The 1,107,997-nt window shown below is 40.3% G+C and overlaps 3 protein-coding genes across 7 annotated transcripts; 1 reads left to right on the top strand and 2 right to left on the bottom strand.

The window, feature by feature from the left end:
• Positions 1-218,721: 218,721 nt before the first annotated feature.
• Positions 218,722-942,524, bottom strand: RBMS3 (RNA binding motif single stranded interacting protein 3). 5 transcript variants are annotated; one of them, XM_075705237.1, is made up of 15 exons: positions 942,345-942,524; positions 833,371-833,439; positions 716,912-717,085; positions 567,769-567,938; positions 540,818-540,876; positions 476,977-477,068; positions 367,499-367,656; positions 356,726-356,805; positions 303,118-303,224; positions 291,793-291,839; positions 283,677-283,773; positions 281,036-281,086; positions 249,553-249,663; positions 221,421-221,501; positions 218,722-218,853 (listed from the first exon to the last, which is right to left on the bottom strand). In XM_075705237.1, exons 1-15 carry the CDS (start codon positions 942,522-942,524, stop codon positions 218,722-218,724), a joined length of 1,608 nt encoding a protein of 535 aa, XP_075561352.1. The 5 variants fall into 5 exon arrangements, with proteins under 5 accessions (XP_075561352.1, XP_075561356.1, XP_075561353.1 ...); XM_075705241.1 differs by lacking the exons at positions 716,912-717,085; positions 833,371-833,439; positions 942,345-942,524 and adding exons at positions 294,017-294,021; positions 666,205-666,279 and having other exon boundaries at positions 218,722-218,805; positions 303,114-303,224; XM_075705238.1 differs by lacking the exons at positions 716,912-717,085; positions 833,371-833,439; positions 942,345-942,524 and adding an exon at positions 666,205-666,279 and having other exon boundaries at positions 303,076-303,224.
• Positions 942,525-1,007,095: 64,571 nt separating this feature from the next.
• Positions 1,007,096-1,042,017, top strand: AZI2 (5-azacytidine induced 2). Its single transcript, XM_075704547.1, has 8 exons — positions 1,007,096-1,007,173; positions 1,024,642-1,024,871; positions 1,027,368-1,027,493; positions 1,027,820-1,027,919; positions 1,029,636-1,029,784; positions 1,033,347-1,033,408; positions 1,037,370-1,037,482; positions 1,040,033-1,042,017. Exons 2-8 carry the CDS (start codon positions 1,024,647-1,024,649, stop codon positions 1,040,416-1,040,418), a joined length of 1,161 nt encoding a protein of 386 aa, XP_075560662.1. The 5' UTR covers positions 1,007,096-1,007,173; positions 1,024,642-1,024,646; the 3' UTR covers positions 1,040,419-1,042,017.
• A 6,150-nt stretch (positions 1,042,018-1,048,167) lies between these two features.
• CMC1 (C-X9-C motif containing 1) lies at positions 1,048,168-1,094,027 on the bottom strand. Its single transcript, XM_075705991.1, has 4 exons — positions 1,093,989-1,094,027; positions 1,082,061-1,082,153; positions 1,049,880-1,049,970; positions 1,048,168-1,048,418 (listed from the first exon to the last, which is right to left on the bottom strand). Exons 1-4 carry the CDS (start codon positions 1,094,011-1,094,013, stop codon positions 1,048,304-1,048,306), a joined length of 324 nt encoding a protein of 107 aa, XP_075562106.1. The 5' UTR covers positions 1,094,014-1,094,027; the 3' UTR covers positions 1,048,168-1,048,303.
• Between the last annotated feature and the right edge of the window lie 13,970 nt (positions 1,094,028-1,107,997).

Genomic DNA, 1,107,997 nt, shown 5'->3' with positions numbered 1-1,107,997 from the left:
GCTTTGCATGGCCCAGAGACTATAGGAACCACCAGACTCTCAACCTGATTAAGGCCTGAGCTTTCTGCCAATATAAACCCAGCCATTGCATAGCCAGCAGTTGTCTTGAGACTCATTTTTGGTTCACAGAGTCTTCCTTCCTCTCCAAGTTAAATGGCTGGGCATTGATTGAAAGGTAAACTGATGCACATGGGGATAATTTGAGAGTGCCTGTTCAAATTTTGGTGATTTGCTTTCATTGTGGTTGCAGCACTGGTTAGAGGTACATACTTGGGTATTTCAGAAGAAGGGCTAAGCCCTCAGGGGGATTATAGGTAATCAGGCTCTGAATGTCCCAGATCAACTCTGTATGAATTTGGAAATGTTTGCATAATGCATTTAATTGGCCTATAACAGACATAAAAATTCTCATTGTGATTTTATGTAAATTTAGTTTTAAAAACCCCCTAAATGCATATTTTCACAGTGCAGTCCCAGTTTATGTTGCAAATTCTCATAAACCTCTCCAAGAGCAATTCCTCTGCCCCACCCCCTTTAAAATACAGTCAAGATTCACTCAACAGTCGCCGCCTTCCAGAGGTAAGAAAAATGTTAGACTCCCCTTTAAGCACAGACTGGAGTGTTCTTATCAGTTCCTGTGCACCAGCTCTGTGCTAGAAGCTGGCTGTGTTTTCAGTAATCCACTTAAACAAAAGCATTTCTCAACCCCCACCAGTATATACCATATGCTGTATACACTCCTCTCTCCTTGTAGCTGTCAAGCTGCAGGTGCCAAAGAGTTGCTGTTTGTTTAGAAAGTTGGCTGTGTATACTGAACTCTCCTGTTAGTTTTTGATACCAACTTTCAATATGAAAAGAAGCTTATAAGCCATTAAATACAGATTTAATGTCACTGTTCAAACCTGCCGCCATCCAGGCGTGACTTGTCAAGCTGGCCTCTGCTTCACTTGCATCTCTCTCCCTCGCATGAGTGCCGTGGGTTTTCTCCTACGTGGGCACCTTCTGACCAGTCTCTCTCCTCCAGGGGTCTAGGAGTAGGAGAGGGGCTTGGCAGGAGATGGAGGCCTTGAGGAGGGCTGTACTCAGGTCCCCAATAGTTTCACACTCCTGACTGCAGCCTGGCATCACAGCCCCTCCCTCTCACATGAGGTGATATGGCGCCTGTTACCTAGTAAGTGAGGAGTCTATTACAAGTGGATTTCAGAAGTCTGATATTTCCATATAAGCATTTTTTTTATTTCCACATAAGCATTTTTTTTATTTCCACAGACACATCATGCAGCGAGGATTGTGCTACAGCTGCATTTTGGATGTTCAGAGAGCCCATGAGAGTGGTGGGTGCTACTAGAAAGTTTTTGGGTGGAAGGAATATATCTTACCTGGATATCCTCAGTGGAGGAGTAACTTTGTCACCAAAAGCCAACACGGGAGTTGAAGTAAACCCCAGTTTGGTTCACAGATTTGTCCCAGACAGGCTTATTAACAAAAGCTCACATCCTGCCTTTTTGAGTACTATAAGCTTCCCTGTTAGGGCCCAAACGCAGCTTAATCAGGATTTCCTGGACAACCAAAATACATAAAACAAGACTAAGCCTGGTCATTTCTTTCCATTTCCTTGTTCATAGTTCCCAGTTCCCTGTTTGCAGATGGCAGTTTATTACTTACTTCTAGATTGAAACTGTGAATATTTAACCTCAGGCTGACTGAGGTAAGAAAGAGCCCACTGTGAAGAGCCACAGATTAAAGCTGTAAATAATTAACTCGAGCCTGACAGGGTAAGGAAGGGTCAGCTAATTTCAGTTCACTACTCAGAATAGGCAAACTATTGATGTACTGAATACTGTGTTTTCTTTCTGAGCCTTAAAAACAGATACACAGAATACAAACAAGCTAGTACCTCTTGTATCTCAGGGCTTCCTGGTGAAGACAAACTAAGTGCCTCTTGCTGCAGTTTTAGGTGTAGCTTTTTAAAACAGTCCATAAAAACTACTGAGTACGAACAATCTCTCTTTAGTATTCCAACCGTTTCTCAGCTTGCAGTATCATACTTCTGTCAAAATCCCAAGCGAACTACAGCGTTATTCTCATATGAAGAACACTTTCAAGCTTCCACAAAACTTGCATTGTTACTAAAAACTGTTGTTTCACTGTATAGAACATACACTTTTAACCCAAAATCATTCTACTCACAGCCAAGAACTGCTGATGTGGCCAGTAAAGCCATTATTTTGATTAGTTTATTAGCTCCAGTGTTGCTTTAAGAATCTCACAACAAGCTACTTCCCAGATCCACTGACTCAGAATTAAATAAGGCCTATACAGCTGCGCTAACACAATGTAATGTTCATGCCTATATAAAGCTGACATATGTGGCTTAGGGTGACATCTCACCTTACTTTAGCTGCCTAAAAGTTAGCCTCAGAGTGAAGTTCCAGGAGGTGGCTGAGACAGCCTAGCACCTTTCCTGCCATCTAAAGGAGCAGTCTCATTTGTTTGACTGTAGTGGGTTAGTCCCAGATCAGGTTCAAGGACCAAATGATGGAGGACAAAGGCTGGATGAACAGAACTGCCATTATGGTGGCAGTTAGGTCACCTACATTCCCTCAGTCATCAAAGGATGGAGAGGAGACTAGATATTTTAAAAACCTCTAGACACGTGAGCTGACAACAGAGAGCACAGTTAGCCCAGACATCTACATTTTAGGTATCTGATGTTAGATGACATGAATCCTCAAGAAAACGTTCTTTGAATTGTGCACATCATATAATATAAGCTACAAGATGCTTTACTGACTGTTAATCATTGGAATTACTGCCTGTGATTTTTGTTTGGAGTGAAACAAGGTAATCGGGTACATAGGCTGCTGCTATTGCCTTGACAAACTGTTAATGACATAAATGGAATAAGTAGTTTGACCAAAAGAAAAACATTGATGACTCTGAATAAGTTTTGTCATAATTACTTTCAAAAGAAAAATAGGAAATCTGCTTTGAAAACTTGACACGTCTAATTTTGGCATTTTTGGTATGATGCAGATTGTTGTTTGTTTTGAAGCAGCCAATTAGTTTTGACTTTTTTTTGTTCTCTCCATGTTACATATAAAAACAAAACATGGGAGCAACATACAACACTTTGATTTCACTGCAGTGAAGGAAGAGGTTTATTTTCAGGGAAATTTTGGCATTTCAGTTCAAATCAAAGTAAAATTTTGTAACCCTGTATTACTGGCAACACAAAACTTCTGTTCCCTGCAGTGCTCTGTTCACAAAGCTGGCATTGGCCTGCTAATTTTCAAATTGAGGGTGCTTGGCATAGAGTATTGGCCTTTCAGTGTTCTCAATAAAAGCTCTGCCTGTCTTGTGCATCATTCCCTGAAGAACACATAGTCCTCTTTGGAGTAGTTTTAAACTATTGTGCCTTGTATCGCTGCTTGCATCATATTTCTCTCTTAATTTAGATTATCATAGAGCACAGAATTACAGCTACTATTAAATGCAGTTTTCTTCTTTTGCATAATCACTGGTTTCAACTTGTTACTAATAATTTGCACCATTATGAGAACACACACAGCCTCAAGCAAGGACATTTACAAAAGGTTACATTCATTGCAAAATGTTTTGAAAGACTCATAAAAAGTGTTTGGACTTAACACAGCATTATGGTTATCTCACAGATATAATCAAATTAAAACATCTGTTGTGTGTAATCATCTGTCAGAAGGAGGCAATCAGCTTGTTATCAACTCCTGCATACATCAGAGGCAACAGGAATAATGTTATCTTCAAGATTTATCTTAGTAATGCTTTCTGTACAAATCTCCTGAATGACAATTAGCAAAATAAAGTTTTGAAATATTATTCAAATTAGCACTAGACTCTCAGGGCACTGCCGTTCACATGATCTCTGACTTTTAGCTATCATGCAAATCGACCATTTTTAATCTTCACTGAATTGGCTTGTTCTGTGTTTACTGTGTATATATAAATACCCCTAGTAGTGAAAGCAGAAGTACGTTAGTGTGAGAAGAGATACTGTTCCCGCAGTGGCCAGAAGTAGGAAGCACTATTAATCTCACCACACAACCTTTTACATGAAGAATTTAATTCTATTTTTCCAAAAGAAAAGGACATTTGGAGAATTTTATACTGTTTTCTTCAGTTTCTTGTACTTCCTGCAATTAGTATCTGAGCTGGGGAAAAACGTTGCACATTTCCATAAGCATGTTCTATTTTTTGTCTTAACTCTTATACCTGTACTAAGAACTAGTAAAACTAAGTCTAGATGAAGTGGCATTTTTAAGAGACATGGAACCAAATTATTACAGATATACTTGGGAGATAATTTCAGTTGCTCAAAAATATGGTTACACGTGGAACCTGTCTCCATTACCACATAATTTGTAGTATTTATTATCATCAAAGCTTGTTATTTTAGGCTCTTCATTAGAAAGAATTTGAACATTGGATGCCAAGCCTCAGAAAATATCTGAAGCTATCAAAGAACCTAAGTAGCATAACACAGAGGCCCTTCTGTTTCATTTTTCCCACTGGAAGGGAGTTGTGAATCTATGACAGAGTATATCCCTAAATCTAATCTGAAAGAATCCAAATACTTCAACCGCAAAGCCCCAGAAGTGAGGAAAGTATCCTCCCACCCCACCAAGAAGAAGATCATGTCTGTGTTATTCAGGAATGCAGTACACTGATGATGTTAAACTGACTCATTTGACCAGAATCTTTAAACAAATTTATTTGCGATAGCACAGCTGTTCTTCTCAGGAAGGAAATGCACGGTTCCATAATTTTTATCTGCAAGGCAACTTTATGGTCTGTGCTCACAGGAGGTTGCTACTGTGCTTTAGAGGTCAGAAGCAAGCAGTACAGGAGGATCTAGAATGCCTTGGGAGTTCCAACAGAGCTGACCCTGGAACAAATGGGCTAACTATTGCTTGCAAATGACTCGGCTAATATAATTCACTTTTGCTATTTTCCTTTTTTTGTGACTGAGACCATCACCAAACTAGCCTGTGAGCCCCGTTTCCCACATCTCCCCAGCTGGAAGACGCTCTCTGTGCAATCCTACCAGCCCTGAATGTTGGGCAGGCACTTTCCTTCACAACACAGGCCAGACTAGCCAGGCTACCATCAATAGTTTCAGTTTTTGGCTGGAGCTGTCTAATACTGGGCAGTGAAAAATTACACAGTGCTCATCTGGAACTCTCAATAGGTGTGAAGGATACCAGCTCCACCTGGTAGATTGGGACAAGCCTTGGGGGCATTAAAGACTTCTGCAAGGATCAGGGAGAGGTGGTTAATTCAAAGCCTCAGTGATATTCAAGGCTCTCCGCGTCACTATATCAATATAGGGGCTATTAGAGAAAGCTTTAGTGCAATTTACACCCATTTTATTACCTTTTTACAATATTAAAGTGCTATAAATAGTCCTTAACGTAACTGAGAATTAGATGCTTTGCAGTTAATAAAAGATGCATGATTGACTCCACTGTCTATGGAGAAATAACACTATGTATTTTCTGTCAATTCGGCATTTCTGGAGTGTCAATTCCCCAGGTTCTATGTCCAGATATTGACTGCAGTGAGGGAACAATGAGCATTGCTGGTTTAAAGTCAGACTTCCCTTCTATACAAAGGTGCATAACATTTCTCACTCAACTTCACCCTGTCTCTAAGAACATTTTTGTGTCTCTGGTGACCTATGGCTGGACAAAATTATTTGGTAATTCTCCTGCGTGCTATGAATTGAGGTGCAATTGAGACTGATTGAGGGATGAGAGTGAGCATGAATATTTTTTGTCTCCTCACATGCTTTGAAGTATAGATAAGCACATATCTTGTCCAGTGCTACCACAGTTTGATCTCTGAATCATGCAGCAGTTGGAGCCCTCCTGTCCTGAGGGGCTGCTGCCCATCTAATATGAAAACTGTTTAGAAATTGAGGAGTTTGTAGGCTTTATGGTGAGGTAAACAAGACAGCCAGGCAACGGGGTGGGATGTACAGAAAAGTGTAGTGATGCTCATCAGTGAGTGAGGAGATCCTGTTGAAGTCAGACTGAATTTTCTGAAGAGCTTTTATAGTACTTGCTATTTGATGCATGTATTTGCTTGCTATAAATGTTAGCCTGGTTTTCATCTCTACCTTTCTTTGATGATTTTTTACTGTGATTCAAAAATAAGAAAAGATTGAAAAATCAACTTCAGTAATCTCCATCACAAGTGAAAAGTAATTTACAGCTGGCTGCATGACATTACTCTTGTATGATTACAACTTACTCCTTTAAAGGGCATACTGTTCTGAATTGGCATGTCTTTCTTTTCTTCATTTTGTTGCCTTTTTTGCCTCCTTTTCTTACGTTCCTTTCCCTTACTTCTCCTATTCTCCAATATCTCTTTCCTTCTTTCAGTTTATTTGTTCTGAGTTTTTTAATCTATTCCCATTGACTTTTCCTCTGGGTGTCAACTACAGACTGCTATTTTAAAAATAAATTCTTTTTTTAACATCTTTGCAATTACTGCCGTTTCAAACTATGGTACTGTTAGACTTAACAAGCTGCTTCTTCAAAAGTGTGTCTGCTTGTGTGCTTGTGTCTGCACATTAACATTTCATTCAGAAGAAATTCCTGACTATTAGTTTCACAACTAGCAACAACCACGCTCAGTTAATTTACCAGTACTAAAACTTTTGGGTCTAATACAGCATCTTTTAGTCAAAGACCAGAACAAAGGGCATTGTGAAATGGGAGTGGCATAATATACTTTACAGCTTTTTTATTTGCCCTGTTAACCACAATGAAGAGTCCCAGCCTAGGCTGGTCTCCTTACGACCCTCAACAATTTCTTCTAGCTATCCTCAGATGTGCTAATAAGCTGATACATAAAGCCCTGCAAAAAGCCATGGCACTGAGGTCCACTTTTTCTACCAGTACAATCACATACATGTGTGTGGTGCTGGCAGGGTGTAGGCGAACTGGGGCTGGTATTACAGAATGAGCTTGGCCTCCTGTGCAGAACCTGTTTCCACTCCTCTCTGATCTGCTCATGAAGCTTAGTGGCATATGAGGGAGTATAGATCCTATTTTCACTTCAAAAATGTGCTTAATTTGCAGCAAGTACACAAATTGACTCATGCAAGTGCTGAATATCTTCCAGTGCTGTCCCACAGTTTGCCCTGGCTGTGAGCACTTCCACCCTTCCCAGGGACTGGATCATTAGCTCAGATGAATGCTGCATCCAGACACACTCCCAGACTTGCTTGACACACTCTTCCTGGGAGACCCAGAGGGGACAAAGGTAGATTAGGCTAATTTACACACTCTGATCCAGGTTACCAGAGCCTATGCTGACTGCAGTGAAGACCTATCTTCCATGTAATTAAACTGGAGGCTAAAACACCAGCAGGCTTTATCATAACCAAGAACTGTAGCAGGATGTTTCAGTCTCAGAGCATCTCCTTTCTGTCCTGCCTCCCTCCCTGCCATCAGTGCATTCTCTCACCTGCTCCTTCCAGTTCCTGAGCCCTCTCTCTCTGTCTCCCCACTGCTATTTGTAGCTTCTCCCGAGTTCCTGCCAGCTGCCACTGCCTGTTCGGCCCACTCAGCCCACTGCCTGGCTCGCTGGGCAGCAGCCACAGCTGGCAGAGTTTGACATACTTAACTTTGGGTTGCTGTGCCCCTCGAAGGAATGCTGGGGTATGTGTCCCTGCCCATCCTGTATGGATCATCCCCCATGGCTCTTGTGGAAGTTTTTACATGGTATTTCATGTAAAGTTTCTTCAACCCAATAAAGATTCAAGAAAAAAAAAAACATTTAAAACACCTACTAGGTCACTGTTGAATTTCTTTCCTTACTTAGCTGCAGTGGGCAAAAGAATTTAAAAGGTAAACATGATTTTTAGCACTGAATTGCTTTTAATACTGCGATTAAATTTTGCTGGTGCCACAGTCATATAATCATTGACAAGAGGCTTTTCATCACTGCCTTTCTACACTAAAAACATTGAGTAAGTGCTGTCTTGGGCTCTTGGATATCCAAGAACTTGGATATCTAGCTGCTGCTTATTGATTAGTTTTGTTGTTGTTCATCCTCTTGGGTGTCGTTCTTACTGTGAGAACAGTAAGAATCTAGCAAAGAATGAATTTACACAGACAGCTCAAGTATTGTTCCTTTCCTTCCCCATACCAAACCAGACATGGCTGTCAGCCCAATCATTTAGTACACAGGCTCCAAAAGTCTTCAGTCACGCAGAATATCCCCTGAAAGTCACAATTCCTTCCATGTGCCATGACAAATGGGGCCAACTGTGGTCGTATTGCATGATACAGCTGGAGCACAGAGCCAAGCTCTGTTGCCTTCCTAGTTTTGGATTACTGTCCACCCACCTCATGGCAAAGGAAGCCATGCCTTTGAAGGGGCTATTCACTGGCAACCAGAAGGCAGGCAGCTCATGGAGGTGATGAAGGCAGCAAGGTACCGTTTTGCCTGTTCTACATAGCTATGTAGACCTTCACCTCACTGAACTGCAGTCAAGTAGCCATAAGTGTAACTCATAATCTTCCACTGGAGACAACAGCTGGAGGTAACCACTAGAAGGACCTGAGTCTTTTTTTCCCCTGCTATTTTCTGCAAAAACCCTATTTTTTTGCATTGGAATAAACCACTCAAGCTACAAATTATCACAGTTGCACCATGCACGCCGACAGCCTGCACCTCTCTCCAGGGAGCCATACAAGCTTTCTAAGAATCAGAGGAAACCCAATGATTCTCACAGACCAAGAGACATACTACTCCCTGAGCAGTGCCTGGAGATCCTCAGCTGGAATGCATGGTGGAGAAAGAGACCCCTGGGAAGCACAGGTAAGTTCCTTTTCTCATGCGTGATCATTATGACCTAAAAGAAATAGTCCTTATTCTTACAGCACTGAGCAGATTTTTAGACAAGCATGTATATCTGTTCTTATTTCTGTTGTTGACTTTTGTATGTGGCACATGAAGGGACAAGATGGGGGATAAATCATAGCTCTGTGGACATGTTTTCTCATGTGTGACATGGAAATAATAATTACTACCCCACAGTGTGGATGAGATATATTAGGGTATATAAGGCATACTTTACTTCCCAGGTGGAAAGCACCATAAATGATATATGTACTTCATAACTCTACTATGTTTTCTTCTACATGGCCTTTCAGGTAGAAACATCATTCTCTTTGCAGTGTTCATACCGATGACATGTAAGAAGACATCTGCAGTATCAAATGTGATTCATCTGGGGCATGCTAACATCACCACTTACTATTTGTAACTCAGTGCCAATCATAGACCGGCAACATGAGCTTCCAGGTGTGAAAGAAGTGGTGACAACTGAGAACTAGCAGGTGCTGATAGAGTGTGTGAGCCAATATGTGATAAGCAGGAACCAGTGTGAACTTTGGTTTCAAAGCCTAACGCATATTTTGCAAAGGCTGCATCTGCAGCCCTAGACAGGAATTAGAGGTTGTTTTGCACCAGCCACAGAATAACCTTCTGCTGTTGTGCTACAAAGGATGCACACCACTTTCAGCTTTTGCAAACCAGTTTACCACAGAGACTTCCTTGTGGGCTTACCCCTGCTGTGTTGATACTATTGTACACAGGCAGCTAGGCTGCTCAGAGTACGCAGCTGGTTGGGGGGCTTTCTGCCTCCTTTTACAGCAGGCAGCCATTTCTGGGCTTCATCTACACCATTTTAGGAGATGGGGCCCAAGTTGTAAAGTCTGAATCTGGATCCAAATACAATTTTCTTCAGCATTCACAGATCTCATCCTAGGTTTGGGTTTGCTCCATTCAGATCAAAGCCCAGCTGCAAAGCTTGTCTTCCAACCAAAACTTCCTCAAAGCTTTGGAGTCTGGGGTTGTAGTTCTGGTTTAGCTCCACTTCTAGATATTTCTGAAAACTCAATATGTAGAAAATTTAAGGCCAGACCTTTGTCCCATTGAAGTCAGTAGAGTCTTTCCTTCTTTCTTTCTTGACACTGATTTAAAAAAGGGATTTAGGTCATATAGGTAAGATCAATGCTAACTGAAATTTTCAGGAATTTTCCTACATGCCTAACATTTTGTTGCCAGTCAGACACCTTAGGTCTGCAGATATCTCCATTTTGTGATCACATTTTCTTTCATTAGACACATGTCCTTGTCTACTTAGTATTAACTCAACAAACATGTAAAAAAAGAAGTCCTTGTTTGGTTTGACCTCATACATTCTGATAGTTGCTTCTGGGGTGGTGAGTTGTTTCCTCTAGCAGATTTAGCACTGAGATAAGATAACAGATGAGAGTGGGCCGGCAAGCCATTCCAAGGCAACGATCCTCATGTTTCTGCCATTGTGTAAAGCCAAGGTCCGACCCAAGCAGGTGAGAGCTGATGGTGTGCTGAATAGCTCAGAACACTGGTTGTCTGAAGGAGAGGACAGCAATGGATGCAGAGCACAGCACTCCCCAGGCTCTCACAGGAGTTTTTAGAACAGTTTTTGCTCTTAGCTCTGTGTTGGAAAGGGTTTTGGAAAACATCTTGCTCTAGGAAAAAGAGTTTTTCTAAAGCGTATGTTATTAGTTATCTTTGTTTGTTTGTTTGTAACAAAATTAAAATTGAATGGGTTGCACTCACTGAGCAGCACAGAAACAGCAGTTGGCTTGAAATGAAATGAGCTCAACTTGAACATGCTCAGCTTCAGATACATGTCAAGCAATTTCCTGGTAAAAGTGTGATAAAGATTATTTGTATAAACAGTTGCTTCTCCAGCCGTGTAGAAAGAAACACTATCAGTAGCAGGGGGTGGCTGTGGTCACTGTTAAGCAGCCTCAGTGACTTCTGATTACTAACCTAGCACTCCTCCACAACACTGTACCGTGCTCCTGGGCTGTTTTCAGCCTCTGAAACACACCAGCGGTTTCTGTTCAGAGTCTGTGTGAAACGTCATTGTGTTGGGTGTCAGAAATCTTCATATATATGATTTTCATTTCAGAGGCCCAATAATGACAGCTGTTTTTTAAGTGCTTAGAAAAGCAGCAAGAGCAGAAAGACTCTCTCAGACTTTAGAGATTAGAACAGAGCCCTGGGAAAATCTGCAGTTGCAGCAGCACCTGTCATGTCAAGCTACTATGCATGTAGGTTAGGCGGTCTAAGAAAGGAAAGAGGAAGAAATTCATTTAGTTACTTATGGTCACTTCTGAGCTCTGTTACTGCTCCTACCATGTGACTATAGGGAAGAGATTTAAGATTTAAACACATTAAAAAAAGGTTCTGCAAGAACAAGCTACTAAATGCCCGTGTCACTGGACAGTAAGACACTTGAAATACTTTCACATTTATGGAAGGGGCAGGGAGCGTTTTTGAAGGGGTCAGCCTCACAATACAACAGCGCTGTGAGACTCACATAACTATGTGGGACTCTTTCCAGCAATTGGGAAGTGGCAGAGAAGTACCTGTATAAAGTGAACTCCACTGTTACCGTTACCAAGGTCATGTTTTTAACTCTTTCCACATATTGGCTTTTCTATAAGCAGAAGTTCCCTAGCACTGTGAAATGCTTCAGGCTTTTATCCAGAAAACAGCTTCATTACAGCACATGCACAAGTCCTTAAGTAAGGGAAGAATTGAATTCTGTAAGAAACCATGATGGTGAATTGTTCCCTCAAGAGAAACAGCAGCGCACCCCTGTGCACCCCTACCAGAGCCATCAGGACAGCCCTGTGGGCAACCTCTGCAGAACCATCCCCAGCACCACAGGACAGAGGGAGACGTGAGCCCTTTCCAGTCAGTGAAGCTTGTCCTTCAGTTGTACATTGCCTTTTCTAGGAGAGTTAGTGTCTCTACACCTTCTACCACAAAAAGACTGTTCAAGCTGATGGCAATACTTCAGCATGGGTATGCATACGATTCATGGAAAAATCTTTCCCTGCCTTAAAATTAAAAGGAAAAAAAAAGCAGATTTTAAAGTTCTGTGAGCTGCTAGATATTTGGGAACAAGCTGATATTTAACTCATTTTCTCTTTCACAGACCACACCTTGTCCTGCCTTTTACATCCTATGTCTTTTCTTTCCTGTACCATGCTTTCCAAATGTGCTTGAAAACTCTTAGTATGTATCATTTCTTTCAGTAAAGTAAGTTCAGGAAAAATAATCTGCAATAGAATTGTTTTAATTAGGGAGAGAGTTGTTGGAGAAACTGCCAAGGGAAACAAGAGAAAAAGTCCCACCCCTTTTTAACTGGGTGGAAAGATGTTCTTGGGGAGTTATGTGCTGAGAATTCATTTGTAGCATAATGTCTTGGCACTGTACAATATTTTATTTGATTGCTGTGGCAGCAGACTTACATACAATGGTTTCACAGGTGGATTAAAGCCAGGAAAGCAATTTTTACTGGTGAGAACTAGAAAGAAATGGCTCATCAGTGAAAATAAGCAGTTCTTCAAGGACTACCAGTTTACACACGCAGATTAGCAGAATTAGCAAGAGTTTTTGCAACAGTGCCATCTGGCCTTCCTTTGGAGAAGAGTGCTGTACACATATGACTTGTTCAGATGGAGCACTGCACTGCACTGCACTGCATTGTTTAAAACTGACTGATATTTGTAATGAGGTTAGCGTTCAAGCTCAAGCACTTTTGCAACTTGCTTAGCGCAGTTAGTTCCACAGGTGACGGGGTCTTCCTCTGAGCTGTGGCAAAGAATGGAATCTGGGCAGTCAAATTCAAAGGTGTCCAACTTTCTTCCTTGAACAAACCATGCCTTTCTCAGAGGTTCTTGAATTGTAATTAGAACCAAATAGATCAAATTAATGTCTTAAGAGAGAGATCTGTGGATTTATCTATCTTTGCTAATGTCAATCTACATTGGACAATCAGGATTCAGTGTGAATATTTCTGGAAAGTGTGAAGGCATTAGTGCTCCTTTAGCTCAGCTAGCAAGGTGCTGCTTTTTGCTAAGGCAAAATACTAAACCTTTTCCCAGGGACTGTAACTATTTTACTGTTACTTCCTCTGGGTGATTTTATAATTTCTAATACCAGTGATCCTAAACTACTGAAGTCTTACTGGGTAGCAAGAACTCCCATGCTGGGAGTGCAAGCAATTCATATTGCTCAGCTGATCAGGAATGTTGTTTTCCTTCAGTACAAGCTACAGCCATTGGATCCATGCATTCATTTGTTGTGACACCCCTGAGAAATTACTCCTCTGTGTTGCTGTTCCACAAAGGAAGGAAAACAGGGAAGCAGCAAATACAGCAGGTTTCCCTGATCTGAGGAAGTTGCAGAAGAAACATTCTTTATGATTTCCCTAAGGGGATCTGTTGGATCAACCAGCTTAGTCCCATATTCCCCAGGAGTTCCCCTTATCCATGGCATTAGAAAGGACTGAGATTTGGTGAAGACTTTTTAGGAAATTTAAAGACATACATATTTTGTATGCTTTGAAAGGGAACGGCATTTCATTTCCTACGCATCTTCCATTAAAATATTTTAAAAATATTTAGAATTTTCTCAAGCTTTTATCTTTCTTTTTTTACTGCCACTCCTCTTTCCTCTGCACACCCCATTTTGTCCCTAAAATGATGAAATGGAGGAATACTCAGAAAAACACTAAAGTTTAATTTCAGGCTGCCCTGAAGAATCTTCTCCAGATTTGAATAAAAAAAGAACATAATTTTCAAAATAATGCAACTTTCTCATTAAAGAAAACATGCAATTTATTTTTTCATTAACTTTTTAGGTTTTAGAAGCACTGGCGATAACTATGATGACTTTTATTACTATCCTGCTATAAAGAACACAGCAGCTTTTGTGGCAGGGTTCAAAAGATTAATCAGAACAGCTGGAGATGGAAAGAATGACATAGGTAACTGTAAACAGCTTGCCACGTTAGCTTGTTTCCTTAAGTTATTTTTCTTGTTGAAGCTTTCCATATCCAATAAAAGTGATTGTATATAAACAAAAAAGTATGGCCAGTGGTTGGATTTGAAGAGCTTACAAAGTACTGGAACTGCCATATATTCCCACCTGCAGAGACAGAAGAACAGTGGCATTTCCTGGTTCTCGTCAGAGCTTTCTCATCAATTAATAGTGTTCACTGTTACAAAGACATACAAGTGAGATCAGAACATTGGTGCTAGCTACCAAAGTAAATGTAAGTACAACGAAAGTACAGCTATCATCCCAAAGTGTTATAGTCTTACAAGGCTGTAATGATGTGAATCATTTCTCCAAGAAATCCAAATTTATACAAATAAAAAGAGCCTGGTACAAATGGCAGATAAGCTCAGAGAGGAGGAAAGATTCGTCCAAATCAAGAAGTCTAAAGAACCTCACTTTCCCAATAGCCATGGATGAGAGAAGTGCTCTGCCCTGAGCCTACAGCCAGTGAGAAGAAGCAGCTGGAGCTAGACAGATAGAGTTGCTGCCCACACTTTTCCTACTATTCTCACACTCTTTCAGAGATTCCTGGAATTTATGGCCAGACAGGACTATTAGTTGATTTAGTCTGACCCACATTTTTTATTATTATTTATTTTTTCATTCAAATGTGAATGGTGAGGGACAGAATGACGTGTCCATGGTCATACATTAGCTGTATTGTAACAATGTCTAAGGTCTCTACAGGAGGATGGTGATGGGGGAGAGTCTTCTGTGCTAAGCAAAATACAAAACTAAAATGAATTATTTGAGTTAAACCAATGCTGTGTCTCCCTGGACACTGTTAGATAGCTTTATTCCTGTCTTATGTTGTTATAGATTAATTCAGAGTGGGAAGCCACCTTCACTAGTAGGGGAGGGCCACCTAGAATAAGACTGAGAAGTCTCCATTAATTACCCTCATCTGGAAAAAATACCAGGAAAAACATCATACATAACCAATGACCAGCAGCTTAAAAGAGATACCTTTGAAATAAGATACTTTCTTTTAAAAACTGTGAGGATGACCAATCATTGGACAAACTGTTGCAGGCAGTGGTGGATTCTGTCTTTCTTGATGTCTTCAGATTGAGAAGATGGAAGCTGCAACTAAACACAAGTTACTGGAGTAAGTCAGAATAAAAAATGTGGGTCAGACTAAATCAACTAATAGTCCTGTCTGGCCATAAATTCCAGGAATCTCTGAAAGAGTGTGAGAATAGTAGGAAAAGTGTGGGCAGCAACTCTATCTGTCTAGCTCCAGCTGCTTCTTCTCACTGGCTGTAGGCTCAGGGCAGAGCACTTCTCTCATCCATGGCTATTGGGAAAGTGAGGTTCTTTAGACTTCTTGATTTGGACGAATCTTTCCTCCTCTCTGAGCTTATCTGCCATTTGTACCAGGCTCTTTTTATTTGTATAAATTTGGATTTCTTGGAGAAATTCTTCCATGTATGGCAGAAAGGAAGAGCCATGGCTTCAGTCTCATGGGGTCTTCCTTGGGACAAACAACTTCAACCTGTCAGAGGTGTAGAAATTTATGCTGAGGTATTTCTGTGAATTTTATTAATTAACCTCATACCAAATGCCTTGTCTAAACTCTCTGGGCTGCCCATTCTCTACAGCAATAATCGCTACGAATGGGAAAAAGGCTCTTCCCATGAATGGCTCCCACAAGTAACATCTGTGCTGGATGTGCCTGCCTGCCTACCTACCCGTTTTTATTACAACAATGGCAGTTTGGAATTATTATTTCTTTTTTTTTGCAGCTGTGACGTACATGAAATTAATTTAATCATAGAATCATAGAATAGCCCAGGTTGGAAGGGACCTCGAAAGATCATCTGGCCCAACCTTTAAATTTAAATTAAAATTAAAATTGCTATGGTGAGTGTCCACTGTAGTAACATTGAAATGCAGTTGGCAATTGTCATCGGATTGTGTAAATCACTGAATGCACAGCACCAAAATACAGGCCCTACTCCCACAACATTGGCAGTCATACATAAATACATATTTACCACAAGACTTTGTTTGGTCTACTTTGTGAACTAATTACATGCATCAGATGTTGAGTTTAGGCTGTGAGGTTGTCCCAAAGCATAGCAAGGCTTTGTTTTGCTAGTGTATGTCCCTTAGCCAGAAATGAATGCAGCCAGAATGATGATGGAAAAGGAAACTGGGGGAGAACTTTACGGACACACAACTGCTCTCTTGCTATAAGAACAACCAAGGCAACAACTCCTGACTGTTATGAAGGAACTTTTAATCCTCCTCTCCATAGAAATCCGTGTTAGCCACAAATTTACAGCTGGCTTTCTGTCATATGAATTCCAGTCAGGTCTATTGCTCAGTTTAATTCAAAGCAGCTCCGTTTCCCAACTGGTGCTTCACAACTTAGACTCAAGCACATCTCCAAAATCTGACAGTTAAAACTTTTGGCCATGGGCCTTAGGTCTACAAGATACCCCACAATGAAAAAGGATGGAGGCAAGCCAGTTTGCCCATGAATTTCCCTTGTGACAGGAATACTGACTCAAGAGTGATTTATACTTTGAAGATCAAAAGCATTTTTGCTATGCAATTTACATACTCTTGCATGCATTTTGAAGTCTTGACCTCAGCGCAGTAACGGTCTGTGTATGCTCACTTCCATCTAAGCCTTCTACGTCAACCCTTACTGTCCTGCTCTTCCAAAGAAAAATGTGCATTTTGATGGAGTATTCCTTTCAGTTTAGTTTACTTTTATTCACATTCTTTACTATCATATGAAAACCACCCTGTCTACAGTGGTTTGACCTGTACTCCCTTGGATTTAGTCACTTGTCAAAATAAGCCTAAATATTAAACTATTTCACTGTTTCAGAAGCAAGCTCTAAATACTGCCTCCTTCCGCCCTCCCGTGTTTTCATTCTAAATTAAACAGTTGCCTTTACTTGAGTAATTCCAACATTTTTGTTGTCACATCAGAAACACAATATCTTAACAACCTCAAATTGAGTTTGAAGCAGCAGAGAACACCTCAGTATTTAAGCATTTTGAAACAAACTGTATTCCACAGATAGCCAAGTAAATAAACCACATGAACTGACTTTTGCCCTCAGGAGTCTCAGTCATGGAACTTCAGAATTCAAATTGTTCTAAAACTCAGAGTACTTGAAAACCTTTATGGCCTCCCTTGAAATAAAAGTAACAGAAGCTGGAAAGAGCCTGAAGGTGAAAAAATGAGCTACTAAGACTTAAATCCTAAACAGAACAAAGTACTATCTGAGTACCTTCCACAGGACATCAAAAGCGATAGTGAAGTCCTTGCTTGCCTGGATGGGATTCTTTGCATATGCTCTGTGGGATCAACATTCATTAAGTGTTTTTTGGTGGGAGAAAGCTGGGGGAAAAGAGGAAAGGATTATGGAATAAAAACAGCTGTTGAATTGTCTTATATATGGTAATAAGCCCCCCTGCCCAATCACATAGGGAAAACTGCAATATTTCATGAAGATGATCAGAATCCAGCAGAGCATTCCACACCAGGATTACCTTGGCAAGAGGTGCAGACATAGAAAAGCAAAACCAGATTCATAATGTGAGTAGTTCTCACACATTTTTTCCTGAGCCTCCTGATCTAAAGCACATCAGAGGTATGCAGCTGTCCCTGACATTTCTTCAGTCGCTTTGAAAATGATGGCCAAGGCTGTAAACAGGTACTGAGAGAAAGTGGAAGCCTGCTGAGGGACTTGAGTTCAAACATACTGTGCTAAAAGCACCTGACACCATGGAAAAAGTCAGCAGTCACCTTTTGGATCCATTCACAGGTTTTGGATTCCAGTCCCGTTACAGGAGTTCAGGCTGGAGGTGACAACTGCATGAATCACTGGGGCGAGATGCCCATCTACAAGGAAATGACAGGGTTTCCTAGTGAGCTGAAGGTGAGAGAAAGCATTTCTGGAAATTGCTGCAAATTTGATCATCCAAGCCTAGCAAGGAGTCAGCCATAACTTTGATGAATAAAGGCTGTATATCTTTGAGGAAGGGTGGTGACAATGTTTTGGCCAGCTCTTCAAAGTGTTTCCCCTTCCAGCCAGACACTCTTCGGTCTTGCCTGGATTCAGCCTGAGCTGACTGTTCTTCATCTAGATAGTTACTAGTAGGCATTTTGATGTGGTAGAAGTGATGGTGGTTGTGATGATCGACAACGGGTGTACAGGAAGACAAACAAGATGAGCTAAGCTTGGGTAGACACACTTCGCAGCAAATGTGAGGTAACATATTAAGGCAGAATTCACTTCTAGGTATTTCACTAACACCCTGGCAAAATCTAGAGCCATGCCATGTACTCTGAACACTTAGCAAAAGGTGCCAACCCTCGTCTCCTGCTTGAGCTCACCTGCAAGACATAACCGAACCAGAGGAGCTGGGCTAATGTGGTTTCACTGGCAGAGCCTCCTAGTGGAGACCTTCTGTATAACTCCTCATGACACAAAATGCATCAGAAGACACCCTTTTCCTTGGCATATTTATATCTACCCTGTGTTGTTCATAGGTTTTTAACAGGCTGTGCTGGCTAAGAGAGATTTTTTCCCCCACTTCTGTCCTGTATGAATATGCATGCAAAACACTGCAGTACAGGCTTGCCTTTCAGAAGGGCTGAATATCTCAAATGACCAGATTTTCAAAATCCCCAGCACCCATGCAGGAACCAGAAAGAAGTTTCCCAAACTGAATAAAACAAAACCCATGGCTCCCATGAGAGCAGTAGGAATCTTGGACAGTCTGCAACTGAAACGGCCCAAAGGAACTGAGCTCCAAGAATCTGTCCCTGCATGGGGCTGCTAAGTCCTTCCAGAATGCATCCTTCATTGCTGCAGTCCCATACTTAGGCATGACAAAATCACCACTAGATGCATTTAGCTATTAATATGATATTGATGAAACCAGTGGATTCTCAGATTGTAAATCTGAGACTGCCATCTGCTCAATGTTCTTGCTTCCTGAGTGCTTGCGCACTGTTCTTTGATTCTGCCTAACACACACTCTTGTTGCCATTGAGGTCAAGAGGAGTTTATTGTTACAGGTGGCCGCAGAGATTGTACCTACAGAAGATGGTAAGTTGAGCACCCATAGTGCAAAACTGCTTCATAATGAATCAAAGAGGTAAAAGCAAGGTTTAAGAACAACAAAACATATGCTGGTCAGCGTTTTTCTGCATTGTACTATTGCTGGGAGGATGTATGTTAAATACGTATAACAGCATTCAAGGGCGCTAAATAAACTCTTCTTTTGCTTTAGCTGAAGATCTGCAAACTGAAAATAGTGCCCCTTTTGTGTGAGGAAAAATGCTCTAGATTGGAATGGTTCAAGAAAATCTGCACAAACTCAAACTATTCCCAAAGACAGAGAGCAAGTCCCTGAAAAAATTGCCCCTAAAATCACTATGCTGATTTCACTTGCCTACTACTTCATTTTCTCTTCCTGCCTTTCACCCATATTCTTCAGACTTGCAGTCCCAGAATAATCAGTGTTTGCTGCTCAAGAAACAGCTCATTCCATAGTGCACATAAGCAGTATTCTCTGTGAGATTTAGGAGTATGCCGAAAGAGGCAAGCATACATTCAGTTGTTCTGTGGGCTGAAAGTTAGTCAATGGCTGCTGTGTGCTTCCAGTTTTGGAGGTTTCCTTTCTGTCTTTGTTTCACAACATAGCCTGGAATTACTGGATTCAAATGGGTATCCACAGTTTATGGGTTCTTAAAGAACAATTTAAAACTTAAAGCTGAGACATCCAACCTCTAAGACAAAGAGCTCTATACTTTTATTTATGGATAGATTTTTTGCAAATATCAGATAATATAAATTGGAAACCAGAACTATACCGTATCAGTAATTTCTTTTACTTGGTGTTTAAGACCAGTGTAGGCAAGAAAGGGAGAGAGATGGGGAGACTGGACAGATGATGGGGCCTTTAAAACGTTTGTTACATTTCCAGAATTCCTTTCCTGGTTAAGACTTTGAAATCTCACAGCTGCTGCTCTTTTGCTTGTATGATTATTTCTCCAGCTGTGTGGAAATGCTGCAAAACCATTCTGTGACCTGTCATAGAAAATATTTTGACTTAATGATCAATGACACAGAAGTTCCTGCTGAATGGTATTGCCTAACTCTGGTGTTAGAGTGGATGAAAAAATATTGTTGATTGTTAATCATTATATTTGGAACTGAGGTACTTAGGATGCTTTTTCCCAGCAAAGTTGCATTCTTCATCCTTTTAAGAGTTTTGAACCTGGTTCCTCCTATCTCCTCTGTGCTTTAAAGCCCTAGTTAAGGAAAGGGTTAAAAGGCAGTTAAGGGGGAGTCTTTCTCCTTCAGTGGAGACTGATTTCTGGCCCTGTGCTATACACAGGGATAAAACCCCTGCAAATTAGGACGAATTTTTTTGAATAGACTTCAGGGTGGCTACCCAAGTACCTGAGAAAATGAAGATGGAGGAGAGGGAAAAGTGATCTAGGAGAGCTGTGAGGCAGGAAAAGTCTGGGAAAGTAAAACAGAGAAGTGATTCCAGTTGCTTTATAAATGCTTCCCCTGATGGTTCTGGGTTCTTTTGCAAAATGTCTCAGTTATCAAACCCTGCAAAGAGACTCAGTTCAGCCATTTCTCAGACAGGGCTGACTGACTGCTGGCCACCTGGCAAAGTGGCAAGATGCTCAGTGATGGCAAGTGGCTGCTGAGCTGCCAAGTAAGGCCAGTTGTCTGCAGCATGGTGGAGGACAGAGGCAGGCTCACTTCAGCTCCCCATGTTGCCGTGAGAGGACACCAGAAGTCTTGCTAACTCTGTTTTTGTTCAAATCTTTCCTTTTTGGGGGGTTTGGTGGTTTTTTTTTTTGTGCTTAAGCACTTCTTGCTTCATAACCGGTAGGCTGTTGTAAAAAAAAATTTCTACTTTCTCATGCTTGCCCTGTGTTAGCACAAGTTAAAAGAGCCAAGCTCCCAGACTTTGTAGCACAAATGTGTATCATAGGCCTTGACACTGCTTGACAAAACAGTGATTAATCCTTCATAATTACACAAAAAAAAAGAAAAAAAAAAAAAAGAAACCTAGAAGGAAACCTGACTACTTGTCTCCACAGGCAAGTGTTTGTTTTCTACCATCTTTTGATACTGTCCCACAAGGTCAGGCTATGACCTAAAAATGTCGCTTCACTTCATAGTCAGTCTTCAGGGCATAAGCTAATGGTTGGAGAGATCAAGAGGGAATCCTGTCACACACACAAGTACAAGAACAACTTTATATACCTGGCTAAGTGCACAGCAATGTTCATTCTATTACCTTAACTTATATCTCAGAATGTTGGCTGTGTCTGAAGGCAGGAAACCAGGCTAAAATTGATGAAATTTTTGGACAGGAACTTAGGCAAAACTACTGCTGGTAACAACTGCCCACAGATTTCCCAGCCTGCCTTTACAAAGATATTGAGGAGGAGATACAAAATTTGGCAAAGGAAAAGATTTTCAGACAGATGCTTTCTCACCTCGCTTAAGGCTGTCTTTAAAAAGCACCATTCAACCCTCTTACAAATATGGTGTTGCCTGCATTTTGCTTCCCATAAGAAAGGGCTCCCAAGGGTCACTTCTTTTGACTCCTTCCAGTAATACTTGCACATATAAGAAAACCCCAGGGTGACAGAGTCCAGACTGACAAGGCCCATTCTATGGTTACGTTGGATTCATTTCTTAGAAAAACATCACTTTTTCTGTAGTTTGTTTCATAATCTGGCATTTAAGGTCAACTATTTACCCCGAAAAGAAAAGAAAAAGGGCGGCTAAATTTGTGGATGAATTATACTGAATTCATTGGGGTTTCTCAAGATATTAGTGGGTGCAGAATTAGGCTGTTGCCACTGTTTTCAGAGAACTATTTGTGTGAAGTAGTGCTGTGCTTCATAATTACTCTAGAGACTCTGTATGGAGTTAGAGTCTAGGACACTAAAAAAGGTATCAGAATCTGACCCAGTGGTGCTCTTGTTCAGTCTTTCAGACTTGCATCCAAAACTCTCGACTGGGCTGCATTTTCACTGGAACTTACGTGGGAAAAGTAAAGAGAAACAGAGTTATCAGAGACTAGGAAGTGAAAACTGGGAAATGTGGATTCAGTGCTAGAAGTGGGATAGAATTCTGAATGCATTTCCTTCTGTCAAGCCTCCTACGAAAAAGTACAGTGAGGTAAGCCAGGATGTGGATTCAAGTACGGGTGATAATTTGCCTCTTTTTTTTCAATATCCCAGTGGTAAATGTGGTTTATCAAGGGATAAACCTTGATGTGGCACAGTGACTTACTCATCTTTCTATAACTCTTAAGTGTCTGAAGTTGATACTGAGCAAAAAATTCACAAGCAGAACAACACCTGGTACTTCCCAGGAAGTCTACGTGCCAGAGGGGAGCCATTTGACAGGCTGGCTTGTGCCTGCAGACTGTGTATTTGTCACTGAGAGAATAAGTTGTTTTGCCAGAGAAGAGGAAGAGAGGCTTGTCGTGGTTTAGCCCCAGCCAGCAACTAAGCACCACAAAAGGAAAAAAATTCAGTTACCTAAATACAGTCAACAAGTTCAGTTTAGATGTCCTAGAGTATCTAAGACATCCTCATATGACACAGGCCGTATGAGAGATTTCAAGACAGACAACTGAAGGCCTTAGGGAATACCCTAAGGCATCGAAATGTCTCTGGACACCTATGTTTAGATGAGTGAATCCCACCCTCACAGTCAAATGAAGCAGTGGAAGGGATCTGGTTGAGGAGAGAGACATCTGAGATGGAAGGACAAGCCCTACAGAAGACAGCCAGAGTATACCCACAACAGTGTCTGCTAGAAAACTCACAGGATTAACCAGCTTGTTATAGGAAAGGAAAGACAAGATAACAGTGGAGAAGACGAAGTGGGGAAAAAGGAGAAGAACTTTGTTCAGATACGGGCAATCTAGCAAAGGGCAAAAACAAGCACTAGAGAAACCTGTCCTGGAAAGGGGATATGAAGGGTGAGGAGCAAAGAGAGAGGGTAGATCTAATTCAGAGAAACATGTACAGTCCACTAAGTTCAAAATAGATGAAGTAATGCACCCTGCTCCATAAAACTAGTTTCAAGAACTTTCTAAACAATTTCCCTTGAAAATGATAAACACTAGTTTCTACAGCGATGCAGAGCATACTCCCTTAAAACTTTTCTAAATTCTTCCGTAAGATTTCAGAAACCTTCAATTTGTCTTTATTACTTCCATACCACAGCTAACACGTTCCCAGACAATGAAATTAAAAGGACATGAACCTGACAGTCTTTAGGCTAAAGGAAGAAGCCACACAAGAGGGAAATGGACAAAAAATTACAGGTTTTTAATTTTACCCTGAAAAATCCAGTGGGCAAAATTCTCCCAGGAGTTCTCTCTCTGAAGTAAAGGACAATTGCAGTGCTGTAATTAGGACAGAAAGATTACCAGTTGCCTCTAATTACATTTTCATTTCTACTATCTTTTATGGTTCATTTTTCTTTGAAAGCTATTATTCACTGGAATGAGCCTGAACAGCTGTGAGCTTTTGTTGGTGATGTGGGTTAGGAAATACTATCATTTGAACTGATTAAGTGTGCACATTCCACTTGTCTTTATCTCATTAAATTGTAACACAGAATATACTGTACACACTGGAAAACACACAGATCACACGCGTACTTGTAGGAGACTAGCACTCGATAACAAGAGACACCAGGCTTGCCTAGCGGTCACCTGGGATTAATTCCCACATTGCACAATACATATCAGTTTCATAGACCTCATAAAACTGGGATTAAGATTTCAACCCTATATTAAGGTACATGACATATTTTCAGCTGTTTTAAAAAAGAAAGAGGGAGAGAGCAAAGAAAATTTGTTAGGAGAAAATGTGGGGCACAATTTACATTACAAAAACCTCCTTATCTAGCCAATATGGTTTTTTGACCAGTGCTCTATGTCAGGAGGCAGCAACGTATCTGAAAGGGTGGCATCAGGATGTAATTTTCTTCCCCCAAAATAGTGATTAAGACCTGCCTAGTAAAAATACACCAGCATCCAGGACATGTTGCATCTCCACGAGAGAAAGTTTTACCGATGGCATCTCAATTCTTTATAAGACAATGGTTTCCAGCTCAGTTTAGATTCAAACAGAAGCAGGGAGGTGTTGCCTTTTACAGATCTCTCTTTTATGATGTTGCTCCTAGGTCTAGACCACATAGTATGAAAAAATGCCTGTGCGCCACCTTTGGCTTTCCTGCCTTTCTTGCTGATCTCTGTTGTGGACTATTGCAGCTCTTAGATCTATTCTTGGTAAATGCAATGACTCAGAATAAAGTTTTACTATGCACTGTATGTTTCCTATATGAATAACAGAAAAAGACAAACTCCCGATACACTCTGTATCAGGATATATGCTATTCCTATGCTTGGTTTGCTGAAGCGATAGGGACTAGTCAAATACTAACAACCTTTAGAGCCTTTGCAAATGCCAAGGCTGTTTTGCCTCAGGCCAGAAATTATAAAAAACATTTTCTTAATTTAAAAAAATACTTTAAAAGCCTGATTGAATGCCACATATATGGATGTCAGGTTATTCTCCAGTGAATTGCACTAAAAAGCTCAAAGCCTCATTTAGTAAGGCCCAGCCTGCTTCTCTTAGCCTGGGTCAGTTGCCATGGCATCTGCACAGCTCTTTAAAATGAACCAAAAGCCAGTGTAAGCTACATCTGAGTCAGCTCAATGCCTGACCTAACAAAAATACTTTTGCCTAAAACTGGGCACTTCTGGTTGCCTTTACATGAAGCATACTACTTTAAGCCAGGTGATAACACTACCAAGGCAAGATGGTACATGTAACAGTTATGAGCAATAAAATAACTCATTTAGCTACTGGGCTTGTCAAAAAATTAGAAGGTGCCTCTATGTCATAATACCAGGTGTCAGAGGAGCTGGCAACTAAAGACAAAGTAGTATACCAATGCTCAAACAAGCACCTAGTACCTGGAGTAAAAGGACTCCACAGCTTTTTCATAATGGGCAACGGTTAAAAAATCAGTTTTGTCTTCACTCTGATGTTTCCAAAAATACAGGCAGGAAGCATAGGTTTGTTAGGAAGGAAGGAGGTGACAGAGACTGTGGTCACACTATTAGTGCTGATGTGGCACATTTACCTCCGGTCAAGTGATGGAGAGATACCTGTTTAGGAGAGGACCATGTTCACCTCCAAAGGGATGTCTGGGGTCTCTTTTTATTAGCTGTTCATTTCTCAGCATGTGTGGGATCTCATTCAATGCCCAGCCTTATTATAGATTTTGTAAGGGCAGGAAAAACAGTGTAAGAAACAGAGGCCAACAGTTTTGTTTCTCAAGCCTCTGATCAGCCCCTGTCAAACTCATTTTCCTGCCAATAATAGCAAAGGAGTGTAGTGCTTGAGTGTGTAACAGTGGGAGCCAGAATTTATAAGCACATGGAGAAATTCCTCCTAAGTTTTTAGGAGCTACTAAAGATTTTGAACACCACCTTATAATCCCATGCAAAATACTGGACATCTATTTTAGTGCAACGTACTGTCTCTTCCTAAAGCACTGTTAAACCTTCTTTGCTGTACGTGAAAGAGAAGGGGAGTTTTGTCTTGTAAATTGTCATTTTTTTACAGTATCATGGGTGTTTTTTTAAAATCTACCTGAACTGATACCTAATTCTTCAGTCATTCATAACTACTATGAAAATAATAAAAAGTGTACATGGTTACAAAATGGAAGTCATAGGGAGTGTCCCTGGGTCATTTGCCCATGCTCCAAACTCCAGTTATAAAAAACAGGGGCTGGCCATATCCTGCTGCTAATTCTTCTTCTGTTACCATTTGGGTCTAGAGAGCTGGAGGTGAGTTTTTGCATCTGATAAAGCACTCTTTTTTGTCCCCCAAGCCCTCAAAAACACAGAAAATGCTCCTAGACTTACAACCAAGGCTCAAGAAGGAAAAACATCTCAGATGCAGTCTAACAGGTTTGTAATCTAGGATGAAGTTACTCACATTAGGTGAACCAAATACTGCCTGTTTGGCCCTGTGACACCCAAGCCTTCTGCACGCCTGCTAATGGAAAAAGCACACAGGCAGATGCATGCAGGTTCCTTTGGAACATTCTGCCCACTGGAAGAGAAGAAATCTGCCTTTCACGTAAAGTCATTCTGCCAGTGTTTTGAATAGTATTTTCCGCATGTTTTTTCTATGAGATCAGCAGTCATGCCCTACTGTTCCACATTATCAGCCTTTTTTTTCCACCCTGTGTTTTACATTAGCAAATCAGCCAGCTCTGAGATCATATTACGTAAGTTTCTTGTTTTCTTTTTTAAATTTCTGTGTTTCTCTAATTAATAGGAAGTGGCTCTCCATTATGGCCTAGAGATGATAAATGGCTTCCTTTCCCCATTTGTGCGTAGCTCAGCTACGAGCCCATTGTTCCTTGGGCTGCTCTTTCCCAGTGCCGCCAGCCCCAGGGCTGTTGTGCTTTGTAGAGCAAGAACCACTCCAGGGACAGGGCAACCATGTCACGAATGCGTTTGGCCCTCACCAGCTGGAGACCCTTGCGACAAAGAACTGCTTGCATAATGTGAACACGTTTACTGCACATGATAAACTTTGACCCATAATTTTGGTCCTGACTGGAAGCTAGGCCCTCCTATAAGTAGGAGTCATCTCACCTAGCCTACTGAAAGATAGTTGTCTGAGCTATAGAGCTGGTTACTGAGGCTTCCTCTGTAATCAGTGTGGAGGAGTATTTAACCTATCTGAAGTGGATGACTTCTCAGGAGGTGCCTACTTGCCACTGGCTATAGAGCAAACTGAGGCTGCTACTAAATGAAACATCCACTTTCTAGACGACCAAAGTGACATGATACGAATTCCATCTTACATAGTTTGCTGCACCAGTTGAAGCCTGATCTGTGTGCACAAATCTCTTCCTTACACTGTAGCCTAAGACATTCAATGCTACTTCCACTTTTCTATTTTGAAGCTGTTACATGACTTTCCTTGTCTTCTCTCTCTCTCTCATTAGTGGAACTGGTAAATAATTTGCAACAAATCACATGCTTCAATGAAATAAAAAATTTGGAAATGTTGAATCGTTATTGCCTTATAAATTTCTTCTCAAAGAAAATGTGGACAATCATTTGGCTGTCTCTGGTATTTAAGATGTTATGAGGGAGTGGTCAGTTCAAGCCTAGCAATTCTTGCTTGCATATAGAAGTTTGAAGATAATTTCAGATTTTGGCTTGGGAAACAAATTCTTGGGTCCTGCAGTAATTTTTAAAACAAGGCTGGAATAGTTAGAACTAGACGGTGTCACAGAACAGAACACAATTGTAACAACTGTTAAAATGAGATGCCTTATTGACAAAGCTCAGGAGACGACAGCCTGTAAGAAAACAGTCTACATTAAATACATGATCTTCTTTTACTGTCTTCACTGAGTAACCTTTCATGAGAGCCCTGGCCACAGCACCCTTCCAAAGAATCTGGAATCTCTTTTGCCTTCCTAGCCTTGTCCTCATGTCTTGCTAGAAAGTGAGTTGCCTTCCAATAAGCAGTTCTAAAGCATTACTTCTTTCTTTTCCTTCCTATGTTTAAATTTTGTTATTCATATTCTGTCCTGCGTGGGCTGGGATTTCCAAGTCTGTGTTCCTTGCAATGGAACAGACTACTCAGCCAGCTGGTATTCTCTATCCCATATATTAATTGGTCGCAAAATCCAAAAGTTAGAACCCTGGACGTATTTCAGTTAGTGAGATGAGTAAAGGAAATGGGATGTGTCAGAACTGATACTTGGGTCTCTGGCAGCTGAATGCTATGGCAGCACATGCTGATGAGAGATATTAGACAAAGGATCTGTTCCACGGAGGTGTGCTGGTAAGCTGGTTTAGAAGCTGTGCCTAGAGACAGCTCCAAACAAACAGATCTGAAACCTGGCTCCAACTCAGAAACCTGGTGACCATTCAGCTAGGCTTAGAAAACATTTTGTTCTAAAGCTTTTAGTGATTTCTATTTTCTACAGGAAAACGTCCACTGAGTTATTATTATGCACCTTGCACTCAACAGAGGAAAAGATGTGGTGATTTCTTTGCAGTCTGAACAGTTCATTTCATACTGAATCCTTGTTGGTAGTTTGGCAGTGCTACTGATAAACTCCCACAAATTTCAGAAGTGACTGTTCGAAGAGGATGACAAGCATTAGCATGCTTGGCAAAAAAAAAAACCCACACTGATTGCTCAGCACATTCCTCCCTGTTTTCCTTGTCAGGTTCTCTGGAGGAAGCATGTTGTAACCACAGTCACAGAAATTCCATTTTGGTTGCAAGACCTTTGCCCACTCTGGAGAAAGCTACACCAGCATTGGAGTAAAGTTACATCCAGAACTGTAAGGGAAGTAAAATATTCAGGAACACTTCTCTTTCTAAAAGTGTCTGTAAGAATAGCAGAGTCCCCTAAGGTTTGGATCTTCTTGCAAAAAACTTATGTTGCAGTTTCCAAAGCTCCATCTGCAAGGCCCTGAATGACTGTTGCAAATCTGTGAGATCACATGTGTTTAAAGATTTTCCTTAAGAAAAACTACACCATTAATGCATCTTCCCCAACAGGAGCACTTACTAGCTAGAATGAGCTTCTTCAAAAGTATTACTTTAAACTATTAGTTTTCAGGAAACCCCAGAAGTGAAGTTGTTTGAAAATATGTGCCTGGTCCCAATTATTAGGGAACCAAAAATTCCTTATTCCCTTGAACAGGAATCTCCACCAGCCTGACCACTGGTCAGATGCAGCAGGTCCACCTTCTGGTTCAGGAATCCAGAGATTTGCAGGATTAATGAAGTAATTCTGAGGTTTTTAGGTCACTAGCCTTTATCTGGCCTACTTTGGGAATGACTAGAAAGCATTATCATCACTGAAAGTGATTGTGTTCACACTGATGTCCATGGTGGGTTTATGCAGCTTGAATGGAACAAGTTTTTTTTACGGAAAATGGTGATGGTCTTACTCCATTATCTGGAGAAGGCAGACAGCTCCAACATAAAGAAATAAGAGATATGATCAAATAAGAGATACGATCATAGGTCAGAGTGGAAAAGCCCAAACATCAGGAGTGTGTATGATCTGTGGCAAGACAAATGAGTATTCTCTAGACTTGTCAGTCTAGTATCCTTCATAAGCATAGAAAAAGTCAAAACAAAAAGGAAAAGGAGGCTGGGAAAATTTCCATCCTTACTATTGTGAGCCATGCACAACACCTGGAAATGCTTAGGATTCCAATAACGACTCAGAATATAGCTTTTTTTATGAGCAGTACTAGTACTAGTATTCTTCTCTATTGTTCATATGAGCAACATAGCCTGGCAAATACTATAAACATTTCTGGAGATATTCACTCAAGTTTTGCTTCACACAGACTTAAAGAATTTATATATACTTTCTTGGGTTACTTTCTTCCCTGGGGACAAAGCCAGCATCAGAGTGAATGTCACCCTCTGGGAATATTAAATGATTGACAAGTAGGTTATGTCTAAAAAGCAAGAGAAAAGGACACTTAGCTAATGCGGCTACAGTGCGCCAGTAATACTCAAGTGTCTGTATGTACCACTGAGAATTGGTTTTGTAAGTCAAGCATCAGAACTAGGAATTGAGTATCTGATTCCCCTGGATCCACTGCACATTTTCTATTTTCATGTTTCTTTGTTTCATTTTTTAAAACAGTTATTACACAAAGTAATATAAAACAATTTATTAAGGACTTACTAGAAAAAATGTACTGTAGTCTTCCCCCTCCCCAATAATAGTATTTAAGTATCTTATCTGGGCTGGGCTCCCCTGAAGTGATTACTTGTACTTTGTTTTGGACAGTTAGTTTTTCTTCTAAAGCTTGCTGAAAACTTCCGTTTGCTGCAATGCTTGTAGTAGCTCAGTCTAATAAGAACAGGACTGCTCAGACCTACTGTGCCACCCTGTAGTGTTTAGTTGTGTCCTCCTGCTCTCTTGCTCACCTGGACAAGGAGGTGTCCAATGCTGGGCTGCCTGTGTTTGTGTTGTCTTCGCACACTGCCTAGTCCCACAGCATCCCAGTCCATATGCGTACGCCTAGGCTCTCTAACCTATATAACATACTGTTGTGGTCTAACCCCAGCCAGCAACTAAGCACCACGCAGCTGCTCACTGTGGTGAGCAGTGAGCTCACCCTGCTCCATTCCCCCTGTCCCAGTGGGATGGGGGAGAGAATCGGAAGAGTAAGAGTGAGGAAAACTCCTGGGTTGAGAAAAGAACAATTTAATAATTGAAATAAAGTAAAATAGTAATAATAATACTATAATAATAATAGTAATAATAATATACAAAGCAAGTGATGCACAATGCAATTGCTCACCACCCGCTGACCAATACCCAGCCAGTTCCCGAGCAGCGATCGCTGCTCCCCGGCCAACCACCCCCAGTTTATATACTGAGCATGATGTCATATGGTATGGAATAGCCCTTTGGTCAGTTTGGGTCAACTATTCTGGCTGTGCCCCCTCCCAGTTTCTTGTGTACCTGGCAGAGCACAGGAAGCTGAAAAGTCCTTGACTAGTGTAAACGCTACTTAGCAACAACTAAAACATCAGTGTGTTATCAGCATTATTCTCATCCTAAATCCAAAACACAGCACTATGCCCACTACTAGGAAGAAAATTAACTCTATCCCAGCCAAAACCAGTACACATACAATAATAAAAACAAGCTCCCCCTTCTACTTACACATAAAAGGCAAAGAAAACTAATGGAAATAGTCACCTATATTCACAACAGGAGAGCTTTGAAGTTAGTTTTGAAGACAGGCGGCGTTGCACCTCCCTAGAGGAGCCTAGGCCCTAGAGAAGACCCTGCCTCTAGCTCAGGCCAAGGTGAATTTTGGGTGGGAAACAGGATAGGCTCAGTGAAACAGGAATGTTGGCAGTTCCAAAGGACAGGGACGATCTTTGCCAGTCCACACATTTTGTAGCGAGGCCAGCTGGATTTGATGGCAGCCTACTCCGGCAACCTGAAAATTCTGTGCCAGATAATTTCAATAGAGAATGGAGTTTTTGGTAAAATGAAACAGAAAAAAGTTACCACACACACTGCTTGTCTTCCTGCAGTATTTACCATACAATATTGTCATTTTCAGCTTACAGAGTACTACAGGTTTCTGCACCTATGGCAACTTGCAGAAGTTACAAATGAGAAAGGTGAAAGTGTTGGTAGCTCACTATATAGCAGATGGGGCAGGTGAGTAAGGGGGTGAGTAAGGGGATGAGTAAGGAAGCAGTATGGAGTTGTGACACATGCACAGTGACGGCTCAAGTGAAAGAACTGGCAGTACGGATGCTTACACAGTCACTTCAACGGTCAAGGTTCTGAAGCGATTGGAGTAGGTCACATCTGAAACGTTTGCGTTAGCCTGACTACACACCCAGTAAAAGGCAAATGCTTTGGTTTGACCCCGGTCTTTTTCTTTATAACCAAGAGCTAGAATTGGATTTGAGATGAAAGCCCTTATTTTGGAAACCGGTTTTGTGCCATAGAGCACTCCCCATAACCTGTGCCAAGGCTGCATGAGTGCAGGTCACCTGCAGCTGCAGCTCTGGTATTAGACTACTAAGTACTCATTTAACAACCAAACATGCTGTGACCATGTCTTTGAACAGGGCTTATTTCAGCATAGCATTGAAGTTAAATTTCAAAACAGCATACCCCTCAGTTAATGTTTCCTTTAGCCTTTGATGTCTGTTTACTGTTCCACATACCTGTTTCTATTTTAGGTCAGAGAGCGTTTATATGTATCTAAGAGTATACATATCTAAGTGACTTTTTCTGCATGGATAATACAGAAGGTAATTTTAGGTCTAGAACACATACTGAGAAGTGGACAGGCTGCCAGAAGGATTATAAAACCAGTCATGTGTTTTTCAAATCTAAAGGACAGGTTTCAATTAAGCTAAGCTAGGTTCAGCTATAACAGAAATCAGTGCCAGGTAGACAAGGCTTCTCCCATCCCTCTCCTGCCTCACCCACCCTTCCCATTTTGTTCTTTTGGCCAGCTATGAAATGAACATTTGTTCTGAACTTGCAGAAACCCTTGCAGCAGACGGTCTATGGTAAGGAGTTCTAAGGTAAAGGCTTTCTATGTAGCTGAAAGACTAGATCAGTGCAAGAGGCATGTCAGAGGCTGGCCCATTGCCAGGAAGATAACCTACCAGTTGGTATTCTGGAGCTCAGTTGCATTAAACAGGCAGGAAGATGCTGTGTACTTTACCATTGTATAGGCTCTGACCCTGTGCCAAAACAACCTCCTGAAATGGATGCACAGCGCAGCATCTAAAACACTGCACTGTCCCAACCGCGGTAAAAGGAAAACACTTTTTTCCTTGTTGCTATGTACTTTGGCAGATATCCCATCCAAAGAATTGTGCTCAAAGTACTCTGGAAACACCTGCCAGGAGACTACTTGGGAATGTTGTTTAAACAAGCGTACCTGCCAACTTTCCAACACTGTTGACTTTGCAGTACCAAAAACGCGTCCTATTTTAAAACAGACTTGATGGATAACAGGAACTGGGCCATAAGCACGAAGCACAGAATGTGCTTAAAAATTTGCTTGTAATTTTTGAAGCTGCTCAAAGTAAGTAACTGTCTAATGTACAGACATTTCAATATGTAGCAGTACACGTGGTTGGACTGGAGACAGGAACACATACGTAATAATGGTATGTGTTGACATTGTGTGAGGAGTGGAAGGATATGTTTTTCCTACAGTAATTTACTCTAAAAGGTCTCCCACATTATTTTATGCTGATAAGACATCTTTTTAATTGTGTGTGTACAATATTTTTAGTAAAGCTATAAAAATTTGCAGGGGAAAGCTTTCACATGCAGTGTTTGTTCTCAGGAGAGGTCATGCAGAAGCAGAGGTAAAGGCAGTAACCACCTGCCAGATTTGTCCACTGAAGGGAAGAGAAGGTGAAGAAAGATAGACAAAAATATCTTTTTTATATGCACAGACTTGGCATGCACAAATACACCAGCAGAGCCAGAGTTACCAGGCAATGACAAAAATATAGTCTGCTTCATTAATATCAGTCAATGCACAACACATGCCAGATCTTCTAATGGGAAAACTGAATTTCCTGCCGTCCCCACAATGCACATATTTCTTCTGTTGCCCCATACAGTGTGTTTATTTCCAGACATGGGTAGCTCAGTGTCCATTTATCTAAATCCCATCTGGTCCCTTTGAGGATTTGAGATCTGTTCACCCTTTGTTCCTGACCCACTCCTAACATGCCCTTGTGCTGGAGAACTTGAATCCCATAGCAATTTTCTAGCTGTGAAGACCTGTGAGGTTCTCCCACCCCCCTCCACTAGTTCTAGTAATAGCCGCACGCCACATATTTAATCTCTCCAGGAAACCTGAGCAAACACAGAAAATGGCTCTCTAAAGGATCCTCTCAGGCACAGGGAGGAGGTTTAGCCTCTCTGAATCGATCATTCACACTATACAAGTCCAGTCATGCAATAACTCCAAGAAAGGCTGGATTAGAGTTCTGCTGACCCATGGATGTGCCAAAATGCTCAGATCCAAAGTTGCAGTTAACCCCCAGAACTTGCAGCCATTTAGTGAATGTCCATCAACATGGCGCACGGCAAGTTCTCTCAAGCTGTTTTACTTTCCCACTAAGTGTTTCACATTGACCCACAGTAGTAAGGAATGCATATACCACTTGTAATGCAGTATTTTGTGAATTTTAAAATTCTGCTCTAACCAGCTAAAATCCAGAAGTTGGCTGAAATGTTCTTTATGTCCAGATAAAAAGAAACTGTCTGCTGTGTCAGCACAAGCATACAACTCGAGCCTGACATATTTACAGCCTTTTTGGGTTGCTTTTCTCCAGCTGAAGCCAAAGGAGATTTGCCCAAAGACTACTGATTTTGTAGGTCTATCTATATCCAGCTTCTCTCAGATGTCAATGGAAAGACTCTTACTGACTTCAGTAGGAGCTGGATCAAACCTGAAGTCATAATTCATGAGACAAAAGGCTCAAAAAATTTCGCTGCAGCTATTCCTGCACTTATCAAAAACTATTTTGGGTTATTCCTGATCTTTCCACTGCAAAGGCTCCTGTGCCATCAGAACAGAGAGTCTCAGCTGTTATTCGAGAATTTAGAAAACATTCACAAATACTAGACATCTTTTCTTCACTTAAGGTGCTATGGCTCTGTCACTTCATTTTCCTTGTTGCACAGCCACAGATATCACTAACGATTAGAGCAGGGTGAGTATTGTACAACCAGCTCCATGGACAACACTGAAATGCAGAGCTCTAAGCTTGGCTTGAGGATGTTTGGCATTTCTTTTTGCAAGCATCCATCTTCCACATGCAGTATACTGTCAAGGAGAGAGTTTATATCCCTAAGAAAGCAGCAGACCCATAAAGATGTACAAACCTCCCAAATCCTTAATCAACTATTGAAATCCATAGATGGGTGGCAGGACAAGTAAAGCCAGCAGAATGCCTGTGTATGTTTAGGTTATCTTTTTTATTCTATGTAGTGGGATTGACTTAACTTTAAATCTGTTTTCCCTTTCCTAATGTGGTGTATGTGATTCCCTTCACTGCCATTACAATCTCGCCCTGGATAGCTCAGTACATCTTCCCCAATAGTGTTTTTTTGTTTGTTTGTTTACTTTTCTACGGGAGCACTACACCAGTTGCTCTGTTTTCTGGCTTCTGCTTCATCAGCTTTTCTTTTCTTCTTTTGAACAATACAGAAACCAAAACCACAACTGTGTTTCTTAAAAATATCTTTAGGAGGAATAGTGCTCTAAGTAAGGTATTTATTTTTAAAAGCCTCTATGGTATTTTAAAATATTTTGTTTAGTGCACAGAAAATATATGCAGTACTTTGATATTCCTGCAAGGTTCAGATCTCTGACTTCATGGGAGGAAATTTTATTTTAGTTATTATGAGCTCTTTTATCCATTGTCTAATTCTTGTTTCCTGTATTTTTAAGTATAGGAGACTGAAGCATTAAGCTGATTAAAATTGGAAAAATGTTGTTTTAAAAAGCTAAACATAATTTCTGAGGTGAACTGTCCTATACATATAATTCTTAAGCATGAGATTTTTGCAGCACTCTGACACTGAAATGCTTTCTATTGTAAGATATTGTGCTTACAAACTCTGAAAGATGCTTGAGATACTGGGCTCAGATTTTTCTATGTGTAATGAAACCATTTAGGCAACATGATAACAGATACTAAATTACTTCAGCAAATATGGCTGAGAGGTGGAGGCTGTATTCAGTGCTGTTTGTGATGAAGATGAGAAACTCACCGTTCATATTGTGCCTATCAAGAACTCAAACAGCTATTATGTTTCTCATATTAAAGTTTTCATTTAAAATTCTCTTATCTATGTCTGAACCTACAGAGTAACAGGCACATGCAAAGCCCTTTCCTTAAAAATGGGGCCTTTTTTTTTTTTTCCCCAATAGGAACAATATTTTGCAAGCAGTCATTGAAGGCTGTTGTAATCTTTCTTGATCATTTAGTCAGGAAAACTTCAATCTGTCACATAACAGCACACTGAATTTTCTGAGTGGGGTCTTGAAGAAACAGGAGTTTGGGAACTAAAGGTATCTAACCGAAAAGCCTCTCTAACCTTCCCAGGCGTTTGGTGAGACCAGTTTAAGAATTATGAAAGGTTCCTCCACTTTATTTCTGGGGTGACAGGTTTGCTCCATCACAAATGCCTTTATTTTCCCTTCCTCTTCTTTCTCTCTCAACCTTTAATAGTTGAGATGGAGCTACTAAAGATCCGGTGACATTATTCAAGCAGCAACTAGACCCTAGTGTTCCTTTCAGAATTGACTGTACTTGACTTTAGCCACAAACCTTAACTCTGAAATGCTGGGCTGAGCTTGGCAACTTAAAAACCCTAATGATAGGAAAAAACAGATTCAGCTAGGAATTACAGAGCAAGTTGCTGGAACTTCACCAAAAATGGTGTCACACCTGTCTGTGCTGGGCAACTGTCACTGCAAGAGGCTGTAGAGCCCTTTGGGGTGCACAGGTCAGAGCAGGGTTGCTGCCAGTCTAGCAAGAACCGATAGCTCTGCAACAACTTGCTCAGCATGGCAAGAAGGAAAGTGTACAGCGAGTAGCGTGAGGAAGTGTGACATGTTGCTGATGCACAGGCTTTTCTAATCCTAAAACAAAAACTTGTTGTGGTTGCTCCAATCTACACTATTGATTGGTGTCTAATGTTCACCCTACATCTTTTGAGAAATCTTTGAAGGACAGGAAAAATCTGCACTGGACTTCATTTCTCCATAGCAAAGAATTAAGATGAGTGGGTGTAAGAACCATCTACCTTGGTCTTATGCCATCTGAGGACTTCTGGATATTATACACAATTTTGGCTGGACAGCTTGAGCCAATTCCATCCCCCTCAGTAGTAAAAAACCAAAAAAAAGCAGTGGAAAAGAACCTGTTAGTGTTTTTCACTAAATTACTAGCAATAATAATAATAATGAAAAAATGTTTTGTAATATAGCCCACAGAAATACAGTGATAAACAGCAGGGAACCAACCATACGTATGCAGCAAAAGTAACTCTCTCCGACACTTTTACTGACTTAATGTCTTTCTACTGAGGCCAAGAAGCAAAGGAGCAAAGCATCAGGCCCAAACTCGAGCATTCATGTAAGGAGCATTCTGGGCCTAGAGCAATATCCCCAGCCAGCCAAATCGAGTGAGAAGAGCATACACGTGAAGGGACCAGCTCTCACCGCCAAGTACTGCGCTCCTCCCCATCACCTGCCCCTGCTACCAGTTGTGCTCATGGCAGGGTGGCCGTGGCATCTCTAAATGGCAGAAGGAGAGAGGGCAGGAGGGAGAGGGAGAAGGGGATCATGCGGCAGCACCAGCAGTAGATGCTTTGTGGATCCAGGACTCCCTGCATGGCATTCAGACAGGGCACTCCTACCTCCCTGCCTGTGCTACCGCTCTGATTGTGGCATGTAGCCCACGTGACATTTTGGTGACTCCTTACATGCCCGATAGTGTTAAAGAGTTTTGCTGAAGTCACAACAGTTTGTTCTTCTATTGAAAAGTGCTAATCAGGTTCTTTTCCAGCAGCTAGCTCCAATAGCATTGGCAATCACCTTTTCATTTACGGCCACTAACCTGCTTTCTTAAAGTACATTTTATTTAGCAACCTGCTGTTTTGTAATGGCATCTGTTTCATTCTGATACAGGTGCAGATGCAAAATTTAACAGTTTTATTTATTCACAGATTTTACATCTTTAGCGCTTCCTCTATTTGCTGCACTCTGACAGGCAACATTATCATAGTTTACTGGGCATAAAATACCAGTCTTGAAACAATTCTGCCTTTTCTTTAATGAAGATACTAATGAATGTGGAAAATGTCTCAAGTTAATTGGCTCTTCTCAGAGGGACTGGAATGGGAAAAGGAAATGACAAGGGAAATAAGTATAAAAATAAACCATTTTTGTGCTCTAAATTTCCTGATCTCCCAGAATTTTTCATAAGCTGAGGTAAAGGAAAAACCTCACAGCTGGTGCATTTATGCATTTTAGATGCATATGAATAGGAATATTTATGCTTTAAAATACCGACATAATTTTAAACCACCATTTTCTAATTGCAGCTGATACATGTTTCATGTGTTTCTTGGCGGCTTCATTTGGAAAAGACACAGGGACCTCAAAAAGTGTAGGATTTCATTAGGGGAAAAAAAAAAGCAGCACAGACTGCTGTATATATTGAGGAGCTTGCCAAGACTATGGGAAATCAGAGGAACAGATAGGCCAGCCTCCTATCCCCAAGCCCCTCCTCTATGAACTAAAACCAGGAACATTTGCTGCCTGGGCCAGGACTACTTTATTGAAGAAAGCCGTATGTGCCTAGGTAAAAAAGAACAGTATGTGCTTAGGCTAAGCCAATTGCCCAAACTCATTTTCCATAAACAAGGCTCTGCTACGGAGACATAACTCTGTTTAATCCTGTCTGGATGACTTCATTTGCTAAACACTCCAGAGCTTGCCATAGACCATGTGATGCACCCAGCTCCATTCACTCTGGAAAGTGGCTCTCCCTTTGACTCTGAAGCAGCAAAAAAGGTCATTTATCAAAGCAGCAGAGGAAGTACTTGTCCCACTGGATCATGAATACCCTAAAAGGTATATCGCTCTTCCAGGAAAAGTCTTTCCAAACCATTGTATTTCATTGATATTTATTCTTTTCCCTTTGTTTTAAAATAACCCCCAAACCACTTCCAACATGGATTCACAGTTATTTAGTCATTCCAGCTACTGCATACTGCAGTGAACAGCTTCATTCTGAACACAAAAGAAATCCAGGTTTTGATTTCTTACCAATGTTATCGTTTAGGTGCATGTTACATAACCGCTTTATGCAGAAAATAATTTTTAATTAACTTTTATGCATTTTTTTTTCTTTACTCCTTTTCTGCACCCCCTTACTCACAACATAAAATCTTTTTTCTCTTCCTTAAAAAAATTATTTCAACACTTTTGGAGTGAATGTAATGCTTGCTGGCTTGGAGCAGAACTAGAGACCAAAGGCCTTTTCTGTAGCAAATGTTGAGTTCTGGCAGCACTGCAGCAAGTTTTCCTGACACTATTCCTCAAGCTGTCTTGGAGTGCAGTGGGTTGGGGATGAGGCTAGGAAGCAGTGGCTTCTCCATCCTACCTCTCCAGGGGACTGCTCTTAGCTCCCCAACTACATATCCAGCAGCAAAGCAGAACGAGCTGGATTTTGAGTGCCTTTATGCCTTAAAGTGCTAACTCTCTGTCAGCTAGCTCTAGCATGCAGACATCTCAACTGAGAGGTCAGGACTGACTCCAGGACAGTGCAGATTTTGGCCTTGAAGGTGAGGCTTTCAAAGCTGGCAACAAATGCGCGGTGCCACATGGGTTTCTCAGGCTGAACTTATTTCCACCATGTCCTTGAGCTAGAAAAGCAGGCCAGGGAATAACAATCCCCTGAGCCTAGTTAAAAGATCCTGGCTTGCAGTGTGGGAAATGTCTCAGTGCTATTGCATCATGAATAGTGCTTCGCTGCACTGAACAATTCGTGTAGAATCTGTTTCTTAAAATACAAAATGGATGCGCTGATTGTAAATTGTGGATCTGTTTTTATTTTATTTTTACTGAACTAAGGAGTTTGGCTACATGATTATGAATAGGAACTGGGCAAGTCACTAGAACTATTCAACAGTGGACTCCAGCAGTAATCAGAGGGCAGTGACTACTAATGTGAAAAGAAATCTCCTCTGGAACGTAATTGATATGACATTTGGCAAAATCTTCAAAACCTGAATTTGTCATATCTTTGCTGTACAACAGAGTACAGTGCAGGGGGCCCAGAGCTGGAACAGAATAAGATAGCCCAGAAATATCCACCATGGTCCTGCACCAAACATTGCTTTGGATGGCTTGACTGTGTTTTGCTAATATAAATTCATTCATGTCAACAGTTTACACCAAGAGGCCTAGAGTAAGTGTTCTGTTAGTCCTAATCCATTGTCAGGTTCTTTTAACAGATCAGGAAACCAAAACAGATACCATGCCTTAAATCTGGAAAATCCTGTGGTCTCTTCCAAACAGGAGATACTAAAACCTAGAATGAAACAATTTGTTACTCTCACACTTGGACCACAAATTCCTGGAACTGGAAAACATTTTCCAATTAAAATTTTGTCATAAGTGATACATTATCCTTAAAAAATTTAGTTTCAGTATTTTTTTGACCAAAAAGAAAAAAAAGGATCCGGGGAAGATTTCAAACCACCTTCTGAGAGCTGAGTAGAGTGTGTGGATCTGGGGGCCAAGTTTCTCAGGAAGGGATGAGGATGGAGAGCAAATACAGGCATTGACTATTAGAAATAGCTGAACAGAAACAAGGCCCAGCATGGAAGGTACTTTGCAAAATACCAAGACATGGTCAGCCAGTGCTAAGGAGGTCTTGTAACATAATGTATATTCATGTTAGATATTGGGGGCGGGGGGCAATTTTCTTATGAGGTGCAGCAGATTACTCAAAAGTTTTGTTGTTTCTCCTGTTGCCTATGTATGAATATGGCTTTCAGAATGGTTTTAAGTTTTTTATGATCCCAACTATTGTAAGCTTTGTTGGTGTTTGTTTGTTTATTGCTGCTCAGTTGAGCTGATCCCAACTTCTAGGACAGTGTCTCTTGCAGAGAGATCAGTATCTTATTTCTGAATTGCCTCCTTTTGTAGACTTGGCTTTTATTCCATTTGCTAATCTCACTGAGATTGTCTGTAAGTCATTCCCATCGGGGCTGTTTTTCTCATTTTCTTCTTTTGTTTCTAGGTTATTTTGCTGGCTGCCTTCCTCTAAGGAACAATTCCTGCAGCCAGGCCAAAGAGCTTCTTCAAAAGGGACTTATTTAAATGCCTCTAAAAATTGAAAGGAAGAAGACAAAATATTCAAACTTGAAACTGTCTTACTCAACACAGAAATAATGAAAGGGAATGAGAGGTGGAGATGCCTTAGGAACTAAGCAGCACCACCACAGGGTCCTACTCAGTCTCACAGCACACCAGTCCTGCTGCCCGTGTACAGGTTAGCACGCAAGGAAGTACTTAGTTATGCAGCTGCCAACTCCCCCTCAGTGTCACAATAGTTAACTTACTTTTCAGATTTTACAATGCAGACATCAGTACCTTCAGATAGCATATATAGTCTAGTAACTCCATAAAGCACCATGCTCTCTCACACACTAGAATTACATGCATGTACATATATGTATACATATTTATACATGTACTGCATATATTTCTTTTGATGACAAATGCTGTCACCTAAATTAATAGAAAAGGCTACAGCTTGGAAAGAAAAATGTTACATACTAAAATGTGAATTATGTACTAAATCTATCTCCTGCCACATGAGGGTTCGGAAGAATTCCCCACCCACAGTGTCACAGGCTGAGCGTATGTTGTGCAGAAAGATGTTTTTTAATGAGGTTCTGCAGGTGAAAAAACCCAATCAAATCTGTTTGTCTTTTTCACGCCTCAAAAAATGAAATCTGTTAAAAAAATTAATAACAGATGGAAAAATAAAAGACCAGATTTCTGAAGCTAATAAAAAATAGTTGTGATTCCCAGTTAACCCTGCATTTCAGTGGCAAGAAGTATCAGACTTGCCTAGGCATTTTGAAACTCCCAACCAAAAATACTACAAACAAAATATGGACTACAAACAAGTCATCATGACAAAATGGATATTAGGAAAAGAGAAGAGAGAAATAGGGATTTTGTTATTCAGATGAAGTGTTTAGATACAATGCACATGAGTCAATCCCACTCCTTACTGCATACTGAGACAGAGACTCTCTGGCCATGATAAACTGTTCTTCAGAACAGCTTAAGTGGAGTTAATAGGCTGGACCTTGAAGTGCTTGCAGGAAAAATCTCTAATGGTTTGTCCCCCAATTAACACGCCCAAATATGTTGTCCAAAATCCAAATTTTAAGAACTTGGCCTACTTTATAGATTAGCTCTTTTCTCCCATCCAGCTTGTCTTACTGCTTGAATAAGAAAAAGAAAGCAAAAGTCAGTTTGGGGGCTAATGATATGTCTTTAGGACAAAGAGGGAAAGAGAAAGACCTGCATCTTGATTAAAATTTACTTGTCACTGGGGTTGTCTCTCTGCAACTCTTGTGAGACTACCATGAATCAGACCAGTTAAAATATCACACTATACATCTCGCTCTTTGTTGCTGCCATGACATTTTGATTTTAGGAAGAATAATATCAACCCATGTCAGTTGGGTTTGCTTGGTAATTTCTTTTTTCCTTTTTGGTCTGTGCGTGTCTCACTTTCCCAGTGTCTTGCTGATGGAAACTCTTGTACTTTTGCCTTTTCCCCTAATATTTCCTGTAACTCTCTTTTCTAATGACAGTTGATGTTGCAAAATAAATGAGAAAAGGATATACTGTAAATACCACATTTCAGTTAAAATCATGGGCCTGGGAAGAGCTAAGACCATTTCATATGAAAAGTGAAACTGCCCCAGTCTCACAGCTGGACTGAACATTGATAAGACACAGAGCTCTTAGCAATTGCTGGGGTAAGGTGTGGTGCGGTCCCTAGATATTTTCCTAGATAATTAGGATGGACAGCATTGCAGCAGAGACCCCCCTCCATCCTTACTTCTCCAGTTTGCTTTCTTCATCTAAAACTAATCTGTATTGCCCACAGCATGGGTCTTTTATCGAAAGGCTTGAGCAGGGACAGGGTGGGGATCCTGTTATGGCAGGGTGTGGTTTTTCTGTAGTTGAAAAGACTCATCCCTCCATTGTATTTACAGGAAAAGAAAATCAATCTTTTGAGCCTGTCCTCATCCTAACCCCGTTGCTGCACATACAGATAAGAATGAAATACAAACTCCCCACCTCCCCTAGGCTTCATCTAACTCACTGTAAACCTCTGGATCTGCCATGTACTCTAACACTGAGGGATTACTTGTAGTTTGGGAAGAGAATCCTCAAGAAAGCAAAATCTTTATAAAACCATGGATAAATCTGGATCAAAGTATTATAATGGATTTTAAAATAGGTATCTGAAATAGGTAATAGTAGAAATCTATTTAGCTCCTAAGCACTATTGAAGGCCAGTAAGTTAAAAACCAGATCAAAACCCCACAGTAAGTTTTATTCTAACTAAACAATCCTCATTAGGAATACGGAAAGCCGTATAACCTCCAGAGATACTTCTCTCACTCAGTTTTGACACAGGACTCATGCCCAGACCTTTCCATTCCCATCTTTTGCTTGGCTTCCTGCTATAGATGTAAGGGAAGGGCCTAGAGAGCCGCACAGCAGAGGGAGGGAGGGAAGGCACATGGAGTGGGGCTAAGCTGCAAGGGGGCATTAAAGCAGCAGTCCAGGTTCATCCTCTGGTGAAGGGAGATGCCAAATGAATAAACCAGATGTACAAGAGCTTTGGGGGAGTCAAGCACTCTCCCCAGTCCCAGCCCCCAAGAAAAATTTTCAGTTTTTCAGTGCTAACCATAATTGACAAACTGATCCCAGTTTACCCATGGACCTCCAAAGGTCCTTTCCCCAGCTCCACAAGACTTATTACAGAATCATAGAATCTTTTAGGTTGGAAAAGACCTTTAAGATCATCCAGTCCAACCATTAACCCACACTACCAAGTCTACTCTAAGCCAATCAAGGGTAGACTAGACTAAACCATGTCCCAAAGTACCACATCTACCCGTTTTTTAAACACTTCCAGGGATGGTGACTCCACCACTTCTCTGGGCAGCCTGTTCCAATGCTTGACCACCCTTTCCGTAAAGAAATTTTTCCTAATTTCCAACCTAAATCTCCCCTGGTGCAGCTTAAGCCCATTTCCTCTCGTCCTATCGCTAACTACATGGGAGAAGAGACCAACACACACCTCACTACAGCCTCCTTTCAGGTAGTTGTAGAGAGCGACAAGGTCTCCCCTCAGCCTCCTCTTCTCTAGGCTAAACAACCCCAGTTCCCTCAGCCGCTCCTCATAAGGCCTGTGCTCCAGACCCTTCACCAGCTTCGTTGCCCTTCTCTGAACACGCTCCAGCACCTCAATGTCTTTCTTGTACTGAAGGGCCCAAAACTGGACACAGTATTCCAGGTGTGGCCTCACCAGCACCGAGTACAGGGGCACAATCACCTCCCTGCTCCTGCTGGCCACACTATTCCTGCTCCTGCCACACTATATGATAATGACCAGGACTGCTGCATGACTTCCTCCTCCTCATGCGTCACCCCAGACGACCCAAGGGGAGGAATCACATTCTCTGTGCCAGTGGGGGCGAGGAGGAGTGGAGGAATCCTGGGCAGGTGATAGGGCTTTTTGCGTGGGCTCCACTGAAGGGTTGGTGCACACCCACCGAGAGACCTGCGTGGCTCAGCAGCCACAGCGCCAGGCTGCGTCCCTGCAGAGTGCTGCTCAGGTTTGAAAATGCAGAGTGATTTCTGGACTCCCATGTGGCTTGCCCCACAGAAAACCTTTTCTGTCATGGGGGCCCAAACTGCACAGACTTAGAGAGAAACAGAAACCAGCTAAATATGGAAAGAGCAGTATGATTCTTACTTTACAGAAGCTGTAAGAATACAGTTCTCCTGGACTGTCATACAGCCACTACAGCACAGGGGTTAACAGAGCTCCTTGTTGACAAATTTGCCTGCCTTTAAGCTTGCTATTTCAGGGTACTAAAAATAGTTTCAATGCTAAAAATAAGTTTTAAAGTGTTCTTAGCTTATTCTTAATACTTAAAAAGTTATTTGAGTAATTTTTTTTTTTTTTTTTTAACAGATGAGGAAACCAAACAGAGTGATACAGTTCAGTTTTTTTTTTCTCAAAATGGTGGAAGAGTTATGGGGAAAGCTCTTATATGAACTATGTAATGGTAGGTGCATCAACACAGCTATGGAATAAAGCACATAAATATGACCATTTTGGGCAGGATATTTTGAAAAAAAAGTCATATCATGATTTTTCTCCTAATTTTTTTTTTTTTAGAAATTATAATGATGCCTTTTTTTATGCCCCCCTCCTTTTTCCTTTCCCAAATGAATGATTTTGACCAAAATATGCTTTTCCCATGAAAAAAATTCCATTGGTCAAAAAGGCATTTTTGCTGTTGTTGAAAAAATGTTTCACAAACACCCGCAGAATAGCTCCAGTCAAGAATTTGGTTTTACTCTTACAGTTAATGCTACCACATTATTTCCCTTTACACATAGCAAGTACAACCATTAACAGCATGGTTATAGCATATGGAAAATATAGTTTCATACTGTTTCATAGAGCAGCATTCCTTACCAGAACTTCACTACCCGGAGTATTAAAAATTAAGGCACAGTAAGGTGGAAACAGCCAGGTAAATGCTACAGAGCCAGAGAACAAAGCTGGGAGGGCTTTTTTTCCTGAGGCACTGTGTAGATGGAGGACAGGCAACGTGCTTGGCAGAAATGAAGTGGTCACATTTTTTAAAGTGTGGGAGGAAGCTTGAGTGAAGGTACACAGCCAAAAGGGGGATGAGAAGATGGAGGGAGTTGTCCTGGGGAACAAACACGCCTGAAAGCTTCTAGCAGCACTGCCTGACTTGCAAACTCAGCAGCCCACTGTACAGCCCATCCATAGTACGTTTAATAGCACTGCTGTATACATTAGTGACAGCCCCTGGAATACAACCCTTTTTCTGCTCTGCTATCATGTTAAGCCACTGGATGGACATGTTTGCATAAAAACATTAAAATACAGCATTGAATACATGCAGTATTTACCAGGAACTGTCAGCTCTCTATCTCCTACAGCCATTTTGCTTCCTCACATATACATATATTTACATCATTTTCAAAATGCATATTATTAAGCTGACTGTTATGGCTCCTCTGGAGTGGTTACCGTCTATTATGTAAACATATCACTGCTACAATTTATAACACTCTTGTTATTTACCCAATAGAATGTGTAACTGTTCCAAGTGAGCCATTACCGTCTGCCACATAAAGTAAATCCATCTTCAGCTGCTTTTGCAATCATGAGTTACTATGACACTTAACATTTCAATAGTGCCATACACGTTGGAAGATCTCAGTGCGCCTTATAAACATTAACGAATGAATTTAGATTTAAAAGCAGTCCCAGTGGCAAGAATTAGAGCTAAGCCAATAATTCACAACCAGGTCCCGATTCAGGAAGAGGCTTAATTATGGGCACCGACTTCAACGCGGCTGCTTATGTGTCGGAAGCTTCACACGTGCCCAAGTTCACAGGTGACTATGAATCTGCAGGGTCCACAGCATTCATTTTTCATCTTTTTCTGTTTGTGGAACATGATCAGCTTACAATCTTAACACAGGAGGTCTCTCTGCAAACCAGTCTTAATTCTGTAAGACATTTGGTTTGAATTTCATGCACACACACACCCCCCCAACCATACAGTGAGTTCATTCTTTTCAGGTTCCTTGTATTTTGTGCTAACTCTTCCCAGAAGAGCGTTTCACCCGTTACTCACACCACTGCATGGTGTTCTTAGAAGTGCTGGGGGTGGGGGGCAGACTGTAAAGTCAATCGGAGCTTTCCCCAGCTGGGCAGCAAGGACACAGCTCTGCAATTGGACTCTTCTGCTTGCTGGAGGTTTGGAGTCTTGAAAGCTGTTAACAGAGAGAGGAGCTGCAGGTGTCCAGACCAGAATGTTTAAAAACCCAGACGTGCCCACTGCAGGACAGTGCGAGGTCAGGGACATGGTAGGGAATAGTAAACAAAAAGCACCTCTGGTTACTGATTTTTTTCATTTGGAATCCAAGCTTTCGGGTTGCTTAGATATGCCATGACCAAACAGTATTGCCCTGAACTTATTTTCTCATGACAGCTTAGCTGGTAATAAGGGAAATGGAAATGAAATTTCAGATTAACTTCATTAGGAACATAAATACAAAAAGTCAGATTATCCTCTGAATTACACTGGCTGCTGAAACACTAAAAAGCAATGGAGTTACAGTACCACAAATAAGAAGAAAATAATATATTTTTATTTGATTTAACTAAAAAGTCTAAAACTCCTGATAAAATGTCTTAATAAATACAGTCCCTGTAATAAATAGTAGTAAATTCATTTAAAAGGGCTCATAAGAGACATCAATTTTGATACTGTTGATGTATGCTCCTGTAACTGTGAGCTGAAGTAGTATGATAGCTTTTCTCCATGAGAGAAGGTGTAGTGAAGTGAGTCAAGTCTTTGCACTTTAAGAAAGGGAAGAAATATTTAAGCTCTAAAAACTATCCAGGTTGCTAGTGATGACTTATACTGGATTATATTTTGTTCTGACAAACTGTTTCTAAACTGCATCAAAAGCAAGTAAATGTTCTCTAGAGCATATACGCTGTGCAACTACTCTAAGTAGCAGACACTATACAAGTCTACTTTTGATCATGGACAAATTTTAGAATGGAAACTCTGGTACCAGAAGTGTTATCAGGAGCAAATTCCTACACAATTTGGTGCACAGATATCAGATGATTTACTGTGTTTCCAAAGGTGCCAGACCACTAAAAGTCTCCATGAGCAACATTTCAGGTTCATATGCATACATATGTGCCGCCTCAGATGGTGCGTAGAAGCCAGGTTGCATCTATACAGTGCATCAGGTTAACACTGGTTGGAGAATTGACAGATGTGCTAAAACAGTGTGTCTTGCAACAGCTTGACATTCTGTGGGCTGGCAAACCAACTGCAGGGGAAAGCAATGCGTAGCAGGAAAACAGCTCACAGGAAGGTTACAGTTAACCTCCCCCCACTACTTTATCATATCCTCTTCTGTTATTTACTGCTGCTTATAGCTTCCCATTCACCCTTCAATGATACAGGAAAATGCAACATCTGGAAAATTGGTGGAAGTCACTCCCTTAGCACTTAATGAACCTGGTTCTTGTCTGGCAGCTGATCGACCTTGCTGCATCTCCATTTAAATCCATGGAGCTTAGTTTTGATTAACACTTGCATAACTAAGGTGAGCATCATTTCCATAGCCTCTCACACCTGGTATTTAATTTTCTGCAGTGACTGAGCAGAGACTTCCATGTAAGTAGCACTCCTTGCATTAAAAGCTGAATTCTGGGCTCGGTGAAGTTGACGACAAAATGCTTACTGCTTCTGATTTTTTTCTGGTTTTTCAAGGATATCTAAGCAATTTAGAATGGCCAAGACAAGTGCACAGTCTTACAGTACAGAGAGACACTGACATGACAGATGAAGATGAATGATACACTCATAAAAATACAGAACTTTGAATATCCCTTCTTCTGTAGATTTAATTTAAGTCAGATCCTTCAATATTGTATGGATGTGGTTTATATTAAAGAGTTTGAGAACAATCCCTAGGCAGTGAACTGAACACTTTATCATTCAAAAACGTAATACAAAAGTGAGTTAAAAAATACAAGATATGAAAGACCTGGGAAAAAAATTAATGGTCATGCTCTCATAGCTCCTAATGATAAATGATGTCGCACATGTAGATTGAAAATCGCTTGCCTTTTGCTTATGATGAGTTTTTCCATTTTAGATTACTGAAATAGAAAAAGAGGACTTGAAATATTTCTAATTACAGGGAAATTCTGCACTGGAAAATATATCTCATTTCTTTACATGCCTCTTACTGGTTTTCTGAGAGATACATGAAGTGCCAATTTGAAATCCAGCAGATGTGGATGGATTCTAACTCCCTCCAGATAGCAGAGGTTTGTATGCAGCTGGGCCCTGTGTATTAGCAAACATGGTTATTTGAAATGTAAATGTATGGGTCCTCTGTACTATCCCTTTGAGTACAGCAGAAGATGTAAGAAAGATTTACATTTGATCTTTCAGCATGAGAAGTACTGTGGGACTAGGCAAAGGAGCCTCCCTCATCAGCACAGGTTGTGGGAATGACCCTATTCCAGCTCTTCTCTCGGCTCCCACTGTAATGGCACTCTTCTAAAATGGGAACAGAAGACACAGGCAGAGTAGGGAATGCTAAAACTGTATTTTCTTTCTCATGGCCCATTAACAAAACATACTTTAGAGAGGTCTCAATTTACAGTGGGAGCCAGGCAGACCTAAGAGCACAAAAATATAGGAAAATCAAAGAGGTGGTTTAAAATCTCTCTCTCTTTCCCCCGTCCCTACACTAACCACAGTGGCTGAAATCAAAGAACATGGTTTATGCCACTGCCAGCAAATATTTTGAAGTTAGAAATTCTGAACTTTTTCATTAGCCTCCTTTGAGCAGTAGTTTAATCAGTTGACTACCAAGGGTCCCTTCCCAATTAATTTCTTCTATGTTTCTATGATGATTATGTAACAATAGGTCTACCAGTGAAAAGAATGAAGTGACATCAGCTTTTTGGATCTTTTAATCCATCTTCCATTTAGGAAACTAACTTTATGCATTTCGTGAAGCAAAGTTCAAATGAGAAGACGCAGATCAGAATAACTTTCAAATTACCAACTTCCAGAAAACTGACCTCTGCTTACATGTGTTCCCATAATAGTGAAGAGATTTACAGAGTCTATTTTCCTTCCTTTTGCAATCATAAAACATCAAACTTAACACTAAGGCATCCCTGAGTGGTGCCTTCCCATTTCATTCTTTCCCAAATACCTTTCAGGCCACACAGCAGTTTAACTGCTTCTTTTAGCCATGTAGTTTTGCAGCCTTGATTCCCAGCACTATCCCCCTCTTCAAAAACAGATTGTGTTTCTGGATGAGAAATTTTAAGGGCATGTCACATACACTGATGATACCTCATTGTGCTTTCCACACCTATTTTGGGCACCATCAGATTTGCCTCTTGGCTACATGTAATGGCTTTTGATAGCCTCCTGAAAAGACTATGGTTGGCATTATTTCCATCCAAATTCAGGGATTTAAGCGAGGGCCTGGAATTGGAAGCATATACACCACCTGTATTTGGTGAATGGCTTTCTGGAAGTCCTTAACCACCTTTGCAGAGGCACACAGAACCTTAGTTAGGTGCAAAGTGTCAGACAGTAAAGAAGCTGCAAGTTTAGACTTGATTATCCATTTGAAGAAAATGCAAGGCAGCTAATAATTCCATGTGACTACTCAGATGCTTGCAACTAGGTTTACTTGCATGTTTCATGGGACCAGAGCGCTTGAAATTTAACAAGACTAGTATTGAGCATGTCAGGGGATAACATTTTTCTTCCATTTCTGTTGCTACACAACTACTGGGTGTAACAAACATTAGTATTTATTTACCAGAATTTGAATTTCTTACGCCTACTAATCATACTTTGCCAGCATAAGATGCAATTGTTTGTACCGAGCCATGCACACATTAGCCTACTAGTCTTGTTCACTTAAGCACACTATTGAATTTTTTGGCCAAGACATTGGCTTTATCAGTATATATTAGATCAACGTGCTTTGGATTTGTTGCCTGTTGTCTTGGCTTGAAAGCATAAGCTGAGTTTCTATCAGCTCCATCTCTTTTCACATCAAATCCATTAGAGTGAATAGAGTGGCATGAGGTAATCACTGAAGATGAGATTTGGCCCAAAACTGATAAATGGCACACTCACTCTATCAAGCTGCATAATGTTTTTATATGACAGTTGTCTTTTTGGCTGAATGGAGATGACTGTAAGGAGAAGTGGCTTCCTGGCAAATTCTAAAGCAAAGGGCAAAGTCTAATAGCTTCATATTTGTAGAAGTGGCTCCAGGTAACTTTATTCTTAAAAGCATCAATTTAATTATTGCAATTACAGACTTTTCTAAGGAAAGGAGAAATTCAAAGGTAGAGTAGAATAACCGATGAGAAATGGCACCTTTATTTGGGGGAAAAACATATGTTTCAAAATACCCAGATTAAGATTTACCCAGAAATTACTTCTGTGGGTTTTGAGGCTCCTAGAAAGTGCTTAGATGCCTGTGAGATGCAGAGTAGGCTCTACTATCAGTACTGAAATGAGTCACTCCCCAATTCTGATAAAGGCTGAAGGAAAAGGGCTTTTGGTGGGATCTGCAAGGCTGCATTTTTCTCCAATAAAGGTTGTTACTGCATGTTGACTAGTTCCATTTTTGCAGAGACCTGTGGCTAGATGGCAATGTGATCTGCACTGGAGAGAGCACCCATACAGGGACTCTATATAGGGGGTCTGCACACAGTCTGAAGCCCCACTGCTCCTCAGCTCACTTTAGGAGCAGGCCACACCATGGTAAGTATTTCTGGAAACTTAAAGACCCCCGTCAAAGTGGACTGTTCCGGTCATATTTCCCTGGCCTTGAAAAGGAAGTTTCTCTCATATAATTCTCTTTATAAACTACAACTGTAAAAAAGGGGGTGATTCTGCAAAATACAAGCCTCCCTGTGCCCCACTGGGTCGATCAGCATGGAGAATGCTCAGAGTCTTGTAGGGTTTAACTCAAATACAAATTGCTCCAGCCATACTGCCTTTACCACTAGGATCCCCAGGGTTAAACTATCCAAACCTCCTTGTGGAACAACGATACCCGCTTGCCCCTCTTTATGAAAGTTACCACAGACACAGGATTGTATAGCCACTGAGTCTGGCTCTGCTTTACAGCATGTCTCCTAGAACGCCACTCTGGCTGTCTAAAGTGTTGATTACTGCACCTCTAGGACCCTTTGCAATATAGGGATAAATGCTTTGCATTTTATTTCTGCCCAATGTAGAGAACTCTTTATAGGTTGTGCAATATCACTGCAGGTTTTGTTGTTGTTGTTTGTTAAAAAAATTATATATGATAAAAAGAGAGGCATCATCCTGCAGGGATCCTGCCAACTGATTCTATAGCCACTTTTTTTCATTTAGTTCTTCTGAGAAAAACAGATCAATGAATAGGAAAGGGGGACAGGGGGAAATCTAGGGTTTCACTTTGGGAAATGGGGCTCATCTCGCCTAACTTCAGCTATCTTGAAGAAAGGCAATCCAAAACATTCAGAGAGGACTATTCATCCTCTCTTAAAAGAGGTGGGTGGAATTACTCTCAGGAGCTGCCTGCCTCTGTTCCTCTGTCTCCAGACAGAACTAAGATAATTCATGTAGATTAAGGGGCAAGCCTTAAGATGGCTGAAGTTAAGATGTAATTAATATCACCCATGTATTGAATCCCGCTTCTTGCAGGAGAGGAAAAAAATGTAAATTCCAGCGAGTAAATGACAGGCTCTATTTTCCTTTTAATGCAGGATACAGTTTCAAGCAGCTTTTTATACCCACTGTTTCTAATCTGCGATTTAAATGATGAATTCTTGCTTCCTTGCTTGCCTAATAGATTTTGCTCTTATTTACAAACTGAAAAGTCTCATGCTCAGTCCTAATATTTTGTAAACATACAGCCATTATTATGGATATGAATAGACACCAGAGAACCAGCCTTCAGACTGGAAGGAAAATGAAGCTCTACAGGGCTGAGGGAATATGGCCTGGCAACTGAAACAAGGCAAAAGAGAGGAAGGCAATCTTAAAGATGCCTGCTGAAAAATACTTTTGTGACCCTGTTAAGCGATCATATTCACTCTGGAGTCAGATTTGTGCAAGTACAGATCTAGGAAAAATGCCAAACAAAATTATTTCAGTTTGGGGAACTGTTTCTCGTGCAGAATACTAAAAACTTAAAGTACCCCTCCCCAGATTTCTATTTTCTATTTCTCTGGCATTTTTACAGAAAGCATTACAATACAATAGTAGTGGCGTTTTTGCAGCCATGATGGCTGAGTAATATTGGTTAGTGTGAGCCGGCCTGCTGCTTCTCCCTCAGACCAGAAGAAAGGTTTGCATGCGTGAAGACTTGTCTGTGTTCTCCAAGTGTTTCAGATGGTCTAGTGCAAATTATGGCCTCTCCCTTCAAGCTTGTAGTTGCTTCAAAGAGAACATGCAGACACCTTTACTGTCAGAGGTTACTGAACAAGACCAGGATCAATGCTTCCCTGCAAAAAAGCTTAGCAAGAATTGAATGCATGTTTCAATCTAGCAAGCAAAAAGGCAGGACCAGTGCTGGGGGAATGCAACAGCAAGCACGGAATGTGAAGAGGACTTTGGGAATAACACCCACACCTGCAGCCTCACTAGCAGGCAGATATTCAGCTCTCTGCAAAAATGACTCATACTAATTTGAAAGTGTAGAGGAAAAGCTTTGGCAGCACAGTGAAAGAGGCAACTCTCCTTCCATGGAACCAAAAGGCTGTTCTTTAGAAAACAGCATATTCAATGTGATTTTAATCTCACCAGGATCATTTCCCAAGATCGAAGACGACAGATCAACATCCCCCTGCTAACAAGTGCTATTGAAGAGCTATAGCGTCACTCACTGATAAACAGATAACTTCAGGTTTGTTAAAAAGCTCTAATTATTCCAAGTAATTTATGGAAGGAAAAGGTGACAACAGGGTGTTGAAGAGGGGGTGGCAGAGATGAGATTTCAAAAATGCTCTGCTTTTTCCCAAAACTCTTTTCTGTAATTTCTGAGAGCGATGCTATTTCTTAATAGAAATAACAGTTGAAAAATCCCAATGTGAGGACAGCACAACATGTGGGCAAGGTTTGGCAGTGCAGATGACTGCATCCAAAACTCACACCTCTTATGATTTGCAGGCAAGTCTGCATCCCTACATTCATTACAGCGAGAGTTTACTGTGATTTTGGCTGTCAAGGCATTAGCATGCTGCTGATCCTGGATAAAAATAAAATTACATCACAGAAAACAGACACTTCATATTGCCTACTTCTATTCTATCCAGCTCCCATTGTTCCTAAGGCTGCAATACTGTGGCCTCTAGCAAGGATATTCCTGAGAACACCACATTAGAAGTTGACACTTCTTCTCTGTAGGAAATTCTAGACTTTTTTCTTCCTTCTTTGGAATACAAAAATAAAAATCTCAAGAGTTTCCCATGAAAGTGAAAAGTTCCTAAATATTTTGTTGCCAAAGAGCTAAAATGACTGATTTTTCAAAAATGTTGAGGAAACTGAAACTGGAGACCATGACAGACTCTTGCTTGATGCCCAGCGCCTAGGCTTTAGGACTAGGACCACTCTCTGGTCCAAGAGTCCATGGGTGAGGAAGCAGACTGGGAGTGTGGGAATCAGCATTCCAGCTCACTGGCAAAGGTGTCCAGAGTAGGGTTTTTAGACAGAGCAGGCTTTTTAGTTGGCTTATTTAAATCCTCCTTTCCACACGAGACACGATCAAAAAACCAGAAAACCACATCTCAACCTTTCTTTCTCCCAAATATGGAAGGACGACTATCCTGGGCAGAATGAAACATTGGAGTTTGAGAATTTGTGGGTTTTGGGTTTTTTTAAAAAACTTTAAATTTAGGTCAATTTAAGAAATAAATGTGTTGACTTTCTTTTTCACTTAAAGTATCTGTAAATTACTTGTATGGATATAAATAGCTATTTTTTCAGGAAAAAAAAAGCACCATTTATATGTGGAAAATTTCAACAGTGTCTACATGAAAGCCCTGAGAGAGGCCCCCAGCATGAGCTCTCAGCTGCACAACAGTGGGCCTAACTCCAAGTGGACCAAAGGCTCCTTGGGCTTCCGGCCTCCAAATGCCTGTGAGAGTTCCTGGCAGCTAGGAAAACCCACAGAAGTCCCATGATGCTGAAGTGGCTGTTGCTGGGGTCTACAACCTCCTGCCCAGCAAACAAGTGTGAAATGATGAAAACCTCCTTACGGTTTGCTGTCAGTTCGCTAAAACTGACAGAGTTCCACAAATCATTCCAGATGTGATGAGTCACCATTTTCTGACAAAAAAAAAAAAAAAAAAAAAAAAAAAAATTGGTTTGACTGGAGAACATCCAACCCATTCTATTCTTGGGATGGCTAGAAATTCCATCGTACTAGAATTCCTCTTGTTCTTTGACCTACGACAAAACACGGCCACAGCTAATGGAGCCCAGAGCAGCATGCTTCAGTCGGTCGGGCCTCCAAGCACAGTTCCCACGAGTATAGCATTTCAAGGAGTACCACTAGTTTCAAGCTAAAAACACCTTCAGCACTTCCCCATAAATGTGCTATCCCTTCCACTGCCACTGCCAAAAATCTTCACCATCAGAAACAGAGTTAAAGAGCAGAGATAACAGAAAGACCAATTCATATTAAGAGAATTCATCCAAGTGCAGTTTACTTCTCAGAATGACTGATTTTTTTAAACATCCCTAAACTTGTTCTACAATTGAATTTTGGCAGATGGAGAGACATGTATCAGAGTCTTACAGTAAACTGGAAGAAAGTTAATGATCCCCTGAAAATCAGGTATGTCCCGAAATGTGAGTTTGACTAGCCTAGCTACAAGCAGCACTGTTTTCTACCCTTGTTAGTAAGGTACCCACCTTCATGTGACTTGTTAAGTGCTGCGCTTATCTGTCCATCCAGTTCCCAATAATATGCTCAAGCAAGCACGGCAGAGTGACGGCAGTCTCAGAGACATTAAGTTCCTAGCAGTTCCATGAAGGCTGGGTAGAGTCAGGCTATCAGTGCCTCCCATGAGGGCAAAAGGTGTACTGTTTATCAGATACCAGGAAGTCGGCAATATCAAAAGCCCCTCTAAACAGCCCCACAGTTGGTAAGGCTTGAGCAAGACCTTGCATCTTAGGCTGTGAAGTCAATCACCAAAGAAATTTGTAGGAAAGTAGGTCTCCTTCCCTTTGATGTTTATGGAAAAACTGGATTTTTCTAATGGAAGAAAGCAAGACAATGTTATTAGGAGATTTAATTTTTTTTTCAACTTTTAGCAGACCTGTCTTGGTCATTCTCTGCTGCTTCTTTGGTACAAGGATTAATGCGATTAGGAGTTTGCCAGTTTTGGATAGTTACAGACTTGGAGTCAATCTGGCTGTGATAGTCTGTGTGAGACAAGGTGAAAATAGCTCACACAGGCAAAAACTTGGCTACCTTTAACAACTCTATCAGTCAGTCTAACAAGATATCTAACACCTCTGTACAGAGGGTGCTTCATCAGTCACTATATTGGCATAGCTTGCAGTGATTTTGAAGGAAGCTTTGTAAAAACAACAGACGGCAGAGTAACTGTAGGATATTGTGTGAACAGCAATATTGTCACCCGTGTTGACTCTGGTTTTGGTAAAACAAAAAATTATATTAAAAATGAACATTTTGTCATTTTTTGAAAGGACGTTGGCACAAAGTCCTCTCTATATTTTAGATGAAGTGATGGACATACTCGTACATTGCCCAGAGGAGAAATAGAGAAACCTGGAACCTCCTGCAGCAAGTGAGAAGAGGCCCAGCGTGGATACTGAAAAGACCATTATGATTTAAATCATTTTATCTAATTTGGAGAGCATAATGTTTGAATTGCTAAACGTTAAGAAAGAAAGCAAACCATTCCAAGATCCTTAAGCAAATCATTGACACACAGTGTAAAATCTGCAAGGACTCAGCAGCAGTGTAAATTTGCATTTCCATAGTCATTCCTGCTGAGATGATCTCAGATGAAACAGTGGGGTCCACATATGTAATTTAGTGCAGGAACTATTCAAGCCTGCTCTAGTGAAATGTATAGTACATTCAATTATTTTCATGCATCCTTATTTGCCAAATGCTGATGTTCCTTAAAAAAAATTCTAACCACTTTAGCTTCATTCCTGCCAGGATATTAGTGTGAAATGACAACTAGCTTTTTTTAAGAGGTGTTGTCTTGACTGTTCTGATATGTTTAGCAGGATGATGCAGTGCAGCAGATGTTGTTAGGACCAAAGCAAAGAGAAAAAAAATGACAAAATGGGGATTCTGACCTTATGCTCTTGTTTAAATCCATCCTTGTTTAGCAGAACATTTAAACACCTGCCTTCCTGACTCAAGGGCCAGCGGGTATCCACTGTGTATCTCGTACTTGCTTACACAACTCTCTTTTATAATGTCCAAGTGCCTCTGAATTATTCACTTCACAACACACTTGAAAGTGAAATATTCATTCTGTCTGGGGGAACTGAAGTAAATAAGTTTCCCCTTTGTATGGTTTCCACCTATGGGTGGGCACATTGCCTTCGCCAAGGGGTGCAGAGTAGCTCATGTTGTCACTGCTTTTGCCTAGCCACACCCAGCACCAGCCAGTCAATTCCACGCTGCACACCACCTAATGCAAACCCTGGTTCCACAGCTGTCCCATACACCTCTATTTTTCCTCTGTCAAAGGTGTTTCTAGCACATGGCTCATGCCATGCACAATACTTGTCTGCCCTGTACTCAACATGGCAGTTTCCATCCTTGCACCTTAGTATAGATCACATTCAGTTTCAATGGTGTTTTTAAACTCCTCTAGATGAAGCCACTCCACATCCCTGTAGGTGACCAATATCACAGTCACGAGCTCTCCTATCTCATGTGGCACAGCTTGAGAAACATGGGTATAAAGTTCCCATCTCTCCTCCAGGTCCCTTGTAGTCCCTGTTTTGGCTTGAGACATCTTAAAAACCTTTTATAGGTTCTCTAAGCATTAATCTCTCTATGCTATTGCAGGAGGTCATGTGCCAATATGATGCTTTCTGGAATGGCAGTGGATGAACAGACTGGTTGGAGGACCAACGTCAGAGGACCTTCCTGCCCAGTGGAATGATCTTTGTTCAAACCCTGTGCAGCTGTTAACTTTGTCCAGAAAGAGACCTGGTTATTCCACTCCAAGTGAAATCTCAGGATTGGTCTAGCAAGCAGACGGCATGTACAGTCAGGGAAATGAGATGCTGAAACATAGCCAGGAGTCAATCACACTAGTAAGTGCAGTGGAATAAAAGCAGATCAAGCACTTGGTACTGAGGATCCTGTGCAAGTAATTTTGTGTGTTTTACTTCAGTCTTGAGTTAGCCTGATTCCCCAGACTGAATGTTCCCACATTTCAAAGTGGCTTTCTCTAGGTAAGGTGTCACACAAGCCCAACTAGGCCTGATAAGTCTGCACAAGCCAGACGCCACGAAAAAAGACCTAAACATCGCAGCGTTTACTGGCTTTTGTTTGCATATGGCAATAAGGGATTTGTGGCAGGTCACCAGATACAGGTCCATGGCAAAGCGGCTCATCAAATTCAAATTTCAGTCTAACCACTGCATTATCCTTTCACCTGGGGAAGGGGGCTTAAAGCTTTATCAGTGTGTAGGTGGCAAATGGAACAAGTGGTTATCTACACACACAGAGCAAAGGTAGAAAATATGGTTAGCAATGACATTTTAAGCCTTTCTGTGAAATGATCCATTACTAAATATACCTTTTCTTTTACATGCCATATCTGAAAGGGGGATTATGATCAAAATGACATTTTTAATTGTATTTTCTATCCTTGACTTTGTAACATTTAGAACAAACTCCAATTCTTTTCCCCTAAAAAAAGAGACCGTACTCTTCCCAGGCATATAACATAAAATGAATTATTTACAGCTCCAGGAGAGAGATTTCTTTTTAATTAGTGGTATTATTAGTGAATCCTTAGTGTCTGTTTCTACAAATGGTTAGTACTTTGTAAATTCTTAGAAAACTGATTTTTACATGATGATTTGAATGGTAGCCATGTAAACCTGAACAAAAATGAGCTGTTTTACAAGACAGACAGAAAGGCAGGAGGAAAACATACACAAACTTTGCCATTGCTTCATTTAGGTTTTGGTACATATGGTCCCACATGGAATTTAGTACACAAATAAAAAGCTGTTTAAGATACTAGTTTTACCAATGCACATGTGAACCGCAGAGAGCATGAACAGGAAGAGATGTATATGCTGTGCGGCAGACAGTGTGAACAGAAGGTGAATTCCAGAAAAACATTTTAAAGGAAATGTGTCACTTTCTGCCATTCAAGTATATTTATTTTGACTCTAGGAAGCTTATAGCTGATGTAATTTTATCAGGTTGTTTTTTTTTTTTTTAGTAACCTGAAAACCAGAATCCCTAATTTCAGCACTAATTTTACTGTAACCAAACAGAATTAGATGCAAAGAGCAGAATATTTTTATCTTCTGACGTAAGGACAGAAGCTGCAGCTGTTTCAAAGGTACTAAAACTTTCACATCTCTAATCAAGGCCAATGGCATAAGAGATTAAGAACTCAAAAAGTGAAGCAACCATCAACTGCATTTGGACTACTTATATGAGAAAGGGATTCTGTTGTGTTCATCTGCATTTTGGACTTCTTGATTAAGAAAATTTTAGGGCAGACTCCTAGCCTCCTTGAAGTCATGGCATAGCTGCCTGGACCCATGCTGTATCAAACTGCCGGCACAGTACAGTCTGGCAGCACCAGATTATATATTAGGGAGTAAAAGCAGGGAAGGGAATTATGGTCATGACTCATGCTCGTAAATATATCAGAAGTTAGGAACTTTTGCAAATATCCTTCATAATAATTTATAATGTGTAAAGCAATCAAATAATTTCCTTTAGCACTGAGACTGATTTGAGAGGGAATCGGCAATCTTGTAAAGCTTTTTATATTGAGACCTATGTGATTTTGTTTGGATTTGCTGAAAAAGCCTGACTGAAAAAAGCACCAAGGTTACTGACACTGTCTTCCCTCCTTTGCCAGTGGCAGGAAATCTGGGACAATGAAGCATTTTAGATTTCAAATTTCAAATCTTAACATTTTCATGAAGAGGGAATATGCCAAGACATTAGGGAGAAAGCAGTTCATACAACAGCAAAAGTAGTCTTTGAGGCAAAGCAGTGACTATTAGATATCTGAAGTTAACCATTTCAAGACACACAACTATCTCCTCCAAGCACAGAGTGACTGTCTTCTTTTTATGTCATCGTAAATGTCTAAAAACAGGCACAGAAAAGCAGGCATGACCTGCAACAAAGAATCAGAAGGAAGAAGGTTTGCAGGAAAGGCAGGAAGCAGCAAATTGACAAGGATCTGATAGTTTAGACTCCTAAGGCTTGAGGATGTGTTGAATTATCAATGTTTTCTGGTTTACCAGGCATGGACAGATGTTTGAAGCCACCCTCCAAGTCAGCAGGAGTTTTGCTACTCAGTTCCAGAGGACAAGGAACTCAGAACCTCATCACATTCATTCGTCCAGTTCTTTAGAGGCTAACTTCTGTTCTGATGGCTTTGCATTGCATTTCTAGGCAAATTGTTTCAAGTCCAGACAGTATTGTCAAGGTAGTGCATAAGCAATATTGCTACATTAAGGTTATATATTTTTAAAATTTCCAGATGGAGCTAACAGTCCAATCTACTGATTCCAAGCATGACACAAAACAAAACAGCTTTTATTTGTATCATTACTGTTAATAGTGGCTTGGGAATTTGGAGAGATGGGCATCTATTTATAACTTTATGTGGTGTCAAATATTATTAAGGAAATACTAATGCTTGCTGCTTTGCACCTGTAAAAGTCTCTATTTTGAAAAAAAGACTTTTTTCCTCTGTCCTTTTACCAGCCCAAATGTTCATTTGTAAAATTACCATTTATGTGACCATAAAATCAGAATCAGGATCCAATTCATAAATTCCTTTGAGGTAGGTAAATATTTCTTCCATTACACAGAAAAGGTAATGAGTTGTGTAAGCTGAGCAATTTTCCCTTAAAGGCACATCATTAGAACTGGAGAATTCCTGTATTTCATTTTGTTAATTTCTCTACCATGTTGTATTTCAAACTGGAATTCTTTGAGGATTTACACTAAGTCATGTGTTGACAATATAACAATTTGAGGGTGACTTTTTTTATTTTCTTTCTTGATTTTTTTCCCCTTCTCAGTTCATAAGCTGAGTGGCTTTTATAGCTGTCTAATAAGGAAGACCAAGCAATTGCTTGATGGTATGAAAAAAATACAAATCAAGATTTGAACATCAATTGAAATAGAATTTTCTCAAGTTATCATGTCTTCAGTGTGTTAATTTTCTTTAGAAATATATGAGTTGCCTTCTTCCTTCCCGTAGCCAACTTAGTCTATTCTTGCCCATTCAGCTTTTTTGACTTTATGTGACAAGGATAGAAAGGAACACATGGATGCTTAAGGTCATCTTCGTAATTTTGTACTTTGACTCCATCTACTTTCTCCTTGTCTCCTCTACAGAACTGACTGAGAACAAATCACTTGGTTATGACCAACATGAACAGAGACATGCCATAGAATCATAGAATGGTTTGAGTTGGAAGGGACCTTACAGGTCACCTAGTTCCCAACCCCCCCTGCCATGGGCAGGGACACCTTTCACTAGACCAGGCTGCTCAAAGCCCCTTCCAACATTGCCTTGTTCAGTATCACACTGACTGTCTGTGGTGAAAGCCAGTTTTCTTCCCTAGCACAACACTGAGTCCACCTTATCCTGCTACTGACTGCAGGGCTGAGGTAACTACAGAGTTTTGGTAAAACAAAGTGAATAATCAGTTCCTCAAAAATAAATAAGTACACTCTCATCTCTCCCATTCTAGTAATAAGAACATCTAAAAAGATTTTCCATTATAAACTAGTCACTAACTGGAGACTGCTCTTTGCCCTAAGGCATCTTTTTATTTTCCCCTCCCCTTGGACACAAGAATGCAGTTTTGGGTGCCTGGCAATTCACTTATCTCTTCCATCTGAAAAAAAAATAATCTGTTCCAACATCCCTTTTTAAGATATTTCTGCTCTTTCCTGGCCTTGTCCATTTGGAAATGGAGGAATACGGCAAATAACATTTACGTCAGTAAGTTGTGCTTTGGTTACTCCACAGCTGACTTAGAGTTTCATTTTCTTAATGCTTACAAAGTTTTAACTCTGGAAGCTAGAGCCTATTATAACATGTTAAGCACTTGGTTATTTCCACTGACAAGATCAATTTGATACCAAATTAGAAACTGTCTAACCTTTGGTAGCTTGAACAAAATGAGTGTTAAAGAGACAGAGCCTGTATTTGTTGAACTCAAAGTGAAAAAATTTTCTAAACTCCAAGTAACGTTCCTGAGCTCACTTGTCAGATTTTGAACTTGTTCAACAATGTAAGAGAATCTCAGTAGCCTCTTAGAGAATTTTCCGTAATGCAAGATTGATGCTAAACTTGTATGTGAAACCTCAAGCTGCTGCCTCAGAAGACTAGCACAGGAGTGAGGCCAAAGAAGCTGTAAAACTTCAACCATTCTGGGTCTCAGGGTTGTTTCTAAACACCAAATGAAAAATAGCAGAAGTTACTTTCCCCAGTGGGCTGCTCTAACTTCCAGTGCTGGTAACATTATCACTAGGCTAGGCAAGGATCTTGGTGTGTTCCAAGTCAGAACATCATAAAAAAGCAAAAGCAAAGACAAAAAGTGAGTTTTTAATCAACCAGGAATGTTTGCAAATGGGGGGTGGGGTGGTGGAATCTGCTTTTTGTGGAGCATGGCTCCTTTCTTAAAAAGTTTTCTTAAATGAGAGTATTGAAATGAATATAGACGAGCTTCAGAAACAAACTCTCCCTTCCTTCTCTCAAGAATATTCTGGACAAGAAGCTCCAATATTTTTGTGCTCAAGTCAACATTTATAAAAAAGGAATTTTGACCAGCTGTACATACAAGTATAGCTCTGTTCCCAAGGGGTCAAGTGTGATAAGCATCTTACAGTGATTTTTAGCCAGTGCACATCCTGTATCTTTCAGCACAATCAAGCAAGCACAACTCTTTTTTTTATATATGATTTAGCTGAATGTTTCTGGAGCAATGCTGTAAAAATGTGCCCACATCCTCAAGAGCCTAGGTTGTAACATAATTTGATTTCTGAGAAGGTATGGCTGAGACTGACGTAAACTGCACCACTGTTCTTGCTGAGGGATTTCTGCAAAGTAGCTTTGCTCATGCATTCTGACTTCACCCTGAATTATTCTGCAGGAAGGGCCCTTGTTCAGAGGTGCTGAGAATCCTCAGTTACTCTGAAGGTTAGTGAGCTAGTGAGTTTTTTGCACATCACTATGGGATGCTAATATTTTGAATGCTGCTTCAAACCATACCTATCTCAGCTGACTGTTTTCTGCTCTAATTTGGGATTTGGCCAGAGCACATCATTCACATCATTCCTATCTTGACATCAGCAGTTACTCACGTTTCTTCATTATTCCACTTTTACCAGCTGGCCTATTATATTATAACATGTCACAAGGGACTGTATCTATTACATGAGGTTATAGTACATCCGTGAGCATAATGTAAAACTGGGGTCGGGAGAACGGAGTTTTCTCACAACTGTAGGTAAGCATAAAGGCAGCTTTGCAAGAATGGGAGCTAAACAGTAAATTAGAAACCTAGAGATCTCCTGATTTATGAATTACTGTTACGTGAATGAGTTATGTTACCACAAACATATACCAAGCAAATATGCAGTTAAACTGCTTGAGCAAGTCAAGGACTCTCTTTGCTTATCTATCCAGAGGCACTCTGGAAGCTTAGGCTTAATGTTTGAAGTTGAAAAAAAAAATCCTTAAAAGCACTTCAAATACTCTATTGTGTAAACTGCTGCGAAAAGAAGTCTGCTTCTAAATGAGAGTACCCTGATGGGGTGGGGGACAAAGCTCTCAGCTTCTGTATTGACTTCATATCACTAAAGAGGCTGTCAAATTCTGCAGGTAGATGAATCCTGAGCCAGAATAAAATGACTGTGCCAAAATGTTTCCCTTAAACCATATGGTGGCATATGACAAAAGAAATCTGAGTTAATTGATACCAGCTGGGAGTTTGCTCCAAAAAGCACTGTTTTCCTTCTATTTTACCAATCATGAAGCTGTATTCACATTTTGTGAAGGTGTATTTCATGCAGTAATACTTTTATGCCTATGCATATTATTAAACAGTATACATTTAGTGAGAGAAAGCAACACCTGCATCTTCTATGTCCATTGGTGCAGAAGAAAATGGTACAACATAGGACTGTACTGTGGCATTTAGTCTGCTACTATTCAACTACTGCTGTGAAGAGAGCTTTTGAGAAACTAAAACAATAATGTTATTATTGTCACCAAACAATACTGCTCAAAGAATCAGGGCTATATATAAACTCCTAAGAATGTTTTCATCAGGTTGGGAAGCCAAGTCTTTGTGAGGCTGAAAAGAAGTTTTAGTAACTGAACAACTGTCCATTCTGCACTGCATTCCCCAGGGGTTAGAAAGATGGCAGAAGGCTACATAGTTTATGGCGTATTGGCATTTTTTTCATATGCAGAACCAGAAAAATGAAAATATATCTTTGTTTTATATCGATTTTCCTTAGCCCTCAGACTACAGAGCTATTCTTCAAATGCCTTTCACTAACAAAGACTTAACATTTACCAGAGGATTGGGCAAATTCCTCAGGCATTAGAAACATGGTTGATTAAAAAAGCCTGCATTTAGTAATTAAAACAGCGCAACTAATCCACAACTTGAAATATTTTGGAAGCATATCAGGGTGAACAACGCAGCTGTCAAGTAAAGAAGAGCTTTTCTCATAAAGGATCACTTCACAATATGAGCATCTCCAGATACCCTCCAGCCATAGTGCACTTTTGCATAGTTGGAGATTTTTAATATTTCTTAACAGCCAATATAATTCACAAAATTTCATAAAGTGCAAGATTTCCTAGGGTTGGTTTAACACTTACAGAGAGCAGCAATTTTCTGTATTACCTAGCTAATGCTTACATGCAAGTCATTTTGATTCAAGCAATGTAATTAGGATGGGGTTTATATATTGCTGGTCATCCTTTTGTAAGAGCTTTGCCATTCCATATACTAAGTGGCTTAAAACTTTAGATTATGTAATTAGCCATGATAGACACATCAGGAGGACGGTAGAACCCCCAAATTGATATGAAACAAGCCTCAAGGAACCAAACACTGTGAACTTGACAGTAGGAAGGCCCCCTTTCCTTTTCTGTCATTTTGCTGATGGACATGGTCTGGTTTCCTTACATCTGCACTGCTTTATCAGAACATGTAAGTCTCACAGAACATTTGTGCCAGCCTCAGTAAGAGCACCTGCTATTTTTCAAGCCTGAATGAAGTCAAGGTATTTTCTCATGTAGATTTTCAGTCAAGAAAGTAATAAGGGAATGATATTCACAACATTTTCCCCCAAATTTCTGTTACTTAAGTCAATAAGTATGTTAAACTCCCTCAGTTATGTTCCTCTCTATCAATTACGGAGGAAAAAAGGTCTTGTTTGCTATAGAGAAAAATAACGAGGATACTTATTCTGTGTCAGGCATTTCAGAAACCATGACTGGGGGCCACAGTCACCAGGAAAGCCACTTTACTTGTGGCTACCATCAGCCATAGCTGTCTCTCTTCATACTCATTCACTCACTCTTCACCACAGGAAGCCAAACGTGCCACAGTGGAGGTATTGAAACCTGAGGAGCAGCCATTACTCCCAACTGCAACAGAAGGGGAATCACAAGTGGAGGGAGCTTCTGGGTGTAACACTGGTGTCCGAGACAGAGATTTCTTAGCAGCACCCTACCAAGCTACCAGCAGGTACTACTTTGCCAGTTCTTCTCTTCCAGTTGCATCAGTCTTCACAGACCCTCAGTCACAAGAGGAGAAACACAAGAAGGTCTTAAGGCTCACATGCAATTCAGCCCAAGAAATAATTAACACATAACTAGCTAGCTTGTCTAGGCCTGGCTGGGAGGAGAACAGATTACTCAGTTGTGAACTGGAAAAAGGTTACAATGCATTTCGGGGGGATTTTACTTTCAATATCTTTAGGCATTAAGATTAAAGAAAGAAAAATACGGGAGATTTCATTTCTATTGTCTCTGTAGTATGCATATTTGTGTAATATACTACAACTGACAGGTAGTATCTTCTAGCACCTTCCTATTTAAACTAATCACACTGAAACTGATCCATGTAAGTTACACAGCCTCTTAACAAAGGGCGCATTACTCCTTACCTTTACCTCCTACAAAAACATCTCTGCAGATATTCTCAAATCACAGAAGAATACAAATGCAAATAATCAAATTGGATCACACTAAGATGATTATTTCTGCATTGATTAAAAGGCACTACTAAATCCCTCCAACATTCCTACAGCCCTCCAAAAGAGATGAACACAGTTTCTCTGAGAAATTTTCCCTGCACTCCCAGTTATCTTCTTGGTACACAAGATTACAAAACCGGAAATGTAAAATACAAAGCTGATGGGATATGGAACTACAACACAGGGGTTATTTCTAAAGGAATAATACAGATGACTCACCAGGCTCTTAATCACTGTTAAATGTAACGTGGATTTTTAAGAGTAAAAAAAATAATAACCTTTTCCTCATTTTTAGCCCATTCAAAGCCTTATCTCTGTTACAGTATCACAGGAGAAACACAAATTGCATTGCAATATGTCAGTAGAAAGGTAAGCATGGGAGGTCCTAGCTAGTGTCAGACAGTGGAAAACCTTAATTGCTATTTGTAACTGCAGCAGCAGATGATTGTTGATCTTGGGTATTACAGAGTACAAAATGAAAATTTCTTTCCTTAGCATATAGTAAATGGTTCCTATGCATGTTTCTGCATATATTATGTTGATGACAGAAATGAGAAATCCTTGTTTCAGAAAAAAGTGAATACATAGACACATCTGAGAGACAATCTCAAGAAGTTGGCAGTTGTGGGTCATCTTCCTTTGTGTACGTTCTCTCACAGCCAAACAAACTGCATCAGGATGTGCCTGCTTTCACTTCACTATGGAGGCTACACAGCTGAACGCTGACCTCCACATTTCCTTTTCCTCAAAGGGGTGGCATGGGAGAAGGCTCTGTTGGCTTTCACCCAGGTAAGGACCGCTTACCTCCAGGCAAATAGTTGGCTGGCCAGCCAGGGTCAGAGGCTGACTCTTTTTCCTTAGTGACTTGATTCAGGACCTGGCTATTACACAGCCCTTACATTCTCTCCCTTGTCTTTTCATGGTATTTGTTTTGGAAGCTGGGACTGAATCCTTCACGTATATGAAGTCACAGTAAGCTCCGCTTTTGGCTTTGGTGGGAGCAGTATCCTGCGTGAGCACGCTGTGAGCTCTATCTCCCTTTAACTTGCAAAATGTCAACGCATTTTTGCAGCTCTATAGAAAGTACTGTAATCTTAAAACAGATGCTTGTTGTAGATAAGCAGGGAATGGCATACTCTCTGCTGATTCTAAATCAAAACAGTGCTATCTCTGTGAGCAATTAAAAACACTTTGGTCTTCTTCACCAGCCAGCAGCCAGTAAGGGATACTCTGCTGCTAGCTTGGAAAACTGTCAGCCATTTGTTTCCTAGAGCCAATATTACCTGCAGTTCTCATATAATAGTGTTCGCAATACACAAGAAGGAGCAAGGGAAAAATGAGACTTCTCCAAACATTTCCACTGTGTGCTCATTTTAATCTCTGGGAACCATCAAGTAAAGAGAGGATTTTATTTTTCACTCCGATTCCCAACGTGCTTTGGTTTTCAATCAAAAAAGAGTTACTACCTCTTCACTCTGTGTTCAAATCTAGTGACAGCTTTCAATGCATTATCTTAATTAGGCTTCCAAATTTGTTCATAAGCTGTCTAGGTCACAAGGAGAATTAAAAACAAACACTGGTAATGTATTTCTGCATTACTTTTACAGGCAGCTATATTTGACTTGTATCCAGAAGCAAAGCTAGCAGGATCCACATGACTGGAAAGGGCATCAGTGAAGTTTGACATTGTTTAAGCTTCTGGAAGCTCTGCTCTGAACTCTGCAGCTCCTCTGTTACTTCGGGATTTGTATGAGAGATACAGGCTTAGTAACTCTCAAACAACACACAGGTATTAGAAATGAAAAATTTAAATTATTTATGCAGTGATAATAGCTGTGTTTTCAATACACATAATAGATTCCTCATTTGTATATACTCCTGGAGACCTTACATTAATAATGCCTCCTCTATAATTTTCATGATTATCAGCAATTTTGCCCTCATTCCAAAATTTGCCACCCGACTCCCCCACACCCCCCAAGTCAAGTTTCATGCAAAGGCTAAGATGTAATTTCCCCTAAGCTTATGGTTATGTAGAAAAGAGAATTTTATAATTATTACAATATTCTGTGCCTTCCAGGAATTCAAAGACAGGCAGTTTTTCAGCATTTATCAGACAAAACAGAAAACCCACATTCCTTCCTCTGTTTTTGCCATCTCACAGCAAAAACATGACAAAAAAAGAGATACATCATGATTCAATGGATATATCAGTCTGAGCTAAACACACAGAACCTGAGTTTATTAGTGATTAGTTCCCAGCAACCCATCCTGACATTCTAATTTTAGCTCATCAGCAACTCAGGGACACAGAAGAGCCAGGCAGAAATAAAAACACACACACACTTTGATCCCTTCCTGAATTTTCTATGGAAGTACTAAGGCAGTGGATTTTTCAAATTTGCTGAATTTCTTCTTAAAGTATTTAAAAAATTCTTCATCAAAAAATACCATTTACTACAATGTAGATAAAAAAGAATTTGGGGATGCTGCTATCATCCATGGGAGTGAGCCAAGTGAGTTTGTGGACCTTAACTATGAATTTTCCAACTTCCACGTGTTCGATGGCTTGTGAACTTAATCTTAATTCTGAATTCCCTGGGCTTTAAAAATCCATGTATAAATATCTTCCTGCTAACTACAACATTCTTGTAGGAGTCTTACTCTGTAATTTACTACTGTTGACACTGAAGCCAAACTGCTTTCACTTAAAAAGCAGGTTTGTTAAGGCATGTGACACTTCTGGTACCTTTTGCTTTAGTGCTTTGCTCTCCTTTTATGCACACTGAATATTTTTACAGAATGGTGACAATCAATACCTTTAAACCCAGTGATGCTACAGGCAGAGAAGTGAGATTCTTCCTGCTGCTCCCCCAGACAGGTCTGTAAGGTGGTGGATCCGATGTGCAGAGACCTTGCACCAGCTCCTGCAAATTTTCTGTGGACCAATTAACAGAAGACTTCACTGTACAGAGCTGTCAGTCTAGATCTTTTCACAAGTGCTACAATAAACTTCTGAAAATGACTAGCCAAACTAAACTATTATAATGCCAAATATCGCATGACGTCCTGTAAGTATTAGTAGAGTAGCAGACTATGGTTCAGACATTGGCTAGGGGCACTGAGGTGAGACTGAAGGGCAAGGGCAATCATTTGCCTTTTTTTTGCTCTCTCCATTTCTCAGATGCTATTGACCTAAATACAGAAGAAACTGAACACACAACTGTACTCCACTGGAAATCGCAAGCATGATTTTTCTTTTTTAGTTTACAATCAGTCTGCATATCATGAACCAGCAAACAAGTTGTAGTACGTTTTTTAATCATCTTAAAATTAATTTTGTTATTCAAGTTGCCATGATAACCTTGTACGTAAACAGGGGAAAACCCATTCATTTAGGAGACACCTGAAAAATATTTTTTTTCACGTATTCAAGCCTGCAAAGTAAGTAGTGAATGCTTGCATTTCCAAGTTATATACAGATACAGTCTGTACAGTCTTTTCTGTGGCATTGACTGTGAAACAGTAACCACAACATTCAATTTAAAAAAAAAGAAATATTCCAAAACGTATTCAGCCTCATCATTCCATTACAGTGAAGCATTCCTGCGTTGACTTATCATTTGTCTGCATGATTTCTCATTTCCTACAGTGGTATTTCCTTTTGTGATGAAATAATATTGCTATTATTTTCTCACTGTAACCTAGAGATCCATTTTACATATAGTGCACTGAAACAATTCTCGTCTTTGTGTTCCCTTGCTAATGAACATTCAGGATCACCAAGTTCACCCAAATCATTCTCTGCACTTCTGTAATATTATCTACAAAGTAGTCTTTGTGAAGAACTTGGAAAGATCTTTTTTGTGAATAATTAATATATCAAAGAAAAATAATGATAAGGCAATGGAAAGTATTCTACTATTCACAAAGTTTGGCAAATACTTTTGATTAAAAACTAGCAGAAGTGTCAAAAATATTTAAAGTTCCATTTAAAACATTTAGTTAAAAAATTGGAGAAAAAAGCAATGTAGAAGGGCTAAAAAGGGATTAAGAAACATTGAAAACATGTAAAGACTTGGAGACCTACCCTAGAAGCATGGGAAATACTAATATAAGAATGCATCTTGAGGAAAAGTCCATAAAAGGAAGTAGTAGTCAAAGAATGTTACCTAAATGCAATTGTTAGGTATAAAATAAACGCCATTGTTAAATATCATAAATTGTTTAAATAAACTGTGATTATTTTTTTTTTTTAAAGCAAAAATTTATATCTGATAACTCACAGCTGTTAAGAAATACATAGAGCAATTTGTTTTGCTGGATTACCAGAGGTATGTAGTTATTCACCTTCTAAAAATGTTTTCTATTTCTTATTATTTTAGTTTGAGACAACAGAAATGACTAAGTATCGCTGTAGCTGAAGGAGCTACAGGATTTTCATGTTTTATTAAATAAAGATTCATAAGAAATAACACAGATTTGGAAATTCAGAGAAGGGAATTAGAAATATAATGTTAATAATTTGTAACTTTAGCGCTATCAGGAAGAAATAAAAATTTAATTTTCATAAAGCCACATGTTGCCTTTCAATTTTGAGATCTCATTCATCTTTTAATCTTCCCAATCTTGGAAAAAATAGTATTATAGCAAGAATAGAAACAGAACATTTTGAGCAGCAGGGGGTTTGAGAGTCATACTTTTTCACTATATTCAGCTGCAATCAGAGTATCTTAAATGAAGATTAGCCTTTAGCAGCCAATACACCAGCTGTTCCTGGGATACTCAGGGTCTGATGGTCTGATCATGTATTTAGATGTGTACTAACTTACAAGGGCCACTAAGAGTTTCACATCTGCAATAAGAAATGTCTTTTAAAATGACTCTTGCCCTTTCTACTTTCATGTTAGGTGGCATAACAATGAAAAGAATGAAATGGAAAAGGTATCTTTTAGGGCAGAAATCTATTGGGAGATAGTTGCATATATTACATCTCTCAGCAGGAAGCCAAATCATTAAGTCTGCATAGAGCTCTTTGCTGCTGGAAAGAAATTGGTGCAGAGAAATCTATCCTGTTTGCATTTTGGCTCAATTCTTAGTACAAGTGAAAGTAGCCTAAAGATTTGCCTGTGCCCCTATTTCCCTCCAAGATAGCAAGTCCTCTTGTGATAGCACCTTCTGGGGTGACAGGGTGAAAATGCTGCAGATTATTTTGGACAGGGGCTATCCTTCAGTCAAGACAGGCCTAAATATTGCAACAGAACTGTGCAAGGCAGCCTAAAGAACCAGCAAACTGGGCTAAAACTTGCTCCTCTGATGCTGTATGTTCAACAGAGAGGAGAAAACACTATCTAGAAATATAGGGAGAACAGCCATATATACAGAACCACCTCACCACCTGTAAACAACAAAGATATCATTCTGCCAATATACCAACACAGTTAAACGCGTTAATATCGGTTAAACAGTTAATATCAAGAACTCCAACGAACTTTCCCACAGTGCCATTATCTGCAGACTGGTTTGGAGGTGCAGCTTGATGGAATGGGTGAAGCAAGAACCTTGAACAAGAAGCAGGTATGGCTGTGCACAAACTAGACTCCAGTCTACAGGTCTTCTACCCTTTTCCCCAATAGTGACAGAAAATAGCAGCAGGCATAATTCTTGCTAAGGAATCTGAATTATTTTAAGTTCATTAAGTTTCACGTCCCTGGGCTCAGTAGGTTGAGAAATGTCAGCAGCAATATTTAAAAAGAGATGGCAGATACAGCAAGAGTGTCAGATTACATACACGCGGTTAATGTTGAGTCCCAGAAAGTTTCTTTCCTCCACACCAAATTAAATCAATGAGATTGAAAATTAATGTCAAGTCATTTTCCTTATTTTAAATGAACAAATAAATCCTCACTGACCTGTGAAATGCAAAGCATAACAGGCAAAGGTCTGGTTTAAGCACTACTATGCAATTAAAAATGAATACATAAGTCTCCCATAGAAGACCATAGAAAAGCTGCTACCCCAACTTTGCAATGTCCCTGACTGTGTGGACAGTGACTTAATTGCTAGCAATCATTTTCACATGCTGCTAATTAGTTTCAATTTGTATGAAAAGCAAAGTGTGCACTGTTTGAACAGCTGACCTTAGAAGCGTTTTTCAGGAGGAAGCACTATCTATGATATCTGAAGCATGCAGACAGTGTGTTTTCTGTAGGTGCTTCATATAAGAATCAACAGGTTAACAAGGAAGATGCTTAGCTAATCCAGTCAAGAAGCAAGTTCTGTTTTCAAAATCTACTCTTAGAAGTCCTAAACTGCAACTTACTCATATCCTAGAGGTGCTGGTAACTCAAAATCAACTTCTGAATGACTGGCTCTGTGTAATATCAAAGCAGAGGTTCTAACAGTCTCAAGAATAAATAAACTAGCACTTTCACTTCTGTGAAAGTTTGAGTGCTTTGTGCCTGTTGCCAGGACTCCATTCTGTATAGATAAGCTTGGTTGATATGACCCTTCCTGATTTCTGTCTATGTCATGTAGCAGAGTAGCATTATTTTAATAGAAAAAATAAAGGAAAAAGGTATTCTCTTGAGTATCCTTTTAACTTTTGATCATTATTCTGGTATTTTTCTCTATCAAAACCTGGAATCTCTACAACCAGCCATGAAAGTCCTACTTTGAGAATTCCCATTTCCTTTAACTTCACTACACATCCTGCGTAGTGACTTGAGGACACCTTCTGTGTAAATACAGAAATGGTAACCCATGTGAGGATTTTATGTCCTTGTTTCCAGACAAGATCCTAACCTGTCCCCCTGCAGCTAAGCAAACCCACTGAAGAAAAATGTAGTGCAGACCTACAGGTTCTCCCAAGGTTGTAGAAAACCTCACATGGCTTTTCCAGCTGACTTTACAGTTGATTTATAGGCTGTCACCAAATCAGCGGTCAGAAGCTGACACAAAATGTCTTCTGCAAGCTTTGATTCCTTATTCATTATAATGTCTTCTTCATTTACATTCTATTGAACCAAACAACCCAGGATTTCCTCTCCCTTTGTTGGGCAGCTTCCTGTCCCTGCAGCTGCCTTCTGTGATGTCAAAACACGAGAGTTAAGTGTTGCCTGAGGATTATGTTGCCCAAGTCCACCAAAATAAATCAGATTTGAGTGCTTAATCTTTTTAGCACCTCTGAATATGTGAGTTTAAGCAGCAAAACCTCCTGTAATAAGGCAACTCCTCCCCTTTCCCAGACAACTTCTTGACAGGTAAAGATTCAGGATGACTTGCCTTGAATCTTACACATTGCAATATACTGAAAGTTTCCTGTTATCTTTTCTCCTTTACTGTAGCAGAAAAGGACTTTTACTGCATCAGAGTCTTATACAAGCAGGTATAAGGTATAATTATGTATCATTCTTGACTTCCTATCTGAGCCAAATCAATTCTTCTGGTGGTAGAGTCTGTACTCTGACTCTGTATTTGAATAAAGCATCAGTTGTATTGAATGTGCTGGAATTGGCAGATGGTTGGTCAGTCATTCAGTTTGATATTAATTGCTTCTTTGAGATCCCTTCCAGAGAACTGAGGACAAAATGCATAGTGTCTTATTACATTAAGAAAAAAATCACATCTGAAATTCTTTCATGGAAGATTCATCTGTCTGGCAGACAATGCACTTTCTCCTTAAGAGTTAAAAAATGACTAAAAAATTCCATGATTTAAAGATTATCTCATTTCCTTCCAGTGAGTAAAAAAAAATCAGACATCATTTTGTTTGGAAGAAAAAATATTTTTTTTTTCATTACTATTTGAACAATACTAGTAACTGATGAACAGGGTTTGATGTTTTTTGGTTTTTTTTTTTCAGGAAGGTCATGTAATTTGTTCATTATTATTATTATTATTAAAATTCCTCACCACTCATTTATGAACATACAAACATGTTCAGCTGTGTTCATATGTGCCTTGTAATGGCCCATGTTAAAGACTATAGTAGCAAGCAGTGGCAGGATCAGGCAAAATCACGAATATTTAGCACTTGTTTTTAATGACTGGACATCTAGAAGATGAACTAAAGATCTGGGATGAGGGCTATAGGTCTGCTCTCCGTGTATTATGGTGGGTCCACTGCTGGAGCCAAGTAATTTTCTTCAGGTACAGAAGGTGATCCCAGGAACTATCCCACATACTTGTAATTATATTCATACTTCACATCAAAAGCATTTTTTTCCTCAGTATATTAAATGTGTCTAGCACCTGAAAATCATTATGTATGATTTAAGCTCAAATTCATTACTTCACAGATATGTAAAATGTATGTTGCATCATTTATTCATTGGCCATTAGAAATGCATAAAATAGCTGTAAGCTTTTTAAAAGTGTGGCACCCTTTCTTCTGATGGTTATGTATTGCTACTTCCATCATAACAATTACAGCAGGTGCCAAATGGCACCTATTTCTTTTTGATAAATGATATCTTATACAGTATTTAAGTAAGTAGTGTGCCTGCTCACCCTAAATATTTTTTAAGAAGAGATAATCAGTTAAAACTGGAGGCTGTCTGCTTCTGCAACTGTAATACTGTAGTAGATAAGCGAGCTAAACACCTTGTTTCAAAGGTAGGTCTCTCTCACATCAATGGACACAAAATTCCTATGTTATTTCAACGTTCTTCCTTCTGCACTTTCCTCTGAGTCCTCTCCACAGTAATATTTTCTTCTTCCATAAGCACAGTGGGCACTCCAGTTTTCTCCTCCTCCTATCCTACTTTTGAAGTCACAGTAGGTAATAGCTGGACCTCACACTCGGACACTGCAAATCATGAACGTTTTAACATCTGCAGGCTATTTACAAGCAACTTGGGGGTACAACAGTAACACACCTGGTGTTTCTAATTTGAGTAAAATCCTCTGCTGAGTCCCAGGGCTAGATCCTGAGCTAGCAAGAATCACACTAGCTCCATTAATTTTAAATGGACAATGTAAATTTAGACCAGCTGAGTCTTTGACTTCAGAAAGTCACAAGGCCTCCTGACACCTCACATGCTTCATCTGGAAAGACGGATAAACTTGGGACCAAATTTAAAAAAGAAGAGATTTTCCCTCTAAGCTGAGCTTTCTTAGGTAAGCAATAAAACCGGCTTAGTTGTATATTGCTGCATTTTGCTCTACAACTGCAAAAATACGCATTAACCAGATATTATTGACGTTGGCTAAGGCTCTTCACTTAATATTTTACTACAGTAAAATATTAAGCCCACATGGAAGAACCATGGGAACAGCACTGACAGCAACTTGAATACTGTGGGCTTAACATTCATTGGCTCACAGGGCTGCATGGAAGATGGGCCAGTCGGGTTCAGAGCAGAGCAGGCCTCTTGGACCCTGCCTGAGCTTGACCCCTGCTGCGACCTTGAGCTACCTCTGCCCTAGTGGATATCACCATCCTTGGTCCTCTTTCCTCTCATCTGCTCACCCACAAATTAATCCTGCCCACAGTTTTTTTATCGCAAGAAAGAAGCTGACACAAAAGAATTCAGTGACAGTCTTCAAAGCCCCAGAACAATGGTAGCAATATCAGCCGTCCTTGCAGCTGGCTTTCAAAAGTTTGCTGGGCTCAGCCATCATTATGATGCTTGCAGACAGAGTGTACAAGCTGAAAAACTTATGATGATGATGTCTTCAAATAAATCCTGTGTCACTGTCATGTGGTATTGCATCAAGTCCCTTTGGAAAAGGTAATTTTACTACTCTATGTGTAGCAGCTCTCCCTGTAAAAGCTGTCATACTTTTCCCATTCAGGTCTACAGATAACAGAGCTATTCTTGTTATGCTTTTGACAGTGGCTTCAGTGTGTCTCTCGTGCTACCTAAGTACACTGACTGCAATAACAAACCAGGTGCCAAAAGCAAAGGGGCTTTAAGAATGGGAATCTTTCTTACAAAGGTCAGGAAGATGTGCCCTAGTTACAATTAACGGGGGCACACTGGAGTGATGCTCAAGAGTGCTGCTCAGACATCAAGCAGCCATACCATGTATTTAGAGGAGGAAAACCAAGGTGTGACCTAAGATGCTGAAAAGCCTTAGGTAATGCAGTGAGCTTCTCAGGGCAGGCTAATTAGCTCTGCTGCTTCCATTTCTGAAGCTAGCATCTGCTCAGAGCTGCGTTGTGTTATGTATACAGAACAAGTCATTCAGCGTAGCCAGGTACCTCTAACACGGCACTTTATCCCATGGTGTACGAGCCCAGAGAGCTGCACTGAAGCTGACAGACACTCAAGTAGGAATAGTAGGACAGAATCACAAAATTTTGCCCAAAGCTAATAGCTTAATAAAAAGGGGAAAACTATCCTCTCAGCTAACCTGTTAATCATGCAGGTAAGATGGCAAATACAAAACTACGGAGGAGTTAAGAGGAAGGATTCTTTTCTTCAGAAGCTTACCTGTCCCATCCTTTCAGCAAAATCAAGCCAACAAATGAACAAGAAGTTATTGTCAGAGAGAAGATCTGCAAGGAATATTCCTAAAACAGAAGAAAGCACGTTCAGCCACAGCAGCAAAAGAGGAGGTTGACACACTCAGCAGAATTTCTGAGCTTATGAATAAAGACGACAACTGAGTGAGAACAGAGCCAAAACTCAGAGTAAAAACTACATAGCAATATTCACACCTCTAATGAAGCCAGGGAATTTCTGGCTCTGCATCTTTTGTGCTTTAAATACGACATTTTTGGCATTTTGCCTCTGTGTGTGTGTGTGTGTGTGTGTGTTTTAGTAGTGAAAAGAAATCCTACCTTGCAAGAATGTTTCATTTTGCTTTTTCCAATGAAATACCCTGCTAACAAACTCTGAGGTCAGGGCCACATGAGCATCAGAGAATTGGGCTCAAAGATAAGCAAAAGTAAAATCAGACCAGAGTGAATTTTAGCTCCCTGAACAGTGTCCTGCCATGCACACAGGTTATCCTTTTCATTATATAGGTCTTCAGCTTTGGGCATGCTGGAAATCCCATATATTTGTTTCTGGAGGTACTCTGGAGCTAAACCACAACTGAAGTCTAATTCACTTCTTACCAACCCCATAAATTTGTTAGATAGGAAAATGCTAAAATAATGTGAAAAATTACTCCATCAGTTCCTGCTGCCTTACAAATATCTTGGCAGCCCAATTTTATTTTCTTTAGACCATCTTGCAACAAGTTTGCTGGAAACATCATGTTTGGACAGATTTACTGTTAAAATTTTTCCTAATAACAACACTTGCAACAATTTTAGCTTTTAATAAAGTACGGATGGAAAAAAGTTACACAGAAATGTTTGTAAATGGTTACAAGTGGAGTTGCTCAGGTGCCTGTCCTGGGTCTGGAGAAGGAGAGAGACTTACCCTCATCAAGTTTGCAATGACCTGAAATGGAGGGGGCTGGGGGTGTGTGCAGCTGAGATGCTCAAGGGCAGGGCTGCCATTCAGAAGGACCTAGACAGGAGAAATGAGCTGACAAGAAACTCATGAAATTCAGCCAGGACAAATACCCTGACCTGTGTCTGGGACAGACTAACACCCAACAGGAAACAGACTGGGATTGCCTGGCTGGGGAGCAGCTCTGCAGAGAAGGGCCTGGGGGTCCTGGGGGGCAGCTGGGTGAGCCTGAGCCAGCAGGGCCCTGGCAGCAATGAAGGCTAACAGCACCCTGGGCTGTGTAAGCAGGAGCACAGCCAGGAGGTGGAGGGAAGCAGTTGTTCCTTTTTGCTCAGCGTTTGCTTGACCTTATCGGGGATACTGGGTTCAGTTCTGGACCCCTCAGTATGTGAAGGCTGTCAGTAAACTGCAGTGAGTTCAACAGAGAGCTCCGGAGGCAGCCAAGGCTGAAGCACTTGCCCTGTGAGGAGAGGCTGAGGGAGAGGGGCTGGTTCAACCTGGAGAACAGATGGCTTCAGGGGACCTGCTGCCCCCAGTACCTGCAGAGGTTATTGAGAGCGGAGTCAGGCTCTTCGCTGAGGTGAACAGTGGCAGAATGAGAGACAGCGATCATAAATTGGAATGAGGTGATTTTTCCTGGATATAATGAAAGTAATTTTACCATGAGGACAATTAAGCAGCAGAGCAGGGGCAGACCTGGCGGAACAACGCCCTGAGCAACCTGGGTCTGTCAATACAGGCCTCTTGTTGGTTGCAATGTATTCTCTTCCTCTAGTGCTGTTGCTTGTTGTACTATCTCAACTGCTCCAGCTGAGCATTAATTCCTTTGGAGCAACGTAGCTGATGAAATATGTTAGTTTAAAACAGAATTTGTAAGTAGCAGGAACAAAAGAAGCAAGTTTGAGGAGGAGGCATAAAAACTATGCTAGACTGCTGAGACAGCAGAAAATAACCCCTGTATGCCCATATGGTTAACTGAAATGATTTGTACTCTGTGATTAGATTAATGGACATCAACTTTGATGTATGTTGGGCATTTCATCTTTTAAAATGAATTTTCATGAGAGAATGTGTTTGCCCACTCTGTATTCATCAGTGCTGATGATTTTGCTCAGTTCCTTCAAAGGGCTTTCTTCTTTGTAGACAATCCTCCCATTGACAAGTGAAGAGGAATTTGACCCACATCCTTTAGTTTGGTACTGACTAAATTGCTGGTGTGGAGTAGGCTGTAATAATTTCTGCTGTAGGAAGAGGTCATGAAGTTAAAGATATACATGCCTCCCCACCACCACACATCACCAAAGACTATTACCCAGGTACCTTCTGGATCCTCTAAGGAGATTAGGTTTGAGTGTTAAAGGAGAAGGAGGCACTGAAAGCATTTGGAAACTCGTGAATTACAGAATGGAAAGGTAGAGATCTCTCTGTGGCAATGAAGATGCTTTTACATTATCAATTTAAAATTCTATTTCTTCTGCAGTCCACATCTGGAAAATGCCAGTATATATGCTAAATATTCTAAAAAAGTATCAGTGTGCCATACTATCCCATAAGAGTTAATTTCATCCACTGATTTTACATATGTTTTCCCTGTGGAACTTTAAGGCTGAACTGCTGAATGTCCTTTGCCAGCTCACGAGGACCTTCTCACTCCTCAAGCTGAGGACAGCTTTGGGATTTCCCCACCTTGCGGTACAGTGGGCGTAGGCTCCTGGGCTGCAAGTGGGATGTATGGTGCCCATAGTGAACATACTGGCTGCAGAGCTGTCACTGCAGCACACACTGCTGAAGAGAATTTCCTGTCTGAGTCAGCCAGAACTCTCCCTGGGGCTTTTCCTGCGGTACAGCTCCTCGGCAAGCTCAGACCTCAGAGTCACAGCCGGGCCCTATCAGATGCTATTCTTATCAGTGGTGTAGGCTAGGAGATACAGCAGCAATATGCAAATGGAAAATCCTTGTGGTAGCTACCAATACTTTCCAGACTAAAGCTTGAACCACTAACATTCAAAACATAAAGGACCAATTTCAGTCTCTAAGTAGCTCACTTAACTTCTAGGGAATTATATTGACCTATCCAGAGAGAAGTTTTCCCCTAATCCTGAAAGCAGTTAACACAAACAGCCACACAGAAGCTGTGTAGGTCACTGATTTTTTTAGCTTATTTTGCATGTAGACTAACTTCACCTACTGGATTTAATGAGTGTTGATTCAATTTTATGGACTGCTATTTCTTCAGGGGCCCCAAATCACATAAAAATCTCGTAAGGAAAGAGTTCTCTGATTCCAGGTGGTAAAAATTAGCTGTATCTTCATTCTCCACCTGCTTTTCTTTTTGTTAGGATCATGTACTTTATTGTGGTTTTGTCAAAAAAGTGAAATACAATTTGATAGTTATGATTTAAGTAACAAAGAACTTGTGGGTTTGGATGTAGTAACCAGGACTGTCTGTAAAAGTAGAGGTTTGTGTGATTTAGTATATTCAGTGAGGCTGAGCATTCTAGTTCTCATAGTTATTTAGACTAACTTGGAAAATCTAAGTCTTGTTTTCCTAATTGGAATTTCATTTTTTGGTCTAAAACATACATAATAAGTGGTCCGGGCTGTTGGCGGTTGTTAGCTACCAAACTCTGCATTCTCCAGATTCTCAGACAGAAAAATGTTTTTTTCTCAATTATGTTGAAATTAAACAACATTCTGAAACACTTGCACCTTTGCAAGTGTTGATTGTAAGGCAGGTAAAGCCGAAAAGATCTGAGTGTTCTTCCTCAGACGGCTCTGTAATGAAGAACATAAAGTCTCTCTAGTTACTCTTCCCACTGAAAGAGACCTCTAGAAGATAAGGCATGGATGCTCAGTTATGAAGTTTGGAAGACTAAGAGGCAGGAATATGGTGTGGAAGGTGGGCATTGAACAGCCTTATGACATGGTATGCTTTAAGTAAACCAACACTTCTGAAAGAAACCAAACCACCTTTGTGTGGTATAAAATTCCCTTTGTAACGTGGCTAGAATGCTTATGCTAAATGCAAATCAATAAAATATGAACTCCAACACAGAACCACTGAAACGAGCCCTGCCTCTGCTTAGTAAAAGCAACGCCGATATTTGAGAAACTGAAAACTCTTTTCTTCTCAGAGAGTTTCCAATGCTCTACTGTTTGCTGCAAACAAGGTAGAGCAATATAGCTATACGGGATGCTGCTTGCAAATTGAAGAACCCACAAAACCTTTGTTCTTTTTTGTGCCTGAAAGTATTCCCAGAGATATAACACTGTTATGCTCTACACTTGATCCTGCCTCTATGCTATGCTACGACACTGCTCATAACATTAGTGAGACCTGCTTTGCAAAAAACTTAACACAGAGGTTGAATTTCAGTTGTGGCCAAGTAATTAAAGAAACATTTTTTTGTCTTGCACAGAAAAAAACCCCAAAATACTGTGCATTCCTGAGCTTATGTTGAGATGTATTTGTTTCTGTCTGCCTGTGGTAAGGTAACAGAACCTGTGTTTTTCAACTATCTTGGTACTGCAACCTTTTGTATTAGTCACCTTGCTAAACAGTGGAGGTGGACTTTCAGATACTGTGGTGATCAGCATGCTACATAGAACCAGCTTATCCACAACCATGTTCTACTAATATCTCTGCCCAAGCACTGGTAGAACCAACAAAGCATTTCATATGGGTAACAGGAAGAAAGATCTGGTTTGTAAGTACCATTCAAAGTAAATCACGGTCAGAGGTCTAACATTTGAGAAAAAGAAGCTGTTTTAATAAACTGTTCCTTTTCTCTGGAGTTAGGTTGTACCATTCTTGCCCTTGTTTGAGTCAAAGAAAAAGAAATATATAGTACTCCTCACTAGCTGTGAAGTATTTGCAATAAATGACGGGTTTGCTGAAAGACAATAAATAACAATTTTGAGATTTCTCCAAATACAAAAATTCAAAAAGTTCTGGTCTTTACTTCTTTTCCTGAAAACTCTGCATTCCACAATTTTAACATCTACCCTCCATTTTATTGCTGATGGGAATTACATATTCCTTTTCTGTGAGCCATCCATCTCCTCCTTCTGTGGGCTGGTGTAGGTGGCTGACCATGTAAAAAGACTTATCTTTAGGTAGGTCCCCAGCTAGTGTAAAAGTAATTTACATAGCCTGTTTGTTGCCTTCTTTAAGTTTGCTAAGGAACAAGGTCAGTTATAAAAATAACGGGATGAAGTAGGTTTGAGTTTTCCTTTGAATACAAATGAAAGTTATTATTTGCACAGCATTGTTTCTTAAATTTTGTTAAAAGGCTGAGACATCTGATTGAGGACAAAATTCTGGTGAGGAAGATTATTTGTTTTTCAATCATAGAATCATAGAATCATAGAATCGTCTAGGTTGGAAAAGACCTTTAAGATCATCCAGTCCAACCATTAACCTACACTACCAAGCCCACCTAAGCCAGTCAAGGGTAGACTAGACTAAACCATATCCCGAAGTGCCACATCTACCCGTTTTTTGAACACTTCCAGGGATGGTGACTCCACCACCTCTCTGGGCAGCCTGTTCCAATGCTTGACCACCCTTTCCGTAAAGAAATTTTTCCTAATTTCCAACCTAAACCTCCCCTGGCGCAGCTTGAGCCCATTTCCTCTCATCCTATCGCTAGCTACTTGGGAGAAGAGACCAACACCCACCTCACTTGCCGCCTTAGCAAGGGTGCCCCGGCATGAGTGTCCGCTCCGGAGCCCTTCGCCTCGGTGACTGCGCCCAAGTGGGAGCTGTCTTCATTACAGATGGGGTGCTTGACTGTACAATCATTACCACTGACATCAGTGAAACTACTTAAAGATTCATGGGCTGAGGACTGACTGAAGAATTGGACTGGTATTTATTCTCATCCTCAGGTAGGGCCTGATTCTGGTTTACAGGAGCAGCATGACTTTTCTGATTGACCTGAGGAGGAGCAGAATGGAGCCCCAAATTGACAGTGTCATTAATATTAACATCACAGTGATGCTCCAGTCTGTTTCATTAAAATGGATCCTGAAATTACAGCTATAGAGCTGCTGCTCCTCACTTCATCTATGTCCCAGCACAGGTATCCTGAATATACAGTAGCTGAAGAAATAAGTAGAAGCTAAAGGCCACCAGCTCTTTTGCTGGTATACACCATCGCAGCTCCACTGAAGGGCAACGGAGTTTCAGCAATTCACACCAGCTGAAGCTCTCCAGATGAAACATTTCTTGCAACCTGGAAGGAAAGGCAGAGACCATACACCACAGAGCAGCCTCAGAATTTTTCAGTTGCTTTCTCTTTTGTACCCAGGGAATGTGTAGGTACTAAGGGGAAAGCAGGAATGAAGGGAAGAACAGAAACCAAATCATGATGATTGCGCTGAAGGAAGAAAGAGCTGTGAAAAATTGAGTCACAATGAAATAGCAAATGGGACAGCTGGGGTGGGGGGAAGCCCATCATGTTTGGTGCTTCAGTAAGGTTAATTAATACATGAAAAATGTGAAACAGGATGCAAAAAGCAACATGTGGCAAATACCAATGAGGTAACTAAGGCCATTTAGTGCATTTCCTATCAAAATTCAAACACATGCAAAAATAGAACAGCAACGATCCATTATAGAGCACATGGCTGTTGTTTATAAATTCTGTTTTATGCCTACTGGAAATTACCAAAGTACTTCTTGCACAAAAGAAACTTCAAAGGTCTGTGACTGTGAATATTTTACTCAGCTTGAAAACACTCCGAAACTTGTTAGCTGAAGGGGAGGTGCAAGTTTCACATTGCTCCAGACCTCACTCACTGAGCTGTAGGACTGAGCTATTTTCTCATAGAGGCGAACATCACCTCTGTGGAGGGACCCAGAGGATTGAATTGCCGTTCACTCTCTGTTAGGATCTACAGTAACATCATCTGTTGGGGTTGCCCAGGATTATTGTGTGCCCTGCTTCCTTAGCTATCTTTCATATTTGCAAGCAGCTATGCTGCTTGGGAACCCTCCGCAAATGTATTTGCGTGAGTGTATACTTATGCATGTTTGTGTGTTTGCCAATACATTTGGCACAGAAAGAATGCATCTGGCTCAAAGAAACTACAGGATATCTACTCTGACAGCATTCCAGTATTAGTAATGACATTCAACTGAGGCAGACATATCTATGGAACAATCATGCATTTGTCTGGTCTTTTGAATCAGAGATGCTAACTTGAATTGGAAAGGGCAAGGCCCTTTCAGAACCCTCATGAAGCAGTTGGGAGTAGGAGATCTAGAAGGCTAAGTTTTTTTCCATCTTGTTCTTTGGAGCCTAAATATGCAAGAACAGAGCACAGCCTGAGGGAGGCTTTGCTCATGCCTAAGCCTCTGACCTCAAAATGGAGAGTGTGGAGTCAGCTAAGTCTCCCTGACAACAGAGGGGAGGAAAAATTGAATTGGCACTCCACATTATTAATTTCTTTGGATTACAATTTCATTCTCAAATGGAGAATAAATTGAATCAACAAACAGTGATAAAGAAGTGATCTCTTGTCCACTGGAAAAAAAAAAAAAAAATCCAAAGAACAGAGAGACAAAGTCTGCTTGCCCTTGGGGGCATGGCAGGCAGCCGTTGGGTGTGCCAGGGCAGGAAACAGCATTTATCCTGTGGCATTCTGGGGTCTTCTTTGAGCCAGGAAATGCCATCATGACCTGCAGCAGACAAGATAGAGAGCTATAAAGAGGGCTGCAGAGTCTTTATGAGAAATCACTTGTTCAAATAACTGCTTATATTCTGTATATTTAGAGAAGCTAGTACCATTTTCCCCACTCGGTTCTTACATGCCAGTGGCACTGCCAACATTTCCTCACAGCTCTCTCTAGCCCCCACAGTTACTTTGTGTTGTGGTAAAAAAAAAAGGAATGCTTGGAAATGTGAAGAATCCATGATCAAAACACAAGCCCTCTCCACCCCCTCTAGTGCAGTTTCACTACCTGGTAAAATTAAGAGTTAAAGTGAAAGGAAATGGAGTATGACATAAGACCTGAGGCCAAGTCCTTAATTTGTTTTTTTGCTGAGGCTGAACTCAAGGAAGTCAACTGGATCCTTGCCTGAGTAAGTACTGAGCAGAAATTAAGGAAGGGCTTGAAGACTGGGTCTTTGATGATTAGGTCAATGCCTTCCGTGTAATCAGAAGTGCTCAAAAGAGCACAGAGAAAAAAAGAAAACTGTACCCCTTAGCACTTCCCTTTGCCAGCTCAGGCAGGAGGACTTGAGTACTTGTCATAGAATCAGTTTTCTACAACAGAGCAGATGAAACCCCACCAAAATGGAAACAAGACTGGGGCTGGGCAGTTGCAGCCAGGTGGCTGAGAAAGTTAAAACAAAACCATTTACAGTTTTGACGGATTCCCCTCTCTTCAAAATGACTGTGAAGCACAAGGCTGTACGCATACATCTCCTCTCCAATGCTGAGAATGCCACAGGGTTCCAAAGTAGACTGTAGATATATTCTGAAAACCAACTGCCCGAGGATGTAATCCCTATGCCACCTACTTGAGTGAATTCTTTGCCTGACTTAGTGAAGTTCAAGACTGAGTTTGCAAAGCCTTCATTGAAACTATTGTACACCATGCAAGCTATGCAATTACAATAAAACAAATGACTACTTTTACCTACAGATATGGAACCTGTACAAAGCAGATTGGTTCTTCTAACACATAATATCATGCCAAAACTTCCCTCAAAGAAACCATCAAAAAGAGAACGATAATGCTCCAAAAAGTAACTAATCAGTGACCCTGCTCAGTCTCCACAGGACCGAGGAGAGCATTTTTCTTGGATCAAAATGTTATGGCCAAATTTTGTATTGAGTCATCACCCAGACAGTCTTATTGACTCTAATGGAATTGTACCAATCCCAATCAACCCTAACTGTCCAACATCCTTCCCTTGACTCCTAATTCTGTCCCTTCCAGTCCTTTTCTTCCCACCTCATCAAGCATGCCTTGAGCTAATTCAATGGCAGGAGTACAAATGCAACACTGCAGAACTGACCAGTTTTATGCATTCATAGCCATAGAAGCCAGAGAGAGTCAGTAATCCTGGAATCAACTGATTAAACTGCACATAAAGCCAAATTGAATTCCATTGTTTTGCTGCCTGCAGCAGTAGTTGGGAAAGGAAAGCTATTAGTAATCCCCTTCTGTGTTGCTCTCACTGTAAATAAGTGTTTTTAGTGGATTACCCGAGGATGTAGATTTCATATTTTAAAACTTCCTTATTGCTGTATAAACTATGAGTGTAAATTAAGCTGTAAGAGGTAACGGATATATAACCAAGAGTGTTTAGGGTGTAAGTTCTACTTCAAAGGGCTTGATTAAAGACTCAGATTATAGCATCAGCAAGCAGATTTATATTTATACTGTCAGGTTGATCTGAAACAAACAAGATCTTTCTAAACAAGAAAGCAACTTAGGCAGATTAAATCAGCTATCCTTGCTTTGTACAAATATGCAAAGTTCTGCTTCACCCCATTTTCTCCCATGCACGTCACTTCTTAGCATGACTTATTTATTATATTAAATGTAGAGGGGAAAAAATGTTCAGTTGATTAGGATTAAACTCATAAGGAACTGAAAGTGCTGAGGTAGGTACTCAGTGGTTTGGCTGGCTCCAGTACTAATCAGACAGCTGGAGCGCATCCTCATTGCAGGCTGTGTGACTCCACTTAGTGTGAAGGGGAAACTCACACCTGCAACCCCCGGGTGCTGAGAGGCTTTGCGTGCTGAGTGTGTCTGTCACAGAGCTGTTCTCACCTTGAGGAAGATCAGAGCCAAGTGCTCTGGGATGCCTTTGCGCACCATCAGCTGACACAGGTGAGCAAGTTGTCAGCCAAATGGGTCCAATCTAGGAACTCTGCCAGCAGGAGAAGGAGGAGGCAGAGAAAAGCCTATCTCTGATAGCTGTAACCAAAGATGTTGTTCCTACAGGGCTCGTAAAGGATGGTTGGCATTACCACGGGGAGCTTCTAACAGAAAGTGACACTTTAGCCTCATGAGGTTTTAAAAAAATGCTATTTATTATGCAACTGTTTGTATTTGAAAAAGGCAGAACCCTCTGAAGACATTTCTGCTTTCCCCTGCTCCCCTCATGAGCATTTAACAACATCATCTTCTTGTTCACATAAAAATTGCCCACCAGTTCTTTCAAGCCGTGCTCTTAGGAGATGACTTCATGAATCATTTTCTCAGTAATAGTTTGCATCAACCACATGTAGCATATACATGTACCTGGAAAAGGACATGCATCTAGAACATATGACCTCCCTTGTTGGCTGGCTGATCAGATGTGAGGTCTACACCACATAAGGCAGACAGACAGAAAGGTTTTGGGAACAGCAAAATTCAGAAGAGCAAAAAAAGTATGCCCGTTTGGCTTCTCGCTGTTTATGGGTTGCCAGCAATGAGATGACAGTGTTCATACACTTATTCTTTATGTACCCAGCCATGTCATGGTTACCCAGCTTTCAAATCTGGGCCATACTGTAACTTGATGCAGAAATCAATGTCTCTTTACAGGAAACTAGTGTGTGTATATGTGTGCATGTATGCGCAGAGCAGGACTCTGCACTGTATCGCATAATGCTCATGATTCATTTGAGAACCATGCAAGCTCTAAGCAGTGCATTTTTCACAAGTATATTCAGCTTAGGACACATTTCATGCTAGGTTAGAATAAGAAAAAGCATCTGGTGCAAACGCTGTGGGTTTAAAAGTTCAAAAGTCACTTTCTGAGACTACTCCCCCTTGCTTGTATGCAATTTGATGGCAGATATATTTGCTGTTTTCACCTACATATTCAATACCAAAGTGAGAAGAGCAGGCTGAAAGGCATACTCATACAGAAAGGACAAAAGTATTTCTTACAAGAAAGTGGTATTAGGCAAGGGGAAGAGATAGATGTCTCCCTGCTCAAGCCAGGAACTTGGATATAGACCAAAAGATAAATGTAGGTTCTCATACCAGATTCACTACCAGTTGGACGTTTATTGCGTACAAGGGAACATAATTCTGAGAATCTCTCCCAGAGAACCTTTGTGACAACCAAATTTCAAGCGCAAACAGAAAAAAGAGATTTGAAAGAGGATCTTCCACCTTCTGACATATATCATATTGGTTGTAATTAATGATACAGTTTCAAGTGTTAAATTACTACATACTGGGTGGTGTCTGACAGCCTTATGCAAGGAAAGCAAACAGTAGACAAGATACAATAAACCAGTATGTTAAAAACCTTTTAAAATAGTCTGTTATTATATGCTGTTCTCTTCTGAAGCTGCCAGATGAACCACTGTAGTGCTCTGCAGAGTCTGCCATAACGTCATGACGGCCCTTTTCAACCATAGTGCATATCAGCTGGGGCTCAGCAGCTCAGTCAGCTGCAAAGCCCAGAGCAGGCTGAAGTAGTCCAGGGACAAGGGTCTGGCATAGCCCGTTTGCTCCCGCCTGACACCTCACAGATAAGCAAGCGGCCATTTGTGGGCCACAGTAGCTGAGCTGCCAACTTCCATAATCCTTGAGAGATACTGTGGGCTCTCGGAGAGACAGGCAGAAGTCAAAGTACTTAGTAAAATGCTGCAGTAAGATTGTGATAGTTTAATCAGGAAGTCTGAAGCTATAGATTTTACCCCAAGAGCATATGAAAATCTCACCCATGAGCACAGCCCATAACAGTATCCAGTTCCCTTAAAAAACCAACCAACCAACCAGACAGACAAAACCAAATCCCAGTTTATGTTGAAAGAAGTAATTTTGTTTTAAAAAGCTTCCCTCAGCTATTTCACTCTTCCCTTTGGTTTCAACTGTTATTCAAATCTTAAAAGTTCTGCATCAGCCCCTTCATTTTGTGGAACCAAATTTCTGTTCTGCAGAGAAAATGGAATGTAGATTCAATAAAAAAGCAGAAACTTAGTGAAGAGCAAAAGTAGTTTACGTATTTCAAAAGGACATGCCCCTTTCAAAAAAAAAAAAGGTATTCAATTGGAACTGTGCAACTGATAAAGAAATCCTATAATATTTTTTACTTGGGAGCATTCACACTGTTGAGCAATAACATAGCAGGGCTGAAGAAAAAAAATCAAAGTTCATTGGCCAAATTCTGCTCTTAGAAAGGAACAGCTAAGATCAAAATCTCTCCCAATTGCTATCTGTTCTCCTATTTTATAATTAAATCTTGCAATCTTTCCTCAGACAAAATCATCCTCTGGGATTGCTGGCATTTTTGTATGACTTCAAAACTTGGCACTCAGTGTTCTCAGGAGGAAAATCTTTAAGAGTTAAAAGAATACAGCTGAATTGCAAAGAAGAACTGGCCAGAAGTGGCACGACCTCATCCCCTAGCAACAGAAATCAATAACAACAAAGATAACATAATTACACCACAGAAAGGATCCAGAGGGCAGATTATGTCAAGTATTATGTTGTTAAGAAAGAATGACATGTGAAAGAGACAGCATGTTTTAAACATGGAAGAAAATACAGAAAATGTGGAAGGTAGATAGGGAAAAGTGAAATACAAACACAGAATAAATTAGCCTGCAGACTCTTAAAAGGGAAAGAAAATTATTCCTGTTCCTGCTTTCACGGTTTTATTTATTCAGTACACAGAATTAGATTCCCAGGGGAGCAGAGGAAGGCGGTTTATTTCAGAAGCAGCATCATGGCACAGAGAAAATAGATGACCCTACGATGACAGCCTTGTTCCAGACCTCTGGAGACCCAGCTCATTTCCTGCTTAGGTACAGATGGTCCAAACTACTTAGGCAAACCGTGGGCTTTCTGTGCCTCAGTATCCCATCTGGAAAAGAGTGCCAATAGAAGTATAAGGATTCAGAACTGAGATGGATCAGATACTGCTGTAGCCTGTGAATTACATAGAATTACCTACCACAGAAAGATTCCTGTCTGCATTGGCAGGGGACATATGTTTGCCTCTCAAACAACACACTCCTCTTTTGCTGTTCAAGTTGCTCATATGCTTAGAAGAGGCAGGATGCTGTGATGGGGCAGTCCTCCATTTTTCTGCAATAATCAAAGTTCCAGCATCACACACCTGCCAGCACAAAGGTTATTTAGGAATGTGTTCACTGATACAACTTTCTGCTAATGCTTTCCTATAGCTTTGAAACACTAACCAGCGTGGGGTAATTTTTCAGGGAAGATCTCATTTTAAGCAAAGCTGACCAGTAGCAATAAAAGCTTATATGCCTATTGCTTGACGTAAAGCAGTAATGTCTTGCTGCCAGATCACCTGATGCCCCTCCCACACTTTTGCCTGTTTCTTCCCTATAGCCACTCGAGTTTACTGTCACAGCCCTTTCTGCCTCTGCTACACAAAGCAGTAAGAAGCAGATTCCATCACTCAATGTTTTCCTATGTATTACATGATTGAAACAACCACCAAGTCATCTAGTTATTTCATTAATAGTCTTCAGACACCTTTACATGTTCCTAGCCAGCCACGCTTACTGCATTTTGCCTCCGCACCCACTGACCACAGCAGAGGTGCCTCAGCCACTGGGGCCATCTGCCTGCAAGTCCCCGGGCTCTCAGCCGTGTGAACGTAGCCTTCTACCCAGGGCCCTAGCAGGCTCTGATTAACATCACCCTGCCCTTTTCAGCCACGTGCCAGATATTTGCTGAAATTAAACTACTTTAACAGAAAAAACAAACAAATTAACAACAGCAAAAGGATCATTGGAGGTTAATACTGCTGTCTCATCATGATTTCTACATACTCATACATGGGCTAAGCTACAGATCGGTGAACTTGGTTTCCAAGTACTCAGGGAACCCAAAACAAGGATCAGGGTGAGATGTTTGCAGTAACAATTTTTGGGGGATGAAGGTGTACACTGAGAGTATGATTTTCACTTATTTTTTTCTGGCGTTTGTGAAAACACCTTCTGAACCACAAATATACGCTCAAGAACAGTCTTAGCAGTTCAGCCAATATTAATGGAAAACCCCAAGTTAGAAAGACACAGAGAGAGAGAGAAAAAGCGTATTAGGATGTATGTGAGGTGTACTCACACTGTGGGTTTTGCCTCAGTTAAACACTCTTGTTTTCGTTATGTTTTTGTTATCCTTGTGGCACTCAACGTGGTCAGTATTTCTACCTCTGTGTCAAATTTTAAATTGAAAGGGTTCAAATGTCACACACGGTGGACACACAAGCAGAGATACACCTGAACACAGAGACTACATCTACAGTGGTAAATGAAGTGGTGCCAGGAACGGGCCTGGACACCATGTCTCAGTCATCAACATTGTTAAACTGTTATAACGTTTCCAGGCACAGTCTTGGCCCAAGACTGCTGCTAGCACATCTTGCAAACAAGTCATGGACCCAGTTCAGAAGTTGACACTGGACAGGGATCATTCCCAATGGCAATTTGGATGCAGCCACTCTGATCTGGAGGGTCAGAAAATTTAACAGTATGGACAGGCTCTTCCATGCATTTGGCCTCAAAGCCCATCCTGGGCACATTTAATCTACTCGTATGTACGTAATCTGTGACTACTTATTCCTTCTTCCCATGGGAACCAAGCCCCAAATGGGTTATTATTCTCAGTCTTCCCAATTCTTTTGATTTTGAGCTAATTCTTAGAGAGCATTGCTTCTTGCCTCCAATCTATGCAGACTCCTACTGCATTTTTTGAACCTTTGCATGCGAGAGCCACAACTGGGCACCCTTCCAGGCCTGCTTTGCTGTGGTACCCATCTTCACATCTCTTTACTGAGTAGCAGGAGCTGATAACAGACCAATTATGGTCATTATTCCTGTCATAAGATGTAAAACTCAGCACAGATGGTATCTTATTCATCCTTAACATGATGCAAACAAAAGAACTATTTTAACACGCTGTATAAAATCAGGGGACTTTCCACACTCTTTCCCAGGAGTGCTTGAGTGCTGATGATTTAGCTGTCTTGGCACCTACCCTAGACCCACCAGCCAAACTAGACTATTTTTCCTTCAGAACAATACATTTTGCAGATATTACTAAATCCTGTTTTTTCCCCAGCTTCATATGGAACTATGTTAATCACAGCTCAGCGGATGGGAGAATCACTGCAGTGGATGCAGTTTCATAAGCCCTTCTCAAAGCCTGCAAAGTCAGTCTCCTCTAATACTGGCTGTTACAGTTCCCCCATTTGAGCTGCTGTTTAATGTGACTGCTTTTCCTTTGTGTCACCCCGCTCATCTTTTCTAAATCCTAAAAAGGTTTATCTAAGACTGATCAAGTCATTGATGGTGTCTCCATATGACAAAAATGAGCCAGAACCTTCAATCAGGGCTCCCTGTTAGTTAATTTGAAGCAAGATCATTACCTGCATTTATTAGCAGTTTTTGAGATGAGAAATGCTTCTGAGGGGTGAGGTTAAAAAAATCAGGCTGAGATGAGTTTATACATTTTTTTCTGTCTGGTAATCTTGCAGTCTTTAGGGACACTGAGATTACTTGTATTAGTTCAATTTACTAGAGTGTATTCTTACATGAAGTAAGAAGATTTTCCACATGAAGTGAGACTACCTTCATTTCTTTGTGGTGAGTACTCTGTTTTCAAAAAGATCAGATGTTATTGCAATTTAACACAGAACAACACAGAAGAACACGGTAAACAGGTAGAAAATACAGCCAGTTCAAACAGTGCGTAGATTCTGTCCCAGTAATAAAGAATTTACATAAAGAATCCTACCAGTGGTAACATTAATGATTAATATCTGTTGTGTATAATATTGGCATTCCTTAAGGATACTGCAGTTATTTCATAGGTTGTTAAATGGTACATGGCATCTACCTGGAGAAAAATTAAATCGTGATTGGTCTAGTTGGAGCTGTGGAGAAGAACAGAAAATCTTCACTATTTCATAATTCCAACTTCGTATGTTTAGCTGTTTGTCAGCGGTAATGACTCTGAGTCTGTGAATGTCAGCTGCTAAAAATGATTGATTTTTTTGTTTCAAACTCATGGTAAACAACAAATTTCATTAATTTTTGGTCAACTTTTTTCGAAAGACTGCATACTTTAGGTAAGCCATATATTTTATTGCCTCTAAAAACCTCCTGGTTTAACTCAGAACCATTTAAAAAGGAACCACTACAGTACTGAATATATGTTTATATAAATGAGCATATTATTAGCCTTGATCCAATAAATCACACATTTCAATAGCTACAGGAAATGGCACCAGCATTTGATGGATCAAATAACACACAGAAATCTCTACAGCTAAACTGAATGTAAGTTATTGAAAAATTCCTCTCTAATTGGTGGAAACATTTGTCTACTTCCCCACCCCCAGCTTCCTTCATAGCTGGTACGTAAGAACTATGTTCTTGGTGTTCTTGTTTCCAAATGTCAATAACACGTTTAAGATCACATACATGTATAAAGAAGTTGAGTAACTTATGATCTAGTTTGGATATAGACAACAATATTTGTGTGATGATGTGTGAGGTAGAAATGTGATAGTTTTAAGAGGTATAATTGAAAGAATGCTAAAAAATGTTAACTGATTTGATGTACAGTAGAAAGGGTTCATGTCTTGAGCTGACTGGAGAAGTGTTTGAGAAGGAGAAGAATGCCCTGTCAAAATCAGTGATTATAATGTTAATATTCAAGTATTTGCTGTTTTTCCGCTTGCTGGAATCTGAAATCCATTATAAAATCTGAAATTTCATGTTTTTCTGTTTGGTCCCCACTCCACCACCACCCCCCCCCCCCCCTTTTTTTTTTTTTAAATTGCAGAACCTTAAGAACAATGAACTAATAAAAACCTAAAAATAGTACAAATTTATCCAAAAGGTTCCAAGGGCTGAAGGCAACACTGCTTCCCAAACATCATTTAAAAAAAACAAAACAAAACAAAACAACACCCTTGCAATCTTTTAGCAAATCTTACTGTTACAAGTGCTTGACTAGGTTCATCTAGAATGTGGCTGGACATTACGCCTACGGGGAAGTTACAGGGTGCTTGTGTACAGCTAAAAGAAGAAAGGAGAAGCTATAAGAGAAGAATCACAAAGAGCTTAAAAGAAAAAGTACCTTTAGCCTGGTATGGAAGATGAGAACTGAAACCTTACTAGGAATCTGAAGTTAATAAGCATGTGATCTTGGGAGAGAAAAACACTGTACATTGAGGGATATAGAAATAGCATGACAATACTGGTAATTTTATTTCGAATGAGGCCTTGACTTGCTATAACCGATAATGCTGCAAATCGTGCCAAGGGGTGATCTGTCTGTCTTCCTGAGTACGTTTCCTAAAGAGCCATCAGAGCATGGAGCTGTGAAGGAAAACATCCTGCAATGCCATTTAGTTTCTGTTGCACAAGGCCCTGCAGAAAGCAAGAAGAGCCATGCAAAACTGTAGCTAAATTTGCCCCTGGCGTCTGTTTCTCAGCAGATCATTCCTAAGCCCATGGTAATGCAGGGGACTAAAGGCACTGGTATTCAAAATGAAGGGCCTGCCTTTGACCCTGCTAACCCATCTCTACTCCAAGATTGATATTATTTCTTAAATGAAACAAGAATATGTTTGGAATATATGTATACTTTGTTACAACTGCTTCTTCCTCACTGGGAAGCCAAATAGAAAAGGCTTGCCCAGTTTTTACCCACTGGCAGAATGTGCCTGTTGGAAGAACAGTTCTTCCTTGCCCCTTACAATATAAAGGATGTGATTCTTCTGTCTGCAAATAAATAGCAGAAATAACTGCTGAAGTGAGTGAAGCTCAACAGTAAGGAATATGAGAACCACATCCTAAACGTCAGCACAGTCCCTCTAGATTTTCAGTACTGCTTGGCACTTAGACAACACTTTTTATCTGAGGAACTCAAAAGGCCAGTTCTTAGTTCAGTCTTGTAATACCCCTCTGAGGTTGGTAAAATGCCCAGCTAAGGGAACTTGTGTAGAGAAAGGTTAAATAATTTACTGACGGTCACACACAGTCAGAAGCAGAAACCAAAGGCCCAAATGCCCAGATCTGTGCTGTAAATGTAACAAGCAATAAGCAAATTCCGGCCATTGTCAGTAGATTTGTGTATCTATTCTTTAATGGAATGCATTGACTATGCATCCTTTGGGGCTTAAATGCTCAGTAAATCAAACTGAGCTAAGGCTTGTTTTAAATAGATGTAGATTTCTAAAACAAATAACAGCATTCACTCAGAGAACTGGATCATAACTCATGGATAGGTTGTTGTTTTGGAAAGAATAATCAGCAAAACACACGAATTTTTACAGTGTTGTCTAGTAACAGTTATCACTCCCATACCATATTACATTTAATAGTGAAGTCCCTGCTGAAACTGCAATGCTGCAAATCCTTAAAATGCTTCTTTGTGAAGGATAGGAATTATTACATTTAGTTTCCACACAAAGAAACCTATGACCATTTGAAACTGGAAAAGAACAGGACCAACTGAACTGGTTCAGTTTGAACTGGTTCAAACCAGTTTAAATTTTGAATGCCTCAAGTAATGGTATTAGAAGGAAAATGGAACTAAAATGCTACCCCATTTGAGAATCTGTCATGCAGGACTTTCACAGAAACTTGACATAAAATCTGGACTTGCAGAATTCTAGACCAATATGCGACCCACATTAAATCTTGTTTGGTAGCATTTTCATAATTAGTGAACTTTCAGCAATTAAAGAAAAAACAGCAGCATTCATATGAATAGTTAAGTCAGCAATGATTTACAATTATGGAACATCGTCAGGGGTTTTTGTAACCAATATGTATTATAGGAATGTGCTTATTAAATTTGCAAGTGGCATGGAGCTAGGAAGAATTGTGACTACCTTGGAGGACAGGATTAGAATTCAAAATGATCCTGCCAAATTGGAGAAGTGACCTAAAAAAATAGGATGCAATGCTAAGAATAAATGTGAAGGTCTACAGTTAGGTAAGAATAATTAACTGCCTAACTGTGTAATTGTAATAGGAAGGGCAGTTCATTAGATGGGGATTCCTTAGCAATGATTTGGGGTTTATAGCGACTCAGAAGCTGTGTTAAGTGTCATGCTGTTTGGAAGAAAAAGGTAAATATGATACTCAGATACATACATAAACCAATTTTCAAGATACAGGAAGCCATCCTCCAGTTTCCTTCAGCTGATGCTATGTAAGTGCTGAGTGAAGTGGTAGCCCTGTGTCCAAATTTGAACTCAAGAACCATGAACAATGAGGGGGAAAAAGGAGCACAGATTTTCAAAACTCAACCTTGAATGAAAGACTGAATGAACTGTGGTGGGGTGGGGGGAGTTAAGTTTTCAAACATATAGAAGGCTGGTGCTGCAAAAAAAGGAAAATCCATTCCCTGTGACTAGTTCAGCCTAAAGTTCAGTAAGAAAGATTCAGGATGGGCATTGGGAAGAGCTTTCTAAGAGCAAGAAAGTAAAACACTGCAGTAAGTTGCAGGAAGCTCTACAATCTCCTCATCAGTGCTGAGACAGATATCTATCAGGAATGACACCGGCACAAGAAGATGGCTAGATGATTTCCATAGGACTCTCTGATTCTATTCTGCTGAAATAAGTTAGATTCCTTTAATATTTTACATAATTATTTGCAGTATTCATTTTTCCCCACGTAGCATGAAAATTGTGCTTGATTGCATCACTTTATCTAACTCTCCATGCAGGCAAAGATGAGGACTGTAAGTTTCAGTTGTGGATGTTACAATCAAAACCAGAATGTGTTTGAACTTGATTAAGATGACACTTAGTTTTGCTCGAAGCTGAGGTGGTAAAGAGAAAATGATGACCTAGAGCCATCTCATGCACAAGCAGATCAAACATAGTAAGTTGTGTTGACAGAAACACCAAAATGCAGAGTCAAAGAGTGTTTTAACAGATAAATCATGCCTGGCTTTGATCATGTATATGATGTATCAAAACCATTTTGATTGGAAAGAGCAGGGTGGACATACATGGTGTGCCCAAGCCTACATTCCTTCAAAATTATTTTTGCTTTGCTGCTTCTTACAACTTAAGCTGACAAAAGTCTTTACACCAAAGGTTTAAACTAAGGTGAGTTCTTTAAATCATCATCTAGCTATTTTTCTCCTTCCTGATAGCTTAAAAATATCTATGCTGGCCCTGAAGAAGTAGGCATGTGTTAACTGATACTGACACCAATTATTGAGAATTATGAAAGCTTACTGGAAAGACATCCTCATCTGCAAACAAACACCACCTTTTTTAAGATTCAAATTGTACTTACTACTTCAGAATGGCTTCTTAATTTTTTGTATCTCTACCTGTATGGACCAGAGACAGAGTAACAGTGAGGAGAGATGAGGAGAGAAAGGAAAAAAAGAGAATAGGAGAGAGGAAGAAGAGTGGAGGGAAGGGGTGAGGAATGCTCCTAACCCCAATATCTCATCTTTGCTTTCAGGATACTTTGCATTTAGCGTCACAGGCCTAAGAGGTACCAATAAGCTCAAATCATACTGGAAAAAATGCTGTTCCATAATTATATTTGCCCTGAAGTCAGTAAATTTATATCACTGTTAATGACAGAAGAATTTGGCCCCTGAAGTTTTAGATGCATACTTAAATTTTCTCCCATTAAAGCACTTGAAACAAAAACCTCTTTTTATTAGACTTTGTGGCATTCACCAACTTAAAGAACAGAAGACCTCCCCCGGCATTCTTCAAAGATTCCAGCATTAATTGCTTGATAAAATTGTATTTATTGTAGCCCAAGGTTTTCTAGAATTAAGCACCTATTAGGTGCTTAATAGTAAAACACATAGAAGCTTGGGTCTCGTATGTATGCTGAATGAACCAAGGCCAGAGTGTATATGTCTTCCATTGTGCAAAACTGAATGTGTAGTTAAATTAAGAACAATAGGTATTCATAAATCAGCGTGAGTGCCCATGAGAAACAAGTCTTCTAATTAAATAAGAAGAGAATCAGTGTTCCTTGTTCCGGGAATTGTTATTTGGTATTGAGGCAGAATATATTGATAGTTAGTAGAGAGACATTTTTTGTTAGAAGAATTATTTGGTTTATTTATCAAAAACAACCCCCTTCCTACACATTATTAAAGTTAATTTACAAAAAATAACTGATTTGGAGGGAAATCACATGCTTTTTAAAAAGAAGCTTTAAAGTGCTCTTGTAGAAAAATAAATCTTTGTGATCAGAATAAAACAAAATTAAAAGTAGCATTTGCATGGAAACCACTGTGGTATTTCATTCTGTTTTGCTTTTAAGCTAAAAGAAAAAAACAAAGAAAACCTAAACCCAACAAAAAAACAAGAGAGACATTAGTATCCTTCCTAGGAGAGAAAATTCTGCAGCGATTTCAAAAAAGAGTTGGATGATTTCTTGTCTGGACAATACTTCAGAATTTGAGGGGAAACTATTCAAAGTATTCACTACTCAGTGAGTAAATGTGGCTTTAGGATGACTTCATAATTTGCTGATCTTGATGCTTGATGCCTATAGCCTCACAAGTGCAGTGAGTTACATGTTCTCCTGTCATCTCATCAAGAGGAGACAAAAAGCAGCACATCAATGTTTTCTAACTTGGGTCCTGCAAACCCAGCTTTTGTCCAGCCATTATGATGCCTTGCAGCTCTTCAAATGCAAAGAAGAATTTGAGTAGGTTATACTTGGTAATAAAGTCAAGAACATGTACATTTTGAATGATGGGGACATTAAACACCACATTTGCTTTAACTTTTTCAAAAATAAACCAGAAAAATTCTAAAGAAACTTTCAGACATTTGTCTACAAGTCTGCTGTTAAAAGAAGTCAACAGTTATAGAAACAATTTTTAGTATGCCAGATTGACTTACTGAATCATATTAATCACAGATTGAAGGAAGTAACTACATGTTTCCCGTACAAAGTGTAAGTAGTTAGATCACCAGTCTAGGAATCAGATTCTGTTCTCACAGTTAATCTGAATTCCTTTCTAAGGCACATTAATCTCTTGTGTAGACACACTTATACAGACCTGGGTTGGCTTTGAAATTCTATCTTCAGTTTTACTCAAACTGTCTGCACAATAGTTAATACATGTGAATTCTAGTTAATTTTCCTTTATGTCCCTTGATGTACAAGTTCAAAGCAGGGAAATCCTACAAAGGCCTCACTTGGGGTGAGGCTAAAACTCAGTTTTGAGATTGTCCTTTACAGCAGTTCCACATTAATGAACATTAAGCTGCCAGGGACCTTGCTTGCCTAAGCAGGAAAGTACACCACACAAACTGAAATACATAGTGTATCTACATAACATATTTGAAACTTTATCTTCACAAAGGATAGTTTGAATACATTTTGTCATGAGTAGTATTTTAGGGTGTAAAGGCACCTTTTTGCTATAAATGCTTTTTTAATAGACTTAATGGCTTTTTGGGTTAGTATTTTTCCACCCAAAGTGAGCCAGCTTCTAGACATATATTTTGGTCCTGTGAATTATAGCCCAAAAGATGACATTTGCTTAATATTTTCCTTGAGATTCCTCAATGGAAGAAAGAGTTAGTACTTGAATAGTCTGTGTTGAAAGTCCTCAAACAAAGAAAAAAGTTAGGTTATGAACATTCTGGGTTCAAGCTGTTGTCTTCTACTGCAGCTTTATATGCCCCATTAGACACATTGCACCCCCGGGTTTTGTACCTTATTATTGTTCTTCAACTCTAGTGTCGGTAACTTGGAAATAAGGTGACTGGCATTGTACCAACCCTCTCTTGTCATTTAACTCTGGTCAAACTAGAAGTATGATGGGATTTCTAAAGCAAACTGTGTTCTATTGCCACCACAAGTCAATGGGCTAAGAGACTTTTGAAAGTCTTACACTAGGACTTCAGATCATGAGTCCTGCTGGAGCACAGTCAGTATTAACAGTGGTGGGAAAGCTTTTAAAGTATTCCCCTGCTCCAGTCACAGCTCTCAGAGATGAAAATTTGTCTCTGTTATCAGGTTATTTGCATCGCTCTGTGGCAGCTTCCGGAAGATTCAGTAATTTTAGTCATTCATCAATGTGCTTTGTGGATTTGTGTCCACAGAACTGTCATTACTGGTATTTTGTATCTTTTAACATGAGGCAGGCTTTTCCCACAAGGCTCCTTTTAAGTGACCACTGTAGAAAATCTGCTATCTCTCCAAGTGTTTATATAGCTCTACCTTCAAACCTGTTGTGGGTCATTGTTCACTTCATTCCATGCAAAAATAATAATGAAGGAAATGTTCCTGACACTTTTTTATTCCCGATTTTGGGTGATTCTGGTGACACATCAAAAAGACAGAACCCAGCAGCACAAGGAGATAAAAGCACAGTATCATTAGGTCCAATTCTGTAGTGTTGAAAAACTTTTGTGAAGGCTGCTTGTCCAGGACATTGTGCTCCCCTTGAGCTTCCAGAAACCGAGAACAGTAACTGACCGTGCAGCAGTGACCGTCAAGGGCATTCTTGCCTTTTAAAATCTGTGATATTCAGCCCTATAAACTACATTATTTTAATGGCCATTGTAAGGTTGTGTTTTTTCTGTGCCTACAGCATTTTCTACGGAGTAAACTCATCACCCATGTGTGAGAATGTGTGGAACAATTCATATAGAATTTTGCCATCATGTCACAGAGGACACACATTGTCACTACCATTGTACCCAACTCCAAACACAGGATGCTGGTCCCCTGAGTGTGCAGCACCAAGTAACAACATTTTACAAGACAGAGGAAAGTAATCTAAAAAAAATGAATTTAACATGGCGGGGGGACGGACACACACCAACAAAAACCCACCCAAGCAAGCATAGGTAAACTGAAAACCATTAAAAAGAAAAGATTAGGATGAGATGACTATTTTTTCCCCCCATTGTTAAATGTAAACTAAGCTAATGGTCAAAAAGTCGTGGAGGATGAGGGAGGGAAGTTGTGGATGATTGCTGCATTCTTTATTATGTCCCCTCTCCATCCTGGCGAGCTGGAACATCAGTGTAGTTCTCATGCCAGCTTCCAAGTAAACAACACGCACTTCCTGGCTATCTCTAATCTGGGCAGCAATGTGTGTGAAGGGAGAGTGCTGAGTGATCTGTGGTTCTGACCAGGTATCCTGTTTTGACAAGGGTTTTTGTCCTTTACCCAACATATTGCAGAAGTTATTCTTGACATTTCTATGCTATGTTTTTTTGGGAAAGGCCTAATTAGGTCTTTTGGGAAAGATTTAATTTGGATTACTGAGAAGTTTAGAGGGCCAGAGGTAACAATTAAAAATCAACAAAAAAGAAGCTGCACTGATAAAATGGTTTTTGCATTCAACATTTTAAATTACAGTTAATTAAAAGACACTCTCTTTCCTCTAATTAATATTTACCCTATATATTACTTGACAGCCTGTGGTTCAAAAGCAAGTTTTAAATTTGCTTCTGAAAGTTTTTGAGGAGCTAAAGGAATTCTTTTAGCAGCTAGTTTACCTTTCCATTCAATAATTAGAGCTGCTCAGAACTTATTTTCAGCAAAAGACTTCAACTTTGGAACATGCCCATTAAGTAAACCCCCTGACCAATGGTAAGTAACACTTCTAGTGAAGCTTTGCCGGCAACAGCAAAATTCTGAAACAAATTTAAAAATGAACAATGCGCAGATTGGTGTAATTAATTATCTGGTATTTGGATAAGATGTGGTTCAAGGTCCATGTTTCAAAGAAGGACCCGCTGTCTCCCAAGTGAATAGTCTATTCTGTGGGCTAGAGAGAACTTTTTAATTTGACCATTTTATTGAGCTGAAGAGTGCCCACAAGAGAGTTTTAAAAGTGGCTGAATGCTAGAGATTAGTGATTAGGTCACCCAGCTGACATGTAGAAGATCTAGGTTGCTCTTCCTCTTCTGTCTAACATAGAGCAAAGACTTGAATGTGCGGTTCCCATATCCCACCTAGTTGCCATATCCATCTAGATATTGGCTTTTTCCATAGGGAAAAAAAAAAATCCTATGGTCTCAGTGAGAAATAGTCATAAAATTGCACTGTTGTTTCCCAGCCAGCTTTAGTAAAATGCTTTATAATATGGATGAAGAAAAGAAAACTATAAGGTTTACATAATCTCTATTGTTTAAGGGGTCTAGTCCTTCACACGCTGAAGACTTGATGTATTTTATCCCTCTATGATCCCTTTGCACTTTGGACTAATCTAACAGCTGATTTCATTGGAACCCAGTTCACTGAATAAGATGGCTGTAACCATCCCAGTTGTGGCTCCAGTCCTAAACCAAAGAATGCTAAGGTAGGCTTGTCACTGACTTCCATAGGAGGGGAACAGAGGCCTGTATTCCCCCCAGAACAAATCACATCATTTATGAACCTGGATTATGTGACTCAAATCTAACATACCTATAGATTTTACTCATGATAAATAGAGCTGGCATCATGTCAGAGAAAGAGAAGACCAGAAGAAGTCAAGTTACTTGTGTTAGAGGCATTTGAAGGATTTACACAAGCTCTGGGCTGATAGGATATTTAGGAAGCTAACAATTCTGACTATCTATGGTGTCCAGTAGTCACAGAATTTAATCTTCCTCCATGTAGCTTTCTCTATTTACTACATTTGCTGACAAAAGGTATTAATTCAAAATGGCTTTGTTAGCTACAGAACCTATTCAAAATGTTCAACATTCAGAAAAAGTTAATTCTTCAAACACATCAAAACCAGCTAAAAATCTCTGAGAATTCCCATGATGTTATCTTAAAGAAAAACCAAGTTACATTGTCTTTTTTCTTTTGAAGATGAATTTTACCTCTGAATCCTCTGGAATTGTCAAACTTTTCTACTGCAGCCAAGGGAAGGAAAACTGGAACCACATGTTCTCCTTAAATTCCATCTGATTGCACAGGGGTGACCTGGGGATGACTTTGCCTGATTATTTTATCATTCTGGAATTTTGCCATATAGCTCCCCTTGCATCCAGAATCCCATAGATCCAAAGATCTGTGAAAATTATGCAAATGTGAGGGATCTGCTCTTAGGTCCTACATTTCTAGCTTAAATTTTTCTCTTTTTCTTTCTCTTTTTTTTTTTTTTTTTTTTTTTTTTTGAGAATCAAATATCCATGCACCTATTTTCTATGCAGTAAATATAGGGACTGACAGTGATCTTATATATTGTTGGGAACTCAGTGAGTAAATGAACTTAGAGCAGACCTCATTAAGCAGCACTAATTTTCTTTTTCTTTTTAAGGCAAAATTCCAGTTCCCTGAGATGTTGTAATGGACAGTGATTCCAGGAGTCCTTCTGAGCACAATGCTCAAATACTTACTACTGGAGGGAACTAGTTAAAAGGATTTGCTTTGAAATTATCTGGTATGAGCTGAATATATTAAAAATAATGAATCATTACAAGCTGATGCCTTAGAATGCTAAATCCTCATTTTAGTTAAATATACTGGAGCTGCACAGGAATGATCTTGGAGGGTAATGAAAAGCAAAATAATGACAGATTAACCAGTTCACTAACTTCACTGATTAAAATCTTTCTCCATAATGAACAAGCCAAATTAAATGGAGGCATGAGGTAAAAATATAAAACTTACTTTTCTGTTGAAGTTTTAAGTATTTCAGTAAATTTTGTGAACAGATTTCAGATCCAAAGACCAGAAATGTAACCTGAGGTCTCTCCCTACATTTTACTTGGGATATGATGATGTTCCAGTGATAAAGGCAAAATGAGTTTGACAAGTAAGACTCACAATACTGAATTTTTCAAACTGTGACTAGAAGTCAAGATTTACAGTTAATCCCATGGCTGAAGCAAATCAATAAAGAGAGTGATTTTAATCAGGTAACATTTCCATGAGTTAACTTCACAGTGTTCTGGAAACAGCAACTTGTAAACACAGAAAGCAAAAAGTCCAGCCTTAGTAATGCCCTAGGTATTTTTTTTTTTTAATTTCTGTTTAACACATACAAATGCAGCTAGTTAGCTCATTTGGGAAGCACCATTAACATCCCAGTTCCCCCTGGAGAAAGATATGTATTTCAAGAAAATGCAAAATAATCCAAGAATTGGTTGGAAAAGTCTGAGGCCCCAAACTGTCATTCTCTCATGGCTCATATGGTTTGCCTGCCTGCACAATACACCTGGTAACACTTGTAAAACTAGTGACCCCAGTGCATTCTTTATCGTTCCACAGCCCCAAACCAGCCATATTTTTATTTAATTTACACCGCTGTCAGTCTGAACAAATTCACTGTGTAGCATCCTGACATTTCTTAAGTCAAGGACAAATCTCCCATTTACTTCAAAGAGATGAGGAATTATCTCTAAATTCAGTGGAGTTACTCCAACTCATCTCAATGCTATCAGCTCAGTGTCTAGTCTTTTATAACCTGGGGTTACAGCATAAATAAGGCAACAATTAGAGATGCAAAACAAGTTTCAGTATCAGTCTTGGAAGTAGAATGTGTCACCCTAGGAAAATAGAAATGTGAATCCCAAATGATTTAAGCAGAGCTGCCAAAGGGAATAGCTAGCATTTCACTAATGGAAAAAGTGAATATTAGATGGTAAGCGTAATTGGAAAAGTACAACAATACTTGAAGCCATACAACTGATTTATATACAGCGTAACTTCAAATATGTTCAACTGCTATTTTCTTTTTAAGGTCTTTAGCAGGAAAGCATTGTTCATTTTTTCCAGGGGTCTCTCAAACAGTGACAGGTATGTGGAGACACTTTTCTAGATACTCTGGGTTTGAAAATTGTTTTTCCACCATCTTTTGTTAAACCTGAAAGTCTGGAAAAATGACACACATTTGTGTTTTCCTTTACCTGTTTTAGTTGTTGTAGTAATTATCTAGAAGTATTTTAGGACTCAGAGTCAATAGAGAGCAAATTATTTTAGAAAGGGAACTAAAGCAACCCAGTACCTCTTTGTTAGCAAAACTGAGAAGTCTGCCTATATCAAGTTTAGCCAAAAAGAATACCAGTTCCTGCTTGTTAGGAGGTCTCCAGCTTTCCATGAGTTGCAAAAGGATAGCACCTCCAAAATTTTCACTATTTAGGAAGATTTAGGGTTGGACTCAATGATCTTAAAGGTCTATTCTAACCTAAATAATTCTATGATTCTATAAGATTTTGTTCCTTAGAAACACTGCTTTAGGCTATTATCTAAAGGGCCATTTTCTGATCCTGGGACATTCACAAAAAATTTTTGGATTTTTAGATGATGAGTTGGACTGCTTGCATGCAGGATGGAGTAAGATTTCTTCCAGCCTTCAGCTTTGTGTACATCTACCCTGCACAGTCAGTGTGGTTGTGTTTGCCTCCTATACCACGCAGCATATGGGCAAGAGAGGCAGAAAAACTTACTAGCTGACAATCATATTTGAGGTGGTTTGGAGTCTTCATTATGGTTAACTGCTATTACAGACCAACCCAGAACAAATCTGAATCAAGAAACATAGACTGGAGTCGGCATTTCTGAGACATAGTACACTTCAGAGCCCCTTTTGCTCAGAACTGACCTTGAAGGCTACAACCTGATCCTTTTTAAAAATTTGTTAAAGAAATCCATAAAATCATATATGTTACAAGGCATCCTGATCCCCCCCCCCCCTTTTTTTTTTCTGCATTCTGGCAAACAAAAATAAATTAGAAACTAAAATCCTACTTCTAATAAAGAAATAAATATCAGAGACGAGTGAACCATGATTTTGGCTAGGCCTTTGGCATAAAGGTATGTGACTGAAATGCACTGTGAAAGGGAGCAGTAATTAGTAGGAAAAAGAAGAGGTAAACGTGTCTTTTAACTGTGAACCAAAGTATACATCACTTTCAAGATCTTAATTAAATTTCTCAGCAGGAATTATCTCAAAAAAGAAAGAAACCTCAATCTTCCTTCCATAACACAGAGCCTGATGGTCATAAACCACTAAAGGTAATTTGCAGAGGAAACACAATATGAGCTTTACAGGTAGACTGGCAAGAAACTAAAAATCCTCAAGTTCAGATAAAACAAAGCCTATCTCTACCTCCTTCTTTACAGCAACAGTTAAATCTGTCTCATGGTTTTAATGAAAATAAAAATTAATTTATCTTAATTTTTAACTAGGAAATCCGTGCCTTCCTGTTACATTCTTAAAGGTTTTCTTTTTACTCATTTCTCTTATGCACTGGAGTCTTCCTTTTGTCCTGTAGAGTCTTCTTTTTATATAAAGCTTGGTGCATCACAGGTTATATTTATATGTTCAGTCTGCACTCCCACAGAGCTTGGTACATATTTTTGTCATCTACAGGATGGTACATGTGAAAACCGTTCAAGTGCCCTCTAGTGACTGATACAGTAAATTTATGGCTCACTACAGCAATCACGAGTATTTGATGGACCCAGTAATAACAATAATGTGGATGTGATGTGTTGTGGGCATCAAGTTTTCCCACTTTAACTTTTGATTCCCCCGTTGCTGTGACCAACACTGCTCACAAGCGACATACTGCCTGCAAGCTACAGGGTAGGAACCATCAGCCTGACGTAGAGCAGAAGATAGATGCTAAGATGACAGGAACCACATATGTTTATTATTTGCTCCATTTTAGGATTAACTAAGAGCTGCAAGAAATAAAAAATAACGATAATCTATAAATAGGTTATTGCCTTCTTCATGAAGCAATTTCTGCTACTTTCATTACTCTATTTAAGAAACTAATAGTAGAAAAGTAATATAGTAGCAGTAATGGTAGGCAAAGTTTCCATTTGACTACTCAGTCTAGAAAATGGATTGTAAAAATTATGCTCTTTGAAACAGTTCAGATTTTGAACACTTGAATTATGTAACTAAGCCACAGGCTAATGACTTATTCACAGAAATGTAATATTTATTTATCAATTTATAGGCTTATTAATCTAGAAGCTTAGCCATTGGCAATGGAGAACCATATAACGTAATACATGTAAGTATTAAAGCCAACACAAGTTGATAAAATGAATACAAATTTTAAGCAGTAAAATATGAAGAATAAAAGCGTAAGTTTAGTTTTAAATTTCAACCATTTAAGAAAATAAAAAAATGGCAACAATACATGGAAATACATTTTTCATTTTAGGTCATAAGTAGCTTTTCTAGTGTAAACAATCAGTCAAATAAGTGCAACAAGCCACATCATGGGGACTTACTGGCTCACTAGAAGATATCCTGGTATGTGGGTTGGTATAATAAAAGCAATCTGATCCAGGAATGAATTATCTACTTAATATACAGGTCTTAGGGAAATAGCAACAGATACTCAACCTGCCCATGCCAGCATGGGCAAACCAATTTTTTCTCTCCTACCTAAAGGAGATGTACCACTCCTTTACAGACTATTGTTCAAAACAAAAAGGCACACTGCACTGAATTAGCCAAGAAAACCATACTTATTTATGGCTCTCTGGCAGCTGTTTTATACCAGGCTAAGTTTGATTATGTTTAGAGATATGTTTAGACATTAGATCCAGCTCAAATTCTGTGAAGCTTGAAGAAGAGAGAAAGTAATGAAAATTCAACAAAGGGCAATCCTGGGGTTTTCATATTGGTAAGGTATTCCTCTGGATACCTTTGGAGGTCCTGGTATTGTCACAGACCGAACACTTCTAATAAAGGCACAGTGCTTTAATCAAAGTATCCCACTCTGCAAACTCTTGTTGAAGTGGGATAGTTGGTGAGTAATTTGTGAGGCAGAATAATCACTTTTACAAGGTGTTTGGCAAAACATCTGGCTTCTTTACACACTTAAGTTTTCATGAGTTATAACAATAAATACCCATCCTTGTGTGGATGTCCTTGAAAATTTCTTTAGTGTATGCTTCAGTAAACCCAGAAGCTCAGCAAAAAAATGCAAGCAGCCACAGCTGCACACTTAAAATTATAGTGGACAAGAAGTTTCAAATGTGTGTTAGGAGAAAATGCATCTGTTCAAAGCCAATACACAACATGACAACAGATCGTTGCCAGGTGTGACTGTTCTCCAGCTTACTGCTAGTGCTCTGAAGTGCTGTTACTTCCCCTCCTTTTACCTTAAAATTTTTCAACCTGCAAACCATTCATCATATAACATTTTAATCCATATTGTCCTTTTTTATACTCCAACCTATTTCTCCCTCATCAGTGTCCCCCTTAAAACACTACCTGCAATATTATTTTCTTGGTATTCTCATTTTCCTTTTCTTGTCTTCCCTTCTCACAATATGTAAGACAAGATGTTATATTGCAGTCTTCTTATAGAATGAACATTCCTGAAAATAAATCAAACTCAAATTTAAGGTTGAAGAATAAACCCTAAAAACATACAAAACTTCCACTGGTGTTCAAGGGTCTCTGCCTTTCAAAAAAAGCCTGCAAGAGTGGGCTTTAATAGGGATGTTTTATTGTTGCTACAGTGGAGCAGGGTTTTTTATTGTGGTTTTATTTTTCAAGTTTGCCTTAGAGAAACACTTAAAATACTTTCTATCCCTCTTGAAGGTCTCAAAAACAATCTTTCAGCCCTACCAATTTCCCTTTAGCAGCAGGACAAGTTTGCCTGCCAGCAAGCCAGTTCTTTGTCAGAATGAAGAGCTTCTCATCAGTAAAAGCAACATCTTCAACACTGCGTTTCAGTCTCTGCAGTAATAACATAGCCCTACCATTGACTTGAAAATAATTAGCCAGCAGTATCATTGGTATTTTCTTCATTGCCAGCACAGCTCTTCAAAGCAATAATTCGTCTCTCTTCAGGAGCATCAAGCTCTTCAATTGAATAATGATGGACTTGAGCAAATACCAGTCTCAGCAGCAAGATTCCTACTGTGGAAACATGTAATCCAGTTTTCTTATGTAGTAATCTGGTGTTTTTAGAACTACAATCAAACCCTCCATAAAAGTGATATAATTGTGTGCAATTAAAGCAAAATAGCTGAGACCTAAGCTTTTGAGGCCAGTGTTTTCCTTTCAACACAGACTTCAAACCAGTCAGCAATTCCCAAACTTCCCCCATGTTACTACCATGTTCACACATCCCAAACAAATTCAGTGACCAGTTTGCTCCTTCAGCATTGAGAATACAGCACGCAACACCGTCCCATTTGTATCAGCATGTCAATCCTCTAACTGAGCCTCTCCGACCTAGGCTTCAGTCTTCTGAACAACCCATCCAATCCCCTACACACATGATAGTCCTGAAGCATGTCTTGTGTCCCCAGTCCAGTACTTTGATTTACACTGCTGCAGAAATTCACACCAAAAAAAAGCTGGTTCAAATGCAGGCTCTGGAAATATGTATCTTTCATTCTCAGCAGTCTTTCTGGCTTTTCCCGTGCACACACTATTTTTGCACATAGGTATAGGACCGATACTGTGTATTTCTACTTCAGCAGGACTAAACAAGGTGCTGTCCAGCTTCCTCTGAGCCTGCAGCAATACTCCAACAATTTAGGAATTACTAGTAAGAAATAAAACCCATTTATTAAAGACAAGCCTGGTCTGAAAGAAAAATGATGGTGAAAAGCAACATCTGGAAGGGAACATCACTGGACTTTTCATGGACATGGTTAGATTGCTCAGCTGGGTGGATGTCTTAATCTGAGTAGCAGTAAATTCCTGACCTAGTGGAGGAAGCAGGTGAGGACCATGGAGGCAATGTACAAGACAAGCCTGAAAACAGTAACAGGTATTCAGTGAAAAGGCAGTTTAGGTGACCTGTGAAAATGTGAGTTCTTCCTGTGTTTGTTGGTGCTACGGTCTGAAGTAATTTTCTTCAATGAGTTAGTTCAAGTCCACTTTTTGTTTGCAGAGGGTAATTTTCTTTCTGGAGAGTTATTCAAAACCACTGGACAAAGTGGCTAGGTATTTTTCTGACGTATTTAAAAAAAAAAAAATCAATCAAGGCTGTGTGTTTATGTATGCAAATGTATTTGGAATATTAACTGTGTAAATCAACAGTTGATTTCCCAATTAAGCTAACTGGTAACAGCAATTAAGACAGCAATTGGTAGGCTGTAACGGTGTAGTCTAGAGGCCATCTCCATTTTCAAACTAAATAGATTGTGTGTGCCTTCTTAGTAAATAAGCAAATTGTGGTTTCTTTTACTACAAAGTCTGTTTTGGTTTGATTTGAAAATAAACCTCTTTTTCCTCTGTGCCAAGAAGAATGTCCTTTGAAGCTAGAAGTGAAAACTCCAGTCACAGTCTGCACCTTTTCTAATAATCAAAGAGCTCTTAACTGAGCACTGACACACACTCCTCTAAATGGGGCTCTCTCTCAGATCTGCCTTGCAGTACAGCCCTCCTACCTCATTATTTGCATGACTAAAAGCCACTTGTCCTCTCCACTTCCCTGCTGATGAATAACTCCCTTCTACCAATGTCTAAGAGAAGGTCCTTCCCTTTCCTTCCTCTTAAGACTCTGCTCTCTTTCTTCTATTCCTGCTCCAGTTCCTCACCATGTTCTTCTCTGGCAACCTGCAAATTAGGCAGAACTAGCTGAAATTTGTCAGTTTTAAATACCCATGTTTTGGAGAAAAAAAAAAAAAATCAGAATGTTCTATCTACATGTTCACAGGTTTTTTCCCCCCATTTCTGAATCCTTGATGTACTGCCTCAATGTGCATAACACGGAAGAAACTTGATTAGGATGGTATTCATACAGATCCCATCCATTTTGAACACATTTCCTTTTCTTCACCTTGTTTCCTGATAAGTAGAGCTGGTCAGAAGATTTTCTAAGAAGGCCTAATCACCAACAAGAATGCTGATTGAAAAGATCTGTCCCAGTCAAGCAGCTGGCCTCTTATAGAATCATAGAATGCTTTGGTTGGAAGGGACCTTTAGAGGTCATCTAGCCCAACCCCCCTGCAGTGAGCAGGGACCCCTTTAACTAGATCAGGCTGCTCAGAGCCCCGTCCAAACTGACCTTGAATGTTGTCAGGGATGGGGCCTCCACTACCTCTCTGGGCAACCTGTTCCAGTGCTTCACCACCCTCATTGTAAAAAATTTCTTCCTTATGTCCAGTCTAAATCTATTCTTCTTTAGTTTAAATCCATTATTCCTTGTCCTGTCACAACAGGCCTTGCTAAAAAGATTGTCCCCATCCTTCCTGTAGGCCCCCTTTAAGTACTGAAAGGCTGCAATAAGGTCTCCCCGCAGCCTTCTCTTCTCCAGGCTGAATGAACCCCAACTCTCCCAGTCTGTTCTCGTAGGAGAGGTGCTCCAGCCCTCAGATCATTTTTGTGGCCCTCCTCTGGACCCACTCCAACAGTTCCATGTCCTTCTTGTGCTGAGGGCCCCAGAGCTGGACGCAGTACTCCAGGTGAGGTCTCACCAACAGGGATTAATCCCTTGTTTCTCCAACACATTTCCAGAATAATAGTGCTTCTAACAGTATTGATTCATGAACAGCACTGTTGTAGTTTGAGACAGCTACTGAGGCTACCACACTCTGCTCACTCCTCCTTATGCTGCTACATCAAAGGAACTCTTGTGCGCTGATTTGCCTTAAGATGCTGTGTGGGGAACTGACACTGCCTCAGGAGGTAATTCACGAGTAGCATTGCCATCCATTTAGGATTGGCTACTCTGTTAGCTGTTCCCAACTATGCCCTCATGAAGAACACCTCAGTAAGAAATTCACTGTTGGATGGCATGTGAATAATTGCTCTTGTACTTTTGCAGTTTACATTGTACACTGGCCCTCACCTGATATGAAGCAGTGAGGAAAAATCTACATACTAAGAAAAGTTAACTGAAACTGTAGAGCAGTCCTTTCCTCAATCTGTCCTTAATTTCTCCAAGCATACAAATCCTGAAACATAATTAAAACTTTAAAAAGCTTCTAAATGATTCTTAAACATACTAAAAATGGAACAACAATTCACAAACAACTCAGAAGTTTAGGACTATGCACACTTGCTGCAAGCAAAACAAAAAAATAAACAGACAAGAGTGTCATAACAACAGGAAAATATGATGAAAATGCCTCCAACCACCACAAGCTAAATATTTTGATACCATTCATTCCACCCACAACTCAGTAAAACAAATGTTAAATAAATACAGAAATGGCAGATTCACTTGGACTGAAGTCATTTGACGTTCTGAAGTGAGTGAAGTGAGTTGTGCAGGAAACTGTGTGGAAATCTAAATTCACAAAATGCAAGTTGCCATTCGTTTTCTTGCAGTAGTGACTAATGAGGATGTAGGCTGGGGAGAGTCTGGGAAATATTAACAGAAAGAAAAAGTAAGGCATTGCTAAAAATATCACAGGCTCCTATTCCAAGTTTATTATTTTACATCAAATTACATAGCTAACAATATTACGATTCAGTCTAGGTAAAAAAAGGCAGACAAAGTATGGGATAAGCCCAGCTGCACAGAACACATAACCCATCTTTCTCATTTGCTCAATAACTCAAAGATTACCTTCTGCTTGAGCAAGCTGCTGTTTGTTCCCTTACATGCTCACCTTCTTCCATTAACATTTTATACTTATTGCTATTTAACTTGAGGTTTTCCTTTTAAGAAATCACAACTAGAAACTAAGGTTTCTGAAATAAATTTGTGTCAGCTTATCAGCAGAACACTTCATTCTTCAGCAGTAAAACCATAAGCTACCATTTTATTTGCTTATAGGACTAAAGGAACAGGTTTTTTCCTATTCTATTTAACTGAGCCTTCTATTTCTTAATTATTATCAAAACAATCTTGCTTATAACAATTTCTTCTAACTGCTTTATGCTGACTTCAGAAAATATACATATAATGAGAAATAATCGTCTACGAACAGGCACTCTTTGATGAGCAAATGTTTGTAGCCACTACAATTTACATAACTGATATATGACTTTTGTGTCTGTCCAGTGCACATCTCAACAGCCTTTCAGTTGTTCTTTTGCTACTTTCACTACTTTTTCAGTGTGTTTGCACTATACTACACTATTTTGGTTTTCTGTGCAACTATTCAGTTTTGCCATAAATGACACTTAATTGCATTATTTATAAATGTGAGGTAAAACAATCAAGACTATGTTGAAACCTTACATGACAGCTACAGGTCAGTTTACATGACACTGGTGCAGATTAGGCACATTGTAGGGTTTTAATCTATCATTCCTTACCTAAACAAAATTTGGGTTAAAGGAACCAGAAGTTTTGCCAGTAAGATTTACACTCGCATTCTGTCTCAACTCTGTGCATTAAATTCTATTCAGAGAAATCCACATTTTCACAGCATAGACTGTAGAAATTAGAGAAAGAATTAAGAGATCAATGGAAAATAGATTCATCAGCCCGAAAAAATGGGAGTATTCTAGACAAAATTAGAGTATCTGAGAACCATGAAGAATTAACCCCCCAACACACTTTCACAGAGGTATTTGGAACACAGTGGAAAAATAAAGCAAAGCTGCAGCAAGATGTTAAGTCTAGAAGGCCCTGGAGAATAGGAAAAACTAAACAGTTAATATCTTTACCATAAAGACAGCACAGCAGAACATTTAAACTATTCAATTTCAGATAGCCGTCTTATTATTTTTTTGGTAAAACAGGGTAAAACAAAGCAAGCTGGCCAGAAAGAAAACAGTAACATTTCAGTTTAACTACCTCACAAATTCCACTGAATGTGTACTGCAGATGTTCATTTTGCACAGACAAATCAAAACTAATCCTTTCCTGAAAGAATAAGGTGATCATTTCTCAGATAAGGTTACTAGCTCTCAGTTGTAGGGTGCACTACACTCATACTTTTCTGACTCACATTAAGGCGGACCCCGGAAAAGCTTATTAAATGGTTGCACTAGTGAATGACTCACTTATTCATCACTGTAAACCCTGATGCTAATCAGGAGAATAAACATGAAAGTGCTGTAAAATGCCCTGAAGTTGCAGTTAGTCAGAAGAAGGTGAAAACAAAATCTTGACAGCTTTTCCCTGGAACGGTGCTGAGGTTATCACTGGTTATGCATCACCAGCTCTTTAAAGCTATGACTGCAGAGAAAGTGCAGTAGCCAGACTGACTTGCTACATAAAATGACAAGCAATCAAGAAGAGGCACTGAAACTGCAGTGTGTTGTGCTGCATTTGCATATACTAAGCAGAACAGGGACCAGCGACCTAATAACTGTTGGCAACAAGGAATTCCAGCTGCTTCTCAGCCAACACATAATTTTTAACACTGATCACTATCCTAGAAAGTGAATTTGTTCCTCCAAAAAGCAGAGTGCTTTCAGTTGCTATTAAAGAAAATTTTAACAGCCAATGACCTGAACCCCAGCAACCTTTGGTGGCCTCGGCATCTGCCTGTGGAGAATTAGCACTGCTACTAGTTATAATTCAAGGAGAGAATTTCACTGTGTATCAAGCATAAGACAAAACACAGAAAAGATGGTCTCTGTCTAAAACAGCTTGCTGTTTTCAGCAAGACTGAAAAAATTGTAATGGGAGCGAGGCATGATAAACAGCAGTGTATCCAAGAAAACAGACAACAGGCTGAGATACTGAAAAGATTTAAATAAGTCACATGTTCTGAAAGTCACACATTAAATCATTGGGCAAAAGTCCCATCTCCTACGTAACTGCTCTAAACATATATATTGAGTTACCTAGAACAAATAAGGCACATAGTAGCATGTAAGTAAAAAACCTGCATCATCTCATGCTTAGATGCCTGCCCCTTCAAAATATATACCAAACTCATGCTTGAGTACTGAGACCTTTATAAATGACCAGCAGGCAGAATGATAACCTAAGTGGCATCCAAATGCAAGGGGAGCTTTCTAGAGAGCGCCAGCAGGAAACACTAAACCTAGGGTCTATCTGAAATCCTGCATCTGTCTGAGGCTTAAAGCCTTGAACCAGAGCTCAGGCAGATGCCTGAACTCCCTCAGGATTAAAGCCTCTCCTGAGAGTAGATGCTTACAAAGTTTTTTTAAGCAGGTGAGCAGGGCTCACTTTTGAGGATGCAGCTGCTGAAAGAGATAAATAGTATCAGCTCTCCTATTTCAAATGGTAGTGTCATTCAGTAATTACAGTACTTACACAAGACTTTTGGGCTCCTAGAAAAGCACCTAAACAAAGTGTGTGTGTGACAGGAAGGCATACTTCACCCTTTCAGTGGCTACTGTGTCCCTGTGCAGAGTTTGATGTCAATCCCAGCGCCAGGAGAGAAGCACAGAGGTCTGACAGGTTGCTGTCCTGCCTCCCAGGACTGTATGTGTGTTTAAACTGTGGAGAAAGAAAGTCCTGGAGGAAGAGTCCAGGACTGCCCATGGTCACCTGAATCCCCTAGCCATGGACGCATAGCCTCACACACCACCTTGTGCAGCTCAGTGACTGCTTTATGGGTGCTTATGTTTCAGATTGATCTACAACCACTATCATCCCTTCCCCTTGCTTTGGGAATAGCTCATAGTTTCCTCTCCTAAAAAAAAAAAAAAAAATTAAAGAAGACATCAAAACCGACAAAGAGTTTGAAACAGTAAATTAGCATTCTCTGTTGAACTGTTCCTTAGCTGCTCTGTCCCTAATGCTGATTAATGTTAATAAGACCTTCTGTGAAAGCACAAAGGGGATCCAAGGACACTACTTTGTGCCTGGAATTCTAGAGTTCCAGTTTCCTGAGATTTTTTCCTGCTGCAGGAAACAGCATGGCTATCTCAGTAGAAAGGTCTGACTCAGTGTTGAATCACTGCCCAACACGATGCGAGGGGGCAGGAGCGTGCGTGCGGTTTTTGCTTTGCTTTTTTTTTATGATGGTGTCTTTTGAATAAAGGCATAAAATTAAGAGCAAAACCATTTTAAAGATCAGACACTGCAAGGTGTTTTTCACACAATTACCCATGATAGTTGCATTCTTAAGGCCATTTCAAACAGATACAATATCCTGCCTTCTGTATAGTCTTGCCTTGGCAGCTAAAAAGCACCATGTCCTCCTGGGGAGATAACATATTTCAACAGTGGATAGGAACAGCAGGAGAGGAAGGGTGACCTCGTGCTTCAGTTTTAGTCAGAGGCTTGAAAGATCTAGATTTGAGTCCTGAAGTGAGAAGATCAAACCACTTTGTTGAAGTTGGATCACTTGCTTGGATAAACATTCAAAGGAGGTGTTTCATGCCTAAACATCAGCCACATCAAAACTGTAATCTTTAAAACCATGATCTCCATCAGGCCCATCTGCCAGGCTTCATGGAAAGGCTTATTCTCAGATGATCCCAAATACGTAACGCATTGCAGAGAACACTGATTTTGATGCTGCTTGTGGAGGAAAAGCAGATAATTTTGTTTCTTTCGTTAATGGATACAATAAATGAGGCAAGACAAAGTTCCAAGTTCCAGGTTTTGCCCCAAAGTCAGCACAGGTACTTCAACCAATAGCTGTTTTATGTAAAACACAAACCCTCTCCAAAGCAGTGACTTAAACCCAGTCCTTTTCTTTTCCCTCATAAGTGTCAAAAAAACCCCACTAAATATCACGTTCCCCCTCACTGGGCCAGTGAATCTGCAACAAATTCCTATTAAGTGGAACTTAACTTCAACAAAAGGGAGAGGAGTATGGCCAACAGCCATAGGGAGTGCTCACTTTTGGAAGATGTGGGTATCTTCACCAGCCAGGTGAAGACAAGAATCAACCACTATCTCCTCCATCTTGGATCAGTGTTCTAGCCACTGAGATTGTCCTACCGCAAGAGTTGCCTTCCTACACTTGAATGAAAACAATGACTCACTCTCTTTTTTGGTAGAGAGGTTGCAGGAAAGCTACATTAAGAAAGAAGGTATTGGGGGCTGCATTTCCTAAGGAGGGAGTGTTTTTTCTTTGTAGAGTTGTATGGATGGAGAGGGTGGGATTTAGCTTTTAACACACCAGTGCTTTGCATTGTGCTATTAGACCAAATATGCAACTCCCTGTTGACCGTTCTGGTTCCTAAATCTCTCTTGAAGCATCCAGTCTTCCCCAGGCAGTGTTTACTGGGTGCAAGAAGGAACCTAAACACCGGTTGTAACTCTCAGCCTGCCTTGTGCTGGAGGAAGAAACACAATGGCTGTGCTTTGCCTGAGGCCTGTGGCAAAACTGTGACTGAATTCATAGTTTGTGAAATGCTCGAGGGCTCTTTCAGGACAAAGCATTATATAAAACACAAGATACTGTTGGACTGATTTCCACACCAGAAAGGAAGCAAACTGTCTCCTATCGATGCCACTGGCAAAATTCCTTCTTGTCAGTGACAGCAGGAGGAGGTTCCAGATAACTAGAAAGACAGTATGAGATAGAGTGAGGAATACCACTCTAAGCAGCTTTGCACTGTGATTTATTACCTTATTTGTACTTTACGTTAAAGCTCTTTCCTGTTTTGTAGCCCATCGTCTAGAGAGCTGAGGGTGTGCATTCACTGTCCAGAGCCAGGCATTGTCTCCACTTCTTAGTGAAGCTTTTTAATTGGGTGCACCACCCTGCTGAAACCACTTGCACAGGAAGACCAGGTGCAAAGAATTGAAAATCTAGAAATAGTAGGGAGTGAAACAGAAGACAGTTGCCCCAAATTTTGCAGTGGTCAAATGCCAGATCTTTTTAAAAGTGAAGAAGACAGCTCATTTATCAGTCTCATCTCTTTCAGACTTGTATGTGACATCCTTTTTTAAAACAGTTTCTCCTAGTGCAAATAGACTGACCAAATTAGCAGTGATTAGTAAGGGGGCCCTGGACATCACTTTGCGTGCCCAGAATGTAAATCACTATATCATTCTACATGAAATGTATCCAAAGCTTTTGTATATAAAGAATCTCTAAAGCTGTAATTTCAACAGTGGTCTGTGCATTGAACTAAAAATGGCCTGGACAAGCTGTGCTGCCAGCAAAATAGATAATTCCTCTTCCCGCCTAGCAGTGGTATGCAAAAAATAAGAAGCAATATGCCAAGGCAGAAATTACTTTCTGAATCCCCTAAAAAATTAAGAGTCACTGACAGTGATACTAAGTGCTATTAAAAAGCTGGAAGATACACTGAATTAGGAATTGAAAGAATGACAATGATGATTTAAATCTCAATGTGTGAAATTCCTAACAGATCCCCAAATGATATCCTCAAATCTTAATGACTTTATGCATTAGTGCAGATAATAAAAGTTACTGTAAACCATAAATATGCACATGTCTGAAGCAAGTTATTCTTGTTCTATTCTATAAAACAACTTTAACTCTTCAGGAAAGCAGAGAGATTTCAAAACTCCAGACAGACAAGAAAACCCTAAATAAAATGATCCCAGAATGAAAATTCCTGCTTCACTATTTCACAGAATGAAAATTCCTGAAAATTCACTAACTTCAAAAACAAGTGCATCTAGCAAAACACTAAAGCAGCTTATTAAAACCAACATCTATTTTTGCCAAAATTCCTTTTTCTACCTAGGCTGAATGTAGACTGTAACTCCCTAATGCCAACTGTACCTAGGAGGCTCCATGAATAAATGAGATCCACAGTAGTGCAGTGCAAAGCCAAAGGCTGAGACCTATTGAGTCAAGTTTTGGACTGATGAGAGTTCTCACACAGATGGACTACAAAGCCCTGAAAACATCTATAAGGCCCATGTTGACAGGCCCATAACTACCAAGGAAGTGCTACTCAAAAAAAAAAACCAAACCCAAACCACCAAACCAGAAGAAAGATCTGAGTGAGGTCTTGCCCATCAGTCAGAAACCAGAGGGAATGTTTAGGTTTTGTGTAGGTTCTTTGGCTCAGGACAGTTTGACCCTAATAGAAGGCATTTTTCCTGTTAACACACAGCACACAAAACATGTGCTTTGCCACAGAATAGGTTAAGCTGTTGTTTTTAAAAGCTCAGCATGTATATTCTGGGTTTGCAAGAGTATGTTGAGCTGAAGAAGACAAGAAAAGGCATAGTAAAAGTTGGAAGGGTATGTTCTTCTCCTCTCTCCAATCCAGTGTTCTTGTGGGATTCTAACTACACTTTATTTGTTGTTTGTTTTTTAACTTAGTACATTTGAATTAGGACACTTTATTCATTAATTCAGTTATGTAGAACAGAGGTCAGACACATGACTTGTAGGTGTTACTTAGGAAAAGTCTGACCCTTCTCATGGCATTTTATTTATTTACTCATTTTTTACTCTCACTATCACTTTGTTTTCCTTAAATATAGGCAGAGGCATTATTTCCCACCCACTCTTGGCTCTACTTGCCTGTCCCTTTAATTAAGTTGCAGTTTTCTCTTTCAATAAGCTCTGAAGTCATTTGTTGTGAAAGCAGTTTTGCCCACTCTGCAAAATGGGAGTTCTTGGTTTATTCGTTCCACCTAATTCAGAAAGTGTTTTTGGCATTATTAAGCGCTTACAGCTATAAATCACTATTTCTGTAACAACTGTAAGTCAAGGCTCTTATTTGTACACCACAGAATGGGTAGACAGCACCATCTACATTTTCTGCAGTGTCTGTTGCTTTGAAAGACACCAGGGTTGGATGCCACGGCCCAGAACTGAGAGGGGGCTGGCTGGAGAGTCAGCAAGGCAAAACCATCAACAAGTAATAACACTTGAATGTATCCTTTCATGCCCATGGAACATCGCTGCCTACACTATTCAAAGCAGCATGCCAAAGAGTCACTTAAACTAGCCCTCCAAAATCTGATGACCCCAAGCAATGTATATTTTGCCATGCAGATAGGCCCCTTTGATTCCCCGGGTTAAAAATAGCTTCAGGAAAAGAGTGTCAAGGAAACCTTATTTCCCAGAGGAGAATCCCCATATATCCTTCCCCTTCCACCCTGAAATGAGCTACCGTAGTGGACTTGGAGTTGCATTAGCATGTGGTGTTATCTGAGATTGTTTCCAAGGGCTTAATTAGGATTTTAAATAGAAGCCAGTAGCCACAAGAAGTGTGATGTGAATGTATGGAATACAACATGCATTCTAGCCTTTAAAAAAGTTGTAGTTTGCTTCTGGAAAGCATTTAATTCCCTGTAAGTTATCAGCAACCTAACATTTATAGAGAGCTGAGAATTTGTTCCCTGAAGCTGGTATTACAGTTCCAATTATCACAGATCACCATGCCATCTGTGAGCAATTACCTTTCACTTCCCCTTTAAAACATAGTCAACATGCTAAGTCCGGCCTCAGTTCTTTCCTGAGGTTTGGATGCATGAACAAGACATTTACAATAAGATGAAGTTCAGCCCAAGCCTTGTCCTCCAACTTGGCTATATCAAGAGTTGCTGCTTCAAAATTGCCCATTCTGTACTTTAAATTCTCCCTGCTTTTCTGTTGCTACTTCAGAAACCGCTTAAATCTCCATAAGAGCAGTAGCACTCTTTGGATGGTACTTCTCTCTTTTTATGAACCATATAAAAGGTTGTTCCTCCAGGGGAATGGATGCTGCAAAGCTAGAGTGATTTCTGCCCCTTTTTCCAGGACAGACTATTAACTTCTCCATCCTTGTATGTTGCCAAGTTTGTTCTTACACCATCACTTAGTGAGAAGAGTAACCCTGGGGACCTGAGTGACATTGTAGATTTGAAAAAAAAGGGTATTCTACTTTTCTGTAGCAGTTGAACCACATCTTAGAAAAGATTAAAAGTGACTGTTGGTACATGGTCAGTGCTATCCGGGTTCTACTTTATGCAGTGTAACAAAAATATCACCACATCATTACATAAGAAATGTCCTTTTCAAAGTCTTTAACTGTTTCTTCAATGCAGCCAATCATTTTTTCCATATTTTTACGTGTTCAGAGGACTGATTATTTATTCAAGCAAGGACCAGCGGAGCTGGAAACAACTGTAACATGTGATATCTACTTGTATTTCTAGAGTACCTGCCCTAAATGGAGGTCCTCAAAAGATCACCAAATTTATCAGATCTGAATGTTCTGAACAGTTCCGATAAGCATTGGAAAAGCATATATGTTTTTGAATTATCATCAAAAGTTCACTCAAATATACATTTTCTGAAATTTCCCACTCCCATAATCCCTGGGAGCTGTGTTAGTACTCACTTATTTTTAACCATCAACAGCGGTATTAACAGTATTAGCATCAGTAGACACTGTTGCCAAATGGAAGCATTCTCCTCAGAGATGTTTGAGTCCTGAATGGAATTAGAAAACCTCAAAACGGAGCTAATTTATACTGGTGGAGCACTGAGAGGTAACTGATGTTCAACCCTGTTCTTGCTGCTCTGTGGAGAAATTTTAATTTTAATCTCTGTAATCTTCAGTCCATCACCAACCTCATTTAAGAAGAGCAAATGCATAGCATACAAACCAGGATGATACTATTATGGCAGTGCTACTGTGGTCTTTGCAATGACCCTAGCTGTCAATGCAGTATTTTTAGAATGATCTCAAAAAGTCTCCTGAAGGTTTTCAAATAAAATATTAGAAACACTTCTTCTGTCCCCATTACTTATCCAGCTGTAGTACTACCAGTATTCTTCATTACTTTTCTAGATCCATACCATATTTCTACCACTAGTGCCTACTAGAGATTAGCTCTAAGGCTTAGGGTTAAGAGAATGATGAATGATTCAGGCCTACCAGTCAAAGATAGACACTTTGCACAGTCAAGGGAGAAGCAGTTACAATAACTAAATTAGGCAGATAGCGGGTGGTCTGCTTATAATCTCACAAGCCTTGTTTAATTCAAATACATGTGAGATAGCACTTCTGCCATTCACAGTAATTGCCAAAAATTCTATTCACTGTTCAACTGTAAAGGATGACAAAATCTCTGCCTCAAGACACATAAAGGCTAATTCTTATTGCTTCAATAACACTCTAATTGACAGGGTACAAACTCCCTTAGAAAAATATCGTTACTTCAGCTGTGATGATGGAGTCTCCCATAGAGCCAAGGTGTGAAGTTTCAGGTTTTAGAGCTCCTTTGGTAAGAAATTAGTGTGACTTTAACCACAAAGTGATAGCTACAGGTACCCTAGTGTATCTTCTTCTGCTCACTGTACCACCACTCCTCTAAATCCCTCAGGGTTGCATACAGTCCATCTAATTTTGCTCACAGGATTTGATAGTGCCAGCTCAAACCATTCTATGATTCTACAAAACATCAGAACAAAAGATTAGCTGTGAGTGTGACATTGTTCATGAACAGTGAAAGGAAAACACACTTAAAATATGTGACTGGCCGAAAGACACATAGGAGACTGGTATAAAAAAACCAGCAGTAGAGCCTAGTCATGCTTCCTCACAAACTCTACCACCCCCAACGACTCATATAATGATGAAGCATGAAGGGTGAAATGAAAGGCACCATATATCTCTTGCAAACACTCACTCTTTCATACACACACTTAGGAACCGCCACTTAATCCCACTTTAATCGTTCCAGCATCCTCTGCCCATGTTTCTAAGTCAAGAACTTGTACTCTCACTTCTCAACTTTTACACAGGACAGCTTCAGCTCCTCAGCAATTATCCTCAAGTCTCTCCATATTTGTCTTTCAGTAATTCTTCTAGTTGTCTCACGAAAAAGAGATCTCATCGAAGATTTGGAAAGTAATGAGGTAATAGTTTTAGGAACTATTTAGATAAATATTGAAAAAAGTAAAACAAGGAAACAGCCAACACTGATTCATTCGCTATGCCAATTCCATCAGACAAGACTTACAAATTTCACACTGACTGCTGAGCTTCTAACATGAGTCTTTGATTGCAGAAGCTGAGGTGCTTTGTTCTACTTCCTAGACAAACATCTTTTCCACTCTGATATTTATAATTCCTACATAGTCTTACAATTTCTGTAACACCAGCCTATTTTTTCAAGGGTTTTATATTTAGCCTTAGGCAACAACCATGCCAGATTCCACAATAATATTGTCAATGGTTTCTTCTTCGCAATTCCCAGTGTGGTTTCACTTGTTGGTATGTGGGATTGCACAACTCCCTTTTAAGCTGTGCATGACATTTTTCAGTATGTCTTTAGAGCTTCCTCAGAAACTCAGATGCTGCATTTTCACTTAAACTTAAGAGTTTAAAACAACTCCTGCCAAGAATGACTTCAGATACCACCATGCCAAGAGGCAGCTCTGCCAGTCAGCATCAGTACTGATGAGAAAGCTGCATTCATGGATGGAGTTTTGAAGAATCCTGAGGTGCTCCTTTATAAAAAGTGGCATACTGGACATTAAAAATAATAATAAAGCAAACAAACAAAACCACAGCATGGCTGTGAAATGAGACTGCTCAGAAGTCAGGAAATGAGAAAGCAAGCAGTGTCTATGAGCTCTTTCTGTATGCAAAGTGTGCAGAGCTCACTCTTGGTCAGGTACAGAAGGGCCCAGTTTGTACAGTGAAGTGCAATAGTGTGTTTGTAGTTAGGTATGGCTGTGAAAGCATTTTGCTCAGCACCAGTGTTTGTGTTCATCACAGGAACTGCTCACCTGTGCTGCCACAACTAAGCAAAGCATTTATACAAGTGAAGAAAACCCCACTGCCTCTCCAAGTCCCCTAACAGTCAAGTGTTCTTCAGCAACCAGTAGTCTAACAAGGTAGAGAGAGCTGAGCCAATGTATAGTCAACTAGTAACATTTAGAAGGTAATTCTGCCACTTGCTCTTAATTACCCTGTGTGCTGCATGCATACAGCTATACTCCTGGCTGTTTACCCCAGCTTTTTAACCCAGTGTCTCCCAGTTTTGAGCCTCAGCTTGGTCTGATCTTAGGCTTCTTGGTTCTTGACAAAACCTTCTCTTGAATTCTGAGCTTGCCTGGCCCAGGCCTAATCATGGGTGTGCACTTCCCAACTCACAGTCCACAATACGGATACTACATAGTATACATGTATATTACATAGATAAAGAACTCAGATATTAACATCTTCCCAGCAAAGCAGCAATTTCGTAGCTCTCGAGGCCAGCAATGCATCATACAAAGGAATTGTGGTGCATAGTACCACTATGTGTAAGATCCCTGGGAAAATAAGGAATATTGAAGGGCCTAAATTCCTGAATTTATGTCAGCATGAGCACTTTCAGGCATACTCAGGAACTAGGCTCATCATTCACGCTCTGGGTTTGGTGAAGCAAGGCACGCAGTACAGGCTATCCTAAAAGTTCACCAGGTCGGTACTGGGCTCCCGCCTGTATAGAGCAACTCATGTAAGAGAGAGGCTGCCCTGTAGTGCACAGGAGCTGGCTGGGCTGTGCAGAGGCTGAAGGCTAGCACGAGCCATGCCTGGGCTTTCTATGCCCATAGCACCTCTTGTTAGCGGTCTGAGCTATGAATGCCCGTACATCCCACCAGCCCTTTTCAGCAGATGATGTCTGGGCTCCTTCAGGAAGGCCTTTGGCCATATTGTCTGCCTGAGGTTGCTTTTATGACATTTCCAAGAAGGGAAATTGAGTGCCAGGCCTATGAGAGTGCATCCAGCTATATGATATACAAGCTCAGGAAGAAGATATGGGTGTTGTAAGACAAAGTTTTCTCTGTAATTCCCTGATGCCACCTCAGCCATCACCTGAGTGAAAACTTAGTACAGACAAAGCTATTGCGCTTGCATGAAGCAGCATTTCCCTGTGTCCCTGTGTAGAGCTGATGGCCTGTTAGAGAGGACTGTGGCATCAATGTCAAAATGTATATTAAACTTAACCCTACTTAAGAGATCTCAAAACAGTCAAATGTTTTGCAGTATCTAGTAGAAAGAACAAAGCCTTATATGAACTAATTTTCCTGACAGTTTTTTTTCTCTCATTCTTTTACACTTTTTATCCTGATCATCACCAATGCTTTTATTTATTTCATCCAGTGTGAAGCAATTTAAAATAAGTTCACACATTTGTTTGCTCACAACACCAAACACCTAAACAAAAAAAAAAAATCTTTTGTGTAATTCATTTTTAAAAGCTGCACAATAAAAATAAAGCTTTCAAATAGGCTCATATGGAGAATTACTCTACTGGAAGCATAATGTCACAGAGACAATTTCCAATTTCACTCTTTCTGTGTTATGCAGCAATTTTCCACATTTAGTTTTATCACCCATGTCTTATTGTATTGCCAACATCTGTAAAAGAATCCCCTTTACCTGCCAACATAAAAAAAACCAAAACAAAGCAAAATACAGACAGACAGAGAGTGTGTTTCTTTGGATTTCTATTTCTTTATTTTAATTTATTTTTGCCCATTCAACCAATAAATTATGGATAAGGGTAAATAACTCTATTGGGTTTGCATGGCAAGGTTTTGGTAGTGGGGGGGCTACAGGGGCAGCTTCTGTAAGAAGCTACTAGAAATTTCCCCTATGTCCGATAGAGCCAACCAGTTCCAAGATGGACCTGCCGCTGGCCAAGGCTGAGCCAATCAGTGACGGTGATAGCGCAACGGGTGGTAGCGCCTCTGTGATAAAATATTTAAGAAGGGAAAAAAACCAAAGGAACAAAAAAACCATGCAGTTGGAGTGAGGAGTGAGAATATGTGAGAGGAACACCTCTGCAGACACCAAGGTCAGTGAAGAAGGAGGGGGAGGAGGTGCTCCAGGCACCGGAGCAGAGATTCCCCTGCAGCCCATTCTGAAGACTGTGGTGAGGCAGGCTGTGACCCTGCAGCCCATGGAGGTCCACGGTGGAGCAGATATCCACCTGCAGCCCTTGGAGGACCCCATGCCAGAGCAGGTGGATGTGCCCCAAGGAGCCTGTGACCCTGTGGGGGACCCACACTGGAGCAGTCTGCTCCTGGAGGACTGCATCCCGTGGAAGGGACACATGTTGGAACAGTTTGTGAAGAACTGTAGCCTGTAGGAAGGACCCACATTGGAGAAGTTTGTGGAGGACTGCCTCCTGTGGGAGGGACCCCACGCTGGAGCCGGGGAAGAGTGTGAGGAGTCCTCCCCTTGAGGAGGAAGGAGCGGCAGAGACAACTGTGATGAACTGACTGCAACCCCCATTCCCCATCCCCATGCGCCACTCAGGGGGAGGAGGCAGAGAAAATCAGGAGTGAAGTTAAGGCCAGGAAGAAGGGAGGGGTGGGGGTAAGGTGGTTTAAGATTTAGTTTTTATTTCTCATTATCCTACTCTGATTTGACTGGTAATAAATTAAACTGATTTTCCCTAAGTCGAGTCTGTTTTGCCCGTGACAGTAACTGCTGAGTGACTTCTCCCTGTCCTTATCCTGACCCACGAGCTTTTTGTTATATTTTCTCTCCCCTGTCCAGTTGAGAAGGGGAGTGATAGAGCGGCTTGGGTGGGCACTGGGCATCCAGCCAGGGTCAACCCACCACAATAACATTTCAAGCTCAACTTTTGACATGGGCCAAGAGAAATACTGTATTTCCAGAGTGAAAGACATGGACTAAATACATGAGTATTTGCACAATCTCATGTCAGCTTCGGATTGTGTTAGAGGGACAATTTTGTTGCCTTGCTATTTTATGTTTGAGTTTATAACACTCCTTCTTCAAAGGCAGTCACATCTTTTTTTCTTAGTTCTATATATACTGACTCAGCCATATGTGAAGGGCTTCCCTTGTGCAAGCTGTGGAGGGGGTGTAGCTTGTCTTGCTTATAGCATTATGCATTTATAATCCAAATCCCACGATCTTCTGATTTTAAGAGTGGAAAAGATGCATATAAATTGAATGAAACACTGTGGGACTAAATTATAGCTGAAGCTTTTTATCTGTGGTTATATCCCACTCTTCCCACTTCATGCAAAGAGGTAGTTATATCCTTCATACTGTTATCTGCTGCAGACTTTCCATGGTTTCCATCATGGAGAATACGGGACACAGCAGTTTAGCTATTTTCCCACGTAGTCTATTCAAAGGTACTTTTGGTCCAGTTGCATACCAGTAATTGTTGCTTTGCAAGACAACAGCTTTGAAAACCTTCTGAGAAAAATTAATAACAATTTACTTAAAGCTCTTATGTTTTGTCAGACTTTGATAGTAATCAAATTTCCATTTTAATCAAATAATGATACCAAAAGAACCAAAAGAAACTATTATGCAATGTCTTGAAAATGGTCATTAGACACAAGCTAATTAGTCTTGTTTTGAAAAGGAGTGGCTGGCTAATAAGCAAAAGCAATGGTTCAAAAAGGGGAGGATTTTTGAAGTAGAGAGAAAACACACCAATGTACGCAACAAATAATAAAGGAGCTAATTATTATCAGGAGTAAACACTGATCACTCAAATCTCTCAGATTACTAGAGCCAGAGTAGTATGAGAGAGCGAACAAAGAAGTGAACTTTCACTACATAAACTGAAAACTTGGAGGGAACAGTGTTGACACACACAAGTTAACAAGGGAGACTTGACAGCTGATCCACAAGACAAAAGGGAAATTTAGCAGACTTTTATGAAACATTTTAAAAAAGCCAATAATCACACTTTCTTAATCAAAAGATTATTAAATGAGTGCTAAATTATCAAAATTCATTATCATCTGGCAAATCTACGTGCCTCTTCTATTTATGCACAGAAGCCTATAATTCTTTGAACTACACAGAACAGACACTTCCTAGTCTAATGTTATCAAATATTCCTAGCGCCCTCACAGAGTTCTTTTCTCAGCCATTATTAAAATGGGCAAGGTTTTCTCAAACCATGCTCACCACTCTTATTTCTGTAATATCTGTAGAGAAGAAAGATGATGATGACTGTGCATTGCAGCAACAAATTTCTGAATACAGCATTTGTGGTTTATGAGCAAGTTATATCTTCAGTGGAGGACGACCAGACCATCTCTGTGGAAAGGAGACATTTTTGCAGGTAAGATGACATGGATGCTGAGATATGTGACTATGTCTAAAAGAGAAAGCAATGTCCTTCCTCCTTGAGGTAGAGAAAAATTTAAACGTCCCCATGGAATACCTACCAGCTAGGATAAAACATTAGAGCTAGCATGCAGAGATATGCAATCATACTTTATGCCACCCCTTGAACAATAATTAGATTCAAATGATAATATTCAAGCCCAATATTTCTTGGCTGGCTTCCTTTCACTCCTTTCTCCTATGTGCTTTTTGGAGCAATGGATTAGAAACAAATCTGACTCACGTGGAATTTGAATAGGAGAACTTTAAAATAAAATGACATTGTGGGAATGGTAATTACTTTCCTAATGGTTATTAATCTAATCGTGCCTCTTCCCAAGACAATGAAATAAGAGGATTTGGTGTCTTCTTTGAATCACAGATGAATTTTCAATCCATCCAGTAGGACTAAAGCATGAAGAACACAGAAGCCCAAAATCTCCATTTTACTTTAAAGGGGTAAAAATCGTCTTTCTTACTTAAAAATCTTACACTTACTAAAACTGACAACAAAAAAGCTATTGATATGAAGTGAAATGGTACAAATGCAGCTGTACTTAAAAAATCATATAGCTATTTTACTTTCCTCCTCACCTTTCCATTTCAGCCCCACTATTTACTGTGATCTAATAGGAAAGGACAGTTAATGTTCTTGGCGGTAGGAGACACATCTGGATAGTAATGGATTCCTAGGGAGGAGCGATTCCCAACTCCATCATCCCATCACAGAATCTGTGAGGAAGCCGGTGCCCTACAAACTAGGACAGTAAACAGTCTTTCCTTGTGCTTGTTGGCTAAATGGAGAAAAGGAGTATTTTAAGTAAGCCCAAAATGTCCTGAATTGGGAAAACACCACCATAAAAACTTACTGTCTGGTATAATTCTGTACGACCTGCTAGAAGGAATGGAGGGAGGAAATGAGAGAGTTTGGTCTTAGTGGAGAAATGCCAGAGACAAATTTGGCCAACTATGTTCACAACAACATAAGAAGAGATTAGTCTCTCCAACCACCAAAAACCCCAAACAAAAACCCCCAAAATCTTTGCAACAGCTTAACTGACATAGCTTTTTTAGTTTCTAAGAAAAAAGACAGTATGCCTGAAAGAATAACCCCTGGTTTCTGCTAAATGCTAACTAATAAAGAAATCCCTATTGATATCGGAGGATGAAAAGTTCTCAGAACAAAGCTATCCTATTTCCAACTTTGCCAAATACTAGCATAAGTTTATTTTCCAAAGGAGCACATCCAAGACAAGGCAATTTTCCTAGGGAAAATGATATTCTATTAACGTCAAAAAAGGAAAAATAAGAAGTGAGTTCCTGAACCTTAAATATCAGGTCATAAAACTCAAAGGAGGAGAATACTTCCCTAAAAACCAGAAGAAACTGTGGCAGACCTTCTACATGCTTTCTGCAGTAGGAGCTTGTGTGTTCAAGGCATGTTTGTACAATATGGGAAAGACTCAAGAAGAAGCAGTGGTGACTCCAGGGAAACCATCGTAGAAAATATCTGTCGTCTTCATAGTTCAACAAAGGACCCTGTGCTTTAGGAAAGCTGTGACAGGGAGCTGCAGAAGCACTGTATCTTATGAAAAAAAACTTTACATACCTGAGCATTCAGAAGTGTACTCTGCATGCTTTTCTGCATACCAATTCCTTACAGTTTACAGTTCAGGACTGAAGAAACTTCAGTATCTCATCCCAGCACATTTCAGTGCAGTATGTAAACACAAGTGATGTGTTTTAATTGGCAGTCACCAGTGACCTGTGCTATGACAGTACAGGATGCAGCTGGACGTGTCACGAATACAGAGCAACAAGTTCAATACACATGCCATTGTGCAGAGACCATATGCCCAAACACAAACTTAAAATAGCCCTTGGATGTTTTGAAACCAGGCAGAGGAAAATCTGGTCTTCACTTACATGAGTGAACTGAATTAGTGAAGAATGAATTGAGTATGCTTTTCCCCTTACTCCCATCCCAGGGAATCACCAAAAAGGATTCCAGCTTGAGACTCCCTGAGTGCCAGGAAAGGGTTCTGACCTGGAAGTTAGCTTTGGAGGTCTGTCAGGCTCCTAATTCTGCCTCCAGTGCCGTGAATTAGCATTAGCAAATACATGCTAGCCTACTATTTGTTGCGGAAGAGGGAGGTTATTTTCTATGCTCCCTTTAGCAAGCCTGCATTGCACCATTCCACCACTCCCACACCTTCAAGCAGCAAAGAACTGCAAGCTTATAAAAACACTTCTAAGTGTTTGTTTCCCTTTAACCATATCTCACCTCCTGTGATTAATATCAATCTGCCAGGATAATTTTCCTGCAAATATATCATTTTCAATACTAAAATAAACTAACACCTAACTGAAAGCACAGACTGCTCTGTATAGGTCTACTCAAAACCAGAATTATGCATCTATGTTCAGAAACCATGCTCCTGCTACTGAAAAGCATTTGTGCTTTCATTATACTTAACTTACCATTCTTTACAAATGAAAGCAAAGAAAGAATGTGTGTAGTTATTTGCTGCTTCTTTATGATATATAAAGTACTGTGTTTACTGGTTTTGAAATAAAAGAGTTTTCTTCATTTTTTTGGCAGTGGTTCCACTTGGCAATTCTCAAGATGGCAAGAAAACTAACTGGAAAACACGAAATGTAGCTCTATTTGAATTAAGATGGTAAAATACAAGCAGGTTTTTATAAAAAATATTGGGGTTTTTTCCTGAGGTTTTTGTGTTTCACTTTTTAAATAAAAACATGAAGAAAACAAAGGCAGTTATTTTCCTGATGAGCAAACGCTTACAAATTTTCTCTTTTATTATCAAAGAAACCAGACAATTTCAGAAGGAATAACAAATTTTACTTTTTACTTTTTTAATTTTTCCATTAAAATGCTTCTTTTTCCTTCTGAACTAATTTAATTAAATTTTCAAAATTTGACTGAACGAGGCCATGGGCAACCTGAAGTTAGACCTACTTTGAGCAAGGTTTTAGACTCTGCAATCTTCAGAGGTCACTTACAACCCAAATTTTACTATCAGTCTAAATAGCACAGCTATTTCTGTTTCATTCTCTATACAAATTGATTGGTTAAAAATATCCAGTCAGGCCAGGTTCAGAGTAAGGTTGAAACAGCTACTTACTCCCATTATCAGTACAACTATAATAACCTCCATATGATGCTGTATCGCATGCTGTGCTCATATCCTTGTTTTCTTTCCTGCTTCACCCTTACGTTTTAAATTAACACCTATTTAATTCCAATTCCTAGAGAGTCCTGGAAGAAAAGCTTTCTTTGTGAAATATTAATTATCCGTATCTTCTCAACTAAAGACTGAAAAATGATCAATGTGAGTTTTTTGGTTCTTTCAACAAATTATGACTACCAACTACATTAACAACAGCAATAGCTATTATTGATTACATTTATAAGATTAGTATCTGTTTCCACATTCTGTATTGATTTATTGGGCTGAGACCTTACTTCCTAATCTTGAAGTATCTAAGCTGTAGGAAACACTAGCATCCTAAAACCAGGAACACAGATATAACCTGAAGCTAATTAAAGTACTACATCTTTGACTTACAGATCTGGCAACTAGCACGTGCCTATACTTTTACTGGCATACAATGGATATATGCCAACATAGCTTGCTTTTTTTTTATTCCATAAACACAGCTGTTTGCAATGAATCAGTTCTTATAATTTCCCAGCTGACCCATAATGAAGGAGAGCAGCCAGCTTTAAAGCACCAGTTGTTAATATCCTTTCTTAATCCAGGTTTGTGAGGCTACCTTTGCAATAAGTGTATTTTGTGAAGGTGAAACTGGAAATGCATGTGTGCATACACACACGTGTGTGTGTATTCTTTGTATGGTGAAAAAGAAATGTAAAATGTCATTGGAAGCGGCTGGCAAATACATGAAAATTACCAGATGAAACACCTCAAAGAGTGAGGTCCTCTGTTGGTCACACAGCAGTCCAGTCAATGGTATGATGAACATGTCATTATGTTATGCTGTCCACAGCATAGTCTGGATATAATTCAGATCCTAGAGATTTATAAGCTTTTTGAAAGTTACATTCAATAATTATGCTGCTCAAAAAGTTTTCAACTTATTTCCCAGTGAAGACAACCAAGAAACTCCTGATGCCACCAGAACAGATAGCAGCAAAATTATGATGTTGTTTGGAAGAAAAATTGCTTGGATGGCTCATAGCTGTTTGTATCTTCCTGAGACCAGGATAACAATCATGGCAACTGAAAATCTGAGTACCAGAAAAGAGAAACATGCACGATTAGCCTCAATTCTACCTTTCTCAGTTGGTTTAGTACAGACCATTGGTATGCGGGCAATAGTGTTCAGCCGTAGATCGCTACCTGACAGGTTTTTCTGCCTTGAGAAGTGAAGCTACTTCTGCTATATCTAACAGATAAAGCCAAAGGTTGATACTCCTGAATATATTAAGCAACAGTAGCAATACAACATTTTCTGAAGAATGTTGACATTTTTCCTGTGATTAAAAAAACAGCTTTTCTAAGGCCATCGATAGACAAGCATTATGTAATATATGCCACATATTATACCAGCTTAAATAGATACCTAAGTTTATGAAATAGGTACACAGATACTACATTCTGTTTGAAGTACTAAACAAGGTACATCAGTCAAAAGACACATGTATGTGGTATGATCTTCATAGTAAAGCTAGAACACAAAGGAGTTGTCCAGTCTTTCCCTGATCTTTTGCCTGTGGTTTCCTTTTGATGATCAGTGACTGATCATATTTCCTAAAGAACTACATAGCAGCTCATTTGAAGAAACTCCATGAATCACATGCAGCAAGCTGTAAATGTTGCTCCTTTGAAGCAGTGAGAATTCCTCCGAGATTCTCTCTTCTGACAAAGTTGGGATTCCTGTCAATCACTTGCCTTAGTGTTTAATGATACGAAGACCAGACAAGTGAAAGAGATACTCAGAAAAAGATATGCAATAAAAAGCTATCAGACTTGATCCACACTGCAGGTCCAGATCACAGTGTTTAATCAATCTGTATTACAGCTGGTTAATAATGTACTTTGTCCATTCTACTCGGGTAACTTTGTGGTGGAAGCAAAGACATCTAGCTTTGAACTGAGCATCAAAAGAGGTCTTTTGAAAGTCTAAGCAAGAAGAATTGATAATACCAAGAATTAAGTGTGGTACATACTGTAAAAAAAGTAACACATTTTTAACTGCTCCAAGAATGGAAATTTATTGGTAGCATTAGAGGTCCTATAAACAGGAGTGATACTGTGGGGGTCTGAATATATTTGGCTAATAACCATTTTTAATATATAACATATAGCAATTTTGTTTAGCTCTGTGAGAATCTGGTAACATGTTTTCCAAGGAAGGGTGATATACCTCAAGTGGGAAGCAGTACTCTATAATGAAAAGGATTTACTGACAACATCAGTTTTGCTTCTATCGGCATGAATTGAGACATAACACTGAAACACAGCCCTGCAAAGAAAACCCATTAGTCAGGGCCCAGCATTCTTATGACATGACAAGCCTTGAAAGTGGCAAACATATCCGAGACACTTTACACATAGAAACTAATCCCTGTTGGGTTGGGGGAATTCCTTTATGGAAACAATGTTTTGTTCAGGGGCTCTCAAGTAAGTGAAGATGAGGAAGATCCTTTGTTTGGTATCACTTTCACAAATGGACTGGAACAGAAAGGAAGATGTAAGAGGCACAGGCAGGTCCCTTCTTTTAAAATAATTTTGACAAAACTCAGTGGTGAGAAATTACTTTATTAACTTCACATATTTTAAGTCAAACGTAATTTTGGCAACAGCCCATTAACAGGTGACCCAAGCTGTAACTCAGAAAAAAAGGGGGGAAAAAAAGAAAAGTACATTCCAGCATTTCCTTTCTGACAGTATAATCACATGAGGTATGCAAAATTCCCTCTTCCCAGCTATTTTTCAGGGGGCCAAGAAGGTGAAAAGTAGCCTAGAGGTAGAAAGTGATTTTTAACAGGCAATAATATCTCATTATCTCAATGCCACAATAATGTACAGTGTCATGGGAAATAACATATTCCTTCATGTGAAAATGTAACCGTACGCATTGTAGTCTTCATTCAGGGAGATATGTGGGGAGAGGCAGGTGGTAGGTGTTGTAGTAATAAAACAGTTATACAAAACCATAGATGTCTCCATAGATATTTGTTTACATTAGATTTGCTTTCTGATATTTTAACATGGACTAACAGAAAGACTGGAGTTAGAGAGGGGAGGAAAAGATGGATAGAAAATGATGAGTAGAACTTGTCCTTTACCCTGAAGGGGAATTCTGTAAGAAAGGCATATCATATTAAGAAAAGACACTATTCCCAAATCAATAGGAATCAATTAACTGTGGATTATATGGTTGGTTTGGTCATCAGCTGCTGTATCTGCATTATTATACATGTTTTTTCACAGCATGATTTACTTTAGCAAAAAGACATGACAGAAGGCAGTCTGAGTTTTGTGACTTCGGAAGTACAAGGGTGAGACCTAAGTTTCAGAAGGACCACGCTTCTATGAGCTTGTGGAAGAACATAAGCTCAGAAGACTGGCATGACCAGAGAGAACATAAACTACTCATTTCAGTCCTGCAAGACTCCAGTTAACTTCCTTTTCTGAACAGATAAATGAGTGACTGCATGAATGATAACTTAGTTCAGCTCTCAGCAGTCACACAGTGACAAAAACGGTAGAATTCACATTTAGTGTTATCTTATATAAGCAATATTGTGGGCATTTAAAGGGAGTGAGTCTTTTTCATGGTGATTTGATCTGCCTGACGCACACTGTGCCTTGAGAAGCTGCAGGTTGCTCCTGTCAGTATCTGGGTTTTTAAGTCCTGCTTTCAAGACCATTTCCATTGCTGCCACTTACAATCTTGCTACGAGGGTTTCTGTAGCTCTAGGTACACGAGCGCAGCTATGCTCTCAGAGACTCCTGCTGGACACATGGCACTTGCTGACAAAGAGTTTTGCTGCCTGCAAAGATATACCACCTCCTATATGACAAACTAAGCCACCAAAAAAACCTCCTCTGTAGCCATAGGTGCGTCCATGTTTTTTCCTGCCGCTGGAGCTACATGATTTTTCCCTGGTCCTAGCTAAAGATACAATGCCAGAAAAACTTTACTTTATGCTAGCCCTTCTGAAAACTGTCTGTGTCTCCTCCACAAGCTAGTGCAATTGTTGGAAGACACAGAGAGCACGAACAACAGGCTTCTATCTTTTCTTGACCCTTTTAGAGGACTTCGTCTTGCTGTGAGCATTCAATAGGCTTTTATACACTACCAATGTTAACAAAGTAACTCCCTTATATTTCTACCAGAAAGAGATGGATGCAAAGAGTAAGTTTGAAAAATTGGATGAAGCTGAATCAGATTAAAATGTTTAAGACCCAACTTCACATGCAGTATCCTGAATCTGTGTTATCCCAATATTGAAGCCTTACTCTTCCCACTTAGTGGTAGATCTTGGTGAGAATTTTTATCAGAATGGATATTACAATAATTACATGTTTGACAAGGACAGGGTTATGGAGCATTCCTTTGGGGGTTTATTATTGCAGTGGGGGTAAGGAGTAGCAGAATTTCAATAGGATTGACTTTGAAGTACTATGTTGTGTATCACATGCAGTGATTTGTGAGATGAACCCACATATTAAAAAGCTACAGCTCTACCAAACAAGTACTTTTCTAAGTCTAGTAATAATTCAAACCATATAACCAAATGTTCCAGTCCATTCTGATCTAGTTCTGTCAGACATTCCTAAACCATACTGTAAAAGAAAAAGGCAAAACCAACAAAAAACACAAAACAAAAACCCCCAAACCCCACCAAGAAACCTGAAGGTAATCACTTTGCAAGCCTTATTTATTTTGTTATAAAGTAAGGCTTTTGGAAAGCTTTCAAGACAATGCTTATTCTTGAATAAATGCCATTAAAAACTTCACAAACATATAGGATAGGCAAACCGATTTCTGAAGAGAGAATCAGCATCCAGCTGAACAAACCACAGTGCCCCCCTGTCCCACTCATATCCCTTGCTCCACACAAAAGCTGGAAAACAAATTTGTTCTGGAAAAAGTGAATGCTGACTGATTGCCTTTTTTAAAAAAAAATGTGCCACCTTGACAAACCTGCCCATTTGCTCTATCCTTATGTGCAACCAAGATTGCTTTTCTGAAACACTTCTGAATTCCACTTACTGCCAGGATAACTGAATGTTTTATCTATTAGGCTTGAATCCCCCTGGCCATGACATTATTCAAATACTGCTGATACAATGGTCTCCACATACAGCTGTTTCTGCTAACACATACCAGGAAGAATTTTATTGTGACAGCTTATGAAAAAATTTACATAATCAAAGGAAATGTGGTAACATTTTATTTTAAGTGTCCAGTAACCAGTACTTCATCACAGCATAACACCTAGAGGAAGTGCATGTGACATCCATATGAGTACTAAATGAATCCATTAGGATTAGTGGTATTAAAATGAATACCAGATGCATTAACAAGGGACTGCGTAAAACAAAATGCTGCACAAATGTTTGCATCCCAATCCCAGCTTTCAAATAACATCAGCATATTACCCTAAAATCATTACTTTGCTATTCTAGTTCCTTTCCTAGGGAGCTCTAATGATAGTTCTTGCCCTACAGTGAATTCATATTGCATCTGGCACAGGAAATTTGGCATTTCAATTTACATAACTGTTTTCAATTGCACAAATTTGCTGTTCCCTAATTCTCAGCGTACTTTGGACAACAGTTTTCAATGCTTGACTGAGAAAGAGCAAAAGTCTGAGCCAAACAACTTTTCTTTCCCTCTCTCCTCTTCTGTCGGTAGGTTCTCATGCTTTTTCAAATGGAGATAAAGGAAGGTTAAATGTCAGTTTTCAAAGAACAGAAGTTGTCCATCATTTTGCCTAGTTCAATTTGGATAGCTGGGACTGATTGACAGAGACTAGATCATGTATTACAAGTGAGAACTGCAGTCTTGGTGAAAATCCAGACACCAAAAAGTATGACATTTCCCAAGAAACAGCATTCTCCTTTATGTCAGATCAAAAGAGACAAAGATAAATGATAGTGTTTCTATGAGACCTAACAAAATCAGTACAGCTTTATTATTAACTGAGTTTCAGCTGCAGCTATGGAAGGCAAATATACTTCTCTAGAATATGTACAAATCCAGGCTGTACACTGCTGGATGATGAAGGAATAAAGTATGAACGAACAGTGATGATACGCCACACACAATCTGTGTGAAATATCAGTGTGGGATTTAGAATGAAGACAACAAGGACAAGAGGTGGAGGTGGACTAGAGAGTAGGGAATGCAACACACAGAAATAAATCAAATCAAGTTCTAAGAAGTTGCAGACCCTCTAGCTTAATTTAGTGCTTAGTGAAGTCCTTGGACTGAGTGCTTGTAAATCAAGGGAAATGCTATTCTAGTGTGACCCAGGGTTTCAACTCACACACTGAAGCTATTTACATTTCTTGAGAGAGAAACAAAAAGCTGATATGGGGAAGTTATAGAAAACTACAGCTATGGAGAAGGAGAGGCAGGCTGAGCCTAGTGAATTTTGTTGCCAGTGTCTCTGCCATTAGGAGCAGCAGCGATAAAATTATCTCCCTGCTTGCCATTGCAATCCCATGGTTTGCATACACGTTGCTCAATTTTCTGACATTGACTGCTGTGATATATTCAATGCCTGTCATTACCTGCCTGTGGTAAGACTCCTAGTTTTTGTAGCAGCGTATTCTCCACGACCGAGTCTGGTATCTGAGATGTGAAAAGAGACAACTTGGCTTCTGAACAGGGCATGTCCTGGGTAAAGGAAGCCAGCACCATCTTCATCCAGTACAGAGGAATCTACTAATAGGAAAGATAAAGCCACAAAGAATGGTCTCTCCTAGCAGCTCCCAATGAGATCTGTGGTTCTCCTTGCTGAGGCGACAACATAGAACTGATAAGCAACAGAGCTCAAGAGAATAAAGTTTGCCAGAACTATATTGTCTCAACGTGGAGCGATGTCCACAAGATAGAAGATAGAAATGGCAGCCACAGGGTAGGCTGGGGGCACAGAGACAGCAGGAATTTCCAAGTGGAGGAGAGAGGAGGAGCTGAGCTTAGTGAAGTGAAACACAATGCCAAATTTCTCAAGCACATCTCAGCCACAGAAAAGACAGGAACCACTGGTCTATGCAATTCCCTTCTGTCATACTGAAACCTTCTTGGCCGCCTGGCCCTTCCTTTTTTTCCTGCTTCCATTAACTGCTGCCACCATTCCACCCACTACAGCTGTTCAGCCACCTCCTGCTGCCCACTCGCTCCTGTGTCCCAGTCCCTTCCTTCTCCTGGCCTTTGTTGCTACTTCCCATTGCCCAGAAGGAAAATATGCCAATCTTGGGATCAGCAGGTTTGGGAAGAAATTAAAAGGGCAGAGTTGACTTCTCAGCCATACAATCTCTGTGACAGAATTAGACAGAAAGCCACAGAAACACAAACTCCAACTATATGTCGTGTAATTATGGCTTTCACAGATTTTACTGCTTGATTTTTCCCTGCTTGTTTACAAATTCACTGCATAGAATAAATGACCAATTCCATCTGGAAGGTCAACGAAAGTAAACAGTTTTAAGAGATCTTGAGAAGTAATTTTGAAGAAAAAATATGTTGTTTTATTTAAGCACCTTCCAAAAGGTGGTATGGTATAAACACATATAGGTTTCCTAAGTTCCTAATAATTGAATGTGGAGAGTGCACTCTGGAATACGTACATAGATGCATGTGTGTGCAGTGCTGTGGACTTACTGTACTCTTTTAAAGTAAGTACAAGTTCTAGTTTACATCAGAGAGGTCTTTCAATTATGATGTGAGAGCAAAATATTCCAACATTAAAGCAAAATAACACAGAGTTTAAAGGAACCGAAGGTGTATTAGTTGCTTTATCCCTGTAGTTAAAAACAAGAAAAATATATCCAAATCCCAGAGTCTGTGTTGAGTCTACTAATGTCACTGCCAATAAGAGTTAAAATTTCAGTTACTATGTTTGTCGTCTTTGGATACATTTCAGACTACTTTTACAATATGTGCTCTGACAGGGAGGTCTAAAAGAGAGCTGCCAAACTCCTCTTCCCCTATACTTACAAAGCTATGAATAATCACCTCTTCCTTAACCCTCCCACTTTTTGATATTACGGAAGCAGAAATAAATTAACTAAGCCAATTTTTAAAAAGAAAGGAACAGGACAGAAAAACTGAAGCAGTTTTCAAGTGTTAGCATTTTCAGAACAACTAACAAAAAATTAAAACCAATGACCACTTAAAATGGCTGCAACAGTTTAAGGTGTGGTTCCATAACTGAAATTCAGTTCCAAAGCCTTCTGTAACTCCAATGAAGTCAAAAGGATTTGGACGAATTTTGTGCACTACATTTATAAAACATGAACAATCACACTACTGTCTACTGTTCAAAAGATTTTTTTACAATTACAGCTTAAAGAAGCTTTGAGCTTGTAAAGCTGGAAAAATGTAATTTACAATATTGCATTAGTTTATAGATGTGTTAGCTCTTTGGGATTATGCATCTCCATGTCACTTCATATTCAGTAAGCACAACTCTATACTTGTTCAAATCCTGATTCAGAAATGGGATACGGAGAATACACTTTTAAATACTCAGAATCTCCCCCCCCCCCCCCCCCCCCCGCAAATTATCATTTCAAAAAGAGAACTTGATGAAATAACACATGTTTATACCAATATTTTGGGGTAGAGACAAGATTAATCAATCCATAATTTTGTATGCTAGAAAGCCTGTATATTTGGATTACTTACATAATGTGGTCATAAAAGTTATAGTCTGCCTTTAGACGTGAATTTAAATAATTCACATCAACTTCAATGTAAGCTGTGTGCAGGCACTCACAGGCAGAATTGCAGGGGGGAATGGTCCATTTTCCTTTTCATGACTTCTGAAGAGCAGGTGCAAATCACAAAACAACCCCCACATTTGAGTCTTTACATGGTTCTCATTCTCAGGTCTAAAAGCTGAATGTCAAGGAGAGTATTTCACAAATCTCTATTGCATTGCCTGTTGCTTTCTCTGTAGAAAACAGCTGCTAATAGTTAATCCATTTTTGTGTTACCATGCTGTCTTTTCTGCAGCTGTCACAAGGACAGCATTTTCAAAATGCTTAAATAAATTGTTGGTTTTAGTAGGAAAAACAGGGTACAGTTTCAAGGGCACTAAACAAGTACCAAGCCAGTGAGAGACTATTTTCTAGTCCAGAGACTAAACCAGACACTATCAAATACTCTTGGTTTCTGGTTTTGTAATACTGAATAATTATGGCTTGAATTCTTCCAAGTGGAAACAACATCAAACATTTAATTCTGCCTTTAGAAGGTTTCTATACTGCCTAGAAAAACCATTGCATTGTGTACACCTCACTGGAGCCTCATAAAAAGAAAAGTTAAAGAAACAGAAAGAAATTCCACGTTGCTCCCTAAAGCTATCCATTTTGCTTCTCATTTATTGTTCTGTCATTCTAGCTGTTATTATTTTCTCACTTCTTATGTAAGCATTGTCTTCCCTACTTCCCACCTTACACAGGTTATTATAACAAAGTGCTGGCTGACTGTTGGAGATTTCCAAAACTGACCCTAAACAGGCGTCAATGCATGACTTTTGAAACGATTTTCAGCAGGCATATTCAAACGATCTTGGTGAAACAAAGGGGAAATTTTGACTAACCTTACCCAGAATGAACTGAAATGCTTTAGTGAAAGACAAAAAATGATCTTTTACTGGAGAAGAATAACACCCTGAAGATCTGTGCAGGTGAGAGTTCTATTTATAATCTACATTATTTTCAAGCTGGGCATTTCACTAAAGGAATGCTAAGGAAAAAGGTGTCATTCTAAACAGGAGCAAAACCACCAGCCAGCTGGGCACTGCTTGTTCTGGTTACTGTCTGCCATACCAATGCTGACATTTTAGGATGCCAAACGTAAGCTATACTGAAGACAATCTGAAGTTTGAGCTCCTTGCAGAAAAGAGAGCTCTTCCAAGGAAGACTTAGTGTAAGGGAGAGTTTCAGTCTCGTTTCCTTAAAGCTCTGTTCACTTTTTGTGCTTGATTATTCCTGCAGAATTTCTCTTCCCCTAAAAGACAAATGTCAGTCTTCAGGCTGCTCTAACCTGTGGTGGCTGACATTGACCCAGCTAGAGTCTGTTACGGTAGCCAGCTCTCACAGTCATGCCTGACTGGGAGCATCATCCCAGTGAAGCATTCACATAACAGGAGCTGCTTCATTGCCCACTTCCTCATCATTCACCATCTACTGATTGCAGCGCCTGGACTCTTACACTTTTCTATGGACAGGCCATCAAGAACAGGAGAAGACAGGCATGAACATGACCAAGCAAGGATATGATGGTCAGCCCCATGCTTTAATCTGGAGCCAACTGCATCAACACAATGACTTCAGTGGCAGCCTACCAAACTCAATGTATTTAGTATTAGCAAATTTCATAAGCTTTTTATATTAAGCAGGCTAAATTGCTACAATAGCTCTTCTTGACATACTGTCAGTGGCTCAGCACAATGCTAGAACTTGAAGCAGCAAGAAGAACAATGCAAAACTCAAGTCCCAACAACTGTTTTGCAAAAGGAAGATGGAAAATCTTTAGAAATTCTATCTCCCAGAATCCGTCCCAATCCCAATACAGAATAAACATCTTTTCCACACAAGTTTATACTTACATGCCAAAACGATTCAAAACAAAAATCGTGTCATCTCTTGAGTTGTAAAAATTATATAGCTGCCAGTATATGAAAGAACTAAAGCAAAATGAGCAAAATGATTAGCAGCAGAAAAACACTCGTGTTCTAGCAGAACACACCCTCATGGTCAGTAGTACTGAAGTTTAGTGTTATAACTGCCAGGACTATAGTGATGCATCTACCAGTAGTGAATCACTGTCTAGATAGCCATGTACACTCTCAGCCTGTTGATCTCCTGCTTTTCCAGTCTACACCATCTTCAGCTTTCACTTCCCAAGAAATTTCAAGTGCATGGAAAAAGGGATGTAATAGCTTGCATTAGGGCAACACCGATAGTCATCAGATATCCAACAAATCAAAGTGATTTTGGCTCTTTACCTTAGCTACCTTCTTGATGCCAGAGAGGGCTTGACTCCTCAACTTGTGCTGTTTAAAACTAGTTCTAGAGGCTCATACTGGGCAATAAATAACAACAAATCTGTGTATCAGGATTAACCTTATAATTACTTGCTGACTGATTTTATCCTGGGCAAGGAGAAGCAATGATCCACTGTGGAGAATTCTTAAGATTTGCCTGTGGTTCTTACTAAGTTCTACATTTTAAAGGATTGCCTATGTTTTTTTCCAACAGTAAACTGCAATTGCCTCATCCATTGCACCTTGATACTTATTTATTTATGTTAATCCTGGGATACTCCAGTTTACTAGAAATAGATAGGAACTCTTTCAGTTCTTCACATTTTCCAGTTCTTTTTTAAATGCTAAAAAGCTTCTCTGCCATTTTCTAATTCTTTTTACCATAAACAGTCATGTTCAAATATTGAATATTCTTTTGAGGCATTTTTTGTCACTTGTGGTTTTCTACTCCAGCTTGTGAGCAGTTTTGCAGATGGTATTCATTTCAAAGCTTAAGTGAGGTGATCTTTTATATTATTACTGTTCATGCTTGTTCATAACTGGCTTGCTTTCAACAAAATACAGTATTTGTGTGCTCTGTTCCACTAGTACATAATGTGCAAGAATTTTTCTTCATAAGAGTCAGGAATCCCAGCCAACTTCAATCTCTCTATGTAAACATTTGTCTGCACTGTTCTGTTGTTTATCCCACTCAAAGAGAGATGAGGTGCAACTGGGAGGGAGGTAAGAATATAAATAGCAGCATAGCCTATTGCATGTAAGTTAATTAATCAAAATAGACAGGAGTGGGTCATAGAGAGGGTGATGGTCAAGTGAGCACTTCTCATAGAGGCATTGAAAAACCGATCTATTCAAAGCAAATAGCTTAGACTAACAAATTACATAGGTCTGTTGTTTTAAGTAAGTCAGCAATTGAAAACTCAGTGAATCTATTGGTATACACAAGGTCAGCACTAGAAATTCAACCGTATCCAAATTCAGAACAAACCCAGGAAAAACAACACTGACTACAGGTGTGGTCAACCTTAAACCACAGTACTCTACCTTGAATTGCTGAGCCGTAGGGTTTGTCTTTTACCAATATGAAATACACATGCTAGGGAATACAATGCCCCTAAATTATTTGTCTTTTCTACAGTGCCCAAATCACCATGAAAATGACGAGGAAAATGGGTTTGTGTCACTTTCTGTAAGCAGCCACACAGCTATTTTACCTTTGAAAGCCAGAATTTTGTAAGTGTGATATCTTTGTACAAAACAGTTCGCAAGCCTAGCAACTGGAGTAAGGCATGGTGGGGAACCAACACAAAAGAAAACGTGGGGCTCTAACGATACCTGTCCAGGTCTGTAGTGCAGTGACTATTGATTGCTGTGGAGATGTGAATGTCATCTGGGAAATCCTAGGAGTACAGAACCTGCAAGACTTCTTTATCACTACAGTGGCCACTCAGTGGGGTGTGCCCCTACTTTCCATAAGTCATCCCCGTAAACACAGTGCAAAATGAGCTGGGCACTGAGTGCTTGGGTGTCAGCTGGAGAGGGACACTGAATGCACAAAGATGTGATAAATGTTTTAGGTATCTACTCCTTCTGGCTCCAACCTCAGAATATTAGTAAAGTCAACATACACAGTGACAGTTAAACATCACTGATTTTTTTTTCTTCAGAACTAGTCTTCAATTCTCAAGAAACACTGAGCATGTGGAAATGCTGTAAAACTTCTCTACAGATCTGAACACTGTGAAGTCTAACCAAATTTTGTCTATAGCCATTCTTCCACTTAATCTCTCTCTGTTGTTACACTTGGAGGAGATATTTTCTACAAGCACTCTCACCTGCATGTTGTAACCACCATTGTGCTCCACCCCAGACATAGAAAGTAGGCAAACCATGCTGGAAGTCCCTGAGTGAAGGGTAAGACATTAAATACCTGACAAAGTACTATTATTCAATAGGAATGATCAACATGCCAAGAAGTACAGCATACTAAATTCTCCTATTAATAGGAGTTTCAGAAGCAATTTGAGAAAAAAGACCTCTTGGGGAAACCATTCCATTAACCTCGCACAACATGGCAAAAGCTGTCTCAATTTTTAATCCCTAACTTTCAAGAAACATGGCTACAGGAAAGCAGTAAATGATTGTGTCAGAGCTAAAACTAATCAAACCTCAGTGGAGTTCAAGATGTTGCAATTTCCACTTCCTATTAGCCTGGCTGATGAGGAGGATGTGTCTGCCTGTAGTACAGTCTGACAATCACAAGCATTTTGCTGTGGTTTAAATGAGCTTTTTTAATTTTTTTTTTTTCTTCTCTCTCTGTATTTGGTAGACTAGCAGCATGCCCATGGTCCCATATTCTATTTTAAATAAAGGAAGGAATTTCCATGCCTTTTGACTTTTTGAATCTCATTTAGAATCTAAGTCTTTTACTTTTGTTCATACTTCCAAATGTCTGTAGGTTTCCTTATGTAGACTTGCTTACATCACTCCCCTGTCATCAAAACATAATTTACATAGCATCAGCACCCATCTGCCTTTGTTTTGCCCTGAGACTGCACTGTATAGAACAAGCATAAAAATAAAGCTCCAGTTAAAGTTCCAGTTGCTTGGTTGGTGGGTTAAATCAACACAGATTCTCTGAGATATTAATTCAAATAGGTGCCAACAGATCCTAGGAAGCATAGTGAAGAATAACATTGTGTGCCATTCATGCATCAGTTCAGTGTACTTGCAATGACGGCAGAAAGCGTAAGGGCATGCTTTGCTCATTTAAATTTTTTTAGAAGCAGCAGGAGATTTTGTTTTGGATTTTTACATTTCAAGGTCATTTACTGCATGTCTTGTCATATACTTGATGTCTCGCATTTCATCATCTTGATCATGACTCTCCCATAGCTAGCAGCCCCCCTTGTCACAGAGTCATACTGTGAAGGGAACTGTCGAACTTGATTGCACCCAAGAGACAGGATGCAATTCATGATATTACGAACATCATTGTTGATATCAACAGAAAGAGTCACTGCAAAGATAAAGCTGACAGATGGAAGCCAGACAAATCAGAAATTGGAAAATACTACAGTTGGCTGCCAGTGTGAATTACTTTCAGGTGGTCAGGTTCATCCCTAATTAAGATGGCACCCTCAGCATGCAATCCTAATGAGCCCTCAGCAAAGGCATAATGAGTCCTAATTCTCAGCTTGCATAGTTACATTTCTCAAAGTGGGTTGGTTACTATGCAACAAGTGAGGCATATCAAGTATCTTGCATTTGCTAAGTGAAGTGGGAGTCAGATGAGATTAAAAATTTGATTAGTTCATTTGTGTGTGCCTGTTTTAAAAAAGTATTGGAGACAAAAAAAGAAGGAAAGTTCGCAATTTATCCTATCAGTAAGCTGGGGAAGTTTTGTTGGTTTTTGTGGAGAAGTTTATCTTAATACCATTTGAGTAGGCATACAGTATACATGACACACAAAGCTTCCTTTCAGTCTTTACATTATTCAAAAGCAGATCTCAAAGCCTAGGGAAAAAATGGACTTCCAGCATGGTTACCTTGTAGTTAAGTGAACTTTATAACAAAGCTTTAATAAGGAAAGTTGGCAAGGTAGTATAAAACTTAGGTCTTTTGTAGGGATGCATGACCAAAAGGTTATAGGGCTAGCAGGAAGAAGACCTGGCCATTCCCGCCTGAACCATAGAATTGTTCCATCAACTTTAGAAAAAGCTGTTTTCTCTACTGCAAAGAGAACCAACTAAGTAAAAATACATATGCAGTCTCAGTTACTGTTTTCCACCTGTAACACCAAAACAGATTCTTTGTCTCGTGGGCATTTTATGACAGCTGTTGTTTACAACATCCTTGAGCAAACTAGCCTTCAAAGGTGTTAGTTAAGATTATACGGTTAATCACAGACAATTCTAAGGCACAAATGTTTGCCCAGAACCTATTTGATGTATTACTTTCAAAACAAAGAGCCATTTTGACTTCAAAACCTATTTGAGACCTGTAGAGGCTACTGTATTTGAATAATGAGTGAAATTAATATTTTTAAACTCCGTGGGTAAGAAGAACAATAGAAAGCTTACCTTCCCTGACAGTATCATAGTAAGTCACATAATGATGGCCATACCTAGTTTACCTTATCACATAACAGAAGTGGCTAAGTAGCACTGAGCAACAGGTCTTTTAAATGCAGTGTCCTCTAAAATGTTTGTTCATAAGGCAATAATGAGTTTTAACAGGCATCTAGATTACAATCTACTCAATTCATTTGGGAGTATCTGGATTATAGGTATAATAAAAGATATGCATGCCCTTCATGCTATATATAAACTTGCTTACATTGCTTGCTATGGTCATAAACTTGCTTATGTTGCATTTTGTTAAAAAGGCTTGCCCGCTTCTGGTTATAACTCACTAATATTTTCTTATAGGTAGCACTATTTTGAGCATTTGGGAAAAGACAACTCAGTTTCGTGAGAGACATGAAGTGCCAGATGTTCAGCTAATGTGAATCAATGTTGAAGAAAACTAGCCTGGCAAGGAAAGTTTTGTTGCTATGTCCAGGCTGGTGTGCGTAAAGGGGCATCAAATTCCATGGCAACATAGGCTGAAAATAAACTGGTTGATTTACAAGAAAAGGTTCTTCCTCTTTCTTTCCCCAGTGCCTCAAGAAGTTGCCAATGCAAGATATCAATGCCACAAAGAGGTCCTGGATACACACTATTCTGACCTAACACAGATGTGCTGAATACTGATTTAAGAAACTCTCATGCCTTCTTTTGCCATAGACCAATCTCACACAACTATTTCATCCTCATCTTCCCGTTCGCAACTGCATTTTCATCTTCCTTTACATTCTTCTTCCTTAGTGTTAGGCATTGCCAGATACTAGCGCACACTCTTCCAGGAATTTATACCACACTTAGAGCTGGTGGGGAATTTTCTGTGATTTTTTTTTTTTTTTTTTTTTAAATTAGGAAATATTACAAAAACTAAACAGGTCATGGGAAAGTTGATTTTGTAATGGAAAATCAAGTTTGATGTGTGTTACACCGTTGCAAAATCATCATCTTGTTTTGGCATTTTCAAAGGAAACAATTTATTTCCTTGGTGAAAATGACTCTGTTTTGAAATTAAGTTAACGTATGCCTCAACTAAAGGTTTAGTAAAAGCACTGCGGGGGGAGGTTGGCTTGACAGGAGTGGGGGTAAGTGTTGCAGCACGGAAGAAAACGGTCTTGTGACTACCAGAAAGTACTGTGACAGTGCTATGCAGATATTGTTCAGTTTACAATAAAAGCATCAGACAGGAAAAACAATGCAAAATAATTTGAAAAGTTTTGTATGGACACTGAGGCAAGAACTCATATTCTTGTGATACTCCAGCTAGAACTGGAAGGCATCTTAGAAGCATCTTATCATATCCCAAAGGCTAGATCAGGTGTGCTTAACTAGGCCTGAGAAGTGTTTCCTACCCTGCTCCTAAGAGCTGTTAATGGATGGCAGTTCTCCAGGGCCCCTAGTGATCCTCTTCCATTCTTCAAATGCATCCAGCTCTACAGATGTAGCTACCAGTAGAACCGTTTAGCTTTACCAGACCTTGCCCTTAAAAATTAGCCTCAGAAATGCTGAGAAAGCCTAAGAATTCAAGTCAGATGTCTTCTGAATCTATACTCAAACCTTGCACAGTCTGGAAGGTCCTAGAGCCACACAATAGCTGCCAGAACAGGTAATGCATCGTTTTAACACAATTTATAAAATTAACTAGGCCAAATGGATTTTATTTGGTTTTGCTAGTAACAGACTTCCTTCTGATGAATGACACTAAAGGAAAATGTCAGTGGGGTACAATGGCACAAGACCACACTTCTCTGTTACAACCAACTTCTGATAGAGGGCTTACTGCCCTAACCAAGTTGTAAAGACTGCTTGTTAGGACTACTGTTTTTCCCCTTGATGAAAGCCCTTCTTTGCCTGCTCCTGACAAAGACAGTTCCAGGCACAGACAAAATAAGTAACTATCTAAGCAATAGGCAGGTAGCCTGCTACACAGTGAGGCTAGAAAAGGGTTGCTTGGGTACAGAAGCAGCACCACGGAAAAAGCCTTGTCCTCTGCATTGCCTAGACAGGATCACATAAAGCAGAAATAAAGCTGTTGCTTTTGCCAAAGGATTTTAGGGTAAGTGGGGTAGCAGTTACTGCAGGGAGATGATATCCCACCTCAACAGCAGCAGTTGTCACTTGTGAGTCCTCTTACTCCATTTCCCTAACAACAGCTGGAACAACAAACTTATTTTTTTCCAATCTGTATCTCAAGTTCATCTTATCCCCCATCCCTGGCTATGACTGGAAGGACTTTGCCCTTCATCTTTATGGCAACAAAATTCAATTTTGCCTACACCGCTGAAAGGCTCTGAGAAAGATCAGCTTTGGGACTAAAGGATGTCAGTGTCAGGGTAAATAACATTAGCAAATCTCATTTTTCTATCAGTTTCAAATAAACCTAAAAAACAAGCTGTAATAATGCCACTCTTCACAAGCACCTAAGTTACTGAATCCCAGCTCATAAAATTAAAATTATGTAAATAATTAGAAGTATTTATCTAAGCAAGCTGCATAGTTTTGAATGTTAGAGATGTTGCTGAACTTTATCATGTAGATTCCAAAGATTAATATGTTTCTCCATGGACAGGAGTCCAAGGTAGACCTCAGTTTCACCAAATGACTAAGGATGATGCAGAAAAAACTCCTGCATTCTTGAAATTCCAAAGTTTATAATAGAAAAATTTTATTAGCATCCCCAAAATTGCTTTCTCCCAGCTGCATATTATAAAACCAATTTGTGATTCACGTAATTGTAATCTCAGTTATTCATAACAATTAACTGCTTCGTCGAAAGGTTATTTACTGTTGGAATGATAGGATTTATTAACAGTTGATAATACATTTATTTCTAAGTTGAGAGGGGCAAAGCCATAGGGCATTTCAGTTCTAGAAACTACACGGTCATTCTTATCTTCTTTTTGCCATCTCAGATCCCAAGCTATTCAGGAACAGATAAAAACAGAAGTAGTTCTACTGGTTCCAGTTTTTGCTTATTGATCTGTAAGTATTCTTCCCTTTTCAAAAATGGGGGGGGGGGGGGGGGGGGGGGGAGGTGGGTTCTACCTTTAGAACCATAACTATGACAAAAACTAAAATTCTAGCCCTTGCATCATAATAATGCAAGTTAGATGATTCAAGGCGTCAGTGCTGCAGAAATGTATATACAAAAAAATGGAGTGAGGTTTGTACTGCATATGGCAAATCTCTCATCAATATTTCGTTAGTTCCAGACTAGGAGAAATCAAGCAAGAGATGACTCCGATACATGATAGAAATGTTAATTGCACACAGGATCTTGTGTCCCATTACAACTCCTCAGTTTATATCAGACTAATTGGACCAACTATTCACCTCATAAGGCTCAAGAGAGTTAAAGCAGCTGTTAAACTTCCTTGCTGAGGATCATAACCATCCTTCTCATACTTCCGTGGAAGTGCTTGTTTGAGAGAGAACAAATGCAAGCTCAGATGGCACACGGGCACTAAGAGCTTTTACCAATCAGCATCACTTAAACAGCACCAAACATTTTCTAAAGTAGAATCAGCAACCCAATCAGTCCTGAGCAGCAGAACACGGAGAGCAAAAACCCGCTGTGCCTCCAAAACTCTGGCCCGGTGATAAGCACAGTTTAACTGTGGGGACGAGCAAAACCAACTGTGTCCTTAAAGCAAAGCAGACTGGAAGCGTGGTACTGGCCAGGCTGGAAGAGTGTATAATGCCCAGAATATGACAACTACATGCCTCTCCGCATTTCACTGCAGGAAAACATCCAGGGGTATTTACTTCCACATAACCCTAAACAGTCTGAAACTTAATTTAGGCACCTATATAAAAGACTCATCTGGGAACTGTGCCACCACTCCAACATATTCACCTTACAGCAGCCCTAATAGCAGTGAAGTTTCATCTGTAGCTTCTCCTCCAGATCAGCAAACTTTCAAAGCCTCAGAAGTTACTGTTGTAGTAGGAGAGATCAAAGGCCTTGTAGCAGGTGTTTCAGCAGCTGTTCCTGTCCAATTTCTGCCCAAACAATTCACAGCTGGCTATGAAAGGGCCTGCAGAAGTAGCTCTGAGAGCTACTCAGAGTTAAGGGAAGTCTTAGTTTCTCTGACTCAGGCACTTGGTTTGTTATGGAGGAAGTAGATTATTATTACATGACATTTTCTATGTAATAGCACAAGGGAGAATTTTTCTGCTCAGCACCTGGTTAGCTAAGGACTTACTTAGACTGAACAGCTGTGCTGAATCGTTCTGAAAGGCATCTTTCTGCCTGCCCAAAATGCATAGGAACACTTACCTCACAGGGAATGGAACTAGGTGCAAAAGTAGGAAAAAGACGGAAAGGGCCAAATCCTTTACATGGTGCAGGACATTATAGCCCAGTTGCAATCCAAAGAGATCCACTGACCTCCTGATGTTACTGTAATGATGTGCTGTAGGAATAAGTAAACACATGTTGAGTACCAAATTTTGCCCACTGCTTGCTAGTGTCTCTGCAAATTGGAAATTGTCCAGAAAACAGCCACATGGAATGGAAAAGAAACCATACTACGAAAGAATGAAACTCAGCTTTTCAGAACAAAGGGATTTATTTGTCTGTGGTTTATACTACATGGGCAAAAAATTTCTCATTACGAAGATGCACAAAATCCAAAGTGTGAAAATTGAAGCCAGACAGTTTGTGTTGGAAATACTGCACACATTTTAGTACTGACAATACTTAACAAATCCATATTTAACAATGAGGTCAATTCTCCATTGTCCGCTATCTTTAAATGAAGTTGAGAGGTCACTTATGCGCTCCAACTTCACCAAAAGGTTTGGGATGGTGGGAAGCATCGGGCTAAACTGCCTCAGGATGTGTAAACAGATGCACTGCTCACTTCCCATCTTGGAAAACTGTTTATACTGTTGCAAGAAAACCACATAACTGAAGGATATGCACAGTGCACACCTGCTGTCACAACCATCCTTGGGAGACTTAAAGAGTGCCCCTACCCACTGTAGCTGGCATAACAGCACTGTGTTGAAGTAACTGAGTATTATCCCAATGCACAACAGACTCCATGTTCAGCACACACCGATGTGATTAACATCCAACTTTGTGCTAGAGCTACAAAAAACCCTAGAACTTCTATTATGGAAACAATTTTAGTAGTTAAATATTTGATTATATTTCCATGGGAAAAAAGAAAAGAAAAAAAGGGGGGGGAAAAAAAGGAAAAAAAAAAAAACCCAGAGGATTCCTCCTAACAGGATAGAATTTTCTTGGAAAAATGGGGTGCTGATCTAACACAGCTTTCCTATTTAAAAAGTTTCATTTTGGCATGAACTTGGAAATATTTATATTAAAAACTGAAATACTGATTTGAAGTGAAATATTAAATTATTTCATTCCCAGCAATGTCAGCACCATTGAAAGTGCTAGGTAGAGATTTTCCAAAATGAAGTGTCATTGAAATCTTTGACAGAAGGTTCTGATTCAACAAAGTTGCTTTTTCCAAACAGGAGACAAAAAAAGTGTTAGAAAAATTATTAACTCTGCTTTGAGACCTCTAGAGTCAAGTGGTGGTGTATAGACTTTGACTGCAACTGAGGAAATTAAATACAGTCTACACTCTTTAACAGGCAACATTTTAAAAAGTGCATTTTTTTCCCCTTTAACTTTTATTTAAGCAAATTTAGCACACCTGCAAAGAGTCAAGGGGACTGCCCTAGAAACTGACCTCCTTTTGCTAGAGAACAGTTTGAAAGCAAGGAAAAGCAGAGTTTGCTTCTTTTGTTTCTTTTCCAGATTTTGAGCAAATCAACCCTCACCTGGATAGACCATCCGCAGTTACAAAAAGACAGCTCAGTGTCCACCCTCTTTCAAGTTCTTGATCTACTTCCTGAGACACACAGTAAGTTTTTCATTTCCTTCAAATGTAGAATGTTAAGTGGGTACTAATTCAGGCATTTTAAGGCAAACAACACAAGTCAGCAAAAAAAGTAATGGAACCAACAGCAAAGAGAGGTCTGCTGATCCAAACAACCCTGAATTGAGGAATGACTCTAAGGGAGCCACCAAAATCCTGCAGATGAACCCTATGGTCAGGGACATGGATTCTACGCCAAATAGCATAATTTACTAACCATGCTACCGTAGCATTCCACTTAACCTCTGTGACTGAAATAATTTAACCACTTTTATAATACTGAGACCTGCAGATTAAAGTAACTTTACATGCTATGAATTATTAATGAAAAATATCAGATACGAGCCTGAGGTTTCCATGACTTAATGCAGTAGTTTTACTCTTGGATTGCAAGGCACCTATGCCGCAACTAACCAACCAACCCTAGGCAAAGAATTTCAGGGAATTTCTTCTTTGTCAAAGTGTTTAAGAATGTTGCCCTCTTAATGGGTGAAAAAAAACCCTGACACATGAAAGGATAACTATGATATCTACTTCACACAATGTAGAAAAATTACCTTTGAATTTAAGCCATGTGTGCAGGGAATATATGTATAAGGGTATATCCATATAAAATATATATAAGGGTATACATAAATATATAAGTTCCCCACACATTTGTGTATTTGGAAGAGCTCAGAGGGTTTTATAGTTTTATACATATACAGCACAGACTGTTCAAGGGATTATTTTGTGTTTTGTAAACAAGATAAATAACCACCCTTGAATTCCTTTGTGAACCATAAACAAACATATAATTCACATATTTCAACAGCTAAAATACACTGCATGAAATAGGGCCTGGAATATGTTCTTTCACAGGCACATGCCGATTTTCCAGAGAAATAAAGTGGACTGTAGCCTCTGGTCCCACTTTCCTAGTTTCTGTTGCTGGGTGTGGCATGAAGACCATGGCAAATAACAGTTTTAAAAAAAAAAAAGATCAAAAAGGAAAAGACAAGAAAGAAAACCAGCCTATTCCTGCTCTATTTTCTTCTTCCAGCTTCACGATTGTAAACAGCCCTTCTCATAAAGTAACACTGAGTTCCTCCTTTTTGGATACAGAGATATATGACTGAAATAGGTCCACACTACCAGCCATACCCTCATATCAAAGGTAAGACCAGACAGAAGCAATTAGTTTAATGTAAAAGCTGAACTCTCCATCTCTTTCTCCCAGTAGCTAGTGAAAATGAGTTTACCTTTTTTATCCTTCTGTTTTGCTGCAGCTGTTTGGCCATCTTATCCCCAACAAACTATTCAATGAATACTTCAAAAGCCTTTTCCCCACCCCCTCCCTCAAATCAATTCACCCTGTGCTTTAAATTAATGCTACTGAATTGGCTTTACAGCTGAACAGTCATGTCAGGAGTAAACATGGCTAAGTCATGAGGCCTGAGGCTGTTCAGCCTGTGGCTCTTGTGATCTTGCCCACAAGTCATTACATGCCAATACCATTTCCCATTGGGCTGGAAAGAAGACAAATCCACATAGTTTTATACCAGTTACATGAGTCCAAGCACCTTCAGCATGCTGGATCTTTAAATGCATGGCTTCACAGGGTCAGGAGACTCATTACAAATTTATAAAACCCTTCGAGATCCTTAGAGGAATGATCAATAGCCATGACAATGTCATTATTATTATGAATGTATTGCAGTTTGGCAGTGTTGTGCCTAGTAGAAATGAGGGAGAAGAGAGTCATCTAATAGGCAACTATATTATGACCTAAGGCATAGCATGATTTACCCAACTGCCAAATTTTAAGAAGTGCTGGCCACCTGCATCTCATGCTGAAGTCATCTCTTGGGACTTGGCTCCATTTGCAAGGAGTATGGGAGTTGCAGAGTTGAGCAACAAGAACAGGGTCAAATGAGGATGAAACAGCAAGATTAGAGCAGTGTGGAGGGAAATGTAGAGCACGGTGGATCTGTACAGACAGCTGTAACACCCCTTTTTCTTCTATAAACCCTGCTTAGGGCTTTGTTACAACTCCCAAGGAGTATGTATCTACACAGCTACTATAGCTGGCACTAGCTGCCACAAAGTGAAAGGTTTTTTTGTAACCAAGATGTCTTGTCTCAGTCTATACAAAAGAAACATGATGATACATAAAACAGATATTTGACATTAGCCAGATCAAATACAAAGATGAAATATTGCCAGTTTTAAACCTCAGCCTTACAACTGGATCTGCTGGGCCAGAAAGGTCCCTTGAAGTATCCAACTGTAGTATCAGCAGTTTCCTCTGAAATCAACCCTTCCTCACCCACCCCCTGCCCAGGACATCTGCTATCAATATTAGAAAACATAGTTTCATACTAGTCTGTCTTATTCACATGAGTTTACCTATGTGAAAGCAGATGATCTGTGGCCAGCCATTTAACTCTCAAGCTCAGTCCCCCTGGAGTTTTATCCTAAGGGAACTGTTCCCAGACTAATCCAGCTTTGCTCCCCATCTCCCTCCCAGTAAGCTAATGAAGTTCTAGCTGACTTCACCTACTCCAATAAAAGAGTAGGGGGAGGGATGAAGGCAGGGCAGTGGCTTCAGTGTCCATAAAACTGTTGCCAGCGTTCTGTAAGTGAACTGTCTTGATTCCTCCAGGCAAGATCATCAAGCAGGATACTGATGGGTAAAAGATGTGATGAGCTCTGTGACGGCTTGCCTCTCTTCTGCAGAGATCTTGGTGCAAGAGAAGGCTTCACTGAACCCCTTGTCAGCACCTGTGCTGAAACAGGAGCATGTGGTGGGTACAATCAACTCTTAAGAGCATTCATATCCATTCACACTGTCATACTGAATCTCATCTTCTTGATATCCTTGTTCTTTACTTAACAGGCAGGCCTTTTATTTGAGCCCACTCTTGCCTGTGTGATAAAATCTTGGGTTCAGTTCTGAGAGTCCGGATCAAGCAGTTTCCCCAGGGTGATCTTTATACCTCTGAGAGCCTAGAAAAACTTGTCATTTTACTAGGTCTACCAATACTGTTCTTGTCCTAAACTGAGGCATCATGCCACTCCCTACAAGAAAATCCTCCATAGGCGTTTTATTTTTTGCCTTATACTCAATACTTTAAAGTCATCCAAAGTCAGTATCTGCTGCTGCTATAGTAACTGCAGCAGCAAGGATGGGGGCAGCATTACAAGCTTCCACTTTACTGCATCTGGATTTTAAAATACCATGCACAATTATTAACTGCCTCCCCGGTCATTTCCTTCATTTATTTTGCTCAGGCAAGCAGGCCTTGCAAACCTGAGGTTGAGTAGCCGCAGCAGCACCAAATGGTCAATGATTTATTAAGTCAAGCTGTAGGTGCAGTAATGCTCACCAGGTGGCTAATAAACAGGCTTTGTGAAATAAAACTAAGAAGAAAAAAAGAAAAAAAAAAATCAGTGGTCTTTTCTTGGGATACTTTCAAAAACTTTAAATATGCACCAGAGCAGGCACACCCTTTTTTTTTTAAAAAAAAAAAAACAACAGTTTGACGTGTGCTTTGAATGTTAAACAGACATAAACTTGGCATTTTCTAAGTCAGTATAATTCCACAGTGAAGGAGGGGGAATATATTAATGTAGAAATAGTCTCCCTTCTGTGTGGAACAGCGTTTAAATCTCATAGTGAAATGGTCTTATATAATGAATTGCAAGTATAATCCAAAGGCTAAAGAGGGCTTTGATCACGCTTCAATGTGCTTCCCAAGCTGCGGTGACACAAGGTAACTGTGAGGCTGAATAATGTTGCAGCCAATACACTGGGAGAAGTTGAAACAAAGATATGCCTTCTTTTTTCTTCTTTGCTAAACGCAGCGGAAGCTGCCACAAGAACATGTTCCAAAAACTGTAAAACTGTGGAATAGGACTAAAGATATGAAAGTGTGCTCTGGAATGAACAGAATACACATTTCAACAATAAGAAAATGGCCTTTTCAGACAGGTTGTCTATCTTGGACATATAAAAAGCTTAGACAAAGTGGCCTTGATAGCTTGGCAAGACTATGGTGGATCCCAAATGTTTAAATTTTGATGCTCAAAAAATGTTTATATGGAACTTAAATTTTTCCAGAACAACAAAATATGAAATCTTGCATTAACCTTTTGTTCATGTTTCTCAGCACTTATAAGCTTGTGGGAATCTTTAACTAAAAAGTACATTCATGAAAGAAATAGTAAAATAAATAAAAGGAAAAGGTAGTGAAGGAAAAAGAAGAACATACTGACAGTAAGACAATAATAGACATTAAAAACTGATACGAATTTTGATTCCAGAAATATATCTGATTACATAGTTTCAATAAAGGGATAAGAGAATTTGTTTTTACAAACATCACTTCCTCCTTTCTTTCGTACTTCTTATTTCAGTAATACCTTGCATTGTCACTAATGTTAGCTGGTAAACAAGTTGGCATGGATCAGCTCTTGATAGGTCATTTGAGAACAGACAGCACCCTCTTTAGATGGCATCTAGTTTTACAGACCTCTCTTTGCCCATAGGCCAGATTCTGGCATACTGTGAACCTCAAGAGATCATTTGTATAAATAACAGGAAGAGAGACTATTTCAGTGTATTCAGCCACAGTGTATTTCCATTATCAACTGTCCATCCATTTTTTATGTTGCTTGCTAATCAGCACTGAGAGAAGACATAAAGACTGTCCTATGATCATCTGTGCACTACACATTATATGATCTGCACAAGACATTTCCCACAGCTCAAGGCCCAGCAGTACTACAGCATTTCAAAGTAACATGTGCAGAAAGCATGTTTGATTACAATCAGAGAAAGGTCTCTTACTGAATCTATAAACAGATCACTGAATTTGCCTATCTATGAAATAGGCAAGCTCTGTTTTAGAAAATTTAAACATTTGGGGTCCACCATAGTCTCGCTAGGCCCCACATACATCATCACAGCCCAATATACTTTTATTACCTCTTTAGCACAAAAGGTCCTGCTTTCCTTCTCCTGCCACTGGGATTACTTCACTGAACTTCCTCAGGTTGTATAGTTCCTTAACAAGGAGCAAAAACCTGAGCTCAAAGATAAACAAAATCTTTGGCCTATAGTCTAAGGCTCTAGTCCAGGAACATGTGGTTAGGACTACCCATGTTCAGGAAAATACTTAAGTATGTGCTGAAGCCAGACTGATCTCAATTCAATTTAAATACATTTAAAATGCCCTCCTGAATGGAAGCAAGAGGAACTCCAAGAAGCATATCCCTCAACTTGCTGGGAGACCGACACACTTCAGAGAGGACTCAGAGATGTGCTGGGATCAACTCACTTGATGATCTTTCTGGGAAAAAAAAAAAATCTTAATGTAAGTAGTGTTAAAACAATATCTTGTATTTTGCCATCAGCTTCTCTTCTGTCTTAAGTAATTACACTGATGCCATATTACTCACTGTAAATGTATTAGTTATGAAAGGTGACAGATGAACACATTTGTAGTAGGACCAGGTCTTCAACAAGGATTTGTGGAGGTAGTAATGAATCTGTGGGTACCATCCACGTTATAAACTACAATACACAGAGTTTAATAATTGGAGATATATATAAATAAATAAAATGTATATATAAACATAAGTATATATAAAATGTGTGTCTGTATGTATATATAAATAAAAGCACTGACCACATCAGAATAATTTTCTTTCCTGGCCTCCACTGACAGTTGTCAGGGGAATGACATCTCTCACTGATGTGACAAGCAATGACCCTCTTCCCTCCTCCCAATTTCAAATAAGGAATATTATCAAGTAACTTGTTTACCTTTTCAAATTTATGATGCACAGTAAACCAGTGCTGCCTTCTGCCCCTACTAGTCAAATTTCACAGAAATGGGTTGTCACAGCTGACAAAATTTCTTTTGAGAAATGGCCTCTTTTCTACCGAAACACCCAAATTACCAGTCCCAGTGGAGACCATAGCATCACCCTGGAGATGCAAGACCATCAGGATAAATAACCAGACAGAAGGACACTCATCTTAATTCTCAGGCAGTGCTCTGTCATCTTCTGAAACTTCCTAGTCCTGGGAGATTTAAAGTACTAACTAGATAAACTATAAAAGATGGCAAGGAATGATCTACAGTGACTTGCGCATCTTTTTCTAACCATAAATAACTTTATATTTCATTTCTGGCAGCATGACAAAGCAAGGAGGTAATGAGCCATTATGGAAAACCCATCTGTTGCTCATAAGGGGAAAGGCTTTGTGCTGGTAGATTTATAGAGGAAAATTTTCAGTGCAAGTCCCGTTATTGTTAATGAGAATTGCACATCTAATTGCCCGTGCTGAAAGTGTACCCCATTATGTTCCTTCACTGTCTAGATAGCTATTGTGTGCTTCGGCAACAAGAGAAAAATATTATCAAGAGAAAACCCGGTGTTCAAGGGACAGTGACATTCAGATGATGGGGAAAGGGAACATGAAGCAGAACAGGGAAGGCTGGGAGAAGAGTGTGAATGTACTAGTTGAAATTTCTGATAATACAACAAAACCAAAGTATTATTTTTTACATGCATGTAGAGAAGCTATTTAATACCACAGAGCAAACCAGGGAAGTGTAGTGCATTTTTGTCTACTCCAAAATCCATGTGTTTTTACTCTTCTTGCCAAGTTTTGTGTATTAACACTCAGATTCCCAGACAGAATGCCAACCCTGTATTGTTTTACTAGATCACTCTTGAAAACTGCTCTGGAGTGCCCCAGGCAAAAACATCTTGTCTACACCTACTCAACAGGGTTTTCAGGCTTCTCCAGAGCACTGGAGACTGCCTTTGGGTCTTGAACACCCTGGCAATGCCTTTCATTTTCCTTTTGCCTATGATTTATTTAGCTCATGCACACACACTGGACCCCACCTACCAGTTCTGTACCAGTTTGCCCAGCCCCAGGATCCCACAGCAACTGGAATGGGGCAAGAGGCCAGGGAAGAAGGAACCTGGGCCAGTGGTTCCACCTAGACCTTTGGACTATAAGCTTTCTCCACTCTTTTTCCATGGCTGTCTCTGCCTGAACTTGCCAGTGCCACAGGGCAAAAAAGCAAGTGCCCAACCCCAGAGGCTTGGCCCTGCAGGTACTTGAATGAGCAGCTCCTCTCCCCAGCTCTGAGCCTTGGAGACACTGACATAGCCTGTGGTTTTCTGCAACCATTTCTCTGGTATGGGATCTGGGGCCTGAAGGATCTATTCCTTGAGGCAGCCAAGAAGCCTGATCTAATATTAGGAGGGTTCACCAACACCAAGAAACATTAAACAGGTGAAAAGAGAAGCGTAAGGAAGCAATGGTAACAGGTTCCTTCTTGGTTTCATATTTGTGGGAAGGACTGGTAAGCACCATGGGAAGAAGAAACACATGGGAGTGATAGCTCTACCCCAGTGAAGTGAATTAAAAAAAGAGAACCCCAAAACAGACCATATTTATTTCACCAAATACCACACACCTAGCCCTAGCAACAGTGAAATGTTACTGTTACTCAGAACAAAGTAATTTTGCCCTTCTCATTTAAAGAGTGCGCAAGGAACAGGCCCCATAGCCAGACTGAAACAACAATATGTTACCTTAATGACATCCCGATATACAGACTTTATGCAAGACAACACAGCTTTAAGAGAAGATTCTCTGGCTACAGCCCCCCAAAGATGCCTCTGCTCCTCCAAACTAAGTCTCTGTGTCAAAAGCGCTGGGCCTTAAACAACACTGATCTACTAACTTTATCTTTCCAAAATACAGCTACAAAGGACAATCCACCACTTAAAGGAAAACAGAGCATTCTAACTGTTCCCAAAGTTTTCTCCATTAATACAGTAAAGCTGATGATGTCCTGGGTATGTTCTGGGTATGCTTCTGATGGCTTGATGACCATCAGAAAATATATCCTGCTGCAACTACACAATGTGGATACAATTGAAGTTATCACTGAACTTAGCAAAGCAGACGTCTAGGTAACAAAAGCAACACGAGAAATCAGACAATGCACATATTTTGAGGAAATGTTGTTCAACAGCTTTTCCTAGTGGGAGGCCTCAAATACTGCACAAACACACCTTTGCTTTGCATCAGCTCAGTGAGGTAGAGATGACATTCCATACGCTATCCCTGAAACACAGTCACATCTGGAATACACAAAATAGTCTGTGAAAAAATCCAACTGAATCTGCTGAATTTAACTGAAATTGCAGAAGGACTCTAATCAGAATATAGTCATGAGTTTGGGTGGATGACTGTATTTGACATGAAGTACCCTGTGGGTCTTTAGTTGCCATTAGTAGCAATAATATCTGTATTAGTTTCCTCGCCAGGAACAGTTTAAGAAGTAGTGGGCTCTCTAAAAGAATTACTTACTGATACAGTGCTACTGCATCAGTGGGTGATTGCAGCATCATCTTTAAATGTCCTCTGTCCAAGTACTAATTCAGACTACTTTGGGAGCTGGTGACAATAGTTCAGTATGGCATGCTACAACCAGTGATTTTTAGAAGGATTAGTGGCTCTTAACTGGATGAGGAGGTTATAGAATCACCAGAGGAGAACTCTACATTGCTATAAGGACTCTCCAGTTAAAGGATCATACTCCTTGTTAGCTTGTGAAGACTAACATGAAACTCAGGAAGACCCGAGTTTGCAAGCTGCAGCTTTGTGAGACAGTTTTGAAAGAAGTGCTATAAAGAATGAAGAAAAAGTTATTTTAGTTTTATGTCTCAGCCTGTATGTATGTATACATGCAAGCATGCACAAGCCCTGAATTTATAAATGTTGAATTTTGCCTCAGAGATCTTTCACTGGGATATGGTTTAAAAATGAAGATAAGGGCTCAGGGAAGGTCAGGACAACATAAAGAGAAACAAAAGAAAAGTTAGACAATCAAAACCAACACAGTACAGTTTAACAGAAACCACCTCACAACACTAAAAGCAGGAAAGAAGGAGGCCATGCCTCCAAAGCACACATATAATGTGACTTTAAAGAACAGAATTCCTCTGAGAGAAAAGGAGAGGAACAAAAGGCCCAGGCCGAGCTGTGATGTGATACATCTCCATGTCAGCAGATTGCAAATGACACCAGAAGGAGATGTGGCGCACACTTTACGTAGCATTCTGCAGAGCTCCTGTGGACAGAGAGGGAGTACACCTTTTCCTAAAAGCATAAAGCATGCCTTTACTTTGCTGCTGTGGAGAAAAAACAAGATGGGAAAAACATATGTTTAGGTAGCAATCTAGCTGCAGGGTAAGACCATGACTGTAAAGGGCGATCCTTACCCTTCAGCTGGCCAGGGTACAGAGCTCTGAAATTCCCCTTTCCTTCCTGAGTGTGTATATCTGTCCAAGGTCTCCATGCTGCCTGGGCCTACAAGAAGCAGCAGGAAGCAGCACTCTGCCCGGAAAATTCTGCATTTACAGATAGTACATCCATAGTACATCCATTTCTCTACTTATTTAGGCTTATGCCACATAGATATGCCAGAACACTTATGTGGTTGAACAAATTCTTTTGAATAAATACAGTTATAGGAACACAAAAGGACAGATCACTCCATTTAAGAACTGCTTTAAGATTCCTATAAGCCATAATGCCCGTAGCGGGATTTGCTGTTGCAGTTCTACCAGCATAACTATACCAGCAAACCCCTTCAAATTAGACAAGACCTTACTGCACCAGCAGAAGGCCGAAAATTGTTTTTCTCGGAAGACCTCCTCTCTTCCGTTGCACATCTCTCTGACTAGGTTCAGTTGCTGTCTCCCTAGGGACCTGCGGTGTGTACAGGTTTTTTTTGATCTCTACAGGCCTTGAAAGCAGTATGATCAAATGGGTGACTGAGGAGACTTGACAGGTACGCAGCTGTGTGCTGCAGCTCCACTGCCCCCTGACTTCCGAGCTCATCTGTCTCTCTTGTCTCACAGCACACAGACAGGAGGGAACAGGAGATTAAAGCCACGTTACATGTTACTGAATTACATAGGAAAGAAAGCAGATATCAGCAGAGGGTAGAGATAATGCTCCAAGTAATAAAGTAGACAACAAATTCTGTGAGTCCCTTTTCTCTGATTGAAAGGAAGCCTCCATTTCATTCTTCTCTGGATCTGCTTGGGTATTCTTGTTCAGGTTTTAGCAATTTTAGGTTCTTTAAGGCCAAACAGATTCATTCCATATTAAAAAACATAATAGCTAATAATCCTTCCAGAAATGACATGGTTATCCCTTTCAGTACTTAAAGGGGGCCTACAGGAAGGATGTTGTGACAGGACAAGGAATAATGGATTTAAACTAAAGAAGAATAGATTTAGACTAGACATAAGGAAGAAATTTTTTACAATGAGGGTGGTCAAGCACTGGAACAGGTTGCCCAGAGAGGTAGTGGAGGCCCCATCCCTGGCAACATTCAAGGTCAGGTTGGATGGGGCTCTGAGCAGCCTGATCTAGTTAAAGCTGTCCCTGCTCACTGCAGGGGTGTTGGGCTAGATGACCTCTAAAGGTCCCTTCCAACCCAAAGCATTCTATGATCTGTTTACAAATATTACAAACAACCATCTGAAATAGATTTTTTTTTTTTTTTTTTTTTTCCTGAAGAGCTACTTAAACTAGATCTGTGCTGAAGAACATTGTAAGCTACAGAGATTTCTCCTGGATTTAAACTGACTTACTCAATACCAGGCACAATTTAACCATATCAGCATAAAGCTCAGTACAGTCTGGCTTACCCTACAGCAGAGCATCCATGCAGATCTATTATAATTGCCAAATGTTCAAAACTGGTTTTCCTGGAACAATTTTGAGAAGCTACTGTAGATCTTTGGCTGCCTGAGGGAAGGGAATAAAGGATTGCACATACCTCACCAGGAAAGTTATATGAAGTTAATATTCAAGACAGTTTAAAGCCTATGTCTGGGGCTCCAGATTTTTCTGTATGTTGTATTTTGGCTTCCATTTCTGAAGGCTGTCCCTGCAGGGTTTAACGTTGCCTTGGACCTAGGGCAGCTAGACTGTGTAATTGAATGTACAAAGGAGAAGACGACAGGAATCTGTACCTTGAGAGTGATTCTAAAAGACAGACTTCCTGAGGAAACAGAGGGATTAACAAGACTAATTCTTTTATTGATATGGTCAGGTGCAGCATATATTTTCTGGGTTGCATAGCGTGGCTGCACCTGCACAGGCAGCTGGAGGACTGTATGCACAGCATTGCCACACACACCTAGCTAGCTGTAACGTTCATGGTCTCCACAGGCTGGATCAGTGCAACAAACAGGTGGGCATCCCTGATGGTCACTTCAGAATAGGCAGACTGGTGGTTCCAAAAACCTTCTGTATATCTTCTGTCATGCTATCAGAAGCAGATTATTAGTTCTTCTATACCTTTGATACCTGGTGGAAATACACCCACATCTGGCAGGCCAGGTCATAGAAACACACTTATATTTACAGCAACACCCTCAGCAGGTTGCACGTGTCTCTTTTCAAAAACAAAACAAAACCCAAAAAACCTGTATGTCTCCTTTTGAAAATACATAGTGAAAAGGCCCCCCATTTTAATTTCATTTATAGATGGCATGGTTGTGATCATAAGCTGACAGTCAGACTACTGAAAGCGTATAACACACACAGTGGCAAGAATGGTATCCTCAAACCAATATTCCTGGTGAAAATCTGGAAAAATTATTTATTTATGAAGTACTTTATCTTGCTTTACCCGATGAAAATGAGGAGGAAAAGGACATCTTTACATAACCAAATTCGAGTTAGTCTTTTGATTTAAAATCCATCTACTGCAAAACATTAGAAAAATACCTCATAATGCAGTTTATTATCATTTGATAGCATAAAGCTTAAGTTCATCAGGCAAGAAACAGATCCATACAAAAAGCACAAAATAATTTGGACCTGACTGCACAAGTCTGGTTATTGCACTGCACACTTCAGTAATGGTGGATACATCCCCCAGTATGCACTCCTTTTCTATTCATTGATTTGACTAAGAATTCTGTAGGCCAGAACCAGCCAGCATACATTATGCTGGTTAATATGTCATACAGTTGTATTTACCAGCTTGAAAGAAACTTCTTCATTAGACCTTTCTGCTTTTGATATCCTAAGATTTTAATTAAGCAGTGTCACAACAGGGTGTGCGTTAACAGACCATTGGCACATGCCTTTGGAGCACTGTGAAGCACTGGACCAGAGACCAATTACCTTCTACCACCCAAGCAGTACAACAGCAGCCCATTAATGCACACCCCGGTGTGGCCTGTTTCAATTAAAGTATATTTGTAAAATGACAAAAGGACAGGCAGTGTTGAACCACTGAGAAAATCAGATGTTTTTAGGCTAGGATCCTGCTGATTATTCAAACTTTTAAAAATGTACACACTGAAATTCAGTAAACAAATTGCCCAGCTTACTTTGTTACACTATATAGTAAGAAATGGGGCTATTAAGAGTACAGAATGTTATTTCCATCTGAACGTAGAGAATGCAAGGAGGAAGCTGTGGTGTCAGCACTTCTGCTGTCTCCATTCCCCTGAAGGAGGCTCAGTTTCAAGAACTTGGCAGAGACAACATGGAGGAGAAATAGGCTCTACTCACCCCATAACAGGGTTTATCCATGAGAGGAATGGATAGAGTTCATCCAATTACATAGCGCAGTTAAAATCACTAGGAACTTAATATCCTTCCTAGGGTCTGGGTTTTGGTTTTGTTTTGGGTTTTTTTTTTTTTTTCCTTTTACTACAAAACTAATTTTCTACTTCCATGAAAACTACATGCATGACTTCAGTAAAAGGCATATACACACTTGGCAAAATATATTTTAACTAAATATAACTAAAAATCCCATGCATATCAGGCAAGTCTTGTTTCCTCACTGGCTTTCATTTCCTTCTCTCCCTACTCCTTTTCCATCTATTGATTTATGTCAGAGACTGTTCAAGGTAAGCATGATCCCTTCCGAGATGGTCATACAGCCCCAGATAGAATGCTTCCCACTTTTAATGGAGTGCTTTCAGCTACTCTAACACAAGTCACAGCTAGATAAAGCATAAACCTGTGGCCAACTAGCCGAGTATAATTGCGTGTTACTTGAGGAGAGCACAAAGCTGTATTTTTTGACCACTCTAAAGTGAGCAATAATGTTAACAAAGGCCATAACGATATGAGTTGCAGAAAGCACAAAATAAGGTGGTAAAAGTTCCTTGGTACGAGTCTCATTCAATGCCCACAGAAATCGACTTATTCTAATAGGTTAGGATCAAGCACTTTGTAACTACAGTGAAACCATTGCCAAAACACAGGGCTGAATGAATCTGGAAGGAGCATTAAATGCACTGAGCCATATTCTACCTTGCTACCTACCTACCAGGGTAGGCTAAGAGATGATGGACTGGATGATAGTCTATAATTATTTGGCAACTAGAAGCATCAGAAAAAGAACTAGTTAAGTAGCAAAAGGGGGTTATAGCTAGTAAACAACTAGGAATGAAGCTAAACAAAGTGATGTTCTGGCTGAGTGTGAGACAACATTTTTGAAGAGAACAACTGTGGAGAAGTTACCTGTAGGAAATTGTGGGTTTACTAGCCAGGGCATTGAAACTGGTCAAAACTCCAAGTAATGTTCTGTAGGGGGAAGCTGGCATTTATAGGAGGATGAAGTGGATGGCACAGGGCTGCTTTTCCTTCTTCATTTTCCTGTTTCTAAATGACTCATCAGTGCAGCTGTGTAATGAAGTGAAGTCATACACATCAGCTACCTTCTCCTAAGTCTCAAAGGTATAGCCTGATAAATCTTTGGTACAGCTAGTTAGTTACACAGGCGGCATTATAGCCTCTAGAGATTTTAATTGCATTATTGCATGTAGCAATTGGATTTGCCTCCATATTCTAGGATCTACCTGAGCCGAATTTGAAATGAAAAATGAGCAATGTGATGAAGACACATGACAAAATGATGAAATATTGTCCCTTCTATTTTGTTTTCTTTCCTCAGGGTATAGTCTAATAACTCTAAAGGCAGATGTCATCTCATGTCAAATACTCTTCTTTCTCTCTTGATGTAATAATGGATTTCGCCGGTTCTAATTTCAAAGAAACTGTGACGTCTTCTAATCTTGAGTCACTATTTAAGTATTAAAAGAACAGAATTTTTTCTTCTGCAGTTACCTGTTGAGCTGAATGCTGTGCATATTCTCAATTCTATATTAACAAACTCCCAATACAGACAATATGCTGCCAGAGTGATGGACATGGTTGAAATATTGACAATTAGATATCGACTTCTAATCAAAACTGCAAACATCAAATTAATTTCAAACACATTTGAGCTGATGGTGCCATTTCTCCAGCTACCAATTCTCCTGGTCTCTTATCCACCTTTTATGAAAATCTATTCTAGGATGGACAGACTCAATCTCCCTCCCATCTTTTCACTTTCCTTCAAAGGAAGGATCAATCTTTCAATTCCAATCATAAGTCAGACAAGATTGGTAAAGAAGTATCTGAACTTTTCACTAGAAGCAGTCAGACACATTTCTTCTATTTTTTCCAAGAGTGTCTTGTAGGACTTTCAGGATCACTTAAGAATCAAGTTCTGTGCTTTATTCTCTTTTCCAGATGAAATGATCCTATCATCTGCAATTTCTCTTTAGGTAAGTACCCTATCAAATTATTAATCAAATAAAGTGTGTATATATTTAAAAAGTATAAAGGCAATATAAAAATATACTGAACACACGTATGTATATAAAGAGATATAAAGTCTGTATCAACAAAAATAGATATGTATAGCAAATATGCATATTATTAAATGTATTAAATATGATTCCTAATTTAATTTCTTTTTAAGGAAGAAGCCAAGAACAGCACATTCCAGATATGGCAAACATATTTCTGAGGAAACACTATAACCCATTTCATTCTAGCTTTCCTAAAAGCTCTTGTTCACTGGTATCTACGGACAAAGTATTAGTATGAGTTTGACTCGGACTAATATCTAGATAAAACGAGGTGCAGAGCATTGAAAATTGAACTCAGAATAATATATAGTGGAGTTAAATATTTATGTTGTATATTTTCTGTTTTATTTATAATACATTGTTGTTATGGATAAGATACAAAACTGTACAATTCTTTTTCAAGGTTAGTAATATCTTATCCCTTATCTACCTTCAAAGAACCTTTGAGTACATTTTTTTTCTCTCATAATAGGTTCATACTCAGAATGAATCAAGGTATTAGCATCTGGCTTGCAGTAAACATATCTGATTGAGCCCTGCATTGTACAACCTTCTATGAAGATTCAGTTGAACATTTGAGAATAACTGCTTCATTCGTAATGTTCTTCTGCTTGCTTTCTGCAAAGTTGCATATGATTGAGAGTTGTTACCATAGGGAAAGCAAATAAAATATTCCCTAGAAGAGAACAAAGTGTGCTTTCCATAAGTATTTGTGTGCATAACATGAAGAAAAGATACTAAAATTTGCATCAAGCCATATCATGCTTAAATTACTACAGTTATATTAGAGATGGGGAGACTGTTGGAGTGATTCCATTTGTAACATTTCCTAAAACTTTCAAAATTAGACAAGAGAAATAAAGCATAAATTAATCTCCTAAATGGCCTTTTCCAATATGACCTAGGTTAACCCCTTGAATCTCTCCTAACAAAAGTCAATTGCTAACAGCCAAAATGAATAGGTGTTAATCTTTGTTGCTAATAATCTTTTTTCAAGGCAATGCAAGATAAAAGTTGAATTAGTTCTTCATGGTTCAAAGACTACCTGGTAGAAGTTAATGTCACATGAAGTGATCTAATGGCCTTCCTGGCAGAAAGGAGGCATAAGGACTTTATTGGTATAAGGGTATTACTTTACCAGCCCTATAGAAGAAAATTATTCTTCCATTAGGAATGTCTTTTCTCAGCTGCTAATAATTGATTACTTGCTTTAAGTCAGCAGTTTACTGCTACACTGCAGCCATACAAAGTTAAAACCATTATGCCAACAAATATGGGAAGTTTTTTAAGTTCAAATATTACCTATTGTAAAAAGGTCCTTTAAAGTATAAGGAAAAATAAAGAGTTTCTCTATTATTTTCCATGTATTGTGTTGACAGCACTGTTACAGCTCATGAAAGATTTGCAGGTTTCGACCACTAGCTCATGATTTTATTTTGTCCTGACGCTTCAGTGTTTTTTTGCACATCCTACTAAAAAGGCAGGGAGCGCTAGATTTCCACGTGTGTTTTTAAACAGCAGCTCATGGGGCTGATCACTAGTTGGATTGATTTATGTTTTAATTTTATGGATGATATCACACAATTATCTCCAGATGGAATAATCGGGATGAAGCATTGCCAAAGAACATTAGACACTAAAGAAGTCAGCCAATGCAATCCATTCAGTACTGTAATTATTTTTGTTTTGGCTTCAGACATTTGTACAGAGGCACAAACTCATTCTGGTAGGGCCTCGTTCAGTATCTATTTCAGACAATGGAAAGACTTCCATAGATGACAGGAGACACTGGCTCAGCTCACCCCACAACCTTCCATTCCCTCCACACTTTCACCTATGGAGTATCTCAGTGATCTCTTCCCTGTATTTCCTTTCTCTTCTCCCTCTCTCTTTTAGCCTTTTAGCCTCAATGCCTGCTTCACACCCCCCCCCCCCTTTTTTTTTTCCTTCCCAGCACTTTGCAGCTGCTATTTGGACCCATCGTTTGTGGTTTATTAAGCACAGACAAATGAAATCAAAGTTGTTCAGCCTGGGTAAACCAGAAAAATATTAATTCCTATAACAATCTATATAGTACTGATTTGTATTCATTTATTGGATGAGCAAATGATAACAAGACTGATCACTTCGGGTTTCTCAGTGTTGAACTCAACCAAATATTTCTTCCTAGATTAAATCCAACAAGTCAAAGGGATAGACAAATTTCTCTTTTTTTCCCCTGGAAAAACAAACACACAGTGTCTTGCTGAACAGGCCTTGCTTTACTGAGCATCCAACGTTTCAAGGCATACAATTAGTTTTCTAGGTTTAGATTTTCAAAAGGACCTGCCTCAGCTAAGAGCACAGACCCCATTCCAAACCCCCAAACTATATTTAGAAACTTAAATAAAACAAAAAAATTGATTTTGAAATGTAAGCATAGGCTTCAGGTTATGACTATTTTGGCTACAGTGCCTACTGCAGAACCCAAACAAGCACCATGGAGGAACACAGCAGATGGTCCTCTTAGGTCAGGTCTACATTGCTAAATGCACTGCCATAGAGCTAATCAGCTAACTCAGGAATTGGAAGCAGTGTCATGACACCAGTGCAACTTGCTGAAAGATAGAGATAATTACTGTGGACTCAGAGCTGTACCAATGTGCTCATGATTATTTCAGGACACACATGTTTCATCATGGAGCTTTAATTCTTCCTATAGACCCACCTGGAAGTAAATCAAATCTCTTCTACAAATAAATTTGACCTACCCATAGATCTGAATGAGTTACTTTCTCTTCATCATTTGGTCATGCTATGTTAAGTAAGTTTGTTTATTATTACATATTACTATCTGGCTGAATGAGGCATGACAATCTATACAGTGTGATAATGTATAGAGTTCTACTTGCTTTTGTTCCGGAGTCAATGAGTGAAGCTTTCAGGCTTCAAGACCCTGAGCCAAAATTCCCAAGTTTCACAGCTTTCTGCTAGGTTTTGGATCAGCTGCATAGGTTGTAACTGACATTTATTCTTAGTTGAATAGCATGTTCTCTTTCTTCCTACAAATATAAACATACAAAGGTTTTGGGGTAGGGCAGCATGCCTGCTTATTTCAACTAATTCCTGAAAATGCAAATGGAATATTACTTTGATGGTCTTGTGTCATGTCTGGGAGCCCTTTTATATCATTTCATTAACCTCCGTCACAGACTTTTCCCTTAACTTTTTCTGAGAGATTCTTTGCAGAATATCATTGGCGTAAATATAATTAGGAAGCATCAGGAAAACAAACAAACAGACAAACATTCGAGAGAAGCCAGTATGTTCTTTCTCTTCTCGCTAAGCGTTCAGAAAATTCAGCTAGCTGTAATGATCATTTCCTTACAAAATTCCTAGGATGTTCTGTCAACAATCATATAAAAAAGTGCTGCTTGCCCCTCATTTCATAGAAAGGAACTTTATACTTGGGTTTTTAGCCATAACCGAAGAACGCAGGACATGAGTTTACAGCTTATGAGCTATTCCAAGTGCCCCTCTGTACGATCTACAGTAAACAGGAGGCAATCTGTGGTGGCTTATCCTTTAACACAACAGCAGTAAGCGATCTCAGAGGGTAGAAGGATCCTCTAAAGAAGTTGTCACAGATTAGCTGAAGCTGTGTAAATTCTCTGAGCTCGCACCAAACAAGCAAGAGGTAATGCAGCCTCTTGGTAACTTGCTCTATTTCACCATACCATTTGGGTGATTTGTCAATCCCTACAAGTAACTGGCAGGATAAATCCCATTTTAAAGCCCACCGTGACCCATTGCAGTTCACACACATAGCATAAGAAAAGAAAACAGAAAGCTGTGATCTGAAGCACAGAGACACCATAGGCTAAATTGTAATACCTTTTTCACCAGGAACTTCATGCCGAGTTCAAAAAGTTCTTGCTGAATAAGGTGCTTGCTCTAGCCACAATACAAGCAGACACGCTGACAAGACGATGAGTGAATTTATTAGACTGGCATTGAACCTGAGCTAATAAATCTTCTTGGAACCTCCTGTGTGATATAGAGATGTTCAGGTGGCACTTAATAAGCCTGGCTGGCTCTGAACTGCCTCTGTGCAAGTCCCAGTCCTTGTGGGAAATAGGAATGCAGTACTGTAGCCTTCCTGATGACTCCACAAAATGAGCCTGGGTCTTTAGGGCTATTAGTCTGTGTTCTGCAGACACAATGTGGCTAAACTGCTCACAGACCCAAGCTGGCTGGGAAGGCAGTACAGCTGTCTCTTTCTGGCATTGGGCCTAAACTAATAAGTCTGGGCGGCCCAATGCTAGCTTGGTAAAGGGAAAGCTCACGTATCTCTGCTTCCATGGTATGATTAAACCTCAAACTGGTTAAAGCACCCACAGATAACTGAGTGTTGATTGCACATAAGTTCAAAATCACACAGAAAACATGTGGTAGAGCCAAGGGCCATATCTGTGCCTCTTGCATCTCAATCCTGTGTCTACAAGAAATAGTATGCAAGACTCTTTCCCCTTACCAGAAAGAGGGTATATTTTCAGTAGCATGCCAGTAGATAAAAGGTTGCTTCTCAACCCAGATTCAACTGTGCCTAGATTGTTAAATAAAAAATTTTAAAAAAACAGACAAAAAAATTAAAATTAGAAAGAAAATAAAAAGAGCCAGGGACCATTCCTTACACCTGATAAGTGTACCACAGCCACCCTGCTTATATATAGTTCCCCTGTGGCAAACTGCTTATGTGCAAACTACATACCATTTCTTCCCAAGTTCCCTCTAGTGCCTCCCATGGCCCTAAGACATAATTACCAGTTAATGGTTTTATTTCAGACTCTTCAGACTGACCGATGTGATTACTGACTGTGCTGTAAGCTATCAGAGTTCGTAGCATAAAGCTGAAGTTGTGTGTTGCATGAGCACGTTATGAGGATGCTTGAAGGGGTAAAGTCTCCTGGGATCATGCTGACAGATCATATGGGAAAACGCAGCCAGACCTATAGCAGCCTTATCCACTGAGCTTTCTGGGGGCAGTCCTTTGAGTGTGCTCTCTCACAGAGTTGTACCCATGCAGTGACTTAGAGAGCCAAGTTGCATGGCCCAGAACAGTTGGGGTGGGGAGGGGTGCAGGGAGGATGCTAATAATGACAAGCCAGGATCCAGTGCTGAGCATCGTCCGGTCTCCTTTTGTTGAGCAGTGTACATGCACCTTGATGTTCCCAAACTCAACTGGTTTCAAAAAGAGATATTTATATTTAGAAGTTATTTATGTATTCTGGGAGCAATGATGGGCAGAACTTGTGCATACTCAGTACATATTTCTTTGCCATGTAAATAAAATAGCCTTTCATTGAAAAGCTTGCTAAAGTTGATTTCATTTTCCATCCTAGGAGTGTGCTTAGTGCTAAGAGAACTCTGCTAGGAAAAGAGTATGAATATTTCTTTCTCCCTTCCCCTCCCCAATTATTAAAACAAAACACAATATTTGATGGTGAGGAAAATAACTTGAGAGAAAAAAAGAAAAAAAAAATCAAGATATGCATGTGAACTTTGTTGGAAAGGGGAAATATATCCACCATTGTATTGTGACAACAGATCCCATTGTATTTGTTTGACACACACAATGAGTTTGTACAGTACAACAACTGAAAACAAGAAAAGTCACCTTTGCTTCCTCCTAATTATTATCAAAGATTGTGCAATGAGTTTGAAGAATTCCATTACTGGCTTGTGACTTTATTATTTGCAGCAAAAAGAAACTGTGCTAACAAAGATAACAAAGGTAAAGGAAATGCAAAAGCATTCAGCATGCCTGTAGAGCGGGGTAGAAATCAAAATGCAGCACCAACTTACAACATCCTGTCTGACCTCTCAGTGAAGGTCAGCAGCATTCTCATCTGCATTCATGGGCTTCCATTTCAGAGGAACACAACTATAGAAGTGTATTGGGTTTGCATGGCAAGTTTTTGGTAGCAGGGGGGCTACAGGCTTGGCTTCTGTGAGAAGCTGCTAGAAGCTTCCCCTGTGTCCAGTAGAGCCAATGCCAGCTGGCTCCAAGATGGACCTGCTGCTGAGTAAAACTGAACTAACTGGCAATGGTGATAGTGCCTCTCTGATAACATATTTAAGAGGGGCGGGGGAGGGAGGGGAGCGCACAGGGAAACAGCTATGCAAATGCAGTTGGAGTGAGAATATGTGAGAGGAACACCTCTGCAGACACCAAGGTCAGTGAAGAAGGAGGGGCAGGAGGTGCTCCAGGCACTGGAGCAGAGATTCCCCTGCAGCCCATGGTGAAGACCATGGTGAGGCAGGCTGTGACCCTGCAGCCCATGGATGTCTATGGTGGAGCAGATATCCACCTGCAGCCCATGGAGGACCTCACGCCGGAGCAGGTGGATGCCTGAAGGAGGCTGTGACCCTGGAGCAGGCTCCTGGCAGGGCCTGTGAGCCCATGGAGAGAGAGGAGCCCACGCTGGAGCAGGTTTGCTGGCAGGACTTGTGACCCCGTGGAAGGCACCCATGCTGGAGCAGTCTGCTCCTGAAGGACTGCATCCCGTGGAAGAGACCCACATTGGAGCAGTTTGTGAAGAACTGCAGCCCGTGGGAAGAACCCATGTTGGAGAAGTTCGTGGAGGACTGTCTCCCGTGGGAGGGACACCACGCTGGAGCCAGGGAAGAGTGTGAGGAGTCCTACCCCCTGAGGAGGAAGGAGTGGCAGAGACAACGTGTGATAAACTGACTGCAACCCCCATTCCCCGTCCTCCTGAGCCACTGGTGGGAGGAGGTAGAGAAATCGGGAGTGAAGTTAACATTGGGAAGAAGGGCGGGGTAGGGGGAACGTGTTTTAAGATTTGTTTTTTATTTTTTCATTATCCTACTCTGATTTGATTGGTAATAAATGAAACTAATTTCCCCAAGTCAAATCTGGTTTTCCCATGATGGTAATTAGTGAACAATCTCTCCCTGTTCTTATCTTGACCCACAAGCCTTTCACTATATTTTCTCTCCCCTATCCAACTGAGGAGGGGAGTGACAGAGCATCTTTGGTGGGCACCTGGCATCCCACCAGGGTCAACCCACCACAAGAAGGAATGCACGGGTAGTCAAAATAACATTAGGAACACAACTACAGAAGAATGAATGTACAGTAGAAATAAGATTACAATAAACTCAGCTGGCCCTCTTTGACTCCTGGATGAGAGCAGAACTAGCTATATTGATGTATTCTAAGAAATTTGAGCTCCATCTTGTGCTGCGTTTGATGGAGCATGTTCTTAAGCGCTAATGAAATACTAAAACTAGTGGTACAAATAGTTGTGGCAAGAAGGTACGGTAGACATATCCAGTACTTGGCAGGCAGGGAGGGCAGAGGGTACAGGTAATGGCTGAAACTGTTTCATCACCGATGGTCTACTCCATTACCCAAAGCAACATGTCACTTTTCCTACTCTATGGAGTCACACTGTAAACAGTCTGTGGACTATGCTAGTTCATAAAAACCAGTATAAATCTTTTGTACTCTAACACCTCCTCTGGTGTTATTTTGGGTTTTCAGTACGAACTGCTTAAGACAACATGCCTAAATATAAATTCATCCTGGAAAAGCACTGAAGTGTTCCTGGAACTCAGATCTGCAACAGACCTAATGGTGCAGCCAAGTAGCTACCATTAAAGGACTTACAGACCAATACAGTCAGCCTATTGGCAGCCTGCAGCTCTCTAACTTATCAGTCTCAAGCCCTTAAAATAAGGCAGTTGCACTGTAACTTTGCTAGATCTGGGTCCCAGAAAACAAAATATCATGAACTAGCGCAGAAACCTCATGCATTATCTCAACCACTGGTTACAAGCTCCTGAAGTTAAAAGTCCAGTGAAACACACTTTTAAAAGAAATGTAATTAAAAAAAGCTTACGGAAGACAATCTTCTGAATCACAACAAGTCATCATGAAAAAGTAGTAGTGACTTGTTCTTGAAATTGTAGAATTATCTTTATTACAGAAAAAATATACTTAAATTATGTATAACTATTTAGACCTAGACTTGTCCAATATCTCCTATCACCCAAATTTTCTCCTATGCTGTAGTAACTGCCTTGGGGCTGGGGTGAGGAGTGAGGGTTAAAAAACATTATATGCAATTTATCTTGATTTTGACATAGCATTTCCATCAGCAATCTATGAAATAAGGTGTAGATTAAATTATCATACAGTGGGTGAAAAAGTGATTGCTTTGGCTTCCAAACTGGTTATTAAAGGGATCTGTTCTAGACCTGATTCCACTCAATACTTTCTTGATGACCCAGATGTGGTTTGAGAGAATACACTTAATACATTCTGGAATGATAACAACTGGGAGGACTGCAAAGGGTAGGATTCATCATAGTGTTGAAAACTGAATACAGTTGAAATAACACAAGTAAATAAAACACAAATGTAAAGTACTACATACTGGAAGGACAGATCAAGTATAAAGCATGGGCTAAAATACATAAGCTGGTCTAGAGCAAAAGAGAAGCTGTGGAATTATAGCAGGTAAGAAATATATTCTGAAGCCAGAGCATGGCATCACTTCTGGTGCATTGTATGTAGTGCTGGTGAAATTTGTCTGGTGCACTCTGTTCAGTTTTGGGCATAACAAATTGGAGAAGGGCAGAAAATATCAACAAGAATGGTATGAGTGCTACAAAGCTAAGCAACGAAGAAAAGCAGACTGATTTGGTGAAGAAGTCTTCTCTGGAAAGAGGAGAATAAGAGGATGTATAGTTGAAAATAAACATTACAACAGTCTTCCAGTATATAAAAGGGAGAAAAATCAAATGCTTCTGTGGGTAGCCAAAGAAAAATTCTGAGCTTCTGAGTGTAATCAAGAATTGCGACATATTATTTAGGGAAAGGGAATTATTAAGAACTCTCTTCCATTGCAATTTATTTTTTTTTAGATAGCTCCAAGAAGGGCTGCTAGGCATACTCATCCTGCATCAGGGCAGAGGAATTTCTCACACACACTCTCTGCAGTCCATCCTAGCCCCATACTCCTAAACTTGCACCAAAAATTATTTGTACATTGACAGAGAAGATTTTGGTACAGTGCTCTTATATAAACATGCTCAAAGCTGAACAGCCCTACACAGACTCTCTTCAGCGCCTTTTAGATGTGTGTGCTAGGACTCCACAGGGGTTTAGGCACACAAACACTTTTATGCTTCAAATTATATGTTTACCAGAAAGCATGAACTTTGACCTTACTATGGTGTTTACAAAAATCGTGTTTCTGGTTTGCATTTCTGTTTTGCTTATCTTGGTAACAGCATATAAAGTACAGCATTACACTTCTGGCAGGTGGTGGGAGTTTGGTGTGATAGCAAGCTCTTTGACATTCCAGAGCAAACACCAAAGGCTAAAACCTGGTTTAATAAAATACATTGTTTAAGGAAGCAATGCCTCATTTTTAATTATTTCTTTTTTTTTTTTTTTTAAAAGACAGATTGACCAATTCCCGTATATTAGGGTTACTTCTAAAAAACCTGCTAATGAGATATCCATGTGTCATAAGGCACATGCATAAACCAGTCTGGCACCACTGATGTGTGATTGGTCAACCCACTACTTGCTCTAATTCTAGGAAATCTCCCATTGAAGAGTGAAATGAAAAGGTAGCCAAAGGGAGAAGTGAAAATGGCATTTGCAATGCGCTGCTTCAGCTTGTCTTGAACTTCATGGACACTAAGTCATTGTTTGGTGTGTATAACTGCATACGACAAATGATCTCCTACAAAATAACCTCCAATATCTATCTTTTGTAAAGCCCGATTCCAGATCTTTTCACCTAGGGCTGAACCAAATCTGTATGGTCTGCATTGACTTAATCTCTGTCACCCAGTCAAGAATGGCAGTCTTTTGACTAGTCAATTGAAGGAATGAGAAATATCCTCTTCCCATGGCCCTCTAAGTTCGGCTAATTATTGAAGGGAAAGGCGGGACAATAGATCTTCTGGCATAGGGTTTTTAATTAATTTACACCCCCTCCTTAAATTAAACAATTGCACCACTAATGCCAGCTTCAGGATTGCAGTAAAATACTTTATGTGGCCCAAAGTAGATAAGTACTTAAAAAAAAAAAGCCCTCAGAATGAAGGGTCTTGTGAACAGAACAATAAACTACTGTCAACTGCTGCATGGCAAGCCCTGTGGCAGCTGTTTGTTGTGAGGAGAAGATATTTCATCTAAGAAATTAATCTCTCCTTAAAGGTAAGCCTTACTCCCAGGGAAGATAGAAGCAAAATCTGAAACAAATTCACTACAGCTAGTATTTTACACTCACCTGTCAGGAACATGAAGTCTGGCCGGCTCTGTGCTGGCACTGCCCCAGTTACTGTAGTAGTACAAAATATACAGCCCTCTACCCTAGTTCACCCTGACGATGCATACAGAATAGGAAATGCTTGCAAGGGTAATTTAATCTATCTGTCCTGTGTAAGGCTCTCTTGATAATCTTGGATGCCATGCCATGTCTGAATAAATGAGAAGTATGCCTCTGGTTTTTTAATTGAAGCGGATTTCAGTGCACAGACTTCCATTACCAGGCCATTCCCCTGAGATTCTGCTGAATCCAGGTGATGACAGCATTGCCAGTGTTGAAGTTTATTTCTGTGCAACCTTGCATAACATTGCCCTGTTGGGAAAGAGCCCCCGAAAGGGCTTGAAAAAGTAACCAGTCTGGATAAAGAAAGCAAGCAGGCTTCAAAATCTGAATTCTGACTGCCTACTGCCAGCCAGTCTGAAACACTGCCCGATTGTCCAGGGTACCCTGCAATCGTGTGGGAATACAAAGCTACACTTGTAATCTAGACAAGTGAATTGGCTGCTATTTCCCACACAATGATATGGATTTAGCTGGAATGCTCTCCACTGCAAACACAACTGAGGTAGAAACCTTTATCACTATTAGCCAACAGCCTGGATTTTGTTTTTCTTTTCTCCTTTCAAATGGAGAAATACTAAAAGACTGAACTGAAAATGCAGACATTTAAAATGGGGCACGTGCCTATTAATATTCCAAGTACATCCATTTGAACCTCATTTTGAAAAGGATGACCAATAATTAGTTCCTCTCTGCAGAACCTAAGAGGTGGTAGTCCCTATTCTGATCACCTACTTAAAATGCTAGCCAAGTTTCTCTTATCTCCCACCACACTTTTTGCAACAGGTCTTCCTCCAACCTAGATAAATACAACCTTGCCCTACCCTTATCCATTCAAAGATATCCTTATCCATTCAAAGATAATTTTCTTAGCTCATCTTTCTGTTCCTCTAATGTTCCATGCTCACTGCAGGGGGGTTGGGCTAGATGATCTCTCAAGGTCCCTTCCAACCCAAAGCATTCTATGATTCTATATCTCCTTTAATTCCTCCCCTGGTTTTCTTACTCCACTGAATCCAATCCAAACTGCTTCTCTTCACTTTTTACATGCATCACAGCCTAACTTCAACTTAACCTGTCACTCACAGTGGAAATGCTGACTTTCACTTCACTGTCCATACCTGTCATCCTTGCTTTCATTTGCAATGGGTATTGGTTATCTAAGATGCAACGCTAAATAAATTGGTGCAGAAACCAGCTTTTAGCAGCTGGAAGTATGAGATTTTATTCCATAACAAAAACTCTCAGGCACTACAGTGATACAAATTATAAGAGATAGCACTAATCTAACACGCTAAAACAATCTCCAATAGTCTTCTACTGGCCACTGAGTTTAATTTGTTAGTTACTAAATAAATAGGACTGAGCTTACTAAAGTCAATAATATATTTAAAATTATCAGCTACTCCAATTCTTCTCAGCTAACCTCACTGTTGGTATTTGTATAGTCATTATCAGTGTAGCACATAAGCCTAGCAAAAACATTTTCCTGGAAAAGCTAGTTTGCCATTTTATTATAGGTGGGATCAAGAGCACATCTCTGACAGCAATATATATCTGTTATTGATTATACTTAACATTCAATCTTCATTTGAAACTTTAAGGACTGCCATCATATTCTTGAATGATTTACATTTTTGAAGAATAAGATCTTGTAGCTAAGATTCTTACTGTGTCACTGGGAGGCATGGTGGTGGATGAGTGAAGTGCTCAATTATTCTTTGCCTCTTTTGGAATAAGGAGCCAGAAGATTTGGGCACTTTGGATCTCTCCTGTGCCCCATGCTTCCCTCTGTCCATATGTATGTGTATAAATATACCTATACATATATATAACTTGTCCTCCAGAATCTGAACCTGGATACTCATGAGTGGAATGTGTCTGAATTATGGTTTTGCAGAAGTCTTCTGAGAGATACAAGGTTTAGCATGCTATTATCCACTGAATTACATTTAATAGATCTAATTATTCTTTTTAAGATATTTATTTCAAATTTTTACAGTTGCAGAGACTACAGAGTAGTAAACTGACAGAACACCAAGTATTTAATCGAAATAATTCCCATGAAATACTTCTTTAACCTGTACTCAAAACCATATTCCCCCTAGCCTGTCCCAGTGCTCACTGGTTCTTAAAGTTAGCATTCTCTCCTCTTGGAAAAGAAATCACTCTCACAGAAATCTAAGCCCACCACCTCTTGTCTCATCTGTCACCGAGATGGAAGGCAAAGCAGACTCCTTCATTTCTACAGCACCTTTTTATATATCTGAAGGCTGCTACATTGTATCCTCCCACTCTTCTGATCAAACAGCCTTAATCTTCCTAGATCATTTATCCTATGTGTCCAATCACTATCTCAAGACTGCTGATTTCACCACATCTCTTTGCAACATATGCATTTGCCTGTACAACATAGTAGCTGCTGTGGGAAACTTGACATGAATCCACATAAATCTGACAGGCATTTAGATCCCCATTTGTCTTGTTTTAAAGCTTTTAGGACTCTTCACATTGCCTTCAAGAGGGGCTGTATCAGATCCCATTCATGGCAGAATGTGTGCTCAGCTTGCTTTTCAGGTATTCTGAAAGATATGGAAAAGGCAAGATTCTTCTCTAAGAAAGGATCACATGCATTCTGTAATTCCCTGTAGAGCTGAGATAATCCATGAGGATGAAGCAGTAACCCTTGGTCAGACACACATTGGTTTTGCTCTTTATGTTACACTTCAACATTCCTTTTCTTTCTGGGTAGTGTTTCAGAAGTACTGCAGTTCCTCTATCAGTAAGGCTCAAAGCAAGTCACCAACCCACAAATCAAACTTCCTCGGGGATCTGGTTAGCAGTTGGTCCGACAGCACACACAAAACCTCTTTAGTTGATGGAAAACCTAGTTTATAGAATCCATGTATTTTCTGAATCATGAAGTAAAGAAAATTAATTATTACAATTGTAATCTATCAGTGAGACTTAACATCTAGCAGTACAGTATTTCCTATGGTTGAAAGTGAAAAATAATTTATGAAAAAGCTAACTTGACTTGATTTAAAGAGTTTGAACTGATTGAAATACCAGTGGTTTGTGACCTTTCCCCCCCGCTGCTTCGTAACAAAATATGTGAAAGCCAGAAAGACCACCAAAGATCAGACATGGGCAGGATATCTAAAAAAAGAAAAGCGGAACTCAGCTTTAGTCTTGCTCATATACATAAAAATCAAACTCATCCCTTTAACTGTACAGAGGCCAATTAAAAAAAAAAAAAGTAACATGAAATTCTCAAATACCCAACTTAATGAAAAAGTCATTTAAGTGACCATGAATGAAAACTGAAGCTAAACAGTTTGCAGACATTATTTGATGAGCTACATGTATGAACATCTTATTCTAAGATCCTTACAGTTTTAAATGTTTTTATCCAACTCTGTAGTAGGATTTAATTGAGATAGAAACCAGCAAATAGCTGCAATGATCAATGAAGCTGACAGCATCTAAATAGGACCTTTTCTTAGCTTGAAAGGTGTTTATAAACACAGCACTAGTTAATTTATTTTACTCTCTCTCTATATTTCATTATCTTAATGTCGTCTTTCACCTGCAGGAATTCATCACACACTGTGTGTTGCAAAATGAGTTACCCAAGATGCATCTTAGACAGGAAAATTATCTCATTTCAACTGGAGTGCAGGATCAAAATAGATGGCAAGACTGTAAATGACTTGGAAAAATAGTTCCGACTGCTACTTCACCGGTCAAGGCGCATCATTCATGCATTCTCTTTAGGACCACTTCTATGCAGCATTTTACTACATGGGACAAGGATACTCATTAGAAACTGAGTCTAGCCAACGTTGAGTATAGTCCAGGATTAAACTTAAGTGTATCTTCATGATTCAAGGCACAAGGTGCTGCAGCCAAGACTACAGTTCAGGAAGCCAGCTGGCCACAGTTATTATCTGCAGAAGCCAACACAAACCACAATACTAGCTTGTTATGACAAAATAGGCATCAAAAGAATGGGTTGTAAGCACATAAACCATCTAAAACATCCCTTCCTCTGGAGTAGATGATGCTGTAGGCAGTCAACTCATTCCCCAAATTGGGCAGCATGACCAGGATATGATTAGGATGGACAGGGAAGGCACTGACTTATGTTTTCGTAGTAGCTTTGATTGAAGAAGAATTCTGCCAATCCTCAAGCACAGAAAACACACTGCTGCCCAGAGGGGGATTTCAGAAAGTTCAGTGGTAGAAACAACTGCTGTTTCTTTAATGGATATTTATGCTGAGTAAAAGGTGTACATGCTGTCCCACAGACACTTGAACTCCTTTCATAATTAGACCAAGGGAATTCTCCATAATAAAGACAGACAAAACAGTTTTAGTAGATTGGGGTGGCAGGTTGGGGGAATTATTACCTTATTTGGATAAAATTCAGCACATGCACAGTTTTCCACAGTAGTGCAAAAAAAATATATTTCACAGAGGAAAGAACACTGCAGTGATCCCTTTTGACAAACAGAAAACAAAACCATTCTGATCCCTTCAGACCTCATTTGCAATAGGATGTAGTGCCATTATCTCCCTTCTAATATGTGCATTCATAGTCAAAACCCTGAAAGACAAGAGAATCAGGGTCAACTTCTACCTGTGCCAGCTTGGGGTAGAGCCGCACTCAGAGGCCTCTGCTGACTGAACTGTGCTGAAATGAATCTCTTCCAACCTTCCCAGCAGAGACTGTTAAACTTCACATATATGCTCAGACATGTGTTGAAACAATGACTTCCATCTCGCCCTCAAACAGGAGAGTGCCATCACAAGCTATTTGTAGACATCCCCTCTTTTTTTTTTTCCTATCCTGATGAAGATATGGCAAGTGATCTATTTTTAAGAGAAGATGCCCATCCTCTGTGTACAATCTTTTTGCAGAGGCAGCCCAACTCCTTACTCCTAGTAACACAGGCATTCAGAAGCAATGATGATCAGAATTCCAGTTCAGAAGACTACCCAAGGCTAGCTGTGGTATACTTGCTTTTATATTTAAGATTGATCTTCTACCATATTTTCTTAAAATTAATTCCAGCAAGGTTTCAGCTAGCTGCTTTCCACTTTTCATTGCTATTCTACCTTCTGAAGTACTGCAGGAAAGAAGGAACTTTTCTGCTCCAAAATATCTACGGCATTTAGGTCAGAATAGCATTATGCTACAAATGCTATTAAATTACAGAAGGCTTGCTTTCTCCACCTAGTGGCTAAAATACAAAGCTAATATTCTGCACTACACAAGTGCCCTAAGGAAAAGAAAGCAAAATAAAAAATACAACAATTAAAAAAATCCCCTGGTTCCCCAATAATTTGGGGGCTTCATTTTATCTGAAAAACTGACAAGGTTTTCCTCTCCCCTCACCCTCAATAAAAGAAATTTTGCCTTTTCAGGCAAATCAAGGGACATGGATTTTGCCCTCTGTGAAAGCTACTAGGCCAAGATCCCTGAAGGTTCAAATCATCTGTTTTCTCACGAAAGAGGAGGCACAGTGCAAACAAATCAGCCCACTATTATGACACTGAGATCTGCCCAGATGCATGCTGCGCACTATGAGAGGAAGAAATGCAAAGGTACTATTTTTCTTACATCTGTGCTTTTAAGCTCACTGTGTGTAAGTTTTCCTGACTACTATAAAGTAGAGCAGCCCAAAGCTCATGATCAGATTGGCAAGAGCTCCCTTGGCCCAGAAGAGCAGGCTGGAGTTTATGAAGTTATAGGAAGGCCCCAGACACATCGTTTCTCAGTTATGTCCTGTAGATTTACAGCAATATGAGCAAGCTCTACAGCTGTACTCAGTGAATACCTCCAACAGGATTGCCCTTCATCTGGGTAACCCTCCTGCTTATATTGGCTTTGTAGGAACATTAAATGCTTGATCTGCTCCACAGGTTCCAAACTGGTTGTTTCATGATTGTAGACAAAGTTTACTGTGCATGCAATTATTTTCCAAGGCCAAATGAAATCAATATAAGGAAACAAGAATGCCAATGAGTCCCTATCTAGAATGTAAAGCAATCAGGAAAAGTAACCAAGTCAGTGCCCTGCAAAGTTGTTCTTACTATCCTGCTGTTCCTTCCCCAACTCCAAGTAGCAATGAATACCAGTATCACTTGCTAGGGACAGCTTACAGAAAACAAACTCTGGAATTTAAAATACAGAGAGAATACAAACCCATTTGTAGTTCCACAACTTGGCAGCTCATGGCTTGGACGGGCATAGTCTTCACTGGGTAAAAAACTGGCTGGGTGGCTGAGCCCAGAGAGTAGTAGTGAATGGAGTTAAGTCCAGTTGGAGGCTGGTCACGAGCGGTGTTCCCCAGGGCTCCGTTTTGGGGCCAGCCTTGTTTAATACCCTTATCAACGATCTGGATGAGGGGATTGAGTGCACCCTCAGTAAGTTTGCAGATGACACCAAGTTGGGTGGGAGTGTCGATCTGCTTGAGGGTAGGATGGCCCTGCAGAGGGACCTGGACAGGCTGGACCGATGGGCCGTGGCCAACTGTATGAGGTTCAACAAGGCCAAGTGCCAGGTCCTGCACTTTGGTCACAACAACCCCATGCAACGCTACAGGCTTGGGGAGGAGTGGCTGCAAAGATGCCTGGCTGAAAAGGACCTGGGGGTGTTGGCCGACAGCCGGCTGAACATGAGCCAGCAGTGTGCCCAGCTGGCCAAGAAGGCCAACAGCATCCTGGCTTGTATCAGGAATGCTGTGGCCAGCAGGAGCAGGGAGGTGATTGTCCCCCTGTACTCGGCGCTGGTGAGGCCGCACCTGGAATACTGTGTCCAGTTTTGGGCCCCTCACTACAAGAAAGACATTGAGGTGCTGGAGCGTGTTCAGAGAAGGGCAACAAGGCTGGTGAAGGGTCTGGAGCACAGGCCTTATGAGGAGCGGCTGCGGGAACTGGGGTTGTTTAGCCTGGAGAAGAGGAGGCTGAGGGGAGACCTTATCACTCTCTACAACTACCTGAAAGGAGGTTGTAGTGAGGTGGGTGTTGGTCTCTTCTCCCAAGTAGTTAGCGATGGGACAAGAGGAAATGGGCTCAAGCTGCACCAGGGGAGGTTTAGATTGGATATTAGGAAAAATTTCTTCACGGAAAGGGTAGTCAAGCATTGGAACAGGCTGCCCAGAGAGGTGGTGGAATCATCATCCCTGGAAGCATTCAAAAAACAGGTAGACGTGACATGGCTTAGTCTAGTCTACCCTTGATTGGTTTAGTGTGGACTTGGTAGTGTAGGTTAATGGTTGGACTGGATGATCTTAAAGGTCTTTTCCGACCTAAACAATTCTATGATTCTAACTTGTCATTTCCTCTGAGACAAAAGGGAAACAGTCCCTCCTCCAATTATCTTAAGGTAGGATCGCACCTAAATCCTGGGTACCTCAAGCTGGACTTCCAAATGCAGTGCAGTCTCCCAAGGCTCTCTTCATAATCAAAGGAGATAAAACAGAGAGTGAATTACCTGGCCTTTCTGAGAGCTTGCTACAGGATGAGCTGCATGGGCTTCTGTAAGATCCATCTCCCTAGAATAGACCTACGAAGACTAGCTCAGAATCAAACAATCTCTAATATGGGGTGGTAAGGCAGAGTAGGTAATTTGTAGCCTAGCATACTAGGACTGAAATTTTTAAATGCTACATGCTTTACTTTTTAACCTAAAGAGCCGCTAGCCTCGCAGAGTGAGGCTCAGACTGAGTGCTTTATTTTCAAGATCTGAAGTCCAGTCAGCATATTTTTTACTATTTCAGAAAAGGAGAGGGAGACAGGGAGGGAGAGGAAAATTTTCTATTCATATTTCCCCCTCCATCCTCTAAGCTTCTAATCTAATTGGCTTTCAGTTTCACAAAACTGAGACAGGTAAGAGACTGAGGAAATGATGGGATAAGTTTTTCCACCTTCTAACAGCCTAGTCCAATGAATTCTGCAGTATGATAGACATAGTCTGGCTCAGCAGCTACCCACTACTTATTGACACATGCAGATTTGGCTGGAGATCACAAACCCCTCACCCACTGTGTCATAAGGGGCATGGCTCTGCAAAAAGCATCTCCATCATGTCTCTAGTAACAAGAAACGATAAGAAACCCCCTTCCTTCACTCTTAATACCCAGTAAACCCAGTGCCATCCAAATGTATATGCATGTGCTTATTCTAAAAGCCCAGGAAATTCAATGTGCTTATGTTTACAAAGAAGAGAACCAGAAGAGAGTCTCAAATTCTCCACGCAGAATGAACTTTGCAAAATAGCTGCAATTATTAAAAGCATGTTTTCAGTTGCGGAGAATGTGTAAAGTTGGTTTGACTTACATGGAATTTATGTTTGCCCTTACAAATCAGCATATGGTTAAGTGCTTTCCTGAACAGAGATTGACTTAAACCTGTATTTAAATGTTTTGCAGGTCTGGATCATCTGTACATCAATGACAGTCATAAACAGAACCTAAGAGAACCATTGTTATTTCAGGACTTTGAACACTACAGGAGAATTACAAAACAAAATGTAAAAAAACCCACAACACAACACATCAGGAAAACAGGCATTATTTTTGTAGTTTCTAAAGCTATCGAGGGTGGTGGGAAAAAGGGCCTGGTTTTGTAACATCTATACTGAGGACATCCAGTTTATATACCACTATCTTCATCAATGGGTCATCTGTATCTTAAAGTACGAAAAGCTGAACTATACCATATTTCAGAAAAGATTATATTATGTAAGATAAATCCGAGATAGATTTTTTGTTATTGGCAATGTCCTTTCAGAGTTACAATACCAAGTCTCTCTGAATGTCAGAGAAAGGTGCTTGCTTAACAATATATTGTAAGAAGAAATATTACTGACCTACTTCCACTCTTCAAGCAATGAAAAGTATTGAACAGACACTTGCACTGTTATGAAACATTGCAACAGTTTAATGCAATTTAGGAATGGTGCTAAGCCCAATGGCTTAACATCTACCTTAGAAGTAATAGACTTTTCTGTGTTTCTAATTAGTAATGCATATCACTATAGTAGTGTATGATATAGTAGTATGCATTAGTAATATGCCCTCTGCACTCAGAGACAGTGTGGCTTAGAAAACAAGTAACCTACTTCTGATATGTTCAAAAAAGCCCAGGACTTCTGCCTCTACATCTTGCACTTTCCATCTGTGAGCAAGCTTAATACTTAGAGCTAGCTATTGCATGACATGTCATTCACCATCTTTTTTTTCAATTTCAGTGTTTGTTTTCATGCCAAATTGAAGTAAGAACAACATATCTTGCATGTTTCCATAAACCAGTACAGGGTCACAACATCCTCTTCAGCTCAAACAGGTTAAGTTATTACTTCGGTCTTACCCGAGTCATATCTGCTGGGCAATGCAGCACCAAGCCATAGAGCCCTGAGCTAGAACAAGAGACCCCGTGGACTTACACGGCACAGCACGCTACCATGGCAAATCCATCGGCTTGCTGATGTTTGACACAGAGATAACAGGAATAATCTGACTGTGTTTGTGCAGCACTACACCCAGGTTAATCCACCTTTTCACAAAGCTGATAAACAAGTACTATTGCAATTCAGTAAAGGAACATGGTATAGATAAACACCTGCTATACAGAAGCGGCCCAAGTATGTTACATCAGAATTATTGCTACAAAAAAGCCAAAAATCTCTATTGACATAGTATATTTTAAAAGTTCTCAAGCATTGCATTACTGACAATACTTTTCTACAGCGTGGGTAAGATTACTGTAACCTGCTAAACATGATAAAATTGCTAGTCACACTGCCTTTCTCTCTAAAATCTAGCTTAGCATCTGCCTCTTCAGTGAAGGATAACACCAACCCAACAATGTATAATAGCTGACATTGCTAGGTTAAATCTCCTCTTCTATGCTATCAAGACCCATGGTGGAAATCTTGAAGCAGCTCTTTTGTTAAATCCCTTACTAGCAATCTCCAATTTAAGTTCCCTCTATCTGACCAAAGGGATAGAAACGCAGATCAATAGTACAGAAAGATAGAGCAGGATGGCTCTTTCAAGAAATTCATAGCATTGCAGGAAGCATTTGCAATTACATTTCAAGCAGGACCTAGAAATACCTGTGCAGTATGTTTGCTTTGTGAATTGTCTTAATGGCATCATCTCAGCACAAAATGGATTCTTTTGCCTATTGCTCAAAACACTTGTGCTTTGGGCCAAGTCTGCTTTATTAAATCTTGGGCCACTGCTGCCTCCACAAAAAGACACCCCAAATATAAGCAAGGGCATTCACATTTTCATCTAAGAAATTACCCAAATATTTGGAATCTAATACAGGTTGGCAGAAGTCTCACAAGCAGGCTGCAAGAACAGAGCTGTATGCATTCCCCACTCAGACATAGGCTATTTTTACATGATATTGGCTCACTAGCCAAGCAAGATTTACTGCTATCCTAAAGGTCAGATGGAAGGGCAGTACAACATCTCACTGATTCAGTAAAAATGAATGTTAGTGTTGTAAACATGAGAGGTTTTTGCCTTTATTTTTTGAAGTTGTTATTAATATTCTCTGAGTTACTTAAGGAAGAGGCATTTTTGTTTGATTTTGCTTTTTTGCAAAGATTGCTTAATATCCTACTTAGACACACAACTTATAGATATGTATATGCTACAGCCAGCAGTCAAAGGCGATCATGCATTCATATCCCACATTTCCACCAGGAAAGACAATATGTTGGTGGTATAAATGACAGCTATTTGCACTGCTTAGTCTTCAGACCTGGCAAAGTTTATTAATAGTCAGCATACACCAGAAGACTTTTTTTATGTTTCCTGTGCTCTTCTGCAGTGCTTAGGGGACTGAAATAGTGAAGCGGTCAGCAACATCTTTTTAAAAGGTAATTGCAGGTAAAGTTACAAGCAGAAATGAAAAATAAGAAAAATGGCATGGCTATAATCAGTGAATTACTTGGGCAGGGGGAGAAGAAAGGGGAGAAAAGGCTCACCACCACAGGCTCTGATCCTTACTGGCTCTGCTCCTTCCCACACTGTCCCAAGCTACCTCACTCTGCTGAAGCAATTTTACATTGAAGTGACCGAGACTTTCAGAGGCTGATTCCCCATCACCACACACCTTGTATTTCTACTGCAGTACAATTTCATTGTACAACATTTTTCTTCAATTGTCTGCTTGAGCAGACAATTAAAACATAGTACCACATTAAGCTTATACTCCTCCATCTACTAGAAGGAAATCCAGAAGATGAAAGATCCATTTCAAATCACAGCTGCTGCAAACAAGGAAGAATTTGCAAGAGCAGGACCTTGAGACAGAAAAGAATCAGTTTATCCTACTGGTTTTATCCCAAAAATATGTATTTCAGCTTTCTGAACCTTCAAGAGATTCTAGTTTAGACTGGTACTTAAGACTGAAGGCATACTTCAGTTTAGCTATTATATTCCAAGTCCATTTCAGATGGCCTCACTATACATATGACTTAAAGTTAGACACATTTCAAGTGCATCAATGCACTGTGTCTTAATGAGTCCAGATACATCATCCCCACCACATCCCCTTTTTTTGTGGCAACTGGGGTAGTTTGAACCAGTAACTTTTTACCTGTAGAAACTGTTTATCCTTCAACTCCTGCCTAGCATGATGCCAGTTGTAATTTCCAGAAAAATCTCAGGAAAGACTGCTGGCTTAAAGAAAGAGAGAAGCCTGCAGCTATACAGCCTGTGATACATGCCTAGCTCTCATCTACAAACTCCTCCTAAGAGTGGCTTAGAGTCATAAGAGGCACTGATCTGACAGAGGGCCTTGTTGTTTGTGGGTAGGGTTTTTCGTTGGTTTTTGGTTGGTTGGTTTTAAATCGTATGCCCCACAGAGTTAGGCTAGCTGTAATTGACTGGTGTTGTAATCAACACCATAACATGCTTTTTTGATGAGTATCACTCATTCCTCACACTTCAGTCTGATATGCTGATGCTTTTTCAGCCTGTTTCAGCATTCACATTTTATACTTCAGGTACAGCACAGAAGCATCTCTCAAGATCTGCTTTCATGACCCCTGGCACAGTCCAAGGTTACTTCAAATTCTATGAGTTCCCTTCTCATCTCCCAGTAGATACCCAATACCTAAAGTTCAAGTGTGCACAGGTTATGCTTAAGTGGCAGACAAAGTATATTGGGGGTGCTCAACAGTCCTGCTCACCAGTGAATCGGCTGAAGGAGCAGAGGAGCATCTATTACACTCCTGTTCAACCTGTGCACTCAGGAATGTCCAGGGCATGCTCCTGTGTCTTCCACTATAAATAAAGTCTCAGCTACCCAAAATTAAAAGGATGCACCAGATTTGTGACAGGTATTCCACACTGCTTCTCTGGTATTAACTGGGTTGCTGAAACAAGGGCAGTAGCTTTAAGCTAAAATTTCAAAGGTGCAGAGACCTGCCTCGACCAGAGAGTAGTGCTGCAGCAAGTTTCCTGATGCCCTATCTTCCTGCCCTCCTCCCGCAGTACCGGTACCAAGGAGCATGATTCAAATACCTGCACCTCAAAGCAATACCTTGCCCCCTCTCCTCTCAGTGGCTTCACTGTACCACCCTCTTGAAAAATCTCACTTTTTTACTAAGACAAATACATCTAGGAATACACTACGCACTTGCAGGAGCTGCTTCCTTACACTCTGGTGTAAGCAAACATTTTCAGTTTGTAAACAAACAAACAACCCTCCCCCCAGAAACAAAAAAAAACCCCAAAGAATACAAACAGCAAAACCCACACAATAACTACAAATGCCACCCCCCTACCCTGCAAAACGCAAACCTACAAGAGTGATTGAAAATAAATAATCTGAATGGTTTGTTGTTTTGTTTTCTTTTGGGTGTTTTCTTTTAACTAAGGGGATTTTTACATTTTTCTATTGTTTTCTGCCTGTTTGGATTTTTTAGGGAAGCAAGGTATTTCTGTTGTTTAACAGACCACAGCTAATAATTTCTGAACCTGTTGGTTAACTTTACCAAATTTGAGAGTGAGACAGAGGTGTCAAAGGAACAGTGTATCTTTTTCATACACTTTTTTTCCATTAAAGGGGCAGAAGGTAAGTTCAGACAGGAAGACAGACGCCACTGATGAGGCACCGAAAGGCTAGTTAGTATAGACAGGCTTGCCATTTGGCACCCATCTAGCAGGCAGCCAGTCAGACCACATGTAGCTCTGACCCAGCCATAGTATGATGGACTTCTAGATCTGAAGGGCTTGAGTGGGGATACATTAGAGAGGTTTTACAATGGGATAATAAGAGTGCAATTGGGGAAACAGGAAGACATGTAAATATTGCAGCAGGAGACTGATGGGGTGGTAGGGAAGTGAAAAGGATGCAAGATCCAAATCCATAGGAACTCAGGCTTCATTAACTCAGCCACAACTGATTTATTGTGCTCAGTATTCCTGTTCAGAATTACAAAAGACAGCTTCATTTATTCTTCACGGTTTTCTCATTATTTCCATGGGAAAGCTTCCAATAAAAGTAAGTACAATACCAACAAATTAAGCTTTTCACAATCATGCACACACACAAACCTAACATCCCTCCTCCATCTTCTCCCATAAGTACCCTCAGAAATGCTCACTATAAGAAGGGATGGGCAGAGGCTAATGCTTATTACTTCACACTGGTCTGTGAAAATGAGACATCTATGTATGCTTTCAAATTCCGATGCAACACAGTCTTGTATAGTTGCACACATAAGAAAAAAAAAAGATGGCTGACAATTAATCTTAGTGGGAGATGTGCTAGATATTGGTTAAGAGCATGAATCTGTTAATATGTTCCTCTTCCCTAATAGCTCTAAAGTAGGCAGGCAACTGTGCACCATTTATTTTTCATAAAAATTGATTTTATATTAAAATGACAGTCCTATAAAAATATTGCAGCATCCTTGAGATTCAAAGGCAGTCATATATCATAATTTCATCTCAGAACACATACCGACCATGTTTTACCACGTGTTTTATTTCTAGGAAGCATATCCTATTGAGTATGTTGACACTGCAATGTAATACACACGTATATTAAGTAAACCCAGGGAATTATTTATCCTCAGATATGGCTGTACAGCTTCCACTCACTTGAGTGACTACACAAGGGCAGGCCTGGACCCCGGTTTTCAGTGTAAGTTCAAATGAAGCATTAAAAGCCTACAAGCAGGAAAGCAGACAGAAAATAACACTGCTCTAACTGAAACAGAAAGGAATTGGCTATACTTCTACTGTATGTGTTTAACTGTCAGTTCATTCATTAAGAATTAGTAAAGTATAACTGTGCATCTACTAGTTTAGCTAATTATATGCCAAGAATCTCAACTGATAATCTGGCATACTTCCGCTATTGTTAATGAAATGATGGTAGTTTATACCCATTGAAGGTATGGTTTCTGTTATCATGGACTAATTACTGGCCTTGCCTCATACACTTATGCAATAATTGATTATCAGTTATTTCTGAGAAAGTTACATTTCAAGTTGTGTCTTTTAGATCTTAAGAGAAAATTCTAAAGAATCAGTTCACAATTCAGAAGTTTCCTTCATTTGATTTTAAGTTTTTGGTTAAAAATGGGGTTGGCTTTTCTGCCAGGCTTCTGTAATGCATCAGGGAGTCATACATTGGGCTGAAATACACTGCTTTAACATGATTTCATTTCCTGATTGGAGAAAATACCATGGAAAAAAAGACAAAATGACACCTTATTTTAGCCCCCAAAATTGTTCCCTCAGGTACTGAAAAATGTAAATACAAATCCAGTAATACTACATTTTACAGTTAGTTAACTCACTACCTCCATTTTGACTTTACCCAAAATCAAATCACCTGCTGCACACTCATGTTTTAACATGTTCACCTGCCAAAACAAGCTTTCTGGTCACAAACCCCTCCCCCAAAACAGCAATAAACAAAACACACACACCCCAACCAAACAAAAACAACAAAAGAAACTAAAATCTTAAAGCATTGGCTGTCAGTGTTGAATTATATATCAAGGAGAAGAGTTTTAATTCCATTGGTTTGTTTGCTTTGGTAATTGATGTCTCTTCCTCTTGTGTTTTAAAAGCTGGCTTTACCAAAATGACAACTTAAAAGCCCTCCTTATTCACAGCTTGAGGTTGAAATGGAATCAAGTCAGAGCTGGAATGGCTTTCCAAATTAGCAAGGGAACCTACTGTTGAAGTAGTCTATTACCCTGCGTGTGTTTGTGCGTACAGCCTTATTTCCTCATACCCACAACTGGGCTAGCTATCATTTACTCACCTCACAAAGCTGCCTCCTCCCTGTTCTTCTTCTCAAAGAATTTAGTTAAAACAAAAGAAAAATCAACCTAAAGTCTTTTGTGCTTGAAAGCACTTTGCCACTTCAAATAGCCAAGCAGCATCATATCATTTAGGAAATAACAATGAAAGAATCTTGAAGTGTTCAAGAAAAGCACAGTGAGCTACATTTTCAAATGGGCTGCGCAGAAGCTCTGAATGTCTCGCATCTAGCGAGTACTTATACAGTGTGAATAGTTGCACACAAAAGGCCAGGGCTGCAATCAGAAACATACAGTGCAAATTGCATAGATCAGCTGGCTTGTAGGTCTGCTAAGGAAGCTTTGCATATATATGCAAAGTCAGAGCTTTTTTTATTGAATGCACCTGGCACCGTACATTTTGGGGCCACTGACAGATGAAACCACTTCTAGAAATGGGAAACCTAAGTCACAGAAAGGCACAGAACAGCAAGTCCCTCAAAGGGTTAACAACAGAGACAGAGCATGTCCTTCCTGTTCTGTTTCCTACCCTTGCACAAAAGAATCCTGAATTTTAACAGAGATTAACAGAAATTACCTAGTTACTGGGCTGACCCGCTTACAGGTCTTAGCATTCACAAAGCAGCCTAGCATGCAAAGACGATGGGCAGTGCTTTCACAGATGTCCCTTGATCATTTTCTCCACAATTTCAGTTCACACTGAAATCCACACATATTGTCAGCAAATGTGCTCCTTACAGAGACACTCTAGATCTCTGGAGCAATGAAGAGCAAGAAGAACAGCAAAGCTTCTCTGCAGCTCCTGGGAGATGAAGGGAAAATATCACATGCTATCAAACTGTGTATGTCTATGGGCTGCAGTCATGGCACAATTGTGCGTTGCAACCCCAGAGCTCCATGCTGACAAAGTTTAAAATAAAAGAAGCTAAAAGTAGGACTTTCACAACAAAGTAAAGGGCACACGCAGAGCCTAAAACCACCAGTAAAGTTGCAGCAACAGCAAATATGAGACCACATGTCAAGAACACTAAAGAAACTGCTGACTATGATAATGAACTTCCTTTGAAGAATTACAACCTAATTCCACCTTGCCAAACAAGTCGGATCACACGTTAGCCCCCCCAAAGCAGGAGTTGTTACTTACAGTTTCCTTTCTCAGCTGCCTTGCTGCACTCCTTGGACTTGAATGATGACCCTAGAACAGAGCACCACACAGCCAGGATTTCCTGAGGCATCATCCAGGGCCAGGTAAAGGGAGTCACATATAACCTCATGTGCCTGGTGGCTCTCCTCATCAGCTGCAAGCACTTCTAATTAGCCCTCTGGAAAAGGCAGGTGCAGCTAGGATTGACTCAGTTTTTTCTGCCATATGCACTAATCCCCAAAACCTGGGTGAAATTCAGCCTAGCCCTGGTAATTGTCTTCTTCCAGCAAGATGAGAGGCGGTCAGAGGCTGCCCTGACAGCACGATGGCCGCCCATTTCTGCACAGCCCTGAAGGGTGGAGCTGCGTGCCCTTTCCCACCTCCCTGCCCACAGTGGCGTTCATGCACAGCACAAACTCACGATGAGGGAGAGCATGTGGGTACCACCTGCTTGCCTGTGATTTACTGGGTACACCAAGCATTTCACTGAGAGACAGAAATGGAGGCAGCTGCTAGGCTGGGGATCACCTAGAACCTTCTGGAGAAGCAGGGGGCCAGGGCCACTGCTGAGCATGCTTAGTGCTGCTGCTGAGTACCTATGGTGCTGTGCTCAGCAGTCATGCTGCCAGAGAAGATCTCAAGGGCTGGGCATTATTTTTTTTAAACTGAGCTCAGGGGGCTGCTTGGGTGACACCAGCTGCCTGGGAAAGGTGATGATGGGAGTCCATGAGCAGCCAGCGAGGCCAGCTGTTGCCTACAGCATGGCATAGCTTGCAGGGCACCCAGGTGTTAGTTTTGGTAGTAAATCCCAAAGTTGGGCAAATGTTGTTGTACTTCTGATACTGCAGTAGGAGTTTTTCATAATTTGCAAGCGGCTTTTTCAGAGGTTAATCTTGGTTCCTAACAACCCAGCTTTCCTTTCTGATAATTATTGCCAATGACCCAATTTCAAAAGATGCATAGAGGAGACACAAGCCCAGGGCTTTGGGTTTTTTCACCCCTAAATAAAAAAAAAAAAAAAGTCCCAAATTGGTTCATAAAATCTCCCTTTTTAAAGCAGTTCCCTACTTGAAACTGATTCTCTCAGCAAAGGATCTACCTTGGGCTCAGCGATCAGTGGGCCAAGACAGGGGAGCTGCTGGAGACCAAAGACGCAGCAGGGACCAGAGCTGCTCCTGCCCAAGCAAACTGGCCTTGGCGAGGCGAGAAGGCAACAGTATTTATGTTGTGAAAGGCCAAGGCTACTGAAACTGTGACGGAAAAGAGATGTAGGCCCCTCTGGCCAACAAGGGTCATGCAGTACGAAGTGGCACTACTCATGACTGCAGCAGTTAACCGGACATGTGCCCGCAGATCATGGGTGCCATGGACTGCACCCGTGCACACACGGCTCTTGTGCTCAGACACATGCTCTTCAGTCACTCTGATGTGAACATGATGACTTGTAGTAACACCAAACTTTTCCTGTCTCTCCAGACTTTCTGTTCCAAGTTCTGTGCAGCACCAATAGGCTCTTTAAGTACAGTCCCCTTGTACATGTCCCAACTGCATGATCGATACAATCTGACTCTCCAAAGTAATTTCCTGATGGAACTTAGTGGAGTGAGAAAGATGGGTTGGCAAAGGAGTATTAGGCATTAATCTTAATGGCCAGAAAAACCTGGAATTTATATTTTTCAAATAGGAGTATGCCTTGATATGTTGTAATATTTTATTTAATATGTTGTAATACTATATAAAATGGAAATGAATCAAAAAATTCTTTGGGGGAAACACTTCAGATCTACTATACCTTAGGGGGGGGGCAGGAAGGGAAGGCCACCATCCTAGGGTGGGGTTTGTTTTTTTTTTTTCAGGTATTCTATCATTCAGTAAAATCAGTCTTCACTTAAAAGATATGCACCAGTGCAATGTAGTACTGGTTTCAGGGGACCTATTTTCACAGCAGAGTGCTACCTGGCATGAGTAAGCCTGCTTGGCATGTTTTATCTGTCTGAAAGAACCTGCTTTTTTTGGGTGCTCCATCACTATACCAACAATTTTAATATTCATAGCTCACTAGCCTTTGTTCCCTAACCTAAGTCTCTCTCCCATTTCTTCTGTTTATCTCCACATTCTGTTTGCCAGCCTCTTTCCCTTGCACCTCCCTCCTTTTGTTCTTTTCCATGTATCACAGCCCTTGAATCACACCCCTGTTGCCAGACAGTTTGTCCTCTGCGGTGCTGAATGGGCACTTCAGAAGGCAGCGTGTCTCCTCTCAGGAAGCGACTGCTTATTTCACACACGGAGAGGAGCATCAATTCAGCACAGCGGGAGAAATTACAGAACACAGCCTGGAGGGGAGGTCGATGAGACAGAACACTGTTCTGGAGCATTCTGGCTTCATTTAACCTCTTAATAAAAGTAGGTTAGAGCATCCTGATATTAAAGACCTTGTGAAAGAGGAAAAAAAAAGGAAAAAAGAAAGAAAAGCATAGAGGGGGGGAAGGAGGAGGAGTAGGGAGTCCTCATCTAGGAAACATGTCCTTGCAGGTAGTGCACATAGAAATCCTTCCTGTTGTATAGTATATAGGATGGTATTATCATGCTCTGCTCAGCAGTTTGCAAATGTGCATTTTTTTTGTCAGAGTGGCAGGTCTGAGCAGTCACACCTCTAGCCGTGCTTATTCTGCATCTGGAGGTGGGAGGGGGAGGCTTAGGAGGAGACGGCGGAAAAAACATTGTCACTTACAAGTCATACAGACAAATCTAGAAAATAATCTGTGCTGCATCCTTCAAAAAAAAAAAAAAGGTTTGGTTTTTTTTTTCTCTAAAAAAGGAAGTGTCTGAAGGTCCAAAATACTTTGCAAACATGATGAATTATGCTTTCAAACAGGTGCTGAGAAAAGACTCTTATTCCCATTTTTCTACATGTGGAAACTGAGGAACCTTTCCCAAAAGTTAGTTAGAGACAGAGTTGTGGACTGGCCAGGCACAGGTGAAGGGATGGGGACATTAATGCTAAAGGGAAATGTAAAATTGCATGTTAATAGAAAACACCCAGAGAACCATGAGGAAGCTACTGCTTCAACTTCATCACACTTATTAATGTAGACTGATATTGAGGGAAAAAAATAGACCAGCAAGCCAAGACAGTTTTTACCTCTGAGTTATGATGGATAGCTGTGATCCAATAAAGACATTTGAGTGGGATTTCATAATACATTATTTCTGTTTTAATCAGGCACTATAAAGCAGCAACAGGACTTATATACTTCACAGCCACTTTGGATTATTGAATGCTCACAGTAGGCTAAAAGAGCACTTACAGCTCATCAAATTAAGCAAAAATGTACAAATTAAGTACCATCAAGCCCACAAGCCAATGCATTTACAGGGAGTGAAGAAGGGGAAAGAGAATTAAAGGATGAGACATTAAAATGTACTTTACAGTATGCTTTTAAGAAATTACGTTCATGACTGAAGAAAACAATTAACAAGCATCTCAGTCCATCACTTGCACCAAGCTAAGACCTATTTCCACAACTCTCCCTGGTCAACTATCTATCTTCCCTGGTCATTGATTATTGCAGCATTTCCAAAGAGCATGATTTATTGTCTCCCACACATGCCGCAGCTTATATAGCATGCCTGTCATGTGAGGCAGGCTCAACCTGGAGCTTAACAACTGCAGCATGGATACCAAGCTCAGGATCTGACACCGAGAGCCCGTTTTGCAGAGTACTGTGTGGAGCAGAGACACTGGTATGTTATGAGCCAAAATTGCAGCTTTCTGAATGCAGAGCACCTTTCCTGTCGCATAAAAGCCTTGTCCAGGTTTAATGATACTAGGAATTATGTTTCTTCTCTCTCTTTCTAGACTACCATTGAGGGTACCTAAATGGAGACTCTTGGCTTGCTTTTTGGCATTATGAGTTTGCCAGTAACTCAACCACAATTCCTTTCCTTTGCTGCTAGTTCCTGGACACCTACCAAAAATCAGCAATGCGCTTTTTTTTTTTTCTGGTGGCTCCCATGCAATTTTTCAATACACTCAGGATTGCTTAGGCTCACACCGACCAAAAATCAGCAATGCAATTTTTTTTTTCCCTGGTGGTTCCCATGCAAGTTTTCAATACACTCAGGATTGCTTAGGCTCCCAGCTAAGACTGGAGGCTGACAGGCTGAAGATGTCTTCAGCAGGAACTGGAGGCAGCAGGTGCCTGCCTATTTTGGAAAGGGTTGGAAATTAATGCTTTAAAGGCATAGGGTGAGAAGAGGGCAATTTCACCATTCAGACACCTAATCAGGAAGGAAGGAAGGAACAGCTGGAAATGGACAGATGAAGAAAAAAATGCAATGAACACTATTTTTTTCTTCCATATACACTACCTAAGACCATATCATTTCTGTTGTGCCTCTTATTGTTGTGATAGATTACAGGAATTGCCACAAAGTAGTGACAATAGCACAAGCTAGGATAGCTCTTGAAAATGTGGAGGGGAAAACATTAGGAATTATGAAAACATCAGAAATTAAAATAGCTTGGAAATTAATCACAGACCAAAAAAGACTTTATGGGTCTGATAAACTGTTTGCAAAGGATAGTCACATAACTTTAATCTACATTGCAGCGTGAAATAGCACCTTTCCAACAAGGACTTTACAGTAACAAATATGGTTGTCCTCAATAATATTAGTATTATTTCACATGTCTGTGAAGGCAAGACCTCAGACATTAAGGAGTCAGCTGACAAATCCCACTGAAGACTCTTCAGATCAAGGAGAAGTTTTGTTTCTAAAGCAAAATGAAACAACTGAGAATTAATTAAGAAAAAAAAATGGGAACACTAAGTAACAATCAGATTTGTCAAGTGTGTTTTAAATATATAACTCACAACATAAGGAATGTTTTATGAGTGCTATTTGCCAATTTCTTTTAAAACAATTTTTCTGTGGGCATTACTGATTTCTGCTGATCTTTCAGATCTCTATAGTATTTCTCACAGTGGAGGCGTTTGATCACACTATCAAGAGTCAAGTTAAGATAAGGAAGGTAACCAGTTAGGATAGAAGAAGCATTCCCTCTCCATTTCCTACTAAAGCATTGGGTAGACAGCCTGTATTTCAGTGTGGAATGGTTGAGTTGAAAAGATTTCAAATTTGGATTCCAAGGAATAATCCTTCAATGACTGAACTGAATTTAAGAAAGACCATGCAGCATGTATTGCAATTTAGAAGAAAGTGGCTACTGTAAATTGTGCTAGAAAGGGAAAGTTCATAATAAGCATTGTCTCTTTAATCATCTTTATTTTAAATATCACAGAGTGCCAGTACCATGAATGTGTCAAATATAAAAGTACTATTTCTAGTGTGGTCTCAATGCAAGGTCTCAATGTTGGTTGGTCTTTCGCCTCCTTCTGTGGTAGGATAAGAGACAAGTAAAGCTGGTGAGGTTTGTAGGTGTCTAGCACTCATACGTTTGCACCAACAAATACGTGCCTATGCCTATGTTCATATGCACATACGTTTAGACAAATATATGTACACACACACATATAGATAGTGGCTATGGATTACAGTCTGTGGTGCCATCTGGTGGAAAGAAGTCAGCAGCAGCTCTACTGGCATGTCAACAAACACAAGTGCAGGTATCCTTAAAATACGGAAGGAATTAATAAAACCCCAAAAGAAGGAAGGTCTGATCCGTATGATTTCTAGAAGCCGCAGTGTTCATCAAAAAACAATCAGTTCCAGTCTGTCTCAAACCTAAAACTTCTTACCTTGACTGTCCCAGACTGTCACACTCATTGATATGGATCAGCAGTCATTGATGAGCTTTTAAAACCACAAAAAGCTTAAATGGGTTATGAAAAAATGTAGACTCCCTGACGTTTCTAACTGCCTCCATCCCTGATTCTGTCTGAGGTAGATGGGTTGGAGTCTTGCAGATTAACCGGAATGGCAAACATCTTCAATGTCTGCATCTCATAGTGAACCTTTCTACAGTGAGTGAATATTTACATGAATACAAGCTTCATTTTTTTTTTTTCTGAAACCCTGTCAACTTCATCTGGCATGAGCTGTCTCCATTTCTCTCAGTAGATGCAGTTCTTGGGATAGAAGCAGGCTTTTAGACAATAATAAGCAATCATTTATTTTAAAGATGACTTGGGAGTAATGTTTGCCATATAGGCAGAGGAAGGCAGTCATGATGTTTTATTTGAAGAATTTGGGCTGGGTTTCTCAAAATTCCCTTTAGTTTTTGAAGGAAAAAAAAAAGTATAAATGGAATAGTTACTTTCTAAGAGAAAGCTTCCATCTTCAAGGACAGCACTCACATCAGAACAGACCAAGGCCTGAGGGAGTCTGCCCAGTAAGAGTAAGGTCTAATTCTTCACGAGGTTATACAAAATTCACATTTGGGAATGTTCTTTTATACAGAGTTATTACATTCTTGTAACTGTGTATTTACAGTTCTACTGAGGACTAAGGATCAGGCATAACATTGTTAAGGCTTCCATGGTAGAAATAAAGGCAGCAAAATCAGTTGTAGAGAAACAAAAAAAAGTTGAAGTGTTCATCACTAAGAGTGGTGACATTATGTCTTGTTCATACTCTTTTAAAGGTAGCTTGACCTATTTCAGCTTTCTTATTTTCAGATGAAAATCCTGAAATCAGTTGGTTAATCAAATGATGATCTGGGACGTTTCAAAAAACGGCTGGAAAGTTTGTCAAAGTGTGTCGCAAAGAAAATACTCTTGAAAGCAGAGACTGTAAGTATGTAGGTGAACAAGCAGAAATACATGTCCATATACCAGCTGATAATTGTCTTCTGCAGCTGAGGCAAATGTGCCACCTGCACTTCTTCCTTCCTTCCTTTTCTTTCCCCAGGATCTCTTTACCCTTTGCCCGTTCAGCAGTTGTCTATCACTTCCCCCTTCCTTCTCAGGCTCTCACAAGGCTCCATCCACCTCCCTGACAGCCATCGAACCCTCTCCATAAAGCAGATGGAAAGGCAGTGGGGAAGAAAGGTGATGAAACTAAGCAATAATCCCATCCTTGCTGAGATAACGTCCTAATCCAATGGCAGTTTTTCTTGATAAAGAGGAAGCAAAATCTTGGATAAGATTTTAGGACCTGAGTTGCAGTTAAACCACCTTTATAGCCAGCAAATTAAATTTATTGCTTGCCCTCCAAAATGTAACACTTTCAAAACTCAATCAAAACAAAAGAAAAAAAGGAGTTAAAATGTATGACTTCGGTTTCTGCCATTGCCTTGTTTCTGCAATCTTTGCTTTTTGCTGTTGTGCTCCTTTGTTTCTCATTGCTTATATTACGATGTCTGAATCGCAGCCTTCTCCTTGTATCCAGTGAACTCAGCAGAATAATTCTTATTGACTTTACTGGGTATAGAATTGGATTTACTGTCCATTGCTCTAATCTGTTAGATTACTTCCCTCCTGCTATTTCTTTCCTTTCTGTAAATAAATGATGAATGTAGGGAAGTTGTTCTTATTGGCTGATGTAGTTGTTGGAAGAACAGAAGCTAAACAAAAGCAATGGCTATTTTGGTGAACATTTTTTGCACATTTTTAACAAAACCTTTGTCCATAGTTTTGACTGACTAGGACTTGTTCAAGAACAAACTTTCATTTGCTACAGAAATGAAACCCTTTTCCAATAACTACAGTTCACCCTGTCTGCCTTTCTATAAATGAGTTTCTTCCCCACCCCCATCATTAAAATCCACTGGGAGAAAATTATCTATTTTCTCCCAGTTTTTCTAACCAAGCTCCTTGTGTGTAAGCCCAGAAATAATTACTGAGAGTGGGGGGATTCATTTGTAGGACAGTTTAGCAAGTTCAGTGGTGAATGCCTGGAAGACCTTGTGATGTGCATTGTTACTATGATTAATGACTCATTATTGATGCAGAACCATAAATTTATACAGGATCTGTCAAGAATAAATGAGAGAGCAGTGTGTTCTGCTACGAAGAGCTACAGCAGGAAAATAGCAAAGATTTATAAAAAGCGAATTTTAACAGATAAACAAACACATTACAAAACTGTGAACATGCTTGTACTCCCTTTGTAGTTCTTGGGAATGTTGCCTTTTCTCTATGATGGGAGGGGGACTGGGCTCTTAATGGCTACAAGAAAACCAGAACATAAAATAGAATTGAAATTTAACAAGGGAGCTGATTCATTTCCTCATAAAACCTTGAAAAAGTCATTTGAAGACAGTTTGTTTATGAACACTCACCTGAATGGATGTCTGACTGAAGAAGCTGAGAGTAAACGGGAAGGTGTCACAACTTTGGGGAGCAGGGCAGGGGGTGGCTTTTCAGCCTCAGTGATTTCTTTGCACATTCACAAAGGAGCATTATCACCTGCAGTTGCAGTGCGCTCTTTTCTCTGGGGAGCTGCTACACATCCTCACTCAACCATAAACTCTGCTCATAGGAGCGTGGAAAGCAAGGGCTGGTAGCGTCTGGTAATCTGGAAAGTTTTGAGGCAATCAGTGGCTAAGAATTGGGATTTGGTAGTATCTGCCTTGCAAGTTCAGATATCCACCTCTGCCTGGGGCTAACAAAGGAGACCCACTAATTTCACCTGGGGCCTCAAGGACAGTCAGGGAGACATAGCAGAAAAATCTGTCAGGGATTTGGGCATTCCATATTAAAAAATATGCTTATCCTGTGGGTCAAACTGACTTCTTTCAGTGGTTTTTGGTTGTAAAACTGTAGGAACGTCATCTGATTTTGTGCATAATGGAATGTATCTTCGAAGTGATTGTAATGTTGCAAAATATAATATGGAAAAAGTAAGGCCAAAACTCTGGAGAAAATTTCCAAACCCTGTAAGTGGATGCAGAAGTGAAATCTAATATCATTGAAGGAGTACAAAATAAGAAAAAAACCAAAACGCAAACCAAGTCACATATGGATGCTGTATTAGCCAACAGGGAGGGAAGGAATAGGATCAGAAGTATTTCAAAGCTGAGGCAAGAGGGGATATACGGTAGCATTTATTCCTCAGTACCTCAAAATCACAGGAATGCCTTACACTCCCAGATGCATCACACTTCTGAAACACTTCTGTCTTTCCTGTGTCCTTGCACTGTACTCAGAGGTGTAACCTAGGCTCCTCCATGCGTGATTCTTCTGGGCTGCTCTACTTGTTCCCTCTGTGGTTGAATTCCATAAGGTTTCCCATTACACGTAGTGTTCAGCTGGCACCTCTCACACATCGCTTCTGGCTTCATTCTTAACACACCTCGTAGGTATTTCCATTGCTTTTTCTGAGCCTTAATTGCTGAAAATGTGCCTGGCCTGTATCAGCTGACACTAAAATGATTTCCTCTTTAATGTCAATTGAAAAATGAGTTCCGTTTCGTGCTCCAAACATCACTTTCATGTCAGTTATTTCATGAGCCCAGGAGAGTTTTAATAGAGCAGCCGGCTGCCATAGGTGGAATCATGCCTTGTTGGACCAAGCTCTGCTAGCACACACTTGGCTATTACTGGCGTTCTGTGTTTTGAGTGCGCAGTACCTATAAGAACACCAAGTATTTTGAATAGATCTGCATTTGGTGGGAAGTGGAGACAGTGCTGCAGGGGCCACTGTGTAGACAAAAGGAGTAATGAAGTCTGTTGCAAAGAAAGGAGGATCGGAGGCTTCTTAAGTAAAGCTATGGGAGAGGACTGAAAAGTTTTTTTTGTTGCTCATTATGGTGCATTATTCCCCTACTTAGGTCTTTCTCTGACCACTGCACAGAGATCATTTTCCCTGTCTAGAGACTTGAATTCGCATACTTTTTATTCTCCATAGACTACATCTCTCTGCTGTGTCTGTTGCACCAAACAGCACCTGCAGCTATTAAAAATGAGGGCAACAAAAGCCCAAGTTCGCATTGGCATGCAGTGAGGCGGATCAAATGTACAGGCACGTTTTACACATATGCCTTGCTACCAAGCATTTTTTATTACTGCAAGTGTTGTGGGAAGAAAGAAACAGGTTGTTGGCTGTGCAGTTTGCTTTTTCAGTCGAGTGCTGAGGATGGGTTATGGTTTAAAGACGATTGAAGATAATCCTGCATGGAGTTCCTATTGCATAAAATTATCACGGGTCTGTTTATATGCATGTACATGCATTGATATCCACAGCACAATGCCTTTCTTAAATGGCATTTTATAAATGAGCAAAAGCAAGCAGAATTTTGCAAGGACCAAAATCAGCCACCTTTCTTGCCTCTGGCCAGTACCTCAGTCTACAACAAACTTATCACACATGTGTGAATCTTAAAGAGTGTATGTCATGGTTTAACCCCAGTTGGCAACGAAGCAGCACACAGCCACTTGCTAACCCTCCCCCGCAGTGGGATGGGGGAGAGAATTGGAAAAAAAAAAGTAAAACACATGGGTTGAGATAAAGACAGTTTATATAGGACAGCAGAGGAAGGGAAAATATTATTAATAATAGTAGTAGTAGTAGTAATAATAAAGATAATAATGATAAAAGAATATATAAAACAAGTGATGCACAATGCAATCGCTCACCACCTGCTGACTGATGCCCAGCCAGTCCCCGAGCAGCGATCGCTGCCCCCTGCCCAACCCCCCCAGTTTATATACTGAGCATGACATCACACGGTATGGAATAGCCCTTTGGGCAGTTTGGATCAACTATTCTGGCTGTGCCCCCTCCCAGCTTCTTGCGCACCTGGCAGAGCATGGGAAGCTGAAAAGTCCTTGGCTTAGTGTAAGCACCGCTCAGCAACAACTAAAACATCAGTGTGTTATCAACATTATTCTCATGCTAAATCCAAAACACAGCACTATGCCAGCTACTAGGAAGAAAATTAACTCTATCCCAGCTGAAACCACGACAGTGTATAATTTTTTTTTTTTTCTTCTTCTTTTTTAATTTAGGAAGTAAGCCATTTCAGGGTGCAGTTCTACCTTACCCTCTACAGTAATTCAATTTATAGTTTTGGTATGGTTGGGTTTTTTGGGGGGTTGGGGTTTTTTTTGTTAAGTTTTTAAAATCAAGTTACCTCTATGCCATGTTTCTTGGAAAAGAAAATCAGCAATCTAAAATATGAATGATATGAAGGAAGTCAAGAGAAACAGTCTGAAATACTCAGGGCTACAGCAGTGTCTGTCACTGCATTTCTACTAGTGTCTATAGTCAGGTGTAGCTGCGCTGGTGAACTGTCTGGCTGTGTGTGCGGGCGGTGGAGGCAGGCAACGAGTAGCTGAGGGAGGAAAGGGACTAGGGCTTTATTTTGTAAGTCATTTATTCTGGATCACTGTAGATACCACTACTGGGAAAAGCAATCCTGCTATAAAATTTTTCATCCCATATTTCTGAGCCCTTGTTACTGATGAAGTGAATACTTGCCATGTTGAGGAGGAGACAATTTTCTGGGCCAGGTTTGATGTCCTCCTGACATTCAAGTTTCCTTGTTCCCTTACAGCCTGCATGCACCTCAGCCATCCATCCTGCTTCAGTCCTTTCCCTTTTATCTCTGCACAGAATCAATCAAAACCATTTGCTAATTCATTCACCAGGGCAGCTCATGCTTGGTCTACCTCAACCTTCCTAAACTGTAGCTGCCTCCAAGGTGAGGCAAAATGGGGCAGAGCCTCACTAGCCTGCAAAGTCTCTTCTGAGTTAGGGAAGGTCATCTCCTGCTACTTCTTTTTGGGAAGTTTGTCTATTTTCACCCCTTTTTGTTCAGGTATCTACAGCCTGTGTTACTCCTACTCAGCAGATGAACTGCTTCTCTCAGGTAAACAGTCTACATTACCACAGTGAGCTTTGATGCTCAAATCCCTATTTTTTTAATGAGAATTCTTTCCAAGCCTAATAAAAAATAATATGCTTTGGGAAGAAACAACCAAAGAAGTCTCAGCAGAGAATCCAGTGTGGTTATGGCTTGGTGCTCATGCCTTGGGTGCTTTTTGAAGGTTTCTCCTAGGTGCTGTGTAGGCAAGTAATGGAAATTACCTCAAAAAACTCACACTCTGCATGCCAGACAGGATGCGACATGTGGATGGGACAGATAAATGAGCTGGAAAGGACTGGAAGGAGAAGGAAATTATAATAAAATAAACTAGAATTTAGCTGAAGAGCAGAGGGTTTTTCTTTTGCAATTTCCTGATCCTGGGTCACCACAGCTGTAGGAAGTTTCTGACACCTTTTTTTTTTGGTGGAGAGGGGACAGGGAAGACTTGTTCTCTCGTACTTTCTGTCAGGAGGAGCTGGCTACAAGAGCTGAAACATATTACAGTAATAGACATATTTCATGCAGCCGGGGCTGCCAAATGGAAGGACCGTTGCTGCAGCCCAGGGAAGTCCTTGATGTGGAAGGAAACCTTCTTTGTCCAGCGGCCTCTCGCACCTCTGTGCGGCGGCAGATTCCTCATTAGGAGCACAGACACTGTTGCCAGTATGCAGTGAGCACTGAAAGGGTCGTTTTCAAAGGGAAAGCAAGGAGAAAAGGTGATTTGGAGAAAACACCTCCAAAGCAAACGCTTCTCCCAATGCAAAAGCAAGACAAAGGAAGGGACAGTTTTAAGGCTAGCTCACTGCACAAGTCCTTAAAGAAAAGAGGTTCTCATGTAGCTTATGTTTAGGTGAGGCCGCCTTCTACAAAGACAATTCAGCTGTCTTGCATAGTAGGAACAACCCTGCCATGAACATCCCATCTCTGTCATTGCTATAAACAACATTCATCACTAGTCAGAGCAAGCTCAAAACTTTAGCACCATTTAGAAGTCAGTCAGGCCTCCAACATGAGTTTTTTTTGAAGAAGTATCTCATCCAGCAATACAGGTCTGCACAGGGGTGAATCATCCACCTCAAGATGATTTTGGTGGCAGCACTTTCATCAGCTGAAACTACTGGGTAACTATATTTTTCTAAACAGCAGTAGATGTTTCTTGTGAGCATGTTTTCTTCTGGAAAAGAAAGAACTGGATATTCTCCAAAAACTGTCATCTGCAAACAGCTGTTTATATCCCAAAGCCCTCACAGTACAACCAATATGTGAAGAGGGAAATGGATTTTGGAAAGTAGTCCTCGAACTCTGTGCTATAGCCAGCTATTGCTGTGAAAAGTAACCAGTAATGCTGAAGCCCACTGTACTCAGCTGTGTCTGAGGGTCTAGCAGAAACATGAATCACTTAATGGATTAAGCGGATCATTTTTCCTTCACCTCATAAGCCTAGCAGAACGTCTTTTTTCTGTGTTTGCACAGTACCCAGTGGAGACTGGGGCCTCTGTGTGTTACTCTAACAAATATTTATTTGCTCATTTTGGAAGCATGCACAGGACATAATACCCAAAAGACACAGTAGAGAAACAGGGAAGAGATGCTGCAAAAATGAAACTTTTTTTTTTTTAAAAAAAAAAAGTGGTAACTTTTTGGGTCTCTTGAAGACTCACCTCTACAGCAAGAAAGCCAGACTGTCAGGGTGGTTGTTAAGAAGACAACTGTTCACCGCTGGAACTTGCAGCACAAGCTGAGAAAGAAAGCATTGGATCAGATCTCCATTTCTCCTGATGGCTTACTCAGTTCTGTTCACTGTGCAGTGGACGTTAAGGCTCAGGTGAACGTTCAAGTGGCTATGAGCAGGAAGACACACATATGCTTAGCTGTGCCAATGGCCGCATACTGCATCCGAGAATGCACATACACAATTTTAATTCCGTTGCCGGCTGTGCATGCCTCCCAAGCAAGAGAAAGAGAGAGTGAGGGAAGTTTTAAAGAACTCTAATTTCTCTATTGTTTTACCTTCCTAAAACAAACAACTTCTTGTTTTTCTCCTGCTACAGATTGCTGTGTCTTGGTATCAACTGATGAGATCTGTCTACTCCTCTGCTTCTGCCTCCTCCTCTGTACTAAAAAGGGATTCAGTGGTGGCCAAGCACCAACTTTGCATGTCATCAAGATTAACTAGAAAATAATCAGATCATGTGTGGAAAGCTCAGAGGAGCCTGAGTTCCACGACAGAGTATTTCATATGCGATCGGCACTGGGTAGAAGTTGCTCTACCTGAGGAAGAGTAACCTAGTGGGCTGCTGTGTGGTGTAGCACAACTGTTAATAAGGAGGAAATGATTTCTGAGTGAAAAATGTGGGATTAGATCCCACAGGAATGATGGTCAAGGAGTTTACACAATTTTCAGTTGGCTGTGTATCAACAGCTGAATTCCACACACGATAGAGAATATATTGTCTGGTAACAAATGGTGAAATAAGTCAACTAATAGGTGTAAATCATGCTTTTTATCTTTTTCTCAGACACTTCTATTTTTCAGCAGTATTTCAATGCAGCAGAGCTTAAGGCCTCAGCCAGCCCACTATAAACCCACGCCTGTTCAACTTTAAAAACCAGCTACATCATTTAAGCTAGATCAACTTCCAATTCCTCCATTTAAAGTGGTGCTCATATCCAGTAGATTATTTAGTTATCATTTATGTCCCTCCAGATAAGTTCAGTGACGTATCAGTGCAAAGCAAGCTGATAAAAGTGAGCATGCCTTTGGCAGAGGTCTGCAAGTACTTTAAAGGAAGGATGTGGTTTGGTCACAGCATCTTTCCCCAAAGTGGATTTCTTCAGGAACATCGTAGCACCGGTAAACAAACCTTGCTGACCACCTCTGTGTTTCTCTGAACTGACAGGCTCTGGGAGGGCTTAAGTCGAGAGGTGCGTGTCTCCTGCCTGCTTCCCATCAGCACGACTGCCTTGCGTGCAGCCATGGGCTGTTGCAGCCCGCCTGTCTGGATGTGCCGGGCAGCACGCTCCCCGCCAGCCAGGCTTACTGTTTGCCTGGCAAAATCGTCTCCTGTTGCGTGCAGTGTCAGGACCACTTCTGCCAGCCATTAGTTATCACTGTGGCTTGTGCTCTGCTAAGCCAAATGGAAACTTTTGTATAGCATACAGTCTTCCCCTGAAGACCAGACTGACAACAGTGGGGCAAGGAGCCAAGGTAGAGAGAAGGGCTACAGCAAGTTTACCAACAGTCAGGCAGACACTTAGGTTTGTATCTTGGTTTGTTTGCCACTTTCAGTAACTTCTGCTGCGGTCCTGTCTGCTCCTGAACATTAGCTTCTGTGTTTGCTGATCATTATCAGCACATTGAGACCTTGCTCTCCATTTGCACTCTCTGGTCACCCAACATAATACAAATAAAATATATTTAAAACATGGTAAGTGTGGAATTATCCTCAGTTTATTCTACACCAGCTGTTGGTTTGGTTTTTTCGTCCCCCTCTGCCTGAAATCTTGGGGAGTGATAATCAGAGCACATGGCTTTCTCCACATGAAAGTCATGGACTTCCATTCCAGATGCAGATTACTGATAAACACAACCATCTCCGTCTGGAAGCAACATACATCACACATTACAAGGACCATTTGTCCTTGTTATTTTAATTCTACAGTACAGATAGGAGACTTAGTGTTAAATACAATCACACCATTTACCAATTAACTTTGTTTTTGACACTGACGGTGGGACCAGGAGGATGACAGGAGAAAGCCTTCTTACCTGCACTTCTGTGGAAAATGATGCAAACCCCCCTTAAGCCTGGTCCTGTATGCACACGGACAGCCAACTGACAGACAAGCCCCAAAACGCTAACACCACAGTTGTTAGTGATGCCCTTGTTAGTAGAATTCGAAGTGGAACGATCTTGGAAATGGAGCAAGCCTGGAAGTGACAAAGATGAACCTGAATGCCAGAGTATCAGCTATAAACCACCTTGGCACCACCTGTGTTGGTGGGACGAAGTGTCCCAATTTCGGCTGCCCTTCCCAGGCTCCTCAGCTACCACTCAGAGTGCCAGGCAGGCTGTAGCTTCAGTCTCCTGCCTTCCTCCTTCTCTCACCATCTTCATAACCAGCAGCAATGGACATGTCAGCGTAGGTGCAGTTGAAAAAACCCCTCTCAACCCGCTTCCTCCTCCCATTCCTCCATCTTCTAAAGATTGCTGTGAGCTTTCCTGATTAGACTGAAGGGAGCAAGAAGCTCACCCATGGATATTTCATTGGGCAGAAAGAATGAAAAGGAAAGTGTGCAGGCAATCCCCCAAAACATATTTAGTGCTGAAGGACATTCCTGGTAGGTAAAAAGGAGCATTCAGTGATTTTCAACCTGTGAATAAAGCTCCTTGGCTGGGGAGGAGAGTTACTGGACACTTCCAGCCCACCCTCACCTTCATCACAGAAACAGCCCTCATGGGAAGAAATGCACATGGCAACACAAGAGCTGCTGACTGAAGCAGCCACGGGGAAGTGCACCAAATAGCTTTCTCATTCCCCGTGAGATGTGGCCAAGGAAGCAATTTACTTGCCAGTTCCCTTTCAAGGTGAAGTATGGCTTGCACTACTACTGCCTAGGCTGTACTTATTCCATAAATACAGTTTTTCTGTCTGCCGTGTGGCAACTTTTGCCCTGAACTCACTCCTTAAAATAAGCCTCAGAAACAGAGGCGATGTTCTTCTAGCAGGTGAGCACAGGTGAGAGCCCGGACAGCAGATACCTCTTGGTATTATACACTCAGTCTTGGTGTGAGAAAAACTTTCTCCTGTATTTCATGTCCTAACACATGGGTGGTTGTGCTGCTGACAGGGCAACAGAGCTGTCCCATCTCTCCAATTCTCTCCTTCCACTTGGTGAAGATGCGGAGGAGGCAGACTTTGCTGCAAAGCCTCAGCACAAGAGCCACGGCCTTGGGAAGCCTCTGCAGAAAGGTGCCATAAGAACACAGAGTCACCCAGCTCTTTTCTTTCTTTATTTTTTTATTGAAAGCTTCATCAAAGAAAACAGAAGTTTAAACCTAACATCCACTGATCTACAGAAAGCCCCAGGAGTGGGAAAATGGCAGCTATTAGGATTGTGGTACAAATGGAAAACATCAAAAAAAAAATCATAGCAGTACAGATCTTTCAAAGATATTCTGAGACATCGGCACACAGATGCCCATATAAATAAGATTCATAATTTAATGTATCACAGAGGTTCTGTATTCTACATTTTGGCTACAGTGAGGTCTGTAAGGGTTTTAAAGAACCTCTGTCCCATTTGTGTGATGCATGTTTTCTTGATAGGAAGTTCATCTGCTTTCAAAGCTGCTTTGATTTTTCTCACAGACAGAATCTGTTCATTCTCCTTTAAGAAGGAAAACAATTAAAAATTCCTATATGAATTCTGTACGCTTCCTGGTTTTACATAAAATTGCTTTGCCTCCAAAAGATAGTAGAATTTTCTTCTGCTCTGGAATACAGCATATTTAATAATACTTTAGTTACATAAACATCATGTTCTCTTCTCTAGGCTGTATTTTTGGGCTTTTAAAAATATAACTGACTGTAAATTTCACCAAATTCATAAAATTATTATCCAAGAGAAAGACACTTAAAGGCAGAAAATTAATGTTGGGCAGGTATTCTCTTAAGGACAACAGATCCAGATCTTGGAAGGTGCTTACACCTTGCAGGCTTTGGCCCTACAAGGAAAAATGGATTTGTGAACCTGTCAAAGGCTGACATTTTTCACTTCATTACACATTTTTATTAAGGTGAAAGAACTCAGCTGTCAGTGTTGGGGAATTAACAACTGAACTGAACAACTGAAATGAACACAAGAGTTTTTCTCATCATGGAAAGCTAAACCAACACTGGGATTTATTTTTTTACAGCTTTTCTCTCATAATTTTCTGTTTAATTTTAACAAAGAGCATGTTAACAAAGGGGAGAAGAAAGGGTCTCTTCTGCCTGCTTTGAGGCACAAAGGTGAATAAATCTCTGGGGTACATACAGCGCTCTGGCCTATTTGGGTGACAGGAGCAATATAGAAAAAGTTGGTGCTCTTTTTGAGGGGAAAACACCTCTCCTTACACTGCACCTTTGCTGCTTGCTGAGATTCTAGAAATCTGCTCCACTGAGGGAGAGGAGAAGTCTGCTGCTCACTCAGCCCTCCTTCTGAGAAAGTGTGTGTGCATGATTGTGTGTATGCATATTAGAAATGAATCACTGTCACTAGAGTCAATTGTCATTAAACAGAAAAGACTAATACACCAAATGTCAGCGGTTTTGTTGTTTTCTGTTTTGCATTTCCATCACACCGTGACCGTTTTCTTAGTCCACGTGGGCTACTGAGAAAGACCAGGAAAATCCCTTACCCTAGGGCACTTCTTTTATATCCGGACCAATTTCATGTTAAATAAAGTTTTGAAAGGAAATGTTGACCATGTGTGTATCAAACGTTACTATCTTCAACTACCACATTTGGTCTCATCACTAAAAATGGATTGATTCATTACTTTAAGCACATTATCACTCTTTAGCATGACTCTTGCTATAGGTGGAGCTCAGCGAGTCTGCCTAAACCTGTTTTGCTCATGTCAACTTCAGCATTAAAATGAAGTGGCATGAGGCGCACCATCAAGCTTAAAATCATGAAGCATGGCAATTTGTTAAACACTTAGTATCAGTCTCATCCTTCAGTACCATAAACAACATAATATAGATCCAAATACTATGACATATTAAAAATAAACTTTATTACAATGCAGGCTTCCTCAAATTTGCTGAGTTTTGGTACACATACATACATAAATAATACCCTTCGTTTGATTTTTACTTGAGTAAAAATCCATTCAAATGCTTCAGCCCATTGCCCATTGAAAGTTTAAGCCCTCACTTCTCTAATCACCAGCCTTTATCTCCCACAGTTGGGCATGCATCCATAGCAGAAGATGATACAATGTGATGCAACTGCTCTCAAATATGCCTCATTCTGCATTACGGTGCATTTCTGGACCAACACAACCAAGGCAGTCTCTTGGTAAACAGAACTATACAAGTAAGCACAAGCTGAGGACGTTTCAAGAGTCTGTTTCACTGGAAGGCAATAAGAGGACATTCACAATTTGAGGCCTGACTGTCACAGGTGAAAAGTGCTTACAAAACCAGCAGTAGAGCCAGATAGGAAGAAGAGTCCCTCAGCAGTCTCACTGGGAACAGCGAGACTTTTCAGTGCCCTGATCTATGCTCGGGTCAGCACCTGCAAATATCATACTCTCTGCAGTTCCACTGTATCCATTTTTTTTTTCCTCAATGTTAAGCGATGAGCCCAGGTATTCAGAGTTTTCTAGCCATAATTCATATTTTTCTGACACCCCTTTTGTATTTATCTTTTAAGGTAAAAACAAAAATACCAAACCTGAACATCCAGATTTGACTATTTACAAGAATTCAGGTGTGATGGAAAGTACATACGCAGTTCAGCTTATGGATTTGATGTTACTTCTAGACCTCTGGGCCAGGCATCATTGCCTTAAGACTTCTAGAGTTGTTTCTGCAACCTTTCAGGAACACTCCTGATATTTAAAGCTAAATTGGTAAGACAGACATAACTTTACAAATTCAGGTCTTCAAAAAAAAAAAAAAAAAAAGAAAAGAAAACAGAAACTTAAACAGATAGTAATAATAAACCTTCCAAAAAATCTTATCAGCCAGAACATAAAGAAAACCAGTTTTAGATTTCAGAGGCCACCAAGTATTCCTGTCCTATAACAACACCCATGCAGCATAAGAGTTGCTCTTCCACTGTTCTCTTTTATCTCATCTTTAACTTCTACAAATAAGTTACCACTTTCTGAGCATTTTGTATGTTCCAAATAAGTTTTTTTCTTACCTTATGATCTATGACTGTTTATACTCAAGGCTCACATTGTTTATAATTCCTAGACTTTCAAGTACCAGTTCACTGGTTTTTTGGGATCAGTAAGATGATCGATTGTATTTAAGGGATCCATTTTCTTTCCTCTTCTTCTTCCTCTACTTCTTTGCTTTGTTTCTTTTGATTTCAAACACTATTAAACGTTATAGCATGGAAATAAAAAGGAACAATTCTAATACAGAATGCACTTGAAACACTTTAAAGTGACAGGCATCGTGATATCGTGTTGCCTGCCTGGCTTAATAAAAAACACTGAGATTGTTTAACTTTGTTTGCTGAAAAAAATAAGAAAAATGTTTCTGAATGTATAAATAAAGCAGCAGAGTTCTGAATAGAAACAAGAAGGTACCTCAGCATATTCATCAGCCACATGGTAGCTACCTTGTAGCCTCATTGTTGATAGTAAATGAGACTTTTTGTGTGTCACATTAGAACTAACACAGAAACAAATGTGTTTATTTCATATTTAACTGACTTGTGCCTGGGGTTATCTCTATTTGTACAAAGAATTCAGAGAGAGACGGAAAAAGAGTAGGTGTAGAAAGGAAGAAAATAAGGCTAGATTGATTTTTTTCCCTCATGCCCTCCAAAGAAAGAGGGAACCTTTATCCAAGGACAAAATTCAAGTGCCACTCTCAAAAACTAACGAGACAGCATGTGAAATAGAAAGAGATTTTTTTTTCTGAATTGAAAACATGTTGTGGATGTTGTTGTTCTTTTACTTTGGCATCATCTGGTTTTCAGAAGTGTTGAATATCAACAACTACTCTGGAGAAAGCAGTTGTTTTACCACTTCTGAAAATCAGGCCCGCTTCCTACGGTGAAGAACCACGTGAACTCCCATTTCTCTCTTTTCTATGTTGCATATCTAGCAGCCACTTACTTGGGAAACCCCCTCCCCCCTCCCCCCCCATGTTAAAAAATAAGATCTTGATTTATCAATTTAAAAAAATAATTGTGTTCTTTTCCCCAAAAAAGTCAGGTTAGGGAAACACAGATCTCTTTTTAGAATTGGGCAGCTGAATCGGATTGATCCAATATATATGTTTTAATTTCATTATTTTTAATGGATACCCTGTCTCTAATGCACCACAATAAATGTGATGAAGCTTCCCCTCTCTTCTGGATGGAGGAAAGTTTAAAAATGTTTGGTTTAATTTTTACATATAGATATATGTGTATGTATGTATATATTTAAATGCTGCTTCTCTTCTGCCTTCTTAAGGAAAAAAAATCATCTTTTGACTGGCTTCTCACCTTTTTTGTTTGTTTGTTTGGAAAAAAGTAAGGGCTATAATCAAGTTTTCTCTATGGAAAATAGGTGTCATTCCTAAAACAGGTTTCAGTGGATTCAATTTAGTTAGTGTCTTTTTTTGCCTCATCATATTAATTAGTGATTGTCAGCCAACATATTAAGACAATAGAAATCACAGCAGAGAAGAATAATTTTTAACTTCCTGCCTGCATGACAATAGTAAGTAATTTTCAACATTTCTGCTTGTATGGGAGAGCTAAAATGAGAACAAAGATCAAGTTTGCTTTCTCTTTCATCTAACTGGCAATTCAAACACACCACTGAAAAACAAACGCAGAATTAAGGTGGCTATGCATGCTGGACGATGACAAAGACTGAGGTGAAGAAATGAATCTGTGGTATGTCAGAATTCAGAAGGAAGACTGTTGTTTCAGTAGAAATACCAAAGATCAGGCAATTTAACAGAAAAACTCATCAAACTTAAAGCCCACCTGGACAGATTAGTTGATAACCCACTCGCTCTTGCTTTGGGATGTTCTCCAAAGCACACCACCACCAAGCTTCTAATACCAACTATTCTGAAATTTCCACTATAAACATATGCAGTATGTAAAACACCAGTGGAAGATAGTTTAAACAAACAAGAAAGTAAGAACTGGTCCGGCCATGTAGGTCAAATAAAGATAAAAAAAGAAAAAACCTCTATCTTCTGGACTGCGTTAGGGTGTCACTTCATCTTTGGTATAAAATAGGCCATCCATAGGCTGCATTTGTTCACAACTAGGAAAGACTACAGAAATTGTCAACAATTTCTTCTATCTATTGCTTTTTTTGCACTTTTTTGACCATAAGCTCCTATCTACTTAAGTTTTTTTAATGCTCTTAAGCTAGGTTTTTGCAATGTGACAAGCAAAGCAGACTAAAAACTTCTTAAAGCTCATAAAAAAGACTGCAGATAAAAAGCACTAATGCTTTTGCTAGCGATCACGCTTTGTAAATAAAAAAATCTGCATTCTGCAAGAAAAAAACCCTGCATTCTCTATAATGCAGCAAGTTTTTTTCTCAATTCAATAACTTTACTGTAAAATGCTTTAGCCTTCTAGAATTTTTTCTGTCAACACTTAAGACAAAGTTCATAAAAGTCCCAGCATTTTTCCAATCCTTTCAGTTGCCACAGTTCCTTTATCATCAACTTTTCTTCAAAAGAAGAAAATCATTTTCTTTTAAACTGTACAGTTTATTTTTTGTTCACCCCAAAAACTCAGTCTATTAAACTTCTGCACCAGCACCGGTGTGAGCAGTTTCAATTCATTCTCGGGTTTTCTAACAAGACGTTGACAGCTTGCCTTGAGAGCCTTTGACGTCCTTAAAATTAAGGCAATTAAGATTCAAGATAAACCTTACCTAAACATTTCTTTAAAAAAAACAAAAAACAAAAAACCAAAAAACACTCTAGATTTAAAACAAGAAGAAAAATAAAATGAGAGAAAAAGAGTAGCTTAATTTTTGAGGAAGACAATTGGTTTTCATCTCAACTTGCTCCCTCTTGACATCATCAGTTTTTCTGTTAAAAAAAAAAAAATCTAGCTACACCTCCAGGTAAATTCTGAATTCAAATGTTCGTCCAGATGAAATGTCAACCCAGCGTTTTTCCTCTGGGTTTTTTCTTTAGTTAAAAAAAAAAAATAGCAAAAATAAAATTGTCAGACTACATGACGGAACCATTTGCACAGCACATAAAAACACTGTTTTGTTTTCGTTGGGAAAGGTAGAAAAAAAAAAGCATTCATTTGACGCCTGTGCAAACTGGAAGCCAACTTCTTGTTCAGCGAAGTTTCTCCATTCAAGGCAAAGATTTCAGACCGACATTCTTCAGTCCTGTTTATTGTCTGTAAAAACAATTGAATTAAAGTGGTCATTAAGTCAAAACAACTTTGAAATAGGCTCCTCTCCTTTTTTTTCCACCCAATTCCCTTTAAAAGTTATCCAAGTTAAACTAACTTTGCAGCTGTTTAAATATGATACCACCACTAAGCTGAAAATAGTCAGGCAGAAATAGGGAACTCCTGCTTTGGGGACATTAACACATCCTAAGCAGATGAATTTACTCTTGTTAATGCTATGCTTAATGGGCAGTCTAACTACACTGAAATGAGACGAATACGTGGCTTAACACTGCGTAAATATTTCAAGAGTAATACAATAAGACAGCGAATATTTTCATAATAATAAGTGGCACTGTTTATTTTGGATTCTAATAATAAAACGAAGGATAAAATTACAATAAAAGGATACATCCAATTTGCTAAAAAGAACACATTTTTTGATGGCAAGAACAGTTAGACTGTGGAGCAGTCTGCTTAATGAGCTGGTTATGGCTAACTTAGTAGAAACATAAAAGATAGTATTAATTAGAAAAATAAAATTTTTGACCACATAGTGTCCAACCTTTCTAAATTTAGCACAGAGAATAAGCTATACTATCATACTTTTTCTTACAGAACATAACTCTCATTTTGTGTTTTTGAGGTTTCATGTCATTTAAAGATATGTCACATCAAACTTATCTTAGCAAGACTGTATGAGATCTTTGGGGAGACGTAGAACCTACGAATAAATGCTGTTTCATGTCTAGAGCTATCAGTAAGGGTGAGCTATTGCTTCTCCTACAGTCCTCAAAACTTGCATGGAAAAAATCCTTTTCCAGCTGAAGTTCAACACAAGAAAATCCAGCACCTTTCCTTTTGCAAGCATTAACGCATTTGCCTTGCTTAGTTTTAAATTAATTTTAATCTTAGGAGTTAAATAGTGAAGAATGTTGATGACATAACATTTGCCACAGAACTAATTCTCTGGGATGGTAAACATAAAACTAACTTAAGTTTTAAATATTAAATTTACCAAAGGACTTTTTCATTGCATGAAGCCTGAAAATTAATATTTTGAATGTAAAAACAGATTTATGTGGAAAGCAAGAATTAATTATTTTCTGAGGGTTTTCTATGCATAACTTCCAGTAGGAGTACTCAAGTTGGATGCTCACCTCCTGAGGTTTTACTGCCCCTCCAGGTCAAGTGGCCACCATATGTGTGAAAGGCCAATTCCACAGAAGGGTCGCAGCACACACTCTCTAATCTAACCTGGCACTGAGTTTGCCCACAAAAGGCTCCAGAAAAATGTAATTCTTTCCACATTTAAAATCATAGTATGTTGTCCAGCAGAGTTTTGCTTAGAGGTAAGAGAGCACACTTTTCAGGGGGAAGGATCTCAATTTATCTCCACTTCATAGATTTCACACTTTTCTGTGCAAAATTAAAGATTTAGAAGGAAGAAGGGAGTATGGGTCGAAAATAATTAAGGTGATTTCCTCATAAAGTAGAGTCCTCTGCTCAGAAACCAAGGGCTGTTTCTCCCATATTGCTACACAATAGGCAGCCAGGTTTTTGACGTGAAGTTATCATTTCTGAACATCTACGGGTGGGATCCTCAAGTACAGCAGCCAGCATATTAAATAAAAGAACGTGTATGCTGATTAAAAAAGTGGAACTTAAATTTTAAGTCTCGTGGTTTATTTTTACTTACAAAGAGAGTACAGAGTCCTTATACCACCCAGTTCATTCTGAGTACATTGCCTCTCCTTCGTTGCCTGCAATTTCATGATTGTTGCAAAGAAAATAAATATAATGAAATACACTGTTATAACTTTTCTCCTGACTGATCAGCTCCTATGAAATAATTTTATAGTGTCTGCCTTTTTCTTTGCCTATATCTGACAAAATCATTGTTCGGTCATGTTAATTGCCTCCTCTCATCTTGCTTTGAAAGCAGCTGTTGTATATTGGGCATGATGCTTGCTATTAATAGAGGTGCCCTTCGAAGACCAGATTAATAAAATTATATTTTAATTACAAACTAACTTCACTTGGTTTTGTATTAAAGGTTACTGAAATATTCTGGCAGAAGTTGTTTTTTTAAGACAGAGATTGTGTACATTTTCGCTTGTTTATGCAGCTTCCCACACTTTGCATTTCTGCCCACAACTGGCAGATATAAATAGAGGGCACATTTCAGAAGAAAATACTGGAATAATCATAATAAAAAATCTGTAGTGGATCTGCCTCTGCGATTAAAAAAGAAAGAAATTCCTCTGAATATAAGTGCGAGTGTCATTAGAAGTGTATCCATCATTGCAACAAGGCAGTAAATGACAAGGCAAGATGAGGAATCTCATTCTTGGAGAAGGTGGGAATTCACCACACTGGCAAGCAACACAGCACCCATTTCAGTAAAGAATTCCAATGTAGTTTCATCCTATGTGCGAAAAATGCCAGAATCTGCTGCTCACAGGTACCTTATGAGGGCTCCTGAACCTAAGTCCTTCTGTTTGAGACTGAAGTGAAAGGGGACTGGAACATGGGAGTGGGCAGATCCAAACTCCTACAGAACACAGTCACCAAAACAAGTCAGCAGGACGGTACGGTCACATGTATTTCTCTCTTTGCCCATTATAGTCTACAAATATTTTGCCATCATTTATTTACAGGTACTAGAGAGACTGATGGCTAGAAGGGATACAAATGCATAGACTGTGTGGCCGATTGGATGCATCAACAAAAAGCTTGTGATCAATTGCTTTTGTAGTATGTACATATAGAGAAATGTGGGTGTGACATAAGAAATAGTGAGGTCTTATGTTTTATGGCAGTCAAAAAGGGACACTGTGTGATCTGAAACCATTTGTTACTCATATGTTAGACAAATCAATGCACTTTGCACTTCCAGAGGTCAGCAATGAAGTAAAGCAATTGACAGACTGGTATAATTCTAATCTTTCCTACACTAGCTCATATCTTATGCCTCTATAAGTACTATGTCATGATGCATTGACTGACGTATCTAAAGTATTTCTTGTCTGACTATTTGTCTACTTCCTCCTCCAAGACAAAAAATGTGTAATTCTCTTTTCACAGTGATACTGGTGTTCAATATACATGTATTAATCAAGGACTGGGTTTGGGCTCCTTCCTGGAATCTGTCCAACATTGCCTACTTACTTAGACTGTTGGTAAGAATATGCAGGCGCATGTTCACTGGATGTTTCCACTGTCATCTGTTGCTGTTGACCACTGGCTTCCTGTGATGAAGATGCTACTGTCTGTGGAGAAGTATCAGCAACAACACCCTAGGGAATCAAATGAGAACACGAAAAACTTACTAATTTTAGTCACTGCAGTGAATTACATAAAAGAGCTCAGCACCAGATCACCATTCCTGTATTTCTCTAGAGGTCAACAGAGTTTGAGGTAGCAGAACAACATGCTAACACAACAAACTCCATCAGTTTTAGAGAGCTAATCCAGCAACAAGAAGCTTCCTTAGTGTACCAGCCCCTGTAGTACTTTGCTCTCACAGGCTACAGTGGAAAATACCTCCTCCTTTGAGGGCAGTTCCCTGTTCATTCAAAGCCAGAGGCAAAACTTTTGACTTCATCGGAGTCTGGATTTTACCTCTTGTATTTTTTACAACGTATGTATGGCTCTTCTGATTCTCACTTACCTACTCCAACTTCACAGTGAGTTCACATTTATTTTGTTTGATTTGCAATGCGATAAAGGCAGGATCTAGGCCTACCGGTCTCTGCTTTACTACACATCCAACAGAATTTTAGCCACCTTAGAAAAGTACTGCACTCCTCTACACACTGCTTTTATGCATGTTCCCTTCAAAAATAAATTTACTTCACACTAAAGGCTTTTATCTGTGAAGTCAAAGCTCCAATGAAGTTTTGTTTTATTTATATATTTGCAAAAAAAAAAAGGTAAGTAAACATGCAAAAGATTATCTGTATGAATTTAACATTATGGCATATTTCTTACCCTGTTTAGATGGTCTGAATAATATTATTTTTAAGGTTTTTTGTACGTTTTCAAAGTAAGCTATATTTTCTTTCCTTTACTCTCATGCTTGGTGTGTTGGTCACAAGAATAACACTAGCATGTCTCTTCAGGGAACGTGCTTTATTACTGTATTGCACACAACAGAGCCAGAAGAGGGAGCACAAAGCACTTGCTTTGTTTGTATTTGAGTCCTGTGTAAACAACAGGTAGTTTATTTTAAATTATCTGTTGAAAACATCAGTTCCATTTTTCAGAAATTCTCCATATCTATTGCTTAACAGACTGTCAGTATTATCTTTTTCTGTCTACTTCCTTGTCTTTATCCTTCTCCTTTTGTCCATCTCATCTTGAGATTGTAAGCTCTCTGGGGCAGAGACTGTATTTTTTTGTCTCTGCTTGTGGAGCATCCAGCATAGTAGGGTCCTGGTTCATGATGCTACATGGATACAGATAAACATTAACAATAATCATCATCACTGGGTCAGAGAAAGACAGGCTATATATATTCAGATAATATTTTGATTATTATAGTAGATCATTATGACATCATGCTACTTTAGCAGGCATGAATATACCAGTGGGTGATGGGGAGGAGGGCTCAGGAAGAATTAACTTAATTTCTCATTCACACTGGTCAGCACAGTATGCAGCCAATACTGCTGTATGAGCCACTCTCCGTCCCACCATCTCCTTTTAATTTGGATTTGTATCTGCCCAGTTTAATACCTAAGAATAGCAATTGAAAAGAGGCACCCATGGCCCATTTGTAAACAAACAAGGTTTAGGGCAGAATTATCCCGAGGCAAAAAAGACTAAAACATGACCAGCTCAGTATGACAGAACAGTAGCAGCCTTTCCTGTGGGACCTCATTTGGGAATCTCAGTAATTGCAAAGAACTGGGAGAAACCAGGATGAGTCCACTTGACTGCTGGTGGAGCCATGCCAACAGTACCACTAACTCAGCATCCTCAAAGCACAGACTAGTAATAGCACAAACTCCAAAGTCCACACAGCCGAAGACAGAAATACAGAGACCCTGGCACTCCTCACATTACCCCAGCGTAGGGGAGAAGTTATTAACAAAAAGGGTAGCACCAAAGAGAAGCACACAGGGAAGAGGATGCCAAGGCTCCCTCCTCTCGCTTTGCTCAGTGGCCCTTATGAAGCTTCACAGAAGTGGAGGCCAAGCTGACGCTCTCCCGGCAGCTTGTGGTCTACAGGGTTGAGTAAATACTTACTCATTAGACTGTCATCAGCATGACTCAGCCCCAAGGAGGGAGGGAGCGAATCCTTCCTCAAGGATGAAAAGCACTCAGTCAGTGCAGCATCCTCCACGTCTGTATATACAAGAGGAAGGTTTCCATTGCTCAATCACTTTTTCTGGTGGCTAAATATTTCAGCAATTACCTATACTTGCTAAGGACCGCATCAAACCCTCTTGCAATCTTCTCTTCTTGGAATCTCTTTTGGGTTCGTGGTCTGCCTGCTGGGTTTGTTTTCCTGTCTCTTCCCATCTCCCTCCCAAGTACATGGGGAAAAAATAGTCATAATCACTGATGTTTTATTCCATGTCGTGCTGTACAACAAACAAATGCAAAACAAGAGCCCTCGCAAATAATAAAAAAAAAAGGGGGGGGAGGTGGGGAAGAAAAAAAGAAGGAAAAAGAAAGAAAGAAAGAAAGAAAAGAAAAAGAAAGAAGTGCGCAGTCCTAATCTTAAAAGCTGGAAGCTTCCAGCCACCGCTCCCTAAAGTAACTTCAGGCCCCTTTCAAACAACAGGTGCGAGGAGGCATAATAGGTAAGAGTTCTGCTACCCCTTCACTCTACTTTCATGGATGGAGATACACTTACTTCAATAGGGACAGCTGTTGGAGGCACAGGAGTGTACTGGGGAATGTAGGTCCCTTGCATAGGTGCAGCAGCAGTCATGTACTAGAACAAATCAAAGGCAAATGAACATTAGAAAACCACAACCAAGATGCATAAAACCGTATTACAAGCATGACACTGTTTCAGTTTCTTGTTCGGAGTTTGTTGGTTGTTAGTGTATAGTCTATTCTTTCTTTTAATTAAGGATTTTAGGCAACAGTAGGAATCACCGAGCTATTTGTATTGGGTTTGTGTGGCAAGGTTTTGGTAGCGGGAGGGCTACAGGGGTAGCTTCTGTGAGAAGCTGCTAGAAGCTGCCCCTATGTCTGACAGAGCCAATGCCAGCTGGCTCCAAGATGGACCCACCGATGGCCAAGGCCACGACCATCAGCAATGGTGGTAGCGCCTCTGGGATAACATATTTAAGAAAGGAAAAAAACACTGCGCAACTGCAGCCGGAGAGAGGAGTGAGAATATGTGAGAGGAACACCTCTGCAGACACCAAGGTCAGTGAAGAAGGAGGGGGAGGAGGTGCTCCAGGTGCCAGAGCAGAGATTCCCCTGCAGCCCATGGTGAAGACCATGGTGAGGCAGGGTGTGACCCTGCAGCCCATGGAGGTCCACGGTGGAGCAGATATCCACCTGCAGCCCGGGGAGGACCCCACGCCGGAGCAGGTGGATGTGCCCGAAGGAGGCTGTGACCCCGTGGGAAGCCTGTGCTGGAGCAGGCTCCTGGCAGGACCTGTGGGCCCATGGAGAGAGAGGAGCCCATGCTGGAGCAGGTTTGCTGGCAGGACTTGTGACCCCGTGGGGGACCCACGCTGGAGCAGTCTGCTCCTGAAGGACTGCATCCCGTGGAAGAGACCCACACTGGAGCAGTTTGTGAAGAACTGTAGCCTGTGGGATGGACCCACATTGGAGAAGTTCATGGAGGACTGTCTCCTGTGGGAGGGACCCCACGCTGGATCAGGGGAAGAGTGTGAGGAGTCCTCCCCCTGAGGATGAAGGAGCGGCAGAGACAACGTGTGATGAACTGACTGCAACCCCCATTCCCCGTCCCCCCGTGCCGCTCGGGGGGAGGAGGTAGAGAAATCGGGAGTGAAGTTAACGTTGGGAAGAAGGGCGGGGTGGGGGGAAGGTGTTTTAAGATTAGTTTTTATTTCTCATTATCCTACTCTGATTTGACCAGTAATAAATTAAACTGATTTTCCCTAAGTCGAATCTGTTTTGCCCATAATGGTAATTCCTGAGTGACCTCTCACTGTCGTTATCTCAATGCACAAGCTTTTTGTTATATCTTCTCTCCCCTGTCCAGTTGAGAAGGGAAGTGATAGAGCAGCTTTGGTGGGCACTTGGCATCCAGACAGAGTCAACCCACCACACTATTAAAAATCATAATCTTGAACTTCAAAGTCAGGTTGTATCTGAATATAGGCAACAGCAAACATCCTGCTGATAGATTCAGATGGTTCACGTGGCTTCTAAAATTGAGAGACTCCTATTTGTACTTATGAAAAAAACAGTAGAGACACGATAGCAGCATATATACAGTGGTTACCGATACAAAAAACGGTCTAAACAATCTTCTGGAATCTTATTGATCTTACCTAATGATGCCTACAAAAAATGAAGCATGAAATTTGACATGTTTATTCCAGTCTATATTTAACCCTATGAATAACAGCAGTTGAGCTTATGGGGATACAAAGCTGCAGGGAGGTGCAATACAAGACAGGAAAATTAAAGGAAGAAGAAGATAATCTGGGATTTTCTCCTTTTTTACACAGAATGCCTAGCTAAATTCTTATGGTTATTCTTAATACCCAGGGATCTGTTATATGCGTTTCGAAACTTCTGCAAATTACTATTATAGCAACACTTTGTATTAGCTTCCCTAAAATACTGTCTCTCCCAAGCACTAAAAGACAATCTTTTTTTAAAATTCATGAGTGCATGCGAATTTTGCCATTGGTATGGCACTGATCTCTTTATATACAGCACTTCTTATAAAAAGCTCTTGAACTGAATGCAACAGATATTGTTCAAATCTTCAAATAAAGTATCAATATTAAATCATCACATCTATATGTACTTTTCTTTCTACAATCCAGTCCTAACTGCATGTCTTTGCTGACAAGAACTCAGAATATGCCCAATCCCACAACTGACTGTATGACACTTCCACTACATGTTATCTTCAAAGACACACCAAAGATCTGAATCAGCCCAGAATGTATTTGATGAATTTTAAAATGAGTTAAATATAGCTGTGCTTCCTGGCAGAGCTAGGAAGTGCTTGCAAGATTTTATTCCGCTGTTTATAGTAAAATTTACATTTAAAGCACTCTCTCACCTCAATTCTAAACTAACTGGATGGTTTGATATGCCTGTCACAAACATGCATTATGAAATTGCATAGTGGGGTGCAGACTCTGCAGCAATGCTGGAGAAAGGCCGTAGGGAGTGAGAACAGCATATTTAAGAATCCCACAGCTAAATTCTGAAGTCTTCATTCAAGTAAAAGAAAAAAAATTACTTCAATGAAATTGTTTTCTATAGAAAAAAAAAATCAGTGAGGAACATAGGTGACATAGAACATATACTTGAAATATAAGTAGCATACTGTATTGAAAGCCATTACAATATTGTTGCTAAAATTCAGTGTTTTCCTTAACTTGAGCAAAGAGATGGGAGTGTCCCCGGTGTCTGTGTGCCTTTATCAGGCCATGATTTTCTGCAGCTACTTTTCCTTGTTCTTCAGAAAGATAATTGAATTCAATAGTTTTTTTATGAATGCTAACCTACCAAAGACATTAGGCCAACTGTCCCTATTGTACTCAGTACAGTTGGGCTATTCTCCTGCCTTACAGATTAGGAGCTAATGAGAATGTTACAGCAGGGTGTTCCAGAGCTGCTTCCGCTTCATTCATTCTGCTTTGTAATGTTGCCGTCACATGTTGGGATGACATCTGCTGTGTACCATTGTTCTAAATGTGTCAATATTTAACATTAACCTGGAGCGCTCATTCTTACAGTTCTGCAAAGGGTTTTAAATACCTATGCTGGCTAGCTTCATTCAGACAAAAATACATAGTTTTTAATTAAAACTGTTAATTTAAAGAATGAAGTGGCCTCATTCAACTTGGACTCTGCCTCAGAGTTCTTCCCTGAACCCAACAGAAGATCAGCGCTCAGACTCTTGTAAGATGCAGTTGTCTGCCATTCCCTTACCTTACACACAAACACACGAGTTTTAATACACAGATATCAAATCATTCAACTGCCTTTTAATTCAGACCACTCCACTTTTTGCAAAATCCTTTGGCATTGAGTTCTGTAGCACAACAACTGAAACTGTCCGGGAATTAACTGGTGTCTTTGCTGGCTCTGCAAGCACTGCTCTCAGTAGTTGTGCCATTTCTTACCTCTATTGTTATTGTCTTCCTCTTGAGGCGGATCCTGATCTTACTTGCCAGACTACTTCACATTGCTTCCTTCACTGCTACACAATCTCTAGGAGAAACTTTTCTGTTGACTTGAGTGTGACTGGTGGCCCTGGCCAACCCCTGCTTGCCCTCATCTTTCCAGACACTCACACCTCCCCATACTCTCCCAGTTTAATTTTTTTGCATGAATTTTAACTGAATTCAGCCAGACAGCAGGTGATTTAAAGTGCTGGAGACCAAAGCTGTCTAGTTACTTGCCAAAATCCCTGAAGAACTGTAGGAATGTGACTTCGCCCCTGTATATAACATATTCTGCTTGTCTAAATGTCCACCAAAATGGTGGTTCAACCTTTGGGTTAAATTGTTTAGAGCTCTACAATTAAAACAAGTGATGTGGGCTGCATTAGTTCCACCAAAAGCATAAATGAAGTCACAGTTTTTGTGGCAATGATTTGGTCCTAGTAAAAGTTAGCCAAATCTCAATCCTACAGAGTACTGCTGCTTAACAACTGGCCCTTGACCACACAGCAGCAGACTGGTCTGTATTACAGGTACACACATTGTGTCCTTCAGTGCAATATCCAAACATATTTGATGTATTTATCTTTCTGAATGTAAAGAAACCCCATCATTTCAGAAAAGAGTAACCAGGTCAACAATTAAACATGTTATCGGGGCTTGGAACTGATTCTCAGTCTCCAGCCTCTCACTTAAAGATCCATTGAGGCTTCTGTAAAAAACCTTACAAAACTACAAAGGACAACGTGGGCTTAATTCTCAGACATACATAATTGGTCTTAAGTATCTAACGTCCCCTCACATGCACAGGGAGTCCCAGCTGAGACCACATAAATTCAGGAGTGTCTGCCCTGCTGGATCTGTTTTCACCACGGGAAGCCTAGCGCTGAGAAGCTGCTTTAGTTTTTTGTTTACTAACAGTATAATGAAAAAGGAGGACAGATTAATTTTTGTTACAACTGACATTAGCTCAATCAAGCTCACATGTATTTCTTTTCCTTATGAGCTACATAATCCTAATTCTCTAATCTCACAGGATAAATACATTAAACATTACACAGCGCTAAGGCACAATGTCAGTGTCAATGGTTACATCAATGGCTTTGGATAATGCAAGAGTTGAATTTCCTGTCATGAATATTCACAGTTGGTTGTTAGCAGAAAGCTTCCTAAACATTGCTTTTCAGTAGCTTCCATACCCAGCACACACTGAGCCCACTGTGTCTGTGTCTCTCCCTGGGTCCCCCTGCCACTCTACCTAGCTGTTTTGTAAAACAGTGTGCTCTGGGTCGGTTGGCGTGAGTGCTGCCCTCGCTGGGAGGTGGAAAAGAGCTTCAGAAAGAATTGTGAGATTCAGAAGAAAAGTTAAACATTTTGTATCTACCTTGCTCAGGACCACCCAGGATGAAGATTCTGCTCTAAGAACATCCCTTATCTGAAGGACTCTGTAGTGATGGAGGTCCATGGGGACCACAGGTCCTGTGGATGCACACAGTCTGCATACGACTTCCCATCTACCTCGAGAAACTAATGTAACTTGGAAGTAGGCAGATGGCAAGCAAAGAAGACACCTATGTCAGCAGACCATCACTGAGACTTATTTTCTCTATGAATCACACTCACTAAAGTTCTTTATCCACATGTATGTGTGAGAGACAACATGACTCACATGTTCAGCTTAGCAGTAGCCAGCTAATTCCGCTAAATATTAGTATTGTAAGCACTGAAATGAGAGAATCTGAAAAATCCAAATCCATTCTTTCTTTGTCATATGTTTCCATCAGGATTACAGTTTCTTGAGCTGTAATGTGATTGGTCATTCAACAAAGTATGTGCATGGCAGAAGAAAATACTGTTCATTCTTCCACAACTGTACAGGCTTTGTAGGTCTAAAAGTAGAAGCTCCTTATTTCTGACAGTAAAATGAATAGTGACTCTACAGGCACAGATGATGAATGTGGAGGGTATAGGGAAGCTTTTTTTGGCACTCTGATCCTTTAAAAGATGATAATTTCTACTACAGAAATTAAAGAAGAGACATTGTTGGTGGCACCGTGCTCTTAATTTATTTGTAAACTATTATTTTCTTCATACAGTATACAGAATGCATGTTCTCAGCGCTGAAGATGTGCAGCATTATAATACAATGCATGCTTTACAATACCTGACTGCTTAATTCAGACTGCACTTACCAGGGCACCAATTTGGCCTATATGCTACATTAACAAATCTGCTCACACCCTGTCCAGTGGGATTTTTGTTTTTACCTTTTTGAAACTGCTTAAGTATGTGAAAAAACATAGAGCTAGAAAATGAGAGAGTAGTAATACACACTTACACCTCTGCTCTGCTTTCAGATATGAGTGTCCGTGACTACACAGAGTTAAATGAAAGGAGGTAACAAATGAATGAGGAGGCAGGTTGAGGGGACAAAATGAACTGTGAGAAGGATCATGTTTAATTCAGAGAGCACCATCAGTTCTTACAGATCTGCAAACTATCTCAGCCTGGCACCAGCAAGACTCCTGTTGAGCCTGCAGCAAACACCAAACCCATAAAGGTGACAGGCATTGGGAACAAAAAACCAAGAGGAAGGCAGCTGCCTGCACCAGGCAGAGTGAGGGAGCATGTTGCAGTAGGAGAACACGTTTCACCTATCAAAGGTGGAGCTGAGTGATCTGCTGGGAATTTGCAGAAGCTTTTACATCGAGACTATGGCACAGGTCATGTCCATTTATTCATTTGCCCTAGTGAACCTCTGCCCTGCCTTTCTTGGGCCCAGGTTAATGCAGAGTCAGGCAAGTGCCTAACAGCTGAGATACGTAGGAAGCACCTCTTACACAGGCTATTACTTACTGAATTTCAACTGAGACAGTGCCTGAAAGAGTGAGCGCCTCTTGCAAGACCAAACAATTTCATTTACATCGCCAGAAGACTTTGGCCACACACTTTGTTTAAATTCTGAAGGTTGTCACTAACAGAAAGTATAAGAAACCACCCTAAAGTACAGTTCTATTTATAGGGCTAGTTGCCTATAAAATAACACAGCTGTGATTAGAAGGTGGCTACTGGATATACACTAACTCTCTTGGCCACTATGGGTACCGTGAGATTTTACAGAGTGACAACAGTTGGTAACGTGATCAATGTTGAATAAGCTTCCTGGTATGAAGAAAATCTAAAAGAATTTACAGAATGAGACATTAACATGTAAGTTTGCAGTAGATTTGGAAACCTTGGACAACACTTCCTCTGAATTAGTAGGCTTACTAAGGACAAGGGGCAATGAGCAAGGAATAAATGTTAAAGAAGAGGTCTTATTATCGATTATAAAATCAATGTGGAAGTGGTGCTTTCTGATGTTTTGCTTTGTTTTTATATAAATGTATATCTGTAGCAAGAATCAAAGATCGCTTTCCTTATTTTATTTCATCAACCTCCATGCTCCTGAGAAGGCACAGAGACTTTTCAGTTGAGGTGAGAGCCAAATTGCAGAATCCTTGTACCCGCATATGCTGGTAAGCATTTACACCAGAGCAGCCTGCTGAAGGGAGATTAAATGGGACATCTTATGTGAGTAAATGCTAACCCATGTGTCTTAAATGAGCAAGGATTCCAGAGTGTGGTCTTCAGTGACTATTTGTGGTTTCATATCACTGCATGAGCTATAGCACAGTGATAATGACTTAGCTTTTTAGGATTCTCAGAATTAATGCCAGGGTTTGTTTGTGTTTTTTTAAAACCATCTGAGAAGTCTAGACACTGCATCACTAAAAGAATTATGTGAAAACATTTGCATTGCTGGAAAACTGAAGGAAATGAGACTGTTGGCTGGATTTATTTTTATGATTTTTTTTTTTTTCCATGAAGGAAACCTGCCCTCCCACTTTCAAATCCCCTTCCCTGCAAAGAACAAAAATTGCACCTCTCTTTGACCATTGCAAAGTGGTTATAACTTTAATGAAATACAGAATAAAACTGCTGCTTTTTTGTCCCTGGTTCCACCTTCTCATTTGAAAATACCCTGTTCTCCAATAGAAAAGAACATTGTCTTGCTGTGTCCTCTTATCCCATAGTCTGGCATGGAGACGTAGGAACTCAGGAAGAGAAAAGGACCATCTAGTGCACCAGTGCCAGTGACAGTTCAATGAAATACAATATCCAGCCACCACAGTTTTTACTTTAAACTTCAAATATCTTTCGCTACCCAGAAGCATTCTCATTTTCCAGCTCAATCCTGTAATTATTCAATGGCTGTTATTAATCTTAGTTTTTCCCAATTAAAGAATGTGAGAATAAAAGATAAGGAGTTTTTGCATATATTACAATATTTTCGCTAATAATTATCAGCCTGGCCTAAAATATAGTAATATAACGCTATTTTACCACACAATTACCATAGCCCTATCAAGAATAGCACTGTCATTCAACAGAATCCCATCACTGGGCCACTGCAGTCATTGTTCAGGCAGAGAATAGAAATCTTTACAAGATTTAACCTTCCTTCCCTGCTGCTCAGTAATACAAACGTATTTAGGAACACCGGCTATCACTTCCCTTTCAACCTTCCTAATGAGATGTTACCTAATTCTCTGAGCAAGTTAAATGAAGGTAGAGAGAATAATAACTTTAAGAACTATATTTACAAACTAATCTCCTTTTCTCTTCAGGAGTTCTAAGCATCCTTCACAAATCCCTACCTTTGGAAATCAGAGTAATACAAAGGTAAAGAAGAAACACAGTGCAGATGAGCTAAACCCCCCACAGCTTACAGGTCTTTATTTCTGAAAGTCAGGCCTGCTACTAAAGCAGAGTGATCAGGACTAATCAGATAAAGACTATTTAGACTAAACAAATGTGAGAACAGTCCGATCACCACATACAGCTGTGCATCACGCTCTCACTAGCATACAAAATCCCGTTTTCATAAAAACTGTAGTAAAAGCAAACAGCACTCCAGGAATGTCTATGGAAACAGATAAATAAAAACCCTCGCTCATTCATTTTAACCACTTTTTAGAGTCTAAAGGCTGGCATTACAAAGGAACTTGGTGAAAGTCTCAAATCGCTTTCAGATATCTCACCAATGTCTGAAAAGGGCAAAAATGGAGGAAACCCCATTGGGATGTGAAAATTAAGTTCCCATTTTGATTGTATCTTTCATTAAAGGCAAGTGAAACTTCTTACAGCAACACTTCTTTATAAGAAGTTGCTCATATTATGTTTATCAGTTTATATATGGCTATGGAACTTGACCTCAGGGTGCCAATGATCCTTGTAGTTTGTGTCAGTGTACCTAGGCCCATGATATTTTCAATTTTTTCTTCCTTGTGACAAAGCCTCCACTGTAGGCAGGGATCCATGAAGGCTGTACAGAAATGTAGACTGATTCTCCATGTATGACTGCATATATGAATAGCCTCAAGATGTGAAAACTGCTTTTTTGCATAATCCTAATAATGCCATGGGTCTGACGGATACATTTGCAAGAGAGCAAGACTATTCCTATGCTTAAAACAAAGACCAAGACTCTAGTGTTTTGTTGTACTTTCAATGCTTTATTCTTCATTTCTTATCCATTTCTCTGCAAAAGGGGTATTTTTTATTTCTTCTAATACCCTCCCTCTATGTACCTGTTCTGTGAATGTACATTATGAGATCGCTGGGGCAAGTTTTTGAGCGTGCGTTAGTGCATGATTTATTACAGACTGTCCTGCCTGCAGCACCCTATATAAAACCAGGGTATAGTGACTATATCATAAGAAAAGAGTATTCTGCATCAGTCTTGGTCAGCCAGCATTCGTAATCACTGAGATTCTGTCACATTTATATTCTTCTTTCGGATCCTGTATCCTGAAGAATAAAGGGATGATGCAGCAGAATTGTAGCTGCTTCTTCTGCATAAAAATTCCCTATGCATCCCCTCGGTTGGAAATTCTTAGGCATTTCCATCTGAATACAATTCTTTCAATTAGTCTCTGATGAATGGCTGCTAGTAAAATGAAGGAAGACTGATCTGTACATTTTAATATTTTCAACATAAGTAAATAAATGTCAGTGAAACTCTCAACACATGAGCACATTAAGCTATTATTAATAACATATCCATTTATATGAACAAATTGCTTTCTAGAGGTAAACATGTATTCTAGAGGCTATTAAATCTCCATGAATTTGAAGAGTCTAAAGAGAAGACTACTGTGTGCAAATGTCCATACTGTATGGATGAAGTTGTTGTTAAAACAATAGGAGAACTACTTAGACTTGTTAAATAACAGTTGCTCATCAATCACATACACCTTCCATTTGCTCTTTCAGACCAAATATAAGAGTGGATGGCTCATGGGCCAACTGTCGAAGAATGAAGCAGATGAAAGCAAGGACAATTACAAGCTTAAAAAAAAGAAAAAAGCACAGTAGAAACGCACAAAAAGACAACTGAATATTAGCATTTATAAATATCGTAGAAACAGGAGGGATTTCATCACCTCCTGCATGAAAATGCAGTCATGCCTGACAGATGTAAGGTAGTAAGACAATAGCATTACACCACCAAAGTACACCTTGGATGTTCATAAGAGCAGTTGAAGCATGGTATTGCTCAGTCCTTTGTCTCTAAAAGATCCCTAGAATCCAAAATATTTGGTAAACTGTAACGAAGGGTATCGCTGGCTTAAAAAAAAAAAAAAAAGAAAGAAAAAGAAAAGAAATAATTTCAAAACTTCATAAAAACCAGCTGTCCACAAGTACCCCGCATCTAGAGATGGAGGAGAACTTGCCAATTCAGTGAGCACAAAACACCTTGCAGACATTGCCTGTGGTTCCTGTTGGGGTTTACACTGGAAGCTAACAGTGGCGCTAGGGATGCCTTAAAAGCTGGCCTTCCTGTATTGATGGTGAACGTGCAAGTCCAGGCTTAGGCAGAGGGAAACGCATTCCCTCTGGGAAATGCTGGGCCCTTATGCCTAAAGATGCAAGGAAAATCAGCCTGCTGTCAGGCACGTATGGCCAAATGTCCTGCAAAACATGCACCTGGGGCTTCCAAGCTGCTCAACACAGAGTTGTGGTGGTTGAGCCAGGAGTTTGCAAGCCCCAAAAGCCCCACTTCTATCTGGGTCTCAGGTGAAGCTCTGGGACATCCTTGCCTCTTCCTGCACACCTGGGATCTGGCAGTCCCTGTTCAGTCTTTGAGCCGGTGCCCTGCTTTTCTTCCGGGACAATCCCACCAAGTCGCCTGCCCAAAGCAACATTCCTGGGGTTTTCTGACTTGGCTCCCAGGACTAATCTGGTCCTCAGTAAGCAGACCTGTAAGCCGACTCATTAGGAGATCTGGAAGCCTGCCCAAAGCATCGGACATGGTGGGGCTGCTCTGGAACACAAAATCCTGGGAGTGCTTTGCAGCTGCTGCCTGAAAGCTGACATGGAGCAGGACAGCAACCGAGAGGGATGTTTAAACCAGTTGGCAGCTGTCAAGATCTTGTGGAGTATATTTTGTATTGGAAACACCATGAGCGATTGTTTCCGAAAATTAATTTTTGTTTGGAATTTCTGGCTCATGGGAGAATCTTTCTGTTTTGTTTTGAGTTTTTAAAAGATGAATCAGAATGAAACCAAATTTCATCAGATGAATTTCCCACAAACTGGAAACTATGGATGTTGCTCAGCCAGCTCTTCTTCTATTTGTAATTTGGGCAGAAGGATCACCCGTGTTCGTATTTGCAAAGGGTGGGGATAATAGAGAATACTAACCTTTAATGGCTGGTGGCAACTTCAATATATTTAAAGTACTATGTTTTAAAATAATGCAGTAAAAAATATTGCTTCTCATTAGCATATGAAGTGGTCTGTTAATATCTTTAAATATATTTACATGTTCATTAGCTTTGCTTACATGGCAGGGCTCTAGAAGGTGGCAATAGTAAGCATTTTTGTGAGCATTTCCTTCTTCCCACTTTCCACAAACTCTTGAAATTCTTATGGGAGAAAGGTCCCCTTAAAATTAATGTCAATGCCCTACTGATAGATTCTGACTAAGAATATTACAGAGTCTGCCCCTAAGTATGTTAATTATCAGCTGTGGGAGGATCTCTGAGACACATCAGACCACATCAGCTCCAAGGCTGCATAAACAAAGGAGAAACCTTGCCTTTTAGCAGGGTGCTGGCTAAGTGGACTGAACTACATTGTCATCATTTCATCCAAATAACAAGGAGAGGAGGGAGAGGAAAAGGAAGGATACCAGAAAGTAAAAAAAAAAAAAAAAAAAAAAAAAAAAAGGCAAAAGAACAAAATAGAAAATGAAAGAAGGGGAAAAAAATGCCCAATACTTCAAAAAAACACTCTTGCCTTAAGCCTTCCTGTTCTGCCATCTAATCAGTAATTCCACCCCTAAAGTGTCCTAAAGAGGTCCCTTTAGAATGTCTCTCATTTTTTACTACTGCAGGTCTTTCACACTATTTTATTGTACTGTTTTCTTTACCTTGTACTGCAATGCTCTATTTTATTGGGCAAGTACGAGCAGCACAGCTGATGAACTATAAGTGAAGCAGCCAGGAATGCTAGCTTGGCGCTTCAGCTCTGAATCTCGGTCTGTACAGGTGAGAAGCTGAAGACCTAGGAAACCTGAGGTGTATTTTTAAAAAAAAAGAAAAAAAAAGTGCAAGCACCCATTCGCCATAAGACATTATTTAATATAGCTTTATGGGTGTGCTTAGTACTTATTTTCCCAGGAATCACATTAGCAATGCTTGAAGGGGCCAGTAAAACAGATGTGTTTTAGTGCTGGCGGAATAGCAGCATTCCAAGGCTGTTCTTTGTATTCCTTCACTGCTAGCTTTCCAAAGGAGACAGAGTCAGCTCATATACATTCAAATTATATACAATTACCAGTTGGTATGGGTTCGTGCTTTAACACCTTCTTACAGTTCTGGACAGTATAAGTACAAATACTGGTGTATGAATTTTAATATTTTTAGGGCTAATAAGGTCCAGGCCAAGTGAAAAGCAATGCACTTCAGTGGGGAAAAAACCCCTCTTAATCAGTCTTGTCCTCACTCTCAGTGTACTGATTGCAAATAGTTTTAGGCAGGGCTAAAAAAAGCATAGCAGCAGTCTCAGGTAAACGCTTGATAGATGAGTATCCCATAATGGTTGTTCCTGTTACATTTTTTCAGGTTAGCACATTCTGTGAAAAATTACAAGCAAAGCAAAATGTAACAAAATCTTCCCAACTTCCTCCCCTCTCTCTAATTCTGATAGGCGAATATGAGGAGGATAATCCATGAAGGGAATCAACATTGGGGAAGACATGAATACATGTACAAACACCCATATTTCCTCCTTATGAATGCCCTTTATATGACAGAGCTGTCCAAACAGCACTTAAGGAGCAACAGCAAAATGCTTGACAGACAGGCATGATAAGTTATGGCTCAAAACGTTTGCTTCCAGACAGAAAGGGTGTCTTTTTTTTTCTTTTTCTTGTTTTTTTTTCCTGAAAATCCTTTAAGGTAAACTCACTCCATGTCTGCTGGCACGCAGCCATTTTTCTATAAGCTCCTATTACAATGCTGTATTTCTAATGGATTGGGTATGGTGCTTTTCCATTTTGCTAATGAGAAAAGCTAAAGGCCATTACTTGTTCTGATTAAGATCCCGAGGGAAGAAATGTGATGTGTATATTACCAGGCCATACGTAAAGGAAGTATGTGGCATTTCTAATCAATCAGATGAAGGGTAGACAGAAAGTCTTATCCTGTGACTGCAGAGGAAGAAGATATGGGGGGGAAGAAACCATCGAAAGTGTCTTTAAAAGATGACTTACGGGAATCAGTTATAATGATATTAGTATGATCAATGACTACGGCTACTATCTGGGAAGGATGTAATTACCAAAATGAAAACTTTCAAATGGGAAGTCTGATCAAGGGCAGAGGTACTGTCATATTTCTCAGAGCACTGTCAGCTCTCATCCAGACAATGTATTACCGTGTCCCTCCCAGGCGTTACTGCACCACCAGGTTGACCTGTGCTTTCCTGGGGTGGGAGCAGACTGAGGGAGTGAGGGGTTATGAAACTTTGCATCCAGCTCAAAAACGTGGGTATGTCTTGGCCCAAAGGCAAATTCAAGATAAGGAAAGGCAAGGCTGGGAAAAGGGAAAATGGAAAAGAGAGAAGTCCCAGTCATGACTACCTTTAATGAAAGTTTTGCAGTGGTGCGCATTTAAAAAATGTTTCAGCCAAAAGAAAGGAAATGATGTAGACCAGTGAGCTACTCATTGTAAAGGAGGTCAAACAAAAAAAATGTACTAAGGGATGCACTGCTGAATTTGCAGATGGATACTCTGGAATATCGACTAAGATGTATCAATATACAATTTCTACATGTTTAATCCTGATTGCATAGAATTATATCTGGTTGAAATACAAAGTTTAGAGACATTTTTTTCATTCCTTTTTAAATGGCTGCATAGTTCCAGCTTGAAAATGCTACAAGATACACACTCCAAATGGCAAATGAAATGAATAGAGCTTGGAGGTGGGTGTTCTAAGAGAGGACAAGATCTTCCGAATGTGTCATAACGCATAGTCAGAGCTTTAGATGTGTTTTTAATAATATATTAATTTCATAGAATATTATACATCACTGCCGAGCATTAAAACTGACAAAAATTCTAACATACTAGATCCTCTCAAATGGAATTCCATGTAACAGATTAATGAAATATTACTGTCAATGACAGGAAAACTATAACAAGTGACAAGGCCAGTGGGAGAGACCCTCTCGTGCACTCTCCCAAATCTGTATTAGGGAATCTGGCTTTCCTCTATGGGACACCATTGCTTCTTTACAGATACTTGGAAATGCTTCAGATAGATCCACCTGGGAACAGAAGAAAATGCTGTAACGCTCTCCCCCATCTGCTTTAAAAGAATAGTCACAAGAAACACTGGGACTGTGAATTTGGAAAACATCTTCAGCCCTTCCTTTCATCAGAAGGCAATGCTGAGAGAACATATTCTCTTAAATGTCATTGGTGACAAGGCATGGATGCCACATACAGTGCTGGAAAAAAGTAAGAATCACAGCTGAGAGAGCCCATCTACAGCTATCAAACTGAAATTCAATGATCTTCAGCTTTCCTTAAAGGTGTATATTTAAAAAAAATCTACATGGGCCCTAACAGGAGTTTTAGTGAACTCTTCTTATCCCTTTGCTCCGCTCATGCGAAAAGGAACAAATGTTGCACAAGTGCACCTCAGCCTGTATGGGCAAGTAAGCAGGACAACGGAAAACAGCCCGGCCTCTTCTAAACACTGCAGCCCAGTCAGAGAATTGTTCTTCTCAGGAGGATCTTGCAGAGTATCTATTTCTAGGCCAGGTTGTCCTTTCTGGTTCTTTGATGCACTTCTGGCTTTGGCACATGGACTGACTAGAAAGCTCAGACATCTTCATTTTGCATTGGTGCTCATGGATCAGCAAAATGTTCCCTTTCTGCTTTCCTTTTACACTAAAAAAAAAGAAGATTAAGTGCTCCGCAAATATTTGCAATGGAGAAAGTCCTAACTGCAAGACAGATTTTCTTGTCCAAGAATATGACAAGAGATGACAAAGTGGCCATTTTTCCATCAAATAAATTTATCTCAACACCTTTAAAAACACAGGACTTTGCATGATTCACCTTACAAAGAAGGATTGCTGCTGACATACGAGTGTTATACTGAACTCCCAAGCCTCCCTCCTGAAATACCAATTAGCAGAGTTAACATTTAGAAAGTGTAAAACTGGCTATTCCTGAAGCTGAGTAAGGGTATTTGCAGATTCCTCTCACTTAATGGCTGATGTCAGGGACAATGAATTTAATCTTAGGACGGGGGGAGTGTGTGGGGGGTGGTCTGCCAGCCTGTCCAGCCGTAATATCCCCTAATAGCCTTGAAGGAATTGTAATTGTGAACTGAAACAGCATCTGCTTAACTGTCATCCTAGCCTCAGGACTGGAACTTCTTGCTTGTTGTGAAGGATCATGAGAAAGACTACACAGAGCGTGAAGATGAAAACAGAGTGAGATTAAAACCATTAAGTACAACCACCAAGACACAGCTGTCCATACTGCTAGTGAATGTAAGGAAATATAAATGCCAAAATGTATTTGACATTCGTGATGTATTTTGGCATGGGAATTTAGAACATTGAGTTGACTGCAAACTTCTAGTTTACAATCTTTTTCATTGTTATTATAGAAGACAGATTATTACAGATTATTCGGTGAGAAGCAAGTAAATTTCAATGCTAGGCACACTGAAGAGGTAAGGAGTAAAGCCAAATCTAACCAGAACTGGTCAAATCTACTCTTCTTCCTGGGAAGAAGGGGCCAATTAGTTCAGCTGCCATAACCGGAACAGCTTACAGCAGTCCCTCACGCTAAGAGTCTGGACTTTGCCTCAGATGTCCTGCTTGCATTAGCTGTACAGCTGAGCCACCCCTGGGCTTGGAATAGAAGCTGCTGTCCATGCTGTAAGAAAGACTACACTGTATGGAGGTCATTCTTCTCAACGGAAATCAAAGGTCTTGCATTAATTCACTTATTTATTTAAGTGATGCTATAAGGTTTAACTAATGTTTTTCGAACACTTTGAGAATATAAAATGCAATATAGGTGCTGCTCTTATTATTTGTCAGCTGTTTTCTGCCTCAGGATGTCTCTCAAAAGACTGGAGTCCTGTTGTGTTTGGGAGGAATAGCAAATGCTACAGATTCCCTCATGTATCACTTGTACTTCAGGGGGAAAAAAAAAAAAGAAACATTCGGCAGAAATCTGCACGATATATGCAGATGGAGTTAAAACATTTCCACAGAAACTCCACAGCTACATAAACTGAACTGCCTAAAAAAGAAGTGCTTCAAACTAACAGTAAGTGCTGCAATTTTTTAGTTTGCAATGGGCCCAACTCTGCCTGCGAAGATCTCTATAGAATAATTACAGGCCAGAGACACTAATCCTTTACACTTCTGCGCCAAACTTGTAATTGCGAACATATATTACCATTCCTTGGAACACATATCCAATAGTGTATGCAGTAAAGTAAAAATCCTAATATTAAAAATAAACGCAAGATGATGCCATGATGCTTAAGCCATATTTTTTCTTTTGGAACACAAGAAAATATAATACTGCTCATAATATTTGTACAAAAATTAATGAAAAGGAAAAGTGGATTTATAAGCCTTGAAATGTATCATTCTTTTCTTTGCCTTCTGTTGCAGGTTAATTACTTTAAATTTTTCTATGAATCATTTTCTGATTTCCAACTCTGTTATATTCAGTTTCAAACAAAGGACAGAAATTTCAGGAGTCTTCTGCTCTCAATAGTTCAGGCACAAGCTATACAAATAAAATAAGGAAACCTCCTTATTTATCCAATGTCCATACACTGAATGGAATTTCTTTCTTCTATTTCCCTATGTCCCATAACACATCAAGGAAATCTGAAGTTGTTGCTACTTGTATTTTTTAGTTATTAATAAACTTCGTGTAATACAATAACCTTCTAGAAGGTATAAAGGAAAAAAAGATATCCTTTTTCTTACATCAAAGTAGAAAACCTCAATTAGAAAAAAAAACAATGGCCACCTTGATGAAGCAGCTATTTATTCCCACAAAATTAAAGTTTCTGAGAAAAGTCCATTATCTTCACAGGAAATCAGCCCTACTAATAGTCAGTTAGGAGCACCTGCACGTTAAAAGAAAGGCAGCAAAACAGTTTTTGCTAGAAAATTACCTGGCTACTAATATCTTGAGCACCAGTTTGGATTCTGTTGATAGCCTAGGCAAGGTCACCCGTGAAAATACCATCATAGCCAAATACTCACTTTACCTCGTTATTATATTTTTGTCACCCTGATTAGCACTGCCAAAAATGGTCATTGAAAAAAGAACAAATGCAACCCGTTTTTTAGCCTAGTGCAGGTATTTTAGGTGGGAAGGGCTGGCAGCAGAGCAGAATCAAGGTAAACAGTATGGGAGGAAGGGAATAGTCAGGTGCCTCAGTGGCTGGGGAAAAAAAAAGTCAGTTTGGAAATTATAACATCTTTGGTCTGTGCTACAAACCCTGCATACAACAGTGGTTGGCAGGCCAGAGAACACGAACAGCACGAAATTTTTGCAACAGTGAAATCAGTTTGTGTCATGGACATATTATGCTGATTTGAGGGAAACCCCCACAAGAGAAACACACTCAGCACAGGAAAACAGGGAATTGAGGCTGGCAAATGTACAATAATTTGGACATTTAGATACTAAACTCTTAAGAAACTGGCTGTTGCTACATTACAACTACTAACATTAAAAAGGCAAAATTAAAAGCATACAGGTGTGCCTATCACACTCGAAAGCCATAACGAATTCCAAAGGATAGAGCAGTCCTCCATGGGACTGGAAAAGGATGTGCCCTCTTTGAGATACGACTGCTCCCCTGACCCATCCCGACACGGTGCAGCTCTCGTCTGCCACACAGTAGAAATCTGCCGCGTTCAACAGTTCATTTACCTTGCTAGAAAAACAACTCAATTCAGCAAACTCCCAAATTCACTCAGTGCAGCTGCTCTCAAACCCCTTGTTGTTACAGTTTAATGAAATGTGCTGACTGAGCTGTTTCATAGTAAATATTAGTTATAGCAGAACTCTCCTCCCAAATTGAGTCTTTTAGGAGCAAGAGGATTCTACAGCACCACAGCACTGACACAGAATCGCCCATAACTCACAAATAACAAAATACCATCTGAGGGCACAGAGGTTATTGCCATCAGCAGCTCCCTATGGAACTGTAAATCATTTGAACAAAGCTTAGTCTTTTTTGAGAACTTCAGGCTGAAATCACTGTATATACAGGATCCCAGTTTCTTACACAGCGTATGAAGATTGTACCTTCAGCTCCTTCATTTAACCTTGCTTCACAAATGAGTGAACTCCGAACAGGCTGCTCTTTCCGGATGAAAATAAGAAAGATACCTCAAAAGCACTGGCCATTTGTCTTAGAGGAAGTTTAAACCTTTGGGCTACCAGCTTGCCAACCATCTGATAAACCATGTGGATTAACTGTGAAATGCACTCTGCACTGAAGTTCAGTGGGATACGCTATGGGAAAAGGCAAGTGAAATTCAATGGAATATTATTTTTGTGAGCATCTGCAGATCCAGGCCTTTGCCCAACACACAGGCTGTGCTATTTCTGTCACTGTGATTAAAATACGAAAAATACTGAGCATCCCTCAAATTAAATTCACTTTCAACTCCATTGTATGTGTTCCCAATAATGTGGCAATGTGTCACCTTCAGAAACATTGCAGTATCTATAATCTAGTATTTCTGTAAAGTTCCAGTGCCCCGGAAGTGAAGTTTTCCCTATGAGAAAACACTGTGAATGTAATTCAAAGGCTGCTGCTCAGAGTAGAAACAGTTTGCTTAACAAAATGTACCCATCCCATTGAAAAAAAAAAAAAAAAAAAAGCCAAAAGCAAGCAGTGTACTTACCAATGCATACAACACATGTTGAAATGAGTCATTCTTAACTCTTGGTCCCAAATGTTTTTTTTCTAAGTGAATACTGTGAATACTTGCAACATATGTTTACTCTTTAACTGTGTAAACTTCAGACACTGTAAATAAAATGTTATTTTGATGTACAGCTCTTTTCTGAGTCTTGGTACATCATGCTCAGTAAACATTTCAAAAAGTTTTTATAATTTACTGAATTCTCAGTACTTAAATGAATAGAAAATAAAAATTAAATTATTATTACTTGTTTTGAACTGAAATAACAATGTTTCTTTGCAATGAAAAACAGAGGTTGGAGATGAAAAAAGGCTGTTAGACCATTGCTGTTTTTGTGTCAATGCCTGAAAGTCCCTCCTGTGGATTTTAAGGTGATTGGCCCAGTTGAGTTCTAGATGTCCCAAACAATGACCTTTCCATTATTCATTTCAAACACTAGTCTAGCTCTTAATATATTACCAATTTCTGCACGATATTCAAGTTATGCTTTCCCTATTTTACTTTCAGATCTTATTTATATTGTTAGCACCATTAAAACCATCTCCTCCTTTCTATGGATGCCCTTCACATACCTACATTGTGTTATAAGCTACTGTTGTCTATCACCTTCATGCCCTTTTCTTTCAGCTAAAGTTTACGACATCTGTGATGGAGGTTGATATAATTCAAGTACTTCACCTTAGACAGAACTGATATTGTGTGAAGGACTGCAACAGTGCTTAGCAGAAACTAGTTGTTCTTCCATAGAGTTTACCATGTTGTTCTCTTCCATTGAGAATACAGACTCTTCAAGGATTTCAAGACTTCTTGCTGTGCTTACATGCACTCGTAGCGTGTGGAGACATGACCACAGGACTGTTTCCCAGCTCTTGGCAGAGAAGAGCTGTGGAAGCATCACCTCTGGGAGACACTTCTTGCTTTTCACACGATCACAGTTTGGCAAAAAACCCCTCACCTCTCTAAGATCCTGAAACTTGTCTTGGATTACAGAGGCCCCACAGAGTTTGTCTGCACCACTGTTGATTTGGACTCATTACTTCTCTGGAAAACCATATTCATCGTTTCTGTCAGAATCACCTGAGTCTACTTTAAACACAGGCAGGACAATAAAAATAAGTTTCATTCTAATACAGCGAAGAGTTACGTTCTTGATTACAAAATGGAAAACACATTTACAAAAGAGAAACACATCAGGAAAACACAGATGACAGGTTTGACATTTAGAGTACTTTTGTTTTCCACCTTTTATTGAGTTTGTCAGTTGTAGGTATGGCAGGATGTTTCAAACCTAGAATTATTTTCAGCTCTTTTTAACCTATTATTTGTTCCTCTTTTCTACTTCCCTGTCTGTTAAATTTAGAGCCTCTTTCAGCCAAATCTTATACAAATCACTAAAGCCAAACAAAATCAAAATAAACCAAATTCCGCTCCCCAAAACCTGCTCTGTTATTTGGGGCATCAGCACGATTTCACATGAACATGCATGAACATACACTTTCTTCCTCTTAACATTCAAAATTTTTAGGGGAATGATCTACTAGTAGCTAGCAAAATGAGTTCCCAATCTTGGTTCATCTCTAGCAGACATATGAACAAAAATTTCTGCGAGTATGACTAAAGGTGAGCCTTTTGGGGGAGGATATGCTGCAGACCACTTGATATATGCTAGATACCATAAGTTTTATAGCTTTTGGTTTCTATCCACTATTGCAAAATTACACATGTACAGAGTGCATGGCTATCACTAAGTAACAAACATGCTTTGGAAGAGGTGGCTTTGAACTGCATTCCTATTATCCTTCCAAGAATCACCAGGTAGCACTTCTAGAAATCACAAAATAGAACTGCAGCAGTCATATGTAAGAAAATATATGAGAAACAAGCTTGTAAATATTCTAGTTCACAGATATGTGAAGTCAGCTGCAAACTGCGGGGAGACCTTATTGCTCTCTACATCTACCTGAAAGGAGGTTGTAGTGAGGTGGGTGTTGGTCTCTTCTCCCATGTAGTTAGCGATAGGACAAGAGGAAATGGGCTCAAGCTGCGCCAGGGGAGGTTTAGGTTGGAAATTAGGAAAAATTTCTTCACGGAAAGGGTGGTCAAGCATTGGAACAGGCTGCCCAGAGAGGTGGTGGAGTCACCATCCCTGGAAGTGTTCAAAAAATGGGTTAATGTGGCACTTTGGGACATGGTTTAGTCTAGTCTACCCTTAATTGGTTTAGTGTGGACTTGGTAGTGTAGGTTAATGGTTGGGCTGGATGATCTTAAAGGTCTTTTCCAACCTAAATGATTCTATGATTCTATTCTAATGACATTTGTCTGATGATGAAAATGAAGTTATATTAGTTACGGTTCTTCTGGCCGATACTTTTTGCTTTGCTGATCCATCACTGTTGCTTTGTCTTGATTTAACTTTTTATCACCACGATCAGGGAGTTGAGTCCTTCTCTGAAAGGGAATCTGGGCTAATGTCCCTTTGAGTCAGTAGCTGATAACTCAAAGAGAGGGAAGGAGTCCTCAACAAAAGCACTTGTTCGTTTGTGAAGGTAAAATTTAACACAGAATAAAAGCTACTGACATGCTGGGCTCAAATGAAGGGCTGCTTGAACTGAAAATGGAATTCCCTCCATCTGTGTTTATTCTCCTTTAACATTCCCCTTCTCTGCCTATGGCAGGCAGTGGCTTTGAAGGCAGGCACACTTGTACATAAAGGCAAACAGTAAGCCACTACCAACAAATGGTAGGGAAGTGAAGCTGAGTTCAGAAGAGAAGGGGGAACACTACAGAAATGGGATTTTATAAACTCTATTCATTCAAAAATACCATCTAACCACAGCTACAGTCAAACAGAGACTGTGGAACCCATGCTGATTAGAAAGCGCCTCCTCTACTCCAGGGCTGATCAGCCCAATTCTTACAAGAGTCTGTGGGACTTCAAGATGGTCCAAAAAGAGAAAAGGTCACATCTTTCCTTGTTCACCCTACCAGGTGTTTGGCTATACTGTCAAATTAAGATTTTTTCCACCCTGCTGTTGCACCTGCAAATGTTTCTTTACAGAAATGTTGAATCTATTTTTTTAAGATTGCTAACCTATTTATCTCAATAATATTTAGTGGCAGTGAATTCTGCAAATGGATTAAATGTTTCATCCAAAAATTATTTGTTCCTTGTTGACTGCTTGGAACCTGGCACCTTTCAGTTGCACTGTGTGCTCCTTTTTTATCACAAATTATGTATCAGGCAAATTGGAGCTGCCTTTCAAGAGGCTGTTTGGGAAGGAAGGTGCAGGAGGAGTTATTTGTTTTTTATAAATCTCGAGAGAGCTTCTGCTGTTCTTCTCCTTTCTGACCTGAATAATTTCTCCTTAAATGGATCTCCTGCCCCAGACAGCTCCATGTTGTTAATCACTTGCCTTTGCCCTGGACCTTGGCTGAGTAAATGGACAAGGATGATCTTAGTTTCAGCCTGAACAAAGCTAATTTCATTAGCAACGGGTTCAGTCCTATATTTTCCACACAAAGAGTAACTGACACAGTCAGTCAATAAATAAAATAAAAGAGCTTTAAGATTAACACCTGATAACGTGAAATACACAATACTGTAAAGAAACTTCGCTCCTGTAACTCCCCAGGGACCTTGCGACATACAATTAGAATAACAGAGAGTGCTTTTTGAACAAGGATCTGAACATCAGGGGAATGCGATGATGTTTCAGCTCTGTGTAGCTGTAGTATGTGCAAATAGAATTGCAGATTAAACAGGAAAAAACCAACCCTATCTAACAAAGCAGTTATTCTGCTGAGGCCTCTAGGTGACATTTTAAACCACCGGTGACCATGGAGTATCCAAAGGAAATAAAAGATAAAAAACTTATAACAAGCTTGTTGTTCCATTGAAAGGTTCTGGAGATACCATCAAGCTCTGCTGGCAACAAAAAGAACTAACAAAGTGAGAGATAAGACTGATGTACCCGCATAACAAGCCTGCTATTCCTTTGAGAGATTTCTGGTGATAGTATAAACCAGGAAAACTGAGTTAGGGTGATTTCCAGTTTCAACAGAATCCCACATTATGTCAAAGCAGTTCTTCCACCCAACTGCATTTTTAATACAGAGATATCTGGAACAATGAAACAATATTTTTAGGGGTTTTTTGTTGTTGTTTAAAACGTGCAATGGAGAGCTTATTTTGTAAATTGCCTATTACATTTCTGAATTAGAATCTGAAAGCTGAGTGAACTGTCTGCAAGCATGAAGAACAATTAAGCAGCACAGTTGAGCTAGCAGTTTTAGTAAAAAACCTGGCTGCTCCTCACTCTCCCATTGGTGTGGGTCTCGAAGGTTTAAGATGAAACAAGCCTACGGTAAGGCAGTTCCAAAAGAGAGGGGAAAAAAGCTGGAATTACCCCTCTGCCGAGGACTAACCAAGGCTGCCTCAATCTTTTGGATGAAACTGAAACACAAGCGGAGTCCAAAAAGGATGCTAACAGCCGGGAGGGGAGAGAAACCTGGACCAAGAAAGTGCAGAACAGAGAACTTCCTTCAGGAATGAGCACCAGAGGAGAAAACATAGAGCAAATCTTCCTCCCACTGAAGAGGTGGATTATTGCTGCTGTTGGCCAAATGTGGAAGTGCCGCAGCAAAAGGGAGGCAAGCAACAGGGCCTGAAAGCAGTGATCAGACTGCTCAGTTTTTATATTTCTAAAGGTTTTTGTGTTATATCCACTCAGGCATCAATCACAACTTTATTAAACCACGAAACTGATGTCAGATCAATGGCTGTATCGGAAACATTTTGAATGACAGGTTGATGATGGAACAATTCCAGCCTCTATACATTATTAAACACATACTAATGCTGCTTTTTCAATGCTACCCTTACAGAGTCGCTCATTCTATTCTCCCTCTGTGGTACCTTTTTTAACAGCAGACCTAATTGTAGATGAGTATTACATAGGAAAAACAAGACTTACTGTAATAAAAAATAATAAACGAGTAAACAAAAGAAAAATTTCAAGGTTAAAACCAGTTGTCTGTCTTCACATTATGCTTCCTGGCATTAAAATTTCATTTTAATACAATTGTAGGAGCTGAGGCTGAGTTGTCAGCCTTAATCAGAATATTCAGAGTTACCGCCTTTTTTGCTGTAATCTTGACATAATTTAAACTTAGGTTTTCTTTACATATTTACCCACAGCCAGCACACCCGTGTAAATGCTTTCTGCTCTTTCTGAGTGGAGAGGTATGTACGAAAAATACGTATAAATATGGCAGAAATCACCTCTCTGGCAGATTCGCTGCTTAACTCCAGATTTCAGGCAGATTTGGGGAGGCGATCAGAGCAGCACACTTGCCTCTCAATTCATCAGTAACGTAAACTCTGTTTTCACTGGCGGAAATCAATTTGATTTTCATAAAGGCAGAAAGGAATTATGTTCTTGGTGGATGAAGCACAAAGCACAGTAACTGGGAGACGCAAACGCTGTATGAAATTCTCTCACAGCACATGAACACAGGTTGAGTTGTCACAAATTGCAGACCATTACCTCCTCTCTTGCCCCGGTGGCCTATACCATCCTTTGGGCTGGAATATTTGCTGCAGCTGTATGTTTTCATGAAGTGGGCAGTGAGATCAGGTAAAGATGGATTTGCAGCTTTTCACTTGGCCTGGCATCTTGATAGCCTCCGTGCATCCTCCTGATTAGAGGAGTGCTTAGTATAGCAGAGATGTCTGATTTTATGCAGACAATTCAGTGATAAGAGATAAAAATGTTAAAAAAGATAATAAAATAAAATTAAATATGCATTCTTTGGGGGTTTTGGAGGGAAAGAAAACTTCTTGTTCCTATTCATGGCAAATGGTTTCCTAAACAAAATTCTTTGTGCTTTTTGGGGCCAGTAACTGAAGGCTTCCCATAGCACAAGGGGAAGGCAGCTGTCTGTGAGCGGGGCTGTAGGAAAACTGCTCTGTTTTGGCTGCTGAATTGGATGCTCCCAGCTGGAAGTGAGCAGCCCCGCCAGCATTTAGCCAGAAACGTCCCCCCTGGCTGGGTGACTAAAGAATCAAGCGCAAGCAGGGATGGAGGTGGCTGCCCCCTGGATTCCCGCGGGGTTTAACATGTGCTTCAAGGCTGAGAGATCAAAACTCAAATCCAATTTTTCGTGTCAAGGCAGGAACTGGCAGAAGCCGCTCTTACTCAGGTAACCCACCTCACCAAAGGGCTGAAGAGTGAAGGGTCTCCCCTCTGGAACGGCTCTAGCCTGGACAGAGTATTTTAATCTTTTAGAGAGCATCAGAAGGCAGAGTAATTCCCACAAGGTAGGAGGCATGCAAAGGCCTTTATGCTATTTCTCTAGCTTGCTTGCTAGAGAATAGATTTTCTGCTGAAGCAGTATCTTAGAAATGGAGCATCCATCCTGAATCGGGCAAGTTTGGAAGTGGGTTTGAAGTCAACTCTCACTTAAGTGACCACAGAGGTCTGTTTTGGCTGAAAAATATGTTATGTTAATTAGAAAAATGGTTTATCTAAGAAAGCGACTGTATGAAAGCCTTTTAATGAAAACTGCTTTGCATACTGCAGTCTTTTAAATTAAATTGGAACAGTGTTACAGCTGACACTGAGCAGAATTGTTTGTGACTTTTTGGCCTGTTTGCTTAAAAAAAATCTGGCTGGTTTCTTGAAAGATAGCTGGTGGCTCTTTATGGCATCCTGTTGCACAGTTTTAAGGATAAAATTAAAAAATATGCTCATAACAGAAATGTATCGTTTATGCCTTATACTGCCCATAAAACTTAGTCCTGCTGAGGTACTCACAGTAGCACGATTTGGACTTGGCTCAATTTGTCATGGCTTTATGCTTTCAATGCTCCTCTCTCTGGACTGAAATTCAGACTTCAGAATAAATGAAGTAAAAATATCTCTAAATAAATCCTATCTCTAAATAGCTTGTCCATTTTCCCCACATTTTTTTCTGTAACAGAACATGTTAGGAAGATTCAATTTCAAGTGAGGATGGATACATCCAATAAAACTGCTACTGGCAGCCCAAATCCTAAATTTCTCCCTTTAATTCCTGACACGAGGAATTCCTGATGACCTCCATGATTATCCTGCTTGCACAAGGAGTTTAACTGAATATGGTGCTGATGGTGTTTTTACCAAAGAGAAATCCTGTATGCGGCAAAATAGAGTGTCATTTGAGATTTATGAAAAGTGTATGGATATTGTAACACCCATCAATCATTTACTCTTTCTTGCTCTTTAAGTTTTCCATAAATAAGTTAGGAGTTTTGAAGATAGTAAACATAAACCTATATGGTATACCTCTGAGTGTATTTCACGAAGTTATCAGGGAGTGCTGTGACCTTGAAAGATAAGGCTGTGTAAAGAGCTAGGAAAAAGAAGGCAAGATTTTCTTTACGTTCAGTTGCAGTAAAATAAATTCAGGATCTTATTATCACCCACTAGGTCACCGACTGCCTTTCAGACTCCTTCCCCTGCCTCCCCAAATGGATTTATTACTATGGATTTGTTACTATGAGCATTGTAATAGTGGTCTCAAGTCAGAAGAGAACATTAGCTGGGAATTTTCTAGTTTGCATTAAGATTGCGAGAAAATGAGCACAGAAGACAATGTCTGTAAGAGTCATGAAAATGAAAATGACAGACAGAAGGAAAAATTCATAGGAGCTGCCCAGCAGCACAACCAGAATTCATTTTCCATTTCCTTGTCTTAATTTTTAAACACACTTTTGAATCACAGTAATTACACACACAGAAATTCTCACTAGTCCTAGTATTCCTTCAGTTCCATCTCTTCAGAGGGGAAAAATGCTGTTATTAGCTTTGAGATATAATTCCTACTTCTTTGATTGTTGAATGAAACATTTAAAATACCAGGAATAAACAATGAACCATCATATTCAAGTTTCTTCAGAAATAAATACAGAGGTCTCAGATCTCAACAGAGTTTTCTTTTTTAAAGGGGCTAAAGACACTAGAGTCAGAATTAATTTCAACAGATAAGAAAAAAGGAGAGGAATAGAAGAGAGGAGGGAGAGGAAGAGAAGACCCAATACAGTGAGTTAAATAACTTCGTAAGGATGCAACTTTATTCAGTACCTTATTCAATTTAAAAAAATAAAAAAAAAAACCCAAATTGGAAAACTGCTCCTATAGATTAGTATCAAGTAGTACAGTGGTGATATAGAAAAATTTTGTAAATGCATAATAGATCTTTCATGTAATTATTACATAAAGTGCATATGTGCTAAAGACGTGTCATGTTTATGCCTGCATTTTTGTAAAAATATACACGTACATGCAGTGTGCAGACATTCACATATCAACCACCATATATTGTGTGTAGGCTGTTGTATTTTAGGAACATTTCAGAGAGTTTTAATAATATTAACAGTATTTTTTGCCTTTCTCTGACTTTGGAAGAGTTAACTGAGTCTGACTTACACAGCTTAAAGAGAAAATAATTGTTGAAATATGCATGTTGAAATATAATATACTGGAAACACAGCTGACCTTGACCCAAAATCACATTTCTGAGCCTGGAGCAAACTATGTATGGCTGTCTGCTGTGGGTTAGAAGTGAGTACTGGATCCTATCACAAAGCCAGAACTCCCACTTCCCAGTGGTATAAGACTTTCTAGATCGAGAAGCAAACAACCTCTGATTAAAAACCAAATTGATAGAGGACTACTTCCATATTCACATGAGAATTAGTACAGATAATTCCCCCTACTACTCATACTTCTTCGTCAGTTCTGTTCTATAATACCTAATGCTGACTGTATGAAGGTTTTAGAAACATATCTTTAGATACATGTTTGTGTGACGTAACAATATGAGGATATTGTTTGTGTAGTACATCATGTTTAGGTCATGATGAAAAGCACTTTGACATGTTTCCCCGACAGGGCCAGACATCCCTGGACATGGAGAAAAAACAAAGTAAACCATGGCAATATTAAACCGCAAAAAGGTGAAGCACTGAAAACCCAAGAGTAATAAATTACCTTGAGAAACTCAGTAAGCAATAAATGGTTTGCAATATAGAAAGTAAATGGTATAACCTATGATCTTACCGTTCCTGTTGTGCCCAAGGAAAGGTGGTTCATCTGTTGGGTCAGAGGGCCCATCATGCTCGCTGGCTGCATTGACATAGTGTGGTCCATTGTTGGTGTTATCACAGCACCCTACAAACATAGATCATTTACACTTCAACATTTCACTTCAAAAAAACAAAAGCAGCATTCTCTAAATGAGTGAACCTGGTTGAAAACTTGACATGAATCTTAAAAGAGACTAATATATCTGTCAGAGGAAATATGTTTTGTCCCTATTGACAACCAAGCTACACACATATATTATTTGTACTACTAATGAGGCCATTTTATGTCAGTTCCAATTAAGTGTCATTTTTTACTTCATTGCTTCTGACAAACAAATGCATATGTTATTTCCATGATGAATGCTACTGTACGTTGCAAAATACCTGTCATTTCTATTTTTCCATATCCTATATAGAATAATCTTACCGACAGAACACATATGTCCCCAATTTTCTCTGACTTCTAAAACCTTTGGTCTCTGAGACCTTCAACCTATTATTGTACTTATCTTGGATTTTTCCAGTCTCAATTAAGAACCCTTACTCATGACATTTTATAGCTGATTAACTAAGACTAGCTATTGACAGCGAGTTTGGTAGTGACACCCATGTAAAACACATGCACAGCATTTAAAAACATTTTTCTTCTCCGCATGAAAAACGAAGATATTAATAACAAACAGCATACTAAAGCAAGAACAACACTTTGAACAAAAATGAAACAAAAGACATGCCAGAGGAGCTTTGGAGAAGGCTTCTTTGCCATTCATATTCCTTGGTTTTTTGCTTTCCCACTCCCTAAGGTCCCATGTTGGTAACCTCATGTCCTAGTGAAGTGATAATTCTCTTCAGTTCTATGGTGTAAAATGCTACTTCCTGTGTTGGTTAGAGAAAGTCAGTTAGAAACAGAGTGGTCTGCTCTTTCTCTTGCAGATAGTTAAATAAGGAGGCATTTCCAGCTACTTCTTCGTATGAAATAATAGCTCTGCTTTGTGCATATGTATGTTTGTGTGCACACATTGTAAATTTGCACAACCAACCACATTACATCTGCTACAAAGTGTGGAAAATGTGGATGAATGTTGAAAAAAAAGGAAAACTGACGTTTTTCCATCGAGATTACTCACAAAATCTACCTATAAACAGGAATTTAAAATAAACTAGTTCCAAAAACCACATCACACCCATTCTCAAGTGTCTCACATGTACGTAGAGCTATGTGACTGCATTGTCAAGAATGTGATTAGAAGCAAAAGATTTCAAATTTTCAATGGCAAATAAAAAATAAACAAAAATAAAAAATGTGGGAAAGTACCAATTCAATTTTTTCTCACCTTCCAGCAATATTTTGTCTATGCACATCCTATCTGAGAAACTGCAATTCTGCAGCTCTCTGCGAACTCATTACTTGCATGCAATGATAAAGAGGAAGTAGGCTCAGCTTGGTCAGTCTTTTTCGTAATACCCTCAGCACACGAAATACATACATGCTTGTTTTGTGTCACATAGCAGATTACGTTTCTTGCACTGAGAAGTCCCTAGAGAAATTTGGCAAATTACAGAAACTAGCCTCCACAGAATATCTGTCATGGTTCCAAATAAATGCTTATAAGTGTGCAAGTATCAAACCTGCAACACTTGTGAACACTTTTGCCTCTTTCTTGGCTATATTAATTTGCACTGATTTACACAGATTAACCCATTGATTAACTCATTCTAATGAACTGCCACAGTGCTAACCTTCTCCTTATTGGCACGGGTCCTTACTAATCCAGACAAGTCATAAATTTGCACCACAAAATTTCTTCCAAATTTCTTTCAGCATAGTAGAGTTAATACTTTATTCAAAAAGCCCTTCTTTCTTCCTTACATGACATTCTTCTCTTTCATGCTGCTCCTCTCTTTTTGCTGAAAAAAATCTACCCTTTTGCTGAAAGAGTCTGAAAGTAAATCTGCAGGGCATACACTCATTCAGCCTGCGTAGTGGATTCAGTGCAAGAGTCTGAAGTGGCACTGTGCCCAAGGAAAATGAAGTTCTTGCTGTATGTTCAAAATCAGTGGCCTGGGATACCAGGGCTGCTCCTGTAGAGCAGCACACAGCCAGATGAGGTTTTGGGGTTTGGACATCCACCTGCACATTTTGGGTTATGGTAAGAAATCATAAGCTTTATGCTCAGAATGATCCACACCACAAACCAGCATTTTTACTGTATCAAACCATAAACGCTCAAACCAAATTTGTCAATTGATGAACAGCTCTCAGTTCCCTCTACATGCAGTTTTCTCCTTTGGCTTAGAGATGGACAGTTGCCTCGGCTTTCTGTGACAGACAAGGTGAGCTCCCAACGTGTGATGTGTGATGGGGTAAGCAGAAAGCCACACCTGCAACATGGCTTCATGCAGCCCCACACTGCCGGCAGTAGTGGCTGCCATTAATTTAGGATGTCCCAAAGCCTTAAAATACCTAGCTTTCTTTGCAAAGATGTTTATTGCAAAGGTATGGTTGGAGGAACTTGCTTGATTACAGATGTGACAGACTGATAGCTATTCCTATGTATAAATTCAGGAACCTGGAAATGAAGAAAGGGCAGCGGTGAAGGAAGTCTTATGATTTAGTGTAGCAAACACAAGTGCCAGACACACAGTGGAAAAATCTGATAGCAAATGTCTTTCAGTAAATAAGTAAGCAAGACAGGTTTTACAAATAAACTATTTAAAAAAAATATGGACTGGAGAGAAAATATACCAAGGACAAAAAAATTGCTCAGAGACAGTAAACATATTATTTTTAAATAGAAAATACATATATTCTAGTCCCTAAACATATACTGTTTAATACGTCAGGAAAAGAAGTTGGGAAAACAAATCAAGTATTTGCAGCTTTCCTAAGACAGCTTAACGTGCTCAAAGCTGGCAGTTACCTAGAGCAGGGAATTACATGCATTTACCAGACCATTAATTCACCAGAGTTTGCAGAATCCTCTTGTGATCACGTAGGGAAAAAATTATACTTAATTAAGGAAATATTGTCTGGTTGTTAGGGCGACATCCAGCCTCTAGATCATAATGCGTTTCATAATACATGCTGTCAAGTCCATTCATATTCAACTTATTTAGCTGTAGAAGACAACAATGTCTTGCATCAGGTGTTGCCATCATATTAAAAGTAATTTGATTCTTTTCAGCCTATAATGGGTATTTGCTGATAAACATCCACTTGGCGACTGGCAAAGGCTACAGCAAACATATTTTTCATCCTCATCTGTTTGGATGTCTGATTTTACTGAGTTTGTAAACCGTACAGACAGACATCTTAGTATGGCATAATACTACTGAAGGGCCAGCTTAGTTGAAAAAACCTGTAGAAGAAATTATGATGAGGTTTTTGCCACTGTCTTTGCCAAAACAAGTAGTTGGCCTGCCAATTATTTAGGTCTGCCCTATTGCCTCAGTACGATTATTTGTTTTATAATTCCTGCAAGAAACTGGTTACTATAATGACTTTTAAATTTGGCAAGATATTCTTGGCATATGACTTGTCATACAATTCTGTCGATGCTACAGTGGCTTTAAAAGAAATTAAGATTAACAGGGCAAATGGTAAGGAATCAATGATACAGAAGAAAATACAGGATTTTTGCAACACTGCAATAAACCCAAGGTAAGTTCATTGACATAAAGACTTTAATTCCTCTTCACTTTATTTGAAAGACCTTGCTGGTTTAAAATGCTCTGAGCTCTGTGGACATACCTTTCATATAAGAAAGTGAATATATTTATTTCAGAATATTTTCTAGTCTATCACTTACAAAGAAAGAAGCCTGACTTAATCAACTACAAACACTGTACATTCCCTGTATGGCAACAAACTGAAATCACAGGAAGGACACTAAATACAGCCTGTTTATTATATTAAGCAAACTATCTTTAAGTACTTGCCAATACCAAAAAGCATCAGCAGAAATAAAGCTTATGTTAGTGCAATGACACATGCTACCTTATGTGCCTTGAAGGGTGGGAAAGTGACATCAGAAATAAAAAGTGTATTAGGGGGCTTTAGGAACAGAGAGTTCACTAGTTGAGAGATGCACTTGGGGGCCAGTATGAGGAAGGATTAGTTAGTCCCAGCTTTCTAGAATAATGAACTGCATTAAAGGCTTCTGTTTTATTCCAGTGTCCTAATACTGATATTGGACTTAAGGCACAAATACCAGCTGAATAAATACTTTTTAGAGCTTACAGTAAGCATCTGCTTATTTTACAGTGTACTTTGTCTTTATTTAGGAAGTTTTAACAAGTTAAGCATACTTACAAATTCTACATTGTAAATACTGGCCAATGTAAAGCCAATAAACATTACAGCAGCAAACTTACTTTTCAAATTTGTTTACAGGCACATTGTGCAGTCATATAAGCATCAGGTCATTCCATCTGAAAAGTTATTACCATACTACCAAGTGAATGTCTTTATGTTATTGAGAACATGTTGTTTCTTGAGGTTTTATTAAACTGAGTGAAAGGATGACTTTCCTTACACTTATCAGACCAGACGTGTCTGTCAAGAATTAATATGAAAAAACCCAACATGCATACTTTTTTTCAGATAAATGTACTCTCTCTGCACACTGAATAAATGACGACCATATTTCTATTGGTTTACTGTTCTGTTGAGATTGACTTGTCTCATCTCCTTGTGCTGCCTCTTACAGGCAGCAAAAAAAATAGGGTCCCTTCGTCAGAGCAGTGAGCTTGGTGAAGTGCTCTGAACTGGCTGTTAAGTGCCCAACCTTTCATGACTATAGTAGGAAGACTAAAGGCAGCTGTGAAATCCTCTCTGCCCTCTGTCAGCAACTGCACTGGGGATACTTGTTGATATTCCATAAAAACTGACTATACTTCAAAATCAAAGAAAACCTATTTTCCCTTTCTCAATGAAAAGTTACCAATTGCTTTGGCATTTACTAGCTGATCAGAAATTAAATCATTATTTGAGTGTGTTGAGGAAGATCAGCAAACATCAGCTAATAATGTATATTCTACAAATTTAAGGATTTGGTTTCATTACATTGCTGAATTTAAAAGCTTGCTAAAAATGGCGTAAAGCGAGCAGGAAGCCCAAACCCTACACTAAATTAAAGCAGCTTTAACTTTGGAATGGGCAAACCCTGTTACAGACCTTCACCAACCCTGAGTCCTGTTTCTATGGCAAGTACTAAACAACAGCCTTGTACTGTAATATTTCTAATTTTGGGCATAAAATCAAATTCTTATCTGACATCACCTTCACACCTTAGTTGAATCTCCTTGGAGCAATGGACACATTCACTTTCCCTTTCTCATTTTTCTTCTGTATGTTTGTGAACTTCTTTCCTCAGCTGAAAGTATATGTCATTGGTCCAAGAGAGTTACTACCCAGAAGTACCTGGTCTTAAAGGATTAAGAATCCAAATATAGTGTGGTAAATAAAGAACAAAGGTGACCCTTGTGTATGCACCACCCTTCCTAAAACAAGAGCCAAGGTTTTTGATGGTTTCTTTCCCATTGCCCTTCTTGCCTTTAACTGTATGTCCTGTCTCCTAGTTTAAAATACAGATTTTGATAATATACTAGCCTACAGGTAGAAATGCAGATTAAAAGGATACAGAACTGGGAACATCAAGAGATAAACAAAATGCAGTTAATGCAATAGAAAGAGTTTTGTATCAGTAACTGTGTGCACAAATAAAGCAGTACCTGCAAATATACTGGTACCGGTTAATAAATGCATTGTATCAGGGAGTACCACTGTGATATTATTTATGCTCCTACCAGAGTTGAAAAAACAGTAAGTTTCATAGCATACCACTGTCTGTTAATCTAAAAGGACTTAAAAAAAAAAAAAAAAGAGATAGCATTTGTGTTGCAAACAAAATGTTGCCTGTATCACTCAGTGCCTAAAGTGACTTCTGCATGGTGACTTAAATCTTTCCACCCAAAGTAAGATCTCAAGAGAAAGGCCATTGAGCAAAAGGGCAATATTTATGATGGGAAAATATACCTGAATTACTACAGGGACTCTGCAGCAGATTTTGAGAGCCCCGTGCTGTATCTTTGCCCTGCTGGCACATGCAGGCTGGACCACAAGCCCATGAGCTCTCTCTAGACTGTGAGAGAAACAGTAGTTTTCATACCCTTCTCCAACTTGCCCCAGGAATAAAAATAAAAATAATAAAATAAAATAAAATAAAATAACTCGTATTATGTGCTTGAATGAATGGGAGTAGTTTTGCTGGGGCCTGATAACAGGAAGGAGCCCACAGCAGTTAGGAAATGACCTGTCACAGTGCGGCATTTGTTCCAGCAAGTGCTGGAGCAGGCAGAGAGGCCACAGACAGCTCTTGCTCCCTCTTCTGACATATTCTAGAGGGGAACAAGAAATCACATTTCTTTTGTTTCCTTCCTACCCTTCAGTTTATAAGTTCACTTGGCTGTATGCTGGCTTTATATATCCAATCCACATAACAGTGCTTTTGCTCTGTCAAGAACAGCCATCACTATCAAAAGCATCCTTGCAATGCTCATGTAAGGCTTAGCATCCCCAGAAGACAAAGAGGAAACACAGAGATTGTGATTTGCCTGGGACATAACCACTGGAATATACAGAACAAATCTGCTCCTGCCCTTCCCACTATCAGATTTCACAAAAAATATCCAAAGATCTTTTCATTCCATGTCAAAATAAGCACAGATTTCAAACCCTCGACACTAGTAGTGAAAACAAATCTTTATTTCCTGCACAGAACTCCCGATCTATACCTAATTAGTATGTGACACATGCTAAAGTGTTGTGCTTGGCAATTCCATTCTGTTTATGTTCTTATAGATATTTTCTGATATGGACTAATTCCTTCATCCACTGTCTCCCAGTGGCTGCTGCGCCAGCCTAGTAAATGGGAATCAGGAGTCTCTTTCCTGTGGAATAGTTTTTCTTAGCATTAGAATGGAGTTTCATCTATTAAAGCTAAATCCAAATAATATTTCCTCTCCAAACAGTTCTGCTGTGTTCCCTCCCTTCATACCTATAACCAGGTGTGAAAATGTACTTGATGGCACATGCTAGTTCTAACAAGGTGCACAATGGAAATTATTAAACAGCACAATTAAAACATGAGCCAGCACCAGTGTTTAGCCTAAATTTTCACTTCCCTACCTTACTGGGTTCAAAGGAAACTTTCAAAAAGGATGCCATATTTGCATCCTCAATAGTCTGATCTTACATATATATATACACACACACTTATAATTGCATACGGGAAGACAAATTATATTGCTATTTCTATTACACTCACTCAGGCCACACTGTTTTTTTTCAACATGTGGACAATTTTTTTGATGTTTGAAACTCTCAGTCTAGGATTGATTCTGAAAAAAAGTAACTAAAAGCCACAGTGACAGGTTTTTAAACTTCTTATTTATGTGCAACATTTAATAAACATTGAGTAAGAGCTTCTGTTACTAGCTGAGAACACTTATTTTATTTTCATCAGGGAAATAAATTGCTCTAAATACAAGAAAAATGCCTAACAGAAAGACTTGCCTTCAGAGCTGGTGCTTGGATGTAGAGGAGCAGAGCAGGCCTACCTGCATACCTACATGCATGAGAGCATGTATGGCATGTTTAATGTGGTAGGACCTTGGCTTTCCCTGGGTCTGAAGCCTTCTGGGCAAGGTGAGGCAGCCCTGCCTGTCTGTGTGTCTCCATGAAGTCATGACAACAGACATTTGATCAGACCAAATGTCTGAGACACTGCGCTGTTGATCTCTGCTTTTCTGGCGAGATTTAGTACACAGGTCATTTGCCAGGCACAGAGAGTGGCTAACTGGGTTTGGGGAGGAAACGTCTGTGACATTTCTTCTACGTGCATTTCTAGCCTCGACACTGCAACGGCCAGTGACAGGACAGCAGCTGTGATCTGTAACAGATGTGCTGTGTTTCATTTCCTGCCTGAAACCAGGAGGGACTCATGCTGTGTGAGCTGCAATCTAGCGGCTGTGCTGGAAGAAAAGATTCACTCATTAGAAGGACAAACACTGACACTGGGAGACATCAGAAATGCTGAGGAACTGGCTACCAACAAGAGAAAAAAACCCAAAAGCGGGCAGGTAATATAACCCCATGTATCCACCAGAGGCAAGATGACAAAATGACATCCTACACAACTGCAGCCAGAGGAAAATGGTATGGCTGTGCATGGTGTTAGCTCCACAGCACTAGAAGGACCTAACCACAACCAGTCTTTGATGGAAATATCTGAAGTACCTTCAGCTTTCAGAAAAGCAGGTGGTATAACTGAAAGAAGCACCAAGGAGACATACTGAGGAGCCACTGGCAGACAGCTGAGTGCTTCTCTGTGAGATCCCTAATTCTTGAGAGGACAATGGGAAGAATGGTCAAGGGATGTGTAGGCATCAGGATGTCTCCCTGCAAATCCAAGATCAGACAGGCTCTTGCAAGCCACAATTTACTAGTGATGGTCAATACAAGTGAGAAGGCTTCACACAGTTGCTCATGTCCCTTGCAATGTTGAGCCAAAGGTAACTCTGGAGCATCAGAGCTAACTCCTAGGCTAGGCCCAAATCTCAGCTGCACCCTCAGAGCCATGCTCATGCAGGGACTTCGACGTAATCCAAGTATCCAGCTGCATGGGGTGGGGAAAGAGCCACCTTGACATGCTGAGGCTGATGTTGCTGCATCACTCTTGAATTCAGCTACAAACCCAACATCCATCCTCCATGAGAGCACACTGTGGAGCACTGTCATCTGCTGCCTATGTCTAAACTCCTTTTTATTCAGCTTCTGCACAAAGGAAGATTAAACGTATGGAGGATGAGAAAATTATGTCCTTTCCCTTCCCATCCCATTTTCCAAATTTAAAAGTTCTGGAAGGCTGATGAGGGGTAGTAATATCCACACAATCTTATGAGGAATCTTTCTTATCCTACCTATTAGGAAAGACAGATAGCAGAAGATGTTAGAAATGAAACCCTGAGTGGGTAAGGATGTTTTTCTAAAGATAAGCTTAAGTTCAATAATAGAGTTTAGACTTAAAGTTGATAGACAGGGGAAATCCTGTACTAAGCCACAGTTCATGTTATGTATCAATTCAGTTCTAGATCACAGTGCTTACTTCTGATCTTGAAATCTAGAAATGTCTACTTATTAGAGAGGACAAATACAAAAATCTGTCTCTCTGTCATGTTCTGTTTGTAATCTGTTATGTTAAACAAAGCTCTTTCTCATACAGTAATGGAAAGAAAACTATTCCAGCACTGCCTTTCCTCTCATTTAAAACCACAAGTTTTCACAGCCTAAATGCCCTGCCCCAGATCGCAAATTGCATTTCATTTTCTGGACTTGTAACCCCTCAGGAGAGGCTATGAGTGAAGTTCACTCCATTTTGTATTGGGATTTGTCATTTGACTGGCTAAAGCTGGCTGCCCGGCAGTGCTAGCTTGGTGATAGACCTCAAAACCAAGACTGAGGCACAGATTTTCAATAGCGCCTTCTTACCTTATATTCCATCATTAAAAGTAACGTGACCTTATGCCTCACTCATGCCTTTACAAATTTTAACTATGGTTTTTCTGAATCTAACCAGACCAATTGCTGCTTGGACTCAACTCTGTACAAGCCAACTGCTACCAACACGTGGCTTTTGCTGCACCTGGACAGCTCCACCATCCTTGGATGATGCCCTCAGTGACACCTGTGCAGTTTTCCATTGTTTTGAACAACTGATAATATAGGTACAAGGTGGAGAAACTGCAGCTGCAAAAATGTCCTTACCTAAATATTCTGTCCTTGATGCACAAGACCGCAAGAAGCCAGTGAAGGCGATGGCAGCAAGCACTCAGAGTATGTACTTCAAAGGTAACCAAATTTAAATCAGTGACAGTACAACTGATGTAAATGAGATCAAATTCAAGCCCTCAGTTTTGTGTCAATAGTCAGAAAATAGGAGTCTATAGAGGGTGAACACACAGCTAAAAATGTGGTATTTTAAGTTCTCGTTTACTTTAAGGTACTTCCAGTGAAACCAGCTTGTGCATTATAATAAATGCTTGACATTTATAAGTCTTCCTTCTACCGAAGGCCTCTAAGTTCTACACACACTGTGTGATATACAGAGGACTCCGGAGCTGCTCTGTTGTCAGGGTTCTGGGATGGGTCTGCATCTACACCTGAACTTTCCCAAGTCCACGACCATTCAGACTGGGGGTACAGCCTGGGTCATCACCACTGCAGGCCGAAGAGAACAGGTGGTTTCGATCACACACTCCAGTCCAAATTAATCAAGAAAAGGGAACATTTTACCTCTTGATTCATGCTGAGCAGATTTGAAGTAAACAATAGAAAACAGCTAGCTTAAGTCTACTTTGCTCCACACTTCGTTGTCTTTTAAAAGAACATGAAAATACTGAGGAAAAGCACTTTAAAACTGACCCTCGTGAATAAAACTTCATCGTGCAAGTGGTCCAGCTAGTCTAAAAAGTAGATGTGAAAAGTTCAGAAAGGTGTAGGTTTTGGCTATTATTAAGCTAAAAAGAAGAAAAAGTAAGTAACTGATCTGGCAAGGATTACTTAGTTTCTTTTTAATATATCTGTACTGATTAAGAATGACTAAATTGATATATTTTTCCCTTTTTTTGTCCACATAAAGTCACTCTTGGGCTGAGATCTTCCTTATAAAGTTTCAGCCTGGAGCACATTTTTACAGCTGAGTTATTATCCTTAAAATATGAGTTCATACTGGAAATGCTGGCAGCCCTCTTAACTATTGTATAGCAGTGAGCACAGCTGTAACATGTTAAGTATGTTGAAAGTACATGGTGGGAACAGAGTGGCTCAGAGGACTGGTAATAGAATAGGGAGTCTCAATGCTGGGTCACCAGGTTTGGTCACTGCTGGGACTGAAAGTCATTATCAAGCTACAGCTGCTCAGTTATGTCCAGGCATCAGCTACCCACAGAGAAACTCTCCATCGCAAAAATACATTACTGCAACCGGTGATGTCCAATAGCCTTCCCAAGGATTGTGAAAGGTGGGGGGATGCATCCCCACAGCTGCATCCCTGCAGGTTAGCTCCAAGGTGAAGAGCACCGACGGCACAGAGGGGAAAGGCTTGCACTGTCACTGCCCCGCACGCTGCCCAGTCTACGGAGGGTGTTCCATCACTGGCCTATTGCTACTGTGTCTTTTCAGGGCACTCTATCAGAAAGTTGCTAGCCACCAAAGACTGATCCCGAAAAAGTCCATTTTCCACATTAGTGAAGGGACCACATCCATCCCATCATGCTACCAGTTTCAGAGGAATTCTGGTGATACTGGTTAAATGAAGGCAGAAAGTAGATAACAAAGTACTTCTCCCACTCTCCAGTTACAGTAATGCCTAGAATGACCAAATACTTTATTATTACCTCTCTCTACATTGATAGATGGCAACCTCTTGCTATTTGCATCAAATTAGAACCCATTTCAACCTATCCCAACACAGTAGTAATTTTTTGCATAAGCAGATGAATGCAGAGAGTTCTGCATTTCTCAGAATCAGGCTGCCTGCTTGAGTGCAGCCTTTTGTCATAAACCGAAGTAGCCAAAAAAGTAGCCAAAGCAACATGGGCAAATGAAGTCCAAGTTTGCTGCTTCAGTTTTCTAATGTGAATGGATTTATTGGATGAAATTAGGTGAGTCTCTCTGGTTCTGTTACCCATACTTGCTGCAGTAATCTCTATAAAAAGCTTTGATTTACTACAGCTTTTTGGTGTGCCACCATTTCCTACCAGTCACTGTGTACAAGCCCATGTGAATGCACAGCCGTCAGATCCTGACATATGACGAAGACATTCTTTACTCCTTTATGGCTTTGTGTCCTCCACACACAGTCTGATCTACAGAATTTTAGGTTGAAGTCAAAGATGTTTCTTTGGGCTGCTTTCCTGAAAATCTTTCAGCTATTTGAATATTGTAGAGGTGCTCAGTTTTCTCTGGAAAAAGTCTTTATGCCTGTTTTATTTTCTCTGGCATCTAGAAATCAAACTACCATTGCGGTCAACACTAATTTCAGAGGTCCTAAGGACATGCCAAAAAGAGCAATTCAAGAATTGTCAAACCCTAAATTTTCTAAACCCTACATCTGCATTTACCCAACTGAAGTCAGTTCTTCAGGCTACAAGGCAGCTGACTAGGAGCTATCTACTGACAAATACTGCTGTGAAATTGTCTCGGACAACGTAGAACATCTTCCTCTGCAGCCAGAGAAGAATAAACTGGTGGCCCACTATTGTGGTAAATGTACCAGAGTGAGTCTTTGACCCAAACTGAATGATCAGCCTTCTGGGAAGCACAGATTGGCCAGCTGAGTCTGCCATGAGGTTGGGGAGACATCTTTTACATAAAGGTAAGAAGATCTCTATGCTTTGGAGGAATAATTCATAGTATAAGCTAGAGAAAAAAAGGCCAGCTGGATGGTGTACACATATTGGTGAGATGAACAGTAAACTATTTGGAAAAAAGACTTTGAGGGAGAATAAAACATCCTGTGAATTCAGGTCACACTTCACACATAATTGTGACCAAAAGAATGAAAAAATTGGAGCTGTCAAAATGCAATGTTTCCACCATACTTCAAAATGACATGTCATTTCAGAATTTATCTAAATTTGAAGGGAAAAAAAAGCTTAAAATTAGTTCAATAACCCAGAAATGAAAACAGAAAGATTATAGATATTTTGCCTTTGTTCTTCTTCTCACCCTCTTCCCACTCCCTCAGTTCTCTCCTGGAGTGGAGTCAAAACAACATTTTCACAACTTTTTCCATGTCACTACCCGCTCCCTCCGCACATTTTCACTTCAAGACAAGTTTTAGAGTTATTATTTGATTCTGTCCACAAAGCCAAATTTTATTATTCACGGAGTACTATATATGTAATAGTCTTGTCAGTCCTAGCCAGATGCAAAGGGTAGCCTCAGAGGAAAAGGAAACAAGAAACATCCAAAGGAAGATAAATAGGAATGAGATGATAGGCAAATGGGTAATACTCCCATCTTTTCTTGAGAGCTGTGTGGATAGAAAAAACAGCGCTCTAATTAATTCCAGAGTGACAGGGACTCGAGGGCTGGACTCTGTGCACTGCATGCTTGTGAATCTTCATTCCATGCGAACCCCCTTCCTCCCAAAACCAAACAAACCCTTGTTTTGTCTTTGACATCAAAAGACATAACGTAACTAACAGCAGATGTTCCGATAAGCTCCAGTAGAGACCAACCTCTTGGCAGCCATATTTCTGTTCTGCAGTGGCTTTTCCAGGCACACAGCAAATCCATTTGTGGGACTGAAAAGTACATGAAATGGTTTTCTGGTGGTATTTCTTGTGGTATTTTCTAGTACTATTTCCACTATTGAGGAACTGCAGTATCATGAAAGACCCTGCTTTGTGGTGTTTCAGCCCTGTGTCACTGCAAATGATTATAAATGCAGGGAAGTAATGCAGAAATGCGCAAGCTTAAAGCATAAAACCGGAACTAGATGAGGACAAAGTTTTAGCAGAAGCTGTCTGCAATTTCAATGGTTGAAACCTCCATAATCCAACAATCACAGTAACACACAAATCTTAGTTCAGTGAATTTGAAAAATTTGGCCAGAAATCCTGGCCCCACTGAAATCAATTAGAGTTTTGTCACCAACTTGAATACTACCAGGATTTCACATTGTTTTAATTGTCAGAGACAGACACCAAACTGTACATTACTATGCAGGTATCCAATAGCTTTTTATACCACAGACAGATTGTCATTAATTAATTATCCCAAGCAGAGATTATTTTCCTCTTGTTTTCAGATTCAGACCGTAATTCCATGATTTTTTGTTTTCCCAACAACCCAATTTTAAATTTTGTGTTGTTTTTATATTCTGCAGTACGTGCCATACAGGCAGCCTGTGGCTGCCTGCAGACTTGGTTGATCAAGAAACAAAATCTTATTTTACGACAAGACAGTCATCTTGTCTAGAAGCTGAAGTAATTAATAAAAATAAGGACAACCAACCTGGGAACAGGAAGGCAGCAATCTAATAACAACTTCCAGTATGAAACCATCTAATAAATACTTGTTATGCGCACTGAGAACAATCCTTAGGCTGCAATGTTGCCATAAATTATTCATACGAAAGTTTTGGACAGTAAACAAATTTATGAAGATAATGATCTCTCTGCAATTCATGAACAAAAGTGGGGGGAGGGGTCAATCCCCAGAATAAATTGCAACGTATAAATCCTCCAGCTGTAGGCATAAAGTACTGATGCAGAGATTCACTGCACAAATTGTAAAATAATCCCTGTGCGTTTTCTCTTTCCAGAAAGACAGCTTTGAAGAGCAACTGCAGAGCCAAATAATTTAGCATATACTCATTTGCTGTTCTTGACCAGAGCACTAATCACAAGATAGGAATCAAAGCCTTTGGACTATAATGGGTGAATCAAATGAGAACTGTGCACAGCATTAGGCCTGGTCTGCTTAAAACTAACAGCAAGCAAGCGTGAAACCTTTGTCAATACAGACCGCGAGGGGTTGTTGCAAGTTTGGGAAACATTGATGTACATTTTTGTTTGATGTTACCAAACTGCTTTTCCTCAACTGAGGATCCATACTGAGTGACTAGGTGGTTTAAAAAGCTGAATGAGTTTCACAATGGCTAAGTTTACTTCCAGTACACTTATTTAATGGCTGAGGCAATTGATGGAAGGGAAATAAAAATCTGATGAGGAGAAAAAAAAATTAGACTAGAATCTAGACTCCCCCAGGACAATTTCTTGTGCTTTGTATCCTCTGTACTGACAGGCAACATATTTGCTTTCTAGCTAATTACCAACAAGACTAAAATTTTACATCTTTGATGTGTATGAGATCAAAGAATATTAGGAAATAAAAGTAAGATTAACATAATTGTCTTGTACAGCTATAATAAACTACGACTACGTATACAATCAGACACCCTGCTCATCAGGAAAGCGTAAACTAGAATCAATTGAACTAAACAAGAATCTTGTTTAACCTTGCTTCCTCAGCAGCTTCTCACCTCTCCTGACACCCACCATTGGATCACAGATGCAATGCCAGGAAAGATGCCCTCTCCCACCAGCTCATCTGAGACCCACGAGAGCTCCTGTTTCAGTTGTTGAGCCTTTAAAAAAAAAAAAAAGGAGCTGCCTGGTGCAGACACAGCAGGCCGTCAGCAGGGAAAGAACTAAAGGATCTCCAGGTCCAAAATCACATAACCCTACTACTTACTTGATCTAAAGGATTAACTTCTATTTATTTCTTTTACTACTGTTGTCTACCTTATGTGCACACACAGAGTGGGCACCAATGCTCTTTGGGAGCATGCTTTGGTAGTGCAGCCTTTTCCTATTATGCATATAAGATACTGTTCTCATCTATCAAATCTGTGTGCTCGTTAGTATGCTCACTTTAGGAAAAAAAAGAGAGGAACCGGTGCTTTGGTATATAGCTGCATCTAATTCATCCTTACCTTGGCTAAAATACTGTGTCAGGAGTATTGCATTTTCTTTGAACTGTCTGCAAGAACAATACTGCCCTGTAATAATGGATAAACACCTGGCTTTGATTGATCTGTCTTCAGCCTTATACACACCGTGTGTTTGTTTACTCCAGAAATATCTAGTATTCCTACTTCCTCATCAGCTCAACTGCAAGCAAAAAATCAAAGGCAGCCAAAAGCAACTCCCTTGTAAGAGTAAAATGGGGTGGGAACGTTTGGATCGCTTCTGCTCCTTGAGGTGACATGAAAGGTCTTCTTCTGGCTAGAAGCTGTGAGCTACTCCTCAGAGCAAAACCATTTTGAAGGTTTTATTTGTCATCAGGTGGCAGTGACAATGAAAAATGTCTATTGCACTTCAAGACAGCTGGTAATAAAGCAGTGCGGGGAATGACTGACAGAATAACAGTTACTGTACCAGTGTAGCTTCTAAGTTTTTACAGCCACTCAGCTGGAATTACACCATTGTATTAAAAGTGGTTTACGGTATAAAAAACATTTGGTACAGAAGGGCTCTCTCCCTCCCCATTGCCGTATCAGGAATCAGAGTAACAAAATTTGGGAAAAGCAAGCCTTTTGCTTGATTGAATTTAGGTATTTTTACTGTGCAGTTTTGCTTTAGTTCACACAAGGGCAAGCCTGAAAATGTTTCCTTGCTGACAACTGCCTCATTCAGCACCCTTGCAAGCAGCTCCCAACAAATCGCAGTCTTCAAAGGCACATTGTTTTTGTTTGTTCTCATTGGAACAGATGTTTTGTATCATGTACTTCAACGAACTAATTCATCTGCAGAGGACCGCCTACTCTGGCTGGTGTGCATCCAGCTGTGGAAATAGCTCAAGTGTCATCTGTGGCCACTTTCATTCCATTCTTCTGATCTCACAGGATCTCAGTGACCGCATCCAAGCCCATAAAAAATAAACAGACCTGAGAACATCCTTTTAAAAAATTTCCAGCGGAGGAGTAATGCTACTCCAGGCAGGAAGCCTTTCTGGAAAGAATGTAACTGATGCTGAAGGAAGATTCACTCAGCTCTGGAAGTCTCCTCCAAAACATGCTGCTTTTATCATACAAACTATCCAGTCAATATTAAGAGGCACTGGAGCAATGTCATGTGTGATTTTGATGGAGCTGAGAGCTTCTGACTAACTCAGTGCCGTATCAATTAGCCCGAGCACCAGGCAATCAATCACCACTTCTCTAAATGTACTGGGCTCCCATTAGAAGCTGCAAACACCGTGAGGCTAGTTCATCTCAACACACTGAGCACTTTTATATACTGTGGGTCTACTGTAATATATTTCTGAAGTAGAAACAAAATCAATCTGAATTGCTCTGGAGTGGAAGCATATCCCATTAATAGCTGTGCACCAAGATTAAAATGTATTAGTGGATAAAAAATAGTCTGCGTCTGTAAGAAGTCAATTACTGCTTTCTTAAAAGTGACCAAATAAAACATCCAATACTAATAAAGAATAGACTTTCTGAAAATGCCTTTAAAATCAGCTGGGATCGCTTCACCACAAGTCAAAACATGCCTGGGATGGTGCAACCATTCCTTGATTAGCTTCCTTAGAAGAAGGAGCAACAAGTTGCCTTCTGAATTTGTTGAGAAGTTGACTGCCATTTCCCACAGGAAATACAAAGTTCCCGATAAGATGCTGATCACACACTTCAATATCAGATCCACTGGGTTTGCTAATTACTTTCAAACCACTTAGTCAAGTCACCCATTAAGAGGAAATGATTCAACTGCAGATCCACTGAACTGAGAAACTAGGTGACCAAAACTCCTTGTGGAGCTTGAATTATCCACCTGTGTAAGAGGGCTTGCAATATGTCAAGCCAAGTAGTTAATTTTGGTTTTGAGATGCAACTATGGCTTTATTTAATTAGACAGCTTGGCAGGATTTTTAATACTGTACAACACCAATTATTGGAATATTTCAGAAACATTTCAGAAGCCTTTGAAAACCTTCAGGAAAATTAGAGCCTTATATCAATCATCAGAACTGATTCATCACTTTTAGGAAGTTGCATTCCAAGTCCCTTAATTCCACAGAGAAAATGTTAAAACTTGCTGGCAACTGTCCTATATTTTAGAGATGACGATTCATCTTTTCATTTCTGATCCGGCGTATTTGCTATAAACTTGCTGTTTGGGTGTACCTACGGGTCAGATGCTTCACGGTCTAAGCAAATGACCACAGAAGACCTGAACAGCTTGCAGCAGCTCATGACATTTACTGCAGTTCCTAAGTCAGAGGTCAGCAAAATGGACTCACTCAGAGCGAAGCTAAACAATTTCACATTAGTGTGCACTGACTTCACAGCAACTAATTAACCAATGATATCTAGGGTAAAAATGGGTGCCTGACAGAAGACTCTTTTGGGATTTTAAGTCTTTGTCTGCCACACATTCTAACCTTCTGCTGATTCTGCTGTTGCTTGGCTTGGGCTTCCACTTTGGAGCATGTCATAATGATAGATAGTGTTCTTTGAAATAGAGAAAATACTTCTCAGAGGGAAACCACCACATTCGAGCAAAACTATTGTCTTTTAGCACATATAACATACAAAAGCAATGCCTGTGACGCGCCTACGACTTATACTGGATACTGGAATTATTAACTTCAAAGAGTTCCATCACTTCTATTTATCCACAAGAATTTTACCAGCACAAGAGTTAACATAGTCTTTTCCTCTGGACTGGATGATCTTAAAGGTCTTTTCCAACCTAGACGATTCTATGATTCTAAGAATAATAAATATGGCATAATACCCGGTTACATATTGTCCCAGCTTGGCCAAGAAGATGAAAGAAAAGAGCAAGGCACAGTCTCATACTTCACTTGACACAACAGCACTCACGGCATGCTCCTACTTACTCCTTTACTTGTCTGTTGAACAAAATTATGAAAAGAGGCTCAGAGAGGATTCTAATACATTGCATATTGGGGAGGCAAGCAGATACCATCACAAACAGATCATGGCTAATCGCTATAGCCCACACTCTCAAAGTCATGACCTGTATCACTGATTTTTATCTGGAAGACAGATTTGAATGGCATTTAAAACTCCAGGAAGAATGACAAATGAACACACCTGAATATCCAGTCCCCAAGCAACGAAGTTCTCTTAGATTATGGTACTCAAAACTCCTCAAGCTCTATTCCAAAATCACTACAATGAGCTCACCCGGCTTATAGCACAAACACCTCCGACAATTTTTTCTGAATGGATGGCAGTTACATATACATTGATCTATCTATATTATCCCTGTGGAAACATCTGTGGTTACTATCCACTGAAATACAAAGCCCAGAATCTCAAAGATGGGCACATTACCTATGCAATCCCAGCAAAACATTTCTCAGTGTTATAGCCAAAACTGAACTTTGTCACCCAAGGATAAATGGTCTGGCTTTGCTACCTTGAAAAGTGGAGGCAAAACAAAGCAAAAGGCAAAACTAGTATGGAGGTCCTGGGAGCTACTCCAGGAAAGTCACACCCGCCTTTACCATGAACACTAGCATGGACTGAAGGTAGGTTTGCTGTTGTGAGTCCAAATCTGAGCATCGAGTCCAAACTCTCTTGGCAGGAGCAACATTACCAAGACTACCTTTCAAACACCATTTCCCCCCATCACCCTGCCCTAAGCAACTGTCTAAAATTGGCTCTATAGTCACCTCTTGTTAAAACCAATGTGCCCAAGGTGTTGAACACCTGTGAAGATTTAGGCTGAAATGTTATAAAATTGGATATCAAGTGGAGGTTGAAGACTTGAACTGAGTGTTACTGTCTGTAGAAGGCAGCATGAAACCAGGGGAATTGCACAGGTCTTTCCCTTCAAATTCTTGTTATTCCTGTACAGTTCCTGAGGGAAGACGTGACCTGTCACAGCTTTAGCTGTCATGATGAGTGGCTTTGCTTGCTGAACTCTGAGTGGGAGTTAGCAAGGGAGCTAATACAGTTTTGCTACTTCCACAGACACGAATCACGAGAAAGGGTGCTGCATCTGCCTGTCTACCCAAAACACTCAAAACTGCTCCCGACAAATGTCCACCCCCTCCTCTCCCTGAAGTAAGACCTGTGACAAGCACCAGGAAATGCTCATTGCATCAAATAATTCATCCCCATTTAAAATAAGTACACCTAGAGCAATCCTCTCCTTTCCACAGAAATGACATGGCCTGCCAGCAGGAAGAAATGTCAGTGGTGGAGTGCGTACAACCACATTTTTCCTGAAAGACTGCTGGTGCTCCTGGCTCACTGGAACCTGGGGTTAGCCAGGAGCAGTTGCGGCAGTGTGGGCGGACCAGCTTTACAACAGCAGGTCTCTCCCCCTACCTGCTAATGCAAAATATGCCTCTAGCCTCAACCCTGTCAGATGTGGGACATCTGTGAATGTGACACCCACCCTCTTGGCTAGAGGCAGGCGATAGACTAGTAACTTCCCAAGCTGCAAGCAGGAGTTTTTTATTGATCGCGTTAAAGAGGAAGGCTATCAAGCTGGGAGCTGACACAGACTCACATCCTGTGTGGATTGGGCAAAGAGGGGATGCATAATGATTTACAGATTGCCATACTCAAAAAGTACAAAGGCTGTTTGAAAGCAGGCTGTTTGCTGTGTGAATCATATGTAATCTTGTTGTCCCACCACGGAGATCAGTAGCAGGGTGTCAACCCTGTGACCCTCAGCTTGGAGCTGAAGAAATCATCCAAGTTATCCTAGACCAAGCCCTGGCTGAGGACTCTGCACATGTTTTTTCTCTGTGAGTTATACAGCTTTTTAGGAGGCAGAAGTAGACATCTGACAATGAGGAACCCAACTGTCTTCCTGCCTTGGGATGTGTGGGGTTTGCGGCGCGTAGAGAAAAGGTAACTTCCACTCGATTGCTCGCTCTGAAAAGCACAGTGGTGAAGGGCTACATCTGGGATTTGGGACGGATGTTAGAGACACGGGCTCTCCTGGGCAACAAGGCCTGCAGCAATGTTACAAAACCTACCAGGTAACTTATTTAAAAGGCATGGAGTGGGAAGGCTGTTCAGCAGACATCCTTTAATTGGGTACGCTCAAGGCCGTAGTCAGTAATAAGAAATAACAAATTGCATTTAAAACACGGTTAGAAGAAGTGACATTTCAACCCCTACTTTCTACCTTCCTTTTAACAACAGGCCATTTGATAAGAAAACCTACCCTGCTGGAAGTGCATCTCTCTTTGGCAGGTAGTCCTAAAAATAACCATACAGTGGTTTCACTAAATAACAACTCGGTAGTCCTTCAAAATTCTTCAGACTTTGTTGATCTGTCACTGTGTTACACAACTCATTCTTCATCAATCCACGATGAAATAGTCAAAGAATGTTCAGTATTTATACTATCATATTTCACTATTTGTTTTTGCAATCATGTAAGAAAGAGGTTGAAACCATGCTCTCAACAATGTTGCAGTTACCACTGATTCATAACAAGAAGCTTTTTGGCACACACTGTTGAATGCATGGACCTAGAACGGATTTATTCCTAATTTACACCAGTTTGAGAGGAAAACAAGGCTACAAGGTTTCAACCTGAAAACTGTAATTAAGCAATCACTCCACTTCACTCCAGTGGGACTGAAATCAGTTTAGGAAAGACACACGATTTGATCTAGATTTGCCTCTGTACTGCAAAGCTTAGGTCAATATTACATTCTTTATAAAGACATCTGAACTGAAAAGAAAGCATTTTATCTAACAGTAAAAAAGGAATGGCAAATACTGTTAGACCTGACTACATTCAATAATAAGCTATTACTTATGATATCTTGGACCTTTCTAACTTCCAGGATGTCAAATCACAGTGTACATTTAATACACAGATGTAAAAAATCTGTTAGCACTGTCTCTGCAAAAATAATTTTAAAATAATTATGTTATTAAGATGCTTCACCAGTTACAGTTGAGGAGGTGTTAATTAGTCACCCACTTACTGAGACACCTCAATAAGTATATCAGGAATGAACACAGAAGGGGAAAAAAAAAAAGACAAAAAAAGCTACATCTCGAGTCCAGAATTAAGATTCACTAAACGTGTATCTGAGAGTTTGCAAATTATATTCAAACACCTAACAAAAGGTTTTTCACATAGATAAATGAAAAACAAGGACAGAAACCAGAGCTGGGCTCCCCATGCAGTGAGGATGGGGTACATATTAAAGCTACTTCAGAAGTAGCCCCAACAGGATAAAGACCCTGCTTCAGTTTCCCACATGAGCCATCAGACAGCAGAGGCAGCTTTCTGAGAATGAGAGTTGGGGCAGAGGAATGAATACAGTCAAGGGAGATGAAAAACCCAAAGAAGTCACTGAACTCAAGGTGCGGGTGCAAGTGAAATGAGGAGCCAGGACTGGATCATCTCTACTGCAGAGCAATGCAAGAGCTGGCACACGTAAGCACAGGTCCAGTGGTCAGGACTAAAGGATATTAATGAAGACAGAACATAGATAAACCAAAGATAGAGCTACCTAACCTCATTTTTTAAAATAAAATGACCTATTTTCCAGACAAAGGACATGCAGCAGATCTAAGCTCTCTGAAGGTCAATAAAGTATTTCAGGCAGTGCTACACCAAAAATTACTAAACTTTGGGGATGAGAAAGAATTAACTAAAGAGAAAATGACAACAGGTTGTGCAAAAAGACAAGCTATACTGCTTCCATGGGAGGGTCACTAAAACCTCCATAAGGATTGTTCTCATCCAAAATTTTAAATAATGCCCTTGAATAACAAGATTTGGGGGAATTACGAAGTTGCGAGGCACATTCAGTAAAGTGGCAGATTTGAACTACCATACAGGAAGGACTGGATTAAACAGAGCAAGGCACAAATTCATGAAGACAATTAGGCTAATATGTGGTTTCCTTTATAACGTAGGAGCATTTGCTGGAAACCTGGCAGAAGGAGAAAACCTAGGTATATCAGTGAATTACAGGATGACTGCATTACTAAGGTCATGTGCACAATGGAAAAAAATATGTTACTTTACAATGCAGCAAAGTACTTCCAGCAAAGAGAAGGAAGTATTAATGCTACTGTACAAAAGGTAGGAATACTGTGAGCATTGGCTGTCCCAGAAAAAAGAATTCAAAGCGGAACAGATCCAAAGAAGAGTCATTGTCGCAGCCAGAGGTACAAAATCCCTAAGTTACTGCAAATGCATAGTGATGTTGACATAGTTAGCCTAGAAAATGAAGATGCAGGTAAGATTTTTCCCTATAAATTAATGTGGTGAACATCCGGGAGGGATAAGAGTTTCTGAAGGTAGGGGAGATGTTTGACCAAGAACAGATGGATGTAAAATGAACAGGAGCACCTTTAAGTTGGAAATTAAAAATGCAGTGCTAAGCCTCAGAGCAAAGGTGTTCTGAAACAAGTCTCCCGATAGGATTATCAAGAAGCAAAAAATCAAACTATTTAGTCAGGTTTTGGAAGGGATTATATAGCATGGTTCCTGGATACAGCAAGAATCCTGAGTCTCACAAACTGGTCACTAAGTCCTTAGAGTACATTATTATAATTTTTATGCAACTCCTGCTCTAGATAAATCATGATGTAATCATAAGTAATATATAGATTAGCTAGTTTCCCCTGCTTATGTAAATTGGTCCTTGAATACACTTGCATAACATAATGGTAATTTATGGAAGTGCTTTTGTTCTAAGGATTAGGAAGGTGCCAGAGTCTCCTTCATCAACTTATTGCTGCAGGCGTGATTCTCTTCTCATTCTCACCGTTTCACACCTATGCAATTCAATTTTCTTAAGCAAAGTTAACTCTTGATTTATACTGGTAAAAAACGGATCCAATACTTCCCTTTGTAGCTAGGACAGACTTATTTTAATATTTAACAGGAAAACCCTAAACACTAATAGTATCATTGTGAGGCTGTGTTTAGAGGCATCAGTCAAGATAGGCCCTTGTTCCACCAGACTTTTCACAAACATCTAGTAAAAGCTATTTAGTGGTATGACAGTTTTATAATCTAAATAGATGGGATTAAAAAAAAGACAAATGAGAAAGTGAGGCTGAGAAGAAAGATGTTTTCTCCAAGGTCACACAACAGATCAGTGGCAGAAGAAAAAGTATCTGTCACTAAGTGCTCTAAGCCTACCCTTTGAAACCAGTGTGAGGAAAGGCAGGCACAGGTTAAAAAAGGAGCTCTGGCTAGGATGAATATAGCTATACATTACATTTATAGCTGAACAAGTATGCATGATTTCCATTTGGAATTTGCTTCCAATAACAGTTGAATCCTCTGGGACAAAACCCCATATGAATACCATATTTTAAAAAATAGTAATACAATAATTAACTTTGCAGTTTACCCTTTGATTTTCACATAACCCCCTTCCTACTCAGTTGTATATAAAAGGATATCTTGTCAATAGCCTAAAACTTGACTTGATCCTTCACTAGCAGGAATTCACATTTACAACTTTGACAGGCTGTGCCAGTCTTTATAATTCTTATTTTGGAGTCATCATGGCTACAGTGCTGCCCTGGCATTACTCCAGTGGTATAACACAGCTGTTCCTCAGTAACACTCTTCTGGGTTCACAGGGCTGTTCCCTTCTCCAAAGCTGCCCAGTGCCTCATCTGTAATGGAAATGCTGATTTCCTGCAGTGCTGGGACGGGGTTTGGGAAGCTGAAGGGAGATCCAGGTCCCTTTCTGCTGGAGAACTGTCCTGCAACAACATCCTTTATCCTTAACTGCACTATGGAAACAAGAACCACATCTCCATCATGGGAAAGGGACCCACCACTGTGCGCAGCAGGCACCCACAGTAGATCATTCCCAGCCTTGTCACCAACTAGTGCGAAACCTCTGTGCTCCCAGAGCACAGAGATGATTCAAAGCTTTTTGCTGCCTGTGGCAGATGAAAATTGTTGCCTTTCCTTTCCACCCTCACAGAACTTGCACGTTCGGCAATTGCACTATACAGCCATCTGTGTTGCAAGTGGGCTTGTGTCCTGCTTACTACACGCATATTGTCCTAAGCCTAAGCCTAAGCCAGCGTAGCAGAGGTCTCACTGAAGAGGTTGGATAACATTAGCATCAACTGCAAGACAATGGACATTACCAGGTGAAAAATAAAAGACAGTCCATGATGGAGGATAAATTTGAGAGGGCCGTAATGCACAGCACACATACGCATGCGTAACCATAATGCAATACACATGGCAAAATATTTGATGGTGAGCTAAACTGAGAAATCATCTGACAAATTTATATCACATGCTTACCTAATTCACCACTCTGCTGAGCCCATTACTTTCTGCACACTCATTCATCTAACTCTTGGCCTATAATTAATACCATGTGCTTACGCAGTCTATCGCTCTCTACTGATCCTATCACATTCTGCCTACTTATTAATCTACCACCTGGACAATAACTAACTTGACCAGTGCTAAACAAATGAGGCATTTTTGCTCAAAGTGGCAAACACGATATATGAACCTTACAGTTTGTGTTCAGGTTTTTGACTTGGTGTAAATTTAAAACTTGATGTAAATGCAAATCTACATCCAACCAGAGATGTTACATATATTATATGAAATAAATAAATATTAGTGATTTTCAGTCTTAGCTGATGTACGCGAAGTTAGAAAAGTTAAAACAGACTGCAGGCTTTGTACAAAATTAGAGATTGATTTTTTTAAAAATGCACTTCATTCTTCCACAGAAGGTACTCTAATGTCTATTGATTAATAACTATCTTTTTAAAAAAATAGCTGCCTTTGATAAAACTTGCTGCTTTTAACAGCTGTTGTGTTAAGACTTTTCTTGACAATGAAGGCTGATGGTTAAGGCTGCATCTTTTCTGTTAAAAAGAAATCAATATTCCATAACCTCAACCAGAATTTCCTGGCTTCCAAATCTCTGGGGTACCTTTCAAATTTAGTATCAGCCGCCTTCTTTTCCAAATATCTTTTCCATTTACATTTATAGATTTGTTTGAAATATATATGTTTTTTCCACTAACGTAAATATCTTTAAAAAAAATCTTAGACTGAAGGTTTATCCATTTAGTATTCACACTATCTGTACAATACTTGAAAGAAGACAAAATTTTACTAGAACTCTTAAGCCTTTTTAGGATAAACCAGCAAAGCACAAGTTCCTCAAATGCAAGGGCTTATCTACTGGAAACACTTGTGGTTCTCCTGTCCATGTTTTCTAAGTGAATCCATATGTGGTGTGTCTTGCTGCCATCACAAAAAATGTCCAGTATGTCCAGTTTCACTAGGGGGCTCTAGCAGAGTGTCAAAAGGGGTTGGAAATCTAACTTGGATGTATCTTTTTCTGCCATTCATATTAATTTGTGTCAATTTTTACAACAGCAGAACAAATGACTGCAGCAATACTTTGATATGTTTCCAGAAGACCTGCATAACCAAACATACAAACCCCTACACATGAGTATGAGATGTAACTTGGGTGAATCGTTTACACCTACTTCCTTTTAGAGGTGTGAGCTGGTTGAGCTTGAGCACTGCTTTTCTGACCTGGGTGCTCTCCTCAACACAACAGCACCTGGCACTAAAGAGGATCGGTAAGCATGTGCTCAGCTGAGACTGAAATTACCCATTTAGGAGCAGTGAGACAACATCTATATACGGTGGGTGCTGGGTGAGAGGCAGGCAGAAATGACCTCATGCGAGCCTGCCCATCCCAAAGGAACACTGCCAATTACTGTCTTGATTATCAGAGTTATAGAATTGGCAGTCCTTGATTTTCTGCCTCGGGAAACACTGGAATTAAAATTGTTCAGCAGAACTTTGGCACTGGTATTTGGTTAGTTATTTCAACCTCTAAACTCTTTAGCCTTAAAAGTTCAAGTAAGTTCATGTTCAAAGGCTCTCTTAAAAATACACAGCTAAAAGTTAAAAGGCTAGCTGGAGATTCCAATTTCTAAGGATTATTTCCTGTTTACTTTTCATACCAGCTAGCCGAACTCTCACATTTCATCTTGGAGGCAGGACTCAACTGTCTGTAGAGGACACACTTTGTTCCCTTACACTCAAACAGGCAAATGCAAGATGGACTCCCGGCTCTATTTGCTAAAAAGGTAGAGCAACAACCCGGAGGCAGAGAAAGCCGTCTCGGGAGAGGGAGACTGAACACAGCACAAGGAACTTCTTTGTTCAAGAGCATAGGAATCAAAACACTGAAACTGCTGTGGTATTTTGGGTATTATCCAAAACAACAGAATCATTAGTGAGAAAATGAAAACTGATATATTTCAGTTGGACAGTTTGTACTTTTTATGCTACATTCATGCACAACAATCAAAAGGCAAGAATCTGGAGTCCTTACTCAGACTTGCTTCTCACCAAAGCAGGGGTTTTACACTGCTTATGAAATAAGAAACGTTTTTGTTGTTGCTTTTAAAGACAGGCAGATTACATGCAGCCATGGGCCAGAGGAAGGAAGACAGAAAAAAATAATAAGGGCGTTTGTTAAGACAGTGACCTTTCTAAAAGGGCTGTTAAAGGCTTGAGAAATGTCCAGAAGAGGAATTCTCTCAAACACACTTTATCATTATCAATAGTAGGTTTGTCCATATGCTGCTCTGCTTTCACCCTTCATGCTGCTACTGGCATACTCCTTCTTGCAGCTATTAGGCAGAAACTCTTCCAGACCGACAAGAACATCTATCTGTGCATACATGGTGATTACTTATGGTCACACAGTTTTACTTGCAAATAGAAGAGGGTAAGTGTAAAACCACTGTGCACATACAGTATTAGGGTAGAGTATTTCTGTTGGTTCACTAAAAAAATTACTTTTAGAGAGGAAGACTGTATGTATTAATTGTAGTAAAGATTTGAATGAAAAAAGTTTTACACAAATGTCATTGTTAATAAAAATGAAGAATACCTATATGTGAATTGACTTTAAATGACATGGTTTTTTCCCTGAACCATCACACAGCCTTTGGGGACTACAGGAAAAACAGACTAATATAGCAAATGTTATAAATCCCCAGAACAACTCTTATCCCATTTATGTTTTGATTCTGTCATCACTATCCATCTACCCTTATCCTGAGGCAGTAATGAAATACAAGACTTGTTTCAAGTAGGGATGAGTGAGCACTGTACTTTGAAAGCTACAGTTAACTAAACGGAGTCCAGACTGCCTGCCATCAGGGCGTTAAATGTTATGCCAATACAAGTCCAACCCCACACTGCCATAACTCTTCTGGAGCTTGTCTCCCATTACAGCTAGTGATAGGGACCAGGGCACGTGGCAAAGCAACAAAACTGGCAAATCTGAGGCATTCTTACTCAGACACAGTGCAGTCAATATGGTCAAAAAGTGGTGAAGGCTCCATTTACAAAGGGTACATTTTTCAAAAGTGTCAGAGTCACACATGAGCCTCAAGGTAAATTTGTCATCATGTTCACATGATTTGGGAATCCTGTTTTCCAAAACCCTGAAGGTTGTGCAAGCACAAAGATGTGGGAGGTTTTCACATGTGACCCTACTATGCCAGCAGAAGAATACTTTTAATGCTGTTTATTCTGAAATAGCAATGTTACCCTAACCTATTTGATATTAATTTTCCATGGCTCTTAGTATAAGGCTAGCAAAAATCACTGATAACAAAAAATAAAACCCCTTTTAAAATTGTATTTGCAGTTCCTCATTGGCATCAACCTACAATATCAAGGTTAAAAGTTACAGGGAAAATCATGACTATATTATGATATACCTGCAGGGCCCCTGACTGCCCATCTGACTTTCTCCCATTAGGAAAAGAATTTTCCTTTTTTTCTCATAGAATGTCATTTTGGTTGTTACCTGCTTTCCAGGAGATCACAAAAGTAAGAAAACAAACAAGGCTGGGGAATGGAAAGCAATATACGCAAATATTTTCCAGTTAATGTATATGTTATTGCTATCTGTTAGGGTCAGAGGTTTATGTGGTTGTAGCTAAAAAGCTACAGAAGGAATTGGAGATACAATCTTTTATTATAGTGGGTTTTTTTTAATCCACCAAGTAAACGGATACTGAAAGCACATATGCACAAACCAGGAAAACATGCTGAAATTGATATGTGATATAAAGGGAAATAAAGGAGCAACATCTCCGGCAGGCCAACCTGTTGCAGGGGATATCACTGAAGAAAGAGCATGGTAGGTGAATGAGTGGGCAGGCGGGTGGCAAAGGCGATGAGATGGGCAGGCAGAGCAGAGGCACGCAGACACAGGGTGGTGGCTCTTCCCTCCTGTCGTTAAGCTCGCCAGCCTGGGTGGAAACTGTCCTGTCTGTGCGCAGCACGCTGAATGAAAAACCTCCTTTGTCTCCTCTACAGCACGACCCTGCCTATTTTTCTGTCATGAAGGACACTACGTGGTGTTAAATTATACATAAATATCAAGTAGGACTTTCTGTCGAAAATGAAAAGCTAATCATCCAGTAACATGACTTAGTGGATACTTATAATCAAAACAAAGAATTAACCACCAGCATTTGAGCAATTCCAGCAGTGCTTTCTGTAAGAGTTCATCTCTACTCACAAAGAATAATAGAGGCTTAAAAAAACGTTCTCCTTCCTGAAGCAAGGGGAATGTAATATTTATCTGCACTGGTTTCCAGTGGGACATCACGCACCACAATCAATCATCTCATAAAATATTATGAGGTAAAGTGGTGGCAATTTAGATAATAACATGGCAAACTAAGTTACAAGAAGAAACAAAAAGCTAACTGAATTAGAAAGTTCCCAGTTTCATCAGCTCACAGGGTTACCAAAACCCACGTCTTAAATTCTGCCAACTTTATCATAATCTTTTCTTCATTTTTTTTAAGCTATGGAGGTGCCTAGAATAGAGTCTATAGTTAGGCACGAAACTACAGCAAACTTACAATGGACATAGACTCTTTATTTTCTTTCAAAACAGGCCATTAATTCTGATGTCTTTTGAGTCCTCTGTGTAGTAATTCTCTGACAAGTTTTCAGACATTTCTAATAAAGAATTCATCTCTGAAGGAAACCTGGGGAATGGTAGTTCTGCATTTTTGCTTTTATACTTCTTCAGTACTAAATGCTTCATGTCCGTTTATTTAAGAACATAATCTTGGGAAACACATGGGAAAAAATCTTTCAGTGATGAGACTGGGATTGCTACAGACAACACACGGAGGTAACCCACAATGGCAATGACACTGGAACTGAAACGTTACACCACTTATCCGCTGTCCCTCTGCTTTGCCTCCTACAAGCACACATCCCTTCATTGACACAACTCTCTGGCTGGCAATGAACGCAAATTTAACTCAGCATATTGAGGGTGCCACTCACTATAAAAGTTACTTTTCTCTTCACAGGCCTTTACCAAGGGGTAAATACATCCAATTACTGCACCAAAATACTCACTGCTTCTAGTATTGCAGAAGAATGCTTTGATAAAACTCAAACACACATATACACAAAACCTGGGATTTGTAAAGTGCTTAGGTTCTCCTTTTAGAAAGGGAGTCTTTCTGCAAGAATCAGAGATCCTTTGGCTTCCACATGTCTGATAACTCATCATATACACATATCTATGATTTCTTGTGGTTTGCAATTAAATCCAAGTATTAGAATACAGGACTGATTTTAACTGTGAGTATGTTCGATACAGCTTGTCTCCCTGCAAGGAACACAGCAGCAGCTTTCCTCCACTGAGATGGAAACTTCCACCAGGGTTTGGACCGAGGTGCAGCACCACAGTGGTGGGAATTGGGCTTCCAGGAGACAGTCTGTCCCACACTTTGGTCATTGTCTGCTGAGAAAAAACTGAAGAGCTTGCCTCCAAAGAGTTGAGGGATGTGGAAGGGGGCTTCAAACTGGGATGAGAGTCCTGTGCTACTAAATGGGTATGTAGTGTAATTATATCCATGTTGTTGTACAGCTAACTCCCACCAGGGGTACTCCATTATGAAGTCAAAATATTTGAATACAAATGTGCATAACAAACAATCCTAAACTATACACCTTCCTTTTAATTTGACCCTCCTCATATAAATCAATGTATTGATGCTTATGTGGAGCACACATTTGAATTTTGATTAATGACACTGTTAAGTGGATCCATACCTGAGAAACTGATGAAAGGTAGGAACCAAAACTAAAGCAATTTCTACACAGTGGGATTCAGTATGTTGTTTCCTTCTGGTATGTCACTAACATTTAGGCAAAGTGCATCAAAACTCTTCTGTGAGGTAAACAAAAAAAATCACCTGTGCTGCTTCTAATGAATGTTGGTAGAAGTGTAATGCAGCTTTAAGTAGTAGTTATAAATTGATGAAAGATGACAATTTACTCAGGGAAAAAAAAAAAAGAGTTGACTGGTCAAGTCATAAAGCAGATTCAGATTTCGCAGACTCTGTAAGACAGCTGTGCTTTACCCTTTTCCAGTACTTGAAATGCGTTACTGAGGCATTGAGGATCCTTTAAAGTATATAGAACTACAAAGGACTTTTTTGAGAGACAGGCATATAAGGGAGGGGTAACGTGTTGATCCTGGCAATTCAAAGTATGCAGGAATGCAGTTATCTTGCAGTCCCTGAAGCAAAGCTTCAGAAGCAACACTTTAGAGCTTGTTATTCTCTTATAATCAATGCAATTAGATAATGTATCACCCATCCTCCCTTTTTTCTATAAATCAAATGGTGCTCCTTAAAGAAGCAGAATCTTTACGGTGGAGGGCTCTTGTCAAAGGGAGCAGCTGGCTGCTCTTACATGACCTAGGACTTTAATGTGGCCGACAAGCAGAGCGAGGCTACAATGTAATTGCTGGATATAAGCAAGTATCCACTTACTGTTGGTTGCATAACATATGGTGGATGAGGCATCCATGAAGTACTCTGGACCTGCATATCAAATACTTGTAATTAGCACAGAAAAGTTTAAAACAGAACTCAACGGTTGACTTGAAAATATTCTTTCTATTACAACTATAGAGCTAATTTTGGCAAAAGACTTAAGTCATGTAACTCAACTCATTTATGCTTCATAAAGTTATTGTCTAAGGAAAAAGCTCTCAGATTTCATTCGATAATGTTTTCTACCAAAGTCAGAAGTCTAAGCGATTCACCACTTCTACGATCCACACCGTTTTATCTCATAAAGCAGTCGTCAATATTCCATGTTGTCCTATTTTTTCATTTGTATTGTTTGCTTTCGTCCATCAATATAATCATGAACATGACATCCAGCCAACAGTGCAGGAGAAATAAAATGTTCAAAGTTTATTTTCAAAAGCATCTGTATGAACTTTCAAAGGTATAACATTTTCAGAGATCCCAGAATGATTATTCCATTTTCAGTAAGAACTGCAGATCTAACTCAGAGTTTTTGAAGCTTATTCTAATTGAAAGCTTCCATGGCAAAGCTGGCTTAAGGTGACCCTGCCCCCCCAGGATCAGCTCTTACCTTGGGCACCGTGGGCTCTGTTTCCACCAGAATTCTATATGCCTCACCAAAGTCTTTCTTTGTTGTTCTGCCTTATGACTGACATGTAACAGATTCCATGGATATACCAATTTTACTAACAATTAAATACATTTCAGAGTTCTTGTGTATTTGTGGTGGCATCTCTGAGCCATAACCCCTTCTTGTGCTAAGTGTGAATGGCCCACATGCTATCATAACTCAGACTCAACCCCAAGAAATGTGTATCCCAGATTCTTTTTGTATCGGTCTAGGCACCACAACACACAGGAAGTACACAAAAATACAGCTGTGATAACAGCCATCAGTGGGCAACTCACTAGCTATCCCCAAGCTCACAGAGGTGGGCATGTGGCATCTCAGACTGAGCATGAGCAGGGATGACCAGGAGAAAACTACAAGGTCCCGATTCTCCAGATGCCCTGTGATTTTGTTCATGAAGCAAGTGGTGAGAATTAATTGTATCATTGTGTGCCTTAACACTTGTTGAAGTTTATCAAAGTAGATTTTTTGTTGAAAAGCAAATTCAGTGAAACATCTTCAGAGCCAAAACCAGCGCACACACATGGAAACACACCTCTACCACAAAATTTTCTGTTGTGAATCCCCAGTAGTTAAATTATATTAGAGCTTGTTGCTGTTCATTGCTGCCACTCTTGCACCCTTGCAGTTCCTCCTCTGTGCCAGGGCAAACTTGCTACAGAGAATGGTATGTGTTAAAAAACCCCCCAACAAATCAATGTTTTCGGTGCAAATGCATCAAACCATGAACCGATGCAATGGTTCAAGTCAGGGTGGGAGAAGGGAGCAACTGTGAACTGTGGAGCAGTGATGGGAGTAAGTGTCTGGGTGGCCCTAATTCAGTGGCCTGAATATGAGGAAGGAGGTTTGACTCTTAAGCCAGCTTTGCTACTGAGAAAAGTGCATGTGAGCTGCACTCGTATGTCTCTGGCACTGACATTCCTTTGGTGTTGCCACGTACTGAAATGTACTGAATTTATCTCACCAAAACAACTTTTGTTTGGCAAGTGTTACATAGCTATCTAAAATTAAATAACACAAAAGTAAAAGAAAATTACAAGAATCATTTATCTTTGAAGATCAAGTTTAAAACACAGTAAGTGTAAGCACCACCTCTCAGAATTACCGGTAAGCAGTAGCATACCATCTCAAAAACCGCCCCCAACAAACCAACCCTAACATTAAGAACAACCCACCACACAGCTCTGTGAGTTTGGGTAGCTTATCTCAGGTAGGACTCAGGACAGGAAGAACACTGATGCTATAGGACAGAAATAACTGAAATGGGAAAATGTATAGCCAATGATGAGCTTCAGAGTGAAGTGATATGCTCCCAGAGAACGGCTAATAACAAAACTACACAACCTGGTTTTGACTTCCATCTCAGAAAGCCAGAACATGGCAATAATTTCCCAGTGGAGATCTGTGAGGGATATGCTGAAAAGAGAAATTCTGAACGACAAAACATGGGGAGACTGAAGAAGGATATGAGGACAGTTATCCTCAAGTAACTTGCTTTGTCAGGGATTACTGGATAAAAATGAGTGCTTTTAAAGCATGCTGCTACTGGAGCAAATACAGCTGAGGTCAAAAGGTCAAAAAACATGCAGTCAACATAAATCATAAAAAGACACATTTAAAAAAAAACTTTTGGCTAATGAAAGGGAGCCAAAATGAGAAAACATTTCAATAAGAATGATAAGCTTCTGCTGTTGTCAACTGGAAATGAAGCAAAATCCTGTTTACTAGAGAAGCTGATTGAAATAAGAAAAAATTACAGTGGCTTTCATTGCTAGTGTAAAGAACGCAGGAAACTCTTCAAACCCTACACCAAATGATACCTGAATACTACTAGAAAGCCTTTTGTTTAAAGTGTGACTCAAGAGCGCAAGCACTCACACAATTTTCTGTGCTATATACTCTGCCTTCATCCACATCCAAAACATAATTAACTGGGAAACATAGTAGACAAGCGCAAATCTGACGTACCTGATATGTAGAGACAGGGGAAGCAGCAATGAATGGCGTGATTGATGTCTGTGGAATCATGCGGTTTGTTGGAATACTGTACGGTGAGGAATAAAATCTGCAAACAAAGAACAAAAGCGAGATTTTTTGAACCTTTCGACTGCTAGGCTCTGACTAACTAATTCACTGCCTCCCAGGCAAAGACAAAAAGAGTCTACACAGGTAATTATGTCCATCTATTTCCAAAACCACAATAAAAAAGATGTGATGGCTCCACTGAACAGATCTTGAAAATGGAAAGGAGGAGGAATATTTACACAAAGCGTATTTTTTTCACTTCAACTAGCAGAAATATAGAACTTCACGATACAAGAAGTAATTATGTGAAATGCAAAGACAGCTGATTTTCCAGAGTGCTAGCTAGCGAAAGGAAATTTCTTACGCGATATTGAAGACAATATTACTGATTTCATTTTTACATGCAGTACTGTTTTCTTTTCAGATCTTAATGCTTCAGCGCTGAGAATAACACATTCCATATACATGCCTGAATTATTTTATTAAGGGATGGCTACAAAAACTCTGGCTGAAATTTTCATATTCCTCTAGGCAGAGCACAAAAACCCCACCTTTTGGTGAAGTGTATCACAAATGCCCCAGGCAGCACTGAGAATCTCAGATTTAGTTGTTTTTATTGCCACTGTTGCATGCTATGAACAGAAGTTGCACTATCTCTTGCTTGATGGTAATAGATGTTACATTTCTTCTCCTTCCCTGTCAGTTACTGATTATTGATAATATTATCACTTGGAAAATATCACTACTGGTGGATCATGTAAGTACGTAATATGCATGTGTTTGCAAAGATTTTTGCATTTGTCCTCTTTTCAGTTTTACCTGCAAGCCAGAAAAAAAAAAATGCTTAAAAAAAGAATGTGGTCTTACAGCTGTCAAAATGCTGATATTTTGGACTCTGAGAGAGAGAAACACTCCTGTGCAGTGTTCTCTTGTCCAATTTAAACGCCATGCAAATCCTTCTCATATAGCGTGCACCAATCTACAAGTAACAGAAGATTTTGCTCATATGCTCTCTCTGTAACAGTAAAGTGGATTACATTCCCTGTCTTTTTGTGTTTTTTTTCTCCCCACGCTGAGGCAATCAACAGTAGTTTTCCATGAGAGCCATGCAACAAAAAAATCATTACTGGTGTTTAAACAAGTGCTCTATTTCCTGATCACCCTGGCATCCCAGATTTAGTACTAATCAGTCTAGTTCAGACTGGATGCATTCATTCTGGATGCAGGCTCAAATAACCACCGACTTCATCCAACCAATAGCCTCAGAAAAACAGGCTGCCGTCTTTGAAGGCCGGGCGGAAACATTCAAAGTTGGGAGGGGAGAGGGAGACAGAGAGGCAATCATTTGTTCTCTCTATTCCAAATAAGATTTTAAAATGCCAAAAGCAGCAGGTGGCGTCTGAGTGATTTTTTGTTTAACAGAAATATATTGCTATTTTAGGAACATTTATCTGCCCTTACAATGCTCGCACAGAGACTATTTTAAAACTGTGCCTTCGCCCAATTTTATATATATATATCCTATTATGAGAACTCAGAGGCATTTGTATTGCACTGGTTGTATCAAACGTTAAGGTCATACAACACTGGGGGGGGAAAGGATTTTTACGGCACTAGCTGAGTTCATCTATGGCATTAGCACAATGCATATGTTATCTAAGGCCTGTTACAGGGGTCTTCAACCAGCTCGAGGTTAACCAGGAATCACTTTGGCTACGCTGTTGCTAAGTGGATGAACTAAGAAATGCTGCATGTGGCAAATAAAAACAGTCGATGGCAGACTGATAGAATTCACTCTATAGGTAAAATACATAACAGAAATACATATAAACGTCTTAAACAGAAGGACAGTATAAAAACAAAACTCTTTCGAGAAAACTCGTATTTTTGTTCACTCTGTTCTCATTCTGTCCATCAGCCTGGCACTGATGCTGCACTCGTACCACATGTGAACTGCTCGGACAAAGATGAGTGCAGGGGACAAACAACTTTCCATTTGGAAGTAATGCTGACTCTTTGGAATAAACTCTCCAATAAATCCCAGCAAATGCTACCAAATTTACAGAAAATGTGTGCTAAGCCAAGAACTTGACAGACAGCTAACCATTTCAGTTTCAGCTTAGAGATGCAGTTATCTGAATAGTACATAAGCTTGTAGAATATACACTCTGGTAATGTGAAAAATACAACCCTTCCAACACCCCTGCCAATACCATTTATCTGTCACACTTTGGAATGCTCTCAACTAAGCATCAAATAAAACATACTACCAGGACACTCAGCTATATTGTGAAAATGCATGCACCAGCGCGTCAAAGAAGAGAAAGGAAGGAAATCCGATGCAGCAAATGGCAATGTGAAAAAATCCAGTTCATATATTTCAATTTTAATAATAATAAATCAAGTCCAACAATCTGAGTCACTGTGACAGGGTGTAGGTCAACCATTTTGCAGTCAGGAATCCCTTGTACCCAGACACACAGGTTTGTCTTCCTGCCACAGCGTCCCTTGTGCCCAAAGGGATCTACAAAAAGGATCTGGATACCGCCTGAGGGAATTCAACAGAGCAAGAACTGAACAAGTATATTCTGAAGACGTCTCTGCCACGCGTGAAGTACAGTGGTATGGTGAGGACAGGGGTGTCCCTGCTGGGGACAGGCTCAAGCGGAGCCTCCCCGAGGCACGGGTACAGCCATGTACCACCCTGGCAGCGCCCGCTCACGCAGGGCTCAACATGCTCTCACCCGTGGGGCATGGAGACATCTCCCTAAATTCCCTTTACCTACAAACACGTTAATGTCCCAATATGTAATTGCATAAGTGACATGCTGGGGGACCTAAAAAAGGACAGGAGGAGCAAAAATGCAGGAGTGGCCTGCTCTGGTGTAAATCCTACAGCATCCCAACAAGATCTGCAGCTGCTGACCTTGCCGTATTTGATCTTAGGCTTTCCCTTTTATTTTTTTTCTTTAGGCTCAGGGGCAGGCAAAATGAGGTGGAAGACGCATGTTGTAATTCCAAGGCAATACAGGATTCTCAGTCATCAGAATATGTACATTGGAAAGAGGAGTGGAAAGAGATATGAATTACACTGGCTTTGACTCATTTTAGATAGATTGTTCAATTATGCCCCCAAGCTTCCTGCCATTAAAATGTACGGTATCTGGTATGGTGCTTTGAGAGCTGTAGGCTTTGCGGTAGTTGACCTGTGGGTTCTAAGGAGAGCTCTCCAAAAGGCTCAGCTGCATTTTGCACAAATGCAGTTTGCATCCTTACATTGGCCCGTACAGTTTTTTGCAGGCACGAGTCAGTGACCCTGCTCCTCAGCTGCAACTGCAACGCTAGAAGCAAAGGCACAGAAAGGCAGGTGGCAGGGACGAGGCGAAATGGACATTGCCCTTGTATTAAAAATAGACCTTTTCAGCATGCCCAGATTCCATAAGCAAAGGGAAGACTCATCACTAGGAGGCAAAAAGATATTCCTGGATGTTCATGAAGAGGTGTTTACAACGGGCCCAAAAGAAAATGTTTTTATGAGACATTAAAAAGAACCATGTTCCCAGTACATCATCAGGCACACGCAGGCAATGCTTTAAGAACAGTTTCTGTTGCTTAACAGACAAAGCACATACTCCCCTCCTACATCAACCCTCCCTCCGCATTTGGGGACTGCATTATCTGTAGCGTCTGGTCGCTATTTCCCTGCCAAAAAATAGAAAAAAAAAATCCATATGGTTCCCATCCTATGGGGGAATGTGCAAGCTTCCACACGGAATCTGCACAAGAGCAAGACCCTATTTGCACTGCAATAAACACCATTTGCTCATGCCTCATGCCTGCAGGCAGTACTGAAAAAAGTTAAGATTCATAAATAGTATCCTGGGGCTCACATAATGTAAGAGTATTACCAACCATTATCAAGGCAGCAATTTTCTGTTGCAATAAGCCACAGAGTCAGATGTTTGAGATGAAAAAGACCTATCTGAATATTGAGCCCACTGGCCAGCAAATGCGCAGTATAGTCCCCGGATATCAGATATTAAACTGATACAGTACATCGCAATCTTAGTCAAATGGCCAGGAGGACTCAAGCCTCAGGAATATTTTAAATGAGTATCCTTACAGTGCAAGTACAAGAGCTCTATTTTGTTCTTTGTACGAGTGCATTAAAGCACTAAACCAATATTAATACCACAAATTGAAAAATCAATAGCATATTACAACAGGCACACTGCTCCCCAAAATAAAACCTGAGTACCTTTGTAAATGCAATTCAGAAAAGGCTGATTATAAAACAAAAAAGGCACAGAGAGATTGGCAGGGGAAAAGAGCTTATCTACTGAAGTGTGTGGTTACCACATCTTCAGTAACTCATACTGCAATGCTATGGTACACTACGGGCTGGATTCTCTATGCCATTATACCAGTTTTACGCTGATGTAACTCCACTGGATGCTTAAACAGAGTTACATGGGCATAAAAACAATATAATGAAATGGAGAATCAAGCTTTACAATGTAATAGACTCAGAAGAAAATTATCTATTCCTTTGTGGGGAAAAAATCTTAGCTATTTTTAGTGAAAGCCTCTCTCTCACTCTCTTTTGTTTTATTCCTGCTATAGATTTTCAAGGCAAATACGCGGTTATACAGTAATAAAAGTGATAGTTCTACACCATGAGCAATGAGAACCTACCTCTTCATCTGGACAACATACAAGAGTCCAGATTATTCCCTGAGGTTTGGTTATGCCCCAGCCCAAAACCTAATATAATCCACACCTCTTAAGGAGTTGTGAATTTTAAATACCACCCTGTGACACCTGCCGAGACATGTCTCTCTAGTAGGCTTCCATCCTCCATATAATCCTGCGTGGACTTAGCAACTTACATGCATTAAAATGCATCTATCAACCCTATAAAGGACCCTAATAGACGTCAGCATGTGTAGTCAGTCTTTCAGTTTTATTGGTGTCCTGGTTTTGGGTGGGATAGAGTTAATTTTCTTCCTAGTAGCTGGCATAGTGCTGTGTTTTGGATTTAGTATGAGAAGAATGCTGATAACATGCTGATGTTTTAGTTGTTGCTAGGTAGTGCTTACTCTAGTCAAGGACTTTTCAGCTTCCTACGCTCTGCCAGGTGCACAAGAAACTGGGAGGGGGCACAGCCAGAATCGTTGATCCAAACCGGCCAAAGGGCTCTTCCATATCATATGATGTCATGCTCAGTATATAAACCAGGGGAGGTGGTCGGGGGGCAGCGATCGCTGCTCGGGGACTGGCTGGGTATCGGTCGGCGGGTGGTGAGCAATTGCATTGTGCATCACTTGCTTTGTATATTATTATTACTATTATTATTATATTGTTATTATTACTACTAATATTTTACTTTATTTTATTTCAATTATTAAATTATTCTTATCTCAACCCAGGAGTTTTCTCACCCTTACTCTTCTGATTCTCTCCCCCATCCCACCAGGGCAGGGGGAGTGAGCGAGCGGCTGCGCGGTGCTTAGTCGCTGGCTGGGGTTAGACCACGACAATTGGTAATTCATAGCTCACATGAATCTTCACCTTGGCTTGGGTATCTTTACATTCCCCCTCTCCAGCCTCAGCTCGCTAAGCTCCACGCTGGTGGGCACCCCAAGGACTGAGCGACTCATGCTTATCACAGCACATCAACAAGTCCTCAGCTGCGCGCAGGGTCAACGCCCGCTTAACCTGACTGCTGCACCGAGCAGGCCTGCTACAAGGAAGTGGTCTTTCTTTTACGGACCTCTGGGTAACATTGCTCCATGCAAACCTTAACGGCTTGGTCCACCTTACTGCCAAAGTATTATGCAGCATTTTACCCACAGGGTGGGTATGGGCACACCATCAACAGAAGGGGGCTGCAAGCAGCAGCTGTGTGCTCACTTCCAGACTGCCCTCACTGTGAGGAAGGGCAATGTGTTTGCCTAATGCCCCTTCACCGGTGATTAAGTTAACCTGTTTTACTTCATAGTGCTTAAGAGCCTTTAACTGTCTTTCACCATGGCCACACACCTGCTACGATACCTGTGTCTTGTGTCAGTGAGCAACAAATCGCATTTGCACATTTTACAACCAAAGCATCGAGGTGCTCCTGGATTTAGCTAAAATAAAACCCATGAGCTAGATTTTTATTGTACTTGCAAGTAAAGAGGCTTATGAAAAATAGTAAAAATTTATAACTACAGGATATGTAGATACTATTACATGAATGCCTGGGGAGCCAAAAAGAAACTGTGCAACCAAAGGGTCCTGGTGACCCTCAGGTGACAGCATTTTAAAGATAGGATTGAACAGCAGTTGTGTAACGTCTGGTGGACAAATCAATTTTTCCGCATAGTAAAAGCTTCTCCTCATGATACTGCATACAATCAAGATCTCACCATAAGAGCATTTTGAATGAGATGGTTTTGTCCCAATGAAACTGAAAATATTTTGACACTCTAGAAAGAAGAGATATGTCAAATCAGTAATTAATTGTCACTCTTAGAGAGATATCCAGTGCTGTAGTTTATTTCATGCTTTACAAATAAAAGAACATTTAAAAAACTGCAGAGCTGAAATTCTCCATTGGGTGCTATTTCTTTTTCCAATGATCAGTGACAGCGTGTTCAAACAATTGAGTGACCAAACCATCTGAGCAGCCTGAACACCTGAGCAGCATGGGTACTCTCTGGTACAAATAATGTCTGATTCTGAGATAACTTTCATAATTTCAAAAAAAATATTCTTGAAGTAAAATAATATTAATCTCAAAGGACCATTCAAATTACAGTTTCCAAAACATTCACGCAACTGACATGCAGGAATACCTTTGAAGTAAAAGCCAGTTGTCCGGATGAAACACTAGTGGATTATGAACTAGTGATGGTTTTATTCATAGCCTATAATGTGTTACCGACTGAAAAGTGTAACAGTAGAGAAGACCTCGTTTGGGAGGTCAGAACAGGGAAACAGAACCAGAGGATTCTGAAATCCCAACTATGCAAACCCCCTCTTTTTCCTGAGTTGCTCTGGTTTCGCCACTTCCTTCACAACATGGGAATATCACAAGTTCTATAAAGCTACTGCTTGTAAAGGTCAATTAGCAAAATACACTAACTATTATTGATTTTTTTAAAAAAAACTACTGGGAATGTTAGTTTTTTCCTAAATGCTTCAACTAGCAATGCCCTAACAAATATTTAACAAATAAACCGATTCTTGCCTATATCAATACATTCTCCCCTTCAGCTGGAGAATGCAGACGGGAGTATGCATGGAATTTGATAATCGTATCAAACACCTCTCTGATCAAAGAGTGACTGTCTAAGAGTTCAGGGCCGAACCTCCTGCTTCTCTTCAACTTGTCGTTAACCTCTATGAAAGGACAGCTAGATTTCAAGGCTCTGTTTTTCTAGCTCATTAAATAATTGCAGAAGTAATCGTGCAGGTAAATAATACGATGATGTAACTTCTCTGCCAAATTTGAAAAAAAAAAAGAAGTTGCAATTCTTTGTGTTGGCAAACTGTAGTTGAGAAATGAAGAAGAGTGTTGCTCAGAATTTTACCCCTAAATCCCATCTGCTAACACACTAATTTAAGGCTTTCTCCCTATTAGGCATTTCTATTCAGACAATGCTATGGAAGCCAGCCAGCCTGCAGAGAGAACCCCAGATGAAGTAACAGCTCTATTATCCAAAATACACTGGAATCTTCAATGATTATTTTAACAAAAGCAAAGTCAGTAAAGGGAAACTTTACTGGTTTCCATTTCATGACAGAGAGCTTAAAAAAACATTCACCAGCACTTGCCAAACAGAGATGGAAACTATTAGGAAAAACAACTTCCCATTCAAATGGATATTACAAACAAGAGGGCATAAATACAAAAGGGAAACTAAAAGAAGAACCTGACAATACAGCATTACATGCTTCAGACAAAATGACTGAGTGAATTTGCTTCTGAGTAAGTTTCACCACAGAAAGAGAAAACAGAAGATGGCATTCAAAATAGTTTTTAAAAAGGTGTAAGAAAACGTGCATTCCTTACCCATTCTGTATAGCAGCTGTTGGATCGTAAGTCAAAGCCATGCCAGCCTGCACATAGTTAGGGAAGAAAAACAGATTTTTACTATTACTGCAGGAAAAAAAAAAAAAAGACAAAAAAAAAAGTTGTTAAACATATTCGAAGCCAATATGAATAAAAACTGAATGCAACTTAGACGGAAATCTAAATTCTCCAGGGAAGCTCAGATGGCCCAAAGCAGCACGGACAGACTGGCCACTTCCCCTGCCTGAGAGGTCCCTGAGAAACAGCTCTGAGCAGTATGTTGGTTGTCATCTCTCCGTAACATTTAGGCCAAACGGTGTTTTTGTTGCACCAGTAACAGTTCATAACTCCACTGAGATCAATGTATTTACATCCGATTGCACACTGTAACAAGACAGGGCCAAATCCTGCTGTTGCCTGTGAGACAGGTAGTTGGTAAATATTCTGAAGTCAAGTTCACCGGAGCTTCTCAGGAAGGAGCCTCATCTTTCCTACAAAGGCCACACCCTGCGCGACCCCAGCCTACCATTTCCCTGGGCTCTCATTTGTACTTACAGTTAACTCATTACCGTGAGACAAGAAACAAAAAGTGGGCTGCGAAGCAGAAAAGACACCCCCCCCACCCCCCCAAAAAAAAAAAAAAAATAGTTCTTGAGCTTTTAAAGACAGCTTTTAAAATACTTCAGAGGTCTGGACAGCAAAAGAATTTGTTAATGGGCTGCACAGAGCCTTTCAACTGCTGTTCACCACCAAGCAGATGGTGACCTGTGCAAAAGGATTTGGCAGTGTCAAAAGAGCGTCCAGTTAACGACCGTCACCGCCGCCACCATTAGCAGACATGTCCACAGGTGCCACAGGAAAGGCAGGGAGAGAGCAGGGCTGGAGACTGCACTTCCCACTCCACCTCATGCTCCAAGACGGCAGTCGGGGCCGCGTGGGAAGGACCAGCTTTTTCCCCAGCATCCTTTTTTAAGACGTGGGACTGATAATCTCCCACACACTGCATTTCCTTTGACTTTTTGTCGTCTTATTTTTAATCCTCCCTTCATGAAACACTTCCCAATGTAAGACACTACCAGGAGATGGGAAGACCCTTCCCTTTGTGCAGGGCTAGGAGGAGAGAGAGGAGAGGGCCCCCGTTACTCAAGGCGCTCCTCTCCCTTTGGGAGCAGCTGAAAAATGGCCACGGCACCCTCCCACTCCAACGCACTGTGTATTTCTCTCCGCTTGTCATCCAGAGCATATGCTCGCTGCCTGATACAGGAGACAGAGGCATTCGCTTCAAGGACAGGTGCTTTACTAACTGTGCAGCAGGGTCCACGCTCCTGGCAGGAGCTTTTAATGCCCCTGGACCCATCTACCGAAGTACTTTCAAATAACGGCACCTGCCCCCTTCCAGATGGCTGCTCAGAAAGGTCAGGAAAGCGCTCGGGCTTGGCGGGCTCCCACGCAGGCAGGTGAGCAGCCAGGGTAAACGCTGCGGGGACGAGCAGGCAGAGAGCGGGCAGCACTCCTGGAAGAGCCAGGTTAGCCCAGCAGCTGGACGCTGGTCTAAGAGGAGATGGTCCAAGTTTCCAGAGGCCAAAAATAATTTCTGATCTGAAAGGGCAGGCTTCACACTACCTGATGCAGCCAAAAAAATGTTCATGTCATTATTAAATCTGTATATTTTTCTCATTATTCTTTTAAGCAGATGCTAGGGCAAAAGCTTTGCTTATTGAAAATGCCATTGTTTTAATAAAATACATACTATCTCCCAAGCAAAGGATAATTCAGGAGATGAAGGCCAAGAACACATGGCTATTTTTTTTAAAATGCATTCATTCATACAAAGAAGAATAAAAATGGCTATTTCTGTGAGTTTAAAATGAAAGAATCAAATTTAGGGTGACCCCAACCACTGCTAATTTTAATGTGAAAATTAAATTAGCTTAGAAAATCATAAGGGATGATCCACTTAACTTGTTTTTATATTCTTATGTCCTATACATTCTCAGCATATTACTTGTTTGGTAAGGTTTCATTAATTACTAATGGAAATATATACAGTTCATCCCAAAAGACAGCCAATAAAACTTGAATATCATAACCATTTTTTGTCTGCAATACATTTTAGTGAAAAAAACCTCTCTTATTTTCCTTTCTCTTTTCAACACTTGTAAAATTTGTTATTGCTTTCTTTTTATATTCCTGCACTGGTAAAGACAACTTAAATAGTATGTACAAGCCCTAGAGGGACAGAAAAATTAGTTCTAACAATTTTTTTAAAAACTTAAAAATAACTTAAGACATTCTCTATAAATCAAGGTGTTGACATTTTAACATCTCATCACACATCTACTCAAGACTAAGGAAAAAACCCCTTATAATCCCTTAGGAAAGGAGAGATCCAAGCTTTCTAAATCCGGGAGCTGCTAGATCTAACAGTCCTTAGAGTTGCCTGGATCAGAGCCCACTATATACCACAGCTCGCATTTAGCGTGACCTGGGGACAAAGTGGCAACAAGGGAGGGAGGGCTCTTATTTTAGTTTCTCTGACATAACTGAGGGTGCAGAAAGGATAAATTGCAGCAGCTCTTTCGCTAGAGCCCTAACAACGCTCGGTGTCCAGGTGAGACCTGCAAACACGTTCACGCCGCTTTGAGGTGGTATTAGAGCACGCGGCCGTGCACAGACCCTCGGCTTTCCCTCCAACCCCATCACACCCCAGACCTGCGTGTGGGTGCATGCAGACAAACCGCACATACTCTGTTCTCTATACATTAGCATCAAGTCCATTATATATTATCGGTACTAGGAATAAGGGACACCGTTGTGTCGTCGTGCCTGGCGAGTACAAAATACAAAAGGCTAGACACTCATCTCCGCATCCATGCTCCATATCCATACTGCACAGTGACAGATTACCAGAATCTTTTCAAATACTTCAGCAGTGACCACTATAAACATCACATCTGCCAGTAAATGGAAGTTTCACATTAGACAAATATGACACAGCATGTGGCAGTACGTGCATATGGTACACCACCTACAGTTTGCCCAGTAATATTGCTAATATCCCCCATTGCTGAATAGCCTTAAACAGCTGCTATTTCAAATAGCTGCTAACAGAGGACTATTTACTTCTTTCTCATCAAGTTGTGTAATTCTTCCCTACAAAATTATGCTGGCTGAAAGCCCAGGAGAGGCAACAGTTAGCCTGGACCAGTGAAAGATTTATGGTCTGAAGCATCCTCATTCATCAGGAATAAAAACTGATGAGCAATAATAACTTACTGGAAAATTGTCTGCACTTTTCTCCATAGCACACAAACAGGAATTCCAAAAATACCAAATACAGAATATTAGGGTTGGCCTCAGACTTCCACGTGATAGAGGTCCAGCTCATTCTGTCAAAAACATTACTGAATATAGCTGTCACTGTGCTTAATATGGCATTAGCTATACCGAGGCACTGCCTGATGCCTCTATAGTAGTCCTCAGCTGTGCTGAAGAGCATTTTCTTCCAGATCTTTTCATCCACTGTTTTATTCATGTTTCAGTGGAAGGACACGGTCTTATTCCTTCTTCTGATAGTGACACTTCCCAATGAAATGCCACCTGAGAGAGCGGCACTGCTGATGGAATGCTGCTTTAGGAAAATATTTGTCAGATAAATCTTCTATGAAGGAACAACTGAACCACAGAATTCTTATGCCACTCAGCCAGATAATGGACACATACTTGGCTACTGAATGAAAATCCTGCACCTCAGCATTTCAACATGCAATTCCTTAAAGCAATCAAAAAAAAAGGGATATCTTCTATCGGTCCCACACATAATAATAAATAAAGACCATTCTCAATGATTACTCAGCTGGTGTGTTCAGAATGTCACAAGTGACATGGAAATAAAACCAGCTCGTTTTAAAATACTTTTTCTTAAAAAAGACTATTTAAACCATATGTGTTTACTTAGCGCTTATTTTTACTGAAATGTTTGAACTTAAGACAAAGGAATAAAGATTTTTGCTATTTTGTTGCTGCAGTTTTCTAATTATTGACATCGGTGAACAAAGAGATTCTAATAACAAGAAACCCAGTCTGCACCTTTCTCTAAATTTAAACTCTTTCCTTCAATAAAGTGCAGGAAATATCAGATAGCCTCTGGAAGGCAAGGGTTCCCCCAGGAAGTCTCAAGGCCTTTGTTCAACACTTTACTGTGAAAAATGTTCCATGGGCAAAGACAAGGTGTTCTGTTTCTGGTTTTTTCCTTCTCTTTGTTATGATTTAAACATAAATGAGCACATTTGCCTCATTAAAAAGACTCTTAGACCATCACATTTGCATTGCTTATGTAAATTGGATTTGTAAATCTCTCAAAGAAATGATGAAGTTGCAGAGTGATTATTTTAAAAATTATCACATCTTCAATATCATGTGAAATAAGGTGGGTTTATTATTTCTCTTCCAAATCACTGTGAACTCTCACAAGAACAACCTTTACCAGCCCATTATCTGTCTTCCAGCAAACAGAAGTATCTATAAACGATCAAATTTTAGGTTGCATGATATCTTCTTTGCTGCTGGGAAGTAGCTTCCACAAACAGCTTCACCAACATGTCATGACCTACTCTCAGTGTGTGCATCTTTCCCTCACTGTGTGCAAAAATTCACCATAATATTGACCTACTACAGAGATTTCCCATGCCTCTTAGGCTGGATTTCTTATTGTGCAGGAGGCTGCAGTCCCACTGGAAAAAAATTGTAAAAGCCTACAAACTAGAAAGGGGTGAAATCCACTGATGCGGTGGGTTTTCCAAGCAGGAGGCTCCCTGGGTTTCTCCTTCTTAAGGTGAGATTTCAAAAAATAAGGTTGTACCCTAGGACTCAAGGGATTTCTGTTGTGAACCAATGTGGGAATTAGACCAGAAGATAAGTCTCTCTTTCCCATCTCCTCTGACTCATCCCCTCATTCTTGCAGGATGGAGGACCCAGGGGAATGGGTGTGCTCTTGGCTACTACAGTGGAATCAATTGAAATTTCAACACTGAAATTCCTGTACTTGTTTTGTTACCACCGCTAATATCTGCCAGGCATCACAGCACAAGGATCTCTTGTGCTCTGACAGCAGACACTCTGACTGAAACACTTTGAAGAAGGAAGAGAGAGGAGGGGGAAGAAACCAACAACCCAAATGAGATTCGTTTAGAATACTGATATAATAAAATAAGCTCAGTCAGCAGTAAAGTTAACTTGGCAGAGTTCCTTCCTTTGATTATTTAAACAGTTCTGTCAGAAATATTCCACATTATTAGAAGTATTTCTGAATTTAATTCTGAATAAAAACCACCTTTCTTTTATAGAGAAGGAGAAATCTATAATGTAAATGTGACACCTCTTAAATACATAGATGCATATGAAAGAAATGGAGCATTTCCCAGTGATGCATGCTCCTGAAGCAGCTGCAAGTTCTGAGAAAAAAGTGGTTGTAGAGCGAAAAACATATCATATTGAGGTCAAACTCGGGAAGTGATTCATGAACCTCAGAAGGTCAGAAGTTGAGCTGATAAACACAACGACAAGTTCAGATATCCAAATGAATGACAAGAAACCCTTTTTGTCCTACAGAATTGTACTGGAAGTCTGATCTACACAGCTTCTGTTCTCTCTGTATTGAGTCACTTTGTTCCCACTTCAATTTATCTGATCAGTTAAAAGCTAAGTGCTAAAGTTTACAAAAGTTAAAAAGAAAAAAAAGGAGGACAATACCCTCCTCATAGAGACATATATAATACAATATAATTATTCTGTTTCCACAGCCAACTCATATATTTAACCTTGCCATCTTCAAGTCTATGAACCATCTGCTTTTGGGGATCTGGCATACCTGTTTTGCCATCAGTCTGATCCAGTGTTAAATCAGCTGTGGATTACAGTCACATCTGCACACTAGATGTGTGTGTTACAGTGAGTTGGGAAGACTTCCAGGGATGGCTTGCAGCACTACTGAAAATGACAGCCCACCAAATATGTCGGGGATACAGCAGAGTGCAGAAGAAGATAATGTCATTTTCTCCTGTCTCCCACATCTGTTTATTCTGCATAAGGAACACTGTCATAGCAGCAGAATTTGGAGGAAAACCTAACGGCAAGAAAATCTCTGGGGCAAATGGCATGACCTTTTTCACCACAGAAGGAAATCCAAAGCCAAAATGAAAACTAAGAAAACTGATCTCACAGAGTCCTGATTCTGCTTTAACCAAACCGTGGCTCTTATTATGAGTAAAACCGATCCCTTTTAAAATCCTGATTCCAGGGACAGTGATTTCACATAGGTCATTATTTAAATATTACTATGTGCTTTAGAAGCTCAAAATCCAACCATTTAAACTGGTCTTTGGTATTTGTGCCACTTAGGTACCTTTTCAAAACGTTGCCGACAATGACAGCATCTTATGTCATGAAGAATTTTTAACTCATTGTTCTGTATCTTTTCACTTATTTGCCAGTTATCTTTTGCCCTTCTACTTTATCCTTCTGTGTAGGCTTCTCTTCAGGTTCAATTGCTCTCTTTGCTAAACTAAGCTTTTGCTGAAAATAAGCATGCAAAATACCAACCAATGTCTAACTTACGCGCTAAATATACAGTAGATGTCTTTGTGCGTGGTTTGCATATGAGGGTACTACTGCATATCTGGACAGGCCTGGAACTTGTCTCCCACAGAAAAGGAAAAATTATTTGTCTAGGTATAAAATACATCAGCCCTAGACATTGAGGATTATGGAACACAACTAAGTAGTACCTATCCCCTTGGAAGCATAAAAAGAAATCTGAGTTATAAATGGGCCTGGCACAGATCTACTAATCATTTCTAAATGCCTGCTGCTGGTAATGAAGGGGCGACTGGCACCAGGATCAACTGCTTCAGCCCTTCACTGGTACTGACTTTACAAAAAAATCTGGAAGTCTCTCAAATTACCTACTGTATGTTTTTCTCTCTAAATTACTGTTTGCATTAGACAAAATTGTAATGAGTAGCAGATAAAAAGAGAAACTGTTAACAAAAGCAACATTCCCAAACTACTAGGTCATCTTATTTTTTTAAGAAAGAACTAAAACCATGTTTAATTCTTTGGACGTTTCATCAACTGATCTTGAAAGAAAACAAAGGAGAAAAGTGGAAAGGAGGAAGAGAGGGAAGGAGAGGAAATGGAGGTCAACCTCTTGGCTACTAAGAAAAAAAATGTAACCCAGATTACAGAAGCAAGAAAGCATCAACAGAAGAATTATTGGAGGCAATTATTAAATAGCATTATAGACATCAGACCAAATTCAATGACAAGGGGGTCACATTCAATGGTGCATGTCGCTGGTGTGATACATGCACCAATACTGTAATGGTGATATTCCTTTGCAAGAGACAATGCAAATATTTAAATGGTCTAAATTTTACAGAAACTTGCAAATGAAGTATCAAAGGTTTCAAAATATTGTGACTGTAAAAAAAAAAATTCATCACTTTGGGCCGACCATATATAGAAAGGCTACCATTTCTAGAACTGTTCTTTCTAGAAGAATGTAAACAATAATAAACCTTGGGCTGATGCAACCCGTTTCATTTGTTTTCAGTTTATGTGAGATTCCTCCCTTTCTACCAGATAAATTTCAGATAAACCCTCTCTTAAACACACCTATCAAAAGATTATATTTCTAAATAACCAAAACAAAGTTTCAGGAAATCGGCAATAAAAGATTATGTTGTAAAATAGTTGCAGTTTTTAATCCAATCGGATCTCAATGTGTAACTACTCTTGACTCCTCGATGCATTTTCAGCTAATGAACATTTTTTTTGAGAAATGCCACCCACCTCTAGACTTGTCAATTGCAATTTGGAGGTAAATTAAATCAAACATTTTACAGACAGAATTTGAATATGATTACCCTCTATCACCATCTCAACATGATCTTGTCAGGGAAAGTTTCAAAACAGAGTGCTGAATTAAACTGGTGTGACTCAGAAAAAACCTATCCTGAAATAAAAAAAAATTAAACTAACAACTCAGTTATTAGGTCAGAATTTCACTGCAAATATTTTCAACATTTGCACGTTTCACTGTACATTTATTGCACCTCTATGCTAGATGCATAATTTGACAGCCTTTTACAAAGCCATCAGTAATCTAAGCTCTCGGCTCCTTAGTCCAGAACTGGTCAGCCATCACAAATCCTCAGTCAAATGCCTCAGTAAATCTGCTGAGTATTTCCTGAGGCTTCAAACAAGAGTGGAAGGGTAAGGACTAGAAAGTGCTATTCAAGGTCAGGCATTCTTCCCTGGTTACAACTGGCCAAGTAACCAAGTACCAAAAAAACCCCCTGAAAAGCCCTAGAGAAATTCAGTGTATTCCTGAAGACTTGACTTTAAAAGGTAAGCCAATTTAACAGCCAACTGAAGTATTTCTATATGGTTATGAAGCAATCTACAAAAATGTACGATAGGAGTAAGATCTTCTATTACATTCTGCAGTATGGCCTGAAAACTTTATCAAAAAAAGTAATCCGCTCTCATAAAATTCCCCAGAAGTTCTCCATCAAAGAGAGTAAAACCTCTGAGAACAGCACAGCCGGAGAGGTAAAACCTGCTCCTCCTCGCTCAATCTCCTCCCATTTCCCCCCTGCAGCAGAGTATTGGGCACAGCTGCCTGCCTCCGCTTCGCGTACTCCAATTTGAGGCCAGTGACAGATCTGTTAGTGGCATTTCTCCGGGGTCTGTCCTACCAAGCAATAATCCTCACGCATGCTCAGTGTGAATGCTGGTTAAACCTCAGAAGTTTTAGAAATGCCCTTCACATAAGTATTCAAGAATGCAAAGGCTTATCTGAACAATAGCCAAATACATCTTGGTCTAGATACCGCAGGATTTGGCCAGGGTGGAAATACCGAGGGAATAATCTCTTGGACACTATTTCAGTGTTTTTCTTTGGGGAAGAAACCAAGAAAAAGCAGAGGTTCAGGGAATATGTCCAGATCCCACTTGTAATCAGAACTATGACACTTGTCATATATCAATTATTTCTCATTACTCACTGCCTGTCCTTTTTTTAAAGAAATTAAAGTTGACAGGAATAATTGTAGGAAGGTTACCCGGAGTGCTGCTACACAGAGAACAATCGAATGGTACATCGTGGTTAGAGTAAGATCATTGAAGGACAAAAAAAACCCTACTGCATATAATATACAAGAGTAATTACACAGAAGGATTTTACACTGGAAATAAGAAATTAACAACAGTGGGGAACAAATCCAATAAATGAGTGACCCTAAAAGAGAACATGCATTCTTGTCTTTGATGCTTTGAGTAGTAAATATCCAATGTGCAGCAAGGTACTAACCAGATGTTAGCAAACAGCAAAAATCCAAGCAAATTTAAGAAAACAGTGCACACTGCTAGCCTGAAATATTTCTGAGTTTGTATCTTTACAATCATTCCACATCTGTAGATTGCACCATGACAACAGCTCTGTAGTTGACTGTGAACAACAATAAGGAACGATGTCTCCCAGCACTGAGAACTAGTTTGTAAATGTTGATATTATAAACACACCAACCACACCCTGCCTCTAGGTCACAGCGATACCACTGCGCTTAACATGAGCCACTCCACTAGCAGCAAATGAACTAAGTCCAATGTAATAAGCTGATGCCCTGAGGCCACAGGCATAATGGTGACTTGTTGGCTTTAACTTTGTATTTTCTTGTTTATTGATTTGAACTGAAGGAAGTATAGAGCAGTGGAGACAATAGCTATGAAGGTATTTACTATTTAAACGGGGATTTAGAGGTCTTTAAAATATGGAATGTTGCCCTTATTGAGGGTTTATTATTGTCTCCTATATATAGACCTTTGTTTTTCAAGCTCTGTATACGATGACCTGAATCTACCGCTTGAAGTACTTCTTGGGCACTTTTTCCTCAGTAGATCCTTAACGTGACAAACCATAATGGCTCCTAAGAAGACGTCTCCATTTTTTGAGATGTACAACATAAGAGACTGCAATGAACCTTTGGAGACTTCTGCAATCTTGTAGCAAATGTGGCTGCCATACTGGCACTTTCAGCCCACAAAGCTAAAAATATTTTGGAGCATTGCTGTTGGAACAGTGTACAATAAGCACCTTGCTGGAGGGAGAAATTTCTGTGCTTTCAAGAGGCCTTTCTGTTTGTTTTAGGAGCTCACCAATCGTGCTAGAGTATATATGTCATAAGCTAATGGTCTGAAAAGTATCAGCTAGCAAAATCAAGTACTGACAAAAAAGCAGAAACCCTCTAGAAACATGTAACTTAGAAATGCCAAATAGTTTTGTTGTTTATTTGCTTTGTAAAATTGAAGTAAATGTAGCAAAACCGACAAAAAAAAAAAAAAAAAAGAAAAAAAATCCAACTTGTATTCTAGTGGGTCACAATTGAGCAACATACTTTTTGTTCCTTGAAGCCTCAATCATAAACACAAAGAACAGGTGTTTAGGATGGAAATACTTGTAAGTCCTTCAGCCTGCGTAGCTATAATCATGCATAAGAAGGTACTATGACCAGATCTACCTCATTTATTCAAGTGTCTTTATCCTATAATAACATTCAAGAAGAGTAAACAAACTCCTGAAGAGTCAAATGAATTCCTTTCTTATTTCACCCACATTTGGAGTCACTTCATGTACAAGTACACAGAAAGGAAATTCCAGTAACAGATTGTTTGCAGCAAAGCAGAAAGCAACCGTTAGATTTTTTTTTTTAACTTTGTGCACGTAGGGGAGCTGAGGCTACTGTAAACTGTTTTGTCTTGAACAGAATGAAGAGCCCAGCTTGGATAAGCTGTTTGGAAACTTTTACATGAACCATACATTTGGATGTGCAAGCGCATCTTTCCCTTTTCTAACAGCCCTCCTATTCCCTGATGATGTTTTATCACCAGGAACTATACAGAAGAAATAATGTTGAGTTGCTTAAGTGTAAATTGATTTGGGGTTTCTAAAAGGTACAGTATGGATACTGATGGCACACCAGTAAGAGAATACTGGGCTCAGGTCCGGCTGCAGGCAGAACACTCGTGGTAGGACAAGGCTGCGCACAGTCCCACACCAAGTTCTGAAATTCTCTTTTCCTGTAACTTTACACTCTGCACATTACTGTAAGTCTCCCTGTCCCCCCTGCTTAAGTACCTTTTTCTGTGTGAAACTATTGTATTTTGTGTGCAATCCGATTTCTTCGTAGCCCTGAAAGGTAGACCTCCAGGTCTGCAGCTGACTTCTGCCAAACGCTGGGAAAATAATTGCCGCATGGCACTTACCTCTCCTTCTCTGGGCCACGGCCTTCCATTCTGTGTGTATTTGCTTTGATTCTGGCGCTTCTTTTGCCCTCCATCAGCAAATTTGCACAGCAAAGGCTCAGTGGGGGCTGTGGAGACAAGAAACCCAGTCTATATTAGCATCCCCCCCAAAGAAAGTGATTATACCAGCAACAGTAGTGCTTTGTAATACTGATCTTTTGAAGTAAAATCTTGCCTTCTGCAGATATTTTTTGCCTCTTTAGCCTTGACTCCACTGGCAGCTGTTCTTACTAACTAAGCTTCAAAAAACATATACTGGCAGCCCTTAAAAGAATTTAGCAAAAATTGTTGAAAAAATAATCAGCCTGTGCAGAATGTTAAGTTGCTGTAGTGGAATAGTAGAGTCAGGCATTAGTTCCAGCTAAGTTAGACACGTATTCATGACCAGCATTAGTGCAAGGATAAACACTGCTTTACTAAAGCAGCTTTCTGTTTTTATTGTAAAAACTTTGCAAGAATCTGTTTAAGGAATAAGTGTTCTCGCTATTTTTGTGTTTCTCGGCACCCAATCCTTTAAAAATCTGAATAAACAGAATAAAATAGAGACTTTTGCCAAGCACAGTCCAATTAGCTTTCTTTTCCTCTTAACTCCTCTTTTAAGCAAGTTGGCAGCTGAGAAAACCCCTTTCCTCTCCAACTGAGATCTGGTGTGTGTGAATACAATAGTCAGGGGGGTCGGAGCCCTGGCAAGAAAGGATATTCAGAGGGCTGCACACCCCAAAAGGCAGCTCACAATAGGGCCCCCCAGTGAAGAAATGACCACACATCAAATGGGTACAACAGAAAGGGAACTTTGTGTCTTGGGATCTTTCCCCATCTACCCAGCGTTTAATAGCCTCCTAAACCATTTTCAGCCAAAACTGTAATTAGCTTGCCAGTGGGAGCTTGCCTTTGCTGCCTCCCTCTTAAAAGAGGGGCCGAATTCTACCCACTTCATTAGGTATATGTCAGGATTGTCCTCTATTGCCTGTATCAACAGAGAAGTAAACCAGTATTGCCTTGGTTGAAAGAAATCTAAAAATGATTTGTCCCATCTGACTCTTTGCAGGAGCTTTTGGATTCCCCAGCATGACAAGTAGAGGGTCTAATTAATTAACCAGGAGTTTTGATCGAAAAAAGCAAGAAATTTGTTTTTTTCTCCTTGTTTCCTGTTTCTGGGAGGCTAGAAATGTTGAAAGAATAAAAGTGCAGGGACATGAAGGAAATGTTGAGGTAGGGGGGTTAGTCAAGTTGCTGACTTACTTGTAATAAAAATTACGATTTGGTTAAAGGATGAGGTAAGTTCATATAATATTAAAAAAAGCTCTTAGTTACAGCCAGCTCAAAATGGGTCAGAGAGTGTAGATTAAAACTGTGATCACTTGAAAACTGCAACCAAGGAGCAGTGCTCATAGAGAACCTCACATCAAAACCACAATTTCTCACTGGGACAGCATCACTTTGGCTACTTCTGAAGCTTTAACAGCTTTGTTCTTCCATTACCAGTTTACCAGGCTAGCAATTTCCAAGGTCACTAGAAACTGAACTGTAGGGAACAATCCATTATTGGCAGAAAGCTTGACTGTGTGACCCCAGAGGTCCTTCCCCACCTCTGACTTCGATTATTGTATCAGATTTTGGTAGAAGCAATGCTCAACCAACCATTTTAAATTTAAAATAATAAACGTTTAAAAGCATCCAGGTGGCTATGGACATTCTTTCTGTAGATGGAGAGCACTTTCACCAGTTTTACTCCACAGCATGATGCTGCATGATTTCAGAGTGGTCACTTACAATTCACTTTGATGTGACTGTGAGGGAGGAGCAGGTGCTAAGCCAGTGTTAGAGAAAGACCTATTAAACATCACACCTGAAGCTTCAGAAGCTTTTTGTTTTAAGCACTGAACAACTATCAAGCAACATACGATACCATTAGGAGGAACATGTAAAAACAATCTGCACATTGGATATTTACATGTGCCATGATCATCTGCTAATGTACACGTGTGGTATTAGCCCATATACTATGATGTGGTTGAGCAAGCTAGGAAATCACATGGTTTACTACATATCCTCTGTATATATTAGCCAACCACAAATAGGAAGCTGTTGCCATTTCTGGAATTCCCAGTATTCAGCATTACCATCTGACAACCTCTCACTTGTTAACTCGGAGCTTTTTAAAGTTGACTGAGATTGAACAGAACTGCCAAACAACCTTACCCCCCACCATCTAAAAAAAATGTGAAAAACATTGTGCAGACTTTTCAGGAGGTAGAGAAGAAGATGGAAAAGGACAACGGTACCATGCCCTTCACAGGCAAGTTTCTGCATGGGAGGTTATATTCCTCTACAGCAAACTGAGTCAATCTGTGTCCATCAACACTAACATAAGCAAAAAGATCAAAAGAAAATGTTCTGATGGGAAGACAGAGTCCAGAGTCCAGATAATGATGGTTTTGGGTTGGGGTTGGTTTTTTTTTTTTGTTTGTTTGTTTTTTAAATCACAGGCATGTAACATATTACAACTGGCAAGATTATCTTATTAGCTCTGAAGTGGTGTAGGTCTTAATGGTTTACACCTGGAAACAACTATGGTGACCAACCTCAAAATATAAAGAAATCAAATTAATAATCTCTCTTCTTTCAGGACATAAGGTAGAGGATAACAGAGTCTTAGGAGTTCAAATATGTTGCTCTAAGTACACAGAAGAACTCAAATCTCTGGTTTACTTCAGCCCTCTTGAAATCCCTTGTAAGAAAGGTTCTCTACGCAAGATCAGATACACGTGAATATTTGACATTAGTACCACCATTCTTACTAACCAAATACATAACAACAGAGGATACTGGAAAGAGCATATCCTATTCCGCTATATCAGTAAAATAATATCAAAGGATTGCAGCAGAAGTGGGATATTTTACCCCCAAACACTTCAGAAGAGGAAGAATGAAAAGGGGGAATCTTTTAAACTTTTTCTGCTTTTGCTCTCTTCCATTTCAGACAGACACTCTTCGGTTTATGGCCTGAATTTTTACTTTTCTCCTTTTCTTCTGTATGAACACACTGACTAAAAACAAATGCCTGTGTCCCTGCCTCTTCTCTCACCTTTTGCACTGCTGACTTAGAAAATGTAATTTGGATATCTGTAGATGTTCATGTTTTGAACAGATAAGCACATCTTTCTGTATGGTTCTTGACATCCTCAAAGTTTTGAGCATGTGTGGTATTTTGAAGCGTATCTGGAAAATCTACTGTTGGTATTTTCCTGTCAGAAAAGTGCAAATTGATTCACTTGAGACAAATTTCAGGCTATTCCATCCTGATAAACTCTTCAAGATAGAAGGAACTGCTCTTTCTTTGACTTCTACCTGACAGTAACAAATACAAATATCAAGAATAAATAACAGCTTTAACCTGAGCAAAGTTCATTAAGCCATAACCCATTTTTCAAGGAGAAGATTTAAATGCTTGCTGTAGTTCCCATCCAAAGCCTGCTCTAGTTAATAAGACATAAATAGCCCTGAACTTGGCTTTCAGTCCTGAGAAGGAAGCGGGATCAAATTGATAGTGCTTTTAAACAGCATTTGCCAAGACATTCAGGGCTGCTTTAGGAGAGGGCAGTAGTTGCTAGTGTTCAAATTCCGTTCCCATGGAAGTCAATGGCTAAAGCCCTATCTCTCTTCAATCAGGCCCTGAATTTACTCTAGGAGTTCAGTAGAGGTGAAAGAGAGAGACTGGTTTTATGTCAGTCAAGCCTGTCGATATTGTTGGGAGTTCCCTTAGGAGATCAGCTTCTCATGCTCCGCTACTTTAGATGGACAGACTGTGCAGACAGACAGCAGTGAACTGCGAAAAGGCTGTTATATCACCAAAAGCCACACTGCTATTTAAAAGGAGATGGGGATAACAGTGCCCCCTTCTTGAATCTGGCAGCCTCTTAGAAATGTTCTGTCTCAGGAAAGCAACTTCAATTAAATTGGAGATTTCAACAAAAAAAGCAAACTTCTAACTAGTTCTGAATACATAATTTCCTTATTCTTTCATTCATCGGAAGGCAGATACACTTGAGCTTCTACATATGCAAAAATGTATATATTCATGAGCATGTGCTTCATAAAGGAAGATGAAAGCTGTCATCTGCATTCAGTGAATCTTTTTCGTCACTTCAGGTGCTTGGAAACTTTTTCTATCTTAAGAGTTACTGAGAAACGCTTGTCCTCCACAACTTCTGATTCAGTCATATAGCATCGTCTGTCCAGCAATGGCAAGAATTACATATATAAAAAAGTAATAACAAGAACATATTTATGTATTTTAACTGCTTTCACTATGAATATTTTTGAAGACAGAATATTTTTCATCAAGTCAGGAAGAGTTTAATCTCTTCTCATCTTGTGCAAAAATGAAAGCAACATTTCCAGTAGACACCCTAGCAACAAGTGCATTGTGAACATTCATGTGGATCTTAAAACACCTTCATCTTGTTAATGTGAAGAAAAATGATGAGAAAGGCATTGGTATATCAATGAATGGTCAGTGCACAGTCAATGATCTTTCTCAAAGTATGTTTTTATGAGAAAGTTGGATTAATTTATTTTTCAGCCTTGACAAATCTTTGTCCACCATAAAAAAGGAGCAGAGCAGCAATTGAATTCACAATTACACCAAGCATCCAAACCGATCAAGCTTTGATAACTATTTTTCTTCTTAACTCCATTCCAAATTTTAAGTATTTTGGTAACATTTTCATGTACAAATCACACAGAATATCTGATTGAAATATCCATGCAAGAACCAATCATTTTTAGTCTTTAGGAAAAACTTCATCCTACAGGAACATCAAAACCACTTTGTAAGCAGACCTGTTTACTCATACAGTATTTCAGAGGGAGACATGAGAGACACAAAAGCTCTAGAAGCAAAGCAGGACAGAGCAAGTTAAGGTTCCGATTCCTTACCTGGGCTCAGATGGATGTGCCCAGCAGGAGCACGGTCTTTACAAAACCCACAGAGTTTATTTACAAAATGTATTTTGCTGTTGTAAGCTTTAAAACTGTAGAACTATCAGCACCCCATCAACAGAGCAACTCTCTGCTCTAGTGAGTCCACTGGCTTCTAGTAAAGTTCTGTCACACAGCACTTATTCATCCCAAAGTCATAAATAAACAAAACCTGAACTTCAAGGAAGATTAGAAAACACAACCATAGCCATTCTGCTCTTGGAAAATGAAGATGAAGAATTACAAAAGATGGTACGTGACACAAAAGGACAAAAGGACATGTAAGGACAACGTGTTAGCTGAGTAAGGAAATGGTAAGTAATGAAGCAAATAAACTCATCATCTTATCCCACATGGAGCGCTTGACTTGATTAAGGACAGAGTTGATAATTTTGTGGAGTAATATATTTTGTCCCAGAAGTCCACAATACTGGATGTGATGTCACAGGACAGACTCTAACATATATACATAGAAGTATAATGAAAGCCCACTATTACATGTTCAAATGATTCCTTGCTGCTTAGTGTTTTTGCAAAAGCCAGTGCTTTTAGACAAGTCAAGAAATATACAGTGTATTTGTCCAGCAGGTTTACAGTTAAATTTAACTACATGATATTCAGTGGACATGTACAGCTGATTATGAAAGCAAAATGAGTTAACGTTGCATTTTAGTTTCTACAACATACCACTTTCACAATATAATTATAGAAATTGGGGAAACAGCTTTACATAACAGAAAATTACCCCAAAGCAACAATTAAGAAGCAAACATCTGTTTGGCTAGCAAGGAAAAAAAAAGTTATTTACTTTTGATAAACTGTATTATAGCTTAAGTAATTATCTCTAGTTCACCTCTTTGTCTTAAGAAATGGGAAGGAATCCTTTCATCTTTTGGTATAATAATTAGTTCTAAAGAGCAAGAATATATTAGAAAAGGAAAATAAATCCCAGAGGAGAAACAGCGTGTCAAGCATAAAGTTAGTGTTTCTATTCTGTGAAACAGAAATTACTTAAGAGCAGGTAGAACAGCTAACCGTATGCGTATGTTGGAGAAACAGCAGGCCAAATGTGAAGTGCGGTCCAGATCTTGTTGATATTGATGCAAACACTCCAGCTACTACATAGGAAAGTTATAGTTAATCACACCATTGCAGAAGCCCCCGTAAAGATTTGTTAGAGCGGATCAGAAACTAGAGTTGTCTTTCTATGAGAAACTGCAACATTCATTTTACAGTTTGTTTTTGTTTAAAAAACTATTTTTGTTTTTAGATTTTCAACAGAGGAGCAGATTGAGAGCGCCTGATTCAGGCCTATTAAAATGTTCCATTCCAATGTTGTTGATAAGGAGAAACTGTTATAACAGACAGCATTAACTCGATACATTATTTTATGGCGGTAATGTATAGAAACAGATGCTTCAATATGGTACTGAAACTTAAATAAAATCAATCAAAATAGCAAAGCTGAAATGCAGTATTAAAACAGTGCTGAAACGCTGTAACATGATGGCATATTTTTATTTTAACAAACTCAATTTCTCCACCAACTCTAGCAGTGGTCTCTGCAGGAGAGCAGGAATGGATGAGGAGCAAATTCTGAACAGAATTAAGGAGTTCATTAATTAACTCTATTAGCTAATAACTAATTAATAATACACTGTACTTTGATGTCGGATTCTGCCTTTATTTTACACAAAAGGCCTGAATCAGAGCTCACAGAAGTTAGAGAGAGATTCTCAGTGAATCCAAAGCCACTCTACTGAAGCCGAATTTTCATGTGAGGTAACTGCGAGCAAGAGCAGAGTCAGGCCCGTGATTTTTGCCAGAGAAAGCAGCTTCCTCCAACTTGATGATGCAGCAAAGTTCTGCCCCATTGGAGGTCCCTGGTGTAAAGCTGAAAAAATCAGCTGTAGTTCATCCTTTGCGCCCAGTGCTATGACAGCTCTTCACAACCTTAAACTACTGGGGGAAAAGGAAGTGGAGTCTTTGAGGAGTGATTTGGTTTGCAGTTTTTAAATTTCTCCAAGAGCGTTTACAACGAAAGAGGAGGTCCTTTTATTGAACGACTGTGCAATCATACCAACTAAGCATGTGCATCAGATTGCAGAAATCATTTCACGCATCTGTGCTTAGACCTGTATTCTCCATGACTTTCAGAGAGGACCCATAACCAACTGAACTTTGGGGCACATTGTTTTAATGTGCCAATTCTAATTACAAATGATAGAATTTGGCTGGGTTAATACCTCCTGCAAAAACCACTTTGACAGACTCCCTTGGATTCCTGCCTCACTGGAAGAGCTATGTACCAAAAAACTGAGACAGTATCATATTGTGAAGAGGAGTATTGGTTACAAGTCATTCAAAGCACTTCGCTATTATCTGAGAGATAGATAATAAATAAATATTGAAACAAGTAAATATAAAATGTTATTTTGTTAAATGAGCAAAGCCCCACACTTGCTCAATCAGCACAGTTAAAAAGTGAATGCTTAAGAAACCAACCCACCCTTCCACGCTTGAAGAATTTTTGTGTGGAACTTATGTGCCCCAGATCCCCTGTATTTTTCTCATGCCAGAGTAACTTAGCAAAAAGAAAGAGCCTACATAGCCTTTCTGGAAACTATGCAAGTAATCAGTAGAATAAAGATAGGATAATGCAATGGTCCGCTATCAAGAGTTTCTCCCTGTTGACAATAGCTGACAAGTGTGAACAGTTTTCAAAGAACAACAACGAAAAAAATATATTTTCATGTTTTTTTATAGATTTTGCGAATGTTAATTACTATCTGCGATTCTGACTTCTATGATTTATTTAAAAAAAAAAAAGGTTGCTTTTAACATTTTTATGCCATTGGCTTCTTGTACAATTACTGCTGCAGAGACTTACTACACTACACGTGTTTGGGCAGGAGTTGAATCCTTCAAGTGAAATGAAAAAAATGCCAAGCTTAAAAAATATTCCTGAAAGCATTTTAAAACATTTTGCTGTTTTTCATTGTGAATTCCTAGACCATGACTTGCCACACAGGCACATGCTTCTGCCATGTGTGACAAGGAACTAGGAGGGATCAGGTGAATAATATCGAACACCAGATCCCAAGATTCAGTGAGGTTGATGAGAACACTTTCAATACCTTCGATGGGTTTTAGCACAGGTTCCTTCCTAGTCTATGACTTGAACTGGAAGTAAATATGACAGCTGTTATGCTGAAGTCTCTCTTAGGAACTCTGTTTCCTCTCCCAGCATTTTTTTTTTTCAGTGCCACCACTCAGAAATTACAGGTGCTAGTGTTTTATTGGGTCTTTAAACCGAAAGCTGCAATCCTGTCGTATTAGTAACAACACGTACAGAAAGTCAAGACAACTGCCAGCCTGTCATCAGGAACCAGTTTTCAGCAAAAAAACCCGCAGAGTGAGCTTCTGCTGTCTCACTGTGTTGCCCCTCATCCCAGATAAAGCTGAAAGTTCGCATGTTGCAGCAGTGACCTAGAGGACCTGAGGATCTGAGTTGGATCATGGTTTTAAACAAGTAGCACCCTGACTTGAGTGCATTTACTTCATGCTGGGGTACCACCTGAATGCTCCTGTACCAACGTACACCAGCTGAGTGTGTGGTCCCAGGACTCCAATCTGCAGCCAGAAGTCGACTGAAAAAGCCTCATCCTCTAAACATGAACCCAAACCCACTCTTTACATCTCCTCTGAGACTGCCCGATGAGCTTTTAGGAAGATTGTACTTCATATACCTTTTTGCCCTCTCCCACAATCTCAGAAGTTATTTTGTTTGGATGAAAATGGAGATCTTGTATTTCTTACTGTTCAATTATTAAGGAACAGCAACAGAGCCAGCTTCATCTGAAAGGCTCAGCGATTTTTAAATGATCTCATGTACTGTAATTTATAATGGAAAATCAGGTACAAATAGTGTGAGATGCTTTCTAGTTCCCCTCTAATGGAAATAAAATGAATCTCTGGTAATGGGTGACCCTACTTGCTTCTGTGGTCACCCATTTTACTTTTTAGTGTTCTCTTTAGTAGTCTCGGGAGAAAAGAGCAAATGCAAAGCTTTTATCCGAAGCTGCTTCTCAAAACAATAGCTCCGCACTTCTGCTATAAAATCTATTTTTACTATTCTCATAAACTAATGTTATTGATCACAGAGACTTCGCTATTATCCCACTAAGAAAAACTTAGTTGCACTGACAGTCCAGAGACAAAATGATTGGAATTTATGCAGTACAAAGAATTAATTCTGGCTCTGTTAAGACAAGGTTATTTCATGTACCTGTTTAAGTATTTCTTTATTATTTAGTATTGAATTTATTTATTTTAAATTTGTTAAATTATTTATTACTTTTTATTTAGTATTTCTTTAGATAAACCAGACCGTCACCATCACATCATTCCTTGTCTGTGTGACACTGCTAGAACTAACAATACGGAGAAAAGAAAATTCTTTTCAAACATATGTTTTCACTATAAACAAGGAAACCTGGCCAAATGTCTTATGTCAATACAATGATTTCTTTCCACCAGCATAATGATAATTGCTGTACACAGACATTTATTTTTGACTAATTAAGGTTCAGTCTTGGCATTCGCTACTCACACTCCAACATATGTATACCATTAATGTCCAGAAGAGCTTATGCAATCCAGTGTTAAACTGCATGAGGCAAAAAAGCTTCAGTTATGACCATTAGCTTATTTAATTCAGACGTACATGTTTAAATACTACATTTTGTTTACTGATTGTGGGGAAAGACACATCTGTTGTGTCTTTGTCAGTGGCCACTGCAATAAAAAGGTGGCCATACATATAATGCTAACATTATTTGCAGCTCTACTCATAGCCTGTTAAAAAGTAGCAGTAGAAAATTGTTACAATAGGAAAAAAGGTTTGGTTTGTGTAAAGATGCCCTGTGCACAGTCAAAGCAGTAACATGACCTTTGTGATATCAGAGCTGAAACAGCATATTTCTAGAAGCACTGATTAGTGTGAATGCATGAAATATTCCTGTGTAAATGAAAAAATAAACCCAATTTTTAACCAGCTATCAATCTGTTCAACAGTTTAAAAATATTCAGAAATATTCAATTTTTTTTTCTCAGACTGCCTAATGAAAATCCTTTTATTTAAATCAGTTCTAATTAACACACATTCCAACAATGACTACTGGGTGCAGCAGCAAAAACTCCAATCACTTATAATCTAAAACATAGCTGAGCAATATAATTTTGCCACTACTGTGAGAAAGAAGGAAAAGCTGAAGGGAAAATTCTTTTTATTGTTATTGCCCTTTTTTCATTTTATTCTTCCGCATTCACTGGAAGACATAATGTGTATGCCCTAAAATGAGGGAGTTCGCTAGAAGCTAAGACATAGCATTGCCAGCTTCCTCACTTAAACGCAGGAACACCTTTAAAAAGTGGATTTGACCCTGACTGTGTCAGAACCATGGCAGGGTATAGGTTACACAGCAGAAAGCATTTACGAGATGGTGACTGACTGATTCTTAAAAGCAGGAGTTCATTTCGCTGTGGTAGAGAATATCCAAATCACGCTGAACACCGTGCACAGGATAATTACTGTGTACCACAAAACCTCACTGCGTGCCTTACCATCTTCTCCTGTAAACAGGACCCGAGGGAAGGAGGGAATACTTTGTAAACAACGTGTAAGTGAGGACACTGATACCCCTTCCCTTTCTCCCCCTGGCAGCAGGGGTGAGCAGCGGTTCAGAACATGGACTGCTGGCTGTGCAGCGCCATGGGACACACCCAAACGCCCCACAGCTCTGATTTGGTGCATCGGCTGCTCCTCACGGCAATTTCCAAGCCCCGAGTCTGCAAGACAGGCTTTTCTAGGTGCTGCTGAACTCGATGTCACTGCTCCCCTCGCCAAGTACCAGCAGGTACAAAGCAAATGTGGCACTGGCATGTCTGTGCCGGGAAAGGAAGAAAAGGCCTTCGAAAAAAAATTGCTCAGTGACTCCATTTCCTTGAAGGGCAAGAAGGCAACAAGCCCTTGAAGCGTACCACCACCTGGAGCTCCTGCCAGGACATGGAGGCTTTGCACCAGCTTAAAGTTAAGTCTCTGCCTTCAAGGCACAATTGTACCCATGATTTCCATGAGAGAAATCACTGCACAGTGGTTTCACTGGAAATTTTCCAGTAGGTAACCTATTTATGACAATACTTTATCCAAGGGAAAGACAATAAAGTGAAAATATAATCTTTTTCCAAGACAATGGAAGATCTTACTCATACTTCTTAGCTCTTTTCAAAATGTGTTGATGATACCAACACTAAATCTAATATGCTATGACATAAGGAAAATTCTAACCCTTGCAGCTTAAAAATCTTTTATTACGATCTGAGACAATATCCTAGAATATTAGATAGATAATACTAAACCCTTCTGAAATTTTCAAGTGCAGAGCTTTCAGCCGAGGGTAGAGAAGGAAGCAAACTTACATATTAGAGACCAAGTGATAGCCTAACCTTCTTTAACCCTGTGTAATACATGTCTCAGAGGTTGTATGAAGGTCATGCTAGATCCTTCTTTGCAATGGGTCCAAAAATCACAAAAGAAATGTGATATCAATGCTAAGCTTGGAAAAGTAAAAATCAATCCTGTACTCTTCCAGTTAAAAATACTGGAATAATAAGAACAGGAGCGAGCCAAGCACAAGAAGGAAGAACAGGTGAAAAAGAAAAAAAAAAGGTATAGAAATAGGTAAAGAAAAACACCTTAAGAAAATGAAGGGAAAACCAAGAAGAGCAGGGAGAGAAATACTTCTGAATTGCCCTTGAAAATGTTCAAGCTTCACACAAGAGCAAATACAACTCATGTCCTTACCCAGTTTTGGATTACAACAGAGGCCTTCACAAGTACAAAGATTGCAGCAAGGAAACACTGTAACTGGAAAAGCAAATGGATGGGCTAAATGTCACTGCCTATAGCAAAGAGAACTACAGAAGTTTACAAAAACTGTGGTTTTATCTGAAAACAGAGACTCAGGACCTGTTCTGTTGCACTGTGAGGAACCCACTAAGACTGTAGATGGTCTCAAAGTAATTGTATGGCATCAAAACATGAATGAAACTGAGGAGACTGTAAAGGCAAAAATATCAAGGCTCTGCTATCAAAGTTGGTTTAAAAGCTTATCTCAAAACTCTGTAGATGATCCAACACTTATGTACCATGGGAGATAAAACCAGAGATGACTACATGAAAGATGAAAAACCAAGGACCTCTCTTCCAGATAAAGTATGCTATGAAAAACAGTAAGAGGCTCTGACATCAAAATCCAACCATTCTTTAAGGTTTTGTTGCCATTTGGGTGGATCCTTCCTTGGTTTGCAGGCACGTGGATGCAGCCACGCCAGCATGATGAGTCTGCGTGCAACTCTACTCAAAGCATGATTACAACCAAACAGCAGTATCAGAGTCTGGCCTGACAAAAGCTGTCTCCAGCAGGTGTGAAGCAGCAATTTTCTTCAGAGCGAATGATTTCATGAATCAGCCAGTAGGGAGTGACAACATTCTGCTGCCAGTGACTAAGTGTATGACCTCTGGGTTGCAATTTCCACCAGCTTAATAAGAGTCCATTGCAAATGGGATCATATTTTTCACTCTGCTGTTAACAGAGATGCTAATCTGGCTCTCAGTTTCCTTTTTTTTTTTTTTTTCTTTTTGCCAGCTTTATTGCTTACAGTGTAGTATTTCCCTGGAGACAGAGAATAAAGTCTACTCCATGTTGCTAATAAAACTTGAAGACAACACAGTAGAGTAAGAATTAAAGGGCTACAACTTTTCTACTTTGAGCAATGTGGCAGACCTAGCAGAGACCTCATGGCTTTCTCCTGCCATGAGAAGGCCAGCTCAGTACCGAACCTTGCAACCTGGTGAGAGACAAACAGACTGAAGTTAGAGGGAGAAAACCTCTTCTAGAACATTTTCTGGTACAGAGCCAGAGATGGCAGAAAAATCCCACAGTCCTGAGGATGGTCAGAAGAGGAACAATGAAGTTTAAGTGAAGAGTAAGGCAAAGACTGAGTAACAAAAGCGTGAATACTACCCAAATGTTTAAATGTTCTCCAAATACTTCAGCTAGGATCTGCACACAAATGAAACCTCCAGATAATGAACCACAACACACTGATGACAGTATTAATGTTACCTGATTAACAAAACAGAAGAATACTGTATTGTCTTACTAGACTTGATTATAACTCTAAAACATGGTAGAAAGTGGTTTATTTATAGCTTTAATAGCAGTGTTGAGGAGGCGAATAATGGAAACCTAGATTTTATTCAGAATCAGGATTCTAGCTGATTGTTGATCCTAAAAGGAGCCACAACAAACAGCTAAAAATGCTGCCATTTGTCATTCCTATGCAGTACACTTCCATTTCTTGGGCTGTTATGAGTGCAGAGGGACAGAGCCTCAGGCTCTAAAACTCAGCTCTGAATTGATAGGGAAGAACTTCTAATACTGGAGATAACTAATGATACTAAGACTCCATGCCAAGGGTGGAGGATGCTTTATTGAATAGGCCAGTATGGACTTGCTGGTGGAGCTGGACACGAAAAATGTAAGATTCTTTGTTTCCACCTCTGTCTGAGGTGCCCAGAGAACTGGACTACTTGGACGTGCGCCATATAATTAATGTGCATCTATCAAATTGTGCATTCAGTGGGACAGAGCCATACGAGATCTCCTGGAAACTTACTGGTGAGCTACATGGTATGTACACTGGGTTTTTAACTAGCCTGGACAGAATGTATTAGCTGGACAGAAATACAAGCACATGTGACATTGGATGCAATCATGGTGACCCAGGGCTCAGCCCACCCTGTTCGTACCAGGCTGCGTTTGCCCCTGGATAAGCAAAGATGAAAGTGCATTTGGGCAAAAGCTCTTGCTTGAGGATGCCTTTGTGCCAAACCAGAATAATATTGTGTGTTTTGTACCAGGAAGACTTGCTTTACAATACTAGAAGAAAAATCTAGTTATTTGAAATGGTCAGCTTGTACCAAACTTACTTTTACTATCAGTTTTTACTGTGTTTACCTAACAAATAAAATGAATACAGAGTAATTCCAGGTTTAATCCCCTATCTCTTATTCCTGTTTTATAATTATGTTGTAGGAGAGTCTTCTCATACTAACTGATCTATTCATATTTACATTATGCAACATGTACTAGTGTTGCAGGATTAGGGTACGGGCATGCTTATATAGTTCTCAAGCTGTGTCATGCCATGCTCCTTCAAGGTAACTTCTGCTGCCACTTTTTGTATACTTAATAAGATTTTTTTTTAATGGTGCTTATCACAGACTTTGTTTGCAAACACCTCACAAGCACTAATGAATTCATTCTCGCAGTAGGTAGTGAAGTATTTTCTTTGTTTCACAAAGAGATGAGCCGCAGCACAGGGATAATGCAAGTTGTGCAGTGTCACACAGTCACTGAGTACGGATCTCCTGAGTTCTTGTGCAGTACTTATTCACAAGATAACCCTTGTGAAAGAGCTCTGCCTACATGCCCTATTTTCTCTGCCTCATTTCCCACTTCACTCTGTTTGAGGGAAGATCTTTTTCACCGATCCAAGTTTGCAATGCCACCATCAACTCACTAAAATGCTTCATCAGAAGACAGCTCGATCTACAGCGCCCATGAATATTGAGCTTGTGATTATAATAAGGATTGGATGCCATTATAGGTGTACATATATACATTTCTTTGTGTGCGTTTGCGTCTGTGCACATAACATATACACATACATGTATCTATATATGTGCATGTTACCAGGTACCTGTGGGAAGTTATCAAATACAGAACAACAGAACAGTCGAAGTACAGCTATCTAAAGCTTCAAACAAACCTGTATTATTTACTGTAATAGTTGGCTATTCCAAGCTCACGCTCCTATATCCCTAGAGGGCAATGTCACCTAACAGGTTGTGCTCACATCCCTGTCATTTTCATATAAAGCCAAAGACGATGCTATGGCAAAGACAGACAGGAATAAGTCTGTATTTAATAAAGTTTAATTTAGCTAAATATAGACAAAGTACAGTTGATTATCCAAAATCTACCCACCTTCACAAACCTCTGAGATTCTCCTACCATGTCCCTATGTTGAACAGTCTTAAGCACAAGCAAAGAGGCAGTTCAAGACACTGAGGTCTTAGAGAATAGCATGCACAAGTCTGAATGCCTGCACAAGAGAAACTTGAAGGGAAAACACAACAGTCATTTTCTTCCCTGCATTTATCGCCTCACTGCTTTGCAAGAAATACTCTTTTTTTTTTTTCAAAGCTCAGTTTCCTGTTGGCAAGGCCCACGTCTATCCCCAGGTCTCGCTCCACATTTACTCTCAACATTGTTCAGCTTGCATACTATGGCTCTGACAACTCCGGTGAATGTGATTTCAACGGCCTTCTCTCCTCCGTGTGTGAAGTGAAACCCCTCAGTTCAACAACAGTGTGCTACCTCTGAACAGAAAATGATGTTTGGGGAGGGAAGTTTTCCAGCAAAGCTGCGGACAGTGTGACCATGAGGGAAGCTGTGACTGTTCGACATCTCTTAAAATCAGAATAATACTGTGTAATTGCTTTATTGATGGATTTAGCAGCCCAGATTTAGCCCCTGAAATATAAAAACGTAAGCTTCTGTTGTTTGCTTCCTTTTTGTTTTAAATGATTGATAATTATTTCACAAATGTCTTCCCCTGACATTTGATTTGCTAGATAATACATAAACATACAGTTTCTAATGGGTTTTCCGGCCTTTTAACCTAATTTCTTTTCTCATTACTTTTCATTTCATTTCCAATTCTGATATAAAATCTATTTTCCAGAAAATTTTTGCGTGATCTGAAGCTCCCTCACTTTAATAACGTACAGAATGATATTTTAACACAACAACAAAGCCAAGATCTTCCAACTCATACCATTCTACGATTCTGTGATCAATGATAGCAGAGAAGCAAAATCAACCCATATTTTTAACTTTTCTCTTTCATGTTAAACTGCATCACACACACGCTCTCCAAGATGGTTCCAAAATTATGCTGGAAACTAATAATTATTTTGTGTATGTGAACCTTCAAAAAAAATCTGCCACATGAAAACAGTTGAGCGAGGACAAAAGAAAACAGTTCAGCATAAGAATACATATATTTTTAATACATAATACATATTTTTCTGTCAAATACTGGCTAGCATTGTTACTCTATTGCAAGGATTTATTAACTAATTAACGACTAGGCAGATCATGGAGATAATAATTAAGAAACGAAAATGACATCCTTTACATTTTTATAACACAGAGAGAGGAAATAATGGATAGAACTTGAGGGACATGTACGAGTGTGCATAAAACAATGACACAAATCTCAGTGTTAAGGGAAGTAGTAAGTACACTCACTAATTTCAGTGGCAGTGACTAACAAAGTCCAGTAATTTATTTTCCATAACAGCATTTACACTCTTTGGAACAAAGCAGGTTCTAGCAGCCAATTCTTCTGAGTGTATCTTTGGGACTGTATTCATCTAATCAAATTTCCTCTGCATGAAGAACTAAATTGCTTTTTTTGGTCTTCCTCAGACAGTATGAATCTGTTGAAGTCAGTGGGACCATTTGATTATGGGTCTTATGGCACTCCATGTCCATGCACCACTCCATTCATAAATGCATGAAAATGCAGGTCAGCTTTCTAAAGAAAACTACTTAAAAGTTTAAAGGATCATTGCCCTTTCTTTTTTCCTTTGACAGAATCCTACATGACTAGGAGTGAGACATAACTTTTTTTTCCAGTGAAGATTCTCAGTATGCCACCTGTATATCATCATTCTTTACACAAAGGCCCACCGAGATTTTCTAGCACTACATTAAACAAATTAAACACGTTTTTGTATTGCTACATTATTCAAAGCATTGCTCCCATGCTCTAAGACTCACAACAGAACTCTTCTGAAAGAGAAGTCCAAAGAGAACACATCCAATCTGCTATTCGACCTATTTTTTCTGTTCTAAATTCTCTTTTTTTGAAGGTGTGGCTGTGGGTAGAAGGGATAACGCAATAATGATCTTCAAGCAACAATACCTGTATTGTAAAATCGCAATTTATTCAGATGTCCTTTCCAGTGTAGCCTAAAGAAATAACCTGACATGCTAACAGACAGTTTTCTATTTAAACAAAAAAGAAAAAAGAGAAGTCCTTAAGAAATAGCCTCTAAAAAACATGTTTTTGACTTTCCTCCTTGAATTCCCCTGACAAAAGTAATGAGTGAGGTGACAGGAAACCTGATATTAATTCTGCAAGTTCTAACTAGATGTGCAGGAGATCTAAGCCCAAGGAATAGAGCTGGAATGCAGAGCAAATAGGCAATTATTCTGAGCAGAAGAATTCTGTGCCTGATGATGACTTGCCTGTCTCCGTTCTCCGGTGTCGGTTCTACAGAGACTGTAATCTTCTATGTTGATGCCTATATTCAATCTTAATGCCTGATATTGAGTGATGGGAAGCTGTAGGGATTCTTGCAAGATTCATCGTTAATGGGTTTAACTCAATTGGCATGTCTGCCCGGGATATTTCATAATCACCTACGCTACGTGATCGGAATAATTACTTAGAACCATGCAGAGCACCCATCTCAACATGACACTTTTTGTTCTACAACTTTTGCCACCTTCTGCTTTACCTTTAGCCACCCATCTTTTAAAAATAGTAAATGCTGGTAAGAGGATATGCAATGATTTCCCCCTTTTGCATGCACTTAGGTACACTCACACTGTTCCTGCCTTTGCAATCTGAGGTTCTGAAGGAAGCCAGCTTTCAAAAAGCAAATTTTTGCCTCATGCTGGGATTGCTACAGCTCTCCTCTGCTGTCTGTGTGGACCATTCTTTACTGATGCAAGTTACACTCAAAAAAATAAAATTCTTGTCAGAAAGAAAACTGAAGATTTTGCATGAAATATTTTTGAGAAAGAAAAGAAAACCCTGCTGCAAATGTGCTTTTCAAGTAGCTTAACATTTATCCAGCTGTTTTTTTCCATTATTAATCTTCTGCCTCTTGGTCCTCTCTTTTCCAAATCCAACATCTGCTACCTTTGTTAGCATATGACGTGCAGGAGATTTATTTGTCCGTAAGGCCTCCCTGTACATAATGCAATTGCTACGGTTTCTGATCTATCTGAACACTCATTCACAGTGGACTGCATTAATTTATATGAATGGACTTTCAAGACAAGGATCTCAATGACCCACCAGTAGAAACACTGTTGGTATTTGCCTCTTCTGCATTATTGTAATGAACAAAACCAGGAAAATGACATAGGGTCTAGCCCAGGGGAGGGTGTTCCATTTACTGTGCCAGGCATCTGACAGATGATTCAGGCATGGTGACACCATGCATGGCTCCTTCCTCTAAACCTACCTTCTGTTTTTCTGCAGTCTTCCCAGTCACTTGAAAATTCAGGAAGCATACAGAACAAAATATATGTGCAGATGTACAGGACTATCACATGATGCAAAGCGCTCCCACTCAGTCTATACGAGACAGCCCCATGGCTTTATTCAGTTTGCTAACAGCAACTGTGCTGTAAAATCACTACAATGTAATCTTCATTTCCAATTCCATCACAACACTTGGCTAAAAATTATTTTCTGAAAACTGGATCTCATCAGATCTTCATATCAGAGTTTATACGGCTTTTCTGGAGATCAATATGAACATGCGAACATTGGCCCCGGGAACTAAACAAGGCAAGGTCGACAAGCGAGAAGCCAGCAAAGCTAAACAAGGAAAATCATACAATTTCAGTTTTAAGATCAGATTGACAATGGGTTGTGTTTGTGTTTAATAGTCATGCCTAGTTAATTCCCTTCAATTAGTAATTGTTGAAACTTTAGTTTGAATTTAAAAAAATCATGTTACAAAGTAATTTAACAATGGTTATTACCACTTAAGTCTTTCAGACGTGCAATTATGCAAATCCACTAAGCACAATTCTGACTATATTTTCTTTACTTGGTTGAATCACTGTTAGAAGAATGAATTTACATAATGGCATCTGCTACTCCTCTTACAATTTGTATTTCAAAAATAAAGTGTGCGTAAGGTAACTTGTACAACAGTTTCACTATTCCACTTTTAAAACAGTCGCCGTTTCAATTTTTTCCTCCTTGTTTAGTAAGGATGCAAATGCAGGACTGAGAATAAGCAAGGAATCAAGAACACAGTTTAGAATATTGCCAGTACTGGTCTCATTTCCAAAGCACATGCTCTCTGAAATGTGTATACTTCGTTTTAGATATAGCTGAAACATATATAACAGAGCTAGATATAATAAAAGTTCGCATTTTTTGAGTACGATGAAAATGCTTATATTTTACAAAACTCAAAGCATAAAACGAAAAATTAAAATATTCAGCTCAATACACTTTGCTGACTCCCTCCTCCAGTTCTCCCAAGTGGGGTATTAGAAGATTCTGGGCTCTTCAGTACTTTGTCACTTTTAGCCTAGAGAAGAGGAGGCTGAGGGGAGACCTTATCGCTCCCTACAACTACCTGAAAGGAGGTTGTAGTGAGGTGGGTGTTGGTCTCTTCTCCCATGTAGTTAGCAATAGGACGAGAGGAAATGGGCTCAAGCTGCGCCAGGGGAGGTTTAGGCTGGAAATTTGGAAAAATTTCTTCACGGAAAGGGTAGTCAAGCATTGGAACAGGCTGCCCAGAGAGGTGGTGGAGTCCTCATCCCTGGAAGTGTTCAAAAAACGGGTAGACGTGGCACTTCGGGACATGGTTTAGTCTAGTCTACACTTGATTGGTTTAGTGTGGACTGTGGACTTGGTAGTGTAGGTTAATGGTTGGACTGGATGATCTTAAAGGTCTTTTCCAACCTAAACGATTCTATGATTCTATGGCAAGTTAACAAAATGGTCCTCCATCCTTATAAGCTCGTGCTCTAGCACATGTCCTTATCAGCTCTCACTTGGTAATCTCCTTCTGATCTAATTTCCTACCAATCCAGTTTTCCATATTGCACTGTAAGACTCCGTATTTGGTGACATCGTATTTTCCATTACACTTATTTCTTGACTACCTAAATGGTTGACTTGAGTTTAACAGCACTCAATAAATCAAAAGCAAAAATCTTGACTAAAAATAGCTTCATGTTTCAATAACCCTATGATTCCACTTACAGAATAACGCAAAGAACAGCCCCCCCCCAACCGCCAAAACTCAAAACCCTAAAGGCATAAAGGAAACATTTTATTCCTATAATACTGTGGCATACTGGGCTGAACAGCCTATCATCGCCCTCACCATTATTATGGGTTTGAATTACTGGAATGCAAGGGAGCCTGTTGTATTAGGTCCCCTACAAGCAACGAACAAAGCATTTACTACTGAACTATTAAACAAGAACCAACAGAAACATAAGACAATATCTGGCACTGTTCTTTATGCACAAATGATATAACTCATGTCAATTTTCTGGTAGTGTCATCGCAAATGCAGTTTTAAAGATGGACCAGGAGAACTGTGATGGAGACTTGCAGATGCTTCTGCATTCTAGATACATACAAAACAGAAAAAGATTGCCCATTTTACAGTGGAGATGGATCAAGAAAAAGGTCTTACAGCTCAAATGAAAGTTAGTTCAAACTCATGTTCAGGACCATTGAAATATCTGAGGTTTCACTGCTTGGTCATAATGCAGGGAATTTTTGCGATTTTCATTCAGGAGAGAAGCGCTATGAAATCACATCACTTTGGATAGAAAAATAAATACTGGGAATAAAATAAAATACTGCACTTTTGTCTAGCTCCAAGTTTTCTGTTTTCAAATTTTTTGTCCTTGTTCTCAGTTTTCTTTGTTATTTCAACTTAAAAGTTTCCTTCTCAATTTTAAATGGGAAAAAATCAGCACTTCTTCTAGAGGCTGTCAACTGTTTCTGAGTTCTGTAACGTGTGCCCTTGTCTAGAGAGATGTAACTTTGACTCTAACTTCTCCTGCTTTGAGTGACAAAATGAAAATTAGATCAAAGAAGCTGAAGTTCAGCATTGCTGCTGTTGTCACTTTCTTTCTGAGTCCTTTTTCTCACCATTTTCACCTAAGATATTTCTTCTAGTTATTCTCAGTGTTTTCGTTAAAACATTTCATTTTTACGTATCTGACATATATGGTGCTTTCGAGTTTCTTGGATACTGAAAACACTGAAATTGTGTTTTAGCCCACCTTATGAAACAAAATTCCTAAGTTATGAAACATTTCACAGAATGGTGTTTCCATTTTTTGGCACTTTGGAACTAACTCTAACATTACACTTGAACAAAGAACTGTCTGCCATTCCCCGTGTTTCTCTGGAAACAACAAAAGCAAAGTATTGCACACATGTTCAAGGAGTTAAATCCTACGTCCATATATCCTAACACCACCAACATGCAGAATGATTCAACAGTCAACTACTAATTGTGTCACATTTGGATAGTAAGAATCACAGAAGCAAGAAAAGACTCAATAGGTGATTATTCAATTAGTACTAGAAGTGGAAGTGGTGGTAGCAGTGTGCGCGTACTGCCTTGGAAAGTACCAAGATAATATCTATGGCACAAAGAGTACAATCTAAATTAGGGAGACAATATAATATAATGAGAAATGCATACAGCCTTTGAACAGCACATTTGCACACAAATGAATTGAAAATCCCACATATTCCATACAAACACCGCTTGCTCTTTTTTTGTTAACTCCTCTAAATTGACACATCTTACCACACTACAGCACGACTGCTAAATTTGCAAAGATACTAACACCAAAAAATTCTGCCTAGGTGTTTATTTCTGCTTGTAGCATGCTTTTGGGAACTGTGACAGAACAATGAGCCTGGGCTAGATCCAGATTTCTCTGAAGCCCATACATTGAATGTATTGTTTTATCTGTTAGTAGTTCAAAAATCAGTTTATTTAAAAGTGAGGCTGATAGCTGCTCTTGTCTTCTGCATTTTAAGTCACACTGCTAAATACTTTTTTGGTTTTCTACTTAAATGAAGAAAACTTGCATAGGTAAATAATAACCCTGGGTATTCCTTACTCTCTACTCCACCTTCTGTAAGTGTGCTAACCCAGTACTTACTGATTTGATACTGGTAACAGGCACTACCTACAGTACGACATCTGGTGAATCAATCACTATTACCATAGCGCTACATTACAACTCGGTCCAAGGTTTTTGTGTTCACTGCAGAAAGTAAATAATGTTTATTGCTGAAAAACCACCAACCTCAAGCCAAGCATGCTGTGTTATCGCATATTTTATTATAACTTGTGATACTAGACATGCTCAGCGTGCTCATCTGCACACTGGCCTTCCGAGGGAGGAAATGGGGGAGTCTCATCTCTCTGCCAAAATGAACTGTAAGAGAGTCATTACAGCTAAGCCCATAATAAAAGACTGTGCCATGCCATCCACAGTTCAAGTAATTTCTCATATTCTACTGCATTGAACAAGTTACTTTTCTCTCTCACTTACAGGTCAGCACCTTTCCAAAACCACTTTTTAAGAGACCTGGCAAAACCAGTGCTGCTGTTCCCCTTGCTCTATGCAATCAGAACCAAATTTTTGTTGAAGAGAAACACGCTTAGACCACCAGCCCAACACTTAACTATAGGTACAATCAATGAGTTCATTTTCTATGAAGTAGAGTGTATGGGGGAGGCTCCTCAGGTTGATTTCTCTAAGCAACACCTAATGCTACAGAGATGATAGCTACCTGCTTCTGCCGGAGTCTGCCTAAATAAAACAAACTAAGCAGATTTCACTAGGGACAACTGTTATATTTGGCACCTAGTAATATCATGTTTCCTACAAAGTTTATATACACATTTGCTGGGTGAAAACCCTGCTTAGGGTAGGTGTCCCCTCTGCAGAGGCAGGGAAAATGCAGCAGAAGGAACTAAGTATACATGGAGCAAATGGTAGAACCACACCAAGAATGAAGATGCCCTTTGACATCAGCTCTATGGTTACTAAGCAAGATCCCCTCATGGTACTGAACTTCTACTTTTGTGGACGACTTGTTTCACCATAAAACAGATATGGACATTATAGACCTCTATATACAAGCTGGTCCTCCTGAGATTCCTCTATAATCAGCTGAGAAATAAAAGAGCAGACTTATGACTTCAGACATATAACCAACTTTAGGACAAGATGAAACATGAATTGAAAATGCCTATTTCTTTCTGTTAACTGTGAGAGCAGACCAGGTGATGTAGTGGGATGTAAGATTCTACATTCACCTTCTGGTGACTAAATTCAGTCTCTTGAGCCTGAAGATTAGAATTGCTACTCACAGAGGTGCTTACCGAAATGGAGTGAGATTTGACCTTTTCTAATCTTTCTGCCTGTCAACACTATAAAGACAGCAATATACTTAATATAATATACTGATCATATTAAAAACAGGTAGAAAAGAAAAAAAGGACAGTTAAATCATAAAATCAGGTAAGAAAGTAGGCAATAGCACTTTACATATGGAAGTTAGTGATTCTGAATAAGAAAATCTGAGGTTTTTGGCTGCTTTTGATGATATGGCAGGAGTGGATGTCATTGATTTATATCAATGCAAAGGGAACCTTACGCTGCCAGTACTATGTCAAGTGGCCCTACTGTAAACAGAATTAATTTTCCAAAGCCAAAAGGGAAATGAACCTTGATCTTATACATTAAATGTATGTGTTTGCGTGTGTGCATGTTGGTGAGAGAGTGTGTATGTATGTGTATCAGCTCTCTTTAATATCAAGTGAAGCTGCTTATGCACAAGGACGTTCTTGTCTTTGTTTGGGTTATGCTACTGTTAGATTAATTTATGCTTTAGCTTAACAGGTCTTATTTCTGACACGGTGATGGACAAATGTGAATGGGAGTTCAGGGTAAGGACTCCTTTCAGCCTTTTTTGTTGTGCAAAACAAAAAAGGGAATCTAATTATAAAGAGTTTGATTAAGACTCCAGTGTCTCTCTCTTTTTGACTTGTCTGTGGAAACTGTCCTCACCATACGGATGGGTGAAAGACAAAAATAATGACAGAAATCACCATCGCACAATTTTCTCTACCTACAGAAGACATTCACATTTGATCCACATCCCGGGCCCTGTTCTTATCTTCTTCAGAATAGTCAGTCCCTTACTTCTCTTAGCCATTCACTTATTCTTCTATCACATCAGTCCAGCACAGCAGATGCCTTCATTAAAAATGCTGAGAGAGAGAGATGACTGCTGGTCTGGCCTGGAATTTGGAAAGAAACTCAATTTAGAATCAAAATTAATTTAAATGTCTCTGGATATGGCACTGCTGAAAGAAGCATGGCTGAAGCTCTCAATTTATTCCACCAAGAACTTTCAGGTTAATATATATTAATGTACTTTCGGTAGGTCTGCAATGCAAGTTTGATTTGTTTCTCCTAGAAGCAATTTACATTTAAATTCCAAAGCTGTAGGCATCTGAAGAATGCTTAGGTTGACTTAATCATGGCAAACCAACGTATACAGGGATTAAAAGAAGCCAACAGCCTACATACAGTCTATTTAGACAAGTAGCCACTTGATAGCATTAAGGTGGGATAAAAAAAGAAAACAACAAACAAACCCCTTTTAAAACTTCCAGACAGATTTTTAGACCCAGAAGTCCCAATCCTGGTGTCTAACCATTACAACCAAGTACCTTCAGCATAAGAGCTGAGGGAGGAATAAAAGTGAAGCAACCTATTTTGATGTTTTCACATGCTCCTCATGCATTCACAAGCCTACTCTGACGTTTCTTTGAATTAAAGGAGATGCTGAAGAGGAAGTTGCAGCAAGAATTTCAGCTGCAGTGGGCAAAGGTTGTGAGCCAACAGCTCTCTTCCACAGAGGACAGGGTTTTTTTTCCTATTTCCACAAAATTTGAACTAGGAGAGACAGCAGTGGCCATTAGGACTCTTCTGTCGTGATGGGGACCGCTGGCATCCAGCTGTCAGAAGAGGCAAGGGGAAAGTGTAACTGTGAGAGTGCAAGGAAATGCTTAACCACTAGTAACAATCACTGTATGCAGAACACCCAACCAGGGAATGCTCCTCGGGGAAAGGGGTAAGCTGGTTTTTTTGAAGTTTGCCTTGGGACGCCTTTTTACGACATAAGAGGAGCAGTCCACCTTTGCTGTCAACAAGGGAACCTCAGGTCTACTTATCTTATCCTGGGTTTCCTTATCTTCATGCAACTGCCTTTCAGAACTCTGGCCATTGATCTCATGGTAGTTCACACATTTATGGACAATAGACAGCAAGGTGTTAACAGGGAAAACTGGCAGGTTTCCAAGTGGTCTATTTTTGTTTCTGCAATCTTTTTTCTTTTTTTTCTGGAAAAGCTAAAAATCCTATTAAAATAATTTGGCTGGCTTTCACTCTCTTTACTAATCAGACTGGCTAGCAAGTGACTTCTTGGTAGCTGAGAAATACCTGTCTTCCAGACTTTACTAGTAACATTAATTAACACAGCAGGAAATATAAATATTTCTAGCATGCAAGTGATCATTGCAAGCCAACCACACTCTGATCAGGGTGAATAATGACTCCCAATACCTGTGCAAGCTTCTACTCTCCAACACTGGAAAAGAGACTAGGAGAAACGTATTTTTAAACTTTTTCAAGAAAGAACAGCTAAATTCTTTATGAAAAAAAAAAAAACCCTGAACTGTATTTGTCAGAATGTGAAAATGCATATGAGATGTAACGTCTATTAGCTTCTATTTAGCGTCTTCCTCACACCAGGGAACTTTATAACAAGAAGCAGCTGAGGAGAAATCAATGTTGGCCTCCATGGATGTTCTGTATTCATAGGGATGGCTCCTCTGATTGATTTGTTGGCAACATGAGATAAAAACAATTTAAATTAAAAAAGAGACTAATGAGAGCTGAAGTCTATATGAGAGAAGAGTGGGAGACTAGCACCAAAACAAGGAAGAGATCCCTAACAGCTCCTCTGACCTTGCTTTATTAATGTCTTCTGTACATGGACAAGGACAATGGAAGGAGAATGGCTTCTCCCCTAAATTTGACACCCCAAAGTAAAATAATCAGGTCAAAACACATCGGACATGGCAGAGTAGGAGAGGAACTATTTGGCTGAGATAATAGCAGAGAGCCATTTATTCTTCTCCATTTTACAAACTAGACAGCCCTATTTCTATTTCTTTATGCTTATAATAATGTCTCCCTAATTGCACTTCTGCAAAGCTAATCCTCCAAGCTTCCACGCACCACTGTTGAGACGATGCAAGAGTACACAGTAGCTGCAGGTCCATCCATCACCTGATACTACCTTCAGAATATAGTCCCCCTAGAAAAGAAATGCTCCTATAACTATAACATACAGAATGCCCCTTTCCTTCTCCACACCAAATTTCATACACTGTACTATATACATGTATGCTTCATAGTCATAGATACCTATCTCAGCAACTGTTAAACAGGGAGCCTATACCTGAAGAAAGCAGAGGGGGACCTGGAACATTCACAGAGGCGTAGATGAAGCTTGAAAATGGTATGAAACATAAATTACACTGTACATAAATTCAGCTCAGTGCCACTCTCCATGTAAAAAGCTAACTACATGTTCTTGGTGGGCAATCTTCTGATGCATATTTTCTTTCCAATTGGTGCTGCACATCTCTTATCTGCACCACAGGTCTCTGCTGTATATCCTGACAGTGCCTAGTGCACAGAAATGCTGTTGAGATCAATGAAACTTCTATGCATAGAAGGGGCAGGGAATAAGCAACAGAGATCTCTGGGGTAGATAAGTCTTAAAAATCAAGTTCAAGGAAGGTGAGTTTGCCCTGTGTGACTGGTTGAAGATTTATTTCAGGCTTTATACAATTCACTGAAAGCCAAAGCCAGGTCTGGGGTTTTATTTGTTGTCATTGCTTTTTAAAGGAACACTGAATTAATTGTACTTAGAAGCAGATCATGCAGCTCTGCACACTGTCCAACAAGGAGCAGCAACTATTGCCATCCAGCACAGATACAGAGTCAGCATATAGATGCACTGAGGTGTAAAAATTCCAAATCAAGTGGGAGTCTTGAGCCTAATGTATAGCTGTGCACTTAGTCTGAAGTGGTTTTGGCAGAAAAGAATCAAGACATAACACTTAGGCTTAACAGCAGAGTACTTACTCTTGTCTTTTGTCTCCTGGTGGTGGTTAAGTGGCAGAACAGAGCTGGTTATAATGCAAAGTGCTTTCATCCATGCAGGATTACGCCCCTCTCTCTTCCTCACAATTTCCATTTGTGTGCTCTCCAGGATCAAGCATATTTTCCCAATACATGACAGAATTATCAGGGAAACTGAGCTCTCATAAGGGTTCATACCTTATCATCACTGAGCTCATCCTAGTATTTCATACAGACTTTCCTGGATCACAGCTGCTATAAAACAGAAAACTCTGAAGGACACCAAGATTAGGCCATCGGCCGACACCACCACCAGAACACAGAGTAGAAAGTTTGCTTTAAAGATTATCTGTTTATGTGATTCACTTTGCCTCAAAGCTTTGTAGTTAGATAAATGCTTTTTTTGTTCATGTGGGTTAGTACATTCCAGTGTAACATCACAGTCTCTGCAGCTCATCCCCTGTAACTCACCACTATAATCAAAATGTTAACATGAATGACCCAGAAAGCATGCAATCACTCAGCATCGACACAAAACTACCTCTGTCAGGCCACATGGGCTTACAAGGTACAAAAGAGCTTTTTGCTGTGAAGGACAGATATTCCAGCAAATACACTCTGCTAAACATCCACATCCACATCATCACACAGTTCTGATCATACAAGTATTCCCAAACTAAAAAATAATATGCCCTTGTATTTTAAGCTGTGCAGCACGCTTCCACATATTGTCAGTCCATTCCACTGAGGTGTACATCCACTCAGCTCTATTTTTTTCTTAATTTTATGATTTAGTGCACCCCTTACATTTTTAAGTTTGTTGGGGCTTTTTTGTGGGTTTTTTTTTTTTTAATAATCTTTTCCCTCCAGAATGAGGAATCATCGCCTGTTTTGTTGCTGATGAAGTATGCCAGCTGCCAGCTGCTAGAGGGCCTTCTCTGTTATCAGTTCAGTTTCACCACAGGGCACCAGTTTGCAACTGTTTCAGCAGTCCACTAAATCCTAAGAGTAATGGCATGTTACTGCCAAACTGCTGAAACATGGAAAACATATCAACCGAACAATGGAAATAAATGCATTTATACCGGTACTTTCAAGAACATGTTTAGCTGAGCACAAGGCTTGTGCTGTAACTCTATCCCATCCAGGTTACTGCCGCAGCAACCAGCACTTTGCCATTTGAGCATATAATGCAGGAAACGTGGAAACATGGAAACTGCAGCAGGGGATGGAGTATTAGGAAATATTTCATGAAAAATTTCAAGCTTAAAATCCTTTGTCAATCATTTGCATAGCAAAATGCATCCTTGTATGCAGAGCAGAGACAGCTTTCCTCACTCATGGATGCCCACCTAGGCTGATGTATGCCCACGAGTGGTTACGGAGGATACAAGAGGTGGTTGTATCTCCCCTAAGTGTGAACTTCCCATCCTGCACGGAGAGTGTGGAGTCATTAGTCTTAATGACTCAGTTTACTCCCCCGAGAATACATCTGGTCATGACTGCTAGGCAAACCTTGGGAGTTCAATTCCCAACTTTGGCAGCGCAATTTATTTACATATAGATGATGAAAAATCAGCTCCAAAATGTAATACAAAACAATAAATCATATATCCAGATATAGCTGTCTGCCCTGAATAAAAACACCCCAATAAAAATTAGCGAAATACATTTTAAACAGAAATGCTCCAAAAAGCATAGGATCCAACCACTTACACTAAAATCATTTCTCACTAATCCCAAGATTTATACTCTATTTTGAGGGCCAGTCAGTACAGATTAGGAGGATTACAAACATTGGTTCTGGTTTCAAAATTAAGGCCCAGGTTTAGAAACCTGGAGATCTGGGTTCTGTTTCTGCCTAGGCCTCAGAAAGTCATGTTGGGAGGTTTTCACACTGACTACACAGCAACTGTCTCTGCTATTCAGTGGGCAAAATTTAGGGGCTTCAGTTCCCCATGCATTTCACAGAGAGAGCAGGGGTCTTTGGAAGGCCAAGTCAACTCATCTGAGCAGGATGCTGAGTACAAAAGGTATCAAGCACTCCTACCCATCACCTCGCTGCAACTATGCTTCAATCTCTTCACTGGGGAAACTGGGATGTTTTCCTCATATACAGGAACTGAAGGAAGCTAAAGTAATTAGTATTTGGAAAACATTACCTTGAATACTGCTGACAGAAACCAGATTTCTTAATCTATTGAGAGGATCTGACAGAGAAAAGAAGACAGCGTCCCTGTGCTTGTCCTAAACGCGAACAACTTCGTATCCTCAGGCACAAGGAAAGAAAGGGGCAGCTGCAGTCCTGGTTTGCCACTCTGTGGCACCATCAGCCACTGAACTCTCCCAAGCCCTGTCTCCAGTAGTGGCCAGATTTTCATACCGTTGCACCCCACAAAAGCACCTAGATGAAGATGAGGTTTTTACGAAGTGCTCTGGCTCTTCTAACACCCATGTTGACATTTAAGACTGTACACTCTAAGGATCTGAAATGTTGGATATTCATGTTTGTGCTCAGATGAAACCTGAACTCTGAACAAAACATGCCCCAAATCTCTATTGAGCATCACAGCAGCTCAAACCATTAAAATCCACTTGCCATTGATGACATAGAAGAAATCCTTCAAAGTCATGTAAAATTTTCAACTTAAAGCACTGACTTCTTTTGCACTAGCTTTGTAGATAACTAAAACGCAATTTCTTACGTAGTATGAACAAGATGTTCAGGGATTTAGTGAGAGAAGCGTGTGTGCATTTTGTTTTACTCTCTCTGCCAACCTTCCCCTCTAAACACATAATCAGGTCTAAAGGATGATTAAATAGGTAATGGAATGAGGCATAACGTGACATCTTACTGAAAGATAAGAGGGCAAACACAAGTATTTAAACCTTTCTTCTAGCTTGTGATAAATAAAGCAAGCACCATTATGTAGAATAGTCTTCATGTTACTTTAAATATCCTGTACATCTCCCATAAAGCTTTTGTGTAAAATTCTTCCTTGCATATATAGAAATGAATCATATCACATTATAGCTGGCTATGCATTCTTCCCTGAGCACACTATGTTTTAAATTGCAAAATCCATTTTTATTTTCTTTTTCATTTGTCACCTCACCACTGGAAAGAAGGTTTCCTGGAGCGTATTCCATTGCATGTCTGACAATATAAAGTCTGCCTTCGATACATTAGTATAAAAAATTGAGGATAAATGATTACATTTACATGAGGTCAATGAACAAGTACAGGAGACAGAAAGCCTACACAATTCATTGTATCTTTTGCTACAAACCTCTGAGGCTTCTTGATGAGAATACAGATATAATAAATAAGCAGTTAGGAGGGAAATAACACATTTTTTTTAGTACTCTGATAATTTTCAGATAATTCATGAATATTTGGATAAATAAACCTGATATGAATATGTCTTCTTTGTTATCTGCCATCTCACAATACAGCAACACGCTGCACAGTGTTAGCCTCTGCTTGTCCTTACTGTAAGTCAGCCACTTGGAGACGAGGCACTGATGGATTTTATCTCTGAGGCATTCTCCTCTTTAATTCTGAATTACTACAACATCACAATCAATGTACACATTCACAACATGCTAATGCATTAAAGCTTTGAACCTGGTGCAAGTATAGTATAATGCTTTATGTCACGCATGTGTGCTTGAAAAGAAGAGAAAAAAAGAAGAAAATGCTTGTAAAACATGTATAAATCAGAAAGGCTGAGCATCCTCTGCAGGGCTAAAACACTCTTCAGGATACTAAGGGAGAATCTGTAAATATTTAACATTGCTACAAGCAGAGGGATTAACAGAGTAGAGCTCTCTGATCAATACTTGCAGCATCATGTATTATTTCCAACAGGCATAAACAGCAAAATGCTATTTATTGACTAAAGAATGCTACACATCATTGAAGTTTAATACAAGGGGACATGAAATTCTCTCCTGATCAGGAGTAAGCCACTGACCTGACCGTAGCCTAATCAACCATTTCTTGCACTGAAGTAGCACTTGATGGTTCCCATTCCCAGCCTCATTTTTCTGGGAGCTTTCCAAACCATAGCCAAATCCAGTCTCTGACATCAAGAGATTAAAGTATTAGACAATTTAAGATGAAATTAAATAAAGGTGGTGCAACAGAACAAATGGAAGTATGAGTAGTGAGAGGGTAAAAAGCACAAAATCACTTGTGTTCATAGACTAGGTGTTCAAGTAGTAGTTCTGAATAAGAAACATTTTTGTTTTATTTTTCTAGCTTATAAAAATAATAAGAAAGAGTTTTGGTAGCTTTTGTCCCAATTTCATTTTATGCAGCGCCATGCAAACCAAAGAAGAACAGCAAAGGGGAACACAGCAGCCAGACAGAAGTCAGTGCTTGTTGCAGCAAACCAGAAACCACCCGATCAGACCGATGGCTAGCCTGTCCCAGACATTGCTCTGTATCTAATACATAAAAAGAAAGTTCAAGAAAGCAAGCTGTAGACATCTGTGAAATAAACGGCCTGTAAGAAAACATTATTTGCCTTGTCATTCTGAGTCTCTTAAGATATATTGCAGGATTCTCACTCATTAATCTCACTGGAATACATACGAAATTACCTGGCACTACTTGGGAAAAATCAACCTGTGAACCTAATTCTGCTCTTTTAAATTTCACATTCTTCTGGTAGCTGAAGTGCCTTGAAACAAATGGTGTGGTTCCCACCCTTCATGTAAAACCCTGCTGCACATTTGACTGCAAATGAAAAGCACAAACAAGGAATTTCACATCAGTCATTCCTACCGCTAAGACCTTTTGAAGATAAACTGTTGCAGTCCACTGTCCTCAAAGTCTGCTCCCAATCTCCACCTTTTCTGCTGTTGTAACATGCAACGTTTGTTGTATTTACATAAAAGCTTGGACTAGATAATACACCAGATAAGTCCCCGTAATAATACAAGTGCATTACTATAAAGCCCAGCAATGTGTACCTGTACAGGGCAACACAGAGTCCAAGTCCATGTGAATCTCTTTTTCTCTCAACGTTGAACATGGATGAATTAATCCCACAACAGTCTGCACCTGAAAATTGTGTTTACCTGCTACTGAAGAGACCAAACTCTCACTGAAGTGCAAGGGGAGGACTTCGAGTGCACGTGAGCTCAGCTGCCTCCAGACCCACAACCTCCCAGGGTTGAGCTCGTTTCCCATAGCTCATAACCTATATTCAACAGTGCTGCACACTGCTGAATTCAAACCTATGCCGCTTATTTGGAACTAGGTAATCTGAATAAAATGAAGTAACTTTTGCTCAGAAGGGAACTCTCTCAGTTTTCCCTTCACAGCTGCATTTTCTGTTACTCAATTTCAAGGAAGCCAAAGTGACTGAATGCACCTGACCTAATCTTTTTAAAGGGCTCATATATGGCTTTCAAGCTCTTCCTCGCTGACTGATGTTGTATCATATCCAGGAAGCAAAGAGGAGCTTCCCATGTAAACTCTGAATAAACTTTTGCAGAATATTTCAACTCCTATTTCTAAGAAGGAAAAAGGGTAGTCAAGTAGACAATCGCTATGTATTCTACTTTCCAATTTCATTTATCATATACATCTCACGAGGTTTCTAAGCAATACATGTCAAAAGCTAAATGTGAAAGTCTAAATAAACCAGGTAGACACAACCATATACCACCTTACACAGAATGTCATTTATTCCTCAAGAATGATTCTTGAAGATAATTCCTTAAATTACCATTTTATACTTTTTTCTTTTCAAATATGGACCTCCTTTTCCTCTCAAAGCATTTTGAGTTTTCTCCTGCAGTTATAAGCTTTTCTTATGATTCATCAAGAGTTATAACACTTTATGATTGCTTTTAACAATCACACATAACCCTAAACACCTATGAGGGATTTCAGAGCACAAATTTCAGCAGTCACTAGCATAAGAATAAGTGACCAAATTTAAAAGGTTGCCACCTCAAGCTACCAGACAGACTTGTTTTCTACAGCTGGTTTAAGCAATACAAACAACTCCACAATGCTAACATAAATGAAACCAAACCAAACACTGCAATCATTGAAAGTACTGATAGAGGAAAAGAAATCACAAACTGAATAAAATTTGAAAAATCAAAAACCTTTCCAGCACTGCAGCCAGCCCACAAGAACTCTTTAGGGCATCTGAGCAGATGATGGATATTCTCTTGGCTGATAACAGGACTGATGCACAGAACACAGTGTGTGTATAAATTATGTGAAGTGAGTAAAAGAGGATGAAGAGAAGAGGATGCATGCACTTAAAGAGGAACAAAGACATCAAGAGTAAGAGAAAATATCTTGGAGGAAATTTCTAATGGCACTAAAGAGATGACTTACACTTAGACTCAGAGAGACAGATGACAGTGTATGCTGAGGTAGGTGGCTAAAAGCAGACACAGGTATACATTCAATACATAAAAAACTAAGGAAAAGAAGAGAAACAGTCATGTTAATGAACCTCCTTGCCATAAACCCCTTTCCCACCTTTTATCCTTTTTAATGCAAACTGTATACATAAATGTGTGTAAGGAATTTTAATGAGATGTACACTTTAAATGTATTAAAATGAATTATGCAGGAAAGCAGCAGGAGAGCAACAGATGTACAGATTCAAGGGTGACATGCTTAGTTTCACTTGATGAATGTTTGTTTTGTTGTTTTGAAAAATTAATGTAATGAAATATTTAAAGTGAACAAGAAACTTTAAAATTGACTTGGGGGATGGATTACTTCCTTACAAAGACAGGTTTTATTAAAGAAAATATGCTGCTGGCATCTGAATCAGGACTCTATGAAGAGCCATTATATTACTCTAGACATTTTAGGAATGTCTTACAGACGGTGTGTTTCTGAACCATGGTATAACACCTCTTACGGACCATGAGGCCAGAGAACAAAGTCTTCAGAGCAAACTTACAGGACGGTGTTTCTAATTAAAAAGGTGGTGATATGATAATCCTCAAAAACTTCTGAAGGCTGACAGAAGACCAAGGTTGTCCCTTGGTCCACAAAAATTTTGGACCACTGCTTTTACAAATACCAAATAGAAGCAGTAAAAATTCTAGAAACACCATTAACATTTAATCACCTTCCTTCCAGGTATTTAACCAAATGAAGGAATTAGAAAATCATGAGAATCCCTCCATCTCGTATTTCTGTTCTTAAGTGTGTCTATTTTCTTATCTAGAGCATGGTTTTCTGAGGTTTCTTTTAAGCAGTGGAACTTTGGGTGGTCTTTACCTTTGAAAACTACCTTCAGGTATTTAAATTTAGGCATCTAAACCAAAAGGACATCTGAAAACCAAACAAGAGATTCTCTGCCTAGGCTCTTCAGCTTTCATTGGCAAGATCTACGAGGCAGTCACATACGTACACTTGATTGCCCACTGCAGCCTGTGCAGCATATAGAGAAAATGCAAGAACTAAGCCTCCTTTCCCCAGCCTGAGGTCAAATCCCAGAATTGTAAATAAGAATGAGGTTGTAATGCCCAATGGAAGTGATTGCGAACAAAGCAACAAACAGGAATTATTAACCTTGCCCAGAGTGCCTCAGGGAATCAGAAAATTTTTATTATTTTCAAAGAGTAAGAATGTTCTTCAGAATATCCAGTCTCTCTTCCATGAGAAAATTGTTCATGAAGCAAGTAAAGAAGAACACAGGAGGTTATGATGACATAACTTGCATGCCAAGCCTTTGAAATGATAGCCTCGTGAGAAAGAACATGAATCAGAAGGATTCTTTGATTTTTCCTTTAAAAAAAAAAAACAACAAAACCAAAACACAATACAAAAACCTCACATTGCCCAGTACTATGCTCTTTACCATTTAGAATGGCTGGTAGCCAAGAAATGCAAACTAACCACGTATGAATGATACAGCTGCAAGGTTGCTCTGCAAAAACAAAAAGAACTTTTTGTGGCCTAATAATGTTCCCTGACTCTAATCCATCTATGAACAGATCGCTACCGATAACAGCAGCAGCAATGAAAAACCTTCAGGGTAAAAACATCTAAATTGCATAATCTGTGGAAATTGTATTATTTCCATAATGCTTTAACGCAAGCTTTATTTGTGTATCTGATAGACACCCTCCCTCCCCCCAATATCTTGATCCCCTATATGCAGGATCCACAAGCAGAACACATTTTCACGGTGGACTTTACCAAAGTATATTTTAGTTTCATGAAAATTCAATTATCTGTTTACTGGCAAACGGGCAGTCCACATTAGTTCAGCTCTGCTTTGCTGAACTGTATTCAACTGCTCAAAGCATTCAAATGTTTCATTATGAGATTTCTTCAGACACCCCTGGATCCAGCACCATGGCACAGAAAATGGGATGCACAATGCCCACTGCTCTCCACATTTTGGCTACTGCTTTTTAAAAGCTGCCCCTGCTCTCTACAGAAACTGTTTACAGGTATATCAAAGGTAGGATAAGCTTCATGTACATATGGTTTGCATTATTCACATCTTATCTAGGCTGCTCCCTCCCTCCCTTTTTTTAGCACAGAAAATTGAAAATTAATTGTAGTGGCTTTGCTTTCACCTCACGTCAGTCATCATGCCTAAAAAATCAACAGCAATAGTATTTTATACTATATTAACCACATGCAGCTTTACATCCTGGTGTAACTTCCCGCCAGCACACACGAAGCCACCCTGTCCCTGCACGGCTGGGCTGGCATCCACATGCTGATGGCATAAGATACATCTGATCGAATTGCCATTTAAACCTGAAACTCCTGATGGAGCCAGAAAAAGCCCTGATCCTGGGGAATGTTTCAAGTGAGCTGTCCCCCTTCCTGATGCAGACAGACCTCAGATCTGAAATGTCACACACAATCACCCTAGAGTCCTTGATTCTGAATCTCCAAATAACTCCCAGGATTATGCAGGCTCTCCTCTTCCCTTCCCCTGGCAACCTTCAGGACTTGATTTTAGTGAAGAACAAGATTTGTCCTTCAGAAGTATTGGCTAAAATGAGAGCTGTGACTTAAGATGGAAAAAAAATACAATGTTCATTCTCACAAATTAAGCAGCAGAATGCAAACTATTAGGAAACAAATAGTAAGAATGCCTCACTATGCAGGCAATCTAAAGACTTTCAGACTACTTTTTATTCAATCCATGTTTTGGACCTCTCTAATTAGGACAAAACCTCACTCTTTGTGATGTTGGAGCACATAGGCACTGGCATTGGGAATCAGGTTTGCATTGTGATTCAGTATTACAATTGCTGTATCACGCTTGTGTTGTGATTTCCATATCCTGCTGTATCACTCTTCTAAATCAAAAACCCATGTTACATCAAATATCTTCATATATGTAAATCTGGTGTTAAGACATTAAACCCTCCTGCTGCCTCAGACACGCTGGATAGACCACAGCCCCACAGCCTGTAGGTCAGGACGGGCAGACGCCAAGTCTCCTTGGTGCTACAGGGATGAGGAGGTCCGTGAGTTGCGGGCCAGCAGCAGCAGCCTATGCTTCTAAGGGGCCCAGGGAGTAAGGCAGTGAGGTGGCTCATGATATCAAGAGGCTGCTTTGATGGCCACACGCATGGGCCACCATCACAATGGCCATTGGAGCAGCCTTCTGAAGGAGACCTGGAGCAAGCAGGATCCAGACAAGCAGAGGCTGTTGTCCTTTGGTGGCGTACCAAAGAGGAACTTCACTGAGCCATGGACTGGCTCATTCAGCTTGGCAGGGAAAGGCAATGGATTACGAAGACGGACATCTGGGACGACATCTTTGGCACATGACTCATCACAAGTGTTTGTGTAAATGATGATGGCGTGGACCCCATGGAGCAAAGCGACAGAGTTGAACCCGTGGAGGTGGACCCACTGGCATTCCCCTATAGGCATATGTTCTCACCCTCACTGTGCCCAGGCAAGAGGGCTGGTCATTCATGTAATGAATGCACTAAGCTCACTGTGCAACACCAGTGATCGCTAATGCTGGTCTGAGATGGGGGTAGAAAATCACTGGCCAACATCTCCTCCTCCTTGGAAGAAGGCTCAGAGGAGATGGGCACAGGTGAGGTATGTGCTCATGAAGCTCATGAAGAATGTAGGGTATGACCATAGCCTTGTAAAGAAAGCTGAACCGAGCTCAACACAAACAGCACTGTAAAGTGGCCTTTGTTTTAGATAAACAGCACTATCGGTTGAGTGGATCACCAGTTTGCGTAAATGGACTTCCCTGAGTTAATTCGAAAGGTGTGAATGTCCTCCTGAGCTCGCCAGACCAGCATGGAGAAAGTGTCTACAAACCTCAGGCCCACATAAAGTATAAAACCAGGACAACTAATACAACAAACCTGGAGAAGAGCAATAGGTTTGAGCTGTCTTGAAGCCACGTATTCCCTTCCAGCAACTGAGGATGCTCAGCATCACGATGGTGAAGCATACAGACACCAGCCCTGGCAATCACTTTTCTATTGTGATTCCACTGTATATAACAATTGCTACACCATGCTTGTGTTGTAGTTTCAGGATATTGCTGCATTGCTATTCTAAACCACAATTCTACTTAATGTCAAATATCTTTAAATAAGTAAATCTTGTATTAAAACAATGGAACCTTCTTGTGTGAAATATCTGAAGGAACCTGGTCAGGGAGTATTGGACTCTGACAATCAGAAAGAGTCTCAGGAGGAAAAATGTTTTCTGTGGGCTGTTAAAATTATACTGCTTACAATCCAGTGTATAGAGACTCCAAACTTGCCCCTTTGTATTTTCATACAATGAAAAAACCAATGTTCATAACAAAGAATATAAATAGATTCTAATCTATTTGAATCTTCTTTCTTAACCAAGCAGTAACAGCCATGGGAAAGCAGCGACGATGCTGTTAAGTGCCTATTGCCCAGCATCCTCTTCCTGTGAGCTCACAAGCCCAAAGACATTCTCAGAACTGTCATGTCACTGCGCACGGAAATGAGCAACCAATTTTAAGGCAAATAAGGGGAGTGGGGGGGGGAAGGCATTAGGAAAAAAAAAAAAAGGAGGGGAAGTCTTTTAACCAGGAAATTAAAACCAGGATCTACCAAAAGCTTTAAGCGTGTTTTTAATTTTGGCAAAGGAGGACACTCAGCATCTTAAAGACTGTCTTTTTGTCTGGAATAGAGCTTTGAGATTTCCAACAAGCAGTGAAAACATTTCAACACACAGAAAAAAAGAATGAAATTGAAGACAAATGAGCAAAAGCAAAATCTATCACGATGTCGAATGCAAGGGAATGTGCCGAGAACTGGCTGTTCTTAAGACTAACGCACGGAAGAGGAGGAACTGTTTTAAGTTGATAGATGCTTTAGAGTTCTTAACAACAGAAAACAGGAAATACCTAAGGAATTGTTATTTTTGTTTTGGCAGATATTAGGGGCAGACCTTTGAAGTGCCACAAGAGCAAAAGGATATCCTCTGAAAGGAACACGAGTCCTTTTCTAAGAGCTAAGCTCAACTGCAGAAGCCCATAAAAATGAAGTGATGCATGTGAATGTTAACATTCATGGCTCAATTCCCCATCCAGCTCAGCTGAGATCTAATTGCAAGAGACAGGTATTTCAGCACAAAAGCACAATTAAAAAGCAGTATCCAGATGGAAGATGCAGGCAGCAATGGTCTCAAAAATCAGCACACAGTGGTAAAATATCAGGAAACTGAATTTCTTAGAAAGGATTACTAGGAAAACAGATTTATAATCTCTAAAACCAAAATAAAACCCATCAAAACCATCAAAACCATCAAAACAAACACAATCTGACTTTAAGAAGAGTTAATGAGCTTGAACTAAGATGTAGGATTAAACCCCAGATTTCTTTGAGATCCACTAGTGAAAAAGTATATGGAAAAGCTATGCATTAATTATTTTTATTATTCTTAGCACTCCAAACTTCCTACATGATGTCAAGCAAACCTTCCCTTCTTTGGTCTCACCTTTCCTGTCATAAAGAATGGCCAAAGATTACTTCGTATATTACCCTGTGAGTTAATTAATTTGTGAGACGCTCAAGTATTAGGGGCATTGAATGGAATGGAAATAGATATGCATATTGAACAAACAAAAATGTCCAAAGCATTCAAAGTTTTTTAATGTAACTGGATGTCAGTATGCCTCTATAAATTTGGTGATTCAGAAGAGTTCTTAGCTTGTTCAGATAAATTGATTTTGATCTATCCAAAATCATTAACTTTCATTTGTCTTTAAGAAAAAGATTCAAAACCATCCTTCAAAACCTCAGCAGATGTTAGAAAATGAACTTTGTGCTCCCACTCAGCTGCTCTTTTACTCTTTAAGCAGAAGGTTCAGACTTGGGAGACCACTGTTGTTCAGGACAAAAATCAAGCATGTTCTTAAAAACTGAGTAAGGTTTATTTAAGTAAGTGCTAAGAAATCTTAATCAAGGTCATCAATGACATTTCAGGGGGGAAAAAAACCCCAAACATATATATATTTATACACAAACACACACAATCCTATGAGAAACAGCTTTGATGAAAAATGGGCTTGCCAACAATTCTGGCATGACAGGTCGGACCACAACTCAAATTTTCGCAGGTTGGTAGGCTGTATCTTCATCTACAAAAATCAACAGTGCAAGGCATATTCAGTCAACATCTTTCACACGTATCAGAGCTCAAAAAGCCCAAGCAAAACAGACAAAGCAAGACTAGTAGCTGTCATACGGATTTAGCTCCAATGATACAAACTTGTTATCAAATGAGGTTATCAGACAACAGAAGGTTTCTCCTGTCTAATCTGTCACAGCGTAAAACATTAAGCAATTCTGACTCTGCGCTGAGAAAAGGACAGCAACGGATGGGCTCTAGGTCCAAGCCATTGGTGCCAAGAGTGGAGGAATCTGTGCCGTGTCATCAGTCGGCAAAAGCCTTCCTTCAGGAGCGGATAAGTGACAAGATGAAGACAGTGTCTGATCTAGTGCTGCAGGCACAGCACATGTAGATGCAGGACTGTACTTACAAGAAATTCAGTGCAGCTGAGGCTGCTCAAAACCCATGGAGGAAATTTTTGAAATGCTGGCATAAAAGAGACGGTGACAGCAAGGCAACGCTAGCTGCAGGGAAGACACACTGCACTAAGCCTGCTGGGAACAGGAAAGAGTGATGGACAACCATTTTATTAATCAAGATACTCTCTCCAAGGTGTTCAGAAGCAAGGGAGTGAGATGCAGGCAGTCGTTCTTTGAGTAGTGGCTTGTGCAGGTTAAGCTTGTTCTTACCAAGAAAGTAGCAGGTGAAGAAACACTAAAAAAGTAACAAAATGAGGATTAAAACGAAGAGCAAACCTATGGTATTTCTAACAGCTGCACCTCTCTCACACAAAGCATGCACTGTGGAGTTTCCTTGTACCTAACAAAGATCTGTCTTCTCATGGGTCTGGTGGAAGGACTGGCATCCTAACTAACCTGGCATCATCTCTTCCCCCGACTGATCTTTCTCTGCCACATCCCCCTTAGATGGTGTACATAAACCATCAACAGACCAATAGCTGGAATCTGTCAGCTGCGTTAGGTAACTGAGTTATTCTGAATTCTTAACTAATGTTTGTAAGTTCTGACAGCCACATTTAATTTTATTAAATGCACTTGTGCTGGCTAAAACCTTTCACAATGCCTCCTTAGGGCTCTATTACAGGCTTCAGATTGAGACTGGACTGCTTGGGATTCACTGTGTTCCTGGAAAAAGGGTGAGATTACGATGGCAATTTTGCACAGCAGTTACTGCTAGTCTCTGCCTGTATTGCTCTTACCCTGCAGAAGGTTAGAAACATGAAAATAAATAGAATTAAGTTTGTATTTGTTATTAGAAGATGTGCAGCAATCAGGCGGAAAGGTTTTCATGTTCACTGCTAGGTACAGGATCTGATGCATGAGAAATGGTAATGAGATAACAAATTAGCCATTGATTCAGACCCACCAGTGGTGACTGAAAACCATTATGTGGTGACTGCTCTTTTTTGGGGGTCTGTTTGAAGTATGTTGGTGGTCCTCATGTATTTCCTAGGAGAAAAACATCTGCTGAACAAAACCCACTATCAAAATCAATATAATTAGCATCTTTTTGAAACTCTCAGCTTAAAGAAAGGGTGGATCTTTTTCCTGATCCTGAGTTGATCTTTCTTGTGTGACAAATAGAAGCGTTCAGCTTCCAAGTTGTTTTTGCTGGATAAAGAAAGTTTTATTTCCCAGGTCTGATAGTCTGGCTCCATCTATTAATTGTCACACACTTGGTTATATTAATGTTGATTAATGGTTGATAGTTTCAGTTAAGCCTAAAAGACTTCAGTACCTAACTATTCATGCAATTTAATGGGACTGACATACCTCTCACTCAAACTACTTAAAATGATGCCAGCGATGTTAAATTAAGAACAGATACTGGAGGAGTTGTATGGAGCCCACTTACAAAACAAGCCTCCTGTATATCACTAGTCTGATGTCCAGAAAAACCTTCTGGAATCAAAGAACACACAAAAGAAGAACAGAAGACTTCCAAGTCAGTCCTCTCATTATGTGCATTTTTAGGGGTGCTGAACATTTTTTACTTTTCCAAAGCCAGCAAACAAGGAACATCTTGGGAAAAAAGCTTTAAAATTAAACTTAGACACGCTCCAGTATCTTCAACATTTTCCATCTTGAACTATTACTGTTCCATCTACATCTTTTCTCTTCTTAGCACTGAAATTAAATCCCACTTCAGATGAAATCCCTAGTACACAGTGCTAAAACCTGCGACCTGGGTCGTGAGACGCACAGAAGGACTGTGCTTGGTTGAAACTTCAGGCAGGCAAAATATATACATACATAAATGAAAAACTGCCTACCAACACTTCAATTACAAAAAAATGCATTTAGGATTTTTAATGACTATTCTTTCTTACATTATATGTGTATGCTGAAACATGGATAACTCCTATGGAAAAGGAAAAACTGCTGAATCTAAACTTGCAGACAGATTCTCACAATATATTTACTCCTATGCTACCAGGCTGCTTTTGAAAATCCCAAATGCTGAGGCTTTCATTACACTGTCACGTAAAACTCAGCTGATGGAGAATTTCTTGAAGGAGAGTGCTTTGGAGGGCAGGTGCTCAGTCATGGTGCTGTTAGAGTGGGTAAGCTTGGAGGGGGAAATCCAGACAGTTAGTAGGCTGCTGGGTCATATTTTCTTAATTTGAATGCATACTTCAAAACTTTATAGTGACAGTTCTGAACTACAAAACTTTACACTTGATCACAAAGCTACTGAGGTGGGGGGGAGAGAGATGGAAGGGAAGGGGAGGGGAAGAGGGGAAAGGAAGAAAGGAAGAAAGGAAATGAAAAGGCAAAAGGGAAAAAGGAAAAGGAGGAAAAGGAAAAGGAAAGGGAAAGGGAAAGGGAAAGGGAAAGGGAAAGGGAAAGGGAAAGGGAAAGGGAAAGGGAAAGGGAAAGGGAAAGGGAAGGAAAAAGCCAGAGGGAAAAAAGGCTCAGAATCAGCGAATTCAGAGTGTTATCAGTAATCTAACTAAGGAAGATGCTGATTGTATTCAGTGATGTAATACTGTAACTGAGGAGTCATCCATGACAGTTGGAACATTTTTTTTGTGGTTAAAATTTGCATTTTTTGAAATGGAAAGTCTTATGTGAAGTAAGGCTCGTAAAACTTGGTCTTTGAAAAGTATTTCCTCATACCATATCCATTCAATCAAAAAGTTAAATTACTCCTTTCCCTCTCCTCTCTCATTTTTCGGTTTCTTTTTCTTTGCTGAACAGCAGCAATTCTGGAAATACTATATACTCAAGGATTATATACAGGGTGGTGGGGGAAATGCTACATATAAAATGCTGTTTTAATGAGCTTTAAAAAAAGGATAAATGTAGAATCAGACATCCAGCACCCTTCCCCTCCCTCTTGATGTCTCTTACATTGTAGAACGTAAATTGCAGACACATCACAGACACCAAGGCAGTCCTAGTAAAATGTAGGCTGTTTTGCCCCTCTTTCAAGTTCCTGTGATTGAACTTGGTGGGAAAGACCTTTCTATGATCTTGTGATCAAATGCTGCCATTCAAACAAGAAAGATGACAGAAATGGCCAAGAAACGGGGCTTTTACAGCTGCTAAGGACTGCTGACCAGCATAATGACATTGTTGTTGTGACCAAAAAAAAAAAAAAAAAATCAAATAAAATGTTAGCCTCCTGCTTTCCCAGCGCTTTCAGGCTGAATTGCTTTTCTCTGTTGTGCAGTACCATTTGAGAAGGAGAATGGGGAAAGAGAATTTACGTAAGAGGTTCCTGGTATTCAAAACATATGGAAACTGCTGTTGTGATACCTCTCATCTTATTTTGCCTGGATGAATCACAAAGGGAAAGATCTTCACAGCTACTTCAGACACTTCATGCCACTTCAGGCTCTCAGGGGAGGAGCCCTGCAGATCAGTCCTCAATGCTCCTCTGGTGGCAGGGAAAGGTTTGCTTTTGGAGGGAGGGAGGGAGGGAGGGAGTGAAAGTGGCAAAAAAGGCAAGACCAGGAAGGAAGGACAGGCCCCTTTCTTGTTCTGTGTGCCTTCCCTCTTTCATTACACTCCCTTTCTCGCTACACAGTCCTTCCTAAAAGCACCAGCACCAAATTTCTCCCCAAATGCTTAAGGACACACCAAGCACCAGCAGGCTGCCTTCTGTTCACAAGAGCACTCAGAAGTTCCGATACATATCCTCTCTTTCAAGCCACCTAGTTCTTCGCAAAGTTCTACCAGTAAAAGCACATTTGGAGAAAACCCTCCATACCAGCCCTGGTGGAGCAAACCCACCTGAGAGCCTCTGGACGGCTGGCTGTTGCCCAAGTGTGCTCCAAGGCAGGAGCCGCCGTGTCCCCGGTGAGCCCTGCAGGCAGCACAGACCAGGCGCCCGTCACCTGGATGCTTACTGATTTACACTGCTGTTCCAAAATGCGTGAGAAATCAACGCTCTGATTTTATTGGGATATCTGAAAAGGCCAATCCCAGAGGCCTCCGCTTCTGGCTGAAATGGGTGTTGGGTGTTGGTCTCTTCTCCCGCGTAGTTAGCGATAGGACGAGAGGAAATGGGCTTAAGCTGTGCCAGGGGAGGTTTAGGTTGGAAATTAGGGAAAATTTCTTTACGGAAAGGGTCGTCAAGAATTGGAACAGGCTGCCCAGAGAGGTGGTGGAGTCCCCATCCCTGGAAGTGTTTAAAAAACGGGTAGATGTGGCACTTCGGGACATGGTTTAGTCTAGTCTACCCTTGACTGGCTTAGAGTAGACTTGGTAGTATGGGTTAATGGTTGGACTGGATGATCTTGAAGGTCTTTTCCAACCTAAACGATTCTATGATTCTATGAAATACGGATGTCCACAGGAGTGTGTCAAAAATATCTATTTGTACATTGTTAAGTTTCAATAAAACTTTTTCGTTCAGGTTGGCTGGAATTTACAGGGCAAAGGTTCAGACTGAAACTTCTGACTTAAACTTCTCTATACTTTGAATTTAAAAATGTTTAATGTGAAAGCAAGTGTCAAAGTGTGAGGGAAGGCGGAAGGAGGAGGAAAGGAAGAATTTTTCTATGAAAGGGTTGAAAGGGAAGTAATTGCCGTCGGTTAAAAAAAACAAAAAAGATCATGTAAACCACTTGCTGGATATTATTGAGCATAACACACTGTGAGCTCAAGTGGTTAGTCTGTGCTGAGCTAGATTGATACCCTTGCTCAAGTTAGCTTTTTAAATGAGTTTTAAACTAGCTGGCTCAGGTGTGACAGCACTATACGGCAGCAGAGGGCCTGCAAAGCAGATGTACTCCATCATTTAAAGTGTCCTGAAGGGACTAATAAAGTAATGCAGGAGAGGAAGAAACAGGACGAGTTGTGCCACTGCTGGCCACAGTTGATGCAAAAGCAGAATTCCTCCCTGAAATCTGAATCATGTACAAATGCCTTTACAATGTTCCACATTGTTTCATGCTCTGATTTGCATGTTTTTATTTGTTTGATTTGCTTTGTTTTAAATTGCCAGCCCTTTAGACCTAAACAATCTGAAATTCAAGCTGTGAATCTTTCTGGCTCATAAATTTTGCCTGCCATAACACCTGCGCAACTCGTCTGTCTCGTCTTGGATTTTACAAGTGCATCCAAGGAACAGCACTGTCCGTGGACCAGAAACTTGTCGACACTTCTCCTGCTGATGTATGAGGTACGACAGAATTCAGCGCACATGCTCTCAGCTGTGCTGGTTATGCAGCAGTAACATATAGAAGAGACTTTCCTGTTCATAAGCAAATATACCTGCCTTTGCATATAAAGGGAATGGATTTGTTGAATTAGAAGATTTAACATAGTCACTCTTCAAAGCAAAAATGCACTTTGAGTTAAAAGAAAAAATGTATATATTAAAATTAGTTTACATAAATTGTGACATGGTTCATTACCACTAGATACTGCAAATGAGAAAGGAATGCAATTCTCCATTTATGCTGCAGACTTCTGGAAATCTTAGGAAAGATATGACAGGTGATACCGCGACAGAAAGAAACAAGGAATGATCTTTTCTCATTTATATGCCATATTGTTCTCTAACTTCAATATTATAAACCAAGTGAAAGATCTTAATCCAAACTGCAGTAATGCTGTTTTATACATCACAACCTGAATTACTGCAATACCACAAACAAACTGATCTTATGTGTTTTTTATCACTTCCAGTTATGAAGTAATAAAAAAATCTGTGAAAGAATTTCTCATTAATTATAAAGCCAGATTACAAAAGTCAGTATTTCATAATATGTTTTTTAAATAACAATATTATGAAATACTGTCTTTTTATTTATTTATATTTTATTTATATTTATTTATTTATATTTTAAATATACAAAAAGATATGGTTCTTTTCCTAAGAACTTACAGAGCAGTAGAAGCTCAAATAAAACAGACATAAGTATTTAGCACATCAGATCTTTGAGACCATCCCCATCATCAACATCTTTATATCTATCTGGAAACGCAGGCCTTAGACAATGTCAGCACTCTGTCTTCTCTCACACAAATACCCTGAAGAGCCCAAACTATGTGATTTAGCGCTGATACACACCTCCTAATATCTGAAATATAAATTAAGCCAAGTCATGTTCCTGCAAGAAATGAGTGCGTATCAGCTACTGGGGTTTACTGGGTAAACATCTCATTCTGTATCCTGCTAGTTAAAGGGCGTCTTTGAGCTAAATGGAAATGCGACCAAGTCTTGAGTAGACAGGGGAACTTTTTTTTCCATAAAAAAAAAAGAAAGGGATACTTAGAAAGTATCCCTTATCTTTAAAGAATATACAATCTTCAAATTCCAAGAAATCTAGGAAATTTGGAATGGATCTTTGCAGCGAGACATGGAATGTGTGCTATGGAACCAGAAGCATCTACACAAATGTCAGCACAGCAAGGACAACTAAAGGTTACATAAATATAATTCTGGAGAAAAAAAAAAAGGAGCTAAAGATGGAGAAACGTGTATTGTTCAGTGATCAAAACGGACACATATCACATTTAAAATTCTCAAGAATGCCATGAAGCAACACAAGTATTGACTGACTTTTAAAGGCTGTCTTTGAAAGGAAGGAGACAGTCCAAGAAACACTTGATTTCAGTTGAAATCACAACCTATTGGAGATCTATGGCTGAAGAGTCAGTACAGGCTGGATTACTACAACCAATACTTGGCCGAGTACCAGAAGGAAAGCAAAGCCAGCAGCCTCTGCTAGTGGTGTGTGACAGCCATGGCTTTAAAAGGGAGAGCAGAACATGCAGCACTTGACAAGGCTGGCCACTGCACAGAAACCTGCATAAGCCACAAAACAAAGCCACAGAGACCTAACAGAGCAACTGCTTTTGAAGCAAAAGGTTTTGTATTTTCTGCTAATTCAGTACCCATCGTGTAGTTTCTAGGTTAGAAAGTCCATCTTTATGGCCTTCTCCTGCAAAGTCTATGTGATCTTAACCATTCTGCGATGGCCGAAAAAGGGGACACTCTCTTCTGACAGCTGTGTATACCACCGAGGCACTTCTTAACACCCAACACGACCCAGGCAACAGGTCCACAGAGCCCATTCTGCACTGAGTAGGTTGTCAGAGAGATCTGAGCTGGGGACTGCTGCCAGCACATTGCTGAGGATGTGGGAAGCACCTGGGGTCCAAAGCAGGAGGAGTTACAGTGGCCTCAAGGTCATCACCAGGACTCAGGCAGGACAATAACAGAAGGAATTCAAGATTTCAGCTGTCTGTCAAAGATGAATACTGGGAACTGACAGAAATTAAAAGGATGTTTAGAGAGTTCAAGATGTAAAAGAAATTTCTGCTAACAATGTGCTGAGCATGTGCATTCGTGGAGCACAGAAAGCGAAAGATAACAGCGATTCCATAAAAAATGACAGCCAGGAATTGGAAACAGGATAAAGAAATAGAAAATTTGTTAAACAGTTATTTTTTACAAAGGTCTTTACATGGATTGTATTATCTGATACAGTAGGGAAGGATTTATATACTGCAGTCAGCAGATAACAATGAAAATATTTACAAAACTGAATTCTTAGAAGGTAGACAATATAAAAGATTCAGATAACATTAACATCATATACGTTAAAGGAGCTGAGGAAACAAGTGAGAGAATTTGGGTTTTTTGCATAAAGATCATTTCTGAGGATAACAATATGCAAAAGAAAAACCGCTTTTTAACTAGCTGCACCGAGTATTACTAGTACAAAACCTAGTAGAATGCCAAGTTCTCTGTAGCACTCAGCAAGTGTTTTAAGCTAACTACAAACCAATATCTAGTTTCTACCTTTGGCTGCTGTTTTGTTTTAAATGTCAAATACATATACCTACATACAGAGATCGAGGTAGAAAGACATGGATATTTACAGTAATTTGTTACTTACCTTGATAAAGCGAGGTAAACTCTCTGAAAATACAGTTTTGGAAGGGTTTTTCAGTGTTTTATGCATATGAATGAAGAGACAATGAAATAAAAAGATAAAGCACCAAACTAAGAGAAAGGGGCTAAAAAGTTATCAAACAAAACATTTTAAGTTCATTCATCCAGAAAAACAATTTACAGCATCACTAATGACAAACAAGATATCATTTGTTCATCCACTAAGAGAAAAAGAAAAACAGTGTAAAATGTTGCTACCGTCCATTGCACAGTTAACCCTCAACTGGAATACTGTTTTCTCATGACCATTTTAGCCACAATCTTCTAGAAAACATGTTGCTCTAAATAAATTATTCCATGTTGTAAGTCTACCTCTCTGAAGCAAAGATTAAGTATTTGAATTTACTCTCCATGGTTGGAGAACCTAAGAGATGACCTAAGAGAAATAATTAAACTAAGGAGAGAGACAGAAAATATCCATTCATTCTGGAGAAATGAGTCTCTAAAAATGCAGTGCTTGGACTCTTTTCAAGAGAAAAATGCATGGCAAATAATGATTAAAGCAAGAGATGAGGTATTTGCAAATACATCTGGATTTCTGCAGATAATTTCTTTCTATTTAAGAGTTTCTGCTCTAGTAAAAGTCAGTCCCAAAATGTCACAGTTGCTTGTTACTTGTGGGGTTCTTAACCTACACAAGAACACTACTTCCCTCTTCTTTCATCAGATATTTGTATGCTGGCATTAAAATTAGCAATAAAAGCCACACAGAACTACTACGAAAGGGGAATATTCTTGACCGTGCATTGTAGCATTCATGTGTCTCACTACCTCGAAATTTTCCCTGAGATAGGAATTGGCCCAATGTCCCCTGACAACCAACAGTATTTACAAAGCAAACAAAATTTAGGAAGTACTATAATGACTAGCAAATGCTGTGAGGGAGCATAATGGATGTAACAGCAGAAGATAATTACCGCAATTGAGGCATGTTCCTGTGAAATTCTAGAGAGAAAAGTAAGAACTCGTTAAGTCTTTCCATTTATTCAAAAAGAGAGAATTAAGTTTTTTAAAGACATCCAAGGATACTGGGAGCTGAACAAAAACTCTTGTACCCTAAGTTTGCCCATCCAAAGAGAAATCCATTTGTTACTGACAGAAAAGCTAGGAATTTTTACTGGAATTCAGTGATTGCAAAATGTGATAGATTAGCAGGATTATGTAAGAAGTCCCCTATTCACCAACAAAAAGAGATGCAGCACTGAAAGACTGAGGGTGAGCTACTTCATCATTAATAGTGCCCTTCACGTCTTGATGGAGACGTACAGTGCTATAGTCTGATGCATTCATTTGCTGACTTCTGTTTCAGAGTGGCAATACAGGGCCAATGCAATTAGTTTCACATGGGGTGCACTCTCTATAGGAAGAATATATACACAGTAGGCCCTGGTCTATTTATCTCAGAAAAGCAGTGCTGATAAAGGGAAAACAAAAAAAACCCACAAAAAGCCACTAAAAAAATAATCACTCAAAGCTATTCAGAGTATTTATGAAGTTCACATGGAATCTGCCCAGCACTGAGAGTTTGCAGATTTCTGGAGACAACTGTACTTTCTCAGTCTGGAAGAAATGCAAAGATATTAACTAATTATTTATGGGACAACCAATTATTTTGTACTGTATATCTAAGACTGAACATCATGAAATGCTTATTAGTTGAGCAAGCAGGACAGTGGAGCAATTCCCTTTGCAATGGAACGAAGCCAAGGAGTTGGACAGAGAAGCACCCTTAATGAGAATAATTCACTAACATAGACACAATACTGCTCAGTTTACCTAGGCATTACACATCTGACCAGCAAAATGTTTCAAGTGCCAGAAAATAACCTTTACATTGTCACTGGGTTGAAGTGGAGTGGTCTGGAGCTGCAAGTGCTCAGCTCTACAATTTTTAAGACAACAGACAGTAGTTGAAGTCAAAAAGACAAACAAGGAATGACATATTTTTGCCTTGGGAACACACAGAATACAGATCCTCCAGAGTGCCCTGTGTGCCCTCCTTCTCCTGCAGCTGCAACACTGCTTTACCCTTTCCTGGCGTGGGTCAGCTTAGATGTGCATGTGACTCCTGGCTGGGCTCAAAACACCCAGTGACTCTCCTGCAATTCCTATCTTATTTCCAACAAAAAAATTACATCAAATTCAACTTACATCTCATTTGCCAAGAAAACTCTAGTTGGGAAAGAGCTCTGTATTCAAAATGAATGTTTGAGATACCTCCTTGGGAGGATATAACTAACTCATGGTCCATGGCTTATTCCTTGTGAAAGCCAGAGTCATGGTGCTCGGTCTTTCTTATGGGCTGTTCAGCATCATGTGAAAGTTACATACTGCAGTCCTTCTTCCATTGTGACTTAGTAACCAGGCACAACTGCCCCCACAACACGTGAACGTTTTATCCTACAGACACCATATTCCCACACACGCACATCCCACCATGTCACCAGGATCACATCTCAGGGAAGACAACTGGGGAAGACAGCATGGATGGAAGCTAGCTGCCAAAATGGTTTGTCTGGTCCATAATCCCACTGCCTTGGGAACCAGGGTAGTACAAAATGGCCTGCAGCCAGGCTGACTGACTTCTTTCCTGATGGGCCTCATGCAACCTTCTATTAGCTGGCAATCCTGAACTAGAATATCAGAGCTTGGGTGAGAGGAGACGTGGACAAAAATGTAATCCCCTCCCAGTTCACCGCTACAGCTGAAAGAAATCCAGCTGAAAATCCCAAATCAATTTAATTTAACCCTAAAAGGATTGATTAATTTTCTCTTGCAGAAAGATCATGTCTTTGAGCAGTAGAGGTTAATAACAGATAGTGTTGCATACTTCCGCTAATGTTCTCCAGTTCCTCATTTTTTAACTGAAATCCATAAAGAGGTCACAGCAATAACTACAGATGATTTTCTTTCTATGCCAATTACTGAGATGCTGGGAGGATAGTTTTCAGACTCTGCCTGTGATTTTCCAAGTACACTAGGAGACTTGATTTTCCTTCCTTCTCCATGCAGGAAGATAAGCAACTGCCAGGAGGAGGATAAAGCAAGACGCTTCTATCTTTGCTGAGAGGCTTAAACACAGGTTCATAGCACAGATGTATAAACTGAGTAGAAGCTCTAACAGGAAACTATGTCAAGAAGACACCAGGACTGAGTGTTTTTTGCACTGGATCAAAGGTAAATGAATATGAGTGGCCAGTATCACCTGAATTGACCCAACTGCTCAAGTGATCATGTTTGCCCTCCGCCTTCTTAAGAAGAGGAGGAATAAATATGAAATATCTTTTAAATATGGATTTGAAGAGTGCCCTACTCTAATAATGAGGCACAAATATTCTCTTTTATGTGGATCAAATACCCTGTGATAATTTCTGATTATCTGTGTTTGGGGCTATAAAATCTGTCCTCCAAAAATGGAGGACAAAATGGGATCTTACAGATATCTAGTGCATAGTTGTGTAAGTCCAGTTATTGGTTCAGTGGCTTTGCTCCAAGCTGCATGATGCTTTTATCTGCATCTGAATGGTACTCAGGAAATGAAAACTCTTAAAATAGTCACTTCCCAGCTCATCCTTGCAACTACATGCCATCTGATCACAACAATCACAAGAGAAACATGGTAGACAATTTTCCCACATGGACACTTTCTTCAGGAAACTAAGAGCTGATTTATGTCCTTTAATTGAGAAAGCAGCAAAAGTTACAACCATTAAAATCCAATTTAGTGTGCCTCTTGGAACAAAAGTAAGTAATCATGTTATCTTATCAATACTCCTATTTTGATGTCCCACATTGTTCATGTTGAATACCCAGTATATTCCTGACTAATTTAAAAATTACAAAAAAAAAAAAAGAAGAAGTATTTTCAACTTCTAGCTTTCATTCTTTACCATGTAGCCTTTCTGTCTCAAGCAGGCACTACAAGAATATTTTGCTTTATATTTCTGGCTCAAATGGTGTGTCCTCTCTGAGACAACTAGGAACGTGACCATGGAGCACGCAGAGTTATAATGACGAAGCTGCACATACCGATTCCTTGCTATTCACACTCTTTCCATTGGGTGTTGCTATGATATTAAACAGATTACTACTGGGACTCAATGTATGCATACAGAAAGGCATGCCAAAGGTTTAAGGTCTCTGCCTATGTTGCTTTGCCCATTGTTCTACGCAGCCCGAGTCTGCTGTACTTCAAAAACTTGGTGTTGTACTTCATTAGCTGGTGTTGAGAAAAATTGTCAGTGACTACTTTTAAAAAAGAAATCCATAAAATAGAGTCTTCCAGCTTGTACTAAAAATTTTATACTCTTTCATGAAGGTGATCTGACTAAAATGTATATGTACATTGAAGCATTCAATTACTGTACACAATAGCTGTGCAGATGGCTCTTTTTTAATTAGAGTATTTAGTGCATCTTCTGCATAAAGAACCAGGCAATGAACAAGGAAGAATTTAATGAAAGTAACCAAAAAAGGAAATAGTTTAATGGAAGTTAAAAAACCAACCAAACAAAAAGAGAATAACTTAGGATGCAATTCTTGCAAGGATTTCTTGCTCATTGAAGGTAGCTCTTTAGACAATCTGAGGGAGAAACCTTTGCAGATTTGTGGCCTCAGGGAGGTGTTGTCAAGCCCTAAGAATCAGGCAGCTGATTGCTAAACTGTGCACAGCTGATGACCACACAGATGACAGCAGAAGATTTCAAAAGCAAGATACTGGCTGGAACTGGGCTCTTGATGTGGCACGGACATACCACTGAATGTATTCTATGGGTATCATCAGAAAATGGCAAGATTACATTAAGTTATGGCAAGTACAAATGGTATAAAATCACTTCATATTTGAAATATCCTCAGCTAGTATTAATAGCTGCTGCTGTTAATACTAGTAACACTAACTAGTAACTGTAAAGAATACAAAGCTATTACAGCCTGAAATCCTGGTTATTTTTTAACCTATAATTCAGTTGCTGATCTAGTTATATTCCAAGATTGTTAGAAAGGCACTGGCATTTACTTATGTGGCCTTTGCTCTCACTGGAAAAAAATCACACACAATATATGCATTAAAAAGGCAAAAAATGCAGTTAAGACAACATGATTTTTGTATGTACTTAAATTTACTACTGTCAAACATAAACACTTGAATAATACTAACTTGGGCAGGGAAGAAGTTGTTATGGGTCATAAATGATAGGCTTCAACCAGGAAAGCTGTATGCCCTCTTAGCAGGGCCAGCAATACAAGCCACTCTCCACATAAATTCCAGAATTTCTGTATTCTAAACTCTTCAGTGAATTTTAAATGTCATAATTATGGCTAGACTTACCTGGTAGACCAGGTGGGGTTTTCAGATATTTGCCATTAAAATGCTGAATTACTACTTCACATTTTTCTGTAGACTCCATTCTGGAAAAGACAAGAGGGTGGGATGGGGGAAGAGGCAATACGTGTTACTGTTATGAAAGTGCTCGGTCAGCAAAAACAAAAAGCAAAAGGAGAAAAAAAGGACAAGCACAGATGCTGAGAGAAATCTTCAAAGCTGTTCTTGCTGATTTCTGCGGAGAAACTGGTTGAGCTCATTATAGTATGGTGTGGCTTGCAAGGAGGATCTGCCACCCTCAAAGCCTGCAGCTGCGCTCCTGGCTGCGTGTGAGCCGCAGCAGTGTCAATGAACAGTCCCCTTTTGGCTCTGGGGATCACCCTGAACAAGGATGTTCTTTATGCTCTCACGTGCTGCTTGGAAAGGCAAAGGACGTGTTTCTAGATTCCTTGTGCACCCAAACCAACTTCAAATGGCATGAAAAAAAAAATACAGGATTTGGAGAAGAACCCAGAGGATTAAGCAACAATTATTAAAGATTAAAATGTTAAAAAAATAACTTGCAAAGACAGATTGTATAGCAAAACCAGAGACAATGCATATATGCCTATTACAACATAAAGACAAATTTTGTGTGAAGACAGTAATTTACATGTAATACTAGTAGGTGAAATGCCTCACTGTTCATCTCATATGACCTCAAGATAACTTTAAGCATTGAGACATTAAGGCATTAATACTGAACTGGTACACATATTATTGAAGGAACTGTAAAGAATACAAAGCTACTAGTCAAATCCCAAACCATGGTTATACCACATCTGGGAATTCAGCATTTTTTCAGGTCTTATAAATCGACTGCACACTATTCCAGAGAACAGTTGACTTTGCTACACAGCGTGTACAGAAACTTTGAAGAAAGAGAGAAATGGAAGGCTAGTAAGCAAGCAAAAAGAAAAATCCTACTGCTTTTGTTTTTCTTAGAAAAAATGTGTTTAAAAATCATGTTCAATGCTCCTTCAATACACCAGTGCTTACCTCCAGGTACTCTCTGCAAAATAACTCTGCTGACATAAATATTACTTACTTCTCACCAGTCTAGATCTTTTTAAAATGGATTTATCTACCACCCTTCCTGTCGCATGGTTTTGGGAAAGAGTAACATGCATTCTGTGTGGCTCACATAATGTTTAGAGCAGCAGTTTGTCTCCTGGGGTACACGTTTGCCAGAGTTTAAAGGACCACCCCACCATCACCAAAAAAAAAGAAAAAAAAAAAAGAAAAAAAAAAAAGAAAAGAAAAAAAAAAGGAGGAAAAAAAAAAAGGAAGAAATCCTGATTGCCTGATTAATTCTCTGTGCAAGTCAAAGTCTTTTGTCAGTTTTTTTTCAGGTGGAATCATTAAAAATTGTTCCTTCCAGGTTGTATCGCTGCATATCGTGTGGGCTGGGCCATTTCTACAAGCACAAAGACAGCAACTTAGATTGTTCACTTTGGCTTCATTCAGATTTAACTAAGCGAATGTCTGCACTGAGCCTTTAGAGACTCTTGTCTCTGAAAGAATAAATGCAATAAAAGTCTGTTTTCTGTAGCTGCAGGCGCTTAGTGTCAAACCATGTTATGTTGCACCACACAGCAGTGACAATTTCATTTTAATACATGGGGTACATTTTAACAAGCCAAAGCAATCCCTGCAAAGAATGCAATATATAAGCTGCCAAGTGAAAGAGACTCAGTGCACTTCATGCATTTTATGTGGGAAGAGAATAAAAGTGAAACCCACAGTGTTCTGGGATAAAAAGGCCATCATTCGAATAGCACTCTGAAAAAGAATGTGCACATTTTCTTCTCAAGTTTCACAATTAACGGCTCTCAAATGCCATTGCTAGCTATCTGTAATCTGGCACACGCTTTGCTTGAAACCGACACTGGCATTATCGACTCTGTTTGAAAAGGCAGCACAATAGACAAAGCCGTCTATACACGTTCCCTTCAGATGTGTTGCTGAGGAACAACCGCGTCCATCCCTCGCCGCCCCTACCTGAGTCCCTGCGTGGAAGGTAGACCTTCCTCCTGGCCATGCCGAGGTGGGCCTGGCAGCCGCTAAATAATCAGGCCTGCATCTATCCCAGGGCCACATAGGTATGAACTGTAATTTTCACTTGTCCACAATACCTGTTTTTGTAGAAACAACCCTTTCAGATTGCGTTCTTCAGGCTGGTTAGCTCACTGACCGACTGGGAATTAGGGGTACAGAGCAACCAGATGTATTACTACAATTGTCCGATACTTGCCATCACAAGAGCCCGGGTTTAGTTTAGTTAAAATTGTGATCAACATCAACCACTTAGGCAGCAATTCCTATGGCAATCATAAGCTGAACCTATCTGCATACATCAATTCAGACGTTCCTCTTTCTCTTCTTACTTGTTTTAGCCATAAAGACTAGCCACACCTGGGAAGCGTCTCAATAATAATATGCTTTTCTTAGGTCCACACTAACAAATTCTACCTACTTTTTCTTCAAAAAGCTGTGGCGCTCCTCTGTTGGAGAATGTCTTTGGAAACTTGGGGCAGATGGACAAAATAGGATTTTTGTCATTAATTTGTTCCTCTCGTCTGAGACAGAAATGTTTCAAAACGTTGATTGAGTCTGGTATTTAATAAAAATATTGTTAAAAGAAATGTTATATGTTAAAGGCTAGCCTCCAGGGGACAGGTTTTCTACAAAAGAATGTCATCAGAGCACAGGTAAACCTGGGAAGAGAGCACTCTTAAATCAATTTTTTTAGCATTGGGTTTTTTTCATAATTGATAGAACAAAAATGTGGCAAATGATAACATTCTGGAGAAAAGATAAAGATCTTAGATACTTCAGAATCTTCTACTGAAAGATACAGATATTCAACTGTCCTGCTGGAAAGGGGAGGACATCAGCTTCACGTGGCAATAGAAATTTGCCTCTGATCAGATCATTCACAAAGTATCATTTTCAAATTCCCTTCAAAAGTATGTTTTTGGTGCTGATCCTAAGAGGATAATAATTCATGTTTAAATGCAATTTGGAGATAACTATAATGCATCCGAGTATTATTTTGAATCAGGAAATGCACTGCAGAAAAAAAATTATCAAAGCCATAGGCCAGATTCTTACGATATTTTTAAAGGTACAGTATCAGAAATAGCGTGGCCAGCAGGAGCAGGGAGGCGATTGTCCCCCTGTACTCGGCACTGGTGAGGCCACACCTCGAATCCTGTGTCCAGTTTTGGGCCCCTCAATACAAGAAAGACATTGAGGTGCTGGAGCGTGTCCAGAGAAGGGCAACAAGGCTGGTGAAGGGTCTGGAGCACAGGCCTTATGTGGAGCGGCTGAGGGAACTGGGGTTGTTTAGTCTGGAGAAGAGGAGGCTGAGGGGAGACCTTATCGCTCTCTACAACTACCTGAAAGGAGGTTGTAGTGAGGTGGGTGTGGGTCTCCCAAGTAACAAGTGACAAGACTAGAGAAAATGGCCTCAAGTTGCACCAGGGGAGGTTTAGATCAGATATTAGGAAAAATTTCTTCACCGCAAAGCTTGTGAAGCATTGGAAGAGGCTGCCCAGGGAAGTGGTAGAGTCCCCATCCCTGGAGGTATTTAAAAGAAGTCAGGATGTGGCACTTAGGGACATGGTTTAGTGGTAGATTTGGCAGTGCTAGCTTAATGGTTGGACTTGATGATCTTAAAGGTCTTTTCCAACCTAAACGATTGAATGATTTTATGATTCTCGATAATGTTCTAAACCAAAGAAACTAACAAAACTATGAGAATTTTCATCGGTGTCTATACATCTCCAGGCTCTGGAAACTGAGTTGTAAAGTTCCCAAATACAATAGGAGTAACTACACTGTCTATATTCCACCCAATCGGAAAGGGATCGAATTTAAAAAAATCTGAAAAGGAAGACTGGGTTTATGATTTCTTTTTTGCAGCCACAGTTTGCAAATTTAAGATATTTCACTATGATTAGTAAAAGAACAAAAAAATTGGGGGTGATTAGGCAAGTATCACAACCAAATAAATTTATGTTCATGTCTTGCTATTAAATATTTATTTTAGATCATTCAAAAACTGGATATTACTCTCTCTACATACCATAGTGGCTCTGAAGTAGTCATTATGTATTGTTGTAAGTAATAGGGAATGTTTACCATGAAAAAAAAAAAGGAAGAGCTTTTTTTTAAACCAAAAGCTCTTACACATGCTTATGATAAAGATTGATGCAGTGTCAAGAAACAACTCAATAAAATTTATATTCAAGGAATAACATGATGATTACATAACTAATACATGAGAAATATTCAGTACCATGTAATTACCAGTTAGTGGTAAAATGTGGGTTTGGTTTACATATACCCTATAGTCACTTTGTTTAATAATAATAATGTAAATGAGAATCAGGACTGTATTTTTTTACATGCAGAGTAAATATTTAAAGATTATATTGTTACTGCCACATTTATGTTATGATCAGCATATGAATATTGTTGTTTTCTTGTATTTTTAAGAGCAGGAGTAATAAATCTTGGGGGGCAATGTTTCTTTACTATTTAAGGCATTTTGCAAAGATGGAAGTAGTAGCAATATTAAACAGTGGAGCAGTCAAAAGAACTGAGGACACAGTTAGAATACACACTGGAGTTGTGACAAGAACCAGGTAAAATTGAAAGAGAAATCAGGCAGAAACATTTAACTGCAAGGAAGATGATCCATTGGCACACATGAGATAGAAAAGAGGTGGCTTTTTTTTTTTTCTGGTTGATGCCTTCAAATCACTTCTGAAACTTGTATTTTAGTAAAAGACAAGTATTATCTCAATATGAGGTAACTGGGAGTACTTCAACTGCCTGTGATATAAAAGAGGTCAGGGAAAATGATCTTCAGGTCTTAAATACTCTAAAGCTACAAGATAGGTTTGATTAGGGTGAGGTTTCTTAGCACCTTCTTATGTTCTACTCTTCATCCTCCTATGGCAGTATGTTCACTAATTTCTTTAATTTATTTTGCTAATTTAATTCCAGGCATTCTAAGACCTTGATATGGCTGCAACCTGTGATTTTCTTCTCTCTTGTAACTGACTTAGGTGTCTTACATCCCCAACTTTTTGGTTGGTAAGAGACGGCTTCAAGATGTTTATGCTTTTTGGTTTGAATCTATTTTATGCTGGAAAAACTGTTCCCTTTGTCATTTACAGCCTAGGAAGAGATACTAATTTTGACAAGTTCTTCTAATCGCTCATAAATGGTACCTTTTCCCAACATGTCTTGCCTGTATATTCTTCATGGTCAGTCCTGTTTGCATGAACAACAGGAGATTGTTTACTGTCTCAGATGAATATACAAAATCTGCAGAAACCATTCCAGTGAGGACAGCATAGGCTCCTCTTTTCTGGGGATATGGTCCATACTATACCTTGCAGCACGACCCATTATGCCAAGGTGACTGTTTTGAGCTGCCTGAGTGAGTACCTCTGCACAGAGCTATAGTGCTCTCCATCGAGAAACCTCTTTGTTTCAGAAGAAATCCAATATAACTAAATGACACCTACGTTATCCTGAAAAACCCTGAAAGATGCACAGCTTCCTTTGAGGAAAAGAACATACAAATTAAAGACTTGGCACTCTTGTTTTGCTTCAGTGGAAATTGGAGCACATCCATGTCTACCGAAATCCATGCAAAACTTCTATAAATAGAATAATGATCCTGCAGGGGCTCAAAATCTTGTTTCCCATTTTCTGTTGCTCCCTTCCAGTTGCTGAGTCGAATACTGTTTCCAAAGACTAAATTTAAGACATATAAAATACAGACAAGCAGGAGATAATTTTAATAAAAAACACATGCAGGCAGAGAAAAGCACCCCATTGAAAGCTCTTCCAGAAGAACAAGGTAGGGAAAAGACAAGGACGAAGCCCAAACTCCCAGCAACAAAATGGGTAAATGCCCCCTACAGACCCCCAGCTCTGTCACAAAGGGATGGAAGTATCTCCTTGCTATATCACAGAATCAGAGAATCATAGAATCGTTTAGGTTGGAAAAGACCTTTAAGATCATCCAGTCCAACCATTAACCTAACATATCCATTTGCTCTGTGGTGACAGAGCGCGCTAATTGACAATCTTTTGACTTTGGTCATTTGCTGGCAACAGCATCATAACATTCTTTTATGACAGTTCATGTTGGACAAATTTTCTCATGTTACTGGAAAAGAATAGCATGAACACACAGTCATTTCCACCTAGACCTAGGCTGATTTATGCTACTGTCTTCACAGTCTCAGGTTAAGTATTATGCTGGTGCCCGCCAGCTCTGCAATACTTGACTGTCTGACTGTCAGCATTTCCATCATAAATTTCTGTTTTCAGAGGCTTATGACTTCGTTGTAAAATGTCGCTCAGGGGGTGAATCTTGCAAGGTCGTTTTAAGTTACAAGACAGCAAACAAAATAAAAAAGTTAGTGGTTTCTAACTCTTTCTTTGCACTTTATCATTTAAAAGGACCTATAAAACGCTTGCTCCACTGTTCAGCTGAGTGTGGTACATGTATGTTTGGTATTATTAATATTACTATCTTTATAGGGAGGATACTTAAATGATACTTGAATCGTATTTTACTGTGGGGTTACAAAATGCAATTTTTATTCCATTGATTCAGTGGTATCAGTAAGTCCCTCCCCAAGGTATATCCCAGTGCCTCCTGGCCCCCTTTTCCATGTTGCAAGGAGTTCTTCAATTAAACTTACAGTACCTCGGGCTTGGATTATGAAAATTGCTTGGCCAAATTATCTGATGGCTCCTAACTTTCCTTTTTCCTCCCTCTTCACCTTTAAGGGCTGCATATCCATTTTCATGTTATGGAGTCCCACTGATATTTGTCCTGGGATCCTGCCCCATCTGTCCCTCTCTGGAGTTTGTTTCTCCCTGAAAGTGCAGCTCCATGCCTAGCAATTTTCTTAGGGATGTACTGAGTCTACCAAAATTTGGTTGCAATGCCAGATGGAAATGTGAGTGTCTCGGAGATACATTCTCCCACAGGCCTCCCCAGCACCCTGCAGTGATGCTGTGAGCCCCTTCCAGGGAGGCCTTTTCAATGGAAATTTATCACCACTGGCACTGGAATGTTTTACAGATATCACACAAAGTCTTTGGGGCATGTTTGGGATTTCCAGTTTCATCTGAGATATCCAATTATAAAGCGATTTCCTGTGCAAGATATAGGATTTGACAGATCATTCTTCTGACCAAAAGTAGGAATGATCCTCATAATATCTAAGCCTGCACTACTGTCCCAGATGATGGATTTGTTCAAGCTAAATTTATAGCACCTTTCCAACTGCCTTCAATTAAACCCTTGAATAAGGAAGAACAAAGCATTTCCCCTCTTCACAAATACATCCTTAAACTGTCTGGATGTCCTCTATTCCCTGGTACTGCTGACACTTCTCTGCCTCCAAAGTAGCATCATCACTGGTCCTCACAAATCTCCCTCTAAATATTCCTCCTTTCATTTAGCAAAACAGCACCGCTGCTTTGGCTCCACTTTGATTGTGTTCCTTCTTTATCTCCTCCCACCTTAACAGCTGGAACTCACCCTTTACGGGCCTGTGGAGAGCCAGGTCTTCCAGCACATCCAGTTACCTCTTCGTAAGTGACAACACATCTTCAGGATGAAGTTAAATATTTCCCTCCATGCTTTCAGTACCTTCTCCTATCCAGTAATTCCAGCCTTCCTCAAAAGACCTTCTCACTCACTACTCTTGATCTGCTTTTTACTCTCACCAGCAATGCTGGTAATGTCCTGTTTGCAAAACTCAAATCGTAAGAGATCAGCTTTAAAATTATATCTCAAAAAGAGGCTTCAAATCCAACTTCTGTAGCTTTTTTCCCCCTTTTTTTTGAGGATGAAGGACTATGCTTTTGTTCTAAGCTCTGAGGAATCCACTCACACTTTTTAAATGAAAGATCAGATGCTGGAGTCATTAGATGACTCTCAGCAACAGGGATTTAAGAGAAACAACTACAATTTTAAGTCTTGTGATGAAATCCTGTGTGAGGGCAACACCGCGTCATTCCCTCTTTCGACATGCAATCTTATGACAGACTGAACTCAAAGCTGCTCATCCACACCGCCTCCTTTTTCCAATTTCTTACTTCTAGCAAGTATTTCTTTCCCCTCCTCCTCCTAATTTCTCTCTCTGCTATACGATAGGCTGTGTTTAGTCCCAGCTTCTGCTTGCCGGTGTCAGCAGAAACCCACGCTGCCAAATGACAACAGCAACACAAGCCGTGCAGAATGCCAGCTCCCACAGAGAGCCTGGAGCCAGGTAGCACCGGCTTTGAAGTACAAAGTATGGGCAAGGGGCGAGGCAGAGGCGGGTGTCCAGAGGTTACAGCAATTTCCTTTCAACTGGATGGACTTCTGTAGAGCCACAGTCAGAGTCTAAAGCTTCCCTTCTCTGGCCCCTTGCTCATAACTCACCTCCCCAAAATCTCCTCTGGGGCCTACCTAGGCACAGTTGGGTTCAAGCCACAGTGAAATGCTCTGGAAAGTTTCAGGAAAATCTGTTCAGTTGCTTTTGAGGGAGGCAAAAGAGAGGAAATACTTTCACAGCTTAAAAAAGAGAGCTAGCTTTGTACGGCACATACTTTAAAAGAGGCTGAACTCTAATGCGGCCAGACGTTACTCAGGTAATTTTGACCCAAGAACATTCGAACTTAACCTGGGTTATAAATGATTAAGTAGCCACCTGCAGTACTGTGAAACTGCTAATCATACCCATTTAGGAAAAAAATCTGACAATAGCTGTCTACCCTATGTCTTTACTTCCGATTGCTTTTTGAATCTACATATTTTGAGATTGACTATTCACATAATAAGGCAGAATCAAAAAGTGATTTTTAATCATCGTAGCGCTTAATTAATGACTTCGAAACATGAGATTTCAAAATTGCTGCGTGCTGCATCATTTTAGTGTACGCAAAGTTAACTTCTTCTCCTGTGCTTCTGTGGCTCAGTTAAGGGCTATGCTAAAAAGCATGGGGCATTTCCACAAGCAGGCAAGATACACTGTGATAAAAGGCCCCAGGTCAGAACGTGTAATAGCCACGATCACCACATGGGTTGCTGATGTGAACTTCTGAAATCTTATCTGGACTGAAATACAGCTGCCACCCCCTAGCCAGACTGTATTTATACCCACTCAGCGCATGCTCACACTGCAGATAAACTAGAACGAAACCTTCCTGACTATAAGTAAAGCTAAACAAATTCATCTATTTGGATTGACATGCAGGAAAAAGATACCAAATAGCAATTTATTAGAAAAAGAAGGTCAGGCAGTCATTTAATTAAAGCTTGTATTGATAATTCTGCAAAGGCAAGAGTCAGCATTCAGCTACGGTTCTAAATTCCTGAATTAACTCTGGCCTCATTCAGGTCAATGGGAAATCTGATGTATACTTTGATGGAGCAAAGGTTTTACCCCTCTGTCATTTGCATGGTGAAGTACACAACCTTCATGTTAGATCACTAAAGGTTTCTGCAAATACGTTACATAATTAAATACATTTCCACAAACAAAGACAAATTTTTAAAATGCAAGTTTATCTGTGAGTTACACTAATCTATATTTAGTGAGCTAGAAAAATTCATGTTATTATCTGCAAGAATGCATAAGGAACAGTATGTCATCTTTCAGTACAAATGTTTTGCCTTTTTCCATTTGAATTCAGACAATATTATCTTAACATTCTTCGTGCATGATGATCTTTCACATCAAGGACAAAGGTAACACTACAATGTCACTTATCTTGCAAGCTACCTTTTTATCATACAGTACCCCATTTCACTCGGTGGTGTTACGACACTAACAGAAGTGCCATGATATACCAAGATATGGTGTATTTTAAAAACATTTGCAAGATGGCTAAGTCATTTCACCTCCTCTACAATGTTATGAATATTCTATAGAAACAATGATTTGGGATTTTTTTTCCTTTTCTTTTGAAGCAGAAGACTGATTTACAGCACACTTGCAAATTTCTCTTCTTATTTGCTTTTTCAATACCTTTCTATATATAGCGCTCTATTAATTGGCTTTTGCAAAAAAACCCTATTCGATTTAAGAATGTTTCAAGCTGAAGAGAATCTGTGTAAACATTCCCTGAGAGTAAACATGGAAACTTGTCTATCTGTACTGACAATGAACTACATGGTAATAATACGTTACCCATTCTGTCTAAAATATCTGACTACTCTGACAGGGCTTGTTATATGCAAATATTTCTTCTTAAGCTCTTCTCACAGGCTTGAGTTCCCTGCAGCTTTCAAGGAAGCCACGTTTCTTCAGTTATAGTTCCTCTCCTTTGCTCTTCCAACTGCTAAATTTACTTTTTCCTGTTGCAAAATCTTTGCTAAACATTTAAATGGTTTCTTCACCAAGTGTGTGCTTTTGGCTGTAGGACATTTATTATTATCCAGCCTTGATACTGCATGGATAGCTCACTATTCCTAGCGATTTTTATTTACACACACATACATACAATGAACTACTTTTTAGAGCAATGAGATGAACATCCTTCTGCATTGGTATTCTTCAGCTTGGTGGAAAGAATAGACACCGAATCCGATAAAGGTCCTGCTCAGCATTTTCCACAGCTATTGAGACTTCAGAATTATAGAATAGACAGCATTTGCAAAGGACCAAAGCCAAAAAATGTGCGCAAATCAATAAAGAGTAAAGGTTTCACCTGGCAAAGCCGACTCCTCTGCTGACTCCATTAGCATCTCTTAATATTCTGGTGGAAATGACATGTCCAAAGGGTTTCAGCATATTCTCCAGTTCCTGCTCATCCATGGAAACGGGTAAATTTGAGATGTATAGATTTGTGGGATCTTGCTCTTGTTGCTATGACAAAATAAGAGAAATATCCTCTGTTAGGCTTAGCACAATAGAATAGCTTATGGCTCATACAATGAGGGCTACTCAAAATAGGACCAAGCCAAGAATTTATAGCAGCATTAGAAGCAAAGCTGGGCAATCTGTTCACGACGACAACGTATTTGCCAAATTTCTGCAAAATTTCATGCATGTGCTTAATTCTGTGCGTGACTGCTCTTACTGAACTCAGTGACACTACTCATTTAGAGAAAATTACTCTCATGCACAAGTGTTCTCGGGTTTGTGTCCTAATTTAGCAAACAGATTGTGACGAAAACATGATTTCTACAAATGTGCTCACTGTTAACACAAAGAAAGAAGGAAAACTCAACACATGTTTTAAGCAGATGTGCTTTCCAGCCTGCAGACTTTCCATTCAACCTGTTCGTCATGAGCAAGGTTGGCTTAAAACACAGAACACTTTCCATAGTATCTTTTCTCTATTTTCCCCATCAGAAATGTCTTGGTTGATAATGTGCAACAAGAGCTAACTGGGTCGGGGGAGTTCTGCAGTTCAATCTAAGGTCCTGGTAAGACAGGTCACATGTTTATTCTCAGACTGAATTGAAGTATCTTATAAGATAAAGCTTGCAGTATGAATAATTGAGAAAACAAATTTGAGGACAGCTTCTATCTCCAGTTTTTAGGCTAAACTTTCCATTTTGGCAACCATTCCAATTTCTGTTCTTGCTTGCCGAACTACTGCAAAGAAACATGAGAGAGGCATAGATTCCATATGTAAAATAAGTGTATTAAAGCAGTAAATAAAAACCTTGTCTACAGACAACCAGGTCTTGATGATATTAAATCAATGTAGTTAAGCCCTTGCAAATTTTCATGGCTCTGGTTCCATTTTCATTGAGACGAGCTTTACAGAATATCTGATCACCTGTCAGTACAAGCCTTGATTAGGATCAGGCATGACTACATAATTTTACCTAATGCTTAATAACCAAAAATATAAGATACAATCTTTATGCTGTGCAGTAAGCCAGACAATACCTTACCTGACAAAGGCTTCTGAGACAGACTTTTGGATTCTTTTTCATTACACATTTTAATGGGCAGAATTAATTTGTACTTGTTCAACACTGAGATTTATATGACAACAGTTATTATCTTTTTTTGCTATGAGGTGTCCTAAAACGAGATTAATAATCTTGCAGCAGCACCACAACCTTAAACTGAGGAAATTACACACAGTCCTGCAGCCATCTGCCCTGGTTTAACTAAACTAGTTTCAAATTACGCTCCATTAAAATCAGTGCAGATGTGTCTTGTCAAACACAAAGAATCACGTCTTATTTCTAGAAGATGTATGAAGACAGGACTGAACCAAGATGTCTGCTCCATCGCTGCCTTGCACATTCAAGGCCTCAAAACTGGAAGCAGAAATCATTTCAAGCTGTGATTCACACCCCCCTTCTTTACAGGGACAAGAATGACTAAACAAAGTCTAGCTTAACTAAATACCAGAACCAGAAGCCAAAGAAAGTTTTCAGCTTCCCTTACCCCAGGCTCAAGGGAAATTTTAGCCCTTTTGGATGAGAAGAAAAGCTGCAAATGGATACCCCAAAGGGTCCAAAATCAGGAGGCGTGTAATACTGTTTTACTGCATAATTTGGAGTCTGACCTAAGAGCTGTGAACACTTGCCTTTGGACATACTGCTTAATGCCCATTGCATTCTAGCTTTGCATCTCCAGACCCATTACCCCACGAAACAACCCATTACCATTCAGGTTGAATTCCTCATTATTTTACAAAACAGAAATAAAAGAACAAAGGAGGCACATTTTCAAGCTGCTGTCCATAAAAATATACCCAGTTATTACCACGCCTTATAGTAAGGGGCAGAGGAGAGGAAAACCACACACACACGAACAGTGAACTTAACTGCAAATTGAACTGAAGTTACAAACCCCAAATCTAGAAAAAGATTCTTTCCCTTTCCAGTCATCTTTCCCTGCAGTCATCTTCATTTCTCTCACTTCAATTTACATTCATACAGATCCGAAAGCTAGTTCCTCTCCAATAACCAAAAGATATTAGTGAGCGGTCAGAACTGGTACAGTATCGACAATGCGAGGAAAATCATGCAAACGGTCCTGGAGGGAAGGCAGGCAAGAAAAGAGAGGAATATGAGCTTCAGATCACACTTTTAGCTTTGGGAAAAACAAACAAAAACCTGAAACATTTTCTTTCTCCTTTATTTTTTCCTACATTTGTCCCCTTTTCTGTGTGTAAACTATTTAAGTTCTAGTGCTTGTTACTTTTTTCCCCCACACAGGCTACAGAAAAAAAGGAAAGATACAGGAGATTAGGAAGCATTTTCATTGTTACTAAGTACTTTGAAAATGTGAGCGATGGAGGCAGTTAAAGCAGAGGCATTATAGAAGCAAATCAAAGTAGAAAGGTTTGCAATTCCAACAGGCACAGTTTTTCAGAAGTAATCACATCGTTATGCAAACCTCTACCCATTGATTGGTTAAGGACTTTGATTAATCAGCCAGTCGGTGCTCAGGGACTGACATCCCTTGTCAATATTTAGAAAAAAACCTAACCGTCTTAGGCAGATGGGATCCCATAGCCAAAGGACAGACTAATATGAAAAAAGCAGAGTTATGCATCAGTAACTGCACAACAGCCTTTGCTTTCACTGAAGAAATCGAGTCCCGCGGAATATTAAAATGAGAACTTTTCTTTTGACTACTCAGTTTTCAAGCTGGGGCAAACAAATAAAATAAGTAAGAACCACTGCCAACGTGTCTCACTTCTGGAGTGGGAACACATAAGCCTTCTAACTGCGTTAGAGATTAAATGCCATTGTTTTAAATATCCGTGGAAAGTTTAGCTACACTCTGCGGATGAATGAAAGACCGGCAGGCCACAGTCACTCTCTCACAAGGATTTACCAAGCCTATCTTTTATCAACACGATAAACAAGAGCTGCAAGCAGAGAGAGACGGATGAGGCCACTCATGCTACCTCCACAATGTAACAGTGTTTTCTAAGAAAGGAAAAAAATTCCATGTTATTTTTCCTTACTATACAAATATAACATGTAGAGAAATACCTTTTTCCTTCACAGAGAAATATCACCCCACAGAAGCCCTATCTGACACCACACACGGCAACAAGATGAAATGCCTTCCCAGCGACAAGGGCTGGAGCGGAGCAGGCTTCACCGGAGGGTGCGGAGCAGGGCTGCCCTGCCACCGCGCAGCCACCTGCCCTCACGAGCCCCCCTTTCCCAGGCTCGGCCCCTGCTCCCAGCCCCTGGCACCGGGGCTCCTCGTGATCTTTTTCAGTTGTGCAGAGATCCCCTCGGCAGTGTGGAGGTGCTGACACACGCTCCTCGTTTTGCCGGAGCCTTTTCCTCCCGGATTCCCCAAGCTCCTGCGTGACGTACTCGCTTCCCTAGCCCCAGTGCAACTGCCGAGCTTTTCAGTTCGGAAGGCAGGCGTCCTACTGTTCAAAATGCGCCGATTTGTTGACAAGATGAGCCTAACCAGAACCATACGTCCAAGCACCCCACAAACTGCTAGCCTTTCGTAATCCCAACTGGTTGACAGTCAGTTTCTGCCTTCAGTGAAGGATCACATCCCAAGGCTCCAGGAATGGTGGCGGCTGTGGCATCTGGATCCATACAGTGTGGTCCAGGCCCTCTCTGGTTCATTTAATTCTTTCTATGGCTTTTCACTAGGCGTTAAAAAAATGCTAATTACCACCTTGAGATGCTAAAATCCCAATTATTATTGTGTCCGGTCCCAAACTGACCAGTCATCGGTGAGAGAGCTGGAAGTCATTCGTGTGTGTCGTGGTTTAGCCCCAGCCAGCAACTCAGCACCACGCAGCCGCTCGCTCACTCCCCCTGCCCCGATGGGATGGGGGAGAGAATCGGAGGAGTAAGAGTGAGAAACACTCCTGGGTTGAGATAAGAACAGTTTAATAATTGAAATAAAATGAAGTAAAATAATAACAATATAATAATAATAGCAATAATAATATACAAAGCAAGTGATGCACAATGCAATTGCTCACCACCCGCCGACCGATACCCAGACAGTTCCCGAGCAGCGATCGCTGCCCCCCAGCCAACCCCCCCAGTTTATATACTGAGCATGACGTCATATGGTATGGAATAGCCCTTTGGGCAGTTTGGATCAACTATTCTGGCTGTGCCCCCTCCCAGTTTCTTGTGTACCTGGCAGAGCATGGGAAGCTGAAAAGTCCTTGACTAGCATAAGCAGTACTCAGCAACAACTAAAACATCAGCGTGTTATCAACATTCTTCTCCTACTAAATCCAAAACACAGCACTATGCCTGCTACTAGGAAGAAAATTAACTCTATCCCAGCCGAAACCAGGACAGTGTGATACTCATGGTCACTTCAGAACTGTGTTTTCCTCTTACGCCCCCAATATTCTGGACAGGACCAGAAGGGGTTGGGCAGCAGAAAGCCACATGCTCCCCGCAAACACCTCCAACAGCGTCGTGCCTCGGCTGCCCCGCAGCTGCCAACTGAGAGCCACCGCAGCAGGGCCACCAGCCAAGCAGAGCCCCCGCTGCCTCCTGGGCTTTGCGGTCCCCGTCCCGCTTGCCCCCTCCAGACCACACCAGAGACACCAGGCTCATCCCGCACCGCAGGGGAATGACAGCCCTGTTGATACAGTCTCCCCAAAGCACAGCCACCTCTCGGGTTTAATCCCCGATGTGTAAGAAGGGCCCCTCAGGGGGACCAGGGCTGGCCCGGCTGCTGCCCCGGGTGCTCGGAGAAGGAGGGGGCTGCCGGGAACGGCGGAGGGCTAGCTGCAGTGTGGCGGCATGGCTCCTCTTTCTCAGCCCCTGTGTGCCAAACGCGGCTAATTAATGGGTACAAGACCAGGCCAAGTTGCTGCTTCTTGAAGGGAAGGCAGCTGTGGAGCCTGCTGTGTGTGCCAGCTGCAAAAGCGTCATGCTCAAGGCATGCAAACTTGCAAGCGCCGTCTCAAGGCACCATCAAAAGCCTGCTCCTGGCCGTCCTCGCTGAAGTTCATTTTACCCGAGATCTGCCATTTGACAGCCCAAGGAGGGTCGCGTTTTCCAAGTACAGCCTGCACTTGCCCCGCAGCCCCAGAGAAACAGGGGTGAACTAATCCAGTCAGCCCCAACCCTCTGAAATCCTGATGCAGCCTCACACCCTAAACTGAGCTCATTCTGGGGTCCCAGCGTGTGCCAGTCTGCGTGGGTACACCGAACGCCACAGAATGGGTCAACAACAACAAAAAAGAAATAAAGCCAATTGAAGCTCCTTTCCAGACAAGACCAGGGCTTTTTGCAACTCTCTTTGCTCCCGCCCCAGCCTGTTTCACCGTCGTTGTAGCCCAAATACCCGAGATGCTCTGGCCTGTGGGCTCCAGGGGCGTTAGCTGCATGCAGGCGTTGTAGTTAGGCCATTCTGGCTGGGGGGTGTACATGATAGACACTCCCAAACCGGCCAAAACCACACCTAGGAAGGTTTAAAATTGTGAATACTGCAAACTAACAGTAGATCAAACCCAATTTTTCGATTAGCTCTGAGCATTTCCAGCATTCAGCAGCAGGCGTCCTGCTGCAAAGCTCTGGAGTTCAGCAGTCAGGAGCAGTTGTACTGGGGAAACAGCCAGAAATTTTGTCACTGCCTTTTAGCAAGAACTGGGCCAGTCACTCAGCTCCCAAGGCCTGTGCCAAGCAGGCAGAAGAAGTTTACTATGCAGAGGATTTGAAACGCACTACACCAACAGCATTTGAAATGGATAAAACCCAGCGGAGGGCGTGCTGCAACTCAAAGTTTGCTATTTGCTTTGCTGGACCCTCCCAGCCGCTCTTGAAAGAAAGGACAACGCTCAGATGGGATTTTCCCTCCCATCTTGAGATAATCTTTGGAAGCAATGCATGAGAAGCTGAAAGAACAATTCCTGCTGGTGCGAGAAGAGGCTGAGCCTCTCTACATAGTACATTTAGTAATGCATTCTTTAAAGACACATGTGTAGGGAGGGGCAGGCAGTTTTTGGCTACATTATTTTTTCCCAAAAGGAACTCGAACCTTCTGTAATCTCAGCAGGGCTGGAAACCAAGTGTGTTTGGTTTATTTGGGAACCCTATGTACCAATTCTTTTTATTCAACGTAAATTATTTCGCATTAGAGCAGCTTGCTCTAGGAAGCTAAGCGCTGATTATTAGTTCAAACGATTCCTTTTTCCATCTTCCAAACTTATTCTGGGAATATAACTTTGTATGTGGATCGATATGGGATTCTGAACTCCTCTTTTTAAAGATATAATCAATATTTATATGATAGATCATATGCTTTTCTTGTCTTTAATAAATTGAGACTTCATCATATTAACACTGACACAGGTCAATATCACAGTTCACTGTTAGAAGCATGGTCAGGTCTTTCTGAACCTTTTAGACCCAGGTTCAAATCACCCTCAATTAGTAGTTTCCCAAAACTAGTTCATCTCTGCCTAATGGCCACTGCCCAGATCTTCAGGCTATGTATGTAACTTCTTCCCTCCTTTAAAGAACTTCTGTCTCCCTTTAACGTAAAAATTGTTATGCTCTTTACGGAAAAAGCCATTTATGTGGAACCATTTATATGAAACCAGATCATTTATATGGAAACATTTATATGCCATTTCATGAATTTTCCAGTGTTTGCTCAATAGTTTGAAAACTGCAGTTGTACGGTAGCATCAGTCTGATCTTCAGTTTATTAGATTATTTCTAAACTGGATTCTATACAAGCCACTGAGCTTAAACGAAATTTAGAGAGGAAGCATGTAGTATTGTCTCTCAGTAGATTCACATTCAATATCTCTTCTTGTTGTTTCATTATTTAATATTTACTTTTTTAGTACTGCAGATCATGAGAACTTTCCAGGACATCTGAAACAGACATTCATTTGAAAGCTGATTTGATATGCATTTGATTGGATTCACACACCAAAAATCTGAATTAAAGGATTTTTTTTCCACAGTTTTCTATTGTTTCCCCATTTATTCCTGCTGCTTTTTCACATTAATGTGGCATATTTTTGCACATATGTAAAAGACACCTGGGTTTCAAACAGAGTAAGCTACTGAATTTATAATTCAGGTGTTTAATTACAGATCTAATAACTAACGTCTGCAAGTAACATTCGAAGAGGTTCTCTCTTCACCGACCTATCCAAGCATGGCAGGCTGCTCCTAACTTAGCACAGTTAGATAGGATGAATATGGGCTGGTGGTGTGAAAATTAAAGTAAGTCACCCCAAACTCCACCGCCTCCCACCATCAGAGAAGCGATGGTAGGAAACCCTTTTCCTCCTTCTCAGTGGAGGCGCGAGGGAGGGGTTCCATGCAGTGGCTGGGGACTGGGATTTTGCCCACGTACGTCCGCATGGCGCCTGCAAATCCGTGAAGATACACTGATTTGAATTAAGTGGTAGTAGCCCTGTTTTTAAAGATTTTTCACATTATGGTTTCTTTCCTAAGAAGGAGGAACAAACTAACAAATCCACATGAAACACTTACTATAGCAATGGTCCAGACCATATAGCCTTTCAGAATTGCTAACGACATATTTTGAGCCATCACTGCAGTAACACGAGGTGAACAGAATGAATCAAGCGCAGCTGCCAGGGTTCCCTTTGACTTTTTACTGGCTTATTTGCTTCCCTTTGTGTGGGCACATTTTTAACAGTGTAGACAGCTAAATCAATGGCCAGTTAACTATTGATCCCTGGCTGGCTTCACTCTCTCGTTGAGCAGCACACCAAAAGGCTTACAAGACCGTACAGAGAGCCAAAACTTTACATGGATTTTATTAGCAGACTAAGTACTGATAATCCAACAGATACGGTGGAAGGAAACTGGTAAAAGCGATGCTGGCCGCCTTGTCAAGAGTCCTTCCAAAGCTCTTTGTAGCAGGCACTGCCAGAAGCATTAGCTATCTCCTCAACCAAGACTGTGTCTAAACACTGACGGTTTCACAGGGAAAGTACTGAAGAGCAGAAGACATTGGGGTATTCAAAGAAGCTTATTTTGTCTTAGGTACCTTCAAAAGAAGCTGTGTGTTGTTTGATGGCCTTTCAAAGACTCCAATATGTCAAGATTTAACATCCGGAGACGTTAAATCTCTCTTTCACCCTGATACATCTACTTCACGGTAGTCACTGTTCCTTTTTAGACTGAGCGCTGACTACATGTTTCATAAATTATCTCTCATCCGTACCAAACCCTACCCAACTTTTACACTATGACAGTTCAAAATTTATTAGCAACATGTTTTTTCCACAGCACTTCAGGAGATTCAGCCTCAGCATAATTATGCAACTATTGTACAGCAGTAATTAAGCCCAATCCATCAAACGTTATAAATGTATCTAAAACTAAACTTGCAGCATGCGTTTTCTGTATAAGCTTGACTGTCAACAAGTCACGTCAAAAGCCTGTTAGCAATGACGAGGACACTTTCTGAAAAGACACAGTGGTTCTGCATGTGAACACAGAAAACACAAGCGCTATTTTGAGGAAAAGCATTTTCCCAATGATTTTCAAAAGTATTTTACTGTTATTTGCGTAAGTAAATTTAAGCATTTCTGAGCTTTATAATGACCCAAGAAAACAACTCTGGCCATTAGAAATCCTTTGCCTGGGATCATCTAATCAGAAGAGAGAGATGTGACTCAGGCGCCCAGTTTTACTCTGCCATCCCTCAAACACTCTTTGCAGTTACTTCCTACACAAGGCATAGGCTAAAATTTGTTCTACCAAATTTTGTCAAAAAACTGCAAACAAGCAAATTCCTAAAAACTATGACCTATGAGGAGAAAAAGAACAACAGTACTGCAGGAAATTATTTGTCACAAGTAACAGTATCAGCTCCACAGTGAAGTATTATTTATAAGTACTGTTTTAATTAAAACCATGAACTTTAAAAAGAGTTCACAGTTTATATACGCCCAGGATTTCTTCTCACTGTGCAAACTATCAGAGTGCTGTGCTGTGCTGTGTAAGCTGGACTCAGCTTTCTTTTAATTAAGTTTGTTCATGGACAGCACAGCATTTGCTAAAGCTAAATATTGCTGGAACCGAATTGTTATTGGTCTGTCCAGCGCAGAGCTGCTGCAGAACCTTCCATCATGCATTTCATCTGCCAATGGTGATTTGATTCGCCCTTCGTCTTGTGTGGCAAATATGGACTTGAGTCGCTATGGTCACTGCCTTCAGAGCATTGTAAAAAAATACAGGGTACCTCCTTTTATTTCCACAAAATACAATCACAACCAGAACTATCACAGACTGATATAAAAACCTATTTTTCATACTTCTGCCATTACAAAATGAGATTAGAACTTCTTAGTTTTCCTAGAAACAAATTTCCACAGTTTCCAACTTGCACAGTGCACTGCAGCCAAAAAGGCAGCTCAGCCTCTCCGAAAATCATTGTGTCACTCTAGCTTTGAAGGTGTTCAATTGCCTCCATATTCTCTTTCATACTATTTCAATGACTGCTTTGCTATTTATATTGCCGTTAAGTGAGAATTGATTAATCACCTTAGATTAACTGAAGCCTGTCTATAAAAATTTCTGAAAAGGCTACACAGTTTCCTAGCTGTGAACCCTAAATTAGAAACGCACTGATGACCTCTGGAAGCAAAAGGCTGATTTGCCAAATGAGCTGCAATCTAAGTCGAACTCCTTACCTATTTATTTTGATTTGCCACCGTGTCCTAGTGAACTTAAGACACAGTGTCCTATTGCACATTAAATAATATCGCATTGAGTATGTTTATTTGCTTTATACCATACTGGGTTAATGACATGCTGATTGATGTATATTTTCCAGGATTTTCTTACCGTTATTTAGACAGCAGTCAAGTCCTTTGCCCCTGCACAGAGTTAACGAATCTTACAATTATAATTAACTCCTACTATTCATATTCTCACTGAATTGTGATTTGCATGCTACTGTCCCACAGAAAGGGTGCATTTGTATGACTGCATGTATTATATACTTACACAAACAGAGAAAGAAGAGGTCACAAAAGAGATTATTTGTTTTACAGAGGACATAGCATGAAATCAGGCCACAGTATAAACTTTCCATTATCAATAACGGAGGAAAGAAAAAGAATTTGAGCTAAAATGCTGTATGCACTAAATCAATAAAATTAAATTAACAGCTTAACTTAAAGTGCTCTTAAAAAAAGACCTTAAGAAATTTGCACAAAAAACATCTCGTTATCATGGATTCTTGTGATTATTTGGCATTTTGAAAACCATGATACACACAAATAGTAACTATTTAGTAGCACTGCTTACTTCAGGTCTTTAAAAAAGATCTGCAGTGTCAGTGAGACTAATTAGTTGAAATGCAATTTTTTTAAAATATGTAAAATGTTCAGTGCAGAAATGTCCAACTGTAATAATAACTAAAAAAGAAAATTACAATTATCTTGCTCAACTTAAAATCATACTACTCCCAAACACCTGACATAAACACAAAGAGCTTCAAGATGGAACTCAGACAATATAAAGCTCTTTCAAGAATTCTACAGATCAACTTTGCGTAAGCTGAAATCTGGAAAGTTATGATAACAGATCCTGAAAAGCTGGATTTGTGTACAAAGCAATGGAGATTCTAGAGTAAATGGTTAAAATCATTACAGAATTTCTAGATCTCGCTTTTTTAGTCTACATTTGTCAAGGTGGCAACTCTCAAGCCATGGTCTGGTGAGTTCTGGAGCTGACTGGGCTGTGCCACTTTCCTACCTCAAAGTTTCAAGCAGAATGTCTCTGTTCTCATGACAGTAACACTGGACCAAAAGGATTACAAATGACAGTTTTAGATAGAAATAAATGGTTTTCTCCCTAATCTGTCTCAGGATACAATAATACCACTCGCTTGGTGCAGACAGAATCTGGCATTGCAGAGGACAAACTTCGGTTCTTGAAACTGTGGATCTAAAGCATTTAGATCAACCTATGGATTAACCCCTTCTATGCACTTTGTGGAGACTGCCAGGTGTTCGAGCAGAGGTTGCATGTTGCTCCTCAACCTCAGAAAAGGAAGTGATGGGACCTTCTAAATGACACGAGTGTGGCAAAGGGGAGGGCTTTGCTGTCTGATCTTCCGGTGGCCATAGGATGTCATAATGAAGCAGCAGAGGCACAAGTTACAGATGTTTTCATGCACTGTAACCCGTACTTAGCCAGGGTGGCTTTAAGACTTTCTGTCCACTATTTCTAGCAGCTGTTCTTCCTAAGGACAGAGTATTTGCTCTGTCATGGCCTGATCCTTCTCTAACTCAATTGTACAGCAAAATTTTCATTGGCCTCACTTGGAAGCAGCAGGATCTGTACTTGGAAAGTACTTTCAGAACTATATTCAGAATAATAAAGATGCAGAAAACCAAGTAGATGCATCTCTTCTGATGATTATCATGCATTTATTGTTCTCCTTTAATACTTCCTTTCAAAGTTGCCAGCAAAATGAGGACAACATAGATTTGAAACGTTACATAGGGATGGGGTTAAATTATTATCAATATTGCATCTATCTGTAGATCAATAGGAACTTAGGCATTTCTCTTTAGAAGCTTCTCTAGGTTGGGGCTAAGTCAGGAAACTCAGATTTCTTCATGTAAAATTCAAAGCCTTAGCATTTAACTGTCTACACTTGCACTGGAAAAAGACTGTAGCTATTAACGGTAGTAAATTATCAGCACTGGGAAAGCATTAGAAGCTTTAAGAGGACTTTTTGGGACAGTATAATGCTTTTTAATATTTGACCTATTGACCCAAAGGCGAATTCAAGCAGCACACAGCTCCCATGTGATTGCTTGTGAAGAAAACCGAACACTTTCTTTTGTCATGTTTTAAGTTACTTCCTATAAACCATAAATGAAGTCAGAATTTTCTTGTCTAGGAATTCCTGTCGGGATAAAGGTTGAGGTCTACTTAGCCTGAGTCCATACAAACTGCTAGAGAACAGTTATTCACCTTGATGCACATGCCAGAAATGGAAACCTACTAGTCCTTGAGGATGCATCAATTTTCAGGGAGTCTGGATTCTTTTAACTACTACAGAAACTTAAGAAAAAAATCTACATAGATACTGCTTAAGGAAAACAAAATCCACCATAAAACACAGCCTTGACAGTTTTATTTTGAGAAATCTGTATTTAGCACAGACAAAAATACCGTTTCCATTTAAGACCAGGCACAACTCCCAAAACATACAATGCAGAAATACTTATACGCTTCCTAAATGCATCAGATATAAAAAGGCATGCTTCAAATGTGACAAGTGATGGTTATCGCTCAGAAGCACGACAGTCACAGCAATACCACATTTTCCCTGTGTGTGGAATTCCCAGTGCTGAGTCAGCAAGTCCCAGTGGCGGGTTAGCAAAAAGGCCTTGAAATACTCAGCTTCCACCCTCACAGATGAAAATGAGGAAATATTATTAGTAAGTGAAGAAACTGACACTTTGCTTTATTAAAAAAAATAAGACATTAAAATAGAACAAAAAGGCAGGGTTGAATTGCCCTGATTATCACTGATGAACCCCCTTGCACAGAGCAGCTGAGCTGTCTGCGCTCTCCTCAGCGCCCATCAGAGCAACTCTTGCTCCATGTGATAAGATTCCCCTGGTAAATGAAGTTGAGATTAGCAGCCAACGGCAGGAAAGCAAGGAAAAAGGGTTAACGATGGGGCTAAAATCCTGCGTCTTCACCGAGTCAAGCAAAGAGCACGGTCCCATGCTCTCCAGGCTGCAGTCTCGGCAGCACTGGCACTGTCCCACCACGTTTTTGCCGACAGAGAAGTCCACTGCCCCACAGCTGCAGTCAATGTCAAAAAGCAGAGCCTAGACAGCAGGTAGACTGCAGGAGGGACTAGGAGGCGCGTGACCACCTCCCTTCCTGCTCTGGCCTCCGCTAACCTGGGGCTATGCCCAGCTCCAGGGGAGCAGCAGAGGCTACAACTAATGAATGAGAAAAGCACAGCAATGACATGAGGTGAGTGTGATGGGTTTGACCCTGGCTGGATGCCAGGTGCCCACCAAAGACGCTCTGTCATTCCCCTCCTCAACTGGACAGGCGGAGAAAACTATGACAAAAGGCTCATGGGTAGGCATAAGGGCAGGAGAGATCATTCATTAATTACTATCATGGGCAAAACAGACTCGACTTGGGGAAATTAATGTCATTTATTACCAATCAAATCAGAGTAAGGTAATGAGAAATACAACCAAATCTTAAAACACCTTCCGCCCACCCCTCCCTTGTTCCCAGGCTCAACTTCACACCCAATTTCTCTACCCCTTTCCTCCCAAGCAGCACAGGGGGACAAGGAACAGGGATTGTGGTCAGCTCATCACACATTGTCTCTTCTGCTCCTTCATCCTCACACTCTTCCCATGCTCCAGCATGAGTCCCTTCCATGGGGTGCAGTCCTTCAGGAGCGGACTGCTCCAGCGTGGGTCCCCCACGGGGTCACAAGTCCTGCCAGCAAACCTGCTCCAGCCTGGGCTCCTCTCTCTCCACGGGGCCACAGGTCCTGCCAGGAGCCTGCTCCAGCATGGGCTTCCCACGGGGTCACAGCCTCCTTCAGGCATCCACCTGCTCTGGTGTGGGGTCCTCCCGGGGCTGCAGGTGTATATCTGCTCCACCGTGGACCTCCATGGGCTGCAGGGGCACAGCCTGCCTCACCATGGTCTTCACCATGGGCTGCAGGGGAATGTCTGCTCTGGTGCCTGGAGCACCTCCTCCCCCTCCTTCTTCACTGACCTTGGTGTCTGCAGAGGTGTTCCTCCCACATATTCTCACTCCCCTCCCCTGGCTGCTGTTGCACAGCATTCTTTTCCCCTTCTTAAATATGTTATCATGGAGGTGCTACCACTGTTGCTGACGGGCTCGGCCTTGGCCAGTGGCAGGTCCGTCTTGGAGCCAGCTGGCACTGGGCCTACCGGAGATGGGGGAGGCTTCTAGCAGCTTCTCACAGAAGCCACCCCTATAGTGCTCCCCCCCCGCCCCCCCCCCCCCCCCAAATGTTGTCAGACAAACACAGTACAGTGAGGGAAATCAACAACCCATGGTGGCCACTGGACAAGCAGCATAAGAGGAGACACCACATTAGTCTCCAGATGGACAACATAGGGAAGAGGGGCCAGGCATCTGTCATTCCTCACAGCCCTTTTGGGAGAGGGAGACAAGCAAAGCCGCAAAGCTTCCATTCCCTGACACAAGAAACCTAGCCCCACTGGGAAAGAAAGCAAACTGTACAATATCGGGGGGGAAAAACAAGGATAGAGAGGGTAATAAGAGAAACATAGTTCTTCTCTTGCCAGTTGATGAAAGCAGACAGGAGAGGGAATTTTATTGTGCTTTGTGCCATGTACAAAGAACATCTCCACAAGATGCAGGGCAGTGAACCAGAAAGGAGTCTATGAACTCTCTTACTTCCCAAAACCAAGGAAAGCGTGAGCTCTTCATGAAGAGTTTTCCTACAAACCTTTCATTAGTTCCTTCAGCCTTTCACATCAGCTAAAAGAGTGCAGTTATCTGAGCAATGAATGCTGACTCAAGTTTTCCAAGCCAATGAATGTTTCCAGTTGCATATTCACATAGAAAAGACAAAGTCAATAATTTTCTGCAGAAGGAAGCAGAAAACCACTGAGAAATTAGAATAGGTATAGCAAGGTGGACAACGTGGCCAGTTCTATCCACCTACTAAGGATCAAGGCAGAGCTATAAAGAACTTTTGTTGACCCATGAGGAGCCAACCTGGTCCTACTGTGCAGAGACAAAAGAATTTCCTTCTGCTCATGAAAATGATGTGAAAGGGTACATATGCTGTTCTTGTGGCAGAAATGAAGACCTTTGAAAAGGCCAATAAGCGAAGATGTCTGGCATTTGAAATGAAATAATGGACGCAGTTGTCTGCAGTCAGCTGGTGAGATGCAGCAGAACTGGTGTGGCTGGACAGGAGCTCTGCAGCACAGGGCTGTTCACAGGACAGCGAGGACAAGCTCAGAGGCGTTGCTGCATGAAGGGTGCCTACCCGCAAAAGCTCATGCGGTTCAGCTCCTTTGTAACCAAGAGACCAGGAGGCAAACTATACAGGAGTGGCACAAGAGGATACAAGAGAACAGTATAGCAGAGATTGAAAGATATTACAAGCTGAAACTCAAGACAGAACACAATGCTTGAATCAAAGTACACATGACCAGTCCCTGTGAGGAGGAGGAAAGGAAGAAGGAAATGCTCCAAGCCCTGTAACTCTGTCTTTCCTTCTGTTTCCAGAAATCTGGCCTTGGTTGCCCTGCACCAAGCCCACAACTGGCTGTGACTGCTCACGTGTCAATGATTTGCTGTGTTGTACTAAGCTGGCCTGGGAGAAAATGCACTAGCATTCCAATATTGAGCTCTCTGTGGCTCATGCTTATCTGTTCTTCTTACGTTCACACAGTATTTCAGCTGTGGCTAACGTATACATGTATAGGTGTGTGCCCATGTGTGTGTATATGCATGGGAATGATGTGTTTAAGTACATAAGTACAGCTCTATATTACCTGTGTAACAACAAAATATATTGTACACATAAAAGTGAATTCCAGTTTAAGCATGCTTTCAATTTTGAAGATCTGGGTAAACAGATGTCTACATGTAAAGACATACAAGACTATACCCAGAATTCCAAAAAAGGAGGCACATCTGCAATTATGCATACATATGTGTGAGTGACTATGTATACAAAGGAGGTATCCCCTATACGTAGCCACTTAATGTCCTTAGCTGGTGGTATGCTTGTGTGTGATTAAATATATCTGCATGTCATCATATTTTACATTTATTTGTGTACATGTATAAACCGTTCATATAAAATTGATGGCTGTATCAATCAAACAAATAAAGGATGTTATTATCCTCTTTCTCACTTATAAATCATAAACAACTCTTAAGTAATAAAACTGTGAGACAAGATACAAAGGCATTCCTTGAGTCCCAGACTGGAAAGGAATTACGAAGAAGGCATTTTGGATGTAGTGGATGGTAAAGGCAAAGGAGAACCTGCAAGCAGGGTGTAGAGGGAGTGGTGTGTGTCTCCTCCTAGGACGCTGAAAGCTGGACCCGGCTCTTGTGTTGGTCCTGAAACGATCTGAGTCTTTTTGCTCCGGCTTTATAATCTTTTTTATAACTAAAAAGACAGTGTTAAAGGAAGGAAGTTGAACTATTGAACACTTCAGACTTCTGGATTACCTCTTCCAGGTGCTGTATTCACAACTTGTTTTCAAACCAGTTTTAGTGAAAAGAAATGCCGAACATCTTAAACTCTCAGCTATCTAACATCGCACCATTAGGGCAAAGAACTAGAATGAGAGTCACTTTATCATGTAAATTCGAAGTGTTTTATCAGAGGCACACTCCTTATGCCAATGCTTATCCTTGCTGATACTGATATCAACAGTTGACAACTAACACCCAGTACTTGGGAAACAACTTCAAACATTTTTTGAGGAGGTAAAACGCAGTTGTTCCTGAAAGAGGTAGGACTGAAGGGTACCATGTACACCACGTTGAAGTGGATGCCTATGAAATTCCAGAGTTTGCTTGTGAAGTTCCCATCATGACTGTAGCAATTCCTGGTGGCTCATGGTAAAAGACACACAGCTGTGGATGCGTGTGCATTTTTCACATGCCATGTAAACACTTTAAATGTAAGGAACCAAACTTGATAGTTTACAGTTCTGAGAAATTTGTGCTCAACTCAATTTTGCTCAACAGACGAAGCTAATGCATTCTTTGGGCACAACCCCCCCCAAAAAAAACCAAAACCCACCCTCATGTTCTAAATATGGAAGCTGGACGTATCTACACAAAATCCCTTAAAAACTCTCAGGTTCCCCAAGAGAAAAATAAATATCCACCAGATCCCACTGAGTAATGTCTCAGCCTGATGTTGATTCAGTTGTGGATCTGCAGATCAGTGACTGTCAGACGGACACACATCCAGCAGCCTCAGGATGGGATTTGACATTCAGAGGCTTCCCAGCCTTACCCTGCCAGGGAGGGGATGAGGCTGGCTCCACTGAGAAAAGCATCAACAGCCTCTGCAGCTTGTTTGCCTTTTAAGGAAAATAGTTTCAAGTTATGTGACCCTACTTTTATAGATCAATCAACTTAACCTGCTAGGCTGCCTTTCACAGGTTTTTGAGATATTACACTGTTTTGAAAGATCAAGCAATTCCCAGAGAAAGTGAAAAGTTAACGAGTAGAGCCACTTGCATTTACTCTGCTATTAAATATTAATTTTAAATATTAATAATAATATTTAAAGAGTTCAAAATAGTGAAGTGTGGGGAAAATATTCTGAGGGAGCCAACCAAATCAGAAGGTCAAGCAGTGAAATAAGAAGAAAAACCAAAATATACAACCAGCTTCTGTCACTTGAGATACACGTAGAAAATTGTGTTGCACTGTCCCAATGTTGCTGATCCCCATGTAAGTAAAAAATTTCCCCGCTCTTCAATTCTGCTAAACCTGCCACCCATTCTATAAGCTCCAAAATTAACATGAAGAAAAAGAAATACTATTCAGAGACAAAGCACACTTGAAACCCAAGGCCCTGACTACTTTGGGACAATTAAAGTGCAGCCTGGGTATATTAATCACAGTCTTCTGGCCCAGTTCCAAGATGGGCAATTACAATCTGCCTACCTCAAATTCTCCCCAGAGTTTCAAATGCAAGAGTTATTTGTGATTTCCTTCCTATAAAAAGTGTTGTTTAGTGCAGCCAGTAAAGACTGGTTTCATTCAAGTGATGGGTGAATGACCCACATTGACTATAGAAAATGTGTAAAAGCACTTTGGGATCCTTCAGGAAGAAGGACACTTATTACATGCTCATTTTACAGTGCTTTTATTATTCTAAGAGGAAGTACTCCTATCTAGATGTTTCTTCACACGCCTCTTAGTAACCAAGTGGTTCAGAGTTTGGACTTGTTTTTTTAAAAATTAAATTAGGTTAGGTTACTTTTTCTGTAAACTTAAGATGATAGCTTTGAAATGCAAGCACTGTATCACAAAGACACTTTAGGAAAACATACACAACTTCTACTTTGAAAACTATTCAGATCATTTTTTGAACCAAAAAAGATTAATGATTTATTATAGGGCTCATTAATCAAAAATCGTGTGTGCATGTTTTTTAAAGGACCAATTCCACTGTTCAAGTCAATTAGGTCCTCTAAAGCTATTACATCGGGAAGGAGCCGCAATATTACCAAGACTTCCTGCAATATTGTTGAGACTTCCCCGAGTGTATTTAGAGTATAAAATAAATGCTATTATTCAGGAGATACTGAATTGCTAAGCTTCTTAAATTTGTACAATTGGGAACTTGAAGTACATTAAAATGCTGAAACTCATTAAGAGCCCTTTTCACAGCTGCAAAATCGTTGGCATTCACAGCACCATGCAGAACAATAAAACACTCCCCACACCTTTGAACAGGGCGACTTCCGTTCCTCCAGCTCTGCTTTAATGAATCACTGAGGCAGAACTGGTATCTAACCTCTCCGTCAACCTCCGCCATTGAAATGGAGAAACAAAAAGCCACAACAATGCTAATATTCTGAACAGAAAAGCAAAATGTACGAGCATACTGTACTAACCCTCCCCCGACACAAAGCCCTCAGCTATTGCTGCTACTTTGTTAGAATATAATTCAATTTTCTCCATCAACACCAAACAAAACACCTTCAGAGGCACTAAACAATCCATGTTTTTCTCCCAAGCCACCCACCAAACTATGCCCAAGTAGACTTTCTTTCCTCCGGTGTAATTTTTCTGGACACAGAGCACAGGACTCAGCATTTTGGTGGGTGTTTTTGCTAATGCTAGTCGCATATGGTCACTCTGCGTGCCAAAAATGTCCTCCTGTCCTGTTCACCGAGGGGCTGGATTTTGTGTCTGCAAAGTGGCACCGCAACGACCAGCCTGAGTCCCAAGCAAACCTGTGGATGCCCCATACATGTTTGCTACACATCCTCAGCAGACGCATGGTGCTGGTCCTGACAGTCAGAAGACAGCACCTTTCCAAGATTCACCAAAACTGCATCTTTCTCCGACTGCATCAGGGTAACCAGTGCTCAACCCTTCTCAGCTAGAAGCCAGCCACTTTGCATACCGAGTGATTGCAAACAGCACTTAAAAACAGTCCTTCTCTTTGATCTGGTAACAGCATGTTCCTCCTCCTCAGTCAAGAGGGCCACAACTGCGCCTCTAATATCTACAAGTCTCACCAACCCCAGGGCAAAGAAGCCCAAGTCTTATCAACACTAGTGTGCATCAGTCTGATTTCTTCAGCTGAAGGATTTGTTTCTAAGTAAATTTCCACTGGGCCACCTACCACGCTTCCTTTGGTATTTGAAAAACAGAAGAAAAAAAATCCAGCAACTGACCAAAAATTAAGTGTGAGTAAGAACTATCGGAATAGCGACTACTCTGGAGATTTCACAAGATCCATCCTCATAAGCTTGGTGCTGGACAAAACTGAAAGAAACAGTCTTGGGACTGCTATTTAGCTTGTTAAATTCTATGTGCAAGCTCTATCTGTTTATTCCAAACTATTCCCCAAAGCAATGAGTGGATTGTCTCCCTGAGAGGGGGAAATTGTTCCCTTTCCTCTTCTAAACATTTTTGAAAGGAATGGAGGAAAGTGCAATGCCAAACTAGTGAAGAAGATTATGCATTTCAGAAGTGGATTTGAAAGATTCAAAAAGAGATATTCACGTTAAAGACTGCAGAATTAATTATAGGAAAAAAAGGGGGTGGGGTTCTGTGTGGGTGTTCCTGTCTACATCAAACAAACTCAAAGAAAGCAACTTCATGAGGGAAGATTAGAGTATGACAAAAACAAGGCATGTGGTTAAAGCAAAAGATGCTTTGATAGTGTACAAACTGAGGTGGTTTTGTCACTGCCAACAAAAAACGTAGCTTCCAAAGCTTAGCTGAAGGGTACTACTCAAACCCTATGGTTCTTGACAAAACACAATACGATCGCTTTTGAAATCGAACTATTTTGGCACACGATTCTGAGTCCGTATTTTCCGTTGGGAATACCCAACCCATGCCAAGTGAGGAGAGCAGGAAAACCTGCCTGCTGACTGACACAGGAGCGCACACACGTGCACACCCACGCCCCCCACCGTGATCGCGTTTCTGAACTGCTTCCCAGCCACAGAGAGAAGCTTAGGAGCAGCCACCGCTGGTGCGTGGCCATCGGCAGCACAGGCAAAGGAAGTGTCTGCCCCTGTGTCAAACACTGCAAGCGACACGGCAGTGGCAAATCCCAACTTTTTCCCTGAAAACAGACCCGGTAAGCAAAGGGCTGTACCAGTTTCAGCTGGCCAGTTGTTTAAGGTTTGGAACTGATTGATACTGGCATGGAGACAATAAAAAGAAGAAGGAAGGGAGCCCTCTAAGCTTTTCAGCACGTAACTTTGTTAGAAGATTTTGCCATCTGATCAGGAAAACAGTCCCCAGAAGAAAAAGAAATGTTTTTAACAGCATTTCATCCTTTAAGTGTTTTGGGTTGCCTTCCTGAAACCACCTTACTCCTCCTATCGGATCTTTTCATTACAACAAAGTAGATTGTCCAAGCTGACAGCTTTAAGATAGAAATAAGAGGGGATGCGACAAGAGTTTGTCAGGGAAGGGATCACCACTGAATTCATCCACCTTGCTGAGTCCAACAGAGCTCAACACCTCCCACCTTCAAGTCATGCTGCAAAAGCTGTCTTCTACAGACAACTCAGGGCTTTCCTCACCCTGTAATTTAAAGTGAGTGAACTTCTGCCATCTTGCATTTTGTGAACACCTTAAATTGAATGATAACTTTCTAACAGAATCTTAAAAAAAATCTGAATTCATTTAACCTAAGCTTTTGTTCTCTTGGAAAGTAACACAACCATGCTTATATGCAAGCAGTGCAACTAAGCGCCTCCCCTTCTGTGTGATCAAGTACACATCCACAGGTACAGTAATCTTATTTATTCTAGAGAGTGGGTCGGTATTTTTACACAGCAGGTATCCTTCTGAAGAGAAGATTTAGCTTGCAGGGATTTTCTCAGGATCCTTTTAAAACTAAAAATTAACACTTTCCATTTTGCACCCCAAATCATTGCATTAAAAAATGTATCACTGCAGTTGAATAATACTGGGCATTTGGAGCTGAAGGCACATGGCTGCACTTAAAGCTACTTCCTAATGAACTGAACTGCACACAAAGGCAGAGGTATGTGCTCAGATGTCTACATGCCCACACCACAGAGGTCTGGATGCATACTATGCATCTGGCTTTGTAATTCCTAGTCTGGCTCTTCAAGGAAAGGGAAGAAGAGACTTCCCTGATTTTAAACACAGTGCCCTCAAACAGAAAATATTTTCTATTTTTCAAACTGTCTTTTAAGAACATTTTGAATTATTCACTTTATTCATTAATTATGCTTTGGCCATTCATGCAGACTGTGCTTTCCAAAAAGAAAAAAGAAAACCTAAATATTTTACAGGCATTGTCCAGACTGCGCACTGTGGAAAGAAAAGTGTTTGCTAAAGTTTAAGGCTCACAACAGAAATATGAATATTTCTGTGCAGTATTTGGGGTATCTGGCTAAACTGAATAGTAGTGCAAGAGAGCAAGCCCCTCTAGCCATGCAGGACATGACAGCCCTTTCACCTTCCCTCACTGCACTGGGACACAGTGGCAGAAAGGAGAGTTGGGAGTAGGTACCTCACCACATATAGTTTCCCTCCAGCGTACATGCGAGACATTTATGAGCTGTTTTAGCTTAAGCTATTGTCATAAAGGAACTCAATTATCCCAACCCAATACTGCTCTGCATTAGCACCCGCACCTGGTGCCTAAGTCCATGTGAACACGCAAAGAGGACTGCGTGGCTTGCAGACCCCAGCCTGAGAACTGCGTCCAATTTTGAAAGCTTCTTCTTCGCACTGGCTATGCTTAACCTTTTAGAGATGTAAATGAGAGGACGGAGTTGTTTGAAACGAATGGACTAAGTTTAACTTTGCTATCTAAAGTCAGCCCACAAATTTTTGGCTAAGAGTTTGGGTTATGTTTGCTTTCACTCCTAAGTAAGTTCCAGCTTGATCCTGGAAGCTGCTTGCAGCACCTGAAAGCGGTACCGTCCCTTCAGACCTCATCCTCAGACAGGTCTCAATACTGTCCCCTGCAATCCCCTGTGGTTTTGAGCACCTGGCCTTTCCTTGCCAGATGACATTACAGGGATAAGTGCGAAGCTCAGGGTGGGGCAGATGAACACTCATTTTCATGAGCAACCCCTGATGTGCAGATGTGGCCTGAGAAGTATATGCAACACCAGAACCTCTATTTCTAAAACAGACTGGGAAAAGAAAACAAAAAAGCAAAAGAACCCAGCAAAAAAAGAAAATGTTAAAGTATGAATGGATTTCCATTTCAGTTGTTTCAAGCATCAATGATGTCTTAATCAGCTGACCGTTTTTGCTGATCTAACTTACACTAGCTATTTGAAAGCCTCTACCACCAACAGGACCAAAATTAAGCTGCAAAAGAATACCTTTCCTAATCTTTTGCTCTAAATACTGTATACATAAGTAAATCTGGAAATGAAGGACTTCTTACGTTTTTGATACAAAGTAGCTAAGCTTTGGTCGAAGTTCACTGAAGCGGTCTGTCAATTACCTGAGTTTGAACTGACAATAAAAACCAAACAAAGAGTAAATATTAACTTGCCAAGCAGGTCCAACACCAAATTATGCTGAATGGAATGGGTTATGTACAAGCTAAAGCACAATACTTGTTTGTAAGGCCCAGGATGAAAGGCTATAGAAACAATAAAAGAGTACACATCACTAATCTCATAAGCTCCTACAGAATGCCTAAAAGTAAGGAACATTCTTAACCAACATCGGGAAAGCATGTACCAAATGCTGTTTTGCATTACTTTTGAAAATATAACCCTCTGTTTTTGCGTTTGGGTTTTGGCTCTTTTACGCTTGTGGCCACTGTATTATAAAGAAACTCCCCCCCCACCCCCATTTTTTAACACTGTCAAAATTCTAGCTATACTTGGGCTACTGGACTCCCACATTCACATGCTTTTAAACAAACTCTTTAGTTTGCCGATGCAAAGAGAACCGAACTGAGCTGAAATCTTCTTACGAACACATATTCAAAGCTAGGACAGATTTCTGTTCCTAGCAAGCCGAACAGAATTTGCAAGTTAGAGTTTAAGCATAGTTCAAACCCCCTGAGAACCAGTACAAGACCACTTTCTTTCTGAAGATACATAAATAGTTAATAGAGAAGTTAACATTAAAAATGCTTAAAATGCGGATCTTAATTCACGAACTTTATGAGAACAATAAAATATAGTGATGGGCTTTCCTAATGGCTTCCACAGTTCAGCCATCATCTCTTAATGGGTAGGACCTCAGACTATATAGTAAGCATAAAAAGGCATTTGCCAACCTGGGTGAGGCTGCTGGTCCACCTAACCTGGAGATTGCATCCCTTTAGTATCAGTTTTGTCATCGCAATGCAAGAGCAACAGCAACTTTTACTAATACAACAGTTTACTCATACATAAGGGAAAATGAAAATACAAGAGTCATCACTGCTTTATGTAGTACAGACAAAACAGCCTAAATTAACTTACATTTCAGACTTAAGGTTTCTTCAGGACTGCTCTTTGTTTGCTGTTGAAATGGAAGGCTGGGTTAGGAATTTCCAAGGCCGTATGTGCATCATGACACCGGGTCCTACCTGGCCCCTGTCTCACCCAGCATGGCATTGGCAATTATTTAGGAAATCCACCCACCCCCTCTTCGGAGACCCCAGGACAACACCACAGCTTCCGCCGCATGGAGGAATGGCAAAATGCTTTCAGCAAAGCGCGTCTTTTAACTTGACATCATCCTTCCAGAACATGTCAAATACAGCCACTAAAACTGCAACCTACATATGGTCTAGATTAAAACTAACAAACAAACAAAACCAGCCCTTAAATTATGAGGCCTTCCAGAAGCAAGGAGCCAAAAGTACAATAATTGCTTTATACTGTACTGCAGGGACCAACAGCGGAGCCGGCCGGGAGCGCAGCGCTGCAGCATATCCAGCACCACTCAGACAAGAGATGGCTCGCCGTTCTCCTCTGAGCACGATGGCGTAACACCCGCTCCCAGGGCGAAAGGGCCGCCGGGCTGCTCTCCTCCACGCTGTGCCCCGGCTGGCAGCCACCCCGGAGAGCGTCTGCACCAACCAGGAAGAGAAAAACATAACACAAACCACAGAAAACCCTTCTGTGTAACTGTACAACAGGCTTCGGACCTCAGCCCGGAGGAGCAAATAGCTCCAGGATGGTTTGGTATTAATGACAAAAATGAAGAAATTAAATTTGTACAGCTTCCTACATTTAGTAAAGGAAATTATGCATTTCCCACAAAGCCTAATGCCAGCTCCACAGGGATTGTATTACTATTTATTGTTTTGTTTGCTCAAATAAAACACCTGTCGAGGTCAGCTATTCGAAGAATTTTTAATATACCAGCCTTACACTATGGAGAGTAAGAAATGTTTATAGAGGCACTCCTGGTAAGATTGTTGGCTTTTTTTCCCCCCAGGTAGGTGCATAATGATTTAATAACAGAAACAGCATGCCCACAAACCTCTGAACCTCAGATTTAAATAAAAACTAATATATCTGAAATCTGGGTATCAGTCTCCACAGCTCCTTCAGCTTTCCCTGTTATGAAAGGAGGCGTAACCCTAGGATACGGCATCCTTCTTTTAGAAAGTCCCATCTTAAAGTGTCAGGAGTCAAGGAATTAAAAACAAAAGCGGCATAAACCGCTGTCAATCATTAAAGTCTTTGATCTGCTCTTTGCTTCAGAAGGCATTATGCCTCCTAAATGGAGGGATCAATCACCGTATGCCAGACCTGCTGCTAGGCCCTCTTGTGCCGCGCCGCCCGCGCGGAGGGCAGCTCATCACGGCGCATTCCAGCTCGCCTTTCAGACGAGCCAACGGGCAAAAACATGCCAGCAGGAACACAAAACAACACGACGCAAACCCCTCTCTGCAGCTACTCGACACGACTACTTTGTCTTTTGGCTTTTTTTTTTTTTTTTTTAGGCTTTTCTATTAAATGGCAGCTTACTTTGGGCTGTCTTTCCCGGTATGTCCTCACCGGATGTTCCACCATCACTGTTCTTCACTTGCAAACAGGATTACTGGGTTTTTTTTAGAAAAGGAAAAAATGTTCACATTTTCATCCATTCATAACCATACAAAATATTATGTTGGCTTGCCTTAACTTGTTTGCTGCTTTTTTACAGGAACTAAACAGGTTGCGTAAGTAAAGGGGGAGAAATTGATTTACCTCTTCCTCAACTGCAAAACCTCCCAAAATGCAACACATTTCTCTCACTAAGAAGAACGTACAGTTAAAAGAAAAAAAAAAAACAAACCCCCAAAACCAGATGAACTTTCTCACTGAAAGGTGTGACGGTTATTTTGGTACAACAGATACATATGCTGACTTAGAAAGCCACGGTTCAACCCAGACAGGTCCTGCTGTCCTGCGGGGATGGATCCTACAAGGCAGCTCCAGAGGAAAGCAACCGCAGTGCTCTGTACTGGCGCAGGAGGAGATGCAATATGCTCCAAGTAAATACGGCATGATTAGGCCCTTAATTACAATGCTGGCTAGTGATAGAGTTGCACGGATTTTGTGAAAAAAATGGACTGTAATGATAGCAAATGCTATCAACTGCGGGCCAAGAGACAGTATGAACAGAATACCTGTTTAATAGGCGTGTACTTGGCCTGTGACAAGTTAAATAGTTTTTCATCCTAATTCAAACAGGTTTGTCACTTTAAGGCTGTTATTCCTCACGCGTCTCCCACAGCTGAATTCTGTTGCCTTTCCTTAGTTTGAGGAGTACCCTTTTCCATAAACATTCCCTTTAATTTCAGATTATGGCAATCATGGGCACAATCTGGTCTTTATAAACAAGGAGTTGAAGAAAACCCAAATGTCAAACAGAGATAAAAGTAGCATTGTACTTTTAATTATCAAAGTATTTTACTTCATTTAAAGGAACAGATTCACTGGTCTTTTCCAGCTGCCTTGCATCATCACAGCAATGCAAAGCATTGTAAATCCAGTTCATTCGAATGGTTACAGTGAGTTAGCAGCTGCTTTACATCACTGGAGCAGCATAAAGCAGCAAGCATTTGAACCTAACCCATACTCTTTCAAGGCACTTTTCTTTACCAGAAAAGAAAGTTTTTCTTCTCCATCAGTGACTGCTGCTTAACCGAGACAGCACAGCCATCTAATTGAGAGAAATAAAAGATAGCAGAAAAAAATCTCTGCAAACAATCTTGAGGTAGAATTTGCTCACTTTACTCTCCTTTGGCTAGCAAGAACATTTCAGTCTCATCTGTGTCACTGATGGGAGAAAACTGTTTAAACTAATATGCCTCATTTTCAAACCTGATTTTAGACAGTTCCCAATACAATGCTTCAACACAAGTTAGAAGGGCAGATTCACTGTTACTTAGGGTTCGGAGCACAGAGAAATCAATACACAGAGAGAAAGACAGAGAAGCACTTTGGGCAGGTAAGAAATAGGAAGAAAAGTACCGCTCTCAAAACCCTCCTGCTTAGCTAATGCGATGTAAGTGGAAGTGTGGTATCTTCCACAAGGTGACTGCGATGCTTCTTTCACTTGCTTTCAGTCTCATGTCCATTCAAGGCTCTCTCTGTTCATGCATTGCACTGCAGCACGATTAGCTGAGCAATTACCTATACCCTACGTTGTTCTTTTTTTCATCTAATTATTGCTTCATTTTTCAACTGGATGGAGCAATTGCTCCTGTTTGGCTCAGCTCTTAGGAACTGCAACTACTAATTTCCCAGATTCTTTTTCTAGTGGAAGACAACCTGCAGCTCAGAGTGAGCATTTTCGTCTACCTGTATGCTAGAGAGAATGGGGGAATAGCTCCATGGGAATGGCCTCCCTCATCAGCATGTGCTCCGCTGCATGTGTGCACACGCGCACACACACACACGCTCATTCACTTTCAGTTGCCTTCTTTCACGCTGCCATGTTTGGAAGATGACTAGAAAAACAAAAGTAGACTTCATTCCCACCTCCTATCAGTAAACAGTGGCGGTTTTATCCTAGTTCCTAAGGAAATGAGGCAAACATGCTGTTTGTCTGTGTTCATAATTTCTTAACATAATGGCAGCTTACTGCCAAATCCAACCGAAAGCTAAGGTATTCAAAGAGAAACTACAGTTCTACATGTCTTTTGCCGTAAAGGGAGATGAGAGACCAAGCAAGCTCCCCGAGCTGTAAGGAAAAAGGTGGTATGCATTCACATTTTGTTAGACAGCAGAGTATCCACATAGGAGAGATGCCTTATATGAATGCCTTCCTCGTGGAAAAGTTTCACTCCAATCTTGTGAGCTTCTGAAACACCCCCATCAATCAACTTTCCAACAGAAATCTGCAGGAAACTAAGCTTTGTTAGTTCTGGTGCTCAGGAAATGATGTGTTAACAATACCGTTGCAGCTAACCGTGCAGCATCCTTTCTTGGCTCCACTCTCTGATACGCCTGCACCATGGGTGGCTGGGTTACAGGAACATTCAGGTTGCCCGAGTTACCTCAGTATTTGCATCCCCATTGATCTGCACCGACACTGCAAAATGCTGAACTTCATTTACGCATAGGGCTTCTGCGTGTGAAACTGTTCATCCTTACATCCCCCTCTCCCATCAACTGTGGCATGTCTTAGGTGAGGCTGGGCTTGGCACTCTAGCCTGGTTGATGCATCACTCCTGATGGATGTCCCAGAAGCGCTGTACTGGCTTCCCCGTCCAGAAAGTGAATATGGAAACTTGAATGCAGACAATACTTTCTCCAAATGACAATTACTTGAGTGCCTTCTTGCAAGCCATTTCAACTCAATTACTCCAGTGAGCAGTAACATTTAATTTTACAGCCCGGGAGCACAGTGATTCTGTAATTTAAATGTTCCTCGCAATTTTAATCATACTACGGTTTTCATGCAATTTTCTGTTCCTGACATCCAGTGGCAGAAACCACAGAATTGATGCCACTTGCCACAGTTGCAAACGCTCATAATCGTGCTGTCACAACAACCTGGCAGCCTGGCGCCCGTGCCACCAGGTCCTGGACACATCCATAGCTCAGTACTACTGTCCAGCCAGATAAAAATGACACCAGATGATGGGGAAGAAGGCAGAGCCCTCACTAACACACCTGCTGCTACTTCAGGAAGCCAACAGCAGTAACAACAGCAATTCACCCTCCAAATGTCCCATTTTCTGGACTCCTTATAACACAGGAATGCCGGCACATTACACCCCAGAGATTTCAAGTGCAGCCCATCACGCCAGACCGCCAGCCTTGTTTCCTACTGCTGGCATTACCCACTCTGAATTTGCTGTAGGGACAAGCACTCTCTGTCCCCTCTCCCTGCACCACAAGGAGGGGCTCAGCGTGGTGGGGCAAGGTGGCGATTCACCAGGTGACAACACAGCTGTGCAGCTCTCACAGTTGCATCTGCTCTAGGCTTCTGAAGGACAGCTGAAGCTTATGTCTCTAAGAAATTAGGACCCTGTCTTTGGAGACAAGCGGAGCTGCTGTCAGTCATAGATGGAAAGGTGTGCACTCACAGTGAATGCGCATACCTTATTACCAGCAGAAAGTAGTAATTAAAAAAAAAAAAGACATCCCCATTTTAGGCTTGAACTCAGGGAAAAAAGCATAGCTTTTAGACCTGTCTTTCCCTTTTGTACAATTAAAAAAAAAAAAAAAAGGAAAAAATTTAATTTAAAACTTCACTTTGAATACCAGTCATAAACATTTCTCATGACTTTGTGGTATCCAGTTTGTATTCCTGGTTTACCAGTACTGACACCCTCACTTTCTATTTCCATGCCTGAGCAAGGTAGGGATGAGTGACGGACACAGACAGTGCCCATTCAATGTAGGCACCAGTCAGAAAATGAAGAGTTCATTTTCCCCCTTTCCCTGCCAAAACAAACAGGAATGAGATGCCTACCGTTGCAAAATAGGGGGTAGTTGAACACACCACCAGTGGCAAGTGGCACCACTGCCATTTTGCATAGGCACTCTTTCATTCCTGTAGCTGCAGCTCCCCTTGCCACCTTGCCAGCATGTAGCAAGGCAAGCTGGAAGAGAAGCAAAGGACGGCTGCCTGGCCGCCAAGGACGGAAGAGTGCAGGGATGGCTCAGCAGCAGGCACAATCCTCCTCCCTACGTCTAGGCTAGACAGGGAGTTACATTTCCCAGTCTTCCTTGTCTTCTCTCCTTCCTCCACCCAATTCTGTTCTCCCAGAGGACAAGCATTTATCACAAGGAAGGTCACTTCAGAGATGCCAAGTTTCTGGCCATGAGTATCCTCAGCTGAAGTTAGCACACACAGATAATGCTGGGTGTGAGGCAGAGCTCTGCAGACCAGCTTCTATCCAAAACCCCAGTGCTATAATTAGAGTAATTGCTACATCCAATGAAAGAGCTTTAATTTCCCAGGAATTCAGGCAAAGCCAGAATGCATCTTTCCCTCATGAAGGCTACATAACAAACTCTAATGGCATGGGATTTTTCTTTTGTCATTTTTATTAGTTATTAATTTTGAGAAAGAACACCTCAAATGTTTTCAACAAGTATGATCAAATTTCTATGCTGTGGAAAATGTGCTATCCACAACTGAAAACAATTATAGACAATGTATAAAAATGCATTACAGCAAGTCATTTCTTTCAAGAAAAAAAAATAGGCTACTCCAAAAGAATATGCTTCCCATGAAACGCTAGTTTTACCTAAAGAAAATTTTTTGGCACTGGAGCAAGTATTTAGTCCTGAAAGACAACTATTCTCTGAGTTGTTGATGCAAAAATTAATAATACAAATTAAACCTAAAGAAAATTACAAGCAAAAAAAGAGACCCAGTGCATGACATCATTGACATCAACACTACTTTTTCTGCCCACGCCTCATGAACTTATCCTCCTGTGTGGACTCCAACTATTTTTATCCAGCAATTTTTTGGAGAGAAATCTATGCCCCTAACTATTGCATGTACTAGGTAAACTCAGTTTAGGAACATCATACTCTATATGTTCTTTACAAACAGTTGACATGTCCACATGTAAATCCCAACACAATAAATGCTGGATTTATTGTTTTGCACAAATCATCTGGGTGACATATTCATGGCTCAATGCTTTGGATTTACTGTGCATTGCGACACAGTGTAGCATGCATGAGCAGTGACTCCAACCACACCACACAACATCTGCACGCTGTGGACATGGCTACAGCCCACGGAGTTGCCCCAGGGATCCCTAAGACAGCTGGCAGTGAAAGTTGAGTTGAAAGAAGAGTTGAGTTGAGTTTTAACAAAGGTCCCATATACTGCCCAAATAAAAAGCCTTGAAAATCTCCCCAGACAATTCTGTTTGAAAAAGACAGACATTCATGGGAAAAAGTGGGTTATCCTAATTTTATGAAACTCCCCTCTGTACCTCGGTTATCAAGGGTTGACCGTTTCACAAGGAGGAGGACTGCTTGGGTGGTTACCTGTTTCCCAGGGAGGCACAGGAGCTGTCTGCAATGCACCAATTCCAGAAAAGTAAACTCAAAACATCTGGAGTCTTTTTTTTCTTTCTTCCCAAAGAAAAAATGAGTTAAATGCTTAAGAGCCCTGGGGGAGTTGCCGTTCAACTACACATAAAACATCCACTCCCCTCAGTGTGTGAATCGGCTGCTTGATAGAGCTATGTGGAAATCAGGGGGCTGGGGGAGCTGTTGAGTAAAAAGGATGAAAGTACATTTTTCCCTGAGGCTGTAGTTTCAGTCCAGCTCCAGAGAGCCAGCGCTGTTGCTGCCAGACACCATTTCAGTTATTCCCAGAAAATGATGGATGGCCTCAACCCACTCCCTAATGAAGATTTCATGAGGAAGGTCGCCATTGCAATTAGCTGCTTTTTTAGGGCAGCCTTAAAGGACAGGCTAAAGAAGGAAAAAGAAAAAAACCAAAACCGCACCCCACCTCCCCATGCGCCGATGTGGGGGCAAGTTTGTGAGGATAGAGTTTACGACAAGAGGTAGGGTAGAGTCCGAACTCTGGTGTCACAAGTTGTACCTGTTTTGTGGGGAAAGTACAGCCATGGCTGCTGAGCACTGCCTCGTTGCACCACCATCACATACTGACAAACCCAGGGCCCCAAAATCTCACACCATCTCTATACAATTCTGAAAAATGAGCTGCTAAATGGCAGCAAGAACATCTCTGAGAGGTTCTGCTATTGCATTTACTAGTGCCTCCTTTGTTTAAAGGAAAGGAAAAGAGGCCTCTCCTACAGGCTAACATACCTCATTTTTTCCCCCCTACAGCAAGAAAGGCAACCTTTAAAGTGTAGTACTCAATGAACACTAATAAAAGGCAGTGGCAGAGGAATCAAACCATGCGTGTGGAATAGTGGCACTTCCCAATATAATGCTGTGAATTCAGGAGGCCAGCCAGTCACAATGACAAGGAATTTCTATTACACTTTATAGCATCATAGTGGTCAACAGGAAATGTTTCAGAGGGTACTCTTGCAACAGTTGGTCCTGAGTGCTCCACCAAAGCCTCTCGCAGGTCCCTCTTCTTTTCTCCAGTGTGTTTAAAACAAACTCAGCCACACTTTACATTTTATTTGAGAGAAAGAGAGTTAGGAGAAGAGGAAGGCTATACTCTTGTATACAAACTTATACATCATACCAACCTGTAAACTCATTATAAAACAGAACAATTAAAAAAAAATGCCCTTTTTTGAGTCTTTTTTATGACAATGGCTACCAATTGGAAGTGCAAATAAAGACAGACTAGTAAAATTAGAATTGAGAGTGTTCATCTAAACAAGCAAATAGAAATGATTCTTGTCTAGTAGCATGATTGATGTATTTAAGAAATAAGCTCACAGAACACATCATTGCATTTGCTGCAGCGTGCAACGTTTTTGTTCTCTAAATTGACCTGGTGCTCCATTTTGACTTAGGGAAAAAAAGATCCATCTTGTTCAGTGCTTTTGGCCATAAAATATACTTTACATGTAGAATACATAAAATGTTTACATAAACCTCTGAATATTTTAGAATAGTTCTGTCTCATTTGATTCACAATCCTGCAGCCGTTGTTCACTAAACTTATAGTTCCTTTTTTGACACAGTCAAATACCCTGCTTCTCAGATGGAAGATGACATTGAAGTAAATCAATTTCATTACAAGTTAAACTATTCTGGCTGATTGCTTTCAATAAACAGAGTAGACACTGTTTTCTTCTCTGTCTCCTACAGATCACTAAGGTCTAACACTTGCTTTAGACATTGTTTACTCTTATTCACAATCTTCCAATAAAAGCACATACCACTCCACCTCCTCACTCCAATTCTGGTTACGGCACTTAGAGCACGGAAAGTATGACAGGCACACATCAGAAATAACGTGATACAGATATATGAATTATATTTGTATGGCCTATTAAACTAATATTTATCTAATTCACCACCACCACCATCAAATTGGCCACCACAGCTGAGGTCTGTCTATGACAGTTTGACCCATCCCCCAGCTAGTGTCTTCATCTAGCAACTCCCTCTCTCCAAAAATCTTTTCAAGACTGTAGACATTCTTGAGCATCATCACAACAGTGTTCCCGACTACACTCTATTATTACTGGTGCTTACAGCTGCCTCCTCCAAATCTCCGGACGGGACAGCAGACAAAAACCCCAGAATTGCTCCAAAAGGAAGCGAGGGCCCTGCTGTTGCCCAAGAAAATATAGCAAAGTACAAAATTGGAGTTGTAATTTGAACGGTTAGCAGCCAAATTTCTAGCGTGTCTGTGGCTGGTTGGGTTCCAAAAGAATGAATGAGGGTTCAGAACATTTCTAATATTATCTGAAATGGGCAATGCAGCCCTACTTCATATAAAAAGGATATAGCATAATGAAACACAATATTATTTTAGCTGATGAAAACAGAAAAGAGCAATTCTTACCTTAAACAGTCTCTTGTATTATCCAGATATAACAAGGACAGACCAAAAACTCAGCAAAATAAATACAACCAGCCATCTAAGAATTAATGTTTATTCTTTTAGCCATATTCTTTTTATCTCAAGTACTATGGTCATCTTTATCCATCTTTTGGGAAGGAATAGGAGACTAACTGTTCACCAGTGTTATACTACTTTTTCAGTCATCGGCTACAATGTTAAAAAAGCTAAGTACTATTCAGTCATCTCCTCTATAACAATGTTTTATAGGAGGATTTTCCCCTCTAAGATTAAAGACAGAACAATGTAAGTAGACATGGTACATTTTTCTGAAGAAAAGAGCACTGTCTCCCTTAAAGTGGAATAAAGCCCTAATCCTTCCACAAAGCCAGCAGCTGAGTGAGAGTGGCAACATGCTGCCCCCATGTCTTCTGAGAAGTCATGGAAACTTGCTTTCAGAGCTTAAAGAACGTCGTTGTTTTTAATGTGCTTCCAAAAAAATGCACCTGCCTTAAGTTTGCCCATTCGTAAGTGGGCACAAACTGGTCATCCCACCACCAGCAGACTAGCTGAACAATTTACTTGTAACACTCCTCCAGATGCAAATATGAAGCTGAAAAATGAGCAACATCATAGCTGAGGAAGGTGTGATTTTAAGAGTGCTGAGACCTGTAGGGTCCAATGCACTGCCTTTACCTAGCTTCCACTGCTGTTAGCAGGGGGGAAATGATACAAAGAATATTGATACTCACTGTTTCCATGGCTCAAAGCCTAATGAAACATTATCACTGCACTTCAATTCCCACAGCTATTAGTTATGAAGAAGCACAGTTTCAAACAACAGCAATATTGATAACACTAGACTTCGTAACAGTGGTGCATGCATGATGACTGCAGGGCACTGTATCTGAAAGTGCCTGACGCACTGTAGGTGCTACCATTAATGATCATAATTTCAAGTTTAATACGAAAACTTTAGGGAAAAGAAATGTGTCCTCAGGAATTACACTCAAATGCAAAACATGATTTTACTTGATGCACGTTTTGAAACAGACCGCTGGGCTGCAGACTGTATTTGCTAGTATTAGCAGCTCTCCTTTGTATGTCAGTGATATACTTTCCCCTTACTCCATCACCTGCCATGGGTTAAGTCAAATCCTACGCTCAGTCAGATGTTTCAGGGTTAATGCAGATCGATTCGGTGAGGTTCTAAGGCCAGTTTTGTGCAAAAAGCTATCCATTGCACCAATACCTATGAACACTATGGATGTCCATTACTTTTAGAAAGACCTCATATGAAGAGAGGTAGCTGCTCACAAACATACACATTTTTCCACATAGCCGTGGTGGAAGGCTCCTTCTCATTTAGTGTTCCCCTCCCATTCAGAGCATATGTGAGGATGTAGACTTTACCATCATAAATAGGGGGTGGCTCTTTTAGGAATGTACTACTGTTTCCAACAATCATATTATCTGTTTTGTTATTACTCACTGGTTTCCTGTGTGGAGAAGATTTCCTTGTTAAAAACTGTCCACCAGAAGGAGAGCAGAGAACAAGAACAAATAAAGATGTTTTAAAGTTTTACAGAGAATTGTTTTTCTGCAGCAATAATATTAGGATTTATAAGTCTAAAGTCATTCACGGATAAAACCAAATCTTAGATCATTGAGAATTTGGGTGTTTCTCTTCTCATTTTACAGAAATAAAATTCCCCCCCTAGCTATCAAAAGGCATATTATTATACTGTTTAGAGAGATATCCCACTATACTTTCACAGTGCTTACCTGCCACTTCCTTAAGCATCTGCTAACAGCCACTCTGATGAGCCACTGCATTTGGCCAGGCTCAGCGCAACTGCTCGTACTTTGTAGCAGACAACAGCCTAGTCCAAAATTGTAACCTCCACCCTTTTTAAAGTGAAAATGAGATCACAGCAGAGAGAGAGTACCCTCTGCTTTTCGGATCACCTAAGTGATGTGTGCTTTACGCTGTTCAAAAGTTTCAGATATGAAAAACAAATCCCAGGAAAGATGAACTAGAGGAATATGCAGGTTAAAATGTCCAAAATTCATCTTGTACACAAGCTGGTATATGCAATACTTCATTTTTGTACATTTATTTTCCCTTACATATAAATGCAACTTCAGAAGTAGCTGTCATATTCTGCAGTCAGATGTATAGAGAGAGACATGTATATAGACACAATATTCCCTTCACTGGTAGCTGGTATTATACTCTAAAGTACACTCGTATAAATTATACTTGTTTAAATAATTCTGGTTGCTGTTCTTGTCCTGTTTATATTAATCCAAATTTTTACCTAAATGCTATTTTATTCTTACTTATCAAGTCCCTTTATCAAATAAGAAACTGGAAATGGCTCTCTCTACTAGCCCCATAATATTATAAATGCAATGCGTTTAAACTCTAATAAAAGAAAAGGAACAAATTGTAAAAGATGACAAAGTGGCATTGCTTTGTAGCTCACTTGGGCGTTGTGAGGAGCAGGTCCAACCTTGGCAAGCACTGCTTAGTTTCAGCACATTGTAAAGCTATCTCATGTTGGGACTTAGGGAGAAATTGAAGCTTCCATTCAATCCAACAGGCCGTGTTAGAAATTTATCCTGCCTGGTCTTCATTAAACTTGTAAAACGTGACTGCTAGAGTGCAGTGCATAACATCCTCTAATAACACAGTTTAAACACCAGTCAACACAATAGAAGAGGTAGAGAAACGTGACAGAAGTATTAAAGCTAAGTCAGCCCTGAAATGTCTGTAGCTGTTTAAACGTCTATCCAAACCTCTTTGGACTTGGAATCAAGAAGAGAAGTCTTGTGTGAACACAGAAATGTTTTTCTCCAATACCTGTTTGCAGTCAGGCTTCAAATACCAAGAAAAAAGACCAAGAATATCAAGGAAAAAAAATACATTGTTTGAATTAAAAGAACCACGTTTTTTCCTGTTCACCTCTCGCTGGCTGAAATCGCTCTGTCACCCCGCAGAATACTTAATTCCAATGAAATGCTTCACTTCAAAGAGTTCCTCCATCATCTTAAAAAGGGAATATGAAGCAAGTATTCTCTAAGGCAGAGTAAACAGTAATCTAACTTGCTGCCGAATTTTAGAGTGTGGGTTGCGGGAGAGAGCATTCAGTAAACACCCAAACCAGCCCCAAATAAAATGAAAAAAAAAATTAAAAAGCGCATAAATTACAAATCCAGTGAAAAGGCAAATTAGTTTTGAAAAAAGAGACACTTTTCTCCTCGGTGTTTTCAGCATTAGGACAATTTTCTCTTAAAAACACTGTATCTATTACTTGTCTCCAAGCATTCTGAAAGTGTATGTGTGGGCTTTTTCTCTAGCTAGATTACTAGCTTACGGCATTACAAACAGAAAGGTAGGTGATACTAAGGGGGTTTAGTTTCAGACAGGTGTGCCTAGTCAAACTTTCAAGTTTTGCAGGAAAGAGCGTGCTTGCCTTCAATGTTTTAAACTTGGAAGTCTTCCCCCTTGAGGCTGAGATGTAGTAAAATTTCAGTGTTGTTGACCTCACAGGGTTTATTTGATTTCAAACTTCAATATTAATAAAAATTCAGTGGAGATATCTGAAAACGGGCTTATTGAACTTATCTCCAGCTGTATCAATGGATAGGAAAGTAATGTCCAACACAAATAAACATACAGAGCATTTGTAAGTATCTGATAGACTCCCATCCAAAAGAAGATTGTTTCAGTAAGTCTTTTTCTATCTTTCTTGCTTAAGTACTACAGGCAATAAAATTATTTCCACAATGTTTCTTCATAAAGTATGTGTTCAAGTGAATCAGTACTTGTAAACAAGCTCTACTGAGGATTCATGCTGCCAATTTAAGATAAACTATTTTGTATATTCAACTCCATTTCTCTGGTAAAATTTCCCTAATGAAATGTAGTAAAACTCACAAACCATCAGATCAACACACACCAGCAAAATTAAACCCCTGAGAATATTCACTGCTTTATTTTTATTAGTACTGCTTTAAATATTCAAAATGTATGGGTCATAAAATTATGCTTAGGGCAACATTTTCTCATAAGTTCATTTGTGCATGTTTTTAAATAGATTTAAAAACTAAATAATTTCTATCTCAACCTTAATGCAGAGACAACCAGCAGAAGTAGTGATGGGGGCAAATCTTAATAACCCCCTCCTCAAATTGTTAATTTTAGCGTACTTTAGGGCTCAAGAATGCCCCAGGCAGCAAAAGGAATGTATTTAAATGCCTGAAGCCGTTTATGTAACACTTCAAATTTCTAGAGCAGCCCCCACATTCCCTTCCTTACAAACACAAGATAAAATTACTTGGAATTTCCTTATATTATTACTGAATATAGGACAAACAATAACACTGTCAAGAGTCAGACAAGGTGACCTGTGATTATTTTTCATGGAAAGATCACAGGACAATATAAAATCTGACCAGCCGGTTAGAAAAATGGGTTTCCACGTAGTTTACACACATTCCCCTTGGGATACAATTTATCGTGTCATTAGTCTGGTCACAAAATCCAAGAGGAAAAGTTCACGTCTTTACTTTCTTCTAAGAGATGCTCCGGCACGCTGACCGGCTCTCAGCATACCCAGAAAGAGCAAAGCACTGTCGGCAGCACCCAGACTCGGCCCCTCAGAGCTACACTCTGTGTTCCTCACGGAGGTATCGATCGCCATCGCGGCAGCCCTATGCACAGAATAAGCGATGAAAAGCCACAATGTGATTTGAAGGGGATGACTGGGGTTTTTTTTTTCCCCTCTCAAGCAAGCCAAGATAGCCTGCGATATGATGTGGGTAGCTTCAGGAGATAAAGGCTGCATTATCTGCAGTCGCTGGGAGAAGGGTGTCCTCGCGTTCACCCCGAAGAATCAAAAGATGCTAGACCCCTGCCGAGTCGCAGAGGACAGCCTCGCAGCTCCTCACGAGTCTTCTGCCAGGTCCAAATGTAAAAGCAAGGCTGAGGAAGAGGCGGAGGGAGGCAGCAGGTTGTGCAGGGAGCCTGGCAGGCGCTGAGGGAAGACAAGCTGCTGCTAGCGGGATCTGCAGGGGACGTGACACCTCGTATTTATCCACAAGAGCTTGGAAGCATCAGGGACAATATTCAGTGCAAGCTATGCAGCTCCACAAAGCGGGCTCTGAATTGAGCTGCAGTCTGCCCAGCTTTCAGGTTAGGGTGAGACAGGCAGGTACTGAAGCCTTCTGGCTTCTGGCAAGGTAGGGTCATCATGAGAAGGCGTCAATGTGTTGTCGCAGGACTGCGTGTGCCATCAGGAGAGGATGCAGAAGCTGCCAGAAAAGCCTCTATGCACAGCCACCTCAAGCACATGAAAAAGCTTTTCCTTCCTTCTTTCTTTCCTTCCTCCCGCCCTTCTTTCTTTCTCTTTCTTTCTCCCTCCCTCTCCTTCTCGCTCGTTGTTTCATCACTGTGTCCTCTAGGAACAGACATTCATTTTAACTTTCTTTTACCCTTTGCTTGCAGGCAGGAGCAGAAGCTTCCACAAATAGAAAGTCCCGATGCCAGGGACTTCTGGGCATAGACAGCGCAACTGCCCGGTACTGTGAGGGATTCCCTGTGCGAAGCAGTCAGTTGTGAATACCTAACTGTCTCCTGACCTTGTAAAAAATGTTGCTGCAGTGCAAACTGGCTGGAGACTCCCTAGAGAAGGCTGCCTGGCTGGAGCCTCTCGGTGTTGAGACAGACATGTATCACCCATGGACAACACCAGTCAACAGCCTGATTGGCAGCACGGCCAAGGAATCCTGGGAAGGAGCAACAGGTCGGGGGCTTGGATCCAGCAGTTATCACCAGGAGAAGTCTGAAGCAAACCCCAGACTGCTCCTTTGACCTTGAGTCAGATCTAGGTGTGGAGTTTTATCTTTCCATGTTACAAAGTTTTGCATCCAAGAAAAGTCTGCCGTGGCTCTCCCTCACAATAGGTCCTAAATGTAATTTCACAGAAAATTATTCTTGAGGAGAATCTGAATTATCCCTACAGGCCCGATGGAGAGGATTGTTTTTCTAAGGAAAAGGAATGAAATCCGACACACATCACGTAGTACATGGCTTTAATACAGACAAATGGACTCAAAACACACAGCTTATGTAGCTTCTCTTTGGTTTCTTTTTTGGTTCAGACATCCCACGCCAGAAAATGATGCTAAGATAAGAATCCAAACTGATTAGCCATACAAAAACCACTTTGTTTGACCACACAGTGAGGCAAGAAGAAATTTTTGGCTAAGGGTTTAAAAAAACTTCTTGGGGAATCCAGTGAAGTCGCAGAGCAGACAGCAAGAAGGAACAACACCAGGGAGGTGCAGAATATGACAATGTTTCTCTAGAAAGTTGTCAATGTTCAAAAGTGACAGGACACAAACCCACAAGTGAACATGTACGGAGACTGCCCCAGAAACACAGTGTGATGTTATAGCTGGTTGAAAACCATTTTTAACAAAATAAGCCTTTAAAATGCAGGGGGGAATATAACAGCCAACAAATCACCTAAATGCTTTTCATAACAGATTCTGAATAGAGTATTATTTCAATATTAAGACTTATAATTGATGAAATTGCTATTATAAAATATTATGTTAGCAATAATATTTCCTGAATTATACTGCTTTTATACTCCTTGCATTATACTGCTTTTTATTCTAATTTCAGGCAGCCTTTCTAACACGAAATGCCAACATGGTACACATCAATGGCCTTGAGGGTATAATTAACACTTGTTATTTACATTTATTTTTTAAAATAATTAACCAGGAGCATGTCTAATGAATGGTAATGGGGCTTAAATTGAGACACAATATGTCAACTACCTTGCCATTTAGAAGCGAACTCCCATGCAGCTCGGGTCTGATCAGAAGGACTGGGCTGAAGCAAGAGCCCTGCGGATAACACTGCTGAACGCGTTCGCCTGTCTCTGCCGGAATAAAGTCAATGGCACAACACGTATTGGCTGTCTATCGGTAACTTTGAAGAACCCGATTTTCACATACATCGAATATCAATGAGTTAAGGCACCGGCTGGTTTTTTGTAGGCTTCAAAGATTAAATGGAGGCTTACCCATACATTAAGCTAAACCCGCTGTGGTCCTTTGTTACTACGCTCTCGCTGCTTTCCACTACTCAAAGGTATGTCCTCAGTTGACACAGTTTATAGGACATGGCATAAGCAGCTACTCACGCCAGAATAAGCTTCTGACTCAGAAAGAAGCTATGCATAAAGAAATTCCTCACACAGTGATGTACTTTCAAAATGCATGACCTCATTCTTCCCCAGGCAGGCTCTCAAAGGGAAACAGACCCAAACAAAACATTTTGTGGAGTGAAACATGAAACCAGTGTCTGCTAGTTCACTTTCAAGAGTGAAAGGCAAATTGCAAATGTGTAATCGATGTAACAATGTTTCTGTCCACTTAGTAAAGGAATAAATCCATTTTCCCAGCATCCTGAAAGATTTTGCCATCACAGTACACTTGGGGTAAAAGCAAAGAATTGACTTACAAACACATAGTCATTCAAACCCTATCACTGACTGGGGGTGCTGGTACTAATCATGTCCATGACTTAAAATAAAAAATATGCGATTTGCAATGTTTCTCTAACAGACTCATACAATCAGTTCAACTCTTACAGGTTTAGACAAATTCCCCAGTTTTTCATGTATGGCTTCAAACGTATTTTCATAAATGGTTAGCAGCTGTTTATGTGCAATACATACGTTCCATAGGATGCACAAAAAATCTCAATAGGAAGAAAAACAGAGAGTCCTTGCAAAACACCTACCACGTATCAAATAATGATATGAATGAAGCTCCAGTTTGCAAATACAGTAAGAGAAGGAAGTAGAAGGAACGTGATATTTTTCAAACATGGCACCCATCAGCAGAAGAGTACAGTTACATGCGTATAACACTAATTATCTTCCTCCCCCTGCCTTCAACTTCTTCCCCTAGGTCTGCCCATTTTCAGGCTATTTTTTTCTTCTTTTCAAACTCCTCCTTGTCCCTCCTCCTCCCAGGTAATTTTTTTTGCCTACTCTTGTGGGCTGTACTGCTAATATGTGATGCAACCTACTTAGGCAAGTCTTGCACATATCAGTACTCATGAGCCGGTAGTAAAGGCTGCAATACCTAACAAAGCTGACTTGCCATCAGCACAACTACTTTATATAAGTCTATGATGACAAATTAAAGAAATGCAAGATGAGGATTAAAGAAATACAGAGAGTTATTTATCTAGATCCATATTATGCTGTGTGCCATATATAGGGATATACTAGAAGCTGCCCCAAGTAATGGGGGCAGAAAACCATGAGCGAGTTCCTTAACACAGCTAAAGCAAAACTGCAGCCCATACAATTATCGCTTCAGACTATAGCAAGTCTACTCTTTTGGCCAGAGTGTCCATTCATCTTTCTATAAACATAAATGTGCATGTATGTGCATCAACTCAAAGTAAAAACAGAAGAGAAACAATGCTCCTATTTCAATCCTAAATATCTGAAGTTTCAAAACAGCCAAATATTTTTGAATAATTGTATCAGCAAGGGCAGTTGCCCTAACTAAAGAATGATTGTTTTGACTACCATGTATGATATACCAAAAAACCAGAAGTGTATCACAAACACATATATACAACCGGGTGCATTTCTATACTGGAAGTAGGAAAACAGCAACCATAATGCATATGCTAAGAGAAACTAGAAGGTGGTATTCTAGACAGAAAATGTACTGTACCTGTAATATGTGTCAGTGTGAATAATTTCTTGGCTGCTGGCTAGAATATATTCTTGCAGTTCATTTTGTTTTATCACATTATTCACACTTTTTTCTGGAACAAGCAGTTCTCTTCTTATAAGACTACAGTCTAGTGGAACAAATGAGCTCAAGCCTATGATTGATTCTCTAACATAGTTGAGATGCTATAGCTTTATTCACTTTTTTTTTAAAACGGCTTTATTCATTTACTACCTCCAGCATGACTCCAGAGTGTCAGCTGCTGAGAAACTGCATTGTGAAAGGTTCCCTCCGCACTCAAGGAGGTGGCGGTGGGGTATTTTTTTTTTTAATAGTAAATTCCATGATAAGGAGGAGGAGGAGTGCCTGATACAGACAGACTGTCTCTGCTCACCAGTTCAAAAAGTGCACTCCCAGAAATATTTTCTAAAAGCTTATCAGTCTAAACATTCCTCTTCAGCTCTGTTTCCCTGACGAAATGCTGTGCGAGTCTATTTGGATCAAGGCAGCAACTCCCTGTTTTATTTCCTGCTGGGGAACTGGCAGGGACGGGAAATCAGCAGCGTCCCGACCAGGGCCCCTTAAGAAGCTAAAGCCATGCTATGGATGAGAAGGTTTTGCACAACACTGTTCTGCTACAGTGTCACCAGAAAAAAAACCCCTTTATTTCAAAGCCTGTATCTTTTTATTTACCTCTATAATAACCAATGAAAATAAAGGTATTTGGGGCATACACAATTCACATAGAAGTCACCACATTCTCTTCTTGCATTGCTAAGAGTAGAATGCGCAGGACTACCATGGATTCCTGTTTCTCTGGACTTGCCTTGTTTTTTTCCCCCAGTGGAAATTTTGTCCAGGGAGGGGGGAAAAAAAAAAAAAAAAAGCCATTTGTCCAAGATTTTCCTCGATGTCTCAAACCCACAACACATGGGCTGAATGGCTCATGCACAGATATTTCTGCTCAGGAAATCCCGTGAAGAAGTATGGGACAAATTTATTCATTCTCATTTTCAAAACCAGGCATTCAGAATAATGCTGGGCAAATAACCGCATTCCTGAAAATTCCTAGTAAAGCATAGATTTCCAAAAGGCCACCAGGAATAAAAAAAAATGTATCATCTGCCAGTTTTACAACTCAAGCAAGCAGGAAAAAGATTAAAGGAAAATGTGGCTGTTCTTCAGATTTAGGTACAATCTAAAAGTGACCTAAGTCGCTTTTCTTTTTGACCAAGGAAAGCAGGTAAACTGAGTTGGGCTCCATCAACTGGAAACAATGTCAACATACAGCCAGTTCTACAATATAAATGTTAAGATCTGTGTGGGTGAAATGCAATGGCGAATAAACCTGGGTTTAGAATAAATTTTGAAAATAATGTTGCGCATGTAGAATGATAACATCCACTGATATCTCATACTATAATGTTTTTGCTCTTATTTGTTCAAAAGAATTTATTTGTTTCAAATGCAAGAACTTTACATTGCATAGTAACCACATATTATAAAAATGTAAGTCTCTAAAAGGGAGACAAGAAGTAAAAACGTGCATGAATTTAACTCAAATTTCATGTAACAAAATGACCTTTTTAAGTTCCACTTAAAAAAAATAGAAAAGCAGCTGCATAATTTACACTGCTGCAGTCTTTAAAAGGCTCAGAAGGTTGGATAAGGAACAAAATTCAAATATTTGGAACTCAACCACGGGATTTTGGACTCCTTCCTTTTCCAAAGTCTTAACTCTGTTTATCACCAACTCTTCTGTTGTGCAAATAAAATTATAACCACGTAACTGAGCAAGCAAGAGATGCCTTAAATTGAAAGCGCTCCGTGAGGAGAACAACTCTGGAAAAGCAACACGCAAACCAAAAATGACTAGGAGCAGAAGCAAGCTAAGTAAGCTCATGAGCTCAAGGATCTCAAGAGGAAAAAGTTTTCATTCTCCAAAAGCTCTACCCCCTTACTTTTCCAAGGTGCAGGACACGAGAAATGAAGGGAGCAGGACTTCCCAGGGACTGCAGGGGCAGAGAGACAGATGAAGCCACAGCTGGTTCTTGCTTCTGCTCACAGAAAGGCTCCTTCTTTTTAGAAAATGTCTCATTGTGTCAGATACTAATCTTCTTGTGGGGAGAGACTGAGCCCACCTCTCTGCTGTAAAACTAATACTCACTAGGTGCTACAGGAGTGAAAAAAAAGAAGAAACAGTAAACAACAGCTTCGTCTCTCTGAGGGACGCAGGGGTGAGAATCACTGACTTCACACAATTTCCTTTAAACTTGACTTGTAAACGAACGCCAAATCCTTTCCCCGCCGCAGTAAGGGAACAGCCTTGCAGCACCGCACCCTGCCCCCAGTGTTACGCACTTGTCTGCCATTTTGTGCTATTACAGGTGGCACGATTCACCTCAGGTTTGTACTAAACGTGAAGCTTTGCTCTTTCTTCCCATTTTTTAAACCCCTAAGGTTATTTTCGGCTTAGGGGAGATGCTGTAACTCTTCTGGGCTAGCTAGAAGCCATTCACAATTGGGCAATTTGTGGTTCACGTGTTTTCTTCATTTTGCTGCTTTTGACGTCCGTGTCAGCAGTTTCAGAAGAAAGGGAGTTCACAGCTACTGAACTACCCGGGAGCCTTTCACCCCTAGTTGAGGGCCACCCTGCCTGCTGCCGTAGGCTCCGCAAAGCAGCGCGCCGCTGCAGCAGCATCTTCGCTCTCCGCCTGTAAAGGAGGCTGAGCATTTGGCACGCCGCTGAATGCTTAATTCAACTACAACTAATCGGAAAGAAATGTGCGCTTGATCTCAGCCGCCTCCTCACAAGCAGGGACTTCTCATCTCTCCTCCTACCCCTTCCGTGCTGTAATTTAGAGCACAATTCTGGGTCTGTTATACTTGGAAGTTATCATTGCTCCAGCTATTCATGGCTCATAAAGTATTGTTCTGTCAATTGCATTGACGGCTCTTTGTGTGGAAATGATGGATGAAATGGGATACATATTACTTAATGATTAGACTTCTGCAAAACATGTTCAACAGATATGCCAGGCTTGATGATACCTTATTATCATCAATGAAACAGAGACAGCATAACGGTGCCACGTATGTATCTCTCGGCAGTAAATGCAAGTGAAATGTTTCTGTTTCAAACCCCAACAGCTCCTTAGTCTCAGTTATTTCAGTTCAGCTAAAGATGACATGCTAAAATGAGGGCATTTATTACTAAGTGGCATTAAGAAGGGGGATATTTAACCTACCATTGAAATGCTTACAGCAATGTGTGGAGAAATCATCTAATGTGTGCTGGCAGTAATTTATGACGTTGGAAAAAATGCTATCATCTTTTTTTCCCCACCGTCTGTGGTCTGGCTTTGCAAACTGCAAGCCCTGAGGAGCAAGTTTGATATAATACGGCTAATGAGAATAAGTGAGCATACTGCAATATTCTTAAAGGGTTACACTGCTGAGTCTTTGACTCTTTTTACTTTTTAATTTCCTTGTACAAACAGTGCAGTGAAAACGGCAAAATCCATTTGGCTGGTCTGTGCTACAAATTAAATCCTTGATTAAATTTTGGCAATTACTTCTCCGGGTCTTTTTCATTTAAACATTTTTAATTCATTTGAATAAGCTTCTTAATCATGATTCTGGCAATCCATTGTATAGCAAGAAAAACTCTAATAAATACTATAATGCATCAACAGACAAACAGAAAGATGGATGGATGCTGAAAAGGAAGGGTTCTGTCTTTTTTTTTTTTTTCATTTTGGTAAGTGTTGCCTATATCCATCTTTCATGAAAGTTGTATTCCAGTCTTCTGTGATGCTGAAATTTATCTCATTGTGTGTTGACATTTCCCTTTGTGATGTCAAAAGCTAATAAAGACTCCAGGTAGGGTTTCAAACCCTCTTAATAAGAGGGTAGAAGAAAGATTAAATCATCCTTAATGCACAAATCAATACTACAGTCAACCAAAGGGTACAAATTAAGAGGGAAATGTGAAGGGCTGTCACTCTTCTAGCAGGAAAGATGCTAGATGGACATTTTCAGCAAAGGTACTTGAATTCAGCTATTCAGCCTTTACTGCACAGGATTGTATTACCTATTGAAAAAGTATCCCACAACTTGAACTATTCTCTGGAGGTTTTGGGGTTTTTCTTCCATCTGTGAAGACAGACACGAGATAACAGGCGGTAAAGTACCTCCTTAGCCAGAGAGGAAGGTCCAGAGCCCTCTAAGCATGGAGAGCAGCACCGTACCATTTTCTGTGCAAAAACGATGTGGGGAAAAGCAGTGGCAACTGGATGAGCAGAGCGAGGCAGGAGATAATAGAAATTAAAATAAACCCTCCACAACAAACAAACAAAACTGAGTGGAACTAATTAAATGTTTGTTAGCCATTTATTATTAATTATTGTTAGCCATTTATTTTAATTATTGTGCTACCAGTTTACTGCTGGTATAATGTGCAGAAAATATTCATAAATACAGAGGCTAAAAAATTCACACAGTGTTTAGTGGTGGCTCTAGAAAAGAAAGAGTTAAAGTCTTACTGCAAGGCCAGCTCTCTGTCGGACATGAAATATGCTAATATATAACCTGCAGCATCCTTACTCCTGTAACCTCTGGAAATGCTTAATCTCACCAAAAAAGAAAAGACAACCTCTGTGATCCTGAGAGGATAAACAAAGGCATTGCAGATGCCCTGGTTTTTTCCCCTTCCCTTTAAGCCAGAAAACACCTGTAGATGGATTTGCTTCTTTTTCCCACTGCACTCCAGAGGCCTGGCTTTATGTAGTTCAGAAAGGAGAAGAATTCAAAAGCCGTGCATTTATTTAGGCGCACTTAAGTGCAATTTCACCTACACCTTACACTGTGAGCTCAGTGTGAGGTAAAGGCATAAAGCAGCCAGATGAATAAAAGACCGCGAAAAGAACCCATAGATTTTATTAAGACTTAAAAGAGGGGAGACGCTAACTCTCAGCAAGCTGTAGTAATGTTGTATCTGCATCTCCTTGTCTCCAAAGACAAGGAGACTGAGTCTTGGGGATATAAGTAGAAAGGTGAAGGTTCTGAATGCTGGTTAGTTAGCATGCAGGGATATAAAGAATGGGTAAGCTCACCTGTTTGGAATAAAGCAGCAGCGGATAATGATATATTACCCAAATGAGAAGTATGTCAATGCCATATACCTGTGCTTACACTCCATTTCACCAATACATAGAGCCATTTTAAACTTCAAATGTTGGGCCACACAATTTAGTCTACAAGTTAATAAAATCATGGTTTTCTTTTTAAAGCCTTTTCTCATGTCAGAATTTAATTCTCTAGAGTTTTCTTATCAAACCCGTGTTATGATCCTGCACGAAAAGCTACTGTCTGAATAATATCACAATGAAGAGGGGAAAAAAAAATCCCAAATGAAGCACAAGAAAGAAAAATCCTTACCAAGATAAAAGCCTTCAGTATATCACAACAAATCATATTAGTGCACAGGTGACAAACACTCCAGATCCATCAGCAGCAAAGAAAAATAAGCTACCATGATCTATTTATACAAGTATAGTGATAGAAAAGGAACAATGAAAGAAGAATTCACAAGAAAATTACAAGCTCTGGGCTCCTAATTTTCTAGATTATTGCCATTTTCTCTACAGATGTTGGCACAGAAAGGCTTCAAAGGCCAACTTTAACCCTGAGTTCTCTTCTTGCATAAATGAGGGACTATGAGCCTCCCGATACTGGATTCAATATAATCTGAAAATTAAGTTTGGCACAAGTAAAGTGTCATGTAGAAATGCTGGTGTGCCAAATGCTGGGCCTCATATGTAAGTTTAGATGACTGAAAGGGTAAGATCCAGAAGTCAAAGATAATACCTTCAGGATCCGTATTGTATTGTTAATAGACTTTATTTCCGTAGAATCACTTTAATTTGATAAAGACTGGTAGAAGATTCAAGGACTTTCTCACCATGATTAGAAACTAAGGTCCAAATTATACTTCTTGATGCACAGGGGTGTCTCTACATGAAGCGTGGTAGCATAAAGGGAGACAGGCAGCTCACCATCTTCTGTAAGTAACCACATGATGACAACAATGGCAACAACTCAAATTCTACTCGCAGCTGGGCTCTTCACGAGTCCCTATCACTGCTGGTAAGACAGTTCTATTTTCTACACACTCAATCTGAACATTACCTCAGTTTTGGTGTGAAGGAAAAGGTCCTCTGTTTAGAAAGCAATGGGAAATATATACTGGCTAACTGGTGCATCAATAAATTTTTGACATCAATTATTATGTATTACAAGCTTGGCAGTAGGAAGGATGTATGACTTCCATAACCAACGGCTGGAGAAAGACAACACTACCTTCAGACAATTCCCTCTCTTGACTAGCCATCACCTGGCAAGCTTTTTTCACAGCTCTGGTTTTTTTTGCTGTTGTTGTTTTTATTTTAAAATAAAATCTTCCTTCAACTCCAGCACATCACAGCCTGCCAAATTCATCTGCTGATAGCCTTAGGCTGAAACATCTTTTAAAACTCAGTTTCTACAAAGCCTAAGAAGGACAATTCCTATGCCTGTGTTGTACCCACTCCTCTCCTACCCTACCCTGCCCAGCTGGCACCTCCTGCCCAGCCGGAGGGGCACCTTCAGGATCCGGCGCTGGCAGAGAGACACCCTTTGTTAATAAATGTTGGGGGCAGGCTGCAGCCCGGCACTTGTCAGGACATTACCATGCAAGCCAGCATGTTACTCTTCTCTATTCAGTCCCTAAAGGAATCGTGTTTGACAGAAGAGAACAGCTGCTGTGTATTTAGAGATGTGAATGTATTGCATTATTTAATGAATTGTGTCATTTTAATATCATTATTACTGAAAGTCTGAACGTAAGCCTATTTTTATTTACACTTAGAATTTTTACCCACTAAGCATTTTCAACTCTATTTGCAGCCAAAATGCTTTCTTTCCTTTCCCGATAGTACCAGGACTGTAGCTGCACTGCTTGCACTTGAGCCAGCTCCCCTGCATGCCACTAATATTGCTATCTTGCGTACAGTATTTCTGGGCTTTTAACAAATTACATCCACGCAAGGATTCCTGTTCCTCCTCCTTTTTTGTAAAACTCTTTTATTACCCCAGTGCCTCCACCTACATATGCTCTCTTACTTAATACCATAACAATAATATCTATGCCAAAAAGTCTTGCGCATGAATTACTCCCTCATGTGCAAAGCGAGTACCTCATGTGGAGGAAAGGATGAATTTCAACAAGCCACTTGATGCTACCAATATCTTAACACGCTTGCAGCCTAACCGGCACCACTGTTCAGCAGCTCTCGCTGTCAAGCCCTTGGCAGGGCTCGGCTCCCACCACGTACAAGGACATGACAAGGCAGTTCTGATCCCGGTGTTCGCTTTCCCTTCTGAACAGCACTGCTAATAAACTCATGGGGTTTTCAGAACAAGAGGGAATAAAAAAGGAACACAGGTCGTGACGCTTTGCCTCCTTATTACTGGAATCCAGAGCGTGACTCGACTCTGCCTACTTGCCACTTAAAATCACAGCGAGGTAAAAGGCTTTTAGAAGCGGCGCTCTGCCTCTAGCAGGGGATGGATACAAAACGCCCAGTTGCAAGGCTCTGGTGACCACATGCATTTGCAGGCATCTCATTTTATGCACTTATGCAATAACCTCATTTGTGAAAGTCATCTGGAATCCTTCTCTGGGGCCGGGACCCTGGGCCTGACACGTGTTCTTTTTGGAAGGTGTCTCTGGTTTCCCAACTGTTCTTCTGCATTGCTCTAGGGCTTACAGACACTCTAGCGCTGGACATAGCCTCATGCCTCATTCACATGCCTTTATATTGCTACATTACTGGGTGGATACTGAATTACTCATCACCATGGGTCACCGAAATAGTCACCTATTACTTCATTTGCAGTAGATGTTCCCGTGGATGCAGGCCAAGTTAATGCTGAATATGTTTTTCACTTGCAGCATTAGACAGAAGATGCCCTTCTTTTTTGTAAAATATCTGTTGCTATCAGAAGGAAAATACATCTCTCTCTATTCTTTCCATATATACCGCACACCTCTAACATCTGAAATCCATCAATTAAAGACAGGAGTGTTGCTAGCCTGCCTTATAAAATGCTTAAAGGTAAAATGGGTGTACACCAAACTACCCCACACTGTTGGCTTTTTTTAAGGTACCAAATATGTATTTTAAATAGTCAGACTGAATGACCTGCTAGCGTATAAAATCCAATTCAAAGTTGAACAGCGTAGAGAAGGTGGCTACCGAAGGGTAGTGCCCTGTTTCTCTCTAAAGAAGTAGAGAACATCACATGAAAGTATCAGGCAACAGGTCTAAAACAATTACACATAATTTAATTAAACTGTGGAACTCACTGCCACAGGACCTGTTAGATGTGTGCATTCACAAAGTGATAAGTATAGAAAAAAAGATCAATCTGTTTGGAGCAACCCAGCTCCGGGACCTCGTTATGTGTATGTCTGTATTTGCATACCATACCCTTACATGCCTCAGAAAAAAGACGCACGCGCATCGAAAGCCTCTCGCATCAGTGTACCCAGGCATGATGCTGTTTAATCTGTCCCTTAATACTAGTTTTCATTTGCAAATTGAAAGTGGAAGCTGTGGGCAGGAGGGATGTAGCTTGTTCCTCCCAAAGGGGTGCTTAAAATCCAAGTCCCTTTCTGAGCAGCCGTGAGTGCAGAAGCCGGCAGAAAATTCCTGACAGGCACTCTAATGAAAATGCAGTCTGTTGTAGTCCCTGTGACACAGGGAAAAAAAAAAAAAAAAAATCAAAGAAAAAGAAGCAGCAGCCAGTGGGGCTTCACAAGGGACTACTCTGAGGCTTTAAAAAAAGCGGGTATACTGGAAATAGAGAGGATCCACACAAAACTACAGAGAATCAGTTAAGACTCGCAGGGAAAGTAAGAGTAACAGAAAAGCAAGGGGAGTTCACGCTAGCCAAAGGGATTAAGGGGAGTAAGAAAGGCTTTTACAAATACTTCATGTCAGGCAGAAAAAAAGATGGAAGAGGTTCGCTAATAAATGAAGGCTGGGACAAAGAAAAGACACTAACTCTAAAATGAATGAATCGGCTTTTTACAAGGGACATAAATAAGAGAAAGTTGGATAATAAAAGGAAGGATGGGAGAAAAGGCAGGTAGAGGAAAGCCTGGAAAGGCTGAGTGCCGTGTGCCAGCGCTGAGGGTGCAGGGGCGCGGGGGGCACGGGGCAGCAGGGCAGGCTCTGCAGCAGGCGCCCTGCGGGCACTGTCCCCACCTGCGTGGGGCAGAGGGGACGGCACGGCCCAGCAAGGGCTCCCCGCTGGCGTTGTAAGGCACAGCGTGCGCCGGTGGCTGTGCCGCCTCCTTCTTCAGGCTGGTAAGGAGGGAGTGCAACAGCCTTCCTCCTCCTTCTCCTCCTCCTCCTCACCTACCTCAGAGCCCAAGGGAAGGGTAGGGAGCGCCTCCTGGGATCTTGCACAGATAATTGACTACACGAAGCTCAAAACGGGAGCGTGTGAAGCCAACAGTTCATATCTTTCACCCAGAACCATGCTGTGAGGCCACTGGGCAGGGGATTAAGTGGGGATTGCCTGCCTGTAATTTCAATGTACATACAGGCACCTCACATAATGCCGTCTCCCTGTGAAGATACGCTGGTCCCAATATCGTGGTTTACAGACTAGACCTGCTGTGATACCTCTTATGGCAACTCCATCAAGAGTTTCAAATTTAACCTGCTGATCAAGCTCAGGCCTTTTTCCAAGGAAGCACAAAACCTCAGTGGATAGCAGAGAAAGGGTAGCAAAACTCCTCCAGTAGACTTGGCCCATCAGTCACCGCTGGTGGACACCGATGGAGGTAGGTGACGCGTAAGGGTTACCAGCTCATGTAGTGGCTTCCAGATCAAAGATAATCTCATCACAGAACGTCTATAATACAGGTAGCAACAGATCAAAATCACCCATAGGTTTTAAACTGCCTTGAAAGCTTGACCTTGAAAAATGCCCCTCTGGAAAGGATCAGACTGTCAGCGCAGAAGAATGCTACAAATATGATGGAAACTTCTGGGCCACTTTGTTGCTCTGTGCCCTTTACCATCTCTAAAACTAGGCCAAAATGGTAGCAATAAAGTAAGATGTCAGCACCTGAAGAACACAGAGCAATTTCTGAGAAACCTTGAGACACTTTCTTCCAGAGGTTAAGATACTAAATAATTTGAATAATTTAAATACATTTATGGAATGTTTCATGATAATCATCTGACCCAACAAACTAAACATTTGTTAAATGTAAACTCTGTATTGTTGGACTCTCCAGCTCGGCTATATTAATTTTTTCTCTGGGGAAATTCTGCAGCTCCTGAGTGTAGCCCAGACCCAGGCAGGGGAACAAGCCTGCAGTTCCCAGCCCTCTCACGCTCCTATGGCCCCGTGTCCGTAAGATGGTTTGAATGGCAGATGAGTAAAGCAATGCTCTACAGAGAGCGGCTCCCATCAAACACACGGCTCTTAACCCAAAGTCACCCAAAGGCTGTTACCCCAAGCAGTAAGCCTTGGCTTTGCCTGCAGAGGTGGCGGGATGATGCTGGCAGCCCTCAGCCTCTCTCACGTGGTCTCCATCCCTCTGTGCGACCACTGCCCGCTTCTCATTCCTTGCCAAAAAAAAGGGTCTTTAAACAGTTCACTTATATTCTGCCTGGAGGCTCTGGGCACAGGCAAAGAGGGTTGCTGAGCCCCATGGGGAGGCACAGCTCACCCCTGTTCTCAGCAGGTACATCCCTGGGGATGCCAAGCCCACCTCCTCCACTGCTGCATTTACCACTGATTTCCTCCTAATGGTCTTCTTCAGCTCCACACTAGCAGACAGAGTAAGACAATTTACGCTGCTAAATGAAGGTGCACGTAACAAAAGTACCAAACAGTAGAGATATTTCGCGCGTTCCCGGTCAATTCTACCTTCAAATGCACCCGGTCTCTTTAAATTGCTGATCAGACATGATTAACTCTTGAGTACTTCCTTTCATTTTGTCCAGCTTTCTCTTGGTTTTCCCTATCACACCCCAGACAAACCCAGTGAATTTGTACAAGGCTGTTGCTCTGTTTAATAAATTAAAGAAGCAGCAAGAACGGATGGAGCCCTAATACAATTTGTGCCAACCCAAAAGTAGTCAGAGCTGAGCTATCATGTTGTTGGAAAATAAGCAAACCCAGCCATTTACACCGAAGCTTTCTCCATACAACAGTCTCTTGACAAAAGCATCTCAAACTGCTTCTCCTGTTTCAGATAAGGCATAAATTAAATTCACTTTAAACGAGGGTGAATATTTAAGCTTGGGATGGATTAAAACCTTGAAATCTGATTTCAAGTACAAATGAGATTGTTCTAAGCAATATCTCAGCATACATGAAACAATATGTGTCAAAGACTCCAGAAATTTCCAGGCATTAAGACACAAGAGAAGCAAAATGCTGCTAAAGCACTGACCCAGATTAATTATTCCACTGGAAACCCAGAAGCAGTCAACATTACTCTAAGAATGGACACAACGAAATATGTCAGAGAAATAGGAAGTTACCTCAAAGGCTATCCATTATTCTTTGTTAATACCCCTAACCTTCCCCTAGGTTTTTTGATGAGCTAATGACACAGGCTGCTGGGGGAAAAAAAATCTGCCATGGAGAGAGAATTGGGTAAAGCCAGAAATCACATTTCATGCGGGAGTCAGAAAATCAAAACCTTTTTTAGATATTTAAACAGACTAATTTATGCACTAACTTCGCTTTTCAGAATAAATTTGCTGCTGAGGCCCCAAGGATACCTCTCACTGAACTAGAATATTATCAAACAGGAACGAGTGCTTTGCTTTCTCAAAATCCCAAACAACTCTAAGAAGAAAAGCTGAAGCCTATTTACAAGCATCACTGTGCACCCTCAGCCACGAGTAACAGATTTCCATTAACACTCTGAAAAAGAGCATTTGATTTTTACAGACAAGCTACAGGCTGTACTTAACTTTGAATGCAGTCAGTGACCAAGCTAGATGCTTCAGTGATTAGTTTTTATGTGAACCACAATTATTATGAGAATATCTGTGCTGTTTTCTTCATTTTCTGATTTTTCACTTTCATGTATTTATGTCAGAGACTTCAACAAAACAGATTTATAAACAGGGACTTGCATTATTACCCTTGACTCTTCCATCTTCTGAAATAATCTAACATCTAGTGTAAACTTGGACAAAACCAATATGATATACACACTTTATCTGTTCACAATAAAATTACACAGAATAAAAATGACTTAAAGATTCTTTCATCTTTTCTTATCATTCATGTAAATTGAATTTTGCTACTGTGAGCCCTTTCTACGCACATAGGGGAGAAAAACAACTACTTTTTATGGCATAATGAACATTTAGATAGCTGCAGAGAGAGGCATTCAATTGCATTTACATTTGGCAATTATTTAATGTCACCTATTAATATCCAGCTACTGTCTCCGGCAGTCCTACCTTGCAAGGTGGCTGAGCACGCTAAATGTGCTAAAAAGGAATTTCCTCCTCATTTTCATCTTTGTTTTACTTAACTATGGCTCCCACTGTCCCTGAGCACCTTCCCCACCAGGAAGGCAGCTCGCCTTTAAGCGCTCCCTCGGTACGGCAAGCCTGCTGCCGGCACACCGCAGCAGATGCGCTGCTCGACTCGCAGTGCTGCTCCTCTTTCCTGCTTGCACATTACAGTGCCTTACTCCTTCTGGTTCTTCCTATAATCACTACCCTATTGTTGCCTGGGCAGTTGAGTTCCTTGTCTGCCGTGGTGGGGGAAAAAAAAAAAAAAAATTAAGAAAGTCACAGATTCGAACCCCCCAGGTCATGATCTTGTCTCATCTTTCCCTCTAAGCAGAGTTGGAAGATGCAAGTGCAATGTTGACACTCAGAGAGCCAAGTTCACACCACGCTACTGATGTTCCAAAGATAATTTTCTGAGAAGCAGGTGTCTGTCTAAGCTGATCTCATGGCTAAATTCCAGTTTTCAGAGTTTGGATCCCTGCACACCTTACGTTTAAGTACTGTTTTCCACCTGCCTAAAGCACTGAGTGGTATTGCTGTGCCTTGAAAACCTTGTGGCGCACCTGTACAAAGATGGATGTATGTCACCAATGCAGAGATTCATGTAAAACTGTGCACACAGTGATCTGAGGTCCTGCAGCATTAGAGGAAGCTCGTAATATACTTTCAGAGCTTTACCATATTATTGACCCTTTTCTCTCACTTGATCAGCCTTTACAGTTTCTTAACATACCTTCCTTTACCAAATCCACAAGTTGATCAGCATCTCCTTCAGGAGCCCTCATCTCCTCTTAAAATGAACATACGTTAAGTCAGATCAGCTGGTGATTAATCCCACTATGGTTCTAAAGGGTCCAAATGTTGGCAACAGCATAAAGCCAGGAGTTACTTGAAATCAATGGTTTATCTTGTAATGACCTCAGCAGGACTGTGATTTCACTGGTACAAGACCGCTTACACAGAAAACTTGCTACCACATGGATCTGTTTTGGAGCACCTGGGTGTTACAGAGGTTGGCAGCCAGAGCAAAGATGGGCAAAAATTCTCTCAGCCACATTTGCAGATGGACTTCTAGGTATGGTGCAAATAAGACCCAAAAGCCAGAAAAAAACCCCAGCCTTCTTCCTAGTGTCATTTCATTGCTGATAGCTGTCAACATCTTTCAACTCTGCTTGATTATCTGTTCTAAGTTAGGTCATTTGCTCTGCAAAGACTGTGCTAGCAGAACAGATCCCAGTACCTGAATCCATGAAGACCAGTGGCACAAGATCCTGATATCTATAAACTCACACTCAGGGATGAAAGATGCTGTGCAAGTGCAAAGATGGTTGCCATCTTCTCATGGGGAGAGCCCAGACCAGACTAGTGAGCCTCTCATCAAGCAGTGCAGACAGCCTACTCAGTGTTAGGGCTGGCACTCACATCATTTGGCCAATGACCAGCTCTGAATTAAAAACTTGGGAAAATCTTCCTTTGTATTTTACCTCCTCAGTGCTAATTTTTCATTCCATTAGGTAAAAATCTGTAAAATGACAGGACGATCTTACCTAAGGTCCTGAGTTTCTCTGAAAATTACTTACAAAGTCCACCAAAATCAAAATCTCCCAACGTTCAGCAGCTTTTGTCTGCATGCAATTGTATGAGTAAAAAAATCAGCAAATGAGTAAAAAAATTAAACTTAAGTCTCTGCCTTGCCCATGCCCATTTTGTATATAACAGTTGTTTCTTCTGCAATACTTGTAAATATCTGCTAAAGGAGATTCCTAAAGTTCTGCTTCGGAGGACTGAGAAGCAGAGTAGGAGACAGGCAGAAGAAATCAGCTCTTACAGAGAACACCTAATACAAAGCAATTTCTTTCATACTCGAGCATATATTTGCATATACCAGCTGTGGCAATCCAGTATCTTACAGGGTAGAAAGTCTGAAGCCACTCAGCAACCTGATATAGAATAAATTCGCCCATTTTGAGGAAATGTCAAGCCCCTTTGACACCAGTGGCTTCAGTGAAGGCAGAAATTCATCCTCTAAGTTTCATTCAAAAAACCCCAGGTACATCTGGTACTGTTCCTCTGAAAGCCCATGAACAGATTTGGGCCAAAACTTGCAGAATTCCTACAAATGTGCTATGTACCATGACCAGCACAGAAAATACATTGATTTTAACTTGGAATATGAAAATAAAACTGCAGAGAAAGGCCTGTTGCAGACCAACTGCTATCCTCTCCAAATTATGAGAGACCTGCAAAATGTTTATGCAGAATTAGTGGCATCTTCTTTTAGCTACAAATAACTATTCTAATGCTATCTACTGAAGTCACATCTGGTTTAGTCAAATGTTTTCAACCCATTCTGCCTGGGTGGGAATTTATTTAGATACACAGGTCTGGAAAGAGAATTCAAAATCCAACAACAATTACACACTGTTAGTTCCAACATTCACAATTTACATACTTCTTGGCATCTCAAATGGTATTCAGAAGAGTAGTTGCTCAAATTCATTGCCAGAGACCTTATTTTCATCCTCTGCATTCTGACTAATCCCTGTCTTTGTCCAGACTCAAAGCAATCGCCATCAAGAAGCAGCTGACACCAAACAGTTCTTTTTTGAGGCTCCAACTCCCTCCACAACCTCCTCACCTGGACATTTTGAGCCTGTCTGGGCCTCATCCACTTCCTTCTTTCTCTTTACTTTCCACTCATATTCTCCTTTCCATTTTTTCTACACACACCTCAACAGTATCCTGTTCTTCACTAGGCACTATCATCCCCTCTGTCTTCCAATCCACCGTGTGTCACACAACACAACCAAGGCAGAAGAACAGAGCAGGCTTTTAGCTTCAGAGCTAGTAAACCACACGTGGCAGGTAGCAGAACCGATAATAAAAACAGATTCATTGTTTAGAAGTCTGAATTACTACAGAATCCAGTGAATCAAGGTGATGAATGTGTCAACCACAGACGTTTCGGTCCAGATCTTGGAATGGCTTCTGGTGCCCTGTTTGATAAACCACCTCTTACTGCTGGGTATTGTAAAAAGTGGCATGTGAGAGAAGCATCCAAAAGTTTAACACTTTCCCAAATATTTGTAAAACTTCTCCAGATCTTTTTTGGAAGAGGATTGGAGAAACACTAAGAAGAGACTACTTCAAGTTTTCTGATAGTCTAGTTTGGAAAGAGTGGGTCAGCAGCCTGCCCAGATGTAATTCTGAGGCGTCGCAGATAGGAAGATCATACAGAGCATGTGAAACCTCACCAAAAAGTAAAAATGCTGAAGTCATCACTGTGCCAGTGCAAGGGCTCTGTACTATCAGCACTGAGCCCATTCTTTCTGAATGGCAATAATTTGCTGCCATGGAAAGACAGCAAGGTTTCCACGGATGTAAGGAAAATCTGAGATGCAGTTTGAAATGGAAAGCTTTCGAGAGAAGTATGGCCAGCACTACAAAGTCTCTATAATTGTTTCTGGGGGGGAGGCGGGGGGGGAATTTTGCTCCTTTTGTTTCCAGTCCCAGACAAAACAAGGAAGGAAGAAAAGTTCTCAAAGATTCAAATTTGGGTTTTAAATAAATGTCCCACTGTCTTGCAAGAACCAGTCGTTTGTGGAACCAGTGTCCCTTCCTCATATGGGCAGAAAAAAGTGAAGGTTTTAGAGCCTGACTAATAAAATGAATCTATGAAATACTGACCAGAGCTACTCCTCCTCACAAAACTGCTACACAAAGACATCATTTTGTGTTGCTGATATCTGACCAAAGGCAAAGAGGCTGAGCAATGTGCCTTCATGTCAGGAAAAATAATGCAATGCTTAGATTGTGCCAAGAGTGTGGTAGCCCATTGGGGCTGAAAGGGAAGAAAAGCAAACAATAAGCCTTTAGTTTCTCACTCCACAGCGCTACTCCGAGGCTGAACATCCCAGACCTATTCCAAGTGCTGCCTTCAGAGCCAGTCAGTCTTCCTTCTGCATGGATAAAGCAGCTCTAGCTTCCCTTACTTAGGGCTAAATAAAAAATAAAATAAAATAAAATAAAAATAAAATTGTAAATCCCAGGTTACCCTTCTTCCTCTGAATCACTAGGCATTGCTATTAAATCAATCACATGGGGTTTTTGCCCAGGCATCTTACAGCCTGAGGCTCATTCTTGCCAGCAGTTACATCCTGGCCCCCACATCCATGCCCCCCCAGATGTTAAGAAGGCTTTGCAAACTGGTAGCCTGATATTTCTCATCCAAAACTCACGGCTAGAGTGCTACTGAGGTACTACTGATGAAAAAACCAACACCCAAATGCCCCAAAGAGAATAAAACTCAGAAACACTGTCCTGCCACCATGTTTCTGAGCCTTCTTGCAGATTAAGGTTTGAAAAAATTAACCTGTTCTTTTAACTTTCTTAATTAAAAAATAATTAAAATTAATTAAAACTATTTTTGAAATTAACCCGTTTACCTCTTAACTAAACAACTACCTTGAGACAAAGTGTTTGAAACACACATAAAAATGAATATTGAACTCAGTATAAAAACACCTCCTGTGGATTTCAATTTTGCTTTTAGACTCCTCTTGGGAAAATTATTTTAAACACAGGTGCAGATAACAGTAGGCTTAGATAAAAAACTGGTTTTCAATAGTTCAGGGCTGGATTAAGGGCTAGTAATTCATCTATAAAGCCACAACAGTAAAGGTAGCCTGCACGGGCCCTGAAAGCATACATATGCACCTTATAAATCTAGCGCAAGATTAGATATTGCTCTTAAGGGTGTTAAGAACCTGACAAAAACCCGACAGCTACAGTGAACAGCGCCAAGACAGACAACTAAAACTTCCAGTTTCGGACACCTTTTCCTCCCACAAGAGGTTGAATTGTCTGAGGGAGAAATTCAGAACATACCATTAGCCCAAGACTTTCCAACAAAGCACTCTGGGTCAGTTTTTTAATGAAATTTCCATGCTTAGGAGTTAGGTACCTATCTGCTTTTTAAAATCGCCCTGCAAGCCTATTTTGCATCTTTAGATATCTAAAATAAATTTATAATTCTGGCCAATAGTGTCCCATTTTCTCCCATCTAGCCTCCATAACTTAATCAGCCAACTCATCACTTTGAAAGCAAGAGCAATTAAATCCTTCTATTAGAACTGGGTCCCATTAGATCTCCTCCAGCAAACACCTCCTTAAATGAGATCTGGAGGAAAAAAGACATCTGCTGGAAGAACTGGGCTGTAAATTACTATTTGAATGCTGATGGCGTTTGGAAAAGAAAAAAAAAAAAAAAAAGAACGAAAAGCATTTAAATTTCTATACCTAGAGAGGTATGCTTTTTAATTAGCTGGGAGAGTTGACAAAGCTTGGAGTAAAAATATTTTCATGTGCTGTGCCTGCAAATACAGATCTCTCTCTTCAGTTCTAAGAAAACTATCATTTGGATGCGACTGTGCACTAACTCTATTTATGGTGTAGTTTAACACATTCCACTAATGTGTTCCAAGAGACAGCTCCCTGGGAAAAGTCGGCATCCACGCAAGCAATGAAAAAATTTGTCTGTGGAAGGCATGCCTTGCAGTGCACTGGGAGCAGACGATGTGTTTGTACGTACTGCTCCATCGTGTCTGTTTTCAGGTAGCCCTGCATTCTCTGAAGGCAGTCAAATATCTCCAAAAGGAGTACAACCCTAGTGCTCCACATATTAAATCAATTTGTCCTGAAGGAGGCTGTGCTAATGACGGCAGCAAAAAAAAAAAAAAAAAAAGTCTCACTCTTTGCCTAGTCTGACTTTGGAAATAAATCTGTGGCAAAGGAAACATTTGTACCTGATCCAAGTAAGTTGTTACTGAATGAGTTTGACAGATTGATAACACTTTCTTTGACGCAGTAATAAAAATTTTCAGACAGAAATCAAGATGCCTCCTTTCTGTTTTAAACAAGGATGCTGAGAAGTCCAGTATATTCAATTCAATATTCCAGACACATATTCAATTAAAAACAACGTGGTAATAAATATTTGTATTTTTTTGTCAAGTACTATAATTAAAGAATGCTGTGGAAGGGCACCTTTTACCTTTGTACCCTGTAGCAAGCACAGAGATGCCCAGTAATGAGCTTACATGTGAAAATGGTGGCAGGAAGGCCAGCGGAGGTACAGAAATGTCTTCCAGAGGCCTCCCACCTGCCAGCCCGGCACAAGGCTGAAGCACTTGTCCTTTACAGGGCAGAAGACAGATTTCAAGTGCTGGATAAGCAACACAGATGAGTTCAAGGAGAAACCAAGGTTAAGGAGATGGTTTTGAGGGAGCATTACGATACAAACTGGATACCTCTACCCATTTGGCAGGCCATCTGATCAGAGACGAAGGAACTGCTTGCTCCCATGAATCTATTTAGGGTCGCAGGGCACCACCTTTCTTGTGATGAGCAAGAAGAAATCAAAGCAGATCTCTGAGGCTGCCATGTGCAAGATGCCAGACGAGCAGAAAAGTCTCTTACGGACTTCCTAACCCCAGACCTTCCTTCCTTTGTTCCCTTTTTTTTTTTTTTTTTTGATTCACAGATGCCCAAAGATCTCTGACATTTTAGCAACCTGCTGGGAACTGCCAGATGAGTAAACAGCAGAAGAGCCACACTAACAACCCTCACCTTCTTCTCTTGCCTGGATTCATCAGGTAACGCCAGGAGTTTCATACGCCCTGGGAGCTCGAAGAGCAGCACGGGCGACTGACTGTCTTGTGAAATAAGGATGATTAAGTCAGATCAGAGTCATTGTTTGCCTTTATGACCCACGTCTAGTCTTTCATCACATTTACAACGCTTAATCCTTAATAGGAAATGCTCCATTTACTTTGACCACTGATGTATTCAGGACAGTCTCAAGGGTCAACACGGTTTCCATCTTTCTTCCTCGCAAGCTACATTATTATTACTGTCCCATGGGAAAATCAGGCTCCAGCTTATCACATCAGCTTCTTGCAATCTGATGAAGGAGCTCCCTGAGAGAAAAGCGAGCAGGAGGGAGAGCTGGGGCGCTTTTCAGCAAGGGCCTGAACTCTTCCCCACCTTAAGCGTGTCTGCCAAAAGGGTGTGACATGAGCTTTGGTTGTGAGTTCACAGAGAGTTGCCAGAAAGGTTTGGCTAACATCAACAGCACTTCCCCCAACATACAGACTGTGTGATATTGTCACTCCACCTCAGATTGTATTAGCAGTGGTATTTATGTAACATAGCTAACCTGGGGTAAAAATCACTGGTATTAATAATTCTGTTTGTATTATTTAAATGTTTAGCATATTTGAATGATTCAAATAAGGAGAATAAAGAAAGTATTAGGTTTAAGGAAAAAAAATACCTCTTTCACCCCTCCATATCTGTTCATTTGTTATTCACAGAGGACCAACAGATACACATTTTTACATCATTGCATTTTTACAGAGGTCTGTTCATTTCTCAAGTTTTGATGTCAAGGATTTCATGTCTCAAGAGAGATTCAGGCTCTTTAAACTGACTTCCCAACTTCTACAGAGTTTTTGAAGAGGATAAAATATTTTGCCTCACAAACACAACGTGACAGCTTTGCACTCCACATATTTTATGCATTTAAAATAATGCAATAGTAGATAACCAATGGAAAACTGAGAGACTAAAATATATAGGCTTATAAAAGAGGACTGCATAGACAGGTATGTTTAGCGAAGTAATTTTCTACCAGCCTACAAATAGTGAATATCTAAATTCTTAGCTCTTTATTCATTCACCTTTGGAAGGTTTAGTTGCCAATTCATTTTCCTCAATCTCTCAACCTCACAAATTTTCATTATTTGCATTTTAATACAAGCATGACCTTCATTCTAGATTCAGAATGGGTTAAGATTGAGAACAACAAAAGAAACAAGTATGTTTATAGGTGGTAGAAGTAGGGTGAAATGAAAGGAAGGAAAAAAGTTGATCACAGATATGGAAAACTTAGAAACACCAGGGAGAAAGCTATTTGTTAAAAACTGGAAAAGAAGAAGAAGGGAGAAAAAGAAAAAAATAAATGGAGTAATGGTTAACAAAAGCATATTATGAAACAGGAAGGAAAGACATTTAAGTACTTTTTAAAGAATGAAAAAATAATATAAATATCAGAGGAAACCATAGGCAGGGGACAGCCTGAAGACGAGGCTGCAGATGTCAAAATGGAGAACAAGGAGCACAGAGGAAGGGCACCCTTAAAAGGTCATTCTTTCCATCCATTGCATAAGTTGACTTTGCCACGTATTTCCAATACTTGCAGCACTTTCTGTGGTATGTGCTGACCTTTTAGGTTTGTCTACTGTAGTATTTTCTTTTACTTCAATATTTTTCTTTAAACATTTTGAATTGATGATTTAATGTCCTGTTAGGTAGAGCTCTAGTAAAAATAAACCCACACACAGAACAAAAAGAAAAACCAAGAAAAATAACCCTTCAGAACATTTCCCGCTTCAGCTCTGGATACAGGCATAAGACCTCCTCCTCAGAGCTAACCTCTGAGGCTTACCAGGGTAGCTTCAGTGTTGTGTTGAAAAGCTGCCTGGAATAAACACCTTTATACACAGCATCTCTTAGGATACTAAAAGGTTGACGTAGCAAAGGTGTAAGCCTGTGACTGGTGTGGCACCTGAGTATTACGCTGGGAGCCAAAAGACGTGGGTTATAATGCCAAGCTCTGACATAATGGCCTCAACCAAGTGATTTAAGTTCTTTGGGCCTCTTTCTCCTCCTATGGTCTTATAAATACTATACAGACCACAAACCCTTTTGGCTCTCAACATTGCCTGCTCACACTGTACCACTTTAGGTACACACACACAGCCAAATAGCGGACCACTGCTGATACTGAAGAAGAAGGGAAAGCAAACGTTTTCACACAGAGCATTGCTATTGGTAGCATTGGTATTTATGATCTGGCAGTAGGATTGAGCAAGTCTGACAAAAACTAAACTAATAAATGAGGCTGGAATTCGTGGTCTGGTTGGTTAAATAGAAATGTTGTAGTTCCAACCCAAAGTATTTCCACTTGATGGGGGAAAACAAATTGAAAGACTATAGCAACTACATGGATTAAATCAGGCAGGAATGTGACCACAGATTATTAATACAAAAAAAGCAAAGTGAAACAAACAAGTTAAAAATTGGATAAAAACGGAAGGCCCTATACATCACACCAAGGTTTGAAATGATAACCCCATGATCATTTTCCAGAGTTCAAAGTCCACAGTTATTTCCTTGTACAGAAAGGCAGACTGATAATTCCCTTACGTCAGTTAAGGGAATTTTTTCCCTTTACGCTTTCCACAAAGCCCTTCTTGTCACTGGGAAATTCCTTAGACAGCAGCAGGCCCTCTTGTTAAGAATGAACAAGACATAAAGCTCAACTTCTGCAAAGCACTGCTCATTCAGCAAATATTAATTTGAACACTGAAATCGAAGTGTCTGCTGACAAACAGCTCAACATCACTGGAGAAACGTAGAGACCCAAGGGATAAAGCAGTGAAAGGACCTTCAGGTTTGTACATACCTATGCATTGTTGCTGCACTGTTAAGCAGGAGTTTTAAAACTGATGCTCTGAGTCTCAACATCTCACTCATTAATCACAATTTAAATAACCAATTAAAATGGACCTCAAAAGACAAGGAAGCCTTTCACTTCTCCTATCTCTCCTGGAGCTGAAGGTTGAAGATGCTTTTTTCTACTTAATGAGGTTGGTTCCACAGGCCCCTATCTGTAGATTGAGGTAATTTTACTTACAAAAGTTCTTTTAAGAAAGAAGTCAAGCAAAGCATGTGTATTTATCCACATAGGGAATTCTCAAAACAAAGCACAAATCTCTAAAAGCAATAACAAGTCCCGCTTCTTTCAATACACTGGTTTCACAGTCACAAAAAGTCAATCGCATAAGTAAATTGTGCACATAGGTAGCATATTCAAGAGTAGGAAGTTAATTTATTTGTACTTTGTTGAAGAATAACAATGAAAGAAGGTTCCTGATGAAGTTCAGAAGTAGAATCTCACTAATATTTCTAAAGGTTACAGATGACTTGTGATCAGGAAAAAATAAACTAGAAAGGGAGGATCTGAGGCTCCTGACTACGAACTAATGTTTACAAGAACCACATCTGCATATTAAATACATTGCTATTCATTGCTAGTCACTGTAAAAATATAAATACTTTGGGCATGTTAACAATTGCTTACATGACTCTACAAGGCCCCAGTATGTAATGCTAGCACGTTCAGTTCCTAGAGGCGCTGTGTAACTGTTTCCACTAAGTTAAAATTAAAAAAGGAGGCTTTTGCATACTTTGTTTTCAATCTTTGCAAATGCATTTTTGAAGATCAGCTCAGATCTGGTACTCACTTGGCATGAATTTCAGCTCAATTCATCTAGTAGGGTCATTTCTTCCCATTCTCCCTTTTGGTGTGTAATGCCTCCTTGTTGACTTCTGTTTAGTCACTAGTGTTTCAAAGGAGACATTGGTATCTCTTTTTAAGGAGTTATTGTTATTTTTAATTGGGGCCATTTGCCCTTCTGAAGAATCCAAACGTCACTAATGCCAGCTCCTCCATTTCTGACCTCCACCACCTCCCTGTCAAACTGAAATGGAAAACAACCAGCTCTTCCATTTAAATCAGCTTCTCCTGTCAGTGACAACACCCAGAGTTACACAAGTAACAAGAAAGCTGAAAAAATGCACAACCAGTCTGTACGGACTGCTGCTGCAGAAACTGTCTTCACTTAGTTCAACCTCTTTAATTTGAACAAGGTGAGAAAGATGAAAGGAATTCAGATAAAGCAGAAATCAAATTGAACTGCAACATCTGGATCCAAAGCGTTCTTCTTATCTCACTGTTAGAAGGAGATACAGGGAGTTTCGGGACTGAGCTGAGACCCAATTTAAAGACCACTGCATGGGAGGACCACCAAACTTCAACTATTTTACTAATCAGGCCTTTTCTAGAGAGGAGGAAATCCCATTCCTGGCTTTCCAGGCAGAGTTGACATTCTGGCCTGCCTTGAGAATGAGCAGTCTTGCAGGCAATTCGGGTGCATTAGCGCTCCTCCAATTAAGCAAGGCTTAGGGAAGGGATCTGACTCTGCATTTTTCTTTTCTTTCTTTTTTTCTTTTTCTAATTGAAATCTATTTCTGCTTTATGTATGGGTATTTTGTGCATGTACCGTGATACTCTCCAGAGGCAAACCATTGGCAGTCCCACAGGGAATTAACAAAGCCACGAGGTGCTTGGTGGTATCTAAACTTTAAGGGAGTTCAAACCCTCTTCTGTCACAAGGAAAGCTGAGAAGCAAGCACTTACGTATCTTCTGGCAGCACCCAAGAATCCTCTTTCAAATACCAAGTGTAGGAAAGGCACATACTTAGAATATATCTTTCTTCTTCTACTGAAATAAGAGTAAGACATATCCTGCCCGCTTACAAGAACAGTGGGTTGGACCACAGATACAAATAAATATATGACAGCACCAGGTCTGCTGCCCTAGCAAAAAAAGATGAAACATTCAGGGATCAGCATTTTTCCCCCCAACTACTTACAATCCAAAGTAGATATTTCAGGCTGGCAAGTTATACCTCTGTGGACAGAGTTATGAAATAATTTCTCCCCCGGCTTGACAATAAAATGCGGGGGAGGAGAAATGACAGGCAGGATAAATGTGCCTGTCACACAACTAGCAAATAGTAGAATCAAGCCTTAAGCACTGTTAAATAAAAAACAACCAAAATAAAAAACAAGCAAACCTCTGAACTTTTGTCACAAACTAAATGAAATTCTCTCCCTGAATAATCCCTCCAACCCACCTTCTGTACAATAGATACGTCATATTGTTTGACACCTGGCCTGAAAATAAGTTGACGATCCTTGGCTAAACACTTGGGTTTGGGGGGTTTTTTTTATTCATTATGCCCCTTAGTTTACCATATTTTCAGCATTAGGTAGAAGAAAAAAAGGACGGAGGAAGGACAATTTTTGACGGTATTATCAATGGCAGAGGACGATACCCCTCTTCGTCCATCTTCTTCCATTTTGGGACACCCAAAATTAACAAGTGTCTTTTGTGGTTAATGACTGATGGTGAACTGAGAAATTACCAACAGAGGGTTATCTCATAGAGTGAAACCAAATCTGAACAGAAACACTTTAGCATAATTTAGAAAAAACAACCTGACAACAAACAAAACCAATGACATGATGTTCCTCTTGTGTCTACTGTGGGCTACACTGGGCTAAGAGCTCATCCCTAAAAGCTCTGCATGTGCAGTTGCTAATGCATGGGAAATGTGATTAACTGACTGAGAAAGGCCTAGAATTACTCCCATTCTGACTAGATTACTGGATAATTAGATTGGTGGCACTCTTCCCTTACTGGGCTGTCAGATTAAATCCTGCTGGTTTTCTTCAGATAACTGTCATGTTCCACAATAACAAACAGGGACTGACACCAAGTGCTTTTCATGTTCAAAGGATGTAAATGCCTCTTCTACCTCCACTGTACCAATAAGAAAAACGCCCAGTGCATTTACTATTTCATTGAAAATGTCATTAAATTTGATTAAAACATACCTAGTTAATAAACCTGGTCAGAAACATTTAATTTGACTTGATAAATGGGAATCACAAGGCTTTGAATACTCATCTGGCCGATTACTTAATGGAAGGGCAAAATCGAATTATGCTTTAAAAGGGGTAAGAAGGAACATTTCAAACTTCTGCTTACCAAGAAACATGTCTCTCACTCGCATGGTCCTTCTGGGGGTCTGTTCAGTCCAAGAAAGGAGATGGCAGGTATGTTTGGATCTTCCACATTTGCTTAATGTGGGAAGTAAAAGCTTTTCATATTCCTGAAGTCTCATAACTGGTACTGCACCACACGTTGTTAAAACAGTAACACTTACTGGGTTGCTCTATCCTCTCCTTGAAGAGCTTGATAGAGCTTGACATTAACTCTGTTATCTGACCAGACTGGAAAGTCGAACTACTAGTTCCCAAAATACACAAATAATGTTACTATTGTCAAACCTGTAGATTTGAATCTCATGAGATTGGCTAAAAAACAAAACCAAAACAAACCCAAACCAGGATGGGAACTTAAACTTCAAGGTTTTTAAATATACGTGAAGAAGTATAAAATCCAAAATGGACTTCTTTGATTCTGTGAGTCCTCAGACTGTCATAAGTTCAATTTTATTCAGAAACAATGAGGGTTAAAAATGCACTGCCCCTTTTTCTGTTTATATAAAAGATGAGATTTTCACACCGAGGCTTTTCAACAAACATCTGTAAAACACAAGATTTGTGCTAAAATTGCAAGGGCTGGCAATAACTGCTTTGTTAATTTACTTCAGTGCAAACAAAAATCTAAATATATTGCAAAATATATTGCAGCACTTCTAATTCTGAAACAATTAACATTAACTCAACTGAAGGTAAAAACCTTGTCTTCATTCAGCAAATCCACTAACTTCAGCAGGAGGTTTTTCCTGAGTAAGTTCCTAAAACTAAGATAAAATGAGTAAAACACCAGATACTGGCTTAAGAGGATCAGTAAGTGTGGTGTTTCTTCTTGAAGTGATCACTGAATGGAAAAAGCCTTCTGAAAGATAGCAACGGGCACAGACCAAACCTGAGGCAAAATCTTGATTCGGCTGAAAATGGTGGTGAGTCTCCCATCATCCTGAACAGCACAGAGGGAGGGTCCTTGGTGGCCCTTACACAGTGGGGCTTTGCTGCCCATTGTAACCCAGTTCCGACAGCAAACCAGCTATCCCCACCGAGGCACCCACCAGCTATCACAGCACCACTGGGTGGTTCTTCCCTGTGGATTTCAAGAAGGCTGCCATTTGGAATAAGGCACAAAAGTTGACATTCTAGACAGTCCAGCAGTTTTCCTTCTCACTTTAAATTACGCAATACTGCCATATTTGGAGTCTTTCCACAGCTAGTTAATAAAGGTGAAGTTTTCTGTAGATCCGGTCTCACTGGCAAATTTATGCAACGTGATGAAAAATGTATCTTTTGAAGTTTGTACAAGAAAGAGAAGATCGAAGCCAAAGAAAAGGCAGAACGCCTCTGATAACGCATGTCAGAATATCAAAAACATTTGAAACCGTAAAGCTGTATCTGCTTTTTTTTTTCCCTTCTAATGACTTTTTAATTTTTTAATTTATTTTAAACTGTAAAAGTAGCTCACACTCGTATGAGATTATTTTACAATGAAATGGGGAAGGGGTAGAGTTACAAACAACAATGGCAAAGAAGTAGAGAGCAGATAAGCAGCTAAAACAGTGAACTATAGATGTACGGAGCAAAAGCTAATGTTAAGAAACAAACCACTTTTATATAGCTTGTATTTACAATAGTAATGTATATTTATCATATCTGATATGAGTAATAGTTCCAAGGACTTGCAACAATAGTTAGAATAACAAACTTAATCAAGTTAACGATATGGAGATATTTATCTAGAGAATTCTTTTTTTTTTCACCCACAGGTTCTGTTTTTTATAAAACTAGATAAGAATCATTTGTCTTTTTCACTTACGGCTGAAACAGAACCACCTTGGAAGGAAAATGAACTGGCTGATTTACAGTGCCCAGCAACAGCAAACAGCAAGTTTGGGTAAGAAGTGAGTGACACTTTATCTAAGGAAAACAGATGGATTATAACAGGTTTCTTGAATTAGAATTTGACCAAAATGTTCAAATTAACTCTTTCCAATCTCACAGAATGGAATGGACGGTAAGTATTTTGAGATCCTCTCTATCAAGGTGCAATGAAAGGGAATATATGGTCAGATGTTTATATTAACTCTATTTGTGAATACACGCTAACTTGTTATCTTTATGAGTCAACCAGAAATGAGATTAGCAACACAGCACCTTGAAGACACCTTGCCATTTACATATGTCTTTTGAATGCTACAGAAAACTAAGTTCCCACAGAAAACTGAAGTTCCCAACAATTAGGGCCTATGTGCACGTAACAGAGAACTGGTTGTAAAACTTCAGATCTCCATTCACTTCAATGGAGCCAGCCTGATTTGTATCCATCAAAGGAATAATTTATCACATACCCTCACCCATTCTGATCCCAGAGCTATGACATTTCTTACAAAACTATGCATAAGAAAATTGCTGATGGGCCTTGGGTTGATAATTTTGGGCTACTGGGTATAAACACGTTCTGATCATTACTCAGGGTGGGGGGATTAATATCAATACAGAAAGGGGTTTGGAGTCATCTTCTAATAAACGATTCTTCATCTGAGGGAAGGAAGGAAAAATGTCTTTGACTACTTGACAGAAGCAAAATGGCATTTGTTTAAGGTTGCTCAGGGAATTGGAATGGCAGAAAATGACCTGTGAGAGATGGATTAATATAAAGTTAATGCCGACATAAGAACAAATATATTATTCACCTGTCTATGCTGTTTATCAGATGGATAGATACATGCACATGCAGTCAAGCACTCATAAAACCTTGACGAAAATTTGAAATACTCTGCTTAATTGCACTGTAACTCTTCCCCCTTTAAGGCTGCTTTGATAATGCTGTTTGAAGGAAAACTTCCCTGGCAATGGCAGCAGGGGAACTCCATTTCCCTGGGCTTTCATCCTCAGAGTCATTCAGGAGCACGTGTGTTTGTGCTCACTGCGATGGAGGTCTTCTCTGATGTGGACACCTGTCCAACATGAGTGGAACGGAAACCACCAACACCTTTCACAGCGCTTAACAACTATCAGATGTTAATACATTTTGGCTAATAACAAGTGGGATTATGATTAAAGCCAGTCTAGTAGGAGGGTTTTAATCCTATTCTTACATGTGCTGGGGAGTGAGTGCTCTTCAATTTGAAAGGCTATCATCCAGTCCCTTCATCAGAACCAATAATGCAAATAGTATCCACCACTTCATGTACTTTGGGTGGCCTTATTTTAACAAAAGGTTATTCATGCTGTTACATTATGAGGATCCCTAAAACCTCATTAGCAGCAATGAAGCAGATCCAGTGGCAGTAATAAACTCTAGTTTAAATTAGAAACAGCTACATTTTGCACTTTCACACGCATACACACGATCGGTTCGCTGATAACCCAAAATGACCAATTTGTTAAAGTTTACATAATTTAAAGAGGAAAAATAACAACAACCTCTGCATCTAGAGCAATAAATCCTTTATTCATCCTACAGCTGAGCTGTTCCTCTGATCAGTAAGGAAAAACTAATTAAAACAGGGCTACATACACCTTTGCAGAAAATTGCATCCCAGGGTGAGATGTGGTAGAGCCAAAATAGGCTTGCATTTATTTGCAGTGTGTGGTCCCTGCTGTGAAAAAACACACAACTTAACAAGAGTCACTCACATTTTAAATATTTCCAGCTTGAATGCTCACTGCAAAACATCACTGCTTAGTTTGTATTCAAAAGGGACAGCGTAGTAAAAGTTCTCTTTAAACACAAAAGGAATGCTTTTTGTTTTACAGCTAAACACCCCTCTCCCTCTCCCTTTATTCCACTGAGAAAAACGCCGCATACTGCAAACCCAAATCAAGTCAAGTTTGCTTTCCTCTACAAAAACTTCTATTTCAACATCACAACTGCTATTAACTTCAAAGGAATCTGACAGTTCTCCAGTTATTAAGTTAAAAGACGGCCAACTTTCAGCTGGAGTCATTGCAAATTAATTCTGCCTTACAAGGCCACATTAGGTCATTTCCTGAGCTGATGGTAATAAATAGCCCTTTCCATAATGTAAGAACAAATGACTATAGTGAGGCTGTCCTGATGTGAAAAAAAAGGAGGACCGGGCTGGGCTGGGCTCAAGGAAATGGTGTAGGGCAGCCTGACCCAGCCACACTCAAGACCCACCTCCACCGCAACTCTGCCTCCAATTTGAATCTGCGTCTTGACGTACAATGAACTTAGGCATACGTCCAAGCTGGAGTGCCGCAGTAGGTATGATCTGACAGTACCTCTTTCACAGCCCCCTTTACTTTCTCCTTTCACGTTTTGCCCTGCGCGCTTGCCGGCTACGGGACAGAGCTGGCAGTCTGGAATCAAAACGGGCTGAGCTCGGCAGGTTTTCTCTTACAAGCTTGATCTCTACCATGTCCTCAGCTATGAGGGGCATTTATTTATTAATGGATGTATAGGAAGAGATAGAGTTGGCAGGAACATGCTGTGTAAACAAGCATCGAACTACTGACATTTTCGCTTCTTGCTGAGTAATTTGCCACAGTCATGTGAAAACATTAGTTAACAAAGCCTAAAAATCCAGGATTTTCTCTTCATCCTAAACTATTCTAGTCGTGACCTCCAGGCAAAACATCTCCTCAAGCAGTGGGAAAAATCCTGCCTAAACTGTGCACGGCTTCGAGCTTGTGCAACCCTCTCTCTCTGCATACAAAGATGGCAGTGAAGATGCCACAGCATCCAGGTACGAGGCCAACCTCTAATGCATGGTGAGTATTATCCCATGTCTGTCATCACCTGCTGCCTCCCACCTGAATCTCTTCAACTACTTAGGGCAAAGGTTGCTCTTTTCTTTTGATTGGTACAGGACCTAGTGGAGTCATGGGCCTGAGCCATTACTCCTCTAACACCAGTAATAAAGTCTCCATGGTGTCCACGTTAAGGTCACGACCAAATGACACAATATAGTGCAGAGCCAGGAGCAAAATGTACAGGAGTTTTGCCATCACCTTCAGTGAAGCCACCGCTTAACCCAGAAGGTCCACAACTTGTATTGCAAGCTGAATAGCCAGAAGTCTGTGCTGGGTCTCCGACACCTGCCTCTCATTACAGGAACACAGATTTCCCCTCTCTAGCATTTCTGCTTTCTGTCTACTGAAACCTCCATAGCTGCACTCTACACTGGTTAAGTGAATTTCAGTGAAGAAGGCACAGATTCATTCTCATTATTAACATTATTATCATTATCACTGAGTTAGTACAGAAAAAGAAAAAAACCAAAAACTCAGACTCCCTGACCACCAAATGAGCTCAGGTTTAATTATAAACAAAATGGGCTTGATGGTAGGTTTTTTGCACAGTCTCAGACAATCAAAGCTACTGATAAACAACAGGCATTGTTTACGATGGGAATAAACTATTTCTTAGTCTGTACAAAAGAAGGAAGCCTGAGAGCCAGGAGTGCAACAGGGTATCTCTGTGGATTAAGTAGTATGTCTTACAGCACACAGAATGTAAGTAAGAAAACGTATACAGAGATGCCTACGCAGCCCATTGTATTGTCTCTTTGAGGGAGCGAGGAGAATGCAGGTCAGTAAGAATAGCTGGCGGATTATCCTGCCTTTGCCCAAACCAGAAAAGAACATTAAAGTGTAGGGCACAATCTGACAGCACGAGGTCCCACAGGGACTCTGGGTTTATCCAGCAGGATGCACAAGCTCTTGGTTCAAGGCCTTACATCCCTGATACCTAGCAGGCTATTGCTTTAGTCTCTTGCACTGCCCCAATGATTATTCAATTATTCATACAAGGAGGGAAAGGTCTGGGTGAGAGAGAATGAGAGAGGCTTCTTTCAAGACAGCAAATAATTTGATGGGGGGGCAATCACCTGGGATGTAAGAGACCCTCCTTAGAACCCCTGCTTCAAATTAGACACACAGGACTGAAGCCAAGCCACCAAAACCTAAATGAGTTCTTTAAGCTCTGAATTATTAACTGTTCTGAAGAAAAGAGATTCTTTCACATTAAAACTCATTTTGGAAGCTCTAGGGTTTTTTTGACTAAATACATTCCTACAGCTGGGTTGGTTTTTTTTTTGGTAAAGTCAAAAAGCCCTCACCATTTTCACCACCATATTGATCTACTGTTGTTAAGTGGCAAAGCAAAGTGAGGTTAGGTGGTCCAGTGAGATCCATGATGAAGGGTCCTACACTGAAATAAGAGAGATGTAAAACAAGTTTTTAAAGTGTAGGAGGAAGAAGGTAGAGATATTGAAAACTGATAAACAGCCTACATAAATTGAAGCTTCATTGATTCTGCATTCAGAAAATTGCACTTGGAAGGACTTCAGCACTGAATTGAAGTATTAGAATGTTTAGTGTCTTGATAAATAGAATTTCTTCATGAAAAATAAATTCACCTAACATATTTCAACAAAGAATACAGCAACTAGTCAGGTGATACTGTCGATTAATATATACAATCAGGATAAAGATAATTTGTTCACATAACACACTGCAAAATAAATCAAGCAGGCTGAGTATCTTCTGTTACGGTGAAGTCAGAGATAATTGCTAATACATCGGCATATGTTATTTATCATAATACTCATATCTTTCATCTCAGAAAGTAGCCACTCATTGTCCTTTGCAAGGATCCAGTCATTTCCATTGCTTTGGGATCTTAATATTCTAGCTGTCGTATAAAATGCATTACGGCTACTACACAAATCCTTTGCAATCACAGTCAAATTTTCTGAAAATGGAAAGAAAACCAGCGATGTAACCAAGTGGAGCTTGGAACCTTGAGTAGTTCTAAGTCCCAAGAGAGCTGTACAGTGCAGACAATTAGTTTCTGCTTACCGGTAATGTTTTACAGGCAAACACAGGGGAATCAAACCAAAAAAAATCCCCTCACAAACAAGCAGAATGGATAAGAACTCTGAAAGGGGCAAACCACAAAGCATAGGAATAAAATAAAAAAACAGAAAAAAAATTGGAGATCATCAAAGCTTGCCTGTGTTTTACCTCTGTAAGGTCTCTCCCTTTACTTCTACCTATCGATACATATCCTGCACTGACGTTTTCAAAAGACCACAAAACAAAGCAGGTTTATTTGGAATAGCATCTTTCATTATTTATTTACTTATAAACCACAAACTGCTATGCAATGCATTTGTCGCAATTGGAAAAAAAATACTTTTTTATTGCAGTCTGAGTCATTTCCTATTTTCTTCCATTACCGAATAATAATTTAACACAGTAAACAAATACACAGTCATTAAAGTTTCTTAGCAGACTAAAGCTTTGAGTCATTGTTCTGGCAAAATTTACCTCTCCAAAAGCTCTTCGTGAGCAATCTTACACAGGTAATGAACATAGCACATGAAGATAAATAACGAATCTTCCGTGTTTCAGCACACTGAAAATCCTACCACGGGCTGCAGAAGAGCTATATATTCATCAGGCTATGCTCATTTTACAGTCTCCTTTTGCAGCTCTCTGGCTGGCAACCACTAACCTCGTCACTGGCTGAGCCCAGATCGACGCTACATGGGTCCTGTCAGAAAAAACCTGCTCATTAGCACACAGCTCTGGGAGGCAAAGTCTTGGGTCCACAGTGGGCACAGGGACACTGGGGAATAATGCTGCGAACAGCACACGTAACATGGCCAGTGATGACTGTAAAATCACACTAAATGATCCAAAGGTACCTCCTGACTGCCTTGATTTAGCTTAACACAAGTCAGGGTTCAAACCAGCCGCCTTAAGACACAAGGGGGAGGGTGACCAGCTTTTGAGGGGCCTGTTTCTCGTCTCCAGTGCTAGCACAAGCTTGCATGGGCAAGTGCTGGAAGTGCAGAGATTGAGGAGATGAGGAGAACAGCAGTTAAAAAAATTTGGTAGGAAGGGGAGAGGCTGCAAGGAAGCCATTTCCAAGACGACCCATGTCAGTGACCACAGAAAATCTGGAGGAATTTGGCCTTCTAAAACTTAAAGAAGGCAAGTTCATGCACTTTTTGTTTAGATCTGTGCTTTCTTCAGTGTTTTGGTACTCAGGGAATATTACTTGGGTTTAAGCAAGGTTTTTGCCATTTATGACGGTCCCCGTTTATGGTGCTCCCAGAGGACAGAGAGCTGCAGGTGCTGAGTCCAAACTAGACCTGCTGAGATAATCACCAACACGTGTTCCTGCTCAGGGTATTAAAATCCAAATATGGAAAAATTGCACAACCCTGTCCCAAGGCAGCCAGTAACCAGGAGGCTGAAGGCTGAAAAGGATACCGGGAAAACCAGGAAGCAACAAATGCCAACGTGTGGCACAGACTATTAAAAATCATTATTTTAAAATTAGAGAACAAATCCTCTTGTCCTAAATACCTACATAACTTTCAGGTAAGGATAGGAAGACAGCGCCCATATATCCATGCAAATGAAGCTGCAGCAGACTTTGGGTGAGAAAAGCAAACATGGCCCAGCCCGGGGTGGCTGAAGTTAGTATCCCTGGAGGGGATGCCCAGGAGGACAGGCTACAGGGTTATGCTGGTAGAAATAGCTGGAGGTGCACCTAAAAACCCCTGAGGAGCAGAGCTGGGAAGCCAGGTGGTCCCTGCTGCATGACTCCGTACACATGCACCCATCTCTGGCAGCAGGCTTGCCAGGAGAGCTACTGAGGACAACTCCTCCTATTTACAGCAAAAGCATTTAAAAAAAAAAAAAAAAAAAAAAAACAACAAACCAAAAAAACCACCAAACAAACCAGGCCAGACAGTCAGGCACAATCCTGATTTTCCATATGGTTCCAGTAAAGGATTTGGAAGCCACAATACGCTGCCATGAAGCTGGGACAAAGGAGAGCTGCTGTCCTACGGGCAGCCCCACTGGATCTCCTTCTGCATGGTGGCACAGGAAAGGGAGGTGCAGCTGTCCCAGCTCCTGCAGGGCACTGCAGCCGCGCAGGAAGCAAAAGTTAAGAAACCACAGCAACATGCGCCCGCCATGGGCTCCCTCAGCACTGCCGGAGCACGACTAGTACCCACCAGCCCTCCCACAACGCCCTTTATCCTCTACCATCCAATATGTTACGCACAAAAAGGAACCGAGAGCCTCCCTCTGAGTGATCTACTACAAATAAATAAGGTATTAATACTAAGGCAGATACTGATCTTCTTACAACTCTGATTTATTCTGGGTTTCTTGCTGCAGGGTTAACACATCTAGCATGCTGAAAACACACACACATGCACCAGCATTGTCAGGTACAGTGAAACTGGTGGCGCTGAGGAGGCTTGAAAGCTCTCAGGTTTTTTCCATTAAGCATCTGGGACTGGTTATTTCACAGATCAGGCAGAAATTTAGCAGAGGGCACCCCTTTTTCTCTCCCTCAACAATTTGCAAAATTTCTTTTCCAAACCATAATCAAAATTTGTTGAGCAGGTATTTTAGCATCTGGGACTAAAAGAGACTGGGGAGGAAGGAACAAGCTGAGACAGATAAGGAGGTAGAGCAGAAACAACTGGAGTTGAGAGGGAGGAGGAGGGTCAGACTGATTTTGCACATTTCAAAATATTTTACATTCTAAGATAGGACTGTGAAGCTCCAGATGACACGGAGGTCTATGGCGATACTCTCCACCACGGTAATCTACAGCATTGATATTAAATACTAGGGGAAGAACGCGTGTAGCAGCCAACCATTATAAAACAAGCAAATACCTAATTTCCGCCCCTCCCCTCCCCCTGGGATTTTTTAAAAAATCCTAGGAACTCAGGAATTGCCAATCTTCTTCTGTCAGAAGTGGCTCCAGAGACTTCTGAGCTCTGTTTTGAAGTCCTTCTTGTTACTTTCATCTTTTCCACTTCTTCAGCCTCCCGTCTCCCCATTTAATTATAGAGGTGTCAATGAGGTTGATTAGAGCACAGATTTTGGGAGCCAGGGGACTGCCATGATAGCAAATCTAAGGAGAGACAGCCCAGATGAGAATCTCTTATAAATAGCTACAATTTGCAAAAGAGTTTTAGTCTACTTAAGAAAGGAGGCCAGAGGAAAAAGGCATCTTAACTCTGCTTACTTCTCTGCCACTGGCCAGCTCTGGCACCACGCAGGACACCTAACTACACTTCATGATCTAGCCTGTGCGTATCTGGACATACCCAATCCTCTAGTAAACACACATTAAAACTGCCTGTTTGCCTGAGTCCAGGAGCCTGCAACCCTACTCAACATGAGCACTTAGCACCTTAGCTCAGGCTGTACCACACCACGCTTTGAACTCTGTGGGGTCCTCAGCCCAGATCCTATTCTATGAAACATGGTGGCAGACACTATAATAATGAAAAAACCCCAAGTATCTCCATGATAATATTAGTCACACGTAAAACACTGAAGTGATACTTTACACGGAATTAAAAATGTAGCTTACACTTTTTCTTTTCCATGCTTTTAGATAACTGTTACTCCAGACAGTACACACCGCGGTATTCTAATGATACACTGAGGAGGAGTTTTGTTCCAAAGGGCAATCACACATCAAGGGCTCATGTAACTAAAAAAACAGAGCCTGCACTGTAATGAACAGATAATGATAGAGGAAAAAAGACAATCCAGTATTTCTTCTTAACTTTATAAAACAATCTACCTGCTCTGTTAAGCTCTTTTTCCTATAATGGCTGTATGAAGTTATTTACAACATAAATTAGGGCAATTACTAGCCTTGATTCTCACCAGTGTGCAATTATTCCCATAGCCTAATCTACTTTCACTTGTTTCCTTTGCATTTTCCAAGAGATGCAAAGTAGCCCGAGCATCAACAGGCATGAAGCTCAGTGAGGTTGCATCTCCATTTGCATTTTAGTGTGAATCAGGAATGTGTCTTTGACACAAATTTCCTAATTATTCCCACTTGCCGTGTGCTGGTTCGCATTGCAGAGTGGTTGCAGAGCACAGGAACTCAGGTCTTTTTAGATTAAATTTACCCAGAAGTTCAGTCCAGGACTACAGTTGATGTATTTCCACCACTACCGGGCATGCAGTCCTCGGGACGTGACGAGAACTAGTGTGAAATGAAACCCTGCTGAAATGCACAATCTGGATGTCAGCTCTGCAGCACTACAGATCTGCTCCCATTAGTCCATACTGCTTCTTACTGTAGACATGACCTGAATGCTGGACTTTGATAAAGCCCTACAGTTCTCAGCTCAGCTCAGCAAACATTGCCCAGTTGAAAACAACAGACCCATTTTTCTGTCAATGAATTTAACAGGATTATGCTGAGCTAAAGATGAAGCAAGTGAATGCGGAGTTCAAGATTAGAAATCATTTTGGTCCCCTTGCCTCACTCCAGCATCGTTCTTGGCAGCAATGTTCAAGAAGGTAACATACAACGCCTTTCAGTTCTCACTGAGTCTAGTTGAGGATAGAAAGGTTGACTGCGCACTACTGCCCAGGTCTGGACAGAAATGTTGCATGCTTTGGAGCATCAGTTTAAGAAAACATCACACTGATCTGGTTGCTAAAAATTCCTTCATGATTTCTGTGGGAGTGCTAGCGCTACTTCCAGGGAAAACTTACTCAAGTATTTATACTCTTCTGGTAGTGTGAAACTGGACTGGTTAATCATTTCCTTTTATTTAAAAAGAAAAAAAATAAAGGAATGACTAAATCTGGCTTTATTAATGAGGACATAATAGTTTTCACAGTGAACATGTCCTGAAAAGTACCAAACCCATGAAAAAACCCCATTATTGTAGGTCCCACTTTGAAACAGAACTTACAGCAATGTGGTCCTAGCGACCATTAACCAAGGTCTCCTTCCTTCATGGTCATGGCAAATGTGTGAGCTGCCTAGAGTAATGAAAAACGTACTCGTTGAACATAAAGTAGACTTAGTATGCCCTGAACTGGTTTGCAGGACATTTAGTAGCACTTGAATTTTAAAAGTCAGCTTGAATTGGTAAGATAAATAACACATCTGTACCTAACCTTTTAAAAGATAGTAAGAAAATATCTGTAAAGTTTGCCCATGTATTTGCTGTCTACAAGACACAAAGCATCATCATAGCCTGCTGGAAAAAACCCTCTTTTTGACAGGGCTTTTCCTTGTCAAAGACTGTACAAGGACAACATAAACCACAGACCACAGAATAAAATTAAATACTTAGAAGAAACCTCAACCTATCAAGTCATCCTTCTGTTTGTACAGGAAGTGGCTTGTTTAAAGATGGCAGGAGCATATCTTGTCTAATTTGCCAGTTCCACGATATAATTCCATTAATGTTGTGTGTTTCCTGGCAGTCTTACTATGAAGGATTTGCACCTATTCAAACATTCTCTTTTACTTTTGATCTATGTGGGTTCTCTCCCCCAACTCCTCCACATCTCTATTTGCCTTCACAGAATGGAATGAAGGATTTTCAAAAGTATATCCAAGAAAACATTTTCATTGCGGTAAATTACAGAAAAAAAATACTAGTAAAGCACTGCTCCAGCAAAAAAATTCAGCTTTTTTTTCCCCCCCTCTCTGGAAAGGCTGAGCAACAAAGCAGGTGCACTGGGGAAAAACACATCTGCTGGCTTTGCACAATGGAACGGAAAGTCCACTTTGTTTTATTACCATTTCAAGCCGCTTATAAACTTCAGTGTGGAAGGAAAAAAAAAAAAAAAAAAAAGAACAAAATCCAGATTTTTCTTGTATATTCTTTAGGAAATTCCCTTGTTAAAGCGGAGCAGTAGAGGTTTTCTCTTGTTTTTCTTCCCTCTCCTCCCTTTTGAAAGGACTGTTGTGATCTTGAAAACGTAATCTGGGAAGAAACATCTGGTCTTCACTTTTTAATTACATTTCAATCATCTCAAAGGCTTTCCTGGAGGTAGACATACCTACAAGGGCTTACTGTCAAAACTATAGGAGTTACAGGGCTGTGTATAAATGGATCAACTGTAATGGTGGATTTGGGACCAGTCTAAATAAATAAGACCATGCCACATAAAACTTCCTCTTTGGAAGTAGGGACTACATACAAGCAGACTGCAAGTCTTTGACGCTGACAGAAGCACAGCTTGGGGCAGGGCAGGAAAACCTCCACGGGGAAGACAGGGCCAGGGACAGAAGGAGCATCCAAAGTGGGCAGCTGGAGTAGCCCGGCTGCCTGCCTCTGGCCGCTGCCCAAACCTTTTCACATAGGAAGCGAGAGTAGTCCCTTTTAAACGGCAAAAGCAGTGCCCTCCCTGACCATTTGCATTTATCTCCGAATGAAGACAGAGGGGAGAAGAGCGGCAGAGGCAGCGGGGCCAGGAGCCAGGCGGCCGCGCAGGTGGGCTGCAGCAGCTTGCCTTGCGGCTGGTACTTGCTTCCTGAGCCTCCCCCATCCCAGGTGCTGACACTCTGGAGACCACGCGGGGGGAGCAGGAGAGCTGCCAAGTACAAGGTGTTATCCCGGACACTAAAATGCCTTGCTACAGCTCTGAAGCATGCAGTAATGTAGATACGAGAGGATAAGGAATTCACAATTTGTTCGGGCTGCGATCCAGCAAAAAGCACTTTAGCAGGTGTATTACCAGCAGAGCCACCAGCTCCATCGCACACAGGAAGCTAACGTCCAGCTTCCAAACAGCAGGATCCACAGCACGCCGAGGGTGCAGGGGGATCACTTTGAGAAAAGCCCTTTTTCTTTTTCCTTCTATCCATTTCCAAATTTCATGCCAACCTGGCCCCTAGAGTGCAATGGAAACAGCACTGAGTAACAACTGGAGAGAAGTGCTTCTCTCTTTCTCTTCGCTATTATTTATGCTGTGGTAACTGAAGCCAAGAACAGTGCTGCTCTGTGCTACGTTCTGCACAGGCAGAAAGTAAGAAAGTGTCCAAAAGCAAAAATTATCAAAGGTGAAAAAAAGCTAAAGAGAGTAACAAAGATGGTGAGAAGAAATTAATTGACCAGTGTCACACAGCAGACCAGCAACAGGGCGTGGAACAGCATCCACGCTATCCCAAATTTGAGTCCAGCAGGCTACGTTGTCTCTTAACCTAGGGGGTCGGTACTATCCACTGTGTCATCCACGCCCCAGCAGCCCAGAGACCAAAATCTGAAGTAGCAGGTGTAGATATTGTTTCTATACTCAACACTACCTTCCATGCTTCAGAGTATTTTTGAGGCAACATATCCTACGCCAGAGCCCTGAATCCTGGCAAGCATTTTACCATTTAAAATTATTTAGTAAAAAAAAGGGTTAAAGACTCCTCTGTCTTTCTAGAGCTCTGTGTACATATGTACACATATATGTACATATGTATATAATTCATCTAAATAATATGTATTAACAAGACAAAGCAGTTTTTCCCTATTCTTTCCTTTACCCTTATATAAACCTAATGAGGTTCTGCAAGGAGGTTATGTCTCAAAGTACTATCAGTAATAGAGTGGTAAATAAGTAAGTGTTTCATCAGCACCCCTTTTAAAGACCTTTTTAAAGACCTTTGTGTCTTGCTGGTAAGGTCAAGCTGACATACACCAGTTCTCAGCAGGCATCTCCTGGCTTTCAAAGAAGAAACAGAACTTAAACTCCTTAGACGATAAAGCGCCTTGTGTCAAAACCAGTGCCTTGTGACTTTGGCCCTGCAGTCAAACCTCAAAGGTCTATTCCGAAATGACGTAATTCACAAATTATCTTTGTTCATTACTGCTTTTAAACTTCATAGTGGTAAATAGACAATATCCTCTAAACTAACAGAAAATCATGACAGGCTAGAAAAATACATACGGGTAACAAAACGACAGCAGGAATTATTTTTAAATTTTCATTATCCTTCCTTACTACAGATAATTAGCAAGAGGGAAACAGTTGATGCAGTTCTAAGTAGTCTCAGGCACAATAAACACAGAAGTAGTTACATCTCCCAGTTTGATTAGCAAATGAAAACAAACCCCATTAATCTCAGTTGTTTGGTGTTCCCAGGTGGCAAGGAATGGGTGTGGCTTTTCTTGTCCAGAATAGAAGTGTGCCGACCCTGAACTTGACCCAGCCACGTTCAGGGGACGGAGTTTTCCCAGCTTTTACGTCTCATGTTGGCTGTCGTTAGTTTATACAGCTTTTCAGTCAGATACACCAGACCCTTCAGTCCTGAGCTAGCTCCACAGTCCATTTTAAAAGCAATTTTCTAAGAAGGAGCAGCTCTCACCAAATAACGCCCTTGCAAAGCGATCCTGCCAATATTCATGTTCAGTTGCTTGACCTGTAATGGCAAAATACTTCATGAACCTACTGCTGCTCATCCAGTAGACTCGCATTTGGCAGTGACGGATACTGCTGGCAGGCAGCGCTCTTGGCCTAGTCCAGCCATAAAAGAAGGCCAGTTGGGGTGTGTATGTGGTTTCTTCACTACGCTGATTAATTTCAGCAGCTTAGATGATATGTGATATTTATGGATTAGAGGCAAACATGGGAAATGTTTACTTACTTTTTAAAACCACCAAGCCTTAAATACGGGATGAGAAAACACAGAATGAATCCCAGCTCGGAGGGCAACTTGCTTTTGAAACCGCCGCAGCCAGAGAAAGGCGTGGTTTTGGACGAGATTTATTCTTACGTACTTGAGGACCGATCAAGAGTAGAGCCCTGTCACGCTCCTTCCAAAAAGCCCACAAAGAAGCAGCTGAGAAGCCAAGTTGCTTTACTCCCTCTCCTGTTCCCCCTTCAGCAACCCTGCTGCACACAGGTGATTGATGCTTTTGATGGAAGGATGTCAGGGAGACAGAGAAGCGAGTTTGGCCCTGAAGGTAGGCTCATCACATATCATCTATCTTACTAACCGTTTACTTAGAGAAAGACTCCCCCAGAAATTTCACAAAAAAAGGACTGGGACTGAGGTCTCCTGAACATTTTTGTGAATAAACCCTCTAGAAATAAAGGGTCCTGCATACTTCAGAGTGAGGAACTGTTAAGAAAGATAAGGAAAGAATCCTGGATATTCAAACTAACTTTGGTGTTTCAGAAGCAGAGAGTATTTGAAGCAGGGTGTTACACTGCAGGAAGTTTGGTGCATCGGTTCTGCAATGCCCTTTGGATTTCCATGAAGGAAAACCCTCTGAATAGAAACATAAACACTAAGAAAGGCGCACAAAACGTACAACTGAGAGCGAGACACAAAGAAGCTAGCACTGCTGTAGCTAGGCCAGAACCAGCAACGGCGGCATGTGCCTTGTTGTTACCGTAACATAAAAACATCCGTACAACGCTCACAGCCTGCGCCAGGGAGCCTAGGCCCTGCAAGCTTCTCCTGGGGTGAGAAAGCCAGTACAGAATTTGTAATCTGCATGTAGCCTGGACAGGCACAGTACTTGGGATGAACAGTAACGAGGGCTAGTTATCTGCTAGCTGCGTAACTTTTTGGAGGGGACGCTAGGTTACGGCACAAACGCGGGCAGCGGCCCAGCGCCGCTACGCCTCCTTGCCATGACAGGATGCAGACACCAGCGGCTCGCTGCCACGCTGCAGCGCTGGGCCTCCGGCCCCTCTTCCAGCAACCAACAGTGCTCCAAATGGAAACGCAGCTATAGGAATTTGCTTCATTAGCCTTCTGCACAAACATTTACACGTTTCCTTTGCGCTCCCTGAATCTCAAAAAAAGGAGCTACTGATGCTAAAGGTTGTTGGCATCTCTCCCTCCTTCTGCACTGGCCCATCCAGCACAAGACGAGTTACCAATACCTTTATATTTCCTTCCAAAAGAGTCTCTGGTTTCTAAAAAGGAAGGAAAATGAAAGAGACGGGATTCTTCCCTAAAGTCTCCGTGGATATTTGTTTTCTCTGGATGACTATTTTCCTACATTTCAGCAAATGGCCTGGCTGCGTGATCCTCCCCCTCGGCACCTGGGAAGCACATTGTCAACTCTGGAAGTGTTTATTCTCTGTAGATTAAACAGCATTTGCTGGATGGTGATCACAGAAAGTTGTAAAAACAGATGGACAATGATCTGTCCAGACTTCCAGAGCTCACCAGGAGAAGGCTACTTACATAAAAACATTTTGCTGAAGGATCAAAGGATTTTCTTTCCCCCCCCCTCTATACTCAGTTACATGAGGTCTGTTATATAAACATGGGAACACAAAACAACTATCTTAAATAATGCCAAAACTCTGACTTTTGAAACTAATATTCCAAGTTAGGCTATTAGAATTAATGATTGGTTTAAAAAACCCCACACAAACCCAAACCATTCCTATGTATGATCCTTTTCCCATTTCACCTGCATCCCAAAGGGTTGCTCTTTTTTTTTTTTTCAGATACACCATTACTCCTTGGTTTCAGCGGAAGTAGCGAAACTATTTATTCTCACTAGAGCTCCAGATCAAACTGATTTAAAAGTTGACATCAATGTGCTCTCTTGTGCATCACCATAACCAAAAAATGTGCTATTTAAAAAGCAGACAGGCTTTCATCGAGGAATAAGAAATAAAGAACATTTTTCTAGGTGGTGAGCTCGACCCTGAGCTTTGCCTCCGACAAAGTCTCAAGGTCACGCTAAATGATAAGATGAACATGAATTCCTAGTGTAACGCTGCTCCAAGAGGCTAACGTGATGAAGGGAAGATACAGCACGGGCAAGTACAACACTGTCTCTGCCTTTGGCTCTAAGTGCTCGCAATACAGAAACTGTGAGGTCCAAGTTCTCATTTCCACACTAAGGAGGACTCACAAAAAATAGAGCAGTTGCAGGGGAAAAAGCAAGAAGAATGATGAAAGGATCCAAGCATTTGCTTCACAGTGTGAGAGGCAAGATGATCAATTTATTTAACTCATCAAAGAGATGGTTTAGAGGTGACTTGATCTCAGCCTATGAGTACCCATATGGGAAACAGAAATTTCATGGAGGGCTCTCCAATCTAGGAACAAACAAGCTAGAACCTGTTCATGTTATCAAATGGTTCGCTCACTCTCTGCCACTAATCCTGATTCTCTAACTGTTTGGTCTTTCTTCACATACTTCATCTTGAAAACTAACCAGCAAAATCCAAACAAAACAGAATAAAATGGGAAAGAGAATTCAGGAGCATACATGAACAGAAATAACACCAGTGATCTGAGCTGTATGCAAATAGTATTTTCCAAGCACTGAACTCTCCTTCCATCCCATGTTCATATTTTTCTGCTTTTTATGTTTTTATTAACATTATTTAGAATATTAACTCCTCTGTCAACAAACATTGTCTTTATACTTGTCTTCATGCAACCAGGTTTCTATGCTACATGGGAACTAAAGATGACCAGTACCTTTATTTTGTATACCAGGAAGCTGGAGCTAATCCCTAGCCTTGAGAGCAGAAGTTTTCAAACTGGGGATGGAGGATTGCCACTTCAGTGGCCCTTGAGAAGGTTATCAGGGGGATAAGACAACCAGCATTTCTGCTCCTACACAAAATGTGGCCTCCCGTGCTTTCAGGAATTTTGGGGTACCGTTTTGCAGTACCCGTGCTGCATACATCTTTGCACAGGCATTCAACCAGAGAGGAACTTGGGAAATTTTACTGTACAGGAATGTGATAGTGCTACTGGCCAGAAGGCAGGTGGCATGAGAAACACTTTTTGCTTTTTTGCTACAGAGGAATTTTGTGTAGTCTATTAAAAGGTCTGAGTAACACTGGAAATTTGCATATGCAACTTCCCGTATAAAGTCCATTAATTTTTGAGAGTTATTGCTGTTGTTTATTTTTTCTATTATGGTAGTTAAGCATTGGACTTTGACAGACAGTTTAAAAATAAAACAGAAGGAAACTCCCAGAATAGGTTTCAATCTAGGCACGGCAGATAAAGGTTTGGAAAGGGAAAAACCTCATGTCAGGAACACCTTACTGCTTGGCATGCAAAGTAACACTGTGATTGTTTGGCGCTGCATGCTTTCTTGGTCACATCCTCAATATCATCGTGCTCTATCCAGAAACATATAAGGAAGCAGGCAATATGCCAGCCTTTATCACAGGAGAATGCTGAACGCTTCAGTATTAAAAGCCGCTAGCGCAGTATAGCTGCACGCTGTACGTAATTAATCCACAAGCACCAGCACTGTGCAAGCTCTTCTGGACAAGCATTTTGCCTTTTGTGTGTTTAAAATACATTTAAAGCACTTTGTAACAGTAATAGTCCTGGGACACAGAGAAAGAAAAGTATTTGCCATACCAGCGTGTGAAATCTCTAAGCTGACAAGCTGCGTTGTAACGCAGAACAGGAGAACACCCCACACTTGACTCGCCTAAAGAGCTCTTCATGAGTAGCAGAGTCAGGCTCAGAGCCCTTAGAAGGTGGCTAATTAAGAGCTTTCTGTTATGGAAAGTTAGGAACAAACTACAGAGGCACAAGGCGGGGCAGAGAAGTTCGTCCCTCCGCCCGCGTGATGCTCGTCGGGCGCCAGGGTGCGGGGAGCCCAGCGGTTGCTCTGTACCCACTCGGAGCCCGCGAGCAAGCAGCCTGCCCCTGAACGAGCAGGGCAGGAAGGGCGGCAGTCTCCTCCTTCCCCACCTGGACTGTCAGACTGGGAAAACTCAGACACTCCCTCTGAATGAATAAAATAACAGCTCTGCATCCAGACACAGGGAGGAGTAAGAAGAGAGTCTTCTCTTTGAAGGTCCCTCAGCTTCCACCCCATACCATGAGCTGCACCTTGGTGAGACACAGTCGTGCCCCTGAGAAAACAATAATTAGATGAACATCCTCAAGGAGGAGGAGAGACGTCAACCGCCTTTTTCAGTGGTGACATTTATAGAAGATCTCCTCTGGATCAGGCCAGAGCTTCGCTCCTCGCAGTCCTCGCCCTGCGGCGTGAGACCGGGGCCGCTCACTTTCTGATTGACGCACGCGCACGTACGCAACGCCCACAAGAAACACAGCATGAGGGAAACACGGGTGTTTGTACCATTACCAATGAGCAGAAGGAAAGTGGCAACCATTTAACCTGTGGAGGCCAGGGAGGACTTAAGCCTGTCTTCTGCCTTTCTAATGAAGTACACAAAACGAGTTAATTCTTCTTCTTTTCCTCCCCATCTGGCTCTGCCCTTCCCTTTCCCACTATTAAGTAATGCATAATGTATTATACATTAATACAAGTATCAAATGGGGTCCTTGCCCCTGACAATCAGCGCTCTTCTTGCTCCCTGCCGCAGGAAAAACGAAACGTTTGGCTAACTCTCCTCCTCTTCTAATTTATGGAAAAGAACTACAATGCTGACTAGCAATTATAAGCAAGATTAATGGTTTGCCAAGAGACCCCTTTGTACTTTCAACTACCTATACAAAAGCCGCTCTTTGTTTACAGAAAACAAATAGCGTTTTGAGAAAAAATATGATGCAGTTACCAGTTTGGAAATTTTCCCCAGAAAACTACAGGCTGAATATTTTAAGCCAGCACTATGGTAAGCCCTGCTTTGCACAGTGTCTGTTTGTATCAAGTATACCCTACCAGGCAGAAACTCCTCTGGCTTACTCAGACCCTAACACTGCCATGTTTCAGAGAGGGAAAGCTCCATCAGAAAAGTAGCGAGCATGATGCAGATACACCATGTAGCCAGTTAAGCTGCCTTAATGCTGAGCAACATTTTACTCAAAATACTGTTACTCCAGAAGCAGTTATTGGATTAATTAATTGTAAAATCAAGCCAAGATTATTTATTAAGTACCTTCTCTCTGTCACTGAAAATATTTTTGGAGAAATTTAGCAATTTTTGTAAGAAATGAGAAGAGTGTCACTGCTCGCTATTGCAATGAGGCAAAACATATTTTCTTTTCTCCAAGTCCCTAGAAAGCACCAGTATGCTTTCTAGGTGTCACTGTTCACTGTGAGGCTTCCTGAATGTCCTTTCTCTGTGTTGAATTCTTCATCTTTGTGTAGCTTAAAATTTGAACAAATCCTTTACATACCACTGCGTGAAAAGAAGGCAGAGGCCTACAAAAATGCACCTAGTTGTTGTATTTTCTCAATGTGTCTTTCTTGCTGCTTGGGTTTATACCTAATTTCAGAAAAAAAAAATATGAGCAATACTGAGAAAAAGAAAGAAGAGTAATTCAAACTAGCAAGTGTGGTACAGAAAACAGATTTATATTCAATAACATTATACATAATGTGCTCAATAATGTTTACTTCTATCAAATACAGCTCTAGCCTCCCATATACACATGCCTATACAGAGGACATATTTTCACTCTACACAGTATCTTGCAAAGAACTGAAAGCTTTCAAATCCCACTAAAATTGGTGAGAATTACTGGCAATTAATCATATCCTGGAATTATTCCGTGACTTGGAAGAATAAGCACTAGGACAAAAGAAATACACCCAGTGACTAACATAAAAATATGAGTGATTTGTTAATAAAACCAAATAGCTTAACAGGGGATCATGCTTCCTGCCAACATTTCTTTTTTTGATGAAATCTATGAAGGGAAATCACGTCAGGGAGTCACTGTAGGTATTCTCCTTGTGACTACTTATCATTTCCACAATAAATCTATGCATAATTTCAGTTTGCTACTGATAGTTTCAGATTACCAGCAAAATGGTGTATGTATCAAACACCTGCATTTGCTTTCCAACACACACAGTCATGCCATTTGAAGACAAACAGGTCTGAGTCTTACGCCTTTAAACATTCCTACCATTTACCTGGGAAAAATTTTCCAAGAATTGAGGTTTGTGCCATTTTACTTTATGCTGGGTACTAGATGCCTTAGGTAAATGGGATTTACTTCACCCTCTTTCTAAAATCTATCTTTTCCTGTTACTCCAGGTAGTTAAACCAAATACAATCTAATATATTTTCTCTCACCCAAGTTGTGGAGGAACCACAGTCAGTCTAAACACATAGGCAAGGCTGTGACCAGCTCTGGCTTACATGTAATGAACCAGAAGCCACCATCCAAAACTGCTACTCAAGCTAACACAGTTTATTGGAAACCTCATATCCAATGCACTGACTAAGCTCACTGCATATGACTGTGCTCCAATGGCAGCCTCAGTCCTTTTCGTCAGAAGGGGGCTGTGTTTATGGGGTAATTTTGTAGGGATTTCCCCAGGAGCTCATTCTGCCCATGCTCCCAGTGAACTGAAAATCAGAGAGCTGCAGTTAGAAGAGAGTTGAGCTAAAGACAGAAAAGCTTGCTGAGCAGTTCATATGCTTCATTTTAAACATAGTTAAGCTCAACTTCCCCTGAACAAAAATATGATCAATTACAATACTACAATTGCAGCATATTTTAAAATATGTTGCTGAACTAGGGTTTGAGTTTCAATTTCTCATAGAACCTCTTACAAAGATGGAACGGTTTTCTTGCTAAGCCCATTCAGACATGACTTGTAAATGATTCATAATTCAGTTGCTACCAACAATAAAGCATTTAAGCAGAAGATGATAGTGAAGACAGCACATGAGAGAATGCAAATGGGCAAAAAAAGACTAGGAATTAAAATGTAACTGTAGCATTGCAAAAGCAGAGAAAATAGCGACAAAGTATATAAATACAGAATGAGATTTAATATTCAATCACAGTGCTGTTTCCAAAATGCAATCTTTTCTTCTTCCTTTTTCCCCTTCTTCTCTTCAACATTTGACCTGCATTTCAAGTAGAGGAGCATGCAGGGAGGGGGTGATTTCTGAAATGAGTATTTACACAGCATTAACTGTTATTTTCAAAGATGAAATAATTAGCCTTAAAATCTGACATTTCAGAAATGACAGGACAAATACTGCTGGTTAAAAATGTTTGACTAAGGTAAAACAATTCATGATTATTTTTATGAGCCCCTGAGTGCAGTTTGCAGAAACCACAGGTAGTTTGTAGCTGGTTCTAGAGCAAGACTTTTGGAAAACTCTGCTTTGTATGAAATAAGCAACTCTAATAAATGAAGGGAAGCCATCTATTTAAATAAATACTTTGTTTCATCATCAAATAGAATCCCTTGACTGAACATCAATCTTCCTTACAGAAATGTAAACTTTCAAAACTACTCCCTACCTCAGTAATAGCTATAGGTTACCTGGCTACAGATAGTAAACACACCGTGTTGTATTTTAAGTATTTTTTTAAATGGTGGACATTAACACCCAGGCACTAAAGAAAGATACTAAGGCAGTATTCTTCCAGCAGACAGTTTGCAAGCTGATTAATGGAACAGATCATATTCCCAACTACCCCTATTTCTGTTTTCTGCAAAATAAAGAGAAAATTTATGAAAGAAAATCATAACACATGCCACGTATATCTATAATCAAAGGTTCATCTGCATTCCTGTTCCACAGAACAGTGGATCATTTATATCCTAGCATCTTCAGAAAGATTAATGTTTCTTCTATAATTGCTCTCTTTTCTATGCTACAATCCTAAGGCGCTGCCACATGCTGGAAATGGGAATTTAAACAGGGAATAGGAAATGCTACAGATATATAGGAATAATGGAATAAATTCTACCTGTTGGAAAGCAAGGAGCATTTCTTTTCTGGATGCAAAAAGGCCAAATTTTCAAAGAGGAATCATCTTAGGCTCTACATCTGGGCTATTACCAGCTTCCACTTGATGTGAAACAATTTATACACAAAGATCAGTACTGCTTGGTGGAAAAAAAACTACTGCAGAGTTCAATTACCTCTATGCATAACCATCTCCCACCATTTCTTTACGCTGGCAAACTTTTTGTGGATTACGTACACAAGGAGGAATCTTACTGAGAGTGCTGTGAATTTACATAGCTTTTTATCTGTCACCTAAGGACCTGACTATTCTCTCTGCATGAAGCACTCGGTATTATTTATGCATTTGAAAGTTCTTCTGCCTATAGTAAACCAGAAAGAAAAAGTGTTTATTTCTTTTTTATATCAGTTCTTCTTTTCAAAAGTTTCCTTTTCTTAAGTTTCTATTCCTCACTCTCAATCCTTTCTCAACCTTCTTTTATTTTTACTTATGTCTTTTATCGACTTTCCAGTAAACATGTTCAGGAAACCTCTAGATAAGATGGTGACAGATCTAGGAGAAATAAAAAATGCATAGCACCAAAGGCAAAAAAATACATGAAACAACATGAAAATTGCAGAGCAGGCAAACAGTCTCTCTTTTCAAAGTTTCCCACAATCAGCTCTAACATACTTCCCATAAGTAATACTATCTCACAAACTGCGCAGATAAGGCAAAAGCCTTATCATGTAATTAAACAAAATCTTGTAATGCCACAAGTGCACTAAATGTCCGATCTGACACCTCATAAATATGTGGGAGGCTTTCCATCTACGTCAAAGGTTGCTGGACTAAACCCCAGGTGTGCGGGCTTGCTAATGAGCAACCTGACTTGTGCCCATAAGCCAGGCAGAGGACAGCTACAAGAAAATGCAATCTCTACAGCTCATAATTGCTAAGATGCTGGAAAATGGAAAACCACAGAAATAACAAACTGGTCGAGACGCAGCCCATCACACATTTGCTTTTCATGTATTCCACTAATCAAAATTTGTGACACATGATTGGAAGAATAAAAGATTTACAACTAGAAAAAAATTATGCTTAAATTTGCTACCTAGACTAGATTGACAGCTCATTCACAACCTTAGCAGGAAAAGCCAGTCATTTACACCAGTGTGGAGACAGTGCAGAGGGAGGCAGACTTAGGGGCATGATTACACTGCAGTACAGGAGAAACGCAGCCATGGTCCTGGAGAGCTCTCCACAAGCTAATTTAACTTGCTAAGAAAATCAGATATAGATATAACAGGACTTTTTTTCCCAAAAGTAACTTTAACCCTCACACATCCACTAAGTAGTATCAATCCAAAGCTTCTTAAAAGCATCAGGTCTTGAAAAGATTAAGTTGAATTACAAACTTGCAATTGGTACTTTGATTTACTTTGTGCTAAAATACAGCCAGCACACAACATTGGCTTTTTACTGCTTTATGGAGTATACAATTACATGAAATACACATCAAACTTATCTAAATAGCTGGCCATTTAACTGTCTGTTTGGAGCAGTCACACACTCTGTCATCCCGTGTGATCTAAAGCACAGAGTCAAGTCTGGCTGCTGTTTATAATTTAAGATAGGTAGCTCTGAACAACAGGGCCTTTCCCCCTCCTCCCTCCCAAGGAAGGGAAAGCTCTTAAAAGGTCAGGCACCAATGCAGTTTACTGAATAAAACTCAAGTTTGAAGAATGTGCCTTCCAAAGTGATTTTACTACCTGGGATGTAATGAGTTTTACAGGCTCTCTTTGTTAAATTGCCCTGACAATTTCCATTTCCAGTTGCTTCAATCATATTAACAGAAGCTAAAGTTCACAAGTAGTAAAATATTTCAGTGTACCGAGTTGGGTCTCTAAAAAATAGATCACACACTTGACAAACATATAGGACATAACGTTTGGCATTCCATTTCATGTTTGGCTTGGCATGTCTCGTTTAGGGCAGGACAAGATGCCCTACCACAGTATCTCATTACTCATGGAAATAAAACACGGCTACACCAAGGACTTGACAAATCCCATTAGGTATGTCAGAAGGATAAGATTGTCCCAGTGAATTGGTGAGGGAAGGAAAAGGGAAATATTGGAGATGCTCCACTGAAGGGAAACATACTTAACATCATAAGACTCAAACATACAAAATCTGAGTACAGTAAGAATTGAAACAGGAAATCCCTCACTGAAATGAGAAAAGGGAATGAAAAAGCGAAGACAGCAGGGATAGTTCTGCTTCTCATTAGAAGAGAACACAAACAACTCTGCTACTACCTTGTTGTGTATTTGCTTTTGCCTTTTTAAATCATACAGTTCTTAGGGGAGGGGACGGACCTTCCTCCAACTTTGGTAAGTGTCTAGCACTCCTTGGAAGGTACTGCAATCTAAATAACAATGACCAACAAATGATAGTGTCCTCTTTTCCAATGCTGAAATAGTTCAGAAAGTTTTGTATAGTTTGCAGAATATAGGAAAGAAAACTTCAGTGAATGACTATTTGAAAACAATCTTGTACTAATTCAAAGCAAAAGCTTATCATGTGCAGCACAAGAGGCTCACCGATGCATTCATATTTTGATTTAAAAATTTTGTTTCCCAAATGTTTTTCTACATTATTTTCCTGGAGTGCTAAAGCTCTGACTACCCTGTAAGATACATCAGCACTATATCGAGATTTAAATTGATTTACTGTGACTTCACTTTAAAGTGCAACTTGGTGCAACCAAGAGAAAAGCTAGGCCAAGAAATGTTTTTGCTAAGATGACCCACATTAAGTGACACGTGTAGCAAATGGAGCATCTGGACATATGTGAAATATCCAACAGCAATCTACAAACCCACTGAGTGAGGGAGTGTGACACAGATCTTTAGGAAGCCAGTTAATGGGCTACTGAGGCTCTTTGGAGTCAAGAAGATAAAAGGAAAATCAATGCTCTCAAAACAATTCTAAAACAAAAAAAATGGAACTACGCATTATCATCCAATCATTCTCATAAACATTAATAATGCTGAAGCAGGTTCAGATACAGTCAATACTTAACATAAAAAAGAAGTACTACTTAAATAAATGCTGTACTCATCACTCATTGCTCCTCCTGAGGCCCAGAACACAGTAACGGGCTTGACAGCATAGTAACCAGCTCTGATGTAAAAGATCTTTATTACATATACTTATCTGGCGGCACCGACTGAAGGTGGCAGACAGTATGTGAAGGGAAGATGAGTGCATCCTGGGAATATGGTTCCCCAAATCCCAGGAGGAATAAAAACTTGTAGCAATCGAGGTAAATCAAAGCTGTATGAAAAGAAATGCTCAGCTCATTGAGATGCAAATATATCCAGACACCACCATGCACCACCTCTAAACAGTACTGCACATCCAGTATTACTTCCATCGTACCGACAAATGTCTGTCTTCTCTATAATAATGTTCTCTTTGATGTACATGCTGTGGAAGAGTGAAGTCATATTTACGTTCAATCAGCAAAACTTCATCAGCACAGCAAGATGAACAAAGATCATATGCATAACTGGCATCCGACCTTTTCATCTCTCTCTCCCTGAATGCACATGCGCGAGGCAGGAAAGCATGCACATACACGTGAGCAGAAAAGATACATAATGTCTGGAATCAACTTCTGACCAAGGCATCCCACTATTTTCTCCTATGGTATTTTATTCATTGCAAGCACTGGATTTTAATTTGTACCATCTACAGAGCTATGCACAGAGTTGGTGCTGAAGTAATGGAGAACAGAAAATACATCTGTTAAAGAAATGCAATACCTTTTAACCTAAATCACTTATTTACTAAATTACTTATTTACTCATTCACAGTATTCAGCCAGGACGCGGCCTACTCATCACAGACGACTAAAATTAAACGCCTGCATATTGCACGACTTTGGTCTAAGAACAGGGTATTGCACATCAGCCACTTTTCAGAAACCATCTACATGTGTATTTTTTCCTGAAAATGCATGCAGCAATTTGAGGTAGTTTATCTGTCGCTAAAGGAAGGATAAACCACCAATTTATTACTTTGAAATAATTTGTTGGTGTGTCAGAACCTTTACACCTTTTCACAGTTGCTCCCTGATCCGATCTGTCATTCACCATCTAGAAATAAAATCTTTACACTTAAAGTGAGCGGTAGAAGTTAGTAACGTTCTTGGTGCTTCTGTTTCAGCTTGAACAACACAGGACTTAGCACACAGCAATGGTCTGACAGGGTGCTGGATGGCCAGCTTTGGTTTAACAAGGCTTCTTTTTTAAACTCTGCAGTCTGTACGAAGCTATCGGCCTCTAATTTGCAGCAAGCAGATTAATTGAGGGTTTCTGCTTTGTTAAGACTGTTTTTGGAAACCCTATGCTGTCTTAGAACAGCTGAAATATTTGCCTTAATGTACAGTGCTTATACAAATCAGATGCAATCCTCTTTCAAAAGTGGATGTTGAGGAAACTGCTGGAGCCTTACCTAAGATTTAGGTCCCAACACGCCTCAGTTGCACCTCCTTTCAACTCTTCAGATTTGTGAGGGAGGAGATGGTTCGTGGATTCAGCGGGCCAAAGCGCACATCGCTGACTGTGGCTGACAATTTGGGAGTTGCCCAGAAGGCCAGACTCTCAGATTTTGGTTCCAGCTTGACGAGCCAAGCTGACCTCTGGGCATGATTGTGTTATCTCAGCTTTGCCTTTGGGCTTCAAACTATCCACAGTAGGCATGCAGGGCCCCCACTGACAGACACAAGAATTTTGTGGAATGATTTAATAAGGATATTTTCCTCTAGCTGGGACTTGAGTTTTAAAGACAAATCTGACCCCTCGTTCCTAAATTCTTCCAGAATAAAATCTTGCTCCATGCCACTAAGATTGAAAAATAAAACCAAGATTCCCTGAAAAATACTTGTACATCTATCTGTCATCTGGATATTTATATTGGGACAGCAAGATTTCATAGTTGTCTGAAACAAATATTGGACACAAATATATCTCAAGAGTGCATCTCTCGAGTGCCAATATGAATAGGGGAGACCATTCTCTTAGTAAGGATGTTTTGCATGTCTCAAGGTTTTTCTCTACACAGTATTTCTGTGAACAGTAATACTAATAAAAAAATCCCAAACAACCAAAAACATGAAAGGAGAAGTAGTAAAATATCCATTTGCTTCTTACAGATCTATAACTCGGGCCTATATTTCTCACCATTCTATCTTCATGTTAAAACTTTTTAGCAGTGAAATACCTGCATAGATAATACAAAGTTGTTGGTGGGTTGTTTTTTAAAATAATCTTAAAGGTAATAAAAACTGCCAACCCCATGGAACCTAATCCTCATTTCTTAAAGCATGTGCGATTTTATCACAATTGAAGTAAATGTTCCTTAGTGCAAAAATACCAAGATTTAATCTGTTGGAAACTCATGTACCCTCTACTGGCATTTTCTCATTTCCACTTTTATTTGTGAAATGCAGCATTTTAGACAACATTTAAAGTTTAGAAACACATAAATTTAACTTCCTTTCTGTATCTCCTATTTAGCTTACTATATTTTTGGAATTATACACAGCTAGAAATTAAGGTCTAGGACACCATTCAAGACTTTTCTAGCACAACTCAAGACACTGAGCTGTCACATTTAGGGTGTTAAACAACAGCCAACCAGTTGATATAATGAGTAAAGACAAGCCAAAGAATAGAACTCTAGCTGTGAACATTTGCAAACACTTAGAGGGTCATTTTAAAGCTTGCACTTATAAAATATAACATCTGCATTTGACTCAAAACCTGGTAAAGCATTCTGAGATTTAACTTTAAGAGAGGAAATGAAATTTAACAGTTCAACATGCAGAATAATGCAGTTTATACACTTGCTAAAAATAAGAGTTTCTGCTGCAAAATCTAAGGTGCTCATCAATTGACTAAAAAGTAGTAAAAAAATCATACTAGGCAATGTACTGCCCAACTGAGAGATGGTACTACGGCACTGCAAAGACCCTCTCTGAAGAACAGTGTACAGCTCTGCTCAACCACATTCAAGAAAGACGGATTGGAAGTGGAAAAAATATAGAAAAGGGCTATTGATCAGTGGAATATCACAAGAAGAATTGGTCTCTCCTACAAGAGAGAATTTGCCTGCCTTACGCAACATCCAGCCAGCTCAGATCCAAAATTCATGTACTGCAACAGGATGGTGTTAAGTGTGTAGGAATACCCTAAAAAGAATGTGGCGTATTTACAATAGCAAAAGGAAGGATGCAAATAGGATTTCATTCTGCTTTACAAATGTTTCATGTGGATCAACAGAGGTGGAAAAGACTGAAATGAAAGGAATGCATTTGCATGGGAACAAAGGGGGACATTACAGAAGGAAAGGCACTTGTGAAGGGAAAGATCACTATGAAAAATTTCCAAAATATTAAGTGAAAGACTAACACATAAGGGGTTATCAAAGAAATACCAGCAAAGAGGTAATAAATAGTATTTACAGGTATCACTCAATGCCTGAGCTGATCTATGGACTGTTAGGACCAGGTGACATAAGAGGGCTGTGTTTTATGAGAGGTTTTTGTCACAGTATGAAGTGTTTCACGTCTCGGTTACTACAAATTCAAAAGACCTCTGACCAAAGAAATGGAGAAACCTTTAGTAAAATCCAGTATAAAGGATAAGGTACTAGATGATGCTCCCAAGAGGAAAGTGCCTGAGTTGCTACTTTGTCAGACCATGTCCTTTAGATAAGCCTGCACCAGGCTTCCCAGATGTCTTGCCATCAAAGAGAGCCAGTACAACAGTCACTAGAGGAGTGCAGAGAGGTACCCTGCTAACTAACCTAATTACTCACTGATGTAAAATGTCCAGCCTCTTCAATGTACTCCCATAAGCCAACCTGGAAATTACTTATACACTCAAGAGAAGTGAATAGCATGCAACAGCGCAATCATGCAAGATGAAACCATTTATTTAAACTTCAGGCAAAGCAAAGCAGAGTCTGTATCCAACACTCCTTTTTCACATAGAAAGCCTGAGTTCAAGAAGAATTAGTAGAATGATCGTACAAAAAGTAAGCCATTACACATTTCAGCTAATGAAATGTCTATTCTGAGAGGGAAACGTTTCCATTACCGTAGGCCCAGCAGCCCCAGGAGAAAGGGCAAGGCAGCGAGACCCCTGCAACCCCATTACAGCCAGATGTCCACCAGGTTTGGAGTGGTTCTAGCTCCTTTACCAAACCCATGATATTACCATTTGAAATGCGCTGTACATTGAGAAGGCGGTCTGATGTGAATTAGGTCGTGCTATTAGCAAGAGGTGACCTTTCACTCATGAACAGTTTTTGAGCAAGGGAAAAGATTTTTTTGCAAGTTAAGACACTGCAAAGACCCTCCCTGCACTGACTCCACATGCTGCTTTATGCTGTGTCGCTATAATAAAGCAACACAGCCATTTAAATGATAGTCCTGGTTTTCAATAACAAGCTATAATTGGAGTAGGTGACTAGGAAAATTTTTAGATAAATGGTGGGATCATAACCTTTTATGCAAAATGGACAAATAAGTTATGGAAATATCTGGGAAACCCTGAGGCTGTGTAGCTCTACCTCAAGCCATAGGCACAGTTAAAGCAGACAGTAAATCACTAAATCTCATCTCAGACTTTACAATTTTGTTGTTGTTTTGGTTTTTGCCAGTTTTTGCTGACAGATGGAAAAAATACTGGCTGAATGTGACCAAGATTTAATTTACCTCCAATTTCCTTCCTATTTCTACAGCACATTCCTAAAAAACACGCAGCATTTTATTCCCAGTGCTTCAAAGAATTACTAGTAAATAGTTGCACTCCGGCAGTACATACCATAAAAATACCACTGTAATACTTTTTGCTACTCATGAGAATTGCATTACATTACAAAATTTTCTCAAGAATATTTCTAAATAATCATCTATAAATGTGTGCATACATTTATATAAATATAGTTACTTGAATACTTATCAACTATGCATGCACATACTAAAAAAGTATGTCCATATACAGAGAGACAGAACTGTGATACTGCACTGAAACAGCATCATGTTATTAACTGAGTGGGATAGTAAAGTGGCAAAGGTACCTTTGAAGATGGGCAAGCCTTTCTTCAAGGCATCTTCTCTTTCTTTACCTACCAGCTGCAGATTCAAGAATCAAGAATGATTTAACTGCATGAAGAAATGAAGTCCGCGGCACAGACTTCAGTGACAACTCACAGAAAGCTATGTCCACTCGTTCTGAGGAATTCAAAGTCAAGCTTTCCAGCACCAAGCCTTAACTATCCCAACTCCAAAATTTTCTGACTTTAGAAATGAAACATCTCATACTCCCTTTCTTCATTATTTCTTTTCCTTTTTGAATCTTGATAAAAATATCAAGATTGCAGATGACTGACGAGTGGTTATTACCAAACACACCCCGCTTTTGTTACTTACTGCACCCAGATAAGCAAAGTTATATCCCTTCTAACATGGGAAAAATATACCTCCTATCAAATATTATACCCATTCTAATTCTGCGTGCAGCCAGGGGAGGTCCAACTTTTCCAGCTACAAAAATGTATTTACAGCTGCTATCATCAAAGTTTTCATTGTTGTCCATAGTTTTTGAGACCACAAAATTATGAGACTTAGTACAGGAAGTAACTGTTGTACCTTCATTACTGCGGTGTAAGGGGTGTCTTTAGTAGATATAAACGTCCCAGAGATCCCCAGGACATTACCTAATATAGGTTTCCTGGGAATCAAACAAAGACTCCTTCTGCTTACACAGCTAGAGAAACTGGCAATTTAGGGTCCCTAAGTTCTCCCATGTGTCACCATTTTGGACTATGTCTCACAAAAAGGTCATTTTCCTCCATGAGCACTAGGGAAAGCAGAACATCATTAATATACATCCTTCCTAAATAAGGATTCATCTGCACAGCATGAGATCTGCTGCAGTCCTTTCCTCCTTTTAGATATGAAGGCATGTGCTGCAGCGTTGCTGGTAACATCATGCCCAAGCAGTGAGTGCAAGATAAAATGCACAGGGGTACTTACAGTAGTCCCTGGCAAAGGTAATGTCCTCAAGTCTGCTGACAGAATTGGCCAGACATTGATCCACCAGTGACAATAGTTTCAGGTCTTGTTCAGCAATATGACAGACGCTAATTTGATCTAAGATTTAAGGAAAGCTGAGATCAAACAATCTCAGAGTTTAAGGCAGGCATTTATAATGCCTTATTTATACGCAGATGTGGGTTTTTGGGGGGTGGTATTTCCTTTTGGCACAACAACAATTGAAAATACGTTCCCATACTTGGGGTTGTACTTTCTTCACTTGCTATTTTAAAGGAATAGTTACGTTACTTTTTTTTAACACTTCAATTATTTCTGGGGTACATTTTTCTAAAGCTGACAGTTCTTATTTAAAAAATTTATCTTCCTAGGTTTAATCAGCTATGTGCATTTATCCTTGTACAAAATGAGGTACACCTTACAAAATATCCGATATCAGCCAAACGTACCCTTCCAATGTTTGTCCATTTTCCCATTTCCCAGGCTGCAGCACTACACAGCATTAGCAATACTCAACTCATGTCCAGCATATTGATATAAAATGACCCTCTAAGCTTCTATCAGCTGTGCTCTTGTATTACAAAAACACTTCACCATGCTTCATTACTTAGCAACTGTTCCTAGCTTCTAAGAACCGCATCCTTATTTACGTATGCACATCCTGGCATATCTTTCTTAAAAGTGGAAGAAGAAGAGGGATTAAGGGAAGCTGTGATTACATTTTATAAAATCATAAGTGGTGTGAAAAAGAGTCATAGGCAACAAGAGCCTTCTGTCTCTTCCATGACAAGAATTAGCAGGCAATCAATGAAATCAACATTGTAGATCTAGAGCAAGCAAAGGAGATGGTTCTTCAAAGAACATATAGTTAAACTAAAGAATTTCTTATGGATGGATGTTGTGCTGCCAAAATTTTGCATGCAAAAAAGGCAGGATAAATTCTTTATTTGGGAGTGGTGAGGCAGTTCTACCGAAGGCTATTCAATACAAGCTCAGGAAACCCCAAATTGCTGGAAGCTAGGAGAGCACTCTGGGGAAGTATCCTCAGATGCTTGCCTGATTCTTGTACTCCTCTGGTGGCAAGTGCTATAGCGCAGTATCAGAAAGACAATCTGATGTCAGGGCAACCTTTGTTCTGGCCTGATATGGCCAGTTTTACATTCTTGTATCGCTTACATTTATTTTGATCACATCAAAGTTAGTCTAATGTGACTGCAAATAGAATTCAACCCTTCATATCATCATAACCTCCCTTTCTGAGCACAAATACATAAAGGGAAGTCCAAGGACTGAAAAATTCAATGAACTGCCATCATGACTCAGTTTTTTGCATGTATCATGAGGAGAGCCTAATCTGATAATTTTATACAATGGAAAAATAGAGGGTTTTTTCCCAGCGACAAAAATTATCATTCATTCATTAGTCAACAAAATTGCATCTAAACCTAAATTTATTTAGATTACAGCCAAACCACTCAGACATGTCGGCTGAATGGGAGACATTCGTTAATAAGGAAATAACAAGCAGAGTATTCACTAATACAGTAACATTTAGATATTCAGAGGGGGATGCATATGTGCACAGGGAATATCTATGCATATTAGTAGGAGATTTGTGTTTACTGGCAGAATATGCACCTGTGTATTTCCAGGCTGATGAACTGCTATACAGGCACTCACATCAACTCAGAAGAAATGCTACTGAAGTTTGCACACCTGCTTTCCAAATCAAACAAAATAATCTTAAAGTGGCCTGATTTTCACACAAATTGCATTGCTTTGTTCAATCTGTGTCTCCATCCAGCTAAGTGGTACCCCAAAAAGCATGCACATATCCTCCCACTGGTGGTCATGTGAATCATCTCCTCCTCCTCTCGAGGAAGCACGCTAGGTACAATGATTTTTTGTTTCTCACCTTACAAAAGCATCGTCCTCATGCTGAACTACAGAAGAACATGATTAAATGATATGTCACTGAAAGGAAGCCTACGTCCATTTTCTACCACAGTGATATTTTCTAAAACCACAGTTTTTTGATCATTTCAGAGTGCACTGGGTTTTTCCTGGTGAGTAAAGATGTGCTTACTGAATTTAGAACATAGTTTCTCTCAGTCTGAGCTGCAGATTCCCAAGCTGCATAGTTGTGGTTGGATAACTCCTCTGTGGGGCGTTTGGAGTTTCCTGAGTGTGGAGGGAAAAAAGAATTAATCTGACTCCAGTGTTTAACTCATTTGCAGGACTCAGATTTCCTGTTCTACAAACATAAAGGGTTTGCAAAGAGTGCGTAAGAGCTTCCAAGATGTATAGCTATGTGAGTGCTAAAGATAGGGAGCCCCATTCTTCTCTCCAGCTTAAATTGCCAAAGCTCTGTGGATTTCAGCTGTATTATTACCAATTCAAATGTGTTCCAAGTCAGAGGAAAGTCAAGAACAATGTGTATTTATGAAAAAAGGCCAATTCTTGTTTGGCTGAAGTTCATAACCCGAAAAGAACCCAGTAATTCCACTATTCTCCAGCCTAAAAGTTGGCTACATCTTTCACTTATCAGCATCTGTTCTGTGGTGCAGGGCATTAGTAGCATGGAGGTGGATACATTTACTGATTATTTACATTGCAATTTTCAAAGGCAGAGGAATGTTTTAATCTTAGATGGAGTTACAGAATGAAAAAATTCAAGTCAATCTAGAAACTAAAGCAGCACTTTAAAAGTGAAGTAAAATACCATGGCAAGGTCTATTTGAGGTGATAGCTAGAGAATAAACATGATTATATGTGCCGTAAGATTTTTCTAAGCTAACTTAGTGGTTAAGAAAGGTGCTGAGCTAAGATTTTTGGGAACAAAGGAACATAGCACTGACCTAATTCCTCTCCATTAATCAACAGTAAAGTCCCATTCACTTCCAGAGAGAAGAATTACACTACATTAAGCACTTCTGAAAACCCTAAAGAAATTTCCGTGTATAAATTTGGCAGGTGTGGTACAAAGCACTGCCGATGCACACCCCCTTTCATACAGACCTACATGTTTTTAGGAGTAGTGTGAAAGGACAGTTGGATTAGAATATCCCCATGATTACTTGATGTTCAAGAATGGCTCCAGCTAATGCATTCTATGTTGGCTTGTGAATGTGCATCTAAAAGTAGGAACAGGATCATAAGCTCATTTCATATTGGCTACCATATCATTCTCAGGTAGAAGCATGAAATTTTCCAGACTAGATGAGGCTATGAAGTCTTTCCATTAGGGTCATGTATCTTTGCTATCACCCCAATCCATCACGTTAGCTGTTTCTTACAAAGCTGCTCACTGCTTTAGTCTTGATTGTCTAGGAAGCTCATAAGACACAATCATCTGCTACTGCAGATCTTCTAAAATCAAAGGTTAGCACTCTGCTATAGCACATATGTGATCTGAATCCTGAATTTAGAGAGTGTTTCATCTGTTAAAAAAAACTTCCACGTTTGGAAAGGCACACCTTCCTAAGATATTCTGTGATAAGACCTAATATAAAGAAATAATTTAGTATCTCTTCAATGCCTTTACTTCATCAATCACTATCCTTTAAGGAATGAAAAAATATCCTGTATTTACAAAACCTGCATTTAAGGGCCAGCTCCAGCTGGGAAACTACGATTCCCCATTACAAGCGTGAAAGACAGTTTATGCAAAACAACACAGGTAAACAGGCAAGAGAGGAAGAGGATGGCATGGCTTTGACAAGCGGCACTATATGAAACTGTTGCACTTGTGGTTATTGCTTCTGCAGGACTCCTTTGATATGGTTGAATTGGTAAAAGAAATCAAAGGAGAGAGACACTGGCACCTGTAATGTACAAATGTAAACTGAACCACCTTTCACTTCCTCCCAGCTATAGTTTTTCATTGCCATTTAACCCAGGATCGTTATCGATTCAGGTCAGTCAGTACGCACTGTGCATAAACACAGGGAGAGATAGTTAACGTTTTAGGCAGATAAGAGGAGCGTTCACTGCAGGATGCTCCACACGCATACACACGGTTGTGCCAAACGTCTCTGACAACTGGTGAAGCAGCAGCCCCCGCCTGGCTGTGCAATTCATTCGGAAATGACGTGGAAGGTGGCCAGCGTCAGCAGAGCCCAGTTCTCTGCTTCTCCTACATTGCTGAACACACCAGGGTATCCAGAGTCACCAATTCCTGCTTTAGCAGCAAACGAAGAAAATAATTTTAAAGAGCCAATACAAACATTTGACTTCATAGAACAGTTTGCTGGGGGGGTGGGGAGGGAGAGGGGGCACAGGAATTAAAGAACGGGATTAAAATGAAGCCTGACAATTTCAATATTGAACCCTAAAAATCCTAGCATCCTGCTTTGGTATCAGAAGGAAACTTAACTCAGTCAATAAGGCTGTTATCTACAAATATTGTCCAAAAATGCAACCAACCAGTATCCTGCAGTTTGGTTAGCTGAAATTTGCAGACATTTCAATCATCAATTAAGAAAACAACTGTGGGATTCAGTGTATCAGATGTTCAGTGTATAGGCCGCAATTTCATATTTTGTAAGGACAGCGTTTTTATGAAATCTTTTCATGAACTTTTAAACTGCAAAATACAGAGAATTAAAATTTTCCATTAACAATCTAGATTAAAAAAAATATTAGGAAGAAGGGCTTTCACTGGAGAGTCTTTCGATTTTCTGCAGTTTCCATTTTAAGGAACAGCCCTTTAGAGTATTGGTATATGACAGAGAAAAAAGGGAAGTCATTTAAAAAGAAGAAAAAATGAAGCTGAAAAATGAGCAGGCAGAATGGACTTATTTGGTCAGCTGACTCATACCAGAGCAATTCCTGAAACCTACGCAAAAGCCTGGAAAATAAATAAGATTCTTCTGTGGGATTTCCTTTTCCTTGGTCCTTGGAGAAAAACTGTCTATTTAACTATAGAGCAACCAGCTCTCGGTTCCTCTTCAGAAGCTCTTATGCTTGGCTCTGTTCTGTGGGAAACAGCTCCCTTTTATGTTTCACCTAGATGGTATTTAAGCTTCTGCATGATGGAGAGATGAGAAAAATATCACACAAGAAGGAGAATCACATTCCGTAATTCCCTTGTCAAGCAAAACACATCAGAGCCCATTGGCACGGTCCTTTTTCAGAACCACGTCCTTCAGTGTACCCTTTGGATGGCAATTACTGCGGCAGAGTAGTCGAGAACTGTTCCTCGGATTTAGCCAACTGCCAATGCTAATTAAATATTTCTTCAGTGTCCACATTTCTCACACAGGTGCTGAGAATGTCTAAATGCATTATACATACAAAAGGAAAACCCAGAGAAGACACGCATCATCAAATACTTTTTTTAATCCTTATAAATGCACTTGGAATAACAGCAGGACTGAAAACACTTCCTTGGTGCATCTGTTTGTTTCAACACTCTTGATGGGCTGCTAGATATTAAAGAAGCTATTATATGCTCTCTACAAGAACCTACCTTTGCCTGATCTTCCACTTTACACAACCTTACAGTAGATTAGAGCTGGAAATAAAAGATGGTAGAGAGGACCCCAAAATGTCCGTGAAGGTGTAAACTGATTGCACAGTCCACCAACTTCAGGCTGACACAAGTTGAGACACTCAAATTTATTGAGACAACAGACTTCTATGGATTCTTCAGGTGATTTAGACTCCTCAGCATCATTAAAAGTTTACATATAAAGCAGATTAAGAAGTGTCCTCATGAATACGTAAATCTGGGTGAAAGACTATTGCAACTCCCAAGAATAGATGGGGCTACAGATTTTATTAGAACATTGATATGTTTTTCATGTGTAACTAGCTTCCTTGCCTACTTGTCTGAGCCAACTCCCATATTACTAAGAGTCTCCTTATTGATTTTCCATGTTCTGTCTATAACATTTTTGTAGAAAATGCAGGAAAGGAGTAGATGGAAAATCCCAAAGTGATATATAAACCATGCATATAAGCATTGCCTTTTCTGTGTCATGTTTGTGTAGTCTCTAGCACAGAGAGACAAACAAATCAATAATTCCTGTGAGATTATCCAGTGGCATATCAGTTGTGCCAGTTTTAGTAGGAAAACAGAAACAAAAAACCACCTGGACTCTACGAGCCTGGACAAGCAGGCACTACAAACGAATCTGCACGTCTGAGTTATTTCCAAAGGCAAGCAGGAAGCACATAGTAAAGTAAGCCAGGCCAGCTGAGAAACCATCACTCAGCAGCTCCACAGCATTAATTCTTCTCAATAAATGAAATTGTTAATAAGCACTTTTGAAAATGATGGACAAATTTGATGAGCTTAATTGGACATAGGACAGTGGCAGTAGTCAAAATTTCTGCTTTGGGTACCAGTGTGAGGGAAATGCTAAAGAGGCAAGGTGACAACACACGTGTGTACGAGAGCCTCACGCAGATACAACATGGGTGGGAGGCTGTGAGGGTCCTTGTCCCACCAAGCGGGCAGTCGTCCATGGGCCCATGAGACCTCACCTCCCAGCTGCCACCACTACTTCTGCAGGCATAATACTGCTGTTCCTCTCCCTCAGCCGAATCCTCTCCCGACCACTTTAGACCAGGCTGAACAGCATCCAAGAGAACAAAAAGAGAGATTCAGACACATTTAATGATGTTTTTCCCTGCGCAGGGTTACGGGATGTATTAACCTCGACAGAACAAGTTTTCCAACAGTGATGGGACTTGGAGCATCGATCCACCAGAGTTTAACCTTCTTCCAGAGGCAGCACTCTGAAACAAAATCAGCCAAAAAGGTGTCCAAATGCTATAAAAATGAGGGAGGTGGCTGTATTTAAGCATCGATAAAATGAGTATATTTTACTCAAGTATCCACAAGATACTTCTGCTAGCCAACACGGGTCGGGGTTCAGTTCTGCTTTTTGTTTTTCAAAGAAGATTCCTGGATTTCTATGAGAAAAATTATATTGTGTTAAAACTGAGAAAGAACTTCTCTTTCCGAGCAAGATTTCTCTCCAGGAAAACATCACAGACTATACCGACACTTCAGCATACTTTCTCTTGCTACTGGGGAAGGCCAGCACATAGCAAAAGCTGGCCGACGTCTCTTTCACCTTTATTGAAAAGCATCGACAACTAGACTGAGATTTTTGACCTTTGCTGAACCCAGGTTACACAGTCTTCTCCTGGGCCTCTACACGGGGCAGTTTCACCGCTTTGCAATGCAGAACAAAAGATACAGGACACTGACTGCATTTTTTGAAAGTATGGCATGCAAAAGGTTTATGTAATTTCTTCACACGTACTCTTTTTTCTTTGATTGCAGTTGATAGCGACTGTTCACCACTATTTAAAGGAGTTCTTGAAAGAAAACTGCTCTGGATAAACTTCCAGAAGCGGAGACTAAATTTTTCTTCTGCCTGTTTCTTCAAACCTCTTCTGAGCCCTCACTGTTAATTCAGACACTGGCAGGTAACGTCGTCTTTCAGTCCTGTTATGCAACTTGGCTTCCAACATGTGCAAGAATTAACATGTTTCTCCAGATAGATTTGCTTTCCCAGGCTCCTGCCTTCTCAGTAATGTGAGGTACTTTGTGTAGAGTCATCTCAATTTCCTTTGAATCCCCGTTTTTCTAAATACTTTGATTTTTTCCAGAGATTGGAAAAGTCAGTTGTATATTTATCTTGAACTATCAAACACACTAAAAAGAACCTATCTGGGATTCCAGGCACCATGGCTAAATAATAAAAATACAGTCAGCCTTATGCAAACAAAATTGTACACACCAGCCTCCTCAAAATCACGCAGGGCAAAAAACTACTCCCACCACAGATCCCCCAGAAAATAAACCTCAGTGGCTGGTACAGCCCTTTGCACTCCAAAAGCATCAGACTTTGCTTTTGGCCCCCAAAATACTGGACAATCCAATACAGTATTTTAAGTCACCTTCTGTTCTGGTATTTCTATGCATGTAAGTGCTGAACTTGTTCATTGTTCTGAATCCTGAGAATACCAAATATAGATTTATCTTTCAATTCTATCTTTAAATCTCTAATTTTAAATCTACACCTTTACAGAGTTATGTAGTTAGAGATTTACTCCTCCCCAGAAATGGCTATTTGATATCAGCCAGTAGGACAAAACATATCTCCTGTCTTTGGTTTCTTTTTCACAGCTTGACTAATGAGTCAAATTGCCTATATTTTAACAAGGAGATGCAGTATATTTGAGAAATAAAATAGCACAGTCCTTAGTAGGTGTTCACATTCTTCAGCTTGCCATCTTTTACCCATTTGAAGCAAGTATTTTTTATCGCCACATGTCAATAAAAACTAAGAGCCAATAAAACAGCATAGCTTGCATTGTGGGGCATTGTTAAACAGGAATACATGGATGACATGCAGTTACTTTAAGGCACAGTGAGTGTAATTCAGTAGAAGGCAAAAGAATCTCATTTACCACCACGAATTTTTTTTTCCCTTAAAAAAAAAAAAGTGGGTTTAGGGTAATATTGTTGAAAAACAAAGGTTTAGATCACCAGCATTCCTTTAAATGGGAATCTTCAAATGTGGTGATTCTTTATTAGTTGATTTGCCTCTGGTTTTGTAATTACCTGTTTGTTTTTACACTTTGAGATTCTAGGCTGACATCATTTCTGCAGAGACTAAATCAGGCAATATTAAGGGCTTTTTGTGATTCTAGGGCAAGGCATTTTTAAAGTACTAAGCAACAGCTATTGTTGCTGGCTGACACAGTCTAGAGCCCAAAGACACATGATTATGCCTTCAGAGAGGCAACAGCCGGAGCACATGACGGTCACTTACTATAACCCCTGTCTCCCCATCAGCCCCTTTGCTTGGGGACAAAGGACAACACCAGGACCAGAGTATCTGAGCTCACTGTGCTTGCTACGAGATGTACGGCATGGCTCCTGCAGCCTCCAGACACCAGTCACCTCCAGACAACCTCCAGCAACTATTCTTCAGCAGCCTGCTACACTTCCATTTACATCCTCAAAATAAAAAGACAGGAGAAGCCAAACCAAGGCAGATCAAACAAACCTTCCTTATGTTCAGTCAATCACTCTTTCAGAGAAGCCCACCAGGCACGTCAGAAAAGAATAACTACTCCAAGGCAAAGGAACTAAATGAAGACAACTCCGAGGTGAAGGAAAGGCAATTCTTTCTCACTGCAGCCAGCACAAAGGCATTTCCAACCGCCCTGCCACTCCAGCGCTCTCCATCTTACAAACCTCTCCAGAGAGAGGGGCAGAGAGACTATCAGAGCAGAACCCATCGCATGAGACACAGGTCTCAAGAACGCAGACAAACCATAGGATGCATAAGGCGCTGGAGCCAAAGAATGAAGGAAACATTGGAATAAGCAATCCAAACCCTTAAGAAAAACTGGAGCAAAACAAACTCTTGGAAATTTAACCTAGCGCTCAGACAATCCTGTAATAACGTGGTTGCTCTTACCTTTGCCATCTGCGCCTGCACGCCATTTGCTTTGAGAGATGCTACTGCTTTCTGTGCTGCTGCCGGACTGTCAAAATCTACAAAACCGTAACCTGAAAAATAAACACATAAATAGCGATTTTCATTATTATCCATGTGTATGTGCACAGATAAAGATTTTATTTTTATAAAGAAGGAAACCCTTTCCATTCTCTCACACTGTCTCATAGTCTTCCAGCAGCCCTGTCACCACCACCAGCCATCACAGCTCTATTTCTCACCCCCTTCCTCCTGAACCTAGTTGGGTTTAAGGAAATGCAATGACCTGAAGCTTCAAAATGCTGGAAGGTATGCAGCAGAGCAGGAGAGAAGGCAGCTCTTTGCCTGTCCTAACAGATAAAAGGTCCCTGGCTGCAGGAGGGCACACACTCATGGGGCTCTGGTGCTCTGGAGTCTTGCCCCATCTCTTCCGTAAGAGGAGGCAGCAATATGGCCCCCCCCGGGATACAAAGCTACAGCTTGCAGTGGCTTGTTTTGTGAGAAAACAACACCCTTTCCCTGTCCCTTGAACCCATACGAGGATTAAGCTTCAGAAGAGGAAGGCTGCGGGTCTCTGCGGCAGGCTGGGGCCATCTGCGTAGGGGCAGGGAGCGCACTCTTCCAGCAGGTGGGAGCAATTAAGGGAGAAATCGCAACCTGCGCTCTACAAGTCACTGCCAGAAAGCTCTAGAAGATGGTAAGATAATAAAGTTGCAGCCTGGTTAAACCACATCCCTTTCATCTCACCGCCCTCTCTGCTGGAACAAGGGCCCGGTCCTTACCAGGAGCTGCTTCAGGGTGTCATCTGAACAGCGCTTACTGAGGTTAGATCTTAGGGACTGGCAAGGGGTAATAATCGTCTGCTTTTAAGTGGCTTTCCTACTCCCGGTATTTGCATTAGTTTAGTTTATTAATCAGCCAATCACTTCCTATCTTCTCTTCTTCCCTCTCTGTTTTTTCTTTCTTTAACCAGCAAGACTGGTGTGTTCAAGCAAGACCAGTGCTGTTACGCACCTACTGGATATCAACAACTCTGAAAGTATTTGTATTTTCCTAAAGACACAAAGGAAGGCAAAGACGACAAGGAATGGACTTTTGACAACTTCTAAGCACTGAGCTATCTCTGACCTTCAACAGCATTCAAATGTCTTGCTCATAAAGATTTCAACAGAGTTAGGAAGATCTACAAATCTCGCCAAGCACCTATTTAGGCAGCTGCATATATTTCACAATCCATCCAGGGAAACCCCCAGCCTACATCTTATTAAGCAATTACAGTGCAGGTAGGCACGTGCTGCTCGTACAAGCTGTGGCCAGGGGCCACCTCTTTGGCCTCTCCCTGGGAAGCCATACGGACGAAACTGAACTGCCTGAAAGCTTTAATAATATTAGCACAAGCATATTTATAGCATAGCAGCTCCTTTGCAGACATCTCCATTTACTAGGTCAATACACATCATACAGGAGGCAACCACAGATATGCTTCCCTGACGTATCCATTTTTATTTCTTTTGCCAGCCTTTCTCGCTGCTCCTGGGAGGCCTTATTATCTTCCTCTCTGCACCAAATCTAGGTATAAGAGTGTGTGCTTGTGATCACCTTGCCCCCCAAGTTATAAACATCTCTTTATTACTCTTATACACTACTCGATGCAGGGGTTAGTCCAATGATGAAAGAATTTTGTGCACATGGACTTTTGTGTTTTCTTGGCTTAAATCTCATTCGCAAAGTTTTAAGAAAATGAAAAAGAAATAAGAAAAAAGAAACAGCCAAAATTGTTAAAGGAACTGCTGACTTACTTAAAGAGTATGAAAAGCACTATTTTGATAACAAAGTCCAGATCTGAACCTTTCTGTTCTTTTCTTCCCTCAGTTTTCTGTGTGTTTTTGGTTTTGGGTGAATTTTTTGGTAGGGCATTATTACAAATGGAGGGAAAGCCTAGAACAACTGTACACTGGGACAGCAGATCTAATAATGACCACCATGAAGAAGTGCAATGGAGTTTGGTCAACTTGGGGAGGTGGCGTGTGTTCTGTCTGCTCAGAACAGAAATCCCCCGTTTGATTTTCCCTTTTTATTGCTGTTGAGCATGTCATTTTTAAATCGGCTTGTTCTACATGGCATTTTGCTTGGCAGTATTATCCAAGCTCTCTCTTCACTGCAGAGTAGCAGTGAAGCTGATGCTGCTTTGAACCAAAAAACATGCTACAAGAGAGCAATAGTCCTCCCTGGATTTCTCCAATGCCTTTGCCCTTTGGGAGAACAGCCTCTGGGAGGAAAGAAGAGATACAATTAGATGCAGCTTCCATCTTGCTAGATGAGAGATCCTGACAAGAAGCCAGATCTGCCAAGTGGGAAACCTGAAATGCCTTCGGAAGTCATGGGATGGCTTGGATCAAACACAGAGCAAATCATTTTTTAGGATACCAAGGTGCTCTTCTCAGGAGACAAAATTCCCTTCTATTTGTCACCATGTTCATGCCCAAAAACTAAGAGGTGAAAGCACGAAGATTAAGTTTTAATATTGGTGTTAAAAACAGATAATAAAGTTAGATTTTTGTATTTATCAACAGTGTGCAGTGCAGAGTTTATGTATGCAGTAATAGAAGGGAAATGATTTTTAATACGACTTTTTAGACAGCATGGTAAGTATACACACCTAAGTTAGTACTGCACAGTACTAAAAAGTGTAAAAACCAGAAAGTGTAAGAATATTCTGGTGTTGTATTACAGAGATATACTGTTGCATTACAGAGATCATGTATATCTAATATAGTGAATTACTGAAGATTAACATCAGTCCGTAATATCTAAAACCATTAATATCTTCTAAACATTTATTCAATGGGCACAAGGGGCTATATAACCATATCAGAGATCCAGTGAGAGTCTCGAGACAAGAAAACCTTGCATCTTTAGCTGCCCATTCTGCATTCTAGTATTACTACTCCCAGCCTCACTGCAAAGCTGCTCTCTTTCCTTCCCTCAAGTTCATTTTCATTCCAAGTATCTTTTCTGGCCCTCCCCCCTCCCGACACGTCTCTCCACCACACACAGAACATCAGGACAAAATCACTCCATGGCTGAAAACCCGTCCAAAGAACATCAATCTGCCGCAAGGGAAGCCAAGTTCCCAGGCTGTTTCAGCATTCAAGTATCCTTACAAGAACCCTGCAATGCTATATAACAGAAAACCAGGCACGCTGCCTTTTTGTACAGTTTATGTTCTTCCATGTAGATGTTTATAGCCTATGTTGGTGACCTACACTAACATATTTCATTTGTTTATAATCTCACTTCATTTTTTAGGTCTCAGGCACTAACAAAGTAGCACTGGCTTTTTTGTTTGGGTTTTGGGGGGGTTTGGTTTGCTTGCGGGTTTTTTGTTTTGTTTTATATATTTTCCAGGGTAGAACAAGTTTAGTCCCCACAGAAGCTAAAGCTGGGTCTTGGAACACCCCCTCCAGCTCTCCCCATAGCAGAAATGAGTCCCCAAATTCCCTGTGCCAATCAAGACTCCTTCCCTCCTGCCCAGGCTGTGGCTGGAGTGGGCACAGGCTGTGCTCCCCTCCGGCAGAGCGGGGCTGCTGTGGCTGCCCCTGGCAGGTACGGCACGGGCGGCTTTGCCTGCTCAGGCACCCATCCCTGCTCGGAAAACTATTCCCTGGCTCCTCCTGGGAAAAGGCAGCAGGCTGCCTGGAAGCATCCCCCAGGAGGGATTCAGACCAGGCTCTGCCAATCGGACGCTGCTGCTCTAAGAAAACGTCTACATTTCTCTTTCCTCTTTTAAAAACAAGTGCAAGCCCCACCAGCCCCACCCTCTGCTAGCCTCACATTCCACAGCTGCTTTTTTTTCTTGGTTTTGTGCATGTGCACTGCCTCATAAACATTCTCATCAATGGATTATACTCCCCCGGCCCCCAGTTTTTGTGCAGAACATCATGAAAAATGCACTCGGATTCTAAACCGGGACCTTCAGACTCTGCTCACAGGAATCCATCACCACCACAGGAAACCAAAACCAAAACTATTTCCCCTTTTTTCATGAAGCATCCTGCCCTTTTCCTTTAAGAGCTCCAAACGCAAATAGGGAAAGCTGTGTTATCCCCCGCCGCTTCAAGAGGCGAGAATTGAATTTATCACTAACATGAGCCCCTCAGCTCAAGTGTACTTACACTGAGGGTGACTTCGGCACTCCAATGCTACAAGTATTCCAGGATCCCGAGGTTTTTTTGCAAAATGACATATTACTAGTTTATACACGCAACCGCACACACAAAAAACCCCAAGACAAGACTATCTAGATTAATTGTTAAACCTTTCCTCTAAGAAATAAAATGCCTGTAATTTTGTTTTGGCCTGATGCCATTAGAGCTAAATAATTAAATTTAAGGAATAAAACCAGTGGTTTTGTACCTGTGGGGGAAAGAAAACAGCTAAGCATCAGCAAGCGCAAGTTTATAGCTAGCTGCAGTAAGTGCTACCCAAATACACTGGCAGACACTAAACATCTCCGGCTCCTATAACCTAAACGGCTGGGGGCCTCCCGGTCTCAGTTTCTCAGTTCCATAATTAAGCTTGGCAGCAGGTTCAAATGAATTAAAACTGAATGTCACTATTTCCTCAACAAATCCCTCATCCTTGTTTTTTCTTACTTGTCAGGAGAAGACCAGCAGAACAGCAATTAGTGGTAAGCAGTGCAGTGAAAAAGAACCAAGTATACACTAATTAGGTCACTCGCCAAACACATTCATTTCATTGGCAGATTTAATCAATGTTTTCCTGAAATGTCTTAAATCTCCTATGCTAATTTAAAGTTTTGTTATTGTTGTTACTTTAAACACAGATGGGATGCCTGGAGATTTTCAATTGCTTTCCGCAAATCCATTTCAAAATAACAACCCCTCATATAGTATATCATCAAAATTTAGGCACAGGTTTTAGGAAATGGCCTCTAATTTTATGCCAACATTTTTGGGCCTGCAAATACCTATGGGTGCCATTTTGCGGATTTAAGTAATTGCAGGTGTGTAGAGCTCTCAGACATCAAACTCTGAATTGCCCTGACTGATCGGGTACTTAAGGGTAATGCCAAATAATTGAAGGGACTGCCTGCCACTTGTGGTTCCCACAATTATCGCGAAGTGCTGGAGCAGCGGCACGCAGCAAAGGCGAGCTCCCACTGGCGCACGTGAGCTTCACAGTCGGCCTCCGGGGAGCAAAAGTTGTGTAGTGACCGGAGCGAGGGCCTGGCTGCCTTTTTGGAGAACTGAGGCAGCTTCTCTGCCGCTGCTGAAAGCGGCATTAGTTACTGGAAGTGAATGGGAACAGAGGTTTCAGGGTAGCCTGGAAGCTCAGTCCCCCAGTTAGTACTTAGAGCTAGCACACCACAGCACTTGTTCATGTGGAAGACTCTCCGTCGGCAGACGGCATCGCTGACGCCATCGGAAAGGGAGCTGTCACGGCTGCTGAACTAATCCGCACCCGTGCCAAGCAGGCTCTTCCCACCTTCCTGCCCTGACCCGGGTCCTCGCAGGGGCTCCCTCCTTCCCGCTGGCGCTGCCCCCTGAACCAGCTCGGCCATGGCCCCACGACCACCGAGGGGTGTGAAAGGGCAACCACGCAGCCAGCCACAGCTCCGCACCCACCCCAGCTCCGTCCCTGACGACCCAAGTGAAAATAAAAGAGAAAACAAGCAGCAGAAGTGCTCTGCCCCAGAAGCAAGGAGCAGAGGCGTCTCGGCACGCTGCTGAGCTGGAGCTCCGCGAAGGCTGCAACCTCCGGCGGGGGGCTGAGGAAGGAGAAGCCATGATGAACAAGGGAGGATAAGCTGGGGTTGGTGAACTCTCAGCTTCACCCTGCCACAAGGCCAAACGCCACATCTGACCTCTAACCAGGTGCTGCTTTAAATCACTTGAATTCAAGTCAACTAGTACTCTGCAATTTGCAAACGGCCCACACACACGGAGGGATGGGAGACAGGACAACTGATGCACCCAGCCAGGAGAACGGCAAGGAGTCTCTATGTTAATTCAACTCATGTGCCCAGGTAACTAATCGTGTTGTTAAAAAAACAAACAAACCAAACCTAAATATACTGACAGGGAGCTCATACATACTGGGCAGCTCTTCTGGTTGCACTGATGTCAACAAACTCACTTGTCCTGGTTTCGGGGGCTAAACTACGACATCACTTCATCAAAAGTTTTAATGCTTTGTTTCGGTAAGCTAACATCTTTGTATTGACAGGAGAACACACCCACCCTGACAGACAGTAAACGCTGATTGACAGCTGTCCCACACAACCTTTACTCCTGCAGGTCCCTCTGTACTCGGTGGCCGACACGGGAGTTTGAGGGAAGCTACAGCAAAGGAGGGGCTCCAGCTCGGCCATTCTCCTACCTTGGAGTGTTTGACTTCGGCACGTAGGCTTTTTTTGGCAACATAAAAATTGTGTAAATTTTGCATAAAATGACGTAATTGTAGAGCATTTTCTTTTTCAAGATAAACCTCAATTTGCTTGTGTGTAATTACAACAATTCTGTTACACCTAGAACTGTTTTTCTAGGTCTGATATACCAGACAACTTGGAACTCTGCTTCCCACTGGGATACAACATCTTTTTAATGGAAAGAAGTTCCCAGTCCTTGTTTCTGGCCATCTAGAATTCAATATATCAGATCTGAAATCCACAAAAGACAAGACTCTGCCTATCGTTCATGCTGGGTCTTCAAGAAGTGTACTCTGGACAAAAAGGAGGATACAGTCATTTTAAGACAATGCTTGCTTTTTTTCATTAGTGTTTTTGTTAACTTTGGTCCGAGTTTGGAAATTTAAAATCACTCCCAAAAGGGCTGTGACAAAGGACAGGAATACCAGCCTAGGGAAGAGGCAGCAATCAAAACTACTTGTTTAATTGGGAAATGATGAAATAAAATGCATTTGTCACAAATATTATTTTTTTTAACTTTATGTCACCACCACACATATCCGTATACATAGGTGTATACATTTGAAGACAGAAGCACAAAATTTTTTACACTCTTTTACTCTCTTAAAAGGCAGTATTCATTCTGACAATCAGGTAGTCCACAAAAAAGTGATTATCCAGCAATTTACTATGCAATTTTCAGACATTGTTTTATGCTCAGATAAAGAATCAAATTAAAGTCTTATAAGCCTTGGAAAATTAGAGTTAGCAAGCACCGAGGTTGAATCACCCTTGAACACAAAATTACTGAAAATAGCTTGTTCTTTCATTGTTCAAATTGTGCTAAAATATTCCTACAGCTCCAAATGCTCAGAGTAATAGTAAAATATTCTACATTATTACTATTTTTAAACCTCTACTTTATAAAAATGTTCTCGGTGGCTAGAAAGCGGTGAATCATCACCTTTTAATTAAACCAGCTAATATATAGTTAGAAAAATAATTGGAAATGGAGAGTCGTAAATGCAAGAAAGAAAAGATAGTCCCTTCATTTCAGATCACTCCCCAGAGACACACCTACATTGTTAAGTATGCATATACAGCTGAATTTTTTTGTTCACTTTGGCTTGATATGGAAATACGGCACAAAGCTGTCACTTTGATTATGTTCCTGCAGTGATTTCTTTTGCCTCTTGCATTATTTGAATCCCCTTTATAACAACAGAACCAGAGAAAAGCAGCGCTGTAGGTAACTAACAAACAATTTTTAGACATCTGTTTGCAAACACATTCTTAATTTGAACATTCAATTACTGTGATTCAAACAGTGTGTATATGAATGCAGGTTATTATTAATTGCACAACTAATTAATGATAATATTTACATGCAAAAGCGAAGTATGGAACTCATGATGATCTGTTCTTACATTTTAAAATGTTACTAAATTGAAACATTTTTGCAATCTCCAATAACTAAATGTAACAGTACAAAGAAACCTATAAAATTTTGGTATGTGGGAAAGAAGTACTTATACAATAAATATCTAACTATATGTATATGCATATGTATGTGTATTTTTCTGGAAGGTAATCCTTCCAAAAACATACTCTCTGAAGGAACAGAAGCAGACCTCAAAACTGACAAAAGCTCTTTGTGAAATATGGTTGCAATAACAGCAGCAAGTGGGAGAAGGGTGAGCAGTACAAATTTAGCAAATATACCTATCAAGAAAATTATATTGCACTTGACTACTCTCCCTCAACATTTACACTGCATTCCTGGCAATTCAAAACCACAAAGACTGGAAAACTGGAGAAAATTCTGGATAGAGCACAAATACAGCCATAAAAATCCAGATTTTGCAAATGGCAGAACTTCATTTGATTACCCCTAACAACACGCCAAGTGTTTGGGGCCTTAGGAGCGAACCTAGATGTGAGTGAGTACCTACAGGCAACCAAATTGCAGCACATGACCACCATAAACAGTGAGACGTGAGACTTCGTGAGGACCTGTCAAAGAACGAAAATGTTGGTAAAAATAAGCCGAGAGGGAAGTTGAGAAATATTTCCTGGTATACTGCTAACAGCGCAAACTTGGAGTAATCATACAAAGCCAATGATGGAAAACTCATTGCTCGAGTTACTAAATATGGACTGAATAAAGAAGAGAACATATTGTAAATCTTGCAGTGGCAGAAGGACAAGAGATAAATACACTTTTCCGTCTTTAACTTTTGAAGTTACTCTCTCTGCAAGTCCCATTGATGACTGTCAAAATCCAAACTGAAGGTTAATTCCATTTTTAAATACAGGAATAGCTCACATCTACGTTTTCCATATAAACCAACATATGATTTCATATTACAATTGTTTTAGCACCACAGCATTTCTTATCGGTGGACTAGTTATATAATGTAATCATTAAGATTATTTTTACTAGACTTGTTTAGCACAAGACATTCATTGTGGCTCATCAGCTGAGCTAAATTTCACACTTGAAGCAATGATTGAAGAAAGCAGAATGTTCTCCCAAAAAACAAGTCCTCCAAGAGCAGTGCTTAGTTACATATTTACATAGAAGGGAGGGAAGAATACAATAGCAATTTCTTCCCTTGACTGAAGAAATACTGGGTGACTCACAAGTGATAATATTTTGCAACACCCAGAACAAAATAGCCAGAACTTGCAGCTTCAGACTAAGATCTCCTACTTTCAGAGTTATGGTATCAATTAATACCTTCACTGAAAAACTAGAAAGGAACCTCACACCCCAAATTGGAAAAGGGTTTGCTTTTTAAACAATTATTTTTCATATTCACTTTCCTCCCTAATAACAGTGACGTCCAGATGCTGAAGTTCCAAAATACCACAAGAAAGACTATTTTCTTGGTATTTCCAGCCGGCAGGAAACACTGACACTCTCATGAGAAAGTCTGTTCTTCTGAGGTTTCATGCTCAGTTATGCAGACTCCAGAGCTTTACTTAGCTTGGATAATGTTTGGGTAAGATATGAAACCAAATCTCTTGAGATTTGTCCATCACTTATTTTAGAGCTGAGCGACTTGAGTGAAAAACCTGGTGTACAGAAAACAGTTTAGAAAAAAATCATTCAGCCATTATCTCCAAAAGCTCCCAGCGCCTGTGTAGACAAGCAACTTTCTCTTCTAAACACTGGACCTCAGTTTACTGGAAGCTAAGCAAGTTATCCACCAGCTGCTCACCAAAAGAGCACACAACCTAAGAAGCTATGAGACTTAACTCCCGCGCTCCCATGGACTAGTTAGAAACGAATGTTAATATTGTCATGCTAAGCACCTTTCAGGCATCGTATCTGGCATAGCACTCCAGCAGACATTTATGGACAGACATGGAAAAACAGAGTGTCAGTGGGCGCTCTGCTTTCAGTGCGTGGTACCGACAGAAGAGAGCAATAAAACAGTGGGGGAAAAAATGAAGTCCTTCAGCAGTCAACTCTTCCAGCATCAGGTTTAAACAATGATACTATTCTAGGAGGCAAAGGAGAATGTTCTCTATCACCCAGTGCTCTTCGTCAGAAATGAAATATTCCACTCTCTTCCTCCCAACGCTAGATTGCTCAGCAATCATAACATTAAGTAACTGCAAATACCTGCGAGTAGGAAGAAACAATCTGACAAGAGAAGATGCACTTGGTGATCACACTGTGATTACTGTACTTTATTAAAAATAATTTTCATTTCAGTATGTTTTGACAAGAAAATAGAAAGCATCTTGTGCAGGCTTCAGGAAATATTAAAATAACCCAAGGTGATGAACATGTTATTATCCAGTCTGTTCCAGAGGGAGGATGCTCAAGTACTGAAATGGTTTTCATTTCAAATACACATTCATTTTCAAGACACCACACTTGAAAAATTGGACTGTATATTTGTCATACAGTAAGCAGTGATAAAGAGCACAGCAATTTATGTTCTTTATGCAAACCACTTGTAATTCAGAAAACAACTATAGTTTCTAAAAGGCAGCAAAGTGATAGCACTTTCCCAAGAAGTGAATTTTTTTTTTCATGCCAGTTGGCCAATTCTGGCATGTCAACCTTTGCTATGATAAACATTTCAGATAACATGCAAAGAGCTCCTGTTCCAATCATCAACACTCATGATGTCTTGGAACTTTAGGCAGAGATGAGCAATACCTTCTGAATATTTCATGATTCTGATACTAAGAAAAGGATCCTGATACCACCATCGCCATAATGCTAAAATACCAACGACCTTTTGAGCAAGAGGGTAGTATGCTTTCAAGAAATGGCTGGTGGTCACAACCAACATTAGATCTGTGCTACAGAGGGGAAGCACAGCAGGGATGGGCAGCACAGAGCAGGATAAGCCACAACACACAGGTCAGAACAAAACCCATGTTAAATATAGCGTGTAGATTCAGTGCCCAGTGATTTTGGCCTTACACGGTGTTTCAGACAATCAGAATTTAAGTATCCCTACAGTGCTATAGCTATATTGCCCATCACTGTTTATAGGGCGTTCTTTTTCTTTTGCCATAGATCCTTTTGTGGTTAAATACCAGTTGCGCCTTCTGAGCCTCTTGTCATATATCTGCCCCATTTATCTGTAGCCTGAAGTTCAAAAATGCTATTATTATGGTACCCCAGAAACGACTATTAGTTTTCCAGGCTGAGTGAGAGGGGAAAAAAAAAAAAAAAAAGGAAAAAAAAGAAATCACATCAGAAAATCTCTTTTCAAGATCTCCAATCCATTTTTCAGATTCAAGATAGTTCTACAATCTAGGTAAGTGGAAGATGCAGATAAAGTGGTTGAAATGATGGCTTTTAATCTAATCTGAACTTCTGAATGTGTAGAAGTTTTCCTGTCATTACAAATCACATACCTCAACTATATGAAAAAGAATCAAGTGAATAATATAATGTTTTAATCTTAAGCGAACACCTTTCTTTCTGTGATTTAAGGCAGCTATTTAGTGTTATTTTCACTGTCAGCTTGCATTTAAAATCACCTGCTGGTACAGTACATGGCAGTCGCCACAAAGGTATGATGAAGGACGTTATCTGGAGGCCACGCTGAAGCTGCCTGGATGATGACTGTGAGGCATCAGGAGGTCAAAACAGCAGAAGGACAATCCCCTGTGCACAAATGCCAACTTGTAGGAAGCTTCTTGCACACTGAAATTCACGTCCACAACAAGCCTTCATACAGCTTGTAGAGAGAGAAGGCACAAGTATGGGACTGGAAGAGGCATCCTGGGTCCTTCTGGAAAGTGGATGACTATAACCGTACGCTAAATGACCACATGGGGTCACACCAGTGACTCACATAATTTCTCTAATATTACCTTTTACTTACTGGAAGGAACTCACCTGATACATCCTTGTACCATATTTGTTGCCTTCATAGCTGTGCCCAGTTTTGGCTTGGACAGTTACAAGATCATCTAATACTTGTGTCATCCTTTTCCTTTATTCACTATAGATAAGCTTCCAACTTCCCATGCAGAGTCTTTCCTATTACTTCCTAAGTAGATGATTTGACTATTGGATTTGTTCCTTGTTTCTCACAATTGGGATCATCTAATTACCTTTCTGTGTAATTGCTTAATGGTTCCCAACTCTGTGTAATGAGCAGGTATCGAGAGAGTTTTGGTAGCAATATCATTAAAGATGAGATGGGAAATCTGGTATATGCCTGAAAAAGAGAGAGGTGGGCGGGTGTTGTCAATGATGCTGACTGACATGTCCAAGCCTGCATCCAGATCATAATATCAGCAAGTCACTACATCGGTAGTGACTATCCTCAGTAGCTGTTCCTAAATGTTCAGGCACCTTCTGAACATAAAAACATTTTGTTTAGGGTCTCTGGAGGACCTTAAGGGTTTAACTAAAGAGCAAACTCATTGACATAGATTGCCAGTGAAAGGCCAAATATACAACGGAGAACAACTTCACCCCATGAAGCCAGTTTAGAGAAAGGTATGCATTTCAATGCTTAATAACAGAAGATAAATGGAGGGAGGGGGAATTTATGTGCTAAAATATTCTTTTTAAAAATTAAAGTGAGGGCAATTCAGATATAATAATATTCTCTTATTTATGAGGGATATTTTATTTTTAAAAATCCCAGAATTTTTCTGAAGTTATACAGCAAATGACTGAGAGATGCCCAAGTCTGTAGCAGGATCCGAGTTTGTTTGCAGAGAGTGGGTCTGTATTGGCTTAGTACATCAAATAAACCAAAATGAAACTGAAAGCAGGGAGAAGTTTTGCCAGGACACACAAACCCAGCAAACATACTTTGTCTAGGAAGCCAAATGCCTATAAAGAGAAAAAGACATTTTAAATGCCCGGCAACATCCACATACACCATATCAAAGAAATAAAGAACCAGCAATCTTAAATTATCTTTCAGTCTTTCAAGAAACGGTGCTGAATCTCACATACTTGTGTGCATAGGTTCTTGGTCAGTCACTTGGCCTACGTTCATTATAGCAGGCAAGACAGCTAATAATCAAAGGGACTGCAGCGCATCTCTTACGCAGATGCCAAATATATGTTGGTGTTGTCAATGCAGAGATGTGTAAATGTTTTGAGACTGAATGTCTGCTTCCTGTCAACAGCACGAATTAGCCAGATGAATATCCGGCATGCATGGCTGTGCTTTCTTAGAGTATAAATATTGTACTAGAAAATCTGCAGGCTGCTTGTTTTATCCCTGGCCTGTTGATCTCAAAGCCGTTTTTGTGACCAAGCACAAAGGAAAGCAACTTCCCATACCCCCACTAGACCCTGGAAGCAGTGAGGCGTGTGGGGAGGAAGATGATGTGGTACCAGTTGGCTGAAAAAAATCAAGGGAAACACACAGACCTGCTCAGGGCCCACAACCAAAAGGGTGTCCGCAAAAGACAACCCATCTCATTTCCATTATGCAGAGATGGCAGCTTTGGCAGCAGCTTGCTACTCTACTGTTACACCCTCCTATCGCTATGTTGTGTTTCTGGGGCAGACCTGGGACTCTTTCTTCCAGAGCTTCCGTCAGGTGACACAGGCAGGTGATGCACGAATCAGGAGATGGCATATCCGTGTATTTCTGTATATAATGCCATCAGAAGATCCTGTACCAGGTATTTCTGTTACATAGAGATGATATTGTCTTATATGACTCTGAGAGCAGGTATATTTTTCACTGCTGAAGGGCAGAGATGAGGAGGACATGAACCTGCTCACTACATCTGGCTGGGAAAAGAAAAAACAGTCCTTGTGTCCTTACCCCTCAGGGTGGCAGGTGTCCAAGTAATCATTCCCCAGAGGTGCAGACTCCCTCATACAGCAGGCTTGGAGCCTTTGAAGGAAATGGGGATTGCCACTCTCATATCTAGTCAAGGGGAGCAACAACCTCACCCTCCCCAGCGCGCTCTCCTGCATTTGAGGCCAATATGAGGTTCCAGCAACAGACACGGAGACATGTGAAAAGAGGAAACCTTCTAGCCTTCTAGACATCATACCATCCTGTTCTCTCATTTTATTCTTTTGTTTGGTTTTTTTTTTTTTTTTTTCCTTTTTCCTCCATGGATAGCTGGGACAAACATTGCACATGAAAAAGAAGTAGCCTTTCCTTGCCTTTATCTAGAAACAAGCAGATGTGGCAGATGAAGGACCTCATGCAAAACACGACGGTGTGACATGATGGGAGACAGGATAGCACTAGGTAGCCTTTCCCTCCCTTAGTCTACGTTGCAACTACCTCTAACTTGGCATGCCCACTTTACCTTCCTATCAGGTATTTTGTCACTGAGGAAATCTGCATTTATTGCATCAAGGTATTTTTGTCCCAGATAATGAAAATCCTTTAAAAAAAAAACCAAACCAAAACCCCCCAGCAAATAATGTGATTCCAATGCTAATGCATACATGTGGCACAAGTGTATTGCACTTGTTTAATGGGCTAACCAACAGGATCAAGCTTCCCTCAGGAAAGTCAACATTTCAGTGTACACTAGGAAAATTGAGAAAAAGTCAGCTTCCAACCAAAAAATAAACTCCACATTTAATAGCTTAAAATCAAGCCACTGAAGACTAAACATCTGGGCTTTTTGGATATCATCCCAGATACTGCGTGCAGCATCGAAGCTCTTCATCACTGTATCCTCTTAAGAATTTGAATAAAATCATTCCCCCCAAATATACACTGCTTCTCTGCAGAACATCACAAAAAAGTGCCTTTTGCAGTTAGATCTTGGGACAAGGCCTGATTTTTACTACATGTGTGGAGAGCATGCAGAACCATGGCACTTTGCTTTTCTTCAGGATCTCCAGGACTTCCCATAATACAAACCACCATTCTGCAGCAGTGGCAACAGCAACAACCCACGTGGACCACAAAAGAAGCCAATTAGAGGAGGATTATCAGAAACGCTCCAATAAATCAGCAGCAATTCTAAACGTGCCACTGGAAGTCAGTGGGGTTTCCTGCTCCTGCAAACGCGACAGGCACGTCCGCAGCGCGTCACACCAGCATCCACTAGAGACCTCCCCACCAGCACTGAACAAGGCAGTACGCCTACACGGCACAGAGCAGTGCATGAACAGTCTGGTCCTTCCAGGACATTTAGGCCTGTTTCTCATCAACTATGAAAAGTCCTAGCAGAGCACCACCATGCCACCAGATTCACTGCTAGCTTGGAGAGGTCTGCTCAGTACAGCACCGCACTGTGTGCTCCTAGATGCTCAGGAGCTTTTAAAACCCCAGTTCCTGCACAACCTGCTTTGAGATCTCCACCATTCCCAGCTGCCACACCTCAGTCAGTACCAGCCATGCTCCGATGCAACCTGGATTTACTGGGATTGCTCAGGGATGGCTGCATGAAATTCTGTAGCCGGTTCTGTGCAGGAGGTCAGATTACATTGGTGCATACGTTTAAACTCTGTGATCTGCTGAGAAAGAGCATGTGGAACATGGCCACTGGAAAGCAACTGAACCAGCACAACATTTCACAAGCCAGAGGCACATGGATTATAGCTACAGCCAAACTACACAGTGCAAGAGAGCCACACAAAAGACAAAAAGCATTGGATAAAACTGAAACAGAATTAGCCCTAATAGACAGTGCCTCCCTAGAGCTTTTATGCTCACAGCCAAGCAAAACGGTTCTGAGCAGGAAGACAAGAACTGCAGACTTCTGGCATGGCTCTTGAGACACAAACAGTGCGAGAGATTTGTTCCCATAGTGGAACAAAGAGGTGAAGCAGACCCCCTGAAACAAACAATTCCTGGCCATCGTACCATCCAAACAAACACAAATAAAATTGAGTGTTTCATCGAAGTTTTCACTTTATCTTTATATATAAAAAATAAAGTAGAAAATTAATCGTTTTAAAAGTTGCTAGCCTTTTTTTTTTTTTTTTTAATTGACCTTCCTCTACTTCCTCTAGCAAATCACACACAACCACATTCTCCCGTTTTTAGAGATGTATCGGTATTAGGAAGCTCTGCAGTACGCTGTTCTTTTTGTTTCTTTTTTCCAGACAGCCTTGTCCATTTTCTTTCCAGACCTGAGATGATCACTCCTATTCTTCACTTTCCAGCTCCTCCTCTCCCTGCTCCTCTAAGGTGACTTAAAAAGAGAAAGACTCATGCATAGGCTAGGAAGATGGCTTGATTAATGACTTTTCCACTCCTGTAAGTCATTTCAAAGGAATCATTCTATCCAGGGATGACAACAGGGAAGATATTTCCATAAAACCCTGTGTGCTTCCAGCAAATACATAATCATACCAATGGAGGCAAGGAGAAAGTGAAGACCTCATGCTCTGGCAATGCAATTCTTTTCTGTTTGTTTGCCTTTTCTCTCCACACTTTCTGTTTTTCCCATACTTCCTGCTATGTTTCAAACAGATCTTTCCTTTACTGCATTTTATGTATTTCTGTCGTTTTCTTCCATCATCTCCTCTTTCCTAGCCTGTTTTTTCTAGCCTCTCCAGCCCCCAATTTCCCTTGTCTGCTAACTTCAGCTATTAAAATGGAAACAGTAGTTCTCCAAAAGAAAAAAAAAAAAAAAGGTTCTAAAGTTGAAACAGGAAAACTACAGAGGCAACTGATGTCTTAGGAGTCCAGTACAGAATACAAGGGCTTTGAAAAAGGGTGAAAAGTAAGCAGAAAGGTCTGTTTTGAAATGATAGTGCAACAAAGGAACCAATTAGGGAAGAAATAAAGTGAAAACTAAGCCAAATCTTTGCTTGGAATTGAAGCTTTTTTCAGCTAGGAAAAAAAAAGTTAGCATACTACATCCATTATTTTTCTTGTCCAATATGTTTCTGTACTTACTTATCCAAAATTGGGAGTAGTCTTGCCAAAATATCGTTAGAGTCTTCCTACTAATGAGACTTTTAGACAGAGAAAATGCCAGAATTTCTAGATAAATCGGAAACAGAAAGTACTAGGTACTTATATGGAAAATTTCTCTCATGAAAGAGTCCAGCCCCATATCCCAAACAAGACCAAGCCTAGGAAGTGCTGTCTTTTTAACACACCAATGTTTTAAGCAGGTTTCTAAGATTCAGTCTAGCTCCCTCAGGGGGGGCTTTGCTATCAACATCCCCCAACACAAAGGCAAGCCTGGTCCTAGCTGAAGGGCCAAGGGCACAGAACAACAAAACTGAAACTTTATCTTGATGGATGCTGCAGTTTAGGGTTGCAGCACATTTCTAGGGCAGCATGAGAAAGCCAATACTCTGCTGGTGTCACAGCCTTTGGTTGCCTGCTGCAACTTGCTTCACAAGCACTTGTTTCTGTCCCATAAACACAGCTAGAAAACACTCAAGATGGAATTGGGGCCTCGGAACACACTTAAAATAACTAACTTTTATCCAAGGAACATGTATCAGAAGATTATTATTTTGCTTCTCACAGTACAGTTGCTATGGGAGAAAACCAGGGCACAGCTGAAGATAGCTCAGCATCCGACCTTCAGTTCTGCCCAGCTTCAGGTAATGTTGACTAATTTAGGAGGGTGGGAACCCCGGGTTCCTCATGTGTTAGTGGAAATGGAGAGCAGCTCCTCCACGGGACGTTTCAGAGCACCAAAGCCAGATTCATTTGCTGAACCACCTTCTGAAGGAGCTTCTCTCTGCAGGTTATATACAGAGTCCAGAGAAACCAGCTTTTAAACTGAGACTTTTGTGTTTGTTTCTAAAACTGGGCAGGGTGAACATTTCCCTCTGCAAGTGTCACTATTCAGCCTTTATCAAGCTTACAGTGTGGGGCAAGAGCCAGCTCATGGCATGTGCCAAAGGGAGAAGAAAGGAAGGGAAAGGAGGGCGAGACTCTCACGCTGGGATGGTACACAGGGGAAGGGACAGGGCAGCGAGGCACTCATGCAAGGCACGGCATAGGTGAATTAGGAAAGATAAAAAAAAAAATCAGGGATACTTGCACATTGGATTTTAGTTCTAATAAATAAAAACTAGGGCAATGCACCCATTTTTATCACAAGGCTCCGCTAATGAGAACACTGCTAATGAGAACACAACATGGACAAAAGCTTCTCTCAAAGCTCGTTCATTCAACACCAAACACTTCCCAGTCAAAATCCAGAAAGACTTCCTAATGGGGCTTAGCTCATTTTCATTGTGAGCCAGGGGCCTTTGCAACAAAAATACCAAGTGTTTGGTCAGGAAAACTAATTTGGGCCAAATATTGTTCTCATTTGCTCTCGGTCTTTCTTTCCCTCCCCTCCTTGTTCTCTCCCAGTGATGATGAAGGGTACAACTGTCACCACTACTTCTTCCTGTTAGCACATAGGAAAGACTCAGGCAAACAGCGCTTGCTCGATTCCATTCATTGCAGCTGGGTCAGGCAGGCAAACCACAGCGAGCCGATACAATGAAAAGCAAGTATTAGCTGGAAAGCATAAACTTTTTTGCCTCAAATTCTTCTGCTCCCTTACATCATTTTAAAGCAATGTGCTACTATGTATACTTTAAGAAGCTGAATGAATGAAAGCTATTAATCCTTTCTTGTTTAGCTTTTTTTCCCTTATAAAGTAGGTGGGGTATACAAGCATGCACAGTATTATATATATGCGTAATAACTTTTACATCAAAACAGGAGGTCAAGTTCTCAGTTGGTGTAATTTACCATACTGATGACATAACCCCCCCTAGTATTCAGCACCCTACTAAATCCTGAAGTGCCTTCTTAAATTTGCATGATACGTTATGTACTATCACTCAAATCCAAATGTGGATTGATACAGACATACCAAGGAACAAACATCTCGCTGCATAGATGCAGATGTAATCATTCTCTGATTATGGCTGATGCCCAACAGATTAGCTAGCTAGCGGAAACAACTCTCTGTCTACCAAGCTGGCTCAATTTAATGAGTACTTCACCCCCCCTGAATGAGATGCTTTTTGAAATAAAAATGCAGAAGCCAAGTGTTGTAGATTTTGGTGGTCTTTTACTTAACTGAGAGAAAGTGGAAGAAAGAATTACAGCCTTCAAGTACATCTGCTGAAGTTCATCATTACCATGGGAGATCAAAGCATTTTCCTTAATCTCTTTTTAACTAGAATAATTTAAGACCATTTTCATTGTTACTTCCCCAGGCTGTACCCTTTCAAGGACAGTTCCACTGTTTTTAATCTAAAATACAATAACCTGCTTCATACACAACACACATAAATTTCCCAATCTCTCCATGCCAGGCAAGGGCAGTAAACTGAGAACAGGATGACGACAGTAACTTCACATGTGCAAAGCCTGTTTCCTAGCAGGGGATCAATAACAGCTGACTGCATTAGGGTCACAGGGAAACCGGCACCAGGTTTGCTGTTTTGTTGCTGGAGGTCACTAGAGCCCTCAGTACAACCGGAGCCTGGCAGTGCATATACATGTCACAGGGTAGAAATGTGCCGAAATCCCTAAAAGAGCTCCGAACAAGCCAGCCTGGGTGCTGGAAGCAATACAGCTGTAGGGCCCAGGGAAATTGGTCAGTGCAGACCCAGGTTAGCACAGCAAGTGCCTCGCAAACATTTTCGCTTCTCGCACAGCCTAAGGAGGACTTTTTTTCTTCTTTTGGCTCCACTCACATCATAACATTTCCAGCTACATCCATCTTCCTACAAAAATAATAATGCTAAAAAAAATCTCTAAAGTATTTCTATCTCAGCTTCCCCTTTGGGGGAGTTCCTCCTTCCTCTCAGAAAGGAAGGAATAGTTTGTCTAGCTCACAGGGCTACAAATCAAAGGGTGAAATGAAAGATACAGTTCTCAGTGATTGTTCTAGATCACCAAAGAGGGAATATTACCTTATTTTATCTCCCTTTCTATTTATCAGTCGAGCTTATCCTTTTCATTCCCTTCACTACACCAATGCTAAACAGTCTGCAAACTTCCTATTACTTAACCTCTCGCTGCCTCAATTTCTTCTTCTGTAAAATGGGAATAAGACATTTGCATTTACCTTTTGGCAATTAGACTAACTAATCCAATTAACGAGTTACCGTGCATTTGTAAAGTACTGTAAGCTCCTCAGATGCAAAGCATTACAGTAACACAAAGTTTTATAGTTATTGTTGTAAAAATAATCAAAATTCAGAGGGGAAGGGAAGTTGCCAGCTGGCAGAATGAATATCCAGTCTCACTTATTAGCAGCAGTTTCATTGTAATAAAAGCAGGACCATTGCTGATTATGCAGGCTTGTGCTTCCAGTCTTCAACTGGTTAAGGAGCTGTTGTCAGCTTATTTCACGGAAAGCTCCTTGTGGCTCAAAATACTGTCTGATCCGCTTTTTTCCATGGAGCCAGGATTCTCAAAAGCAGGAGTCCTTAAGCACATGCTTAGAGTAAAACCAGCGTTTAGGTGCTTTGGTTAATCAGACTCACAATAAAAAAAACTCCTCAACGTAAGAAAATGGAAAGGTTTTTCCCCTCCCCAAAATACAGATATGTTAGAGTATTCATGGCCAAAAATCCTCTTGATTTAACTCATCTCTAAACCCCACGTTTGCCTAGGGTTTGTTTCAGCTAAGTATATCCATATATATACATGACATCTGAATTACTCAGGGCCAAGAGATAGATTCCCATTAAAAAGGACTTTTCTGGCTGTCTAAGAAAAGTTACGCTAGCCAGTGACGCAGAAAGATGGATGTGTGGCACAGAACATACCAAAGTAACAGACTCTACACTGGCAAGCATGGACTCTTACTGAAAGCTGAAAAGTAACAAAATCTCTGAGGATGTACAACAACTTCTGAAAGAGATTTTTGGAACATTTGAACCATGGCTGCATCAGCAGAAGCCAAAAAAGGTTATGAAAGGAGTCAACAAACAGAATCTCATCCTGGAGTAATTACTCTTCCTGGAATAAGCAATAATTAATAATGAGCAGCAGACGGAAAGCCAATGAAAAATGAAAATAAAAACACAATTTACTCGAAGAGACAAGATGGTTACCACTCACAGGAAGCATCATTAATTAGGACTTCTAAAAGAAGATTTCTCATCTTGTAGGAACTTATTAGCAACTGATTGCTCCAAGGTAGGTTTCAAAACATGTGAAAATGACAATTATATAATGTTACTAACTAAAAGACGACTATGATGATGAGATCAAAGATTAATTCTACAATTTTTTTTACTGGCAAATTCCCAAGAATTAGAATGGGAAACTTCAGTGTAGTGTTCAGGATGTTGACAACCCAGTAGAGAAAACAACAGGCAAGTCAGACACTCGTAACCACTGTCTACTCAGTAAAAGGCCAAGCTGACCAGCAGAGCACTGTTTCCCCACATTGGTACCCACCATATGACTTGAAATGTATCTATGTATTAGACCACCTCCCCAGGATATCAAAGGAACTAACGTGACAAGCAATCTAATTTCTCATTAGTAAAACTATAAATCACGCTCAAGAAAACCTGATGTTCTCACAGTGTTAGGAAAAGCAATAGCAGAAGGCTGAGGGATCCAACAGAAGATTCGATATCACTAGAGGAATCTAAGCTGAACTGAAGAGCAGGCTTCAGTGTTCTTAGGCTTAATTCAGATCTCGGGAAGTCCCTATTGACACACCACAATTTTGTCTACATGACAAATGAAAGGCAATGCAGCAGCTACAGCTGCAGTTTCCAGGGAGGCTCATCTGAAAGCCTGGATAAGCAAGGATACCAGCACGAGAAAGAGAACAAGTCAAACCAAATGTTAATTCCTCAAAAACATGTCCTCAAAGAAAAAGGCAGGAAAACATAGTGTGTAAATCAAAGGTGATCTAAATGACTCTGATTATTGGTGACAGGCAAAATAGATGACCCATATTAGCATATCTAAGGGACGAGTGGACTGGATTTCACAGTCCAGAAGACCATGTGCCTGCCAGATTTTCACCTTCAGAACAGTTACTGACAAGCACATCAAGTGGCAAAACAAGCTCATTAACTTAATCAGTTTTTGATAGCATCTGACAGCCGCCATCACTGCTCACTCAAACAGTACCAGAGGCATCTGAAGGTTGATCAGGAGCAAAACAGACCTTTGTTGTCACAGATATGAGGGGCCATGGCTGGATCGTTCCTGTCATGGGAGGGAAACAGCATGAACTGTTGCTTTTACTCTCTTGAAAGACAATGTGGAAAGAGCCCTGTTACCCTTCCTCCTGTCCCTGTAGTAGCCACCCTCTTGCTCATCCCAACACCTTGTTGGCCACAGCACCAAAAAATGTGGGTTCCCAGGGCTCTGCCATGGGCAACACACACAGCCAGGTCACTGCCATTTTGGTCTAGGCTGCTGTTTACTTTGCCCACTTGTAGCAACTCTGCATCTTTATATACCATGGGTTCCCATTAAAAATAATGACAAGCCTTAACATGAGCTATCAATGTGAGGTAATGAAATAAAGGCATGGGAACAAAATATGCTGTTTGTCTTCTGCAGGACACTGCCATGGATTTTGATATGAAGAATGGATAAATGGATAATATCTATAAACATCATCTTGGCCCTCTAGCAGGGGACTAAGGTTTGGCATTCAATGCCAAAATAGCAAAGTTGCAGTTCAACTATCACACGGGCATGCCTCAAAACTTCACACACGGTAACACAAACAAGATGCTATTAACGATAAGTTAAAAAAAATCAAAAATCACAAATGAATTTGGAAAGTAACAGAAACATGACAGAACTCATATATGTTGGCACCAGCATGAATGTTAGGAGGGATATTCGTAAATACCTCTCCACAAACTGTTAAGCATTTATTTAAAAAAACCCAAAATCTGGCTATCAAAATCAACATTTAAGACTGCAATACAAGTACTCTCCACCTTAACAAACCGGTATAGACAAATACCCTTGAAAGATGTATTTGCTGTATTTCATCTCCGTAATTTATTTTAAAAATAGGATGAAAATACCTAGTTCATTTGCTAAGAACAAAGCCTTACCATCTATATTGGCAGGAGCACCACCAGGCAGCTGGGGAATACGTAAGGGAGTCTCTCCGTCAGCTTTTCTTCAGAGAGGGATAATATATGAGACTTGATAGAGAGAATGCACCAAGACCAGGCCGGGGCATCAACACATATACAAAAGCAAGCTACTATTTGAGATTACAGGATGTATTCCAGGTATAGTACACCATTTATATGCATTTATTCTCTTTATTCTATTATTGTCTATATTTTTTCTATTTATTGTCTATACTCCACAGGATATACCACTAGACTTAGAGGCATTTCTGTTTTTTCTTTCTTGCTATTAAAAAAATGCTGGGTTACTACTGTTGGCAGCTCTTTCATCTGAGATTTCTTAGTATTGGTGATATCTAAAAGTCAAACTCAAGAGTTTGTTTTCCTCAACATTTTTGATTTGTTGTTGGTTTTTTTTTTTTTTTTTTTAATGTTTGGGTTTGGCAAAATATGAAGCTTGAGGAATTGGAATAAACAAACTTGACTAAGCATATAATGCTACCTCTGAGTACTATTTTAAAAGATGGTTAAAATAACAGGATACTGCAATAATCATTGGTTATTTGCGTTATAGGGTAGAAGAAAGGCTTACACTAAGATTGGGCGCCACATTGCAAAGCCTTGTAGAAACCAAAAAGGGAGATATATTTCACGTCTCAAAGAACTATGGATAAAATATGCCTGACAATTTAAGCTTGGGAGGCCCAGAAAGGTTATTTATTTTTCCTGTCTGGGAAAGAGTTATTTGTTTGTTTAATTGTACTGTGCCTTTTAATAAGGAATGTTAAGGAATCTTCCGTTGACAGGAAAAACAATACAGTCCAAACCATCTCAGCAAGCATGCCTATTATTCACTGGATAGTATTATTCATATGACATGCATTGTATTTGCTGCAAACAGGAGAAACATTTGCTGTTTTGCTCAGCTGAACAGAGAACAGCTTCTCAGCCATGCTTTATCTATTTTTTTCAAATATTAAATATTACATCACTGTGAAATAAATTAATTGACCTGTGCTGTGAACAAATAAATTACAAAATTCAATATGCTGCTTTGAATTTGCAGCTCATTTCAGCAAGCCCGTTTTGCAGTAGCTCTAACATATGAGTTAAGTAAGCCTTTCTGACAGGTGTAAAAGCCTTTCATACCACTTGCAAGGTTATGCTAGCGAAATATGACAGAAAACGTGGACTAGTCACAATATCATATGTTCCATATCAGCAAGTATCATAACAGAAAGGCTCGCTACACCAAATAAAATGTACTATGTGGTAAAACAATGGGTGTGCAGAAATAATGACATAACAGATCAGGCAGGAGCTGGGGCTCTAATTTTGTGGGTTGCTTTGCCACAGGATTAACCCAAATGAGACCTCATTATCTGGCAAAAATAAAATAATTACATTATCCATCAGGAGCATTACACTATGTTTGGCTAAGGAGGGAGGAAGCAACATTTATTTGTTTGTTTGCTTTTTTAATGCTACAAAGAGTTATACAAGATTTTGGCAGTTTTCATATGCCTTGCCTTCCCCTGCCACCCTGTTGCGTGCACTTTCTCAAAGGGACTTTACCGACCTCTCTTCCCAGATGTTTCGTATTTGAGGAAGTGTCATAAATCACTGCTGGAGCAGAAGACGTTGCTGGCTCTGACCCATACAGTGCTCCAAATCAAGAGTTTGATTTTGTTTTGCCTAATTAGTGGCTCACACCCACCCCCTGGCTCACATGCCTGCGCCCCGACTCATCCAGACAATACTCTGCGTACTTTGCAAAGAACTTTTAATGGCCTTGGCCAGGGAATTCTTTTGGTTGTTACCAAAGCTGGGTGACTCTGCCGAGCACCTCCATTCAGAAGAATGGCAAATGCTGGAAGGGAGCTATTTCTCTATTGTAAGACTGAACTGCTGATGAGCCAAACATCATCTAACTACTCAGTTGTGCTCTGTGCCTTGGAAAGAGCTCTATCCTGGAAAAAATGAGTCTATGTGGAACTGTAATCTGGACTTCAATCACGGTCTCTGTGCTACAAGGCCAGCGCTGCATTTGGTATGTGATCCAGAAACTTCTGCAGAAGGTTCATGTGAATTACACATTGCCTCATGTTGAGAGTCAGGCAGCCAAAACATAGTGTTCTAAACATCCTCGTTCACATGAACTTCAGCCACTATTTACTAGCATTCAAGGGAAAAATAAAATAAAAATGACATCAACACTAATCTAATACTTCGATTTTTTACTACGGGGACAGTTGTTTATACCAGCCTGCCGCACATCCATGAAAAAGCACAGCTTACCACGACAGTTGAGGGCTGGCAGTGAGCAGAACTGCAAACCAGGTGGTTTAAGTTCCTCAAACCTGAATTCATGCAAACAAACCAGATTTTTTTCTGCCTCCCTTAAAAAAAAAAGCCCTAACAGGTCTTCAGAGAATGAAACAAGAAGAAATGAGGTATCAACAAACACAAAAGCAAACCACTAGGATAAATAAACTGGGGATTAATTGTTTTGCTCTATGACCATCAACAAAGTCTATCAGCTAGCATCTATTTCTAGAACTTCCAATTCAAATTACATCTAATGAGTTTACAGTACAATTTTTAAAGGGTCTCGCCTGAGTCATAAAGACTGAAGCAACCATTAAGCCCCATTTGTTAACAGCTATGATAACTACACTGTCATTACGCACACTGTAGGACACTGTGCTACACAAAGGACTAATGTTATTGCACCAGACTAGAAGCACTTTAAAGTCATCTTGCGCAACTAGTAAGACAGGCAAAACACATTTTCTGATCATAAAAAGCATTCTGGAAATTGCCAAAAATCATACATTAGCATCAACTGTATGTTTAAAATACTACGTTATTCTACCATTTAAATAGACCGCATTCACCTGCCAAGTTTAGCTTTGCAGTTTCTGTTAACTATGGTTACCAAAACCAAAATGTTGTGGTTACATTTTCATTTGGGTTTGATGAGTTTCACCCTCTTACTCCCTTTAAATTATTTTCATTTGAGGCAGCAAATTCATCCCCCCTTCTTTTTTTCCTAACAACATTAATTAACATGTTTTTCTTGTTATAACTGTTCACTGAGTCTAGACAACAACATGTTGTGTCAGCAGATATATTAACGAAAGTGATGAAAACTGTGGAGCTATACTTGAAGCTTGATGGGTAATCAGAGCTTATCTACTTGTAATTAATTTGTCGCCACACTGAAGATTCGAAATCGAAATCTACTGACCAGACTCTGATCTTAATGTATACCTGGAGAACACTGAGGATATGCGAGATTATTCTAATTTAATGGTTTGGGTTGGAAGGGACCTTAAAGATCATCTAGTTTCATCCGCCCTGCCATGGGCAGGGACACCTTCCACTAGACCAGGCTGCACAAAGCCCCATCCAACCTGGCCTTTGAACGCTTCCAGGGATGGGGCATCCACAACATCTCTGGGCAACCAGTTCCAGTGCCTCACCACCCTCAAAAGTAAAGAATTTAATCCTTAGATCTAATCTTAATCTACCCTCTTTCAGTTTAAAACCATTATCCCTTGTCCTATCACTACCTGCCCTTGTAAAAAGTCCCTCTGCAGCTTTCTTGTAGGCCCCCGTTAGGGACTGGAAGGCTGCTATAAGGTCTCCCTGGAGCCTTCTCTTCTTGAGGCTAAACAACCCCAACTCTCTCAGCTTGTCTTCATAGGAGAGGAGCTCCAGCCCTCGGATCATCTTGCGGCCCTCCCCTGGACTCGCTCCAACAGATCCATGTCCTTCTTATGTTGGGGACCCCAGAGCTGAATGCAGTACTCCAGGTGGGGTCTCACGAGAGCAGAGAGGGAGAATCACCTCCCTCAACCTGCTGGTCATGCTTCTTTTGATGCAGCCCAGGATATGGTTGGCTTTCTAGGCTGCAAGCACACATTGCCAGGTCACGTTGAGCTTCTCATCAACCAACACCCCAAGTCCTTCTCCTCAGTGCTGCTCTCAATCCATTCTCTACCCAGCCTGTATATGTGCTCAGGATTGCTCTGACCCATGTGCAGGACCTTGCACTTGGCCTTGTTGAACTTCATAAGGTTCATAAGGCACGGGCCCACCTCTCAAGCCTGTCAAGGTCCCTCTGGATGGCATCCCTTCCTTCCAGCGTGTCAACCATGCCACACAGCTTGGTGTCATTGGCAAACATGCTGAGGGTGCACTCAATTCCACTGTCCATGTTGCTGACAAAAATGTTAAACAGCACTGGTCCCAATACCAACCCCTGAGGAACACCACTCGTCAGTGGTCTCCACTTGGACATCAGGCTGTTGACCACAGCTCTCTGAGCGCAACCATCAAGCCAATTCCTTATCCACCAAGTGGTCCACCTGTCAAATCCACGTCTCTCCAATTTAGAGACAAGGATGTTGTGCGGGACAGTGTCAAATGCTTTGCAGAAGTCCAGGTCGATGACACCAGTTGCTCTTCCCTTATCCACCAACGATTTACAGTGGCAGAGCTAACATTGGATTCTGGGGTTTCGTGCCTTCAGTTTTAGAAAATGAGGGTTTTCGATAAAGCACATACATCTGAGATATTGTTAGAAAAACTAGCTTGATCTCAGTCTTAAGAAGATCTGTATCTTCCCACTTATTTAAAGAAAACTAAGTGGAACGATGACATACCACAGGATCTTGTGGCCATGATACGTCAGGCCAGAAATCATACAGACCTTTGATAGCTCTTCTATATCAGAAAGGAGATGTCTCTGACAGCATTGGCACAAGGTATTGCAGTAGTACTGGATCAATGTTAAGAGGACTGGTGGAATGGATATCAAGTGATAATAACTGCTACTCTACTACCTAGGTGTTCACCCCAAGAAAATATGATGTATTCATATAGCCCATGTGCAGCTGAGAAGCATATGGTTTCCCTTCAACTTTTCACCCAAGGTATTCTCAGAAAGCCTAATGACTTAGATCCAAAGAAAGCAGATGTATTATATAAGATGCACTAGTTTATAGAAACAGGTCAATCACAGCACAGCATTCTGCTTTGCACAGAAGAATGTGAAAGGAAAGACAACTTAGAATAAAATTTAAAAAAAAAAAAAAATCAAGTCTCTGGAATCCCCAGTTAATGATCAGTTTATATACAGCTTTAACTATGATGTTGCAATGATTTCTCTAGATAAAAGGGAAGAATTAGCACACTTTTCATACAGGCTTAGCAAAACTAGAAAGAAAGAAAAACATGGTCAAATCTGTATGTTGAAGGTAGCCTTTGTATTCTAGAGAAGGAATTATTGCACCATTTGTTTATACGCTTCAAAATAAACAAGGCATCACTGCAGGGAATGAGTCCTTGTCCTCTCTTCCTTAACAAGTCACTTTATCATTATCATTTTCTGAAAGGATTATTTATAAAAGATTCTGTATGGATATTCATTTGGGGGCATATGCCTAAAGAGATAATCACTTAATATAACAAACATCTTAATTTAGAATTAACATTTGACAGCATGTTCCTCTTAATGTTCAACTGGTAACTACCAAAATGTCTCCGCTTAAAGAGGGACTTTAATCTGAGGGAGGAGGACAGGAGGTACACAACGTCTAATGACAGAGCAATGTTTTAATCCTCTTATCAGTCACAAACCTTCTGTCTTACAGTGTTTATACTAGTTACTGTAGCTATTTAATTTCTAAATCAAAGGCTTTCCCACATCTTACTGTGACCTCTTGCTAGTTGCTCCTGCCCACAAGGTTTTGACTTCTACTTCCCAGTGGAGTCAATATCTATCTTTTAATGCCCCACAATTTCAAGTGGTCAGGGTCACAACTTGCTGTGTGTTGGTGGTCAATTCATATCTAAAAGTTGGATGCTTACTTCTTCTCATTAAATTAAACTTCTAGGCAACACTAGTGAACTTCTTACTGGTTTGCTCTAATTCCTTCTAGTCTTACGCTCTTACTGCTGGTGCAGACTACGCCAGCCTGCTTCAGGTTTTCCTCAGACCGAGCGCAGCCTGCAAGCAATCCTGCGCCCAGGCACATTCACTCTCCTGGGCAATGTAATCCAATGCTCCAACTCTCCAAGGCATTCACCATTTTGCTGCAACTTGTTCCTAAGGCAGACACAAACATTGCAAGCTCAACAGCGGAATGGACTGGGAAGTTGCCAGAAGAATAGTTTTCCTCTGAAAAATACCCCAAACCATTTAAATTAACACAAAACAATGTAGTGGTTTCCACAGACCTTTCACCTCCGCACTGTAAATTCTGCTCAAAGTTGCAACAGGGCTAAGGGAGACAGAGCAGCCTGAGGGTCAGAACACCCTTGGGGACGGCAGGGGAAGAGGTCAGGCTGGGCACTGATTCAGACCCAGAGCTCCAACCTGAGTTTTCCACTCCTCAGCCAGCTGTTTGGATGGAGTCTTTCTTTCTGGTGCTTATGACACCGTAACAGTGCCAAGCTAAGGACAGGAGAGAAGCAGGTACAGAGAAAATATCTGTTACTGCATCAACAGATGGTTGGAAAAGATACTTTTGCACACACAAGCTTTTCTTCAGATTTGAAAAAGCAGCAGACTGGGTTTTTTTCCTCCCCCTCTCCCTTCTCCCCTGCCTCCATTTCAAAAAATCTCGGGTTCACCCCAATACAGAAAAGGTGAAGAAATCCTCAAAAAAACTTAACAGATGGGAAACCCATTTTTTGCCCTGTTTCATCCAAGAGTACTAATTCACTGCCGAGTGCAGCTGACAGAAGTTAGACCTCAAAGGATAAAAACCAACTGAAACAGCACTCCAAATGGACATAGAAAAGTACTAGGCAAAAGCTTATTTCTAACTTAAAATAATTCACGGAAGTGTTGTTCCAGCTGACACTGCTTGCTCATATGCATCTTCCAAAAATAAAATAACTGGTAAAAAAGAGAGAATTTGGACCCCCAAAAATCATGCAGATATTTGGGGGTTTGAGTCTGAGGGTCTTCTGTTTGTTTAAGATTGAGATCTGTAACTACACCTACTTACACTTGAAATATTTACAGACAAGAACATTTGTGTTTGGGAATGGTCCGCATTCCTGGCTTTTTAATGACAGCCAAGAAAACAATCCTTCCGTTAGTTCAAATTCTGTATCGACACATTGGCTTTGCTATCCAACCAGTAAAAACACAACTCAGCTGAGCCACACAGATGTTTTGAACTGGCCCAAAAGGCCAAGCAATGTGGTCAACATCCAACCACCTTAAAGTTGTTTCCCTGAGCATTCAAGCACACATCTGTACTGTGTATTTCTTCTTTTACTAATGACATCCAATAAAAAGCAACTAATTTAACAAGCTTGCCAGTAGGTGCTTCAATATTTCACTTATGTCAAAAAGAAAACAGATTGTTTTTTTAAAAAACACAGCTATTTAATATATCATTGCTGCTTGGACCTGGAAGCCAGGCATCAGACACGCGGTTTACAGAAGGCACTGAAACCAGGGAATAAAAATATATTTGTAAAAGAGTATATTGATTTTTTTATCTTTTTTTAAGGGCGTGTGGAATTTTCCCTGGGTGTAATTCAACATGCCTTGTCAAAGAAACATTTTCTTTGTGTGTGCAAATTGAGCATTTATCCTTTCAGCTGTTTGGGAGCCAGCAGCTTTGTGCTCTCGGTGTCCCTTGTGCCACCGGTGTGCGTAAGCTTTCCTCATCCCTTTCATACCAACCTTTCAGTATTGTGACCACTGGGGACAGACTGAAGGCTTCCTCTTAACTGCCTTCACTTCTGATATCATTGCGCTTCCTTTGTAGTCCTTCAAAATGGACAAACTTGGAAGAAACCCTCTAATACTCAAACTTTGAAAAGACCCGCTGCGTTCTCAGCTTGCAGTCACCACTGCTGCCCACTGGTCTTACCCAAAGACCAAAAAAACATTTCCCGAAACACATATACTGCCTTCTCCCACCTTCCTTTTCACAATCCAATCCCCCTTTTTTTTTTACCTCCAGGTATTTCTAGAGCAATTAGGCCCTTTCCTTTCTCCTATATGTGATCTATTAGCTGCGTAACTTTACAGACCAAGATTTAGGTTTCACAGTGATTCTCAGGTGCCTAAAACCTCGGCAGCTGAGGGGAAAAAATGGACTAATGGGGGCTAATTTGTCTGGCTGCCCATGCCAAAACCATAAAGATGACATGAAAATCAGAGAAATAACTGCATGGATAGGTGGTCTGGCTCCAAAGAAGATGGTTCTTGAGTCCTAACATCTGGGGGAGCGATCATATTCCAGGTATAATAAGCTCAGCTATTTATTGAAAGTATTTTACAAAAAGTAGTGTGGAACAAATACACTAAAAAACCCAGACCCAACAAAAGGAAAAAAAAAAAATCAAAACACATTTTAATTTTGCATATTTAATACTGTTTGTTCCCATAAGCATAGTTGTCTCCCTTTACAATAATTTGATAGCCATGATATTAAAAATACAGTGACACCAGAAATGTACAGAGAAAAAATGCCAGCAATAAATTAAATTATATCGATAAACAAAGTGACCAGCATTTTTCCCCCTTATTTTTAAAAAAATGTTTAGTATTAGAACTATTTATGATTTCCTGTGCAGACTTTTGAAAATGCTTAATTAACCCCATAATTTCCCCTTATTCTCCAGCCATTGGAAGCAGGTATCTTGACAGTGGAAAATTATGTGCAAGTACTGAAGTGTTTAAGACTGGGAAAAAATGTCGAAGCCAGGTTGGTTGTGGGATACTGCCCTAGCCTTTCACCTCTGCTGAGCTAGAAAAAAAAAAAAAAAATCTGTCTTAGGTCATAAGTCAAATGGGCTTCGTGATATGAAGGAGTCCCTCAGGAACGCAGAGAAATGAGGAATGAGAGAGACAGACGCGCTAGAACTCATAACCTATTTCTGTATTGCTGTGAGCATGCTTCCTATTAAAACCTCACACAAGCACGCTCCTTCCTACTGAATTGTACCTGGATGCATCCTAGGAAATTCTTGAAAAACCTAAGGTTTCAATCACTGAAATCACACACACACACCCCTACGCAAAAAGCCCTTCAACACTTCTTGGACCTACATCCACCTTTATTCAGCTGGCCGAGCTCTTGGCATGGAAACGCTGTGCTAATTCCTGCCGCCCCTGCCTGTATCCTGTACAGGCATTGGCGTCCCATGCCCCGCCAGCGTCAGCGAGGTGACTCCAACAGCAGGGCCCTGCCACTGGCCTCAGCAGGCTGTGCCACAAGCCTGCTCTTCGGAAGCGGGTTTTGGACGTTCAGCCTCATCTTCCTTCTCTTCATTTAATCCTGTAAGCCTTCATCTTACTCTCCTGAATCACCCTCCAGGCCGGGTAGTTAAGGAATCTCTTATTCATATCCATCCCTCGTAGCTCAGGACAGCAGTAAAATACCTGTGCGCTAGGAGAACGGTGCACACGGGATTAACTGAGCAGAGAGGTTTCCACTGCGATACTTTTCCTCTCTGTCATAAGCATTAAAAAAGTGAGGCAAAGCCTATGATGTTTGTAGGGAGCAGCAGTGACTTTCTCTAGTCCAGCTCACATAGCTGGAGGAGAAGAGAAAAGCTTTGGGGCACAAATGACTTTTTCAGGGCTCCCTGTACCATCATTGCGCTGCTGCAGCTACAACTGTATTTCTACTCCTATGATAAACAGTAAAATTATTATGCGTATTGGTATGTGCATATACATAACTATGCATATATAGATACATGCTTCACACATGTATGCAGCAGAGGAAGAGCCAGACAATGACAGTTTACAGATAATATGATGAACACATCGTACGACAGGCTTTGCATTGAAGGACATGTCCAAATAGAGTTCTTTCCTCCAGCTGCTAAATGCAGCGCTTAACGCTGGACGTATTGCAACGGAGCTGTAGCAACCGCATTAAAATTATATTCTGACAAGTAATAGTATATTTTCACAAGGCTTTACACATGGTCAGGGATTCAACCCTGCCATTAAAGAGAACAGTCAGCCAGTAAATATCTTGCGCCATTCTTCCCTAGCAGGAGTGTAATTACACCCCAGCACACCAAACCGCTCTATCTCGTCCTTGCGACCTTTGTCCTTTAGCAAACCCACAAAGGCGGGGGGAAGCTGGCATTCTTGCTCCAAGAGCATCACATACTACTTTTAATCTGCTTCGAGATTTTGCTGCCCTTAGAAACGCTGAACTCTCTTCTGTGTGAACAACCTGACAAGAAGCCAGGCAAGGGCCACTCGTCGGTCAACAGGAAGTAAGCTGGGACAAAAGGTCCAAGTTGAGGAACGCTTCTCTGGGCTGTCGATGTGCAGCCTCGGCAGCCTGCGCCTGGGCCAGAGCCAGCATAAAAATGTACTCCGGGTAACTGTGGGCTTTGATTAAAAAGCCACAGTGCTTAATAACAAAACCTGACTGGAGAGAAAAGAGGACGAAAAAGAAAGAGCCAAGCTTATGAAAAATAGCTCATGCCTTCAGGCTCATTTTAAAAATGTGTTTTATTGACTTTTTACTCGATTAAAGGATATTCTTATTCTCTCATTAGATACTGTCCGCTGCTTCATACTGCACATCAATAGATGGCGAACCAATGCAAAAGGCTTAGGTAAAGCAATCCAGAGCCACTGTGTGAACGAGTTCATGTTTCTTTCAGCATCTCGGAAAAAATGAGCTCTTGAACTGTTCGGAAATCCCATTAAACCCACACATGGATAGAAAATAATTGCATTTCCAGAACGTCTGTGTGTGCACTGACACTAAATACTAAGTACGTGTAGACCCAACTAGTTTCTAAGCACTTCTGAGTTAACTGTTGTGAGAAGCCGAAGCTTACAGGCAGCTGAACCAAGTAGCATCGCCAGTGCCAAGAGATGTTTGTTCCCTGAAAAATCTCCAAAGTGGGACTTTGGGCAGACAAATGAAGGCTCTTTAGATATCACAACAGGTGTTTCCATACTAGCTGCTTAACCACAAAACCAAATCACTTACCTCACTTGCAACAGCCGTTTATACATACAGAGAACATGCAAACGTCTCTTGCGTGGGAAGATCTGCCTGTAGCCATCACTGCAACTTTACTGTATGCAGCTTTGGGAGATTCAATCAGATGTCTCTCTCTTCCCCCCCCCCCAAGTTTCTGAATTTCTTTTGCACATAAGGAAAAAATATCCTTAATATGAGACTCAGAGCTCAAATATGACTTTCTAAAACAGGACTGTGGATTCCTCTCCAAGTAATTTTAACTGGATGACTAAAAATTTCAACTGAATTATTAAAAATAGAAAGAGTCTTTTTCCTTACTGCCAGAAAATTTCCGAGTGCCCTGAAGTCAGTTGGCTCAAAAAGTATCACTAATAAATAGAAAGAATAAAAATAATTCACAATTTAATATTCCTCATCCCAATTTTTAATTTTGATGAGAAACCTTTTCCACTACATTATATAGTATGCTTATAAAGGCCTTTATATTTAAAACATGGTTAACTAGTTTTCCTTACGGTTCAGGATGACACTGAAGTAGCAATACGGGAACAAATTACCATCCATCATCTGCTTGGCTACGCCCTTTACAAGTTCTCAACTCAATGAAAAATGCAAAGCAGCTCGCTGTTCCTTTGCTGAAGGTAACCTCTCTCATAAATAACTCGCATTTACCCCAACGGACTGGGTGGTGCCTGGACCTGAACAGTCACTGAGGAGCATGCAAGAACTTGCCGCCTTACGGTAACTGGCTCATATGAGCCTTCAACTCCCTCCCTCCTTCCTTTGTTGAGTTTGTCATTTAAATAGCAAGAATAAAAAGTGCTAAGAAGACATTTTGCAACCAAAGCAATCCAATATGATGCTTAGGTCATACTGGGGACATACTTTTAACTAAGAAGAATAATGACTGCCTTTGGCAACAGCTTTGAAAAACACATGCTGGAGTTCATAGTGCTAGCAAACTGAACACTGCCATAGGAGCACCAAAGAGCAGATCTTACTGCAATGTGTGAACAGGCAAGTGGTGCAAAGAACAACTAAAATAATGCTTCCGCTATTCAGTTTGGAAGTTTGTGCCCATTTAGGAAAGCCATGTTTCATAACCAACTGGTTAAGTGCAGAGTAGAACAGAAAAATAATTACAAGCCTAGATAGTATGAGCTAAGAGGAAAGACTGAAGTAATTGGGGTCAGTTATTAGAGAAAGCAGAGGAAAGACAGGATAAGAGTCTTCTGGCAAATTAACAGTTGCTGCAATGTGTAAAGGTAAGACTATTTTACCATGTTCATTGGGAACAGCAGCCTAAAACACAGCAAGGAAAATAGATTAGATGTCAGAAGAAAACCTGTGGGTAAGCACAGCATACGTTGCCTGGGAATGTTCACGAATCCCAATCATGGAAATTTTTAGGGATAGGATGTAGGAGTAACTGTAGGAAATAACTCATATATTGTTACGCCTGCCTTAAGGTCAGGTGGATGGACTACATAAATTCTTACCAGCCCTATCTTCTATAAGTATTATTTTTGTAGAGCCCCATTTTAATTTCACTCGAAACTGCAGAATTTACACTAATATTACATTGAATCTCTCTCACAACAGGTTTATGCTACCTGTCATTGATAATTTGAAGCCTGTAATAAGTATCTTCTGTAACTAATGAAACATTATACATGTTAAGCTAACTACCAGCTGAAGAAAGACCGCATATTTCATCGCAGTATTTTTTCACTTCTAAGGACACCCACATTTTTCGCACGTTAACCTCTGTAAATTAAAAGACAGATTAGCGCTTGAAAGCTTATGTGTGAAGTGGACCTACAAATCTCAATTTTATCCAAAAAAATTGCAGATAAAAATTTCAGGCTATTCAGACAGTCAATCATTACACAGCTGGCACTTCTGCTGCTTTGTCTGTTACAATCTGTTTGAAATTATGTTCATCTCTGACTGTAAAAGCTTTCAGAGGACTTGAGAATGGTTTCTGATCCCTTGTATTTTCAATGCCCAGTAACAAGACCCGTGGAGGACACCTGCTTCTACCTTCTGGACATAACTTTCTGCAATTTTAATTTGACTGGAAGAAAATAATAAACCTCAAAACTTCATGATAGTGGTAGCGAGCTCTGTCATACTGACTTTCCGTAGTCATTCCCTCTAGAAGTCAGACCTTCAGATAGATTTATTAGGAAAATCTGAAAGATATTCTGGAGTACAGTGTCTGAAACACATGGAACACTGATTTTCTATTTCCTCCTTCTGTGCGTTTTGTGTTGTTTTTCCTCTTGTTTGTCCATGTGTTACACTGTCAGGCACATTGGAATTAACCAGAAGATATGACCCAGATGTCAGTGCATTTGTAGTGGAAAAAGGCAATTTCAGAGTCTAGTGCTTAATAAAATTTTTGCATGATTTCCTACAGCTGTTATCCATGTGTTATTTCAGGATAGCTGAATCACTGCACTGTTAAAGAACTGAAACAAACACACAAAACACGCCGAAAATGCAAATCCACAAGTTACTTTAATGTGGGATGTAAGTGTAGCAGCGCATTTGGGGCTAGCACTGATAAATAACCACTACGTTACCCTTGCCACCAGATTCTGGATTCCAAAACCAAAAACCTAATAAACATATGTATGTGCCATATGTAATTATAAGATCCTGATTTAGTCACTGGAGTCTCTTCTTTCCCTTAGGTTTAATCCTGTTTACTTCTGACACAATGTGGGTTCTCACTGCACACAAATCTAGAGACAAAATAAAAGTCTATGGTTTGAAACAAAAGCTAAATAGAAATCCTTCCATTAGAACTCCGTGTCCAATGATCCTAAGGGCCACAACAATGTATAAGTTTCAGGTGATAGTCCTGGAGCTTTTAAAAAAAAAAATAATTCCTCCTCTGTTGCAATGTTAAAAGAACAGGAATTGCTCTGCCCTATGTTATGAACGTAGGATGTGATCACTCTTCATTGCCTACACCGCCTTTGAGTAAGGAGCGTTTGCCCCAGTCTGTCACACAACAGCAATAAGAGTTCAACAAGTGTTAAGCTTACCCTAAGAAATAGATGAAAACAAACATCCATGTTTATGAATACACTGCTACTGCACTTGGGTGGCCATCTTCAAGAGAAGAGATGCTGGGACCAAAGTCTCCTCTGGTACGATTCCAATGACCTCAAAGTTACGCCAAGACCTACTTGCCCACTGCACTTACTGATACACATCAGGATTTTTAAATAAAAACATATATTGGGTGAGAGATTTCCAGAAACAGATGCACAAAGCCTTAGAAGGGTTTTGTACACAGCATGGTGTAATTGAGTGATCCTGTCCAGCAAAACACCGGAAAAGCTCATTAATCAAGAGCCAAGAGCCCACACTGGATTTTTTTGTTTATCTTCGCATAATTTGTTTACATAAACTTTGCACAATATTTTTCAACCCACTGTTCCTTTGGTATTTACTTATCTTCCTAGAAAAAGCTTCCTGCCAAATAAATAATTAGAAAATAGATTTTCCCCTTCCTAATTATTAATTATTGCCACTAGTAAGAGAGGCTATTTAAAGAGATTTGATCGTCAAGAACAGCCTACTCTGATATGTTCATCAGCAGTCCCACAATTTCAGCCCTTCACACCATTTCTGATAAAAATACAACATAAAATCATTAGAAAATATAAGGCTTATACAAAGGCAGATGGCTAAAAAGACCGTCCCAGGTATAAAATACTAGCCTGTGATTTAAGAAGGCCTTTCTGGAGGAAAGGAGATTTTGCGGAATTTCAGCTGAAGTCAGCTGCTTTCTCTGTAAAAGCAGGCAGGGGTTACCAGAGCAGAGAGGAAGGGACAGCGAGGGAGCAAGTTAGGGAGAAGGGAACCAGTTGCATACCCTGAACGCTAGAAGGTGACCAAGTATTCACTTCTGCAGAGCAAGGAGTAGGATCCGGATCAACAGAGAATCCCTACTGCATCTCTGAATGGTCCTTCCACACCCAGAGCTCTGGCTATAATCCTAAGTAAACACTGACAAGGGTCCTCTCATGCTTCAGAGCAGCATACAGGATCCCTGACCCCAAAATACTCTACCACTGCCTAAACAAATTCTTTATAAAACTACCAGAAATGCCTGTATCAAATCCCCTTCCAGCACCTTCATTAGAAGTCATTAATGATGGAGATCTGTATGTTCGCACAGAAATGGTGACCTGCAGGACGAGTCACTATGGGTGTTCGTGACAGAACTTGGTTTTCTCTTTTAAAATACCTTACTGAAAAGACACCTTTGAAACAGGTTTTGTTGTTAAAAAAATGGTGGCCTATCAATAACAAAATAACACACCCCCAAACCCAGCTGCTTCACATTCCATTCATCAATCTTTTGGTTGCTTATGTCAAACATTGACAGGTTTTATGTATTGAGAGACAGGAGTTCATCCTCGGCTCTAGCAGGAGGGAGGAAATGAAGGCTGACCACCAGCCCACAGCACGCACTCTGAAAAGCCTTAGGAGCAAATTGGGGCCTTGAAAACACTCATCCTTCTGTGCCCTGGCATCACCCCGTGCAGACACCACAGGAGGCGCAGATGTGTGTGTGCATCACCCTGAGCAAGGACAAAAATAGCGATCACTGAACTAGGGCACCTTCTTTTGCATGCATTGTGGGCAATGCAACAGTAACAGCCATAAGCCCCAGTACTATATCCTGGGCAATTCCAAAATCTCTCCTAGGTTTTCTAAAAAACAAAATAAATCTGTCTATACAAATGCATATACCAGAATGTTCTGCACTAACACAGAGCAAACAGCCCCTGCAAATGCAAGCACAGACTAAGGAGCCAATTAGATTTCTCTAACTTCAATTCTGTGGGCAAATCTGAAAAGTGCCAAGAAAGTACAGGTATCTTCAAAAGACACACGACTCCCAAAAGTCACAAAATCTTGAAAAGAAAGGCTAAGAGCAAGTCATAGTACCTGTTGCCTGCTGAGAGAGCTGACAGAGGGGAGAAAGAGGACCAAGTGCGGAGTGCTATTGTCCTGAACCATCCCCCATACATTAGGAAATAAAAAATGCTGGTGATACTGTATTAGGACCTGTGCTTCCTAATGACAACTTTCTATAAAGAGTCTGGGAAACCATCTGATCACAACTTGTACTGGGAATCTGAGGTGTCTTGCAGTGTCCCAGGAGCAAATGTGTTTACCTGGCAATCTGGTGGTTAAAGGAAAAAAGAAGGCTGCAAGGCTGAGCTCGAGTCCAGATCCTGTTTCCCCACAGAACTGGGAGCATCTCCAAGAATTCTCAGGACAGTCCTCGCTTTCCTTGGGGCTCCTTCCCCTCAGCATCTTCACAGCTTGCTACAAGAATCAGGGCAAGTTCATTCCCATGTACACTTTCCCCAAGATAGTTTGTTTGGGAAAGAAAGGCATCAACTCCAACCGCAAAGACAGCAATCTCTCTTATAAGTTTGTAATACCCACGTAAGCCCCTCTGGTGCTGTAGAACATGTCAATGTTGCACGCCAAATTCAAGACACTTTAGCATACACGTGGTTTACATTATTAATTATTAAATTCATGTTAAACACAAGACTGAGTGTATTTTAAACATTACCAAAATCTGGTCATCTATGGAGACACTTCCCATCCTTACAATGGACACCACCCCCCAGATAAAAAGGAAGGTTATGTTCGTTCTCTGGTCTTGGTCTTCTTTAATCCAGGAAATGCAGTGGCCAGGCTATCGTGCAAACAGCACCTTCAGCCACCCAGCTCTAATCAGATTAGGAATACCTACAGCTCACTGAGAAATACCATTGGTGTGGCCAGGGTCACAGCCTATTTCCTGAAAGACTGTCCTGATTATAATGTAAGGAGGGCCTACCATGGCTAAGATAGACAATAGGCTCAGAGTTAACCAATTCAGCTACCCAACTGACATGTTCATGCAGGAGGATTAAAAAAAAAAAAAAATCAAATGTTCCTTCCAAGATCCTCCACCTTCTCTGTGTATTATATATGGTCAACCAGAGGGAAAACTGTCTCATGGCAAACACTGACCTGGAAAATCTGCTCTACCACACCCTTTCTTTAAAATTCTGTAAAATGGGATTAATGGTACTTCCCCCACATCCTGGGGTTTTGGGAGATCAAATGCACCCAAGACTGTGAGGTACTCTGGTACTTCAGCAATGCAAACCGTGGAGGAATCTGAGATAGACAGATAATCCTCATTTATACCAGATGGGGAAACACTGAAGCAGAGAGAAGTTAAGCAACCTGTCACTCAAAAGAAAAAAAAAAACCAAACCAAACCAAAACAAAAACCCCACAAAACAAAACAAAACAAACAAACAAAAAAAAAAACCCCAAAAAAACCAAACCAACCCCAACAAAACACAAAAAAAAATGTGGAGAGTGCTGTGAAGAGAATTTCATCCCCCTTTCCCCAGTACTTCAGACATTTGGAACAAGCTTCGACATGAAAAATCTTACTGGAAATAACAGCATGGGAGAAACATGACTAGCAGATTCCCAATTACATAGCCCAATGAATACAGAACACCATCTCCTCTATCCCGTTACTGGTGTTAGCATATATTACTGCCCAACATGACTGAATGCAGCATGACTATACTCATTTTGATAGTGATTGTTTAAGTCAGTCAAGGGAAGAGCTGGCTGTCACTTCTAATCCTTTACTATGAAAGGTGGCAGCACCAGCTCTACTCGATCCTTCTGCAGGATCTTACGCCTCCGAGCACTGAGGGGCTCGCTGCTACCAAACAAGTTTCATGGCAATGTAGTAACTAATGACATTGGAAGAATGACTCTTGATTTCCACTGGCAATACCTCTGCCTGGGTGGTTTCAAGTAAAGAGTTATCACTCAAGCAATAGCAATTTAGAAGCCGTAAATGTGGGGACAGAGGTGCCTGTGGGATTTGTGTGTGTTAGCTTTGCTTGCAACAATAGATTAGGAAATCAGATCGAGAGTTACAAAAAATAAAAACCAAAAGAAGGAGGAGGGAGAAGGAGGGAGAAACTGAAGTTAGACTGATGGGAACTGCTGCAAACTCTGCTCTTTTGAAAAGATAGGTCTGATAAGAAGATACTTGTAGGTTAAGAGAATTTATACCTCCCACATTCAATCACAACAGTTAACACAGCTATAGTATTTCCCATGTGCAAAAGAGCCACATGTGGTGATTTAAACCACCCAGGAAATCAAAACTTTACAGAACAGTTGTTTTTACTACCAAATGTTCAAACAAAAACTCAGGGTTTTTCAAAAGTGTTTACAAATCAGATAAATGTATTACCATATCTGTAAATGAATAACCATCAATATTCCACCAGAATTTTTATTATGAACTTCTTCAGGCTCAGCTCGCCAGAAATGTCCAATTCAAAACAACACATTTTTTTAAAAAATGAGCGGAGCTGTAAAAATCATATATTTATAATATTAATAAATAAAGTATAGCAATTTGTTATGACAACACTATTTCAAACTTAATGATATTAGGCAAGAAAGCAGCCTACTTAAATACCAAGTTTTATGTACGTTCTTACATCACATATACATCATCTATATTTAAGATTTTCCAGGAACAACATAGGCATTCTAGTCAATCATTTAAAAAAGAAATACAGTTGTCTGAATATTTTAACTATCAAAAACCTGTCACTGTGTAACGCTACATTCAGCACTTATCTGATTCTCTCTAGAAAAAACGAAGCGCTGAGCTCATCGAGTTTACATTTAAAACAGCAAAGTACTGCGACCAGGCTTCTGCTTTCTGATGGAATACTCTGCTCCCCCCAAGACTAAAATGTGTCTCACACTAACGTAAATGGTACTTTCCATGAACGCTGACAGCGGGGAAACTTGCTGCATACAAATACTAATGGAGAATGACAAAGATGTATGGCCACAATAAACTCATTATCAATTCAAAAGCATATGCGTGGGAACATATCTTTGAGCGTTTATCCAGCACTACTACTACATTTTTATTTACCTGAGTCACTGTAGCTATTATCTGCATGAGGGGTACTGCTGCATATATTTAAGTAGATAAATTTGGAATTTTCATAGGAGTTCTAGTAGCATGGCCAGAAATCAGTACATTTTCTATAGTTGTGCAACACAAAAAACCATGGAATTAAAGGGACTGCATCCATTTTTGAACTCAGATTTTACTGCATGGGATTTTAAAATGCAGACTATGTATCTATCATTCAGTAATTGTATCTCACTTGCCAGGACTCCATGTTTTGGTTTTCTTAACTACACCAATTAATGCAGTCTTTTTCTGGTCTAAATAGTTTCTATGAATTCTGTACCTCCTGGAGACACTTGCAAAGAGTTTTGTGAGATGCACATGGGACAGCAACGAAAACTCAGAAGGTTTAATCCTAGCTTTGCCAACACTCCCCTCTGTGACTGTGGATAAAAGAAAGCCTCTCCCTCCCTCCTCCTGGAGCTTCAGTTTCCATGAAAGGATCTCAAAATAGACTAACAGACCTCCTATGAGGAGATCTTAAATTCATTAAACTATGTTAAGGAATAAAAAAGTTCTGACTATTAATAATTTGGTCCTATTGCTGATCCATTTAAGTACAGACACTGCAAAATCGCTTCACATGCCTATTAATTACAACCTCTCAAGCTAACAGTAGTCCATTATTCACGACAGTTCTCCAGTTTGAGCTTACTAGTTGCTCCTGTTGCATGAATTAGTCTTCCATCATCTCTAAGGTAAGGACTAAAAATGCATTACTTTAGAGTATCCTTTTAGAGTAATCCTTCTTCTTAATTTTTCTGCTTAGCATTTGTTATTGGCTTACAGCAATTTTCCTCAGGCCAAGTAGTATCATCACTGCTTTCACGCAGCTTTGCCTTTCCTCCAAATCAATCGTCCACGGGAACATGGTTCAGAGAGGATTTCCTCTTTGTCAGGTGACAGAAAACCACAGTTAATATTTTGATAGAATGATTACCAGAAAAATAAAGCCCTGTGGAAATTTTAAATGATAATTTACAGGACTTTTTGCAGAAGAAGTTGGCCAACATCCTAACAGCCACAGTCTCCAATAAGTGAGTTGTTTTTCTCCAGGCAAAGCTCACCTCATTCCTGCTTTTTGTGGTGGTATACACCATATTTGCCAGATGACAAGGACATGCTCTTTCCAGCCTTTACTTGCTCATTGTCTGGGACGTGGGCTTGCATTTTTTGTTTGGTTTTTTTTGTTTATTTTTAAGATGATTGGTAATACACGATGGCACTGTGCTCCCTATGTAACTGGACAGCAGACTTTTAAATGGAAAAATTATCCTAGGTGCCCTTTTTGGAGGCGGGAAGAGAAGACATGATGGGTTGGTCAAGATTCAGATGATTAATGACAGACTAAGCATTTGTTTCATCAGTGACTTGCTTAAGTTTACCTGTACTGGCATATGTCTAGGACACAGACAATGATAAAAGGGAAAAAAAAAGAAAAAGAGGGAGGGCAGATGTGATAGCTATCTACGCACACATGAGAGAAAGTCATTAAGTAACAGAGAAGCTGATTATTCGCATTATCAACAAAGGGTAGACTAGGAAAGAACGGCCTTCATAATGTTTAGAAATCATTCCAGAAATAGTGCTGATTGAAAAGGAGAGACATGCAAACCGAGGCTTTTCAAAGGTTCATGCCAGGTCACCCACATATATAACACATTTCAAAAATCATCAAATTATTAAAATCACCTATGCCCTAAATATTTATTAAATAGGGCTTCCTAAGGCACATTTAAGAAGTGTCAGACTCTGGTTTGATTTCAAATCTGATCATAAAAACTACGATCAATCTCCCTTTAAAAAAAAAAAAAAAAGCCCAAGAGAAAGCAAACAAAAATGTTTTAAGGGCACTGATATATAAATTCCCAGTTTATAATGTCACTCACACACTTACCTGGGGTAATGCATCTTGTTCTGATCACTTTGATACCAGCAATTTGTAAACACACCAGAGGGTTTGTTCACTGATGAACAATAACATTGAATAGAGGTCAGCAGGAACAGTTTTACAAGGAAAGATTGCTGGAGCTAAAATGTATCTGTTGGGCTCGGTAAATACAAGAAGAGAAGAATGCATTTTAACATTGAACTATAATATTGAAGGGTAAAAAGCAAAAACCAAAGAGGGAGATGAATTAATTAGTGTGGTGCCCAGAGGTAGGGGAGGAGGGATAATGAAGAGTAGTGGGATTAAATTAGGAAAAGCAAAATTTAGGCTCAGTATAAAGAAAAAAAAACTTACTAATAATGAGTTTTATTATTTTGGGACTTAGTCTCTCAGGTGAAATGATGGAAACACCTGCCTAATATTTAGGACTTTTAAATTTAGGTTGCGCAAAGGCATTAATGCATGATGCACGAAGTATGCACAAAGGCATATACACTTTGGGGAATAAAACAGCGCTGGTGGGGACAGAAGGAGCGGATGCGGCCACATCCTGTCACCTCTCTACGACTGCAATACAATTACCAACATCCTCTTCAAGAACTGCCCAAAACACAGCCTACACCCACATCGGACAAGCTTTGCTTTGAAGCACTACCCACACGGAAAAGACACGGGCCTGTGCGCGAGGGGATGGGCACACAGGTAGGGTGGCAAAAGTGGTTGCCTCAACGTAGCCCCAAGCACGGCGGGGTAAGGACGCATCAGCACACCCAGACTTCGCTCCCGATTCCAGCACCAAGGCTCTTTGCCACCCTTCCGGGCCTTCCTTAGCGTGCCCTTACCTCCCACAGGCAAAACAGTTTGAAGGCAACAGGGATGGAAATCCATAAACAAAAATGTAGAATGACATCGTTCTGATTCAACTATTTTGTTACTTTGGAGATTAGCTGGCCCAAGCCACAGCACTCAGAGGCCAGGCTTGGTGCTCTAGTCACAGAGCGCTGGTTTTTAGCACTTTCTGGAGTAAATACAGCAGTATTGCTACAGACTGCTATTGCTGCTGCTTCTTCATATAGTTCATGAAGGCCCAGGAAGCCAGCTAACCCCACCATAAAAAAAAAAAACAAAGCATCTCTTCAAAAAGGGATGCAAGACAAAAGCGCCACAGTGCAGTTGGCAATCTGATTCCTTATTTATAGGAGTTTTCCCGCTGTTTTACGAAGGAAACATCACCCCAACCTGTTCTAACATTCTTCTGGGTTTTGCTCTGCCTATCTCACATAAAAATAAACATCAGCAAACGCTTTGCAGGCAATTCTGAGAGCACTGCAGGGACCACAACTAGATAAACAGTTTGTGCCTAATAACGGGCAGGTCGTTCACCCAAGTGAAAAAAAAAGGAAGGGTTAAACGCTGTAGCTTTATCAGGAAATTTGAGGCTTTAAACTGGAAGCAATTTGTTCAATGGCTATTTTGACCACAGAACTTCCTAATCTCAGTTCCCATAAAGTTTGGCTCAGAGCCAGCCAGAATGGGTCGTTTCAGCTGCACAGATATCTTCCACAGAGGAAATAAAAGGATTTCAAACCCCGGAGTCATTTCCTTTGGTTCTCCGCTCATTCAGAAAAAATGTCCTTTCGGTCAGTGATATCTCCAACTTAATTCCTGCAGCATGACTTTAAAAAAAAAGAAAAAAAAAAAAGTCTTTGTGGGAAACTTTTTCTGAAGGTTTGGAAGCGTGCCCTGTAAGCTCTTTGCCAGTTGGTGTAAAATACCTTCTTTCCTCCCAGAAGCTTGCAAAGCAAAAGGTCCTCTCCTCTCCTGCATTAACTCTGAACTCTGAGCTTTCCAGAAGTTCTTACTCATCTTGCAGTCCCATTTAATAATTAAAGGAGGTATTCACCCTCATACGCATTCAAGTAAGAGTTTGCAGAAATGTGTATCAAAATAATCCACTAATGTACTCGAATCACAGGGAGTGATCCATGTCCAGCTTCAGGCAAACTAGTGCAAGCAGAACAAGTAAACGTTTATCAATAGCAATGTCTTGTTTTCCCAAAAGTACCATAGGTTTTGAGGCATGTAAGCATAATACGTTGCATGCCTCTGTGTCTCACTTTTAAGAGCAGTTGACAAATATTTGAAGACTCAGCCCCAAATCTGAAAAGTGATCCAAAAGATCCAAATAGGATATGTTTAAAACAAGCATGCAGGCCAGCCAACATAAATATCAAGAGTGTAATGGCCTCTCCAAGTGAGTTCTATACCTACTCCTTGAGGCTACCATCTTAAGCATGTAGTCAGGGTTTCACTGAAATAATGGAGACAACATTTTTGACACACAGACAAGCCATAATGACCAAATTCATTCCAAGCGCATCAGACCTGGGAACACTACCTTTACATCATCACAAAAGAGAGAGGAAGCTTTTCAAATATATCCTCAAGCCTGTGGTGCTTCTAGCAGTGCTATAAAACAAAATACTGAGGTGTAGGGCTCAGTATAAATGGTAGCATTTGTGGGTCCTATAATAGTAAGCTTAAGCATCCTTTGTCCTAAAATGAACTTTGAAGCACAAGGTTGCATCAGAGCAGACACACATTTTATGAAGATGACTGATTTTAGTGAAACTCAAGGCCTTGCTCCATACTGTGCTTCAGCATACATCTAATGCTAAATATACACATCCTAAGGTGGCCCCTTCTATATTCAGAAAATTCAGAAGGCAGAGTAAAGGACACATGCAAATTAGAAACGTTAATGAGTTGAACCCTACTGTCAACCTCAAATGTCAATGCTGATCTTGTGATTGATAATTAAATTGCTCTTTCTAGTAAAGTTTATCACTAGACCAAAATTATACTTTTAGAATCATAGAATCGTCTAGGTTGGAAAAGACCTTTAAGATCATCCAGTCCAACCATTAACCTACACTACCAAGCCCACCTAAACCAATTAAGGGTAGACTAGACTAAACCATATCCCGAAGTGCCACATCTACCCGTTTTTTGAACACTTCCAGGGATGGTGACTCCACCACCTCTCTGGGCAGCCTGTTCCAATGCTTGACCACCCTTTCCGTAAAGAAATTTTTCCTAATTTCCAGCCCAAACCTCCCCTGGCGCAGCTTGAGCCCATTTCCTCTCGTCCTATTGCTAGCTACATGGGAGAAGAGAACAACACCCACGTCACTACAACCTCCTTTCAGGTAGTTGTAGAGAGCAATAAGGTCTCCCCTCAGCCTCCTCTTCTCCAGGCTAAACCACCCCACTTCCCTCAGCCGCTCCTCATAAGGCCTGCGCTCCAGACCCTTCACCAGCCTTGTTGCCCTTCTCTGGACACGCTCCAGCACCTCAATGTCTTTCTTGTATTGAGGGGCCCAAAACTGGACACAGTATTCCAGGTGCGGCCTCACCAGCGCCGAGTACAGGGGGACAATCACCTCCCTGCTCCTGCTGGCCACACTATTCCTGATACAAGCCAGGATGCTGTTGGCCTTCTTGGCCACCTGGGCACACTGCTGGCTCATGTTCAGCCGTCTGTCGACCAACATCCCCAGGTCCTTTTCGGCCAGGCAGCTTTCCAGCCACTCTTCCCCAACCCTGTAGCGTTGCATGGGGTTGTTGTGACCGAAGTGCAGGACCCGGCACTTGGCCTTGTTGAACCTCATACAGTTGGCCACGGCCCATCGATCCAGCCTGTCCAGGTCCCTCTGCAGGGCCATCCTACCCTCAAGCAGATTGACACTCCCACCCAGTTTGGTGTCATCTGCAAACTTACTGAGGGCACACTCGATCCCCTCATCCAGATCATCGATAAAGATGTTGAACAAGGCTGGCCCTAAAACAGAGCCCTGGGGAACACCGCTCGTGACCGGCCGCCAACTGGACTTAACACCATTTACCACAACTCTCTGGGCTCGGCCACCCAACCAGTTCTTTACCCAGCGAAGAGTATGCCTGTCCAAGCCGTGAGCTGCCAGCTTCCCGAGGAGGATATTATGGGAGACGGTGTCAAAAGCTTTGCTAAAGTCGAGGTAGATGACATCCACAGCCTTTCCATCATCTACCAGGCGGGTCACCAGGTCATAGAAGGAGATCAGGTTGGTCAAGCAGGACCTGCCTTTCATGAACCCATGCTGGCTGGGCCTGATCCCCTGGTTGACCTGTACTTGCCTGTGGAGTTCGCTCAAGATGAACCTCTCCATAATCTTCCCCGGCACCGAGGTCAGGCTGACAGGCCTGTAGTTCCCCGGGTCCTCCTTCCGGCCCTTCTTGTAGATGGGCGTCACATTGGCAAGCCTCCAGTCATCAGGGACCTCCCCTGTTAACCAGGACTGCTGATAGATGATGGAGAGTGGCTTGGCAAGCTCCTCCACCAGCTCCCTCAGTACTCTCGGGTGGATCCCATCCGGCCCCATAGACTTGTGAGCGTCCAGGTGGCGTAGCAGGTCATTAACTGCTTCCTCCTGGACTATGTGGGCTCCATTCTGGTCCCCATCCCTATCCTCTAGCTCAGGGGCCTGAGTACCCTGAGATGACCGGTTTAGTTATTATTTATGAATTGCAACTTGTATAACTTACATCTAAATGCTCACAATTGTCAATTCTTGCATTATAATGATGAAAGGTATTGTATGAAATGGACTGATACATCAGCCTCTAATAACGTAGTTCAACATAAATATACACATAACACTATATACAGATAGATACAGATATTATAGCTATATACATCTCACAAGCTCCTTGATAACACTGCTCTGCACAGGGCAACCAGGGTCTTAAAACTGAAGGCCGCCTTCACCATAACTCAAGAGATTTTCTTACAATGCTTTGAACAGCACAGACTAGACCTGCAATCTACAGTGTGGACCTTTACTAGAAAGGAAATAAGCTATCATATTAGATCTTATTTCTGTTTTCTGGAGGAATGTGGGGAGCTAATTTAGTAAATAAATAAGTAAAATAAAGGACATTTTTCTATATGCCACTCCAAACATTTCTCTATTGCAAAGTTTTCTCCATTTAAATCCTTATTTACCAGGATAAAATAACAATGCAGAGACATTGATGCAGCATACAGAATGAAAGGCATATGGGAGGTTTACAGAAAAGCTAGTGTTTCTGAGGTTAAAGTGGACCAACACTGAAATTGTAAGGGTACTTTTTTCCTTTTTTCTTTTTTCCTTTCTTTTTTAAAGTTATATGTAAATTCAAACCAAATGTTAACTGGAAAGTTTCTCCCCTTTTACATTCCACTTCTCTTCTCCCTTCCAGGAATGCCAAACCCAGGAGCAGAGCGTCAGTAAAGACTGTCTAAACTGAAATGAAATTTCTGGTTTCACTTAGTCCTGTGGGCAACATGTGCTTCCACTCTTCCCTAAAACACAGTGGGAACACGGGGCTTTAAAATCATAATCTGAAAATCCCATTTTCTTATAAGCCTTATTAATATGAAATGACTGAGTGATAGTCTCAACTTTCAGTTAAAATAATAGGGGAGCATTTCATAGCCATTCTTCTGCCTTATCCTCACTCCCAAAACACAGCGAGCTCACCTTGCTGGGCTTTCGAAGGTTAATTTGAAAAAACCCATTTTGGAATTATTTTATTTTCTTTAATGTGCAAACCTAGACATTTCCTAGGCCTCACACTGGCAAACACACTCATAATTCATAAGCAGATGAACCATAATGCAGCCAGACTTCGCTCCTCTGCCCCCTGCTCCCCGGCATTTCGGCAAACCACCACAGCTCCCCCCCACACACACCCGTGCACCCCAACGCAGTCAGTCAGCCTCGTTAAGGGCAAGAGAGATTGCTGGCCCCCTCTTCAGCCCGAAAGCCAGGACCTGCATCAGGAGGCATCCTCCAGGGACAGGCTTGTTTAAAAGGGTGGCATAGAGTGCGGGAGGGTGCCCCAGCCCCAAAACCCTGAGCCAGTGTCCACTGGAGCCCAGTGCCCACACTGGCTGCTGTGGCCCCGAAGACAGTACATCTCCCTGCTCCCTCCACAGTGCTCCTTGCAGAGGTGCAGTTATTTAGATTGCTGTAGCAGCTGAATGAAATTATGCACTAAAAACATACATCTCACCATATTTGCCTGGCTCTGAACTCACAACATCAGAACTCTACGAGGTAAGTGCATGTGTTTGGACAAGTTGGTCATTGAACCCTCACCCCACTCTCAAGTAGCCTCATGCCACAACTCCCGTCATAAAAACTGAGCTTGTTCTACTTCCTGTATCAAAACTTTGCTGCTCTGGTGGTCAGAAACTCTCACCCATATTTCACCCATAATTTAATGGCAGCTTGTTTACCCCCACTTATTCTTGCTGCCAGCATTGTGCACAAGTTTTTTTTTCCCTTAATATCAGACACTGATTTCTTCATAGCCAGTGCCTTTCTTATTCTGTTTTGGTTTTGTAAATGTTCTCTTAAATGCTATGTCTTCAATTCCCCACGAATCCCTCTCTACACTCATTTGAATAAGAAGAGACCCAATGTTTCCAAGCACTAAGCTGAGACCATAACAGCGTAAGTTTGACTGCATGGAAGGAGAAGACAACTCTAGCTTTTGTCCTTTAGGGCAGCAACCAGAGGGGAGGTCAAACAAGTTACCTAGATAGAAAGCAGCTGAAGGAACAACCCCATCAAATACTCAGGGAGAAGAAATTAAGGTGGGAATTACCCAATTTACTATGCCAACTATCACTTCTATGTCTTCCTCATGGGAGAGCTGCACACCTGAGTGCGCTGTACAGACAACTTATGGTCTTCAGCAGAAGATTCTGGCTCCTGAATGCAGGATAGCAAAATGGGAGGGACTGGATAAGACAGAGAAATCCAGCAGCTGAACCTTCAGGGACATCACTTCCAAGCAATCGTGCCAAATCCTGCTAAGGGAGAAGAGGGAGAGGTTCACTGAGGATATTTTCAGCAGTGTCATACAGCAGGCCCAAGTCCATTAAGGCAGCCACCAGCTCAAGGCAGCATTCAGGTGGTGAAGCAGGATGTGAGCCAGCGCTGGATCTTCCCCACTGAGAGCTGCTGACTTTGCATCTTTTGTCATTGAAAGTGTCCCTCTAGAACGCGGAGCTAACCAGAAAGAAGGAGCAGGTTGGAGTGACGACAGTCTCTCTCATCAGGCAAGCAGATGGTGGAGTTGATAACCCCAGAGAAAAATCAGAGGGTGATCACTAGATCTATCCCTCTTGCAAACAAAACAACAGGCCAGAGAATGGAAGTGGTCATACTGAGACGGAAAGTAACCACAGAGTCACTCAAATACGGTACCGACAATACAACTGAAACGCTAGGAGGTCCCTAAATATTTTAAGCCTAAGAAATAAGACAGATGATCTGGAATACATACTACAGTAAGAATCCCTCCCTACACTCATTTGAATAAGAAGTATCTTTCTACTCATGCAGTAGAAAGACTGTGAAAGTGAGGCAATGAGCGGACCACTGTAACACTAAGATATAACATGCATGGCACAGAGAGTAGGCCGTGCTGGTGATGGAGAAATGATCAGGCTAAGCATGGCAGCAAGTAACACAGAACCTGCAAGAAGTGACATCCCAGCCCTAAACATGAAGAACGGTAATTCTGCATTACTGGAGAGCTACCTCTGTACTCTTGACTGCCCTGCCACGATGGCAACACCAACTGCAATGCACAGAAGAAGATGCAGAAAAGCAGTAAGGGCAGAAAGTGAGCAAAGTGCTCACAGGGGACTTCAATTATCCCTACACAGATTGGGCAAAATGGGATATAATGCAAAGATCACATTTTTAGGTGCTGTTTCAGAGAGCAGCTGCTTAGGAAGCCCAGAAGAACAGATGCAACTCTTAATTTGAAATGACCACAGAAGAGGTTATGGGACAAATTGACAAAAGTGAACACTAACAAATTGCAACAACAGATGGTATGCACACTCCCCATTTGAAAAGAGCTCCGGGAGGCAATAGCTGACTACACGCACTAATAAATAGTGTGCAGCTTCTTTCTAAAACCGGCTTTGTACCCGAGGACCAGGAGGTGGCACACATAGTGGCAGATCTGAAAGATCTGAAAAGATCTCAGGTTGAGATCTGGGTACCTACAGGTCTGTAAACCTGGTGTCAAATCACCAGAAATTACAGAAACGGAGTAAAATCAATGGAAATACAGTATGTGGAAGGAGTTAACCTGCCTTTTGTAGGTTTGCCTCACAGACCTATTGGAGTTCTTTGAAAAGGTCAACAAGCCTGTGGATAATGGTGATCTGGCTAATATAGTCTGCTTGGATCTCCAAAAGGCATTTGACAAGGCCCCCACAAAAGATTTCTTAGGAAACTAAGCAGCCATGGCTTAAGAGGGAAAGTTCTTGGACAAACAATTGGTTAAAAGATAAAAGCAGAGGGTAGAGGGCATGGTCTTTGTTACAAGAGGGGAACGGCACCAATGGATTTCCATGTGGACTTTTACCAGGACCCATACTACATAACCTGTTTCTAAATGACAAGAAAAGACTAAGCAGTGAGGTGAGAAGATTATTCAGGAGAAAAAAAAGTGGGGGCAGCTGTGAAGACTGCAGAAGGACCTTACTAAACTAAGCGACTGGGTAATAAACCAGCAGAAGAAATTAAATGTAGATAAATGTAGTGATGCACATGGGAGAAAACAATTCCAGTTCCACATATTAAAATGATGCCCTTCAAACTGTCCACTGAAATGTGAGCTCTGTATTTGCTGAAAAAGGCAAACTGAATTCCAGGGATCATTACAAAAGGAACAAAAAAACAAGGCAAAGAATATACTGCAGAAATATCTACATATGTCAGCCCCTCCTTCCCCGTAACTTTTGAACCGACTGACTCTATTCAAACAAAATTAACAGAGGTAGTGATCTCAAATACTTTAAGTTCCAAAAACTCAATCTCATGACTAGACAACTAGAGAAAACACAGCAGAGTCACAAAACAGAGGCTTATTAATCCCAGCAGCCTCAGAAGCACTTGTTGCAAGCCATACACCCTTTTCTTGAAGTAGAACTATTTTAACACTTTTACAGTAACAGCCCAAGAAAGTAAAGCTTGGCAAACAGTAGCTATGCAATTCTTTCCAACGTAAGAATTCACATTCACCCAACCTGATAAACATGTACCTGTCTTCGTAACTCAAGGCATGTTTAATGGCTGTTCCATGAGTTTCTTCTCCAATAACTATCTATACTTGCAATAAAATCTGGTTTTAATAACTACTAGGAAGCTACTAGGAAATAACAACTAGGATAATGTGCAACAAATAAACAAAAATTAAACACTAGAATTTTGAACACTGATTCTTCCTCAGTTTTGGGGCTTCTTTTAAAGATATGTTCCATCCATTATGTGGAATTTACCCTGCAATTTACTGTGAGCTGAAATGACCGACAAGAGCAACCAAGACACTACAGGCAAACCGGGTCACTCATGACTTTTTCTTGCTGTTTCATGATTAAAGGTTGACCACAAAACCCTTTACTTTCTGCAGAATGACATGCTTGGTTGGTTAAATATTCAGGCAATTAACATACAGATAACATGCATTTAAATGGCAGTCCCATTGACCCCCATCTCCTGGCAGCAACCTTTGCTCTGAAAGCAGACAGCTTAGCAAAAATATTCAATTAATAAAAAGCCATGAAGGGCAACAAGTCCATTTTAATTCATTTAAAAATAAATGGTGTTTACTGCTCCATATTTAATAAGTTAATAAACAACACCACCACAACTAATACCACAAGCAACAAGGGCATGTGGCTGAAAGATCTTTATAGAGAGAATATATAAAAAAAATAAATTAAATTTCTGGTTTTCTCCTTTGTTTAGAATAAAATAGATTATTCTATGAGCAATGAAGTGAACAAAGCCTGTTGCCTTATACATTTGAGCCCAATGTTTCCTGTCTCCAGCCAAGTCCTGTCCCAACTGTGATGCCACAGCTTGCTGCAGTAACTTGAATCCCCCACCCCAAGCATTCCGTACTGCTTCCACCCTCCCCTCCAATACCCGTACCTCCCCCCCCAATTCCTTGTTGGGCACCACCAGCACAAGTGATCAAGTGGCGATTTACTGTGGTTACTTTAGGCGGAACAAAACTAAACATTTCCTTCTGTGGGAGCACTGAGTCCCCACTCTACGTACCTGCCCGTTTTCTGAAAATTTTTAACTCGGCTGTATTTGAAAGTCCTAGTCCTTTGGCACATTTGCTTGAAACTGGCAAAAAAGTTGTAAAATTCTATGTGAATAAAAAACTGAAAGCTTGGAGACTCTGAGATTATAAACCAAACTAAGAGATTTTTTTTTTAAAAGAAAGAAACTTTGAAACGTTTGTAATTTTTTAATCAAACTTGTCATTTGGGGGTCCAGAGAAACCACATATCACACCACTGCCATCTAATGGAAGATAACATCAGCTGATCATTGGTCGTGAGGAAGACTGGGTCAGACAAAAACTATTTCACCAAGTAGGAGAGTCGTTTCTACCACCCCTAACATGGCCTCCTCCTTTTCTCATATATAAATTTAGCTCTCCTCAAAACATTCTGGGTTGAAAAAAAGCTCACTAAATGTTATCCAACTGTATGACTATTCTCAGGAGAGCTGAAAGATTGGTTTGGGGTTTTCTTTTTTGGAGAATTCAGTATTTCAAAAAAATGTTATTTAACTCCATTCAAAGTCATAAGTCTACTCACAGTACCTAAAATTAATTGTTGACACTGCTCTTTTTCAAAGCTCTGGGCTGCAAAGTCCATAGGACAAGGTTATCTTTTAATTAATTTTTGTACAGTACAATTGTTTTCTGTACTGTCAGTTAGCACCTAAAGCTTTACTGCTGTCCAGCTACCATAACCTAAATAGATGGAGTAACATTAATAATGCCCACCAGTTCCTTCCCCAGAACTGGTCTGGGTGGGGTTTTTGTTCAGCATTGAGGGACCTACATCTTTATTGCCGGAGGTTATGATTTTTCTCCTGTGTTGCACATATATTCCTACTCTAGCAATCCTACGCCATCTCCAGACAGGCAGCCCTCAAATACCCGGAAAGTTAGTTTTAATAAAAATGATGGCACAGTCTATTAGTGGTTTACTTTCACAGTATATTATCTACCCAGAAAGAGAACATTTACTTAATTCACTTAGGTAAGAGAGTTCTACTTTTCTAAGTAAAAGCTAGGAATGTGCACTAATAGGGGAAAATGTGAGCGGTGACTTCTCTGATTGCTGGCATACTGCAGAAGTGAAGTCACGCTACAATTAACAGATCTGATTCAGAATGGTTCCTGTTGAGTACCCATGTTCAGTAAGAGTCTGTCAATTGGATTTATTATCAAATTGTCACTATATCAAGGAAGCACTTGTTTGGCATATGCTGTATACTCTGAGAGGGTGTAATGGAGTTGGCTCTAGTAAAACTAAGAAGCTGGGCACTGTCCTCCTCTGCCTGGGGGTTTCCACAAGTCAGCTGTTGCACTGAAGGTCTTGAGACTTTTGAGAAACCCATGTCTCAGCAGACTACCACTGCTTTTGAGAGATGACCTGCCTTTGAGCAGCCAGAGGCCAAACAGATTTACCGATATATGAGATGCTGTATCATGATTCTATGCCTCTATGGCATCAGAGAAAAAAAAAGTTTAAGCAAAGTGATTCTGCAAGACGGTTGAAAAAGCCAATGCATTGCAAGTAAGCTTTCAACAAAGTTGATTATGAGCTGCTGTTCAAAAAGAAAAAAAATCTCTCTTCTGCTCACTTCTGTGATATGAAATAGTTATTTCCAAGTCTGCTGAGACCACTAAGAGCCTACTAACATTACCCAGTCCCAAAATGCACTTCAGATGCACGCCAAGCTACTGGCAAAGTTTTATACAGACCAATGAATCAAAACATTAATCACTGTGTATAAATGGAAATTTTACTTTTTTATTTCTCTGGAAGGAAACAAAATTAAACCAATTATTTGCCAGCGATATGGGCCTGCAAATTTGGAAGCAGTAAATTAAGAATAATCACAGATTAGATATGTCACAGAATACTTGAGCATCTTGGGTCTCTTTACAGAAAATATTTGCTAGGCCATGAGTTCATTCATGAAAAGATAATGACCCAGGAAATATTTTCCTTAATTGCAAAAAAGCCATTTAAGAAAGTGTCTGGGGAACTAATTAGAAAGGAGTTTCCTCTGTAGACGACCTGGCTTTAAACTCAATAAGCAATTTTTAGAGGACTTGCTTGAGTCCTCTAAACAGAGCACTGTTTAGATGCAGTCAAGAATGTTTGCTGAGGTGCAACAACATTCTGCAGACATGGAGGCGGGTATGTCTCAGAGTCCTCACCACTGCAGGGCAGCGGCCAGTGCTGGCACGCTCCAGCTATGATGACTTGCTTGGCACGACTCATCAAACCCTTTCCTATTTCACTTCCGCAGATGTGGAAAGCATTCAAAAACATACAAACAGGAGAATCTCTACCTCCAAACTCAAGTGAGATTTTTGCAAAACACTCATGCATTTGCCAAGATACATATAACGCCTGCTGGCCAACCCAACGGGTGCCAGGAAAATAGTTCACCCAACGGCATCACATACTCCCACTGAGTGCCACTTACCTAAACATCCATGAACATACCATCTGTAAGTTCAAGGGGATAGCTACATATATATTTTTGAATATACACATGCACTTCCCCCCCTCCCCACCCCAAGAGCTAGTTTCTGCTAACTTCTTTAAATGGTCAGATTTACAGACCATCATAGTTCATGAGCCTGCAGATCAAACAAGCTTTCATTTGATAAGGTAGGGTATGAACTTACAATACTTCATTGGTGAGCGAACAACCTCATAGTTTCTTACTGGCAATTCTTTTCATTTTATTTTGATGTACGCCTGCCACCTTTAGGGTATTTAGATGTCTCCTTTAGGTATGTTTCCTGAAGACTTGGCTCCTAGTCTCATGTGGTTACATAGTAATACCACTTTTTAATTTAAACAGAGGAAAAAAAAAAATCTCAACCTTTACTTATAAAAAACAGAGGACTGAAACTAAGCTTCAAAAAACAAAACAAATGAAAAAACCTCCAAACATTTACAAATATTAAACAACTAATCTCATGACACTTAAATGTATCTCTTGTTATCAAAAAACTTAGCATGGCAAGTTTGCCTTTTTTTTTTTTTTTTTTTTTTTTAAACTGTTTTGAAATGGGGACTTGGTGACACTGCTGAAGACTTTGTCCTTCTAACTCAGGAGATGAGGGTTTATCAGCTGGCTTGCTAAGCAAAATTGCCACGACTCAGCATAGTTTGTGCTCTCTGTTCAAGAGACCCAGGCCCAGAGGGACCAGATTGGCTGGGGCTGCTACAGGTCAGTAACGATATGGATCAGAAGAGCCGCACATAAAACTTGCTGAGCGCCTGCCCACACTCAGCATCTATCCAGCCTTCACCAACGCCTCACTCTTAGAAAACCTGCCGAATTAAAATATTCCATATTGCTACACTTTTAATAACTTGTGAACTATTACGCCACTGATTACATAAAACTTTGGAGTGGATCAAAAAAAGACAAAAAAAAAGAAAGAAATGCAAACAAACAAACAAAACTAATGCACAAAAAAATCACCACATCTATTGTCTATCCCGGCATTGAAAATAGGATTGATTTATTTGTTACACAAGTCTGGAGTTTCAAAATTAAATAAGTCTGTTTTACAAATTATTTACTTTCTACAAGATCCATTTTCCCTTGAAGCACGCTGTGCATGCCCTCCTAGTGTGAACAGTTTACAGTCTGTGATCAGGCACAGACCTACTTGGGTGGATTTTTTTATTCCTCTCTCAAAATGGCAATTCTAAGAATCATAAATAACACAGCACAGTTATTGCAATTTGAGCTTATTCCCAATAAATAAAATTTATTAACTAAGTAGCTTTCTATGCAGCTTAGCTCTTTCTTCACTAGCTTATTATTTTACATAGACTTGCTTCATGTTGCTAGTCACAACCACATTGTGCCATCTCAAGTATAACAGGAATAGGAATTAATAAAGTGAAAATGCATAATTTCATATGATCACAAATAACCTTTAGTCTTCATAGAATATGAGAAAAAAACCCAACCCTTTCTAAAATTTAAAGTTATGAAAGTATTTTGTCTAACATACACACCAAGGCATATCTACTATATGCTTATAAGCTTTATTTATCAGAATACCAGAGCAGAAGGCTCCAGCTCATTAAGCTCCAATGCATTAGGGTACTAAGGGATGGTGGTGAACTTAAGCAGATGAGTAGCACCACGGACACAAGGCAGGACAGACTCCTTTTGGGAGATAGGAAGCACCACTTTATCATACCATTCCAATTATCTCCAACACTTATAGTAAGCCTCCAGTTATTCCATTTTTGTTACACAAATAAACTTTCAATTTATAAAATAGGTCATGGTAAAGTTTAAGTCCTGGTCTAAAAACAGCAAGGCAACTGGAGAAATAAAACTGTATGGGATATATGGTGGGTTAACACAGATGACCTCACGGCATTTTTTTACCATAAACCCACCACAATCCTAATGACTGCGTATCTGTATCCCCGGTTTTCGTATTTTAAAAAATTAATAGATCATTGCTAACATTTCTCAACAAGGAAAATGTCATAATGAAATATTAAAATTATAAATAGAGTCTCTATAGTTCCCCCCATCATGTTAGGCACATTTCTCTCCTAAGACAAACACTGCTATTCAACAAATCAAGTCACGCATGGTTTGAAAAAATATACATAAAATGAAGAATATGCGGTTGAAGTGTTTGTCTCCTACACATTACTGTGATTCATAGGTTTTATTTATTAAAAAAAATTCCCACAGGTGGGATTTCAGACTTTTAGTCATTCTCCCGTGCTCATCTTCTAAGGTCCTAGCAAAATGCTCAAAATCATATGAGCTTCTGATTAAACCAGGAAGTAAATCTGCATGCATGCAATTAAAGTGTCTGCAAGGGCAGATGCAGATGACAGTAATTCATACTCTAAGAAATGGGCTTGTGTATTTGGCAGATTAACTGTTCTGTATTCCATTGCTATGAGGTATGGAAACTGTACTGCGAAACAACCATTACTCATTCCCTCGGCTCTAAGCACGTAGGTCTATCAAAGGCAAGCCAGTCTGGAGAGGGCGGGGGACGAGGGCTGGAAAGAGAAGAGTCTACACGTTTCAGATTAACGCTTCTCTTGAATGGTTTCTTTTATTTAATTTCCCCTACTTTTAAATTAGCAAATACAGTAGACCCAGAAGGGAAATGCGCAAGGGGGAGAGGGAAAGAGGGGAGGGAAAAGGAAAAAGCAAAAGCAGCCAAAACTCTCCAACTTGTTCATTTGGGTTTTTGTGTTTGAACATCTGAATGAATCATGTGTCTGTTTTTCATTATTCTCCACATGTGATTGTTCCCTGCTTTGTTCAGTGATTCCTGGCCATTTTGTCATGACTGTGCTTATTTTGTTTTATATATTGTTCTATTACAGGGTGATTGTTGCTTCTCCTCTGCCTCACTCAGCAGTTATGCCACCAACAAAGAGCAATCTGAAAATGAGAGGTTACGTCAAAAGGTTTCCCTAGCGTACTCCCTTGCAGCATATATGATTACTTCAGACCCAACTGCTCAATTCATACCAGGGAGAAATCCTCAGATAACACTATTCCTTAGCACGACAGGAATGTAGTGGGCATCTTCTTAAAAATCTGAGGAATACTGGAGAATGACTTAAAGGCCATTGCAGAATGTTTTCCTCATTTTTCCAAGAGGAAACCTAACACTTCTTGCTAAGCAGTAACCTGTTTTAACAGATCTGCTGTTACATGGGGTATTTGAAATAATTTCTTTGCTATATTAACTATTTTCCACTTTCAGCTCTACTCTATAGGTTGGTCAACACACAAATGAGCTATCATCTCCTTGAATTTAATCCACCCTACTGCGCTGGATATGCATCACAGGATGATGTGTTCATTTAACAAGGTATCTCATACTTTGCAGAAGGTGAGATCCAGAGGACTGGGCTCCAGTGTATTAAAGAGACTTTCAACTTCTGAAAAATCTTAGAGCAAATAGTCATATAAATCCATTCACAGACCTTCAAAGGTAACAGATGATTAGTACCATGCAGCACGGATTTAGCAAGAATAAATGTCACATCATACTTCCATCTAGAAGTAGGCAACTAGTCTTATGGATAGGTAAGTACTATATATTTTAGTTAAACCTTGGTTGTCTCTCATAACTTGCGCAGATGAGAGAAATACGATCTAGCTAAAACCACTGTGATGTAGGTGCCAAACTGATTAGCAGATCCAATTTAAAAAATAAGTTCTCAACAGCTCAGTGTTGCACTACCTGGTGTACTGTGTTTCCTCAAAAGTCTTCCCCAGGTCTGTTATTATTCAGTCTTTTCCAAATTATCTTGTCCAGTGGATTAGAGAAATCATTTATTAACTGTGAAGAGGATACTAAAGAGGTAAGTGCTGCAAGCACTCTGGAGACTTAAGATTTGAGAATAATCTTAGCAAATTAAGGAGTAGCCAGGAAAAAAAAAGGATAAAATTCAATACAGACAAATGAAAAATACTAGCCTTAGGAGGGAATAATCAACAGCACAGAGCAAAGCACACAATAAGGAATGCCTGGCTGGCAGCAGTGCTAGAGAAAGGAATAACAGAACCGGAGGCTGCAGAGAATCTCTTAGCATAAATCAGCACTGTTGTTCTCATGCAACACCCCGTGCCTCAGAAATGTATCTATATTTTAAATACACATAGTTATTTACATGGATATATCAACAAAGAGAGAGTCATGTGATCACAGAGAAGACAAATGAAATAACCTCTCCACACTATTGAAAATGGTAATATTTAGGCCGTGAGATATCCTGTGCCCGGCTCTAAGGACTTCAAGTAAGAAGTGAGCTAATTAGAGAGAGATCAGTGAAGTGCAATATAATAAGAAACTTAAAACAAATTGCCTTTAAGGAAAAAGTGAAAGGACCAGTGTTTAGTCTAAGGAAAAGATGACAGATGCACAGCAGTCTTCAAATATGTATGTTTGCTGCAAAGAGGAAAGGAATAAACTGTTCTGCCTGTCCATTGGGGATAAGAAAAGAAGCAATAGGCTTAAACTGCATCAAGGGAGCTTTGGGTTAGACATTAGGAAACGCTTCATTATGGTGAGGAGAGGGAGCGCTATCACAGATTGCCTTAGGAGCTCGAGGAATCTCCACCGCTGGAGGCCTGTGAGTGCAGGTTACAGAAACACCCCTCCACAGCAAATTAATCCTGATCCTGCCCTGAGGCAGAGAAATGGACCAGCTGACCTCTTCAGGTCCCTTCCACTTCTGATTCCTGGGAAGCCTTTTTTTTTTTTTTTTTTTTTTTTTTTTCAGCTTTACCAAAGAGGAAGGAAATTGTACCCAGCATTTAAAGCAGCAAAACATCTACTCTTTTTATGCCACAAAGCATACTGTTAATAAATCCAATTACGTTTACGATCTTTTAATGGTACCACTTATGTCATAAAGATCCATCTTCAAAAATACAAAGAAATATCTCTGCCCTACAGTGTAATACAACAGCATGAAAGCAAACTTTTACAAAATTCCAACTCACTGTCATATGGCCCCCACTACAATAAACTCAAAGCTAAGTACAATATAAAGAACACCAAACCCAGATAGTTTTCTTTCTCAAAATTCACCATTCATATTCTTTACAATCTTTTCACTTCACATTTTGTGTTTCGCAAACAGGTCCATTCCTTTCCTTGTTTACTGCTGGCAGTGGGAACAGAAGGAAGTTTTGATGACATGGCACCATGTTTGCGGAGTGGTTACCAGTCAAACATGCATTTAAAAACAAAGCAAAAAGTTAAGAACAATCATCGAGCACGCTTCCTCCAGATTCTCTCCACCAACCTTTAGGCAACAGGCTGAAGCATCTACACGGACAACACAGCGGTCTCAGACAACCAAGATCAGCAGAGACAAATACATTTCTCTCTCCCATGGACTTCATCTCATTATTCAACACACAGCCCAGTTCAAAAACAACTCCGTCTGCTTGATTTGTGTTGCCTTTCAGATGCTCAAATTTGAGAAATAACATGAAAAAATGATGGAGTTGACGCAGGAGAGAACAGAGAACACCTCTGGTATGGTCCTACGTGTCCCCATCCCCAAAGGAAGGTCTTGGAGTGTCAGACACTGAAGAGTGGCCCCAGGCACAGACTTCCTATTTCTCATCGCTCACATCAGCAGCTCAGGCCCCTCCAGCTCTCCTAGGGGTAAGCCCCAACTCCTTTCTGCCCCAGAGCCCTATCCCCGAGTGCTCCTACCCCAAAGCCCTTCCTATCCCACCGCAGCACTCTTCCTCCTTGTTAAGCCAGCTCAGAGCCCATTCAATCTGCTCAGCCCCTTTGTAGCCCCATCATGCTGCAAGTCCCCCTCTCCCTACAGCTCCCCACGCTGCACCTTGCCCCCAAAACTCAGATCTCCTGGCCACACAGCAGCCAGTGTCAGGCACGTCCATCACCTCCTGGCTTTGAAACTACAGCACTCACCTCTGTGCTGCCCCAGCCACCCTGCCAGGGCTTTCTGCACTTGGCCCAGCCCGTCTTCCCTCGAGGGTATTCCTTCACAATACAATCAAAACAAAAAAAAACTAAACCACTTTTGTTCCTGGTGTAATATTCAAAGAAATGCAGACAGAGAGCGATGTTATCAGAAGTCTGCTTGTAACAGTGCTCCAAGGAAAGGAGCCGCACGTCCAGGCAAAAGCAAATGCACCACAGTGCTACTTCTCATGATGGCCTGTGACTGATCGCGTTGGTGGAGCTTTCCAAGACTAGAACTGCAGTCTTCCAGCTGACTTTTCCCTTGAATGGGAATGCTGTTGTGGCATTGTAACGAATGCTGTTGTGGCAGGCAATAGGTAAAGGCACACACTTCTACAAACTGAAGAACATCTCTGGTACAGACGGAAGGATTTTGCCCCGTCTTGTAATTTCCCCAGATGTCTTCCTCTGCTTCTTCTTTTCACATCCTATCTAGCCTCTCATGAGATACTCCTGTACTTCAGTGTTTTTCCTTTTACTAACTCATATAGATATGCTGTCCAGCATGCGCTTCTTATCAGAAGAACCCACTCTAGTAGACTTATTACTCCAAAAGGATTCTGTATACCACTAGCATAAAGTTACAGAGTCATTTTAAAGCAGAGCTTCTCCCCCATAGACTTGATGGCTCTTCAGACTGGTAAATGAATAACAATCCTAGTCCTGAGATACTACTAGACATGGTAGTCAATATTCATCTAAGCAAATACAGCTATACACACACACACACACGAAACATGTTATATTTCAATAAGAAAAATGTTTTCATACATTAGCAGACAAATTAAGAACATAGAACTGGAAAAGGAGTAATTTTACATCTCGGTATCACAACTTGTGGATCTATTTGTGTTAAAGAATATTTTCTTCTTCCAATAGCATAGTCCAAGACTTCACAAAAACAGAAAAATTAAACCAGGTTTTGCTTGGGAAACTTTTCCCAAAGGTTTCTCATTTTTATATAGGAAATCAATTTGCATCACTGATGATATCATTCAAATCAGACAGCACTACGTGGTTAGGAGGTAATTTACTTTTCTGCCGAAGCAATTTGATACTTGTTCTGATTTGTGATTTTCATTTTGTTTGTTAATGAAAAAAATTAATGAGCAATGTTACTGGAAACACAACTCAAAGCTTTGGCATTATTAAATATGCTTGTAATATACTGTACATTATTTTGATTGCACAGTTGGAGCCAAAGCCTTGGCAGTCAAGCTACCAGTCAATCATTCAAACAGACAATGAGCTCACAGGGTGGACGTTTTGCACGTACCTTTGCACTGATTCGTGTTTTTGTCAAGAATTGCCTTTGTGGATACAATTTTCCCATACCTATGGAGAAAACAAAAAACAGAAATACATGTTACTGTATTTTAATAATGTACACAGTTATTTTTGCACACATATAACGCATATACTAGGAAGAGATCTAGTGCTCTTGAAGAATGTTTTCCTGATACTCCTGGAGAGGTTCCTTCTGCTACTGCAGTTCAACAAACACCTTTCGAGTTTGCCTGAAAAGCACCGGTCATTTGACACACCCTGTCCACCTCTGCTCACCGTGCTGCACTGCCAGCATAAATGCTGATTACAGTAAGAATTTTAGGATATCAGCACTAGTAAAGAAGTTTCTTTGGTTAAACTAATTAGGTTTGCTTAATTTTTTTTTTTTTTTTCCATTTTTAGCTGCCAAATGAGGTTTGTTTTAATACAGATGGACCAGATTCCTCCAGGATTTACAGAAATGCAGGAGGCATGGTCATTTTTTTACATGCATGTGCACACAACTGTGCTCACGTGTGCATCCATGCCTGCACATATAGTCTCTAAACTTCCGGTTTAGGTAAACAGAAGCTTTGAGGTTTAGGTGCCTCTCCTAGGTCTTTCCAAGATGAATGTTAATACTTACTTGAATTTATGTTGCCTCCTATTGATAGCACGGCACAGCACTGCAACTTGATAGACTTAGCATGATAAAGAAGGAATTTGGGCAGCTACAACTTGGTGCATTAAGCAACTAGGCCATAAAATAGGTATCTGTCTTTACCTCACAGAGGTTAAGACTAGAAATGCAGACTTAATATTAAGTATCATAAAAACCTGGTGAAAGATCACAGAAGATGGCCATTTATGGCTGAATATAAGACTTCAGGAGAATAATGAAAATAATTTTATTTCTCAAGTCACTGATATGTCTTGGTCTCTGTTTCACTGAAGAGAACTTCCTCTAAAATGTCCTTTCCCGGATTTTTTAAAAAAGCATTACTCATACTCTGATAGATTGGGTGTTCATTTGGAAGACTTTTCCATGGAACACAATTTTTGCCATCAATGAAGAACTTATTACTATAAAAGATCATAAAATTGTATCTTCTAATAGCAAAGCAACATCCATGGAAAATAACCAATGGTTCATCAATTAGAAACCACTGAAATTTATGGCAGATCGATTTTTATTTGGTTAATCTTTATTAACAACAGTATAAATTTGGTGTTAGTGACTTCTACTTGAAGTCCAGAAACAAGGATGTGGAAGACCTTGCTGCAATTCCCTTCTCTGCTTCAGGAGAAAACCCATGTCTCCTACTATACAGAAAGGGATTCTAAAAGCCAGCTAGAGTACTGTACTACATATTCAAGGCCACGCTCTTCTCTGTCCTACCAGTCTGTAAACATACCCAGTAAACCAGGGAAAAACACATTAAAAAACCCTAAAAAACACAAAAAGACACAAAAAAAAGACAGGGAGCCAAAGTAGGAATGGTACCATCACTCTGAGGGAAAAAGGGACCTCTGGGTTTCAGTCTGGGACCCATAAAATACTTAAATACCTCATGAAGGGGGGGCAGCACCAACAGGAAAGACTGGGAACAGCCTGCCTAAACATACTTTTTTGCTGGTACCAAAGAGATTTGAGGCAATTTTGTGCCTGACGAAGTTCCCAGCTGAGGTTTCCACACTGTGAGTTACGAGTAACCACTCAGCTTTAGATAAAGCCCACTGTCTCTCCATCTTTACTGTTTTCATGATTGATGCAAAGTGAAACTTTTCCATTTTCACTGCTTTTTCCTTTCCCTAAGAACCAAGCATGTGTTTCCATTTGACTTTCATTTGGGGAGGAAAAACATGCTTTGCTTTGTTTTGTTTCAGACTGAAACCAGTCAGAAGGAGGGCAAACTGACCTAAAGGCATGAACAGTTTCTGCAATCTAAATTGAGCGCCAATTCAGCCATCTTTTAGAAACAAAAACAAACAAACAAACAAATAAAAACCACCCCCCAAAAAACCCGCACAAGTCTTCCTCCCCTCTGCACCCCCTCTTTTTCTTGCTGGTTCTGCAGACTGGCGGGATTCTGTGCTCTGAAGGCAGGCATAATCCATCGTAGACCCCACCATAATGGGTACATGGGCAGGTAGCTGTGGGTCTATTTTGCCATAGCTGGCTTCACTCCAAACACATACATAACAGATTTAACATTAACCATGAGATCACGTGCTTTTCTAACGTCAGGTGTTTCCAGAATTGGGGCCTTTATGCTCACTTACGTTCCACTTACTTTTATAATTCTTCATGGTAATACCTGAAGTTGACTTTGGCCTCAAAGACATCAGAGCACGTATCTTATGAAGGCAAAGCCAAATTCTCTGCCAGTGTGATTTATGGTTGTTCAGTGGGCCAACTTACCCAGCAGGAAATTTGGCCCGTGAGGTGCATCTTCATTTATTTGATTTATTTAGATTTAAAACCTAATACATGAAAAACATGCAAAAACATGCCTATCTTGTACAGTAAAGGGCCTCTGACAGATATATGGAGAAAGAATCCAACAAAAATCAGCGGCTAACCCACAACAACCTCAAATAAAACACAACCCCTACCTAAACTTCCGCCAACAAAAACTAACACCCAGCCTCCGTTTCAGTCCAGCCACTCCTAATGAATTGATATGTTGTTTCATCCAAGTCACAAGAGAGCTAAAAGTTAACATTTCTTGCCAGCAGAGACAGGCATTTGTGGTTCCACTGCTTTTATTACAGATTTCCCAGAGTTATTTGCTACATACTGTGATCCTGCAAACACTTCGCTACACTAGAGATTTTACTCACAGAGGTAATTCTGTTCGGTTCAGAAGAGGTTTCCTCCAGCACGTAAAGTTACGTGCACACCTTCACATTTGCAGCAACAAGACATCAGAGTGGGAAGAGGCACCACAATAACAAACACTGTTATAGGCAATTAGCCATATGCAGGCGATTTAATCTACCACTATAAACCTTAAGCACTACCACAAGAAAGTAATTGGAATTAATTTGGACACTGTTTTCCTAAATATTTCAAGTAATTATTTTACAGTAATCAGAACATCAGTTCTGATGAAGGATGTTATTTTGTATGCTGCATGAAATCAGGAAGGTATTTTGTTCCTACAAATGTAGTCATATTTCTTTCTTGCATGTGTGGAGAGTGGTATCAAGTTATGCCTCCTCTCCAAAGTTTTTTGGCTTTCTGACCTTTAATTCTGATTTGATTCACCTAGAAGTACCAAAAAATGTATTCTTCAATGGAAACACCCACAGAAATAAGGGTAAGGTGCATCAGAAGAGCTGGCCTCTAGTTTTCTTACATTTAAATGAAAACTACCAGGAAATTCAACAGGCTACACACTTGTGTTCTACAGACTATGGATATCATTAATGCAAAAAATACCAGCTATGGTTTGCTTGTCGTGAGAAAACATGAGCACTGTTTCATTTCCTCCTGATTTACAGTGCATGGAGGTATTCTTTCTAAGATTTTGAACCAAAAATTCCAGTCAGAAAAAATAGATAATTGTGGAATTGAGTTCATCTCAATGCCTTATTACCAACCTTCAACATAATGACTGTATCATCAAGGATAACTTACTGCATCGCAGTATCCAAGGGAATAGATGTAATGAATCTGTGAGACGGCTATCTCAAGAATGTGTCTACTGAACATCTGAACTGAAATCGCTATCCAAAAGATTTCCAGACATACAACATGTGTTGTTTTTCATTATTCTTTCCAAAGTGTTATCTAAATGCATAGTAAGCACAAATAAAATTGTTTACATGCTTTTTTTTTTTAAAGTCCTGTTAATCCCTCATATTCAATTATGTTGTTAATGTTTTTCCATTTAATGATTTTCATTGAAAACCAGGTCGTCAGATATTTGAAAGAGATGCCATGTCAGTAGCAACTATACAGACTAGGACTCCAGCCCATTAAAGAAGGACCAGTGCAATGAGATGGTGGCTAGCTGTTTTCTTTGTTTCTCATTATACATAAGGACTGCCAAGAAAATTATAAGGTTTAAAAACTGCAGAAGGTGGTACTTCCCCAGAATGGAGAGTTACTTGTGGAACTCATTGACACAGCCCGCGCTGATGCCCTACAGAGAGCATCTCTACAAAAAACTATCAGACAACTTCCAGGATAGAAAATCCGTCATGAAATTAAAAGCAAAGATACATTTGTGGCCCTGAAAGTCACATAGTACCAGAAACTGGGAGAGGATACCAGAGTAGTATCATTGCATGTTGTCCTTCTTTTAACATCAGGCACCTCCACAGCTGCTGAAACAAATTCTTGTCTGACCCAGCCCAGCCGTTCTTACATTCCAAGAGAACATTAATTTGGGGCCGGAAATACCTTCTTACAAACATAAACATTTTTACTTTCTCTTGAATGTATCGTTTTGGGGTGAAACTGTTCAAGTCGTCGAATATCTACTATTAAAATTGCAAAGGTCACTTAAAAACACTTCACTTAACAAACGGTGGGAACACACACAGTGTCACACGGAGGGCAGGACTAAGGGAAGACCCCGCGGTGCTGTGCACCGAGAAACAATCTGCTCAGTCCCGACTAAAGGGCTTTTCCAACCTAAACGATTCTATGATTCTATGACTACAGAGCTATGTCAAAAACCACTCTCAGGAGCCCCATCCCACTGCTCCCCACATTTTCTGACTACTCAGCAGACTCGGGAAAGATGCAAGCAACGCAGAATAAACCCTTAACGTACATCAAAGTTGCAGTATCAATAGATCATTTCAAGAGCTTGCAGGCAGGCGGTCGATCAGCACTTATGCTGCAGACAAAGCACGACCCGGTTGTTCCTGGAAAGTTATTTGATAACTGCTCTTAAAATGGAGATAGCTCCTGAAGGAAGCACTTCAGCTGCAAGCGTATACCACTTGCAAGATGCGGGAACCCTGCCCACAGCCCATGACGACCCCAAACTGATGGGAATTCGCCATCTCACGGCACACAAAGGATTCGAGCAATTTCTGCTTCTGCCTGAGGAAGGCCGTGGGTGCAGGGGAAGGCAAGTGGGCAACCAGGGTTAGGAGGGACGTCAGATTGAGCCTGAGACCAGCTGAAGGCAGAGGAACCAGTCACCACCCACCCCACTGCTGGCAGGCAATATACCAAGGTGGGAAGCCTGCTGAGGGACAACCACCCACAAGAGCCGCTGGGTCAAAGAAGGGGTTTCCTTGGAGACGTGTCTAGTCAGGGCCACGCCAACTTTTCAGCTTTTCCATGGCGTTATGGTAAACAAAAGCCTCTGGGATAGTTACATCTTATTCCGTCCTTCAAACCAGCCTTCGGGCTGGTCCCGTAACACAGAACGGCCATCGGACCGGCCAGGCCAAGTCTCTCCCCGTTCGCCCGACTGCGCGACACGCACGCCGCCATCCTCATCTACGAGGTGGTAGGTGCACAGACTTGCACAAAACACAGCTTTTGCCCAATTCCAGTTACTGCTTGTACGTTTTAAATAAACGTGAAACTTGGAATTTAAACCGAAGTAACCGGTGTACAGAATTCCTCCTTGCTTAGTTAAACCAATGGAGTTACCATGTAATTTCCAAGTTGAGAGCTTAATAATTACATCCCCAGAGTTAGGGTTCACTCAAGGCCTCACGTATTGCTCAGAGCACAATTCACCCAACTGAAAACAGTCTGCCTTTCTGGGCATTTAGGTAATATATGCTTTTATCTCAGGAACTTTTGTACTGGGATGAATTTGACCAGCAGTAATTGGATTTAGATAAGCAACTCTGAGGCTCTTTCATTCTTGTGAATTAATATATAAATAGCATAACCGGGTTTATTTTGTTTAAAGCAGACTCTATTAGGAAAATCATGGATTTCAGGAGAAAAAAAAAAAGCCCACATTATGAAAGCCTGAAGTACAGACAGAACTGCTGCTGGGTTTCTTGGAGAGATGTTATTCCTATAACACACCACCACATGAACTTAAGGCATCCAAATACACACAAAAGGGAAATTCACTCAGAAAAAAAGTTCTGATTTGCATGATCATTTCTGGGCATTTCATGTACTGCATGACATTTTCAGTGGTTCTACTACTTCTCAAAAATACAACACATTACTATTCTATCCATTAACAAAGATTGAGCTGCTTCATCGCCGTTTCTCTGTATATAATTTTTAATTAAAAAAAAGATAAAGTTAAGACTGAACTCTTTGTTCACAGAAAACAACAACAAAATTCATGCCATTCAGAGCACCTTTTATTTTCACAGACCAGCCCGTGGCTTGGGGAACAAACAGAAAGAGGTATTCGCAGGAAATCTACAGTGTACCGGATTAACAAGACCGTACTTCTGCAATAGTTTAACATTCAGCTGCTCTGTCTTCTCTACTTCAGTCTGGCTGTCAAGTTTACAAAAATCATTCCTTAACTAAATATACTACAAGTTAGTGCAGCAATTTAGAGTAAGAACTTGTCCAAGACTTCCAAAAACACCACAGAAAAAGGGAGGGGGACCTGTTAAATCCTTTGGTTGTACATCTAACACAGCCCTGGACTTTCAGAAGGGCTCCCGAGTCATTAGTACTGAATTCTGCAAGGGCAGGTGTTGCTCAGCAATTCTGGAACTCAGACCATGTATTTCTGTTCCTAATAATGCAGTTAGGAGCCCAGTTTTAAGCAGACAGTAATGAATATTGTAGCAACTATAAGAAGTGAATTTTCAAGAGAATGCAAGCTGATGAACCACAGAAAAGAATGTATGCATATTCAATAATATCTTCTGGTACAGCTATTTACTACTAAGCGTGTAGTGATTTGACTCATACATGGGCCTATTATTCACCATTACCCCATGTCCACTGAAAATACATTTGTCAGAAGTATGAGAGAAAAAAAGCTACAAAACCCATAAAATAACTACATGCACATGTCTATGAACACTATTATTGCCTTAGGCAAATAAAACCCAAGTTCATACCATTCTCTTGAATAACAGCTCCATGTTAGGAGGAAAGACCCTAAAAGGCTCTTTCAGATTATGGATCATGCCATTTACTTTACACTGCATTTACAGATCATACTCGGAAATCCTGCTTTTCAGAAGAAGATGCAAGCACCATTTAGCTCAAATCACAGGGCTCTAATACAGCCCTGGAGCAGCTGTACTAGATCCTTTGGTGTTCTTTTATTGAAGAACATGGAAAACTTGGTAGTTTTAGTGAAATTTGCTTCTTGTAAAATTTCAACAACCTAGGGCAGAAAATACTGTAAATAAACCTCTTAAAACATGTGTAGAAACACCTACAACCAAAAAAAACTCTCCACTGTTAAAATGTTAGCTTTCCTTTCCAGTGTCACTAAGCAATACCGCTGTTAAAGCCCAGGAACACATCTCACCTTCATCTTCACTAAAACAATAGTGGCGTCTCACATTCAAGTTAGAAATGTATTTACAAGACAACACAGATATTTACAAAGAGAGAGTCATATTTTCTGTTCAAACTAATCTGCATTCATATACTTAAATATTATATGCACATTCACCTCTAGAAAAATAGTCCCATATGAAAGTGTACAGGCTCTGGAGACTTACTGCAATTTTTTTTCAGTACTTGGGAAGTTAAGCCAGGTAAAACAGAAGTTAAAGTAAATGAAATTTAAACAGATACTAAATTTCTGGAACTAGAAAGAACTTGAACTTTCATACCTGTAAGTATATCACATTAGTAGTTCAAAGGTAACTTTTCCTGTAGCCTTGTTCCTCTCCTTGCCAAACTAAAGATTTTTTTTTTTTTTTTTTTTTTGGTCTGCATGTAAATGAAATTAAGTGGCTTGATCCAACACTTGCAGAAATCAATGGCAGTTTTTTCATTGCCTTCAGTAGGTACAAGCTCAAATCCTATTCACAGTGCTTATAATAAGGGCACAGATTTGTCACACTCTCGATACCCAAGACAGAATAAAATGTCACTTTTTCCCAGTTTGTTGCAAGTAAGACACTTGGATCTTAGCTGCAGCTTTTATTCTAAATCCTGTTTACTCTGAATTAGTACAATATATTATATTCATATTATATCTCTATGTTTGAATATTGAAGCTATTTAAGACTATTTAAAACATGATTACATTATCGTATATCATATTTAAATTAAAATTCTGACATTTATATTGTTGCTTTGGTAGAAAACTATGTTTTTCCCTCACAGTTCTGCCATGACAAATAACCAGAGCTAATAATTAATTAGCAAAATATTCTACAGTTGCTATATTAAGTATGGAAAACGAAACTCATGCACAAATTAATAACTATGATTTCATGCAGAACACTTCAGTCCTTCTTCTGGGCCATCATTAAATCTTCAACTACTAATTATTCCATATTTGCAAGAATTCAGATGTCTTAAAAAATAAAATGCAACTTTTGTTTGCAGACATTCAGCAGTGCTGCTAAATCTTCCGTATAATGATAGGATGCATTATTGGGAAGACAGCTTAGGGATCTGAAACCCTTCATAGAATGAGATGTGGTTTACCGTAGCCTGTCACAAATGATAATCCCAGGCATACTCTAGTTTTCGAAGAACGGGGCGGGGGTGGGGGGGATGGATTAAAAAAAAAAATCCAAACCCTATCTTTTCTACTATAAAGACATCATTCATTGGCATTGGAAGAAAAAAATTAAGCAGATCTTCAAACTTGAAGAACCTCCTCTAACCAACAATTCAATTATCTCAGATATTGTGGAAATAAACCCGCCCAACATATCACTCCTGTGTGTAGAATTTATTTACTTTGTATGTTCTCGCATGCTGTGCTGTCTTGTATCTGATTTCTCATTCACAGTCTTGCTTACTTACGGAGGATTCATTGTTAAATTACAGTTGGTATGAACCAGCATGCCAGCATACCATGATATTAATCTCTAAAGTATTCAATCATTTAACAATAGGCTCATTATTCAAGGGAACTCTGAGCATTCGGTTTATGCAGATTTTCTGACATTTCACTAAAACAAGTTACTCTTAAAAGAATTCAATGACTGCAACATATTGTAAAATATATATATGTACACATATATATGTCTCAATCAGATGGTTCCTCTCCAATAATAGCCAAGAAAAGAAAAGGAATTAAAGAAAAAAAGCAAGAACTCCAGCTACCACCAGGGACCGTGAACGCAAACTGATAATTTAAAGCTAAAGCATTTTATAGAGTTCACACAGAGGCCATTTGAATCAAATGTGTGAGTGAGACTTCTTGAGTTCACAGAGCTCCCATTTCATTATTTACAAATTAGAAAAATCCAGGTACTTAGGATGTCTTTGGAAAACAACATAGTTTTGAGAGGAACTGTTTCCTAGGATTTTTACATTGCAAAATACGTATTTCAGGAACTACATCACAGAATTGCTCCTTTTTCTTCAATGTATTTATTTTAATCCTTTTCTTTCCAGGGCTGGAATGTCACAGTTGTATTCATTTTCCAAGGGCTGAACTTTGACAAAAGTGGTGCAGAGAAGCACATTTTTCTCTGCCTGAAATTTTCAAGGAGAAACAACAAGAGCATAGATTTGTATTTTTATAATTACATGGACAAAAGTTCATGCTGCTTGCCCAGGACTGGGACAGAATACCTCTGGCTTTGAGTTTCTCTTAATTTTATTTAACTCCACCAACTATATTTTTAAAAGCAAAGATTTTTTTTTTTTAGTCCATTTATTTGGGCAACTCTGTAATATAAAGACAGCCTCAGGAGATGGTGTGGAAATGGATTCGATAAGCTATTTGTCCACAATATTTTTAAATACTCATGCACATGTACAACTTCAGGCATCTAAGAAGCCCAGTTGAACTTAAACAGGACAATCCATGTTTCTCATGGTTAAAGCATCTTCGTAGGCTCATAAATTAACGTGCTTGTTCGGTGTGGAAAGCCCTCCCTACAGCCCCAATACAGTAAACAGACTTACACAGGACACGCAAGCACATGTTTCCAGTCAGCGAGTGCTTTGCTTTCCTCAATGCAAGGCCTGTAACTACTCCAGTAATTAGTTTTAAGAGGACAAGTCCATTCCTGCTGGTAACTCACCACAACTCCCACACTAGGGTCCCAAAGCAGGTATTCTCCAAAACCTTATCTTAAATGATAGCTTTGTCAGACAATAAAATTCAAACTAGGTGAAGCTGCCCAGCATGCAATATAGATAGATAATTTATGAATCGTGTGTTAATTTTTTATGTTTTCAAAATGCTTTAAAAACCTGCAAGTAAATATAGCATTAAATGAAGTCACCCGTTACAAAAACACATTTACAGGTTTAAAAAGATACTTCGTTTAGAGCCCTTGCCTATTATACAAATAATTCTTCCTTCTTTATTATCCAAAGAAAGACGGACATTATTGAATGTATTAGCCTCGCTGTTTCAGACTGGTAAATATCTTACAGCTTATTAAAAACTGCACTTTGGATCATGCTCTTGGTTTCGAGAAATGTGGTGCCCTCCTTCTGGGTCCAGTGGACTGCCCCAATTTACACCAACGGAGCAGCTGCCTCATTATTTTCTGTCTTTGAACACTGAAGTTACACTTTAAGATAACATCAAGGGGCAGCGAATATGGCGTAATTAGCACGTCTTGTAGCTCTCTGTTCGTCAGTCAGCACTTCTGAGAAGCAATGAGCCTAAGACAAACAAAATCTTAGTCAACCAAGAACTCCTCGCTCAGGCCGTGTGCCAGCTGCTCTCACTGGACACCTTGGCCGTGAGTCTCCTGCAGAAGAAAAGCCAACGTTAGCAATTGCTGTGCTCTGCTGTGGTTCAGCTTGCACCCAGAAACAGCCAACACGGACCAGGAAGGGGCTAGATAAGCCACTAAATAAATATACTGTTTATATAGCCAGTGCCTTCTGTCCTTAAAAGGACACTTGGTTGGTCCTGCCAGACAGAACCCTGGATGGAGAGCTATGAAAAAAGATGTGCTATGCAACCCGTCCTTTTTGAAATATACATGGGCAGATGTGGAGGAAGGAGCAAGAATTTAAATATTTTATGTTTCTGCTGAGAAATTTTACCCCAGGAACAAAACACTCACTGAAAAACACAGTGAGCACATCTTGAAATCTGATCAGTAACACTGGATTTGGAAGCAAATTAGCTTCAGCAGTTTGGAAGCCCTCAAGAAGAGTCTTTTGTATAATGCTGGCTTCAGGTGTCTTCAAATAAACTAATTGAATACAATACGATCCTCAAACCAGTGGAAAAACTGAGACCTCATTTTGAGTACTGGGCATACTTTGAGAGAGAGAGAACTGTGATTCACTGGGATAAATGCACAATTCTTCCTGTAACGGGCCAAGGAGTACAGTATTGACAATTCCTATTGCTCACTAATATACCAATAAGTTATGAAATTAACTTTTGGTATTAAAAAATAACTAGGAAAGAAATATGTTTGAGATACGCTTTTATTTTGCCTATCTATTTCGAGCCTTTGTCATAGACTCAGGTTGTATTTTCATGCCTCTCTTTACAGCCATAAAGGAGAGAAACCTACATTTTTTTAAAAATTGCAAGCTGAGATTCCCATCTTATCACATGCCTCAGGATCTAAGGGTTTAAGAAACAAATACTGTGAACCTCGCAATGCACTTCTGAGGGCTGGCAACACCAAGGGCAACATCTTCATCAAATATTAGTGAACATCCTCAGCTAGGGAAAAAACACTGCTTGGCAGTTGCACGTTTTGGGTCCCAGAAAACAACCTTGCAAAGAAGAAAAAAAACCCAACCCACCAAAAAAAAAAAACCAAAAAAAACAAACAAACAAAAAACGAACAAATCCACCCTGTGTTCTATTCCCCACTTTATAAAAAGAGCTAGATTTAAAGAGTCACAAAAACCCCAGTACTGACACCCCTCACTTTACTACTGCTGTCATACACATAAATGGCAAGTATATCCTATACGTATAAACTATATTCCAGCAGCCAAAATATAATCTGCCGAATGTGCTGGGTTTAAAAATTAATAACACAAAATTTACAATGATCACCTCTGGTGGTAAGCAGACTGCTTTTTGAACATCCCATCAGGAGCAATGAAAGCACAAAACCAATGTAAAAAGGACGTAGTCAGTCTTCATGGAGTCAGAGACACATTCTACAAGAAACAGAGCTATAGTCTGCAAATATTTACAATTATGAATAACTGAATTCATACTCTGGACAGTCCTGAATGCACCCAATGGCCAACTCTCATAAACCAAGCACTTGCAGTATCAGGCCATGTATTTACGCATCCCTGAAATATCTTATTCATCAACAGCATTTGCACCCTTTCCTCCCACTTAGTCAGACCATGGGAGTTTCTGACCCTTTCCCTTTCTGCTGTTCAAGAAAGGAAGTTCTCAAAAGACCAACAACTTGAATAAGAAGTCAAAGCAAAAGAAAAGGTCCGCTTCAGCTATTCATTTCCCAGATGCCTCTGCCCTTCGCTTTCTTTGGGCTTGCTCCAGAGACCACTGAGATCAAGAGAAAGACCTATGGATTTCCCGTTCCGCAATTTCTGAGAGCCATTAAATGTTACTCTACATGCAACATTTCATTTTGTGAGACAATTTCCTAACTTCAGGCTTCAGTTTCTTTTTGATTCCCACATTCTCAGGACAACAGCTCCTTTGTTCAGGCTTCCATGTTTATGGGAATGTTATCTTATCTCTGGTTTAGCCTTTAATATTGAGCAGAGTTAGAAAAGAATCATCCTCTTGTTTGAGATTTAAAGATTTATGTCTGCTTACATTTTTAAGATACATAAACATAAACACACAAACATACTCACAAAGTCTAAGCAAATTTACTCTTATTAGAGCTGTTATCTGAATGATATTTAACACCAGTTACAGTTTAGTTCCCTTATCTACCCTGCGAAATATCTTTTTCAAAATCTCTTATGAGAATAAAAGGACAGCATCCTAGGGAAAACAAGCTCTCTCTAGCCTGTCTGCAAGGGAGCAGCAAGGCTGGAGCAGCAAGGTTTAAGCAGCAGGAAATCAGCAGAAAGGAAGAGGGGGAAGCAAACTATTACCGTATAGGGAGGACTCTCATAGCCACTGGGCTACCCAAAGTTAAGAGAGACACTCAGTGCCACAGTGAAACTGTGATTCAGAGAACAGACACAAATGTGTAAGAGTGGAGGACGGCAGAAGAAAATGACCCTGGTCTGAAATCCCAACTACACCCACATACGGTGAGGAACACAAGGACCTGTCCGCCACAGTCACGCCGGTTCTGCAGGAGAGCACGGAGCTACTTCAGCTAGTTTTAACCTAGTCCCAGGTTTCACTGCGTGGCTCTAAAACCCAGAAGCATTTGCAGTATAGATGCTCCTTCAGGAAGTTAAATGCACAGTACTGATTCAGTTCTGCGTGTTTGTTCTCTAAAAGAAAAACGCACTTTAAAAAATAATCACCATTTGTCTAAACCTCAGGCAGTCTTCTCCCCAACCTCCCCATGTGCCACATCTCAGAGCTTCTCCACAAGGCCATTCTCTCTCCCATCTCTAAGATTAGCATGTTCAAGACCTCCTCAATTTGGGGGGGTGGGGGGTGGGGGGGGTGGTGGTGGCGTACCACCTTGAACAGAAAGCCTTTTGAGTCTTCCCTCACTTTTGAAGCCTTTGTAATTTTTAAGCCCTGCTCTGCCAATTTTGTCTCCCCTTTCCGCTGCCCTCCCCCCCGCTTCCCTTCAGTGGAAATTTTCTACTCTTTACAAGCCTGGCTCTCTGCAGAAAATTGATTTCCCCTAGGATACAGCCATCCTACTGTTCTATGCATGGCCATTAATGACCATCCTGTTCACCAGAGACAGGCACGGTGGCACTCCTCCCCAGCTCCTTAGCACAGAAAGTGCACAGGAGGAAAATGAGAACAACCTCAGAGCTTAACCGTACCAAAAGTACGAAAATAACAGAAAATACCATTTAAAAAAATCTCCAAACAAGCTATTATGAGAGAAAAACAATTCTTGCTGGTTTCTGTCACTCTTCACGTCCACTGCACTAGATGAAAATTTTCAAATCTTCCCCAAATAACAACCATCATGTAGTTCCCTCTCTCCCAGAGCCACATGGGAATGACCTCCAAATCAGATGTGACTTGAGCTCATGTTGGTTTTACTTGGGCACTGGTATCAGGGTATGCAAGGGCAGAATGCATTTCAGCACAGCCTGCAAAACCTGCCTGAAGATGTGAGGAAAATATCCGGGTGCTGCACTGTTTGCTGTTTCAGCTGCTTTGCAAGCAGTGTACCTGCTGGCTCCACCGTCCCTGGGAGATCTGCAGTCTCACGTTTGATTGCAGCGAAGTCCCATCCTTGGAGTGACAGACAATTCTTCCCTTAGCTGTTGTTTGGCTCGGACGCCAATAGGTAAAATAAAATGACTGTACTCACAAAACAGCTTAAGCCTTCTTTATAAGCATTTTGTGGATAGACTGCAAATCGACTCCCCACTCCTCCTTGACCTGTGTGGTCCTTGCAAGAACTTCCCCTTTTCTCTGCTGGTACAGGAAGGTACAATGGGGGACTGGACGCCACAAGGAAGACGACGGGCTAGTCAACACCTTTTCTTCTTCCATTTCCAACCAAGGATTTTTATGTGATGAAGCTAATCTTGCTCACCGAGTTGCATTACTAGTTTCAGCAGGACTAAAAACGAGGAAAAATAATAAGGCCCAAAGGTGGGCACAGGGCTTCCCCCCACCCCCGCCCCAGTATAATTCAGCTTAGTTCCACTGACTTTACCTCAAATCAATAGGAGCAGTGTCTTTAAATCAAAAGGGAAATTTAAAACAAAACAACATCTTTTTAGTGACTGCTGAACAGAAAAAAAAACAACCCTAAAATTTTGTTCTGAAACTGGTAGAGGGGCTTAGCTACTGAACTGCAATTTGGTCTGAAAAAAGTCAACACGGCTAATGCCTGATGCAGCACTTCAGAAATGCTGGGATGGGTAAACTGCCCAAGCCAAGAAATTCATATTTAAAGCTCACATTGTCCAGCTACGCTCTGTAAATTGTGCCAGGATTTCTTTATACAATTCTCACTAATGCTGGCTGATGTTAGCTGAGGAAATCCTCCGCAGACAAACAGGACAATCCACCCCACCGTAGGTTCCATAAAATCACACGCTCTGTGGAAATTTCCAAATACCTCGGCACAATATGGGTGAGTTAAGGGTAAAGTTTCAAGCCTGAACTCCATAATTTCCTGTCTTTTGCTAGTCTACACAGCTCTTTAATGTTATGTTAATATCATTTTTGTGGGTGTGATTGAATTACCCGCCGCTCTTGATGCCAGCATTAGTGGATTTCTGTGTAATAGGAGAGCATGCTTTACTGCACATACTGTTACTAAATACCATTAAGCAGACCAGCTGCAGACCTCCTGATAGCAGGACTGGAGGGCTACCTCGTTAGGAGGCGACGAGCACTTTACTGCTGGCACACGGCCTGAATCCCGCGAGCCCTCAGCACGTCAAACTCGTCTCGACGTCCCCACCAGACGGCCTGCCGCAGCAGGTCCCCTGGCCGAAAAAAGTGCCCAGCCCCGGGAATCTGCTGACAGTGCCGAGATCCCTCTCACGAGCTCAACATCCTGAATCCTGTGCGGTGCTGCCATGACTTGGCAGTCTCAAAAGACAGAGCTGTATTTGCTTGGCGACATTTCGGCTCCAGGTGCAATGGAGGGCTGCTAAACTCTCTGCTGAGAGCGCGCCTCACACGCTGGTGACAGCTACTAACTAGTGGTGCGGTCCCTTAAAAATCCCTTTCAGGAGTCTTTGAGGAGAGATTAAAATGCCGTGTGTATGTGAATTGTAACAATTCTAGGGCAGCCCCTGAAGGGAGATTCAACACAAGCTTTCTCATCAATATCCTTGCACTGCTAACCAGCACCTACTAAGCAAATGATGAGCCTGACTACTGTGCAGAAATACCCCTCTTTAGAGGAGGACTGCATTAGGGAAGAAAACGGGGTGGGGGAGGATGGAAAAAAGAATGAGGGAGGACAAGGAATTTAAGTCTATTCCACACAGTTGGCTCAGTACACACAAAACTGTACTGACAGACATCATCATCATCCAAGGAGTTGCCATGTTTTCTAGTTGCTTTTCTTGACGCTCTGACCCAACTCTTCCTCACGACTAAACACCTCATATGCTGGCTGGCAGAGCTATACCTACCCAGCACCAGTAGGAGATTCAGCTGCTAGCGCTCACCTAACAGCAGCCCCATGTCCCCAATGTACCATGGGAACAGCACGGCAGGGACACAGCAGGGACAAGGGGTGTGGTCTTGTGATTAAGAGAAATTCTTGTTTCTCTGTATCTAAGTGTAGTAAGAACCAACAAACGAATGCAGGAACCTAACAAGAACTAACAATTGCAAATCCATGTTACAACAAAGCCTGGTTTTTCTTACCCCTCCCTGAAAATAGAGTGGAAACAACCAGAAGTCCTAAAAGTGATGATAGTATTTAATAGCTGTATCATTACAGCCTGTCTCCCACATCTGTAAGGCCTGCAATCAATCATGTCTTTAGCTCAATTCTTACGCTGGGCAATGAGCAAAATCATGGCATGAATATACTGCCCTGCTTTGATTTAAACCCCACCAATGACTTGGTCATATTCCATTTTGTTCCACTGTAGCCATCAGTTTTCCTTTCCATTTAGAAGCAATTGCTCTGAGTTAATTTTATTCTGAGAGTCAAGAGATTGCCCTATATGAATCCTTCAGCTGCTTGCACTGGTTGTACGTTTGTATATATAATAGGAATTCATTTGTTATGCATCCATAAGGTGCTTAATTAACTTTATATTGAAATATTTGCGCTAAATTACTGTAATTAAAAAAACTTCATAGCCATACTCCATTTCATTGACAATCCTAAATTTGGTGTTAAGTAAAGCAGAGGGGACAAGAAACATTAAAGATGAGTAGAGAAATCAAGCTCTACAAAATTAAGTTAGGTATGGCTTAGGTCCAAACTCCTTACTTTTTAAAATAAAGCTTCAAGGGTGCTGCAGTTTTCTCATCGTATGGGTTTTTGTTACTCAAAGCCGAGGACAGACAGACATCTGATTTACAATTAAAGGTAATCAAAACCTCAGAGGTGGAGAGATGAGCTTCTTGCTTCTGACATAGTGCCAGTACCAGTGTACTGTGATGTCCACAGAGCTCATATTGCACCTCCTTACGCTCCTGCTAGGACACCACGGCAGCTTTGGAGCATCATTTCTCCTGCTTAGGAACATTAGTGTTCCAGTGGTACATTTCATCCACTTAAGGGCACAGACAAAAAGATACGGCTACATAAACTATACATAATAATAAATCTCCCTAAACATAAAAAGGAAATTACTTCTAACCTCAAATAATTAGTTTTAAAAACATTTAAATGACCCCCTGCAGTCTTTGATGAAATTATCCAAAGGCTGGAGAAAACTGTCTTGTAATCAGACACTTAAACAGCTCCATCTATTTTGATTATTAAAGAAAAAAGTCTGAAAAGTGACTTGATTATAGTGTGTAAGTACATCTGGGAAGAGGATGGGGGGAGAGGGAGAAAATCTGAAAGGTCCTTAATCTGATTACACCAAGAACCAACAGGTAAAAATCAACACCAGAAAGTTGATTTGGAAGTTGGTCAGAAATTCTGACCAGGGAACACAGTTAACAGGAACAAACTGTTAGCAACAGCGGTAGGTTTGCTGTTGCTTTCATGTGTGTGCTTCTGGAACACATTCTTTATATCAAAATAAATTGCTATATTCAGTCCAGGAGGAAATAAGGAAAATTTAAGGACCTGAATAAACCAGAAAATAATGGTAGACCATCCCTTGGTCTCTTCTGGATCTTAAATTCTATGAATCTGTGAATTATTTTATCCCTTTTAATTACTAGTTCCCTACTACAAAGAAGCTAAAAAGTTAATGTTCTTCTTGAATCAGTGAATTACAGAAAATAATTGAAGTTTCATAATTGGATTATAACCCCAGGAGTATATGGAAATGCTGAACTAGGAAGCTGAAGTAAGGAAAGCATGTCTGTTTTTTTTTTTTTTTTTTTTTTTTTTTTTTTGTGATCACCAGGCAGTAATAGCCATAAATGCTGCACTTATTACCTGTATTACACTGAAACAATAACATGGCTGTGATCCTGCAATAACTGCTATTGAACAGACTAGACTGCTGTGCTTCCATGAAGCTTACACGAGGCTGGTTGTCTGTTGGCAGAGAGCTTATTTCAGAATAGGACCTCTATTTCCACACTGCTGTTACCTTCATTATTTTATTTGGGGTTGCCCCCAGAGCTGTGGCTAGGTACTTCCGAAGAGAACCAGAATCCAGAGGTCTCCACCTTCCCTAGAACTCATGATGGGGACACAGAAAATACATGCGTAAAGAAGAGAAAGCCTTTTCAGATCTCTGTCAGATCAACATCTTTTAAAAATTAGGCTGAAAACGGTCCATCTTTCCTGTCTCTGTTTTATAACGAGGCAGACATAAAACCTCTGACGTAGCTGCAAAAATTCTAAGAAACTCCTTCTCTAGCAAACATCTTTTAAAAAAACTAAAGACTTTTCAGTTTTTAACACAGATCTAGCAGCAGCGCTTGTCACACAAATAATTCCGGGAAGTTACCAAATACTTGGAATGAAGAACATTGCATGCTGCATAGCACAGAGCTCTTGTCAATGCTTGTTTGGAACGGTATGGGAAAGTCTAGCAGCTGAACACAATGACATTTTTGTTTTCATGCTGATAATATTCAATAGCTTTGCCACCGAAGTTGGCCTGCCACTTCCCCTTGTATGGAAATTACAGGCATGCTCTAAGGTTCTTGCCATTAGCTGGAAGCAGTGCCCAGGTTATTCCTGTTTCGGGGTGGGGGAGAGGGGGGTGTTATTAAGCACAGCTGGTATTGTTTCCTTCCAGCAAAGCTTTGGGACAATGTATTTCTCAAACAGATCAGAACATTATCTGCGTCATACCTGCTAGAGAAAGGTTACAGAAACATTTCTGCTACACAAATGTCAGAACATGAACAGTGTGTCTCCATCCGCTCCCAAAAGTTGGTGACTCTTAAGGAGTACAAACCACATCCCAGTCAGAGAACTTCCTACTTCCTTCTCTGCTCTCTGCGTGCCTAATACAGCCATTGATTCTGCTCTCCCACTGCTGCCATCGATTCTCAAAGGATAACAGACCAGAAAGACCCACTGAACTTGACACCACAGAATTTAGGAGAACAAATAACAAAAATGCAGACAAATCTAAAAGACGCCGATGAGCTTCAAAACAGAAGAACCAAACATAACCAGAACTTTCATTGCCACTGTTCCCATTAAAAAAAACCCATGACAACTGAAAGGATGGCAGTGAAGGAACCTTTGTCAAACCACCAGCGTTATCAATTGGCCTCCTCACTGGAAAGCAGAAACCAAGCATCAGAGTTTTACAGAACGCCTGGAGGGGCTGGAAAATGCAGACTGTCCAGAGTCCCATGGACACGAGGGCCCTTCCACAGAGCAACACCCGCAGCACAAAACCAGGCATTTGTCTGACAGACATGCATGGTGCAGAGCCCGTCTGTCCTTTGGACAGTTTTTGGCCACGAGCATTTTCAGACATTTAAGTGCTTACATCAATAAGGGGATGATAGCCTCATGGACGGATGGTGATGCCATGGTTGACTGGCTGCACACAAAATATGCTGGAGAAGTGGAGGAAGAAAGAGGACAAGGAAAGACTGGAAACACGCACATCTCGGAACAGGTCAGAAGCAGCTCATTAAGTGTGTTTGCCCTCTTTCTATGTCAACACCCCTCCTGCACAGTAAGCAAAACAAGTGGCTGTTACAAGTCATGCCCTTCACATCACTACACAGAAGACTCAATATTTCTGTTATGAGCTCTCTGTTTTGTTGTGGGGTTTTTTTTTTTTCCCAAGGACTTTAATTAAAATTCATCAGAAGAAATGTTTTCGGCAGCAGTGTCTGAGAACGCTGCCTCCTCCCCTATCTTCCATTAAATCAGGTTCATCCAACTTGAAAGGAGATGAGAAACTCTCACTGACACTCTGTCACACTCCAGTGAAAAGACGGGCACATTCAAAACAGGGAAGAGTGCAGGTGCTCATTTATTACTTTACGTAGATTATTTTTCTGCCTTTCTTCCTGACAATGGGAACGTTCACATCCCAGATGGAGCTCTCTGTAGTGCTGTGGGCATCTGCTGACCTAGAGTTTTGTTTTCCCTGATGAAAGAGGCTAGGTAAGAAAAGGATTGGTTCGTTGCCTACTGGGGCAACTTTAATGTTTGTTTTTAACAATAGAAAATATTTGGAGATTATTTTAATGAGGAATGAATATACAAGTATTTTTTAACGATATCAGGTAAAGGAGAAAAAAGACCTGTGCACATCCATGTCCATATTTACACACTGCAAAGATGTAATATTTATATAACTGAGTGCAAAACTGCAAATCAACTGATTCCAGAAACCAAGATCTCACTCAGATGAAATACAAGTTCACTGCCTTGTACCAATTTCGACCCAGAGAGCAACCCCACAGTCTTTCTAACAGCATTAATAAGCACTATTACTATGAAGATGTCTTCAATGCTAGAATTAAAAATCATGTTCACAGCACTAGATTCTTCTGCTTTTATGTCTACTTTATGCATCCCTAAGGTTCACCATTTGGTTCCTGATCAAAGGCATTTTGACTTAAAAGTATTAACCTGAAATTATTTTTTTTCCCCTTTCCTGCTCCTCTTAATAAACTTTTAGGAAAAGTCCCTGATACAAAGAACTTGAGAAGAATGCAGATTTCTCCAGGCTAGCCCATGAGAGTGTTTTTCTCTGGTCTGAACAGACACATTAACAAATGAGAGAACAAACTAACGTAGCTCCCTCACTGCTTTGAATCAGCATGTTTAGTCCAGCAGGACAGCTTTGCTGTGCTTGGCCCAACAGTGCACCCTTCTCGGCACTTTGCTTTCCCAATTTTACCTGGAATAACAAAACAAATGTGGGTTTTTCTGGAGGTTTTTTTCCACTCCCCTCAAGTGTGAGCATTTCATCGGTTCCCATGAAGACTGATCTCTCCAGCAGACTTCAGAGCCATTCACAGTTCTTGTATTACCAGGATACACCGAACGAAAACATCCACGAAGATTTAAGAAGGAACCACTTTATATGATGCCACATGGTTCCTATATGAGCTAATCCCACTGAATGAGCACTCTCACCTTCATGCCCTTTCAGTCTCTGCTGTATCACAGAGCAATGGTGTCAGCTGATATACAGGAGAGCCATAGATTCTGTGGTTCTGTTTGAATTAATATTGAAGCCACAGAATGCAGTAGATTCCTTTATATCTCCCCAGATTATTTCTTAAAAATACAAAAGCAGACATGAACTAACACTCTACTGCTGCATAAGTCACAGATAGTTTGGGTTTTGTCTTCACCAGGGCCAGGATAAGAACACCAGTTTCCACCGGGTACAAATTTGGTCTGACTTCATTGTAGAACACAGGATTTACTCCAGGAATTATTTTGGTCTTTTTGGTTTTGAACCCACTATGGGGATTTCATTTCAGTTAACCTTTATTTTATTTATAGTTCACAGTTTTTAATTAACATTTTAATGCAGGGGGAAAAAAAAAAAAGGGAAGGAAGGGAACTTACTTTCCCCACACCTTCATTTCATCAGTTCTCATATAATACGGACTTCTTGTTACCTTCACAAAAGAAAAGGAAAATAAAAATAGCCAGGAATTTCAAACTCCTACTGTCTTACCACATGGCAGAAAAAGCCATCACAAGCTTGCTATAACGCTCGGTCTAACTGAAAATGTTGTACTTGTTGCAGCTATGAACAAGAGACCCTGTCCTGAAAGGCACCTTGAACCCCTCTGAAACCTTGACGAACTCGGCAGTTTTCTGTGGGGGCAAAAGGAATGCACACAGTTCATTTCAAAAATAGTCCAGGATTTAAGTAAAGTAATGTGTGTATTTTCAATTAATAACCTCAGTTACATTATCCCTGGGGCTAGCCCTTTAGTAGAATCCAAACAGTGGCAGCCTGAATATTTATTCAGACATTCCACAGGGACAAAACCAAGGACATTCAGAATGGAATGAGAGGCTAAAATCTCATACTTGATGACTTGTCAAGGAGACAATCATCATACCTTCAGAAAAGAAAAAAAAAAAAACAAACCAAAAACCCAAAACCACCCCAAGCCAAACCCTTGAGTTATCTGCACAGAACATGGATCTAGAAACTATATATGCCTGAGCGGCATACAGACTTGCTCCTCTTCAGGTTTAGATATTTTTACTATTGTTGTTTTAATTAAGTCCTTTAATTTTACCCTGGACCACAAAGAAGTCAAAACTTGTTGAAGGGTGATGAGATAGCTAATCCAAACACTAAGAACAGAGCAGATGGAAAGAGATCATTTGTGAAGGTACATTACAGGCGCAAGGGGGAAGGACTAAATCAGGACAAAAACATATGTAAGTTTAAACTATCAGACACTAGAAGTCTGAAGTAGCTTTCTTTCAGACTGTAGGCTGGGCATGAAAAATTCATGACTGAATCAAGATGGACAGGGATTATCTTTCAAATACATGCCAGTGTCTTAATACTGCAATGCACAAGGCTTTTTTAAAGTTAAACATTGTTCTTTTTAAGCCAACTTTTCTTTTCAAAATTGGGGGGGGGGGGGGGGGGGGGGCTAGTTTGTATCTCTTTTCCCAAATTCCTGTTCTCTTCTCCAAAACTTATTTTGTCTTTTAAAAAAGTTTTGGGTCTAAGTCTTCCTCAGTGCAAACATGTAAAAAAAGACAGAAAGACCAAAATCCTAAGAGACAGCCTGTTAGTTTTTGAAATGAAAAATGTTTCAAAGTAATAAAGCTCAAATGTCTAATTTGTGCATGAGATTTCCTTCAGTCTATCTCTACTGGGATGTAGTTAGTAAGAATGGGAAGTGTCCAGTATACCAACAGGGGACTAAGCCATCTGTGTAAGTTTTTAAGAGAATTTTTGAATTCTTCTGGATGAAATATAACACCATGCATGAAAATTAGAGTGACAGATTATGAATAGTTCAAAGGTAATAATTTATATTTTCCTAGTAGAGTGACACACCATGCACATTTTTCTGTCTATAATCTGTAATTTTACATCTTAAGGTTGGCTATCTTTCCTTTTGATGTAAAGCATCCTTTGACTGGGAAGATACATGTATAATGGTGTGTACCACTGCACCAGCAGAGACTGTGTACCTCAGAGAAATAAATGCAAATGATGGGATATTTACTATTATTTTCATGAAATATTTAAAAATCAAAATTTTACACTAATACGTTCTGATGTTCAATATGATCACAGATGGGTGTAAAGCCTCTTTTTTAAAAACCTCAAGACAGATTAAGAGAGGCCAAGGTCCATTTTTGGGAGTTCCTTTACTCAGTGTTTATGAAAATCCAGGGATACACATGTAAAAGAACAACATATTCTTGCTTGCTAAACATTCCTACTCATTCTTTTTCGGTTTAACCTTTGACAAAGTCATTGTATAAAGTCCCAAAAGACACAGTGCAACCTAACAGCTCCCTACTGCAAAAGAGAATTTGATGCAACTTTGCTGGACACATGTTAAACCAAATACTGAGGATCAGAACCACACAAAGAAAATCTTCCAGGAGCAATTTTTTTTTATTTATTTACTCAGCTACTGTACAGCCTATGATGACTTGTTTTCCTTTAGTTATATGAACAGTTTGACAGATTACTGTGACAAGGTTACTCTTAAATTGATAAAAGGTTTGATAGTGTCAGAACATTTGTCAGAAATGTCTGACATCACGTGTAATGGACTCTGCACTTCAAGCATCAATGGTACTCCAGTCTGCTGTTTTCTGTTTAGTGTGCGATACACACACCACCAAAAAACACACAGCAGAAATACAGAAAAGCAGACAGGATTCACCAAAACAGCCCTGTACTTTATCCAACAATTCTCTTCCATAACCCACCTGGCAAAATGCAATTAAATAAAAAAATGTTACACATCACTTAGAGGGTGGCCTTCTGGCTGGAATAAACCTGGAAATGGGATGGGCTATGATAAATGTACATAGCCATAAGCATTTCCAGCATTCCCTGTAGTTCTGAGAGAGAAATATTGTAGGTTTAGAACATTATTCCGCAGACCTGCCAAATGTCAGACATTGCGAGTGACAGTTGTACTGCTGGCAGCCTTGTCATATGCTAGAGTGGAGGAAATAGGTTCAGAAAGGCTCATTTTAGGCACCGGCAGCTAGCCTTTGGGAACCAGTGTCCTGGGCATAAGCTAGCTTTGGTGAATACCCCCCCCCCCCTTAAATGCAGCTTTCCAAAAGTCTTGTGCTGCAAAATAATAATGTGGCTTATGGATTGGAATTTAGGTTTTCACCTCACATCTTGTAGCACATTACACTAATACTTCTATGCAGGAAGCCTAAGAGCCAGCACCTTTGCTGTTTTGTGAATACCTGCTCACATGAAGTCTTTAGCACGTGATGAGAGCCCAGCCATGTAAGCTGAGAGAGAGCTCTATAGAAGACAACCATTTCTGAAGAGACAAATGCATGTCTTGCCCACCTAGCAGCAGATTGCTGCTATACAGATTGCATTTTTGGGGGAGGGGAAGGGGGGGGAAGAGAAGGGATTTGGACCTTTATCCACCTCTACTATGTATACCATCTGCAAAGGTAAAGAAAATATCTTGCCATATATTACTTTAAAAATCTACATGCTGCTATGACAAATTCTTGTATTTTCAGATGTTTAAGTTTCCCTATATCAGCTTTCCATTTTGCTTTGATAAATACTTTTAATACTCTGAAAAAAAAGACAGAACAACTGTCTGGTTTCTCCTCACTTCCATTTAGCCAAAGGATAGAAAATCAGCAAAATGAATGTCAGCATTTTTCTTAAAGAGCATCTGTTCACACAGGAACTCCATGATAGCAAGACAAAGCCCTCTAATCATAGACCAGATTAAGTTTAGTGGAGCACACTAAAAATTTTGCCACAGCGCCAAAAGGAAGCTCTCAGGTACTTGATGTGCACTTCCCGTATGCAGACAAGGGGTAGGGACACGCTCTCTCAACTTCATGATTCAAGTAACACTGGTCGTACCACAGCCGACTTGTGCCTGCAGCGCTAAGCACCAAAGCCATGAGGCTCCTCTAGGAATAGTTAGTTCACTCCCAATCAGCTGCTCAGCTGAAAGCATTTGTCTGAACTTGGAAAGGGTCAGACCGCAAGAAGATGTACAGCAAAATAGCTTTTTGAACATCAGCAGACTACAGTCAATTTATACCTACTGAGGATCTGGCCCTTGAACTGGGATTATCTGTGACTGTCACAAGCGGGAAGTGTCAATGAACGTAGTTTGTACAAATGTCAGACAGGTACACTTGCAATTCAGCTTGTGTGAAATATGAAAAATCACCAGCATGCTATACTAGTGTGAACAGTGAGCCAGTTTTACCTGTAGCAGCTTTAGTAGGAGGAAGTCACAGGGAAAAGTTTCAAGCTCACATAATTTTGCTAAAGTTCAGATATCACTTCAGTAAGACTGCTAGTTCCAGTCCTGGCCAGCCATGTCCACATAAAGCATACTTAGGGAAGTCTTCCAGCATTTTTGGTCAAAATCAGGAAACGAAGAATGACATAAAATCGTAACATGCCATTAAATTGTTACTCCTATTGCAAGCTTCAAAACAACAGCCATTTGGATTCAAGTCAGTGGATCAGCCCTAGACTGTTCCTTACTTTACCAAACTTCATTTATGGATCCCTGTTTGAAAGGCTGATTTATGATGAAAAATATCAGAGATGCTGTTGTCTTTTGGTATACACTATTCTGCAGAAAGGCGCTGCAGTTCTGTATAATCACAAGGGTGGATTTTTATTTTTCAAATCTCTCCATGTTCTTATTCCAACACAAAAAATGCGTCATCCTAAATTCCGTCCAGGTGATCTCTGGTTGGAATCTCAGACTGGATTATTCCCCCCCCACATGTCATCAGTAATAATCAAGACTTTGGAAATCCAATCAGGTTCTTATTTCTACTCATATTAGCCACTACATTCAGTCGAGTGAGGGGTGGTAACGGGGTGCAACATTTTAGGAAACAGTTCTGTTGATGATGCATGAGGAGCAAAGAGCTCTCTTGTGCTGCCTCTCCAGTTTCAACAGGAATAAAATACAATAAAACTGGTATCTATCAGTACAATCTGCAAACATAACTCGCAAGATAAACAGGGAGGTAGAAGGTGCTACATCATCAGTTTTCAGCAGAACTGCAGTTAATTAGATGTTTGCTACAAGGCCACCTTCAGTGGGTTTCATTACTTCTCAATCTTTGAGCCCCGCAATGTGTGACACAGCAATCAAAAGAGGTGATAAATGACTGAGATAGGAACACCCATGTTTTGTTGTGCACCGGGTTACGATTCACAGATCACTGTAACTATAAAAATATGTCATTAGGGAGGTTTTCTTGCCATGCAAGTTCTCCTTTTAACATAAGAAACCAACCAGATTAAAATAAACAGAAGCCAATGTGAAGGCCCTCACCTCTCTGTCCCCCAAAACTCATTTTTTTTTGGTTTTCAACATTTCAAGGTTTTCAACAGGCATTAATTAGCTGTTCAAACTAGAGAAATAATGGTTAACCTTCAAGCGCAGGAGGCTTCTGATATCTTTTTGTGGACATACATTAAGTGTAAACTGAAAGGCGAGCTTTGACATTTTCCTACCGGAAGACACCGAGTATTTGAAGTGCACTTACGGCTGGCACAGCTTGATAAGGTCCTGGTCAGTGGTGCCGGGAGGAAGGCCTCGAATGTACAGGTTGGTTTTACTCAACTGCTCGCCGCTGCTGTTGTTGCTGCTGTTGTTGCTGCTGTTTGTGCTGGGGCTGGGAGGAGCCATGGGGTGGGGAGCTGGTGCATAGGACTGCTGGAAACAAAACGAAAAGGCTGTTACTGGGAAAGGAAAGCATGGCAGGCTCATGTGCTTTTACCCAGGTAAACTCCAGAGCTACGCGCTGAGGGTGTGCTTGTCCTGCTCTCCCCCAGCCTCCCACCCCTGCAGCGCGTGCACCCGCTCCGAGCCTTTCAAAACGCAAAAACAAGGCCAGCATTTTGGGTTTAGCCATGGCTATGAAGTGAATGCACTTCATACTTTATTTTTTAATCTGGAATTAAAGCAGCTCGATTATGAGCCTGTTTTATCTAGATCACAAAATAGAGCTCTGAAATGACACGTACTCGGGAGGAATTGGTATTAAAGAAAGAAGTTGAACACAGTCTGCTTTAAGAATACTCTAAGACAAAAATAAGAGTATCTAGCCAAAGGTATAGGAGCTGACGCCAGAAGCCTAGTAAGTCTTTTCAAAAGATGAGGAGCATGCAGTACACACACACTCGGGTGGCAGAAAGTTAGCTAGCCTGAGAGGGGAAAAAAACCCTAAGCAGCCGGAAAAGACTCTGTCATTAGGGATGTCTTCCACAATAGAGAAACAGGGTTTGGAAAAGGTGATCAGGCCAGGACCTTCGGCTCTCAAAACCTTATCCACTTCTGAACAACCACAAACCACACACAACAACTGAGGAGTATCACTTAAAAAGGAAGGCATTCTCACAGGGAAAACAACACTATCCCCTAACTCCCTGGTAAATACATGCCATGAAGGATGACACATGCATGCTATAAAAATCAGCTAAGCGCCTCCGATCTGGGGCAACAACAGGGAATTTAAGCTGCTGCAACCACCCCCGGCTCTCTGACCACCAGCGTATTTATTTGTGGCACAGAGTGCTTGTCAGGAGAATGGCAAGAGTTATTGGAAGGAGGAGGCCATGTCCTGTCACCACTGCCATCTATGCAGAAAAGCTGAGATCTAGGGGAGAAGCTGGAGGAGCTGGGGGATGCTGTGGGCCAAGGCTCCAGCTGGGTAGCCAAGGGAACTGGAGTCAGAGCTCCAGGAACGTAACCACCTGCTGAGAGCGGGGAAATCCGGTTTCTGCAAGCCGATCAGCTTATTCTGTTAGCAGTATGCGTGGTTACAACTGCAGGTAAATGTTGGGCCAATGCTAAGTTACCCATGATGTGCTAATGGACTAATAAAAGCAAAACATTTGCAATTTTCATTATAGTAGCAATGACAGTTTAGTGACTTCTAATATGCTCATTCTGCATTTAGACCTTGAACAGAGAAAATATTTAAGTCTGTGCGTAATTCTGATCGCACTAATCCACTGCCCCTTTCATTTCAGTGGCCCTACTTTAGTGCTTATAATTATGCACACACTAAATCAGAGCCTTGGTAGATGGCTATTTTTAAATCTTTAAACTCTTTCAAACAAGTCCCTTTACTTAGAAGAAGCAAAAAAAGTTGGCGAACATAAGGGGAGCATCAGTGATAGGTGAAGCGCAGAGGCTTTGATGAAATACATGAAGCGCCACACTTGCAGCGATGCCTTTCCTGCTGCCTTCTCCCTCCTTCTTCCCGGTTTCTCCCATTTAAAACAGGAGAGTGGGAACACACCATCAAGTGTCAGGACATCAGAATTCTACTGCAATCTAGCCTGGTTGTAATGTGAGTCAAATAGGACCCATTTAAAGGAAAAATCAGTTTAATAGCCAGTACAGTCTCCATGCTGGCAAGTAATGGCATTCGCTCTCATCTACAGTAAAAGAGAAAGGGCAATGAGCTTCCTTCCCCGAGTCTCTGCGTAGATACATTTGCTGACAACCAAAAGCACTTAATGCATACGGATCATATTTCTCTGCACACTCATTTTATCACTGGGCAATCCCCACCCACCCAAGCTTCAACGTCGTTCCCAGAAATAGAGAGCTGAAGCAGCAGCCTCAAGTACCAGCACGGGGAACCGCCTCGACGGAGCCCCAGTCCTGTGGGCACGTCCTGGAAATCAGCTCCACGCCACAGCCATGGCATGGCTGGGTAAAACTGCAGACAACGGTAACCTCCAACAAATACATAGACACGTGCATCTTAAAACATCCTGGTTGAAAGCCTATTCAAATCTCTGGGCACTCCAGGGCCATGCGACTCTGTGTAGCACATGCTTGGGTTTAGTATACCTAGAGCTCAAGAAATATCCCGTGGTAATCTTGTACGTTTTGAGCATTGGTAATGTAAAATTAAAAAAAAAAAAAAAAAAAAAAAAAATTAAAAAAGGTCAGGGTAACATTCTTACTGCTTTACTCCATATCTCCAAGTCTACCATACACACTGAATGCATGTAAATGATGTTAGGCTAGGACAGAATTTTCTGTAAGCCAATAAAGTGCTATGTACTTTAATTATTAATTGTTATTATTATATATGCCTTAGCAGAGGATAATGAGTAAATGGCCTATTCTCACACCAACCTAATAAGCAAGAAAAAAAACCAAGTGGAAGTATACCTTTGAAATACAAAGAGCAATTTTCATTCTATTATAAGATCTTCATCCTCACACAGAGGAAAGCACTGGGGGCCTAATTCTAATTTAAGCTTAAGACATTTTATCCCTCTCGACCAGCTGAAAGGGGACCTAGCAGTGAACATGAATTACATTTACACTGATTTTAAGGCCACGGCTATTTAAAAAAAAAAAAAAAAAAAAGTCCTCAGTACACCCAGAGAATTAGGCCATGGGAGAGGCACTCTCTCAAGCAAGAGCTGCTCAGACAACAGGCACACACAGATGCCCAGGTTCACAGCAGCATCCACAGAGACGCTTTAAGGGTGGGCAGAGAGGCAGCCGCACTCCACTTTGGAAGATGCTGATCTTCTCAGACCAGCAAGCACTGATATACTCCAAACCCTCTTCACTAATAAATCTCAGCCACTGCAGCCCACAGTAATTTCCATGCATATCCAATACCCCAGAACACCATCCGCAAAAAGATTACAAAATTGCCTGCACTGGGGCTGATGACATCTTCTGGCCGGTTGCCAGACCAAAAGCTTCAGGTCAGAAGAAAGCTTTGAATTCTTGTTTCCTGAGCCGATGAGTGTATGACTGATGGCAGAAGTATGCATTTTGCCTCCAAATGAGCAAAGGGTCTGGTTCGTTAATCTCCACATAATAAGTGGAGTGAAAGAAATGAATGGCAACCTGATGATGATCCCAGATACGGACCACTTGCTACACAACCCCGGATGATGCCAAAAGGGGGCATTGCCTGGGGAGCCGCATGCGCACCCGACGGCAGGAAATTTGGGCCTTGTTCTGATGTTGGCCCCCTCCATGGCAGGGGGCAAAGCACTTAACTTCTCTGCCACGAGAGCCATGAGGAGCATCACTTTCCAGAATGGCTCAAAACACCCTGACACCAGCTGTAGAAATCTGGGAAAGACGTTCTGCCAACACAGCCGAGCACAGGACCTGGCAGCGCTAGAAAAAAGTATTAGGCAAAACCTACATGTTTTACTTCAAAAGGGAGCTGGAATTCAGAGCTGGCTTTGCTGCTAATTTTTCAAATAACCAATGCAACCAACTATTTTTCAATTCTCATGCTTCATTATTCAATGGGGAGTGTGGGGGGAATGAACTGGTTTGTAGATCATTCCAAGCAGCTTATTAATTTAGCATGGCCGGCTAATAGGATTTGTTTTCATCTTTGAGAAATGAATGAAATTTCTCCTTTTTCATTATGTAAAAGTGAGAAAGTAATGTGCTTAATTCTTATCCAGTCTCGCGAATGCACTCTTGTGCTTAAACCCTACTGTTGAGCTCTCTGAAACAGTGTCCCATGCAAGTGCACACAGCTAAGTGTGAATGATGAGATACCTTGGTCTTTCTTACTCAATAACCCAGAAATGCTGAACCAGAAGCCTCTTGGTTACTAAATGAACAACACTCCTCCTTCCAACATCCAACGTCCTTACACAAGAACGGTATTTATCTTCCCATAGCAACCACAGTACTCCTATGCAGTTTTTCACTTGTTGCAAGTTCAGTCTAAAGCATTTTTCCTCCAAAGCAAAACACTACTTAAAAAGACAAATTTAAAATATTTTTCACATACAATTCCTTTTGGATGGGAATCACAGGCCCCAGATGCCAAGTTGTAAAGCCTGCTTTATTAGCAGCAGCTGGCTCCTTGGCAGGCTTCTGAGGCGGTCGGGCTTGTGGTTTTGGAGTGGCCTCAGAGCCTAGGATGCAGCTGGACAACTATGCTAATGGACTAGCCAATTTGTTTGCATTCACCTTTGGCTATCCCAAATTTGTACTCTTTTATCCACTTGAAAGTAAGGTCCTGGAAAGATTCCCCATTAACAGTGATACGTTGACTTTTCCTATCATAGTGAGTATTTTGTATAAAAAAAAAAAAAGAGTACGACACACAGTCCTGCATTAAAACATGCATTATTTAAGCAATTGTGAACATACACTATCCATTTAGCTCTGAACGGGGTGTTTTCCAGCTGCTAGATTCATCTCACTTAGAGCCCAATTGCTATACAATTCCCTTAGCTCCTGATTGAGAGGATAAAATAAGGCAAAGTAAATACAAATAAATTGTGCAAATATCAGTTTACAGCTCACAATAGCAAAACACTGTTCTCCTTACACCCTACTGTACAACGGAGTAATTTTTGAGAGCTGGAGGGTTCTTACTGGCCAATTATAGTAATGATGAGAGGATGCCACCAACTTATCAGCCTGTTGATGGGATTTTGGAGCTGATTGAACAGCAAATCTCATATTAAGCAAAAGACAATCATCACAGTTGAAGAGAAAACAGAGACACAGGGCAAATATAACAAAAAGAATTAGATAAAAGCCAAAGCAATTCTTCTGCCTTCAGTTGGCTTCCTCAGTGAGGTAAGCTGTATTTCTTGTCCATAGCCAGGTAGAACAGAAAAAGTAAATAAAAGACAAACATTGAACTGGCAACACAGAAACCTTGTGTATTTTAGAAACGCTGCAGTCAGGGCAGCTCAAGTCCTAATTTTCTTCCTGAGTTTGTAGGGCATTTGCTGGTCTTGCAGAATCCAGCCATGACTATTGTCTAGCTCCCATCTGGCCAATGAAGGCCTGGAAGACAGCGCTCTTCTTGGACGCTTCCCTTCATAGGCAGACCTTTCTCTAGACATCTAACAGAAAACAAATAGATGAAATAGTGGACATATGCGCTAACCTCTCTGCACAGTGACAAAGCTTCCTGGACGGTTTCTGCAGAAGCAACAACCCACCACTTGGCAATGTTTTCCATTTGTAAAGGAATAGCATGAGAAAACGTAAGTAAACTCAAAAGATGAAAACAGACAGTAAGGTTCAAAGTCTGCTCCATCACAGTCCTTTCAATTAGGAAAACCAGAACACATCTCAAGAGGATTTTGATTTCTCTGAATCCCTTCCAAGGCCTTTAAAAGTGATTTGCGGGATACAAGAAGACCAGTGAGTCAGAGCTGTTGGGTTATGCTCTCTGTGCTGCTACTGCATCACTGTGCTACCCGAAGCAAGTCATTTAGATTCCTTATGTCTCAGTTTACCCATCTGTAATGACTCTTCCTTACCTTTTCAAGGCTTATATAAAGCTCTGTGATTACTAGATGAAAGACGCTATTGAGGACCACAATATTACTTAAAGATGGCGAATACATTATTAAAATTTAACCTAACAACCAAAGCTATTCCTAATTCTTTTGCAGATAAAAATGACTTCTGCACACAATGATTTTGCTACCCTGTATCTAACCGGAATGAACAAAATAATTTTAAAGCTTAAATAGAATGCCAATCCAATTAGCTTTCTCTTTTTTTTTTTTTTTTTTTAAACTTCGAATTATTCAATCACAGTGCTCTCTTGCTCATGCTTCTTGTATACGTTGAACTTTTTTTTGTTTCATTCTATTCCAAACAGTATCTTTAGTCCATAGGAAAAAGGTGTCATTGTGTTTCGCTTACCCTTTCTTTTCACACACAAAAAAGATCACTTGTGAAAAATGACAAATATGAAAAAGAAAAGAAAACTCTAGTCCTCCAATAGGCACAGTAGTCATTCAACAGTCAGATTAAAATTGGCATTTGATGGGTCGATAAGATACTTTGAGATCTTTGTTTCACACACAAAGCTGTTGAAATTAGTAGGCTAAATACTCCTGCGGTTTACAATTCCCTTGAACCCAGCACAAAGCACAAGAGCTCCATAAAGCATAAGCTCAGGAAGAATTTGGCTCCGTCTTCTCCGTTCTAAAAGTCTTCTCTTCTAAATCACGACTACCTAAGCTTTTAGGATTTTACAAGCACCTACAGGTACACAATACATACATAGCAAAGCATCCATGGGAAGAGGAAGAAGCCCTTTATTGCACAGTACCTGCAAAGTATGTCTCATTTTATACAATTTTCTGCATTCAAACCAACCGACCAAACAAACAAACAACAACAGCACTTCACTCTTCCTGGCTATCTTTAAGAGCACTGAGAGTTTAGCAATCCTTAGCCAGGTGACACACACCAGAAGCCTGAAAATTTTCTCACTGATCACAGTATCTTATATTTCCACTACGAGCGACTGAAATATGTCGATATGTACATCACTATTTCCCACCATTACCAACAGGAAACTTCAAAAGACAACCAGACAGGCAGAAAGTGGCTTATTTGGAAGTATGATGAAGTTTAAATAAGAAAGTGGATTAGAGTACATGTCAATAGGATAGACTGATGGTCATCTCGCCTGAGGATGAGCAGGCCCCGGCAAGAACAGGTCCAAGACCAGTGAACGGCACAGAGATCAAGAGCATCATTTGCCGACTGAGAGTGCCCTGGCCATCGCTGTCCCGCTGGGTTTTGGTCACCGAATAGATGTAAGCTGCTGAGCCGCCAACTTCGGCCCTTCGCCCTCTCCTCCCTACATGTTGCTATGCCAAAGATAAAACTACTCATCCCTCAGAAGTGATTTTCTGTTTATCTATGGACTGCCTGTCGCTCTGGACTAAACTAAGGTAGATTCCCTGAACTTAGGGCTTCTCGCATCCAGATAGGAGGGTACAATTTAGTCCTTAGCACTAAAAGGCCAAAGACTAGGAATAAGAGCTGTGTCACCAAACAAATATTTTCCAGAGCAGAAAATAACCTTCACGGTCTTGTCTCCTCCCGTTTATTTCATGGCAGAAGGCTCCTGTGACAGACCATTCCCGTGGCATTATTTATCTCTCAGCAAGGGAAAAGAATAATCCTTTCTATAGATAAAGTATTTTGGCACTTTGGCAAACTCGTAAACAATAACCTATATTTTTTGACATAAATTAGTGTTATTGCTTCATTATCCAATCTATTCATATTTTATTGATGTACTGAGACTAAATGTGAACAGAATCTAGATCTTAAAAAATACTAAATCTGGGCAATCTGGATGATAAAACATTGCAATTCCCCTAATAAGAATATTTTAGAGCACAGATCAAAATATGACAGCCATTACTGCCTGTGATACAACAACTTTGTGGTAAAAAGATGGGGGCAAAACCAACAAATTTAAGCAGAAATTATTATTTGTGTTTACATTTCCATGTAGCCAATTTTTGGGCTACAATGATGAGTTGTCGGTCCATTTGAAGGTTAAGAATAAAAATGCAGATCGAAAGGCTGATACTTAACTCTCCAAATGTTTGCAAAAACAAACATGTTTTTGGTTCCGAGAAACTAAATTTACTCTCTGGGTATTTGTTTACATGTGGCAGACTAAAAGCGTCTTGGAAATGAGATGTAGGAGGCACGTGCTTCATTGCACTGCTTTTCTGCACACAGTCCACACATACCACAGCATCAACACTGGTGCGAGAACCTGAGTACTGTGAGAGTCCATCACATAAAGCTGAATTTAAATCACAGAACCTAACCAAAACATCAATATTACCTCTCTCCTCTGCACTTGAGAACTTGGTGAGCAGAGATCAGAAGCAGATGTGTTTTCATTCTCCAGAATGAAAGCCCAGCCAAAAAGGTTTTTCAAAATCCACCCCAAGTTTCCTCAGTTTGTCTTTCTTAGGGAAAAATGAAGTGGGAAGCCTGCCACTGTTGACATGAGCATTGGTGGGACGGAGGAAACAGGGGTGGCAGAGCTCCCCAGGAACAGCCCCCATCATTTCCCTATCTTACCACAACAATCTTTTGTAGATGCGTACGGGGAACCTCTGCCCCCTCCACCCAGCGCTATATAAAGAGGAGCTGTGCCTCCCCTCCCGTGGCTAAAGGAATCGCGGAACACAGAGTTTGGGAAAGGTTTGTCCCAAAGATAACAGCATGACACCATCAGGACAGAATTTGGAGCATTCCACAATCGCTGGAGTTCGTGTTTTCTTCAGGGCCCCTTGGGCTACAGCAATGCGCTGCTCCCAGGCCGGGGGCCAGAGGATGCCCACAGAAGATAGGAGCCGTCACAAACCTCACCACATTTTTGCTTCCGGTGCAAACTCCTCTAACAAGTTCGTGAGAGCAAATAGGTTTTTAAAAAATTGCCCATACAAGTCATTACAGTTGATACCTAATTCCTCGCCTAGGAAGGAACCAATCTCACGAGACTGATGTCTGTAATGTCATTTAAAGGACGGCTAGAAAGCCCTCTGACAGTAAGCTGACACAGCTGGGACAAGGATCTGACAGCAGCGGTTAGGATTTAGGCGTCAGCCTGTGGGGGTAGTTGGCCAAGGAGGCGCTGGGCACCTTGACGCTTGTGACAGCCCTGCACCCCGCACCGCAGAAGGCTGAGGGAGGCAGGGAAGCCGGGGCGGCCGCTCCTGGGGCGTGCTGCAGGAGGCAGCTGGGTCTAAAAACCCCCCGTCAGGAACCTCTCTGTCCCGTTCTAGGTACTTCTCTACATCTTTAAAATGAGGCATCTATGTCAGTTTTATAATGAAGTCACCATTACACGAGCTAGAAAACCGTTTGGGTCCATGTGAAGACTGAAGTGAAGGAACGGAGTCTGCAAGCCTTAAAGGAACTTGGTAATGAGATGAGTTACAGACCTTCATCAGGCAGCTTGGAGCACCCACTGCCAACATCCCAGGAGCACACAAAATCTTGGGTACCTGGGAAGATGAGCACTATTTACCATGACACATTTTGGGATTTAAACACTTCCCTTTTCAGCTACTGTCACCAAGCGCTTTAATTCATATGCTAAGGAAGATGAATACAGATAAACACTGTCCACTTTGTTACTGTAGACTCTGCTGTCTTATAAAAACTCCATTTGCTCTAGATTTCATGCGTCAGACGTGGGAGGTAGTGTGGGAAATGCTATTTAATTTTCTTTGATTTAACAAACACCTACTATAATTTACGTTTAAATTTTCTTCCGGACATCAATCAAATCAATTTATTTACTACTAAAATAATCAATACAAAAATAGAGAACTTCTTTACTCTATTTTTGGAATTTTCAGAATTACACTTAATTTATTTACAGCCATTTCTACCTTTTTCCTTAAAATTCAACTTTCTATAAATGATACTGGTTTTGAGGATGAATTTACTCAAGCATGCTATGAATGTGTGTAAAAAAAAAAAAAAAACCCAGCTGAGTTTTGAATCTATGAAATAAAATAGTTCCACATTTTGCTTCCATTCATACTCTTCTTGTTAAGAAATGACATGTACCTTAGACTGAATTGACGCCTGAGCACTAAATCCTCAGGATACATCCTATATTCACACCAAATGCAGACTGAGGCAGAGGTCCAAACTGATCAGCCCACCCTCAGGGTTACTTGACCACTTGTGTAACTAGATGTCATAGCAGTTACTGCCTACCACGCACTTTGTTGTCATGACTGGAGGTCCTGGGACTCCAGGACTTCTGAATGATGAAAGTCTCCCCGTAAATTTTATAATACTTAAAGTCACTGGAAGATGACAGCTACATCTTACAAGCTAGTGAGATTTTGACATCTGTTTTTACTAGCATGTAAATAACATCATGAACTTTTTTGAAAAGTAAAAAAAAAACTTCAGAAAGTTCGTTTTGCTTCAAAATCAGTGAATGTGAATATGTATAACCCTGCCCTGCTGGTTAGGTATACAAAAGACCTATCATTTCTTACACTGTAATCCAGCATTATTCAGTAAATCCCTTCCCTTCTAATTCCTACTTCTTTCTTCAGTGTTTCCACCATCTCTGGTTTTTAGCACTTCTCAGAGCCAGGGTAGTGGGGAAGTCTAAATTTACCGTGGTATAGGTTCTCAGTCTCTTCACATTTCTTCAACAACAGATTTTATTTCTGTGCTTGTCCGAAGTTTCACATGTCATTTGACTCATGCATTCAGAAACACTGACTCAATTAAAATATCCATACAAAACTGAATTGCAGTTTGGTAAAAGTAACCTACTCTTCTTTTTCTGATATACTTAGAATGGCTCATAACCAGTGCAGAAATTTAATTTCATTGTGACAGCTTCCTTTTCTTAATTCCCTAAAATCATCATTATTATCTGTTAAATTTTGTGGGATGATGAGCCAAGTATCTTGCTAACATACACAGATTCAGCCAAAGATGTTTTGCCCAAACCATTTTTGGGCTTTGTGCCATGCACTTTTTCCATACTGTGCATAACAATATGAAGAACCTGAACTTGTGTGCTCAAGAGCGCAGAGGTGAAGAGCCTTGCAATGTGGGGACTCAGCTGCTTCGTTACGCATCTGTGTGAAATCCAAGGGAACACTAATTGGGATAATGAGGTACTCTTTTTGCAAGCAATAGGAATTCAGAGTAACAGGATACATATGTTAAAATTCCTGAAGCAAACCAGAAAGTTTAAAAAAAAAAAAAAAGAGATTCTAACACATTCATCTGTATTTACTATGTTTTTCATCCAAATTATATATTTCTTGATAAACAAGAGCTTAAATTTCCTTCTGCACTGCAACATTGCTTCCAATCTCTTCGGTAGCTTTCTGGCTTTTTGACCTTTTAATAGTCTACATTCAAGCTGATTTTAAGTCCGCGTTTTTTTTCTCTGGAAAGAATATGTATTTGAAGTCATTTCAAATGTTAAATCAGGATAACTAAAACAAGAAAGAAAGTCTCCTTAATACACTTCTTTAATAAATGTTGTACCAAGCTTTAGAAAAGAAGCTTGAAGAACATTAGCATGTAACAATAGGGTTTATACTTCAAATTAGATACACAGAAATATTCTAGAAGTCTTAATAGCTCTAATACCACTCTAGACTCATGGGCATGAAATGTTGAGCCAAAAAAAAGGAAATTTAAATCTAAAATGAAAAATAATTTACATCATAAACCACAACAGGGAAGAGTGACAACTACAATCACTTCTAACAAAACAGCAATCAGTAACATACCATGTTACCAGCTGGAGCAGGAATTGGTTAGGAATACCAGGGGAATAAGGTTGTCTATGGGCACGTTGGAAGCAAAAGGAAGACTAAGGAGAACATTTTCCCACTGCTGAATAGGGCAGGGGACGAGGGACAAAGGACACGGGAGAGATGGAGGCACTTGGTGCTTTCCTTGCCACAGTCTCCCCTGGCCAGGTCTGCTGCCAGGCCCCCCAGGTGTCTCTGACAAGCAGTAGGGCCTGGGGCGAGAGGTGCTGCCCCAAAGAGGAGCATTAAGGCAGAAACTACTCCAGGAAGCCCGTTACAGGTTACTCAACACCGACCGCAAGGGACAGCGACCGCAAGGGAGCCGGCCGATGTCACCGTGAAGCTGCTCCCTCTCTCATCTTGGAAAGGCTGTGGCAAGCGGAGGCATCAGGATGTTCCTGACGACTGGAAACACGGCAAACGTTACACCTGTCTTCAGGAGGGGGAGGATCTGGGGAACCGCAGGCTTGGCCACAGCCTGGCAAAAACTAAAGAGCAAAGCCTCCTGGGAGCAGTGTCTAAGCACCTCAGGGACAAGAAGATGGCCAAAAGCAGCCAGCATGGATGAGCAAGGGCAAATTAACACTCAGCCAACTTGCTTGCCTTCTGTGATGAAACAACTGGCTCTGCAGGTCAGGGGAGAGGAGTGGATGTTGTTAACTTGACTTTAGCAAGGCTTGCAACACAGCATCCTTGCAGTCAAACTGAGGAAGGTATGAGCTGGCATGATGACAAGGAGGATAAAAAAAAAATGGCTGGAAGGCTGGGCTCGAAGGGGATGTGTCAAAGGTTCGAAGCCTAACGGGCAGCAAGGCACAACCAGAAGATTGACACCACAGCCGGCCACGTAGTACCACCACCACCACCACCAAGCCAGACAACGGGAGAGAGTACACCCTCACTGAGACTGCAGATAACATCAACCTGGGGGGAGCCGTTCACTGACAGGAGAAAAGGGCTGTCTCAAAATATTATCAGTATGTCCAACGCTACAAGAAAGAACTGCTTAACACAAAACTCCTTCACCTCACGCATTATGTATGTTAAAAACCCTCCAAGTTTACTTACAGAACAAATGTCTACTAAGTGATTTCTGCAGGTGCAGATATATCCTATAATCAAATTCAACTGCACACAAGGATTTACAAAAACTGAGACATCTGAACTTTATTCCTTTGCTATGCTTTGACCTCAAGTTTAGTTCATTTGCTAAAGTCATTATTAAACAACAATGTTCCACACAGATTTCAGCAGCAGTAGTATTTACATTAATGCAATATCCTTGGGTTAAAGGAATTAGAAATGCTGAAAAGCCTGTTCCTCAGCTTCTTTGAAGATCTACAGTGTAGTCTACGGAAACATTGTCTAAGAAAAAACAGTGCCATTTTAAAGGCAGTCCAGTTCTCAATCATATGAAGTGAAATAAACTGGCAGGTCTTTAAAGATCTCTGCGACTAAAAGTTACACAATTAATGCCACTGCCAGCTGCCATCAGATAATCAAAGTTCAATTTTGGTAAGATTTTAAATTAAATGCAATCCTAGTTGTAACAAATAGATTTTATCTCCCCCCCCCCCCCCCCCCCCTTACTTCTTGAAATAGAGAACACCACCTCTCACCTCCCCCATCGTATCAAGGAATAGCTTTCAATGGGCAGTGTACTCAGACCAGGTACTCGGAGTATCTAGGCACAATCTCAGGCATAAAATGTCACACACAATAGATCTAAAGTGGTAATTACAACTTAAGCCTCAGTTTTGGGGGATTTGGCCCCCAAAAAACTTGAAAAACAACTTCTTCAGTGATCTTAAAACTGTAATGGTATACTGAAAGACATCAGCAGATATACTGCAGGACTCCAAGGTGTGTCTGAGGACAGCTGGAGGACTGAATCCTACTTACAACACAAGGAACTAAACTATCACTAAATATCCCTGCAAAGGCTGCGGTCTTATGGAAAACAGAACATATCTAATCAAGTATTTAAATGACCACGTGGTAATGACTACTCACACAGGATCCAAATTCAGACTGCATAGACTCATGGAATCTAACATTTCCTAACTTCTGACTCCTTGACTGTACAACCTTAACTTCTTTTAATATAATTAACAGAGTCTGATAACAGAAGTTGACAGTTACTTTATATAAGCAAAGCCACCTCTGGGGAAAACAAGTAGCCCACCTAGAGAGCTTTACATTTGGGAGTTGCTAATAAGAGGTGTTTTGGGAAATGGCATAAGAGGTGCAAGCAGGGAGTAATTATTCCCAGTACACCTTTCACTTTGGGACTTCCGAACCAGAGGCTGCATGTGGACCATCAACCTAACATATACTGAAGGTCCTACCTCTTCCATGACCTGACCCATTTAGACTTTAGTACTCTAAACCTCTTTGTGGGAATCAGTTTTAGAATTTAATTTGATAATAAAGAAAAAAAAATTAAAATCCTTTTATTTTAATTCTGCCACAAAAAAAAAAAAAAAAGTAATTGGTGCTGCTTCCCCCCATTCTTGTTTTACACAGAAAATTTTGCAGTGTTTTTTTTTCCACCTTCTTCCTGCCATTCAGAACATTTTATGTGAAACTCTGTCATACTCTATCCCATGTCTTACATGGATAATCCTCAATTATGTGAGGAGGTGGCAGCCACCCAGTCAGGGGGACTGCAATCACATCTTTTTGCAAGTAAATAGGAACATCGTTGACATGGTGATGCATGTGCCAAAATACAGAGTCAGATTATTAAAAGTGCTAGATGTTTTTAGCACACTTTGAAAAACAAATTTCTACATTCAACAATATTTATTCTTAGGGATTCCTCCTAAAAGGAAAATGAGAAAAAGGGAGTCCTAGACTAAAAATACATAGATACTCTTTCAACTCTGCTGGTGTTAAGAATCTGTGTTATCCCCCATATGCCTAATATTTTGTTTGCAATGTCTTGCCACTAGATTTCTTTACTTGAACCTGGGCTAATGCAGTTCTTGCAGGGCAAAAAGTCCTTCCATGAAGGAAATAACCTGTTATCACACTACTATACATTTCACTGAGGTCCATTTATCATTAGAATTTTCTCATCCTACCACCCCCAACCGATGAGACTCTGCTGCAAAGGAGGAAATACATGCAGATACATGGCATCCCTGGGAGGAACCCTGCCGTAGCTTTCTGTCGCCATACAGAGCCCGGCTCTCCCTGCCCCACCTCTGGCTCCCCACACTCAGGACCTCACCCCACTCCCAACACATCTGGAAGGGCCTCTGTAGCCAGCAGACCTTTGACAATCCACTGGTCTGGCAAGGATGACCACCGCTTAAAAGTTCCCTTGCCGGCTGCGTACTGAGGGTTTCTGAGCCACAAGTGGCCTCCTGGCACGCTCCCCCATTTCTCCTCCTCCCTGCTTCTAAACATCAGCAGCTCCATAAAGATACCTCGGAGCATCTGGAAGGACAGGAGTTGTCCAGGCTCTGATGGTGAAACAGGCAAGTACAGGTGAGGGTCAATATGCCGAGTGATTTCTGCCATTAGTAACACAGCTCTGAAAAATAGGGCAATGGCTATGAAGTTACACGTACGCGTTCATCACATTTTTCTGTCTCCATATCACACGCTGCTTCAGCAAAGAAACGGTTTTTCTTTTCTCATTAATGCTTTTTATGATCTTTGGTAATTCTTCTGCAGGAAGGTAACTACGCATTAACACAAGCCAGGAAAGCAAGACTGAAATATTCCCCCCCCCCCCTCCCCGCCCCAATGCCATCGAGTACGATGACACACAGGATAGCCTGGTTTTCCTTAAAGCACTACCCTCCAGAAGCGTTAACTGCCAGATTTCTGCAGTGACAGTCTGCAAGGCTAAAATTAGCAAGCAACACCTTCCCTTGCACCTCATCACATGATAGGAAACAAACATAAATAGGGAAATACAATATGTTCCTAAAGGTGGAGTCTGAATATGTTCATCTCCGTAACAGTTTAGAATTAAAGGACACTTATACAAGCAGCTTCTCGTGATATGTCATCTGTTACTAGCATTATAATTCGCTTTCTGCATAGTTAAAAAGAAGACCACCTCTAAATGTGCTCCTTTACAACCCAGTCTGGCCTGAATCCAATTACTTCATGTCTATGCTACAGACAAATTGTTCTATTAGGCACCACTATGTTACCAGATGCCTATTTATTCTAGCACCCTTCTGCATAGATAACACAAACCTTTCAATGGATCCATCTCATTGATAACTGTTACTCTGCATTTCACCCAGGAGCGTCACAAGCTCCCTCACAGGCCATATCCCTCCCTCCTGCACTACTGAGGTGCAGCTGACTACAGGCTGGATGGCAGGACTTGGAAGATAAAACACCAGGTCATATTTATCTTTATCTTTTTTTTTTTTTTTTGTCCCCCCTAAACAGTGACATGCAGTCCCTAAGAGCCATGCAAAGCAGCCACGGCCCTTCTTTCTCTAAAACCTTGTCCAGAGGACACACATAAAAATCAGGCGTATTTAAGTCAATTTCCTAATTCGAAGAGAGCGAAGGGTAGAATTAAACCTGCTGAAAGTGTATCACAGTCTGCACGCAAAAAGAAAGCATAGCCAAATTACCAGCTCATTTAGGACCTTTATTTCTCCTGCATCAAGGAAGCAGGAAGAGTCCTCTGCACATACACAAAACCCCAGATGTATGTCGCGGTGTTGCGTAACATGCCAGGGCATACAAGAGGAGCACGTATAGCTAATACCGTTCAACTTTACACACTGCTCTGACAACCCGCTTCTAAGCTTATCATCACTTTGCTGGCTCAGTTGGAGCTCAGCTCGACTATCTCCTCTACTCTTCTCGCTGCAGCAGCACGCCTGTGGCTGAGGAGAAGGGGTAACCGCTCCCCGAAGCAAGGCTCCGGCTTGGCCACGGATTCCCAACGCCCTGGACGCCTTGAAGCCACAGCGATTTCAGCAGACCTGAGCTAGGGAGAGGCAGAGATTTTTCTGCAAATCCCCAGGGATCTGACTGCTTCTATTTCAGTATCCCTAATTACAAACATCGCTATTTTTGGTCCTGAAATGTTCTGAGCTTTTTTAAAATTAGCCACAGCATTTTACTTGAAGACGCCCTGGCAGTGGGCAACTCCACAGGCTAGCAGCCTGCTTGCTAAAATAGCGTTTATCAGCTACTCACTTGAACACATAACATTTCTGACAGTTCAAACTTCAGTCTCAATTTAAAGACTTTTTTTTTTTTTTTAAAAGAAAAAAAAAAAAGCGCCTCTGGATTAGCAGTTCTCACCCAACATCCCAAGTTTGTGAACTGACCTTGATGTTTAATAAGAACCATTTACGCCAACAAAAGCAAATTAAAAACAAACACCCACAAAACCCCTTCCCCTGCCACAACGGCTAAAGAGCAAACAAGGCCATCGCCATCGATTCCTTTCAAGCCATTCATCAAACTACTGGCAACAAAAATAAGGCTCAGCTTCATTACAAGCAGAACAACAAAGAAAAAGGAAGTTGAAAATTAAGGAAGAAACGCTCACAGACAATAGATGGGTTTAAGTTTTTTTATTTATTTTTTTGTCAACAATCCAGGCACCAGGGTTTTCTTCGCTGCACTGAAAAATTATTAACAAAAGTACTAACAAAATTATGTGGCTGTTTCCAATTAATTTCACGACTTTGAATTTCAAGTGGTTCTTGAAATATTTCATTATTTATCAGAGCTTTTTTTACTATATAGAACATTCATTAAGGAAATCAGGACAGGACAAACCACTTTCATCTTCATAAACAGTAGCTGATCTTACTCAAGCAGACATCCAAATTAGCTTACTTTCACTCCCTGTGATCCTATCATTCCTATTTACAGATTTTTAAAATGAGCTCAGTGTCCCTGAAAAACAAAAGCAAAAAAAAAAAAAACCCTACAAAACAAAAATCCACCACCACCAATAAACTCCCAACACTTTGTCCAAACTAAGCCCACAATATTTGCCTTCAGCAGCCAAGGGCTTAAGAGCCTCTTAGCTATATTTATTAGCTACAGGGTGGCATCAGTTCAGAGGTGCGCACAACATCAGCTCCATTCCCCATCCCGTGCACCCTAAGAGGCAGACGTTATGGACCAAGGGCTCAGCCATGCTTTTGTCGTCACCAAGGAGGGACACACAAGGACCAAGACACGTGCCCAGGGCAGGCGAGGCCAGTAAGCAGGGGTGGACTAGGCGAGAGATGCACAGAAATGCCCCATCAAGAAGGGGATGCAGACCGCCGGGATCTCAGCGCAGCATCGCTCAGCTGAAGCCCGCTGTCTTGCAACAGCACCGAATACTTTCTCCACATCCTTCACTTTGCGCTCAAGCAGAGACTCTCCGAAATAAATGTGGATGGTGGGGTTGGCACTTTGTATCAATTAATAAATTTTACCGTAAATAATACCAGTCGTGTGACAAGGCTGATAAGTGATTACCAAGATGCCTCATAAATCAGTATCAACTTGCCATATTTTCAATTTAAAGCAATTAAGGATATGAAAGGAGAACCTTTCTTCAGGGAAGGTAAAGTCGGCAGGATAGAAGGTCTCTTGACATCTAGTACAAATGTTAACACTTGTGGGCGAAGCAAGGTAGCAGGATAATTATCCTTTCTGAAGATCTGGTGGCATTGCTTATGCTAGCAGGTTAATTTTCTCTATTTTCTAAGCTCCTTGCAGGGATCCACTGATGTCTGGTCTCCCTTTCTAAGCTGGCAGTTTATCCCAGTAACTGACACTATTGTTGTTATCATTAAAATAGAGTCCATTCAAGCTGCCATGGTTTAACAGCCATGGTCTGGGTACATAAAAAGAAAACCCTTTAGAACTCGTTTTGAAAATGTCTGTTAGCCCAGGAAATATTTAACAGCAGCAGTAGCTATGCACGAGAAGGTTAAGCTAGTTTGTGTTTGTGACAATTGCACTTAGCTATTCTATCCAATGGCAAGAGCATCCTTGCATTTGTCAAGGGAGCAGATTTATTAAGAAACTGCACACAGCAAGAAATGAATGAGAGATGCAGGGAAAACTCGTATTATTGTGGCATCTGCTAGAGCTATTTTAGAATGGTGTCCCCCTGTGCTGCTCCACTGACGGGCTTGCAAGTATTCACTAAATTAAAATCCATTTCTCAGGCATTTGTAAATAGGCCACAAAAACTTAGCAAGTCTCAGAGTTAGGTTTTTTTGGGTTGGGTTTTTTTTTTGGTTTGTTTTTTTTTGTTTGGGGGTTTTTTTGTTTGTTTTGTTTTTTGTTTTTTTACGGTCCCATCATCTTCTCTATCCGTTTAGAAAATGTTACAGCCTATGCTTTGCAGCAGCCCTTGTGCCCTGGACCTGCTGTGAGAAGGGCCCTGCACTTCCCTCCTCCTCTGCCAAAGGAGATACTCCTTGTGGCAAGTCCTCAGCCCTCTTGTAAATAGGGTCAGTCTCAGGAAGAGTTTGCCCTGAGGGCTATTTGTTCCTCAAAGTGGACTTTAGTATTAAAACCAAAATTTTTGTAAGGACAAAGCAGGTTCTTTGTTCCCCATGGCTCTGTGTATCCCATTTCCCTAAATGCATGTGAAAACCCCGGTTCATCTTCCACTTTGCTTATGTACAGGTACTCCTTGCATGGGCAAGGCCAAATATTTATGTCCTATCATTTTTAGGTTTTTTTAGAAAGGGCTTATTCACTGTCACATGAAGCAGAGCCCACCTCTTCTCAAAGCAAGCTGTTCAACTCACCAATGTTTAATTACGTTTTATCTCCCATTAGGATGTGGCAGTCTGACCAGACAGCCAGAAAAACATAAATGCAGAAATGGCTTCGAGCAAGATTGCAAGCCCTCTGCTCCCCTTGGCAAATCTGAGCTACTCACACAGGCACTGAAATAATTGGGGCGGTGTGAAAATACACTCAACTGTGAGAGCAAAGGTTGCATAAATCCAGCCACAACTAACTTCTAGAAAAATGTATATACCATCTCTTACCCTGATTTTTACTTTTTTTAGTTGGAGTTACATGCTACGGTAAGGTCTATATTACATCAAAAGACAAAGAGAAAAAGAAAAGAAATATTGGGAGCATAAGACAGAGAACTAAAATGGTGTGTCTGAAATTTAAACTAATATGCTAATCTAAAAGCATTTAATAATTAATAAATTAAAAATTTAATAATAAAAAATTATTACGTGACTGGGTTTGGAACACAAAAAGCAGAATATATCATGATTTGAGTAAGTTGCACTTAGCAATATGAAGGATAACTGCTGAATTGCTGACTTCTATTTCTGGAAAGATAAAGTTTATTCTGATCCCGGCTATACCAACACATCGACTCTTAATGTTATCAGTCTCCACACAATAGTATCAAAAGGGCTTTTCATCTTCCTCAACAGGATAATAAAGGGAAATCCCACTCTCTTAGCTACATAAGCATTCCCATAAAAACCAAAATTGCCAACTTTCTGGTGAAAAAAAAAATTGTTATCTGTATCATAAAAATGGCCATCAGCTTAGGTAGAGAAAATTATTTGCATGCTGAAGGAGGAAAGTGCCAAACTGGAGAACAGAGCATCTGCTATGGAGGAGGCTATAATTATCTCATGCATCTGAACACCGCTGGGCATTGAAGGTACAGTAGCTATTTTGCCAGATACTCTGTGTGCAGGGCTCTTACGCGACACCAGCAGGAAATAATCGAGAGTGTTGCGAGGCCTGTCAATACAGACCTTACACACTTCGAAAGGCTCTACTTTCGATGGCGTACGCCTAGTCGTCTTGCTCTAACGTGATGAAAATCTAAACTATTTTGCTGTCACTGTCTCGTATTATAAAACGCTGTAACATTGCTAACCGTAGTGCTCACAGGCTACCAACTACTTCTGTACCATCCATCCTGGCGTGCTGTGCTGGTTAAGTGTTTTAATGGGGGTCTTGGAGATTTCAGAAGGAGAGCGAAAAACAGTGAAATTACCACTCTGTGGCCTTACCTCCATCCAGCTGACAAAGCAAGTAAGTGGTTTCCCTCAAGAGATGTACAGTAAGTTCTCTCGCTGCCACGGGAACTTCTCCCCTGGGGACGCTACGTGAAGGAGGGACTCGAGCCCGCTCCCAAATTGTGTGCAGGAGCTGTGCTTCTCCCCCTCTGCAGGGGCAACTCTCAGTCTCAGGCCCCACATTCAAATCCTCTCGGTGAAAGCCTTTTACGGGTGCATTCTTTGATATTTTTGTTAGGTTATCATGCACTTCTGTTCCACTCACAGAGAACACATCAACTACAGCTGATCCCCAACAAGTCTTTTTTAACTACCTACCTCATGCCTGTCAGCAGCAGATCACACAGGAAAACACAGAAAAAGGTTACAAAGCTGTTCTTCTTTTAGGACAACAAATAATTACTGTTCTTTTTTTTCCACAAGCAACATGCATAACTGTTCGCTTCTTGAAAAGCAACCAAAAAATAAAAAAAAAGTAAACCACATTTTTTCCCTGTTAATTCACAGTCTATGCCTATGCTCTTCTGAGAAGGGATCAGGGGAGAAAAGGAATGATGCAAATACAAACTGCAGCAAGAAGAAGAGCATACAACAATTTCCTTTGATTCTGGGAACACCAGAGGCTCGAAGAAACTCAGCTGCCTGGGTATCTCAAGGACAGATTCCCACGTGAGACTCCAGCCCGGCTGTGGCACAGACACTGACAGATGGGGTTCCCCAGCCTTGAACAACCTAATGGAGCTTTCAGCCAATTTGCATACTGGCTGTCGCTGGGTGAAATGGGTAGGTGTCAAGGACATTAAGCAGGCCAAGACAAAAGTATAATAGCCTTGTATACAATATCACTTCTTACTGCTTGCTATTTTTTCCTCCCTGGGGGTGGGGGGAAGGAAAAGAAAAGAGAAGAGAAGAGGAAAAGAAACAAAAAGAGAGAAAGAAAGAAGCAGCCTCACTGGAAGCCAGTTCTGAGGCAGCAAGCTCCTGCTTCTGGGAACGGGCTGAAGCAACAAGACGGTTTTCTTGCAAAATGGAAGAACAAAAACACTAAAACACAGATAATTACTAGCTAGTTTCTTTTCTTTTTTTAAAGCAAAACATTGTTGGAGTCTCCCAAATCCCAAATAGTGATCTATTTCGGTCCCAACCCCACAAAGAGAAGCACGTGGAACCGACTCCTGCGCCTGAACAGAATCCAAAATAACACCACTAGAGCCCCACGCAGGTACGAGAGACCAGCTGCTGCCACTCTGTACAAGAGCTAAGCCTAAGGCTAAGCTTTCTCAGGCCTGAGTCCAGATTTTCTTTCGTAACTCCCTCGCACCTCACACATGGCTGCGTCTTAACAAATTAACAAGAAGAACAAAAAATTCAAATTGGACTCGCAACAAAAATTTACAGCCTGATACGAAACATAAGGTCAAGCCCTGAGGGTGGCTGTATTACCTGCTGAGTTGTTGCAGCTCTCACTCACTCCAGGGAAAAGCACACGTACTTCATATTTGCCTGGCAATCGCCACAACCTCCTGGCTAGATTCTGCTCTAAGTCACGTTAGAATAACTCAGCTACCAGGCAGTAAGGCGTGATTGAGAAGCGGGGCTAAACTGCGACTTGTACAAAAACCAGCCCCTTCAAGTCACTTGAAATTTTGTTGCCGTGCCTTCTTCTCCAGACTTGTTCCTTTCAGCTTGCCTGTAATGTACATTGGAGGGTCTGCTATTGTTTAAACTCATTTTTTAACATTTACTAGAGATCAGATTAAAAATTAAGCACGCAAACACAGGCTTCCCTGAGGAAAGCTTCAGCTCTGGCAACCAAACTCTGCACACAGCAGTATAAAACGTACACTGGAAAGTGTCAGAAAGTATCTTTGACAACAACAGAAACCATGCCAAAAGGCTCAGAATTTAACCCAGTTGAGCCATACTACTTCAACACTGAGTGAATACTCATATGTGATACTACTAGACACTAGAGATCCTTAGCAAAGAAGGGTGTGCAGATCTGTGATCTGTTTGACCCCCTTGCTCACTTTGAGTAACCATCTATCATAAGAATATACGGAGGACCAAGAAGGTAGGTCCTGGTTTGGAGCGCAGCTACCCCGGTGCCATTTCTGATTTTGTCATGAGTTTGCTGGGTGATTTTGACTAAGCTGTCACTAGGAACTTCCCTTTCTTCTAAGCAAAGTAAGAACAATAATTTGATTTTAGGGACTTCTGAGATCTTTGGATAGAAAAGCTCTATAAATGAACATTATTATTGCCAGCGATACTGTTCTATGATTATTCAAAATCAGACCCAAAAGGAGTGCACAAAAGAGCTATCTAACAGCTATCTGCAAATCTAGGCCAAAGACAGAGGTCAACACTTCAAGTGTTAAAATGCTGCAGGATTTCCAGATGTGCATCTTCAGTCATCATAGTATCTCTGGCCTGGTTCTGAGGTCCGTTTAATTAGAAGGAGTGGAGAGGCATAAAGCCCAGACAGTGTTTTTGCTTGGGATATATGCATACCTGTTTGTTTAGCCTTACAAAAAAATGTTACGAGCTTAAGTGTCAATTATTTCAGCCTTTGGCACTATTCAATTATAGATGCTAATTTAAGCTGGAGTGGATTGTACTTGAAATAACGGGATTGCATGTGAGCACAGCCTTCTATGGTGAAAGCCTGCTGATACTCTGTCAAATCTTGTTGCTTGCTGAGAGCCACCCTTTCTCCCAGCTGATTTTAATCTGCCGGACTTTTATCATGAAAAGAGGATTCACGCTCAGTGTGACAAATAAGCAATTCAATTTAAAATTCCTCATTCAGTTCAATTACATAGAAGTATGCACGCATCTACTCAGTAGCTAATGACAGGTTTTTTAAAATACTCCTTTGCATGGCTTAATTTTAAGACTTTCAAGGATATCAGAAATATATAATCCACTCAAGGTGTAAGTCACCAAATTTCTAAAAATTAGGTGAAAATTTTGTGGTCACCTTATAATAAGTAAGTTGAATGACTTTTTTTTTTTTTTTTTAAAAAAAAAACATGTTAACCAATACAATATAGCATTTCAGCCCTTCCTCATTTCATCTTTCCTAGACACAGACTGCACAACCAGCAGCAAGAAGGCCAGCATAGGAGAGCCAGAAGTAGCAAGGCTAAGGCTTAGTCATAAAAAGGCTAAGCCTAACAGTAAACCAGTTTTTGCAGGAGTTGGTTGCTCTGCAGTAGTGAGCACAGACCCAGCAGCTCATTCAAAGTGAGCTGAAGTAATTTAATTTAAGGTTGCATTATGCCAGGTAGACAGTTCCTTAGACTGTTTGAAAAGGTATACAGAGTATAAAAAAAGGTATTTTATATGTAACAAGATATGCAGCCCAAAAATATCAAATGTCTAAAAATCTGGTGCCTGTGCAGAAACCTATTTTCCTAATGGAAACATCAGAATAACACTCAACAGCATTAGCATTATTTCACAAGTGACATTTAAAAAAAAAAAAAAGAGAGATTTCCTGTTTCTTGTATACCTGCCCTCGAACTAGAAGAAATTAAAGTAAAATCAGAACAAAATGGTTCAGGGCTCGACTTTGGTGTTTTTCAGTTTTGCTTTGGTTTTTTTGTCTGGGTGGTCAGTTTTGGGTTTTGGGGGTTTTTTTAACTCAGTTGCATTTACTTGGTAACATGGATGTCAATTAGATAATTTCTGAATAGCAAAAGGGCTGTAAAAGTGGAAAAATTATTATTATTAACAGTATTTCCTTCACTAAAGTAGGTTTAAGAGTTTATATACACAGCAGCAGTCCAAAATGCTGACCTCCTTTAGATCTCGGGTTCACACCTCCACGCAGCAAGGCAGGTTCAAGATTTACAGCTTAATGACAAGTCTGCCAATTCATCACCACTAAACCATCTCGAGCCCTCTTTGGAAGCGGCACAGGTCAAAAGAGGAAACCACCAGCTGCCGAAGAGATCCCATTCCAAATAAATTCATTCCACAAGTAGCCAGCCTGGCACTAGCACGTGCGCGCGTGCACGCGCACGCTCTCCGTCAATATCTGCACTACAATGGGGCATACAAATCTTGACTTTTCCACTTACCTTCCGAAACTGTAAGCGTAAATTTTAAAAAGCGTTACCAAACTTTCAGATGAGTTAATACAAAGAGTCAAGAAGAGAATCGAATAGACCTACAAAGCTCCAACCCACCTGACCGTTCAGTTTTCTCTAAAGACAAAAGCGGCTGTCCTATTGCCTTACAGTGTGTCTAGGCCCGATGGTTGGACACCTTAAGTTGAACAGTAAATGAAAGACAAAATTTACTTCTGTCGATCTTTAAAGGAAACTACAAAATAAATTAAACATCCAAATAGAGGGTTTTCTGTGGAACTAATGCTGTTCTGGCAAAGAAAACCCAGGCAAGTTTAAGCTGGTCTGACCAGGAAATGCAAACCCACAACTATGCACCTACGGTATATCTACCTGCATTAAATTTTATCAAATATACTCACAGTTCTGTTTAAGAGTGACTTACTTCACCTTAGTTTAAACTTCTGTCCTAATTAATTTAAACCAAACTGCTATAAAGCCAAGTGAATGTTGACTTAGGCTTACGCATACAGTCTTTTGCATCAGTTTAACTACATCAGGTTGAAATCACATCTTCAGTTGGACTAGTGTCATTCTGCATAAGCTTAGCCCTTGCAGCATCAGACACCCAAACCCCACTGAAATGCAGTGACAGTCCTCTGCTTAATTCCCTCAAATTCCTTAGGAAATCCGAGCCTAAACTGTGAACAGGAAGCAATCACGCCAAGACCCCTTAGAGATGTGAGCTGCCCGATTCATCTCTACCAAAGCTACCGCTCCTTTCTCACCACCCCTTCTTCAACAGAATACTTTAACCACATGCTTAATATTTTGATGAGGAGCTGTAGGGTTACTCAGGTGTTTACGGATAAGTTATACTTAAATTCTTTGATGGGACCTCAGAAATTACTGTTCTATATACCTCTGCACCAGGTTTGATACCTCTGCTCCTCAAAACCTGTCATCTAAAAGCACCAAGGTAGGCTGAGGATGGATGGGTTGGGGACCAGCCTGCCAGGTCTTCTTTCCATCCGGTGTCCGCAGAGAAATACGACGGGGAGGGCTGAGCGCTGCAGGGCTCATCTCCCCCAGACTCACTCATACCAGGAGCGACCAGTGACAACTCACAAACCCATTGAGTGGCCTGACCAAAGAGGCATTCCTATTTTGCCTCTCCATCGCTGCAGTTACTCTAAGGCGGCTGAAAAAAAGGATCTGACGGCTGTTAGCCTATAACTTTGCATACCTCACTGCCGCTATTTCAGGAACAGTTTTCAGATGAGTAATTTGGCGAGATTCACCGTTTGCAAACTGCGTACTTGGTCTAAAGCGCACTTACAACGATGTCTACAGCACCAACATTCAGCCCGTAGGACTCTGTTTACCCTGCTTTCCAGACCACCCATCCTGCCTGCTTCCTCACGGTATTGATTATTACTTATTCTTAAAGTTCAGCTAATGACTGTTCTGATACATGGACTAATTTTTTCTGTAGAAATAAAGGCAAGAAAAAGTATAATAAAACAAGCCCAGCCTAAACTAAAAAAGTTCACATCCTGTCATCTTCCATCTAGGAGAGCCGCGAGGAACAGTGGGATATAAAAAGACAAGTTCTCTAACTGGCAGCTCTCCACCAGCCTTTACAATTAACAAGCTAGCTCATTGTCTGGGTTGTTATCTAAATTACAGTCTAGGCATTTTCTGCTAACATATTTTCTGACTTTTTAAACACTATACTGTACAGTACCTAGTACAAAGGCGTCTTTCTCTAATTCTATTTAATTCTCTATTTTCCTGTTTTAAAAATTAACTAGTGTAACCATAGCCTTAAGCAAAGAAAGGGAGAACGGGGGAAAGGAAAAGAGAGTGCACTTTTAGCAAGGAGGGAAGAGAGCTTTAGTTCAGGTGCTGGGGTTTTCTTTGAGGCAGAGGCAATAAACACTCACTACTTTTAAAAAGACCTGAAATCAAATTAAAACAGATCTGAATCCTTAAGTTTCATTAAAATTGGAGATTCGCATGTTTCCATTTTTGGTCCCATCACTTTTGTTTTATCAGCACTCATCAACAGCATGGCAGCTGACAAGGGGAGCAGGATAAGTCCTTTCTTGTGAAGTTTCTGAACAATAGAGTATACCTTCATTTTTTCTTTTCTTCTTTTTTATATCTAGCCCCATTAGAAAAAATTATATTTAAAAACTAAAAAGGGATCATATAGTAGGGAATCCAAAATAATAAATGTTAAGTGTCATTACAAAAATATATTCTAGCTATTTTAGATACAGCAAGTAAAGGATAAAATACACAAAATGTGGGAAAAGGATAATATGCATTTCACTAAAACACAGAAATGGGGGTCTTTGGATCAGCCCCCAGTAACGAGCACTTTTGCAGTTTTTATTTAACTGCTTTTGTTTCTTGAGATTCCCCTCCCAAGTCATCCTTTGTATGCACAATCTTGTATGTATAGGCAGGTATGCTCTTCGGCAGTTATTTTTTTATTTCAGATATTGGAACAGCTTATAAAACGTTTTAACCACAACTATACAGAGCCCATTACACTCTTCTTTTGGCCAAGAGAAAAAGGGAATAGGTAAAAATGGCACCTGCTTCACCAGTTGTCTGCTCATTTTGCATTTGTGGCGGCACTAATGTTTAATCTCAAGTTAAAACACATTATTTTCTTCCATTCCTGAAACCAGAAAAGCAGCAAGGCTTTTTTTCCACCATGTATGTCATCAATAGGAATATTATTTATGTGACTGAAAAAAGAGTTTACCTTAACTTCTCATGGTGAATTTATAAGACAGACCATCAATAAATCTATTTTAAAAAAACCCCACAACAATACTTACAAACCAAACAACTGTAAACAAGATTCCCACGATATCTTTTATGTTTGGTTTTCAGCACAGAGTTTTACCAGTGCCACTTGTCAAACCTGGCTGTCATTCTTTAAACTGGAGAGAAACATAAATAAAGCTTTCCCATATCTGTAATCTTTCTCGTTCAAAGAAACTTCTCAAAATTTACTTCACCCTTTTACTTAATGGATAGCCTGACACACTAAATCATTACACTATGGGAAAACACATTGACTTCTGAAAACCTCCTGTGGAAGCTTCCTACCAGCAAGTTGGTGTTTGCCAAGGAACTTGTTTTCCATTAAAACATACACTACTTTCAATTCTACAGATTAATTCCGGTGATTTGATATACCAGTAAAGAACATGGATTTCGTTTTGCCGAGTTCTTTACATTTTGTATGGGATGTGGTGTTGTGCCGTGATGACAGTCTTCCCTCCCAAGGTGAAGGAAGACACGCTTAATTTAACGTGATTATGCATTGGGACATTTTTCTGATGCAAAAAATGTGGTTTCAGGCTACACTGAAACATCGATAATTTAAGATATGAAGTTAAGACAAACCCTCTTGCTACTATATATATTCTGCTGGTTCTTATTATTTTTGAGAATTCATTCACCCTTGCTTTTCCCAAGCAGCATTTATTGCTAAGACACACTACCATCCCCTTGCTTACAATTCCCCACAGCCATACAGCATAGGTGCCTCATAGCAAACCCTGAGCATCAGCAGCAGGGTGACACCAGCAAGGTATAAATTGCAGCAACTTTTAGTCTGCTCCATCTGGCACCTGGAACCAAACCAGTCCTCCGATGCAGAGTGTCGTGATGTCAAGCTAATTCTGACCCATCCTTTCAGATCAACACCAGCGAAAGCACAGAGTCACTTTGGGATCAGTAACTTAAAAAAACATTCACTCTGATTTGTAATCCAAACAAGTACGTGGGAGACAAAGTACTGGAGGCCCAGTGAAATGAGCCCACTCATTTCTTCCGATTTTATACTTCCAGCAATTTGCCTTAGCCATACATTAGTCTAAAAAATACCCACATTTTGGAGGTTAAACATATATAAATTGTAAACAGAGCCAGCATATACTAACACAGAGTTCTGAACATGAAGCATTAATATTTACTCAGTGTAACGCTTTTATGTGAGAAAATAATACTACTTTTTCTTAGCTGAAACATTTTTAAAGGTTCATCTTCTCTGAGGAAAGCAGTAAAATGCAGTGTGACAGATAAAAATCCAGCACATAGCATGTCCACATTCACATATAAAAAGATATTTTCAGCGTTTCAATTCAAAGACCAGCAATAAAAAAAAAACCCTCTCATATCCTTAGAATGCCAAATAATCATTTCATCCATGTCTCAGTATTGACTTACAAAGACATGACTTGCCTTTGCTGTGTAGTTTTCATATACAAATGAACTGAGGATAACTCATTGTTACGGAAGTCAGTGGGATTGTCAGCTCCTTTATAAAAAAAGAAAGAGCCAGCTAGATGCAGCTGGCTCAGAACTCTGGAAAAAATATTAAAGACGACAGAAAGAGCATGATGTTTTGGCTCTTCTGCAGCCATTATGATATTGAGCAATATGCTGCAAAGAGCTATTGCAGTAAAGTGCTGCAAGACCACCTCCTTGCTGAATAAAGGTCATGCAAGGACTCCATTGAATACTCTAAGCTGTACGGCTAAGTCTGCATCTTCCGAGTTATTTTTTTATACATCTTCCCACCACGAGTTTTGGGTTCTTCACATACCGACAGAAATGCTGTGGTGGTGAACAAGATCTTCCAATTCCAAACATCACCAAAAATCTAAGTTATTTGTTTCATCTTTACCATCAAAACCATATTAGCTGTTCTGTTCAAAATAGCCAGAAGAGCTCTCCACAATTCCTGCTGCAGAGCAGAGAGACAGAAGTGTCGTTCTTGCCTCAAGGAGAGACAAGGGGATACTGCTGAGAGCTCTTCTCCAGGGAGTACGCTGGTTATCAGAGATGTCCCTACCCACCCGTCCCCACCGCACTTGGTGGTGACAGCCAGCTGTACAGAAAGCAGCGTCCTGGGACACCCCCCGTGCCCGTCGGGCCAGTCGCGACATCCACCCAGCGCCCACCCCATTCGCATGCCGCTGCCTAGTACCCAGCACCCACCACTAGTCAAGGACCCAGTGAGGTTTACTTGGCCTGAACAGGCTTCTTTGTTTCCCTCCCCTTTGTTTTATTTCCATTATGCTATGTTACAGCACATTATATAAGAATATAACATACATTATATAAATAGACTTGTATATTTCTGCCTGCATAATGTATACAAGATATATATACACACACGGCAGAGAAGACACACATCAGCAAAAGGCCTCTTATATTACAAACAGGGATTGCATCAGTCACATTAATAGCTGACACGGTAAAACAATTTTGCAATTTGTACTGCCTTCCATATTTTGTATTTTCAGAAGGGGAAAGCAAAGAAGAGACTGGAATTTCTCCCTCTAGTTACTCAGACCGTAGAGCCAATGTAATTCTGCTCTCTTCATTACATTATTTTTCCCCGAAACAGTAATACTCGAAAAAGATTAAATTAAATAATACTTTAAAAAAAAAAAAAAAATCAAGCAGTTCTTTAATTTCATTTCAGTATCATCTTGCTCTTCCAACAGCCTCTCAGATGTGCAGGAAATGGCTTAATGATGTGCCTTTATTAAAGGGAAGTGCTGAGGTATCTCTGCACGTTGCTCCCATCCCCCAAAAGTTTGCACAGCCACCGCTCAGAGAATATATATCTGCCAGCGAAAATGTCTTCACCAGAGCCTCCTTTTATCACAGAAGCTGCAACAAAAACAGCACTTAAAGGACATAATCATCTCTACTCGCAGTACCTCCTGAACTGTAAACACAGTTTAAAAACTGCACGCCATGGAGCTCAGGCGTGTTATCTAATCCTTTAGAAACTCTATCCGACTACAAACACGGGGAGCAGGAATGCCAGCCAGCACCATGTGCTTCCACTTACCAGCCCACTCCCTTTCCGCAAGCACACACCATCCCTCAGCCCTCGCCGCCCATCACGGAAACGCTAGCACGGCGCTCGCGGCCAAAACCGTCGGGGCCTCACCTGGGAAGCCCTGGCTCTGCCTGTCGCCCTCCGAACGCCCCAAGAGCCAAGAGCAACTACGCGTTACGCAGCGTTATGTATGCTGTCGTCCAGAGCCCGAGGGGCTATATTGCCTCCCCCTTCCCCACATCCCACCCCAGTACTACAGCTGGAAAAATCTAATAAAAGGAGTGCTTCTTTTAATAGAGTATTTGGGGCTGCTGTTCCTGCTCTCGCTGGTGGCCTGTTCGAAACGTTACTTACCTGGGCAAGTGTTGCAAGGCTCTCGCAACGCTTATTTTGTTAGCCAAGCAGCCAGACCATCCAGGTGACTTTGCAGCTGCCTTGCCAGGCAGCACTGCAACAGATCAGGCTTTGACAGCCAGACCTATCAACACAAGGACGACACAGGCTTTCTTCTTTCTTTTCCTTTTAAAATCTTCATTTACTCAGAACAAGGTAATTTGAGCTACCTAGAAAGCTACTCTTTCCATTTCTTTTTTTTTTTTTTTTTTTTTTGCTAACAGTGCTGAAGACTCCTGACAACACGTTTGAGCACAAGCTTCACTCAAAGTGGCATTGGGAGCAGGGAGCAGCAAGAAGCGCTTGGTATCAGTTTCAGAGCTTGGAGCGGCTGGGACAGGAGCAGCCCTTCACACGTCCTCCTTCCAGCCACCGGTATGGAGCCAGAATCCCACTCGCAGCACCAGTACAGCCGCTCACTGCGGTGATGCCATCAGAATTTGCTATGGGATATGGCTACTCCGTAGTAAACATGGACACCGACTGTCAGGTGAATAATTCTGGGCAAGACTAGAGTACAACTGAAGAGTGTGGGTTTCACCACCTGCCCCAAATCCTGCCAGATCAACCTGTGCCTGAACAAACTCTCCCTTTTGTAGATCTTACCGGTGTGAAAAGCTGCTGCTTTTTATGAAGCGTCAGCAGAGCTGCTTTTTTTTTCTCCCCCCCCATATTTTCCATCTAGCTTACATTTGGTAGTAGTTTCACTGAGGACCAGATCATATTTTCTAAAAGCTGTTATCCATTCCTGCCTCTGCTAGTCTCTGTCCCTACACTCTACATGTCATTTGAAGTGCCGAACCAGAGAGCATTTAAGTCATAACCTGCATTGATTTTTAAAATCTGCCCATAGAGAAAGAGGAATCCCCCTCTACAGATCAATTTACAAGACCATCATGGCAGTAAGGTCACACACAGAGGAAGAACTTTCTGCCGCGCTGTTACCCTGTAGGACCTGATCCGGCTCTCCTGGCGAAATCAGCTTTGTCGCTGGGCTCATACGGGACCCTGGTTACGGTTACGAGAGACTCAAAAACTACATTTCAAGATCACGCACAGAAAAGGAACACGCTCAAAGGTTTATCATTTACTACTATTTCTTACACAACAGTAGTTTTGAAAAAAATAAATGTACCTTTGTAAAGGGACAGACATACCGTAGATGATGTTCATTTGCACTCAGGCCAAACACTGCACTGATCGGCTTCATCCAGCAGCTCTCTTGCATCACAGATCACGTACTCAGCAAGCACAACTTCAATACCAAATCACTTTTCCCTCAACTACTTCAATGTTCTCTATAAACTTTACAAGATCTTTGAGACACAAATGAACATCTGTCTATACAGGAACAGAAGCTAGAGCAGAAGATACTGTATTCCTCTGCCCAAAATTATATACCTTAAAGAATTCTGATATTGTCCCCAGATGAATTACTTGCTCTGGTACAGGGTAATTTTTACAGGATTAGCATACATTGGTCTAGCAAAGGGATATGAAAATTTTTGCGTGTTTCAGGCCAAATATGACTTCCAAAGACCACTGAAAGCCACACACTAAGCTAGGCCTTAGCAGTACCCACGTGGAGATAAAAGTCATATTGCATTAAACCATATGAAGTGAAATCACAAGCCACATCCAACATGCAGATTGTGTCCTAGCAGGCCAGATGTTGTGTGCATGATTAACTACCAGCTTTCCAGGGGAATGTGATGAGCATACTTGTGTATGTCCTCTACTCAGATTGCCCCTGAAAATCTATTTTTTTTACCTTGTGAAACAGTTATGCTGCATTTCAAACAGCTTATAGGTGTAGTTTGACTCCCGTTGACATGACTTATGGGTAGACTGATCCACAGTGAGGAAAGGCAGTACCAGCTCACAGGGAGCAGGAACTCCCCTGCAAGTCCCCGCTCTGGAGCTTTGTTGGGAGCTATGCATTGATGTGCACCCAACACGCACTCATATCATCAGTCAAACCACATCATGGCCTTCAACTTAGCAAGGATTGACCATAACAAGGAATAAAGACACCTCTCTGAAGGTACTGCTGCATTAACCACCTAGAGACACACCGCCATCAATTACCACGGAAGTGATAGGGATGGGGACCTAGTAACAAAACTGGGAGTCAGGGGAATGCAAGGGGAAAGAGTTGTCACAAAAAAATTGGGTCAGAGGGAGCTGGAGCATGAGGCAAACTGGACAAGGAAGAATGAGTAAATCTCTTCTGGCCTTTGCACTTGAGGCACGGAATATTAAGAATGCAAAGGTGCTAATCTGACATGCAAGTTTTTGGAAACACCTTTTGATTTTATTGGTTTTATGTAGGAAAAAATTTAGAGAGGACAATGTTTAAAAATGAAGCATAGATTTCTTTAAAAGCTTTCTATGACACAGGGTATGAGTAAAGGCCTTACAAATCACGCTTGCCTGAGAACTAACGAAGACCTTAGAGAAAGCTAATTCACATTTTGTAAGAGAGTCTGAAGACATTGTACCCATGTTTACCTTATTAGTATCAAGCAGCTGACACTACCATGAATGCTGCAGTGCAAAAGTATCATGCATCTGTACCATTCAGAAGTGTTTCTACTGTACAGCTGAGGACTTTAATAGACAGAGCATCAGATCAAGGAGGAGATTTTTCTGCTTCCTAATTAGCTGTCAAGTGACACAGTACTCCTTATTGTCTGCAACAGCATTTTGGGAAATGGCTCCTCAGTATGTTAGGTCACATAACCCATGGAAAGCTAAACACACAGTTACTGCTGCTGGATGAAGCTGCTTTGGTTTTCACCAGAGCTACTTACTCTGTTCTTGTTTGCTGGCTACCTCAACTTTCTCCACATCTGACTCCCTGTTGGTTCGTCCCCCCCACCCCAAGTGCAAATAACATTGATTTTTGAGCTTCTAATTGACATTGCACAATGCATTTGTTCAACTGTTTTGTCCAACAGTTGTCCGCCATCACTTGCAGTCACTTGATGTTCCAGTGAATTCACTAAAATTTCAAAGCACATATTTCAAATGTTAGGCAAGACTTCCAAGAAACCACCAGATGCACAGAATATAAGACATTAAATTTTGCATCCTTGGGGAAAAAAGCAAAAATACTTTTAACTGTGCTGCTACCTCCTTCTGCCCCCTTCCAGGCAACAGGTGAATAGCTCTATCTTTTTTGGTTGCTTTACTAATTTCTGAACTATTGAGACTGATGCTTCAGCTTCCTTAAAAAGCATTAAGCTGGTTCTGCTTGCATTTGTGCCAAGTTCTTGGACTACAGTTATCAAACTACCTAGCTGCACCAGTAGGTTGCTGAAAAATAAGCCTCCATCTAGAACCTCTCTGCATTACACAGTAAAGGAATATGTCAAACTGGTTTCTCACGTAGGGACCAGAGCTCACAAGACTGCAACTCAGATGCTCGCCACTAGTTGAGCAGCATCATGAACCCGTTTAGCTCATCAGCACCTCGCATTTCGTAATCATTTATACTTCTGGATGAGTTTTGATTATAGCTCAGCAAATGTTAGACAAAAAATAATTAACCATAAGTGCATTCATTACAGGCAGGCACCCATAAACTGCAATATGAACATCAACTATACTTCCCTAAGTGACAAGGAGTCCCTCAAGGCTCAATTACTTGCCACTTTTTGCTCCATTTCAGATGTTAGCAGTCCTACTCTTTCTAAATGGGTAATAACTACTGATAACCATTTACAAGCAGCAATTAAGAGTTTTAAACTGACACCAATGACTTCTCTCAAAACTGGGACCAAGCTTTACTTATTTTTCCCAACTTCATAGATAATTATCTCAGTACATTCCATTTCCCACATAATTTACCTTAGTAAATCGCTATTATTCACAACATACACAGAGCTAGAAGTTTACTGAAAATGCCTAGCCTGTAACAAGGATCCCGCCTGAAGCTGAGAGGAATACTGATATAGCAGATAAATTTTTCTCCATAGCCTAGAACCAGAAATAGTGATTAATGATGGATGAGACCGTGTTAGTTCAGAATATCTGCTTATACTTAAGTGCAATGCACAAACCAGGATGAATAAGCTCTCAGAGCCCCATCTTTTCTAAAAGCAGCTCCTACCCCTTTTCAATAATTGAGCTTAGTCTGCCAAACATACTTCCAGCAGATACTGGAAGAAATCAATATCACATAATGATTTATCACATATTAATTAACTAATTAATTGCCTATTTCACATGCACATGACCACACTTGTGTGGTTTCCCTGCTCCTACACTCACTTGTTAGCTGCACAAACCCATTCAAGACAGGAAACAACAACAAAAATACCCCAAATCAAACATGACTTGTCCCAGCACAGTCAGAAACTGATTAGCCAAACCAGAGCATGATAACACACTCTGGATGTTGACAAAGCATCCGAGTGTCTGACAACCTGCAAAGGGGAAAACTTCCAGAAAACTTCCAGCAGAGGCATCTGAGCTGATCACAACAGCGAAACTGTCAGTTCACAACACAGCGAGTGGGAGCAGAAGCAGCAAAGCTCTCAGCACCACAGGCCAGCAGAATTACCCTGAGTGATAAAATACAAAGTCAGGTGTTTCAAAGTCTTCATCAACACCCTTTAAAAATATTTCCTTTGTTATCCAGAATATTTTGTTTTCCTCTTTCCTTTTACCCTGAACAGCACGGCACTTTACATTCTACTTTATTAATTTATTAATGATGGTTTGACTCTCATCATTTCCATTAACCAGTGCCATCTGTATACCACAGAATCATAGAATCATTTAGGTTGGAAAACACCTTTAAGATCATCCAGACCAACCATTAACCTAACATTACCAAGTCCACCACTAAACCCATTAAGGGTAGAGTAGTAATTTCATGTTTCCTGGCTTGGTGACCAAATAGACACTTCCATGGACTCATAAAGAAGGTAGTAGGTAAGTACTGCAGCAAGTATTTTGAGCATAGTGTAAATTTTGCCTGTGTTAACAGTGAAGGATGTACCCTGCTTACATTCCTTTTATTTAGGATGCATTCTGGAAGGGAAACCTTACTCTTCAAACTTTTTCAACTGATTTTTTTTTTTTTTTTTTAAAAAACCCTTTCATACCACCTACATCTCTCTTTCCCAAGGTTACACAGCTTGTGGCAAAGCATACATACAGAAATAGAACAAGAAAAGTCCTTTTAAAGTTGTTACCATGAAACCTAGTCAAAAGCCAGAATCAAGAAAAAAATAAAACTTAGGAATCTATTTTTTTAAATCATATGTTCAACTCAGATTTTTAGGTTTTGTTTTTTTTTTTTTTTTTTAATAAAGAAAAATCATCAAGTTCTCCATTTGAAAAAACAAAACCAAAAACCCACAATATAAAACAAGGGGGGTGGGGGGGGGGTGTGGTTTTTTTTGGTGTGGTTGTTTTTTTCTCCCCCGCTATGGTACTTATGTACTCTAGTCAGAGACAGAGATAGAGAAGCAAGAGAGAATAATACTTTCATCTTTCTTCAGAGAGGCATGGAGATGTGCTTGAATGGGGCTAAGGGAAAAGAGGAATAAAAGTGATGTCTGTTTTACAGCAAAAACTTTCAAATGCATGCTACTTTAAAATGAAGTATCTAAACGTAGCATCTGTAGTAGTTGACAAAAAACGCGGATCCAGCTAACAAGACTGTTGTTATTGCCATGATCTCTGATGCTGAGCTCATGCAGACAGCGACTTGAAAACAATGAAAATTAAAACTTGTAAGCAGCAGCAGTCAAACTGCTCAAGAATGTTGATGCCTCTCTCGCAGAGTGCCATCAGCTCCTGACAGCCAGATTCAGACAGGCAAGGTAAAACGTTTCAATCTGTGCATCCCTCTGGTCTGTCTGCAGTGCAACGTAGGACTTCAAACAGCCCTCAGTAAACAGTCTTTTCATCACTCCAGCCTGGGCTGAATTTTAATCAAGGTCCTTTAAATGCCATTGAACAAATCCATATACTATGGATTGCTTCTTGTATGCCTCTGGCCAACCACTATTTGGAGGGTCATTTATTATTTTTAGAAAAGCAAAACAATCCCAAGTAACGGTACAAATGACAGCACATCTTGAAGCAGGGTGCAGTCATTTCTGGTCATTTCATATTGCATGTGAATGAAGCTTTTAATTATTCCTTTACCATGACACAGTAGCATCCATCCGTTAGTCACATAAGAGGAGGAGCTAGATCTATCTCATGATTAAGGAGCAGTTAAGTTTTCAGGCCACTCACATGTTAAACTTGGATTCTAAAATTCACGTATTGTACACTAAAGGCAAGCAAAGGACAGAGATATGGGAAGAGCTCTCAACCGCAATAGTAGCAATAAAGAGTCCACAATTCAAAAGGGATGCTACATATGATGAAAACATTAAGCCTGCTTGTAAACCATTTTTTTGCAAGTCTGTCCCAGGAAAGGTTACACTCTGCCTATCAATTATCAAACCAGGAGTATGTCCCTAGTAGATTCTACAGGCTCAGCAAAAACTCATTAGAAAGTGTGCATGTGCGGCGGGGGGAAACGTGGTCATCATCCGACTGCTCTGTTCTGCAAAGAACTATATTAGGGAGGTATAAGCCAGCAGACTGCTGACTGCTACAGTTCTTTCTATCTCCCATAGATAAGTCAATTAATCAAACTTTGCCTACTACCTGTCAAAAGGCTGTCTCCGTCCTCTTGTTGAAATGCAGAAAGAATGCAGAGGCTCTTCCTCTGCCTGCAGGTTCTCTCTTACTGAAGGAGTGGTTCCAGTCATTTGGGGAAAACATTATTTCATGCTGTTAAAGAGCTTTACAAAAATCTCCTCCTCTTCTCTGTCTTTCTCACAAATCGAGTAGCTGACAGGCAGGGAGAGAAGATTTTCACGTGAAGAGAGGAGTGGGGCTTAGCACAGCTTCTGAGTGCAGCCAGCAGTAGTGTTTCTGACACCTTCCTCCTGTAACCTGCTGCCCACAGGTTTGGACCAAGCATCAACGTGGGACACCCTGTGGCTTTTCTAATTAGTTGTGGAATGGCATTTTGAAGCCATGCAAGGCCACGCTGGGCAGACACTTGTTTTGTGGCTTCAGTGTGTTGCTTCACGGAAGAATGTTCCCTTTGGGTTTTGAATTCCTTGAAGAAGACAGAAATAGAGATCAAGTCTTCAGTGCGCTTTCCCTGACTTCCAGCCCCAACTCCAACACAGCAGCCAAAGCAACATGCTCTAGGAAGTACAGCAAAGGAGAACAAATCGGAAAAGGCTGCATGTCTTAAGCCCTAATTCTCTGGCACAGAGGGTGTAAAAAAGACAACAAATGTGACCCAGAAATTTCCATTTCCCTTTCTGTAAAATAGATAATGACAACAGGATATTGCACTCTGACATCCAAAAAACAAGGTAACCACATGCAAGCAAGACACAAATTCTATGAAAATCAGCAATACAAACAACATGAAGTATTCATTCCTGTTGCGACTTTGCCCAGCTTGATGGACTTTGAAGGTATGGGCATCATCCTTTGACTATGCAATTGTCCTTTGGAGTTTGAATTTCAGACTGGAAGGACAGTCCCGGGGCTAGCAATCTTTGTAGTTCTGCAGGCCCGGATGAGGAGAACCAAAGCAAATCTTTCAAGAAATGCGTGTCTAGGAAAAATGTTCTCCCTGCCTTTTCGTGTCAGAAGACCATGATACAATCAAAAGAGCAATGTGAGATTGGATGCTGCTTTTCTTCAGCCATTACAATTACAGGCATTCACATCCATTACAGGAAACTTTTGTGTATATTCTTAACTGGAGACTCAGGAAGTACTCTTTGAAAAATATGTCAAGTCCTCTTCCCAGAAGGAAAGAAGTGGTAGAATTTTCCCCTCACACCTTGACAAGCCTGAGGAACTGGATTTGTACACATCTGGAACTCAGAAACCTGCTCAAAGCAGGTTATGCCTTTTTGTTCAATTGTTGATGATGCAACGAGTCAACGTGCAAGTGGCCCCCACAGTTCTTGGAAGGTATCCTAAAAGAGGGATGTTTCCCAAAGACTTTGGGGAAGAAGAATGGAGTTCCACTCTGGCTGGTTTTCATCCAGAATTCAGGAAGGCATGAAAAAAAGCTAGATATATAAATCCTGAAAGATCTACATCAGGGAAAACAAATGAAGGTTAAGGCCATTACTACTATTCTTCATGCAGGCCAAAAGGAGCCCAGGAATCTGGGCAAACAGTCACCATACGATGATTTCAGAGTCCACCAATATCGATGGAAACACTACTACTTGTTACCATTTGTTCCATACACCTCGGGATTTTGCTCTGTGATTGACTAGGCTCTTCAGTACTTTTATAGTAGATATTTCTTTCACACTACAGCTTGATGAAATGCTAAAAACGACCAGTTCTTGAATACAACCGATTCCCAGAATACACTTGTTCTGGATTAGTTTCGAATTAGGTTCAGACTAAGCATTTTTAGGTCTATTTTTATTTGTGTTGAAATAGATGCTTCAGTGTTTTTAGCTGTTTGAGCAGCAGCTGTTGCCACAGAATACTTTGCTGCAGCATGAGCAGGAGTTGGATTCAATGTTATTATTTGGAAAGTATTTAATTTTTTTTTTCCAAAAAAAAAAAAACTTCTCCTGCATATAGATTTTTTCCTAACAGTTCCTACAATTTCTATGAGACAGAATCAAAATGTTCTTGATTAAGTTCCTCAACCCAAGCATAGTGACAGGCCACACCCACATTGTGAAGATATCATTCTGGCTGTGGCTGAAGCCAATGAGACACATTTAATTTCAGTTAAATTTGTATCCCTCTCTAATTTTTATTTGCCAGACTTTTTCTGAACAAATAATTTTCTTTGGCAATCATAGCCTAAGGTATCAATGAAAAAAGAAATTTCTAATCAGAAGATCCAGCATCTTCCATAATCATAACCTCCAGACATTTAAAAAAAAAAACCCAAAACCCCAAACCACCACAAAGAAACCCCACATAATCAAGCAAGAAATACTAATTTTCCCAATCCCTAGCTTTTAGGCAATGTTCTTCAACTCACAATGATTAATTTTGTAAATTGAATTCTCCCATAGCGACAAAAAACAAAATTTTGGAAATGTAAGAAATTGCAACTTTTATCTAAATACAAATACCTTTTTTTCCCTAGTAAAGTCAAAGTAACTTTAGTGAAATTTATGAGGGAGCACTCCACATCAATTAGTCAATGTATATATCAAATTCTTAACTGGTCGATAATGATTATAGCCTCCTACAAACCCCTCTCCACTCTTCTGCTGTTTCCCTCATGTATTTGTCTTCCCTTACACATGTTGTGCCCCCCCTTCTTCCCCCACATGCATGTGAATTGGCATTGGTGAATATTCTGAAATACGTTCAATAATTCAGAATGGCTAAAGATAAAATTTTTCAGGTCCAGTAGCTAATTTTAGTGGTTCTAGAAACATCAGTTTTTGACAGAACATGAAGATTATCCTTTAGTTCTTCCCACTTCATAAACTGGCTGATAAGTACCTTGAAACATCTAAGCAAATACACTCATCAAATGAAACAATTTAACATGAGCAAGACGTTTTTGGAAAATCAATACTAAAAGGCAGAGTTAGTCTTTCATCCAGAGTCGAGTGCGGATTCATGCAGGCGCTAGTCTCAGAGATTTTCCATGAAAGAATTGTTTCCACTGGCTCCTTGATTTTTGGATGCTTGGCGTTACTCTTCTAAGTGATGTTTCTCCAGTTGCAAAACCTGATGATTTCCATTTGCTATCCTGATTACACAATGTATGCAAGGAGTCCATTTTACAATATAATATTGACTAAAATATTAATAGAAAGTGATCACAGGAACCAATCCAAAACAGTAATATGCACGTTGTTATTAGCTGTGCTAGCCTCCACCATTAAATAGTCTATTCCCCTTAATTAGATTTTAGCTGTTGCAGTGCTAGGAGTCAAGAAAGGAAAGAACCTTTCAAAGCATTAACATCTCAAGCTCTGCAACGTGTTTCAGGAGCCAGCACAGCCCAGTGACTCATTATGCATGTAAAACTTTGCAGAAGATCACCGATCAGTTCCAAAGTCTCGTTTCTTTAGCCCTTGAGTTGAAAATTAGAACATGGCATATAAGGAATTTTCACCTGAAGTTTAAAATGCCTGTATACATAGAAGTTTAATTTATTATTCTAATGACTTTCACAGCTTGAGATTCTCACTGGGAGACATGCCTGTATGCATTTAATAAGGCTGCAGAGATTGGGACTATTCCTGAAGGACTTTCTGAATCATTTCCAAAGCATCCTTTTATAGCTAGCAAAGTATAAATTATGTAAAAAGGCATTTAGATAGATACCATCAAATCCATTTGACTGTTAACCCCTCTTTGTTAGATTAATCTATAAACCTGAAAAGAATCCACTTTTAGCATTCCAAGACCATGCTCACATATTTAGATGGGAAGATGTAATCATTCAAATAGCTGAGGCGGGAGGGTAGGGGGAGGCAGGAAGTCTCCATGCTCTTCTCCTTTACTCTCGAGACCTAAACAGCACATTCTTGACAAATCTTCTGTTATTATTACTGTGATGTTGGTAACTCCCAAACATAATTAATGATCCCAGCATTAGATTTTTGGAAATCTAGGAAAGAGATCTGATGCACTCACCTAGTAAATATATGTTTGTATCTGCTCTCCTTACTGATGAAATCCTAGTTCTTTGGGGAGGCAAGAATGGAGAAGAAACGTTCCCACGATCCACATAAATCATCCAGTAGCAGAGAATGAAGAGAGCCAGTGGCAGAAAACAGAGTTCCAATTAAGCCACGTAATTTTTTTTTCCACAGGATCTCCCCACAGATTACAAAAGATATGGGCTGGTGCAACAGCTCTCTGCTCCTTTTCATAAAGGGCACTTCATTGCCTCCTCGGAGTTCACCTACCAGGGCAATGAATATTAAACAATGGCTTCACAGAGAGAACAGGAGTCAAAAATTTCTCTTCTCCTCATGAGAACGTTATAAACAACACACCGTGCGTTTCTGCCGTTTGAGGCCAAAATACTCCCGAGAACTGCACATCTCCAGTTTCAGTGCCCTTGAAGCCAGACAAGATCATTCAGCCTCAAACACGAAGTGCAGCTTGCCTGTAATCCAGACTCAGATCTGAACACCCTCTTCTTCAACCATCTCTAATTATGGGTAACTTTGATTTGCTTTTTAGCTGGGTAAACAGACAAGCTGGCTAAAGCATTTCTCCCACCATGGCAGAAGACTAGATAATACATACATCAAAAGTACATCCCCTTCACCGCATGACTTCTGTTTTGCGAGGCATGCCCAGAAGTAGAGATCATGTTAAACCATTTGACAAGAACATTCACTATTTTTTCCCCCCACAGAAACCGACTGCGAGATTCTAGTTACAAAGACATTTTGTCAGTTCACCGCTGTAAGTGGCCACTTTTCATACGCGCCAGCTAAGCAGAAACAACCTGAGACTTATGAATACTTATCAGATTGTGTGAAAGTCACAGGCATTACACTGCTGTCTGACTCTCAATAGCAGGGGACTTCTGGGTGTCATTTGGGAATGAAAGGATGCTGTCATTACTCCAAGAGGAGAAAGAGAGCCAAATGAGACTCCTTGTGAAAGCAGCCCAATGATAGAACATTTTGATTAGAATAGATGACACCAAGAAATTGTCTGCTGGCAACCACACATTTTCCCATTACAACAAGAAGATACAATAAAAGAGAATTTCTTTTCCAACTCTCATTCTACTGGGAGGTTTCCGAAACCTCAAGTTTCATGAGACAACAGCCTCTAGAGATGAAGAAACAGGGAAAAGTATTTGCAGCAAATATTTTTCTGGGGAACAAAAAGAAAAGTTTCCTTACTGGTATATACATGCACTTCCCTTCCTACAGCTGATCTTGCCCCTTTACAAGCTAAAATCTTGCATTTCAAAGAAAATAGGCTATCAAGAACACCCTGTAATGAAAACATGCTGCCTGGCCTGAAAGAGAGTTCATCGATAATGCCAACGAGCACTGCTCACACATGGCCAGCACAATGGATCTTCATGAGGAGCAAAGATGGCCGTACAGAGAGCATTTGTGAGCTCCTGGTACCCAACAGCATTCAAAACTGGAGCAAAGCCTGGCTCAGAGCTCTCTGCGTGCAGTGCCAGCTCTGCACCTCGGTGACTGCCCCATCGCAGGGCAGTGGCTGGGAGGCGCCTGCGCTCAGCTGCCTGCCTCTCTGCCTCCAGCCCTTCTCTCTCTCTACCCCCAAGTTTTAGAAATATCCTTTCTGGTCACAGTAAAAAAAAAAAAAAAAAAAAAAAAAAAGTACACATCTGTGTTTTGGGGGGAGTTTTAGCATAAAAACACAAATTCATGCCCTTCTTCCACTAGATCCTTTCCCTCTCAGTCAACGACCAGGCGTTCCACCCTGGAATAAAGCTGTTTTCCAGACTCCTCAAATGAATGGAAGGATTCAAAAGAGGTCATTCTGCTGTCTGTGCCATGGTAAGTCCCTGATCCATGCAGTCAGAGAGCCAGTCCCTCTCAAATGAATTTGTATTGCATTCGACAAAACAGAACCAATCTAAGAGACGGAAAACACGGTGGTTTTGGGTGCGGGAAACCCAGAAACTGGGGCCCACGTCCAACTTGGAAAGCACCTGGAAACTGCACTGCGATTGTCCTCTCTACAGGTGACTATCCCAAAAAAGGTGTTAGTGGCCATGCTGAGGACAGTCTTCCTCTCTCTCTCAACTGAAAACTCACCATGCACCTCAGAAATGTTTACATAAAGAATTTTGTTGAAATTGGTAGGTACTTGGGCGGGAAAAGCTTAAATTTGGAAGAAGAGGTATTCTGTAACCTCCTATCCAGCTTTGCCTGCAACTCTCTCCAGCTGGTCAGTCACAGTGAAAACTGGTTTAAATGCCCGCTGAGAGCCCCAGCAAGCCTGAAAACTGAACTGACCTTGGATTACGTTGAGACACAGTTTGTAGAAAGCTAATCATGTACCTGCAAGTCCAAATAAAAATAAGCACATAACACTCCGCTAGATCAGGGAAGGGGGAGGAAATCAATACTAAATACACTGGAAAAGTATTTTGTGTTTTGAAATACAAACAGAAATTATCCATGGTTCAAACTCAGGTAACAGTTTCAGTGAAGGAAAGGTTTCAGCTGCTGTATTAATTGAAATATTTAACGTATAAAATGGTAAGGTTTTTCTCCACATTTTTGACTAAACTGAACAACAGTTCACTTGAAGTTGACATTGTTTAAGTATTAAAAACCCAAACAAACCCAGAATTGAGCAACACACAGGATGTTCCAAGCAGAAAAGGTGGGGTTTTTTTACCTAAGCACCTTTACATTAAAAGGACAAAGTATCATTAACTGAGATGGAAAGCTTTCCATTTATTTGGTTCCACGCAAATAAATTTTTCAGCCAATTTTTCAATTCATTGGCAGATTTGAAAGCCCTGTACACACCCAGCTCCACAGGTAATGCACCTCGCTCCTGTGCCCACTCCTCCACCTCTCCTTTGGGTCACCTTCTGCATGGCCTGGGGTGGAAGTCCCCAGGTGGTGGTAGTACTCACAAATGAGCTTCTGAAAAGCCGGTGGGTAACTGCGGCAGTCCTACGTCGCTGTCATCTCTCCGACTTCAACTGCTCCAGTTTCTGACTGGTGACTTGCAATGGGTGAGTGCCCAGGACCGAGTGGTTTCAGCGTGCCTCAACCAGGAAACCAGGAGGCACCTAACCCAAGTACCTCATCTAAAAGGAAAAGTGCCCTGCTGTCAGGTCAGCACTCCAGTGCTCTTGGGAAGCCACCCAGGTGGGAACTGCAGCCTTCCCCTGAGAGCCACGCGCAAACGGCCTGAAATCCAGGTCCTGCGGGCGAGCCGAAGCTGCAGAGTTTTTCACATTTGAGACCGAGATCCCAATCTCCACATCAGCTCCTTTCTGCTGCACCCCAGAGGCGCAGGAGCATGAAAACCTCGCAGCTGACCTGTGGAAGATGCCTGAACTGAGAACGGTTTTAAGGCTCCCGCAAGTACCACACTTGCCCTGGGCATCTACCCTGCGGAAAGCTGCGCTGCTCTCACAACACTGCTCACACAGTGCCGAAAAGCCACTTAACACAGCTTCCAACCATGCGGTCAATGCTGAAAGCGTTTACTGGAGCTCTTCACACAGGTAAGCCTGACAGCAAACGCACGACAGCTTTGCACAAGCACAGCCACAGTACGGTCTGTGGAATATGGACTCCATCTCGCTGTTTATAAAGCATCACGTACATCCTTGGGACTAAGGAATGCACACCAATAGCAAGAAACCTTTAAAATTAAGAAATGGTATTTGTCCTACAGTTGTCTTTGACCACAGCGAGGCAATCTCTGAGGCACAGAGGCCTTTCCAAGCAGAGTTCACCTCTGGCAAGCACAGTCGTATTTGCAAGCTAATGCTATTATTAGAAAACAGCCATTTATGTCTTTGAAGATACACAAACAGTGAAGTTCTGTGACCGTATCAGACTTCACAAAGGTTCATCTAAAAAATTAACTGCTTGTAATTTAATTTAGAGGTTGGTTTTATTTTTTTAAAATTAACTCCCCCAAAAGGTGTGTTAAATTCCAGCCAGATACACCAGCTTTAGTACCATTCTCTCACCCTCTTTCAACACACTTTATTACCATACACCACAAATAAATTCTATTGTAGAGCAAATGCAGAATGAAAACCTTTAGTGGCACAATGCAGACATCAGACATTTGAGTAAAGTAAAGGTCGCAGACCTCCTGATATAAAACATACAAACAGCAAATGGAAAAAAAGAGGGAGAGGAAATGGAAAGGAAATTCTTTCTTTGACATGAAAAAGTTACTTTTGTTATGAAAAAGACCAAATCAAATAGTAAAAATTCCTGCGACTCAAACTATATTATATTAATGTGGCTTCACAACAAAGCATGTTGCTACGCTGTATAAATTAACTTTCATTTTCTGGAGACAGTAAGTGTCGAGTGTTTTGTCTAGCTATATGGACCATGAACAATGTAGCAATTTCAGAGCATTCCCTTCACGCATAAAAAAACCTGCATACTATTAATATATCCTGACTAGATTAAAAGTCTTGCAAATGATTTTGCCTGAAATGCCCTAGTATGAGTTCTCCTTTAGGGAAATATCTTCAGCACCAATTAGTTTAATTGACAAGGAAGCCAAGAGAATAGCAGCGAAGAGACATAGACGGAGTAGACCAGGAAAGGCTCCGTTTCCACATTTGCTCTCACATCCTGGAGTCCATTTGCTATTAGTGTTTGCAGCCTTCCCCACCCTAACTATTTATATTACTACCACTTCATGGGTATGTTGAAACTTTAAATCATGGGAGACCAGCAAAGTAAAACTTAATAGGTTATCAGCACTGCAGCCATGCCTCGCACACTTTTTTTTTTTTTTTTTCTTTAAAGGCCCCACTTTCATCACTTTCTGTCCCCAAATAGCTGGAATGCTTTTGAACAATTTTAGCACACCACGATTGTTTTTCTCCACCCTCCAGGGTGGAAACAAAGAGAGCAAATTTAACCTACACATTGCGATAAAAACTGTGACATCTTCTGCTTTCCCTTCCTCGCTCCCCCCAATGTGCCCTCCAGAAGTAACCGGAGCCTACCATCCCATCAAATCGGTGACATTTTAGGGCCCCTGTGCAAGGGGGGAAGAGAAAAAAAAAAGTTGTTTCAACCTTGGGAACCATGTGGAATCCACATAATTTACTATTTCCTGTGATTCATCAAACTTCCTTCTTCCCAAGAGTAATTGGTCACCACTTATTTACACACCACAGAGAGGCTTAACTCCAAAGGTCAGTCCAAGATTAAAAAAAGCAGATCATTTGTTCAAGAAATCTGGGTGGCTTGGGGTTGGGTTTTTTTTGTTGGTGGGGGGGTTTGCTTTTTGGTTTGGTTCGCTTTTGGGGTTTGTTTTTTTTTTTTTCCTTAAATATGTAAAGAAAAACTAACATGTTTTAAGCAGGCATTTAGCCTGTCAGAAAGTACATGGGTTAGCACCACGAAGGTGGTATCACACAATAGATCTAGGATGCAGAATCTTTAGCAAAGAAAACTGCTTGCATACATAGTACATCGGGCCTCATTTTCAGGCAGAAGGACTAGGAAAACTGGGAGCATGCAACACAGCATCGCACACTCGCTTTGGCAACTTCTTCGCACATTTTAAAAGAAAAGGATGTTACACATATGGACCAGTCGTGCCTTGACACCCATGCAGATGGGACAAGCGCCGGTGTCGAGAATACTTTTGCAGGAAGAGTGTGTGTGCAGTTTTGTGTTTACAAAGCAAAACATTTGGTTCCCCTACAAAAAAAAACGTTTTATCTTTACCATAATAAGAAGTAAGGAAAAGCAATTATGAAGCTAGAAGCCCAGAGGAGAGAAATAAAAATGACAAGCTAGTCCTCAAGCTCCAAATTTCAAACAAAACTGTCAATCTAACACTAAACATCTACTCTAAACATACACGCACTTTTAATATACAAACACTAAGAGACTACAGAATTGAACACTTTCTCTAGCTAAACTTCTGCCCAGTTTTAATTTTCTTTCTGCACCTTACAGCCCTATAAACCCTGCGTACACAAAGGTGTGAAGTGGTATAAAAATAAATGCTTGACTAGGTTAATACCACATAAACTGCAAAACCCAGTTTGTGCGAACAATTAATATTACCCATATTAAAGTTTTCAGCAATTAAATGCTGAGATATAAAACCTCCAATCAAAAGGAAAGCTTACATATGTAAGGTAAAATGCACATATATAACAGCATCCATGAGAATACAGCATGTGCCAGTTGACACGAACAGGGGGACAGACTAATTCAGCCTGTTTAAGAACTGGAAAACGCAGCCCAGCACTTATTTTAGAATATAAATAAAGCATATCAAATATATTTAATTATTATAACAGGAAAATAAAAGAAACTAACAGAAGTTAAGCCAATTGTTACAGAACAACCACGTATTTTCTAACCCTCTTACAGATTCCAAAGATCTCCTTTATGGGGAGCAAAGGAATTCCAAACATCCTTGCAGGGCACTTTGCCCCAGGCATTAACTGAAATTCCCACCATGATGCAGACAGGGAGAAAAAGAAACAGAATTTTAAAATTATATGTACATATGTGTATATATATAAAAATACATCTATATTCATCAAACAACATGTAGTCAGCTGCATTTCAGATGAGGAAAATACATGGAATTAAATGCAGAGAATATTTAGTGCCTTAATTATGATTGTAAATATGAGTCTTTGTGACAAAATGGCACATGCAGAAATCCCTAGAGGTTTAGTAAAGAAATCATATGTAATTGCTTTCATTCATATGTTCAGGTCCAGTTTTGTTTCTCTCTTTTTTTTTTTTTTTAACCTTCATTTTTTGTTAGGAAATACTTGATGTCTGAAAAAACAGGAATCTGAGACAAAGCCTTCCCTTCTTCAGCTAAAACACTTCTTCAGGTTTTTTCCTTTTAGTATTTCTACGTACCTGCCTAACACTGGTCAGATGTATGGTCAAGATCATAGCCATTTTTTCAAATTAGTTCAAAGTACTTCTTCTACTCCAAATTAATCATTTTAATTATGCTGTCAACAGCTGCATCAGGGCTTCAAATCAAATCTGTTTCGTTAATGAGATCCTGTTGCCATACATTTTTTTTACCCAATACCCTTTTAAATAGCTAAACTACACCTTAGGAGATTCCATTATAGGCAGGTCTTCATATAGACAGTCACTTCAAATATTTAAAGAACACACTCTGAATTTTCATATGCACATGGCGGGGGGAACCTCCTGGAAGTCTTGTCTCAGGAAGACAGGAATTTTTGTCTTTCCTTTGAATTCTCATAAAAGTAACGGGGGAAAAATTGGTTTAAATGGAAGTATAGCGGAGAAGGAAGACAATCAAAAAAACTCGCTGTGAGAATTTACTCCTTTCCTTTTACCTCTCTGGGATGACCTGTGCTCCTTCCTGTTTCTGCATTTGCTTCAGCAAAACCTTTCTAAATTGGCAGAGTTTTGACACAACAAAAATATGTACCGGTAAGGTCAGGATTTTGCTCAGCTTTTTTCCTCCCATCCCTGGTGTTCCTTTAAACCTTACAAAAGAGCCTGTAGACAAGACTGTCAGGTAAAATTCACAGAACAAAAGAATGCAAATTGCCACCTATTACCTCTCAGGCACATTTCAAATAACCAAAAGAAGTCTAGATAAATGATAAGATTCCAGTCAATAGCTCACTTCTGCTATAACCAACCACACAGTCCTGAAAGGAAATACGCTGCAGTTAAGCCAGTAGTGATTACTGGACAAGAAAAATATAGTTACCTTTTAACCATGGCATAATAACATTAACAGATCAAAAACATGTTATTAATCTCCCAGACTGGCCGCTCTCCACGTCTTCTCAGAAATATTTCTCAAAAGCTAACATTTCTAACAATACAGCACCTGAAAGTATGCATACCTCGCATTTTCTTTCCCACTTCAGCTTCCATAAATCCCATCCGCCTCTCTACACAACTAAATAACTATCCTTTTAAGAAAAGTATTAGCTTTTGTAAAGTCACACACTTAAATCTGCCACCGAAGCAAGGTGCTTACAAGTACTTTGTGTTGGCCTAACCCGCACTCTTTTGAAAATACCACCCTCGGGCAACTAAATCCTTGGCCTAATTTTCAAAATTGCTGAAGATTCAGCAGTTCCTAATCATTCCACAGGAACTACTAGGGCGTTAGCAGTTTGAAAAACAGGCCATTTATTTGAGTCCCTTGGGACCAGAGCTTGGGATGCCTAATTTTACACAGCCATTTTAAAACAAAAGAGCCGTAAGTCAGACTTCTTGCCTAAAGTTTGACCAAGCAGCTTGCCCCTCACGAGAGGCTAAAAAGGCTAAAAGATTTCATCTGGAGAGCGGATGGCTGGGGGGAGCGGGGGGGGAAGGGATGGATGGGCAGTAACAAGAGGGAGGTTTACAAAAATTGCGTGGGCAATGGGAGAGGTGAACGCAGAACTGCTACTCCCCAAATCCTGTCATGCTACAAACCAGCAGACGATAGTTCGAACTAGCAAATAATCAGTTTAAAACATGTAAGAGAAAGAGCTTCACGCTACAGCGTGAGGCCAGGGTGGCAGGTAGGCATGAGGAGGTTGTGAAAGGGGTAAGAAACTACAGGACAACAAATCTCTAAGCAGACTCTAAAAAGCAATGGGCAGATGTCCCCTCTCATGCAGAATCCAACAGCTGCGGATGCTGGGGCAATACAGGAGGAACGGGCCAGGCTCACGCTCATGCCACCATCAGAGGTGGCGTATTGAGCTCGTGGGGCCCCTGGCCTAACCCCGGAGGGTATTTCAGCTTCTTTACAGAGAAGTGGCTGGGAGCAATATAGTAAGCTGCTAGAAACACGTCAAACCTTTGAAGCCCTTCCCTGCAACAAGTATCATCTACTAGAAGTGTGGAGGTGAATATACATAGAATCATAGAATCATTTAGGTTGGAAAAGACCTTTAAGATCATCCAGTCCAACCATTAACCTACACTACCAAGTCCACACTAAACCAATCAAGGGTAGACTAGACTAAACCATGTCCCAGAGTGCCACATCTGCCCGTTTTTTGAACACCTCCAGGGATGGGGACTCCACCACCTCCCTGGGCAGCCTGTTCCAATTCTTGACCACCCTTTCCGTAAAGAAATTTTTCCTAATTTCCAACCTAAACCTCCCCTGGTGCAGCTTGAGCCCATTTCCTCTCGTCCTATCGCTAACTACATGGGAGAAGAGACCAACACCCACTTCACTACAACCTCCTTTCAGGTAGTTGTAGAGAGCGATAAGGTCTCCCCTCAGCCTCCTCTTCTCTAGGCTGAACACCCCCAGTTTTCTCAGACGCTCCTCATAAGGCCTGTGCTCCAGACCCTTCACCAGCTTTGTTGCCCTTCTCTGAACACGCTCCAGCACCTCAATGTCTTTCTTGTAGTGAGGGGCCCAAAACTGGACACAGTATTCCAGGTGCGGCCTCACCAGCGCCGAGTACAGGGGCACAATCACCTCCCTGCTCCTGCTGGCCACACTAATCCTGATACAAGCCAGGATGCTGTTGGCCTTCTTGGCCAGCTGGGCACACTGCTGGCTCATGTTCAGCCGGCTGAACTCAGTCTCTGGTATGGGGTTAGCCCATCTGTCCTTCAGCCTCAGAACAAAACAGGAGGGAACAGAGCAGAGACCCGAGAGGAGCAGGACCATCTCTCCTCTGGACCAAATTCCTTTTAGCACAAACCAGTCACACATGACACTCAAGCCAGAGGAGGGTAGGCAAGAAGCAGAGTAGCGCATCACACACGCATCACTCAAAGCACAAGCAAGAGGACTCCAGCTGATGCTGAGAAAATGAAGCAGAAAGACCAACTAACAGAGAGCAGAAGGAAAAGGCACGACACTCCCTCTTGTATTTGATGCTGTCATTGCAACGACGATGTTACTCAAGCGATGTGCTTCACCAGTACTGCCCAGAACAAACCATTACTCAGTGAGACGCCCCGAGACTCTGCAAGTCACTCGGTTTCCACACACAAGGGCCAAGGCACAGTACTAGATCTTGCCAACATGCCAAGCTCCAGCATTTACACCAAGATCGGGTTTTTGGTCACCAAATATAAAGCCAGAACAACTGGCAGTTCACTACAGGGAAGGCTATGATATTAGGGCTGGGCGTTGGTTTATTTATTGAAATACTCCCTTGTAAGCTTTTTATCTGGGGGGTGTGGCAGGTGCCAGGAAGCAAGGCAAGGAAAACAAGCATCATGAATTAGCTATTTGGAAATGCAGTGTATGTATCTGTCCTACAGGAAAACATAAAATAGGGCTACAGCCCTATTGGGTAGACTCCACGTTGGATGATAAGAAACTTGTGTTATAAAAATGCTGCTTCCCCAAATGCCGTAACTATTCTCCTGGTCTCAGTAAGCAATACTCCCCTGGCAGAGCATTCCTCAAGGTAATTCCTGCTGACTGGCTATCAATAACAACTCGTACAGCGTGCCAGCATTCCTGATGAAGTTAGGTGCAGGTTTGCCCTGGCCCGCCTAGGCTGCCAGGGGGCAGGTGAGGTTGGAGCTTCCCGGGGTGCCAGGAAAGCCCTTTATGTCGAACATAGCATTTGCAGCCACACAAGAAGCTCCACCTCATTTGAGCTTAAAAAACAGCTTCCAGTTGCTACCGCACAGTATTTTGCTCTGTATTAGAGCTGCTTAAGAATTAAAAACAACACCCACAGGAAAGGACAGCCTGCCATACAGAAAGCAGTTCTTTTGCTAAAATATCAAGCATTTGGGGTTTGGAAAGCAAGAGGTAGCTCATTTTTGTCACCAAATTTCTGATGACTTATTTAACAGGAGTATCTGATGCTTGACAGTGCCGGTATGTAAAATCAGCTAGCACCTGAATGGCACCAGGCAACTAAAAGGGAGAAAACAATTATACATAAGGTCAAACTCGAGGGATTTCTACAACTTTTACACAGATCTGCAATGTCTATTTTCATTCATAGAGTAAGCAGTGAAAACAATAATCAAGGCTGGATCCAAGTCCTTTGAATATCCCACAGGAAGGCATTTTATAACGCACTGAATCTATTTAGCAGTTTGAGAACATCAGTATCACCAGCCAGCTAATAATGAAGTCAAAGCATTACCCATGCAAAGTAACATGCAGACAAATTCTGTCTCCTAAAAGTCTGGGCTGTATTGGAAAGTATTTTCTACATAAACATTACTGGTGTAATCCAACAGATTTATAAGATGCATTCTTACAAGCTTGTTATCAAACCAAAATTATTTTATGAATGATGCTACATTGTGCTTTATGGCAAGGTTCTAAGGTAAAATTTTCATTTAAATGCATACAGTAAAATGGCCTAAGCATTATTTTGGCAACTTCATCTGTAAGGAATTCACCCCTACTCCAGTTTCATAATATCTTTTATAAGTTCTCGTAGACTGAAATTGTGCCTAGCAATTATTTAAGAAATATGACTCAAGAATCTATAAATAGTTTACAAATATTGCTAAAATGCTTGCCAGCAAAATAGTAAAGTCTTTTGACTTTCCCCATAATACAGTTAAATTTCTAGTTTGTTTTTTTCAGTGATGGAAAAGATTTTTTTCCCTTGAGATTAGAGATACAAGTTCAAAGGACAGGTCCTGTCCTGGTTTAAGTCAGGCACTTCTGGGTAAATCTATTTCACTCAGCTGACGAACCCCCTCAAAGAAAAACACACTTGCTTTTTATGTCATCAAACCACTTTTCCCACCATGGATTTCCATTGCATCTTGCTTTTATGGAGTATAAACACCAGCAACAGCCTACATACCCCTCCCATTTCCATTCTGCCTCCCTTTACTGCAAACTTTCAGTGGCCTCTATTCCCTTCTTCTTTTCCCCTGTGGTAATTGCCAGGATTGGTTTCTTCTTTGAAATGTCCTTCACATGCAAATGCTGGAGTTAGCTTGGCTAGGCACTGAAATAAAGAGGGTATACTTCTCTCCCCTCTCAACAACAGGAGAAAAAAAAAAGCCACCTGATCTGATGAATCAGAAGACTTTTGTGCCGTTTCTAATTTTAACATCTCATGTTCAAGTAATGCCGATCGCAGCCTTTTCTCTCCTAATTACTGTTTTGGATGAACTATATGATTTTTAGAGCTGGTGGAAGAACACCAAAAAAGTACAATGAGCAAGCAGCATTGCTGAGAGCGTAACACAGGCTAGCGCAGCAAAACCAATAAATACAAGATTGAAAAAGGGAATTAAATGTATGCATCATTAAACAGTTTATTCAATGCAAGGTAGTTTCAATAAATCAGGATTTTAACAAAAAAAAAGTTTGTCTTTGATGATCACGTAAGTCACGTTCACGTGATTTCATTTCCCCATACATTACCTCTTCTTATATTTACGAAGAATTAACTATTTGCCTACTAAGAGAAAACTAAAATAGTTGACTATTTCACAAAGCTGTAGTAATTCTAAAGAAAAAAAAAAAAAAAGGTATTCCTAGTTAAAATTTGGGTGTCAGCAAGGCAATGTAAGACAACAAAGATCTATATAATTATATAAAGGCATTTCCCTTCCCACTTGAGAAGCACCAGATACAGGGGGCAAGTTAGAAAACTTCATATTTCCAAGCAAAGAAATGAAAATAGAGTCAATTTCATTAGAAATGCGTCTCCACCTCAGAAATCTTTCTCCAAGTCTCTCTGCATGCCACAGTCTTTATGTAAATAAGAAAAAAAAAAAAACCCAAAACAGGTACAAAAACCAAGTGGCCACATACTAGCACCTAGAATTAGCTTTTCACTAAGAACAGGACCCCAGAAATCAGATCCAAAAAAATGCTTCACCGGAAAAAGCTTTCAGAAATTCATTTCTGCCCAGCCATGGTTGTCCGGTCCTAAACCTGTGCGTGTGCAGATTCATGCTGTAGACTACTGCATTTTGTGCTTCCCATCACATCCACGCATGTGTGTACACAAGCATATACGTAATAGTTTAATTGAATGAGTTACAGTTACTAGCTTTTAACAAAGCAACTACTGATGTATTTCCACAGTGCAAAATTCTACTGAGATAGATGAATTCTCAGTTATCAGGCATACTTTACTTGCTCCTTAAACTCCATTGTCTGGGGTCCCCCCCATTTCCAGTATCACTAGTCACTTTCTTTGTCCTGTAATTATTTTTCTGCTCAGAGAATTTAGCATTATGCAACTTGCCAGACTAATGTCATACAAGTAAGAAAAAAAAAAAAAAAAATTAAAAAAAGAGAGAGAGAGAGAAAATAAAGCAGCAATCTCTGAAATAGATATCTAGGTTATTCAGAGTCAACTTATTTACAGTAAACTCTACCAGGAGTAGTCCACAGTGCACCTGGAACCCATGTTAGCCAAACTGAGTATCTTCTAGATGCTCTCTAAATTAGGGGGAGCTACAGGAGTTCAGCACCACTGGGAAGAGTCACTTCCAAGAATCAGGGTGTAAATTAGCATAAATCTTGTTACCACTATTAAACAGTCAATTACCAACAGTGAGGGTAAGTATGAATCCTGTGGTCATACTGATCTTAATTTTCAGCAATGCTAAGCAAAATGTTCCTTATATACTGTGGTATAAGGAAAACAACTATTACTATGTAGGGTAACCTTCTTCAAAAACTAAAGAGCAGTAAATCACTTCTTGCAGTTCAGCAGGTCTGATTAAAACAAGTATACAGCATTCAGCTCCTCTTTATGGCCATGCATCAAGGACTGAAGACTTTGTCACCTGTAAATTCTGCAAAATATGTTATTTAGCATATTTGCCTGGCTCAGTCACTAACATTGTAGGCTGACTCAAACACAGGACTACATAGCCAGGCAACATATGATCATCCACAAAGTTTAAGCAGCCTTTTTGCCCTACTTCAACAACTCAAGTTTAAGGTAGGGAGGTGAATGGCAACCCAGACTAGCAAAGCTTTATTTCCCCCACACTGCTCGAGTTATTTCTAAGAAGCACTCAGTAATCATGAGCCCCCACATACTCTAGTCCCAGTCTTATACCTTGACCCTGATAAAACCTTTTTTTCCTGCCCACTGTCACTAAAAAGGATTTTCAGGACTTGCATCTCATCATGTCGGCTCCTCCTTGCAGAGCTGACCTCTTTGCATCTCAGAGTCTGGAAGCATCAGGGGAAAAAAAAGCACAGAGCAGCTTAAGCAGAAGTCATACATCACTTACAAAGACCAGACGAGGAGACTAGAAACCACATTCGCATCAGTTAAGATACAAAATCTGGTCCAGGCTTCTCGCCCGCCTTCCTGGCATTTTTTCCCCTCCAGTCATCCCCACACAACTGTTACATCCGCACGTTCCTGGAAGCGAAGTGTGTGCAAGGGTAAGATGATCACCTCAAACCCTCAGAACTGAGCACAAACTACATTTTAAAAATGCAGATTTCTTTTTCTGGCCTTTTCCAACATTTAAGTATAGCACCCAGAGGAATTTTTGTAAAGACCCTTTTCTCATCAGAACAGATCGAGAGACAAATGGTAAGGAAGCGGTAAGCTACTGCAGAAACACTTGGAGAAGGGAAGACAGGACCATTCGGGCCATGGTTTAGTCTAGTCTACCCTTGATTGGTTTAGAGTAGACTTGGTAGTGTAGGTTAATGGTTGGACTGGATGATCTTAAAGGTCTTTTCCAACCTAAACGATTCTATGATTCTATGACCACTGGATAAGCCCACCTGAGCTCCCGTGCCCCAGCTACAAGCACCGAGCCAGAACAGCTACCACTGCCCGTATTCCTGCCAGGGCTGTGACTGGAGATGCGAGTCAGGATTACAGCCCAGCTGTGCAATGCAGAAAGGGATCTTTCAACTCTACCCATGTCTGCAGCATAATGAAGTGAGAACACAAGTCAGGTGCATTCGAGAATGAGTTGCATGTGCTGAAAACATGTTTCTCAAAGTATATAATCCTGGATTATTTTCTTGTCTTTTCCACCTTACGCAAACCCTAAATTTTGGATACCTGTTTTCATCCTTGGACACAACATAGTAGTACTCGAAGACCTGAAGAGCATTCAGGACTCAGGCCATGATTATGCATAAGGAAATGGTATTCCCTGATAGCACCCAACTCTTAGTTAGATCAAATGGTTTAAGATATGCTATATAAGAGGTAGGTATTATTACTATCATTTGTCTTTTCTGTGCCAGACAAAACACTCTGAATTGCAGTCTTCCTTGTTTACATGAAAACAAGGAAATTAGCTTTCTATCAGTGCTATCTAGGGAATGCATAAAGGATGCCCTAGAAGACAGGCTTTCCAAATTTGCCACCATAAAGATACTTACGGTGCAGTACCCTATGAAAAGACCTTTGAAATGGGAAGCATTGCTCAAGGGCATCCTGAACATGAAATACAGTATTGAACCTATCCAGTTATTATCCTATCTACTAAATTTTATCTATATATTAGTACACAAGCACACACGCACTTATCTCTTCAGTTGTTATAAATACTGATTATATTACATTAAATAAGTTTATATCCATACCTATAGCAAAACATGTTACATATAGAATTATTATATTATATATAGCAACATACTTCCAAATAATGCACACAGACGCATAACAAGATGAAAATCATTTCCTTAACATTTCAGATACTGGTTTTCAGTGTAACTCATGTACTTGTGTAGCTCTCTGACGGCCTAGCTTTCTTTTTAAAGGACACTATGCCAGAAACATCATATGAAGAAACAGAGAAGATCTGGACTGGCTTTTTTTCGTTTGGTTGGTTTTTTGGTGGGTTTTGGTGGTGGTGGTTTTGGTTTATCTTTTTTTTTTTTTTTTTTTTAAAACATATAACAAGTACATTAAAGAACAGGAAACACTGTATTTTAATTGTACTAGCCAACAGGAATACTTTGTAGCTAATTGCACTTGTGGTTTCTGAGGCAGCTCAAACACTGCAAAGTCAGAATCCTCACAAAATGGAAAAATATTATCTTTCCAAATGAGAAGACAGAAATAAAGATGAAGTGACTTCCTCAAGGCCACTGACAGACAGGAGAACAAAAAACAGGAGAGTCAGTATTTCAACCATTTGATCTTTCCTCTCACTAGAGGCAGATCTCCTTCTCAGCTGGAACAGGTCTATTTGGGGGACAGTTAAAAAAATAGCTTCAGTTGAAAAATCAAGGGGTTTTTTTTATTTGGCTTCCTGAGTTAGGTGGAATGGGTAAGTAACGGAGAGACTCATTAACTCCTGTGCTTTCCACCACTGCTTTCAAAGCAATCATGGAATTAGCTGAAAATTGTTCTCTGGCCCATCCATGTTTTCTATTGAACGATTCTCATGATGGAAGAGCCAAGATCTGTGACCTTAACTTGGCTCCAATAATGCAGAGAGCAGCCTCTCCTCTGTGGTGAACTGAGCCTTGAACAATTTCATTAAAAGGAATCATTGGAACAGATGAAATCGATGCTCTCATAACACAATAGTCTAAATCGTTAATACAGATCCTAATTTGAAGCAGGCAAGAATGTAAGTTTTCCCCATCTTCTCCTCTAACAAAACGGCATGTGTGGGGCTTTTGTAAGAGGCATAAACACACCTGCAGTATTGATAGTGCAAGTTCAACATTTATTCATTTCAACAACATCAAAAATAACGGGGGTGCCAGCTCCATTTCACAACAAGTAACTGCTCAGACCTAAGTGCACAGCAGAAAGTAGGTGGTCTACCTTGTAAATGAGACAGATGGATGTAAAGAAATCGGCGTGTTTGTCACCAAACGATACTTCTGCAGTGAAGCAATGCCAGTCCACGCACAAAGTTCCCAAACGCTGGTCACGGTAAAGCATTCAATTCGATACCGAGAACCTTATCATATTATTTCACATGAAGAATTATATAGTCAAGCAGTCTGACAGCTTTGCATACGAAGGACAATTTCTCCAAAACAAATGCCAGCAGCTTATTAAGTTACCAATACATTGCTAAGCTATAGTGACTTAATGCCACCAGACCAAAATATTTTCAGATGATTTTTAAAGGGCAGTGCCGGGAAGCTTGCAAATCACACATTCACATTTTAATGAAAGGTGCAATTACCCAGCATTTACCTTGTATTTAATTAGAATGAAACATCAATAAGGCTCATTTAGCATCTCTCTAATATGTCAGCAACTTTTTTAAAAGGTGGTAGCAAGTATTAGTTTTTGATTTATACAGTTATGCTGCAGAACAGCATTGCATTTGCTGGGTTGCTGCTAAATGACTGAATGACAAACAGCGCAGCTTTGTCAATTGTAAGGCAAAGATAACTCGGCTGTGGTTCTCACACAGAAGACAAATCAAAGACTAATTTAAAATCAGTATAATTTCCTTTAAAATAACAACAATGGAGAGGATTATCATACACAATTACAATGGAGGAACGCATCTGTTTTTCTGACCTAGCTGTCACTGTTTTGACTGCTTCCTAATGCATTCAAAATTACAAATAACTGGTGTATGTCTTCTGAAATAAAAAAAAAAAAAAATGAAGATAACAGTGAGACAACACGAGAATACCTTTGCTGAAGACATCAGTGTAACACAATTGATTCTACTTTGCCAGTCTAGTTTCAGCATAAGACGTTTCTTATGCTGCATACCTCAACATCCCTTCCAGCTGGTGGCACAGTTACAAACCAGACACAAGGTCTAATAATAAATTTCCTTCTGGCTCCGTAGCCTTTTGCTGTCCCAAGCACACTTGTTGTCACTTGACTCTAGATCCAAGTTTCTACCATGATCTGCTAATGAAGGAGCAATGCGATGACTCCAGCTCCCCTGGACCAACTGCTTCATGGCTAAGAACTGTAGGAACCACCTGCAGCTTCTTCCCTAGAGACTAGAAAACGATGAAAGGGATAATGTAACATAAACAGAGGGAAAGACAACACATCTGGAGCCTTACAAAATGTACCCAAGCAAAATTTCCTCCCAGACTGGAGCTGGACCTGCATTCTGTCACCCAAGTACATGTTGTATATAAGCTTGCCATGTAATGCTGTGGCAGCTGGGATGTATCATGAGAAAGAACATGGCTGGTTTGGCCACAGTGACCTCACAGCATGCTTGATTAACATCCCACTCCAGAAAAGCCCTTATGACAAATGCCAATATGGGAGATGTACCATGAAAGCCAAGAGGACAATTTCTGCGCCTTTACCCTACAGTACCAGCTGCGGGTGCTGATTACCGCTGACCAAACTCTTCAGGATTGGGCTGTTATGAGATTCTTTTGAAATAAAAGCCTTAATACCTGGAGTAGCCACCTAACTACAAAATTCCAATAGCAAAGTCTTACTTTCAACGAGTTCAGTGCTTGTGCACTGCAAGAAAGAAAACTGAAGAGAAACTTGTCCTTCTAATTCAATATTGAGCAGCAGCCTACCAGGGAGGAATATATATCCGTTACAGGAAAATTTAAATATTTAACATCCTATGTGATAAATATCTAATATTTACTCAAGCTCATAATGAATGCTTGTCTAGGAGGAGGATATGAAACCGCACTACAACTACAGCATTACGTAATTAAGTTTCCCTTTTTTAAAAATTCTAATTTGCCAGCCAGCTTGCTAATGATTTCATGACCATGCTACGTAAATATTATTCCCCTGATTTGCTTTAGATGCGTTCAAGCAGATATTAAAAAGGGCATAAGGTTTGCCAACAGCCTCTCTGCTCTCACTTACGGAAACCGGTGACAAAATATGTGCCATAGAGGGCTCAGAAATGAGAGGAGACGGTCAGAGACATTCAGAAGCATCCTGCACAGGTCAGGGCTTTGAAATAAAGCATAACAGAGCACCCCAAGGCTTTCTGATTATTTCCTGCTCTAGCAGGTCACCTGTACATAGTCAAGACACATTTAAACAGGAACATGTTTGAAAACAAAGGACTGCAAGAGACAAAAAGAACAGTCCTTTGATTGGAGCTCCGGACTGAATCTTCATCAATTTTGAGTTCAAATTCAGGATTCTGCCAGGCTGACTGTGAGATTTGAGATGTTTCACCCACTCTCCTCTCACTTCCAACAGTGTCATACTCCCTACACTTTTATGAGGCACTCACCTAACAACAGGAATGAGGTTTAGGAGCGTACACATCCCTGGGCGCATCCTCCAATTAAAAGCAGAAAACAGTAAGTTTTGAACAGATTGCAAGTATTCCTGTGCTGCAGGAGAGAAACAATGTGCGAGCGTGTGCGTGGTAACACTGACCCCAGCTGCCCTCAGAAGCAGGTGCCAGGTCTCCATGTACTTGCACAGGAATTAAAAGCTCTTCTGTCCAGTCAGCAGCCAAGTGCTAGACATCCTTCTGCCTAAGCATACACCGAAACTTCTTCAGACTCACACAGGCAGGTCAAGTTTGTTTTTCCAACCAATACACACACACACAAAAAAACAATAAAAAAAGCTGGCATTACATTTGCTGATGGAACCGATGTAACAGGCTGAAAAAGCCTCTAAAGAAGACTCTAGCAAAACCACACTTGTATGTGTTTTTAGTTTATAACAATGCTAAAATCCAGGGCAATTATTAGCTTGTTTTGTTCTCAGTACATGCAGACTCTTTTCTTCCCAGAGTAATAGCTCAGTATTTCTTACGCTCACAATTAGCATGGTCTCCTAGCCTCATCCCAGGTGAAGTTAATACGAGGAATGAAAGTACAGCTCTGCCTATCTTTCTGCAGGTAGCAATTTTGTTATATCAACCTAATACACACCTGTCTCTGAGAAAACTGCTCTGTGTCACAGGCCATCTTGTCACCATCGGATGACAACTTTTCAACACTGCTGGTCTGAACTGCATTCAGCTAATGACAACATTGACATTTCTTCTGATTTTCTCGTATTTGATGTTTTATTTAAAACCCCGGCTCCTCTAAACAAATGATCGTCTAAGAACGTCAGCTTTCACTTCCTAAAGCATACTTTCCAGCCCTCACGTTGTACATAAAAGCCTGGGAATGGGAACCAAATGTACCTTGATGTCTCAAAAATTCAAAGCAAAATGAAAGAACCCAATGTGTACTTTAGATATCATCAATTTAGGGGATCAGACTCCTTTCCACTAAGATTAGGATTTTTTTTTCTAAAAACAACGTGACTAACTGGAAAATTTACCTTGAAATTAAATGAAGAATTTGCTTATAATAAGAACTGTTCAAAAGGCAAAGGTGTACGAGGCAAGCTTGAACAAAGAGGAGTTTGGGCTTCTTTCTTTCTCCGTGTTGTGTCCCCCTGCCCCAAGAGTGCTCGTTAATCCCACGAGATGGAGGGCTTGATATTTGCTCTGGCTTAGCATTTATGAGGTGCCTGCAAACTTCAGCATAAAGTGGAAATGTTAGGAGTTTGTACTTGATGGTGTGCAGGGACTTGGGGATGGACTGACCGGTCGAAAGGGGTGTTCTGGTATTTTCACAAAATCTTTAAGGCAAGAAAATACTTTAAGTTATGACAGCAAGAAAGCAGAGCATCCCATTACTTAGCTGAAAGAAGGACCACAAGGAGTTAATTTCTGACAGACTTGCACTCTTTCCTCATGTTTCACTTAAATGCTAAAGAATGAATTTATAATGCCAAGTTTCAACTTTGCAAAACACCGCTCTCCAAGCATTATGCATTTTTTAAAGCTGGTTTAATAATATACATTCATGCACAAACCAACGCTATAATTGCAGATTCCTTAGAACAATGAAAGACTAAACAAATCCTTAATTTATAAGGCTCCGCAGTACTATTTAAGGACATCCCTGTATTACTGTAGCATTTCAAGCCAAACTCTCACACTCAAATGTGGCGAGGACCTAGCTAATCCTACCCAGCGTGGCATTTTAGGAGCCCCTTTGCAATTAGTCTGAGGCCTGAGATGAAGCAGCGCAAAGCTATCGCCTACCTCCACCCCATTTGCTTCGGGGTGTGACATGCCCAGGCTCAGTAAGGGTTAGAAAGCCCTCATCCTCCTGGCAGAGACCCGAAGGTGGCGAGGAGAACTTCTGGCTGGGCTGGATGTGGGGACAAAGTCAGGCACCGATGATTTGTGCGGCACTGGCTGAACAGCATCGTTATTCACACGCTGACAGCTCGCATCCAGACACCGCTCGATGCCGCGAGACAAGCAACCTGCACACACGTGCTGTGCTGAAGTCTTTGCAAACACACCATCCAGGAAGGAAAACGTCACCAAGGGAAACCTGAGCTTCAGATCAGCATCCAGTGTATTCACCATCATCGAGGGGTTTTAATAAGAAGAACAGCAGCTCGAAGAACAGAACATTTTGCCAGGAAAGACAGAAATCGCCACAAGCAAAGAGATATCAAGTCACACCTATCGTCAGGGAAACTTCGGGCTTCGTTGTCCTCCCCTTCATCCCAGTGCAGTCCCAGTAACGTACCTCAACTCAAAGGAATTTCACAAGAGAGGACACAGTATGTAAATGAAAAATCAAATCTGATGGGACATATTTGTTAGATGTGTAAAAGGAGAAATTATAGGAAGGTAACAGGTATTGTGGCACTTTACATTCTCAATCAAAAGGTGTTAAAGGGAACAAAAAAAGGCTTTAGGTCTCTCCAGCTTATGTAGTATCCACAACTGCAAAAGCTAAATTCAAATTTGGAGGACAAAGGCTCCTACCCCTTCCAGTGAGTCACTATATGTACATTTTCTATGCCTATTCCACTACAAATCTAAACAATTTCAGAATTAGTTTAAGAATGCTGGTTTTGTGCTGTCTGATGTTACAGACCAACGCTTCAAGAGTCAGAAATGAAAAAGCAACACGCCATACTGAATTAATTTCTCACTCAGCTTTTATAATCCTGTAAACAAATAATGTGATTTGCACACTTATCACCCACACTCTACCTTGAAACTTTTCCCCAAACTGACTACATCAGAGAACGTAATGTTGCTTTCCAATAAAACTGCTTTTACAATGAGGCTATAGGAACAGTTCCCTGCACCTGTGTAATCTCATGGCTTAAAAAACAAAAAACAAATTAGAAAAAAAAATACCCTAATCAGGAGACATAAAAATTGTCCAATATTTGGAAGAAGAAATTATGATATTTTTCTTTTCTAGGGCTATTAATGTTTCACTGAACTGCACTGTAGACCCATCACAAGTAAGATGTTTGCAACACCGATTAGACAAATTCACAAATTACAAGAGACCACAGAAGTTGTCATTTGTCCACGGTCAAACCTCGTTATAACTTCAGTTATGTGATATATAACCAAAAACACATGTGTCCACAACATTTCCAAACAGCATCAACCTGTGTTTTAAAGGCAGCCCTCACAAAATACTCTCAAAGAACTGCACAACATTGCCACTGATGGTCAGAAATAAAACCTCACAGGATGAAGTATCAGTGGGAGTGAAGAGTTAAAGAAAGAGCCCTACTTTAATGTAAGGAAAACCCTTTCCCACTGTTGTATAGATAAAAGAAAAGAATAATTGAAGGCGGTAAGAGGGGAAGTGTTAAAGGAGGCAAAAGTACCCCTCCAGCCCCCTGATTCTCATGGATTAACCCCCATTCAATCCAAACAGAATCTTTCTTAATTATCATTTGATGGGGCTAGAAGGGAGGAAGATGTACAGTTGTCTTAAAAACCTCTGATAATGTTTCCCTTAAATTTTTTTAAAGCACATGGATACTTCTTCCACTCAGCAGCCAACCTAAAGTCAGTTTTTAAATACTAGCTCCATTGTCTTGTTAGTTCCCCTTTATTAGGGCAGCAGAACAGTTCCTACAGGAGAATTAAAGCCAGGTGCTGACAACTGGGGCATGCACTAATGCATTTCTTATATCCTAAACATTCACACCTCTGACCTCCATGGTATCTCTGGGCAGCTGTATCTAACACACCTGTTGCACAAGGTATTACTTGTGATCAGGTACTGGCCAGTGTGAGGAATGCCACAGTTGGGCACCTCCAATTTTGAAAATCTAGCTCTTCATACTGGCAAGAATCATGGTTAAAGACAGAGTATTACATAAAGAGCCAGTAATATATTCTTAGAATTGAAAAAGAATTTTATTGAACCATTTTAAAACTATGCACACAATGGCAAAGTCATCTTTCTCTCTCACTTGCCTTGAAAAAGGATACATTAGCAAAGAGACAGAAAAAACAACCTGGTATGAACAGGGTCAGATTCCTTCGTTTTCAGACCATGACTTCTTTATTACCAAGGGAACAACATGAAGGAAAAATGAGGCACTGATAAGGAAAGAACTTCCAAAAGTTGGAAAATGGACCTCAGTACTAACGTGTTTGGTAATTCTGCCCTTTGACCCAACAAGCTTAGATATGCCTAACACAGAGCTGGGAGCTCTGGCAGAGACAAAGTTTCAAGGATGCGGCAGTGATGGAGAGAAACATTCCTGCCTTTTACAAGCACAGGGGCTCCTGGTTTGGGGCGGGGCATCTGGAATTGACACCACCTTCCACAGCCGCAGAAAAGGAACCACCTCTGGGTATCATGCTCTGGGTACCACTGCTGATGCTCAAGACTCTTCCTCCCCTGCCCTCTCCAGTAAAGAGAGGCGGACAATGACCCCCTGGCGAGCAATTTTGCCAGAAGGTATCGCTCACCATTTTCTTCAGTCAAATACCACGAATCCTACGAATTGAACAGGAACGGAAGAAACCTGATTCTACAGCAATGTCTTCAAATAGCCTACAGAAGTGAGGAGAGATTTATGGGTCTGATCCAAATCCCTTTGAAGGCAGCGGAAAGACCGCAACAGGGTAAGGCAGGAATTCTGTTCCTGCTGCTGAAACACACCGAAGCGATGTCCTCCTTAACTATGTTTCTTCTACAAGGAAGTCTCAGGAAAGGAAAATTTAGCCCCTAAAACATGAGAAACAATATATATTACTGAACTTTTAGATTCCACAAGAATTGATTAAAAGATTCTTTAAAAGGTATTGATTGAAAATAACATCCAAGTCTACTTTAGCAAATCAATAGGCTTTTCTTTCTCTTTTTCAATAAAAAGAACAATCCCTTGCCTAAATTACAAGTGTTTTGATATTATATCAGAACTTAAATTAAATCATATGAGCACATACAGTAAAAAAACTCTTGATCAAATTATACTGGTAGGTGGTTAAGAATGATACCATAATTCATACCTACGCGTAGCTACTGACTACTAATTGTTCTTTAATACCAGCATTGAGTAATCCCATTTGATTATTTCTTACAAGTATACTCTAAAATCTTTACTATATTGTCATTGTATTTGTATCTTTATAATGTGCTTAGGAAAAGTTCATAAAATTTCTTCTTAGCTGTTTTTCACTACTGTTTCCACCTACCATTTGAGCTGGATGGACCAAAGTCCAAACAGAATTTGAAATGTGGTATGTTCAACTTCCACTTCAAATTTGCATTAGTTGTCACACTTTTGGCCATTCCCCCTCCCTTCAAAAATATATATTTGGTTTTGTTTTTTTTTTTTCTAGTAGCACTGATAAGTCCAAGCCAAAACTCTGCTCCCTGCACAAAGTCAAGATAAGATGTCTCTGCTCCAAAAAGTTTACAAACTAAAACAACAGGCATTCAAAAAAAATGGATGGAACAGCATCCACTTGTTTAAATCAACATTCAGTAACAGACTGACACTGAAATCTAATGATTTTTCTTGCACACATTTCTTATTTGTAAAGCTGCATTATTCATATGCCCCGCATTTCAGAAGCACTGACTTAGCAATTCCTTGGGACCAAGAAGGATAAAGATACAGAAAAGTCTTAATTAAAAAATAATTTATTGCAATACTGAAAGTTGTTTTCATAATGAAGACTGGATTCTGCTGGCAGCTGTCTACATTGCAATATCTAGTTTAAGGCCACTATCACTTTATCCTTTTACTTTTATAAATGCAGAAAAGGTAACACTGCATTAAGATTGATGTAACTAAACCGAGTTCCTATAATGAAATGTCATTCTTCTTTATTATCTTTATTCTAATACTGTTTGCAAATCATACTCTGGCTGCACAACTATTTATTTCAGGTTTGCTTTCAGAAAGCTAAATAGGAAAAACACTGTTTGCCTCATAAAACCACTTTTTTTTTGTTAGCTTTACTCTACAGTATGAGGAAACAGTTATAAAAGCAGACATTTCACAAGGAAAGCATACAAATTTCCATGGCTATACTTTTGTTTACTAATAGATGAAGATGCATGTAGAAAACTAAAAACTTGACATTTGTTCCTGGTTCTGTTCTTAGCAATGAAGGCCAGATTTTGCTGGGGCTACTTGTGTGGCATCCCACTCCACAGGCAGTTCTACATAAACTGCTGGGTTTCTATGTTTGGCTCAAAGGCAACTTACCACCCAAAACAAGCACAGAGGCCCTTCGCAAACGGTTGGGTATTTGTAACCACTGCATCTTTACTCAAAAAGGAATCCAGATTCTTCCAAACTGTTGCACTGGTTTTGCAGAGTGGCATGCAACTGCTGCTCAAACACCTCCTCTTCTGCATGTCTGAATGCTACTCCCAGCGCCAGCATCGCCTCCCAGCACCAGCATCACCAACGGCAATATCGAGCTGGGGAACCCTTGCCCCTCCCTGTTCGCGATACCTGTACTCTGAAACATGTCCTAAGGAAGAAGGTATTTTGTTTAGAGCACAGCAAATTTCTGCTTTGCTTTTGTAAGAGTTGTAGTACTTGCAGAAATGCGCATACAGATGCATATTTTAGGAGTTTCAATATTCATGATGTATTATGTTGGAATGGAAATCAGACAGCCAATTTCCACTGTGGCTCAAACAAGAGTTGGATACCATACTCTTCCAGGATCCCATGGGGAAAAGAAAAGAAAAAAAACCCACAACCCAGACTTGTATCTTTTCATAAGGATCAGTGGCAATAGGCGAGGGGAAGGAAGAAAACAGTGTTCAGGAGATGGCTAATGGGATATGAAGGCTTTCCTCCCCAGCACAATGAGACATTAGTAAACAAGATGTCAGGTCAGTGACGACATACCATTTTTTACCACGCCTACAAACATATCACCTTTTGAACGTCAAGTTTTTACTCTCATGATGATGATTAACCACGAGATTCAACCATGCTGGGGACTGCGACTCATAACCTTCCTCATGCCATTCAGCTGTGCCTATTTATATAGTATCTCTGCACTGAACACAGGATAAAGATTTAAGATCAGTTAAGGCTAAGCTACAGTTTGGATACTGCTCTAGCCTAGCAAGAGGCAGTTGCGCTAATGTGCTACACTACTTACCCAACAGCATCAAACTCTCAGAGGAAAACTAAGGTTTACACCAGGCACATCTTCAGTATCATGCAATACAGCCACTGTTCAGACTGCCACCCCTCTAAATGTAACTTAACTTTTAAATACTGTGTTGAGCATACCCTTCTCATGCACAAATAGTTCACTGAAAACCTATCACATTCTGAGCAGCAAAACCAGAGATTAAAAATAAACACCTCTGCGTAATGCAAAATAATGTATTATTATATTATTAGAACCCTGGAGAGAAACACAGTCTTGCCAAAAATCACTTCTACATGTAAGAAAACCTACAAATCAGAACTAATGTGGACTTGCTCACATATCAAGAAAATAAAATGGCAAACTGCAAATTTGATACCTTATTTATAACTACAACTTGGTAATAAAGAGGTTAAAGGCATATCATAGACTGTAGACATAAAGTCAGCTTTCATCTCTACAAAAGGACGACCTGACAAGCAATGCATGCGTGCCCATTTGTGTGTCTGTGCACGTGCAAATGAGAGAAACATTCAGTGTCTTGTATGAAACCAGAATTAAAGGATGTTAATTATTTGTTTACAAAACATTTAAACAGGATACTGTATTTCTTCGTCATTTCTATACACAGAAATACACACTGATTCCCAACTACAAGCTGGGGAAAAACTCATAAGCAACTTTCAAAGTTATTATAACATATCTTCTGAATATATCAAACGCAGAGGATGCATTCTCAGTAATAACAACCAAATCTGTTTAGCAAAGTTGTGCTTGTGGATCTTCTTGTTCAGAGAAAGAAGATTTTAAAGTAAACACAGACACATTTTTTCCTATCAATCATGATCCTAGGGATCAAAGATCCTTTCTAAGAGAATTTCCACCTCTTCTTCCAAGATGCATTCCTTAGAAAATAAATATCCAGAATGAGACAAGTTGCATACAGTCTTCTTTCAATAAGCACCAATGCAGAGAAGACTTCTAGACACACCCACAGACCTGGTAGCAGATTGATGACAATGAAGCACAATGGGTGAATTTCTGTATCACTAACCCCCAGACCTTTTGGCCTATGTCACTCGAGGCAAAGCGACTGCTCCGCCTTGAGAGCCTAAAAAAGTTCTGTGGGACTACATTTTGAAGTTTAACAGAAGAAAGAAAATCTCTTAAGTTTACTTTGGAAAGAATTGTGAATCGGTTGAGAAGACTACTATTCTGATTTCAGAGTATAATACTAGGCTTCAAAAACTATCTGATTAGAAACAGGGCCTCTAAACATGTCCATCTTGATGGAAGAAGTAGTATAATATTTATTTTTGCAGGTATTTGACCTGGACAGTAACACATGAAGCAGACTGACGTTTCAAAATCATATTCAATTACTCTGTAGGACTAAGGAAGAACAGATCTTTCTTGCTTGGACAGCATTCTCCATAAAAATGCAAGCCCTCCTGGAGGAATTCATTTAACATGGTCTTTAAACAATGCATTTTGTCTAAGCCGTTACTGTATGTCTACTTTTCTGCATCTGTGAGAGTAATAATGATTTCATTCAAGTATCCATTTCAACTCATCTGGTCCTGGATTTCATTGCAGCAGACCAGCTCTGCAAGCTCAACATACCACATCCAGGGATATGTTATCCAGATAGGAACTTCAGCTCAAAACCAGCACCAATAACATAACACTGTTCTCTGGAGTCTGAAAAAAGTAGATAAAGAGATACAGCCCAGTTTTGTGATTCACGCTTCACTGTGAACAGACAGGCCACAGGGTACATTACTGGTCTTTCAAGGTGCAAAGTGATCAACCACCAAACTGGCTTAGCATGAAAAGAAGGAGGGGGAATAGATTTAGGGGTCAAGTCTCCATTCTGCCGAGTTTTCCCCTTTATTAGGCAATGCTGAGAGATACAGTAAGTTTTGTATCATCCAGGAGAGCTTTACTCAATAAATCAGCATCAGTTTGATTAAGTTGCTGTTCACAGAGAAAGCACTACTCTGAGATAGCAGTGAATCACTAAGTTCAAGAGGATGGATATTTTGCTTTTTGATTTTGGACATAGATGAGCACCTCTCCTCTGAGCATCTGAAATGAGGATCAAACTGACCACATCACCAGAGTCATACTCTGTATTCAGTCAAGACAGCAGGGAAAGAATAAAAGATGATGATCATCACAGCCACGGTATCTTCTAATGTGAAACGGGGAAGGGATAACAGGAATTAATGGATATCTTTCTGATTCATAGAAGACTTTTTGTGCAAGAAGGGCTTTCCCAAAGGCTTCAAAAAGGATGTGTTGTTTTGATTTTGCAGCAACAGTTATTTTCCTTCACAGCGATTTTCATCTTCAGTTAACATCCATCTGAGCTGAAACTTGTTCTTGACAGCATTCATCCCGCCGTGTCCATAGTTATCGCAAAACCAGGATAATCCAGGAATTACATTATCATGTATGTTTCCCTCAGCTCTGTCTCTGGACAGAGCTAAGATTAGGGGTGAAAAAGTCCAGGAAGAAGTAAAAGCGAACATGCTTCTACTTCACAGCTATATTAGCTTTATCTGGGGAAACATTCAAATGGTAGCAACCGGAAGTCAAGACAAAGCTGTAATTCATATTCAAACTAAAGAGAGACTACGAAAATGCACCTATTTTGGGGACTTACCTAGATACACATCAGACAGCTTCAGTCAGCTTGTTCCCCAGTAACGTGGAGTTAGAAAGAGGATGCTACATGGGCTGCACTGCTCCAACCTCAGGTAGCGGAAAAAACAGCTTCATTCACGTCCATGCAAGTCCACTGGTAACAGCAAGGGAGCACATTTACACTTCTGATCCTTGCTCATTTTCAGAGCACAGCCTTGCTGGACAAAAATTTCATTATGATAAACGTTACAGGTAGCCAGTGCCCCCAAAATTAAGAGGCAGGCAGCAAAGGTAGGGGAAAAAAGAGCTCAACTCGATAGAAGCAAGACTTCGCACACCACTTTCATTTCTTTCCATGGAAAACAGAATTTGAAGTCACTTTCTCCCTAAGAATAACTTACGGTTTTCCCCAAAGCTATCACGTGTATCACTTTACAGACCAGAAACCTCAAAATACCCACAGAACCTGCCAAGCTCCACAGCGAAGAGCTCGGTAAGGCGAGTGAAGAGAAGGGCAAGGATCTTTGACATCTCTCAGCTCTCTTTCCTAGAGGTCTGTAAAAGCAAAAGGTGCCACAAACTCCAAGAAGAAGCAGAATTAAGATAACAGCCTCCTTGTCAGACAAAAGCTGCCCTGTGATATAACTATGAACGAGACACAGCTAGTCCAAAACCTAAGTGTCTCTAATAATAATAATTCAGAAGCACAAAGGCTGTTTTGAGCCAGACAGCAGCTCAGCACAGATCATTTATGGTTACTGCTGTCTAAAGTTCCCCCTTACCTTAACTGATCAGGCTGAAGCATCATTTTAGGCAGAGGACCTTGACATGATGAAAAAAAGAAACATATGGCTCACAGAATACTAATTATTCATGAAAAGCAAGCTTATGAATAGGATATTTGATAAGAAAGGTTTCCCTTCAACCAATATTCTGGGTTTTTTTCTTCTCCCCAAATATGTAGTAGTACTATAGCATTAGCCATGTCAAGACAAATGCACACTAACACTGTGTAGCAACAGCAGCACTAATGAAGAAGATACCTGGGGGGGGGGGGGGGAAGTCACTGATGGTAGGAAAGTTACTGAGCATTAAAAGAATAGCCAATATAAAACTAAATTGGTTCTCTATCTTATTTCTGTTGGGGAAAAAATAAAAATCAAAAGCTGGATTCATTTTTCACTGGATCATTATTATGCTCCTCTGGAAATTGTGTGCAGTGACTTTCATTCCAGGAAATAATATAAATCTAGTATTAGAGCTGAACTCAGGAGTCACACACACTTTAAAACCACAAATTTAATTGGGTTCTGGGATCAAGAAGTTATATCCGGGTTGCATTTGCCATTCTTTCAGCCTCCAATTGTCCCTTCCAAATCAGAATTGCTAATAGAAACTTTTACAAGTCTATAATAGTGAAAACTCTCACATACAGATAATGGGCTGGATTGTGTCTGGCTCTGTGAAGGTGTGCAAAGGGGAAAAGATCACAAAGAGTCTACAATACACAATATATTTTCTGCCGGGCCAGCCAGGATTCAACAGCCTTCCAATTTATGGAGTGCAGGCCAGTGCTAGACCCTCAAAAGCACTTGAGGAGGGTTATGGCTTGTTACTCCTGCAGCAATCAGCTTGCCTTGCACACACAAAAAGGACAGGCATGCTGCACCTTCTCAAAAGTGGCAATAATGGCCAGCCTTTTACAGAACAACTGAAAGCTTTCCTTCTGCTCAAGCCATAGTGGTCTCCAGATCTTTCAAATTGTAGTAGTCTCACCCCTACTTTTAAGAACGCTGAAAATTCTTAGCTTTGAGTTTTGGCCAAGCCAGGGATGCTCATGTTGGTTTTGAAGAGAAAGCAGATTTAACCTCAGTACTCGTTATGTGCTGCTCCTGGAGAACGGCACTCCTCTGCTCTGATTGCACCCTGCAGAGCTCAAAACCACATCCCTTTCTGTGCCAAGAGGATGATAAGCTAAGCCTAGCTGTTCTCAGAGAGGATGCTAGAATATGGAATTGGACTTGCAGTAGCTGGCTGACAATAATACTTTTAGAAGAAACACATGTTACAGTGACAGTAGCAAGTTTAAGCTCTGGGTCATATTAGTGACACTCCACAGTGCTGATAAAATCATAATGCCAAACTGCAGTTAGAAGGCCAATAGTTTATGTAATAAATGTTCTTTCTCTACTATACAATAGGCACTTAACTTTTATTCCCTCAGAATAAAAATGGAGAAAAATCTCTTCTTTGTCTTTGCTATCAGAATCAGTCACCAGTCTTTCAAAAAAGATCAGGAAGTCAAATCATCAGGGCAGTCTGTTGGTGTGTGTTTTCGGAGTTTTATATTTGCAATTCAGATTATCTTCTGATAGAGCAAAATTTAATTTCATTTAAGATGAGTATTATTTGCCATATAAATATCATTCTAAAATGCTTGCTGAAGTTAGTTACAGTCACTTGACAAAAATACGAAGGAAAGGAATGAACATCAAGAGGAAAAAAAAACCAAACCAAAACAAGAAAGAAATCCTGCCACAAAGGTGTCCTAACATCATGAAATGACTCATAAGGAGTTGCAGGTTGTGCACCCATCTCAGCAAAAGGGTGGGAAGGAATATCATTTACCTTGTTTGTGGAACAATACCTCAACATTATTCTTTTCTGTTGACATGTACTGATAAATACAAACCCAGAACAAATCCATCAGCTGCAGGGAGTGCCTGTACTTTCAACATCCTTCACCAGCAAAGAATGTTTTCCATTCTGCTCAGGAAGTGCACCCCTTTATAAACATGCAAATCAAAGCCCTCTATTCTTTAACAAAACATGTCTCAAATTAAAGCATTAAATCTTTCCTTAATCAAAGGAGCAGCAGAGGTTGAACATCTGAGCAGAATCATTTTGCTACTCAGACTTATCATTATTATTACTAGAATAGTGCGTAGTGACATAAAATGGACTGAGAGCTCGTTTGAGCAAGCACTGTGCAGAACATAGGGGACACACCAGCACAACGGGAAGCCAGTGCGTTAGTACACCCTGGGACGCTACCCCATACATGTGTGCTCCTGACCTATTACAATTTCAAAGTTAGTGTAAACCATTTTCGTGGCAATGCTTCAGGATAGTTTAATTTAACCTGCTTTAATTTACATCCAGAGCAAAATTAAAGCATTCACAGTCAGCTACCAAATTTCAGCTGAGAGGCAGAACTTCCAGCAGTGCAGAGGTAAGTCCTCAAAATGCGCTGCCTTGCCTGTGGCTGTGCAAACATGGCCTAAGAAAGTCCTCAACTGACAGAGCTGACAACTGAAATGGCAACATGGATAAAGGGTGCGTGCCAGGAGAATGGGAGAGTCGAGTCAAACAGATGAAATAACTTGTTCCAAGTTGAATGGCACACTAATGGCAGAGCCTAGAACATAATGGATTTCCTTCCAGACTACCTACTCTATCAAGGTAGCTACCAAAGCTACCAGTTTGTCTTGCCATAACTCTGCAAACAACTTCTGTGACCAATACACGTCAAACATTCCTATGAGTTCAGGACTCCCAGATCGGTTTATCGGAACAGCCATCTACACCAAGCTGTCATGCCTATGGTTATAATACTGGACTCTGCTACTTCTAACAATATTCTTCCTTCAAGTCACAAAAAAGGCTATATTGGGTCAGAGCAGAAGTCCACCTAGCCCTGAATCCTGTCTTCAATAACCAGAAGCAGATGCCAAGATAATAGCACAGGAACAAAGGAAACATACAGAGATACTACCCTTGAGCAAGCTCCAGCCTTCAACAACTTGAGGGTTTGCCACTTCACAGAGTCTTCTGGAGGCAATTCCTGTGTATCTAGCATCCTCAGTGGATTTCTGTGCAATGAAATTATCCATTCTCATTTTGAACCCAGCTGAACTTTTAGCAGCCCCAATACCCTGTGGCAAAACCATGCATTTTTCCTTACATGGTGCTCAAACCCCCAACTCAAGATTCAAAGTGTAGTGCTCAACCCATGCAGCTATCCAAGCAGACCCATCTTCACAGCTCCAAACAATCTTAAGGTTTTACCTCCGTTCACCTAGTCAAAAGTCGTCCTTGTCTGCAATCACCGCTCTCCCCTAATTTCTAGCCATCCCCGTCCTCCCCTTCCATCACATATTTAGCCAGCGCAATCAAGAATGACGCCAACATAGGCCACAAGAACAAAACCGGCAGGGAAGAAAATCCTCTTTGCAAAACCAATATTGCTCGGGGTAGGAAGCAAACTGTCCATCCCTCCACCTGTTGCCTCCCTCTGTGAAGGCTCTAGCATACGACCAAATAGGCATCACACCCTCGCAACACATGGAGATGAATAATAGCGTTGCATCTGTATAACTCAGGTAGAGATACAAATTCATTCCACTTCTAAAGTAAAACTGTTCGTGTCATTTTTGGTAACGATGTGGTATTGCCACCACAACAGTGACAATAACATGCAACTGCTATCAAGGCTACCAGTTTGTCTCGCCATAACTTTGCAAACAACTTCTGTGACCAGTACACATCAAACATTCCTATGAGGGCAGGATTCCCAGATCGGTTTATCAGAACAGCTGTCTACACTAAGCTGTCGTGCCTATCGTTACAAGAATGTGCCATGGCTAATCTGGATCTGGGTGGGATTAACTCCCTACAGCTGCTGGTGCTGAGATTTCTGGCTGTATTTAATTTGGCAAAGAACCACACAGGAAGCTGAAAGACTCGGTCACTATAGTGAAGCTTCTGACATTTTTGTCCCTGGACCCCGGAGAACCCAAACACAACTCCTGCCAGAAATCAGTAAACTATTCAATTTACACAAACAGGCACGTAAACTCAGGTTGTAGTTTTGTTACCAACTTAAGCTGCCCAATATGCAAGTTGTCTCTGACAGTGCAGTCCTGCCGTCACCACCTCCCTTGGCTGGGTGTTCCCACTCCCTCTTGGGTGCCAGCGCTAGTGCTTGTTTGGCCATGCGCTGAGCTGGCTCAGGGAGCCCAAGGACAAAAAAAAAAAAAAAAAGAAGGAAAAAAAAAAAAAAAAAAAAAAAGAAGAATGCCTTAGCTTTCAGCCAGATCTGCTCCCTAGCCCGAGTCACCTGGCAGCCACACGAAAGCAAGCGCCTGCAGTAGGGAAGGAGCAGCTGCCAGCAAGGACAGAATTACCTCTAGCACTAGGACTGGATTAAATAACCGTGAAACAGCAGCGTGGTAGGACTGCGCTCGTTTTCTACAGAGCTCAGTAGTGTTGCAGTGAAGGAAGGGAACAGGTCTGTTTGTCTGCAGCACTGCGTAGATCACGATCCTGCCATGACTCTGGGCAGCCACTTCTTAAGATGATTTAAATATCTATAAACAATGCCTGTTCAAGATTAAACAAATTAGTCGGTCTGACAGCCCACATTTAATAATTACCTCACCAACCTTTGGGTAGTTTATCTAAGCCATTAAGCCTGTCCCAGCTTTCTTAATAAAGAACATACTTTAGTAATGATGTGCTGTTCAGATCCCGGCCTAATTTCACGACAACAAATGTAAGCTTCACAATCTGCCATCTTCATCCCTGCTGGGTGGAGAAAAGGACTACCTGGCATCCCTTGCGCTCAGCCTCTGGAGAAACACAAAGGTCTACGCGAGCCTAGGACGTAGAGTACCCTATTCTACACAAGGGCTGATCTTTCCATGTGAACATTAAATCAGATTGTCAGGGAGGGAGGGAGGGGAAACTTGCACTGACCATGCCTGCTCTGTATTTGGGGAACTTAGGTTGCTGGGAATACCTACCTGGTGCACATCTGCAGTCAATTAGTGGTAAAAGGCACCTCCTGCAGAGCCCATCAATGCCACCCCACCCCTAACAGGGTTGCTGCACAGAGATCTGAAGCTCTGCCTTCCTCCTAGAGGGAGGCAGGGATTCCCTGCACCGCACAACGCGGTAAAAGATCAAATCCAGGAACCAAACTCAGATATCTCACTCACGAGATCACTAAGGCTGCCAGAAACATCGATTTTAATCAAAAGCAAATAAAGAGTGAGCCAGTGAACCTTCAGAGAGCTGCCACAAGCGAAATATGTACAGTTTCACTTTAAAAAACAGCAACAAAAATCTCATAGCCACATCTGTACTAAAATACATTTGACATTAGCCATGTCAGCCATCCCAGTTGACTTATTCCCACTGGCACATAGCTGCAAATTGCATCCCCTTATACAGTAACGCCTAAGAGGATCTGCCCCAAGAGAAAGCTGACATGACTGCGCCAACCTTCCCCCCAGGATTTTTCCCAATGGAAGAAAGCTTTAGTTTGCAGCCAGTGCTCTACAGTACTTCCTCCATTAGAGGCTGCAGGGGAGGGGGCGGGGGGGAATGCTAAATCTGTGCATCTCTATGCAACCAGGACCAACTACACCTGCTCAGTCCTGCAGAGAGAAGGAATCTTGTCCTTTTTCTACCGACGGTCATTCCTATCAGGATCTTTTATCCAATGTCCTCACCAATGAGGGGTCAAATCTATAGACTTGTATATTCTCAAACATTCTGTGCCTCCGCCTCCACTTACAGCTTTGATTTTTTTAGGCAACTTCCTCACCAGGAAGCTTAACAAAGGAGTGTCTGAGATATGGGCAGAAATGTTTCCCCACACATCCTCTTCAAACCTTCCATGATAAGAGTCATATATAATGCCTCCTATTAACTAAGGGCTTTTTAGAACCAAAATCAGAGGCAATGTAGAAGATACTGCAAATGAAGCTGCTGAAGTAGATTTTAGGAGTAAACAGGGGTTTAAGAGTCTTTAGATGACAAAGAGCCGCAATGTCCATATTTAAGAACTGCAACATACTTTTTTAGGCCTGCCAAGCAGCATTCTTTTTTCCTCCTTTACCGCCTCCTTTTCATCTAAACCATCCTTCTGCACGTAAAACAGTTTTCCAGCTCCTTTGCAGCCAATGGATTCCACTAAGCAAAAATAACTGAAAAAGTCGAAGAATAAAGTATAAAAAGAGCCACAAGAAGATATAGTAGCAACCCAGACTCACCTTCAAAACTGGCCTTTTCATTTTAGTTAACGAGTTTCATCCTTGTTATAGAAACAGGGACAATTATGTTCTCCAATCTTTAAGGAGGTTGGCTGAAAATCATTAGCAACACCTGCATCTGCAAATCATTTTGTAATGCTCTGAATGAAAGATGATAATAAATTGCACTGACATTTATGGAACATTTGCAATTTCATCATTCAAGAGAACACAGGGATTCTGGAGGAGAAGCATGATAGAAAAATCTTATATGATAGGAAATAATATGGGTAGTTTGCATTTATATAGCTCCCACCACCTGAGAATATTAAAAAAAAAAATCAACTGCATCTCTGAACATCTTTCATAAGATTCTATAGGCTTCTTACCGATCTCGGATCAGAAAAGGAAGACACAAAATAGCAACTTTGCTTCAGTTCATACAACAGGCAGAAGAAGAAACCAGTCAGGATTTCCTTGCTCTACCTACCCCATGGCTTCTTAAATGCTGAAGTGCCAACATCAGAAAAAAAAAATTCTCTAAAACATAATGAAGTGGCACAGAAATATTTATCAACATTGCAATCTGGGATAGAGTTTAGCCTTTTAGCAATATACTCTGAACCAAGAGATGAAGTAAGTTGCATAGCATGTAAGTAATGTATTCCTAAAGCAAATTCTACTGTAACTTAATTAACATACAAATACAATTTTTCTTCCATTCAATAATAAAAGGAAAATGATTCTATTTTCTAATGAACTAGTTAAAGTTTCCTTTGTTTCAGCTCTCCAAGAATGGAAGTATTACTAGTTTATTCCTTGACTTTTTCTTTTAACCTTATTTGTTGCAGGAATTTCAGGGAGTACAAACAAGCATAAATTGAAAAAGCTTCCTAAAGCTATTTGGACTTAATTGTTTTCAACACAGCAGTTTGTATTTCAGCGTTATCATGTTGTCTAGCCCCCTTCTAATTCTCCCCAAGACTCAGAACATGGTTAGCTGGGGAGCAAAGAAGAAACCAGGTGGTTTATGAATAATTATCACTTTTTACAGTACTTCTCAACATACATTTCTACTAGCACACTGTTCTAAATTTAATGGGATTCTGAATACTCTGAACATAAAAAGAAGTATTTACACGGAGCAGCATTTTCTGACTTGGTTGATTTACTGTTGGTAGAAAGAACTCATTAGCTGTCAGGCCAGTTGTTGAAAAGACCATAATGCCAATGCACAAAGTTGACATAATGAAAACAAAGGAAAGAATCTGGGCCAAATTCAGAGGCAATCTGTAAGGTAATGTAATTTATACCCACTTATGCTCACTCAGATTCCCTTAGAACTTGTTCTACCCAATCTATTGATGCATGAGGGACTCTAAATTGATGTCATTTATATGCCAAAGAGTCAGAAACGCTATAAGGCCCCAAAATCAAAGGCACTTAAAGTCATGCTTTCCTACATATTGTTCTCTTTTTTCATCTGTTCTGAATCCTCCCTCCTTTCACCATTTCAGCCTGTGATTTATGCCATCGAGAACCCCTGAGATGCAATGGGTCAAGTGAGAGGCAAGGGTGTAGGTAAGTGAGCATGACTCTGAGGAAATCTAAGTTGATGTAACACCGAAGCTAGGGAAGCCAGGTGTCTCTCACATGCACATCTACTCTCCCCATCACTTAGATTCAATTTGAGATTTGGCTCTGCATGTCCTCCATTACCACTAGCAATTGAATTTGTTACTCAAACGATACAAGCAGCTGCAGCTCACAGACACTCATTTTGGGGCCAGGAGGAACATTATGATGATCTAGTTTGACCTTCTGCGTAACAGGAGCCATCAAATATCACCCAGAAGCCCCTAGATTGGACACAGCAAGTTGAAGATGAATGAGAAAGACACCCAATGTTCATTTAAAGACTTCAAGGGATAGGGGAATCTGCTGCATCCCTCAGCAATCTGTTCCAGCAGTAAATTACCATTACCTTTCAAAACATGCACCATGTCATCTCTTTAATTTTACGGGCTTCAACTTTCAGCCATTGGCTCTTTCTTTGTTCTACTAGGCTGGATAAATTTCTTTCTGTATTTCTTATAGAGAGTATATGAGATTGCCTCTCAGCCTTCAGTTCAGTGTCTCACATTTTCTAGATCCAAAAATCAAGAGAATACAAACATTGTAATCAAAATAGTTTTAGAATGAGTTGAGCTTGCACTGCAAAATATTTATATATGCTACCCTGATAAAAGCCTTTTCATTTGGAAGAGGAAACAGGACAGCTGGAATCTGGTGACCACAGCTTCCTTCTTCAGTTTCTGAACACTCCAGGATACTATCAGTTGAAGTGTTTACTTTACTCTCTCCACTAGGCTATCTGAACATACTGCGAGGAAGGGAAAGAGAGCGAGGGTTGCAAGCAGCTTGACTGTTAAGCCACCACTCTTCAGTCCCTTCCAAAGGTCTCTGACTGACAGCTATTCAGCTATTCCGCTCTGAGAAGACACTCTATCACACATAAAAATGTTCTCCGTATCCCAAAAATTCAGATTTTGTCACTATCTGCTAATACACAGAGGTATGTGGTCAGCAGGGACTCTGGTGGCAATGATATACAGTCATATTTTCTGGCTTCCTGTTGAACTACAAAATACTGTGTAATAAAAAATCCTCACACCTCAAGGGAAATCTCATTTCAAACTCCATTACAACTTGAGAAGCTGGAGGAACACGCGAGAAACACACAAAGAGATGTTCCAGAGCAGCGTTCTGGTCTTCTACCAACCAGTAAATGGGATTATCCAGATTGGGTTGTTTTCATATGGTTTGCATTCTTGTTTCTAAGCCCTACAAGAATATTCATCAGAGAATACAATATGCCACTACCGTTTCTGATTTCAGAGGTCAGCAGGCTAATCTGTTCTGCAGAGGAGTGCTCGATGCTGCCTGTCCCAGCCAGAGAGATGTTAAAGTTTTACACTCTGTATGAATGAAAGGGCTGAAGCACAGACTAGCCCGATCTCTCTTTTGGTCAGAAATCTAACTCCTGGACAGAAACAGCTGGCTACTGGCAAAGTTAACGTTCCTCTATTATCTGTCAGGATTAGCTGCTGTTCATCTGGGAAGCCTGTTCCCCAAGAGAGGCACAGCCTTCTCACAGGAGCATCAAACACAGCCATGAAGAAGCATCTCTGCAGTGATCCACGAAGAGCGGCCAGCGTCAAACACCGGTTCAGTGCTTCCCATCAGTTAATATCTTTCATCCCATGGCCTCTTTCACCTCCAGACTTGGCCTCTGTCGCTTTTACACCTTCCCAGAATAAAACCCTTACTTCCCCCACCCACTTGGTAACCATCATTCAGCTAGTTTGTCTATGACTCATCCACTTCAAAACCCTGCTGACTCACAGTCCTCAAAAAAGAAACTTGCTCAAAGAACGTACCAAGACGCGGGTACGCCATCCACACCAGCGAGAAATTCATCCAAGTTGACCCAGTCTCTTTACTAGTGAAAGGCAAGAAAGATGCACTTTGTTTGTGAATCGTTATCGTCTTTAAACCTAATTAACTCACCGTTATTTATAACCAAAGTATACTTCGATGGCCCGATTTCCAAAAATATTATGCACCCAGTAGCTCCCACCAAATGTAATGGGCACTCAATAGTGAAAAATAAGATAAGGCTACACAGCTTTCAAGACAAGTATATACAAGCCAACTTCTTGAACCCACTGGTAAAAACTGTGACTTCAACACGTGATAATACGTGTTTAACACCTTTGAGGAGTATGTAAAGCTGCAGGAAAAAAAAAAAAGTGTGTTGTAAGAAATAGTTAAAGACATTTCAGAGGGAGCTGTCCCTCCCAAGTTGACCGCGCTCCTTCACCTCCATATATTCTATTCAGAACGAAATGTCTTTACAGGGGAGGGACAATAGGCCCTCCTTAAAGGACACAAATGAAAGAACCAGACAACTGGGCATTTGGGGTTTTTTTCCCCCTCACTGTCGAATTATTAGCACACTGGATGAGGTATCTGGGGAGGTAGCAGAGCCTCTTTCACCAGAGGGTGAGGGCTTCAGCAGCTTCCTCAGCCATGCCTCTCACCATGAGGTAGGAATTCCTTGCGTCTCATTATATTATACACCACTGACTGAGAAATGTCTGGTAGAGATACTGTAAACACACTTGATTTCACCTCTGAGCAAGGGAGGACGGTCTGGATAACTTCTTGAGGTCTCTGGTAATACTGTACACCTTCTAACAAAATACTGTCAAGACCATCAAGGAAAGAAAATTAACTTCTCACTGCAAGATTACCCTCCCTACTCTCCTCATTTCTCCTGGACTCTACCAGAATTCCTCCTTCTCCACAAATTGCCCATTAAATACAGTCTAGTTCAAATCCCTGCCTTAATATTCAGTGGTTTACCTTCAACTCTCTCTAGCTACCAAGCACAATTCCTCAGTCAAAAGTTACCAGAGACATCTATCTTCACTAGGAAGCAATTGGGAGGCACTCATAAATGTTGGCAGCAAGACAGGTCTACAAGCTTGCTCTAGTATCTGGAGCTCACAATCACACGAGATTAAAAAAGAAAAACAGCAACAAAGAAATGACGACGGGACAAGTCATCTTCTGAATTAACCAAAGGACTCAGCACTACAACTTGAACTTTTTCAAGAATTTCTAACTGTTCACATCCAAGGAAGGCACCCACGCATATAAACTAAGTATACACTAATCAAGGTATTTGTCTGACAGACTGGAAAGAAAGATAGAGAAAATTATGTTCTTTTTATTTCTCTCTGAAATTATTTGGGAAGAGCTAAGTACCTTGTTTAAACAGACAGATTACATAGCTGGATAGATAGATTAGCCACACAAGACTAATATTGAACTGGTTCAGAACTGAGTATCCAAACCAGTTAGTAAATCCTCTCACTGTAATCTTGCTAGTTTTAAGATTTTATTCCTATCTACTAATTTAAACATTCACTTTTACTGGAATCATTTTAAAAGACAGAAGACTGCATCTAACAGTTCTCATCAGCTGATACAGAACTGGTATGCATCACCTGTAAAAATGTAAATACTATTTGAATGTTTTTCAAACAATCTAGATAACACTGAAAAAAACCATTAACATTAATGTAACATTACATATTTGATAACTTGTCCCTTATCTGCTTGATGTGACATTTAGAAAAACACATTTTTAAAAGTCCGTAATGTATTCTGACTTTAACTTTAATGGTGCTTTTTGTACCCCAGAACCTCAGTGAAATCATAAAAAGGAGAAGGAAGAAAAATTAAAAACTTTAATAAAATCTCCCAAAGCAATAACTTAAAAAACTACTTTACTATTATAATGTAAAATTAAATAAGACTAATATTTTATTTGAAAAATCCCACCCAACATATTTTCTCAACCCCCTAAAGAAAGATGTGCCAAAGACTGCAGAGTTCACAGGGGACTTCTAACAGTGCTGTCCATCTCTATATAGAAAGCATTCAGATACTGCAGTGATCGGCAGCAGTATTAAACCCTAAGAGAGAGAGAAAAATAGATAAAATGCCCTCAGGAACAAGTTTCTTTCCAGGAAAACTTACTAAACCAACGCTTAAATTGAAACAGTATTATTTTTCTATGTAGTGGCAGTTTTTCATCTCTTAACTCTCTATTGTTTGTAATACACTCACAAAATGAAATTTATTTCCTAAAGGCCAAATTCTGCCAGTCCTCTTCCCGCTGAATAATTTCTCGTTGCATGTGCAGCGCTGCGGTTTCAGCCGAGTTGCTCACGAGGTGACGCTCAGCTGCGGACGGCAGGGTGGGGCCCATGATTCCATGATTCCAAAGGGAGAGCACCTCACAGGTTACCAGCCTCCCAGCACGGGAACCCCGCTTGTCAGCAAACCCCTTCTACCGACAACAATGGGAAGAAAATTAATACAATATACAAATCAGGCACAGGTTTTTCCTCTAGATGTCTGCTTTGGCTATTCCCACTGTTAATGCTGAGTAAGCAACAGATACAGCAGCACTCAGCAGCAATGTGAAACACAAACCCAGAATTTCAAAATACATGCCTAATTAAAAAAAGTCAGCGAACATCAGCTGAGTGTTAACCCCAAAACTTGGGTCTATAAACTCAAGAAGGACTCAGGACTGCAATCTACACCTAAACCTACGGAGCCCTGGTGAGGCTGGCTGATACATCCCAAGCTTTTTAGAAGACTGCATTCTGCCTTTTTTGTGTGACTTTTGAGCCTTTTAGGTATACCTGTGTTTGACATACAAGCTTTTCTCTGCAATCTAGAGGGAGGTAAAAATTGGTACATATACAAAACACACATATTGAAAATTTAGATCCTTTTGAACTGATGTGCCTTTAGGAATAATAAATTCCTGCCACTTAATACAACTATGAGAGCTGGTAACAGACCAAAGCAGTGAGTATTTTTCAAAATGCATGTTTCATAAAAATAAACTCCACATAACTGCTAGAGAAGCTTCTGTCACATTTCTCCTCATCTAAGCAAATTATCATTTTCTGACAGCTCTTGCATCCCAAACACTACAAGATATTTAAAAATTAAAAAGAGATAAGGGAAGAAGTTATGTCCATCTTCATTACTCAATCTAAGTTGCCAAAGGCAAATGAACAATAAAGTTATTTAAATCATTAGCATTATGCTGCTAACAATATGAAGTGTTACCTTGTAAGAGATACAGAAGTATTTGGTTTTGGAAATACATTCTATCACTGCTGTAAAAAAAGTTCTTCCCTTGGTCTCCCAACCCCCCCTTTTCCCCCCTAAGAAAAATACAGTAGAAGTGAGAGAAGATTTCCCTGTCAGCTTGTAACTGCTATTAAAAAAAAAAAAAAAAAGGTAACATTTAAGCCCTAAGGAGCTCCTGGTCTTCAAAAGTGCAAAGTACATACGGTTCTAGTTGAAGTTAATAGGAGCTGCAGGTGACCAGCATTTCTGACTGAGGCCCCAAGCTACTGCACAAAGCACTGTCCCTTTGAAATTTCAGCCTACTTGCTGAAGTGCAAGACATATGCATCCCTTTCCCCCACAGTATTTACTTTTTAAAAGCACTGAACAGTTGTGGGAAACACAGCTCTCCTGCAACACTACAGCCCTAGCAAAATGGGAAGCAAGTCTGAGAAAATACCAGCTCTAATCCTCACCGAGCGTGAGCCCCCAGCCATTGCACGCCATGGTATTTCTAGAGCTCTCCTGTGCTGGGAATAGACTTGCTGTCTCACACTGACCTCAGCTGCTTTGCTCTTTTGTCCAGTTCCATTTCGTTCCCCATGAAGCCTGCCAGCAACATCAGCTAAGACTTTATTTTTGACGTGCCAGCATACCAACGCAGGCACCTCCAGAGAACCACACCGCCGCTCCCTTCGCTTTGCTGCCAACACCCAAAATCAGCAACACATGGGATAATGGCCACCAAACAGCAAAGATAGAGATACCAAAGCCCAGACAAAGCCCAGGGAAGCATAAAGGTAGTTGTGAACCGAATGCGTGCAGCTGCAACCCTAAATATAGGGAAAGAAAATGAAAAAAAAAAAAAAATTAGCAATGCATGAACTGGGAAGGTAGAGTGACTCATACCCAAGGTGATGGAGTAGCGCACAGTATATGGATAAACAATAGACACTAGTTACCATCTACCATCCAGGTCCTGGCACTGCTCAGCAATGCAACCTCCCACCAGGCACTGCACTTCTCTCCGCGTCTGTTCCTACCCACCTTTGTGAGCCTGCCTTATTTACATTGCTCATAAACTCTTGCAGGCAGGGACTATCTCTTACCCTAGTTTTGTATGCAGCTCAGCACAACAGAACTGCACAGTCAGAGGCGGTCTGCAAACAGTAAAACACCACCAAAAAAAAAAAAAAAAAAAAAAAATGAAGGGAAGAGTATGACTGGCTTAGGAAATACAATTGCAATATCTATATAAAAAAAAAGTTTTGATGGTCAAATGGCAGAACAAGCAGCATGACATACACATAAGCATTAGGTGAAAGAAAAATGAGAACCAAAAGAGCTCTTAGAAGGATGAGAAAAAACAAAACAAGGGGAAAAAAATCCAAAACTGAGAGAAAATCGTAGAGAGGTAGATTTGCTAAATCACAAAAGACGGACAAATCATAGAATAAAAATAAGGCTTCTGGCTTTCCTTCCACTCATTTCGTGCTAATGATGCCCACACCTCACGCGTCAGCCTTTTCAAGGTCTGTCCTTGTCACCTAAGCATCGGACTGCCTCTTTGCCACTTGGGCTGGTTAAAAAGGCGGCACGAACTTACCTGACAATCTCTCCTGAGAGCAAATGAGAATGTGGGAAAGAGGAGGAAGGAAATAAAATTCACATATCTCTACCCCAGAGTAGCTGACTAGCACAGAAAGGAAGTCATCCGCTGAAGGTTAAGAAATAATAAACAACTAATAATTTACTCCCTTGCTAAAAGGCCAGGAGAGATGAAGCATAAATGCAGTCTACTTCATCGGCTGTTGTCGGAGCATGGCAGTCATACTTCATTCCTCAACACGCATTGTAAAATCACAATCTACATCTTTGTGGCCATTGGCACAGTTCCTCGTTCTGCTTCAAAAACACCAATAATCCACCCTTGTTTATAGTGTTTTCACATATTTAAAACAAAACCCTTGAGACACAAGAAGTTATCAGCATCAGGAATATCATCTATTTCTCTCCCATCCACAACGTACCTTTGAGTCAAACAAGCCGTAATGTTTAAAAATGCAACTACTTCCAACACAACAGTAAGGGAAGCACACATGATAATGTTACAAGCCAAGATGAGAGGAATAAAAAAAGTAATGACAACAAAAAATCTAAAATAAGTCCTGGCAAGACACACAACGTCGGGCATGAGAAAACCAAAGCCAGTTGGCTCTGATGAATCTGTATCTATCAACTACTATTTAGCTAACACCTTCCCGTAAATAACTTCTTTGCCATTCCCTTGCTGATTAACAGGGTGCTGTAGGTTGGAAAAATTATCCTGAAGGACTCAAACACAGACTAGTCCTTACAGGATGTTAATCAAATCGTGACACTCGTTTCGAATGCCCTTCCTATCAGCACCTGACAGGAGGCTCCGCAAGGACCAGCGAGGCTGGGGGCTGTGCACAGGCACTGTTTGGAAGAGTTTTTCCCCCTGTTACTTGGAAGGGTGAAGTAGTCCTTTGCACGGGCACTGTTTGGAAGAGTTTTTCCCTCTGTTACTTGGAAGGATGAAGTAGTCCTTTGCACGGGCACTGTTTGGAAGAGTTTTTCCCTCTGTTACTTGGAAGGAGGAAGCAGTCCTTTGCATTCTTATCCAGGTGTCCACTAACTTTTTAACGTCTTCTGGAAAAATCTGGGCCAAGCACTGTTTGGATCTCTACAACAGTGCAAGCTGGGCCCTGATCTGCCCCTCGTATCACTGGCCACACACCACAAACATCCTCTTCACCCAGGCGCCTTAGTAGGACTGGAGACAGCCACCTTCCCCAACACTGAAACAACGGGGAATTCCTCTCCTCCAGGAGGTGCGTCCTTTTACCCTGCTTCATTCCTCCTCTTCCCCAACAGAAAGGCTCAAGGGCTGGAAGGTGTAACGTTGAACCAGCTAGGCTGGTTCAGGCGTTCACTTCAGGTAAGTGATTCTTCAAAGTGCCCTGTAATTCTGGATGCCCCATCTGGGAGTCATACTGGGTCTGGCTTCAAATTTTTTTTTGAGACCTCCATCTGTTGGAGTTGTGGGTACTCAGCACTTCTAGATAACCAGAGATTAACATGCCACCTTCTGCAAAGTGTTTTCCCTTTATTTTCCCAGCTTTGTCTCCACTCTTCCACCACTCACATACTGCATTTGCTCATAAAGCAGCAACAACATTCCCCACCTCCAGGTTCTGCCTGAAAAAAGAAGGTGTGCATGCTACACAAGTCTATCCCCAAACTCTCGATAATCTGGTATAGGCTTCTGGAGGCTGAGGCCATTATTTGCATGCAGCCATAAGGTGTTTAAGGCACCTCTCAGAATGGGCTCTGAAGATTACTTAATGTTTGTACAGCCCGCTGAAAACTGAAATGACTGCTACATGCTAAGTATTACCATCACCAGGGATCCATTTAAGTAAAAGCAGGGCAGAAAGCGAAGGAAACAAAACTTACTTCTTCTGTCCAGCACAATTATTGCCAGACTTATGCATGCTAAAAACACCCAATAACCCATCTAACACAGCAAATTAATGTTTATGCTATTAAGTTGAGACAATCTTACGCTGAAAGCTTTTCAAACTACAGGAAATTGCACGTTGCACTGGGACAACTGTATACAATTACAGTGATTCTGTAAAATGGCAGAGATATAAAGCAGAAACTGAGTGGCTGGCAAGGCTTCTAAACCACACAGATAACAAGTATGGCCTGGCAGGCCAGTAGTCTACAGTTTTCTCACGGCTGTTTCTGGAGCCGGGAATTACAGCCGTAATCTCAATATTCAAGATGACTCAGTGCATTGCACACCTGTATCTGTGAGGCAATGACAGACAGGTGGGATCAGCGTATACCACTACTGCCACCCTGGAGTCAGCCTGTATCAGCCAGATTTATTATTATCCCACCTTGCACCACCAGCCAGCCCCCACAGTAAAAGCACCACCAAAAAGGACACTTTTATAGGAAATGTTTGCATCAACCCCTGCGTTTCTTTAGCGTGCAAAAGCTCCAAAGAGATAGAAAGAGTGCAAACACGAAATCCAGCGAGTGCGATGCTCTCCCAGGCAGAAAGCTCCCAGCTGCTTTGCTAAAGGCCACAGCAATATGTCTGCTTTATGCTCGTTTTCACGAAGGATTGTTAAACAGTACTTAGCGCAGCTCTACCTTGACACAGTAAACGTCGTCTTAACACAGCCTAGGTAAAGCATTCAGCTTACCAAGTCCTACTGCACACTTTGCCAAACATCTGAAGGACTGCAGTGCCTCTGACTTTTTTCTGATGTCTTTCAGGTATAGAGCAGTATTAAAGGTAGTTTTTGTGAATGCAAAACCAGGCAAGGACTTGTATAAGAGCTATCGGTCCTATTCCTTACCTTATTCATTGTACCGTTCACAGCTCTTTTCATCACCAGTCTCCCTTCCGCTAAACAATCTCAGAACTGTCATTTGCACACGAAACGAGTATGTATTATACCTTTCAGTTACATATGGTAGATTATCAGTTTGTGTGTATCAGCTAAGCAGAACATCGACAGCTGTGTAGACACATCTCAGCTGATACTAAAAGAAGTCTTGTTGGTAGTTTTGATCTTAAAGTAAATACGCTGAAAAACTTAGCTCTAATTAGGCTGAAAGGCAGATACGATTTTCCGGAATGAACACTAAAATAATGCTGCCGATAACACCATCTTTGCAGAATATCTTGTTTGGTTCGCCTTAAAGAGATAACTTTTTCCAAGATAAAATATTCTGCCTTACGAGTGATACATCCCTGCTGTTTGTGTGTTCACAAAAATCTGAATTTTGAATTTTAAGCTGTGTGCCGAGCTTCATTAATATGAAATCACCATCCTGCATCACAGACATATTAGCCGAGCTCCAAGCGACCTAATTCATTTTTAATATTTCATAGTTTGTTAAAAGCTGAAACGAGAGATCACTAACACAGCTCTGACACCCCCTGTCATGCATCAAAAGATGTAGGGAAAAGGTCATGTACTTACTAACTGGCACCAAACCAAATTCATCACTATAAAATGAAAGACCAGAAATGAAGACTGCATCTCCCATTATGCTTCTCTCTTCGTAAGAGCATCCATCAACTTGCACGATACCAACAAGCAGAATTTATTTATATGCATGTCCCCAAATAAAAGGTCAGGGAGATGTGAGAAAGAGACGAAATAAGGATTGCAGCCTTTGTCTGAGCAAGAAGTAGTTCCTTCCCTTTAAAGCAAACTCAGCAGCAACGGCCTTTGAAGACCAAAAGGAGAAACAATTCCCAACCACATAAAGAAACTAACAAGTCCCTTATATGGCTAAGAATTGCAATGCCATTTTTTTTTCCACAGCCGGAAAAATTAGAACAAGAGGGGAAAACAGAGCAAACTTTCAACAGGCAGTTCCCTGAGCACCAGGGAATTCACACAGGCACATCATTCCAGCTTTAAGAACTGCCAAATACTTTCTTCTTTAAAGGGAAGGAGGACATTACACCAGGTGAGTCCCTGAAATCTAGATTTTAACTCTCCTGCCGTAACTATGGATACCTAGCTTTAAAAACCTTTTGTGATGTAGCAGTACACCAGGTTCCCTTATCTCCTCCTCTGGCAAAACGCCTCCATCTGAAGTCCCCTGAGCTCCCTTTATCTCGCAGGTCACCAAAGCACCACCTCAAGGTTTTGCCAGCTCTGGCATCGCGTCCAGAACAGCCCTCTGCCCCATCTACCGCAGCTTCCATCTGCCTCGCACCCTCCGGTAACCCTGGGGCGAGGGTTGCCAGCTTCTCACCCAGGAAGGCAACTAGATCGCATCACACGTTGTTTCAAATAACCAGAGAGCTTCTTGCAAGCCAGGCAAACGGGACTCGATGGCTGATCCAGCCCGGCTGCCTCCCGTCGGCGCAAGGCCACATGCGGAAAGGTCAGGCTCCCGCGCAGCGTCGATACTGAACTTGGAATGGCCCAGCCTGGCTGGTCTCTAAATATAGCTGGGCAGAGGAAGGGCTGGGAAAGGGGGTGGGGAAGGGAGCGGGACGGGAGCCAAATGAGCAATCAGTTAAATAAAACAACATCATGCCGGTCCACCCGTAAGACTCTCCCGCTCTTCTCTGCCACGCTCTGCAGCGGACCATTTAAGTGCAGCTTCAGCATTTAGTCTACTAATGCAAACTCACAGAATAAGAACACACTGCCGCTTGATTTGTACTTGGGGAGGGGGGGGACACAAATCTGTTCAACAACTTTTCTTCTTGAGTAAGTTGGAATCACACAGGAGTGACATCACTTCCACTACATGACAGCCCATAAATCATCATCAACCACATGGTACCATCCATAAAACATGCGTCATGGAGACACCAACAAGGAACAAAGTATCAGAGAGCTTTACATCGTAAACATGCAATCTTACGCATCTTTGGGCTTCTACTATGATCTATGTAAGTCAGGTGGTGTATTTCAGTCATTTGCATCTGAATGAAGTCAATACAATTAACAGAGGAACCCTTATAGAAAATCTGTCCAAACAATTTCATCTGCATAAATTTACTGCAAATGAAACACTTAAAAATGTAAATATTTACTTTTCAAATAAATGACCACATTTGATACTGAAGTTGACTTTACAACAAATAAGCAGAGGGGGAATTTATTCCCACCGTGGCTGCAAGCAAGCAAGAACAGAAACAAACAAGGAAGACAAAAAGAACGAAAGAAAAAAAAAAAAAGTCGTTGCATCCAAAAGTAGGGAAAAATAATATTTTCCTCTTATTTCACAGTGTCAGGCCTGACAAGCCTTTCAGCTAATAAAAACCTTCTAGGAGAGCAGATTAGGCTTTGCTGTAAACCAACAAAATCAAAAAGACAGTACGGCTGAGGAGTTCAACAGGAGCCTCCAATCCGCAGCTACAGGCAGGACAAGCAACCTTCGCTTCACTTCTGCATTTAGAAACACTGAACACAGAAAAGACCTACACAGAAAACTGACTTGTTTCAAATTTCAAAGAGGCTACACAATATTTTTGTCTTCAGAATTATATAAATAAAAGCAAAACCAGCTCTCCGCTCTATCCTTTACTTTTCGTGGAATAACTCTCTCACATCTTCATTATAGGCTCCATGCAAGACATCTCCTATGGCAATTAGACTTCCACAACATATAAATCATATCTCAACTGTGGCAGAGAAAGAAACAGACAAAAAGACACAGCATCTGGTTTTTGCTGCTTATTCTCTAAACTTATAAATCAGAAATAACGTTAAATAGAAATTATAGCCATAAAAAACCCGAAGTACTGTTAAATATCAGATGAGGTACGCCCTCACCCACTTGTGCGACGCAGAATCATTTTGATAGACAGTTCTTGTTTCTTTTGTAATCTGGGATTTTTTGGTGGGGGTTTTTTGGTTTGTTTGGTTGGTTTTTTTAAACCTGCATATTGTTCAGCTGTCCTGGTTTTGCCATGGAGAACAGTATGTGCTTTGTGGGCCTGATTCTGCCTTACTGAAGACAACTGAAGCTCTTTCACTGATTTTTCAAGGGAAGCAGAACACACCCCTCTCGCTATACCTTCTATTCAATAATATTATTGTTAATCAGCTACTTAAAATACTGGTATGTCATTCTGCATCAGTAGACACCATTCTCATGCTGATACCCTGGCACATTTAGAGTAGCTCTCTGTGTAACAGTGTTTACTTCTAAACTTCCCTCCACCACTCAATCTTGCCCATATGAGTGGGAAAGCAATTGCAAACTATCACTACACAAACACTCACAATATAGGCTGTGACAATATCTGAGTAAATCACTGTTCTCCGTCTCCCTTCTCTGCCCATCTGCAGTCTTTGGTATGGAACAACTATATCATAAAAGCTCTTATTCACACATGCTTTTGATATTACACTATTTAATCACATACAGCTGTAGCTGATGAGACTGTTACAAAACACAATTTTAATGCAGCACTGGAAGCAAGTTCTGGAGACACATCAACCATTTTCCTCTACATAAAATTTCTAACATTAAAAGACTTTTCTTCAAGAAAAACAAAACAGAAAAAAAAAAAAGAACAGCCCACTCATTTTTTTAAAAATCTGCTTCTCTTCCTGGACACTCCGGAATGGGCTTGTTTGCAAGTGAACTCAAAGTCCCTGCCTGGAGTATAGATAGTGACAAACCCACTTCCCCCACACCAAAAAGAAAATACTAATTAAAAAACCCTGCTTGCAATTATATGCAAAGGGAACACTATCCAGGCTACTTACAGCAAGACCTGAAATGAACTCAGGCATCCTACTTGGAACACATCTTTTCTTATCTGGTTTTTAATTCATGGAAATTTAAGAACTGACAGTCTGATGATTTTTACCAAGACACTTGAAGTACAAATACATCATCCAGCTTACTTTGAAAGGCCCCCATGCATTAGAAACCAAACCAGGCCAGTTCTGAAGCACTGTACTTTACTTTTGAAGATGCACCTTGTATAAGGCATTCTGAATTATAACTGTTAACACAACAGCATTTGCCACAGCAAGACCTACCTAGCCTAATCTGGCAAATGCTTGTAACTTCCATCTTTTGTTACGGAAGTAAAAATACATGCTTGCAAAATAAATCTTGGTAGCATACAGTAATACACAAACATTCAAAAGAGTGAAAATTTCAACTTTCCCACAGTTTTGAGGTTTGTTTGTTTTGCTGTTTTGGTTTTTTTTTTTTTAATTTAAACAGACTTGCATTGAGACAACACATGAAAGGAAGATCAACTAAGAGATTCAACATTATTTTATATATATATCATGGTTCCCCTTACAGCAGCAAAAGTATTTTTATCCAGGCTTGTAAGGATAAATGGCAAACAGAAATGGAAAACTAATGAGTTCGTATATTTCTGCATTTTTCAGAAGAACATAACTTTTGTCTTCCTTATTGTTTAAAGCAACTGGCAAAATACTAGAGTTAGATATTAATATTACTGTCAAAATTACAGTCAGGCTGAAATATTTTTAAATGGCATTTAAACAAATTCGTATTTCTTTTGGCTAGCTCTCGGAGGCATTTAAAACACGCTGCGATGTACTGAATCAAACAGGGGCTAAGTGCGAACGAACTTCATTCCTAGAAATGCATTTCTCTATTTGCAAGTGTTTGCCTTTACTTTGGCACGATCACATGGGCTCCAGCTAGACTTTTGAGCCCTGGCAGCAATCCAAGCTGCAGATGGTTGGAAATGCAGCCTGAAATCAGTGTGTGGTTGATGAATTACTCCTTACACCTGACCCCTGCTTCACACCAGGCACCAAACACAATCTGAACACTACCAGCCAGAGAAGCCCTGTCAGGCATCTCCGTATCTGGAACGCTTTCTTCAAGGCCTTCTGTATGGCCAGATGGCCAAAAGTGGGGAATGCGGTAAACTCGCTAAACAGAAACGTGAGCGACAAAAAAAAACCCGGGATTGGTAGGTACAAGGCAAAGAGAGGCAAGAGCTTTGCGCCGATTCCAAAAATATGCTTTCTAAAAGAGGTTGATGGAGCAAGGAGGGAGGCGTGCTCATGGCACGCAACTGAAAGAGGTCCCCGATTCCTTCATGCCAAAGGATGCCCTAACAATGGCAAAAAGGAACAACACACATACACACACCCACATGCACCCATAAAATGACTTTATCAAACTTAAACTCTTCTGAGTACACCTGTTTGCATTTCCCAATTGTTTTGTCCTCAGCTGGGGCACGTATCTGACACTTCACGGACACACTCATTAAGCCACTCTTGCCTGCAGGACAGTCTGCACACTTTTCACATCTGTGGAGGCAGGATTTTATTCACATACGTGTTGGGAAATCGCACTTCTTCCTTTTGCATGTGTTCACATGTGCATCAGGCATACAGAGATGAAGAGGTATTGCGGGTACAGTAAATGCCGCCTCTCCATTTGGGGTATTTCAGCCTTCTGACCGGGTGGCAGAGTCAACACCGTGAGAGTTAAACCACCAAACCCAAACCATGACTAATAGATAGGAAATATCTAGAGAATGCACGAAAGCAAACCGCACAGAAATAGCTGCTAAACTGGCATATTTTTACCCCAAATTGCAGGTACAGCAATTGTAAACCAAACAATTCCTGTCGGCAGGTAACTGTGGCACCTCCTCCTTTCTATCCAAGTGATTCAGGTTTTTTCAGTAGACTGTTTGCAGAGAGAGCTTACCCCAGCTCTAGGTCTAATCATAAGCTGCAGAGGACAAAGATAAAACACAGCGTCTACTAAATTAAAGAGACTCTTTCAAATATATTCAAATAGTTTGGTTAATATTTTTTCCCCCTTTTTCAAATCATTACATGATATTTCATGGTGCTTTGTTTTGTTTTCCACTGCACAAAACGGCAAAGAGAAAAGAATTTGCTTTGGCAAGCAAGAAACTAAAGAAATAAATGCAGACCACAATGCAAGATTTGGCATCGTTACCATTTCATATGCGACAATTTACAACATACTCCTGTAAACCAGTTGTTTGAGCAGTTACGCCATCAGCAAGGATGCAACTAAGGAAGTTCACTTAACATCTCAAAATAAAATAAAATCTACTATAGATTCTCAACAGATACACGTAAGCTGAACCACCTCTGTGCAATATTCTTTACTGCAAGAACACAAGACCATCGTTCACTTACAACAGTAACCAAAAATGTTTATTCTGAAATAAACTCCTAGGACAACTGGAGTCTGCTCTCAGGATCTGCCTAAAGAAGTTCCAACGCTGTACTTTCAAACTGCAGTTGTCACACAGCCTCATGCCAAAATGAGAAAAATAAAGTTATGTCTTTCCTCAAACTCAGTGCTTGTCCTTAAGAGACATATTAAATTCCTTGCAATTGCCTCTTAAAAATTGACCTTCTCCCTCTCTCCCCCCCAAGCTTTTCATTTTTGGATGACAACGGGTTTGTCTAAACCTGCAATTAAAGTTTTAGCTTCAGTGGTGGCATCTGATAATGAAGGAGCACAAGTAAATTGAATAATAAGAGTGCATGCTTCGTGTTCCACAAAAGGCCACAAAACACTAAAAATTTAAAGCAATCAGACAAACATATGGAATCCATTTTTTCTATTTATAATCCCATTCCCCATGTAGCTATTCATTTACACCATTTCTGCACAACAACATGTTAGCCGTGTTAGAGGACACAAACACAGAGTGCAGACCTTGCGCAGCTCCGTGCTCCCCCATGAGAAGGACGTGATGTACAGTAACGCGGTACTTCTCAAAGAAGAACCGAGACAACTTCACCAAACAAGCGAAGCAAAAGCAGCGCTTCACCCAAATGCACTGGGGAACTCGAATTTCCAAACTGTGCCTGTTGAAAATGCTGCCACTCCACGTTTCACAAGCTGTACACAAATGCCATAAGAAAGCCTAGAATTTCTTTCTTAATTACAAATGAATGCACCCCCTCTCAGCGTGCATGACTATGAGCATAAAAACACATTCTTTCTGTAGAGCTGAATCCTACCATGCCTGGTACAAAGAGCAGTTTCTGGAAAATAAAAAGCTGGAGTTCACAGGACGGCTGAAATCATACAGGGGTTTATTAATATGCGCTACTCCAATAGGCATGATAAAAGATACAGCTCTCCACCACAACATTATTTGATTACCCGACTATTAGCTTTAGACATACAATGGATCTAACTGCTTTAAAATGTCCCAGAAGCTGATGGCTAGCTTTAAGGTAACAAAATCCAGATGCTGCCTGTCTGCACTGCTCTAAACTCTTAAGGTCTACAGAAGAGAAATACTTGTACACATGTGTGTGTGTGTGTATATATATGCGCGTGTGTGTATATGTGTTTATTATTTAGGTTTTATGTATGCACTTAACTGTGGAGCGAGGAAAAAAAGAAAAATTAATGCCATATAAAATGTATCACCAATTTGAAATTTTACCTGTCCTTACAGTAACAGTGCATGTGTGCAAAGACAAACGCACATGACTTTTCAAGGGGTTGATAATTTTATATACTGGCTATAAAAGTGCGTTTAATTTATTTTTTAAAGCATCGGGTTAAAAAAAAGCCACGGTATGAAAAAGCTATTGTTACTATTTTAAGCTCAAATACAAGGTTAATTTCCTCAAAAAGCTTTTTTTTTTTTTTTAAACAATTTTTTTTTTTTTAAAATGAGCAAGTAAGGGGGGGAGGGGGGAATAAAGACTGGCAAAATGTAAGCTACATGAGTAAAAGGCATGGAATGTCCAATATTTCTCCTCTAATACTCGAGGCTATTGTTCTTTCAAAAAAACACCATCAATTGTTTCATGTCCTTGGCTTGCCAGGTTTTGAGGAATAGCATCAGTCTACGTCCCCCAATCCCCCAAACAGTTAAAGCTATAGGCAATATTGCAGTCAAGCTAGTGACGGGCTGCTGCTGCAAAAGCAACAATATACACTAAATGGTCACAAAGGTAAAATGCAATTTGGATTGACCTTGAAAGGAAGAAAAAGGAAAAAGAAAAAAAAAGATAAAAATCACTCCAAAATACAAAATTTAAAAAAGGCTAAATTTTATATGAAAAAATCTGCACGATACAGTGAAAGAAACAGCAGAGCAAAGACACGAGATGTAACCCTGCCATGAATTACAAGGCTGTAATCATATTGAGCGGTTCTGGTGTCATCACAACTCCAACCACCCTGAATTGCAGTTCTGACAATTAGTTAATTTATATAATGCAGTAGTCGGGCTATAAAGGTTAACGGGAAAGTAATTTTATTAACAAGGAAATATAACTTATCCTTTTAGAACTGCAGCCAGATCAACGTGCTTCAAACCAAAAGTCTGGAGAAGTCAGCCTCCCCCGTGGCGCTTCACCACACACAGACGCACACGTCAAATGCCCCATGTGTTAAATTTGTCACAGAAGCACAATGTGTATATGTGTATGCAGTGCCATACGCACGTGTGGGCACCCTGCCTATTTTTTTTTACCCCTAAAGGACAGTAGTTTATTGACTGAAACTGTTAATCTGTGGCTGCGAGGTCACACTTCAGAACAGGATTTCCCCCCCCCCCCCCCTTTTTTTTTTTTTTTAAATATACTGTCTTAACAGGGTTTGCAAACTTTCGGTTTAGAGATTTCTTTTGTTACTGTCCCTTGGTCACACAGGAAATCTTTTCAGAGAACAGCCTATTATACAATGGCATTAGAAAAATAAAGCTTTAATTAACTAACTCATGGCCAGGTAGTACCGACTTCACTCAGCCTCTTTAGGAGATACAGGCCTGCTTTCCAGTCTGCTGGCATTTTAAAAATTATTGAGAAAAGAAGAAAGAAAAAGGAAGAGTCCGTGCTCGGATAGGCTCTCCGAAAGTAGCCACCCTCTATTTCTAGATCTTTTAAATGCAACAGAGTACAGCTGTATCATCCTCAATATTTAATGAAATATTAAAAGCAGTGCAATGCACTGAAAGAAACTCCACCAGATTTACAGTCGGTTAGCTCCGAGCTCTCCTCCGAGCTCCACAGCATCTCCTCCTCAGCTGATCAAAAGTTTGAGTTGCCACAGACAGCTTTTCGAACAGCGAAATGCTTTCAAGCTCCGAATAAACTGCAGAGATCCCTGGAAGAGCCACCAAAACCAGTGCTTCGCGCCTGATGCTGCCCAGGGCAATCTTTATCCTATGCCATAATAAACACGCTACCTGCCCGGTGTTACGATAGCGTTCAGCACACCGGTCTCCACGAACAATAAAAGGAATTAGCCGACGCCAGCAGCCCTTGGGGGGGGAATAATAAAATAAAATAAAATAAAGAAATGAAGGGGAGGGCGGACAGTAACCTCCCTGCCTCTCTCACGCCTGCTTTCTGCCTACCAGCTCGGCTCTGCGTGACACCGAACCCCGAGGAACGGGGGGGGGGGGGGGGGGGGGGGGGGAAGGGAGGAAAAAAAAATAATTTAAAAAAAAAAAATCGCCGAACAGAAGAGGCGAGCCCGCAATTTGCGCCGCTCCGCTCTCCATCACCCGCCAAGCGCCCGGCCCCGCCGTACCCTACCTTGGTTTGGAGATAGTGGGGGTAGTAGTAGGTGTACTGGGGGTACATTGGCTGCTGGTCCAGGCGTTTGCCCATGTAGCTGGAGTCCTTCTGGCTGGTGCAGGGAACTCGCTGGCAGGGAGCAGTGCCCCAGGGCCTCTCTTCCCCTCACGCCGCTATTCCTGACAGCGCGGCCGAGCGCAGGAGGCTGCCGAGACTTCCTCGCCGTCTACAGCGCGCTACTTCCAGCGCAGCCAAAAACGCGCAGGCACGCACATATATATGTGTGTGTGTGTGTGTGTGTGTGTGAGGGGGGGGGGGGTGCGGGGGTGTGTGCGTGGGGCTGGGTGAGTGGAAGCCCCCTGCCCGGCTGCCCGCGGCGGAGCAGCCCGCCTGCCCCGCTGGCAGCAGCGTGCCCCCGGCGCTGCCCGCTGCCCGCCTCGGGAGGGAGGGAGGGAAGGAAACGTCCTGCCGGAGGAGCCGGGAAGACAGGGCAACTCCAAATCTCCGCAGAGCCGCTCGCTCGCTCTCCTCGTCCTCTCCTCCGCTCGCCCCGCTCTCGAGCCCTCCCCTCTCGCTCCCCACCCACCCCCCTTCCAACCAAAAAAAAAAAAAAAAAAAAAAAAGGAAAAATAAAGGAAAAAAAAAAAAGAAAATAAAAAGGGGGGGGTGGGGAGGGAAGAGCCTTCCCCAGCCTAGATGCCGCTGCCTCCCTGACGGAGTGACATGGTGCTCGGGGCTCGTCCTGTCTTTCATTCAAACCCCCTCCGCGCCGCGCCGCCGGTGGGAGGGACCTCGGCGCGCCGCTCCCCCGGGAGGCCGGCGCAGGCCCCGCCGCCGCCCCCGCGCCCCCGCCCGCCCCCGCCGCCGCCCCGCTCGGCCCCCCGCCGGCCGCGGCCCCGCCGGAGCGGGGAGCGCCGAAAAGCGGCCGTGGGACTCGGGAAACCCTAACGCCGGGGAGGCGGGGTGCCGGGGGTGGGGGAGGGAGAAGCCCAACAACGCTTTTTTTTCTTTTTTTTTTTTTTAAGAAACAGGCAGGGGAAGGTCACGCAGCCTGGTCGCCGAGCGGGGAAGTCGTCGTCCTCTCCCCCCCCCCCCCCCAAGGCCTCCTCGGAAAACTACTCCGTGCCGTCATCCGGCACTTGGTGGAGAGGCGACCCGGGGCCAGACATATTAAATACATACTTTGTTAAACCGCTTATATAAGGCTCGGTTTATTTAAAGTTGGAACAAAATGGAGGAAGAGGGTGAAGAGGAAACTCGCCCGGCCTGACTTACGGACGCCTTCGGCCGGAGGCGTGCAAACGCCGCAGTGCCACCAAAGTTACCCGCCGCTCCGCTCCCCCCACCACCCCTCCCGAAAAGGGCCGGGCTCCCCCGGCCGCGGCGGGAGCTGGGCCCGCACCCCGCGGCCGCCCGGGCCCCGCTGCGGCCCCGGCAGCCCCACACCTGCCGCGGACCCCGCCGCCGCCGCGGCGCGCCCAAATATTTACCCTTCCGAAAGGCGGGAAGGAAGAGCACGTCTTGCGACAGGGCTATAAATCACCAGTAAGAAAGTGCGTGAATAGCAAAATGTTTCCCCTCGTGCACAAATCCCAGCGTTTCTCCTTTTTTTTTTTTTTTTTTTAGTCATTCCTTCAACGCGTCGTCAAATTCCTGGGCCTTTCTACGGTGCCTTTGCCTATTTATAAATTCGGGACGGGGGGGGGGGCGGAACGTGGGGCAGCAGTTTCTTTTTGTTTTTATTTAAATCATCGGTAGTATTGCAGCAGGATTGTCAGCTGCTGTATTATCAACCAAATTGCTTCAGAAAAAAAAAAAAATTATAAAAAGAATTTCTTTAAAGGGACACTTCTCAAGGCTGGTAGAGCTAAAATTAGACTTGCCAGCTGTGTTTTGGTTTGTGGGCACGTGCTTGCACATGACAGGAACATGGAAATATCACGCTTTACTCTGGCAGTTTGCTGTTCTCGTAAGCAGAGGGGTTTGTTATGGATTCCTGTAACTGCCCCACAGCCGGTTCGTTCCCGAGCAAAAGCAAGCAGCTGAAGGAAACGGGCAGTGTGGGAAGCCATGCACGTGCTCAAAATACTGCCTATATATCTGTATATACGACACACATCCGCCGTGCTTTCGGCACCAGGCATTCATCATTATTAATGATTGGCATTTAGGTACCAATCCTGTGCCACACGGTAGGAACAAGGTGCCACTCTTACGCAAGTATTCGCCCCGTGTTCCAGGAGAAAAACTTCTGCAAAACAAGCGCTCTGTTCCCAGAGTGCTGTACGGGCATCAACCGGGCGCTCTTGCCCATCCGGAGGAGCACTGTGGAGCAGTAGCACCACCCCAGCTTCCAAACCTGCCAAAACAGATTCAGAAGAAAGGCCAGGTTGGGTAAACTATTGAGTATTTTCAATTCCTACTGAAGTCCAAGCTGGCCAGGACTGTGCGGTCCCTCGGAAGCTGAGACCAGAGGTCAATGAAGAAAAAAGATAGGAACGGGAGGCGAAGCCGGCAATTCCCAGCTCCCAGCCCTATGGTTTATATTGCTGCTCAGCTTTAAACACGCTGTCTCTCCTGGTAGTGTGTGATACTTCAGTGATACCCTTGCTTACGCTCTTTTTTTCTTCCCCCTCTGCTTTCCCTGAGGGTGAAATAGACTGTTTGAGGGTTGGTATCTGCAGAAGTGAATAGTGATTACTTGACGGTACGTGATACTTTGAGCCTGACAACTTTCAGATTGTGCTTTCAACTGCCAGAATTAAGTTGTTGTGCTTCTCTCCCCACCTTCTCACTTTTCCCTCAGGATATTAATGCAGTTTTTCTTTCTAAGCGGTTTGCTTGTAGAAGTAGATGTAACCAGGTTTGGGGGAAGAAAGAACCTATGTGTACAGGGTGAAATAAAAAAGAAATACTAAGAAAGTAGAAAACGGCGCATTCTGACCAAGGGATATATCTGAACATGCCAGGTTTGCTGCGGCCATTATTTTAAGTCCAGGAAGGACCATTTTGGCTATGTCACCTGACTGCTGTGAGTATTTCACATCATGCCATAAAATTTCAACACAAGATTTCCACACGCCCCCCATCAGACGCACCGGCCAGTAGCGCCAGCAGTTCTTGCAGCTAGGAAAAGGTCGGGAGCTGCAGGAGAAGCCGGACTGTTACCTGAGTGGGTAACAGCTCCACCTTCCTCCTGCTCTCTCGCAGCAAAAGTTTTAAATATGCACATGGTTTGGATTTCCCTTTTCACCTGTAATCCTGATGAGATGCTTGGATTGGCGCTTCACTTGGAAGAAACAGCAGAGTCTGCTCAGCACCTTGCATGATTGAGCCTTTAGAGATGCAAGATAGAGTGGAGGCGGCAAAAACAGGAATTCAATATAAAAGAGTGGCGGCCAAGAGGAGAAGACAGGAGGCAATATAGCATAGCAAAAATGCAAATGAACAGCCACAAAAGCAGATTTAGATAGCACACGGCCTCTGAACAAATGCTAGCGCTGGAAAATGGAAAATTTCCATTTGCAAAATACAGACATCAAAAAGATCATCTGTGACTTGGGAGCACACTGTTTAAATAGAATCCCCTTCATTTTCTGGCCTATGCATTTGAATAACCGAATCCACTTGCAAACTGAAATAGCAGTTTGCCTACCGAGTGTTAAGTTTAAATGTTCCTCAAAAGAAAAGACAAGCTGTTCGATCCCAGTGAGCAACAGCGTGCAAACTTCACAACTTTTTTTCCTCCTATTGGAGGCTCATTATCAAGCCCAAGCCAGGCCCACTCGCGGGAATCCAGCGAGCGAGCCAAGTCCCAGCGCACCTGCAAAGGCGCTGCTCCCACCGGTGTCACCGACCTGGGGGGAGATTCACCAGACAGGCGAGCAATAAGGATCTCTTCAACGGGAAGTTCAGAAATGAAATAAAATAAATGGGAACAGATCAACTGTAAGCCAGACAGCCAAATACATTTGAAGACAGGTGCCAAAGGATATTAACTCGGCAACAACCAAAGCCATGGATAAGAAACCCAGAGTTAACTGACACACAAAAAAAAAAAAAAAAAGAGAGAACGCTTCTCTTGGCAGCCTGAAGTACAGAAATTACATAGGTTTTGATGTATTTTTACCTTTTGTAACATGCAGATTTCTTCATTCACAAAGAGTGAGGCAAAATCAAAAAGCAGACACCTAGTAGGAGAACGTAACTCAGGGGCTCTTCTTTGCTAAAATACAATTCTACATACACTTTTTTCTTTTTTTGTTTTTTAAATAAGCTTTTCACCTATCCTATGAAAGCCTTCTGAAGTCACAGGTATCAGAATCAGGGAGCAATTCAAACTTTTTCTAGTTCCTTGCTCTTGAAAAGCAGCAATATGTATTCTAGAAGTATTAACTTTTGACAAAATTATGTCAAAATTGTCTAAGTCAGGACTAGGGAAAATTTGCTCGCTGGGCAGCAGAAATACTGCTACCACCACTTAAAACAATATAATAGGTTAAAGAAAAAAAAAAAAGAACAATTATCTTGGGCTTACATTTTTGACTCTGTCTTTCTGCTTTTATTCTCTCTGTTTACTCATTAAAGATATTTCAAAGGAGACCATAGTGATGCTTGACAGCTTGTTTACAATGGGTTACAAGAAGAATACTGATTTTATTTCTAGATCTATCTGCTCCTTCAGTCCAGGTACCTTAAAACTATACTGATGAATGCAGAATCTTGCTATTTAATAGTTCATTAATCAAGGTGATTTGCCTAAGGATAGCTAACAATTTCTAACAAGCAATACATCCTGCTGCAACCATCAGTAAAGCATGTGATAACCGTGGAGGAGGTGGGGGAAAAAAGACACAGAGGAATGAAATGCTTAGCTTAACGATGACAGCATTAAGTGTCTGGGATCGACAAAATCTCTCTGAGGTGGGGGATGCCACACTTCAGCACTGACTTCCACACTTCAGCACTAACCATCGCAGCACCACAAAGTCTAGAATTAGCTGCAGATGGCCCAGAGTAAACCTGAAGGAGTCAATGTATGAGATTTTGGACAACAGCAAAGGCTTGCCATCTATCTTTCATTACATTTCATTATTTTTCACTTTAGAATCATAGAATCATAGAATCGTTTAGGTTGGAAAAGACCTTTAAGATCATCCAGTCCAACCATTAACCTACACTACCAAGTCTACTCTAAGCCGATCAAGGGTAGACTAGACTAAACCATGTCCCAGAGTGCCACATCTACCCGTTTTTTGAACACTTCCAGGGATGGTGACTCCACCACCTCTCTGGGTAGCCTGTTCCAATGCTTGACCACCCTTTCCTTAAAGAAATTTTTCCTAATTTCCAACCTAAACCTCCCCTGGCGCAGCTTAAGCCCATTTCCTCTCATCCTATTGCTAACTACTTGGGATAAGAGACCAACACCCACCTCGCTAGCGAGGTGGGTGTTGGTCTCTTCTCCCAAGAAGAGGGATCATCTTCTATCTTAATACTATGGCTCAGGTATTTCCATTGGTCTACTTTTACATAAAGGCCCAATCCTAAAAGAAATCTTCAGACAGCAACGGAGTGAAAAATTTTGGGGAAAAGTGAACAACAATGAACATTCACTGATACCAAATTGTTTGTGTTTACCATCTGATACAATTTCTTACCTGCACAACCAAATTAAACTAGCAGCCAGTTGTACAGACAGCCCAAAGTTATGTGTTAAAGTCCTCTTTCTGCAGATGTTAATGGATACAACCAAAGTAAATAATATCATCTTACTCTTTTGTCTACAGTCTGTTTCCTAAGCGTCTCAGAACGCTTTGCAAGTGTTAATTCATTTCATGATGTGGAAGAGAATTAAGTAACATGACCAGTCAGCGACGATGCACCAGTTGTCACGAAGAACGGTGGGTTCCTCTCTCCTCACAAGCCCTCATTGCATGGTAAAGGCTGAAGCAAATATGACTGATGGAGAGAAGGACTGGTAATTCCTTTCAGTTCTGGTGGAGGTTCACGAGGAGAGAAAGCGGTGCAATGGCAGAGAAATGCAACGTGAAGAAACAGGAGAGGAACACTGGCTGTCGCGTATCACTGCTGTACCCTTAAGTAGGATTCCACATCAATAATTTAGGGCTGTCAGAAAACACCAGGATTTTGCACAGGTTAGAAGACATCTTTCAAAGGTGACATTTTCTATGGCAGCTCCACATCACAAGTTAGTAAATATTGCGTCTGTTCTTGAGTCTAAACTCTTAGGATCAAAAGGGCAAACAACCCCCCAAAACAGTAAGAGGACTAACCAAGGCCATTTCACTCTTGCAGCATATTAACTTAATACTACCAGCATTAGATGTGGTACGATTTCAGAGGGAGAAAATTCTCCACTTCCCACCTTCCTCCCTCCAAAGTCCTGCTTACTAGTCACTTTCCCCACCCTCTGTTTACTTAAAATCAGATTGTAATCAGGGAACATGAGATTTTTTTCTTAAGGAAGTTTATTTCTGAAGGTAATGGGGAGACGTAAATATGCCACCTGTTTACTGAGGCTCATAAACACATACGAACACAGGCAATTAATTGTCACTGAGAGAGTTCCAGTGAACACGGAAAATCCTAGCTTTTTAGGGCATGATTAACTAAATGTTCGCCCATCATGTACTGAATTACTTAGTGAGATATTAATTTTGTGCTCCAGCTGAGAGTAATCACAGAACAAACTGGCATTATTCAAGTTGCTCTATGAAATTACAGCGAGGGTAAGCTTAAGAACAAAGGCCAGCAGGAGTCGAGCCTCTCAACTTGAAAGGAATTATCTTTTCCTCTAATTGAAGTGAGGGCTGTTTTCTTTTGTTTTTTCTTTCCTTCCTCGTGCTAAATTTCCAACAACACTCCTTGGCAGAAGGTCTCCTTGCAACGGGGCTATCGCGGTTAAAGCCCAGGAGCGGGGGCCCATCTGCCTGGGAAAGTTCAGGAACATAATTGCACCAGTATCCTCCACAGCTAGTTATACCTGCGTAACGCCTCGTGCGGGCATTCTTACTCGGGAGCGATTACGCTGGTAAATACCCCTATTTATGTAATCCAGAAAGACCAGAGGTCTCGGTCCTGTTTTCCTGCTGGTGCTGCCCCTGACCTAGGCTGTGACCTTGGACACGCCACTTCTCCTTCTCCCTCCCTTCTGGCTCTGTCTCACCAGCTTCGACTGGAAGCTCTTTGCGGCAAGAACGATCTCTATGTTTCTATAGTACGACAGGGGAACCTCGATTTTGGTAGGACACCAAAACAACACATCATCAGAAATCTGTAATAGCGTATGTAAACAGCTTGTTCTTCCACCGTCCAGACAGCTGCTGTTAGAGAACTCACAGGCTGTGGCATTTTTTCGCATGGGAAAAAGTTAACAATAGGCAAGAATAGAGGGTCATCTCAGGCTACATTCCATCACTATCAAATGTAGTACTTTCTGCTTTCTCCATACTTAACCTCCCCAGCATGCCAAGACACATTTCTTCTTGTCTCTTTCCTATCTGGCAGGCTTGTTTGCCCACTAAATAACTCTTCATCTAATGTTGGCTGTAAATAAGGCCTGAAGGAGCCTTTGCTAATAATTTCTATTTCATCTACTAATAGACCCCCTTCTAAACTGCAGTACAATTATGGCACTACCCTTGCAATTTAGCCCAAAACTTCATTTAAAAGTGTCTGTAAAAATAATTTTTCATTACGACTATTGCAAATTCTATGGTTTTGATGAAATCTCACAATATGACCTTTTTTTCAGTTTAGTTCAAATTTTGATTTTTTATTTCAATTTTTTTCATACAAATTCTGCCTTGACCCAACTGCAATAAAAATTTCCCTACTTGGTCCCCCTGAAAAAGGAAAAATCAAAGTCTGAAAAAAAACCTCTAACATGTTTTCAAAAATATCTTAAGCAAAAATTCTCTTTTTTCTCAATATATGTAGGAAAATACTGTTTAGGAATTATACAGATGAAATACCACTATTTAAATCAGTCTCTAGGGAAATGTGTTCCTCAGTTGTTTGTTTTTAATTGAAATTCATGACTGGGAAAAGCAATCTGCACTTTAGCTTGCCCCAGTAAACCCTACAGTAATTCAGAGTCTATTCAGTCCAACGTATTTTATAAATAAAGAAAAAAACATAGGTTATAAGAAACTGTAATCTTCAGCCATAACAAAATGCTATTCTTTTCCTTCTCACCTAAACACAATCGGGAAGTGAAGTGGAAAGCACATAAAAACACTTACTAGGACCTCTAGTGCCCTGTTATCAACATGTAAAGCTTCCCCGTGACATTACAAGAAAGATTATAAGTGTCCACTAAATATGGAATCAAAAGATTGTGTGTAACGATTCCCAACAGAGGGGGAATTTCCGGCTCTCAAATTCTGTCACACCCAGATAGGGAGAAAATGCATAGCAAATGGAGAAGTACAGTACTGGGAGCTGGGTAGGAAGTTCCACGTGCAGGTAAGCTGGAGACTCAAACCTTCTCCGTTTTTCAAATAAGTTCACTCTTTTGTAGCAATAATGGCATTTTTTGTAATGGACAGCTTCCACTTACCACAGAACCAATGCAACCTGCCGTGCAAAATAAAACCTTATGTCACGCCAGATTACTGTCCATCATAACCAAAGAAAATGTATCGAACTGAATACATTTGGTTCAGGAAATCTGTATTTTGTCAGCTGTAGTATAGATCATTGTCCATTAAACAGTACCAAGCCCATTCTGAACAGAGCACTCTCTAGAAATGTTTAACCTCCCAATCCTATACTTGTCAACTTTCCAGAACAAAAGGGAGGGTGACACCTGACATCTAACAAAAACAGAGTTAGGACTGCCACTTTCCTGTACCAGAGAAATTCTTTGGGTAAGAGATCATTTATTTCCTGCAAACAGACAAATGCTAATTATAGCACAAATCTTCCCTTTTTTTCTCCTCTACTATTTTTTTTTTTCTTTTCCTTCCTCCCCTCCCTGGTGCATCTTTTCTTCAGCCTTGTTCGTCAAATATCTTTTGCCTTCAAAAAAAATCTCATCAAATCTCTACATTCTCCTTCATCTAAAAGTTATCTGTTTTGAGAATAATCTGCCTGCCTTCTTTTATATATTCCAGCTGGAGTTTTTAATAAAGCACAGGGACTCAAGGCTACTGTATTTTTATTAGGACATGGTGGAAACTTTATAATGATTTCTATTCACATTCAGCAGACGCTCTTCCCTATTGTTCTACCCTATCCACCTCTCCCAACACCCTATTCCCAAATCATTTTTACTCTGTAATCCTTCATCCCTTTTGTCTGCTCTTCATTCCTGTCCCCACCTAACCCCTATCTCGCCAGCACAAGTACTTTCCTTTTCTTAACCTTGTCTCCGTTTTTGGTTTTTTTGGGTTTTTTTTTTTGGTTTTGGGGTTTTTTTGTTACCCTGATTCTTCAGTCACAGATGCTTTAGGCTCCACTGGTACTTATGTCGTACTTCTTTGAACGTAGAACCAAAATATTCATGGGGGGAAACAGGTACCACTGAGCTATTCTTTTTAACTTGGAAATCCATCCTGCTAGGTGGGAGGAGAAAGAACTGCGTGCCATAAACATCTAAATTCATGTCAGCCGAGGTGCCTCAGCAGTGTTGTGGGCAATGTTAAGGAGTTTAAAACACAGTAGAAGGTGAGGATATTAAGTTCAGTAATAGGGGAAGAATGGGGTCTCGTAAACTGAAGATCCAATCAATCTCACCTCTTACTGACTTCTTTTCAGTAAAGGGATTTAAAGAAGTTTCTGCTAGGTATAGATGTGCACAGCTTCCCTTCTCACAATGGCGAGTTGCACACCCCTGACATCGACACGCTTGTCTTTTCAAGATCCTACCACAGCAAAATATATCAGCTTAAAAACATAAAAACAGTCTTTACCAAAGATTTCTCACCTCACATACAACAGGGTAAGAATGACAAGGAGAAAACACTAAAAGCGAGTAGGAGTGAAATATTAATATTTTGATACAGTTTTCCAGCTGAAATACTAACACAAATTCAGCTTGCAGATAACTTGCAGTTTGGCCATTTGGTACATTCCCACCAAGCAAAGGTAGACGTTTCTGTACTGTGAAGAGATTGTAGGAGAAAAAAAAACCAACTTAATATCATTTAATTTGGGAGCTGTATTTTAGCAATAGATATCTCTTTGTGCCAGTCATCTTATTTGAATGTTTTATCAGAAGGGCCAGTAGTGTTCTGTTACTATGGGAGTTTGACATTTCCCATGATATCATGGGAAACTAGTGAACTACTGGTTTGTTAGATCTCTACCATTTCAGCTGAGTATTTTACATCCTGTAGATCACATCCTCCCTTCAAATTCATGGTAGGAAGTTTCAGTCAAACCGTTTGCCCTTTTCTTGTTTCCAAAGAAAGAGATGAGGTTTTTTCCTGTGTTGGAGTAAAGTGGTGCCAAATGCAGGCAAAAATGTCCAAGCTCATCCAGCTTGTTCTCCTTGGACAGTGGCTGGAAGGAGTCCAAAGGCAGGCAAGGTTTCTTACTACATGTGGAAGAGGGACCTGAAATTTGGCGAAACGGGTGAGTCTTTCTGCTAGGGATGTGCATTCTGTCTTTCTTGTCAAAACTTTCCAGATTTGGCCACGTGAGAAACAATTGAAATTGCATAGTCCCTGCATGCTCAGCAAATACCTCTCTGGAGTTTCTGTACCCACTTCCCTCCCAGCTGCCATACACCTCTGCAGACAGACAAGGAATGGCATCTACCTAACCTCCTAGCTGTGGGGAAGCGTGCACGCAGAAAGAGGAGCTGCGCAGAGCAGCGCTGGTCTCACCTGAGCAGCACTGCATGAAGCATGGATTGCAGATATGGCAGGAGATGCTGGCACCTAACTCTGGTAGTATTGTGGAGTATTGCATTATTTTTGCAATTACGATACTGCTGCAGTGTTGGGGTACTGGCCATCACTCACTGAGATGAGGAGCTGTGGAGGAGGGAGCACAAAAGGAGTCTGAATAGTAAAAGGGGGATATGCCTAGGTGTTCGGGGGAGACAGGGACAATGCATCAAGGCACTGGTGTTGTAAAAGGAGCCCAGGGTAAGTGAGTGTTACATACAGTATAGAGTGGAGAAGAATGGGGAGCTGGAAATACCTGTGCAAAATGGGACATGAGATTAAGAATCGAGTAAAATGAAGAATGAAAAAGCAGCAGCGATGGCAACAAGGTAGTTAAGAAGAGCCAAATTGATCTGGGGAGCTAGACAGGACAGAAGAGGAGCAAAAATGGGTGCGAATGGAAGGGGCAGACATGTGTATGAGGAAGGAAGAGGACAGCCATTCCCCTCTGCATCCTGTCCATAAACCCCAAATTCCTGACATTGACCACTCCTCTGTTGTCAACAAAAATCATCTACGCCCAGCTGCAAAGTGATCCAGCCCCAGACTCTCTCCATGTCTCTGTGATAAATGGAAAGATTTCAACCTTGCTGACAATCCATTTGTCAATACGCCATGGGAAGGCATTTTCAGGTTCTTTTTTTTATAAGCTAAAACCTTTTTCACACATAAATTAAATTAAAAGAACAAGGGGGAAAATTCCATGTGATCCCGCATTTAAGGTTAATGAGTAATGGGATAATTATAATGAATAATAAAAAGATAATGAGTGTTCACAGAGAAGCCCATTACAACTGCGTAGACAACCATTACTCTGTAATTTTATACCTTTTGAACACTTGACTTTGCAACCTTAATGCTTTTTTAACATTGTTTTTGCCTGTGTAATGATATATAACAATCTCCAGACACCATCTGCAGTCTTCATATTTCCTTGATCTCTTTCAAACAAATTTTAGTACTGGGTATGAGAAGAGGCAAGTGATTACCTCACTGAGCAACAGCCAGGAGATAGAGAGGGATGCATGTGGTTGTTTCCTCTCTGCACATTCATAATTCCTACCTCAACAGCCGGGACCACGCTGCAAGCTCTTGGGCTTGGTCTGTCTGCTTTAGAGCCTCTGCGTTTATGACAGTTCTGTCAAAATTTCTTGATTCTGCAGTTTGCTTCTCCCATTGGCCTAACAACCGAACCCAAGTTAATGAAGCTTCAGGACACAATTAAATATTTAATGGTTCAGTTAGGGTCATGGCCAAGAGCATGGCATCAACCATTTTCTTGATTCCTTTTCATCTGACACTGCCGATTACTTTAGTTGTACGTGCCGTCCTTCACTGCTGGACCCCTGCTTAGACATGGTACTAGGCACATTTTTTTAATTGGAAAGAGGCACTGCACGCTTACAGACTATCATCATATTTCAAGTTTACTGCTAGGAAAAGACAATATTAATAAGGGTTGCTTTTGCATTTCTTCAGGCATTACGTATTTTAGCTGCAAATGTCAGCTCTTAGCACGTTCTTAGCTCTTGTTTCTGAAGTATCGTAATATTAATAAATGCCCCATAGAACTGTCCCAGCTCCTAGTCACTTTAGCAACTCTGGGTCACCTTAAAGCCACTGCAAGTCCCTAAACATCTGCATCATTCAGACTGGAATCCTAATGTGTACCATGTAGCAACCGTCACTATACTACCTGCATGCTTATATGCAGGTGGTTCTCTTGGCAGCTGAGATTTCTATTTGCAATAAAAGAAAAAAACTGTTTGCAGTAAAGAGCAGACACTTTGGGGGACCAGCTCAGTGACTCTACTACCTGTGGAGCACATGTTCTTATTTCCACCCGCATGACCCTGAAGCAGTCATTGCAGTCTGAGTGGAAAAGGGGAGTTAACACTAAATAATATTAGATAAGAGCCAATCTCTACTCAGCACTCTTCAAACAGCAAGAGAAACATGTCTTAGGTGTGAAGTGAGAGATCAAGTAGGAGGAAACAGTAGTGAAGAATGATAGGGCAAATGAAAGACCCTCTCTGCATGCCTCTCTGAATTGGTCTTTTCTATTATTAAGTTCTTGGCTATAAGAGAAAGGGGACAGAGCTCCCATGCTCTCACTGTCACAGCAAGTCATTCACTTGTTCTTCAACATTACAAAGAGCAAGTATATGAACCTCACAGTATTTATATCTCTAATTTTATGCAACAATTTAGTTGCCTCCTCCTTACATGAAGGAAACACAGTAACACCTAATTCTAGAGCTAGCCTTATAACAGCACTAACCAGCAAGGAAAAAAAAAAAAAAAAAAAAAAAAAAAAAAAAAAAAAAAAAAATATCAGGTGATGTATGGATACTTAGTTGTATAAGTCCTATAAAGATGAATGAAAACAGAGACTCTAAATTCCAATGTGGTGCTTTGAAATGGACCATCTCTGAACTGAAATGACAGGCGGTTTTCTGTGTACAAACACTTATACAGACGTAACCCGTGATCCAAGTAGGCCGGTAGATGACAGTGTGCCATGGCACACTTTGGTCCCCCAGGACTGTCTGGAAGCAGTTTGACTCGGTTCAGCAGAACTGTCTCTTAAACATCGCAACCGTTTCCTGAACCAGCTATTAAAAAACACTTCCAGCAGCAGACTTTGCAAGCTGCAGACCCTGCCACTCGCTCCATCTCCCCTAGGAGCCACAACGCCTGTGGCTCTGCTCGGTGTGTGGCTCTGGTCTACCTTCCGTGCTCAGTCCCCTGCTCTGGCCTCCTCCTTAGGGCTCGTGGTTGTTGCACGTCTGCCAGCATGAATACCAGTTCCTTTTGGCTGGGGAAGAGGTGTCATACCAAGCCCAGGATTTCTGGAATATGATACTAGAATTTCTACAGTAGCCTGATGGAGCTTCTAAATTTCCACCTTAGTCGCTTTATGTAACACAACAGAAAGTATATTAAAAGATGAGTTGCAAAGTAAACAGCTAAAATTTCTGGAATACCAGAATTAAGACTGTTTATTCCACCTTAACTACCCCCTTGAGCCTCTTCAGTAGAATAAAATCTGCAGAATTACATCTAATTCTAATGTGAGGCACCCTTGCCTTGTTCTCAAGTGTTGGATGGACATTGCTAACTGAATGAGAAAATATTTCATATTTTATTTTCTCATCACTTTTTAATACCATACCATGTTTAGTGTACAGCATTCAAACTCTGCTCTGAAGACAGAATTATTAACGTTTGCGTAAACTTTCGAGCAGGTGTTTTTCACTACAGTGACAGCGTGCTTTATAACACATGTAAATCTATCTTCCTAACACCTAAGGAGATAGAGAACTACGTTCATCTCCAGTTAACAGGTAGCAACTGAGGCACCTACAAGATTAACTAAAAAGTCAGCACTGGGTTTTGGTGCACGTTTTGAGGAAGGGCCTACATTTTCAGAATAGCACAGTCCTGCTCAAAGCCCAGGCTTCTGCCAGGAGATGCATACTCATTGGTCCCGACTCGTATGTAAACCAGGGGCTTCAAGTAAGCCATCCCTGCCTTGGCTCCTCCACAACATTAAAACCTGCAGCTCCTTCTCAAACAGGCCTCGGCCACGAAGCTAACAGAGTGACCAGTAGCAACAAGACCTTCCTGTCCTCGCCTGTGGGATCAGGCCACCGAACTGCAGCAGCGATCCCCGTGGATATCCTGGCAGCAGAGCCCTGCTGAGCCTTGGCAGGCGGGTACTGCTCCGAGCCTCGGACCTGCATGCTAATCTCAATCTTCTTGCTCAGTAAACTTAATCCTACTCTTACAGCAACTGAAAAGAAAGATATCTAATGGGAAAGGATGGGAAACCTTAACAATAAGCAGTTCCATCAATCCCTTTCTATATATAAATTAATGATACTGAATTGTAAAATTGTCAGAGAATGAAGCAATAATTTTACAAAATAGAGAGCTAAAATAGACTCCAAAGGATTAACATCCACAGTAGATTATCCCCTCCATACTAAATTGGGTAATGGATTTCTCTGAATAGGATATTTCTTTATAGCAGAAGCATGAGATACTCATTTTAAAAAGATCTGTAATATCATACTTTAGGTATGCTTTTTGTTTTCTTTTGCTATTTACTACAATCATTTAGAAGTAGTGATCTTGACTGATGACACAGGCACACATTCTTGTTGAGATGTCCTAATATAATCATAGAATCATAGATAATGGGGAGGAACACACAAGCCACACATGATCTTGTTCAGAAAGATAGAGCTGAGTTCTCCGCTTGAAGATTTCTGGTCGCTAACAGAGTACAGTGGGACTCAAGTAAGCAAAAATAGCATTGTGGTTAAGATACTGGACTAAACTTGGAAGATATCTTCTGGTTCCTGGCTCTGCTGCAGACATCCTGTGTGTCCTTGGATAAACGCCTCTTGTGAGGCTAATTTCATTTATGTGCTCATGTATATAGTAATGAGCGCCATAAACAGCCTATAAATATAATCACTTGAAAGAATTTTTAAGGTACAATCTCTCATATTCAGCGAGGGATTTCATGTTCTCTTGGGAAATGGGAAAGTGTTTGCTAGGCTAAAGGCATGAGATGGATTTGGATCTATCTCAATTTCAGTGGCATCTGTGTGCACATTTAAATTCGGCATGTGCAGACCATTACGATAAAAAGAGTCTGCATTATTTGCACTATTTCTCATTTTCTTTCTCAGACTGGGATTGTTCCCAAGTATAGGATGTCAGACTGTAGGAAGCAAGGGGAAACACACGTATTGATGATGATATCTTTGAAATATGCACTGGCTCTGTGTCCTTTTTGTTCAAAATTCTTGGAAATGTCCTGTAAAAATCTGTGTGCATGCACAACAGTTGTAATTATTCACACAGACCCTACTGTAAATCACAGACTCATATGTACATCTGGAAGCTACATGTCTCAACACACACAATGCATGAAGCTATACAGTTCACCAGTAAACTTCTACAGGAAGGGTGGTCCTAGAGCAAATGCAGACCTGCCAAATCTGCTAGCTAGGGTGGTATTTCACCATTTGCGGTGCAAGCTGCTGCTTTGCTGCTTCAGGGGGTTTGTTGGTGCTCTGGCAGCCTCTGCTACAGACATCCAGAAATCCCAGGTAAACAACTGCTGCTCGTAGGAGGTCTACATCAGGCGGGCAGCAAGTGCAATACACAGTGGACCCTGGGACTAGCCAACAAACACAAAATGTGTCAAGGTTAGACCACCATAATACTCCCAGTTTTGTTTCTCAATCCCTATTCAGCCTCTTCCTTTTCAACAAGAATGATCTCCTCCAACATACATCTTTACACAGGTGTTGACCTTCTGTGGCTTAGATAAAGCAAAAAGTAATAGGAATAAGTACATTATACAAGTACATTTTGTAAGTCTGTATCTATTATCTGCACCTACCACCTATGTCTAACACTGATTTTGTAAAACTACGGCTACCCATTTTCCAAGGTAGATGTGCCTTACCTGGGAAATGTCATTATAGAAACTTCATCTTTTTTGTTTTAACTTAATATTTCCAGCTAAAAAGTTAGGCACATGCAGTCATTTCTGTATGGATTATTTACAGGCAAAACGGTGTCTGTATTTAAAAACTCACCCCATCAGGAATATGGTTGACATAAAGCAAAGAGTTTTATAATATGAAAGTGTAGCTGAAGATACTCTTGATCATAAGCTAGGAACTAGTGTTCATTATTCATTTGTAAAATAACTATTGTTTCCCTTAAATCTCTATAGCATTCCTTGCATCATGTTACTGTCTTCAAATAACTAGAAATGCCAATACCTTAATGAATCAGACTACTACTAAATAGCCTGAGATTGTTAGAATACCAAACATAAAAGGGAGAAGGCAAGAAGACAAAATTAAGGGCATAAGCAAAAGATACCTGCTATGTCCAAATGAAAAGTATCTGTTTAGATGAGATGCAAGGCAGCTAGAAAAACTGTGACTGCAGCTTCTACAAGAGCTGATAATTCAAACGTGTTCACTTATATATATATTAAAAAAGCAAGTACGTAACTACTGTGTTAGGTTGGGGTTTTTTTCTGGACGGGAGCCCTAGTGTATTATGAAGTGGATTCAAGTTCATTTAAGGGCAAAGGTATGTTTCTGGAACTAACCCTGCTGTCTGGTCTGTCAGAGAATTAACAGCCTTAGCAATTAGGAACAGAGCCTTACCGAGCAGCACCCTTTTGTAAGGGAAAGGAGAGAAGACATGAAATGAAGAACCAGTGCCCTCTCTCCTTGCCTCTCAGGAATGGTCTGAGCTGTTCGTTAAATGCCTCGGCACTGGGATGTTTCAGTAACAATAAGGCCTGTAGCAAAGCAAGAATCTTGACACTCCCAAGAACTTGTTAATTTTGGCAAGTAAGTTATGTCTGGGGAGCTGCACTGGAGAAAATTAGGATGCAATAATGTCGCAATGCAATATTATAACATTATGAATAACATTCATAATGCCATCAGATACCTTCCAAAAGAAGACTACTGATATAGCAAAAAAAAAAAAAAAAGGCTCATATTTTATTAAAGCTGAGGATAAGAGTGACAGCTCAACAGTAAACTGTATGTAACAATTACTCAATAACAGGTTTTACAGCAAGCTTGGAGAGTTTCTTGCTTGTATCCTTTTGGCATTCGCTTTTTTTGTGTGTGTGTGTGTGTGTGTGTGTACTGTAATGACAAGGGCATTGCTCATGTTCACTGAAATACCTCCAACTACATACAAGCTGTGATCACTATCACATTTACCACTGTCTCACACTGCCCCTCTATTGCTATTTTCTATTTTTCAGGGAAATACATTTAACATACAGGCAGAGAGTAAATCCAAAATGAGCCTTAAATAATCTTGTTCAGGGCAACAGAGAATAATGACTGTGTCTTCAATGAGGGGCATAATTACAACAAGCTGTCAAAGGAAACTTTAAGAAGGTTTGGGGGCAGGGGGAATTAAAAGCTATTTACCTCTATCAAAGCAGAATGAATAAGGGTAATGAGTAATAACCCTGAGAAAATGACAACAAAGGGGAACATTCTCAGCACCATGAGTGGGAAATTAATCAAGTCCCTCTTTTGTTAAACAGGTGTTACACAATAAATTCCCTGTGTTCCACCCTGAAAAAGCATCCTTAATATTAGAAAGGAAAAAGTTCTAAGAAGAAGTAAACAAGAAAAATGCTACCTTGTCTCTACAATGCATTATTTGCAAATGTCTCAAAGCACCTTTCAGTTCAAAACAGTAAAAGAAATACCGAAGTTCAGTATCTTAGGGCATTTTGATTTAAAATCACAGAGAAAACACAATGTCCTAAATTAACCAGTAGGCAATGGATCCATGACTACAAGATCCATTTGGACAACACCAACTGGTTTCAGGAAGCTTCATGTAACAGCTAACAAAGTACCGGTGTGCCTACTGGAGATACGCAAACTCGGACATCTTGATTGCATCTACAACACCTTGGTCCCCTAAGCCAGGGAATACTTAGTTCAAGTCAGAGCAGCACAATGCAGTTGTGTAAACAGAAGATTGAAAATCAGGAAATCCTTAGTTCTAAAATGGGATCCAACTGTGCCCCTTTTTCCTGTCCACAAAAAAGTTAATGAAGCAACCTAAGTCACCCGCCCTCTCCTCCCTCTCGGACAGAAATAGCAGTATGTAACTACCAGTCTCAGTGAAGTGTTGGATGGATTAAATAAATTAACATGGATGGGTTAAATAAGCTCACATCTTTAACACATTTTGAGGAAGAAAAAGGCTCTATAAGCATTAAAAATAGTGAGCAGAAGATCTTTTCAAGGGGGAATTACTACTTTTCCTTTCTTTATATATCGATTACTCATTAATGCAGCAAAACAAAGAAAGATTAGATTTGACAGTTCTCAAGGAATGTTTTTCACTGTTACATATACTCTTGATTTGACACTACAAATAAAAATGTTACTCAGTGGACCCCCTGATCATGTTCCCAAACCATTCCTGAGGGCTACAGTTTTAAGACTTCCTGTGCAAATTACCTTCTTTAATGTCCAGTCCAGCTTAGTCATATACTTAAGAAATAGGCATGCACAAAGCATATTATTGCTACTCCTTGTAAAATTATTTGAGGACAATTAGTTTAGATGCTTAGTCATTTGGGGGATTGTGAAATATGCCTTGCACCTCTGCACCTTCAGATTTATCTAAAAATCTTAAAAAATCTGAATTTATTTATTAAAATAAATCTAAAAAACCTGAAAAACAAAGGCCACTCCTAAGCAAAAAATGAAGAGCATTAAATGTTCTGTATGGAAGAGCTAATGTGAATGTCCAAGACATCTGTGTATTTTAATGAAAAGCTATGAAAAAGGCAGGTGAAGGCGTTAGGTCATAAAACCGTGAGCTTAAAGACAGTTCAGGAAACTGAAACACAAGAGGGACACCTTGCCAAGATCACTTTGCCCTTTATATCAAATATCAAATTTACAAATTGCAGTAAATTAAGGTAAAAAAAACACCAACCAACCAACCAAACAAAAAAAAACCCCAAAACCCCAAACAACACCTTTTCTTCACTTTTTTCCATTTAGGCAACTGCTGTAGCTGTGGTGAGGGATGTAGGTAGGTAGCCAAATGCCAGTAGCTAGTACAAATGAGACAGAATAGGAGAGTGGCATTTGGAAAAGTCCCTCTAGGAAGAAATGAGCCATGTAGAGAAAACATGAGAACCCTTTTGTGGAATACAAAGCACAAAATTGCTTTTGAATTTTGCTCTTCTTTTAGAAGCTATTTGAAAATAAATAATGTTCTTCTAGTAACCATAAATAATTGTTTTAAAAGGAGAATGGTCCTGTATAAGCAATCTCGGTGTCAAAGTCCAAAGAGAAATAGAGGGTTCTAAAAGGCACAAAATTTACTCTCAAGCCAGGCACCTTCCTCCACCACCTGCTTTGGAAAGTCTTCCCCAAAAAGCTTTCATAGCTTTTTATTAAGCATTTTTGCTTCACATTGAACAAATGTAATTAAAAGCAATGGTACACAAATGTGAGAGTCATGGGCCTTGGATAAGTCAGTGAACCTATGCCAAGTTATTCTAGATGCGTATTTGGCCCTCAAGTGAGACTTCCCATGAACATACACAAGCCTTATGTTGCGTATTAACTTGTTCTGTTTAGAATAAGACAGGAAAGTTGATCCAGTCCCACTAAATTTTGAAGAACCAATATATGTCTTGCAGCACATGAAAAGAAATCTTTACCCAGACTACATGCTTAGAATACATCCAAACTTTCTGTGTGTCATCGGCCATGCTGGGCAGGCATGCCGATGATTTCTAATCTGATCAACCTCAGAGTGATTGTGAAACCGACAGCTGTGTCTGAGCAATTGGAAAAATAGATACAGAACAGAGGGGAAGACCCATCTCAACAGGGCTTCTCCCTCAGGTGCATAAACTCAGCTTCAGTGGGAAGTATAAATATTTCATTCACTATTTTGTACTGTATTTCTCCTGTGATTTGTGCTCCAACTACTTTCTTTTAAAGGTGCATTAATGTCTTCTTTTAACAGCATCCCTTCTAAACTTTTCCCCTTGCTTAATGGGCCTGAAGGGATTAAACCCTTAGCAGAAAAATGCATCTGTTGTACATAACATCACAGTGTTAGACTATCATAATACCGACTCATTTATTTTCATTTTGTGGAAGTGTACCTTCCCTTGAGAATGATGCTACAGGGTATATTTCCTTCCTGATGCTTCCTTTCATGTATTGTATGATATTAAGGAGAAACACTTGTATTCAGACATCAGAAGCCCAAGGCCCACTTTTTGCCTTGCATTTTGAGGCCACATTATATCAGAAAGATAGCTAGGCTGACTAGCAAAGAGCTCCAGAAATCCTGCCTGTCTCAAAGAAAAGCGATGCACGTTCTCTGTGCTTGTCACAGTTCTGGACACTGACCAGAAAGAACGGACTTAAATTTGCTTTTGGTTTAGGTGACTTCCTTGTGCATAAATTAGAGAAAGCTGAGCTTAACATTTCAGTGAGGTCAGCTGTGATCTCACTGCTGGAGCACATACCACAACAGTCAACATCAGCACAAAAAATAGCGCTATTCATCTTGTATTGTTGGGCAAGTCTTCATCTACACGCAGTTACAGCTACAGTAGTCCTTTGGTTTTGCAATGAATAGTATTCCCTGCAAGGAGTGCTCATAGTCTTCATCATATACAAAATCAAGGCCAGGTAATTAAAATAACCTTGAAATCAAGAAATTTGAGGGACTACACTTATGAAAACTGGTAACTACACTTGGTTACTTTGGTAACTTAGCTTTGGTAAACTTAGCAAAATTTTTATAGTTCACCTGAATGGAAAGATGTTACTTCATCTGTAAACTAACTTCACTTTAAGCCTGCTAAGAGAAGCCGTGTATATTTGGTGCCAGAGTCATAAGGGTCTTCACGTACTTAAGGAGATACATGACAGTTCAGTAGGATTTTCAAACAGCATCTGGACACCCACTCCAGGGTACATCTGTCTAGATTTTAAGCAACTGCATGTCTTCAATCACTGACATCTAATTTGGCTGATTTAACCCCTTTCACACTTATATGCCAAAGCCTACCTGACTTTCCAACACATTTCTAATGAGCACAGTAATGGCAAAAAATATTGCACAACTATTTGGAGATCAAGGAAACTCCTTCAATGTTTTCTTTGAAAGAGCGCAGGCACAGTGCAAAGCATTTCCTAGGTACCCACAGCGGTAAACTCTTCTGGAGCAACAGCTGCTGCAGGCAACAACAGGAGCAACCCTCAAACTTGGGTGCAGTTCTCTTTCTTCTCAGTGAGAGGTTAGAACAGCCAGACTTTCCCTCATTGCTGCAATAAGCAGGATACAAAATAATATTTCAGAGAGAATTACAAGGAGGCAATCACTTTTATTAGCTATATAGCACCTTTGCATAGCACCAGATAACATTATACACAGTGGTTGGCAGCCTTTAGGATGGAAATAAGTGAAGTTAGAAACAATATAGTACCTTGCTGCTTTTAGTGGGAAAATGATCATACTGCGAGGGGACAGGATGACAACCACCTCGAGCATTTAGGTGGATTTGAAGTGTATCCATTCCCTACCCAACAGCAACATGGAGTAGCTAATACACTGTACACTCACTTCTTTCTAGGACTTGTTGAATAAAAAATTAACAATGTTCTATAATACTTCAGAAAAACCGAACATTTCCAAACACGCCAGGTTTCCCTATTTTATCTTGTTTTTGTTAGCATACCGTGGAGAACTTATAGTTTGTGATATAATTTCACAAACAAACTATGGAGAAAGATTCTAGTTTGCAGAGAAATTGCAGAGGTTGCATGTTGAAGGATAAAAACATAAGACAGCTACTTTCCTGTCAGGGCAAGAGAGGAAGGACAGCCTTAGGCAAAAATTTCCAGGGACAATTTTGAAGAAGCAGTTTGTCGAATTCAGTGGAGAAGGGTGTTTGATTCTCCTACCTAACATGATAGTGATCAGGAAGAAATACAGAGCCAATGCTTAATGGTTCAAATGGAGGTGTTGGCAAGGAGCTGTTTTGGAAAGAGACAGATCTGCAGTGGTTTTGACTCAATTTTAGCCTATGTTGAATTGAAACCCCAAAGTGCTGGAGAGTGAAAATGTACCAAATTTTCCTGACTGTTTCTTCATGCCAGCCTTTCTGCAAGATCCTGCACTCTTCCACAGCTAAGGGCAGTCGTCAGTCTTACCTTAAGAGAAATTTAAGATGTGTGGTAAATAACACAGGCAGAGGATGGAGGGGTGGGGGAGAGTGCCATTACTTCTCTCTCTGTCAGGAAGTAGATCATACAGCCTGCAGTGCGTTTGCAATGCGACAGATTTCCTAGAGTACACAAGTGTGTTAATCAATAGTTCGGATGTGTCTAGCTTCACCTTTTGAGAACTCATATTATCCAAGACAGGGGTTAATGAACATTAGCACAAAACAGAACTATGGTTGCAAAATCCTAAAATGACAGGGTGAGGAAAATAACACCGACTTGGAATCACTGCAGGCTTAGCCACTGAATGATGCCGAGAAGGGCACAGTCCCTGTTGACTGAAACTAGAGATGAATTCAAGCCACACAAATTCCAGCTCAGTTTCAGACTTGCCATTATTTTTGCAAGCCTGTACAAATCAGCAATCTACTGTGACTGGACTGCCCTTGCAGTCTGCCTCCTTTTTCCCAATGCAAGCAGTGGAATACTCTGCTCTGCCTAACGCACAGAATTACTGAGGAAGAAACCTGTGCTTCTTACCCCTTTCCGTGACTTTCCTGTTTACTGTAAAGCTTTTTCCATTAGCAAGCAAAAGCAAATGCATTTGACTTCCATCTTGCAGCAATGTATGGTTGCACAATCTTTCAGTCCGGTCAGCTTTCCCAGTTGCCTTTCATCTTCCCTGCATAACATCTGTTTTTCAAAGACAACAGATTCTCCACTGTTGTCTTGGGACAACACTGGGACATCTTCCCCAAGGAAGGCATTTTCTTGCTGTTTTGCCTTGTGTAAATTAGCAGCGACATCTTCTGAGATGCTTGCTAAACCTTCGGGGCTGGTTTTCCTTTGTGAGGTGTCTGACTAAGGTGTCAACTGTGTTTTTGCACTGGACAGCCAACACCTACTGCTTTGCCAGTGGTTTCATTATGCTGAACTATATAAAAACCAAGGGACAGTGTGAAAGGCAGGGTACATGGTATTGTATTAACGACAGCATCTGAAATATTTTCATGTTCATTTATCTCAGGATACGGATAGGATACCTGATCTGGGGTGGCAACTGCTATTAGATGACCGTTTTCCATACCACCAATACATGTCCGACAAAAATTCACAGCCCTATTGTGCAATTTTGTGGTCTGTTTTACTTTACCCTCAGCTGTTAGTTCTCTTTTATTTCTTGACATCATATATAATGTGGAAGCTCCTGAGACCAAGAACTTTACTAGGAAATAAAAATTGACTTGTTTTGGTTCTTCCTGCATTATGGAGAAACATTCAATTAGAAACCCCCCCAAAGAGACCAAATCTTTAATGTTTGGTATCTTGGCACTTTTAGAAAATCAACCTCTTTTGAACTGCCTCTTGTTAAGCACTGAGGATTGAATTTGCTTATCAGTTTTGAAAATATGGATACATCTATCTATCTATAAAATGCCTTTTACATCCATAGTGCCATCCACACATTTAATAAATCTGAGATGGGTCCAAGACTATATTGATCTTCAGAAGTTGGCTGTGTATATTAATCTCTACTTCTTTTTTCAGAGTGTATTTCACTCATTGACAAGGTAATTGGACCACTGGGTAGGTATAATGCTACAACCATGACTGCTTCCACAGAAAGCCCCTTTCTGATTGTATTTTAAGTTACTTTTCCCCAACTCTCCTTCATCAGCAAGTGTTGACATTTGTGCAGCAATGGAGGATTACCTGAATGATGTAGAAAAAAAATATATGAAATTACCAGGCGCTTGTGATGGCTGGCCAGAAAGGCTATAAAAGCAATAAGCACCAGAGTCAGGTAAAAAGTTTGAATATGCATGTAATATGAGAATATTGCGAGCCGTAAGTACTCTGTTCTAGTCAAATCTGCAATAAACATCACCATGCAGGCTGAGTTTGAACTTGTCAAGCTGATCAAAACCCAAGTTGTGCATGTGAACGGAAAAGTAAGAAGAAAAAAAAAAAAAAGCTCCATCAGGCAGTAATATGTAGTTCATCTTTCAAGTGAGGAAATAATGACTCTGCATGCATGCCTTTCTGCAGGATGACGGCCGCAGTTTTTGTGGAACACAGGCAAAGATAAGACCCTGGAAGTTAGATTTGCTTTCTTATCCCTTAAGTTGGCACATCACAACAGCTGTCCTAAGGATTACAAATAGGAAACAAAGCCTGGAAATTCTGCAAAGATTTCAAGGTACCATAGAAGCTGAAGTTGAAAAGACTGAATTGGTGTTGGGTCAGTCAGACCAGCATCCCTCTCACTGCAGGCACAGTGCTAGCCCAATTTCCTTCTCACTGACAGTCAGGAATCTCCAGGCGGTAATGTTTGCCATGCTTCAATAGGAAGATCATTTCATTATAGTGTTAGGGTCAAATTCTAAACTCAGATGTATTAATACAGAGCTACTCCGTCGAAAGCAGAAGAGCTGCTTCAAATTATTATATAAAAGTAAAATTACTATTTTTGCCTGAATATAAGGAGACCATGATTTTTATTTATTTGCATGTGTACACACCTTTTTTAAGAGCACAAGTATGACCTTGAATTCAAGGAGGCCTCAACATGCTTATATCCTGTAAAAGAGAAACTCGGCCTTCCTACATACTCCTCCACTCTCCCGTCAGATCCCTGCCTGATTTCCTAACTCATGATCATTGCTCTCCAATGCTCTCCAAACCCTCTCCCTCCCAACCTACTTTTAAGTGCTGAGTGAGATAGCAGGAGCTGGAGCCTGCACTGAAATCCTACAAGCCTACCTCATGCGAGGGCAAGTCGGATGCTGAGCAGCCAGATCTTGCTGAATTCCTGCTGGCTGCCTTGCACAGCAGCAAGAAAGTGCAAACCAGCTGATTGACAGTGTCTGGCTCCTGCCTCATGCATAGATAAGACATTGCTCAAATGTACGGCCAGATATATTGTAGAAAAATTTCCTTGAAAAAGGATTCTCTTAACACTCAGATAATATGGTAGAATTGAGAACTCGTGTGTCCTTTTGATTTGTATTAAAAAACTTTAACTTCCATCTTGGGGAAGCTCCATGAGGTAAATCCCCATCTCCTCATTCCACAGCCTAAACCAATAAACTCACAGAGACTTGATCAACTTCAGAAGTTATTCAGAAATTGTATCATCCAAATGAACACATAGTTTCCATCTTCTTCCTAGTTAGCTAGTTAAGTAACCAATTTTTCTTAGAGGGGCTCATATCACATTCCTCAACTACTCCTGTTGCTTTTGTCCCTAAGAAATTTAATAACGAATAGGTTCCTTAGAAATGGTCATTTAAATTGACCACCAAGAGTAATGCAGTTTTCATTTTTCCTCAAGAGGAAGAGGGTAATCGATTTTGTTTTAGCACGAATTTCACCCAAGCTATATTTCTGTAACGTCAATTCTTACTACTCTCCAAACAACTTCTTTTAAAAATGATCCTGTATTTGCCATACCTGAGGATCATACCAAAGCTTTGAAGTGATTTAATAGCAGACAGCCACTAGCCAAAAGAGATCATTTGCAAACTTCAGAAGCTATAGAAATTCATTGCTTCTTTTAGCTGATTATATAGCTAAGCTTATACAAACCAAATTTTAATTATTGCTAAAGAGCAGTAAGAGTGTAAATTCAAGCTGGGTCTCACAGAAAAAAATAAACAGTCTATAAATAGTATCTCAAAATAAAATGCACTAGCTACACTCTGTGCTAAAAATAAGCGATCCTGCTATTATTCTAGTAAAGTATTTTTTTAAATCTTCTAAAGTCTGGGATTCACCCCCAGCCCGTAAAGCTGGTTTAGAGAGAGAGTAGATATAGCTCACAACTACATAGTTACCACAAGAAATCCTAAGTTTTGCTTGTGGAAAAAGACAAAATAGTTATCTCTGCTGTGTGAGAACATATCCTCTTTCCATTTTAATGGTAGTCAGACCACTGCAAGATACCCAAAATACTTAATTTCCAATTCAGGCAACAAGTTTAAACCCACCAAAATATTAATTAAATGTTTCTTCCCAGCAAGCATAAATAAACCGTGGAACTCAGTGCTAGAAGATAGCAAGCAGACCAAAAGCATGGGAAGGTTGAAAAATCTTAAGGCCGTCAGCAGTTACAAAATACTATGATTTACATGTAACTGGGATAAGGAAGTCATACACTGCCAAAGGCTGAAAACGATATTAGTGGAAAGATCACTACATATGTTCTATTAGCAGCCTGTTCTTTGACCTCTGGGCTGGCCTGAGCCTGTCTGGATGCTCCTGCATATACACAGGCATGGCCAAGAACTTCTCTCCACCACCCTCCAAGGCACCTGGATTGGGACATTATGGTTGAATTGACCTTGCTCTCTCCTGAAGCCCCAGGATGTCCAGGTATACACATTTCATATTGAGGAGAGATCTAACTGATAGAGCAGTAAGGAGTAAACATTTTGGAAATGATGGAAATACAGAATTTGTCGGTGACCTGCTAGGAAAGAAAGATTATTATCTCCCAAGGACCAAAATTCTGATCAGAATATAGGGCCTGTTTTGCAAAGTGATTTAGTCAAAATCTGGCCCATACAGAGTAACTACACTCTATAATTAATATACACTTTGTGTATTATTTATTTGATATCTAATTTTAATTGCGCAGTTTATTTAATTATTTTCCCTCAAATTTAAATTAAAAAATGAATTCTTTTCCTTCGCATACCTACCAGCATGGACAGTTGTCTACCTCACTGTATATTATTATATTATATTACTCCAAAAAGAAAGAGGAGGAAGATGACAGATGTACTGGGAAATGTTTACTTAATGTGACAGTGCTCCATACATATTGATAGTCTTCATACTTTGACAATGCAGTCCAGGAGTTCTGGTGACATAATTAAAATTGAACCTAACATTTTGTCCTAAAAACAAAGACCTTGCTATATTTCAATTTTATTCAGAAAAATATCAGTACAATAAGCAGTTTTGTAAAAAGCTATTAAATTCTACAATTTTTTTGAAAAGTATTTCTCCTCAGGTTTTAAGCCATTTGTTACACTTGTTCATGAAGGTGGTCATACATACACCCAAGAGCTACTGATGACTAATGAAAAACTTCACTGGGAAAAGACAGAAATATTTTCAGTTCAAGTGTTTGTTCAGATGAGCGGTATCAAGTCAGCTGGCAGCAGCTTAAGTAAAACCTCAGAAGGCACTCGAGTCCTTCTACCATCTCAGCTATTCAGTTCCTAACCCTTCAGCTCATGGGTAGCTTGACTTCAGTTTCAGTACAATTAATGGGCTATTAGAGCCATTACTGCTTGAGGCAGTGTCTCCTCTGCTTCAAACGCTCCAGGAAAGAGAAGCATCTCAATACAGGCAAGTGAATCATTTCACTTCCACCAGAAACAAAAACAATCTATCTTTCTAAGGAGACCCTCACTCTCACATGCAACAGTTTTGTATTCTTTCTCATTCTGTACCAGTAAGTCAGCTCTTACTTGCAATTTTAATCTCGGTCCCCACTAACCATGTATTAAATTGTCAAAAATACATGTTACCCTCAGGCTGTCCCTCACCTATGGAAGGAGTTCTCCCTAAAAATCTTTGAGAACAACTCTTCTTCCCATCTTTCCTTAGAATTGCTGCGATGCCTCCAAAAATGTCAGTAGTTAAAAAAACCCAACACTTCTGGCTCAGAAAGCGCCTCACCCGCAAGCTCTCAGAGGCTGGGAGAGCAGCAGTGTCCGGCACTGCGTGTTTGCCCGGCTCCCGTACCATGTCCTAGTCATCTGTGTTGCCACTGGTGAAAAGAGGTAACTGGGTTAGATGGACATTTGTTGTGCTCATCTTATGTTCCCACGTCACCAGTTGCCTGTAACCTCAACCAACACCGTTGCATGGCTTCTTTGCACTACTCCATCTTTTTCTATCAGCTTGCTGTCTCTCATGCTAGCCCATAACTTGTTTGTGGCAAGGATGGTCTTTTTTGCTCTTTTCCAGTTCAGAGGCAGCCTGGCAGGGGCTTGCTGTGTGCACCAGGGTCCCAGGCTCTGAATTTATGAAAACAAACCACAACAGCAGCTACAGGGTAATTCCTCACCAGATAATCAGGCTATCTTGAAGGTAATATTTTGAGATACAGCCACAATCTTCTTCGCAGCCCTCAAACTTTTCGAGAGAACTGAGGAGTGCGAGCTCAGGGAATAATAAGTGAAGCCACTTAAGTGCTCCTGCCACTTCGCTGGCAGAAACTTCCAATCCTGTCCAGACTTCCTGAGCCAAACCCACACACCTTTAGCTCTGCCCTTTGAAGAACATCGTGGGAAAAAGCCTCAAAATGGAAAGAAGTGATCTGAAGTGTAAACTGGCAGATCCATACTACTTGCATGAAAATGAAGGCTAGAAAAAATGCTAATGTATGTATTTGGGGAGTTAAAATAGAGAACAATGTTTAACAAATTGGTTAAAATTGTTACTCTGTCATGAAGTTACTAGTGATCAGCAGGCAAAACTAAGGTTACTTCACTGAACTCTCATTCAGCAAATAAATATTCTTCATTTTTTCAAAGTGTCCTGTGACTAATAGATATTCAGGCAGATAACTTGCCTGTTTTTTAGGATGGTAAACTATTGTCAAAACCATTTAGCAATACCCTAAACTTCCTGTGGCATCAGATCATGACTCATCATCGAATTCTCAGGGCTATTCCCTTTATATGCTTATTTAGATTTGAAACTACAGTTGTGCTGGTGGCTGGTTTATGTAGCACTCTCAGCTTGCTATTTATTTACAGCAAATAGAGATCAAATGGAAAGTGCTTCTCCTTCTGTACCCTAAAATTAATCCTGATAGATGACTATGGCTCATTTTAAGTAATTTAAAAATCAAAACCAAACCAAAAAACCCCACAACCCTCTCAAGTACAGCATCTCCTGCTTATATGACTGATGGCAGGATGTCCACATATGCAGGGAAAGATGGCTCTTCAGCTGGAATGAACTGTCATATTAATGGAGAGTGGAAATTTGCCATTTAAATCTGTGGCCGATTTCTACATCATCTGAAACATTACAAATTCCATTTCTCATTATGAAGAAAAACAAAATCACTTGGGAAATTAGTTTTACTTCTCACCTTCTTTGTGTTAAAAGCAGAATGTAAAAATCTGAAATGAAAACCAGGAATAATTGACAGTCTATTTCCCCAGTGAAGGGTTATTATGGGAACATATAAAACTGGACAAGTACTCTAAATTCATCCTGTAAAAAGAAAGCAAAAAACTTTTTTTTGTTGTTTTATGCAGGTATCAAATAAAAATCTTTCTGTCCTACAGATTACAGACTTGAAAAGCCACTCTAAAATATTCTGTTAAGATCTCACTTATCATCAGTGCTGAATTCAAATGAGTTGCAAACATACTGAACTACCACTTTGCAACATATTACTTACCCAGGACTATTTTAATTTCATCCAGCGCTACTAAAAATTCAGCGCTCCTCCTTTGCCACATCTTTGTGTACATAATGAACTTTATGATTTCTTACAGGCACAATCTATTGCTTTTGGTTTGACTTTGAGGTACTTTTTCCCCAAGTAATTTTTCAGTAAATGAAGAAAGCCCAAATACAACAACTTGCCTTATAAGATTTGTCATCTTATTTTATTACAAGACAAGATACTTGGGTTTTAAAGATTAATGGATTGGATAGGTCTTTGCAGAACATATGCTTCAGAAGCGTTCACCCTCATGTCACCTCTAATATGTCCAACAGCACACTCTTTTGGAGTTAAAAAACAAAAGACCAACCAACCAACCAAAACCCCAAACCTATGTAACTTCTCTAAATCATAGATCCAATTTGTGGAGGCTTCTGCAAGTCTATTGAGAAAATACTTTACTTGACCAGGTCGGATTTCATTTGACTTTGTACTTTGACTTTCAAAGTGAGAGATCAAACATGTTGGGGAAAAAATATCCCAAATGCTGCAGGAAGATCCATGTGGGGAGCCCACCTTCATTCCTACCTCAGGCAATCGTATCTATGCACACGGGTTTAACGCTGTCTCAGAACCGATATTAGTTTCAAAACATCAAGATGGCTAATGGCAAGTATTACCACGTCATTCTGCTATGGGGAAAATGCTACAGAAAAAAAAGGGGTGAGTAATACCTTCTGGTACATTTAGCAAGCTGGTAGGTAATAAGAAACATGAGTTCCAATCTCAGTAATGCTCCTCATCTAATTTCACTGTACATCAGTTCTCCTAAGCTATAAAGGAAATGTTCCCCCACTGAAATACTGAGGATAACTGCCAATACTTGTAGGATGCTACAGAATCCTTTTATTAATTAATCTGAAAATCATCATCAACCAAAGTGCGGGGGAACCTCACAATTCCTGGCTCTAGCGCCTGGGCTTCTTTCAACAGCCCGCATTGCCTCAAAGGGGGCAAAAGCAATTTGCAAATAAAAACAGTGGTGAAAATGTATCTTCCACAACTACCAAAATAATGTCTAAAAATTAACAAAAATAAATTTTAAAAAGTGTTAAAGTAAGCAAAAGAAAACAGTGAGGGTATTTCCATGAGACAGAGCTGGGTGCTAAGAGAAGAGCTGAGGGATGAATTCCAGCTTTGTAGAGCTCTGCAAGTGGGTGGTTGTGTTAAATATACTTTATTCCAGCATTTTTAAGCATTCTGAGCACTTCTAACAAAATAGTTGGAAATAAGAACTATCCACAATTGACAGAACAAATGTAAGCAACAGCAACCATACAAGCTATTATGTAAAATGTGTCTAGGGAATTTCCCTCCATCAACTGAGAAAACAACACTGAAGAAAACCATATGGGTATGGAACATAACATGAAAATATTTTAACTGTTGCATCAATAGGAAGAGTGTGAGGATTTTCTGTGGGAGCATTCTCATAGACGCCATTCCCTAGAGACTATGCATTTGTCTCCTTTACCAATTGCAGAAATACCATTATTTTTGTGTTCATATTATTTAAGAGCAGATACAGAAATGAAAGGTGCACTTCCTAATCGCATTCAGAAATATTCCACACATTACTACTTAAGCATTCTGGAAGTGATGCAGCACAGAATTATCAAGGCAGCTTATTAAAATGAATAGTGTTACTACCTCTCTCCCCACCCATCCTAGAAAGTTAGTTTATTATCATGCAGTACTCCAGGAAAATTATTCCTATGTTACAATTTTATTTGTAGACTTTATTTAATAAAATACTACCAAGATAAAGAACATTTTTCTCTAAATTTTTAGATGTAAGTTTACCTGTAGTGAAAGCAAATCCTTTGTAGGTTTTCATTTTATGAGATTTGGAGACTTTTAAGGATTCATCAAAATATTCAATGGTGTTAATGTCTACAGTAATTAATCACAGGAAGGCTTAGTATTTTTTTCTCCTTGGGTTCATTTGCTTACTGCTGCACAGCACTCTCCCCTCTGATGCATAAAATCCAATGGAAGCAAAGTGACTAGCCAAAAATAAGTTCATTTTCGGGTGTACACTCCCATTTACAGGTGCTGGTCTTTGAATTTTTCACGGTTTGCTGAGCACTTCATTTGGCTTGGCAGATCTGGTGGGTCATATGGTGACAATTCTCATTTTCTGCAGCATCTGAAATGTCCACTCATTGCATCATTGACAGCTAAAATTAGATATTTGGCAAAGCAGTCCCAGGAACTAAGAGCTTGATTAAGTTGCCTAATTATAGCTGCCTAGTGCCATTTGAGATGCCCGAGAGTACCCCGGGCAACCACAGAGGCCTGGCAGGTATCACGCAAAACCTACGGGAGACCTGTGGCCCTCCAGAGCAGGAGCTGTAGGCAAGGAAGGATAACCCCTACGACATTTCAAACAGCACAGGGGACTTTTGTTTAGACTCATTTAGGAACTGAACACTGCGTTGCCACCGGGATATTGAAGAGATCAATTCTCCTGTCTTAGCTTGTTCTTGCATCATATTCCCTCTCTTTGCAGGCGGGCACGTGAACTCTCAGTGCTGCTCTGTGCCTGCTCTCTGCACACAGCGCAGGGAATACGAAATATGAAAATAGGTCAGAGCAAGCTTTAATTTTGGGGTGGAGAGGAGGGTGGTGGAGAACGTCTTCCAGGGAACAGAAGGGAGGGCTTGCATGCTTCCTCCATATTCATCTCATCACTGTTCACTCAGAGGAAAAAGAGATCTGCTTAAGGAATTGGACGTGCTAGTTCCTATTGTATCATGGGTTTTCCTTGGAGGTGTCCAAAGCAGAATCCAGTCTTGCTTAATTTGTGAAATTTGACATGATTACAGACTGGGGTTGATAAGGTTTGTGTTTAGGGAGTCTTGATGGCCTCTCTGAAGATTGTAATTCTTCATCCACCTCTCTTTCTTGACAAGATTGTATAAAAGTGGAATAAAAAATTGCTTTATTCTTCTTTTCCACATTAAGCAGAAAATGGCTTTCTTGAGAGTATGCATTTGCACTGGACTCAAGAAAACAGACCCCTGTGGAGCATGAAATGACACTGGGGAATATATTTTCCTTGACGCACTAGGTATTTTTCATCTGTCTGAAGCAGCTCTCCACCATCCCCCCCCCCCCCCCTTTTTTTTTAACAAAGTTATGCAGTACCTTATATCACCACTCATCCTTATATTCTCCTTAAAAAAGAAAATGAGTACAGCGGGACAAATAATGCCTATCGTAATAAAAACAATATGGTCTCAAAGAACTAAGCACTATTTCAAAAATAGTATGAAAAAATACAATGCTCATAGAGTTTCCTGATGCCCAAAATTTCACATTTACTCATGAAGGTGTAAAATATTTCCTATGAACCTGCTGAAATTACATGAAATCTAATAGTTTGATGCCCAAGGCAGGGCTAATAAACTTTCCCTGCTTCAGCCCAACAATTCTACTGCCTGAATAAGCAATACTCAACAACTACCACAGCTAAAGAGTCTCCTGAATATCAAATCCCCTTCTCCAACAAAATAACTCTCATTGAGGCCAATATTTATTCTGACTGGCATGTATTTCTGTTCAGATCAGCAATTTGCTTTTTTCAAATCTGAGGCAATCTATGGTCTTATATTTTTATGATAGGGAAACTGCTTCCAAACCCCTCCACTTTCTGCATTAACCTGCTCTGTTCAGCTGCACAATAGATTGGTTAAGATGATTATTAGTGATATGACTAAAGCTATTCGGCCCACCATCATTATTAAATAGTGCATTCAGAGCAAGAGCTAGAAATAGTATGCTTAAAGAGTGGCTAAAATGGAACAAACATTTAAAACTAGTATGCAGTTAATGAACAAGGATATTCATTGAAGTACTTCTCAGTCAGAAACTGAGATAAAATGCTTGCTGTTGAGTAAATGTCATTTATTGTATTTCGGGAGCCAATGTAGACTGGTGGTGGCATGAGAGTCCCTTGTAGTCAGTGACTTCCATGGGGTGAATTGTCACCAGATGGCACAACTTCACGGGCCTAAATCCCACCTCACTCTTGCCTCCCTAGAGAATGCTGTGTACCCCAAATTCGGAAGGAATAAGCCCAAAGGAAGCACAGTAGCTAATGCATAGACTGGGTGAATATGTCCAGAAGTGTGGTGTTAGAGTTGGTCCCATTTTAGTTCATAAAAATTTACGCACCCTGGTTTGAACCACTGTATTTTCTTTTTAACTGTTAGTCATGTTGTTATAAAAACAGGCTCCAAGAAAGTGTCTTCAGCTTGACTGAAAAGCACATCACAAGTTTTTACCATCTTTAATATTAAACTTTAAGGAAACTTTGTATTTGGTTCAATATTAGTAAATTAAAATGTAAAAATATAAATATATTGAACCCTATTTAATAAATATCCAGTCCCAAATAGCAGTCCCAGATGATTTAACGTAATTCCAGATACAAGAGATAAGATTTGAAGAATTTTAAAATTGCCTATTAGACAAGATTTTGAACAGATTTTAACAAATTACATTTGGATTAAAAAGATCATGTATTCATTTATTTATGCCTTATGTTTCAGCTTTGGTCTTAAATCTGCCTTAATGCTACAGAGAAGAAAAATAGTGTAAGACGAATAGAGATGGGAGAGTAGGAGAGAAAATGAAAAAAGTTTATGAACTGTTCTCCATTTCCTACACTGTAAAAGAAACACACACTCTTCCTATCAAAACCCTGTGGCACCCTGATGCGACTATCGCTTCGGTAGCATCTGGCAATGTCAGGTAGAGTTTCTTGAAGGCTCAGATCTTTTGGCTTCTAAAATAGTAATAAATAACCTAAACCAACACTTTCCTGAATCGCTGTACCAGGCTGAAACAATCTGCACAGGGAGGCAGATTTTTCGAGGGATTTTGTATGTATGACACTAGAGAAATGATGTGGCATCTGAATTACTGATATACATATGGTGAAAAGGTTCCTTCATTTGCCATGTGCCTTGTTTAAAAGTAAACACACAAAGAATTTGACAATTTTAATCTTCTGTTTATCTGAGAAACTGGACACCTATTCCTTATACTTAGAAAGAGATTTCCTGTCAGCATTCATGAATTTCTCTCTTGACCCTGAGCAGTGAGAGAAGCAGCCTGAGATATATTGCAAAGCCAAATGTTTAAAGTTTATATCAATATACACGTGGGACAAAGGTAATTTACTCAGTGAAGGAAGAACCCCCTGCTACATTTAATCATGCTCAAGTACATGGGAAAGTGCCCTTATGGCTGTTGTTTCTCCCTGCCTTTTTAACCCAACTATTGAGAAGCCCTTTTCTTTTCATGCAACACCTTAAAACCAAAGCCTAATTAAACTAGTAAAACACCATTAAACCTGGTGAGCAGACTTATCTCCAGCCACTACAGTTTGCAATTAGATTTTGGGTGAGGGTAGAGGAAATCAATGTTATGTTCACCCCTTAATGAGAACATAAACACTTCCACGTTAAAAGATTTTTTTCTTAAAATCCCCACAGGTAGGTGGGGGATTCACTTCACTTGTGAAAGAACAAAACATAGGAAAGAAAATAGTGGAAAAAACCAAAAATCTTCTTTGCCTCATGTGAAAAAGGTATTTTCCTTTCTCCCATGATCTCAAGAAAAGCCAGAAGAGGACAGAAAAAAACCAGCATATATATGTGATTAAAGCAACATGGTCAGGGCAAAACTCAGAAGGCAAATTTGCCTCTTTTTCTAACCAGTGGAACCAGGCTTGTTTCAGTGTATCGATGCAATAGGTAATACAGACTTAAGTACATGACAAAGAAGTCCACATCAGAGTCAAACACACCCTTTGGCTACTTTTGCTCATCAGACCATCAATGAATACAAACAGGAATGTCTTGGTTGAGGCCAATGGGACTTCATCACCTCTGGTCATCTGAGAGCTTGGCTGATTGTATTCTCTACACAGAAAGTGCAAGTGTATACTTTGGGGTTTTTTTAGAGGGAAACACAAAAGTGAAATATCTGTGGGAGATATTCTGCGCAGCGATACACACCATCACCTCTTCAGACTGGAAGCTGCATTATAAATGTCCAATACATCAGCAAGGAGTCTCATATGCAGCTGCAGATCTGCTGATACCACAGTCATCACTGGACATCATTGTAGTAAGCACTTTGATGAAGAAACCTTCCCTTACAAAACTCAAGTATTGTGCAAAGCAAGAAAAGACTTCTCCTTCCAGCTATGTAATTTGTGCAGAATGCCTCTCAAGTTTCTCCTCCAGTGCCCCGTTTGGACCAGCAACTCATCCCTTTGTGATCACTAGCCTTATTTACATCTGCTTTTCAATTACATTTGATTCACTTCAGTTTAAATAAGAATGAAGTATTTTCACTTTGGGTGTAGGAAATTAGATGTTTTTATTCCTCCAGACATATGACTTCTAAAAATGTATAAAAAGCATTCCTTGAGTGGAATGACATCTCTGTTGGGTCTGGTTTTTTGTTGCATTTTGGGGGGGGGGGGGGGGGGAGGAGATAGTGTGTTGGGTTTTTTAGGACTAACTTAAATACAGTGAAAACAAAATTCCTTAAGAATGTACAGGTAACAATCTAAGTTCATTTTTGCTGAAAGATAATATTTGTGTTTTTTTCTCCTCCTTCTTTATGCTTGACATGTTGTTTAGAGACAGTTTAACTGTTTCCTCAAACCCATAATTTAATTGGCACTTTTCCTTCTGTGTGGGTTTATCATTCCTTTTTCAGAGGAAAAAATCTTTCCTCTCCCTCTCCTTTTTTTTTCTTAAATAAGGAAAAATATTTTTAATCATGCAAGTTACTCTGCCCAGAGAGACCACCACCAACACAAACACCCCTAATGATGTTAACAAGACTAGCAAAAGGGTTTGTTCACATGCAATGTCTTAGAGTAAAATACCAAAATTAGATGTAACCCTTCAAATCAATTAATTTCTTTATATTGAGTTAACAAGTTTTCAATGCTGATTGCCCTTTAAAAACAAGTTATTCATGAAGCCATGCAACTTAGCCTTCACAAAAGTGCTAACATGCTTGGCTTTCTTTTATTAATGTTATGTGATTTTTTTTTTCCTACTTCAGTAACATTTCAAGAGAACCAAAGTGATTGTCATGTGGTACATTTAGTCCTGAAACAGCAGCACAGCTGTTTATTCCCAGACTCTGAGCATTTTTTAGATCTACACAGCAGTCTGCATTTTCTCTGAAGGGAATTATACATCTTACCATAAGCAGATATAGTTTCCATATTCAGTTTGCCTATTGTACGATACTTGGCTGTAAGAACAACAAATTGAATGCTTTGCCCTCTTTCTACTGCCCTTTTTACCTCAAATTAACTCCTTTAGTGCAAGAAAAGAGGACAAAAAAGCCATGGCCGAGAATCACAAAATTACTCCATTTTGCATTTCAGAAAAATTAAAATGACAAAACACCTGCTTCAGACACCCTCTACTGGAAAGCATCAAGTTTATCTCTCTGTTCCTGAATTAACTGATCATGGGGGGGAGAAACATGAACATTTAACTGCCTGAAAAGACTGGTATCTATTCTATAAATCATTGTCTTGCAGTTAGGGGGAGGAAAGATTTGACGATTAAATTATTTATTTCAGCAAAGGTGGGAAATGTGCATCTGACTTCTTTGACTATGAAGCAGCAAAAACGACTCTATTCAAAATTCTGTGGCAACTTGCCTTCAGGATTAGACCAGACCTGATAGGTTTCTCCCAGAAAGCTGCAAGTATCATAAACTTATCAGCAAGTAAAAATAGGGACTGCAATGAAAAGACTTAGCCATGATACACACAAACAGTAACCTGACTTATTTTCCCCACAGGTGAGAAAAAAAGGTCTTGAAACTTGAACTAAATATCTTTAAATTAAATCTGTGCATTTGGTGTAATTCTCAAGCAACAAGTATGCTGGGACACAGCTGCTCTGCATTTGTAAGTGACCACAGCTAGAAACTCTGTTAGTTTACCCAGTGCAGAATTTTGTTCTGTAAACAGATCTCTTCCATCATTAATCTATTAAATATCCACTGAATATATTCACTCTGGGCTGAAACCACTATGTAGTCAGTCAGAGTACCTTAACTCAGTGGCATGCAAGGTTGCTCTTTAAGGAAAGGGTGAGAACTTCCTTTCTTCGGAAACAAATTCTGTGCTACATTTTTGAAGTCTTGGCCACCATTTTCATCATGGTAAAAGAACAAAAAAGAAAAAAATAATTAAATTATCTAAGTAATGACAGATCTACAACCACTGCTTTAAAATCTACATCCCAATGAACCAGTCAGAGAACCTTCACACATCCTTTTCCTCCCATAGCAGTGCCAAGAGATTTTGTCCTTAAAAGACTGAAAAGACAATTCTATCAAGCTTCAATCTATAATTAATTCTTTTACTTTTCCACTCACAAATAAAGTATTAAGATAAACAGCCTGATTTGGTACCAAGCGTTGTTCATTGTATGCTCTTCTTGACAATGCTACAGTTTTCACAATTCTGTTTGACCCGCATAATGTACTGTATGTGGGACAGTGAATTACATTCCTTTCTAAGAGAAAGAGACCATGCTGAATTACAATTTCTTTCCCAGGACTCAGAGGTGAATAATTGCACCTGTCCTCCTTAAGCAGACAAAAGACATTAAGTAGTGGCCAAATGGAAAGAAAGATTTAAAAAGAAAATCACTTTATGGTTTCATAGGAAAACAACTCAATCCAACCTTTCATCCAGCTGTATACAATGTGAGGATTTCTACTAGTGCAGCTTCTGAAGAAAAGGAAGCTTTCAGTCAAAGAAAGACTACCCTGATAACAAAGCAAAAACTGAGATGCTTTCTAGAAGTTTAAAAGAGCCTACTTTTAGAATAAATCATTGACAATACCAAAAAAAATCAGCTGCACATCTAAGTGTCTGTGGGCAAACTTTCTCATTTACATGATACAAATGAAGGAATAAAGTAAGATGGGGGAACAAATAAAGCTGTATGGCTTTTCCAAGACCACACAGAGATGCAGTAGTAGAACCTAGCACAGAGCACAAGTGAATATGCTGGAACAGACCGCAACCTAGATCTCCTGACAACCTTCACTCCTTTTCATAGACTTATAGAATCATTTAGGTTGGAAGAGACCTTTAAGATTATTGAGTCCAACCGTAGACAGTTTGTGACCATGCTGAACATAAAGGCTGAGTTTTGCTCTTACTGACTGCAAGTGCTTGGCAGAGAGATGCGCAGTGGCTCTGGTTTCATCAGAGCCATGCTGGCAGACATCCAAGGAAAGGGCACCAGGGCAGAAGGACAGAGCCTCAACAGAGCATTTGCCTTTGGTGCCAGGAGATTCCTAGCACCTGACCATGCCAAAGGGCTCATGCTTAAAAAGATGAGAAAAAAGAGCGAAAGGTGAAAATACTGTAGAGAATCTCCGCAAAGATCTTTGCGATATTTCCAGGCCCTTTCAATTTTTTTCCTCTTGCATGGAAGCTGCCTGTTTACCCAAGGAAGATAGGTATTTGCACATGAATGGAGCAAATGGAAAATATTCTGCTCCGTGTGGGACCCAAAGTAGTCTATTTCGCAAAATCCAGGCAGTCCATCTTGAAGCTATAAAGAGGACCACCACGGAAAACTACACTAAAATATTGACAGCCCCCAAATAAAAGAAAAGCAAAGAAACAAAGGAGTGATGCCCTGGGGGGAGGTGCCCTTGCAGGAAGCACGTCTCTGTTTCGCAAAAGCACAAATGTCAGTATTTAACATCCTCAATGAGGACCTGATCTAGCACAGAAGAGAGGCACCGATTAAAAGCAAAGAACATAACTAACCATACCTGTTTTCAGCTAGAAGTTTTGGTCTTCATAAAACACTTCCATCACCTTATAGTTACAGGTTTTAGAAGAAAATTAAATACTGTCTAGCTATATACTTGGAAAAACACAGAAAAAAAGCCTAGTTTGACAAATAAGGCACCAACTTGGAATTAAAGAAAACCTAAGCCTACTGCCATTTTTTTCCTTCAACAGCTGCATGGCATTGGGTAGGATCCCTTCTCTCACTGCCCCTGCTTCCATTCCTACTTTCTGTCCCATCTAGTTACAGGCTTTGGGACAGGGACCTTCTTTTACAGTACATTGGTACAGTTCTGAGGTCAATAGAGACCTTATCCAGGAAAAAGTCAAGCAAGCACTGTGATGAGTTGTTCCCTGAGTAGCAGAAAAAAATAAAGCCTGGTTTCTTGTGGATTTCTGTTTTCTCTTCTCCAAAACTCCAGCTCCCTCCTTCATGTGTCCTGTGGGAACACCTTCCACACAATGCTTCCAGTCTCCGCAACACAGAGTAAGTCCTCCCACAATAACCTTCATCTCGAAACTAGCCAAAAGTAGAGAAATTACTGGAAAACAAGCCCAAGACAGACACACAGATCACATTCTCTCCCAAGGTGTTTCTTTTAAAGGAAATCCAGCTAATAAAAGCAACAGCAAACATTTCAGCAGAGGTGATAAAGATCAAAATTCAGATTGCTTAGCAGATTAATCATGGCCATGCAAGGAGCTCTAGGGTTTGGGTCTTTTTTACATCATGTGCTCTCAACAAAGTGTCTAAATTGCTGGTGGAACATATGCCAGAAAACAGCAAGGGACAAATGATCTTTGGTCAGCATTTGGGTTTCCAGTAAAGCAACAACATTTGAAATTTCTTAAGGATAAAAAACCTGAAATTTCATCAAAATAACATTTTAATTCTGACAAATCAGTATTTCCCACAGACACACATTTCTTCCAGCTCCTTTTGTAAACAGAAGTCGCTGTTGACAGTGCTGTTGAATATCATCCCTTTTGCAAGACTGGTGTAAATAAAACTTCAAGGCAAAGACGTAGGTCTAAGTGCAAAAGGAAAATTTTCATCCCCTATGCCTTCACTAAATTGGGTGGGTTTATATTAAATCAATACCCCCAATTAAAATTGAGAGAAGATAAATACTCCATCAGCAAAATTATTTGAAGCGGTATTTGTTCAGACTAGTCCAAAACTCTTCACCCCTGGGGGCTGCAATACAATAGGGAAGTCTACTGAGCGTGTTAATTATTTAAAATGAAAGCAACACAGTTGCTGGCCTTTAGAAGTAATCAGTCTTTCAAAAAAGTGTCAGGTGTCTCCAAAACATGTGACAGGTTGGCAGTTTGTAGCATCTATTCTCGAGCCCTAATACCAGGATTTTCTCTGGAGCCTGGAGGACTCATCACCTTTAGTAACAAATCCTAAAGACGACCTGTCTGGCTCACTGAAAATGGAGACACTAAATTAGAACTATGGACCTCCTATTTGCTAAATTAAAGCAGAAAACCAAAACCAAAATAAACATTAGAAGCATGTATGTACATATATATATAGACACACACACACATATATGAATGCAGACACAAATACATGTAGACATATGTATAAGTAGATATATATCTGTAGCTGTAAATTATAGACATTTACTGAGATCTGTATTTACTGCCTCCTACAAGTCTATTTTACAGTCTAAATTTAGGGAATTTTCTTCCCTTCTTTCAAAAAAAAAAAAAAGAAGAAAAAGGCAGCATCTGGTTTGTATTTTTCAAGTCTATTCAAAAATACCTTCTTTCTGCATGTATCTGCCACTTCAGTACACAAGAATAAAAATGTAGAATCAGCAAGAAAATTTCTATAGAGTCTGTTTGTAAACAAAAAGTTCCCATCTCCAGCACGTTTGACCTTATTAGCACTAGGATGTGGTGAGAAACTTTTCAGCAGTACCTATTTTACCAGTACTGTGGATATATATCTATATGTATTTTTTGGTAATTTCAAAGATTTCAATTATATTTTCCACAAAGAAATCTTTCTTATTGAAAATAAGTGCACAAGAGTTACATACAGAGGGGTTTTTTCCAATCTTGTTCATATTAATAGTTCAGAAAAAAATTATTTTGTCCTGTGGTTTTTGTGGAAAATTTGATTTTTTTATCTTAAAATACAAGCTAGAGACAAATCTATAAAAGATATCAACAAATATCAATCCACAACATTCTTTAATTAATCTGTTGAGAAAGAATAACAAGTTTTAATATATGTGATGTGTAAATGAGTAGTGGATAGAGGAAAAAAGAACATTAAAACAACATTCACACATAAAAATCAGAATTCTGAAACCAAACATCTCCAAACTCAAATTTCGGGGGAACTTCTCCATTTCCCCAGACGTTTTGAAAAATATGTGTTGCAAGTCAGTTGAAACATTTCTGACCAGGGCAATCAGTGTCAAACTGTAACTGCCATCCACTAAAAGTCCTCCAGAAAGGAGAACCTCACTTGGTCAACCAGAACCACCCATGGGCAGCGGCCTTCCACACACACCGCATTAGCTCTCCCAGGTCTGGTGGGCTGCGCCAGCAGCACTGTACCTTTGCAGGAGCCAAGCAGAGCCATAGACAGCATTTAACACAATTATCACAGCATATATTTTTAAATAAAACTATTCTTTGAGGTAAAATACAGTAAACTACTTTGGCTGAAGTCATATATTACCAGTGACTTTTCCCTACAACCCTTCACAGAAGCTCAATTTCAAAGGTTAATGCACAAAACAAATACACTGGATACCTCAAAGGATGAACGTAAAACACATTCGTGGATTTTGTGATTTTTTTTTTAAAGGCCTGGCCAAGTTTTAATGGGCTGTCACACACGAATGATTATGAAAGCGCTACAATGAACTGAGCTGATAAGCCGATCTGATCGGAATTAACTGCATGTGATTGCTGCTTTGAAAAGCTGGCCTAAAGAGGCAGCATTGAAAGCAATCTCACAAGTCACTGGTACCGCTTGCCTCAGCTATAAGTAAGCACAGATGGTGAGAAAAGTTAATTAAGAGACATATTTGTTTGGGGGTTTGAAATTTCCACACTCTCTTCCCCAAAGAAGCTGAGCCACAGTGAAAATGTGTTTTACGTTTGCGGCCTAATAAGTTCATGGTTTTGAGGCTCCGTTCCGGTAGATGGAGGTAATAGATAAACAGAATAAATAATTTATGTCAGCAGTTAGCATATGGATTTGCACTTGATCACTAAGCTACTCATTGCACCTGATAGCTACAACATCTTGTCAATTAAAAATTTCCTTTCTCCACAATTCTTCATTTACTTTCCTCCCACCCAGCACAGCTTTTCTCTTACACCACAACTGACACCCAGCAACGGAGATGTCATCCTTTTCATTCTCACTTTAATGACTGCCTCTTTCATTTGCTCCCTCACTTCTTGCAGCATTTCATAAGGAACATATCAGCAATTACAAAAAATAGCTTCTGGTAATAAACCCTTTTTTTCTCCTGGTTGGGAACTCTCTTTCCCGCCTCTCTCCAGCCCACACTTGAGCTTTCCCCAGATTAACTAATGGGCTTCTGAAGATGGGGATATGACAGCGCTCTGTAAAGTGATCACCACCTTTAGAGGATTAAAATACATCCCTTACACTTTACATGCTGTAAGACTGTGACCAAAGTGTCATGCAGCAGACATTTTGCTCAATGGTCCTTCAACAGTGTATGATTCTTTGGACCCATTTCCTTTTTTTTTTTTTTACCTGTAGCTATTATAATGACAAGGGCCAGTAGCACCAAAGAAATACTGGCTGCAGAATGGATCAATCTCACATGAAAGGCTCTTGAAGGTAAGAAAGGGTTAATGCTAAGGACAGAGAAAACCAAGATTTCAGAAATTCAAGTGAAATTGAGAGGTTCTTAGAGAGACATTTCCAATTCATCCCTACTGTACTATTTATTTCCTTGCCCATCATTGCTGATTATAAGGATGTGCGTGTGTAAAAGGAAGTTTCTTCATCTCTAATCAGACCAGCTCTATTCCATGAATCCACAATCCACTGTTCGTGACATTACAAAATGAATCAGGCAGGAGGCTCAAGCCAGATCAGAAAGTGACAGCTTCTGTTTAAACAGGTACCTTGGAAATTAGTGATGATAGAGGACAGTATTATACTGCATAAGCATTTAACTCTTTAGCACTGTCTCATTCTCTAAAAAGAGGTGCAACAGAATTACTCACTGGAAAGATCTTGGTATAAAAAAAATAATACATTGGAGTGCTGATCTGTTCTACTTACATTTCTAGAGAAATAAAGGCCTATTTTGAATAGGACACCCACACTATGTGTATTGAACGCCCCCTGGATTTAAAGAAAGTTGCTTCTTAAAACATCTTTGCACTACAGCGTATGATCACATCATTTATGGTCTATCTTAAGAATGTGGCATGTATCAGTATATTGCTTCTGTCAGTCTTATTTCTGTGCTATAGGACCGGTTTTGAGTAGGATATTACACTTACAAGAATGTGTTCCCTAACTAGGTTTACATTTCAGATGACAGGATCACATCAGAAGACTAGAGACTGACACCCAAGACCAACCCTGCTTTGAGAACCTTCCTGTGTCATTCTGCATGGATTTTAGTCAAAAACTTGATCTGTGTACCTAAATATATATATACAAACTAATAATTTAGCCATTAGAGAGATATATGTATACATACAAATTAATAACTGTGTCTCACATTCCCAGGTGGTCCCTAAACATTGTATTATCTAATCACATAAAAATGGCAGGATTTCTAATTTTATAAATGTATACAAAATAAGTTAAGAGAGTTGTTGAGAGCTCAGTACAGATGTTAATCCAATTTGTGTGGCAATGATCAAAACAGTCAGTTTACACAAAGCATTACAGCTGTGCAGTATTGCAGTCCTGCAGTTCTGTCTTCAACATTGAGGGCTACCTGCCTGCCACTGGAAATTTTTCCGATGGACTCTGCATAGTCATAATGACAGTGAGTAGGACCTTTCATTAGTGTTGCCCACAGTGACAGCCTTGCTCCTTTTCTGCTTTTCTGTCCAAGGATTGTCGGTGGGAAAATGTAAAGGGAGCTATAGCTCCTTCTACTGGGTCTTAAGATTCCTAAGATTAAAGATTTGAGATCCTACGAGGGCTCAGAGAAGTGAGTGAAAGAAGGCCAGTAGTGTCTCATAGAGCTCTGCGTCACTTTTTTTTTTTTAATTCTGCTTTACACATTCCTACTAACAGCATAATTTCAGAAGCAATCACGCATTTAAAGAAGTTAGCAGAAAGAAGTCTGGGGACAGACTGTTGGAATGGGGACAGAAGTACTGCTAAGCAAACTGATTGTCTGATCCACATATGACATCTCAGATGTAACAGCTTGTAAACATTATCTGTAGAGCTCCAAATAATAACTTTACAGATTTAACCAATCATGCTTTGAAGGCTGTCACTGATCTAGTGGAGCATGACCAAATCCCGTTAGAGTACAGAATAGATTCGAGTGGAAAGTCTTACATATGCTGAGTTGCATATCTAGATAAGGAATGCAAAGACATCACATATGCTACAGAGATGTATGCACATGAAGAAATTAATACATGCAACTAAATTCATCATCCCATGGGCCTACAACAAAGGTTTCAAACCCTGCAGGGTAACTCAGTCTGCAACAGTACTGTGTGCTTCATCAAAGAATATCACATTGACAAATTCCTTCCTAAGTAAGGACTGACATCTACATAAGTGAGTGTGGCAGATATCTGTGGCTGCTACATGAATATTCAAGACAGACATAAGAGACTCCCTTACAATTTCAACTGAAATAGTCAAAAGCAGATGAGATCTGTGTTTTGTTTGCCCACTTTACACATGTACTTCTTTAAAATTACAGCACAATCTAAGTAGTCATTTGTTAGACTTAATTCACTGGACAAGATTTTCTAAGATCTGTTGAAATTCTATCATCCTTCCAGCAAAATGTGGAGAAAGGGAAATTGAGTCTTTGAGACACTGGAAAAAATATGGGTAGGAAACCTGCACAGATGTGAAAGTGCTCAAAGGACTGTTCCTATCTTGCCCAGTGGGGATAATCAGAATTACTTTGACTATTTTTTTATCTTCCTTTTTATCCTTGTTGTGTGAAGAAAGTTCAACGGAAAATTAGATGGCTAGGTGTCTCCTCCTATTCTGAGCACTACATGCTGTATTTCTCTGGCTGCAAGCCTCTGCACGTGAATGCCAGGGGAACTTCTAGCCCCTAATATAAAAAAAAAAAAAAAGGCCATTGTATACTTTATGAGGGCCATCTACCACTTTATCATTATTATACACAGATCCTACAGAGTATTCTGCCTCCCACTATAGCTAGGAGAATTTAGCATCTTCTTGTTTGTTCAAAAACTGCATTGCACTGTTGACTGTGATGATATGCAGTCTTTTTTTCCCTAGATAACTCCAAGAGCTGAAAAATTACTCTGTTTAAACAAACTTCCTGTTCTTTGCCTTCCTAGGGTGAAAAGACTGCTTTTAATCAACGACTGTGGCACTATGAAAGAGAGATGCAGAGTGTCTTCTCAGATAAAACAAAATAAACCCCCCTGCCTTTGGCTCAGACATATTTCTCAGGACAGCCAGAGTCATAAGGGTCTCTTAACACTGCACTTTGTATGTTATTTTTTCTTTCATTTAGAAAAAAAATTAATTAGAGGATTTTTTTTTAAGTTACATTTGGCCCAATTAACATGAATCTTTTTTTTCTCTTTCAGCTTTTCTCCAAACACTAGAGAAATCCAAAGCTTTTCTCTTGGCTCTCTCTCCAGGGACAAATATCTTCAAGTACTTCAAGGCCAGATCCAACTCCCTGACATTTGTCTGCCTTGAACTTGCAAAGCGTTCGTAAGTTTGTTAGCCTCCAAAGCGTCAAGAAACTACAATGATCTTTAGACATATTCCATGTGGGAGGTTTTGCAGAAACTGCTTCATACAGCAATAAAACCTACAGCTTGTTCTGGCGAACCTGTGTCAGATGAGGGCAAATAAAATCCTCTAAAGTATAGTAGGTATCCAGTTGAGCATGTTACACTGGGAAGATTCACGAATAAAGGAGCTCCTCCATATCTAGCTTTTATTGTTGTCATTTGCCATAGAAGTGTTGGTGTGAGCCCAGATTAAACAAATTTAAGTTAGAAACAGGAACGAGACTAATTTTAACTTTATCGTATACACTGTAACAGATATTCAAGCAAATATTAAGGCATTGTTTTCACTTGGAAAACTTGACCCTCATCTGATGCTGCAGGAGGGAGGAGCTGAGTTTGCTGGAGTGCCTTGCCCGGGCCCCACTTACAGCCTCACCCTCAGAGCATGCAGAAGTAGGGAAGGTATGGAAAAAATACGCAATTACAGTAGTAGGCGCTGCAATGGCAGCTAACTATTACAGCTTCTTACCGCCAGCCTAGGAAATCAGTCCAGTTATCTGCTGAGTAGCACCACAGATGAGCTCCTCAGATAAGCAGGAGCCAAGAAATGTGCCAAGTTTTCTGAACAGTTGAACCCAGGGACACTGAGGGCAGGACTAATCAAACAATTTAGTTAGTTATCTTGTACTTATCTACGTGGTTTTGGCATTTCTCATCTGCACAAAGGTTTATGCAACTCTGGCTATTCTGAAATCTCTACTTACCAGCAATCAGTTAAATTGACTTCCACATTGAAGTATCATTTCATAGAATCATAGAATCATAGAATCGTTTAGGTCGGAAAAGACCTTTAAGATCATCCAGTCCAACCATTAACCTGCACTACCAAGTCCACACTAAACCAATCAAGGGTAGACTAGACTAAACCATGTCCCAGAGTGCCACATCTACCCGTTTTTTGAACAATTCCAGGGATGGGGACTCCAACACCTCTCTGGGCAGCCTGTTCCAATGCTTGACCACCCTTTCCGTGAAGAAATTTTTCCTAATTTCCAACCTAAACCTCCCCTGGCGCAGCTTGAGCCCATTTCCTCTCGTCCTATCGCTAACTACATGGGAGAAGAGACCAACACCCACCTCACTACACCCTCCTTTCAGGTAGTTGTAGAGAGCGATAAGGTCTCCCCTCAGCCTCCTCTTCTCTAGGCTGAACACCCCCAGTTTTCTCAGCCGCTCCTCATAAGGCCTGTGCTCCAGACCCTTCACCAGCCTTGTTGCCCGCCTCTGAACACGCTCCAGCACCTCAATGTCTTTCTTGTAGTGAGGGGCCCAAAACTGGACACAGTATTCCAGGTGCGGCCTCACCAGCGCCGAGTACAGGGGGACAATCACCTCCCTGCTCCTGCTGGCCACAGCATTCCTGATACAAGCCAGGATGCTGTTGGCCTTCTTGGCCACCTGGGCACACTGCTGGCTCATGTTCAGCCATCTGTTGACCAACACCCCCAGATCCTTTTCGGCCAGGCAGCTTTCCAGCCACTCTTCCCCAACCCTGTAGCGTTGCATGGGGTTGTTGTGACCGAAGTGCAGGACCCGGTACTTGGCCTTGTTGAACCTCATACAGTTGGCCTCGGCCCATTGATCCAGTCTGTCCAGGTCCCTCTGCAGGGCCATCCTACCCTCCAGCAGATGGACACTCCCACCCAGTTTGGTGTCATCTGCAAACTTACTGAGGGTGCACTCAATCCCCTCATCCAGATCATCGATAAAGATATTAAACAAGGCTGGCCCCAAAACGGAGCCCTGTGGAACACCGCTCGTGACCGGCTGCCAACTGGACTTAACTCCATTCACCACTACTCTCTGGGCTCAGCCACCCAACCAGTTTTTTACCCAGCAAAGACTACGCCCATCCAAGCCATGAGCTGCCAGCTTCCCAAGGAGAATATTATGGGAGACGGTGTCAAAAGCTTTGCTAAAGTCCAGGTAAATGACATCCACAGCCTTTCCATCATCTACCAGTCGGGTCACCAGGTCATAAAAGGAGATCAGGTTGGTCAAGCAGGACCTGTGTTTCATGAACCCAACGACTACATATTGAGGTGCTCAACGAAAGCAAATATTGTACAGGTAAAGAAATTCTAGTTGAGATACCATCAGCTTTAGTCTAAACAAAGGAAAGAGGAACTGTGGAATTAGCCTAAAAAGACTCCCGTGTCTTGACTGACATTTTAATTCATACGGATACAAAGATGTCTCCATTTTTAAACCATCTTACAGAAGTACAGCATTCTTCTCGTATGCTCTTTTGCTTAGTAGACTCAAAGCTTGACTCACAGAGAGGGTAGTGTTTATTCTAAATGATCAAAGTTAAGGAGCAGTTAATGACTTGAATACCCACAGTTTAAGTTAAATTAAGCTGCACAGGGACTGTTTTTGAGCCATCATTCTAAACGAGGAAAATATCTGTGCCCTTCCGATGCCAAATACCTTTTTTCCTTCACAACAGTTTTTATCATTTTCAATGACACCGTAATGGAATTGAGCAAACAGCAGAATCCATAGAGATGTTTAATTCATTCTGAGATCTCACCACCTCAGAAAAGAGATAAGACTTTACAAATTTATTCCCCTCCTTTATTTCAATTACCATGTTAATGCTTCAGACAATTCCTAACCCAAACTTCTGGCCAAAAGTCTGTTGGCAGGTAAGATAGCAGATCTAAATCAAATCACAAAGATCTTGCAATAAGATTGCATAGCACAATTTCCCCTCTGTAGTGAAAGCTGCACTTTCCCCTATTTTCCTACTGGAGTTCACTATAGGATGGCAAAACTTCATTACATACACGACAGGATGTTAAGATATTATGTCCTTTAAGAAGTTCTAACAGTATCCAAAGCAAAGTTCAAATCCAAACATTAAAACAACAAAGTGCAGAGTGGGAAAAAAGGAAGATTGCTTACACTAGCAAGGTCTTCCCTAGTTAACTCTCTGTGAGTCTTTCAAAATCAGAAACTAAAAGAATGAAAGGGCTCTGCTATAAGCAGTGTGCTACAGCAATATGACAAAAACCACTATCAGCCTTCAGCTGTGACCCTTTCATGGTTGTCAAATTAAACCACACAACAACAGTGAGTCCCCCTGCCCATTCTTTTTGGCCACCAGTTCATGCAAATTACAGAACACCAGTAGTCTTTGCTTAGCAACAAGATTGCATGTTCACTACTGATCACATTAATGATAAAGTAGTGAATATTAACAAATCTAATGATGAGAAGAGATGCCCTCCTTCACTGACTCATCCATACAATTTAAAATCTCTGAAATAGAAAGAATAATTCATTCATCTAACAGACTCACTAGAAACAGAAAAGAAGCCATCAATAATACCGCTTTCCAGCCCACATCCCTGACACTGAAACCCAGGCACACAACAGTAATTTCATGCAAGGAGAAGGATTGCTAAATGTACAAAGATATATGTATTTCTACTGAGCCATGAAACTTTCACATTTGCTTACTTCTTAGACTCATTCTAATACTTTCTAGAGTTACGGTTAGTACACATGAGCTGTCCTGACTGCTGTGGGACACAAGAGCACTTGGTGAAGTGTGCTGAACTGTCAGCCCCTGAGCACCTCCACCTCCACCTCCCAGAGAATCATACAGCTCACTCAGATAACTGCAGAAAAGGTTATAATTACTTACAGCAGGATGTCCAGCACAGTAGGTGTAGCTAGCATGAGACTGGTAGTGCAAGCTTGCTCTTGGAAAGGTGTATGTATTCCAAGCAGGTTGGCTGCTATTCCACTGGGAGCTAAAGCCAGGGCTCATGGTCACTCTCGATTTACTGTTTTGGTACGTTCTCACTGTGGAGCTGGACTATCAAAAAAGAAAGAAATGCAACGTAAAAATAGCTTTTAGGGTAGAATACAAACAATGCAGCTACATATAACATATGTATAACATATATGTATAACATACATAACAGCCAGACCGGTCATCCCCAGGGTACTCAGGCCCTTGAGCAAGAGGATAGGGATAGGGACCAGAATGGAGCCCTCATAGTCCAGGAGGAAGCAGTTAATGACCTGCTATGCCACCTGGACGCTCACAAGTCTATGGGGCCGGATGGGATCCACCCAAGAGTACTGAGGGAGCTGGCAGAGGAGCTTGCCAAGCCACTTTCCATCATCTATCAACAGTCCTGGTTAACAGGGGAGGTCCCTGATGACTGGAGGCTTGCCAATGTGACGCCCATCTACAAGAAGGGCCGGAAGGAGGACCCGGGGAACTACAGGCCTGTCAGCCTGACCTCGGTGCCGGGGAAGATTATGGAGAGGTTCATCTTGAGCGAACTCCACAGGCAAGTACAGGTCAACCAGGGGATCAGGCCCAGCCAGCATGGGTTCACAAAAGGCAGGTCCTGCTTGACCAACCTGATCTCCTTCTATGACCTGGTGACCCGCCTGGTAGATGATGGAAAGGCTGTGGATGTCATCTACCTCGACTTTAGCAAAGCTTTTGACACCGTCTCCCATAATATCCTCCTCGGGAAGCTGGCAGCTCACGGCTTGGACAGGCATACTCTTCGCTGGGTAAAGAACTGGTTGGGTGGCCGAGCCCAGAGAGTAGTGATAAATGGTGTTAAGTCCAGTTGGCAGCCGGTCACGAGCGGTGTTCCCCAGGGCTCTGTTTTAGGGCCAGTCTTGTTCAATATCTTTATCAATGATCTGGATGAGGGGATCGAGTGCACCCTCAGTAAGTTTGCAGACGACACCAAATTGGGTGGGAGTGTCGATCTGCTCGAGGGTAGGATGGCCCTGCAGAGGGACCTGGACAGACTGGATCGATGGGCCGTGGCCAACTGTATGAGGTTCAACAAGGCCAAGTGCCGGGTCCTGCACTTCGGTCACAACAACCCCATGCAACGCTACAGGCTTGGGGAGGAGTGGCTGGAAAGCTGCCTGGCCGAAAAGGACCTGGGGGTGTTAGTAGATAGCCGGCTGAACATGAGCCAGCAGTGTGCCCAGGTGGCCAAGAAGGCCAACAGCATCCTGGCTTGTATCAGGAATGCTGTGGCCAGCAGGAGCAGGGAGGTGATTGTCCCCCTGTACTCGGCGCTGGTGAGGCCGCACCTGGAATACTGTGTCCAGTTTTGGGCCCCTCACTACAAGAAAGACATTGAGGTGCTGGAGCGTGTTCAGAGGCGGGCAACGAAGCTGGTGAAGGGTCTGGAGAACAAGTCTTATGAGGAGCGGCTGAGGGAACTGGGGTTGTTTAGCCTGGAAAAGAGGAGGCTGAGGGGAGACCTTATCGCTCTCTACAACTACCTGAAAGGAGGTTGTAGTGAGGTGGGTGTTGGTCTCTTCTCCCAAGTAGCTAGCGATAGGACAAGAGGAAATGGGCTTAAGCTGCGCCAGGGGAGGTTTAGGTTGGAAATTAGGAAAAATTTCTTTACGGAAAGGGTGGTCAGGCATTGGAACAGGCTGCCCAGAGAGGTGGTGGAGTCACCATCCCTGGAGGCGTTTAAAAAACGGGTAGATGTGGCACTTCGGGATATGGTTTAGTCTGGTCTACCCTTGATTAGTCTAGAGTGGGCTTGGTAGTGTAGGTTAATGGTTGGACTGGATGATCTTAAAGGTCTTTTCCAACCTAGATGATTCTATGATTCTATGATTCTATGATATCATCATTTTGCATATACATACTGCCACATGGTCTGGAACAAACTTGAATGTTTCCTGTAAGGAACTGGGAAAAGCAAAAAACTGATTCCTTCAAAGATACCAGTGAAACAGTTATGCCGCTGTAATGCCCAGAAGACTGATGACTATTAGACTTCAGGCTGGGATGTAAATCAAATGGGCAACGGATAAGTGATAGAGATAAGGGGATGTTCTGAATATGTGTAGAGGGTGCAATCCTGCAAGATTAATAGTTGAAATGTCCATATTCATTTATGATAATGAACTAAATATTGACATTTATTGAGCTCCTGATCAGCTATGTCCATTTTACAGTAAATGGCAGTTTGGGGCCAATGTTTAGATATATTTCTTGAAGTCTTGAAATCCCATCTAGTGGCTAGGTAAGGCCAAGCCATCACAAAGCTACCCCTACATTTCAAATATGTAACCTTCTAAACAGACTATGAAACTTCATGACATTTTAAATTACTTAAAATGCAGAGGAAAAAAACCCCAAAATATTAAATTATTTTTTGTTAAAGTTAATTCCATAACTTCATCTGAAAGTAACCCAGATGATGGATGTGTAATTCACTTTCATTCTTTCTGGCTTTCTCTCATTTTACTTTATTTTAACTGCAGTTTTCTGCTTCTAGTCCTCATTTCATAAAAAATATTCCTAGTAAATGCTTGCATGGATAGGGGTAGTTTATTAGGGCAAGAAAAAAGAAATTGATTTTCAAAAAGAGTAGTAAAAGCATTAGAAATGGATGTATTTTTAGCAGATATTTAAATTGGTCTTCAAAGACATGCAAATGAACTTTTTCCTCCATATTCTGTTCTGCATTTGTGTTTTGCTTGCTTTCTTTTTATTGGCAAAGGTGTTCTCAATATCCCATGCAAATTTACACCAACTAATTGTAATTATTATAAACCTGAAACTGTTGTTTTTAAAGCATTAAATTCACAGTGAAAGCTTGAGAAATATGAACGCAAATAATATTTCTTAGAAATGCTTATAAATGTCCCTGTTAGTAAATTGATGCTATCAATTGCAAAAGCTATATTCAAGAATGACGCTTCATTTATTTTTACCCTCCTTTCAAAGACAACTTTTATACACGATATATGTAGCATTAACCAAATATCAACATGGGCCACCATTGAACAAGTTGTTTCACACAGTCCAAGACCATCCTTAACCGCGAAGTGCTTACAGAATAAATGAGAAGGTCAGGGAAAGGATGAAAGACCAGAGTCTGATGCAGAAGCAGAGAAAACAGCTTCGTAAACATGACTTTCAGTTTCATTTCAGTGCTTCAGCTCAGTTTCATTGGGAGAGGATTAGTGAAATGGAAGGAAAAGGGGACAGAGAGAAGACATACAAAAAGGTTTCAAGGACACGTTCTAGCTATAAAAATATATACCCTGTATAATCTTTCCAATTTTTAATACTGTATTTAGAAGAGCTGGTTGTAGAAACTACAGGCCACGCTGGCATCGGCTGAACGTGCCCTCTTTATTTCATTTAATTTTCAAAAGTTTAAGTACACAAAGTTTTCCTCGGTTATCAATTGCTGTATAAACTTTAAGTTCAAGAAAAGGCCAAACGACTTCCTGCATGTGTTTATTTCCTGCGCCGCCGATTAGGAAGCCTGAAAAGAGCAGTTTCCGCTCACCAGTTCTCAATATCTCGACAGATTCGCCTCCCGCCCCCACCCCTAAGCGAAGGATTCCTGCGGTGTGCTTTCTAAAGATTTAACTTACGACTAGCTGAACACAAAGCGTATGAATGAACACTAAAACCCACACTAAACTCTCATTAGTCACTGTGTGTGACAAGTGGTTACTTTGTTCTTACAAAAGGCTTTAGGGAAAAAAAAAAATCTGCCCCTACAGTTAAAGGGGCTTATTTGAAATAAATCTTTTTGTATGAATTTAAATCATGACAAATCAAAGGAAAGAGGCTATGGCTACATCTAGAAAAAAACCTGAAGGGTTCTAATTTTTTTTTTTTCTTTTTTTCTTTTTCACTTCCCCTTTTACCCTCTTTCCCCAAGGAGCAGAAACTGCATTTTCTTTCCTTTGACATACTACTTATCTTTCAGATCGCTCCTCAAAGACAAATCTTTCTTTCTGGGCCCTAGTAGGCTTGCTTCTACATGAGAGATGAAGGCTAGGTTTTGTTTCGGACAGTTCAAGTAGGTTTTTAGCCATAATGTACTTCTTCGTGTACGTTTCTCCCCTTTATAAACATCAGGTATTCAAGTGTGGCTGCTTATTAACTCCTCTTGAGGAGTTCATCCGCAGCTGAATATTCTGTTAATATTGAGCTGCTGTATCCTAACAATAGCTTTGCTCCTTCCTATTATTTCTGGTGGGTCTGTATTGTATGGACCAGTGGAAAATATCTGTGGCTGATGGGATGTGAAGATGCATTGTCAGCTGTGATAATTGCTAACTGATTATTTTCACTATGGCAGCGAACTCCACTACAGTAAGGAGAGACGTGCTATTAGCACTATATGGATGTGCACAATACCTGCTCCTGTATTAGAGAACAGGAGCAAAAATAAGGCTGTTTTTCAAACACCCTGCCTCAGATGCTGAACAACCTTCAGCCTGTTGACTTGAGTTTTGTTTCGCGCTTGTGTGCCTCACAAAACGCCTTCCCGTATCTGCCACTGCGCTGGAGGCACAGTTCGGCCCCAGCGCTAAATCCAGGCACAGAGATGAGCCCCTCTGCCCGCCTTCCGCTCCTCCACCCAGCTCCCACCTCACAGGGGACGCGTTAGAAACAGCGAGCCGTTCAGACCATCAAGAACGTGCCGGGGGTGCTACCCGTGCAGGTCACTCAGGATGCAGAGGGGGCAAACGAGACCCCATGTAGCCCGGTCCCCCTGGGGGCAGCTGGGCAGCTGTGGGGGGGAGGTCCCTGCGAGGAGAGCCCTCTGCTCTGAACGGCTTCGTAGTGGGGCTACTATTTCTGACCCGACAAAAGCTTCTCTCTTTCTGCTGGCTTACCTCCAGGAAAAAACCAAAACAAACCAAAAGTCAACACACGAAGACACTCCCGGGATAACTGGCTTTGAAATCTTGAAGCTACCTATCCAGCTTGCCAGCCAAAGAGGGACGTCTGCATCACCAGCCACCAAGTCCCAGGACAGCCTGGTCACCTCGTGGCTCTAACCTAGGGTGGCTGGGGAGCCAAGATGTGAGATCAGGGACCTCAAAAGTTGACGCGTTGAATTCAAGGTGTCCTCTGAACAACAAAACGTTGCACATCTCTGCAGCCTTCCCAGCTCAGCGCAGAGGCGCCTGTGGCAAAGACGCTGGGCCAGTTGGTGGAGCTGGGAGGGAAAAATGGTGCGCTGGGAGCAGGTGCCCAGGCGCTGGCAGCATGGGGTGCAGGGCGGCCCCTGTGAGGAGAGGCCAGGGCTGCCCCATGCCAGACACAGGCGGTTCCAGCCCGCTCCAGCCAACCCATCACAGGGCACGGCTGAGCGCCTCAGCCAAGATGGTGGCACCTCTGGGAAAACGTACCTAAGAAAGGGCAAAGCGCTGCCTGGGAGTGAGGAGAAAAGTGAGAAATATCACTGTGAGCCCCCAGGGGAGGGCAGGAGGAGGGTGAGGAGGCTCCCCTGCAGCCCCATGAGAGCCCACCTGGAGCAGGTACTCTGGGACAGGGTCCATGGAGGATCCCATGGTGGAGGATGTGGATATGTCCTGAAGGAACTGCGGCCCACGCTGGAGCAGGGGAAAAGCGTGAGGAGCCGGAGAGAGGAGCTGTTATTCCCCATTCCCCTGCGCCATTAGGGGTGGGGAGCAGGCACAGGGTCAGGAATGGAGGAGTGATGCTGAGCCTGGGAAAAGGGGAGGGGGGAGGTATTGTCTTAATTTCTCCTTGCTTCTCACTGTCCAAACTTATTTTAACTGGCAATAAATTAATTTTCCCCAAGTTGAGTCTGGTTTTGCCTGTGATGGTAATTGCTAAGTGACCTCCCTGTCTTCATCTTGACCCACAAGCTTTTCCATCTTATTTTCTACCCCCGTTTTGTTGAGGAGGAGGAGAGAAAGAGTGGCTGGGTGGGTGTCTGGCAGCCAGCAAAGGTCAGCCCACCACAAACGGGCAGGTCTTGTGGCACACAAGCTTTTATTCAGGATCTGAAAGTGCATCTATTTCCCCCTAACTCTACTGATTGCTCCAGTAAAAGGTATCACCTCTCCCCATAACCCTGTCTTATTTATATCTCTTAGGTTGTCAATGGTAGACCACTGCTGCCACTCCTGGGACACCCTGATCAGCTTTTCTCAGAAAATTTCTGCAGAAAATGATCAGATTACAACAAAAAAGAACTGTTGCCCTCCTTGCTATGTTTTGCCAGAAACAATAAATATTACAAAGTTAGGGGAGAATTTTCGTTTCCTTGAATAGGTCACTCCAGTACCTTTATACCCTAACGATCTGATGCAATCTAAAATTGAGATCAGTAAAATTTAAATGTCTAAGCATATTTTAAAATATGGCCCTTTTTTTCCCGTGCCTTAACTTCTCTGGTTTATAAGTATGGATTATCTTATTTTAAAACTTCTAGGCTAAACTTTTCCTCATGTTTGTAAAAGTTTTGAACATTTTTGGACATAAGCATGACTGAAGTGCAAAGTGCTATTAGTATTATTACTATTTCTTGAGCTTAAATGCTTTCAGTTCTTAGTTCTTTTAATAGCTGATGTGTGAAGTCTAACAGTGGAAAAATAGAACATAGTATTTATGGAGCACTTTTTATCTTCAAAGCACTGTGCAAATGTTAAATGGTGGTATAATTTTTGACTGGGGCAACATTTCCAAGTTTTAAAGCAGTTTATAGTAGATGTAAGAACTAGCAGCCACTCCTTCCTATTTGTATGTGAATAAAGCACACCATTTGACTAGGACATTAAGCAACATAAATAGTTCTGATGGAGACTTAGTCTTCATGTAATCATACCCGTGCTCTCCACTCTTTTGCAATACAGCATCATCATGCAGTAAACTAACAGGAAAAATATGCGCTAATTCTGAAATCCTACATCACGTCAAATGCAAGACTGACTACATCTATCAGACACCCTTCTGCCAACTATTCCAAAATGCTGTGATTATTATTGGCTTTGGCACTCCAAAAGAAGAGAGAGGCTCAAATATTCTGCTCTATGCTACCTCTCTACTTGCGTTGACTTTAAAAAAAAAAAAAAAGACAAGTGGGATTGAAGAGGTGTAAATAACATCTGAATTCAGCCTCCCACTACCTCATCTTTTAAAAGCAACTTCACAGAGCTATGATGTCATTTTCTTAGCCCACACTATTTGAGCTGTCTCCAGTCCCTTGGATTTTGATTACAGAATGGTTCTGTCTTCAGCTGCATCTTCTGGGATATTTTTGTGAAAGGAATTGTGTTTGAAAGGGTGTCCACCCTTTTACCCCTATCCCTTCAAGGGATGTGACATCCCTTATTTTGGATGTCAAAATGATTACAGGAGTTGGGAAAAGCCAAGTAGAGAAACTGCCATACTGCTTGCAGGAACTCTATATGCCTGTATTTGGATCAGACCATGATGCAAAGCACAGTCCTATGCTCTTAAAAGTTTGGATGCTTTACAAAATACGACCGTTCCCATAGAAATCAAAGTTTTCCTATAACCTGGAAAAGTCAGAAATGAGAATAGCTGCCCTGGAACATTATTGCATGAGCTAAAATGATGCATTTGTTTTCTTGCTCAGAGAAAATATGAAACTGGCAAACCAAATCTCAAGTTAGTTCATCACAAAACCCACCTGAGAGACCTTAGAGATTGTGGTAATTGTGAAATTGAAGAGTGAGGGTGTTTTTTCTTTTGGGGTTGTTATGAAAACTAAATATGGAAGATATTGCAGATTATTTTTTTTTAATAGTAGGAAAGAAGAAATTTGTGCTGCTACTTTTCCCAATGTAATCTTTCACTATAGCTTGCAAACCTTTTACAGTCTAGAACCAGATTCCATCTGTTCCAGTAAGAACTGAGCTCTTAATATTTGGCCACGGCAGACTTCGAGTTTATCAAGTTTGTCTCATAATCTTTATGAAAAAACTTCAGAGACATGACCAAATTTAAGAGAAACACTGTTTTTCCAGACATGGGATTGAAACTCAATATGCTGTACCTGGAAAAACAGGATAAACTAAGAGAAATGGCATTCCACTGAAACCACAAAGAAATGATGAGGCTATATTTCATATCTCGGCATACAAGTAAGGCTATAGCTCATCCAGTGGATCCAAGAGCAGCGAGCACTAGCCCACATCATGCCAAAACCCAGGGTGTGCAGCCCAGCTGCCCCCTCCCGGTAGGTGGGAGAGGAATGCTCTCCGTGGGCTCAGCAGCCTCCCCACAAACAGGACGAAGGACACAACCAGCACAGCTGAATCACTTAGAGCTGGGGCCCAACAGGAATGCAAAGTTGAGACACTTTTTAGGATAGGTCCCCAATTATCTAAATAACTCTTGAGGAATATATTCTAGAAGAAGAGTCTGCCACTCATTGTTATTTTTCCCCAGAGTTATGCCTTGAAAACAAAGTATATATGGTTTTCACACTTTTCTGGTTAGAATTGCTGTCATTTCCAGTGACTCAACACTGTAATTCATGTTGTACTTTTAACTGTTACTGGAATCCTAAGAGCATTTTTGTCCTGAACAAAGTATGAAACACTGCTCTTGTAGTTAAAGAGAGCGAGCAGGGGAGCTGAAAAATGAAGGCCTTCATGGTTTGAGGAAGAAGCCATGAAGAGCCTGGTTTTCTGCCATCTTATAATCCACGTCAGTGCCAAGGGGCAAAGAATTAGTAACAAGAGACAGGCCAGTGGCAATTCAGATTAAAGCCTTAAAGTCTCTTGGCGACCTGTGTGGAAGACCTGGGTGTAATCAAAAGTTGCTGTTACCTGATGGTTCTCTAGGGAACAGACCACTGGGTTTCAGTCAGGTTCTGCACACACGCACCTCCCGAAAAGCAGCAGCACCACCAGTATCTCAGCAGGCAAGCTCAGCGCAAAGACCAAGTAAAAGTCACAAGAAATGCTCCTGTGCTTCAGACTGGTTTCTCCAGAATAAGAAAAGGAATTTTGCATGCGTAAGACAAACTTGCCTTGGTTTTTTTACCTATGTTGTACCCAGCCATAGGGAATGGAGATGCTCATGCTCCTGGGCTGCTCGTTTGTATGTCTTCCTTCCACAGAATGAAAAGTGAAGGGAGACTTTCCAAAGGATATTTTTTTGTTTCTTTATCTTTCATAGGTTATTTGTAAAAAGTAAACTGGGATTAAAAGGTATGTTGTTAGATGGGATTCTTATTGGTCTAGGTTAAACCTTTAATTTCTGAACTCAGTCAATATCTTGACTCCATGTCCCCTCCTCCTCCCTCTTCCTTCACTTTGAAAGGAATACAGGCATGGAAAATGTCAAAGTTCCCTCTGTTCAGGATATTGTTTAGGCAATCTATTGTGAGAAATTTAAGTCATAACAACCTCAGAAGGACACTGAATATGACCCTGTAATGGTAGGTCATTGAGTAATTATTTTCTGAAAATAAAACACACTGGTATCTGTTAAATTTACTCCAGCCTTTTTTACAACACCAAGGTTACAATTTAAAGTAGTGAAGCATTATGTTAACACAAGATGAGCATGATCTGAGTGTTTCCAATAAATTCTGGCAAGATAGCACTGGTTAAGACAGATGACCTGCATGTGCTGCATAGTTCTGATTTCTAAAGAAGTCACCCATATGAAATAATCACTCAATCCAATACTCCCATGAATGCACATACAGCTCATCTGTAGAGTGACTAGAGAAAAGGATGTTCTTCCACCAGGAGCTGGAGAGCACGCAAGTCACAGAGGCAAAGAACTTGAAAGGGAGGATTTGTGCCAGATATGAATGTCTAATGATGAACACTAATCTTAAGGAAAGTTGTTGATTGCATACAAAACACATCATATTAAGTGTCTGATCTTGGCAGATCTCCAGAGTAGTATTTTTACAAGGTCTAAGAATTCCTCTCTCATGTATGGCAGTTGCCACTCTTGAAGCCTTTTCTGCAAACTACACAGCAGTATTTGGGACTTGGAGCATTCCCTTGGTAAAACACAGAAGACAAAGGGATGCTGCAAAAATTGAAAAAAATTTTAACATGTGATAAGTGCATTTCCTAGGAACACATTCGCAGTTACAGAGGGCTCTTGTACTAGTTTGCCTGTAAGTCAACAAACCACTTTTAACTACATCTTATTTTTTACGTGGACCTATGTACCACTGACTAAAACACAAGTTCAGGAGCTTTACTGATTAATGACTGATTTTAGCATTTACCTGTCTGCTAAATTAGGACTTTTTACAGACAGTTAACATCTTTTGTGAAACTCATTATTTTTTGATAGTTCAGGGAGAAAAATAATTATTTCATTAACACTTGAATTCCTTCCCCTTTTACAGTACCCAAAGGTATGTTTCACTATGTTCTGCAATATCTTAATGCTTTTTCTGATGTATCTGTTTACTACATGTATATTGAATTATTCCCTGAACAATAAATCAACCAGTGTCTTGGATACAAAATGATTTTCCTCACACTTGATCTGCAATGTACAACATTTTTAGACAATCCCAAGAGTAACAGCTGGCCGACAATTTAAGCAAGTCTGCAACATTAACCAGTGAGTCAATCCAGACTCACATACCAGGGTAGAGGGATGCTTATGAACAACCAAAAAATGTCCATGGCACAACATCACTCCTACAGTTCTACCAAATGAGAAAAAGTCAGATTTCTTTCCTCAGCTGCAGATGGCAGAGCATTGATTCCAGCATCACATGCATATTACAAGTCTTTGCATCCACAAAATGCTTATTTTACCAAATGCAATGTGGTTATGAAATTAATTTGGCCACTGGGAAGAATTCTATCAATCCTGCAAAGCTACCCAATGCGCCACTCTACAGCTAACTCCTGTGGATGGACCTGCATGCTTTTTAAACCTCACTGTGGGATTACGACATTTATCAAAGCCATGATTTCTTTCCTGCAATGTTATATCTATTGTGTACCAGGATTTCTGCAGGTGCATGATTTATCCATCCTGTCATTAGCTACAATACCCGGCAAACAGTTTTTATTTTGTGCTGGAGAAACAAATACTCCTCCCATAAATTGTTTTACTGCTGGTTGGGGAACACGCTCCTGCTCCCTTGCCAATAAAACAGCTTGCTTTCTCTGACCACAGAGTTATAATTTCCAGCATAACAATCTGAAGCTTAGCACCATTTCTTACAGAATTAAGTAATATAGGGAAAATTACAGCTTACTTTTTTTCAGTATCACGCTTGAACTCTCATTACCTGTTAAGTGCCAACATGTCTGATCGCTTGAGGGACATTACAGACAACACAGCCCCTAAAGATTCAACTGAGGGAACTCAGGAGAAGGAAGCAAATGTCAAATAAATTGAACGGACAAAATTATCTTTTAAAATGAAAACAAAAACTCAATATGAATTTTGTTACTGGGATCAGGATTTGCCCAAGGTTTCAGTTTGGCTGAAAATGTTCAATGAACATTTTAAAAGCAAGGAAGCAAACTGGATATCCAGGAAATCCAGAAATGAAAAGCCATTTCTTACTCAGTGAAATCATACTCAGGCAGGCCTTTCACTCAAATTAAATATTCATAGAACCACATATATTGTATATGACACATTTGAATGTGAAAAGGCTAATATCTTCTGGCTTTTCCAGTACTCAACTAATCCATTAGAAATGTAATAGTCAGTTTAACCATTCTGTGACTTCAGTAGGAGGTACAAAAAATAAAAGAGAAAGCAGAATGAACTACAAAGAGAAGAAGAAAATAAGTAAGACATATCCAAGACCAGCTTTCCGGGTACTCAAAATCAATTTCAACTGCCCCAGATATCTGTTGAATATCAAATACAGAACAGAGCAACATGCACACAGGGCTACAGAGTTGCCTAGAAAAGCTGCTTTTTCTTCCCTTAAGCTCTGGGCACTCATGCTGGAGAAGAGATCATGAATTTATTAAAAGGGATAAGCAAATTATGACTGGGAAGTTGACTATAAGCTATTTGAATTCAGCATAGCAAAGACTAGTTTTCCAGGATTTGTCAATACAAGGTTACAGATTTCCTTAAAAAATAAGTGAATCTCAATGAAAAATGACATTAAAATTCCCAATATAAAAGACAACGGAAATACCTAAGAGAGAGTGTGTTAAGGCACAAGAGCTTATGGGATTTTGCTTTGTTTTCTTTTCATTCTCCTGGGGAAAAAAAAGCAATGAAAGGCTATTAAAATACAAATAATTCTGCAGATTATTGACAATCCTGTAGTTTAAAATAGTGGGAAGGAGACACAGGCATCAACAAACAAAAATTCTATTAAGTCAATGAAAAACTTAGTGAATATCTGAAATGAAGGAATAAAGCAACATAAGGTAACACATGCTGAAGGTTTGACCATGCAAAGCTTCTCTGGCCTTGGTCAACACAGCATTTAAAATAATGGAACTACCCGTGACCTTAAAGTAAACTGTGACTATAAGCAAACAGATCCCTGACAAAGCTTTGTAGAAACTACTCCTTAAGTTAAACAGGGTTCTCTCCTGCATATTTGTCTACTGCACATAAAGCACTACCATGTGGCCAGATCATAAAAGAAAACTTCCTTCTAGATAATGTCAATCAAATGTTTCTACATATATATAAAACCACTTTCACTTTCAAGTATCAATGTGCATGCAAATAATATGTGCACCTTCCACCCATAGTACCTTTTCTTCAAGGGAAGATCATGAAACAGCTCCTACTAGAAGCTATACTAAAGCACATGGAGGACAGGGAGGTGATTCGAGACAGCCAGCACAGATTCACCAAGGGCAAGTCCTGCATGACCAACCTAGTGGCTTTCTATGAAGGAGTGACTGCATCAGTGGACAAGGGAAAAGCAACGGATATCATCTATTTGGACTTCTGTAAAGCCTTTGACACAGTCCCCCACAACATCCTTCTCTCTAAATTGGGGAGATACAGATTTGATGGGTGGACTGTTTGGTGGATAAAGAATTGGTTGGATGGTCACATCCGGAGGGTAGTGGTCAATGGCTCTATGTCCAAATGGAGACAAGTGATAAATGGTGTCCCTCAGGGGTCCATACTGGGACCGGTGCTGTTTAATATCTTCATCAATGACATAGACAATGGGATCGAGTGCATCCTCAGCAAGTTTGCAGATGACACCAAGCTGAGTGGTGCAGCTGACACACCAGGAGGACAAGATGTCATCCAAAGGGACCTGGACAAGCTGGAGAGGTGGGCTTGTGTGAACCTCATGAGGTTCAACAAGGCCAAGTGCAAGGTCCTGCACCTGGGACGGGACAACCCCTGATATCAATATAGGCTGGGGGATGAAGGGATTGAGAGCAGCCCTGTGGAGAAGGACTTGGAGGTACTGGTGGATGAAAAGCTGGACATAAGCCGGCAATGTGCACTTGCAGCCCAGAAAGCCAACCGTATCCTAGGCTGCATCAAAAGAAGCATGGCCAGCAGGTCGAGGGAGGTGATTCTGCCGCTCTGGTGAGCCCTCACCTGGAGTACTGTGTCCAGCTCTGGGGCCCTCAGCACAAGAAGGACATGGAACTGTTGGAGCGGGTCCAGAGGAGGGCCACACAAAAATGAGCCGAGGGCTGGAGCACCTCTCCTACAAGGACAGGCTGAGAGAGTTGGGGTTGTTCAGCCTGGAGAAAGAGAAGGCTGCGGGGAGACCTTATTGCGGCCTTTCAGTACTTAAAGGGGGCCTACAGGAAGGATGGGGACAATCTTTTTAGCAAGGCCTGTTGTGACAGGACAAGGAATAATGGATTTAAACCAAAGGAGGATAGATTTAGACTGGATATAAGGAAGAAATTTTTTACAATGAGGGTGGTGAGGCACTGGAACAGGTTGCCCAGATTGGTAGTGGAGGCCCCATCCCTGGCAACATTCAAGGTCAGGTTGGATGGGGCTCTGAGAAGCCTGATCTGGTTAAAGCTGTCCCTGCTCACTGCAGGGGGGTTGGGCTAGATGACCTCTAAAGGTCCCTCCCAACCCAAAGCATTCTATGATTCTATGACCCCCTCCTTTTATTCTTATCAGCTAACAATCAAGAGTTTTATGGGCTGACTTGCATTTTGGCCATGCCACAAGTGTTTCAGATTGGCATTTTATACTCTATGAATTCTAAATAAACCAAAATAACAACAACAAAACTCCAATCACTTACATTTTAGTAAGGTTACTGCAGTAAGGAAAACCCACACAGGTCTGAGAATAGCTTCAGCTTTCATGAAATTGCACTGCTGAGAAAAAATAACCCCAACACATTACACATTGAGGGACTCAAAGTGGAAAGCAGAGATCTTTTGAATCCTGTTGGAGGGTGCTCAAATAAGAGAAGTCATTGACCCTCAAGAGAGGAAATCCAGCTGAGGCTCCTCAGAGCCTGGCATGTGGAGCTGCACTTCTTTGCTTAGGAAATACTGACAGCTAGGGGAGTAACTCAGTGCAGCTCAGCCTAAGGGATTTTTCTGCCCCAGTGCCCAATGGTATGAAGAAGATTCAGATCCTTCCTACTGAACTTCAATATCACAAACTTGACAGGCAAAAGGAGGGGAAAAAATGAAGAAAAACTCTGCTTTTGTATTTCTCCTGTAACCAGAGCCCCTTCTCCTATCCCCAAATGTTTGTTAAAATGTTAAAATCTAGATTTTAAAATGTAAGTACAGCAGTCATGTTCAGGCTGCAAGAACCAGATGAGAGATAAGGAACAGAGACTGAGGACAAGAGAGAAGATGACCAGAAACCACAGCAGGAGGCTCCGAGGATAAACAGATGCTACCCTGTCCCATCTGTGTTTTCTGTTTTGTGTTTTTGAGCCTACTTCTCAGAAGACTAGACATGGAATGAATGCAGATGGAGATTTCTGTCACATTGTTCCCAGCTGGTTTAAAACCTCCGCTTCTCGAGTCAAATCCTTTCTAGAGTTGATGACTGCCTTTCCAAAGCCTGAGGATGGATAGAATTTCTTACCACTCTATAAGGACACTGGTCTAAAAATGCTAGAGGATTAACAGCAAATTAAACTAATATGGTTACCATAGAAATTCCTTTAAAAGGTATATTTTGAATTTCATATTTCTATGTCAGTGGATAGTCGCTGCAGCTCTGTGCTTAGAATATACATTTCAGGAAAATTTGCTGTATAGCATATTCAGCTGTACATTGTATTTCCTGACACGTGTGGGTGTCATAACCTTACAGCAGAAACAGGAAAAAACAGTAATATTAAGATTTGTACAGAAGCTTACAACATTAGTTACCCTATTACCTACCAAAACAGTTCAGAATGACTGGTGGGAATATCGTTGAAGGTTGCTAGAAGATATTTTTAGAGATACATTATTTGTTCAGTTTAAAATATATTTTAAAAATTCCAATCACCTATACGTAGCTTCATTATTATTAAAGTACAATTTCTAGTATCTAGTGAACTGTTATGTAGATACTAAGACAGAAAGTTAATGGGTATAGATTAAAAGAAAAGAATCTCGCCTACTATACTTGGAAAAAAAGGATGGTCTTTCACCTAAAGAGGAAAGCTATGATTTGGAACATCAAAAATCACCATAAGCTCTGAATCAGGCTTCTTATGTGACTCAAACTTTCCACAACTCTTTCCTGGTCTCTATAGCCAAGATTTTTACAGCTTCCTCTGTTGCACCCTTTGGGAGATGGTATGACATCTTTTGTCCATTTATATAGAACAGCAATGTCCCAAATCACCAAATCAATCACCAATCGCTTAATCACCAAATCAACTTTTTGGTCTATTTTCAGTTATGTAATGAGTATGAAAGCTACTATAATCGTGAATAAAAACATCAAAAGACACAGAGAGGCTTCCAGTAATTCACATACATATACATAAGCATAATTAAGTGAAATAAAGACAAACACAGGCAGAACACAGAGGATATTTCCAATGACGTTTAAATCTATTGGCAGAGTAATTTTTAAAGAAAGCTAATAGCAGAACCATGAATTAGGTGGATTTAAGAAAGCTACAGCACATACAAAAGCAAAGACAGGGGAAAGTAGATTTGAGGAGCTGAAACATAATAATAGAGCTTTGTTCCATCTCATTTACCTATGTATATTTACACTTATACATCTATGTATATATTACATGGATGAGCAAATGTTGTGAAGCTATTCTTTAACTCTCAGAGATTAAACCAGACCTTGTTACAACTTTTTGAATATTCTTTTTAAATTGTATACTTTAAAAGAAATATCTAGAAACATTTATTTCAGAGGAAAAGGTAATTTTAATTTTTTTTTAAAATGACTGCTGCTAAGATTTTATGTAACATGGATGAAGAAAGGCATAGGAAAAAAGATGACGTTCTACAGCTGAAATACGGAAGAAAATATTTATCTCATATTCTAAAAACTAAATATATTTATGCCCCCATCTCCTCTAATTTTAGAAATATCTGTTGTAGACTGTCATTACATCCAATTTGTTTGCAGATGCTCCTGCATAATGGAATAGTCAGAGATAAACTGTTGAAATATTGTCAACCTGTTATCAAAATAAAAATTATTAAATGGACACTGAATAGATGCTAGTAACACCAAGATTTGAGGTTACCAATTGTTTTTACAGTGCTCTCTTTTATTTTGGCCATGATACAGAAAAAAGCATATTTCCTAAGTAGACTTTCCTAGTAAGAATTGTTAACTTAGATAAATAGATCAAATTGATAGAACATGCATAGATTTTTTTTGCCATTGCGTAAAATTCTGATTTGAGTCCGAAACATTTTAATTCATAACAAACTCTCTAGAGAAATTATTAGTTAATGCAAAACAATTTAATTTTTTTATTTTATAAAAATTATTTTTATAGGCAGAAATTTTACTCTAAAAATAAATATTTTATTGTACCCTCAAATTTAAGAAAAAATACACAGGAATATAGTTGCTATAAATACAGTAGAATTCAGTTACAGTAAGACAAATTTTAAGTAATCATTTGATTTCATGATCACATCTAGCTGATCAAAAGATAGCAAAATTGTTAGATGAAGCAGCAGATACACTGTTTATTTGTTTCTTTAACATCAGACTTATACAGTTTGACAAGATTCTGCTAACCATTCTCCTGAAAAAAATTGATAACTTTAGGAAATGCCATTCAGGTGCTGGATGTCAATTTTGTTCTACATGCTAAGGTCCCGGTGCATTGAGATCCTTACACATATGCGTAGCTGTAAGCACAGGAGGAAGTCTACCAAAGCCCAGAGGATTTGTTATAGTACTAGAATCATACACAGAGTTTTATCTGAAAGGCTTAAATATCTAACAGAATTGATCCTGCGCTGAAGACAAAAACTTTATTTCTTTGCAAGAACAAAAAGACGGAGACTTAGATAGGAAAGGGGAGATTTTGTTGTTTGTTTTAAAAGGATATAAATCTTCATGATGCAGGCTATAAAAGAAGGCTAGGAAGATTAATGCTCTCTGGGCAGCATATTCCACTCCTATTATCTACAGGATATCTTGCACCTTGTTCTGAAGTATTTAGCAATGGCTCATGGAACAAGAGATGTTTAATGGTTTGATATGGCCTTGCTGCATCGATCACTGTGATACAGCAATCAAAACCAGAGGGTGCGTATGACCCTATTTGATCTTTACAAGAGAATTCCACTATGCTAATCTCTAAAACATATCGTCAGTTTATTCATTTCTCTCCCTTGTGTATTTCCTTACTTAAAAATAAATAAATCGATCAATACAGCCATTATGCAAAATTTCTAAACTTAGGGGAAGTCAATAGCATTTGTAAGTGCTTGGCAGAATGCTGCCTCTGTGTGTATCAGGGCTGCAAGTTGTGAGGTGTCCTATTGACCTTTTTCTTTTAATAAACTCATTTTTGGAAAAAACACACACATTCATTATGCCTCTTACTTCCTGGAGGAAATATTGATGCAGCTGAGGTCTAGAGACAGAAGACTCAACGACAGGAACAAACAATTGAAGTATTTCACTGTCTTGCTTTTTCCTTCAATATTCTTCTACACAAGCATTCTTCTTACTTCCTACTTTCTATTAGGGCTAAATTGGTCAAAAGATGAGTCATCCACTGTACCTTTAAAAAAATCCCCATTTTTGCATGAAAAAGGGTGACTGAAGAGAAATAGTTGTGTAATTTGTATTTGAACAGTTACATTTGCTTTTAAAAATTCAAGAATCTGCAGACAAAGTAGGTGTAAGTAGGCAACTTGCATCTAGATTTGAAATTATGAACAGCTTCAGGCTATTCCTTAAAATCTTCGGTATCTATTTCAGTATACCCATGTCTCTTCCATTCCTCTCTTCACTTATTTGCACACACTTCTTGTGAAACTTTTTTCACTCCTCTTTATTTAGATATTGTTAACAATTTAAAGTCAGGTCAATATATGAAGAATCCCCACCTGAAAATTTGTACCCTTATAATTTGACTCTCTAGAAACAAACAACAATTTAAATTACAAGATTAAATGGGTAATAAAAGAGTTTGAGGTTTATAATGGCCAACAAAGCTTCAGTACACCAATGCCTGACATGAAGGAATCTACTTTTATTAATTGCCTCCAATAAGGAGCACAGACATCTCCACTGATTTTAAGAGCTGATATAAACTTTTCTTTTTTTTCCCCTTTTTTTTTCTTTATTTTTTTTTTTACTCTTCAGGGTTGACTGAGTTATTGCAGAGATAGATATCCATAAATTTATAACATTCTTGAGAAGAGAGATTGTGGACTGTTTTTTTTTTTACTACTAAAACTTGAACATATAGGTTGCAGAGTATTTTCCCTAAGGTTCACTTTGCATCATCATCATCATCATTATCATTATTGTTGTTGTTGTTGTTGTTGTTGTTGTTGTTGTTGTTGTTATTATTATTATTATTATTATTATTATTATTATTATTATTATTATAAAAAGAAAGCAAAACACTCACAAGATTGTCACAGTTGGAAGAATGGGGGAAGCTAACTGAGGAACAAGAATTCATGCTAAAGTCCCAAACTGAGCAGCAGCACTGTGAAAAGGGTTTCAAAGCAAAAGCCATCTGCAATGCACCGTTACATGCTTCACTGCCACTACAAAACCCCAATGTGCTGCTACTTACTCTCAAACGTGTTCTTGTAAGTGCACTCTATTAGCATCTTCTAAGAGTTTAGTATTTCCTTAGAAAAAGGAAATTTGACAAACAGAAACACCAGGGGCAGCCCCCCTTCCACTTAATAATTGACAACTTTCCTGATGAATGCACAATCTAGGGTTTTCCTTCTTCCCAGTACAATTTGAAGTCTACAAAGAGCAACATGTGTTTGTCACCATTTTTTCAAGTATCTGTGAAGAAAGAGGTGATAATCTGAAAAAAATGCACAGATGACTAAACCTGGGTGAAATTTTCAAAATGACAGGAAAACAGCTGGGAACACTTCCACAGGGACTTTGTTATGCAAAGATTATAAAGAGAGAAACACTGTTCTTGCTTAATAATATCTACAAATAACATTAAGCAATACTATGAGCTATACAATCATGGGACACTCCACCTAACATTAAATATTCAATAGATAAAAACCACCGTAGGCCACTGTGAAAACCAGTAAGTTTCTTCTATTGAATGTTCCCCAAAGGTCATAAAATAGCCAGGTCACTCTGGGTGTGTTATCAACAAGACACAAGTTTCTTCCTTTTAATGTTACCCCAAACTAGGAAGAAACAGGAGGAGCTATGTAGATCTACTTTTTCACTTTTTCTTCCAAGGGGGTGCAATGAAGTATCAGTCTAATGCCAGCAGATGCGAAATCAATTCTTTTTGCCTGTTGTATCTGAGAGAGAAGGTTGTAGCTGGAGAACACAGTTCAATTGCTAAATTAATATTCACACTGTAGTTCCACATTTCTCCCCCGGAATGAAAAAGGTCAGATCATGTGGAGACAGATCTCGGGGGGGTGAAGCCAACCACTGAAAGGAGAGCTAGGAGAGCTATAGCCATGTTGTGTAGTCCAAAGAGTGGAAAGATCACACAATGAAGCACTTTGACTTCTTGCCAGGTATACCCTGTGAAATGAATTTCAAAATAAAGTTTTAAATTACAGACGGCTTTTCCAAGCCTTTGCTGGCATGAGCACTACTGCGGAAAAGCTGCGACACCAGCAATTAGGGATAGCAGAGGCTGAGATATTAAGGAAAACTTGTCGAGCAGAACTTAAAATATCTAAATATTTCTCCTAAATATGTGCTGAAAGAAGAAATAGAAATTGCTTTGGCTCTGCTTGCCTTTAAGTTTGCACCTTCTGGATTTTTTGGGAAAATATTCACAGACATCAGTTCAGAACTTCTATAAACATAATACTAATTCATGTTGAAATGTATCAGGAACAGTGAGGCTAAAGATAGAATTCTTTTAAAATATAGCATGTGGTGTGGCAGCAACACAGTCCTACAGATTTTATGTTTGTCCTATCTGTCCAAGCAAAACACATTGTGAGCATCTAACCAAAGCTCCCTGAACCCCCACTTAATGTTTGCAAGGAATGCAGATGAAGAAGTATTTGCCAAAAGAATTAAGTTGATGAAAAGAAAGCATACACACTTAATGAATGACAAATAAGGCAAAGTACTTCAATCCTGTCTTAAATGCCCCTCATCCCATATTAGTACAAACCATTCATGGAAAAAAATCCAAACTAATAAATAATATTTTAAAACGTCACGTAATGTCTGCACAAATGCTAGCAGCACCATCAGAAGTGACCACTGCAATGAAAAGTGTCATGTAATTTTTCTGGAAAACCTTGAAAACTGTTAAAGAAAAGATGTATTGAATAAATGAGTTCCTGGTACTTAATGAAAAATTGTGTCTGTCCTAAATATGTATCATTCACCAGCTAATGAGCCTGTTTTAAAGCAGGGCAGAAACAATTCTACAGTCTCCAACGCTGGACTCCAGTGACAGAAGTTGTTTGGTACCCTTTAACTCCCAACAGGAGACGCAGAAGGTATTAAATGTAAATGCAAACAACTGGGCTGGCTTCTGCTTCCGCGGGGTGAATGAAAAATTGCCATTGGCACAGTTTCAGGAGCGATTTATTTTAAAAACATCACCCTAATGTGCCATACCCCTCTAATGGCTCCATCAAACTGCTTGTCACCGTCCCCACCTCCTTAGTCAGGTCTTTTAGGATATAGAAGTGGAAGAAAAAATGTCCAAGCCATGCTCTGGCTAAGATGTCCAAGGCATGCTCTGGCTAACACGAGGTTAAATTCACACAGTTCCAGTTTGCTGCAGGAACTATTTCAGCCCTTAGTAAATCTCACAGCACACTGACTTTGCCTTTTACTTCTCCTGCTGGGTCCAGCTAAGGATTGAGCCCCATAGCTGAATTTTGAGTATCCTTAAAGTTTGTGGATCACAAATTGTAACAGATGTCCCTGCTGTGCAGGGAGTTTTGTTTAAAGGTCCATCTGCCTGCAAGACTGAAATCTGGGATTCTTTGTTCGCATTGTGCAAAACCAGATCTTTCAGACCAGTCACTGTAAAAATGCAGGGATTTTTCTGAGGGGTAAGGAAGATCAATAGGTTGCATATGTTCTTCCCTCTAAAAAGAGAAGTAGCTGAGGCTGTCTCAAGGTTTGGCAGGACACAATCTTACTCCTGTTAATGTTGCTTCCACAAAATCGGTTGCCTGCTACAGGAAATTAATATACACACCTATGGCTTTTTTCTTTAAACCCTACATATCAGAATTCGGTGGTCTCCACTTCTGGGAGTGTGGGGAGGGAAGGAGTCACCTCCGCATGGCTAGATGGGGTACGTGGGCCAGGCAGTGGAACACTGCGTTCCACACTATGGTCATTTAGATGAGAAAGGCACATGAGACCAGAGCACTGGTATATTTAGCAAAATTATTTAGATATGTTACCAAAATCAGAGCAAAAGAAGACAGGATGATGAAATGACAGATGAAATCAGAATGGAAGAGAAGTGAGAGTCTATGAAGGAATGAAAATCAGGAGATGGGAAGAGAAAATAACAGAAAGGGGACAAGTGAAAAGAGAAGGAAAAAGTATTTACTATGCAATTAGATTTCATGCGGGGAAGCACTCAATTCCTTCCTCTGTACAGCTTACAATACCACTTTTCAGACGAAATTCTCCACAGTCCCCTTGGTGTACGAAGGGGGAGGGTGGGTGGAGGAAGGGCTTCTTCCAGGTTCTTCCATTAGATCACTACATTTTGGGTTTTGGGTAAGAAACTTGGAGGAGTGAATGGGATACTTGTACTTGAGCAGAGCCGACCCCAGCCCTAGGGGCTTTCTGTGCAGGCACTCATGATACCCTTGGGAGAAGAGGCTCCAGTTTCCTTCCTTGGCTTCCTCAGCTCACTTTTAGACCAGCAGATATATGTTTCTTTACAGAAGTAGCACCTCACTGTCTCTACATTCTCCAGTCATCACCAGCTTCCAGTGGGCCAACGTCCCTCCTGCTCATGCTCTAATAGCATGAGGATATCTCCTCCTCACAGTTTTATGTTATCCTATTCACAGTTCATCTCCTTGGTGGCAGGCAGGCAGGCCCACAAGCTTGAGAAGGGACTGTAGAGACAGCCAAGAAAATATTTTAGTTTTCTGAACAGTCTCAAGTGTTGTCTATGCTTAGGTCAGACCTTCCTAAAAAAGTCCTTATTGCCCTTCCTTTGACTTCTCTACAGAATCATGCATAACCTCTACTTTGTAGCCAGCTTCCTTCCTCCTGGATCAGGTCCTGCATATGCAATTGTGTCCAACAGAAGCATGCCTCTCTGTTTCTCTCCTCTGTCCAAGCTGAGGAATGACAAACCTCTAGATATGAAGCCGTGAATGATACAGGACTTTCATAAAATTAGCCAGAATTCACAGGTTATGACAATGTCCCCTTACTTGAAACTGGTTGCAAGTGTCCTTGTGTCTTCAATTCTTTACTATTTTAGAATGGTGTATTTTACCTCTACTTAACAGCCAAAGGAAATCAAAGAGTGTATCTTCCAGCTATTTCAGAAAACATTCAGCAACAGGAAATACATTTTTTCAGACACTTATGGTAAATGTTTGCCATTGTTTTATAATCTGGCATCTTGTTCACCAGTTTAGAGGTAATCTATTAGAGAACTTGGAAAACAATCAGTATTAAACATCTGGAAAGCTGGGTAATGCTATTCATCAGCAGAGGATTCTTTTTCAGATAAATTTATATCTTCAAACTTAAGAACAAATTATTTTTATATTTAAATCTTTGTAAAGGCAGAAGGTACTGGTCATAATAATCATGATGTGGCCACAGCTAGTACTCTCCTGTAGAAGTATCACAGGTTCAGTATTTTCTGCATAAAGTATTCCTTTATTTTTATGGAATGCCTTTATATTTTATTGGAAATCAGATGTCCATGTTCTTTTATTACTGGCAGAATTAGAAAGAGGAACAGGTCAAGTCTTCAGCATGGCATTCATAGTTTTTCATGTATCAATGAAATGTTCTGTACCGTCTCTCCAGGTTCATTCTGTCATTTTGTCAGTCTGTACTGTCCTCTTGTTCACATTTGAAAGAAATGGAAGCTGTCTAAATTCTTGAAATTTTCCCCCTTTTTTCATATTAGACAGTTCAATTGTGACTCTTCACATTAGATTCATGTGTATAGCGATCAAAATTTGTTACAAGACTTCTTACAAGGCCCCATCAGTGGCAGACATGTTCTCTATTCTTCTATTTCAAGCACCTACTTAATGTATTTGCTTTTAACTACTGCTGTTTGCCCAGCAAGATCTTTTACTCCCTATCTGTAACTGCACTTCCTAAACTGACAGTCAAATTGGGCTTGGAGAATTTTTAATGGGCATTCAGTCCTACTGATAGCTAGAGAGCAGTTCAGTCCTCTTTCCAAGGAAAGACTCCTCAGGCACAGCGCAATCTTTAATTGTTTCCATAGTCATTCAATGTGTCCAAGATCCAGAAGCTGCCATGCAGCTCCATTTCCCATTTATACTAGTGGGTGACAGGCATGCTGAAAAAGGGTCAGATTTTAAAATAAGGAATCTTTTTTTTTCCCCAAAAATAGAACATGCACACAAAAGCAGACGAAGAGAATGCATGCCGAAAACGAAAATGAATTAGCTCCACTCCACTAAAAGAAACCAACAAATGCTTTTACAACAACAGTGAAAAGCTGACTAGGGCCTGAACTTGCTCTCACTAATGTCAGTAACAGTTTGATTCAATGGGAGCAAAGTAAATCCCATTAGAGCCTTTTATAGAAAATTCCTAATAAAAGCAGACACTACAAAGTAAAGGCCCCGTTCAGCCCTCACTTACACCATAGCCATTGTAAAGTCACACCATCATAGCTGGGGTCCGCATTCAGACCTGGAGCATTTCAGTCCTACGCTCACCACGTTGCAGAAAGCTGAAAGGAGATGCTGTACCGAAATGAGAATTGCAAGTCTCTCTGGGCTGTGGATTTAATACGTTATTGTTAGGTTTACATAAGATCTGGCTGGGTCCCAAACATGCATTCCCGAACACTCATACTGCCTGATTTATGCTGTCTTATTTGGCTGGTAAAAGAATCAAATTGGTGACTGGTTTTGAATGAAGGCAATTAGGGTGGTTGATTGGTTTTGTAATTTGGAGAACACCACTCTAGAGTATAAGTCAATTGTGTAGAACTATCCAGGTCTTTAATCACTGGTTTCCCTGTGCAAAGAGCTGATGCTTTACATCATCTGAAATTTATACCAGTTATAATCAATTCCATTCTCCCCATTACCCCCCTTATTGCTTCCTCCCCTGCCCCGCACCTGGCAAAAACATGACATTTTACCAGAGAAAAAGTTAACTATATTGTGGCCAATTATATTTCAAAGGTGTATCCAAATTTAATTTACAGGGTCAACCGAGTATGTGGGGGTAATTATCTTTACAGAGCATCTGACAGCTGTTGTGATACAGTGGTCCAACAGTTCCTGCTAGAAATCTGTCGGGAAGCACTTGTTTAAATTTGAGTAAGGTTAAACAACAGACTTCTGTCTGCAAATCCTGGAAAACAACGTCATCAACAAAGACACCAATTTTATATAAGTCTCTTGAGTCCCCCCTGAAAGACTGGAAATTCTCAATTCAAAGAGTTTTCTTTCTGAATGGATCCTAAAATAGGAAGATCTGCAGGTATAACACACAAAAATTAAGCCAAGAACAGGACGGGAAATCATACATAATTTGCCTATGTATAGCAACCATATACCTTTATGAAACACAATTTCTTATTTAAACATACAGGCTTCAGAAATTCTGAAGCTGAGAAATAAAATTTCACTGAAGAATTGCCTCAAGCAATTTTTTATTCTCAACCATGGACAGGAATTGAAGTGTACATTCATGGGATAAATATGTAAAAAAAAAATTCTGAAGAGTTACATGATATTTCATTGGCTTCTAGGCAACATCATCTATTCCCTCACCGTGATCTACATTTCTGACATTCACTCAGAACAAGTCTGTGTTTTGCACAATGACTTTCAGATCACTAAGTCCCAAACTTTTGGGCCAATGGTCCGCTGATGGTCTTCACTGCTGTTCACTGACCACCATGAAATTATACCAAATATTTAACTGAAATGTCAGTACATCTATACAATGCTATAAGCAGATGTGAAATCCTGAATTCCACTTCTCAGCAAGGGTGTATAATAAATAATCTGTGCTTCGCTGAAGGCTGCCATGAAACCTCTGGTCAGCTCAGAAGAGGTGAGGCAACTTCAGGGCTTTCCATAATGTACCATATCTTCACACTCCTCATTGAAAGTCCTCACTATAGTTGAACCCTGATGTCCTGTGCAAACTGACCACCACTGACAAATCACAGTTTGGAGATCCAAAAGTTATATTAGTAGTTAATTAACAAATTAAGTTATATTAGTAGTTAATAACACATAGGGTTATGTATCTTTGTACAAATACACCTATAATTTATTACGATCCTGATAGTCCTGAGATTTTTAATAATATCTGCCAAATAGCAGGAAACTTTGGTTCCCACACTCAAGTAAGTAGCAAATCTTACTGATTATGAGGTAGTAATAAAACCATGTCAAAAGGTTTTTACAGCATGGAGTGGATGATGTAATTGTTAGCTGCATTCAATACTACTTACAGTAAGCAAATTCCATCGCAATTGAAACGATGAAACGATATTCCTTGAAATAAAATATAGAGGCAAGAAGAAAAGCCTTGGATTACTGCTTTGTTTCATCCCTTCTAAGCAACAAGGAATAACTGAAAATTCATTATCACACTGGGAATGTTGGTCCTCTGGTACTGTAAACAGCTGTGACGTTGCTGTGCAATTTAAATACCCAATCTTCTCATTCCACCTCACCAGAACACTGCACGTGGTATGTTCGAGAAGACTACTAAATTTGAACTTGACTACTTTAAAGTAGCTGCTTCCCTAATAACATTCATATGCAGCACTACACATAGAAGGACTTATTTAGGCAAAAATTGGTTTTACCACTGCAGCCATTCTGAAATTGCCCAGCACATATTTGTAATAACCCCTAGGAACATTCTGGGTAAAAAAACACAGACTGGCCAGATGCTTTGATGGAGTTTCTCCTCCTAGGTGACCAGGCCCAATGGAGAAAGGGTGAGAAGTCACATCTCCGCCAGCTCCCCAGTTCATGCCTGCGTGACGTTGCAGGGTAGTGCGTGGAGTCAGCAGACCAGCATTTCAAGCACATAACAGATTAATTTGTATCTAAAAAAAAAATCCCAAAACTGACTTGAGCACTCTTTCACACTCATCACATCGAACTTAAAGAAAAATGCTTACAGTCCCAAGCTAGGCTTTCCTGGGGCCTGCTGTCAAGGACAGAAGGAGCCACTTCTTCCAAGGACAAAGGCACAAATGGGTAAAAATCAGCTATGACCATGCCTCAGAGACCTGGTTGCAGTGTATTAGCCCTCTACGAGAAACCCTGAGTTATTTCTCCTCTTGCGTTCATGATGCAAGCCTGAAGGGACACACAGCATATTTGTGACTGAAGTTGCATGTCTACAACACAGCTGTGCTTTGCTACCTTCCTATAGCTAGAGAGTAAACTCAGGAACAGATCCCAGGTAGAAAAAGGAAGTGAGAACAAACACAAAAAATACTGTCCTAGGGCTGGGGATTTACATCTACAGCAACCCACAGATGATGAAGCTGTATCAGGGTCCAACAGTGAAGCAGAGGAAGGTACAGGACCTTCCAGTGATCCCTTATTTTGCAACATGTGGTTCAGGTGTTTGTAGAAACAAAGGAAGAACCAGGAGCTCTGGATGCAGACAATTTGATGACAGACTACAGGCTGTGCCATGTGCCTTGCCGAGATAACAGAGGCAGGGCAGAACAGGGTTGTTTCCAAAACTGCCTCCAGACACAAAGAAATGAAGGCACAGCTCCAAATCAAAGGCCCTAATGATACTAGCCAGAGGCACAACCCAGGGCAAACCAAGGAGCACCAAGCAACAGCTCACAGGAAGGGAAAATTCTTCCTCATGATTAGTGGCACTTTCAGCAGTGTATCTGAAAGGGATGGTGGCAGAAAAGCTTCCCATCCCTCCCTCAGCAGCAGGGAGGCTGGCTCCAAATGAGTCAGGAGATTAAGGGATCCCATCCTTTGCCGGGGGACAAAGGAGGAAATAACCTGCTAGAAGCCTCTTGGGCTAAAACCCTTTCTACAAGCCTCTGTTTGGGGCAACAGCAGTTCAAAAATATTAGGATTACAAAAGGATGCTGGAGAGGAGAGCGGGAGGGTAAGAGAAGGTGCGAGTCTTCCTCCTAAGGGCACCAGCCTCTCCCAAGATCACAGGCTGAGCTGCGTGCAGAGCTCTAGGCTACTAAGCTAAAGGCTCTGAATAACATATGGATACAGGTATAATTATAGCAATCGTTCTTTTAAAGCACATGACATTGTGACTCACAAAGAAGTTGCAAATGGGTATTTCATCCTAGCACTGCCCACTTCTCATTGAAAAATAAGAACCCCAGGAGCTGGGAGATTTAGAAAAGAGCAATCCAGCACTCTTGAAGCTGACTTTCAAACTCCCCCTTGGCCCTCCCGAACAAGGTGCAGAAGAGAGAAGACATTAGCTTTTCAGCCCGCAGTTATGCTCACAAACACTCTCCATGCCCCCTGCTGCTCAAATTTAGTTTTACCTTCAGGCAAAAAAGCCATCATCCCATTTCTTAATAACAAGAAGAATTTTCTTGACTGCTCTGTTAGCTGCTCCCTGCAATCCCTACATTCATTCCACACATTCATTCATGGAGCAGTGGGAAGCAGGGAGAGGAGGAGAAAAACTGCTGCCAACTGATTCTAATAAGAAAACTGCTGATTAAAAAAAATTTAGAAAAAGCAGTAATTAAAGTGCCATAGCTGGGGCAGGCACCAGAATTTTCAGATACTTTCCCCCAAACCCAGCTCCCAGGCACCAGGATTCTGCCCACATATGCCAGCAAGGGTGGGTTTATGTCGTCAACTCTGAAGCCCTCACTAGAGATATTTCCCACTCCAGCCCCAAAAAGCCTCCTAACAAGTGAGCTTTGTGCACCCTTGCAAGGTGCCAAAACCACACAATGACTTCACAGGAGATGGCTAAATGGTTCCTCTTGAAACAGGAGCATAAGGACTCCCCTAAGAGACACAGGAGAAAGCTGACTTGCAGATGTTTAAGAAACTTGTCAATGCACAACTGACTGATTCTGATTGATTTAATGAAAGTGGTCTGTACTGCTGAGGGGGTATTTACAAAAGCAGAGTTTAATCTAGTGAGACTGTGTTCCCACCAGAGCCAATGAATAGACGTAGGCTTGCCCTGGGCAACGCAGAGAATGAAGTCATGCTAAAGACTGTCTTTGTGAAATGTTCCACTCTTTCCCACCACGCACTGAACAACCATTTGCTGACATGGACCATTTCATGTATCATGTACCCTTTTTGGAAGCACTTATATGATAATCTCAAGAACAATTAACATAGAATGATTCCAACTAATTAGAATAATGAATACACCAAAGAGGTCAACTGTAAAAGATTCTCATTTCTCCACCAACTAATTTGCAGAGAACAAACAAGAAGGAAGTAACAGAAACCATTGTTAAAGGTGAGTTTTCTGAGCAGAAAAGACCTGTATGCCTCCCGACCCAAAGAGATTAATGGAAGGTACTGGAGATAGAAAGAAGAAAAAGAATCTGAAGACTAAGCAGAAGCAAAACAAGCATTGGCGAGCCAGGAAAAAAACTCATCCAAGGCCATCTTCAAGTAAGGCCACAAGAGTTTTTGGCTGCATCTCACATCATGTAAGATGTGTGCCTGTACACATAAGCACATAAATGTTAAGGTCCTGTAAAAAAATACTCAGTGGCTCCTACTACAATAAGCCCACTTGTTTTAGGTGTTCTAGATACCCTATATATATTACTGAAAAAGTTTCAATTCAAAATGAAAGCATCAAAATGCTGTTAGTAACATGCAAATAGCGCATACCCTGTATTGCACAGTTTTAGCAAAAGATTGTCTTCTGAAGGCTGTCAGGGTCTTGAACAATTTGTACACTCCAGTAGTTCTTGAAACAGGGAAAATTGCCTAATTCCTTTTGAAAAACAATACAAATATACTTCTGAGAAAGAAAAAAATTTCAAAAGTCTGTCAATCATACAGACTAATATTATTCTAGATAATCAAATATTGGCAGAAGTCTTGGCAAACTGACTCTACTCTTACCACCAGATCACTTGGGCTAACCTGGCTTCATTCCACAGGCAGACGCAATTCCAAATATTTGGTGAGCACTACACATTATTCTTCACTTAAACATTACTAATATAATCTTTATTTGATATTAGATGTAGAGAAAATGGCCCATAAGTATTCCTCTAGACTTTTTTTATTTTTAACACAGGAGAAATTCAATTTCAGTTAGTCTTACAATCTCTGTCAAGGAAGTCTGCAATTCTTCCTATGCTTTCCTCAACTGAAACAGCTCTTGATTAGAGATCCTATCCTAAAAAAGCATTAGAAAGCAAGCATATCTTTGGTCACTTCATCTGTGGTCATTCTACACATTCAGCTTTGCGTCTCATGGGTTTCAGAGCATCACTACCCATGCTTATATAAATGTATTGGGTATGCGTGGCAAGGTTTTGGTAGCCAGGGGCTACAGTGGTAGCTTCTGTGAGAAGCTGCTGGAAGCTTCCCCTATGTCCGATAAAGCCAATGCCAGCCGGCTCCAAGATGGACCTGCTGCTGGCCAAGGCCAAGCCAATCAGTGACAGTGGTAGCGCCTCTGGGATAACGTATTTTCCCCAAGTTGGAAAAAAAAAAAATCCAAACAAACCACTGGGACACAAAGTGCAGTTGGAGTGAGGAGTGAGAATATGTGAGAGGAACAACTCTGCAGACACCAAGGTCAGTGAAAAAGGAGTGGCAGGAGGTGCTCCAGGCGCCAGAGCAGAGGTTCCCCTGCAGCCTGTGGTGAAGACCATGGTGAGGCAGGCTGTGCCCCTGCAGCCCATGGAGGTCCACGGTGGAGCAGATATCCACCTGCAGCCCGGGGAGGACCCCACACTGGAGCAGGTGGATGCCTGAAGGAGGCTGTGACCCCGTGGGAAGCCCACACTGGAAGAGGCTCTTGGCAGGACCTGTGGACACATGGAGAGAGAGGAGCCCATGCTGGAGCAGGTTTGCTGGCAGGACTTGTGACCCCGTGGGGGACCCATGCTGGAGCAGTCTGCTCCTGAAGGACTGCACCCCATGGAAGGGACCCACGTTGGAGCAGTTCATGAAGAACTGTAGCCTGTGGGAAGGATTCATGTTGGAGAAGTTTGTGGAGGTCTGTCTCCTGTGGGTGGGACCCAACGGTGGAGCAGGGGAAGAGTGTGAGGAGTCCTCCCCCTGAGGAGGAAGGAGCGGCAGAGACAACGTGTGATGAACTGACCACGATCCCCATTCCCCGTCCCCCTGCGCCACTTGCAGGGAAGAGGTAGAGAAAATCGGGCGTGAAGTTGAGCCTGGGAAGAAGGGAGGGGTGGGGGGAAGGTGTTTTCAGATTTGGTTTTATTTCTCATTACCCTACTCAGTTTTGATTGGTAATAAATTAAACTGATTTTCCCCCAGTCAGGTCTGTTTTGCCCATGACGGTAACTGCTGAGTGAACTCCCCCTGTCCTTATCTTGACCTACAAGCTTTTTGGTTCTATTTTGTCTCTCCTGTCCAGTTGAGAAGGGGAGTGATAGAGCAGCTTTGGTGGGCACTTGGCATCCAGCCAGGGTCAACCCACCACAGTAAAGAATAGAAAAATCCTTTCATATTAACATCCTTCTTTCTTATAATCAAGTGCAAGCCTCTATTCAGTGCATTAAAACCCCACAGAGTCCACTGTACCTGGTTTTCATGTAAATGTGGCCAGTCAGAGTTCATGTTCATAAGTAGCCATATTTGGTAATTTTTCATGCTGCATTTCCTATCCAAGAGCCTAAACAACATAACTAGCCTATGCAGGCTGCTTAATCTCTTATATTAAGACTGGCTGACACAATAAAAATTGAAAGGACCTTCTCTGTATGACTCCTCTCCAACATACAATCACAAGTCTCCTTACCTGCTTGATCCATAGCAGAATTCATGCACAGTTATAACAGGAAAAGATCTTGTTTGCTTGTTCAAGTCCCAAGACAGAAAACTAACCATAACAAGGAACTAGTAGCCAAGGCAGCAAAAGAAAACATGTACTTTGATTATTCCTGATCGGAGCCTGATATCCCAGCTAACACTGCTGAAATGGGGTTTCCCTGAATCAAGGTTTCCCAGGGTGGTAAAACCGCTGGCCTTGGTATCCTTCTGCTGACTTCATCCTGTCAAATCTAGGGCTGCACTCTTGGATGCTACTTCTTCCAGTCTTCAACAGCTGCCACTGGGTTCGTCAGAAACAACCTGCCAGGTATGACTACGGAGCAAGAAGCTCCATGATTCAGGAAGAAATAGGTAATGGAAACATTTAATAGAGTAAACCAACTAAGCTCGTATCTCTGTGGCCATCTTTCAGGTATGGATGCTTGTGAGCGATCATTGCATGTTCTACACTGCCTGAAATTAAAATCCGAAAATTGCTCTGAAAAAAACTTAGTGGGAGCAAGGCAGTTACCTCTTTTGATTCCAAAGGCAAACATTTCAGAGAGCTTATCCATTTCATTCAATTCACCTCAACAACAGAAACACTCAAAAAGCGCCAATTAATCAGTTCATTAGATTATGCTTAGATTACAAAGCCAGCATTATATAGATCAATTCCAGCTATCAATTCTACATTTCATTAGGTTCCAAGCAGATTGTCATTTAAGGGAAACACACTCAACGGAAGTTACTTGTGAGAGCAACTCCCTGCCGTGGGGTCACATCAGGGTGCAGAAGACATCCTCAAACCTCCGGACACAACGGAGGACAACCAGAGAACTATGCAGCCAGCGAGACAGCTGAAAACCAGACTCATTTATCATCACCAAAATAAAACCTGTGTGAAATAAGGCATTCATATATAAATATCACAATAAATAAACTAGCAGTTAACTTCTCTGATTTCTAAAGCTACCAAATCAACACCAACACCAACCATCTGGCCAAAATATTATTTGGAGCAGGAGGAACAATGAAGAAAAGGTTATTATTTTAATAAATATTATCAATATGCAAGAAGACAGACAAAACTAAGCACTTATTAATAGCAAGCCATGCCTCAGAACACACTTTTTTTTCTTGGCAAACACCAAATGCAGAATTCTTTAGTTCTCCTTTTCCTTTATCCTGAATGTAATACAAATAAAAATGAATATTTATTAGTAAAATTGCTTGAAGCCCTTTCCTCCTTCAGCCCTCTTACACACACTTATTTTTTTATTCCTCATCCAGCTCAACACATCTCATGTTTTAGCTATCAATTATCAAATAAAGAAAACACAATAAACAAAAGGAAGGGAGAGAATTTGTTAAAAAAATTATAAAGTGAAAGAAGAAATTTAGTTGGAAGAAACAGCAAGAGGAACAGAATGAAAATAATTTTGGACTGCAGGAATGGGAAACAAGAAAAAGTGTTTTCACTCCCGAATTAGATAGTTCCTCCCTATTTCCTTAAGTCAAGAATTTTCACTAGATCATCTACTTCACCTTGAAGTGTCTTTCAAGGCAGCAGACCTCAAAGTCTTTTTTTACTGCAGAAAATTGAACTAAAATGGACTTGCATTACTAGCATTATTCGTCCAGTTTCATTTATTTACACTCAGACAAATTCCAAGGTCATATATTAGAGATCACCACGTAAGACTAGAGAGGAGAACAAGACTCGATGACTTTTCCTGATGCTTGCACTGACTCATCCTGTGATTTCTAGGCAGCAAGCGGCTGGAGCGCAATGTGATAATATTACGTAAGGACCTCATCGGGCAGCGAGAAAACAAGCTGTTTTTAAAGCACGTTGATATCATTAAGGACTTTACTAGGGATTATGTTACTGCAGCAGAAACTGCTCAATTGTTCCGTCTTTCCCACCTTTATCCGTTCCCCTGTCCTATGAACTCTAGCTGCAAAGGGAGCATGTGTAATCCTAACGGGAAGGAATAAACACAGACTGCATTGGCTCTGATCCTTCCCAAGTTCAGATTTAGTGACTTTGCTAACCTTCCTGGGTTAGCCCTACCTCCTTCAAGGCCTGAGAAGCAAGGAAATGAGAGATGGCAAAGACTCATTTTAGGCAAATGCAATATGACTTTGAAAAAGCGTAACATTTTAATTGAGAGCTGGTGTAAAAACAATGGTGTACCTTTAACGACATTGATATTAGCTCAATGTGACAAATTTTCATGAAAACATTTATTTACAAAACAGCCTTCTTTCTAAAAATTGATTTTTGCAGGAAATGTTGATAAAGAGAAAAAATCACTTCCTTATTAAGTATTTATAATGATATTTATATTTTCAATATTTCTAATAATAATAAAAATAATGTTATCAAGAGAGTACTTGGAGTAAAAAACATGAAAAATTCTGCAAAACAGGGGAAAAAGACCCAGGTTGCAAACTATAAAACAGAAATTATTGTAATGTTTAGCAAAATGGTATTTTTACATTAATTTGCATTAAATAATGTGATTTGAGATGTGGACACAGAGAATGTGAATTTATAATTTCTGCTTTATAAACCGTAGAGTAACTAGTAGTCTTGGTAAAACCTCTGGGTCACAGATGCTGAATTCATGAGGCTACTCTTCAACACCTCTTCTTGCCAGCTGCAGCAACTGTCCCTTAAGAGCAGAAAAACTCCTTGCTTGCAGCTCACTTTCTACCATGAACACAATGATGGGACTAAACACTAGATATATCAACACCTAACAATGTGACCTACATTACTTGTCAATTATTATTAATTTAATTAATAATAAATACACTAATTATCTAACAAAGCTCTTTGCAGCTCCCTAGTGCAATATATTCTTACGGGTTTGACTTACAAAGACCTAAAAGCACTTGTGACACTACTTGTGCTCTTCCTCAGCTGGAAATAGCCCCATTCAATAGTGGAGGGGTTTGGGATTTGTTGGGCTTTTTTTTAAACTAGTTACTAGACCTAAGTGATGGGACCTTGTTATCGCTATTTCATTTATGTGCCCAACATACAATGTGCTTTCAGGGAATTTAATGAACCATGCAGAAAGAAGAAAAGAAATATATCAAAGGAGTTAGTGACCCTTGCCCCAGAAGTAAATTGTAAAGCCTGTCTAGTATTTTTGCTGAAGCATCTTTCTATATTTGTACTGTATCTAGGCTGGAAGTTGAGTTGTTATGACAAAAAAAAAATTGATGTATAACTTGGGAAAGCCGATTGAGGTGTCAAATGTCCACAGGTTTAGAGAATGATGTAATCAATACAAAAGGTATAGGGCATGCAGTTTGTATTGGCGTAGCTCAAGTCCTTTGATGCTTTGTTGTTTATTTACAGCGGATTGGAAAGCTCCTCTCCATTTGAACTGACCACTGACCCACTGAAGTTCCCACATGAAGGTCAGATGCCACTTGCAAAAGAACTTCAGAGGGTTCCATCATCCTTCTCCTCCTTTTGCAGGAAATAGCTTCAACACATTTTCAACAGAAATAAAACTACTCATCACTCCAACCCAGAGCTCTGGAGCCAAAATATTGGAATTTAGGAGAAGTCTGGATCCAGATTTTGCCAGTCCTTCTCCGACTTGTCATTCTTCACTGCAAGCAGGAATAAATTGGGCAACTGTAACATCACCTGTGTGGCTAATTTTAGTTCTCAAGTATTTAAGCCCCATCACTGAGTCAAAAAGGTAGCTGTTTTTCTTAGGACAATCTCTGTAATACCCTGGTAGCCAGCTTGTGCAAATAGCATATTTCTGCTGATTTAGATAGAATAGCTTTAAGTGAAAATAGATCCTATCACTTCAGCACAGCAGTTTTGATTTACTCAAGCTGAGAATTTGAATTTAAACAGTAATTTAGAGGTTAGTTTTCTTCATTTTTGTTACCTCTACTTATTTCCCTGCCATTATTTGTGGAACAACCTACCAATATTAAAAGGTTGTATTTTCAAATTAATTTCTGGGGTTTCCTTCAATAAAATTGCCTATACTTATTGCCAATTTTTGGGGGAAAGAAATGTTTCGCATTTAGTAATCATTTTATAAAATGAAAACACTTCTTCAGCATTGTACTTTGTCAAGAGACCAAATGCAACAATACAACCAGATTGGAGGAAAAACTTTCATTACAGGCAGAAAAATGGTCTGAAATGATATTAGTCAAATCTAAACCTCATAGAACCATGAGAGGACTCTTCAGGTAACAAAAACATTGCCTTAATTTATGTTAATGTGCTATAAAGTGCAGAGACATGCTGAAGAACCTAACAAGTTTGACTCTTTCATTTTCACTGACTGATACAACAATTTGGATAAATGGAGCTGTTATCTCCCCACAGGAAAATCAGATACTTTGTTGGTAACAGGAAGAGTGTAGAAGAGGAGGCAAGACACAGCCGCTCTCCTCATACCTCAGCAGTCAGGATCATCCATGTTTAAATAAAAGAAAATGGAAAAAAAAAACCCCAAACACAAACCCAAAACCTATTTTTCTATTCAAAATCTGGATTTTTATGTGGCATTAAATGGGAATTGTTTCCCTTCCCATATGTCATCAAAAGCCAGGTGTTGTTGAGAAGTGTCTGGTTTGGGGGCAGAAATAAAGAAATCAGTATCAGCAACAATCCACTCTTCAGAAAGGCTCAGATTATCATCAGGGTTATTAGACTAAAGGATACATAGAAAAGTGAGGAATGTGAGATTGCAAATCTACAGTTTTTAATGAGCTCCACAATGGGAAAGTGAGTGGCTATTTCATGCCAAACCACAATTCTGCCACTGGCAATAGCAGTGCCTTGGGACCATCCTTTCAGAGCTCAGTGGCCCAAGGGTCCCCAGGGTGGAAGGGCTGAGCCCTGGGCTAGGAAGAGAGGTGGCTTCCAGAGTGACAGAACATTAAAAATTATTTAAGAAAGGATAGTAAACAAACAGAAAGAGACAATACCTGGAGAATGGGGCAATAAAGGTCTATTAAAGAAAACATGAGTGATGCGGAGAAGTGGCAAGGAATACAAGGATGAGGAGCTGCCCAAAGAAGCTACTCAGTAGACTTAAAGCCAACAGAAGAGCGAGCTTTTTCAGTAAGTGCCCAGTTAAGCTGTGCAGCTCACAGTCACCAGATGCTTTGATTTGCCAGAAGTACAAACAGCTTCAAAATGGATCATGGAGGACAGATCCAGTGGTCACTGTGAAGGCTAATAGCCTGGATGCAACCTTGATCTCAGAGCCATTGAGCCATTTATTGCCAGGAAATGGGGAAGTAAGCAGCACAGTAGGACTGCTCCTGACCAGTGCTTTTCATATTCAATACATATTCAAGTTTATACATGCAATAGCACTGTACTTCCATGAGAAATTGTACCTGGCTCTTTCCCAGCAAAATGTCAACAAAAAAGGTATGTTCCCATAAACGCTTTGGTTTTGACAAAACTGGCTCTTTCCACCTAGGGAAAATAAATAAATAAGAAAATCCAACCAGTTCTTACACTCTATGTAACTGAAAACCCAGCGGCAATTTTCTTCTGAGCTGCTTTAAACCTGGAAATGTTCCAGTCAAACCAATGAAGATACTGCAGAGTTCATAAAAGAAGCCGCCCACTGAGTCGCTGTGTGTATGGAAGCTGCATATAAGGTGAGTACTTAATTATGTCTGGGGCTTACCAAAACGCGTTGCATTTTGAGTTGGTAATTTTAAATAACGAGAAGGAATGTACAGCCTTTATTTAGAGATTTTTAAAAGAAATCGAATCCAAATTACTAAAAAATGGAAGTCATCCTCTTCCCTCAGCTGACTTTTCCCCTCTGACACAATGGCAAAACAAACACAACAAAAGAAAGAAAATATACCATGTATGAATTCTCTTTCATCGTTTTACACAAAGTAGTTTAAGTACTATTTCCAGTGCTGTTGTCAGCCATGACAGGGATGACCTGCTTTATTAGAAACAGAGGGAGCCTGCTGACTGAAGGGAAAGGGCTTGAGAAATACTAACTATATTTACAAAACAAAACAAAAAAAAGGCCCTTAAACTGCTGGTGCTTACGCACGGTAATATTCCAGGAAACACCTCTATGTATAAGTCACCAGGCATAAACTTGAATATGTACTTGTTTGGTCCATTAGGTAGTAATAATAATAATAATACTAGCAATAAAACCAAAGTGAAGTTTTAGAAAAAGTTCCTTACAAAGGGAAGAGAAAACAGCAAAAAGTCTCTTTAAAAAAACACAGATGCCGCAGGGGAAAAAAGCCTGCCTCTCTCCACTTGGAAAAACTCTAAAATCAGAGGAGAAAGAATGAAGGAGGTAGAACAAGGAAAGTTCACCTCAGAGCACAAATCAAGCAATCACTTCTTTGGAGCACAGTTATTTTTGAAGTTACTGTATCATTTTTGTTAATATTAAAGGGTTCTTAAGATCAAAATCTAGATTTTAAAAGCTTTTAAATCTTACTTTTAAAAAGTCTTATTTTTAAAAGCGACTCATCACCTCAGTGAACTGAAATACAGATCTTCGTTAAAGATCAAAGAAGACGCATCACAACCCAAATATAATTTAAACTTGCAGTTTGTCGGGGTACCACCTTACAGATATCAGCATGTTTTTTTGCAAAACTATTAGCAGTTCCTCCCTCAGTGTGCACCACGGTAGGATCAGCAAGATCGTGTCAATGTTAGAGAACATGCGCAACTGCATACCAAGTCCTCTTCATACTTTTCTTTCTTTTCACATAATTCTCCTATTTTTAAGGCATTAAAGACAAGACCAGAAAGCAATATTGAAGGCAAAATACCTTGCCTTGCTCTTGAAAATATCCCTGCTTTTAAACAAGAAAAATGCCACAAAAATTAGAGGAACTGTAGGAAAAAATATCCCATATTTTTCAGAGAAAAATGCTAATTTCCATTCCCAGTTGTGTTGAGGCAGTGCCAATGATTGGCTCCATATGTTTCAGCAATTGGAGCCATATTAACATTCTTACAGTTTTTTTGCTTTAACATGCTTTGTCTTGGTTATATTATGCAAACCTGGGAAATCTAGCATTTCTTAGCACCCTCCCCCCCAAATAAAGACTGATTCGGTTTCCTGGCTACAGTGGTTTCTCCATCCCACTCGCAACAACGGTGATTTCTCCAGACAATGCAAAGAGGTAGAAGGAAGCCCATATTTGGCTTCCAAAATATGTTCATTTTTGAGGAAATTATGGTTGACTGCATAGCAACGTGCAAAGATCACTTTTAAAGGAAGAGCATCCTTGCTTCTTGTTACAGCAAAATGTTAATAGATTCTGCCTGTATTTTTCCTTGAAAAAAAGGCGAGCAGAAGTATTCATCCTGATCCAGTGACAAACTAGCAGTAAAATACTAGTTGGGCTGAGACAAAGCAGACTAACTTAATAGCTGTAATTTTCATCAGTACTTGAATATGAGTGGTAGGATGGAAAAATCGCTTTCCAATGCATAACACTGGCAAATGTATTTTTCCAAGACAACCTGTTTTTGTAATGCCGTTGACCACAAAGCCATTCAAATGCATGGTTTTCTTCCGAGGAAGGTAGATCTGCTTAAGATGAGTAACACTGCCACAACACGAATTTTACGCAGATGGTTCAAAAAAGTTTAGTCTTCATCATAAAAAGTACAGGACAATCCCAGCTGTAAGAGAATTCAATACTTCTCTTTCAAAAAATATTACTAAAAGTCAGTGAGTCACGAATCTTTTGCCCCATTAAAACTCCTATTGAAGTTAGTGCAGGGAGCAGGGATGTAAGTAAGAGCAGAACATTGAAGAGAGGAAATACTGGTTTCTTGGATTTTACTGCATAGCTGCTTATAGGGTGGCAGATCATATCCCCACTCCTAACTAAAAGATGAAACGTCAGCATAAAACAGGCTGGCACAAAACAAGTGCTTGTGGTCTTGTTGGTGTGGGGTTTTTTTTAATTTTAAAATCTGACAAAAACCAAATCTGATTCTGACTCCCAGTAACTTAAAGCAAAAATTCTTGTGTGACTTCCAACCAGCAATTTCACAAACCAGAGCTTTGAAGTGCCACCTAACCAGCAATAAAGGGGGTGTCTATGCTATGGAAACACAGGGGAATTCAGAAAATTCCTTTCAAGGACGGTGGAATTTTTAGGATTGTGCTCCATTTAGAAATACCAAGCATTTTCAAAGAAGTAAAGAGGAGAAAGGAAAATAAAAAAAATCTCCTCAAACTGAAAGCAAAAACCTTCTCCTAGCCAAACCACGGATTATGGATAGGTTTTCTGACATGCATTTTATGGTATTTAAAGAACTTAACTAATGAATCTCTCAAGCTGTTGGTGACTGAGATCTTGCTGCAGCAAAGCCTTTAAACCATCTACATATACTTAAGTCAACTGGAGCGAATGATTTTTGAGCATGCATCAAAGATTACTCCAGTTATAAAGTCATGAGGATACGCCAAAGGAACAAAGTAAAGCAAATGACAATTAATCAGATTATATTTATGAAACACACACTTTCAAGTCTAAACTAACTTCTTTATAAAACAATGCAGAGAATAGTCAGAAAAGGGGAAGAAAACCACCCTAAAATTATGAAGAAAATTACTGACAACTCCAGGCAGCTGTATCACTGAGGAAGAAATCATAACAATCACTCTTATATTCGACAGATCTTCTCCCCCCCGCCTCCAAAATGTGATGATGGGAACTCGGCAGACATAACAGATTTGAATTTTGCTGTCACATTTGTCAAATGCCATTGTGAAATCTCACAAAACTATTCAAGTTCTGTTGGATGTAAATAGTGCCATGCAGACTCTTCTAAACAAAAGGCACCTGGGTTAAAATCAACATCGAGACTGTGCAGAAGCATTAAATGATGCTGGCAAACTGAATGGCCACAGTCTAGGCAAAACACATCATCCCCTGCAAACTTGTTTTGCAGACAAATATTCCTCACTGTCAGGGTATTGTACTGAATCAGGTATCTCCTGATCTCCACTACCTCTAATTTCTAAAATCCCATATTCCATCATTTGCAATAGACATTTCATTTGAGAGTTGTCTGCAAATCCTTTTTCATGTAGAGCTCCTATCTATTTGAAATGATTTTAAAAAGATTAAGTACTGAATATTACCTTCAGCAAAGATACTTTGTAGTTTTAGAAAATGTGATGAGCATGAGCTATATTTTGCCCAACCATCCTCATTTTACAGTGGGGAAATGGGCAGAGCAAGTTTGAGCAACTTGTTATGGAGCTGCGTGACCTTGCGGGAGAACAGGACCTAATCCTCAACCTCCAAGGCCCTAAATCTAAGCTCAAAGTACAATGCTTCCCAGTGCCTTACTCTTCAGGTTATGCAGTTGGCCTGAAGGCAAACAGACAAACCAGGCAACCTTTGGCCACTTACATATAGGATGCAGTGGTGCTACCATTTGCCTCTTAGGTCTTTGAAGATCTTTGTTGAATCGGCTCACCTCTCTCTTACAGTAGCCAAACAAGTTAATAGAGGTCCTGCTCTACGCCAATATCTTCTCAGCAGGTCCCTCAATCACTCTGGAGATGGTGGAGGAGAACGGTGTCACATGCTGCTATTTTAACCAGACACAGAGGAAGGGAATCAGTTTTCTTCCTTTTATTTACTTATTTGCTGGCAGGGCTGCTGCTGAGTATCCTTGAACAGGCCAAACACAGTAAGGCAGGCCCTGAAGTATAAAGAAGCAGAAAGAAAGTAGCAACATCTCCCATAGCAACAGAAGCATCAGCAGCAGGTAAGCAGAAATGGAAGCTGGGTTAGCAGTGTTCAGCAGGAAGTTTCAACAGCAGTCACCAACTGGCTCTTCTCTCAGGGATGACATCCCAACAGGGTGTACCCATTTTTCTCCTATGTCCAGTGGCATATTTATAAGCTGCAGAACAAGGACAAGTGACCATAATGCACGGGGATTCACACACCAACCTTAAAAAGGTGACAAGTAGGTTTTTCCACATGATCACACCCACAGACATTACTTGGCAAAACGGATAATGAAGTAAAGCAACTGGGTGACAGTAAGGTGAACTCAGAGTCCTTTTATTTTGCAAACAGTACTGCATGCCATTAATTATGGTCAAGGCGAAACAAGAGGGTACCTCCAAGTAGGATACTTGGTGAAGCAGAACACAACGGCGCCAGAACACTTCCCTCCAGCAAAAAGTGGATGCACAGGAGGGAGGTACAAAATGCTCAGACAGGAACCTTAATACTGCCTGAAACACTTAGCTCCTCAATAAATTTGCCTGCCTAGCATGTACACTTGATCAAAAGCAAATATCCTGAGAAACAGAGGGCTTTACTACTTTCAACACAGATGTAAAAAATGTGTATTTCTGTATGAAACCAGCAAATGAACAATAAAACCCCTGCTCTGTGTTTGTAAGAGGACAACTGTCTTTCACGTGAAGGACAATAGCATGGGGTTTAGCTTTTCCAGTGTTTTTTATTTATTTTCTTATCACCATTGCTGATAGCAGTATCAGTTTGTTTGTATTTTTAAATTAACAAATAATCACCTTGTTTCAGAAATGTGCAAGAAAGGGACTCCTACCCAAAGCGTGGGGAGACAGCTGTATTTACAACGATGTTGTACGTACTTTTCTGTCAGTAACTAACAGATCTCTTCAAGACTCAGCGGTCTGGTAGTCTGGACACGCTACGGTGAGAACTAAGCCATGAAAGGCCGAGCCCGGAGATGTTACTCATCTGCCTGGGCTCCGTAGAGACCTGCCAGAATAAAGCCACACTGCATTTCCAGGGTACAGCTCAAGGGGAAGGGCTCTCGTAGAAGACAAATTAAGCTATCACAGCAGGGGACCAGAGTCACTGCAAGGGGATGGCTCTTCTGCGGAAGCAGCAGCTTTGGGAGTGGATCCAGCTTTTTGCTATCAAACCAACCTGACTCCCCTAATGGGCAACATGGAGAGTGGAGAGATTCCCCCTGCCATGACTCCTTTCTGCGTGGTTCACCCCGAGCGGAGATAATCTGGCCAGAGTTACCATGAAGAAACCAATTCAAAAAGCAGATGCTATATTCTGGTCTGCACATGTGAATATTAATGATCTCTGACCGACAATTACCTCTTAATGCCAATGTAAGAGGAGCATGCGATGTTGTCAGGCTGACACAACATGCAGCTTCAATTTCCAAACTGAGGATGCTGAGCAAATGATCAATTTCATACACACCCACAGGAAGCTAAATTATTCATTCAGAACACCTTATTTTTATACATATTTGCATTCAAAATCTGTTTTCACCTGTTTGCATGAGTGCCAAAATGAAAGCCTCCACTTGCTCTGTTTTCTATTTATACATTCAATTCTTCCACACAGCAGAATGTAGCTCTCTGCTGCTTCCACAAAAATCTTGTCAACAACCCACAATTAATGTTACCATGTATTATTTCACTGAGATGAAATAATACCATACATCTCACCAGCGTTTTAAATAAATGCCCTCCACTCAGCACAAGGGGGAAGAGGGCATAAGGCTGGCATCTGCTAAACCACCAGGTTTATTATACCATCCCTATTCAGAATACTTCCCAGTTCTGATGAGATTTAGCAGAAGGCGTCCCAAGAAAAAAGAGGACAGTGGTTGTCAGAAAGGCTCCTTAAGTTCCTTACAGGAGTTTGTGCACACTCCCATTTGTCAGGGTCACTTCAAAGGCTTTGCTTCCTACCTTGTGGGAAAAAAGGCATACGAGAGGGGCCGTGAAGGACTACTTCACTCCCTCTTCCTCATTTCACTAATAGCTGCTATGAAGGGCACTTGGGATGAGGAGTGGAATTATGGTAACCTGTTATACACCCTTTTGCCCAGTGCCAGACACAGGGGCTGCCGAGGCTGGGCACCCAGGCTGTGCAAGGGTTACGGTACACGGCCAAGGACGTGCAAACTTCAAGCGCTGCCTTCTTATCCATATGACACTTCAAGAAAGTAGGACAAAAGGCGCCTAGATCTCTCCACTCATGAATCATTTCCATATACCACAACAAAAGGCTCTCGAGACAATAGCATTTTCAAACTAGCTACCGAATTCATCGACTTTGCTGGAGGATCTGTGTAACTTCACATTGGGGGCAGCTCTTTGAGAAGAATTCCAGCCCCAAATGCAAAGAGGAAAACAGGCATTTTAAAGACCCAGATTTAATATGAAACAAAATGAGATGAAAACCCTTGTTGTCTCCAGCAGTCCCCCAACTCCAAACAACCCCAAAAGAGGGGGTTATTTTTCAGTTGAAGGGTCTCAGGACCCTAACACTCACCTTCCAGGTCTATCACATTTCATGTGTGTCATACAGGCCATTCCAGAATGGGATAATAACATTTCCTAACATGCCTCTGTCTCGTCTAATTAGACTGAGTGGTTTATGGAAGTCTCTCTTGAGGTTTAGGTAGGGAGCTTGGAACAACAGAGTTGTGGTTTCTACTGACACTTCTTGTGAAGAAAGGGTAATGTAAGCAATGCACTTGCAAGAAATGTACAAGACTTTGTAGAAAAGAATGTGGTTTAAACATCTAGAGCATCTACTTCTACTTCTTTCTGCTACAACAGAATATGTGGGGATTCAATAGTAGTAGTAATGTAGTAATGGACCTAATGTAGTACCAAAAAAGTGAACATCTGGTTTTGAGGACTCCAAATCATAGAAACATAGAATCATAGAATCGTCTAGGTTGGAAAAGACCTTTAAGATCATCCAGTCCAACCATTAACCTACACTACCAAGCCCACCTAAACCAATCAAGGGCAGACTAGACTAAACCATATCCCGAAGTGCCACATCTACCCGTTTTTTGAACACTTCTAGGGATGGTGACTCCACCACCTCTCTGGGTAGCCTGTTCCAATGCTTGACCACCCTTTCCGTAAAGAAATTTTTCCTAATTTCCAGTCTAAACCTCCCCTGGCGCAGCTTGAGCCCGTTTCCTCTCGTCCTAAATGGCGACAAAGTGACCCTCACTTAGACAGCAGTTCAATCGCAGCCTTCAGAATCATTTAAGACAGTGGATAACTATTTGCTTTTTTCACGTTTAGGGAAGGAGAGGCAGAGGACTTGACAGCGACTTTGCACAAGGTCACACAACAACTCGAACAGCCAAGGGAGGGACAGAACTCAGGTGCTTTATTCCTAATAAACTGCCTGGCTCTCTAAATCATGTTTTATATCACCATTGCCTATGTACACTGCGGCACAGCAAACTCTTTAATTTACTAACAACTGTTAGTAAACATTTTGCTGTAACATTTCCCCAGTTACCAGCTAATGTTTCATTTGAAAACTGAAGCTTTTATTGACAAAGCCATTTAAAATGTAAAATGAATCACGCAAACCTGCAAACAGGAGGGGAAGAGTAATCTGCGGAAGAATTACGCGGGAATGTTTCCAAAGAGAAGGGCTGAGGAGACATTCCCCAGCAAGGCTAGCGGGAAAGGAGCGATTTCACCTTTAACTGGAAGCAGCTGTTGTAACCTGCCTAACCCCGCTGGAATGCGCGTGCCGGGGCCGCGTCTCGCCGGGGCTCTGGCACCGGGACCGTGGCAGCTTTCCTGTGGGCAGGCAGCTAACTCACATTTCTGTTATTTTATCCCTAAAGAAGTTACCATGGAGACTGGCATGAAAATGGCAAAAGGCCAGCCAGATAGAGGCGGAAAGCGCGGGACACACAAGAGTCCAGCGCTCTTAATAATCTGAGTGAGATCTTCAACATCTCAGGCTGGGCGCTGGGCTTTATGCGCCCGCGAAGTTCAGCTCCATCTCTCCCGTAGCAGCAGACTATCAAAGAAGGTTTGATGGAGTAGGTAAATGCCAGCCATTAAAAGTAATCTATCACAGCTCATGAACACCTAGTTAACAGGCATCGTATTGCTTAATACGTATTTGTGTGTGCAAACGTTGTTAAAAGTAGCGTTAAAACGACACAGTAAAGGTAGGTGTTTATTTCCTGTAGAATGCAAATGGCTTTCCAGGAAAGTCTCTTGTCATCTTCTTTTTTTTCTTTTTTTTTTTTTTAAACAAACTGACATTGATCAAACACTGTTCTCTGATTCCCTACATCCAAGAGTGATCTAACTTTTTAAGGGAATTAGGAAAAAGCTCTGATGTATTATGGGAGGAAGTTTCACATTTCTGGTTATTACAGGGCACTTTGGGAAGCGCTGGTGGGAGTGGCAGGTCTTCACAAGAGCTGTGCTTTCTGAGGGAAGGACCTGAAGGAACAGTCTCCTCCGAAGGCTCGGGAATAGTTTAACCAAGCCATAACACACACAGTGGGGAGGAGGAAGGGAGGAGATGCCATTCCCACCCGGAGGTACTGGGAGCCTGCAGGGTGCTGGGTGCGGGTTCTGGCATCTGGAATACATTGAACCTGAGGGCTGAAACACACTCCCCATCCCGTCCTATCTGGGCACCGCTCTTTAGAAAACATTTATATAAAACCCAGAGCTTAACACTCTGCCCAGGACAACAATAAAACCTGTAAGAAAATAGAAGAAAAAAGGGATGAGGATGAGAGGAACTTCCCCCATGTGTGGGTTTTTTTTTCTCTGTGCTTTTCCCTTTTCTTTTTTTTCTAAATGAAGGCAGAGCTGATGAACCGCAGGCTCCCTGCTGCTGAGTTTAGCCAACGAGCACAACAGGATTCCAACACACATTTCTGCTTTTCAGACCCATTGTGAACTTTATGGACCATGTTCTTCCTCCATCCACAGGGCAAATCACAGGAGTGATTCACAAGCCCTGCCACTCGGTACCAAAACATGCTCCCCTGAGCTGGTTAATTTAAGGCTGGAATTAGTCTCTTTGTGCTGACAACCTTTTTATGAAGGCAGCATAATCCCACAGAGCACTTACTGCAAGCATTTCAAATCCTGATGTTTTATAGTGTTACTTTTTACAACATATGTGTATATTTGAGAGGTTTCTTTGATACATTCTTTTACCGCAGTACAAAGCATAAAATACAACCCACAGAGCTTCCTACTTATTGACATTGCTCCTTGCGTTTGTGTACATAATGGCAATGTCATCTAAATTGTTTTGAAGTACAATTTACAGCATTAAATAAAATGTTGATTTTTAATACGTTTCCAATTTTACTTTTGTACCACAGTGCAACTGCTGGAGTCTGTCTAGACAAAAAGGTAGTTTAATCCAGTAATCTTTCTATAAACCACTGAAATAATGCCATCTATTTCTGCATATGTGTCTCTGGAAAAACTAATAGAGTTTCTGACATTTCTGGAGATACTAAAAAAGCCATAAGTGACATGCAAGTATTCTCCATAGAAAGTTCTGAGGTCAGATGAGGAAACCAAAGTATTTTAACAGACTGAATAGTTTAAGTTTGCATTTTATGACACTGAGTAACCATACACACCCTATAGTTTTACATCTCTGCCTTAATTCCTCTTAAAACTCTCCTTAGCAGCATAATAAATGCTATGTCTACAGTGGCAGGGCTGGTCCCGAGAGCCCTGACAGAAATCCATCAGTCATGGTTCCGGGGGACGCGCCCCTTCCTTTTTAGAGGGCAACTTCACAGATGACAGTACAAGTACAGTAGAGCAGGCAGCAAGTCACAGGGTGGGAGGTGATGGAGCACTCAGGAGCTACTTCTACTCCTTTCACCCCCAGATAAAGTATGCTGACACTATACCAGAAGTTAAAAAAAAAAGGCCTCGCTTCTTGTTGTTCTCTTCCTGTGCCTAAAATCTTCAACTTGATGTATCACAAAAGCTGCAATTTCAATGGATTGTCCAGTACACAAGGCTAGATGGACACGTCTTTCCTACGTAGCAAAGGGCATTAAATAATCTGGAAGCAAGCTGCAGACCTGATAATGCATTACATCCAGCTTCCAGAGGAAAAAAAAAAAACAAAAAAAAAAACAAGGAAAGTGGGGAAGGGGGAGGTAAATATCATGTACTTCAAGATAACAAAGAGTTCTTTCCATTCTGAGCAGTCCAAATCAGGACAAACTTTTGCAAACTGAAGAAAACAAAAAAAATGCAATTAAAAGTATGTTTATGAACTTGTGAAAAAAATTATATGCTTTTACTAGCACACTTCTCTACAGTAAGATGCATTTTACACCTGATTTTCCAAAAGGCCAAAATAAAATATGTTTGGTGCAGTCAGAAGGGGAGAAAGGCATGCACAGCCTTCACCACATGCTCCTTGAACACTGATACAACAGTGTTGTCTCCTTTAAAGCCTGACTTAGTTCCAACTTTCTCCCTGTGAAAATATCAAAGCTGACTCCTTCCTGCTTTTCCAGTAGACTTTTTCTGATCACCAACCTCCTGTCAAAAAAAAGGGGGGGGGGGGAAGAAAAAAATCCCTTCAAATCACAGGTCCTGAAGGTCTTAGAATTAACAGCAAGTGTGATAATTGATCACGGACTACCCTGAGAGAGAAATGACTCCTCACAACCTTTGGCTAGGGTCTCTCCTACTGCAACTCACCTTAAGGTCTTTTATAACCCCATCAAGCACCTGTCAAATGTATTAGCAGGGCCTTACTTCACTGCTTTCAGAGTGTTACAAATTTTGAAAGCTAGGGGTTATTATTCTCACTCTTTTTTGCGTGTACACACATAGGTGCACCTTTTAACGCTCTCCTGTCTGGCACTCCTACAGATGTTATTTGGAACCATTTAGGACTTCTCTAGTGCACCTTGCACATTAAGTCTCTGATTGCTGAAAAGACATCTGGATGAGGAAGAAGTTGCTATTGAAACAGAAGAAGAATTACTACGTCCAAAGAATTCCTTCTACCTCTTTATTCTTCTCCCCAAATATATTTCAGGAACTGTTCCTACCCCTCTGACTCTCAAGCATCAATGCATGTGCCACTGTAGACAGAATATAATGGCAATCAAAAAAGTATCACCATGTAAGAAATGCCTCTCCATGAACAAAAACAGGCAGACATAGTTTTGTTCACAAGACAAATTTACATATTAAAGGCTGTATTTATCAATATTTGATTTAAACGTCTGTGCCTGCACATTTATTGAACAAAGCCAGATGGGTACAGGCAGTTGCACATCTGTATTCATTAATAGAAAGGAAGAGAGACATTCACAGACAGCCACAGCAACAAATAAAGGAATGAAAAGTATTTGGTTGGACTGTGAGCATTTTACCGCTGTTCATCAACAAAAAATGGAGCCTTCCTCAGGCCTACGTTCATCCTTAACTTTAAGGAATGAAGTACTTAAGTTAGGAGAGTAGCTGATGCAATCAGTGGAGAGAGAGATGCTTGCAAAGGTGCTACAGACCACTTAAGACATGATTACATAGACTTCTCCTCCTTGGCCGCACAAGGAAGCTACAGTTCCTCAGTTAGCTGGGATAAATTTCAGCCTCAGTATTTAACTGCCAAGAACAAATTTGTGTTTATAGTGAACTAAAATGATAAAATGCCTTCTGTGAAGTGGGCTTACATTATCACAAATGCAATTAAGTTTTCAAGGATGTTCTTAGCATTAGGGATTGAAGCAAAAATTCCTACTTGTCCTTAAAGTTAAAAACTTAAGTGCACTTTCTGACTGAAGCTACTTATACGAGCATCATGCACAACAGAAAAAGATGTACAACCTAACTCCTCTTATATGCAATCTCTACTGATGGAACCAAGATAAAATGTCTTCTACAGGAATTTATAGGATGAGGCCAGCCATTGGGGACAACCTACTTTTAGATACCAGACAAATAACCTTCAGGCATGCAAAACAGCCATCAGTCTCACAGCTGACAGGAACAGGCAACTGCTCTCATCCAAATTTTCAGTAGCACCTAAAGACTCAGATCAGCAAGCCTCAGAGTTTTCAAGAAACTCAGTTCTGAAACCACAACTACCCATGAAACTCATTTTAATTGCTAAGCATGGTGGCTACACAACTTTTCAAATCAAAGATGTTTTCTTGCTTAAGTGGGAGCAGAGTGCTTCACAAAAACCAATGGTTTCATAGGTGCTGACCACCAGTAAAGCCTACGGTACTCTCTTAAGACTGTGGGCTGAGGAAGACAAGTGGAGATCACCCTGCATTAAAAGCAAAAATGAACAAATTAAATATTAGGAGAGAGGACTGACACACACGGTGCATGTTAGCTCTCATGGACCTTTCTCAGGGGGAAGACAAGGGAACTGGGGGGAAGCAGCTACTCTGTTCTGCCAGTGTACTGCAAATAAAAAGTGAGTCTGGCATAAAACTGAAGGCATCATGAGGCCAGGTCTTTTACATTTGCATCCTCCTTATAGTACTTGCATATGCTTCTAAATTAAATGGGATAACGGGACCTCAGTGTGTGACTTACAGATAACACAGCACCAGTGAGAGATATGCCACCTGCTGTTGCACTGAAAAACACGTCTTTTGGATAAATGACTGAGATCAGAGAGCCCAAACCATGTATGGTTTACTCTGAGTGAGAAGAAAACTCTCTGCCTTTCAGCCTAGGTCACTACCACTGATAGCTCTGCTTCCTAGAAGGAGAATCATACCCAAAAACATAACTGGATACATTGCTGTGTGCAACAGAACTTAAAATTAAACACTGATGTAATCGAGGGGTTTAGATCATAACAGCCTCCTGCCAGTCTGCAATATTATGCTTAAATCTGCCACTAGAACATGGAACAACATAAATATTACATCAGTGCTTTGGAGCTTACAGCGTGTTACAACTTTGCTTCACAAGGAATATACTTCATGTACTCTCCAGTGGGAGCTAATAGTAATTCAGCAACCCACTGAAGTGCTTTATGCTGAATAAAGGCAAATACCTTAATGCCAGAAAGAAGAAGTTACTTCTTATATACAGGTTACAGAATAAAACCATCCAGCTTCCTATTTGTGATTTGCTAGGAAGGATGCAAGGACAATGGTGTCTCAGCTCCGGTACTGGGCAGCAGGGAGTGAGCAGGCAGCACTGCTGTGGGAATCGCTGTGCAAGCATCCAAGAACTATCTCTGCAGAAAAGCCTTAGCTACTTATCTTGGTTGCTAATCACCAATTCTGGGAACACAACAATGCAACAGGAAAGGCTTCAGTTTTGTTCCAAAATCCTCAATACAAAATGGCAAAAGAAGAGCCTTTAAAGATTTTTAAAACTCCCTCTTTCCAATTACTTTTCTATGTCTCAGAAATAAATTCAAAGACAGAAGCCCTGCTGATACCCCACGCTGCCTGAAAAGACACATCTAATTTTGGAGGGAGGGGCGTTTCCATACGCAGTGTAAGTTATGCACAAAGTCATATCCTGCATCAGCTTCCCAGAACCACCTGGGCAGGCTTCACACTGCAGCGCCGAGGACTGGGAGGGCTCCTCCTGCCTCCGGAAGCTCTCCTGATCCCTCAGGTCCCAGAGGCTGCTCTGCCCATCGAGGGTACGCCTGCGCCTGTGTGCGCTTCACGCTCCTTCCCCACACGCACTCTGCGGGAACTTGCTGAAAGCTTCGCCCAGCTCGTGATTATGCTGAAGTTTTAAACAGGCCACCCTGACATCTCTCACACACGCGCACACCTTGTCTCCCAAGGAGGAAATTAAGAGCCAGATGAGAGGTGCCTGGGCGGCATTTCTCAAACAAGCTCGCAGGAGCCAAGTGTGAGGCTCTCCAGTAAATTGTCAAACCTCCAGCTACAGTGAAAGTATTATACTTGCCGTTCTTTGAAATGATATGTTTTCATGTAGTGACCACACATGAAGTCTCTCAGGGTCACACATGGCCACCAAGGCAGTACGCTAGGATGCCTTGTTTACCAGCACAATTTTATGGGCCGTTTACTGCCAGGAAACTGGGATGAGGAGTATGGGGGTGGTGGTGGTGGAGCAGAGTGTTTACATAAGGGAAAAACATCTCTGAGCCTGCCAGGAGCACAAGCCCTTCATGCCAGTGGTCTTGGCCCTCCTATGGTTTTTGTTCATTTCCTCATGGCTCTACTGGAACCCAGCACGCACCCATTCAGCAAGAGAGCACTTGCTTGTAAGAGGAATCTGATGAAAACCCCAGGAAATACAGCTTCATCCCCAAGCAGCTTCTTCAAGCCTTTTCCTAAGGGACGAGATCTGGTCTTGATTTAGCTTAAGTCACAACTGCGTTTTTACACAATGGTAAAGCCTGAAAGGTACCATAAAGGTACCTTCTACTCTGTGGTAGGAATCGCAGCAGCTTCACTGGCCGTCTTCTGCATTATTTGCTCTTCACTAGTAGCCAGCACAGTCTGGGAAAGAGGAGACGTTTCAGTCTGTTGTCCTGTGTAATGAAAATTGCCCGAGCTCACTTTCCAACCACTCTTCCAGCAGGAGCGGCCCTGGGGCACAACTCCTGCTGAGCCATGTGGAGCTGTCTCAGGCTGCAGCCTGCATGACCACAGCACTTAGAGGCAGCCACAAAGAGGAGACACCTGGCAAGTCTTCATCTCAGAAAACCAAGGGAAAGCAGGTGGAGCAACGTCTTGTACTTACTGTACACTGAAAGCAAATATCTGACCTACTGCCAGGCCTCAGATCAGAGAAGAGTTGCAGCTCCTGATTTGGCTCAAAAGAGAAACTCTCATGCATTTTTATAATTCAACTCTCTACAGCATGTCATGGTAGATGAAATCACACATATTTCCTTTCCAGAGCGCTTTCAGTTGCTTATAAATTTGCCAGTGTTACTTAGACCAAAGGCAAGGCCTTGGTTCCTACACAGGAGAGGCAGACCATAACCAGACTGCAGCATGTCCCTGTCCCAACACTTTCTCTTCTCCTCAGCCCAGGGCAGCCACATCTCAGCAAGAAGGACCTGGAGGCTGCAAGTGAGCATTGCTCAGCCAAGGCACTGCCCCTGTCGTGAAGTGATCTGAGGGGCAACCCGTTGTCTCCCATCGCTCTCAGAGAAGGCAGGGTTCCCCTGAAGGTGCTTCAGCAGTTCTTTATAGATCTGACACCAGAAGACTGGCTGCTTTGACTGAAGGATCAACATTGAAACACTGGCCTTGGCCGATTTTTAATGTCTTCAGCAGAGCTTCTCCAGCTTTTCCTGCTGTAACTAAGAGAGAAGCTTGTCTCCACTTCTTCAGTGGCTCCAGCAGCTGCAAAAGCTCTTTTCCTCTTTTTTTCCTCTCACAATTCACAACTGCCTTGTGCGACACAGTCTATGAGTATATTGGTAATTAAATAGACCAAAAAAAAATCCAAATTTAAAATGGGAAATTCTAAAGGAGTCTTTACTGCCTTTGCTAGTTGAAAAACTAGTCAGGTTTTCTTCTTGAAAGTAAATCACTCCAGAGCAATCAAAGTGCTTATTTGGTTTTAAGCCAAGCACACAGATAAGCTTGGTGCAATATCCTGTGAACACCTGAGATTTCACCTGTGAACACACTGATTTCAATGCTTTTCTCCCTCCTCGCCTGCACTGGATGTAGTCAAACACCTCTTGCTTGAGGCCTGTATCTCACATAGAGCTGTGGTCTCACAAATAATTTTGCATGTAAGGAACAAAGAAACAACCATCCCGTGAAAGACTTGTTCCCCCAAAATATCTATATACTTGAGTGGTACAACAAATCAGCCATCCTCAAATTAAGAGAAAAGTTAATTTAATGCCAGTTAAGGAAGCTGTCCACATGAAACATTTTGCTGGTTTCCTGCACACCAGGGAGCTGCATACATACCAGTTCGGTGCCTCACCATGGCACAATTCACTACTAAGCTACTGAGGGCTGCTGCTTCAGGGTTTTAAAAGCTCACGAAACCCAAACTGCTCATCTCCACAGGAAAAAAAAAAAAAAATCCTAGGATAAAATTCTCCCCCTTGGGTGGAGGGGAAGGGCATGAAAGGCAGACCATGGCAAAGCCCTTCACATTAAAGGACTGATTCCACCACTCTCCTGCAAGCAAAACTCCCACACTGAGATCAGCATGTGCAGAGTCCAGGGTCAAGTTTTGTTCTATTTTTTGTTATAGAAATTGCTTGGAGCCAGGCTCCCTTATCTGCGCTTTTGACAAATGTGATTTGCCATTAAACTATACCAAGGTCCGTGTGCTTCTCTCTGCTTCAACAACTTTTTAAGTCATTGTCCCCTGGAAATAAGAAATGTGCACAGTGTGTGTTGTAATCAACATCACAGGAGAATTCTGCTGTTTTACACAAAACTGAGCCAGTATCATTTTAAAAAGAGATATGTGACATAGACAGGTAGGTAGATAGATAGCTGTAGATACAGATCTATAATCTCTGTTTATGGACACAGGGAGCCCTATGGACACAGCTCCCTTCTTCATCTCAGGAAGAAACAGCTGGGCAAATGGTTGGCAGTAGGGCGTTTTATAGTTTAAACAACTCACACAATCCTTAAATGCAATTCCTACCTGAGAAAATCCCATACTGTGTGCTGACTGACACGTCTCCTGAGGTCATTTTAACAGCTACTTGTATCCTATGGGTCTATTTTGTTGTAGAGTTGCTCTTTCATCTCCCAGTACCTATACATCAGGACCATGTACCGTCTGTCAGTTAGCTGATGGGCTGAGGCAGGGTGATGGAGAGCAGAAAGCGATGACATTTCACTGCCTCTTGTCAGTCACTGGGAGGGGATGCGTGATTTTTCCCTGGTGGAAGATATAATGAAAGGTTGCCCACTGCTACATACTTAAGGCAGACAGCACGATGATGAGCTTCTCTGATTCTCAAACAATTTCAGCACACATTCAGGACTTTGGACCTCAGTGCAAGAATACATCCAGACTGCTAGAATGTAATAATCATCAACAAGACTCACTCAGGGATGAGGGAAGAAGCCACAGCTGAAGAAACAAGAACTTTGGAGAAATGGCCTAGTTTCTTCTGAAGCTATATGAGACCACGTTTTCCTTCTTATTGTCATTATTCGGTGTTAACAAATAAGAGAGGCATTTAAAAATAGTTCATTGCCGGTTAAACACAGAGAATAGCCTTTCGTTCCAAACTCCCGAGGTTTCAGACCGCAGATGTTCTCCCCTGCTACAATGAATTCTAAAGAGCCTGACGGTGCCAGGACCCTTAGAGCTTGCTTGGCTTATCATTACTTCTATAGATTACATTTCTGAAAACAAAGCAGGGCAGTCTAAATTAACTGCTTTTCTAGGAGCAAACACAAGCAATAATGCTGCTTGCCATGAAAGGAAGCATTTTCAGTATCTTTTTTGCACGTGATATGGCTTCACTTCTCAGACCTAAGCAACCTTAAGTTTCCTGTGCTGGGGCAGTCTACAATCCCAGAGTCCACAAGCTGACACATAGGATTCTGTGGTTATAAAGAAAGCTTGCATAAAGCATATTTGGAAATGCAGCACCCTAGCAGGAGCTCTGGGAAACATTTCAGCCCGATGCCCCAGAGCTACAGGGGCAGAAAGAAGGGAACAAAATGTAGAATTAAGTTGAATGCAGAGTTCTTGGCTCTGCAGTTATCGAAGTGAACAGGAGGAATGTAAAAAGGTAAGGGATTTATTTCAGCCACGATCTCATTCCTCTATGTTCCTGCTAATGCGCACAAGAATTTTGCAGTTTTGCTTTTCAATGGCTGCTGTTTCCATGGGCACAGAGGTAGTTCTGGTCTGCTTAAAGGCAACTCTGGCTGTCCACAAAGGGCAATGGATATTTCTATCAATCAGTATTATTACACTAATACAGTAGTATTCACTAGTGTCTCCATATATAGCTACAGACCTACCCCCAGAAAAACGTTTGAAAAGACAGCATACTAGATCTGTCAGTAGTGGTAAATTCATATAGACACATGCTCAGAAAAGACCAATTTGTGATTTATTTTTGCATGGTTGCGAGTGCTTGCTTTCTAAATGCACCCACGTAGACCACAACATATGGCATACAGCTTTTGCAAATATCACATTGGGGGGGACATTGAGGGAGTTCACTGGTGACGTGGCTGTTGTAACATCTCCAGAAACCAAGATCAATGGCCTTGTTCTTCTTCTCGCTGTGTAAGATGGTACAATGATATGCGCTGCTTCTGTAGAAGAAACATCTGTGTCGCTTTTGTTTGCTAAGTGTATACAAGCAGCTTCATGTCATCATATGGGTGCACAGGCAATTAATCCTGGCATTTCCATTAGCTTGTGCAACACAAGTGAGACCAGGCTGCTTCTGCACTATTACACTTACAGGTCGAGCCAGACTTAACCTATCAGATCTTAAGTATATTTGTACTTTATTTTGACTCATCCATTACCAGTGATGAAAGCATCCCAGTTACGCAGCTAATTCAATTTTAAACTGATTCTCATTCGCATTCACATTCCCATGTAGACCAAGTCACTTCAATAAGCATCCTTTGACAGGACTTCTTTCATAACTAAAGATCTCCAACCATTTAAATGCCCATGAGAAAACATGCCTTCTTTCAGATGATGCCCACTTTAGATAGTGATAACTTCTGCCTACTTCTTTTACCATTTGACGTCTTTTCTTAAAAACCCCTCATACTCTAGCATCATGCAATTGCATGAAAGAAACCTCTTTTTTTTTTAGAAAAGGTAAAATTTAAGCCCTTATGAGTAGAAAACCAAATGGCTCAAAGTCACAAGCAAATATAAAAGGTATCTATCTTAAAATTAAACAGCGTTGTGGGATTTTGAGGGGAGGGGGACAGCCATGTGATTTCTGATTGCTGTGGCTGGCTTTCCTCAGAAGGGCAACCAGTGTTTTCACTGCCTGGGCCGAGTTGCGTGTGGCTGCAGTTTCACTGTACAGTACCTAGGCTAATACAGTGAGGTAAACAGGAACCCCTGCTGCCACTGCAGGGCAGGCGTGATCTAAGACTGTATTTAGAAACGAACCCCAGAGCATTGAAAACCAGATAGTGTTTTCTGCCAACATCAGCAAGAAGGGGGTTGATGCAATGCTCTGTAATGTACATAAAGACAGTAAACTCTCCTGTTTGGGATTCTGTAAACTCTGTATTGTCCAAATTAACCTTTAACTACATTGAGAGATAATTATTCTAAAGCAGGCTTATTTTCAGAGACATTCTTCAAATTTCTCATTGACTTCATAGTTTATAAATGATGTTGAATTTAGGCTCTGAGGCGGGAAAACAAAATACCGTTTCTCTATGCATATGAACAGCACACTTGCATACTTGCTGGAGTGGTTGATGGTGGGAACTCTCTGCCTTTGATGTTGTCTTAATGAACTCAGCATAATTGCCTTTGTGAAACAATGTCAAAGAGCACAGCAATACTTAAATACAGCTCTACTTAAGCAAGGGCTGCTCTGGTAGCATGCCAGCTTCCCATCTCCAGGTCCTTCATAACTCTGTCTCTCCCTCTTTTCCAAAACACTCCTTTTTTCTCCAAAATACAAGGCCAGGATCTCAGCTGATGTAAAATGATGTAGCCTCTTGTGACATGTACTAAGTCATCAGTCCAGAGAAGAGACATAAGCATATTGCAGCCTTCTCCATGCTCCATACTCAGTTGTTCCAGCTGCCCAGCTCCCTCCAATGCCCACCAGCCCCATGTACCATGCCGTGCAGTTCGTTGGGTTCAGTATTGGTCTGCTGGGATGGCAATGGAAATCTGCAGCTCTCACGGCAACTTTCCAAAGCAAAACACTTTCTTTAATTAAATATGAAAAATTGATTAGCACAGCACTTGATTAATCTCTGTTTATTTGATCCCGCAGTTCAAGATTTCAGTATGTTGCAATATTACAGGTTACCAGCACACAGCTGTATTGCACACACTAATAAACTGAGCACAAGCAGTATTTTGGGGTAACCACCTATTTGTGAATGCTTGGTGATTACTGTATTACAAAATGAATGTGACAGGAAAGCTACAAAGAAATCATGCCTTTGTTGAAAGCTAAATTCATATCGGAAAACATCTCTCAAACTATGCACAGCGGGGTATACCTGTCATCTCTAATTTGGCAGTCATGGGCTTGGCTGATTGTGATTTAGAATCCAAATGTTCACTTTCTTAAGGGAAAAAAGAAGGCCAACTCTTTTCAACCTGGCAACTGAAGTAAGATAGTTAAATTTGAGTCTCATCAAAATATAAGTGCCCTGGAATATGCTGCTCCTTTCATCTTTAATCGGTTTCAAAGTGATTTGAATAGACCCCCTTACTGAGAAAGCAACACACAACAGGTCTCATACAACATCCAGCAAAACCAGTGACTGTTTTTGTGCAGATCCGATGAGAACTCAAGAGCAGGGCTGGGAACGGTGGGTATCTTCATGCTGTGACTTTTAATCCAGCTCTGACAATGCTCACACCAACTAAAAGTCTTCTGATGAAGCTGAGACAATCTGAGATACACCATTGCATGATCAGAATGATTGTTTGTCTTTAGACTTCTCTCTAAATCACCTACGACCTTTGCATGCTGTATAAATAAATTACAACCAGTATTTTAGCTTCTTTCAGACATGGCCATTATAAGAATGTCACTGACATTTTAGTCAGGATATTCTATTTAGTTTGAAATATGATAGGAGCCTAATGAGGTTTTAACCAAAGACAGGCAAATGCTAAGAAGCCTGAATCCAAATATATCTAGGAAAATTAACGGAAAAAGCCTATAAAGACTATATAGAGAACAAGCTGATGGTACCTAATGTTGCGCACACCCTTCTTATCTGGAGCTCTAACAAATAAAGCAATAGCAGGCGGACTATAGCAGTAAAGATTTTGCTCTGGCTGCAGTACATTTCCAGCAAGACTGAGTACTACAGTAAGGGCACACTGACTGCAGCTGATAAGTCCTTGGCTACAGGATCAGGATCACACGTGGCAGGGTAAGGCAACGCATCCTGCAGTACATTTTCCCTTGGGCGCCAGGTGATGAGCTGGACGTCCCGCATGACAGAGCACCAGCCGGTGCTTCCCCAGTGCAGAGCCCTTGCTGCACCGGGGCAGAACTAGCCATGGAAGAAAACACTCTCCTGTCTTCTCACTTGCCTTTACCTAGCAAAAAGCAGGGTGCAGCAACCTCTATGTGTTTCTACTGTTGTACTCCTTCATTTTTTATGGCTTGCTACAGATTGAATTGCATAGTTCACCTAACAACCAGCTACTTCTTTCGTATCTGCTTGCAAAAGCTGAATACAGAGGTCCTTCATACCATTAAATATCCGTCAATAAAATAACAGTGTAGTTAGCGAAGGATTAACATATTCAAAATATGTATATGTTCTAAAGTTAATTAATTTCTACGTACAAGTCACTCATATGACCATTGGTTAGAACAACCTCAGAGCCATGCTTGAGCAGTATAAATCAAATTTAAATTAAATTAAAAAACAATTCTGAAGCTGTGTTTTTAAGTGATGCCCCGATAAACCTGTACAAAATTATAAAAGCTAGGAATTAGGAACAAAACTGTTACTTGACATTCTTTTTCTTAATTTGAATTTAACTGGATTACACATGAATTACTAATTGCTGTTTCTAGTGACCCATGGTGATAATATGAGCTCTGTATTACAATGACCTGACATTTAATTAGTTTGTATGAGCACATTATGCAAAGTTTTATCATGAAGTGATTTAAACTCATATTGCCCTTGGTAATGCAACATAGCAATAGTGAAGTCTACGCACTCGTACAAACACAAAATTTCAAAGAGAATCCAAAAGAAAAATCAATTGATTAAATGTAAAATGAAAACAAGCTCTGCAGAGTATTAGGTACTACATTCTATTCATCCAAGCTTCAAACTTTAATCATCAACTTGAACTATGTAGAACAAGTATTAGTCACACTTCAACTACAAAATAACTCAGTTTGTATCTCACTTGCAATTCAAAAATTTCCAGAGAGCTCCACTAGATGATTACATGTGACTTACAAAACCAGCTAGTCTAGAAATGGTTTTGTGCGGGAAGCATTTGCCTGACTGGTCCTCATATGGAGTTAACAGCAGCAATTTTGGCCACCTTAAAACACTGCAAAATGGGTAGGAGGATAACCTGGCACGGACATCACACTGCAGGAGGAAAAGAAGAAATCACTCTCTGACAAAGTATCTTCCCAACAAGCTGAGAATGTCTCTGAAAAGCTAATGGCAAGCTCAAACAACATAGAGCAACTAGCAAGAGGCACAGATGACACTGAAGACCATGCACCACTTAATTTACAGCTATCCATCACTGTAGTATCTCATACAAATCAATAACAAAAATGTTGGCCCTTTCTGACTTCATTTACCCTTCCAGGGCATGTTCTGATGGGTGCTGAAATTTTGTTTTGAGATTTTAATTTTTTTTTTTTTTTTAAGTTCTTAAAGATTTACTAGGGAAGGGGGAAGTACCGATTCAGAGAAATCCCACTCCTACTTTGAAAGAATTTTCCTCCTACTGAAGAGGAATTTACACAGATTACAGAGTACCTACAGGCCTCATCCTTACCTAATAACCTTTAAAACATGTTTCCTTGCTGAACCATTTGGTTGAGACTGTATATGGCTGCTTGTTGAAATTTTGGGCATTTCTACAGAGAAACGAGTCCAGGCTCCAGAGGAAATGCTTGCTTGTCTAGAACAGTATGGAGTAAGAAGGGAAGCCAAATGTCCGTTTTGCAGCCAACTATTAGGGACACACTATGATACTGCCAAATAACTGAGACAGTTGTTGAGCAATAACCCAAGGCCTGCCCACTGGAAAACAGATGCTGATCTTTGGTATGGAAAGGCAAGTGATCAGATGGTCAGGCCATGCTGTGGATCAGTATCTTCATTTTTGTTGCTTCTGTGCCAGGAAGGATCATTTGATGTGCGCCAGGAAGGCTCACACAGCAACCCTCTCGCAGGGGTCAATCTGATGTAGTCTGAAATGTTTGGCTTAGGAAGTCTCTGAGGGAATATTTCCACTTTGTATTTCTTTCGGGGGGGGCGGGGTGTGTGTATATATCTTTCTAGTTTCAGATTTCCATCAGTGTTCATAAATGAACATGCACTTTCAAAACTTATTATTCCTGATGACCTGATTGACCTTATATCTGTCAGGATCCATCAAGATACTTAGAAGACAGGAGCAGCCAGTCTGATTTGAAAATGACCTGGATACTTGGTGGTGTCCACTAGCTCCTCCAAACCACAGAAACCAATAGTCTGTAAATCCAGCAAATTGCCTGCAGCTAGGAAGCTTTTTCCAGGACAAAGTGTGGCACACCCTGCACTTGTCACCTGTAAGTTCTGTACCATCTGCTCCCAGATCCCTGTGCCGCAGGTCATCTTTGCCACCGGTGCTGGCTCGGCACAGAGCCATGCTCCTGCCCAAGCAGACCGTTCCTTTCGTTAATGCATCGTGTGAGCGCACTTCTGCAGCCTGGGCTGCCGGAGCACAGCTGCTGCCCCACAGGATGGTACATCTCCCCCAGACCAGCTCCAACACACCTTAGCAGCACCCCAGAGGCCACCGTACTTCCAGCAGAGCTTACTATGTCTGCCTTGGCAGCAGCCACATGTCCTGGTTTCTGCTGGGATAGAGTTAATTTTCTTTTCTTTCTTTCGGTAGCTGGCATAGTGCTGTGTTTTGGATTTAGAATGAGAATAATGTTGATAACACACTGATGTTTTAGTGGTTGCTAAGTAGTGCTTCCACTAGTCAAGGACTTTTCAGCTTCTCATGACCTGCCAGCAAGAAGCTGGGAGGGGGCACAGCCAGGACAGTTGACCCAAACTGGCCAAAGGGCTATTCCATACCATATGATGTCATGCTCAGTATGTAAACTGGGAGGAGTTGGCCAGGGTAGGGTACCGCTGCTCAGGAACTGGCCAGGCATCGGCCGACAGGTTGGTGACCGATTGCATTGTGCGTCACTTATTTTGTATATTCTATTATTATATTTTTTCTTCCTTTTTTGTCCTATTAAACTGTCTTTATCTCAATCCACAAATTTTACCTTTTCTTTTTTTCCCCCTCCTGATTCTCTCCTCCATCTCACTGGGGAGGGGGGGAATGAGCAAACAGCTGTGTGGTGTTTAGCTGCCTGCCGAATGAAACCACAACACCATGCCAGGCCCAAGCTGCCCTCTTTAAATATTTCCTCACTTTTCAGCACTGCAGCCACCCAGCTCCTTACTGCCTCTGGTAAAGGAGAGCTGACCTTACAGGAATTAATTTTATTTTTGAGTTAGCCTCCTCTACATCCCCCCTGGAGAAGAGGAAACAAATAACCAAGAACTTTAGTGTCGCAGACCACTGTGGCCATACAGTTTGCCATGCCCACCTAACTAGTGCCAGAGGTCTTTAACTTCTCCCAAGGAAAACACAAGAAACAAAAAACCTGCAAGAACTTGCACACTCGCTTGCCATTACTCTTACAAGTACAAGGGTACTTCAATTCATTTGCCCTTACTCTTACAAAAATGTCTGTACTTCATTGGGTCAAGGCTGATAATTTCCAAAACCATCTACTGGCAACAGCATATCAAAGTCATCTATTTCTCATTAGATATTAAGTCTTTAAAACGTATCGCTGGCTTTGAAAACTCCATGCAAAGCGTATATCTGCAAATTGTTTGTAGTATTTGAAATCTACCCTACAGCCTGAGCTTGAAAATTGCACACTGCTAAAGTCTACCTCTATTACTCATTGACTTCAATGAGACTATTCATGCAAAAGGTCCAAGGCAGTTTTAGGGCTTTTAGTAATATGTATGTACATATATCTTTTTTACTTTTAAATATGAAGAGGGATTTTGGAATAAGCATGAAGATCATAAAGTGGGTAAAGAATTTTTTAAACCACCACCAAAGCGCAATCATGCTGGAAGAAGCTGACAAATTTCAGCAGCTCTTTTTCATTAAAGTACATTACTTTAAACAAAACCCCCCAAGGCAAGCTCTGTGAGAAGTTTGCCATGATGGGAATATACTCATGTGAAAGAAATATAGCACAATCTAGTACATTCATAGAAACGTCACTTTTAAATATAAAGTCCATTATTCATTATTAAAAGAAATGGATACATATGTGACAAAAACACCCATCTTGTGGCTACATGCCTGGCAGCAGCTTATAATCTTTGCAGAGTATTTTACATCCACAATAAATGTGAGAGAGACATGTATATATCTAGCTTTTAGGATGTTTCTTCAGGTTTATCATCATTGGGAAATAGCTGCATCTGATTCAAGAAGAAAAGAAAGCTACATTTATCGTGTAAGTTAAAGTGCCAGGAAATTCAAAGACTTGGGAATGCTGGACAAGTTGAGACACAAATGGCAACGGCTGCGTTACACTGTAAGACACACGGTACCCCCCACCCCCCGATAACAGAAGGGCATTGTCAAGAGCTTGACAAAACAGATTTCATAAAATAAAGTGGTGTAAGTATAATTTCATTACAGTTACAGCAGTTCACGACACAAGGTATTGCCTCAGCATTTTGTGGGGGATTATTTTGGTCTCCTGTTCGAAACTAGCCAGAAAGATAGATGGATATTAATAGCATTGATGCACAAGCAAGTTATCAGAGTGCATCTATGTTAATTGCTGTTGTATTTCTTAACCCATAGCAGGGTAGTGCAAACATTGAAAAACAGTCACTTGTGCCATAGAATACATTTAACCATGTATTTAACCAATACATCAGGTTAAGACTCAGATTTTTCTTCTGCAGGATATTCCCAGTGTTAAAATTTACAAATGACAGATGCTCTGAAGTTTTCCATAGTAAAGACAGTTTAAAGGATGTCATGAACATTTTTTAAGCCGTTTTTTGCCCTGAAATTGCACAGATGGCAGCTCCTTAAGCCCTGATGGTCCTCTCCAGCTGTGCAGTGAGACAGGGCTTGGAGACTGGTGGTAGCTCTTCTGGTTCCAGAAGTTTCTCGAGACACACTGCCTTGAAATGTGGCAATTTCAACATGTTTGGCCTTTTTTTCCTTCCCTCCAACAACAATAGAAAACTCATACTTGCGGAATGGAGAGCTAGTGCAAGGAGACAGAATTCACTGTGGATTGTGTGTTCCCATCCCAGAAGGAAGGAAAAGTTAAACATAAACACTTTTTTGCTGCACCTGACACAATGGAAGGCCTGATGATTCTGCAACCATTATCTTCAGAGTTGAACTTTGGTTGAATTACTTGGAGACTCATGTGCACAAGGTTTACATATGTGAACATGTACCTGGAAGTGAAGTCTGTATTGCCTTGCACACAGGATAGTATCGAAGGGCAAGAGGAATCACCAGAAAACCCTGCCTCTGCAATACCTTACAGCAACAGGTTTTAGTCGGGGCCTCTGTTAAAATTAGCAGCAGCTTCTGCTTAGGTAGGAGCACCAGACTAGACTTAGCAGGTGATGCACAGAAGGGGCTGGCTGGCTTCTGGGGGCGCATGGGGCACCAGAAGACTCAAAAGGTCATTTTGAGCCGTTGCAGAGAGCCAGAGCCTGTTGGGGAGAGCAGCAAAGATCCATTTGCTTCAGTAACATGGATCAGGTTCAAAACATCTAACCAGCCAGCCACCTTACTCTGCTGCATTCAGGAAATTGTTACTCAGCTTGTAAAGGTGGCCTGTCCAACATCACCAGTGCTTGGCTTTACAATGGCCTGGTGTAGCTTGCATTCAGCCACCTCTGTGACAATACAGACCATCGCCTACTATGTCACTGGACCTCGTCTTTCAGAGTGCACGGGCTGAATGTGTGATGAAGTTTTGGACATTCCTGCTTGGCACGGTTTTTCCCCAAGATGAGGAACAGTTAGAGGAGCCAGGTCCTCTCACTGACATCTCAAGAAGCTCTAGCCCTCAAGTGGTACATTGGAACAACAGGCTGCTTGAAACCTGCATTGGGAAAGACAGTTTCTCTCTGCTCCCTGGAAAGCAAGAAGTTGTTTTTAACCGCTTAGCTATAACTAATCCATTGCCCTTCTGGGACTCATAGTCTTTTCTCCACCTTTGCATTTATGGCACAAGTGAGAGCCTAGGCTTTAAACTGCCTTGAGATTTTGGTGGGCTGCCAGCACCTCTTGGAGCACACAAGGCAACAAAGTGAGGTGACAATTTTTAATATTTGATATCTCAGGGCAAGCTGGATGTCATTCTATAGAATAGGAGAAAAAAATAACAACAAAAAGGGGCACTTCCTTAGCCAAAGGGCGTCCTTCATGCTGCATATCAATGACTCACTGCAAACAGGAGAAATACAGGAACTTCTCAAAGGAAAGGCTGCAAACACCTTTTGTAATGGAAAGCTTTAAGCAGCTTAAAAGTAGGCACTGCTAGCAACTCCCTCTATAAAACATGGAAGATAAATCAGGAAAAAATATAATCTGGAAAAAATATACAAACCCAACAAAGAAAGGAAAAGCTTCTGAACAAATCTATTAAAACTCAGAGCCACTGATGTCGCACAGGCACTGCTCCTGATTAGAACTGGAAAACTGAGTTTGCTACAGCGTTGCTGTTTTGCTCTTGTGATTTTGAAGCCATGCGAAGGGCAGAGAGACAGGCTGGGTTTTAATAGGAATTACATCTAAACTCTGCTCATCAATAAAGGCAGAATGTAATCACTTAGTACAACTAAGGACACCAGAGAGTGAAAAAATTCTAGAAGTCAAAGTGTTGTCAAAGTGACAGCTATATTGCCATGAGAACAAAGCTGCAGGAACAAATCTCTGCCATAGGTAGATCCTGACACATTAGGGACCTTGAAAAAACCAAGAGGTAGATTTAAAAGCTTCAGTCATTCAGTCACTCCCATACATTTATAAAGTGCAAAAACAAGGCAGAATATGTATCACAGCTTCACAGGCCTAAGCATAAACCTGCTTGCTGTAACTATCTACTGTTTCTCATTCTAGTTAGGCTGAACAGAAGCTCTCTTGCTTAATTGAGGAGGAGAAGCCTAGTATCCCAAAGCACTGAAAAACTAAATCTTTCCCTGTGGCCTGAATGAACCAGGTTCAAGACATGGCCGGAGATGAAGGCCAGCCAGCCAGTACAAATTTTTAGCTAGCTGACAAGTACCTTCAAATTTGGGACTGGAAATCAAGTACATGTTAAGCACAGATCCTCCTGCCAACAAGCATATCCACAACAAAATGCAAGCAGGTAAGCAGACAAATGCATATATGTATCCAGATAACCATATGAAGGAAACCTTCATAAAATGTGTTTCACTTTTTCAAATACCTTGAGTAGACTTACAGATTAATTAAGCAGACAAGGAAAGTTATAAACAAGCATAAATGACTCACATACATAACATATCCAACAAACCAATTTTATTCCATGACAGGACGGGTCTTATGGAGCATGAAAAAGCAATGGCTGTACTAGGTCTTGACTTTAGTAAGGACTTTGATACTTGTTCACAAATTTATCATAAACAAGACAATCAACTAAGGTTTAGGTGAAACTGTTCAGTTTGGTTCACGACTATTTGAAAAATCACACAAGCGGTACTTCACTGCCAAATAGGAAAGCTGAATTAAGTGCAGGAACTTGTTTTCATTCCAGGACTTTTCAACATTTTCATTAATAATTCGGTATGGTGAAAGATAAAACACCAGGTCTGAAGAGAGTATTGAGCTGGGAAAGCACAACAGATCCTTTAGAGGAGAGATTTACGGCTCAAAACAATCTTGAGAAAGAGGAAAAAGTGAGAAAATGAGGATGCACTTCAACAAGTATGAAGTAGGAGTCTATGAAATGTACCAATCGCATACACATATATACATCTGTGCAGCTGACAAAAGACATAAGACAGAAAACAACTGGAGAGGCAGCGGGTCTTCAGAAAAGGATTTGGGAATCATAATGGATCACAAACTGAACACAACTCAGAATATTTTGCTTTTGAGAGAAAGCAAATATCAAAGGGGGATATATAAACAGGGTTGGTGCTCATAAGACAGCTGAAGTAAACCTTCTGCTTTGCTAAGAAGTGGTAAGGCTCCCACAGCTGGAGTGCTGCGGCCGGGTTTGGGCGCAGTATCTAATGCAAGAACAACGCAGGCCAACTGGAAGGAGTTCAGATGAAAAGAATTATCACCAGAGGTCTCGAAACCTATCCTCAGAGGAAAGTCGGGGAGAAGCAGAGTTGTTTAGTCTAAAAATAAAGATGTCTGAAAGGAGATGCGATAACAATCTTCAAATATAGAAAAAGGCTGCTAGACAGAGAAAGGAAAGAAGCCCTTTTCCATGTTTGCGAAGGGTAGGACGTGTAGAAATAGGCTGAAATGGCAGCAAGGGAGATTAAGGTTAGACTTTAGAAAGCGCTTTCTAATGGTAAAGATAGCTAAGCCCTGGAAGAGTTGGCCTGCAGAGATCCTGTGATTGTCATTATTTAAGCCTTTTAAGAACAGCTATATAGACATTTGTCTGAAATATATCGGTTGTATCTGTACTGTCTTGGGGCAGGTGGATGGACTGAATGACCTCTCCTTTACAGCCTTCTTTTCTTTCAACTTTCACTGTAAGTATGAAAAATAAGTGTGATTGGAATATTAACATGTTTGAATTTCTGGCAGACCATCTCTCTCTCTGAAAATGTATGAGCACTCACTAGACCAGTGCTTGGTGTCTTCACAGCATCACCTCTGAGCTTTCGTACACGGACCAAGGCAGCAGAGAGGAGTGCAGCAGAACTCACAGGCAGACCCGAGTACAGTTTGCAACAATAATTGGCTTCTATTCTGGAATAAAGAGGAGACAATGTGACAAGCTCAATCTCTCTTCCTCCCCAAGGAGCGAGTATGCAGTGTTTGTCCTCCACCATCCCAGCCCAGAACCAGAGGCAGGGAGACCATAGAAGGGGTGGGAGCTGGCCTCTGCCACACTGCCCAACAAGAAACATTTTCATCCTTCAGTTTAGTACCTTTGAAAACAAGACTTCCTCTGTCAGTGAATGTGCAAGCAGGAAGACTTGATCCATTTTTGACTAGGTGTTTACCCAGAAGACTATAAAAGCTCTGCATACATTTTTGACCAGTATTTTGTTCTCTTGTGGGAGTGCAGTAAAACACCAGCTGCTGTTAATGTACCTTGGTGAATAATCACACTCAGCTAATTTTCAGCTATGAATGATTAAGCACTTCATATAGTATGTGAACATAAAGAGCCATTTCCTCACACTTAAAATATATTTGATTTGAGAACCCAGTGGAGCGAACCCACCCCATGCCAGTATAAGGACAAGTTGCAGAATTAGGCAATTACTCTTATGCATCCATGATCTAGTGCGACATACAAATTCTGCAGGCAAGCTGTGACACCCCTGCACTAAACCGATATTCCTGCAACGCTCTTCAAAAGCAGACTGCGGGCACTGCATGCTTTCACCTTTGAGTTGCCATACATATATTACACTTTACAGCTTCCAGAAATACCTCTAGAAAATTTGAACATAGTTTACGAAGAGGAAACAGTCCAAATTTGTCAGGTGACATAAGATCCGATTTTGTAAGCCTTACTTGTTACTAGTAATTACTCCTGCAAACTGTTCTCTGGAAGTCAGTTTGACAAAAATAAAAGGACTCAGTGATCTGACACAGAAATTGCCAAGTCACACTATTAGCCTACATGAAGACATCTACTTGTTGCTTTAGCACAGACCTGGGTTTGGGTTTTCAGCCTTGACTTAACCAAAACCACACACTTACGAAGCTTTATTATGAAAAAGACATTTAACATTCTCCTGAAGCTAGGAAAGTCAAATGCCCCAACTGTCTAGAGAGCTCAGCTCCGTACTCCTTCATTTGCTCTTGCTTCCTACATGAATACATGTTACTAAAGAGGAGCGAGGATTGTGGGCTTGGCCACTAAAAGCGTGTTTCCACCAAGCATGGTTATATATTGCTGTCCACTACAAAAACGTAAGAAAGATGCTGTACTGGTTTACTGTCGATAGCAATTTTGGAGGTCACACCCCCTGGAAGAGCCCTTGTAGTTATGCACGGTAGGTGGTCATCCTTTCATGAGTGGTTTTTGTTATCCTCCATCCCCAAGAAGCTCCTCTGTATGACACACGCAACACAGCTACAAGAAGCACGGGCTGTCAGGAAATAGCTGTTCTGATTCTGCACCGCCAAATGGAGGTCTGTACATGTGGTAATAACAATTTACTTTTTATAGAATAATAATAGGCTTGGGTAATTCCTGTGCCAACAGATCAGCGGCTACTGTTTCCACTCCGAGGTTATGAAAGATTCTGCCCTCACCCCTTTCCAATGGCCTCTTGTTCCAGAACAGCTGAGCGTTATTTTTAAGCCATAAAATTGTAGGAGAATGGCCGGGCAGCTATTATTAACAATCATACAGAATTCTGCATAATGTGCGTCTCAGTCCACTTTATATTCTACCACTTAGACAGAGGAGAAAGCATAGACTGAAATAATTTACAGTCAAGTGACATTTTGCATATATAAAAGATACATCTATTTGAACAAGATGGGTTCAAATCTGTGGTCTCTGTTCAAAGAAAACTTAAATATAAGTCAATGAGAACAATGTCTATGAAAAAAGGCCCTGCCTGGCTGCCTCCAGAACATAAGATCAAGTTTATTCTTTCAAAAATTCCTTAATGTGCAGCTCAGGACTGGCTCTTTCATCTTCAGGTTCTCCATTCCCCTGACGGTCCAGCTGCAGTTACTACTCCAGCTGTCCTTTTCCTAAATATAATGAGTTTTCCTGCCTTTTTCTAGTTGATTCTCATCCGCCCCCCGTTCACTTCCAACCTCTTTCCTGACAATGGCATCCTCCTCCCCTTGTCCTTCTTTATTATGACACAGGACTTGAGAGCAAGTAAGGAGAGGCAATTATGATGGTGGCTGCAGGAATAAACTGGCAAAGAGAAGAATTTACATCCTGTTGGGAGGAGCAACAGCAACTCCTATTCAGATTTTATGGCAATTTTTTCTTTTTTCCTTTTCAAATTTAAGAAAAGAATACCAGAACTGAATCTTTTCCTCCCTCCTTTCAGGTCCACCAGGAAATTAGCCAAAGATCTAACTGCCCACCCTGCAACCCTCCCTCAGCACGCCGTATGAATGTCTCCAATTGCTACAGTTTGTTAATTGCCACACAGAAGTTATTGCATTAATGCAACTTGGATGCCAAGAATAGTTTAAACGAAGTTAAATGAGTAAAGCATGCCTAGTAGTTTCCATTGTTCAGCCTCACAGACAGGCAGTGAGTTGTATAATTGGGCATTCTGACACTTCCAACTCATTTGTTTCATTACACTGTGTTGCTTGCACTCAAATAAACATCTGCAAAAATTGTGAACGAATAGATCTAGGAATTCTTCTTGGGGAAAAAGCTGCTTTTTACTTGGATTCAGATTGATTATGCACTAGGAACTTGTAGGATTAGGGGGTTATTTTGGTTTAAGGATGAGGTTTTTTCCTCCCAAATGAAGCATGTCATGCAAGAGCAACACAGGCCATTGAAGTCAAAGCTCCGAGTATCACGCAATGGACATCGTATTAAAAGCAGACTCCTGTAAGATCCTGAATTCCTCCTAAAATCACATCCCATTACTATTAAGTAGGTGCCCTTCACCCTACAGGGACATACAGCACTTTGCAGAGTCAGATTCCCACAGCCGGATTACTGCAGTTCCTGGACTTCCACCACTCCCATGGGTGCCAAGAGGTATCTTGCACTTAGAGACTGGCATTCATCCCCTGCCAAATAAAATACTCTTCAATGGATATAATTCACCACTGGCTTTTTCTAGCTGTTTACTGGTATGGCTCCCTTGACTTCCACAAATTTTCCCAGCACAGAACCGCTCTGACAGCAATAGTTGCAGAACTGTCAAATTGGGCACCACTCACTGTTGTGGCCTAATGTGATGCTGGAACCCAACGATGACTCTCTCGGTGTCTTCATGCTGATGTTACAGGACGTGCCAAAACAGATCAAGTCCACTTGTACATCTGGTTCGGTAACCTGCCTCCAGCAATACCTTCATGCTTCAGGGGGAGACAAACCTTTTGTACTGTGTATGATGAGAGAATTTCCCCTCTCTAGCAAGTCATACAGCAATTTGTGGATACCCTGACAGATGAGAACTGATTAGCAAGACTTAAAAGGTCAGAGGTATGCAAAAACCTCATATGCAATATAAAGGACAGTTTATCCTCTATATCACAGGAAGCATATAGTGAAATTTTCCTTTTTGCTGATATAATATGTAACATTGCAACAGCAGGTTGCATTCTAACACGGCCTTTATCATTAAAAATCCCACTACCACTATGTTACTCTTCTACACTGGTATTTTCAGCCTCTCCCAGTTAGATGGCTGGTTTTTTGAAGGGTAGTGAAACTTGCTTTTATTTGCTAAAATAAATTCACAAAGCTTCACCTTCTTGAGAGGTGTCAACCAGCTGGCTGGCCAAACCCCCTCAAACTCCTTGCACTTGAGCTGATTAATTTTATTTCTACATAATCTTACTGACCTTTTCTCCTCTTGAGAAATGCTATTTTCCAGAAATAAAAAGATCAAGATTTTCTGCAGAAACGTTCTCATTTTCAAAAATTTCAATAAGAAAAAGATCGAGCAGACACCGTATTAAATATCAAAACAAAATGGCAATAGAGCAGTTGACAACCCAAAAGCCCAAGACGTTCCCAGTTTGGAAAGAAATAGTTCAGGTGTTAACATTTCTACAGAAAGGGCATTCCGTGTTTGAACTGTTTCTTTTCTTACATTATGAACTTGTGAATCAATGGTGGGTTGTTTTTTTTTTATTTTGGTTGGTTGGTTCTTTGACTCCAGCAAGTCTCGCAGCATCTGACATAAACACCATATAAGTGGGTTTAAGTTCCTAGCCCTCAAGGTTGCAAAGAGCCATGTAAAATCATGAACCTAAAGGTTTGAAATCCATATGGTAAGAAAGAAGAACAGAACAGTTGATGCTTTACAGTTTCTGGGAGTTTCAATTCAATCCCATCTCTTGGGAGCTGGAACTGTTTTCTTGAATGTGAACATGAACAAAAGGCTGAGCAAGGAAATGAGGAAACGAGCAGACAGCGTGCCATATCACTTACAAGTTTTGCACCATAGAAATATTTTTATACAACTGCAGATGCACGGCACAACATTTTTGTGATGAATGCAAGAGCAATGGAGGGAGCTGGTAGAGCAAATAATTCCTCATCTAGGATTCAAAATAGTTCTTGCTTGTTCTGTCTCATTTCATATATATACAAGCATGCACACGAACACACTTTAAACAGCATTTACAGTAATTTTTTAATATTACTTTAGCATTTCAGAATTGTGATACTAAGCACTAGGTGTTTGAAAGATTTCCACAAAGTGATGCCAGTGCAGTCAGTGGGATTATGCCAGCAATGTAACACGTACAGAATCAGGCTCTAAGGTCTTAACAGTTGATCTCTCATAGCAACTGACTCGAGCAGAATCCCTGGGAATGCTGTAAAAGTGGCAGATCATTACATATTTTTACACTTTTATTTAATAATTTTGTTAGCTGTTTCATTCTTGCACCCTTCCTCCCATATTCCACACCTGTTACAAATATTCCATTAATATACTTAAAATTATTTAGTTTCTCAACTTGCAGCCCCTGCATGAATCACTATTTCCACAAGAAGGGAAGGAACAGCTATGCTAACCCAGGACAGTGCAGAACTCTTAGAAACCTCCATACATAATTCACCTATGTTCCCATAATTTTTTCTTTTTTTTTCCTATAGCTGCATCCTTTTTATATCCCTCCCCCTGGCCAGGAAAAGTCAATAACGGCAGCACAATGAAGCCTCACAGCCTGGTAACAGGACCCATTATTTATTGATATGTAGAAGGAGGATGCACATCGTATGAATTTTATTGCTTTATTCAAGTCCGTATTACAGAAATTTTTGTTATCTTCTGAGGTACATATTTAGTTACATACGACGAATGCTACCCTAAGTGTGTCATTTGGGTAACTGAAGTAGAAAATGGAGTTTCATTTGGATCCAGCCTCATTAGAATACAGGCATCCCTCCATTTAAGAAGAAACCCGTGGCTGATAACACAACCTTGAAGAAGTCAAGAACAAAATATGATTTGATTATGATTTGGCCCTGGGGCAAGGAATCAGACCCACTACGCTCTAATCATTGTTTCAACTCAGGACTCATTTTGTAGGTTTTGAAGAGCTACTACTCAAAGAGAGGAAATCAATTTAAGTTTTGTATGTGCGCATAACACAGACCTACATTAAAAAAAGAAAAAAAGCAATAGTCTCACTCCACTCAATAGCAATTTTAAAGCATTTCAGAAATATCTGGTTAAATCTGCATTTTTCCCCCCCAGTCAGATTTTCATACATTCTTGAACCTTAAAGTTCTCATTGGGTGGAAGTTTCTCCCATCTGATCCTCACACAGTAGCTGTAAATACAGGAATAATTAGAGTGAGGTTCTTCAATATTTTGAACTCAGCATAATTTAAAATCACTTGAAATTATTTTGGTCATGGTACCGTAATGTACTTAATTCAAAACTTACTAAAGTGAAAAAGCGGTGTTAAAGTGACTAGAAGTTTGCGGTACCCTGTTTACAATGTCTTTACAGAGAGCCTTTCCAACGATCAAGATATCTTCCTAAAACTGAAACTTCTTAAAGCATCTTGCATTTGGCACTCAAACAAGGCCCCTCAGTTAAGTTTCTAAAGGTCTGAAACAGCCAATAAAGCATATAAGCATGCTGGAAAGAAAATAAACAAACTGGGGAAAAAAAAAATAAAGACCTGAAGAGAAGAAGCATATGTGGGAATGGTAGAAGAGAGGAGGGAAGAAGTAGGTGGGGTGGGAAAAATGGATAATAAATCACAGCCTTGCTCAACCAGCAAAGATCAGTAGATTTTAGCTGAAGAAAAAGTCAGGCTAAAAGCTGCATATGATTGAATGAGATTCTGAGCACCAGAAAGTTTAATGAAGTTACAAAACTAGGCCAAAACCAGAATTTGTTTCTTTTTTAAACACATGATGCAGTTCCCATCAATGACAATAAGAGCTTTGCCAGTAAAACCAAGTAACTGCTCAGCTGCTGCTTTCGCTAACTCTCGGTTCCTAGTACAGGGGCATGAAGTGTCTGTAGTGAGTAAGCAAACTTGGAGCCTGGCATAGCCACCCAGCAAGATACTGAGATACTCAGCCTTTGGCCTGTGCCTGGGTTATGGATTGCATTTCAACCTGAGTACAGGGGTTGGAAGGAGAGAAAAAAAAAAAAAAAAAAAAAAAGTCACACACACACACTGTCACCAAGCAATATTATATTGTCATATGAATTTCACAGCACGCTCACGTATGTACATACCATTATAGACATGCACAGACCTATACATGTTATTCAACTAGAAGCAGATTAGCACCAGCTAAATAACTCCACACACACAGATTTCAAAGAAAAACCTCACAAGGTACAAAGTGCTTGCCTGCCTGTGGCATCAGTTTAAGAATAAATTTGACAATAAAAATCATCATGAAATGGCATATGGTACATTTTTGTACACATATTATTCACTCATTTTTTATTGTATTTGACTTGACACTGACAATATATCTTACTCATTAGGGGAGCTTATATTTCAGTCTCAGCTGTATGTTAAAAATCTCCCACTGTTATGTGGCAAGAATACATAAAAAACAAATAGGCAAAAACACGCTCGCCTGGAAAGAATATTTCTCAAAATGTTCAGAAATGATTCTTCCCATTAAAAATCCAAAGTCAAAAGGGGAAAATACAATTGTTACCCTTGATTTTTCCCTGGTGTTTCATTCATTACATCAAGAGTTCCTTGATTGGATTCAAATGCAAAGTTGCTCCCATGGCTTCAAAGTCAGACTAAATTGAAAAATGCGCTTCAACAACATTGATACTGAAATAATATCCCAGAATACTGTCTTAATGGCTTTACCCTTATTAAACAAAAACATAACAAAACTTTGGGGGTCCTTTTAAATGAAATAACAGAATGATAATAAAAAGCAACAAAAAGGACCATGTACTAAAGAGAATCTTGTCCCCTTTTCAAACCCGCTCTGGAAATATTCCAGAGGTTCACCTTTCCTGCGGCTCTGAAGCAGCGCACACAGTCTGATCTACAGGCGTGGGCTTCCAAACACAGCGTCCAAGCCGGCACGCCAGATACCAAAGGGAAGGCTGCCACTGTGGGCAGCGCTTTGAGCAAATGGCTGAGTGTAAAACAAGACCAGAGCTGGGGAACCCCAGGAAGCACCGTGTCTCAGATGGAGCATTTAGATACAATTCTCCCCAGATTTCTCTCCGGATATATCCAGCCATCTGCAGAAAAACAGGCTAGAAAGGAGGTCCACAAATTGCTGCTGAACAAAAGCCCTAAGTTCTCAAGAATCATTTAAATCATCTACACGTAGAGTTAGCCTATAGTATCTATTAGTACCTACTCTTGATTTTAAGTTACGCTCTGGAATTTTAGACAGCTGCCATTTCATGTCATTTCGGTAGACCAGAAGAGATTAAATATTTTGGGGGAGGTAAGGAAATGGCCCAAGAGCTGCTGCCCGTTGTAAATAATACCAGGCAATGCTGCTGCTCCGATTCTAGTCTTTTGGGACTCCATATAGGCTGAGGCCACGTTAATTCTAACCCTTCCTTCCTCTTGGTAAAGAAATAATGCAGGGAAGGAACAATGACACCTCCACTGCTGGCAAAGCACGTATTACCTTCCCACGAGGTCACCCCTTGCCCCCCTCCCAGGTGAACTTTCGTCTGGCATGGCTTTCTTCACAGAGAAGTCAAGGTTTGGCATTTTCTTTTTGACTGGTCCAACTCAGGCAAAAGCAGTGTGTTTGTGAAAAGTAAATGAGGCAAAAATGCTGTATTTTCCTCGACCAGATCCCATCTCTGGGCAAGCAGTCGGAGAGCACAGGAGGAGATTCGGCTGGAGTAGTGACACCACCCTGATCAGCTGTAATAAGTATGCCATCACCTTAATGACAGGGGATAAAGATGGCAAACAGTCACAAACATACCAAACTGGGATTGTGTTGCTGAAGTGAATCAGCTGGACAAGACCCTTTACAGCTACACGAACACATCAGGACAATGAAGAGGCCCACGGCTCATCCGTATTGCTAATGCACTAGCTGTCAGGACGTCAGTCAGAGAGACTGTGCCGCACAGGGACGGATGCACAGGACGGTGTAACGTTTCCTGAACTACAGCAGAAGTCCAGGCAGATGGAGATTTCCTACAAAAAACATGTAGTGCTCAGAAGAGAAGCAGCCAGAATAGCCTATTTTACCAATACTCCTTGCTCAATAAGAAATGAATATTCTCTGACTCCTTACCTTTGTTATAGAAAAGATTTTTAGGTGTTTTCCAAGGGTAAGGATATGAAGTGGGTAAAGTTAAGCTACGTCTAAGCTCTGAACGTAAACTGTGGTATTTCTACACCATGTAAACCTTGGAATGATGGCATTTCACAGAAGGTATACCACAGTCTCACCTAAATCAGTGTGATTAAGTAGGTTTTTCAGTTTTCATTTTTGCCCCTCCAGGATAATGGGCCCAGACTATCACAATTGAGATATTTCAACTTCAACAATACCGTCATACAGCACTGCCGATTAGTTTCCATCCACAGAAATAATACTTTAAAGAGCAATAGAGAATATTCTCCAGAAGGAGACTGTCAGGGTTAACAGACACCAGGTTTAGGAGTGCATCCATTGTCACCCAGGTGGCCCAGCACAAAAGGATGCTGCAATCTCTGGCCACTGAGATGCATGAGGGGACTGCATCTCCAAGCCAGATATGACTTTCATTACATTTATGAATTATGCCTGACATTTAATATTTGAATGTAATATTTTTTGTTTTAATAAAGAATTACTGGATCGTCAGAATAATGGATAGCACTGGTGCAAATATAATGAAAATGCCAAGCTTTAAATAGCTTGTTTAATTATTAAAAATGTTACCGGAAAAAACTAACTTTGCATTGCTGTCAAGATCAAATGAACATGAATTTCAATCAAAAGAGAGGCTATTGTACAATATATTAAAACATGAGGTTCTGCCTACAGTAATTATTGTGCACAGCGCACAAAGGGGAAAAAAGGCAACACTATCAATCACAGTCTGTCCACATTCAGTCAATACGAGCCCCTCCCCTGCTTTGTTGCACAGTTTTTCCTTTGTTAGCCATATTATAGAATACATGGGGCTTTCAAGAGCTTGGCCTTGGTTGTGCATTAAGGAAGGCTCTTGAGATCCTTCTTGAAAGAAATTCAATATCTTTTCTTGTTTGAGAAAATTGCAATAAACTATACAGCATCTTCTTTTTATTTATTTATTGCTTTTTATTGCTAAATCATCAGTCATCTGCTACTTACCACATTATCCTTCCTATATGATCGTAGCAACATGCTACACAGAACACCACCTCTTCACATGTTAATCCACATTAGAGTGACAGTACAAGCAGCACTCATTCAGGCTGCTGAAGGAGTTATTTCCCCATCCAAGAGAAGCATAAGGATCAAGATTTACATTTTGGACCACTGTGACAGGTTTCCTGACTAAGTAGATGCTCTTAATTTTCATGCTAAGCAACTGCTGGGAATAAAACAGAACACGTGATCTTGCAAGAATCCCACCATTGCATTTGTGCATATTAAAAAAACTAAAACTGCATAAGCATATCAAGTCCAGTGGCTCCAGTATTTTTCTTTGGTCTTTAGAGAAGCAGGAGGTAACACTATGCATGTATGAGCATTTAGTTGCTTGTCCTTCTTGTCCATTTTTCTGCTTCTATCTCCCAAAATTTTGCTAGTAGGCAATTTCTACGTCAACCAGGATGTGTAGTGTGTATCCTTGGCAGGATTCCACTGACACTTCAAAAATATTTCCTCTGCTGCTTTTGAAATTCAAGTTCCTTTCCCCCACCACCAATTTTTTCTTTTTTTAATCTGCATTGTTTTAAAAACATCCTTTAACAAAATTGGCTAAAAGATTGAGTTGACTTTTTATTTTCCTATTTTTGCTAAAAGTTTTATTGTGTTATGGCAAAGGCTCTTGTGCTGTATTGCTCATTTGGATATCATTACAAATAAGTTCCATATTTTAAAAGGTGAGGTTCAACCTTTACAAAGCTTTATGGTGACTTAAGTATCAATTCTGAGCTATATACAATGCATATGCTGAGAACATTAAAATGCAGGTAAGTTTTCATCCACCCAGCTACAACACATCCTGTTTCTATACACCTCACTGCATCTGTGGATCTAGTAGTTAAAGATCCCCTTTCAGAGTGGACTTTCTCTTAGGGAAAGCATCTATGGAACCAGTTTATGGTGAAGTTGGTGCAAATCTTGTCCTCGGGCTTCCTACTAAAGTGACAGCAGCCAGGAAAGCCCTAACACATCTGTGTTAAAAGAGTAGGACTTGCTGCCCATTTTATTGAACACAGAAGTGTTTGTTTATTTACCCATGTCTGTGAAAATCTTTACATACTCTAAACCGAAGATTCACAGGGGTGCTTGAAATTAAACAGCAGAAGCAAAATGTCCTCGTGCACATGCTTGAGGGAACGGTCACAAATTCTGCAACCAGGTCTTTATCTCAAGAGAGCTATAAAGCTGTAATAAAAACCATTTTATTGCTACACTGTCCCATGATTGGGCTGCTGTCCTCTCATGAATATTGGAGATGTCCTGCACTCAGCCATAAATGCCCCCAGCATTACAAACCACTAAGTGCTTGAGTCATTCCGGCAAAACACTTTAAACCCACACAACCTGAAGTGTGTACCTAGCCCTATGTAGACTATTTCCAAGTTCATTTTCAAATCAGTGCAAGAGAAGGCTGTATGGTTACACCTTACACCAATGTTACAGACAAAGGGAACCAAAGGGGGATAAGGACATGGTCTTTATATCAGTCCAGTGGATAAAGCCTGTAAGCTGAAACCAAAGCTGCAGGCTGGCTATATTTTTTCCTTAAGTTATGGGACAGAGTTCATCTCTTCCAATGATTTTCCTGGGAAAAAAGAGTAGCTATTCCTTCCTACCATGCTACCTTATCCAAGTAGCCATGAAAATTACAGCTAAATATATATGATGTGGATTAAAGAATGAGAAATGCATTTAATGAAAAGCTGGTCATTGAAAGACTTGCATAAAAGCCTTAGTTTTCTATCTCTTCCTGCTATTCACACCCCACGGCCACCACACAAAGCTGGAGAGAGCAGGATCACTTGGCAGAACCCTCACAGAAACAAGGGGCAGATTTTATAGCACAGCACCGCATTTGTGCAGCTGAACTACTTCTACCCCACAACTGGCTTATCTGTGGCTAGCGAGGGACCTAACAAGCTCAGCCTCATCTACTTACAACCACATGGACTCGTGCTTTTTAAACACCAGCATTGACCCTACTATACCTGCTCAGTTCTCAGCATAGGTTTCCACTGTGAACTACAGTCGTTTTAGGACTAACAGAATAGGAGACACAGAAAAATAATTGCACTGCTGCTTCAGCTCTGAGTAAGTCAAGGGGAAGGAACATGCTCAAAGCAAGCTGGGAAAGTGCCAGGTATTACATTAATAATTACTGAAAAAATCCCCCCCATCCCTCCAGCCCATAGCTTTTGTGGACACAACTTCTAAGGATCAAACAAGTGTAAGTGAAACACACAAACTTGGTCACGGAATCTACTGAAGCATCAGGCTCTCTCTGCTGTAGTTACAACCTCTAGTAAATCTGTTCTGTGAAATTTTTTAAACATTAGCTCCAAGTTTCACGGATCTTAATGCAAACGTTTTAACTGATAATAGCATGGAGAAGTTGTTTGAGGAGTCACATCTTGCAGCTACTTTAAGAATCTGTGTTCTCCCAAGTGAATTCGTTGAGAGGACAGGGGCAGAACACTGAATCTATTAGACACGTTGGGCTAAAAGCAGTAATTGGCTTCACCCAATATTGTGCAGACCTTGTTGCATTATGCTGTATTAACTTTTCATGGCTTCACGCAGTGTACATTTTTTTGACATTGCTTTCCCCTTGTCCCCATGAGAGCAGTCTGTCTATTCATTCATCTTTGTTTACATTCTTTCAATAAATTATACGGATAACTCTCCATTTTGCCAATTCTTCACTACTGGCATTTTTAGTTTTGCATTTACATAAGACATTCTAAGTTTATGAATTGAATTGGAGGCGATAAAGTTAAAACTAACAAGGCTATAAAAATGAATTTGCTTTAATACTGCAAACATGCTCACAGCAAAACATTAGTTGCAGCAAGCTTTTCCTCATTTTCTCCTGCTTCCCCTTCTCATATAGCACTTGCCTCAAGCCACACAGGAGAAGGCACTTCAACCTTCATTAGCAGAGTCTATCATACCATACAGAGGAGCATCTCCATTTATAAATTTAGTTCTGGGGCAATCCAACAAACCCATCCACAGCCATCCACAGAAGAATCCAACCCAGCAGCATCACTGCCATTTAGTGTGGCACAGGTTGGGGGTAAAGGAGCTTTCATTATGTGGAATACAACTGGAAATGCATTAAGCTGCTGCTCAGAAATTTCCCAGTAACCTCCCTACAGCTAGTCAGAAGAGAAGGAGACTTCTAAATATATTTTGAAAAAAAAAATTAAAATAAATCAAGATTTGTGATCGGAGAAAGAAAAGGAAATATTTCCACAAGAAAAGCTGTTAATACCCATACCAAAACAAAGGAAATGAAAAATAGATGGGGCTGCCAGTCTGCTCCATAATTTAATCTTTACAGCATCTCTCTGGAAGGGTGGGTGCCAGTCAGTAACTGTATTTTCATATAAATGAAGCAGACATCAGTTAAGCCTCTTAGAAGAGAACAGACTTCTGCTCAAGAGCAAGTCTGGTGCTAAACCACCCAAAAAAAGAAAGGTGAGGCACTGCTGAGCTCCATTTAACTCGCACTACCTGCAGACACAGCCTGCACCATAGCTGCGTGATATGGCCCCAGGGAGGAGTGGGAGGCAAGGCAGAGGGTTTGCTTGCTCTTAAAGCAGAGAACTTGCATGCGAAGATATGTCTATGCTAGCTGAGGAAGTTCAGACATTTGCAAACCAAGGACTTTCAAGATTCTGGGCCAGACACATGTATCTGAAACTACGATGTGTGCAGTTGATGCTATGCAATAGAAAGTATTATGAAATAATGGATTAAAACACTACTTTAAAACATTTTAGCTAGACATTAAAACCTTGCTAAAATTCTAATGTCACCTAAGAAATCAAATTCAAGATGACAAGAAATTCAGTGGGATTTAATCATGCATACAGAGAGAAATTTCGTGAAAATAATCTGACCAAAGAAATGAGAGCCTAATGGCAGATCTGATGATCCAATCCTCAAAAAGACTGCCTAACAATTTTGTGTCATTGATATGAAACCAGTTTCTAGCTTAAACAATAAAAGCTAATTTGAGTGTCTGATATATGAGTTATTAATTACAATTAGAAACACTTGTCACATTCCAGACAGAAGATTAAGATTATTTCCTTGACTTACATGGTACATTATCCTGATATAACCCACAGCATAAAACAAACAACTGCAAGAAAAGATCATTCCCAAGAGCACAACAACAAAACAACCTGTTAAGATTTAGTTGAAACGATACTTTTAGCCAAAATAAAGATAATGGATTAGTTTTCTCCTGTGATTTGCATTTAATTTTTGGCTGACAAAGCTTGCTAATGAGTAAAACTTCCAGACTCTAAAGGACTTTTGTAACACAACTTCAGGAAAAAGTCCAACACTTTAAGGCAGGGAGCAACAGTTATACAAGTTGTTGATAAATCCAGCATTTTCCAAAATAACATTTCCATGGGAAAGTTCTTTTTTTGTTAAAAATGGCACTTATGAAAACACAATTTCATTCAGGAAAAACAAAACAAAACATGCCTGTAAACCTGAACAACTTTGACCCTCTCAGAATGCGATTTGTGGCTTTTGTGTTCTCTTATATGAAGCAAAAAACCAGACATTCAAAACCAAATGGTTTACTTTTTTCTGAAGTGGAGAGAAAAAGAAGTGGTCTTTCATATGAGATTTTGAAGTTTTGTTCTTAATCTGCTTGGAAGAGGAATTTTATTTGTCCCAAAACTTCATATGAAATGGAAGAAAATAGCTCCCTTCAGTTTCTATGTTTTCATAACCTCTCCCACTGCTCGAAGGTATGGGTGTGTGCGTGCACAATCATGGGAGCCATAATCAGAAACCACAGCTGGGCACCTGCTGTTCATTTTTCAAAGGAAACAGGAAAGATTATGGTGGGTTATGATGTGATTTAAGTCTTGCACGGTTGCTGAAAGAGCTCACTAGAAAAAAAAAAAGAGGAGGCTCAAAAGGTAGGCAGTTCTCTCTAACTACTTTTTTGGGGGGATTAGGGACCCTAATGTGTATGGGAAAGGCTGTACGGATACAGCTCTGTCTCCCACACAGCCGGAGCCTGGTCTGTCCTAGTCAGTGCTGGCAGAAGACAGCAGGCGCTTTCTTCTGCAGAGGGGCGGTGGGCAGGACTACGAGGGACCCCATCACCCCCATGTCACAATGCCACCACCTGGCAACGCAGCAGTCACAATGCCCCAGGGCAGGATAAAAGGGGCATCCTCCAGTGTCCCTCGGCCAGTCTGCCTGGCAGGCGGCCTGAAGACATCAAAGAGAAAGTCCTTGAGGAGCTCAGGGAATTACTTGGAGAGAGGAAGATTGGAGGCTGGATGAGGCTGCTGGAGGTTCTCCACTGCAAGGCCAGCTCTCGGTGGGGCCACGTTCAAAGCCCATCTGATAGATGGAAATCCTTTTTCAGCTTTCAGGGAACAGATGCCAGCTCCTCAGGAGATAAGAAGAACTACCAACCCCAGCAGCAATACCAAGGGAATCCTTCTTGAGGAGCACTGCAGAGCTCTCTGTCCTCATCCCCAGCAGAGCCAGGGGCAGCAACCGTAAGAAATGGGATACACAGATGTTGTAAGGGGTCCCAGTGCTTTGGAGCACCCGCTGGCATCCTGCCAGGCACAGGAAGCATTCTTGTCCCCAGGGTCGATCAGGCCGGGGGCATTTGGCCACTCTCAGAAGCCCCCAAGATGGCTCCAGGTTGAGGGAGGGTAGGGGTTAGGCATCTTCTGCGAGGCATGACCAGCCTGTGGAGGCAGGTCTTGCTCACATGCTCAGGGAATAGCCGATCGCCAGCTCTGGGGTCAGGAAGGAATTTTCCCCCAGGGCAGATTGGCCCTGGTCCCTGGGGGTTTTTTGCCTTCCTCTGTAGCACTGAGCATGACCACTTGTCAGGACTCCTCTGGTCCATTTTGGCTAGGTTACTGCCTGCTGCTCATGCACAATGAAGATGATGAAGATGGCTCTCGTGCCCTGCAGCTGGGGGGAGGAAGGCTTTTTTTCCCCCCACGGTGGGCTGGCAAGTGTCCCCAGGGGTTTTTTGCCTTCCTCTGCAGCACTGAGCACAGCCCCTTGCCAGGGCTCCTTTGGGCCATTTTGGCTAGGTGCCTGCTGCTCCTGCTCCACGAAGCTGGCCCTCGTGCCCCGCATCTGGGGGGAGGAAGATTTCTAGACTCCCAGGGCAGGCCCCTGGGGGTTACTTCTTTTCCTCTGTAGTGTTGAGCATGGCCCCTTGTCAGGGCTCGTCTGGGCCCTTTTGGCTCGGTTCTTGCCTGCCACTCTTGTACCTCGAAGGTGCCACTCGTGCCCTGGCTCTCTTTCCCATTACAAGTTTGTAGCAGGAGTGAACCCTGCTCATCCCTTGGCTCCATTTCCCCAGGGGTTCTTGCTTGTGCAAAACAGCCTGTGCTTGGAAGGGCTCTGGGTTTGCTGCATCATCAGGAGCTGCCACTTTTCAACTCTCCCTGCATGCAATACAAGCGCAGGGCAGGCGCAAGAGTGCTTTTCATGTATCACTGGCCAAGAATCATAGAAGTACAGCAGAGCAAGTTTTTGAAGGCAAAAAGTATGTTTGTCATTGGTACATGTCCTACTTTTGAAAATACATCATGGTACCACACACCTCCTCTTCTTTTGTGTGTGGTCAGTCCTGATCCTCATTCTTCACATTCTCACTCTTCAGGAAACAGGGACTGCTTGGCCTGTGTTCCTGCTGCTACTTTCTGTAGCTCTGTCACTTGCCTTTTCCAGACTGCAAAGAATGTTTTTTCAAGCTAAACTGAAGAATGCATCAGCCTGCTCCTGGCTATGCATGTGCATTGTGTTAATGCTTGTGAGCATCAGCTCTGAAATGGATTCAGAAAAGTAAAATAAAATCCTGTTTCCACTTGTAACCTTTGTGATATGTGTCTTTGAAAGTGTTTTTGGAGCTGAAAAATCCCTGGTACTTCAGGCAAACAACAGTCTCATTGTTATTTGACTCATGGGGAATGCAGGGAATGGAATAGAATATTATAGTTATGCTATGTTATGTCTGGAGTTATGGATGACAAGCTATGACCCAGGCCCAAGGGGTGCATCCAGGAGAGCAGCTCTCTGCAGTGCAGGTCCCAGGCCCATCCAGGAGACAGGGTCAGAGATGGGCACACCTACAACATTGCTCAGGCAGGGACTGAAGGCCCCAGGCTGAGCTGAGACACGTGCCCTGGGACCTCGGCAGGAGATGTGGTGGGTGGGGGTCCCAGGGGAGGCCGGTCCCAGCCACTGAGGCCTATGAGCATCCCCAGGACCCTGACAGAAGTACATTTGCATGGCTCACATGCTCTCCTTCAGACATTTATGGTTGGCCACTTTGGAAACAGACTATTGGGCAAGATGGACCTTCGCTCTGATGAAGTACTGTTGTTCTCAGACTCTTGTTTTACTATGTTTTTCCCAGGCAAACAGCTCAGGCATTTCTAAAAATGAGTACAAGGAGGCAAAAAAGAAGTCCATAGGGAAATGAACAGGTATTGCTCACATCAAAAAGATTTGCAACCATTTAGTTCAGGAGCACTTGTGCTTCAGACCAAGGGCTTGATCTTTGAGCCTCGCTAGTGTCAGAGATGTGGGGGGTTTGCCATCCTGCGGAAACCCAGCTAAACTGGATGAACATAGGAGACTTTCAAAAACTGCACTTCACACCAGCTTTTTGCAAATTTTTTCAGATGGTCAAATTACCTAAAGACAATCCATAGCTCTCACCCCCATGAGAAGGTACATGACTCCTTCCCACAAAGTGACAGAGCCAGCTCCTAGGCTGGGACATGATTACCCATTCAGTGCCTTCTGCTAGTGCAGGGCTGGGAAGAAATGTCATCAGAGACTTCCTCAGCATGTACTTGTAGGGAAGGGAGGATGTGATGCAGTAAGAAGAACAGAATAGAACGATTCAGCTGGAAGGGACTTACAATGATCATCTAGTCCAACTGCCTGGCCACTTTGGGGCTGACCATAAGTTAAAGCGTGGTATTAAGGTCTAAATGCCTCTTAAACACTGGCAGGCATGGGGCATCAACCACCTCTCCAGGAAGCCCGTTCCAGGATTTGACCACCCTCTTGGTAAAGAAAAGTTTCCTCGTGTCAAGTCTGAACCTCCCCTGATGGATGTAGCCTTGAGCCATTCCCACACATGCTGGCACTGCATCCCAGGGAGAAGAGATCAGCACCTCCCTCTCCACTTCCCCTCCTCAGGGAGCTGTAGAGAGCAATGAGGTCACCCCTCAGTCTCCTTTGCTCCAAGCTAGACAAACCCAGTGTCCTCAGCTGCCCCTCAGAGGACATGCATTCCAGCCCCTTCACCAGCTTTGCTGCCCACCTCTGGAGGTGTTCAAATACCTTAACATCCTTTTTAATTTGCAGGGCACAATTTACAGGATTGCATTCCTGTACTGTGTTCCCCCACAGTACAGGGATACAATTAGTACAGCTATAGCTAATTATTTCAGGATGTGCTATGTCAGCATTGCACGGCCCTTTGCAGAGAGGAAAGCATGTTCTTAAAATGCACTGGCTGTCAGTTCATTTTCAAGCATAACTCAAAGCACAGGGTTTAGCTCATAAATCCCATGTTGTTTGACATCCTTGCTACTTAAAGACTGTCTTTTTCCTAAAAGCCCTCTGGACAGGGGGCACTCATGGCAAGGGAATTTGTCTCTAGCCTCACTCTGCCTGCTGGTCTATCAGATCCATGTCTGGACACACTAAGCTTGCATCAAAATATTAAGATTCTTTAACCGAACAGACATAGTTTGTCAGCTTTCTGCACTCATTGCACCAGTTTTGCAAACTAATTACTATGTGAGTGCTAGAAGATTTTTTTTTTAATTAATAAAAGAAACTATAAGAACTTTCCTTTGTATCTGAATAACATCATCAGTAATTTCATCATACTGACAGTCTCAGGTGGTTTCAGGTGGGCGTATAAAAAGCAAAATCTTCACTCCTCCTTTGCAGCTATCTTACAGGCGCATAGGGACTCTCAGAAGCAGTTGCCTTAGTGTCAGATGGCCACCTGGCCAGCCAACTCCTTACCTGTATCAGCATTATCAGCAACAACCTTCCTCTTCACTAAATGCTTGCAGAATTCCTTTAAAAACTCAGCAACCTTTATTCACGCTCCTGGAGAGTAAAGCATATCCACACAGACAGCAGCACCACTAACTGCATTGCGCTGACCCACCCATGTTTCATCTCTTGTAGTTTTTCAGTGTCTGGGCTGATTTGGCACTTTCTCCAATTAAACTTCCAAAGTGGAAGCTCACCTAATGCCATCTGTGGCTATTTTCTTTCCTAGGAGGCAGACATCCATTTTGAAAGTGCCTAGACTGAAACCACTAGCTTCATGTTCAGAGCCCATGCACACAGTCTGTCTGTTGCTCAGCCTGCTGGTGGAGTGCTGGATCTGTTGGTCATGACTGCGGGGAGCTGGACACCAGCGGGCTACTGATGGGTGAAAGCCTCATTAACACATCTCTCAGGCTCCACCCTTCATGCTTTGATGTCATCAAATGCATGAAGCAGTGAAGTTCATGGTCAGGTCTTTTGAATTTAGATTGCAGAAAAGCATCATTCAAGAAATGTAGGTTTCCTTGTCCACATCATATTCTGGATTTCATGGCATCTCAATAAAGTAATGCATACCATTTGCTGCTCCTGATTAAACTGAGAAAAGCAGTGAGTGGAGACAATCAAAACCTTGAATGGAAGATCTCAGTCATGAACAATTAAGGCTAAAACAAAAAATTCAAAATGTGTTTTTATGTAAAAAAAATGGTTACTGTAAGTATTTTATTTGCCAGCGCATAAGCAGCTAGGACTGAAGTCACATATCTACACATTACCTACAACACCACACACTGTATTCAAGCTCTTGCACAAGCTACCTCTCCTTTTAAAGGTAGAAGCTGTACAAGTGTAACTCAAAACCAAAATCTTTATAGCCTTGTTTCCCATTACAGAAAAAAACAGTAATTTCTTTGTTGTTATTAGTTTTAGATCTCATGTATAATATCTTGCAGAACATTAGTCTCTGTAGAAATTTTTCAGACATTAATATTTGGGAGTAAAAACAATAGAATCTTGTTTACAGCTCTAACTACAGCACAGTTATGTTTGAAAGCTTATCACACACAGATTGAAGTTTCGATTATTTTTTTTCTTAGCCATTTTCCTAACCCAACCACATTACACTGGTGAGAGTAACTAAGCTAAATTCAGCATGTTCTGAAGATGCAGAAAAATGGAAATGAAGAGCCACACTAAAACCCAAGTCTGATGACTTCTGCTCTCCATAAACAGATTAGCCAGGACTCAGGTTTAAGCACTCCCCTATACCTATGTGCAGAACTAATTTGCACCTCCAGTTCTTGATGTCTGAACTGCAGCACCACATGAACCCAACCCCTCTCCCAGAAATAGCTAGCTTTCTTCAGACAGTGAAAAGCACAAGCTACCTAACCCCATTAACTACACTAAGCACACGCACAGCCACAATGGGATTTTCTGCACCACCACCAAAGTAGCTGGCCAAAAACCAGGAGGAGGGTCATGCTGAGTCTTTGCACCGTTTCTAGCCACAGCCCATCACACAACTCTGCGCAGGCTCTTCCAAGCCTCCCACAGCAGTCGTATGACTGAGGGCTTTCCCTCATCTTTCTGATCCTCAACAACACCCTTAGAGACTCTTGCTAAAGGACTGGATCATCTGTAAAATGATCTAAATACACAGATACTAAACAGGAAAACATGAACAGTGCCATTCATCCGTCTGTGCTATGATGAACATTTTACATTAACATTTTTATGCAGCAACTACTGCTTTCACAACTGAAGAGCTTTAAAACTACAGTGGTACGCTGTTCCCTGTGTGCAACAGGCAGCTGGCTATGGAGTTACACTTCAGTACTCCCACAGAAGACAACTGGTAGGATGCTGGGGTCTTGCTTTGTCCCACCTTCTGGTGTAGCAATATCAGTTTTATAACTTCACCCGCTTGGCCTCCAGGTCTGCTGTCAGAGAAGGCTATTAGAGGCCTCACTTGTGGGATCTGAATTTTATTCAAGCTGCATGCACTACCATGCTCTGGTTCAGATGTTTATATCCCAGTTAAATTTTTAGCAAGAGTGCTTGAATACCTAATGCGGACATCCAAGCCTATTTTGCCCTCAACAGGATCTAATCCATGTGCTCCAAAATCGCACTGAATCAAGCCAATGCCTTGTAAGCAGGGAGGTTTAGCAGACTTGCTTCAGAGCTGCACTACTGCTCTGAACAACAATCCTAACATAGGTGCAACCTCGGATATGCTCTGCATTCAACTGCGGTTGGAACAAATCTTTTTCCAAGCAGTTCGGACCCAAGACTAATGTCAGAAGGAAAAGTAATTTTCACCAGAAATGCTTCTAGGCCCAGCCTTATGAGTTTCTCCATTTACAAAGAAGGTTTAAACTAGCCCTGAAACGATTAACCTGTGTATCAAGCACCAAATTAGCATGCACTTGATGTCTGCTCAGCTCAGCAGAAAAAAGTACCCCTGGCTGTAGGAGTGTAACTGAGCAGCATCCCACCCTCTTCCAGCAGTACAGCCTACTAAGGGGCATCCGTGTGCCAGGACCTCTGCTCCCTTCCTCCAGCTGGCAGGAGGACCAGCAAGACCAGTTACTTGTTTTCCATTTTCAGTTCTGTTCTCTTTGGAGCACTTCAAGTTAGACTAGTCTAAAGATATCATCATAAAAAGATATTACACTCACACATAATGCAATGTGTACAATGAAATGCCAATTCTCAAGTTTTGTTAATTTACTTGACTAAATATTACCATAAAAAAAAAAAAAAGAATTATATATGTATAAAGTGTCTCAGGTCTATTTTCCTATTTTCACTGCTTGGAATTAAAAAAGCAGACGTAATTCCAACTTCTTAAATAAAAAAGAATAAGTTAGTAAAATGTTAATCGTGTTTTTCCATCCTCTCAGAACAATTTATATACTTTTCCTTTTTAAAACAAAAGTCTCAATGTCTTAATAGTGAAAACTGAGCTCTTTTACTGCACTCTTCATTGAACAATTCTATTTCTTGACTTTAGCTTTATTCTAGTACAGAAAACCTAACTGAATGAAGACAGCATTAGTCCCATTTCTTCCAGAGACTGCCAAAGTAGACACACTGCAACCCAAAGTGCTAATATCCATACCGTATATTTGCTCATAGCATGATCTCTCATTAACAGAGCAGCCTACATTCAAGAGTGTGGCCATTCTTTTACTAGAGGCTGTGAGGTGCAGGACAGGTGAAATAGCAATGCGAATATTTTCTTTCATCCCCAACCATACCAAGAGCACAGATTTCATTGGCTGGCTGCTGACAGATGTATCACTGTTTACTCCACATCCTTGCTTGTGGGTTTACTCCTCTGATCTCTAACAGGATCCATCGGGGCTTGCCAAACGTCAGCTGCTCAAGTCTCATTCACTATATCTCTTCTCACAGGAGCCTGTAACGCTCATCACAGGAAGCCATGTAAAATTCAGCTACAACAGCATCATACACTTACTCAAATCCAAGAGGGACAAAATCAGCCCTCAGATGACAGTGGGCAGATCTCAGTTTCAAGAAAAACAGCAACCACACACTTAAGGGTGAAATATAACCTAGGAATAAATCCCCAGTGCTGAGAATAAGTGGGAACAATTTCTAGAGCCAAATACCTGCTTTTATCATTTTGTATTTTCATAGGTTTCATATCTAGTTTCTCTCCTTTTATTCAGCAGCAGAAAATTTATAACAGTGGGAGCATCATTATTTGTTACACTTCCTTAAAGGCTCTGTTTGATTTATGCAGTGAGCAAACCAAAACAAAAAATCCCTGGTTCTAAATTTATGAGTTAGTGCTACAGGCTGTCAATTTCTTGCACAAATGTATCAAAGTGGCTTAGAGAGATAATCAACTCTCTTCCAACATTAAGATATTTTAATGCTATTTCCCCTAACAATTCAGGCTGATGCTGTAGTAAGTTGTCATTCCTACACTGTACAGTACCTTCTGGGGTGCATGGACAACCAAAAAGGTTGATATTGTTCATGGGTAAGAAGCAAACATCTTCCCATGGGAGATGCAGAATTTCTAACCCAGAACAGACAGGCAGAAATGCTGGGGGCAGAACCCCCTTGTAAATATATTCAGATCAGGATTAGGGCTTATAGGAAATTTCCTATATAAAGTTACCACGTAAGACTAGTACAATCACCCGTAGAAACAGAAAGCAGCTGTGGGCAACTGAATTATGCCCTTCTGATGAATATCATTTTCACTGCTGTCATGCCCTTAAGACCCATTTAGCTCACACCGGATAATGACCAATGTCCTGAAAATATGCTCATCGTCAAGAGTAATTTCAGATTTAGCCATCAGAACCTTAGCTAGGTTAATAGTCCAGTCCATTGCAAGGCCGGTATAATTAGCAGCAGGTCTAGTGCTAAGATAGCAAGTGTTAACACTTCTGAGGGAAGCTGTAAGAGGATACTGGGGTTAAAGCTTTTGTCACTGTACTGGCAGTAAACTTACACTTTAAAAAGAAGGTCACCATAGATTTGTCAAGAGTGAGGCTCATTTCTGATTTATTTCACATCAAATTCATTGAGATGTCTCTAATTTTCACTAATTTAAGTGAAATGTACAAGAGGATTGATCTAAAACATGAAAGCCTAGATCTATGACAAGGTAAATGCATTAACCAAGACAACATGTGCTCTTGGTTAACAGTTAAGACACCCCATCAGCAACCTAACCCTAACAGCAGGGACCATTTTGCTAAATGTGATAAATGGCAGATGTAGTGGAAGTCACAAGAGCAACTGTCAACTTCTAAGCTCATAAGAAAGTAAGTAACCTTGGATGCTCTTTCTGAGCTTGTGTGGATGCTTTAAGTACAACTTGCAGTGTGATCACAAGTACTGTGGAAGAACCTGAATGAATTATATCACACATCTTACTTTTTCACTGGCCAGATTACTATCAGGTTATTAAATTCACTTTTCTGTTTATTGTACTCATCAATATACTAAACTTCAGGCTTACTGAATTTGAAATTTATATCCATAACTACTTTGGAGAGATTAGATAACTCTTCCTGAATCTTAAATCAAAATATGGCAGGCTCCTAAATAAGAGCGTTTTCCAAAATATTCTAGAGGAAAGTAAATAATATTTCATGTATTATTTCATTGCAAAAAGTCATAGGAATCATAGGAAAATTCAGGTCAGAATGACCACAAGAGGTTTTTAGCCCAACTCCTGCTTAAAGAAGGGCCAGCTGTGAGCTCCGACAAGGTTGCACAGGGCTTTATCCAGTTGAGTCTTGAAAATATCCATGGACGCATAGGTGGACACTGACTGTACAACCTCTCTGGGCAACCTGCTCCGCTGCCTGACTGCTGCCATGTCCACCAGGGCCTTTTTCCCAGAGCCGCTTCCCAGCCAGGCAGCCCTAGCTAGTGACATTTCAAGGCTCCTTCCTTCCTAGGTGCAGTGCTTTGCATTTGCCCTCATTGACTGCCATAAGGTTCCTCCCAGGCCATTCCTTCAGCCCATCCAGGTCCCTCTAGATGGCAGTCCTGCTCTCAAGCATATTGACCCATTCTCCCCAACCTGGTGTCACTGGCGAACATGAGACTGCCCTTCATCACATTCTCCAAGTCACTAATATGTTAAACAGGACACGTGTACTACTCCACTCAGAGTCAGCTTAGGCAGAGTGCAGCCCTATCTGAAACTGCCTTATAGGCCTGGTCATTCAACTGGGTATTTTTTTTTTTATGCATTTAGTAAACCACCCACCACTAACTTGGGTACAAGAATATTGCAAGAGACCCCATCACAAGTGTTGCTAATGTCAAGGTGAATGACACCCACTGTTCCTCCCTTGTCCACAGACCTAGTCATTTTACTACAAAAGGTTGGTCAGGCATGCTTTACTCTTGCTAAATCCATGCTGACTGTTTCGCCAGTCACCCTTCCTTTCTTCTGTATGCCCAGAAACGTGTCATTCAGTTGTAAAACAGTTCTAGAAACATATACTTTTTTTTTTTCCCCTTTCATTGTATCAATTCAACACTCATAGTAGTATTCCAACGGACTAGGCCAGCAGGTACTAAGAACAGAAGTAAGGCACAATTCAAGGTATTCACACTGCTCTGTTCTTTGCAAACTCAAAACACTTGTGCCGTTTCATATTATCACCTATCTTCAACAAAGAACAAAACCTGATAAAACATTATGTCTTTCTGATGTGCATACCTGAAGCTTGGGTGGAACCTTGCAACTGCTTTACACTTGAGACCCCTAGAAATGCACAACCATAGAAAATTCTGCCTCCAACTGAGCTACCAAGGGAAAAGTCAGTAAGAGCACATCTTTAAGTGTGCACGTTCCCATTTACTACCACTGATTTCAAGTATAAATCAAAGTCTTTCTGCTTGAAGTACTAAACATTCATAGCCTTTAAACCCACAGATAATCATCATTTTGTTAATGCTCCCTGAAGCCAATAATACCCAAAAAGTAAATACTTAAGAGCAACTGAGAGGCTTGTGAATAAATACTAATTTGTAAGTATCAGCATTTATCACTAATGAAGCTTACTAATATATCATAAGAACAGCGTAGGGTACTGTGCTTACTTCTTGTTGCTACAGCTATTAACGTAACCCTACTAACTTCAAGGTTACTGTATGACAAATAACAAATTATGTGGCAAATATTGTCTTTCAAGTTAGCAAACTCTTTTAATTAGATCATATGGAAGAGCCATGATTTTGATCTTCAAGTTCAATTGGTCTACTTTAAAAAGTAGACTATTCAACTAGTAAGTGGTCTGTATCTTGGCATGTATCCTATCTTAGAAATAGCAATCGAATCAGTATGGGGGGAAAAAAAAGGTTGTGTTCAACAGGAACATATGCAGGGAAGAGCCCTGACTTTAATGTTTGCCAATAATGTCAATCAAGCCTGTAAGTTTGTTCAGGACCCTAAGGTTAAGTATATATCTAAATACTTGCAAGATCAGACCTTCACAGCTCAGCCACAGTGAGGTCAATATAGCACATATTCACATATTGTTGGGGCACTACGCTGACATCTCACATATTAAAAAAAGCCAAAACAAGTTGGGCATCAGAAATAGGCCAGAACACAGATACATCCACTCTTTCATGTTGCAGCCCACTACCTCATATTTAAAGAGGACAAAAAAGCAATAAAACAGGAAAAAAAAGAATCAAGACATATATTTACAATCACCAGAATCACATGAATGAAGATAAAACAGATTTTTAACAGGGGAAACTGCAGTTTTTCAGGAACTGTACTTTCAGGAGGTATTTGAAAAGGGACCACAAAACACATATGGGAAAAGATAAAAAAGAACATTTCACTGTCTTGCCTCTAACACATGTTAAACATAAAATGGGAGGGAAAGCCAAGGCAGCTCCTACAGGCATGCTAGAAGTTAGAAATCAAGAGTTCTGAAAAAGCCACAAACATTCAACAAAAGACAACAACCGAAGTCACACAAGATCTATGTTAGAGAAGACTGACGTATATGCAGATATGTTCATCAGTAGAATAACTTTTGATCAGAAAAGGAAAAAAAACCCTCAAATGTTTTAAACTGTTAAAAGGATGGATAAAAGAGACAATAAGAGTAGCCCTACTCTTACTCATAACAGGAGCTTGTCAAAACTTGTCAAAAACATCTCCACATTTTAACAGTAGAGAGAAGAACTAGTAATTCCTAGAAACCCTATGCAAGTACATCACTCAACATATATGCCTTCTCAGAGATTCTGGAGAATCATGTTTCCAAAGTGCATATGATGGCAGACTCATATACAGATATTAGCCCCCCAAAAATTCATCTCCTCAAACACAACAGAAACACAATCCTTGCCTCGAGAGCAATAGGGCCAAGAGCTGCTTTTTCTCTCTAGGTAAATCTTCACTTGCAACTAGAACAAGCTCTTCCCAGGTATTACTTGCAAGGATTTTGTCAGTACTTATGCTGAAGATATTTCTTCTCAGAAGAATATCTTTTATTTTGGACTAGAACTTCTTAGGGAAGGTGAAGAACTGTAACAGTATTTGTCTACAAACATCATACACCATCACACAAGGAAGCCTGAAACACAAGTGTCAGTTGGTGTCTGCCAACAATACTGTTATCACACTGGAACTGGAAGACCCCTTCTCTCCTCCCTCCTCAGAAGACAAGCAGGTAGGTGTGTTACAGGCGCAATGCTACTTAAGGTCATACAACTTGAGATATGAAGTTGTATGAGCAGAAGAGTGTTAATTTCTCTTCAGAGGGTATCCATATGCTCACAGTTCCCTAGCAAAAGTACTTTTTGGCCAATTCCTCCACTCCACTGTTCAAACTACCATTAGACCATAATGGCCCAAAAGATCAAAGGAAAATTAGTATCACCTCAAAGAATCTCATGTTTCTTGATTGCTCCTCACAGATGGGCTGCTGCAGTCAGATTCCACCAAATGGCAGGAACACAGCTTAGCCGCAGTGCCTTAATGAGGTTGAGGCAGAAGAATGTATGGTATCTAGCACAGATAGCAGCTCAGTTGTTTTCTCCACTGAAGACTCAGCCTCTGTTCAGGTCAGAGAGGATTTTGTACAGTTGGCTCCTGGCACATTTCAGGCTCAGCTCAGACCATGAAGAGGATTTACTGGTAGTGAGCAAAGATGAAAGAGGGAAGAGGGGCAGAGTTCTCAGGCCCTTCTGCAATGTCAGCAGTAGCAGGTGCCTAACGGGGAACTGAGATACAAGGAAGAAACATGAGCTTTTATAAGAACAAAAACCTTGTGCATGCTGAAGAATTATCAATGGGTAATTCCCAGTGGGGACAGAAAGGCAGACAGGAGCTTTCATGTCTACTGCTAGTGGAGTGAGGGAGATGTGTGGGGCAGGGGAAAGAAATCAGACTGTTCTTAAGACTCCAGCTCATTCAAGCTTCCTCTTGTGAGCCTTTGTGTGTACCAGGAGCCCCTAGCAGCAAATTGTTGTGGAGGAACAGTTTACAAATTTTTCTGTAATTCCACTTGAATATAGCAGACCTGTCAGAAAAAGCCTTCAGAAAGAGATGACTGGTGCTCCCTTTGCTTAGAAGGACTCATCTTGTCCTGTGGTTTAGACTAAGTGGGTTGCTGAGGGTCAGAATTTGAGGCTTCATTTCAGCATATCTAAAGGAGGAAATGAAGGGCTGGGAGGAGAAGAGCCTACATACGGTCTCAAGAAAATTCCTAATCTCTCTGCCTCCATTTTAAACTTAGTCTTGTTCTAGTCACCATAAGGAGCAGGTCTGAAAAAACCCAAAAACATTATAGTGCCTTCATTAGAGAACCCACCTCCTTCTGTGAAGGGTGCAGGAATCAGGAATTTCTACAAAGCCTTAGCACATGATTTCTCTTCCTCACCTGGTCACCTTGGTCAAGCACCAAAACTGGCATCACAATGGTTTCATCTCTTGCTTGAAGTCATAGAATCATAGCATCATTTAGGTTGGAATAGACCCTTAAGATCATCAAGATCAACCATTAACCTAGCACTGCCAAGTCCACCACTAAACCATGTCCCTAAGCGCCACATCAACATCTCAAATACCTCCAGGTATAGTGATGCAACCACTTCCCTGGGCAGCCTGTTCCAATGCTTCACAACCTTCTTGGTGCAGGAATTTTTCCTAATATCCAATCTAAACCTCCCCTGGCACAACTTGAGGCCATTTCTTCTCATCCTATCACATGTGACTTGGGAGAAGAGACTAACACCCCCCTCATTACAACATCTCTTCAGGTAGTTGTAGAGAGCAATAAGGTCTCCCTGCAGTCTCCTCTTCTCCAGGCTAAACAATCTCAGTTCCCTCAGCTGCTCCAGTCATGATGGGATAAGTGACCTCCAAATGATGAGTAGGAAGTAGAAGAATCAACCTTCCAAGGATGACAGCCTTAAAAGAGTTTTTCCTGAAACAGTCCTGGAGGCAATGCTACCAACCTTATTTAGTGCAAGATTTAAATGCCTACCTGGAATTGTACTCTCCCCTCAGGCAATATAGGCAATGAGAGCATCCATATGACTAAGTAGTAATTGCCACACATAATGCCACATTAGAAATCTGCCAGGAATACCAAAGCCATACGATGGTGGCCTAGTTAAAAAACAAACACATGGAGCTTTGTTTCCAGGAGTGGTAGGAGGGGACTCTGAAGAGGGAACCTCACAGATGTCCAAATACAGGAGGTTACTAGAAGATGTAGAGCTGTGCCCAGAGTCAAAGAAAAGGAAGCACAGCTGAATAACTTATGCCACAGGCTGAGAGTAACTGAAGAGAGACGAGCCCTGCCTATAGTACGTGTAGGAGGGTGTTTGTATACATAGTGGCTAAGGGGAGCATCTTCTGGCTTTCAGGGCTCCTGCATAGCTACAGCACAGTAAAAAACATATCGTAACAAACACTTCAGGAACAAATTTCTGACTGACTATAAGGACAAGAGATACATAGTTGTGAAGACAGAACTCAGAAGAGACTACAGTAACTCCACCAAGAATTATAGACATGGGAAATGTCAACAAACAAGTTCACACTGAACTTCAGGAAGCTGGGGAAGCAGGCATACAAATAATTCACCGAGTAGAACAGGAAAAGTGTAAAAAAGGAGGAAAAATATGCAGTTTGCACAAGATACAAGGTAAAAAAAAAGTTAAACTGAAATGCAACAAATAAGTACAGTAGAGAAAAGCCATGACAAAGTTCATAGGGAAGACTTTGCATATGCAATCAAATCTAATAACAGCAAGAAGAAAATTATACCTATCCTTGCAAACCAAGGGAAAGGACATAGCATCAAGAGAGCAAGCAGTCCCAGAAGATGAAATATTTTATGCATATGACAAAACTAAAAAGAATTAGTGCAGTTTTAAATCACAGACTAGGATCAACACCAAGGACATGTTTGTGTGTAGCAGGCACAAAACAGATAACACAAGTAAATGGCTCCAGAGACAGCAAGGGAGATCAGTCTTCACCTCTTTGGTAGAAACAGCCAGGGAAGTAAAACACAAGATAAAAGAAAAACAATATGAATCTCTGGTTGAAAGCAGAACTACGTATGGGACCATTTGCTTGTTGTCCACCCAAAGATTATACTGTTACCTGAAGAGGTATGAGCATTACAATACACATTTTTCCCTAAAAAGATTAAGTAAATTCAAAGGTTACTTAGCTTTATAAGCTGTAAAAACATCTTCTGAAGTTTTCAACTCTGCAAACTGTGCTGCAGTTATCTAGTAGTCAGAAAGACTTGGGTTTCATTGAAACTGTGCTAAAAAAAAATCCCAGTCCTGAAATTCTTCAGTGAGGAAAAAGGGACTTTTCAGCATACACTCCTGCAGCTCCCAGTGTCCAGAGCTTGTGCGCCAGGGTCACTTCTGCTGAGGGAACAAACAATTGCCCAAAATGGGGGTGGGAGGAACCTGACAAATAGTTCAACTTGCACCATACCATTGTAGTCATTTTCAAGAGTGGGAAGTTGTGCATAGGAAGTATCACGGACAGACAGAGAAGGCTGTAAAGTGAGGTCACTGCTAGCACAACTACAAGGAAAAAAATGATCAAGAGATATATTGCTGACTTCTGGAAGACAGTCTTGTAATAGAAAAGCATAGCATCTGAATGACAACATGAACTGTTAAACTAAACTAGTTTCTGACCACTTCAAAGTAACAGCCAGGAAAAAATAAAAATTTAAGAAAGAAATATACAAGGCAAAATTTTTATCAATTCCACTTGCATAGTCAGACACTGCAGAAAAAAACTTGACACTGAAGAACATTTTAACTCTCAAGGTGATTTGAAAAATACTTCAGTGTTACACACAGCAAGACAAAACACTTTGGCTGTGTACTATAAAATACTTTTTAAAAAGTTTCTCAGAAGTATGTGGGAGTCACTCTGAAATAGAAACATTTCTCAGGAGGCTTTAAAGATGCAGTGCATTCCCCAGCAGGGCCACGACTGTTCAAGACCCGATGCAGAGCTGTGATGCGTGTTGGGATATCCAGACAACGCAATAGGCTACAGCCGTGGTGAAATGTGCAGCAGATTTTCAAGCATAGTAGGAATCACCTGTTTCACTACAAAAAGCACACAATAACATCATTATCACAGACTATTACCTAGACACCTGGGAACTAAAAAAAAAAACCTGTCAGACATTACCTCAGTGACCACTGCAATCAAGGCAATGGACCATTTGCTCAGCCATGATACCTGAAAATGTGAAGTATCATTACAGTAAACTGGGCTCCCTTGTCTTTGTGTGATTTACCTGGAAATGGGAAGTCAGGCATATCACACATCATTTCCATAACACAGAAGTCAGTCAAATGGCAAAACTGAATTGCAGTTAAAATTGTTATGGCTATTCAAGATCAGAAAGAAAACGTGTGGCAGGCCATTCTTAACTGAAGAAGCTGATAAAATTCTGCAACACTGGAAGAAGTGAGCGTAAGGCAGCTCCTGTGTGACAGCAAGACACATACCCTGCCATCTGCCAAACATGCGCGATGGTTTCCACAGTGTTGAGATGAGCAAGAGCAACTCTCCTAAACACAGCAGAAGAAAGGTCAGTTGCCAAAAAGGTTAAGTGATTACTTGCATTAACAGGACAACATGGATCTCACTGGTTGTAACAGGACATTAAACAGCTTACGTATATAAAGCATTTATCTTACGCTCTTCATAGCATTTTTAACAGAGAGGTCTCACAGGAGGCAAGTTTACCAATATGTAAGGCCTATGGCAGAGCAACACATAGCATAGATTATTTTTTTCTGGAAGCACTTGATGAAAGCATGAGAAAGTACAAAGCAAAGGAGAGAGCCTGGACGTTAAACTGTTTTGGCTATCTCCCTTTTAACATTTAACAATGAATAAAATGAAAATAACAATAAAAAAAAAAAAGAGCTTCATTTAATCTGAAAGGTGAGAAGAAGAAAATAATTTTAGGTCAGAAACTGGACTTTATTGAAACTATTTTACTAAAATGTATGATTATTTTGAATCCGAAGCTTCCATAAAGCTTGAAACAAAATAAAAAATCTCCCCATTTAACAGTAGGTGTAACCACCCCTTGATATATACAGCACCTAAGAAAGAGCGTAAATATATCAATGCTTTATTTACTCACCACCTTGTATACAGTCACAGTGGATATTAATTAACACATGAAAACGTCCAGTGTACTTAATAACTAATTAGAGCAGAAGGTAGATGATGTGATCCCAAATTCAAGCCTTGGGCTGTGTAAAGACATGCCCTCAATATGCTGCTGAAATATAAAGATGGTGCTTGTAACATATGAAGGTTGCAAGCCCCGCGTAGCACAGCGCGCCACATTCCATGGTCTCCACTACTCTGCTCACGGACTGCAGCAGAAGTGGCGGAGCGCAAGCCTGCTCTCAGCAATACGCATTTGTGGTTGCGTATAGGACGACAGCGAAGCAATATGCTATCTTACAGAAATGCAGATCTGCTATCAAATGCCTTTTTCCTTCCTCTTTCATTGTAAGCCACTAAGCCACAGGAACACCGCGACTGCATGTCTGATTGCTGCAAGAGTATCAGAAAGCACCTTTGAAGTGTCATAATCTGTAATTTAAACCTGTAATACATCCTCATACAATAGACTGCAACATCCCTTTGCAGGCAGAAGAGGTTTTCCTTACACACACATTTTTAGTCAGGAAGAAATTTCTCTTTTAAGTGGATTTCAACACATGAGCTAACTTATATTAACAGAGATTAGCGGTCTAAAGCACACAGCAGCAGATCTGTATTTACAGTCAGCTAGATGAAGTCTGACACAGATGGTAACAGCTAGGACATCTGACATTACGGATGATACCATGGCCTTAAACAAGTTCCATTATGCCCAGGTATGAATTGAGCTGCAGTTGTTTCAGATAACCGAGTGACCTTTCTGTAGTACGTGCTTTGATACTTAAGCAAAGCAGGCCGAATTAAGGACAAAATACCAGCTTTCACTTTGAATTTGGCCTCCCCTTCTCCGTTTCTTTCACGTGCCATTACTGAGTACAAAAAGCATATACAATAAACCACCATCAAGCTTTCAATACTCTGTTCACCGGGATGCAAGTGGGATTTCATTCGCATTCAGTAGCGCTGTGCAGGGATCAGACTCAATTAAACCACTCACGCTTTTCAGAATTCTCTATAGCTTTCCTCTAAGAGAATTATCACAGTGCAATCAGACCACATCCTCACCAAGAAGGTAGTCCAGAAACACGAATATGCCATGCTGCGTTTCTAAATTACCACAAGCAGCTGAGTAAGCAACATATTAGCTGAACAGGAAACCAGGCATGTTTGAAAATACAATTACTGCAATGTTAATGTGTCACTGTCACTGATTTGGACTTTAGAGTTGCCTTTACGATGGGAAAGTGACCAAAAGTGATAACTATGAAATGCAACGGGTGGGAAACTGTCACATGGCTGGTGCTGGGCAGGTCTTTGTTTTAATTGTTGCTGATATGTTTTTATAACAGTTTTTTACACCTTGTCAAAACACCAAGTAAAACCCCACTACAAACTTGTTTGATGCTTTGGATTCTCCCCTGCAAAATTTCCCTCTCCCCAATCATCTGTACACATCAAAAGTAGCTATAGATACTCCAAAGCATGGTTGTAATAAACTGAGATGCATATGAAGGACCTGGTTTAAAAGTATTTTAAGATTTAATGCTTCTGCCTCCTTGTGGCAGACATTGGAATGAGCCCCCCTCAAGAACTAGTTCAGCTGCAAATGCACGTCAGCTCTGAAAAACACAGGAGCATTGGCTCTCTTGTAAAATCATCGGAAAGCAGCTTACAGTTAATTTAACTGAGTGAGAAACCACAAGAAGTTGCAGGACAAAAAGAGGCAAGAAAAAACTCACTGGAAAGTTTGTGGTGTTCCACCCCCTCTTCCCAAGTTTGTGGCTCTTTAGCAGATCTCTGCAGGCACCAGCTCGAGGGAAAGCAAAGCTGAGCAGCATCCCAGTACTCAGCCGGAGGCCTTAGCAAGCTGAGCCCGAAGTTCTCCAGCACTTTCTGAATGCTGACTTTACCTCACTTATCCTTCATAACTATTGCGTGGGAATTGGTGGCTTCGATGTGCAAAGCCTGAAGTTGCTTGAGACTTGGTCTGTGCAGTGCTCACTTCTCTTTTTGCTATATTGACACAAATACAATATGCCATGGTGATGGATTATTGTCACACTGCAGCAGAGGCTGGAAGAGCTGGCCTGCCCCACATGTGAAAGTTATTCTCTGTAACACAACACAGCCTTCACTTTTGGATATATCACACAACACGCGTTTAAGTAATAACAGAACAGCTGTAGCAATTCAGAGTAAAGGTCCAAGTGGGTCCTGTGCTCCTCCAGCCCTGAAGAGTAGCAACTGTTTCAGGAAAAAAAAGAAACAGCGCAAGCTTGGAGCAGGACTGCTCCAGAGAGGGTAATCCTGGCTTCTGACCCCTACTAAATCAGCAGCTTTCAGAGCCAAGTGTGAGATATGCATCATTATGTTGAAAACACCTCAGTAGACTTTTTTGTCAGGTCTTGTTTAATAGTATTGAACCTATCCATTCTTTCTGCATTCACAATACTGCACAGCAGTGAGCCCCCTATGTTATTTATTCCCTCCATGAGAACAATCTTCCTTTTGTTCTGGAACAGATTGCCTGATCGCTCCCTTGTGGGCTCCTGAGAAACGACAGAGAACAGGAGGTGGATTCTCTATTAGTTTTTTCCAAATAACTGAGTTTCTATACACCCTGCCATAATTCAGACCCCCTTAAACTTTCCTCAGTACAACTGAACTTTCAGCCTACTCTGCCCAAGCACATTTAATTTGCTAGAACTCTATCATCTCACTGTTATTCCACTTTTTCAGATCATTTAGGAATGAACTGGTCATGGGCATGAGAACCAATTCAAATTGCATCCCAATGGCAACTTTCCCCTACTGTGAAAAAAGGATATTTTCCTATGCTTTCAATGTCTTATTAATCCACAGAAGAACCTTTCTTTATCTTACAAGGACGTAGTGATTTTTTTCCATTTGTTTTAGGCACCTTTGGTGAAGGACTCTAGCCAGACTGTTTTAATGTTGAAACCCCAATATGTTGCAGGACCCGTACCACTTTTACCGAGGGGTTTGTCAGTTCCTACATAGAATGCAGGCAGATGCTCACCTACCCTCAGAAGATGCCATCATGTCACTTCTAAATTGCAGAAGAGTTTTTAACCAGTTTAACCAGACTTGCTGGTTGCAATTTTGATATATATGACCCCAGCACCTCTTCGGGAGATTGGCATCATATTCAACATCTCCAAGATAAATGACGAAGTATAAGCTGGAGCTGGGAGTTTGGTGGTTTAGTTTACCTCTAGCTCTTAAGCAAGCCCAACCAATAGTGCTAGTTTTATTGTATTCAGGGACCAAAATGGAGTGGTTCTTGAGAAAAATCATATTAAGGGCAATACGGGAGAGAGATTGAAAGACTGAAAATTCATTCTGCAGATGCTTCTATACGATAATGGGGCAAAGTACATAAGGAATTAAAAAAACAGTACAGCCTGTAAGTCCCTAAATAAAAGCTTTCTCATTGAAGAAAAAAAAAACAAACAAACAAACAAAAAAACACTACAACTTTAAACATAAGGAACTCCAAAACAGTTCTGGCACAAGAATAACCACTTAACTGTGACATGAGAACACTCCAGTTCATGGACACTTCCCATACCAGTCAAAACACATGGCCTTTTACAATTTATTTCTCATACTTCTTAATGCAGCTATATCAACAGTTTTATAGCCATTATTACAGGCAGGATTTCATATTAATACTTGTGCTGCAAAGGCTAGTACAGCCCCTATTGGCTTAGTAACTATAAAACTTCTCAGATCCTACATTTGGGAAATAACATCATAGAAGAAACAAGACTAAGGAGAAGTTAGGAGAAGACTCTGGATTTTAAAAAGAGCAAAGCTTACTATAAAATAATTATCTACTTCAGAATGCAATGTAGTTATTTGAGTAACAGACTGAAATCAAAGGATGCCAGACTATTGTACTGTGATAAAAGACTTGGGCCTGGTTACTAGAACTGAAAACAAGTAGCCAAAGGGCATGGAAAGCCTTTCATTCAGAACGGGCTGTTTATGTTGGCCTAAATCAGAACTTAATGCTATTTGCACTTATTTTTCCATAGCAACTTTTCCAAAATAAGTGTTTTGGCACAACATTCCTAGATAAAAATCAACATGTAGAAGGTCATACAAACAAACATCAGATGACATCACTGGAACAGGTTGCCCAGAGAGGTAGTGGAGGCCCCATCCCTAGAAACATTCAAGGTCAGGTTGGATGGGGCTCTGAGCAACCTGATCTAGTTAAAGCTGTCCCTGCTCTCTGCAGGAGAGTTGGGCTAGATGATCTCTAAAGGTCCCTTCCAAAGCATTCTATGATTCTATGACATCCAGCTCAGATAATGCTTCACAACCCACAGTTTGTCAATATGTAGTAGATACTAGCATTGTCCTGTTGCACAGGAGAACAGGGAACACAAGTGACTGAGGCTCGAGGGTTATATATTTATTTTGCCAAACTGTACACTAACCCTAGGATTCATGCTTCCCCCAAAGAAGTGCAAGATCTCATGAACAACTACTGCAATGTCCTCTTCTGGCCAATTCATGCTTTTAATTTTTACTATCAGATACCCATAGTATGCTTCTCTCAGTAAAACAGAGAAACTCCTCCTTCAGAAGTTCATAGACTACTACATGGAGGTGTACTACATTCTTCAAGGGAGATAGTTTTGCTGTAGTTTTATTTCCCAAATGAATCCAAACAGAGCTTGCTGGCCTACTGTATAGGGTGTCCTACTACAAGGACTAAGTATTCTTCAATTTTCTCCTTGTATGGTCTATTTTCAGTTCAATACAGCTAGATTTCCACTGAGACCATAACATCATCTGTTTATGTATTCTGTCAAGTGTTCCCAAGACCTACTTCAATTGTTTTTCTAAGTGTAGGGCCTCTGCTGTAGGTCCTCAAATAAAGTGCGTGCAATATTGATCAAAGTCCTGCTCGCACTCCATGCGAGGTTCAATATATTCCTATTAGATGGATACAAGCAGAGCTTGATCTTTAGCAGGATAAGCGAGCACTGTACTGCAAGAGACAATAGAGCTCAGTTGTTCTAAGTGGCTTAGAGTTTTGTCTAGTCTTTGGAGACCCATCTGAAAGTCACTGGGAGGATTAACAACATTTTTTTCCCCACACTCCTTACAGTCTGCCATGGTTATTGAGGCACACAGCACAACTTTGCTTACTATTTTCACTGCCCACAAATGTAAACCATGAAAAGAAAGTCTGTGTGCCTTAAGTCTGAGACATTACCATACTCTGCCAGATTATAATTTTCCTCCACGAGTTTTGGATGGGTATGTTAGCAACCTGCACACAATATTCTAGATTTCCCTTCTTAATTTGGCAACTATCCAATTAACACCTGCATTTTAACCTGTGCATGAAGAGGGATTAAAATCAATCTCAGCCACTGAGGCACTGTCACTCATTCATTGCAGTTCAGATGCTTTCCCAATGTGAGCACCATTCACCCTTAATAGCAAAAAAAAAAAAAAAAAAAACAAAACCACCCAAACCCACAACTGCTCATTTTATTAGAGAGTCAAGTTCTTCTTACATTGTTGATCCCAACTTAATGTTTCCATTGAAGCCTATACGATTGCTGTTTTCACTACTTCAGCCTTTTCAATAGCTTGTTTGTGCCTTTTCCTTCATTTTTGAAGGCTTAATTCAAGTTTGTACTCCTGTGCAAAATTTCCCTTACCACATTAATAATTGTCTTTCACAAGCACTACAGCTGAAACAAGAAATACAGTGGATTTATGACAAAAATCTAAGCCAAGCTTATACAGGATTGCATTATCCAATTCTTTGCCTACATTATCCCTAATTCAGCTTCTTTCTTAGAAAAGCTAATACTTCATTTAGGCTGGAATTAGGGTCCTGGCCTCCAACGTCAGTGAACTTTGAGGCATTACTCTAAGTTATTTGAAGGCCCTTGGCTTTTTTAACAATCCCATCCCCCAAATATGTGAAACATTGGTTCTTATTAAAATAATCCCAGCCAAAGCTGATAGCCCACTTCACAGACAGGGTGATGGTCATGCTACAGAATGTTCTCAGGCACTGGCAGAACTGCAGGGTACTAAAGATAATCATCGTGGACCTTGGAAACAGAACTGTTCAGCAGGATACCAAACCATGGATAAGATAGAGTAATGCAAACTTGGTGAATATGGGGAAGCTAACCAGTTTCTCCTATGAACACATCCAGAAATTCTCAAAGAATTTCCCTCTAGTTCTAAAAGCTGGTCATCAGGATGACACAGGATCTCTAGATATGCTGGGAGAACCATCACCCTGAACCTCACATTGAATTCAATTGCCGCTATAAAAGCTTCATTTTCTTTCTAGCACCACATTCATTTGTTTCAGGTAACTTCCACCAATGCTTAGCATTAACCAGTGAGTAACTGATTCACTGTTAATACAGAATGGCAAAAGCAGCTGTCATTTCCTTAGAAGTACAGTCTGATTTCAAATATCAACATAGCTTGACTGAACAAAAAAGCAGCACACATACAATCAAGGTCTTAGCAACTAATCTGTACCCTGAAATATGAAGATCAGTAAGCATTCTGATATAACTGAATTTTACCAGTGTTCCATGACTATTCAACCTTACGTAGAGCCATGTAGTAGACAGCAGAGCTCACAAACTGCTAACATAAAAGTGAAATACTGAGATCTCTAATTAATGAAAGATTCTTAGCCAAGACCAGCTCCAAGATTAGACAAAGAGACTGTAGAAGGAGTCCACATTCAGAAGATAACCCAGGACAAACAGATCAACTCTGAAGACAGAGAGTATCTGTTCACTGACTCTGAGTTAAACTGAATTGTATCTGTTGAAGTACTGGTCCATATGTTCAAGAGGTATTTTCCATCTTCAGCTTTTATGATTCACACATAGATTGCAATTTCATTGCTACAGGGTAAATACATTTTAAATTAGACTATAGAAAGAAGCTCTAAAGTTGCCATGACAGTTGCAGCAAAATGCTTTGTCGTTTCTCGTTACAAAGCATAACCTATCTTTATAACCAAATTAGCTTTTTCAGCTATTCCCCCAAATGTAGCCTGCAGATATGTTTTTGTTGATCCACCAATTGTTTCTTTCAGATTTGCATGGTTCATTATCAAACAGAATGATCATCATTTAGATTATTAAAACAATCCATCAGCCAGCTTTGTTCTCTTTCTTGTGAAAGATAGGAAAGGTGAAACATTTTAGAGAACTTTTTGTCAGGAGCTTGTTCAGAGAGGCAGAGAAACAGTTCTGTGCCACCAGCCCTGGTCTGACCATCTTCCCTAGACATGCTCCCAACCTCACACCTGCCCCTGGACACAGCCTGATGCCAGCTGTTCCTCCTCTGAAGGTTAGCCCTACCCCTCAGCTAATGTTTGCTCTGGAAAATCATCAACCCCTTTGTTAGTGCAGCTGACAGTGGATCCAGCCGTGGTCTCTTGGTTGCATTTCCTTTCCAGGTTTAAGGCTTGAGGAGTATGAAAGATGAGAGGCACAAAGAGCAGAGTCCATCTGTTACTTTTAAATAATAGGACAGGGGGGCAAAAGTCTCCTAAAAATAACTTAAATTCTTCTGCTCCCACCTATCTTCCAATCTTTAAAAACATTGGAACACTGAAGAAAGTGGGGGACACAGAGTAGTATGCGTGTAGGCTGCAACTTGTCATACTAATTAGCTTTTCCATCAAATTGATTGCATTAATCAGAAAGCAGAATTTAAAAAAAAAAAAAATCTCTATGAAGCATTCATTCCAAGAACAATTAAATCTAAAGTAAGAAGAATCATGACGAATCAGTGACAAGTGTTAAAACATCATCTGCCAGCAGCTTCTTTTTCTTTTAAGAAGATGTCACAGCAAAGTCAAAACCAATAAGTCTACAATAGAAGATATCAAATGACACATTTTTCATGAGGCAAGATGTTCGTGTGTAAAATCCTTTGTCAATCTTTGCTATTAGTCAACATGCACACATCAGGGATACTACGGACAGTGTCATGGAAAGACCCCACTGTAAGATTAAGTGCTGCTTCAGACAATATTATCTGAAGTTTATCTGACAAGATCTGAATCTTCAGAAGAGTCAGGAATAATGTTGCTAGATGCAGCAAGGAGATAGTTTTCTTAAAAGACTCACAGATTTAAAGAGTTCTGAATTCAATCAATCCAATATAGAATTTTGTTAGAATTCAACTGTGTAGCTGTGTGAACAACAAAACTAATTAAGCTTGATAGTGAATGTACACATGTCTTGCAGCTGATTGACTTTAATTGAATTATTCCTTAAGCTCTGGGGTGAGCTCATCCCTTAACCAGAAAATCTGCACAGGAGAGAAAGTTCAGCCTCATTCTTGAAAAAACACAGACACCAACAACTGAGTCTTTTGCCCCATTGCTAGGAAATCCATAACATCATTCTTCCCCATGAATTGCCCAATGGCTAGTGAAGGGTGATCTCATGCTTTCCTTTGTGGCATTACCAGCCTCTCTCCTCTGCTGTGCTCTTACAATTCACACAGAAGCTTTACATCTCTGGAAGGTTCAAGAAACTTGCACACTTCCCTTTCTTCACCAAATTCAGTCAAAATAGGCCAAGTTACAGGGAGCAGTCAGCACTCACAGGTAGAAAATCAACAAGCTTCATTCGCTAAGAAAAACAGGCAAGAGAGTTATGGGAGGCATATTCCAGGAAGTTCTCAGATTGACTCTCTGCAGTTTTGAAGTGAGGTCTCCAAAAGAGGGAGGGCAGTAGTGACAATACAAGATGTGACACAGGGAAAATTTTGACTTTATTGGTTCAAAATTAGTAGAACCCTATTGGCTTCAGTCATTTTAAATCTTACAGAATTCTCCTTCTAGAAAAAAAATAGTTCTGAGTGACAAAATAAGTGCAGCTGACAGACACTTTTTGGAAATGTTTCACGTCTATGGAAGTCATCACAAAGGCTGTTACTTCCCCCTCATTCCCAGCACACACACTTCTCTAGGCAAACCTGAGTACACTGAGCAAACACTTAGCATAATACACTCATTTGGTATTTGTCATCAAAAATGACGACATAACAAGTGAATAGAGCAAAAAAGTTAGCTAGTCTAGAAAAAATCCTGCTATGGCAGCTTTTTAGAAACATCTTTTTAAAAACATCTTTTTGAAAAAAAGCTTTTTTCCTTGCATGCTGATTTTAAGATTAGCTGGGCCATAGATGGAATCTTCTGAACCTCAGCTTGAAAGTACAACAAAATACCAATAGTATCTCTGACTTCAAGTAATGATGAGAAAGGAAACCCGTTATATTTTCCTCTCACATTGTAGAAGAGAAAACACAATACTGCATCTTAGAAGAGTCCTCTTATGCTTCCATAACCACTACCCCCAATGTTTCAGGCTTAAATACCGTAATCAGGAGAAAGTTCTAATCTTTGAATCATCAGGTCAGTGCTGATATAGCATACATACAGGAAACAGGAGGAGAGGAGGAAAAAAAAACCAAAACCTTGAACAGACCAATTAGACAAAGAGGCACCCGGTTTAAAAAAATGTTGTAAACAATACATTAGATAAAAAGGGTTTGAGAAATTTAATATAATTAGTTTACCAAGACTTAGGTCATCATAACGTCCGCAAAACATGCACTCTACAGACTTTCAAGTATTGTAATACTAGACTCATGTAGCTGTTGTGTAATGGGAACTAATTCCCAAATCCCATGTTTGGTGAGGGATATATATACCCAACCCAGAGAGTGGTCTAAAGGGACCAGTTATATAGATTGCAGAGGACAGTTAGCCTGCATTTTGTCATTCACACTAACCCATGAAGCATAAGCCCTGCTTTTAAATATAAGTGTTAGTTTATTTCTAAATATGTACAACAATTAACATAGTACCACAGGATGAAGACTACTGATGTCATCAGACACAAAGTGTTTCTCCGCAAGCAGTAAGAAAAAGAATGGGGTTAGACCTTATCTACTGCTATTGCTTTCCTCCAGGCACAGGGTCTCATCCTGTTTGCGGCATAGGAGACAGTGTTACATTCAGTTCAGTAGGCTGCTTGGTAATTTGTCAACACAACAGGTAGCATACTTGGATGAGCAACCTTTGCATAACACTATGCACATTTACTCATATTCTACCACTGACCAGTAGCAATCAGGTTGGTTTTATTTTGTGGGGTTTGGTTGGTTGGTTAGTTAGTTTTGGGTTTTGAGTTCCCTGCTTCTTATTTTGCTGAAAAACTCCTTAGCTTTTCAAAGCTAAGTTTATGTTGTACTTCACTTGGCAACAGCTACAACAGCTCCTGAGTCTCATTTGGCTGAGTTACCTTCATACAATAAAAATAGCTTACACATCTTGCTGTACCTATGCATTTAGCTGAGTAACCAACCCAGCGTGCCACCGTCTCTTGTTACTTGCATAGCAGTCACAGAGATTAACAGGTCTGCTTTGCCCTCACCAATGACCTTCGTGACATTAGGTTTGTCAGCTCAGGCTGCAGATTCCCATTGCTTTAAAAAGCAGATGCCAGGTTCAATCTTCCCTTATGATGGCTTACCAAAAGCATCATGCCAGAACCAGCAGCCCACAGATTTTACTGAGGAACCATCAAACTCTGGAGTCAAGCAGAGCCTTTAACACCAGGTTTCCAGTTGACTGGAAGAAACCAGCAGCGTCTAGCAGAAGAGATAAGCAAGTGCTAGGAGAGGCGAGACACACAAGAAAAACAGTGTCTATTAGTCAGTGTTGTACTTGACTTGCTAGCTACTACGTGGGTCAGTCTTTATTAATAGTAGACAATATCCCACAAAGTATAATGTGCATAACTTGGCACATACTATGGATGTAATATGAGAAGCAAACTTGGAGTACTGACCAGAGATATTTGACTTTTCCAATCCTTCACTGAACTTAGAAGTGTAATAATTCTTTCAAACATCATGCCTTGCAACAAGTATTTCAGTAGCTAAACTTGCTTCTGCAAGGCACTGCCTCCACCTCAAATTCAAGTTTAATGAATCAAAGGGAAGGCTAACAGAGGCTTGTTGAAATTCAGTGACTCCATTTAACAACATGTCAAAAAACTTTAATAAGAATTCAGGGTTTTTTCATTCCATGTTTGATTTTATTCCATGTGCTTATGCAAAGATGATTTAAAAACAAATGTAACTAGTATCAAAGTGCAATGAGAACCAAGTTCAAATGTTGTAAAACTATGATGATGTATGGTGTAGAGGTATGTATAGTTCTGAAAAGATGTATTATGGGAAGGAGGTATTTAGGGATTTTATATTCATTTTATTGCAAAATTGACAAATTTCCCTCATTAACTCCAATTAAGCCCACTGAATTTTGCTACAGTCTTTGATTATATGCCAAACACCAGGAGGCAATAACATATTTCTGTTGCTTGGGTCGTCTGGTCTGCTTTTGGATAGTTGCCAGATCTCATTTGACCTTTATAATAAGGTTTAACCCTAGTAGTTGGACTAAGTCACTCTCATTTAGATGAGCAGACTGGTGCAGCTCAAGCCTAGGTCAACAGTGAAGGAATGTTGTTGCCATTTGACAGCTGTTCAGTGGCTTCTGGGAAAATTGTTGGTGTTCTCAGTACCTTTTCTGGTGGACAGGCACTTAACCTAAAGTTTACTGCCACAGTTTGCAGTGCTCAGCGGAAAGGCAAACAGCTGAGTCATCAGGGAGACAGTGACTTTCTCAATACTGACTTTTTCCAAGTCAGATTTGAGGCACTGAAGGGAAAAAAAAAAAAAACCACAAGCCAAAGAAGATTCAAAACAGCCAAATACAGGAATCTTTCTAATATTTGGAACCCAGTATCTTCCACTAATTTAAAAGAAAAGTCACTTTGCAGGAACGGATCTTCTGAGCCATTGGTAACAAGTGCTCCAATAACCTTTTATGTTCAGGTAACATGCCAGATCCCATAAAGGAAACTCACCATTACACATCTCCCTGCTCTAACAAGTGATGAATTCCACCTGCAGGTCCCTGTTAATTTGAATACAAGCAGGCTGCAACAATCCCAACTACTACCAGCAGCCATACCTGGAATGGCTTCTTAAAACCAAATAAACACTCTACTGTCATACTGAATGACTGATCACAAGATTCATTTTGACCTCATGCACTGTGAAAGAGACTACGGAACTTACAACTATGTATAATATCTGCTTATCGACCCATATACAGGAAGAATACAAGGGCAAAAACAAGGCAAGGGGAAAGCAGGGGGACACACATGCACATATAACAGGGAGCAAGCAAGAGAGCTAAGTTACATATACTGAAATCTCTGACGTGGAATTCAATGAAACAGCCGCCACAGTAAAACTAGAGTATCACCCTTCCTAGCTTCCATCTTCTTGACTGGTATTTCCATCATCTCAATCATGAAGACACTGTACAGCAAACTATCACATGGAGTGGTAGACAAGTTGGCCTATTTAAAATTGAGACCTCACACTGAATGTTTATCAACATCCATTGTCTGTTCTGATTCCTCTAAGAAAACCGCTAACCACTGGGTACTGAAATATAGGACTTATCTCTATGTTTAAAGAGCAGGATATTGAAGGAAAAACACATTCTGACTTTAATTAAGGCACCGATGCCAAGTTTGGCAATGGACAAAGCTTTGACTATCTGCTAGAAAGCAAGAAGCTTGTGTTGCCAACATCAGAAAGCCAGCAGCAGTGGAGCCAGACAGAGGAACATTATGGAAGTTTAGCTGAGAGTCCTCCTGTCCTGTGGCCCATTGGACACCGTTTCACTTTCTGCATTTTTACTTCATTAACTCATAAACTAATGTCTTGCTAATAGATATGGGGAGGGGAAAGATGCTGAAGTGTTCTTTATTATTTTTAATGGCATTTAAGACACACTAATTATTCTGCAGGCTCATTTAGCACCTAATACTAAAGATACATTCATATATTTCTAGAAAGTAATATAACCTAAGCATCTCTAAAGATACTCCTGCTAATAATTCTTGTGCAAGAGACCTGGAATATTGTCACAAAGGTGCCAGCCAACAGTGGGGACTAAATGAATGGTCTGACTTGACCAAATCCCTAGTGAGCCCACGAGCAAGAAAAGACAGCCTGTCTCGCAGTCATTCAGAGGGAAGCTATCACTGTCATCTGCCTGCATATGAAGTGGGTTTGGGAGGTCTGTTTAGGTGCTACCCGCTTTTTGCCTCTCATCAACAGCAGGGACATAAGCAAGTTAGGAGGGTTGTTGTCCCAGTCTTCTTTCTTTTAGGAAGCTTCACCTATGGTTTCTTTCAATGCCTCAACCTTAAGCTGGCACCCAAAATACTGTATTTCTTCTGTTTTTCTAAGGAACAAATCTTCCCCCCCCCCCTTCATTTTTACATCTACTTTGGCTATGCCACCCAAACAGTTCCTAGCACTTGGCTCTCAAGTCATTAACTGAGTGATGACTTGACTCGCACAATGAGTGAATTGTTAATGTTAAAACTGCTTCTAGGGACAGCTGAGCTGCAATACTGAGTGCCTTGTGTCCCACCCTGCCCATGTACCATTGATTCCTAATGAAAGAGACTGTCCCACATATGCATATGCCATCACGATAAGACACTCTGCCTTGGATGCCATCCCACTCAGCAAAAGCAGCATCATGTTATAAATCAGCTGTATCATCATGCCTGATAAAGTGCCACTTCCCCCTTCATTTTCATCAGCAGTAAGAGCCAGTTGCACTTCAGGAAGCACACACAGTCTTTGGAGTACCGCAGAAGGACTAAGTTTACTTCAGAGCTTCTCACAAAATTGCTGCAGACTTCTTCACACATCAAGTGATGCCACTAGCCAAGAGCAGCAGCATAGGCAATTGCAGCTCATTAGCATCAGCTTGTATCTTCTCCTTGATTCCATCCCTTAAGCCAATTTAATGCATCTGAAGGCAGTGAGGTCCAATGCAGCTCCATGGATGCCAGTTCAGAAGCTGAGACTTGGTCTGGCTTCCCTGCCCACCCCCCAGACCTCTAAATAGATTCATTCCTTGGCTCAGAAAAAAATAAATAAAGCAACCTTTTAGACTATTGGCTTCTTGTTCTGACATTGAGAAAGTGGAATGTTTGAAAAAGCTAGCTTGAAGCAGGTAGTAATGCCTCTTTCCCAGGGCAGTCAGAAGGAACCTCTTAATCAAGTTTTAAAGACACCTCCCCTGCAGCAAGACACTTTCCCAGGCTCAAGGAGCAGGGGGGAAAAAAAGATTCTCTGAGCAGCTTCATATCAAAAAGACCTGAGCATACAAATTCCACATGTCCATGAGAGCAATGAGTTAATGGGAACTTATTAAAAACCTTCCCCAGATAGCCTTTTTGAGATAGATAAACATGCTTCAGCTTATCCAATACAAAATATAAGCATGTCTGGGTAGCACAAAGCAAAATAAGTCAGTGAAAAATGTGTTATTTTCAGTGACTCATTGACCCCACCTGCAGAACCCTTTCAAATCTCTCACCCAATGGACCTTCAAACTTCACACAGATAGAGGAAATGAAAAAAGAAAACTTAGGGGAGGGAAGGAGGAAATCAATTTAACTTTTAACATTTCTTAGATGCACCAAAGGTCTCAGCCATGTATTTCTATTAGGTTTCTGTGTGGATTCTTGTAAGATGTATGTGGAAAACCTTCACTGGATTCACTGCATGAGACTGAAGAAAATGCAGACAATATGAATTTGAACTTTAATCTTTTTCTTTCCTGGAAAGCCATCTTCAAAAAAATGTTTAAATAAACTATATATAGATGCTGGCAAGTTGCAAGGCTGAATACAAATCTCTGATCCAATACAAATATTTTGCCACTCTCAACTCATGAGAGTGCACAGCAGTGCTCAGGTCTCCCAAACTGAACTGCAGCATGGCTGTTGGTACTGGTATTTGTACTATCTATGAGGCAAGTTTATAAGCTTTTTAAACCCAAAACACAGAAGACAAAAGTTTACAATAAACAAGGATGAAAACGAGACGATCAGAGTGTAAATGACAAAGGAAGACGAGATTAAAATGCATGGGGTACAACATAGGTGGAGAAGAATTACCACAGGCATGCTTCAATACAGTATGACAAATTTTTTTCCAGCAGATGCTGGATGGTCTAGACATACTTTCAAAGAACATTCCTGGTAGTTAATCCCTCAACACTGCTAGCGATTTGACAGGGTTGTAATGCTACAAACAATCTTTATTATGTACTTATCTTCCACTCCCTCCTCAAAAAGGAAATCAAGTGTGTGGAGTGTAAAGAGCATTTCATATGATTTGTCAGGATGATCTCCTCCTGACTTAGGAATTCATCTGCCATTAACATTAATGGGCAACTGCAGACATGCAGAAAGAGGGGAACAGTCATTGCTGTTTCAGCCTCATACATATTATTGGTACTCCATTAACTTTTTCTTGCTCACCATCTGATCCCCTAGGAAGGGGCAAGCCATAACCACTGAAAAGAATTAACCTTCTGCCTACGTACTCTTCATTTTAACCCCACAGCAGTAAAAATTCAATGTTCAAAAAGTGAAAGAAAAAGAAAACACAGAAACCTTAGGAAGCAAAAAGAACATACTTTTATACAGAGAGGAGGCACAAGACTTACAATACTTTGTGAAAGCAGAACTATTAAGACTGGAAGGATGGTGAAATAGGTAGCTAACAGCCCATGAAACATTTAGCCACCTTCTTTCCCATCCTAATTTGAATACAAATGAAATTCATAGTTTCTTTGGCTTTAGTTTTCAAGGCAAAATCTCAAATTACTGGAAGTTTCCTGTCTTAGTGCATACATGTCCTTCCTAAAAACCAAAAATTCAGCATGTCAGGTCAAGGATTTGCTCACCGGGATAACTTGAATTTTTCATAGTGTCAATCAGGTAGAGGGGAGAGGGTGGTTGTTTTAGTTTGGGGTTTTTTGTTTGGTTGGTTTTGGTTTGGGGTTGGTTTGTTGTTTGTTTTTTGGTTTTTTTAAGAGGAAGTGAAGGTAGAAAGAGGTCAGAAAGAAGCAAAAGTAGAGGTTTTGGGGAAAGCAATGTTAATACAATCAATACTGAACAAACACTTCAAGAGTTTTTAAAGAGGAAGTTGATTTAGTTGAAACGCATTGTTCTTTGATTACAAAGCAAGCCATGCCCTTGTCTATAGTCAAAAAAGTCTTTTGGGTTTGATAAAGTAACAGAAACCCTGAATAATATTAAAATTCTTATTAAAAAAAATCATTAACAATAATATTGCTTCCTGGCTATCACTGAACAGCTTTCTGGCTTAAGTCTGGGTTTATAACAAGTTTTCCTGAAAGTTCTGGCCATCGTAACCACTTCACAACTTTGCTGTTTTAAGTAGTGCAAAAAATATTGGGGGGGTGGGGTAGACAGTATGGGAGAACATGACTTCCCACATTGCCAAAGAACATCAATCAAACACAGTTCTAGCTTAAGTGACAAGATCCAAAGGATGGGGGGCTCCAGCCATAATAACCATCCCTGACCACCCACAGAGAGGCACCACTGCATTAGAGGAGTCGCAGATGTACAAGCCCCTCCACGAGCAGCAACTGCAACAGTTTGCCACAGGATATCCTGCAACTACCTCAGAGACCGGCGTGACCTAGTTGGGCTAATGCAGGCAGATAACACTCTCAGATCCCCCCACAGATTCATTTCAAAAGGGAGCATGTGTCAACCTGAGCCTCATATCCTTTTTGACAAGGGCATATTACCTGATGGGGCTGTGAACTAGACCATCTGCTGTAGGAAGGAGCACCAGAAGTCTTGCTGGCTGTAGTTCTCTGCAAAAATAAAAGACAGACATGTCAAATATTCACCAGCATCTCCATCATACACACAGTCAGCTTCACCAATTTCAACCATGTAAAATCCCATAGTAAAAAAACCCTAAACAAAAGCCTCAAGAAACCATAAATATGATACAGTAGCAATAAAATCAGAGATGAAAGTTTGCTGAATTTGCCACCAATGCTCTGTTCAGGCTTGGACCTCAGAACCTCACTTTTCACCGCAACTTCTGCATGTTACCTAGATTGCAAATTTAAATGCTGAGCTCTAACCTAAACTGGTGCTGCAAAGCACTACCCTTCAGCTAGATAATTCACTCAGATGAAGCAAACATGCTCTAAATTCACATTTATTCCAGAAAGGCATCATTAAAGCAGTTTGTCTGCCTGTTCTGAGAAGTTTTATCTGTATTCTTCCCTAACTCATAGTGATGTTTCATTCCATACTTCATATCAGTTTTATAGAAGCTGTTCTTAACTCATAGAAAACAAAGCAAAGTTGTTCTTTCAGAATCACTTCACCTTACTCAAAAAATGAAACAGATATTTTTTGAATCAGTAACAAAAGAGATTAGTTATTCATGAACTCCTTTTTGAAGAAAAACCACAGCCTTTATGATTTATCCCTATACTTCTTTTACCCACTTCCCTATATTTGTTTTCTGATGCACTAAGAAAAAAGACCATACCATGGACTTTCGTATCCATCTCATGTGTGTCACATACGGATCTTACAATCAAACTGCCTTTATGATTGCAAAAGAATCAATGCAATATGGTGTCTACTAGAACACCACCAATTATTTTAATATACATTATCCCCAATTTCAAAATTATTTTATACCATGAACTTCTACACAATTTACTCCTAGTTTAGGCTAGAGCCTAGTGTAACACACTGCTCCTCCAAACCCACCCCTCACTTATGTGAATTTGATGCTTCTGAAAAAGCCCCAAAACACCACAGCCAGTAGCCAAATATCTTGCAAGTATATCACTGCTATATTGTGTAAGCTCAGATATTACAGAAACCTTGTGACAACAAGGCTATCTGTATCAGGAAGATCAGATAGATATGAGTTACCTGCTCATGAGATCTGAATTCAAACAGGCTTTCCAGACATGAGATACTAATTTATCAGTACATTATGTCACCAGCAGGATGCTAATAGGGGGACAGATTCATATTTGAACCATATGGACATAAATTATACTAAAAAAATTGCAAGTAAGACAATCCATGTGAGATTTATACCACAATGTAGTATACTCTTTGTAAGTATGAAAATAAATAGCTTATGGCTTTTAACACCCAAGGATATAGTACATTTCTATGCCAATTATAACCACTAGGGCTTATACATCATTATATATTCTAAAGCTGGCATGTCATTCCCACTAATGAGAAACAGCCACTGCTGTAACTGTGCTTTTGTGTTAGTCTATCAAAAAGCAGTTATTTTACAAATTTAATTACTAGCATTACTATATAGTGTATTTAGCTTCTACTAAACACCCTTAGAAGGATAGGCATTTTTTAATAAACAGACACACTATGCAACAGAATAACACTTTCTTTTGATAAAAACTTCAGCAAAGAAACTGCACACAATGTTGATTTCAGCTTTATAAAAATGAAAACTATCTCCATCTGCTTCAGAAGAAAGACTGGTCAATCTATGAAGAACAAGTTGAATAACGAGATAGCTGGAGTTTTTCTGGAAGCATCTGGAAGTTGTTTTCCAGCAAGATGCCTTTCCACAAGCACCACACACCTTTCTTAATTAATATATATAATGTATGTCTGCCTTCAGTATTGTCCAATAAAAACTGCATATTCCTCCTGCCTAAACACATAAATAGCAGTCTTTGGTTTCATTACTTACTCCAACACCTGTTACCTCTAGTAGGTACATTTCTTCTACAACAATCACTTTTTTGAACTTTTTCACCTCAGTTTCAAGGACATCCCAAAGAAAGATATCCTGCAGAGAAACAGTACTGCAATATTACAGAGAAGCAAGAGAACCCTTTCCAGGCCAGGCAGCCAGCAGATGAATACCTCCAAAGACAAAGGCAGAAGATCATTTTTTGTCTAGCTTTACAAACAAGAAAGGACCAAAGCCTCAGAAGTATTTAGAAGCTAACCTCCATCTTCCCATTTGATTAAGAGGTAGGCACTTAAAAAAAAAAAAAAAGGTAAAAATAGTAGCATAAAATGTCTAAGATCAGCATTTATTTCCCCTACGCTCCCAGGCTTTTTTTTGTTTTTCCCCTCCATTCATAGATCAATGAGTAGGATCACTTGCATGTTCCAAGCCAATCAAAATACTAGGTTATAGAGCAAAGAATTACACTGTTCACACACATCTATCTGATATAGAATATCAGATCATTTGGAGTAGATTCTGAAAGATCTGGAAAATACTTCCATCTGAGTATCTCTGCGACTTTGAAGGGGCAACAGGAAAAAACCTGAAGGCTAGACCACATCCCCTACTTGTCTCAGCAGTTAAGATATTTGAGGCAGGTGACTTAAAAACATGCATGAACAAACTCCAAACACACACATGTACACTCTCACACCTATTTCACTGCAATCAGTAGAAATTGGACAACCACCTTGACCCTTCACAGCTAGCGGCCAAGATCACAAGCTCGGCCTCACTCTCTGCTGGATGAATAGCTTTTGCATGCGGCTTGTACCACAAAGGAGACCTCAAGGTGTTGCATTTTCACTTGGTATTTTACCAGGGAGAACCTGGGCTGCATTTAGCCCCTTAAGCCACATCCCCTTCTTCAGTTAAAATCACCTTCCTCATTACTCTCCCTTCTGAGAAAGAAGGAACACATTCACAGAACATTTAAGGACTCTCCCTCTGGCACAATTAACACTTGAGCACAAGCCCTGGACATAAACCCCCCTCTCTGGTCTTGTAGAGCTCTCTAACAGCATTATTTGAAACATCTAAACCAAGTAGCTCTCCACTCTCACAGGGCCTCCAGCAAGCCCCCACTCTTGGCTAACTTTGTATCTAGTCTTTCTACCTTCCCAGCCTATTTTTGCTCCCTGCAAGCTGTCTCTCAGCCATATGTAGGTACAAAAACCCCTCCCCAACTATTAAAAACTAATTAGGACTGACTGTTCTAATTACCTGCTTGCCCAAGCTGTTCCTTATGTCCTTGCCCCTCCTCCTCAGTCCCCCCACCTGTGAGGAGAGGTTAAACTCACACAGCTGCAGGTGACCACCAGTCACCTTAAAAGACCAATGACCTTCTGCTAAAAACTTTAGAAAAGTAAAACAATTTTCACAGCAGACTGTACTTCTGAAGGCAATAAAACTGCCAACTGGACATGTGTTTTTTGGTATCTGAGCTGGAAGTTACAGAAAAAAAGAAGAGAGGGAGAGAGAGGAAAGCTGGTGGTCTGCGTACTGCTGCCCAGACAACAGTCAGTAAGAGAGGAGAAAATCTGATGTAGGTACAGGTGCAACACATGCTCCAAGCACATGGCCCGACCCAAGCCTCAACATGAGGAACGCTGATGAAACACCAGGCTGCCTCCAAATCCCAGTGAGAGCAGGAAAAAAGTACTTTTCATAGCAATAAAGTGGCACAGAAAAAAGAGCAAATGATGCAGTGTATGTGCAAAGCTGCTGGTTTATATGCAGTTTGCAGGAAAACTGTTTACTCAGAAGATTCCTACTATTGAACACAGTAGATTACATAGCAAGAAGCCAGAAAAAAGCCTTTTAGAGTACATGGGAACCTGAGTATGGCTCAACAGGAGAGCTCATGCAAAGATACGTTACTATTTCATTCTTGGGCCAAGGCTATTAGTGACTGTATGCAATACAAGCCAAGATCATATATAGTCCATAAATTATTTCTCATTCAGTCAAGGAGAGCTTCAATGTAAGGCCACACTTCAAAATTGGGAAAGAAAAACAGAGCACAAAGAGAGTTACAAGTGTTGTTACTCTGACGATTTTTCTAAAAGCAAAACCCAGTACATATTCTGATAACAAAGCCAAAGTTTATAAATTGTTCTACAGCCAAATAAGCTTATAAAGCCTTCTGATGGGCATGGCAATTCATCCCATTAGCCTGGAAAAATATCTTAAGATGGGATGAATTACCGTCTGGAAGTACCTGTCTCTTTCCATCCACTCACTGGAGAGAGAGACTAAGCAGCCAGTTTAATTGAAACATCTAACTTTGGATGGCTAATGTTAGGTGAAATTAAATCTACCCACACTCCCTGTTCCCCTTCCTACCAAGGGACCTAGGCAATTTGTCCTCTTCTAGGGTTTAAAGGGTTATTATGGTAGCAAATTTGCTATGTAATCGGGATACTTTTGAACTGCCTTGTGAACTCCTACAAACTGTGTTAATCTTTCAAATGCAGCTTGCTAGTAAAGAAATGAAGTACTGTCTTGACTTTCAGGACTTAGAATTTTTTAGCTGGGCAAGAAGGGGAGAAAAGGTTTTTACTTAGAGAAAATATGAAAGTAAATGGAAGATAATACTAAACATTTAATCATATCAAAACCATTTTTTTTTTCAGATAAAAAACTACTTAGACTTGCACCTGTACTTCTTTGAGAATACAGTTACAGTTACATGATATACTACCAATTCCTGGGCTCTTAAATTTCCTGGCCTAAAATCTTGCTGGCATTCAGCAGGTATTCTGCTCATCAGTTTTACTGGAGACGTTGCTTGTTTGAAGAATGTAGAGTCCAGCTGTTTATGCAAAGGCTGACATCAAACTCAGGATATATTTTGCACTGTCCAATATCTAGATTACTTTTTTTTCTACTATTTGCTATGGAATTTCCCTGATTTTTCCTTGAATTCAAAAATCCATTTGCTGAAGAAAGTAATAGTGGCATCTGACAACACTGTAAGATGTTAAGGCACTGAAGTTCTTTCTTCAAAGTTTGCTTTCTTTTCTTCATGAAGTTTTGCACATCTGTGACTTTTGCAAAAAGGAACCAGTATCGTTATGTTAAAAAGGAACAATATTCAATGCCTGCTTATTGACAGAGACAGGCTTTTGGGTTCACTTGTTTATTTCATTTTATTTCACAGGAGTTCATGAAGGGAAACACAAGTGAAAAATAGAGTTTTAACCTCTCATACTATAGTTTTAACCTCTCATACTATAAAGGGCTATAATGTATTTTATGACTCCAGAAACAAATAGTGGGTGAAGTCCTTTTGCCATTAAACATAGTGGGGGGGTGGGGGGTAGGGGTGGGGGCTGGTTTTTGAAGTACTGAGTTTTATTTCTTTTTACTTATTGAGCTTATTCCACAAGAATGCAGTATAGAAAATGACAAGTTATTAATTTCTATATACAAGTTCAATAGAAAAGGTGACAACTTACCTGATTCTATCTGATCAAAAATAGTGCTTAGAGGAATTAAAGAGTCTGAAATTTGAACCAGTAATATCTCTTGAAACAACATAGACTTCATGCCCACATGTCAATCCATCCCTGCCTCTGGTCTGGCTCCAGACACTCCTAAGCCTTGTTGATTCTCTGTGTGGGGTAAGACCTTGCACACTTAATGATACTAAATCCTTCACAGCCTCTTCCTCACAAACGCCATCACAACGGATCAGAGGAGTCAGCTCAGTGGAAAGGGTCTCTCTGTGCTCTCTAATGTGGTATCACACCTGGCTCCACGGGGAGACAAACCCCACTGAAGCCTGTTCATTACAGATGGGCCGCTCACCCATGAAGCCATTTTCACTCCTGTGCCATAAATATACAAGATTCCTTGCTCCCTTCGAAACCCCCTCCCATTCTTCAACAATACCAATACTATGCTGGAAATTCATAGCTACTGCTGCTCTGGACATAAGACAAAACAATTTGCAAATACTTTAAAGATCCATGGTTTCTTCAATACAAATAAAATTAATTTTCAGGTTCTCATTCTTCACAGTTAAAAATCCTCCAGAACTGCCTGGAAAACTACCTACTTTCTAGTGAGACTAGCACTATGAAATTCCAGAGAGATGGGGTTGGTTTGGGGGGGTGTTTTTGGTCAGAAAAATGAAGACAGAAAAGGTTGATAATTAGAATAATAACAGGAACATCATTTCATTGCAGCTATGCAGCAGTTTTTACCACTCGATGGCGAACATTGCTGATCATGGGGTTAGGACACAAAATTAAATGTAGTCATGTTGACAGCAGTGGAACGATGGTACGTGGCATGTCAGTATGGTCTTCTCTTCCATGCAAAGGGCGCACGATGATGCATTCTTCAGCTAGCTTGGCAGCTGAGTGAATAGCATATGTCAAAGTGACATCATTGTTTTGCAGTGGTGAAATGATGCAGGAGAATCATCAAGTATGTTGTCCCATAAAAGTGTAAAATCAAGAAAAAAGCATCAAAAAAGCAGCTGATCTGGATACAGTGGTCAGGACACAAAATGTAACAGAATTATGAGAAGTAAGGTTCGTAAGTAAGTTGTAAATGAAATACATGTATAAGTTGCGTATGAAAAAGTGCGCAGTGGGAAAACAAACTTTCCTTAAGACTGTTGCACAATGTCATCAGGGATTACTTCCTCTAGCTGACAGAAATCAATGTTATGACAGGAAGAGACACAGCAGGAGAGATATTGACTGAGCTGTCAACCATAGGAGTACATCTCTCTGAACCTGTGGGTTTGGGCTTTGATGAAGCAAATGCATTCAGTAGACGTTTTTATAGGAAGTCAGGCACTCACTTAAAGTACTCACTTGCATTTTATATCCACTATCTACTCTTGGTCATCAACATAGTGAGTCATAATTTTTGAGGTGAAATTGCCAAAAGTAGTATAATTCATCTGTTACTCACCCCAACAGTGGATTCTTGACAGTTTAGCAATTTGACATGGGCTCTGAACCATGGTGTAGGGCTTGTCATGACACTGTGATTCCCCCTCTTTTTTCTCTTTGTCCACTCCTGTTCACCAATTTAATATAGATACTTTGGCACCCTGGAAGGACAAAAATTCTGGACAAAGCCAGGGATGACAATATCCTCTCTTCAGAAATTCTCTTTACACTTACCAACCAGGAGTTTTGCGTTAAACAAACAAAAAAACCCCTTCACTTCATGACCTCCCATATCCTACTTGATTATTAAAACTGATAATGAATATATTTGAAATTTCAAAGTATCTCTTTAAACGATGAAGTCCACAAGCCTTTTATACCTCACAAACTGAATAAGAACTGATATTAGAGATTGCGCTACCTATCTCAAACCACATCTACCTTAGCAGAACTGGCTGGTCAAGCTCAAGCCAACAGTCCTGTAGCCATTAATTCCTTCTCCATTCCCATTTGTATTGACCAACAAAAGTGCAGTGGACTTGAATCACAAATAAGCTGAACAACTGTTACGATTAGTGACAAGCAACGACTTCTTTCTTAGGAATTTTAATATGGTGAAAGAAATTCTCACCTCTGTGGAGATGCTACCTACACCATGATTTGGTGTGCAGTCAGCACTTTCTCCCAAAGCCAGCTACCTACACCATGATTTGGTGTGCAGTCAGCACTTTCTCCCAAAGCCAGAGAGTTTGAAGAGTTGGCATCCTTATTCCATAAAATGTACAATTAAGAAATTGTAAGGAAGTCATAAGACTTGGAAACATGCACTAAGATAAGGAGGAGAAATCATCTCAGCTTGAGTGAAAAAAAGAAAAATGAGAATAGGGAAACATTCAATGGTCTGAGGTCAAGAACTCTCGCAAGCACTATCAAGAAGGTAGGGGAGCACATCACAGCCATATGAGAGATAATATAGTCAGAAAGTGGATTTTTGAAAGTTAGCAGCTGCTTCTGTGGAAAAAAGACTACAAGATAGGAACTAAGTATAGTATTATGTTGAGCGATATTATATTATCAGCAATCAGTAACTTTAAACAGTCAGTCAGGGAACACAACATACTTATATTACCAGGACATCTACTCCTATTGAAAGAATGCACAATGAAATATAAGATGCATTATCAGAAGAACTTGGAACATATGACATCTTTTATGTCCTTTGGACTCTTACCATCTTCCTGCGTAAATGAAACGCTGGGGCACAAGGAGGTGTACGGAACTAACTATAAAACGGACAAACTTGGTTATGGCAGACAGTGGAATGGGATTAGTTTTGTGGGACTGAAAGACATGGCTTTCTTCAGAAGTTTGCATAGGTCTGCAAAAATTGAATTAACAGGTATATGCTGATTTGAGACAAAGGAATAACACCAGGAACATAAAAGCATTTCATTGTAGTGAGAGCTGTTCTTTTCCAGCAGCTATTCTGAGAAAGATACGTATCCCATTAAAAAAGCAGACAAGAAATATGAAAAATGACCCAGAATCTCTGAGTAGTATCAGGTCTGAGGTGTTAAAATATAACGAAGTGACCAGACAGAAGACTGACACTGAGTAGGAGACCTTCAGAGATACACCATAGAGAGTATCAAAAATCATTAGAGGAACAAATGCAAATATAAAAACAATGGATGCTTTCATAAAGGTGTGTGGGGATCTTTCCTTCTTTTATTAGTGTTCACCAAAGATAATAAGAATTCAGATTTATGCTTACACTGAAGATTGTAATAAAGCCAGAAGAGAGAAGAGCCTTAGTAAGACAATGCAAAAGACAACAGTGCAGAAATTGAAGTAAAAGATGGTATACAGTAGATGTAATAATCAGAATATTTTACATGCATTTCAATGCTGGGAGGCAAGGACATGAATCATGAAGGTTCAGGAAAGTACAAAAATAAAAATCTTTATTTGCAAACAATGCAATCATATAAAGGTGGAGGAGGTACTCTAATGGTCTCTTTAATGGTAAGACAGATAAAAGTGAACAGCAAAAGGCTATTTTCTAGATAAATGAGTCATTCTCAGAAGAATCAAATTTTTAAAGTATTCAAAACGTAATTAGACATTCAGGAAAAATGCTAGCAATTCCTGCTAAACTATTTAGAACAGGATGCAATAAGTTTAGTCAAATTTTTTACAACCTAATTTTGAAAACATTCCCAGGGAGTGGCAAGTCACATTTCCAATTTCAAAATAGGGATGTATTGGAAATGTAAGAATTATTTGTACATTTCTTCTCATTACAACCTCAAAAATCCATCCTCCGTACCTTTTACAGACACATACTCATTAAACAGAGGAAACAGTGAGAGACAGTGAGTATTGGTGTCTGGCAAAGAGCATGATGTTCCCTCCCAAGATTAGCCACAAAAAATGAAAACAAGCAATCAATTTCAGTTAGATGTTGTCTCAAGAGAAAATGCTGATATAAACACAATGAAGGTGTAATTTCTTAGAGGATTTAGGAAGAATATGCTAGCGGGGCTTTGGCCTGCATGGAGAGGATCTGACATCTCAGAAGACCGTAGCTGAAGCATGCAACTGCTTGTCTGATTGACGTGTAGAAAGTTGAGTGCTTTCTAAGCAGGGAGACAATGAAATTTCTGCTCTGTTTCATAGCAATCCAACACTACGGTGGGAAGAGGAAGAAGCCCCATACTTTTCAGAGCGGTCTAGTCATTGGGAGAGTCTGGGGTTGGAAGGAACTGAAGCAATCTGCCTTGACTTCTGAGCAAGTGGCTGCTGTAGAAAAGACAAGGTAGGAAGAGAAGGGTATTTTCAGATCAATGAACACAGCACGAGAAATTCAAGGAATATAAAACCAGGTAAATAGCTGTGTAATGATAAGATTTTGAGCAAGCCTTCTGTCAGGCAATGACATGAGGTTGCAATGAGTTTGGTAGCTTAAATACCTGGCAGCATTAAATAATCGTACAAGTTTGTAGGAGGAAGAAATTCAATTATTTGCTACTTTGACCCTAGTGACAGTGGGGAAATTTGTCTTTATACTCTTATTTTCCTAAAAAACCCTAAAAAGACACCAAAATAATAAAAGGGATCATTTGACTAGATTAGCGCTGGTACTGCCTAATCATCAGCTGAGACAAGGAGCTGAAAAACTGAAGGGGTGACATTGTACTGCAGTTTGACTGTATTCAGTGCCAGCATAATATAAGTAGCATGGGTGACAGCCGCTGTGACTGTGAAGCGGTACAAGGTTTACTACCTGTCAACCACCACAGCAAACCTTCCGGGCTCCTGGGTACATAAAGTACTCTCATTTTGTTGCAGACATTTCTACAGAGAATTACTGAGAATACAGTTAGCTGACTATTTTGCACAGGATCCACACCACTGCTGTTATTGCCCAAGCAACGTGTTGGACATGATTTTTATATAGAGATTCCAGTAATCCAGACAATACTCTTTTGCAAACAGTATGCTCGTTTATCTAAAGGCTGTGGAATCCTACACCTATTGCCTCCACCTACCTTCCTCTTCTACCAGCACAAGCCTTTAGGTTCTCCTCCTTGTTCGAAACCCCTGTGCTTGCTCCCTGCGTTCAGCTTGCGCTCCTTCTCTCCCAGGCCCTATCACGCAATCTAAATCCCAACACCACAGAAGGTGAGCAAGGCATTCAAATTTGCCTGTCACTCTACGAGGAGAGATGCGACATAGTGGCTAGAGCAGCAATAACTGTGAAAATATATCATTCCAGCTTCTTCAAATGCCCCTCCCTGCACCATGATCGAGGCACACCACAGCAGTAAATTCTTCTAAGAGCCCTTAAATCTATCACACTAATTGCGAAATGTGGAGTAGCCATTCATCTTTCCTGGTAACATTGCAATGCATGAATTTGCGGTAAGATTTTTTTTTTTAATGTTTCCTTATGATTAAAGTATAAAATAAAAGAAAAAGTAACATCACTCCGTCTACTTTCAGGCTAACGCTTCTTTTTGAAGCCTGGAGAGGAGTTCAGGATGGAAAAAGTGAAAGATAAGGAGAACTGTCAACAGAAAGGGATGAGTATTTCCCTGCTCTATTCACATGCACTTACAATTTAAGACACTTATTTCTAGACTACACAATGAGTAAACAGCACCCATATTTTCAGAAATTTCCTAACAACCTTCCTTTAAATTTCTTTCTAGAAATCTCACAGCAAGCCTCCACTCATTTAGCACAGAGAATAAGTCAAATTGGACTGTATTTTAGCAGAGAGGTCAAATATTGAAAATAATAATATTCTTCAGAGTTGGTCGATAAATATACGTAGAAAGAGACTTCAAGGAAAACACAGGCAATAACGAGAGGCAAACTTGGGATCACGAGCATGTCCTTTGTCAATTTGTTCAGCGTACAGTAACCTTGCCAAATTAAGAAAATTCCAAGTGCATTAGGAAAGGCTGCCCTCTTCAGACAAACTTAATAAAAGGTACCCAGAAGAAGTTCTAAGTGTCTTGAAGTTAAAATAAAAATGTGGTGAAATGAACTGTGCAGTGCAGTACGAACATAATATCAACTTTCTTCTGCTTAATAACAATTTACTACTACATAAAGAAAAGGGCTTCTTGTCATTAGCTACATATTAATGTGTGTTTGTTTAGACTCACTACAGATCCATTTATACATTTTCTATAAGGCTGTTAAAACTTTCATTCATATGCTGAAATACAGAGACATAATGAATTAAGCAAGCTATTGAGGCTGAGCTTTCCCTGTGCTGTCATATGGAAAAGTAACCCATTTTGCAGTGCTGAATTTCTATCACATGGGAATTTTCATTAAACATTATAAACTTGCTTCCTTCTTTTCTCTACAAAACTTGGGGTTTAAATATATTTTGATCTCCCTAAAGATCCAAAATAGTGAGTGGAAAAATGGTTTTGTCATCATGATTGGTGTTTTATACTTGATGGCTATTTTTAATTTCTTTTCCTTAAATCTTTCATGAACAACTAGGATAGTGAGCTTACTTAGCCAGAAAGTTACTTTTCTTTTCCTCAGTATCGGTCATCTGAGCGTCTTCACAGGTGAAATTGTGGATTTTTATCTTGCATCACACCAGGTGGCAAAACACAAGGCCACCAGGTACTTTCCTTGTGAATATGAATGAATTTTCATAAGGAAGATGACCTGTATGAAGAAAATAACTGTATCTGGGTTTACTACTGTAAATAACAACTTCGAATTTATTGGGGAAGGTGAGGTGGACATAAATATTTTTGGTGGTGTTTTACTTTGAAAAATGAAAGGTGTATCACAGAATCTGCCAAGGAGAACCAGAAATACAGATTATGCTCCACAATATCAAACCTGATACGTATCTATCAAAATTTTTCAAGTCCTTTAACAGGACCAGGGACTGTACTAGGCAAACTTTTTAAAACAGTCATTAACTGTCAATATAGCCCGCTAAGGTTGCTCCAGAACAGGGAGCAGAGACAATACTACTAAAAGAGGAAGTATTACTAGTGACAGAAAGATACAAGGGATTTAACAGCCAGCTTGATGGAAGCTTCTCCATTCATCCTTAGACAAGGTCTTTTTTCTAGCTTTTCAGCAAAGCCTCCAATGTCATGATGTCTTGGGGGGATGTGCCTAACTGCCCAGTAAGTTCGTGAGCTGAGATATGGCTCTTTTTCATTGCAAAACACCTTTTTTTTGGTCTCAAAGCACTTCCCCTAAGCATGATAAATCCAGTTCATTCTATATTCTTCTCCAAAATTTGACTTGAGTTTCCTGCCTCGTTCGCCACATTGCACAGGCTTTCTGGACAACAGGTAATATCTTCTTTAAATGTCTCTTTCCACAGGAAATCTCTTGAGCCTGTGATACAGGCAGCATTTCTAGCTTCACTTTAACACAACTTTAACCATGTGGGAAGTCCCTCTGAAGGCTTCTCTCTTTTTTTTTTTTTTTTTTTTTTTTTTTTGCCTTTGTTAAATAGGATTCGGTTTAAGATGTACTTTAAGTTAAGCATTACTTAAATGCTTTGTTGAACTGGGGCCTGAAATGGGACTTTAATTTCCTTAACAACTCTCAATATACCATTACTAGAATAAATGTAGAAAAATCAGACTTTCTGAAAAAATGTGTCTCAAGGGCACTAGTACAAGCAAATTATGGAGAAGTTAAATAACGCCAAACTACAGATCTCATATCTACCAATACTTATCCATCTGTCTTGCTAGTATGCTAAGGAACAGGTCTTGTTTAAAGACTGAGATGTTAGAGCTGGAAAGGAATACTTGCCTTTCAGTCCTCTCCTATACTATGGTATTCAGTTTCATGTATAATTAATGGGCTGAAATTTTAAGATAGAGTAAATAAATTATGAGTATTCAAAATACCACCCTTTTGCCAGTAAGACCATGTTATTCTTCACACTGACTCAGCCACCTCTCGTGCTGCTATCTTTATTTATAGGAGCAGTATTTTCTGTGATTTTGTGGTATATACTTACTAAAATGATTTCAGTGGAAAACATAACCATGATTTTGTAATAATCAAAATACAGTACAGTTTTGTTTGGGTATTTTTCCTTCATTCAATTGAGACACAGTGTAAAAAAAAGGCATGTTAGTGGAATATCAGCATTTTATATGCTATTGCTAGTTCTTGCACAATAGAATTCCTGAGAACTGTGCTGTAATTCTTTCCTGCAGTGAAACACAGGGGTGTCCACATTGGCATTCTTGAATTTTCTTACGCTGTTAAATTATAAGACTGCTTGTACTATGAAGAGAGATTGGGTTATGAATTTTCTGAAGTGACAGCTTCCGTTATACAAACCACTGGTGAGTCTGGGAATGCCATTCAACATTTTCAGTTTTGGAATTAATTTTATTCTCCTTCTTCCCATGAGGAAATTAAAAATGTTCACAATTTTCCTGGTAAGGAGTGCAGTTTCCACGACAAAGTCACATCCCTGGGAAAACCCCAAGTACTTCTTCCAGCCGTGGGAGGACAGAGCTGTGGGTGTACAGAGGTACAATTCTGTCCTGACAGCTCTGCACTTGTTGCAAGTTATTGAGAGACTCAAACAAGGATCCTAAAATTGAGAGGCTGCTCTACAAGATAGCTGCAGCATACTTCTTGTAGAAGACAAGCCTAATGGACTTGGAAAAATAGCAGAAGAAATTGTTTTTGAGGAATGCACTATAAGTGTTTTATTTGTAAAAATACTGGTCTTTTCTCCCACTACATGCAAGTCTTTCCACTTCTTTCAGGCCCAGGCTGATGAGAGGGCTAGTCAGGCATGTCCACTGTCCTTCAGCCTTACAGATGTGGCATCAAAAGTGAACAGCGAAGTAACTGTCTGATACCACTTATAAAAGTTAGTATCATATTCTTATACAAATTACTTCATTCAGTGACAATTCATAATCACAGCCTACAGAGTCCATTCGGGACTTCATAAAGTATAACTTGAGCAGTAAGAACTCTTCTACAGACAGCAACTTTCAGTAAAAAGAATTTGAACAGGTAAATGAACACATGGAAATTTATTAATAGAGAAAGAACACAAGAAATGAAAGTTTGTATTGGGATAAAATACAAATTCATATGGAAACATTAGAGGAAGCCAGCATAAATTCAAGGACGAGACAAAGACTGATGATTTTTCCTTAAATAAAAACAGGAAAGCAACCTAACTGTGTCCCAAGCACTGGCTGATAAATTCACTCAAAGAAATACAGTTTGAATCTGCTTGTCTCCTTTTTTCTAGGCAAAAGCCATCAAGAACATAGCAACACCATTACTCCAAAATCTGCAAGATTCACAGTCCTCTCAGATATTCACCTTCAGACTTCTAACCAGAAAATGGGGGGAAACGAACAACACCCCTCCCTAAATACCCAAACCTCTCAAACAACATGTTGATGTAACTTCATTACCTCTGTTCAGAATCACTTTAGATTTTACCCCCCAAAAAACAGAAATACACAAAACTCGATGCTTCAGAGCGTACCTCCAGGTCTCTGAAATTATTCTGGGCAGAAACTCCCTAGGTATGCACTCGGTCACTTCTAACACCTTCTTTTCACGTCAAATACAAGTGACAAATCTGGACTGACCACTCGGCTCACCCACGTGCAAAAGCCAAGACAATTTTTGCATCACTTGACCTCTCTGCAAGCATCAGCATGGCTGTTCACAACACGTTCACAGCCTGCTTTCAACACCTGAACCCTTTGGAAGGCAGGGTATGAAACTTTTCACAACCTTAAATGTAAGCTTCAGTCAGCAGATGCAACTCTTGAGTAAGACAAGTAGATCTGAACACCTTAGTACCGGATTTCAGGAAGTCAGGTGTGTGGAAGCGAAAAGCTCACACTCACAGACCCAAACTACAAGTTGTCTGGAATATCGCAGTAAGATCTGAAATACAGAGAAAAACCAGTTCTTCCTGGGATGTGTCAGAAAAAAATGTATGCTCTTGGAAAAAAAAAAACAAGAAGGAAAGTGAGCTGATATTCATTAAAAATGGAAAAAATTGCTCAACACGCTTTTACCATACTTAAACACAGTATAAATCCATTCAAGTAGTTGTGAGTGGGACACGGAGAGGTTAGTTTAAAATTTAATCTGGCTGTTCAAATTGCAGGCAGAAAAGCCACAATTCAACCTACACAACCTGCTTAAGTTCACCCAAAAAATTATCAAACAAGGGCGGAGATCCAGTGGAGCCCCAACAAGTCCTTCACCAGGTGTACAGAAGAGTTTCAGTTTGCATAATACCAGTGGCGTGTTAAACCAAGTCCTGCGTCAGGGTACTTGGCTAGTAGAAATATAATCTGCAGTTGAAGCAGGCCAGCTTTCCTTATAAAATAAAAGTTGTATCCAGTATGATGCATATACAGATTAATAGATTTAACATCAGGACTTCTAAATTCCCATTTTAACCTGTGGGTGTTTCAGCATACTGTATTGGGGAATGATGCTGTGCTTGGCCAGCACAGCTTATTGCAGCTCCCTCAGAGAAATAGCCACTTCTCTTCCAGCTGTGTGATGTTGGTCTGATGTCAGATTTCATAGAATCATTCAGGTTGGAAAAGACCTTTAAGATCATCAAGTCCAAAGTTGTTTCATAACACCCATTAGGTCCAACTTAGGTACAACACCACAAGATCATCGTATAGGCTGGGACTGTACTCGCAGACACTGATACTGAAAAAGGCCTTGGCAAAACAATCACTAAACTCACATTTGGCCTGTGTCCTTGTACCTTCAAGCTGGGATTTTCAAAGGCGTTTGAATTTCACTGGTAGATGAACACATAATACCCCTTCATTCCTTTGAAGAGGCCAGTCTGAAGCTGTAATGAGCCTGCAAATAGTGATCAGCATTTAAAGTGGCACCCTCAATAATAAAATCTCTGTGAGCCCGACTCTAGTTTTCTGGAAGTGAAAGACACTATTCACATTTACCTCTCAGGAGCCCAATTTTGGTCTCGTACCGCTAAATGAGAGGTCACAAGGTATCAGCTCTAGTAAATTGCTCCTAGGCTCTTCAGGTAAGATTTAATTCTTGGCGTTTCATTTGCAAGCTTTCTGGAGGCTGCAGTTTGCTGCTCCCTGCTCCGTTCCCCTTCCAGCCTGATGAGCGGTACCTGTTGTCATCCAGGCTGCAGGAGGCTGGAGTGATACCTTCCTAGTCCAAAGACTTGCACCTCCTCCCAAGTGGGCGTCAATAACCGTCTCTGAAGTCTGACTTTCCCATTACGCTCAAAAATCCTGCTCCCCACATCTGGAGCCAGACAGAGTTATGGGGCTGTGAGGGTCTTTGTGGTATGCTCCACACCTCTCCTACCTGCTGAGACCAAGTCCAACTTTTGGACAACTTAGAGTTGTAAATGTTGTACGGGGCTAGTTAAAAGCACACGGGAAGGATTTATCCTGACGTCAAATTGAAGCTTAGTAAAACCAAAATAACAAATGAACAAACCCGCAGCCAGGTAAAAATATCTGAACCCACAAGTGGGGAAGCGTTCAAATAACAGTAAAGCTTTCATTCCTAGCTGCTTCTGCGGAAGTAGGTGTTAAGCAGAAATGCTTCATGGAAACAAACCTAACCTGGGCAGGCTCTTTTGGGAGAGTAAATAGACAGAAAAGTCTCTTGATGCCCATGTAAATGCCATTACCTCTCTTTCTACTTTTTGCACAGCCCCCACAAGGACATTGGTCAAACAGGTGAGAGAAAAGGCCAAGCACGGGCTTAGGAGCTGTACGTTCCCCGGAGACTTCCTCTGCTCTGATTTTTAAAAAACATGAAGTCTCTTACTTTTCTACATTAATCTTGAAATCTGTTCCATTTTCCACACTTGACTAGAGAAACCATCTCTGAAGTCCCTGAAATAAAAATATTAAGCAGAACACCAAAGTGTTTTTAAAATACTGTAGCACTCGAGTTTCTGTCTGCCACTCGGTGGCACATAGCAATTTAAAATTATTGAAGCTCTTAAATTAAGTGCTTAAATTTGAAGGTGATCATCACTCTGAACATGTGAATTGTACAGCCATCTGAACTATCAAAGTGCTTCAATTTACTCTAAGCAGGTCATTTTTGGAAGTGATAAGGGAGCCTGTGATTGCCCAGCCTGCACTGATTTCAAGCTAGTGAAGTTTTCTATTCATTTTTACAAGTAGTTGAGCAATTCTGATAGCTTATAAGAATCCTGCGCTGCACACATTTGAGCAGCTTCGGGGGTATGTGTGTGATTTTTTTTGTTGTTTTGCTTTTAATTAGCAATTTTGTATCAGCATTTTCCTTCAGGAGTCAAGTCAAAGCAGGTGTTTTTCCCTAGTTCTTCCACAGTTGTGTGGATATAAAAATTGAACACCCATATCCATTTTCAAAGTCTTCAATTCACTTAATATACAGCGTACAATTTTCTGAGTGTACTGAAAATTTCATTGCTTTGTAGCTACAAATTGAAACCTATAATGCTCATCTCCAGGAAGCAATCATTAATGCCTTTTTTTACAATAGAATATATTTAGTCTTGCAATTTTGGCACACAGTGCCTTTTGAAAGTATTTTCTTAAATGAACTAGTAATAGCTAGTTACCCCCTGTAATATATTACTCAGTGATGAAATAGTTATATTCCGTACAAAAACCTTTTATAGCTGCAAGGACTACCGAAACACAAGAGATCCTTAAACTCCAGGATGATTCTTTCCTCTACCATCCAAAGTAGCTTAGGGCCAGAATAAGGCCTTGCCAGGTTTTTTTTTTATTTGGACAGCTTTCTACATGTTCCCAGAATTGATAAATATTGCACTATTTCCCACACTGCATAAAGTTCAGTTAGAGAGATTCTTTTTGTGGGCCTTTTTCTTGTGCTCCTCCAACTGCCCCGTGGCAGAGCTCTCATGGCTGATGCCCTGCCTTGATTCACAACTCCCAGCAAATATTTCCCATTTTCCTTTCTGAATAGCTTTAATGATAAATCATAATTATTTGAAAACTCTGATGGCTTCTGGTATTTGTTATAAATTAATTCCACTTAATGCCTAGTCTTTTTAGAGCGCTTTCTTTATCAGAAATAACTGGACTTGAAGATTTGTCAATTAGCCTTCCAGTTGCAGACCCTTGAAAATCAAATCTCTTTTAAGTGGAAGCACATTTTGGCTATTTGACAGCATTTCCTTTTATACATCTGTACTGACCCATGATCTACTGCAAAGGATGTACATTACCGCTTGTATGCTCTGCCTCCTAAAATAATGTGTGAGCTGGGACCTGGGGGTTCTTGCTGCAATATCCGTTGTTTACTCACACCTGATTGATAATCAGCTCATGTTTATGATGCTGAACAGCCTTGAACTACATGGGGGAGATTTTTGCCATTTGGAAGACTTCTGCAACCAGCAAAATCTAACTAATTCCAATGTTCGGCTTCTGAGTCATAAGGTGCCTGTGTTATATCCATTTTTCAGCATAATGGCCAGTCAAATACCAGAGGTGAGATAATACAACCATGCTTGACATTTATCTATTATCAAATCATTCGCTCAAGTTTACATTGATTTAGCTGTGCATGCTGCACCTTGATAAAATTATTTTTATTGGCATACTGTGACACATCAAGATGTTTCAGAGTAATTTATAAAGAAATCTGTCACGTGATTTCAGAAAAAGTATGAAGTTTTTTTTAAGCCATTTGATGTTCTCTTGAATGATTAACCCTCGTGTGAAATATCAGTTGACAGGTTAATTTTCCAGGTCGAAATCCAGGCTTCGACTCAACCACTACTTTCATTTTGGTTTATACGGCAATGTGGAGGAGTTTGCCTGTCACTGGAAGTATAACAGTCACAGTTGCTTAGTTTGCTAACTGCTATGATTGCTTACATCTCCATTCTTTGGTATTTTAGCTATAATGCTGCATTCCCCATTATTCTGTGAGATTTTCCTAATTCCTTGCTTTGCTGAAGGGTTCAGTAATTTATTAGCCATCTCATTCTCAGAAGCATTTCCCTGGTGGTTGGAGCTTCACCCAAAGTTTTTTCAAGTTTATGAATGTTTATCCTATCTTTCTACTGTACCTGTAAAGAAAGTGCCAGAATAGCAATTTCAGAATGGTCAAAGTCTTACTCCAGTTCACTAGTTGAGCTGGTAGAATACTTTACTACAATCCCCTTAACAAACTGTTTCAACTTCTTGATGAAATTATCCTTGTTGTTCCCCTTCATTTCTACTCATGCTGCCTTGTACTGCTCTGTCCTTTGTTTTACAACTTTTGCTGCCTCTGTTTTCAGAGGTATTTCTGAGGACTTAATGCTTTTTTTGGCTTGTTTCTTTTCTGACCTTCAGTTATGCAGACTTCAAAGACACTCTTCTGAAAATCAGTAACAGCTGTTGTAGCATCTATGATATGATCATTCAAAAAAGACAATAGCACATCAGTGCTGACTTGTACAGGATCTGAGCCTCAACACACGTAGACTCCTTTCATCGGTGCAACTGCAAATTTGCTTTGTTGTGTCTTGATTAGCCTTTTCCTTATGCTTTTTTTAGGATCGTAAAGAAGAAAAGTTGGAAAAGAATTCCAAGGCTGTTTTGGCCCCACGCTCTGCATCAAGTTTGGATCAAGCAGTTGTAGACTATCCCTGGCAGAGTTTCCTTTAACCACTTTTTAAAAGTCTCTAATGAGGAGCCCTGAACGACTGTCCCAGTGTTGGAACAATTGCTCACTATTCCTTCCCATCGTCTGTATATGTTTTGGGAGATGAAGTTTCCCCTCAGGCCTCTTTTTGCTAAATTAGACAAATCAGTTCCTTCACCTTGTTTCCATAAGCGCATTTTCTAATCCTCTTTTCCTGTTGTCCTCCTCTGGGCTCTATCTGGTCTCTCTACTCGTAAGCCCAGCTCCCAAAACTGTATTTCAACTGCAGCTACACCAGTTCCAAGAGGAGCAGAGCACTTTTCCTGCCTCTGACAAAAAGGTTAGAACATCCCAAAGTGTCACTCTCATGTTTTGCAGCAGCATCACAAAAAGGGGTGCTTATTTTTAATGGATGTGTTCTTCAGTCTTACCAAAGAAAAACTCTAGTAACTTCTGATATCAGTTCATCTATACCATCTCATGTCTTCAAAACCTGATCTAAATTTCCTGGCCTAGAAATGTTGTCAGTCAGAGCATGCTGGTGAGTAATTCCACAGTCATAACTGGCTCTTAGCCTATGAGTGATGATGCTGTTTCTGAATTAACACTATGCTCACTGAATAGCAACTATCTTGCATCCTTGGATACATTACAGATTTTTTCATTTTTAAATTGCTTTTTGTCAGCACTGATGTTTGCGCACACCAAGGATTTAGGGCTTGCGTTTGGCCATTTCTTTCATTGCTGCTATCAACTTTTATTATCACAACTATTGTTCTAATGCTCTAGAAATTTACTTACATGCTTAACTTCAGAAAAGACTGTCATAGAGGCCTGGCTTTACCAATGACTCACATCAAGACTCGCAAAAATTGCAAAGTCCATTACCTTGCTAGTGTGACTACCTTAGTGTATTTTTGATGCTTGACTTTATTTTGCTAATGAGTATAAGTTATAGAACTATCAATCATCTGCCAGTCTGGCGAAACAGTGAACTTCATTTCATCTGGCCTCTCTGACCCGTTAGACTTAAGTGGCCCTACGAGGAGTTAGAACTCCAGCCAGCAGAGATGATAGGATCATTGAAACACAGGCTTTTTCATTACTGCAAGGGGTAGCCCTCAAAGACTGAAATCTCAGTGGTGGTGCTCGTAAAGATTAACATTCCTGCTAGAAAGCACTGCCCAGCATTTCAAAACACTTTTACCTAAAGCTAATGCCTGAATGCATACTTAGGTGATGAAACCAAAGTAGCCCAGTTTGGGAAGCTGCTGAGTACTCAGAGCTTTCAGCAAATTTTTGGAATTAAATGAAAAGAGTAGGTGAAATAACAGACCTAAGAGCGACAAACACAGTGGCATATGGCTATAGTCTTTTCAAGATAGAAATAAATCTTTGTATGAACTTAAATAAAAAATTCTTAAAAGGTAAAGTGACTAATTGCTTCTTTTTATATAGCTTAATTGATGGCCTAAAGCCAAGAACAGATTTTAAATTAATCAAAGTTTCATAAATAATTGTGACTTCATTGTGATACAACCCTGAATAATGGACTGAATAATAGGTTAATCAATTGACTGATTCTTTTGCTGAACAGAATATCAAATGACAATATTCACCTGTTATTTATATTCATTTGTATTTAGATGTAAGCACGTACAAATCTGACTCCTTGCCATATTGAAACAGGATGGAATATTACAGCATGAAGTGTTCAGAGAGAATTTGTCATCCATATGAAACTGCAGGCAAGGGTGGCCGTAACACCTCCTTCTTAGCACATGTGGCCCAGCACACGCTGTGTTTGATGTGTCAGGGAAAAGGTACTAACATTTGCCCAGCCCATCCATCAATATCACTTCTTCGGGAAACTCCCTCCCCGTTCTCTGCAAAAGATTCAGGGTCATACAAGCAGTGCACTGAATCTGGATAATGTAGTTCATCTACACAGGTTGTACGCAGCACACTAACACCAGCTTGCAGATTTGGGGTGGGTGTAGGCTAGCCAACGCACTAAAGAACCTCTGCCAAGCAGAGGAGTCTTTACCCCTATATGAGATTGATACCACTGCCTCTCTGAAGGTTTCAGTGCTCCAAGATAACTTCATATAATCAGGTTTCGAAAGTGCTTATTATGAAAGATGCAAGCCAGCTTACAGTATGCAAGAGCACACTTAGTAGTTGTTCACAAAGGGACCTGAATGTGGAGGAAGACGTGGAGATAATCATGAAATAAATACATACATGAGTCTTTATTTAAACAAAAATGTTTTGAATGTAGGGCATCTGTAAGTCAGGTGCTAAGCTAACAGGCTGGCAGGCCAGCATGTTTTCTTTTACTCCTTTTGCTAGTTCTAGGTTATATTTTCAAGTGTCAAGTCCCATTTCAGATCAGCTCTGCATATATTCTTACCAGCAAAGCAAAGCAATACTGATCTTCCAAAATAAAAGTGCATATTTATTTGAAAGCACCTTGCAATATACCAGCAGCCAAATTAAACTGCATTTAATATTTCCTGTGTTGGCTTTGTATTATTTATCAAATGTTTCAATTTAGTAAAAAAAAATATATATATATATTATATGAATATCTTTGAAACTACATTAGCATTTCTCAGAACCCTCCAACAAGGGCTTTGTTGTTCAAAGCTGCCGTAAAGAGAGCTGCGCCAAAAGGAGCTAATTGGACTGCACAACAATAAACTTTATTGATCCTGCAAAAGTCATAAACACTGTTACATTTGACAGAGTGCCATCTATGGGCACATTTGCCATCAGTTGATAATGGAAGTCTATGTGTGCCTATGTATTGTTGTTAAAGACAATACTACTATGCACCAAAGAATTCAGCCAACACATCCTCCAAAATTTCCAGTTCTGGGGTGCAATCTTTGCAACCTTAAAGTTCTCTTACTGTAATTATATAAGTTTAATTGGCGTCAACCCTGGACCCATACTGAAAGTGTAGCCTTACCCAAGACTGCAAAGATTTTCTGGCTCTTTGTTTGTACTAGGTTAAATTGTTCCAGTTGTGGCCTTGACAGCTATACATATATGCCAGTCCATTCACTCACACTAAAAAAAAAAACGGCATGTGCATGCAAGTCAAATAACTGTGCACCTAAATAAGTGTTTTCACAAATAATATGGCAGGGTATTCAGTAAGCACCATATTTGGATAAATTCTTTGTGTATAAAAACACTAAGATACAAAGTAGTGTCTGTGTCAATGTACGGATTTACCAGTGGGGGTACATTAATGTATGACTTGTATTCCTGCTCGCCTAGTCCGGCAGGATGTCTCTTGGAGCATGTCTTTGCTCCTACCCATGCATGTTTCCTTTCCTTAAAACCCTAGGTCTGGGAGAACAGCGTACTTGCATGACCAAGTCTTATCCCACATGGAAATAAAGCATGGCCAGTTTCTGTGCCCAGACTGGGAAGCACAGAAAGGAGAGCTCTTGCAGTCTGGTACTATAAATGTAGCCCATGTCAACAGGCTTTATTTTACAGTGAACATTAAAAAGGAGATTTTCAAAGAAACATAAAAAAGTCATGAGCGACCAGGGATCAAACACCTTTAGGCTCCTCTGAATAGCACAAGGTGAAACAAAACAACCAGTACACCAACCCATACCAATTGCCACATTATAATGCTCCCTGAGGCTTCAGTCCAGGAAATCAGGATCTTGTTTATGGAAACATAATTAAAGCACTTTCCTTGCTTTCCTGTAATAGACACTGTAGCACCTGGTAACCAAAGGGAAATAGCTGAAAAGTCTGTCCTTGGGTTTCACTAAGCCCATGCAGTAGAAGCCTATTTGCCTTCCTGGTCCCAAATTCACATGCCAGGGCTTCTTTGACTCATTGGTAACACATGAGACTGCACAGCCTGAAATCCTCTGCTGCTTGGTGAGCCTACCTGCAGAAGCTTCCTTCCCCTTCCCACTAACAGGAATTTAACTATCTATCATGCATTTTTAAGAGTGCTTTATGCTGTTTAAATGTTTGGACCCTTATACCTGCTGCGATGCTGAGAATATCGAATGGGAATCCTGCCCTCAACACCCACAAGTGATTCACATACATGTTTCCCTTGGCTCAGTCTGTGCTCAGGCCCATCTGTTTGAAAGCACCAATCCTGCTTGCTGGTCCAACGCTCACACAGCGATGCCAAGGGACGGGAACACTGAGCAGGGTAACGCTAGCTCACATAAGGCTACAAGAGTCCTTTCCTTTGCTTCCACCCCTGCAGTCACAGCACGTCACTTCTGCTGCAAGTCTTGCTGAAAATGGGTTCACATCTGCTCAGTCGAAGTATGCTGCCATGGAAGTGAGATACGGTCCAAGGAAGCTCCAGCTATACATGGTGGCTGCTGTGGATGAAGCCCATCTTCACAGGCTTACTCAGGGGCTCATGCCCATAGCAGAAACCTGTAGCTCAAGAAACAGGGACGCTACTGCGGACAAATCTCCTTATTTGAAGGAATTAATGCAGTGGAGGTGCCACAGGGACCTTCAAGAGCTCCCCACACACATACTTGAGTCCTAAAATTCTAATGAAAGACACAAGTCAGAAACAAAGGACTCTGAGTAATGAAATGATTAAAGAAAAAATACAGTTGAAAACTCCTGGAACACATTATAATTTAATATCTCATTATTTACTAGGCACATTGAACATAACATGAATTTCCCTCTGCTCCACCAAGCCCACTTCATATTCCACAGAGCCTACGCTTCTGTATCTCATCCAAGTTGAAATGAAATTGTCTAGTATATCAGACAAATGTACCAGAGAGTAGCCTACACTTTGATAATGTACAATCTGAACGTTCCCGATAGTCCAACTTCCACATCATTTAGAGAATTTGCACTCACACATTTCCAATGCATAATGAGTGACTTTAGCAGTTCATAATTATTAGGTAGTTATTTTACATGCCCTTGTGACTGGTAAATAATACCATAGAGAAAATGAATAAATGATTCTGTATAAACCTAGAAGTTCTTGTTTTAAATCTACATTAGCATGTTGGTTCAGATTTGTAGGCTTAGGTCTGAACAAACATGAACTTCAGGGACATCTGAAATTCAGCTCTGAATCCTGACCTGGATTTTCTAAATGACCTTTGAAATTTGGAACTAAATCCAAATGTTGCAGAGTCTCTACCTGGAAGCCATTTGCTGATGGATTTTCATTCAGTCTAATGTAGGTGGCAAATTATGCCGGGAATAAGTCATTTTCGAGAGATTCAAGGTCTGGCATACAGACTACTACATCCAGCAGGTTTAAATGGAAAACAAAGGTTCTTCATTTACCTCTGAGGCTTCTGTCTGATTTATTTTGCTTCTCTGGTTTGCATTTATTTGATTGTTTTTGCCAGGTATAATGGAGAAAATGCAGGCACTGCTAGCGAAAGCTGTAATCTGCAGCGCTCCAAGGCAGTCCCTTGACCACAATGACCTCTTGAAGACACCTCTCAATCGGAGCAGAAAGGAGAGATGGCAACCTACAGCTGGACAGGCCTTTGCAGCTTGCCCAGATGTCAGCAAACTAGTCTTTACTGGCCAAGACTGAGAGTGCCGTAACTTTTTACAAAGCAGTGAAGCACATACTTTACTCACATATTTAAACTTGAGAATGCACTTAACTTCTCTGCTAAACACAGACAGGCACAGCCATGTGCCGTGCTGTTCTGGGGATGTAGGGTCAGTCACTCTCAGAGCACTGAAAGCTTCTCAAAAACTCTTGAAAATGGGAAATAAATACAAGAAATGCTATTTATCGGGTAACTACTCCAGTGTCAAGAGATGGCAATTAGGAAAGTCTCCCTTTTGCAGTCTCTGACAGCATCTGATACTACACTATCACAACCCCAACAATCCTCTAGCCTTTTCTGTGAAGGGAAACATTCAACATATATTGGTAAGCTAGCAGATCTTTCCCGAATAGAAACTGAAGAGAAAACAGCATCACAGTAGTCCTCTTCTGAATTGTACTATAACTAAAATTGATATATAAACATAATTCTGAAAAGCTGACTTGTACTTCTTATTATTATCATTTGTCTTGATTACACAGGACCATGCACAGATAAAATTAATAACAAAGAAATATATTTTACAAATCCACAAATACTCAGAGGTAGAAGTCAGTCACCTTTTCAGACATCTATCAGTTGCTTTGGTAATGTGTTGAAGAAAATAAATTAAGATGAAAAAAATCAGTCTAGTTACTACCTGCAGGAACTGATTGTCCTTTAAAATAACTTCGACCATTTCTGCACGCAGAACTCCCCACAGTGATGTCCAACTCTGTTTTGCAAGTAGTTACTGTTAGAAAGAAGCATCTACCTTTGACCATGCCTTAACCTGCATTTTTCAGGACAAACAATTCCTGGCTGCTGTGCTGATCACCCAACTAGAATTTTTAAGTATCCTTTGAAATTCTTCCATCTAAATAGCTCTATGTCCTCTGCACATTTTGCTATCTCACTGTTCATTCTCTTTTCTTAATGAGAACTATGGACACATTTTATTTCTGCTGTACTGGCAGAAGATTTATGTCTCTACAGATTCTTCAGCATGATTGTCTCTGCTTTTTGTGTGAGCAGTGGTAATTTTTTTAATTGCACTGATTTAATTCATATTTTGAATAGAAATTACACGTAGATAAGTTCCGACTGAGATGAAGACCACTGGAGTCAGGATTATCATACTGGTTTTTTACTAGTATTATGTGTGGTTCAGAGGTGACCTGAACTTTCGTCCCTCATCTTAGAAAAAGAAACATGAATCAAAAGTCAACCTCCCATTTTAATCAAATTGCCCTGATTATCTGGTATGGATCTAAAGGAGGAAGGTTTAAATAGCTCCTACAATGGAAATATTTCAGAACTAATCTGACAGTACAAGCAAAAAGAAGTAATTAATAAAAGCAAATGAAATTACATTGTAGTAATCAGGGAATGGCTCAGGAAAGGGCACAAAGATTACAAGAACCAGCTGATTACTGTGGATTGTTTCTACATAAAAAAAAATACATGCCCTTCAGGCTACTGAAAAGGAAGAAAGAAAAACACAAACAAATTCATCTGTCTATACAAATGCATTACTGGATTGCAGTTTGCTGGACTTCGTGAACAAAGAGAGCAGTTTCATATTAATGAAAAAAAACAGATTTGATGATATAGTTTTCTTTCTGGGGAATCAGAGATAGTTTTCTGCAACGGAGTTAATGCGGGTGTTAACCGAGTGGCAAATCCTGAGCCAGACTTCTTGCTGTGAATGCTTAGGAAGGAAAATCAAAATCCTTCACTGAGGACAGAGCTCCCATTTCTTGCCCTTCCTATCACAGCTCTTGGGAATAATAAAATTTTATATTGCCCAAAGAGCCTCTTACCTGGAGGTATTGCTGATAACTCTGTCATCTTCTCACCTGGGTGTAAGAGAGGAAAGATACTGGAGGAATGACATTGGGCTGTTCAGACAAACTGCAATAGCTATCGAACAGTTGAGGTTCACCTTACATCAAAATGGAGGTTTGCCATTGAGCTCTGGCCAATGTGAAACTTGACAAACCATTAAAAGACCCTGCGAGCCCTCCCTGATTCCTTCTTGAGCCAGTAAGAAGTAAAGTATCTCAGGTGTTCTGCCTTGAAAATGTAAAGCAACCATGATCCTTACCATAAAGTGCCAATGAAAAGAAATTTAGGTATCCAAAATTACAATTCATCAAAGGTCAGACAAAATCTACCACATGCTAACAGATTAGTATCTTAAAATGTTTTAAAAATATTTTTCAACCTGACAGATTAACTAGCAAACTACAAAATAAACGGGTATTTGGGAGGATGTGTTACAAGGACATGATTGGATTGCCTTTAACAACTGGTTTTCCCTGTAAGATTCATGCCTTAGTTTTTCAAATGTTTGTTAAAGGCAGAAACTAAAGCAGAGCTGGATGCAGCTGTAACCTCCTGGAAAACCCTTTTCTGTAAGAGGATCAAGTTAGGAGACTCTGCAAACTGTATAGTCATCATGAAGTGAAGTAACTTAGAAACTGGAAAGCCTTGTCTTAGAGTTAACGCCTTAATCCCAACATATCATTCACACTGAGAAAAAATGGCAGAAACTGAAAATCCATGAAACCATGTTATGGAAAAAAAAAGAACATTGTGACTGACAATGTGCTAATATTGATTTGTTTTCATTCCTGCAACAGGTACTTACTCTCTGGTTTGCCAAAATCTGACAACGTCCTTTATGTTCAAGTTATTCTGAGGCCTGATCTAGTATGTCTTTCAGTAAATATTAATTATGAGTATCTGTGACAACCATTGCCACTAAAAATGGGGTATTTATCCCGTTCTATGTCTGAGCTCAGAGTTATTCACCTCTCAAAGTTTTGGATTGCCAGAAAATAAAACTGTGATGGTAAAGGATGTGGTTATGTGGTAAATAGTGGAGAAATTTCCTTTTAACTAAAGACAAAGAGTAAAAGAGTTTCCTGATTATTAATGATAAGCTTGTGCTCAGGGCCTAACTGAATCAAAGCCAAGTGTTCTCAGCCACAGAAACAACAAAACTTATGATTGCATGCTAATCAGATGTGTTTTCATTATATGCATCTTACAGGCTCCCACAGATCCTCCTAGCACTTAGCCCAGGCCTAGCACATCTGCTGTCCCATGGCCAACCACACCAGCCCCAAAACCACTACCTTTCATAATTTTGTACCTAAAGACGTGAGCAGAATGTGGGCAAATGTAGCCCGAGGACCACTGTTTTGCCAGGGCCCTGCCTGTATCTGCCTCACTGGAGCAGACAAAGCAGCAGACAGCCCCTACAAGCTCAATCACACGTGTACCTACATGGAACAGGACTCAGCACCCTCTGTGCCCTGTCTGCTGGGCTAGGACTCTCCAGCAAGCCCCATGAGATCCTTTCACCATTTCCCAAGAGGATACAGAGGGATTTGGATGCCTTCCCCTTGGAGAGAGCCTTGGTGTGGGAAAGGAAGAGAGGAAGGGAAAAACTCTTACTTGGATTTTCTGTTTGTGTACACAGGTTTTGGATGACTTTTTGGATCTTCCCAAAAGCACTGAATCAAAAGACACCATATCATGGACAAGATATGGGGGAATACATTGGAGAGGCATCATCAAGATTCAGTGAAGGAACACAGTAAAGACCGCTGCAAAACCATGCAGTGGTTGGTCAACCAGGGGATCGGGCGCAGCCAGCATGGGTTCATGAAAGGCAGGTCCTGCTTGGCCAACCTGATCTCCTTCTATGACCTGGGGACCTGCCTGGTGGATGAAGGAAAGGCTGTGGATGTCATCTACCCGGAGTTCAGCAAAGCCTTTGACACAGTCTCCCACAGCATTCTCCTTAGGAAGCTGGCAGCTCATGGCTTGGACCCGCGTAGTCTTCACTGAGTAAAAAACTGGTTGGGTGGCCGAGCCCAGAGAGTAGTGGTAAATGGAGTTAAGTCCAGTTGGCAGCCGGTCATGAGCGGTGTTCCCCAGGGCTCTGTTTTGGGGCCAGCCTTGTTTAATAGCCTTATCAACGATCTGGATGAGGGGATTGAGTACGCCCTCAGTAAGTTTGCAGATGACACCAAGTTGGGCAGGAGTGTTGATCTGCTTGAGGGTAGGAAGGCTCTACAGAGGGATCTGGACAGGCTGGATTGATGGGCTGAGGCCAACTGTATGAGGTTCAACAAGGCCAAGCGCTGGGTCCTGCACTTTGGTCACAACAACCCCATCCAATGTTACAGGGTTGGGGAAGAGTGGCTGCAAAGATGCCTGGCTGAAAAGGACCTGGGGATGTTGGTCGACAGACGGCTGAACATGAGCCAGCAGTGTGCCCAGCTGGCCAAGAAGGCCAACAGCATCCTGGCTTGTATCAGGAATAGCGTGGCCAGCAGGAGCAGGGAGGTGATTGTCCCCCTGTACTTGGCGCTGGTGAGGCCGCACCTGGAATACTGTGTCCAGTTTTGGGCCCCTCAATACAAGAAAGACATTGAGGTGCTGGAGCGTGTTCAGAGGCGGGCAACAAAGCTGGTGAAGGGTCTGGAGCACAGGCCTTATGAGGAGCGGCTGAGGGAACTGGGATTGTTTAGTCTGGAGAAGAGGAGGCTGAGGGGAGACCTTATCGCTCTCTACAACTACCTGAAAGGAGGTTGTAGTGAGGTGGGTGTTGGTCTCTTCTCCCAAGTAGCTAGTGATAGGACAAGAGGAAATGGGCTCAAGCTGCGCCAGGGGAGGTTTAGATTGGATATTATGAAAAATTTCTTCACGGAAAGGGTGGTCAAGCATTGGAACAGGCTGCCCAGAGAGGTGGTGGAGTCCCCATCCCTGGAAGCGTTCAAAAAACAAATAGACGTGACACTCTGGGACATGGTTTAGTGGGCGTGGTGGTGTTGGGTTGATGATTGGAATGATGATCTTAGAGGTCCTTTCCAATCTTAATGATTCCTAGTTTTTACTTTCTTTATAAATAATCCAGGCACCAAGCCAGGAAACATGAAATTGCTACTATACCCTTAATTGGTTTAATGGTGGACTTGATAATGTTAGGTTAATGGTTGGACTGGATGATCTTAAAGGTCTTTTCCAACCTAAACGATTCTATGATTCTATGAAAAGCCATGTTGGTCCTAAAGTTCATTGTACAAGGGCTGTCTTGATATATATCAGACACAGGCCAAGATATTAGAGACAAGCAAGTTATTTGCCCTCAGGGACTACATCCATGCTGCTAAAATAACAAGGCCAGGTCATGGGCTCCAGTGCTTGCATGCCATTGGCCATTCTGGGTGTTACCTTAGTCCCTGGCCTCATGTTCCCCACAGGAGGTTTGAACCAGGTCACCAAGTTTTGAGAGGCAAGAGAGTTTAGCAGTGTGCACACACACTGTGCCACGCTCCTTGGCTTCAGGGCCAGCAAAGAGTCTTTGGCACATCTTATTTCTCAGTACAGAGACATAGGTCCACAAAAGGTGTCCTAAAAAGCAAACGGAGAAGCAGCCATGTTACCAGTGGTGAAATACAGGCAAGAATAGTACTCATCTTCAGTATGAATATTAGTGGCAGAAAAGTTATGCAGTGCCCTGGCTATTCCTTCCTCCATAGCGAGAATGCATCCTGGCACGAGTGCTTGTAATGCAGGTGTTCCCATACCATGAAAAACATGCCAGTACTGATGCTTGCACCATTTCAAAGTCACAAGGAGTCAGTAACTGCTGCTGCCGATGGCGGTGGTGCCTGCTGCCACTGCTAACTGTAGTACCCTTCAGAACAACCCCTCCCCTGAGAGATGGCAGAAATAACAAATTGAAGTGTTAATTTGTTAAACTGCAATAGCACTGTCAAATTAGCCTGGCTTAATGCTAAAGATAATTCCATTCATTACGACAGAGCCAAAACAAGTATCAATTACAGAGCCAAAACAAGCATCATACCTTTTGATGGTAAAATTCTGTGTGCTGAGCTGTCTTAAGAGTCCAAAAGGAAAAACAGGGAAACAGGTAGGCGGCTCAGAGTATTCAACTCATATAAACAGAGCAAGTCCAACAAGAATGTTACCTCTGAAGACACTTCAGAGAGTGAGCATATGCGTCTGCTGAACACCCCTGAGGTTCACCAAAGAAGTGTCTTGAACCCTAGCTTCTCTGACTGCTGCTCTGGTAGCATCAAAGACTGTTCACTCGTGACAAAACCAACCAGTACCAAGTAGTGAATTGCCTCCTAACATATAAAGAAAAAAATACACTGTCACAATTTTTTTTTGTGGATGGAGGCCAAGCTGAGTCTGTTCCAAGCATCAGGGCCAAAATATCATCTACAATTAAAGCATTGCTGACAATGTTATTGAGGCTACATGAGACAGAGCAGATTACAGGTCACCCTGCAGCTTGGAGGTATATTGGCACTGTGATGGTGGCAGTAATAAAAATGTGTTTGTGTCAGTAAAGTAAGCAAATATGACTCAAAGCACACAGGCAGTAGACAGGCTGAATAAGAATTCACTTTTCTAAGCATAACCACAATTTGGAGTGCCAAAGCATGGTGGCCTACAGAGCCTCACCGCTGGACAGCTGCTGCAGAAATCTAACAGGACATAATTGAAATTAATGATAGAAGCAAGCAACACTCACAAGACTACCACAATTACTGCTTTGCAAAAGCAAAAGTTATTTTCTATCACTGATATATTCAGGAAGACATTAGATAAAATGAATCTATGCCATTTGATAAAATACCATTGTATAGGAGTAATTAAGAAAGGGGGTAGGTAAATGCAGGTACGGCAGAAGCCCTGCCATATTCTCACAACAGGAAAGAGAGAGTTGTGGGGAAAAAAAAACAAGTACAACTGGAACAGAGAGCATAGCCTTCACCATCTGGGAACTTATTCCCCTTGTCTGGGAATGATCTGTAAGCCCACGTTAAAAGATCAATGAACTGCAAAAGATGTCTCAGTCTGCCTGGGAATCTGAAGAATGAGTGGAATTTGGTTCTGCTTTGATTTCAATTTACCCTGCCCACATTACAATTTTGTAACGTACTGTCAACCTAAAAATATTTGTTCTGTTGCCAGTGTCCTATCACTACAGAAAGGGAAACTGATATTTTGATCGTGATGGGTAAATGGCAAAAGCATATGAAATAAAGTGGGTGTGCGGTGGCAGTGGGGGAGATAGCTGGGGGAAGAGTCATTCCCTAAATAACCCAGTAAGCCAATACTTTAATACTCATTGTGAAGCGTGATCATGCTGCTAATGAAGCAATAAATCCTCCCTTGCATTGGTGCTTGAGGGAGGGGGGTCAGAAGGTGGAGAGAGCTCCCTTTCCTTTCTCATTACAAGCAGCAATGCGAAATGCTTTAATAAAGCTCAGTAATGTCCTAGAAGGAATAATCAGCTAATGCTTCTCCTCATGAACCCATGCCGCAAAATGTCACGGCTCCTTGGCTTCTCTGGCTTTCCTCTTAGGACCCCTGTCCTACAGCCAGCGCCAAACCTGGCCCTGCCCTCCCCGTCCCCCCCGCCAGCCTTCATCCACTTCAGGACTTCGATACTTGCCTTCCAGACCTGCACCAGCTAATTTAAGCATAAGCATCACTGATTAATGCCTAATCCCCCCAACACGTACATATACTAAAATGCCCTTATTTGAAATCGTAAAGGAAAGAAACATTTACTTTCCCCAAAAATTGAAACTGGCAATGAAAAACGAGCAAAGCCTCTCTCTAATTAACGCTAATGTGTGTGCCTTGTGTACGCACTAGTGAGGGAGCCACAGTATGCTGCAGATCAGAAGATAAAAGCACACTCAGGAGTTCAACTGCTTTAGAAGCACAACATCTGTTAGCCATGTTATTCTGCAGCTACCCAACAAGCAGAGCACCCTTCATAACGCTTAATAGTCTATGCATTATGTATGCAGCCGTTGATACAGAGGCGCTTGGGTTCAGGGTTTCATTCTGCGCAAGTCTCAAATTAGAAAACTACGGGCAAATCTGGGGAGTGTCTCTCTCCCCTCTCCTTCCTCGCATGGTAAGTGAGAGCTCAGGGCCAAATTCTGCTCCCAATTACACTAATACGGCTCCACTCAAAATCAGTCCAGCATAACACAGAACGGTCTCTGACCGACTCCATCCTTAATTCACTCAGTGTGTGGAATTAGAATAAAATTGCTAGAACTCTCGTTAGAAGAGAACATTTTAAGTAACCTATTGTTGTAATATCCTTGATTGATTTATCCACTACATTATTATTACAAATTAATAAAGGAAGGGCATGCATTAATGGAGTTTATAGGTTTTTCAATTACTGTTTTCCTATTATTCTTTCCATTATTCAATTCACCAGCTTCTTCATATAATTTATCTGTAACTCCAATGCATTATAGTGCTTCAGAATTTATGAAGTATATACAAAGCATATAAATCCTATTAACTCATCCCATCATACTTATAATTGAGTCAATTAAAATGTTCTGTGTGTCTACAGTATATAAAGGGGAGGGGGAATAAACTGAGACCAAGGGGTTAATAAATTCTTGATTATTTATATTTTCTTAAACTTCTCTGCCACAGTGGAGCCAAGACGCAGCATGAATATGCTGCATTCTGCTCCTTAGACCCTATAGCCCAGGATGCACTGTCTAGGGAACATAAGGGACTTGAGAGCAGCTTACAACGATTTTCATATTCATTTTAAGGCCAAAGGGACCATTTTGTTCTTCTAATATGACTACTCGCATGACACAAGCCCATAGGATTTCACTCAGGGATTCCTTTATAAAGCTAACAGTTTCTGGAAGATTTTTTTTTTAAAGTACCCAACCTTCATTTAGGGATTTCCAGCTATTTGTTCCAATTTTGTAACACAGCCTCACTGATAACAATATACATCCTGGCAGGTTTTCATACCATACATGCGTGCCCATGTTAGGTATCTAGCTTAGGAATGATTCAACAGATCAAAGTGAAGGACTCGAGTTCCCTGCCTAGTCAATGAAGAGGCAGTCAGTCAGCTCCAGCATATTGAGTCAGAGTGGCTAAACAAGATGCCTGAAAGAGCTAAAAGCACACTAGGAGAATAAATACCTACCCTGACTTCTGTTCTGAAATGCTCAAGATCCTCCTCCTACTGATAGCTGTTCCTTCCAACTATTGTCTTTGGCAATTTATTTCATTTGCTAGACTGAATAGGCAGCTATTTTCTCTATAGCCATACATACAAGTCCATAATAATTCAGACACATGGAATTTACAATATGATAGCGAGACAGATTTTCCAGAACTCAGATCATTCACAAAGGTCTTTCCTCATCTCTTCCCTTTTTGCTGCTATCTTTATTTCAGTGCCAACATACACTGCAACTCAACACAAGGTTTAGGCAACATAATCGTAAGTGCCACTGATTTGAATTTGTGCTACAAAGTCATTTAAGTGCTTTTGAAAATCACACCCTTGAACTCTCGATAGGACTGCAGCATTATCCTGGCCACAGAATCCCTGTGCAACATCAATGTGTTAATTCCTATTTGTAAGGCGCTTTGAAGATGCTCATACTACTGCATTGCACCCTGCAGATTTTCATTGGTGCTAACGTGGTACAACTCTGTTTTCTCCCTCCCCCCAGCCTGAACCAGTCTATTGAGAGCAACAAGAAAGACCAGAAAATGTGTTTTTCCCATACATTTGAGAAGACAAATTTTGATGTCCCAGCATGAATTATTCCACACCACACAAAAATGCTAATTAAGCCTTTATTCTATAACCTGACAGATGTTTCTGATGCACTGTTCATTCATTTCATACTGTACAAAAGCTAAAGTTTTAAACTTTTTGTATTATGATGAAATTAGCATTATTCATGAAGACAGCCATCAAAAGTCTACTTGAAGTGCCGTCCCATTCCTCAGAGGGAAGAATATCGAAAGGCATAGCTGAAGATTGCCCTCCCTTGTGCATTAGGTAGACACACCACATCCACACATGCACACAAGGAGTCCACAGGCCCCCATTTCTTCTCCACACACACCTTCACTTGTCTTTCCTACTAGGAGCATCTACTGTTGCACATAAATTACAATCCTGGTGGCTTACACTTATTTTACATACCCAGCCCACACAACCTAAAGCTATTCATACAGAGAAGCAATTCAAGCAAAAGAAATGGCTGCTTTTGTGACTGTAACACCACAGGGGAAAAGGTGAAACCAAAGATTTTGTGCCTGATCACCCTATTTCTCCATCACACGGAAGTCTGTCTCGGGGCCCTTGTCTCCTGATAGTGGCCAGTGTCCACCTCCGGAGCAACCCGCTCTGCAGTCCCCGTGCATCCCCCAGCGTAGCACTGGTTTTGGCTGATGGCCATGCTGCACCTCTCCTGCTGTCACACTCACCAGGATGGACAGGCAAAGACAAACGCATTTTCGCACACGGATTGCTTTACTCCCCTGCCTCTCCTATGGGCACAGCATGTATACCCAAGGGAATGGCCCATCCTGTTCCAGCCTTGTCCTGTCCCCATCCCCAGGGAGGAGCCCGATGCCCAGGGCTGGGGCTCCCCCGGTGCCCCGTGGCTGTCCTGCTCCTGGCCAGGGCGGGTGGGACGGGCCCTGGCTGCCAGGTCCCACCCTGCCACCCCGAGCAGCCCCGGCTGCTCCCAGACCCCAGCCTTTGCTGTGCCCCGATGCTTCCCCCAAGCAAGCCACCATTGGCTCCCATCATCTACTTCCCTGCAGTGTCACTACAAACTCCTCTTCATCCCTGTCGCCTTTGTCCTATCTTCTACACATCTACACAATTTCCTTCTGTATTTTTCAGTCCTCTTACATATCACTGTTCCCTTTTCTCCTCTGTTCCCCTAAAAAAGCACATTAATACTCCAACCTACTGAGTCTCCTGCCCTTGTCACCAAACCAACATCTGAGAAAACACTTGTCCTTTTCTCTTTGCTCTCTGGAGTAACTGTCAGGAAAAGAAACATTTCTTAAAAAACACAGATTCAGCAACTACACACTGTTACTTGGAAGGAAGGTTGTCCCTGGGGTAGTGATTATACATACAAAGACAATAATAAGACTGAAGGCTGCAAAGCTGTGTAGCAAAGGTAGAAATCTTAAAGTCCGTCTTTACAATTCTCCAGAGGTTTAAAATACAGCATAAAAGAGCCTATTTTACATGTATGTAAGTGCTGTGAAAACAATTCATTTGCCTGTTCATCACAAATTACACTACAACACGTCTCAAGAAATGCATCAGTAAGAGGATAAACAGAAACAAATATGCATGAAATAGATGCACAGAAATTAACATCTCTAATAAAGGATCGACCTATTTTTTTCTATTTACAGATTTTTGAAATTGTATTTATTAACAATATATGCCAGAGTTGTTATCTGTTACTATAAAGCTGAAGATCTAAGGGAGGTAGTCTGTTACTTATGAAAGAAAAGCTAACTAGTGACCAGATCATTGCTTTATGTACTTATGTAGTACATCAGTAGATACTTATACAGGATGAAGAATATTTCTAAAAGCAGAATTTAACTGAGCAAAAATGGCCTATGCCAAACTCAGGGCCATACAGCAAAGACAGTGTTAGGTAAGTGAAACCTGGAAGCATGGCACAGATAATTTAGCTACAAGTTTATCAAGAATCATGATGGAAATTAGACTAAGGATGTGACCAAAACCAGGAAGACATGAGGACTTCCCTATTAGGATCTGCAAAACCTAAACCTGATGTCCCTTCTTTCTGCCAGGTTGAATCCAAAGACCAGATTTACATACAGGATCCCTGTTCATGGGAAGAAATACACACTTCAAAGAGGCAGTCCAAAAAATCTATACACTGAATGTATATCTAGAGCAAGCAATGAAGCAACACTAAAAAGAAGGATGTGATACTGACGCTGTCCTTCCTGTGAACGTGTAAGAACTGGGAGAGCCAGAGACAGGCTCCCCTGCTGAGCTGGATGGATGGCAGGGGAAGCTCAAACCCAACTACTGTGTGGCTCAGGATTTGTAACACCCAAGAACAAGAAAAGCAGGGATGAATTTTCAAATACCAGTTTTACAGCGACCTTGTTTACAATAGCCTTGGGGCTAGGGCAGTCTTCTCAGTGCAAGACAGTGGGGTTTAAATGAACCCAGACTGAGACAGCAATTGACTTCCTACTGGGGAAAAAAAAAAAGTTTGAAAGCGTTCCTGATCAATATACATTGGTATGGAAAATGGCTCCCTTTCTTTCTCTGGTGAAAGCCATATCTGCCTCCTAATGAAGGACCAAGTTTGACCAGCACATGTTCAGGGAGCTCAGCATACCTGAGGTGGTGGCCAACAAGAGGTTTGGGAGCACTCTGATTAATCTCAGTATGGTTTAGGCAAAAGCTAAGAGTCAAGGAGCTGTGTCTTACTTGTGCAGATTGAATGTTTCATGGTGTTCCCTATAATCCCAGTTCCTGCTTACCCAAGCAAAGGAGCTACCAGCATGTACTCCCACATTGCCTGCTCACTCAGCTTCCCTCCAAAGGACCTGGGCAGCCAGACATGGGACCTGCATGCAGTCAGGGTGCTTCCCACACTGAAGGCCTTTCACTGTCTCAGTTTGGAAATGCTCAGTCAGACAAGGGCAGTTCTGGCCACACCATCAGACAGAACTGCAGCACGGGGAAGTCTCAGGGCCAAAATACTTTGTAAGTTCAGACACCTCCAAGCTAAGGCAGTGACTGCTGAAGGATTCTTTATTTCACTGTTTTGTGGGATATATGACACACAGTGGGATTCATCTGATATATATTTTGACATCCATCATACTGACCTAATCACTCTTGATTCCCTTTTTAGTCTATGGACCTTTTTAGTCTAGGTGTCTTTAGGACATGGTTGATTTAAGCTGGTTTAGATGTCTGTCTTAAGAGGGGAGAATCACATCCTTCCTCTTGACAGCAGAATGGGTCTAAATGGCCAGTAAGAAGTAGGTATTTGCTGTACGCATATTGATGTACCATCAGAGGCTGGATCTGTTTTGTTTTATGTGACTACATCCTGTGGAGCTAGCCCTAAAGATCACAATGACTCCTTCTGTCCTTAAAATCTATTAATCTTCTAATTAGAGCTAATTAAAATGAAATGCATTACTTTTTTTTTCTAGACAACTATCTCTTTCATCATTAAAACACTGACATTTTTTAAACAAGCTCCCCTAATAACAAAAGAATATTAATATACTTTATTAGTACTCTTTTCTAATAGTAAGACCACAGGCTTGTCCAATTACACATTTTTATACCATTAGAAAATGAACTGTGAAGCTACTGGAGGAATAGGCTACATGTAAGGGCACACTCTGGTTAGCACAAAGAACCCAATGTAAACAGAAACCAACCAATTAAGTGATTCTTCCAGGTATCGGGGACCAGGGGAATGCATAGTGCTGGGAAATACTCCGCTGTAGTTCATGAATTGTCTTTAAATGTACATGCAAAAATTTTGTATTAAATATTTGGGATAAAGTTCAGTGATGAACAGGAAGAAACCAGGGGGCTGCATAACTAGGACATGTCTCCTCTCAAGCTTTCAGGTCTCTTTATAGCTCTTATGAAAAGCTTGCAGCAGCAGAAGACAACAGGAGATGTGCCATTTAAACACAGGTAGGCTATTAATATATTGTTTAGAGTAATTGAAATGCATTGCACAGAATTAGTTGCCTGCCAATCATCCCAATTAAGCAGGCGTGTCATTGATCAGGATAGCAATTAAGAGGATTCTAGGGTATCAGCAATTTATTCTTAACAGCCTCAAAACTAATTGCTTTCAAGTCCAGAACCAGGTTCAACATTCTTTACAAAAGAGAAAAGAGAGAGTTATTGGAAAATTTCTTGTCCTTTTCCCATGAACTACCTATGGGCTAAGCTGGATTAGGAGAATTTACAATACTCCAGAGCTCTAACATACTAACAAATTATTCCATCATTATCTGCTGCTAGTGATGGGAAATGACAAGATAAAATGGAGCGACACTTGGTGTTTTTTTTAATCTGGATTTGCAATGTCCCGATAAGTCAATGAGCAATTCAAACTCCAAACCAGCACACAGTATAAGGCGAAGGCTCTGCAAGACGGCCAGTGCTGTCCTGCAGGTTCTTTGGGAATGAAGAAGTGCAACCACCTGCAAACTACTGAACTCTTAGCACCCATCCAAATATGTCCAGTTTCAAACTGGTGGAACTCTCCCCATAGTTACGTACTCTGGCTGGTGTCCTTGGGCTCAGCACCCACTAACACCCAGGTCTAACCTCTGAGAGGGTTGATTACTTTGACTCTTGACTGCCTGCGTTACAAGTGTGTCAGCATGCCCGGTGGAGGGCCCAGGCAGGTCTCTGCCATGGCGACCGTGCTCAGGAAAAAAGCCCTGAGCAGGCAGGTGAGACCAAAAGAGCGAGGCATCAGACTCCGGGTAGCTCAGGGGCTCTCAGGAACTGAGTTGCCATAAGGATGAGTTGGACAGAAAAAAATGGATAATTAGATGGGCAGACTGAGCAGTACTTGTTCACGGGAACACTGAGGAGTCAGGTTTGGTCATAACCTCAGCCTCAGCACAAATCAGAAACCTAATGAACCTTGTTAAAGTTACAGTAAGAATCCTTGTGTGTGCTGCAGTACATTGGTCTATGGTTTTGGAGGGCTTTTTCTCCTTTTCTGTCATATCCTTTCTGTTCATATAGCTTTTATTCATGTGCATCAGTAAGGAAATAAATAACAAATACCTTAATTGGAATATTTACCTTTTTGCTTTTCTTACTGTTTTAGCACCAAAAACACTGTGAACTGAGTGAAGAAATTAAATACGTAACACCTCCAGAAAGCACACTGATGATATTTGAATGCTTATGTAGAGCAGCATGTATGAATATTATTTTGAAGTAAGCTTCAAATCTTTGCATCGTTTTTTACTTTTCTGAAAAATCAAATAGTTGGTGCTATAGAAATACATTCCCTATTTTAAAATATTTATTATGCAGAGAGCATAATGTTTGCTGTTAATTATAGGATACATTAATTACCTCTATATAAATACGCTATTTTACAAATGACTCTTTACCTAAGGTGCATTTTACTTTATCAGCATCATTTCCCTCTACAGGATGTGCAGTTCCTAAAGGGAGATGGCAACAGTGATGCAACCCTTCAACACACCAGAGACAGTAGGAGGGAACCTTCTCCTTCTTGGTCCTTGGACAATGCCAGGTCTCTGGCCAGTTCAGTCTAAAACCTCCAAGTCCTTACACAGAAAGTAAGGACTTTCTCATGCAAACAGCCCACCAAGCCTGTATTCTGGCTTCATCTCCATAACAACACCTAAACATCTCCTTTCTCTTTCCTACCTGAATTTAACCTCCCCAGACCTCAAGACTAGGGAATTGCTAATATCCCTGTTTGAGATGTGAGGCCCAGAATGGCTCACTCACCTGAGATCACACAAGGAGCCCGGACTCACTCACCTGAGATCACACAAGGAGCCCGGACAGATCCCTGAATGGGGGTTGGAAGTCCACAGCCCTAAGAGTCTACTGCCCTAACTCCTGAACATATAAACCAGGAGTGGTTTTAAGGAGTATCTCTTCTCCTTTAATGAGCCTGGGACTTCCCCTCACAGTTCTTCTTTGGGTGTTGTTTTGCAGTTGTGGACAAACTCCCACGTCTCTCCCCCAGTAATTCTCCCTGTAAAATTAATGTTGCCATCCTTTTAAAAGGCTTTGATATCCTGGCCTGACCAATGCAGTTCCTATTTATCCATTAAATGCTATTTGGCATAGTGGACCCTTGCACCCGGAGCTGAGAAGAACACCCTATTAACCTGCTCGTAGCCTAAACAGTAATAATTGCAATTAAATTTCAAATTAGCTTTCACAGAGGTCAGTGTGGCTGCTATGGGTAACACAGGACAGAAAGCGCAAACCTAGCAATTAAAATAGCCTCAGTCTCTCCTAATAAAAGGTGCAGGAGGATACTGTATATACGCATACTGATTTTTTAGCCAATGCAAAGTCTTTTGTAAATGCATATTTGGCAACTCAGCAGGTAAACAAATGGGTCAGTGAGTTAAGAAAAATTGTTTCTTTGCTCTGTCATTTCAGGAGGGTAAAGCCTGCAACAGCCCGCATTTTAAGTAAACGAGACTCGTTCTACTTGCAACAGTGGAACTGTTGATTTACACATCTTCACAGCTAAGCATTCACTTAGAAAAAGAGAGCACAGCTCTAGTCCCCAAAGCAGCTTTTTCCTATTAATTTCACTTTGCTTGCTCTATGTGTAATGCAGCCATTTGAAATCCTTCCATCTTGTTTGCAACTTGAATCATGTCTCTATTTTTAGAGGACTTGAAGCTATGCTATGACTTTACCAAATGGAAAATGTAATCACGTCTGTGTTATGTATAACAAAGTGTGTATTTGCCCTGAGCCAGATGAACTGCATCATCAGGATTTTGGACAGAGTCAGATTTGGGGGATAGCAACAATCCTAGGAACTAGCCCTGCCAGCAACTTTGCTTTCCTAACTTGCATTAGCTGGAGGTTTGTGACGGTTCCCCAGAGAACGGCGCTGAGGCAGCACAGCAAGAAGACAGTGTCTCAAGAATGCATGAAACCAAATTACTCAATTTGTCCATATAGCGGATTGGGATCCAGTCCATTCAATGGAAGGGACACAGTCAACTTGGAAAAAAAACCCACATTCCTTTAGGAAGAGCGTGTATACGACATGGTTGTGACTGACTCTCAGCTTAACTAGCGCTGGCAGAGAGGGTGAAACACTCCTCCCAAACTCCACGGGGGCTGATTTATGCCACTGGGCAGCATTTGCACATAATGAATTTCCCTCCCAGAGGGTCACATTTACTACTTCTGCCCTGCTCCGGAGGCAATTCACATCTACATTCCAGGCTCTGCATTTAACAGGAATGAGAACAGTGAAGCTGACAGAGAAACTGAAGAAACATATGGCAGTTTTGTGCATACGGAAAGGAGAGGTGTGGCTGGGAGCACGCTGCGTGTTGTTGCTATTGGAGCCCCTCAAAAGACCTATATACATGCAGTTGGTAACAGGAAACTTAAGCTGTTTGTTCATATGCTGGTTTTCAAGGATTCTTAAACTAACAATTACTAGATGTATTATTCAAAGCAGTCTAGATCAAAAAAACAGCCATTCTTTTTAAATATTTAAAACACAGAACATAGTGTGCCTTTACTGATGCTAATAGAGAGGCATAAGGTAAAAATACCTGCATGCATCTAATCTGGTTTTCCTCTCACAGCAGTTTTTTACCAGTGTAATTTCATTGACCCCTAAGAAACTGCTACGGATTCAATGGAAGAGAATCCTGAGAGAAGAACCAGCCAGAGAATGTGACTGCCTTAAGACTGGTACATGATATTTTCAAATGCCATAATAAATGCCCACAGAAGCCACAAAATCCCTTGCAAAAGGAATTCTGAATCATCCACATGTGGGACAATTGTTCCTCAGCAGAGTGGTCTTCCCTCAGTGGAGAAACTTGTCAGCATAGAATTAAAGATCTCTGAAAAACATTAAATCTCCCTGTTTACTGGAAATGCATTAGTGAGAAAACACCATTCTATTTCTCCAAATGTCTTTTGAACATAATAGCTTTTTTTTTTCTGCAAATGAAATTCCCAAATCTGCTAAGAAATTACCACAAAATGTCACATTTCTGTAATTAATAATTCAAGTCTTTTCCCTACCCAAACCCATAAAGAAATCAAAAATACAATTGAAGTGTTGTTTGCCTGGCAGTATGTATTCTACTTCACAGCAGCAGTTGTCACAAAAATACTTTTGGTGTTAAGAAAGACACTCCGGGCTTAGTTTATAAACAAATTTTTGCTGGCACAATTGACATAAATCAGGCTAACTACATGATTTACATCAATTGCATCAGATCAAATTAACTGCTATAATCGAGCAAAACCATTCAGTCCTCCTAAATACTGCTAAATGAAGAAAAGCAATTCACATCAGCCAATTTGTAAGCACTTCCTAGTTGTTTGAAAAGTTATGCTCCCACTTTTAGAAATGCTGCAAAAATATTTAGCGTAATATCACTCCACCATACGGTAACTTTGCTCTGTATCAATTACAATCTTTCCTTATCACTTTGTTCTTCAGCAATTCTGATGCTCTGCAATTGCCTCTGCTCCCACGTGGGGGAATAAAGGAACAGAAGGAGCGGGTTGAGCCACGGACCCAGCCATTTTCCCACTTTCTAAATAAGAACCTGTGCCAACCAGCACAGCTGTGGCAGTGAAAAGAGAGAAGTAATTTGCACAGGTAAAGGACTATAACAAATGCTAGGGACAAGGGATCTGTTAAAAACACAAGTGTCAAAACAACTTTCTACAGAAAAGTAGAACTTTTAGAAACAAAGTTATTCACATCTTCTGGTGGTGTGTGGATTTGGATGAGTATCTGATGGTGTAAAGCTGGCCCTCCATCACCAAATGTTAGTCCGCTCACAGACACATTGTAAAAGGCTGCCTGCAAATGAAAACCTCCTCACTTTGGAGACCGCATCGATCCACTTCTAAAGTTCCTGGCATAACGTTGTTCGATCTCACAAAGTGCCATCACTAGGCAACCACTTTTTGGTGGGCTCCAACTCATTGCTTAAGACAAGTTTTTCTGTGCTATATCCATCGTCTACCACTCCTTCCCCTGGGATGTTGAAATCTGTCAACATTCCTTAAGACAGAGGCAAACCGTTTTATTTCTACTTGACTCCGTGGCAAAATTGTATCGCTTTCCTTCACTGCCTTTAAATTCCTTCTCAGCATCCATTTGCTTTGTATTGAAACCAAACCAGTAGTTGCCAGGAGTCTTGTCCATTGAAACGGATTTCAATTCTAGTCCACGATGGTACCAGACTTTCTTTTAAAGAGTATTTAAACTCCATTTTAAAGGCACCTAAAGCCTTTCATACCTGTGCTATGTACAACAACAACAGCAGCAACAAAAAACTGTGCAGTAAGAGAGCGAGACCTTCAGAAAGGTGTGTGTGCTCTGCAGAGGCATGGAGCCCTGCTTCCCTCCACCGCCCTACAGCTCCCCGTCAAAGTGAGACCTGGGTCTGGAGCACATGCCAAGTCTCCGGGCGAAGGCGCGCAGGCCAGATGAGCACAGAGGTAATTCAGCCTCTTAGTTCCCTCAAGCTGCAGCCAGTGTGTAAGGGTAAAGCCATGTGTCGCCTCTGCTTCAGGGCCCAGACACAGCAAAGGGGATCAGGAAAAGGGATGTGTGCGTTACTATTCAAAGTGAAATGTGGGACATTTCAAAGAGGATCCCTCCTCAGTCTCCTTTCCTCCTCTCTCTAATATTTCTTTTTACCAATTTACTCTGACCCACCTCTCCCTGCTTTCTGACACTCTCTCACCAGCAGAAAAATATGTTTTAGAAACATATTTCATCTCTCCAGTCCCATTGTCAGATTTGCTGGAACTGTTTTGACTTCTAAAGAGCACCATGTGCTGCTGATTCTTGTTAAGACTGTGCTTACATTTTATAGATGGAACAAGACAATAGGAAACATTTTTATATCGTATATTATTAGCCTGTGGCAACTCAGCTCCTTGGATTAGAATCATAGAATCGTTTAGGTTGGAAAAGACCTTTAAGATCCTCAAGTCCAACCATTAACCTAACACTGCCAAGTCCACCACTAAGCCATGTCCCTAGGCACCACATGTACATGTCTGTTAAATACCTCCAGGGATGGTGACTCAACCACTTCCCTGGGCAGCCTCTTCCAGTGCTTGACAACCCTTGCGGTGAAGAAATTTTTCCTAATTTCCAATCTAAACCTCCCCTGGCGCAACTTGAGACCATTTCTTCTTGTCCTATCGCTTGTAACTTTGGAGAAGAGGCTGACACCCACCTCGCTACAACCTCCTTTCAGGTAGTTGTAGAAAGCAATAAGGACCTCCTTTTCTTCAGGCTAAACAACCCCAGTTCCCTCAGCCGCTCCTCATAAGACTTGTGTGCTAGACCCTTCACCAGCTTCGTTGCCCTTCTTTGGACACGCTCCAGCACCTCAATGTCCTTCTTGTATTGAGGGGCCCAAATCTGAACACAGTATTCCAGGTGCGGCCTTACCAGCACCGTGTACAAGGGGGTGATCACTTCCCTAGTCCTGCTGGCCACGCTATTCCTGATACAAGCCAGGATGCTGTTGGCCTTCTTGGCCAGCTGGGCACACTGCTGGCTCATGTTCAGCCGTCTGTCGACCAACATCCCCAGGTCCTTTTCAGCTAGGCAGCTTTGCAGCCACTCTTCCCCAACCCTGTAACATTGGATGGGGTTGTTGTGACCAAAGTGCAGGACCCAGCACTTGGCCTTGTTGAACCTCATACAGTTGGCCTCGGCCCATCGGTCCAGCCTGTCCAGATCCCTCTGTAGAGCCTTCCTACCCTCAAGCAGATCAACACTCCTGCCCAACTTGGTGTCATCTGCAAACTTACTGAGGGTGCACTCAATCCCCTCCTCCAGATCATTGATAAAGATATTAAACAGAACTGCCCCCAATACTGAGCCCTGGGGAACACTACTTGTGACCGGCTGCCAAGTGGATTTAACTCCATTCACCAAAATTCTTTGGGCCCAGCTATCCAGACAGTTTTTTACCCAGAGTATGTCCATCCAAGCCATAAGCAGCCAGTTTCTCCAGAAGAATGCTGTGGAAAATGGTGTCAAAGGCTTTACTAAAGTCCAGGTAGACAACATCCACGGCCTTTCGCTTGTCCACTAAGTGGGTCACCTTGTCATAGAAGGAGATTAGGTTAGTCAAGCAAGACCTGCCTTTCATTAACCCATATTGACTGGGCGTGATCACCTGGTTGTCCTGTACGTGCCGCATGATGGCTCTCAAGATGATCTGCTCCATAACCTTCCCTGGCATCGAGGTCAGACTGATAGTTTCCTAAATAACTATGCACCTAGGAAGTTTCCTAGAAGAACTGTGCACCTATTTCACCCATTGCATAAAAAAATGATACTTTGCAGAAAAGATTCATATGAGCTGAAATTTTCCTGTATGGAGGAATTTTTCTCCATGTAGGGAAATTATACCAGGTAGGAATCTTCCTGAACCTACAGTTTAAAATTTTGTTAAGTGTAATGAATGCATCTTTTTCAGGGCTTATGCTGACTTCATGTTTGGAAGAGAAGAGGTTTCCAACTTTCAAAAAAGAAGATTATTTTGGGAAAGCCTTCCACTCCTCTTTGAATGATCCAGTATTACCCACTGTCAGTGAAGGCAGATAGAAAATGCTGTTTAAGGATAAACATATCTCTCTTTCTCTGTATGCATGTATGTATACAATCAAATTAATCCTTGAATGATTCTTTTGACGTCAATTTTGCATGATTCATGGCAAGACAACAAAGAAAAAGTAATTCTTTGTTTGTAATTCAGAAACATGAGAAACCTGATTGTAATAAATGTATTGCCTTATGCTAAACATGCCTGTGTTCCCATTTTGAAAAGCATATGCTTTTGGAGCCTTGGCATTTACCACAAGGAGGATATAAACCTTGCAGAGGAAATCACTAAGACTGGAACGTACCCAGCAAAACCAGAAATCCCATACCAGTTGAGTGGAAATCCCTTGCCAGTTGAGTGAAAAGTTAAAGCCCTGACTGGTCAATGCTAAGGTATTAATCTTGCAGATTTTTGAGTTGCCTATTAGAATTATTTAAAACAACTATCAGGAGGTGCCTTTGTGAAAAGAAGATGTATAATATTGCATCAACGCTGGCAAAGAGGTACTGCTGCCAGTTTTACACTATTTCCGATACATTTTGTCCATGGCGTGTGCAAGGTATGTATCATTTGCAGAGCGATACCACATAAAAGCTCTAATCAATGATCTGGACTCCACTGCACCAGCCATTAAATGGATACAGGCAAAAGATTATTTCTTTCCCACAGAATTTGATGAAGGGATCCAATGCAGAAGATTGACCTAAGGGAAGAGGAAGCATTTTAGAAATCTATCTAAACCCAAACATATATTCTTCAAAATGTAAACTGTCATTCTCCCATTCACTTTACTCTGCTCTGAATGCTTAAGTTTCTACAGCCCAGAAATCATCTGATACATCTTTTTGTTTTGCACAGCTCGTAAGGAATTTGACAGACCTGATTATGTTCTCCCCCTTTCACAAATTTAGGGTGTAATTAGTTAAACTCTTGGTTCAGGCAAGTCTGAAAGTTATTCAGAGCAACATCAGTTATATCAAGAGATATGTAGTATGAAATAGAGGTCATGTGGACAGCAAAAATTCTAAACAAGAACATTTTGCAACTCTACAAAAACATTAGGAAGCCAGAAACAATATCAAATGAAGCAGGACAGATGGTTTTACAACACATACTCATTGGTAGAAGGAATGACTAGAAAAAATTAGTTGTGGTCATAAAGGAATCATGGTATTATAGTATTAGCATATGGGGTTAACAGTTATGGTTAACCATTACACCAGAGGAAATAGTTCCAGTGCCAGAATACTTAAAATCAGCATTGAAATGTGCTCTGGTCAAGGTACAACTTATCAGTAAGTCTTAATCGAACAATCTCATTTGAATTAGCTAACACTGAGCTGCTGATACCTAATGTTTACAAAAGATTGACAAATATTAAACTAGCAAAATAGAGGTCAGTTTTCAGGAAGTTTTCAAACTAGTAACAGAGTGATCTTCCATTTCTATTCAACGCCTTTGAACAGTAGCTCAATGAAAGCTCTATTTGTTTATGAAAACAGTGTTAGTAAACATAGACCAGAATCAGGTCATAAGTGGATAAAAACATAGCAGAAACTAGAGTAGTTAGGAGGCAGGACTTACTGAAGCAATTAAGAAATACATCACTATCACTCCTTGGAGCTCTAGGTCAATGTGGAAGACCGTGTACCTAGCTCACCAGATCTGCAAGTTTGTGTTTGTTAAGAGAACTGAGAAACCTCTCGTGCACAGTCATAACAACTCTGAATGTCCCTTCTTGCTTAAGGAGAAAGATGGCCTCAGGCAAGGCAAGAATCTTGTAGTGAAAAATCCCAGCATCCATCAGACTTTGTGTGTAGGACCTGAAGGTGTCAGGCAGTGTATGAGTACACACAGGGTGGATCACTTCTGCCCCAGGAGGCTTAATGTGAAATGTATCACCACCTTTTGATTAGCAGCAATCAGAGCTGGTTTATTACTTTAGTCAGAAAAAGCCTGAAAAATCCTATCTTGCTGTGTGTTTTATCTTCCACTGTAGAAAACTAAAACAGCAGCAGCAAATAAACCTTGTACCAATTCAATTTGGAAATCACAAGTTCAGCAAAAATGAAGAGACACAACAAATTATTGACGTTACCAGGTTTGAAAAGACCTTGATAGGGAGACAAGGTGAACTGGAGGTGTAAATAAGTTTTTAAAATTGAATGAGTTTTCTAAGAAAGCTTTAAAACAGACAACGTACAAGGTGAGGATAAAACAAAGATTTAGAATGTCATTTATCCATGGGAATTCAAACCGGGGAATGAGGCTGCTCAACTCTGGGACAAATCTTCCAGCTCCCCAGGGAAAATGCTAGAGAGCAAGAAACTGAGAAATCTTCTAGCAGCCGGTGGACCATGACCACACAGAAACCCCTCCCACAGCCATGTCTATGAAGATGCCAGAAGGCACTGAAAGCCTGCTTCCGTAGATCCACAGGGATGCAAAAACACATGAAGACCAGGACAGACACACAAGCTTCCTAAAACTTGTCAAGTGCCCTTAGCGGGAAGGAGAAATGTGTAAGAAAGGTTGCGCATTATCTCCACAGCAACAATGTCGGTGTGATGAGGACAACAACAAAGGCCATATCTGTGTTCTCTTGATCCACAAACAGACCCACGCCACAGAGCCATCAGTTCTTCCTTTTTCTCTCATCTAGAAATTGCCCCAAAACACATGATATTTTGGTGATATCAGTGAAGGTGACAGAGCTTACAAGCTTTTGGCTCAAGACCAAGCTATTGAAAAACTTCTCAGACCTTCAGAGCTCCTTCCAAGAGTGCCCTAATTACCTCTACTGCAAACAGTGAGTCACCAAAGAACTGCCTAAAGAACTCAGCTTTTGCAGTTTGTGAGCCTTCCTTTTTCTCCCCACTCATCTGTGCTGGCAGGTTGATTTTCTCCTCAATCTGGACCAAAAGAAAAAAAGACATCAATTTATTTTTTCAAATACTAACAAAACCCAATGGGAGAATCAGGCAAGAAGAAAATTGCAGGCTTTTCAATCTCCTATTGCAGGGAAGTATGCTGGAAAGACATTCATAAAATGAAATGAATGTAAAGAGTACATCCAAGAGTGCAGATTAGTGAGGAACGCATGTGCTAGGATTTGCATAATTCCAGCTGGTTGGTGGAACATTTCATATTAACAATAATGCTAAAAATAACGTATTTTGATTATAGTTGAATAGACTATGCTTAAGCACTGCTGTTTTCTTCACAGTCGATGGGTGCTCTACAAGAATCAAAAGCAAATGCAGGGCAGGAAAATTCATCCTCAAGTGAGGTGGTTGCAGACAGCATTGCAAACAGCTACAGCTATTGCAGTGAAAAATGCCAACATATACAACCAAACAAGACAAAATTCCTCCACCTACTCATCAATAATCCTTTAGTGCCTGCAAGGATCCAGACATTAAGTTCTTGTTCAAGTGAAGTTCAGACCTGTTTGATATTGGATCTAAATTAAGCATTGCAAGGCTGAGAGACTCCTGAAACTACATTGTCTTAAAAACTCACATGGTTTCAAGGGTCTTTACTTCAGTGCCTCTAAGCTTTGAACTGCTAAAAAGATATTCTATCTTCTATTCTTTTAGTTTGCTCTTTGTCTAAGGCTCCTCTACCTCTAGCTCATAATTTTTTGTGTCTTTTGATTTGGTGTTTTTCTTAAAGCTCAGCTCCTTCAACGATATGTTTATGTAAGGATTTCATTTTTTGCTTTAAAATAAAAACCCAGATGCTCTTAGCCTTTGTTATTGAAAAGAGGAGTTTTTAAAACATCACTAAGCTGAAGATAAAAGATCAAAAACCAGAAGGCAAATAAAAAGAATGCACATTTTGTTTTAAAGCCCCTTTTTTTTTTCAGCCAACATCATCATGTTTTTGAAGTACAACATGATTTATAGAATTTGAAACTGGAGAAAAAAATACAAAGAAAGTACCTTTTCCTGCAAGCATGAAGATACCTGTTTAACTGTACGTACCAGCATTCCCATCAAGTTAATGGAACTGTTCACATGTGTAAGTGTGAACATGTATGAATATTCACAGTATGGGACAAGCATTAGTGCAAAAAGCACTTTTTGCTACCTCAGGCTGGATAGAAAGTTTTATTCATTTTTGTTTCTATGTATTAAAAGTGAGTATCAGCCCTGAGGATGTAACCATGGCTCAGCCTACAGACCATCCAAAACCTGTATCGGAAGCGTTGCGTGCATACATGCAGTATGAAGAAAAAAAAAAAGAACATCCACCGAGCTCTGGAGTTACCAGATGCCTAAACCAATAAATAAAATGGGGGCAGTGACTTGTGAATAGAAAATACCAATTATGTAAGGCATTTGGGTGATAAGGTGACAAAAAGAAGAAATTCTCAAACTGAAAATCTCCTGAAAGACTGTGTCAGCAGCCTCCATTACACTCAGAAAGACCCAGTTCGTAAGTCTGACTTACGAATGAACAGTAGATATGTGATTGACTCATTCATACCTCAGCTTTAATTTTTCACTATGTCAGTAGCTTGATTTTCAGTCCCAGAGCACCTAAAGCTCCACTGAAGTAGCAGGAGATGTGAGAATTCAGCCTCTTTGAAAATTCAGCTAAAGGCACTTGGAGTTATGAACAAAACGCAGACTCGGTTGCATGCCTATTACTGTATGATCATTACGACTACTCACAAATTAGGCACACAGTCGCACACATGGTCTTAGTCACATGGGGGAGAGTTTCAAAGACACATCATGGGATGATAGGAATCCAACTCCCTATTAAAATCACATGCCTTTGAAAAGCTCACCCTGGGCTTTGAACAGCTTTTCACAATGGATCTCTTCTAGGATTTGGTGGTAATAGAAATCGTTCCTTATATATCACTGGATAATAACTCAAGATTGTTGTAAAAATGCTTAATTTTTCGCAAGAGGAGGGAGACTTCACACATTGCTCCTGGGAAATGTATGTTGCAACAAGAGGAACAATATAAGGCAAGGATCATGCAAGAGTGAAAAAGAAATATAACTGCTACGCTGCTACATGAGGGACATCTCATTTTAGTCCCCTAGCAAATCCCTTGTTTGTTTACAGTGAATTCATGCCAGCGGGGGGGGGGGCGCAAAAAAATAAACTACCTTCCACTTAAGCGCTCATTCACAAAACTAACACAATTTTGAACCATCTCCTGTATGCTTTTGTTCCATTACAGTGCAAAATTAACATAATCTAGTTCATTGGTTTTTCATTCTCTTCAAGGTTTGCCTTTTTATACCAGACCAACACTTAACTATAGGGCACATAACTGGGGGGTGAAGGAGGAAGGTAAGCACTTTGATTAATGTCAGTCAAGGGTTTCAGTCTCAGTCTCTCTTAGGATTCAGAGTATAATCATGCAGTTAGCTTTTAAAATCACCCATATGTATTTTAAATGTTTGCTTAGTTGAATCTGTTATGCTCTGATGACATCACTCTATACCATAAGGGTATGGCAAGGAAATATATAATATGAATGATAACATTAATAAATAATCATTATAAATTATAACCACACCTTTACATGCTCTTTTGATCTTTACTGCATAAAATGCATTTAGGTAACAGGTAAAACAAAGGTCCTTGGAGTATACCATCTTCTGAAATGTTATGAAGGAATGGAAAAATAGGGATCCACAGGGTAAAGCTGTGATTTCATGGGCAGTCTTAGCTCTGTTGAAGTGAACAGGAATTTTGCTGCTGTTTGGGGAATTTTACCCTATCCAAATACTGTTACCTACATTTTTTCTGAAGACAATAAATAACATGCAGCTAAGTAGCTAGATCTGAAAGAGGAGGGTAAGAACAGCACAAAAAGCCTTACAGCCCATATAGGATAACAAAGTGATACCACCCAGAGTCTGTGCAATATCTTTGCAGGAGTAACGTTTATCACCTATCCCAGAAATCTGTATATCAGCCCACACTTCCAGCTCCACAAGTCTCTTTCTTCCTCTGTTTCTCAGCTAAGAATTTGGTCTCTTACTAGGGGAATTACTGTTAAGGATAGGTGGATTATTCAAATCAGTTTCAAGATGATTTACAGTAAGCCTGATCTCTAAGAGACAATTATGAAACTGGGAACTGAACATCTGAATATTTTGTCTCCAAATTCGTTTCTCCCATTGGATGAATGCTTGATGCCATGGTAGGTTTTGGTAACAAAAAGAATAATAGATTCTTCACCATAAACCCTAGCTTGATTCACCACCTAATCCCATTTAACATAAACCAAGAAGGTGAGCAGAGCATAATATTGATGGCCAACTTTCACGTGAAGAACTTAAACAGGCAGTTTGACATCCTCAAGCCCAGATTTTCAATCTGAAAACAGAATATAACCTGAGCTAAAGGTCTGTTGGAACACTACCAAAATATTATCTGTCCGCAGAAAATCTGCGAAGAGGAGGGAGGAAATGTTTTGGGAGTCATCACTAATTGATTATCCATGATCTAAGGCGGGGGGGGGGGGGGTGGTGGGGTGGTGGGGGTGGTGGTGAAGACCCCATTTGAAGACTAAATGATATTTGGAGTAGTTTCACGGGCAACTGATGATGTTATGTATTATCTAGTCTTCAAAATGTTAGCTTTTCCTCTCTGTTCCTTTTATTTTGCCAGAGTCTGGTTTTAGCCTGAAACATTTCAGCAAAGTATTTTTTTTCAACTTAGTTACAGGAATAGTCAAGAGTTTTGTATTTTCTGTTGGATGCAAAGGACAGATGCTTATACCTGCTAAGGCACAGTTAATTTCCTCATAGTGCTCATACCAAGACAGGAGAGGGGCTAGCATTTTGCAGGCTTTTTTGCAAAGAAAAATACCAGAGGAAGAGTTGCAGTTATGCATTACAGTGCAGTCACTGAAGCTGGATTGAATCCATATCATTTGCTTACATCTTTGCAAGATCTTCAAGGCATATCAGCTGCAATGCGTTATTCGCAATGTCAAATATTCTAGACAGGCCAGAAATAAATCTGTCTATGAGCTATGACTAAGAAATCATCCATCAGCAACACAAAAGTTATCTCTGCTATATTCTAGTCCAAAGTCCAATTGAGGGGGTCTAACATATTGGCCAAGATCAGTTGCTTCTGAGGTTGGCTTTTTGCCATTTTCTCAGTCATCCCATAAAGAAACAAGAAATTAGGCAGTGTGTTAGCTTGCCAAACCAATGACATCAAAAAAACTTTTAGTGCTGATTGGATTATTTTGTTTTCAGGGAAGGTGATAAATAAAAAGAAAAAAAGTATTTTACATTACATATGTAACGGAAAGACTTTTCAGACACTCTTCATAATCTGAGATGTATCAGCTATTCTTTCCCGATGTTCTTCCTCTCTCATAAATCCTCTCCAAAGAGCTGATATGCATCAAATTCTGAAGGCCAGAAAGTCCTTATGAATTTATCATCTTATCTTCCTCTCAGGTTAGGGATGAGTTTGGTGACAGACACAGGAGAAAGCACGGTACACGTAAAAACCTGAAAATGACATACTATGAGATTCTGAAGATCCATCATGCATCATGATCATAAGTAAGCACGCTATGGATACACTGCAGACCTTTGTCTTCGTTGTGGAAATTAGGTGACTTGCATACAGCAACCGTTGACCAGAGGCCATTGGTACCTAACCCATCTCTCCTTGTGCCTAGGCAGTGACACATTTTCCAGTTCCAGTGCGGATCCCCCAGCATCTGCAAAACTAGAGGGAAGGAAAGCAACGAGCCAAGGTCCTATTTCTTTTCTCACAATATGATGCAGCAGACCTTTAAAGCAGGTCTACAACAACAGAGAGGGGCACAGAAAAATAATTTCATTTGATACATTGCCTTTATGCCTGTATAGATGCAGTGCATAGCAGTTGTTTTAAAAGACATCGTTTTACTGTAAGCCTACTGATAACAGGGGGGTTTAAAAACCACAAGCATTTATCCCTCTATCTGAAGGACTCTTGTGTGTAGGTCACTGTTAGAAACAGCTGGTTTTGAAGGGGGAAAGGGCAAAGTATGCTAAAGATTGCTAATTTCTGTTTGTCCAGCATACTTCAGGTTCCCTCCTCCTCCCCAAATCCTGTCTTTCTGAACACTCTGGACAAAGACAACATCCATTACTGTTGTCTCATCTCAATTTCTGTCAAAATCAAACTTCAATACAGGCCTAAGTCTGCTGCCACTGGTGTCGCTGGGAGTACTGCTTTAATAGGACTAGCGCCCGTCACTGCTGCCGACACAGCCTCATAGCAAAGATCATCCTGCCCTTACACCCTTCAAGTGAAATCCTAGTCCCTCCAAACCCTTGCCTTAGTGACAATCACTATGGAGAAAGGAAAGCGTAAACTGTGGGTATTTCCTTCGTCTTGGGTTTTTTTTGAACAAAAGCAAAACAGCCAGCCCATGAACTTCCCTCTAGAACAGGGTGTACTCAACTCATATGCTTCAGTCTCGACAGCAAACAGCCCGTGTTGCTAGGCTTAATTGCTATCTGGCAGCTCTAACCACGCAAACTTCTCCAGCAGTTTTCAGATGCTGCAATCCCGTGACTCCCTGAAAAAACATCAGAATCTGTTCCCCCTCCTGTATTTTGGACACCTGAACACTTTTCTATGCAGTTTATGCTGGGTAACAATTGTCAGTCAACACAAATACTGGTTGGTTTGACTACAACTCCACCCGGACCACATTGCAGAAACGTATTATGTTTGGGACAGGATTAATCTCACTTAACTTTATTTCAGAGTTAGAGCATATATCCTAGGCTAGCCAGCTAGTTCCCGTTATAATCAGTGAGGACACAGGCAGCTGAAGATCCATTTAATTCCAACACAGGCTTCTAAATTAAGTGCAATGAATTTACCTCCTTAACTCCTTGACTGTAGAGGGAACCCAGAGAATTAGCTCGGGCTAGTTGCTTCCTTTTTTAGATATGGTTAAGCAGCGGCTACATGATCTGAGCTCCATGCAATAGTGTCAGATCCCAGTGGGAATGTGATTGGCATATATATTCCAAAAGATTTCAGATAGCTTCTTAGAGGCGCTCTGTTTACCCAAAACTGTATGTTTGGTAACTTCCAGCCAACCTCTAAGAAATCTAGCTGAGGTGTTCAAAGGTCTTAAATCTGTTCCTCTTTGAAACAGGAAAATATCTTTTATAACAAAACATGGGAGAGTCCATCTTTTCAGACGATAATCAGCAATACTTTATGTTCCGTTTCAGACACGCATACAAAAAGAGATGCCTGTATTCTTTAATGTATGGTATTTTTCAGTGTGATTTTTCATCAGGCTTTCAAATCTGGATGTAATTTTTACTTTTTCAGCCAGCTGAACATACAAACAATACTGTAATTGGTTTTGGCACTCAACAGAAGAAATGGAGTCTCAGGTATTTGGGGGTTCTATTATCAAAAAACATTTTAGTTACAATTTTTTAAAACATACTAAAAATTAATATGCAAGAAACTATGGTGGCATGCTAAATCTTCCAGACATGAGAAAAAATTAATGTCTTAGTGGGGGAAACTCTGGAATGCCGACAACTGCAAGCTAGACTTCTGTAATGTGCTGGTAGTATGGTTAGCAGCCTGCAACCAAAATGTGTTATAATCTTTATGTGAAACATCGGTGTATGACTTTATACTTACATTACTATTATACCATTAGATTTTTTTTTTCCCGTGCCAAAACTTACTTTATTTTCCTGGGCAAATTCTACACTAACGCAAAATGTTGGCCTGGGGTTGTTTGCAGAAACAGGTGTATATAGAAAAGAAACGAACATCAAACTTAGTAGGCATTCACACAGGGTAAAATAGATTTACCTTGCATGTTGAGATGCTGGAAGGGGAAGTATCAGGAAGAGTAATTAAGAATAAAATACAGTAAAAAGCCATGCATCCCTTTATCTCACACCCTCTTTAACCCCCTGCTTTTCCTTCAACCTCCTCACAGTCAGATTTTCTTGCACATAACTTACATATTAACTACTTTCATGCTCTGTGTAAAAATAGGGCCAAGTTGCACAAATTTCTAGCAGGGTAATTGCTGAGACACAGCTGTTGTGAAAAAATGGATAAAGGAAGACTTCCTTCAGAGCTTTGTCACGGAGACAGAGAAACTAGATGTTGCTTGCTCCCACCCTGCTACTCAACTATTGTACCCTCTGGCTTAGGAAGTTCCCGAATCTAGGAACGTATAAGGACAAGGTATCAATGTAAGCTCACCAAGACATCTGCTACTTCCTAGTGCTGGAGATGGGCACAGGCAACCTGGACTTTCACTCTGACCTGTTTCTGGCCGTTCTGACATCTACTAATTCCCACCTGGTGAAACAGACACATCAGCCTGCAAAACCAGGCAGCCCTGGGGCCATCCCTGGCATGAGACATGCTCAAAACCAGTCTAAAGTCATTTTTTCTCCCTGCAGAAACCTATCTATGCCAAGACCCTGTCTTTTTGAAATCTCTACTATAACATTTCGTGGCCATTCCAAAAGACACCACTGCTTACAGAATGTAGTTATAAAATACTATCCCATAAACTCTGAAAACTGTTCGGGGACTATAAAATCGTTACAGCAACTCCCTTTTGTATTACTCACCAAAAACAAAGGAGGGGAAGAGTAACAGAAATTCAAACTTCTTACAGGAAGGACAGCGAATACATATTTATTTGATGATAATTAACTCCACCTTCTTGTTACCTTCAGATCTTTTAAGGTGTCACTCTAAGTGATAATTACTGAAAAGTAAATTTTAACCATTTTTAAGAGGCAGAAAATTTCTTCTGCGTAAGAAAGCTAAATTGCTTTTCTTAAAACAAGATATTCAAAAAATCTTACAATAAGTATATCCTGACAGAAACAACTGTGTTTAAGACCTAGAGATTCTGCTTTGGTTTTATGTTTATAGGGTGATATCCTATTCCCACAAAAGCCAATGGAAATTTTGACATCCATTTCAATGGTGGCAGAATTCCACCCACTGAGTTCAATGAAATTTATTAGATTTTCATGTTAAATGCAGAGGAAAATCCTGTTCAGATTTCCTGCTAATCCAGACTCAGAGTTTCTGCATGGCTAAAGCAAGAGTTGGTAACCTCAGATCTTTTCTAAACTGTACAGAAATGACCCAATTTCCCACATTCTTTTGAATACTAAATCTTTGAAGCCTGTGATGTAGGGAGGAACTGGTATGTTGCAGTTTGAGTTTCACTCAGTATTCTGACTGCAGTCTTTGTAAGTCTGCAAGGATTTACATTCATTGTCTCTCCAGTCACTTGCAAAATGATTTCTAAAAATTTTCTCTTTCAACTACTATTAGACACCGTCTAATACAGGAACAAGGAGTTCCTGGCCCAAGGGCCAGATACAATCTGCAACTTAATTTCAGGCAGACTACAGCCAAATGAGTTTGCATGCATGTGTATTTATTATTGGATGGAAACCAAAGGCACTTATTAACATATGACTTGCCAAATGTCGCTGAGAGACCTAGCTGGTCCTTCTCAAGGAAAGGGTCTCTGCCCCAGATCTAATAAATTGCAACTCAACATTACAGCTACCAGCCAAGCAAGACAGAAATACAGTATTGCAGAATATTACACAATACATAAATGCAGTATTCCAATGTGATTGTCAAGTAGGTTTGCCGTGCTGGTACAAAGGGCACCGTTAGCAGACAGAGAAGTTACTCAGTACTGGCAGCTTCACTTTAGTCAACGCCAAAGATGGGGAGGGAGGGGCAGAGCGGGAAGAAATTACTCTACCTTGAGCATCAGAGTCCAGAGAAGATTTGGGGACTGCCAGGAACGAAAACAAACAAACAAACAAACAAACAAAATATCCTTTTGCTTTCAAACTGAGCATTTGATGCAGAAATGGTGGAGGAGACAAAGTGAATATAAGACTCCACAATGTCATTTCTACCAAGCTCCTTTTTAAGCAGAACTGTACTTTGAGATCAAGCAACATTAAAAGTGAATTCAATAGATTAAGAGGGAAAAACATGTTCAGAACTGTAGGAAGTTGCTCACATCCTGCTGTTACTTGATCTGAACCATCTCATGTCCATCTAGGTTATTGCTGTTTCCTGCTCTCTGTCACTGATAAATGACTGTTCATGCAGTAAGAGCCACTGTCATGCAATAGCTGTACTCTGGTGGACATTTTAAAGCTCCTTGGGATGGGAGGAAGGGAGGAAGGGAGGAAGGGAGGAAGGGAGGAAGGGAGGAAGGAAGGAAGGAAGGAAGGGGTGAAGAGGCAAACAAGAGAGATGAAAATGTAATGGGTTTACATCGTCACCCTTCATAAATCTTGATCATGTCTTCAACAAGATCTAGAAAAATCACAATTTCACTCCAGGACAGGGATGTTCATTACCCACGTTCAAACTGTATGAAAAATTACTGTGGGAAAATCATTCACAATTGATTTATGGCTAAATTGAGGGAAGTGGAAGCGCCATGGCCAATCCACTGCCTTCAAAATATCTTCCAATCTTGCACCCAGACTAAAAGCTTTGCATGAAGCTGCTTCTATCATTTGAGTACCCAAACACAAGGCATTAACCCAGCACATCCCATTAATCATTCCAGCTACCTAGAAATGAAAGCTGCAATAAAATGGCGAAAGGGAGAAAATGAATAATTTAGTAATTGATCTCTATCTGGAAAAATATACCATTCTAAAGCAAACACTTCTCTCTTTACAAGCCTGAGAGAGTCCTTAACAATATTTATATTAAAAAATCTAATCAACTTGTTCATGTTTCTTTAAGACAAATAAGAAAAATCTTTCTGTCAGAGGGAAGACTCAGGCTTCAGAATTTTCGTTCATCTTATTTTAAAAAAATATCTAATTTCTTGAGAGCTGTTCAGAGCAAGCTAAACAGAGGGAAGGCTCTGTATGACAGATCTTTTCTGAGATCAGCTGTTCAATGTCTCCATATACTTCAAATCAATACAATGGGCACATGGATATTTAGATTAATATCTGCGTTCTAAGAAGTGCAAAAATATCTAAGGCCACGCATTAGCTTCTATGCTCTCCAGCAAGTTCATCTGCAACAGACACATTACTTTAGAGCTGCATCATGCCTCTAGAACAATTTAACTCATGCACTGCCATGACACAAGGAATGTGTGGACCCAGAGCAGCAGCAGAATATTTGGGAAAGGGAAAGGAAGGGAAAAATGATGACTCTGCTTCAAGGAACAATCTCTCAAAGCAGCAGCCATCCTTCTGACACTGTGAAGGGAACTAGGACCCACCAGGGAAAGAGCCATCTGTGTGCAACCCTGAAAGAAGGAGGTCATGAAAGCCACTGGAAAAAAATACCCTGTATTATTCTTATTTGCATCCTACTGAGTAATCCCCTATCATGTTTCACTATAAATTCATTTGTGCGTGCACACAAACACCCATACACACACATTTGTTTCATATACCCCTGAATAAGTGGCTTTAGGCCAGCTAATCAAGCAATTAAATGCATCATTTTTTTCCAAAGCACACAAACTAGAATCATGAGATATTACATATTAGAAAAGACATTTTAAAGTTGCACAGTAGCTGAATGATACTGTAACAGCACAAGCACTAGACATCTCTATCAAAGGCTTTTTTTTTTTTTTTTTTTAAATGAGCACAGTACACTGAATTATTAACTCCTCTTACAGAATGTAAACAGGATTTCAGAAGAGGCATGAATCAGGAGAATTTAAGTAACAGTTTGAAAACTGGAGCATGAAGTAACTAAGTAACAATCCCTCTGAAGAGGCACATTTGTCAGGAGTTTGGCTTTTGCAGAACTGCGGCTGTCGCCTATCCTTTCCCCCCCTCAAAATCTTAAAGTTGAGTTTATGACATGAAGCCTGAACTGTTAATATCACCTCCCCAATTAGTCATAATTAGTATCTTTTTGAACAACTGTGAAGTTTCATCCTGCACCCCTGTGGCCTACGCTATGGGATGGGAAGTGAGCAGGTTCCTGACCTCTCACCTCCAACATAATCAGTATCGTCCATACTGGTACCATTTCTCCTCTTCACTATCCTCTAAGGCTAAAGTTCTGGCCCCTTTTCTGGCAGCAGTTTTCCCATGCTCTTGAATGTTCTTGTCACCCTTTTCCCAATCCCGCCTATTTCAGCCACGTCCTTTTTGAGCTCGGGAGGCCAAAATTGCACACTGTGTTCTAGCTGAGACCACAGGCACAGCTTTATACAAAAGGCTGTATAATACCCTCCCAGTTACTCCATTTCTTAGTAGTCTTGAATGATATGCAACCTAATATCACAGTTGGTTTTTGCCTGGTTGTAATTTGAGCAAGTGCCCCACTGATTTCTCATACACGGCTCTTCTGAATCCGGCAGGACTGACTGTTCACACTCAGTCTTACTTTCTTTATTCACCACTGATCTTTATCCAGCGCTGTTCTGCCCACTTGATGGAAAATTTTACAATTCTCTGAAGGTATTCATAGTTCTTACTGCTCCGGAACAGACTATGTAAGTATTTCCACTAGAGATTTTGCAACTTTATGACTCCAGCCCTCTCTCAATACCAGCAATAAATGTGTTAACAACAGGAATCTTAGTTAATTTGCAGGTGTCCAAAGCCCAGCTTTGGTCTCTTTCTACCCCAGCAGATTAGCCTAACTCTCTGCTTTCCCTCTGCTCCCCAGCTTTCAGCCATAACAGTATTTTGCCTGTCACTCCACAATATTGGAGTTTCTGTAATCTTTTGTCCAGAGCTTTGTCGAAGACCTGTCACTCACAGCACTTTGTTTCCAATTACTCATGACTTCTCCAACACATTCTCCGTGCTAGGAGATCACCGAAACATCAGCTCTCATTGTAAAAAAAAAAAAAAAAATGCTTGTGGACTACATCATGCCATAATCTCTCTGGTACTTTACTATTGTTTTTAAATGAGGATTTCAAGTTGGTTGCCAAGTCCAGATGTAAAGTGTTACTTAAATATATCACTGAATTAACTAACTACGCCTGTAACTGATTCACAGCCGAAGCTCTGTTTTCAGCAGAACTTATAGAAGAGACGCAAGCCTCAGATCACTGCTAAACCCAGCCATAAATCAAAGTCCTCTGGCATATGGGACCAATCGGTCTAGCAGAGGTTTGCTGCTGGAACACTCTGCAGTGCGTGCTCACAGCCATTAGCCAAACGATTTCTTCTCACAGGGCTTTGCTAGCTCCAGTATTACCCTGCTCTCCTTTGCGGATTTGCTGTGCACCCATGCAGATTCACTGGTGTTTCTGTATTATTTCTGGGATCCAGAATGTACCCTGCTATTCTAGAAGTCCTTCAAGGGCTCCTCTTGTCTCAGTGCCCTCCAGAATTTGAATTCCCTTCTTCAAGGAAAGCAATGGCCAGGCTCAGCTGCCATGCAGGAATTCAAGATTTTGATATAGGATGGGAATTGGGAATGAGCAGGACACAGTGTCTTCCATGATCTCTGCTGCACCAAGGAGGCAGCTCTGTCAAGCAGTTTTATTTAATCCTTCTACTCTGAGGAAAGATCACCTAGATGCTGTATACCTTTGAGGATGAACGCTAGGAAAGAACAAGCCAGGAGAATCCCACTGACTCAACCAGCATTTGGGAAGAAGGAAAGAGAGGAAGAAATAAAACCTATTGTGTATGAAATGGTCCAACTTCACTTCCATCATCTTGGAAGGGGAGCCAGAGACAACTGAAACCATACTAGAGGCCAGTATGACAGCAGGGTTATTGTAAACGATAGCCGTAATAAAAAATGCAATACAATTACAAGGATGCACTAGTGTTATTACACTTTAGAAATTAAATTCCAGCACTGAAAAAAAATCACAGGCATAGACATACTCTGAAATCTGTCAGACAGCCCTCACAACGACAGCATTGCTTCCTTGGGACTCAGTCCTTCCTTGCCTGAAATCAGAGTCTGCCTCCTTTCCAGTTTCAGCAGCCGCAGGACTAGGACCTTGGTGTCTTTGTCCCATGCGAGCGTTCACACACAGTCAGTGGGAGGAACTGCAGCCGCTCTCCCCTGGATCCCTTTTCCGCACCTTGCGGTTCAGGAGTTTGCAATGTTATTGAATGTCTCATTGTTGAACCAAATACCACCACCACACTGATCGAAAGGCAGCTCAAAAGTAAGCATTTCTTGTTTATTTGCCCCAAAGTATACAGCACACAGAGCAAAAGGACAAGAACAACAACAAACCCTATGTGTGTGCTTCCCCTTCTCCATCACAGCTGCATTTCATCATGTCATCCACCCCAGCGGCACTGTCTCTGGGTTGGGAATGTAGCTCTGCTCCCAGCATGCTCCCCATTTGCCTGTCAGTTCAGCGCGATGGGTGCTGAGTAACCCTCCTTCTTCCTTACACCAGCACCTTTAAGGCTTTAATATTCCGTTTGATCTGTTTGAGGCTGTGGGAGGAGTAAGCAATTTTCTGTCTGGCTTATTAGCTAGATAGGGAATACTCCCCAATATATTCCGTAGCATTTCCTTTAGACCTCTTATCCATGCCATTGTTCTGCTTTTTTTTTTTTTAAAGACTTTTTTGTTTAACTTTATGCATTCAGGCAAGTGGATATAATGCAAATAATCTGAGAGCCAACGTTATTTATAATGTTACTGCACATAACACCCTCATTCTCCCCACCAGCCTTTTACTCTATAAAAATATACAAGAGTAAACAGGCACTCCATAAAAAGAAACCCAGGCATCCAGTGTTAAAACTGAACAGCTAAGAACTCAGCAGCAGCAAATATAACCTCACCTCCTTGTGAATAATGCCTTGCTATTTAGTCTGGTTACATGATGACGCACCCTACTGCAAATACTATGCTGTGGTATCAGCTTTTCTCTACAATATTCAAGACAAGTCTAGAAGATTATGTATGTGGAGGCCAAACAACCCATTTGAAGGATTGAAAGAAAGCAAATATGTTTGAAAATTAAGAGTGTTATAAAAGAAAAATTTTACAAATCAGAATGAAAATGCTGACGCATAGGCAGTATAATGTGAAAAAAAAAAAAGACATATACTTCAAAAGGCAGGATGCCACTGCACATGAAAGGAAAGGAAAGAAAAAAAAATAATTACTTTAGCTGAACGCTTTGCCCAACTTTCTGCCTAGACCTGGCAAGCAGAGACGGTTCACATCAGTTGTCTTTGCTGTTTCTTTGGAGGTACTGATAAAGGGGTAACAGTGTGACTTAAAATAGAAACATCTAGTACTCAAGTCTCCTGCTCACCACAGATGAGGTGTATCCCTCGTTAACAACGTGGGCTTCATCTTTGTGGAGACTTAGAATATTTTCAGACCGCTTGGCCGAAAGTCCCAACAACCCTGCCACCAGGCTGAGAAGTGAAGAGGCACCCATCTGCTTGCTTTGTGTTGTCTCATGAGAAGAAAATCTTTAGAAGAATTTTACAGGGAAGCTTTTAGAGAAAATAAAAATATTTATTTTTTTTTCCTCTACTGAAGATTTCTGGATTTGCACTGACATTTGACTGAGCAGTTACTTAGCATGCTGTACACCATATTTCACTTACAAGAACAGTGGATACAGTAAAGTTTTTCCCCAGAATATTAAAATAGGGTATCTTTTTCATAGAAAGTTACAGTTTTTCAAGTTTTTTTTCTTTTTTTTAAAGGCTCAAATGGGGGAAAATATGTTTTGAAGGAAGGATCTATGGTGAGAGTGACACTGAGTCTGGAGGTACAAAACTTGTTTCTATGATACATTAAATCTCCTACCACGGTCAAACAGACACACACTATAACATTTATATGTGCAAAGGATCCACAACCGTAGGCCTGCCACCTCCTCTAGAATTTGCTCCAGCAGCAGATTTCACAGTCATCACCAGGCACCTGTAAGACAAAAGAATAAGGAACAAGTGTTAGCAGAGAGACACTTCTCCCATCCACAGCTTGTTGCTCAACAGAATTCGCAAGAATCTTTAACATCTATCAACAGGGATGACTAATTCATCTTCCTGTCCTGCACCGCTCTGTGACCAGCAGATGAATGCGATCTGATTTATCTGCGATCTAGGTGTACAGCAGGGGCAGCAGGGCTATCCACGAAGACACCCAAACCTAGAAAAGACTGAGGAAGTGAAGCATCATCACACGTGTTGCCCACATTCAGCAAGGCTACGCTCTATTTGGTACACAAAATGGGTGTTTGTACCCACCTGTGCAGAGGTACCGATAGGACATAGCATTACGTTTTGGGATTATATGTTACTCATGCTGTTAACGGCACACTAGGGAAAGGTAAGACAGCGAGCGTGCATTTGTAATACACCACCTAGCTCACCAGACGGAGCCGTAAAACCTTTTAAACAGACACAACAGCAAAAACAATTAAGGAAACTCCTTCAGTTCAGAGCTACCTGGGGCAAGCACATGAACTGGCATACAAGCTGCCTGGAGGCCCTGGAGAGCAGTTGCTGAATTAGCAAGGACTGGATGACTAATTGGTGATTGTTTATCAAATAATACACTAGCAATTCCACTGTACTCTAAGGGGGAGGGAAGAATAAAGCTATTTGAGGTGCCACCACTGTGAACTTAGCATATTTCTGAGATATGTAAGACATATTCTTCAACTCTTTTAAGTGTCCATATGCAGACTAGACAGAGGCTGGCAGGAGGCACATTTGTAAGTGTATTTATTTCAAGTGCCTCTGCTAGTTCAAAGGACTCAAACATAAACAGTTGTCTGAAAAAAAATAGATGTGTTTTGGAGAGGAGAAGGAGGAGAATTTATCACTTTTGAGGTGGGAGGAAGAGATGGCAAATATGGTGCTAAGTAATATAAAGCCTTCTCCTTCCTTGTGACCCCCTTGTCCCCAAACACACAAAATTAAGAGCCTACCCTGCTATGTCCTCTCAATACGCTTGGCACGTACCTCCTTCTTTCTCCCCCTCGCACAGTCTCTCTCTCCACCCCCACCCCACCCCCATAAAGGGTCATGAAATGAGAAATTTTAGCAAGGTTTCTTTACAGAAGAAAGGCTTGGCTTCAAGCCCAGTATACAGATGTGGGAGGGAGTCTTCAAAGAGAGACTTCCTCAGTGCTGCCCAAGAAAGTGGTACTTCTCACGGTCCGGAAGCAAGGCTTTCTGGGACTCACTGTCTCAAGCTCCACCAGTATTACCTAGTCCCTCAGAGACAATAAATGCCCAAGGAGGAAAAAACATCTGCATGACACTGTCTTGAATTTTTCTCAGCTTGAAATTTAGGCAAAAAGTGACTACATGTTGAGAGGGATGGTTAAAAAAAAAAAAAACAAACTAAACCAAAAACAGCCAACAAAAACAGCCACAAAAAAAAAACCCCAAAAGCTTGTGGCATCCCTGGATTTGGTATTTACTTCTTACATACCACGTCTAGTCGTATGACTTAGGCAATTTATACTGACGATTATTTGTTGTCTTTAGCTTCAGATATATTATTTCTTTTCAGCAAGTCTTTGTAGACTCTTGTAATGGTTTATTGGTATAGTTATACAAGCATAGACAATTTAGACTAGCAAAAAAACCCTTTTGCAGGTACAATTTTATGTCATTTCCATGAGCAAATCAAGTTGTCCAAGAAAAAAAAAAAATACTTTTTTTCCCCCCGGTGTACCTTCATATACACTAGGGCTTTTGCTAGCATAGCAATGATGACAAAAATATAATAAATCCCTTCCTGATGCAGCTGTGCCAGCAAGACTGAAGCCTTCATCTCAATGAGATTGAACTACTTCATATCTCAGTAACATTTATATTACAGACTTTTCCCCTCACAGCACAGTACATCCTCCCAAGTTGCCTGGCTTTGTCTTGCTTCCTGCCCATACTCTGGTAACCGTGGGTCTGTTAGGCAACCTTTACAGTACCAACATGCAACTGTATGCTCACTAAGACCACTTAAAAGGTGTTTATTATACATAGTTTAAAAAAAAAAAAAAATTTCTCTCCATCGTGCAGACAGACGTTCCACAAGCCAGCTCTAACCCACTTCTTGGTACTGTGGTAGTGAACACTGTCCCACACGGCTGCAATGTATGTTTGCTTTCGTTATGTCCTTCCTTCCCGCTTTCAAATGCACAACATAAATCAAATGCATCTAGTTTCCACAGCCATACTTCCACTTTGAACATATCAGGAGGTAAACAAAACAGCCAGCTCTTAACTGACTCTTTTTCTGTAATTAAGAGGGAATTTCTTACCATGCCAAATGAAATCCAGAACGTTTCAGTGCAGATGCCTGAAAAAGAGAAAAGAGTCTTTAAAAGACAGTCTTTTGCTCAATGAAAGTCTAACTCTGAAAAACTATTACCAGCATAATTCTATAGGTTGAGTTAAATAAATAAATACTTATCTGATTAATTGTTGCCTGGAATCCTTTTGTGCTTGTATTTCTTGAGTTAGAGGCCATATTAAAAAAAGTGCACAGGAGATTTGAAATCTGAGGACAACCTAAAGCTTGATTCTAAGAAGGCTCAATGCACCAGTACTTTCCCATGGCGTGGGTGAGACAGGTTTAGTCATCAGGTGTGACAGAGAGCAGTCTGTTGCAATCCAACATTACATGGAGAGCCAACTAGAAAGCAACGTATTTAGCACATACACTGCACACATTACAATACCCTCAAAGAAAAGAAAATCAGGTGTTTCAATATGCAGGTTTTATTCAGGTCAGCTGCATTTCAGTCTCTCTGAAAAGCTACAGCAAGTGCCTGCATCCAAAGATGTTCACAATTTGGAGATTATCGCCAGACACCAACATCACTGTTATTCACATGTGGGTGACATACTAACATCCTATGTACAGCTATTGAGATAAAAAGACCCTCCAGAAGTATTAGAATATCTTTGCAAATTAGGACTTCACCCAGTAAACATTTTCATTCCTCTCAGCCTTTTCTTTTTTTAAATTCTTCTGCCTCTCTCTTCTGCAAGGACACTCACTGAAATCCTTCCACAAAAGCTCAAACTGATTTTTAAGGGCAGGAGCTTCTTTTGTCATGTGTTTAAGCAATACCCTGGCACAAGGTGGGTCTAATTACACAGGAATAGCCAGACAGGATCAGCTCAGAGACTGAGGAAGTCAAGCATCATCCTATCAGGCTCACAACTTACACTTTTTCCTTCTTGGGCAAGTGCAATGGTCACAGACCCCTGCCCCGTCCCAGCCTCCCAACCTCTGGGCCTCCCCAGTTCCCAGCAATCTCTGGTGAGGTGATTCCCTGAACCAGAACTGAATTTTTGTGTACGGTAGCCCCTGGGAGAGTTTTCTTTAAGGGGTATGTCTGCATTGTCTGCACTGTCAGCATGGGAAGTTTTGGCATCTACAATATCCCAGGGCAATTTCACAGCTATAGGAAGTCCTTTTTGCTAGTTTTAAAATTGTCACCTAACCATTCGCTTGGGGCTGCTTGGCTCCCATGGTATGGGAGAGTGAATAGTCATTTTCTATTTGCTTTCTCCATGCCACCTGAGAGCTGATAGACCTTTGGTTTTTTCCTGCTCAGACAGGAGGTTGAAAATCCCCAGGTGTTAAGTTGTTTTCCTTCAGGGAGTCACTCCACATCTTTTATCAACATTTCCTGTATCTTCTCCCCTTCTCCCGCATCCTTTCTAAAATGAGGGAGCAAGGATGCAATATTCAAGTGTGCCATGCGTTTATACTGTAGCGTAAAGATCTTCCTTTTTGTTCACGATTCCTTTACCAATAATTCCTAGTATTCAGTTCTTTTTTTTTTTCTTTTCTTATTCCTACTGCACATTCAGCAGACATTTTTATGCAATTATTATAACCCAAGGTTTCTTCCCAAGGGATAATTTAGATTCCATTGCTGTGTATTTCAATTTATGACTGTTTCTCCTTGTCCTGGTTTCAGCTGGGATAGAGTTAATTTTCTTCCTAGTAGCAGGCATAGTGCTGTGTTTTGGATTTAGTAGGAGAAGAATGTTGATAACACACTGATGTTTTTAGTTGTTGCTGAGTACTGCTTATGCTAGTCAAGGACTTTTTAGCTTCCCATGCTCTGCCAGGTACACAAGAAACTGGGAGGGGGCACAGCCAGAATAGTTGATCCAAACTGGCCAAAGGGCTATTCCATACCATATGATGTCATGCTCAGTATATAAACTGGGGGGAGTTGGTAGGGGAGCAGCAATCACTGCTCGGGAACTATCTGGGTATCGTTTGGCGGGTGGTGAGCAATTGCATTGTGTATCACTTGCTTTGTATATTATTATTACTATTAATATTATATTGTTATTATTATTATTTTACTTTCTTTTATTTCAATTATTAAACTGTTCTTATCTCAACCCAGGAGTGTTTCTGACTCTTACTCCTCTGATTCTCTCCCCCACCCCATCGGGGTAGGGGGAGTGAGCGAGCGGCTGCGTGGTGCTGAATTGCTGGCTGGGGCTAAACCACAACACTCCTCTTCTGCACTATTCTATATTCATCAACATTGAATTTCAACTGCCAGATTGCCCTTCAGCTACTCAGTATCATGAAGCCTTTCTGCTGCCCCCTAGTACATCCTCACCTCAGCTATCCTGCCTGATTTGGTATCATGAAGAGGCTTCTTTGTCTCATTCTGCATCTCTTTCTAGGTCTGGTGCTGTTCAGCATAGTCCTGAGAGACCTCACTGGTCACTCCATCCTTTTTTTAAAAGCTGGCCACTTTTTCCCTAACCTTTATTTCCCAAACTGAAATTATTATTAATCCATGCAAGGACTTTGCCCCATATCTCATGGCATCTTGATTTCATAAAAAGTTTTTGAAGAGGTATATATACAAAAAACCCCAACCCTTATAAAATTTATTTGATTATAGCACAAGCACAAACATTCTGATGCTCAAAAATCTCTGCCACTGTCCAATCCTTCTTTAAAGTAACTCTTATCCTTCACATACCAAGCTTTTAGCTTCTTCTTAAAATAACAGCACATGTTATCTATACCCTGGAACAACTTCTCCCCAGCCACCAGGAGCTACCCCCTGTGTGGGGAAGGTGTCCCTCACCTTTGAAGAAGGCTTTTCTCACCATGCTTTCTTTAATCACAGACAACTGCTGAACAGGAGGGCCCATTCCAGCCCCTTGGGATTATCAGCAGTTATGGGTTGCAAATGCCTCATTCCTTCCAGGACCATTAAGCCAAGGCATGTAGTAGGAGACACCAGTTCTGCAGATCTTTTCTGTACAGTCCATCTGGAAAGATATTTTTCCTGTTCTTTCTTATTTTAGAAAAGCTACAGCTCTTCTCTCCCTTTCTCAGCCTTCTTGTACACATGCATAGGTTGAACAACAGTGCATGTTCTTACACCGACTGAGCTATATTTTCAATGACATGTTTACATAAACCCTCTGGTTCTGAATGTCATTCAAACAACACAACGCCACATATGGTTTTCCAGTGTTCAAGAGCAGCTCAAAAGTCCCAATTTAGACTCTGAGGCCCACCAAATAAAAAGGAATGTGATGCATATGTTCCCAGATCTAGCTCAGCAAATGTAGGCTAGAGGAAGAGAAAAGCATCAACCCTGGTTACTTAATATTACAGTAGATGAATAAGTATAATCTTCTAAATAGAAATAATTGGCTCAAATATAATGCCAATAACCCTTCAGGGACTAGAGCTGGTAAGCACCTCTGAGAATAATAAAGGAGGCAATTCTTACTGCATGCATACACTTCAACTACAGAAACCCAATATGAGAATTTTAATTCAAGTTATTTTGATAAAGCTACCTACCCTGAATCAGCAAACAAAACGCACAGGTATGGCAAAGTACAAAACCAAAATAACTGCAAGTTTCAGACAGCAATCCACCCTCAGCCAAGCACAACTCTAGGATCGCTAGGACAACACATGGGGCAATGGCTGTGCTACAGCATGGAGCTTCTTCAGGAACAGGACCTCTGCCACGGTAAGTGCGGGCCCATGCACACACCAGCCCAGACGTGGCTGGATGGTCCTCGCAGTACAGTGCTGCAGATGGGAAGGTGTCTGCTCAGGCCCTGCATGGCCCTTTACCAGGGTACTGCACCAGAAGCAGTAAATAATTGCTCCTAAGCAATAAAGAGTCAAAAAAGTAAAGCTTGAAGAAAATAGATATTGGTAAGATTCTGATTCTGCCTTCTCCAGCAGAGCTGTGCCCATTGCAACCTTACAGAACAGACGCAGCTGGTACTTTCTCTTCCCAGAAGACTACTCCGGTGACTGGTCAACACCAGAGTTAAAGGATGTACTTATTCATTACACACACCCTCTAGATTCCCCCAGGGCACCCGGTGGAAACCCCAGTCTTCCCTTTTCAAGGACATAAACACTGTGGGAAGAGAGCAGCCAACCCCCAGCCAGCCTGGCCAGGTCTGCACCTCCTGCAGCACACATTGCTTCCCTAGGACGTAGCGCAGCGGGGAGCAGGGAGTGGATTCAGCCCAGCTCATTCACCGTTTAAAAATTAATGGCAAATGCAGCCTCTCTAGCTGCAGATAAGTCACCCCAGAGACCTCTGGAAACTAATGTCAGCCCTCCAACTCCTGTTCCTATTACAGCGTTAATCTTCGTGGTTCATCCACACACCGGTAAATGCTTAAAGTGGCCTGTTAGCTCTACCAAAGGACTGATTTTCACTCAGATCACATACACGGAAAGGTAAATGCAACATACCAATACGCACATTCCACTATCAAAGAACGACTTAGAAGTGTCAAATTTTTAATATCACATACTTATTTACTGATGCCTGCCTTAGTAGGCATATGTAACCTAATACTGTATTTTACTGATATTGCAGATGGTATAACCAATCTCCTAAACTCTCTACACTCTCAAAGGATTAGTATGATGTGTAGAGCAGTTTTAGCTTACAAAGCACTACTTTAGTGTGTAGGGTTATTGATTTAACTTAGAAATTCTGCTATATAGTGTAGTTTTACTGATTTACCTTTTACAGTAGTGTAAGAATATCTTTTCTCCCCTAAAAACTTTGACACACTTCATTATCCAATACAAAATATTGCTCCGGGTAGGATTTCAGGGCACACATTCAGTAATCAAAATTATGGACTTTTTGAAAAATTCTCTGTGTTGCAGGGCTCCTCCCTCCTTACTCATGTCTCTCTTACTAAATAAACCTGGCACACCTCCTAAGCTTTCCAGAAATTTCTCAGAGAAGCACCCGCATTTATATAGCAGCATACCCCCTCCCCTCTTCCAGCCTCAAGCCTTTGAGTTAGATCTGTTTTGATATAGGGCAGATACCAACACAGAGTGAAGAGTTTTTCCCCCGATCTGGAATACTTCCCGAACGTGCTGATACATTTTCCTTCTTCTCAGCCATAGCAGTCATTCAAGCCTTTAGTCTCCTCTCTTCTTGAATGCTGCAGGAATCTCCTGTGTGCCATTCCCAGTCCCAGCTCACACAGTTCCAGCACATATGGAAAGCTGCAGCTGAATAGTGCATACAAATGACAGCAGTAAGATAATCCTGCAACACTGCTAAAAGCTTATTTTGAAAGTGCATTTTAAAAACAAGACCAAACCCCAGAACCACTAACAATGGCATTCTTTTCTAGCTTTTTTCATGATCAACTGTCTCTGCAGCCATGCAACACTAACCCCTACCTTCTGCCCTGCACCTCTCCTCTTCATCACTGTTCATGCAAGTATATTCTCTTCTGTTAATTATTCTATATGTTTAAATCCTCCTTTATTCTGCTATGTTAATCACTCCCCTCCCCCTGCCTCTGTCTTTAATTTCTCTGCTCTTAAATGTGAAAGAGAAAGTGCTCCAATTTTACCTTATGATGACTTCACATGGCACAAACCATTATCAAAATGAAGCCTGGAGTCTAATGTCAATAGCTATACTTCCCCCCCTTTTTCTTTGCAGATGTAGAGTTACATAGTTAAATCTGTCAAAAAGCTCACCTAGTCTGTATCCTGAAGTATACCAACTCACTGCATTTTTGTACTTTCAATGAATTACAGTCTTTAGCTGTTTTAATCTAAAACCTACGTATTAGCCCATTGCCCAGTAGCCAGTGATATGACAACATGTGACTGTAGTATGGGCTTAGACTTACAAATCAGTTGCTGCACATCTGTTGATTAACATCAGTCGGCCACATGTATATTTTTTTTGGCCTATGGCAAATGCAGGGTAATTTACATTAGCTTAAAAAAAGACTTGCCTCAAGGAAAGAATGCCATACGGTTCTATCCCACTCCAACACCACAAGGAAACAGTCAGTAACAGGTAAGAATTACACAAAGGCATTACTTCAGGCTCAGATATTTTACCTTGTTTTACAGTGTTTCCACACCTTCACACATTAAGATAATACTATCATAATATCTGGACACTCCCAAACTCTTAGTGTATTAAAAAAATTTTTTTAAGCTTATATCTAAACCTCTATCCTGCTAAGGTAAATAAAGCACTGTGATTTCAAAAGGTGCATGGATCATAGACAAACTGGTCTAGCAACCAAAACCTTCTCTCTCACAAAATGATAAATTGTGCCATTCCAGCAGCTATTTAGACCTCACTGCCTGAACTCACGCTGACCCGAAACATAGCCATTCCTTCATTACCCCAAGCTTTGTGCCATGTGCAGCATCAAACAACTTTTCTTCTTCCTGCTTACAACACCTCCAGCAATAGTTTTCTTTCCAAAGAAGAAAAAAAAAAAAAGGCAGACTATTTAAAATGCTCCAATGTTTACAAAGTTAAACCAAAACAGAACAGCACACCCAACTCTGTTCTGTACTTTCAGCAGCACAACATCCTGCTGTGGCCTCAGCCAGCTGGGCTCTGTGACCTTCTGAGCGATCCCTTGAGTGTGCTCCCATTTTATCAAGCAATGAACTCTCCGGCCCCAAAGCCAGCAAGAAGTTTGTCACTGACTTCAGCTGGGAACAGGAACTGGCTCAATCATAAGAAACCTTGAGCTAAATAAAGCAGCAAGAAAAGGCACAGGCGGGAGGTGGGGGGTGTCAGCTCGGAGTACCATGGGGCACAGCTCTGCTTGTTACCAAGGTTACTTGATACTTCCCCACGTAAAATTTCATTTTCGGTTGCCAATGACTCCGCAAAATGTTGACCCCCCCCTTGAGTGGGAATGCGGGGTGCAAATGCCTTGAATATGTGCTGCAGCCTGATCTGGGGTAGAGGAAAAGATTTCTAGACATAATATTGTAAGCAGTTTTGAGAAAGAGGTTACAGGGAAAGGAGTGGAGGGGGAAAGCTCTTTTTCAGAAAAGGCTCCCCACTACCTCCCTGCTTCAAGTCTGACAATAAGTATGACACATCGAAAATTTGCCCTTTGTGTTAGGAATGTATCCAAACAAAAACCTACCTGAAGTTGGACAAGGTGTAAGTCCTCAAACAGAACAGAAAAGGAAAACTCCAGTTCAAAAAACTGTCAATAAAGATATATTTGATTTTTAGCGGGTTTAGCCAATAAGCTGCTTAGGCAATTTCAGCCATTCCCTCAAGGCTCCTAACCCAGCAGGTTTGCTCCAGCCTGGTGCTGAGCAGGACTTTCCTTGGAACCGCAATTCCAGTGTGCTGAATGCTGCCAGATCCAGAACTCTAAAACAAAAGCGTGGACACCCTCTTCCCCCATCAGTGTTTTCCCAGCCAACATCCCCTGTTTGGTCCAGGAAACATGGAAGAGTTTTCAGAACCAAACGTAGTAGGGACAAAAGTGTTGGGCTTGCAAAGTTTAGGGAGAAATAGGGGGGGACAAAGTATGTAGGTGGGGAAATGTCCCCCTAAGCTCCTAATGACGGGTCTGGAGAGGCTGAAATAGGAATGGATGAGAAATGGGATCTGAGAGTCAGAGATCATCAGAGATCTCAGAGATCATTCACAAGTCTGGCACTGAAATTTGGCAAAGAAAACCATGGCAAGCAGTCAATATGGTGTGGAAAAGTGGGCAAGAGTCACAGCTGTAATGATCCTGAATGCAGAAGAAATGCTGAAACTATGTCCAAGGGGTACCAGTTGGCTGACATATCTTTGGAAAGGAGCTCAGGCCTGAGGTTCAGTGGGAACAAACCAACATGGCAGAAAATACCAAAGTCCAAGCAGAGACATATCAGAAGAAAATCCATGATCAGGGGACTTTGTGTGGCTGAGCCAAAAATTGAGATTTCTGTCAAATATCTGTGAAATGAATTGTAAAGCAGATTGATGCTTCTTCATGCCAGCCTGCGAGGAAGATGCTCGGTGGCCACCAGTTACTCCACTAGCCCAAGTGGCCCTGCTCGCTGTGGTGCACAGCCTGTCCAACGACTCAAGAGAGGTGTATGTTTCACACCGTATCATTAATTTGGTTTTTGTAAAAAGTGAGTTGGCAGGGAGCAACTTCTTCTCTTGTGCCTCTCACAACCCCTGCTCTGTTCATGTAAGTTTATTTTAAAAGATGAGATTTGGTTACCTACAGCTGGACCCATCTCTATGGTGCCTCATCCTGTACTCATCTACTTTCACTTGAAGTTCAAACATAGTTAGGAAATACTCTTGTCTTTCACTTGCTGGGAAATGTTCACATTGTCCTTGCATAAAGTCCTTGCACCGTAGAGGAGATGAGAAAAGGGATATTTTACATGCTTGAGAAATAGTTATGGCCATATTTAACAGTACAGCCTCCCTCCCCTTAAAGAGATTTTTAATCCTAGTATCATACAAGATGATCACTTGCACACTAAGTTAAAAGCTGATCTGAGCAGCCTCATTGACTTAGGACAGCATTCCTTCTCATGAATGAGCACAAACAGTATTGTTCTGGGATTCGTTCATGAATTTGTCTAAAACATAGTGATTTCAAGTTTTGCACGGCACTTTCTGTCAGTTACTTAAAAAAAAAAAAACTTTGCTAAATAAAATCTGTAAGCTTCATTGCAGATGAGAAAAACAGAGCCCCAAGAGAAGATTATTTGCCCCAGGTCCCTGTGCAACCCAGGAGGTGAGTTGGAAGAGAAGAGCAGTGCAACATAACCTCCTGCAGCACAAGCCAGCTGTACGGGAACCAAAAACCCAGATTCAAGATTATTTAGCTCGTGGTGACACTTACCCTTCAGTAAAAGGGCTGAAAAAAAAATCTTGATCGCTGTCATAGTTCATGAACTTGCACAAAACTTTCCAGTTCAAAGCACCAAGTAAATCTGGCATATCTGGAAACATGACCCTGCTTCACCTGCTGCTCTGAGGACTACCAGGTCATTTGTTTCCTGGAAGGATCCCTTCATTCAGAACCTGGCACCGTTTCCTTCCCAGTGCTACGCTGGTTGCATGGCTGACAAAGGGAAAGACAGTTCTCGCTAAACCTGTAGTATCTCAGAAGTTCGATTACCTCCAGGGGAGGTTCTTGCGTTTCCATTAGTCCTTCTTCCCCCTTCAGATGCTCCTTCTTGATATTTGCCGTTCAGCACAGATGCGCTGTTTGTTGCGCAGGGATTGGGCCAGCACAAGCCATTTAGCCTGGCAGTTTGAAGAAAAATGTTAGAATGCCTTTTACAGAAGAACAAACATTGACTCGTGTTAGGAAATATCACTTGTGCGATGCGCTATTTTGCAAGACCACCATGGTCGCACTGCCTCACTCTGATCAGCCACATTAATATTTGAATACTGGATGACAACAGTTGAAGATTAATTCCAGTAAGTTACTCGCCTGGAGGTTCAGATTTCCAAGCATGTGGGCTAGACTATGGCATTTCACCACAGCCTCAAGGAAAGTGCAGTGGGAAGTCACCCAGCCCCAAGAGGGTCAGAATAACTTGTACCTTTGTAAAATAATCCCTCTTCCTGCTTCTCTGTATCCAGGACACTTCACCACAGGAGATGATACACCAGAGGCCTTTTCTTGCTCCCAGCCAGCACTGCCAGACAGTATGTTTACAAAAGGAGGTGTGGACATACTCAACCTTGCATCCCCTTTGGAGAAAGATGCATCGTTTATTTACCCAGGGAAGTAAAAAAGGCCATTCTCAGACAAGCCTTCCTTGCAAGACCAGGACATGTTTCTGTGACTGATCAAGCCAGGACCAGTTTGGCCCTCCGCATTTATTTTAGTTCCATACTCCTTACATAAGAGTCTTGAAGCCGAGAAGAACTTGAGAACATGACAGTGTGAGAAGAGATACTGTCAAAACAAAAGCATGAAGGCCTATGCAGTGAAGAGCCTCTCAAGAATGCTTTCTGCCACACAGACAAACCGTGTTCCTTGGATTGGTACTGACGCACATGGAGCATGACACTGATGCCCAAGGACCATGACTGGAAAGCCAGTGCAGAGGGGTTCGGCCAGTCAGCACCTGACCCTCTGCAGAAGGAAAGCCAAGGAGCACCGCCTCCCACTGCTAATTCTCTCCTAGGGTTTGAGGACTATAAACAGCAGTGAGATTATTTGAAGTATTACATATTTTTTCCCGAAATCACCACTCAACACAAATTTTTCTTCTACCCTTTTTTTTTTAATAAGGAAGGAGAAGTAGCCTACTTCTCAGAAGTGCCTAGCATCCCCAGCCTAACCACAGCAACATCTAAGGGTGTACCTTCAGTGTGCAATAGTCCACTGAAGACAGGACTAGAAGATATTACTTGCTGATTCCCACCTCTGAAATGGAAGTTCAGAAATAGCAAAAAGAAAATCTCTCTACTCTTATATTCAATACTACCAAATCACTATGCAGAAACCACCAAAATTTCCACCCCATCAGGTCTTAACCATCCAGTGATTATTGCCTGGCTGTCTTGAAACTCACTGCCTAACATCTCTATATAACAAGTAACAGAATATGAAAATGTTGGGTACATATTTGTTAAGAGGTATGCAAAGGGGTACAGATTGAATTCTTTAATATGCCGAACCCTAGCTTAACAATAAAACCCATGTTTATGCTAGACAGAAGTTCATACAGGAATCACCTTGAAACATGTGGCTTTCAGTTTCCAAACAGGGACAAACTACAATAAAGCAACTATTAAAAGTAGCTGCAAGTTCTCTACTGGTTGGTACTCAAAATCAGAAAGGCTTTTAAAATAACTAATAAGAGTGTGAGAAGTTTTCTTAGGCTAAATATAAATAGTACAAAACATTGATCTTTTAGGCTCTCTGGAAAAAAAAATCCAAATTTAAAATCCTCTCCTTCTCCTGCCTTCTATGACCTGGGCAGAGACAGAAGACGTTTACAATGATGTGTAGTAAAGTCAATTTTTTCCATTGCTTTGCAGTCACATACGCCTCTGTAAAATGGACAGAAAAACGCTGCCAGTGGAAAGACACATTCTGGTCGGTGCCTTTTATCCTGTGCTATTTTACAGCAGCATGGGCATGAAACAGGTTCCCTCTGCTCTCATGGATCATTACAAAAGTCCAGGTCAACAAAGATCAGGCTCCTTGTCTAAACTGTCAGTTGTGACCCTGATGCCAGGATTACTTCTTCCAGTCTCAGGCCTTTCTGTTTTGTCTCCCTTTCTGCTAAGGACGCACTGAGCAGCAGCAGCTGAGATTCACCTTCTTCTTCTGGCTGCCTCGGGACCGAGGGGCCAGGGGCTTTGCTTACGTGATGCCAGGCTACTCAGCAGTGCCCAGCACTGTGAGGATTTGTGGGGCTGCAGATACCCCCGCCTCCGAAACACACAGCGCTACGCTGGCAAGAGACTGCTGGAAGTGATTCAGCGCTGCTGTCTGTTGAGATTACAGGAATTTGTGTTTGGGTTGTGTCTGCTGGCTGCCACAACCACTCCAAAGATTTCCACTGGGTTTAAAAAGCACCCCTTTCACATCTATTAGCCAGCAGCTGAGGTTATTGCAGCAAATTCCCCATGTTGTAAAGACAGTTTTACGCAGCTACAGGTTACTCAAGATCACCAACACCTCAAGTAACCGGGGGGGGGTGTAGAAAAAAACTTAAGCCCCCAAATGAGAAAAACCATCTTCACCTTTATGATGGCCATCTTAGAGGCTCCATTTTAAAAGCGGCACGCTCAGGATTTCAGCCTGGGATACAGACAGCGTTGAGACAACGGGTTTGCTCCAAATTCAATATAACTAATATTTACCAAGGAGGAGGAAAAAGGTTCAGAATATAGAGCAGGTCAAGTAAAAGGATTGTGCAAAATTGAAAACACCTGCGAGGTGGGGCACATATGGAAGACGTGCTGCCTATTAAGGAGTAGACAGAAAGAAAAAGAGGCTTGGGTTATGGCTGGAGTAAAGAGCTGTCTACTGCCATGAGCCAGCATCCAAGACTGTGAAACCTGCTACAGCCACATTCCAAAGCAAACACCATTAGATGGGGCTGGGCTTAGTCTTCACGGCTTTGCTGAGAAGGGCACAAGAACTTACTAGAGAGTCCAGTGCTTTCCCATTTCATCTCAGTCCTTCCCAGCTTTCAACCTACCCCTCCTGGTAAAGAGCAAGTTCAGGTGTGAACAGGCATGTGGGAATGTGTTGATAGTCATCCTGCTTGGGCTTCCTTTAGCCTGAATTAGCAGGGCAGAGACGTGATCACTCTGAACAGATTGTGAATCAAATATTGAAAAAAGACATGAAAAAAATAATAAAAAAGATGTATCTGAACTACAAGGGGGAGGCAGTGAGCTAACTTAATGGGTTGGGGGGGGGGTTTCCCCTAAAATTTTGCATAAGAATCACTTACTGGAAGAGCTAATGAGACCGGGAAAATTCAGGAAGAACAGCTGAAAAGATCCAGTTTTACAGCCTCTCTTTCATTGTATTTTTTCTTAAAATAAAATCTGCTTGAATAAAATAATAAATACTAGCTATAGTAAGTTATTGAAAAAACAATGTGTTAAACATTTGCAAAAAGCTCCGTAGCACTGTCATTCCAGAGGCACAGCCCAGGGCCAGCCAGGAGCTGGCTGTGACAATTCTGACACTTCCAGAGGGGGTAGGAGAGGGGCAGACAGCAGTAACTCACTCAGGGTAGCTTTCAGCGTTACTCACTTTTTCTAAGTAACAATCTCAAGAAGAAAACTTAGCTCCATTCCTCTTTTACTGCTCCATACAGGGTTTCTCCCCTCTACCCCCAAATGCAGTCCCCCAGCACATTTATGTCCTGATCCTAGCTGCCCATATGTGTAATCAAGTCCCCTGATAGTCAGTAAAGGAACGAATTAATAAATAGATAATTAGGCCTAAGTATTTTCATGATCCAGTTCTACCCTGGCTCTTGCTGCATGAATCCATGTACAAATGGCCTTAAAGCATAGGTGATTAACACTGCCTGAAAACGGACGTACTACTTCTGTACTTCACAGCAGTCAAGCATCTGAAGATGCAGCGTATCCTTTCACATTAACTGAGGCTCCTACTAATCAGAAGCCCAATGGAGCAGTATTATTGGAAATGCCACTTGATTAGTCTGTGACTCAAGGAGAAGAGCCTTATTTATTATTAAAGCAAAAATTCTCATTAAGCTGTATTTTTCAGTAAACCTGGGACAAGCTGATCTCGACGGCTTTTTAGCTTGTTCTGTTACAGTCTTAAGCAGCACGCCAAATAGAGTGTTTCCCAAAGCTGGCTGGAAAGAGCATGCAGAGCCTTTTCACCTCCTTCTCATTTTAGCTAGTGTAACGAAGATGATATAAATGTTTAGGGAAAAAGTGAACTAATATTTTCCCCCTTCCCCAAATTCTTACAAAACTTCACTTTGGAGGCAGTTCAGCTTCCTTTTGGAGCTGCTCTTAGAAACCTTCTAGAACAGATACCAATATTCAAGATTGGAAAGTGAGAGGTCACATAATGCAATGACTTCAGATAATCAGATCTGCAGAGTTACTGAGATATCAGAATGTTTGTCACTGTTTCACAGGAGCTTAAAGCACATAAACAAAATCAATTCCAAGTCCAGAATCCCAAATAAATAAATCAGTTACCTACACAGATGAGAGACAGGGAAGCAGTTTCCCCCAAAGCCACTTGGATTTTCATCAACAGAACACAGTAACCTACTGTTTCCAACCACTTTAGAATTGTTAAAGGCAAAACATAAATTGACCGTGTTACACCATAACGTAGTCTTAATAAATACAACCAGCATCAGTATCACAGTCCTATCCTACCTACCACTGGTCCAGCCCACCACTTTGAATTTATTATTGAGCAGAGAAACAAAATGTGAAGGTGTTCGTTTGTTTGTCTTTGAAGTTAATTGGTGAGTCAGTATTCACCAGCAGGTAAGTCAGTACAAGAACACTTCTATGCATGGTCCTAGTCCGTGGTGTTCCAGCAAACTTCCTGCAGAAATCAATAAGAGTTGTGTCTGTGTAAGAAAGAGTTCAGCCAGGTACTGTGAGAATTACGGAGTACAACACCTCTTCTATTAGAAACAAATAAGCTCATTTACATTTTAATTCTGTGGAACAAGCCACTCTCAACACGGCAGTTTGCTAGAGTCACTGCAGATGTACGGAAGTTGTAATTTTCATCATAAATGCACATTACAACAAAAATCTCATCAGAGAAACCAGAGAACCAACAGGCATATCCGAGAAGCTGCCTGTCTGGGAGATCCCTCCTGATCTTCATGAACACAGTCTCTTCCTATCTTGCAGTATGTTGTTGCACAGCTAAATACCACAAGAAGTCTCATTAGTCAGAATGGAAGTAAGTACAGAAAATATTGTACTTTTCTTTGACCCTTTGAAATGATTAACAACATACAGATGGAAATCACACCACAATATTTAAAGCCATAAATAATTTAACTGAACAAGCTCAAATAAATACATTACAATGCCTACAGAATGTACCAATTCTCCTCTCTTTTATTTAGGGTTTCATTTCTATGGATCTTTTAGTCCTCAAACTAAGAACCTGCCATCCCTGACTAGATCAGAGGATGGAAAGGCAAACGCCACCATGTAGGTGCTGCAGTGCACCAAAATACCTTTCAAATTTTTTTCTCTCTTAGCAGAGACTGCAATCAGGGCTGGGTCAAAGTCTGCTTAGGGGATGAGGACATTGGTTTTATTGTATGCCTTTTAGATTCACTGTGATCTTAATATTGCTCATGAGAAATTCAGGTAATATTTGGCAAATAATTATGGCTCCATAAAACAACCCAAACCCCTCAAATATTGAAAGACCTTGGAATATAGTCTTTATAAGTTATGGTTTCTACAGTGACAATCACATGTTTATAGTGTGCTAGTATTTACGATGGAGAGGCAGAGTCCTTATTTTAAGTTCCTGCTCTTAGGTAGGGAAGGAACATTAACCCAGGGCTTTCATTTCTAAGAAGACAGACCTAATCATTAGGTTGAAAGCTATTCTGAGGTAGATTTTTCTTCACTACTTCTACCTGGGCTTGTATCACTTTATACAGAACAATCATGGAAGCCAAAATCAGAAAACTTCCAAGTCAGTCTTACTCTCTTTCTGGCCCTGTGACCATCAGCATTATTGTTTTCATGATGGAAGAGCTTCAGGATAATAGAGCATCCCAGGAGAACCTATAGCTCTGTAGCGAGAACATTCCCAAAATGGGGCGAGAGAGTTTTGCACAAAGTGAAGACCTGAGCAGAGGCCAAGCACAATCCAGCCAGGTCTCTGGGATCTCCAGTGGTGGGGTGCCACAAGCACTGGTTCCTTCTTTCTTCTCTCCCCTTCCCATCTGTGACTTCAATCTTTTGGTTTTCTTTAGAAAACCTCAAGATGAAGTGGGTTTCCTTAGGGCTGAGTCTATTTGTTACACACAAGTGATTTCTGTAAAAAGTTTTCTCCCCAGTTTGCCAGAAAAAACCAGAACAAACTCCCCTCCCAAACCCCTCTTCCTTGCCACCCTAAAAGAACCAAAGAGGGCTAAAACAACATTATCCACTGATTCAGCATTCATTATGCATTGAAAAATGTGACAGCAGTCAGATCATTTTCAAGAAGCAGTGAATGGTAAAAGAGGAGTGGCTTGATGAAATATTTTCCTAGTTTCAAAATTTAATGCGTAAATAGAGAGCATGGATTTAGCATTTCTACTCATGCAAACCTTGTAAGTAGGCTATGTCAAAGGAAATCATCACCTCAAGTAAATATTTTTAAAATTATTTTATAGACTCTGGCTTAGAACTGGGTCACCTCAAGAAGGATACCTCACAACCGCATGCGTATGCACGAATACCACTGTTATCTTCTCTAACCACGCACTGAAACACGCCTTGTAGCAGAGAGGGAAAAGGAAGTCTGTAGCCTACAGAGCGAGGAAAGAATCAAGATGATTTTGCTCATTTGCAGCCCCCCCTTCACTTATCATCATGCAGGAGGAGGAGGGTGATCCATTGATACTGGGTGTAAAGACAGCCCTTCTTCTGATCCAGTATTGCTTTTGTTAACAGCAGCAAGCTGGTGAAAGAGAACAAACGGTCTCCCCTATGTGCATTGTTAGGGTAGGAGACAAAAGAATACCTGTTTTGAATCACTGAGGACTATTACTATAACAAAGTACAAGATAACATTTCGCCAGAGGATACAAGAGATTCTGAGAGGAGTAACAATGAAACCAGACAACCTTTCTGTCATCTTATCAAACTGCTTGGGGTACTTACTGAACAGTGGGGGGAAATAATAGCAAATAGAGAGCAAACACAGTTAATCCTCATATAAAGGCTTTTTGATAAATAATAAAATAGAGCTAAGACTGGCGTGCTGGCCTTTGCCAACTCACATTGCTTAGAAGACAGGATATAAGACAGGCCTAAAAATTTTTAAGATAAACAAATACATACAAAACAGGGAAATGCTGCATGAATGAATTTCCTCATTCTCCTTTTTTAAGCAATTCAAGAAGCAATCAAAGCATTCTGAGGTTTGGTATGATTTTACATACTTTTTTTGACACTTTGCTTTACAGAAGCTTCATAACAGCCCACTATCACTAGCTTTGGTGTCACTGTATGGTATGTAAATGGAATAGGCAGATCTTTGACATAAAAATAATAATCTCTGGTAAAATTACAGTACTACAGTGTATCATAGCATCAGAACTGTGGAAATATTAATACATGGATCTTTGACAATACAATGTAAGATGTCACTTTGAGCAGTTATTATGCTAATAACGGATACTTATTATAAAACAACATGAAAGAGGTAAGCTATGTGGGTGTAGAAAGGGATATTTAGTATTCAGAAAATGTATTAAAAAGGAAGAAAAAGCAAGTGCCTCATACAGCATCTAATCCCACATTAGGCAGATGAGGAGTTCCCTGGCAGATGGGTGTCAGGGTACCCTGGGACTTGGATGAAGCAGCTCATTATCTCTCAAGGGAGCACTCATGCCAATATAACTTACAGCATCCTTCAGGCTTCTTTTTGTTATGCAGTGGGCCAAACTGGGACTGAAATCATGAAGGCGGGGGAAAAGTGGCAATAGAGCTTTGAGGATTAAGTAGAAAAACTGCTCATCAAGTCTGCCAGAGTTTCAAGAGAACATATTCTGCTCCATGCTCGCTGACTTTAAAATAAAATTAAAAAAAAAAATCTGATATTAAAGAAAGTAAGTCACATACCACAATGAGGAAAAGGTCTCATACCAAATTCCCTATACAAAGCAAGCAAACAAGCCAGCATCATGACTGGTTCCATTTAGGCTACAAGAAAGCGTCCATTTACATTATGGAAAAAAAAAAACCTCTAAGACTATGAAATGTTGCATTTAAAGCCAAAGGAAATATTTACAAAGGGTTTGTAATATAAGGAGGAATCCAAGGAAAGAGAGTCTCTGTTGGCCTGATGGCTAAAGAGTAAATTTCTCTAGGGTTTGTCTACTTGGGGAAGGCGCAAGTTATAGCTATTCTACATTAACTCTCACCTGGGCCCTCTTACTCTGCACTAAGGCCCCTTTTTCCACCTAATCTGAACTACAGAGGCACTCTGGGGACAGAATCTCCCATTTGGCACGGTGCTACTACACTCTAAATTCAAATCCTAGTTGTGTTTTACAAAAACTCTTTCCATATAACCAAGCCACACACAGTGTGTTCATGGGCAACTGAAACCATTGTCACCCTTACAAATATACACTTCAGCCCTGAAACACATGCACCACGTTTGTGAAGACAGAGCATAAGATGCAACACTTCAGACAACAGCCATAAATAAAATTCTTACATCCACAAACGTAATCCATTTCAAACAGGAATGTTGGTACTTACGCTGTAGCGGTTGGAAATACCCATCTTTCCACATTAAGCCTTGCGAGAATAATGCTTAGCTGCAATCCAAACCTTAGTGATTGCAGCAGAACAACTAGAAGAAGATGTGTGATTACTTACCACAGGTCCCAGTCTGGGAGAATGAAACCTGCCACGTAGTTTGCATGCAGGTGTAAGGAATGATGCAGACTCCTTACCTCAAACAAATAATGCAGGGAATCATTTGAATTTTGCTTACAGTTGCAAGGATTTCCTCATGCATAATTCTACGTACAGATGCATTTCCAGGACAACTGCACTGACCATGGACTAGATCACGGATCATGGACTAGATGAAACTTTTAATTATTTGGCAATTTTCTGGGTCAAATTTATTCAACCACCCACCCACCTACCCCCTATCCTTCCCCCCCTTTCAGATTCCTACAACTTTTTCAGGGTAGATGCAGGCTCCCTTATAACTTTGTAGCCTTTTACACAGTTTTAGTTATCTTTTATGGTGGAGAGAAAGCAATGGCCACCTGCAAAAGCTATCAACACAAACCTGGGAGTCTGCAAACTACATTGAAAGTTACTGCTTTAGTAGCACGACACCAGTCGACAGCTGTGTCCAGCCACTGGTGTGTTCAAATTCCTGAAGCCTCACATTCTACAACTTCTGGTGCATGCCCATTGCAGAAAGAAAACTTGTCTTTTCCCTGCTTTCGATTCTGAATTTGATTACTGCCCAACATACTAAGAAGAAGATTTGGAGACTGGCAATTTCTTCCAGTAGAAAACACTACTGCAGTTATCATCAGTTAGACCTGGAGCAGGCTGGGAACGCGACGAGAATAGAGGGCACATGTGAGAGAGCAGTAAGAGTTTTCCACTATACACACCCTTTAGACACACGCAGCCTTGGAGGGAAGGGGAGGCTTAGGCACATTCCTACTAACTCTCATGATCAAATTCCTACTTTTACAGTATTTAGGTTTTTTTCCCTAAACCTTTAGTTCTAATAATCAATGTATTCTGTTACACTTGCAAATTTCCCTTAAAGAAAGGTGGTGGGCAGAGCATAAGAAAAAGCTTGAAAAGAAGATTCCTCCAGAAGCTAAAAAGTAGAAGTCATTCATAAATCATTCATCAGTCCTAAGCCATACTCATCATTGGGATCCTGATTCATAATTTGAACTACGAAGTCTAGCAGAACTGCTGAATTTCACTTCCTGACAGGTGAACATAACTCATTTTACCCTGTGTGCTAGGGAGCCTTGGAAGTTTTCTTTGCATTTTAAGATAAACTGTCCCAGCAGGCTCTAACAGTCTCCTCTTCCCTTCTAGTACCAAAGCCTCAATTAGACCATGATTAAAGGGGTTGTACTTACAGATACTAGCAGAAGGTACAGGTTGTCAGTTTTGTTTCTGGTCAGGAATTTGTTTCTCTGTGTCCTCTATACTTCAGAGTTTAATGTGGGAATAGAGTTTACTAACAGGCAAGTCAGAATTGCTAAACAACAGGACTCAGTCTTGATTATCAATTAAACAGGCATAAAAACATCTAAACAGATGGTTTCTGCCAGTCAACAGAAGTTTTAAGGGGAAGAGAACTCACATTCATTCACAGAAATATCTCACGCAAAACTAAAACAAATCCAACAGAAGATGTGCCTCACATGATGCTTTAAACTCTTCTTTGCTTAAAAAAAGTGAAAGGAAAGCCTGTATACTGCAAAACACTGGTTAAGCAACAGAATTCTGCAGCTCTGTTTTCTTTGTGAATGGTTCTTACAATTCAGAGACCTGACTGGTTCCTAGAAAAATATGATGCAAAATTATTAACTATTGTTGCTGCTTCAGAGTGCCAGATTAAGGATCTCAATCTCACTGCATTAAGTATGGCTATAAACACACACAAGCAGCTTCAGCCCCACAAGACTACCAAAAGCGAAGGCATAGAAGCCAGGCATTGGAGTCTTCACCCCATTTTCACTGAGGCTCAGCTCCGGTTATTCTCCTTTACTTTTGACTAGTTTCCCTCTGCCTTTCTCACAGTTCAGCTTTTGCACAGGTTCAAACAGATACCTATTTTTTAATTGCCAAAGAAAACGTTGCTTTCTCCTTCACAGTTCATCACGTGGTTTCCTCACAAAGATGACCCTGTCCCATAGTGTTTAATGGGCAACATTCAGTTTTGGATCAGTAACAAGTTGAAAGTCTGGTAACAGGCACTCTCCTAATTTAGAAATGGAGCTTTATAGCACTGAAATACTGCAAGAAGCTCCACTGCTTGCTCTTCCATTAATTTTGTTAGTTACTGTGTTGGATTCTCATCAGCAATTCTTAATTGATGTACTATGAGCCATGCCATCAAATACTCTCTACGGATCTAGTTGGCAACAATGGTTAGTTTCTAAATTTTGGGAAGCTACTACTATTTAGTTTGTGGTAACTTCAGAGTAAAGATCTTCTTATGTTTTGGAAAGCCCCAATAAATAGTGGGCACTGATACAGATAAATAATACACTATAATAAGGATTCTTATGATGGTAATGTATGATGCACAACCATTTTCCAGATGCTACAGAACTAATTGTGCTGCCAACTGAAAGAGCCAAATCCAAAACAGATCCGTAAGAGGAATTACTGTTGAATCAACCTCATCAGTGAGAAATGCTTCAGTCCTACAAACCCTTGTTCACATTAGCATAGTCTTCATAAATTTAATGAAACGCAGCCTACCCCTGACAGAGCTGTAAAACCAAAGTAACTCCCATACAGGTGACTCAAATTAAACTGAGTCAGAACTGGCATAAAGGAGAGCCAGGACTCAGAACATTTTCCATCAGAGCAAAAAGCGATCTCCTAACACAGTGGTGTGACACCATTGCAAAGCAGCCTTTGCGTGGAACAAGAGCTGCCTGACACAGGCTCCACCCTGACCCAGGAAAACAATGTCGTGCCACAACTGTGTGAATGGAGCTACGTCACCACACAAACATCCTTTACACCCACAGGTCCTACAGCAGAACTGGCCAAGTTGGTTTGTCTGTAAAGTAAAATATTTCTCCACGTAAAGAAAAACCATGTTCCTACTCAAGTGTTAAAGAACTAGATAATTAGGGTGTATGGGCTTTAAGACCAGCAAGGATGACTAGAACATCTAGTTTGACTCGCTTGAAACAAAAGCCAAAGAACTTCACCCAGATACACAATAAGAACAAAACCACCAAGAGGCAGACTTACATCACACTCTTTCCTAGTCACCACTTAGCTAATCTTTAGATTTTTAGTCTTTTTAATCCTCCCTCATAAATCAATACCTCTAGCTGCCAATTATTTTAGTACCAGGCTCTCTGAGCTGTATCATGTAAAGAAAATTAATGACCTTTAAAATAGAAAGTTTACTTACACAGACATTAATTGCTATTGTAGCACAGATGAACTGTTAAGCAGGCCCATGAAATGTTTTACTCAAGCACCTAATTCCAGAGAAGGTAATACTTTACTCAAATCCTTGGATAACAAAAGGTCAAACGCAATGAAGTTCCTATTGGAGAAATAACCTACTCAGGTCTATTTGCCAAGTGCTGCAAACAAGTTAACCATATACATCATTAAGTTCTGAATCCCATTATGATCATATGGCATAAACCTGATTGCAATTACAGTGCCTTAGGCAGAAGATGTCATTTTAAGTAGAGAATCCCTACTCTGGACAAGTTTTATAAATTATTCTCATTGATTATCATTTCCAATTAGAGAAAATAAAAGCATTAAATGGCCACTTTGATGTTGGAAGTGACCTTTCACCTGGACTCTTTCCCTAACGGATGAGGGTTAAATTTACTGTGGCAGCACCTAACCACATTTGGTATGGCCTGTGATTTGATGGTACCGGTATCACATGAGCAGCAGGCAGAGTTGGTAAAACCCTTACATGCAGTGTTTGTATCAGAAGTATGCTTATTAGTATCCTAGGGAGTTGGAAAACGTAGGCATTTTCCAATTACCTACTTTACATTTCAGTAGCTAAAAAATGATACATAGCTATGCTATTACCTATAAAGGGATTTTTTCACAGGAACACACATTTTTATATTTTTTTTTCTGCTTGATGGATCTCAACTTTATTAATTTCAGCTCCAAAATGTTAGCATTCCCAATAAAAAACAATAACCACAAGTAAGCAAATCATAGGTAACATCCTCCTCTCCAAACAAAGAAAATATTGTATTTCTAACATACTACTGCCTCTTTCAGTTAGCACAACCATGTGAAATTAAATATAAAAGCTCTAGTGAGTGATTTTTTTACTAATTCTGTGTAACACATTTTGCAAAAGTGTCAAAAAGAAATATAGTTCAGTGGCTGAATACAGAATGGAAATTATTTACCTTACAATCCAAACTTCTCTATTTACATAAAAATAACCTTGCTACAGCAGAAATTTTAGGCTAACACACAAAATTAACAGAGTCCAATTGCATATTATTCTAAATGGGTTATTTTATAGCCATCATAACATTAGATCTAAACACAAGACATACACTCACACTTGCAGTGTATTTTAGTGCCCATATACTATTTCAAAGAAGTGCAATAGGTACGCATCAGAAAAGGGCTTTTCTGAAACTACAACCACCTCTAAAAACTGTATTTGCATACATGCACAAAAATCTTGTTTCAGTATTAATGTTACTTATCTCAGAATTACAATTGATATTCCCATAAGAAAGACTGACAAAAACTTCCTGGCTGTAGAATGAGCTATGTATCACCTTTGTTTTATTTCTTCGCTGACATATTTTTAGTGGTCCTTTTACTGGCACGGTTTTGTTTTATATTGGTTTTACTAGCATCCTAGCACTCATCACTGTTGGTTACGCATGCCTCTCTACAGTCCGTCCACGAAGGAAATGAATCATTACAGCCTTCAGTTACAGGGCCTGACTTTTTAATGCAAGCTGTAAGGCTCATGCTTCCATCCTCAGCACCACCCAGCACAGGAGCCCTTCCATTAGCCAGGAGTCCTCTGGAGAGCTTTCGTTCCACCGGGAAGAGCCATAAACATGAGCGGCACTGAATGCCAGCTGGGAAGAGAAATGCATTGCCGTATCTCTTTAATGGAAGAAGTTGCTCCCCAGTGCAGCTGGCAAGCTGCCTTTCAGGCTCCCCTTTGGAGCCAGCCAGAAGACAGCAGTTCATGTTCACCAGGAATTACTTTCTATTTGCTTTCATTTTCCTTTAGACTGAAGCAATATTTTAACAAACAGAATAAAGTGTTAAAAGCTGCCACCACCATGTAGCTGGGACAGCCTGCAGGCTGCTGCTTTGGGAGGGAGGTGGCCCCCCATGACTTCTCTGGGGCCAAGGGAAACTGGTATTTGTGCCAGCAGTAGCCGTGAGCCTGAGGAACGTGTAATTTTCTCCAAGCAGTTGCCGAGCCTCCTAGGGCCAGGGCTCCAGAAGCGCCAAGCACCATCCCACAGCCACACTGATGTGGGCTGGGAAACCAGAGCTTCCAGACCTTTGGTCTACCTGCCTCTCCAGAGCTGGCTGAGCTTTTGAAATATCTAAGCTTTTTGCTGAGGACCTAAGAGGTAAGCACCATTTACTGCTGGGACTCCCACAGTTTTCAAAGTCTTGGCTCCACACCACCAAGTGTGGAAGTGCAAGGATGTCAGGCTTTTCTGCAAGGAGTATCTTCAAGTAACACACTCCCCTTCATCCTGCCATGAGTCCAGATGCGACTGTGAGTATCTAGCTTTGATTTACTGAAATCAGATCAAATCTGAAGTGTTTCCAATGAAATATTTTGGAAAAATCTTTTACCAGCTCTCCCCCGCATCTACCCATCAACTCTACCTCTAGTTCACTGGGTCTAATGAAGCTGTGTCCTCAGAGATCCACGAAGAAGGACCAGAAGAAACGGAGGGGAGGAGAAGAAAGTAGTAGGACAAAAGTTAATCTTGACTCTCTCTTGTCCTATGCCTGTCTCTCACCTACATTAATGAAGAACAATAGAATAATAACAAAACAAGGAAAAATGCATCCTTTGCACATAGAGGGTACTTCTCAGCCTTTGAATATGACTGGGTCAACAGCCCGTAACCCTGTGGAGTACACGGTTCATGAGAGACAGTCAGAAGACCTGGCACACAAACCAGGCCACAATAATGAGCAATGGCAGATTTGCATGTCAGGTCTTTCCACCATAGCGCAATTAGTCTACTTAGGCATGACTAAGGACGGTGGGATATGAGGGTAGATGATAGGGACAAAGTGAATGATTAAATGGCCTTAGACTTAACTTAGACTTAACTATGTGACCTCATTCCATCATAAACAGCAAACAGTGAGAGAACTTATGTGTGGCTCAAACAACCTGGGCAGGGTTAGCTGAGCACGTGAGACAAAAGTAATAGCATACTGCACACGTTCTTGGGCTGCCACAATGTGCAGTCTGCAGCAGCAACACAGAAGATCCAGGGAGCAGCTGGGTCCCAGAACAACCTAGCTGCCTACCTGGGGAGATGATTAGGCTTCCTCCACAGATAACAAAGCAGCAGCTGCTGACTCAGGAGAGCCAAGAGGCAGCACGGACACCCTCAGTGTCTGCTGCAGAGCGGTAAGCAACAAAAAGGCAAGAACCCACATGAAAAAGAAGTCACTTTCCAGACCTCCCTTACTTGTAGCACACAGCTCTCCAGGCTGAACTGAGGCCAACCCAGAAGTGCCGGTTAACTCTGCACTGCAGTCTTTCCCATTGCCTCTACAAATCAGGAGCCTGATTCCAGGCTTTCCTGCTTTGATCAGCAAAATATAGTCCCCTTTAAGCTATAGAAACTGTGTCCAAGAGGTGTCTTTGTATGTCTAAGAGTCACCAGGGTGAGGCAGCAGGATGAGAACAGGTCGTCTTGGGTTTCCTGCTCTGTGTGCGTTCCTTGTCTATGGCTATTTACAAAGGGACCCCAGTTCATTCGATCAGCAGCTACAGCCATGAACAAGCCACTTAGTCCTATGACGCACTTCCTTTCCCAAGGACCAAGCCTTAAGCAACACTGAAAGTTTTCCAGGCCTGTCCTATTTCATGCTCTGGTAACCAGACAAAGGTACTTTCTATTATCCAAGTGTGTGGGAGAGACAGTCACCCTTACAGACAAATTGGTGGCATTTGCTCCTTAGAAACACTGAAATGCAGTGATTCAAACTCCTAATGAGACTGCAACAGAGTTTGCTGTAGCTTTTAAGGCATAACCAGGCATGATGAGCTTTTGGAAGGAAATGGGTACAACTGTGGTGATCTGTACAGGAACAAGAAATTGCTACTGAAGATCTACCCAGCCAGAATCCCGCAACCAAAAGATTGTACAAGCAGCTGCGTATAGGAAAGGCATGGGAAACAAGTCCTTTTGACCTCATTAATAGCAGACCAGCTTGAACCAAACAGGCATTTACCTTTTCCACCATTTTTGTCTTTTAATCCCTACCACTGCAATTGGATACCCTTGTTACCTACACAAACAGGTGAGTATATACATTAGTGCTGAGCTTTCTAAGCATCAGCATGCTCTTGCGCCATCAAGCTGCAGAGCTCTCCCCTTCTTCTTCACTCAAACCTCCCCCTTCAGTTAAGTCAAGACTAAGCCTACCCTGCACATAACTCTCTGTTCCTCTGGAGTCCTGTTAAACTCTTGCCCTCAGAGATACCTAGTGACAATGAGTTCCGTCAGGAACTAGTTCACTGCATGGCAGAGCATTTCTTTCTACTTACTTTTGACTTTGCCACTTCTAAATTTCACTGAATTCTCCTTGTTCTTCCCTGATGGTAGAATAGCATTTCTTGTTCTGTAGAGCTTACACCTTCATTGTCTATAACCTTTTATCATCTCACTTCTGATTCATCTGATTCATTTCCTCTCCAAGGTAAACAGTCCCAATCTTCTCAGTCTTGTATTATATGAAAGTTTTTCCTTGTTTGTTTAAAAACGGATTTAGGTAAACAGTTAAAAACTTACTCTGTTAGCTTAGCTTATACCTATAAATTACCCATGCATATTAAATTTGTATTAGCTAGGTTTGACTGAATTAAGTGTATCCACACACGATTTTTCACCAAATTCCTAAAGTCGGTTTAAAATCATACCTTCTGTTAAAGCAGAGCAAACAAAAGTGTAGTTAGGCCATAGCCAGTTTCTGATCCACAAGGACTTGCAAGAAGAATTCAGACAGTGTTTTGGGAAAGGGTATTATTTCAGCAGACCCCTCAGAGATAGTAATCTCCATTATCCTGAAATTCATAAAGCCCCCATGCATAGCAGGGAGTAATTCTTCTGGAATATTTTCCATCAGCAACACAGGGATTTGTTACAGAATTAACATGTTTTATCTTGATAGCACCTCCATTTACGGGAGATAGTTTATTGCCTAGGCAAGTCAAACTGCTATTAAACCACAGATTTTAATTCAGCTGCAAGTGAGCTGCCCTATTGTACCCAGAACACAACAGAGACAGAATGAAATCTGCTATAAAAATTAATTCTGAAAATATCAAATACAAGCATTGTTAAGTTTAAACAAAGGATATTTGCTAGTTCATTCCAAGTCTTAGCTGCATTCAAAAATCCAATGAAAACTGGCTTTTACATACACAGATACACACACACTTTTGCTCGTGGAATAAAAGTTTTAAATTATGGCTATTAAATGCATGGTATTTCTTAATGATAGCATTCATTGTTATACTCATAATAATACATTTGACAGAGGAAAAAAAGAAGAATTTATCGAAAAGCTGCCAATGGATTTTAATAAAAAGTACTTTCCAACAGAACGCAACGTCCTTATCTACCAGACTACAAAGTGCTTGAGTATTTCACAAGGAATTTAGAGGCACTATTTTGCAATAGAAACTTACCGAAAGTTACAAAGAAGCAAATAATTCTAAAAATCAAATATACAGGCTGCTGAGTTGAAAGAAAGTAATTTCCCGCGTTAACATTAAGATCTACTGTACCTGCATACAAATTTTCATGCAAATCAGTCTTCACTTATTGTGTATTTTGCCTTATTTAATTAAAAATGGAAAAGACAGAAGAACACCCCCCCCCCCCTCCATTTTGCCTATTAACTTGTTTCTGCCAACAGGACCCTCATGACAGTGTTTCCATTGAGGCTAATCACAGAGAAGAGGTGTGCACATAAACACAAGACCACTAATGCTTAGGTTAGAGAGAGCAGCCACCCAGCCTGTCCGTCACGTTCACCTCTATTCACACGGTAATTGCTGTACTCTCTGGGAAGCTGACTAGACCCATCATGATCTCAGAACACTAGTTATCCCCTACTGAATCATTTTCAAAATTGGTAAATAATATGGCTAATATAAAAGGAGAGAATGTCAGACAATTCAGCCTCAGAGGCCTCGCTTTCACCATATGCAGAGACTTGGTGAAAGCAGCTGAAATACACGCAGCCAGCCCCGGTCACCGCTACGGCTGCAGTCCTGGCAGAGAAGCCCCTTGTTCCGACTTCTTTGTGCCCACCCCATATGTGTGTCCCCTTGACACCTCCCTATAGCCCTCATTCCTCTTTTCCCACAGGGAAACACTCCGGCAGCCTCCCGCCCTCGGCTGCTCCACGCCGGCAGGACGTGCTGGCTGGACAGGCAGAGGTGCTGTGGGAAAGGCTTGCACAGCACCCCATGTAGCTTCAAAGCGCCTTCCTGCCAGCTCACTTCCCTGCCTAACTCCACTCTCTATAGCTTTCAAATGCCTCCCCTTCGTAATCACACCTCCTACTATTCTGAAGACTATTTTATGGGAACGCTGAACACATTTGTTGGCTCGCTGGCCCCTAGCACACTGACTGCTCATTCAGTAACATTCACACAAGACTGGAAAAGACTTGTCATCCTCTTACTATCTGGCACTCCCTTACTAGCTTACTACTGTTTCCCTCTGCAGTACAGGTCCAAATTGGATGTCAGACACAGAAAAATGCCAGCAAAAGCTCCGGTTCACAGTCAGGAACCAGTCACCGGACCCAGGCCAAAACCAGACACACACTGGCACATTACCATTAACACAAGGTTTGCCATGAGTAAGCCCTTTGCCATTCATCTTTTTGTCAGCGAGGGTGGGAAAAAATAGGGTTATTGCAATATTTTTAAATATTTGCAAGGTGCTAACATCCTATAATGATGGCATTAGTCAAAAACTCAGGCAGACACTAGGACAAACAGATTCTCCTGCTTCTGTAGCCAGGTCTTCTCAGGAGCAAATTCCCACGGAGATCACACAACCTACAGTGTAATTGTCTCCTGGTTGTCTAAATATGCAGGCAAGGAAGGAAGGGATTAGGTCTGTAAGTCTGCCTGCTCACTAGCCAGCCTGCCAAGCACATCCGCCATCCAGCCCCATTCTTCCCGCTGTCTGGTTCTGCAACTGACTGACTTTCCCGGACTCAGCAGAGCCACATCAAATACACCTGGGGCATTCCCCCCAGTGGCTGAATTGTCAGCTAAAATAATCACCTGGCTGTCATCAAGAGCAACACAGGTAGGGCAAAAGGGAACAACCCAATACGCATGCTTTCAGTCAATATGGTAAACAGCTGACATATGGTAATTTTAAAGGGGGTTGACATGCTGCAGCAATTATGAAAAGGCTGACACTCAGCTGAAAGAGCTGACAGTTGGAAGTTACGCCCTAGCACAAAAGAGGAAAAATGAAAGCAAAATGTGACGGAACTGTTGCTTTGCATGCTCATATTTTGTTGACAAATGTATTTGTAGGTATGAGAATTCGGCCCTTTCTTAAGAGTGTCACCATCGGCTGCTGATAAAAAAGCAACCTGAATCTATTACAGATGTGTTACTCTTCAAACTGATGCTCCTGCAAGAGCAAGAGGACAAAGCATTCTGCTCTTATAAATCTGTTGTGCAGGCTAAGGCTCTAGTATCAATAGCAACATTTGACATTGTTACACATCCCTTCTACATGGAAAGAAAAAGACCAGTTGGAATTTGAAATATCACATTGTAATGAAATACCTCTTTAAATGTATCCCCCTGGGAAAATGCAATTTTGCTGATGGTCTCAAATTTTAAACATATTTTCTTTTTCTTTTTCTTTTTCTTCAAACCATTGTTCAGTTATTACACTAGCACTTTATATGAACTATCTACTACCAAAAATAGATTCAGGTCAGATACAGTCTTTTAGGATATCACTTCCACAGCACACTTATTTTACTGAGCTCTAAGACTGTTTTTGATATAGTAGGAAATACAATTTGACACTCTTGAAATATTATACGTAGTGCTACATGAACATATAAGTATACAGGTTTCATTGTAGCAGCAATGTTTAAATACCTATAGAGAGATGGTACTTCCTCCTCAAAAGCTCAAAATTGCATGATCTGATCCTGCAAGTGTGCACACCTGACTGTAAGCCTGCAGTGAGTAATTTTGTTTACAGTTGCATTCATTTTATACAGTTGTCAGGTAACTGATACCAACTTTTGGAGTTTGAGTGCATCTGAAAACTCTGTGTAGATGCAGTTGCATTTTAAAAAGCATCAAAGCATTTTCTGGCACAGAATCATACAAGAACGAAATGGAAGATCTATGGCATTCTCCTGCTCCAAGGCAGGATAATTCCTAATCCCAAACAAAATCTCATCAAGGGTGTTTCTGTCTTTTTTGTGGAATAGCATAAGATTTGGACTATGCATGTTCAGTAAAATTGTTATTTTAACAAACTTTAAACCCCCAGATTTATTTCAAAATATGACCTGTCCATGTTCCCTCCTTTTTCTCCAAACGTGAAAATTATTCCCAAAATTATACTGGGTAAAACAGTTCTCTTACAACCTTGAAGAGCTTAATGCACAGAAGGGAGTTTCCATTTCCCATTCATGCTATAGCATGTCCTTCTGCCAGGTGTGTAAATGTAAGAAACCTTTAAACTGCTAGTGCACTGACAACACACATCCGACCACCTCATCTGACCCTACTGATCCACCTTCTTCTGGATTATTTTTAACAATCTGTACCTCCACACTCCCTGCTGCACAGTTTCTACTCATAACAAGTTTTACTTGGTCATAAATCATTTCAAGAAGGTAAAATATAACATGGTCTCTAATCTGTGGAAAAGTGGTGAACTTCCCTTGCCAGTAGGATACAAAATTTGTCCTTAGCCTACTATGAAGTAAAAAATTAGCTCTCAGGTTTAAAAATGTTGTTAGCATTTTAGAAGCACTTTTCCAAACTCTGTGTTTTTTAAAATTATTAACTTATTAGTCCTTTTGACCCTTGCACATCTGGGCTGATGCTAAAGCGCTAAAGATGCTGTCAGAGAGATACAGTAATACTCACATCAAGGGTGCGGTCTCTGCCCTCTGTTCCTGAGTCCACAGGAGCACGCTGGCACAGCTTTGGAAGGAGATCGGGAAAGGGGACAGTAACAGACTACAGATCAGAGGTGACGCTTTCATCCGCACTATGACCAGCATTGCATTGGCATCCAGTACCACCTGGACAGATAGAGTACCCAAAGAGTATTTTACCTATGTAAATGTGCTCCCGGATAATTCAGGTACCATACAAGCAGGTCCTGTTTCCTCACACTTGCTAACAACAGAGGAAGATGGATAAACTGCCTTGTTCTTCTTTTCCTTCACTTTGCACTTACAATTTATCATTAGATCCCATTGCTGCATTTATGCATTTTCTGTTGTTTTGGCTTTTAAATGTAAGTTTTATTATTCTTGCCTAACTGTTGCACATATGCACCATTATAATACAACAAACCTTGGCTGGAAGCAGAACTTAGTATTTTCTGCCTTTACTCTGCACAATACATATACTTCTGTTCGTGCACAGAGTACCTTGGTGCACAGTGCGTTTCTGTAGTTATCAGTTGGTACCTCACCTTTTAAATTCTCTGCAGCGATCTCCACACCACCCTTCAGAGGTCCTGACCTGGACTGCTGAAGTCCTGTACTCCTCCTCACAGTCTTCTGGGTAGCTGTGAAGTCTCTGCTGCAGCATTAGAAGGGAACCCATGATGTACGACAAAGCAAGGACCACACTGCATGCTGAGACTATTGATACCACAGAACTGTGTGTCAACAGGTGCAACTGCTCTGACCTGCACCTTAAAAATGGCAAAAGTTCTACCTATGACAGATTCGCCTATAATTTTCCTTTGCGTAGGTGAGAAATGAGTCACCCATATCCACAAATAAGAGAGTAACGCTTTAGGCACCTGTTAACTGTTGTATCACTGTGTCTTCCTGCTCCTTGTTCTTAATAATAACATACAGTACATAATACATAAGTGCCTGTTATCTCTGGTTATGTAATTTTAATGGCTCTGGTCTCTTCCAGTTAGTACCATCAGAGGCGGATGTACGACTAAGAGCTGTCACAATATGATCATAGGTAACATGCACAGACACTTGTGAAATGCAGACTGGCACTGCAGAACGACATCTTTTCAAGGGCTTCGCTTGTACCTGCAGACAACATGGGCATTATGGATAGTTCTGAGCTACCAAGAATACAGCCACAGCCCATATAGTAGTGTGATCTAACAGATAGCCTGTTGTGAGGATGTAAGTCTAACTCTAAAACAATAGCAGTTAGGTATAACTGTGACTACTTCACTTGACCAGTTAGTAAGAAAGAAAGACCTTAGTAACTGTTCTGCATGCAACAGACTCTGAAACACTGCCTAAAGAGAGAAAGTTGGTCAGTCTCACCAACAGGCAGAACATGCACAGCAGAGACTACATCAGACAGAGAAGTCAGAGCCTTGTTCCTGCCCTGAGCAACGTTTCCCACCGCTGGCTGATTCCAGTTCTGATGTAGATCTGGCTGATTATCTCATGACAGTCCTGTGGTATGACCCTTCTTGTAAATATTCCCTGAGCCACATTGACCTTGATCACCTGTGACTCTAGCCTCCCCATGGCTTCTCTCAGAATTGCTTCATCATTTATTTATCTTCTGCACAGGGTGTGTCCTCTTGACAAGTTCAGGAAGCGGCACATTGGGTCCCCATTTTAAGGTCTAACAAGGCTATGCTTTGCATAAGACCATGATAGCAGGTGACAGTAAGCTTCCACCGCATTAGCCACTTCCCTGCTGTGGGAGGCAGATAAAATCAGGTTGAGGATGAATGTCTGACCCTTTGTTACTCCTTGCTCCTCTTGGTCTGTTGAAAACCTGTATGGCTTTCCTTCCCATTAAGCTTGCTGATTTCCTCCCTTCTCCCTCTGGAAGCATATTCATGGCCTCCTCCAAACTTAAGTGTTCTCTGTTTAAACAAATATTTCCCCAAGTGCACAACAAGCACACTTTAACTGCACACACTTAAGTGACTACAGAACATCTGTGGATGTCTGTCTTTGAGGTGATGCCAGCAAGCTCACCATTTCCCTGCATCCATCTTAACAGCCATCTGATAACGGTGTGTCATTTCCTGCGTCACACTGTGTGTGCATGGATGTAGATGATAGTGTGGATGGTGGCTGCTCTGCTTAAGGCTGAAGTCAGTTTATCACTTGGAAATTTCAGCATGTCCCCCTGACACAGTAAAGTTGAAACATGCTTCCAGTTATAAATCAGTTCAAACAGACGCACACACACACACGCTTCTCGTTCTCTAAAACTGGACTGATCTTCCTGAGAGCACTTATTAGATCAGGGAAAATTTAGTCTAAGAGCACATCATATGGGAGTCATGGGAGAAATAAGACAGGACAAAAAATGGGGATTGTTTCACTTCCAAGATCTTTGGGGATATCCTTTCTAGCCTGTCATATCCCAAGCCCAACTAACCTAAATATTATTGTATCTGTTGGCTTTGGCAAGGACTTGCTGTTGCCTTTTATTAGATATGAAGCAATAGGTGGGAGAGAGCGAGCCAATTAATTATTAAAAGTGGCTTTCACATACTTTGAAAGTCTGCATGTCCTCGAAGCACACTCAATAAAGTTAACAAGGCTAACCAGGGCACTGTATAATGTCTGCGAAGCCTAGATAGGCATTTTGCGAACTCTGCGAGATTCTGCTGTGTGCTTCCTTAACTCCACATGGACCCAATACACACTTCATAAAGTTCTTTCGTCTCAGAATACTAACCTTACAAACTCCTTCCTTCCAGTCCTACTCAAAAGTTGCTGTTTTCAATTAGCTTTCCAGCAAGGACTCTCTGCCCTCTGTGCCACTCCCTTTCACTCTTAATTCACCTTAAGAGCAGAAGTTATTTACATCCTATCCCCACACAACATGCTCACCTGCCCCTCTGTGAGGACTCGTAGTTATCCTTCCCGTGTTATGTCTGATTCACGTGGTAACTACCTCAAGGCAATAACGTACTCTTTTTGAATTCTCAGCAAAGCACAATGCATATTTATTATTCTATAGCCAATATCAAATTACTATGAAATATAACAGCTGCAACAATTATCTTTGGTAGATACTAGCCCTTTAACTCCCTTTCCACAAAGACTTATCTTGAGCATGTTTGGATCCAAAAAGAGATTTTCTGCTATGGGCTCCTGGAAATGAGTATAGACTCAGTAATAACCTCATTGAGACAACCATCATTAGTTAATAGCGAAGAAGAGGTGTCAGTGGTGCTTGAGGCACTTATTGAAATCAATTAACACAGACCCTATGAAAACGGAACAGGCATAGGTTCCACACCATTTTATTTTCATTCTCCAGTCAATGATAACAATCCTTTGCAGACGGTCTAGAACTAAATGGGGAGACATTCGTTTTATCTCCCTGCAGTATTTTCAGTTGTTGATCACATTATCACTTTGAACAACTTGTATAGAATATCTTTTCAGAAAGAATAAACTCTGAAACTATAGGCCAAGGTGTTCAATGGAATGAACTCAGAAGGCCAGGAACAGTAAGTGTATTAACCAAGCTTTGGGGCTTGAGTCTGTAATTTTTATTCACCCAACACTTGTTTTTCAGTCAAGGAAACTATTTCTATTCTGCTTCTATAACAAGATTGGTCTTCACTTAATAGAATGTATAATGAAAATAACAGCTGTATTTAAACACATGGCAGAAGCCATTAGGCATGGAACAATTACTTTTTTTCTAGTAAATCAGGGCTGTCTAACAAATTTTATACATGACTGTCCTTGTCCATACTATGAGCCAAATTGTGTCTTGTTTTATCCCAGTTAAGATGCACTGGCTACTATAGTTCCTGGAACAATTCATATTCCCCTTACAGCTCAGAATGCAATGCAGGGAAATGAAACAAAACAGAAGTTTTCGTCATAGACAGAGGAGAATTCCAGAGCCATGGGGAAAGGATGAGGAGTGAGAAAGGAAAGAAACTACTGTAGAATACTTAGTATCGGTAGTATCTCCCAGATCTGTCCTTTTTTCTTCTACATGTTTAAACATCACATTAGAACCTGATCTGAGCACTACTTTCATGGAAATTATTACCAGTGCTCCTGTTGTCATTTTTCCTGCTTATAGCTGCACTCCCATTTTCCTTACTATTTGGTTATTCTCTGATACAAGTTGTTAGAAAGTAGTAACTCTCTGCTGGGACTGTGCAACTTTTTATACCCTTACTGGATAATTGCTACTAGCAGCTAGTCAGTACAGAAATCCACCTAGCACAAGCTGCTGGGAAACAATCCCAGCCACTATGTGAGTGGCATGGCTACAGCCAGGCAGAGAACAACCAAATATGGAACCAAACAAAAACTGAACCACTTCACACATCAGTAACTATACTTCCCTCTTAGCTCTGAGCAATTAAGTAAACCACAACCTCAGTGTAGTAAGAACTACTGTGCCATAAGGGTGCAGTATGACACAGTAAGCTTTTACCACAGACAGAGATGGTCTAAAAACACTGTGAGCATCTAGAAAAACACTGGGAATAGCATGCAACAACATGGGTATTGTTCTTTTCTAGCTTCATTGATTATCCATTGTTTGAAGCCTCAGATTCGTTACAAGCTGGCACTCAACTCTTGGACAGGAATTCCTGTGAACACTGGGCTTTTGAGAACAAGCTCTACGTTAGCAAGGATATGCCATGCACTGGCCAAGCTCTGGGCTGTCATGTGCAGTCCTGAATAGGCCTGCTTTCCAGTCTCAGCACATAGGCACGAACACGTACACTACATCTGAGTCAAGGCAACGTCCCAACTGCTCAAGAGGAGATAACAATGCCCTTTTCAGTGCTGCATCTTCCTCCGAGTAGGAATCCTCGCAACCCTTCTGCAGCCGAGATGAATTTGCCTTTAGCCAGAGAGCCAGTTCCGTGTCTTCTACATACAAAATTTGTGGTTGTGTTTCCGATGACTCAAGTGTGTTCTTTAGCTCCCACCCATGATGCTCATTGTTTATGTCCCTGGATTTGTTACCTAATCAACTACATATGCACTTAATTTCACTCTGTAATAACTATAAGTAATACTTACTTTTCACAAAATCTCTGCATTACAATGAATACTTCTATGTTTACCCCAGGAACCAGTCAGAGTGTGATCAGCTTTTCAAGCTTCATCCACTTATTGATCAGTTGGTTGAAAAATTTAAACACCTGTTCACTCTTTGCCAAAACATTTCTCATGCAACTTATTTAAGGGGAGAACTATTTTAAATAGCATATTCTTCTTTCAGAAGTTTCAGTATTGGGTAAGATTTTAAAGAATCATTCATATGCACTATCATGTATGTTGTTTTAGCACAGACACAGGCAAAGCACAGAAGTCAGTTCCTCCCTCTCCAACTTTATGCTTTAACTCTAACATAAAACTGGTGCTAGACCTCATTCTCCACATTCCAGATTCTCAATATGACACCTGAAAATCAATACATTTTAAATGTGTATTTACTCTACTTAAGGTAAGATTCTTTCCCACATTGGTAAAAGAAATTCTCAGAGTATGAGATAAAAAGTGATTTTGGAGCTATGAAAATTATGAGGCCTGATTCCCAATCTCTCTTCTCCTTATGGGTTCTCTGATGTCTAATAAAATATGAGTCTTGCCTTCAGTTGAGGTACTAAGTTTCTCTCTCTCTCTCTCTCCCCCCTCCTCTCATCTGCTTATTTTTGTAATAAAGGCACAATCCTAGGTTCACCTAAGGATTCTCTCAGTAGAAGGCAAGAGAAGCGTGAGAGGCAGAGTACATCAAATGCATGGTAATGCAGTAGACCTGCCTGTAAAGCAAGGCTCTCAGTTCACAGTGAATTTAGTCTTTTTGATTTTTTTTTAATCTGAATTTTTCTAATTCTCCTCAAAGCAGATGGCCCCTGGGCCTTGCTCACTGAATCAGTTTAATGGCATGGTTAATAGCTTTGCTGCCCACAGCAGCAATAGAAAGGACCAAAACCTCCCTTCCAGAGGCACCTGCCACTGTGGCTCCGGGCTGCCATCCCAGGCAGATGCATCTGGGATCCTGCCCATGCTGCTGTGAATTAGAGCCCGCCCCGGAGCTGTGACCTGGGAGTCTGCAGGACAAAGACGTGAATATAAGGGACTCGGCATGTCCTGGGTCTGTGGCTTTGGGACAGACTCACCACCCAGACAGCCACCAGCCACCAGCCACCACTCTGCAATAACAGGGTGCTAGCACAGAATAAGCTTTTTTTCAGACCGTTTCATCAGGAAGACACTGGACTGTGCAGATCAATACCAATATCATGATGGCCCACAGCATGGTAAGAAGCAGCTTAGAAATGAAGAAGAGGTGCTTAAAAGTGGACCTGAAAAAGACAGAGTTGATATCGCTGGGCTGAGGAATGACTTCTGAAACATTCTTAGCAATGAGTTAGAGAAGACCAATTATTCTCCAGCTCTGTCCACACTTCAAAGATACACTGGAATTTCTGTCTGACATCAAACTCTCAGAATAGCAACAGCCGCAAGTAAAATTTTCTGCCGTCTCTGGGCGGCTAAGAATTTGTCCATCCAGGCAGGCAATGGCCTGCCCTTGACTATTCATGCCTGCATTACATCCTGGCAGGACCATAGCCCATGAGTATCATGGCCTAGTATCATGATAGACCTGGCACAAAGCCTTCAGTACTTGGAAACTCCAGCTAATACAAAGTGTTGCATTTTATACAATTATCAGGAGAAGCTGCTACCATCAGCAACTGGTAGTGTTGTCTATCTCTGCTTTGTTTGTCCCACACACTCCAGACTTTCTCCCCTCATCCACTACTGATTTCAGTTTCAGCTTTTGGACCTTAACTTCAAGTTGCTCAATGGGCTGGGTCCGGGTTATCTGAAAAAAACACCTAAACCTCCAGGAAAAAGAGAGTGGTTGACAACTACTCTCCTGTGCACAATGGAACTGCCTAAAGAAAGATAAGCACATCTGACCTGAGACTGGAGTGATCCACCCCCAAAAAGAAACTTCCCACCATCTGCTTCAAGCATAAACTGTATTTCTTAAGCCTTCTCTTCCCTAAATGTAAACATCATAGTAACATAAGGCTTTTCAAACCAAAGAAAACTAAATACACAAGAGAAATTATTAAAAAAGAATTGCCCCTGAAGAGTCTTCCACTCTTCCTGACCTACCGCTTCTGGAGGATGAGTGAACAACCACCGTATTGTTGACAGCAGTAGTCCTGTAAATACACTAGCGTAGGGCTTTCAGACACTGGCAATTAGATCAGATCACGTGTACAGCAGAACAGAATTCCCAAGTTAATACCAAGTGTCTTTCCCCAAAGCACTCAGCTTTTCCCCTCCAGAAGCTCACACCTGGGTACCACTCTTGCACACAGATATCACAGGCAAGAATTCTGGGAAACGACATACAAATAAGCCCACAAAACACTTCAGAGCTCTTATATCAAACACTGGCAAATTGTTTTTGAACCAGAATACAACGTACCCAGCCCAGATAGGCTTGCTTTTGCTGTAACCTTGGTGTGCTCATTTCCATGTAAATACACAGAAGGTTCTTCACCTTGGAGCTATTTCACAGGGGTTTTTTTATCTATCTGGAACGTAGGTATAAAGTGAAAGCTCTGGGTGTGCTTGTAAATCATTTGTGCTAAATGATTTGTGCAAACCTCAGATATACAGAGTGGAAAACAAAATAAAATGCTCTTATTTGGGTGTGCAATGTTACATTACCAAATCCATACCTAGGACCAACTTTTGGAGGACCTGGGGGCTACACAATACTTTGGAAAATGGAAACACTGTAACACACTGGCTGTAGCTAAGGGCTTGAGAGTCCTAACTCAGGATACCACCCCTGGAAAAATTCTGGTCATAATGTCAGCTGTGGCAAATGTCACCCATAGTCACCAATGGGCAACGAAATTGCAGAGTTGCCTTCAACTCTCAAAGCACTCCCTACACCAATCTTTGCAAAGATGCTATCACTCCAATATAAGCTGGAAAGAATCCTCGGTAAACTTTATGGGCCCGCATCCCCTTGCACCAAGTCACAGAGTGGCAAGACGGTGTGAGGGCCCACCCACACAACCTGTCGCAGGCTTCAGCTGCACCTCCAGCCGGGAATAAACAGCCAGGATTGCATGGTGTTCTCTCCCCTTAGTCACCCACTTTGCCATACTGCAGAATGTCAACATGCTGCTGTATATAGGGTTAGACCTACATGCTTTTAACTAAAATAACAGAAAATACTGTAGGACTGTTGAAAAATATTTTCTGACGTATTTTGCTTTATGAGAAAAACTAGTATCCTTATAGAGGCAACCGTCTTCTAAATCTTGCACACTACTATTTCTGCTTAATTTTCTCCCGCTTAAATGGCAGCTAGGCTGTAAAGCACCAAGTACTGTATACTTAATAAATTATAAAGTCAATCTTCATAATTTCTCTTCTCATACATCGGTCAGAGATGGTTTCAACACAGAAAGATATATGGGAGGTAACCTCGGTCTTCCTCCAACAAAGCACTTAAGCATACACTTCAGCATGTCAGCATCCCAGCTGAAGACAGTGGGATATATTTCAAGTTATGCATGTGCTTCACAATTTCATTGAAGTTCAAAGACAAATAAAAAAATGAACATACAGCAGAAAAAAGCTCCAATATCCATATATTGACACTATGGTAGTACCTTCGACTGAAGTTCCATAGGATTAGGAAAATACTTTCTTTGGTTAATTCAGCAATGTTCCTTTCAGAGGTAGTGGCAAAAAATGGCTTTATCAGAGCGTAAATTTCACCCAGCTCCACTTAGACGGAAGCAAAACTCTTTTTACCTCCAGTGGAAATGGAGCTCAATGATAAAATAGAAGATTTTTTTACAATTGAAGCATGATCCCTAAAAGCAAGTCCTGACAGTGGAATCATGAGATGTTGTAAAATCTTAATATGTAGATATTCATAAGTATACATGTGTCAGGAAATCAGGTTCTAATGTCCTTTACAATTTCCACATAGAGTGCTTACACTTCTAGGATGTATCAGTGCGCCTCTGACATTTCTTTAAGGGTCAAATAAACAATGGTAGTGTTACTTCAATCCATTTAGAAAGTTCTTAGATGATGTTTCCAGCAATACTCGGGTTTTGTTTTGTGGTTGGAATGGTTTTTTCGCAATAGTGTTGGATCTTACTATCGCTTTAATGGGTTTTCCCCTTCTCATCACATTTCTGGTGCCACTATTTTAACAGATATCTGAAATACTTCTGCACTAATAAGAAGTACTGGTTGTCCTGGGACGGCATCCAGAAAAGATACATACATTTAGGGAGGTTTGAAATATCACAGCACTTCCCAAAAACACAAGCAAATCATTGCAACCACCTTGGCAAAGGCGAGCCTGGAAAAGCTGATAGTGGATTGAAAAAAGGAATATATCACAGTACTTTAGCGTAGCTACAACTAGGACAAAAAAAGGTAGTACTTTTGTTCCTCTGTCCAGAAAATGCCGGCAAATACAGAATAAAACAGTGCGATACTGAGCTATCTAAACACGTTAATTAGCCCCACCATAGAGAACCAGGCCTTCTCTAGTGTTCATTCACCTTCAGTCATACCTTGTTTGCCTTCCTCAGGTCCACGATTGGTAAAACATTAGACAGACTGTGTGGCACAGCAGAAAGTAACTACTGAGCACAGATTTCTGCTGATGGCAGGGTTTTTAAATGCTCAAGGCACTGGCACAACCAGCTCGTGTAAATGGCAACCTTGGCTCTACATTTTAATTATTTTTAAATAAAAGCCTTTTAAGTTCCAGGAAGCAACAGGATGCAAGGAAAGGGATCCTAGAAACAATCATACACACACAAATCATTTAGCTACGTACAGTAACATGCAGTCATGACAGAATGAAATATTCATTAACTCAATGGAGATGAAATTCTGTGTACCTCTATCAAAATATGTAAACCACCAGTTATCATTTTAAAAATAAAGCCCTTGTATCCACCTTATTAAGCTGCACAGGCCCTGTTAAAATGATCAGTCGTTGATACGCTCTTTTAATTAAAACAATAGGACAGATTTTACCAAACAGTGACAAACCTAAAAGTACAGGAGGTAAACACTACAAACTCGGGGTCTCCAGTTAGGGATACCGTTTTTTCAAAATACCGTGTATTTCTCATAATTGCAACTCTAGTCATGCAAATAGATGGTGTGACATAGTCCTTGCATTAATTTATTGCACTGCTGGTTTACAGTCCTTCATTGTGTTACTGTTCTCCTACAGATTTCTAAGAAAACCAAACTATAGTAAAACTACTTGAAGAAACACAGCTCAAATCCAGTACACGGCAACGTTTCTTTTTTTTTTTTTTTTTTTTTTTCATTTACGCTAGGATTCTAATCTGGTTTGGGGTATCTGTCCGTTCGGAGAATTACTCGGATTTCGCCGAAACATAAAACGGATGCGTTTCACAGTCTCTCACACACGGATCGCTCCTTGCAACAATCACCGCATTACGATGAAACTTGCACATTTATCAGTCTCTGCCTATTACAGACCTCCAGACACAGCGGAATTCATCGGCTTCAGTTCGGGAAAGCCACGCCGAGGAAAATGAATGGAAACGAAGACGGTGCCCACAGACAAAAGCGCCGATCAATGCACTCGGGCTGACATTATCTTAATGGCAACCTTTTTCCATCCCACCCTCCCTACTCGGCGACTCCTCCAGCGGCAGACATATCCGCACTGGAGGCTGCGAGCTGACCCATTTCTGGCTGAACTCCCTCACCCGCAGGCTCTCCCTCGCCCGCCAGCGGCCGTCCCCCGGTCCGCAATGACACAGCAGGGCTGGCGGGACGCGGCGCCCGGGCTGCTCCCCGCAGGTGACTCGCCCCTCGCCGCTGCCCGACAACGGCGGCGAGGGGAGGGCGGGCGGCGGCGGCCCTGCCGGCGCCGGCCCCTCGAAGTGAGGTAAACTTTCGCGGCGGCACCTGGGCCGCCGCCCGCCGCGCCGCGCCGCTCCCGCAGGGCGGGCGGAACAATGCCCGCCGCCCCGGGCCCCGCCGCGCGGCCCCGCGCCTCCCCGCCCCGCCGCCCCCGTGTCCTCAGACAACCCCCGCCGCCGGCCCCCCGCCTCCCGCCGCCGCGCTGACAAAGGGCGGCGCGGGGCTGCCCGCGGCGGCGCGGCCGCGGCCGGGCGGCGGCGGCGGCGGGAGGAGCGGGAGCGGGAGCGGGCCCGCCGCCCCGCCGCCTGCCCGCCCCGCCGAGCGCGGCCCCGGGCAGCCGGGCCCCTCCGGCGGGCGCGGCGCCGGCCGGCCGGCGGCGGAGCGGACCTACCTTTTTGTCCTCTTTCTCGCTGCCGTGCCTCCGCTCCGGGTGGCCGCTGTCGGCGGCGGGGGCCGGCTCGGCGGGCTGCCCATCGCGGTGGTGCGGGCGCTGGTGCGGGCAGCCGCCAGACCCCGCCGCCGGGGGGATGGGCTCCGGGCACGGAGAAACTCCCTTAACATCCATCTCCATCTTCCAGTTCACTGTATTGCGAGACAAAAGCAGGCAAACACTTTCCACCACCCCGCGTCTTTCTTGTGCTTTCCCTTCTCGCTCTTTTCTTTTTTCTCCTTCTTTCTTTCCTCTTTTTTTTTTTCCTTCCTTCCTTCCTTCTTCCTTCCTTCCTTCCTTCCTTCCTTCCTTTTTTCCCCCCTCAGGAGGCCGTGACACGCATGGCTCTGGCCGCCGCTGCTGCACGGATCCGGCGGCTGCAATTCTCCCCTAGATCCTCCAGACTTTTGTATCCAGCGTGTGTGTGTGTGTGTGTGTGCGTGCGCGCGTGTGTGTGTGTAAGAGTGAGTGTGTGTATGTCGGGGGGGGGGGGGGGGAGGTGTGCGTGTGTGTGCCCGTGTGTGCGTGAGCGCGCGTGTCCTTGGGACGACGGCCTTCAGTCGCCCCGAAAGAGCAAACGCTAACTAAGCAGATCTCTCGCCACGAAGATCAACTCCCGGCCCCAGGCTAATTGTGGTGGTTATTTACTTTACGCTATCTATGTCCCAGGCCCGGACAAGCCCTCCTGGCTGCAGCCCTTTGAACAAAGTTAACTGGAGGGAGCCGAGCCCGGGGAGGGGGTGGGGGCGAGGGGAAACCACCGGGGTTTAAGACGGGGGAACTGACAATAAGCCGGTAATGTCAAGTAAAAGTTAAACCTCCCCCTTCCTCCCCTCCCCCTCCCCTCTCCACATCCCAGGCAAGCGCAATACAGCAAAGCAAAACAAGCGATTTCAGACCTGTGCAAGGTGCTGGTGGCGAGGAGAGACGAGCATTTACCCGATTGTTGCTTTTATTTTATTTTCCCCTGGCCTCCCCCCCAGCACCACCCGCTATTGCAAATGTGGGCTCCTTGATGTTAATCTCCTCTCCGTGCTCTCAGCGTATGTGTGTGACTGGAGCTCCCTCTCTCTCAGGCGGCCAGCGCCACGCAGCATTGCACAAGGAGAACTGGAGTAAGGAGAAAAACAAGAGCAAATCCAGGCTGGAAATCTAAATCGGTACCAGCCACCGGCTCTCCGATTTTATCAACACAAATACCAGAAGAGAAAAGAAAAAAAAAAAAAAAATCCCGTGTAAGCTGCTAAATCAGTCGCGACTGCAGTGCGCACACGCTTATTTTATTCCTCGTGGTAGCTTCCTTCTCAGACTGAAGTTAGACATGGTAGGGAAAAATGCAATCTCATTAAGAGTGTTTTATACCAAAACAAGAATTTCCTTAGTGGCGCCGGAGCCAAGCCAACTCTTCAGCTATTCCCCTTTTTATTTTGAAGGGATGAATGGTGAGCGTAGACCCGACCGTTCTTAAATCAGGACACCATCAGCTGACCAGTCTGCACTTCTAAATATAACAAACACCACATTGTCCTGAGGAGCAGCTGCTTTGAAAGTTAACTGGGAACATCTACCGAGAGCCTGCAGTGTCAAGATACGTATCTGATCTATACCTGATCTGTCCCATGCGCGTACTGACCTCTCCAATAGCAACCACCCGCTACCGCAGAGATACTGGGCCACATCCTCCGGAGCTGGTCTATTTTACACCAGGAGAGAACCTGTCCCAGGGTATTTCGGGAAGCGGGTGACTATCAGGTATACATGGTGCCCTTTTATTCCTCACCTTGGGTTCCGTTGTTGCCCAACAGGATTGTTACTGTGGGAACCTGAACAGATCTTATTGCAACAATATATTTGGACGAAGGGCAAGGGCTAATCTTGCAATAGATAAAAAAAAGTCTTTGTCACAAACCAAAGCTGTATTTTAAAAATACACGTCCCTAAAGATCCTTTAGTATTATTCTCAAATCATGTCACGTTATTTGCAGGCCCTGCTGTCTTCTCAGATTGGTGCAAATAAGGAGCATTTCTCTTGAAATTATCAGCATCGATGTGTAAAATTGAGGTAAATAATACAACAATCAAGCCTGAATATTAAAGTTTATAATCAAATACTTTAGACTACTTACAATTATTTATTTATAATCATTTAAATATAGTCTACATTTTGGGGTAGAAGGATTTAAAAATTCTGGATACTCATATAGTTTTAGTCTCATTAGCAAAAAGCAGTACTAGCTGCAGACAGGCACTTTTGGGGGGACCTGTTTGCATGGAACACGTACAAAGGTGGACTTTGCTGCAGAATTGCCCAGAGCAAAGCAATGAGCCCACGTAGATGACGAGCCACCCCCCTGTCAGTCTGCCTGTGCGGTCACCACCTCCCTCCACACACAACAAAGCACACAAGGAGCAAAATTCTGTGCTCAAGAGCTTTTCCAGTTTGGGTCAAAGTACCTCCAGTATCACAGGTTGGAAGATGGCAAGATAAACACGAAAATAAAAAAATTGTTCATTCAGGTGCTGGAGCGCACACTTACAAAATTACTGATAAATGAATGACGTAGAAACCTTCCCGTGGTGGGTAATATTAAACAATGCTGTTTGAAAATAACAATTCCCAACCTGACATCTCCAGATCTGTAAAGGAAAATTCAAAGCAAAACGAAACCATCTAAAAATAGAGAAAAGCTAACCCAAATACAAACATTTCACCATGTGCTCTGAAGCTTACTGGAGCTGGGCATTGGCAGAGAACCAAGGAAAACTAATTCCAGAGGTGGGGACCCTTGACTCAGAAAGCTCTGCTCCTAATCCTGGAGAGTTTAACCCCCCAAACGAATAGAACCTTCTTCAATGGTTTGAGTGAACATGATCATACATAAGAAGAGATGGGCAGGCCCTAGACTATATGAAAGTCAGTGCGAAGATTTGTACTTTGCTGCTGAATTTCAAATTTCCCTTTCTTTATTTCTTTGCTCTTCTTTTCCTCATCTTTCCTTTTCGTGCTGCAAAAGATTTACAATACTATTGCAAAAATAAAATTATCACAAATAATTCATGACATCAGTGTGCTCCTGGTGTTCTCTGCACAAACCACGTTTCTGCCTGGCTGCTGTTATTCAATGGATTTCAAGAGAATCCTAAGTAGAACATATTTTGTCAGGCTAAGGTAAAGGTCCGAATAATCATCGCAAATTTCTGTGAGAGAAATAATGGTCTTCAGGCCAAACATACTTTGAGTTACAAACGGTAACTACAAATCTTGGACCACTAACAAATTGTACAGGGTTGTACAGACTAACAAAATCTGAACAAGCAGGCTGAGGAGATAAGAAATAAGACCTCCTTCCAGTCTCCTAAGTGATCCTTCTGACAAGTATTGGGTTCCTTAGGTCCAGGCAGAAGCACGTGAGCTTTTACCCTGAATTATTTCTGGTAAGCACTGAAGGAAGAGTGGGACTACAGGCTGTAATAATGCAACAGGCCACAGAGCTGAACAGTTGATCGGTATCGCATAATGAAAAGTTTTCGGTACCTTCAACTAACTTGGTCCATACGTCAAACTCAAAACATAAGTCCGCAGAACAGTATTTGGAGATGATGTGGAAGAATGGTGAGCCAGAATTCTGTATCACATGGCAACTGTCCTGGAAGACAATGCATTGAGAAGCAGAAACCAGGAAGTCTCACTGGAGGGCAAGTCAATCCACACCAGGAAGGCCATGTTCGTAAGAAAACAACATTGTGTGGAATGCTTTCCAGATGTGCTGACAGACTGAAAAAAATTAGCATGGATCCTTCACTCATGTTCACTGTGGTAAAACAGCATATAATTTAGCTTCTATATAGAATAATAAGGTACATTACTGAATATGGACTGTCTATTATCATACCGAACAAGCATTTAGAATTTCTGAGGCCAGATCTATTGTTCATTTTTCAAGAGAAATGGCATTAAAATATTGCTGGTGAAATCAATACTGCAACTCATTAATACACGCTCCCTGCTCCTGCATATTTTGCATTTGTGGGTTGTACTGTAAAACAGGTGTAGGTGACTAAATAGATTCCAGAGGCACTGACATTCTAAAATGCAAGAGGAAAACCTTTCAAGACCAACTGCATTCTTCATGTCTCAAAAAATTAAAATTAGGAAGCAATGAGTTTATGGATTTAATTACAGGCCAAGTATCAGAACAAGTCGATGGAAAGGGTCAAAGATTGCTTCCTGTAGAAAACTGTCATTTTTGCATTCTTATTCTTGGTTATGATCAGATGATAGTACAACATACTGTGCAAGCCACATGGCAAGGGAATCCTCTGTGGTCCTAATTAATAAGGCTAGAAATGGTGGGAAGACATACACAAATTAAATTATTTGCCTGGGATAATAAAGTAGTTGAGTGGCAGATTAAACAGAACATTTTTGCCCTTCCCATGGTCTCTTCTTTCGGTCCTTTGTTTTATTTAGCAATTTATCACTTTTTCTTATGGGTAGTTTTAAGATAACTGCTCAGAAACTAAGACATTTATTGATGGTTACTTACATAACAATTCCTGTTCAAAGATATTTTCAGGTCTTCCTCAAGCACATTTATATTTTTCTTCATGTGGATAAACTGCAGATGTTGCATGTCAAATGTACAAAAATGGCAATTACAAGTTAGCAGGATATATGCAATCTTTATAAAAACACAGCTATCATTGTATGAGAGATGCAGCATTTGGCTTTCTGCTGCCTCACATTATCTGTTGGTTCAGGATTCACCTACCCACTGCATTCAACATTTGAATAATTTTGACCTTTTACCACCCTTAGACAATTCAAATCAAAGGTTTCCTGTTGTCAACGCGAGCTCCTTGGGGCCTCACTCAACACTCTATCTGTCAACTTGCATTCTAGGCTATTTCATTTCTTGCTTGAGAGTTGCAAACAGAGTTGCTTTCTCATGAAGACTCTGACCTTATCGATAATTCCCTCTGTACTATACATTTCAAAGTGGCTGACACAGATGTTCATTGAGTCATTTTCCCACCCATTGATGTCTGCTTCTGTTATCTAAGGTGCTTTACTGCAAGTACGCAAACATTCAGTAACCTGGGGGCTCCTGTAACTTTCGAGATCTAGCTATGCAGGTGTTTTCTGTCTCAGAAAGTCTATAATTGTACATGCTTAATAAATGCTTTCCTAAAAGAATTGTGTTGCACAGGGATATAAAGACATGCTGTGGATATTCTTAGAGAGTAAAAGATGAAAATACTATTTGAATTCCACCATTCTCTACACAGTCTGACATGAAAATGGATACATTACAAGCTGCATTTTCAAAAGCATCTTGTCTTCTAGCGTTCCACCCACAATTTTGATAACATCAGTTCTTCCCTGCTTTCTAACATTTTTGCTCACATGTACTGAAACCACAAAGAATGGCTGCACAACTCAAGCCTTGAGTGACATTTTTTGAGCCTTTTAAAGACTTATCTCCATTCCTTTTCTGGAACAAAAAATCCTGTAACCCTTGGGAGTTCCCCTGAGCTCCTACAGCTCCTTTTCTAGAAAGCTATCAAAACAGAATTGATAGACTTCATGACTTTTAAACATGAACATAGCTCCTCGCAGTTTATACTCTACATAACTGACAAAACAAAACTATTCTGGCCATAGCCAGAGCTTCATCCTTCCTTGCCCAAGATAGTGCAAAGAGAGCAACGGCCGTGCAGACCCTCCACTCACTTGCCAAAGCAGTTGTCATGACTTGAGCACGTATCTATTGTGCAGGGTGTATGGAAGGCTTTATTCCCCTCAAAATTGCTGTGTGAGGTGGAAGAAGCAGCAGCTATTTCTGCTGGCTTTTCTGAGAGTTGGCCTGGGCTCATAGTTAGTCATCACTGGGTGGGACAAAAGGCCTAACCTAGCAGACCCAAAGAAAGGAAACACAGCTCTGAGGCAAATGGGCGTGCAGCGCAGCCACACAGATATTCGTTTCACACAATCTGAAAACATCTGTATTTCACTGGGTGATGCTGCAGTCTTCTCACTTCCTGTGGTAAGCTTGGATCTGGGCCAAATGGAAAAATTTGACCTAGTTTTCATTTTTTTTGGAAAGAAAAACATCCACTGAGTTCACTTAACTTAGAAAATGGGGAAAAAAGTAATTTGTCATAAACATTTGTTAGAAACAAATAAACAAAAGGGAGATGCATTAAAACAAGGGAGAAAGAATTGGTCTGTATTATTTCTTAATGGATGCCAAATCTTCATTGCCAGAGATTAAACTTTCAGGAGCAGACAAAGGCGTGAGAATGCTCTACAAGGGATACAACATCTCCAGTGGCAGCCAAGGGTCAGTGTGCAAGGACTGGTCCACTGAAGTTCAGAGTCCCACTAACAGGGAGAGACAGACCACAAGAATATGCGTGGGTTTGGCCCTCAGGCATTGCGGCTTCACCAGCTGGCCTGAAGCCCACACACACCACAGAGCTCTGCTGCGTAAAGTGCAGAGGAGATTTGTATAGGAACTAGTGCAGGTCTTAGGAGCACTAATCCTGTCCGATTTTCCATGCTGTGGAGTGTTCCTCTGTGCCTTTATTTCTGATATGCCCAGTGGGATCCTAGAGAAACATCCTCAGAGCTGGAACACGCCACGGGGTAAGGAGAATGCCCAGAACAGTTAGCTGTTTAGCTCCACTGATCCCTTTCTTCCTTGTAGTAGAGAGAAACATAAGGCCTCAATGTGCTAGTAACAGCATCTTTTTTTTGTAGCAGACTGCATATATACATATGCAGATATAGTTTTGAGCTGGGGTGATGGGTTTTGTTTAAAGCTGTCAAAACTGAAGTCTGGAGAATTTTCTTGATGAAAATAGATGAGTAATCCATTTGGTAGTATCTGTGTAAACAATATGCACAAAACCACTTTCTTTAAGCATTTCTGCTTTTAATTTTTAAATTAATGCATACTGCTCAATTTGACTACTTCTTCCAACTTCTGCTAACTCTCTGGCCCAGCTGAGATATGCCCCATTCTCTCCTTGTTCCTTCTGCAGATTGGAAATACATTTAAATTCACCAAATTTCTTAGAGTAAAAAAAAAAATGTGTTAAGCATAAATTAAAGAAACAAAGTATGTTTAAGCATCAATAAAACCAAACACGATTCATTACATCTTCTTAAAACTAGACATTGATAACAAATATGTACATTATTAATTACTCTTCTATTCAACTGCTGGGACTTGAGTTTAGGGTTTTACAGTTTTGTCCACTATATTCAGGTCTTAATCTGCAACTGCCTGAATCTAGTGAGTCAGAGTATGTATTTAAGCAGTATAGTCTTCACCACTTTAATTAATCTTTAGGAGAGAGTCTGACTTTGCTGTCTTTGCCTAGGATAAACCTGTTTTGAGGTCAATACTACAACTACAAGGTGGAATGAAGGACTGGACTTTGAAAGAGAAACACAAAATCCTGCACTTTCCCTTTCCAAAATAATTTTAAATTCCATAAATAAATTCAATATAGGACTTTGGAGCTAGCAATGTCTCCTTATTTGTAAAGGCCACATTTTCACTATTTCTGCTTTTGCAGGATGCTATAGGAAAAAAAACCTAGTAAAAATTTTAGAGAAACATTTTCCAAAAGCCACATAAGATATTTATTATTGTTTAATTTTTCTACCCACAATTGTAGAGTTAAAACCAGACATTTGAACAGCTGAGTATAAAGCAAATTCATGAGGATACATGAGAAGACTATAAGATGCAAAAACCTAGGAAACTGGTGAAAGTGAAAAACCCTGCAAAGAGTTTTCTGACTTTGAATGGCAAACTCAAGAGAGATGAAAGATGAATGCATCAAAAAGAACATCCTTTTGTTCCTTGAAAGAATAGGTTATTGTCTACTTGTATTTCTTGGACACCATCACTGGTACTGCACTCACAAAAAACAATGGAAGACACATCCCTGCCCCAAGGAGTGTACAATCTAAAAGCCAATGGAAAGATGTCCAGTAATTTCAAAATAAGTAGGATTAGACCCCAAATTAGGCAAACGTACTGGAATAGCAATGCCTGCCAGCATATTAGCAATAGTTCAGCAAAAGACAACAGTCAGCCTAAACATTCAAAGATAGATGTTTTGATGATAGATTAAAAATAAATAGACATGGTAATGGATATAAAGAAAATAAACCAAAGTTGCAAGGAAATGTTTTGATTAAAAAGCTGATGCTCTCAGGTCAAATATGCTGTCAACAGGGTATGACACTTAAGGTCTCAAAAAGCACTCAGGGCTAAACTTCAACTTTGTGCATGCAAATCACTGGTGTGTGTGGTTGTTTATCACTGTCACTTGTACAAGCAAATGATAGAATTTACATCTGTAAAAGCCCATTTGTGCTTAGTTTGTATTCAGTTAGCACATACAGCTGAGGTTTGTATGCATATCTGTATATTTTATCATTTGCTTGCAGAAAAAGCAGTGCTGAAAATTGTACCTGAAAAATAGATGCGGTATTTCGAAAATCTGGTTCTGAGTTGTACTCAGCAAAAGCAAAAAAACCCAATACAATGCTGCAGATACAATCTAATCTATTTCCAGCAATGACACCAAAATAAGATAACACAATTTAAGATCAAACAAACAAGATGCCAGACATCATGTAGATGTTAGAGTGCATTTGTTCATTTCCTTTCTTGTGCCCTTTAATTGACAGTGAAGTAGTTCATAATTTTGACAGTCGATAGGGGTCAGTTAACTTCAGAGAAGTTATTACTCCTTTGCTACAAGTAGGCACAATTCATAACTGTTAGTACTCTTGTTTAATCCTGCTGTGAAGACTCATGGCATATCTGTACTTTACAATGGTGCCAGTCATCTAACCAGAAGTAAAATTCCTGGATCAAGACAGGTATGAGGCTGTATTAACCAGCTACCGTCTCCCTATGCCATCTTCAGCATTAAGCTAGGTCCTTCACTGAATTCTGCATCAGTCCCAGCTATCCCAGCCCAATGAATCCCAATGCACTGGGATCCATTGGGCACTGCCTATTTGCCATTACAGTATATTATTTCATTATTTATTTGTGTTTGACAGGATATTGTAGCAAGAGCTGGAGAAAATTTATTTAGAGTGAATGCTTAGATTCTGAAAAACAAGACTCAGCTGCCAGGGAAAAGAACTGGACTGCTAAGCTGTTCACTGTCCAGTTTAACTCTTGCACTTGCCTCTCATACAACAAATCATATTCACTCATAGTCTGTGAGCTTATCTGTTCAGCTATTCCTCTCATTTCATATGAGCACGAGGAGAACTCCCACCTGCAGAAAACAGTTGAAGTCAGAGTCCAATAGCAATCTGAGAGATTATATTTTTACTTCTTCATCAGCGACTTAATCTATTCTCAACCTCCAAAAGGTGCTTTCCTTTGATCTCCCTGTACCTACCTCGATTGAAATTTGCTTTCCAGAGTTTAAGCTCTGGCCCTCTGGGAACACTGTGTTGGCATGTGAAACCTGAGTCCTCACATCATTCTGTGTACATGTAAAAGTAGTCAGGATTCAAGCCCTGAGCAGTAACAGTTCTTAAATTACCTTGTGTTCTCATGAAAGTCAGTTCACAGCTGAACATAAGATAAATGGTATTCCACCAAAGCAGAATTTAGTATACTTAAAAATGGAATTCAAGTTTGAGAGCTAGAGGCTATGTCCATGAAGACAGGGCTTATGTGAAGGAGATCTAGCGCATGTTTTCTGGTTTAATGCAAGAGCTTTGTCTGGAAGATAGTCAAAGAGCTAAACAGCTATTATGAGAAATAATAGAGCTGTACATTAACCTGAGCAGGTCTGGTATTGGGAAAACCCCCATCTTCTTAGAACTAAGCAACAGCAAGATACCTGCTGTTTCTTGTGGCATTATCACACTGATGTCTCACAATAACAAAACAATTTTGCAGAAAAGAACTATTTTGTGTGCCTTCCGTGAAATCAATTTGCATTTCTATTACTTTCTAATGAGAAACATTACAGTTTACATACTTGGCTATATTTATACAGATTTTATAAGCATGTCAAGTTATCTGTTTTGCTAACCCTACAATAACTGCTCTGGAATAATTATTTGTGTGTTTACTATAATAGGCATTTCTGTCTTTTCTAAAAACAAATTAGAAGAAAATTAAGAATTGACATCCTAGATAAGACTAACAGGCCTCCTGCTCCAATACCTTGACAGTGCCCAGTGCCAAATGCTCTTCAGAGGAAAGTAGGCAAAAGTATTGAATATGTATGCAATAACTAGTCTGTGCTAGACGTTTCCTCTTAATTCCCACCACGCTGTGATTAATTTATGCCAAAAATAACAAATTTTATCTACAGTGTAAAAAACATTTCTTATTGTAACTCCTGTAACTGTTGATGTTCTCTTTACCCATATAAAGGTCTAATACTCTAAGAATCTTATAAGGCTTTTTAAAAATCCAAAATAAGGTACAGCAAAGCAAATGCAAATCAGTAGACATTACTTTTTCAAACAACATGGCTAATGACTCAGTGTTGTTTAGATATGCATTTTGATTTCTACAGCTGCATCTTCCAGTGCAGTGCTATCAGTCAGACTAAAGTTCTAAACAATCTGGTGATTCTACAGTCCTGTGACATCTAATAGCTGGTTTGTTTTTTTTTTTTTAACCTGTCATAGCAACATAACAGTCTATTTAAGGAGAACATTTAAGCTCTTATTTAAGATTTGCCTTCTACTAAAGAAACCTGTGTTCTGGGACATGATTCAGAGGGATGGGAGGGTTAAATACATACGAGCAGATAATATTGCCTTTCAGTCATTCTTTCTCAACGACCTAACTTCGAGAATCCCAAGTTGAGAACTTGCTTATTCTCTGTTAAGGAAATAATTAATATGTTTCAAGTATATCTGCAGAGTACACAAAAACAAAGAGGACAAGAAAATATTAAAGCTATTCTCTATGTTTCATTAAAAAAACTCACTCACATGACCCTGTGTATTTGTGCATTTAAACATATGGGTATCTATCAGTATATAAAGCACAAATATATAAAGCATATATTTCTGTATTATACAGACACACCTAACCCCCATATGTGAAAAGGAATAGAGGGTACATGGCAAACAAAAACATCCCTGCTTCTTAGCTCAGTCCCATTTGCCATGTTTCAGGATGAACTAGAAAATCATTTACAAGCAAGAAACAGCAAGAAACCCCATGGCATTGGGAAAAAGTAATATTCTCAAGAAAAAGAAGTGTTTATCAGTGGAAGTTAGAAAATTCCCTTCAAACACAAAGGAGAATTGAAAGCAGTCTCCAGGGGGAAAAATAGAATAAAATCTTGATTGCTGAAACAATTCTAAGATGTTGGAAAAAGAAATTAATCTGAGCAGAAACTCACTAATTGGTGTAACAGATTATGGACAAGTATTAAAAGAACAGCAATTCAGAAATCCAAGACTAAGTTTAGATTAAATGGATGCAGCAGACTGGCTGAAGAACAAGTTTATGATTCATGAGTAGTAGACAGAAGAGATATAAATTGAAAGGATGTAGGACCGTATTTGCCATACATGCCCTCAAGCAGAAATTCAGAAAATCTTGAAAGTTAAAATCACAGATATTGATTTCACTAAAAAAGATGAAAAGATACCATTATATTGGAAGATCTCATTTGGCCAGTTCTGGGTAACAAGTTTGGTATGTATTACTTGTCATAGTACAAAGAATTCTTAATTTCTTGAGCTGAAATTTCACAGCTCAGGTCTTCAAGTGAATCCATGAAAGGGTGCTGATTTGGTGCTGGTGTATATTTTAAGAGTTGTGGGGAAAAAAATTCTCTGGAGTAATTTCTTTTTCAAAGATGAAAACTTGAATTTTTGGCACAGCAACCAGGTTATCTGTACTAGTTAAAATACAGCTCCTTGTTATCTCACTAATACTTGACTAAAGAGATTTTGTCTCCAGGAGGCAACTGAAAGGAATGTGATGTAGGGACAAAGTGAAAAAGGACAGCCTTTACAACTGATGGTGGTGGTTTGAGAGTGAAATCTCTGTTCTTCTTCAGAAGGAATTATCAATAAACATTTTCTCTACACTGAAAAATAGACATCTCAGAACAAAATAGTTCAAAGAGGAGAGAAGTTTTTAAAATTTCTCTTTAAATCCATCCTTTGGAAAAAACTGTTTCTTCTTAATGTTCAGGTGCTCATTGGTAATCAACTTTTGCTTTCACTTCTCATCGTTAAACATCTCTAATAACCAGGACACATTCAACATCGTTTATTATCTTGAAAACTTTTCAGTTGTCTGATAGCTCTAAATTTTAGGAAAAAATATTAATCGTAACTGCAAAAGATAATTACCCTGTTCAGTTAATTAAAGGCTGAAGGAAATGCAGCTACATTACATCACTTAAACTGGCTTACAATTAAACCATCTTAAAAAAAAATCCTCACAGTGATATTTCAAGATTTTCACGCAGTCTGAAAAAAGTTGTACCTAATACAGTATCCAAAGGGATTAAAGTGGATTTCATTTTTATAGACATAGTCAAAGGGAAACCTTGTAGAAGCTCTATTGGAAGGCTTCAGAAAGAGGTAAATATGATCTAGCTTCACAGACTTCCAGCTACCAGACGATGATATAGCCTACTTGTAAACAAATGGTTATTCATTAATTATGATGTCTGAGAGATGAAGACTGGGAGGGATTTATGAGTAAGGCATCTCATTTCTCTTAGTCGTGGCAATGACTCAATTTTCCTAGCCAGAGTGGAGTTTCTGTATGTTCCACCGATCTTGCAATAGACTTCATCACTTGGATGTTTCGTTTTTTCTTAATTCTAAGCAATGGTGGTCTTAAGACATGATATCTGTGGGGAGCATTTACCATGAGAAAGCACTGTGTACTTAGCAGAACTGTAGTCAAAATATTCTTTTCTATTTCTTCATTTGTAATTTTATATAAATCTAAATAGCAGTGCTATTTAGAATGACAGCAAACAAGAAATAGTAAATAGTAAATAGTAAAAAGAGAAAAGTATTAAGGTTGCATAATAGCCCGGTTAGTGCTACAGTACAAAGGCAAAGGAAACTCCTCAGTGTTTACCAACACAATCAAGGTTTGTAAATACAGAGCACCACGTGGGGTGTGGGAATGGGTTGATTCTGGTCTCCAGAGCTCTACTAAATTGGGCAGCACAGCTGAATGACCAGAGAGAAATTTACTGTGTTTCTGTCCTTAGCCCTTGCAAATTTCTCATCACTGAACATTTTCCAGGCAGCTGCATTTTTAGCTTACACATGTATCCCTGTCTTTTAAGCTCTATGAGCTTGAATATGTGTCAAATATTCTCTTTCCTTGGATATTCTGATTTAGAGTTCCCCTCCTCAGAGACATGTGATGACAGAAACACAAACCATGTAGACAGTAAGGGTATTCTAAGAATGACTGATTCATAGCGGGTTTCAGTGAAAAACTTGCCATCATGAATTTTCAATGAAGTAAGTTAAGTATATGTTAAGCATAAAAGCCCAAAGAACAGTAAGACGATGTTTGGAAAGTCAATGCAACTTCCTAGCTTTTAAAAGCAAAAATTATAAAGAGAAGTTACATCACATGCACGTACTCTCAACTGGTTTGAGTTTTTAGGTGCAGCACAGACCTCTGACATGCAATCTAGAGAAGTATTTGTGTCGTGAAAAGCTGTCACTCTTCTGTGAATCAGCCACAAGAGGCAGGCGAGACATGCATTTCATCTGGCCTACAGAATTATTACCTGACAGGAGCAAAAGACTAGTTCTAGAGGGCAGGCAAAGGTATATACCTATCTATCATTTTCCAATCATAAATCCTCCATTGGTGCTATTTCCAGTACATCCATATTACAGTCACAGATTCCCTGCTGGCCTTCCCAGTCAAATAATTCCTTTCTGAGATCCAGTCTGTTCCCACTCCTCTCTATTATTTTTACATTTTAACTCCACTTTTCTCTGTCTTCACATCTTTTGGCTAATAATTTCAGTTACTCTCTCTTCTCTTGTGCTTCGTCGTTGTCCCCATCCTTGTAACACTCAGATCCAGCTCCTAATGGTCCACTTAGACAGTTTTCCTTTTATTGCTGTGGCATCAGCAGGGGTTCTTTGACACTAAAAGAGAGAGAATCTTCTGCTACAAGCTCTGTTCTCCAAACCACAACACCTGTCAAAGAGAGGAGGAATTGCACAAAGTTCCACTCAGCCCCTTCAGTCCAGGCAAGGAGCAGACCCAGCGAAGATGAAGCTTTGGAGAAGATAGCTGCCAAACCCTAATGGCTAAAAACATGGAAGCTTTTTCTTATTTTTTTCCCAGCAGGTTATAAATGCAAGCCAAATGTAGGCAGATTTTCACAGGAGAGCTCATGCCAAATTTTAGGCCGCTGCTCCAGAACATGAAGATAATACAGTTTCCTTGGTAATTGTAAACATTTTTCATAGGGGCAAAAATATTTTCCTGTGAAACCTATTGTGAGGCATAGATGCACTCTGCTTGCTTAAGCCTTCCAAAACAAGTAAAGAACTATATGCGTTTCAGCCTGAGGCAGACACTTGCCATGGAAAACTTCAACTTGAGTATTTAAAATTTAGCAAAACTGTATTATATCTTAAGACACTTAATAATGGGAAAAGACAATGGCTTAAATATAGGGAATTATTCTTCTGCCAATTATATGTGTTTATTTTAGACTTTGACTGTACCAGTATTTCCTCTGAAACCTGGCATTGTGGGGATCGAGTTATTTCCTCTCAAGGGGATGAGAGGCATTTTGCAGACAATCGTAAAAACAGAATTTAAATAGAGCTGGCTTCTTTGTTCTTCAAGGGCATGGGAGATACTTCAAAAAGGCTAAACTGTGAACTGAACAAAGCTTGTTTTAATAATTTTTGTGTATGTATTTGCAAGGCATCTGAAAAAATACCCATGTGATTTCTCCAGTTGCAGTGATACTGGATGTGTTTCCCAGGATGAGATTAGGCAGACTGCCTTGGGTTTGCTCCACAGGGGACAGGTCAACTACCTTTATTGCATGCCATCAGCAATGTGGCACTGAGGCATTTCCAACAGATTAAATACTTCTCAGGATTAAGAGGCCTGGTTAAAATGGAAAATTTCCTTTTTTGTTTTTGCTGCATGTAATACCTATTAAGGGGCTATAAAGGGGATTGTGGAATCTTAAATCATCAACGGTATCATTTGTTGAGGTCTTTTTTTTTTTTTTTTCTTTTTGCTTACATGTATGACAGTATGTGCATTTACAAATTGTATATGCTTGTAAATATCTGTTAAAATAAATGGAGAATAATACTTTGTTTAGCCTCCCTAAACAACGGCTGCATTTCTCAAGTCACTGGGCCAGTTAAGCTTTTCTTTGTGGTTGGGGGTGGCAGTTGGTATAGTTATTAAAGAAATGGCATTTTCAAAGATTCTAAGGATTGCTTATCAGCAAGTACTTTATGCGACTCCATACTACTTCCCTGTTCTTTCATAAATGAGGTTCCTTAAAAATTCCTTTTACAATCAAGAAAAATAAAAATTAAATTTAAAAAGTATGTTAATAATGGTAGCTCTATTTCTTGGTAAGCATACCTCAGTCTCACATAGTCACTCTTTCAGTTTATATTATCTGACTGAATAATACAAGATTCACATATTTTGGCATTTACACTTTTTGACTGAAATGTTGTTGAGTACATGATAAGGTATCTCAGTCAATCAAATAATTATTTAAGCGATTATCAAAGCTTCACATGACACTTCCATATGTTTAGTATTAAACTTTTTTTGGTGGAAACGGTTGTAACCTTCTGTCCTTGTGTTTTCTCATCACACAAATGAAGGTTGGCACAAGGTGTATGATTTCACAACATGACAGGTCAGTCTCAGAGACTTCAGGACTATAGATGGAGGATCTTATTTTTGGCAGAAGTCCCACGTAGCCCCCCCTTTTATCTTTCCAACTATTTTACTCCTGAATCTGACCCTGTCTTTAAAATGGGAGTCATGCAGTGAAGCACAGAAGCTCAGATGGCATAGCTCTATTTTGAAACTTTTCCTCCCAATACATCTCCTCTAGAACTTTTTTACTTAAGAAAATCAGTCTCAGATCAGGGCCCCTTTGTGCTAGGAGCTGTACCAAAAAAGAGAACACAGATGACTCCTACTCCAAAGAACAAATATAAAAAAGACAACCGGGGTGTGTGTGTAATAATGCTAGCAGATTTTAATAGGCAATTAGGCATTAGTATAAGCATTAGTAGGCATTAATGCCTTATAGGAAGATAAATTTTGACATTAGAGATGACGCTCTATAAATTAAGGCTTTTAGTCTAGGTAGGACAAAAAGAAACTTGGAAGGAAGTGCCAATGGAAATAGTCAGAGACCAGTAGTACTGTACTTTCCACTTCTGCCAGAATTAATCTCAAAGTAACTGAATTAGTCTAAGGTTTGACTTAGTCTAGCTGGAGAAAGGCTGACAAAAATGGGTAGTTCCACTTGCCACATTTGTACTAATAATGCTTCAGGTCAGTGCTTAGACGATAAAACACGGCCCTGCCCTGAGAGAACATTCCTCTGGCACTGATTTCATGTTCATGCTCAGCTTTCCAGCTGCAGATACATTAAGAGTCTTGCTTCTTTGCTGCTTAGTGTTTAGAATTTGGATAAGGTTTTTTCCTAACAGCTGGCCAACTGTTAACATTTTTCTACTCTTTCAGAACTTTTTTTTTTTTTTGGTGATAGGACTGCTGTCTTTCTGCCAAGGTTATCAGTAGTGCACTGCATATGTATTTCTCTTACAAAATATTTATATTTCACTGTTTTTTAAATTGTTTGTTCTGCCCCATGTCTCCTGTTTTCAAAATTTTTTTTAAGACTCAGTCCTTTGAAATATTTTGTTTCTTTGGGGCATGAATATTGAACTCTTCCTGATGCCCAACTCAAGTGTGGAAATCAACATGATGTGTCACATACACTAGGTTTCAGATATTGAAATGTCAAGTGCAATTCTGAGGAAGGTATGAAGGACACGCAGTGCCTAAGGAGACAGACTGAACCACCGTTTCCTAAGATACCTGTAGCCAGAAATGATGAATGCAATCATGGCATAAAATAAAGCTGTTCAAACCTGGCAGTGCCCTTGGAAGATGATAGCTGTGCAAACTTTCTATGTTTGGGTATATGTGCACAACAAAATGACATGCAGCTGTAGAATATTCTTGTGACAATAGCAATGGAGATTTCCAGTACATTCAGCATGCTTTGTCATGCAGGGTACATATCCAAGGTCTCTTAAGAGTTAGCACACACTAACATCCTAACAGAATCATAGAATCATTTAGGTTGGAAAAGACCTTTAAGATCATCCAGTCCAACCATTAACCTACACTACCAAGTCCACACTAAACCAATCAAGGGTAGACTAGACTAAACCATGTCCCAGAGTGCCACATCTACCCGTTTTTTGAATGCTTCCAGGGATGGGGACTCCACCACCTCCCTGGGCAGCCTGTTCCAATGCTTGACTACCCTTTCCATAAAGAAATTTTTCCTAATATCCAACCTAAACCTCCCCTGGAGCAGCTTGAGCCCATTTCCTCTCATCCTATCGCTAACTACGTGGGAGAAGAGACCAACACCCACCTCACTACACCCTCCTTTCGGGTAGCTGTAGAGAGCGATAAGGTCTCCCTTCAGCCTCCTCTTCTCCAACTAAACAACCCCAGTTCCCTCAGCCGCTCCTCATAAGGCCTGTGCTCCAGACCCTTCACCAGCTTCGTTGCCCTTCTCCAGCACCTCAATGTCTTGTATTGAGGGGCCCAAAACTGGACACAGTATTCCAGGTGTGGCCTCACCAGCACCGTGTACAGGGGGACAATCACCTCCCTGCTCCTCCTGGCCACACTATTCCTGATACAAGCCAGGATGCTGTTGGCCTTCTTGGCCACCTGGGCACACTGCTGGCTCATGTTCAGCCGGCTGTCAGCCAACACCCCCAGGTCCTTTTCAGCCAGGCAGCTTTGCAGCCACTCTTCCCCAAGCCTGTAGTGTTGCATGGGGTTGTTGTGACTGAAGTGCAGGACCCGGCACTTGGTTGTCTTCTCATTTACTATTACTGATGTTAAACTCTACAGGTACTCTTTCATATGCCAATTTCCATTTGATCGTACAGTATATATTTTGTTGGAGAATGCTTATTAAGTTCTCTTCAGTTATCTGTTAGACATGTTATATAGGCTTCATCTCTGGTTTTGTGGAGTGTATGTTTAAAGCCCATTTTTTAAGGCCCATAGTTGTCCTAGGCCCACACTCTTTGGATATGAATGATATGTTTATTGTGAACTTTCAGTGAGAAAGATTTGGGGCATGCTGCAGACTGAAAACTTAGATCAAGTCCTAGCAAGTTGGAGTATGCTTCTGTCTGAATTATACATTGGCCCAGCATCAGCTGCCTTGCAGTGATAACATGGCCAATGACAAGTCAGCTATGTGGATCTTCCTAGTGTTGTGAAATACAAAGGCAGATGGGTTTGTGGGTTGTTTGAGCTCCAGAAACCTTTCTATGCCCTGTAGGGTATGCTACAGGCATCCTATATTTGACCATGCAAATCACTGAGACACATCAAGGGGCACAGCAGCTTTAGTGAGCTCTGTGGTCCGGCCCCTAAGGTGCAATGTAGACATAATCATATTCATGAACGTATGTCTAGTTCTTTTGCTCTTTTCCACAAGCCAACCCTTCCCGTATCAAAAAGTTTTTTCATTTCAGCTCTTCCTCGCAGAGAAAAGAAAGCTCTGAGATGCTTATGGCTAATAATGATATTAAGTACCAACGGTAGTATTATTACAGTGTTCCACCTCTTCTCTCATTCTCCACCATTGCACCATCAACTCACTTGTTTGGTCTTGACTTGAGCAGAGCACTGCAGTTTCTTTCTAGCTCCTCCAGTGCTGGAAAGAAACTGCAGTGCTGTGCAGCACCTGAAAATATGAGTGCAAAAAATATGCTTTGCAGCTCTTAGGTTGGCAGCATGCCCCACCGTATGACCCAGTCTGCAGGGAATGACCTGAAACAAGGAAAATGGGATGCAGCCTCCCCCTCTGCCATTAACAGCTGTACTGCATCTACCTCTGGCCTCAAAGATACAGAGAAGGACTATCATTTCTCTGCTTATAACAATGTAGTTCACATCGTGCATTAACTGCGCACGATAAAAATGCTGCATTGTGGTGATACATCCTCTTTTGCAACCAGCTCACAAAATTGGCGAGGTAAACTTGAGAGAACAAGATGCGCTATCCTGAAAGATGATACAGTTTATTTATGTGCTCTGCAGATCAGAGAGCTGAAGAAGGGAGTTTTCTTCCCAAATCAAACTGCTTGCTTTCTTCCATGTTCCAGTTCACATTCATATACCATTTGCAGTTCAGTTATTGTTCATGCAGCTTCTTAAGTGTTAGTACTTTCCATATTTCTAACACTGAACTTTTTTCATATTATTTTTGTCTATATAATTAAGTTTGAATTTTCTAAGCAAAAGTTTCCTTGTTTTACTTTTTCCTTCCTGTGTTTGTAACCTCCTTTTGCTCTTCTGCATTATCTCTTTTTTCACTAATATTTGCAACCTCTCCTAATTTAGCATCATCTGTGAAACTTGCTATCTTCTTTTTAACATCCCCCCCCCTTTCAGATTATTAGTAATGGTGTTAAATAAGACATGTTTAAGAGATTGTGCAGCTTCCTTTCTTGCATTCTCAATTACTATTTGCAACATGCAACGTGAAGAAATCTGTTTCCCTAAAGATCGATCTGAATAAATGGTGGCACAGATTGCCTGGGGAGCATACTGTGTTCTGAAGAACTGGCACCTCTCTAATCTTCCATCAACAAAAACCACTCCTACCTTGTTCTCAAAAAGTCCACAAACTCAAGTTTTACTAAATTTAAGTAGAAGATTCACAGATTGTAGATGTAGCTAGATACTTTATAAATCCACTGTGCTGAAGAAAGTGTGCCCTTTCCAGCCACAATCAATCTATTGTCTCTAACCTAGACCACTTCCATGCATGCTAAAATACTGCTATGCATGCTACTTCTGTCCAACACTGAGGGCCAGCTGAAACCCATGATGTGCTGTATATCTTCTTGCAAGATAGCCAGAAAGGGTACTACACCCATGCTGCTCATAATGCTTTGGCTGTCAATCACCTGCTACCAGTACTTGAATAGTGAAAAACTCAGAGATGACTTCTCTCCAATATCCATTACTAACAATCTTTGGTCAAAATGTTCAGGTGTAATCAAGATATCAAAGAACCAAGGAATTTTCTGTTACATCTTTCTCACCTCTACGTTTCTTGTGGCAAAAATTTACATAAGTGAGTTAAGCTACTTATTCACTTATTTATTTGAATGGTGAAAGATTTACTGCTTTGTTGAGGACTCTGTGTAACAGGTAACTCTCAGACTAGCATTTAACCTAACTAATCAGCTTTTCCTGTCTCTATTACTAATAACCAGATTAAAAAAAGACTGAAGATTGATTTTTAATACATGTGAAATATGATATTAATATGCATGTTTAATAAAGTACATCATGCATGCTTATATTTTGTTTTGTAAACTTTCAAGCATTCTATAAAATTTGGTTACATTTTTCAGTATTTCTAATCATAATGCAGACAAAACTCTGCTAGCTCAAATAATTTTTAATATTTTTTTTAACAATCATCAATTTGACTGTTTGTTAAACTCAGGCAAAGTGAAATGTATCCCTGTATAACTGCCTGAGCTATACATTGATTTTCACAAAAGACTTATCATCTTTATTACGGCACTTTTAGAATATCTCTCATCATTGCATTTATCACTAATCTCTCACCATTTGCATTTACATCTGTGCTAGCAATTACTAGAGTTCAAGTTTGAACTGGATATAATTGATTTCACTATCTGTTCTATTCAGAGTTAGCCACGGCTTCAAAAATAATGTGAAGCAAGCATAAACAGGAACTGTCATCAAAAGAAGGAATCCCTTGCAGCCATTATTCCTGTCCTTGCTCTATTCCCTCTCTCATGTCATCAGCTGTATTTATGTGACTACATGGTGAACTGGATCAGCAAAGTAAACTGGCAAAACACTAACTCTTTGCTGGAAGGTATATGGGATTAATTTTGACCAAGATTGGTTTTCTGATCTAATTTACTAAACACCCACACAAATACTTGAGCTGCATCAAGTGACACTGACAAAAACAAAGCACCAGAGTCAGAAGGACTGGACTGCAGCAATGTCAATTTGATGCTTTGAAGCTACAATATTAGAAAACAGTGTGGTTAAAATCAAATGGTACCTAAACCACATTGGTGGTCCTATCATAGCAAACTGTGATGAAAAGGCAATCATGAGAGATTTCCTGGAAATCACCAATCTAGGTAATATAATTACTAGAACAGGGTAAACTATTAGCTATTGGGTAAAACCATAAAACCTTATTTTTTCCTTAAGTGTTTCATATTGCCTGCTAAGAATTCCTCCCTAGTCTGTGAAGAAGCTATTTATTAAAACCTTGTTTATTTTGGCGTACTCACTTTTAATCCTTCTCAGAATTTTGGCCTTACCTCATGGCTATTTTATTTTTCTTACTAGTTTCTGGTGAGAGATTTTATCAGAAATCCTTTCAAAAAAATCAAAGTAAATTACTTCCTCAAGATGCCCTTTATACACTGTACTGTTGACTGAAAGCATTTAGCAGGTCAACAATGCATGGTTTACTCTTGTTGTAACCAGGCTGGTTTGATCTTATCAGCATATATTTATACAAGCATTGCATTACTTTGTCCTTAATTATACTCTGTCAGTTTTTCTAATACTGAAGTCTGCCAGACTGTGGTATCTGTAGTCGTTCTGAAATCCTTTTAAAAGATGGGAACAGTGCTAGACACTTTTCAAACATGGAATTTTTTCACTTTAAAGAATGCATAGATTTTATAGTTTCGCATTTTGTGTTACTGGTTTGCTCTTAGAGTTCTTTTGTCTTTCAGTCACAAGCAAAATGTAGCAAAGAAGAAGTATTTTCAAAGATAACTTATGTTTGCTTGAGGCCATAAAAATTACTATAAAATGACTGGCCTAAATGAGGTGATGTATTACTTAAAATATTTCTTAACATTAATATATAATTATCTGAAACTTTAAAAAAAAACCCTCAGTAACAACAGTTGTCAGAAATATAAATGTTTTGAGAATCATTTCAGTAATACTTTTATTTTTAAAAAGGACTATTTTTAATTTTTGCAACAATAGCATAAAATAATTTTAAAAGGCTTTTAATTGAAAAATACATGTAGGGGTGATGACCATTTATCCTGTAGAATAGCAAAGTGAAAGCCTTCACATTTAATATTAATATTTTATCTGTCTCTTTCTGCCTCTCTCTTAATTCCATTTTTATCCACTTTGTTCTGTTTCTCTCTTCCTTCCCTACTCCTGGGGGTGGGAGGAAAGAGATGTGCTTTGATCTTTATTACGTTTTGTAGGTTTTTCTTTTTTAAGTATAATTTTAGTTGTAGGACAGTGAAATGAGCATACTTTGGGTGTTTTCTAACATATCTAAAAGCTGTGTAGCAGCTAATATTCCCCCAGACAAACTTATTATTTTTGAAGTGAAAAAACTCTTAGAGACAACTTGGAGTTTGCAAAGCTGAATCTTCCAGTGTTGAATTTAAATCCAATGTTAATCAAAAAGGATTATATATGAGGATCAAAGGACAATGAAACCCCATTATTGTTTAATATTGAAAAAGGATTGTAGTCAAGATTATAAAGTTGAAATGTAGTTTCTAACTGCTGAAAGATTTGTGTAAATCAGTTCCAAGCATATAAAGATCCAGCATTTCGCTAGAAAGCATTGAGAGTTGAAAATGTGTTTAGAATCAGAGAAGCTTGTCTGTTTTTAACAGTTATCTAAACAGTGGTATTTCAGTTATTTAAAATTTTGTAAATTCTCAATAAAAATATTCTCTGTTAAAAAAAAAATTACAACTTCAGTTTTCAACCTTAAACTTGAACATACAACAAGTTTGTTAGCAATTGCTAACATGTAATGCTCAGTTAAAATAATTATTCCTTTGAATAGTTCAAACTACTTCATTAAGAATCAGGGAGTATGCGAGAAATTGGACAATATGTGAGTACTTCAGCAAGTGATAGCAGTAGTGACACAGGTTGCCTGATTCTTTGATGGCTGAATCCCAAGATATGTTATAAAGTAAACGCAAAGGATCTGGCTTTGAGCAACCTGATCTAGTGAAAGATGCCCCTGCCCATGGCAGGGGGGATGGACAAGATGATTTTTAAAGGTTCCTTCCAACCCAAACCATTCTATGATTCTATGAAAAAATAAACCTAATAAAGCAACATTTCTTATATTCTGTCATTATTTTGGTACCATCTTAGCATATGAAAAATTACACACAAATCCCCCCCAACAATTACCTAGAATCCTGTGAATCCTTATGTATCTCATAAAGGGCCACAACATTATTCTGCGCTGTGCAAAACAACAGATTTTCAAAACACGGTTAATTATGTCACATATGGCTGCGTGGCTCTACAGTATTTTTCGCATTACCAGGTTCCAGAATACTCTTCAAAGCTGAGGTACCATGGTTCTGAAGATGGTACTGAGAAAACAGAGCAAAAAAGCAGCTGTTTATATAACATATGCTTCTGAAGAGCACTGTGGTAGGAGACAGTATTCAGTACATCTCCATCTTCAAAATGTTCTCCCATTAGGGATAATGAGCCAGCAATGTGCCCTTGTTACAGAGAAGGCTAATGGTATCCTGCGCTGCAGTAGACGAAGCGTTGCCAGCAGGTCACGGGAAGTGATCCTTCCCCTCTACTTGGCACTGGTGAGGCCACACCTGGAGTCCTGTGTCCAGTCCTGGGCTCCTCAGTACAAGACAAGGACATACTGGAGAGAGTCCAGTGAAGGGCCACAAAGATGGTTAAGGAACTGGAGTATGTCTCCTATGAGGAAAAGCTGAGAGAGCTGGCACTGTTCCGCCTAGAGAAGAGAAGGTGGCAGGATCTTATCAATGTATATAAATACCTAAAGGGAGGGTGCAATGAGGACAGAGCCAGGTTCTTTCCAGTGGTGCCCAGTGACAGGACAAGAGGCAATCATAGAATCGTTTAGGTTGGAAAAGAACTTTAAGATTATCAAGTCTGCAACAGGCACAAACTGAAACACAGGAGGTTTCCTCTGAACACTGGCACTGGTTGCTCAGGGACCTTGTGGAGTCTCCATCCTTGGAGCTATTCAAAAGCCATCTGGACATGGTCCTGGGCAGCCAGCTCTAGGTGGTCCTGCTTGATCAGGGGACTTGGACAAGATGAATTCCAGAGGTCCCTTGCAACCTCAACCATTCTGTGACAGTCCTATCGTGATGGAGTAATTTTTCCACTAGCGAAGGGAAAACAATGCAATGGTACAAAAGCACAAAGGTTTTGTCCAGATTTTCCTGCATCTGGGATGTGTCCTAAAATACAAAAGGCTTTTTAAAGCATTTGTACTTACAAAGATCTGATACTGAAGAACAGCAGCAGGAATATGTTGAAATAAAATACTCTTGGAGATTGAGAACTGTGTAGAAATAAGAGAGGTAACACTCTGTGAATGCAGCACACTCACGGCACTGAACGGCATTCTGTACCTTATGAAGGTCACTAAACTATACTGATAATTACATAGATCATTTTTCATTTGAAGATTATTTGACTGTGGTCAGCTGGGTACCAAATATAAGAGTACAGTCTTTCTGGTACTGCTGCTCCTCCTATTTCCTTTAAAAGGGTTTGTGGGAAGAGGTCAATTTTATAAACAAATTTTAGATAAATTATCCCTAATTTTTTGCATATACATGCTCACTGTTGAGAAATATGATCAAAGTCTGATACATGAATCTTTGAATAACAAGTTACAGTGCAATTATTCTTTCAAGAATTGTTTTAAGAAATTGAGGGATAAAATAATCAGGAGATTATGTTCTAAATAATGTAACACCATAGCAAAATCATCCAAAAGAAAAAGATAACAATTAAAATTTTTTAATTGTTAGAAGGCCTTTTAGGAAACACTGGAAGAAACCAACTTTTTCACAGGAGATAAGGTAAGTAGTAAATAACAAAGTTAGTATTTTATCCCATTTTGCTTTTAACATTTGGAGACAGTTTATTTATGCTGATTAATAATGAAGGAACAAAAAGTTTCTTCCTTACTAACACAGGATACACCACTACCATCATTTTAGTTTATTACAACTCAATCACTGTTACAGTTTTCATCTGTCACAAATTCAGAATGATACTGATATGAGCACATATTAACTATCTTTGCTTTAGGTTAGGACATAACTTATCCCAGATTTATTTGAAGTAAGTGAATAATATTCAAATAATTGTATCTGAATATGAAATCATTGGGTAAATAGTATAGCTGACATTAGTAGAAACATCATTAAAAGCAAATACTTAAGACAAACATTCTATTTATACACAAAAATCAAACCAGACATCTTCACCTTTTTGGCCAGAACACTCTGGAAGAATGATTACAAAACACCACATCAGAAAGTAAAGTTCCTGAGGTTGAACTCTGGAAAGGACTATGTATTTTTTGTTTAGTTGGTTTTTCCTCATCTTTCTCTCAAATACAGTATTAGGGTAGCTGTGGGAGTTCTACCAGGAGACAACAGGATTCTGGGGACAAAGGACCATACATGGCCATATTCCATATTTCCATACATGCGTGTAAGACAAGTGTAAGAGGAAAATACATTATTTATATATAGGTTTATATGTAAAAAAAAAAAAAAAAAAAAAAGTGTTTATTTCATGTTTACCACAAATACTTTTTCATTGTGCCCACTGAAAATAAGATTATTTAAAACTGGTCATACTAAACATGGTTAATATGTTTCTTCACAACTAAAAATAACTTCTGTGGTTGAGGATCCCATTGGCATACAGGAAATCATTAAGGAGTATTTTACTGCTGTCCAACATGTTTACATGAACTAATTTTATAACATACCTGCAATGATGGAAGAAGCCAAAGAATTATTGCTGTTAGCTATTTTTAACACAATGTAGTCAGCAGATAATTGTGTTTGCCTTAATGTTAACTAATGCCCCTCCTACTGTGTTTTAAAAGGAAGTGGATCAGCAGGAAACATTTAATTTACAGCAGCTTCTTGCTGTTTATGTGAAAATCAGCTATCAGAATACCAAATGGTTATTTTAGGTATGATTTATTTCTTCCTTATTAATAACAATTCCTCTTTTAGAAGAAAACTTACATACCAAGTAACAGGGAGAAATATTTTAAAAATACATGAAATGTCAAAAGTTCACTTTTTTGCATTTATTGTAGCCTATACTCAGGCTGTTTCAGAGTATTAGGAATATTTGTGAAACTCTGTCCCTCAAAGCTGTAGCTAAGGAAACACAGTTGCACACAACAATCATATATCCTAAAACTTAATACTGTTAATCACTTTCAATGTCATTACGGAGAGTGCTCAGCAAGAAATCTGAAAAGCAAAAGGGGAAGGATTTTTGAATTCTGCTTTTATTATTTTAGGGTGTTTTGTCTTGTTTTCTTTTGGGGGACCTGACTTCATTCTCTTTTTGTCTGGTTGACTGTAGTCCATATATTCATAAATATCATAAACACCTGTGGATATGCTTACACAAAATTCTAGGCAGTATTTTCAAGGGCTTTTCAAACTGGACCACAGTTAGCCTGTTTAGAATGACAGACAAGAAAACAGTGAAATAAAACAAATAGTTGCCATTTAGCCTCTAGTATATTGGTAGCATTACACTGCAGGGTTATTTCACTTGGTCTTTTTTCTCCTCCTAGAGAAATGATTAAATATTTCACATGTATTTTATGCTAGTTGTGTATAAGTAATTTCTGATAAGATGACCCTCATAAATAAACAAGACTATCTTACATAACCACAACAACTGTTTCAACAGAGCATCTTAGCACACCTTTCCTTTAAAAAGATTGTATCATTTTGTGAAATGTCATTAAATATCCATAAGACTCACAATTTCAAAAAGCTGGAATATGATCTCCAGCCATATCATTTCATAAAAGAGTTAGTGGCTAGACATCAACTCTGTAAAAAGACTCTTTCTTTTCACCATTTAGCAATAATTGTAGTACTTAATAAATTGCAGCAGAATAAGCTAACAGGGCAATGATTCCACAGTTCCACATTCTGAAAAACAGCTTTTCTGTCTATGAGCAATGAGGCAAAACCCTGTTGCCTAAATATCTCACAAACTAATCTAAGTTATATAGATCTTTAAGTACTCTATTTCACTGATAAATGAGACATTTCAAGGTATAAACGGTCTATGCTGTTACCCAACAAGAATTGCATCTGCTGTTGTTTTCATTGACATAGTATGGACCAAAAATTAAAGCCTTATAAAAATCACAATGAAAATCTAACTCATTAGAAGTAGCAATAAGTTATTTAGCAAGGCGAGCAGATGTGAATTTGGGAAAGGGAATTCTTACTTAAGAGTGTTTCTAACTTTTGAATAAAATAATTTTATATTTACTCTTTAGGGATCCCTAAAATTTTTAACTATTACCTTACCTGTGTCTTCTTCAAAATTCGTTGTTATAGGGATCTTGCAACCATGGGGAACTTCTTCCTTTCAACAGCACTGTGAATTCACTACTAAGAAATAGTGGTTATATCCCAGAACAGGGTTTCTATTTGTCCTTACTCAGTCCTCACTGAAATACACTAAAAGCACACTTGTATCCACATGAACCACAGATACATAATGACTAGCTGAAGAATGCAGGAATAACTTAGTAAATTATTCTGCATGTTAGTCACAGTGTTATCAAGCAATGAAGAGTTATTAGTTTATACAGTTTATTAATTACATAAAAACATTTTTAAAAGCCTACTCCAAAACTTTCTCTTTTGTCCAAGTCCATATCTATTTTCATGAGTTTTTTCTCCCTAAGAGAGTAAAATAAATTCTGGTATTTGAGTGACAATTATCTGTAATGCTTTGTTTATTTATATTGTATGTTACTAAATTTGGCTATATAATTAATTTCAATCTACATTTAAATTTATCATTATAGAAGTTTTTCCAATTAAAAAGTAAATGAAATGCTACACCAAGCTTATATGTGTAAAAAGTCGAAGTTTGAGAATTTTGCTACTACAGTTGAGACCCTAGCCTTGGTACATCGGCTGAAATGTAGTAGGGGTTTTTTGCCTATAAATACCAAAAACGGAAGGTAAAGAAAACCATATTAATGGACTCTTGACCAAAAGATTAGACTTATTGCCAAAGGAAACAAAACCTATTTAAGATAATAAACTGCTCTTCGTTACCAGTTTTCCTTAGAATTGCTTATTACAGTTTCATGATATTATAAGGAAAGTAAAGTCTGGTCATTTGGTTAGGACAGTCTGGTGATGTGGGTCTCACCTCTGACTCTGCCACTGACCTGTTCTGAAATATTGGGTAAGATGTTTCATTTCTTTGAGTCTCCATCTTCCTTCTGATTATCTGTCAGCTCTATTTATACACATTTTGAAGTATTCGGAAGAGGTTACCTTTCAGTGTATTTCTACAGTGTCCCATGGAGTACACTATTCGATGCATTTAATACAAATAATAACAATTTACTATTATTTATTAAGATTTTCTAAATTGGTATACACTACAGAAAACCAGGTAAATTTATTGTGGTATTTCCAGGAAATGGTAGATAAGTAATCATTAAAAAATACCAATGGTTCACAATCAGTTCAGAAGCACAATTCAACCAAACAATAACTAGCTTTCTTTTCAAGTGCTGCTTGTGTTAACACTTAAAATCTAAAGCTATTTCTTGATTTGTCAGCCTGTGCGTTGAAGCCAGCTAAAGGAGTTCCTGCTGCTTGAACCACTCTGCACAGCTAAGATTTGTCTTTGTAACTGTTTCTGGGACCGTAATGTAAGCCCTGGACTACTTCTGTGCAAACAAATAAAAACCTATGGTCTCTGACTTTCACCTGTATTTACATAAATATTATATGTAATTCTCAGAATGTCCCTGTTTTAAGAAAACTTATAATTTAATTGTGTCTCATCCCTTTTTCTTATACAGAAGACAGTAATGTTCCTTTTCCTTCCTCAAGCCTTTCTCTCTCATTCCCCGAAACTCATGAATTTCAGATCCCATCTACCTTGTCAAAAATGTCTTTGGGTATTTGTAGTCTCTAACAAGAGAAAATCAGTAGTCACCCATACTTGTTTTTCAAATGCCTAGAAGGACAAGGGCTCATGAAGTTGCTTCTAAGAAATGCGATCAAATGAAAATGCATTACGGTTCTCCAGGTCTGTTTATTGCAAGTCTTCTGTCACACCAATGTTACTGGTTATAACAATAATTATTACTTTCCCTCCTTATAATACTAACAATTATATAGTTAGAAGAGTGTGAACTACATCTCATTATCATTTATCTGATTCTCCACACTCTCAGTCCTACAATATTGTTCTATTAGGTACTATTGTGAGCGTAGCCTATCTGCAAATCTCTTACTTACCAGTAATAACATATTCAACAACCTCAGCTTTTGTGTTCACATGTAGTTTGAAGAAATAGCAATTTAAATATTTTCAACGTGTATATTTAACTTATTTTTAAGGTGATACTAATTTTATGCCTTTTTAACACTCTTTTTTCACAGTAGGTTTGAACTCTTTGTAAGTTCAAGCAAATAAGGACTGACTGCCTAAACAGTAGTATCTGAAGTCCAGCACTTCTGTTTAATAAGTGATTTTGATAAAATGATGCTGTAGGAAGAAGAAGCATTTTTAATTAAGAGCAGCAGAAACTGCTACAGTAAAGGTTTGTTTTAATACATTGTGTATTTTTTAACAAGAAAGTTCATCTAAGAATTATGATACCGATATGGTAATTATCTTTAAAACATCTCTGCTGAGAATAAACTTCAGATCAGTTAACATGATGCTTTAGTCCTAGCTGCTGTAGATTTTCCCTAAACTTTTTTGTATAGGGCAAAATAATGCACTGAAAACCTGCTGAAGCAATATGCTGCTATTTAGCGAGTTCAACATTTAAAAATAGAATAGATAGTATCCCTGTATCCTCTAGTGGATCATTGTAAAAAACACCAATTTGGCATGATTTAACATGACACATAAAAACTGCTGTGAATGGAATAGCAACAATATTACAACTTTAAAAGAATATTATATAATGTAAATTGTACAGAAGAGCTCACATTATCTTCAGCATCAAAATAAATTTCTTTCTTATAGCTCTTTCCAGTGCAACTCAAAACATGAAGCTTTCTAAATCTTCTGTTTAATGACTAAAATAATGCAAGATTGATCCTGGACATCTGCTCTAATTGACAAATCCAGATGAACTTTTTACTTTCTGCTTCAAATTTTGCCCTTACAGAATGGAATTATGTAATGGTATACTATTATGTTTAGCCTCACCACATTTCTAAAATAAGTATTTTCTAAACCCCCTTTATGTTCAAATAAATGATCACAAGTATTCTGGACCAAAATACTCCAGATAAATACATCACAGAATTCCAGGCAAAGATTAAGTACCATAGTGCCCACTTACACTTTCATTACTTCATCACTTAGAATGCAAAGGTAGGTTTCTTCAGTAAGATTCTATAACATATTTTTTATGTTCTTGAATCAGGTGTCAAGCAAAAAAAAAAAAAGTATAGTTGTTGTTGAAAACCTAAGAATATTGTATTCTTTTTATGGAGTGGTATAAGAAACAGTTGATTTCCTGTCCTTAGATCCTCAATATTTTTGATCAGATTCATGACATTGCATCATCAGCTTCAACTTTCTGCTAGTGACATTGTCAATTTATTTGTCTCAAAAGAGAGCACTAATTAAACAATTTTGGTATTAAATGTGTACTATATGACAATCCATTAATCCATCTGTCAAAGACTGCTCATTTTTAATTCTCTCATCTAGGTTAAGATTTCTCTTAAAAGGTCACAGTTAATTCAGTCCTCTGCCTTCTATGTTTTGCACAATGTCAAGGAATGTTGCCACAATAATCAGTAGTTCTGTGCTTTTAAAGTGAAAATGTTCCTAAATTAAAAAAACTATGTTTATCTCTCTGTTCATGCTTCTTTTTCCTCAAGTGATGATAGCTTTTAAATTGTTCAAGTAATGCACAAACAACTGATATGTCATGGGAAAACAGAAGAAAGAGATAGAATGAAATATTTTAAGATGCAATATTTTTAAGCTTACTCATTTTTATTTCCTATTCCTTCTAATAGTTTAATAAAAACTTCTTCCTTAAGTATTCATTGATGAAGTCTGGAGAGATATGGAAGGTTAAATCATTTTCCTTTTTTTACGTTAAATGGTAAGTATAAAGCATAGAACTTCTAAATATTTTTTATTAAGAAAACCCCAGAGATCCCCATGCCAGAGTAACTTCAAGCACTGGCCCGTCTACTCCTACACTTTGTATGGCTGATAAGATCAGCATCACTGCTATTCTCTGTATCAGCCCATATTTCTCAGTGCATTTTTGTCCGTCTCCATAAAACTTGGTTCCAAAAAACCCCATGCTTCCCTGTATAGTCTACAATCAATAGATTCCCACATATAACAGAAGTGCAACATTTTGCCTTTTTAAGTGGCTACCAATATTTTTACAAATGCTATTTCATTTTTATAGCTCTTACAGCACAAAGAAAGCAATGCTCATTTGAAAAAGACTGACTAGGAATTAATTCAAGCTCAAATAATCTTGAATAAATGACAAAATTTGCTGTATTATAAAAATAAGATAGCATTTCCAACAGTTTATGATTATAAAATACCATCTTTTGCAGATTATCAAGACAGGAGGGCAAGCAGATTTCATTCAGTAAGGTGTTTTCCTCCTGAGTATAGAAAATGAAAATACGTGCATTGTACATTGCAAACAGAAAATAGAGGTTAATGTTATTTCCTTTCTTCTGCTTTTTGGAGGGACTTGTTTTATATTTCAGAATTTTAACAGAGAAGTAGAAAAATATCAAGGCCAAAAGGGAATATAACTAAATTAGCATGACCACACTTCCTATACAGGCTAAAGAATCTCCTGCTGTTTTATTAAAACTAAATGTCTTTGTAAAGATGTCAAGTAATGACAACTTAAATCATGTGTTCCAAAGGTTAGTTACCCTTATTGTTAAAAGATATGTACTGTATTTATTAGCCTGAATTTGTCCACCTTCTGTTCTGAGCTTCTGGACCTTAGTATATTCTTTACTGTTTTAAGGCCATCAAATACTAGAAATCTCATCTTCATGTACCTATTTGTGGACTCTGATCAAATTACATCTGAATCCTACTCAAACGTATTGAACAGATCCAGCTTTCTAAGCCTCTCATTATAACTCACCATACAAGAAGCCCACAAACATTCTTACAGCTATTTCTGAACACTTTTTCAATAATTTTTCCTTTTTGAAATATAACAACCATAACTGAAAATAATATTACAGGAATAGTCTAACTTATGCCATTAGCTAATGTTGTCCTACTTCTCTGTTGCTATACCATTTCTGTGTCAGCAAACAGTACAGAAAAAAACTGATCTACACACCTAAACACATTACCCTGATCTTAGACTACAAAAGATCTAAAACAACTTCTGAAGAAAATAAACCACTAAATATATGAGGGTAAATGCAAAATGAGATAAAATGCCATCACTACCAAAGTAATCCTGTAAGAATAACTAGATGTCTTGATAAGAGAGCAAATTTTATGGACAAAGAAAAAGCAGAATAGGATTTATCCAGACCTCTGTAATACACTACAAAGAAGTTTTACCTAAAATGGGGATTAATGCTACAATTGTAAGAACCAAAGAAGTGGCTACAGAGGAGATGTCAACTCCTGTATGCTAGACCTCTGCCCTAGAGTGAGGTTAGTAGTGGAGTTCCTCACAGATCATCTTTGGGAACAATCTTATCAAATATTTTTAAAACTGACTGGCATAAAAAGTAGGAGTGATGTCAATGCCTCCTAACCATGTGTCAATACAAAGAACTGGACTATGATAAAGGAAAAACTGGGTGACTAGGGGACTGGAGTAATAGAAGTGTCATGACATTTAATAATACAAAGTATGAGGTTGGGACACAGGCTCAGCGCTCAAGGCTTCTTAGCAGTGTATACCAAATTGGATTTTGATGCCCTCAAGGAGAGGATAAAATTACTTATTTTCTCAGCATGAACAGGCATCAAAACTATATTTCATGGTGATGACAGAGGAACCAGGATAGGAACATCTTCCCTGAGAAGTTTTTGTGTTGCTGAGCTAAGCAACATCCTCACCACCAATAACAGATGGCCACAGTCCCACCACCTTCTGCACAAATGCCCCTCTGACTCAGGGCTGGGTCCGTGCACCCTGCTCAAGGAGGAGGACAACGGAACACCACACCCGTGGCAGACAGGTGAGACAGGCACATCCCAGGTCAAAAGAACTTCCAGTTCCAGCATCAGATAGCCAAGATCCTCCAGTCTGCTCTGCGCTCACCTCTGTCAATGGCCAAATCCTCCTAGGACACTATGTTGTCTCCAATCTGGAGAAAAGAAGAGGAGGGGAGAAAAGCCACAACTGAGTAAAACTCCCTGGTCCCAGTAATGTATGGCTATGTGTGCTGGTTTTGGCTGGGATAGAGTTAATTTTCTTCATAGCAGCTAGTATGGGGCTATGTTTTGGATTTGTGCTGAAAACAGTGTTGATAATACAGGGATGTTTTTGTCACTGCTGAGCAGTGCTTACACAGCGTCAAGGCCTTTTCTGCTCCTCACCCCACCCCACCAGCAAGTGGCCTGGGGGTGCACAAGAAGCTGGGAGGGGACACAGCTGGGACAGCTGACCCCAGCTGACCAAAGGGATATCCCATACCGTATGACATCATGCTCAGCATATAAAGCTGGGGGAAGAAGAAGGAAGGGGGGCGGTGTTCGGAGTAATGGCGTTTGTCTTCCCAAGTAACTGTTACATGTGATGGAGCCTTGCTTTCCTGGAGATGGTTGAACACCTGCCTGCCGATGGGAAGGACTGAATGAATTCTTGTTTTGCTTTGCTTGTGCTCGCAGCTTTTGCTTTACTTATTAAACTGTCTTTATGTCAACCCATGAGTTTTCTCACTTTTACTCTTCCAATTCTCTCCCCCATCCCACCGGGGGAGAGTGTGTGAGTGGCTGTGTGGGGCTTAGTTGCTGGCTGGGGTTAAACCATGACACTATGAAACCTAAAAACACCCAGCCCTGCAAGAAGTGGGGGCCAGCTTTAAGCCCTAAATCCATCTTCTACTTCCTCACGCTGAAACGAACTACTTTCTATTTTGTTATTCCCTCTAGCAGCTGAGTTGACAGTGCTGGGGAAGAGGTGTGGGCAGAAGGGGCTGAGTACACAGCCAGCATAGCAGTAGCCCCATGAAATTAATGCTTGTGTGATCTTGGCACCCTGAGCTGCTAAGAGAGGATGAGCTATGGGAGTAATTCTGTACCATGATGATTTTGCAGACACATCAGTCTGTCACCATACACAACTATTTATGCCTAAATCTAGTTCTGTGACAGTTCCTCAGAAACTAATACACAGAAAACCTATTAGGGAAATGAAGATCATAACATATTAGTCAATCTCAGGACAACTGAGCCACCAATGTGATGCAACCCTACAAGGCAAACATGACCTTAAATCAGAAAAGATCATCTCAGTAGAGTAAGAGGAGTCTTTATGCTATTTTACTTGGCGCTAATGAGCCCCTGTGTATAAGGCTATGCAGAATTCTGGCAACTTATGTTAAAGAAAAATGGATTTAAACTGGGACACATGCGGAGAAATGTTACTAAGACGATCAGACAATGGAAAATCCCCTGGTTTATAAGAACCAAGTAAAAGAACTCACACCTGCATAAAGTGATGTCACACTACATTTTTCCCTTACCCCCAATTCCACGATTGTTTCTGCCTCAGCATCACCTGCACCTTTCTACCAACCCAAATGCTCATGTAGCTATGCAGTGAACTGAGTCAAGGAATTAATTAGTCATTAAAAATACTTTCAGTCATCAGTTTCCTGATGGGGTTTATTTTCTGAACATGTAGGTCTATGCTGGCACACAGAAAATAAGGCCTGAAGCTGAGGTAAGAGTAGCAATGCCGATTTATGGTACAAGTGGAGGTCATTGTTTGCTAAGAAATACATGTTGAATGGCAACAAGAAGAGGGAACGTAATTGTTTGAACATAACTGTTTAAACCAAAGGACAACACAAGCTCAAAGAAAATGGTTATAAATCTATCACAAATCACTTCAGGCTGGAAATCAGAAGGCTTTTAACTATCGCAAAAGTACAGCTGTAGTTCCAGTTAAAGGGACAAAAGCATACCAGTTTTTACAGCAGAGCAACTGGCTCTCTACTAGTACTTCAGAAGTTCTTTTTCAATCCCATATTTAACAATTGTTCCATATTTTTTATAATAGATATACATTTTATTGTGTTGGAGTGTAATATATTTTAAACAAATTGATTTTCCAGGAAGTCCAGATTAGCAAATTAATAAATTAGAAAAATTGTGTCATGTGTACAAACTAATACTATGACATATGGAAAAGCAACTAATAGTAGTATTTACTAGTAAAGTTAAAAGAAACTTCAGGCTGAGTGTCATTTCTCTAAAATTCCAAAACTACTCAGACAGCTTTTTTCAAAGAATTAATTGCCTATATGTGGTATGAGATTTTCAAACGTGCCTTGTATGCCCTGGGACTCACTACAATATTTGTGACCTGATTTTTAAGAGAGCTTGGTACTCAGTATTTTGATTTTTGGAAATTTGTCCACCTGCTTAAGGGTCTAAAGCCATTGACTTGACTCCAAAAAGGCAAAGTATGCAAAAAAAGATATATATATATATATATAGTTAAAAAAAAATCACAAAACGAACAAACAAACAAAGACAAAATGCAGGCAATTTGTTTTCATGTATGTTAAATAGGAGTTTACTGTTTTAAAAGAAAAAAAAAGAGGCACCACCCAAAATCTTTGTTGCAAGTTTTGAGCATGGTTACAGCTCACTATTTTGCATAAAAAAACTTGACAAACTATGGAGTCTTGAAGCATACCAAACTGCAGCAAATCATTTATATTTAATCACACACGGTAAGCTCTTACTTTTCATACCAATGAGTTGTACTGTAGCAGCACCTTCGGAGGTCCACATTGGGAGCAATGAATGTGCATTATTTTGTTTGTTTGTTTTCACGTTCTTTGCAATGAAATAGTGACTTAGGGATTCATTTTTCTAACAACTGGGTTGGAGATTGAATATTAGATACTAGAAAAATGTTTTGTTAACATTTTAAAGAGATTCTAACAGATTTAATTAAATTGAAACATATAGCTTAAGTGTTAGCTGAATTATGCTGTTGGGCATAACCACAGAAACAAAATATTTTACATGCCACTTGTTAAATAGCATTCATATGTGACCATAGAAGCCTGAACCATGTCTAACACACCAGAAAACACTAACCAAGTTTTCAAATTTTAGACTTGATAATTACTTTCTTCCGCCTCAAAGGATGCCCCTTTGTGCCTCACAGTTCTACAGTGGTACACTTCAAATATCTACTTTTAAAATACAGAAAATAATATACAGAAAATTTGAAGAACATATGCAAAAAATAGTAATATGAGAGAAATGCAAAACTCATATAATATTTACAAATACAATTGCTTTTACCATATCCTAAAACACATTATTGCAGTCTTCTAGATATGCCTTTTAAAAAAAAAAAAGTAAGTTGAAGTCTAGTCTGCATAAAGAACACCAGAATTGGGGGTTTTTCCCAGTTGTTTTTTCAAAGTACCTTAAGAGCTCGAAGTCTAAAAGTCGTTGACAGCAAAAACCATGGATATGGCAATTAAAAAATACAAACCTAATACCATGCTTATCATCAGCTTTAATCAGGGCATTAGAAATTTATATTTTACAACAAATATTATAAAAGGTCTCACTCTTCTCTGAGCAATACTGCGTCATTATCACCTGCTTGATCCTCTAGTACTGCCAATAAACATTTCAAAAGCAATATAAGCAGAAGTCAAATACTTCTGACAAAAAAAATAATGTTATATCAGTTATTCATTATATAAATGTATTCCTTACCTGTTGAAATATTAATACAGCTGTTGTAATTAATTTATTATGTCATACTAAAGAATAGCATAAAAAAATTTCAGTTTGATTTTCAAATGACTACCTTTCTAGATGTGTAGATCAGTGGTCTCTGGTACTATTAATATTATTTTTAATAAATAACATAAAAATGTTTTTGTGTGTTTTTCTTCATCTCATCTTTTCTAATTGTTTTGTGTATGTTTTATAATGTACATACTAGTACAGTAGCACATATGTTTATTTATAAATTAATATATATTAATAATACTTTTTAGTGAGAGCTATGTGATTGAATATGCTTCATTTTTTTTTTAAATCTTTGTTTAACACTTTGTGATGCAGCAATTCAAAGGTCTGGTTCTAAGTTCAGTTTATTTCGACACTTGATTTTAATGGGTGTCATAGCTGAAAAAGATGTGTAGATCCCAGTGGAAGAAGTCCATCATTGCCTGCACTTGTTAAAATCAAGATATTCATTTTTAGTCCCATCCACAAGTTTTGCAAAGGTTTTTCTTGAAATTGGGCTAATAAATGACCACCTTCCCTGATGTCAATCAGTTGTTCTTCCAAACTAATCAGAAGGTCTTGCATGTTTATAGTTTTAACAAATAGTACAATTGGTACTGGTACAATTAAGGGGCACTTAACTGACTAACTCGCTACAAAAAGGCCATGGTCTGGAATTCCTGAGGTCATCAAGCAGTTGAAGAGAAAGAGAAATAAGGGCGGGGGGATGCACCACCACAGTAGGTTCAAAAAACACCAAAATTCTCATTTGGAAGATTTTTAAATAGGTTAGGAAATTCTGTTTCTGTCCTTTTAAAGTGTACAGATATGGGAGGTTTCTATAAGTGACACACAGCGTGTTCAGCAACAAACCCAAACCAAAACAAAGATCACATAATGATGGAAACATTTCCAAACATCCGTTTTCAAAATGCTCTCTCCATAGCACGAGTTTCTTCTGCAAAGCAGTTACTTTCTCACTCTTTGTTAAAACATCACCTTCACCTTGAAGGGACACATTAAGTGTGTTTATTTTTTGGAAATATCTGCTAGGTAGCAAACTACTCACAGCCACCTGTCATCACTGAAAAGGTCAGCAAATTGGGAACACTTCTCTTTTTGTAAAAGAAAAATGTATAAAGCCTGACAAGTCTTTCAAGCACTTTGCCACAAGATAGCCACAGCAAACCTCTGTGTGGTGCAAGAGATTTTCATGGTCCCCCCCCAATCTCATTACAAAGTCTGGTAAAGATGCTACTATTTGAAGGGCTTGTTTTTATAAAGTTAACCACATCGATGTCATCCCGTAGCACTTTGTGCACGCCTGGCTCCAACTTCTTTGCTGCAATAGCTTAACTACAAGTGATGCAGTGAAGGAGTTCCATGTGTGGTGCTATCTCTGTAACCTTACCCTGGCATCCCTTCTTTATTCCAGTCAAAGCAGCCACTCCATCAGTGGTTACACTTGCACAGGTTTTCCATAAAACATTATTTTTTATTAAAGAAGCTATTTCCCACTGAGAACATATCTTCTTTGGTACATCTCTCCTTTAGTGGCTCACCAAAAAAAAAAAAGTTCTTCATGCATTTCATTATTGAAATGTAAATACCATAAGCTGAGAGAAGTTAGAAACATCTGTCCTTTCATCCAACTGTATAGCAAACTTCCCACGCTGTGTAACTTGTCCTAATACTTGTTTCTTCAAACCTTCAGCAGTGTCTTCTGTGCATCTTCCAACAGTATTTGCTGACAAAGGAGTGCATTTTAGTGCCGTATTGTTTTGCATGTATTATTTCAGCGATTTTTACCATGGTAGGAAGAACATTTTTTTTCCCCAGTGATATGTGGTCTTTTTGCTATTACCTAAGAAACTTCTAGATGGTTATCATTAAGTTTTGCAAAGTATTGAGCTTCATGACTTAAAACATGGTTAAAAAAATTGTGAAGGTTTGTCTTCATGTTCTGAATGCTTAGTTCCTAAATATCTTGCTAACCATAATGGCTTCATGCTACCATTAGCTAATGTCTCAATACATAATACAAACTTAGAGCGAAGTTCATCATTAACAACAGTGGATGTCAATCCATATTTCAAACAATCTTGATAATTTTTAATGTTTTTGATCAACTTATTGTCAGATCTGATCAGATCACCATTATTTTTGATCTCATGTGGCTGACAAAGAGCTCATACTAGGAACAGAAGTGTCAGCTCTGCCATTTTCTTGTTGATTGCTTGTGCTCAGTATTATCTTCAGTCATGGTTTCTTTGCAAGAATCTTTTTAAGCCTCTTGTCCATTTTGTGAGGGTTAATGTAGTTAAAACTAGACAGTATAATCTGTAAATCCACTTAAGCAGGCACATGTAAACTGCAATGCATCGTAATACACTGAAAACAAGCAAGTGACGGTGCCGCTCTCAACCCCTCTGCGTTGTGGAACACCAACTCCTGCCCCAGGATACCTTGTGTACCATACCTGATGTGAGCATCTGATACAGAATGAGGGCACCAGCATCGATTCCTATATTAAATATTAGTAAAACTTAATTTCTTTTTTTTTTTTTTGATAGAAAATAACTGCAAGTTATAATATTGTTTTCCCCACATGCCAGTGGATCATCCCATGTACCTCCTGGTGTGTGCGTACCCCACTTTCAAGACTGCTAGTCTAGATGATCACTAACTAAATGATTATATTCATATAATATTCAAAGTCTTCACATTGTTTTCTTACAGCTACTGTTAAAAAAGAAAATGTTTCTATCACTATCCTGCAGGCCCTGCTTCAAGTAGAAGAGTTTTCCAGTAGTACTAGTTTCTCAACAAAGCTCTCGGGTGCAGAATCAAAGGGGTATTGGGTTTTTTGTTCGTTTGTTTTTTTAAATAACAGGACCAGGAACTGCTGGAACAAAGGCAGAGAACAGGGATGTAACTGAATTACCTTGCTCTATAAAGAGGCTGAAACTTCCAGTTTTGTTTTTTCCCCCTTTACAGGCAGACAAGTTGGAGAAGCTACTGCTGAAGCAAGTATAAGCAAAGTGACCGCAAGGAAAATAAACAACAGCAACAAAGAGGTCATGTTGCTGGTGGCACCTTTTAATCTGGAGTTCTACTGAAGGGAGAAGAATTTTCCCAGCGAGGTCTAATAAGTCTGAACAGTTTGAACAGTTACGGACCAGCTTGTGTGCCTGAATGTTGGCTTCGTCAAACCCTGAGATGCCATCCAAGCAAGCTCTGTTATTTGTGATCGGTTGCAACTGCATTCTCATGGCTTGTTTCTCAGACTTCCATGCTATGACATTACCTAAGCTAAAATGCAGATTATTTTCCTACAATTCCTGAATTAATAAGATGTTACTTATGAATACTGGTGATTTTGAATCTGAAAAATTTTAAGTGCAAACCATAATTTAATTAAAAATTAACCTGTTTAGTAACTATTTCTAAATTTTATACAAGTCCCAATACTATATTTTATTAAGCATAAAGTCTTCAATATAACATGTTACATTAATAAAACAATAATAAAATCTATACCTGTAATCTGCTTGAACAGATATACAAAAATAAAAGACCTATAGTTTCAAAATCTACTTTATGGCTTGTGTTCAAATCTCATGTCCTTTTAAGATTTCTGGTTTAGCAGCTTTAAAGAAACCTATCTGAAATTCTCTGTAGTGATAGAAGAGCACTGAACTGAATCTTAGTTACTCAATCAAAAAAGTTTCCATGAAGGATCAGAGCAGATGGGGTTTGGGATCATGCTTTCCACCTTTTGACAAGAAAGTGACTGACTGTAAGTTTCTGGCTTCAAACAAGGCTCCTTAAAACAAACAAACAAACAAACAAACAAACCCCTAAAAAACCCCCAAACCACAAACAAACAAACAAAAACCCCAAAACACCAAAAAAACGACAAAAAACCCCAACCACAAGAACAAAACCCCCACCTAACTATCTATCTACAAGACTAAAGACTTCCTTTTTTACTCAGATTATTTTCTGATTGCAGATTTTCTGCTGTGTGGAAGACTGAAATTTTAAGACCACCGGGTGGCAGCACACAGCATAACAGCATCGGGTAAGTAGTGCCATTTTTCCTTTCAAAAGAACTTTCACCAAAGAACAATCTTCCTATTCTCTTGCTTTTTCTTAACACTAAAGTTGTGTAACTGGGATAGATAATGCCATCGCTGAGGAAACATCCATAACAATAGTGTAAAGGCTGTATCAGATGAGTTTTAGGATACAGTGCTGGAATGTATGGTGCTAGTATGGAGAAAAGAGATGCATGAAGTGCTATTGAATAGCTGCTTTGAAGAACCACTGTTCTTAAAAGAAAGCACTGTTCTTCAAAGATCCTTCAGCTGATGGGAATACTGAATCACAGCTTGCTGCAGAGAATGAATATAGACAGAAAAATTATTTCCCTGAAGAAGTCTGCAAGTATCTGGACAAAGAAATCAGGTTAATAACAATCTTCTTGGATTTCCAAAAGGCACTTAGCTTCTTACCATAAGCTCTTAAAACAAGTAAGAATTCCACAGAATATGGATCCTCAAATGACTAAGCCAATGACAAAGAAAAAAGAAAATGGGTAAAAGGATATTTGGTCTGTTTTCTCAGTGATGGCATTTCAGTAATGGAATCCCAAAATGGCCTGTGCTTGGCCTTCGCTGTGCAACATGTTCATAAATTATCTGGAAAAGGGAGTAAAGACTGAGATTAATCTCTAAGTATCCTCTGATGACAATACTAACTTGTTCCAGAAAGATGAAAGGCATAGGGACAAGGAACTGAAAAAAACAAACAAAAACCCAAATAAAAAAAACACACACAACTTTCTAATCCTGACTGGGCAATAAAATGGTAGATGAAATGCAGCATAAATTAAAACCAAGAAGTGATGAATATGTGAAAGAAATCTTAATTTTACAAACATGACAAGCTCCAAATTGAAAATTGACACTTAAATGTGACCTTGAAGTTATGACAGCTCTATGAAAACATTGGTTCAATGCTCAGTAGCAATCAAAAAAGTAAATCAAATATTAGGAATTATTAAAGATGGAACAGAGGAAAACATCACCATGCCACTGTGTGATTCCACAACGCTCCCAAATCTTACAGGCTACATGCATTTTGGTTCCACAATCACAAGAACAACATAGAATAAAAAAAGGACAGAGAGAGGCAACAAGGAATCAAGGTATAGAATGACTTTCAAGTAGCACTAGGTAAGGTAAAATTCTTTAGTTTAGAAACGGGATGGCTGACAAGGTGGTAAAATGGAGATCTACTAAATCTTGACTAGCATAGAGCAAGCGAACAGGAAATGATTTCTGTCTTTTTTAGCATGAGAACTAAGTGACATCAAACAACTTTTGTGCACCATAGGCTCTAAACTAACAAAAGAAAATACTTCATACAATATGTAGTTGCACTGAAGAACTCCTTGCCACATCACATGTGTCCAAAAGAAACTGAACAATTTCTGGAAAAGAAAAGAACAAACCATCAAGACCTTTGCTTGTAAAGCAAGGCCCTACAGCTACAAACTGTTGCAGGCTGGGAGAGCATCTTAGAGAAGTACTGCTACATGTTGGCATTGTTTATATACTCTGCTGGACATTCTGTATTGACTGATCAGAGAAGGAACAGTGGGCTAGGTGGACCAACAGTCTGACTTGCTAGAACTCTTCTAATGTCAAAATTTTGTGTTATGTATGTTCATTTTCACCACTTCCCCAAACCCATGCTTTCTGGTAGTTTTGTACGCATAGCCTAGTTTTCTTTCAGAAAGAGAACATGTTATTTGGAGGAAGACTATGAAGACAGGAAAAATGACAATTTTGGATTAAAGAAATAAAAAGTTCATATATTATGCAAGATGAGGAAAGAGAAACAAACAAAAAAGCCACCCAAAACACAAAAGAGTAATATATTAGACTATCTTTCAAGAGATGACAAAAAAACCTGACAGTAGTAAAGAACCACTGAGGGATGTAGATCAGATTTTTTTACAACAGTAAAGGTTTAGAAATAGACTTCTGTGTCCAGCAAGAGAATTCTGGCCTGAAGACTAGTGAAAGACCTCTGAAGAACTCACTTACTGGCAGGAATATTAGTAAGGTGACCACACTTTCAGAGATTTGCCACACCCAAAAGAGAATCAAGTGACTTCCAGAATTCCTGCGATTTTTTAATTTATATTTCCTATTTTACTATGTCCTTACAAAAATAAACATCTGCAACAACAACAAAAAGGGAAAAGCCATTATTTAAAAGAGAAATCAAGATCGTAAAGCTGTGAAGAAATTCTGAACGAATGTTTGTCACAAACCAGAAGTATCTTGACCACCAAGTTAGCAAATGGAGAGCAAATGACAAAGGCTGCTGAAGACAGAAATATTTGCCATTAAGAAACACACACTTCTCCAAACACAGGGGGAGGGGAGAAAGGAAAAAACCCACCCCACCTTTACAAAGAGGTTATTAAAAAAAGCCACCAATGGTGTAAAGCTATGTTACACATTCAGCGATAGGTGTGTGACATCTAGTGGTCAGACGGTGTAAATGCAGTAAAAAGATAACGCTGTTAGAGCACTTGGTTTTGGTTTCGATATTAAAAGCAAAGACTCTGAAGTCATGATCGAGGGGGAATAAAATCATGACTATAAACTACTTATATATATAGTTATTTTTCTAAAACTTAAGAAGAGGGGTGATTAGAAGGGCCTGGTAGATCTCAAGTTTTAAAGTGTCAAGTTCTACAGTGATGTATGAAAGAAAAAAAATAGTTGACTTAAATGCTGTTCTACCATTAAAACAGACATGCTTGATTACCACTGTTAAATATGACTTCTTATTGAAGAAAATAGACTAAATTTTGAGAGTAATCTGAACCCCAAAATCATAGACCACCTGAATAATGCTCCCTCAGCTGTGAATGGAATTGGATTTGAGTTACAGCACATACGTACAGTAGGGTTTGAGCAGATACGAGGACACACAGAATCTTAAAGACCTATGTGTAGAAAAGAAAACATATCTGTTCATTTGGAAACCCTTCTGGAATGCAACTTCCTCCTATCCCTTGTTTTGGCTCTGTGCACCTTTCAAGAGCCATTCAGCTCAGCACAGCAGAAGCAATACTAAATTTCATTTTTAGAGCCTTAAAAGAAAGGGGTATATAGAATTTGTCACAACTATAGTACAAGCTTTCAACTACTACAGATACATTAATTTACCTACTTTTAGGTAAATACTTCATGAAGCGATTGAATATTTCATTTTAAAAGTAAGTATTATCATATACTTAACGTTGAAGTGTAAATATACTGGATAACACATTCACTGAGATACCTATTCAAGTGCAAATTACCAGTGACTCTAAAAAAAAAAAAATCACTCTAGTTGCCAGAAATATTAAATCAGAAAAACAATCTTTCTTGCACAAAATATGGATAAAGTGACAGGAGATGTTTTTAAAAAACATTTTATCTACTTACAATCATTTAGATAATATTTCTACATGGAAGTTGATGTTACAGACATTCTTTATTTAACTTGCATATTGATACGGTTATCTTCCGTAGTGAGAGTAGCAGAACAAGAATGTTTTGTAGTAAAATAAGCTGTTTCTGTTCCTCAGCTCTAATTCATTATCTGCATTTCCAACACTTCTAGTTAAAAATAAACGGCTTAATTGTCTTTCCTTACAGGTTAATAGTTTATTTAAAATGAATAATGCAAATATAAATTAATGGTACTAAGGACAACTTTATTGTTGATAGTCTAAAGAATAAATTACATACATAAATGTACCTAATACATACTCATATCTGAGATGTCTCTGTCAAGAGATGTCTCTGTCTAAAGATGTCAAAAGAAAGGCATATTTCTTTACCCAAAGATTTATTTTTAAGTGAGGAATTTAGTGAAACATGCAAGTGGAAGAACAGCTAGATTTTTGCAATCACCCTCATTCGCTCTCTACAGTCTGTATTTTAAGTGGTAAATGCTCCTCTGAGAAAAGCAGAAGCTTGCCTTTTAGGGACAGCCAACATTATATGAGCTTTGCTTGTGACAATCATTCTTGGGGTGTGCTTTCTCCTGAAGATACTATGTTGTCTGGCTTTGCTGCATCTCTCCTGTTTTATTCACTTAAAACAACCACGAAATATTTCACATCTTTAAACAGTCCTACAAAACTTTTCTATTATTTGTTCAAGTGGATTTTCTTCTCCCAAAGTCTCAATTAGTATTCAGCCTGATATTTTAAAAAATGTTTATATATGACAGGAGCTCAGTACTGTTGCAAATCACATTAACCAACTTTTTAAGCAACTTATAATCTTGACAAGATTAACTAAATATTAACTAAATGAAATGAGCAGAAGTATTTAAGTTGGCATTTAAGTTGCAAGTCTGCTTTTCCTAGATGAGAATGAAATATATTCTTGTGGAATAGTCCTGTGGAATACAGCAACATGAGGATTAAAGTCTCCCATTCCTTTTTTTAATGAAAGTAATAAAAATGCTGTCTTCAGCAACATAAACAAAGAGCATTCTGAACATTTCAGAAGGAAAAATCTAATTCTCAGCAATAGGATGAGGTCATGTAACAGAATTACTTTTATGACAAGGATTGAAGTATTACTAAGACCTTTCAGAAGACTCCTAGTCAAGGCATAAGTTAAGTTCAGAGGGAAGGCATAAGTACCCGAGAAAGAGGACCAGAGAAACTAGAAATATCTAACACAATGTTGTGGTTTAACCCCAGCCAGCAACTAAGCACCACGCAGCCGCTCGCTCACTCCCCCTACCCCGATGGGATGGGGGACAAAATTGGAGGAGTAAGAGTGAAAAAAAAACCACTCCTGGGTTGAGATAAGAACAGTTTAATAATTGAAATAAAGTAAAATAGTAATGCTAATAGTAACAGTATAATAATGATAATAATAATAATGATATACAAAGCAAGTGATGGACAATGTAATTGTTCACCACCCGCTGACTGATACCCAGACAGTCCCCACGCAGCAACTGCTGCTCCCCAGCCAACTCCCCCCAGTTTATATACTGAGCATGACGTCATATGGTATGGAATAGCCCTTTGGTCACTTTGGATCAACTGTCCTGGCTGTACCCCCTCCCAGCTTCTTGTGCACCTGGCAGGGTATGTGAAGCTGAAAAGTCCTTGACTAGTGTGAGCACTACTTAGCAACAACTAAAACATCAGCGTGTTATCAGCATTCTTCTCATCCTAAATCCAAAACACAGCACTATGCCTGCTACTAGGAAGAAAATTAACTCTATCCCAGCCAGAACTAGGACACACAATAAATAAATAATGTGACTAGATAGATATGGAATGAGGGGGACTACATTGCTCTGCTACAAATAAGTATTTTCTCCCAAGCATAATGTTGTATAGTATACATGTTTCCAGATAACAACTTGACTTACATAAAAAGTCAGTTATATTCAGTGTTATATGAACTAAGCCATGACTTAAAGATAAGGATCAGACGACAAGCTTTTCTGAATTAGCCATATGGAAAGGAGATATTGGTAAGAGAGGTGAGAAAATGTCTGTATCACTACTGTCAGATCTCTATAGAAGTCATTATGATACAATGCGATTCAGTGTATCTGTCTGATTGCTACTGGAATTGACAGAAACTCACAGCAATAAATCCAACACAAACCCATTCATGACCAAATTTCCATCCACTCATATTTGACAGCAAAAACTGAGAAGAATTCCTATCCATTAGGTCACAATTTACCTACAGGTAGGTCACTGCACCTCCTGAATAGCAAGCTTAGTGCAATACCACAATCTAACCAGCACTCATGAAATCTTGAGACTTGCAGTTGAGTCCTGCTGATAGTTTTACATCTGCTTGGCAAAGCTAGCGTCAGATGTACCTGAAAAGCTAGATACCAGTCTCAAAGCGCTACTATAATGAAAATAAATATCCTCCTTTATGTTTCTTAAAATACAGCCTTCTTATTTGTGTTAGCTGCTGAAAGATGCACCTCTTGCTCGGTTTTGAGGGACGACAGAAGGAGAGGGGTCAGAGTTCTGGAACACTTACATAAAGCTGCAACGCCCACCCCACCCCTCTCTCAGTCAGAGACAGCCTCTCCAACAGGGAGATCAGATGTGTCTAATGATCAGAACAGATGGATGTGAAAATTGAAATAAAGTCCTGAAGCATATTATCTTGGAGTTCTCACTAGCAGATGGTTCTGAGGACTTTTGGAGGAATGCTCCACAGACCTCATGTATAGTACCCATTTGGAGTTAATTTTGCTGCCAGTCAGTGCTCTAGGTAATCACCTTCTCAGACAGGTATTAGGAAAAAGTCTATGAAAGAAGTCAACAGGACTATTAATCTCAGGTGCAATCTTGCTTCTCTTGCAGAGTGGCATAGCAAGCTTCCTCACAATCTTAACTGTGAGATACGTTTCAGCCAAAGGCAAGAACACAGTAATTCCTTTAAGAAAGATTTTTTCTTTACAAGAATGGGCAAGTCTTTATTGAGAAAAAGAACGGAAGATTCTGAAAATAACCAAAATGGGTGCATTAAGAAATACATTAATGAGTTGGGTGAATTAAGCAGAAGTCGTATCGGGCACCTGGCAAATACTTTTTGGTCTAGCATAAAGGCCAAAGGTTCAGCTTGTCTCCACACACATAAAAAAATTCCTTCAGCCAATCTAAGACAAACTGGAAACCATTTAAATTGTCAACTCTGCTTGAGGGCATATCTGTCCACATTCTACACCTTAACTTCTTAATAATCTGTTGGAGGTTCTAAAGATCAGTGACAACGTGCTATCTTTCCTAAAGAAACCACTCAAACACTTATCAAAGGCATAAAAGGACAGATTTTTTTTTGGGTGGGTTGACCTTGGCTGGATGTCAGGTGCCCACCAAGCTGCTCTATCACTCCCCTCCTCAACTGGACAGGGGAGAGAAAATATAACAAAAGGCTCAGGGGTCGAGATAAGGACATGGGGATCACTCAGCAGCTACCATCACAGGCAAAACAGACTCATCTTGGGGAAATTAATTTAATTTATTGCAAATCAAACCAGAGCAGGGTAATGAGAAATAAAACCAAATCTTAAAACACCTTCCCCCCACCCCTCCCTTCTTCCCGGGCTCAACTTCCCTCTTGATTTCTCTACCTCCTCCCCTGCAGTGGCACAGGGGGACAAGGAATGGGGGATGTGGTCAGTTCATCACATGTTGTCTCTGCTGCTCCTGCCTCCCCACTCTCTTCCTCTGCTCCAATGTGGGCTCCCTCCCATGGGAGACAGTTCTCCATGAAATTCTCCAGCTTGAGTCCTTCCCACGGGCTGCAGTTCTTCATGAACTGCTCCAGTGTGGGTCTCTTCCACTGGGTGCAGTCCTTCAGGAACAGACTGCTCCAGATTGGGTCCCCTATGGGTCCCCAGGTCCTGCCAGGAGCCTGCTCCAGCATGGGCTTCCCACGGGGTCACAGCCTCCTTTGGGTGTATCCACCTGCTCTGGTGTGGGGTCCTCCCCGGGCTGCAGGTGGATATCTGCTCCACCGTGGACCTCCATGGGCTGCAGGGTCACAGCCTGCCTCACCATGGTCTTCACCGTGAGCTGCAGGGGAATGTCTGCTCTGGCACCTGGAGCACCTCCTCCCCCTCCTTCTTCACTGACCTTGGTGTCTGCAGAGTTGTTCCTCTCACATATTCTCACACCTCTCTCTGGCTGCAGTTGCGCAGGTTTTTTCCCCCTTCGTAAATATGTTATCACAGAGGCGCTACCACTGTCTCTGATGGGTTCAGCCTTGGCCAATGGCAGGTCCATCTTGGAGCTGGGTGGCATTGGCTCTGTCAGACATGGGGGAAGCTTCTAGCAGCTTCTCACAGAAGCCAACTCTGTAGCCCCCCACTACCAAAACCTTGCCACGCAAATCCAATACACATTTTCAGATTTTTCCTCTTAGAATGGTAGTCTAAAAACTAAATACAAGCAACAAAAAAGGACATTCACACTTAGGTCCGTAAAGTTACACATAAATAAGAAAAGTTCATGGTAATGCTACAGAATGTTTTTTAAAAAATGATTGAAGACTCCTTTCTGCAAAAAATATTACATCTCTAAGGACTATTTTTATTTATTTAAAAGAAATTTCTTTTTAATTTCAACATTCAAAATTCCAATTTATTGGTATGCATGTATGCACAGGTATATATCCACAAATATAAAGCTGTGCTGTGCCTGAACACTCAAAAATTACAGTACTTCAACAGTTTCTGGCCCAAATAAGTGAATACTGAGAGTTACAGATGCCTGTGTAAATATATTAGCACTCTGCTATTTCTATCAGTATAAAATAAGCCCTGGCTATGGGTAATATAGCAAGTAGCATGCAATGCATTATTGATTTATTGAAAATTAAGGACATCTGAAAAATGGTTCAGATAATATTAAACAAAAAAGATGGCACTTTTGAGCTATCCATTTTGTATTTCTCTAAGTGGGATGTAAGTAGTAACATCTTCCAGAAAAACATGCATGCTACTGATGAATTCAGTACTAATACACTGAATAACTGGAGGAAGAGAGGATTACAGTTAATGACAGCACACAGAACATACTGTCTTAAAATATCCATAAGCTATTTCACATTCAGGATTCCAAAATAAGTAAGACATAGATTTCATATTTGATTTATTCTGGCACAAATCTGGGTAAACTAGAGTGCAGGGTTACCCAACATGAAGCTATTAAAAGAAAATTATACCCACAGTCTAATCTCTGGCAAGCACTCAAAAGCAGTCAAAGCAACAGTCATGAGATAGTTTTATTTTATGGTAAATATCTGACATTTTCATTAGCATACACTGGCAAGAAATGCATACTGATGTTCCGAATGCCTATAAAAAGCAAAGATGCACACACACACACACACACAAAAATTTACAAGTAATTTAGAAAGAAAGTGCTCTTCATTTTTCATATCAATTGCAAGCTTCTATAAGGTTGCCAGCAAGTGCTAGTAGAAAAATATTTTGGGGAGAAAAATGGAAGGTTTTATATGCAAGAACTTTGTCCTGCTAAGTCAGACAAAAGGTCCTCCTAGCACAGTACTTCAGAGCAGCAAAAGGAAACGCTATTTAGGGAGAACGCACATGTCCAGCCAGTTTCTCCCAGCACACTCACAGCACCTACAAATATTGGGTTAGGGATGCTAGAAGGTACTTACTTGCCTACCCGTTTTCTTACTAAGTTGTAATTTTGTTTATGACAACAATTCCTTTTTGAACCTACTTAGACTACCTGACTCTACAATCTCCAGTAAATTCCAAAAGTTCAATGCCCACTGCATAAAGCAGCACTTTGCTTTATCTGCTTTAAATTCACCTCCTACTACCTTACTGGAGTGCCATCTAGTTTTAGTACTGTGAGATTTGGCGAGTAACAGTTCCGTGTTCTTTTCATCCACTGCCTTTGTGATCATAGAAATTTCAATCACATTTCTCCACCTTATTTTTTCCAAATTGAACCTACAGCTTTGGTTACACTACTTGGTTTTCATACGACTGCTGTAGATGCACACATGGTCTATCTGAAAGTATACGTAACTTTCATTTTTAAATTTACTTTGTATTTGAATTTTACTTTTGAATAGAATCTTTTAATCCACTTCTAAAATATGGTTTAACTTTCAACTTTTGACTTGACAGTCAAAAAATCTCCAAATTCTCTAAATAATTAGCACATTGTTCTTATATCTGTGTAATGTGCAAAATAAATTTCCAACTACCTTTAAGCATGAATATATGCAGTAACTCATATCTGAAAATATTCCATCAGTCATTTGTGTATAATGTAATTATTTTCCCAACCTTAAAGGAGTTTGGAATAACCTTTAATATGTTTTGCTGCAACCCAAGCTCTGGAACAATGACTAACCAGGAATTCAATGTAAAGCCATCTAAATCATCATGCACTGTGTGTTAACAGGATTGGAACAAAGTGTGTCAAGACACCCTAAAAAGTAACTGAAAGAAAATACACCTTTACAGGTAGTCTATCTGGGAGATGTATCCACATCTCTGTTACCATCAACTACTGCATGGAATGCATTAGGAGGAAGAAATAAAGTACTTATCTTACTTCAAAAGCTCTCTAAAGATGAACAATTCTATCATCCATATTGACTTCATCTGAATTTTGTGATAAAACCCTGTATCAACAAAGAGCAAGTCCAATCTGACACATTTAACAAATTTAGTTTCCCATTTCATTGATATTCCTGCAGTGGCAGGACACACTAGCTGTTCATTTTTTGACTTTATGGCTTTGCTTATTATAATTTAAAAACACAGAAATATGGACATAAAGTTTATAAGATCCTTCAGTGGTCAAATTTCCAATTGTGATTGTCTTTATAGACATTCAGAATTTCATACCACGGATTTGAAAGACCTGTCAATACTAAAATCCAATATTACTATGACACAAATATCACAGTTACGCAATTTTGCTCAATTAGGGATCATCTCAGTATCATCTGACCCCCAAATAAATAATGGTTGTAAAACTTCAACAGAAAGAACTTCCACTGGAGTAGCATGCAAGATGGCATGTTTTGTAATTTCTACATTCTTAACATTGTTATAAAAGCAAAATTCACAAAAGGCGTTAGAAATCTTTCCTGTTCCATGGCAAAGGTCCATGCATTCTGTCAATGCTACAATTGGCAAGCAAGAGCTAACCTTTGCTCCAAGAAGTGCCACAGCTGTTCAGAATTGATGCAAACAGGCTTGGAAACTGTAAGCCAGGGCATATGACTGTCTGTGAGCTCTATAAAAAGCAGTGCTGCAGGCACTGCGTAAGGGAGGGTAGTGCTTGGTGTGAGGTTCTCCAGAGAAATGGACAGCAGAACGGTTGTCTGTTAGAGAGCATCAGACAAAGGTTTGGAAGAGTTCAATATATTCATTTGTGAGCAAGATAATGGTATGGTTTCTAAGAGAGTAAAATGAACAGGAAGCCCCAAGGAATAGCAAGCTTTGAAAAATGTAGGGTTGGGGAGGTCAGGTCAAATTTTGGTCTGTTGAAAGGATAACATTGCCTTGCATGTTTCTATTGTTTCTGTATACCTAAAAACAAGTCTTAAAGCATCAGAAAAGTCATCTTTGCTCAAAGGCAAATGGCACGAGAAACTGGAAATCCTTAACAAAGACTTCTTACAAGACATTAGTCAGTAAAGTTAAATAGGTATCAATGGAGACAACATGAAGTACGATCTAATAAAAAAAGTTATCACTGGTGCTGAAAATTAGACATAAATCATCTTCCTCCAATAACCGAGCACAGATTCAACAGCTATTGAGATAATATTAAGTGTTTTTTACTACTAATTTTTATTTTTCATACTAAAACACACTTGAGAAAAAGAGCACATCTGAAATATTTCTGCACATAATACAAAGTAAGTATGTGCATGTCTCAAGAAAAAAAGAAGACGACCAAAAAATTAAGATTGTAACACCTATAATCTCATCTTGGCCACCTGCACACTTTTCCCAGAACTACCTCCTAGAGGAAGCTCTGGACAGATATACTTCCATTTTAATGGAGCTCAGCCTCTTCAGGAAAATACTTGTCAGAAATCAAACACTTATTAAATCATGGATGAGTATCCACATCACAATACCATGGCTAATTTTTATAAATTTATCATTGTCGTGGTTTAGCTCCAGCCAGCAATTAAGCACCACGCAGCCGCTCGCTCACTCCCCCTACCCCGATGGGATGGGGGAGAGAATCAGAGGAGTAAGAGTGAAAAAAAAAAACACTCCTGGGTTGAGATAAGAACAGTTTAATAATTGAAATAAGGTTAATAATAATAATAATAATAATAATAATAATAATAATATAACAACAATATACAAAGCAAGTGATGCACAATGCAATTGCTCACCACCCGCCAACCAATACCCAGACAATTCCCGAGCAGCGATCGCTGCTCCCCGGCCAACCCCCCCCCAGTTTATATACTGAGCATGACGTCATATGGTATGGAATAGCCCTCTGGTAAGTTTGGATCAACTATTCTGGCTGTGCCCCCTCCCAGTTTCTTGTGTACCTGGCAGAGCATGGGAAGCTGAAAAGTCCTTGACTAGCATAAGCAGTACTCAGCAACAACTAACACATCAGTGTGTTATCAACATTCTTCTCCTACTAAATCCAAAACACAGCACTATGCCTGCTACTAGGAAGAAAATTAACTTTATCCCAGCCAAAACCAGGACAATCATCACTTGAAAACAGTCCCTGCTTTAAACATTTTCCATTTTCACTCTGAAGCCACACTTTATCTAGATAAAATTTTAATTTCTTTCAGCCATAGGAAAGTCAAGTTTTTGCTAATCCTTCAAGAAAAATTGTTGAACTGTATTTATTCTAAATAGAAAAAACGCCAAGTTTCGTACAACAGATTTTTTTTCAAGGAAGATTTACTTATCAGTAAAGTTATTTTTAATTCTTTTTATGATCTAAAAGCAACATCTTGTAACAAAATCATTTTATCTTAACACGCAAGAAGGTTGCCAACAAACTGTCAATCAGTGGATATGTAACATTACTTCAGCTACTTACTTCTCTATCAATGAATGAAGATGTTAGAATTAAAAAAAAAAAAAAAAGGCAAAGAAATGTTGTGGAGAAAAAGTAGGATCATGTAAATTATATTTGTCAATCCAGTCTCCTGAGATTTCCATTTCTCCATAATTCTTGCATCCAAAAGAATGTCAGATATTTAAGATGCATAATTAATTATACGCACACATTGATGACATTTCAACAACAAAATCATAATGTAACCTCCTATTTTCACTCATTTTGTAATTTACAAAACCAGCTCTGATTTCTTTTATCACAGAAGCATGACTATACCTTAACACACTTTTTGTTTTAATGTTGTTAAATCAGAATATTGCACAAAGGGAGGAAGGGAATCCTCTTAAAAATTATTTGCTTTGATGCTTGAAAATGAGATCAAGTATGACAGTAAAGACCCTTGTCCACATTACCAGGTCAGTGCAGTGATTAGAGAGCATGTTATGCAGAACTTAAACCCAGGACTCTTTTACGTGGTTTAACTGCAGGATATGACATTGTTGGTACATGTATGTAAGGAAAAAAAAAAAGAAAAAAAAAAATCAACAGTGTATATTGATATCAGGATGAAGCGCCTGGCCCAGACTCCATTCTTTTTCTGTCAGATACATTCAAGACTGTCAGGAAAGACATCCAAAAATGAATTCTCATATGAGAGCCCAGTAGAAGAGAAGGGAGGAAAAAAATGAGAAGCACAGAGAACGTGGAGCCTACCTTCACTACAGTATACTTCACTATCTCTCTCTCTCTTCTCATGGTTCAAAAAAGATGGAAGAAAGAGCCCCCAGGAAAATGCTGCTTTTCTGGGGAGTCTATCAGTCTATCCTGAACTGTGATTACTCCCCCAAAGCTAACAAAATTAATTCTCTTTCTTGGCCTCCTGGAACATGCTGCAGATCCATCAAGGATCAGACTGGGACATCTCTACCCATTTCTTTTCACACTTACCAACTTACGGCTTTGAAACGGTCGGCTTAGGTCTTGAGTGGTTCAGCAGTATTTAGTGGTATAAAACAGAGGTGAAAAATTATGCCAAGGACCTTCCTGGTTCATAAGAGATCTATCCCTTAGCAGTAGGATGATGCTCATGTTATCAACAGAAGGCCCCAAGAAAGTAATTCAGTTTTCCTGAGCTCAGAAGTAACAGTTTTCTTGAATCAGCTAAGATATTTAAAACATTGAAGCCATTGAAAAAGAGTTCCATTGGTTAGGGAAGACCTGAGAATACAAAGCATTTACAGTGTGTATCACTGAACTGGAGAATTATTAAGCCAGTCTCTAATTAATGTAACTATCTCAGCAGAAAATTATTCAATCTTTTTATAGTACCAAATCAGCTATTTATCACAGTACCACTTAATAACTTCTGGGAATAAGGAGTACAAACATTTCCTTCCTATAGGCTTCCTCCCCACAAAACACCTCCCCCCCCAAAAAAAAACCCCAAACACAACCACCCCCCCCCACACACACACAAATTCTTCTCCTTTCCCTATGCTTTCTTAATGTATTTCACTAAATTTTGTACAATAAAGAAACAGCCAGACAGTGGGGAAACCCTATATTTGAGCAAGTTCTGAAGACCTTTAGCTACAAAAGTAGCTAAATTTCCAACTCCACCCATAAGTAAAAGATGAGCAGTTTGGGATTAACACTGAAATAAAATTGAAAAGCTTAGTCAGAAAAAGGTAATGGAATTCTAACTGCTTGTATCATATTAGCATGCAGAAATTCAAACTTGTTGCAACTAATGAGAATGAATTAGTGTGCTCAGGACCAGACCCCTGTTCTCTTCCCTTAGCTGGAAGGCTACCAGAACACATTGTCCTGACAATCAACAGATCTCTCTGGCTCATATACCTTGATTATATACTGCTAAAGAGTAACAAAATATTAGACACCAAACAGTTCAGAGCATTCCACAAGTAAAGACAGTGCTTATGGTTCAGGATATGGTAGTTTTTGAATTCAGGTAATTTAACGTTTTCAGAGAGCTACAAGTTCTGAACATTTCTACCTTGTATTTTTACATTTTAACAGAGTAACAGTTTGTTACTGGAAATAACAATAATACTCATACAACATAAAGACTTACTATAAGAAGACTTATGAATAAGATGACAGAAGATGCTAGGCTATGTATCCATAAGTCATTAACCTATATGGTAATTTAAATGAAGAGTTATATAAGACAGTAAAAGTATTTCACAAGAAAGAAATAATTATCTGTAAGAATTCTGGCTGTGGAGTTAAGTGAACAACAAAAACAATTCCCTATGGGAAGCTATCATAGCACACTGGAATTTTCTGGGGGTATCGTTAACTCTTACCACCTCCTTCTGCTGTAATCCTCAAAGGTAACAGTAGACAGGTCATGGCTTTAATTGAGGAGACATTTGACAGACAATTAAGCCAGAGCTAACTACTACCTTGATAATAAAAATATTACTTACTCAGTTTATAAATTTCATAATACTAATAATTACATGTCTGTCTTTATCATACAGAAAATATCTGACACTGTTTTCTTGGGCCCATTGGCACCATATCCTAATTGTACTGCAGAAGAAAACTGAATGCATACATGAAACACGTAAGAGAAAAGTAAAAATAGATAAATGTCAATTAAAAGAAGAAATGTTTAATTAGCTTGATTCCATACTTACTAAGCCAGTGGCAAAACTCAAGTGATGCTCTCAAGGTTCCTCCCCCCATCCCCAATTCCTTTATAATCCAAAAACTATTTCCCTAAAAACTGTAATATAAGTTTGTAAATTGCCGTATTTGGAATGCCAGTGCTGTAGTGCCTTGAAGTTTATGCATTTTGCTGACTACATTCTCTTTCAGAACTGTGTGTCCTTCATAGAAATGACTAACCATTCTAAAGCACAGTGTTTACCACCAAATTAGTTCTGGACAGACCTCTTTCCATTTCCTTTCTCCTCTCATTCACATGCATATTTACCTCCTGGCAACATCAAACAAAAGTAAAAATATGACTTCTAAGAATCTTTTCAAGTCATTTGTAAAACTGTACAAAGCTTCAAACAGATGGTTCTTTCTAGCCTACTTTGATACACAGAACAAGCCTGATAGACGTTAAGTATTTTAGCTACACGGAAAGAAAAGTTAGTGAAATTTTCTGAACACAAATAGGAGCTAATTTTTGCTTTAAACCTCAAAACAGAGAAGGGACAAAGTAGAAATATCTACAAATAATATTCATCTAAGCACAAACAAGAAATGCTTAACATATAAAACAATTTTTAGCATTTCAAAATCTATAAGCATTAAGGGGACAACAAAAGAAATTTAGCTCAGCTGAATTCAGTGGAAGGTTTGCCATTGATTTTTCAACAAAAAAACCCAACTACTTAAACTACAGATGACGATGAAAGTTCAAACTTCAATATTTTATATTTTTAGCCTCTTTAAAGTACTTTCTTCCTAATAGGAATTAATTTTTCATCTGCCAAAGCATCTATTCTCTGCAAGGATTTCAACTAACATGAGTTCCAAGGCGGCAGCATTAGAACTAAGCAAGATACCTGGATCTACTGTGATTATTGTGATTCTTCAGCTCCGAGATCCTCTGAGGAGCTTGCTAGCACGGCTAGTAAACTTCCAGAAGGGCTTTTTAGGCAGAAGGAGAAAAAACAAAAGAAAACAAAAGGCCCCACAACCAAAACCAAACAGTAAGCTCTTATCTGCAACCGCTTCTTCCTTCAACCTGTTACGGTTCCGGATTAGGGAAAAGAAGGGGGGTTTTCATGACGAAACCAGGGCCTTTCTGAACTGCTGGCACGCCTGCTCCCCTCAGGGCTGGGAGGGAGCCTGGGGAGGTGGGCGGCCGGCGGAGCCTGTGCTGGGGCTGCCCTCACAGGCCCCGTTCTGCCTGCCCGGCCAGGGGCTGCCCCGCACCGGGGCGAGCTGCTGGTTTCAGAGGGGAACCGAAGCGGGCGCAGTACCTGTGGTATTTCAGCAGCACCCATCACCCCAAGGAAAACTGCACCCAAAAAGTGATGGGGTATAGACATGGCCGCAGGTGTTTGAAGAGCGGGGAGGTGGGTGAGGCCGACACCCTCGAGTCGCCTAGCTCACGGACAAACCGGGCACCACTAACCCGTGTCGCCAACTCTCCTTCCCTGCTGTCGCCGGCCAACGGAGCCTTTGAAGAAGCCGGTCCCGCCGCCTCAGCGAACCGCCCTTCACAAGCGCCTCAGCTTGCCCAGGCCTCGCGCTCCCGACGGAGTTTCCCGCCAAATGCCATGGAGGCAAGTGCTTGGCCGGGCGGCCACCCCCCTCCCCCCCCCCCGCCCCCCGCCAGCGCCAACGGGGCTCGGCAGCGCCGAGCTGGGTCTTTCTGCCCCACGGACATGAGCTCTCAAGCTTTCCCCCGGGCTTTGGGTTTCGTAAGCGTAAACTGTTAGCGGGCCTGCGGCTGCCGTCAGGCAGCGCCCACCCTTCAGTGGCGGCGGCTGGAGCACGCGGGCCTGCGCCGGCAGGAACGCCGGGCGTGAGGCGGCCTGCGGCACCTTGGTCTGGCTGTTGATCCGGTGGGCAGCCTCAGAAAAGCTGTCAGCTTTTTAACTTGGAGCGTCATCTTCTTTGCTGGTAGCTGGGTAAGACAGTTGTTAGACAGAAACATGTCTTCCTAACATCTCTTCCACCGCAGGGCCCGCTGGCACCCAAGTCAGCAAGGCCCACATGGTAAAAACTAGTTTTACACCTCTTTCTCAAATCTTTTTTTTCCTAAACCTTTAGAAATTATTCTCCCAGTTCTTTTGCTACTGCAATAGGAATATGATTACTAATACGTACTGTAAGGTTCAAAAGAAAGATGCTCTCTTTTGCTACAGCATCTGTAAAGTGTGTGTTCGTTTTTATTCACAGCTTGGTTCATTAAAAGTGTCACCTACATCTGTCCCTCGTGCAGTACTAAACTTGCATGGGGTTTTTTTCAGTCATGGTTTTCTTAAGGGGCTGCAAATACCCCAGAATTAACTGTGGGAAATGTACTACCTTTGATAAGAAAATAAAGGTGGGCTTTGCTTTTCTTTTGTACTTAGTCTTCACTTACTCTTTGCCAGTCATAAAATCACCCAGTTATGCTTCTGCATTTTAATTCTTAACTGTCCTGGTTTCGGTTGGGATAGAGTTAATTTTCTTCCTAGTAGCTGGCATAGTGCTGTGTTGTGGATTTAGTAGGAGAAGAATGTTGATAACACACTGATGTTTTTAGTTGTTGCTAAGTACTGCTTATGCTAGTCAAGGACTTTTCAGCTTCCCATGCTCTGCCAGGTACACAAGAAACTGGGAGGGGGCACAGCCAGAATAGTTGATCCAAACTGACCAAAGGGCTATTCCATACCATATGACGTCATGCTCAGTATATAAACTGGGGGGTTGGCCAGGGAGCAGCCATCGCTGCTCGGGAGCTGTCTGGGTATCGGTCGGCGGGTGGTGAGCAATTGCATTGTGCATTACTTGTTTTGTATAGTGTTATTGCTATTATCATTATTATATGGTTATTATTATCATTACTATTTTACTTTATTTCAATTATTAAACTGTTCTTATCTCAACCCAGGAGCAGGGTTTTTCTCACTCTTACTCCTCCGATTCTCTCCCCCATCCCATCAGGGTAGGGGGAGTGAGCGAGTGGCTGCATGGTGCTTAGTTGCTGCCTGGGGCTAAACCACGACATTAACAAAAATCCTAATAAAGCAATGAAGCATAAACATATCCTAAATTATTTCCCTAAGAGAGACCTATCTTTTTTTAAATATATTTTTATATATATATACGTATTTGTGCTATCAAATACTTCCTTTCATATCCTTCATAAAGAGACCCTGTTAACAATAGCCAGGACAGAACAAGCTCCACCTGCCCGCCTGAGTCACCAGAAACATGGGCATTTACCTTCCAGCATGTTCTGCTGTCTGCCAAGACAGCCAGGTAAAAAATATCAGCCTAGTCATCTTACAAAGTTTAGCAATTTTGGCAAGGAGTGCATTGTTCTTATGCTTCTGCATAGTCCAGAGTTTTCCAGGGAGCATTACTGCTTGGTCTTGTTTTTCACATCTAATAAAGGCCTTGGTTTTGTTAGAAATCCATAAACAATGCATCGCAGAAATCATGCTGTGAAATGTTTTGGGGAGGGGGGTGTTCATTTCTTTCTATCTCTACAGCTAGCTACTGACCTTGAACAAACCTGTACTGGTTGAAGTCCTGATTCTGCTTACCACACTTTATGGGTGTAGAGGTATGTTCCCATCTATCACTCCATAAGACATACTCTGCAGAAAGGAAAATTCTACACCTCCACTCTTATGGTGTTTGAAGGACTAATGAAGTGGTCTCCTGTTTTGCATAGGTCTGTGTATACGCTATTTCTCTCTGAAGGACTTCAGTCCATTTGTTACAAATTTCTGTTGTGAATAGCCTGAAGATCTTTGATGAGTTGATGAAACTTAGTATTGTAGAAATAGCTTCCATCTAATGGGTGTTTGAAGGAAAAGTATGCTGTAACTTTGAAAACAATTATTCAGTGCTTCAGTTTGAGTGACATATCCTGGAAAAAGAAATGAGTGACTCTTGTAGAATAATTTATGCTTAATATAATATAGAAGAGTTAACCTACAACTAAAACTCAGCAAATGCTCTTTGTATTTAAATGTTACTTGTGCCTTATCAACAGTCTAGAGAAATTCATGGCAAGGATTTTAATTGCATATATTTGTATTTAGTACTTCCAAGTTTTTGTTGTAGTGCAGCTTTGTGTCCTACCTTGACTGGATTGCAGAAGGATCACAAAGAGAGTGTAAAGGCTACTAAGGCATTACCTTTGTGCAGAACATGTTTTATGATCTTTGTGCTGCTTCTGTACAATGTCAAGTACAGGAAAGGATCTGAGGAGAGCAACTATGACTTATTTTTGTATTTGCAAGGATTTGCACTGTTATGAGGAGAGAGTAAAACCTATGATTACTCACATTCCTTTTGGAGGCTAAGCTAAATTGAATGAATAGATGGGAGTGTTTAAAACAGCTTTTGCATCTGCCAAAGTGAATCTAACTTAATATGTTTTATAGCATGTTCATTTTATTCTAATTATATACAATAAAAAATTTGTATCACTAATTATACATGCTTTAAATCACACATAATAGGAATAGTCAAGAGAATTCTACAGAGTACAGGGAGTAAGCTGTTCTAGGTGCATACTTCTAATGCATCAGTTATTTAGTTGTCGTCTGGGGCCTTAACACTTCTGAATCTTGTATCTTCTATTTACGATTTTCTAGAAGAAAATCTGATGTGATTTGGTTTAATATAGCTTATACTAAACAACTATATTTTATTGCTGATCAGTGTTTTTTTCATGATAAAATTTTAAAATTTTCTGTTTTGTAGTAAATCACATAGTCTTTCTGTAAATCTGAAACACAAGCTATGGAATCAGTGTCTTTAAGGGACGTACCTCTCTGGTGGGTCATTAAACTGGAATGTATTCAGTACTGAAAAGTAACTAGTTACTAGTAACTGAGTTACTAGTCTCAGTTAAAGACACACCTTTTGACACTGGATGTTCAGGCCCACACCCCTGTGGCCATTTGTTGTGTCGAATTATTTGCAAGAGTTTGAAAAGATTTGGGATTTGGTTTTGGTGGGGTTTTCTTGTTTTGTTTTAAAAGTCCAGTACTCTAGTTCTGCAGGCTTATGCTGTACCTGGCAATATATTTCACTATATGTGCCTAATGTGCTAGAATGAAGATGTCAAACTGAAGTACAGAGAAATGTCTTGCTAGTTAGATAATAATGATTGGTAGCTTGCAAGACCTAGGCTGGACAGCTTACAAACAGCTATGTAGCAACATGACGGTGTTTTAAGAAAAAAATGTCAATCTAATGGTACATTTCATTCTCTTTTTTTTAATCGCACAGTTGTTCAACAGAAATATTGTATGCCTGCGTGCAGCAGAACTAAATATGTTTTTTACATTTTATAATTAGCTTTTCAGTCCTAGTACTTTCTGTATAAATGGGGTAATAATGAATTCATTCAGAAATTAAAGTATCTGTTTTTTCAGAAAAGATAACTGATACCATGAACTGTTGTCCACTTAAATATTCAAACATATTCAAAGATATTCAAAGATATTAAATATTCAAAGAAAAAAAACAGGCTCTGTACTATGGGAATAAATTCTGACATTAATTCTGATATTACTGTCCTTAAGCTGTTTTTCGATGTGTACCACCAGGCTTTACAATATTGGCCATTGCTTGGGGCTTTTTTTTTTTTTTTTAACTGCTCTGCATATATGATCCCAGCTGTAATTTTTAATGGAAAAAAGACTATGAATTAAATACATGGATAAAAATAAATGTGATAATTAATCTACTAATGCTAGTCACAAAAATAGCAGACGTATTTGATAGCCCAAATCCTTATATGCTTTTCGTCTGGATTTTATAATGGCACTATTTCAAATCAATGTTAATTTATGTGATAAAACCTCTGTTCTGTATATTAATGACATATACAAACACATTTGTATCCAGGCCATATTAATTACCACAAAGAAGTGTTAACTTGGAAATGGTATTTTTTTGACTTTAAAAGAAGGACACTGCTTTTGGTAAAAAGGATTTTAAATGCAGCTGAAAACAGAGCACTGTACTACTTTGGCTCATAAAAAAGCAAAGTTGATATCTAACCTAAACTTCTGCTGAAAATCTGAATAATGGTAGTATGCTGAAAACTTTAAAAAGTTGTTTTGAAGTCTATCAACATGATTAATGGAGATCTTGTGCTTGGGGTTTTTGTGCTGGGTTTTTTTTTTTTTTAATTACATTCTTGTTCAAAGAACAATTCCCTACCCACAGCAGATTGTGAGGTCCTGTTTTCATTTGGTCTGTAAGTATTTAAGGAGTACACAATCTTGCAATATTCTTCCATATATAGATCAATTTGACATGCTGATACACTTCCCTTGCTCCAGCTGACTTTGTGGCACAGTTGCAAAAGGCCCTTTGGGACTCTGCTGGAGAGCTCTCATAACATAAAAGTGAACCGCTTGTTTTTTTAGCATGAAAGGAAACTCCTGATGGTTTTAAATTAGTCTTGAACAGTACAGCTGCTCTCCCCTGTAGATCTATATTGGACTTGTTGAATCAGCTTGTTTTTATCCCTAAAACAGAGGTCCTGAACTGTGATTTAGATTTATTCTTGCTTCACTTTGAACTTAGCTGAGGAAAAAAAAATGAGCTGCGCTTTCGTCAGATGGGTGACATACGGTGATCTTGTCACCCCAGTGCAGCGACAGAGTATCTACTGCCCTTCACCTCTGCCTTTGCGCCTGCCTATGCTTGTTGCAAAAAAAGGAGTAAGGATGTAAGGTGTTACACTGTGGCTCGCTAGCCCTTTGGTTGTGCACAGGTGTAAACTTCTCAAGAAGCTGGAAATAGTTTAAAGAATGTAAAATGTGTGTGTGGGAATGGCCTCAAGTTGCGTCAAGGGAGGTTGAGATTGGATATTAGAAAAATTTCTCCACGGAAAGAGTGGTCAAGCATTGGAACAGGCTGCCCAGAGAGGTGGTGGAGTCACCATCCCTGGAGGTGTTCAAGAAACGGGTAGAGGTGGCACGTTGGGACATGGTTTAGTAGACATGGTGCTGTTGGGTTGATATTTGGGCTGATAATCTTAGACATCCTTTCCAACCTTAATGATGCCTAGTTTTACTCATTAAAAAATAATCCAGCCACCAAGCCAGGAAACATGAAATTATTACTCTACCCTTAATTGGTTTAGTGGTGGACTTGGTAGTGTTAGGTTAGTGGGTGGACTTGATGATCTTAAAGGTCTTTTCCAACGATTCTATGGTTCTGCTCAGAAGCGCTCGGAGCGAGCAGTGCGCTCCATCTGCTGGGAAATGCTTTTCCCAGCGCCCGTGCTTGCGGACGGGGTGCAGCTCCCAGTAAAAGGCGCTGATCTTTACTGCTTTATTAGGGCCTGACTTTGTACCGGGGTGGGGAACTCGGTGCTCCTTTGCAAGGGCGGGTTTTTCATACCGCTGTCTCCCAGCGGCGATGCCTTGCGGTGCCGGCGAGGAGCGGGCCTTGAGGGGCCGCAGATCCGCGCCCTTGCCCGAGGAGCGCGCTGGAGGCGGCAACGCCGCCCTGGACCACCGCACCCATCGGCCCAGGCCTCCCGGCGTCGCTTCGCCTCCCGGGCCGCAGAGCGGGCGGAGCCGGGCCCCAGAGCGGGCGGAGCCGGGCCCCAGAGCGGGCGGAGCCGGGCCCCAGAGCGGGCGGAGCCGGGCTTCCCGACGCGCTCCGCTGGGCGCCCGCCCGCTTTGCACGCCGGGATTTGTAGTCCTCCCGCCCGCCCACCCCGCCTGCCCGCTGCGGCGGCGGCGCCGCCCCTCTCCTTCCGGGAGCGGCGAGCGCCCGTTGGAGGGGGAGGCGGCGCGAGGGGCCGCGGCCGGCGTCACGTGAGGCGCGTGTTGACTTCCTCGAAAGGCGGGGGGGCGGGGCTGGCGCCCCGGGAATTTCCCGGCGGTGGCGGAGGCCGATACGGCGGCCGGGCCGGCGGCCATGGGAGCCCGGGGGGGCCCGAGCGGAGAGCGGGACGGTCGGCGCTGCCTCTCCGCCGGGGTGACCGCCCGTTTCTGACTCGCCTGGCCCCAGCCAGGCCCGGAGAGGTTGGTCCCGGCGCGGGGGCGGGGGGGGCCCGGCGGGGGTTGCCGGTGGCACCGTCGCCTGTGGGCGGCCCCGCGGCCTGCCTCTGGCGGGGGGTGCCCGGGGGCGCCGCCGAGCGTCGTGCCTCCTTGCCCGCTGGGATTAGGAGCGGTTCCCCCTGGGGACGGAGGCGGCTCTGGCCGATCCGTAGTTTCTCTTCTGAAAATCCAGTCGCCCTCGTAGAAGGGGCAGGCTGGCGGAGCCTTGTGCGATGTCCCTGCCTGCTTTTGCTTGGCAGGCGAAGTGTAACCGGGTTAAAGAGGGCATCCCTGTGGAGGCACGGTGAGGGTAGTTTAAAGGTACTGCTAGCGAGTTGGGAGCGCAGTACCACTCAGGTAGGCAGTAAAACTAGCCAAAAAGCTGCGCCTCATTAAGCTGAAAAACGCGGTGAGTTCTTAGAGCAGCAATTTGTGCGTTACTGCAAGGGAGCCCGGCAAAGGAAACGAACAAAGTAGGATTACTGGCACAGGATGTGAAAACAGAAACGTGATGAAATACTGGAGGAGACTGGAATACGGGTGTTGCAGGCTGTGTTGGTTTGGAAGAAGGGAGTACAGATGAGTGTTGAGATATGCTTATATGCTAGTGATGCTTTCAACTTTTAAGACATTACAGCTTTAAATCCTGGTGTGTCACCTGGTAGGGGAATTACTCTGATCTCCTTAAATAAACGTCTTCCCCAGCAACTTACAAGTGAGAGTGGATTGGGCTGTAAACTGTTCCAGTGAGTGGATTTAGGAGTTTTAGTGTTTCTCGAGGAATCCCTTAATTCCCCTCTTGTCTTACACTGTGTGTATGCAGTAAAACCAGCAGACCGGAAGCCAGCTCTGGAAAAAATGGAGTGAAGAGAGGATTATTGTCATAACAGTCAAGTATGCTCTGGGCTCCAAAGGTCAGGTGCTCTTCTGAGACAGCATTTTCTGAGAAGTGTTATTGTGGACTATGGGAAGCATTTCATTTCCTGTATATTGGTATGTGATCAAATGCTGCTACTGCTAATAATACCAGTTATCTGTTAGCACATGTATCCTGGAATTGTCATCGTAGAAACTGAAACAAATAGTAAGATTATTACTACATTTTGTTCTTTGGATAATTGGTATTTTATAAAAGAAGTTGTGATAGAAGTGTTGATCAGATGATTGCGCTGTAACAAGTAGGAGACTACTACCCCAAATCCTAAGCACAATTTTTGAGCCAACAACTCTGAGTGAAGTCAGAAGGCAGAAAACACTGGTTGAGTGAATTCTAGATCAGATTATATGAGGGTTTTAGTCACCTCCCCCCTCCATTTTTTCTAAAACTACCTTTTCTTTTTTTTCCCCACCCCTTAGTCCTTGTATGTTAGGGTTTACAGTTCAGGGAAGTATAAAGTGACCGTTGCCAGGCTATAAGCTAGGTTATGTTTTACAATGAAAATTAAATAGTAAAAAGTTCTTTAAAAGAGGAAAGGGGATGCAGTGACATCTTTGTGCAGCAAAAATGGGTAATAAATTGGAGATAATTTTAAGATTGCCTAAATTTCAGCAAGTATTCTGATTCGGTTTTCAGTATGTCTGTTTTCTATGTGATAGTTAAAAGGTGGAGAAAGTGTGAAAATATCAGGTCAAATACATGAACAAACTGTACTTAGTATACTCAGGGTGGAGAAATAAAGTTCATCAGTGTTAGAAAAACTGTACGTGAAGTTGCAAATCCAGTAACGTTTGTTCTTACGATGTCAATAAAAGCATTGAATTGGGGATCGTGCATTATGACTGGAAAATGTTAAATGAGGGATGCCTACTTAGGAAAGTGAAAACTACCCTGGAAAAAGTGCAGACCTGTTACTGCACATGCTATTGATATCTGATTTCTTTAGAATAGATTCTGAAGAAAATAAGCAAAAAGATAGAAGTAAATGGGATAAAATGCATTGTGGATTTACCTTTTGATATGTTTTCATTCTTTCACAGGTATTTTCTAAACAGAGGGAGTCTAGATAGAGAGTCCGTATTCAGTAAAACAGTTACAGTGGCAATGGGACCCAGTTTGTTAAAATGGTGATGATGGGATTAATACAAGAGTCAGGCTAGTAACTAGCTTGGTAGCAGTCAGTGGTGGATTCTGCTGAGGGGGACTTTTGGAGACTCCATACGTATGTGATTTATCCACAGTCAACTTTGCAACCAGTCTTAGGTTTTTGCTATGTATTTATACTATAATTGCATTAAGTAACTATTATTTACATGATTATATAATAATTTTATGTGGATTTCTTTGTGTGTAAAATGGTAGATGCTGCTAAAATGACAATACATTTGAGGAGAAGAAATGAAGTTTGAGAAGGGAAATGAAGCATAAGTAACTTAACAGTCAGTCATCTATGTACAAGCTGCTAACAGGAACTTGCGTTCAAATGACCAGGTTTGTCTGAAATAATGAGATGTGAACCTGAATACAGAATCATAGAACAGCCCAGGTTGGAAAGGACCTGGAAGGATCATCTGGTTCAACCTTTTCATGGGAAATGTAACCTAGGTGAGATTACGTAGCACCCTGTCCTGTTGTGGCTTGCAAACTTCCAGGTGTTATGTTAGTGAATTGCAGGATGACCACGGGCCATCAGTGCGACTCAGTTTAACTTGCCTTTTAATAGCTGTGACAGGTGAGGTGTATTTCCAGTTGAATTAAAAGTTAATGCAATTATACAAGGCTTCCATAATACCTTATCACTGAACTTGTGAACTTATTGAATGTGAATTAATCTGACAGTTGAATTGAGGGAGGAAACTTACAACTGGGAGGTAGGGCCTACTGTTTGTTTTACAAAAGAAGATTTAAAAAAAAAAACCCAAAACAAACCTGCTTAGCTTTCATAAATCGACATTTTGAAACGGGAAGGAATGAACACCAAAAAAGTGTCTATTAAAATAATATTCAGTGTTAGCATGAGACCATATGGGTTTTTCAGTAACCTTTGAATATAGTTATATTTGGTGCTAGAAAGGTTTAACAGCCAGAAGCCATCTTGTTCCTACTTGTGTTTCTTTGGCAGTATTGCTTCTAATTAGTTTCAAGATTAGATTTAATAGTTTAATAAACAGGATTATATGATGTTGAGAGGACAATATTTAATTGACTCCAACTTTTGGATTTTTTTTTTTCCCCCCTCTCCTTTTCTGATGCTAGTTATCAAGGCAAGTGGTTGTTGTGACAGCATCCACAGAAAGGCAAACTGAATACATTATGATGAGGATGCATAGGGTTTGCAAATTAGCGATGAAGTTACTGGAGTATGAAAGTGTTCATAAAAGTAAAGTAAAGTTTCTCAAGCACTGTTGTCATAAATGGGCTTTTTAGTACTTTTCTAGTTCTTGCAAGAGTAGATTATTTATTGTAAAAAGCTTGAGATTCTAAAAATTGCCTGTTGTACCTAAGGAGATTTTGCTTGGCTCCTCTAGCTTACCCAGATGTTCACAACAGGTGAACTACGGTGATCTGGTTTGTGAGCTTAGAGACAGTCACTTTCCACTTCCTGGAGGCAGCAAAACGAAAGCGATTTGGAGGTCTGACTTAGCCAATGTGCTGACGTGTTTCTGAAAGAGCACCAACTATGCTGAGGCTGCAGCGCGGTATGCGTGGACTCTTGGGGAGTGCTCTGGGGCCGTGGACTTTGTCCATACGGAAGAATAAGCAGTGGCCAGAGCCAGCAGCTACCGAGATGCATGCATGCAGATTTTTTGCTCTAAAAATGGAGCAAGTGTCTGTAAAAAGTGATGTGTCTCTCTGTAGAACAGACTGATCATGACTGGAATCTAAGAGAACCTAAGATTTCTGAGGGAGAGATGCAAAATGATAGATGCTTAAAGGGACCGGAAGCCTTGCTTGGTTTAGCATCATATACTTCACATACCGTGTGGAGTTTTTGATGCTGACTGCAGGAAGTCTTTTTTTTTGTTGCTGTGCTGGTGTGTCTTTTAAAAAAGAAAAAAAAGCAGTACAACTTTACTGAAATTAAGGTAAAGGGCTGCAACACACTCATTCAGGATTCCTGTGGATCAAAGGCATTTCTTGAATTTGATGTTTTATTTTTATGTCTACATGCATATATTACACTCTTCTGTGTAAGGCAAGGTCAACCAGTATAAGAATTATACTTTTATTATTAATACCTGGAGGCTGTTCGTATGACCATTATGAAGTCAAACCCCTCAAGTCTGGAAGGTAAAAAAAGTGAAATGGTTCAGACTCTTAGTAGCCTTGAAAAAAATCAAGAAAATACCATCTTCAATTTATTTGCGTTTGACATTTGGAAATATTTTGAAACTTGTTCGGTTCTCTTTCAAATCAAAAGATGGGGCAAAATGGGAATCTCCTTGATACTGGGAAAAATTTAATGTAATCCTGATTTTACACTCCTTCCTCCTGATCTGAGTGTAAGATTAACATTTCAAACTACAGAAATCTGTTTGTGCAGTGGTCTGTTTTCTATTAGAGCCTCTGCGTCCTGTGTTCCTTGTATGTAAAATGTGTTTTACATTTAACTACCTCCCATAGTGTTAATGACTAATATTTGTAAAGCTCTATGAAAAGAAAAGCTGTATTTCTGCCAAGCATTAGTAAGAAATGGGAAAACATTCTTACTCTCAAGATATTTAATATATTAAATCAAAGCTGTTTTATAACCTACATTAAGCGTCAGTGAACAACAGAAGTGGTTTCTGGAAACCATTCTTCTCTGCAGTATGTGAAAGAAAACTTAAGTGGTGCAATCTTTTCAAACTCGTATGCTTATAAACAGTGGACATAATTACTCCTGCTAAAACTTAATACTATGTCCTGTCAACAGTGTATTCAGGATGTTGTTTATTTTTTTAAAAAAATTAATTAATTAATACAAATACTAATACTATTCATTTAATGTATTCATTTTTGGAAGTAAAGGTTAGAGTCCTTTTAAATAGGCTGTTTTGTGTGCAGAACATTAAAAAAAAAAAGTAACATCTTTCTTTATCACAGGCAAAAGTATTAGGGAGACCTTTCTTGGGGTGGGATGTGTGGTAAGTGGGGTTGTAAAGCTTGCTTTCAGTAGGCCGAGATGGACATCAGTTGTACTTACAGACATTAACTTGTCTATACAGTACTTTAAATGTTTTAGTGGGAAATCTTTCACTTGAACTGGTTACTCTAGTACAGCTTAGCTCATGAATTGCAACTCCAGAGAGATCAAAATTCACTCAGGTGCTTCAGAGTGACAGCTCTGGGGCATTTGCAGCAGTGAGTACAAGTGTAGCTTTGAATAGGAGAAGCCAAACAGAATAAAACACGGGCAGAGGTCTGTGCTTGGACTCAGTAATTACTGCCATCCCACAAGCCCTTCTGGGACTGCCAGATTTGAGGAGTCATGACTTGTGGAATAATCTAATGCATGTATTGTGTCAGAAAGTACTTCTTTGATTGTTGCTTACAGTTCATATTTTTTAAATGATGTAATATAATACTGGAGAAACTAAATTTTGATTCCTGTCCTTAAAGAGTAAAATTAAAGGCTACAGCTATAGTTGGGGATTTCTTACAGATATAGCCCCACTTTGTAAGGTTTTGTCTTCTAAGGGTTTCTGTCTGTCGCTTTAATATTGTGAGAGAGCTTCTTATAGAGAAAGTAGTATTTGTGAGCGTGCTTGCTCTTTTTTTTCTTTTTCCTGACAATACAACAAAGAGATGGGTGAACGTGCATTTCACCATGACCTTTATAGAACTGCTGATCTTGCACTGTTTAATGGCCAGGTTTTATTCTTGTATGAGCTTGTATCTTTTATTGGCCTTTTAATATAGGCTTAGCAGGTGCTGGAGAAGTAACTGCATTTTTTTTTCTCTTTTGGAAATACTTCAGCAAGATTTTTGCAGTGTAGAGAAACTGTTCAGGTGTTTTTGTTTTGTTTTCTTTTTTAGGTTTTGTTGATTTGTTTAGATATATTTAGCAATGCTGCTCTAATTTTTCTAATGTGACTTTTTCCTCACGCTCATCTAATGTGTACTGCAGTTAATGGTGCGTATATTATAACTTTTGAATCATCACGCACCTATCTGATACAGAGGTTGTAGCACTTTTTTTTTTCTTGGGAAATGTCTATCATATAGTTCTGTAGACTGTGAGATTTGAAACTTTTTGAAATATGCAATGAAAGGAATATTCAGTAAGCACAGGCAACAGACTGATGTTTACTAATACTTAGCTGTTAAAATTATTTTGTATGAACTCATACCTGAGATTTGATAAATGCATGTTTTCTTCAATTTTTCCTCTTCTATAAATATTTTACAATTTTTGCAGTTTGTTAAAAATTTAACTGTGGTTTTTGTAGAATAACTACTATGGGAGAAAATGGGGAACTATTTAGAATAAAGTATGAATAAAGTATCAGATTGACTGACAAAAGCATTGTGAGATCTCTTGGTTTCAAGAGTGCTGCTTTCCAAAAGCAGAAATGTCCTTTAAGAGGTAGGCAGAAATCTCAAAATACCAACAGCTTTTTGTTTTCTGAGTGTGTACACTATGGCTTTTTGAAGTGATCTTATTTACATTACTCTAGGTTTAGCATATTTTATTATTGTATTTCTTTCATGCGATGCTCTAAAATTCTGGGTAAATTGGTGTTCAGTGGCATTTAAATTTCAATTTATGTAAATCTGTCCATTTGTTTGAAAGTGATGTCTGTCTGAAGTCTCAGTTTTGTTTCTGTGTTGTTGGGCATGATGACAATGGTGATTTGAATCTTGTTTCTTGTAAAGCTGAAACAACTGCACTTTTTTGTGGTCGTAGCAGTGTAATATGGTGTGTGGGTATTATTAATACTTTATGTTAGTGAAAGATTAAAAAAAAAGTATATACAATGTGAATATTGTGGTGATTTTCCCTTCTTGACAGGCTGTTGAGCTTCCAGTGCAGAGAAGCATGTTTCATGATAATTTTATTTATTTTTAATAATTGAAACAAAAAGTTCAAAAATTGCACAATTCCTTCTGAATATCCTACTTACTTCATTTAAGCCTGTATAAGGTGTGTTGCCACTTTCCCCTCCAAATTGTTACATCATCAGATCTGTTTTTTAAAGGGATGAGCCGAGAGGAAGGTGTCTTATTGGGTACATGTGTCTCAGGAGAAGTAGACTTTTGTTTTGTAGGCAGTTTGTCGTCGCTTAGTTGCAATAAGATTAGTCAAATATGTGTATATCAGATCTTTCTGGAACAGTTATCTTGTGTGTAGATATTTAGAAAAATGTGTATTATAAGCCCCTTTGAATTATGTGGAAGGAGAATTACACGCTTGTCTTCTAAGTAGCATCCAGTGCTGGCTTAGAGAACAGTATCAGAAAAACAGAGTTGAATAATCCTGTAAACTAAATGAGATCTTTCAAGTAAAAAAATGTTAGTGTAACTAGTCCTCTTAGTAGGTGTGGGTTAAGTGTGTACTTGAATTTATAAAAGAGTATTTGTGTATGCTGAGTCTTATTTGGAAGGTCTTGCTGTTTTGGAAGCTTATAAAGGCAGTAACTTTTAGTTAGCAAAATACAGAATAAATATGGTCTCATTTTCTGATGTTGTCTCCTGTTTTCCCTTGTTGCTATCTCCTGGTAGAACTGACGTGTGCCAGAAATAGGGAATGTATGATGCTCAAATTTAGGAGCTATAGGAAAATGTGGGGATAAAGATGTATTTTATGTACAAGGTCGCACAATCTGCTGCTTTCTTCAAGAGGAAATGATAAGCTGTGACACTTCTTTAATGACATTTGAGTCTAGTGTTCAGAGGAAAGGAGATGTGTTGCCTGGAGAAGGCAAGTTCTTGGAATTTGATGAGATGGGTCAGAAGACTTGCAGGGCCCTTGGTAAAACGGGGGATGAAAAGCTGGTATGTTATGCTCATCTTGGAAGGCAAAATGAGCAATTCCTTCAGTCAGTAAATGCAGTTTGAATGATGTAGTGCTTTTGGTCAAGGTCACCTTGTGCATGGAGTGATAGTATTCTTGCAATGAAAAGGAAGCAAACCTTTTTTGCAAGGCTCTTTCTACTTAAGTATGAGGCAGAGCAACAGGCAAGGGAAGCTTAGGCTACCTGTTTTGTTAGAATACATCAATCAGTATGCAAGACATCTGTTCACCTCCTGAAGGTAACCATTAAAAGGACTTCAATTTTGGTTTGTAGTTTTCTTCTCTTTTTTCACGGTTACAACTCCTTTGCTGTCTATTTAGTATAAACAAGCTGTCACAGTTTTTTATCATGTTGTCTAACTGGCTTGGAGCAAATTGAGACAAACATGGTAACAGTGCCATTGTTCAGCTTTAGCTGTACTACAGCTCTTCATAATGCTGCAGTCCATGTAGCTTTTCCATTGCTAGCACAGTGAGGGAAATTTGACCACATAGATAAGCTCCAGGGCAGTTGATCCCTTTACCTCTTAGTATTGCTAATCATATGGAAGTCTAGTTTGAATTTAAATAGCAAATACACAGCAGAGGCAGTGATTGTGGCTTTAGGTTTTTCCCTCCAGTGATGCCTGTCTTTCCTGAGAGGTTCTGCTGATCAGGTCAGTTTTCTGTTGAAATAACTTTTTCCTACAATACCAACTCTCTTCATTATCCTCATTTCTTTCATTCCAGTATTTCTGCTGGTTCATTAGCTAATCATCAGGAGCCTAATGATTTGTTCAAGGGTAAAAAATAAAAATAAAAATCTGCTTTTGACAGAAGTAGCATCAGTTTGTTAAGGGTGGGGAAAGAAATATCAGGTACTGTATAGCATTTGTTAGTATTGCATATAAAAGCAAGGCATCTTGATCTTTATAACTAATTAAGAATGAGCTGTAGCTTTTTTTGTTTGGTTGGGTTTAGGTTTTTCGGGCAGGTTAGTTGGTGGCTGGATTGTTTTTAAATCAAACCCCGAACTTCCTGATATCTAGTAATATTAAGGATGTTGCATTAAGAGGTTAAAGTAATTTGGCAGAAGCCCAGTGCATTGTTATAAGCCCGGTCGTGTTTTGCACCTTAGGTGCTTTTTGCACCTTAGAGGCAGGTAGCTTTTGGGATGGAGGTGTGTTTTGGTATTATAATGATATTATAATGAGCAAAGTTTACCAAAGGACAGCATTTTGTCAAAACCATGACAGACTGTTGGCCCAGGGTAGCAAATGTGCAACTTATTGGTTCCAAGGTACCTTCATGTTTCCATATTACACTTTTTCTATTGTCCTTTTTCATTCATCCATTGTTTGCCCAAGTTCCCGCGGTGTTCCATTCTACATCTACAATAAATCATCTGCCATGTTCTGGCACGGTCAGGTCTATACAGGGACCAAAAGCAGTTTAAAGTTTTACTGGTAAGGCCCTTTCCACTTTTCAACGAGTGATTCGTCTTTCCATGTCTGTAGATAGACCATGTCTCCGGGCTTGAAGGAGTGTGCTGGGGGATCGAAAGGCACAGGAGCTGTCCCGGCTGGGGAGAATGCTCTACGGAGTCCCCGATGAAAAGGTCGGTGCGTGCTGGAGTCTGAAGAGCAGCATCTCCCCACCGGTGACCGGCAAGGCTTCACAGCAGTCCCATCTAGGGTGCCAAAAGTGTTGTTGCAGAGCCTGGCTGCGGTATCTCCACACTGCTCCACCCTCTGGGCAGTTCCTCTTAGAGCCAAGTTCCCCTGGCATTGCCGACATCTAAGGTTGCAGGCCTAGGGAACTTCTGTGGAATGGATTCCTTGCATGCCAGCCACACTCCACCCTGGAAGCTTCTTCAATGCTGTACCTTTCCTAAAAATGTGAATATAAGTTTAATTTCTAAGTCACCTCCAGCAATTATTCCACCTATTCCACCCTGTGACTATAGTCACTCAAGCTTTATGGTATTTGGAATGCATTGGGTGTATCACATACGTTCTTGTGGTGAGGATTATCGAGTACACACACATCCTGTGGGGATACTAGATGAGGGAAACTTCTCATCATAATCTAAAGTTTAACACATAAAACAATTGTTAAAATAAGACACGATACAGTATTAGTTGGTGTCCATTTGAATAAAGTGTCCCACCAGTGGTGTTCTCCATCCTTCTTCACTCTTTCCAAGACATGGTGTCTCTCTTCTGCATCATGATGAACGGTAATGAAGAGTTCTGTGTACATTCTTTCGGATGCATTTTAGCAATTGGTTCAGGTCATCATGTTGCAACAGTTTTCTCACCAATGGGAGGTTCATTCCAGTAGGAGTAGGTAATAAATCTTGATGCAATGTATAGTTAGACTGTAGCAATTGATGAGATGTAACAGGAGCTGAGTAATTGAAGTCATATCCCACAATTTTAGTAAAGTTACAAACACAAATATTTGAGTGATTGCTTGTATCTACAGTAATGTTATCTACAAATATAAAATCACAAAGGGTTCTCATACAAACACATCCTTTTCCAATATATACAAGTCCAGTTTCAGGGGCTTCATTGGGTTGTATTTCAAAATAACAAACATTTCGTTCAGTGTCAAAACAAATGTCTTGGGCTTTGATGGTGTTGCTCTCGCAAATAAATCCTCGTTGGTCCCGTACAACGCATGCATTAACATCAACAGTTTGCCATTTGTTTCCATTTCATTGGGCCCACACTCTATGCTCTAATGGATAGAGTATAGTACCATTGTGGTTCAATCCTAATGTGATGATTGGGTATATGGTGTATACCAAAGCATCGTGTATTGTTAAGACAAAAGCTGTGGCTTTGCCGTCAGTAGGGTTGTAGGTGAAAATAACTGGATACCACCAGGATTGGAATTTTCTCTCAAATTCAGTTGTATTATCCCAAATGACCTTCCCAATTTCAGTGGGCAGGGTGCCTTCCTCACCTTCCTGTATAATTGCAGCTACTATAGATTGCATCCACAGTTGAGCTTGGATACAACTAAGAGCTAGAGAAACATTATTTTGGGCAGCACTGAGTGCGTCTGCAATCAACTGGTGGTCTTTCTCATTTACCTCTCCCCACTGAGGCAATATATCTGATAAGAGCCATTGGTTTAGTTCCCAGAGCTGAAAGAGAAGATTGTAAGGGGTGTTTCAATGCGTTTAAGTCACTGGTTACTGTGGCTAATTTACTAGCAAGTACTTCAGTATCTGTCCTGTTTAAGACTCCCAGTCCTGTTCCTAAGACACCAGTCGCATCTCTCTTTGATCATTTTGGAGAGATGAGAGTCCATTTATGTAACCATGCTGACCATCCTGCATAAGATGTACTCAGGAATGGTGAATAGGTAGGTTTAATTGCAGAGATACTACTCTGCATTGCTAATTCCACCCGTTTGAGGGAGTATGACAGATTAAACAGCACTTCTTGCTGACCTGTATTTTTAATTATGTAAGGGCCTGTGTTGAAGATGAAAGGAGTTAGATTAATGGGAGGCCGAGTCAGTATATTTTCAGACATTTGTGGGGCGAGAGGTTCCTTGTCCTTTGCAGCTGGTGCAGATGATGCTGTATCAATCATAAATTCAAATAATAATTTGGTGTCTCTGTAACCCCAAAGACAGTACACAATTACAGGTTTGTTAAAGGTAAGATTGTACCAGCAATCTGAATTAGGTTTGGTTATTTTGTAACACTCGGCATTATAATTTTCCGGTCTGGAAGAGTCAGTATAAACGCTTTTAATTTCAGTCGGCCTATGGTAAGTAGACCCATTAGTTATTCGGCAGCTAATTTGTATCGTCTATCCTGGAATGGCTTGAAGTCTAGCTATCTGAAGAGTCATTCCAACTCCATTCATCTCTGGAATATACCTCATTTCCATGTATAACTAGAGTGGAGAGATTTAAGTTCCTTTTGTTTTGTAGTGTTCCAATGTTTGCACTATATTGTGACAATGCATGGTCCCAAGGGTCATTACGAGATACCGTGGTGAAAATGGGTACATCTCTAACTCCATATTGTAGTGTGTCAAATGTAGAGGGTGGGGTTAGGTCAGGTGGTGTAGGTGGATCAGGTTCAATCATATCTATTTTGAACTGGAAAGACAGCTCTGTACAGTGTTGTTTTGACAGCCCTGGCCCTGTACAGTGTTGTTGCCATATACAAGCCACAATAGTGGGTCCCACCAGAGTAAAGTTATACCAACAATCCCACTCATCAGTGATACAAGACTTTGTTGCTATTGGATTTCTGGAAACGTTGGATATTATCATGGATGTGACCTTTTCAGGGGTTGATCTGTTGATCATTCTACACCCTACTTGGATTTCCCTTCAGGAGTGGAAGCCATCCGTTATCCCAGCTCCACTCATGCTTTGAGAATACCTCGGCTCCATGCATAACTACAGTAGCTCAGTTTAAGTTTTCTTTGATGGTACGTGTTCCCATAATTCCATAGTATTTAAATTAATATGGGCTTGGGACCATGGCCATCCTCGGTCTTTCTGGCTACACATCAAAGGGAGTTGTATTAGAATCAAAGTGAAGCACCGCATTGTATATTCACACATTAACAAAATCAACAATCATAACATACAATAGATTCAGCAGCATGTCGCAGGCATCTACTTCAATTGGAGTCATCTTCTTTCAGGATTCCTGTGAACACAAAAAGGAAACAAATGTGCTTGGTCCTATTTAACTGGCAGGGTTAAAAAGAGGGTGAGATCCACCAGGTGCTAATCCAGTGTACTTTTCCTGAGCAATCTTTGGCTTCCCATGCGTACGGATTTTTGGGGGTGGTTAGTACCATTGGTACTGTTCCAATCTGAGGCATTTTCACCAGCACAGGTTGTCTGGTGTGAAATCCTGTAGGATATTCTCCTGGTTTAGTATGAACTCTTGGGGTGATTGTATTAGCAGATGCACAGAAGGCTTTCATTTTGGGGCATCTAGGGCAGCCATCTCTAAGGATGGGCAGCTGCCTGTATCAATGTCACTGTCTCTGCCATGTTTGGAACTGCGGCAGTCAAAAGTGCAGTATGAGCATTTAACTGTCAGTAATCCACTGTAAAACGCCATTGCCTAGTTGGTTTCTTTATTGGCCACACCGGTGAATTGTAAGGCGAATGAGTGCTTTTAATGATGCCTCTTTCTTCCAGTTCCATTACCACCCTGTCAATCCCCATAAGCGCTGCTGCTGGCAATGGATATTGCCAAACATTAGTGATTTTAGAGTGGGGGTGAGGGTATAGATGTTTGCAACAGACTCAATTTCACTATGCCTGAGTCCGTTTTATTTCTTGCAAAACTCCACGCAGTTCCATCTGGAAGTTTCCACATTCGCCCATGCAGTATGTCAAATCCTAGAATGTTAGTATATGCAGCACCAACCAATACTTCTGCCCTGGTTAATCTCTGTTCCTCTGGCAACCAGAGTGAAATTTTTGTGGTGGCGCATTCCTTTTCCACACCATCAATTCCTGTGAATTTAACCCTGTGTCGGCCAGGTCTTATGCCCAGGGCTTGTGCTGTTTCATAGGTAATTGCTGACATTTGGGGCCCTGGTGTCAATGAGAAAGTTTACCAATATTTTTTGGTGTCCAATGGGAATGGCAATGATAGGGTCAGAATATTCATCAGAGAGCCACTGAATTGCTAATACCTGCCGAGCAGGGTGGCTCACTGCCCTCCCCAGGGATGGAAGTTTTTTTGCTGAGATCCCGCCTCATCCATTAGGCCTGGTGCAGAAGGTGCACTTTCCTTATGGGTCGGGGGTTTTCCAGCTAGGCAATTCTCCCCAGCTGGGTTATTCTTTTTACCCAGAGATTGGACCAACGTATGGAGATCCTCCGTAGAGATGCCATGCAAGATTTGTCAGGGTACACCCAAAGCTAGAGCCTTACACCGCAGTTCACCTCATTCCTTATTAGGTTTGAACCTCCCATTGAATTTAGAGTTCTGAGCGTGGACCTGGCAAACTCGCCGGGTGTCATCTGGGAGCTTTACACTGGACGAACTGATCCAGCCCATTCGGCGTCCGTACCTATCTATGTCTTGTACAAATTCAGTCCAGGTTGGTATGGGGATGTGCTGACTTCATCTACAACCACGACCAGCATCTCTACGAGCGGCTTGTATGCGATCTTGGGCATTTGCTACGAACATCTTGAGACAATTGGGGAGACCATGAATAAGAGGGGTTAATCGTGCCGGGTCGATAGGGGCTAGCATCGGGGATTTCCTTAACTCATCTCTTTCATACATTGCTTGTATGCAGGCTGCTTTCTGTACTGCTGCAGCCACATCGGAATAGCCTGTGGCTTTGATCTCCAGTGGTTCCCCTCTCTCCAGAGGACCTATACCACCTGCCCAGTATGCAGCTCGTGCAGTTAAGGAATAATTATGCTCTCCTGGTGTGGTAATTAAAAATATTCCTGGTCCCCAAAAGCCTCCTGCTTCTTCCTCACTTAACATAATTCGGTCTCCTCCTTCAAGAGAAACTTGCCACACATACTCGACTTCTGATTCTCCTGACCACCTTGAGAATTTCTCCTGTATTTTTATCAACTCTGCTGGTGCAAGGTTTACACTACGCATTAATCTACGAATCTGCTTAACTGGAGCAGAAGGTTGCATTTTATCTAACAGCCAATTAACCCTTTCCAGCAATTGTTTAAGATGATTATTCTCACTCACAAGTTTATAGCTTGGATTCCTAGTGTTCTTCCTGTCTCCCTCTCAAAGGCCAATGATTACTTCAACACCTCATTTTCCGATTTTGAAGTTGTATATTCTACATCGGAAACTAGTTTGGCAGCAGAGGTTTCCTTAGCTTCTTGCTGAGCACAAGATAAACAGGCTCCTAACACCACACAAATTACACCTTTACCTTTTTTCACTCCAAGCTTTTGCACAGCCTGACACTGCTCAATGCGTTCCACTTTCTCTTCATCCTTCCAAAATTTTTGAGCCCACTCCTTCCCAGCCTGGGAGGGGGCACATTTGTATCTTTGCAGCAGTTTATCCATGGTAATCCTGCCGACTACACCAATTTTTCTGTTGCATTAAGAGGCTAAAGTAATTTGGCAGATGCCCAATTTGTTGTTATAAGTCCAGTCGTGTTTGTACTGAACTATCATGATTATGGAGGCACAAATAACGCGATACACCTTCAGTCTAGTCGCGTTCCATGAACTACCACGGCCCCACTTAAAGAGTCTGGTCGCATTCAGTGAGCATTATCACAGCTAGATTAATGAATAGTGCAGTTTATTAAAGCAACAGACACACAGGTTATTTTGGATTACCGGTGGTAAATTCACTGTCTGCAAAGCACGTGCATATACCAAGAGTATAAGTAGCACAGCCTGGCTACAAATGCATTAAAAGACATAAAGCGACTCTGTAGAGGTTTCTAAGTTTCCCGGGGAGGCACTTGGTATAACCAAGTGTTCGAATCTTACCCAAAGGCATCCTGATGCAGGGGAAGAGAGGCTCAGCGCATTGACTGATCCCAGAAGTCAGAGTGGTACGGGATGGTATCTTCCCTAATATTCTTTCTCTCTTAGGCTATTTGATACTAATTTTTACTTTTCAGGTGGAGCTTGGGTGACTCTAGTCATACATACCTTTGTTATGATTGGTGTAAAATTTTCTCACTTTGCTTTTAAAGGTATAGACTAGAAAATTTCAAAGCGCAAACTCAGTGAGGAGTGGTTGCACCTTAGAGGTGGGTAGCTTTTGGGATGGAGGTGTGTTTTGGTATTATAATGATATTATAATGAGCAAAGTTTACCTAAGGACAGCATTTTGTCAAAACCATGACAGACTGTTGGCCCAGGGTAGCAAATGTGCGGCTTATTGGTTCCAAGGTACCTTCATGTTTCCATATTACACTTTTTCTATTGTCCTTTTTCATTCATCCATTGTTTGCCCAAGTTCCCGTGGTGTTCCATTCTACATCTACAATAAATCATCTGCCATGTTCTGGCACGGTCAGGACTATACAGGGACCAAAAGCAGTTTAAAGTTTTACTGGTAAGGCCCTTTCCACTTTTCAACGAGTGATTCGTCTTTCCATGTCTGTAGATAGACCATGTCTCCGGGCTTGAAGGAGTGTGCTGGGGGATCGAAGGGCACAGGAGCTGTCCCGGCTGGGGAGAATGCTCTATGGAGTCCCCGATCAAAAGGTCGGTGCGCGCTGGAGTCTGAAGAGCAGCATCTCCCCACCGGTGACCGGCAAGGCTTCACAGCAGTCCCATCTGGGGTGCCAAAAGTGTTGTTGCAGAGCCTGGCTGCGGTATCTCCACACTGCTCCACCCTCTGGGCAGTTCCTCTTAGAGCCAAGTTCCCCTGGCATTGCCGACATAGAATCATAGAATGCTTTGGGTTGGAAGGGACCTTTAGAGGTCATCTAGCCCAGCCCCCCTGCAGTGAGCAGGGACAGCTTTAACCAGATCAGGGTGCTCAGACATCTAAGGTTGCAGGCCTAGGGAACTTCTGTGGAATGGATTCCTTGCATGCCAGCCACACTCCACCCTGGAAGCTTCTTCAATGCTGTACCTTTCCTAAAAATGTGAATATAAGTTTAATTTCTAAGTCACCTCCAGCAATTATTCCACAAAGGAAAATGCTGTTGGGGCTTTTCCCTTAAGACCTGGAGTTCAAGAAAGTTTGTGGAGTTTTTTTAAAGGTGCCATTTTGTTATTAAATGTTTTGTTGTGCCTAAATGATGTGTGTTGTAACGAAAACTCAATCTAATGGTTGCTTTGCATGTGTCATTCAGGTGGATTTGCCTAGTATTTTAGGGTGATACTTTTCTTACAGTCAGATTATTTTAAGTTTTCTCCATGCATGTTGAGGCAGATCATGTTATTGAGTATGTTTTCATTCTCACCATATTTGCAGTCAAGAATTATTGTAACTGCTGTTCAGCAGGATGTTTTCTACTGTAACCAAGTAAAGAATAGCTACTCGTGCAGCCTCTTTAAGGACTAATATGTGTACCTTAAGATTCTATTTTAAAGTTTCGGAGCAGTATAAATATTTGCATTCAAGAATGAAGGAAATTTGGCACTTGTGCTCAGGAACCACAGTAGTTAGTTGATTTCTTGCAACTATAATTTCTTTTACTGCTTGGTGCTGACTTGCAAAAACTCTAATAATGATATTCCTTTGGAGTTCAAATATTTGGTACCAGCCAAATTCTAGGATGGTGTTAAGCCTCAATAAAAATGAATTTTGGAGTTCATAAATCTGATGTGTACTCAAAATATTTTTATCAAGTGACAGTGAAAGATGCTTCTTTTCTAACCAGTGTATTTTCAATGTAAAATGGGTTTCAAGATTTTTTTTTTTTCTGCAAGATTAAGATATTTCCTGATTATTCAGTCTTGTCATACTTAGACAGAAACACCCTGCAGTATTATTTTGGAAGGTTTTCAGACTTGAGACTCTTGATGAATTTGTCTTTGTGAAAATTTTGCACTCATCTGTCTTTTTAACAGCTGTCATGGAGGAGTTGGTAGAGGATGACATCTGTATTTTGAACCATGAAAAAGCAGACAACGCTCATAAGAGAGATGGGGAGATTCCTGTTTCATCTTACAGTGGAGATGAGTCTGTTGCCTCACACTTTGCACTTGTCACTGCATATGAAGATATCAAGAAACGACTAAAGGAGACAGAGAAGGAGAACTCCTTCTTAAAAAAAAGAGTGAGAATTCTAGAAGAGAAGGTAAGAAAAAAGTCAATTTGCCAGCTTCTGGTAGCAGCTACTTTTTTGCTCCTGGCTGGATGGCAGAGCAGATGGTTAAGTATTTAAAATATGTACTTAAAATAACTTCCAAGTTAAAAAGTTTTGGTAAATTGTTTTATTTGTTTAAATGAAACACAGTTTGTTCCTCTGGTAGTCTAGTTAAGTCATACTGGGATTTTTGATTCATGTATGTGCACGTATGTGATGCAATGGAGTAGTGCCCTGGAAAGACACTAGCTTTGATTCAGAAAGACATGTAGTTGCATTGGATCATTACTGTATTTCATCTGCCTCTTTATGGTGTTTATTAACTTGGGCACATGTGACTTAGTATTGCTGAATAGTGAGGTGCCAAGTCTATAAACTGTCAGAATCCAGGCACTGGCTATTAAAAGAGTTTCTTGGGCTCAGCATAATGAAATGATAAGGAAAAATTGTTTGTGAAGCGTTATCTGGCTAGGTCTAGCTAATAGCAGTCTCAAACATGAAATACAAAGTTGTAATGCATAACATAGAGGTGTTGGCTGGCTATTTTTTGATGTAGCAATTCTAAAATGTAAAGGAATCTAGGAATTTGTTTTATATGCAGTTTTTCACGGCCTTAGTCTAGTGAAGTTCATTAAAGCTAAAAATTGACCATGATGCAGGCTTTTCTCCCCGAGTAAAGAATGCTATTGTTAAACATATGTCATTGTTCAGTAGTGAGTGTCTTTGTACTGCAGAAAGTCTTGACTTTGATAGGTTGATTTCTTATTAATATAAGATAGAAAGATAGATCCTAGAGTTAGAGCTGAGACATTTATTAGGACTTAGTCCTGAGTATATGCTACTGACTGTTAGAAGCTTACAAAGTATGTGTTATTTTGTGGCATTGGAATGAAGAGGTTGAGTCACAATCAGTACAATTTTCAAACATTTATTCAGGAATTCTTGGTGACTAGTTTGACGAAATTGAATTTCTGTCAAAAGGCAAAACTGGCTGAGCACTTTCTTTGTATAAGGTCCTGGGGTGGGGTGTAGGGGATAGGAGCAGAGCTCTAGACTGAATATTCTCTGAACCATGCTGCATGTAACATCTTTTACATGGTTCTCAAAATCACAATGAACAGGACTTGATGACCTTGACAGTCCCTTTTAGTCTTGTGTCTTTCAGTTAGGCCTGGTTTAGCTTAATTGTCTGGAAGATGATACTTTGTTTTCCAAGGAGAAAACTTCTGGTTTAGTATGTGAATACCATAAAAATGTTTCCATGAGAGAAGGGCATTGAGAAGGCCTAGACTGTTAAGTAACAGAACTGACTTTCAGTCTTTGTTAATAGCTAGTATACCTCTATGGTAAAAAATACATGGGGTGTTAACCCTTTTAAATTTTAAATTTCAAAGTGTATGGAAACTTCCAGAAGGTTTGGTAAGGTTTATGTTCTTTCTGAATGGCTTTATTTGGGGAGGGGGGCAGAATGTAAAGGGCAAAACTTGAAATGAGTAGTACACTTACTTTGAGGGTCAATACAAAAAGCAAGGAGCAGAAGCTTCCTATTTTTATGGCTTGCTTTCCTGAACTTTCGTTTGAACAAACACCTAATAGAGGATGTATTTGAGGTAGATACATTCTGTCACCTATTTATTTTTTTTTTATTATTTTTTTGTGTGGCTCTTAATTTTTAAGAAAATGTATATAAAACTGTCGCAAATATCTACATTAGGTACGCTGAAAGTGTTTAAATGCCTCAACAACTTAAAGCAAGTGTGCAGGACAAACAGAATGAAAAGGATAATGCAATACTTAGTCAAAACAAGAACTTTCTATATGGATGGATGTAATTTGATGTAAGACTTCTTGCTGTCTTATTAAAAATACTGAAAAAAAAAATACTGAATACATTCAGTACTCTGCTCCCTCTTTCTGACAGTCTAGTTGGCAGTGTTTATTCCCCCTTGCTTGTCTGCTGCCTTAGCAGACAATGAGATAGTGGTGACCTGGAAGTCAATAGTTATTTGTAAAATAATTCTGCTCTGGCTTTTCTCACATATATACACTGAAAAAAATCTTTGATTAAATTATAAGTCATTTAAAAATTATGTTAATTTTCCTCTTAATTTTCTGTACGTTGTGTGTTTATATGCTTAAAACTTTTTCCAAAAAGCAGTTTGTACATCTTCAGAGTCTGGAAAAAACATGGTTATGGGGTTGTCAGCGTGAGTAATCATGACTTGTGGATGGTTTTTAAATACTCATAGCAGTAAACTAGCAAGCATTAAGTGTGGTTAGAGATTGCAGAATTTGTAGGTGGCCTTTGTTGCACTTCTGTAAAAAAATTTTGGCCTGTATCAGTGTATTTGATTAATATATTTTCTAAACTAAAAAAAAAATGCTGTTAGTTTAATGTTACAGATTGTACTGTTGCACTATTCAAATTTTGCAGCTCTCAGTATAACACGTGAAACTTCTTATTTCTCATGTTTGTTAAACTTTTAGCTGCTTGGCTCCCGACTGGAAGAGGAATGTAGTTCAGTTGGACGTGAACAAGTAAATAAGGCATACCAAGCCTATCGAGAGGCCTGCATTGACCGAGATAATCTGAAAAGCAAACTGGATAAAATGGTATGCCTTTTTAAGTAATGACTTAAATGCATGTTACAGAAGTACTGCGTAGTTAGTAAATGTTTACTCTAGAATGAATTTTATTTGCTGGAGATCTGTGGTGTTTGTTTTATCACTCCTTTAGGTTTTTAAAGTACATGACAATACTTTATGCAGGAATAGCACTTTTAAGTATCTCAATTTTATTACTGGGTTAGGCTAATGCTAAAAAAATCAAAGCAATAGTTTTCTTATTTTGTTTTTTTTAAAAAAAAAAGTTGAATTGTCAGATATGATAGAAAAAAAACTTCACAAATGGCTTCCCCCCATCGCCCCCCCCCAAATAGATGAAAGAAAGTGTGGAATCCTTGAAAATCTTGAATGAACAGTTGCAGTCTAAAGAAGTAGAGCTGCTACAACTAAGAACTGAAGTGGAAACTCAACAAGGTATGCATTTGGTTACTTCATCTTAATGTATGTTGACTAGTCTTAGCGGTTATATTATGATCTCAGGGCATGAAGATGTTTAACTGTATATAGTGGCTAGGTAAGAGAGGAATATATTGAGTTTGTATGCCTTTTCCTTCTTGTAAATTGTGGCAGGCATGTTTTATTATCATAGATGAGGAGCTCCATGGGAAAGATCTGAGGCTGTCACGTTCTTCCACTGTGGGTTATTTAATTGTTTGAGACATGCACAACCTGATAGTTTAATAAGCTAGTCATGTACATCTGTGGACCCCACCGCCTTTTCCTCAGAGTGGGGCAGGGGCATACTTGTTTAAGTATCAAACACTATCCAGTCGATACCACTTTCTCTGGTACTTGCAGATCATCTGGTGTATTGTTTTGTTTCACTGTTGGGATATGACAGGTACAAGAGGATGTTGTATAGCAATAGCTGCAGTCGACAACAGCTATTTAAAGGGCTGGGGCGTGAGGAAGGGTAGAAAGATGCTGGTTGTAGGGAGCCAGCAAAGAGAAAAGAGAAACAAACAGTGTACCCTGGCAATTCCAAAACCCCAAATCCAGTTTCTGTTACTGCTGTTTTGAAGAGTGCTGTGTAGATGATAGCTATGTAAAATAAAACACTGTGGAAGAAAAAAAAGAATCTTTATTAATGTACTGTTAAAAGAAAAGAGAAGAAGCAAATGCCATCTATGTAAAGTTAGAGATATGGACTGGACTTCAGATCCTATATGAATGCAGTCCTTTGAAGGGTGCTTGTAAGTATTGCTGTGCTTGAACTGGATTACTTTCCAAGAGGACCCCAAGCATGTAATGCTCTACTTCAGCTGCACAAGTTTTTAAACCTAAAAGAACAAACCACACATAGTAATAGTATCATTGTTGAGGACATCATGGTTTAAGGAGGTAAGAAGTGCAGAGTTTATAGAGACCTCTGAAAATGTGGTGATTTCAAGCCTTATTTAGTAATCAATTTTACTCATAAGTGGGTTCCGAGTACCTTGTTTAAGAAAAATCAGTGTAGCTTAAGCTTGTTTAAATTGTTAAATCTGGAAGTGAGTGTACCATGCAGTTGAAGAGTTGGGGTTTTTTTCCTGTCATATTCTTTCTTTTCTTGCTGTCTAACTAGCCTCCTACTACTGATTTGATGCTAGGATTGTCTTAGGTTGCTTGTTAATAGACACCATGTGAATTTGTTCTGTCTAATCAGAAGACATTTAACTTCTAGACTTTGCCATTTTGTTTTGATTGTATCTTTTGTAGTTCTGTTTGGAACTTCTTGACATTAAACTTGGGAAAAACTTTGGGTAAATTATGTAATGATATAAATGTGAGGGAGGGAAAAAAGCATGTAAGAAGTATGCACATTGGTGTATATATCATGCATGTTTGCTATTAACACATTTTTGTATTTCCAGTGCATTTTTATGGTCTTACTTCCTTTTTCTTTATGTAAAATCTCCAGTGCATTCTTGGAAAGTAGGGGTCTGTACTTTAAACTCAGAAAATAGACTACTACTCTGCCAACAGCTTCGCCAGTGTTATTATTTCTCTGTTGTCATAGACTGCAGTTTCTTCAGAACATACAGGATAACTTTTTGTAGGGCATGGGCTGGCTAAAGTGAAACTTTACATATTGAGTTACATTTCTTGAACTGAAACTGGAGTCTGGTTGTCTTGCTTGTTTTCTTACAGTGATGAAAAATCTGAATTGTACTCAGTCCAGCTGGGAAATAGAGAAGCTGAGCAGTGACCTGAAAGTGCATAGTCTGGAACAGGATCTAGAAAAGCTCAAGCAAGAGTGCAACAGTCTCAGAAAGGAGTTGCAAAAATCCAAGCAGAAGGTACCTTTATTTTTAAGGAATTTTTTGTATTAATAGATCTGTCTGTTATAATACTCTCTCTGTATATAAAAAATAAAATATTATAGCATTATTTTAAATCCCTTGTTCAAGCAAAATAAAGGGTAAACAAAGAGATATAAAGTATATAATTGAGTGAAGGATGAACATCCTAGTAAAATTAACCTTAAATATTCCTATAGACTGGCTTGTTTCTTGGAAGTAGTACACTTACATAGGTGGGATTTCCCAGCCTTTGCCCATATAGCAACAGAAAATAAAGCTTTACAATTTCTTATAAGTAGCCGATCAGATTGTTCTATGCTGGTATTTGTCTTGGGCTGGACTTGGGGAGTTTGGGCAAGCCCTCGTTTGTTTGAGGTTTTTTATCATAGAATCATAGAATGCTTTGGGTTGGAAGGGACCTTTAGAGGTCATCTAGCCCAACCCCCCCTACAGTGAGTAGGGACAGCTTTAACCAGATCAGGTTGCTCAGAGCCCCATCCAAACTGACCTTGAATGTTGCCAGGGATGGGGCCTCTACCACCTCTCTGGGCAACCTGTTCCAGTGCTTGACTACCCTCATTGTAAAAAACTTCTTCCTTATGTCTAGTCTAAATCTATTCTTCTTTAGTTTAAATCCATTATTCCTTGTTCTGTCACAACAGGCATTGCTAAAAAGATTGTCCCCATCCTTCCTGTAGGCCCCCTTTAAGTATGGAAAGGCCACAATAAGGTCTCCTCGCAGCCTTCTCTTCTCCAGGGTTCAACCCCCCAACTCTCTCAGCCTGGCCTCATAGGAGAGGTGCTCCAGCCCTCAGATCATTTCTGTGGCCCTCCTCTGGACCCGCTCCAGCAGGTCCATGTCCTTCTTGTGCTGAGGGCCCCAGAGCTGGACGCAGTGCTCCAGGTGAGGTCTCACCAGAGCAGAGCAGAGGGGCAGAATCACCTTCCTCGACCTGCTGGCCACGCTTCTTTTGATGCAGCCCAGGATTTGGTTGCCTTTCTGGGCTGCAAGTGCACATTGTTGGCTCATGTCCAGCTTTTCATCCACCAGTACCTCCAAGTCCTTCTCCACAGGGCTGCTCTCAATCCCTTCATCCCCCAGCCTGTATTGATATCAGGGGTTGTCCCGTCCCAGGTGCAGGACCTTGCACTTGGCCTTGTTGAACCTTGTGAGGTTCACACGGGCCCACCTCTCCAGCTTGTCCAGGTCCCTTTGGATGACATCTTGTCCTCCTGGCATGTCAACTGCACCACTCAGTTTGGTGTCATCTGCAAACTTGCTGAGGATGCACTCGATTTTGTTTGTTTTTCTTTTAAAACAATAGAATGCTTATGTCAAAAAGATACCATGAACTTTGTTTAAGGAACTCTAGCACAGCAGGGTAGTTGCATGAAGCTTGTCAGGAAAGTGTTTTTTTGTAACAAGGTTTCCAGAATCTTGCTATACCTCTTTTAGTGCCCTTTCCTGCCATTTCTGGGGCAAGTGTCTGTTGTGAGGCGCTCATTGTGTAATGTAGATGTACTTAGGATCTCAAAAAGGAAATTAAGATATCTTAACAGTAATAAAATGCATTAAGTTTAAAAAAAAAAAGTCCAGTGCATGCTTACTGTTTTACATGATATAAGGTACAGTGGCAGTCTCTAGGACTCTGCAGTAACATTGAAGTTACACAATAAATTTAAAAGACTTGAATGTGATTGTTTGAAGAGGCAGATGATTTTAGGTTCCTTATGGTCATTAATAATGATGATTATGTAATCTTGAGTCACATTTGAGTGAGCCAATATTCAGGCTATGTAAGACTCAACCTCTCCTGGGCATTCAGGGACCAGACTAGAGCTAGCCTGAAGTAAAGTCCTTCTCCCCGGCTGCCCTCAAACCACACATACATAGCTGGGGTGTTGAGTTCTCAGCACTGAATGTGTGTCTAGAGATCTGCTGCTGTCATGCCACACTTCTAGCTTACACAGACGGGCTTACAGGCTTACGTACACTGATTGTCTTGTCTCAGGTTTAGTCTGTGTTTTTTCCACTAGGTGGGGATAAAGCACATTACCTGGAAGGCATGTGAGTTGTTTTGTTAACTTCTGTTACTGTTGGTTGGTGTTTTCACTTGTATCTGGAATTCTTTTAGGTGTTTTTAATAACTTGTAAATTCTGAAAGCATACTGTAACTTGTATGTAGTTCTAGTGTCTTCAGATAGCTCTACAGAATAGAGTAACAGCTAGCTCTACAGAATAGAGTAACAGCTATATAAATAATTGAAGATTGCAGATTGTATTGTGAGAATGAATGTTGCTAGAAAGAACAGACTGAAATAGCAGTTGTAAGGAATACTAGACATGACACTGTTTAAATGATGCTTATGTCAGCAGCTTTTGTTGCAAAGAACAAATATAAGGAACAGCTTTTTTCTTTTTTACTATTTCTTCTTGATCCTGGTAACTGTTTAATATAGGAAATAAAAAGGTACAAGTTTTCAAGTGTGAGGTAATATAGTGCAACTTTCTTTTTTTTTTAACTATGAAATTGAATCTGATGGGTGATGGTGGGAAAGTCTTCAGGAGGGGGAAAAACTGTCAGGTGAAATGTGATCAATGGGCAATGACAAGTCAGTATTGTTTCAAACCTAGCTGGTATTTTCGATATTACTGTTTTTAATTACATTAGTTAGCACTTTCAGACATTTTCTACCTTAGGCAAGTATACTTTCTATTTTTTTTCTTTTTAGATATTCGGGTTTTGCATTGTAGTTGATGCAGTGTGTACATTATATTGACAAGTTGCTTGACATGTGTATAGGCCATCAATGGTTGGACTTGGATGATCTTAAAGGTCTTTTCCAACCTAAACGATTCTATGATTCTATGAAGCCACAGTAACAGGTATCAAATTCATAACAGCTTTGGCTAGAGGGAACAGTAGTAGGAAGGGAACATGAAGAGAAGGGATATGAATGGGAACTCATCACAGGTGAGGGTCTAATAGAAACATGGCTAATGAAGAGAGCCCAATGTTTGATTTGTTAAAGTGTTGTTAACTTCAGTGAGGCTGCTTGTATGCATGATTGAAAGCAGTCTTTCAGACTCAAGGCATAAATTATGTTGTATCATAAAAGTAACTTGTGGAAGTAAATCTATACTGAAAACAGTTTAATTTAAAGGTCTTTATATACTGGGGCAGGGAAAGCACAAGAGACAACTGATTACTTTTTTTTTTAATGGAAGTCAAAAGCCTTTCTCAATTTTTGCTTTTCAAAGAATCACAAATTCTGAGAGCTCAGCTGTTTTTTTAAAAAAAAAAAAAAAGGAGGAGAGAGAGTATGGTGGTGGCTGAGCAATGCTTTCATGTAAGTAGGTAATTTAAGCATTTTTAAGTGGAAATTCTTAGTAGAAGTCTTTATGTCCATTTTGAAAACCACTGCAGCTAACACAAATGAAGACTGCTTCTGAATTTTAATACTAGCAAACTTGTAGTTTCACTGCAGTATTTTCAGATAGAAGATCTGAAATCATATGTTCATTCCTTCTCTATCTTCCCCTCACTCTGTTATGCAGGACCAGGCTCAAGATGAAAATCCATTAAATGGAGACCTCCTTCAAAGGCAAGAGATCCAGAGGTATGAATATCAAGTGGCTTTCATGTTTTATTTTCAGTTGACTGAGGGACAGTTATTTGAACAAGTAAATATTCTTGCAGCCTGTTCAAATATGTTATTTCAAATTACATAATCTAATTTCAAGTGTAGGTATACTGATTTAGCAAGATCATTGTAATTTTTTTTCTTTGTTATGTTGGTAGTCTGGGATGATGATGATAAGAAAACATCTACAACTTCAGATTGTTGTACAGAAAATGGAAGTTAAATTATCCTGTATTTAAAAATCAGTTTTTAATAACTAGTTGGCTTGAGGAGGTGGTAGATAAATTTCCAAGTCTCATCGCAGCTATAGAATATCTTCATTCTGCATGTGGGGAGGTTTCTGTGTTTGCATAGGTAATGGCTTCAAATCTCTTGCTTAGTGTTGGAACGTACTTTCTTACTTAGAGCAGTGCAATAATATTTCTAGTAGAAGACATTTTAAAGGGTTTGAGGTTTTGGGTTTTTTTTTTAAATATTGAGGAGCCATTGTGTGGCCTATTCAAAAAGAAATAACCAATTTTCCAGAAAAATGCTAATATATCAGAAAGCATTTGTTCTCATTTTACAGCCATTCAAATAATAATTGTGCTTATGATCTGAACTCCTGTATTATCCTATCTTGAGTATGTGTGCTGTATTAGAAATATATATATCCTTTAATTCTTTATGCAAAAGAACAATTCATGAAAGCATGAAAGTTCCCACATGTTCTGTCTTGCAGAAATGAAATACTAACTGCATCTCTTATACCCAGTTATGCCTGTTCGTGTACTTACATGGTTTTCCACAAGAGGGAAGAGTGGTCCTTCATAATGACAGATTGTTTAGCGTAATACCTTGTTGCTTACTTCGGTGTTGAAGAGATAGGAAAGGAAATCGGTCACCAAAAGAAAACAGCACAGATATTTCTTTTCATGTTCTCTGGTGTCATGATGATAATATTATACACACTGTATACAAATTACACTTTCACCTTTCACCTTGACTGGATAGCTAGCTAGCTAACACTTTTTCTTGTGGTTTCTGCTGGAGTTTCATAGTCAGTCTTACATGCCTGAAAAAAGGTGTTATCTCAAGGTAAAGCAGTTATCTCTTTGATCTTCCAGAGCAGATTTATTTCACAAAGTGACGTTCAGGTGGCAACCATCTGAATTAGCATATGTGAAGTATAGTGCTTATTGTAATATGACATAAATACCAAATGTGTAATGTGTATTGAATATGTAAGCCCATCCAAAAATCTGTGGAAAAATTGAAAAACCTCCTATGTGAAACACTTGTTGTAGCAAGCAGTCCTGCTGTTTATGGGAGGTGGAGGCATTTGCAGTTAGTTAACTTTTTGGAAGGTAATTATTTCACGTTTCTCAGCAGCCTGCAAATCTGACTTTAAATTCTCGGTTGGCAAATCTACTTTGCTGTAGATTTAGATAGGCTATCATATTCAAGGTTTATATTATACGTTAGAAGGCAGTACAGGATAAACTTCCAAGCATGTTGAATCCTTGGTCTTCAGTTGCGAATTTGTTCAAAGTTAGGCAATGAGATTCTAAGTCAGTATCCACAAAAGAATTAAAATATGTTATGTGTGATTTAAGTTGAATTCTGGTATCTCCATCCCTTTGCAAAACGCCTTTGTAAGTGCTTGTTGTGGATTAAGCCCAGCCAGCAACTAAGCACCACACAGCCGCTCGCTCACTCCCTCTGCCTTGGTGGGATGGGGGAGAGAATTGGAAGAGTAAGAGTGAGAAAACTCGTAGGTTGAGATAAGAACAGTTTAATAATTGAAATAAAAAAAAGTAAAACAGTAGTAGTAATAATAACAATATAATAATAATAGTAATAATAATACACAAAGCAAGTGAGGCACAATGCAATTGCTCCCCACCTGCCGACCGATACCCAGCCAGTCCCTGAGCAGCGATCGCTGCCCCCCGGCCAACTCCCAGCAGCTTATATACTGAGCATGACATCATATGGTATGGAATAGCCCTTTGGCCAGTTTGGGTCAGCTGTCCTGGCTGTGCTCCCTCCATTCTCGCTGGTAGGACATGAGAAGCTGAAAAGTCCTTGACTAGAGTAAGCACTACTTAACACACTGATGTTTTAGTGGTTGCTATCAGCGTTATTCTCATCCTAAATCCAAAACACAGCACTATGCCAGCTACTAGGAAGAAAATTAACTCTATCCCAGATGAAACCAGGACAGCGCTAAATGCATGTTATAAAATCTATCTAAGCACTTTCCGTCTGGTTGGTGGCAGACACACTGAGCTGTTCTTATATTTACCACTTCTGTATTAAATATTGGACAGTTCTGTTTTGATATAACTCAAGTTTGTTTGATCTTATTTTTGAGACCAAAACACGTGAATAAATGACGTGTGGTTGCCACATCAGCCTAATTTCAAAATTGTCATGTCTTAAAAGAGCCAAATGGATTCTCTAGTAAAAAGGCCACAGGTTTAGCTGAACTTCTTGAAATATCAGTTCTGAAAATTTTAACTTTTTCTCTGTCAGAATTGCTGATACCTAATGATTACCTATTAACAGCTTCCTCTGTTCTTTTACAGAGTTTTTTAATCTGAATTTTTGTATTCTGGGAAAATATTTCTGTGTATAGAAGAAGGTTTAACTTCTTTCTTTTAAGGGAACTCTTTAAGCATTAACTTGCAGAACAGAATAATAGCTATTTTTCACAGTGCTTTTGAACACATTCATGTCTGACAAATTTCATGCAGCAGTGATCCTAAATTGCGATTTTAGAGGGATAGAAATCTGTATATATGCATGCTTGAAAATACAGTTGTTACAGAGCTTAATAATTCTTAGTCATCTCAACAATGGTTTGAGGTACTGAACTGTTTTCAGATAAACATCTTTGAGGTGAATATAGTGAGAAAGAAAGAAATATTCTGAAAAATCTCATCCATGATACTTGTCCTCAATAAATGTTTTTTGGTAGAATGTTAAGCATTAAAAAACCCATTAAATCATTGATTTCATGTTTAAGTTGAAGTAACTGCATCCTTATGTCTTTGAACACTAAGTTACTAACATAAATGTGGTGTTAAGCAAGCCTTTGCTCAAAATTTTACTAAGAAACATATGGTGATGCTGACTTTTCTGATTTTTTTTTTTTCCTTGATTTTCTTACCAGCTAATAACCTGAAACTTCAATATTGGAACAGTGCTGCTGTTAAATATGTTTCCCATTTTATGCTGTCTTATCAGAGAATGAATTGGGTTGCTATTTTTTACTGTCTGATAAGGCAGTGTATTAACATGAATTAGATGACTTGAATATGAAACAGTGTGTTTTATATTTTAGTTTGGTCTCTGTGTGGGTGCTCAGTTTGGATCTCGGGTATCTAGTCTGAATTCATTGTAGCAAGTGAATGGTGTAAAGACCCAAATACTGGGTTTGATTGAATATGTAAAGTTATGATCAATTAACATTGCTAGGGTCATAATATATGATGGTGTGTGTGGTCATTTATCAGAAGCCATTCAAAGTTAATACTCTACCTTGTTTTGCCATCTAATATCCATTTAATATATTTTTCTAAAACTATTCCTTTAAGATTACAAATTTTATGGGAAGATGGTTAGTTTCAAATAATGAAATTAGAGAATATGCTTCATTTTCTTTCCACTTGGGGAACTTGAAATTATTAGTATCATCTAGTATGTCAATATATAATACATTATATATTGTAATATGCAAGAGTCAAATAAAATATACAAAGGTCCATCATTTTAAGAAAATTATCAGTACTGCTCAGTTATTTTTGAATTATGGTACTGTAGCAAAATTTGCAGTGTATGTCAGGCAAAACCGATTTATTAACAGTTAATGCTTGATAAGCATGTTAGTAGGCATGAGGGTGCTTTAGGAGGCAGCAATTATTTAACTTTTAAAAAATTTTTGTTTTGAAAGTGCACAAGCATATTGGGAACTGAAGAGAGAAATATCCAATTTGCGTCTAGTGACTGACATGCAAGCTAAGGTTCTACAAAAACTGAAAACAAACCCAACAGCGACCAAGAAAGGCAAGTCAGTGTATGCAATAACAGACCTTACAAACACAAACCGTTGATTCCAGTTGTACCATTTTAAAAAGAAACTAGCTATCATATCTTATCAGAATCTCATCAATTGAAGTTGATAAGCTAGAGTATGTTATGGTTCCAGCCTACCCATTTTCTGCTTTTGCTTCTGTCTCATACTGGTCAACTTCACACATAAAGGTGTTGCTGATGTGTTTTTTCTTCAGTACTGTATTCTGTTCCCCTTGTGGCTTTTTTCTCAGTCAAGTGTTGCTTATGTGCACAAGGCTGAGGTGTTAAGTTTACTCGTATTCGACCTTTTACCACAACTACTTCGTATTAGGGGGGAAAAAAAAAAATCTTTTTGCAAACGCAGTCTTATTTTCCCAGTATAGAATATATAAAGTATTAATTTGGCAATGTTTTAAAATCAGACTTTAATAGACTGAAACTCCCTTATGGTTGCATATTAGTTTATGTTGGCAATCGGAAAACTTGTCTTTTCTAACAAAATGCTACGTGAGATGACATTTTCTGAATGTCAAATACTGAGGCTGCAAAACTACCTTATTTCTGCTGCTACACTGCAAGTAATTAAGAGGAAAATAATTTCCACATAAAGTATGTATAATTTCTCTGAGCAGTTCATCAGGTGGTTCTTCTATTTCATACGTATGTTTCTCTCAAGCCAAATGCTTTATGGGAGAGCGTACTTACTCTGGTGGGGCAGACTATCACTGTTCATCGCAGTGTTTGTTTCCTTTGTTTTCTGCTCACTTCAATTGTGGTATTTGCTGTGTTCAGAGTACAGAAGATGCTGGTGAAAGAAGGTGAACTTGGTTACAATGTATTGGTGACAGTCTCTGATGTTCCTATCCATTACAAGATCAAGACATTTTGTTTCTAAACAGCTTTGGCTTGGTGAGATAGCGATAGTTCCAGGTCAATCACTGCCTTTGTGGCCAGCAGTGATTAATGATCAGTCTCTGGTACTTGGCTGATAAATTACCCACACATTTTGTAGACTTGGTCATATTGTTATCAGGTGAGTTCATGTTCCTACAATTCTAAGACACATTTGTCATAGAGCTTCAGCAGAAAATGGATTTTTGCTTTTTGCTCTGTAGTAATTTTTTCAGAAGTATGTAAGAGTGGACAGGTTTGGCAGAAATGAAAACTGTGTATTTTTGTTTGTTTACCTTGGTTGTCAGCCACACTTATGAATGCAATGCAGATATATCTCTGCTTATATTTATAGAAAAATCTTGGCTTATGCAAAGTATGTGTAGAATTGACTTAAAACTTCTACTTCCTATACCGGCAGTACCAGTTATTTTACCATATACAAACTAGTTGCTGCTAGAAGAGGTGCATAAAGTCTGCAGAACACAATGTATCCATCGCTCTGTGTGTGATGTTAACAGTATCAGTTAACATAGGGATTCTGCTTAGCTGCCATTTATGCATGGAGGCATTTGCAACAAATGTGTGTCTGCTTACAGGATTTTTTTTAATGTTTTCAATCCATTTTCAGTGTACTCCATTTTTCTTGAACTTCGACAGGTCTGTAGACCTCAAATTGCTTTTTACACCTGTCAGCACAAAGAGGCCAAATCCAGTTCCTTAGCATGTGTTTCAGATATGATGCCTGTGCTATTGGAAAGTGCTTCTGGCTGACCTTTGCAAATTGGGTACCGCCTTTTAATTTTTAGGGGCAAATGGAAGTTGTATTCTTTGACCGAGATGCTGGCTCCTCCTTCTGTCACTTAAGAACTAAAGTTGCAAATTACAGTTTGTACTCGAGAGTCATAGCTATTCTAGAAAGCTACCTCTAAGACGTGAGTTTCTTTAACTGCAGGAATCGTGACATGTTTATGTAAATTATTGGCCGTCTGTTCAGATGTGCGTTGAAGGTGCAGCTCTTTCAGGTAGATGCTGTTCTGTTTCAAAATCCTCCCCTTCCTAGCACGGTTTAAAACTCCCCTGGAATTTCAGATGGCTGAACATTGCAGTCTGTTGTTTTACTTTCAGAAGTCAGACAATAGTGGAGCACAGAGAACCTGTGAACACCATGCGTTTCCCTCTTACTGCTTCATGGACAGTGAGAATTCAGGTTTTTGGGAGCCTGAGAACACAACTTGTTAAAAGAATCAGTAGAGTAGGAAGAAGCATACTATGTGTAAGCAGTGTTCTGAATCTGGTCAATTTCTCCAAGCGCCTGAAAATCCTGTTTCAGCATTCATTCCAGTCTTGTCAAAAAGATCATCAGTTTATTTGTGTTCAAGTGGGAACTGGGAAGTTTCCTTGGTGTTGGGTGTATTTTAAACATTGCAATTTCAGGATCTCTAGTTCATCTTGAAGAATCAGACTGAGGAAGTTAGTATGTTCAGTTCATAACTTTTAAGTAGCTATTGAAGTAAAATACGGTCTGAGAATCTGTAGCTTGACAACACTGCATTTAACATACCTGCTATACTGTAGTACATTTGGAGTATATGAAAAAGATGCGTTCAGTGATGTAATTTTAAAATCTGTTTTATCTTCTTTCTTCAGCTGCCTCTGCTGCACCAGTACAATGTGTTGACTTGAACATTTCAAAGCTGAATTTGACATCTGGGGTAGTCTATAAAAAACTCTCACAAAATGATAAAGTACTCTGCAATGCTGTGTCTCCCCCTCTGCCAAGAGAGGTAAACAGCCCATCTGAAAGGGTGACTCTACAAGCATGGACAGATGAGCGACCCATTCCAGTTGATGGCAAAACATTTCAGGAACATCATTCTTATGGAAAGAGCTCTCTGGAAGATAATTCCTGGGTATTCCCAAGTCCTCCAAAGCCTAATGAGAATGTGTTTTGGGAAATGAAAAATAAAGCCACCTTGTTAAACTGTCCAGATTACTTGGATCAGTGTAATCAAAACTGTCTGCACAAGAGTTAAACAATTTTTAGAATGAACTGAGGCTTTTTTAGAATGGTTCTGAATAGGCACCTTAATGCTTGAACTTTTAAAGAGGGAAAACAGATTGCCTGAAATGTTCTTTATTTTTCATTCTAGTTCTGAAACAGAAAGCCTAGTCTTCCTCTGCTGTAAATCAGGAGCAAGTTCCGTGAAGTTAAAGCTGTGCTGGTATAATGTAAATATAAAGAAATCTGATGTGGGGCCTAGATAGTCTTGTACTGCAAATGGCATATATTTGCAAAAGATTACACTGAAAAGTGAGTTCTTGGAATAAAACAAAGTAATCCAGTTCTGTATTTGCTTGCTATTTGTATGTTATCAAGAAAATACTTAGTATCCTGTGTTAAAACTTGTACCAGCTCTGAGCTTGTTTCTTGACAGTGGTTTTTTTTTCGAGTAAGACATAAAATGAAGAATTGGATTCTCTCTCCCTTCCTCCTTTCAATTAACTTTCTGATTACTCTGGTTTAGAAATGCATTTTTATGTAATTTTTAACCAAGAAAGGTAAGACTTCTTTTTTTTTTGGTCAAAATCTTGATTTATATTAGATAGTGGCAAGAGAAAAACCACTCCTAGGCTATCCTGTTTAGATTGCACCATTTTGGGCCTTACTGTGAATTATAAAAGATCATAGGTAATGTTGCTGAACACTGTGAATCCTGGATGTTCAGCTTGTTTCCCTCAGTTCATGCTGTAGGAAACCAACTTAATTCTGCGCGCAGTGGTGCCTGCCATGGGATCATCCTGTTCACAGCGCAGTTACCCTTATTGTGCCTCCTTTGCGCAGCACCAGAACCTTGACTTTGTATTTGTGTGGTGGTGAAGGCTACTAACTTTTCTTTTATTAAAGAAACAAAGCCTTAATTTAATCAGACTAGGTGTTGTAGCATTGTTGATATATATAAGAATTATTTTTCTGGTATCTTTAGTATGCCACTAAGAACTAGAGTTATCTGAATTGCAGCTGCCTGCTTTATTAGATTATGGGTGTCTAAGAACTATTTTTTTTTTTCCTCTTAAGGCCAAGAACTGGTTTTAGAAAAATACAATTTATGCCTTTTTTTTTTTTTTTTTTAAAACTGCTCTGCTTCATATCTGGCTTAATACAACAGGGTTAAGTGAAATGCCTGTGCTCAATACGTTGAAGAAAAATGCTTTGTATTTTAGATCCATGATACCTAACTTGTAATGGGTGGGAAGATACTCAATACTAAATACATATTTACAGATATGTGGGTGGGTGGGTGAAGTATTCAACCTCAGAAGTCCAGCTGAAGATCAGTGTAATAAAAATTAATTTATCAGCTTTTTAGTAGCAAATTGTCTTAAAATTGCTTGCAAATACATGAGGAAGCTCTCTGACTGTAGCATTGCCGTAGTAATGATGAACTGTGAAAGTGTTACCACGGTGCTACCTGACCTGTGTGGTTCCAGACACTTTCTTCCCCGTGGAGTAAGTACTTCATATGATGCTCATCTCCTCCTCTTTCAGTTTGTCTATCAAAGTTGAAAAAATGCCTTCCAGATACCTTCTACTGTATTAGTGAACAGCATACATAAATAATGTTTTCCATTCACCAGATATTGTTTTTATCTTTCTATTATCTTGCTCACGTATACTGGCTTGTCTGTGATTAATGGAAATGGTGTCAGATGCTGGAATTTATTCTGACCAATGAACACAGCTGACTCAGGGGAGCACAATCTCTTGGAAAGTAATAGAACAAAACCCAATATGCATAAAACAAATCCAAGTCACTAGGCTTTAGCTGACAGAACCAACTACCTGTGTAATAACAAAGCAGCAGAAAACATTTCTCATGTGGCTGCATAAGCTGTATGGTGTCTAGTTCTAATGTAGCTTACTTTTGGGGGTTCCCCACCTCAACAGTACAGAGGGGTTTTTATCAAGTAATGTATTATCCGATGGACATCAACATGATTAATACTTTGATCTGTGCAATGAAGAAATTCTACTATGTAAGATTTTAAATAAATTTATTTTTGTTCGAAATTGGTTTCACTTACAAATCTCCTTTCAGTATTTGGCACAAAATTTTTTACTCAGTTTTAATTTCTTGATCACGTGCAAAGGTCATTCCAAATACAAACAATTAATTTGAGGTTCATCGTCCTCCATTCAGGAAAAAATCAAACATCCTCTGTGGACTGCTTCGATGTATTCTCTTAGATGTTAAAACCTGAAGGACTTAAGTTACCCTAAGCTACGGTGGGTTCCTGTGGTTTGACTGCTTGTGTCAAAAGTTTCCTGGTCAGCCTGTCCTCTGTGACAGGGGAACTTAAAATTAAGCTTCTCTACGCAGTGCCTGCGAATTTCTGGGCTTCGCCTTTGATTCTTGGTTTATCTCCTGTGCTGCTTCCCGTGCTGGAGAAGAGAGCAGCGATGCTTGCCGAGAGGAACTTCAGAAGAACTGCTGATACCTGAGAGAGGAGAGCTTGCTGCAGGCAGCATTTCCAATCCACTCGCTCGTTGCTGTGGCCAAACCGTAACATTTGAAAAGGAAGTCCCCAGATTTGAAGTCACTTGGGAGCTAGCTGGCTTGTGAAGCATCTGTTGGTCTGAAGCATACAATCAAATTTTGACTCGGGATGGAAAAGTCATTTAAATCCATGCCACTGGTGGCTTACAGTGCTTTTTCCATTTTCAGAAGTGAAAGCTTTTCATCACAGTGACAGCAAATTACATGCAGAAGTAGCTGTAGTAAAGAGGTTCTGGTGTTCTGTGTGCATTTGTTATGTAAAACCATAAAATTGCAGAAAGGAAGGACCAAAGTCCTCAAATAAGTATGTGAAATGACACACACAAAAAAAAAAAAGCACTTGAATGCAAACTTGGAACATTTCAAAACTTCACCCAACCCACTGATCTGACGATTTTTAATTTAAGAAAGCACTAATTCCATTTAACAGAAATGGAAGACAGCTTTTGGGGCAGGAGGAGGTTGTTGCTTTGCACATTTAAGTGAGCATATGGCAAGCTGATGAATATGTATTTGGGTATGTGGAGAGTTGGACTAAATTCTAGTAACTCATATGTAAACTCCCACTGTTTGGTTTGTTTTAAATATTTTAAAAATTTGATCATTTTAAGTCTCCCTGCCAGTTTTGTGGGTTTACAACTGATTAGTTTTCCTCTTATGTGAACTAGCCCTGTTGAAGAAAGCAAACTCCCAAATTAGCTGTGATGCACTGTCACGTTTTTACAGCTGGAAAAAGACGAGGGCCGTACTAGACATATGGTGGAGTTAGTTATAGTAAGACAATACCAATTCCAAATAATTTAACACAGGCCCATGTAAGTATCATATGAACTATACTGGTGATGTAAAGCAGGTTTAATTTTATTTCCAAAACTACTTGCAGTAGACTTTAAGACCCCTATGCTCAGACACCTGTATTTTTAAGGATGCTGTGACCTGGTAAAGGAAGAGTGAAAAGCTCTGGTACCTGACTGACTCGCCTGCATTTTCTTCTGATCTTCAGACAGGCCCTGTGAAGAACAGTGGTCGCAGAGCAGTAAGGTGTTTCCCTATTGCTTTGTGCAGTTTGCATACAAAAAGGTATGCGGGGTTTTGGGGGGTTTATTGTATTGCTTTAGTTTTTTTTTAAGCGTCAGGCTTCTGCCCCTTTCTGTAGGGGGGTGGTGTGCTACTTGCAATTGTACAAACACAGAACAATGGACAAAAGTATTTAAATTTTTTTTTTTATCATCAGCACTAGACATAACCCTAATTTTAATCAAGTTGCAAATTCCCAAGTCTGATAAGCAGTTGCACCATTTAAAAAAAAAAAAAAAAAAAAAAATCTCTGTAGTAAGTATGTTGCGATGTGAACCGAGATCAGTGTCCAGCAGAATTATATTTTAAGATGGAAGAGACAAAGTGGTTCAAACATCAAGACAATTCAAAATACAGTAATAAAGTGGTAAGATGAAGGTGTTCAAGTATGGATATTTGATCTAGCAGAGAAGCAGGAAAGAAATAAACCAGGTGCTTATTGTTACTGAACTGATTTTAAAGATGGAACACTTAATGCTTCAACTGTATTTGACCATTTTTGGACCAGCAGAGTAAACAGACCACAAGCTTGCAGGAATTACTTGACGAGGAGTATGGCTGTACTAAATATGAGGCAGAATGGGTTTCTGGCTTACAGATTAATTGCTCGGTGGGGACTCGGAGACTGGAATGGTAGGTAGTTCCACTCCTCTCTGAAAACCCTGTGTATTGCAGAATGCCACTCATCCTTCCTCAGAGTTTTCATTTTACTCTCTGAAGGCCAACTTTTTAAGTAAGCATATGACACCCTTTTTCTCCTTCCTTTTAGATTTCACATTTGTAGGGGGCTTCTCTCAGGAGTTTGAAGAGAGCTTTAATGTGAGCATTAATGAAAGAGCGTAGCCTGAACTGAAAAATGTGGGTGTCCTGGGCACTCGTCAAGTTCTCCCAAGTGCTGCAGAAACTGTGACAGACACCTTGCTGCACTGTGTGAGGGTGCTAGGTGACAAATCGGTCTTCTAGCTTGAAGACCTTATTCCATCAACGTCAATCAGTAGTGCCGCATAGTGGATGGTTTTAAACTGGCTGAGCACATGGTTCCCATGAAGGGAGGTAAGCACGGCGTGCAGGCTAGTTGTACGGCTGCAGTGAGAGCTGCGCAGCTTTGTGAAAGCTTCTAGTTGTAACAGGCAGTCTTAAAACTGGAACTGCAAACACTTGGTAATGCCACTGTAATTTTTAGGAGGGTCATGTGTTGGAAAACATCAGGCACTTAGGCAAATACTAGCTATGATGGGCTAGCGGTATTGCCACACTTCAGACTTTGGCTGACCTACTCGAGTTAGTCCCTGCGTGGACACTTAAGTAATCTTTTTATCTTAACAGGAGAACTTGAAAACATTAGAGACACACCGAGACAAATTCCACCAATTGTCTACTGCTATGCAGAATAATAATGTGAAAGCAATTCTCCAGGATTCTTACAAAACGAACATATGAAGAAACATCTAGGGACCATTAATTAGAGCTGCAATCCCTGGTTTAGATGGAGATTGCTAGGTGAAGTAGTGCATGTCTGCACTGATGTTAACTCCCTTCCTATCACCTATAGCTGGCTACTCTCCATGCATACAGGCAGCTACATGTTTGGTTTTGTTGGGAGGTGGAAGGGCGGAGGGGGGGAAGACAGCCAGGCTTCCAGAGCTATGCCCTCTCGTCATTCATGAGTAACTTCTGACAAAGTAGAAGCGCTTTTTTAAAAATACTCCACATGTTGCAAAGAAGCTTCCAGTTCACTGCTGAAGCACACCTGAAGGCTTTGCCAATACTACTGATGGCATCTTGCATTGATTGCAATCTAGAGCTACTTACTGTTAACCTGCGTAGGAAGGAGAGGCTGCAGCCGAGATAAAAACAAAACCAAGGCAATTTATTAGTACGAGTTTGTCACTTCATAGTACTCATTCTTTCATTTAAACTTTAAATAAAAGACATAAATGCAATTAAAGTACAGGATACTGCACAAGACATTAAGAAAGTGAAATCAAGAATTTAAAACTAGGAAACGTCACATTAAGGCCGTGGGTGTATTGCAGAGGAAGTTGATGCCAGAGCCAAGGGCAAAGCCCAGCTCCGAGTGCCACAGTAAACAAAGGAGGAGCTGCAACAACCCCCTCCCTTCCTTACGCACGCAACAGCACAGGTAAAGAGAAATGAACGGCTGACAGCGTAACTCAGTACGTGCAATTTCAGGCTTGACAGTAGAGCCTGGTTATTGGTGCAGAAGTGAGTTGTTACAGGCCTTCACAGAAAGCATGTATAGAATGGTGGGGGAGTAACACCTGCACGTAAACTGGGCTTTGTTCCACTACAGGCATTCACTCCTTCCCAGCTGTCCCAGGCAGCGCACTGGGCTTCCCCCTCACCTGTGGAACGTACTTGCTGCTAAGCCAGAAAAGGAGACACCCACTGCTGGTCTGCATTCACTAGCTGCGGTGTGAACCTGAGCCTAAGATCCAGGGGAGCCCTCAGCGCAGGCACGTACCACAGGCAGCCCACAGCGCTTGCCTCTAAGCAAGTGCTCACCCCAGCCCAAATCCTCTTTGGAAGTGCTTCTGACAAAAATTACAGTCACGCAGGCTCACTTTCCAGAGGCTGAAAATGTAGATTTTTCATCATGGGATAACAGAACAGTCACTGTCCTTGAAAAAACATTTCACTGTCTACCTTAAGTTTCCTTTTTTTTTTAAATACATATAGGGAAACAACTAATTTTCCACTAATTTGGAATATTTTTGTTTCCCAAAATGCTTGAACTGAGGTGCCAAGAGCAAGTACAGGTGTAGGAAACTTTATTCCACGGAAGCTATTTTAAGGTGGTTCGTTTTAGAGCCAAGTGCCACTTGTTTGCCTAACACAGCAGAATGCTACACATCTTTTCAGTTTTTCATTCACAAGCATTCCCTAATTCTCCAGCCAATCTGCTGTGTAATAGCAGAAGCAACATTATTATTGATTATTCCAGTAAAAGGCACAGAATAAAGAGCAAGGACTAACCTGCAATGTTAACTTAAGTACTCACATGCATGTGTCTCAAAGATTGATTTGAATTTCCTACTTTAATAGCTTTAGAGCAGTACTGGTTTTGTGGTGAAACAGTACTAAAATAAGTCAAATTTTGTATGTTCTGATGGAAAAGTAACAAATCTTACTACTCGGGCAAAAATCTTCTTTTGTAAAATCGGGGCATTAAAGTGTTACCATGTGAGTAAGTTTTCTAGGTTTCCTTACTTCTAAAGACATTTTTTATTTCAAAATGCTTCAAAAGATACCCCAAAAGAGTAATACAAGGTTTTACTCCCTATCTCTAGTGAAGCCACTTTTAAGCACTTGAGAGTTCTACAATTAAGCAGCTTCAAGTATCAGTATAAAAAGGCTCCTTTGTGTGCCCCTTTTTAAATAGGGACTTGCTTACACTTAGTTTCTGCAAGAAGTAACCTGCATCTTACCTACCTAGTTTGGTTGTTTACTCACCTCTACCCGTAATATCTTTGCAAGTGTGGTCACTCGCTCACTACTGAAGTGTGGAGGCTTATACAATTGTCTCCATTCTGCAAGAGGACAGCAGGGGAGGATACTGCTCTCAATGATTTTGCCTAGAGCGAGCCTTCTCCCATTTTCAGGGAAGGTCTCAATCGATGGACTTTTTCCTCTAAACGGTCAGTCTAGGCCACACATGGGCATGGGGCATCCATCTCTTCTGACCATGCAGACTTAAAAATGAGTCACAGCGTAGGCAAAAAGTACTGTCGGGCTCTCATATGCCTCAACATTTTAATGAAAAAGAGAAATCAAATTGGCCCAAGAAGCTCTTCTGCATTTGTCACCCTTCTCTTCTAGGAAGAGCATCAAGAGCATCTCCACACACCCTCAGCTTCAGAAGACAAATAGACCAATTTTAATGTATACCAAATCTGTGATCAGTTAATAACACTTAAATTATTCACCCTTAAGTTTTTATGTAGCCTGCCACATGTAACTAGACACAAGCCTTAAATTCCAAAAGGCCATTTGTAAATTGGTTTCAAAATCTCGAGTCCAGACAGCGGAACAGACCTTTGCAACTTCTCTTGCAACCTGTGACAGCATGCTTTGTATATTTAATTACAGAAAATAAATAAATAAATAAAATTACTTTTAAGTTCAGAGATTATTTTATTCTCCATTCATCTCATTTTGTGTATTTCAGTTAAATTCCACAGAGGGGTACAGATAATTTAAGTCTTTTAAATCAAGTCAAATCAAAGTTGGAGATAAAATTTGAAAAGTTCATTTTAAGTTTTAACTACACATTTGAAGTAAGCTTCTGTCTTTTCTTCTTAATTCCAGTTGCTCTGTATTCTTCTCTTTGCCTCAAATACTCTGTTTTGCATTCCTCATAGAATAATGGATCAGAATAGCTACAAGACAAACACATAATACTGTTTTTCATCTTGGAATATGGAACAGATATTGCATGAATAACACTCATAACTGATCCTCCTTTCACACCCAAAGAAAATTTGCCTGCCTTCAATAGTAAAATACCTTTTTTATTAAGTACATAAGTGCTTAAAGTTATCTTTGTAAACTCTGAATACTGAGTTGGTCTGCATTCTCTCATGATATTGCTCTCTCTTGAGACATAGTCGTCTTCAAGCCTCTACAGTGAAGCCACAAAGAGGAAAGGTAAAAACAGGGAAAGACATTTGGTATTTCAGTTCAGCTAAATAATTTGTTATTATTTGCAGTTAGCATCCTCAGCACGGAAATCTGCTGGAGTATGCTTACATTTATGCACTCAATTGGGAACAGGTTTAAGTGTATGTCTTGAGCAGTAAACGTGTAAGTCCTTCATCATTAAATTAAATTAATTTTTCTTGTAATTTTAAGTAAAATTATTCAAGCACTAAGCATTTTTTTCAGTAGTGTGTATTTGGTTTGGGTGTTGCTTCCCCCCCCCCCCCCCCCCCCTTTTTTTTTAAAGTCAAAAATTAATGCATGGAGGTATAGAAAAATAAAACTGAACAACTCCAGCAAGCTCTCACTGCAGTTAGGCTTGAACTCTTGCCTGGCTGCACATGTTTTTTCATCAATTCCCAAATACCCAAGAATAACTGTCACTACTTTAAAAGCATTTAATCTTAATCTCTGGTTTAACAGGCCAGGACACACATTCCACCAGAAAACCAAACCAACCCCCTTCTCCCCCCAGTCAAACTCAAAAAATCTCAAACCCTCCCCCTGGGAAATTCAAGAATCTACCACTCCAGCCTGATGGCACTGGGGATAAATTAGGACTTCCAAAAGAGATGTTTCAATCCACTATGGCATCAAGTTGACGTCTTCAGTATCTAGCAATTTCCCATTGCTGCTGCTATTGCTGTTCACAACAGCAGGATACTTTCAGGACAAAGACTAAATCTTAAAAAACAGTTCAAGAAGCAAAATCGAAACAAACTTATCCTGTCTCACTAACAGAGTATGAAGGTGCTTCTGCTGCTCAGCCCCATTCCCCGCATATGTAATTCAGCATAGTGAATACAGGGCTACATGTTTGGGCTGAAAATCTAGATCTGACACCATTTAAATCGAGAAGAAAGTCTTTACAGCCTTAGGACAGCTTTATTAAGGAAATAAAATCTTGTCAAGTAGGGCCATGACCGGCACAGTTTTTTCTAAAAGAAAGATGCAATTTTCAGCACATACATCAAAGTCACTAACCTTGCAGAACCCTTTTGAGAAGACTTAAGATTTCTACTCATTTCTAGATAGTATAGGCCATACAAAAAAAACCCAAACAAAAAACCCCAACAAAAACCCAACAAAAAACCCAACAACCCCCCCAAAACCAATAAAAAAACAAATCATGAGGGACTTACTAGCCAACCAGACAGTCTTTCAGTGCTGTGTTCTCTTGCCGACACTTCACCACCATAAGAAGACCAGTTTCTTGACAGCATTTAGTAAATGCTGGGAAAAAAGAAAAAAAAACATGAACTAAATTAGAGTTAGAAGAATGACAATTGGTAAAATATCCTCCTGTGTGTATACTATTCTATATAAAAAGACCTCACAGACTAGATCTGATTTGTTATTAATATAACCATAGTTGGCCTGGAGTCTCATACTGTTTGTAAGGTCTTTGTCACTTGTTTACCAACAAGATTTTAATTGGGATTCTCCCCTCACATCACATAACACATTCACACACATACTACTGTTGCTAATACCAACAAATTTCTGAAGTTATTCTTGCAGCAAATCCATGATTCATGCGCCTGCTTTTCATACTGACTACTCAGGGCTATCGCAGCAAAACAAAAGGAAGCACAAAAAATTAGGTAAGCCAGGGTTGTTAGTGTTTCCTGTACAACAAAAGCTTTTGAAATTACTGAAGCACCTTGTATCTACAAATTATGAGGGCAGTAGTGTTGACAGCAACTACTGTCTCAAAGAAATGCCACTGGCAATCACCTCCTGTGAAGGTTCCCTCGGGACAGGCAGTAAGAAACTGTGAGGTCATGGTTCTCTCCTGGCATTTCCAAAAACCCCTCCTGGGAATGCAAGGAGAAAGCCAGCAGTTTGTCAGCTGGGAGCACTCCAAGAAGGACTGCTATCTTCTCCGCATCTTCTCTGCGTTGTGTAGTGGCCTGTAGCTGTTCTTCAATACGGAGTTCCTTCGAAGTCCAAATGGCTAGTAAAGAGCATCACCCACAAAAGTACTGATGATCATCTACCTTTCTGGGATCATGATCTCTGGCTTTTAAGAACAAGGGAATATAAAAGGGAGGAGAGACAATGATCTGTCTCTTCCCAAGAGAAACGATCCTGCATCCGTTTGCTCAACGAAGTGAAAATACCAAGTCAGTCTTAAGGGTCTCGAGACTTAAAAACTAAGTCAGTGAGATACTGAAAAGGAAATGGCTTCGGGGGCTGGAGGGGAAGCAAAGTAATGGTTAAGGGTGTGGTTTTTATCTGGGAGCAACTAAAATTATGTCTTATTGTTACCAGCACCCTGTACAGATGTTTCACTAAATAATAAACTAGGTAAGAATTAGCTGTTATTTCTATCGGGAGATTTCACGCTGTTTTGCTCTAAGGGGTCCAAGTTAGTAACCATCTGCATCTAACAGGTGGAAAAGAGCAAGAGAGAGAAAGCCAAATGTCAAAGATCAACCAGTAGCCTGGTCAAGTACAAAGTCAAATCTACTGTGTCCCCTTCCAGAGTTCCATCCATTTCTCCTCTTCTGAGCATTTCCTGGAAGTGATTTAATATCCAACAAATTTAGGGCATACAGAAATTGTATTCTTGAATATCTTTAGCAAAACCTACAGCTAATCCAGTAACATCAAAACTTGATGATGCTACATCATACAAAGGGTAAATCACATTATCTATACTCAGTGTATATGTATATTGAGTATGTTTATGTACATTCAGTATATACACACTGAATATCATATGGCGCTATATATATGCTCAATGCATTGCTCTTACTCTTTTTTGTCCAAAAACTTGTACTTCGTGTACTCACACCAGAATCTTCCACTTTTTGTACACAGTGATCAGGCATGTAATATTTTATGGAAGTAGCAATTTTTGTATCACTTCCGTTCTTTAAGCTTACTGTATAGATATACCTTCTGAACACATGCTGGGAATCAAAAGGGCACCTCAAACACCTGCAAGTTATTGACCACATGAAAATATGGGCACGACTGTTAAACATACCAACTGTAGCGCAGTCCTGTACCTGTCCTCGTATGTTTTCCAGACATTTAGCTGAAGTTTCAGATGTGCCTACTAAGTAACTGGTGACCCCATACGATGATGTAACTTCCATTACATCAAAACTTAAATAAACAAGAAAACAGAGATTTGTGCCTATAAAAGCAGCAAGATGGAATCTTATCCTTTGCTCGCAGCAGATGCCCACTGAAATGGGCATTAAGCAATCGTGGACCTTTATGGAACAAAATCCACCTTCTAGTATCCTGGACACTACTAACAAGACTTTAAGGAGAAAGTGATCCTGCGAGCAACTCCCTAGGTGAGGCTAATCTGCTTGCCCACAGCTGTATTGATTAGGCTTCTGATAAAATAACTTACAAAAAAATTGTTTGCTGAAAGTGCTGATGACAGTCTTAAGTGTCCTTACACTGCCAAACTTACATATATATTTGCAAAACATTGCAAAGAATTGATATCTTACCTACTTTGAACATATTACTGATGAACACTTAAAACATGCTTCAGCGCAGCACCTCATGTTATACACTGGTAACATCACCATATGCTGCTTGAAAACGTACCAGAGGAAAGTATGCAAAAAATGGGTTTAAATTAACCAGTTAATTACTAGTTGGGAACACAGTTGTAACCTGTGCTCAAGGGTATCTATTAACAACCACACTCAATTTCTAAGATCTTGTTTGATATGTGGTTTAGTTTAGACATAAAACACATACAATCCACATACAATCCAAAAACACAAGCGCAACTTTGAGGATACTTCTGAATAGCTAAAGTTTATGAAGCAGTGTAAGCTCAGAACAATATGAGAAGTGTGCTATTAGATTATCAAAATGTTTCTTTAGCTTTTAAAGGTGAATCTAATGTTTCTTGTTTCCTGGACTGTTTATATTGAATGTCCCTACATCAGCATCTCAGAAAAATCATACCTATTATCACATTTCTAAAAATGTCCTTTGTTTTTTCTGGGAAAAAAACATCAGAAGCCTGAAAGCTTACAGTTTGTCTAGTGACCAGTTTGATTTCTACTCTCTACAGGCACTTCCTTAAGCGCTGTGCTGTGTTTTTTTGTAGCAATCATTCCTTCTGGAAACTGTGAAGTAAAAAAAACCCTGAAGACAACAGGAGGTCCCTCTCACTTGTTAGCTCACCAGTCTTGATTGGTTCAAGGCGTGATGTCCCAGTGAACAAAACCTGAACTGCAATTGCAAGCACTCCCTGGCTTCAGAAGGCTCTGCCTGCGGTACACGGCCAGGCACTGTTGCAAAGTGCTAAAACCGCTTCCAGCTACCTAGTTTTAATGTTGCTGATGCTTAACAGCAGAGGGGAAAAAGGAGCAGGTTAAAGCATATTGGGCATCCTCATATGAGCACACAAAATTTGATTATCCCCCTTTCCTCTTACTTCAAGCACTTTAAAATCCCTTTGGCAGTCACCTAAGGAGTGTGGTGCAAGACAGGTTTAGTTATAAACATTTACCAGAAACCTTACAGGAGTCTGGAGAATGTTGGTTTAGTTATGCTCTGTCTTGCTCACAACTCTTTTGTGAAACGAAACATCTCAATGTTGAGCAGCACAAAGAGCGTTAAAACTACTGGTTTGGAGAACAGTCTCACAAATAGTGCACAATAGTTCCAGATATAATCTCAAACCAAGAATTAATCTCCATCTCCATAATCTTGACAATCACCACTCATTCCTCACTCAAGCAATACCTGCATTGTAGACCAAAGCTTCAGGGTGCATAGCAAGATACCACAAAAGGAGCGGATACGCAGCATCTGATTACAAACCCATTGTAGTTCAACACTTTAACAGCTACGAGCGGTAATCAGAACGCTAGGGAACCCGGTCTCACACTCAGAGGAACCTGCTTCCTGATACTGCATGTGATACAAAGAACAACTGCTCTTTCAGAGCAGAACTGATCTTCTAGAAATCTTGCATGTCATCCAATCTTTACGGCTTTAGCAAATGGCTTTCCATGACTTTACAAGTTCATATAATGTCTTCTTTCTCCTTGCAAGCAGCAAGCTACCAAAACAGGCAGCAGCGAAACTAGATGCAAATTTGGGTGAGTCTGCAAATTCAGTGCAGAATGGAACAAAACGGAAAGAAATGTTTCAAACAAACAATAAAGGCTATCCTCAATATTTACAACTACAAGCTAAATAAAACGAAGGATGGAGCTCAACACAACAGGAGTGAAAATGCCTTGTTAGAAAGGGAAAAAAAGCTTGCTCTCCACAAAATGAATGCTGACGAGGCTTTGCCAGGACAGCTCCATATGTCCGTCACTGAATGCTCTATGCACAGGTAAGAACAGATCCAGTACTGCGTCAAAGAGCTGCAGGTGCCCACCAGACACCACGGAAACTGGCTATGGACCCCTCTTTCACCTGCAGCAGTTATGGTTCATGACATCCTATCTGACAGAGGTTAGCCCCACAGGCTCTTCTCCGTGCCATAGGCTGTGTCTGAGGGGGACGCACACTGCGCAAAGAACTCTTCTCAAGGATACAGTTCACTGAACAGTTCCATCGCCGATTCAAGGCCAGATTTCATCATAGAATCATAGAATTGTTTAGGTTGGAAAAGACCTTTAAGATCATCCAGTCCAACCATTAACCTAACATTACCAAGTCCACTCTAAGCCAGTCAAGGGTAGACTAGACTAAACCATGTCCCGAAGTGCCACATCTACACGTTTTTTGAACACTTCCAGGGATGGGGACTCCACCACCTCCCTGGGCAGCCTGTTCCAATTCTTGACCACCCTTTCCGTAAAGAAATTTTTCCTAATTTCCAACCTAAACCTCCCCTGGAGCAGCTTAAGCCCATTTCCTCTCATCCTATCGCTAACTACTTGGGAGAAGAGACCAACACCCACCTCACTACAACCTCCTTTCAGGTAGTTGTAGAGAGCAATAAGGTCTCCCCTCAGCCTCCTCTTCTCCGGGCTAAACAACCCCAGTTCCCTCAGCCGCTCCTCATAAGGCCTGTGCTCCAGACCCTTCACCAGCCTTGTTGCCCGTCTCTGGACACGCTCCAGCACCTCAATGTCTTTCTTGTATTGAGGGGCCCAAAACTGGACACAGTATTCCAGGTGCGGCCTCACCAGCGCCGAGTCTTCTGCTCTCTCACAAAGAAAGCTTTGCGCTTCTGTTGTAAGGCAAATCCAAAATTAAGTTTTGGGCACAGTTCTGAGAATTTTAAGTCTCTTTATTTTTTGGCCATTACAGCCACATAGAGAGATTTTAACTGCTAAAGCAAACTTACAATTTAGTACCTCCTCTACATCAACCAAGTACGTAAGGCCAAACAGTATCTTGCCAAGATGAAGGTCTGCTTTCAGCCGAACAAAAGCTGAACCACCACATTTGAACACAGAGCAATTCAGTTTTGCCAGTTCTCACCTGCTAACTATGGCATGCTAGCATACAGAGGTGATCCGCCTGCGGTGGGAAGACCACTTAGCTCCTACGATTTTCGGGGACATACATGAGGGCTTTGTGGCTGAGGTCAGTGATGAGCCCTTCCACGGACTGACTCTTCAGCAGGGAGCACCTGGGGCCCTGAGTACCTCAGGGAAGTGTTGAGTTTGGTCCCCAGCACCTCCGGACCTCCAACTGCTCAGGATCCAAGAGCAGTATTTCACTGGATGTCCCTCTCTCTACTTGAGAAAGCAGGACACGGGGAAAAACAAGGAGAAAACCAGCTGCTTTTCTAGATCCTGGCACATGTAACGTCATAGAACAATGGAAGAAAGAGCTTTTAAAACCCTTCTATAATTATTTCTAAAGCTGTCTGGACATGCATGTTTTTGTTTTTTATAAAAATTCTATTACAAGTCTTTGTATAGTTCTGTTCAGATACAGAATTATACAAATAATGTTGAATGTATCAAGTATTATTTTTTAATGTCTATTATCTAGTATATTTGATGGTTGATTAAGAACTGCTTTAAGTTGCAGAGCACTCTTTTTATTAAAGTTTCTTTGATAATTAGCTAGAAGGTTGACACAGTAAAGAACTTTTTCTACAATGATCTTCACAGTCCACATAGATTTTTGCTGAAAAATAGTCAGTATCTAAGAATAATGTTTTTCTTTAGTATTTTTAGTAGTTTTATCCCCCAGCTCTGTTTTATAATTTTACTAATATGGGAAGCGGATGGAAACCAAAGTGAAACTGGGTAACAGTTCACTTATCTCAGAATAAAGACTGGATAAATGATTTCCCTGTCTATCCAAGCAGTCAGAGAGACACAAGCAATAATCAGCACATTAAAGTGTTGATTTTCAAATTTTAAAAGATCAGATACATTACCAGAAAGTTAGTTACAGCAAAGCTGGTGGGGGTCCACCAACAGATGTCCTGGTACATATACTTCTTAATTAAAAAAAAAGGAAATAAAAAGCCAGGGTACTGCCCATTTTATCTTAGAACATATTCATAGGTTAAAGAAATATTTGCTCCTCTACGATGAAAATAAAAACTTGTAGGATTTTGACTCAAAGGGACAAACCAAAGATCTGGCATAACATAGAGCCACAGCTCTGCTGCATAAAGATAATGATCTTCTTCCACACCATTAAACCAGACAAGGTTAAATTTAACATTCTTAATCTCAATTAAGAGATTACAGGTCTGCAGACCTACAAACAGTGGACAACAAAAGTAAAACACTGTATTTAAGATGCAGTTGTTCTTTATGTAACCTGCAACGCTCTTCCTCCCACAAGTAGAGGTAGGCTGGTGCTGCATTCAAAATGAAACAACAGAATCTGTGTGTTGGACTGCAAAAGTTTCAGTTACATATATATACACATAAGGGAAGGACTTTATGGAAAAAGCTGTAACGCCCTGCCCCAAGCACTAAAAATAATCAGAAAGAGGGGTTTTTTTGTGATTTAATAAAGGGGAAAAACCAACAAGCAGACTGTATTTGTAGGGGATTTTTAAAAGTAATTTTTTAATATATTATATATATTTATATTATATATTTTTTTAAAAAAATATATTAGATACTTAATTATTTCATGTGGCAAACATGAAAGTCTTTCCATGTGCAAAGCAAGAGAAAAAACAAAAAGTGTTTGGGACTTATCTCCAGACAACCAGCTGCATGGAACCTGTGTTGACAGAACAATGCTGAGGGATCATCACTATTATTTTCAGTGTATGAACTGTATGCAGCATGAAGGCTATTTCTGAAAGTTTATTTTTTGCAGATTCAGATTATAGCAATACTTGGTGCTTTCCTATTGGCTCATATTGCAAAGTGTTCTGCACTACATGTAATATTAAATCTGTAGTTTTATCAGTCACAATTATGTATCTATTTTGCAGATGTTCTTGTACACAAAATAAATGAAATATTCCCCATTATCAAGATAAATTGATCCTCTCAGGTCTGGCTCTAGTTTATTTGAAGACTTTACAATTTTACTACTTAAGAGAAAGTCCTACAGAGGTGTTATCTCACCATTTATATTTTCTCAACACTTATGATACTGCTATCACACTCTTAAAATAAAAAAAAAAAGCTTGTATCATGATCCAGACCAGACTTATGTTCTATTCCTGGGGTAGGTTTTTTTCTTTACACAAAAAGGAAATAGTTTAGTTCAACGTTTGGGTCATTTCTTGAGCTCTACCTCTGGGTGGAGAAAAGATGCCCAAGTAACAATGTGGATTTTGGGGGTGATGGTAGAAAGAGGAGGAAACAGTTCCCTTTAAAATGTAAACAAGGACAAGATTTTAAATTATGTTTGTAAAATGTGTACAAAAACATTAAAATGCTACAAAACATTATCAGCAGCATTTTATGGCAAGGTTATTATGCTTTTAATTTTGTATTAAATTGTGATTTATTAGCTTGTTATTCTGAAGATTACTCAGTATGCACAGAACAGATTACTGGTGCATTTAATGAGCCAGAGGAAGTAGTGGGATGAACATGAAAAGATTGTTTTACATTGTAGAGTACAAGCTATTTGATATTTCCAACACAGTACAAAAGAAAGCTTCTCTGTAGATTGATCATGGTTCAGTTAACATCACTGAATATCTAATACCTCCAACTCAATTAATTCTCACCTGATTAAGATCAGTCTGATATTCAAACTAAATCATCTCTCCAGTCAAGTAGAAATCAATATTTCTGATTTTACTTTTAAATTACAATAACAAATAAAATACATGCATCGTCAGTATGCCAGGAGTAGCTTTCCTATTCTAGTCTACTATGGCATGCATAACACAGCTGATTAAAGAATTATTCTAATTTGAGCAACAATATATATAAGACAGATTAATTTGAATAGAGGGAGATAGCATGAAATAATTAAATGCATCTTATATAGGGCAAAGAGAAAATTGACATAAAATAACCTTGATTCTTTCAAGTGAACCTCTGTTATCAGATCAAATACTTTGTCTCCACTAATATTCATTTGCTGTAACATAAAAAAAATCATGTATTTTCCATTTTCCTGCCCATCACCACCCCATCAAAAAACTGCTCCATTTCAGCTTTTGTAGCTCCAACATACTGCTGGAGGCATCAATACATAGTAGCACACAACGCATGTCTGGGGAGGAAAGACGATTCCAGGAATTTTAGGGAAAGGATATTCACCGTGTTAAAGATCTCTCCTCCTGCCCAGTCTTTTCAAGGGCACTCTCAGCATGGAAAACCAGCTTTGTCTCAAAGCACACAATGCAAACAGAGGATCCTCCAGTAGACTACAGCATCTCTTGCACTCCTATATGAAATGCTGAAGTCACTCGTCTTGTGATTGAGAGGTGAACATACAGCAACAGCAGGAGAGAATCATGAGGAAGGCAGATAGCACAACCGTGATCTGCAGAGGAAGAATATTTCCCCAAAAACTAGAAACTGTTTCCTCTAAACACATTGCCTTGGGGTAAAGAATATGTGCTATCAACACCCTAGAAACAAATCTGAAGACTTTGCTTTAGGGGACATTTACAATTAGAGATGAGAAAGTAACATACGGAATCAGACAAAGGGCCCATTTGTCCTGTATACCATCTTTCTCAGAAGCCGGTAATAGCTGCTTCAGAAAAAAGGTGCCAGAAAGTCTACATTATGGAAAAACATTTTCTCAAGTGAAGTTTCTCCCTAACCCCTATCAACTGTAAGCTCGGCTTATACCTTGAAGCATAAAGTTCTCACATGCCTTTCAAAACCCTTACAATCACTTGCACAGTGGGTCTAAACTGATAAGCCTCCAAGAGAAGAGGAGGAAGAAAAGAGGAAAAAACCCACCCCCATACCAAAAAGGCATACGCTAGCCTGAATTCCTTCAACATCTGTCTGCCCCTTGCTTAAGTCCTGCTGAAGTCCCAACTACTGCAATTGTGGTTATTTGTGTCATACCATGGACGCCTTTTTCATTAGCAAGTTTTCAAAATCCTATTGCAAAAATTAATTGGGCTCAAAGTATCCCTTGGCTGGATGTAGAATAGGCCAAAGCAGTGGGGAGGAAAGGCACTCTACACAGATCAAAAATGTTTGGGGGTTGGTTTTTGTGGGTTTTTTTTTTTTTTCCAGAACAATCCAGTTACTTGTTCTGTAAATGCCATCTATATTCACTTAGAAGCAACAGTCTTCCAAGTTTTCATCTCTTAAATGCATAGATATTACAAGTTTCTGTTTTCGGTCAACTGCTCGCACCTGACAAGAGAATTTCTTTTCTGAAATTAAAGCTTAGAAGGGGCTTTTCAAATGAATATAGGAAATCAATGGCTTATTTAAACTTTCTGTTTCAAAGGTTATAAAAAAATTATTGTTTTTTTCATTTGTGTTGTTTTCTGGGGTTTTTTTAGAAACCACAACACCACACATACTCTGAAAACACATGTAAGGCATGTAGGGATTCTCCAACATCACTTAAGTCAAAACAGAAGTCATTGCTCCCTGTTGATCTTTTTATTACAGGAACATTAACAGGGTTTCTGTTGTTTTCAACCCAACAATCATTAAAGACTGAATTTCTGCAAAAAAAGAGGATTTTAAGAAACTAGCATCAAGGAATGACAAATCCAAGAAAGCCATGAATGATGAAGACACAGTCCCACCCCCAGACGATGCAGTGGCTCGCACTGTGGAAACCCCTCTCACCAGGCTCACTGTACATGCTCTGCAGTCTAAAATTTGCTCCAATTCGGACTGAGAATTGCAGGTGTTTGGCAGAGGTATATCCAGAACCCCCGAAGCAAGGCACAGCCCAGAGCAACAGCAGGGAAGTACTTCTGTCTCTCCCAATTAAGCCACACTTGTCCACAGCAGATTGTTGGACCTTTTCTTCCTAATTTCATGAGCACTAAGAGACAGTGAATGAAACTGAAAAGCAGCAAGTTTAAGCAAAATTGTTTCATTTAGGGAAAAAAAGAAAGACTGAGGAACACAGACACAGTAATTCAAGCCAACCCAAGCAGTACAACTAACAAAAAATAGATAAATACTTAAAACAGGTAACAAAAATACACCAGATTAAAGTCATTAGAGTTAAAAAACAGAATTCTGAAAAAATATAAACATGCAATCTCATGGTATTTTCAGCAGCTCTTAGTTCTGCCACTTGGACAAGGACAGATCAGCTCCCCTCATTCTACCTCTCTGTATCAGTACTACACACATGAGATCTGATCAAAATTACTTTTGGGGAACGAGGGGTGGAGAGATTAAAGTTAGCTTTCAGTTTGATAAGAATTCTGAATGCACACATTAAACTTGACTAGAGAAACTGTTTTTTCTAAGTAATCACAGAGCCAGAAAAGAAGATTTTTAAAAAACGTACAGCTTAAAAAGTCATATAGTACTTTCCTGACTATTGCTGAACGCTGATGAAATGCTGTGGTAGACACAATTTATTAGTAACATGGCTTTAGTCACTAGAATTTCAATAGAACTTGGACTTCAACAGCAAATGGAGCTTTGGCACAGATGATGCAGAGAAATATCTACTTGTTAGTTTTAGTTAGCTTTAGTGTAGTGGGCACAAGCTTGACCTGATCTGATCGCCCATCCTGGTTTTCCACATTTGTCAGCATTTTTTGTATGCATGTGTATACACACATATCTACACATGTGTGTATACACACACACATGTGCGTATTTTACCCCAAACACAGAGAAATATAGTACATTGTCACATTTATGAAGTTCCAGCAACCCAGCTCTTTAAAAGCTAAGAGACAACTCCTCCTGCCCCTGATCAAGCAAGGCACCCAGAGTACAGCAGTACAAAGAAGAGGGTTATGTCCTCCGAAGATGGGAGAAATAGCAAGGGCACAACTATTATGTATAAGGATTTGCAGTGACTGTACTTTGTCAGACAAGGCAAATTTAAGTGCTCAAAGATGACAATCTGCTGGGCTATTCAGGCAGATTTGTCAAGAAATGCAGACCTCCTTTTCTTCTTCAATTTCATTGAAATCCCGCCCCCCACCCCCCCAAAAAAAAAATCCTTTTAAGCAAAGTAAACACATTGCAGTTAAACAGTTTACTTGGGTAAATCATGATTTGTCTACTAAAGATACTTGCTTTAGGAATGTTCTTGTCAAGTACAAGCACTGCCTTCTATATAAGGTTGCAGGTAAAGCACACCCAACAAGCACAGCCACCTAGTTAAACTGCGCTGTTTTTAAACAACTGCTTCCTTTAAGACTGACTTGATCTAATTTTCCTCCCACCCTGCAGTAAGTATCCCTGACATCAAGCATTACCATACCAGGTGCTGGAAGAGGCAGAACTGGAACAAATGCAAGTTCCCCCATGGCTACTGTCTGTCACTGCCTCCTTCTATATAAACAAGTGCATCCAACTTGAGCTGCGCAGAGTAGCCTCGCTGCTGCTTATCCTCCCACCTCCTTCGGGAGCTGCTGAGCCACTCAGGGACAGCTGAGAAGTTAGCATAACAGATGATTAAAAGAAACAACATCCCCCTCCTTCTGTCCCATAGTGACTGACTCCTAAGCTGAACTCCAAAGTTAAAAAAAATAAATCTATTTATAAAAGACAGAGATTCACTGAGTGGCAGAAATAGCAGTAATGTTCTTGTACCACACGGTGGAGATAGAGCAGGTCATTTATGTAACTCCTGAAGAAGCAATTACACAGCTATTCCACCATGACACCAGCTCTAATTTACAGCATGTTGCTTTGGGGATATTTTCTTTCATCCTCAGTTCAATTTACTGTATTTCCAAAAGTACGACTTTAACTCAAATTCCAATACCAAAGGTGGTGGTGGTTGTTATTATTTTCTCCCTCCTCTGAATGAAACAAAATATCCTCTAAGCAAAAGTGAAACTGATTTCAGGGTTCCAGCTGGAGGGTGAGGGTGGGATGGGGTGTACACAATAGGGTCAAAATTTCCAGGCCTTCTGGGCGCTCCAACAAGGATACAATATTAAAGATTAATACACTTCAATATTACAGAGTAACACACTTATGCTCTTTTAAAAGAGGAAGTGACTTTCCCTTACAAGTCACAATTCATCCTATATTCCTTCCCAATCATCATTCCAACATCTCCAAAACAGGCTGCCATGTACCTACCTTGGTTTGCAGTATATGTTTGGTCTCTCTCTCTTTTTTTCAAAAATTACTAGCCTTCAGTATATGCCAGTGTGGAAGTGTGGGAAGAATTCCTGCTGAATGAGGTACTACTCAGCATTTGTAAAGATGACAGAACCAGAAGCACAATTTTTCAGGGGGAAAAAAAAATTGTGCTCTGTCTATATTCTGAACTGCATACTGTATATTAACTTGACACTTTGCAATGGTGGCCACAGTGTGATAAAATCTGTGTAATTACTTTTTCAAAAGAAAGTGCATCAGTGACTATGTAGGCAGTCAGAATTTCAGGCTTCCCTATTCATTTCATGCTTTTGAAGAGATGAGTTTTAACGATGTGACAAGAAAGCACACTACCAAAGCTTAGCAAGATCTGGAAATTTGGTAGTAACTGTGTAACATTTATCTTCCATCTTCTGCAAATCAGTATTTGTTTTAAATAAATGACTGCGATAACCAGGTAACTAAAAAGGCCTGAATACCAGCCAGCAAATAATCCAGCCACCATGCTCTTCCTGTATCTTTGAAACTGTTGCACAAAAGCTTTTTTAAATGACAAAGCACTACAACTCTGTATTTTGTTCAGGTCCTGGAAAACTCTCCGTGAGCTGCGAGCACTGCATGCTGCCCTGCAGGAACAGGGCGATTACGATTCTCCCCTTGATCAGGAACTCCCCCGTTCCACACACTCTCCCCAGGCTAGTAGTACACGCTTTCTTCAAACCCCTCAGAGACATTAAACTGAACAGATGAGGCCAGTGCTCTTGAGAACAATGCAAGACCGGCAGCCTACTACTACCGTACTTACAGAGCGGTTCTGTTCTGGATCAAAAGCTTGCATACAGACAGCTATCTGCTCAGGTGCTTCTACTCACAGAGGGAAACGGATCACCAAAAGGAGGAAAAAAATGCCAAGAACAACGCACCCACCCTCCCCTCTAACCTACCATGTCTTTTGGTCCGATGCACAGCTTCCAGGAATCATTTACTGCCCAGGCAGATTGGGCATGGACATCAAGCATCAGAGAGCAGAAGGCAGAACTGATGACATAAGAGCTCTGCTGATAAAGTAATTTGTTTTGACAAGGAAGCACCAGGCTGAAGCCATGATGTCATGCCCAAGCATACAGAAGATACAGCCAAGCAGATGCTTCTGTGACGCTAGTGGCTGTCAGAACCAAACAGTACCAGGCCAAAGAATTCTATGTGTCTAAGGGGTTCTATTAATAAACCTGATTATATAGAGAAATTAAGATATATGGCCACTTCTCCATAGCAAAGGTTATAATTTTGAAGACAGTAAAATGAAATACTTGTAGACAGAGGATTTATAAACAAGCCTTTGACAAATCCACAAAGCAAAACAAAATGCACCAGGAACTCTTTGTCGGCTATGAAAGTCCCTCAAAAAAGAGGAACTGTTCTCCACTGTAAGGCTTAATGGGCAAATAGCATTAAAATCTGTACAGCACCATAGACTTTATTGTCACTAATCCAGAGTTAGTTTGATGTAATGAAGCCTTGGGGACAGTGCTCTAACTTCTGACAGTTGACTACACTGTGTTCCTCAAGCTGTATGCACACATGTACTCCAGTTTGGCAGGAGCTGCTTGTTTAACTGCATCTTTCTGCCTGCTCCTATCTTGTTTCTGATGCAAGAAGATTTTAAGAGTAATGCAGTCTCAACACTGTTATGAAAGAAACAGCAAAACCAACGCATAAATGTGGCTTCCATATTTAGAAAAACAACTGCACCTTAAAGAATTTATTTAGCAATTCTTCAAAAAAATATTAGCAATGCAGCTGCTGCAAAACCATTGGCAATGGAGACATTAAAAGTTTAGACGAGGAGAAATATATATGTGGCTTTACTTTAGAAGCCATTTTAGTCACACTTTTTCCCATGGCGTAAGGATACTTATTATGAAATAACATATGCTACCCAAACAAACAAGAACTACTCAGTTGTTGTCAACTGTTTTCTAGACAAGGAGACAAAGTCCATTTCTAACAAGTTCAGTTACAGGATCCATAAACAGGGCTCAAGCTCCTGCAAGGGAAGATGCGACAGAAGACCCCTGTGCATTAGCCACTGGCACCTGAGGACGCTAAGAACTCAAAGCAGCATTCAGTGGCTAGGACACAAGCAGAAACCAACTGAGGGTCTTAATGCTGCCATTACCGTTGCCTCCTCAGCAGTGCCATTGCATCCCTGCGTAACCTTTTGTCTTCCGTGTCTACTTAGGACTGAAAGCTCTTTGGGGTGTATCCCAGCTTCTACATAAGGACCATTCCTGGTTGGGACCTCTCAGTGCTATGACTGGATGACTGTGAGTATCTTTTCCACTGGTAGACTGAAATTACAAGAACGTAATCTGGCTAAAAATCTTTCCTCCATTTTCTGGTCTCTGAACTAAATGAGCTTTACTCACTGAATGCTGATGTACACATGCCTCCACCACCACAGATTTGCCAGTATGTAAGTTTTTCCAAAGACTTCTCTCACCTTTATTCTGAAAGAAAAAGAAACCCACCCAAAAGCTAGCATATGCTGTATTAATGTAAAACCCCTAGAGGGCAACTAAGCTTCAATTTCAACCTGCATAAATATTCAGCTCCTTAACTAGTTTACAGATTATGTAAACTATTTCCTTCAACCTTGGGTTTTTTCCCCTCATTTAAAAGAAATGAATCCTTTTCATTCTCAAATCACATTACTGCTGCCTATTTAGTGTAAGTTAATCACCACTGCCCAACCAGAGACTGAGTTCTCAACCCAACAAAGCTCAAATGTGTGCAAAAGAGAACAATAAAGAAAACACATGCAAGGGCCTCATTTAAACAAAGACAGAAAACAAGCATATGAAAGTCTGAAATCACTTTCTTTGCATTAAAGACCTTTAACAATACATCTTGTTTATTATTCAGCTTAGTATTAATTTATTGCATGGCATCTGTTTTCTTGTACAGCAGGCTGGTTGCAAGTCTCAGATTTATGAATTTAAGTTCATACTTTTGGGATTACTTGCCTGTTTTCCCCTTCATACTATGATTTCAGCCTTATATGTTGTTAAGTATTTGGGGACCAAAAAAAAAGAGATGAAACAGGAAATAAGATGTCAAATTAGTTATCGAAAATAGTTTCATTTATTCTTCAGTCTTCAAGTAGAGTCCAGGCCTGCTGCTAGTGGTGAAAGAAAAAAAACGGGAAGTAATTTGGGTCATAAAAGTAAAAAACCTTCATTCGATTCCAAGTGTTCTCCCCAAATTTTAGAATTGGTAACTCCAGTGTCCAGCTAACATTTGTTTGTAATGAAGCAGCAGGCATCAGCTGCCTTTCCTCTAATTTCCACCAAATCTTGGTGGGAGCTGAAAGGCACTTACTATCCTGCCATTCCACATCTGCACAGAACCTGCAGACACACTGATGTTTAACGTTAGAGGAGGCACTACCAAATCAACTGGACTCCCAAGCAATGTGGAAGCAACCATAAGGTTGGATAGGGAGGAAAAAAACAGCTCAAAGGAATCCTTAGCAAATGCTCACAAAGCCCAGCGGTTTCTCCATGGCTTTTGCAGGAGATCAAATACCCTAATGAAGTTAAATTCATAGCATAGCCATCCTTGCTTTATGCATACCAGTGCAACGCCACATACGCATGCACCATGACAGTTCTCCTTCATATATGGTCTTACCCTCATTTACATGTGTGAACAGAGACTAAAAATGACTACCAGTGGAATTCACTTTACCTAATTTTAGCCACCTAAAATTTACATGTCTCACCTAAAGCTGATTCTAGAACTACCTTGCTCTCCTTCTTGTTGCCTTGACACAAAACAGAGAGAGAGACCAAGAGTACAAGGTACTTCCAGAATGCAGTTAGGTCCCACCTAAGAGATTTAAACAGGATGACTCATTTTGACTAGACAGAAATTTCAGATGACTAGAACTGGCATGAAATGTCTCCCATCCTACATGACTTAACACAAAATCATAAAGGAGGAGTTCAAGGAGCGCCAACACAAGTCTCCAAGGCTAGTGCTCCACTGACAAAGGTCTCCTCTCTGAACACTGCAGAACAGTATTAAGTAACTGCTGCCCCACTGGAGTTTTGAAAGACTGCAGAAGGAAGAGGAGGGCTAGACACTGTTTCTTATTCAGTTTCATGCCCTCTGATTGCCTGAAATAGAACAAGCTTTAAGTGATCATTCTGACTTTTTGCCACAAGTTCAGCCAGGGCTTAGAGACTTGAGCACTGGAGAACTGTTAGTACAAAACCTGCCCCAGTAAGAAGTTACTGTGCAGTCAATTAGGGTTTGGACACACAAAACCCTGGTTACCACCATATCTCTTTATATGGATGCCCATAGCACATGGTAGAACCTAAACTGTAGCATACCAACCTTGTAATCAAACTCAAGACATTGACTATATTGCATTAGAAACTAGGGAATTCCACCTGTTTCCCATAAAGCAATTACAGTCACTGTTACAATTTACCCTTATGTGAAATGCATCTAGGTGGACCTGAAATACAGTAATGCAAACACTAAATTACCTTTAAGTACTTTTAACATGCTCACAGAGGTGATTTTTTTCTCCTCCTTATTAGAGTGGCTGAATTAGCTTTCAGGCAAGTCAGGTCATTGCAACTCAAACACTAGGGCAACGGAGATAAGTAACGTCAGGTCTGGAACAAACAGGACTGCACTGAGACCACTGCTTACGCCTCAGAGCAAAAATACTGTTGTGAACTACAAGCCTTGGGTACAACCATGAGATCAGAATTAGGTTGCACTAACAGAATTGCCTGTGAAATGTTGCATTGGTTTCCTAAGCGAAACTAGTTATCATTTAGAAGAGAACTTCATTCTGTAGTCATGCCAATCCAGCAGTTCTCCACAGAGATGATAATATATTTTTGCATTTAAAAATCCAACATGGAATCCTACCTTTCATTAACAATACCGGTAATGAGACACTAATTAAATTCAGGTACATAAATGCATATTTGAATATGTAAGTAGTTGTCTAGAAGAGAATGGAACTAGCATATTTAACTGGGGGCGGGGGGGAATGCAATCACATGCCATGTTTTCCTGAATTGACAGTTAAACAGCAAGAGCAGAAGAGAAAAAGATGAGACCAGAACTACTCATCTGAATTACTAGTCTGTTGGGAGAATGCAGCTAAAGCAAAAGTTGCCAACTCTGATAAGTATCTTCCTTCACAGAAGTGCAAAAATTATTTTGGGGAGTTGTAATTTACATAAGCATTCTCTGTCCAACAATGACTGTTTCTCAAAAGTTTATGCACAGTCAGTAACTAGTATTTACATGAATTTCATGGCGGAGTGAAGAAGACAGATACCCCAAACAATATGCTGTTTTGAAACTGCTGAATTTTCATAGTTACTCAACAGATGAAGCATATCAAAATGAACTTACGCAATAGCCTTGCTGAAGCAAGAGGATTCTTTTCCACACCATTCTCACTCCCCACAAAGGACTTAAAACTTTCTCAAGCTGTTTTAAATGTATAAAATAAAAAAACTCCATCATATATACATGTATATGCTTTTTATTTTCCAACTAGTTAAATCAGGAATATTTTTCAAAAGTACAATGCGAGGACACCTCTATTGCAAAGAGAAAGCTGAAGAACCATTAATACTACTACTCAACAGTAATGAAGCATCATTAGATGTAGATAATATATTTTAAACATGGGACATTGGGTAGAAGTCATCAAAGACACCACAGAAGCTCTGAGCTCTGTTAGTACCCTGTTAAAGTTAGTTAATGACTAATTAATTAGTAATTAAATCTCTGGTTATATAACCCCAAACAGTATACATTCTTTTATATTCTTCCTTTCCATATTCTATGGAAAGCAATGGTAAGTTTCTGTTCATTAACTAGATACATGTCAAAGCCCACATTAAGGTAATAACGCGGAACAGTCCTTGAAGTAATATAAGAATGTAAACTTTATGGACTGGCAGAATTTTACCCTGAACTTCCCGGCAGGCAGAAGGAACATGCCCATTTGAATCCCTGACAGTCTATGTGCTTGCCCTGCTACACTGGGTCTCACTCAGCATGCCAAGTTTCTTCAACCATGTTGACTTCTGCTTTCAAGTACCTCCCTCACTGAGGTGCTCTGCAATCTGGAAAGAAATGGAAGGGACGTTTCCTGCACACCCAAACTTTGTGCAAGCTGCATTGCTGGGGTAGAAAATGGGACGGCACAGAAGACAGGCACCATCTTCTCCAGGTTACTATTCTATACCCATACCTAGGATGGGTATCATGGACAAATTAATTCTTGTGCAAAACCTGTAACACAGAGATTTTCCATATTTAGGACTTCAACTTCTTCAGCAATGTTTAGACTATACTTTTGTTATGCTTCTTAAACAATGAACAGAAAGCACACTAAGCTGGAGAATTTATATACATTAAGAAGGAGCATTAAAAAAACCACTCAGAAAACACAAAGCAAAGAAACAAGAGGAGGAAATCAGGACAGATAAGGAATGACAAAGGTTATTTACACCAGAAGAAATAGAGAGTACTTTTCATCATTGGCCTTATGAATTATTTTGACTAGGCTGTCATAGAATCATAGAATGCTTTGGGTTGGAAGGGACCTTGAGAGATCATCGAGCCAGTTTGCTGTAGAAAATTACACCCCAAAGGCAGGAGAAAAAGTAATGGGCAACAAAGTATAATATTAGAAGTTGCAGACTGTGGTCACTCTTTTTTACCAGATACCATTTGCTTCAACCTGAAAGCACTATTTCTCCCTGTAAATTTAAATTTTTTTACATTGGGACATGAAGGTTTTGGGGGTGTTTGTTTTAAATTTGCCATGCTCCTGAAAACAACTCTGGAATCTCAGGGTCCAATACCTTCCCCAAGCACTCTCAGGGACTCAGAGGTAGAAACAATTTTGCAGGATGGTTACTGAACAAGCCTTTTATTTTCCCTTTTCTTTTTCCCCTTTTTGCCTTTTTTAGATAAAACGGATTGTCCTATGTCTTCCAGTCAAAGTGCTCCTTTTATTCAGACCAGTACCAGGAATCTGCCCAATGTCTGAGAACATAAATGGCTCAATATACAAAGAAAACTTAGTTTAGACATGAAACCCCCCCCAAAATTTAGAAAACCAAAGAACAGCCTTTGAACAGTAAAAAATAACTATGCATTGGAACAGCCTGTCTATAGAAGCTGCAACATTAACCAGATTACAGGACAAACACAGGCATACTAGATATGGCCACAAGAGAAGATGATGGCCCAAAGTGTCTTCTAAGTCCCTTCCAGCCCTGCATTCCTCTTACACTTGATAAATAGGCCCTCCAATGCACAGGTAATTTTCTAGAGCACTGTCGTGGTTTAGTCCCAGCCAGCAATTCAGCACCACGCAGCCGCTCGCTCACTCCCCCTACCCCGATGGGATGGGGGACAAAATTGGAGGAGTAAGAGTGAAAAAAAAACACTCCTGGGTTGAGATAAGAACAGTTTAATAATTGAAATAAAGTAAAATAGTAATGCTAATAGTAACAGTATAATAATGATAATAATAATAATGATATACAAAGCAAGTGATACACAATGCAATTGCTCACCACCCGCCAACCAATACTCAGACAGCTCCCGAGCAGCGATCGCTGCTCCCTGGCCAACCCCCCCCAGTTTATATACTGAGCATGATGTCATATGGTATGGAATAGCCCTCTGGTCAGTTTGGATCAATTATTCTGGCTGTGCCCCCTCCCAGTTTCTTGTGTACCTGGCAGAGCATGGGAAGCTGAAAAGTCCTTGACTAGCATAAGCAGTACTCAGCAACAACTAAAAACATCAGCGTGTTACCAACATTCTTCTCCTGCTAAATCCAAAACACAGCACTATGCCTGCTACTAGGAAGAAAATTAACTCTATCCCAGCCGAAACCAGGACAAGCACTCTGGCTTGATAATCTCGTTATAGAATTGAAGCTAATGCTATTAAAGCACGGTTAGACCAGTCTAGATTGCATCAAGAAATCCTGCTTTCAGCTCTCCTACATGCTTCCACATTATACACTTCCTATACATTTACCACACATTAAACAATAGTATTCAGAAATCCTTTTTGCCAACATAAGCTGTGTCTCCATAAAATGACTTTTAAAAGGTTAGATTGACAGTCTACAGCCACAGGTGAGATTACATCTCAAGCCACACCTCTGCAGTGCTTTTCCACCAACTTCATGAGCATCCCATTACAGCAAAGTGTATACGATATTTCTGTCACCAAGAAATAAAGCAAGACCTTTGTCAAGCCTGGTATGCAAGAGTAATGATGAATTTACACACATAAGCAGACTGCATGATTTAGTGTTTCAAAAAGGACTTGTTAAATATCTTCAAAATACGTTCTTGATCTGGAGGCTTAGAGGGCATATTTAGTTTATATTGAAGAGGGGGGAAAAAAAGAATGACTAGATACTTCCTTGCGAGATTTTGCATCGCAGACAGGAAGAAAGCAAGCTGTAAAGTGTAAGATTAATATCTTGTGATATTAATTGTGATATTAATTGTGATAAAATGCATACAAAGAAATCCTGAACTTGACTATTAGAAGTGAAAAAGGGCATTTCAGACTTAAAGAAACATTTCTTTAAACTCATTTTAGGAAAAAGGTAAGAAGGCAGATCCCCTAATACCATAATTAAAATCCAAAATTCCCTACAACTATTTCAACTCCTTCCCAACACAGTGGATAAGAATCTGTTCACTCCATCCAAGGGAAATTTTCATGCACTGCTATTCTACGCTATCTTCTCCAAAACTCCTAACTTAAGTTCCTTTCCTACTCATTATCCCATCAGAATGATTACCTTCCATCCCTTATATGATTCCCTTCAAATCCTTTACTAGTATCCCTCTCAGATCTAGAATACAGCAGCTACATTGGTTTTCTTGCTCCCCGATCATAAATTTAAAGCCTCATCCATACCTCCAATGCTCTGTACAGCTCTCGTGTTCCTTGTCTATCCCCTTTCACATCCTCAGACCAGCTCTGCAGCTCTTGACTCCTCATGCAAAATACTTCTCGCCTTCTGTCATACGCTTACACTTCATGTAAAGGTATCTATCCTGATCTTAGGCAGCACACATTCCAGGCACTCTTTTCTGCAAGGTGCCTTTCTTCTTATTTTTGAGGGTGATAACCTGTTAAAAATAAAATTCAGAGGGATGACAATGGAGCACAAGTGTTTTACAGCCTTTTATTACTGTAGCCTTTAGTCCCTCCTCAGGCATCAGACCTGTAAGTGAGCACTCTTCAGAGCACAGATCTCCCTACTCTTCTTCTATGCAGTACCACAGAGACAAATATTGGAAAACAATTACAATAGCAACAAAACTAAATTTGGGGGTGGGAAAGAGGCTGATTATTTTTTGTTGCCATTATTAAAAGGACCTGAACAATAATGTACATGAATGTGGTTTTACTCAACAACAGACAACACTGTTTCTACTTCAAAAAAAAAGTTGTGCATTGCCAGTGTTGTTACCACACGATCCATTAATTTCTGTATCAAAGAATAAGTGCCAGAGGGACAACTCACTCAATTTAAGCTAAGCAATCTTTAGAACTACTGTTCCACATGGGAAAAGAGGTTTAAAATGTTTTCATCCCAAAAGAGGATGAAAATTTGAGATTTCGTTAACCACACTCTGATGTTTCCAGAACACCAAAAAGCATGAAGAACACTTAGATCACCACATCTTGTTCAAAGTGTGTTTGTTTGCCAAACTGTATTGCAACTTTAACTTGCATTGCCTGATGAGGGCTGTGTTTCCAGCCCTTTTTTTTTTTGATTGGCTCTGCTGACTCATAATATTTCACACAAAGATATGTACAACAGGTATAGCTCTCCAGTCTACAGGAAATAATGATCAAAACTACAACTCTCATAATGCACTGCCTCAAAAAATAAAAGCCTATTAGATGAACCTGCAACTATTATTCTGATTCCTGTTTAGCTCAACTGGAATTAACACTTCATTTCAATTTTTGTGATTTTGGATGAGCAATTTTCTTTGGCAAACACACGTGCTGACTTCGTGCATTTTCTAAAGAAGAAGGGTGGACAGAATTTTTCCCCTATTACCTTACCCTGAATATCATACATTCTTTACAAGGTCAACACACTGCTTGTAGGCTATCTGAAAGCTCACTATTTACTGTATTTCTGAATACACAGTAGCTACTTTTTGACCAAACTACGTTTTATTTTCCACTACTGAACCTAATGGTATCTACACAACACATTTTGACTTCAACAGTTGAAAAATAACCTATTTTCTGTGTGAAAGTAACCCCGGGGTAGTATTCATAATTCATATACAATATAAATATTTATACACATGCAAAGGGAATATATCATGACCTCTTAAAAGTATTAGATTTATTTACACAAAGTGCTAACTGTGTTACTGTTGAACATAGTATCTAAGAGGGGTTTATACTCCAAAACTGCAAAGGAACTACTCAATACATCTTTAAGGACATGCAGTGAAATTAGCAGTTACCATAAGTCACATGCACTGTGATTAACAATGCATTGCTATGTACAACTATAATATGTGTCATGTAATACTGCAGCACTCTAACACATAAGCTACAGTATCTGTAGGCTATCACCACCATCAATGAATGGATACCAAAAAACCCTACAGAATCCCAAGGATGCCCTCACTCGCTGGCAGTAAGAATGACTGTCACAGAAGAATCAAATCATGTCAACTGGGAAAGAAAACTATGTGAATCGGCAAATACCGTATATAGCATCTAGGAAAAGATACAAACCTGTTCTTGGTAAGAGGCTGCAACAATAACTACCCTAGCCTCCCCCTTTTGTTGGGAGGAGAACTTGACTATGTCTCCCCTATCCACTGGCTGCTGCCCTATGGACACTCACTTCACAGTCAGCCAGCAAAAGTGCTTCTCTAAAGGCTGATCGAAACACCACGAAATACCTCAAGATCAGTACCTACAGGCAAGTTTGTATTTCTCTATTTTTACAGCTTGCACCAAACTGACCTCACCAGGACCCTAAAATATGGAACCAGCTATTCAACCTAACAGTATAGAGTTTACCAGTGGAGAACTGGAAATAATTAGAGCACTTTTAAAAGGCAATCTTAGCTTCAAAAGAGCTAAGCACCAGACATAACCCAGACATTCAATTCTTCAAAATTCACAGGATATACATTAATGCTAGCATCCTTCCTGAAAGAAACAAGTTTTAAGAAAGGATGTCAAAGAAGAGACTTGACACTTTTCTCATCACTGGGCAAGGAATTTCGAGGTACAGAAGTCACATGAAGAGAGAAGCAATGATCCAGATTTGATGGGGAGTTTTTCAGGAAGTAGTGATACAACTAAAGGGTAGAAACAACTGATGAAGAGGATTTGGATCTTAATTCCAAGTCCAACACTTCCAGTGATCCAGGAAATGGTACAAAAAGACAAAGACAATTGTTTTTCTCCTTTCTTTATGGACAGTTGAAGCACTTCCATTCTGCAGATGTTAAAACACTATCAATCCACAGTCTGAAAGAAGAGTTTTCCTCCTAAAACTGGATCACCCACTTAACACCACAATATAATACTTGTATCTCATCATAAAAGCTGCAAAAGAAGCAATCCTATTGTTCAATCTTCAGCAGTTAGCTTGGTCAGTGCTCTTGTCATGGATATTACTGCCATGTACTACAATAACCCAAAACCATGCAAGTCTCTTCTATTTAAACTAGCATTTGTTAACATCATGTAATTAATTTATGCTATCTTAATATATTTATGCCGGACAGGGAAAACAATTTGAAATTCAGGATCTTAACCGGAAACCAGTAAAATCTCCTAACGTGAGGAAACCAAATTGAAAGACTGGACAAAACATAGGTAACCTATCAAGGTTGTCATCTGAGAGCTCTGAACTACCAATATCACTTTAATATCTATACATAAAAATCTCTACCAGGTAAGAGAATCAAAATTAAGACAGTGCTTGTAGGATATGGCAACCTGGCTGAAATTGATATTCATTAGAGTACTCTTTGCATGAATAGGAGCATTTGGACTCTGTGGTCTTTATCAGAGCCCCAGCTGGTAATGGTTGAAGGTTAATGCCTTACCCCATTCTGTTCAATTTTCTGTCCTAATTAGTCCTCCAAATCTATAGCTGTGAGCACCAAGTGTCTGTGCTCAAAAGAAACTAATTAATGCTAGCAAATTAGATCAAGTCCAAAGATCCAACAGCCAAACTCTTAAATGCTCCTTGTTAATAGGAAGTGTAGCTGTCAATAACTGCTGTTGGTGGCTATAATGAGGCCTCTTTCTTTCATTGAAAGTGATTTCATTTCTCTTTGTCCCTGTAAAAGCTGTTCCATTCCCTAATAAAAAAATAAAAAAAAACCACACAACTAAGTTGTGGTGGTAAAGCTAGCAGTCTGACCCATTTCTTGTCATCAGCTGGGTTGAAATGACATGGAGGGGGGAAGAAAAAAAATTAAAAAATCAAATAGGGTAAGTTCCCTCCCCAAACGTTTTCTTCAAAGTCCTAACACTAGTTAGAATACTTAAATTTCCATCACCAAGCAACACAATATGCTCTCATATTTCTTTTCTATAAAATCCCCTAAATTAGCTGAGAGTAGTTAATGCTGTATCATTAAAAAAAGACCATGAGATCTAGGATCTCATTTCTTCAAATTGTAATTTACATATAGCTGTTCTCTCTGCCCAGTTTGTTGGAGCAAAGCTCAATATACCATAATCCCTCTAGAGATTGTATTAATTCACATAGTTAAATGTGATGAGAGCAAATTTTCATTGGAAATATATAGAGCTGAATCATTTTTCCCAAATAAAAGCTATTGTGCACAAACAGGAACATCATACAAAAATTCAGCATCTTACTCTTGAGAAACCCTAAGCAAGGAAAAACACCTAGTAATTTATTAGCAGTACTAAATATAGCTGTACACTATCAAAACATCTAAAATAATTTAAGTAACTGACAACTGCACAGGTACAACAGTAATCTCAACAGCTTCATATAGGGTCATGGGGTCACACACAATACAACTATAACGTTCTTTAATATTCAGCTAATAAATACAGCAACAGAGGATACCATTCTTCTCCCCTTCTCCACCTGTAGTTTTGTTGCTGGATTGAACCCATGTTCTCAAACCATATTAACCTTCCTTTCACAAAAATGAAGTTGCAGGTAATAAGCCAGCGTTCTTTTTTCACTCTCAAAAAAGAGGGCTATTCCAGTCATAAAATCTCTGATTCCTTCCACGTAATCTCTCAGGCTTTCCATCAAACTCTGAACAATATCTACACAAGCACATTTAAGCAATTTCTGGTCACAGCAGCTCAATTAAAAAAATGTTACCAGGAGTTGTCATGTTAACTCATTGATTTTTATCAGTTACTTGATCTATCTTTTTGCTTTGGCCAATTAGAAGGTCACTGTATTCCCAGATACTCCTAAAATATATGAATTTAGAAAAAAAATTGTAAGGACTATATTTTCACAATGAGGCAAAGCAGATGAGCAAAGTTCAGTTATAAATGGTGACTTTATTTTTAATTTGCTTCAAGAAAATCAGGCTTATCAAAATTTTTAAATGTGAGCTGTCATGTAATTTCCCACTACTATCAGTCTTAGCATCTGCCAGCGTCAACCTCAGAACCATGACTGTAGGTACCAGCAGGTTAATCCTCCCCAAGCATTCAGAAAGGGTTTGCATCAATTAACAGAACTGGGCCTGCGATACAAAGGAAAGTGAGCAAATTAGCTAAGTATTTCACACATTTCATTATCTGCATTTCTGATAAGAAAGTATATATAACAAGACTTTTTTCTGACGAAGGAATATCTAAAGGTGTGCTTGGGCACATGCAGCATCACATGCAGTTCAATCAGAAATTTCTTAGGTTTTATGGGCCTTGATGTGTCAGGTGCAAGGGTCATGGTCTAGAGCAGGTGGCCCCTACGGGGACAGAGATAATGTCAGTGACAGGACTGTTGAGTAACTGCACGTTATCAAAACTCTGGTTGACACTGGTCATGTTCTACTGTAGAGGAGCCTGCAGTAGTGTTGCATCCCATCATTTTCACTAAGTATCAACATGAGCCCTGAGGAGGAGAGGGCTAATGGGGAAACTGGAGAATGGGAGGAGGGTGGCTGCTTGGAAATGTCCTTTTCCAGCCACACTTTCCAAATCGTTTTTTAAAGCCTTGCCAAGTATCTTAAGAGTCTTTTCAGCAAAGTAAGTCCAGTTGCCCTAATTACACACTTCCTACAGACAACAGAACCAACGTAACAGTTTGCTCCAGGGAAGGTCCTCAACTCAGCACCAATGGAAACATCCCCCTTTTGTCTCCCTCCCATTAAAAAAAAGGCAACAGAACAACTTGTCATCTTGGTCAAATGGGTATCTCCCACAACAAGCTTCAAATGAGAAATGGGCACATTCTTATTTGCAGTCACAGGCAGGATCAGGTCTTCAATGATCCAAATTGTTTCCCTTACTTCATTGCCTTCCTAATGGCAGAACCAGGCTGATCTGAACTATATATCCGTGGATTCACCCTAAAAAGTGTGTAGCTCAGCTTCCTACATGAACCCAGGAGCCTTACAAGTGAGTCACAATTACAGAAGACATCTCGTGGTGACCTTTAAAAGCCCAAACCCAGACCATGTATCAGTAGTAGACAACAAAATTTAGAAGAAAAAAGTTTAGAACTACAACCCCTTGTCTGTGGAGCAAGATTGCTTTTCTCCCAGCAAAAAAAGATTGTAGGGTTTGGGAAAGTGGGGAGAATTGTTTTATAATACAACAAATAGACAAAATATATATAACAAATTTAATAAAAAATTATGGTCTCATGACTGACTCAACGATCCAGTACCTTCATTTTAGGATCTCAACTTCTTCAGAGTCCACAACCTGTCAAAGTTAAGTCAGCTGTTTCTGTTTTTATTTTCCAAGCCAAGTAACCCAAAATCAAACTGAACTGAGTGTTTAATCCTTGAAGTACTACTGTCTGTGTATTTCTGTCCTCAAAGGTTCTTCTCTACCTAAACCCATCAAGTTAAAAATTTCAGGATCGATAAGTCTGAACAGCAGAATAAGCGCTCTTAAGAAATGGAACAAACATTTCTGTAGATATGATCCAGATCAACAAAAGCTCTGGCAGCTTTTTTAGTGCCCTTGTTTAAGAGCACAGCATGACCAGATGAAACTACATTAGTTTTGATAAGCTAGAGATAACCCTTCTGATGAAAAATGCTAACTTCAGGTTCCTGAAAATTGCTATGATTTTGCTTTAAAGAAGGATACTCAAGTGCAAATTTTATAACTGGAAATTAAAGCAAAACACTTAACAATTTTAAAGGAAACCAGTTCGCTTAAGAAATTATTTCATAAAAGCAATGGATGAGGCAATGGCAAATAAACGATCCTTTTAGCTATTTCAGTTTGAAAGCACACATTTTTATATGCCAAGGACACAGGGATACAGAAATACATAGATTTAATATTATTTTGGACAAACTTATGCTACAGTTTGTGCAAATATAGTGAAAAGTTCCTGTATGATAATGTTGTTGGGTTTTTTTGTTTGCTTGGTTTTTACGACACTTTTGATTCTCCTATAATAGCCCACAATTTCAGGTACATACAGTGCATGGATATTAACACAGTAAAACATATTTACGTAATGGTCATGGAAAATTGACTAGTGTTTTGCAGAAAGCATGTTTACCCTCTTAACAAAATTACAAACATATCCATTTTCACTGCAAAAGTGCTCGAAAATCTTAAAAAACGCAGAAATCATTCTGCAACTAAGATGTACTAAATTCTTGAGAAACATACAGCACACACAAAAACTATACTGGAAAAATCTGAAAAAAGTTCAAAGTAAATTTAAATAATCTAAGTAAAATGAAATATAACCAGACACAATACTTAATTGTTCTTCAAAATTATCAGATGGACACATCTTCATGGTTATTTCATCCCTAAGCTACTCTGGTACTCTAACACCCAAGCACAGCAATGGGTCACCTATTTAACCATGCTAGGGTAGCAGGATCACCTCTTGAGTTAACAAAACCTTTATTTTTTATTTATTTTTTAACCCTTAGGGTTTCTTTCCCCTGGATGGCTCTTGAACACATGCTGGACAGGCTGTCACTACTTGCATTATTAGCTCTGATAAGCACACAGCTCTAGGTGGTATAGCTGCAGGCTAAGGTAACGGACTGTATACAGATGGACCCCCACGCTCATGCAGAGCACTATTGAATGTATAGGGGCTCCCCATAGGGACAGATCTGAACCTAGCATGATCAAGTAAATTGTAAAAAGCCCATACTTGTAGAATAGCTTTGTTTCCTATATTACCAATGCATTTACCACAATTTCCTAAAGACAAAATGAAACAAAGGTGTATTAAAAGGAGTTGTTCAGACAAAATTAACATAAAGCAGAAAAATCCTACACTGATAGTAAGTTAAATGAGTAGCTGTGCCACTTAGTGTAAACAGCGCAATTCCATGCACATGTGTGCACACTGTAGCACACAAACTGGATCGCAGGACTTTTGATTACTTAAATATACAGCTTATGGTCATAGCTTATAATTGTTTACAGCATAAAAACCATAGCCTATTTACTCTGATTAACACCTATCCCTGTGTACTAACAAGACAAATTTATTCCAGGAATAATTCCACAATGGATTTAAGAGATGATAAATACTCCTGTTCACAAAACTGCTTAAGCTTCATTTCCTGTGGTTTGGTTCCCCCCCATCCAGACTAAAAGGTGTACAACAAAATAACTGAACCGATGCTAGCACCTTTTGTTTTAATAGGGATATGAATGTGGGGTTTGCTTGACTATTTGATCATAAAAATTGCATCAGAAATATTCAGTTTCCACCTCTAACTTTTCTAACACAATTTTATCAAAGCTGGCTTACAGGTGACAGAGGAATGAGGGGAAGACAGATGTATCCACAAACCTAATTTTCCTAAAGGTACACAACTCAACACTATTCAGGAGAAAGAAGAAAAAAAATTATAGCTTTGCCTAACACACACACAAAAAAAAAAAAATAGCATTTTGCTTTAAAATTTATGGGTTTGCAAGGTAATGGTCCACAACTCACAGATCAAGAATCTCCAATACTGGTTGCTGCCACAGAAAATTAAGATGCTGAAACCGAAGTCCTCATCTTACATAGAGTAAGTTCAGAAGAGAAAAAGACACACACACACCCACCCCCCACCACCCCCTCTTTGGCTGACCCCCAAAGAAAATTATACAAATAGCATGCTCTTAAAATATTTTTAACTGACATCCTCTTTCAGTGACCTACATTACTGTAATTGTTTTTCCTCTTCATTTTTTTCCCCAACAGGTATAGAGTTCAAAGTAAAAATCATTCAATTATCATTCAAATGAAAAAAAGGTGTATTACATCCTTCTGGCAGCACTGGAAGTTACCTGTCATGTGATGCCACTTTCCTTTGGCAGATACTCCCAAGTCTTTTCCCACTTACTCATCTCAAAATTGTTATAACACTACTCCTTTATGTCTTTTGGGGAACCCCTAAAAGCAGCTGCTTGAAAATATGCTGGTCCACTTTAACTACACTTCACTCTAAACCTAGTGATAAACAACTAGAAACTTTGAAGTTTCCTAGGTAATAGTGAAAGACAAAAAGCCACATAGCGTTGGGGAAACAATTGTTCTTCCTACCATGGTAAAAATCGCTGAAATAATACATGCAAAACAATACGGCACTAAAATGCACTCCTTTGTCAGCAAATACTGTTGGAAGATGCACAGAAGACACTGCTGAAGGTTTGAAGAAACAAGTATTAGAACAAGTTACACAGCGTGGGAGGTTTGCTATACAGCTGGATGAAAGGACAGATGTTTCTAACTTCTCTCAGCTTATGGTATTTGCATTTCAATAATGAAGAAAACCTGTGCAAGTGTAACCACTGATGGAGTGGCTGCTTTGACTGGAATAAAGAAGGGATGCCAGGGTAAGGTTACAGAGATAGCACCACACATGGAACTCCTTCACTGCATCACTTGTAGTTAAGCTATTGCAGCAAAGGAGTTGGAGCCAGGCGTGCACAAAGTGCTACGGGATGACATCGATGTGGTTAACTTTATAAAAACAAGCCCTTCAAATAGTAGCATCTTTACCAGACTTTGTAATGAGACTGGGGGGGGACCATGAAAATCTCTTGCACCACAGAGGTTTGCTGTGGCTATCTTGTGGCAAAGTGCTTGAAAGACTTGTCAGGCTTTACACATTTTTCTTTTACAAAAAGAGAAGTGTTCCCAATTTGCTGACCTTTTCAGTGATGACATGTGGCTGTGAGTAGTTTGCTACCTAGCAGATATTTCCAAAAAATAAACACACTTAATGTGTCCCTTCAAGGTGAAGGTGATGTTTTAACAAAGAGTGAGAAAGTAACTGCTTTGCAGAAGAAACTCGTGCTATGGAGAGAGCATTTTGAAAACGGATATTTGGAAATGTTTCCATCGTTATGTGATCTTTGTTTTGGTTTGGGTTTGTTGCTGAACACGGTGTGTGTCACTTATAGAAACCTCCCATATCTGTACACTTTAAAAGGACAGAAACAGAATTTCCTAACCTATTTAAAAATCTTCCAAATGAGAATTTCAGTGGTTTTTGAACCTATTTGTTAAAACTATAAACACGCAACACCTTCCAGTTAGTTTGGAAGAACAACTGATTGACATCAGGGACGACGGTCATTTACTAGCCCAATTTCAAGAAAAACCTTCGCAAAACTTGTGGGTGGGATTGAAAAATGAGTACCATGATTTAGTAAGTGCAGGCAATGATGCACTTCCATTGGGATCTATGCTTCTTTGTGAAGTATTTTTTTTCAGCTATGACACCCATTAAAACCAAGTACTGAAATGAACTGAACATAGAACCAGACCTTTGAATTGCTGCATCACAAAGTGTTAAACAAAGATTTAAAAAAGAAGTGGTGACACCCAACTTTAAAGAGTTACTGTCCAGTACTCTTCAAAAGAAAATAAAAACATGCAAAATTGGACTGCATCATCCTATTTCAACATATGTCTAATAACGTGTGTGTTTATGTGCATGCACCATTAAAATATTGGGCCAGGGAAAGGATGCAGTTAGTTGGAAATATTTAAATACATTTATCATAATGAAGGAGGCCCTAACTGAAGGCTCACATGAGGCAATTCCTTTTATGTAAGTATCAAATATTACGTACAGGAATATAGTAACTCTTGTGTTGCTCTGTCATCACACAGTCTAGACCGAGATGTGGAAAGTTGTGTATCAATCACACTGAATTCCACAGCCCTCAAGAACATGTCATTTTGGAAAACAGTCCACATCACCAAGCAATCAAAGCCACCATGGCAGATTTATATGTTTTACTAGTGGTTTCAGAGTGAACAGATAAGATGGACATCATACATATTAATTCTCTGACTACCTGACTTCAAAACCAAGTATTATATTCAGGGCACAAAAGTGAACACCTCCGATCTCCTGATGAATATTTGACTCTTACCTTGCACTTTATCTGAACACAGCTCCTTGGCTCGCTCTCTCATTATTTGTGGAATCAAAACATCTTTTTCTACATGTCTCAGCTTAGAATTTTCTGCAAGAGAGGGGAAAAAAAGGAAAAAAAAGATTTTTTTTATCTATACATCAGAGAAAGTCAATCTACAGAAACAGCACAGCATCGTATGTACGCTAGTATACTAAAACTGTCACAAACTAGCAGCAGAAAGCACCATGGAAGGACCACACAGACCAAAAGGTGGGAAAATCCAAGATTTAAAACTGCTCAGATAGAAACATGAGCATTATCCTGAATACTTCTGTTCTGCTCAATGTGCACAATAAACCAAAATAATGGAGAAAATTCTGGCAGCACATTCTACTTTCTGCCTTACTAAATAGAAGGTCTGCATACAGACTGCACAAAGGTTGAGAATTACTTTTATTTCAGGATACTAGTGTTTTTCTGCATACGTTATCTGCACAAACTGGCTTTTTTACTCACTGTCATAAAGCTGAGAAATATAGCACGTATTAGAGCACAACCTGAAATTTGTATTGCTGCATGAAGACTTCAGTTCTTTAAAAAAAAAACCTAAGCAGCCTCTTAAATGGAGGATCTAGGAGTTTTTTTCATTGAGAAATTCAACTTAACAAGAACAAATGCTGTTGTCTGAATTCTGCACTTAAAAGTACAGTTGCAGTTTGCTTTCAGTTGTCTCAAAACAGAATTCAGTACTCTGAGTACAGCTAGTGATTTTGAGAAGTTAAACAACACAGGCCATTTATAAAAAACCCCCCTGCATTTCCAAATCCACTTTCTTCAAAACAAAGGGATGAGAATTTATCAAGCCCAGCTTTTTACTTCTTAGCTTCTGAGTTAAAAACCATTTAAAGGATATTTGTTCAGAACATTGCATAGTCCAACACAGTTATATCAAATACCTTGTTTTCCTCCTCAAACACACTATTTATTCACCTTTGATGTTGATATTACACTTCAGAATAGCATCAGCTGTGATGCTCACATTATGAAAACTCTGCTGTCAGATACAGTTATTTTGAGTAACAATCATTTCATTTAAAAATTGCTTATAAAAAACTTAGATCAAATAAAAGGTATTAAAAGTGTGATGTACTGAAATTAAGCAGCAGAATTTAAGTTACCGCTTTCAAACACTATCTATTTTTCAGAGCATCAGCAGTTACTTCTAGATCAAAAGGCCACAGAGACTAACATTTCTCTAGTCATTTCTAACTCATCGTGTTTTAAAGTTTGCTAATGCTATGAGGTCACATTATGAGATTACAGAGTATTGAATCTGTGATATTACTAGTGGAATCAGGTAATGAAACAGAGGATTACAGTGAGCAATATACAGAATCTGAACTAAAGACTTATCTTTCTCCTCAAAAATGTCTTATTTGGAATTTCTACAGCAAAAGAAAGAAAACAAAGTGTCTTCCTGTAAATACAACAAAAATGCCCAACACAAATAGCTCACAACTTAGATTTGCTTCTGTGTTCTGATTTTCATGACTGAGATAAAATAATTACAATTAAATGTCCTTCATTTTAACTTTGCAGAATATCAGTACAATTACTGTACCGAGCATTTATTATGTTACAGACAATACAAAGCCGTCATAAAATTTTACGCCTGTTTTTTAAAAAGCGGGGCAAATCAGTTCAGCTGAATGACATGGCAGGAAACAGCACCACCAAGCTACGTGCCTCAGCTCTACTTTGAACAACTTCAGCCAAAGGAAGCTGGCACTACTGCAGGCCTGCCTCTCCTCATCCCTATGACGCTCTTTCCCCCCTGCCCACACAGATGTGCTCTGCAGCCCTGTGGTGAACTGAAAGGGCAAGTTACTTTGGTTTAAAGCTAAATAAATTTCTTGTCTGGCAATTTTTCAGCCAGATAAATTGCCCGATCCAGTTCACTGTGTAACTGCATAAATGGCCCATGAGAGGGAACTGCAAGAGATTAGAAGGAAGACTGAACTGTCATGAGCACCAGTGGCTCAAATTATAGCCCAAGCTTTCCCCCCCCCTTTTTTTTTTTTAAATTGGTTTTACTGGTGCTCGGAGTAGGCAGAAACTAAGCTGATCTACGAATGTGGACACAGATAAGTAAGTGGGTTGCTAGCTGCCACCAAAAAGGAAGTTTTAATAGTCCCCCACTGCCCTCATTCACCCCCATCACAAGCACTATTACGCATGTAACCACACAGCGAGTGAACCATTCAATATAGAAAACTAACTCAAATACACACACAAAAGTGCTTCTCAGCCGGTTTATACTTTGGAGTAACTAGTCCTACTTATCAGAGTTCTAATAATCACTTCATTTAACTTTTACACATCGCTATCTACCCCAGCATACATGGAAATGTAGCAGATAGCACAGAAGTCTTTAGGGCCTGGGAAGGGCGGCTGGGCTTCCCTGGCTGGCAGAGGTGGCTAGAAACATCCGTGGTTCCCACAACAACAAAGCGCAGGGATCAGCCACCCACTACTGACAAAGAGGAGACACGGACACGAATGCAACTGATGGCTAGAAGGGAAAGAGGACATGGGCATCCTCAAAAAAAAGAGACGGCCTCCCTGTTAGCCCAGAGCAGTCAAAAAGGATTTTTGGGTTTTATCTTAGCTTAAGCACCCAATTTTCTGTTTGATTATTCAAAAGGAAAGGGGCATAAGACTGATAGCAAGAAGTAGCTGTACTGGTGTTAACACCAGCTCAACCAGAACCGTGACAGAGCTGTGCTCCAGGCAAACTCCCTCATTTTAGTCCCATGTTGTCAAACCTGCAGAGGCTGAAAATGCAGGAAGGAGAGGGCACATCAGGACACAGGGCAGCGTCCAGTACAAAGAATCAGAAGAGAGCTAAAACAGTAATTCAAAGGTAATTATTCAATGGTATAAAGGAAACAGGAATAAAGACCACTTATAAGCTCATCTGCAGTTTTTAAAAGAAAGTTTTCTTGGTAAGTATCAGTTTTTAAACCATGAAAAGCAAAGCACAAGCAATTCTTATAATGTCTAGGAGGTAGTTTTATGCATCTGGGTGCATCCGCCTCTCCAAATAGCTCAAATGCAGATGTTCAGTTTGGGTAGTACTGTATCTACTCATGAGTTTCAACTGTAACTTCTTAAGTATTTTAATATTCTTCCTTGATTCATAACTATCCATTGCATTACAATTACAGTGCTTTTTCCTCAAGGATCTTAAAACACTTTACTGAAGTTGGTATCCCTAGCATTTACACAAAATATTAAAGAAAAATAAGGTACAAATATTAACAATACTGGATACCAGCTAGAAAAATACATTTACATGCAGAGTAGCTGCATTTCTGATACCAATGTATAAGCACTTGCAAGGAGATCATCATCAATCCAACCTAATCAGCTCTGCAGTAACATATATGGCAAGAACTTTCAAGAAAACAACACCTCAGAAGCAAGACTTCATCAAAAAACATGAGACAGCCATGATGTGAAACCATCAATTCCTTTGCCTTTTTTCAACTGTATTACAGTTTCTAGAATAGTAAGTACTTTTTCCCCCTTCTGAAAGTTCACTATTCTGCATTAAGAAAGATAATTCTAATACCAGATTTGCTGCAGACTAGTCCCTACAGAAGAATCTGCATTACAACAGACCTACTACTGCTCTATTTTATCTTCAAAACAACAATAAAATTATCCCCAGACAAGCAAGAAATATGTTTTCCCACAGTTTGCCTTCTGCCTTTGAAAGCTGACACCTTTGGTTCCCACCCACATCCTCCACACACTCTGCCTGGTCTTCTGGGTAGGCTGTTTGAGACGATCATGGCCTCTGGCTGCAAAGAGAACCAACAAGAACATGTCACCTCTCGGCGTCCAGAGGGCCAGACAAATGTTAGCAACAGCTTTTCCTTCTCCTCCTGCCAGCCAAAACTCAGGCATGTTTGTTAGAGCAACTTAATACTCTGAGGCTCTACCTTTACGTTAACCTTACATTCTGTTGAAATTTGCTAGTACCATCAAACATTACAGAGGACAGATGGACGAACACAAGCTAATTAAGTAAAGGTTACAAAAAGCAGACTAAATACAGTTAACAGTAAAAACTAAGGATTTTGTAAAAATACACACAGAAGTTAAGCCAGAATTAAAACCAAACACAGGCTTGCAGGTGTTACACCATCTAAGTCACTAGCTCCTTGAAAATGTGAACAAGGCTATGGCCAAGGAATCTCTGTGGTGAAAGTACTGAATGTTTCCTAAAGACAGAGATCAGCACATTCAAGAATGCTGCCGCTCCTTGTGAGGACGAGGAACAGAGGAGACGATAAAGAACAGGTATAGAGGTTAGAAGCTTGCAGTTGCCAGAAAAAAAAAAGACAGAAGGGGAGAAAACTACAGAAAAGGGAATATCTCTGTGAAAGAGAAATTGTTTTCCGTACCACCTCCGCCCAGTGTAAAGAATTGAAGGAGAGAGAGAGATTACTAAACTGGGAGATATCCCTATTCAGCAGAACACTAAGAGCACCTTTTTTTTTTTTTTTTTTTTACGAATAAAATCTGTGGGTTTTGGCAAATCTCAATGCTTGAAACAGTTCTCTGGTTGCATACAATATGTAGGGCACAAGACTACAATTGTAATAGTTTTCTGTGGCTGATCAAAACCCTCAGCTGCAAAAGCTATTTAATGCCATGGAAGGCCAAGGACCACAGCCATTTGGTTTAACGGTTTTCATTATTTCTGTAAAAATGACCAAAAAAAAAATCAGGAAATAAATGCATCAATAGGAACAAGAGTGTCACAAACACTAGAACAGCACAGAATACACACCAAATTCACTCCATATGGAGGTTGGGAAAACAGATGAAGAATACTCTTCTGGCTTCCTAGCCTCTGACCACAGGATCCAGGAAGGCCTTGAGACAAAGAGGACCAGGGTGTAGACCTGTGCTGTAGGCAGCAGACCCTTAAGAGGACAAGAGCAGAATGAAACACAAAGCTGCTTTACAGTCCTAATAACGAAAGGGACAATAGCGGCTTGTCATATTAATTAGAAGAGTATTACAAAAAGGGGATACCAAGACAAAAGCTTTCCTTAGAAGAGCATCCCAAGAAAGGTGGTATCATCTCCCCTCTTCATTCATCACAGCTGGTAACTGACTTATTCAGCCTTTTGTCACTATATCCTGATATTTTACAGCTCTGTTTTCATCCTTCTCATGACTTCAGGTAGCAGGGACATGGATTACTCAGAAAAGTTGAGAAAAAGTTGAAAACTTGTCTACCCAGATATTTACAGGAGCCTCATACCTTCTGCATTCAGGAGGAAGCAAGTCAAGAGATTCCAGTAACAGTTTTTGAAACATGCATTTCTCATTATACAACCTGTAATTTGGATTTTCTTGGTTCAGTTTATTTATGCACTTTTTAAAAAAGGAGCTCAAAGTAGTACTTTAAATATTATAGCTATTTCAGTAGATATGAAGAACAGAGAAAGTTTAACTAAGTTTTTAAAATTTTCATTAGCGACTGTTATACCTCATGTTTTTCTTGAAGTCCCAGTTATATCAACTTTCAGACATCAGTTATGTTATTTACTAGCAAAAATGCTGTAGAAAGTTCAGTCAAGGTTCAAGAATCCAAGTTAAAGAATGTAACACTCTTCAAAATACAAACATTTTAAAACAACTGCTTTCATTATTTTGGGGCCTTGGTTCAGAAATGTGGAGCCATAAAAGGGACTTTTTTTTTAAATACACCTTAGTATTTTTTTTCCTACCAGCTGCCAAAGATAAGCAGTTGTCAGTGGATAGATTTCTAAGATGCCTTTCTTTCTTAAGCTAAGAAATAGAACTTGAAAAAGCCTTAACGAAAACTTCAGCAGCAGAAATAATAGTTACGACAGTGAAGAAAAACAAGAACATATATGCAGAATTCCCATTCTTTAACTTAAACCACATTTAAAGAAAATCTCCACTCTAAAGAAGTGTAACACCGTTCTTCTCCTGGAAGGGAAGGTCTTGTCTTCACCTCTGATGAGCCTACTAAACTTGAGTTTACCAGCCATTCTCTCATTTTTTCCATATGCAGAGCTATAGCATAAACAACACTTAAGATGGGCTGGAGAATGAATAACAAGTTTATAGCTAAGTTATGTAAGTGCATTAATTTTGGGGATTCAGTTATTTTTCGTATCACTTGGTAAAAATTATTTCTGTGCTGTAAATACTCTGCTTCATCCCAAAGTTTTGTTTTAAAACACTTGCCTATGAGCTAATTATAAAACTACACTGAAAAAGTACACTTTTATTAATAACAGAAGTAGCAGCACAGTGTTAGTTGCATGCTTATTGACAAACGTTCCTTTCATCAATCAGACTATGGGCTCTAGAGGTTCCATTTTTTCAAAACCCATTTCAGATTTATTTTAGTGTACTTGTAACAGTGTTTTGAATGGGAAAAGATAATTATAGCTTACTACTCTGCCAGGAAAAGAATGCATTTAACTCAAAATTTTCATCTCCTTTATTCTGCCTAGCTTATCCATTTTGTATTAAATAAAAGTTACCTATCTTACATTAATTCATGCAAATTCATTTGCGCATATGTGTATCATAAAAACAGTTCTCAAAAAAGTCTGTATAATTGAATATCTTATTAACTACTTAAAACCTGCATTCTAAAACACTAAGTCACACATCAGGACAAATTAATTTAGAGATAGACCCATTGAAGTCATGGGAGGAAAAATACATATGTTTCTAAAATCTAAGTTTTTTTCCTACGATTGTAATTTTATCTATCAATGTAATTAACACTTTAAGTACCCAAGCCTGTAGCCTGTGAGGGGGCTCCTGTGCCCTTACTGCCAAGAGGTTCATGGGGCCAAAGCAACAAATAGCTTCAGCATACTGCTTTGTAACCTCAGGCCCGCAAAAACATTCAGGATCCTGTTAAAGGTAATGGATTTTATCAGTCATGGATTTTATCAGTCAAAAACATCCAGTGTGAACTGACCGATGATGGACCAGGACCAAACACCTTTATGCATACGTGAAATGCTACTGAGTTTGGTAATTTTATTTGCACATAGGTGTTTGCATACGAACTAGAGTCTCAAGTACTTTGGTCTCTGCTAAGGTTTTGAAGTAGAAGGACAACATGAAGTAACAGAAGTGTTAGAATCCAAGTGAAATAACATATGTGATATCCTGAAACCCTGATTTAAATGCAAAAAAGGCTGGAGTGCAGCTTCCCTATGAAGCAATCCTTTTTTTTCTTTAAATGTACATGAATAAATTTCTTTGTATTTAAAAAGTTACAGATTTTGAGATCCTTCTATCTAATACCAACATCATTTTAAATTAAGATGGAGAACAGGGATGACAACACCAGGGAAAATTTCCAAAGCTTTAACTTCTCACCATTCTATCATCACCTCAAAGTCAATTTTCACCTTTTTCACTGGCTGAATTTGTTATCCTATATTTTGCTTTGGGGCTCGTATTCTTGCGATATGGCAGTACTGGATTACAAGAATACCGACAAGCCTGTTTGCTAAAAATGAACAATGGCTATATTACAGCAAGCCTGTAATATCTAGAAAGAAAAGGAAAAGCAGACCTGACAAAGCACACTTATATGTTAATTACATGTGGATTGCAAATGCTCATACATCTAGTGAGTAATAAGTAAAGTCAAGACTGAAGTTGCTTGTGAAGATTTTTGACACAAGATTTTTTTACACTCTTGATCACACAGCAAAGCCAGTCACAGAGTCCAAAGAATTAATTACAGATCAGGGCTTAATATTTACTACTGAAAACAATGTGGGATCACTAACACCTAGCCTGAACTATTGTTCGAGTATAACAGACCTGCCAGTTAGGAAAACTTAGGGTGTGAGCTACCTGTAAGGGGAACACCCCACCCCAGCTCAAATCCCTCCTGACAACTGTAGATGAGGATTCCAGCAAAATGCACCAAACACAAAGTCAGGAACAACTCGGGCCATGGACTGGCCAAGGACTCAAGTAGCACAGACAGCCTTAATTCTGCCATTGTAAAGCTTTTCTGAATGCTTCACTTGGTAACTGATTTTAAATCCTCAACACAACTTCCTGTCACTTAAACAAAGACACCATGCAGCAATGTTTCAGCAACCAAATACTCGTTTTGTTTTTTTCCTGGGACAGCAAAAATATAGTAACAACACAGATACAACTGGATTTCTATACACAGGGTTCCATACTTTTTAAGCGAAGCCCAAACTTTTGAGCACCTCTTGTCTGAAACCAGTCCCAAGTACACAATCCCTATTTCTTCTATGCCATTTCTAACTAACAGTGGATGTTGTCCAAGAATTTACTGCTTAATTCCACCTGGAGTCAGAAACAGAGAAAGGTCCTGCAAACATCACAAACTATCTGAAGTATATAAACCAAACAGACCACATAAAATAGAGCTAAGCAGTGACCTCAAGAACTGTGCAATAATTTGCATCAGAAGCGAGAGATGAGTAACAGGTAAAACCTACATAAAAGAGCAAAGTGCCCAGCACCTGGATGAAGGGATGCAGTAAAATCTAACAATGAATGAAACCCCACAATTATTATGAGAGGCAATGCTAACCATGTAAGATTTCCTGCCATGCCCAATAATCCTAATCACTGGCCACAGCACTACATACTCCTCTTCGCTAATTTTCAGAATTGTGTGATGAGGTGTAAAGAAAAACAATGTAAATCACAAATAAAAGTTTCATTAAAAAACAAATCCGCGCAAACTCCTTGAGGACTTGAATAGTTAGCTCTTTAGCCATTCCTTTCAAGATACAATTTATACCTTTCATTCCAAATAACAAACACCACACACAAATTAAGAGCAAGGCTTTTGAATAACAGGACCAAATACCATTCTTCCTGCTATCTTTTTTTTACCTGGAAGTAAAGATTGAGACAAGAAAAAAAAATGCCTACCTTTGATTTCTGTACCTATGTATTTAATGAACAATCAGTACGTATAATACATATGAATGAAGACCTTAGAAACTACCATCATGGCTATGATCAAAACACACCAGTGTTTTCAAAAGTTGCAGGGCACAAGGTGTTCTGACATGAAAAGAAGGCTGAAAGCAAGGACTGCAGATGTCATTCTGGATTTTAAACTCCAAAGAATCCTTTCAAACCACTCAGTATTATAAAACTCGCTGGAGCGTCCCAATACATCTTCCGTTTTTTAGTTCTTTTCCCAGAACAGTTCTCTAAAATGTGGTGTCAAACAACTTCAGGAAATCTCAAGTATCTTTTCCCTTCATGTTCCAAACACGGGTCAAAGACACTAGGAATATCAAAAAAGACATTTTCATTCAACTCCCTTCTTGATGGTGGTAACTCAGGTTCTCAATCACAAATATTATCTAAAAGAAGTTTAAAAGCTGAAACTGTTCTTTCTTTTACTTACGTATTTTTGCCCTTTAAATTCAACATTGCTTTATCTTCCATTATTTTTTCCTGTCTTTTGAAGCTATAATTTCATTCCTTTCAGCATATTCTTTTAGCTCCATCTTATTACCCATGCTACTTGAAACAAGTCACAACCATTCTACAAGCCCAATTCTCTGCTTCCACCGATATACTGCTGCTGTATTTAACAACCTAGATTTCCACATGACAGTAAGAAACAGACATTTTAAGTAGCTTAGGGAAATTATGAAATCAGTCTTTTACCCCTCTGTTTTTAAGACCCCCAAAAATGTCCAGGATAAGTACCAAAACCTGTATTGGGTATCTAAGCTACTGTCAATAACGCTACTTTTCTCTTTACACATTAGTGAATCAACTAGAGAACCAGACCACCTTCTGAAAATGACAGCTATAACCAAGTGCACATTAAACAGAAAATCAGCTTTCTAATAACACACAACCTCTACCACTGAAAACAGTACTCTACAGAGTTTTGGAAGAGCCGCACACAAAAATCAACGTCAATGCTGAGCTGCAGCACATTCATTCTGAAGAAGGATAAAACAAAACAGCGTAACGTAAGATTTTGTCAGTGGATTTATCTACCAATTTATTTACTGGATGCAATCACCTAATGACACAGCCACAGTTCCTTCCCAAACTGTGGCTGTCAAAAAACACCTCCCATACAAATCAAGACCTAATACACAGGTTCTACATTCTGAGCTTCAGAGTACTCCTTGATATTTACTCCATACTGCCTGGCAAAGCCATGAAAATATTTGTGTCATTTGTGATGATAAAACGAAGCATCTGTCGCGGTTAACAATTTACTAAACTGTGGTTCTCCCTCTTTTTTCTTGTATGTGAGCCAGGAAACAGTTAACAATGATGACATTAAGAACCACTGCACCAAGGTATCTGAGTTAACACCTTACTGACATGACAGGGCAGCTCACACCTCTTGCAGCTATTGTTCCAGTTTCTCTACAACCTCACTTAGACTTTTCTGCTTTTAGTTCACATTCTGAGGTTTTCAACAGAGCCATAACAGCCAGAGACTGATGGGGCGGGTGGGAGATAAGCGAAAGATACTGGTTAACAAGGTAGCAGATTTCGAGAGGTGTCAGTAAGCAATGCCACTGCTCAGCAGATCAATCTCAGTATTGGTGTCACGTAGCATGTACCCAAAGCACATCCTCAGTAGTCCTACCACAGCTAATATACAACTACAACATGGATTAGGTGGGACATATAATGTCATTATAGACATAATTAGGGAAGTGGAACACTGATGAACTTCAGTGTTTGGAGACATCCTTTTTACTATACACTGAACGCGCAATACCTTGAATTGAGCTAGTGTAGTAACTAGACTTTTTCTAAAGGACAACTGGGAGCAAAATTACACTGCAGATGAACAACCACCACCATAAATGCAGTGGTAAGTTTTATAATGTTTCCTTTAGTAACACATCAATGCTTAGATGATATGATCAACAAAACAGATCTTGGATGACTCTACAAACGCTTTGTTTGGAGGGTCTGGAGAGCCAGGCCCAGGACAGGTTTCCATCAGAAATCAAGACTGCGGCCTTTGCTGGAATCCTTCAGCTCTTGAAGAAGGTGGCCACAGGCCAAGGTGCACAGTCACAGCCGCTGCGGTTCACCACCAACTACAGGTGTCTCAACACCTTGCATTAGCAGGAGCATGCCAGCACCTCGCCAGGTCCGTTCTGCCGGCAGATCAGCCTTTTAATACCAGCACACCCAGCCTAAGGCACCTGCCTCAGGAACAGGGCGGATGAGTATTATGTGCGTGTAAGGACATGGGGCTTAAATTCACTTCTAGGTATACGTGGCTGTAACTGTTCGGACAAGACCTTGGTAAGACGAAGCCGAGGACCACGTAACCTTGGTATTTTGCTTTTACAGTTGTTTCCCAAGCAGGGAGACTACAGCAGGCCGGGTGGCGGCAAGGCCCCGCGGCCACCTCGACGCCCCGGAGCCGCCTGCGCCGCCGCCGAGGCGAGGCCGGGCGCCCCGCCTTGCCCTTGGAGGCCGCGGCTGGAGGGAGGAGGCGGCGGGGAGAGCGCTGGCCGGAGGGCGCCAGGAGCCCGCTGGGGACGGCGGGGCAGCCCCGGCCCGCCGAGGCTCACAGAGGGCGAGCCGAGCCCCTCAGGGTGGCCCTTCCCAGCACCCGCCGGCGGCGCTGCCCGGCCCGCTCTCCTCGCCGGCGTGTGTGAGGGGGCAGCAGAAAGCGGCGGGGATTTCCCACAGGAAGCCCTGGCGAGGCGGGCGGCGGCGGCGTGCCGAGGCGGCGGCAGAGCGGGCGGGCGGGGGGAAGGGGGGAGGGTAGCGGGGAAGGGGGGCAGGCTCCGCCGCCGCCGCCGCCCCACTCCCCCTCGCTGCACGTGCGAACCGCCGTGCGGCGGCCGCCCCTACCTGCGGCGCCAGCGGGAGGCTCCATCCGCGGCTCCACGCTATCGGCGGCAGCTGCGCACTCTGCGTAGCCAGGCCCCTGCCCCGCCGCGCAGGCGCGCTGCCGCCCAGCCCCACCCCCTCCCTCTTGCACGCAACCGGGCGAAGGGCGGTGACAGCGGGGGGGGCGCAAGGCGCATGCGCCAGGTGCGCCGCGGGAAGGGGGTGCGGGAGTTTGGGCGCATGCGCTGTGGGGGGGGGGGGGAGGGGGGTGTTGGCGAGGCCCTTTGGCGGGGCCGTGGGGCAGCGGGGCGGCGTGGCAGGGCGGGGAACAGGGCTGAGGGTGGGCTCGGTCTCTGGGAGTCACTGAGGGGGTGCCAGCTTCCCTGCGAGCCCCATGGAAACTTGCGTGCGGGTGCAGCCCCTGAGAGGGCTGCAGGCTGGCGCATCTCAGCCTCCGTCTCAGGGAGCCCTTGGGGTGTCCGAGGGAGCCCTTGGGGTGTCCGAGCCTTCGGCAGCAAGGGCTTGAAGTGGAGGATGAGAATTGCAATGGTGGCCGCTTTTAGCCATGAGTTTGTTTGTGCCCTTTAAAAAGGGCCTCCCGGTGCGTGGGCAAGGGGCCCTCTCTGCTCTCTCTGTCTCAGGGACCGCGTTCCTGCAGCAGGTGTTCAGGTGGGGAGGAATCAGGGAAATCTAGTGTCCCACCAGAAACTTGGGCAAAATACTATTAGAGGAATTCCTGTTGGCATTGTGGTCAGCCTAGCAAAACATGGCAGCTGGGTTACTCCATACCTCAGTTACTTGCAGCTTACGGTTTTTTGGTTTTGTTTTTTTTTTTTTTAACCTCTGTGCATTTCAGCATAAAGGATTTCAAGTAACTCCATTTTATGTTGTGTCAACGTCCTGTCATTTTTTTCCAAGCATGGTGTACGTAAGAAAAGGACCTTGCCGTGTAATACAATGCATAATAAATGCGAGCAATCAAAAGGTCAAACATGCTTTTGGTGTGCTCTGGAAGAATGAATATGGGCTACCACCTGCCTGGCTATTAAAAAGATTCGGTTTTAAGACAAAATTTGAGAACAGTGCAGTTGCTCGTGAAAAAATTTTCTACAAATGAGGTCTATAGAAAGAATACAAAATGCCTTTTTTGGATAGTGTTACTAAAAGTTTGATACTGTTACAAATTACTAATTTGTGTGTCCTTTTGGTCTGCCTGTGTAAGTAAGCATTGAGATGTATTTGAAGTATACTTTAATGACAGAGGAGTAATTCTGGTATCTTTTATTTATGAGTTTCTAGTATACTTAACTGACCAGTCTTTCTTTAGTTATTAGTGGCATGAGGCAAGGCTGACTACTTCAGAAACAAAACATGGAGTAAAAAAGCCTTTAAGAAAGTACCATACATTCAAAAACCTGAGAACATGATTCCCTAGAAATTAAGAGAAATGAAAACCAGGGAGATGTGCTTAGAGCTGGAAGTCAGGACTTGTTTTAACAAATACAATCCAGGGTTTTCAAAGAGCCTACTCTTCTTTTCCTACCAGCCTCTTCAACGTTTTAGATTGACAGGTGATATGGGAAATTAGTTGCTTTATGCAGTAGCCTCTTACACAAGACTGCAAAAATTCTTCTAAATATAGCATTTGCTCTGTTATCCTGCATTGTTACATCCTGTTCAGTGAAAAAGAACTGAGCGTTAAACATTACATTCTCAGGGAAGTGAGAAGTCCAGGAGTCTTCCCCAAACACCATACAGACCTTATATGCCTCTGGAAGATAACAATAAGCAGTCTAGAAAAAAATCAGTAGGAAGAATTTTGATCACAATTACCATGCTATTTATTCTTAAAATTAATTTTCATTAAAGGTATGAGTTTCAAGTCCACAGTTTTTTCCCAGATATGCATTATTTTCCCCATATGAAAATTCAGTCTCTTTATTTGAAAATGGATTGTTTCAACTTGAGGCCTCACTAAGAGCCAAGTTCTTTGTGCCGATTCGATCACAGAAATTAGTAGAGCGTGATGTAGGCAAAATCTTCCACACGAATGCTTTTGGCCTTACTGATCTAGAGCATTTCTGTTATAGAGCATTAAGTGTCTTTATGCTTTTTTTTTTTTTCTAATCCACAAGTTTGATCTCATTCCTTAGAGTAACGTGGATATTACATTTGTTTTCTGTAACTGTAAACTTCAGCAAACGTTTGTACGCTGATTTGAGAATTTTAATTGAACAGGGCTGGGAAAATACAACGTATCAATGTATCTGTATTTGTTTTATTAAGGGTTTTTGGACTATGCCACTTCTGCAATGAATGTGAGAAAATCTTAAAAAAACAAAGGTACCAGCCAATCTGTGAAGAGTTACTACATAAATGCAATGAGAAAATACAAGAAAACATGATACAAAAAGGAGCTTTCAGCATGAGAACCAAAAAGGAGAATGTACACTTACAACAGTAAGTTGAGTTAAAAAAACTCCAAACCAAATATTTGAAGTTAGACATTTTTGCTGCTCTTAAGCTCTTGGCTACTGGTATTTATATATGCCCTGCAAAATCAGAACTGTGATTATTTAAGATGAAGATCTTTGAACTTAAATGTCAGTTCTCTGTATTGTTGTGTTAATTTGATCGTTTTCAGGGACAGGATACTAGGCTAGACAGAACTTTGCTTTGAAGTAGTATTTCTGTTCTTTAATGAAGACAATAAGTAAAAAAAGAAAAGTCCGACAACTTTGTAACTTGGGGAAGTTGTCCTCTCCTGCTTCTTCTTCCAGTAACAGGCCTGGAAAGCAGAAACAGGATTTTTCTGCAAGTCTTATTTTCATGTGTGACAGACAACAATGAAGAATGGTAAGAACTGCAAGGGAGTAAGAGACATCTTGGGGAAATAAAAGCAAATACAAAGGAAAAAATGGGTAGAACAACTTTGTTCTGGAGATTTGAGGGGCTGAAATAGTTTTTGTGTGAGGGAATATGCAGATGTGGGTCTGATAATTGTCTCGTGCTATTTGGGGCTATTAGAAAGTGTTGGAAATGAGAAGGCCTCAGAGAAAAGTGTTCTCTTGACAGACAAGTAAATGAGACTGGCATGTGGAGCAGGAATGGCATAAGTAAGACAGTAAGACAGAAACTGTCCACAGAGGGCTTTAAATTAAGATAAATAGCTTGTGTCTGACTTGGGAGTCAGTGCAGTGATCCCAGGAGGTGGTACAGTGGCTGACTCAGTGACACAAGAAAATTATTTTCTTACAGCAGTTTGAATGACTGTAAGCAGAACAATTTTCACAACCAGAAAGGAGGAGGTTACTGTGGTAGAGATGTGAAGTCAGATGTGTTTAGTCAAATCTTTTTTAATATGAATCTTACACAAGTTCTGCAGCCCCGTGAAGTTATGCTGAAATGTGTGGGCTTTTGCATTGTAGCATGTCGATACAAGTTAGAACCGTATGCTTCATTTAACTGGCATGCTTTTCCAGAAAACCTGCTTAATTGGGACATCTCCTGGGGCATTGATGTAAGACCAGTAGTACTAAATACACACAACTGTTACTTAACAGAGCCTTAATGGGACAGTGGCTACTGCTTAATAGTATCTGCCCCTCATTATTCAGTGCTGCTTGTGTCATCCGTCTGTTACAGCCTCTTGGAACTTGTCTATACGAGGAAAATTTTCCCTGCAATTAATTCTGTGAGGGTAAAATGTTGGGTGCTCTAGTGAAAATAGACTAGTCATGGTGGTCACCATTTCTACACTGATTATTACAGTGGGGAAAATCCAGTAACTTCCCTTATAGTTTTGAAGGGTGCTTGAGATAATGTTTTTCTTATAAAATTAAAAATAAAAATACAGTCATAAATAGTGTTGGATTGCAGTCATTTCTGTGTTTCTAAGATTCATATTGTCACTTGATTAGTTAATCGCCCATTTTCAAAAGCGTGAACATATTTTCACACTTCAACCAAGACAGTGTTAACAATGAAACTATAGATAGCAATAGAGATTAATTATCTATTGCACAAGTCTCTGCACCTTGTTCTTACCAGATAAAGACAGCCTATCTGTCTGCACACAGGTGTGATTTGGTTTTTTTAAACTCCAAACAATAGCCTTGGTCAAATGAGTTCAAAGGAATATTTTCAAATGGCACCTCTTCAACATGTTTGCTGTTGATGTTTTTGATCTTGTTTCATGAAGTATAACTTGCAGTAAAAGGTTGTGATTCTTTGCTAAGCTTACCCGTGTGAAATACGTTCACTCATAGGTGAGAGATGTGGGGGAGCTTTAAATTACAATTAACATTCAGAATCAAATAAACATTTCCTTCTCTTCTTAAGGGAACATACTTTTACTGAAGCCTCTATAAAATTGTTCAGGGCCTTATTTGCAATTGGTATCTGAGATTTTTGCTGACTGAAGACGTGTCTTCCAGAAGAGGGGAAAACAAAGGTGAAGGAGGAGTTTGTAGCATCTTTTTGTGGTGCAAGTTGCAAGATTTTGTAGTTATTCCCCCACATAAAATTAAACCCATCCATATGTCTGTTTTCTAAGGGTTTAAGGATCGGATGTCTTTACAGCAGAATCTGCTATTGTAGGAGGAGGAAGAACTAGGCATGTTGAACTGTTTCTGTCCTGTCTTATTAATCTATAATTCTGCTTCTTCTAACGAGTGGATACTAGTAGCTTGCAGACTTCTGAACCTGCAGCCTGTCCAGTCTCACATAACTAACGCGAGACTTTTGCAGTGTCTTCACGGTGCAAGCACCGGTGCTGTGTTGCCTTGGCCTCTCTCTTGCTCTAGAAGAACTGAAGCTGGCATGGCGCTAGGTGGCACGCTCTGTGGTGGCAGTGACTATGACGAGTCCTGTGGCCTGTCTCTTGCCACTTCACCAAGAATGAAACCTTTCCCTTCGTGGGCCAGGCCTTTCCACTCATGTTTCAGGGGAGTTGGAAGCATCCGATCACGGTGACTACCGTAATTTGTTTGTTGTCTTTCTAGCAAGAAGTCACTGAAGTAGTATCTAGGGAGCTGGCCATCTGCTCAACTAGAAAAATTGCATCAAATAATAATTACATTTGCCAGTCACTGCTAGATCTGATTGGCAGAGTGAAAAACACTTCAGTTCCTTTTCCAGAGTCCACACAGAGCAGCACAATCTTTCACTGGCTTTATTTTTTTCCTTACAGCTTCCTCTCTATCTCAACAGATTCAGATGTACCCCAAAGTTATAAACTATATACCAGATGTAGATGACTTGACCAGCATCAAGATTTTCAAATAATAGTAGTTCAGTAATGTAAAAGGAAGGGAAGGTCCACCACCAAAACAAACCGGTCTATAAACTTTCATAGTTTCATTTACCCTGCTTACAAGAACAATTACTTTTCAGGCTATGGTCAGGATGTTTTATTGTCTGAATACATTCACAACAATTATAGGATGATTCTCACTTGCATTGGAGGTTTTATTTGGAAACTTATTTCAGCCATTACTAAAGCTCTGGATTTTCGTTTTCACTCCTTGTGGCTCTGTATGCAGTCACAAGTTTTCTTTCTATTTATGATTTTCTTTTAAAAGGTACTTAGACATTCTCCTGTTTTATCCTTTCCCATTTTTTTTTAAATGCCATAAAGAGAAGGGCTAGTCCCTGATTATAAATATTTAAAAGGAAATAGTTCAATGTTCAATGTGGCTTCTAGGCTACAGTACCACTGTGTGGTGCAGTCCTCTGAGCATGTGAGCTGGCACTAGAGCCATCCCACTGTCTTTCCGTTAGTGCTAGCCTGGACATTTCCTAATTGCTCTTTGGACTGGTTCTAATTTGTTTTGGTTTTTTGTGCCACAGTAGAAACGTCTCTATGGAGGCAAGCTCTGAAGTTCTAAGGTACTTTTCAATCCATTCCTTAATGTAGATAGGTGTTACAGCTCCATCCTTGGTGTCAGGAGTTATTACAAGTATAGAAAAGGAAACAGTTAAGCCATTAATAACTGAAACGCACTATGTAGTCAGTCCTGTTTGAGCACTAGTCTTGCTTGTACATATTCTTTTTATGTAGTAAATCCCTGCTTGGAGACACAAATCCTCTTAACTGCTGGTTGATTCTGTTAAGAATTATTGTCTGTTTCTTTAGTTCTGGAAACGTTTGCTTCTTATAGGACATGCCACCCTGTAATGTAGGATCACCATTCTGCATTGAAGTTCAACTGTCATAGTTGCTCTTTTTCATCTCCAAATCTCAAAAAGCCTTGTAGATAGGGAAACAACAGCACAAAGAGCTTAAGCACTTTGCCTGACTTTGTGGAAGAGTACCAGTGGTAGAGATCAAGCGCCTCAATTTATAGTCCATTGAGATGGCATAAGATCGTAACGCTACTCATAGTTCAGGAAATTAGGCCTAAGTACAATCAATACTTTTGCATTTGGATTGGTGACATTGGAAATGTAAGACCTGAGTCATCAGGGCAGAAGACAAAGGTGATGGAACAAAAGCTACTTATTAATGTATGTAAAGAAGGATGCAGAAATGAATGTCATTGCTGAATGTGATCCTGATACTGTCTAAAAAAAAAATCTGTCAGCAGATGGCTTCTTTTTTCATGCATCAAACTGTCAATATTTAGCTTATAGTAAATCCTCATACTTATCTGTACCCAAATTTACAGTGGGATAGTGTTATATAATTATCTACAATGTTATATTTGCATACCTGCTTAGTTTACATTGTTAAGAAGTCTGTGGTTGTTTGTCTCCTTCTCCATAAAATATAAAAAACAATCTGAGATACTGGGATTTATGTTACTTAAAACTTAAAATAATTAAATATATTCACTAGCCTGTCACTTGATTCAAATTTAAACTTGACCCTTAAAGACTGATAAACAGGATGTGAGTAGAGGAAGATGCTTTTCCTACCGTGACAGATATGATCAAAACATGGGTTTTTTTAATAAAAACTTCCACACTCCCCCCTTTAGTTTTTAGGTGTGTAAGAGTGATGCAACAATAATAATGCTGAACACTTAGCTTCTCCATATTCACCAGTCTGGAAAATTGTCTGACTTTAAATTTAAGACTGCTCTGCTAAGGAGCCTCAGCTGACCAGCACTGATTCTGTGGTTTTACTTACTGAGATATGGATGTTTATTGGCAGTCATAAAACTCCATAACCTGAAATTCAGTATGGGGAGGAAAGTCTTACATGCTTCTTTGTGTTCATCCATTGCTTTGGAAATCAACTTCTTAGACCCTAGTATCTTATCTATGTTGTGCAGTTAAGCACTTGCCTGTTTGTAAGTACAGTAGTCTTACTGTTGAAGGCAGTGAAATTATCATGTCACATATTTTTGAGCTGAGAAATAAATTCTTGTTGTAGCTGCAAACAAATGTGATTTCTATCCCCATCTCTCTCATCTTTTTTACGTTGCTGAGTATGGTTTTGTAGCTGCTTTACTTTCTCCTACTGACATTTATTTCAGTGTTGAGGGAGCACTGAATGCAGGGAAGGGAGATCCAATTTGAAAACTCAGCACTTGACATGTATTTCCCAGCAATGTGATTCTGGTATGTTCTTAATTGTCTACCTTACTGGGATATTTACATCCTTAAGTAACACAGATTTTGTACAGCTCCAGTTGTGATGACTGGTTGGTGGGGGTGCAGCAAGGGTTAGGTGCTGTTGATGTGGCAAACCATAGAATCGTGTGTAGAATCGTGAGGTGTTTTTCGGACTGATGAATGTGACATGTTGTAATACATAGAATCCAAATGAAAACTCAGAAGATCTGTCACATTGATTCCAGTTGTATTTAGAAGGTCATAGCAGCCTGATGACTTCTACATTCAAATTCTTTGTTGCAAAGCATTTAATTAACCATGTCCTTTGCTTTGCAACCAATGTTCAACCTTTATTCACAACTGAAAAGTATATGAGAATATGCAATGTAATGAAGCTGGATACAGAAATGGATACTCAATGCAAACGCTTAATTTTCTTAATAGTAGCTGGTATAGTGCTGTGTTTTGGATTTAGGGTGAGAATAATGTTGGTAACACACTGATATTTTGGTTGTTGCTGAGCAGTGCTTACACTAAGTCAAGGACTTTTCAGCTTCTCATACTGCCCTGCCAGTGAGGAGGCTGGAGGTGCACAAGAAGCTGGGAGGGGATACAGCCAGGACAGCTGACCCACACTGGCCAAAGGGATATTCCATACTGTATGATGTCATGCTGAACAAAAAACTGCTCAGGAACTGGCTGGGCATCGGTCAGCGGGTGGTGAGCAATTGCATTGTGCATCACTTGCTTTGTATATTCTTTTATCATTCTTATTTTTTCCCCTTTCTTTTCTGTCCTATTAAATCGTCTTTATCTCAACCCACAAGTTTTACAGTGTTTCTTCTGATTCTCTTCCCCCATCCCACTGAGGGGGAGCGAGCAAACGGCTGTGTGTTTAGCTGCCTGCCGGGTTAAACCACAACACCTTGGCAAAGTTAGTAGAACAAATCTTATAAGATCTTGGAACTGCTAGACAGTTCTGAAATTTCACTGACCATGGTAACAATTTTAAGTTAGGGCAAACTGAAACTGGAAGTTGAATACAGATACTATGATTCAAGATTTCATAGTCAATCTCTTTGCTCTCCAATTAAATAAGTGTTTAAGGTGTGGTCTATATTTCTTGACTTTTCCTAAGAAGCTGCAATTTGGGATTACAGATTTTACATATATATTTATATTATTTACCTATCTCTGGCATTAGTCTGATCATTGTGCATTATTAACATCAGCATCAGGGATTGGGGTCTGTTTCTTCAGGCATTATCTGCATATCTGTTCCAAAAATCTCATAATATAAACACTTGAAATGACATAACAGGCAGAATTTAATAAGGGCAAAGAGAGCAAGGAGACACAATAAATGTCATATTTGGTAAGAACACATCCACTGCGTATCTGTTATCATTATACATATGTGATGTATGTGGAATGTAGTGTACGTATTATATTTATAGGTATTTAATTCTCTTTCCTATCTATCCTATAGAATTAGTTAGGGGCATAGCACCGAATATATGATTGAACAGTGATGTGTAAAAGAAAGTGTAACTAAGGTTTAACTTTTTGTCATGCTTTTACATAACTAGGGCTAAGTGTTAATCAACTCAGAAAAGCAGGGATTTTTGGTCAGGCTGTTTCGAATTCATTGTTTCTTGGAGGTTTTTTTACCCCACTTTTTATAACACCTTTTATTTAATTTCAGTGACTAATTCACATTTTAGAGAAAAGAATAGTCAGTGCTCTAAACTTTCAGTAAGATTCATAACATCTCTGAGATTTCCCAGAACAACTTCAACAAAATTATGGGAGAGCAAATTTGATACTTCTGGTAAGTCAAAGGCTTGAAACAAACAGAAAATTATTATTTTAAAAATTAACAATTACATAAATTGGCATAGAGAAGTAGAAGAGCATAGAAAACAATTAGAACACTTATCCTCCCAGTCTTTCTGTGTTTTACTCTGGGAATTCGGAAATGTAACTAAATCCACTGCAGAGGATAAATTAACTTTTTTTTTTCTGAGCATTGTGTTCTACGACACAAACATGTAAATCTCCCTCAGTATCGTAATTTGTATTCAGTTAAGTACCAAAAAGTTGATTGCAGAGTGTGATGAATCAATTCCCATGCTGGGATAAGCCGTAGAAAGGGGAAGCTGAAGTTTGAATTTCATCATTGTCTGATATGGAACAGCAGATAATGAGTAACAGCAAGATTTTAACCCCTGTGTTCTAAAAATGCATTGCATTTGGAATTTCAGAGTAACTCTCTTTCACTTCACTATGCTATATACTGTTGCTAGCATGTATAGAAATAAAATTTTGTTTGTTCTGAGGGTCCTTTCTCCCTGTTTGGAAAAGAAGGTTTTAAGATGTGGAAATTTGCATTGTTTGGTATTTATTTCCTCAGCTAGGAAATCCTAACAAAATGGAGACAGCCAAGTTGGCTGGAGAAATCGTAGCACCTTTAGAGAATCACAATTTTTTTTTTTTTTTATGTTTTTACTGGGTTCTTAGCAAGTGCTTCTTACACCTTCTTGTTAGGCTTCGTGATTTTTCATTCCAGAAATGTATATTCTAAGTATTGTATCTTAATGTTACATCTTTTCTTCCATTGCTATTTCATGCATAGAAAAATATTTGTTATCGTTTTGCTATTACAAGTGTGACAGCTTGGCCTTGCATAAGAATCACTTTTTGTCAATTTTAGCAGGAGAAGCAGCAGTATGTTGCAAAACTTTATCTACCATCTCTGGCAAATGGTATTCTTGTTATGGTTCCAATTTTGAACCCTTGGTATGTCAGTTATGCTGTCATCCAGTATCCTCCAGTTCATTAATATCATTTCGTTTTACCACAGTTCATCTTCAAATTTGTCATATTAATTGTCTTTCTTGCCTTCCTTTCTTGTCCATGAAAGTTTTTGTTTACTTTTTTAAATATAAAGGTTTGCTTGGTGAATGGCATCTGATCTGTACCAGTATTGACAGATGTGCTAATGCAAATCAGGTGTGTGGCTGGACTGGAGTTTCTGCAGATGCACTTTTACGGTCCCTTCATATTCATCTGCTTCTTGCTTAGCCATTTACATGTTAACTTGCTTTTTACCATAAAAAGCAATCCCTAACCTAGAATGTCAAGTCATTAAAAATACCATATATGCATGGATGCTACTATCTTGAAGTTTTGAAATGCATTTACACTTTTGCAACCGTGATGGTAGCTATTAATACTGTAACTGAAAGTAAATAAATACCTTCATAATTCAGCTGTCATATTCTTTGAATTGACTTGAAATTAAGTCTTGTTAGTCAAAAAACTAGCTAGGACCGTCCAGCAGAAGTGCAAGCAAAGGACCTCTAGGAAGGTGTAACCAGTTGTGGTGGCAGCATAAGTTCCATTTGTGTTCTTACTGCATCTTCAACAAAGATGAAGGATTGTTCCAAAGAAAATATTACTAGCTTTATATATTATTATTATATATATTAATAGCTTTATGTAATTAAAAGATCATTTTGAACAATTTAGCAGTAAACTAAAATGACTGTCCAGATGATGATTAGGACATCCATCTATTGAACACAATTTGTAATGAATTCTGTCTTACGTAGCCCAAGTTCTGCCTGAGCTAAAGCTCAGCTAGAATGTGACAACTGCACAGACATAATTTTTTTGATATTGAGGGAACATATGTTAGCCATTTTATTGACTTCCTATTCAGCAAGCCATGTTCTGCTTTGAACATAAAGAATTCAAAATGCGCACTTCAGCATACTTTTTTCCTGACAAATTTCATTCCATTGGTATAGCGAAAACCCCACCGTGTACCACCATCTGCAAATTCTGAGTACCAACTAGGTTAGGCCCCTGCAGGCTTCCAGCTGAAGAGCTCTGGTTCCTTGACAGGGGTGACACTCAGTCTCCAGGGTCGAGGCCACAGAAGGCACCTTAGGGAGATGTCCTGCTGGTGGTGAACCAACTCTAGGAGCTGGAGAAGCAGCTGCAGCCGGAGCTGCTCACCAGCCTGACTGCTGGAGGTACGGGGCTATGGCAGCACAGAGCCAGGGTAGGGGAAAGCGGCAGAATCTCAGCAGCGCGGCTCTTGCCAGGTTAGGGAATGTGTAACGGAGCAGCTGTTGGATATGCAGTGACAGTTACCGCGACCACCATGGCTTTGCTGGCTGACAGCATGTCTCCCAAAGGGGGGTAAAGCATGGGCTACTCTAATCAGATGTTCATTCGGAGAAAAATGAACTTTCTGTCATTCAAGCCCTTGTGGGTACTGCAAGGAGAACAAAAGAATACAGTCATTAAAAAAAAAAAGTCACTGGCTACTGACCTACCTGTCAATAAGCATTAAAGAAATGTGATGCTACTGCTGAGAAACTATCAAATTTGTTTTAAAGAGCAATGCTAATGTCAAATATGAAGTCAGAATCAGTGCTGATTTGTAACAATCATGCTGGAAACCAAGACATGCTTTTGGTTTTATTGTGAAGGAGAAATCCTCCATAACAAATACTTGCCTTAATAAGGGAGAAAATCTGCTGCTGAAACAGGGAGAGAACAGAATGGGGAAAAAAGGTAGGTTTTCATTCCAGGCGCAGTTTGGATATAGTATATTCCTCACAGTTCACAACAGCAATTAGGCTCTGGAAATTGGCAATAAACCCTGAGAAACAATGAACATATTGTCAGAATAGTTGTTTTTTTAAAGAGATGCGTTCAGTCTGACTCAGGGAGGAGCTGGAGTCTGCAGTGAAGGGAGAGTAGCAAGCACTAACATACTTATAACTCATTGGAGTTAGAAGCTGTGCTACTGTAAACCAACAAATTTTCTAGGAAGCATCTGCAAGACCCTCCTCAGAACACATGCACACACCAGTTCCATTTCTGCAGACTTAAATTCATATCCTGTTTCAGAAAAGAGAAAGAGCTTTGTGGTCTCACTTCAGCTTTTACTGTGTTTGATGTACATCAGAAATACCCTCCTAGTTTTCACACACTATCAGTCAGAAGACTACTGTAATTCTGTAAGCACTGTGCTCTTCTGGCAAGGTGGTTTTGCCATAAACTCTTCTTAGCACTTTTTCATTCAGTTTCTCTCTCCTCTGTCATTTACTTTAGACTGCTTCTGACTTCTGCAGTGAAAAACCTCAACTTGTAGTGTATATAGACACGAATGACACTTGCTTAAAACAAGTGGGTTTTTTACTTCTGTCCATTCCGTAGTCATGTATGAAGTTTCCACATTTTTCTTGTATTTTGGTGGTTAGTTGGAAGGCCATATAGACATTTGGGCCTTTGGGAGAGATTCTTCCTGCTTTTCATTTGAAAGCAGGTCACTGCTCTTATTGATTTCTGGACTACCACATATTGTATGTGTCAATATCAAGTTTTAGATGTCCTCTTGTGTTGGCATTGGTGATGAAGAAACCAGTATCTGGGTTGTATGGAGGCACACCTAGGTCATTTTGTCATTAAAATTACCAGAGAACCAGAAATGCTCTCCTGTTTTTAACTGACGAATCTTAATGTTGTTCAAATATATTTAGAAATTTCATTTGTATAATTGTTTTGTTTGGTTTGGGTTTTTTTTTCCTTTCAGCATTTTCAGCAAAAACTCAACAACAGACTTCTTTTTTTCTTTTACTGTTTTATAAGAACTAGTTTCATTCCTGGAATGTTGATATTAGTGTTACCCATCTTAGCAAAAAAAGTTGGGAGTAAGAGAGGGTGAGTTATTTTCTTGCAAAAATGATGATGAGTGGTGACAAAAATGTCCATGGGGAAATATATAAAACTATTAAGGTGTGTAGGAATTAAATGGTGTTTTATTTAAGACTTGTACAATCTGTCTGAAATACAGATAAATTTAAAGAATGTTGCCAAGCTTTTAGCTAGAAATGTATGAATTTTTGTCCAGATCTTATTGTAAACGTTAAAATTAATTGACCCACATTTGAAAGGAAAGATCTTATATTTTTCATATTAAATTTGTTGTTGACAACATCATTGCTTTAGAAAGTCCAACAGCAGAGTAAACTCTGCCTACCTTTAGTAGCTGTCTTCTTTAGATTCTTTAATTCCCTCTTAAGCAGGGTCAGACTTTATTTGCCTCATGCCTGTGTTGTACAGTACCCAGTGGTCTACTCTTCACAGTCACAGACCTTGAGAAGTGTCCCTACATACTCACTGTGCTTGATCTGTGCAACTGTCCTGAGGCAAGTGGCTTAAGGGCAGATATGATTATTTCAGAGTTTTCTGAAAATCTGAATTGGAACATTCCAGGCAGTTTTTAAACATAGTTTGCTTTTATACTATATTATCTTTTAACAATAGCTGCCATTTTTTAATGTCATCTCTTTGATGCACCTGTTTCATATTTGCCAGGGGATTGTCCTTCAACAGGAAATAAAAATGGCCCTATAAAGATGTGTTCTGTAATCTGCTTAAAATTGTGAGTC

The sequence above is a fragment of the Pelecanus crispus genome, chromosome 2 (genome assembly GCF_030463565.1).
Source record: "Pelecanus crispus isolate bPelCri1 chromosome 2, bPelCri1.pri, whole genome shotgun sequence".
Classification (NCBI taxonomy): Eukaryota; Metazoa; Chordata; class Aves; order Pelecaniformes; family Pelecanidae; genus Pelecanus; species Pelecanus crispus.
Note: the sequence above shows the minus strand (reverse complement) of the source record. Positions and strands in the feature narration are given on the sequence as shown.

Bases quoted from the DNA above. Each gene is read 5' to 3' on its own strand.
- AZI2 (XM_075704547.1), top strand. From the start codon at position 1,024,647: ATGGAGGAGTTGGTAGAGGATGACATCTGTATTTTGAACCATGAAAAA. The intron at 1,027,494-1,027,819 runs GTATGCCTTTTT...CCCCCCAAATAG, and splicing joins AAAGCAAACTGGATAAAATG to ATGAAAGAAAGTGTGGAATC. The intron at 1,027,920-1,029,635 runs GTATGCATTTGG...GTTTTCTTACAG, and splicing joins TGAAGTGGAAACTCAACAAG to TGATGAAAAATCTGAATTGT.
- RBMS3 (XM_075705237.1), bottom strand. From the start codon at position 942,524: ATGGAGATGGATGTTAAGGGAGTTTCTCCGTGCCCGGAGCCCATCCCC. The intron at 567,939-716,911 runs GTAAGTAATTAT...TTTTGTTTCCAG, and splicing joins ACTGTGCTGGACATCCTGCT to CAGTCCTATGCACCAGCTCC. The intron at 283,774-291,792 runs GTAAGGAATGCA...CTTTGTTTGCAG, and splicing joins ACAGCTGCTATACAGAATGG to ATTTTATTCCTCACCGTACA.
- CMC1 (XM_075705991.1), bottom strand. From the start codon at position 1,094,013: ATGGAGCCTCCCGCTGGCGCCGCAG. The intron at 1,082,154-1,093,988 runs GTAGGGGCGGCC...CCTCTCTTGCAG, and splicing joins GCCTCCCGCTGGCGCCGCAG to AAAATTCTAAGCTGAGACAT. The intron at 1,048,419-1,049,879 runs GTAAGTCCCTCA...TTTGTCTTGTAG, and splicing joins AAAGACTGTCTGGTTGGCTA to CTATTCTGATCCATTATTCT.